Genomic DNA, 1,153,433 nt, shown 5'->3' with positions numbered 1-1,153,433 from the left:
GCGCCCGTCTCCTGACCTGCTCTCTCATACGCGCGGCTCCGTCTATTTCTGTTAGAGACATGGAGCAGCCGCAGGGAAATCACACTGGCGTAGGTGAGGTGACTGACGGCTGTGGCAGGCTAGACCCTCGCCGCGGCCGCCCCTGGTCTGGGCTTACTTGTCAAAATATATTTTTTTTTGTGTAAAATATATTTAATTGGAGCATCTGAAAGACAAGAGAAGTCTCTCTATCCCCTCCCTCCCCGCCGTCCCGTGCCTCCCTATCCCCTCCCTGCCGCCCCGCGTCTCCCTATCCTCTCCCTCCCACCCCGCGTCTCACTATCCCCTCACTGCCGCCCCGCGTCTCGCTATCCCCTCCCTCCCTGCCGCCCCGCGCCTCCCTATCTCCTCCCTCCCACCCCGCATCTCCCTATCCCCTCCCTTCCACCCCGCGTCTCCCTATCCCCTCCCTCCCACCCCTCGTCTCCCTATCCCCTCCCTCCCTGCCGCCCCGCGTCTCCCTATCCTCTCCCTCCCACCTGCGTCTCACTATCCCCTCACTGCCGCCCCGCGTCTCGCTATCCCCTCCCTCCCACCCCACGTCTCCCTATACCCTCCCTCCCACCCCACGTCTCCCTATCCCCTCCCTCCCTGCCGCCCCGCGTCTCCCTATCCTCTCCCTCCCACCCCGCGTCTCACTATCCCCTCACTGCCGCCCCGCGTCTCGCTATCCCCTCCATCCCTGCCGCCCCGCGCCTCCCTATCTCCTCCCTCCCACCCCGCATCTCCCTATCCCCTCCCTTCCACCCCGCGTCTCCCTATCCCCTCCCTCCCACCCCACGTCTCCCTATCCCCTCCCTCCCTGCCGCCCCGCGTCTCCCTATCCTCTCCCTCCCACCCGCGTCTCACTATCCCCTCACTGCCGCCCCGCGTCTCGCTATCCCCTCCCTCCCTGCCGCCCCGCGCCTCCCATCTCCCTATCCCCTCCCTTCCACCCCACGTCTCCCTATCCCCTCACTCCCTGCCGCCCCGCGTCTCCCTATCCTCTCCCTCCCACCCGCGTCTCACTGTCCCCTCACTGCCGCCCCGCGTCTCGCTATCCCCTCCCTCCCCGCGCCTCCCTCCCTGCTGCCCCGCGCCTCCCTATCCCCTCACTCCCTGCCGCCCCGCGTCTCCCTATCCCCTCCCTCGCACCCCGCGTCTCACTATCCCCTCCCTGCCGCCCCACGTCTCGCTATCCCCTCCCTCCCTCCCTGCCGCCCCGCGCCTCCCTATCTCCTCCCTCCCACCCCGCATCTCCCTATCCCCTCCCTTCCACCCCGCGTCTCCCTATCCCCTCCCTCCCACCCCACGTCTCCCTATCCCCTCCCTCCCTGCGTCTCCCTATCCCCTCCCTCCCACTCCACGTCTCCCTATCCCCTCCCTCCCTGCCGCCCCGCACCTCCCGATGTTGGAGTTGCCTACAGCAGCGGCAGCTCCGGAGACAACAGGCAGCGCTGTTACCTCTATTTCCGTGCCCTCAGCATCTCCGCAAGCATCTGCTTCCTCCGGGACTGAGGAACCAGGACCACTAAGGCGAGGGGTGGGGGGAGTTGTGCTTGGTGGCAAGTGTCTGGGCAGCTCACCCCCAGATCACTTGGACTGCAGCTCCCCGCCTTGTGATCTGGGGGTGAGCTGCAGTCCAAGTGATCTGGGGGTGAGCTGCAGTCCAAGTGATCTGGGCAAGATCACTTGGACTGCAGCACACCCCCAGATCACTTGGACGCAGGGACAGGGAAAAATAAATAAAATAAATGTAAAAAAATTATATATTTATATCACAGCTGCCCGCCTCCCACCGCTGACCAGCGCTCACTTCTGCACGCTGCACCGCCATTGAAAGCTGACCACCGCAGACCACAACTGGCGGTGGTCAGAGGGACATCAACGCCGCAGCGAAGAAGGACAGCTTAGTATCGCCGCATCCCCCGCAGACCATGGGCTCATACGCCACCAACAACCACAGTCCCTTCCGCACCTCCGCTGCACATATCAGGTAATGTTACCCTATGTCCCTGCTGTCACGCTCTCAGTCCCTGCTGTCACTCTCTCAGTCCCTGCTGTCACTCTCTCAGTCCTTGCTGTCACTCTCTCTCCCTGTCCCTGAATTGTGGGTCATACCGTTTGCTATAATGTGAATTTCGTCTCATACCATATGGTAAAATCAGAATTTTGGCTCATACAGTATGCTGTAATGTGAATTTCGGGTCATACCGTGTGCTATAATGTGAATTTCGGCTCATACAGTGTGGTAAAATCTGAAATTTTGGGTCATAGCGTGTTCTGTAACATGAATTTCGGCTCATACCGTGTGCTGTAATGTGAATTTCGGCTCATACTGTGTAGTAAAATATGAATTTTGGCTCATACTGTGTGCTGTAATGTGAATTTCGGCTCATACCGTGTGCTGTAATGTGAATTTCGGCTCATACCGTGTGCTATAATGTGAATTTCGGCTCATACCGTGTGCTATAATGTGAATTTTCGGCTCATACCGTGTGCTGTAATGTGAATTTCGGCTCATACCGTGTGCTGTAATGTGAATTTCGGCTCATACTGTGTGGTAAAATATGAATTTCGGATCATACGGTGGGCTGTAATGTGAATTTCGGCTCATACGGTGTGCTGTAATGTGAATTTCGGCTCATACTGTGTGGTAAAATATGAATGTTGGCTCATACCATGTGCTGTAGTGTGAATTTCGGCTCATTCCGTGTGCTGTAATGTGAATTTCTAGATAGTATAAGAATTTCTAGATAGTATAAGGGGTCCTAATACACTGAAGGACACGCCCCCATTTGAGTGGCCACACCCCCTCTTCCGGAGGCGCGCGCATAATTGCAACCTTCACTTTTCCATACCCCCACTTCAAAATGTCTACTTCGACCACTGTATATGTATGTGTGTGTGTATATATATATATATATATATATATAGTATTCATTCTAGCACCCTGCACCTTTCAAAATCCATGCAGTTCCCCTTTCCTGCCTGGGGTGTCACTCTCTGCTCTGGTGTTTCTCAGCACACACAGGTCTGTATCACAGCACTGAGTAACAGATCAGAGTGTGCGGAGAAGCACCACAGCAGAGAGCGACACCCCAGGCAGGAAAGAGGAACTGCACAGTATTTGAAAGGTGCAGGGTGCTAGAATGAACACTATATATATATATATATATATATAGCCAATGACCTCACCGCACGTCACTGCCACAAAGTTCTAGTTACAACCCTGATGCCTATCTATAATACTGTATAAAACTACAGACTGTGGTATTATACTATATATGGATGTGGGGCTGGATGCTTTTTAACTTGTGTGCATTTAATATAATATTTGTCAGGTTTTCTTTTGCTGTTGTTTGGCTGCTTCAGGAGGATAAACATACTGTTAACACAGCCTCTAGATAACGTGATCACTCCACTGTCCAAGCAACAGGGGAAGGGGAGGGTAGGGAGGACGGGGGGGGGGGGGGGGGGGGTGTAGGCAGAAATTTTGCCTAGGGTGCCGAGAAACCTTGCACCGGCCCTGCATGACCTGTTACACTAACAGCAGACACTTTACTGATGGAGTTTTAACAACAAAATATACTGAAGCTGGCGCTGGCTGCCTTTCCAATAATTAAAACAATTAAACAACTATGGATGATGAAAAAGATATTTAGATTTATTACTAAACACTAATTAATAAAAACATGAATAAAATCAAGAAACAAATTCATATAAAGTTAGGGCATAAATGGAGCTGAAAAGATTTAGAATGTGCTGCTAAATGAATGTCCACTGGGGATCCCGGACTGGAACGCTGGACCAAAAGTTCCCTGGGGAAATAAGTTGAATTACAGCTGGTTTTACCCGTATAATCGGAGACTTCCAAATGCTTTGTAGAAAACATTTGTATTTAAGCAGCTTCTTCACACTTAACGCGTTAAGTGTGAAGAAGCTGCTTAAATACAAATACTCCACATTACATCAGGATCCAGATATGGACATTTACTAACTATACTTTGGAACATTTGCTTTGGAACCATTCCCTGTGGGACTTCAACACTACAGCACCATTCGGAGAGACCCAGCTTGGATTCAAGTGATACAGCGTGCTTGCTGTTTTCTACAAAGCATTTGGAAGTCTCCGATTATACGGGTAAAACCAGCTGTAATTCAACTTATTTCCCCAGGGAACTTTTGGTCCAGCGTTCCAGTCCGGGATCCCCAGTGGACATTCATTTAGCAGCACATTCTAAATCTTTTCAGCTCCATTTATGCCCTAACTTTATATGAATTTGTTTCTTGATTTTATTCATGTTTTTATTAATTAGTGTTTAGTAATAAATCTAAATATCTTTTTCATCATCCATAGTTGTTTAATTGTTTTAATTATTGGAAAGGCAGCCAGCGCCAGCTTCAGTATATTTTGTTGTTAAAACTCTTTCTTTGGGACTGACAATCCCTTGCTGGCAGCTGTGACAGCGCGTCTGGAAGTGTTCTCCTCTTTCTACTTTACTGATGGAGTTATTTGCTCCTGTAGAGGAAGCATGAGAATTCTAACTATATGAAGTTACGTGTAATTGTCAGAAGTATCTTCATATAGTTAAAATTCTCATATTTCCTATACAGGAGCAAAACGCTTCATCAGTAAGGTGTCTGCTTCCAGTGTAATAGGTTGTGGTTTCTAATCCTGGGTGTGATACTTGTAAAATGTGTATATTCAGTATAATAAAGAGGGTGTGATTTGTAAGGTGCAGGGACCAGTGAGGAAGTCGGCCACTGAAAATACAGCGACAGCTATCAATTAACTTAATTCAATGGTGTCACAGAATGGGAGGAGAAGTGCCCCCCTTCAGAGCAGGAGCCCGGCGGCAGATGACTCCGTTGCCTCCCAGAGTTCTGCCTCTGTGAACATCTGCTATAGCGTACAAACATGACTTAAGGGGGTTACTCACGGAGCGATCACTGCTTAAAATCTAAACAATCTGACTAGATTGCTTAGATTTGAAGCAGCGATCACTCCGTGTGTACCCCTCACAGCGATAGCGATGCGTAGCCCCGCGCATCGCTATCGCTGGTGCTAGATTGGCCTGCATGCAGCCCAATCTAGCAGGTCGCTCACTTCACCCGCTGGGTGAATTGAGCGACCCCCCGTCTCCCCCCGCACGCTCAGCACACATCGCGCTGTGCTGAGCGGCGAGAGAGATGTGTGCTGAGCGGTTCACTCAGCACACATCTCTCCCCAAATCGGCCATAATGAGCACTTGTACATTTCTTATCTACTGTCTTTGCTAAGTCAGCAACCCTCTCAATTCACTATCCTGATCTCAACAAGAAAGAGAGGGAGTCTGTGTAATCAGTTCCCCGCTCAGAGGAAGAACACGAGTCAGAGGCTGTGCTGGGCGTATAAAAGGAGATATGAACATTTTACTTAATTTTGAGCTGTTATTGAGCTCTGTTATAAACAATTAAGTCATAGTTGGTTTATTTGTCCTCTAGATTTATTATTTGATCAGATCTGTTACAGTATTAAATGACTGAAGAACATCTAAAATAAAGATTATTACCTATCTAGAGTCATATTTTTTATGTATAATTTTTTATTTCCCACTTTAACTGACTGTGTATCATTAAAGAACATTTCATGCATATAGCACAACAAACAATGGGGCACATTTATCAACCGGTAATAAAACTTACTGTCCATGATAAAACTCATTGTGTATGATAAATGGTGCTCCAGCCAATCAGTTCCCAGTTGTCATATTTCAAACACCTGGAAGTTAGGAGTTATACACACGACAGGAGCTGATTGGCTGGAGCACAATTTATCACATGCAACAAGTTTTATCATTCACAACACGTTTTATCATTTATTGATAAATGAGCCTCATTATATTCACTTCTTATTCATATATCTACTGCACTGACAGCACCTTCGCTGGGCTTGCACATTGCAGCGCATGCCCAGCTTAAAAAAATGCACAAATATTGCCCTAGCATCCATCTTTGAATCAGACCATATGGTAAGTAGGGTCATAGTAAGGATGAGGATCATTAGATCGACAGTGTCTAGGTCGACAATGTTTAGGTCGACCACTATAGGTCGACAGTCACTAGGTCGACAGGGTTGGAAGGTCGACAAGGTTTCTAGGTCGACATGTGCTAGGCCGACAGGTCAAAAGGTCGACATGAGTTTTTTGTTTTGTTTTTTGGTGTCATTTTCTTCGTAGAGTGACCGGGAACCCCAATTAGTGCACCGTGTCCCCTCGCATGGCTCGCTTCACTCGCCATGCTTCGGGCAAGGTGTCTCGCTCGGCACAGATTGCCGTTCCAATCGTAGTCCACGTGGATCATTTAGTATGAAAAAGTTCAAAAAAGAAAAAAAACACCAATAACTCATGTCGACCTTTTGACCTGTTGACCTAGCACATGTCAACTTAGAAATCCTGTCGACCTTCCAACCTTGTCGACCTATAGTGGTCAACCTAAACATTGTCGACCTAGACAGTGTCGATCTTCAGACCGGATCCCCTTAGTAATACAAGGTACAATTCCATTTCACATAAGTGTGACCTTACAATATTGTAGACAAACATCCTTTACAACAATTCATGATTTGCTTCTTAAAATAATGGCCATGATTTCTCTACTAAGGAGAGAAACTTCTTTTTAAATTGAGTTTGTTTTGTACATTTGGGAAGAATAAAAACATTTGACTTTAATTTGGCGTTCAGTCTTCTGGGATTCTGTATTTTTGAAGCTAATTATCTCAATCGTAGATGTAATAAGGCATTACACTAACATGCGCATTGTCACTTCTTCCATGGAACATCTAAACATTGTTCATTTTTATAGTGGGCATAAACTCATCCCACTGTTTGAATTCAATAGCAACAAACAGAAAACAGTAAACACACAATGCAAACTGAATTAATGTCCAAACGGAACACATGCTTAAGTTGTCTCACTGACCTTCCTGGAACTTTGTTCTGGTTGCTGGAGGGCAGACGGAGATCTGCTGCTTTTCCACTGCCAAATATACCAACAACTATCCAAATGTTTTTTTGTTTTCTTCTTTTTTCATTATGTTATATTTTGCAACCTGTCAGGGAGACTCTGTCTGAAATCTGGACTCCAGTTACGTATTAAGGTGAAACTAGATACATTTCTGATCCAAATGTATCAAGGTAGCATATTGCTTTTATTATATATATATATATATATATATATATATATACACAGATGTGTCCTTATTCATCTTGCCTCAATACGCCACGTAGTGGGAGATGCCTGGCATGAGTGAGCTGACAGGTCCCGTGCAACTCTGTCTTTTTTATGAAAATGCATCTTATTCGCATCACTATGTAAATAAGATGCACAAGCAGACTCTGCTGATTAAAATGATATGTGGCATGCCTATATTCTCTGTGTGCCTGTGGCTCTAACTGCATACGAAATTGTACATTACAATGTTTTCTGGGAAAACACTATAACGTAGCATTTTGTATGCAGATACAGCCACGTTGTAGACAGAAAATAGACATACCGCATATCATTTTAATCAGCATAAGCTGCTTATGCGTCCTATTCACATTGTTTGGATGCACCTTTATGGAAAAAGTTGCACATGAAGACGCTCGGCGCTATCGAGTCACGCCACGGCATGGCTAGAAGGGTTGTTTAACATGCAGGGAGGCTAGATGTAAGTGGACACATCTGTATGGAGCATCCATATTTGTAATGGGCATGGTATATTTTGTGGAAATTCAAGTTAACATAAGAATGTCAACCCTGGTTGTAATGTCGACATGCAGTATGTCAACATGCTTGGCATGTCGACATTGACAGCATTAACATTCATTATGTCGACACTGATGAAATGTTGACATGACTAGAATTTTAATAATACGTCACTGGTGGTTTAGTGGTGAATTACATGGCGGCACCAGGATTGGCATACAATAACATACCCTTTGTTCTGTGAGGTTCCTCAATAGAAGTACAGGCCCCTACTGTGCAGGGTACTCATACTAAGCTCCTAAGTAGAAACACCCCATCCAGCTCTTATTGTATCTATGGCTATTTCCAGTGTCTTGAAATATATAGTACACACCCCAGGTAGAGTCAAAAATCCCTGACAATTCTGAAGTTTTGAAAGAGGGAATCAAAGAGCCCTAGGGCTGTGCAACTTCTAGTAAAGATGGTGTTGGAGTCTGCAAGGAACTATCCTTTCCATAGGAAGCAGCAAGACTATGGGCCTAATTCAGACCTGATCGTAGCAGCAAATTTGTTAGAAGATGGGCAAAACCAATGTGCACTGCAGGGGGGCAGATGTAACATGTGCAGAGAGAGTTAGATTTGGGTGGGTTATTTTGTTTCTGTGCAGGGTAAATACTGGCTGCTTTATTTTTGCACTGCAATATAGATTTCAGTTTTAGCAGACCCCACCCAAATCTAACTCTCTCTGCACATGTTATATCTGCCCGCCCTACAGTGCACATGGTTTTGCCCATCTGCTAACAAATTTGCAGCTATGATCAGGTCTGAATTAGGCCCTATGTGGGCAAGGGTTATCCTTGGGGAATTGGTGATTCACCTATTGTTTGAGGATATTGTTCATCGTTATACTATTGTATTGCATTATACTGTGTATAGTGTAACATCACTGTGGGCAGGGAGTGGGGTTGATCCTGGAGGTGGCCCAGACCTTGTAGCGGCCTCACCCGCTGCTCCTACTATAGCTACACCTGTGATGGGACTAGATACTAGTCTGAAGACATTTGTCAACTCTGCTTGGTTCTTCTTTATTGATTCTGCTGATTAACCTCATAGATCAGGTGACAGAATTATTGCTATAAGTAATAGGGAGTAAATCAAATGAGATCCAACTATTTCTATTATTATTATTATTATTATTATTATTATTATTATTATTATTACAGAGTACACAAACAAATAATCAAAACAGGAAAACATTGACTTACAGTTTAAGACAATATAGGCCAAGTACAGGGTAAGTTGTAACTAAGCATATCTACACCAGCAGATGACACTGATATATGTATCAGGGTGGCAGAAAACTGCGGTATTTGGTGCAGTCGACGATTATTAAAGTAAGAAAAGGATAAGCACATGAGGGAAGAGGGCCCTGCTTGTGAGAGCTTACATTATAAAGGGGAGGGGTACACATACAGGGGTGACACAGATGGGGTAGACAGAGAGCGTGGAACAGAGGGTTAGGATTAGATTTGTCTGGGTTTGATGAAGAAGTGGGTCTTGAGAGCCCGTTTGAAGTTTTGTAGAGAGGTGGAGAGTCTGAGGGGGAGAGGTAGGGAATTCCAGAGAAATGGAGCAGCACATGAAAAATCTTGCAAGTAGGAGTGGGAGGAAGTAATCAGTAGGCAGGAGTGTCGGTGTGCATTAGCAGAGGAAGAGGATGGGTGGGAGTGTAGGGGGAGATAAGGTCAGAGATGTAGATGGGAGAGGAGTGGGTGAGGGCTTTGTAAGTGAGAGTGAGAAGCTTGAAATGGATTCTGAAAGGGAAGGGAAGTCAGTGAAGTAAAAACAGAAAATGCAGGACTGCGCTCCACATTTAGGTATGGACATTTATTGCACAATACAACATATAAAAATTACAACACCGGCCGGTATCTCAAAAATAAAATAATAAAACACAATATTAATTTAACTAACAATAGACCAGACTAATGAACTTCATATGCACATATATAATCAATATGATACTCCTTGTTTTTACCATAAATAACTAGCATCTTTCAAATATAATGCATGCGTGTTACTATAACAATCCAACCATATGTGTAAACATGCAGGAGTTAATGAATATGTTAGTCTCTGATTTGCGCTTGTAATCTGCTCCTCTGGACTCCATATATTGTCCAGCTGTCAGCTTTTTCTATAGCAGTGCAGGCGTCCCTGCAATATGCAGCAGTATAGACAGTCCTATTATTGTTAGTATATTAAATAAGCACAATGGAATTGGATCACACTTCTTATTCCCCCTTAGCACTGGGGTTCACGTGCAAATGGCCTTCTCCTTCCCCCATTTTTTAACATTGCCATTACCCCATTGCCAACTGTTAAAAAATGGGGAAGGAGAAGGTGATTTGACGGGGGAAGGAGGAGTAACCTGGCCCTTAGGACTTGCTGCTAACATTCAGGGAAATAGTGGCGCCAGGTATTCGTTTGTGTATTTAAGCCAGTGAAGTGCTTGTAGGAGAGGGGAGGTGGACATACTGTGTTTGGTAAGGAAGATGAGCCGGGCTACAGCACTGAGGATTGATTTTAGTGGAGAGAGGCATTTGTCAGGAGGAGATTACAGTAGTCTAGTCTGGAGATGACCAGTGAGTGGATAAGGGTCCTTGTAGCATCTAGGGCCAGAAAGGGTCTGATCCTGGAAATATTTTTCAGATGAAAACAGCAGGTTTGTGAGAGGTGCTGAATGTGTGGTTTGAAGGAGAGGGAGGAGTCAAGGATTACTCCAAGACAGCGCACTTGGGGGCAAGAGGAGATAGTTGTGCCATCAATAGAAAATTAAATAGTGGGAGTTGAGGTTGTACAGGAGGGTGGGAAGATGATCAGCTCGGTCTTAGACATGTTAAGTTTAAGAAAGCGCTGGGACATCCAAACAGAGATAGCAGAGAGACAGTTGGAGATACGATTGATGAGAGTGGGGGAGAGATCAGGGGAGCTAAGGTAGATTTGAGAATCATCAGTATAGAGATAATATTGGAAGTCAAAAGGACTAATGAGTTCACCTAAAGAGGATGTATAGAGAGAGAAAAGGAGAGGACCAAGAGCAGAACCTTGGGGGACACCTATAGTTAGTGGAAGTGGGGAGGAGGAGGAGGTGGAGTCATGAGGAGATAGAAAAGGAATGGTCAGAGAGGTAGGAAGACAGCCAAGAGAGGGCAGTATCAGACAGACCAATGAAGTGAAGGGTTTGCAGAAGGAGAGGGTGGTCCATAGTGTTAAAAGCAGCAAAGAGATCAAGGATAATTAACAGAGAAGTAGTGGCCCTTAAATTTGGCAGTATGGAGGTCATTGCAGTTTCAGTGGAGTGCAGAGGATGGAAGACAGACTGGAATGGGTCAAGCAGTGAGTGTGAGGAAAGATAGGAAGTAAGGCGGTTGTAGACAATACGCTCAAGGAGTTTGGAGGCAAAGGGGAGGAAAGAGATGGGTCGGTAGTTGGAGAGTGTGTTTGGATCAAGGGTAGGTTTTTTTTTAAGAACAGGAGAGAAGAGGGCATGCTTGAAGGCAGAGGGGACAGTGCCTGATGAGAGGGAGAGATTGATAAGGTGGACAAGATGGGAACAGGAAGAAGGAGAGAGGTAGCAGAGGAGGTGGGAGGGGATAGAGTCAAGTGGGGAGGAACAGATGAGGGCCATGACTTCCTCACCGGATACATGGTCACTTGTCAAGATCACCACCAGCTGCATTGTAGAGGTCCAAACACAATAAAGATCCCATCAGTTTCAAAAGGATCATTATCTGGCATCACAGTTATTATGGGGAGATGTTTTGCAATTCTGAACCCATTGCTGTTATGTGACCAGCTATGGAAAGTGCAGTAGTGCAAATTCTCCTGTTCTATTCTTTCTCACATATTAGCTGAGAATTCTCAGAATCTGTGCTCAGCAGATCTTTAGCCACATTAGTACTTGCCAGAAATCACAGGTACTCAGTCTATGCCAGACCTTATCTGCAGCGGAGTGAGATGTATACAATTTGTTATATGCTGTATTATACAACAAAGGCACCATTGAAAGGTAGTGCCTTCATTAGCGGTTTCATATGTAATCCCTATCTTGGTTTTTCACCATTCAGTACTCTACAGACATATACAAACTTAAAACTGCCTGCGTGTTATAGATTGTCAGCTACGGTAATTACTGCATAATTCGTTCAGCAGGACAAGAAACCACAAATATCCCATTTGGGTAATATTAGGCTAAATTAAAATAATTGAGATAGCACATAAAAATCCATAAGACCTACTGTGAAAAATGACCAGAATGGGATATACTGTATATTACATATTGCAGATTCATAAATCTGTTCCTGTTAATAACCTCAAATTTAACCCATGACCCCTGTCCAGTGGTGTAACTGATATGGCTGCAGGTTGTGCAGTGCACATGGGTGGAAATCTACTAAGGTCCCGATTCCATTCGAGTTTAGTTGTTTTTTTAAGTGGCATCTTGGGAATTTACAAAACACAAATCTCGGCAGTGTTGGAGCTATTCGTAATGAGATACACTGGTGACCACACAAATACGAATCAATAGACCATCGGTCAAAGGCGGCTGTTATTTTATACAACACGGTAATTTACTAAGAATTCGTATTCTCAATCACTGCCGACAATAGCCAAACACTGCCGGGAAAGCATGGAATTCGTACAAAAATAGAACTTTCAAATAGAACTGCTTTTGACTGGGGTGTTTTGATAGTCATGCACGGATCAGTGAGATCCGTGCATGCTTCTCTATGTAAAAGTGTCTGAAAGAGTTAAAAAAATAAAAAAAATGTATGGAGTCCCCGCTCCTAAGCATAACCAGCCTTGGGCTCTTTGAGCCGGTCCTGGTTGTTAAAATACCGGGGGGGAAATGCGTAGGGTTCCCCAGTATTTATACAACCTGCACCGGGCTCTTGGCACCCCTCCAGGCACCCAAGGGCCAGGGGTGAAGCCCGAGGCTGTCCCCAGCACACCAGGGTGGTGGGTGCCGGGCTGATAGCCATTAAAAGTGTCATAGCACTCTCCTGATAGGCTGTGCGCTCCTGGCCTGTCAATGAGGCGGAGTGCACCGGCTATAATGGAGGAAAATTGTTGTCTGCGGCTAACTGAGAGGTTAATTGAGGTCACCCACAACAGTGACCTTAATTAACCTCGCAGTTAGCAGCAGACCGCAATTTTCCCACCATAGACTATAATGGAGTACCACGATTCTCCATTATAGCCGGTGCGCTCTGCCTGATTGACAGGCCAGGAGCGCACAGCCAATCAGGAAAGCGCTATGATGTGGCGCTCCCTGATTGGCTGCCGGGTCCTCTAGTGACAGCAGTCACGGGGGGTCCCGGCATTCGGGGAAAGGGGATCCCCTTTAATGACGTGGACCGGTTTTTTGCAATTTGTTATTTTTAACCCTGTGGGTACCTACATGGACAGAAGAGGACCGATCTTCACTGGATGATAGGTGACTATATTGTTTTTTTTTTTACAGGTACCCCATGGATTCTACATTGACAAGGGGACCGATGGGCTCCGTGGGACACTAGGTAAGTATGTGTGAGTGTGTATAAGTGTGAAAGTTTGTATAAATAAACTTGTACTTTCACGGTGTGTGTTTTGTTGTTTTGGGGGCGTATTTATTTTGTTGTAGAACTACAGGTACCAGCGGGATCATTAATTCCCTGCATGCTGGTACTTGTGGTTCTCCAAGTACCAGCATGCGGGGAGACTTTCTGGGACTTGTAGTACCACAGCAAAGTCCCTGACATTTTCTGCACCAACCCAACATTTGAGCAACTTTTAATAACAGGTACTAATTACAGCATTTATAATTGGGCACACCGTGTTTTGTGACACCGTGTTTTGTGACTGGTAGGGTACCCAGATCATACTAGACTACTGTGCCACAATATTCCTGCTCTCGGAAGTGTAGACATCCCTCAAGGAATCTCACCTACTTCCCCAATGAGAGTTATTTTGTGCTATTTTCTAGTCGTGTTACAAATTTGTTAACCAAAATTTTTGCTTTTTATTATTTAAGTCCCGTCTTTGTTGGGTGTCAGTGGTGTTAGTGTAGTTAGTTTCATCTTTTTTTTCCCTCCGTGTTTGTTGTTATCTGTTTTATATATATATATATATATATATATATATATATATATATATATATATATATATATATATATATATATAAAGTATAATGGACATTATTCAATAAGGATTGTAATTTCTGCTAAAAAGCAGATCAAATAGTTGCCGCCCCCCAAAAAAATGCCCATTGCAGAAATTGCGACTGTATCATAATATGCGGTGCGGTCTGATCGCAAAACCATCCCGGAACATCAAAGATTTTTCCTATCTGTGCCAGGCTAGGTCATCCACAATTCTTGAGACACAAGAGGCTGGAAGTGGTCATCGCTGACGTCAGAGACCCTCCTTAAAAACGCCTGGGCTCGCCTGTGTTTTTTCAGACACACTCAGTAAACGGCAGTATTCCGCCCAGAATCGTTGACTTCCTATCAGTCAAACAGTGGCTGCATTGCGATCACGATGTGTACGCATTTTCTGTTGCTATTATTACTTGCGCATGTGCAATGCAAACACTGCACATGCGCAGTCGTTCCATAATCGTCCAGATGGTAATTTGCAAATTTTGCAATCCTTACTGAATAAGGGCCATAAAGTGAGAGTTTGGAGGAGAGACACAGATAGGATGGAAAGGGGCTGATGAGGATCAGAGGCTGGTGAGGATCAGAGGCTGGTGAGGATCAGAGGCTGGTGAGGCTCAGTTGCTGGTGAGGCTCAAAGGCTGGTGAGGATCAGAGGCTCGTGAGGCTCGCCAGGTTGCAAAAACAAAGTCTTGCAGGAATATTAGCTTTTTATACAATGAAAACTACATGCTGTTCTGACAAGAAGTACAAAAAAGAATGAATTTTAAAAGTATGTCCTGCAATAAATTATTCCTTCCTAACAGATATATCTATCAATCGGAATATATACGAAATGCCGGAGGTCAGGATGCCACCGGTCACAAGACCGACTGCGGCATTCTGACACTGAAGATGAGACATCGGAAGGGGTAAGTATTTCTACTCCCCCCTGTCCCCTACCCTAACCATAGCCCTCGGGCGTGGCGGCTAGGGCTAACCCTCGAGATGTGGCGGCTAGGGCTAAGCCTCAGGTGTGGCGGCTAGAGCTAACCCCCCCCCCCCCCGCCCAGTGCCTAACCTGCCTCCCAGGCCCTAATCCTAACCCCGAACCCTGATACCTGTGGGATGAAGGCTGTCATTGATCCGACGCCGGTCTCCTGAGTGGTGTTGGGATTCCGGCATCAGTCACATGACCGCCAGCATCCCCTATCAATCAATTATCCTCCCCCATTGATTTTCTTTTAGCTGTCTTCTAACAAGGAGATAATGGCATGTTAATTACTATCATATACCTTAAGGTTTAAGATATCAGATTGAATTTATTAACTAAAGGGACGATTCAATTAGCCGAGAGTTGTCTGAAAATCGCTTAAAGCAGATTTTAGTTCACAGCTCAGACTAGGCGAAAATATCTGGACACAGTGCAGTACCCCTAGGACAGGCCTCCCAATGGGACGGGTACATTATGTTGACTGTCACTAAGTTGACATGACAATGCTGCATACTTACCTGCTCTCCCGGAAGTTGCGGGAGGATCACGGTTTTTGGGGTAGCCCCCCGCACCCCCGGAAGAGCAGGCAGATCTCCAGCATCCTGCTCACCCCCTAGTGAAGCAGACAGGATGGGAGAGATAAGTAGGTAAGTAGGCACTGCTGACACATGTGATCCCGACCTGGGTGTAATGCTACTTACAGCATCTTAGCCATGTGGGTCTTGTAACTTTAATCATTGTCATGTCAGCATAATCCTGTGGACAAAGTGACTATTGATGTGCTGACTGCATATCTCCAAATGAAGAATAGTGTATTTAGAGGTTGTTAAATAGGAAAACATGGCCAATAGTTCAGGTGAATTTCTCTAAAAAGCAGAAACATTGGTTAAATAATGTGGGACATGCATGTTGGGCGTTGTATAGATGGAAATGGGGATTTTGCACCTGCAAATAGGAGTTCAAAGTGTTTTTATATATATTTTAACGGGACGCAGTTAAAACCTCGGCATTCAGGATCCTGACGACGGAATACCGACAGACGTGGAAATACCGGCGTACGGAATCCTGACCCAAGCCCCGTATTGCCAGTCGGGTTGTGACCCAAAATGTGGTGAGCTCAGTGAGCCCGTGAGGGGACTTGCTGCGCTCGCCGTCTTGATTCTGAATGTCGGGTTTCCGGCGTCGGTCTCCTGACCACCGGGATCCAGACTGCCAGTATTTCATACCGGATCCATTTTAACAAACGTGTATGGAAACACTATACAGACCCTAACCCCAATTACAATTTTATTTGCTTAAATACCCTTGGGGGTAAATTTACTAAGAATCATGTTTGGTCGAGAATGCATTTTTGTACAAATTTATCCAGTTTTTGAAACTTAGGGATTTACTAAAGGCAAACACGAGAGTAAAAACACAATTCTATCTGTAAAACATACCTGAAAACACACATACAGTAGAAGTTAATACACCATCAAACCAACTCACAAGCACCTTCCATAGACAGGAATGCAACACCCAGATTTACAAAAAATCATGTTTCTAAACACGGAGCTAAATTGGAGCAAAAAAGAAACATCAAATAGTCTTGCCTATGAGCAGTGTGTTCTGCAGAAGCCTACACAGATCAATGGGGGTAACTCAGAGTTGATCGCAGCAGCAAATTTATTAGCAGTTGGGCAAAACCATGGGCCTAATTCAGATCTGTTCGCTCGCTAGCATTTTTTGCTGCGCAGCAATCAGGTCACTACTGCGCATGTGTATGCACCGCAATGTGCAGGCATATCATACTTGTAAAAAGCAGATCGTTGCTGTGCACTGGTTCTAGCGAAGAATCCATTTGCACAGCCAAACGCAAGGTGATTGACAGAAAGAGGGCGTTTGTGGGTGGCAACTGACCGTTTTCTGGGAGTGTTTGGAAAAACGCAGGCATGTCGAGGCGTTTGCTGGGCGGGTGTCTGACGTCAATTCCGGCCTCGAATAGGCTGAAGTGATCGCAGCGGCTGAGTAAGGTCAGAAACTGCACATGCGTTCGCACACTTGCAAAGCTAAAATACACTCCCCTATAGGCGGCGACTATCTGTTCGCAGCGCTGCAAAAAAATAGCGATCGAGCAGATCTGAATTAGGTCCCATATGCACTGCAGGTGTGGCAGATATAACATGTGCAGAGAGAGTTAGATTTGGGTGGGGTGGGTTCAAACTGAAATCTAAACTGCAGTGTAAAAATAAAGCAGACAGTATTTACCCTGCACAGAAACAAAATAACCCATCCAAATCTAACTCTCCCTGCACATGTTATATCTGCCCCCCTGCAGTGCACATAGGGGGTCATTCCGAGTTGTTCGCTCGCAAGCTGCTTTTAGCAGCTTTGCACACGCTAAGCCGCCGCCTACTGGAAGTGAATCTTAGCTTATCAAAATTGCGAACGAAAGATTCGCAATATTGCGAAAATACTTCTCTGTGCAGTTTCTGAGTAGCTCGAGACTTACTCTGCCAGTGCGATCAGTTCAGTGCTTGTCGTTCCTGGTTTGACGTCACAAACACACCCAGCGTTCGCCCAGACACTCCTCCGTTTCGCCAGCCACTCCCGCGTTTTTCCCAGAAACGGTAGCGTTTTTTCACACACTCCCATAAAACGGCCAGTTTCCGCCCAGAAACACCCACTTCCTGTCAATCACACTCCGATCACCAGAACAATGAAAAACCCTCGTAATGCCGTGAGTAAAATACCAAACTGCATAGCAAATTTACTTGGCGCAGTCGCACTGCGGACATTGCGCATGCGCATTAGCGACTAATCGCTCCGTTGCGAGAAAAAAATACAGAGCGAACAACTCGGAATGACCCCCATAGTTTTGCCCAACTGCTAACAAATTTGCTGCTGCGATCAACTATGAACTAGGTCCAATGTGATCGGTGCAGTGCTTCTCTACAGTGGAGGCTGAGCCGAAGGGCTCAGTGCCACCTACCCCCCCCCCTCATCCCCCTCACCCCCCCCCCCCCCACACACACACACACACACTCCTCCCGGGCCGCTAATTTTTACCATTTGGGGGGTGCCACTGGCTGACTGTAGCTGCATGCTGCATCACATCCCCAGCCGCTTCAATTGTGCTATAAGTACAGTCAGTGCGGCTGCCAGCGTCTTACATCGGTCTCCTGGCCTCCTGTCACATACCTGCCCTACAGCCAGTGTGCATTCAAGATAGTGTACAATTTTTTTAAAATTACTTGCTGGTAGGTGTGCTGCAGCTGCGCGCTTCCATCATGCACTGCAGACCTGCATTGTCCGCTACTTTTCTTTCCTTTCTACTGTGTGCCTTTGTGGATCCCACCTCCTCTCCTGATGACCAGTGCCAGATTAAGGTCCACATGGGCCTGGAGCTGAAATTTATGAAAGGCCTGTTGTGTGCTGCGCAGTGGATGTGATTAGCGCCATAGAGAATGTCTCCCTGTGTGAGCAGGGGGGTGCGGGGTCACAGAGCAGAAGCCCAGTGACCAGCTAACCGGAGAGATTTCACCGCTCTACACTACATTATTATGCTACTGTACCTATTTATACTGCATTCCTGCACTATATCACTACGCTAAGTCCCCATATTACCTCCCCGCATTATATGTTACCAAACTACCTCTCAACACTACATTACTGTTACCTACTCACTGTCACGATCCAGGTAATTTCTTATCAGTATTTACCTTCCAAATGCCTCCTGAGACTGTCCCAGCGTTCCAAGCCTGGATTCCATCTGCACTGTCTGTGTGCAGCACGCTGCATCTCATTGTTTCTAATCTCTTTACTGTGATTCTGGCAGCATCAGGGTTAAGTTTCACATGCAAGTTACAAACAATCTTTCCCTCCAAGTTCAAACATGGGCGCAGCCATGTTTGTTTTCATCACATGTTGCTTTTCAGCCTATCAGCTGCACTCTGGTTTCTACCTAATTACCCAGCAGCTGCACTCTAGACTCTGCTTAATCAGCCAGCCAATCCCTGTTTCCCAGCTGGTATAAATATCTTGTTCCTGGGCTGGAAAGATGGTCAGTGCTTCAATTGTCTTCAGTGATCCCAGTGTGCAGTCCTCCCATGGACTTTCTCTGCAGTACAGCCTGACTCTGCAGTGTCTCATCATTGCATCCAGTGACTGGCAGTTACCTGAGACCGGCTTCCAGCTTCTAGCGGTGCCCTGTCCTGCCAGTAACCATCGGTGTTCCGCCATCGATCCCCAGTAACCATCGGTGTTCCGCCATGGATCCCAAGTCTCCATCGGTGTTCCGCCATGGATCCCAAGTCTCCATCGGTGTTCCGCCATGGATCCCAAGTCTCCATCGGTGTTCCGCCATGGATCCCAAGTCTCCATCGGTGTTCCGCCATGGATCCCAAGTCTCCATCGGTGTTCCGCCATCGATCCCAAGTCTCCATCGGTGTTCCGCCATCGATCCCAAGTCTCCATCGGTGTTCCGCCATCGATCCCAAGTCTCCATCGGTGTTCCGCCATCGATCCCAAGTCTCCATCGGTGTTCCGCCATCGATCCCAAGTCTCCATCGGTGTTCCGCCATCGATCCCAAGTCTCCATCGGTGTTCCGCCATCGATCCCAAGTCTCCATCGGTGTTCCGCCATCGATCCCAAGTCACCATCGGTGTTCCGCCATCGATCCCAAGTCACCATCGGTGTTCCGCCATCGATCCCAAGTCACCATCGGTGTTCCGCCATCGATCCCAAGTCACCATCGGTGTTCCGCCATCGATCCCAAGTCACCATCGGTGTTCCGCCATCGATCCCAAGTCACCATCGGTGTTCCGCCATCGATCCCAAGTCACCATCGGTGTTCTGCCATCGATCCCAAGTCACCATCGGTGTTCTGCCATCGATCTCCAGTAACCATCGGTGTTCCGTCATAGATCCCAAGTATTTCTCTGAACTGTGATTCCTGTTACCTGTACCAAGACATCAGTATTCCTCTGAACTGTGTTTAATAAACCTTTGAACTTTCCTTCGTTGTCTTGGTCACGCCTTCGGGCATTTGTTCTAAAGGTTCCCTGCATGTCTAAGAACCCTGTACTGCCTCCCAGGTACACACATACCTCAGCCCCTACAACTGAGGCTTCCCCCTGGTCAGCACCAGCCCTCAGTTGTGACAGTAAGCACTGACCCCATGGATCCGGCCGGAGACCAGGTCCAAGCGACCAGGCCGATGCAAGAACTTGCAGCCTGCCTTGAACGTCAGGAGACTGCACAAGGCCATGTGATCCGCTGTCTCCAGGACCTCTCCTCTCGGCTGGATGGAATACAAGTAACCCTCCGTGGTTCAGGGGCGTCCAGTGTGCCGACTGCAGTACCTTTGGTGGTATCCCCACCCACCATTCCCGTTTCTGCTCCTTGTCTCCATTTACTGACACCTGCCAAGTTTGATGGTTCCCCAAAAGCCTGTCGGGGTTTCCTAAATCAGTGTGAGATATATTTCGAGTTACAGCCTGGCAGTTTCCCAACTGACTGCACCAAGGTTGCTTACATCATCTCCCTCCTCAGTGGCTCTGCCCTCGCTTGGGCATCACCTCTATGGGAGAAGTCTGATGCCATGCTCTCTTCATACACAGATTTCATGGCAACCTTCAGGTGCATCTTTGACGAACCCTCAGCCTCCTCCGATATCCTCCGGCTACGTCAGGGGACACAAACAGTCGGTAAATATCTGGTGCAGTACCAGATCCTAGTGTCCGAACTTTCCTCAGCCCAAGGAGGGGCGTCTGTGTCTACAGCCCAAGAAGGGGCGTCTGTGTCTACAGCCCAAGAAGGGGCGTCTGTTTCTACAACCCCAGGAGGGGTATCCAATGTTCAAGCTCTAGTAGGGGCATATGAGTCTTCTCAAAAAGGAGTTTCTGATCTGTCAACCCCAGGAGGGGTGCTGGAGAAAACAACCCTGAGAGAGGTGTCTGATTCGTCAACCCCAGGAGGGGTCACCAAAGTTTCAGCCCCAAGGGAAGTATCCAGAGCCAAGTTCCCAGATGGAAATTTTTGTGCTACAGATGCAGTTATGAACTCCAGTTTGCCGTCTTCAGAGAGCACCACCCTGTTGGCATCCAGCATGGACCATGTCCAGGATGGTCTAACTGAACACTCGGATACAACTCATTCCGGTTCTAACCGGATTCTGACTCCTTCAGTTCCAGCTGATTCAACTGTCTCCAGACTTAATCCGGTTCCATCCATAGGTCCAAAGACTCCTTCAGTTCCAGCTGATTTGAATATCAATCCAAAGACTCCTCCGGTCCCAGCCGGTTCAAGCTTTTCTGGACCCAATCCGGTCCCATCCGTCTGTCCGGATCAGCCTCCTTCGGTGCCAGACGACTCCAGTACCTTTGGATCTAATCCTGCCCTATCCATCGGTCTAAAGACTCCGCCGGTCTCAGCCGATTCAAGTTTGTCTGGACTCAATCTGGTCTCATCCATAAGTCCGGTACAGCCTCCTCTGGTTCCAGCCAGTTCAAGTTCATCAGGATTCAATCTAGATTCTTCCGTTTGTTCAGGTAAAGAATTTATAAGAAGTGTCCTGGGGCCACTCTTAAAGGAGGGGGTGCTGTCACGATCCAGGTAATTTCTTATCAGTATTTACCTTCCAAATGCCTCCTGAGACTGTCCCAGCGTTCCAAGCCTGGATTCCATCTGCACTGTCTGTGTTCCGCCATCGATCCCAAGTCGCCATCGGTGTTCCGCCATCGATCCCAAGTCGCCATCGGTGTTCCGCCATCGATCCCAAGTCTCCATCGGTGTTACGCCATCGATCCCAAGTATTTCTCTGAACTGTGATTCCTGTTACCTGTACCAAGACATCAGTATTCCTCTGAACTGTGTTTAATAAACCTTTGAACTTTCCTTCGTTGTCTTGGTCACGCCTTCGGGCATTTGTTCTAAAGGTTCCCTGCATGTCTAAGAACCCTGTACTGCCTCCCAGGTACACACATACCTCAGCCCCTACAACTGAGGCTTCCCCCTGGTCAGCACCAGCCCTCAGTTGTGACACTCACACCTCATCCCTGCACTATATGGTATAACTGAACTCCACACTACATCACTATGCTACCTCCCCACTCCCCACACTATATCACTGCACTACATCCCACACTATATCACTTCGCTACCACCCCACACTACACCTCTCTAAACTACCTCCCAACACTACATAACTGTACTACCTGCCCACACTTATGGGGGACATGTACTAAGCAGTGATAAATGTGGAGAAGTGAGCCAGTGGAGAAGTTGCCCATGGCAACCAATCAGCTGCTCTGTATACGATCATAGTATGCAAATTATAAATGTTGGGTCAATGCTTATTGGTTGCCATGGGCAACTTCTCCACTGGCTCGCTTATCCACTTTAATCACTGCTTAGTACATGTCCCCGTCAGTACTCTGCCTCTCTACACATTTTTCTCTGTCTCTTTGCCCTGGTCTCTGTGTACAGAGGCAGAAGGCTGAGTTTCGAGTAAGGCAATATAGTAGACAGGATAGGGGAAACGGAGAGGTGGGCTGAAGATGGGGATGGGAGGAGTAGAACAAAAAAGGGGGACAGTTGGGTAAAGGAGCAGGAAGGGGTTAATCCGGCTGTTTGCTACTCACTACAGTGCATTAGTCCATGGGTGGCTGGCTTAGACGTGCACAGGATCTCAAAACTGGGGTGTGTGGGACATACCTCCCTCCCCCAACACAGACTACTTCTCATCCTCTTCAGAGCTCCCCTGCATAACTCATGTCAGGCACTCTGTCTCCATGATGAAACTGCTGCTACGCTTGCTCCATCAGGCGCTTCTGAAGAAATAACCTCTTTTCTTCAGCTGGTGAGAGGCGCAGGTGGCGAGAGGCGCAGAAACACAGGTGGTGAAGGGAGCAGAACCACATGCGGGGAGTGAGGCAGAGATATATTTGGAGAGAGAGCTGGAAGCGTAGATTGCTAAAAAGCAGATAAACAGGTGGAGAGGGAGGCAAAGATGTATTTGGAGATGGAGGCAGAAGCACAGATGGAAAGAAGACAGAAACACAGGTGGTGAGTAAGGTAGAGATAGAGGTGGTGAGGAAGGTGGAAGCACAGATACACAGAAGGCAGACACACAGGTGGGGAGGAAAGCAGAGATACAGGTGGAGAGGGGGCAAAAATACAGATGGAGAGCGGGGCAGAGACGCAGGTGGAAAGGGCAGAGATACACATGAAGATGGAGGCAGAGACACAGGTGTGAAGAGGCAATGACAGAAGTGGGGAACGAGGCAGAGGCACAAGACACAGGTGGTAAGAGGTGTGGACACATAAGTAGTGAAGGTGGCAGAGAATGAGACACAAGTGAAGAGGAAAGTGGAAGCACAGATAGGGAGAAGGCAGAGACACAGGTGGAGAGGGGGGCCGAGACACAGGTGGAGAGGGGGGCCGAGACACAGGTGGAGAGGGGGGCCCGAGACACAGGTGGAGAGGGGGGCCGAGACACAGGTGGAGAGGGGGGCCGAGACACAGGTGGAGAGGGGGGCCGAGACACAGGTGGAGAGGGGGGCCGAGACACAGGTGGAGAGGGGGGCCGAGACACAGGTGGAGAGGGGGGCCGAGACACAGGTGGAGAGGGGGGTCGAGACACAGGTGGAGAGGGGGGCCGAGACACAGGTGGAGGGGGGGCCGAGAAACTAGTAAGGGTGGAGGTGGAGGCACAGATGGTAAAATAAGCAGTGTCACAGGTGTTTAGGGATAGAAACATACGTGGGGAGGGGTAAAAGACATGGGTACTAAAATGGTAAAGGGGGACATATTCTAAGGGGGCAGTTGCAGCCGCATCTGATGTCCCAGTCCATTTAGGTGAAAACTTAAGCTGATGGCACACATCCTTCCCCCCAATCAGCCCAATGCTTCTCTGAGTGGTATTCAGTAAGAAAGCATCAGGCGGGAACAGGCTTGGACTGGCCCACAGGGGTACAGGGTAAACCACCGGTGGGCCCCACTGCTTGAGGGGCCCCACCTCCTGCTTTAAGGATTAGGTTCCAGACTGTGCACTTTAATTATACATTATACATATGTCACCTTATACTGGACTATGGTGTATTTTCTAGAGTGCATTGCTGATAAGTAATCTGGTACATTATCATGCATGCAGCAGCTGAATTTACTGTATATATTTATGAAAGGGCCCAGATGTTGCACTCTCTAATCATTGGTCAAAGCAATGTGGTGGCTGGCCACACTTCCTTTGGACTGGATACACCTCTAAACATGGGCCCCAACCACTGCATTCCGCCGGTGGGCCCTATATGCCCCAGCCCAACACTGGGCGGGAATAAAAGCAGGAGACAGGAGGAGGAGCAGAAATGGGGTCAGGGGAACTTGATGACAGCCTCATAGCTCTGTGCGCTCTGTAGGAATGAATGCACTGTGCCTAAGGGATGCAGTCAATTTACCAACAATCAAAATCCCGACGGTCGAAATACCGACAGCAATTGACTGACGGTCAAAATCCCGACAAGGTCAAAATCTCGACATGGACAAAATACCGACATTTAAAATACCGACAAGCAGGGGCGTCAGAACGTTTTTAGGTTGGGGGGGGCAAGATATAATCTCATTTTGGTGCCCCTAAAAAATTGCTGAATCGCTAAAGGCCATATCCACCTGAAATATATTGAGAAAGCCAGATCCACACTAAGGGGATCATTCAGATCTGATCGCTGCTGTATGTTTTCGCACAGCGGGCAATCAGGTATTAACTGCGCACGCGCATTGGACAGCAACAAAGGGCATCTCTGGTCAGCGAGGGGATGATGCGAAAAATCCGTTGGCACGGGCGTTCACAAGGTGATTGACAGGAAGCGGCCGTTTGTGGGTGGTAACTGACCGTTTACTGGGAGTGTCCGGAAAATCGCAGGTGTCCCCAAGCATTTTTAGGGAGGGTGTCTGACGTCAGCCCCGGCCCCGATCAGCCTGATGTGATCGCACTATAGGAGTAAGGGGAACATGTACGAAGCAGTGATAAAAGTGGAGAAGTGAGCCAGTGGAGAAGCTGCCTATGGCAACCAATCAGCACTGATGTAACATTTATAATTTGCATACTATAAACATATACAGGGCAGCTTCTCCACTGGCTCACTTCTCCACTCTTATCACTGCTTAGTACATGTACCCCTTTGTCCTGAGCTGCGCAGAGACTGCACAAAGTTGATTTTAGTAGCTTTTAGCAGCTCGGCGTACACATGCAATCGCACACTTGCACGGCAAATATGCACTCCCCTTGGAGGTGGCGACTATTTGAACACAGAACAGCAAAATTAGCACTTCCCATGCCACTCTAGTTTCCCATCACGTGCCCCATGTAGCACGGAGAGTAGGTCAAGCACTAGCAGTGACCAGTGCAGTGCTGGCGTCGAGGTGACTTTTAGTAGTGGCCGTGGGAGTTACAGGGAGGGTGAGGGCAGGGATGCTGAGGGGGGAGTTACTGGGAGGGTGAGGGCAGGGATGCTGAGGGGGAGTTACAGGGAGGCTGAGGGCAGGGATGCTGACAGGGAGTTAGAAGGAGTGTGAGGAGCACTGAGGGGGGAATTACAGGGAGGGTGAGGGCAGGGGCATTGAGGGTGGAGTTAGAGGGAGGAGGATGGCTGGGACGCTGAGGGGGGAGTTACAGGGAGGGTGAGAGTAGGGATGCTGAGGAGGGCAATTAGAGGGAGGGTGAGTGCACACAGAGGGGGGAGCTACATGAAGGGTGAGGGTAGGGACGCTGACGGGGAGTTTCATGGTGGGTGAGGGCAGGGACACTGAGGGGGGAGTTACAGGGAGGGTGAGGGCATAGGCACTGACAGGGAGTTACAAGGAGTGTGAGGAGCACTGAGGGGGGAGTTACAGGGAGGGTGAGGGCAGGGACACTGAGGGGGGAGTTACAGGGAGGGTTGAGGGCTGGGATGCTGAGGGGGGAGTTACAGGGAGGGTGAGAATAGGGATGCTGAGAACGGGAGTTAGAGGGACGGTGAGTGCACACTGAGGGGGGAGCTACATGAAGGGTGAGGGTAGGGACGCTGACGGGGAGTTTCATGGCGGGTGAGGGCAGGGACACTGAGGGGGGAGTTACAGGGAGGGTGAGGGCATAGGCACTGACAGGGAGTTACAAGGAGTGTGAGGAGCACTGAGGGGGGAGTTACAGGGAGGGTGAGGGCAGGGACACTGAGGGGGGAGTTACAGGGAGGGTGGAGGGCTGGGATGCTGAGGGGGGAGTTACAGGGAGGGTGAGAATAGGGATGCTGAGAACGGGAGTTAGAGGGACGGTGAGTGCACACTGAGGGGGGAGCTACATGAAGGGTGAGGGTAGGGACGCTGACGGGGAGTTTCATGGCGGGTGAGGGCAGGGACACTGAAGGAGAGTTACAGGGAGGGTGAGGGCATGGGCACTGACACGGAGTTACAAGGAGTGTGAGGAGCACTGAGGGGGGAGTTACAGGGAGGGTGAGGGCATGGGCACTGACAGGGAGTTACAAGGAGTGTGAGGAGCACTGAGGGGGGAGTTACAGGGACGGTTGAGGGCTGGGATGCTGAGGGAGGAGTTACAGGGAGGGTGAGAGTAGGGATGCTGAGGGGGGGGTTAGAAGGAGGGTGAGTGCACACTGAGGAGGGAGCTACATAAAGAGTGAGGGTAGGGACGCTGACAGGGAGTTTCATGGCCGGTGAGGACAGGGACACTGAAGGAGAGTTACAGGGAGGGTGAGGGCATGGGCACTGACAGGGAGTTACAAGGTGTGCGAGGAGCACTGAGGGGGGAGTTACAGGGAGGGTTGAGGGCTGGGAGGCTGAGGGATGAGTTACAGGGAGGGTGAGAGTAGGGATGCTGAGGGGGGAGTTAGAAGGAGGGTGAGTGCACACTGAGGAGGGAGCTACATGAAGGGTGAGGGCAGGGATGCTGACGGGGAGTTACAGGGCAGTTGAGGGCAGGGACACTGACTGGGAGTTACAGGGAGGGTAAAGGCATGGGCGCTGATGGGGTGTTAATGGGAGGGTGAAGGCAGGGGCACTGAGGGGGGAGTAACAGGGAGGGTGAGGGCAGGGGCACCAAGGGTGGACTTACAGGGAGAGTGAGGGAAGGGGCCTATAAAAATAGCTTTATTAGAATAAATAAAATACTCTAACTCCAAGTGTGGATTAAACATTCATATACTGATTATAACATACGGAGAGCTACCCCCGACTGTCGATTACCATATATTAGGAGTATAAGTAATGCCTCCTCTCTTCTTTAGGAATAGGCAGCAACCTGTGACACGTGGGATTCTGTCTGTGTGCTGCGGCTATCCCTTTGATTTAGAGCAGCGCACTGGGGAGGCGGAGCTCGGGACTCGGAGAGCACTCAGAGCTGCCTGAGATAGTGTGGTCTTCCTGGGCGGGTGGGCGGTGCATCTCTTCATGCCACCGGCGCCGCTGCTACGCTGCCTGTGGTAAGTGAGACAGGCTCTGGCAGCAGCGGCAGCAACAGGCAGGACAGTGCGGCTCCCTCAGTAAGTAGGCAGAGAGGAGGGAGGCGCTTTTCATGCTGCCGGAGCAGCTGCTGCCTGTCAGAGTGACAAGCCCTGGCAGCCGGCAGCAACAGCAGCATTTCTCAGCAAGGAGGTGTGACAGGGAGATAGAAAGTGTCAGGGAAATAGTGGGTGACAGAAAGATAGTGGGTGACATGGTGAGGGAGCCAGGGAGATAATTGGTGATGGAGATAGTGGGTGACAAGGAGAGAGAGTGACAGGGAGATAGTGGGTGACATAGTGAGGGTGACAGGGGGATAGTGGGTGACATGGTGAGGGTGACAGTGGGATAGTGGGTGACATGATGAGGGTGACAGGGGGGATAGTGGGTGACATGGTGAGGGTGACAGGGGGGATAGCAAGTGACATGGTGAGGGTGACAGAGGGTGATAGAGGGTGACATGGTGAGGGTGACAGGGGGATAGGGGGCAACATGGTGAGGGTTACAGGGGGATTGTGGGCGACATAGTGAGGGTGACAGGGGGTCAGTGGGTGACATGGTGAGGGTGACAGGGGGGATAGCGGGTGACAGGGGGACATGGTGAGGGTGACGGGGATAGCGGATGACATGGTGAAGGTGATGGGGGATAGCGGATGACATGGTGAGGGTGACAGGGGGATAGCGAGTGACATGGTGAGGGTGACAGGTGGATAGCGGGTGACATGGTAATGGTGACAGGTGGATAGCGGGTGACATGGTAATGGTGACAGGTGGATAGCGGGTGACATGGTGAGGGTGACAGGTGGATAGTGGGTGACATGGTGAGGGTGACAGGTGGATAGTGGGTGACATGGTGAGAGTGACAAGGGGATAGTGGATGATAGGGCACAGCCAACCTCCTAACCCCCCTCCCACTGCATGGTGACAGGGGCAGGGGATGCCTCCCAGCAGCATAGACAGCCTCCTCTCCCTTTTATCCCCCCATCACAGGGGGTGTCCCAGCAGCACGGACAGCCTCCTCCCCCACCCCCCTTTTACATAGCAAAGGGGATGCTTCCAGCGCCACAGGCAGCTTCCTCCCCCTCCCCCGCTGTCACAGAGGATGAAGCCTCCAGCCACCTCTTCCCTCTCTCCCCCACGCTGTCCCCCTGGGGATGCCTCCAGCCGCACAGTCCACAGCCAGCCTCCTCACCCTCTCCGTTCCCGCTCACCTGTCCGACTCCGGGCTCAGTAAGTCCGCCGTCTGCATCCATCGTGCGGGGAGAGATCCTCCTCCCTCATGCTGACGGCCGGGAAGCTCGCACCTCGCAGAGCAGAGCTCAAGGAGGCGGAGCTCCTCTGGCTGCAGGCATGCTGCTGATGCTGTATGACTAGCAGCGCAGCGGAAGCAATAACCTTGGGCCCTTCCACCTACTTTTATGTTTGATAGTAAAAAGGACATGCACAGTTTAACAAACCAAGCACTTTAGTGACAGGGTTGGTTTGGGCCCCCACTACAGTACCTCCATTAACTAATGAAGAGGTTGAGGATGAGAGTGTTAATTCATTATAATCTTGTAAACTAAATTTCATGAACTCGATGCAAATGACGTAACATGGAGGAGATGCCTAGATGGCTAAGGTCCCTACCTCTACTAACTTTGGCTTCACAAATGGAGCATATGCCTTCACAAATGTTGTCGAGATTTGGGTATAAATAATTTCACACCTAAGAGGTGGCTTTTTTGGTCTTATGCCCAGGTATTACAACAGCTTTCTTTTTACCACAGGCAAGAACTGCATCCACTGGTGGGTGACTTACACAAACAACATCATCAATAGCCTCATCTTAAAGGTCAAATAGTAATAGTACAATCATATATCCCTCATCCTATTCCACTTCCACACATGCATCCTCAACTTATATTATGTCCTCATCACCACCTTTATTTGTACTGCTTCCCACATGTGCAGATGATACAGAAATGGTGTAAGGAGGTGAAAGAGGCATCTCTATGAGGACAGTGTGAGAAATGTCAGACTCACATATAGCTAATGTGCACATCCCTAAACTCTCCTCAGGGATGTGTGATGGTTCTGAACACACAGTTTGTTCTACTGCCTTAGTGGTTTTTATTTTTTTTACATCTCTTCTAGACTCTGAGTGAAAAGGGCTTGCATCATCATGAGAGGCAGAAGAAGATGGCTCACTGACAGTTTTGGAACCACCACTCATAAATAAAAGCCAAGGCCTGAGCCTTTCCTTGCCACTGCGTGTGTTGAATGGCATGTTGCCAATTTTATGTTTTTCTTTCTACACTAAACGTTCCCTTTAATAACAGTGTTGTAGTTTTTATCTTTACCCCTGTAAAATATTGATTTTTATTTTATTTAAAATTCCCTTATTTTTTAAACCCTCTACGCCCTTTAGATGATGTTGAAAGATTAGTATTGTCATCTTGACAGGTTGCAGCAGCTGCCGAGATAGTATTTGGGTACTGCTCATGTTCTTCTCTAAACTGATCGTTACCCATTTTTTTACTGGCAGCTTGGCTCACACTGTATGGAGTCAGACCGCTTTTCAGCACACGCGATCGGGTACTACAGTGTAATGGGGTGCAGTGCGCATAACAGTACAGATGAATTCTACAACAATTTTTTTTTTTAGTCCTTTTTTAAACTAGCTGCTCGGCTCACACTATGTGGAGTGAGACCGCTTAGACACAAGCGCACTGGGGTACAGATTACTGGGGTGCATTGCATAGAACAGTGCAAACAAATTAAACAACAATTTTTTAAAATTCTTTTTATTTAATAGCAGCTCGGCTCACACTGCGTGGAGTGAGACCACTTTTACACATGTGCACTGGGATACTACAGTGTATTGAGGTGCAGTGCACAGTACAAACAAATACAACAATTTGTTTTACTTTTTATTTTTGTTACTTTTTTGCGGACAAATATGGAGTCACACTATGAGAACGCAGTGGATTGGGCTTGCAGAGTCAGTGCAGCACCAATGTGATGGAATTAGTCTAAGGGGACTGGACAGGGCTTGTGGTTGGACACAGCAGAGCACAGCCGCTTAGATGGACACAGTGACAGCAGCACAGCCCCTCATGGACACAGTGACAGCACCTGTATTCTGCACAGCCGCTTGGTTGGACACAGCAGAGCAGAGCGCAGCATAAAGCAGTGTGACTGGAGAGAAATGGTGCTGAGTTATGGCCGCGGCCCCCTTTGAATCTAAAACCTGCGCGAATCAGATACTGGGAGGATGAAGTTTTGCCTCGATCTGGAATCCGAGTCTGGCGGGAAGACCCGAGCAGCGTCACAAAGTGATCCTGTAAATTCGGAGCAGCTTGGATGCCAAGTAATCGGAATTACTCAATGTAAGAGAGATGCTGGTGATGTGATACTATGATGACGTTTGAGCGCTAGCACAGCACCCTACAACTCCATGTATTTATGGTATAGAGGACACTGTTATGCTCTCTATGTTGAACAGAGAAACCTATAATAATTTCTGCTTTATCAGATAAGGCTAGGTTTTGTATTTGTTTATAGCTCTTTAATATAAGTTTTATATATATTTAAATGACTACTTAAACCACACCCATATTAGATAAATTAGTGTAACAAAAATCCATCAGAAGTGGTTTATCAGAAAAACAGGGGCCACATGCTTGTGTTTGCCCCCCAGGCTCAAAGTTACCATCCAGACCCTGCTTTTCTGTGTGTTACTTTAATCAAATGGTCAAAAAAATTGTGTGGAGTCCCCTCACCAAAAGTATACTCTTCACCGGGCTTGCAGCTCTGGTTTTGGAACTACGGAGAAATATATGCGAAGGGGTCCCTCGTATTTCCATGAGCCAGCACTGGGCTCAACCAGCAGGTAAGGTAACACCATAGCGAGAGTACACACTTCATGGGGTCCCCTGAAGAAAACATTATCCCCCCTTCCCCAGCTAGTCAACCCAGGCTGGGGATTCCTCGGGTCATAGAAACATAAAATTTGGCAGCAGATAAGAACCAAATTGCGCATCCAGTCATCCCGTCAGGGTTAGAGTAGTAGGATTAGGGTATCAAGGTTGGTTTATTGGTTTGGGTTAGGGAATTAGGGTTAGTTTAGGTGATGGGGTTAGGTTTTTAGGGATAGGGTATTAGGGTTGGTTTAGGGGTTAGGACAGTAAGGTTAGTTGTGGGTTTGGGTTAGGTGTAAGGGTATTACTGATAGGATATTATGGTTGTTTTAGCAGTTTGGGTTACATAGAAACATAGAATTTGATGGAGGATAAGAACCAAATGGCCCATCCAGTCTTCCTGTCAGGGATAAAGAATTAGAGATAGAGTATTAGGATTGGTTAAGTGGTTTGGGTTAGGGTATTAGGGTTAGTTTAGGGGATGGGGTTAGGGTTTTAGGTATAGGGTATTAGGGTTGATTTATCGGTTAGGGTATTAGAGTTTGTTGGGGGTTTGGGTTAGGTATTAGGGATAGGATATTATGGTTGGTTTAGCAGTTTAGATTACATAAAAACATAGAATTTGACACCAGATAAGAACCAGAGAATTAGAGTATTAACAATTGGGTAATAGGGTTGGTTTAGTGGTTTGGGTTAGAGTAATAGGTTTAGTTTAGGGTAAGGGGTTAGGATTTAGGGAATGGGTATTAGGGTTGGTTTAGGGGTTATGGTACTAGGTTTAGTTGGGGGTTTGGGATAGGTGTTAGGGTATTAGGGATAGGATATTGAGGTTGGTTTAGAGGTTTGGGTTAATATATTAGGGTTAGGGGTTATTTTAGGTTAGGGTTGGGTTAGTGTTGTAAGGATATCAGGGCCAGGGATAGGTTATTAGGGTTAATGTTTAGGGTGAGGTTTTAAGTTAGGATACTAGGGTGAGGGCTAGGGTAGGGATGCTCTATGTCCTGGAATTAGTGGGATTGTACCAGATTTGGGGTATGTGCCCCAACTCCTGGGAATAGTGCTGCAGAGAGGGTTTAGTCATCTGGTTGTCAGTGGGTGCAGGTAACAGAGCCCCGGTCTACAGCAGCATCGAAAGATTGTGAGGCAGAAACTGAGGTTTGGGGTTAGGGTTATTATGGTATCAGGGTTGGGTGAGGGTTGTAAGGATATTAGGGCCAGGGATAGGGTACAATAGTGGATTAAAGAAAGAAAATACAAATATAACTGTTTTTGGGAGCACTCTTCAAAATAAATTAAAATAAACATGAATCAAAATAACACTGTTCTGGTGAATCACAATTTCGATAAATACTTTACTTATTCACACCCTGATCACAGGTATATCTTTGGATATAACATCCTGAAGAATATTTTCACTATTCTTTATCTTGGGTGGTATTCAGTATACCGGTTGTTGGGATCCCGGCGCACAGTATACCGGCACCGGAATCCCGACAACCGGCATACCGACACCTTTTCTCCGTCTTGGGTGTCCACGACCCTCCCAGAGAGAGAATAGATAGCGTGGCACGCGTAGCGCGCCACTGTGCCCACAGCGTGGCGAGCGCAGCGTGGCGAGCGCAGCGAGCCCGCAAGGGACTTATTCGCACTCGACCCACTGTCGGCAAGCCGGCGGTCGGGATCCCGGCGCCGGTATGCTGCCCGCCGGTAACTCATACCAAACTCCTTTATCTTGAACCTATACATTACTAGTTAAATCAAGATTTTTTTAGCCATGTTTGACGACAAGTCTTTTTTTTTATGTATAAACGGAATAAATGTTAAGTTTTAGATGATTCACCAGAACAGTGTTATTTTGATTCATGTTTGTTTGAATTTATTTTGAAGAGTGCTCCCAAAAACAGTTATTTTTGTCTTTTCTTTCTTTCTTTAATCCACTATTGTAGCCGATCTACAAAAATTTATTGGGAGCACCACCAATAAGTTAGTGCTGTAAATTACCTTTAGCACTGTTTATATTGGTCGTAATGTATTAATTATATTTTCATATATCATACAAGTTGGTGCGAAACCGACAACCCACATTCCAGGGATAGGGTAGCAGGGTTAATGTTTAGGGTGAGGGTTAGGTTAGGGTACTAGTGTGAGGGTTATGGTAGGGATGCCCTACAGGAGTGTTTCCTAACCACGGTCCTCAAGGCACACTAGCAGTCCTGGTTTTAGTGATATCCAGGCTTGAACACAGGTGACTTAATTAGTACCTCAGTTATTTTGATTTAACCATCTGTGCTGAAGCCTGGATATCACTAAAACCTGCACTGTTGGTGTGCCTTGAGGACCGTGGTTGGGAATGCCTGCCCTACAGCATGGATTTAGTGGCCAGTGGATGGAGGTAAAAGAGCCCCAGCCTACAGCAGCATAGGGTAGATTGTGAGGCAGAAACTCATCGCCAGGTCACCAAGTTCCAGCTGGAGAGAGTGTCCATGATGGAATACTAGAGGCATATGGGAAAGACTAAAAACTGTCAGATGTTTAACAAGCAAGTGTACTCTCCTTGCAATGCCCAAGCAGGGTAGACAGTAAGTAGTGTCCAGTTAAACAGTATATACAGTGCCAGATTAAACCCTATGGAGGCCCCTACACAGTGGAAATCTCCAGGCCCCTCTTGCAAATTATGTCCTAATACATTGCCATTTCTCAGTAGCGGATCTTGCTACGGGCACACAGGATTTTTGCCCGGGGTGCCGCCTTCCGGAGGGCGCCGCCGCCATCCGGAAGGCGCTGCCACCATAGCAAGATCCGCTACTGCTGGTCAGTGCCCCCCGGTGCTGTGCTGTGAAGGAAACTAGATGCTACCCGTCTAGTTACCCTTCGTGGAGAGGACCTTTGCTGTGCGGTGCGCGATGACGTCATCGCTCACCGCACAGCATTGTGAGACTGGCATGACGTCTCTCCCATAGATGCGAGGAGCGGCGCCGGCGGAGGTCAGCAGAGGAGGTCAGCAGCGGTCGGGAATCAGGAGCGGGGATAGTAGGTATTAATTTTTTATATTTTTTCGTAAGCGGCGCTACTCAACTGGGGGCACAACTCTACTGGGGGCACAAATGGGGTCACAACTCTACAGGGGGCACAAATGGGGGCACAACTCTACAGGGGCATAACTGACCACGCCCCTGTATGAAGCCATGCCCCTATTTTCGCCCGAGGTGCCACAAGGGCTAGAACCGATCCTGCCATCTCTACTTGAATTCCAAGGGAATTGGGGGCGCACTGCATGAAAATAACCTGGTAAATGTAGTAAGGGACAACATGCTAGCACAGGGCACAAACCATGCTAATTAACCCGGACCCTAAATGTTTTGGTGTCATAGAAAAATAGGTGTATATGGGGGTGAGAGAACTGTTTTGGAGATGATTAATGCAATCTGCAACCTGTGTGTAAAGTGAGGGAAAGATTAGCACTGAAACCTATGTAATCCACTACAGTAAAAATCTGCATCATGTACGCAGTGAGGACTTCCATCATGACATGTGCTTTAAAGATACAGACCCTTACCCATAGCTGTAGCTGTCATTTACGGCCTACGCATGATAGCTATGGGCAGGGCTGGCTCCAGCCCTACTAGCATCCTGAGCGAGAATTTTTTGTCCCCACCCACACCCCCCCCTTCAATGCGTGCACCCAGAGCGTGCTTCTGAGAAAGTGGGTGTGGCCTTGCAACTAGAAATTATGTTATTAAACTATAAATATATACATTATCACACACACCCCTACACACACACAATTGGCAGCCTTACACATAATGCCCAAAGTAGTGCTCCTTACTCATAAAGGCCACAGTAATAGCTGTTTACATATACTGCCCCAGTAATGAGGGTTGGGTAAAAAGTGAAATGGTCCAGACTCCAGAACGCAGGGCTGGACCAGATCCCTGCAGCAATCTCAGCTCTTTCAGAGATAGTAGTGTGCATCCCCGTCCAGGGGTGTCTTGTCCCGGGAAGTGTATGTGACAGAAGTCACCGGGCAGACAGGGAGGAAGAATACAGCCTTTCTGTATGATCCAGGGATGTGGTAAAAAAACTGAATGGTCCAGACCATACAGGTAGGGTGTAATCTATTTCTCCCCAATTGACTGCTGACACATGCAACCACCCAGACGAGACACCCCCTAGACCAGGATGGATGGGGACACACAGTCCTACTACCACAATGGCTGAGATAGCTGCAGGGATCTGATCTGGTCCAGCGTTCCATGGTCAAGACCATTCATTTTTTTAACAAATCCCCCAGTAATGCCCTTTAAACATAATGACCCCAGTAGTGCCAGTTACACATAATGCCCCCAGCAGTGCCAGTTACACATAATGTACGCAGCAGTGCCAGATATATGTAATACCCCCAGCAGTGCCAGATACATGTAATGCCCCCAGTAGTGCCAGATACACATAATACTCCTATCAGTACAAGATACACATAATACCCCCAGCAGTACCAGATACATAAATGCTCCCAGTAGTGTCAGATACACATAATACCCCAGCAGTGCCAAATACACATAATGCCTCCAGTAGTGCCAGATACACATAATACCTCCAGCAGTGTCAGATACATGTAATGCCCCCAGTAGAGCCAGATATACACAATACCCCCAGCAGTGTCAGATACACATAAAGTCCCCAGTAGTGCGATACACATGATACCCCCAGTAGTGCCCCCTCCCCAACAGCAGCAGCAGCTTATGTCTCCAGCTAACTTTGGGGGTAATTCAGACCTGATCGCTGGGCAACGATTTTTGCAGCCCTACAACCTGATAGTTGCCGCCTACAGGGGGAGTGTATTTTAGCTGTGCAAGTGTGCGATCGCATGTGTAGCAGAGCTGCAAAAATAGATTTTGTGCAGTCTCTGCACAGCCCAGAACTTACTCAGCTGCTGCGATCACATCAGTCTGTTCAGGACCGGATTTGACGTCAGACTCCCTCCCTGCAAATGCATGAACACTCCCTGAAAACGGTCAGTTGCCGCCCACAAATGCTTTTTTCCTGTCAATCTCCTTGCGATCGCCCGTGTGAATGGATCCTTCGCACAAACCCGTCGCTGACAGGCGATCTGATTTGTAGCCATGTTACGCGCCAGCGCATTGCGGTGCATACGCAGTTTGTGTCTGATCGCCCGCTGTGCAAAAACACACAGCAGCGATTAGGTCTGAATTACCCTCTTATAGGCCCTACACACTGGGCGATAATACTCAAAGATATGAACGAGATCCTGTTTATATCTTTGAGTTTGGAGGCGCCAGCGATGAATAATGCGTGGCCCTGCGCTCGTTCATCGCTGGTGCCCCATCCCTGTGAATGCAGGCCAATATGGACGATCTCGTCCATATTTGCCTGCACTTCTATGGAGCCTGGTGACCGGAGGAGTGAAGAAACTTCACTCCCCCTGTCATTGCCCCCTGCCGCCGGGTCGCCCGTCGGCCGTATCCGCCGTCGGGCAGCTCGGCGGCGGATCGCTCAATGTGTAGGGGCCTAGGGCCCTTTAGACTTGCTATCCACACAGCCAGGGCCGGATTAACAATGGGGCTGATGGAGCTGCAGCTCCAAGCCCACCCTGAAAAATAGGCCCACGGAATCTGCAAATGTCTTTGCTGCTGTAAACAGGAATTTTTTTTTCCTGCGACGGCAGCCTGCAGCAGTGCAGCGCACCCTAGGGCCCGCCCCCTCCGGCATCACCAACATCAGCCGGACCCCCCTCACCCCCCAGCCGCAGCGCCGATCAGTGGCACATGATAAATCAAGTTTTTTTTTCATGTTCGCCTCCCACGGTCGTAGCTCCGCCCCCTCGTGGCATTAAGCCACGCCCCCTCCCGGCATTATGCCCGCTATCTGCTAGCCTGTTGGTAAGTGAGTCCCGCTGCTGACAGGTATTCCAATGTCAGGAAGGGAGATGAAGACATTTTTTTTTATCCCTAACTGAAGGAGCCTCATCACCAGGCTTCCCGGCAAAAGCCCTGGTGCCAGAACAGGAAATCTATTGATCAGCATTGCAAATGATCTGTGGCTCTGTACTTGCATCATCCTTCTCCCAAGGAGAGAACCGGTGGGATGATTGGTGTGTGTGGCCGCCTGTCATCTGTGGCCCCACCTACCCCACCCACGCATCACTAACTTAATGTACGTTGCCTTGTGCGCTGCGGCCGCCGGCCGCTAACAGGTGAAGAGGTCCCGCCCCCACACCACCCGGCTGTCAGGAAGAGGTCTGCACGCCGAACTCCGCTGACATAATCGCGCGTACCTCGGAGGAAAAGACGGTGCGGCTGCAGTGGATCCAGCAGGATTGGTGAGTATGAGTCTTCTCTAATCTCTCTGACCTCTGCCTACAAACAAAGTGCTCTTGTGATAAAGCAGTACTATCACTCCCCTCCCCCCCTTACCCCCCCCCCCCCGCACACCCCACTCACGTCACCCCCCGCCCGCTGTGTTCTGTGAGTAACAGATGTTGCTGGGCGATGTAATATGAGTATCGGCTAACACTGGGCTTTGTAATGTAAGTAATATATGTCGCTGTGCGGTGTAATGTGAGTAATGGACACCTCTGTGCGGTACAATGTGAGTAATGGACGCCTCTGTGCGGTATAATGTGAGGAATGGACGCCTCTGTGCGGTACAATGTGAGTAATGGACGCCTCTGTGCGGTATAATGTGAGGAATGGACGCCTCTGTGCGGTACAATGTGAGTAATGGACGCCTCTGTGCGGTGTAATGTGAGGAATGGATGCCTCTGCGCGGTGTAATGTGAGTAATGGACGCCTCTGTGTGGTGTAATGTGAGTAATGGACGCCTCTGCGCGGTGTAATGTGAGTAATGGACGCCTCTGCGCGGTGTAATGTGAGTAATGGACTCCTGTGTGGTGTAATGCGAGTAATGGACGCCTCTGCGGTATAATGTGACTACGCTGTAATGTGAATAATGTGACGACGCTGTATGGTGTAACGTGTGTGACGGATGCCACTGGACGGTGTAATGTGACGCTGCTGTACACTGTCATGTGAATAATGTGACGCTACTGTGCATTGTAATGTGACTAACAGATGCTGCTGTGTGCTGTAATGTGAATAATGTGACACCAGTGTCCAGTGTGATGTGAGTAACGGATGCTGCTGGGCGTTGTAATGTAAATACCGGATGTCGCAGAGCATTGTAATGTGAGTAATAGACATCACTGGGCGCTGTAATGTGAGTAACGGACGTTGAAGGGTGCTATAATGTGACGCTACTGTGCTCTGTAATGTGAATAACGGATGCCTCTGTGCGGTGTAATGTGAGCTAGGGACGCCGCTGGGCATTGTATTGTGAGTAACGGATGCCGCTGGGCAGTGTAATGTGAATAACAGATGCCACTGTGCATTGTATTGTGAGTAACGGACGTCGCTGGGCGGTGTAATGTGAGTAACGAATGCTGCTGGGTGACGTAATGTGCATAAAGGATGCCGCAGTGCACTGTAATGTGAACAATGGATGCCGCAGTGCAGTGTAATGGGAATAAAGGATGCCGCTGTGGGGTGTAATGTGATGCCGCTGTACACTGTAATGTAAATAATGTGATGCTGCTGTGCGGTGTAATGTGAGTAACGGACGCTGTCGTGCGCAAAATGTGTACAATGGGTGCCTCTGTGCAGTGTAATGGGAATAACGGATGTCTCTGTGGGGTGTAATGTGACGCCGCTGTACGCTGTATTGTGAATAATGGACGCTGCTGTGCAGTGCAATATGAATAATGGACAGTGCCGGGTGGTGTAATGTGAATAACAGATGCCACTGTGCGTTGTAATGTGACTAACGGACATCGCTGGGCGGTGTAACGTGAGTAACAAATGCTGCTGGGTGACGTAATGTGCATAAAGGATGCCGCAGTGTGTTGTAATGTGACAGTGCTGTGCGGTGTAATGTGAACAACGGATTCCGCTGTGCGGTTTAATGTAAGTAACGATCGTCGCTGGGAGCTGTCATAAATAAATCTATCTACACACAGAGATGGGAGAGATGTACTAAGCATTGAAAAGTGATAAATTTCACGGTGATAAAGTACCAGCCAATCAGCTCCTGGGTGGTATTCAGTATACCGGTTGTTGGGATCCCGGCGCACAGTATACCGGCGACGGAATCCCAACACCCGGCATACCGACACCTTTTCTCCCTCTTGGAGGTCCACGACACCCCCGGAGGGGCTCATTTGCGCTCACCCCACTGTCGGCAAGCCAGCAGTCGGGATCCCGGCGCCGGTATGCTGGCCGCCGGGGACTTGACCGCCGGCAACTCATACTACACCCCAGCTCCTAACTGCCATGTTACAGGCTGGGATTGAGAAATGACAGTTAGGAGCTGGTTGCTTGGTATTTTATCACCGTGAAATTTATCACTTTTCAAGGCTTAGTACATATGGCCCAAATAATTATCCAGTAAAGGAGTGCAGCACACCACACTCATTTCTTTTACTTAAAACCACTCAGGTTTAAATAAAAGCCGCTGAGGTTACCATACCACAAACAGACTGAGACCTCCCGCAATCAGCGCCAGGTGAACTGCAGCTATTGGTTACAAGGGGCTACATAATCTGAATGTGACCACACAGACTGATCCTTCCTAGCAGACCTTGGTCAAGCGGTTACACTCTGATTAGAACAGCCCTATTATGTATATGCTTCATTTAAGCAAAGAGGTGAAGGAGATTGAAGTGGGTAAAGGAAGGTGGGTAGCTATGCCCTCCTTGGTGCTAGTTGCACCTCACGGCACAGACCACACCCCCATATTAGTAGTCACACCCCCTGCGGCAGCCAACAATAGGCCCTTTATAAATTTCAGCTCCAGGCCCATCAGGACCTTAATCTGGCACTGCACACAGCTAATTGTCTGCACAGGTTGTTGATAACTCTTTGCAACCAGTGAGAAATCCTCAACTCATATGAGTCCTTGTATTCAGTTACAATCAGAATATACAGCTAGTTCAGCTTTGTTATCTGCAAAGCTTACTGCTTGCCGAACTTGTTTACAACTTTTTGCAACAAGTGTGCAATCCTTATCTCCTGTCTTTGCAACCATTCTGCAAATCCTCAGGTCATTTGACTCGTTAGACAGTGTGCAGTCCTCACCTGCTGTGACTCTTTGAAATCAGTGTTCAACCCTAAACTCTTGTGACTGTTTGCTTCCAGTGTGCAACCTTCATTAAGAATATTTAGTTTGTTTTTAGGCACTGCACAATAATCAAGGGTTCCATACGCGATACAAAACATTTGTAACCAAAGTTAACAATGTGGGATGTCCTGATGGTTTGAATAAATACTTATTATACCTTAATTTACCAATTTTATTTTAAATGGCAACAATAGAGGATTTTTGGGCATTAAGTAGTCAATTCCAGGTACTGAAGTCTTATTTCAAATATCAGGATTTATAGATAAGTGTAGTTATTATTATCTTATCGTTTCTGAGAATTCTGGAAAGAGTTAATGGTCACAGTACAATGGTAAATATTTCTGCTAGTTATACCACACCCTGATATCAGCCACATCTGTTTATTAAACCAACAGCGTTTTGGCTCAAGACAGTCTAATATCTTTCATCGGCACAATACCACCGTGAAAAACAATGTTAATAATTATAGCTTTACCATAATGGTTGAAAATGGTCATTGAATATGTGTTTAATATAAAACTAGGTCATCTAAGGATTTAGGACCTAGAAGTTTGTTTACATAAAAATTAAAATTAATGAAACTTATTCTGGAATGATTTCTCACTAATGGAAAAATCAACAATCAAGTGTTAATCATATCAACAGTCCACAACTGCTGTTCCGTGCCGCAACGAGCAATCTTACAGCTTAATCCAAAATTATGATGTGTTACATCCTGCTGTGACATAGAATAACATCTGAAATGTCTGGAGAGCAAATATTTGCTCTAAACATATGAAGTAAAGTTTTGCAAAATGTTAACAAATTTCACTATGGCACAAAGCTTAAAAAATGTATGGATTTTACAGCTGTTCCTTAATGACTGCCAACAGGGAACTTGCCTCTGGAAGCCTTACCACTCCTGCATTCATACATTTTTTGTCACATTCTCAGCTGAAAGTATGAATATTTTAGTCTTTACAGTCATAGCATGGCTCTTTATATGGCTGTACCATGCTTGTGTGGAAGTTTTGAATGGTGTTTTAACCTATATGATACTATATGATGCATTGAACAGAAAATTAATTATTCCTTTTGCTGTCTACAGTATTTTTAATGCCTAAAGTTGCTCTTTACACCAGCTCGGAGATTTGGCAGTAGTCTGACTTTACAGATACACTGAAAATTAAGAAAATTACACATCAATTTAACATAAACCAAACTAGGATTTGCGTTCTACATTGGAGGTGTGAAAATGATCAAGAGCTGTAGAGGATGGATAAACACAACATTGCATGGAAAAGATCTCTCCTTTCAAAGGGGTAAATTTACTAAGATGGGACTTCTGCTTAAGATGGGATGTTGCCCATAGCATCCAATCATATTCCAGGTATTACTGTATCTTCTAGAAGGTGCTAGATAAATTAGAAGTAGAATTTGATTGGTTGCTATAGGCAACATCCCATCTTAAATAACGAGATTTATGGTAAGAACTTACTGTTGTTAAATCTCTTTCTGCGAGGTACACTGGGCTCCACAAGGAATAATATCGGGGGTGTAGAATAGGATCTTGATCCGAGGCACCAACAGGCTCAAAGCTTTGACTGTTCCCAAGATGCACAGCGCCGCCTCCTCTATAACCCTGCCTCCGTGCACAGGAACTCAGTTTAGTTAACCAATCCAATGCAGTAGCAGGTAACAGAGACGACAATCATTAGTAGCCACACACACCACACACTCACTACAGAAGAGGGTGTCAGCGGCTAATGCCATACCAACCCAAAGAAGCCAAGTGCGTCAGGGTGGGCGCCTTGTGGAGCCCAGTGTACCTCGCAGAAAGAGATTTTTTTTTTTCAAAAAATATATTTTATTGAGGTATAGATACAAACCAAAATGAACAGTATAGATAATAGGTACAGAGCCTATTATACATGACTGAGAACATAAAAATAGAGAGATATAGGACGGCAACTGCATAATCCCAAACATACCTCACATTTTCCATTTTCAAACATGTAACACATGTACTAGAAGAATGACCAGGACATAGCACGATAGAGAAGTATAAAGAGAAGTAGAAATATACTTCTACAAAATCGTAACAGGTCTAAAATAATACTAAAACTGTAATTATATCGAGGCATCCTACAACATGGAGGACGCATAACATAAATCAAAAACACACAGAAAAAGTAAATACAACAAAAACATTGTCCGCCAAGGCCAGGGAGCCATCAACCCATCCATGGAAAGAGCATCAGAGCAAGGAAAAAAGAAAGATACGAATACTGGAGGTCTAATAAAAATTGGAAGAAGAATGGAATGAGAAAGGGGAGAGGAGGGTAAGAAAAGGGTAAGAAAAGGAGGGACGGCGCAGAGAGTAGAGAGAAGACATCAGTAGTCCAGAATTATGGAAGAGAAATAGGGGGTCTATGGTCTAGAAGTTGGTGACAGTACCATGTGGTGCAGTGGAAGCTTTGTTGAATGGCAAGTTTGGTGGATGTAGGCAGTGTATGTATACATTTTCTCCAGCAATGGAATAGTGCAGGGGTAAGTGTCTCTTTATCAAGAGAGGTCTCCAACCAATCCATGGTAAAGAGGAAGAGCAGTCTGGAGGTAGCCATGGGTAGGGAAGGGGAAGTAGCGTGTATCCACTATTGGAGAATAGTTTTCCTCCCCACAGCTGATAAGAGAATCCCTAGTTTCTTGTCAGGAGAGTGAATATTTGGCTGATCAAGGAGGTATCCAAAAAGGGCCCATGAGGTGGTACATTGGAAATCAATACCCAGTGTAGAAGAGCTGTACGCCTGCAACCCACCCCAAAACGTTTGTATGTGAGGGCAATGCCAGAAGCAATGCATGATGTCAGCCACTGGTGCGGAGCATTTGACGCATGCCACAGACTCTGAGAGGCCCATCAAGTGACTTCGTTTCGGAGAAATGTAAGCCCTATGCAAGATCTTATACAACATTTCCTGATAGACACTCGCCGGAATAAGCTTCAAAGACACATTAAAGCAGTCCAACGCTGCCTCCAGGGACAAAGAGGGGATCTGAGATGACCATTTTTCAAGTTGCAAAAGATCGGAAGAGGGGATAATGTCTGTGCGGATTCGGGCGTAAATAGTTGAAATGGAGTATGCACCGGAGTGTATAAGCATGTCTAGGGGATTGAGAAAATCACTTCTATCAAGTCGTGCCAAAACTGAACGTACGTAATGAGAAGCCTGGAAATAATGGAATTCGTGGCTGGGACTAATATTATATTTGTCTATGGCCTCAGTAAAAGTGAGTGGTTCATGTAAGGAGTTGAGGAGATTGCGAACATGAGTGATTCCCGCCGTGTGCCAGCTAGTAAACGGGAAGGAGGCATGTCCATTGTGAAAGTCTAGGTTCCCCAAAAAAGGGAGAAATGGAGAATGATGGCTATGTATATCTAATGATTTCCTAGACCTTTTCCATGCCAGGATAGTAGAGGTTAAGAGGGTATTGTCTAAGTGAGGCATCTTCAGAGTAGCGCTACTGGCATGTAGGATGTAGCTAAGGGACAAGGGGGCGCATAGTTGAGAGTCCAGCAGCGAGTTGGTGAAAACACTTGTGACACTGAGCCAGTCCATGGCTATGCGGAGAAGGCAGGCCCTATTATACTGCTCTATGAGGGTGATTCCGAGTTGTTCGCTCGATAGTTGCTTTTAGCAGCATTGCACACGCTAAGCCGCCGCCCTCTGGGAGTGTATCTTAGCTTAGCAGAAGTGCGAACGAAAGATTAGCAGAATTGCGAATTCTTAGCAGTTTCTGAGTAGCTTCAGACTTACTCAGCCATTGCGACCAGCTCAGTCCTTTTCGTTCCTGGTTTGACGTCACAAACACACCCAGCGTTTGCCCAACCACTCCCCCGTTTCTCCAGCCACTCCTGCGTTTTGCAACTCGAACGCCTGCGTTTTTCCGCACACTCCCATAAAACGGCCAGTTTCCGCCCAGAAACACCCACTTCCTGTCAATCACACTATGATCAGCACAGCAATGAAAAAGCTTCGTTATGCCGCGAGTAAAATACCTAACTTTTGTGTAAAATAACTAAGCGCATGCGCTCTGCGAACCTTACGCATGCGCAGTAAGCGACTAATCGCAGTATATCGAAATCGGCAACAAGCGAACAACTCGGAATGACCCCCTATGTCAGGCAAATTTAGTCCCCCATTCTGAACTGATTGGGACAGCTTGAAAAAACTTATCCGGGGCCGTTTATTGGCCCATATAAACTTTGATATACTGTATGTGAGTTAAGTAGGGATAAGTCTGATTTTGTGAGCAATATAGGGACCATCTGGAGTATGTAGAGCAATTTGGAAAAGCTTGCCATTTTGACAATGTTACATCATCCCAGGAGGTTGAGTGGAAAATTTTGCCAGAGGCCAAGCTCAGTCTGGATATTAGTGAGAATAGGTTGGATATTATAGGAGTAGAGGAGGGAGGGGTCTGCGGGTAATAGAATCCCTAGATAAGTGAGGTGGGTGGGTGCCCATCGGAATGGGAAGGGGGGTCCCAGCCTATAGTGGCTTGTCGAAAAATGGCTAGGGCTTCCGATTTGTCATAATTAATCGAGAAGCCTGCAAAGGAAGAGAAGCAAGTTATAGCTTCCTGTAGTGCTGGGATTGACTGTTTTGAATTCGAAGTGAGGAGGAGGATATCATCCGCGAACGCTATAATTTTCAATTCTTGTGTGCCAATCAGAATGCCTCTGAAACTAGCTAAACTAACAATGTGGCGTATGAAGGGTTCCAAGGCTAAATTGAAAAGGAGGGGAGAAAGGGGGCATCCCTGTCTAGTTCCTCTTTCGAGAGTAAAAGGAGTGGAAGAGATATAGTTGACCATCACTTGCGTCATAGGATTAGTATAGAGGGAGTCGACAAGACCTCAAAACCTCTCTCCGAAATGTTGGTGACTTAAGACCCGATCAGGGTGAGGCCAGACGATCTTGTCAAAAGCCTTTTCCGCGTCAAGATTAATCAAAATATTATTAACTAGATTGTGGGAGCGAGAGTAAGTGATGGCGGCTAAAGCTGCCCTAATGCCCTTCACCGATTGTCTATTTCTAAGGAAGCCTAACTGGGCTGGTGATATGATACGAGATAGACAGGATTGTAGGCGAGTGGCCATTAATTTGATCAAAATTTTGAAGTCTTGATTTAAGAGGGATATTGGTCTGTAGGAAGCAGGAAGGGAGGGGTCTTTCCTGGCTTCGCAATGACAATTATTTTAGCTTCATTGAACCTGACCGGGGTTTGTTTGGTAGAGAGAATATGATTATAAAGGGATGCTAGATTAGGGGCCAAATCCTCACGCATCATTTTGTAAAATTCTGCGCTAAAGCCATCAGGGCCAGGTCTCTTATTATTTGGTAAGCTTTTAATGGTGTGTGTACAACCTCCTCAATGGTAATTGGGCTTTCTAATAGTTCCCTTTCTTCCTGAGAGAGGATCGGGAGATCAGCTGATTTAAGAAAGGAATAATTAGCAGCATCAGGGCCTTTGGTGTATAAAGAATGGTAGAAGCGCATAAATTCAGTGCAAATAAAGGGGGTAATTCCAAGTTGATCGCAGCAGGATTGTTGATAGCAATTGGGCAAAACCATGTACACTGCAGGGGAGGCAGATATAACATGTGCAGAAAGAGTTAGATTTGGGTGGGTTATTTTATTTCTGTGCAGGGTAAATACTGGCTGCTTTATTTTTACACTGCAAATTAGATTGCAGATTGAACACACCCCACCCAAGTCTAACTCTCTCTGCACATGTTATATCTGCCTCCCCTGCAGTGCATATGGTTTTGCCCAATTGATAACAAAAATCCTGCTGCGATCAACTTGGAATTACCCCCAGAGTCAGGGTCTGAGACCAATTGACCGGAGATATCAATGGCGTTAATCTAAGTATGGGATTTAGGTCCCCTAATCAGATTAACTAATAGTCTGCCCGAGTTATTGCCCCATCTGTGAAATTTATTTCTTTGGTATTCATAAGATAGCTGAGCTCGTTCAGTAAGGAAAGTGTCGTATAGGAGCTTTGCTGAAAGATAAGCTTATTTGTGGGCCGAGTGTCATGTTGCTTGTATCTTCGATATGAGGAGGTTAGCGACACACTCGGAGTCTGCAGCTGTGAAGAGAATTTTTTCCTCTTGGAGTAAGTATAGGACATGACGTGTCCTCTAAGGACCGCCTTAGCAGCACCCCAAAATATAGGGGAATCTAGCGTCTGGTCGCTATTGTCCAGAGTGTAATTGAGCCAGGTTTGTTTGAGGTGGAGAAGAAAGTCAGTAAAGTGGCGTAGGTATGCAGGAAAGCGCCAGCATGGGGGGCCATGAGAAGACAAAGTTATTCGGATATCTATTGATATGGGGGCATGATCGGAAATGATAATGTCTGTAATAGATATGTGCGTAACCTTGGGAAAGAGAGATGTGGAAGTGAAGATATAGTCAATGCGAGAGTGGGATGAGTGAGGATGAGAGTAGAAGGAAAAATCTTTCTGGGTCGGATGAAAGATGCGCCAAGGGTCAAGTAGGTCGAGTTGTGTACAAAAAGAAGATAGTAGTTGAGAGGTGGAAATATAGGTGGAAGTACTCACCCGAGACCTGTCCATGGATGGGTCGAACACCAGATTGAAATCTCCACCCACAACCAAATTTTTGCCACCCCATTGTAGGAGTGTCGATAGGAGAGCTGCAAAAAAAGAATCAGGGGAGGCATTGGGGGCATAGACATTAAGAAAGGTATACATGGTAATATCAATCAGTGCGTCAAGTAAGACAAACCTGCTTCCAGTGTCGATAAGTTTCCTACTAATTGAGTACTGCAAGCTAGCATGGAAAATGATGGCCACCCCCGGGACTTAGTGTGATATGGGGCCGAAATGCATTCCCCTATCCAAGGGGCTCGCAGGCAGTTCCGAGGGTCGTCTAACCAGTGCATTCCTGAAGAAATATAACTTGAGGGGCTATACGTTTTAAGTGTGAGACAACTTTCTTTCTTTTAACGGGATGGTTAAGTCCCTCTACATTCCAGGAGATTATGCGCAATGGAGTATTGCGAGAGACTCCAGTATCAAGAGAGTGTGGGGAAGCTACAGAAGCCATATTAGCCCACACACACCCACAGTCGGAAATAACATAATGAATTTGTGAAAGGTAAGATAAGGCCTCACCCCGTCCCAGTGAGCGGGGGGAGGACAACCAAGGAGGGGGATGAGTCCCCGGGTCAGGCAGACAGAACAAGCTAGAAAACATAAAAACATTAACGTGAACAGCAAGAACATTAAACAGACAATGAATAAGCTAGGAGCATTCATGTGTCACAAACATGGCACTCCATGTACGAGACCCGTAGCGAAACAGCAGGGTAGTGATGAGCAATAAGCTAGCAGGTAACAGTCACAGTCAAGTATCGGGCAAGGAGAAATGTAGCTTTGCCTCTCCTGGGTCATCAAAGAACAGCGGTTTGCCATTCTCAAAGACCCTGAGGCGGGCTGGGTAGAGGAGGGAGAACTTGACTTTGGTGTCGAAAAGGTGCTTACAAATGGGAGCAAACTCTCTGCGTTTGGCAGCCACGAGTGCTGAGAAATCTTGAAAGATGAGGAGGCGATCTCCGTTGTAGGATAAGGAGGCCGTTTTACGATAATGGTCAAGAAGTTTCATCTTGTCAGCATAGTTCAAGATTCTCATTATGACGGGACGGGGGCATCCAGTGGGGTTCCTCCGCTCCGGTCCGAGCCGATGGGCTCTCTCAATTATGAGTGGGACTCCTTTGAGGTCCATAGCCAGTTGTTCCAGGATGTCAGATGAGAGGAGATCCATAAATTCGTGACCCTTGACCGATTCCGGGATGCCAATGACACTCAAGTTGTTGCGCAGGCTGCGGTTTTCAAGATCGTCGATCTTCTCTGATAGGTCGTCAATCTTGGATTGATTGGCTTGTATGGTTCTCTGGGCTGTGGACAAGTCATCTTCCAGTGTGGATATCCGCTGTTCCGCTTTGTCCAAGCGAGTAGAGTGTTGATTTAGTTGGGTTAGCGTGGATTCAATGGCTTCCTTAATGGCAGCTAATTTTTTGTCCAGCAGGGGGCCCAGAACAGCCACTAGATCATTGTGTTTCATTTTCGGCTGCTTAACGGGCGGTCTGGATCTACCTGTGTGATGAGATGCAGAGCGTGAAGTTGAGCAGTCGGAGTCGGAGGAATTGCCATCAGGAGTTCCGTCACAAGATGTAGAAATTAGGAATTTTTCCATGCAATCATAAAATAGCAACCGCTGCGGAGGTGCGCAGAGAGTAAGATATGTCGAGAGTGTATCGGATCTCACATGCATAGCGCCAGGTCGATATGGCGTCACATCACAGTAGGCTCAATGCAGGAGACAGCCAGGGTGAGGGCTAGCCCATATGGAGGGCAAGATGAAATAATTACAATTTGCCTACATAAGGTATCATGGATAAAGCCGCGCAGATGGTGAGCGGCATGCAATAATGTAGGTAGCAGGCTTAGTCAGGCAGGCAGTGTCCCAGTCGTGGAAAAAAGGGGTGGGAGGGGGGGGAGAGTTCCTCACCACACCACCAATATATCACGATACCGGCAGTGCGGCTCCCATCTCCCACCATCACCAAACCCCAGGGCAACCTATAGGTGGAGAGACACGGTGGCCAACGGTCCACGTGGCGCGCCGAGGGCGGAGGTTATAACTTAATCCTTGCAGATGGCAAGGGGGGGCATCAGGGTGTGTTTCAACTGTAAAATCCCCAGTGGCTGACCAGTAAGAAATGGTAGCAGGGAGCAGCACAGGGGAGGACACCTTACCAGTGATGCAGCTGGCAGTGGAGCGTTGGTGTCCTCTCGTGATTTCCTGGCTGTTCGGGTAGTCCGCAGCAGCAGGAGGGAGATAGCCACCGGGTCCCGTCGCCACGTCAGGGAGACAGATCGCGGCACCGCCAGCCGGGTTTCCCCGCAGGTGCAGTGGTCGAGGGCCAGGTGAGTTCTTCTACCGCTGGTTGCTGGGTCCGGGAGCGCCAGGAGAGGAGGAATAGGCCTGGACGCCTTTGCCGTGGGGTGCCCGGAAGTTCGGCGGGCCGAAGGTCAAATCGAGGCCCCGGCTTCTGATCCAAGTAAAGGACACAGTCTGCGGGAGCTTCCACGTCGCTCCCCGACTCCGCGGCTTTGAGTGTTCAGCAGCAGGGGGGTAGTGAGAAGCGTGAGAGGGAAGGATGATGCAGAAAGAGATTTAACAATGGTAAGTTCTTACCATAAATCTCATTTTCTGCTGCGGGGTACATTGGGCTCCACAAGGAATAACATCGGGATGTCCTAAAGCAGTTCCTTATGGGAGGGGACGCACTGTAGCGGGCACAAGAACCCGGCATCCAAAGGAAATAAACACGTGGATTCCTCTGATGCACTTTGTGACATTGTGCTTTTCATGCACTACGGGGGTTTTCATAACAAGGAGTTTATTTAGTAAACAGTGGGTTTTCATAGCCGCTGCTTCTCTGAGACTTTGCTGGATTTAAAGAGACAATTTCATTTAACACAAAACAAGCCTTATATAGCATTACTATTTGTGTTTTAAATTGAACAACCAAAGTCATTGTGACTCTGCATTTTGAAGACCTGGCCTTTACTAAATATACTGCATAAGGGTTCTGACTCTGAGTAGTAAGCGAGTCGCAATGTACACGGATCTCGCAGGTCTCAGCATACTGTGCGCACCAAAGAAATAAATTGCAGACTGTGCAAGTTCCAGATAAGGTATCTGCACATGGATGGAAATTGCTGGTGCATATAGATTGATCACTTTCCGTGACATGGGCGTTTGTGGGAGGTAACATGCAATCACGTGGATTTCTGTCTCATGGGAGGGTCGTGAATGTGGTCATATAAGCCGACTTCCTTGCTCTGTGACAGCGTTCGGACAGAGATGGGAAGTGTGTTTCAGCCTGACCTTATGCACCCAGCAGGGGTCTGGGGTACCTCCTGATATTATTGATGACCGCTGCAGCTGCAAAGGTGGATTCTTGCATTCAGCATGACTAGTAAGCAGGCTGCTGTGTCCATATGGATAAATGGCCGCCGATGTGTCCAACTCATGTCAACTGACTGGTGATACGGAAAGCCATTTGGCCCCAAATTATTGTGCACACAGAATGAATGTATAGCCTAAGGATCTAACATTTGTATGATCTGATTTCCAGACACCTCAGTACCAAAAAAACAACACCTTTGTTACTACAGGCACTCAATGTGCAGCCCAAATCACTGTCACCCTCATGCACCTCTGTGGCTAAGGGATAACCCTTTGTTTGCCAATATGCACGCCTGATTTGAGCTCTTGGGAGATGCAGCCATAAACTATAAAGGGTGAGTTTAACAAAGGTCGATTTTTTTTATTATAAATAAATCTAGATCGATGTTGTGTTTCAGGGGCTACAGAATACATTTACTAAGAGACAATTTTACATATTGATTTTAAATGTTAGTAAATGTGCAATTTAGCACCTGAAACACATCAATTTAGATCATTTAAAATGGACCTTTAGCAAATGTACCTCCAAGTTTGCTAAGGTGAGTAGAGAGTAGGGGCATCAGAATGATTTCAGGTTGGGGGTGGGGCAAAGTTAGGATTTCATTCTAGCGCCCCTGCTGTGGTCTCCCAGCCCCCTCCCCCTCCCTGTGGGTGGGGGGGGGGCACATACTCCGCATCTATGTGGGCGGGTGCTGTGGTTCCCCTGTTCTTCTGTACTAGCCGGCTGTCACTTAACTCACTGATACATTACTGGGAGGAGTCGTGGCCATGCAAAGCCTGTTGGGACATCCCAGGACTACAGACACGCCTTCCCCAGTAATGCATCAGTGAAGAGACAGCTGGCTAGTACTGAAGAAGGTACGCCACACCCTGCAACAGAAGGCTACTTTTACAGGTGAAGCCGCCTGCAGAGATCCAGAAAGTAAGCGCTCTCCAGCACCCGCACCCCAATCATGTTTGGAGTGGTCAAGATGCCCCCTTGCACCCCCCATCCCCATTCTACCACCTCTGGTAGAGAGACAGAAAACCTGCAGCTGCTCTCTGCAAAAGTGTAAATGTCACATCAAAGTCCAGCCCCGTAAGCTTGACATGTTATGATTATTCCACAGTAGCTCTGAGATGGTGCGGAGTGGAAACCTTTTACCATCTTGCAAAGAGCACCCCTAAAAGGAAACACTCTCTAATTTTAGTACTGTGGAATTGAATTTGATCTGGAAATTGAAATCTCAAATCTGTACTACTCCGTAAAACCAGACACATTGTCAATGCAACAGAAATGGCACATATGGGTGCAGTCATCAGGCTGTATTGGTGATAAAGATTTGCAAAACAAATCTAGGAAATAGACTCAGGGGGAACTTACTAAGGGACAGGTAAAGCCACATTTTGAAATAAATGCCCATCTCCATGGATCAACAGCAGGTAAAAGATCTAAACCACTGAATTTACCAAAGATTGTTCTTTGACCATCTAAATCCACCACCTAGATCCATTGGTTTATAAACACTGATCCTACACCGATCCCACAGCATACTCGCCTACATTCTACCAAATGGTTTGGAAGCTTTGCATGAAGTTTTAGGATGTGTAGGAAAGGAAGCCAGTAACTCTCTCAGTAGGTCAAGGGCAATCATCCACTGACCTCCTTACCGGGCGTCCTTTACGCATTGTACAAATGTTTTGGGTGAACTTTTTACTTAAAGTTAGCTGTATTTTTTAGCAGACTAGACAGACCATTCTGATGCAGTATGTTGTCTCTATGTTATTCATCAGTGTTGTGTCTTAGTTACCTGCTACAATTTTAAGATGTGTTTTATGTCTACATTTGTTGCATTGTGATTATTATGACAGTTTCTTCTTGAATTACTTGTACTTGCAAGTCGTTTATCTCACTATTAATACCACTATGAGTTTTGAAATACATTCTATGTGTTTTCAATCCTGCATTTTGGTTAGAGATAATTTAAGGCCAAGGCACGAGTTGCACAAGGAAACATATGTTTTATTCATTGAGAACACTTTATTAATGATATACCAGATGTAATGCTAATATCCGTGAAGCTATCTTATAATCTGACAGTAGCCTTGGCAGCAATATACTCAACTTGTGGCTCACGTAGGAAAGCTATGGCATATTGAGACTTATAGCAATACAGTATATTCCTACAACCAATTATCCATCTGATGAGTTACACAGACATTGCCAGAATGCCTGATTTGTAATCTTTATTTATCCAGTAAAACGTGGTACCTAGCAACAAGGTTTTCTTATATTTCCAAACTCGCTGCTTTTAATTTTATTTGTCAGTAGCATTTGACATCTAAATTTGGATTTTTCTGGTTTGTTGAAGATTGGAGTCATTGCCTTAATCTCACATTTAACTCCTGGGTAACATTCCAGCCAATCTCTTAGCTCCATCACCTTATATATCATACAGAACCATATATAAGTCACGCTCCTTCTAGAGAATTATAACGGTGAAGAAACAGTGGGAAAAAAGCATGAAATCAAGTCCGTGACGGACAATAGGAAAAAGTTGGAAGAGCACATGGATTGAGGTTGCCTAGCTGGTGGTCGTACACGTTTCTTCAAGGTTCGGTGGTGGCCGCTGTAGACCTCCAAACTTTCTATCATATGACATAATATTCTTTTTTTTATATATATCCTGGCTTGGAACAGCATACTTTTATGTATTTGTCATACCTCATGAAAACTTTGGATGGCAAAGAGTTATGTGTAGTTTTATAAAAATCATCTAGCTACCTTATTATAAAGTTAAATACATTTCCAACAAATGGATAATATAATCAAGCAGTTAAAAAAAAAAAGCTTGAAATTGCCAGATGCTTGTTATGGAATATCTAAAAATGTCAAAAGTTTTGCTTTTAGTTTTAAAGACAAAGACTACATTAAAATCAGAAAAATCTTTCCATATTTGCTATTTCAGGCAAAGCTTATGACAACCCACCTGGTTGTTTTATCAACTCATACCTAATGGAGAGCAAATAAATGTACAGACATGCAACAGCTCTAAGAGGGAAACGAAAAGACTGCAGATTTTACAGCATATTATTACTCCAAATGAACATATATAACCTCAGTAATTTGGAGGGGTTATTCAAAAATCAGTTGCAATTTAATGTTATTTGCATCGGGGTAACTCCCAAAACAGATCAATCCGTTGCCCGGCTCTATTAAATATTATATTATATTTAGATTTTTTTTTAAATATCTTGTTTATAAAACATACAAATTGAGCAAACCATGCCTATATAATGGGCATGTAGGTATTTGGAGGTTTATGGATTTATGATTATTTCTGTGCAAAAGATTCCCTGATTGCTCTGTCTCTCTGTATTTGCATTGTATTGTGATTTTTCTGGGGTCTGTCTCTCTGGGTTATGTCTCTCACATGCAGCTCATCTCTCTGGTTTCTTTCTCTCACATATAGCTTGTTTTTCTGGGCTCTGTTTCTCACATGCAGCTCGTCTCTTTGGGTTCTGTCTCTCACATGCAGCTCATCTCTCTGGGTTCTGTCTCTCACTCAGGGCCGGAGCTTCCACTAGGCAGCTTTAGGCAGCTGCCTAGGGGCACCAGGACCTGAGGGAGCAGCCAGCTACAGCTACCTGAAAAAGGTAGTGTGGTCCTACCTTTCACAGCTGCCGCAATCCCCCGACACTCGTATCTTACAGTAGCTGCGACTGCCACGCTCCCGTATTGCAGCCTCCAGCTCTGCCTCCACCCGGCACAGGCAGTAACTTTGACAGCTCCTGGTGTCCTGGCTGGGGGCGACAATCGGTGCTACTCTTCATTCCAGGCTTTTTCATAGACTACTCAGTCCCAACTCTGCATCGCAGCCTGCAGGTAAGATGGCTGCACAGCGCACTCTCTGCATTTGATAAGGAAAGTGGGGGAGAGCAGCAGTGTGGGGGGGGGGGGGGTGATTAGCAGCAGGCATGCACACAGATGGTGGGGGGAATAGAACAGCAGACATCTAACAGAGATGGGGGGGAGGGTGTGAGCAGCAGGCACTCACACAGACTGGAAAGATGGGGGGAAGAGAGCAGCCATGCAATAGACAGGGGGTGGGGGAGACCAGGAGCATGCCATTCATCTGAACGGCGAGTAGGGGTAAGGGGCAGTAGGCTAAAGTTTTGCCTAGGGTGCCGAGAAACGTTGCACCGGCCCGAGTCACTTATAACTTGTCTCTCTGGGTTCTGTCTCTCACATATAACTTGTCTCTCTGGGCTCTGTCTCTCACATGCAGCTTGTCGCTCTGGGTTCTGTCCTTCACATGCATCTAGTCTCTCTGAATTCTGTCTCTCACATATAGCTTGTCTCTCTTGGCTCTGTCTCCCACATATAGCTTGTCTCTCTGGACTCTGTCTCCCACATATAGCTTGACTCTCTGGGCTCTGTTGCTCACATCCAGCTCGTCTCTCTGGGCTCTGTCTCTCACATGCAGCTCGTCTCTCTGGGCTCTGTTGCTCACATGCAGCTTGTCTCTCTGGGTTCTGTCACTCACATGCAGCTTGTCTCTCTGGGCTCTGTCTCTCACATGCAGCCTGTCTCTCTGGGCTTTGTCTCTCACATATAGCTTGTCTCTCTGGGCTCTGTCTCTCACATATAGCTTGTCTCTCTGGGCTCTGTCACTCACATGCAGCTCGTCTCTCTGGGTACTGTCTCTCACATATAGCTTGTCTCTCTGGGCTCTGTTGTTCACATGCAGCTCATCTCTCTGGGTTCTGTCACTCACATGCAGCTCGTCTCTCTGGGTTCTGTCACTCAAATGCAGCTCGTCTCCCTGGGTTCTGTCACTCACATGCAGCTTGTCTCTCTGGGTTCTGTCACTCACATGCAGCTCGTCTCTCTGGGTTCTGTCACTCACATGCAGCTTGTCTCTCTGGGTTCTGTCACTCACATGCAGCTTGTCTCTCTGGGTTCTGTCACTCACATGCAGCTTGTCTCTCTGGGTTCTGTCACTCACATGCAGCTTGTCTCTCTGGGTTCTGTCACTCACATGCAGCTTGTCTCTCTGGGTTCTGTCACTCACATGCAGCTCGTCTCTCTGGGCTCTGTCTCTCACATATAGCTTGTCTCTCTGGGCTCCGTCTCTCACATATAGCTTGTCTCTCTGGGCTTTGTCTCTCACATGCAGCTCGTCTCTCTGGGTTCTGTCTCTCACATATAGCTTGTCTCTCTGGGCTCTGTCTCTCACATGCAGCTTGTCTCTCTGGGTTCTGTCTCTCACATATAGCTCGTCTCTCTGGGCTCTGTCTCTCACATATAGCTTGTCTCTCTGGGCTCTGTCTCTCACATATAGCTTGTCTCTCTGGGCTCTGTTGCTCACATGCAGCTTGTCTCTCTGGGTTCTGTCACTCATATATAGCTTGTCTCTCTGGGCTCTGTCACTCACATGCAGCTCGTCTCTCTGGGTTCTGTCTCTCACATATAGCTTGTCTCTCTGGGTTCTGTCTCTCACATATAGCTTGTCTCTCTGGGCTCTGTTGCTCACATACAGCTCGTCTCTCTGGGTTCTGTCTCTCACATATAGCTTGTCTCTCTGGGCTCCGTCTCTCACATATAGCTTGTCTCTCTAGATTCTGTCACTCACATGCAGCTCGTCTCTCTGGGTTCTGTCTCTCACATATAGCTTGTCTCTCTGGGTTCTGTCTCTCACATATAGCTTGTCTCTCTGGGCTCTGTTGCTCACATACAGCTCGTCTCTCTGGGTTCTGTCTCTCACATATAGCTTGTCTCTCTGGGCTCCGTCTCTCACATATAGCTTGTCTCTCTAGATTCTGTCACTCACATGCAGCTTGTCTCTCTGGGCTCTGTCTCTCACATATAGCTTGTCTCTCTAGATTCTGTCACTCACATGCAGCCTGTCTCTTTGTTGTCTGGGCCTAATTCAGATCTGATCGCTGGGCTGCGTTTTTTTTCTGTGCTGCGATCAGATAGTCGCCACCTACAGGGTGTAAATTCGCCGTGGAAGTGTGCAATCGCATGTGTAGCAGAGCTGCAAAATCCACTTTGTGCAGTCTCTGCGCAGGCCAGGACTTACTCTTCCAGTGCGATTGAATCAAGCTGATCGGGGCCGGAGCGGACGTCACATACCCTCCCTGAAAACACTTGGTAACACCTGCATTTTCCCAAACACTCCCAGTAAACGGGCAGTTGCCACCCACAAACAATCTCTTCCTGTCAATCACCTTGCGATTTCCCGTGCGATCGGCTTTTTCACACCATCCCGTCGCTGTTCGCGATACCTGTTGCACGACGCGCGTGTGCATTGAGGAGCAGACGCATGCGCAGTTAGGATCTGATCGCCCACTGAGCGATAACGCACAGCAGCGATCAGATCTGAATTAGCTCCTCTGTCTCTCATGTTTCTTACTTCTTTCTTTCACACTTCCTGGATCTTTCTCTTGCTGTCTGCTTAATTCCACACTACTGACTACTTGATCTTTCTCACGGGTGGTCTTCAGTATGCCGACTGACGGGATCCCGGCGCACAGTATACCGGCGCCGGGATCCCGACAGCCGGCATACCGACACTTATTCTCACCTTTTGTTTCACATTCCCCACTGTGCAGTTTCTCCTCCCCTTTCACACTTATCTATCTCTCTCTGCTACTTATGTCTTCTCTGTTCCTCTGTCCCCCTCATTGGGCCTAGTTAAGACCTGATCGCTAGGCTGCGTTTTCGTACAGCGGGCGATCAGGTCTAAACTGCGCATGTGTATGTACCGCAATGAGCAGGCGTGTTGCATGGGTACAAAGCGGATCGCTGCTCAGCGATGGGTTTGTGCGAAGAATCCATGCACACAGGCAATCGCAAGGAGACTGACAGGAAGAAGGCGTTTGTGGGTGACCACTGACCGTTTTGTGGGCGTGGTTGGAAAAATGAAGGCGTGTCCAAGCGTTTGCAGGGCGGGTGTCTGATGTCAATTCCGGTCCTGAACAGGCTGATGTGATCGCAGCGGCTGAGTAAGTCCTGGACTTCTCAGAGACTGCACAAAATCTGTTTGTACAGCTCTGCTACACAGGCGATCGCACACTTGCAAAGCGAAAATACACTCCCCTATGGGCGGTGACTATGCGAACGCAGGACTGCAAAATAACCCTAGCGAGCGAACAGGTCTGAATTAGGCCCATTGTACCACCACTCCATCCTCTCTGGACAGCACAAAAGCATCATGGGGTTTGTAGTTTATCCTGACAGCCACAGCTCCCTGCAGCTTCAATAGTTGTGGCTTTTTGGGCAGTGAAAATTATACCTCGCAAATACAGAGTATCACACTGTCACTGTATTGTTGCTGTTTCCCGCATGATTCTACTCTAGTGGATTACACAGACTGTAGGTTTGCTGCACAACTTTAAATGACCAATTCTTAAGGGGGGTACACACAGAGCGATGTTCAGCTAATTTCTAAGCTATCTGACTAGATGGCTTAGAAATTAGCTGAACATCGCTCCGTGTGTAGGGGTGCCAGCGACAGCGATGCACGGTCCCGCGCATCGCTATCGCCGGTGCTAGATTGGCCGGTGCTAGAGATATATATATTTGCCAGACTCCTGCAAACAGCTGGATCTCAGCTGCTATGCTAAAGATGGGAGTAAGACTGGAGTGGTTCTTGTTAGGGCATGGGTTCTGTATCTTAGGCTACAGAGGGAGGGGGATGCACCGATCATTTCAAATCAAGTAATATGCTCTGTTGGCACAGAGTGGGGTGAATGGGGTGATTTTGTACTGTTAGCTGTGCCCAGTGGTGCAAGTAGAAATATTTTCTTAGTGGTACTGAGTGTCAGAAATGGGCATGATCATGTGTTGTGAGGGGGCGTGGTCACACACTGCTAGTGGGAGTGGCTACATGACACTAGCGCCGTGTCCACACGACAGACCCTTTTTTGGGGGAATCTAGAGGCAAGGCTAAAAATATATAGTAATGCCTCGAGTATAATAGAAATATATAGTAATGCCCCCAATTTAATAACAATATATAGTAAACAGGAAAATACAGCCACTGTCGCACTCCCAGTAACTCTGACAAAGTGGGAGGAGCAGTAATGCTGCCAAGCACCATGGTCTTGTTGCTTTGTGGCACATTATAATTGTGGTAGTGGCAAAGTGTGTGTCAGGTGGTACTGCGTACCCGCTGCCAAATTTTTAAGGGTACTCCGTACCCGAGCGTACCCGCATACTTGCTGTGTAGATACTAGTCGCACAGGTATGTTTGTATCAAATAGCAGACCTCCATTTTCTATATTAACTAAACATATTAGTATTATTTGAAAGTATTTGGGGGGTGCTACCACAGGCAAGGTGAGTATGCAATGAGGAAAAAGAAAGAGATATTCGAAATACCCTATGGTGGTGCACACATATATATTAAAATATTACTTTTATTACAATATATAGTAAACCAGCGAATATTAAAAGAAAAATAGAGTAGTGTAAATAAGGAAGAAATTGTGATTAAAAAAGAGTTCTGCGCACTAGAGTCACTGGATTGACTCATATGAAAATATTGTGATATATTGAAGGATAGTTAGGAGTGTCCTTCTGTTTGTATAGTCATACCAAGACAATGATGAACGTATTGATTTTCATATCCTTCCCAGGACTTTCAATGTCAGATCATCAAGAAAACAGAATTACAAATGTCACTTTATATAGTTATGCCCAAAGTGTATTATGTGATGTGTGTTGAGCTCTTTATTGGTGCCCTTAATAAAATAGATCAAAGAAATCGTGTGCAAGTGTCACTCTTTAAGGGTATATACAATATTCTTATATTCCACTATGTCTCAGACTGAATGTCTTGATTATTGCTATACTTCTCAGTCTTAATAACACATGAGTGCACTTCTGAGTATGTAGATAGTATTGTATCCACTAAGGGAGAGACATTGGAATATATGGATACTAATGTATCCACTGGGGGAGAAACCACAGGTGTCACTTTAAGAATTAGATTCCTGGTAATGGTATGCCTTTCTAATGTAACAGATAGTAAGCAATATTATCCCACTGTTACACTGTTGCGGCTCATCCCAAGCTAAAGCACTTGTTGATAGTAACTAGTCTATTGCCAGAGTATCGATATAGATTAGGATGTCTCCCTCACAGTGTGTCTGTACCAATATATATACGTGGTCCGTCTGATGAAGCAAACAGCGAAGCGTGCGTCAGGCTAGCTGCTGTTATATCGTTGGATAGAAATACAGTACATGACATATGATTACAGAGTCTGCGAAACCTCGCTAAAAGTGAATTAATAAAGTGTGCATAACACACTAAGGAATTCAATCCCGACAGGGGTGGCGAGCGGAACGCAGCCCCTTGCGGGCACGGTGCCTCACTACACTCGGCACACTATTATATTCTCCCTCTATGGGTGTCGTGGACACCCACGGAGGGAGAATATGTCGGGATTGTGGCGGTCGGGATTGTGGCGGTTGGGATTCCGGCGTCGGTATTTCGACCGCCGGGATTCCGGACGGCGGCATCTTGACCGCATCCCACTGTAGCTAAGGGCCTGATTCAAAGATGTTTGTTAGAGGCAAAATATTGCTAAAATATTCAATATGCTAAAATATTCAAAAGTCGCAGTAGGACTCTTGTGTTAAAAGACCTCACGGCAGGCTTCTGTGATCAAAGATGCAGCATCGGATTCACAGCGTAAACATCTGAGCAACACTCAGTTTAGTCAGGTTGTCCATGAAAACCACCCTGTTAGGGTCAGTGTTTTCGGCACAACCAGAAAGCAGGGCCACTCCACCCCTTTTACTGGGATGCTCCCCATCCTCGCCCCTAAACTCCAGTAGTGTGTCAATTATGTTGCGGCTTTTGTGGCACAGCCACTGACGTCACAGAATACCTCCCAACTGTCCTGATTTTCGTAGGACAGTCCTGTTTTTTTTTTGGGGGGGGGGGCTGTCCCAATGTCCGACCCGCGGGCCACAGTGTCCCGCGGTGGTGGTGGTGGTGGGGGGGGGGGGCAGCTGGGAGGCTCCTGTCACTCACTGGCCATGTCCCCCAGTGATGAAAATGGGGGCGTGGCTCGCAATCATGCTACTCCCGTGATGCCATACCTCCTGTTCCATTGGCCCCACACCAGTGACGTGCGGTGGGGTGAGGCAGAGCCTTTCCTGTCATACTAACGATTGTGCCAGAGTTTTGACTGTATAAAGTATATGTAAAATACAGAGAATATGTTTGAAATATCTTCTTTGCATTTTTCTAATAATTTTTATAGCCAAAACTCTGGAGTAAAAAGTCTATGGCAGGTGAGGCAGTGCCTGTGTATCCTTTCCACACATCTCTAATCAAAACTCACCAGATTTCCAGGAGTTTATACTGCTGCACCTGTGTATAAAAGCCCAGATGTACACTTTGGCTCATATCTTGCATGTAAATATGGCTCTGGTGCTAGCCAGTGTCTCCTGAGCTATTTAGCTCTCCGCACGTCCCTGCCCCACACCCTTATCAGTCGCTGCGCGACTCCGCCTTTGTGAGGGAGTTCCTCTTTCCGTGCTCCGTATGTTGGGAGGTATGGTCACAGGACCAGATCTATGCAAGTGCAGTGCAGACCATTAAACATCAGAGATTTATGTAAATATTGGCTTTACGTAAATCTCTGACTCAAGCCTTCACTGTGCAGCTCAGATAGGCAATTTATAGTTAAACTTATGAATTAATACCACTGTACCGAATCAAAAAATGAATAGTTATGTCTGGGTTCCTGCTGCAACAGTTTATATTATTATATTGATAGAGAGTTGCATGCTGAGATTTCTTAGCGATGCCTCTTATCATTTACATATGCCAGACATTATCTTCCTTTCACAGTGTGATAATTACGCTCTGCCAAATGTGGCATGTCTGAGATTTTCCATAGCATCGGGTTGATAAATTGACTTATTAAGAGCAGTGCTGCTAGAAAAGTTTAAATGAGTCCCACATGATTTTGCCTTTCAATAAATATGAAAAATTTAAGAGCTTACTTATGAATGGAAACAATTTTTGTCAAAAGCGCAGAAGATCTGCAGCAGCAATTATTTACTTTAGATATTTTCACTACATCAGATATGTTGTATTAGTAAATACTCTCTTGGAGTTAACAGGCTTGTTCTAGATACTTGGCACTATGATTTGTTTACTGTGTATTAATCCCCTTTTTGCAGAACTTCGTTAACTGTAAATGCCCCTTATCAGTGCATCATGTCATACTTCAGATAAGCCCCACTTGGCTGCTCTTTTGAAATGGACATTTTACCAGTATGACAAACTACCTATCCTAGGGATTACAATGAAGCCATTAAGCAGATGGTCCTGGTTAGGCCAAATTTCTTTGCAGTGATAACAAACACTAGAGAACCTCAGGATTAAGCTGCAGGCATGGACTATACCAGAGACACTTCCATCAGTCTAAGTAGCCTCTCATTGCACAAAACAGGTCTATTTTTTAATTCAGCATTTTTGGACCCGTGCCATAATATGTGCGTTTTCTGAGAATAGATATAAAAGCAATTGTAAGAACAAATTGGGACATGCTTATTTGTGCAAGTAAAGAGGCCTTCAGAGCTGGAGTGTTTTATCTCGGCTGTTATGATAATGTAGTAACATACTATATTTTCCTTGGAGAACAGAAAACTGGCTTTGACACACTTTGCTAATCTCCCCCTATGTGTACCAAATAGAGAAGGAAGGTTTGGTTCAGAAGGATTTGCCCACTGCAACTTGAGTTTTACAAGTATGACTGCCTGTACATAGAAACCTAAAAGGTTCCTTATTATAAGTGCAAATAGATGAATAAGATTGCCCCTCATGGCTGTGATGCTGGCACTGCTGAATTCAACTACTTACCATGGCCAACTGTTTTCATCTGCAGCAAAAACATTGATATGTTATCTCTAATACACACTAGAAAGAGTGCAACGAGGGTGTTATGGTATTGGTTACTGATTGGTCAGTCCAGCAAAAGTGACAAGCAAGGTGACACAGAGACAGGATTAGACAGAGTGAGACAGTCTGGGTGAAAAGAGAGAAAGGGGGAGAGTTATCCAAGCTTGAAGAGAGATAAAGTAATAACCAATCAGCTTGTAGTTGTCATTTAAAGGAGTGTGTTTGTTTCTCCATGCTTTGATTTATCTCCCCCAGGGCGAGAAATGGTGAGCAAGCCATATGTATAATAGGGTAGGGGGTGCAGCAGGTACCAACACAGCTGTTGATTATGGTGCCTTCTTTCCAGCGCATGTACGAAAGATAGCAGAGTCTGGCACTAAGTTAGAGTCATTACTATCTCCTGTGACAGTGCCATCGACTTAGCAGGAAAGATGGTACAAGATAAAGAGGGGTGAGGAACGGGGGCTGCACAGCACTGTGCAGAGTTCTAGGCGCTGCATGCTCCGTAAACCCTGCTCCCACTGTAGATACACTACTGGATGGAGGCACTTGGGTATCTATGTACAGTACTAAGCCTTGGAGAGAGCTATAGTGGACAGAGATAAAGTACCAGCCAATCAGCTCCTGTTATGTTACAGGCTGTGTTTGAAAAATCACAGTTAGGAGCAATTATTTCTACTGTATAGCGCAGACTATGAAACCACTAACAACAAGTGATGTCATTATGGACCTTGTACCTCAGTGATGTCACTAGTTCCTGTTCAACCAATAGGCTGAACATTACTCCAGATCAAAAAATGACTGCCAATGACTCTGATGTTTGCTTTTAGGCATCCCATAAGCAGTATAGAATCAGACGCACGATCTGTGAAGTAACAGGGGGATCGCTAAGACAATGAGGGCATGTCGTGGGCATAGCATTGAAAGCGGCTGCATCCAAAGATACTGAACCGCTCATGCAGGAGGCCCTGGTCAGACGGAGAATCTGCACCTGCCGTAGGGCTTAGGCAAATTTTGATAGTGTGACCGATATGCACTTTCAGAAGATGCGGCAAGTGAGCCTCTCCGTTCAGGGAACTTTGGCTGCAGTATTAGCATCGGATACAGCCCCAACTGTGGTAAAAGATGCAACCACGTGTGTGTCCGACTCAGGCTCTACGTGTTCATTTTTAATAATAAGGTATCTTATGGGTGCTCCCAGAGCCGGCCCTAACCAATATGATGCCCTAGGCAAGATTTTGGATGGTGCCCCCTGGCACCACCGCTGGTTCCGCCTCTGACCTTGCCCCTCTTTCCCAGCACCATCACCCCTCACGCATAGCAGTCCCTATTTTGGTGTTTGGACCCCCTATATTTTAAATAGGAACAGTTCACACATTTGGTGCACAGCCCAAAAAGGGGTGTGTTTTTCCTGGCAAGGGGCATGGCCACACAATAGTAACCCCAATTCCAATTACGCCACACAGTACTGCAACTTTATTCACATTTGATCATGCGATAGTGTCCATAATTCATATTACATCCCACAGTAGTATCACTTTACCATATAAACGTTACTCCTCACAGGAGTGCCCCTTATTCACATTACATCACACTGAATTGCTCCTTATTCACATTACACCACACCCTATTGCTCTTTATTCACATTAGACGACACAGTAGTGCCCTTTCTATACGCAACGCCACATAGTAGAGCACCTTATACACATAATGCCACACATTAGTAATGCAGTTATACACATAATTACATACAGTAATGCCCCTTACACATTATTAATGTCCTTATAAACATAATGCGCCTTACACATTATGACAACCTTTATTAATGGCCTTTTACACATAATGTCCCTTACACATATGCCACACATTATTAATGCCCTTATACACATAATGACACATAGTCCCTTCTACACATTATTAGTGCCCCTATACACATAATGACACACATACAGTAGTACCCTGTTACACATATGCCGCACATTATTAATGCCCTTATACACATAATGACACACATAGTGCCCCTTACACATATGTTGCACATTATTAATGCAGTTTTACACACATAATGCTCCTTACACATATTCCGAACACTACTGCACAACCAACCCACTCACATGCACACAGCACTCACACTGCCACTAACACTGTGACCTCTGCCTCTGCTTGGATACAGATGTGTCCTCATAAATCTTGCCTCAATGCTAATGCCTTTTTTTTTTTTTTTTATGAAAATGCATCTTATTTTCATTGCTATGTGGCTAGGATGAACAAGCAGCTTCTGCTGATTAAAATTATATGCAGCATGCCTATATACTGTGTAAGTCTGTGTCTGTGGCTGTATCTGCATATGAAATGCTACACACAGAATATAGGCATGCTGCATATCATTTTAATCAGCAGAAGCTGCTGATGCCCCTAGGCATATCAAATGCCCTAGGCAATTGCCTAGTTTGCCTATGCCTATGGCCGGCTCTGGGTGCTCCTAGCTGATTTCCACTGTTGTTGTTTTTATTGAAAAAAAGTTGCAACAATTCACCCAAGTCAGTATTGTTCTCTGCTATCAACACTCTCTGGTAAGTAGCAAAAAAAATGACCTTGGAAATCTTCGTAAATATGTTACTCCGTGCACTGAGCCATTTTCCGCACAGATTTACCAGTGTTCTCCTCCAGCATCATATTTTATAACCATTACCCATCATGTGGAATAGATTATTTTTCTTACTCATTCATAAAAAACCTTATGGAAAAGGACTGATATCAGATGACCCAGATCTGCAGTCAGGCACGCAGACTCACCTTAAATACCAGACATGATTGGATAATACGCTCCAGGTCCCCAACCTCAGTGCTGATTTCAGTTACTGAAACCTCATGGAACTGAAGCACCAGAGAGTTCATCCCCAGATCAGAGCTATTTATTTCACAATAATGTTTTTTTTTTGTACTTTCTGGGCCTGATTGAGAGATGGACGCACTGTCAATGATGTACACTGTGGAGCAATTTTTTGCCACTACGCATGCATCTACTGTAAGTCGCATGGTACATGTGCAGCAAAGGTCTTGCAGCAAAGGTCACTTTGAGGATTTATTTGCAAAGTGAGTAACAAACAGGGAGGTAACTCAAATGCAAGCGGGTCACATAATTTTTGGGGGCATGTAATAGCTTGCAACTGCAATCCCTTAAGTAGTTACAATAGCACCAGTGTATTTCTTCCTGCTGCCATACTGCAAGACTAGAGGGGTTACTCGGAAGATTAATTATCGACAAATGTGCGTCCGATGGTTGCATCTTCATAGTAATCCCAGCAGCTGCGACATCTGCATATTATCGCACAGCCACTGCGTACTAGCTCGCAGCTGCGACAGCATATGGCCCTCTGTGTGGAGCATTTCCTTGTTCACATTAAGACATCGATACATGCTGTACAAGCCATGTTGTTATACCACACTGGTATTTAGCACAGGTAACCAGTAATATAGCTCTTATTAAACGTGCACTGGTTATTCATTTATCTAATATAGGACACTACTCAGCTTCAGATCTGCTAAATTAGGAAAACTGCAACTACTTGCGATCGCATGCTGCATACCGCTGAGCACAGGGCAAGGCTGCCAGCATGAGGTTGAAATCAATTGTGAACGCATCGCTGAATAAAGGAAGCCCACCTGTCTGCGCAGCCGGGCCACCACCATTTTCCCTATTGCAGCTGCTTTCTGAAAACGGGCTCGAACCCATTACGTTTTTGCTGCACTACCTCTGCAACGCTGTGTCGCTTCCCCCGACCGCCCCGCGATCGCCTCTGCCTATCAATCGGGCAGAACGGGCCCTGTGTGTGCACAGAGTCCCTGTTTTCGGCATAATGCAATTGCACCGTACTGAATAAAGCCCATTATCCCTTTTTTCTATACAATGTCTCTCCACCCAAGCCTTTGACAAATACCTTCACATATATAAAAGTGTTGTCTATCAAATGAATCAGTACTATCTCCTGGCAAGTCCTAGCCACACCGCATTGCGACTAAGACACACTTACTGCAAAAAGACACAAAAAGACAACACTGCAGTCACACACACCCATTGCCTGATTCAGAGATGGCCGCCAATGCATTCTCAGCTGCGATTCCATACACAGTTGATGTATGAAAATACGCTAATGCTATAGCCGCTTGGAAATCCATTGAAGTTGCAGACCTGGGCTTGTTGGTGATCCAAGCTTGATAATCCTGGTAAGTGGACTCCTAATAGTAGTCGGCAGAGAGGGTCATCCTACTGGATTGTTGTAAAAGGCATCTACCTATACCAACATACTGTATATACGCAGCATGGGTCTGGTGCATGCGCAAAGTACTGAACATCGGTACTTTGCACTAAGTGCTGCAACTCCATCCACATCTGAATCAGACTCACAGTCTGTTGAGACTATAAAATTGCATATGCATAACATTATTATAGCTCTTTCTTTGTAGGTCAAAACTTTGTAGCAACCAAAATTGGAAATTAATTTGATTGACAGAGGTGCACACGAAATATATAGGTGTAGGACGTTGGTCTTATGTATAGCTTATACAGTACTTTTGCACAAGATCCTTCTTTCTGTACATCACAGCAATCATCTGCATTGTGGAATTGGCTATGGACAGCAGAGAGCAGAGTGCTCTGAGAAAGCCAGCATGGAGCACTACTGTACAACCAAGGCATTACAGAGGTGCAGTCAGGATGCACTGATCTTGGGCCTGGTTCAAAGGATGATAATTACTAAGCAGTGATAAGAGCAGAGAAGTCAGCCAGTGGAGAAGTTGTCCATGGCAACCAATCAACACTGACGTAACATCTATAATTTGCATACTATAAAATGATACAGAGCTGCTGACTGGTTGATGAGGCAACTTCTCCACTGGCTCACTTCTCTGCTCTTATCACTGCTTAGTAAGTGTCCCCCAAAGTCACATGTAATACCGATCTGCAGTCAGAATGCCCTGATCTTGGGCCTGTTCTGAGTCACATGCAATGCCAATGTGCAGTCAGGGATGTGGGATCCTGCGCAATGTGACATCATCTTTCATGTGACCGGGGGTGGAGTGACCTGAAGGAGGCCGGATAAGGAGATGTACCTGGAGTATCTGAGCTGTGCCTTGGCTGCCAACGAGCAGAGCGGCCTCCCTGATTCCATCCCGTTGGCGATCATCGTCTTCAACAGGGGGAACGTGGCATACACTGACTGACTGTGGGGTGGAGGGGGGTTTGGCATACACAGGCTGACTGGGGGGAGGGATTGTTTGAGGATAGGGGGCCCTACATTTTTGCCTAGCTTAGGGCCCTATGAGGGCTAAATCCACCTCTGACTACAAGCACATCGTACATGAAATACTATCCGCCATCTTTCAAAGTATTGCCTGACACAAGTTACTCACCTGGATTTTTTGGTTGAAACTGCATTAATCATAGCAATTAACAACACATACAAGATAAGGGTCTCTGGCAGCCGTTTTGCTTTGCATTCATTAAAGAAAAAAACCCCAAAAACAACAATGAAACTATGCAATCTGTTTTCTGAATCAGTGATAAATACCAGAAAGTGTTTCTGACTGAGAGATGTGGCAGAAAGATAAGTGTATAAAAAGGAAAAACTAATGTAAATATAAATGGAAAATGTGATATAATTTGCACAAATGTTTTGTAATGCTTGTATAACCCATAATCACTAAAACAAAATATTATTTAAATGTGGTACAAATTCATGAGTGATCCAAGGGAACATACTTTGTGGTTACTGTAAATAAAAGCCTTAGAATTGCCTGCATAATGTCAAGCAGGCTGCCGGCATGACAGCAGGAACACAGTCATGTTTAATGAATTTCATTGTTAGTCAAAAGTACTCTTTGTTTAAACAAATTTGCAGTCAGGTTGTTGTGTGAGACCCGATTACAGAACAACGAGCAACGATCATTTACTATAAATGAAGCATCTGTCTAGTACATACACAGGGGGCCTGATGCTGACTGGCTGAGCGGCTGCCTGATGCTAATGCAAGTGTCTACCCGTCTAGGTTTCAGTCTCTTTTCATGTGTATGCGGCGCTGTAAGAAGACTGACTTGTGCCCTGTGCTTGCCACTCCCCTTGAACCCATGATATCATGTGGAGCCGTCAGCACCAGTTAAAACTTTGGGGGACATGTACTAAGCAGTGATAAAAGTGGAGAAATGAGCCAGTTGAGAAGTTGCCCATGGCAACCAATCAGCATTGATGTAACATTTATGACTTGCATACTATAAACGTATACAGAGCAGCTGATTGGTTGCCATGGGCAACTTCTCCACTGGCTCACTTCTCCACTTTTATCACTGCTTAGTAAATGTCCCCCATGATTGCTAGTAGCATCCTCAGGATGCTCCAGGGGCTGTACAGATGGTACTGCTACAGTGATGCTGGCTACTGCACCTTGCTAGTAGGATGGAGAGGCCGTGGGGCACCAACAGTGCCACCCATAGGACTCAGCGCTGTGTCTGGCAGCACTGCTCATACTGTACACCCTCCATTACGGACATCGGCGTGCACCATTTGAGTGGCGTGTTTAGCACCACCTAAAGGGCGTGTCTAGCATTGCCTATTGGGCTAGTTTAGCACCGCCTATTGCCACTCAATGCAATATAAATCACATACAACAAGGGGCATGGCCACTGCAAATGGGAGCATGTTAACATGACACGATACCTGTTTCTCATCACTCTGGGAGCATTCCTTTCCATTCCATATATACTTTACCTATATGGTGGTTTCTCACAACAGGGAACCTGAAGAAGTGTTCTCCCTGGGCAGACAGCGTTTTCACTGGGTAATCATTATTCATCTAGGAAATTACATGGTTCATAAGATGGCTGTTTGTGCAGGAATAAAACCAAGATCGTCATCAGGCAACAGAGGTTTAACCAGACTCATGTCACCTCCTGCCCATTGCATCTCTCAGCCCCACCATCATCTCCTGGCTGCATCTCTCAGCCAAACCATATTTTAACCTCCCTGTGTCGTCTCTCACCCCCACCAGCATCCTCTCTTTGTGTCTTCTCTCATCCACACCATCATGTCCTGCCTGCATCTCTCTGCCACGAATCTCTCACAATCCACTTTACTTTGTGCCTCTCAGTCTCCCCCCGTACACTCCGTGCCTCTCAGTTCCCCCTTCACCTTGTGCCTCTCAGCCTCCCACCCTTCACTCTGTCTCTCAGCCTGCCCCCATCATTCTGTCTCTCAGCGTCCAACCTTACACTCAATGGCCAATATTTACTAAGAATTCGAGTTTGTCCGTTTTGTGTGTTTTTTTCTAAGTCCCAATCCGGGAATTCACTAAGCACCAATCTCGGCAGTGTTTGGACTGTTCGTAATGGTTTGATTTGCAAAGTTCCGAAATACGAATGAATAGACCATCGGTCAAACGCGGCTGTTATTTCATACAATACGGGAATTCACTATTCATTCGTATTTGGGTCTTAGTTTCTGAGTGCTCAATTGCGGTCGTATTTTTTTGCGAATCGGTAAAAAAAGCGGCAAAAAAATAGACCTGCTTTTTTCAATCGTGTTTACATGTGTTGCAACTCAAAAATCAATCACACCTGAATTAGGATGCCTATAAAAGGATGTTAGGCCCATTTCAATACACCTACACTCAGAAATGGCAGCAGGACTGTGGGCCAGTGATCTTTTGTGTGCTGTGGGATTCCTCAGACTCAGACATCAGCCTGTAAGTACCCAGGGCCAAGAAACTGAACATGGTCAGCAGGTTGTACAGGTTCCGCGGAGGCTGCGCAGGCCTCGTTTTTTTGGGGGGCGTTTAAACTTGAACGCATTGTCCGATGATAAGGTCATACAGATGTTCCGTCTAAATCGTAACAACATTTTCCGTCTGTATGACCTTGTCAAACTGGGCCTAGACCCTGAGACAGCACGCTCTCGCTCTGTCTCAGGCCTGCTCAAACTCCTGGCTGTGTTGCACTTTATGGCTACTGGCAGCTTTCAGGCTGTGTCTGGGGATGTCATAGGAATCTCACAGCCCTAATTTTCCAGAATCTTAACACAGGTGATGTATACCTAACTACCTCTTCTGTTTTTTGTTTGTTTTAATTTCTTGGTGGCCATTTCTGTCCTAAAATCTCATGTTTATTGTTCTTTAAAATATACACACAGGTGTTGGCTGTTTTGCAGCCCCACATCGAGGCCTCAATCTGCTTCCCTACCCAGGAGTCTCAGTGGCATGCCGTCAGGGTAGATTTCTATGAGCTGGCAGGCATGCCCAATGTGCTTGGAGCCATAGATTGCACACACATTCAGCTGAGACCAACTAAGGGCCGGCAGCACATATATACTAATCGCCATTTCGAACACTCCACAAATGTGCAGGTGGTTTGTGATGCAAATCTCAAAATAATGAGTGTTGTTGCTAATTACCCTGGGGGCTGCCATGACTCCTTCATCCTCAGTCAGTCATCCCTCTTTGATAAGTTTGAGGACGGACAAATGCCAGATGGATGGCTGCTGGGTATGTAATTTGATATGTGTAGGCCTGCGTATACTTTGTCCAAATACAGGTGCAGATATATTAACCTGTAGAAGGCATAAGGAAGTGAGAAACCAGTGATCTGTGCAAGGTGATAAAGGCACCAGCCAATCAGCTCCAATATGTAAATGAACATTTAGGAACAGATTGTCTGCTGCCTTTATTACCTTGCACATATCACTGGTTTATCACTTCCTTATGCCTTCTACAGGTTAATACATCTGCCCCACAGTGTGTTACTTATGTGTTGCTGTATCTTAACATGAATCACGTTACTATATCTGTCTTTTAGGTGATGGAGGATATGGCTGTTTCTCTTGGCTTCTAACTCCATTGTCCCGACCTGATACCCCTGCTGAACACAATTACAATCATGCACATAAGTCCATGCGGAGTGTGATAGAAAGATGTTTTGGTGTGCTGAAATCTAGGTTTCGGTGTCTGGATAAGTCTGGTGGCCTTTTGTTGTATAGTCCCTCCAAGGTGACTCAAATTGTGTTCTGCTGCTGCTTTCTTCATAACATGTGTTTGCAACAACATCTGCCACATGTTGAGGAGGAGGAGGAGGAAGAAAGCAGCCAGCAAGCAGAGGAATTAGAGAAATCTGGTGATACTTGGAGTACATATGTAGGGAGGCAGGTTAGGCAAGAGCTCATCACTCGCTATTTCTAAGGTAAGTTTGGTTTGCTTATTTCATTTGTTGTGTAATCATAAATAGATGTTTTGCCATTTTTATTGGCAAAACCATTACTCAGAATGTGCCTGTCTCCTTGACACATACAAACATACCCTCGCTTTATGCAAAACAAATGTTGCATGTGTATTGTGTGTATTTTTAAACTCAAAACAACAGATTATGAGTGGCATGCATTAAGTCTGGATAAGTGATCGGAAACTTGCAGTGCTAATTTATTACAAGCCCACATAATCCATTTAGTATTTCACTTTATCATTGTGTGTAACGTCCTAATGCACAGGTTCACAAACTCGGCCCTCAGGACCACACACAGTGCATGTTTTTCACGTAACCCAGTAGAAGCACAGGTGTATGAATTACTCACAGACATATGTTAAAAGGTTCACAGGTGGAGCTAATTAGGTCACTTGTGATTCTGTGAGTAGACCTGCAAAACATGCACTGTGTGGGGTCCTGAGGGCCGAGTTTGAGAACCTGTGTTCCCAAAAAACACTCCTCAACATATAATATGTTAGCCTTGAGGAATACATGTGTCCCTATGTGTGATGCTCCATCATATTTAAGAGACACAAACTTACTGTAATCAGGAATAATTTATTTCCTAATGTTTGATGCAGTAAACTTGATGATGTGTAAGTAAATACACAGTTTGCCACATATATACATTATTATACACATTCTTTGTTTTTTGGTTAAAAAGTTCTTATTTGCTGGTTTCTGCATCATGTGTAATAACATTCTTACTAATTTTTAACACACACAAACATGTCCCAACAATACTGACATTCATTTTGTCAATGTTTTTTTACAAAATTCAATGCCAACATATTAAAAGCTTTTTACGCAACTCAATTGTGTTCTTCTTGTATTGTTGTATAGAGAAGAAAGGTAAAATAGTTATCAATAACATTGTAATTTGGATTGTCTGCAGGAAAAGAGAATGATTGGAATCTAGAAAGAGTAATGATTAGAAAAAAATCAAGTGGTCAGTTTACTTCCTGCTAAAGACATTCTGCCCGGCTGCCAATTATTGTGTCTGCAGGAAAAGAGAATTATTGGAATCTAGAAAGAGTAATGATTAGAAAAAAATCAAGTGGTCAGTTTACTTCCTGCTAAAGACATTCTGCCTGGCTGCCAATTATTGTGTCTGCAGGAAAAGAGAATGATTGGAATCTAGAAAGAGTAATGATTAGAAAAAAATCAAGTGGTCAGTTTACTTCCTGCTAAAGACATTCTGCCTGGCTGCCAATTATTGTGTCTGCAGGAAAAGAGAATTATCGGAATGTAGAAAGAGTAATGATTAGAAAAAAATCAAGTGGTCAGTTTACTTCCTGCTAACATGTATGTGCGGCTCCATCAACATTTCCCTCCTCCAATACCAAAAAAAATGGTAAAGAATAAATGTGCGTACAAATTTTATGTTGTTGATTATACCACTTATAATTAATGATGTTGTAAAAATTGTCAAGGAGCTAAGTGTTATATATTTTTTTGCCAAACATACACTTACTAACTATTTTGAGTTACTTATCACAAATGTCTAACTTGTATTATTTTCACATTTTTTTTGGTGGCTGCTTGTCCTGCCCTTTGCCTGCACTGTCATGTTGTCGTGTTCTGGTGGAGCGTCTTGGTGGTGATGAGACTGGCGTGATATTTGGAGTAGTCGTACCAGAACTGCTGCTTGTTTGCTGTTGGTGCAGGCATCTGAGTGTTTCATTCAGGTTAGTGAGGGTGGCATTGAGTTCACGTGTAGCAGCATTTTGATTGTCTACAATTCGGAATAAACTTTCATTAATCTTTTGATTGTTTTGAAAAATGTTCATATAACTTTGCTGTTGTCTGTGCTGTTCTTCCATTAGTCTGTGCTGTTCTTCCATTATGCACTGTAAATTGCCCATGACCTGTGTAATGTCTGTACGCATGAGTTCCATGGTATTGCCTATTCTGGTTGTTTGTTCATTTTGTCTACTAAGATTTCTTGATATTCTTCTGAGGTGAGATGGTAGGCTTGCAAACATTTGTGTCTGCCTACGCAGGCAATCTTCATTAGTGGCCTGCTGTCTAGCCCAAATGGACCAAAACACCTGATCAGGGCCTTGTGTTACTGGTGTTGTTGGGCTGTGTTGTGGTGGTGGTGTGCTTTGCTGTGGTGGTGTACTCACAGGTGCTGGGGGGCTCATTCCTAATGGCTGCATTTCTAAGATGTTTGTCTCCTCCATGTCACTGTGTTGCTGTTGTTGCGGAGGGATGCTGTTCCCAGGACTAGAAGCTGAAATGTTAAAAAAATCTCCGTTAGCTATCCATATGTTTGAGAAATGTAAACAAATCACTACACATGGAACACATGTCATTCACTGTTGATTTCAACTATTCTACCTAGCAACATCATCACTTATAACTTAAATACATACATATGCCTGTTTGTGGCAAATGTGTCTGGTTACTTAATTGTGAAAGCAAACACTTTAGTTTTATTGTAGCTCACACATACTCCACCATAAAAACACATTGGAATCCATAATGTGTTACCTTATAGCTTTGATCAAACAAACATAGTAATGTTTTTATATGTATTTTGCAATGTTACCTCAAACACACATGTGAAATTTGGAAAAACAACCTTACTTTTTTCAATTAAAAAAACATGCTTTTTTGTTGCAGCATCTTACACACAATGTCATACTGTATGGCTCAAGTAGACATACATATCTTTACTGGATGTGGACAAGGCCATTTAGCTAGAATTCCATTTCAGCTTTTACTTACTGCGGTAAGTATCTAAGTTTTTGATGTGTTTTGCCTTAATGCGGTTATGATAAATTTTGATTACGTTCTGAAATTTTTAACATTTATTTCAGTTTGATACTCACAATCAAGATGAGGGGAGTGTGGATGACGTCTTGGAGGTGTGTCCAAAATTTGGAGTGGGGGGACAGAACATACGGACGATAATCTTTGTGGCGGGGTAGCCTGCTGTGGTTGGCCCGGGACATACGACCTTGCTTTCTTTTCGGCCACAGGTTTTTTGTGGTGATGTCTTACAGAAGTGCCACTTCTGCTGCTCCATACTTCTTTTGATGGACCTTTTAATGAAAGTGCAATTTTGTTATGGCCATTCCTTTACAAACATACCCTATACTACAATGGACACTTTACCTGCTTCCGCAGCGTCATCATCATCAGATGTGATAGGAGTTACTGGCCGACGAGTAGTACTGCTTTTTTCAAACACTGTTTAAAATTTAAAAAAAAAAAACAATTATTCATGCTATTGTGGATACATCCACCCATTATGCTTATAAACATTTATTCTTTAAGAAATGCTTGGTTTAAAAAAACAAAAAAAACATAAGGACCGGAAACAAACAAAAAAACATAAAACAATAAACATTGTCCAATAGACATATGCACTGTGGCAAAATCAACACAGGAAAACATGTACAGGACACTGACATAGGCCACAAGTAAAAAAAAAAAAAACATTACCAACCAAAAACACACACATCTTCATTTTGTATTGAAAGGATAAATATTACAGATGCAATATATAAATTGCTCTGTGATGTGGCACTCCAAACACACATTACCACTATATGAGCCAAACCAAAATGTAGCAATATTTTAAAAATTACACTGCAGTGTGGTGTCACGGTACAAATACAAGCTAAAAATTATCAATGAAATAGTGTTATTTTGTTTAAAAATTTTACATTATCTAATAATGACATTACACATGTAAGTGGTTTCCAAACCACTTTCCACTACTCCAGCCTCTAACAGGACAACCACTGTTTTTTAAACATTGCACATGGATCACAAAAATATAAAACATAGTCACAATTTTTAAATAAAAAACGCCCAAAAGGAAAACATTATTGCAGGACAATTCAGAGACACACCAAGTCCAAACTACACATGCAAAATATCTTTCATAAAAACACATGACATACAATAAAGTAAGATGTTACATTGGCTTTTGTATAAAACATTAACCAAAACAATGTATTTGCTGACACACACTTGAAGATGGGAGTAATATGCAACGTCACATGACATACATTTAAAAAAAAAAAAGTAATAGAATGTAAATGCAAATACACATGCTCACCATTCTTCCTGGGCCTATCTGAATCCCGGACATGGGTTGCAGAGACAACTTAAGGAGGTATTACACTCCGCATGGGTCCTCATACTCCAGATATCTTGCAATATAGGGCTGCCCACCACCGGTTTTCCGAGCCGACTTGGCCCCCTTGGCCATTTTGGACTTGACACGTCGCTTTATGTCATAGTACCGTTTGCGGCACGTGTCCTCCGTCCGCTTGACCACCCCCTCACTATTGACAGCAGCAACAACTTTCGCCCACAACACCGTCTTCCTCCGTGTTGGCACCTTGGCGGACTCAGGGCCAAATAGCTGCCTCTGATACTTCATCAGCTCACGCACCAATGCCACATTTTCAGCAAAACTAAACTTTACATTCCGCCCAGTCTTAGTAGTGGTGCGTGGCTGCGGAGCACTCTGACTGTCACTATCACTTGAGGCTGCTGCAGCAACCTCACCCACCTCCTCCATCTCACTAACCTCACTAACACTCACCTCCTCCACCTGACCAACTTCCTCCCCCTCACTCCCACCCTCCACCTCACCCACCTCTGAGTCACACATAATTGTGTGTCTAAACAGTTAACACAGAAAAAAAAATTGACCAACAACACACTCCTCCACTACCACTACACAACTCACACACACACACCCACACACACACACACACACACACACACACACACACACACACACACACACACAAACACTGACAAGGGACTATAAAGAAAAATAACTTGGACGAAAAATGAAACAAAACCACAAAAAATATAAGACAACAAGAATGACAAGACGACTTTCAAACACAATACCACACTCAGAAATCGCTACCAACACTCCTCACCAAACCACAAATTCACCTACCTCCACAGCACAACCTCCCTCCTCCTCACCACTAACTAAACCCACGAGGTGCGGACGGTTTGGGGCGTATTTATATGGTTGCGCACAGACACTCCTACCATCTGAAACACAACCAATCACGAACAGGGATGAAAATCGAAACTGAAAGTGAAAATGAGGCCGCGGGAAAAAAAAAACCCTGCCGCGTTTAACTTAGGAAAAAAAACTGCAAATACAACAAAAACACGTACGCAAACAACAATGACGGCCGTAAATGTGCCCAAAAAAAACGACTGGCATCGACATCGTAAAACACGACAACCATAAAGTCAACTGCTTCGTAACTTTGCGTATATGGATTCAAAAAGTTGCATGAAAATGCACCCGATACAAAACGAGTTTAAACACTACACAAACCGACTCAAACACGAATATTAGTAAATATTGCCCAATGTCTCTGAGCCTGCCCGCCTTCACTCTGTGTCTATCAGCCTCCACCACTGTTCATTCTGTGTCGAGTGCCGCTTACACACAATGCCCACAGTAGTAGTGTCCCTCACACAATGCCCGCAGCAGTTGTACCCTTACACAATGACCATAGTAGTAGTGCCTCTTACACAATGCCCACATAGTAGTTGTGTCCCTTACACAATGCCTACACAGTAGTTGTGCCCCTGACATAAGTCCCATAGTAGTAGTGCCCCTTAAACAATGCCCACTGCAGTTGATCCCTTTACACAATGCCCACATAGTAGTTGTGCCCCTTATGCAAATGCCCATAGAAACAGTGCCCCTTATATAATGCCCATAGTAGCAGTGTCCCATACACAATGCCAATAGTAGTAGTGCCCCTTACACAATGCCCACAGTAGTTGTGCATCTTACACAATGCCCATAGTACTGTAGTAGTGTCTCTACACAAAGCCAATAGTTGTGCACCTTACACAATTTGTCCTACTCCTCCTCCTCCTAAGAGTTCCTCGAGTTCTAATTCTTCTCTTCCTTTGAAGAATGTTTCCCTCTTGTACTTTGTTAAAACCCTTGATATATTTGAAAGTTTCTATCATGTCCCCCCTTTCCCTTCTCTACTTCAAACTATACATGTTAAGATCTTTTAGACTTTCTGGGTAGGTTTTGTGATGTAGTTCATGCACCATTTTAGTTGCCCTTCTTTGTACGCTCTAATATAAAGTACCTAAGTCCTTCCGGCGATTAGGAGCCAGATGTAATAGCGCCCGAGTTCGGCGGCCGTGCTGGATCCTATCCTGCAACCAGGTTCTTATCCATTTAACAGTTTTATACTCCTATCCCATGCTTTTGTGTTTATTTAGCAGTCTGCGATGTGGGACAGTGTCAAATGCCTTATGCCTTACTAAAGTATAGATATGCTACATCTACGCCCCCCCCCCCCTTCCTTAATGTATTATTTTAGTTGCGAAGTGAAAAAAGTCAATAAGATTTGTTTGGCATGATCTCCTCCCAGTAAATCCATGCTGTTTTGGATCCTGTTTGATTTATGATATTCCACTATTCTTTCTTTTAAGGGTGTTTCCATTACTTTTCCTACGACTGATGTAAGGCTTACTGGTCTGTAGTTACTTGCTGCTTCCTTGCTTCCACTTTTGTGCAGTGGAACTACTTTTACTCTTTTCTAGGCCTCTGGAATTGCACCTGTATCTCGTGACTGGTTGAATAATTCTGTTAATAGTGCTATCAGCGCATCTTTTAGCTCATTTAGTATTCTTGGATGTATGCCATCTGGCCGCATTGATTTACACAGTGTGTAGGGGGGGGGGGGGGGGGCTGCAAGGCTGACAGCAGGTCAAGCTTGGGACACAGTGCTCTGCTGATCGGGAGCGTTAACCTGATCAGCAGGGTGATCGTACAAGTGTGTACCCGGCTTTAGTTGGGGGTTAGCATTTGCTGAATTACAGATGCAGGATTCAAAACAATGTATTATCTCAGTCACTAGTTATTACCCCTGGGCAGTAATGTGTTGTCTGTATACTGTATAATCACAAATATTGTTACAAATAAACAACCCAACTTATTTATTTTCACACATTCATTTCTTATCTTCTGATTTTCAATTCTCTATAAATTATCACAATGTTAATTACATTTTCTTTCTTACTATCCCACTCTAGCATTGTCTTTAAAATTACAACATGTATCGCTAACATGTATCGCTAAAGGGTGTGATAGAAAATCCCTGCTTTTGGGATACCGCCAGTAACATGACCGACAGTGGCATCCTGATTTTTAGAATGGCAGCAGGGGACAGGATAATTAATTTACCCCTTCCCTGCCACCTACAATAGATAGTGGTGGTGGTGGTAGGGCTACGGCTAATCACAGGGGGTGGTGGCTAGGGCTAAGACTCAGGGGCATGGTGGCTATGGCTAACCCCCCCCCCCTGTAGTGCCTAACCTTTACACCCACGGGCCATAAACCTATCCTTCACCCCAATACTTACCCTTGTGATGCCGGTCGTTGGGATTCCGGCGCTGGGATTCTGACTAGTGTCGGGATTCCGGAGTCAGTCACATGACTGCCGGCATTTACATGCAGGGATGTTGACCGAGTCCCATCACACCCCTTTATCCATATTGCACAACAAGCCTCTCACTAACATACAGTACATGATGCATCATGGATGTGAAAGGGTTAATCAAAATAAACTACTAGATCTGTTTAAAATGACTAAGTTCCTCAAAATAATCACAATAAACAGCTAACATATGCAAAATCAACTTCTTGGGAATCTTTCTATATCTCCCTAATGGTGCTAGGAATTAATATTAGTTTCCTCATTACTGGTTAGGCCATAATTATAACACACCCTCCAGTACTCATGAGCTTCTCTCCTATCTTCATTCCTAAACTGCAATATCCTCAATATTGTATCAGCACAAATCAGGCCTCAGATCGTGATATAGCCTTAATTCCAAGTAATCATCTCCCCACACACTTCTTATTCAGCACACTGTGAAAATTGTGCAAAACCTCGGATATATCACCTGTTGTCCATCAGTTTCAAAATCCTTTATTTGTGCCTTGTGTCCTGCATGCTCTGTAACAACTTAAACTCATACTTGCCGCCTACGCTTCCTAAATATGCCTCTCTTGGACTTGGGAAAGAATAGGCAAATCTCCTGGAATCAATGCCCCTCACTGGGTGTCCCTACCCATTTCCCAAGTGAAATGGGCAGCCCGGGAAGATTGATGACGTGATTTGTTGAAAATTGCATCATTATGGGGTCCCCCCTTCCCCCCTTAAAAAATGCTGTTGAATTGCAACTTTGTATAGTGGGGGTCCGATCCACTAGGACGCTGTCAAATCTCCATGCTTTTGCACCATTTGGATGCACTACAGCCCACTGCACCGCCCACCTGCCCTATCCTAGAGCAGGCAGGCAAAAAATAATAATCATCTTATATAATTAAACTTCATTACTTGGCTCCCTCATTTATTGTCTCCTGACGTCACCACCAGTAACGGCCACTGCTTTGATTTTGCTTTCTTGGTTTAGTTTCTAATTTCTTTGACCCTCCAACAATTTGATCTCTTTGCTCTCTAACTCTAGCAATCCTCCTACCTCCAGAAATCTCAGTGTTATTCATTTTTAACAATTTTCCACCTGTTTGCAACAAATGATCTTTCTGATCTGTACATCCTAGTATCATTATAATTCAGTCCCACATCTGAATCATACCCTAGTATCAGCTCTCGATCAGTTGACTCCAACTACTTTTCTCAGCATTGATCACAGTCTCGGCCATGGTAAATTAAAGAATATAGTTGGAGAAAGTATTGTGGTACAGATGACTTCCCCAAACAGGATTTATTTATGTGTCCGGCGGTCAAGAGACCGCCGGTCACATTACTGACGACTACATCCCGCACCCCCGAAATCCCGACATTCAGCATGCTTACCACCAGGATCCCCAGCGGCGGTCAAGCATGCCCAACCCTGCTCAGGCTTCTAACCCAAAATAGCTCTTTAATATATTTCATTATCTTATCTCTTACACCAACACCTCTTAGTCACTCACCATTACGTCCCAAGATCTTTCTTCTACTTCACAAGACTGAAGGATTTGTGAGCAGTAACCTGCTCGATTCCTTTCCTGCACCCTCTGGTACCTCACACCACAAATGGAGATAAATTCTCTGCCCTCTTTTTCTCTTTCCACTGTACTACTTTTACAATTAACACTATCATATCACGGGTTGAATATGAAATCCTACCATTAATCCTACCCCTAACCCACCCCTCCTGCAACCTAACCTTAACCCCCCCACCTATCCTTAACCCCCAGTACCCTGCATCCTGACCCTCACCAGTCAGTGACAGGGCTTTACATTGTAACCAGTGTCCACAGTCAGCCAACGTTTTTACCATTCACTTATTGGAGCAGCTGTTTTAGCAAGGAGAGAATGTTAAATAGCACAATATTAGTTATCAGGGAAAATATCAGTATTAAATAGACTAATCATATCTCTATTACAATAAATGACATTAAATGAATACACTAACGTTTTTGTGTGGTTTATGCCTTAAAAGTATAACAAGTTGTTGTTATTATTATTATTATTATTATTATTATTATTTACATGTGCAGAATATTGTAGGCAGTTTTTCTGCCCAGTTGAAAAGCATCATCTGAAGTCTCACAATGAGGAAAATATATCAACCCTTCTAAGAGGAAAAGTGGATACGTTGCCCAGAGCATCCAATTAGACTCTAGCTATCATGTATCTAGTACAGTCTATACAGTGGCGTAACTAGAAATTTTTCTCCCCCAAGCCAAAAAATTCTTCGGCGCCCCCCCCCCCCCATAATTGGCACTAGGAAAGGGACAAACGTGTGCGCGCCGAAGGCGCGTGGTGCCAAAAAGGGGCGTGGGTTTGTTTAAATGGGCGCGGCTTCGCATAAAGAGGCGTGGCATTGCAGGAATGGACTACCTTATACCCCAGTTTTGCAACCTGCACGCCCAGACGTTAGCCACCACAGGAAAGAAAAATAATCCTGATTCATGCCCCTTCCATTATTTGTCATTTTTCCTCCTTATAGTAATGCCCAGTATACATTATGCCACATACTGCAAAGGCCCTCAGACATTATGCCACACACAATAATGCACATGACACAATATGCACACACCGTAATGCCCCCGACACATTATGCCACACACCGTAATGTCTATGACACATTATGACAGGAATCGCAATGCCCGTTATACATTATGCTACACACTGCAATGCCCCTGATACATTATAGCACATACCACAATGCCCATGATATAGTATACCACACACCGCAATGTCCGTGATACATTATGACACACACCGCAATGTCCGTGATACATTATGACACACACTGCAATGAACCTGAGACATTATACCACATACCACAATGCCCATGATATAGTATACCACACACCGCAATGTCCGTGATACATTATGACACACACCGCAATGCCCGTTATACATTATGCCACACTGCAAAGACCCTGAGACATTATACCACATACCACAATGCCCGTGATATAGTATACAGACACCGTAATGCCTGACACATTATGCCACACACCGCAATGCCCATTATACATTATGCCACACACTGCAATGACCCTGAGACATTATACCACATACCACAATGCCCGTGATCTAGTATACCATACACCGTAATGCCTGTGACACATACCGCAATGCCCGTTATACCCTATGCCACACTGCAATGCCCCTGAGACATTATACCACATACCACAATGCCCGTGATATAGTTTGCCACACACCGTAATGCCTGTGACACATTCTGACACACACCGCAATGTCCGTGATACATTATGCCACACACCGTAATGTCCATTACACATTAAGTCCTACATTAAGGCTTCTAATTACTTTTAAATTACCTGCTCGTTGCCAGGGGTTTCATGCTCTTGGTTCCATGCACGGTGCCAGGGGTTTTCATGCTCAGGGTGTCATGCTCGTTGCCAGGTGTTTCATGCACTCGGTGTCATGCTCGTTGCCAGGGGTTTCATGCACTGGGTGTCATGCTCATTGCTAGGGGGTAGTGCTTGTTGCTAGGGCTGTGCTCCCAGTGCCACATATATCCTCAGTGCCAGATATTCCCCCACGGTGCCAGGTACTCACATGCCCCCAGTGCCAAATATAGCCTCTCCCCCCAGTGCCACATATGCCCCCAGTGCCAGATATTCCCCCACAATGCCAGGTGCTCACGTGCCCCCAGTGCCAAATATAGCCCCCCATGTGCCAGGTACACATACAGTGCCATATATGCCCCCTCAGTGCCCCCCCAGTGCCATATATGCCCCCTCAGTGCCTCCCCAGTGCCATATATGCCCCCTCAGTGCCATATATGCCCCCTCAGTACCCCCCAGTGCCATATATGCCCCCTCAGTGCCCCCCCAGTGCCATATATGCCCCCTCAGTGCCCCACCAGTGCCATATATGCCCCCTCAGTGCCATATATGCCCCCTCAGTGCCTCTCCAGTGCCATATATGCCCCCTCAGTGCCCCCCAGTGCCATCTATGCCCCCTCAGTGCCCCCCAGTGCCATATATGCCCTCAGTGCCCCCCAGTGCCATATATGCCCCCTCAGTGCCATATATGCCCCCTCAGTGCCCCCCGCAGTGCCATATATGCCCCCTCAGTGCCATATATGACCCCTCTGTGCCCCCTCAGTGCCATATATGCCCCCTCAGTGCCCACAGTGCCATATATGCCCCCTCAGTGCCATATATGCCCCCTCAGTGCCATATATGCCCCTCAGTGCCACCCCAGTGCCATATATGCCCCCTCAGGCCATATATGCCCCCTCAGTGCCCCCCCCCCCTGTTCCATATATGCCCCCTCAGTGCCCCCCCAGTGCCATATATGCATACCTCCCGCAGTGTCCCGCGATGGGGGGGGCAGTTAGGAGTCTCCTACAGTCACTGCTCTGCATAGCAGAGCAGTAGTGAATAGACGCTGTGCGCATGCGCACAGCGTCTATTCAGCGCAGACAGTGGGAGAGAGGGCATGCCAGCAGCTCACAGAGCGCTGGGCATGCCCCCTCAGTGACGAAACGCGAAGCCACGCCCCCTTTTCATATGACACGCCCCCCGACATGCCGGAGACTCAGAGGGACACAGGAGAGGCGCACGCTGTGCCCTCCGTGTCCCTACTTCACAGCGGGGGGCTAGTGACAACAGATTGACATGCGGACGTTCGTCCGCATGTCAATCTGCTCTAAATCAGTGGCGGCGCCCCCGCAGCCCCTCGCCCCCAAGCCACCGCGAGGGCTGCGGGGGCAGTAGTTACGCCACTGAGTCTATACATTTATAGCTACAGCAGAATCTAGTTGGTTGTAATAGGCAACTACTCCACCTGTTCTCTTTTGAAGTTTTGACACACCGCCCCCAATGTCATTGTTACTCTAGGTACAGTATTTAGGGGTCTATGGCCCAGATGTATTAAAAGTGATAAAGTGGGGACTGATTCAGCACCAACCAACCAGTTCCTGTCATTTTTCAAACACAGCCTGTAACATGACAGCTAGGAGCTGATTGGCTGGTATTTTATCACTCTTTATCAGTCTCCACTTTATCACTTTTTAAGCCTTAATACTTTTGGGCCTATGGGGGTCATTCCGAGTTGATCGCTCGCTGCCGATTTTCACAGCGCAGTGATCAGGTGAAACAATGGCATTTCTGCGCATGTGTATGCCCCGCAATGCGCACGCGCAACATACGGGTACAAAGCTCTTTGTGGTGGTTGTGCTCAGGTTCTAGCAAAGTTTTCCTTCGCACTGACGGCCGCAAGAAGATTGACAGGAAGGGGGCGTTACTGGGTGTCAACTGACCGTTTTCAGGGAGTGTTTGTAAAAAAGCAGGCGTGTCTGAAAAAACACAGGCGTGGCTGGGCGTTCACTGGGCGGGTGTATGACATCAAATCCGGACACGAATAGGCTGAATTGATCGCAAGCGCTGAATAGGTTCAGAGCTACTCTGAAACTGCACAAACTGTTTTTGCAGAGCTCGGCTGCACATGCGTTCGCACTTTTGCTAAGCTAAAATACACTCCCCTGTGGGCGGCGGCATAGCGTTTGCACGGCTGCTAAAACTAGCTAGCGAGAGATCAACTCGGAATGACCCCCTATGTACTAAGCCTTAAAGAGAGACAAAGTGGACGGAGATAAAGTACTAACCAACCAGCTCCTGTCATTTTTTTAAATACAGCCTGTAATATGGCAGTAAGGACTAGATTGGCTGGTACTTTGGGCATAATTCAAGGTTGATTGCAAAAAATAAAATCTTCCTCTAATGGGCAAAACCATGTGCACTGCAGGGGGGGGCAGATATAACATGTGCAGAGAGAGTAAAGGTGTGTACACACGGTGAGATTTTTTCTTGAGATTTTGACTATATAGTCAAAATCGCAAGAAAAGTTAGTGCAAATCGCAAGGTGAAAGTCACCTTGCGATCCCGATGCGCTGCCCCGCCAGGTCGGCATCGCAAGTAAAAGATAGACTGTGCAGGCAAGTCAATCCTTGCTAGATCGGTGTACTATCTAGTTCATCTCACATGTCAATGACATCTCACATAAGCCAAAATCTCACATAAGCCAAAATCGTAAGCACACATAGTCCATATCTCAAGAAAAGTTAGTCAAAATCTGTCCTATCTGGGCTCCGGGGAGTTCAAGGGAAATTGCAAGTAAAAATCGAACATAGGGGGTCATTCCGAGTTGTTCGCTCGGTAAATTTCTTCGCATCGCAGCGATTTTCCGCTTAGTGCGCATGCGCAATGTTCGCACTGCGACTGCGCCAAGTAAATTTGCTATGCAGTTAGGAATTTTACTCACGTTTTTTTCTTCGTTCTGGTGATCGTAATGTGATTGACAGGAAGTGGGTGTTTCTGGGCGGAAACTGGCCGTTTTATGGGTGTGTGTGAAAAAACGCTGCCGTTTCTGGGGAAAACGCGGGAGTGGCTGGAGAAACGGAGGAGTGTCTGGGCAAACGCTGGGTGTGTTTGTTTGTGACGTCAAACCAGGAACGACAAGCACTGAACTGATCGCAGATGCCGAGTAAGTTTCGAGTTACTCAGAAACTGCAGAGATGTCTTATCGCAACATTGCGAATCTTTCGTTCGCAATTTTAAGAAGCTAAGATTCACTCCCAGTAGGCGGCGGCTTAGCGTGTGCAAAGCTGCTAAAAGCAGCTTGCGAGCGAACAACTCGGAATGACCCCCTTAGCAAGGATCTCACCGTGTGTACACACCCTTAGATTTGGGTGGGGTGTGTTCAATCTGCAATCTAATTTGCAGTGTAAAAATAAAGCAGCCAGTATTTACCCTGCACAGAAATAAAATAACCCACCCGAATCTAACTCTCTCTGCACATGTAATATCTGCCACACCTGCACTGCACATGGTTTTGGCCATTAGAGGAAGATTTTACTTTTGCAATCAACCTTGAATTAAGGCCATTTATCTCTGTCCATTTATCTCTCTCCAAGTAAATAGGCCTAAATCACTGGTTACTTCTTCTGTCCTTGGGGGCGATGTACTATATAAAAACTTACCGTGCTGTTAAAGCTCTTCCTGCTTCATCTATTATCGGTGGGAAGCAGGGAGCAATAACGCTGAGATGTATTAACATCTTTGTTGCCAGACTGGGAGAGAGAAAATGCCTGCTCCCCATGATATGTGCAAGACCCACAGTACATCAGCCTAGTGCTAATGTGCTGTGTCTTACCTCCTGGCCGGCTCCACTGCACATGCGCAAGATCTCACAAACATAGCAAGATCTCGTGCACAGCCTGAGACACCCACAGAAGCTGTCCGGCCACTGCAGGTTAGCACACATACTGTTGATATGCGACAAAATAATAAGCCGTAAAAGTGCGCTAATCGTTTTTCAATAACATCTGAATGATTTACCGCCGCTGTACTATAGTATAATCATTGGCGTGCGCACGGGGGGTGCTTGGTGGAGCGCACAGGCACCCCCTAATGTCCGGCACCCCCCGCACGCCACACCTGTAGCTTACTGATCAGTGCACATTCCTGAGTCTGTCGCAGAAATGAGAAGCCCCCGCCGCCGTCCCCATCGCCCCCGATCAGAAAGGATTAATATAAAAATAAGAATTTACTTACCGATAATTCTATTTCTCGTAGTCCGTAGTGGATGCTGGGGACTCCGTAAGGGCCATGGGGAATAGCGGCTCCGCAGGAGACTGGGCACATCTAAAGAAAGCTTTAGGACTATCTGGTGTGCACTGGCTCCTCCCCCTATGACCCTCCTCCAAGCCTCAGTTAGGATACTGTGCCCGGACGAGCGTACACAATAAGGAAGGATTTTGAATCCCGGGTAAGACTCATACCAGCCACACCAATCACACCGTACAACTTGTGATCTGAACCCAGTTAACAGCATGATAACAGAGGAGCCTCTAGAAAAGATGGCTCACTACAGCAATAACCCGATTTTTTGGTTACAATAACTATGTACCAGTATTGCAGACAATCCGCACTTGGGATGGGCGCCCAGCATCCACTACGGACTACGAGAAATAGAATTATCGGTAAGTAAATTCTTATTTTCTCTAACGTCCTAAGTGGATGCTGGGGACTCCGTAAGGACCATGGGGATTATACCAAAGCTCCCAAACGGGCGGGAGAGTGCGGATGACTCTGCAGCACCAATTGAGAGAACTCCAGGTCCTCCTCAGCCAGGGTATCAATTTTGTAGAATTTTACAAACGTATTTGCTTCTGACCAAGTAGCTGCTCGGCAAAGTTGTAAAGCCGAGACCCCTCGGGCAGCCGCCCAAGATGAGCCCACCTTCCTTGTGGAGTGGGAATTTACAGATTTTTGGCTGTGGCAGGCCTGCCACAGAATGTGCAAGCTGAATTGTACTACAAATCCAACGAGCAATAGTCTGCTTAGAAGCAGGAGCACCCAGCTTGTTGGGTGCATACAGGATAAACAGCGAGTCAGATTTTCTGACTCCAGCCGTCCTGGAAACATATATTTTCAGGGCCCTGACAACGTCTAGCAACTTGGAGTCCTCCAAGTCCCTAGTAGCCGCAGGCACCACAATAGGTTGGTTCAGGTGAAACGCTGAAACCACCTTAGGGAGAAACTGAGGACGAGTCCTCAATTCCGCCCTGTCCGAATGGAAAATCAGATAAGGGCTTTTACAGGATAAAGCCGCCAATTCTGACACGCGCCTGGCCCAGGCCAGGGCCAACAGCATGACCACTTTCCATGTGAGATATTTTAACTCCACAGATTTAAGTGGTTCAAACCAATGTGACTTTTGGAACCCAAAAAACTACATTGAGATCCCAAAGTGCCACTGGAGGCACAAAAGGAGGCTGTATATGCAGTACCCCTTTTACAAACGTCTGAACTTCAGGGACTGAAGCTAGTTCTTTTTGGAAGAAAATTGACAGGGCCGAAATTTGAACCTTAATGGACCCCAATTTCAGGCCCATAGACACTCCTGTTTGCAGGAAATGTAGGAATCGACCCAGTTGAATTTCCTCCGTCGGGCCTTACTGGCCTCGCACCACGCAACATATTTTCGCCAAATGCGGTGATAATGTTTTGCGGTTACATCCTTCCTGGCTTTGATCAGGATAGGGATGACTTCATCCGGAATGCCTTTTTTCCTTCAGGATCCGGCGTTCAACCGCCATGCCGTCAAACGCAGCCGCGGTAAGTCTTGGAACAGACAGGGTCCTTGTTGGAGCAGGTCCCTTCTTAGAGGTAGAGGCCACGGATCCTCCGTGAGCATCTCTTGAAGTTCCGGTTACCAAGTCCTTCTTGGCCAATCCGGAGCCACGAATATAGTGCTTACTCCTCTCCATCTTATCAATCTCAGTACCTTGGGTATGAGAGGCAGAGGAGGGAACACATACACTGACTGGTACACCCACGGTGTTACCAGAGCGTCTACAGCTATTGCCTGAGGGTCCCTTGACCTGGCGCAATACCTGTCGAGTTTTTCCCAACGGTTTATAATCATGTGGAAGACTTCTGGGTGAAGTCCCCACTCTCCCGGGTGGAGGTCGTGCTGAGGAAGTCTGCTTCCCAGTTGTCCACTCCCGGAATGAATACTGCTGACAGTGCTATCACATGATTTTCCGCCCAGCGAAGAATCCTTGCAGCTTCTGCCATTGCCCTCCTGCTTCTTGTGCCACCCTGTCTGTTTACGTGGGTGACTGCCGTGATGTTGTCCGACTGGATCAACACCGGCTGACCTTGAAGCAGAGGTCTTGCTAAGCTTAGAGCATTGTAAATGGCCCTTAGCTTCAGGATATTTATGTGAAGTGATGTCTCCAGGCTTGACCATAAGCCCTGGATATTCCTTCCCTGTGTGACTGCTCCCCAGCCTCGCAGGCTGGCATCCGTGGTCACCAGGACCCAGTCCTGAATGCCGAATCTGCGGCCCTCTAGAAGATGAGCACTCTGCAACCACCACAGGAGGGACACCCTTGTCCTTGGTGACAGGGTTATCCGCTGATGCATCTGAAGATGCGACCCGGACCATTTGTCCAGCAGGTCCCCCTGGAAAGTTCTTGCGTGGAATCTGCCGAATGGGATTGCTTCGTAGGAAGCCACCATTTTACCCAGAACCCTTGTGCATTGATGCACTGAGACTTGGCTCGGTTTTAGGAGGTTCCTGACTAGCTCGGATAACTCCCTGTCTTTCCCCTCCGGGAGAAACACCTTTTTCTGGACTGTGTCCAGGATCATCCCTAGGAACCGAAGACAAGTCGTCGGAACCAGCTGCGATTTTGGAATATTGAGAATCCAATCGTGCTGCCGCAACACTACCTGAGATAGTGCTACAACGACCTCCAACTGTTCCCTGGATCTTACCCTTATCAGGGAATCGTCCAAGTAAGGGATAACTAAAATTCCCTTCCTTCGAAGGAATATCATCATTTCGGCCATTACCTTGGTAAAGACCCGGGGTGCCGTGGACCATCCATACGGCAGCGTCTGAACTGATAGTGACAGTTCTGTACCATAAACCTGAGGTACCCTTGGTGAGAAGGGTAAATTTTGACATGAAGGTAAGCATCCTTGATGTCCCGAGACATCATGTAGTCCCCTTCTTCCAGGTTCGCAATCACTGCTCTGAGTGACTCAATCTTGAATTTGAACCTCTGTATGTAAGTGTTCAAAGATTTTAGATTTAGAATCGGTCTCACCGAGCCGTCCGGCTTTGGTACCACAACAGTGTGGAATAATACCCCGTTCCCTGTTGCAGGAGGGGTACCTTGATTATCACCTGCTGGGAATACAGCTTGTGAATGGCTTCCAAAACTGTCTCCCTGTCAGAAGGAGACATCGGTAAAGCCGACTTTAGGAAAACGGCGAGGGGGAGACGTCTCGAATTCTAATTTGTACCCCTGAGATATCACCTGAAGGATCCAGGGGTCTACTTGCGAGTGAGCCCACTGCGCGCTGAAATTCATTGAGACGGGCCCCCCACCGTGCCTGATTCTGCTTGTAAAGCCCCAGCGTCATACTGAGGGCTTGGCAGAGGCGGGAGAGGGTTTCTGTTCCTGGGAACTGGCTGATTTCTGCAGCCTTTTTCCTCTCCCTCTGTCACGGGGCAGAAATGAGGAACATTTTGCCCGCTTGTCCACGAAAAGACTGCGCCTGATAATACGGCGTCTTCTCATGTTGAGAGGCGACCTGGGGTACAAACGTGGATTTCCCAGCTGTTGCCGTGGCCACCAGGTCTGAAAGACCGACCCCAAATAACTCCTCCCCTTATTAAGGCAATACTTCCAAATGCCGTTTGGAATACGCATCACCTGACCACTGACGTGTCCATAACCCTCTACTGGTAGAAATGGACAACGCACTTAGACTTGATGCCAGTCGGCAAATATTCCGCTGTGCATCACGCATATATAGAAATGCATCTTTTAAATGCTCTATAGGCAAAAATATACTGTCCCTATCTAGGGTATCAATATTTTCAGTCAGGGAATCCGACCACGCCAACCCAGCACTGCACATCCAGGCTGAGGCGATTGCTGGTCGCAGTATAACACCAGTATGTGTGTAAATACATTTTAGGATACCCTCCTGCTTTCTATCAGCAGGATCCTTAATGGCGGCCATCTCAGGAGAGGGTAGAGCCCTTACAAGCGTGTGAGCGCTTTATCCACCCTAGGGGGTGTTTCCCAACGCACCCTAACCTCTGGCGGGAAAGGATATAATGCCAATAACATTTTAGAAATTATCAGTTGTTATCGGGGGAAAACCACGCATCATCACACACCTCATTTAATTTCTCAGATTCAGGAAAACTACAGGTAGTTTTTCCTCACCGAACATAATACCCCTTTTTGGTGGTACTCGTATTATCAGAAATGTGTAAAACATTTTTCATTGCCTCAATCATGTAACTTGTGGCCCTACTGGAAGTCACATTTGTCTCTTCACCGTCGACACTGGAGTCAGTATCCGTGTCGGTGTCTATATCTGCCATCTGAGGTAACGGGCGCTTTAGAGCCCCTGACGGCCTATGAGACGTCTGGACAGGCACAAGCTGAGTAGCCGGCTGTCTCATGTCAACCACTGTCTTTTATACAGAGCTGACACTGTCACGTAATTCCTTCCAACAGTTCATCCACTCAGGTGTCGACCCCCTAGGGGGTGACATCACTATTACAGGCAATCTGCTCCGTCTCCACATCATTTTTCTCCTCATACATGTCGACACAAACGTACCGACATACAGCACACACACAGGGAATGCTCTGATAGAGGACAGGACCCCACTAGCCCTTTGGGGAGACAGAGGGAGAGTTTGCCAGCACACACCAAAGCGCTATATATATACAGGGATAACCTTATATAAGTGTTTTCCCCCTTATAGCTGCTGTATTGTTAATACTGCGCCTAATTAGTGCCCCCCTCTCTTTTTTAACCCTTTCTGTAGTGTAGTGACTGCAGGGGAGAGCCAGGGGAGCTTCCCTCCAACTGAGCTGTGAGGGAAAATGGCGCCAGTGTGCTGAGGAGATAGGCTCCGCCCCTTTTCCGCGGACTTTTCTCCTGCTTTTTTATGGATTCTGGCAGGGGTTAAAATTCATCCATATAGCCCTGGGGGCTATATGTGATGTATTTTCGCCAGCCAAGGTGTTTTTATTGCTGCTCAGGGCGCCCCCCCCTAGCGCCCTGCACCCTCAGTGACCGAAGTGTGAAGTGTGCTGAGGAGCAATGGCGCACAGCTGCAGTGCTGTGCGCTACCTTGGTGAAGACAGGATGTCTTCTGCCGCCGATTTTCCGGACCTCTTCTGTCTTCTGGCTCTGTAAGGGGGCCGGCGGCGCGGCTCTGGGACCCATCCATGGCTGGGCCTGTGATCGTCCCTCTGGAGCTAATGTCCAGTAGCCTAAGAAGCCCAATCCACTCTGCACGCAGGTGAGTTCGCTTCTTCTCCCCTTAGTCCCTCGATGCAGTGAGCCTGTTGCCAGCAGGTCTCACTGAAAATAAAAAACCTAAACTAAAACTTTCACTAAGAAGCTCAGGAGAGCCCCTAGTGTGCACCCTTCTCGTTCGGGCACAGAGATCTAACTGAGGCTTGGAGGAGGGTCATAGGGGGAGGAGCCAGTGCACACCAGATAGTCCTAAAGCTTTCTTTAGATGTGCCCAGTCTCCTGCGGAGCCGCTATTCCCCATGATCCTTACGGAGTCCCCAGCATCCACTTAGGACGTTAGAGAAAAAATATTATGGTGAGGGGCGGTCTGGGCATTCCAGTGTGGGATGCCCTTAACAAAGATGGCCGCCGCTCCGGGAGGAGGGCTGCTGAACATGCACGGTCGCTGCAGCTCCTCCCATGGTCCTTTGCGGAGTCAGGCAGCAGACTCCGGTCTCCGGCCACTACACCACCACTGAGGCAGAGCCACCTCACTTCACCGCAAAGCTTTAAAACTATAAAGGCGGACCAGGCCAGTGCTAAGCACCATAGGCGTGCGCAGCACATTTTATTAGGGGGTACACCATCGGAGGGGTGTGTCTAGCACCGCCTTTTGGGCGTGTCTAGCACCATCTATTGATGTCAACGCAATATAAAATATCCACCCTTGTACCAATCCTAATAAAGCAGATACATTGTCAGATGTTGTGGTGTGCACCAAACAAACACCCCTCATGGCACTCACTGCAATTACAGTGCTCCTCCTCAGCCTGGTCTGGCTCCCCCTCTCTTTCCCCTGCAAGCTGCAGCAGCTTACTTACAAGTCAGTCATTTACTGACACTGACAGTCGCAGACTAGTACTGCTGCTGCTGAAAAAATGAGTGACGTGTCAATGTTGCTGCCAACCGCCTGCCAGTTGTCTTCCTAAGAGGAACGCTGGCTGCATGCTGATCCTCATCAGTGGCTGGCGTTGGCATAGCATAGAAGGAGAGAGGTGGGCAAGTGGCGGGTGTGGCGGGTGGGCGTGCGAGCAGCATGACGTAATGATATCACGCTGTTTTTGTACATGGAGGTGGAGCTGGGAGTTTGAAAACCGGTGGCAGTTGCACCCTTTATTAACCCAGGCGTCCGGTCAGTAATGCAGCCCTGACAGGGTGCAGCGCAGAGGGGACAGTAATCAGCCTGCTCGGCGAATGCTGCATCAGGCATGTGAGATCGGGGTGCCAGACATTAGGCACCCCCCCCCCCCCCTGCGCACACCTATGCTAAGCACAAAGCAGTAAGCCCTTTTATATTTATTTAAAATTCAGGCTGCGTATATATATATATATATATATATATATATATATATATATATATATATATGTATGTTTATGTGTCAAATATGTGTTAAATGTGTATATTTTTTTACTATAGATTACAGCCCTGGAAATATATATTATTAATAATGTATTACTACTCAAATAATATTAACTGTGTAATGTAATAATGCATTCATTATTAATATATAATTCGAGGGATATAATCTATGGCAATAAAATATACAAATTTAACACACACACACACACACATATATATATATATATTGGACAGACGTATGGCTGGCTCTCGGGGACTAATAAGGCAATGAAGCAAATTCATTGTTTCAAAGCGCAAACACCTTTATCAAGACCTTGATAAAGGGGTTTGCGACCCAAAACGTTGAATTTACTTCATTGCCTTATTAGTCCCTGAGTGCCAGCCATACGTCTGTCCACCATGTGTTTTATAGTCGGGGCACCGGGGCATGCTGTCTGCCATTCATGAGTGCCGGTTATCTTTGGACATTATATATGACATTTGTTTAATATATCTGTGCATGTATTTATAATATATCTGTGTGCCCCTTAGTCCCCATTTTTTATTTTTTAATCAAGAGCCCATTTATGGATGCTCTATAGCAGTAGTTCCCAAACTTTTTTTTAAATCATAGCATCCTAGAGTGTCAGAATGTTACTCACAGCACCCCAAGAACAAAAGTTTCTAATTGAGAAGTTTTGAAAAAAATATTAAGTACTGTAAATTGTGTTTATATGTCATGCTTAGATTCAATTATGTGGTGAGGGACAGGGACATGACTGGCTTCTGTTTCGCCACATATTTTATTATGGGAAGCTACAAGCACTGGTTTTGCCTATTACATTGTCCTTAAATTATTTGAATTGGTCAGTGAGGTCCCAGGCTTACAGATTTCGGGTTTGTGCACTCTATTTAATCAAATTCACTGTTTTAGTTAGTTTGTACTGAGTGCCAATATACAGTGCTAGACACACCCAATAGGCGGTGTTAGACACACCCAATAGGTGGTTCTATACACGCCCCTCCAATCGTGCATCCCCTAATAAAATGTGCTGCGCACGCCTATCAGTATAATGATGCTAAAACTGTTAGATGTTTGCAGATAAAGACAAAAGTAATGTTTCTCTACATTATCTGCTTTTATACATACCAATGATCAATGTAAGTGTCAAATAGCATTGGTTATAGCACATTTGGCACTTACCACCTCTTCTTACATCTCCTCTCATGTTCGTTAATATGTGTGCAGAGCAGGTTTCAAGCCTGTTGCATTGAATTAAAATAGTTTGTTTTGTAATGTAGTTTAATTTATTATCAAGACTTTGATAAAAACCTATCTTTATAACTATATTTCAGACACTATTATTATTTCCACTGTAGTGACTGATGGAATCAATTTTCTTAAGTGCAAATTTTGGCGTGAGGCTGATTTATTGTTAGAAATCTTTTCGCAACACGATTGTTTGCATGCAGAGAAGCATAAAGTGTATCTTACTTGGCCTGCCCTAAATCATAAATTGAGTGTAACAGATTATCTGTGGCCAGAGGGAGTTTCAGACACATCATAAAATGCTGGTAGGTTTTCTTTTTTACCAGTTTAAAAAAATCTAAATGAACAGTCTTTTTGATGGAAAAAAAATACACGCAGGGGTCTGTTCATGAAAGGGAGAAAATCTCCAGAAGACCCCCTCTGTCAGAAGACCCCCTCTGGGGAAAAGATTCAGCAGGTCCCAACATAGGAAACAAGTAACACCTCCATCCTCCTTCTGTAGTCACCTTGTCAGAATAGTGATAGCAGAAGACAGTTAAAAAATTATTATTATTATTATTATTATTATTATTATTATTATTATTCAAAGATATATTTATTGTGACCCTGAGGAAAAGCCTTTGAGCCTTGAAACGTCAGTCAATATTCTCATCTCTATACTGTTTTCCCTGGGTGCTGTTACTTCCTTTGGAGTGTATATATATATATATATATATATATATAATTGGGGCACACAATAGTGAAAGTATTCAGCCACTTTTTATTACTCTCATTCCGGATTCAAAATCACGTACAAGATGAACATCTTGATAAAGTGTTTGATTTGCAGGCATATATACTTAAACACCAGCGCTACCCGTCTTCTCAGTGTCCACACTTCCAGGACTCCCAAACGTACTCTTGCGTGATTACACCATCTGCCTCATTCAAGCCTCGTTCTTGCATCTGGGAACTGCTTGTGCGTCATCAGCTTAGCCATGCCCAACCAGTTTCATCATAATGGACTTCTATTACTTGACGTAACCATGCTTTCCTACACCCAGAAATGCGTTTCATTGGCCAGAAGTGCGTTCCAAAAGGCGGAACTCACTTCAACTGCCAGTCTGTAGTGAAAAAACGGGTTGTCAAGGCAACCATATATACATCAGATAAAAGTTGAAAAGTCAATATAATACAATATAATATAATACGTGCATGTGTGTATAGTCTGTTCAGGATACAGAGACATTGCCCATATACATAATTGCCCAATAATATCGTTTTATAAAATATTTTAGAACAATAAAAGTGAACTTAAAAACACAAATATGCTCCCAAAGAAAACATGTTACAAAAGCTTTGTAAGTGCCAAATATAATCAAACACAACAAAATAACAATATAGCCTATCACTATGGTGACTAAAACCACTGCTGAAACACGGATAAAAAAAATCCATTAATCAAAGAACCATATAAAGAAAGACTAGAAACTGAAAATTGAGTCAAAGGGGTCTATTTACTAAGCCTTGGATGGAGATAGGGAGGCCAATCCCGGGATCGGGATCGGCGGGATCCCGGGATTTAGGCCCAAAAACGTCCGGGATTCAATCCCGGGATTGGAAGCTCCAATCCCGGGGATTGAGGGATCAGCGTTGAGCGTCCTCAGGACGCTCAGACGCTGCCCGGCTCCCTCCTCCTGTCTCCCCATGCGCAGCGTGACCTGTGACTGTGAGGTCACGCTGCGCTTTCAGCAGCCGCCTAGCCGGAAAGTACGGCGGTCTTCACCCGCCGCCTCCTCCCGGCTCGCCCTGCACTCACCCGCTGCCTCCTCCCGGCTCCCCTACACTCACCCGCCGGCTCCGCTGCACTCACCCGCCGGCTCCTCCTCACCCGCTACCTGGCTGTGCAGCTTTGTATGGGTTTTTTAATGTCTGCAGGGCGGGAGGGGCGGGGCGTGGGGGGCGGCCGGACACAGTCTAAAGCCAATCCCGGGTATCCCGGGAATCCCGGGATTTACCATTTTTCAATCCTGATACCCGGGATTGAAAAAATGGCCTGGGATTGGCTTCCCTAGATGGAGATAAAGTGCACGGAGATAAAGTACCAGCCAATCACCTTCTAACTGCCATGTCACAGGCTGGGTTTGAAAAATGACAGCTAGGAGGCGATTGGCCGGTACTTTATCTCCGTGCACTTTATCTCCATCCAAGGCTTAGTAAATAGACCCCAAAGTTCCAAGTTTGTAAACACAAAAAGCATGTACAGTAAGTTGGTACTGCTCGTTCAGACCTTTAGTACTGACAGTATCAAGGAGGAATAGCTCTGCTCTATTGCCACCAGAAATAGATGTGGGCATATGATCAATGATGATACATTTGAGTGTTGCTAAGGAATTGTTGTTTTCCATAAAATGTTAATCTCCAAGTTTGTCTGATTGTCCAGTACTGAACGCTGTTCTAATAGATGGGCAATGATTTGCCATTCTTGTTTTAAACGTAGCGATAGTTTTGCCTATATGGGCAAATCTGCATGGACAGTATAGCATGTAAATTATATGATCTGTTGTACAAGTATGTTTGATTTGAATCCTCTCACCCGTAAGTGGGTGTCTGATTATATGGCCAACTTGCATGGACCTACAAGTAATGCATCCAGTGCATCTAAAACATCCGGCTTGTGGTTGTCTAAGCCAGGTAGTCTATGAATCAGTTGTGAAAATCACTGATGGTCTCACAAGCATGTTGTGTAATTTGGGGTCTCTACTATAGGAAGCCACGGGTTCCTATAGTAGTTGTCAACTTTCTTCATTGCCAATGGTCCACTTGTATCATGTTTAGCCCTTGCTTTCTGTTTTTGTTGATGAATGTTGATGAGTACAGATGGAGCCTCGCTCATCTTGGCTTCTCTGCTGCGCCTATGTGCACCATGGTTTATTAGCATAAGCCTTCCATCTATTGTTCTCAGCTGCAATACAATACAGAGAGAACAATACAGCAGGGGATTAATTCATTACAGTAGGGGATTAAGTCCGACTGCCCTGGCTCAGTTACTCCAATTAAAGGGATAGATGAGGATGGCTCCATCTGCACCTGCATTCCAAACATTGTTTGGCTATCTCAATCAATACTACCTTAGCAAGAACTGAACTGGAGTTGATGCACAGTACCTTCAAAACTGTGATATAGGTAGACCGTTCTTTAAAGATGGTGAGTAGTGGCTTCAAGAATGTAATATGGTGTTCATGTCAAGAATGTAATATGGTTTTCATGTCAAGATTGTAATATGGTGTTCAGGTCAGTACTTTTCTTAAACAAAGTTGTTCCCAGTTTGTTATCACTCCTAAAAACTGTCATGCCCAAGAAGTCAATCCTTGTTGGTTGGATACTGCCGGTGAATACTTCAATGTTCCCCAATGATGAAAAGGCAGCACTTACTGGATATGTAGTGAAAGACAGCATTTAAATTCTAGTTGATGCAAACAATTTAATGTAGTACATTATTTCTAAACATTTCTCTGGATACAGTCCAAATGCAAGTTTTAGGTTAGTTCAACGTTTTAGGGCTTGCTAGCCCTTTCCTCAGGACCACATATTGCTGAAAGAAATATTTTTTTTTAGGAGATCCCACTCTGAAAGCCAATGTCAGCTCTTTGTAGCCTCAGGACTGTTAGAAACATGGCTGACCACAAACATACTCATGGTGGGTGGGATGGGATGGGATTTACCTACAAGTTAAGTAAGTTACATACTGTACACAGTTAAACACTTTATTGGACTTAGCTCTTTGTCCACATCTGGAATGAATTTGAGTGATGTTCCTAAGAGGTCTCTTCTGTGATAGGACCCAGTGCTCGTGCTCAGCCATCTGGCAGTTTAGACATTTGCAAATCAAGAGTGTGTGTTGGCTATTGTGGACTGTCTTTTCTACCCAAATCATGTTTAATAGTTAATATTACCTAGTATATATTTCCAAGGAGACCAACTTTGCCAAATACTTGTCATCTCCATTAAATGAAGGATGAATGATGGGTTTAAATTAGTTATGGATCTAAGTAGGTGCTACGGATAGTAATCACCGCACCCCCCCCCCCCCCCTCCCAATCCAAAAAAACCTGCTGTACTTCCAAATGGTTATATACTTAAAAGAGCAGGAGTGAGAGCAGTGTAAAAAAGTAATAAAACATGATTTGTGCCTATGAACAAGAAAACATAAGGACTGAAAAATTATAATAAAGTATGCCCAAGATGATATATCATCTTTTTTCCCCAGTATTTGATTTGTATCCCATTTGTAATGTCTGCTAGCAAGATTACGCTATGTACAGACTCTCTGTAAACACTAGCAAAACATTGCCAGGTGTCTCCCCTTGAAGAGACAAAATAGATGAATTTGGCCCAAACTTTATTTGTGATCGGGTCATTTGAGTTTCTTTTTTATTGCATATATTTATCGTGATGCAGTCCAGCCTTCAAGCAGCAGTTTGGATTACTTTTTTTTTTTATTATTGCATCTTATCCTCTGAATATATATCGGGCTGGCACCTTCACAAAACGTAAATCAAAATGTCTTCAATTTATGAAACATTATAGCAGTTATGCTGTTGGGGGAGGGGTCTCTGCTCATATTCAGAGAATTGTCAGACGGAAGAGTCTGTGGCTGTTATATAAATTCACAGTTATGCTATCAAACACAGATTATTTACAATGAGTACCATGAAAATATATTTAAATACATTTTTAGATGTGTTTTGGCAACAGATACAACCGGTTATTTCCCTTGTCTGATCCGTGTGTCTATAAAGAATACAGAGACAGAGAATACTTCTGCCATATTTACTGATTTCACCAGTATTCCATTAGTGTTGCCTTAGCAGGCTCATTAAAGTTATCTGCTCTAGCAGATAACGTGACTTTAGTAAGAATGGACAACACTTTCTGCACTATTCTATAAATGCTGTACGTTAGTCATCATTTCCGTAAAACAAAGTGGTAGCTTTATGAGACAATGCAATAATTGTAACAAAACATAATCCTATTTGTATAAGGGATAAAACCAAATTCAAGACTACCCCCCCCCCCCCCACACACACACACCCTTAAAATATTACCCAAAGTCGAATGTAGTTATTTAATTGGGATGCGGATAGTCATGTGACCGACAATGGAATACAGTCACCATTCGGAATCCCGGTGCCGGAACACCAACTGCCAACATCCTGAAGGGGACCTGTTAGGGTTAGGGCCCAGGGGGAGGTTAGGGTTAGACACTGAGGGGGGGGAGGGGTATAGCCGTAGTTACCACCACATGTGTCCTAGCCCTAGCTGACACCCCCAGGGTCTTAGCCCTAGGCACCACCCGCACTATCTTAACCCTAGCCGCCACCCCAGGCAGGTTAGGTTTAGAGTAGGGGACAGATGAGGGGTAAAATAATGACCCCATCACCTGTCTGCATTCTGAAGGTCGGGATGGCGGTGTCGTTCATGTGACCACCAGCATCCCGACCACCAGTCACAAGTTTGATTAGCATACATACAGTAGCTATAAAAATTCCTGCATCCCTTACAGCACAAATAACTGACCTGCCCTAGAACAGCCTGCATGTCACAGTTTATGTAGCTATGCCAGCATTCATTTTGACACCTACTAGTCATACATGGTAATGTCATTTTTGTCTTGCTCATCACCCTAGGTCAAGTCTTCTGAAGACTTCTAATCTTGTGAGTGGAGGAATAAGTATACTGTGGCATACCAATGTAATAAGTTTGAATTGATAAAAATAGTATATTTTTTTTTTAAATTAAGTATGCTCTTAGCAAAATGATGCCAGTTTCAGTAAAATCGTCTAATTATATATCATTCCTTATTGTTTTTAAGATGTTTGGGAAATAATTCTCATGATATGTTCAGTCTATTGTGGTGACACATATTTGTGTCATGAAATTGTTGGGAAACACTTATAAAGACATTAAAGGTGTTTTCACTTTCAGACAACTTTTATATATTGGGTCTGATTACGCATTTTTGTTTTTTTTACTAAGAATATCACTTTATTATTTTTCTTCATTCTGTGCTTTTTACCAGGACTCTTATTATCATGGCAGAATTGTGTATTGATACTCTTGGACACAGCCCAGATTTTCACTGTGAATTATATATAACTGTATCCTCCACTTGCTGCTTCCACTCCATCCTGGTTACACCCTCTCACACTGGCCACCAAGATGTTTCCTGTTCTGCCTCCCTCCACTTGAATGCACTCCCTGGCTAAACCAGAGTTTCTCTCAGTCTTGTCAACTTCAAATGTTCACTCAAAACTCACCTTTTCATCAAAGCCTACGTCCTAAATCTGTATTTTGCTTCTTCCCAGTTCACCCCCCACCTCTTCTTCCTCCTCTAAGCAAGTAAGCTCTCATGTGCAGGGCCTTCCTTCACCATGGTCCTCTTCTGCGACACCCTTTCTTCCTTTGCTCCTTAACCCTTGTCTCCTAGGGGAGAATTCAATTGTTTTTCGTGCCCGATCTCCTGTCTCAAGTAATGGGAGATCGCAGGGCACAATTAAATTGTTTGGGAGATTTTTTCACACTGATGGTGCCCAGAGGTTGGGTTTAGCCAAATAAAGCAGCTAAACCTAACCAAATTAATGGGCGCAACATGAAAAGTCCAGTTTGAGCGCTACAATTGAATAGCTCTGTTGGGCACCATCTGCTGGCTGTTGGTGGAAATAACAATTGAATTCCCACCTGTGTATTTGTCCTTTATTGGGCTCATGCTCAGTGCAGGGACGGATCTAGACTTTTCTTTTAGGGGGGGCGGTTTATTTATTCCTGACTCCTCCCCTACACTCATTACTCCTCCCACTTCTCATAACTACTGTCCATTAATGCTCTAAAGAGCACATAAAGCATTGCCAGGCTGCACATGTGCTTCTTATGTAGCACACACAACCGGGCACATGTAACTACTAACACACTGATGGGCAGCACACACTGCCCAAGGTGGGGGTGACAGCATGTGATGATGGCAGATGGGGCTAGGGGTCCCGGGGACACAGAGGATCGGGAGGGATGTCAGTGCAGCCACACACCATCACCTGGAAGCAGCCCCCACCTCATGTAAGTGGGCGTGGCTATGACTGTTAGGGGGGGGGCGTTCGCCCCCCCTGGATCCGACCCTGGCTCAGTGAGCACTGAACGGCCCTCTGACCCCCCTGACTCACCTCCACTTATCTGTCAAGATACAGTGAGTTCTCCTCCCCTCTATCTTGTGTCTTACCAAGTGTGTCAGTTATTGCTCCATATTGTTCCATAGATATGTCAACTTACAATTACTGTATCACTGATGTGTCATGTTCTATGATAGCAGTATAGTGTATATAGTGTATAGACCCTGTACATCACTGAGGATACTTTGTGGTGTTTTATAAATTAAACATAATAATAATAATAATAATAATAATAGTGGTATCTTTGTGCTTTGTGTTGCATCCTTGGACAATAAAAATACCTTTGCAATGAAAACTTTTAGTGAAAAGCACAGAAATAAATGACCAACTTGTATAAAAGTTGCAAATGGACTTGTGCACACCAAAAGGTAGAAGCCTATAAGCTATGGTTGATGGAGGTATCAATACTTCTGCATCCTCCTCAAGTAAACATTAACTATTTGTTTTTTTAATTCAACAGATAGATAGATAAATACATTTCTAAAAGTATACAAATATAAACCTTGCTGATACTAAAGATAACAGCAACAACAATACCAGTTACCAGTATAATAAAAGCCTAACTCTAAATGTTGACCTAATAAACATTCAGATGGTTTCATATATCCGCAGAGTCATCGATGACACTCTGCACTAAAAGACTTGTACAGGTCTGACGTAAGTCATGGGAACTCACGGATTTAATACAGAAGACGAAGGTTAATGAGTCATCTGTGAACTACATGCCACAATTATGAGTAAAATCGCTTTACAACCTATATCCGATTTATGTTAAAACTCCTGAGTCTACTAATCATAATGTCACAATGACCCTTTTAAGTGTTTCAGTCTGTGCCCTAAATAGATTTCTAAAAGAAACAACAGAAAACTGGAAGTGATAAAACATTGACCATTTAGTGGAAATAAAAAATAAGCTTTCTTGCCCATTTTCAACCAGTCTGTTACATTTTGGTCATATGACAAGACACTAGAACATTATTCATTAAAAACAAATGTATAAAATATGTAAAGTTGTAGTAAATGAACCTGGTGTAAATCCCAATATTACCATAATGGTCATATGCCATTAATAAATTGGAAGGATAGGCTGCCTACAGCATATACCTGTTACCAGAAGAAAGCTTTGGAGATTAGTATCAGCCAAACTTAGCAAAATAAATCAAGAAGCACAAAATCTCACTCTATAGGTATAAAGGAGTAAGCTAGATACATCAACTATGAGTAGTATATAATAAAATATGGTAATTATAGTTTTTATTCATATTATGTAAAAACACATGATAAACATATTATCATGACATAAGAACAATTTGTAGAAGTTTTCTATTTACAGTATGTGTTGAGACCACAATTAGAAACAGAACAATGGAGGTTAGAACAAAGTTGCATGGATCTCTGTGACTGGACCTCCATAGGGCAGCTATCATCACTATAATTGGCGATAACACCTACCCATGCTGGCAAGAGAGCCATCTCAAATAGATGTAACTCTGGCGAAGCCCAGGACACTGCCATGAGGCAGCTCTCTCCCGTGCCCATGCTCAGTTGCAGTGCAGTTGACACCCGCAAAATGCCAACGATCTGTCTGAATCAGAATCGCAAGAAAATTTGCAATGGTGGGTAAGTTCTGTACAGCGCATGCCCAGTTTCCTAAAAGCCGGTACATGCAGCCGCATACGGAACTGCATGTGACCCAAAATTATTGCCATTTACAAAACAATTGTGCATACGTACTGTCACAGGGAACTAGCTCAGGTAGCAGCTCATCTGTCAGTGTTTTGTGTTTATGTGCACTTTGAAGGGTGAATGACCTTGAGATGAGGGCATCTATGCTGAAGACCCCCTTCCTTGATTATGTCACAGTCTTTGCACACATCCATCACCTTCATGACCATCCTACTTCTTCTCTCACTCAGTGGTCTCATGATTTATTATCTTTTATATACTTGGACCTTTTGAAATTTGCATGCATGTAGCTTGGTAACTGGGCTCAGTTACTAACAGAAAACCATTACCTTCCTGGTATGATCACTGCACAGGTCTCATGAGTCATTTCTGTGCCACCAGCTTCTAGAAGAATAGCAGCACCCATCACACATACCAATATGCCTATAAAGCAATAATGTTTGCCCATATGCAGCTACATATAATTGGCCACACAATGTTGGATGCTTTAAGTAATCCCAGTTTACTTCCTATTGCTGCTGTCTTTGATCCCATCTGTGGAGCGGATATCTGAGCTAAACATATTTACAAATTGTTAGTATGCCACGGGTTTATAACTATGCAACCCTAACTTATCAAGGTCTGTCACAGGTTTATAACTATGAAACCCTAACTTATCAAGGTCTGTCACAACAGCTCTCAGTGCTTCCAATATCATTGAAATAAAGGTCTTCCCACTTCAATTGCCTAATGTTAGACCAATGAAGTAGTGACAGGCAGGTATACTGGGATTCTCGGTTGAACGTTTCAGCAAATCCCCATGAATATATTCCCAGAAGCTGGAAGAATTGCTTTTCTCCTTTTTATTTCCAAAATGTAGAGGACCTTGATTTCTTGAATATCCAGTTCATACCGTTTTCTTAATGTTCCCTGTTCTCAGACAGTCATACCCTGTGGGTCTCTTCACTGTCCTTAATCTATTTAAACTCAGTGACTGAAAAGCCTAAAAGATCATTTACAGACATCATGCCATATAGCAGTGACAACTTCCCATTGACAGTAATAGCAACGATTTTTCTTCATTTACTTTTTGCTTTACTTTTACAGTAGCAGCGTCTTTCTTTATTACCTGACTCCAACATTCTCGACAAGATGTAAACAGGTTATGTACATCTTTCCTTGATAAAAGGCAATTTATTTGTCAACAAAATGCAATGCTGATAAGAAGTCTTACTGCTCGTCATCTTCCATATGTCCTCACACACAATGTCATACCAAAAGGTATCCTACTCCAGTGCTTTCTGTACCTCCAGTTCATTTCATTATATGTTTCTTTAGAAATTTATTTTGGAGAGTCCAATAAACTGACATCACATCCTAAGAATCATTAAACGCTGAATTTGGTGAACTAATATTTTTCTTTGACCGTTTCTTTGACAGGTTCTTGAGAACATTAAGTTCGAGCCGTTTCCCCGTAGTTGTTATCTTGTTCTCTAGTATTGCCTTCACCACACTAGATATTTCATTATACTTTCTTTCCAGAGTGTGGTTGACTTTTCTAAGTCTTTCACATGCTTTGACTGCGCCAAATGCTAAGACAGGTTCTCAACAACTAGTGCCTAATAATTTAGAAACATTTGGATTTAGGCTTCATATTTTGTAACTGTCTCATCTGTTTCAAGCTTTTTCTGCACTCTTCTCTCTTGCTTTAAGGCATACATTAAGTTTTCAAGTATTTGATTTTACTGCAAACCCCCAAAATACTCTCATGCATAACTTAGTTTATATCGTCCAGATCTTTCATAGTGCCATAGACCACTCCCACCAGTGGCGTTAGTTTGACCCAGTTGCCTGGAGGCAAGGAAAATATTGGTGCCCCTATATATATATATATATATATATATATATACATACACACACACACAATTTGCTCCTGCATAGCAAGCCTGCAGATTCTAACTATATGAAGCTACTTCAAAACCGTTGCAACTAGGCAGATCTATGTAGGGGTCCAGCCACACCCTACATAGATCTGCTCAGTCACTCCCAATGCTGATTATTTCTCTGACAATTAATTTGCAAGTGTCATAGCCAGGATTAGAACCCACAACCTATTACACTGGAAGCATGCACATTACTGATGGAGATATGTGCTATTGCACAGGAAGTGTGAGAATTCGTATATGAAGTTACTTGTAATTGTCAGAGAAATAACTTCATATAGTTAGAACTCTCATGCTTCCTTTATAGGAGCAAATAGCTTCATCAGTGAGTTGTCTGCTTCCAGTGTATCTATAATAAAGAGGGTGTGATTTGTAAGGTGTAGTGACTAGTGGGGAAGTCAGCTACGGAAGAGATACCGGCTGCTGTCAATTGACTTAATTGATTAATGTCGCTGAACACACGGAACAGGAGGAGAGGTGCCCCCCTTCAAAGCAGGAGCCCGGCGGCAGCTGACTCCGTTGCCTCCCAGAGTTCTGCCTCTGCTTCCCACTCAGCATATTGTAAAGGATTATATTTCATCAAAAATGAGATGCTCCACATACTTTAAATCTCTTCAGTTCATAGCAGATTCTAGTCCTGGTTTTATAACTCTCCGTAGAATGACTGGGTAACTGACAAACTTGTGTGCAAGCTTTTGACAATGTTGTGTGCAATGTTTTAAAACATTGGGCCTAATTCAGACCTGATTGCTAGAGTGCGTTTTTTGCATCCCTGCGATCAGGTTGTCGCTGCCTACAGGGGGAGGGGGTAGTCGCTGTGCAGGGGTGCGATCGCTTGTGCAGAGAGCTGCACAGCTCAGGACTTACTCTTTTACTGCGATGATCCAGCCCGGAGCTGACGTCAGGAACCCTCCCTTCAAATACCTGGACATGCCTGCGTTTTCACGGACACTCCCTGGAAACGGTCAGTTGACTCCCACAAATGGTCTCCTCCTGTCAATCTTCTTGCAATCGCCGGTGCGATCGCTTTCGTCATCCATCCCATCACAGTCCGGTGCTCCCCGATGCTGGTGGGGCCTCGCACCTGCGCATTGCGGTGCCGGCGCATGCGCAGGTCAGACCCGATCGCTGCTGTGCGAAAACACACAGCAGCGATCGGGTCTGAATGACCCCCATTGATCTTCTGATTTTTGTATTTCCCATTGTTTCTTGCTTTATTATAATTTAAAAGAAGCAAACATATTTCCATAAGATGCAGAATGAACAACTATGAGTAAATCTGCCTGAGGTGCAAAAAGCAGCTAATATCACAAAGACCAAATGAAATGTTGACCACACTTCAGACATAACATAAAAATACAAAAAGATGGGTTCATGTAGACAAAAGCACTCTATAAAATGTATAAATACCTATGACAAGACTCCCCTTGTGTCAAATGGAGCATGCCCCAAGGAACAATCCTTGTTTGTATGACATGAGTTGTTCTCGTGTGTTTCTAGTCTCGTGATCGATGCATAAAATCCAAAGAGAGGATACATTGGTGTAGTAGATCACAACTCTTTTGGTGACTTTCACCCCAGTGTTCTTTCATATCAGTAGAGGTATTTTAATCAGTATAGCATTCCTCCACCTATTCATATGCAAATAATCGGGTGCATAAAGGTATCTTTCAATTCTGAGGAAATTTGCAGCGTACCCTAACTCACAGTCTGTGGTAATCAGCATGCATATAAAGGTTTCTTTACATCTCAAGTGATTTAGAAAGGCATACCATGACTCACAGATATGGGTTCTGGAACAAGTATATCAAGGTACCGTCTCAATCCCACAGGGAAATAAATTGGAGATGTACTAAAGAAACTAGGGATCTTGGGTGTTTTTTTTTAAAGCGCCAATCATTTGCAAGGCAAAACCATGATTTGTAAATGATTGCCGCTTAAAAAAACATTTGAGATCTGCCGGCTTCACGCACCACCGGCATATCCCCCATTATTTAAAGTGTCGTTTTGGTGTCTACTATGGCAACATTACATCAATAATTTACTTGCCACTGAAACACAGATAGAGGGTTGATTCAATAAGTAATTACGTCTGCAATACCCACAAATACATGTACACATCTGGTACACTTCTGGTGGCCCTGAGATTGTAGATTTTTGTGCACATTCCTGTGGGTCTGAAAATAAAAATCTGTGATGCAGGAGTAACATTGGGACCTAATCAGGGAGAATTGATGTGTCACAATGTGCCATTGAAACAGAACATCACAGGCATCACCTGCAATTGAATCAGCCCCTAAGGGTGGGTACATACTTGCATGTACAGTTTGTCGTATCAGCACAACAAATCATATAAATTGTGCAGTGTATATGCAGTATTGCGCATTTCCATGGGTCGCATTCGACATCTTCCAGTCGTACCTGCTGCATGGTCAACCGGAAGATACTGCATGCGACCCCGTGCAGTGTAATAAAGGACGGAACAGGTTTTTTTTCGTTATTCATTACATCGTGCTAGTGTGTACCGGCAATCTGTCAAGGTACCGGTTATAGGGAATTGCCCTGACTATTAGTCCGATTAACAGCAGTGTAGGCCCCTGGGCAACACAATGCACTGGGGCCCCTATCCATCCTCCAGCGGAAGGGGTGGGGGATGCTATCAGCAGCTTTGATGTCCTGCAGGTGGTAGGGAATGTTCTAGCTTCCGCTCAGCATGTAGGACCTGGAGCAGTAATTTCTGCTAATTACTCCTTTATTGCACAGATGGTGGGAGATGGGGCGGGAGGGAGAACACTTAACTGTAGAAGGGGGCATTGGGCTGAATGAAAGGGCCCCGGTACATGACTTCCAGGGTGGTAGGGGGTGTTTAATATGTACGGGAGGGGTGGATGGTGGAGTGGGCTTAATATTCAGCATTTTTTCGGGTGGGAGAGCAGCTTGCTTGACTGCAGACATCCCCAGTTCCTGGAAATAGATTTCTTAGCTTTCAATGAGATAAAAAACAACAAGGGAGTCTCACTTTTCAGTAGGTACTGGGGACTTGGGGATCAGAGTTCAGGAGCTAGAGCAATTCACCAACAAAAATATAAAACTGCATACCAGGCATGTGGAGCTGGAGCAGGGACCAGCTGCTGGAAGGCTGATATCTCTGGTTCTGGGCATAGCAGAGACAAGCTGCCAGTGTCCATCGGAAGGGGAGAGTCCCAGCTTATGGAATAAACCCTCAGAAAATGTCTAAGTCAGACAGAACCCAAATATCTGTCTGGGGAGAGCAATTAACAGGCTTGGGGCCACTGCTTTGAAGTTTGATATCTCCGGTTCCCCAGGGTCGATTTAAAAAAATCTGGTAGCCCTGGAAAAAGGGGCGCCTCAGCTATCAGCTGTTTTACTCCTGGGGCCCTTGGGTAACTGCCAATTGAGCCCATACAAAAATACAACCCTGATGTATACCCACCTTAACAGTCCAGACTATATTACTGGGGGAAAAAAAAATAGAAAAAGAACAATGATAAAGACTCTTTCTATTTGAATCAGACAAGAGCTAAATAATTAAACATTGGATTTAATGTTAACAGGCTAAAATCCACTCAATACTGTATTTTATATTTTGGGTATGGCCTTCTCATCTAGGAGTAGGAACTCTATCATGGAAAATATTGTTTTTTTCCATGCACTATATTATTGAAAAATAAATCACTCAGTACAATCTAGGTTGGTTGCCTCTACTGAAACATGAACCCATGGCACACTTGTGGAACACTTCCACATAAACTACAAGTTAGAGGTGTAAAAACAACTTTTATATAAAATTGCAATGTATAAAGACAAATGTGCAGGGCAGGGAAATTAACTGTACAGTCAAAACAGGAGTGTAAATTGCTCAAACTAATTACTGTGTTACATACTGTACATGGCCGTTTGGTTTCAAAGACATACTGTAAATGGCATGCAGTTTAACTATCCACAGCCTTGAAGTCTTTTTTTATATAGTCTGGAGTCATTCAAATATTCCAAAATAACTCTGCTATAGAAACAAGATTTCCGCCGGTCATTGCAGTATAAGCTTTGCTCTAATTTCTTGTATGGGTTTTTTTTGTAGTTACTATTTGTAGATATGTGACACAAAAATAACTGTTTGCTCAGATTAGTAAATTATTATAATATGTCGTTAATTTAGCTAATAATGATTATAGGAAATATTCTGTAAATATAGTTTGGATTTTGTTAAAACTATATTTAAAGACATTGGGACAGTTGCACAGTGAGACCTACCCCACTTTGAATAACACACAGGGGTGCAGAGGATTTGGAAACGCCTCACCCCTTACCCAAGCCTGTTATTACATTCTTATAGACCTTATAGCACAAAATAGGCAAAATTGTTCTGCACATAACCACATGCATGTGTAGTTGTGTACTGATAATGCTGATTTATCTTCAGGAATGAAAGCTATACCTTAAACACACCTTAAATACACTTTACCATGGAGCCGCTGTGGCCGCTATACTTAATACACACTCTACGTACTATGTACGGTATTAGCGTACAAAGTCCCGTGCTGTGTACGGACTTTGCGTACAAACGCCGTGCTGACGGTACAAAGTACTCACAGCGCGTACACACCCAGAGATACACTGTAAACCCTTAACAGCTATGCAATGCAATGATAAATAAGATTTTACTTACCGATAAATCTATTTCTCGTAGTCCGTAGTGGATGCTGGGACTCCCTAAGGACCATGGGGAATAGCGGCTCCGCAGGAGACAGGGCACAAAATAAAAGCTTAAGGATCAGGTGGTGTGCACTGGCTCCTCCCCCTATGACCCTCCTCCAAGCCTCAGTTAGGATACTGTGCCCGGACGAGCGTACATAATAAGGAAGGATATTGAATCCCGGGTAAGACTCATACCAGCCACACCAATCACACCGTACAACTCGTGATCTGAACCCAGTTAACAGTATGATAAACGCAAAGGAGCCTCTGAAAAGATGGCTCACAACAATAATAACCCGAATTTTTGTAACAATAACTATATACAAGTATTGCAGACAATCCGCACTAGGGATGGGCGCCCAGCATCCACTACGGACTACGAGAAATAGATTTATCGGTAAGTAAAATCTTATTTTCTCTGACGTCCTAGTGGATGCTGGGACTCCGTAAGGACCATGGGGATTATACCAAAGCTCCCAAACGGGCGGGAGAGTGCGGATGACTCTGCAGCACCGAATGAGAGAACTCCAGGTCCTCCTCAGCCAGGGTATCAAATTTGTAGAATTTAGCAAACGTGTTTGCCCCTGACCAAGTAGCTGCTCGGCAAAGTTGTAAAGCCGAGACCCCTCGGGCAGCCGCCCAAGATGAGCCCACTTTCCTTGTGGAATGGGCTTTTACTGATTTTGGTTGTGGCAATCCTGCCACAGAATGTGCAAGCTGAATTGTACTACAAATCCAACGAGCAATCGTCTGCTTTGAAGCAGGAGCACCCAGCTTGTTGGGTGCATACAGGATAAACAGCGAGTCAGATTTTCTGACTCCAGCAGTCCTGGAAACATATATTTTCAAGGCCCTGACAACGTCAAGCAACTTAGAGTCCTCTAAGTCCCTGGTAGCCGCAGGTACCACAATAGGTTGGTTCATGTGAAATGCAGAAACCACCTTAGGTAGAAATTGAGGACGAGTCCTCAATTCCGCCCTGTCAGAATGAAAAATTAAGTAAGGGCTTTTATATGATAAAGCCGCCAATTCTGACACACGCCTGGCTGAAGCCAAGGCTAACAGCATCGACACCTTCCATGTGAGATATTTTAAGTCCACAGTGGAAAGTGGTTCAAACCAATGTGACTTTAGAAAACTCAACACAACATTGAGATCCCAAGGTGCCACTGGAGGCACAAAAGGAGGCTGTATGTGCAGCACCCCTTTTACAAAAGTCTGAACTTCAGGTACTGAAGCCAGTTCTTTCTGGAAGAAAATCGACAGGGCCGAAATTTGAACCTTAATGGACCCCAATTTTAGGCCCATAGACAGTCCTGTTTGCAGGAAATGAAGGAAACGACCCAGTTGAAATTCCTCTGTAGGGGCCTTCTTGGCCTCACACCACGCAACATATTTACGCCAAATGCGGTGATAATGTTTTGCGGTTACGTCCTTCCTGGCTTTGACCAGAGTAGGGATGACTTCTTCTGGAATGCCTTTTTCCCTCAGGATCCGGCGTTCAACCGCCATGCCGTCAAACGCAGCCACGGTAAGTCTTGGAACAGACAAGGCCCCTGCAGTAGCAGGTCCTTTCTTAGAGGTAGAGGCCACGGTTCGTCCGTGAGCATCTCTTGAAGTTCCGGGTACCAAGTCCTTCTTGGCCAATCCGGAACCACGAGTATAGTTCTTACTCCTCTCCTTCTTATGATTCTCAGTACTTTTGGTATGAGAGGCAGAGGAGGGAACACATACACTGACTGGTACACCCACGGCGTTACCAGAGCGTCCACTGCTATTGCCTGAGGGTCCCTTGACCTGGCGCAATATCTGTCCAGTTTTTTGTTTAGACGTGACGCCATCATGTCCACCTTTGGTTTTTCCCAAGGTTTACAATCAGGTGGAAGACTTCTGGGTGAAGTCCCCACTCTCCCGGGTGAAGGTCGTGTCTGCTGAGGAAGTCTGCTTCCCAGTTGTCCACTCCCGGAATGAACACTGCTGACAGTGCTATCACATGATTTTCCGCCCAGCGAAGAATCCTTGCAGCTTCTGCCATTGCCCTCCTGCTTCTCGTGCCGCCCTGTCTGTTTACGTGGGCGACTGACGTGATGTTGTCCGATTGGATCAACACCGCCTGACCCTGAAGCAGAGGTTTTGCTTGACTTAGGGCATTGTAAATGGCCCTTAGTTCCAGAATGTTTATATGAAGAGATGTTTCCATGCTTGACCACAAGCCCTGGAAATTCCTTCCCTGTGTGACTGCTCCCCAGCCTCTCAGGCTGGCATCCGTGGTTACCAGGATCCAATCCTGAATGCCAAATCTGCGGCCCTCTAGTAGATGAGCACTCTGCAGCCACCACAGGAGAGACACCCTTGTCCTTGGCGACAGGGTTATCCGCTGATGCATCTGCAGATGCGATCCGGACCATTTGTCCAGTAGATCCCACTGAAACGTTCTTGCATGGAATCTTCCGAATGGAATCGCTTCGTAAGAAGCCACCATTTTTCCCAGGACCCTCGTGCACTGATGCACTGAGACCTGTCCTGGTTTTAGGAGGTTCCTGACTAGCTCGGATAACTCCCTGGCCTTCTCCTCCGGGAGAAACACCTTCTTCTGGACTGTGTCCAAAATCATTCCTAGGAACAGTAGACGTGTCGTTGGAATCAGCTGCGATTTTGGAATATTTAGAATCCACCCGTGCTGACGTAACACTACCTGAGATAGTGCTACTCCGACTTCTAACTGTTCCCTGGATCTTGCCCTTATCAGGAGATCGTCCAAGTAAGGGATAATTAAAATGCCTTTTCTTCGTAGAAGAATCATCATTTCGGCCATTACCTTGGTAAAGACCCGAGGTGCCGTGGACAATCCAAACGGCAGCGTCTGAAACTGATAATGACAGTTTTGTACTACAAACCTGAGGTACCCTTGGTGAGAAGGGTATATTGGGACGTGGAGATAAGCATCTTTGATGTCCAGAGACACCATATAGTCCCCTTCTTCCAGGTTCGCTATCACTGCTCTGAGTGACTCCATCTTGAATTTGAACCTTTTTATGTAAGTGTTCAAGGATTTCAGATTTAAAATTGGTCTCACCGAGCCGTCCGGCTTCGGTACCACAAACAGCGTGGAATAATACCCCTTTCCCTGTTGCAGGAGGGGTACCTTGATTATCACCTGCTGGGAATACAGCTTGTGAATGGCTTCCAAAACTGCCTCCCTGTCGGAGGGAGACTTTGGTAAAGCAGACTTCAGGAACCGATGAGGGGGAAACGTCTCGAATTCCAGTTTGTACCCCTGCGATACTACCTGTAGAATCCAGGGATCCACTTGCGAGTGAGCCCACTGCGCGTTGAAATTCTTGAGACGGGCCCCCACCATATCTGAGTCTGCTTGTAAAGCCCCAGCGTCATGCTGAAGACTTGGCAGAAGCAGGGGAGGGCTTCTGCTCCTGGGAAGCGGCTGCATGGTGCAGTCTTTTTCCTCTTCCTCTGCCCCGGGGCAGAAAGGAGTGGCCTTTTGCTCGCTTGTACTTATGGGAACGAAAGGACTGAGTTTGAAAAGACGGTGTCTTTTTCTGCTGATGTGGAGTGACCTGGGGTAAAAAGGTGGATTTTCCAGCCGTTGCCGTGGCCACCAGGTCCGATAGACCAGCCCCAAATAACTCCTCCCCTTTATACGGCAATACTTCCATGTGCCGTTTGGAATCCGCATCCCCTGACCACTGTCGCGTCCATAACGCTCTTCTGGCAGAGATGGACATAGCACTTACTCTTGATGCCAGGGTGCAAATATCCCTCTGTGCATCACGCATATATAGTAATGCATCCTTTAAATGTTCTATAGTTAACAAAATATTGTCCCTATCCAGGGTATCAATATTCTCGGTCAGGGAATCCGACCATGCGACTCCAGCACTGCACATCCAGGCTGAGGCGATTGCTGGTCGCAGTATAACACCAGTATGTGTGTATATACTTTTTAGGATATTTTCCAGCCTTCTATCAGCTGGTTCTTTGAGGGTAGCCGTATCAGGAGACGGTAACGCTACTTGTTTTGATAAACGTGTGAGCGCCTTATCTACCCTAGGGGGTGTTTCCCAACGCGCCCTAACCTCTGGCGGGAAAGGATATAATGCTAATAATTTTTTAGAAATTAGCTGTTTTTTATCGGGGGAAACCCACGCTTTTTCACACACCTCATTTATTTCCTCTGACTCAGGAAAAAATATTGGTAGTTTTTTCTCACCCCACATAATACCCTTCTTTGTGGTACTTGTAGTGTCAGAAAGGTTCAATGCCTCTTTCATTGCCGTGATCATGTAACGTGTGGCCCTACTGGACATTACGTTTGTCTCGTCACCGTCGACACTAGACTCAGTATCTGTGTCATGGTCTGTGTCGACCCACTGAGGTAACGGGCGTTTTAGCGCCCCTGACAGTGTTTGAGACGCCTGGACAGGCACTAATTGATTTGCCGGCTGTCTCATGTCGTCAACAGTTTTTTGTAAATTGCTGACATTATCACTTAATTGTTTAAATACAATCATCCAGTCAGGTGTCGACTCCCTAGGGGGTGACATCACCAACACAGGCAACTGCTCCGCCTCCACATCATTTTCCTCCTCATACATGTCGACACACGCGTACCGACACACAGCACACACACCGGGAATGCTCTGATAGAGGACAGGACCCCACTTAGCCCTTTGGAGAGACAGAGGGAGAGTCTGCCAGCACACACCCAGCGCTATATATATATATAGGGATAACCTTATATAAGTGTTACTCCCTTATAGCTGCTGTTAATATATTTATTTGCTGCCAAACGTGCCCCCCCTTCTCTTTTTTACCCTGATTCTGAAGCAGGACTGCAGGGGAGAGTCAGGGAGCCGTCCTTCCAGCGGAGCTGTGAGGGAAAATGGCGCTTGTGTGCTGAGGAGATAGGCTCCGCCCCTTCACGACGTCCTTATCTCCCGCTTTTTTGTGTAAAATGGCAGGGGATTAAAATACATCCATATAGCCCGGGAGCTATATGTGATGTATTCTGTTTTGCCACCTAAGGTATTCTGTTATATTGCGTCTCAGGGCGCTCCCCCCCCCAGCGCCCTGCACCCTCAGTGACCGGAGTGTGAAGTGTGCTGAGAGCAATGGCGCACAGCTGCGGTGCTGTGCGCTACCTTAGTCTGAAGACAGGATGTCTTCTGCCGCCGATTTCACCGGACCTCTTCGTCTCTTCTGGCTCTGTAAGGGGGACGGCGGCGCGGCTCCGGTGACCCATCCAGGCTGAACCTGTGATCGTCCCTCTGGAGCTAGTGTCCAGTAGCCTAAGAAACCCGATCCACTCTGCACTCAGGTGAGTCCGTTTCTTCTCCCCTTAGTCCCACGATGCAGTGAGCCTGTTGCCAGCAGGACTCACTGAAAATAAAAAAACCTAACTAAACTTTTATTCTAAGCAGCTCAGGAGAGCCACCTAGATTGCACCCTTCTCGGCCGGGCACAAAAATCTAACTGAGGCTTGGAGGAGGGTCATAGGGGGAGGAGCCAGTGCACACCACCTGATCCTTAAGCTTTTATTTTGTGCCCTGTCTCCTGCGGAGCCGCTATTCCCCATGGTCCTTACGGAGTCCCAGCATCCACTAGGACGTCAGAGAAATACACTTTAAACCTTAGCAGGGCAATGAAGACACGACACCAGATTGTAATTAAACCACTGGGTTCCGACACCACAGCGTATTATTGCTGAAAGGGGGTTACAATACAAACAATACAATACAATATAACAGAGTAAATGGCTACAGTCAATGTTACATACGTGAGTGGATTCGCCGCGCTACCCAGTCTGGTCCTCCGTCATCTGATAGATAACGTTGTGAGTCTTGTGTCTGACCAGGCCTGCTGCAGGCTCTCTTTATACACTTCATCCAAAACATAACACAATGGATACTGTAATCTCTTTGTCCATTGGACACAGGGATGGTCATTTACAGTACAGGAGAGGTCATAGGTCGGTTTGAATAGGTGGGCGATGTCTGTTCCAACTGCTCTTGTGGGTGGTCTCCTCTGGATTCCCGCCGCATACATAATGTACAGTAAATTCAGTTTATATCTATATTCTGCTCCTGCACATAACTATCCGCAGGAACATGCGATCTTTCTCAAACCAACACCGGAATGTTACCCTTAAAATACCCTACAGCTGGATACCAAACATCACCTTGTAACCTTGTTCTGTCCCCTCCTATCCTGTAAAGGTGAATCCCTTTGTTCTGTTGCCATTTAAACTGCTGTTACTTTCTGGTGTGGTGCAGGGAGACTATGTGTACATTGTGCACTATTTGGATTAAATATGTAATGTGTTTTGATAGCCTTCCATGCGTTCACAACTCCACCATAAATACTCATACCACGCGCTAATGCGCAGGACCGCGGGAGCTACCATACGCAAATTGCGAATATGCGCACGCACAGCAGAGCAAGTACGTGCAGGGAGGCCATCTGTGTGTAGTTTGTACGTGATGTGTGTACTGCAATATTTTTCGACTTTGACAGTCCACCCTTTGGCATTCACCAATAACTGTCACTATCTAATCAATAAACAGAAAAATATCTACACAATATCTACAGAAGTTTGGATGGTTGGGGGAGAGTTGTAGCTGGGAAATGTATGACCTAGTGGGATAGTAGAAAGCATGTATGTATGAATCCATGTCTGAGGGGCATGTATCATCGTGCCGTATATGTTCTAAATAAGCTTCGAGGTATTGCGAAGTATACATTAAATCCTTCTCATCCCGTATCAAGGGTCTGTAAATGGGCCAACAAACACTACTGAGCTCTTTTTGGCTTCTTGTTAAAACAAATGGGGTTCACATTTAGTTGATGATACATGGAGGGGGAAACATAAGTGAATGCTAGTATATGTGGATATCACCTGTCGACTATGTGTGCTATTAACTGAAGGTTGCAGAGATGAAGATAAGACATATAAATAAAATACATTCACATAAACATTTTGGGTAGGGCTGATGTCTTTTTCCGGATGGATGTATCTGGTCAGAGGGGGAGACAAAAGAAAAACGGGTGAAAGAAACAGGCCATGAAATTAATTTGCAATCCTTATCATAACACTGTCTCTATGGATGGGTCATAAATTAAATCTGCTGCTATAACAGCGCCCTCGCTCCTTAGACTCATCAACTTTGTGCCGTGCTTGCGCCTCGTCAGAATTCGAACACACCTAAATATCAAACCAATAATTATGACGACTCCCAGGATACAAAGGAGAAACTTCCCTACACTCATAATAACATTTTGAGCCCACTCTCCTAAACCTGAGAACCAGTTTCGTGGGTTCAACCATGAGACCCAGCCGGTCAGTTCATTACTCACAGTCGCCAAGGTAAGGTTGTGTTTCCTCCTGAACTCCCACTTCAACTGCAAGATATCGTCCATCTTTTGATCGATGATCTCCGTTGGGTCGTCAGTATTGTTCGTAATATACGTACAGCACTTCACCCCATATTGAGTTGCCAGAGTAACACAGTACCCACCAGTCACGGCTGTGATATAATTTAGGACCATCCTGTGCTGAATCAGTTCCTTCTTGTAAGCTTGTAACTCCCTTCCCGTATACCTGAAGGTGTCGTCATACATCTCGGTGATATTATCTATCAAGTTCGCTAGCGCATGGATATACCTATAATTTATAATTCCTCTGGCAGTACGGGTGATGTCTAATGCGAGAAGGAATTGAATCCCGGTGGATTCGTGGATCAAATCAGAGGCTACGTGCTCTGTCCTATCTATGAGGTGTCTCTTGATGATGTGTTCATAGTGAGTATGAGTATAAGGAGCCTGAGCACTGAGGTGAACGTCTTTCATTTTATCATGGGTTATGGTCATGACTTCTGGCAGTACTGTCCCAATATAACACAATACCTCTGAGCTCGGGGCAAGCCACTTGTATGCCTTCCTCCCACATATGAAATAGGCATCATCTGGGAGAACATAGGGGACAAAATATGACATCACCATATTACAAACTTTCCAAGTAAAGAAACATATCCCTAGTTCTCCCATCTGCTCAGTACAAGTATCGGGCTGGATGATATGGGCACAATACCCTGGCGATACTTTTCCAACCCACATGGCCTTGCTTCCACGAGTATACCTATACCGAAAATACCTCCCACTGTTGGCTATTTGGCGTACAAGTTCATAGTCTATGGGTATCCTATCAGCTCTGTGTGAAAAGGTCATTGTCTGGTTATTCCACGTCACTTCCCAATTTCCCGGTTTTCGGTAATTGGAAATATTAAAACACAATAAGGACCTGTCTACATGATACTGGTGGAGCTTCAAACTAGGGGGCCTAGAAATATTGGATTTCTTGTCCACCGGCCTCCCACCCCGTAATTCGAGTACCTCATCTATTGCTAAAGGGTACGGTACTAATCCTGACTTGCTCTGACCTTAAGGTACCTGTGAGCACACCCAGCATTCTGTCTGGTTTAAGACCTTACCCACTAGTGAGTGGTAATCACTCAACGGATGACGGTCCATGTCGATATTAAGGTTGGACTGACATCTCTGGATGCACCCATCCTCAACTATATTCTCACAATTCCTACAAATACAATATTCATCAGACAATAACCCCTCACAGTGTCTCCGAGCTCCCTGACTACCAGAGCGCTTACTGATACCAGCCTTTACTAAAGTGATGCGCTGATCCTGAGATCCTACAAATTCATACTTGTCCTCATAATCCATTCCAGATCCCTGCTCGACCTCTCTGGGACCCTCACCAAAACAAACTGTCTTGATCAAAACCAGAATTACTAATAGAACCCTAAACGCAGTCTCTTGTGATCAATCCATTTCGTTTAGGGAAAGGAGGAAAATAAGAAGGGGAAAAGACAGGAAAATGCAGGGGGAGGTGAAAAAAAAAGAATGATACTATAACCGTTCTAGATCTGTGCTCGGATGCCCTTCAACAGTCCTGCCTCTCAACCTTCCCGGAACAGACACTCCAGTGATACGAGGTTCTCTACACTCTGCTCTTTGTCACGAGTTCTCTCTGGGTCAGCGACCTTTCTGTAGGGAACATAAATCTTGCATTTCAATGTGTTTAACTGTTGTGTATTATCAGTTGTGTGAAGTAAACCGTCTGTGGAAAATGAAAAGAGAGGGGAAATAAAAAAAGAAAATTTTTCAGATTTGCGTTCACCATCAGGTTGTCACACCATCATGCATATCGGTGTCTATGCACAGTCTCCCTTCACCAGTATTCTCATTCTCCACCCTATGTGCATGACCAGGCACACTGTGTTAATACTGGTGTCCCTATGTTGGTGAGATATACTGGTTTTGGGCAGAGCTCTGAAAGACCGATTAGGCATGTGGCGTTTGAACTGTAATCCCGTCGGTGAACATAAGAGATGAAGAGGAAACTTTGAAGACAAATCACATAGAGTTTAGTAATAGATAAGTTTGTAGAGGCAAAGAATATTTTTACAAAATTTGACAACTGGATTGGGCACTACGGGGGAATGATTCTCTACTCGGTCTGCTCCCCTAAAAGAAATTCTATGTGTGTTATATCTCTACTGGGACTATCCCAGCCATCAATCCAGTGTCCTGTCCATTCTAAGTTCATAGGGAACCTGGTATCTTTGAGATAATTTCCTCTACCTGTGATGGACATGTATCTAGAACATTGAAATGCAACATTAGCCTTCGTGGGTATCCAACATACTTTGTGCTTCCTGGGCGGGAGCACTCAATATGTATACCATCTTTAACAAAACTCCTGTTAGGTTAATTAGAGGTCACTTCTGCTAGAGAAAGAAGCAAAAGTTTAGAGACCTCCTCCTAACCCCAGTAAGTTCTGTCAAAAGGGTAAAGTTGCATTTATTCTTTTCTTCCCATTAACCGAATCTGTGTTTTCTATATGGCTCGTGATTCCTTACTATATGTCCCTTGATCCCGTCTATGTGTTTAATAACGTGGCTTGTTTTCTCTGTCTAGGGGTCTATATCGACTATGTGTCCTACTACTCCTACAATCTCTGGCAAAATGCCCTTCCTTCCTACAAGTGTAACATATCCTAGGTCTTTTCTTACTATCTGGGTTTTGGGGTTTAGGTTGATGAGACTTTGGTGTAAGAGCCTGTATTCTTTCAATCCTCAGCCTCTCCACCTGCAGTTCTCTACGCCTGGCAATATTCTTATGGTGTTTAATCGCGCACTCTCTAAGACAAGCTACTGTGGCCCCTCTCCAATCAGGCAAAAATGTTTGTACCCTGTCCCTTACTGTCTTATTGAGTCCGTCCATTAGTACAGAGACAGCCACTTCCCTATAATTCGCATTGTTCCCTGTATCTGATACCCCAATGTATCTATCCATTATTTGCAGGGCCCGATGGAAATATTGAGATGTCATTTAATTTTCCCTCTGTTTTATGGAGAGAATTTTTCTCCACTTAACATTAATGGGGAAACACAACTCTAGTTGTCTATTAATTCGTTCTAAGTTCTCCTGATTGTGTTTGTCAGTCATAAGACTATCCGACGCTAACCTACAATCAGTGATACATTTTTGGGTGTCAGTATTAGGGGGTAGGCACACTTTCAAAAATATCCGCCAGTGTTTGTTTGTCGGTTCATACGCATTACCCAGATCTCTGATAAATTTCTTACATCTGGCTAAATGCTTCCGAGGGTCGGGGAATTCTGAAATGATTGATCGCAGCTCATCTCTGGGCCACGGGCAATACATTGCATTATTCCTAGTGAGGATTACTCTCTGACTATCGGTTCCCCCATTGGGAGTTACTATTTCCAAGACAGGGTGTAATTCTACCATTCCGTTCCTAATCTGTTTACTGTGAGGTGTTGTTGTCTCTGTGCAATGAACTGTCTCACACTTACCGGTAGCTGTGACCTCACCAGTTCTTTCATTGGGGAATATTGTTACTGCTCTACCTGGTTGGACAGGCCCCACCTGAGTTTCCTGCAAAGTGACTGCTTGGAGGAGAGCTGCGATTTGGCTGGATCCTTCATTTTCCTGTGACCTATAACCTTGAAAAGACTTCAAAACAGGATACATCTTGCAAAAATTAGGGTTAATACATTGTTTTTGCATACTACTATCATTTACAGATATACCATTGATTGTAGCCATCTCTTCCCCTTCGACCTGTGTCGACAATGGTGTGTTTGTGTTCTCATTCCCGCTAGGTTTTGAACCTGTTTTGCGAATTTGTTCTCTTTGCATATCCCGCTCTTGCTGCCATAACTTAAACAATCATTATGTCTAATCCTTTGTTTTCTGGATTTAAGAAGACATATTTTACTGCTTACATTCTGCAGTACCTCTGGTTCAAAGCTGCCCACCCTAGGGAATGGTACCCTATCATTGTTAGTCATACATACCCACTCATTGCATAAAACTTCTGTGTGTGAACCATATTTTTCACACATGATAAACCTTGCTGAGCCTTTTGGCCACAATTCTGCCTGAACCCTGTCTAAACGTCTCTTACTTGAGCAACTGGATCCCATATTTGTGGGTCTTTTCTAATAACTTTAAAAAATTCCCACAAACACCAAAATACTCAATATAAGTAGACGGTGGAAGTATCCCTGAGCGCCTTCCACTCGCTCTCGCCCACGCTGGCCAGTACAACGATACACTGTTGGTAGTGGATCGCAATGTACCCAACTTAGGGCTCCTATCAGACCTTACAACACCGTAATTTCTTTCGGTGGAAGTACTGTTTGGAATATTTTCCTGAGAGAGGCAGCGAAAAATTCCTTTTCGGTATCTTTCAACTGGAATTGTTTGTAGGGTGAAAAACAGAGACATTAGATAACTATCCTTCACCCTTTCCAGTGAAGCCCACCAGGGAGATTTCCCGACGTCATCAAAGAAAAACCCCTTTGTCTATACAATCACGTCTGCGTATGCTCTTCCACAGCGCATATGACACAATGGTATCACGTTGTGCTGTGCAGAACAAACGGACATGCGATGCAATAGTACAGCCTATAGATACTAGTTATCTATATGCCCTACAATTGCTGTAGACCACTTTAGCCTAGACCACTCCCGACCACTTTAGACCACTTCAGTTGTATGGGATCACTTCAGACCACTTCAGTTCCTAATAACGCATGGTAGCAAACCCTATGCCACCGGGCCTCTACTAACCCAGTGTTATCACTTCAGACCACTTCAGTTCTTGGGTTCAATATCCACTCACTCCTGCGTTCGCTCACTCAAATACACTTTGTTATTCTGTACAGAAAATTTGGATTAATTCAAGTTGGCAGCTTTACCCCCAGAGGCAATTTTTTTTTTAAATTATTTATACAAAATTTTGTTTTTATACTAAAAAATTTTTCTTTTTTAGAAACCGGGTGGTTTTGTGCTATTGTAGCGTGGCTACTGTCCCACCTTTAAACTACACAAACTATTGTGTAATTTGTACTTAGCGCCCGTACTCTTACGCAATTTGCATAAACACGCGATCGTGCATGTCTCTTACACCGCGTGTGCAGTTCCGTACTGTGTCCGAGACACGTGTACAAAACCGTACGTCCGCAATAGCACAAATCATACAATCCTATAAATGTGAGCAATAAAACTACTATTGCCCACTAAACACAATCCACACTTGTTCCATTTTAACCCTCTTACTACTGGGCCAGAACTGCGTTTTGTGATTTTACTCTTACTTCCTTAAATACTTATTTTATTTTTAACTATATAGCAACAAATGTCTCCGGTTTCACACAGGTCTAAATGAATCTAGCAATCTGAATGTTATGGCAACAATGTGAGAGAGTATGCAAAGTATGGGTGCCGTGTACGCTTTTGGCGCCAAAAATTTTTTTTCACAGATTTTAAATAACTTTTTTCCTGTTTACCTTTCGAGTTCTACCAGCATCTCTACAAACCATACAGAGCAGACGCCATCTAATCAGCAATCAAGTAGGGTTTTCAGTGCATCCATCGACCAGGAAAAGGATACGTAGGATACTTTCTGTCCACCCTTTGCTGATAGATTAAGTCTGCTGTGACCTGTTAGGTAGTAAGTATGTGGAAAACTGGAGGAGCCCCCAATTGATAATGCTGATTTATCTTCAGGAATGAAAGCTATACCTTAAACACACTTTACCATGGAGCCGCTGCGGCACACTCTACGTATTATGTACGCTATTAGCGTACAAAGTCCCGTGCTGTGTACGGACTTTGTGAACAAACGCCGTGCTGACGGTACAAAGTACTCACAGCGCGTACACACCCAGAGATACACTGTAAACCCTTAACAGCTATGCAATGCAATGATAATACGCTTTAAACCTTAGCAGGGCAATGAAGACACGACACCAGATTGTAATTAAACCGCTGGGTTCCAACACCACAGCGTATTATTGCTGAAAGGGGGTTACAATACAAACAATACAATACAATATAACAGAGTAAATGGCTACAGTCAATGTTACATACGTGAGTGGATTCGCCACGCTACCCAGTCTGGTCCTCCGTCATCTGATAGATAACGTTGTGAGTCTTGTGTCTGACCAGGCCTGCTGCAGGCTCTCTTTATACACTTCATCCAAAACATAACAGTACAGGAGAGGTCATAGGTCGGTTTGAATAGGTGGGCGATGTCTGTTCCAACTGCTCTTGTGGGTGGTCTCCTCTGGATTCCCGCCGCATACATAATGTACAGTAAATACAGTTTATATCTATATTCTGCTCCTGCACATAACTATCCGCAGGAACATGCAATCTTTCTCAAACCAACACCGGAATGTTACCCTTAAAATACCCTACAGCTGGATACCAAACATCACCTTGTAACCTTGTTCTGTCCCCTCCTATCCTGTAAAGGTGAATCCCTTTGTTCTGTTACCATTTAAACTGCTGTTACTTTCTGGTGTGGTGCATGGAGACTATGTGTACATTGTGCACTATTTGGATTAAATATGTAATGTGTTTTGATAGCCTTCCATGCGTTCACAAACTCCACCGTAAATACTCATACCACGCGCTAATGCGCAGGACCACGGGAGCGACCATACACAAATTGCGAATATGCGCACGCACAGCAGAGCAAGTACGCGCACGGAGGCCATCTGTGTGTAGTTTGTACGTGATGTGTGTACTGCAATATTTTTCGACTTTGACAGTACCAATGCAGAATTGCATGAGTTTGACTCTTATGACCACTTATGGCTGAAGATTGGGACAGAGTAGGGGAGCGGACAAATATAAGCTACCGTACAGTAAGTTTATGTAATTGTGAACATATGTAGTCTGGCACAAAGGCACATATACTCCTGTCCAAGATGGATCATTTATGGGTGTTTGGGTGCAGATGGAATTACGTGATAATTATGTTGGTCACCAGCACTACCAAATCGCTTGTGATTCGCTGATTATGAATGCACCACTGATGCTGATAGGTTGGCTTTTTTTTAAATTGTCTGTGTACGTGATATTTTTGGGAAGGTAAGTTCTGCTGAAGACTAATAGTGAATGCAAGCATTGCTAATGGTTAAAAACATGACCCGTCCTACCTATCCTTCTTTAGTTATGTTTAAAGATAAATTATTTTTTGTTTTTTAAATTGATTGAATCATCTCTTCATAAGGCTCAGAAAATAGAACCATTTTGTTCAATTTGGGAAAGGCTTTATTAATACTTTCACCGTTACATTAAAAGACAAATACTACATTGTTTTAAATTAACATAATGGTATAAGACTACAATGCTTTTACAAGCCCACCCCATTACTTACACTTAAGTCATCTCTTCTCTTCCTTCATCTTTCTTCCCTTCCCCCTATCCTTCTCTGCCTTTAATTCTATTTATTTATTTTATTATTATTGAAATTGTTACTCTATGCTTTAATACTAGTTGGAAAAAAACAAAATACTTGTAAAGTCTATGGGGTAAATTTACTTAGATGGGAGTTCGATTTAAGATGGGATGTTATCCATTGCAACTAATCACATTCTACTTCTCATTTATCTAGCACATTCTAGAAGATAATACCTGGAATCCGACTGATTGCTATGGGCAACATCCCATTTTAAATAGAACTCCATCTTAGTAAATTTACCCCTTTGTCTTGATTTCACAAAGTGGATATACTGTATGTGCCTGTTCATTTGATTGTGACAAGGGACTATGATGACTGACAACACTGCAATTTGATTTTGTTTATTCACTTCTCAGTATGTCTCAGGATAATTTTGTGCCTTTGAATATGTGATGTTATTCTTTGTTCATTGCAATGTCACATTCAAACTGTGAATATGTTTATAACATCTTGTACTGTATTTTTTTGGGGAGCTTTAATAAAAACAGATGTATTAACCTGGAGAAGGCATAAGGAAGTTACATACACAGTTACATGTGAGGTTGAAAAAAGACAAATGTCCATCGAGTTCAACCTATATTATTATAATTATTTTTTTTTTTAATGTTAATTAATGCTGTATCCCTGGATATTTTTTGCCCTAGGAATTTATCCAATCCATTTTTAAACTTATTGGGGGAGATTCAAATGTTTGAAAAGTCAGTTGGGAGTCTGTTTCTTCCTATCTAATAGACAGACTCCCAACCGACCTTTCAAACATTTGAATCTCCCCCATTGAGTCCACCATTACTACCTTCTCTGGCAGAGAATTCCAAATCCTTAGTGCTCTTACTGTAAAGAACCCCTTTCTCCGTTGAGTATGGAATTTTTTTTCTTCTAACCTCAGTGGGTGTCCTCGTGTACTATGTAGTGTTTTTTTGGTAAACAAATCGTTTGGTAAATCCTTATATTGTCCCTTAATGTATTTATAAATATTAATAATGTCCCCTCTCAGTCGCCTCGTTTCCAGCATGAACATATCTATCCTTTTAAGTCTTTCCTCATAATCCAGTGCCTCTGACCCCTTAACCAGTTTAGTGGCTCGCCTCTGAACCCTTTTGAGTTCCAAGATATCTTTTTTATAGTATGGTGCCCTAAACTGTACACAATATTCCAGGTGTGGCCGCACCAATGATTTATACAGTGGCAGGATTACACTCTCATCCCTTGTCTTCATACCCCGTTTTATGCATGCTAACACTTTATTAGCCTTTGTTGCTGCATTTTGACATTGCGTACTGCTACCAAGTTTATTATCGATGAGCACTCCCAAATCTTTTTCAACTACCGTTATCCCTATATTTTCCCCATTTAGTTTATAGGCTGCCTGATTGTTCTTAGTACCAAAGTGCATAACTTTACATTTGTCTATATTGAACCTCATTCTCCATTTATCCTCCCAGACCTCAAGTCTAGATAAGTCATTCTGTAGAGACTCAACATCCTTGTCTGAATTAATTACTCTACATAGCTTAGTATCATCTGCGAAAATTGACACTGTGCTTTCCTAGGTCATTAATGAATATGTTAAACAGCAGTTGCCCGAGAACTGAACAATGCGATATTCCACTGAGTACTGAAGCACATTCAGAGTACATCCCATTAATACCCACTCGCTGTTCCCTATTAAACAGCCAATTACTCACCCAAGTACAAATAGTGTTTCCTACCCCAATCTCTCTTAATTTGAGAATTTGTCTCCTGTGTGGAACTTTGTCAAAGGCCTTAGCGAAGTCCAAAAAGATCACATCCACTGCTTGACCCTGATCAATATTGTCGCTCACTTTCTCATAGAAGTTTACTAAGTTAGTTTGACATGACCTGTCCTTCACAAATCCATGCTGATTCCTAGTAATATGTATTGGGTGAGGGTTTTTAGGATTCTGCACTGGTCCAGATTGTAATGGTTATCATTCAATTTGTACATATCATATATGACCAAATGTATTAAACCAACATAAAGCTACCGACTTCGCCTAATAAGGCTTTTGAAGTAGAACAAGGTTGGTGGTGCTCCCAGACATCAGTTCCAAAACAAACTGTTGAAGGGTTGTTTCGCAAAGAGGCAAAAAAAGGGGGGACTATAGATATGTCTCTCAGGGGCACACTTAAATTCTTATGTATTCATAGAAGGATAGAGTAGGATAGGCCTTCCTACCTCTGTCTGTCTGTTTTTACCCAGTTTTGTTCTATTACTGCTGTTCTAATTGTAAAGCGCAACGGAATATGCTGCGCTATATAAGAAACTGTTAATAAATAAATAATAAATAAATAAATGTAATTTATGGGTGGGATAGAATAAAACTTAACTTTTAATCACAGACGAAAGGATAATAAAATTATTGCTGTGCATCAGCAATAAATGTTAAAACAAGTATTAAACAACAAAATGATGTTGACGATATGGTAATATGTAACTCACTTATATAGAGAGGGTGACAGAGAGTTTGTCTGTAAACCCACCGATTTGTAAGTGAGTATTGATATTTGACGTTTGTCAGAAGCGAAAATATAAATGTTCCTATTATCTCTATGAAATTATGATGTTATATACAGTTGTATATTCATAGAAGAGATAATGGGAAACCGGCTTGTATAAATCTGGACTCCTAGGGAGTGGGTCAGCTGCGGTATTGGATTGCAAGATTAAACTGGAATGAGATTTGCTGGTCAAATATCAATACTCACTTACAAATCGGTGGGTTTACAGACAAACTCTCTGTCACCCTCTCTATATAAGTGAGTTACATATTACCATATCGTCAACATCATTTTGTTGTTTAATACTTGTTTTAACATTTATTGCTAATGCACAGCAATAATTTTATTATCCTTTCGTCTGTGATTAAAAGTTAAGTTTTATTCTATCCCACCCATAAATTACATCATCCTACTCTATCCTTCTATGAATACATAAGAATTCAAGTGTGCCCCTGAGAGACATATCTATAGTCCCCCCTTTTTTTGCCTCTTTGCGAAACAACCCTTCAAATGATTCCTAGTAATAACCTTGGAGGTATCCAAGTACTCTAGTATGCTATCCCTTAATATACCTTCTAGTATTTTCCCCACTATAGATGTCAAACTTACCTGTCTATAGTTCCCAGGGAGCGTTTTAATACCCTTTTTAAATATTGGGATTACCTCTGCTATACGCCAGTCCTTTGGTATAATTCCTGATCTAATTGACTCGCTGAAGATCAAACATAGAGGTTTCGATATCTCTACATTGAGTTCCATAAGAACCCTGGGGTGGATTCCATCCGGCCAGGGAGATTTATCTATCTTAATTTTACTAATTTTACTCTCCTGGACTACTCCCTCGTTTAACCAAGTACCAAGCAGCGGGTCATTATTATAGTTTATGTTATGCTCTACTCTCGTCAACCTGTCCTCTTTCGTGAATACTGATGAAAAGAATTTATTAAATAAATCCGCTTTTTCCCAATCATCATTAATCAAGACATCCAACTTGCCCTTTAAAGGCCCAATATTCTCCCTTTTTAACCTTTTACCGTTTATATACTTAAAGAACTTTTTGGGGTTTGTTTTACTTTCCTCTGCGATTTGTTTTTCGTTTTATATTTTAGTTGCTCTGATTGCTTTTTTGCATTTTTTGTTACATTCCTTGTAGAACTGGAATGATTCCACCGTTCCATCAGACTTAAATGCTTTGAAAGCACGCCTTTTTTTTATCCATTTGTTCCTTGACCTTCTTATTAAGCCACATCGGTTTGAATTTCCTATTTCTGGTTTTGTTGACTTTGGGAATATATAAATTAGTGTACTTATTGAGCGCAGTTGTAAAAACGTCCCACATTTCAGCAGTATTCTGACCATGAAATGCAATTTCCCAATTGATGTCCTTCATTGCTTGTTTCAGCAATATGAAATTAGCTTTCCTAAAGTTAAAAGTCTTAGTTAAACCCTTATATTGTTGTTTTTGGAAGTTGATATCGAATTTGATCATATTGTGATCACTATTTCCTAGGGTCTCCCGTACTATAACGTTTCCTTAGGAACCTGGGTTTCCCTTAAATTACCATTGCTGACTATTTTTCTCCTTCCCCCCTCTCCACCCCCATTATACTTTATCCATCCCACTATTCTTCGCTCTCTACTTGTCCCACTAATTCTTTCTAATCCCTCCCCCCAGGCACCTAGTTTAAAATCTCCTCCAACCTTCTAACCATCCTTCCTCCAAGCACCGCTGCCCCCTCCTCATTCAAGTGGAATCCATCACGACAAAAGAGATGGCGTCTGACTGAGAAGTCCACCCAGTGTTCTTAGAACACAAACCCCTTCTTCCTACACCAGTCTCTAAGCCACACAGTGATAAACCAGTGATAAGCGCAAGGTGATAAATGCACCAGCCAATCAGCTCCCAACTGTTAATTTACATATTGGAGCTGATTGGCTGGTGTGTTTATCACCTTGCACTTATCACTGGTTTATCACTTCCTTATGCCTTCTCCAGGTTAATACATCTGCCCCATCCTCCCTATCCCTCATTCATCTCACACTATATGTATTTATTCCCAAACCTAAAACCCCCCAGGAACTCACATCCTTTTACAGACTATTTACACTTTTTCAAGATTTTAAAATCCAGGCAAAAGTGATGAGGAACAGGTTGCAGCATATGCTGCCCGACCTCCTCACACCACATTAATTGGGTATCACTCATAATAGATACTCCGTTTAAGAGGTGCGTACTGCATTAGCCACCTGCTTCTTAGTTTGGACGCCAAAAAGGCCTTTGATAAGGTCATGTGGGCTCACTTACAATGAATCTCTTAGCTTCGAGCCTTTGGCTGGACATTTTTTTAATTTATATATACTTCCCCCAGTCACTACGCTTCTCATTACCAATGCCCACAGATTACCAGCTACAATTACCAGGGGTAGCTCATTAGGGTTGATCTATTTTACCCTTATTTTCTAACCTAACCTTGGACCCCCTTCTTAGAATCCTCCCCAAAATTTACAAGGACCCAGGTTGGAAATAGAAAGACTAAATTGACTGCATTTGTGGATGGACCTCTATTGCATTCCTCTGTGATTTTCGCCTGGTGTCCAGCCTTACAATTAATCAGGAGGTCTATGGCTCTGCTACTATGCCTGGCAAATAGGCTACAATGGCATTATTTTGTGCTAGTCACTTAGAAAAAGTCCTCTTGATCTAATATAGTAGGTAATACAGTTTGCACAATATTCTCATGATTTGTAAAGTTTGGACCCAAAGCAGTTGCATAAGACTTCCATAGGGGACATGCAGTGCTAGAAGAATTAGCTGATTTCCTATTTGGGGCGATCCAATTTATTACGGTTATTCCCCAGGCTCTTACAGATGTTACAGATGTAACCCTTGGTGCCCCCCTTCCCCCACTGGTGATGAGAGTCCACTTAACAGGGAGGTCTGATAAGTTATATGACAAAAAAAAACGCTGAAGAATGATACTTTTTTTATTTAAGATTACATTCTTACTAAAGTTTCAAGCTATATAAAGTATGAAGGTGGATGGGGGGGCGGGGGGGGGCGGGGGTACAGAAGGAAGAAAAAGGGAGGGAAGGGTGGGGGACATGTATACATAAAGTTCCACAGAGAGAAGATACAACCTGACACAATCAGCATAGTTAAACGGCAACATCTGAATAGTGAGGTCCTCTCAACAACAAGGCCACATTGCAAGACCAATTCAAAGTATACACAATGTATTAAAACAGCAACAGCATCAATTATCAGTAGAAAAATTGAGATACGCCAAGGAAAAATCCAAAGAATAGATATAAATATAAATAAACAATACAAAGATAGAAGATAGAAAGCCCACATAGTATGCCTGGAGACGGTACAACAGGAATACCCTATAGGTGCTCTAGAGTTAATAAACGTTTAAGTTCTTAAGCGAGAGTAGACGCTCTATAGGCAACCCAGAGAGACCATTTGGTTAACAGTGAAGTCGTTGGTGTCGAGTATGACAGCCCTGCAGTCTCAAATAAAAAATGCGTTTGAACTTCATGTTCAATTGCAGGGATCGTGGGAATGAGGTTCGGCAATATTTGGCTAGGAAAGGTTTTTTGGATGCTAGAATGATTCTTTTTAAACTCCAGCAATCTCAAGTGGAGGGTGGCATTAGTTTCCCCAGTTAAAGCTACACAATCTTGGCTATATCCTACATTATATTAGGGACTGGCTTTATCTAACAGAAAGTTATGCCAATACCCTCACTGACTAGTCTATTCTTAGAAATATGTCTCTAACAGGCTTCCTAGTTCCTACATACGTACAGATCCGAGATGCCCTCCTAGATTCAGAATATTATATACTGTAGTATATTTTACCGGCTACTCACACATTTGCTTTAAATCGCAACATTACGCTACATGCATACATATATGTGCTCTCTCTATTTGACTGGTCAAATAATTTCGATGATTTGCTAATTTGGCCTCTCAAGGAGGGGAGGGCTGTCTCTATCCATTATAGATGTCTCAGGACCTCGTGTGATAACACAAAGCTTAGGATGGGTCTCTCACGCTGGCTCACATTATTTCCTGATTTAGCCAAGGTTTTAAATATAAAATCTAAAGACAAGGCTTGTCAATTCCTCGAGGCTACAACTATATGGAGATGGTTTAAGTATATTTTGTGACAAGGATCACATACACTGGGTAAAAGTTCCACACTGCAACATAAGCTGCTACCAGCAAGTCACAGGTTACAGAATAGTTCACAGCAGTTCTTAGCATACAAAGTGTAAATTCTCCAGAGACAATTGATCCAGGAACCTAACAGCAGCCACCCCTCTGGCCTATCACCTGGGTGAGTATTTCACCATCAGGAGCACTGTCTCTTGTGTCCGAGACCATTTTAACAGCAGGCTGACAGGTGTCTGCAATCATGCTTGCATCATACTCAGACTTGATCAAACTGAATACCTGGACTGGATTCAACACCCTGCTGTTCCACATCCATGTCAGGCACGTTTATGCTGTCCCTGTGACACTTCCAAGTTGGTTACTTATCTCAACAGAGGCATGTCATGGGTCTCTCAGACCGGTGCCCTAAGTGTGGGCATCATGATGTATCCTTTTTCCATTGGATGTGGGAAATACCACTTATAAAACACTTTTGGAGACAAATACAACTGTTTGCATTTACTCACCTGCTAAACTTTGTTCCACTGATCCCAGAGTGGGCACTTTTGGGTGGTGTTATTGAGCACACGCTAAAATAAACCAAAGACTGTTGACAAACTTAACTGTAGTGGTGAGAAAGCGCGTCCTTCATGCTTGTATAAAGGACAATCCCTCTGATATGACTAAGGATTAAACTTTATTTTGTTTTCAGAATGGGCAGGTTGAGTCCTCATTTCATAAACAACGGCATACAAAATGCTTTCTTGGGAGAGTTATAGTAACACTTTGCCTATTTCCTTAAAATAGCAAATACATAATTGCTTTAGTCTAACTAACTATTTGGTATGAAATCAGAATTTTATTGGATGACCCTCCTTCATGTTTGGGGGAGGGAATAGTGGTGTAATGCAGGTTATGGTCTGTGAAGTTGATTTACCGAGGTACCTATATTAGGGTGTGATGAGCGCTACCCCATGAAACAATGAGTCCCCTTATGTATGTGTATTCACCATATCTGGAACCAGATTCTGTCATTGATCTTTTTACTGTTCCTCACCATGCCACGCATTCTGTATTTGTTTGCTGTTTTGATGCAATTGTCTGTATACTGAACTACAGTCAGTCATTCTGGTGATTTTGCATACTATCAGTAATTATCTCAGTGCTAATTGTTTTAAGCTAGGGCCACACATAGCGACCAAGCGGGTCCCGCGCTTGGCCGGGAGGGTGGGTTTGTGTTCACACTTAAATCCCACCGTCTGGCCCAACCGCAGCATGCTGAGGTTGGGGACGGCGGTCGCGGGACTGCCGTACATGTGTGGGCACCCATGTGCAGTCTCTTTCCGTCCAATGGGTCCCGCTTGGCCGCTATGTGTGGCCCTACCCTTACTCTTAATGAAAGAAAGTTGTAAAAAAAAAAAAAAAAAAACATGTGGAAGACATATGCTGTATGTAAACATGAAGCATATGCTACAGTGTAATGTGTGTGCTCAATATTAATAACTGTTTATAAATAATCCTGACTTACATACATCTTGTGATATTTGCAACTTTGGATGTGCCTGCTGCATTTTTAAGCGGATGCAATTTTCGTTTGCAAATGTAAAATTTTCTGTATCTTAAGAAAAAAAGTTACTTTTTTCCGATTGTCAGGTATGTCCTTTGCAAAAAAAATTGTAATGAAAGAGTATAAATGTTATACATGGTAATGAAATCACCTTATAAGCGTTTACATTTCAATAACCTTAACTTGGACCACCTGTTTTTATGGAACCTCAGTTACTTCGGTTAATTTAGTTATTCTTGGATTCTTGGCCGGATTGTTTTTAGGTGTGGCTTCTACAAGACGGTGCATTGCATAGTAAGTCTGATGTTAAGATTAAGGGATAAAAAACTTAGATCAAATATAATATATCTGCATATATGGAAGTGGCAGAAGACTTTATTGTGTAAAACATATTTTTTCCGAATCTCTACTTAAAAGGGATATTTTCCACAATGACTAGTGATTTAAAAACTACAAAGTAAGCTTATAGGCCTGTGGTTCTCAACCTTTTTGATCTTGTAAAATATCTGCTATGACACCTGTTAAATGAAATATTTTTGTGACACATCACAAAATGTTAAATGATTAAAGTAAATATAAAAGGAATTATGACAAAATCCTTTAATTTTCAAATAACATCTAGTTTTGTTAGCGGCTTATTTATCAAGCAGCATTTTTTTAAAAACAATTCAGAAGTTTTATATTTTTATAAAATTTCAAAAGCTCAATATACTGCATCACAATGTCACAGTTCTACAGCAGGTTAATACATTGTAGTTAACATAAATTTCATATAATTTATATTTAGATAACAAAAAATATAACTTAAGGTCTAAACTGAATCTAATTTATTGTTTTAAATAATTCTGATAATTATTTTTATTTTTAAATAATTACTCGTATTTTCTGTAGTTACCTACAGGAACTCAACGACTCTTTGTTTGATGGTTTTGTATGTTGCCTATTACCGCTTTTCCACCAAAATCCCGGGTCTGACTCGTGATTTTTATCTGGCATTTTGCCGGGTCGTACCTGGCCCATAGACCCAGATTTTTTCCCAGGTCACCTCCATTTCCACTGAAGCCGGGTAAGCACAGCAAAACCGGTGGATGTCATTACAAATTGGCTTTTATTCAGGCCCACAAAGTGAGGACTGTGTCAAGTGTCTCAACCGCCCAGCTCTCCTTCCAGGCCCGCTCTGTACCCAGCATCCAGCTGTCCTTCCAGGCTCGATCTGTGACCAGCGCCCAGCTCTCCTTCCAGGCCCGCTCTGTGTCCAGCGACTCCTTCCAGGCCCGCTCTCTGCCCAGCTCATCTGTGTGCGCCCATAAACGAACTCTCCCAGCATGTGGGCGCGTCTCCTCTGGTCTCTGGGTGATTACATCAGCAGCCAGCACCCTGGAGGACCATTCACCAGCTTTTGCAATTACCGGGTTGAAAAACCTGGGTAAGAGCTGTTTCCACTGCAGTGTTACCGGGTTTTGGGCCTAATTCAGACCTGATGGCAGCAGCAAATTTGTTAGCTAATGAACAAACCCATATGCACTGCAGGGGGAGCAGATATAACATGTGCAGAGAGAGTTTGATTCGGGTGGGGTATGTTCAAACTGAAATCTAAATTGCAGTGTAAAAATAAAGCAGCCAGTATTTACCCTGCACAGAAACAATATAACCCACCCAAATCTAACTCTCTCTGCAAATGTTATATCTGCCCCCCCTGCAGTGCACATGCTTTTGCCCATTAGCTAACAAATTTTGCCAAAATGCACCTGAAGGACTCTCAGACCATGAGAAACAAAATTCTCTGGTCTGATGAGACAAAGATTGAATTCTTTAGCGTGAATGCCAGGCGTCATGTTTGGAGGAAACCAGGCACCACTCATCATCAGGCCAATACCACCCCTACAGTGAAGCATGGTGGTGGCAGCACCATGCTGTGGGGATGTTTTTCAGTGGCAGGAACTGGGAGACTAGTCAGGATAGAGGGAAAGGTGAATGCAGCAATGTACATAGACATCCTGGATGAAAACCTGCTCCAGAGCGCTCTTGACCTCAGACTGGGGCAACAGTTCATTTTTCAGCAGGACAACGACCCTAAGCACACAGCCAAGATATCAAAGGAGTGGCTTTAGGACAACTCTGTGAATGTCCTTGAGTGGCCCAGCCAGAGCCCAGACTTGAATCCGATTGAACATCTCTAGAGAGATCTGAAAATGGCTGTGCACAGACGCTTCCCATCCAACCTGATGGAGCTTGAGAGGTGCTGCAAAGAGGAATGGGCGAAACTGCCCAAAGATAGGTGTGCCAAGCTTGTGGCATCATATTCAGAAAGACTTGAGGCTGTAATTGCTGCCAAAGGTGCATCAACAAAGCATTGAGCAAAGGCTGTGAATAAATATGTGCATGTGATATCTTAGTTTTTTTTATTTTTAATAAATTTGAAAAAAATCTAAAAAAAACTTTTTTCACGTTGTCATTATGGGGTATTGGCCCTCATTCCGAGTTGATCGCTAGCTGCCGTTGTTCGCAGCACAGCGATCAGGCTAAAAATACGGGCCGCAGTACGCATGCGCCAAGTACTTTCACACAAAACTATGCAGTTTTACACAAGGTCGAGTGACGCTTTCCTGTCGCTCTGTTGATCGGTGAGTGATTGACAGGAAGTGGGTGTTTTTGGGTGGTAACTGGCCGTTTTCCGGGAGTGTGCTAAAAAACGCAGGCGTGTCAGGTAAAAACGCAGGCATGACTGGGGAAATGGGGGAGTGGCTGGCCGAACGCAGGGCGTGTTTGTGACGTCAAAGCAGGAACTAAATAGTCTGCAGTGATCGCAAGGTAGGAGTAGGTTTGGAGCTGCTCAGAAACTGCATGAAAAGATTTTCGAGCAGTTCTGCTAACCTTTCGTTCGCACTTTTGCTAAGCTAAGATACAGTCCCAGAGGGCGGCGGCCTAGCATTTGCACTGCTGCTAAAAGCAGCTAGCGAGCGATCAACTCAGAATGAGGGCCATTGTGCGTAGAATTTTGAGGGAAAAAATAGGATTTTAAATACCTACTGATAAATCCTTTTCTCATAGTCCGTAGAGGATGCTGGGGTTCCATTTAGTACCATGGGGTATAAACAGGTCCTTTGGGAGCCACTGGCACTTTAAGAGTTTAACAGTGTGGGCTGGCTCCTCCCTCTATGCCCCTCCTAACAGACTCAGTCTAGAAACTGTGCCCAAGGAGACGGACATACAGATAGTGGTGAGATTCACACCAGCTCACACCGAATCGAAAAAACCATGCTAACCAGCATGCATCATGAAGAAATCATGCAAAGCCGCATGAAACACAAAGAAACCATGTCAACCAGCAGGTAACATGAAGAAACCATGCTAACCAGCAGGCAACATGAAGAAATCATGCCAACCAGTAGGAAACATGAAGAAATCATGCCAACCATCATGCAACACGAAGAAAACATGTTATCTAGCATGAAACAGGAAGCAACCATGCCAATCCGCATGTAACCTGAAGAAACCATGCTAACCATGCATGAAAAATGAACAACAATAGCTGAACCAATACTTAACCAAGTAGCAACGCAGGAAAATTAAGCACTGGGAGGGCGCCCAGCATCCTCTATGGACTACGAGAAAAGAATTTACCGGTAGGTAATTAAAATCCTATTTTTTCTAACATCCTAGAGGATGCTGGGGTTCCATTTAGTACCATGGGGATGTACCAAAGTTCCCAGTACGGGAGGGAGAGTGCTGAGGATCCCGCAGAACGGAGTGACCAAACTTTAGGTCCTCAGATGCCAAAGTATCGAACTTGTAGAAGTTCAGCAAACGTGTTCGACCCCGACCAAGCAGCTGGTCGGCAAAGCTGTAAAGCCGAGACACCCCAGGCAGCTGCCCAGGAACAACCCACTGTACGAGTACAGTGGGCCTTAACAAATCTTGGACACGGCAGGCCTGTCGTAGAACAAGTATGCTGGATTGTAAACCCGATCCAGCGAGCAAATGTCTGCTTAGAAGCAGGACATCCAACCATGTTGGGACCATAAAGGACAAACAGAGCGTCCAACTACCTGTGACGAGAAGTCCTCATCACAGAAACTTTCAAAGCCCTCACAACATCCAAGGACTGTGAGGTAATTGAGGAGTCAGTAGCCACTGGCATCACAATAGGTTGGTGATATGAAAAACCGACACAACCCTTTGAAAGAAATTGCTGACGCGTTCTGAGCTCAGCTCCATCTTCATGGAAAACAAGTAGGGGCTCTTGCATGACAATGCCCCCAATTTCGACACCCGTCGAGCAGATGCCAATGCCAACAGTGTGACCACCTTCCAAGTTAGAAACTTGACGTCCGCCTCCTGTAAAGGCTCGAACCAATCTGACTGCAGGAACTGCAGCACCACATTAAGATCCCAAGGTGTTGTAGGAGGCACAAAGGGTGGCTGGATGTGCAGAATACCTATGAAGAAAGTCTGAATCTCAGGGAGAGCAGCCAATTGTTTATGGAAGAAAATGGACAAGGCCAAAACCTGGACCTTTATGGAGCCCAAGCATAGGCCCACAACCACACCTGCTTGCAGAAAGAGGAGAAACCATCCTAGTTGAAACCCCACCGTAGGAAACTTCTTGGATTCACACCAAGACATGTACGTTTTCCAAATGTGATGGTAATGTTTAGACGTTACCCCTTTCCTAGGCTGTATTGGGTAGGAATTACTTTGTTCAGAATGCCCTTCCGAGCTAAGATCTGGCGTTCAAACTCCATGCTGTCAAACGTAGCCGTGGTAAGTCTTAATAAGCGAACAGCCCCTGTTGCAGAAGGTCCTCGCGAAGAGGAAAATGCCTCGGATCTTCCAGCAGTAACTCCAGAAGATCCGCGTACCAAGCACTTCTTGGCCAGTCTGGAGCAATGAGGATCGCCTGAACTCTTGTTCTTTTTATTAGCTTGAGAATCCATGGGATGAGTGGAAGTGGAGGGAACACATACACTGACTGGAACACCAACAGAGTTACCAGGGTGTCCACCGCCACTGCTTGTGGGTCTCGTGACCTGGAACAGTATCTCCAAAGCTTCTCGTTGAGGCGAGAGGCCATGATGTCTATCTGAGGTACACCCCATCGGCTTGTTACCTCTCTGAATACCTCCGAGTGGAGGCCCCATTCTCCTGGATGGAGATTGTGTCTGCTGAGGAAGTCTGCTTCCCAGTTGTCCACTCCCGGAATGAAGACCGTTGACAGCGCCCGCGCATGCTTCTCTGCCCAGAGGAGGATTATTGTCATCTCTGACATTGCAGCCCTGCTCTTCATTCCACCCTGCTTGTTTATGTAGGACACCGCTGTGACGTTGTCCAACTGAACCTGAACGGCTTGATCTCGCAGATGTGCGCTTGTAGAAGGTCGTTGTACACGCCCTTCAGATCCAGAATTTTTATTGGAAGGAGAGATACCTGAACTGACTGCTTTCCTTGGAAGTCTTTTCCCTGAGCGACTGCTTCCCAACCCCTGAGACTTGCATCTGTGGTAAGATGAATCTAATTGTGAATCCCAAACCTGCGGTCCTCGAGTAGGTGAGAAGTTTGCCGCCACCAGAGGAGTGAAATTCTGGCTTTCGGCAACAGGCGTATCCGCTGGTGTATGTGAAGAGGAGATCTTGAACATAAGACCAGGAGATCCAGTGGGAAAGACTGTGCAAGGAATCTTCCGTACTGTCGAGCCTCTCAGTAGGCAACCATCTTCCCCAGAAGGCGAATGCACCGATGGACCGATACCTGGGCTGGCATCAGGACATACCAGACCATTGATTGGATCACAACGCTTTCTTCACCAGTAGAAACACCCTCTGCACTTCCGTGTTGAGAATCATCCCCAGAAAGGAACGCCTCCTTATCGGCTTCAAATGTGAAATTGGAAGCTTCAGGATCCACCAGAGATCCCGGGACAGTTGATTTGAGAGAGCAACCCTCCGTAACAACATCTCACTGGAGGATTTTAAGGTCGCCCAGATATGGAATTATGTCTACTCCTTGTTTGTGGAGTGGGAGTATAAAGGCTGCCATGGCCCTGATGAACAGCCCCGGTGTTGCGTAGAAGCCAAGCTCAGTGTTTGGAACTGGAAGTGACATAGTTGTAGTGCAACCTTAGATAGGCCTAGAGATGTGGCCAGATTGGAATGTGAAGTACGCACCCCTGATATTCCGGGATACCAGGAATTTCTCTACATCTTGAGCAGAGGTCACCACTCCCAGACTCCATCCTGAATTGAACACCCACCAGTAGGGAATCAATGACCCCAGGTTTGAATAGTAACCCCTGTTACATAAATGAGGTGGAACTGGAATAATGACATTAGTTTGACAAATTATATGATAGCTTCCAGCAGTAGTGCACTTTCTGCCTGAGAAGCTAGTAAGCCTGATTTGAATAATCTGTGAGGTGGGAATACTAGAAATTCTAGTCTGCACCCCTGGGCAACCCAACTGTTTACAGGGGTCTATGCAGGATATCGCCCAGATGTGTTACTGAATCTCTTTAGTCTCGCTCCCACCTGCCTGATAACCAGGCAGTGAGGTCCACTGACAAACCGAAAGGTTTGAAAGAGGCAGAATTTGAAATCCATCCCTGGGAACCTGGCGGCGCAGGTATTCTGGATTTCCCCAACGTCCTCTAAAGGAAGTGGAGGAATATGTGGAATCATGTTCAAAGAAATTGCAGTGTAGGTGTAGGATATAATTTCCTGGTCTGTGCAGCTGCGGAAGGAAGACATACCGACTTACCCGCAGTTGACATGGAAAATCACGTGCGTCCCAACAGGGTCTTACCTGTGAGGGGCAGACCTGTCATACCTTACTCGGATTCTGCATCCGCAGTCCATTGGTGTAGTCACCGTCCCCTGCGTGTCGAAACTGCCAGAGCAGTGGTCCCTACGTTATGCAGGTCAATCTCCTTCATGGCGTCTCGCCGTGAAGCCTGTAGAATCCTGTATGTGACATAGAAACAAGTACAAGTCACTTCTGCACATAGAATCTAAATCATCAAGTAAGGAGCCTGACCACGTTACAATAGCACCAGAGATGTACACAAAAGTAGGTCTCCGAGTCACACCTGCAGCAGTGTACAGTATTAGAGATTAGTCTCAATAGGTGATCAGCCTTTATGGAGGTTGTACCAGGGACTGGTATGACAACCATATTTGACAATTTAGACACTCTATAGCAGTCGTGGCCAACCTGTGGCTCTTAAGCCGCATGTGGCTCTTTCTTTATTCAAATGTGGCTCCCGACACTCAAAGTCACCTGACCACAACAGATCCTGGAAACTGGTGCACTTCAACCAGACACACAGAGGCACTACGGCGACTGAAAACTGAGGGAGCTAGATACTGGGCTGTAGTGACATATGAGGGTGGGCTGGAGTGACACAAGGGGGAGCTGGCTGGAGTGAAACAGAAGGATCCTGGTAGGAGAGACATAATGGGGAAGCTGACTGGAGTGATACAGGAGGGTGCTGGCTGGAGTGATACAGGAGGGTGCTGGCTGGAGTGATACAGGAGGGTGCTGGCTGGAGTGATACAGGAGGGTGCTGTCTGGAGTCATACAGGAGGGTGCAGGCTGGAGTGACACAGGAGGGTGCAGGCTGGAGTGACACAGGAGGGTGCAGGCTTGAGTGACACAGGAGGGTGCTGGCTGGAGGGACATAGGAGGATGCTGGAAGGAGTGACACAATGGGGAGCTGGCTGGAGTGACACAGGAGGGCGCTGGAAGGAGTGACACAATGGGGAGCTGGCTGGAGTGACAAAGGAGATGTCACAACTGAGGGCCTGAGCTGACGGGAGGCAGCCTCAGTTGTAGGGGCTGAGATGTAACGGAACCTGGGAGGTTGTATCAGACCCCTAGACATGTAAGTAACATGTAGAATAACTGCCCGAAGGCGTGACCACGACAACCAGGATAAAAGTCAATGATGTTTATTATGACAACTCCGCAACACAGCAGCAGTAAAAGGAAACATAAAAGTCTACAGAGGATAAATACAATTCCTGGGTACTACAGGGTGGCAGGAGCCACAGGCACTGGTAGTGTGAGACAGTTCTTATAATCTTCTAGTTGGAAAGTCCTTACCAGGCCTGACTGTAGCAATGGAGAGAACCCAGGATCGTACCAGCTGATGTTCCAGGAACGGCTGGGCTGCTGAAGGTAAAACGGCTGCTGTGGATACTGGCTGGAACAAGACTGTTGTTGGTACGGAGTGGATGCTGGCTGGAACCAGTTAAATAATAAACGAACTTGAGAGCGATGAAATAATAATGAAGTTTGGAGTTTGAGAGCGGTGAAATAATAATACCGGTGGAGAGTGGTAAACTGCAGAAAAGGACACCGGCCCTTTAAGAGAAGCTATACACTGCTGGAAGCTGGGCTGGAAGCAGGTGATTGTTTGAGAGCGGTGAAATAATAATGAAGTTTGGAGTTTGAGAGCGGTGAAATAATAATACCGGTGGAGAGTGGTAAACTGCAGAAAGGACACCGGCCCTTTAAGAGAAGCTGTACACTGCTGGAAGCTGGGCTGGAAGCAGGTGATTGTTGTAGCTGGAAACAGGTGAGTCCAGAATGGATCGGAGAGTCAGGCTACACAGCAGATGGAATGCTGGTGCGGGTCTCTATAGCAGAAGTCTGGAGACAGGAGCTGGAACCTGGAAGACAACCACAGGAGAGAGACAAACTGGAACTAGGTTAGACAACCAAAGCACTGACGCCTTCCTTGCTCAGGCACAGCATACTTATACCTGCAGCAAGGAAGGGGTTGGCTAGGCAATTATGCAAATCAACAATACAGACAGCAGATTGGTGGAAATAATCAGATGACAAAATCCAAGATGGCTGCGCCCATGCAGACACTTGGAGGGAAGTTTGGTTTGTAATCCATGTGAGAATTGAAACAGTAATGGCGACGCCGGCCACAGGAGACAGGAGACGCCAGACTGACAAGCGCACATTTAACCACGCGGGCACAGCGGAGGCCGCGGCTGATGAAATCACCACTCTGACATTCTGCATGTGGAAACTCAGGAACAGCGGGATCCGGTCCTGGAACGCTGAGCCAGCCTTAGGAGGCATCTGAAGGGTAAGTAATGGCGTCCAGATACCCGGATCGTGACAGCACCCCCCCCCTTTAGGAGTGGCCCCAGGACACTTCTTAGGCTTTAAAGGAAACTTTGCGTGGAAATTTCGGACCAAGGCAGGAGCATGGACGTCTGAGGCATTGGTCCAAGAGCGTTCTTCAGGACCATAGCCCTTCCAGTTAATGAGGTATTGTAACTGACCGTAACGGAAACGTGAGTCCAAAATCTTGGCCACCTCGTACTCGACTCCCCGTTGAGTCTGAACTTTGGGAGCTGGAGGAAGTGCGGAATGAAACCGATTCAGGATCAGCGGTTTCAACAAAGAAACATGAAATGTCCTGGGTATTTTCAAGAAGGATGGTAACTGTAACCTGTAGGCAACAGGATTGATGACTTGTTCAATCTTGAAGGGTCCGATGTAGCGAGGTGCAAATTTCATGCTGGGAACTCTCAACCTCAAATTCTTCGTGGACAGCCACACACGATCACCCACCTTGAGAGCAGGAACCGCTCTACGCTTCCTATCGGCAAACTTCTTATACCTGAATGAGGCTTTAAGCAGGGCTGCGCGGACGTTCCTCCAGTTATTTGAAAACTGACGCAAGGTGACATCCACTGCTGGAACAGAAGTTGCGGGAAGCGGTTGGAATTCTGGGACTTTAGGGTGGAATCCATAATTAATGAAGAATGGTGTAGAAGAAGATGAGGAATGGTATTGATTGTTGTGGCTGAACTCGGCCCAAGGAAGGAGTTGAACCCAGTCATCTTGAGAGGAAGACACATATATACGGAGGAAGGCCTCCAAGTCCTGATTCACCCTCTCGGTTTGACCATTGGTCTGAGGATGGTAAGCCGTGGAAAACTTTAACTTGACTTGGAGGGCTTGACACAAACTTCGCCAAAATTTGGCTACAAATTGTACTCCACGATCCGAGATGATCTCTTCAGGAAGACCGTGAAGTCGGAAGATCTCTTGTATAAACACTTGAGCCAACTTGGAAGCTGACGGAAGACCGGTGAGAGGGATGAAATGTGCCATCTTGGTGAACCGGTCAACTACCACCCAGATGGTATTAAACTTGTTGCAGATAGGTAGATCGGAAACAAAGTCCATCGACAAATGGGTCCAAGGTCGACGGGGAACAGATAATGGAACCAGTTGCCCCGCAGGCGACTGGCGGGAGACTTTGTGTTGGGCACACTTTGGGCAGGAGGCAATAAATTCCATAACGTCCTTCTTCAGAGTTGGCCACCAGTAGGACCTAGAAATAAATTCAAGGGTTTTCTGAATGCCTGTATGTCCAGCAAAACGGGAAGCATGGGCCCAATGCATGAGCTTCTTCCTTAGAACTGGCTTAACAAAACTTTTCCCTGGTGGAGGCGTAGAGTCCATCCCTACCGTGGAGAATGCCAACGGATTAATAATAGGATGCTTGTCTGCAGACTCTGACTCATTTTCTTGCTCCCATGAGCGGGAAAGGGCATCGGCCTTACGATTCTGAGAACCCGGACAGAACTGGAGTTTAAAGTCAAACCTAGAGAAGAAAAGTGCCCATCTGGCCTGACGAGGATTCAGACATTGTGCGCCTTTGAGATATAAAAGATTTTTGTGGTCGGTAAGTATGGTGATTGAGTGGGAAGCTCCCTCCAACAGGTATCTCCACTCCTCCAGAGCGAGCTTGATGGCTAGCAACTCCTGATCGCCAATGGCATAGTTGCGCTCAGCTGGGGAGAACTTCCGGGAGAAGAAACTGCAAGGATGTAGATGTCCATCTTTGGCCCTCTGGGATAACACTGCTCCTACTCCAACGGAGGAGGCATCTACCTCTAAGATAAAAGGAGAGTCGGTGTCGGGCTGTTTCAGAACTGGTGCAGAGATGAACCGTTGCTTCAGAAGGTGAAAGGCCTGTGTAGCTTCCTCGGACCACTTGGACGGATTAGCACCTTTCTTGGTTAATGCAGTGATAGGCGCCACGATGGTGGAAAAGTCTCGTATAAATTTTCTATAATAATTGGCGAACCCTAAGAACCTCTGGACCCCTTTGAGGCTTAAGGGTATAGGCCAATTCTGGATTGCTTGGAGTTTCTCAGGATCCATCTCTAGTCCGGAACCGGACACAATGTAACCTAGAAACGGAATGGTTTTAACTTCAAACACACACTTCTCCAATTTACAATAGAGGTGATTGACACGGAGACGGGAAAGAACCTCTTTTACCCAGAAACGATGATCTTCGAGATTATTAGCAAAGATGAGGATGTCGTCTAGATAAACCACGACATGGCGGTACAAGATGTCCCTGAAAATCTCATTCACGAAGTGCTGGAAGACTGCTGGAGCGTTGCTCAATCCGAAGGGCATGACGAGGTACTCATAATGTCCGTCACGGGTGTTAAAGGCGGTCTTCCACTCGTCACCCTCACGGATTCGGATGAGATTGTAGGCACCCCTCAAGTCCAGCTTTGTGAAAATAGTTGCACCACTAACTCTATCAAAGAGCTCGGTAATCAGGGGTAAAGGGTATCGGTTCTTGACGGTAATGTCGTTCAGACCTCTGTAGTCGATGCACGGACGCAGACCACCGTCTTTCTTCTTAACGAAGAAGAAGCCTGCGCCGGCTGGAGAAGAAGATGGTCGGATGAAACCCTTCGCCAGGTTCTCTTTGATGTACTCTTCCATGGAGTGTGTCTCAGGCAGAGACAACGGATAAGTTCGGCCTCGCGGTGGAACCTTCCCTGGAATGAGGTCGATTGGGCAGTCCCATTCTCTATGAGGAGGAAAGATATCAGCAGAGGCTTTACTGAACACGTCCGTGAAGTCTTGATATGGAGGAGGCGGAACATCAGATGACCTGGGGAAGGAAGAACAAACAGGAAGAACTTTGGCTAAACAAGTCTCAGCACAGGAGGGACCCCATGCCAGTATTTGCGTAGTCGTCCAGTCAATTGATGGGTTGTGGAGACGGAGCCATGGAAGGCCTAAAACCACTGGATGTGTGGCTCTTGGAATCACTAAAAAAGAAATATACTCAGAATGAAGAACTCCCACTCTCAGACGAACTGGAAGAGTCCTTAAGGAAATGACTGCGTCAAAAATCTTGCTGCCATCCACGGCAGTCAAAGAGATGGACGAGGACAGTCTCTCGGTGGGTAGGGACCACCGTTTAACATAAGCTTCGGTTATGAAATTCCCAGCTGCTCCGGAATCAAGGAGGGCAATGACGTTCCTGTAACGTTGAGCAATTTGGAGCGACACTGGGAGGTTACAGTCATGAGGAGATGGAGAGGAGATCATTACTCCTAGCCGGCCCTCTCCTTGGCGAGCTAGGATCTGGAGTTTCCCGGACGTTTGGGACAGGCATTGATAGTGTGCGACGGAGCTGCACAGTAGAGACAGAGAGACTCAGAGAGACGTCTTCGGCGCTCAGCGGGAGATAGACGGGAACGACTAATTTGCATAGGCTCATCCTTGGATGGAGATGGTTGACGAGGAGGAGGAGCAGAAGATTTAGGAGTAGATGATCTTCCTCGCTCGGTTGCTCTCTCTCTGAAACGTAGATCAACCTTCGTGCAAAGAGAAATTAGCTCATCCAACTTAGAGGGCAAGTCTCTGGTAGCTAACTCATCCTTGATGCGTTCTGATAAGCCATGCCAGAATGCAGCATACAGGGCCTCGTCGTTCCATGCCAGTTCGGATGCCAGGATTTTAAACTGTATAAGATACTGTCCCACAGTACGTGTTCCCTGGCGTAAACGGAGAATCTCAGATGAAGCAGATGTTATCCGGCCTGGCTCGTCGAAGATGCGCCTGAATGTAGCTACAAAGTCAGTATAGGAGGATAGCAGGGGATCAGACTTCTCCCATAAAGGTGATGCCCAGTCAAGGGCTGAGCCACTGAGAAGGGAGATGATATAGGCAATTTTGGTACGGTCACTGAAGAAATTGCCAGGTAGAAGCTCAAAGTGGATTTCACATTGATTGAGAAATCCCCTGCAGAACCTTGGAGATCCATCAAATTTTGCTGGCGTTGGAAGATGAAGATGTGGACTGGAAATGGGTAAGGTGGGTGGGGTTACAGCTGGTGTTACTGTAGTGGACGCACCGGACGTGCCAGGTCCACGGAGGTCGTTTGAATCCCATCCAGCCGTGTAGAGAGATCCTGGAGACAGCGGATGATGTGGCCCTGTGCAGCCTCCTGATGTTCAAGTCGGGCTGCCAGTTCTTGCATCGGCCTGGCCGCTTGATCCTGGTCTCCGGCTGGATTCATTAGGTCAGTGCTTACTGTCACAACTGAGGGCCTGAGCTGACGGGAGGCAGCCTCAGTTGTAGGGGCTGAGATGTAACGGAACCTGGGAGGTTGTATCAGACCCCTAGACATGTAAGTAACATGTAGAATAACTGCCCGAAGGCGTGACCACGACAACCAGGATAAAAGTCAATGATGTTTATTATGACAAACTCCGTAACACAGCAGCAGTAAAAGGAAACATAAAAGTCAACAGAGGATAAATACAATTCCTGGGTACTACAGGGTGGCAAGGGCCACAGGCACTGGTAGTGTGAGACAGTTCTTATAATCTTCTAGTTGGAAAGTCCTTACCAGGCCTGACTGTAGCAATGGAGAGAACCCAGGATCGTACCAGCTGATGTTCCAGGAACGGCTGGGCTGCTGAAGGTAAAACGGCTGCTGTGGATACTGGCTGGAACCAGACTGTTGTTGGTACGGAGTGGATGCTGGCTGGAACCAGTTAAATAATAAACGAACTTGAGAGCGATGAAATAATAATGAAGTTTGGAGTTTGAGAGCAGTGAAATAATAATACCGGTGGAGAGTGGTAAACTGCAGAAAAGGACACCGGCCCTTTAAGAGAAGCTATACACTGCTGGAAGCTGGGCTGGAAGCAGGTGATTGTTTGAGAGCGGTGAAATAATAATGAAGTTTGGAGTTTGAGAGCGGTGAAATAATAATACCGGTGGAGAGTGGTAAACTGCAGAAAGGACACCGGCCCTTTAAGAGAAGCTGTACACTGCTGGAAGCTGGGCTGGAAGCAGGTGATTGTTGTAGCTGGAAACAGGTGAGTCCAGAATGGATCGGAGAGTCAGGCTACACCGCAGATGGAATGCTGGTGCGGGTCTCTATAGCAGAAGTCTGGAGACAGGAGCTGGAACCTGGAAGACAACCACAGGAGAGAGACAAACTGGAACTAGGTTAGACAACCAAAGCACGGACGCCTTCCTTGCTCAGGCACAGCATACTTATACCTGCAGCAAGGAAGGGGTTGGCTAGGCAATTATGCAAATCAACAATACAGACAGCAGATTGGTGGAAATAATCAGATGACAAAATCCAAGATGGCTGCGCCCATGCAGACACTTGGAGGGAAGTTTGGTTTGTAATCCATGTGAGAATTGAAACAGTAATGGCGACGCCGGCCACAGGAGACGCCAGACTGACAAGCGCACATTTAACCACGCGGGCACAGCGGAGGCCGCGGCTGATGAAATCACCACTCTGACATTCTGCATGTGGAAACTCAGGAACAGCGGGATCCGGTCCTGGAACGCTGAGCCAGCCTTAGGAGGCATCTGAAGGGTAAGTAATGGCGTCCAGATACCCGGATCGTGACAGGAGAATCCTGGCAGGAGAGACACAATGGGGAGCTGACTGGAGTGACATAGGAGGGCGCTGGCTGGAGTGACACATTGACACATGGGGGAGCTGTCTGGAGTGACACAGGGTGCTGGCTGGAGTGACACATGGAGGAGCTGAAGTGTATTATGTGAATATGGCTTTTTCAATATATTTTATGTGGATGTGGTTTTTTTATTTTATGTGGAGGTGTCTTTTTCAATGTATTTTATGTTGATTCTGGCTTTAAAATGTATTTTATGTGGATCTGGCATTTTCATTGTATTTTATACCAGGGGTGTGGCCTAGCAGGCACAAGGTCACACCCCATTTGTGCACACGCTCCTTCGGCTTGATGTCGGCTCTTTGACATACCTAACAACAAGATTTTTTTGTCCCTTTGTCTCTGACTGGTTGGCCACCCTTGCTCTATAGGGATGTGGATAATAACTCTGGGTGTACTCAGGTTTTCCCAAATAAGGAGTTCAACGCCCTACACAGTGGGAAGGCATTCATTATATACATATAATAATATTCCTCATCCCTAATAGCCTCAAACATATGCTGGACCCCTCATATATATGCATTATATGGGCAAGTGTACGCTTTCTAGGGTGCGGAGATAGGGTGAGAGGCACAGTAGTGGGATTTTAAACCCCACTTTTCTCAAAACTGCGGCTTCTACCAGTATGGGATATATATTCTTAAAGTACACCTTATGGAGGCCACCCCTGGGGGATCTGCCACCGAAGCATGAGATGTGTACAGTTTTGAGCATGGTATAGACTCCCCAGGAGAAGATATACATTCTGCAGTACAGGACAAAGTCCCTTAAACATGGTAAAGTGGATTACACATACACAGGAAAATGTCAACACATGCCCCCCCCCCGAGAATATCTTCAGAGAGTCACAGAGCACAAGAAGCCAGTCACAGCGCGCCATTATAGACTTTTATAAAGATAAAAACCCAGCTGACTAGCGTAACCTTAACAGTACATAATATCACTACCCCCTTTTATAACACCTTTTACCTCAGTGTAGTTATGTGGAGGACAGTGTTCCCTGTCAGCGTCTGTCTGCAGGGAGAAAATGGCGCTGGTTAGTGCTGGATCCGCTCTGAGGAGAAGCTCCGCCCCCTGTAATGGCGTGTCTTCCCGCACTTAGAGATTATACTGGCCTGAGGTAATTTTTGCAGCAAACAGTGGGTTAGATCTTGAAAGCTATGTTTGACCAGTGTAGGGTATCGCACTGGCCCAGGGCACCCCTCACAGCGTCGTACAGTGTGCCACTGAGCCTTCCGGAGCGCAGCCTGTCAGAGCTGAGCTCCCACCCTTGTGCCACCATTCCCACCGGGGACCCGCTTACCGGTACTCCGGCGTCAAATTCACCACTCTTCTTTCTTCTGGGTGGCGGCATGCTGCGGGAGTGAGCGGTCGCCTCGGGCGGCTAACGATCATCACCCTCAAGAGCTCAGTGTCCTGTCAGGGGAGATAGTGGCCATTAACCTCTCAGAGTTGGACACTACTCCCCCCCTAAGTCCCACGAAGCAGGGAGGCTGTTGCCAGCAGCCTGCCTGTAAAATAACAAACTCTAGAAAACGATTAAACTAAGAAAACTCCTAGGAGCTCCCCTAGGTGCGACCGGCTCCTCCGGGCACATTTTCTAAACTGAGTCTGGTATGAGGGGCATAGAGGGAGGAGCCAGCCCACACTGTTAAACTCTTAAAGTGCCAGTGGCTCTCAGAGGACCCGTCTATACCCCATGGTACTAAATGGAACCCCAGCATCCTCTAGGACATACGAGAAAATGAATTTATTCCAGTTTGGAATAAGGCTGTAACATAACAAAATGAGGAAAAAGTGAAGTGCTGTAAATACTTTCCAGGTGCACTGTATGTCAGTGGAAAACGGTAATGGGGCCTGCTCACTCCCAAGAAGGCACAATCATCAAGTACAATTAGCTGAACATTGGTAGGAGCACAAACTTTATGGACTATTTCTAGGGCTGATAACTAGAAAAATTAAAGAATTAAGATATTGGGCGGGATGTAATGGAGTCCGAGTTCGGCGGCCATGCGGGATGTTGGCCTAACTCTGACGATTTTTTAAAGGTACAATCATGTACAAGGCATGGTTTAGCCTTGTACACAATTGACCCTTTATAAAAGCGACTGACTTCATTTCATTCCGGCCATTGTTGTAAGATGTGCCACAGTAATGCCAGAACATTTAAATAAGCACATCTTATCATAAAGACCTAGATCAAAGACTATCCTGCACCTCAAGGGTACTATTCATGATGTCTGCTATCACTAATAGCCCTTTTCCACTAGCTCAAAAAACACGGGTAAATGCACGGGGGCGCGCATTTACCAGTGTTTTTTGCTAGTGGAAAAGGGTAAACCCGGATCAAGTGACCCGTGAATCCTACCCGGGTAGGACACAGGAATGATCCGGGTAAGGTTGTAGTGTAAACGGAAGCCGCGTCGATGCGACACGGCTCCCGTTTACACTGTATGGAAGGGCGGTTCTGGGAGATCATGTGATCTCCCAGCGCCGCCCCTGCCTCATCACCAGAGCGTCACCAACCCGGCAATATGCCGGGTTAGGTGAGTGCAGTGGGAAAGGGGGCTCTGATGTGCGTCGCAACCGAGTAGCTCCCGTGTCAGGCTCCCGGCTGCGACCCGCATCAGTAGTAGAAAAGGGGTATTATTGTTTGCCATACAGAGCCTCACAGCCTTGTAAAAACCAGAATACTGTATATTGGTCTTGGGAATACTACTTACACTTGGAAAGATAATATGTTTATGGATCAGGCAGAGTCACTCGTGGTTTTTTTCCTGTCTTGGTGGAAGAGACTGAAAAGAGCGTTTGCCTTTATAGGTCAGTGGTTCCTAAACTAGGTCCTCAAGGAGCACTCGTGTTCATGTTTTCCAGGTCACTTGTGGATTTTTAAAATGTGACAGTTGGTGAAACAGCTGCTGGGTGACCTGGAAAACCTGGACTGTTAGTGCTCCTTGCTGACTGAGATTGGGGCTCACTGTTATGGGTAATGCAAAACTATGTAGTACAGCAGTAGAGTCCTACAATGACCATGGCAGCCTTATAGAATGATCTGGATCTAAGATTAAGTTCAATATTCTAGTAGAGCAGAGAGGGTTACAAAATGATTATAGGAATTTAATACCTACCGGTAATTCCTTTTCTCCTAGTCCGTAGGGGATACTGGGATGGGGTCCATTGGAGCCATGGCACTTTAAAAATTTCTTCAGTGTGCTGGCTGCTCCCCTCTATGCCCCTCCTGCAGATTCAGTCTAGGAAAACTGTGCCAGAGGAGACAGATATACTATGAGAGGAGGAAAATAGTTAAGAAAAAGTGGTGAGGTAACGAACCAACACACAAAACAACAAGAGGCTAGTCATGCTAACCACAACTTGAAACTAGGGACAGCAGCAGCAGACCCAACCTGAAACACAAGAACAACGGTTGCAGGAACATACACTAAGCACAGACTAGGACTAGGAGAAAAGGAATTACCGGTAGGTATTAAATCCCCTTTAAATCCTAGGGGATACTGGGATGGTCTTAGTACCATGAGGATGTCCCAAAGCTCCCAGACAGGGTGGGAGAGTGCTGAGACCCCTGCAACACTGAGCGACCAAATTAGCCAGTAGCCAAGGTATCAAACTTGTGAAACTTTACAAATATGTTCGGACCAGACCAAGTAGCTGCTCGGCATAACTGCAAAGCCGAGACACCACGGGCAGCCGCCCAGGAAGAACCCACCGACCTTGTGGAGTGGGCCTTAAAAGAACTCGGCAGCGTCAAGGCTGCCAAAGAGTAAGCCTGTTGGATTGTCATCCAGATCCAACGAGCAATTGACTGCTTCGAAGCAGGACATCTGATCTTCGTAGCGTCATAGAGAACAAAAAGGGAATCAGATTTCCGGTGACTAGCAGTTCTCTTGACATAAATCCTCAAAACTCGAACCACGTCCAAGGATTTTGAGGAAATGGATGTGTCAGACAACACAGGAACTACAATCGGTTGGTCGATGTGAAATGCCGACACCACTTTAGGCAGAAACTGCGGGCGAGTCCTGAGCTCCACTCTATCCTTGTGAAACACCAAATAAGGGCTCTTACAGGATAAGGCCCCCCAATTCCGAGACACGCCTCACTGAGGCCAAGGCCAACAACATGACAGTCTACCAAGTCAAATATTTTAAGTCCTCCCGGTGCAAAGGTTCAAACCACTCTGATTGCAGAAAGGTCAGGACCAAATTGAGATCCCACGGTGCCGTGGGAGGAACAAAGGGTGGCTGAATATGAAGGACACCTTTTAGGAATGTCTGGACTTCCGGAATAACTGTTTTTGGAAGAAAATGGACAAGGCCGAGATCTGAACCTTAATGGAGCCCAAATGACGGCCCATATCCACACCTGCTTGCAGGAAGAGCAAGAACCTACCCAGATGAAAATCTACAGTAGAGTACTGTCGACCCTTACACCAGGAGACATACTTCTTCCAGATGCAGTGGTAATGCTTAGATGTAACCACCTTCCGAGTCTGGACCATTGTAGAGATAACTTTGGAGGGAAGCCATTTTCGGGCTAATATCTCCCTTTCAACCGCCATGCCATCAAACGTAGCCGTGGTAAGTCTGGATAGACGAATGGCCCTTGCAGAAGAAGATCCTTTTGAAACGGCAGAGGCCAGGGTTCTTCGAGGGACATGGCCAGGAGGTCAGCACACCAGGCCCGGCGAGGCCAATCTGGGGAAATCAGTATTGCCTAAACGCTTTCCTTTTTAGTCTCTTGAGGACCCTGGGAATGAGAGGAATTGGAGGGAACCGATAGATGAACTGGTAAATCTACGGCGCCGTCAGAGCATCCACCGCTGCAGCCTGTGGATCCCTCATCCTGGAGCAGTAGCGCTGGCGCTTCTTGTTGAGACGAGAAGCCATCATGTAGATCGGGGGCACCCCCACCTTTGAACCAACAGTTGGAACACCTGTAGGTGAAGGCCTCACTCCCCCGGGTGCAGATTACGCCTGCTGAGTAAGTCTGCCTCCCAGTTGTCCACTCCCGGAATGAAGATGGCCGTCATGGCCCTGGAGTTGCGTTACGCCCAGAGGAGTATTTTGGATGCCTCTCGCATTGCGGCCCTACTTGTTGTTCCTTCTTGTTTGTTTATGTACGCCACTACTGTGGCATTGTCCGACTGGACCTGTGTGGCCTGATGTTGGAGGAGAGAAGCGGCTTGTAGAAGGGCATTGTAAATCACTCTGAGATCCAGAATGTTTATTGGAAGGGTAGCCTCCTGAGGGGACCACCGTCCTTGCAACTGAGCCCCTTGGTTTACAGCCCCCCAACCGCGGTGGCTCTCATCCATCGTCAACAGAATCCAGGTCTGAATTCCAAAATGTTGACTCTCCACTAGGTGGGAGGTCTGCAACCACGATAACAGGGAAATCCGTGCTCTTGGCTAAAAGGGATATCCGCCAGTACATGTGCAGGTGTGACCCTGAACATTTGTCCAGGAGATCCAGATGGGACAGACGGGCATAGAACCTTCCATACTGAATGACCTCGTATGAGGCTACCATCTTGCCCAGCAGGCAGATGCAAAGATCTCCTTTATAGCCTTACTCATATAGTTAACTGAATCCTGAATATGATGCAGGACAGTTAGAAGCTCATCCTGAGGCATAGTGTCAAAACCCTCTATGACATTATCGGTCCATTTAACAATAGCCCTTGTGATCCAACCACAAGCAACTGTGGTTTTCTGTGTGACCCACACTGCAGTGTAAATGGATTTGAGAGTGGTTTCGATCTTGCGATCTGCAAGGTCCTTTAAGGAGATAGCACCAGGTACAGGCAGCACAATCTTTCGTGACAGCCTAGACACTGAAGTATCCACCATAGGAGGAGTCTTCCACACTTTCCTAATCTCAGAGGGAAATGGGAAAGAAGTCAATAACCTTTTTCGGGTTTGAAACTTTTTGTCAGGGTTAATCCACGCTTTTTTGGAAAGCGTGTTTAATTCCTTAGAAACAGGGAATGTAGCATGAGACTTAGGTTTTATATTGAAAAACAATTCCTCATCAGGTTCTGTTTCCTTATCAGGGATATTTAGGACCTCTCTAATAGAATAAATCAGAGCTTCCACTCCCTGAGACAGAGCAGTCTCTGCTTTATCCCCCTCAACTTCTCCCTCAACTTCTCCCTCCTCCAAATCTGGCATGTCATTATCAGATTGAGACTGGAGCACATGGGGCAGTGTGCGTTTCTGTGAAACAGGCAGAGGGGGTTGGGAAGCAGGCCTGAGGTCTGCAATGTGAACTAGAAAATCATCCACAGATTTTTTAAACACCTGCCGTTCTTGCTTGGTAGTAGCTAGTTCAGTTGTTTTATTAGTAATCATCCCCTTAATAGTGTCCAGACATGTAGGCTCCTGAGAACTGTTACCCTGAGAAGATACTGCACTGAGTACACAAAAGAGACCCCCCTGGGGTAGGGGAAAACTTTGTGTTACAGGACTGACATGTAACCTTTTTCCAAGACATACTGAACAGCAGAGCATACACACAGGATAGGTTAAATATAACACAGTGACCCAGACAGCCCTGAAAGGATTGAGACAGAGAGGAGAAGCCAGCAAACTCTGCCACTAAGCTAAGCAGTGCTTTGCTGGGCAGTAGCTATAACCTTAGATAAGGTAATATAGCTGTATTACATGTATAATGCCACCCCCCCCCCCCTTCTACAAACCCCCTTGGTACAAACTGTAGGTGCAGTGGAGGGTCCTGGAGTCTGATGCAGCAGGAAATGGCGCCCAGAGCTGCTGGTCCCGCTCTACGGGAAGCCCCACCCCCTTAATGGCACGCGGTGTTCCCATTACTTGTTTATACTGGCAAATGTCTCCAAAATGTAGAAACCGGGGTTAAAACCCCTTTTCAATGCTAGCGCCAGTGTGGGTGTATGCAACGGGCAGTGCAGCCGCCACAATGTTGTGTACCCGCTGCGCCCTTATTCCGCCATTTGAACCGGGGGCCCTATAACCGGGTCCCCAGTTGAGTACTCACCACTCTAGCGTCTTCAGCTCTGTTAGGGGTGGCGGCTTGCTGACGGAGTGCGCGCACACCTAGGGGGTGAGCGAAACACCACCTCAGGAGCCTGTGTCCTGTCAGCGGGGACCTGGACCATTAACCCTTCAAGAGGTTGGTACCAGTCCCTCCCCCCCCCCCCCCTCCTTCCTAAGTCCCATGATGCTGGCAGACTGGTGCCAACCAGTGCTGCTTGAAAATCACATACTAAAATAAAGTTTTGAAGAAAACTCTCTGGAGCTCCAGAGAATGCACCCGGCTCCTTGGGCACATTTTTCTAAACGGAGTCTGCAGGAGGGGAATAGAGGGGCGGAGCCAGCACACTGGAGACATTTTTTAAAGTGCCATGTTTCCAATGGACCCCATCTGTACCCCATGGTACTAAGACCATCCCAGTATCCCCTAGGACGTTAGAGAAAATAAGATTTTACTTACCGGTAAATCTATTTCTCGTAGTCCGTAGTGGATGCTGGGGACTCCGTAAGGACCATGGGGAATAGACGGGCTCCGCAGGAGACAGGGCACTTTGAGAAAGAATTAGGAATACTGGTGTGCACTGGCTCCTCCCTCTATGTCCCTCCTCCAGACCTCAGTTAAGGAAACTATGCCCGGAAGAGCTGACAGTACAAGGAAAGGATTTTGGAATCCTGGGTAAGACTCATACCAGCCACACCAATCACACCATATAACTTGTGATAAACTTAACCAGTTGACAGTATGAACAACAGAGCATCAGATAACCTGATGCAACCATAACATAACCCTTATTTAAGCAATAACTATATACAAGCATCGCAGAAGAAGTCCGCACTTGGGACGGGCGACCAGCATCCACTACGGACTATGAGAAATAGATTTACCGGTAAGTAAAATCTTATTTTCTCTAACATCCTAGTGGATGCTGGGGACACCGTAAGGACCATGGGGATTATACCAAAGCTCCCAAACGTGCGGGAGAGTGCGGATGACTCTGCAGCACCGAATGAGCAAACACAAGGTCCTCCTCAGCAAGGGTATCAAACTTGTAGAACTTTGCAAAAGTGTTTGAACCCGACCAAGTAGCTGCTCGGCAAAGCTGTAATGCCGAGACCCCTTGGGCAGCCGCCCAAGAAGAGCCCACCTTCCTTGTGGAATGGGCTTTTAGTGATTTTGGAGGCAGCAATCCAGCCGCAGAATGAGCCTGCTGAATCGTGTTACAGATCCAGCGAGCAATAGTTTGCTTTGAAGCAGGAGCACCCAGCTTGTTGGATGCATACAGGATAAACAGCGACTCAGTTTTCCTGACTCCAGCCGTTCTGGCTACATAAACCTTCAAAGCTCTGACTACATCTAGTAACTTGGCATCCTCCAAGTCCCGAGTAGCCGCAGGCACCACAATAGGTTGGTTCAAATGAAAAGATGACACCACTTTTGGCAGAAATTGCGGACGAGTCCGTAAGTCTGCCCTGTCCATATGGAAAACCAGATAGGGGCTTTTATGTGACAAAGCCGCCAATTCTGACACACGCCTAGCCAAAGCTAAGGCCAATAGCATGACCACCTTCCACGTGAGAAATTTTAACTCCACGGTTTTAAGTGGCTCAAACCAGTGTGATTTCAGGAAACTCAACACCACATTAAGATCCCAAGGTGCCACTGGGGGCACAAAAGGGGGCTGAATATGCAGCACTCCCTTTACAAACGTCTGAACTTCAGGAAGAGAAGCCAGTTCCTTTTGAAAGAAAATGGATAGGGCTGAAATCTGGACCTTAATGGACCCCAATTTTAAGCCCAAAGTCACTCCCGACTGTAGGAAGTGAAGGAAACGGCCCAGCTGGAATTCCTATGTAGGGGCATTCCTGGCCTCACACCAAGCAACATATTTTCGCCATATACGGTGATAATGTTTTAGCCGTCACGTCCTTCCTAGCCTTTATTAGCGTAGGAATAACCTCATCCGGAATGACTTTTTCTGCTAGGATCCGGCATTCAACCACAATGCCGTCAAACGCAGCCGCGGTAAGTCTTGGAACAGACAGGGCCCCTGTTGCAACAGATCCTGTCTGAGAGGCAGAGGCCATGGGTCCTCTGTGAGCATTTCTTGTAGTTCCGGATACCAAGTCCTTCTTGGCCAATCCGGAACAATGAGTATTGTTCTCACTCCTCTTTTTCTTACAATTCTCAGCACCTTGGGTATGAGAGGAAGAGGAGGAAACACATAAACCGACTGGAACACCCACGGTGTCACTAGTGCGTCCACAGCTATCGCCTGAGGGTCTCTTGACCCGGCGCAATACATTTGTAGCTTTTTGTTGAGGCGGGATGCCATCATGTCCACCTGTGGCAGTTCCCAACGACTTGTAATCTGTGTGAAGACTTCTTGATGAAGTCCCCACTCTCCCGGGTGGAGGTCGTGTCTGCTGAGGAAGTCTGCTTCCCAGTTGTCCACTCCCGGAATGAACACTGCTGACAGTGCTTTTACGTGATTCTCCGCATAGCGAAGAATTCTGGTGGCTTCCGCCATCGCCACCCTGCTCCTTGTGCCGCCTTGGCGATTTACATGAGCCACTGCGGTGATGTTGTCTGACTGAATCACCACCGGTTGGTTTCGAAGCAGAGGCTCCGCTTGACTTAGGGCGTTGTATATGGCCCTTAGTTCCAGGATATTGATGTGTAGACAAGTCTCCTGACTTGACCATAGACCCTGGAAATTTCTTCCCTGTGTGACTGCCCCCCACCCTCGGAGGCTTGCATCCGTGGTCACCAGGACCCAGTCCTGAATGCCGAACCTGCGACCCTGGAGAAGGTGAGCACTCTGCAGCCACCACAGAAGAGACACCCTGGCCCTGGGGGATAGGGTGATCAGCCGCTGCATCTGAAGATGCGATCCGGACCACTTGTCCAACAGATCCCACTGAAAAGTCCTCGCATGGAACCTGCCGAAGGGAATGGCTTCGTATGACGCCACCATCTCTCCCAGGACTCGCGTGCATTGATGCACCGACACCTTTTTTGGTTTTAAGAGGTCTTTGACCAGAGTCACGAGCTCCTGAGCCTTCTCCGTCGGGAGAAAAACCCTCTTCTGGTCTGTGTCCAGAATCATGCCCAGGAAGGGCAGACGCGTCGTAGGAATCGGCTGCAACTTTGGAATATTCAGAATCCAGCCGTGCTGTTGCAACACTTCCCGAGAGTGTGCTACGCTGATCAGCAACTGCTCTCTGGACCTCGCCTTTATGAGGAGATCGTCCAAGTATGGGATAATTGTGACTCCTTGCTTTCGCAGAAGCACCATCATTTCTGCCATTACCTTGGTAAATATTCTCGGTGCCGTGGACAGACCAAACGGCAACGTCTGGAATTGGTAATGACAGTCCTGTACCACAAATCTGAGGTACTCCTGATGAGGGGGATAAATGGGGACATGCAGGTAAGCATCCTTTATGTCCAGAGACACCATAAAATCCCCCTCTTCCAGGCTTGCAATGACCGCTCTGAGCGATTCCATCTTGAACTTGAACCTTTTCAGGTAAATGTTCAGGGATTTTAAATTCAATATGGGTCTGACCGAACCGTCCGGTTTCGGTACCACAAACATTGTGGAATAGTAACCCCTTCCCTGTTGAAGGAGGGGAACCTTTACCACCACCTGCTGGAGATATAATTTGTGAATTGCCGCTAACACTATTTCCCTCTCTATGGGGGAAGCTGGCAGGGCCAATTTGAGGTAACGGTGAGGGGGCATCACTTCGAATTCCAGCTTGTATCCCTGAGACACAATCTGTATAGCCCAGGGATCCACCCGTGAGCGAACCCACTGGTGGCTGAAATTTCGAAGACGTGCCCCCACCGATCCTGGCTCCACCTGTGGAGCCCCAGCGTCATGCGGTGGATTTAGTGGAAGCCGGGGAGGACTTCTGTTCCTGGGAACTAGCTGTATTGTGCAGCTTCTTTCCTCTACCCCTGCCTCTGGCAAGAAAGGACGCACCTCGGACTTTCTTGCCTCTATGTGATCGAAAGGACTGCATTTGGTAATATGGTGCTTTCTTAGGCTGTGAGGGAATATATGGCAAAAAATTTGACTTCCCAGCCGTAGCTGTGGAAACTAGGTCCGAGAGACCATCCCCAAACAATTCCTCACCCTTGTAAGGTAAAACCTCCATGTGCCTTTTTGAGTCGGCATCACCTGTCCATTACCGAGTCCACAGGACCCTTCTGGCAGAAATCGACATTGCATTTATTCTAGAACCCAGTAGGCTAATGTCTCTCTGGGCATCTCTCATATATAGGACAGCGTCTTTATATGCCCCAGGGTCAGTAATATAGTATCCTTGTCCAAGGTATCAAGTTCCTCAGATAAAGTATCTGTCCATGCTGCTACAGCACTACACATCCAGGCCGACGCAATTGCCGGCCTTAGTATGGTACCTGAATGTGTATAAACGGACTTCAGGATACCTTCCTGCTTTCTATCCGCAGGATCTTTTAGGGTGGCCGTATCCTGTGAAGGCAGGGCTACCTTCTTAGATAAGCGTGTCAAAGCTTTGTCTACCCTAGGGGAGGATTCCCAGCGTAACCTGTCCGCTGGCGGGAAAGGATACGCCATAAGCAGCCGTTTGGAAATCTGCATTTTTCTATCTGGAGATTCCCAAGCTTTTTCACATAACTCATTTAACTCATGTGAAGGGGGAAAGGTCACCTCATGCCTTTTTTCCCCAAACATATAAACCCTCTTGTCAGGGACTGGGTTTTCCTCTGAGATGTGCAATACATCCTTCATTGCTATAATCATGTAGCGGATGGCCTTAGCCATTTTAGGCTGCAACTTTGCATCATCGCCATCGACACTGGAGTCAGAATCCGTGTCGATATCTGTGTCAACAATTTGGGATAGTGGGCGCTTCTGAGACCCTGACGGCCTCTGCGCTGTAGGATCAGGCATGGGTTAAGACCCTGACTGTCCCAAGGCTTCAGTTTTATCCAACCTTTTATGCAAGGAAGTAACATTATCATTTAAAACCTTCCACATATCCATCCAATCGGGCGTCGGCGGCGATCTCACATTCATTTGCACCTGCTCTGCTTCCACATAGGCTTCCTCGTCAAACATGCCGACACAAGCGTACCGACACACCACACACACAGGGGATGCTCTATCTGAGGTTAGAACCCCCACAAGGCCTTTTGGAGAGACAGAGAGAGAGTATGCCAGCGCTATATGACCCAGGAATTACACAGTAACTTAGTGTTTACCCAGTAGCTGCTGTATATACTGATTTTGCGCTAAATTTATGTGCCCCCCCTCTCTTTTTTCCCTCTTTCTACCGTGAATCTGCAGGGGAGAGCCTGGGGAGCTTCCTCTCAGTGGAGCTGTAGAGAGAAAATGGCGCTGGTGAGTGCTGAGGAAGAAGCCCCGCCCCCTCAGCGGCGGGCTTCTGTCCCGCGATTTTGTGTAAAATAATGGCGGGGGCTCATGCACATATACAGTGCCCAACTGTATATATGCCACTTTGCCAAGAGGTCTCTAATTGCTGCCCAGGGCGCCCCCCCCTGCGCCCTGCACCCTACAGTGACCGGAGTGTGTGGGTTTAATGTGGGAGCAATGGCGCACAGCTGCAGTGCTGTGCGCTACCTCATATGAAGATTGGAGTCTTCTGCCGCCGCTTTTGACGTCTTCTTGCTTCTCACGCCGGCTTCTGGCTCTGCGAGGGGGACGGCGGCGCGGCTCTGGGATCGGACTACCAAGGGTGCGTTTCTGTGTTCGATCCCTCTGGAGCTAATGGTGTCCAGTAGCCTAAGAAGCATGACCTATCCGCAGTTAGTAGGTTTGCTTCTCTCCCCTCAGTCCCACGTAGCAGAGAGTCTGTTGCCAGCAGATCTCTCTGAAAATAAAAAAATCCTAACAAAATATTTTCTATTTAGCAAGCTCAGTAGAGCTCACTAAGGTGCACCCAGCTCGTCCGGGCACAGATTCAAACTGAGGTCTGGAGGAGGGACATAGAGGGAGGAGCCAGTGCACACCAGTATTCCTAATTCTTTCTTAAAGTGCCCTGTCTCCTGCGGAGCCCGTCTATTCCCTATGGTCCTTACGGAGTCCCCAGCATCCACTAGGACGTTAGAGAAATTTAGTTAAGGGAAACCTAGTCGGATACGCATCTGTGGCCTTTGCATGCTAATGTGAGTACCAGCCCCTCTATGTGAGTATCCGCGTGTCTGCATGTGTATGTGTCACACCTCCAACTGTGTTTTTCCGTGTGCAGCTGCCACCATTAGTATTGACACTAGAACCCATCCCTTGCTGTGGGCATCTGTCCGACACATACACAGGATTCTTTTCCATGCGCCTACGTTTGCCCCCCAGATCCACAAGTGTAATGTTAGGCTACGTCAGCTTGACAAGCGACTCACACAGAGCTAGTCTGTCATGCTGACGCAGTGTGCGACACATAAGCATCCCCTGTTACAGTTTCTGATGCATGCGCAGCCTGCAGTTAATCGCGGGATGCGTCCTCACCTTCTCTCGTATCAGAATCAGCTCTTCCATGTCTAACACGCCAAAGATCTGCATAACATGAGTAATTGACCAAACGGACAGAGTTTATTGTTACTCTTCAGAAGGAGATAACAAGCAGCCATTTGATTATACTGTATATTTTATTAACAGTTTCTTATATAGCATAGCATATTCCATTTAGAAACAACACTGATAGAACAGAACTGGGTAGGAAGGCCCTTCTTGCAAGCTTACATTCTCTAGGGAGAAAAAGCATTCATACACAAGGGTAGGTGCTATCTATTGCATAATAGTTCTGCCAGATTGCAAAGGTTGTTAATGGGCTGTATGATATGGTCACACAGCAACGTTGGCTAGGTGTCAGGAGGGTGTGAAAGTGAAGAAAGACAAAATATGTGAGGTTGTGTGTGGACTGTACAGTCAGGATGTAATTAGATAGTGAGACATTGAAGGTTATGTGGGTGAGTCCAGAATTTGATAAGCTTGTCTGAAGAGGTGAGTTTTCAGGGAATGCTTCAAGACTAGAGAAGAGTCTTATTGTGCATGGGAGGGCATTCCCCAGAGTTGGTGCAGCCTGAAATTGTGAGTGGGATAGAGTAACGAATGTGGATGAGAGATGTAGATCTTGTGCAGAGGAGAGAGGTTGGGTTAGGAGATATTTTGACACACACACACACACACACACACACACACACACACACACACACACACACACACACACACACACACACACACACACACACACACACTATAAATAATAGGACATTCTGTAGTATTAACAACTGGACAGACATATAGGGGGCAAACAATATAGGCACGCCCCAACTTTCTTATAGTGTGCAGAAGATTGCTAAAGACCAACCATGACCTAAGAGTGGCAGTCTCATGATGTGGCTGGCTTCCCTCACCTTAATTTGGACATACTGTAATACGATTTGATTATAAGACAATTTGTTTTCTATTATTATTAATCTATTATAATAATATATTAACCTAGGTGCTTGTATTTTGTACCTTTGTAAGTCTTAATGAGAGTGTCTGTAAATGTGCAGGCTGGGCCCCTGTGCAATGTTTATATAAGGCTGGATTGTCTGCCATAGGTGATAAAACGGCTGAAGGAGTCTACAAACTGTTGTCTATTCGTGTTCTAAGAGTTAAGAACTGGGTGACTGGCGTTCTCACACGAGTGGCCAAGAACCGTCTCAGGTGCACGATACTACATGGAACAACTAAATTCTGTATGAAAATTAATTTATGAGTGCTTTCTCAATGAACTGTTATATGTCCACTCATCTTGTCTTAAAGTACAGACATGATTTGCCCAGTATTGTTGATTAAAAGCCTTTTAACACATCTAATTCATACACTACACACATGCCTGACACTTCTCTTCAAGCTTTCTAATTAACAAAAGACACTTTCACAAATAGATAATGGGTGAATGTTGAGATAATAAAAGCCTTTGACACATATTCCTTTAGTGAAAGACAGAATTTAGGAATGTAACACTTAACTCCTGTACACCCTTCCTCATAAAAGTCACTCATTCTGAGACCAGGATGCTGACAGCCTTGTACAGTTAATCATTTCACACCTCAGCTTTGTGTTGGTTATCTCTGAGATTGCAGCGTGTATTTAGACATAATGGTTTACTACAGTGACCTGTCCCATGTGGCCTGCATTAGTGCAACATAATGGTTTATATACCTCACACTTCAGAAGCCATCAGGACAGTCTGGTAGTGGCCTACTGATAAGTGCAATAGATTTCATGTTCCTGTAAAAGGAAACTTCAGAATAGACAACTTACTCCCATATATTTGACAACTGAAAACATACAGGAGTAGTTAATATGGAGTATACTGCAGCTCAAAGGCATAGCTACAATAGGTGCAGGGAGTGCAGCAGCTATGGGGCCCAGAGCTGAGAGGTCCACCTTCCCTGTGAAAGTAACGTGTTATATATACATTTTTTTTTTTTACCAATGGGTGGTGCATAGGGGCCCTTACAAACTTTTGCCTTGGGACCTACAATATACCTAGTTATGCCACTGGACCTGATCATTGTAATGTGGTATAAAAGTTGGTTTTCCCAAACATAGGCTTTCACCACTATAATCCATTTTAAATGCAGCTGCGAGGCTAATCTTCCTTGCTAGACATTCTTCGTCTGCTGATCCGCTCTGTCAGTTCCTCCATTGGTTACCGGTATTCTACTGTGTTAAATATAAAATACTTTTACTTACATACAAGACTATTAACTAAACTGCACCATCATACATCTCCTCACTCATCTCAAAATATCTCCCTACCAGACCTCTCTGCTCTGCACAAGATCTGCGTCTCTCATCCACATGTATTACCTGTTCCCACTAAATTACAGGACTTTACCCGGGTTTCACCCACTCTGTGGAATGCCCTCCCACGCACAATAAGACTCTCCTCTAGTCTTCAAACCTTTAAACGTTCCCTGAAAACTCACCTCTTCAGACAAGCCTACCAAATTCCAGACCCACACACATAACCTTCAGTGCTTCACTATCTAATGACATCCCCTCTGTACAGTCCACATAACCTCACATATTTTGTCTTCCAACATTGCTGGGTAATCACATCATACAATCCATTAAGAACCTAGCAATCTGGGGAACCATTATTCAACAGGTAGCATCTATCCTTGTGTATCAATGCCTATTTCCCTATAGATTGTAAGCTTGCGAGCAGGGCCTTCCTACCTCTATGTTGGTCTGGCTTTGTTTTGTTCCATAACTGTTGTACTAATTGTAAAGCGCAACGGAATATGCTGCGCTATATAAGAAACTGCTAATAAATAATAATAATAAATAAAATGAACTGGAGAGAATTATGTTACATATGAACAGGAACACTGTAATGCGGCACAATATGAAGTAGAGGCACTATATTGTGGCATAATATAAACTAGGGACACTATGTTATAATGGGGGAGATGTACTAAGCCTGAAAAGTGATAAATATCACTGTGATAAAGCACCAGCCAATCGGCTCCTAACTGCCATATTACAGGCTGTGTTTGAAAAATGACAGTTAGAAGCTGATTGGCTGGTACTTTATCACTGTGATATTTATCACTTTTCAGGCTTAGTACATCTGGCCCAATGTGAATTGGGGTACTGTGCTGTACAATGTGTAATGGCAGACCTACAAAGTGACATAATGTGAACAAGGGGCCTAATTCAGACCTGTTCGCTCGCTAGGGTTATTTTGCAGTCCTGCGTTCGCATAGTCACCGCCCATAGGGGAGTGTATTTTTGCTTTGCAAGTGTGCGAATGCATGTGTAGCAGAGCTGTACAAACAGATTTTGTGCAGTCTCTGAGTAGCCCAGGACTTAGTCGCTGCGAACACTTCAGCCTGTCCAGGACAGGAACTGACATCAGGAACCCTCCCTGCAAACGCATGGACACACCTGCGTTTTTCCAACCACTCCCAGAAAACAGTTAGTTGACACCCACAAATGGCTTCTTCCTGTCAATCAACTTGCGAACGCCCGTGCAAATGGATTCTTCGCACAAACCCATCGCAGAGCGGCGATCTGCTTTGTACCCTTGCGACGCTCCTGCACATTGCGGTGCATACGCATGCGTAGTTTAGACCTGATCGCCCGCTGTACGAAAACGCAGCCTAGCGATCAGGTCTGAATTAGGCTCTAGGTCACTACTATGTGTCATAAAATAAACTACTGTTGGGCACTACTATGGGGCATAACACTGACTAAGGCACTACTAGAGCATGGTTCAGAAAATGAACTAGGGCACTACTATGGGGCATAACATTGACTAAGGCACTACTAGAGCATGGTTCAGAAAATGAACTAGGGCACTACTATGGTTCAGAAAATGAACTAGGGCACTATTATGGGGCAAAAAATTAGCAACTGCTGCAAAGAGGTGTCTCTTTGAATCATTAGGACAGGGGCCCCTTCAAAATGTTGCTATGGGGCCCACAAAGATCTGGCTATGCCGCTACTGCAGCTATCCAACTTTTATTGTTATCATAATTAGCAACCTCTTTTAAAGGGCAAATAAAATGTATATTTTACACCTTACCTTTACATTAAACTATTATTTAAATTGAAAACAGACATATGCTTGGTTTATACAATTGCATGGGTGTAGGGTGACAAAAGCAATTCTATATTCAGTGACAGATGACTTTAGGATTCACCAGACTTTACTATTTTCCATTAAACTGTTATGCTATGTACACAGTAGACCATAGGTTCTCAAACTCGGTCCTCAGGACCCCACACAGTGCATGTTTTCCAGGTCTCCTCACAGAATCGCTAGTAAAATAATTAGCTCCACCTGTGGATTATTTAAAATGTATCAATGTGTAATGACTGCACCTGTGCACCTACTGGGTTACCTGAAAAATGTGACCTGTTTGGGGTCCTGAGTACTGAGTTTGAGAACCACTGCACTAGACGACTTCCAAACGATGCAATGTTGCCAACGATTTCTCTTAAACTCCCGGACAAATGATATAAGGCCTAATTCAGACATGATCGCAGCATCAAAATCTTTCTCTAATGGGCAAAACCATGTGCACTGCAGGGGGGGGGGGGGGGCAGGGCAGATATAACATGTGCAGAGAGAGTTAGATTTGGGTGGGTTATATTGTTTCTGTCCAGGGTAAATACTGGCTGCTTTTTTTTTACACTGCAATTTAGATTTCAGCTGGAACACACCTCACCCAAATCTAACTCTCTCTGCACATGTTATATCTGCCCCCCCTGCAGTGTCCATGGTTTTGCCCATTAGCTAGCAAATTTGCTGCTGCGATCAGATCTGAATTAGGCCCATAGTCAGTGGCCACATCCAGGAGTGTGCCGTCGTTGGAGATATCAGATTGCGCTGCATGTAGGGAAGATCTGAAGATGCGATGGCCGACGCTGCGGGAGTGCGCATAGTGCGTACACACTTGAAGATTTGAATGATTTGTTGCTCTAATGCGTTGGAATTGTTAAAACAAATCATCTAGTATGTAGAGGCCTGTAGAGTCACTTACAGTCGCCAAATAACACTTTACATAAAGATGTAAATATCTTTACTTTCACTAGTATAATGTATTTATAATTAGGGGGGGTATACAATTAGCCCCAAAAATTCGGCCGCAAATTTTTTTTTCTCAAGTTTCTTTTTTTACGTTAATCGACAATTTTTTCCCCCCTGACCTATTTAATTATTCCCCTTTTTGTCAGCCGAAAACTTTTCTATTTTCGACTGTAAACATTGGTTATCGGGAATTTTATTTGCGTGAATTAGACATGCAAAGCAAAATCCTTGGGACAACTGAATATCCCCAGTGGGGTCAATTAGCTGAGGTAAATTTTTAGATTGTAAGCTCGCAAGAGCAGGGACTTCTTTCCTCATGTGCGTTTCCTTTTCTTACTTACACTATCTAATACTACATACTCCCTTTGATGGCACCTAACCCCGGGTTTTCTATATCTGTCCTATATTGTCTTGTACTGTAAGTGATGTTTTCTTGTTTGCTCATTTGATTATGTACTGTGTAATGGGCGCTGCGGATCCCTTGTGATGACATATAAATAAAGAATAATAATAATAAATTACAGCAGCTTATTCGGATATTGCCATTAGTCAACAAGTATGTTTATAACTAAAAATATGCATCGCAATAGTGCTTTTTTGTACGTACGTCTATTTTTAACCAATTGTTTATTATACATGCCCACTTCATTGCCTTTGTACTGTACAGTATGTAAAAGCTTTCTGAGCTCAGCTTTGTGGGACAGGGTATAAACTTGAAATGGGACAGAGTGAGACAATATTATTACACATCAAACTTTTTTGATTGCAGATTTTTATTACATGGATGGAAGACGTTAGTGTGGGCAGACATCCCTTTCCCGACTCCTCTCTACTCACCATGCTTTCATTAAAGTACTGGCTACCGGCCCGTCAATATGACGGAACTGCTGGCAGCCAGCGCTCTGCCATGCTGAGGTGGGTGTGCGCCCGAATGGAGCAACACTTGAATTGCTCCGTCGTATGCCATCTAGAGGTGAGGGACAGTGTTAGCCTTTTATTATATAGCATGTCCCAGGCACGGTCCCCATGGTGACAGTGTCCGCTAAATCAGATAGCATCTAGGTAGAAGGCCAAAACTGCTGGTTTATCACGCCCAGCCTAGGAAGTCATGACCATTTCCATTAACAGTGGCGTAACAAAGGAGGGCGAGAGGGGCACGTGCCCTGGGCGTCATGAGAAGCATGTTGGAGAGGGGCACTGCCGGCAGAGCTGTGTACTACGGATGGCCACTGACTATGAAAAAAAAAGGTGGTCCGGTCGTAGAAGGAAAATCCCCCTCCCCTTTTTTTTTTTTTTTTAATTCAACAATTTTTATTAGATTTTTATATAGAAATACAAAAAACAGGGAAGACCTTCATGATACAGACAAACCAAAGACCGGAGAGGAACCGGTATAGTTACAGTGTTCCAACGTAAAGTACTTTTAAATCACATCAGTAAAATCAACAATTACATATATGGTCGGTAGCTGTGGGCTTGGGTAAAAGGCAAAGGATGGACAGTCTTAATCTACATGAGGTCTAAGAAATGATGAAAACAGTACCCGTTTGCGTCTCAGTATACGAAATCATCATATACCCAAGGTCAAGCACCTAGTTTTACCTGAGAGTTCACAGAACATCAATATACCGGAGAGGTCAATGAAGAAGACAGACAGGAGGAGGGGGGGGGGGGAACAAATGGGGAAGACAATACAAGTATGATCAGTTCCTGAATGAGTAACGGCCAAAGACATCTTAATTAAGAATAATAAAAAGGCATTTCCGGCATGGCTAGCCATTCTAACCAAAGAGAAGGTTCAGTATCTAATTGGCCTCGGACTAAACATACAGCGTGGGGTATTAAGATTAGTATGATTACATTTCCTAGGAAAAGAACAGGAGGTCTCAAAGGAACAGTACATAGGCCTAAGTTATCAATAGGCCCTATCGATTTGTCTATATAGGTACCACTTTGTGGTCTCAAATAGTTTATAGATGAAAGATTGTATGTCCGGATCTAGAGTATCAATGTACCTCTCCCACTTCTTGGCAAACCGCCTGACCCCCATTTCTATGTCAGGAAGAGTAGCACGCCTCTCAAAATAAATAATTCGGAGGGTCATGTGTTTTACAGCCATCAAAGAAGGGGTAGACGGTTTGATCCAATTATTAAGAATTTGTTTCTTGGCAATTGTCAAAATGACAGAGATTACCGGAACAATATCTCTATCTTCAGGCCCAAGAGACCATTCCCTAAAATCAAGTAACAAGCAAGCCTTAGGACGTTTTATTAACTGTAAGTTAAATACTGTGTTGAGATAAGCGACCACCTTATACCAAAACTTAGATATTTTCCGGCAAGACCACATATTGTGGTACAAGGTGGCATTCTGCGCAGTACATTTGATGCAACAGCCAGTGTCGTCTGGGACCATGTGTGCCCTCTGATTAGGTGCTATATATGCCCTTTGGAGCGTTTTCAAGTGTACCTCTTGCAAAGAGGCAGAATATAAGGACCTAAAAATAAGTAAAATGTTATCTAATAATTCAGCGCTCGATCCCATATTGGGGATATCTCTGGACCATGAGGACAGCGCGGGTTCCCAGAGCCGGTCTCTATATGAGACCCTAAAGGTGTTTCTGAAATAATTGAGATGGTAAGGACAATCTTTAGTGAGCACCATTAGGGTGCGCAGCGGGTCTGTGGTAGCCTCAGAAATCATAGGATGAGACTGGGATTGAGCAAAGTGTCTAGCCTGTAGGTACATAAAAAATTCCCGGTGAGATATACCAAACTTTGTCTGGATGTCAGAGAAAGAAAGCACTGCGTTGCCTCCTGGGTCATATATGTCTCTAATAGCTGCGATCCCCTTTTCTCTCCAACTCAAAAAATGTGTGTTATCAAGGCCAGGAAGGAAACATGGGTTACCCCAGAACGTAGTGTGAAGAGAGGTGTCAGGTTTTCTCTGTGCTTTAGTGTGTGTGACCTGCCATGCTCGATATGTATGCCAAAACAAAATATTCTGTTTTATCCCAGATGGGAGGCGGGAGTTTGGGGTGTGTAAGAGTGCAGCAGGGGAGAAAGGGTGAAATACGTCCAGTTCAAGTGTCAGGTTCGTAAATACTGATCTGCCCCAAAGCCAGTCTGTGATATACCTGTACATTGCTGCTCTACTAAATAGGACTGGATCCGGGATTCCCATACCTCCCTCTTCACGTAATAGCTGCAATCTAGCGTAGGGGACTCTTGGTCGTTTTCCGGCCCATAGAAATCTAGTGAAACATTGCTTAAGAAAAAGGACATCTTTCTCAACGAGGGCAATAGGGAGCATAAGCAGGAAATAAGCAATCTTGGGAAATATCACAGATTTAATAACCTCTGCACGACCCATAAGAGATAAGGGCAGGGACGCCCAGTCAGTAAGTATTTTAGACACCTTGGACAAAATAGGACCAAAATTAATCGCATATAGATCCGGGAGAGAAGTAGGGATCTGAACTCCTAAATATTTAAGACTATCTCGGGTAACTGGGAATCGGGACAGGACCGGGTGTGATGGAAAGAGGGAGGAGTCCCCTGAAAGGAGGAGGAGCTCGGATTTGGATATATTAATCTTGTATCCCGCAAAAGAACCAAATTGTTCAATCAGGGAGACAATCGCAGGGATGGACGTATTAGGATGGGAAATAAATAGCAGCATGTCGTCGGCATACAGTGATAATTTTACCGTGGTGTCCATGATTTTTATACCTGCAAATTCGGGAGAGTTTCTCAGGGAAACAGCTAAGGGTTCTAAAGCTAAGGCAAATAATAAAGGTGACAAGGGGCAGTCCTGTCGTGTGCCACTCTGGATAAGGAAAGGGGAAGAGAGAATACTATTCCCCAAAACTTGAGTGGAGGGAGATTCATATAGACGGGAAATAAGAGAGACAAAGTCCTCAGGTGCACCAAAGCGATGGAGCGTTTCATACAGATGGTCCCAGGTGACCAGGTCGAACGCCTTTTCGGCATCAATGGATAATAATACATTAGTATCCGTGGGTTTGGAAAGCTGAAAGGCCTGCATAACTGTTAAGACCTTTCGGATATTGCTCACTGATTGCCTACCCCAGACAAATCCAGTCTGGTCCGTATGCACTATGTCAGGGACTATGAATTTGAGTCTATTTGAGAGGATTTTAGTGAATAATTTATAATCCGTGTTTAAAAGGGAGATCGGACGATAAGAGCTGGGAGACTCAGGATCCCGGCCAGGCTTCGGGATAACCTTTATGACGGCTGAATTAAAATATTGGGGCAAGGAAGCACCCTGCATAAAAGAATTAAATAAGACAGAAAGAGGTTCGCTCAGTCTAGTAGATAGAATTTTATAGTAGTCATTGGCGAAACCGTCAGGACCCGGAGTCTTCCCAGTCTTCAGTCCAGCTATTGCTAGAGAAACTTCCTCAGTGGTGATAGGTGCAAGAAGAGAGGTACAATGCGACTCAGACATTTGAGGCAGATCAGTAGAAGACCAAAAGCTAGACTTGTGTGTCTGGTTGATAATAGGACGTGCATACAGAGTGGAATAAAAAGACTGTAGCACCTCAGCAATCTCGGCCGAGGTCCGTACTCTGTCTCCACCTTGGGTGAGCAGAGAGTGAATGACTACTTTAGGGTGTCTGCCCTTTAATAAACGTGATAACAGTTTGCCAGACTTGTTGCCATATCTGTAAATGCTACAGTCTCTTGAAAATGAATATTTTGCTTCCAATTGAGAGAGGAGGGTATCGAACAGTGTTTTTTGTGTAAGGTACCGTTCTCTAGTAGAAGGGGAGGGGGAGGACTTAAATTCCTGGAAAGCGAGAGTGAGAGCCGCCTGGGCTTCCAAATATTGTGAATTTAAATCTAAATCCCTTTTTTTGCTATAGGAGATAATGTGTCCCCGGATAACTGATTTTGACGCCTGCCAGAAAAGAGCAGGATCGTCGCTCAGAGTTTCTCCATTGTGCATATGATAATCCAGCCACGCTGCATCTAATGAGGAGCGGAATTTTAGAGAGCCACTTAAATGAGAGGGGAAGTGCCAGGAGCGGAATGGGGATTTTTCTGAGAGGAGCATCAATTTCATCCAGCATAGAGCATGATCTGAAATACAGATATTCTCAATTTTTGAGTCAGCCACTTTTGAGAAAAGGGATTCAGATAACAACAGATAATCAATCCTCGAGAGCGTGTGGTGCGCAGCTGAGAGACATGTAAACTCTCTTTCTAATGGATAGCATGCGCGCCACACATCCACTAAGGACAGCTGCGAGCAAATATAGGGGATACCAATACGCGGTAACGAGGGGGGAGTGCGGGGGGGAGGGGATTTATCCATGGTTGAAGAAGAATATATATTAAAATCTCCACCCAGTATTATGGGAATTTCAGAGTAACTTAGTAGCTTAGTGACCATGTTCGTATAGAATTGCCTAGAGTACTGATTAGGGGCATAAATATTACAAAGTAGGAACTTGGATGCATACAATGTGACATCTGCCAATACATACCTACCCTGAGTGTCATCTATAATAGCTTGGACAGAGATAGGGACCGTGTGTCGTGCTAATATAATCACTCCTCTAGCCTTAGAAGAGAAGGAGGAAGAGGCTACCACAGACCAACCCATAGTGTTCAGTTTTACCACCTCATTTGGCATAAGGTGAGATTCCTGAATGAAAACAACATCCATGCCCACCTTCCGAAGATAGAGCAAAATCTTTCTGCGTTTAGCTGGGGAGTTGATCCCTCCCACATTCCACGTGCCTACACTCAGACTAGCCATGCATCAAATGACCTGGGAGAACCTGAAAACATGCACAGTAACCATAATATCTACAGCCGTCGAGAAACAAATACCAAACATACCGGGGTGGACACATAAGGAAAAGAAGGGGAGGGGGAGAAGAAAAGAAGAACAAAAACATAGAAAACACACAGAATATAACATTAAAATTGTGAAAGAAAGTCCTGCTAAGGACGATCATAACTTCAGAAAACAAGAACAACCGGTTCGAGCAAGCACAGAGGCCGTCATAGACCACCACTGAGCCAGCCAGAATTTGAGAACCTGAGAAAAAAAGTGAGGGAGGGGGCGCCCTTACCCACCCTCGGCAACATATTATATGAAAATATATCTAAGAAAATTAACCAGAAAATATCAGAGCACACAGAGCATGTTACAGAAAAAGAAAAATGCAGCCTGTCACATAAATAAAAGGATGGAAATATCTCCTCTAAACATATGTAAACATTCTAGAAAGACTGCATTTCCAGGAGAAAACAGCAGATGTATAAGAAAAATCTAAAACATAAAACAAAGTAAAATGGTTCGGCCCGTTGTATAAGACCAAATGCTCTTTAGTGGGGAAAAACACCTGCAGCAGCTTCTACCGCAATAATTAAATTATATTAGATTGGCGGGCATCGCCAGAAACAGATAAGTCCAGGAGCAATACTCAGCCATCCCTCTCCAGGGTGTCGTCCACCTGAGAGGAGTCGCCATCTGCCTGGGAGGCCTCGGAGACATAAGCCTCTGCATCTGCAACATTTGTAAAGTCTCGAAAGGAATTTCCATCAAACAGACGTAGTCTTGCAGGGAAGAGCAGAGCAAATTTTTTATTCGCCTTTACCAAACGAGAGCAAAGGGGGGTAAATTCTCGACGGGCCCGGGAAACCTCTGCGTAGTCCTGGAAAATGGCCAAACGAGCTCCCTCCCATTGTAAATTTCTATGCTTCCTGGATGCCGACCATATTGCCTCCTTATGGAGAAAGTTCAGACATTTAAATATGACCACACGTGGTCTGCTATTAGGTGCAGAACGTGGGGGACCCAGTCTGTGGGCTCTCTCAATAACTAAGCCGGTGCATTCATCTTGGATATGCAGTAAATCAAGGAGGGACGTTTGCAAAAACAGAGTCAAATCAGGACCTTTCAGTGATTCAGGGAGCCCCAGTACCCGAAGATTCGATCTCCTCGATCTATTTTCAAGATCGTCAACCTTGTTCAGCAGTTGAAAGTGAGATTTCTGGAGCTCATCATATCTGTGCTTAAGATCCCCAACATCCTGAAAAGTCTCCCCCAGCCTTTGTTCATTTGTAAGAACAGTCTTGGTGAGCTGCTTGATTTGGGATTTTAGATCTTTTACTGCCTGCTGCATTTTAACAGCATGTGCATCCATGATAGGCTCCATGGCATCCCTAACAGCTCTTACTACATCAGCATAAGTCACTGGAGAGACAGGGGTACAGTCAGGCTCACCTGAGGGAGAAGTGTGTTTTGCAGAAGCCTGTCTGGTGCTGCCAGCAGCCTGCAGACTCGTTTGTGAGTTAGATGCGGTGGCCATCTTGGATTCTCCCGGCTGTTTTTCAGACCTCGATCTTTGGACTTTAGGGGGCATAGGGGAGGACAGAAATCTCTCCATCCAGTTCTCTACACCTTCCCACTGGTATTGTGCGACCGGCGCGGAGAAAAGCCGCGAATTGGAGGCGCTGTGTGCTCCGGTTGCCGAGGGTGCAGGAGAGCTGCAGCAATCAGCTTCTCCTCACATGGGCGCCGGAACCGGAAGTCTCAAATCCCCCTCCCCTTACAGAGTTTGGCAGTGGGCGTCTTCTAACTTCACCTGGGGGCGGCAGCCTTTAAACTCTGTTGCATGGACGCCGCCTATCCAGGACTTCAACGGTGTCTTCTTTAATCTTCACCTGGGGGGGCAGAGGCCTTTAAGCTTTTTTGCATGGCCACCGCCCATCCAGGACTTCCATGGCGTCTTCTTTAATCTTCACTTGGAGGGGCGGCTGCCTTTAAGCTCTATTAAGCTATATTATTATCCTTTATTTTTATTGCTCCACAAGGTTTCCAAAGTGCCTAACACAGTACATAAACAAATGAGCAAGAAAACAGTGACTTACAGTTATGGCATTTATACTGCCACGCAGCTGGTATCATATGGGTAAAACAGAGCGCGTGCATATTTATTTTTTTGGTTTTGTTTCAAAATTTTGCCTAGTGCTACCATGGTAGCTTTCAATCAAGGCTATAAAAGGCCTACTTGTGTGTAGCTCACAAGCCAGCCCTGTATAGATGTTCCCCTCTGTATCTCGGGAAGGGAGTACATGTAGCTGCAATGTATTTAAGTGCTGAGAATATATGTTAGTGTAGGGACTTGTTGAGAATTGGGGTACCTTGGGAATGGACTGCAAGCTTAAATGTATTGATCAAAATAGGAACAAAATCCCCATGGTTTTATTTGCTACATACACACAGATTTGCAGTATATTATTGTTGGCACCGATAGCAAAGATCTTTCTGTTACTTACAGTGCAAGACAATGCAGGACAAGTACATGGATTATAAACATTAATGAATTAGTGGTCATAACACACAAATAAGCAGCAGGGTAGCAGAAACCAAAGGATTAGGTGCCATTGTAAGGAATATGGAGTAGATGACAGTATATGTAAGGGAAGGAAAAGCACATGAGGGGAGAGGGCCCTGCTCATAAGAGCTTACATTCTAAAGGGGACAGACAGACGGGGTGGTTTATCTAATTCTGATGTAGTAAACAGTGAGCAGGAAACAGAGGGTTAGGATGAGAGCTGAATCAGGGGCGGATCTAGACTTTTCTTTTAGGGGGGGGGGCGGTTTAAGAATGAATACTGACTCCTCCCCCCTCGTACACTTTACACCGCACCGTATCACTCCTTATACACATTACATCGCACTGTATCGCTGCTTATACCCATTACACCGCACCAAATCACTCCTTATACACATTACCTCGCACCATGGGGGTCATTCCGACCCGATCGCTTGCTGCAGTTTATCGCAGCGACCGGGTTGGATCTGCGCATGCGCCGGAGCATGCTGGGCGGCCGAAGGCCGTTGTATCGTAGCGCTCGCCTCTGCCTGATTGACAGGCAGAGGCGGTCGCTGGGCAAGAGGGGGCTGGACAGCGGCGTTAAGCGCCAGTTTAGGGGGCGCGGTCTGGCCAACGCAGGCATGGCCGGACCGTTGGGGGGGGCGGGCCACGGCGGCTGCGTGATGTCACATGTAGCCGCTGCGACCCGGGCAGCGAGGAGGTTTTCCCGGGCAGCCGCAGGAGCTGCGCTGGCCGGGAGTTACTCCTGAAATGCAAAAGCATCGCCGCTGTGCGATGCTTTTGCATTTCTGCGGGTGGCCGGCTTTGACATGAGGGGCAGACTAGCCCTGTGCTGGGAATCCCCCCACATGTCTGAGTGCCTGATCGTAGCTGTGCTAAATTTAGCACAGCTGCGATCAACTCGGAATGACCCCCCCGTATCACTCCTTATACACATTATATCGCACTGTATCGCTGCTTGTACACATCACACCGCACTGTATCGCTCCTTTTTCACATTACCCTGCACTGGATCGCTCCTTATTCACATTACACCACGCCGTATCGCTCCTTATACACATTACACCACACCATGTTGCTCTTGGGGGTCATTCCGAGTTGTTCGCTCCTTATTTTTTCGTCGCAACGGAGCGAATAGTCACTAATGCGCATGCGCAATGTCCGCAGTGCGACTGCGCCAAGTAAATTTGCTATGCAGTTAGGAATTTTACTCACGGCATTACGAGGTTTTTTCTTCGTTCTGGTGATCGTAATGTGATTGACAGGAAGTGGGTGTTTCTGGGCGGAAACTGGCCGTTTTATGGGTGTGTGCGAAAAAACGCTACCGTTTCTGGGAAAAACGCGGGAGTGGCTGGAGAAACGGAGGAGTGTCTGGGCGAATGCTGGGTGTGTTTGTGACGTCAAACCAGGAACGACAAGCACTGAGCTGATCGCAGATGCCGAGTAAGTCTGGAGCTACTCAGAAACTGCTAAGAAGTGTCTATTCGCAATTCTGCTAATCTTTCGTTCGCAATTTTAATATGCTAAGATTCACTCCCAGTAGGCGGCGGCTTAGCGTGTGCAAAGCTGCTAAAAGCAGCTTGCGAGCGAACAACTCGGAATGACCCCCCTTATCAGAAGAGCTGAACTTTGTTATACTAATCACGTTAGTACATATGCGATAGTGTCTGTGCAGCGAAATGTACTGCGCAAGGTTGGTACATCCCGCCCACAGTATTTAAAATACCGTAAGTGGCACTCAGCAACTTAACCTGTAGTTAGTTGCGTAAATAGAATGGCTATATCACCAGCAGCATGAAAATGCAGTCAGGACAGACAAGAAATTAAAGAATTCACCAAATGAGACTCTCCAAAAAACATATACTAATGTCTGAATCAAAAAGTTAAAATATCAAAAATAAGATTTTACTCACCGGTAAATCTATTTCTCGTAGTCCGTAGTGGATGCTGGGAACTCCGTAAGGACCATGAGGAATAGCGGCTCCGCAGGAGACTGGGCACAACTAAAGAAAGCTTTAGGATTACCTGGTGTGCACTGGCTCCTCCCACTATGACCCTCCTCCAGACCTCAGTTAGGATACTGTGCCCGGAAGAGCTGACACAATAAGGAAGGATTTTGAATCCCGGGTAAGACTCATACCAGCCACACCAATCACACCGTATAACTCGTGATGCTATACCCAGTTAACAGTATGAATAACAACTGAGCCTCACCAACAGATGGCTCATAACAATAACCCTTTAGTTAAGCAATAACTATATACAAGTTTTGCAGACAATCCGCACTTGGGATGGGCGCCCAGCATCCACTACGGACTACGAGAAATAGATTTACCGGTGTGTAAAATCTTATTTTCTCTGACGTCCTAGCGGATGCTGGGAACTCCGTAAGGACCATGGGGATTATACCAAAGCTCCCAAACGGGCGGGAGAGTGCAGATGACTCTGCAGCACCGAATGAGCAAACTCAAGGTCCTCCTTAGCGAGGGTATCAAACTTGTAGAATCTTGCAAAAGTGTTTGAACCCGACCAAGTAGCAGCTCGGCAAAGTTGTAAAGCCGAGACCCCTCGGGCAGCCGCCCAAGAAGAGCCCACTTTCCTCGTGGAATGGGCTTTTACAGATTTAGGATGCGGCAGTCCAGCCGCAGAATGTGCAAGTTGAATCGTGCTACAGATCCAGCGAGCAATAGTCTGCTTAGAAGCAGGAGCACCCAGCATGTTGGGTGCATACAGGATAAATAGCGAGTCAGTTTTTCTGACTCCAGCCGTCCTGGAACATATATTTTCAGGGCCCTGACTACGTCCAGCAACTTGGAGTCCTCCAAGTCCCGAGTAGCCGCAGGCACCACAATAGGTTGGTTCACATGAAAAGCTGATACCACCTTAGGAAGGAATTGGGAACGCGTCCTCAATTCCGCCCTATCCATATGAAAAATCAGATAAGGGCTTTTGCATGACAAAGCCGCCAATTCTGATACACGCCTGGCCGACGCCAAGGCCAACAGCATGACCACTTTCCACGTGAGGTATTTTAGCTCCACGGTTTTAAGTGGCTCAAACCAATGCGACTTCAGGAAATCCAACACCACGTTGAGATCCCACGGTGCCACTGGAGACACAACCGGGGGCTGAATATGCAGCACTCCCTTAACAAAAGTCTGAACTTCAGGCAGGGAAGCCAGTTCTTTTTGGAAGAAAATGGACAGAGCCGAAATCTGGACTTTAATGGAACCCAATTTTAGGCCCATAGTCACTCCTGACTGTAGGAAGTGCAGAAATCGACCCAGTTGAAATTCCTCCGTTGGGGCCTTTCTGGCCTCACACCAAGCAACATATTTTCGCCAAATACGGTGATAATGCTTTGCGGTCACATCTTTCCTCGCCTTAATCAGCGTAGGAATGACTTCCTCCGGAATGCCTTTTTCCTTTAGGATCCGGTGTTCAACCGCCATGCCGTCAAACGCAGCCGCGGTAAGTCTTGGAACAGACAGGGTCCCTGCTACAGCAGGTCCTGTCTGAGCGGCAGAGGCCATGGGTCCTCTGAGATCATTTCTTGAAGTTCTGGGTACCAAGATCTTCTTGGCCAATCCGGAACCACGAGTATAGTTCTTACTCCTCTCTTTCTTATTATTCTCAGTACCTTGGGTATGAGAGGCAGAGGAGGGAACACATACACCGACTGGTACACCCACGGTGTTACCAGACCGTCCACAGCTATCGCCTGAGGGTCCCTTGACCTGGCGCAATATCTTTTTATCTTTTTGTTGAGGCGGGACGCCATCATGTCCACCTGTGGCCTTTCCCACTGGTGTACAATCATTTGGAAGACTTCTGGATGAAGTCCCCACTCTCCCGGGTGGAGGTCGTGCCTGCTGAGGAAGTCTGCTTCCCAGTTGTCCACTCCTGGAATGAACACTGCTGACAGTGCTAACACGTGATTCTCCGCCCAACAGCGAATCCTTGTGGCTTCTGCCATCGCCATCCTGCTTCTTGTGCCGCCCTGTCGGTTTACATGGGTGACCGCCGTGATGTTGTCTGACTGGATCCGCACCGGCTGGTGTTGAAGCAGGGGTTTTGCCTGACTTAGGGCCTTGTAAATGGCCCTTAGTCCCAGAATATTTATGTGCAGGGAAGTCTCCTGACTCGACCATTGTCCTTGGAAGTTTCTTCCCTGTGTGACTGCCCCCCAGCCTCGAGGCTGACATCCGTGGTCACCAGGACCCCGTCCTGTATGCCGAATCTGCGGCCCTCTAGAAGATGAGCACTCTGCAGCCACCACAACAGCGACACCCTGGCCCTTGGAGACAGGGTTATCAGCCGATGCATCTGACGATGCTACCCGGACCACTTGTCCAACAGATCCCACTGGAAGATCCTTGCATGGAACCTGCCGAATGGAATTTCTTCGTAAGAAGCTACCATCTTTCCCAGGACTCGCGTGCATTGATGCACCGACACCTGTATTTGTTTTAGGAGGTCTCTGACTAGAGATGACAACTCCTTGGCCTTCTCCTCCGGGAGAAACACTTTTTTCTGTTCTGTGTCCAGAACCATACCCAGGAACAGTAGACGCGTCGTAGGAATCCAGCTGTGCTGTTGTAGCACTTCCCGAGATAGTGCTACTCCGACCAACAACTGCTCCCTGGACCTCGCCTTTATAAGGAGATCGTCCAAGTACGGGATAATTCTAACTCCGTTTATTTCGAAGGAGTATCATCATTTTTGGCCATTACCTTGGTAAATACCCTCGGTGCCGGGTATTGGTAATGACAGTCCTGTACCACAATTTTGAGGTACTCCTGGTGAGGAGGGTAAATGGGGACATGCAGGTAAGCATCCTTGATGTCCAGTGATACCCTGTAATCCCCTTTGTCCAGGCTTGCAATAACCGCCCTGAGCGATTCTATTTTGAACTTAAACCTTCGTATATAAGTGTTCAAGGATTTCAATTTTAGAATGGGTCTCACCGAACCGTCTGGTTTCGGTACCACAAACATTGTGAATAGTAACCCCGGCCTTGTTGAAGGAGGGGTACCTTGATTTCACCTGCTGGAAGTACAGCTTGTGAATTGCCGCTAGTACTACCTCCCTTTCTCCGAGGGCAGCAGGCAAGGCTGATTTGAGGTAACGGCGAGGGGGAGTCGCCTCGAACTCCAGCTTGTATCCCTGTGATACTACTTGCAGAACCCAGGGATCCACCTGTGAGCGAGCCCACTGGTCGCTGAAGTTCCCGAGACGCGCCCCCACCGCACCTGGCTCCACCTGTGGAGCCCCAGCGTCATGCGGTGGACTCAGAGAAAGCGGGGGAAGATTTTTGATCCCGGGAACTGGCTGTCTGGTGCAGCTTTTTCCTCTTCCCTTGTCTCTGTGCAGAAAGGAAGCGCCTTTGACCCGCTTGCTTTTCTGAAGCCGAAAGGACTGTACCTGATAATACGGTGCTTTCTTAGGCTGTGAGGGAATCTGAGGTAAAAAATTTTTCTTCCCAGCTGTTGCTGTGGATACGAGGTCCCAGAGACCATCCCCAAACAATTCCTCACCCTTATAAGGCAGAATCTCCATGTGCCTTTTAAAATCAGCATCACCTGTCCACTGCCGGGTCCCTAATACCCTCCTGGCAGAATGGATATTGCATTAATTCTGGATGCCAGCCCGCAAATATCCCTCTGTGCATCCCTCATATATAAGACGACGTCTTTAATATGCTCTATGGTTAGCAAAATAGTATCCCTGTCTAACAGGGTAACAGACCATGCTGCAGCAGCACTACACCTCCATGCTGAGGCAATTGCAGGTCTCAGTATAGTACCTGAGTGTGTATATACAGACTTCAGGATAGCCTCCTGCTTTTTATCAGCAGGCTCCTTCAAGGTGGCCGTATCCTGAGACGGCAGTGCCACCTTTTTTGACAAACGTGTAAGCGCCTTATCCACCCTAGGGGATATCTCCCCACGTGACCTATCCTCTGGCGGGAAAGGGTACGCCATCAGTAACTTTTTAGAAATTACCAGTTTCTTATCGGGGGAACCCACGCTTCTTCACACACTTCATTCACTCATCTGATGGGGGAACAAAACACTGGCTGCTTTTTCTCCCCACATATAAAACCCCTTTTTAGTGGTAGTTGGGTTAATGTCAGAAATGTGTAACACATTTTTTATTGCCGAGATCATGTAACGGATGTTCTAGTGGATTGTGTATATGTCTCAACCTCGTCGACACTGGAGTCAGACTCCGTGTCGACATCTGTGTCTGCCATCTGAGGTAGCGGGCGTTTTTGAGCCCCTGATGGCCTTTGAGACGCCTGGGCAGGCACGGGCTGAGAAGCCGGCTGTCCCACAGCTGTTACGTCATCCAGTCTTTTATGTAAGGAGTTGACACTGTCGGTTAATACCTTCCACCTATCCATCCACTCTGGTGTCGGCCCCACAGGGGGCGACATCACATTTATCGGCATCCGCTCCGCCTCCACGTAACCTTCCTCATCAAACATGTCGACACAGCCGTACCAACACACCGCACACACACAGGGAATGCTCTGACTGAGGACAGGACCCCACAAAGTCCTTTGGGGAGACAGAGAGAGAGTATGCCAGCAAACACCAGAGCGCTATATAATGCAGGGATTCACAGTGATTTTTCCCTTATAGCTGCTATGATACACAATTTTGCGCCTAAATTTAGTGCCCCCCCCTCTCTTTTTAACCCTTTGAGCCTGAAAACTACAGGGGAGAGCCTGGGGAGCTGTCTTCCAGCTGCACTGTGAAGAACATGGCGCCAGTGTGCTGAGGGAGATAGCCCTGCCCCTTTTTCGGCGGACTTCTCACGCTTTTATTAAATTAATGTGGCAGGGGTATTTTACACATATATAGCCTAGTAGGCTATATTATGTGTGTTTGCCACCTGTAAGGTACTCAAATTGCTGCCCAGGGCGCCCCCCCCCAGCGCCCTGCACCCATAGTGACCGGAGTGTGTGGTGTGCACAGGGAGCAATGGCGCACAGCTGCAGTGCTGTGCGCTACCTTAATGAAGACAGGAGTCTTCAGCCGCCGATTTTGAGGAAGATCTTCTTGCTTCTGGCTCTGCAAGGGGGACGGCGGCGCGGCTCCGGGACCGGACGATCATGGACGGGCCCAGTGTTCGATCCCTCTGGAGCTAATGGTGTCCAGTAGCCTAAGAAGCCCAAGCTAGCTGCAAGCAGGTAGGTTCGCTTCTCTCCCCTAAGTCCCTCGTAGCAGTGAGTCTGTTGCCAGCAGATCTCACTGAAAATAAAAAACCTAACATACTTTCTTTTTCTAGGAGCTCAGGAGAGCCCCTAGTGTGCATCCAGCTCAGCCGGGCACAAAATTCTAACTGAGGTCTGGAGGAGGGTCATAGTGGGAGGAGCCAGTGCACACCAGGTAGTCCTAAAGCTTTCTTTAGTTGTGCCCAGTCTCCTGCGGAGCCGCTATTCCCCATGGTCCTTACGGAGTTCCCAGCATCCACTAGGACGTCAGAGAAATACAAATATGAAGATAAAATAAACAATTAAAAATATTAAAGAAAACAAGAAGTACAGACATGTGACAGCCCTCCTCCACCAGATTACACTCCCCCTATACACAGACCCCCTCCCCTATATTTCCCCTCAGTAGACATGACAGCCCCCTTTCCTCATATTACACCCCAGTAAACAGACCCCCCTCCCCCATATCCCCCCCCCCCAATATACACACATGACAAATCCCCTCCATTACATCCCCCTTAGTAAACACAGACACCCCCCCATACCCCCACCCCAGTACACACATGTGACAGTGTTCCCATGGTACCTAACTTTCTTGCTTCAGTTAAAACAGCAGGGCGCCAGGACAGTCAGAGTGCTCTGAGAGTAGGGAGCAGTACATGCAGACACCGAAGAGCAGGAAGAGGAGGGGCTGATCCGTGCAGCCCACTCTGCATCTGGTGACAGGTTGGCTGGTCCCTGGGAAGCCACTGTGATGCCCTGGCTGCCGGGCTGCTTCAGTGTACATGGGCGGCACAGCTGTCAGCTGACCAGCTGCACCGCCGGCATTCCCCTGCAATGAGCATGCGCAGAGGCTCTGAATGCTGCCTGAACGGAGCTAAGCTCTATTTGCTGGCAGGCGGGAGATATGTATAGGGCATGGGGGGAGGGGAGGCGGAGGGAGAGGGTGGCCGGGCCCGGACAAGCTGTCATCACAGCGTGAAATATACTGGCAGTCCAATCTGCCTCTGCCGCTCGTGATTGGATCAGAAGCATCAGCCGCTGAGAGGTGATGCTGCCACTGGCGCCACTGCTGTATAACTGCGCAGCGGAAGTGAGTGCTGTTCAGGTCGCCGCCGGCCTCTGCTCTGTACAGGGTTACAGGGCTAACTGTAGATTCAGTAGGTGGGCGGGTGCTGGAGCTGTGTGTTACGGGGGGCGATCGCCCTTATCGCCCCCTGCTGGATCCGCCATTGAGCTGAATGGCATTGATGTAGTGGTGAGTCTTGAAAGCCTGTTTAAAGTTTTGTAGAGAGGTGGAGAGTCTGATAGGGAGAGAATTCCAGAAGCAGGGAGCAGCACGGGTAAAATCTAGGAGGCAGGAGTGGGAGGAAGTCAGTTGGCAGGAGAGGCGGCATGTATTTGTGGAGCAAAGAGGGCAGGTAGGAGTGTGACTCTTCCTTTAATTGGGGAGGTATGTGGCAGAGTGGAAGTCTCCCATATTTGAGGAATGGGATAACCTTCTATGCTTCAGGAAAGTACCACACCCTTTTCTCAATTAAGAGGAGCGAAGGTACAAAAAAACCTGATTATGGGGGTCATTCTGACCCGATCGCACGCTGCAGTTTATCGCAGCGGTGCGATCGGGTCAGAACTGCGCATGTGCAGACGGCAACGGCGGTCGCTGGGCGGGGGTGGAATGGCGGCGTTTGCCCGCTGTTTCGTGGGGGGCGGGCCGCAGCGGCTGCGTGTGACACACGCAGCCGCTGCGGGCCGGGGAGCGATGAGTAGCTCCCGGCCAGCACGCTAAAGCTGCGCTGGTCGGGAGCTACTCTTGAAGTGCAAAGGCATCGCCGCTGTGCGATGCCTCTGCACTTCTGCGGGGTGGGGGGGGGCCGGCACTGACATGTGGGGCGGGATAGCCCTGTGCTGGGCGTCCCCCCGCATGTCAGTGTGAATGATCGTAGCTGTGCTAAATTTAGCACAGCTACGATAATCTCGGAACGACCCCCTATGTAAGCCAGTCAGTGTGAGAGATGGGACAGTGCACCTTTGGCACCTCTCTCTGTGCTGTATATGTTCCAGTAAATGCTGTTCCATGTATGAGCTGTACTGTTACTGAATTGCTGGTATTCCTGTGTAAGAAGTCATTGCGCTGGAATAAAAACTTATTTTGAAAATCTGCAGGCTCCGAGTGGTCGTCTGAAACTCGCTACAACTGCTCTGCTCATCTATAGGCTGACAACATACTGTGGACTATATGGTGCTAGCTGCCTTCGATAGCAGACTTTAGTAGCAGATCCTGCTGGATACAGCATTTCACACTAGTCTACCCGTACTCATTGTGTCTGCTGTTGTGCCTTTTATCCTGACCTGTGCTTGTGACCTTGACTATGCTAATAAAAACGTTGTGTGAACCGGACTCTGCTAGTAGAACGGCGCCTGGACCCCCCTCTGCTTGTGACCCTGACTCTGCTTCTATATACCGCCTGGATGTTTTATTTGCTTATATATGCCAACTCTGTTGCTCGTACCATTTATTGACAACACTCGCTGCATAGGCTACTGTACATCACGTGTCATTTTGAGCCCTGCTGTGGCTCTGTCATTACTCCTCTCTACTGGTAAACTGGCTACTGGCTACATTGTATCTTCACATTATCATGCTCTTGAAATGATGTGGTAGAAATACAATCCTCCACATATAATCACTATTAACATTTCTTTATATAGTGCTTGCATATTTCATTGCGTCTTACATTTGAGAACACAGTAATAAAACAAGACTGGGGCTGGATTTAATGACACCCGAGTTCGGCAACTAGGCGGGATGCCAGCCGTACGCTAACATTTTTTTAAAGGGGCAATCACTTACAAGGCACGGTTTTGCCCTGTAAGGGCATCACGCGGGGCCACCAAACTCGGGTTACATCCCGCCCTGTATATACACTCACTTGTTAGCATTAATTAGCTATCACTCAAGGAAACCTTTAGAAAGTACCTACATTATATATCCATTCCCTCATACTTTCTTAATAAAACACATCTACTGTATATTCACCCTCTAACCATGTTTAAACCGTTGAAGGTCTAAGAGTTGCGGCATGTACAGTAAGTATGTACTGTAAATGTGTATAAAATGAGTCTTACTGATCAACCGCTGTTACTGAACTATAATATCCGTATCTTAAAAAATCAATTTGCTCAACATATACCATGTATGTGAATTCCAAATTGACTTTATTCCCATGACTATATGAAAGTAATGATGGTCGTAGTTTTTCCTTCCCACTCTAGACGCAACAATACAGTAAAGCTTTATATAAATATGAACAATCTCTACATAAGGACTGTTATTTCCTACAGTATGCGCGTTCATTCTCAATAACCCAGAAACAAATTAGCTAATGTAGTTTCAATACCATGGTACAAAACTGCAAATAAAATGGTCAAAATTTGGAAATAAGTTTGTACAACTATAATGAATCTTGGACAGCACTTAAGGGCCCATTTATCAAATATCAGGCTTCTATCTGCGGCAATAAGAAATTCAGTACCACCCGGATGTATTAAAAACATACTTGTCTAGTCTCCCGCAACGGCTGGGAGGCTCCCGAAAATCAGGTGGCACGCTCAGCCACCCGGAAAAGTGGGAAAGTCTCCTGAATCCCGCTCACGGAGGAAAAGTAGGCAGGGTGATGACACAATTTGCTCTGAATTGCATCCTTCTAGCCACACCCCACAATGCCAGTAATAAGGACATTGTAAAGCGGGGGAAGGGCCGCAATGACACAATCACATTGCCACGCCCCCAGACAGCCCCCTATTGTGGAACCACGTTACTGAGTTTGCCACTTCGTTTTAAGGCTTATGAAACACTGTAGGTTTTAATCCATATAAGAAGCATAAATAAGTTATAGTAATACTAGAAGCTGGCACAGGGTTCTAGCTAGACCATTCTCTTGTACAGATTTCAGAAATCCAGATATCTGTACAGGGTGCATTAATCCCTACAATATACAAGCTTGTAACAAGTTATGACAAGATGTATGTGCCACATAGAGACTATATTTAGGAGTTACAACTGCGGGCAAACATTTTCTCACACAAACCCTTTTCTTATCTATGCTGCCAATCTGCCAAGGAAGGGTGGGCACAGCACTACAAATAGTGCATAAATCTGGCGGGCAGATGGATATATTATACGCCACACCTCTACTGATAGCATTGTTATATTCCATTCACAGGAAGTCAGTTGCTGGAATGGTTTTCAAAACCGTTTGATATTTCTTTTCAAGGGATATTAAACAGAATCCTTACAATATTCATTATTCAAAATAAAACATCCGAAGGAAAATCTGCCCCCTGCTAATCAGCTGCCACTTCTGACCTCAGCGACCATTGTTCTCTATACGTGGGTCACTTTCCAGGTCCAGGTGACCAGCATTACTTTTATGAAGGCAGAATGCATGGGAAACAGATGAACACAAATAGGTGATGTTAGAGAAGTCTTGCCTAATGTGTGAAAGTTAAGCATGCTAGAGAAAGCCCTGCAGCAGAGGTGAAAACAAAAACGCAGTAAAGGAATTAAGTCATTACAGACACAGGGGGAACCCTAAATAGGAAAACAAGATCAAAGGCTTATTAAATTAGGAAAAGTCAGGCAAAACAAAGCTTAAAAGCAACACGTATCATGTTCCTAGAGCTGTAGGAAAGGATCTTGTTACCGCGACACATGGATATTGGCAAAAAAGGTTTATTTTACATGTCCATATGAAGTATGTCAAGAATTTACATGCCACATATGTATGCGCCAATGTGTATTTGTGTATTAGAACAAGTACCCTTTATATACAATGATATACTATGATTGCTTAATAGCTACACACAGTACTAGATCATATTACACAATACATTACAACCATGTGGACTCTTTCAATAAAATACCTTATGATGAAACAAATTTATGACAAACTAAAAGGGCAATTTATGTAGAACAGGAAAGTAACACAGCGGCTGCAGGATGGATGGATGTAAAGAGACATTTTCACTCTTGCCTATTTCAATTCAGAGCCGCAATTCCGCTTACATAGTGGCATATGGATTACGTGGGGAAAGATTCCAGTACTAACACCACACTTCGATAACATATTTTGAGGCGGATTTTCAGCGCTTAAGTGTGACGATATTTATGGGTGCAGCTTATGTTTCTGCTTTTTCCTGTTATTTATGTGCCGAGTTGTTGGTATGCTAAACAGGTGGTTGCCCTTACTTTGTCCTTTCGTGTCTAGAATATATACATAAATGGAAATAAAAAAATAAACAGATCTCTATGATTCAGTCCATTTTGTATTTTATGAAATAAAATCTGAAAAAATAAATAATAACCGTCATATCAGATCCAAAATCAGCTCAAAACATTTTATTTATTGTACACTGTAAAGAAAAACACATAACCTTAAAATAATTTTACTGAGTACAATACTACGCCCGACACGTACTGTGCAACATCAGAGAAGCTAGAAAACATGTACATTTAAATGCTGGTGACTTAAACTACATGCTTAATGTATTTGTTTATTTCACATAAAAATGGGGTCAACGGCAATTTTACAAAAGCCTCAAATTACTCGGTGCTGCTGTTAACATTTAGAGGGCTCAGTTGGACGCTTAAGGGAAAATGTATCAAGCCTGCTTAAGAGTGAAGTTGCCCATAGCAACCAATTGGCTTCTACCTATAATTTTATATCATGTACTTGATAAATGCTACGTATAAATTGGTTGCTATGTGCAACCTCTCCACTCTCTAGAACGCTTAATACATTTCCCCTCATGTTTCCTAGCTCTTTCACCTATAAACATATCGATTCTCTGTGCTAACATCGTACTGCTCTGGCTACAGGTTGTTCTTAACCTTCATCTCCTGCTCTCCTGTTTCGATAAATGGATGGCTCTAAGGAAGGTAACAAGGACAGAAAAGATGCATGACTGATTGATGTGGGCAACACTAATTTTGTACACGGTTACTTCTGTTGAAATTCTCTGAAAGTTATTCTTGCATTCTTTAATAGAGAATTGCTTCCTACATAAAAATGCACAAGAATAGCATTTTAGGGCTGACTCCAAACAGGGTATGAATAGATACTGTATGTCTTACAATGCAGGACTCATTTATCGCCTTTCTTTCTTCTGCTTCATCAGCTTCTTGCTTTCTTCTCTTCTCCTTTTATTGACCGGATTCCGTGGATCGTATATCTCAAACGTGTCTTCATCTTGCATGGTGGCATCTTTGACCTTCCGACTTTTCTCATCAAACTGAAGCACGTGAGACATCCTGAAAAATAATAATAAATTAAGATGTAAAAACTACAATGTGAAAACCACTGTCAATACATTCAGCTATAAATATAAAGAGAATAAAAACGACAGTGCACATTGCACCACAGACATACGTGATGGAATAAATAATCCTGACTGGTGGTTATCACCTTATGTTAGCTGCATTTCATGACCGGAAAGGGAAAGATGTATGATAATATTAAGATTTTATTGTGACAAAGTTTAAGTGTGTAGATAAGGTACATGTATACGTTGGACTGCAGCACCTTCTTAGAGATGAGCGGATTCGGTTTTACTCGGTTCTCAAAACCGAATCTTATTGGCTATCCAAAACACGTGACATCCGTGAGCCAATAAGATTCGGTTTTGAGAACAGAGTAAAACCGAATCCGCTCATCTCTACTTATTATGTATACTGTGCTCAGCAACGGAGAACATGGCTCTAGAGTAATTGGCCATACACATGGAGATAAGAGCTCTCATAATAGAGCTGAAACCACATCATTAAGTTCCAGAACAGATTCACTGGGGTGAAAAGCAGACAATGGGGTAAATTTACTAAGATGGGAGTTCTATTTAAAATTGGATGTTGCCCATAGCAACCAATCACTTTGCAGGTTTGGTCTTCTACAAGGTGCTAGATACAGTAAACGAGAAGCAGAATCTGACTGGTTGCTATGGGCAACATCCCATCTTAGACAGAACTCCCATCTTAGTAAATTTACCCCAATGTCTGCAAATACTTAGAAGGTGCAGAACAAGAAATGACGATGGAAAGGAATGACGTCCCGAAGGAAAACATGCAATATTTAAAGAGCAGAGCCATATGAAAATACACTATATGTACAGAGCAGGTCCAAATGTAGCAATATCCACGTGAAATCCCAGAGTCTGAAGAAAATGACACTACCTAAATACCTTTAGGTTTGTTTTTGCACAATGTCTTGCAGAATCTCTACTTCTATGATCTTCTGGACAAAGAGCACGGAGTTCTCTGCTTCAAACCCTCACTGGACCATCCCCCACATAAAGTAAATTTACATAAAAGAAAAAGCTTCTAGCCTCTGTGAGGAACGCACCTGTAATCCCATAATTTGGACACAATCTTTGACATAAAGTCTCCACTTTGAAGAACAATGCAATCTATTTTACACAAAGAAAGCACAGAAACTAGATCCAGGTGGGGCTACCCATTCCACCACGAAGCTTTAAAAACAGTTTAAAACAACAGAAAAAAAAATAAGATTTTAAACCTACCGGTAAATATTTTTCTCGTAGTCCGTAGAGGATGCTGGGGACTCCATAAGGACCATGGGGATAGACGGGCTCCGCAGGAGACATGGGCACTTTAAGAAAGACTTTAGATCTGGGTGTGCACTGGCTCCTCCCTCTATGCCCCTCCTCCAGACCTCAGTTAGAGAAACTGTGCCCAGAGGAGACGGACAGTACGAGGAAAGGATTTTTGTTAATCCAAGGGCAAGATTCATACCAGCCCACACCATCCACACCGTATAACTTGTGATAAACTACCCAGTTAACAGTATGAAACAACACAGCATCAGTTAAAAACCGATGCAACTAAAACATATAACCCTTATTTAAGCAATAACTATATACAAGTATTGCAGAAGTAGTCCGCACTTGGGACGGGCACCCAGCATCCTCTACGGACTACGAGAAAAAGTTTTACCGGTAGGTTTAAAATCTTATTTTCTCTTACGTCCTAGAGGATGCTGGGGACTCCGTAAGGACCATGGGGATTATACCAAAGCTCCCAAACGGGCGGGAGAGTGCGGATGACTCTGCTGCACCGACTGAGCAAATTGGAGGTCCTCCTCAGCCAGCGTATCAAACTTATAGAACTTTGCAAAGGAGTTTGACCTCGACCAAGTAGCAGCTCGGCACAGCTGTAGTGCCGAGACCCCTCGGGCAGCCGCCCAAGAAGAGCCCACTTTCCTAGTGGAATGGGCCTTGACCGATTTTGGTAACGGCAATCCAGCCGTAGAATGCGCTTGCTGAATCGTGTTACAGATCCAGCGAGCAATAATCTGCTTTGAATCAGGGGCACCAATCTTGTTGGTCGCATCCAGGATAAACAGTGCTTCTGTTTCTCTGACTCTAGACGCTCTGGCCACGTAAATTTTCAAAGCCCTGACCACATCAAGGGACTCGGAATCCTCCAAGTCACGCGTAGCCACAGGCACCACAATAGGTTGGTTCATATGAAAGGATGAAACCACTTTTGGCAGGAATTGAGGACGGGTCTGCAATTCCGCTCTATCCATATGGAAAACCAGATAGGGGCTTTTATGTGACAAAGCCGCCAATTCCGACACTCGCCTAGCCGAAGCCAAGGCTAATAACATGACCACCTTCCAAGTGAGATATTTTAACTCTACCGTTTTAAGTGGTTCAAACCAGTGTGACTTAAGGAAACTTAACACCACGTTAAGGTCCCAAGGCTCCACCGGAGGTACAAAAAGGAGGCTGAAAATGCAGCACTCCCTTCCCAAAAGTCTGAACTTGTGGGAGAGAAGCCAATTCATTTTGAAAGAAAATGGATAGGGCCAAAATCTGAACCTTAATGGAGCCTAATTTTAGGCCCAATTTCACTCCAGTTTGTAGGAAGTGAAGGAAACGGCCCAGATGGAATTCTTCCGTAGTAGCACTCATGGCCTCACACCAAGAAACATATTTTCGCCATATACGGTGATAATGTTTAGATGTCACATTCTTCCTAGCCTTTATCAGCGTAGGAATGACCTAATCCAGAATGCCTTTTTCCGCAAGGATCCGGCGTTCAACCGCCATGCCGTCAAACGCAGCCGCGGTAAGTCTTGGAACAGACATGGCCCCCGTTGCAACAGGTCCTGTCTTAGAGGAAGAGGCCACGGATCTTCTGTAAGCACTTCCGGATACCAGGTCCTTCGTGGCCAATCTGGAACAATGAGGATTGTTCTCACTCCTCTTTTCCTTATTATTCTCAACACCTTGGGTATGAGAGGAAGAGGAGGAAATACATAGACTGACTGGAACACCCACGGTGTCACTAGGGCATCTACCGCTACTGCCTGAGGGTCTCTTGACCTGGCGCAATACCTCTGTAGCTTTTTGTTGAGGCGGGACGTCATCATCTCTATCTGTGGCAATCCCCACCGACTTGCAATCTGTGTGAAAACTTCCTGATGAAGTCCCCACTCTCCAGGATGTAGGTCGCGTCTGCTGAGGAAGTCTGCTTCCCAGTTGTCCACTCCCGGAATGAACACTGCTGACAGTGCGCTTACATGATTCCCCGCCCAGCGAAGAATTCTGGTGGCTTCCGCCATCGCCACTCTGCTCCTTGTGCCGCCTTGGCGGTTTACATGAGCTACTGCGGTGACGTTGTCTGATTGGATCAGAACCGGTTGGTCGCGAAGTAAGGTCTCCGCTTGACGTAGGGCGTTGTATATGGCCCTTAGTTACAAGATGTTGATGTGAAGACAAGTCTCTTGACTTGACCAAAGAGCTTGGCAATTTCTTCCCTGTGTGACTGCTCCCCAACCTCGGAGGCTCGCGTCCGTGGTCACCAGGATCCAGTCCTGAATGCCGAACCTGCGGCCCTCTAGAAGGTGAGCACTCTGCAGCCACCACAGGAGATATACCCTGGCCCTGGGGGATAGGGTGATCAACTGATGAATCTGTAGATGTGACCCGGACCACTTGTCCAGAAGGTCCCATTGGAAAGTCCTCGCATGGAACCTGCCGAAGGGAATGGCCTCGTATGATGCCACCATCTTTCCCAGGACTCGAGTGCAGTGATGCACTGACACCTGTCTTGGTTTCAACAGGTTCCTGACCAGAGTCATGATTACCTGGGCCTTCTCTATCTGAAGGTAAACCCATTTCTGGTCCGTATCCAGAATCATACCCAAGAAGGGCAGACGAGTCATAGGAACCAACTGTGACTTCAGGATATTGAGAATCCAGCTGTGTTGCTGTGACACCTTCAGCGAAAGTGACACGCTGTTCAACAACTGCTCTTTTGATCTCGCCCTTATTAGGAGATCGTCCAAGTATGGGATAATTGTGACTCCTTGCTTGCGTAGGAGCACCATCATTTCCGCCAATTACCCTGAAATTGGTAATGACAATACTGTACCGCAATTCTCAGGTACGCCTGATGGGGTGGATAAATGGGAACATGAAGTTATGCAGCCTTTATGTCTAGACACACCATAAAATCTCCCCCTTCCAGGCTGGCGATGATCGCTCTGAGCGATTCCATTTTTAATTTGAACCTTTTCAAGTATAGGTTCAGAGATTTTAATTTTAAAATAGGTCTGACCGAACCGTCTGGTTTCGGGACTACAGCCAAGGTTGAGTAATATCCCCTTCCTTGTTGCAGGAGGGGAACCTTGAGCACCACCTGTTGGAGATACAATGTGTGAATTGTATTTAATATTATCTCCCTTTCTGGGGGAGAAGCCGGTAGGTCCGATAAGGAAAACCGGCGAGGAGGCACCTCTTCGAATTCCAGCTCATAACCCTGAGATTTATCGCCCAGGGATCTACCCGTAAGTGAATTCAGATGTGGCTGAAGAGTCGAAGACGTGCGGTGGATTTAGTAGAGGGCGGGGAGGACTTCTGTTCCAGGGAACTAGATGTGCCCTTACCTTTGGTAAGAAAGGACGCTCCTCGTACTTTCTTGTTTTTCTGCGACCGAAAGGACTGCATTTCATAATGTCGTGCTTTCTTAGGCTGTGAGGGGATATAAGGCAAAAGATCAGAATTACCAGCTATAGCTGTGGAGACCAGGTCCGAGAGCCCTCCCCCACACAATTCCTCAGCCTTGTAAGGTAAAACCTCTATATGCCTCTTTTAGTCGGCATCACCTGTCCATTGCATGTTCCACAGGACACGTCTAGCAGAAATCGACATAGCGTTGACTCTAGAACCCAGTAGACCACTGTCTCTTTGGGCATGTCTTATATATAAGACAGCATCTTTTATATATATATATATATATATATCCTAGGGTCAATAACATGGTATCCTTATCTAGGGTGTCAATCTCCGCTGATAAGGTATCTGTCCACGCCGCTACAGCTCTATAAACCCATGCCGACACAATCGCCGGTCTGAGTAGTGTACCAGAATGTGTGTAAATGGACTTCACAGTACTTTTACTGCATGCTATCTGCAGGATCCCTGAGGATAGCTGTTAAGTCAGCGCTACCTTTTGGGTAAACGTGTCAATGCCTTGTCCACCCTAGGGGAAGATTCCCATCGTATCCTGGCCCTAGCAGGGAAAGGATACGCCATGAGAATTCTTTTTGGGAATATGCAGTTTCTTGTCTGGAGATTCCCGCTCTTTTTCTTCATGAGAGGAGGGAAATTGACCTCAGCTTTCTTCCCCTTAAACATGTGTACCCTCGTGTCAGGGACAGATGAGTCATCAGTGATATGCAAAACATCTTTTATTACAATAATCATATATTAAATACTTTTCTGCCAGTTTTGGCTGTAACTTTGCATTATCGTAGTCGACACTGGAGTTAGACTCCGTGTCGGTATCAGTGTCTATTATTTTGGATAGTGGGCGTTTTGAGACTCTGAAGGTCCCTGCGACATAGGGACAGACATGGGTAGATTCCCTGTCTGTTCTCTAATCTTTAGTGCAATAAATTTACCTCAGCACTTAATTCCACATATCCAGTCAGGTGTCGGCGTTGTCGACTAAGACACCACACACACACATTTGCTCCATCTCCTTCTTAGGAGAGCCTTTTACCTCAGACATGTCGACACACACGTAACGACACACCACACACTCAGGGAACCCTCTTATCTGAAGACAGTTCCCCCACAAGGCCCTTTGGAGAGACAGAGAGAGAGTATGCCAGCACACACCCCAGCGCTATATGACCCAGGAAAAAAACACAGTAATTTAATGTTTTACCCAGTAGCGCTGTTATATATTATCTGCACCGAATTATGTGCCCCCCCCTCTTCTTTAAAACCCTCTTTTCTACCGTGGTATAAGCAGGGGAGAGTCCGGGGAGCTTCCTCTCAGCGGTGCTGTGGAGAAAAAATGGCGCTGGTGAGTGCTGAGGGGGAAGCCCCACCCCCTCGACGGCGGGCTTCTGTCCCGCTCAAATATACTGTACACTGGCGGGGGCTCTTTATATATACAGTGGTTAGCTGTATATATCCTATTTTGCCAGAAAAGAGGTTTACATGCTGCCCAGGGCGCCCCCCCCCCCCCTGCGCCCTTACAGTGACCGCCGTGTGTGAGGTGTATGGGAGCAATGACGCACAGCTGCAGTGCTGTGCGTTACTTCAGTGAAGATCATGAAGTCTTCTGCCGCCTCTGAAGTCTTCTTTTCTTCTCATACTCACCCGGCTTCTATCTTCCGGCTCTGCGAGGGGGACGGCGGCGCGGCTCCGGGACGAACTCCATGGTGAAACCTGTGTTCTAAATCCCTCTGGAGCTAATGGTGTCCAGTAGCCTAAGAAGCAGAGCCTTGAAACTCACAGAAGTAGGTCTGCTTCTCTCCCCTCAGTCCCTCGATGCAGGGAGTCTGTTGCCAGCAGTGCTCCCTGAACATAAAAAACCAACAAATATACTTTCTGACAGGAAACTCAGGAGAGCTCCCTGAAATGCACCCTATCTCCTCTGGGCACAGTAGTAAACTGAGGTCTGGAGGAGGGGCATAGAGGGAGGAGCCAGTGTACACCCAGATCTAAAGTCTTTCTTAAAGTGCCCATGTCTCATGCGGAGCCCGTCTCTCCCCATGGTCCTTACGGAGTCCCCAGCATCCTCTAGGACGTAAGAGAAAAACTCTGAAATAAGGCCTCTCTCTCTCTCAACATTTGGGAGTTCCACTGAATTCCAAACTGGTAACTTACATTCTGCCAATGACCATGAAGTGCAAGGTGTCTTGTCTGTTTTATTACGCATATGTGCAACCTGCTCTATGTGTAATCCTTATGTACTGAGCTGCGGAACCCATGATAATGTTGGCATTTTGTGGAAGACCGCACTTGAAGGAGCACTTTCACCAGAGCAATACATTTTAGTAAACATGCAAAATCTTGACACATGTAATCAGGAGCATAACTAGCATTTTTATGCCCCATTGCAACATTGCAAACCCCCCCTCCCCCCTCACATACAGTAGAAACATGGGGCAGCCAAGGAAGACAGCCCTCCTCCATTAGAGTTGGACCCCTGAGTAGCTGCACCTATGCCCTTGCATGTAATAAAGATATTTCTAATGTCGTGACACTTCCATAAGTAATAATTGAGTGTCATTGCATTTACAGAGCATTAACATGTTTGTGGGCTACAGGCAACCGTGAAACTGAAGTGAACATTTATATAAAACAGTGTGCACACAGCTCCATTTACATGATATTGGACTATAAGCAGCAAAATGTGTTTAATAGTCTTAAAAGACTGCAATTGATGATGATAACGAAAAAAAAAGCTGTGTTTATTAAGGATTGGGGGCTGCCAAAGCTACATACTAAATGAACATTTTGAACATGTGCTGGGACGGAACAATATCCGTAAACAGTGCGGTTACACACTGATCATCCCTGAAACGTGTCATAATTGGTTCCTGTTTTGGTTAAACAATGGCTGAAAATGAGATGTATTTTAGCTTGGAGGTTTTCTTTGGCTTGGCCAGTATGTCACGTTGCCTGGAATCTTCTAAACTAATCCCTGCTGCAGTGACACCTACAAATGAGGCAGAGCTGATCAGCTGCAGGCTTCCTCACTGCAAGAACAGCCAAGGACTTGTTCATTACTCTTGCAGATGTTACTTTACACCGCTGGGGATTCATTCAATGTTTGAAAACACCAGTTTACTCTATTGTAATTATAGGGGGAAAAAACCCACAAGAAACTGCATTGCACTGATATATAAAGCAGGTGTTCTGCAGCACACTTCACTAGTGCACTAGTTATAACCTAGCACAATGGTTTTAAATATTCTCTTATCAAGGTGATATACAGTAGTTACACAAACTGGTCAACTTCAGCGTTTAAAGCACTGGTTATTCAGTTCTGAATGCAGGCAATGATTTAATTAATAATTCTCTCTTCACCCCAAAAATATGTATTGTTTAGATCTGGCCTGCATGCAGCCACAGGGGATGAATGTGAGGAATTATTTATACTACTAGCACCCACCCGGCACAGCCAATAAGTAATAATCTGATTCTGCAGCATATTGCCCTGGTGTAAAGGACACAGCTGGATCATTCTGTTGTTCATACCGGACACACTTCCCATTATAGGCCCTCATTCCGAGTTGTTCGCTCGCAAGGCGATTTTAGCAGTATTGCACACGCTAAGCCGCCGCCTACTGGGAGTGAATCTTAGCTTCTTAAAATTGCGAACGATGTATTCGCAATATTGCGATTACACACCTCGTAGCAGTTTCAGAGTAGCTTCAGACTTACTCGGCATCTGCGATCAGTTCAGTGCTTGTCGTTCCTGGTTTGACGTCACAAACACACCCAGCGTTCGCCCAGACACTCCTCCGTTTCTCCAGCCACTCCCGCGTTTTTTCCGGAAACGGTAGCGTTTTTATCCACACGCCCATAAAACGCCGTGTTTCCGCCCAGTAACACCCATTTCCTGTCAATCACACTACGATCGCCGGAGCGAAGAAAAAGCCGTGAGTAAAAATCCTATCTTCATAGCAAATTTACTTGGCGCAGTCGCAGTGCGGACATTGCGCATGCGCACTAAGCGGAAAATCTCTGCGATGCGATGAAATTTACCGAGCGAACAACTCGGAATGAGGGCCATAGTGTGGTAATATTTCAATGGGAGTTGTGGCCATGCCTACTATGACATGGATGCACCTCTGTGTGCTCCAACCATATCCCCTGTTGCGATTCCAAGCACCCAAATGCTAGGCGGCGGATTACCCATAGGGCTCACCAGGATAATTCCCGGAAGGCTTATGTGTCTGCAAGGCCTGTTATGTTATCATGTGGCCCCAGCCCCCCACATGACAGACAGCCCACTGCACTCAGTACACTGCATTGTCCCCATTCATTCTGTTATTCCATCTCTGCAGTACAGCAACTCTGTCATCCAGTGTTGCTGCCATGGCTACACGGTATGTTATACCTATTGCGCTGCCTATGTCGCTGGAACTTCTACAAGATTTTACAGGCACACTTTCAGTTCCCAATCCGCCCCTGGTCTGCAGCAACAGACGTCAAGGAAGGCCTCAAGTGTGATTGGTGTGGCTGGTATGAATCTTGCCGTTGGATTAACAAAGATCCTTTCCTCGTACTGTCCGTCTCCTCTGGGCACAGTTTCTCTAACTGAACTTAAAGTGCCCATGTCTCCTGCGGAGCCCGTCTATCCCCATGGTCCTTACGGAGTCCCCAGCATCCTCTACGGACTACGAGAAAAAGATTTACCGGTAGGTTTAAAATCTTATTATTTATTCTGGAACTTCCTTTTTTCTAAATGTGTAGGAAATGCTCTGAATACGGAAGAAAAAAATAACTTGGATATGTACAGTATCTTACTGTATGTTATTTATGAGTACGTGTGTGTGTGTTCTGCGTATACAGTGGACAAGATTTACTAAGGTGGGAGTTTTTTTAGAACTGGTCATGTTGCTCATAGCAACCAGTCAGATTCTACTTAACATTTGTCTAGCTGCTTCTATAAGATAATAGATATAATTTGATTAATTGTTGTAGGTAACATCACCAGTTCTAAAAAAAAACTCCTACCTTAGTAAATTTACCCCAGTATACTGTATGCAGCCATATATAAGTGTATACATTAAGAAGAGATCCCTGCTCTAGTATAATTGAAAACAAACCCATAGTGGGTTATCGTTTACTGTATATAATAAGCTGGACCACAGGGGGTCAAAGTGCAAAACATGATCTAGATTATCAGTGTTTTGCATGCAAAAGTGTATGTGCTTTTCTTTCATTTTCTTCTGTCTGGCAGATCTCTGGGGCTAGTACATCATGGTCATGAAAGTTACGAATCACCGTTCAGTGAAATCAGAAACATTTTTGGTGGACAATCTTACCAAGCATTTTACTTTTAAACTTAGTGAGGACTAGTTACTGATGTTTACAATACTTTGGGAATAGGGGGAAAAAATATATAGAGATACAAAACAGCCAATTACAATGCTCACCACCCTCATCTGCTATATGCACCTGCCATTGACCACATGCAAATAATATGTCTTTCTTGGGTATATCTGTCTCCGAGTCTTTATATGCTTGCAGTGATGCAGGCACCCTCTGTGTATTGTTCTAGGTTAGAAAGCTCCTCCCCTGCCTCTCCAAACGCATGCTGGCATATCTGCAGACACATATGCACAGGGCCGGGAGTTCTAAAACAGTCCGGGCATTCTAGTTTGCGTGTGCACACGACAAGGGGGCATGTCCTTGTCACACGGGTCGTGCCACAGGTCACAGGGCCCTGTCCTTGTGGGAACCCCCATCTCTCTCTTATGCCAGGCAGCCAAGCAGAGCGCTAGGAGGAGGAGCTGCTCGGCCGGACCCCGCATCTCTGTGTGCCATTAGGCTGGACCTGATTCTGATCCCTGCCACCTACAATTTGATAGGACCGCCTAGCAGGGGCGGATTGGGATGGAAAACCAGCCCGGGGAATTTATGGAAGCAGCCCTAATGAGGGTGTGGTCTGAAGAGGGGGTGAGGTCTGTTGAGGGAGGTGGGATCACTCCTTATAGGGCTGGATATACTATCCAGTTAACAGTATGAAAACGACATAGCATCAGTCCAAGACCGATGAGACTATAACATAACCCTTATTTAAGCAATAACTATATACAAGTCTTGCAGAAGTAGTCCGCACTTGGCCCTCATTCCGAGTTGTTCGCTCGCTAGTCGCTTTTCGCAGCAATGCACACGCTAAGCCGCCGCCCTCTGGGAGTGAATCTTAGCTTAGCAGAATTGCAAACGAAAGATTCGCAAAATTGCGAATAGAAATTTCTTAGCAGTTTCTGAGTAGCTCGAGACTTACTCTGCCACTGCGATCAGTTCAGTCAGTTTCGTTCCTGGTTTGACGTCACAAACACACCCAGCGTTCGCCCAGGCACTCCCCCGTTTCTCCAGCCACTCACGCGTTTTTCCCAGAAACGGCAGCGTTTTTTCACACACCCATAAAACGTCCAGTTTCCGCCCAGAAACACCCACTTCCTGTCAATCACACTCCGATCACCAGAACGATGAAAAAACCTTGTAATGCCGTGAGTAAAAATACCAAACTTCTTAGCAAATTTACTTGACGCAGCCGCAGTGCGAACATTGCGCATGCGCAGTTAGCAGAAAATCGCACCGATGAGAAGGAAAATAACGAGCGTACAACTCGGAATGAGGGCCATGGGACGGGCGCCCAGCATCCTCTACGGACTACGAGAAAAAGATTTACCGGTAGGTTTAAAATCTTATTTTCTCTTACTTCCTAGAGGATGCTGGGGACTCCGTAAGGACCATGGGGATTATACCAAAGCTCCCAAACGGACGGGAGAGTGCGGATGACTCTGCAGCACCGGTTGCGCAAACAGGAGGTCCTCCTCAGCCAGGGTATCAAACTTATAGAACTTTGCAAAGGAGTTTGAACCCGACCAAGTAGTAGCTCGGCACAGCTGTAGCGCCGAGACCCCTCTGGCAGCCGCCCAAGAAGAGCCCACCTTCCTAGTGGAATGGGTCTTGACCGATTTAGGTAACGGCAATCCCGCCGTAGAATGCGCCTGCTGAATCGTGTTACAGATCCAGCAGGCAATAGTCTACTTTGAAGCAGGGGCACCAATCTTGTTGGTTGCATACATGACAAACAGTGCTTCTGTTTTTCTGACTGTAGCCGATCTGGCCACGTAAATTTTCAAAGCCCTGACCACATCAAGGGACTCGGGATCCTCCAAGTCACGCGTAGCCACAGGCACCACAATAGTTCATATGAAAGGATGAAACCACTTTTGGCAGGAATTGAGGACGGGTCCGCAATTCCGCTCTATCCATATGGAAAACCAGATAGGGGCTTTTATGTGATAAAGCCGCTAATTCCGACACTCGCCTAGCCGAAGCCAAGGCTAATAACATGACCACCTTCCAAGTGAGATTTTTCAACTCCACCGTTTTAAGTGGTTCAAACCAGTGTGACTTAATGAAACTTAACACCACGTTAAGGTCCCAAGGCTCCACCGGAGGTACAAAAAGGAGGCTGAAAATGCAGCACTCCCTTCACAAAAGTTTGTACTTCAGGGAGAGAGGCCAATTCCTTTTGAAAGAAAATGGATAAGGCCGAAATCTGAACCTTAATAGATCCTAATTTTAGGCCGAAATTCACTCCAGTTTGCAGGAAGTGAAGGAAACGGCCCAGATGGAATTCTTCCGTAGGAGCATTCCTGGCCTCACACCAAGAAACATATTTTCGCCATATACGGTGATAATGTTTAGATGTCATGTCCTTCCTAGCCTTTATTAGCGTAGGAATAACCTCATCCGGAATACCCTTATCCGCTAGGATCCGGCGTTCAACCGCCATGCCGTCCAACGCAGCCGCGGTAAGTCTTGGAATAGACATGGCCCCTGTTGCAACCGGTCCTGTCTTAGAGGAAGAGGCCACGGATCTTCTGTGAGCATTTCCTGCAGATCCGGATACCAGGTCCTTAGTGGCCAATCTGGATCAATGAGGATTGTTCTCATTCCTCTCCCTCCTACCATTCTCAACACCTTGGGTATGAGAGGAAGAGGGGGAAATACATAGACCGACTGGAACACCCACGGTGTCACTAGGGCATCTACAGCTACTGCCTGAGGGTCTCTTGACCTGGTGCAATACCTCTGTAGCTTCTTGTTGAGGCGGGACGCCATCATGTCCATCTGTGGCAGTTCCCACTGACTTGCAATCTGTGTGAAGGCTTCCTAAAGAAGTCCTCTCTTGGATGCAGGTCGTGTTTGCTGAGGAAGTCTGCTTCTCAGTTGTCCACTCCCGGAATGAACTGCTGAAAATGCGCTTACATGATTTTCCTGGTGGCTTCTGCCATTTCCACTCTGCTCTTTGTGCCGCCTTGGCGGTTTACATGAGCCACTGTGGTGATGTTGTCTGACTGGATCAGAACCGGTAGGTCGCGAAGCAATGTTTCCGCTTGCCGAAGGGCGTTGTATATGGCCCTCAGCTACAGGATGTTGATTTGAATACAAGTTTTTTGACTTGACCCAAAGACCTTGGAAGTTTCTTCCCTGTGTGACTGCTCCCCCACCTCGGAGGCTCGCGTCCGTGGCTACCAGAATCCAGTCCTGGATGGCGAACCTGCGACCCTGCAGAAGCTGAGCACTCTGCAGCCACCATAGGTGAGACACCCTGGCCCTAGGGGACAGGGTGATTAACTGATGCATCTGTAGATGTGAACCGGACCACTTGTTCCGTAGATCCTATTGGAAAGTCCTCGCATGGAACCTGCCGAAGGGAATGGCCCAGTAAGATGCCACCATCTTTCCCAGGACCCGAGTGCAGTGATGCACGGACACCTGTTTTGGCTTTAATAGGTTTTTTACCAGAGTCATTAGTTCCTGGGCCTTCTCTATCGGAAGATAAACCCATTTCTGGTCCGTATTCAGAATCATATCCAAGAAGGGCAGACGAGTTATAGGAACCAACTGTGACTTCGGGATATTGAGAATCCAGCCGAGTTGCTGTGACACCTTCAGCGAAAGTGACACGCTGTTCAACAACTGCTCTTTTGATTTCGCCCTTATTAGGAGATCGTCCAAGTATGGGATAATTGTGACTCCTTGCTTGCGTAGGAGCACCATCATTTCCGCCAATTACCCTGAAATTGGTAATGACAATACTGTACCGTAATTCTCAGGTACGCCTGATGGGGTGGATAAATGGGAACATGAAGGTATGCAGCCTTTATGTCTAGATACACCATAAAATCCCCCCCTTCCAGGCTGGCGATGATCGCTCTGAGCGATTCCACCTTGAATTTGAACCTTTCAAGTATAGGTTCAGAGATTTTAATTTTAAAATAGGTCTGACCGAACCGGCCGGTTTCGGGACTACAGCCAAGGTTGAGTAATATCCCCTTCCTTGTTGAAGGAGGGGAACCTTGAGCAACACCTGTTGGAGATACAATGTGTGAATTTTATTTAATATTATCTCCCTTTCTGGGGGAGAAGCCGGTAGGGCCGATAAGGAAAACCGTCAAGGAGGCACCTCTTCGAATTCCAGCTTGTAACCCTGAAAAACAATTTCTATTGCCCAGGGATCCACCTGTGAGTGAACTCAGATGTGGCTGAAGAGTCGAAGACGTGCTGCCACTGGGGCGGACTCCCTTAGCGGAGCCCCAGCGTCATGGTAAGAAAGGACGCTCCTCGTACTTTCTTGTTTTTCTGCGACTGAAAGGACTGCATTTGATAATGTCGTGCTTTCTTAGGCTGTGAGGGAATATAAGGCAAAAGATCACATTTACCAGCTATAGCTGTGGAGACCAGGTCCAAGAGCCCTTCTCCACACAATTCCTCACCCTTGTAAGGTAAAACCTCCATATGCCTCTTTTAGTCGGCATCACCTGTCCATTGCATGTTCCACAGGACACGTCTAGCAGAAATCGACATAGCGTTGACTCTAGAACCCAGTAGACCAATGTCTCTTTGAGCATCTTTTATATATCCTAGGGTCAATAACATGGTATCCTTATCTAGGGTTTCAATCTCCGCTGATAAGGTATCTGTCCACGCTGCTACAGCGCTATAAACCCATGCCGACACACATCGCCGGTCTGAGTAGTGTACCAGAATGTGTGTAAATGGACTTCAAAGTACTTTTCTGCATGCTATCTGCAGGATCCCTGAGGGTAGCTGTATCTTGGTATGTCAGCGCTACCTTTTGGGTAAACGTGTCAACGCCTTGTCCACCCTAGGGGAGGATTCCCATAGTATCCTGGCCCTAGCAGGGAAAGGATACGCCATGAGAATTCTTTTGGGAAACTGCAGTTTCTTGTCTGGAGATTCCCGCTCTTTTTCACAAAAATTCATTTGGTTCATGAGAGGGGGGAAATGTTATCTCAGCTTTCTTCCCCTTAAACATGTGTACCCTCGTGTCAGGGACAGATGGGTCATCAGTGATATGCAAAACATCTTTTATTACAATAATCATATATTGAATACTTTTCTGCCAGTTTTGGCTGTAACTTTGCATCATCGTAGTCGACACTGGAGTCAGACTCCGTGTCGGTATCAGTGTCTTATTTTGGATAGTGGGCATTTGAGACTCTGAAGGTCCCTGCGACATAGGGACAGACATGGGTAGATTCCCTGTCTGTTCTCTAATCTTTTGTGCAATAAATTTACCTCAGCACTTAATTCCACATATCCAGTCAGGTGTCTGCGTTGTCGACGGAGACACCACACACACACACACACATTTGCTCCATCTCCTCCTTAGAAGAGCCTTTTACCTCAGACATGTCGACACACACGTACCGACACACCACACACTCAGGGAATCCTCTTATCTGAAGACAGTTCCCCCACAAGGCTCTTTGGAGAGATAGAGAAAGAGTATGCCAGCACACACCCAGCGTTAATACCCCAGGAAAAACACACAATGTGTTTACCCAGTAGCGCTGTAATACTATTATTTGCTGCCAATTATGTGCCCCCCCCCTCTTCTCTGAAACCCCCTTTTACCGTGGATAAGCAGGGGAGAGTCCGGGGAGCTTCCTCTCAACTGTGCTGTGGAGAAAATGGCGCTGGTGAGTGCTGAGGGAGAAGCCTCGCCCCCTCTGCGGTGGGCTTCTGTCCTGCTTAAATATAAAAACTGGCGGGGGCTCTTTATATATACAGTGCCTAGCTGTATATATATATCTTTTGCCAGAAATGAGGTTTATATTGCTGCCCAGGGCGCCCCCCCTGCGTCCTGCACCCTTACAGTGACTGCCGTGTGTGAGGTGTGTGGGAGCAAAGGCGCACAGCTGCACTGCTGTGCGTTACCTCAGTGAAGATCATGAAGTCTTCTGCCGCCTCTGAAGTCTTCTTTTCTTCTCATACTCACCCGGCTTCTTTCTTCCAGCTCTGTGAGGAGGACGGCGGCGCGGCTCCGGGCCGAACTCCAGGGTGAGACCTGTGTTCTGACTCCCTCTGGAGCTGATGGTGTCCAGTAGCCTAAGAAGCAGAGCCTTGAAACTCACAGAAGTAGGTCTGCTTCTCTCCCCTCAGTCCCTCGATGCAGGGAGTCTGTTGCCAGCAGGCTCCCTGAAAATAAAAAACCTAACAAATATACTTTCTGTCAGAAAGCTCAGGAGAGCTCTCTGAAAAGCACCCAGTCTCCACTGGGCACAGTATCAAACTGAGGTCTGGAGGAGGGGCATAGAGGGAGGAGCCAGTGCACACCAGATCTAAAGTCTTTCTTAAAGTGCCCATGTCTCCTGCGGAGCCCGTCTATCCCCATGGTCCTTACGGAGTCCCCAGCATCCTCTAGGATGTAAAAAAAAACTATTTTCTTAATTCCAAAAATAGAATTGCAGGAAGACAATTGCGACAATTGTTTGAAGTTATTATACAAATAAAACTGGTACATGGCAGACAAATTTTAACCTGCCTGGTTGGAAAAAAAAAGTTTTCATTTAAAAAAAACAACAAAAAAATGTAAACAGAACTATTTATTGTATACTTACTGTGCGATATTATAATACTTATGGATTTCAGCCCAGGACTCATACATTTAACATTTCCTTTTTTGTAACAAAACAAACAAAATGAATAGTTCCAAAAGCTTTTTTAAATTCTTCATCTGTTTGTCTTTCAACGTGTTTGACTCACTAAATTTTTTAAACAAAACAGCTATTGTGATTTTCAGCATAATAAACTCCTGACCTATACACCTCCATAAATCACAGGTTTCAGGAGACTGAAAGGCAGACAAAATTGTACAATGTCCAATGAAAACACAAACATATACAAGGTAGGCAAGGCACCCGTGTGTTAATGTCACTTCTACAAAATTTGAGCAATGACTAGAATATTTTTTATTTTATTTCTGCTAATAACACAGAAATTATGGACTTAAATAAGAGTGAATCACAGCAACAAATGACGCTGAAAACATTTAGTCAATTTTCAAATTATGTTTAGTTGACATCATAGTCACAGTGTTCAACCAGTGGCATAACTACTGAGCCCACAGCCACTGCGGAGGCTTGGAGGCGCAGGGCTGCGGGGGCGCTGCCACTTTCAGAGCAGATTGACATGCGGACTAGTCGTCCGCATGTCAATCTGATAAATGTCCCCTCCAAAATGGCCGCCACCATGGAGGAGACATGCTAAGAGGTCATACTTGCTACCCTGGTGGCAGCGGCAGCAACGGGGGGGGGGGGGGGGGGGGGGACCGGGCGCGGTTTGGGCTGCATTACTGCCCATGGCACCCAGTGCATGAAATCCCTGACAACAAGCATTACCCCCTGGCAACGAGCATAACACCCAGCGCATGAAACCCCAGGCAACGAGCATGACACCCTGAGCATGAAAACCCCTGGCACCGTGCATGGAACCAAAATCATGAAACCCATGGCAGCGATCAGGTAATTTAAAAGTAATTAGAAGCCTTACTGTAGGGCTTAATGTGTAATGGGCATTGCGGTGTGTGGCATAATATATAATGGGCATTGCGGTGTGTGGCATAATGTATAACGGACATTGTGGTATAATGTATACCGGGCATTGCGGTGTGTGTCATAATGTGTTGCAGACATGACGGTGTGTGGTAAACTGTATCACGGGCATTGTATGTGGCATAATGTCTTAGGGGCATTGCAGTGTGTGGTATAATGTATAACAGGTATTGCAGTGTGTGTCATAATGTGTTGCAGACATGACGGTGTGTGGTAAACTGTATCACGGGCATTGTATGTGGCATAATGTCTTAGGGGCATTGCAGTGTGTGGTATAATGTATAACAGGTATTGCAGTGTGTGTCATAATGTGTTGCAGACATGACGGTGTGTGGTAAACTGTATCACGGGCATTGTATGTGGCATAATGTCTTAGGGGCATTGCAGTGTGTGGTATAATGTATAACAGGTATTGCAGTGTGTGTCATAATGTGTTGCAGACATGACGGTGTGTGGTAAACTGTATCACGGGCATTGTATGTGGCATAATGTCTTAGGGGCATTGCAGTGTGTGGTATAATGTATAACAGGTATTGCAGTGTGTGTCAATGTGTCACAGACATGATTGTGTGTGGTATACTGTATCACGGGCATTGTATGTGGTATAATATCTCAGGGGCATTGTAGTGTGTAGCATAATGTATAACGGGCATTGTGATGCGTGGCGTAATGTGTCACAGTCATTACAGTGTGTGTCATAATTAGAGATGAGCGGGTTCGGTTTCTCTGAATCCGAACCCGCCAGAACTTCATGTTTTTTTTCACGGGTCCGAGCGACTCGGATCTTCCCGCCTTGCTCGGTTAACCCGAGCGCGCCCGAACGTCATCATCACGCTGTCGGATTCTCGCGAGGCTCGGATTCTATCGCGAGACTCGGATTCTATATAAGGAGCCGCGCGTCGCCGCCATTTTCACACGTGCATTGAGATTGATAGGGAGAGGACGTGGCTGGCGTCCTCTCCGATTAGAATTAGAATAGATTAGAGAGACACTTGATTTACTAATTTGGGGGAGCATTAGGAGTACTCAGTAGTGTACAGTGCAGAGTTTTGCTGATAGTGACCAGTGACCACCACTTTTATTTATAATCCGTTCTCTGCCTGAAAAAAGCGATACACAGCACACAGTGACTCAGTCACATACCATATCTGTGTGCACTGCTCAGGCTCAGGCCAGTGTGCTGCATCATCTATATATATTATATATCTGTCTGACTGCTCAGCTCACACAGCTTATAATTGTGGGGGAGACTGGGGAGCACTACTGCAGTGCCAGTTATAGGTTATAGCAGGAGCCAGGAGTACATAATATTATATTAAAATTAAACAGTGCACACTTTTGCTGCAGGAGTGCCACTGCCAGTGTGACTAGTGACCAGTGACCTGACCACCAGTATATAATATTAGTAGTATACTATCTCTTTATCAACCAGTCTATATTAGCAGCAGACACAGTACAGTGCGGTAGTTCACGGCTGTGGCTACCTCTGTGTCGGCACTCGGCAGCCCGTCCATAATTGTATATACCAGTGACCTAACCGTGGTTTTTTTTTCTTTCTTTATACATACATACTAGTTACGAGTATACTATCTCTTTATCAACCATTCTATATATTAGCAGCAGACACAGTACAGTGCGGTAGTTCACGGCTGTGGCTACCTCTGTGTCGGCACTCGGCAGCCCGTCCATAATTGTATATACCAGTGACCTAACCGTGGTTTTTTTTTCTTTCTTTATACATACATACTAGTTACGAGTATACTATCTCTTTATCAACCAGTCTATATATTAGCAGCAGACACAGTACAGTGCGGTAGTTCACGGCTGTGGCTACCTCTGTGTCGGCACTCGGCAGCCCGTCCATAATTGTATATACCACCTAACCGTGGTTTTTTTTTCTTTCTTTATACATACATACATACTAGTTACGAGTATACTATCTCTTTATCAACCAGTCTATATATTAGCAGCAGACACAGTACAGTGCGGTAGTTCACGGCTGTGGCTACCTCTGTGTCGGCACTCGGCAGCCCGTCCATAATTGTATATACCACCTAACAGTGTTTTTTTTTTCTTTCTTTATACATACATACTAGTTACGAGTATACTATCTCTTTATTAACCAGTCTATATATTAGCAGCAGACACAGTACAGTGCGGTAGTTCACGGCTGTGGCTACCTCTGTGTCGGCACTCGGCAGCCCGTCCATAATTGTATATACCAGTGACCTAACCGTGGTTTTTTTTTCTTTCTTTATACATACATACATACTAGTTACGAGTATACTATCTCTTTATCAACCAGTCTATATATTAGCAGCAGACACAGTACAGTGCGGTAGTTCACGGCTGTGGCTACCTCTGTGTCGGCACTCGGCAGCCCGTCCATAATTGTATATACCACCTAACCGTGGTTTTTTTTTCTTTCTTTATACATACATACTAGTTACGAGTATACTATCTCTTTATCAACCAGTCTATATATTAGCAGCAGACACAGTACAGTGCGGTAGTTCACGGCTGTGGCTACCTCTGTGTCGGCACTCGGCAGCCCGTCCATAATTGTATATACCAGTGACCTAACCGTGGTTTTTTTTTCTTTCTTTATACATACATACTAGTTACGAGTATACTATCTCTTTATCAACCAGTCTATATATTAGCAGCAGACACAGTACAGTGCGGTAGTTCACGGCTGTGGCTACCTCTGTGTCGGCACTCGGCAGCCCGTCCATAATTGTATATACCAGTGACCTAACCGTGGTTTTTTTTTCTTTCTTTATACATACATACTAGTTACGAGTATACTATCTCTTTATCAACCAGTCTATATATTAGCAGCAGACACAGTACAGTGCGGTAGTTCACGGCTGTGGCTACCTCTGTGTCGGCACTCGGCAGCCCGTCCATAATTGTATATACCAGTGACCTAACCGTGGTTTTTTTTTCTTTCTTTATACATACATACTAGTTACGAGTATACTATCTCTTTATCAACCAGTCTATATATTAGCAGCAGACACAGTACAGTGCGGTAGTTCACGGCTGTGGCTACCTCTGTGTCGGCACTCGGCAGCCCGTCCATAATTGTATATACCACCTAACCGTGGTTTTTTTTTCTTTCTTTATACATACATACATACTAGTTACGAGTATACTATCTCTTTATCAACCAGTCTATATATTAGCAGCAGACACAGTACAGTGCGGTAGTTCACGGCTGTGGCTACCTCTGTGTCGGCACTCGGCAGCCCGTCCATAATTGTATATACCACCTAACCGTGGTTTTTTTTTCTTTCTTTATACATACATACTAGTTACGAGTATACTATCTCTTTATCAACCAGTCTATATATTAGCAGCAGACACAGTACAGTGCGGTAGTTCACGGCTGTGGCTACCTCTGTGTCGGCACTCGGCAGCCCGTCCATAATTGTATATACCAGTGACCTAACCGTGGTTTTTTTTTCTTTCTTTATACATACATACATACTAGTTACGAGTATACTATCTCTTTATCAACCAGTCTATATATTAGCAGCAGACACAGTACAGTGCGGTAGTTCACGGCTGTGGCTACCTCTGTGTCGGCACTCGGCAGCCCGTCCATAATTGTATATACCACCTAACCGTGGTTTTTTTTTCTTTCTTTATACATACATACTAGTTACGAGTATACTATCTCTTTATCAACCAGTCTATATATTAGCAGCAGACACAGTACAGTGCGGTAGTTCACGGCTGTGGCTACCTCTGTGTCGGCACTCGGCAGCCCGTCCATAATTCTATACTAGTATCCAATCCATCCATCTCCATTGTTTACCTGAGGTGCCTTTTAGTTGTGCCTATTAAAATATGGAGAACAAAAATGTTGAGGTTCCAAAATTAGGGAAAGATCAAGATCCACTTCCACCTCGTGCTGAAGCTGCTGCCACTAGTCATGGCCGAGACGATGAAATGCCAGCAACGTCGTCTGCCAAGGCCGATGCCCAATGGCATAGTACAGAGCATGTCAAAACCAAAACACCAAATATCAGTAAAAAAAGGACTCCAAAACCTAAAATAAAATTGTCGGAGGAGAAGCGTAAACTTGCCAATATGCCATTTACCACACGGAGTGGCAAGGAACGGCTGAGGCCCTGGCCTATGTTCATGGCTAGTGGTTCAGCTTCACATGAGGATGGAAGCACTCAGCCTCTCGCTAGAAAACTGAAAAGACTCAAGCTGGCAAAAGCACCGCAAAGAACTGTGCGTTCTTTGAAATCCCAAATCCACAAGGAGAGTCCAATTGTGTCGGTTGCGATGCCTGACCTTCCCAACACTGGACGTGAAGAGCATGCGCCTTCCACCATTTGCACGCCCCCTGCAAGTGCTGGAAGGAGCACCCGCAGTCCAGTTCCTGATAGTCAGATTGAAGATGTCAGTGTTGAAGTACACCAGGATGAGGAGGATATGGGTGTTGCTGGCGCTGGGGAGGAAATTGACCAGGAGGATTCTGATGTGCTGTTTGGGGAGGGTTTTTTGGAAGGGCCATCCTGCGTGACACTGCAGTGCCACTCCTAGATGGGCCCGGTGTTTGTGTCGGCCACTAGGGTCGCTAATCTTACTCACACAGTCAGCTACCTCATTGCGCCTCTTTTTTTCTTTGCGTCATGTGCTGTTTGGGGAGGGTTTTTTGGAAGGGCCATCCTGCGTGACACTGCAGTGCCACTCCTAGATGGGCCCGGTGTTTGTGTCGGCCACTAGGGTCGCTAATCTTACTCACACAGCTACCTCATTGCGCCTCTTTTTTTCTTTGCGTCATGTGCTGTTTGGGGAGGGTTTTTTGGAAGGGCCATCCTGCGTGACACTGCAGTGCCACTCCTAGATGGGCCCGGTGTTTGTGTCGGCCACTAGGGTCGCTAATCTTACTCACACAGCTACCTCATTGCGCCTCTTTTTTTCTTTGCGTCATGTGCTGTTTGGGGAGGGTTTTTTGGAAGGGACATCCTGCGTGACACTGCAGTGCCACTCCTAGATGGGCCCGGTGTTTGTGTCGGCCACTAGGGTCGCTTATCTTACTCACACAGCGACCTCGGTGCAAATTTTAGGACTAAAAATAATATTGTGAGGTGTGAGGTATTCAGAATAGACTGAAAATGAGTGTAAATTATGGTTTTTGAGGTTAATAATACTTTGGGATCAAAATGACCCCCAAATTCTATGATTTAAGCTGTTTTTTAGTGTTTTTGGAAAAAAACACCCGAATCCAAAACACACCCGAATCCGACAAAAAAAATTCGGTGAGGTTTTGCCAAAACGCGTCCGAACCCAAAACACGGCCGCGGAACCGAACCCAAAACCAAAACACAAAACCCGAAAAATTTCAGGCGCTCATCTCTAGTCATAATGTGTCACAGGCATTACGGTGTGTGGCACAATGTCTAAGGGCCATTGCAGTGTGTGGCATAATGTGTGAGGGGCATTACTATAAGGAGGAATAATGACAAATAATGTAAGGGGCATAAATCAGGATTATTGTTTTACCCCTGTGGCCGCCAATGTCTCGGTGTGCAGGTTGCAAAACAGGGGTATAAGTTAGTCTCTTCCTGCAGTGCCACGCCACTTTCAGCGAAGCCACACCCATTTTAATGAAGACACACCACTTTCTTGGCGCGCGCAAATTCTTCTTGCTAGTGCCAATTCCAATTATGGGGGGGGGGGGGGGGAGACACCCAAAGAATTTTTGGCCTTGGGGGAGAAAAATTTCTAGTTACGCCACTGTGTTCAACAGTACCATGACCAGCGGCTCATTTATCTGCTTGCACAGATCTTTCTACAAACATTGGCTACCCCTTTCTGACATCCTCCAAATTCCCGGGTTTTTGCACATGAACGCGCATCAACCCAGGATTTTGCTATGTCTGAAAGGCACCAACCCGGGAACACATTCCTGGGTCGCCGACCCTGCAATTGACCAGGGTTGTTATGGGACTTACGTCCTGGGTAGACAACCCGGCTTAGGTCTGAATGGTGCGACCCAGAAATTTACTCCCGGGTCGCACCTAGGTGCCTCTGATTTGGCGTTTGGACTGCTTGGAAGGGGCAGGGCTGTACGCAGGAGGCGCAGCCAAGCAACGGAAAAGCGGCCTGTTGTGGTGAGGTCTGATGGCTGGTGTGTGGCGTGTGTAAGACATGTGTGTATCCGAGATATCTCACAAAGGATCCCACCTTACTTCTTTGGAAGGTTTCTCCTCAGATACAGCTGCGGCACACAACGCCCTCAGAGCCACAGTTATTAGACAAGCGTCTAGTCTCCAACAGCTTCAAGACTGCGTAGATGATTTAGCCAACCGTGGATGGAGAAATAATTTGAGGGTTCGGGGGGTCTCGGAGGACGTTTCACCTAACTGTCTTATTGACTTCCTCACAACGGTTTTTAACGAACTATTGGGCCGAAACCCTGCTTCAATAATCGAGTTCGATAGGGCCCATCGAGCCCTGAGACCCAGAGGTGCTCCATCTGACTGTCCTTGCGACATCATTTGCAGCTTACATTACTATACAGAAAAGGAGGAGATCCTTCGCAAAACTCGTCGCATGGATGTGATAGAGACTGCGTTTCACAGAATTCAGATCTTCCAGGATTGATCATGGATGACCCTCCAAAAGTGCAGAGCTCTACAACCACTCACTGCGGAGCTTCGGAAGTTGGGAATTAAAATAAGAATTTACTTACCGATAATTCTATTTCTCGGAGTCCGTAGTGGATGCTGGGGTTCCTGAAAGGACCATGGGGAATAGCGGCTCCGCAGGAGACAGGGCACAAAAGTAAAGCTTTCCGATCAGGTGGTGTGCACTGGCTCCTCCCCCTATGACCCTCCTCCAAGCCAGTTAGGTACTGTGCCCGGACGAGCGTACACAATAAGGGAGGAATTTTGAATCCCGGGTAAGACTCATACCAGCCACACCAATCACACCGTACAACTTGTGATCTAAACCCAGTTAACAGTATGATAACAGCGGAGCCTCTGAAAAGATGGCTCACAACAATAATAACCCGATTTTTGTAACTATGTACAAGTATTGCAGATAATCCGCACTTGGGATGGGCGCCCAGCATCCACTACGGACTCCGAGAAATAGAATTATCGGTAAGTAAATTCTTATTTTCTCTATCGTCCTAGTGGATGCTGGGGTTCCTGAAAGGACCATGGGGATTATACCAAAGCTCCCAAACGGGCGGGAGAGTGCGGATGACTCTGCAGCACCGAATGAGAGAACTCCAGGTCCTCCTTAGCCAGGGTATCAAATTTGTAGAATTTAGCAAACGTGTTTGCCCCTGACCAAGTAGCTGCTCGGCAAAGTTGTAAAGCCGAGACCCCTCGGGCAGCCGCCCAAGATGAGCCCACCTTCCTTGTGGAATGGGCATTTACATATTTTGGCTGTGGCAGGCCTGCCACAGAATGTGCAAGCTGAATTGTATTACACATCCAACTAGCAATAGTCTGCTTAGAAGCAAGAGCACCCAGTTTGTTGGGTGCATACAGGATAACAGCAAGTCAGTTTTCCTGACTCCAGCCGTCCTGGAACATATTTTCAGGGCCCTGACAACATCTAGCAACTTGGAGTCCTCCAAGTCCCTAGTAGGTGCAAGGCACCACAATAAGCTGGTTCAGGTGAAACACTGACACCACCTTAGGGAGAGAACTGGGGACGAGTCCGCAGCTCTGCCCTGTCCGAATGGACAAACAGATATGGGCTTTTTTGAGAAAAAAACACCAATTTGACACTCGCCTGGTCCAGGCCAGGGCCAAGAGCATGGTCACTTTTCATGTGAGATGCTTCAAATCCACAGATTTGACTGGTTTTAAACCAATGTGATTTGAGGAATCCCAGAACTACGTTGAGATCCCACAGTGCCACTGGAGGCACAAAAGGGGGTTGTATATGCAATACTCCCTTGACAAACTTCTGGACTTCAGGAACTGAAGCCAATTCTTTCTGGAAGAAAATCGACAGGGCCGAAATTTGAACCTTAATGGACCCCAATTTGAGGCCCATAGACACTCCTGTTTGCAGGAAATGCAGGAAACGACCGAGTTGAAATTTCTTTGTGGGGCCTTCCTGGCCTCACACCACGCAACATATTTTCGCCACATGTGGTGATAATGTTGTGCGGTCACCTCCTTTCTGGCTTTGACCAGGGTAGGAATGACCTCTTCCGGAATGCCTTTTTCCCTTAGGATCCGGCTTTCCACCGCCATGCCGACAAACGCAGCTGCGGTAAGTCTTGGAACAGACATGGTACTTGCTGAAGCAAGTCCCTTCTTAGCGGCAGAGGCCATAAGACCTCTGTAAGCATCTCTTGAAGTTCCGGGTACCAAGTCCTTCTTGGCCAATCCGGAGCCATGAGTATAGTTCTTACTCCTCTACGTCTTATAATTCTCAGCACCTTAGGTATGAGAAGCAGAGGAGGGAACACATACACCGACTGGTACACCCACGGTGTTACCAGAACGTCCACAGCTATTGCCTGAGGGTCTCTTGACCTGGCGCAATACCTGTCCCGTTTTTTGTTCAGACGGGACGCCATCATGTCCACCTTTGGTATTTCCCAACGGTTTACAATCATGTGGAAAAAACTTCCCGATGAAGTTTCCACTCTCCCGGGTGGAGGTCGTGCCTGCTGAGGAAGTCTGCTTTCCAGTTTCCATTCCCGGGATGAAACACTGCTGACAGTGCTATCACATGATTTTCCGCCCAGCGAAAAGTCCTTGCAGTTTTTGCCATTGCCCTCCTGCTTCTTGTGTCGCCCTGTCTGTTTACGTGGGCGACTGCCGTGATGTTTTTCCCACTGGATCAATACCGGCTGACCTTGAAGCAGAGGTCTTGCTAAGCTTAGAGCATTATAAATTTACCCTTAGCTCCAGTATATTTATGTGGAGAAAAGTCTCCAGACTTGATCACACTCCCTGGAAATTTTTTCCTTGTGTGACTGCTCCCCAGCCTCTCGGGCTGGGCTCCGTGGTCACCAGCATCCAATCCTGAATGCCGAATCTGCGGCCCACTAGAAGATGAGCACTCTATAACCACCACAGGAGAGACACCCTTGTCCTTGGATATAGGGTTATCCGCTGATGCATCTGAAGATGCGATCCGGACCATTTGTCCAGCAGATCCCACTGAAAAGTTCTTGCGTGAAATCTGCCGAATGGAATTGCTTCGTAGGAAGCCACCATTTTTACCAGGACCCTTGTGCAATGATGCACTGTTTTTAGGAGGTTCCTGACTAGCTCGGATAACTCCCTGGCTTTCTCTTCCGGGAGAAACACCTTTTTCTGGACTGTGTCCAGAATCATCCCTAGGCACAGCAGACGTGTCGTCGGGATCAGCTGCGATTTTGGAATATTTAGAATCCACCCGTGCTGTTGTAGCAGTATCCGAGATAGTGCTACTCCGTCCAACTGTTCCCTGGACTATGCCCTTATCAGGAGATCGTCCAAGTAAGGGATAATTAAGACGCCTTTTCTTTGAAGAAGAATCATCATTTCGGCCATTACCTTGGTAAAGACCCGGGGTGCCGTGGACAATCCAAACGGCAGCGTCTGAAACTGATAGTGACAGTTCTGCACCACGAACCTGAGGTACCCTTAGCGAGAAGGGCAAATTTGGGACATAGAGGTAAGCATCCCTGATGTCCCGGGACACTATATAGTCCCCTTCTTCCTGGTTCGTTATCACTGCTCTGAGTGACTCCATCTTGATTTGAACCTTTGTAAGTGTTCAAAAATTTTTTTAGAATAAGTCTCACCTAGCCTTCTGGCTTCAGTACCACAATATAGTGTGGAATAATACCCCTTTTCTTGTAGTAGGAGGGGTAATTTAATTATCACCTGCTGGGAATACAGCTTGTGAATTTTTTCCCATACTGCCTCCTTGTCGGAGGGAGACCTTGGTAAAGCAGACTTCAGGAGCCTGCGAAGGGGAAACGTCTCGACATTCCAATCTGTACCCCTGGGATACTACTTGTAGGATCCAGGGGTCCTGTACGGTCTCAGCGCCATGCTGAGAACTTGTCAGAAGCGGTGGAACGCTTCTGTTCCTGGGAATGGGCTGCCTGCTGCAGTCTTCTTCCCTTTCCTCTATCCCTGGGCAGATATGATCTTATAGGGACGAAAGGACTGAGGCTGAAAAGACGGTGTCTTTTTCTGCAGAGATGTGACTTAGGGTAAAAACGGCGGATTTTCCAGCAGTTGCCGTGGCCACCAGGTCCGATGGACCGACCCCAAATAACTCCTCTTCCTTTATACGGCAATACACCTTTGTGCCGTTTGGAATCTGCATCACCTGACCACTGTCGTGTCCATAACATCTTCTGGCAGATATGGACATCGCATTTACTCTTGATGCCAGAGTGCAAATATCCCTCTGTGCATCTCGCATATATAGAAATGCATCCTTTAAATGCTCTATAGTCAATAAAATACTGTCCCTGTCAAGGGTATCAATATTTTTAGTCAGGGAATCCGACCAAGCCACCTCAGCTCTGCACATCCAGGCTGAGGCGATCGCTGGTCGCAGTATAACACCAGTATGTGTGTATATACTTTTTATGATATTTTCCAGCCTCCTGTCAGCTGGTCCTTGAGGACGGCCCTATCTATAGACGGTACCGCCACTTGTTTTGATAAGCGTGTGAGCGCCTTATCCACCCTAAGGGGTGTTTCCCAACGCGCCCTAACTTCTGGCGGGAAAGGGTATACCGCCCATAATTTTCTATCGGGGGGAACCCACGCATCATCACACACTTTATTTAATTTATCTGATTCAGGAAAAACTACGGTAGTTTTTTCACATCCCACATAATACCCTCTTTTGTGGTACTTGTAGTATCAGAAATATGAAACACCTCCTTCATTGCCTTTAACGTGTGGCCCTAATAAGGAATACGTTTGTTTATTCACCGTCGACACTGGATTCAGTGTCCCTGTCTGTGTCGACCGACTAAAGTAAACGGGCGTTTTAAAAACCCCTGACGGTGTTTTTGAGACGTCTGGACCGGTACTAATTGTTTGTCGGCCGTCTCATGTCGTCAACCGACCTTGCAGCGTGTTGACATTATCACGTAATTCCCTAAATAAGCCATCCATTCCGGTGTCGACTCCCTAGAGAGTGACATCACCATTACAGGCAATTGCTCCGCCTCCTCACCAACATCGTCCTCATACATGTCGACACACACGTACCGACACACAGCACACACACAGGGAATGCTCTGATAGAGGACAGGACCCACTAGCCCTTTGGAGAGACAGAGGGAGAGTTTACCAGCACACACCAAAAACGCTATAATTATATAGGGACAACCTTATATAAGTGTTTTCCCTTATAGCATCTTTTTTATATATTTCTAACGCCAAATTAGTGCCCCCCCTCTCTGTTTTAACCCTGTTTCTGTAGTGCAGTGCAGGGGAGAGCCTGGGAGCCTTCCCTCCAGCCTTTCTGTGAGGGAAAATGGCGCTGTGTGCTGAGGAGATAGGCCCCACCCCTTTTTCGGCGGCCTTGTCTCCCGCTCTTAACGGATTCTGGCAGGGGTTAAATATCTCCATATAGCCTCCGGATGCTATATGTGAGGTATTTTTAGCCAAAATAGGTATTCATTTTGCCTCCCAGGGCGCCCCCCTCCCAGCGCCCTGCACCCTCAGTGACTGCCGTGTGAAGTGTGCTGAGAGGAAAATGGCGCACAGCTGCAGTGCTGTGCGCTACCTTTAGAAGACTGAGGAGTCTTCTGCCGCCGATTCTGGACCTCTTCTTACTTCAGCATCTGCAAGGGGGCCGGCGGCAAGGCTCCGGTGACCATCCAGGCTGTACCTGTGATCGTCCCTCTGGAGCTGATGTCCAGTAGCCAAGAAGCCAATCCATCCTGCACGCAGGTGAGTTCACTTCTTCTCCCCTAAGTCCCTCGTTGCAGTGATCCTGTTGCCAGCAGGACTCACTGTAAAATAAAAAACCTAAGCTAAACTTTTCTAAGCAGCTCTTTAGGAGAGCCACCTAGATTGCACCCTTCTCGGCCGGGCACAAAAATCTAACTGGCTTGGAGGAGGGTCATAGGGGGAGGAGCCAGTGCACACCACCTGATCGGAAAGCTTTACTTTTGTGCCCTGTCTCCTGCGGAGCCGCTATTCCCCATGGTCCTTTCAGGAACCCCAGCATCCACTAGGACGATAGAGAAATATAGATGGAGCTTTCCTTTTGGCCTGCAGGTCTCACAAAATGGGAAGTTGTACTCCCTTAAAGACCCCACCGTTTTACCCCCTTTCTGTCAAGAGCTTGGAGTGCCTCTGGTCACCGGACTGGCAGGAGCCACTGACCCGCTGTATTCCACCGGAACTCTCTCACCCTGATAGTGACTGGCACCTCGTCCACCGTAACCTGAAACCACCTAGGGAGCAACGCTCCCCTGTGCAGATGGCGAGGAATTAAGGGTCCCCTGATGGTTTGGAACATTTGCTTTCGTATTTCCAAATGACTTTTGCTTAGTTTAAAGGTACATTGTTGGGTTGAGGGATTTCCTTGCTGCGATGTGCCTCTCCCCTTTTGGAGGCATACTCGCGGCATCGAGATCGTACTTGACTTCCTGAGCATTCACCTGACCCGCTTGGGTTGGTGGATGTTGTTTCGTCCCATATAATGTTTTTAAGTTGCTTTACAGTTGTGTGGATGAACTGTTATTTGAATTTCTGACTGTTATATTGATGTTCCTGTTGGAGCTGGGATCGACACTGACCCCCAGGTTTACCCCTACACCGCTTGAGTATTCTTGGCTTCCGACGTGATTGTCGCGTCCGAGCTCCCTAGAGGCGGTAGTGTGTTTTACTTCTAAACTCGTAGTTTGAATTGCCTATTTTTTGACTGCGAGAAAAGAAAGAGATCACAAAACGGAGACCGTTTGTGATAACCCGGCGCTGTAATAGTGTAAATAGTTATATATTTGAGATGTTTCAGCAGCTAAGCATAAACAACTTGCCAGGTTGCAACGTTAAAATCTAGAGAGAAAAAAAGGAGGGGAGTATGCTTTGCGCTTGAAACAATATATCAAAAATTAGATGTGCAGTCGGACAAAGAAGATAGACTCAGTACAACTTCAAAATGATAATAAAAAAACACTTTTATGGTATCAATTAAAGCAGAGTATGCCACATATAGAATGAATTAAAATAATGACAGTTTTACAATTTGTTAGATAAACTAAACTGAAAATAAAAATAAACATAAGAATAAAAATAAAACAGTTAAATGATTATATTCAAATGGTGATAATAAAAAAATCACAACACTGGCGTCCCAGTGTATTATTTTGGGTTTGTAATTCCCGCAGGGATAATTGACAGTCTCACAGTCTCAGATATTAATATAGTTCTTTAAAGGAAAGGTGCAATCTGTAATTAATGCTCCCGTGCTGGTTCCTGCGTTAGTGTAGAAACAGGGTCCTCATTAAATGAAATACACGAGGAGTAATAATGTGTGCTTTATTTCCTGTTATAATTACAGCTGGTAGTTGCCGTCTTTCCCGGTAAGGTTTTGTTAATTATAAATATAGCAGCAATGTTCAATTTAGATGGATTTAGCCGCCGTGAACAAACTACTGGGAACGGTTGTTAGGCCCCACAGCGGGGGTCACACAGAACTCACCCGACCAGTGTTTGTACAGCCGTGCGGCAATGATGAATCCAGCGTGCGGCAAAAAGCTGTGACCGAAGCTGTCACGATTATGCTGAGCTGCGGACTGGGTCCTTTCGGCGGGTATCACCAAGTGAGAAGTGTATCGAGAGTGGGCGTCAACGCGTTTCGTCTCCTAGCAACGGAGACTTCCTCAAGACGGATACTTCCCCTCTCCATGATCACAAATATATACCTGTCTGATTGCTTTCATGGCAATCAGTTGTGGTTAATTGATACTTAAAGTTATTATAAACGATTAAACACAAAATAAGAAACATACTGGAGGTATAAATGTAATAAAATTCATATACAAGTAATATTCTAAGATACTAACCATATGTACTGAGTCAATCTTGTATAGTTTACTAAAATGTAGACTTAATGATTTAATTAGGATCAATTTGGACTTCAATTGTCAAAGTCCATCTGGGTTTTTGTATCACTTAGTATCTGCATGCTTTGTAGCTTCTGATAGTAAACCCACGGATCATGTGTAGATGTTTGTTTTATATTGATATAGTACTTAATGAATAAATTGTGAATAGAGCTACAATAGCCAGTATTTTATTTTAAAAGACCAGACAAAAAAGATGAAAGAATAATGAAAAACTAATAAATAAAAAATAAACAATATATAAATGTATAGTTTACTAAAATGTAGACTTAATGATTTAATTAGGATCAATTTGGACTTCAATTGTCAAAGTCCATCTGGGTTTTTGTATCACATAGTATCTGCATGCTTTGTAGCTTCTAATAGTAAACCTACGGATCATGTGTAGATGTTTGTTTTATATTGATATAGTATTTAATGAATAAATTGTGAATAGAGCTACAATAGCCAGTATTTTATTTTAAAAGACCAGACAAAAAAGATGAAAGAATAATGAAAAACTAATAGATAAAAAATAAATAATAAAGAGATGATAAAAACCAATGAGGATTTTTTATGCAAAAAAAACATTTATGCTTGGATAATTTGTTGTCTTTGAGGGATCTTTTAAATTGTTCACAGAAAACACATATAAAAAAAAATTTACAGCCAATAATAGTAATGAAATATGATAATAAAGTAAAATAAAAAATGAAAAATGAAAAAATGAGATGATGAAGGATGAAAAAATACTTTTTAAGCTTTGAAATCAAAAGTGAAAAGTATTCTTTGTTGCTCAGGAAAATATCTATGCTAAAAAAATATATATATTAAACGGGACAGACTAATCTAATAAATTCCGCATATAGCTATAGAAAGTCTGACCTATTTTTATATATATGAGCAAAGATAAGAATTTTTGGACTATTACAGATGAAGGGTTACCTATAAATTTAATCTAGACATGAATAATCTAAAGCTTCATTAAGACCATTTGGATAAAGGGAATCCAATTTAAAAATCCATGATGTTTCCCCCAAACAGAGTTTTCGGAACCTATCACCTCCTCTTTTTGTGCTTGTAAACTGTTCAAGCCCTATAATAGAGAGGGATGATGGATCACCATTGTGTTCTCTTGAGAAGTGGCGGGACACGCTGTGAGTTTGAAGTTTTTTAATAATGTTAAGCCTATGTTCTCTAAATCTTGATTTAATTGATCTGGTAGTTCTTCCCACATACTGAAGAGAACATGCGCATTGTAATAAATATACGCAATATTCTGAGTCACAATTAATAAATTGTTTAATCTGAAAAGTCGTACCATTAGATTGAGAGGTTACACAAGATTCTTTATTCCTCATATATTTACATGTTAGACACACTTTTTTATTACATCGGAAGTTACCTAGCGGTTTCTTTGGTAACCAATTAGAATCTGTATCTATATCTATTGGTCTAAGAAAACTAGGGGCCAGCATTTCTTTTAAATTGGTGTTTCTTTTGAAAATAATTAGTGGTTTATCCGATAGGCTTTTATTTAGGATTGGATCTTGTTTAACTATCTCAAAATTATTTTGTATTATCTTTTTTATAATATTAGATTTATTATTAAATTTAGAAATAAATTTAACAGAATCTCCTATCGAAAAATTATTCAATTTGTTTTGAGATTTCATTATTTTTTCTTTATTGGAGTTTTTTGACCTATCTGATAGATCAATATTGACCTTCAGAAGTGAATTTGCAAAGACCTGTGAATCCTCTAGGAGATGATGAGGATAACCTCTTTCTCCAAACTGTTTCAGAAGAACTTTGACTTGAGAGAGAAATGCTAAGTCCTCAGAACAATTACGTCTGAGTCTAGTAATTTGATTTTTTGGAATATTTTTTAACCATGGTTTGTAGTGGCTACTTGAATAGTGTAGGTAATTACTTGTACCTACCGGTTTAATATAGTTGGTAGATATAATTTTGTCATTGTCAATTGAGAACGTGATATCAAGAAAGTGAGTAGTGAAGAAATCAAAATTATAAGTGAATTTTAAATTATAAGAGTTGTCATTCAAAAAATTAACAAAATTAAGTGCTTGTTGGTGACCCCCTTTCCAAATAATGAACAAGTCGTCTATGTAACGGCCATAGAGAACCAGGTTCTCTCTATATGGGCCGCCCCAGATGTACTCCTCTTCGAAGCGGCCCATATAGAGGTTAGCAAAACTAGGTGCAAACCTGGTCCCCATGGCCGTTCCAAGGCGCTGTAGATAGTAACGAGTGTCGAACAAAAAATAATTGTGAGTTAAAATAAAAGAAATAGATTCCAATACAAAGTCACGTCTGCCCGATTTAATGTTAGGGTCTCTGTCCAAATAATATTTGGCCGCATTGATCCCTTCTTGATGAGGAATATTAGTATAAAGAGATTGGACATCTAGGGTTAAAAAACCCCAGTCCTTAGTCCAACTTTTTCCTACTGTTTGTTGTAATATTTGTTGTGTATCTTTAATGTATGATTTTAATGTGGCGACGTGGCCTTGTAAATGGAAGTCAACGAAATGGGATAAATTAGATGTGAGTGAATCCACTCCCGAAATTATAGGTCTCCCAGGTGGGTGTAACAAATCTTTATGAATTTTGGGTAAATGATAAAAAATGGGTGTGACAGGGTGTGAGGGCAACAAAAAATAATACTCATCATCTGATATCACGTCATCTTCTTTCACCTTTTGTAATAGATTTTTTTAGTTCTGATATAAAGGGGGTACTTGGGTTACTCGGTAATGCTGTATAGTAATCAGCGTCATTGAGTTGTCTATGAGCTTCCGCAACATAGTCAGATCTGGATTGTAAGACTATCCCTCCCCCCTTATCGCTAGAATTTTCGAACTTTTTTCCTAATGTTTTGTTTGATTCTATTTCTCTCCTTTTCTTTTCTTCCCCTCCCCCCTTTGTGTGTGGTTTTCTGTTTCGAGAGTTGTACTGCCCTCCTCATCGGACTCCATATTGCCCCCCACTCCACAGGCAATGGCGGTTGACCCCAAAGCGACAGCCATAAAATTTGTCTCCCTCAATGTGAAGGACCTAAACATCCCGGAGAAACGCTCAAGGGTTCTTAGGGACCTTTTTGCCTTCAGGGCTGATGTTGCATTTTTACAGGAAATGCACTTCAAAACTGGGGTAGTCCCGGTTCTTAAAGACCGTAACTACCCACACTCTTTTTATAATAACAGCAGCAAGGGTAAGTCTTTGGGTGTCGCTATATTGCTGTCCAAACGCTTACCATTTCAAGAGGTGACATCCATGTCTCTTGAGGAGGGCAGAGCACTCCTGGTAAAGTGTAAATTTTTGATCAGTTGTATACCTTTATAAACATATATGCTCCCGACCATTCACAACCTAGTTTCTTAGTGACAGTTTTTAATTGTATTGTCTCTTTGGTCGAAGGTATCCCAGTTATAGGAGGGGACCTCAATTGGTCTCTTCAGCCGGAGGTGGACATCTCCGGGACACCGGCTAGGCCCTCACTAGCTTTGCATCATAGAGTACGTCGTTCTCTCCATGACCACCAGCTGGTTGACACGTGGAGGCTCCAACACTCCAGGGACAGGGACTACACATTCTATTCCAGGCCACACGACACCTACTCCAGGCTTGACTATCTCTTTTTGCCCCACAGATTTCTGCATTTAGTTAGGGATACTGATATTGGGTTAATTACCTGGTCAGATCATGCTCCCGTCTTCCTGACTCTGGAGATGTCCTGTCCACACTTCAAACAGTGTACTTGGAGGCTAAACGAACGTCTCCCAAGTCACGGTGTGGGAAGCTCATAAATATGTCCTGCTGGGTAAGTTCATCCAGCTAGGCTCCATGTTGAAAAAAGCTGGGGAAAAAACTACTTTACCTCAGCGATTAAGGGATTTGGAGACAATTCACAAGGCGGGCCCATCTCTTCCGGTGCTGACTGAATTGAACGAGACGAGGGTAGCCCTCAATGCCTTGTTATTTGAGGATGTTAAGAAGGACTATAGGCTATGTAGAAATCGCTTTTTTCAATGGGGTAACAAACCGGGGAAGCGTTTAGCTAGGGCGCTCCGCACACAGAGGGCTACTCTATTCATCCAGTCGATACAGGATGCGGCGGGGACCTACCGTACCCTCACAAGGGATATTGCTGATGCATTCCACTCTTATTATACTAAACTATACAATCTCCATGAGTCTAGAACTCCCAGGGTTACCATTGGTTACCCGAGATTTGGTGGTGGGATACCTTTGTGATGCAAAGCTCCCTAGACTGTCAGAAGACGACAGCGCTTGGTTAGACTCCCCGTTCTCTATCTCAGAACTGGAACAAGCCCTCAAGGAGACTCCTTCTGGGAAGAGTCCGGGTCCCGATGGATATACCATCTCTTATTATAAACTCTTTAAAGATTCTCTCTTGCCCAAGATGTTAACGGCTTTTAATGAGGTTTCAGACACTCGTGGTTTCTCCCTTCAAACATTAGAGGCTTTCATCACAGTTATATTGAAAGAAGGGAAAGACCTCCTTAACACAGACATCAAGCTGTTTGCTAAACTTATAGCAAACAGATTGAAGCTCCTGCTTCCCAATATTGGCCCTCATTCCGAGTTGATCGGTCGCAAGGCGAATTTAGCAGAGTTACACACGCTAAGCCGCCGCCTACTGGGAGTGAATCTTAGCTTCTTAAAATTGCGACCGATGTATTCGCAATATTGCGATTACTAACTACTTAGCAGTTTAGGAGTAGCTCCAGACTTACTCTGCCTGTGCGATCATTTCAGTGCTTGTCGTTCCTGGTTGACGTCACAAACACACCCAGCGTTCGCCCAGGCACTCCCACCGTTTCTCCGGCCACTCCTGCGTTTTTTCCGGAAACGGTAGCGTTTTCAGCCACACGCCCCTGAAACGCCGTGTTTCCGCCCAGTAACACCCATTTCCTGTCAATCACATTACGATCGCCGGAGCGAAGAAAAAGCCGTGAGTAAAAATACTTTCTTCATAGTAAAGTTACTTGGCGCAGTCGCAGTGCGAACATTGCGCATGCGTACTAAGCGGATTTTCACTGCGATGCGATGAAAAATACCGAGCGAACAACTCGGATGAGGGCCCTTGTCCTTTCGAACCAAGTGGGATTTGTACCTGGGAAGGAAGCTCATGAAAATACGTCTAAAATCATTGATTTGATGTATTTAGCCTCGTATAGTCATAATCCGGTAGTGGCACTCTCTACTGATGCCGAGAAGGCTTTCGATAGAGTTAACTGGGTATTTATGGAGGGGGTCCTACGACACCTGGGGCTGGGATCTGTCAGCTTGAGTCGCATTCTGGCACTATATAACTCCCCTACTGCGAGGATCAAAATTAATGGAGCCCTGTCCAGCCCAGTCCTGATTAGGAACGGAACCAGACAAGGATGCCCTCTTTCGCCCCTTATTTTTATTCTCTGCATGGAGGCCTTAGCAGGATCCATCAGACTAAATCCAAACATTTCAGGACTCACAGTTGGGGGCAGAGAATACAAACTCGCATTGTTTTCAGACGATCTGCTAGCTGTCATATCGAACCCGGTGGTATCTGTCCCCAACCTGATTTCCGAATTCAATAGATTTGGCTCCTTGTCGAATTTTAAAATTAACCTTTCTAAGTCGGTGGCGGTAACTGTATCGGCTCTCTCCCAAGCCCTTGACGACCTTAAACAATATTTACCTTTCCACTGGCATCCCTCTAGCTTTAAATACCTGGGGGTTATTCTGAATAAGGACCTTACACGCCTTTTTGATGAAAACTTAAAAAAATTACCACACTACGCTCCGAGTTCCGGGACTGAAGCAACAGGAGACTTTTCTGGCTGGGGAGACTCAGGGTAATTAAAATGAACGTTTTGCCGAGGGTCCTCTATCTCCTCCAGGCGTTTCCAGTCTCCATTCCCAAAACTTGCTTCCGGGACCTGCACAATTTAGTCAGAAATTTTGTTTGGGGTGACAAAAGGCCTCGTTTCCAACATGCCATACTTTTCAGCCGTAATCACATGGGTGGTCTCCAGCTACCACATTTCTCGCTGTATTATGATGCTATTGTTCTCAATAGGATTATGGAGTGGTCACGCTCACACGTCACCAAACAATGGGTACTTATAGAGGATGCAGCTTTATCCGCTCCCATAGCTTACTATCCATGGTGCTCAAAGATACCAATCATTGCACACCCTACCATTGGCCCTACACTCTCACACTGGAATAGACTTAGAATTCTCCCGTATATTTCTTCCAAACACTCTCCTCTGACTCCACTATTTTACAACCCAGATTTTCCTCTGGCAGTATCGGGCCGTGGGTTTGACTCTTGGAAACTAATGGGGGTGGTGCGTGTCGGCCAGCTGGTGGAGCGTGGGGAGATAATCCCCTTCCCTTCGCTGCAATCGAAATGGAATCTCCCACCATCGGAGATCTGGAAATACCTCCAGCTGAAGCACTTTGTCTTGGGAAGTAATATCCGTCCAAGCTTGACTAGACCCTTGACGATTTTTGAGACCATGTGCTCGGACTCATCTCGCCCGACGCAATTTCTCTCAAAATGTTATAGATTTCTGATTGAGACAGATTCCCAGATCTCCCTAAGTATACCAGAGATTGGGGCCGTGACCTACAGATTGAATTATCAGAAGACGACTGGGAAAAAAGTTTCCAAGCCGCCTTTGTAAGCTCTACTAGTTATTCAGTCATTGAAACGCAATTCAAAGTCTTATCACGATGGTACAGGTGCCCCCTAACACTGGCTAAAATGTTTCCTGATGTACCGGACACGTGCTGGAGATGTAATAAAGAAACGGGATCCCCGATGCATATCTGTGGGACTGTTGCATAATCCGCCCCTTCTGGAACAACGTTATCGCAATTTCGAGGCTGGTTGTGGGTTCGGAGGTTTCCTCTGAGCCTGCCTTCTGGCTTCTCAACTTAATTACGTGTTCCCTGTCAACCTACAAAAACTCTTTACTGAAGTTTCTTAATAGCGCCGCTAAAGCGGTTATTCCAGTTCGCGATCTACTACATCACCCACAGTGAAGGAATGGGTTGCCAGAATGGACTGGTTTATGTCCATGGAGGATTTGCGGGTAACACCAGATAGCCATCGGAGATTCACGACTACTTGGTCCCCTTGGTTGGATTTCAAGTCCTCACAGACATACTCGACATTTGTGATGTGAATGTGAGCCCCTCACACTGACTTCTATTTCCAGAATCTAACTTCCTTATTGTTTATCCGGTGTTAGGTGATTACATTTTTGCTCTTTGGTCCGAGTGGACATTGGAAAGACCACACTGTCCTTGCCCCCCCCTCCCCCTCTCTGATCCTCTATTTCTTTTATCCTGCTTTTTTTTCCCTGTTCTTATGTAACGAAATGCCTTGTTTAGACAGTTTATAACTAAGCGACGTTTGGCTTGACTGTAGGTACTGATATATTTATCTAGGCATTGAAACTGTATGGTTGTAGCGATTATGTCTACTTGTCAATGCCCACGCCCATTGGATTGTAAACAAGACTCGTGTGTGTTTAAGACATGTATGAGTGTGACGTTCAGGGGCGTCGGAAGGGGGGGGGGCAAGGGAGCAGCTTGGTCCCCCCAAACACGAGAGAGGCGCTGATACTGCAGGAACAGGGGAGCGGCGGGTGGTCAGGTGAGATGCCACTGCCGCACTTTACATCACCTCCTCCTCCGCAATGCAGGGGCCATGCAACGGGAGCCTATTCCTATAATGCACAGACCCTCCTGCTTCCCGATGGTCCCAGCAGCCGGAGGGCAGACTCACCTCGGCTCTCCCATGGTGCTGTGAAGTACCACTGCCGGCCACCTCTTCTCCTCTCACCGTACCGCCTCCCTCCATCCCCTGCGGTTGAGGACTCCTAGCCTCCTCCATGGTGCTGCCTCTTCCTCCACAGTGTTTCTGACCACAGCGCTCCTCGAGGTAGGACTCCTCACAAGCCAAGCAGCACCACAATCTCATGGCCACCGTCTAAGGTGGCCATGAACTAGGGGCGCCAAACTGAGATTCTAGCTGGGCCTCCCCCAACCAAAAAACGTTCTGATGCCCCTGGTGACGTGTGTGTGTATATACAGTATGACGTGAGCAGCCTGGCAGCCCTGGTTTATAGAATGCCAGGGCAGACCAGGTTTATGTCTGAAAGGGGTAGAGCTGGGATTTTCCCAGGTCTCAGGTATAGCGTGAAAGGGTGTCTCTAGCAAAAACCCAGATTTACAGAGTTGAAAAAAAAAAAAAAAGGGTCTGAGCAGGGAAATATACGTTATGGTAAGAACTTACCGTTGATAACGGTATTTCTCCTAAGTCCACAGGTTCCACAGGATAACAATGGGATATGATGGAGCGACAGTGGATTGGCACCAAACGATCACAAGCTTTCAGTCCTCCCAAGATGCAATGGGCCCGTCCATATAGCCCTGCCCACTGGCTCAGGCAAATCTGTTGTATTCCAAAGCATTTAGGCAGGAGCCTCATGTAGAGCCCTAATCAGGCGAGAAGAACACACATGCACACCCTTCCGTACAAGAAGGAAGAAGTTTAGTGAGTAGAAAGATCCTCAAATCAGGTGCGTCAGGGTGGGATCCCTGTGGAACCTGTGGACTTAGGAGAAATACAGTTATCAACGGTAAGTTCTTACCATAACGTATATTTTTCCGGCAGGGTCCACAGGTTATCCACAGGATAACAATGGGATTTCCCAAAGCAATTTAGTGGTGGGGACGCTCCTGATTGGACAAGAGAACCTTTCGCCAAAATTCAGCGTCATGAGAGGCAAAAGCATCCAAGGAATAATGTCTAATGAATGTGTTAATGGAAGACCATGTGGCTGCCTTACATATCTGAAGCACCATTTTGTGCTGCCCATGAAGGACCTACCTTACGCGTAGAGTGAGCAGAGACATTATCCGGAACAGGGAGATCAGCTCGAGAATATGCTTTTGAAATCGTCATTCGAAGCCATCTTGCCAGCGTCTGTTTAGTAGCAGGCCATCCTCTCTTGTGAAATCCGTAGAGAATGAAGAGAGAATCTGTCTTTCTTATGGCCGTGGTATGATCCACGTAGATCCTTAATGCTCGGACTTCATCCAGCGACGCATCTCCCGCAGAAAGTCCCGATACCTGAAAAGCCGGGACTACAATGTCTTCATTAAGGTGGAATTTAGACACCACCTTCGGAAGATACCCAGACCTAGTTCTGAGAACTACTTTATCTGGATAAAAAGTCAGAAAAAAAGAACGACAAGACAGCACTCCTAAATCTAATACTCTTCTAGCTGATGCCATGGTCAGTAGAAAGAGAACTTTAGCTGTCAATTATTTAAGATCCACTTTATTAAGTGGTTCAAATGGAGCAACTTGAAGGGCTTTCAGGACTAAATTTAAGTCCCAAGGCACTGTAGGAGGAACAAAGGGAGTTTGAATGTGCAGCATTCCCTGGAAGAAAGTATGCACATCCTGTAAATTGGCAATTTTCTTTTGGAACCATACAGTCAATGCTGATACTTGTACTTTCAAGGAAGCCACCTTCAAACCTTTATCCATTCCCGCCTGAAGGAAATCTAAGACCCTAGAAATTTGGAAAGATTTAGGGTCAATTTTTCTTTCACTGCACCAATGAATATAGACCTGCCATATTCGTGATAAATGCGAGCTGAGCAGGGTTTACTTGCTCTGAGCATTGTTTGAATTACCTGTTGTGAAAATCCTCTTGACTTCAGGATAGAGGTTTCAAGAGCCACGCTGTCAACGATAGTCGATCCAGATGCCTGTGGTAACAAGGACCCTGCATTAGTAGATCTGGATGTTGAGGGAGCAGAAGTGAAGCATCCATCGACATTCTCTGCAGATCTGTGTACCAATGCCTTCTGGGCCAAACCAGAGCTATTAGAATCACGGCACCCTTTGCTTCTTTTACCTTCCTCATCCTGGGTAGCAGGATGATCGGAGGAAACCGATACGCCAGATGAAAATCCCATTTCACTGACAGGGCGTCCACAAAGATCGCTCCGGGATCCTTTGTTCTTGACTCGTATCAGGGTACTTTGTTGTTCACACGGGACGCCATGAGATCTATCTCTGGGAAAACACACTTCTCTACTAGAGTCTGAAAAACTTCCGGATGTAGAGCCCATTCGTTTGCTTGAATGGCGTGTCGACTGAGAAAGTCTGCTTCCCAGTTTAGGACTCCCGAAACGAATACTGCGGACAATGCTGGAAGATGGAGTTCTGCCCATTTTAGTATGTGACTTCCCTCCTTCATTACTGTTTGACTGCGCGTTCCTCCCTGATGGTTGAGGTACGCTACCGCCGTTACATTTTCCGCGCGGATCTGGGCTGGTCTTCCTTGAAGAGTGTCCTTTGCCTGAATCAGTGCCATGTATATGGCCCAAAGTTCTAACAGATTTATTGGCAGGCAACTTTCTTCTGTGGTCCATTGTCCCTGGAACCATAATCTTCCAGACACTCCCCAGCCCTGAAGACTGGCATCTGTTGTCAGGATCTCGCAATCTGATATCCAAAAGGGTCTCCCTGTGTCTAGATGGGATGTTTGTAGCCACCAGGCTAATGACTTTCTTACCTTGTGTGAAAGTACCATAGTCTGTATTCCATTCCATCTGGCCAGAATCAGATGCTGCAGAGGTCTTGAGTGGAACTGTGCATACTCCACCATGTCGAATGTTGACACCATCAAACCCATCAGTCGCATCGCTGTGTGGCTTGATATTGTTTGACTGTGTAACAACTCCTGAGTCCTTGACTGTACCTTGGCTATCTTGACCCGAGGTAAAAATATTTTCTGCAGACTTGAATCCAGTACAGCCCCCAAGTGAGTCATCCGTTGTGACGGAACTAGAGACGATTTTGCCCAATTTATGAGCCATCCGTGCCTCTGCAGACATGTTATTGTCTGTTGGAGATGGTCCAGGAGCATTTCCTGTGATTGTGCTAGCGCCTTGAGTCCTGATTGGAGAAAGAGCGCTATATAAATAAAAGTATTATTATTATAATTAACAGGTCATCGAGGTATGGAAAAATTCTTATCCCCTGCTTGCGAACATAAGCTGCCATAACCACCATGATCTTGGTAAATACTCTGGGTGCCGTGGCTAACCCAAAAGGTAATGCCTGGAACTGAAAATGCTGCTGGAGGATAGCGAACCTGATAGCACTGATGGGACAGTGCTATAGGAACATGTAGGTAAGCATCCTGAATATACAGGGATACCATATAATCACCTGGTTCCATGGCCAAAACTATGGAGCGTAACGTCTCCATGTGAAACCGTGGGACCCAAAATATATTTGTTCAGCATTTTGAGATTGAGAATTGGCCGGAATCACCCATTTGGCTTCTGAACCAAAAAACAGGTTGGAGTAAAACCCCTGTCCCCGTTGTGCAGGGGGTACTGGAATGATTACTCCTGACTGAAGCAATTTCTGAACTGCTTCTTGCAAAGCCCTGGCCTTCGTCTCTACCCAAGATGGGCTGGTGCAGTAGAACCTTCGAGGAGGATGCTTCTTGAAGAGAAAAACATAACCCAGAGATACCACTTCTTGCACCCAGGCATCTGTTGTAGACTACTGCCATATCTGTGCAAACTGAAGAAGTCGGCCCCCTACCATGGGGTCCCCCAGGAGGAGGCCCACACCATCAGACTGATGGCTTATTCTCTGGTTTTGAGGCTGGCGTTCTGGTAGCCCATTGCTTTTTCGCCTTACCAAATTTATTATATTGGGGCTGCTTATGATTACTTTTTCCTTTTGCTTTTCCTTGTGACCCAAAGGGGCGAAAAGCGGGACCCCTACGTTTGGGGTTATATGTGGAAAGAAATTTTACCTTTTTGGAGTCTGCTTCTGACTCCAGAATATCTGTCAATTCTTTACCAAACAGAATGCTTCCAGTAAAAGGCAAAGATTCCAGAACCTCCTTAGATTCTGAATCAGCTTTCCATGTACGTAACCAAAGTGCTCTGCAAGCAGCTATTGTTGAAGCTGATGCCCTGGAGGCGATAGTGCCCATATCTATTGCTGCTTCTTCCAAGAATATTGCAGCCTGTTTTATGTGAGCTATATAGGATTCTTGCTCCCTTGAAGATGCTGACAGACCGTCTTCCAGTACCTCTATCCAGGCAGCAACTGCTTTTGCCATCCAAGCTGAAGCCATGGCTGGCCTCATGACTGCCCCAGACAGAGAAAATATGGTTTTCAGAAAACCATCCACTCTCCTATCCGTGACATCATCCAATGATGTTGATGGCAAAGGCAATATAGATTTTCGCACTAATCAAATGACATGCGTATCTACTTTGGGAGCCATTTCCCATTTTAAATAGTCCCCAGCTGGAAAAGGATAATTGGAATCCCATTTTTTGGGAATTCTATATTTTTTACTGGGTGTAGCCAAGCCTCTTCCATGATTTCCGTTAGCTAGACTGACCCTGGAAACTCAGTCTTACCTGCTTTGGGCCGTTTAAATACAGGTGCCTTGGTTTTTAACACAGGCTCTGCTGAATCCTCTAAGGATAGAATGGCCTTTATTGCTCTAATTAACTCAGATATATCCACTGAGCTGAGACCTTCTACTTGTTCTTCGTATGCCGAAGTAGAGTATATAGAGCTTTCATCGTCCGATGAATCATCCTGTGTAGTCTGTGAAGTTGACGGTTTACTTACACTTGGTTTATCAGCTTGTCTCTTTGGAGAAGCTGGTGAGGGAAATTATATACCGTAAGTAGGGAGCTGCATGTATGGGTTATTAGTGTACCCCATTCCTGGTAGCGAAGCTGTAGGAATTACCCGTTCAGCTATACTGGACAAGGTCTGTGCAAACATCGCCCAAGGTGGATCTATCTGTACCTGACATTGAACAGGGATCTGCCTTGTAATCTGCTGAAACGCAAAACAATTTGCAGATAAACCATCTTGTACCAGATCCTGAGAGGATAATACAGTTTTGCAAGACAAACATGATATGAGTGTTGGTGTTACTGTGAGTATATCCTCGTCACCTTTGCCGCTCTTAGACATGATAAATAATCAGCACTTTCACAGTGTACTACACAATTTGTGTACTGTAATCACTTTAACCTTCTAAAGTGATATCAATCTGACCCTACCCATGCACCAACATTGAGGACCAGAAGAAACAACTGACAAACATATATTAAAGTCAGCAATCACACTAGCAGTCAGTCACGTTATATATTAGTCATATGAGCACATAATCAACTACAAACACATTTTAAAGTATGTAGGAGTACATATTACTGAATTCTGTTTTATACAGATCTTAAAAGTATTCAGACGCAATGCGAAGAAAACCACAGTAATGTACACAGACTCATATGCAAAAGGCACTTAAATTTAACTATTCATACTGACAAAAGTAGATAGAAATTTAGTGCTGTATAACCCGTACAGGGAGACTCACTCACTTCCAAGATTGATCAATACGTTAGCGAACGCTGAGTGGATTCAGATGCTACTCGTGTACACTGCCGCTCCGGGAACTCTTAAGTGGACACAGAAGCACTGTGCATACAGACGCCTGTACTGTGACCGGGTCTCCTCGCGGTAGCGCTTAATGAACACTGACACAGTGGCCTATGCTGCGACCGAGACCCCTCGTGGTAGCATCTGAGACGGAAGTGAGGCAACAGTTCATGGCGGGAGACTCGCGGAAACTGGTCATGAACTGGGGGGAGGGGTGACCAGAAGAGCGTCTAACTCCCCACCGCTGACATCAACCCTAGGGATCGCAGCCTCATACTAATCTTGGTGCCTTATGATCCCTAAGGCCTAGCGCTGGAGCACCCGTGGTGGCGGCGCGTCAGCTACTGTTTGGTAGTCTCCTCCCAATACAGTGCGGCTGTGTCCGTATTACCCGACTACGTGGAACCGATGCCTTACCTTCTCCTCGTGCTCCGGCCACAGCCTGGTAACGTCTGCTGGACCTGCTAGTATATCCGACACAGACGCCCATCGCGACAGCACTGTACACATGGGTAAGCGTTGTTGTGACCCAGCGGAGAGTTGTTGGAGCGACTCTTTCCAATATGCGTATAAGACGCTGTTAAGAAAGATCGCTCAAAACATAGTAAACAGATATAGTTAGACCAGATGCAGTGCGCTAATTGAATAACAAGGAGTATAAAGTAGTACTTCCCTCACAATTCCTCTGTCATAGGGTGTACCATGTATTGCAGACAAATGGAATCCATATGTGGGAGAGAAAAAGTTCCAAATATAGTGTAGTATGTTCAAGACAAAACAATTTTAATACAATCAAATAAAAATTGCCAATAAAACCATTATACAAATGATATTGCAATCAAATGGTGATAGATGGAGAATTACCAGAGAATGGTATAATAAAAGCCTTAAATGGTGCCTTTAAAATGTGGCTCGCTGGTATGTTTTTCACAGAACAAACATCTCGATAATAAAAAGTGAAGGTGGAGGTTTACCAGATTTAAGCGGGGTATGCAGCCCTGAGGAAGGGAGAGATCCCGAAACGCGTTGGCACTGTATGACAGGAAAAACTACTGCTGAAGGGAGATTCACCAGACGGACAGAGTGGTGTGATCTTTGGAGACAGTTTCCGGAGCCAGTGTCTCCCCATGTTGGCATCTTAAAGGCACATACCCCGCTTAAATCTGGTAAACCTTCACCTTCACTTTTTATTATCGAGATGTTTGTTCTGTGAAAAACATACCAGCGAGCCACATTTTAAAGGCACCATTTAAGGCTTTTATTATACCATTCTCTGGTAATTCTCCATCTAAAATGAAATAGAAATGGTGAAGTAGGATCCCAATTTTCTAAAGTGAGGGGTCCCTGGGACCCACAATTTTTTCGCTCGGCGCGATCACTGTGTAAAGGGTTGTGTCTGTACATAGACATTTTTTTTTGTTAAGAATTATACGTCTGTCTATACGTTCTGGCATCACACAAAAACTACTGCATGAATTTATATCGCATTTTCACTATTGTATAGCTTAGTGACCTAGAGAAGGACTGAGGTATGTATGGTCTCGATCTAACATCAGGGAGAGGAACAATAAATGAACAACCAGACGCTTGCAGTGTGCAGGCTCCTCAAGTCCAAAATGGATGCGGTTATGCGACCGGCGGTCACAATACCAGCGCTGGCATCTCAAACACTGACTAGCCCGCCGGTTGGCATGCTGAACAACAGGGACTATTCCAATAGAGTGTTAATAGAACCTGTGGCAAGCGCAGCGAGCCCGCAAGCGGCTTTGTTGCGCTGGACGATATCCCCCCACTGGCCATCTGACAGGCGGGATCCCGGCGTCGGTATGGTTACCGCCGATATCCCATCCACCAATCGCCCAATACCAACCGATCTAAAACGACTATACAGTATGAGTGGAGTTATTATACTCACTTAGTGCAGCTGGACTTCCAGCTTATAGCACTGCACTGACAGTTGGTGTTCCGGTCATGCTTCTGCGTACCTTGACTCTGCCAAGGTTATACAACAGAACCCAACTAAGGGCCTAATTCAGAGTTAATCGTAGCAGCAAATTTGTTAGCAGCTGGGCAAAACCATGTGCACTCCGGGGGAGGGGTGTACAAACTGAAATCTAAATTGCAGTGTAAAAATAAAGCAGCCAGTATTTACCCTGCACAGAAGCAAAATAAGCCACCCAAATCTCTCTGCAAATGTTGTATCTGCCACACCTGCAGTGCATATGGTTTTGCCCAGCGGGTGGTCTTCAGTTTGCTGCTAACAAATTTGCTACTGCGATCAACTCTGAATTACCCCCTTAAAGAGCACCTGCCTACTTTTGAAAAAGCATTTCAGGGAGATGTGAAAGTAACACCTATCAGTGCGGACGTGTACTGCTATATCTGAGAGGCGTGTCATAAAAATGACTTACATCCAAATGTAAATGAGACCCAAAGTTAGTAAGATCTACTTGTTGAAGAAAAGACTTGTATTTTGCAGAATTTGTTTATTTAAAATGCATGTAGCCATAGGGATCATTGTGTCTTATAACCAATGCAGGGAATGGCACTGATGTTCCCATTTGAATGTACAGTATGTATCTGTGATTTATTCCCGCCCCTCCCCAAGAACGTAACAGCTGCACAATGGGGTTAAGGTGCAATCAGGGAGCTTGCTGGTCTATTCAGGAAGTCAGGGAGATTGCTTCTATTTCAGGGAGTCTCCTGCAGAATGAGGGAGCATAGGCAAGTATGTTTATACAAACAGAATAATGTGCAAAAAGGCGACAAACTACATGTACAGTAGTTTTATTTGGCCCGCATGACCTGCCTGATAGTGCAGTCAGTTTACCTCCAATCAAAATCCCGACGTTCAAAATCCCAACACCAATTGACCGATGGCCAAATCCCGACATGGACAAAATACCGACATTTGAAATACCGACAAGGTCAAAATACCGACATGTAAAATGCCGACAGGTCAAAATACCGACATGAGTTTTTCATGATTTTTTTTTCATTGAAACCGACTTGTTCATACTTTACCATCCCAGTGGACCTGGACGGGGAATATAATAGTGTGCCCGAAGCATGGCGAGCGCAGCGAGCCATGTGAGGGGACGCGGTACACTTTATATGGTGTCCATGTTGACTTATGTCGACATACACACACAAAAAACAAAACAAAAACGCATGTCGGTATTTTGACCTGTCAGCATTTTACATGTTGGTATTTTGACCTTGTCGGTATTTTGTCCATGTCGGGATTTTGACCTTGTCGGGATTTTGACCATCGGTCAATTGGTGTCGGGATTTTGAACGTTGGGATTTTGATTGGAGGTATTTCATGCCGATCCCGTTACCAGTTCCTAAAGCAACAATATTAACACACTGTCCCAAAGGTCAAAGTGCAACAAATAAACATTACACTGTTCAACACTTACAGTAAGTCACGTATTCAGTCAGGCAGAGATGTACCTCTCTGCCGGTAACCTCAGGGTACCATGTGTAAAACGTGGCACTGGTGCTCCCGAACTGTGCATCTCATGTGGAACGCGAAACTGGATATATGCAGCTAGCTCCTCCTGTGGAATGCAACAACTTCTAATGCAGCTACCAGTCAGCAAGCAACATCAGTGCACATGTGCAGACCAGTAGGGACCATATGGTAGCACTGATCCAAAGTTTTGAATGACCAGCTAAACTACAGGAATAACTCATTAAACTCTGAATTCCCCAAACAGGAGATAAAGGAAATGTCTCATATCAGCACATACCTAGGCATACAATGGCCCTCATTCCGAGTTGATCGCTCACTGACGTTTTTCGCAGCGCAGTGATCAGGTTGCTACTGCGCATGCACCGCAATGCGCACGCATGTCGTACGGGTACAAACAGCATCGTTGCTGTGCAATGCTTCTAGCGACGAATCCATTGACACAACCGATCGCAAGGAGATTGACAGGAAGAGGGCGTTTATGGGTGTCAACTGGCCATTTTCTGGGAGTGGTAGGGAAAACGCAGGCGTGTCCAGGCGTTTGCAGGGCGGGTGTCTGACGTCAATTCCGGGACCGGACAGGCTGAAGTGATCGCAAGGGCTGAGTAGGTCCAGAGCTACTCAAACTGCAAAAAACTTTTTCGTACCGCTCGGCTGCACAAGCTTTCGCACACTTGCAAAGCGAAAATACACTCCCCTAGAGGCGGCGACTATCTGAACGCTGCTCTGCAAAAAATAGCTAGTGAGCGATCAACTCGGAATGAGGGCCAATGCTAGCAAACTCAATGTGATATTAGAATATTACTAGAGATGTGCACAGGACAATTTTTACTGGATTTGGATTTGGCCCTGATTCGTCATCTGGCTTTGTATTTGTTTTTTTTGCCAAACCGCCGTGACTGGTTTTGGTTTTCTGTTTTCAAAAATTGACAAACAAAACTAAAATCACATAATTTGGGCCTTTTTTTGTTCCACGGGGGTGATTCAGACCTGATCGTAGATGTGCTAAATATAGCATATCTACGATCAGATTCTCTGACATATGGGGGGACACCCAGAACAAGGCTAGTCCGCCCCGCATGACAGGCGCCCGCAGGAATCTCGCAGCCATTTTTGTGATCGCATCGGCTGTGGTGCGATGTCACGAAGCCGCCTCGACTACACCCAGTTTCTCTGTTGCCGCCCCTGTTTAGAAGCCTCGTCCCTGCAATGCTCTGTCTCCGCCTTGGAAATGGAGCATTGTCGTCGCCCCACGACCGTCTCTGCCTGTAGTCCGCCCCGCATGTCAGGCACCCGCAGGAGGCCTGCCACCATTTTTGTGATCGCAGCAGCTGCGTGTGACGTCACGCAGCCGCTCCCGACTACGCCCCCTGTTTCTCGGTTGCCAACCCCGTTTTGAAGCCTCGTCCCCGCAACAACCCGTCTCTACCTTGGAAATGTAGCGCTGCCGTCCCCTGCTCTGCGACCATCTCTTGACAGGCAAAGGCGATTGCATTTTCTGCGGGGCGCCACAGAAAATGCTGGCGAATGCGCAAGACGTGCCCTGCGCATGAGCTTGCATCCTGTTAGCAATTTTTGCTTTTGGATCGCTTCTTGCGATTCAACCTGAATCAGGCCCTATGTGTACAATATAAAATAAATATCACAATATTAGATGGCACTAAGCGAGCAAAACTGCGGGCAAATGGTAGTAATATTATTTTAAAACTATTACATGAGAAAAATGTTAAGTGAAATCACATTTGACTTAGGTCAGTCACGTAAAAGACAACAAGGACCTCAAACCAGAAATAACCAGTCTTAGCCGGTCTGGTGGGGTGTGTGAGGTCATGCTGTGATGTCATAATGGCAACTGCCTGTATCAGGGCTGTGCTGTTGCTGTCTCTTGCATATGCTTTCAGAGGCCTGGCACGGCATAGAACACTGGTAGAAGGTTAGTGACTGGACAAAGATAAGAGCAGCTTAGTTCGAATCGTCGGCAGACTTTTAGCATGACTATTATAATATGTGGCTTATGACCTTGGGGATAGCATAGTATTGGATAAAAACAAAATCTCACACCTACTGGGACAGTGCCGTTAGTTAACATCCCCAAGCGACTACAAATGGGCCATTGGAGATATTTGAAGAGCGGTGTCTAGATGGGCCTATAATGTTCCTAATGAAATCCTTTATGTGCGGCTGCACCTATGACATTTCCTTGGAGTTGTTTGGTGAGCCTATAATGTTGCAAATTAAATCCTTTACTCTCTCTGTCTGCCTGACTAAATCCCAGTGTGCCAGTGTTGCAGGCTGATCCATTTTTATTAATGTGCAGAGATGTAAAAAAATTATATTGTGCTTTAATCATTACTTTTGTTTTTATCCAATACTATATACAGATGTAGCCATCCATGCTGATCACGGCTACATCTGAGGGAAACGTGCACCCTCGACGCAGCTATGCGTGCCTGTGCCTAGCCGTGCTGAGCTGCAGCATTTGCCGCTCCCATCCATGTGAATGGGGCGCACACACACACACACATCTTAGACGTCCAGACTTAAGCGGTGTGGTCGCGCCTAACAAAGCGCAATCGCCGTATGATGTAGCCACGACGAGAATGGCTACATTTGTACAGTTGTAATCCCTGTTAGCGTCAGAAATGAATGCTATGGTGGTTATGACTGTCCCTCTCCCCCCCCTCCACTCACTCATCTCTTGCTCTCTTTTTTCACTCTCTCACCATTGACGTATAGGTGCATTTTTCTCCGGCTGGGTAAATAGGTAAAAATAGCAGATTTTAGGTGACAGAAGGGATAACTGGGTTAGGCAAGGTTAGCTGGTGGGTGGGTGGTCTGCGCAAACTCTGCATAGTCTCTTAATGCCAAGAGGGACAGGCAGTCCTTCAGCCATGGGTCCCTAGAAGTTTCCTCCACAAGGGTTTTTTTCCTCTCCTGAGTGCTGAAGGATGAGTCTTCATGAATCATGAGGCTCCCGCCATCTTGTTCCTCTTATAGGACAAGTTTGTAAGATTACTGGATCAGTCATAGGGGTTTATTTACTAACGTCCCGATTTTGTCCGATTTTGTTATTTTTTTCTAAGTGGCAACACGGGAAATTACTAAGCACAAATCTCGGCAGTGTTGGGGCTATTCGTAATGGTTTGCATGGCAGAGATCAGAAATACGAATGAATAGATCATCGGTCAAACACGGCTGTTTGTTCATACAACACGGGAATTTACTATTGATTCGTATTTGGGTGTTTGTCTCTGAATGCTCAATTGCGGGTGTATTTTTTTGCGATTAAAAAAAGCAAAGAAATAGACCTGCTTTTTCCTGGCGAGTTTGGATAATCATGCTCGGATCAGTGAGATCTGTGCATGGTTATCTGTGGGAAAGGGTCTGTTTAGGTGACAAATGTAAAAAAAAAAATTGCGTGGGGTCCCCCCTCCTAAGTATATCTAGCCTTGGGCTCTTTGAGACGGTCCTGGTTGTAAAAATACAGGGGAAAAATGCATAGGGTTCCCCCATATTTAAACAACCAGCACCGGGCTCCACTAGCCAGAGAGATAATGGCACAGCCGGGGGACACTTTTATATTGGTCCCTGCGGCCCTGGCATTACATCCCCAACTAGTCATCCTGGCTGGGGTACCCTGGAGGAGTGGGGACCCCTTAAATCACTCTTTTGGGTGACCCCAATTAACTCGCGGTTAACCGCAGACCGCAAAGTTCCCATCATTGGTTAGAATGGAGCGCTGCTACGCTACATTGTAACCAGTGCGCTCCTCCTGATTGACAGGGCAGGAGCGCACAGCCAATCAGGAGAGTGCCATGACGTGGCGCTCCCTGATTGGCTGGCGGGACCCTCTTTGACAGGAGTCATGGGGGTCCCGCCAGTCGGGGAAAGGGGTTCCATGTGTAAACATGGGACCCCTTTCAGTGCGTGGTTCGGGTATTTCGTTTTATTATTTTAACAAGTACGTGGAGTACAAGGAGAAAGAAGAGGACCAATCTACACAGGATTGTTTGTAAGTATATATTTTATTTACAGGTACCCAATGGATTCTACTGGAGAAGAGGACCGAGGGGCTCCGTGTCAACATGGGTAAGTATGTATGTATGTATGTATGTATGTATGTATGTATGTACATTAAAGTTGTACTTTCACGGTGTCTGTGTAGTTTTTTTGGGGGTATTTTTTTTGTAGTAGAACTACAGGTACCACGGGCCCGTTTCCCCCCCCCCATGCTGGTACTTATGGTTCTCCAAGTACCAGCTTGCGGTGGAGGCTTGCTGGGACTTGTAGTTCTGCTACAAAAAACAATATTTTTTTTTTACACAAAAGGCTATCAGCCTCCCATCCAACGCTCACGGATGGAGGGGACAGCCTCGGGCTTCACCCCTGGTCCTTGGGTGGCTGGAGGGGGGACCCCTTGATTTAAGGGGTCCCCACTTCTCCAGGGTACCCCGGCCAGGGGTGACTAGTTGGAGATTTAATGCCAGGGCCGCAGGGACCAATATAAAAGTGTCCCCCGGCTGTGGCATTATCTCTCTGCCTTGTGGAGCCCGGTGCTGGTGTTAAAAATACCGGGGACCCCTACGTCTTTTGTCCCCCGTATTTTTGGCACCAGGACCAGGTGCAGAGCCCCGTGCTGGTTGTTTAAATATGGGGGAACCCTATGCATTTTTCCCCCTGTATTTTTACAACCAGGACCGGCTCAAAGATCCCAAGGATGGTTACGCATAGGAGGGGGGATCTCACGCAATTTTTTTTATTTTTATTTTAACCCTTTCATCACTTGTCATAATGCACACAATGAAGCTCTGCACAGATCTCACAGATTCAGCCGGGATTCATTGTGTTATGTCCGGCAGTGTTTTACTAGTAATCACTCCCGTAAAACACTGCCCGACAATACGAATCACATCGACATCGGAAAATAAGAAACTAAGAAACTAGAAAACTCGGCAGCTTAGTAAATTACCGTAGATAGATTCAAAAAGTTGCAGGAAAATGCACCCGATAAAAAAATGAGTTTAAACTCTATCCAAACCGACATTCCCTATTTTAGAATGCAGAGTAAATAATAATATTAATAATTACAAAATAATAATAATCATCATCATAAGAAGAAGAACAACAACAACAACAAAAACAGGCTAAATTTAACTTAAAATAAAAAGACATTTATTTTTTAAAATATATTTTGCTTAAAGTTGTCTTTATAAATAAATTCTCTCAAAAGGTGAAGAAATGACACATATTTGGGGAGAGAAATATATTAGGAGAGTTCAGAACCATGCATTGTTTATTCTACACAAGAGAGTACCAGGTGTTGGGTGCACTACATAGATTACACTGTGCGATAAGTAAAACATGGCAGTAAGGCATACAAGGGTAAAATGAAAAGCAACTAACAGGACACCTAGTTTGTAAGGAAAATGGTCTTACTCTATAATTGCTTTTCATGTTCAAGTTTAAGTTTATTGTCATCAGCCAAAACAAGTTGACAGACGAAATTACAAATGTACAAGGCATCAAGTAGTAGCAGGCGACAACATAAAACAAACATAAAAATTAATCATTAATTTAACATACGTACAGCAGATGGGATAAAACTAACCCTAAAACGATTGGTACGAGTTAACAAATTAGATAATTTTAGATAATTTTCTCCTTTATAACTATTTTAAAGTGAGCGGAGGGGAAAATAACAAAAGAGGGTCCAGTTACATTTTGAAATCCTAAAAAAAAAATATCTGCCCCCCCCCCCCCCCCCCCTAAAAAAAGCATAATAATTCTCCAACACTCCGAAGATGGTAAGCGCATATTGCGAATTGCATAAAATATTTATATGAATCCCACTTAATCACTGTTACACACTGGTTCTCACTGAGCGGAGGTTGAGACAAGAGGTGTGTCATTCGGCTCCCCAGCTGATGAGTGTATGCAACAGGTAGCAGTGCAGGATCACTGGAAGTGTTGTGGATCTCTGATAATCTCAGGTCTCCGAAGAGTTAAGCGAAAAACTACTGTCTCCCACTGTGATGCTGTAAGATATTGACAAGATCGCGCCGCACTTATGTGCAGTATTTAGGTCAGCAGCCATCTTGGTACAGGGAGTGAAGCCTCCCTGAAGGAACAGTATGGAATCTGCGCAGTAGCGCTCTCCCCTTTCAACATTTTACAAACAAATAGGATAATAATGATAAAACTCCCACGTAGTCATCTAAATGGGATGTAGTCACCATCCCGGCAGTCAGCATACTGCCACCGGGATCCCGGCCACCAGAATGCCGGCAGGGGACCGAGGACTAGTCCCACTAGTTGGAGTCCATGACACCCATAGAGTGGGAATAGAACCTGTGGCGAGCGCAGCAAGCCACCGAGCCCGCAGCAAGGTGCTTAGTTTCACTTGCCCCCCCCCCCCCCTGCCGGCATTCTGGTGGCCGGGATCTCGACGTCGGTATGCTGACCGCCAGGATCCCGGCCGCCGGTAAGCCATACCCAACGCATCTGAATGAGTACTTGTGCCTGGTGAAGGATTTTCAAATATGTGTAGTTTACTGCATACAAGGATTTAAAACCTTATAGGAACTGAGATCTAAGGTGTATTACATGTAGTTAAGAAAAAAAGTTGATTTTATGGCAGTAGTTTCCAAACTGGGGACCGTGACACCCTGGGGTGCCTCGTGAAAGGGGGGAATGAGGGTAAGGGGGGCCTTGCAGTGGTGCCGTAATTTGGTGGTCCACGACCAATTAAAATTATTTATACTGAATTTAATTGGCAAAACCAGTTCTGCACCACATAACTGAACCTAAGGATGACATATTATAAACACAATTTACTTAATTTTATATATTTTTTCTGAATTTCTTACCAAGAAACTTTGGTGTAGGGGTGCCGTGAAACAAATTCTGATACTCTAGGGCAGGGGTGTAAAATTTGCGGCCCCTACCGCATTCTTTTGCGGCCCGCGGGCAAGGGTCCTTTTGCGACCCAACCACCTTGCTTGCAGTGAGGGCAGGAGAGCGCAGCACGCGCCTCTCCTGCTGCTCAGTCCGGTCTCCGGCGGCGGCGCGGGTATCTTAAATCAGGTGCCGATTCATGAGCCAATCAGAGCTCGCGGACCAGCAGCCACTCAGGAGCAGTGCCAGAGTTTTTGCTTTCTATGTGCCGTGCTATCTTCTCAAAGAGATCACCGGGAAGATGGCGCCATTGCCACTGGCTACAGCACAGGCATACTGGGGAGGGGTAGCAAACTGGGGCCTCTGCCGGGCCCCTCCACAATACACAAACCAACAGTTGAACAAACATTGAAAAACATTGGAAAGCAGGTAAATCTACCATTTAACTAACAATTTCCATAAGCATTTTCCTATCTATACTTTTCTCTTTAAAAACACCATGCTCCATAAACTGTTTTTCCTCATAGCACTTCATGGTATCCTCTATAAAATGACATCGTCCTTCACTATTCCTGTTATATATCGCTCAGTACACATTGCAGCCTCATTAATCCACTCCCCTCTTATTAACACTCATGAGCTTTTAACCTATCTATGTACACTAACTGTCACATCCTCTACCTGTCACCATAAGAAACTATCACACACCTCCCCCAACTATACCTATCTCTCTCTTCTTCTGCTTCTACTAGCTGGTGACATATCCCCAAATCCAGTTCCCATCCACATTCAGCTGATTCACAACGGAATATAAAACCAACAAACTTTATCAACATCACATGTCTCCCATCTACCTCCAAGTCACTAAAATGTGCTTTATGGAATGCACGCTCTGTTTGCAACAAATTAACAGCTATTCATGACCTTTTCATAGCAAAAAAATTCAATATGCTAGCCATAACAGAAACATGGCTCACACAATCAGACACTGCCTCCCCTACAGCACTGTCACATGGTGGCCTCCACTTCACACACACCCCCAGGCCTTGTAATATTAAAGGAGGTGGTGTTGGAATATTACTGTCCAAATCTTACACGCACATCGTTTTACCACCTGTTCCCTCACTCACATTTACATCCTTTGAAGTACACTCTATTAGGATTTTCACCCCTTTCTCTCTGCGTGTTGCAGCTATCTATCGCCCACCTGGGCAACCCAAAAAGTTTCTGGAAGATTTTTCTGCTTGGCTCCCTCACTTTCTATCCTCTCACATCTCCACCATCATTATGGGCGATTTCAATCTCTCTATTGACAGTCCACAATCTCCCCATGCCTCTAAACTACTCTCTCTAACCTCCTCTCTTGGCCTCTCCCAATGGACTGACTCCCCTACTCATCAGGAGGGCCACTGCCTTGATCTTGTATTCACCAGACTATGCTCGGTTTCTGAACTCACTAACACTCCTTTCCCTTTCTCAGATCACAACCTTATCACCTGCATGCTCTCCTCCATTACTTCAAAAACTCAATGTCCCTAAAGTCTACAAGGACACCTCTTACCCGCAGAAATATTAACGCTATTAATTTTTGAACAACTATCTACCTCTCTGCAACCACTGCTCTCACCAATTTCTACATTCACCTCTCCAGAGACTGCTGTGTCACACCTTAACCAAACTCTAGAATCAGCACTTGATGAAGTGGCTCCAGCTACCCATCACACTCCACGTAGACTTAGATGTCAACCGTGGCACTCTAAATACACTAGACACTTACAAAAACTCTCACGTAAAGTTGAACGCCAGTGGCGTAAATCTCGTAGTTCAAGTGACTTTCTCACATATAAGACCACCTACCACTCTTATCGTAATGCTCTGGACACTGCCAAACAAACATATTTTCAATCTCTTATCTCTGCTCAAGCCTCTAACCCCAAGGGACTTTTTAATACATTTAAATCACTTCTTGTCCCTCCCTCACCCAACCCACCAGCCACTGTCAGTGCGCAAGATCTTGCTTCCTATTTCAAGGACAAGATTGACAAGATCCGAAATGAAATGGTATGCTCTTCCACAGCAAGTGACCTGCTCAATTCCCTGCCTGAACCCTCTAACACCTTCTCTTTCTTTGATCCTACAAATGAAGATGAAGTATCTGCACTCTTTTCATCTGCCTACTCTAATACCTCTCCCCTTGACTCTATACCAGAGGTTCTCAAACTCGGTCCTCGGGGGCCCACACAGTGCATGTTTTGCAGGTCTCCTCACAGAATCGCAAGTGAAATAATTAGCTCCACCTGTGGACCTTTTAAAATGTGTCAGTGAGTAATTAATACACCTGTGCACCTGCTGGGTTACCTGCAAAACATGCACTGTGTGGGCTCCCGAGGACCGAGTTTGAGAACCTCTGCTCTATACCCTCACAAATTAGTAAAGCTCTGTCTACTGTGCTCATCCCAACCTTAACGAAAATCTGTAATCTCTCCCTGTCTACTGGTATCTTTCCTTCTCTATACAAGCATGCAGTGATTACTCCCATTCTGAAAAAACAAAACTCTGACTCGAACTCTCTCTCTAACTACCGTCCCATCTCTCAGCTCCCATGCCCCTCCAAGCTACTTGAGAGACTTGCCTACACTCGCCTCACACACTTTCTTAACTCACACAGCCTACTGGACCCACTTCAGTCAGGATTTCGTGCCCAACACTCCACAGAGACAGCACTGACTAAGGTAGTGAATGATTTGGTCACTGCTAAATCTAAAGGACATTACTCTCTACTTATTCTCCTTGATCTCTCTGCTGCTTTTGACACTGTTGACCACTCTCTTCTCATACAAACACTACAATCCCTAGGTATTCAGAACACAGCCCTTTCTTGGTTCTCATCCTACCTATCTAATCGCTCCTTCAGTGTTCGTTTCTCTGATTCCACCTCTCCTTCGCTACCTCTCTCAGTTGGAGTACCGCAAGGCTCAGTCCTAGGTCCTCTGCTTTTCTCTATCTATACCACATCTCTTGGCAAACTAATCAACTCTTTCGGATTTCAGTACCATCTGTATGCGGATGATACTCAAATCTACCTATCCTCCCCTGATTTGTCACCATCTGTATTGGGCCGTGTCACTGAATGCCTTTCTGCCATTTCATCTTGGATGACATCTCGACACCTCAAACTTAATATTTCCAAAACAGAATTAATTATATTTCCACCGGCCAATAGTAGTTTCCAACCTGATATCTCTATCACTGTTGAAAACTTGGCAATCACCCCTACCCCACAAGCTCGCTGCCTAGGTGTCATTCTTGACTCTGAACTGTCCTTTGTTACCCACATTCAATCTGTCTCAAGATCATGTTACATACATCTAAGAAACATATCCAAAATACGACCATATCTTACACAAGACGCAGCAAAAACTCTAATCCATGCTCTCATTATCTCCAGCATTGATTATTGCAATAGTCTCCTGACCGGTCTTCCCAAACATAGGCTCTCACCACTACAATCCATTTTGAATGCAGCTGCGAGGCTAATCTTCCTTGCCAGACGTTCATCGTCTGCAGATCCGCTCTGTCAGTCCCTCCATTAGTTACCGGTATTCTACCGTATTAAATATAAAATACTTTTACTCACATACAAGGCTATTAACCAAACTGCACCAACATACATCTCTTCACTCATCTTAAAATATCTCCCTACCCGACCTCTCCGCTCTGCACAAGATCCATGTCTCTCATCCACACGCATTACTTGTTCACACTCAAAATTACAGGACTTTATCCGGGCTTCACCCACTCTGTGGAATGCCCTCCCACACAGAGTAAGACTCGCCTCTAGTCTCCAAACCTTTAAATGTTCCCTGAAAACTCACCTCTTCAGACAAGCCTATCAAATTCCAGACCCACCCACATAACCTTCAGTGCTTCCCTATCTAATTACATCCTCTGTAGAGTATTCATAATGTGAAGATACAGATTCTCTGATCACTCAGGTAAACAGTTTAGTAAAGTGGCAAATGCCTTTTATTGTAAAAATACACACACAGTACACAAAACAGTAACTATTACATGCCAGGATGGTATCTTACTTACTAAGTCCCCACAGTAGTTTAGAATTACAGTCTCCTGATGTCACATACCAGCAGTAGTTCTGTGTCCCCTGGTCTGGGATACCAGCTCACACAGTGCCCTTTGCCACTGATGGCACCGCAATGCCTAGTCAGTGTCTCCACTACAGAGGTACACCCACTCTCTCTGTCCTTCTGTGTAGATCTCTTCCTCAGTGCACGTCCAGTAGCCTCTTGAAACCAGCAGATCACAACAATGCTTCTAGGCCTCAGCACACTGGCAGCACTATCTACCAGTAGCTTTCAGAAGCCAAACACATCACTCCTCTCAGGCCAGGAACTTCCGTGCACTCTCTGTTTCAATTGCCTCTGTTATCCTCAAACCTTTCTATGTCCTACCATAAGGCGACACCTTCTGGCTCTGTATTGGGTGGGTTACATTACAGGGGCTGACTACAGAACACTTTCAGATAGACCTACTTTAACATGCCCAGGCATGTCCTCTAGCACGCAATAGATGTTAATTAAATGAACCTTAATTAATCTGATTGTGTGGCCTGGAATCCATTGTCTGGGGAAGAATGAGGGGGGTGTATGGACTGACATCCGAGACTGGCTGTATCTCCAACAGCAAACAAACAGGTTATCAAAGCAGTCACATTGGGGGGGACATTATTTTACAAACTATAATACAAAAACCAGTACATTCATATATATACATCTTCATATGCATTCTGTACAAAACATCAGGCTAGACATATTATTCCCTGATAAACACAAACACATATAACAGAGGGATAATGTTTCACAAAAATATGTGATGTCCAGTTCTATTGGGAATCCAGGCAGCATGCTGTATAGGTGATAACCAAGTTCTGTCCTGTCTCTTTACACTAACGCACTGAATCCAGAAACAGGCTGGCAAAAAGTACTCCTCATGAGCCAGCTGGGCTGCGTCCGTTACAGACCTCCCCTACTTTTTCCAGCCGCTGCGATTCAGTGACAAGAGTAACCCATTTGGGATGGGCAGACATCACATCTGGACCGCCTGGGTCAAACAAGTGTGTGCTTACATTTCCATCTGGCGGTGGAGGGTCTGGGCTCAGCAGTTCACAGTTTTTAAGACCCCCTCCAGTATCCCAGGCACTGGGTTTAAACAGCCAGATTGATGGTGAGTAACCCCTATCATCAGAGGTGCTTCCCTCACCACCCTCCTTATTGAATGACAACACTCCCTTTATCTTTGGTGCATCAGAGGGGAGAGTGATCTGCATCAACAAGATCTGGTCTCTGGGGTCCTCACTCTCCCTCCCCAACACTATATTCCCTGGGAACTCCACCTCCATCACCTCTGGTGCATCTGGACAGTGGTGTGCCTCCCCCTCCCCCATTTTGAGTGACGTTACTCCCTCTACTTCTGAGATATCACAGGGTAGCACAATCTGCATCACCAGGCTTGCATCAGGAAACCTGCCAGGGATAGTCAGTGGCTGGGGCCCTTCTTCTGCACTTAACCACTGGGATGAATTTGGCTGCAGGGGAGCAGCGAGTATCTGTAATTCTTCTCCACGTGCTCCCCCCTCAAAAGCCTCTACCCCCTGTCTTCGGTCTGAAATGTCTTCTACACCCTCAATTGATAATTGCTGGGCTTCCACTAGCATAGTAAACTGGACAGCTGGTACAGGTGCCACTGGCAGACTAGACCTCACCTGCAGCGGTGAATCCTCGGCCCTTATCAGCTCCTTGGTACCCTTGACACCAACATCTTCTTGGTACTGGCATTCATTCACCAGTTTCTCATCTTCCATCTCTGAAAATGGAAAGCTTGGAAGCTGCACTTCTCCCAGGTCTATTGCTGTATCAAGCAGATCATGACTCCGGGTCTTGTCCTCTGTGTGTGGTGCATTGAGCCCTCCCACCACAGGCACCTTAGCTGACTGGTTAGTCCTTTGTATAGGAATGCTATAACTCAGCTGTTCCTGATATATTCCTTGCATAGGGTAGCATTCACTGCACTTACCCGCACTGTATGGTCCAGACTCCATGTACGCCTTTCTGGGGATAACTGGCTCCTGGAGTGATCCAACACACCTTGCTCCCTGGTCTGTTCACGCCACCTCAGAGTGGATTCCATCAGCCGACTGCTCGAGCTCTCCATTCTCTGACCCAGTCGCTGGCTTGGCAAATCTCCTCCATGCAAAACTTCAAACACCAGGTTGTGTTGCTGGCCCATTTCCTGGGGCACATCCTGATGGGACAGGGGAGTCTGTAGAGTATTGGACACTGTAGGAATGTTGTCTGGTAATCCCAGCATCTCCTTTATTACCCGCATCCGATCCTCGGGTGTCGCGCCATCTCCCAGCGCTTCTAGACGGGCCTGTAATACCTCTGGTGTTCTTTCAAACGTTTCTCCAACCTTCCCTTCTCCAAGGGCTTTCAGACGGGGTTGTACTAACCCTCGGGATCCCACCTCCGATCCTCCGCTCTCCCTGCGGTTACTGGCATTGAATGTCCCGGCTGAAGGTCTCAACCATTCCGTCACTTGTTCCTCGTTGTCCGACTCCTCAGAGTCCTCCTCCTCATTATCAGGGTGTTCTCGATCCCATAGAACCAATCTTGCAATTAGGGATTCCTTTACATCCGTTACGGTCACCTTAATACCGCGCGCTCGACAGACCATATGCAGGAATCTCTCGTTGAGGTTTCTGTACACCTCTGTTTTTGCCTCCATACTGCTGACTTTCCAAACGTACTAACAACTTTTCAGCAAGATACCTGGCTACTGTGTGCCAAACTGTTTACAAGGCTCTTAGGTGTACTCCGCCGACACCTCTCGCAGCCTTACCCAGGGTAAACTGGGACTGAGTGACCCCACTGCTTGCCACCAATTGTGAAGATACGGATTCTCTGATCACTCAGGTAAACAGTTTAGTAAAGTGGCAAATGCCTTTTATTGTAAAAATACACACACAGTACACAAAACAGTAACTATTACATGCCAGGATGGTATCTTACTTACTAAGTCCCCACAGTAGTTTAGAATTACAGTCTCCTGATGTCACATACCAGCAGTAGTTCTGTGTCCCCTGGTCTGGGATACCAGCTCACACAGTGCCCTTTGCCACTGATGGCACCGCAATGCCTAGTCAGTGTCTCCACTACAGAGGTACATCCACTCTCTCTGTCCTTCTGTGTAGATCTCTTCCTCAGTGCACGTCCAGTAGCCTCTTGAAACCAGCAGATCACAACAATGCTTCTAGGCCTCAGCACACTGGCAGCACTATCTACCAGTAGCTTTCAGAAGCCAAACACATCACTCCTCTCAGGCCAGGAACTTCCGTGCACTCTCTGTTTCAATTGCCTCTGTTATCCTCAAACCTTTCTATGTCCTACCATAAGGCGACACCTTCTGGCTCTGTATTGGGTGGGTTACATTAAAGGGGCTGACTACAGAACACTTTCAGATAGACCTACTTTAACATGCCCAGGCATGTCCTCTAGCACACAATAGATGTTAATTAAATGAACCTTAATTAATCTGATTGTGTGGCCTGGAATCCATTGTCTGGGGAAGAATGAGGGGGGTGTATGGACTGACATCCGAGACTGGCTGTATCTCCAACAGCAAACAAACAGGTTATCAAAGCAGTCACATTGGGGGGGACATTATTTTACAAACTATAATACAAAAACCAGTACATTCATATATATACATCTTCATATGCATTCTGTACAAAACATCAGGCTAGACATATTATTCCCTGATAAACACAAACACATATAACAGAGGGATAATGTTTCACACAAATATGTGATGTCCAGTTCTATTGGGAATCCAGGCAGCATGCTGTATAGGTGATAACCAAGTTCTGTCCTGTCTCTTTACACTAACGCACTGAATCCAGAAACAGGCTGGCAAAAAGTACTCCTCATGAGCCAGCTGGGCTGCGTCCGTTACACATAACATCACATATCTTGTCTTTCTTTAGTCTCACACCATCCTGACACTTGGCCAACTTTGTGGGGTATCATCATACAACCCATTAAGAACCTAGCAATCTGGTGGACCATTATGCAATAGGTAGCATCTATCCTTGTGTATCTATGCCTATTTCCCTATAGATTGTAAGCTTGCGAGCAGGGCCTTCCTACCTCTATGTCTGTCTGTTTTTACCCAGTTTTGTTCTATTACTGTTGTTCTAATTGTAAAGTGCAACGGAATATGCTGCACTATATAAGAAACTGTTAATAAATAAATAAATACACGTCTTTTGGCATTTTTAGAACAACATCGTGACGACACTGTAGCACAGAGATTTTCAACCTTTCACAACTCGTGTTATACTGAACAAGATTTAAATATTGCCAAGGCACATTCAAATATAATGGTGATGAATGGTGCAGTTGCGTGTCCTAGGATGTCATGTCACAGCTTCTCCATAGTTAACGCCTGAGCCACATCTGAGAAAGCCAGAAGAGCCCAACACTGCCCGGGCCCAAAATTAGAACTGGCTCTGCAACCACTAAACCCAGCAGTATTGATCGTTCCAGGGCCTCAGTAGCAGCAAAACACTGACGGGCCTGGCTGTGCTTCTATGGCGACACCTGGAGACTGCTCAGGGCACACTATTGTGCCACGGCACGGTGGTTGAAAACCACTGCCCTAGTGCATTAATACGGTATTATAGGGTATTAGTGAAACTCAAAATATAGCCGTCTTCTTTGGAGACCATTTCCGATACTTACTGCATGTATCTATACACTTCTACTGGAGTACTGTGCAACAGAATAAACATAACCTAACTTCAATCTCTTATCCATTTAACATACATCCCAACATTTGTGAGAAATCTGGACTGGAATCGTGTGTCAGAAAAAATAAGAATTTACTTACCGATAATTCTATTTCTCGGAGTCCGTAGTGGATGCTGGGGTTCCTGAAAGGACCATGGGGAATAGCGGCTCCGCAGGAGACAGGGCACAAAAAGTAAAGCTTTCCGATCAGGTGGTGTGCACTGGCTCCTCCCCCTATGACCCTCCTCCAGACTCCAGTTAGGTACTGTGCCCGGACGAGCGTACACAATAAGGGAGGAATTTTGAATCCCGGGTAAGACTCATACCAGCCACACCAATCACACTGTACAACCTGTGATCTGAACCCAGTTAACAGTATGATAACAGCGGAGCCTCTGAAAAGATGGCTCACAACAACAATAACCCGATTTAGTTAGCAATAACTATGTACAAGTATTGCAGATAATCCGCACTTGGGATGGGCGCCCAGCATCCACTACGGACTCCGAGAAATAGAATTATCGGTAAGTAAATTCTTATTTTCTCTATCGTCCTTGTGGATGCTGGGGTTCCTGAAAGGACCATGGGGATTATACCAAAGCTCCCAAACGGGCGGGAGAGTGCGGATGACTCTGCAGCACCGAATGAGAGAACTCCAGGTCCTCTTTTGCCAGGGTATCAAATTTGTAGAATTTTACAAACGTGTTCTCCCCCGACCACGTAGCTGCTCGGCAAAGTTGTAATGCCGAGACCCCTCGGGCAGCCGCCCAAGATGAGCCCACCTTCCTTGTGGAATGGGCCTTAACAGATTTAGACTGTGGCAGGCCTGCCACAGAATGTGCAAGTTGAATTGTGCTACCAATCCCACGAGCAATCGACTGCTTAGAAGCAGAAGCACCCAGCATTGTTGGGTGCATACAGGATAAACAGCAAGTCAGATTTCCTGACTCCAGCCAACCTGGAAACTATATTTTCAGGGCCCTGATAACATCCAGCAACTTGGAGTCCTCCAAGTCCCTAGTAGCCGCAGGTACCACAATAAGCTGGTTCAGGTGAAACGCTGACACCACCTTAAGGAGAAACTGGGGACGAGTCCGCAGCTTTGCTCTGTCCGAATGGACAATCAGATATGGCTTTGTGAGATAAAGCCGCCAATTCTGACACTCGCCTGGCCGAGGCCAGGACCAACAGCATAGTCATTTTCCATGTGAGATATATCAAATCCACAGATTTGAGTTGTTTAAACCAATGTGATTTTTTAGGAATCCCAAAACTACGTTGAGATCGCCCAGTGCCACTGGAGACATCAAAGGGGCTGTATATGCAGTACTCCCTTAACAACTTCTGGACTTCAGGAACTGAAGCCAATTTCTTTCTGGAAGAAAATCAACAGGCCGAAATTTGAACCTTAATGGACCCAATTTGAGACCCATAGACACTCCTGTTTGCAGGAAATGTAGAAATTAACCTAGTTGAAATTCTTCCGTGGAGCCTTCCTGGACTCACACCCTGGCACATATTTTCACCTAAGTGGTGATAATGTTGTGCGGTCACCTCCTTCCTGGCTCTGATCAGGGTAGGGATGACCTCTTCCGGAATGCCTCTTTCCCTTAGGATCCGGCGTTCACCCGCCTTGGCGTCAACGCAGCTGCGGTAAGTCCCGGAACAGACACGGTTCTTGCCGAATCAAGACCCTTCTTAGTATCTCTTGAAGTTCCGGGAACCAAGTCCTTCTTGGCCAAACCGGAGCCACGAGTATAGTTCTTACTCCTCTCCTTCCTATCATTTTCAATACATTGGGTATGAAAAGCAGAGGATGGAACACATACACCGACTGGTACACCGACGGTGTTACCAGAGCGTCCCAGCTATTGCCTGAGTGTCTCTTGACCTGGCGCTTCAGGTGGGACGCCATCATAACCACCTTTGGTCTTTCCCAACGGTTTACAATCATGTGGAAACTTCCAGATTAAGTTTCCACTTTTCCGGGTGGAATTCATTTATGCTGAGAAAATCTTCCCAGTTGCCCACTCCCGGAATGAACACTGCTGACAGTGTTATCACATGATTTTCCGCCCAGCGAAGAATCCTTGCTGTCATTGCCCTCCTGCTTCTTGTGTCGCCCCGTCTGATAACGTGGGCGACCGCCATGATGATGTCCTACTGGATCAGCACCGGTTGACTTTGAAGCAGGAGTCTTCCTAGGCTCAGAGCATTGTAAATTGCCCTTAGCTCCAGTATATTCATGTGGAGAGAAGTCTCCAGACTTGACCACACTTCCTTGGAAATTTTTTCCCTGTGTGACTACTCCCCAGCCTCTCAGGCTGGTATCCGTGGTCCCCAGAACACAGTCCTGAATGCTGAGTGTGCTGCCCTCTAAAAGATGAGCACTCTGCAGCCCCCACAGAAGAGACACCCTTGTCCTTGGAGACAGGATTATCCGCTGATGCATCTGAAAATGCGATCCGGACCATTCGTCCAGCAAATCCCCTGAGATCTGCCGAATGGAATCGCTTCGTAAGAAGCCACCATTTTTCCCAGGACTCCTGTGCATTGATGCACTGATACTTGGCCTGGTTTTAGGAGGTTTCTGACTAGGTCGAATAACTCCTTGGCTTTTTCCTCCCGGAGGAACACCTTTTTCTGGACTATGCCCAGAATCATTCCTAGGAACAGCAGACGTATCGTCGGAAAACAGCTGCGATTCTTGGAATATTTAGAATCCAGTCGTGCTGTCGTAGAACTACTTTAGATAGTGCTCTTCCGACCTCCAACTGTTCTCTGGAACTTGCCCTTTTCAGGATATCGTCCAAGTAAGGGATAATTTAGATGCCTTTTTTCTTTGAAGAAACATCTTTTCGGCCATTACCTTGGTAAAAGGCCCGGGGTGCCGTGGATAATTCAAACGGCATCGTCTGAAACTGATATTGACAGTTCTGTACCACGAACCAGAGGTACCCTTGTTGAGAAGGGCAAATTTGGACATGGAGGTAATCCTTGATGTCCAGGGACACCATATAGTCCCCTTTTTTCCGGTTCGCTATCACTGCTCTGAGTGACTCCATCTCGATTTGAACCTTTTATGTAAGTGTTCAAAGATTTCAGTTTAGACTATGTCTCACCAAGCCGTCTGGCGTCAGTACCACAATATAGTGTGGAAAAATAATACCCTTTTCCTTGTTGTAGGAGGGGTACTTTGATTATCACCTGCTGGATATACAGCTTGTGAATTGTTTCCAATGCTGCCTCCCTGTCGGAGGGAGCCGTTGGTAAAGCAGACTTCAGAAACCTGCGAGGAGAAGATGTCTCGACTCTCCAATCTGTACCCCTGGGATAATACTTGTACTATCTAGGGGTCAACCTGCGAGTGATCCCACTGCGCGCTGAGACTCTTGAGACTACCCCCCCACCTTGAGTCCGCTTGCATGGCCCCAGCGTCATGCTGAGGACTTGGCAGACGCGGTGGAGGGCTTCTTTTCCTGGGAAGGGGCTGCCTGCTGCAGTCTACTTCCCTTACCTCTATGTCTGGGCAGATATGACTGGCCTTTTGCCTGCATGCCCTCATGGGAAAGGAAGGATTGAGGCTGAAAAGACGGTGTCTTTTTCAGCTGAGATGTAACTTGGGGTAAAAAGGTTGGATTTCCCAGCTGTTGCCGTGGTCCCCAGGTCCGATGGACCGACCCCAACTAACTCCTTCCCTTTATACGGCAATACTTCCATGTGCCGTATGGGATCTGTATCACCTGACCACTGTCGTGTCCATGACATCTTCTGGGTGATATGGACAACGTACTTATCTTGATGCCAGAGAGCAAATATCCCTCTGTGCATCTCACGTACATATATATAGAATGCATCCTATTAAATGCTCTATATGAATAAAATATTTTCAGTCAGGGAATCCGACCAAGCCAACCCAGCACTGCATTTCCAGGCTGATGGCGATCGCTGGTCGCAGTATAACCACCGTATGTGTGTATATACTTTTTAGGATATCTTTCCAGCTTCCTATCAGCTGGCTCCTTGAGGGCGGCCGTATCTGGAGACGGTAACGCCACTTGATAAGCGTGTGAGCGCCTTATCACCCTAAGGGGTGTTTCCCAACGCGCCCTAATTTCTGGCGGGAAAGGGTATAACGCCAATATTTGCTATCGGGGTAACCCCACGCATCATCACACACTTCATTTTATTTTATCTGATTCAGGAAAAACTACAGGTAGTTTTTTCACTCCCACATAATACCCTTTTTTGTGGTACTTGTAGTATCAGAAATATGCAACACCTCCTTCATTGCCCTTAACGTGTGGCCCTAATGAGAAATACGTTTGTTTATTCACCGTCGACACTGGATTCAGTGTCCGTGTCTGTGTCTGTGTCGACCGACTGAGGTAAATGGGCGTTTTTAACGCCCCTGACGGTGTTTCTGAGACGCCTGGACCGGTACTAATAGTTTGTCGGCCGTCTCACGTCGTCAACCGACCTTGCAGCGTGTTGACATTCTCACGTAATTCCCTAAATAAGCCATCCATTCCGGTGTCGACTCCCTAGAGAGTGACATCACCATTACAGGCAATTTCTCCGCCTCCTCACCAACATCGTCCTCATACATGTCGACACACACGTACCGACACACAGCACACACACCGGGAATGCTCTGACAGAGGACAGGACCCACACTAGCCCTTTGGGGAGACAGAGGGAGAGTTTGCCAGCACACACCAAAACGCTATAATTATATAGGGACAACCTTATATAAGTGTTTTCCCTTATAGCATCTTTATATATATCTCAATATCGCCAAAATCAGTGCCCCCCCTCTCTGTTTTAACCCTGTTTCTGTAGTGCAGTGCAGGGGAGAGCCTGGGAGCCTTCTCTCCAGGCTTTCTGTGAGAGAAAATGGCGCTGTGTGCTGAGGAGATAGGCCCCGCCCCTTTTTCGGCGGGCTCGTCTCCCGCTATTTAGTGAATCTTGGCAGGGGTTAAATATCTCCATATAGCCTCTGGGGGCTATATGTGAGGTATTTTTCGCCAAAAAAGGTTTTCATTTGCCTCCCAGGGCGCCCCCCTCCCAGCGCCCTGCACCCTCAGTGACTGCCGTGTGAAGTGTGCTGAGAGGAAAATGGCGCACAGCTGCAGTGCTGTGCGCTACCTTTAGAAGACTGCAGGAGTCTTCAGCCGCCGATTCTGGACCTCTTCTTACTTCAGCATCTGCAAGGGGGCCGGCGGCGCGGCTCCGGTGACCATCCAGGCTGTACCTGTGATCGTCCCTCTGGAGCTGATGTCCAGTAGCCAAGAAGCCAATCCATCCTGCACGCAGGTGAGTTCACTCCTTCTCCCCTAAGTCCCTCGTTGCAGTGATCCTGTTGCCAGCAGGACTCACTGTAAAATAAAAAACCTAAGCTAAACTTTCTCTAAGCAGCTCTTTAGGAGAGCCACCTAGATTGCACCCTTCTCGGCCGGGCACAAAAATCTAACTGGAGTCTGGAGGAGGGTCATAGGGGGAGGAGCCAGTGCACACCACCTGATCGGAAAGCTTTACTTTTTGTGCCCTGTCTCCTGCGGAGCCGCTATTCCCCATGGTCCTTTCAGGAATCCCAGCATCCACAAGGACGATAGAGAAAACTGCATAACTGTGAGTCACATGGTCGGCTGGGTTGACTCCTTCCTCTTTCGGCATCTACTTACCCGCTGCTCTGTGCAGCAAGTTACATTGAGAGTGAGTGGATGTCAGAATTGTTTTTACATGCATCTAATTCTGACTGAGAAGCCTTTGTTTGCTTAAATTACTCACAGTGCACCTGTAAATGCTGTTAACTCAAGTGCAACGTTACCAGACTTGAAGACTGTTGCAGGAGAGCTTGAGCAAAACAAAGTCATTTTGTAAAGCAGAAGTTGCCATGCTTCCTCCATACAGCAACAAGTACCTACTCCACCCCGTTTTACACCTTAATAATATCTGCAAAAGAGCTTTTGTTAGTGCATAGCTCCGCCAAACTAGGACTAGTGTAAATGAATGCACTCAACAGTGCCTAGCTGCTCCTTATGCCTGTGCAAACTTTCGATCTACCACCATATTTATTCATTACCAGTTTCTTATATAGCGCAGCATATTCCGTTGCACTTTACCTTCTTGCTTCATGTGTCTTGGCGGAAACCTAAGCATGTGGTAAATCCAAAGCTGGATTTTGCACTTTGTACATGCTCCTTTAAATGGAGGGGATGGGTATTGTACAGCACCCTCTGGGGCAGATGTATTAAGCCTGGAGAAGTGATAAAGCAGTGATAAGTGGAAGGTGATAACGCACCAGCCAATCATTAAAGATTCGAAGAATGACAGTCAGGAGCTGATGCGTTATCACCTTCCACTTATTGCTGCTTCCCCAGGCTTAATACTTCTGCCCCTCTGTTTCGCTAAAGAAAACTTGACTACCAAACTATTTAATATTATAATTAGATCTAACACTGGGCAAGTATATGCATATAGTATTAATACATTCCTTTTTTTTTTTAAAGTTATCAATTTAATATCCTTTTATTCCTGATAGTTCCATCTGAGGTCTATTTCTCGCAGCACATTCTGCAGTTGTTCATTTATCACTTTTACAAGTTGAGCTCCATCACAATCAGCTTCCCTGTGTCCTCCCCAGGCTGTCAGAAAACCCAAACACAGTAAAGAATGTGCACTGAAGTTGTCCACAAAGAGCTGCTATAAAACTGGAAAATAAAATATGATATATTAAGTAGCTGTTGAGCCTCACTCAGGGAATTCAGGTCATTACAGGTCAGACACTGGAAATCAAGTCTGGACTGAAAATGTAAACTATTCAGGCTGTGTCTAAAACCTGCCTCAAAGGACGGACTCCTTTCGCTCGTCAGACGAAGAGGGGGAAAACAGTTGGTTAAACGGTGTCTGATGGAAAGGTAACATTATCTGTCAGCAGTGCTGATCATTCCAGAATGTGGAGCAAAGCTGCGCTAAATGCTTTTACAAGAGATCACATGGTGTTTATATTTAGGTCTTTATACAGGCATTGTGCGTTTTGCTTTGAAAGTACCTATTACAGCATTGGCACATCGTGAAGTGCAGCTAATCTCAAACGGGAAAAAACTAGCTGCGTATAATGTAATATAAAGTGTTGCTGGCCTTTTTATGAACTAGCCATTGATTTATAACTAACTTGTCAGTTTGAACCACAAGAGGTGCCAGTGGTTAGAACCCACCGGAACTTTGCTGGTTAAAAAAGATTAAAATCTGAAAAATTTTACCCCACCTGCCCGTTCCTCTGTGTTCCTGAAATGCTTTGTGCCATGTAACAAAGAGTTGATGATCCAGCATAGAGGCATTTAGCATGTATGCAATGTTGACTATATATTGCGGATTCCCTTGCCTTTAATGAATCCTTCTGTGTATTCAGTGGCCAGCATGTTGTTAAACTGAAGTCCGCATCCCATTATGGAAGGAGCAAGCATATGCGTAAGGCATTTTCCTGTTGGATGCAGAAAACAGTGAAATTTCAGGTGATGGATCAGTGCAAGGATGGATTCTGCAGGCCTCGCTTGCTACTAAAGGCAGCATTTTAGGGACACAAGTACAGGGCCAGAATTAAGGTTTGTGGGGGCCGCGGGGGCTACTAGCCATGGGGGGACCCACCAATAAAATTGTCAATATGACGTACTGGTGATGTTTTTAAAATACTCCCCGCACCACAAATGTTTTAAGCACACTGTACCCAGTTCACATTATGACATCCAAAAACCCCTGTTCACATATGCTACAGTGCCCCCATGGTGGCAATGTAGCTATGTGAGGGGGTCCCTGGGCGACAGCCCTGGCTGCCCTGCTGGTAATCAAGCACTGCATAAGTTACAGGCCAGTTTCGGTATATAACTGTGGACTTAAGTCAGCGCTACCCACAATAGACAGTGTTACTGTCCAAGAGAGTCCAGTAAAAGGTTCCCTTAATCATATAATAAGACCTTCATTTTTGCTGATCTTTCCAAAATATAAACGAGAATCAACGCCACAAAGTACTTTTTAGTATCAGAATGGATGCATGTTTATTTGAGTATTATGACTGTTGTTGCAGCAGTGTTTATAAACAATGGGGTCAATTCAATTCGATGACTAGTTGCCAATTCCACTAGTTTACTTAAGTTTTGTCGACAATTGGAATTCCCACTAATTAAATTCTCGCCAATGTGACTGTTTAGTCGGCGATGTATATACAATTCCTGACAATTTGTTCTCCCTATAGGTTATAATGGTCAGACCAATTCAATGAACTCGTGGGTGGGGAGAGAGTTCGAATTCCCGACAATTGTAGACTTAAACTCTCCCTTTTTTTCTCTCATCCCCCAAGGGGTGAGAGTTTACAAATTTTTGTTTTGAATTTAATACTAAGCTATTAGAAATGCTGTAAATAGGTCTAATTTTTCAATCCAACACATTTATATTCCCACTGGCTAGTTTACGAGTGGTTTGTCCCTCTCCCTTCTTAGTTGTTTCAACTAACATATCTTGCTGCAATAGAGGATTTCATCTGAAGGAGGACACCAGCACCTGATTGGAGTTTTAAGAGGACGCCAATCAAATCTTATCGTACAGTACATGATTACACAACTAGGACAGCGATGTGTTTTGTGCCGCAGCGCAAACAACATTGCAGCGGGGCAGTTATGTCAGAGAATGCTGGTTCTCCCTACAAAACAGAAGGTTTAAGTTGCGAGAACCGGCATTCTCTGATTTACGGAGCGCTAAATTGATTAGCTGCGGGAGCCCCCTACTGGCACTATTCAATCCGTGCTGAAACTGAATTTACCCCTTCGAAAAACATTTAACTTAAATTTATTATTATTTTCAGAATTTTGAAATAAAAAACTTTGGGATTTGCGGTGCCGTGAAAAAAATGCTGATACTCAGTTGGTGATACAAAAAAGTTCGGAAAACCACTGCACTACACTACTAAATAAAAGAGAAAAAACACTACTGCTGCTACTCTACACAGCTCACCCTGCACACACAACAGTACTGCTGCTAATCTCTACTACCAGTCCCACCTACAGTACACTACAGCCCCATACACACAGGGAGATTTCCCCAGAGATGTGTGCAGAGTGAGGAGGGGGGGGGGGGGGGGCTCGCTCATGTCACCCAGCGGTAAAATGAGTGATGTGCTAGATTGAGCCTGCATGCAGGCTCAATCTAGCACCAGCGATAGTGAAGCTCGGGCCCCGCATTGCTATCGCTGTGGGGGTACACACGGAGAGATCCGTGCTTAACTTCTAAGCAATCTAGTCAGATTGCTTAGAATTTAAGCACTGATCTCTGTATGTACCCCCCTTACCTCTCACCCAATACACTACTTAACTCCCTTCCCTGCATAATCCGTCACTACCCTGCACTGCACCCCCCTCCCCGCACACACTATCTTGCACCCTCATCCCCACAAACACTATACTACAGCCACTACCCTGCACCCCACTCCCCACACCTAGTACACTAGGCCGGACAATCGGTTGATCGGCAGTTCATGCTACCATATTAGTACATAGACCCCTGAGTATTTACTATATGAGAACATAAGACATTTGCAAAGGAGCAATTCCCAAAGTGAAAAGGGCAAACACATGTGCATGGACAGATGTACTGCAGGTCAGTATTTTTGTAACTTTGGAAGTAATTTGGAGTTGGGTACATACCCATTTGCATAGTGAAATATCCATATTTGACCTGTGCATGCCTACCTCTCAACCAACACTCGGGTGTGGAATGGCTGAATGGTGGTAAGCATACCGGCAGCGGAATCCTGGCGGGGGGCGAGTGTAGCGAGCCCCTTGCGGGCTCGGTGGTGCCCTGCGCTCGCCACGGCTTCTATTCCCTGTCGAAGTCAAAAATATTACATAGAAAGAACATGCAGACTACACACATTATGAGTCGCTATGCTTGCAAATACGCGCAGCGAGCACAGCAATATATGGTAACACACGCATTTACACGGACATGCCACAGAGATGGATTCGACACTTATTTCATACAGTACATAATTATAATAATATCAAGCGCCAGACATCATAATGATTTAAAATTATATTATGGGAGTAATGTCATGTATGTGTATTATTGGAACGAAGTAAGATAGGCCTGTCATATTTCGTATTAAAGCAAGCAGATTAATGTGTAGATTTATTTGATACTTGTTATTAAGTTGTAGGACATTGCAACAAATAGTTATGATTAAATGTATGAAAGCTAAAATCACTCTTATTAGGACAATGGACAGGAAACTCAGGCCAGCCCCTTTTGATGTCTTCAAGGCTGAACCTGTTTAGCATACGAACAGACCAGTGACTCATCATGAATGAGGAAGTTCCCTCCCCCAAAACTAGATAACACATTGCTGATCACACAGTTGCTAGTTGCTGTTTTGTGCCAGACGAGGATGGAGGTGCTTCTAGACCAGTTCCTGTATTTATTTGCTGAGAGAGAGAGATATTAATAGGAAGATGCATTGAGGGAATGGTATGGTATGCTGGCCTGTAACTGTATGTATTAACTGCTTACTGTATGAATTGTAACCATGTAACTATATGTATACTGTACATTGTAATATATTGAATCCATATCCTTTTAATTACAAATATATATACATCAATGAGCTTTGGAACTCAGATAATGTGTGGGTGTACTTTTTTCTCTTATGGGATGCAGTGTTTTGCGATGTATGGCGCACATTCATGGCACATGGTAATAAGATGTCCAGGCGTCTACAATATATATTAGAGCGGGCATTTTAAATATTTGTTAGAAAACAATTTGGTATTCACATCCCCCTCTATGGATGTCGTGGACACCCACAAATGGGAATAGTCCCTGTTGGTCGGCATGTCGACCGCCGGGATAGTGAGGGTGCGGGATGTAGGGGGAGGTCATGTGATTGTCTGTCTCCTGACCGCCGGTCACATGAATACATCCCCCCAACACTCCCTTCCCCACTCACAGTACACTACCTCTCACCCTGCATACCCCTCCCCGCAAACACTACTGCAGCTACCCTGCACCCTCTCAATGCACACACTACACTACTTCTCACTGTACACACCCTCCCCTGCATACTACCGCCGAACAAGTGGATACCTTTAAATACCTGGGTTCAACTATCAACGGTCAACAGATAGCCGCTACAAGTGACATCACGAGATGCATAGGTTGTGCCACAGCTGCCTTTGCATCTCTGAAAAAAGGCCTCTGGGACCAAAAGGACATTACCATTGCCATAAAAATTAGGGTATTCAACCTATCAGTTAGAACAAATTTACTTTATGGTTCAGAATAATGGCAATACTTAAAAACGACCTAACAAAGCTGGAATGTTTCCAAATGAGGTGCTTACGAAATATACTTCAAGAAAAACGAATGGACCGGAGAAAGTAAAACATTCGAAAACTATGCAAAGACCAACCCACAGTTGAATCCTATATTAGAAGACAGCATTTAAAGTGGTTTGGACATGTCTGCAGAATGGAGCCTAAAAGAATACCATACCAGTGCCTAAATACTGTAACACATTCCGGACGAATGGAAGATAGTAAGTGATACGCTAAAGAAAACACAGCTAAAGTCGATTGCCCAAGATCTTCAACAATTACACTTCCATATTGATGATGCCAAGCAAGCTGGCCTAAACCAATCCCAGTTACGTGTGATTATTAGAGATTCCCTGCCTTTGGCTGTCACAGTGCCAGCAAGCTTAGCCTACTGGTGCCAACGACAATTAAGTCACATTATAAAGCGATGATTGATGTTTTTCCACACTTCCACAGAACAATATACTGCTTCCCACTGCTGCTACCATTTCTTTCATGTCAGTGCCAAAATGGTTGTGGCTTCTACTCCAAAGTCTTGCCTTAACATTGCATTCCTGGGAGTAAAAGGAGGGAAAATAAGTCTCCTCCCTGTCCCTTCCCCCGACTTGCATATTTAAGTCAAACTAATTACAATATCCCTCCCTGAAGTGAATTGCAGACTAAAAAAAACAAAAAAAACCCCCACATTCTTGACAATTGAATTCCCGGGAGTTTGCAAATTCCCGACAATTAGATTTAAGTCAGACTAATTACAATATCCCTCTCTGAATTGAATTGCCGACTAAAAAACACATTCCTGACAATCAAATTCCCGTGATGCACGGGAGTTTGTAAAGTCAGGAATTTGAAGACAAACTCTCAATGAATTGAATTGACCCCAATGTCCATGTCCTGTTATTGGTAGCAGAATTTGGGGAGAATCCCTCACTGTACATGGTACGTTAGGACCCGAAAAAAACCCAGGTTTCTTGGGGTATGTAATGAGTGTTACCAGCAACCTGTCCGAGATGTAGAATGATTTGATTGGCAAGTAGACGGGCAATTTCCATTTCTCATTTTGGGAAGGCTGTGCAACGTTGTCCTGGACTGGGTTTATGGTAAGGCCACAAAGATCTATTCTTGAAGGGAAGGTTATGGGGAAGGCTGACAGGTGGGTTGTGGTTCATGTTTGGGACACAGTACTCAATCTACAGTGATGAGCCAAGCAATTTACAGTAAAAGTAACCTAAGGGATGAAAATAAATTTGAAACCTGGGCCTAGTCCAAAAAGTACTTACCTTCTAGGTATAATGGGAAAAAATTAAGTCTAAGCACCTTTTACTGGTTGTTTACTATTTCACAGCACACACCGACCAGAGCAAAGTATTATTAGTATTGATTGGTATAGTGTTGACATACTGTACATAATACTGTACATGATGCCAATTAAATACTATGACATGAAACGGAAGGTAAATCTTGCCCTGTCCAAATGAGCTTACAATCTAAAAAGCGTGGGGAACACATGATAAACAAGCCAGGGGAACGAATATTGGTGGGGAAAGTGCATGTGGCTATTTGTTAGTATTGTTATCAGCCTCTCACAATAATAACGCAATCATAGACAACTGTGCAGCTACCGGTTGTGTAGTATGGTTGGAAAGAGACAGCAGAAGACTATATATGAAACAGTCACTGTAGAAATCTTGAAAACATTCAGCTGCTAAGCAACCAGAACTGGGCCTAACCACTTATGATAACGAATCATTCTTTCACTGCTGGTTCTAAAGGTGTTTGCTTTTGTGCTTGCTTCTGTGCCACATCATACTCTTCTGGTTAACGGTCAGTGTGGAATTACTGTCCTTCTCCCCAACACATGCTCAGACATAGACTCATGCAGTATGGGTAATGCAAAGCTAAATACCTTTTGATCACATCTAAAGTTATGAACAAAGAGGTAGGAAAGGGTTATAACAGGTTGTTTGCACTTCAGCAAATTTCAGTGAGGGTGTGGTCATACAAACGCAGAGGTGCACGTGAGCGGAAATACACCTGTTTGGAGACATCTCTCTTACACCTAGTATAAAATATGTGCAAGTGCTCACTGAGGTGGTTGAATCTCGAGACTAAAGCAGAGTAAAACTTTGCATACAGACAACTACTGTATGCACATTTTTCCTGGACACCCTTTTGAGAAATGCATGCCACCTTGTACTACTCACCTTGTCAATAAGGACCACACCATTCTATCCTTCTCCCCACTGCAATAAGGACCACACCACCCTGTACTTCTCACCACAGCAATAATGACCACAATATCCTATACTTCTGAACACAACTATAAGGACCACACCACCCTATCCTTCTCACCACAGCAATTACAACCACATCACGCTGTCCTTCTCACCACAGCAATAAGGACCACACCACCCTGTCCTCACCACAGCAATAATGAGCACGCAATCCCGTCCTCCTCACCAAAGCAATAAGAACCACACCATCCTATCCTTCTCACCACACCACCCTGTCCTTTTCACTAAAGCAATAAGATGCACACCATCATGTCCTTCTCATCACATCAATAAGGACTACTACACCATCCTGTACTTCTCACCACATCAATAAGGACTACTACACCATCCTGTCCTTCTAACCACAACAAAGACCACACCATCCTATCCATCTCACCACACCACCCTGTCCTTCTCACCACAGCAATTAGGACTACATCATCCTATCCTTCTTACCACACCACCCTGTCCTTCTCACCACAGCAATTAGGACCACAGCACCCTGTCATTCTCACCACAGCAATAAAGAGCACGCCATCCTATCCTCACCACACCATCCTGTTCTTCTTACCAAAGCAATAAGGAGTATACCATCCTGCCCTTCTCATCACAGCAAAAAGCACTACACCATCCTGTCCTTCTCATTACATCAAAAAGCACTACACCATTCTGTCCTTCTCATCACAACAATAAGAAGCACACCATCCTGTCCTTCTCAACACAGCATTAAGGACTACACATCCTGTCCTCACCACAGCAATTAGGACCACACCATCCTAACCTTCTCACCACACCACCCTGTCCTTCTCACCACAGCAATAAGAAGCACACCATCCTGTCCTTCTCACCACAGCAATAAGGACCACACCACCCTGTCCTTCTCACCACAGCAATAAGAAGCAATCCATCCTGTCCTTATCACCACAGCAATAAGGACCACACCACCCTGTCCTTCTCACAACAGCAATTAGGACCACACCGTCCTATCCTCACCATACCACCCTGTCCTTCTCACCACAGCAATAAGAACACCACCCTGTCCTTCTCATCACAGCAATAAGGACTACACTATCCTGTCCTCACCACAGCAATAAGGACCACATCATCCTATCCTTCTCACCACACCACCGTCATTCTCACCACAACAATAAGAAGCACACCATCCTGTCCTCATCACAGCAATAAGGACTACACCATCCTGTCCTTCTCATCACAACAATAAGGACCACCCCATCCTATCCATCTCACCACACCACCCTGTCCTTCTCACCACAGCAATTAGGACCACATCACCCTGTCCTTCTCACCACAGCAATAAGGACCACACCACCCTGTCCTTCTCACCACAGCAATAAGGACCACACCATCCTATCCTTCTCACCACAGCAATTAGGACCACACCACCCTGTCCTTTTCATCACAGCAATAAGGACTATACCATCCTGCCCTTCTCACCACAGCAATAAAGGCAACACAACCCTGTCCTCCTCACCACAGTAAGCATGACCACAATACCCTATCCTTCTGATCACAGCTAAAAAGGACCACACCACCATATCCTTCTCACCACAGCAATTAGGACCATACCACCCTGTCCTTCTCACCACAGCTATAAGGACTACACCACCCTATCCTTCTAATACAGAAATTAGGACCACACCACCCTGTCCTCCTCACCACAGCATTAAGGAACATACCACCCTGTCCTTTTCACCACAGCATTAAGGAACATACCACCCTGTCCTTTTCACCAAAGCAATAAGGACTACACCATCCTGTCCTTCTCACCACAGCAATAAGGGCAACACAACCCAGTCCTCCTCACCACAGTAAGAATGACCACAATACCCTATCCTTCTGACCACAGCTAAAAAGGACCACACCACCATATCCTTCTCACCAAAGCAATTAGGACCATACCACCCTGTCCTTCTCACCACTGCTGTATTAGAAGGACACCACCCTGTCCTTCTAATACAGCAATTAGGACTACACCACCCTGTCCTTCTAATACAGCAATTAGGACCACACCACCCTGTCCTTCTCGCCACAGCATTTAGGAACACACCACCCTGTCCTTTTCACCAAAGCAATAAGGACTACACTATCCTGTCATTCGCACCACAGCAATAAGGGCAACACAACCCTGTCCCCCTCACCACAGTAAGAATGACCACAATACCCTATCTTTCTGACCACAGCAAAAAAGGACCACACCACACCATATCCTTCTCACCAAAGCAATTAGGACCATAACACCCTGACCTTCACACCACAGCTATAAGGACCACACCACCCTATCCTTCTAATATAGCAATAAGGACCACAACACCCTATCCTTTCCACCAAAGCAATAAGGACCACACAACTCTGTCCTTCTCGCCACAACAATAAGGACCACACCACTCTGTCTTTCTCACTACAGCAACAAGAACCACACCACCCTGTCCTTCTCACCCCAGCAATAATGACCACAATAACTTGTCCTTCTCATCATCACAATAAGGATCACACCACCCTGTCCTTGCCTCCAATGCAACAATTTCCCACTAACTTCACAGAGCTGATCTAAAGCCATTTCCATCTGCCCTCCACATGTCACTCAATTGTAAAAGCATTAGAAGGGTTAAAAGACATCATCATGTAATATGGTAACATTTGACATATATACAAATTAAACAATACAATAAACATTCTAAAATTTGCAGAGAGCACAGTGTTGAATATGCTACCACAGAGTTTTCCCTAACCCAATGAAAATAACTGGCTAGTCTATTGGGCAACAGTTTCCATATACTTTAGGTAGAAGAGTGAAAACTAAAGCCATATGTTCTAGGATTAACAGTCTGCAATAAATGCATCTCTTTTTCAGACAAGCTTTTTGCCTATTACAAATCACAGAAAGCACATAAAACTTTAAGCTGCATTTTCCTAATTCAATTACATGCTTACAATTTTCAGGTCCTTTCCTAAACTTCGAATGACAGAGTAAAGCAGTCAATCTTTGTTTAAAGTGAAAGTTTGGTTTTGCAGAACTAACAGTGCGCATAGAGGATGTAATTGGGATCTCGGCACTCAGAATACCTGCATCGGAATCCCAACAACTGTCAGAATGCCGACGCCGGAATCCCGAACGTAGGTATATAGGGGAGGTTAGGGTTAGGCTGTGAGAGGAGGGGAGCGTTAGGCTGCAGGGAATGAAGATTAGGCTGTGGTGAGGGAGGATTAGTATTAGGGATACTTACCTCCACTGCCCATTGGGATTTTAAGCAGTTGGGATGCCGGATCAGCATTCTAGCCACTGGCAATCCTGACCACCGGTATCCACGGCATCTTATTTCTCTCCAGATTGGAGACAGTCAGGAAGTAAGGAATAAGATCAAATCTGAGATCGCCTATTGATAGGCTAGAACGCAACAAGATCTTGTATAAATGATGGAAAGCTTTGCTAATGTACAATAAATTTGAATGCATTTAGTGTGGTTCAGATTAACTCCCGAACCAATCCTGGACCTCTGCCGATGGGTGAATGACATTGTTGTTAAGGTGGTGCCATGGTGTAGGGGTCCCAGAAACGCAGTGTAAAATCTGAGTGATCACCGTCACTTACTAATCCAAATAACACACATAATATACAGCTATAATGATCAGCACTCTGTATTCCCTGTTTTGCTTAAATTAGGTACCTGGGGTAAATATTGTAAGTAATAGCTTGCATAAGCCACAGAATCTTTGCATGTTCTTAATTTAATGTGGTATGTTTTGCTTTCAACAGTAGTGAATTTACCTCCAGGTTTCAGTACCTCCTATAGGAGGCGATGTATGAAGCAGTGAAGAGAATAGAGAAGTGAGCCATTCTCCACTCTTTTCACTGCTTCACACATTTCCCCTATAGACACACATGCAATAGCTATGCAATACCTGGGGTCTAAATCACTAAGAGAGCTATACTTTATGCCAGGTTTGGAACCGGCTTACATAATATGCATGCGTGGACATGGATTTGGGCATGTGCTAGAATTAATGCCCTTTGTAAGGCGCAACGTACATATTGCGCAGTCACATAAATAAAGGGGTGGTTGATGGTGGGAAATAAATAATTTGAGAAAGAGGATGTTAACTACCAGGTGCCAGCTGCAAAAAGCTAGGCTTGATAAACTGGCCATTTTCGCAGTCCCTACTGAAAGCGGTGGGGACAGCGGACGTGAACAGAAACAGCGATATTGGCGGTACATGTATGTTAAATGGGTCCACTGCTAATAATGTGTACATTTTTCAGAAAAAGATGTTTTCAAAGGGTTGAGCACAATTTCTACTTTAATTAATAGGCCCCTAAGTCAGTGATTGGTAATTAAAGTTTCCTGATTAATCCAAAGCACAACTGAAATTAAATATAAACTGGGATTGTAGTGAAGAAAGGGACACAGACCAGAGACTGGCAGGTGAAGAGGCTATAAGAGAAAAGCAGACTAGATACTGAGGGGAATCTTAGAGTAAAACTGACCACACATTGCACAATTATTGTGTAGTGTATTACAACAAAGTATCGGCCATTAGCGTGTTGGACACAGGCTGTGAAAACGCTAAAAGATGGCAAAAAATGGTTGTTTACACTGGTTGATTAAATCCAACATGTTGAATTTAACCAACCTTTAACCAATGTCACGTTTCAATGTATGGGGAAAATGTACAACTTTCTGGTCAACTGACCTGGCAAAGCCCAGTGCTGGCAACTCTGAAATCAAGGGGGACCTCACTTTTGGTTTTCTCCATGAGTTTGGGGTCACCAGTTCTAGGCTGAAAGTGCATGTTTACAGTCTGTGCTGAAAGACTGCTGCTAATTGGCTGACTGTCTATTACATAGATGTACACCCACCCATTAAGTTGTTTAGTGTCAGGAAGCTTTATGGCGCAATTTTTGCAATGTGTGTGTGTTTTTGATTCTTTTTGAAAACCCAATGGATTATGTTGGATCAAGATGAAGAAACTATTATGGATCAAGATGAAATAAAACTGTTATGCCTCTAGACTATGAGAAAATTGGGGTGCAATATAGAACATTGACAATCATTTTGTAAACTATGGGGGACAAAAATAATTTGTTAATTAAAAGCCAGCAATGACATTTATTAACAAATTATATAAGACCGCAATCTATTACTTTTTTGATTAGGAGAAATACTAGTTATTGAAACCAATAAAGGGCACGCATTACAATTTATTTACAATAAAGTAAGCACATTGCAATGGGGGAGGGGGGAGGGTTATTTTTCTTATTTCTTCAACAGTGGTTAAGAATGCAAGATACTGTATCTCGGCCAGCTGGTTGAGCCATCTCGCCGGTCACTAAAACCTTATTTTTCCCACCAGTTTTAAAAGCAGCCACTTAATAAATTGGGTGGTTTGTATATTATTTCCCATGAGAAAAGCGAGGTCTTGAAAACTGGTTGTTGTACGACGGTTTTACCTTTAATAATCCGCCACAGAAAACACTAAGACACGTTGGTGTAGTAAAACCTTATATATATATATATATATATATTCTGAAATGAATTAACAGGCGCACAAGTATACACTGTGAAATATTAGTTTGCAAAGGAAGCTTTCACACTCCTCATCTCTGTAAAATGAGTGGCAGCTAAAATATAGTAATCACTGTGTGTAGGTGAGTAACACAAAAGTAATTAAAACAAATAAGTGAAATAAAAAAGTGCCTACTAGTGTGATATAAATATAGTGAGTAAAAGGTGGCCGGCAGGTTCACTTCGCTTTTGATATGGGGGTCTTCGGTCTGCAGACCCTTATGATATTCAGTGTACATGAAAAAAAGAGAGGAATAAAAACAGTGTGTACAGTTTTGAACAACCTTGAGATGTCAACAAGAACTGTGTTTGAGCATTAGGAACTCATGCGTAGTCCAGTGATGTGCAGTGGTGTGAGGCAGAGCCTTTCCTATCATACTACAGTGTAAACCAGAGTTTTGACTGCATAAAGTATATGAAAAATACAAAGAATATATTAGAAATATCTTCTTTGTATTATTCTAATAATTTTTATAGTCAAAACTGTGGGGTAAAAAGTCTATTACAGGTGGCTATCTCTACCGAACATCTCTGATCAAAACTCCCCAAATTTCTGGGAGTTTATACTGCTGCATCTGTGTATAATACCCACATGAACCCTTTGGCTCATATATTGCATGTAAATCTGGCTCTGGTACTAGCCAGTGTCTCCTGAGCCATTTACCTTACCGCACGTCCCTGGTGTAGTTCCATAAAGATAATATTGCTTCCAATTTCTTATGGAAAAACAGAATTTTATTTTCACAAATCCAAGTAACAAACAATAGTATAATATGATATATTACCTGCTGTTGCTACTGTATTTGTTCCATTGTACTATGATTTTAGTAATGGCAAACTCAGTAAATATGTTTAAAAATTGATTGGATACATTTCTAACTGAAAATTATAACCAAAGATATAGAATTTAAATTGAATGTATGAGTATGCACTCCAGTTGTCAACTAGGCTATTAACAGTCGTCACTTGGGGGGCGTGGTCTGGCCAGCAGGCTGAGTGGAAGTGCTTTTCAGGAGCTCCTGCTAGCCTTCCACATAATTGATAAAAAATATATATTACTGGGGGCTCCCACTGACCTCACCGTCTCCTGACACCACTCTTCAACTTACCTGCTCGGGAGGTGGCGACTGCGGAGCCGGGGGACCCTTTTAAGGGTCCTTACGGGCTGTGGCCTACCCCTCCCTGTGGAGCCGGGGACTGTAGTAGAAGTCCCCCCCCCACCCCCGGACTCGACACTCGGCTGAGTGTCACATCCCTGCCCTGGAACTCGGGAGTGGAGACACCTGCACCCCTGACTAGCGGCGGCAGCACGAGACAGAAGCTGCAGGACGAGAGCAGCGGCAAAGCCCTCCGGTCTTCACATCTAGGACCTGGTGGCGGAGACGGCGGCCTGGCGGGCCTGGCGGTAGTGGCGGCTGGTGAGTTCCCTCTGCCTGCTTGTCCCTCACCGTCCGGCGGCTCTACAGTGCGCGCGGCACCTCTCCCCCCGCTGACGCCCGCCCGCCCTCGGCTGCTTTCAGCGTGACGGCTGCGGCCTCCACCTACCTCGCCTGGAAACCGGGGGCTACAGCTGAGAGGGGACCCGGCCGTGAGTTCCGGGACCGGAACGTAGACATGGCAGGCCCCGACTTCATACCCGCAAACGCCTGCCTCACATATGTGAATCCCCCCCCTCACCCGCTGCAGGCCTGATTAGTGGCCATCTCCCTATACCAGCTGCTGGGGATACGTGCTGTGCCTCACCATAGTACACTGCTCACTGGTGTAGGTGAACCCCAGAAACGAACTGCCCCATATACTCTATTGTGCCCCACATCATGTGTAGAGGCCCTTAGAGGGTACTTTGACTTTCCAATATTCTACAGTAACGACTCTAGTTCTGGTTCTTTGCATTTAATTTGATCTGCGGGTCTATCTCCTATTTTACAGTGGAAGTGCCTTATGAGGTTCATATCTTGGGTTGGAGCTCCCCCTAGTGGCTCACCCATATACATGGTCCTATATCTACGACTCTAGTGCCCTTATACTTGTCTGACAGAATTTGCAAGGAGCCGTGGGCTGCCTTCTGAGAGTCGGTGATACGGAGGCCCTGCACCTGCCTCCACATTACTGGGGAGGCGAGATCCAATGCCCACTATGTGCCCGTTATCTTAATGGCGGAAATTGATTAATGGCGTGTTAGTGCCATTCCACGGGGAGTCACCATGCTGTAGGCACTTCACAGCATACCGAGCAGCACCGGGATTATGCTCACACCATCTCTTGCTATCATTTACCCATTTATCCTCTTCTAAGCATGGTCAGATCCGGGAAAAAGAAATGTAATACTACACAACCTAAGGAGACCGCGACCCAACCGGGAATGAGATCATTCCTACGACCTACTCCTGCAAGGCTTTCTGGAGACCTCTCCCCCTCAAGCCCTTCTTCAAGTCATTCCGCCTCCTCTGCCTCCCCGTTAACGATGGAGCCACCTACCTCACACGCCCACAGCGATACCGCTCTTCAAGATATCCTGCAGTTTATGAAAACACTCCCAACTAAGCAGGACCTCCAAGACACCATGCGAAGAGAGCTGGCATCCATCAAACATGATATCTCGCAGCTTTCTGATAGGGGAACACGCTGGAAGAACATCGTGACTCTACCGATACCTTTATGGGGTCCTTAACGGATGTTATTAAAGCCCAGTCGGATGAAATCCGATCACTGCAGACCCGTGTGTTGGATTTGGACAACAGAGGTAGGAGGAACAATATCCGGGTGAGAGGTATTCCTGAGGAGGTCCCCCAGACAGGCTTAGTAGACGCCTTGACGAAAATATTCAACACAATCCTGGGCAATGACCCAGCTGACGTCATAACGTTCGACAGAGCCCACCGCGCTCTCAAGCCGAGGGGGCTCCCTTCCGATCGACCCCGAGACGTCATATGTCGACTACATTATTATTCTCAGAAGGAAGAAATTATGAGTAAAGTGCGTCGCCTGGATGACCTGGTCTTTAACGGCGACCCAATTTCCATCTTTCAGGATCTCTCCTGGCATACCCTCCAACAAAGAAAGACCCTTCGCCCCCTCACAGAGGAACTCCGTAAGCGACAACTGAAGTACAGATGGGGTTTCCCTTTCAGCCTACAAGTATCAACTTCAGGAAAGCTATACACCCTCCATACCCCATCTGACCTCCCCACTTTCTGCTCCGGTCTCGGTCTCCCACTCTTGAAGATACCGGATTGGGACTTCATCCTCCCGGATCTGCACCCGCCACAACCTGCGGGGAGTGGAGAGCCATGGCAGGTGGTCGGTGGCTCTCAGAAGAAATCTTCAAAACCCCGCCCCGCATGCCAGGATTCCTCCCCTGCATGAAGATACTGCTCCTTACTACTCTGCCGACTGACACTTTTCGTATTCTTCAGGAGGGCTGGACACTCTAAACGCGATATGCCGGGTGAGACACGTCCTATGTGGCCTTACGCCACTTCTGCCTCGTCTCACTGTACCCCCCCCCCCCCCCCCCCCGGTTTCTTCTACAGTCCTGGACTTCAGTGATAAGACTTTTACTAGAAGATAGTCAGTTGTTGCTGCCGGTTAATACTACCGATTATTACAATTTTTCTCTAGTTTATGTAGTGCCCTTACAATGTTTATGATAGAAGTGGTGCCTATAGGGGTGACTCCCTTACCCCAGTCCCGCACACGGCCATTGTGCCTTATGGGGATGCTGGTATATATATATATACTTACCTGCTCCCCCATTGCGGATGTTTCTATGTTCATGATGTTTCTATTTTCTGTGACTTGCTTTCTTTTCCATTCTTCTCTTCCTTATTGTTTTTTCATTTTCTTTGGTGAACTGTCCGAGCGCTCTGCTTTCCTGTGTTATGATACGATGTGATGTCTTCCCCGGGTATACTTAAAATCACCTCGATTAATACCAAAGGGCTTAACATCCCCGAGAAACGGTCCCAATTATTTCGGACGCTGCGTTCTGACGGAGTAGATGTGGCCCTGATTCAGGAGACACATTTTAAGATCTCTGCTCGCAGGCCCTCTTTAGTAAATCAAAGATTTCCCCTTGCTTTCTACTCCAACAATCCTGAAGGTAAGTCTAAAGGGGTCGCTATACTTTTTTCCAAAGCCCTCCAAGTGACCGATGTCTCTGTCCATAAACTAGTTCCAGGGAGATTGCTAGTAGTCCAATGCAATATATTTTCCCAGGCGTACACCCTCATAGCCCTCTATGCTCCGAATCAGGGCCAATTGTCCTTTTTTCGATCCCAACTTCCCCGACTTGAAACCCTCATGACGGGTATTGTAGTTTTGGGGGGCGACTTAAATTGGTCCATGGACCCCTCCATTGACACCTCCCCGCCAGCCCCTAAATTCTCTGAACTCTTATATGGACAAGTTAGGAAGGTCTTCCACGAATTTCAACTAGCTGACTCTTGGCGGGTCACACATCCCACTGACAGAGACTTCTCATTTTTCTCACACCCACATCAGGTTTACTCACGCCTAGACTATTTGTTTTTGAGCCATAAACACCTCACCTTAATAGTGGACGCCTCTATTGGTTCCATTACTTGGTCAGACCATGCCCCAGTATTCTTGTCCCTCTCAGCCTCCTCCCGAACCCCTGGTCCCTGGACCTGGCACCTTAATGAATCCCTTCTATACAATGAATATTGCAAATCAGAATTAGATAAGGCGTTATCTGATTATTTTGACATAAACGATACTGGGGAATTATCCGAAATTATGATCTGGGAGGCCCACAAATGTGTTATACGGGGTAAACTGATTCAATTAGGCTCCTTTGTGAAGAAAAACAGACAGGCCTTAATCACCACACTACTGCATAAAATTCATTCCTTAGAGACCCGCCACAAATCCTCCCTGTCCCCATCGGATTTGGTGGAGCTGTCTGAAGCCCGGGCGCACCTCCGGTCAACCCTCAATAACAAAACCCAAGCCTCCTTGCGTAAATGTAACAGCAAATATTATAAGTGGGGAAATAAGCCGGGACGCCTGCTGGCACAGGTGCTTCAATCCCAGAGATTGGCCTCTTTTATTCCCTCAATGAAAAATAGCACGGGTTCAGTATGTTTTAAGTCTCCGGAGATAGCAGCATGCTTTAAAAATTATTACAATACTTTATACAACCTAGGCGACCCTTCTCAGGCCCATGATCCCCTTTCAAATATGTTGAGATCCAGGAAATACTTAGCTGACGTGGCGTTCCCTCAGCTGTCAATCTCTGATCGAGACTCCCTGGAAGCACCTTTCACCTTGACTGAGGTGGAACACGTTATCTCTACCGCACCCCTACGTAAAAGTCCGGGCCCAGACGGCTTTACAGCCACCTATTATAAGACATTTAAGGAGACTCTTGCCCCCAAATTACTACAAGCCTTCAACTCCATCTCCGCTGAAACCCACTTCTCCCAACAATCACTAGAGGCCCATATTACTGTGATCCCTAAACAAGGAAAGGACCCCTCAGCTTGCTCCAGTTACAGGCCAATCTCCCTGCTTAATTTGGATCTCAAATTTTTTGCGAAATTGATGGCTCTTAGATTGAACGAATTTCTCCCATCACTCATCCATAATGACCAGGTAGGCTTTGTCCCTGGCCGTGAAGCAAAAGATAATACGACAAAAATCCTCAACCTCATACATTTGGCCTCTAGCAGCAAGACATCTACTGTGTTGTTGTCTACAGATGCCGAAAAGGCTTTTGACAGGGTAAATTGGGACTTCATGAGGGCGGTGCTGGAGCATATTGGGTTGGGCCCACGAGCCCTCCATAGAATATTATCACTCTACGCACAACCATCGGCTAAGGTGCGGGTTAATGGGACCCTTTCTGACTACTTCTTCATAAGTAATGGAACGAGGCAGGGCTGCCCCTTGTCCCCCCTGATTTTCGTTCTTTGTATTGAAGCCTTGGCCAGGGCTATTAGAGCGAATGACAAGATTAAGGGGCTACAAATAGGTAACATAGAATACAAACTTGCCCTGTTTGCAGACGATCTGCTGACGGCAGTTACACACCCTGCTCACTCACTTCCTAACCTGATGGGTGAATTGGACACCTTTGGTTCACTCTCAGGTTTTAAAATCAACACATCTAAATCCTATGCCCTTCATATTTCAACCCCTCAATCGATCTTACCTGGTTTGAAAGCCACATTCCCCTTTAAATGGCGAGACTCCCACATCACATACCTGGGAGTCCAGCTTTCCAGCGATTCATCGCGTCTGTTGTCCTTGAACTTTCACCCTATTCTCCAGGCCATTAGAAATGATTATTGCAGATGGCAATACCATAATCTCTCTTGGCTAGGCGGAATTATTGTTGTAAAAATGAACACATTACCCAAACTGCTATATCTCCTCCAGACCTTACCAATTCGAGTCCCTGACTCCTGGTTCCGGACTGTAGGATCCTTGATCCAACAATTTATCTGGCGTCGTAAGAGACCCAGAATTGGTAGATCCATCTTGACTCGCCCGCCTCAAAAAGGTGGGTTCCAACTCCCAGATATTAAACCCTATTACCATGCAATCCTCTTAAACAGGGTCTTGGATTGGACCAGGAGCCGGGAGGTTAAACAATGGGTGGTCTTGGAGGGATTATGCGTACAGCTATACCCAGAAATTTTCCCTTGGCTCCCGACCTTGCCCAAACTCCCGCACCCTCACCCGACTGTTTCTCCTACACTTTCTTTTTGGAAAGGGATAAGACGACGATCGTACATCTCCTCTGTTTTTGGCCCCCTCACCTCCTTTTTGAGCAACCCGACTTTCCCACCTGGCCTCTCACTGGGGTATTATCAAAACTGGGCGCTGGAGGGACTTTTTAGAGTGGGTCAGCTAGTCCACCCATCTGGGATTAAGCAGTTCTCGGAGATCCGAGAGAAATGGGAGATCCCGCAGGCGGACTTCTGGAAGTTCTTGCAGGTCCGACACTTTCTATACACGGATAATATGTACCGTCAGGCGTCACGGGAGCTGACCGCATTTGAAAAAATGTGTGTGGCCCACCTAAACCCCTTACATACTGTGTCCACCCTGGATAGACTCCTATGTACGTCTGACTCCCCGACCCCCCCTCTCTTCACCCAAAAATGGGAGAGAGATCTGAACATCTTACTCTCAGACAGGGAATGGGACTCTATTTTTCTTAAAACTCATAAGAGCTCCATATGTATACAGGTCAGAGAAACACAATACAAGATCCTGATGAGATGGTACAGACATCCTACCCTCCTACACGTCATTTCCCCATCTATCTCACCTGCCTGCTGGAGGTGCCATAGGGACCTAGGCTCTCTGTTGCACATCTGGTGGACCTGTCCCCTCATTAAAAGTTTCTGGGATGATGTAATTTCTATCTCCGGTGATATCCTACATGCTCCTGTCCCATCTGACCCGGCCTTTTGGCTACTGAACCATTCCACTACCCCACTCTCTACTTGCAAGTCATCTTTACTACGACACCTTGGCAATGCCGCACGAGCAGTAATCCCCACTTTGTGGAGGTCCTCTAGTCCTCCTACACGATATACCTGGTTTTCCAGACTAGACTATTACATGAACATGGAAGATGTATTATTGAGCGCTGGAGACAGACGCTCAGAGTTTATTGCTATGTGGATGCCTTGGATAGAGTATAAGACCTCTGAGTCGTACAAGACATATTTCCTCTGTGAAATGAGCGGGTGGTGGGGGTCACTTTGTTGTTCGCTATTTGGCGTGGACCCTGGACCAATATGTTTAAATCTACCGGTTCATTACACATATTCTTTCCTCCTTCTCTCAGCATGCTAGGCTCAGTCACCTTTCTCCTCTGTTGTTTTCTTTTTCTCGCTCTATGTCTATGTTCTACCATGTTTCTTAGTTCAAAAATGTTAGTGCAGACTTTAGACATATTGAACACTCGGCTACTATTTTGTTTATGCTCAAATTGGTCACTTTATTATGCCGCTGATTGATATGCATACGTGTTAACAAGCTGTTATAAGTCTGTTTTCGTTTCAATAAAAACAGATTATACAAAAAAAACAGTCGTCACTTGAGTCATCATTATTCATCCAGTGTAGAACAGTGTATACAGGTTGAACTCGATGGACAACTTGTCTTTTTTCAACCTCATTTACTATGTTACTATGTTATTGTACTGTATTATCTATTGATTCTATTTGGTACTAGTGCATCAAGGGTTTGTTGCTCTATCTATACACATATACATACACACATACAGTACATACACACACACACACACACACACACACACACACACACACACACACACACACACACACACACAGCACGCTATTGCTAAGCAAGTGTACTGTATGACTGATGAACAATTTTTTCCCCTCCCACTTTTTTCTCCTTTGAATGAAAGAAAGGCTTCAATCAAACTGAAGATAAGTGCATTGACTCACTAACAGTTCATTGAATGATGGTCAGTAAGTGCTTTCAGGTCTAACAAAGTTTATAATGAAAAAATGTCGGTATGCTATAATCTTGATTTTCCACAGTACACATCAGCGGTGGTGATCTGCTAGAGGCTGGGAGCAAATGATTGTTCCTCACTATATACTGTATAAGAAGGGTGATTATATAACCTCTGTACGGTTTCTCCGCTGCTGACAGTAACCTATAGTGGGCTATCTTTTGCAGTGGATGATACTGTGAAGGTGACCTGTTTCCCATTTACATTTTAGCATAGAAGTCTAATGTATGATACGTATCTAATAAACCAAACTAAACAGCAGTCACATCAAATAATGGACAGGAGACATAACTACATGATGTACGAGTGACTGTCAACTTAAACGAAATGTAATGATGAATAAACTGAATAACTAGTAGTATATTACAGTAAATTACATTTTTCCATATGACGGCTATAGGCAGCAGGTACATGATAGTTATGTTCTGTACGCTTACTAGGTAGTTACCGGGGTCTGATTTTCTAAAATCTAAAGATCATTCAATGAAAGTCTATTTACATTTTAATTTCTGATATTAAATATCCAAACTGAAATTGATATTATGCTGTAATTAGGCTTTTCGGTTTCATGATATTTTATCTATAATGACGCATAGCTCTCTTGTATGGTCCAGATCTTTACTTAAAGCTTTGTAGGAGATAAAAAGAGCTGTCTGCAAACCTATATTGATTTCAGAATATACAGTATTCAAGGGAGCCCTCTAGTGGCCTGTGAACTGCTTTCTGGAAAAGCACAATGATGAGTGCTATATTATGGTTACTCTATTTGGGGGTGGGTGGGGGGGGGGGTGATATGGAAGGTAGATAGTAACTAGGTCGACAGGTCAAAAGGTTGACATGAGTTTTGATGTTTTTTTGGGTGTCGTTTTCTTCGTAGAGTGACCGGGAACCCTAATTAGTGCACCGTGTCCCCTCGCATGGCTTGCTTTGCTCGCCATGCTGCGGGCAAGGTGCCCCGCTCCGTTACAGATTACCGTTCCAATCGTAGTCCACGTGGATCATTAAGTATGAAAAGGTTAAAAAAAGAAAGAAAAAAAATTGTGAAAAACTCATGTCGACATTTTGACCTGTCGACCTAGAGACCCTGTCGACTTAGAAACCCTGTCGACCTAGTTACTGTCGACCAATAGTGGTCGACCTAGACACTGTCGACCTAGAGACCGGATCCCATTTGGGGATATCATTGTCAGTCATCTATTAGCAAAATTTTTCACTTATTTTACTATAGAAAATTGTGATGATTCAAACACGCATGAAATGTGCTCTGTAAACCAGTGTCATCATGCTTTTTTGTGTTACATTTTATTATGTCCTTCAATAGGCAAATATTGACTTTGCATTAGAGTTGTATGTGCACATCCCAAACATTGCCATACGCTTCCAAACTACATATTATATAAATAATACATGCAATATATTAAAAGACTGTATTACCATATAACACTCAGACCCTTGGTGGCACTTGTGTATCGGGTATTGTGAACAAAAAAGGTTTTATTGAACACAGGTTTAAAAACTCTTCAATTAAGAAGCAATAAAATAGGATGAAACGTCCGTTTGCAAAGTGTTGATGCAGTTCTGCTTGGGCAATTGAGCCACACCAAGATATCATACTACTATTAGTTCTAACTGGGATGTTGGCAACAGCAAAGTCATTCACAACAAATTATTAAAGAGCAATTAGCAGTCCAGAGTAGGAACATTAATGAAAGTTGTCATCTAATTGGCCGAAGCTTATTATTACTCTTTTCACCATGCTGATAAATCAGCCCATCTCGGTTCTTTCTAATCCCGAAACGTAATTACACCCCGTATTAATTTTTCACATATTTCTCACAGTGCAACTGCAGATGTGACTGTGCCTCATAGACAACTGAAAGAATAGTTAGACATTTTGTATTAATTCACTTTTGTAGGTGACTTCAAAAAGAAAATAAGATTTTAAACCTACCGGTAAATCTTTTTCTCGTAGTCCGTAGAGGATGCTGGGGACTCCGTAAGGACCATGGGATAAACGGGCTCCACAGGAGACATGGGCACTAAAAAGAACTTTAGGTATGGGTGTGCACTGGCTCCTCCCTCTATGCCCCTCCTCCAGACCTCAGTTAGAGAAACTGTGCCCAGAAGAGACGGACAGTACGAGGAAAGGATTTTGTAAATCCAAGGGCAAGATTCATACCAGCCCACACCATCCACACCGTATAACATGGAATATACGAACCAGTCAACAGTATGAAACAAACCCAGTATCAGTCCAAAACTGATCCAACTGAAACATAACCCTTATGTAAGCAACAACTATAAACAAGTCCTGCAGGATGCTGTCCGCACTGGGACGGGCGCCCAGCATCCTCTACGGACTACGAGAAAATTATTTACCGGTAGGTTTAAAATCTTATTTTCTCTTACGTCCTAGAGGATGCTGGGGACTCCATAAGGACCATGGGGATTATACCAAAGCTCCAAAACGGGCAGGAGAGTGCGGACGACTCTGCAGCACCGAATGAGCAAACATTAGGTCCTCATCGGCCAGGGTATCAAACTTGTAGAACTTTGCAAAAGTGTTTGAACCCGACCAAGTCGCGGCTCGGCAAAGTTGTAATGCCGAGACGCACCGGGCAGCCGCCCAAGAAGAGCCCACCTTCCTAGTGGAATGGGCCTTAACCGAATTCGGTAACGGCAATCCAGCCGCAGAATGAGCCTGCTGAATCGTGTAACAGATCCAGCGAGCAATAGTCTGTTTAGACGCAGGAGCACCAACCTTGTTGGCTGCATACAGGATAAACAGAGCCTCTGTTTTCCTAACCCGAGCCGTTCTGGCCACATAAATTTTCAATGCCCTGACCACACCTAGGGACTCGGAATCCTCCACGTCCCTTGTAGCCACAGGCACCACAATAGGTTGGTTCATATGAAAAGAAGAAACCACCTTAGGCAAAAATTGGGGACGAGTCCGCAACTCGGATCTATCCACATGGAAAATCAGATAAGGGCTTTTGTGAGACAAAGCCGCCAACTCCGACACTCGCCGTGCCGAAGCCAAGGCCAATAACATGACCACCTTCCAAGTAAGATACTTCAATTCAACTGTTTGAAGCGGTTCAAACCAGTGAGGCTTAAGGAACCGTAACACCACGTTAAGGTCCCATGGTGTCACTGGAGGCACAAAAGGAGGCTGGATATGCAGCACCCCTTTCACGAACGTCTGGATTTCTGGAAGAGAAGCCAATTCCTTTTGAAAGAAAATGGATAAGGCCTACATCTGAACCTTAATGGAGCCTAACTTTAGGCCCAAATTCACTCCTGTTTGCAGGAAGTGGAGAAAACGGCCCAGATGGAACTCTTCCGGAGGAGCAGTCTTGGCTTCGCACCAAGACACATACTTCCTCCAGATACGGTGATAATGTTTCGATGTCACCTCCTTCCTAGCCTTTATCAGGGTAGGAATGACCTCCTCCGGAATGCCCTTCTCCGCTAGGATCCTGCGTTCAACCGCCATGCCGTCAAACGCAGTCGCGGTAAGTCCTGGAACAGACAGGGCCCTTGTTGTAACAGGTCCTCCCTGAGAGGAAGAGGCCACGGATCTTCTGAGAGCATTTCCTGCAGCTCCGGATACCAGGTCCTTCGAGGCCAATCTGGAACGATGAGAATCGCCTGAACCCCTCTTCGTCTTATGATTCTCAGTATCTTTGAGATGAGAGGAAGAGGAGGGAACACATAGACCGACTGAAACACCCACAGTGTCACCAGCGCGTCCACTGCAATCGCCTGAGGGTCCCTTGACCTGGCGCAATATCTCGGAAGTTTCTTGTTGAGGCGTGAAGCCATCATGTCTATTTGAGGCAGACCCCACTGACTTGCAATCTCTGCGAAGACTTCCTGATGAAGTCCCCACTCTACTGGATGCAGATCGTGTCTGCTGAGGAAGTCTGCTTCCCAGTTGTCTACCCCCGGAATGAAGACTGCTGTCAGAGCGCTTACATGACTCTCCGCCCATCGAAGAATCTTTGAGGCTTCTGCCATTGCCACTCTGCTCCTTGTGCCGCCTTGGCGGTTTACATGAGCCACTGCAGTGATGTTGTCTGACTGAATCAGAACCGGTAGACCTTGAAGTAAGGTCTGCGCCTGACGAAGGCCGTTGTATATAGCCCTTAATTCCAGAATGTTGATGTGTAGACAAGCCTCCTCTGACCAGCAATTGTTCTCTCGATCTCGCTTTTATCGGGAGATCGTCCAAGTATGGGATAATTGTGACCCCCTGCTTGCGCAGGAGCACCATCATCTCCGCCATCAATTTGGTAAAAATTCTCGGGGCCGTGGACAGCCCAAACGGCAACGTCTGAAATTGATAGTGACAATCCTCCACCACAAATCTCAGGAACGCCTGATGAGGTTGATAAATGGGGACATGAAGGTATGCATCCTTTATGTCTAGAGACACCATATAATCTCCCTCTTCCAGACTTGCAATGACCGCCCTGAGTGACTCCATCTTGAACTTGAACCTCTTTAAGTATAGGTTTAAGGATTTTAAATTTAGAATGGTCTGACCGAACCGTCCGGTTTCGGGACCACAAACAGGGTTGAGTAATAGCCCATCCCCTGCTGCAGCAGGGGAACCTTGACCACCACTTGTTGGAGACACAATTTTTGAATAGCTGCCAAAACTACCTCCCTCTCTGGGGAAGAAGTCGGCAGTGCCGATTTGAAAAACCGGCGAGGAGGTACCTCTTCGAATTCCAGCTTGTACCCCTGGGAAACAATGTCTATTGCCCAGGGATCTACCTGAGAGTGAACCCAGACTTGGCTGAAAAGACGAAGACGTGCCCCCACTGGAGCGGACTCCCCCAGCGGAGCCCCAGCGTCATGTGGTGGATTTAGTATAAGCCAGGGAGGACTTCTATTCCTGGGAACTGGCTGTAGCTGGCAGCTTTTTCCCCTTGCCCTTACCTCTGGCAAGAAAGGAAGATCCCCGAGCAGTCTTGGATTTATGCGGCCGAAAGGACTGCATCTGATAATGTGGCGCTTTCTTAGGCTGTGAGGAAACATAAGGTAAAAAAGTTGATTTACCAGCAGTAGCTGTGGAAACTAGGTCCGCGAGACCTTCCCCAAACAACTCCTCACCCTTGTACGGCAAAACCTCCATATGCCGCTTTGAGTCGGCATCACCCGTCCACTGTCGGGTCCACAGTGCTCGCCTGGCCGAAATCGCCATAGCGTTTGCTCTGGACCCCAGTACGCCTATATCCCTCTGAGCCTCTCTCATATAAAGGACTGCATCCTTAATGTGGCCCAGGGTCAATAAAATAGACTCCTTATCCATTGTATCCATATCAGCAGATAAGGTATCTGTACACGCCAGTATCGCGCTACAAACCCAGGCCGACGCTATTGCCGGTCTGAGTAATGTACCTGTATGTGTGTAAATTGACTTCAAGGTAGTTTCCTGCTTGCGGTCAGCAGGATCCCTGAGGGTAGCGGTATCTTGAGACGGTAGCGCCACCTTCTTGGAAAGGCGCGTCAACGCTTTATCCACCCTTGGGGAGGATTCCCACCGTATTCTGTCCTTGATTGGGAAAGGATATGCCATAAGAATCCTCTTGGGAATCTGCAGTTTCTTATCTGGAGTTTCCCCAAGCACTTTCAAATAATTCATTTAATTCAAAGGAGGGTGGAAAAGTAACCTCAGGTTTCTTTTCTTTAAACATGTGGATCTTAGGATTAGGCACCGCGGGGTCATCAATAATATGCAGTACATCCTTTATAGCAATAATCATATAATGGATACCTTTTGCCAATTTTGGCTGTAACCTCGCATCATCATAATCGACACTAGAGTCAGAATCTGTGTCGGTATCTGTCTCAACCACCTGAGACAGCGGGCGCTTTTGAGACCCAGAAGGCCCCTGTGCCACAGGGAAAGGCAGGGACCGACTCCCTGAACTGTCCCTGGACTCTGCCTTTTCCAAATGTTTGTGTAATAAATTCACATTTGCATTTAGAATATTCCACATATCCATCCAATCATGTGTCGGCGTTGCCTACGGCGACACCACACTCATGCGCTCCACTTCATCCCTAGGAGAGCCTTCTGCTTCAGACATGCCGACACGCACGTACTGACACACCACACACTCAGGGAAAGCTCTATCTGGAGACAGTTTCCCCACAAGGCCCTTTGGAGAGAGAGTATGCCAGCGCACACCCAGCGCCAATAATCCTGGAGAAAAAATTTACACAGATATAGCGCTTGTAATATGTATTCACTGCGACTAAATTATGTGCCCCCCCTTCTTTAAAACCCTCTGTCACCGGTGATCAGCAGGGGAGAGTCCGGGGAGCCAGCTTCTCAGCGTGTGCTGTGGAATAAATGGCGCTGGTGAGTGCTGAAGAAGAAGCCCCGCCCTCTCAGTAGCGGGCTTCGGTCCCGCTCTTTTTTAAAACCTGGCGGGGGATACTCATAAGTAAATACAATACAGTGTAAAAACCCATATAGCCAGTCCAAGAGGTATAACATTGCTGCCCAGGGCGCCCCCCCCCCCCCCGCGCCCTGCACCCAACAGTGTGCGCTGTGTGTGGGAGCAATGGCGCAGCGCGTTACCTCACTGAAGATCTGAAGTCTTCTGCCTTCCTATACTCACCCGGCTTCTATCTTCCGGCTCTGCGAGGAAAACGGCGGCGCGGCTCCGGGACGAACCGCTAGGGGAGACCTGCGTTCTGACTCCCTCTGGAGCTAATGGTGTCCAGTAGCCTAAGAAGCAGAGCCTTGAAACTCACAGAAGAATGTCTGCTTCTCTCTCCTCAGTCCCACGATGCAGGGAGCCTGTTGCCAGCAGGTCTCCCTGAAAATAAAAAACCTAACAAAATACTTTATTTCAGGAAGCTCAGGAGAGCTCGTTGTAGTGCACCCAGTCTCCTCTGGGCACAGTATTAAACTGAGGTCTGGAGGAGGGGCATAGAGGGAGGAGCCAGTGCACACCCATACCTAAAGTTCTTTTTAGTGCCCATGTCTCATGTGGAGCCCGTCTATCCCATGGTCCTTACGGAGTCCCCAGCATCCTCTAGGACAGGCATCCCCAACCACGGTCCTCAAGGCACACTAACAGTGCATGTTTTAGTGATATCCAGGCTTCAGCACAGGTGACTTAATTCTCTTTCGTTGCTACGTCAATATTAGGGCTTGTGGACACTAGCGGATTCCCGTTTTGCTTCCTATTTGTTAAAGCCACCCGAGAAAAAGCGATACTTAGACTTTCAATGACCTTCAAGCTGCTTTGCTCCTGTTGAACACACAAGCAGCGATAATAAACATGGCTCTGTGGATGCTGGGAGAAAATTATGTCGGAAACATTTTCTGGAAGCCTATATACGATACTGCTCCAGCGTTTCTCTAAAGTTGTGACCTATTTAGAATGCAACGCGAGAAACCTCTTGTGTGCATGAGTCCACAGTGCGTGGCTGTGCGTATTGGGGTCCTGTATTATCCACAGTCTACAGAAGGTTGCATTTTATGTATTGTTCCGAAATGCTCATTTGACATCACTTTTTTGTCTACTAGTAGAATTTGCCATCTAGTAAGCTGCCATTATTTTAGTCTTTTTCATAACTTTGCAAGAGTCTTTTTGACAATCCAAAAGTAAATAACCCATTCACAAAAGAATAGCTTGGAGATGTGGCCTCACATCAGGGTTCTGGGTTTTAGAAAAATTTGAAGGAGCATACTTAGTGGGTTATTCTAAAAGTTACAAGATTTAGTCGGAATCTTGTTGGCTAAAGCAGAGCGGGATTTTCAGCCAGGGAAACCTTGCCTCTATCAGCTCTCAGCCAATAAAAGTGTGAACAAAGGCAAGTGAGATATCCGTAACGGAATGGCTAGAAATCTGCGCAGATGCAGAATGCACGAGGTACCACCTTGTACTTAATTGAATCTACTTGTGGTGGCAGACTCAAACTATATGGTTGTCCAGAGCCTTTACTAAAAATACTATTAACCCTGGACCTGATTTTGTATCACACGTAATGCGAAGGCAACTCTGGACTCCCAGTGTGAATCACTGTAAATGCAGATGGCATACCAATGCGACTATTTGCACATTAATAAGGGAGACATGTAATAAGCAGTGGTAAAAGTGGAGAAGTGAGCCAGTGGATAAGTTGCCCATAGCAGTCAAACAGCTGCTCTGTATACTTTTGTAGTCTGCAAATTATAAAAGTTATGTAAATGTTGATTGGTTGCCATGGGCAACTTCTCCATTGGCTCACTTCTCCACTTTTATCACTGCTTAGTACATCTCCCCCTAAGTCACATAAATTATGCAATACCACCACCCTACTCTTCCGTGCATAGAACAGCTACTATCATTATCAAGAGCACTTACACCTAAACCATGCTCGGTACAGGAGAGGCAACTTAATTTGGCATCCACAATGCATATGCATGACTAAGAATAGCAAGTAACTCTCACACCTACACAATGGTTCTCTTGTGTGCAATGACATTGTTGCCACTCGGAAATGTCCGTAAATTCGCAAAGATATATATGCAGCCAGAGACAGAAGTGAAAAGGCGCTAGATACAGTATTACTCAAAGTCAGTCCCACTATGTCTAGCATATGCTTATCCTTAACATAAACACAAACAAATAACACTTTAGAGTACCTTTAAGGCTCAAATATTATTACAGTATCTTAAAGCTGGATATCTAGAATTCAAATGTAAATAATATAAACTAATGTCTACTGTATCGTACGTTTCTTGTATTTCACCGTAGACCATTATATCAGAAGACAATGCAACAAACGTGAAACCAGAAACCGTAAACATGAAAGCATTAGGCTATGGACAGTAAAACTAGTTTCTGGAACATAAGACACTTCCAGCCTAGACAAGCCAGTATATGTTTTATACATAAAGTTCTATCTGGAATGTCTGACCATTTTTTTTCCCCCTCGTACCAAAACATATGTCTAGAATTAACTGTAATTGAAAAGGACTCAGACTCTTTAGCAATCAAGAAAAATGCTGCAGTTGGTCATTTTTGTCAGGTATGATATTTTTTAAAGAGGTTTGTTTAATCAATCTGTGTTTATCGCTGGAGAAGAGACATAATATGGAATGTACATTATATGTGTCTAGGACAGAGTGTTAGGTTTCATGTGTAAAATAATCCATCAAGCTTCAATATGTCAGCAGTGGAAGACAGTGCTTAAAAAAAGAAAAACCCTTGTATCAAATATGATCGACATACATGAAATACATGGAAAATGGGATCTACTGTATAAAAGGAGAAAAACGGCCACGTAAAGAGTTAAGGGCTGAAATAAGGAGCAGACTGGGAAACTGTGGTATAAATGTAATAGTAAATGACCCCTGAGGCAGTAAACTACATTCCAGCCAGTTTATTTAACAGCACTGACTGGTATTTTTCTTGTGGCAAAGGTGGTAAATGCTAGTCCAAGCGGTCTGAAATTTATGTAGTCATATGCAAAGTAGGAATAAGTTCACAAGGGGTTTACTTTAAGGCTTTCTACATATTCTATGATATGCTTCCACAGGGAAGCCAGCCCATGGGTTTGGAAAATAAAAAAAATAAAATAAAAATACAAAAATAGCTAAAGTTAAAAATAGTTACGTTAATAATATAATCTGAGTTAACTTTAGTTGTACCCACCTGAAGGTTTTACTTGATTTTATACAGTCTCTAACAGAGAATCCAACATAACTTGGTGTTGAAAACTCTCTTCTCAAAGGGAAGGGATGAATACTGTGGGGCATTTCAAAAGAGCTGGTGACCGGTTATATATGCAGAGGAAGCTCAAAGCTGCTCTACCTCCTACAGGATACATTTCATTACCCTCTCGCACATGCCTGCCAAGAGCACTTCAGTTATGTCTGACCAAGACGTACAGGATATAAGGAGTAGGTAAAGAACAAACTGAACAACAAGAGCGTATACGGCTGTGCCCAGCATCCCCAATGGTCTTATCTCAGACAAAGGTTTTTATGTATGGATCATAGCTACAACAATTATACTGTTAAAGCCAGGCACTGTAAAGACAGGTACAGAAAAGGGCTATTTTTATTATCCTTTATTTATATGGCACCACAAATGATCTGCAGCGCCCAATTACAGAGTACATAAACAAAACGAGGGAGAAAAGGACTTTCTAAATTAACTAAAACCTAACTTTTACTAATGATAATTGGAAATGTGTAAGGGATTTTATGACCAAACAACATAAACTGAGTATAGAGAAAAGAATACACCATTATATTAATTTCTTTATACTCAGTTTATGTTATGACACCAGCCTTACAAACCCATATTCATAATTCTCTGCGCAATACCTCTTGGTATCTCCTGGCCATGGTGAAGGGGGTATCCGGACTCTAGGTCGACACACGTTAGGTCAACACCTTTGGTAGATATACATTAGGGTTACACAGGAAATAGGTCAACACCACCATTAGGTCAACATGAACAAGGTAGACATGGAAAAAAGTCGGCATGAGTTTTTCACATTTTTATTACTTTTACATACTTTACCATCCACGTGGACTACATCTTGGAACGGTAACCTTGCCTGAAGCATGGCGAGCGAACACGGTGCACTAATTGGGGTTCCCCGTTACTTTACGGAGAAAACGACACAAAAAATAAATAAACTCACGTCGACCTTGTTCAGGTCGACCCAATGGCCATGTCGACCTATTTCCTGTGTCGACCAATAGGTGTCGACCTATTGTGTGTAAACCTAGACACTGTCGACCCTGAGTCCCATACCCGGTGAAGGGTGATCCTCTTAGTACTGTGTGACCTGGGGGGCGAGCATGTTTACTGTTCACGTATTGCTTATTAATATTTGTGTCTATGGGTCTGAAATTGTCAGTTTCCTGAAACATTCTTTTCTGCATGGGAACATTACATTTTCCTTCTTGTGCACTGTTCCCCATTCAATAAAAATACTTAAAAAAATATAATAATAATGAGGTGAGCAACAGAGTTAAGGATACATTGAAGAGGAGTAATTAGGGAAGGCCAGAAAGGAGTAGTAACAAAAGACAAGTTGACAGAGGAGAGAGGTGAATAAAACTGCTCCAGGGTTAGAAAGAGACGAACCTTGGAAAAGTTGCAACACGGGAATGGCAGGATTGGAAGAAAAGTTGATATAGCCGTGAAGGAAAGAGCAGAGTCAAAGATGACACCACAGAGGACCTAGGCTGGGGTAAAAATAAGAATTTTTTAATTACCTACCGGTAAATCCTTTTCTCGTAGTCCGTAGAGGATGCTGGGGTCCAATTTAGTACCATAAGGGTATAGACGGGTCCACTAGGAGCCACTGACGCTTTAAGAGTTTAATAGTGTGGGCTGGCCCCTCCCTCTATGCTCCTTCTACCAGACTCAGTCTAGAAACTGTGCCCGAGGAGACGGACATACTTCGAGAGAAGGAAATACACAGATACTGTTGTGGTGAGATTCACACCAGCTCACACAGAACAAAAGGAAATCCAAGTTAACCAACTTGAAACGATTCAGCAACGACTGAACCAACAATACTTAACCAAGTAACAAAGCAGGAATTCGAAGCACTGGGCGGGCGCCCAGCATCCTCTAGGGACTACGAGAAAAGGATTTACCGGTAGGTAATTAAAATCCTATTTTCTCTTACGTCCTGGAGGATGCTGGGGTCCAATTTAGTACCATGGGGATGTACCAAAGCTCCCAGTATGGGAGGGAGAGTGCTGAGGTTCCTGCAGAACTGATTGACCAAACCTGAGGTCCTCAGAGGCCAAAGTATCGAACTTGTAGAACTTAGCAAATGTGTTTGACCCTGACCAAGTAGCCGCACGGCAAAGCTGAAGAGCCGCAACACCCCGGGCAGCCGCCCAGGAAGAACCAACTTTACGGGTAGACTGGGCCTGAACAGATTTTGGAATTGGCAATCCTGCCGCAGAATAAGCATGCTGGATAGTAAGTCTGATCCAGCGAGAAATGGTCTACTTAGAAGCAGGACACCCAATCTTGTTGGGATCGTAAAGGACAAAGAGTGCGTCCGACTTCCTGTGACGAGCAGTTCGTCTCACATACGTTTTCAAAGCCTGTACAACATCCAAGGACATTGAGGTAATCGAGGTGTCAGTAGCCACTGGCACCACAATAGGTTGGTTAATATGAAAAGCCGATACAACCTTTGGAAGAAACTGCTGACGCGTTCTGAGCTCATGGAAAATCCTCATGGAAAATCAAGTAGGGGCTCTTGTGCGACAATGCCCCCAATTCTGACACATGACGTGCAGATGCCAATGCCAACAGAGTGATCGCCTTCCAAGTAAAAAACTTTAAGTCTACCTCCTGTAAAGGTTCAAACCAATCCGATTGCAGGAACTGCAACACCACATTAAGATCCTAAGGTGCCGTAGGAGGCACAAAGGGCGGTTGGATGTGGAAAACTCCTTTCAAGCATGTCTGAACCTCAGGAAGAGCAGCTAATTGTTTCTGGAAGAAAATGGACAAGGCCGAAATCTGGACGTTAATGGATCCCAAGCGTAGGCCCACATCCACACCTGCTTGCAAAAAGAGGAGAAAACGTCCTAGATGAAACTCCACAGTTGGAAACTTTTTGGACTCAAACCAAGACACGTATTTCTTCCAAATCCGATGGTAATGTTTAGACGTTACCCATTCCTAGCTTGGATCAGAGAACGGCCCCTGTTGTAGAAGGTCCTCATGAAGGGGAAGAGGCCTTGGGTCCTCCAGCAGTAATTCCAGAAGATCTGCGTACCAAGCCCGTCTTTGCCAGTCCGGAGAAATGAGGATTGCTTGATCTCTTGTCCTTTTTATCAGTCTGAGAATCCTTGGAATGAGTGGAAGTGGAGGATTCACATACACTGACTGGAACACCCACGTAGTTACCAGGGCGCCCACTGCCACTGCTTGTGGGTCTCTTGACCTGGAACAGTATCTCAGAAGCTTCTTGTACAGGCGAGAGGCCATCATGTCTATGCGAGGTACACCCCACCGGCTTGTTACCTCTGCGAATACCTCCGGGTGGAGGCCCTATTCTCCTGGATGGAGATTGTGTCCGCTGAGGAAGTCTGCTTCCCAGTTGTCCACTCCTGGAATGAAGACCGCCGCCAGCGCGTGCCTTTCCGCCCAGAGGAGGATTCTCGTTACCTCTGACATTGCGGATCTGCTCTGCGTTCCGCCCTGCCTGTTTATGTAGGACACCACTGTGACGTTGTCCGACTGAACCTGAATGGCACGATCTTGCAGATGTCCCGCTTGTAGAAGGCCGTTGTATATGACCTTAGTTCTAGAACGTTTATAGGAAGGACAGATTCCCGACTTGACCACCTTCCTTTGAAGTTTTCCCCCCTGGTGACTGCTCCCCAACCTCTGAGGCTTGGATTCGTGGTTAGAAGAATCCAGTTCTGAATCCTGAACCTGCGGCCCTCGAGCAGGTGAAAAGTTTGCAGCCACCATAGGAGTGAAATCTTGGCTTTCAGCGACAGGTGTATCCATTGGTGCATGTGAAGATGTGATCCCGACGACTTGTCCAGGAGATCCAGCTGGAAGAACAATGCATGGAATCTTCCGTACTGTAGAGCCTCGAAGGAGGACACTACCTTTCCCAGAAGGCGAATGCATTGATGAACTGATACCCGGGCTGGCTTCAGGACATCCCGGACCAGTGATTGGATCACCAACGCTTTCTCCACTGGCAGAAACACCCTCTGCACTTCCGTGTCGAGTATCATCCCTAGGAAGGGCAGTTTCCTTGTCGGCTCCAAATGTGACTTTGGAAGGTTCAAGATCCACCCATGATCCTGGAGTGGTTGAATTGAGAGCGCAATACTCTGCAACAGCTTCTCCCTGGAAGATGCCTTTATCAGTAGATCGTCCAGAAATGGAATTATGTTCACTCCCTGTTTGTGGAGAAGGAGCATGATCTCCGCCATGACCTTGATGCTGTGGACAGGCCAAATGATAATGTCTGGAACTGATAGTGACAGTCCTGTAGTGCAAACCGCAGACAGGTCTGGTGAGGCGGCCAGATCGGAATGTGAAGGTACGCATCCTCGATATCCAGGGATACCAGGAATTCCCCCTTTTCCAGACCTGAGATCACTGCTCTCAGAGACTCCATCTTGAATCGGAACACCCTTAAGTAGGGGTTCAATGACTTCAGGTTCAATATAGGCCTCACCAAACCGTCTGGTATTGGTACCACAAACAGGTTTGAGTAATAACCCTTGTATACTAGTTGAGGTGGAACTGGAACAATAACATTTGTTCGGACCAATTTTTGAATGGTTTCCTGCAGGATAGCACTTTCTGTCAGTGAAACTGGTAAGCCTGATTTGAAGAATCTGTGAGGTGGGAGTTCCTGAAACTCCAGTCTGTACCCCTGGGCAACAATATCTGTCACCCAGGGGTCCAGGCATCATTACGTCCAGATGTGACTAAAATCTTTTCTTTTAGTCTCGCTCCTACCTGCCTGATCTCCAGGCTGGGAGGTCCACCGTCATGCTGAAGATTTGGAGGAAGCAGAGCCTGGTTTTTGTTCCTGGGAACCTGCTGGTGTAGGTTTTCTGGATTTCCCCCGACCTTCTCTAAAGAAGGTGGGGGCAGGGTTGGACTGGCTCACAGGGGTACAGGGGAAACCACTGGTGGGTCCCACTGCCTAGGGGCCCTCCTCCTCCTCTAGGGATCAGGTTCCAGACTGTACACTTGAATTATACATACTGTATGTTACCTTATTCTACATAGGACTATGGTGTATTTTCTACAGTGCACTGCTGTTATTAATCTGGTAAATTATCATGCATGCACTAGCCGTATTTACTATGTATATTTATCAAGGGGCTGGCCACACCCACTGTGGAAATGCCACACCCCTAAGCATGGGCCCCCATCAATGTAAATCCCCGGTGGGCCCTTCATTCCACAGTCCGACACTGGGTGGGGAGGGGGCAGTGCAGCTGCGGAGGGAAGAAATGTTGACTTACCCGCAGTCGCCGCGGAAATCCACGCATCCAAAGCATCCCCAAATAGTGCCTGACCTGTGAAGGGTAGGTTCTCCACACTTTTCTTGGATTCTACATACGCAGTCCATTGGCGTAGCCAGAGTCCTCTGCGCACCGACACTGCCATGGAAGTAGCCCTTGCATTAAGCAGGCCAATATCCTTCATGGCCTCCTTAATGTCAATGTCACTCCTATCCATAGTATCTAATTCCTCAAGTGATGTACCTGACCACTTTACTATGGCTTTAGAAATCCACGCACAAGCAATAAGTGGGCCTTAAAGCCACGCCTGTAGTAGTGTATAGTGATTTGAGCGTAGTCTCAATCTTGCAGTCAGCTGGCTCCTTTTAAGGCGGTTGAATCAGGGACAGGTAAAACCACCTTTTTAGACAACCTAGATACGGAAACGTCTACTATAGGTAGGTTTTCCCACTTTTTTCTGTCCTCTTCAGGGAAAGGGAAAGCAACGAGAATTCTTTTAGGGATCTGGAATTTTTTCTCTGGGTTTTCCCAGGATTTTTAAAACAAGGACTTTAACTCCTTAGAAGCAAGGAAGGTAAGGGAGGATTCTTATTTACTGTAAAATAACATTCCTCTTCTTGCTCAGGTACCTTCTCAGAAATATGCAAAACATCCCTAAATGCTTCAATCATTAATTGCACCCCATTAGCGAGGGATGCATCCCCCCCTGCATATACCCATCACCGTCCCCTGTATCAGAGTCGGTATCAGTGTCAGCTTGCATTATCTGGGCAAGCGTACGTTTTTGCGGGTATGGAGGTCGTTTTTTTTTACGAAGTAGTGAGTGCTGAATACGTCAAGTCCTCCACAGATTTTCTCAAAAACGACATCTCCCTTTCAGTATGTGACATCCTAGTTGAAATCTGGGATATCATTCCCATTAAAGAAACCACCCATGGGGGTTCGGATTCAGAAGGCTGAGAAAGTATATTGCAGTCCTAAGTACATGGAATAGACTCCTCAGGAGAATATAAACACTCTGCAGCACAGGACACAGAGTCCTTAGACATGGTAATGTGGGATATACACACTTACACACACACACCCAGGAAAATGTCAGACACAGTTTCCCCCAGAGTACCATCAGAGAGACGCAGAGTATAAGGAGCCAGCCACACAGCGCCCCTGTAGGCAGTTATTATGATAAAAGCCCGGCGCTGACTAACTAACCTTAATAGGATAATTAGTATTATTATCACACTCCCCCCCCCCTGTCTATAACACCCTGGTACCGCAGAGGTATAGCTGGAGGTATGTGGAGGGCAGCGCTCCCTGTCAGCATCTTGTTCCTATGATCTGCAGTGAGAAAATGGCGGTGGTGAGTGCTAGATCCACTCTGAGAGGAAGCCCCGCCCCCTGTAATGGCGCGCGGCTTCCCGCACTTATTGTTTATACTGGCCTGAGGATTTGTGTGTGTTAACAGCGGGATTAGCCCCTGTTAACTATGTGACCAGTTTAGGGTTTAATGCGCTGGCTAAGGCGCCCCTCAAGCGCTGCATGTGTATGCTGCTGAGCCTTCCCGGAGCGCAGCCTTGTCAGCGCTGCGCTCCAACCCTTGTGCCGCCATACCCGCCGGTGACCCGCTAACCGGGACGCCGGCGCTGTACTCACCACTCTTCATTCTTCTGGCTCTGTTAGGGGGTGGCGGCCGTGCTGCGGGAGTGAGTGGTCGCCTTGTGGGCTTGCGATCAGCACCCTCAGGAGCTCAGTGTCCTGTTAGCGGAGTAGAGAAGTTGGTGCCTACTCACCCCTTAAGTCCCACAAAGCAGGGAGGCTGTTGCCAGCAGCGTTCCTGTAAAACAACAAACTCTAAATTTTAATAAAAAAATAAAACTAAGAGAACCCCTAGGAGCTCCCCTAGCTGTGACCGGCTCCTCTGGGCACATTTTCTAAACTGAGTCTGGTAGGAGGGGCATAGAGGGAGGGGCCAGCCCACACTATTAAACTCTTAAAGTGCCAGTGGCTCCTAGTGGACCCATACCCCCATGGTACTAAATTGGACCCCAGCATCCTCTAGGACGTAAGAGAAAATTATAACTTTAGTTTTGGAAATGTTATGTTTCAGTAAACGTTGTGACATGCTGAGAAAGCCAATAAGCTAGAGGTGACACAGGATAGAGGGCCAGGGGAACAGAAATGACTTTAGATATCTCTGGTATAAAGGGGATAGGGGAGGCCAAAAGGACTGATATGCTCATCAAAGGATGAAACCACTAATGCTTCCACTATCTAGTCTGCCATCACCCAGACATCTATTATATTTGCACTAACCCTCCTGCCATTACACTGACTCTTCTAATTCTATTGCAATCTACACGGACACTGATAATTCTTCCACTATACAGCCTACAATCTCACTGACATCACTCAGCCAGCTAAAGCAACCACATGAGTCTGTCTTGCACTCTTCAGCATGCAGACCCTGCCTACACCCATATTAACAGATGTCAGTGGTAACCTATCCTTGCTGCCTGATGTGAGCTGTAGCGGTGGGTACAAACCATATTTTAGTAAATTAGCAAATACGTACGGTTATCCAAGTGTGAATTTAAATAAATGATTAGTATAGAGGAGTCTGCAGGTATTATTGTTTTTAGGTGGATACGTAGGGTTTATTTTCTATGAATGTTAAGCATTTGGTTATAATTTCCTAAACACCTTATTTATTTTGATACAGTTTATCTAGTATATATTATTAAATAACTATACATATATAGCAACAGAATAGTGAATCGATAATAAGATTTTACTCACCGGTAAATCTATTTCTCGTAGTCCGTAGTGGATGCTGGGAACTCCGTAAGGACCATGGGGAATAGCGGCTCCGCAGGAGACTGGGCACAACTAAAGAAAGCTTTAGGTCACCTGGTGTGCACTGGCTCCACCCACTATGACCCTCCTCCAAGCCTCAGTTAGGACACTGTGCCCGGACGAGCTGACATAATAAGGAAGGATTTTGAATTCCGGGTAAGACTCATACCAGCCACACCAATCACACCGTATAACTCGTGATACTATACCCAGTTAACAGTATGAATATAACTGAGCCTCTCAACAGATGGCTCAACAATAACCCTTTAGTTAGGCAATAACTATATACAAGCATTGCAGACAATCCGCACTTGGGATGGGCGCCCAGCATCCACTACGGACTACGAGAAATAGATTTACCGGTGAGTAAAATCTTATTTTCTCTGACGTCCTAGTGGATGCTGGGAACTCCGTAAGGACCATGGGGATTATACCAAAGCTCCCAAACGGGCGGGAGAGTGCGGATGACTCTGCAGCACCGAATGAGAGAACTCCAGGTCCTCCTCAGCCAGGGTATCAATTTTGTAGAATTTAGCAAACGTGTTTGCCCCTGACCAAGTTGCAGCTCGGCAAAGTTGGAAAGCCGAGACCCCTCGGGCAGCTGCCCAAGATGAGCCCACCTTCCTTGTGGAATGGGCTTTTACAGATTTTGGCTGCGGTAGTCCAGCCGCAGAATGCGCCAGCTGAATTGTGCTACAAATCCAGCGAGCAATAGTCTGCTTAGAAGCAGGAGCACCCAGTTTGCTGGGTGCATACAGGATAAACAGCGAGTCAGTTCTCCTGACTCTAGCCGTTCTGGAAACATAATTTTTCAAGGCCCTGACTACGTCCAGTAACTTGGAATCCTCCAAGTCCCTAGTAGCCGCAGGCACTACAATAGGTTGGTTCAAGTGAAAAGCTGATATCACCTAAGGGAGAAACTGGGGACGAGTCCTCAATTCTGCCCTATCCATATGGAAAATCAGATAAGGACTTTTATATGACAAAGCCGCCTATTCTGATACACGCCTGGCCGAAGCCAAGGCCAATAACATGACCACTTTCCGCGTGAGATATTTTAGATCCACGGTTTTTAGTGGCTCACACCAATGTGATTTTAAGAAACTCAACACCACGTTGAGAACCCAAGGTGCCACTGGAGGCACAACCGGGGGCTGAATATGCAGCACTCCTTTTACAATGTCTGAACTTCAGGTACTGAAGCTAGTTCTTTCTGGAAGAAAATCGACAGAGCCGAGATCTGTACCTTAATGGAGCCTAATTCTAGGCCCATAGACACTCCTGCTTGTAGGAAATGCAGAAATCGACCTAGTTGAAATTCCTCTGTTGGGGCCAAGCAACATATTTTTGCCATATGCGGTGATAATGTTTTGCAGTTACATCTTTCCTGGCTTGAATCAGCGTAGGAATGACTTCCTCCGGAATGCCCTTTTCCTTTAGGATCCGGCGTTCAACCGCCATGCCGTCAAAACGTAGCCGCGGTAAGTCTTGGAACAGACAGGGCCCCTGCTGCCGCAGGTCCTGTCTGAGCGGCAGAGGCCATGGGTCCTCTGATATAATTTCTTGAAGTTCTGGGTACCAAGCTCTTCTTGGCCAATCCGGAACCACGAGTATCGTTCTTACTCCTCGCCTTCCTATTATTCTCAGTACCTTTTGTATGAGAGGCAGAGGGGGAAACACATAAACCGACTGGTACACCCACGGTGTTACCAGAGCGTCCACAGCTATCGCCTGAGGGTCCTTTGACCTGGCGCAATATCTTTTATAGCTTTTTGTTGAGGCGGGACGCCATCATGTCCACCTGTGGCCTTTCCCAATGGTGTACAATCCTTTGGAAGACTTCTGGATGAAATCCCCACTCTCCCGGGTGGAGGTCGTGTCTGCTGAGAAGATCTGCTTCCCAGTCGTCCACTCCGGGAATGAACACTGCTGACAGTGTTAACACATGATTTTCCGCCCATCGGAGAATCCTTGTGGCTTCTGCCATCGCCATCCTGCTTCTTGTGCCGCCCCGTTGGTTTACATGGGCGACTGCCGTGATGTTGTCTGATTGGATCAGTACCGGCTGGTTTTGAAGCAGAGGCCTTGCCTGACTCAGGGCATTGTAAATGGCCCTCAGTTCCAGAATATTTATGTGTAGGGAAGTCACCTGACTTGACCAAAGTCCCTGGAAGTTTTTTCCCTGTGTGACTGCCCCCCAGCCTCAAAGGCTGGCATCCATGGTCACTAGGACCTAGTCCTGTATGCCGAACCTGCGGCCCTCTTGAAGATGGGCACTCTGCAGCCACCACAGTAGAGATACCCTGGTCCTTGAAGACAGGGTTATCAGCCGATGCATCTGAAGCTGTGATCCGGACCACTTGTCCAACAGGTCCCACTGAAAAGTTCTTGCATGGAACCTGCCGATGGGGATTGCTTCGTAGGAAGCTACCATTTTTTCCCAGGACTCGCGTGCAATGATGCACCGATACCTGTTTTGGCTTCAGGAGGTCTCTGACTAGAGATGACAGCTCCTTGGCTTTCTCCTCCGGGAGAAACACTTATTTCTGTTCTGTGTCCAGAACCATCCCCAGGAACAGTAGACGTGTCGTAGGAACCAGCTGTGACTTTGGACTGTTTAGAGTCCAACCGTGCTGTTGTAACACTTTCCAAAATAGTGCTACCCCGACTAGCAACTGCTCCTTGCACCTTGCCCTTATAAGGAGATTGTCCAAGTACGGGATAATTAAAACTCCCTTTTTTCGAAGGAGTATCATCATTTCGGCCATTAGCTTGGTAAACACCCTCGGTGCCATGTACAGTCCAAACGGCAGTGTCTGGACTTGGTAATGGTAATCCTGTACCACAAATCTGAGGTACTCCTGGCGAGGATGGTAAATGGGGACATGCAGGTAAGCATCCTTGATGTCCCGGGATCCCATGTAATCCCCCTCGTCCAGGCTTGCAATAACCGCCCTGAGCGATTCCATCTTGAACTTGAATTTTTTTATGTATGTGTTCAAGGATTTTAAATATAAAATGGGTCACACCGAACCATGCGGTTTCGGTACCCCAAACCGTGTGGAATAGTAACCCCGTCCTTGTTGAAGTAGGGACACCTTGAGTATTACCTGCTGGGAATACAGCTTATTAATTGCCTCTAGCGCAGCCTCCCTGCCTGAGGGAGTTGTCGGCAAGGCATATTTGAGGAAACGGCGGGGGGGAGACATCTCGAATTCCAGCTTGTACCCCTGAAATACTACTTGAATGAAACAGGGATCCACCTGTGAGCGAGCCCACTGATCGCTGACATTTTTGAGACGGCCCCCCACCGTACCTGGCTACACCTGTGGAGCCCCCGCGTCATGCTGTGGACTCAGAGGAAGCGAGAGAAGAATTTTGATTCTGGGAACAGGCTGACTGGTGCAGCTTTTTCCCTCTTCCCATGTCTCTGTACAGAAAGGAAGCGCCTTTGACCCGCTTGCTTTTCTGAAGCCGAAAGGACTGTACCTGATAATACAGTGCTTTCTTAGTCTGTGAGGAAACCTGAGGTAATGGATACGAGGTCCCAGAGACCATCCCCAAATAATTCCTCACCCTTATAAGGCAGAGTCTCTATGCGCCTTTTAAAGTCAGCATCACCTGTCCAGTGACAGGTCTCTAATACCCTCCTGACAGAATGGACATTACATTCATTTTGGATGACAGCCGGCAAAATATCCCTCTGTGCATCCCTCATATATAAGACGACGTCTTTAATATGTTCTCATGTTTGACAGGGTCACCGACCACGCTGCAGCAGCATGATCTGCAGGTCTCAGTCTAGTACCTGAGTGTGTAAATACAGACTTCAGGATAGCCTCCTGCTTTTTATCAACAGGTACCTTCAAAGTGGCCGTTCCTAAAACGGCAGTGCCACCTTTTTTGACAACCGTGTGAGCGCCTTATCCACCCTAGGGGATATCTCCCAGCGTAACTTATCCTCTGGCGGGAAAGGGTACGCCATCAGTAACTTTTTAGAAATTACCAGTTTCTTATCGGGGGGAACCCACGCTTTTCACACACTTCATTCATTCATCTGATGGGGGAACAAAACACTGCCTGCTTTTTCTCCCCAAACATAAAACCCTTTTTTTTTTTTTTTTTTTTTAAGTGGTACTTGGGTTAATGTCAGAAATGTGTAACACATTTTTTATTGCCGGGATCAAGTCACGGATGTTCCTAGTGGATTGTGTATATGTATCAACCTTGTCGACACTGGAGTCAGACTCCGTGTCGACATCTGTGTCTGCCATCTGAGTGAGCGGGCGTTTTTGAGCCCCTGATGGCCTATGAGACGCCTGGGCAGGCGCGGACTGAGAAGCCGGCTGTCCCACAGCTGTTACGTCATCCACCCTTTTATGTAAGGAGTTGACACTGTCGGTTAATACCTTTCACCTAACCATCCACTCTGGTGTCGGCCCCACAGGGGGCGACACCACATTTATCGGCATCTGCTCCGTCACCATATAAGCCTCCTCATTAAACATGTCGACACAGCTGTACCGACACACCGCACACACACAGGGAATGCTCTGACTGAGGACAGGACCCCACAAAGCCCTTTGGGGAGACAGAGAGAGAGTATGCCAGCACACACCAGAGCGCTATATAATGTGGGGATTAACACTATAACTGAGTGAAATTTCCCCAATAGCTGCTTGTATATATAATATTGCGCCTAAATTTAGTGCCCCCCCTCTCTTTTTAACCCTTTGAGTCTGAAAACTACAGGGGAGAGCCTGGGGAGCTTTCTTCCAGCTGCACTGTGAAGAGAAAATGGCGCCAGTGTGTCTGAGGGAGATAGCTCCGCCCCTTTTTCGCGGACTTTTCTCCCGCTTTTTTCTGGATTCTGGCAGGGGTATTTACCACATATATAGCCTCTGGGGCTATATATTGTGGTATTTTTGCCAGCCAAGGTGTTTTTATTGCTGCTCAGGGCGCCCCCCCCCAAGCGCCCTGCACCCTCAGTGACCGGAGTGTGAAGTGTGTATGAGGAGCAATGGCGCACAGCTGCAGTGCTGTGCGCTACCTTGGTGAAGACTGATGTCTTCTGCCGCCGATTTTCCGGACCTCTTCTTGCTTCTGGCTCTGTAAGGGGGACGGCGGCGCGGCTCCGGGACCGAACACCAAGGCTGGGCCTGCGGTCGATCCCTCTGGAGCTAATGGTGTCCAGTAGCCTAAGAAGCCCAAGCTGGCTGCAAGCAGGCAGGTTCGCTTCTTCTCCCCTTAGTCCCTCGCTGCAGTGAGCCTGTTGCCAGCAGGTCTCACTGAAAATAAAAAACCTAATTCTATACTTTCTTTCTAGAAGCTCAGGAGAGCCCCTAGTGTGCATCCAACCTCGGCCGGGCACAAAATCTAACTGAGGCTTGGAGGAGGGTCATAGTGGGAGGAGCCAGTGCACACCAGGTGACCTAAAGCTTTCTTTAGTTGTGCCCAGTCTCCTGCGGAGCCGCTATTCCCCATGGTCCTTACGGAGTTCCCAGCATCCACTAGGACGTCAGAGAAACAAAGTTTGTCAAGCATTCCCAAGCAATAACATAAATGTAAAGGGAATACACATGGGCTGTGCTGAGCGATCTAACACAGAACGCTCAGCACACATCTCTCCCCCCACTCAGCACTCAGCGCGATGTGTGCTGAGCGGAAGGTGCGGGGGCAACACTCTCTTCACTGTGAAGTGAGTGATGTGCTAGATTGTGCCTGCATGTAGGCCAATCTTCCACTGGCGATAGCAACATGCGCGGCCGCGCATTGCTATTGCTATGGGGCATACACACGGAGAGATCTGTGCTTTGTGCTTAATTTCTGGGCAATCTAGTCAGATTGCTTAGAAATTAAGCACGGATTTCTCCGTGTGGTGTGTACCCCCCCCTTTAGACAAATCAAGTGAAAGTTTTACTCAGTAATTGAATGAGCACTCTATCAAAAACAATTCTCCTCAAATTTACTTGCTACCGTCCTACCTTGTGCTCCTAGGGGGGAATTCAATTAAAAGCAGGAAATATAAAGAACCCTGTGATGCTGGGGTTTTTCAGCAGCTGCAGGGTTTTCCCATTCAATTAGAGGAGACTAAGGGGGTAATTCAGACCTGATCGCTGCTGTGCGTTTTCGCACAGCGGGCGATCAGGTCCAAACTGCGCATGCGTATGCACTGCAATGTGCAGGCACGTCACACGGCTGCAAAGCGGATCGCTGGTCAGCAACGAGTTTGTGCGAAGGATCCATTCGCACGGGCGATCGCAAGGAGAGTGACAGGAAGAGGGCGTTTGTGGGTGGCAACTGACCGTTTTCAGGGAGTGTTTGGAAAAATGCAGGTGTGTCCATGCGTTTGCAGTGTGGGTGTCTGACGTCAATTCCGGTCCTGAACAGCCTGATGTGATCGCAGCGGCTAAGTAAGTCCTGGGCTGCGCAGAGACTGCACAAAATCAGTTTGCGAAGCTCTGCTACACAAGCGATCGCACACTTGCACAGCTAAAATACAGTGCCGACGTAGGCGGCGACTATCCGATCGCAGGGGTGCAAAAATCACTGCCCAGCGATCAGGTCTGAATTACCCCCAAAATGAGATGCAGTGATTTCTATAGAAATCACTGATTCTTTTTCACGCACCCCCAGAGCAAGTCTGATTTTTCCTAAAATCGTTATTTGTAGGAAAAATCAGCGGGACTTACAATCTTACAATTTATTGTCATCACCAAAAACACAAAGAATTTGACAATGAAATGCACGTGTACAAGGCACACTTGTAGTTACTCTGGCATCATGGACTAATTAAGCATTTGGAAGTTTACAAGTAGCTTAATTAGGCAGTAATTACTCATCTTTTCCGAAGAGGTGTCTTCTTCATCCAGTGTCGGGATCCAGACTCCTGCAGCAGCGGTGTGTGTAAGTATGTGTGTGAGTGTGTATAACTGTGTGTGAGTGTGAATGTAAGTATGTGTGTGAGTATGTGAACTCCTACTCGGGCGGCAGAAGCAGGGAGGACTACATCTACAAGCAGCCCCCTTTTCAGCAGCCCACTCCCCAGTGGGAAGATGGAGTGGGTAACGTCATGAGTCGTGGAGATCATGGGACTGGTATTTTTAATTTATTTATTTCACTCTCGCCGCACAGTTTTCAAAACTGAAAACCCTGCATGTGATTTTTTAAAATTACATACCGCTGTTATCTGAGTGCTTACAACCGCGGTAATCCAAAACTGGGTGTGAGGTCCGCAAGGTTTTTTTTGCAGGTCAAACCTCGTGCCCAATTAAAGCGCGCCCCGCTAATCTGAAAGTTACTTAAAAGCCTCATATTTTATGTTGTATAATATCTAAATGATTTAAATTGTTTATCTTTACATACAGCTAATGTAAACACTTAGAATCATATTTTTTTGTACCACTTTAGCTTTTATAAAGGTGTTCACCAGTCTAGGCAATTCTAACTCACTGTTTTTGTCCCAATCCAATAGTTCAATTATAATACATATAGCATATGTATCAACGCCAGGAGGTAATATCTGTAGCCTTTTGCTTTTATATGTCCATCAAAATTTCAATGCGACTATTATCCTTAAAACGTAAAATTTATTTCCATCCATATTTCTCGTGATAGTCTTATTGATACGTGACCGTTCTCTCAATACAACAGCTTAAAGGGGAAGTGTAATGTTATAGGACTCCTATATATATATATATATATATATATATATATATATATATATATAAGCACTTATCTCAGAACACCTTTAACAAAAACAGATGCAGTAACCTAACAGGCTATACAGACAGATATATCTCACTGTAAAAGACAGACATAATACACCAGAAATAAAATGTTAGGAATTTACTAATAAAAAAAAGACAATACAGCCTACTGTAGCCAACATCTGACAGGTACAGTCAAGTTCTGTGTATGCATAATCTTGGACATTTGGAGAAATGTTCAAGAACTTTTTAGAGCTTTAACAATTTAGGCAAGACATTCAATTCATGGATTATTATGTTAATACAGTATTTGCTAGAAAATATCATTTCTATAAGGGGAAACCATTGTATCAGCTCTTACAGTCACCCACAGAGGATTTAAAAAGGTATGAAATGTCTACAGAGCAACCTTCAAAGACAAGACTAAGATCCCATTCAATATATCCTGCGATGATTAAAACAGCTTTGCAGCACTCAATGTTTTTGTTCCTCAAGACAGAACCAGCAACAGATGCTTTTCTAGTAGATTGTCATAACTTCCATTTATGTTACAGGATCTACAACTCGCTCACACACTGGAATTCACTTACAAAGAAAAATGGACTAGTGTTTCGTAGTCACACCCCTCTTAGCAGAAAACAATAGTAATCCTTACCATATCTATCTATCTATCTATCTATCTATCTATCTATCTATCTATCTATCTATCTATCTATCTATCTATCTATCTATCTATCGACCTTCCACCAGACAAGACGCTGACACAGTTGTATGAAAGAAAAGCAGTCCGTTTACTTCCACAGCATAGTAAACAGATTTTTCACAGCAAGTTTCAATGGGTACCTTAATTAGGCTCCAGTTCACAAACAGCATGTACACAATCTCAGGCTCCCTGTCTCTAACCCACTGGCCTGCCCTCTATCGCCTGGCCACTTGTTGGCATCAGGAGCCCTGAGCCCTTGCCCTAACGAGCTTTATAAAAGTGTGGCACAGGTGTGCCTGATTGCTGGGAGCGCTTGCTCCAATACCTGGACCGGACCTGCCTGGATGGGATCTCATGTATGAAATTGCAGGGTATTTCTGTGTAACAGCAGCAATACAATAATAAGATTTTACTTACCGATAAATCTATTTCTCGTAGTCCGTAGTGGATGCTGGGGACTCCGTCAGGACCATGGGGAATAGCGGCTCCGCAGGAGACAGGGCACAAAACTAAAGCTTTAGGATCAGGTGGTGTGTACTGGCTCCTCCCCCTATGACCCTCCTCCAAGCCTCAGTTAGGATACTGTGCCCGGACGAGCGTACACAATAAAGAAGGATATTGAATCCCGGGTAAGACTCATACCAGCCACACCAATCACACCGTATAACTTGTGATCTGAACCCAGTTAACAGTATGACAAACGTAGGAGCCTCTGAACAGACGGCTCACAACAATAACAACCCGATTTTTTTGTAACAACAACTATGTACAAGTATTGCAGACAATCCGCACTTGGGATGGGCGCCCAGCATCCACTACGGACTACGAGAAATAGATTTATCGGTAAGTAAAATCTTATTTTCTCTGACGTCCTAAGTGGATGCTGGGGACTCCGTCAGGACCATGGGGATTATACCAAAGCTCCCAAACGGGCGGGAGAGTGCGGATGACTCTGCAGCACCGAGTGAGAGAACTCCAGGTCCTCCTCAGCCAGGGTATCAAATTTGTAGAATTTTACAAACGTATTTGCTCCTGACCAAGTAGCAGCTCGGCAAAGTTGTAAAGCCGAGACCCCTCGGGCAGTCGCCCAAGATGAGCCCACCTTCCTTGTGGAATGGGCATTTATATATTTTGGCTGTGGCAGTCCTGCCACAGAATGTGCAAGCTGAATTGTACTACACATTCAACTAGCAATCGTCTGCTTAGAAGCAAGAGCACCCAGTTTTTTGGGTGCATACAGGATAACAGCAAGTCAGTTTTCCTGACTCCAGCCGTCCTGGAAATCTATATTTTCAGGGCCCTGACAACATCTAGCAACTTGGAGTCCTCCAAGTCTCTAGTAGCCGCAGGTACCACAATAAGCTGGTTCAGATGAAACGCCGACACCAACTTAGGGAGAAACTGGGGACGAGTCCACAGCTCTGCCCTGTCCGAATGGACAATCAGATATGGGCTTTTGTGAGACAAAGCCGCCAATTCTGACACTCGCCTGGCCGAGGCCAGGGCCAACATCATGGTCACTTTCCATGTGAGATATTTCAAATCCACAGATTTGAGCGGTTTAAACCAACGTGATTTGAGGAATCCCAGGACTACGTTGAGATCCCACAGTGCCACTGGAGGCACAAAAGGGGGTTGTATATGCAGTACTCCCTTGTCAAATTTCTGGACTTCAGGAACTGAAGCCAATTCTTTCTGGAAGAAAATCGACAGGGCCGAAATTTGAACCTTAATGGACCCCAATTTGAGGCCCATAGACACTCCTGTTTGCAGGAAATGCAGGAATCGACCGAGTTGAAATTTCTTCGTGGGGCCTTCCTGGCCTCACACCACGCAACATATTTTCGCCACATGTGGTGATAATGTTGTGCGGTCACCTCCTTCCTGGCTTTGACCAGGGTAGGAATGACCTCTTCCGGAATGCCTTTTTCCCTTAGGATCCGGCGTTCAACCGCCATGCCGTCAAACGCAGCCGCGGTAAGTCTTGGAACAGACATGGTACTTGCTGAAACAAGTCCCTTCTTATCGGCAGAGGCCCTGAGTCCTCTGTGAGCATCTCTTAAAGTTCCGGGTACCAAGTCCTTCTTGGCCCATCCGGAGCCACGAGTATAGTTCTTACTCCTCTACGTCTTATAATTCTCAGTACCTTTGGTATGAGAAGCAGAGGAGGGAACACATACACCGACTGGTACACCCCTGGTGTTACCAGAACGTCCACAGCTATTGCCTGAGGGTCTCTTGACCTGGCGCAATACCTGTCCAGTTTTTTGTTCAGGCGGGACGCCATCATGTCCAACTTTGGTCTTTCCCAACGGTGCACAATCATGTGGAAAAAACTTCTCGATGAAGTCCCCACTCTCCCGGGTGGAGGTCGTGCTGAGGAAGTCTGCTTCCCAGTTGTCCACTCCCGGAATGAAAACTGCTGACAGTGCTATCACATGATTTTCCGCCCAGCGAAGAATCCTTGCAGTTTCTGCCATTGTCCTCCTGCTTCTTGTGCCGCCCTGTCTGTTTACGTGGGCGACTGCCGTGATGTTGTCCCACTGGATCAATACCGGCTGACCTTGAAGCAGAGGTCTTGCTAAGTTTAGAGCATTGTAAATTGCTCTTAGCTCCAGTATATTTATGCGGAGAGAAGTCCCCAGACTTGATCACACTCCCTGGAAATTTTTTCCCTGTGTGACTGCTCCCCAGCCTTTCAAGCTGGAATCCGTGGTCACCAGGACCCAGTCCTGAATGCATAACTGTGGCCCTTTAGTAGATGAGCACTCTGCAGCCACCACAGAAGAGACACCCTTGTCCTTGGAGACAGGGTTATCCGCAGATGCATCTGAAGATGCGATCCGGACCATTTGTCCAGCAGATTCCACTGAAAAGTTCTTGCGTGAAATCTGCCGAATGGAATCGCTTCGTAAGAAGCCACCATTTTTCCCAGGACCCTTGTGCAATGATGCACTGACACTTTTCCTGGTTTTTGGAGGTTCCTGACTAGCTCGGATAACTCCCTGGCTTTCTCCTCCGGGAGAAACACCTTTTTCTGGACTGTGTCCAGAATCATCCCTAGGGACAGCAGACGTGTCGTCGGAGACAGCTGCGATTTTGGAATATTTAGAATCCACCCGTGCTGTCGTAGAACTACTTGAGATAGTGCTACTCAGACCTCCAACTGTTCTCTGGACCTTGCCCTTATCAGGAGATCGTCCAAGTAAGGGATAATTAAGACGCCTTTTCTTTGAAGAAGAATCATCATTTCGGCCATTACCTTGGTAAAGACCCGGGGTGCCGTGGACAATCCAAACGGCAGCGTCTGAAACTGATAGTGACAGTTTTGTACCACGAACCTGAGGTACCCTTTGTGAGAAGGGCAAATTTGGACATGGAGGTAAGCATCCTTGATGTCCAGGGACACCATATAGTCCCCTTCTTCCTGGTTCGCTATCACTGCTCTGAGTGACTCCATTTAGAATAGGTCTCACCGAGCCGTCTGGCTTCAGTACCACAATATAGTGTGGAATAATACCCCTTTACTTGTTGTAGGAGGGGTACTTTGATTATCACCTGCTGGGAATACAGCTTGTGAATTGTTTCCAATACTGCCTCCCTGTCGGAGGTAGACGTTGGTAAAGCAAACTTCAGGAACCTGCGAGGGGGAGACGTCTCGAATTTCCAATCTGTACCCCTGGGATACTACTTGTAGGATCCAGGGGTCCACTTGCGAGTGAGCCCACTGCGTGCTGAAACTCTTGAGACGACCCCCCACCGCACCTGTTTTTACGGCCCCAGCGTCATGCTGAGGACTTGGCAGAAGCGGTGGAAGGCTTCTGTTCCTGGGAATGGGCTGCCTGCTGCAGTCTTCTTCCCTTACCTCTATCCCTGGGCAGATATTATGGGGACGAAAGGACTGAGGCTGAAAAGACTATGTCTTTTTCTGCTGAGATGTGACTTGGGGTAAAAAAGGTGGATTTTCTAGCTGTTGCCGTGGCCACCAGGTCCGATGGACCGACCCCAAATAACTCCTCCCCTTTATACGGCAATACTTCCATGTGCCGTTTGGAATCTGCATCAACTGACCACTGTCGTGTCCATAAACATCGTCTGGCAGATATGGACATCGCACTTACTCTTGATGCCAGAGTTTCGCATATATAGAAATGCATCTTTTAAATGCTCTATAGTCAATAAAATACTGTCCCTGTCAAGGGTATCAATATTTCCAGTCAGGGAATCCGACCAAGCCACCCCAGCGCTGCCCATCCAGGCTGAGGCGATCGCTGGTCGCAGTATAACACCAGTATGTGTGTATATACTTTTAGGATATTTTCCAACCTCCTATCAGTTGGCTCCTTGAGGGCGTCCGTATCTGGAGACGGTAACGCCACTTGTTTTTATAAGCGTGTGAGCGCCTTATCCACCCTAAGGTGTGTTTCCCAACGCGCCATAACTTCTGGCGGGAAAGGGTATACCGCCAATAATTTTCTATCGGGGGAAACCCACGCATCATCACACACTTCATTTAATTTATCTGATTCAGGAAAAACCACATGTAGTTTTTTCACACTCCACATAATACCCTTTTTTGTGGTACTTGTAGTATCAGAAATATGTAACATCTCCTTCATTGCCCTTAACAAGTAACGTGTGGCCCTAAAGGAAAATACGTTTGTTTCTTCACCGTCGACACTGGAGTCAGTGTCCGTGTCTGTGTCGACCGACTGAGGTAAAAAGGACGTTTTAACGCCCCTGACGGTGTTTTAGACGCCTGGACAGGTACTAATTGGTTTGCCGGCCGTCTCATGTCGTCAACCGACCTTGCAGCGTGTTGACATTATCACGTAATTCCTTAAAAAGCCATCCATTCCGGTGTCGACTCCCTAGAGAGTGACATCACCATTACCGGCAATTGCTCCGCCTCCTCACCAACATCGTCCTCATACATGTCGACACACAAGTACCGACACACAGCACACACACAGGGAATGCTCTGATAGAGGACAGGACCCCACTAGCCCTTTTGGGGAGACAGAGGGAGAGTTTGCCAGCACACACCAAAAACGCTATATTATACAGGGACAACCTTTATATAAGTGTTTTTCCCTTATAGCATTTTAATATATATATACATATCGCCAAATAAGTGCCCCCCCTCTCTGTTTTAACCCTGTTTCTGTAGTGCAGTGCAGGGGAGAGCCTGGGAGCCTTCCCACCAGCATTTCTGTGAGGGAAAATGGCGCTGTGTGCTGAGGAGAATAGGCCCCGCCCCCTTTTCGGCGGGCTTCTTCTCCCGTTTTTCTGAGACCTGGCAGGGGTTAAATACATCCATATAGCCTCCAGGGGCTATATGTGATGTATTTTTAGCCAGAATAAGGTATTATACATTGCTGCCCAGGGCGCCCCCAGCAACGCCCTGCACCCTCCGTGACCGTTGGTGTGAAGTGTGTGACAACAATGGCGCACAGCTGCAGTGCTGTGCGCTACCTTCATGAAGACTGAAAAGCCTTCTGCCGCCGGTTTCTGGACCTTCAATCTTCAGCATCTGCAAGGGGGGTCGGCGGCGCGGCTCCGGGACGAACCCCAGGGTGAGACCTGTGTTCCGACTCCCTCTGGAGCTAATGGTGTCCAGTAGCCTAAGAAGCCAATCCATCCTGCACGCAAGTGAGTTGAACTTCTCTCCCCTAAGTCCCTCGATGCAGTGAGCCTGTTGCCAGCAGGACTCACTGAAAATAATAAACCTAAAAACTTTTTCTAAGCAGCTCCTTAAGAGAGCCACCTAGACTGCACCCTGCTCGGACGGGCACAAAAACCTAACTGAGGCTTGGAGGAGGGTCATAGGGGGAGGAGCCAGTACACACCACCTGATCCTAAAGCTTTAGTTTTGTGCCCTGTCTCCTGCGGAGCCGCTATTCCCCATGGTCCTGACGGAGTCCCCAGCATCCACTTAGGACGTCAGAGAAAATATAATTTCCAACTGCCCGATAATCTTTGACACAACATTAAAGAGACAACCTGCTGTGTCCCAACACCTCCCTGGGCTTCCTCTTGGTCCAGCCCTAAATCCAGGTCGCCTTAGCCCGGGGCACCCGAACTGTTGTGCCCTGTCCTGCAAACACCCTGGGTAGCATCCAGACTGTACTACAAATAAATATATGGAAGAAAATAGCGCTTGGTGGAACGAAGCAGCCTAGATATATTCTAGTGACTCCCAATCACTTATGCAAAACAGTAAAAAGACAAATATTTGAAAATATCCTTGGCGCTACCACCTTAAGTTAAGTTGCAGAGAAAAGAAGAAAAATAACATGCAGAAATTATGATATGGAGGAATGGTGATAGAGTCTATTCAAATGTCTCAAAAGTTTCTCTTTCTGACTTTAATCTTGCTTTCCTCCAAAAATTCTTCAGACCATGATGTTCCTTGTCAATATATGTCCATGTAAATAGAGAGAAAAAATGACATATAGTGTAGTATTTTATATATAATAAATTCCAATTTATTCCATATAACAAAAATTATATATAAAAGCTTTTTCTTTCATCCAATTAAAAGTGTAGTCCTTCACGTTATATAAATATGATTGGAACCGTACCGTGCCAAGCTCCCAGCATGGAGCAATGGAAAGAGCAAAAAATTTTGGAGTCTCCGGAATCCCTCCTTACTCCCTCCAGGCTAAACACCGGCAGCTGGACCAGGTAAGTTCCTTTCCAAATCTGGATGCAGGTAGAAGGATCAATTAGCCGCCTATTTATATAACGTGAAGGACTACACTTTTAATTGGATGAAAGAAAAAGCTTTTATATATAATTTTTGTTATATGGAATAAATTGGAATTTATTATATATAAAATACTACACTATATGTCATTTTTTCTCTCTATTTACATGGACATATATTGACAAGGAACATCATGGTCTGAAGAATTTTTGGAGGAAAGCAAGATTAAAGTCAGAAAGAGAAACTTTTGAGACATTTGAATAGACTCTATCACCATTCCTCCATATCATAATTTCTGCATGTTATTTTTCTTCTTTTCTCTGCAACTTAACTTAAGGTGGTAGCGCCAAGGATATTTTCAAATATTTGTCTTTTTACTGTTTAGCATCCAGACTGGACTGACACAATATATATGTGAAAACAGTGAATTGGTGCCTTAAAGTTGTGACGGTCCTAGAACCGTTCAAACCATCAGTCAATATCGGCGGAATAGGGTATTCAACATTTAGAACAATAGAAGAAGTTCCACTTAATACAAATATTTATTTAAAATCCATAATAATATGACAATAGTAAAGTTCATTGTTTTACAGATTTCCTATATGTCTCCCCTCCACTTCCTGTAAATTGGAGGTCACAATCAAGACAGATAGATATATATATATATATATATATATATATATTACTATGAAATACTGAAGCAAATTACAGAAGGATTTTGATATTAAATCAATATATTTAGGGAAGCAACTCTAAAATTGAAAGTAAAACTACATAATAATAAAACAACTTACATGTGGCATAAATATATTATGACCCAATGTAAATCTTTGCATTATTTTTCAAGTTGCAGCTAAACCAATGTAACGGCAATGGCTGTACGGCTGGAAATTTGTAACATCACAACATTTAGGGAAAGACTTAAAGCTTGGAGAGAGAAAGTACCAACCAATATGTTTCTCCAAGCTTTGATAAATCTCCCCCTTAACCTCTAGTAAAGCTTTCCTTGGAGGGGCTTATAGAACATAATACTGCAGCAGAAATTGAAGAATTACCAGAGATGGTGAAGGAATAAGAGTAGATTGAGGAGCTGATGCACCAAGTGATAAGGAATTATGATACCAGCTTTATTTCATATTTTTCTGACAGGAAAAGAAACAGTTTAAATAGGCAAGCAAGCTGTGATCCACAGGTGGCCCTAAACGGTCGACATCCGCATATGAAAAGAAATGTTAAAGCCTGTTGATACCATTGTGATGCTGTCTGCCAGACATATTCAGATTTTTTGTTAAGTGTTTTACCTGAAACAACCTCTAAGCCTGACTAGATACTATTACAGCACCAAGCTTGGCTTTCCCTCAGATCTGCATGCCCACATAAATAGCAGATGTGTCTACATAAATCTGTATTTTTTTTCCTGAAATGGTTGCGGCAATCCAGAACTATGGATCTGAAAGCACAAAAAGCAATACAGTTATGAGTAAAAGCTTTTCAGGTCGGTCATTGTTTTCTACAAACTCTTTTTTCCTGGTCAATAAGTGTATAAATAGGATTTTAATTACCTACCGGTAAATCCTTTTCTCGTAATCCGTAGAGGATGCTGGGGTCCACATTAGTACCATGGGGTATAGACGGGTCCACTAGGAGCCATTGGCACTTTAAGAGTTTAAGAGTGTGGGCTGGCTCCTCCCTCTATGCCCCTCCTACCAGACTCAGTCTAGAAACTGTGCCCGAGGAGACGGACAACTTCGAGAGAAGGATTATACGTAGATAGTGGTGAGATTCACACCAGCTCACACATACAAGGCAAACCAAGCTAACTTGCTTGAAACATCAGCAACGGCTAAACAAGATTACTTAACATTAAGTAACAAAACAGTACTTAACCAAGAACTAAGCAGTATTGAACTAAGTAACCACTGCAGGATCACGAAGTGCTGGCCGGGCGCCCAGCATCCTCTACGAACTACGAGAAAAGGATTTACCGGTAGGTAATTAAAATCCTATTTTCGCTTACGTCCTAGAGAATGCTGGGGTCCACATTAGTACCATGGGGATGTACCAAAGCTCCCAGAATGGGAGGGAGAGCGCAGAGGTTCCTGCAGAACTTATTGACCAAACTTCAGGTCCGCAGAGGCCAAAGTATCGAACTTGTAGAACTTAGCAAACGTGTTCAACCCAGACCAAGTAGCCGCTCGGCAAAGTTGTAAAGCCGAGACACCCTGGGCAGCCGCCTAGGAAGAACCCACCTTACGAGTAGAGTGGGCCTTAACAGATGTAGGACATGGCAATCCTGCTGTAGAATACGCATGCTGGATAGTGAACCTGATCCAGCGAGAGATAGTCTGCTTAGAAGCAGGACACCCAAGTTTCTTGGGATCATACAGGACAAACTAAGAGTCGGATTTTCTGTGACGAGCAGTCCTCTTCACGCAGATTTTCAGAGCCCTTACAACATCCAAGGACTTTGAGGAAATTGAGCAGTCAGTAGCAACTGGCACCACTATAGGTTGGTTGATATGAAAAGCCGACACAACCTTTGGAAGGAACTGCTGACGTGTCCGGAGCTCAGCTCTATCTTCATCGAAGATCAAGTAGGGGCTCCTACAAGACAAAGCCCCCAACTCCGACACACGTCTAGCAGAAGCTAAGGCCAACAAAGTGACAGCCTTCCACGTGAGAAATTTGACCTCAACCTCCTGTAGAGGTTCAAACCAATCCGATTGGATGAACTGTAACACCACGTTAAGATCCCAGGGCGCCGAAGGTGGCACAAAGGGAGGCTGGATGTGCAGAACGCCTTTTAAAAAAAGTCTGAACCTCAGGGAGGGAAGCCAACTGTTTTTGGAAGAAAATGGATAGAGACGAAATCTGGACCTTTACAGATCCCAACCACAGGCCCATATCCACACCTGCTTGCAGGAAGAGGAGAAAACGTCCCAGTTGAAACTCCACCGTAGTAAAATACTTGGACTCACACCAAGATACATACTTTTTCCAAATGCGATGGTAATGTTTAGACATTACTCCTTTCCTAGCCTGTATCAGGGTAGGAATAACCTTGTTCGGAATGCCCTTCTGGGCTAAGATCTGGCGTTCAACCTCCATGCCGTCAAACGTAGCCGCGGTAAGTCTTGATAAGCGAACGGCCCCTGCTGCAGCAGGTCCTCCCGAAGAGGAAGAGGCCTCGGCTCTTCCAGCAGCAGATCCAGAAGATTCGCGTACCAAGCCCTTCTTGGCCAGTCTGGAGCAATGAGGATTGCATGAACTCCTGTTCTCCTTATGAGCTTTAGAATTCTTGGAATTAGTGGAAGTGGAGGAAACACGTACACCGACTGGAACACCCATGGAGTTACCAGGGCGTCCACCGCCACTGCCTGCGGGTCTCTTGACCTGGAGCAATAGCTCCAAAGTTTTTTGTTGAGGCGGGAGGCCATCATGTATATTTGAGGAACCACCCAAAGATTTGTCACCTCCGTGAACACTTCTGGATGGAGGCCCCACTCTCCTGGATGGAGATCGTGTCTGCTGAGGAAGTCTGCTTCCCAGTTGTCCACTCCCGGAATGAAGATTGCTGACAGCGCCACCGCGTGCTTTTCCGCCCAGAGGATGATTTTTGTTGCCTCTGACATTGCAGCTCTGCTCTTCGTTCCGCCTTGTCGGTTTATGAAGGCGACTGTCGTCACATTGTCCGACTGAACTTGAAAGGCCTGATCTTTCAGAAGATGTGCCGCTTGCAGAAGATCGTTGTACGCGGCTCTTAGTTCCAGAATGTTTATTTGAAGACTGGATTCCAGGCTTGACCACCTTCCTTGGAAGGTTTCCCCTTGAGTGACTGCGCCCCAGCCCCGGATACTTGCATCCGTGGTTAGAAGGATCCAGTCCTGAATCCCAAACCTACGGCCCTCCAGAAGGCGAGGCATTTGTAGCCACCAGAGGAGTGAAATCCTTGCTTTCGGCGACAGACAAATCCTCAGGTGCATATGTAGAGGAGAACCCGACCACTTGTCTAAGAGATCCAATTGGAAGGATCGAGCATGAAACCTTCCGAACTGCAGAGCCTCGTAAGAGGCAACCATATTCCCCAGAAGACGAATGCACTAATGAATCGATACCCGGGCTGGCTTCAGGACATCCCGGACCATTGATTGTATTACCAACGCTTTCTCCACCGGTAGAAACACCCTCTGCACTTCCGTGTCGAGGATCATCCCCAGGAAAAACAATCTCCTTGTCGGCTCCAAATGTGAATTTGGAAGGTTCAGGATCCAACCATGGACCCTGAGCAGATGAGTCGTGAGAGCAATGGACTGCAACAGCTTCTCCCTGGACGACGCCTTTATCAGCAGATCGTCCAGGTATGGAATTATGTTCACTCTCTGTCTGCGGAGAACCATCATCTCTGCCACTACCTTGGTGAACACCCTCGGTGCCGTGGAGAGACGGAATGGCAGTGCCTGAAACTGATAATGACTGTCTAACAGTGCAAATCTAAGATAAGCCTGGTGCGGAGGCCAAATCGGAATGTGGAGATACGCATCCTTGCTATCTAAGGATACCAGAAACTCCCCCTCCTCCAGACCTGAGAACACCACTCTCAGAGACTCCATTTTGAATTTGAACTCCCTTAGATAAGGGTTTAACGATTTCAAGTTCAAAATTGGTCTGACCGAACCATCCGGTTTCGGTACCACAAAAAGGTTTGAATAGTAACCCACGTTGTGCATATGAGGTGGAACTGGGACAATGACCTCTGACCTTTCCAATTTCTGGATAGCTTCCAGCAGGACAGTTCTGTCTGTCTGTAAAGCTGGCAAGCCTGATTTGAAGAATCGGTGAGGTGGGGTTTCTTGAAACTCCAGTCTGTACCCCTGGGACACAATATCCTGTACCCAGGGATCCAGGCCGGACGACACCCAGACGTGGTTGAAACATCTGAGTCTCGCCCCACCAGCCCGTCCTCCAGGCTGCGTGGTCCACCGTCATGCTGAGGATTTTGAGGTACCAGAAGCAGGCTTCTGGTCCTGGGAGCCTGCGGGTGCAGGCTTTTTGGATTTTGCACGGCCACCTCTAAAGAAGGTGGTAGGAGGCTTGGACTTATTTGTCTTAGCGGTCTCAAAGGACTGCGATGCCGATGAAGAAAAAGGTTTCTTCGTAGAAGGCGTAGCTGAGAGAAGAAAAGGTGACTTACTCACGGTTGCCGTGGAAATCCACGCATCCAATGCTTCCCCAAATAGAGCCTGAACTGTGTAACGTAGGTTCTCCACACTTCTCCTGGATTCCGCGTCTGCAGAACATTGGCGTACAGAGCCGGCCTTAGCTATAGGCAGGCTAGGCATTTGCCTAGGGCATCCAAGCATGTCTAGGGGCATCCAAGCATGTCCCTGCAGTATCTCATGCTGGGAGGGACAGTCCGCAAACTAACTGTTACTTTCCAAATGTATTCAATCAGTACTTGTATACACTGCTGTTTACATTTGTAAAAAAAAAATGCACACTGTGCCTTAAACTTCCTCTGACATGCTTGAATGCCCCTGACTTGTGAGACCTCAGACAGACAGCAGAAGCCAAGTAAATGCAATTCCTGGACCTGTGACATTTTCACTGACTATATAAGGTTATTACTTGATTGTTTTCTTTAACACATGTGTATTTTGGAAGACTGCTTCACAGAAACCTGACATCACCTATACTGCTTGTGCACATAGGGGAGGGGGACCCTGTTATCCTGTGTCCCTTATCCCTGTGCAATTCCCAGGTGTCTGCAGGGACATAACATGGGCAATGTTCTCCCCACACTTTATTTCCTAGTCAGTCCATGCCGTAAAATTCCCCTGCCACCCAGCACTGTAACGTGGTCAGTAAGTTGCGTTGTGCTTTTCTATATGAAACATCAGTGCAGCATGACTTTCGGACACATCAGACTGGAGGGCAGAGCATATCACTCCCATAGTATAAAGTAAAGGGCATGCAGTAACAGACACCAGCAAACACACTGAATAGTGAAGAGAATGGACAGTTTCTACATGTTTGATACTGGTCTTTTTGTATAACCAGCAAGTGTGGCAGTATCTGTGGCAGTATATGTGTATTATGGGCATTACTAATGTGGGGCATATGTGTAAGGTGCATTACTGTGTGGCATTATGTGTATTATGGGCATTACTAATGTGGGGCATATGTGTAAGGTTCCTTTACTGTGTGGAATTATATGTATTATGGTCATTACTGTGTGGCATTGTGCAGAGTTGAACTGGCCCACAGGGTAACCCCCCGGTGGGCCCCACTACCTGAGTGTTGCAGGTACAGATGCAGAACTAGCGGCGGAGCTAGGGGGCACCAGACAAAATTTTGCCTAGGGCATCAAATTGGCTAGGGCCGGCTCTGTTGGCGTAGCCAGAGTCCCGAGTCCCCTGCGAGCTGAGACAGACATGGAAGATATCCTTGCAGTCAGCGTACCCAGGTCCTTCATGGATTCCACCATGAATCCCGCAGAATCCTGTATGTTACGTAAAAATAATTCAATGTCACTTATATCCATTGTATCCAAATCCTCTAGTAATGCGCCTTACCACTTTACTATAGCTTTAGAGATCAATGCGCAGGCAATAGTAGGCCTCAACGCCACCCCTGAAGCAGTGTATATGGATTTAAGCGTAGTGTCAATCTTACGATCCGCCGGTTCTTTTAACGCGGTAGACCCAGGGACAGGTAAAACCACCTTTTCGACAATCTGGAAACAGACGCGTCAACTATGGGTGGGTTTTCCCCATTGTTCCTATCTTCCTCAGGGAAGGGAAAAGCAACCAGAACCCTTTTTGGGATCTGGAATTTTTTCTCCGGGTTTTCCCAGGATTTTTCAAATAAAGAGTTTAATTCTTTAGACGCAGGGAAGGTTAGCGAGGCTTTATTGTCTGTGAAGTAAGCCTCCTCAACCTGCTCAGGTGTTGTGTCAGTAATATTTAACACATATGAATGGCCTCAATCATTAACTGCACCCCTTTTGCAAGGTATGCCGCCCCCCTCAGCACATCCTAGTCACTGTCTGCCGTGTTAGAGTCGGTATCCGTGTCATCTTGCATAATCTGGGCAAGTGCACGTTTCTGTGGGTATATGCTAGGGGATTTTGAAGGAATAGGGACAGAACCTGACCAAACTGCCATAGATTTCTTTAAAACCTGAGTTTTAGAGATCTGAGAGATCATACCCTTAATAGAGGTTAACCACTAAGGCTCATTAATAGGAATCAGAGATAAGACATTACATTCCTGTGCACATGGAATGGATTCCTCCTGAGCGGAAATGTCCTCTGCAGCATAAGACACAGAGTCCCTAGACATGGTTATGTGAGACAACAAACACCCACACCCACAGGGAATTGTCAGACACAGTTTCCCCCCAAGTATGCCACAGAGAAACACAGAGATTGGAGCCAACCCACACACAGCGCTTTCCTAGGCAGGTATACCACCACTACCTGGCACTTCCTGTGTACCTTAATAGACTACACAGTATTTACACAGCCCCCCCCCCTTCTACAACCCCGCCTGGTACCGCACAGGATAGCTGGAGTTGCTTGGAGGAACAGCTCTCTCTCTGTCAGCGTCTCTGTAGAGGATCTGCAGGCAGGAAAATGGCGCTGAACGCTGCTGGGTCCACTCCTTAACATGACGCTGCTTCCCGCTCTTCAGTTTTTTATACTGGCCTGAGGATTGTTGCTGGCAGTGTAACCGAGGTCCCTGACAGGCTTGCGACCAGTGTAGGGTATAGGCGCTGGCTCAGGGCGCTCCTCACAGCGCCGCACTATGTACCGCTGAGCCTCCGGAGCGCAGTTAATACTGCGCTCCTACCCTGTTGCCACCATCTTCACACCGGCTCCCTGCTTGCCAGGGGGGCCGGTGACTCACTCGCCACCTGAGTCTTCTGGCTCTGTTCGGGGGTGGCGGCATGCTGCGGGAGTGAGCGGTCGTCTGGGGCGGCTAACGATCATCACCCTCAGGAGCTCAGTGTCCTGTCAGCGGAGATAGTGGCTCAGACCCCTCAGGGCGGACACTACTCCCCCCACTTAGTCCCACGAAGCAGGGAGGCTGTTGCCAGCATCCTCCCTGTGTCTAACTAACTCTTAGAAAAAAATAAAACTAAATAAGCTCTAGGAGTTCCCCTAGCTGTGACCGGCTCCTCCGTGCACATTTTCTAAAACTGAGTCTGGTAGGAGGGGCATAGATGGAGGAGCCAGCCCACACTCTCAAACTCTTAAAGTGCCAATGGCTCCTAGTGGACCCGTCTATACCCCATGGTACTAATGTGGACCCCAGCATCCTCTAGGTCGTAAGAGAAATATGATTCATGTCATGATCACCTTGATTCTTTTTTTTTTATCATCCTTTATTTATCGGGGGAGCAACAGGGGGCATACAGCACCTAATAGAATACATACAAAAGTATAGTGCAAACACAACAGGACTTATAGGGCATACATTAGTATAACAAGATATAACGTGCCTGAGTCAGAGGCAGGTGAGATTTTGGGTGTAGGGAGTGGTGTTTATCGAATGCATATGTGTCCGAGTTGCACCTCGCATGCATCCTGATTTTAAGCATACAGAGTCGTAGTACAGATTTGGAGGCATGGTATGGAACGTTTCTGGTCGGTGAGTGGGAGGCAACAGGGGCAGTGGATATAAAGATGCACAGATCTTATGGGAGTGTCACGTGAGTGTTGCTGGAAGTGGTTGCATATACACACACTGAACCACTCACTTATACCCCTTTCACATCGCACAAATAACCCGGTATCGACACGGCATATTGCCGTGTCGACCCGGGTCAGTGTGCGATGTGAAAGCACACTAGCTGAATTAGCGGGTCGCCTGACCCGGTAATTCAACCCGGTAAAAAAGAAGGGTTTTACCCGGGTTGATTACCGGGTCAGGTGCGGTGTGAATGGGAGCCGTGTCGATGCGACACGGTTCCCATTCACAAGATAGGGAGAGGCGGCGCTGGAGATGAGCTCATCTCCCGCCGCCGCCTCCACCCCCGCTGCTCCCTCCGTTGTCATGGCAACCGACCCGGTATATTGCCGGGTCGGAAAGCCTGCAACGGAGCGCAAATGCCGGATCCCACCCGGTAAGTACACGTTTGTCTTACCGGGTAGGATCCGGCATTTGCGGTGTGAATGCGGTATTAGCTGGAGGGGAAACTGCATATGCCTTAGGCAATTCAGCATCTACAGTGGTGCTGGAAAGTTTGTGAACCCTTCAGAATGTTATATATGTCTGCTGAAATTTGGCATAAAACTACCTCAGATTTAAAAGTAGATAAAGAGAACCAAATCAAACAAATGAGACAAAAAAATTATACGTGCTCATTTTTTTTTTCCCCAAGAGAAAAAATAAGATTTTACTTACCGGTAAATCTATTTCTCGTAGTCCGTAGTGGATGCTGGGGACTTCGTAAGGACCATGGAGAATAGCGGGCTCCGCAGGAGACTGGGCACTCTAAAGAAAGATTTAGTACTATCTGGTGTGCACTGGCTCCTCCCTCTATGCCCCTCCTCCAGACCTCAGTTAAGGAAACTGTGCCCGGAAGAGCAGACATTATAAGGAAAGGATTATGGAATCTCGGGTAAGACTCATACCAGCCACACCAATCACACTGTATAACTTGTGATACACTTATCCAGTCAACAGTATGAACAACAACAGGGCATCAACAATGGATGCCAACATAACATAACCCATTAGTAAGCAATAACTACGTACACGTATTGCAGAAAGTCCGCACTTGGGACGGGCCCCCAGCATCCACTACGGACTACGAGAAATAGATTTACCGTTAAGTAAAATCTTATTTTCTCTGACGTCCTAGTGGATGCTGGGGACTCCGTAAGGACCATGGGGATTATACCAAAGCTCCCAAACGGGCGGGAGAGTGCGGATGACTGCAGCACCGAATGGGCAAACTCAAGGTCCTCCTCAGCCAGGGTATCAAACTAGTAGAATTTTGCAAATGTGTTTGAACCCGACCAAGTAGCAGCTCGGCAAAGCTGTAATGCCGAGACCCCTCGGGCAGCCGCCCAAGAAGAGCCCACCTTCCTTGTGGAATGGGCTTTCACTGATTTTGGATGCGGCAATCCAGCCGCAGAATAAGCCTGCTGAATCGTGTTACAGATCCAGCGGGCAACGGTTTGCTTTGAAGCAGGAGCACCCAACTTGTTGGGGGCATATAGGATAAACAGCGAGTCAGTTTTCCGGACTCCAGCCGTTCGGGCTACATAAATCTTCAAAGCCCTGACTACATCAAGCAACTTGGAATCCTCCAAGTCACGAGCAGCCGTAGGCACCACAATAGGTTGGTTCAAATGAAAAGATGACACCACCTTTGGCAGAAATTGGGGACGAGTCCGCAATTCTGCCCTGTCCATATGAAAAACCAGATAGGGGCTTTTACATGACAAAGCCGCCAATTTTGACACACGCCTAGCCGAAGCTAATGCCAATAGCATGACCACCTTCCACGTGAGATACTTCAGCTCCACGGTCTTAAGTGGTTCAAACCAGTGAGATTTTAGGAAACCCAACACCACGTTGAGATCCCAAGGTGCCACTGGCACAAAAGGGGGCTGAATATGCAGCACTCCCTTAACAAACGTCTGAACTTCAGGAAGAGACGCCAGTTCCTTTTGAAAGAAAATGGATAGGGCCGAAATCTGGACCTTTATGGATCCCAACTTCAAGCCCATAATCACTCCAGACTGTAGAAAGTGCAGAAATCTGCCCAGTTGGAATTACTCTGTAGGGGCCTTCCTGGCCTCACACCAAGCAACATATTTTCGCCATATGTGGTGATAATGCTTTGCTGTCACATCCTTCCTAGCCTTTTTCAGCGTAGGAATAACTTCCTCCGGAATGCCTTTTTCCGCTAGGTTCCGGTGTTCAACCGCCATGCCGTCAAACGCAGCCGCGGTAAGTCTTGGAACAGGCAGGGCCCCTGTTGCAACAGGTCCTGTCTGAGAGGCAGAGGCCATGGGTCCTCTGTGAGCATTTCTTGCAATTCCGGGTACCAAGGTCTTCTTGGCCAATCCGGAACAATGAGTATTGTTCTCACTCCTCTTCTTCTTACGATTCTCAGTACCCTGGGTATGAGAGGAAGAGGAGGGAACACATAGACCGACTGGAACACCCACGGTGTTACTAGGGCGTCCACAGCTATCGCCTGAGGGTCTCTTGACCTGGCGCAATACCGTTGCAGCTTTTGTTGAGACGGGACGCCATCATGTCTACCTGTGGCAGTTCCCATCGACTTGTAATCTGAATGAAGACTTCTTGATGAAGTCCCCACTCCCCGGGTGGAGGTCGTGCCTGCTGAAGAAGTCTGCTTCCCAGTTGTCCACTCCCGGAATGAACACTGCTGACAGTGCTTGTACGTGATTCTCCGCCCACCGAAGAATCCTGGTGGCTTCCGCCATCGCGACTCTGCTTCTTGTGCCGCCCTGGCGGTTTACATGAGCCACCGCGGTGATGTTGTCTGACTGAATCAGCACCGGTTGGTTGCGAAGCAGGGGCTCCGCTTGACTCAGGGCATTGAATATGGCCCTTAGTTCCAGGATATTTATGTGCAGACAAGTTTCCTGACTTGACCACAACCCTTGGAAGTTTGACTGAGTGACTGCCCCCCACCCTCGGAGGCTCGCATCCGTGGTCACCAGGACCCAGTCCTGTATGCCGAATCTGCGGCCCTGGAGAAGGTGAGCACTCTGTAGCCACCACAGAAGAGACACCCTGGCCCTGGGGGACAGGGTGATCAGCCGATGCATCTGAAGATGCGATCCGGACAATTTGTCCAACAGATCCCATTGAAAGATCCTCGCATGGAACCTGCCGAAGGGAATGGCTTCGTACAATGCCACCATCTTTCCCAGAACTCGCGTGCAGTGATGCACCGACACCTGTTTCAGTTTTAAGAGGTCTCTGACTAGAGTCATAAGCTCTTGAGCCTTCTCCGTCGGGAGACACACCTTCTTCTGGTCTGTGTCCAGAATCATGCCCAGAAAGGGCAGACGCGTCGTAGGAATCAGCTGCGACTTTGGGATATTCAGAATCCAGCCATGCTGTTGCAACACTTCCTGTGAGTGCGCTACGCTGATCAGCAACTGCTCCCTCGACCTCACCTTTATGAGGAGATCGTCCAAGTATGGGATAACTGTGACTCCTTGCTTTCTCAGGATCACCATCATTTCTGACATTACCTTGGTAAATATTCTCGGTGCCGTGGAGAGCCCAAACGGCAACGTCTGGAATTGATAATGACAGTCCTGTACCACAAATCTGAGGTACTCCTGATGAGGCGGATAAATGGGGACATGCAAGTAAGCATCCTTGATGTCCAGAGACACCATAAAATCCCCCTCTTCCAGGCTTGCAATGACCGCTCTGAGCGATTCCATTTTGAACTTGAATCTTTTCAGATAAATGTTCAGGGACTTTAAATTTAATATAGGTCTGACCGAACCGTCCGGTTTCGGTACCACAAACATTGTGGAATAGTATCCCTTTCCCTGTTGAAGAAGGGGAACCTTTACCACCACCTGCTGGAGAAATAGCTTGTGAATTGCCGCTACCACTACTTTCCTTTCTATGGGGGAAGCTGGCAGGGCCGATTTTAGGTAACGTTGAGGGGGCATCACCTCGAATTCCAGCTTGTATCCCTGAGACACAATCTGTATAGCCCAGGAATCCACCTGTGAGCGAACCCACTGGTGGCTGAAATGTCGGAGACGCGCCCCCACTGCTCCTGGCTCCACCCGTGGAGCCCCAGCGTCATGCGGTGGATTTAGTGGAAGCCGGGGAGGACTTCTGTTCCTGGGAACTAGCTGTAAGGTGCAGATTTTTTCCTCTGCCCCTGCCTCTAGCAAGAAAGGAAGCACCTCTGACCTTCTTGCTTCTTTGTGCGCGAAAGGACTGCATTTGGTAATACGGTGCTTTCTTCGGTTGTGAGGGAATATATGGCAAAAAGTTTGACTTCCCAGCAGTAGCAGTGGAAACCAGGTCAGAGAGACCGTCCCCAAACAATTCCTCACCCTTGTAAGGTAACACCTCCATGTGTTTTTTGGAGTCGGCATCACCTGTCCACTGCCGAGTCCACAGGACCCTCCTGGCAGAAATTGACATTGCATTAATTCTAGAGCCCAGTAGGCAAATGTCCCTCTGGGCATCCCTCATATATAGGACAGTGTCTTTTATATGCCCCAGGGTCAGCATAATGGTATCCCTGTCTAAGGTATCCATTTCCTCAGACAGATTATCTGTCCACGCTGCTACAGCACTACACATCCACGCCGACGCAATTGCCGGCCTCAGTAGAGTCCCTGAATGTGTATAAACAGATTTCAGGATACTTTCCTGCTTTCTATCTGCAGGATCCTTTAGGGTGGCCGTATCCTGCGACGGCAGGGCCACCTTCTTAGATAAGCGTGTCAGAGCTTTATCTACCCTAGGGGAGGATTCCCAGCGCACCCTGTCCTCTGGCGGGAAAGGGTATGCCATAAGTAACCTTTTGGAAATCAGGACTTTCTTATCTGGGGAATCCCACGCTCTTTCACATAACTCATTTAACTCATGTGAAGGGGTAAAAGTCACCTCTTGCTTTTTCTCCCCATACATATAAACCCTCTTGTCAGGGACAGGGTTTACCTCTGATATGTGTAAAATATCCTTCATCGCTATAATCATGTAACGTATAGCTTTTGTCATTTTTGGTTGCAATTTTGCATCATCGTCGTCTACACTGGAGTCAGAATCCGTGTCGACATCTGTGTCAACCATTTTGGATAGTGGGCGCTTTTGAGACCCTGAGGGCCTCTGCGCTGTAGGATCAGGCATGGGTTGAGACCCTGACTGGCCCGAGGTATCAGCTTTATCCAACCTTTTATGTAAGAAGTTTACATTATCATTTAACACCTTCCACATATCCATCCAATCAGGTGTCGGCACCGTCGGCGACGACACGTCAGTCAACTGCACTTGCTCTGCCTCCACATAGCCCTCTTCGTCAAACATGTCGACACACACGTACCGACACAACACACATACAGGGGAAGCTCTAAATGAGGACAGGACCCCCACAAGGCCTTTTGGAGAGACAGAGAGAGAGTTTGCCAGCACACACCCCAGCGCTATATAACCCAGGGATTACACAGTAACTTAGTGTTTACCCAGTAGCTGCTGTATTATGATTATTTGCGCCTAAATTTATGTGCCCCCCCTCTCTTTTTTACCCTTCTACCGTGATTCTGCAGGGGAGAGCCTGGGGAGCTTCCTCTCAGCGGAGCTGTGGAAGGAAAATGGAGCTGGTGAGTGCTGAGGAAGAAGGCCCCGCCCCCTCAGCGGCGGGCTTCTGTCCCGCGATTTCTTGTAAAATAAATGGCGGGGGCTCATACATATAACAGTGTGCCACTGTTTATATGCAGCATTCGCCAGGAGGTAACAATTGCTGCCCAGGGCGCCCCCCCTGCGCCCTGCACCCTACAGTGACCGGAGTGTGTGGGTTAGTGTGGGCGCAATGGCGCACAGCTGCAGTGCTGTGCACTACCTCATCTGAAGACAGGAGTCTTCTGCCGCCGATTTCGATGTCTTCTCCGCTTCTGCCGGCTTCTGTCTCTGCGAGGGGGACGGCGGCGCGGCTCCGGGAACGGACGACAAGGTCAGGTCCTGTGTTTGATCTCTCTGGAGCTAATGGTGTCCAGTAGCCTAAGAAGCGCAACCTAGCCGCAGTTAGTAGGTTTGCTTCTCTCCCCTCAGTCCCTCGTAGCAGAGAGTCTGTTGCCAGCAGAAGCTCTCTGAAAATAAAAAACCTAACTAAAATACTTTCTTATTAGCAAGCTCAGGAGAGCTCACTAAAAGCACCCAGCTCTGTCCGGGCATAGATTCTAACTGAGGTCTGGAGGAGGGGCATAGAGGGAGGAGTCAGTGCACACCAGATAGTACTAAATCTTTCTTTAGAGTGCCCAGTCTCCTGCGGAGCCCGCTATTCCCCATGGTCCTTACGGAGTCCCCAGCATCCACTAGAACGTCAGAGAAAAACATTTATTAGAAATGAGCTAGCTTACAAAATTAGCTGATGTCAGATATAAAGGTAATCAGTTAAGAGAGATTGAAACTAGATTTCTTTGCTGGAGAAAACACTTTTCCATACTGTAGACTGCTATGTTTCAACTACGAATTGCGCTCGGTTGTACAGCTTTTTCCCAAAACGTCTTGTAGTTCAAAACACTACGAATGCTCTTCCCAGCATGCATCAGTTCAAAGGCTTCATTAATAGAACTGAAGGGCAAATTGTAAGTCACAAATTCATCAACCTTAATTTTCTTGGCCATGTATTCAGAAACCAACTTGGGTACACTCTCTACACTCTTCCAACCCCCAAAAGCAGTTCCTTTCCAAGTCCGCTCAGTGACCAGCTGAAATGGGCGAGTTGAGATTTCCTGTCCAGATGCAGCAACGCCCACAATCACACTTACACCCCAGCCTTTATGGCAGGCCTCCAATGCCGCTCTCATAACTCCGACATTTCCAATACACTCAAAGGAATAGTCCACTCCTCCATCCGTCAATTCAACCAGCACCTCCTGAATGGACTTTTTGTAATCTGCAGGATTGATGCACTCAGTGGCACCAAACTCTGTGGCCTTTGCAAATTTTTCCTTGTTGAGGTCAATTCCAATAATGCGGGTAGCTCCAGCTACTTTGCATCCCATGATAACCGCCAGGCCAACCCCTCCTAAGCCAAACACTGCACATGTCGAGCCTGGCTCCACCTTGGCAGTGTTCAGAGCAGCTCGTGCTCATTTTTTTAATTGGGGAAATGATCCAATATCACATATCTGTAAGTGGCAAAAGCATGTGACCCTTTGCTTTCAGTATCTGGTATGACCCCCTTGTGCAGCAATAACTGCATGTAAACCTTTCCGGTAATTGTTGATTAGTCCTGAACATCGGCCTAGAGGAATTTTACCACTGTACAAAACATCTTCAACTCTGTTATGTTGGTCAGTTTCCTCCCATGAACTGCTTACTTCAGGTCCTTCCACCACATTTTGATTGGATTAAGGTCAGGACATTTACTTGGCCATTCCGAAACTTTAAATGTATTCTTCTTTAACCATTCTTTGTTGGAATGACTTGTGTGCATTGGGTCGTTGTTTTGCTGCATGCGTGGATCACACGGCGTATTATTAATTTATTAACAGTTTCTTATATAGCGCAGCAAATTCCATTGCGCTTTACAGTTGGAAATAACAGTGATAAAGCAAAACTGGGTGATAACAAGCAGACATAGACGTAGGTAGGCCCTGCTCGCAAGTTTAAAATCCATAAGGAAATAGGCATCGATAGGTGTTCTCTATTGCATGATTGTCCACCAGATTGCAAAAGGTTCTTGGTGTGCTCCATGGGTTTAGTGTGAAATACCTACAATCAAAATCCCGACAACAATTGACCGATGGTCAAAATACTGACATTTAAAATACAGACAAGGTCAAAATACCGACATTTAAATTGTCGACAGGTCAAAAAGTTGACATGAGTTTTACATTATTTTTTTGGTGTGTATGTCAACATGGACACCATATAAGTGTACCGCTGTGCTTGGCACACTATTATATTTCCCCTCCGGGTCCACTGGGAGGGTAAAGTATGAACAAGTCGGTTTCAATGTAGAACTCATGAAAAATTCATGTCAACTTTTTGACCTCTCGACAATTTAAATGGCAGTATTTTGACATTGTTGGTATTTTAAATGTCAGTATTTGACCATGTCGGGATTCTGACAGTCGGTCAACGGTTGTCGAGATTTTGACCATCTGGATTTTGATTGTAGGTAAATTGACCGCATCCTGGCTGCATGATATGGCCAAACAGCAATAATGAACCGGGGGAAGGAGGAAGGGAAAGTGAAGAAAGAGAAAATATGTGAGGATATATGTGGAGTGTACAGTGGGCATATAATTGGATAGGAAAGCTTATAAAGGTCACGTAAGGTTTTGGAATTTGCTAAGCTAGCCTGAAGAGGTGAGTTTTCAGAGAATGCTTGAAGGTTTGGAGACTAGAGGAGAGTCTTATAGTGTGTGGGAGTGCATTTCCACAGAGTGGGTGCAGCCCGAAGAGAGTTCTGCAATCATGAATAGGAGTGAATAATGAATGTGGATGAGAGACGTAGATCTTGAGAAGAGTGGAGAGGTTGGGTTGGGAGATATTTTGAGATAAGCAAGGAGCTACACATTGGTGTAATTTAGTTAATGGCGTTGTGTGCGAGTAAAAGTATTTGATATTGAATACGGTAGAATACAGATAACCAATGGAGAGACGAGTGGATATGCAGACGATGATGCAAGTGAACAAATTGCACCAGGGTAAAGTGCACCAAACAGCACAAACAATAGAAATATATATATTTTTTGTCTGTATTTTAACCTGCAGCTCGGTTCAAACTGCGTAGATTATTGATGCATGTGAACAAAGCGCACTAGGGTAAAGCGCACCAAACAATTTACAGCAGAGTACAGCTCCGCATAAAGCAGCGTGCCGTATGCCCCTATATACAGTCACTATAGAGCATGGCCACTTGTGGGCACAGCACAATAATACAGCAGAGTACAGCGCAGCATACAGCAGCGTGCAGTCAGTGTGCCCCCATATACAGTCACTACAGCACAGCCACTTGTGGACACAGCAGAGTGAATACAGTAGAGTACAGCACAGCAAATGGCAGCGTGCTTTAGTGTGAAATGGCGGCGATTTCTGGCCGCGGCGCATTATATAGAATCCAAGTCCTGCGAGAATCAAATGCTGGGAGGATGACGTTCGGCCTTGACATGGGATCCGAGTCTGGCAGGAACACCCGATGTTCGGAGCAGTCCAGATTCCTTGGAATCCGGACCGTTTATTTCTAACATATATACATACATACTCATTCTTTTCATATACAGATAAACTTTGAACTTTCCACCAAAAATTGCTTTATTATGAAAAAGGGTTCCGGTACTCACCTAAAGTTACAAGTTGATACAAGATTTATAGTATCTTCCACACTCTGGCTAAGTCTGCAGATGTTTATTTTATTAATTCCTGAAATTATTACAATTATTCCCCCCCCCATTTCTAGACTAGTTATATAAATTAAAAGTAGACCACAAAACAGAAAGGTGCGGGTACTGTGTAGCCCTGAGCACCGCCACAATAAAATGCACTGCTTTTAAAAGGTACAAAGGGAATACCTTCAGACAAAACATACGATTTTTCCTTTACTGCATGCTACTGTATAATGCAAAGCGACTGTTCCATTCTTCTGCCATAAATGTGAGTGTTATGTTGTGGATGGAATATGTCCTTGAGAGTCCATCCATATATAGCAGAAATTTCCTGGTTTGGCTCCACGCCTAGCAATGCCCTTAGGCATCCAGCTAAAGCACATAACCAGACGAGCGGTTTGGTGTTTTTACTGTTATACACAAATGGGTTTGACTTCTTATTAGACAGACAGATAAGATAAGCCGTAGACTCCCCATGGAAGAAAGACACATATCTGGAGGAAATTAAGGTCACCGCAGAACAGAAGTGATTAGAATGTCCGGAGATACACACATATACATACATACAGGAATATGCCGACACCATAGGCGTGCGCAGCACATTTGATTACGGTGTGCACCATCGGAGGGGCATTTCTTGCACCACCTATCTGGTGCATCTTGCACTGCCTATTGGGCGTGTCTAGCGCTAAGTCTAAAACATGGCCGACTACTAGCAGATGAAGTCTAAAGGATAACGCTAACAGTCTCTGCAATGCCAGGGGGCCTGGGGACCCCAATGTATCAGTAAATGAAAGCAATATTATACTGTTGGTTTAAGAATATTTGGCTGGATTTTGACATTGTTCAATGCCATGATATTATCAGCAATACTTGTTGGCAATACAGCACAGCTGTTCCAAACATACAGAGGAATAATCTGCAGCATAAATTACCCTCTAATGCTTTAATGAACATTTACAAAGTAGAAATAAATCTGATTAAAGCTGTTCCAACATGTAAACATTTGCAGTTGTTCCATAAGCGTTGGTATTAGTTGAATATGTTTAAAGATATGAAGGTTTATTTTCATTGCCTTAATGGTAGAAGTTCTAGGCACCCACAGAAGTCAGGTAGGACTGAAGCCTCCATACCGTTGTCAGATTGAGAATCAGGATGCTTGTGTCTGACAGCTAACACTGTAGCTGCCGACTTGCAGACGTGTACATGTTATCACCCCTGCCAGACTGACACCAAATCATTGGCATCTGGCAGGAGACTTGCATGGATTGCTCAGACATTTTAATGTAAAAAGCCTTTGTTTTGTATCTCCCTCTCAAATTTGCTAATGACACTTCCTTAACTGCCTTGTAAGACCGCACAATCTGGTAATGATTATCAAAAACTATACACAATGTTTACAAAAGAATTGGGTTTCTAACTGTTTTGCATAAAGCAACAGTTCAACACTAATAAAAAGGTTCAGTGTCCTAGACTGATATGAACCAATGCCACAGGAGCATTGCAGAAGAAAATAACATAAAAACAAGTGATAGAAAATTCTTCCAATTGTCTAAATAGTAAACTATAGTTTAATTGGTGGCTATGTACAAACTAAAATCATGCTGAGAGGTAATTAAAAATAGCAATGAAGGCATAAAAATAGTAAATAAGAAAGTTCGAAAAAAAAACTTTTCTGACACCTCCTGCTTAAAACCCCAAAAAGTCAGAAGGATCGTGAGGCCCCGCTTTCACGGTCTGTATTCATACTTAAATCAAGATCAAGCGAGCTTTTGCCCAGAAAAGTAAAATGCACTGTAACAATAATAATAGCTGCAATTCAGTGAAAGTGTACAACAATTAGCATTACTCCTACACTCACCATGAGGGGACTGCTAAACAATAGAATGAAGTAGTGGGATTCCAGGGATAACGTTTGGTCTTTTTAAATGTAATTCAATACATTTTAGGAATGGTACCACAACTAATGGTAAAAAACACAGGGAGCCAAGGTCATGTGCCTACAGTTTCCAATTACATAAATCTGGCTCTACTTATAGAGTAACAGTGACTATATACTGTAGTGCTAGTGGTTCTCAGAAGTGGAATAATCTGTAGTAATGTGCTACTGAAGTATGCCCATTGTCCTAGTGTAGGACTGTGCACAGATTATGTGTACTAACTTTTTAGTGTTCCCTTTAAGTCATTTAAAATGTTGGAAATATACAATTCAGCACAATGAGAAGCTACTTAATTGAAAGTAGATATTAGGGTCAACATAAAAACAATCCTGTCACTATACATTGAGAACACAATGTAATCCAATAACAAAGTATTGGAAAACATCCTAGCTGTCAGAATGTAGATGCCGGAATCCTGGCCGGATCAGGGAACCGATGCCAGAATACTGACAGCCCCACCGTAACTTTAGATGGTGGGTTAGGGTCGGTGGGTGGGTGTTAGGCTGCGAGGAGGGGTGGTTAGGGTTAGGCTGTGGGGAGGAAAGGGGTTTAGGTTAGGCACCATTGGGTGGGGGGGGTTAGGTACTAAGACGGAGGTTAGGGTTAGGCTGTGGAAAGGTAGGGTTAGGGGCTAAAGGGGAACAGTCTTACCTCCCCCCCTGTCGGGATTTACACTATCCCATCAGCCGTGATATCATACTGAATCCCACTGGAGTGTAGGTCCTGTTGGTACTCACTGTAGTAAATTCCCTCTAACTATCTAGCAGGCTACCTATCTACAGTAAAAGTCACTGCATTTGTACTGGAAGGATTATGGAATCCACTACCAAAAGAAGCACCCGAAGTATGTGGCCTGCTGAAAATTGAAAGCATAGCTATGGCCTAGATTGGACTGCTACACTACCATCTTGCCTCAAGCCTTTGTGATGCCTAGAATGACCAGCATCAATCCTTCCCTTCCACCATCTGGACTGCCCAGCCTCCTCTTTATTGCCTCGCCCCCTATTTATAACAGTTATGTTTTCTATTACCCTCAGAGAATATCACATTTCCACTAAATGCTTCTCACTCCAAGTTGTTCATACTTAAACAAAGAATGAGACAGCGCTTTTCACGTTGTATGAAAAAATAATCTTTACTTTATATTTTATATATAGAATACAGATATAAAAAGATTTACACCTATATACATATAAAGATATCACATTAAGATACCGGCCAGTATCAATTTAATCTAAAAAAGATATAATATATTAAAATTATCTCTACAACAGAGAACAATTCATTCAAAATTATCCAACTAAAATAACAAATGCCCTATATCTCTATAATTCTCCTAATAGGGCTCAGATTCCTTAAATTTCCTATATAGCACAGTAAGCTTTATTAGTAAGCAGAGAAATCCGCATGCACATATTAGTTTAAGCAAGAAAGATTTTAAAGCAGAGGGATTTATCCAACAGTTCAAGCAGGTTGTTTGTTAGTGCACTATAGATGTAATTGATGGTGCAGCTGTTAATTTGAGATCAGCTGTTAGCTTTTTAATCAGATAGATATTGAGTCTGTGTTATATTCAATACCGTCCATACCTTACAGCAGACTTGATGTTGTTATATTAAGCATTTATCGCTATTAGTATATAATCAACTGTTTATACAATTAAGCAGTATATGTACAGCCCCGTCTGAATAGCTGAGAATCCACAATACACCACGAGTGCAGTACACTCTGTACTCTAATGGATACGTCTCCTCACAATGCTTGTAGGCATACCCGCCTTCCAGCCAGTAGTAGTAATACTGTGATCCGTATCTCACTCTCCGGTGTATGGGCTTTTCTCCTTAAGGCTTAGAGTGCCTGATAACTGCTTCAAACAGCCGCGTCCGCGGCAGCACAGCGTGATGACAGCTGCAATAGATCCCGTCTCTCCTCAGCACAGCCAGCGCTGGTACGAGCGCTCAGTCAGTCACGGCAGCAGCAGCAAATGGTGATGTGGTACTACCACAGTGAGTCCACAAACGCGTTCCTCCGCCTACCCTCCGGCTTCGGCGGCTTCCTCAGTGAATAATTATTCCTCCTCCTTCCTTCTAACTTTAAATACCGGCATTCCGGATTCGCGCATGCGCAATAGCGCCCGCGATCCAAGCCTCATTTTCATTATTAGTTGATATTCTGATGCTTTGTCCTCCAAGCCTCATTATCAAGTTAAATGCATATGGATAATCATGGCTCCTCCTACATACATGTATACATATATGTGTCTCATAATTATACTAAACAGCTCATAGCTTTTACAAGTTATTTTTCTCACTAAAAACACACACATATACATATATAATATATAATCAGTTGTACCCAATAAACCAAACTTAATCCCTCTGACATCTAGTGGTCACAAGTCATTATGGCACCTCTAACATACATACAGACAGATATTTATCTTAATTCAAACACTAACTCCTCAGAACCTACATAGATAGAGTTCATTTCGGAGTATAACTAATTACCACCAACAAATTATAGATACTTATATAATCTTTTACCAATAGTGATTATATTGTCTTTTATTCTACTACATTTTTCTTTATTATTTTATTTTATTGTAGCTTATCGTTTAAACCATAGACTTAGCCCGTGATCATTACCTACTATATACCATACAAGAAGTTACAATTATTTGGCAAAATATCTTCACATATAGCCATCAATATCATATACTTCTATATTTATCTAAAGATACCAATCATTCTTATTATTATTATCATTGATTTCCATCAATAGATCATATTTTCACAGTCAGATATATTTTATAAAGGATTTTACCAATTATTATCACGTAACCTCACATTACTAGAATCCATTAAGTTCAACTGTATCGTTCAGTCCATTGGGCACGAGAGTATCCATCCTGTGTATCCAGTATGCCTCTCTCCTGCACAACCGACTGAACCGATCCCCTCCCCTCACAGTATTCTTAATATGCTCCACTGCTATCATCGAGCAATTATCAAAACTACAGTTCTGACACTGTGAAACATGATTAGATAATGGATGCTTCGCCCCTTTTAACACATTTCTTCTATGCTCCATATATCTAATATGCATAGTCCATGTAGTCCTCCCAATGTATTGTCTACCACATTTATACGTAATCAAATATATAATGTAAACTGAATTACAATTAAGGAAGTCTTTGATCTGAAATACCTCCCCAGTATTAGTAGAAGTAAATATAACACTTTTTCTCTGTGTATTCCTACAGGATAGACAATTTGTTTTTCCACACTTATGAAACCCCAAGGGTTTCTCAGGTAACCACATAGCATCAATATTAGGTTTCACTTTTACCCTTTCAAAATGACTCGGTACCAGGATAGAACGTAGACTGTCAGCCTTACGGAAAATAATCCCCCCTCTCTGATCTAGTTGTGGTTTCAAGATCTCATCCAACATCACAGGAGTGACATGTTTCTTTTTATGGTTTGTTGAATCTGGTATGCACAACTATTGTATTGTGTAACAAACATCAAATTCCTTTTTTGATCTCTCCCCATATCGTTCTTTTTTTATTTTCATTCCTTTAGGTTTGAGCAATGTATCCCTATCGAGTTTTTCTACTTCTAACATGGCTCCTTCTACCAATGTGGCAGGATAGCCTTGTTCCAAAAACGATGTCATAAGGATCTCTGCTTGTGTTCTATATGTATCCACAGATGAACAGTTTCTTCGAATTCGAACAAACTGACCCCTAGGAATATTTTCTTTCCATTGTTTTTTATGTGAACTACTATATTGTAGATAATTATTCTGATCGACCTGTTTAATATATGTCTTAGTGGTTAAATTGCCATCCTCCACAGATAATGCCACATCAAGAAAATTCAGTTCTGTGTTACTATAGGTATAAGTAAATTTTAAACCATATTTATTATTATTTAAGCCTTCAGTAAAATTAATTAAGTGCTCTAAAGTGCCACCCCAAATTATAAATAAATCATCTATAAACCGGCCATAGTATACTAGATCCGCGCCGAGTCCGCCCCCCCACACATGTTGGTCCTCAAAACCCCCCATGTATAGATTAGCCAAACTCGGTGCAAATCTAGCCCCCATGGCCACAACCAGTGTCTGCAAATAAAATAGTGAATCAAATAAAAAATAATTATGGGTGAGAATGAATTTAATAGATTTTAAAATAAAGGCACGTAGAGCGTCCGAGGTCCCACCTTGTGATAAATATTTTTCCACTGCTTCTATACCCCCCGTATGGGGGATATTGGAATATAGTGATTCCACATCACATGTAACTAAATAATAGTTAGATTTCCAAGTAATTTGATTAATAGTATTAAGAAAATGTTGTGTATCCTTAATATGAGACCTCAGACCCTCCACGTGTCCCTGTAAAAAGTGATCAACAAAAAATGACAAATTATTCGTAAGAGAACCCACTCCCGAAATAATAAGGCGCCCAGGTGGATAAGTGAGTGTTTTGTGAATCTTGGGCAAATAATAAAAAGTGGCAGTGATGGGATGTGGACATAACAAAAATTTAAAGGTTTCTCCTGATATGGCCCCAGCAGCCAAGGCATCATCCAATAATTCCATATATTCTCTTTGAAAAAGAGTGGTGGGGTTGCTTTTCAGTTTTTCATAAATGGTATTGTTATTTAATTGTCTATAACATTCTATCAGGTAATCCTCCGTATTCAACACCACAACCCCACCACCCTTGTCCGCAGGTTTAATGGTTATTTCCTTATTTTGTAACAAACCTTTCATTGCTATTCGTTCCCCCGGGGTCAGGTTGTCTCCATAAGGATTCTTCTCAGAATCTTCACAGATTTTCCTAAAACTAGCTAGTGTGGATTTATAGAAACTCTCTATAAAGGGTCCTTTGTAGCTAAGCGGATAAAAATCCGATTTTTTTCTAAATGATCCCTTCACATCGTATATTTGGACCTCTAATTCATGATCTGGTCCCAAATCAGTATCAGCTTCCTGCTGTAATGATTCCAGAATCTCAATAGTAATATCATCATCCTGATCAAGTAAAATAGGCCTTTCCTCACTTTTATTTGCTTTAATGGCCTTCAATGCGAAATAACGTTTGCGACTCAGGGTGCATATATACTTATTGAGATCTACGAATAACCTGAACAGATTGGGTTTGGATACAGGTGCGTAATTCATACATTTTTCAAGTAATTTAATTTCTTCCTCTGTTAGAATTTTGCTAGAGAGATTAAAGATGCCATTTCTTTTTGTGGTTTTATTCTTATCTATCTTCTGCATGGGGTCTTTGTTCTGTTTTCCTCTTCCTCCTCTACATCCTCTATATCTCTGTTTCTGTATCTCTTTCTTTGATCCTTCACTAGATGCCAACTGGTGTTTTCCTGCTGCTTGTCTATCTCTAAAAAACCATTTTTACCAGGGGTGGTATCATAATCATCCTCCGTTTCAGATGGTTGAGTTCTACTTGAGTACCTAGCCCTAGGGGTAAAATGGAACTGTTCCTTGACAGGGATCCGATTTATTCTATTTGTATATGGCCCCCTAGTCATACGATTTCCTCTCCCATTCTCCTCTCTCTCCCTCCATTCCGGTCTGTGATCTCTTTGAAACCTTTGGGGTTTATATGTTCTCTCTCTATAGTCCTGTGATCTATATTGGACACTTTGATGATGATAATTATTGAATTTCTTTTTATTATAGGTGCGAATATTGCCACTATGATAATCCACCACATCTCTTTCCATTTTATTATCCTTTGTTCATACTTAGCATGAAAAACATGTGGAACTGATGATGCAGTTTGTCTCGTATTTAAAAGTGGGTAAATGTGAAAAAGGATAAATCAATTTGGTTTTGCTTTTTAAATTGTGGGTGCTTTAAAAATACAGGCACACTTGGAAAAATCGCACCTGTGCCTTCCAGCCCCACAGGCTGTAATACAAAACGGCCCAGTGACTTTGGAGTCTATTTACTAAGCCTTGGATGGAGATAAAGTGGATGGAGATAAAGTAGTAGCCAATCAGCTCCTGTCATTTTTCAAACACATCCTGCGGCATGGAAGTTAGATGCTGATTGGTTGCTACTTTATCTTCATCCACTTTATCTCCATCCAAGGCTTAGCAAATAGACCCCATTATTGTTCACCCAGCTCTAGTAAAATAATTTCTTAATTATAAATCAGTTTTCTATCAGAAAATCTAACATTTGCCATTTGAACTCTGACACTGGATGCCAGGCAGACTCTTGAGGTATGCATGATAACTATTGGAAGGAGACAGTCGACGTGCCAAAATCTGTATCCTGCATGTATAACTGCCAAATTTAATGTAACCAACTCAGGTCATTGTCCAAAAGGGGGTGCAACACTTGGCTTGTTGATAATATTTTGTATTGCGATCAGGGGCGTCTTAAGAGAGGAGGGGGCCCGTGTGCACACTCCGGGTGGGCCCCCTCCTCTCCACGGTGCCGTAGGCTCCGGCAATATACCGGAGTCTACTGAGCATGCGCAGGTCTCCCGAAACATGGCGCCCGCCATGTTTTGGAGACATAAATTGAACTGCGCATGCGCAATGGCCATTTTTGATGTGTTCTTTGGCCGCGACGGCTGCTGCTGCAGCGCCCGGCGGTGGACTTCGGACAGGTGAGTATGAAAATATGAGTGCAATGTGTGCGGTGTGAGCCCCTACTGGAGCCAGGGGCCTGTGTGCACCGCACACATTGCACCCATGATAGAAACGCCAGTGGCTGCGATTCTAGAGGCAATAGGGCATTCAAAACTAAGCACAAGGTCCCATATAGGCCTTGCACAATGTGCTCATGTGCATATATTATGTAACTGTAAACATTGCTAGGAAGCTATGCTTTATACCAGTATAATACAACGGGGACACACTGCATGAGATCCCTACTGGTCCTTGCACCTTACCCTGTCTCCCCCTGACAATCAGTTTTCTTTCAGACATGTCACTGCCCATATCTATTAGGCATTCTCTCCAGCCTGCGTGTCAGTACACACTCCCAGATCTTCATTCATGAAACTCTCTTTCAGGCTAAGAAACTGCTAGTTAAAAGAAAAGGATTTACAAGAGGTTCCAAGCCTTAGGGGGAAACACTGTGAATTCTTCCTTACAATAGCTTGAGGATATCCTAAGAAATTAAAATTTTGGCAGGGATATGGTTAGTATTCTCTTACTGGGGCTTATTAGTGTTTCTTGAGGTTGCGGTTCTGCGACCCTTACTAACCACTGCTAATGACTATTAGTGCAACATTGTTCTACCCCCTGACTTTTACTTGTTGAGGTTTTATTTAATTTTTTTTGGCAAGCATATACATAACTTATTCTCCCATTCAAAAACAACAGAGAATGACACAGAATTACATATTTGCTTTTGTCTTCTGTCTGGGTCCTGAAACACTGACATCACAACCGGCATTTACTGCCAATACCCAAAAGGTCAATTCAGACCCTTGACTTTGGCAAGTAGCTTACCAGTTCTATAATGACAATCACAGGAAATTCTTTGGAAATACAGAATATACTATTCAGAAATAATCTAATGGCAGCCAGAATAATAGCAACTGTGCAAACAAACTGTACAGCGGCCTGGCTATGTGGTCTGTGCAAAAAGTCCAAGCATAGTTCTCAATTGCTACCAACAGGCAGGCGAGCATTCCAAAACGTCTCTGATTTCTGCATGCTTAATCAATTAACTTTACCTTTAATTAGCACCAACACAATGTACTGTAATAGGTCCTGAAAAGTGGTTCCCCCCCAGGCTACACACAACACATTCTTTTCAGACACCAGGGGGAAAAAATAAGATTTTACACTTACCGGTAAATCTTTTTCTCGTAGTCCGTAGAGGATGCTGGGACTCTGTAAGGACCATGGGGAATAGACGGGCTCCGCAGGAGGCATGGGCACTTTAAGAAAGACTTTGGACTCTGGGTGTGCACTGGCTCCTCCCTCTATGCCCCTCCTCCAGACCCCAGTTAGAGAAACTGTGCCCAGAGGAGACGGACAGTACGAGGAAAGGATTTTTGGGAATCCCAGGGCAAGATTCATACCAGCCACACCAATCACACTGTATAACTTGTGATAACTACCCAGTTAATAGTATGAACAAACAACATAGTCTCGGTCTAAACCGATGAAACTATAACATAACCCTTATGTAAGCAATAACTATATACAAGTCTTGCAGAAGAAGTCCGCACTCGGGACGGGTGCCCAGCATCCTCTTCGGACTACGAGAAATAGATTTACCGGTAAGTGTAAAATCTTATTTTCTCTAACGTCCTAGAGGATGCTGGGACTCCGTAAGGACCATGGGGATTATACCAAAGCTCCCAAACGGGCGGGAGAGTGCGGATGACTCTGCAGCACCGATTAAGCAAACAGGAGGTCCTCCTCAGCCAGGGTATCAAATCTATAGAACTTTGCAAAGGTGTTTGACCCCGACCAAGTAGCTGCTCGGCACAACTGTAATGCCGAGACCCCTCGGGCAGCCGCCCAAGACGAGCCCACCTTCCTAGTGGAATGGGCCTTAACCGATTTAGGCAATGGCAATCCTGCCGTAGAATGCGCCTGCTGAATCGTGTTACAGATCCAGCGAGCAATAGTCTGCTTTGAAGCAGGCGCGCCAACCATGTTGGCTGCATACAGAACAAACAGCGCTTCAGTATTCCTAACCCTCGCTGTTCTGGCCACATAAATCTTCAAAGCCCTGACCACATCAAGGGACTCGGAATCCTCCAAGTCCCGTGTAGCCACAGGCACGACAATAGGTTGATTCATATGAAAAGAAGAGACCACTTTAGGCAGAAATTGAGGACGAGTCCTCAATTCTGCCCTATCCACGTGGAAAACCAGATAGGGGCTTTTATGTGACAAAGCCGATAATTCCGAAACCTCGCAGAAGCCAAGGCCAACAACATGACCACTTTCCAAGTGAGATATTTCAACTCCACTGTTGTGAGTGGTTCAAACCAAGGTGACTTGAGGAAACTTAATACCACATTAAGATTCCACGGTGCCACCGGAGGTACAAAAGGAGGCTGAATATGCAGCACCCCCTTCACGAATGTCTGTACTTCAGGAAGAGAAGCCAATTCCTTTTGAAAGAAAATGGATAAGGCCGAAATTTGGACCTTTATTGACCCTAATTTTAGGCCCAAAGTCACTCCTGTTTGCAGGAAGTGAAGCAGACGACCCAAATGGAACTCCTCCGTAGGAGCAGTCCTGGCCTCACACCAAGAAACATATTTTCGCCATATACGGTGATAATGTTTCAATGTCACGTCCTTCCTAGCCTTGATCAGGGTAGGAATGACCTCCTCCGGAATACCTTTTTTCGCTAGGATCCGGCGTTCAACCGCCATGCCGTCAAACTCAGCCGCGGTAAGTCTTGGAACAGACAGGGCCCCTGCTGCAGCAGGTCCTGTCTTAGAGGAAGAGGCCACGGATCTTCTGTGAGCAACTCTTGCAGATCCGGATACCAAGTTCTTCGTGGCCAATCTGGAACAATGAGGATTGTTCTTACTCTTCTTAGTCTTATTATTCTCAACACCTTGGGTATGAGAGGTAGAGGAGGGAACACATAGACCGATCTGAACACCCAAGGTGTCACTAGAGCGTCCACCGCTATCGCCTGAGGGTCTCTTGACCTGGCGCAATACCGCTTTAGCTTTTTGTTGAGACGGGACGCCATCATGTCTATCTGAGGCAGTCCCCACCGACCAACGATCTGTGCGAAGACTTCTTCCCGGATGCAGGTCGTGCCTGCTGAGGAAGTCCGCTTCCCAGTTGTCCACCCCCGGGATGAATATAGCTGATAGGGCGCTTACATGGCCTTCCGCCCAGCGAAGAATCCTGGTCGCTTCTGCCATGGCCGCTCTGCTCCTTGTGCCGCCTTGGCGGTTTACATGAGCCACTGCTGTGACATTGTCTGACTGAATCAGAACCGGTTTGTCCCAAAGCAATGCCTCCGCCTGGCGTAGGGCGTTGTATATGGCCCTCAACTCCAGGACGTTGATGTAGAGACAAGTCTCTAGATTCGACCAGAGACCTTGGAAATTTCTTCCCAGTGTGACTGCTCCCCAACCTCGGAGGCTTGCGTCCGTGGTCACCAGGATCCAGTCCTGAATTCCGAACCTGCGGCCTTCTAGGAGGTGAGCACTGTGCAGCCCCCACAGGAGAGATACCCTGGCTCTGGGAGACAGGGTGATCCTCTGATGCATTTGTAAATGGGACCCGGACCATTTGTCCAGTAGATCCCATTGAAAGGTCCTCGCATGGAACCTTCCAAAGGGGATGGCCTCGTACGATGCCACCATCTTCCCCAGGGCACGCGTGCAGTGATGCACTGAAACCTTTTTTAGCTTTAATAGGTCCCTGACCAGGGCTATGAGCTCCTGAGCCTTTTCCATCGGAAGAAAAACCTTTTTCTGGTCTGTGTCTAGAATCAGACCCAGAAAGGTCAGGCGCGTTGTAGGGACGAGCTGGGACTTCGGTATATTGAGAATCCAGCCGTGCCCCTGCAACATCCTCACCGACAGCGACACGCTGTCCAGCAACTTCTCCCGAGATCTCGCCTTTATGAGGAGATCGTCCAAGTATGGGATAATTGTGACACCCTGCTTGCGCAGGAGCACCATCATTTCCGCCATTACCTTGGTGAAAATTCTCGGGGCTGTGGAAAGCCCAAACGGCAACGTCTGAAATTGGTAATGACAGTCCTGTACTGCAAATCTCAGGAACGCCTGGTGAGGAGGGAAAATCGGAACATGAAGGTATGCATCCTTTATGTCCAGGGACACCATCCAATCCCCCCCCTCCAGGCTGGCGATGACCGCTCTGAGCGATTCCATCTTGAACTTTCTCAAGTACAAGTTCAGGGATTTTAGATTCAAAATGGGCCTGACCGAACCGTCCGGTTTCGGGACCACAAACAGGGTTGAGTAATACCCCTTTCCTTGCTGGAGAAGAGGAACTTTGACTATCACCTGTTGAAGATACAATTTTTGAATTGCAGTCAACACTAACTCCCTCTCTGACGGGGAAGCTGGCAGAGCCGATTTGAAAAACCGGCGAGGAGGCACGTCTTCGAATTCCAGCCTGTATTCCTGAAAAACAATCTCTATAGCCCAGGGATCCACCTGTGAGTGAACCCAGACCTGGCTGAAAAATCGAAGACGTGCCCCCACTTGAGCTGACTCCCCCCGGGAAGCCCCAGCGTCATGCGGTGGACTTTGCAGATGTAGGGGAGGACTTCTGCTCCTGGGAGTTAGCTGCAAGCAGCTTTTTTCCCTTGCCTTTTCCTCTGGCAAGGAAGGACGATCCCCGTACCTTCTTGCTTTTATTGGAACGAAAGGACTGCATTTGATAATGAGGTGCCTTTTTAGTATGCTGTGGGGGGACATAAGGTAAGAAATTCGATTTACCGGCCGTAGCAGGTCCGAGAGGCCTTCTCCAAACAACTCCTCCCCCTTGTAAGGCAACGACTCCATATGCCGCTTTGAGTCGGCATCCCCCGTCCACTGTCGGGTCCACAGGAGTCGCCTAGCAGAAATAGACATAGCATTTATTCTGGAGCTTAGTAAACAAATGTCTCTTTGAGCATCCCTCATATATAAAGCAGCATCTTTGATATGCTCTAGGGTCATTAGAATGGTATCCTTATCTAGGGTGTCAAGTTCCGTAGATAAGGAATCTGTCCATGCTGCGACAGCACTACACACCCAGGCCGATGCCATAGCCGATCTAACGATAGTACCGGAATGTGTGTAAATGTGCTTCATGGTAACCTCCTGCTTACGATCAGCAGGATCCTTGAGGGAAGCTGTATCCTGAGAAGGCAGTGCCACCTTCTTGGATAAGCGTGTCAGCGCCTTGTCTACCTTCGGCGAAGATTCCCATCGTATCCTGTCCTTTTGTGGAAAGGGATACGCCATAAGAATCCTTTTGGGAACTTGTAGTCTCCTATCTGGAGATTCCCAAGCCTTTTCGCACAAGTCGCTTAGTTCAAATGAGGACGGAAAAGTAACCTCAGGCTTTTTCCCTTTATACAGGTGTACCCTCGTGTCAGTGACAGGGGGTTCCTCAGTGATATGCAAAACCTGTTTAATGGCAATAATCATGTAACGAATACCTTTCGCCACCTTTGGCTGTAATTTTGCATCCTCATAGTCGACACTAGAGTCAGTATCTGTGTCGGTATCTGTGTCAGTGATCTGGGATATGGTGCGTTTTTGAGACCCCGAAGGTCCTGGTGCCACAGGGACAGGCATGGTCTGACTACCTGACTGATCCCTAGCTTCAGCCTTGTCTAATCGTTTATGCAGTAAATTTACATTTGCATTCAAGACATTCCACATATCCACCCAGTCCGGTGTCGGCGTTGCCGACAGCGACCTGACCATCATGCACTCCCCCTCCTCCTTAGGTGAGCCTTCCTCGTCAAACATGTCGACACACACGTACCGACACACTTCACACACACAGGGAATCTCTTTTCTGAAGACAGGTTCCCCCCTGAGGCCCCTTGGAGAGACAGAGAGAGAGTATGCCAGCACACACCCCAGCGCTATATAACCCTGGAGAAAAACACAGATTGTTTACCCAGTAGCGCTGCTTAATGTATAAACGCCAATAATGTGCCCCCCCTCTACTTTAAAACCCCCTTTCACCCTGTGTCAAGCAGGGGAAAGTCCAGGGAGCTTCCTCTCAGCGGTGCTGTGGAGAAAAAATGGCGCTGGTGAGTGCTGAGGGAGAAGCCCCGCCCCCTCGGAGGCGGGCTTCTGTCCCGCTCAAACTTACTAAAAAATGGCGGGGGCTCTTTTATATACATGTACAGTGCCCACCTGTACATGTATATAGACTTTTGCCATAGGAGAGGTGTTTTATTGCTGCCCAGGGCGCCCCCCCTGCGCCCTTACAGTGACCGGAGTGTGTGAGGTGTATGGGAGCAATGACGCACAGCTGCAGTGCTGTGCGTTACCTCAGTGAAGCACCGAAGGCTTCTGCCGCCTGAGACGTCTTCTGTCTTCGTTTCTTCTGGCTCTGTGAGGAGAACGGCGGCGCGGCTCTGGGGTGATCGCCTAGGACGAACCTGTGTTCACTCCCTCTGGAGCTAATGGTGTCCAGTAGCTGAGGAAGCAGAGCCTATCATTTAAGTAGCTCTGCTCCTCTCTCCTCAGTCCCTCGATGCAGGGAGCCTGTTGCCAGCAGTGCTCCCTGAAAAAGAGAAAAAAATCCTAACAAAAATGCTTTCTAAGCAGGAAACTCAGGAGAGCTCCCTGCAGTGCACCCATTCTCCTCTGGGCACAGTCTAAAACTGGGGTCTGGAGGAGGGGCATAGAGGGAGGAGCCAGTGCACACCCAGAGTCCAAAGTCTTTCTTAAAGTGCTCATGCCTCCCGCGGAGCCCGTCTATTCCCCATGGTCCTTACGGAGTCCCAGCATCCTCTAGGACGTTAGAGAAAAATATTCAACAAATAAGCGCACTTTCTAGACTGTGCTTTTATACCTAATATGTGGCAATGTTGAAGAGCAAAGTAAAAGCGGAGAGAGCAAGTAAGTAATTGAGGTCCTAACAAAAGTGGACACCTGGGGTCAATAGAGGTAGCCTGACAAAATACCTACATCACGTAAACTGTGCTAAATCTTATACAGTATTAATGGGAAACACTGATGTTAGTCACTGTGTGCTTCCTTTTTATTTATAGTGATGCTGGGTGTGGATGTGGAGAAATTCCCCCTATCCTTAAGGCTATGTACCCACTAGACGACTCACTAACAATGCAATGTCAGCAACAGGACCCGGTGGGGGTTGTCGGCATCAGCAAGTGCATACACACTTGCCGATGCCAGTAGCTATGAACGACGGCTGAGTGGGGTGGGGGGGGGGGGTGGCGGGAGGGGTGGTTAGCATGGGCCATGCGGAGGATGTCACCGACGATGTACATAGTGCATACACACTGGATGGTATTGTGAGCGATGTGTCCTTAAAACTATTAAGTTAGACCTTCCCTGGTGGCGGGACCTCACTATACCTCTCCCAGACCCTGCTGTTACAGTCCCTAAATCGACAATTTATACAGACTGTTTGGAGACTCAACCACCACGCATTAGCTTTCTCACCCTTCTTTGCCCTACAACCAGGCAGTCACCTAGTTTTCAACTTCACAGGTCCCTCGGTGGGTATCTATAGATGCAGTTCTACCTTTGATAGACCGGAGAAAACCCTCCAAGTTGTCGCTTTTACATGCTCTATCTTGGACTACTGTAAATCCATTACGAGACTACCTCCTATCTGTCCCCCACTACTCCTCCTTAGCAAAATCCAGCATCCCTCCAGGTTTCAGTCGAGCTAGCTTCTTCTCTTGGATTGAAGGAGGCATTATTGGTGGTATCTGACCTTCTCAACTATGGCCGATGTGCCCCTCTGGGTTCTCTGCACATTTGAAATACCTACTATTAGTTGTTTTGCCTACATTCAAGTCTGACACTTACTTTATTCTCTCCCCCTTGCCCTTTCACTAAATAGTTAACTCTATTTGAGACTCTGTGTCTCCATAATCCTCTTTAAAAGGGTATCAGCTTTGTTCTTTAGAACTTCTTACTTCATGTTAAATAGCCAGTTAACACAGGTCATGAGTGGAGAGTGATCTTATGGAGCCCACATGATGTGGTGAGGTTCAATGTCTCTAAGTCCTCTATCTCCTACTAGGGTAAGGATACAAGATCTACAATACTTGGTACCTGCTCGCCTAGGAAAACTGCACAGCTTCACCTTGAAAAAGTGTTTGAGGGGATGTGGTGAGGTACATATCTGGTGGTCATGCCTAAAGACAGCTTAATACTGGGATGAGGTTGCCAATCTCCTATCAGAAGTTCTTAAGGTACCACTGAATAAGTTGCCCTGGTCTTTGCTCCTTGTCTGCCCAATACAGGGCCTCAATAAACTAGCTGATAAGCTCTCTTTACATGTTTTGATTGTGGCTCCTTCCCGTCAGCAACTCATGAATAAAGTCTGGCACTTGGCATCCATGGAGAAAAAAAAATCTACTTATTTACAAAGTACCTCCCATAAATTTATCATGTTTTGTTGTGACTGGTTTGTATATAATACCTCTACATCCCATCTCTGGCTTTTTAGACCTCTTGCTTTAATACTGGTGGGACCTCTCTTACCATTGTGGTTTTTAAAGATATTCTTTTAATCTATTTTCCCTAGTTTATAATGTGGACCAAGATTAGCCTTTCCCTCTTCCTGCGCCCTAAGTCTACCTTCCTACATTGCTATCCACCTTTCCAATCTAATTTTTAAGTCTCCCTTACACTATATTTCACATGTTGAAGTGTTGTCGTTGACCTTCATAGACTTGGGTTTAGTATTACATGATTTCCTATCTCCCTGTACTCATTATAGTTTAGCTTCATACAAAAATTTTCATTCCTGTTTGCATGTATTTTTCTGCATTCTATTCTGTATGCAATTAATGTATCACTTGCTCCTGCATGAAACTTTGTGCCTTCTTTTTCATTTATTGTAAACTTTACAAACATAAAAGAGAAAAAAAACATTAGGATAAGCTAGTATAGATGAGAGACCACACCGGTCAGGAAAAAGAGACCTATGGGAAGGCATAAGAGTGTTTGGAAAAATACTAGAATACGTAATAATTTAGAGGGCTTTTTGGTACAGTATCTCATTAGTGATATGTTCAATAGCTGGTCTGGTAATCATGAACCGTTAGGGGTCCCGAGGACGCAGTTTGAGATACACTGCCATAGAAAATCTCTGCCCTCACATTCAGGGGACATAGCACAAGTGCTCCCCGTCAAGACACAACAATGGTCATAATAATGACAAAAGCGCAAGTTGTGTTTAAAACAGAAAAAAAGCTGTACCAAATATAAAATTTTGAATTGTAATGTTTACATAGTGCACCTGCATCTTTTCTTTCTATGTGTAGTACTATAAGTCTCAGCAAGGTAGCACCTCTCATTACAAGTAGCTAGGGTGTGCAAGCTATGGCCCCTTCCCCTATAAACCAAATATAAAATGTCTGTGGTGACTTTATTAAATAATCTGAAGAGTTACAAAAGTAGTAAATGTTAATATTTTCTCTAATGTCTTTTGTCTGAGACCTGGGTCGGCGACGATGTGACTACAGTAGTCCTCCCTCAACTCCACAGTGTAAACCAAAGAAAAGAGAACTTGAGCCATATATCAGTGGCATCACTATAGGGGTGCGGGCTGGCACCTGGGTGTTGCCCTCAGAGGGACTGACACCAAAATGCCGGCTACTCTGTAATGAAAGTGAGGAGGAGCCGACAGTGCAGGAACTAGTCTTCGGGGGCATGCCCTTTGTTAGGTCACACCCTTTTCAAAAGTGCACGTCTCCAGCACGCAGGAGGAATACAGAGTGCACACTGGATGTCACCAGATGCAGTGAAGCCTCTGCTACATATAGCTTAATTTTGGAGTATCAGCTATTTTCAACTGACAGCTCGTGCTTACGGAGTGTAGTCAGAACCGGGACCTGGTGAGAGACTGACCGCACAAATATGATAAGCAGCAAGTGGGGAGAGATAGGGAATGGCAGGTAAGAACAGCGGGGTAAGGCACTTACCAAAACCAATGCTAGAGACAAGCGGCAATTAGAAACGTTATTAGTCAGGAAGTGAGGTACAGGGCCAACATTGGAGGGAAAAATGAATGAAGTACATAGAGTAGTGCAAATTAGCTGCTGTGAACAAATTACTGTGAAGACTACATGGGCATACCTATAATGGGCACAGGGTGTGTGGTAGGGGCCCACACTGCACATTATGCGCCCAATTTCCCAGATATCTACTTATGCACAGTAGAGAAATCACCGGGAATATAGAGCCAGAGCCATTTTCCTGGAGATATGTGCACTCACAGTTACAGAGTCACACAGAGACTGCACATTGACCCCCTCCACTCTTAAATTGCCCCTGAAAGGAACAGGAAATATTAATATTAGGGAACTAGGAGAACAGAAGACAGGGTGGGACTCTCACTTTGGACCTCTACGCCATCCAAGTTGGAGAATTTACTATCCTGGTCTTTTACACTTCAGGAATTAGCACTCAGAAATAAGGATGAAAACTACCTGGAAATTTGTAAGGTCAGCCAGAAGCAGATAAATTAAGGGATGGCTACATAAAAGCAGCACCATCACGTGTATATAACATGAATAGAACAGGAGATTCCTTACCATCCTTTATCATCGTCTTCTTCGATCTCTGATACAACGTCTTCTTCTGGTGTTTCAGATATTGCCTGCGTCAGTTTTGATTTAAACTGGTCCAAAAGAGCCAAAGTCTGAAAAGTATGGAGTTTTAGGTTCTACTTCATTAAACCACTTTGCTATCACAATACAAAGGTGCAAGCTAGGTGACAGCGCATGTGACACACAGACCGTGTGGAGGCATCATGTGAAGCTTTATATGGGTTAAATGTGAAAAATAAAACCAAAAAGGTCTACTTTAAAAATAAGAATTTACTCACCGGTAATTCTATTTCTCGTAGTCCGTAGTGGATGCTGGGAACTCCGTAAGGACCATGGGGAATAGCGGGCTCCGAAGGAGACTGGGCACTCTAAGAAAGAATTAGGACTACCTGGTGTGCACTGGCTCCTCCCTCTATGCCCCTCCTCCAGACCTCAGTTAGGGAAACTGTGCCCGGAAGAGCTGACCCAATAAGGAAGGGATTTGGAATCCCGGGTAAGACTCATACCAGCCACACCAATCACACCGTACAACTCGTGATACTATATCCAGGTAACAGTATGAACAAAAACTGAGCCTCACGAACAGATGGCTCATAACAATAACCCTTTAGTTAGGCAATAACTATATACAAGTATTGCAGACAATCCGCACTTGGGATGGGCGCCCAGCATCCACTACGGACTACGAGAAATAGAATTACCGGTGAGTAAATTCTTATTTTCTCTGACGTCCTAGTGGATGCTGGGAACTCCGTAAGGACCATGGGGATTATACCAAAGCTCCCAAACGGGCGGGAGAGTGCGGATGACTCTGCAGCACCGAATGAGCAAACTCAAGGTCCTCCTCAGCCAGGGTATCAAACTTGTAGAATTTTGCAAATGTGTTTGAACCCGACCAAGTAGCAGCTCGGCAAAGTTGTAAAGCCGAGACCCCTCGGGCAGCCGCCCAAGAAGAGCCCACTTTCCTCGTGGAATGGGCCTTTACAGATTTAGGATGCGGCAGTCCAGCCGCAGAATGTGCAAGTTGAATCGTGCTACAGATCCAGCGAGCAATAGTCTGCTTAGAAGCAGGAGCACCCAGCTTGTTGGGTGCATATAGGATAAATAGCGAGTCAGTTTTCCTGACTCCAGCCGTCCTGGAAACATATATTTTCAGGGCCCTGACTACGTCCAGTAACTTGGAATCCTCCAAGTTCCGAGTAGCCGCAGGCACCACAATAGGTTGGTTCACATGAAAAGCTGAAACCACCTTAGGAAGGAACTGGGAACGAGTCCTCAATTCCGCCCTATCCATATGAAAAATCAGATAAGGGCTTTTACAAGATAAAGCCGCCAATTCTGATACACGCCTGGCCGACGCCAAGGCCAACAGCATGACCACTTTCCACGTGAGGTATTTTAGCTCCACGGTTTTAAGTGGCTCAAACCAATGCGACTTTAGGAAATCCAACACCACGTTGAGATCCCACGGTGCCACTGGAGGCACAAAAGGGGGCTGAATATGCAGCACTCCTTTAACAAAAGTCTGAACTTCAGTGAAGCCAGTTCTTTTTGGAAGAAAATCGACAGAGCCGAGATCTGGACCTTAATGGAACCCAATTTTAAGCCCATAGTCACTCCTGACTGTAGGAAGTGCAGAAATCGACTGAGATGAAATTCCTCCGTTGGGGCCTTCCTGGCCTCACACCAAGCAACATATTTCCGCCATATGCGGTGATAATGTCTTACGGTCACATCTTTCCTAGCTTTAATCAGCGTAGGAATTACTTCCTCCGGAATGCCCTTTTCTTTTAGGATCCGGTGTTCAACCGCCATGCCGTCAAACGCAGCCGCGGTAAGTCTTGGAACAGACAGGGCCCCTGCTGCAGCAGGTCCTGTCTGAGCGGCAGAGGCCATGGGTCCTCTGAGATCATTTCTTGAAGTTCTGGGTACCAAGCTCTTCTTGGCCAATCCGGAACCACAAGTATAGTTCTTACTCCTCTCCTTCTTATTATTCTCAGTACCTTGGGTATGAGAGGCAGAGGAGGGAACACATAAACCGATTGGTATACCCACGGTGTCACTAGACCGTCCACAGCTATCGCCTGAGGGTCCCTTGACCTGGCGCAATATCTTTTTAGCTTTTTGTTGAGGTGGGACGCCATCATGTCCACCTGTGGCCTTTCCCAACAGTGTACAATCATTTGGAAAACTTCTGGATGAAGTCCCCACTCTCCCGGGTGGAGGTCGTGCCTGCTGAGGAAGTCTGCTTCCCAGTTGTCCACTCCGGGAATGAACACTGCTGACAGTGCTAACACATGATTTTCCGCCCATCGGAGAATCCTTGTGGCTTCTGCCATCGCTATCCTGCTTCTTGTGCCGCCCTGACGGTTTACATGGGCGACCGCCGTGATGTTGTCTGACTGGATCAGCACCGGCTGGTGTTGAAGCAGGGGTCTTGCCTGACTTAGGGCATTGCAAATGGCCCTTAGTTCCAGAATATTTATGTGTAGGGAAGTCTCCTGACTCGACCATAGTCCTTGGAAGTTTCTTCCCTGTGTGACTGCCCCCCAACCTCGAAGGCTGGCATCCGTGGTCACCAGGACCCAGTCCTGTATGCCGAATCTGCGGCCCTCTAGAAGATGAGCACTCTGCAGCCACCACAACAGCGACACCCTGGTCCTTGGAGACAGGGTTATCAGCCGATGCATCTGGAGATGCGATCCGGACCACTTGTCCAACAGATCCCACTGAAAGATCCTTGCATGGAACCTTCCGAATGGAATTGCTTCGTAAGAAGCTACCATCTTTCCCAGGACTCGCGTGCAGTGGTGCACCGACACCTGTTTTGGTTTTAGGAGGTCTCTGACTAGAGATGACAATTCCTTGGCCTTCTCCTCCGGGAGAAACACCTTTTTCTGTTCTGTGTCCAGAACCATCCCCAGGAACAGTAGACGCGTTGTAGGAACCAGCTGCGACTTTGGAATATTCAGGATCCAGCCGTGCTGTTTTAGCACTTCCCGAGCTAGTGCTACTCCGATCAACAACTGTTCCCTGGACCTCGCCTTTATAAGGAGATCGTCCAAGTACGGGATAATTATAACTCCCTTTTTTCGAAGGAGTATCATCATTTCGGCCATTACCTTGGTAAATACCCTCGGTGCCGTGGACAGACCAAACGGCAACGTCTGGAATTGGTAATGACAGTCCTGTGCCACAAATCTGAGGTACACCTGGTGAGGAGGGTAAATGGGGACATGCAGGTAAGCATCCTTGATGTCCAGTGATACCATGTAATCCCCTTCGTCCAGGCTTGCAATAACCGCCCTGAGCGATTCCATTTTAAACTTGAACCTTCTTATATAAGTGTTCAAGGATTTCAAATTTAAAATGGGTCTCACCGAACCGTCCGGTTTCGGTACCACAAACATTGTGGAATAGTAACCCCGTCCCTGTTGAAGGAGGGGTACTTTGGTTATCACCTGCTGGGAGTACAGCTTGTGAATCGCCTCCAGCACCGCCTCCCTGTCTGGGGGAGTAGTTGGCAAGGCTGATTTGAGGAAACGGCGAGGGGGAGACGTCTCGAATTCCAGCTGGTACCCCTGAGATACCACTTGTAGAATCCAGGGATCCACCCGTGAGCGAACCCACTGGTCGCTGAAGTTCCGGAGACGGGCCCCCACCGCACCTGGCTCCACCTGTGGAGTCCCAGCGTCATGCGGTGGACTTAGAGGAAGCGGGGGAGGACTTTTGCTCCTGGGAACTTGCTGTTTGTTGCAGCTTTTTCCCCCTACCTCTGCCTCTAACCCACTTGCCTTTCTGGGGCCGAAAGGACTGTACCTGATAATACGGTGCTTTCTTTGGCTGTGAGGGAACATGGGGTAAAAATGTCGACTTCCCAGCCGTCGCTGTGAAAACGAGGTCTGAGAGACCATCCCCAAACAATTCCTCACCCTTGTAAGGCAAAACCACCATGTGCCTTTTAGAATCTGCATCACCTGTCCACTGCCGAGTCCATAATACTCTCCTGGCAGAAATGGACATTGCATTTATTCTAGATGCCAGTTGGCAAATATCCCTCTGTGCATCTCTCATGTATAAGACTACGTCTTTAATATGCCATACAGTTAGCAATATAGTGTCCCTGTCAAGGGTATCAATGTTATCAGACAGGGAATCTGACCACGCAGCTGCAGCACTGCACATCCATGCTGAAGCAATAGCCGGTCTCAGTATAATACCTGAGTGTGTATATACAGACTTCAGGATAGCCTCCTGCTTTCTATCCGCAGGCTCCTTTAGGGTGGCCGTATCCGGAGACGGTAGTGCCACCTTCTTTGACAAGCGTGTGAGCGCTTTATCCACCCTAGGGGATGTCTCCCAACGTATCCTATCCTCTGGCGGGAAAGGGTACGCCCTTAGTAACTTTTTGGAAATTACCAGTTTCTTATCGGGGGAAACCCACGCTTCATCACACACTTCATTTAATTCTTCAGAAGGGGGAAAAACCACAGGTTGCTTTTTCTCCCCAAACATAATACCCTTTTTTGTGGTACCAGGGTTAATGTCAAAAATGTGCAACACATTTTTCATTGCCGTAATCATGTAACGGATGGCCCTATTGGAATGTACACTAGTCTCATCGTCGTCGACACTGGAGTCAGTATCCGTGTCGACATCTGTGTCTGCCATCTGAGGTAGCGGGCGTTTTTGAGCCCCCGATGGCTTTTGAGACGCCTGGGCAGGCACGGACTGAGAAGTCGGCTGTCCCACATCTGCTATGTCATCAAACCTCTTATGTAAGGAGTTGACACTGTCACGTAATTCCTTCCACATATCCATCCACTCAGGTGTCGACCCCGCAGGGGGTGACATCACATTTATCGGCACCTGCTCCGCCTCCACATAAGCCTCCTCATCAAACATGTCGACACAGCCGTACCGACACACCGCACACACACAGGGAATGCTCTGACTGAGGACAGGACCCCACAAAGTCCTTTGGGGAGACAGAGAGAGAGTATGCCAGCACACACCACAGCGCTATAAATCACAGGGATGTACACTATAATGAGTGATTTTCCCTATAGCAGCTATATATATAGTATTTGCGCCTAAATTTAGTGCCCCCCCTCTCTTTTTTACCCTATTGAGCCTGGAAACTGCAAGGGAGAGCCTGGGGAGCGTCCTTCCAGCGGAGCTGTGAGAGGAAATGGCGCCAGTGTGCTGAGGGAGATAGCCCCGCTTTTTTTATGGATATATGGCAGAGGATTTTACACATATATAGTCTTAATGACTATATTATGTGTATTTTTGCCAATGTAAAGTAATTTTATTGCAGCCCAGGGCGCCCCCCCCCAGCGCCCTGCACCCATCAGTGACCGGAGTGTGAGGTGTGCATGGGGAGCAATGGCGCACAGCTGCAGTGCTGTGCGCTACCTTAATGAAGACCGGAGTCTTCAGCCGCCGATTTCCTGGACGTTCTTCTTGCTTCTGGCTCTGCAAGGGGGACGGCGGCGCGGCTCCGGGACCGGACGACCGAGGCTGGGCCTGTGTTCGATCCCTCTGGAGCTAATGGTGTCCAGTAGCCTAGAAGCCCAAGCTAGCTGCAAGCAGGTAGGTTCGCTTCTCTCCCCTAAGTCCCTCGTAGCAGTGAGTCTGTTGCCAGCAGATCTCACTGAAAATAAAAAAACTAAATATACTTTCTTTTCTAGAAGCTCAGGAGAGCCCCTAGTGTGCATCCAGCTCGAGCCGGGCACAGATTCTAACTGAGGTCTGGAGGAGGGGCATAGAGGGAGGAGCCAGTGCACACCAGGTAGTTCTAATTCTTTCTTAGAGTGCCCAGTCTCCTTCGGAGCCCGCTATTCCCCATGGTCCTTACGGAGTTCCCAGCATCCACTAGGACGTCAGAGAAAATATAACGTATATCTACTTATTTAGTAGATACACTCTACAGCAGCGTATCTGCATGAAGCCTTATGTGTATGCCCAGCTTCCAATGTTGAGTAATGAGGCTGACATCAGACGAGTAGCTAAGTGACGTGAAAGCCATTCTCTCTGCTGAAGTTAGGTATGTGACACAGTGGTGGCCCATCTGGCCTTAGACACAGAGGAGCTGATTCTGAGTGGCACGCAAGTGGCTGTAGTTGTGTATATCAGTGGCAAGACAGATTCCTAATGCTAATGTATCTGCTCAAAGAATGCGGGGCCCCTGCATGTGCACGTATGCCGACCACTGATTAAATGCTGGGCGCCTAAATTCTCATGATCAAGCTAGATGCATGAGATATGTCAGACACAGGCTTCCCTTCCATACATTCCATGACTCAGAACCACCTGGTACTTTTGATACATGTCCTCAACACTCAGGGCGGTTACGCACGATGGCTTTGTCTCCGGCAGGTACCATCCCCGAATGCACTATTTCACGGAAAGACAGATCCATCCAAGTTCTGTCTGACTCAAAATAGGACAAACATAGGCAAAGATGCCTAACATCACTTCTGCGCATGCGCTGTATGCAAACATTCGCCATTTGCGTCCGTGACTCAGAATCAGCCCCAGAATGCACAGGTACAGGCTCACCTTATCAGTACAGAGCTTAAAGATTAATTCCAACTTTATAGTGACAATTCTGATAAGACCCCTCTAACGGTGTTTGCTCTCCTTTATCCATTCCCAGAAATCTGGTAGGGGCTGCAAGCGGAATTGTGCAACATTCTATATAGAGCGCTGGAGATGTATTGTCACTTAACAGTTTATGGGGTATATTCAACTGCTGTCGAAGACGGCAGTTTTCGACTTTTAGAGGTCAAATCCTGATTTGACCTATTCAGAGCTTTTCGACAAGTCGAGGCATTCGACTTGTCGAAAAGCACGTGGATCGGCGGAATAGCTGCCGATTCACGTGTTGATGTCGAAAAAGGGCCAAATCCGACAGGTTTTGCCCCCCTTTTCGACTATCTCAATCCGACATCAAAATGATGTCGGAATGAGATGGACCCGGAGGAGGCGAGGGGGGTGGGGAGCCGCAGGGAGACGGGGGGACAGGTGGCGGGCATACAGGAGATCAGCGCTACGATCAGCACTGCAGCTGGATGTCACTCACCCGCCCGACCTCACGGCAGCTTCCACCCGGCTCCAGCACGCTGCTGGAGCCAGGTAAAAGCTGCCGTGAGGTCGGGCGGGTGAGTGACAGCCTGCTGCAGCGCTACTCCGTAGTGCTGATCTCCTCTGGCTGCCGCCGGCTGTCCCCCGCGGCTCGCCCCCCCTCTCCTCCTCTGGGTCCCATCTAAAATTTGACTTGAAAAAGTCGAATTTTAGATGGGATTGAATAGGGGTTGTCGGATCCATTCCGACAAATACATGTCGGAATGGATCCGACTTTAATTGAATATACCCCTATGTGTGTTTACCTAAACATGGTAGAGGCCAGCTTGCACAGAGAAAATGACTCATTTGCATAACTATTAAACAGAGATGAAATAACAGCAAATTTATTTTCTGGAATAAAGAATTAAGACTGAACTTTCCCATAATAGTGTGTATTTATATATTATTCTTTTGTATGTACATTTTAGGGTTTGTTTCTGTGTAACATCTTGTGTTTAGATGAACACAACACAATGGCTGGATGCACCCTCGCATGTGTAACTGAACTTCCTCCTAATCTAAGGTGGCCATTGAATTGTGTGCAATGTGCTGCCTGAACAACACTGCATGGAGACACATTGGGGATACAGGTTGAGTATCCCATATCCAAATATTCCGAAATACGGAATATTCCGAAATACGGACTTTTTTGAGTGAGAGTGAGATAGTGAAACCTTTGTTTTCTGATGGCTCAATGTACACAAACATTGTTTAATACACAAAGTTATTAAAAATATTGTATTAAATGACCTTCAGGCTGTGTGTATAAGGTGTATATGAAACATAAATTAATTGTGTGAATGTAGACACACTTTGTTTAATGCACAAAGTTATAAAAAATATTGGCTAAAATGACCTTCAGGCTGTGTGTATAAGGTATATATGATACATAAATGTATTCTGTGCTTAGATTTACATCCCATCACCATGATCTCTCATTATAGTATGCAATTATTCCAAAATACGGAAAAATCCGATAACCAAAATACCTCTGGTCCCAAGCATTTTGGATAAGGGATACTCAACCTGTAATACAATTGCCTCCTAGCAGCCTGGACCACAACCAGAGTGTAGGAAAGCCTCCCATCCCTTGTGTATGTATTGGATGTAAAGATGCCTAAATTCGCTTCTGCGCATGCGCTGTATGTAAACACTCCGCAGCAGGGTGTATATAATCTATAATGGCCACATGTTTATAGCATTGTATTAGCCTTATTACTAAATTACCTGTTGCTCTCTGGATGTCCCTTTCTTTGTATTTTTCTTCCTGCAGTCTTCATACTTTTCTTTCTCCTTCAGATATTCGCCCAGAGCGCTGTTCGTTATTGTTCTTTCCGCTAAGCAAGTATTAGAAAATGTCATGTTAATTACATTAAAGTTAACACGCTGCACTTTATAAGCTTATCGGAGAGTAATCTGGATACATTAGCCACGAGTTCCGTCATACATGTGTGTGTGTGTGTGTGTGTGTGTGTGTATATATATATTTATATATATATATATATATATAAAATTCTCTGATCACAATAGCAGAATGCAGGAAATGTAGGCTAATTAGCACAATAAACCAATAATCTCTAAAAGTCTCAGCCTGTTTACTAAGAGTATCCAGTAGTTTAAAAAAAAACAAGAAAATGGATTGCCATAAGAAGTGGAGACATAAACAGGGGTCATTCCTAAAAGCAGAGGACAGACCAGTATCCAGAAAACGGAAGACTCTGGATTCTGGATAATAGAGTAAAATCCAGTATATAAATCTGCCTTTGCATACTGTAAATGTGGTTTGGTGAATGAGACACAATGCAGACTGTTGTAACAATTAGCCTGATCACGAAATCTTTAAAAACATATACTGTAACAAATGCATTTCCGGGATTCGGATGGGTACCAAAATAAAATGTGGCCGAAACACACTGACAAACTAAGAACCATGTGTTCAACTGTATGATAAAGGTTGGAACAAATCTGTACTGGAACATTAAGATATCATTATGTTGTCCTCCACACGAGTTTAAGAAGTGCACAAACACATTCTAACAGGGAAAATAAACTTTTCGACTGTGCAGCTGATTGCGGACTTACCGAGGTCACTTTGCCAGTGGAACCAGGTCATATTGCATGTGACTTGGATTTATGCTGTTTGTATCTCTGGATAGACATTCATGCAGCAAGAGTTCCTAAGAACTAACTTGCTATGTGTGCTTCAGGCTACTAACTCATTACTGCTTACTAGCACCAGTTTTTTTTATGAGCCGCTTTCACAGACCTTAATACCTGCCCAATTATTATATATATATATATATATATATATAAATCCGGTAAAGTCCACACTCCAGACTTGATAAGATCAACGATGGAGTGCTCCACAAAGGCCCATAGGCCAGTATATAGAAATTTGGGTATGCAGGCACTCACCAGTAAATTCCAACAGGTATTTATTAATAACTCACAGAGACATAAAGACGGTGTGTCTTTATGTCTCTGTGAGTTATTAATAAATAGAAAACCAACACCAGGTTTGTTTGTGGTTGTGTGCATTTCCTCACAACCAAGATCAATTTGCCTTTGGTGATCAATCTAAGCTCTATTTTACTTATAAATCCGGCATGGCCTCCATTAAATAAGCTTTAATTTAATCACAGAACAATAATTTCATATTTTGATATCTAGATTCTAATGATGTAACTGAACCAGAATCCTTCTAAAATGTTTTTTGGCTCAACTGATGTCCTGTATCAAGCCCTATATTTAATACAATAACAACACTTTTAATTACTTCAGCAAATAAAAACAGGCCTTAATGACTTTAAAAACAGTGAATGGGAAAACCTAGGCTATTAGCAACCAATTGAGTATTGCCCAAGAACAATGACATATCCTGATTACAGAAACTTAGACAAGCATTTAAGGAACAATAAGGCAGCACCTAATATATGATACTAGTTACCACACCATGACGGAATAACATAACAGTAATGTCATCACCCGAACTGAGCAACACTGGAATTACTCTGTGTCGGGCACCATCTAGTGGCCGTTGGCATGCAAAACACTTGAATTCCCTTTAGAGGTGGTGAGGAGCAGAGTTAGCCTTTTATTATATAGGATAATAGAAACAGAAGCTGAAACAACAGAAGCAGGAAGAATAGGTTTAAATGATTAACATGCACCATGCCAAAGTTATTGAGGCATTGTGCCAACACAAGTACAAATTCTGCCAATATTTAAAGAAATAAAATGTATGCAGCAAGCTGGCATTCATTTGAAGCTATACATGCCAACTAGTATTGCCAAATGGGATTTATTGTAGAAGAAATGAAAATGCCTCATAATAACTTGATTGATAACATAAATCCATGCATCTTAGATCTGCCCTATTTCCATTGATCTAGAACAAGCAATTGGTTATATTATGTGTGTACAAAGGTCATAAAGGAATACCTATGTTGTGTTTGCTGTTGGCTTGGAATACCTTCATTCTGGATTGGCACCCCACCCACTGCTTCTGAGGCTTTTATATAGGGACCTAGCACATGCTCACTGCACAAAAGCTGCCAGTAAGATACTAATAATGATATAGCAAGTCAGGTGAGGGGCAAATTTTTGGGGCATCACCATCTCACATTTATTTCTTACACCTATATTACCCTGTGTTTGTTTTTTATTAATGCAGCATTTTTCACACATCTTTTATACTTGTAACATTGATCAGCTAATCTCACCTTTTACTACTCTGACACTTTGCTGCTGTCCTCTAATACTCAACAGCTACAGATGGAGCCAGCTGCATTGCAGGCGGGGCGAGCGGCGTGCCTGCGCCTCAGCACGCCACCGAGCGCACACAGACGCTCCCATTTACTTTGAATGAGGTGCGTGCGCGTCTACGAAGCATGCGCGCCCCGTTTGCTCCTGGCGGTCCGCCTTTCCGGGAAGCACCCAGGCACAGACGGAGCCACGATTAGTGTGGCTCCATCTGTACTTTCACTTGCCTAACACTCTGTCCGATAAGGTCATCTTGACGATTGGTGGGCAGGCTCATATATTGGCCAATTTATGCCAAGAACCTCAGATATGATGTATAATTGCATTTATTATAATTCTAATGGTTGTATGGTGCAGCTGCTCTGTTGTTCTTATGTGGTCGCACATCTGTATCTTAACAGCAAGACTGTGACCAAAAAGCATTTGTTTTTATTAGAATAATTAAAAGCAAATGTGTGTGTGTGTTTTTTATCCACCACCAAAAAATACTTTGCGGCCCTTTCTTTGGTGTTAATCCACCTTTCCAAAGCAAAAACAAGCTGGATTCTACACTCTCTCATAATAAAATCTACACTTGAAACTAATTAGGCATTTTTTTCATATTTATGTGCTTCAGTAACTTCTCAAGGGTCTTCTTGAAACGAGGGTACCCCAAGTCTGTGGGTCCTGAAATGGGGGCGATATAATACCTTTAATAGTTTATCCTCTATTTCCTGGATTTTAATGTTCTGCAATGTTTTTCCAGGAGCCAGGGATTAATGAAATAACTAATGGGTTCAACGTGATGACACAATTACGGTCAACTGGGGACTTATAGGTAAATTTCTCCTTTATGTGAATCCTTGGATATCTTAGGATAAGTCCTACTGAGTCCTCAGCAGCGAGGTAGTAAATTTATTGGCATGTGTTATTCTGGGCAGCCGATAATCATTTGATTGGGATGATAACGGAACAGTGTATTGATGTGACCGATTGGTAATTATCGGTATGTCTGACATGCTGAAATCACTCACTATATATGAAAGCCCTGATAATTAGTCAGCTGACCACCCGACATTTTCCTGTTCCTTTACATCAACCCCAAACTAGGGGACATAAAGACTTGCAGGAGATGTAGAATGAAATCAGAAAGGTACAGTTCTATGGCATTAATGTAACTGTGAAATTATACAAACAAAAAGGGGGAGAAAAAAAATAAGATTTTACTCACCGGTAAATCTATTTCTCGTAGTCCGTAGTGGATGCTGGGAACTCCGAAAGGACCATGGGGAATAGCGGCTCCGCAGGAGACTGGGCACAACTAAAGAAAGCTTTTAGGTCACCTGGTGTGCACTGGCTCCTCCCACTATGACCCTCCTCCAAGCCTCAGTTAGGACACTGTGCCCAGACGAGCTGACATAATAAGGAAGGATTTTGAATGCCGGGTAAGACTCATACCAGCCACACCAATCACACCGTATAACTCGTGATACTATACCCAGTTTAACAGTATAAAAACAACTGAGCCTCTCAACAGATGGCTCAACAATAACCCTTTAGTTAACAATAACTATGTACAAGTATTGCAGACAATCCGCACTTGGGATGGGCGCCCAGCATCCACTACGGACTACGAGAAATAGATTTACCGGTGAGTAAAATCTTATTTTCTCTGACGTCCTAGTGGATGCTGGGAACTCCGAAAGGACCATGGGAATTATACCAAAGCTCCCAAACGGGCGGGAGAGTGCGGATGACTCTGCAGCACCGAATGAGAGAACTCAAGGTCCTCCTCAGCCAGGGTATCAAATTTGTAGAATTTTGCAAACGTGTTTGCCCCTGACCAAGTAGCAGCTCGGCAAAGTTGTAAAGCCGAGACCCCTCGGGCAGCCGCCCAAGATGAGCCCACCTTCCTTGTGGAATGGGCTTTTACTGATTTAGGATGCGGCAGTCCAGCCGCAGAATGCGCCAGCTGAATTGTGCTACAAATCCAGCGAGCAACAGTCTGCTTAGAAGCAGGAGCACCCAGTATGTTGGGTGCATACAGGATAAATAGCGAGTCAGTTTTCCTGACTCTAGTCGTCCTGGAAACATAAAGTTTCAAGGCCCTGACTACGTCCAGTAACTTGGAATCCTCCAAGTCTCTAGTAGCCGCAGGCACCACAATAGGTTGGTTCAAGTGAAAAGCTGATACCACCTTAGGGAGAAACTGGGGACGAGTCCTCAATTCCGCCCTATCCATATGGAAAATCAGATAAGGGCTTTTACATGACAAAGCTGCCAATTCTGACACACGCCTGGCTGAAGCCAAGGCCAATAACATGACCACTTTCCACGTGAGATATTTTAGATCCACGGTTTTAAGTGGCTCAAACCAATGTGATTTTAAGAAACTCAACACCACGTTGAGGTCCCAAGGTGCCACTGGAGGCACAAACGGGGGCTGAATATGCAGCACTCCTTTCACAAACGTCTGAACTTCAGGTAGTGAAGCTAGTTCTTTCTGGAAGAAAATCAACAGAGCCGAGATCTGTACCTTAATGGAGCCTAATTTCAGGCCCATAGTCACTCCTGCTTGTAGGAAATGCAGAAATCGACCTAGTTGAAATTCCTCTGTTGGGGCCTTTTTGGCCTCACACCAAGCAACATATTTCCGCCATATGCGGTGATAATGCTTTGCAGTTACATCTTTCCTGGCTTTAATCAGCGTAGGAATGACTTCCTCCGGAATGCCCTTTTCCTTCAGGATCCGGCGTTCAACCGCCATGCCGTCAAACGCAGCCGCGGTAAGTCTTGGAACAGACAGGGCCCCTGCTGCAGCAGGTCCTGTCTGAGCGGCAGAGGCCATGGGTCCTCTGAGATCATCTCTTGAAGTTCTGGGTACCATGCTCGTCTTGGCCAATCCGGAACCACGAGTATTGTTCTTACTCCTCGTTTTCTTATTATTCTCAGTACCCTTGGTATGAGAGGCAGAGGAGGGAACACATAAACTGACTGGTACACCCACGGTATCACTAGAGCGTCCACAGCTATCGCCTGAGGGTCCCTTGACCTGGCGCAATATCTCTCTAGTTTTTTGTTTAGGCGGGACGCCATCATGTCCACCTGTGGCCGTTCCCATCGATTTACAATCAGCGTGAAGACTTCTGGATGAAGTCCCCACTCTCCCGGGTGGAGGTCGTGCCTGCTGAGAAAGTCTGCTTCCCAGTTGTCCACTCCCGGAATGAACACTGCTGACAGTGCTAGTACGTGATTTTCCGCCCATCGGAGAATCCTTGTGGCTTCTGCCATTGCCATCCTGCTTCTTGTGCCGCCCTGTCGATTTACATGGGCGACTGCCGTGATGTTGTCTGACTGGATCAGTACCGGCTGGTGTAGAAGCAGGGATTTTGCCTAACTTAGGGCATTGTAAATGGCCCTTAGTTCCAGAATATTTATGTGTAGGGAAGTCTCCTGACTCGACCATAGTCCTTGGAAGTTTCTTCCCTGTGTGACTGCCCCCAGCCTCGAAGGCTGACATCCGTGGTCACCAGGACCCAGTCCTGTATGCCGAATCTGCGGCCCTCTAGAAGATGAGCACTCTGCAGCCAGCACAGCAGAGACACCCTGGTTCTTGGAGACAGGGTTATTAGGCGATGCATCTGAAGATGCGATCCGGACCATTGGTCCAACAGGTCCCACTGAAAGATTCTGGCATGGAACCTGCCGAAAGGAATTGCTTCGTAAGAAGCCACCATCTTTCCCAGGACCCGCGTGCAGTGATGCACCGATACCTGTTTTGGTTTCAGGAGGTCTCTGACTAGAGATGACAGCTCCTTGGCTTTCTCCTCCGGGAAAAACACTTTTTTCTGGACTGTATCCAGAATCATACCCGGGAACAGTAGACGTGTCGTCGGAACCTGCTGTGATTTTGGAATATTCAGAATCCAACCGTGCTGGTGTAGCACCTCCTGAGATAGTGCTACTCCCACCAACAACTTCTCCTTGGACCTCGCCTTTATTAGGAGATCGTCCAAGTACGGGATAATTAAAACTCCCTTTCTTCGAAGGAGTATCATCATTTCCGCCATTACCTTGGTAAACACCCTCGGTGCCGTGGAAAGTCCAAACGGTAGCGTCTGGAATTGGTAATGGCAATCCTGTACCACAAATCTGAGGTACTCCTGGTGAGGATAGTAAATGGGGACATGCAGGTAAGCATCCTTGATGTCCAGGGATACCATGTAATCCCCCTCGTCCAGGCTTGCAATAACCGCCCTGAGCGATTCCATCTTGAACTTGAATTTTTTTATGTATGTGTTCAAGGATTTCAAATTTAAAATGGGTCTCACCCAACCGTCCGGTTTCGGTACCACAAACAGTGTGGAATAGTAACCCCGTCCTTGTTGAAGTAGGGGCACCTTGATTATCACCTGCTGGGAATACAGCTTGTGAATTGCCGCTAGCACAGCCTCCCTGTCTGAAGGAGCAATCGGCAAGGCAGATTTTAGGAACCGGTGGGGTGGAGACGCCTCGAATTCCAGTTTGTACCCTTGAGATACTATTTGCAGGATCCAGGGATCCACCTGTGAGCGAGCCCACTGATCGCTGATATTTTTGAGGCGGCCCCCCACCGTACCTGGCTCCGCCTGTGGAGCCCCACCGTCATGCGGCGGACTTGGAAGAAGCGGGGGAGGACTTTTGCTCCTGGGAACCTGCTGTTTGTTGCAGCCTTTTTCCCCTACCTCTGCCTCTGGACAGAAAGGACCCGCCTTTTCCACGCCTGTTTTTCTGAGTCCGAAAGGACTGTACCTGATAAAACGGCGCCTTTTTAGGCTGTGAGGGAACATGGGGTAAAAATGCTGACTTCCCAGCAGTTGCTGTGGAAACTAGGTCCGAGAGACCATCCCCAAATAACTCCTCACCCTTATAAGGCAAAACTTCCATGTGCCTTTTTGAATCTGCATCCCCTGTCCACTGGCGAGTCCATAAGCCTCTCCTAGCAGAAATGGACAATGCACTTATTTTAGATGCCAGCCGGCAGATCTCCCTCTGTGCATCTCTCATGTATAAGACTGAGTCTTTTATATGCTCTATGGTTAGCAGAATAGTGTCCCTGTCTAGGGTGTCAATATTTTCTGACTGGGAATCTGACCACGCAGCGGCAGCACTGCACATCCATGCTGACGCAATAGCTGGTCTAAGTATAATGCCTGAGTGTGTATATACAGACTTCAGGATCGCCTCCTGCTTTCTATCAGCAGGTTCCTTGAGGGCGGCCGTATCCGGAGACGGTAGTGCCACCTTTTTAGACAAACGTGTGAGCGCTTTATCCACCCTAGGGGGTGTCACCCAACGTGACCTATCCTCTAGCGGGAAAGGGAACGCCATTAGTAACTTCTTAGAGATTACCAATCTTTTATCAGGGAAAGCCCACGCTTCTTCACACACTTCATTTAATTCTTCTGATGGGGGAAAAACTACGGGTAGTTTTTTCTCCCCAAACATAATACCCTTTTTAGTGGTACCTGGGTTTATATCAGAAATTTGTAACACCTCTTTCATTGCTTCAATCATGCAACGAATGGCCTTAGTGGACATTAGACTAGACTCATCGTCGTCGACACTGGTGTCAGTAACCGTGTCGACATCCGCGTCTGCCATCTGAGGTAGCGGGCGTTTTAGAGCCCCCGATGGCCTTTGAGACGCCTGGACAGGCACGAGCTGAGAAGCCGGCTGTCCCACATTTGGCATGTCGTCAAATTTTTTGTGTAAGGAGTCGACACGTGCACGCAATTCCTTCCATAAGTCCATCCACTCAGGTGTCTGCCCCGCAGGGGGTGACATCCCTTCTATAGGCATCTGCTCCGCCTCCACATCATTATCCTCATCAAACATGTCGACACAGCCGTACCGACACACCGCACACACACAGGGAATGCTCTAACAGAGGACAGGACCCACAAAAGCCCTTTGGGGAGACAGAGTGAGAGTATGCCAGCACACACCAGAGCGCTATATAATGCAGGGACTAACTGAATTATGTCCCCTATAGCTGCTGTTATATATACTGCGCCTAAATTTAGTGCCCCCCCCTCTCTTTTTTACCCTTTTCTGTAGTGTAGACTGCAGGGGAGAGCCAGGGAGCTTCCTTCCAGCGGAGCTGTGAGGGAGAAATGGCGCCAGTGTGCTGAAGGAGATAGCTCCGCCCCTTTTTCGTGGACTTTTCTCCCGCTTTTTTATGGATTCTGGCAGGGGTAATTATCACATATATAGCCTCTGGGGCTATATATTGTGGTATTTTTGCCAGCCAAGGTGTTTTTATTGCTGCTCAGGGCGCCCCCCCCTAGCGCCCTGCACCCTCAGTGACCGGAGTGTGAAGTGTGTATGAGGAGCAATGGCGCACAGCTGCAGTGCTGTGCACTACCTTGGTGAAGACTGATGTCTTCTGCCGCCGATTTTCCGGACCTCTTCCTGCTTCTGGCTCTGTAAGGGGGACGGCGGCGCGGCTCCGGGACCGAACACCAAGGCCAGTTCCATGCGGTCGATCCCTCTGGAGCTAATGGTGTCCAGTAGCCTAAGAAGCCCAAGCTAGCTGCAAGCAGGTAGGTTCGCTTCTTCTCCCCTTAGTCCCTCGCTGCAGAGAGCCTGTTGCCAGCAGGTCTCACTGTAAAATAAAAAACCTAATTATATACTTTCTTTCTAGAAGCTCAGGAGAGCCCCTAGTGTGCATCCAACCTCGGCCGGGCACAAAATCTAACTGAGGCTTGGAGGAGGGTCATAGTGGGAGGAGCCAGTGCACACCAGGTGACCTAAAAGCTTTCTTTAGTTGCGCCCAGTCTCCTGCGGAGCCGCTATTCCCCATGGTCCTTTCGGAGTTCCCAGCATCCACTAGGACGTCAGAGAAAAGGGTAATACACAGGTGAAGAGAACGGTTAAGTTGGCATAATTAATACAAAGGCGGTAAGTAAACAGAAACAGATAAGAAAACAGGTGTATGACAGACATGTCCACTCAATTTTTGTTTTCACAGTTCCTTGGTATAACTAGCAGAATTGTGTGTTACTTCTGATGCCATGAAGTAGTTGGAAAGAATGAATCGTTCAGCGCAATAAAGCTGGTTGGACATGTCATGTCAGCGGTCCAATCATCTTCATTAACACATAGCTGTGCTCATTCAAACATCTCCAAAATGAGGCTTAAGTAGCATTAAAGGTTAGGAAAACAATTCTGCTCTGACAATCACCAGAGAAACCCCTTACATTTATTTCCCCTTCTTTCACACTTGCTAACACTGTATTACCATTAAAATAAATAAATAAATAAATAAATGTTTATATTAATAGCTAAACACATTAATTATATACAATGTGTAAAATATGCAGACATAAAGGACTAAGAAGATTGCTGTTTTGAGCTCTCTGCACAAATGAACTAAGTAACTGGCCATGTGTAATGAAATCCTAACAACAGTTTGTAGAAAAAGAATCACAATGCAAGGTCAACAAAACCAATGACAACCTCTACACCAGTGTAAATCTTGGGCATAAAAGTGAAGCTGCAAGAAATGCAACATATTTTTCCCATTATGAACATCAAAGACAAGTTTGAGTAGCCAGGGGCATAATCCGTGACTGGAGTCTGGGAATCGGGTGAGTTACAACGTATGGCATCAGGGTTACCATTACTGTCCTGCTCATTATTCAAACTGATACAATGTCATATTACGGAATAGTTTGGCAGAATAATTAAAGGATAAGGTATTATCAATCAAAGGCTTTCCCAAAGAGAAACATAACACACTATTAGTGGTGGTAAGTTAACATAAATATTAAGTATAAAGTATCTCAAACATTAAACGAACCCCATATTTAGCATCTTGATGGTGAAAGGGAAAATATTTGCGTTAATACTTAAAAGGCACGAAGGTTATGGTTGAAAACATGGATTTAAAGAAAAAACCTCTTCATCTAATTACAGAAATACATTTTTGTTTTTGCTGGAGGGAAAAGGAAAATCATCATAAAATGATAAATTCACAAAAACTGAAAAAAGTTGATATATGAACTTGGCATTACTACAGACAATAATTCACTGCAGAGAGGTCCGGGCATTCTGCGCACAGTGGTACTCTTCCCATCACACATGGAACGCCAGGACATTAGGACAGATGTACGTATTAAGCCTGGAGAAGTGATAAAGTGGAAGGTGATAACGCACCAGCCAATCAGCTCCCAACTGTCATTTTTCAAACCCAGCCTGTAACTTGACGGTTAGGAGCTGATTGGCTGGTGCGTTATCACCTTCCACGTTATCACTTCTCCAGGCTTAATACATCTGCCACATTGTACTGTAGGTGCTGCTGTACAGTAAGCAATGACAAGCGAAACGTGGTGCAGAGTTATATATAGCAGCTCATTCCAATGTTGTTCCAATCATTGGGTAGATCCCGGGGTGGTGTCGCACTATTCAGGATTGCTCTGTGAGTGAGTTGATTGTGGATCTCGAACTGAATAGCTCCGAGCACATTACCTGAGACAACAGACTGCGCTACACAATCCGCAAGTAAATTAATCCGCCACATAGTGCAAAAGGCATTGTGTGGAACAAAAAAAGAGGCAATGCTTTTTACAATTAATAATAATAATAACAACAATAAAAACTATCTTGAGTCATCTCACTTGTGACGTCCTAGCACTCTTGTGTATACCTTTTGTGTGTCTATTACTTAACTATTTAAAATACTGAAATATTAAATATTAAGAAATAATTTTTAGAAATGCAGGAATCTTTCATCTACAACATATTGAGCACCTGGTCATATTTTATATTAACCAAAAGGTCTTTCCGAATATAAAAACTAAACCTGTACAAGACACTGAGAAATAGCGCCCTCTGGTGCCAGAGAAAGGAACTGTTTTCTACCAGAGGATGTAACCAACTGCTGCTGTATGTTGCGATTTGATAACCTATGACCATACTCATTTCTAAGCTAGGTGCACAATTATCGGGGCTGATCAGCCAATAAATTTACGATTGGCTCGGTAACTGTATAGTGTGTATGCAGGCTGATAAACGGCTTCAAACTCTCCTACAAAAGGTCGGACTGGGAGGTGTCATCTTATGAACTGCTCATTAGATGTGACTGATTCCATAGCAGCAATGGTAAACATTGACAAAGAAACTGTTAGGCAAATTTCGCATCAAGATCTTAACATGACAAAAGTTTGTGCTAAGATGGTTCTGAATTTGCCCAAATATGTTGGAACAAATTCAAGTGGTTTAGCATTTTTTAGAAGTTAATACCTGTGCTGAAACATGGATCTTCCAGTACGATCCTGAGACAAAACGCCAATCCATGTACTGAAAAACACCACCAATCACCAAGGATAAAGAAAGCAAGTCAAAGCAAATCCAATTCAAAGCAATGTTAATTGTTTTCTCTGAAATCAAGGGTGCTATTTTGGCAGAGTGGGTATACCAGAAGGTGCAACAGTGAATCAACATTACTACAAAATGTTCTAGAAACCTTGCAGAATGAAGAAAACAGAATAAAGAAGACAGATTTGTGGAAAAATGATTTCAGCCTCCATCAGGACAATGCACCAGCCCACACAGCTCTCTCTGTGAAGCAGTTTTTGGCCAAGAAACAGACTGCAGTGCTAGAACACCAGCCATAATCACCAGACCTAGCACACTGTGACTTCTTTCTTTTCCTAAAGTCAAATCTGTACTCAAGGGAACCCATTTTACAGCAGTTACTGAGGTAAAGAAGAAAATGACAGATTGTTGAGACAGCTGACCGATAATGAGCTACAGCATGGAAAATAAGAATGCAGCAGTGTCTGGATGCAGAAGGGGAACGGAGTTAAAAATAAGAATTTACTTACCGATAATTCTATTTCTCGGAGTCCGTAGTGGATGCTGGGGTTCCTGAAAGGACCATGGGGAATAGCGGCTCCGCAGGAGACAGGGCACAAAAAAGTAAAGCTTTACTAGGTCAGGTGGTGTGCACTGGCTCCTCCCCCCATGACCCTCCTCCAGACTCCAGTTAGGTACTGTGCCCGGACGAGCATACACAATAAGGGAGGCATTTTGAATCCCGGGTAAGACTCATACCAGCCACACCAATCACACCGTACAACTTGTGATCTAAACCCAGTTAACAGTATGACAACAGAAAGGGCCTCTTAAAGATGGCTCCTTAACAATAACCCGAATTAGTTAACAATAACTATGTACAAGTATTGCAGATAATCCGCACTTGGGATGGGCGCCCAGCATCCACTACGGACTCCGAGAAATAGAATTATCGGTAAGTAAATTCTTATTTTCTCTATCGTCCTAAGTGGATGCTGGGGTTCCTGAAAGGACCATGGGGATTATACCAAAGCTCCCAAACGGGCGGGAGAGTGCGGATGACTCTGCAGCACCGAATGAGAGAACTCCAGGTCCTCCTTTGCCAGGGTATCAAATTTGTAAAATTTTACAAACGTGTTCTCCCCCGACCACGTAGCTGCTCGGCAGAGTTGTAATGCCGAGACCCCTCGGGCAGCCGCCCAAGATGAGCCCACCTTCCTTGTGGAGTGGGCTTTTACAGTTTTAGGCTGTGGCAGGCCTGCCACAGAATGTGCAAGTTGAATTGTGTTACAAATCCAACGAGCAATCGACTGCTTAGAAGCAGGTGCGCCCAACTTGTTGGGTGCATACAATATAAACAGCGAGTCAGATTTTCTGACTCCAGCCGTCCTTGCAATGTATATTTTTAAGGCTCTGACAACGTCCAACAACTTGGAGTCCTCCAAGTCGCTAGTGGCCGCAGGCACCACAATAGGTTGGTTCAGATGAAATGCTGATACCACTTTAGGGAGAAAATGCGGACGAGTCCGCAGTTCTGCCCTATCCGAATGGAAGATTAGATAAGGACTTTTATAAGATAAAGCCGCCAATTCAGATACTCTCCTGGCAGAGGCCAGGGCTAGTAACATAGTCACTTTCAATGTGAGATATTTCAAATCCACCTTTTTCAATGGTTCAAACCAATGGGATTTGAGGAAATCTAAAACTACATTTAGATCCCACGGTGCCACCGGAGGCACCACAGGAGGCTGTATATGCAGTACTCCCTTGACAAAAGTCTGGACCTCAGGGACAGAGGCCAATTCTTTTTGGAAGAATATTGACAGGGCCGAAATTTGAACCTTAATGGATCCCAATTTGAGACCCATAGATAATCCTGATTGCAGGAAATGTAGGAAACGACCCAGTTGGAATTCCTCCGTCGGAACCCTCCGATCCTCGCACCACGCTACATATTTTCGCCAAATGCGGTGATAATGTTTCACGGTGACTTCCTTCCGTGCCTTAATCAAGGTAGGAATGACTTCTTCTGGAATGCCTTTCCCTTTTAGGATCTGGCGTTCAACCGCCATGCCGTCAAACGCAGCCGCGGTAAGTCTTGAAAAAGACAGGGACCCTGCTGTAGCAGGTCCCTTCTCAGAGGTAGAGGCCACGGTTCGTCCGTGAGCATCTCTTGAAGTTCCGGATACCAAGTCCTTCTCGGCCAATCCGGAACCACTAGTATTGTTCTTACTCTTCTTTGCCGTATGATCTTCAATACCTTTGGTATGAGCGGCAGAGGAGGAAACACATACACTGACTGGTACACCCAAGGAGTTACCAGTGCGTCCACAGCTATTGCCTGTGGATCTCTTGACCTGGCGCAATATTTGTCCAGTTTCTTGTTGAGGCGAGACGCCATCATGTCTACAATTGGTCTTTCCCAACGGTCTATTAACATGTTGAAGACTTCTGGATGTAGACCCCACTCTCCCGGATGAAGATCGTGTCTGCTGAGGAAGTCTGCTTCCCAGTTGTCCACGCCCGGGATGAACACTGCTGACAGTGCTATCACGTGATTCTCCGCCCAGCGAAGAATCTTGGCAGCTTCTGCCATTGCACTCCTGCTTCTTGTGCCGCCCTGCCTGTTTACATGGGCGACCGCCGTGATGTTGTCCGACTGAATCAACACCGGCTTTCCTTGCAGGAGAAGTTCCGCCTGGCTTAGAGCATTGTAGATTGCTCTTAGTTCCAGAATGTTTATGTGAAGAGACTTTTCCAGACTCGTCCATACTCCCTGGAAGTTTCTTCCTTGTGTGACTGCTCCCCAGCCTCTCAGGCTGGCGTCCGTGGTCACCAGGATCCAATCCTGAATGCCGAATCTGCGGCCTTCTAATAGGTGAGCCTTCTGCAACCACCACAGAAGTGACACCCTTGTCTTTGGTGACAGGGTTATTCGCAGGTGCATCTGCAGATGCGACCCTGACCATTTGTCCAACAGATCCCTTTGGAATATTCTTGCATGGAATCTGCCGAATGGAATTGCTTCGTAAGAAGCCACCATTTTTCCCAGGACTCTTGTGCATTGATGTACTGACACTTTTCCTGGTTTTAGGAGGTTCCTGACCAGATCGGATAACTCCTTGGCTTTTTCCTCTGGAAGGAAAACCTTTTTCTGAACCGTGTCCAGAATCATTCCTAGGAACAGCAGACGAGTTGTCGGGATTAAATGGGATTTTGGAATATTCAGAATCCACCCGTGTTGTCTTAGCACCTCTTGAGATAGTGCTAAAGCTGTCTCCAGCTGTTCTCTGGACCTTGCCCTTATTAGGAGATCGTCCAAGTATGGGATAACTAATACGCCTTTTCTTCGAAGAAGAATCATCATCTCGGCCATTACCTTGGTAAAGACCCGAGGCGCCGTGGACAATCCGAACGGCAGCGTCTGAAACTGATAGTGACAGTTTTGAACAATGAACCTGAGGTACCCCTGGTGTGCGGGGTAAATCGGAACGTGTAGATACGCATCCTTGATGTCCAAGGATACCATAAAGTCCCCTTCTTCCAGGTTCGCTATCACTGCTCTGAGTGACTCCATCTTGAACTTGAACTTTTTTATGTAGAGGTTCAAGGACTTCAGATTTAGAATAGGCCTTACCGAGCCATCCGGCTTCGGTACCACAAATAGAGTGGAATAATACCCCTTTCCTTGTTGTAATAGGGGTACTTTGACTATCACCTGCTGAGCGTACAGCTTGTGAATGGCTTCCAACACCCTCTCCCTTTCGGAAGAGACGGTTGGTAAGGCAGACTTCAGGAAACGATGAGGAGGATCCGTCTCTAATTCCAACCTGTACCCCTGAGATATTATCTGCAGGATCCAGGGGTCTACCTGCGAGTGAGCCCACTGCGCGCTGTAATTTTTGAGACGGCCCCCCACTGTCCCCGAGTCCGCTTGAGAGGCCCCAGCGTCATGCTGAGGTTTTTGCAGGAGCCGGGGAGGGCTTCTGTTCCTGGGAAGGAGCTGCCTGTTGGTGTCTCTTCCCTCTTCCTCTGCCTCGTGGCAGGTACGACAAGCCCTTTGCTCTCTTATTTTTGTAGGAGCGAAAAGGCTGCGGTTGAAAGGTCGGTGCCTTTCTCTGTTGGGGAGTGACTTGAGGTAAAAAAGTGGATTTCCCGGCAGTAGCCGTGGCCACCAAGTCTGATAGACCAACTCCAAATAACTCCTCCCCTTTATACGGCAAAACCTCCATGTGACGTTTTGAATCCGCATCGCCTGTCCACTGTCGTGTCCATAAGGCTCTTCTGGCTGAAATGGACATAGCACTCACCCGAGATGCCAGTGTGCAAATATCCCTCTGTGCATCACGCATATAGATAAATGCATCCTTTATTTGTTCTAACGACAGTAAAACATTGTCCCTATCTAGGGTATCAATATTTTCAATCAGGGATTCTGACCAAACTACTCCAGCACTGCACATCCAGGCAGTTGCTATAGCTGGTCGTAGTATAACACCTGCATGTGTGTATATATTCTTTTGAATAACTTCCATCTTTCTATCTGATGGATCCTTAAGTGCGGCCGTCTCAGGAGAGGGTAACGCCACTTGTTTGGATAAGCGTGTGAGCGCCTTGTCCACCTTAGGGGGTGTTTCCCAGCGCGCCCTAACCTCTGGCGGGAAAGGGTATAATGCCAATAACTTTTTTGAAATTATCAACTTTTTATCAGGAGCAACCCACGCTTCATCACACACGTCATTTAATTCTTCTGATTCAGGAAAAACTGTTTGTAGTTTTTTCACACCATACATAATACCCTGTGTTACGGTATCTGTAGTATCAGCTAAATGTAACGTCTCCTTCATTGCCAAAATCATATAACGTGTGGCCCTACTGGAAAATACGTTTGAATTTCTACCGTCGTCACTGGAATCAGTGCCCGTGTCTGGGTCTGTGTCGACCGACTGAGGCAAAGGGCGTTTTACAGCCCCTGACGGTGTTTGAGGCGCCTGGACAGGCATTAATTGATTGTCCGGCCGCCTCATGTCCTCAACTGACTGTTTAAGGGAAGATAAACCATCACGTAATTCCACAAATAAAGGCATCCATTCTGGTGTCGACCCCCTGGGGGGTGACATCTGCATATTTGGCAATTGCTCCGCCTCCACACCAATATCGTCCTCATACATGTCGACACCACGTACCGACACACACCGCAAACTCACAGGGAATGCTCTAATGAAGACAGGACCCACTAGCCCTTTTGGGGAGACAGAGGGAGAGTCTGCCAGCACACACCACAAAGCGCTATATATACAAGGGATATCCTTATATTAAGTGCTCCCTTATAGCTGCTTTAATATATATATATATAGCCATTAATGTGCCCCCCCTCTCTGTTTTACCCTGTTTCTGTAGTGCAGTGCAGGGGAGAGACCTGGGAGCCGTTCTGACCAGCGGAGCTGTGACAGAAAATGGCGCCGTGTGCTGAGGAGATAGGCCCCGCCCCTTTTTCGGCGGGTTCTTCTCCCGCTATTTTTCCAGTCAGGCAGGGGTTAAATATCTCCATATAGCCCCTATGGGCTATATGTGAGGTATTTTTAGCCTTGTATAAGGTTTATATTTGCCTCTCAGAGCGCCCCCCCCCAGCGCTCTGCACCCTCAGTGACTGCCCAGTGAAGTGTGCTGAGAGGAAAATGGCGCACAGCTGCAGTGCTGTGCGCTACCTTATGAAGACTGAGGAGTCTTCAGCCGCCGTTTTCCGGACCTCTTCACGCTTCAGCATCTGCAAGGGGGTCGGCGGCGCGGCTCCGGGACCGGACTCCACGGCTGGGCCTGTGTTCGATCCCTCTGGAGCTAATGGTGTCCAGTAGCCAAGCAGCAAATCCACTCTGCATGCAGGTGAGTTTACTACTTTCCCCCTAAGTCCCACGTTGCAGTGATCCTGTTGCCAGCAGGACTCACTGTAAAGAAAAAAAAAAACCTAAACTAAACTTTCTCTAAGCAGCTCTTTAGGAGAGCCACCTAGATTGCACCCTTCTCGTTCGGGCACAAAATCTAACTGGAGTCTGGAGGAGGGTCATGGGGGGAGGAGCCAGTGCACACCACCTGACCTAGTAAAGCTTTACTTTTTTGTGCCCTGTCTCCTGCGGAGCCGCTATTCCCCATGGTCCTTTCAGGAACCCCAGCATCCACTTAGGACGATAGAGAAATGTACTTAATGCAATTAAAAATAAATTATAGCATCAGTCTTGTTAATTAGTAGCCACACCTCGTATCTGATCTGCAGATATATATGCACAGTGTGTACCCAGCTTTACTGTCCTGTAGTCTCAAACTCACAACCTCACTGTGGCAACAGAAACGTACAGTTTGGTTTGGTTTTTAACCAAAGGCCTTTCCTTACTATTAACATAGACAAAATATAAAAACCTGCAAGTCTGCCTGGCACTTAGAAAATGTACCGAAACATTGGATGAGGAAAATCACGTCATTCCTGTATTATACTAAACTCTGAACGCCAGTCAGTGCAGGGCAGTAAGAGCATGACCCGCCATTGCTGACAGCTGCTTTTAGGGGAGGAGGATGAAATTTCCATTCTAACAGGGAGAAAATGGGAGAGGCCAGTGCAGCAGGTAAGCACAGCGGATAGTTAATTAATTGGGACAAAGCTTTTCAATGATTTTAGTTCATTTAAGAATTAAAATAATACAGATAATCAGTACCACTTTATTAGCAATTAATATTATTTCAGCTGGGGTGGTCTTCAGTTTGAGAGCGGCCGGGCTCCTGACGACCAGCATACCGGCGCCGGCATACCGACAGCTTTTCTCTCTCTTGGGGTCCACGACAACCCTGGAGGGGGAATAGATAGCGTGCACCGTGCCCGTAAGGGGCTCATTTGCGCTCGCCCAGCTGTCGGCATGCCGACGGTCGGGATTCCGGCGCCGGTATGCTGGCCGCCGGGAGCCCGACCGCCGGCATCACATACTACACCCCTTCAGCTGCAACTACTTGTGTTACATAATTCTTCATGTTTGGCAGAAGTCTTTTTTTTTGGCATCGCTCAATTATTTTTGCTAGTAAGACAACATTCTGAATTTTTTTATTATTTCAATTATCATGGCTGCCTCTATCAAGAAAGCTTTAGGTTTTTTTTTTTATTTAAAAATAATATTTTATTTTGTTTACTAATACAAACTAGTTTGTAGTCATAACATAAGGTGTATCACAGTCAGGTGTCTTTGTTATATATAAGAACTTCATATGGAGATGTAGCCTCCATTCAATACACTCAATCCCTCAAACAGGATGCAGTCAGTTTACCGGTGTTGGGATTCCGGTGTTCAGGAGACCGACGTCGGAATCCCAACAGCCGGTGATTAATCTCCAGGAACGAGTAAAACGCGTTAGAGATAGGATATTTGGTGACAGTGCTACTGCCATTGTGGACAATACTGCACATAAACTTTGTCACGCTGGACGCCAGCCTTGAATTCATCAGCGGCATCTGGGAACTGCAGCGGCAAATACATCCCTGGGGGACGGAGACGTCCGGAGCCTCCTAGCCGCACCTGGCCGCTTTATTACAGCACACGTTCAGCTGTACCCAGCGCATGAACCGAGACAAAGTGGTGAGCGTGGTTTATTTATAAACGGCTGGTCCGGGCACTCTGGAATCAATTGCTATTTGCACACTGGTCTGTTGAGACTAATATACTATTGACCAAAGTGGTGATCATTATGTGCAATATTTGTTTTTCCCGCATCTGCTAAGGGAATGTATTGAAGATAACCCTGATATCTAATTCTTCAGAGAACAAAGACTATTGTTTTTATACACCGTGGTCACTGCAGTGAGGTGTTATGTGACATTTTTATGCAGATTAGCAAACGTTTTGCTTTACCTCCATTCATTAGTAATCATTATTTTTATAAAAAAGAGCCGGCTTTAGAAATAGGGGAATATTGTATTTCGTTTAGAATATAAATATTGTGTGTATATATGCACCTTTTTATTGATAAATTTTAATCCGGTGATTGCATGTGTACTATTCATTATTTAATGTGATCGGTCTATTAAAGAAAATATTGTATGTACATGTGACTTCACTTTATTTGAAAGCCTGATAAGATTAAAATAGCGCAGTGTCTTTGGTGTCGGCTCTCTTATCCAGGAGATCCATTATGTTTTAAGCTTACACAGGATTAATTGACACTCAGCAGCTGATTATACATCAAATATTTTTTATTAAGAACTTAAATTGTGTATACATATTAGCACCGTGAGACATTTTTGTAAATTAGTAGGTGATATACCAACAGCCAGAATCCCGACCACCACCGGGTATTCACAGTTGGTTGGTGGGTCCACGCTACCAACCGAGTGGGAATAGAACCTGTGGCAAGCGAAGTGAGCCACCGGGCCCAATGCGTGGCGAGTGCAACATGCCCGCGAGGGGACTCACTGCAGGCAGAATGCCGCTGTCGATATAGTGACAGCCGGCATCCCGTCTACCGGGATATCATATCTGAAACAGTTACACCACTTTCACACTGAAACTTGGCTTTAAACCTGTGTCCGACCTGGTATACTGAACACAAGTTGAAGCCGGGTTTCAAATGTACAGTACTTACCTTTTTTACACCGCCAGTTAATCAGTTCCTTTTAGGCATGACTTGGGTAATTTATGACAAGTCTGCCTTTCACACTGCAGACTACACAGGTCAAACTCAGGATTAACCCTTGGTACGACCTGGTTAGCAGACCCAGGTTGACCCTTTCACACCGAGCCCATGTCGCGTCGGCTTTCCCTGGCAATAACCCAAGTTCTCCGCTCGGTGTGAAAGGAGTATTACTGTGTTCCTGAGGAGGTATACGTTTAAGTTGGCAACTGTCAGGACCCCGGCATTCAGGATACAGACGCCGGAATCCCGACAGCTGGCAATGCCAGCAGCTGGAATACCGGCCAAACCGACTGTTCCCGCTCGTTGGTGTCCGCGACACCCATAGAATGGGAATACAACCTGTGGCGAGCGCAGTGAGCCACCGAGCCCACAATGGTACTCTTTGCGCTCACCCCGCTGCCGGCATAATGGTGGCTGGGATGCCGTTGTTGGTTTCTTGATGACCGGCATCCTGGCTGCTGGTAAATCATACCGAACCTCCTGAGGAAGCTGCTCCTTCCACTATATAACTGTCAGGCTGTAAAACCCTGCGTGCATCGGTTAACATCCTTAGATTGGTCATCTTGTCGACAGCCAGAATGTTAACAGGATGATTTACCATCATGTTTACAGTTGTATTACTCGTAAAATGTTTTAAAGTAGCATTTTGTCGACCTAATGCATACTTGCCAAGTTTTCAGTGCTCTTCCCACGGAGAAACCCAGAAAGGAGATGCATCTGGCTGCTCTGGGGGTGGGGATGGACTCTTCATGTTATTAATCCTGTTGCGGCAAAGTGCTGCAAATTGTGAGTTCGAGGGGGCACTAAAATGATGCAATTCTCATAAATGTAGCCACTCCGCCTTCATATGAAGTCACAATCCCCGGCGTAAGTGGGTGGCATGATTTATATACACACACTCTTCCGGGGGGCCGGGGACTACCTGATAAATTGTGAGTCTCCCGCACTTTCCAGGAGAGTAGGTAAGTATAGTGCCTCGAACTCAGTATTCTGGAGTGTTCATACTTCCTGCCGACATTCAATTTGCCGACAAGATGTATGTATCCCCCTGACACTGCCTCATCCAATGGAAATCTTACAAGATCGGTACAGTCATCCCCTGAACCCTGTGTTGTGCCATTTCCTTTGCTCTTACTGGCTATAGGTTGTTTAAGCTCTGTCCACAGATAAGCAAGCAGGATACGGATAAAGCTGCCCATAGACGATTAGATGAAACAGACTAGTGGCAGAGCGATGGTCCCACAATCGCCCGGCGCTCCATACTCTGCACAATGTATGATCAAGATCTAAATTGACAGCACAGCATCAGCTGAACAATGGCCGGGATGATCACACAGGTTTGATAATAAAAAAAAACCCATCCTGACCATTTTTCAACAGTTTTCATGCTGTGAACGATAATCGTTCTAATCATTACGTTCAACAATAACAGTACAGACTGATGGGTTCTTCAGCTGATCTAACGATTGCTGTTTAGTGTTCGAACTCCACGCCACGAGGTTACTAAAGATTATGATTTGTGACATGGATAGTCAAGAATGGAAAACATGAAACCCCCAAAAAGTGTGTCGACCATGTGTGTGCCAACCATTGCCATGTCGGTCATATGAACTTGTTGACCTTTTGAACATGTCTACCTTTCATATATGGACCTTTTGTCCATGTCTACCTTTTGCCAGTGTCAATCATATGGGGTTGACCTAATGCATGTCGACCCATAGTCCCGATCCCCTGCGACACTGCCATTGCACGGACTCTCTCTGAGGGTCTGAATATCTACCTCCCAGTCACCACCAAGGAATGCTCAGTACATTTCTGAGTCTCAGTTAGTAGCGCGTCTCTGTGCGTACACACAGTGAAAACATGCGCCTGCGAGTTTTTAAGGATTCTTCTTATGTGTAATACCCCCACAAAAAAGACAATTTATGTGAACATAACTACCGAGCCCTAATGGTTATTTAAGAATACTCTAGGTAATAAATAGAATAGGAAATGTCTTTCTCCTCAATAGTTGTCCATCGCGCAGACACATACAGTAGGTAAAGACTTTCAGTCTTAGAGAAAGGACGTAGTGAGGGAAGGCTGATGTGCAAGGACATTATGTGGCTATTGCAAAACTGATGCTTTCGAAATATTGGTCAATATTTTCCCCAACTGTCCTCCCCTCTTAGATATTCCATAAAAATGGTGCAATGCATGTCAAATCCACAGACATGTATGTGTCTGGGTTTACATTCCTTATGAGGCATTTCAGGTCAATGTATTTTCCAAATGTTTGTACAGATATCAGATATGTTCTGTCTGCTTGTCCATATCAATCACTGTACTGGAAATCAATGTATAGTTGGGAAGAACAAGGTTTAAGGTAGAGACAGTATTCATTAAAGGGGCGAATGAGGATAAAAAGCTGCAGGGGGTGTCATGTAAAAAGATGGGATATCATCATTAATTATCGTCATTTACGCTGTTAATGCATTCAACAAATACATTTGCTACTTACTGTATAAAATAGAATGATTTTAGTAATAAATACAAAGTTGCTTATAGTGTAGCTCTGTCTGTCTGCATTCGGAAGAATTGTGAATCCCAGTGCCACTAATATGAATGTGCACAATGCAGCTAATTGGCTTGTGTAGTAGTCAACGCATCAGTCCCATTCCTGTCTAGAACTGCAGAATAATGGTGCATGAAAGAGGGACATATCTTACCCCACCTGACATTTGTGACTCTGCACTCAGTAATGTGTCTCCGGGAGGCAACGGATGCAGTGTGTGGGGGTGGGGGCAACAGCTGGGGCCTCAAAAGAGGGTTGGGTACATACAGAATACCTGGGCCGGAAACCTAGGGTCACCAGATCTTGGGCCGGCATTTATCTGGGCCGTACTGCCTGTAGCACTACAGGGGCAGACAGTGGCCACTTACACAGGCTACCCGTTGCCTCCAGGTAATGGGTGTGAAGTTTCGCCACTTTCAAAAATATCAGCAGACATGGAAATAAACTTTTTCCAGCAAGAAAGAATGAGAGAACGGGACTGAAGTTAGTCCAAGTAAAACCATCACCCAAAGAAGTCACAGCTTCTATCTATTTAATGGAGGAGATGACTAGTCAGAATGTCAATGCCCAAGGAAACTGGGGCACTTGAAGAAGAGGGACGGAGGCACTTAGGGCACTCGCTCTTGCCCTGTATGCACAGTTAATATAGATTCTGGGTTGCACAGTAATGGTCCATTTTTTATTTTTCCATCCAATTATAATTCAAAGTCCAGAATGCAGATAAATGCTGAGAGAATTTAAATTCAGTGAGTTACAACATATACAAATATCAAGTAAGTGACAGTCATACGTCAAAGGTAAGGTAAAGACAAATTAACAACAGGAATGATATTGCTCTAGCGGCATGCAAGCTGGTAGCCAGCCGTAAGATTCACTTATAATAAGATTTTACTTACCGGTAAATCTATTTCTCGTAGTCCGTAGTGGATGCTGGGGACTCCGTAAGGACCATGGGGAATAGACGGGCTCCGCAGGAGACAGGGCACTTTAAGAAAGAATTAGGAATACTGGTGTGCACTGGCTCCTCCCTCTATGTCCCTCCTCCAGACCTCAGTTAAGGAAACTGTGCCCGGAAGAGCTGACAGTACAAGGAAAGGATTTTGGAATCCAGGGTAAGACTCATACCAGCCACACCAATCACACCGTATAACTTGTGATAAACTTACCCAGTTAACAGTATGAACAAGAACAGAGCACCAGATAAACCTGATGCAACCATAACATAACCCTTATTTAAGCAATAACTATATACAAGTATTGCAGAAGAAGTCCGCACTTGGGACAGGCGCCCAGCATCCACTACGGACTACGAGAAATAGATTTACCGGTAAGAAAAATCTTATTTTCTCTAACGTCCTAGTGGATGCTGGGGACTCCGTAAGGACCATGGGGATTATACCAAAGCTCCCAAACGGACGGGAGAGTGCGGATGACTCTGCAGCACCGAATGAGCAAACACAAGGTCCTCCTCAGCCAGGGTATCAAACTTGTGAACTTTGCAAAAGTGTTTGAACCCGACCAAGTAGCTGCTCGGCAAAGCTGTAATGCCGAGACCCCTCGGGCAGCCGCCCAAGAAGAGCCCACCTTCCTTGTGGAATGGGCTTTTACTGATTTTGGAGGCGACAATCCAGCCGCAGAATGAGCCTGCTGAATCGTGTTACAGATCCAGCGAGCAATAGTTTGCTTTGAAGCAGGAGCACCCAGCTTGTTGGATGCATACAGGATAAACAGCGACTCAGTTTTCCTGATTCCAGCCGTTCTGGCTACATAAACCTTCAAAGCCCTAACTACATCTAGTAACTTGGAATCCTCCAAGTCACGAGTAGCCGCAGGCACCACAATAGGTTGGTTCAAATGAAAAGAGGACACCACTTTTGGCAGAAATTGCGGACGAGTCCGTAATTCTGCCCTGTCCATATGGAAAACCAGATAGGGGCTTTTATGTGACAAAGCCGCCAATTCTGACACACGCCTAGCCGAAGCTAAGGCCAATAGCATGACCACCTTCCACGTGAGATATTTTAACTCCACGGTTTTAAGTGGCTCAAACCAGTGTGATTTCAGGAAACTCAACACCACGTTAAGATCCCAAGGTGCCACTGGTGGCACAAAAGGGGGCTGAATATGCAGCACTCCCTTTACAAACGTCTGAACTTCAGGAAGAGAAGCCAGTTCCTTTTGAAAGAAAATGGATAGGGCTGAAATCTGGACCTTAATGGACCCCAATTTTAAGCCCAAAGTCACTCCCGACTGTAGGAAGTGAAGGAAACGGCCCAGCTGGAATTCCTCTGTAGGGGCATTCCTGGCCTCACACCAAGCAACATATTTTCGCCATATACGGTGATAATGTTTAGCCGTCACGTCCTTCCTAGCCTTTATTAGCGTAGGAATAACCTCATCCGGAATGACTTTTTCTGCTAGGATCCGGCGTTCAACCGCCATGCCATCAAACGCAGCCGCGGTAAGTCTTGGAACAGACAGGGCCCCTGTTGCAACAGATCCTATCTGAGAGGCAGAGGCCATGGGTCCTCTGTGAGCATTTCTTGTAGTTCCGGATACCAAGTCCTTCTTGGCCAATCCGGAACAATGAGTATTGTTCTCACTCCTCTTTTTCTTACGATTCTCAGCACCTTGGGTATGAGAGGAAGAGGCGGAAACACATAAACCGACTGGAACACCTACGGTGTCACTAGTGCGTCCACAGCTATCGCCTGAGGGTCTCTTGACCTGGCGCAATACATTTGTAGCTTTTTGTTGAGGCGGGATGCCATCATGTCCACCTGTGGCAGTTCCCATCGATTTGTAATCTGTGTGAAGACTTCTTGATGAAGTCCCCACTCTCCCGGGTGGAGGTCGTGCCTGCTGAGGAAGTCTGCTTCCCAGTTGTCCACTCCCGGAATGAACACTGCTGACAGTGCTTGCACGTGATTCTCCGCCCAGCGAAGAATTCTGGTGGCTTCCGCCATCGCCACCCTGCTCCTTGTGCCGCCTTGGCGGTTTACATGAGCCACTGCGGTGATGTTGTCTGACTGAATCAGCACCGGATGGTTGCGAAGCAGAAGTTCCGCTTGACTTAGAGCGTTGTATATGGCCCTTAGTTCCAGGATATTGATGTGCAGACAAGTCTCCTGACTTGACCACAGACCCTGGAAATTTCTTCCCTGTGTGACTGCCCCCCACCCTCGGAGGCTTGCATCCGTGGTCACCAGGACCCAGTCCTGAATGCCGAACCTGCGACCCTCGAGAAGGTGAGCACTCTGCAGCCACCACAGAAGAGACACCCTGGCCCTGGGGGATAGGGTGATCAGCCTTGTCCAACAGATCCCACTGAAAGGTCCTCGCATGGAACCTGCCGAAGGGAATGGCCTCGTATGACGCCACCATCTTTCCCAGGACTCGCGTGCAGTGATGCACCGACACCTGTTTTGGTTTTAAGAGGTCTCTGACCAGAGTCACGAGCTCCTGAGCCTTCTCGGTCGGGAGAAAAACCTTTTTCTGGTCTGTGTCCAGAATCATGCCCAGGAAGGGCAGACGCGTCGTAGGAATCAGCTGCGACTTTGGAATATTCAGAATCCAGCCGTGCTGTTGCAACACTTCCCGAGAGTGTGCTACGCTGATCAGCAACTGCTCTCTGGACTTCGCCTTTATGAGGAGATCGTCCAAGTATGGGATAATTGTGACTCCTTGCTTTCGCAGGAGCACCATCATTTCTGCCATTACCTTGGTAAATATTCTCGGTGCCGTGGACAGACCAAACGGCAACGTCTGGAATTGGTAATGACAGTCCTGTACCACAAATCTGAGGTACTCCTGATGAGGTGGATAAATGGGGACATGCAGGTAAGCATACTTTATGTCCAGAGACACCATAAAATCCCCCTCTTCCAGGCTTGCAATGACCGCTCTGAGCGATTCCATCTTGAACTTGAACCGTTTCAGGTAACTGTTCAGGGATTTTAAATTCAATATGGGTCTGACCGAACCGTCCGGTTTCGGTACCACAAACATTGTTGAATAGTAACCCCTTCCCTGTTGAAGGAGGGGAACCTTTACCACCACCTGCTGGAGATATAATTTGTGAATTGCCGCTAACACTATTTTCCTCTCTATGGGGGAAGCTGGCAGGGCCGATTTGAGGTAACGGTGAGGGGGCATCACTTCGAATTCCAGCTTGTATCCCTGAGATACAATCAGTATAGCCCAGGGATCCACCCGTGTGCGAACCCACTGGTGGCTGAAATTTCGGAGACGCGCCCCCACCGATCCTGGCTCCACCTGTGGAGCCCCAGCGTCATGCGGTGGATTTAGTGGAAGCCGGGGAGGACTCCTGTTCCTGGGAACTAGCTGTATTGTGCAGCTTCTTCCCTCTACCCCTGCCTCTGGCAAGAAAGGACGCACCTCGGACTCTCTTGCCTCTTTGTGATCGAAAGGACTGCATTTGGTAATAAGGTGCTTTCTTAGGTTGTGAGGGAATATATGGCAAAAAATTTGACTTCCCAGCCGTAGCTGTGGAAACTAGGTCCGAGAGACCATCCCCAAACAATACCTCACCCTTGTAAGGTAAAACCTCCATGTGCCTTTTTGAGTCAGCATCACCTGTCCATTGCCGAGTCCACAGGACCCTTCTGGCAGAAATCGACATTGCATTTATTCTAGAGCCCAGTAGGCTAATGTCTCTCTGGGAATCTCTCATATACAGGACCGCGTCTTATATATGCCCCAGGGTCAGTAATATAGTATCCTTGTCCAAGGTATCAAGTTCCTCAGATAAAGTATCTGTCCATGCTGCTACAGCACTACACATCCAGGCCGACGCAATTGCCGGCCTTAGTAGGGTACCTGAATGTGTATAAATGGACTTCAGGATACCTTCCTGCTTTCTATTCGCAGGATCTTTTAGGGTGGCCGTATCCTGTGACGGCAGGGCTACCTTCTTAGATAAGCGTGTCAAAGCTTTGTCTACCCTAGGGGAGGATTCACAGCGTAACCTGTCCGTTGGCGGGAAAGGAAACGCCATAAGCAACCGTTTGGAAATCTGCATTTTCCTATCTGGAGATTCCCAAGCTTTTTCACATAACTCATTTAACTCATGTGAAGGGGGAAAGGTCACCTCATGCCTTTTTTCCCCAAACATATAAACCCTCTTGTCAGGGACTGGGTTTTCCTCTGAGATGTGCAATACATCCTTCATTGCTATAAACATGTAGCGGATGGCTTTAGCCATTTTAGGCTGCAACTTTGCATCATCGCCATCGACACTGGAGTCAGAATCCGTGTCGATATCTGTGTCAACAATTTGGGATAGTGGGCGCTTCTGAGACCCTGACGGCCTCTGCGCTGTAGGAGCAGGCATGGGTTGAGACCCTGACTGTCCCAAGGCTTCAGCTTTATCCAACCTTTTATGCAAGGAATTAACATTATCATTTAAAACCTTCCACATATCCATCCAATCGGGCGTCGGCGATCCCACATTCATTTGTACCTGCTCTGCTTCCACATAGCCTTCCTCGTCAAACATGCCGACACAAGCGTACCGACACACCACACACACAGGGGATGCTCTATTTGAGGACAGAACCCCCACAAGGCCTTTTGGAGAGACAGCGCTATATGTCCCAGGAATTACACAGTAACTTAGTGTTTACCCAGTAGCTGCTGTATATACTGATTTTGCGCTAAATTTATGTGCCCCCCCCCTCTCTTTTTACCCTCTTTCTACCGTGAATCTGCAGGGGAGAGCCTGGGGAGCTTCCTCTCAGCGGAGCTGTGGAGAGAAAATGGCGCTGGTGAGTACTGTGGAAGAAGCCCCGCCCCCTCAGCGGCGGGCTTCTGTCCCGCGATTTTGTGTAAAATAATGGCGGGGGCTCATGCATATATACAGTGCCCAACTGTATATATGCCCACTTTGCCAAGAGGTCTCTAATTGCTGCCCAGGGCACCCCCCCCCCCCCCTGCACCCTACAGTGACCGGAGTGTGTGGGTTTAATGTGGGAGCAATGGCGCACAGCTGCAGTGCTGTGCGCTACCTCATGTGAAGACTGGAGTCTTCTGCCGCCGCTTTTGAAGTCTTCTTGCTTCTCACGCCGGCTTCCGGCTTCTGGCTCTGCGAGGGGGACGGCGGCGCGGCTCTGGGATCGGACGACCAAGGGTGCGTTCCTGTGTTCGATCCCTCTGGAGCTAATGGTGTCCAGTAGCCTAAGAAGCATGACCTATCCACAGTGAGTAGGGCTGCTTCTCTCCCCTCAGTCCCACGTAGCAGAGAGTCTGTTGCCAGCAGACCTCTCTGAAAATAAAAAAATCCTAACAAAATACTTTCTATTCAGCAAGCTCAGGAGAGCTCACTAAAGTGCACCCAGCTCGTCCGGGTACAGATTCAAACTGAGGTCTGGAGGAGGGACATAAAGGGAGGAGCCAGTGCACACCAGTATTCCTAATTCTTTCTTAAAGTGCCCTGTCTCCTGCGGAGCCCGTCTATTCCCCATGGTCCTTACGGAGTCCCCAGCATCCACTAGGACGTTAGAGAAAATTTAAAATAATCTGTCAGCATGTTCTAATTAATTAAAATCAACAGCAAAATAACATTTGTAGTCGTAATGTTAATGTACTCCCATAAAAAAGGGACCAAAATATTGAAATAAGTAGTACTCGGTTCTTCATGTTCTAAACAGATTCTAGAATTCTATGTAGTGATTAATGAAAACAAACACTGATTAGGCTTCCCTAGAGTGACTTAGATTGTAACACATTTGCAACTAAAACTACAAAGATGTGACAGGAACAGTATCTTTCAAATATTTGATTAAGTGCTACAAGATGTTGAGGAAATTTGGTGCTTAAATGAATGATGTGTTTGATGTCATTTCTGGCAACACTACAGTAAATGTCGCATAAAAGGAAAATAACTTATTTAAGGAACAGTCTTGACAGCAGTTTGGCAGAGACTGTAACCACCCACTCAAATGAAGAGACCTGGAATGATCAGCTAAGTAGACATCTAACCTCTTATCCCTTTCGAGGAAGGGTAAACCTTTCCATTGCTCACTGCACCACAATATATTCTCATAAAGAGAGAGGTAGAACTAGAAATTCCTGGACTCCATTGCAATATTAAACATAGGACCACACTGACCCAAGCCATTCCTCAGATGCACCCTATCACATTCATCCCCACCAAAATGTGCTCCACTCTTAAGTTAAAATCAATGCTGCAGATGGGACATGCAGTTTGCCAAACTACACGTTTCCATATACAGTACACCTGACCTCAACTCATATACACCTGTCCTCAACTCATACACACCTGTCCCCAAATCATATACACCTGTCCTCAAATCATACACACCTGTCCTCAAATCATACACACCTGACCTCAAATCATACACACCTGTCCTCAACTCATACACACCTGTCCTCAAATCACAGACACCTGTCCTCAAATCAAATCGTGCCAAATAGCCAGGTTAGCCATGGACTTAAGCGCCCTACACACTGGGCGATAACACTGCAAGATATGAACGATCTCGTTCATTAATGAACGAGATAACGTTCATATCTGTCAGTGTGGAGGCACCAGTGATGAAAGATGCGCGGCCCCGCGCTCGTTCATTGCTGGTGCCCTGTCGGCTGTGCATGCAGGCCAATACGGACGAGATCGTCATTTGCCTGCACGTCTACGGAGCCGGGTGAAGGGGGGAGTGAAGAAACTTCACTCCCTCCGTCACTGCCCCCCGCCGCCGGGTCGCCCGTCTGCCGTATTGGCGGTCGGGCAGCTAAGCGGCACATCGCTTAGTCGGTAGGGCCCATTAGTCATGCCAGAATACTAATGCTAAGTATCTGGTGCACTATAAATGAACAAAGGGGGTTATTCAGAAAAAAAGCACACTAATGGGCAAAACCAAGTTGCACTGCAGGTGGGTTAGATTTAACAAGTGCAGAAAGATTAAGATTTGGGTGCGTTATACTGTTTCTGTGCAGGGTAAATACTGGCTGAGCTTTATTTTTACATTGCAATTTAGATTTCAGTTTGAACACATCCCACCCAAATCTAACTGTCTCTGCAAATGTTACATCTGCCCCACCTGCAGTGCACATGGTTTGGCCCATTATCGTGCTATTTTGGTTTGCTAAAGTGTCACATTGCATGTCCTTTTTGGGCGATTGCGATGCAATGCGCGTTCCCGTGTGTCTCCCATTGCAGATCACACGTGCTGCACGTTAGATGTATCTCAATTGCATGGAAATAGGTTTAATAACATTAGATTGCATGAGATAAATCACATGTAAAAATACACTCAAGTAGCAAATCGCAATCGCAGGCCTCCCGGGAAGCTCCCGGCCAGATTGCAGAAAAACTGCATGCAAGTCATTGCTGAGATACATCTCCCTAGTGTATGGGGCCCTTAACAAACACGAATAAGGCCCTAAGATGCAAAATTTGGGAATGAGGAACCTATTTGAGGAAAAAGTCAGATACAAGTGTCCCGCACCATACATCATTATGCTTTATCTGCAAATTCATACTAATTGCTTTTCCTGGTCATACACTACACAATTATCTGGCCAATCTTCCAGATAATGGTTGATCGCCCAGATAATTGTACAGTGTGTTGACACAACCGTCCAGCATGTCTGAAAGATTCGATAATAATCGGCCGCATCTGGCAGTGTATGCACGATATTTCCCCTGTTACTTCAGAGAAGAGGAACTGCAAAAAGTTTCCTCCCCTGTGAAGGCATGCTGATATTGTAGCAATACACTGTGAAATATCCCACAATGCATTGCCACGATAGCGGATGGCTTCAGCTTGTCAGATAAAACGCCTGTCAGTCTGGGAGACGTTTTATTTGCCAGTGTATTCCCAGCACAAGTGCCAATAAAATCTAAACTTAAGCAGTTAGTACACTATGGTGCAGATGTACTAAGCCTTGGAGAAAGATAAAGTACCAACCAATCGGCACGCCATTTTTCAGACAAAGCCTGTAACATGCCAGTTAGAAGCTGACTGGCTGGTACTTTATCTCTCTCCATTTTATCACTCTGTAAGGCTTAGTACATCTGCCCCTATATACGGACTAAGACAAAATAAAAGGAAGAAGTAGCAAAACTGAGGAAAGCGTGCATAGCACAGAAGCCGCTCCAGGCTTCTTGTACAATATTGTGCAAAAAGGATGAGTGTATCTGTAAATCCTGGTCATCCTGTAACAGTTGCTTCAACTATATGGTATCTGGACTCTAGGTCGACACTTATTGATCGACATTGAGTAGGTTGACACGGAATAGGTTGCGCGACCATTAGGTCGACGTTATGGAACTATTATGGAGCATAAAATGAATAACTGCTGCGGAGAGGTGTCTCTCAAGAATCACTGGGACAGGGCCCTTTTAATGTGTTGCTATGGGGCACACAAAATTCTGGTTACACCCCTGGATGTAAGCCAGTAACCCTGAATGCTTTGCAAGGCATATTTTCAAGACCTGAATGCCATTTTCCCTGCTGAAGCTGAACACAGAACCACTCAAAAACAAGTGTAATATGTTTAGGATCCCTGCACATGGAATTATTCAGGTCTTCTGCGTTACCAGGACATTTTACTGTAGAAGAAACATGCTAAGATCAAAAAATGCAATTAAAACAAAAGTGTTGCTAAATTACCCTCTTTTGCTTCTTTCACTTTTTCATATTCTTTTGCATCTTCTTCCTTTTTCCTTTTGGCTGCCTTTAGTTCTCGTTGTAGCTGCCGCACTTCTTTTCGTAGTTCTTCACTGTGAGAAAAATGTATAAAAAGAAAAAGCCTGATATTTCTGTATTTACTAATAATAATGCAATGTTTTATTCTCCATAACCTTTTTTGTAACTCACACGCATTCTCTTCAGCTACTCCTATCACTTAAGAATATAACTATTTAAATATTCAAATTGTCTATCAAAAAGTGCAAACCTATGTACAAATCCCCTCTACTAAATATTGCTTATGGTGTGTACACACGGTGAGATATTTTCTTACGATTTTGACTATATAGTCAAAATCGTAAGAAAAGTTAGTGCAGATTGCAAGGTGAGTCACCTTGCGATCCAGATGCGTGGCCCTGCGCGGTCGGCATCGCAAACCTAGATAGACTGTGCAGGCAAGTCAATTTTGACTATCTCGTAGAAAAGATAGTCAAAATTGACACTTAGCCAAAATCGCACAGTGTCAGTATCGCAAGCACACTCATTATATGCTTGCGATAACGACCTAGCCCCTGTCGCATAGTGAGAATCGGGGTTAGGCTGAATCTCGCCGTGTGTACACACCTTTTCACTTACGGGATCCTCATATTGGTTAGTTTTGCATCCAATGACAACAATGTATTACCTTGTCTTTATTAGTAAACATGTTTATATTTAGCAGGGTGCTGATATGTAGTTTGTGAAACCCATGGCTTACACATAAAAACCATGTCAGTTCCACTTTTTTAACCATAGTAAATAAAACACTCTTACTGGGCTTGACCCCAAAATTTGAAGCAACACTAATATTAAGTACAAAGCATGCAAGGCTATGAATTTGGAGATCAAACTCACCACTTCATATATATAATATGGGTTAAGGTCAGTATCCCAGCGGTTGCGAAATCCTGAAGGTAAATATTGGGGTGATGGTTAGTGCCCGGGGGTGGGAGGTTTGTTAGGGTTAGGCAAAATGGCCACCCCCACCCAGTCTTAGTCCTAGCCGCTACCCCCACTATCTTCGCCCTAACCACCAGCCCAGGCAGGTTAAGGTAAGGGGCAGTGGAAGGGTAAATTAATAACCCTGTCGGCGTACTTATAGTTGGGATGCCGGTGTCGGTCATGTGACCGCTGGCATCCCACCGCCAGGACGGGCATCACACCCATATAATGTGCCATTTGTTTTTTCAAATTCTTTACAAAGTTAGAACACGAGTCTCCACAGAGAGCTGTGCGAATTAACTGAATAACAGCATTAACTAGCTAATGTCTGTACTTCTCTATCGGCTTGTTTCTGTACACAGAATCCAGTGGCCCAGACAGGTATTCTTCAAGATTTAAGTGGACCACCTTGGTTGGCCATCCTGAAGTACCTACACACAGCACCATCATATACATTTCTGATTTCTACTTTATATTAATAGCCAGCAAGCTTACAAAGCACCCGTGGTCCTCTTAATCCATGTGAATATTCTGACATTGAGAATATTTGAAAATATATATAATTGTATAATGTTATATAAAGTATCAATATCTTGAATTATACATTCAGAGAGACTAGATATTCAGAACGCAAGCAAGATAGCTTGTCTGAGGTTACACATTATCATCTTCTTTACGCATTAGCATCTTCTTTAATGTGATAAGGATTTGACCACCTGTATGATGTGCCATTTCCACTCCCGGTGTTGGCTACTTTTATATTTTCTTTTACAAATAAAGTCTTAGTTAGCAATATGCTATATTTGAAATGTTAATTTCCACGCAAGAAAACATTAGTTCTGGTAACCCAACTGCAGATTTTGGCAGGAGGGCGAATCTTAATGTAATTTCTATAGCAACAAACCAAGCACCCATGTTTATCCATGTTCCTGCTCTATCAGGTAACGGACCCCTAGTAGAGTAACAATGTGTAATTCCATTGTATGATCTGGAACCGGATATTAAATAGAGGGGGTGGTGTCCTCAGGCAGTGGGGCCCACCAGGAATTTCCTCTGTACTACTGTAGGCCAGTCTGACCATGAATAGTTTTATGTGTGTTAGGGTGGTCATGGTAGGTCATCCCATTAACCTCAAAGTATTTAACATTTATGGAATGGAGTGGGGCAGTTTTTGAAAAATGCACAGATCCCATACATGAAGATTTAAATTTTCAGACCTGTTTCGTACGTTGTACTAGTGTACAAAACCCTGGATTGTGTTACTATAACTTTGTTTTGTTTTGTTTTTTAACAAAGAATACTCAGACACCACAGTAAGCAACAAGAACATATTTTATATTAGTCTCTATAAAATCCCATAAAGTGTACCTTAGTAATAGGTTTGTAATTTTAAGCATACCATATGAGCCATGAACCCACCATAACAAAGGAAGACTGAACAAACAGAAATAAGTGACTTTGAAAATCCTCCCTAAATTCTTGAGACATCTCCAAGAGAAACCAACCAGCCTCCACCTCTGCACAACAAACTTTTTAATAACAAACTTCCTTAGAATGATAGAATTTTATCTGCACTTCAATGGATAAACAACCTTATGAAAAGATGCGGGAAACATTCCATGTCAGAAGGGAGTTAACAGACCCTGGTATTAGCCATTTACTAGCCAAGGGGAAGAGAACTGGGGCACTCCAAACTTAAAAGAACATAACATACAAGTGAAACTCAGAAAATTAGAATATTGTACAAAAATCCATTTATTTCAGTAATTCAACTTAAAAGGTGAAACTAATATATTATATAGACTTATTACATGCAACGTTAGATATTTCAAGCCTTTACTTGTTAGAAATTTGATGTTTGTGGCTTACATCTTAAGATAACCCCAAATCCAAAATCTCAGAAAATAGGATTTTGGTACTTACCAGGTAAATCCTTTTCTTTGAATCCATAGGGGGCACTGGAGTACTCTTGGGATATGGACGACTTCTGCAGGAACAAGGCACTGAATAAATTAAAATTTAGAACTCTCCTCCCCTCCATATCCCAGAGTACCTCAGTGTTTTTTACTGAGCCGAACAGGAGCTATAGAGAGGTTGACAATGGAGAATTACATATAACATAACGGACAACAATAAAGTTGACACATAACATGACTGACAACTAAACAGTTGGCACTATAACCTTGAAACTTTGAACCAGTCGGTGAGAATGTGTTACCATAAGATCCCCTGAACTTACCACAAACCAGGTAAAACTGCTCTGGGTGGGCGTCCAGTGCCCCCTATGGATTAAAAGGAAAGGATTTACCTGGTAAGTACCAAAATCCTATTTTCTTTTTCATCCACTAGCAGTCACTGGAGTACTCTTGGGACGTACCAAAGCTTCCCCCGTGGGCGGGAGAGCAGCTTGGCACCTGTAACACTAGGCGGCCAAAGCTAGAGGCTGATGCCGCAAACGTATAAAATTTGTAAAAGCACACAAACGTGTGCACTGATGACCATGTAGCCGCACGGCAAAGCTGCGTCGTAGAAGCCCCACGACCAGCTGCCCACGAAGTTCCCACAGAACGTGTGGAATGAGCTGTTACTGATGTGGGCGGCTGTAACCTAGCATGAAGGTAAGCCTGACGTATGGTCAGTTTAATCCATCTGGATAAGGTCTGCTTAGAAGCTGGCCAACCCCTCTTGGCAGCATCATAGAGAACAAACAACGTATCCGTCTTACGAACTGTAGACGTTCGGGATACATAAACGCGTAATGCGCGTACCACATCCAAGGTTCCAGAACTTCCTGTCAACACAGGAACTACTATTGGTTGATTGATGTGAAAAGATGACACCACCTTTAGTAAGAAAGCAGGATTCGTCCGAAGTTCCGCTCTGTCATCATGAAACACCAAATACGGTGGCTTGCATGACAAGGCACCCAAATCTGAAACACGCCTCGCCGAAGCTAAGGCTAGTAGAAAAATTGTTTTCCAAGTGAGACACTTAATATCCACTTGTTGTAAAGGTTCAAAATATGAAGACTGTAAGAAATCTAAAACCAGATTCAAGTCCCATGGCGCTACAGGTGGAATGAATGGAGGCTGTACTCTGAGGACACCTTGCAGAAAAGTGTGTACCTACGGCAATATAGCCAATCGTCTTTGAAAGTAAATTGACAACGCAGATACCTGCACCTTTAGTGTAGATAAACGCAGTCCTCCATCTAACCCAGTCTGTAGAAATAACAAAAGACGGGAGAGCTTGAAAGATGATGTCGGAAACTTCCGATCTTCACACCAAGCTATATAGGCACGCCACATTCTGTAATAATGAGCTGCCGTAACCAGCTTCCTAGCTCGTAACATGGTCGGTATAACCGATTCTGGAATGCCCTCTCTTCTTAAGAGGGCGGTCTCAACAGCCACCCCGTCAAACGCAGCCGCGCTAAATCGGGGTAAAGGAATGGACCCTGTTGTAACAGGTCCGTACGTAGTGGGAGCGGCCAAGGATCGTCTGCGAGTAGTCCTTGGAGATCCGAGAACCAAGCTCTCTGCGGCCAATGAGGCGCCACTAGTATGACTGTGGCGGACTCTCTTTTGATCCGTTTTAGCAACAGAGGGAGCAGCGGAAACGGTGGAAACAGGTACACGAGGCTGTACGGCCACGCGATGGTTAGAGCATCCACCGCCACTGCCTTTGGATCTCGCGTTCTGGACACATACTGGGGCGTTTGGTGATTGTGGCGAGATGCCATCAGGTCCACTTGAGGGTAACCCCACCTTTAGACCAACATGTGAAACACTTCTGGATTTAATGCCCATTCTCCTGGATGAAAATCCCGACGATTGAGATAATCCTCCTCCCAGTTGTCCACTCCCGGAATGAATGAACACTGCCGACAATATCACTTGGTGACGCTCGGCCCAATTGAGGATTCGAGCTACTTCCCGCATTGCCATGCGGCTTCTCGTTCCTCCTTGTTTGTTGATGTATGCGACCGCCGTCGCATTGTCTGACTGCACCTGAACAGTCTGAGACCGAAGCATGTGCACTGCTTGTCGTAGCGCTTTTTAAATTGCCCGGAGTTCCAGTAGATTTATAGCCAGCAATCTTTCGTGATCCGTCCAGAGACCCTGGAGCTGACAATTTTGAACTACAGCTCCCCAACCTCTGAGGCTCGCGTCCGTCGTTAGAATTATCAAATTCCAGGTGCCGAACCGTTTCCCTGCGGTTAGATTGTGTACTTTGAGCCACCAGAGTAGAGACACTCTGGCCCGTGGTGACAACCTCACCCTGTGGTGAATCTGCAGACAACTGTGCGAGCACATCCAGTTGAAAAGGACGCAAGTGAAATCTCCCGAACTGAAGTGCTTCGAAAGCCGCCACCATTGTGCCTAAGAGGCGAATGCACAAATGTACCGAGACTGTGCGTGGCCTGAGCACTAATTGTACCAGATGACGAATGACCTGCACTTTCTGTTCTGGTAGGTAAATTCTTTGATTTACCGTATCGAAAATAATACCTAGGAATTGAAGTCGTTGAGACGGAATCAGATGTGATTTCTTGAAGTTGACAATCCAACCGTGCTAAACCAGTACATTGTACGTTAGCAACGCATGTTGGAGGAGCATCTGGTGAGACGGAGCTTTGATGAGCAAATCGTCCAAGTACGGAACTATTATAATTCCCAGGGATCTGAGATGAGCTATCATCACAGACATCACCTTGGTGAATACCCGAGGCGCTGACGAGAGGCCAAACGGTAGAGCCTGAAACTGATAATGGTTTTGCCGTATTGCAAACCGCAAAAACCTCTGATGAGGTGGCCAAATCGGAATGTGTAAGTACGCATCCTTGAGATCCAGTGCAATCATGAATTCCTGTGGCTCTAAACCTGCAATTACTGACCGCAGAGATTCCATCTTGAATCTGTAGTAAGTGACGTACCGATTGAGACCCTTTAAGTTCAATATTGGCCTGACCGAGCCATCCGGCTTTGGTACCACAAACAGACTGGAATAATAACCCTGACCTTGTTGGTATACAGGGACCGGAATCAAAACTGCTGAATCCAGCAGAGACTGAATGGCAATTTGCAGAACCGCCCTCTTGTCGTCCGACAAAGGCAGTCCTGTCTTGAAAAACCGCAGTGGCAGGAGACATTCGAACTCTATTTTGTAACCTTTTAACACTAAATTGCGGATCCACCCATCTGTGGACGTCTGCAGCCACGCCAACTGGAACGTCTGAAGGCGTGCTCCCACAATTGGAGATCCGAGATGGGCTGGGAGCCCGTCATGCCACTGGCTTGTCAGTGACCTTAGCGTCCTGACGACTGGTGTTGGTTTGTTGGAAACCACGTCCACGACCTCGTCTACCAGGCGTGGCTGTTCCTCTGCCACGCCCGCAAAAGGACTGAGGTCTAAAGGATTTGAACGCCGGTTCAGAGTATCTCCGTCTAGGTACTGTTGGAGGCAATGGTAAGAAAACAGATTTTCCACCCGTGGCCTCAGAAATCCATTTGTCCAATTCAGGACCAAACAACTTCTCGCCACCGTAAGGTAACACCTCTATACCTTTTTTGACCTCCGCCTCCGCTTGCCAAGACCGCAGCCAGAGTGCTCGTCGTGCTGTAACTAGCGAGGATTAAAGGTGAGAAGTGAGCTGACAGACGTCAGTAGAAGCTGTACATAGATAATCAGCAGCTTCCCAGATTTGATCAGCGAGAAGTATAAGGTGATCGTCACGTAAGGCAGACTTGAGTTCTGTTATCCATACCATTAACGCCTTAGTTACCCAAATGCCAACCAACCCAGGTCTAAGCAACACTCCTGCTGCTGAATACATGGACTTTAGCATAGCTTCTATTTTACGGTCCGACGGGTCTTTAAGCGTAGTAGCAGTTGGTACTGGTATGGTTAATTTCTTTGTAAGTTTACACACAGACGAATCCACCAATGGCGGATTCTCCCATGTAGCTGTCACAGACTCTGGAAACGGATAACTAGACCTAAATCTGTGAGGTACAGAAAACCGTTTATCCGGATTCTTTCGTGTTTCTAATAACATGTTATTAAGAGATTCCGAAACAGGAAAACACATTGGAGTTCTCTGTCATTTAGTAAAGACGACCTCATCATTTGTCAGCGGCTCCTCAGTTTCTGTAAACTTCAGAGATTGACGCACCGCTCTGATGAGATTATCAATGCCCGGGCTGTCAAAATCGTCACTATCTGACTGCTGGTCTACTTCGCCCTCCTCCCCGTCATCTTGCGCAAAGAGGTCTGGCATAGAATCGTCAGAATGCAACATAGCAGAAACTGGTAAATCATAAGACAAATGAAATTTATCCTTTCTCCCCAAAGTGGACTTGGACTTTTGGCAAGGCTGAGACCCCTCCGGTAGTTCTAGCGGTCTCACCCTAGACTCAGATCTTGCCGCTTCCCGCTCTTGTCGAGCGGCGGCCAAGTCTGATTGCAATCCAGCCATAACCTGTGTTAGCATAGCCCATGGAGGGTCCGGGGATGAAACCGGCTTTTTAACCGGAGCCGAACTTGTATTCGTAGCTGAATCCACAAAACATATACATGTGGTAGATCCATCCGGTAACACATTCTTACAGACATGGCAGTGAAACTGCTTTTTTGTTTTTGCTGGTGCCTTACTCATTATGCAGACAGACAACACAAAATACAAAGACAGACAACTTGCACGACTCAGTAAAATTGTACTAAGGTGTCTCTATATATGTATATATATCTGGCCAAGTGCAGTGCACGCCAGTCTATATGAAATCTGATCCCAAATTCCCACTAACACCCCTGTCCCTTCTGTGGAGTAGAGATGTAGTACAGGAACGCCTGGAATCACAACAGGAAAAACAGCATGGTTAAAATGGCCCCCCCATGCTTACAGTGTAAACAAAGTGCAGATTATAATTCCCAATCAGACATAATCAGTGCATTTCCTGTTAAAAAAGGCTTAATAGCCTCTCTATCTAAAAACCCATGCAGCGTTCTGCTACTGCTATGGGTACACTCTCCCCTCCTAATGTGTGTGCTCCCCCCCCCCCGTACTCCGTGTACTCTATCACACGGAGCCGGGGATTACCTGCGGGGAGCTGCTGGAGGGAGCCGGTGAGCGCGCTGCATAGAGCCGTGGTGCGGCGGCTATACACAGTGAATGCGGCCGGCGCGGCTGTATGAGCGGCGGGAAGCAGCACAGCGGTGACCAGGTAGCGGCGGCGGGCCATCACGCAGCGGTGTCCTGGAAGCGGCGGAGTGCTCGGCAATTCAACACAGTGTCCCCACACAGCGGGGCGGCAGCGTGAGCTGACCGCCCCGTCCCCCAACATACCTGGACGCTTGTAGTGAGGGCTGCGACGGGGCTTCTTCTGCAAGCTCCGTCCAGCTTCTCCTGCAGGTAGTCCTGCACGTGGCTGTGAGGGAGCTCTTTTTAGAGAGGCCCGACACGCCAGTAGCTGCTTGTAAGCAGCTTCCACTATCCCGGACCCACGCCTATTGGACGGGGGGAAGGGATGTGGAAAATGTTCAAAATAAAAACCAAAATAAAAATATTCAAAAGAAGTGTGGATAATCCACACAAGCCTTGTTGCTACAATGAGCACAGAAAAAACACTGAGGTACTCTGGGATATTGAGGCGAGGAGAGTTCTAAATTTTAATTTATTCAGTGCCTTGTTCCTGCGGAAGTCGTCCATATCCCAAGAGTACTCCAGTGACCCCTAGTGAATGAAAAAGAAAATTAGAATATTACATAAAATCAATAAAAAAAGAATTTTAAATACAGAAATGTCGGCCCTCTGAAAAGTATAATCATGAATATGTACTTAGTACTTGGTTTGGGCCCCTTTTGCATGAATTACTGCCTCAATGCGACATGGCATGGATTCTATCAGCCTGTGGCACTGCTGAGGTGTTATGGAAGACCAGGATGCTTCAATAGCGGCCTTCAGCTCTTCTGCATTGTTCAGTCTCATGTCTCTGATCTTTCTCTTGGCAGTGCCCCATAGATTCTCTATGGGGTTCAGGTCAGGCGAGTTTGCTGGCCAATCCAGCACAGTAATCCCAGTCATTGAACCAGGTTTTGGTACTTTTGGCAGTGTGGGCAGGTGCCAAGTCCTGCTGGAAAATTAAGTTAGCATCTCCATAAAGCTTTTCTGCTGAAGGATGCATGAAGTGCTCTAAAATGTGATGGTAAATGGCTGCGTTGACTATGGACTTAATAAAGCACAGTGAACCAACAACAGCTGATGACATGGCTCCCCAAACCAACACAGACTGTGGAAACTTCACACTGGACCTCAAGCATCTTGGATTGTGTGCCTCTCAATTCTTCCTCCATACTGTGGGACCTTGGTTTCCAAATGAGATGCAAAATTTGCTCTCATCAGAAAAGAGGACTTTGGACCACTGAGCAACACACCAGTTCTTTTTTTCTTTAGCCCAGGTGAGATGCTTCTGACGACGTTTTTTGTTCAGGAGCGGCCTGACAAGAGGAATACGACATTTGAAGCCCATGTCCAGGATCCGTCTGCGTGTGATGGCTCTTGATGCATTAACTCCAGCCTCAGTCCACTCCTTGTGAAGCTCCCCAACACTTTTGAATGGCCTTTTCCTGACAATCCTCTCCAGGCTCTCTATGGGACAATGCCAAGAAAAAGATGAGAGACATGAGACTGAACAATGCAGAAGAGCTGAAGGCCGCTATTGAAGCATCCTGGTATTCCATAACACCTCAGCAGTGCCAAAGGCTGATAGAATCCATGCCACGCCGCATTGAGGCAGTAATTCATGCAAAAGGGGCCCAAACCAAGTACTGAGTAGATATGCATGATTATACTTTTCAGAGGGCAGACATTTCTGTATTTAAAATCCTCTTTTTATTGATTTGATGTAATATTCTAATTTTCTGAGATTTTGGATTTGGGGTTATCTTAAGCTGTAAATCACAATCATCAAAATTATAACAAGTAAAGGCTTGAAATATCTCACTTTGCATGTAATGAGGCTATAATATATTTTTTAGTTGAATTACTGAAATAAATGAACTTTTGTACGATATTCTAATTTTCTGAGTTTCACCTGTAGAGACCTGAATCCGAAAATTAGATTGCATATTGAAAATAAAATTGGGAGTCTTAATCTATTCATCTAATTAGCAAATTTTAATTCTTATAATGCAAGAACTAAGCAGTAAAGGGTTAGGAAAATCTTATTGAAAATCCAGGAAATTACAGTAGGTTGGATTTAAAATTGATTCCTTGATTCAGTGCATTCCTAAACGGAGAGGTAGAAATAGTCAATAGTTTCAGCATGAAAAGTTAAAAACTTACTATGTAAAATTTGCTTTACCTGCACCTCTCTGCATTGAAGCAAGATACTGTATTCCCCAAGCTGTATATAGAAGGATGGGGCAACAATTTACATAGCCCCCCCCTCAAAAAAATTGTTTAGTTGCCAAGGACATTTTAAATAATTTAGGGTATTTCGGGGCTGCTGAATAAAAAAATTAAATGAGTTGAGCGGTTTGCATTTTCTGTTTTTTTTTGTTTTTGTTTCTCATCCATGTATTTTAAAAATTAGAGCCAATTTAGCAAAACCAGTTTCATATTCGGAAAATAAGCACCACAAAGTTAGCCCAAAATTGCCCTAATATGATTGCCAATAAAATGAGTGTTGAGATAAAGTATCAGCCAATCAGCTCCTAACTGCCATGTTACAGGTTGTGTTTGAAAAATGTCAGGAGCTGGTTAGTAGGTAATTTATTTCTCTCCATGGCTTAGTAAATAGACCCCAATGTTTGTTATGGGATTGCATAAAAACACTGAGGTTGCAAAGTTGAAAGACTCCAGTGTTTATTTATATGACAGAGGCAACCATGGATATGTGCTGAGATTTTATATTCCAATTCCCAAAGGAAGCATAGTGCTTTTTTGTTTTACTGGACAAAAACTTAATGATCACTAACTTAATCACATTACTATAATGGGAGTAGATTTTTTTTGTAATTTTTGGCCAGTTTGTGTCCGTTATGAGCAAAATTTGTACTTGTTTAAAAAATTCTAAATCAATTTTACATTAAATCCAGTTTGATCAATTTATTTCTAAGAGGCTGAAGTGCTGACCGCCCCTGAAGTGCCCAAAGCTTTGATACTGCCGCTGTTTTTATTTCTCAGCGAGAACATGGCACTCTTGCTCTTTGGGTATAAATAATGAAAAACTAAACATTTATCAGGATATCCACTAGGTGAACTTCCAAGAAAGATTTTAGTATCCTATCCGATTTCTAAGAACTCTTAAACCAAGAAAAGCTATGGAACTGAAATATCCAAATATTGTAATTTGCTACTGTTATTACCATTTCGGAGAAGCAAAACAGAAGAAACAAAGACTTGTTAACGACTGCTGTAAAACTAAAATGAAAACATCCAGCAGCTGTCACAGGGCACAAAAAGCATGCACTCAAAACAGTGCTTCAATTTAAAGAATTGAAAAAAAAACTCTCAGTACTTGATATATCACAGAAACATTTGAAATAATCTACAATCCTCCATCCACTGTTAAATGAAAAATCAATGGTTCAAAAGAAGAAGAAAAAAAGGATTCATTTTGTATTTTATGAGAATAATCATCTCTTTGCTTTCTTCTTTAGTTTAACTGTTTCTTACACATTGTGACAGCCGCCATTTTGTTGGATGACACAGTAATAGAAGAATGCAGACTATCATATTACCTGGGAACCAGTGGCATAATTGTAGCATAAAGTCAACACGGCTAACTTCTGAGGACTGAATTTTGTCATTTATTAGAATATGGCCTAGCCTAATCATATGGGACTGTTAGATCGCCAAGGCTCAGTAATGTCACTGCCTCATAATAAATGCATTGGCACGTCTGAAAAAAAATGGCTATGTCATAGCGCATAAGCAGTCGGGGACAGATGTACTCATACGGGATGTAAAGATGCAGGCTGTGGGATCCCGGGAATCAGAATACCGACACCCGTCAAAATGCTGATGTGAGAATGAGTCAGGAAACCGATGCCACCTAACAGCCAGCATCCCGACCGAAAGTGGGAGAGGATTAGGAATCACGGGAAGGGAGGGTTAGGCTGCGAGAAAGGAGGGTTATGGGGGTAGTAGAAAGGGGATAACATTATTATCTCACTGATTGGGATGCCGGCGTCTGTATTGTGACCGCCAGTATCCTGTCTGCCATTCAAACATACTGAAGCCGCTCATACACCGAGCTGCAAGATGCCTGGTGCGAATGAGCTACCCTGAGTAGTGCAGTGTCTGTTTAAGATCTTTTACGATGTTCACATACCCTATTGCTGCAGTATAACATCAATTCAATGTGCGCCAGGTCACGTGCGTCTGGACACGCAAATAGCGTCTTTTTCTCTGGACGTTGGCATCTTAATCTCAATGAAACAAAACTTCTTCATGAGACTGCACTGAAAAATTTGATATGCGTAGTTGTAGATTTGTTTGTGATGGAGTCTGATTCTGTATATGAAGCATTACGGAACTTGGTGTGAGGAAAAAGTCACGGCCGCTGCATTGTAGCACTTCATATACAGAATCAGACTCCGTCGCACACAGATATACAAGTGTCGCATATCAAATTAATAAATGCAATCCTGTGAAGTGGTTTTGTCACGTCACATTGCGATTAAGACGCTCATTTTCAGCAAAAAAAAGAAGTGGAAAAGAGATTTTTGGTCCCACTGCAGCAATAGCATATGAGGACACATCTGTACACTTTGGTGGTGGTGGTCAAGGCACTTCCAGTAAGAAGCTATAAGGCAACGGGCTGCATTAAGGATCTAAGAAACTAGTTATTTAGTAGTGCATCCAAAGATGTCATGGGGAGCCCCAGAAGTGATTGCAGAGTTGGATATCTAACATATCAAGGTCATCACTTCGTCCCAAAAAGACACTATCTTTGGACACAACCACCAAACATGAATAAAAGTTCATGTCTCCCCACAACCTCTCCAACATAGCGGAGAAGTGGATGGGAATATCTTATTCATTCTGGAGGGTACCATATACCAACATAAATATACCTTATGTAACACACGACCTGCGGAAGTTTTAACCAAAAGGATATTGTTTTGGGAGATCCTAGATCTTAATTCGGAGGCGAGCAGCCCGTCTGCCTTATCCCCATTTTCATAGTATGACTGATTAAGCCATTTCAGTGAATGTTCAGCTCAATCAGTTAGGAGAAGGTTTAATTCTCCATGGGCAGTTTGTAAATTAGCAGGATCATCTTTAGACCCCAAAGCTTTATGTTTAATATGAAAAGCATGAACCATAAGGGCAGTAATGCGTTTAGCCCTAATTTTCCTAGCTGAAGTACAGATGGAGCCACGCTAGTCGTGGCTTCGTGTGTGACTAGGCGCGCCCAGCCCGGGCGCCCCTATCGCTGAGAGCGTCCCCATCCACCTGGGCAAGTGCGCCCTGACAGAGACACTCTGAATGGGAGCGTCTCTGTGCACTCCCAGCGTGACTAGGCGGACAGATCGCCTAGTCACGCAGGGAGTGCACGTTTGCGATGGAGCCACCTCAGATAAGCGCGGCTCCATCTATACTCCATAACCGACTACAAGAAAACATCAAAGTCCACCACCATGCACCAAGACCTAGCAGACGAGCTGAACCACTTTTATTGCAGGTTCGCAAAAGAAGACCCCCGCGACTCAAACAATCACTTCTACGATGCCCCGAAACACCGACGGCCAACTCCAGGCACTTCAAGTCACCCAAGAAGAGGTGGAGGCACTGTTCATAAGAGACAAACCCAGGAAAGCTCCGGGTCCTGACGGAGTGTCACTATCTGCCCTGAGAGCATGTGCGGGTCAGCTCGCCCCCATATTCACCAAGATCTTCAACAAACCGCTGGAGCTACAGAAAGTCCATTCCTGCCTCAAAAGGTCCACTATCGTTCCGGTCCCCAAGAAACCCTCTATAACGATTGCTGACAGTGTGGTATCACTAGTGGACTCCTTCAAATTCCTGGGGACCACAATCTCCCGGGAACTTAAATGGTGGTCCAACACTGACGCCACTGTCTGGAAAGTGAAGCAGAGGTTGTTCTTCCTCAGGCAACTAAGGAAGTTACACATCCCACAGAAGCTTCTGCTCCTTTTCTACTCTGCGATTGTGGAGTCGGTACTGTGCTCCTCGATACTGGTATGGTACGGCTCCAAAAGGTGGTCAGAACCACACGGAAAATCATCTGGGCTGACCTTCACTCAGTATAGGACTTGTACAGAGCTAAAAAGCAGGTAGCGTAGATAGTAAAGGAGCAGCTACACCCTGGCCACAGCACTTGCTTCCTTCAGGCAGGCGTTACAGGGCCGTCCCCGCCGGGTCCACCAGAAGCCTCAAAAGTTTTTTCCCCCAAGCGGTCCGCCTGCTGAACATTGACTGACTAGACACACATGTAACTCACTTGTGTCCCTACGGTATGTCTGACTTTACTTGCCCCCCCCCCCCCCCCCACATGCTTATCTGTTACCTACTTGACTGTTGACAGCAAACCGAAGACAAATTCCTAGTATACGCAAGTATACCTGGCCAATAAAGCGGATTCTGATTTATTAGCTTTGTGGGCCATTGGGGACACATTAGGGGAGATATTTGTAAGAAAATAATGACAGAGTTCGTTAAGAGAACTTTAGTATGGGGGTTTAGGAGTACCTTGTCATTGAGGTGCCATTGTCGGGGACCACAGCTGGCATGAGGGCCTATCAGCAGTCACCGGACCATGGTCTGACCAGGTACGAGGTATGATAGAAACATCTAAGATGGTTTTGGCTGGTCCAGCACTGAGGAATATCATGTCTACAAAAATGTTGTGGGGACTAGCCCCAAAGAAAATTCCTTTTTTGGAGCACTCTTTTGAAATAATTAATGGTATATTGTATAAAGAATTGATGAATAATATTAAAAAACTTAACTTTTATTTCTAATCTATCTAAAATAGAAGGGAGAATAATGAAAAAAAGTAAATTTTTTTTTTTACAACAAAACACTGAAGTGATTGTCACTCGTATTCAGTGAATGTCGCTGTCTCCCGTTATGTCAAAAGTAAATAAACATGTTCATATTATTTCTTTTTTTCTCTTTCTTTAAAAATTAAATTTCAAAACACTATGGTTACTGATGATAATGCACGCTTAGCATATGTCTTTAAAACTAACATTCATTGTTTAGGCGGACACTCAGTGTAACCATGCACATGTCATTTGGCTATATTGCAAAGGAAAAAGATCTTTTATCTATGTACACATCATATAGTTGCATTCAATTTTAAACCACTTCCTAAATATTTCTCACAACTTACATATTGCAGAAAGGTCATCTTTACTATTAACAATCATGTATTCCACATCACTATGTCAGCTCTGCAGTACTCCTGAGCTCATTCACAGCTCAAATGAAACTAGTTGCCAAATGGCAAATTGTTGCAAAGCTAGGTTATCTCCCCAAAATGTTTCCCTAATGGGTCAAAATCAGGCCTCAAGGGGCCTCACAATTGTTTATGGAAAAACTTGTAACAATCACACACAAAGTTGCCATGAAACATATCATCTCCAGTAAATATTATGGAATGTAATTTTTTCACTAGAGGACATTTCCCTCCTTGTTCAATTCAACTGATAAGACACACGAAACTGCAAATTATCACATGCAAAACCATATACCTGGACTTGATCACATATGGTATGCGGTGAGGGACAAATGTCACCTTAATACCCCTTTCACATCGCACAAATAACCCGGTACCGACACGGCATATTGCCGTGTCGAACCGGGTCAGTGTGCGATGTGAAAGCACACTGGGCGATTTAGCGGGTCGCCTGACCCGGTAAATCAACCCGGTAAAAAAGAAGGGTTTTACCCGGGTTGATTACCGGGTCAGGTGCGGTGTGAATGGGAGCCGTGTCGATGCGACACGGTTCCCATTCACAAGATAGGGAGAGGCGGCGCTGGAGATGAGCTCATCTCCCGACGCCGCCTCCACCCCCGCCCCTGCTGCTGCTGCGGCCTCCGTTGTCATGGCAACCGACCCGGTATATTGCCGGGTCGGGAAGCCTGCAACGGAGCGCAAATGCCGGATCCCACCCGGTAAGTACACGTTTGTCTTACCGGGTAGGACCCGGCATTTGCGGTGTGAATGCAGCATAAGTTTCACAGTTGTACCAGTATGATCTATCTGGAGAATATTTGATAGGCTGAGACCGTAGGTGCACCTCTATTAAATTATTCCCATAGGGCCTCAATTTGATTTATTACTGTGAAATATTTCAAGCTGTCGTGTGAGAAATGGAGAGAAATAGTACAATCCAATATACAGTTAACCCCATCTGCTGCCCATCCTCATCAAAAGAGCGGAAGAAGGGTGAGAGTAGGGGTACTGATGTATTGATAGAAAAAAAGCCACAGTATTCCCCCGTGTCTCCGTCTCTGGTGTTAGAGCAGCCCTGTTACCATAGGCATTGCAAGGCTGCAATGCGCCGCGGGGACCGGTGGAATACCTGTGAAATAGGAGAGGAAGTGTATAAACCTGGTATACCAGCGAATCTTCTGTAATCAATTTTACCAAAGGGTCACTTAATAAATTAATATATCTTTGTAAATGTGATCCATAGCATATTACCACCCAAGAGGGAAGCGGGACACTGAGAACCCGTGGGCATAGAAAATCAAGTGGTTAGAGAAAATATATATACCATGCCGAAGCCTGCGGCTGGAATGTTGTCAATTCGTTGCACAGTCTCGGATCACCCTGCCCGTTCATCAGCAGCTCAATACCCCGATTTCAAGTGTCGTTTTCACATGCCGCTGAACATAGCTGGTTACCACATCTCAAGTAGTAATTTCACATGCCGGCCGGTGGAATACCCCGATTTCAAGTGTCGTTTTCACATGCCGCTGAACATAGCTGGTTACCACATCTCAAGTAGTAATTTCACATGCCGCCCGGTGGAATACCCCGATTTCAAGTAGCGTTTTCACATGCCTATGAACATAGCTAGTTACCACGTCTCAAATAGTAATTTCACATGCCGCCTGACATCTCCAGTTAGTAGGTCTCTGATAGCGGTTTCACATGCCGCCTGATACAGCTGATTTGCCGGGTCTCGAGTAGCGGCTTCACATGCCGCCCAACACAGCGTCCTCCTGCAGAGAGGAGCTGTACAGTGGAGCACAACGTCTCAGCTGGACGTACGTTTCACAAACGAGCTTGATCACCAGCCTGACGTTGAGTCTGTGTGTCCACTATTTCAAATACCTCCGCCCCACTCAGCTGTTCGTAATACCATATAATTAGTTTGGAGGCACCTACGGTTACCTCTGACAATAGCTAAATGAGTCTGGGAAAGACGTATAAAAAATTATTATATATTAGGCTGATGTAAAAAAATAATAAAGTGAAATAATTTGCACTGATATGTTCTCTTACAAAATAAAAAAAAGCTACATTTTGAATATAGTTGCCACTATAGGCTTGAAATTCAATTTATAAAAAATATTTTTGCTTTTATTGGAACATGAGATGACTTGTTATGAATTATACATACATTTTTTACAGGAATCATATGTCCCTGAATAGAAATATAGAGGCTGTACTTCATAAAGCATAGGTATATATATATATATATGTGCGTAAAAAAAATATATATAAACATATCTATGCTTCAATAATATTATATACTCCACCCTCCTAACCGATGTTATCCCGTAATAATGACATCATGGTTGGGAATGAGCCCATATGATTGTATACGCGAAAGGAACAGAATCATGTAGAGTGCTAGAACTATAGAGGTCATATTCATCTATCAATCATCATACTCTTTTACCATCTTTATATAAAGAAATGTCCTGCTATACTTTTTTTTCAAACAACCTATTTGTGTATATAACACTTTATATTTATATTATAAATAAGTATCCAATGATATATTCATGAGTGAGTGAATATACCCTAAAGGTAAAACTTGTGTACTTAATATTATGAAGTGAAACCTCTAAAATGTGAGTGCCATAAAATTGCTGAGTGTGAAGATCTGAAAAATAGTGACTTGTGCACAAAATATGTTTGTAATATGTTTGTTTGCTTTATGCAATTATCAAATAGTATGTAGTATTGCCTGTGAAAAAGAAGAGGACCCCTGACAGTCCAGGACAGTGATAAAAACACATGCAAAAAATAAACCTTGAAAAAAAAGGAGAAGAAGAAACGGGGAAAAAAAGGGGGAGAGAAGTGAACCCCGTGAGAAAAACAAACACTCTAAAAAACAAAGCTGTTATTCCTAATCTATAAAGTTATAATCTCAGATGAATCAATTCTAATATGTAAATAACATGCATAAAAAAAAAAAAAAAAGAGTATTGGAGTATTTCATAACTAGATGAATTGTCCTTTTTATATCCTCCATACAAAACTGGGATTAGAATTTCACCATGAATTATTAAGAGGATGTTATTACAGAAACACAGTATAATTAATGTGTTCATTCATTCCATTCGGTGCCATACTTCCAAGCCTGAATGTCCATTCGCTTTCCTTTTTCAGGAGCTCTTGCATGACATTCCCACCCCTAATGTCCAATTTGATTTTCTGAAGGACAAAGGCCTTCATTTTATGTGAACCATCATTACGATGTTTATGGAAGTGCCTTGCCACTGTGGTTATCTGTTTAAAGTTGCTGATGTCTTTGGCTGCATTGCGAATGGTTCCTGTGTGTTCAAGTATCCTTATTTTGAACATGCGAGTAGTAACCCCCACATATAATTTACCACAGGTGCATGATACACAGTAGACAATGTTAGCTGTTCTGCAGTTGAAGAAGTCCACAATTCTGCAAGTGTTATCATATTTGTCTCGCACTTCCTGTGTAGATGTCATATAGTCACATGCTCGACATGATCCACACGGAAATGTGCCCCTAGCTATGGGTAAGCTCGACGGTTTCCTTGTAAAATGACTTTGGACCAATTGGTCCCTTAAATTTGGGGACCTCCTCCAACTCATTGCCACCCTGTCCCCCAAATTATGGGCCAGATCAGGGTCTGAGAGTAGTATATGCCAATATTTTTGAATTCCATCCTTCAATTGCCTCCATTCCTTGCAAAAATCCCCAACGAACCTCATCTCCTCATGTGGTTCTGTTTCAGATTTTTCTTTGAAGATAAGTGTACTTCTGTTTATTCCAAGGACTGAATTTCTAGCCCTCTTAATTAGCCGATGGCTATACCCCCGTTCACGAAGGCGTGCAACCAAATCCTCACTTTCCTTGTTGAACACCTGTGTATCAGAACAATTTCTTTTGAGTCTGAGGAATTCTCCTTTCGGTATGTTTGTGATGGTTGGGGGGATGTGAGATCTTGAGTTATGTAGTATACTGTTCGTAGCAGTTTCCTTCCGATGTAATTTGGTGGAAAGTTTGTTATTTTCATCTCTATAGATTTTTAGATCAAGAAATGCGATCTCATGTTTGTTAGATTCCATGGTTAATTTTATGTTAACTTCATTTCTATTCAAATTCTGAAAAAAACTATGAAGCTCCCCTCCGTGCCATCCCAGATCATGAATACGTCGTCTATGTAGCGTAACCATATTACTACATGTTCGAGATATGGTTCATTGATCTCAGAGAAAACCACCTCCCTTTCCCACCATCCCAGGAAGAGGTTGGCAAATGTGGGTGCACAAGCCGCCCCCATTGCCGTTCCTCTTACCTGGAGGTAGAAGTGGTCATCGAATACGAAGTAATTTCGATTAAGGACAAATTCCAGCAATTTGAGTAAGAATGTTTGGAATTCCCCTATTCCTTTCATACTTAGAAAGTATTGGACTGCTTTCAGGCCCAGTTCGTGAGATATGCATGTGTATAATGACTCCACATCCATACTCACTAGGATGTAACTCTCTTCTAGGCTGATGTCATTGAGTTTTTTTTAAGGATGTCAGGTGTATCCTTAACATATGACGCCAATTGTGTCACATGTGATCTTAGGTGGGTGTCAACAAAGATGCTGGCCTTCTCAGACAACCCACCTATGCCAGACACAATTGGGCGTCCAGGGGGTTCTTCAAGGCATTTGTGCACCTTCGGGAATAGATAGAAGGTGGGGATCCGAGGGTTATCATTCTTCAAGAAGTCATATTCTTCTTTAGAGTTGGTTTTGTTTGCAAGAGCTCTTTCTATCATCTTGTTATAAATTTCCATATAGTTGGAAGTGGGATTGAGTAATCTCAATGACCGTTGTTTAATTGTTTGTATGCTTCTTTGACATACATGGTTTTTGGCCACAGCACTGTGTTTCCCCCTTTATCGGAGGGTTTTACCACTATATCCTCCCAACCTTTGATTTCATCCAAGGCCAATTTCTCAGTGTGACTAATATTCTTGGGAAAGCGACGCTGTCCTGATTTTCTATGAATTTCATCAAATTCGCGCAAAACCAAGTTAAGGAATACTTTAGTTTCTGGGCTGATGTTATCTGGGGGAGAGAAGGTGGATTTTTTCTTACACCTGGGTCTGGATTTGACCACCTCCTTCCAAGAGGTCTCCCAGATCTTCTAGGGCCTCTAATTCCTGAGTAGACCAGGATATTGGCGTATCCCCACTTGTGCCTGCAGCTTCCGGTAAATGTATTGTTGTCTCATTTAATTGCTTATTAGCAAAGAAGTTTTTTAGAAGTAATTTTCTTCCGAACAGCTGCAGTTTTCCCCCCCAGATGAATCGATTGAATGTTTTGGATGGTGAAAATGACAGACCTTTAGTAAGAACTTGTGTTTGACCATCAGTCAAAACACGGTCGGACAAATTAATGATGTTAAATTTATTTACTTGTTTTTGTGAAACCGGGGGGAATATCTTGTGGGAGACATTGACTCCCATCTTTGTCTATTTCCCCCTCTTCTTGCCTCCCATTCCTCCTCTTGGGGGGCGACCTCGATGTGTCCGGCCAGTCTCTAAAAAAGTCTGTCTCAGATTTGAATCTCCCCTCTTCGGGGCCTCCATTCTTGGTCCCTGATCTTCACCATCCACATTTTCTGATGAGTCAATTTCAGAGGATGTATAATTACTAGCCTGGTTATTTCTCCTAAAATGTCTGCCTACATTTTTTTGCCATTTAAATATTCTATCTGTGGCAAAGTCTGACCTATCCCTATTGAACTTGGACTTCTTCCTTTCAATAATAGTTGTTTCATATTGTTGGAGTTCCTTTTTTTGTTCTTCAAAGCGTTTTTGAAAGGCAACGTTTTGTTCCCAAGTTTCTAACTTTTTGCCTAGAGTGTTAATTTCTCTTTCACATTCCTCAAGTACAAGATGATTATGCTTTATTAGTATACCCATAAGTTCTGATGAGCACCTCAATAACGCATTTTCCCATTCTTTTCTCAAATTATCAGTTATTAGTTACATTTTTTTAAATTTTTTGATTATTCTCCCTTCTATTTTAGATAGGTTATAAATAAAAGTTAAGTTTTAATATTATTCATCAATTCTTTATACAATATACCACTAATTATCTCAAAAGAGTGCTCCAAAAAAGAAATTTTCTTTGGGGCTAGTCCCCACAACATTTTTGTATGTGAGTTTCTCATAATTCCAGGAGCACCTGCAGCCTGTTAATGATGTAGATAGGATTGTCCTTGGTACTAAGAGTAGCTGGTTTTTAGTAAACGATTCTCAATAGATAGTAAACATCAAGTATCTGGTGCAGGATAACAATTTCAGCTTTATAAGAATATCATGTCTAGTCTAGTGTATACATCATGCATTGGGGAATAAAAAGTGTAATCCTTGGCTATGGGTTCCCTGACCCTCCATGTATCAAATAAGAACTGTTTTGTGAGGATCGCAACCAGAGCTGCAGAGCCAGCCGAAGACACTTTTTGAAGGGATTTAGGGAGGGGTTTGTACCTATCCATATGGCAATCCACAATAGTATTAAAATCACCAGCTTGAATCACACTTCCTTTGCGATGTAAAGAAATGTGATCATTTAACGTGTTAAAGAAACAAGATTGGTTCTGGTTAGGGTCATACACATTCACTAAAGTATAGGGGATGTTGCTAAGAAGGCCCTCCGGGATTAATAATCTCCCCTCTGGGTCCCGGACAATATTAGTAATATAATTAGCAAATAGAAATGAAACACCTTTTTTCTTGCGTCGAGGATCACAGGCATAGTAAACGTTGGGGTAATGTTTAGACTTAAGTTAAGGATGGTGAGCACCTGAAAAATGAATCTCCTGCAGAAACACCACATCACCCCCATCTGCCTAAGTGAAATAGCGTAGATCTTTTACGTGATTATTGAGACCTTTAGTGTTTAGAGAGATAATTTTAAGGACCATCTTGGTAAAAAAAAAAAAAAAAAGGAGCAAGCATAAAAGAAGAGGAGGACAAAGAGCTCTGGGATAGAGTAGCAGCAATATAAAAGCTACCCCAGGCAAGGAATACAGGGGAATCGGGGGAGAGGGTGGAACAGAGACAAACTCCGTCCAATGGGTCGGACCCATGGGAGTAGTAGGCTGGTAAGCCAAAAACGTCCGAAGCCGGTCATAGCGACCATGTGGGGGTAGGTGGCAATGCCACCCATACAGCAGTATGGATTGTTTATAGAGGTGGGGAGATAAGAAAAGATCCTGATTGTGTATAGATAAACCTAAAGTAAAAATAAAGATTCTAAGCACATAACCAGATAGCAAAAAGGGGTTAGCACGATTAAAACATACAATAATGGTAATACTCAAAGAAGTAAATCAATAATATCAAAAGAGAAAGTAAGTGCACAGGTAATACACAACAGAACTCTGATGCAATATACGCCAACTGTATATAAACCTTAATGGTAGTCAGCATACTGTAGAAAGTAGGCAATGTGTGTATACAAAAGCAGAGGGTCGTGGGTGAGGGGTGGAGTAACAATCAACAGCATTATCGTAACACAGTGGATAATGAATAAATGATCCTCAACGTAACCCCCAAAGAAATCATGTCTTGAGTAAACAACTATAGTAAGCTATTAGGTACAAGGGGAGCTGCCACTAAAATTATACAAAACATTATAGCATAAGAGAATAGGAATCCAAGCTGAAACCGAACAGAAGTAGCAATGAGATTCCATGTAGAAAGGAAATCACCATGCCCAGAGAAGTCAAGTAACAGAGGTAGACTTGGGGCCACACCCCACTGTGTGCCATTCCTCCCTTGGGGCTCTTTGCAGCAGGGAAGTAGAAGCTGTATGATGAGCGACATTGAGACCCGGGAGTTTCAGGGACTTAAGGATCTACAAAGCTCCGACCGGTGTCTTAGCAGACAGGATCTTACCATCCGACCTAACTTGAAGAGCGAAGGGGAAACCCCAGTGGTATTTGATCTCGTGATCTCTGAGGATTTTAGTGACATCTCTCATCTCCCTCTGTCTTGCCAGGGAGATGGGGAGAGATCCTGGAAAATCAAAAAGGGTCGATCCTTCAAATGCAGTCTTCTGTGATTTGCGAGCTTGTGCGTAGAGTTGATCTTTCACCTGGAAATAATGCAGTCTCAGGATGACATCTCTAGGTTGGGTTGCACCTTGGGAGCGGGGATGGAGAGCACGGTGAGCCCTATCTAAAACCAACATATCATCTGGAACAGAGGTGGCTAGGACAAGAAAAAGGTGAAGGACATAATCCTCTAGATAAGCAGGTTGCACTGATTCAGTTATATTCCGCATCCTGAAGTTATTTCGTCTCCCTCGATTGTCAAGATCTTCACGATTAAAGCAAAGAAAGAGTTTATCATGGCGGATCTGAGAGACATCTTATTCGGACATCTGCTGGAAGTTGGTTATTCCATCCTGTTTCCTTTCCAAGGCATCCACACGAGTGCCCAGGTCATCAACTGCCGATTGGAGTCCCGAGATGTAGCCTCACTTCAAGGTGTAACACACTTGGGATGATAGCTGGAGTAAATCACTGCATGGTAATTATGTGTCGCTGGACAGAAGGTACAGCCATATATATGGAGAACAATTAGAAAAAGCAGAGGCCAGATTAAGTATGTGGTAGAAAGGCCGTAGACAATATAAGATGGACTTGACTGGAGTTGCTAGATCTGTTACTGAGAGCAGAGTATGGTAGCAGTAATGCAGGATTGAAAAAACAGCAGCAGCGGTGCAATATCAAAAGGTAGCCACAAGGTGGAGCTGCAATATCACAAATGGTGAAAACAAAGTCTCCTGCTGCACAGTACAATTTAAGGGGTAGCCACCCAGCAATGAGCTTAATTAATGCCTCCTAATAAGGGTGCTCAGTGGCAGGGTCTAGGCAGGAAGTATAGGAGAGGAGGTTGGGAAGCTCCTTTAGCATTCAAGACTCTTTGGCAGGCTAGCAATGGCAAGTCTGGGAGTGTCTGTGCAGGAAGCAGCAACAAACCTGGAGGACAGCTGTTCCAGACCAGCCCAGAGCTACAAAGTCCCAAGAGCCAACAGACAGACAGGAGAGGCAGCCGTGGGTAGCAAGGCGTGAAGCGCCGACAGACCGGTCACTTCCGGTCCCTGATGGCGGCAAGTGATGCAGTGGGAGACACCCAATGTTCACCCATCTGGAGAAGGACAGCAGTGGGCGGTGTCTGGGATGAGGACAACAGGCAGGTGAGGCCAGCCGCGGGAGGAGCCCAGAGTGCAGATAGAGCAGGTCCTCGGGTAACGACCAGACACAGGAGGGTCATCAGTCACCGCCAGCAAGCCAGGTCCCCGCTGCAGGATGGTGAGAGGGCCCCAACCTGCAGGGATGGAAGGCGCATCCACCAGCTCTGCAGACCTCAGCACCAGGTAAGCCCAGACAGTGTGGGGCAAGCAGATCAGGGTTGGGGACCGCAGCTTACCACCATTTAGCCCGACAATCCGGATCTTTAGAAACGCTCTGCAGGAGCTCCAGGAGTACACGTCCGCACAGCATGACCACCAAGCCATGCCCCCTGTTTCTTCTCTTTTTATGTGAGAAAAGCAATGAACAGTCATGGAGATATATTCCCCCATGTCATGTAAATCTAAGTGCACTAGGAAAAAAAAAAGCTATAGTGTAAGTATTAAGAAATCATGTCAAATTAAACAGAATAGATAAGGTATAAAAAAATAAGACAGACTGACTGATAGTGTGATAATGACATGGCTAAGTGTGTGAATGAGAGCGTAGTATGAAGTCTAACAGCAATATGGGAGGGATGTGACTGCTTGAGTACTAAACTAGGGTCTAGAGTGTATAGGTGAGAGTAATGGTACCAGAGTGTTTAAGAGATACGATAAGATGATAAAAAATGAAAAGGAAGAGTATCAAACTGTAGTGTTGCCACCAACTTCTTCAGTGAGCAGAATATTATAAAAGCTCATTATATTCAGGCCATTTTCTTCCTTTGGGGGTGGGGTGTTTATTGATTGGAGGAATCTGTTATATGTCATGGGCACATGATGTGGAATTTAATGGGCGATACCAAATCATGGTGAGGTCCTGTAATTTTAGCTGGTGTTCCATCAATAGGACAGTGTGCATTGAAAAAAAGTGAAGGGCAACCTGACCTACTTCAATGGCCACATATTCATCTTTAAAATGTATACATACAGTATTACCCTTTATTTCAGTAATTAGAAGTGCCCCAAACTGACGTCAGAAGCCCCATCACTCATCCACCCAGGCGCTAAATTGTGGTTGCTTCAGTGTAAAGCAGCCACCATATAGGGGGTACTCAAGCCCACATATATCAGATAATCAGCAGAGGAAAAAAGGATGTAGGCACTTAAGATAAATAGAACCAGATGAAACAATTGCTATCGTTTCTTAAAAAAATCAAATTCATATTTATTATACAATACATAAAAGCAGCAATGTTATTCTGTATTAAAAATCAAGTTATCACAACACATGGAAATATTAGTTCAAAAGCATTCATACGGGAGTGTCCATTCCTATATTGCCACCTATATATCACAACTGCATTGTAAGCAGATAATGACTCTCACATAAGTACAAATCTACTAGGAGGTATATTTACCAATGTCCACTGCTAGAGGATGAATTTCTTTGGGGGTATAATCCATGTAAATGTTGTGATCCTCAAATATTGCGGTGGGTAATGAATGGTAGTCCTTTCCTTGCTGGAGATTTGGACCCAAACAGCAGCATGCTGGCATGTTCAGCGTGTCGACAGTGAAAAGGTTGAGATTCATCACGTCTACCCAGATAGGTCGACATGACGAACTGTCTACATACAGTCCCTGGTGGTCTAGTGGCTTCTTACTGTCTCCAACGTCTGCATCTTCTTCCAGGTCACATCGGCCAAGTGACAGTCACTTCAGGTGCGGACCTCCGATGCTGCAGTGTTCCACTGAGTATTCCTTCCACTATCCCTAATCCCTACCTGTAACCCTACCCCTAGTACCTAACCCCGCCTCCCTCCGTATGCCAAAAACTCACGTCATTTCAGATGTTCGACATTCTGAACCTGTCAACGGTTTAAGGATGTTGACCTCGTGCCTGTTGACAGTTTGAACCATGTTGAGGCTCTGATGTCAACATTGTGGTGGACTTTTATGAACATCGACATAGTTACAGTCGACCATTTGGCCAGATATGTCCCATGAAATGCTCCCCACATGCCCTCAGATCCTACCTGTACTCCAAAACTCCCTTGCATGCCATTCAGTCCTCCTCCAGGACAAGCCACTTTACTGCATGTGGCTGTGTATCTACAGGTCAAAGACTGCTCCTTTCCCCTCAGTCACTCTCATCAGCACCCTGCTTCCCTCCAGAATACTTTCCTATGCTATGTGCATACCTCCAAAGACAGAGATAGAGAAAAGCAGGGAAAAAGAAGATCCAGATTCACCCTACCCCCACCAAGGTTCCCACCAAAATGCCCATTTTTAGAAGAAAATCCACTCATTCTCATGGAAGAGCCACCCCTTTTGAAGCCCATGATTCGGGACATGCAATGGGTCATTACCGATCATACAGTAGAGATCAGTCAGTGATTAGCCTACGATTAATCTCAGTGATGACTGACACTTATCAGGGAGAAAATAAGATTTTACTTACCGGTAAATCTATTTCTCGTAGTCCGTAGTGGATGCTGGGGACTCCGTAAGGACCATGGGGAATAGACGGGCTCCGCAGGAGACAGGGCACTTCAAGAAAGAATTAGGATTACTGGTGTGCACTGGCTCCTCCCTCTATGCCCCTCCTCCAGACCTCAGTTAAGGAAACTGTGCCCGGAAGAGCTGACAGTACAAGGAAAGGATTTTGGAATCCAGGGTAAGACTCATACCAGCCACACCAATCACACCGTATAACTCGTGATAAACTTACCCAGTTAACAGTATGAACAACAACAGAGCATCAGACAAATCTGATGCAACCATAACATAACCCTTATTTAAGCAATAACTATATACAAGTATTGCAGAAGAAGTCCGCACTTGGGACGGGCGCCCAGCATCCACTACGGACTACGAGAAATAGATTTACCGGTAAGTAAAATCCTATTTTCTCTAACGTCCTAGTGGATGCTGGGAACTCCGTAAGGACCATGGGGATTATACCAAAGCACCCAAACGGGCGGGAGAGTGCGGATGACTCTGCAGCACCGAATGAGCAAACTCAAGGTCCTCCTCAGCCAGGGTATCAAACTTGTAGAACTTTGCAAAGGTGTTTGAACCCGACCAAGTAGCTGCTCGGCAAAGCTGTAATGCCGAGACCCCTCGGGCAGCCGCCCAAGAAGAGCCCACCTTCCTTGTGGAATGGGCTTTTACCGATTTTGGATGCGGCAATCCAGCCGCAGAATGAGCCTGCTGAATCGTGTTACAGATCCAGCGAGCAATAGTTTGCTTTGAAGCAGGAGCACCCAGCAAACAGGGTAAACAGCGAGTCAGTTTTCCTGACTCCAGCCGTTCTGGCTACATAAATCTTCAAAGCCCTGACTACATCTAGTAACTTGGAATCCTCCAAGTCATGAGTAGCCGCAGGCACCACAATAGGTTGGTTCAAATGAAAGGATGACACCACCTTCGGCAGAAATTGCGGACGAGTCCGTAACTCTGCCCTGTCCATATGGAAAACCAGATAGGGGCTTTTACATGACAAAGCCGCCAATTCAGACACACGCCTAGCCGAAGCTAAGACCAATAGCATGACCACTTTCCACGTGAGATATTTTAACTCCACGGTCTTAAGTGGCTCAAACCAGTGAGATTTCAGGAAACTCAACACCACGTTAAGATCCCAAGGTGCCACTGGTGGCACAAAAGGGGGCTGAATATGCAGCACTCCCTTTACAAACGTCTGAACTTCAGGAAGAGAAGCCAGTTCCTTTTGAAAGAAAATGGATAGGGCCGAAATCTGGACCTTAATGGACCCTAATTTTAAGCCCATAGTCACTCCCGCCTGTAGGAAGTGAAGGAAACGGCCCAGTTGGAATTCCTCTGTAGGGGCCTTCCAGGCCTCACACCAAGCAACATATTTTCGCCATATACGGTGATAATGTTTTGCTGTCACGTCCTTCCTAGCCTTTATCAGCGTAGGAATAACCTCATCCGAAACGCCTTTTTTCCGCTAGGATCCGGCGTTCAACCGCCATGCCGTCAAGCGCAGCCGCGGTAAGTCTTGGAACAGACAGGGCCCCTGTTGCAACAGATCCTGTCTGAGAGGCAGAGGCCATGGGTCCTCTGAGAGCATTTCTAGCAGTTCCGGATACCAAGCCCTTCTTGGCCAATCCGGAACAATGAGTATTGTTCTCACTCCTCTTTTTCTTACGATTCTCAGCACCTTGTGTATGAGAGGAAGAGGAGGAAACACATAAACTGACTGGAACATCCACGGTGCCACTAGTGCGTCCACAGCTATCGCCTGAGGGTCTCTTGACATGGCGCAATACCTTTGTAGCTTTTTGTTGAGGCGGGATGCCATCATGTCCACCTGTGGCAGTTCCCATCGATTTGTAATCTGTGTGAAGACTTCTTGATGAAGTCCCCACTCTCCCGGGTGGAGGTCGTGCCTGCTGAGGAAGTCTGCTTCCCAGTTGTCCACTCCCGGAATGAACACTGCTGACAGTGCTTGCACGTGATTCTCCGCCCAGCGAAGAATTCTGGTGGCTTCTGCCATTGCCACCCTGCTTCTTGTGCCGCCCTGGCGGTTTACATGAGCCACTGCGGTGATGTTATCTGACTGAATCAGCACCGGTTGGTTGCGAAGCAAAGGCTCCGCTTGACTCAGGGCGTTGTATATGGCCCTTAGTTCCAGGATATTGATGTGCAGACAAGTCTCTTGACTTGACCACAGCCCCTGGAAGTTTCTTCCCTGAGTGACTGCCCCCCACCCTCGGAGGCTTGCATCCGTGGTCACCAGGACCCAGTCCTGTATGCCGAACCTGCGGCCCTCGAGAAGGTGAGCACTCTGCAGCAACCACAGAAGAGACACCCTGGCCCTGGGGGATAGGGTGATCAGCCGATGCTTCTGAAGAAGCGATCCGGACAATTTGTCCAACAGATCCCACTGAAAGGTCCTCGCATGGAACCTGCCGAAGGGAATGGCTTCGTATGATGCCACCATCTTTCCCAGGACTCGCGTGCATAGATGCACCGACACCTGTTTTGGTTTTAAGAGGTCTCTGACCAGAGTCACGAGCTCCTGGGCCTTCTCCTCCGGGAGAAACACCTTCTTCTTGTCTGTGTCCAGAATCATGCCCAGGAAGGGCAGACTCGTCGTAGGAATCAGCTGCGACTTTGGAATATTCAGAATCCAGCCGTGCTGTTGTTACACCTCCCGAGAGTGTGCTACGCTGATCAGCAACTGCTCTCTGGACCTCGCCTTTATGAGGAGATCGTCCAAGTATGGGATAATTGTAACTCCTTGCTTTCGCAGAAGCACCATCATTTCTGCCATTACCTTGGTAAATATTCTCGGTGCCGTGGACAGACCAAACGGCAACGTCTGGAATTGGTAATGACAGTCCTGTACCACAAATCTGAGGTACTCCTGATGAGGTGGATAAATGGGGACATGCAGGTAAGCATCCTTTATGTCCAGAGACACCATAAAATGCCCCTCTTCCAGGCTTGCAATGACCGCCCTGAGCGATTCCATCTTGAACTTGAACCTTTTCAGGTAAATGTTCAGGGATTTTAAATTCAATATGGGTCTGACCGAACCGTCCGGTTTCGGAACCACAAACATTGTGGAATAGTAACCCCTTCCCTGTTGAGGGAGGGGAACCTTTACCACCACCTGCTGGAGATATAATTTGTGAATTGCCGCTAACACTACTTCCCTTTCTATGGGGGAAGCTGGCAGGGCCGATTTGAGGTAACAGTGAGGGGGCATCACTTCGAATTCCAGCTTGTATCCCTGAGACACAATCTGTATAGCCCAGGGATCCACCCGTGAGCGAACCCACTGGTGGCTGAAATTTCGGAGACGCGCCCCCACCGCTCCTGGCTCCACCTGTGGAGCCCCAGCGTCATGCGGTGGATTTAGTGGAAGCCGGGGAGGACTTCTGTTCCTGGGAACTAGCTGTATTGTGCAGCTTCTTTCCTCTACCCCTGCCTCTGGCAAGAAAGGACGCACCTCTGACTTTCTTGCCTCTTTGTGATCGAAAGGACTGCATTTGGTAATACGGTGCTTTCTTAGGTTGTGAGGGAATATATGGCAAAAAATTTGACTTCCCAGCCGTAGCTGTGGAAACTAGGTCCGAGAGACCGTCCCCAAACAATTCCTCACCCTTATAAGGTAACACCTCCATGTGCTTTTTTGAGTCGGCATCACCTGTCCATTGCCGAGTCCACAGGACCCTTCTGGCAGAAATTGACATTGCATTTATTCTAGAGCCCAGTAGGCAAATGTCTCTCTGGGCATCCTTCATGTATAGGACAGCGTCTTTTATATGCCCCAGGGTCAGCAATATAGTATCCTTGTCCAAGGTATCAAGCTCCTCAGACAGAGTATCTGTCCATGCTGCTACAGCACTACACATCCAGGCCGACGCAATTGCCGGCCTTAGTAGGGTACCTGAATGTGTATAAACGGACTTCAGGATACCTTCCTGCTTTCTATCCGCAGGATCTTTTAGGGCGGCCGTATCCTGTGACGGCAGGGCTACCTTCTTAGATAAGCGTGTCAAAGCTTTGTCTACCCTAGGGGAGGATTCCCAGCGTAACCTGTCCGTTGGCTGGAAAGGATACGCCATAAGTAACCGTTTGGAAATCTGCATTTTCCTATCAGGAGAATCCCAAGCTTTTTCACATAACTCATTTAACTCATGTGAAGGGGGAAAAGTCACTTCTTGCCTTTTCTCCCCAAACATATAAACCCTCTTGGCAGGGACAGGGTTTTCCTCTGAGATGTGCAATACATCCTTCATTGCTATAATCATGTAGCGGATGGCTTTAGTCATTTTAGGCTGCAACTTTGCATCATCGCCATCGACACTGGAGTCAGAATCCGTGTCGATATCCGTGTCAACAATTTGGGATAGTGGGCACTTCTGAGACCCTGACGGCCTCTGCGCTGTAGGATCAGGCATGGGTTGGGACCCTGACTGTCCCAAGGCATCAGCTTTATCCAACCTTTTATGCAAGGAGTTTACATTATCATTTAACACCTTCCACATATCCATCCAATCAGGTGTCGGCACCGTCGGCGGAGACACCACATTCATCTGCACCTGCTCTGCTTCCACATAGCCTTCCTCGTCAAACATGTCGACACAAGCGTACCGACACACCACACACACAGGGGATGCTCTATTTGAGGACAGAACCCCCACAAGGCCTTTTGGAGAGACAGAGAGAGAGTATGCCATCACACACCCCAGCTCTATATGACCCAGGAATTACACAGTAACTTAGTGTTTACCCAGTAGCTGCTGTATATACTGATATTGCGCTAAATTTATGTGCCCCCCCCTCTCTTTTTACCCTCTTTGTACCGTGAATCTGCAGGGGAGAACCTGGGGAGCTTTCTCTCAGCGGAGCTGTGGAGAGAAAATGGTGCTGGTGAGTGCTGAGGAAAAAGCCCCGCCCCCTCAGCGGCGGGCTTCTGTCCCACGATTTTGTGTAAAATAATGGCGGGGGCTCATGCATATATACAGTGCCCAACTGTATATATGCCCTTTTATGCCAAGAGGTACTTAATTGCTGCCCAGGGCGCCCCCCCTGCGCCCTGCACCCTACAGTGACTGGAGTGTGTGGGTTTGATGTGGGAGCAATGGCGCACAGCTGCAGTGCTGTGCGCTACCTCATATGAAGACTGGAGTCTTCTGCTGCCGCTTTTGGCGTCTTCTTGCTTCACACGCCGGCTTCTGGCTCTGCGAGGGGGACGGCGGCGCGGCTCCGGGATCGGACGACCAAGGGTGCGTTCCTGTGTTCGATCCCTCTGGAGCTAATGGTGTCCAGTAGCCTAAGAAGCATGACCTATCCGCAGTTAGTAGGTCTGCTTCTCTCCCCTCAGTCCCACGTAGCAGAGAGCCTGTTGCCAGCAGATCTCTCTGAAAATAAAAAATCCTAACAAAATACTTTCTTATTAGCAAGCTCAGGAGAGCTCACTAAAGTGCACCCAGCTCGGCCGGGCACAGATTCTAACTGAGGTCTGGAGGAGGGGCATAGAGGGAGGAGCCAGTGCACACCATTAGTCCTAATTCTTTCTTAAAGTGCCCTGTCTCCTGTGGAGCCCGTCTATTCCCCATGGTCCTTACGGAGTCCGCAGCATCCACTAGGACGTTAGAGAAATGAATCCTAATTATCATAATCAATAATAATAGTGTATGATATCAATAGAAGCAGCCATATCCTACAGCAGGAATGTGGCATATTGTTAATGCACATTGTGGATGATACAGAGTTGCACAAAAGCCCATTTTGAGGTGAGATCATGTCATTTTTTGTACCGCGCACACTTCAGAGTTGAGAATACGCAACTACAAAGCTGAATGGGCCTAAAGGGGTGCTCATACATAGGTTAAGTTGTGAGGGTGTTTCATGGGCATGTAGTATGAGCTACACAGAGTTCAGTGTATACGGAGACCCTTCTGATATCAGATCCATCTCTTGCACCAGGTATTAAAGGTCTGGAGCTTGTGCGCGCTAATAAAGATAGCTATTTCCATAAGCTGATCGATCAGGTGCTGTGGTCACACAGATGCATGTAACAGGGCATACTGGCAAATATAAAATTTATTCCCATGCCCGAAATACAATTTGGCTAACATACGTTGTTGAGTTCTCCATGACTTTTTAGATACTTAGTCAAATAGGTTAGGTATGGGTGACCGGCATTTGGGAATAGTCCCTGTTAGTTGGCAGTATTTTGAGGGGTCGGGATGTAGACGGCGGTACTGTGACCAGTGGTCAGGAGACTACATCCCTAGTCAAACAGATTAAGTTAACAAACACAGTGTAATAGATTCTTAAAATATGTATTTATAAAGGTAAATCCTGCACATACTGTACATACAAATAATGAAAAACAGCTCATATAATCAGGCAGTAGGTGTCTTCAATTAGGACAAGACCGTTCCATAAATCAAATGTATCCAAGTGAGATTTGAAACGCTACAACCAAATCGATCAGTGGCATGGTATTGATATGAGAAAAAGTTTCCAATGTGTTTCATCTTAACTCACAAAGTTAATCAAACTTTAGAGGGTAAAAAGAAAGACAAATTTACCTGGTTTACATAGTATAGATCTTTGATTGATAAACCAATTAGTACGTGAAAAATGTCCACTGCAGGCTGTGCAGTTTGCTAACATTGCCTTTTGCAACAAAATAAAGAATTAGAAGTTAAAAAAAAAGTAATTTAGATAAGCAACAGAACAGCCGAATCACACGTCACAAGCCAATGACGTTGACCCAACGGCTAATCTCTTTATTGCGGATGGTTGTCTATTTGGTAATTTGAGAATTTATACCAACACCTACTACATGAAGCTTAAGCTTAGAGTACTAAAAAAAAGAATGAATTGATGATATCTGCTGCAACATTCTATGCTTTGAATTGCTTTGGGACATGTACGTTTGAGTCACTGTATTATCCACAGATTAGGAGCTGCATTTTGGCTTATTAAGTGGAGGCCGTTCAGATTGCATTCATCTGCATTAATTTCTCAGCTGAGAGATAGGATCAGTCACATATACTGTACATCACGGTGGGATTTGCAGCACTATAAGGATTACTCTTCCTATTCATTTTTAATATATGAAAAGTTTGCTGTATAAAATGCATACAATATAAAATATAAACCCCAAAGAGAGTAAACACATCTACGTCTTCCTTGTTATTGTTGATTTAGATGAGCAAGACATGCACAACAAGGAAACCTCTGTCATGGAGTAAAGTCACGTTCTTGGAAGTTGGGATAACACACCTCCGGACACTGTATGCTGCCAAGGATGATAGGACTACTATCCTACCATCCTTGGCAGTATACAGTGTCCGGAGGCACCCTCAATTCACCAACATACAGGCGAGCCAGCCCTCTGAGGAGTAAACCTCATTTGTAAGAGACAATCTCAATTAGCAGTACAGCTGACAAGCACCGTCACAGGAGCGGGTGCCTCTGGCGTGAGAGACAACCAACCGGGAGGCGAACTTCGCCGGTGGGAGAGATGCAGCTCACAAAAGAATACCCCGTATGTGCAAACTATCTTTCTGAGTGGTGGATCGGTAAGCCTCACTTTAACACCTGTGACCATAAGGACAGCGGATACATATTTGTTTTAAATAAATAAGCAGCAGAACTTACTGTAATACAACGGACCCAGGCCCAAATGTATTAAACCTTAACAAGAGATAAAGGGGCAGATATATTAACCTGGAGAAGGCATAAGGAAGTGATAAACCAGTGATAAGTGCAAGGTGATAACGCAACACCCAATCAGCTCCAATATGTTAATTAACAGTTAGGAGGTGATTGGCTGGTGCATTTATCACCTTGCACTTATCACTGGTTTATCACTTCCTGATGCCTTCTCCAGGCTTAATACATCTGCACCAAAGTGAGATAAATGACCAGCCAATCAACTTCTAACTGTCATTTTTCAAACACAGCCTGTGACATGGCAGGTAGGAAGCTGATTGGCTGATCATTTATCACTCTTATCAGTCTCTACTTTCTCTCTTGTTAAGGCTTAATACATTTTGGCCCCAGTCCAAATATTAACCATAATAGAATGCAAATGCAAATAACATTGGATGCCGTATAAATACGCATATATGTATGCTTTTATGTATTTTTATATTTCTCTATTAGCATGTGGCCACTGTGTTTAAATTTGATATTTTATTAATGACATTTTTTTTTCTTAAAGATAAAAGTATAGAAAATATATAATTACATTTGTCTCTAATTAAGAATGGTGTATATGTCAATTCAGTTATAATATGCACTTGTTTTTTGTTTTTAATTAGCGCAACCAGCCACACACTTTTTTCTAAGTGAGAATGCGAGAAGGTCATAATGCAGGTCAGAAGTACATACAAGAGGAGAAGAAAAGATTTGGGATGTAAGAAGGGGTGGTGGCTTTGTAAGTAATGGTGAGGAGGACTCATTTAAATTGGATTTTGGGGGACACAGGGATCCAGTGTATGAGTTATGCAAGAAAGAAGTTTGCTATAGCTGTGGCATTTAAAATGCTTCAATGAACTGAAGCGGGGACAGATGGGGGAGATAAACGCTAAGTAGTATAAGGTTTCAGAATTTAAGGTGGGATATGAGGAGAGCTTCTTGAGTAAGGCACGTTGACCTTTAATATGAGAGTACAGAAGGGGAGAGGTCAGAGGGGGAGAGCTAGAGTTGGGTGTTGTCAATATAAAGGAAGAAAAGGAGGTGAAATGAGCGCATTAGTTCCCCAAAAGAGGACGTGTAAAGGGTTGACACGTCATGAAGAATGACGGACCTGAGGGATGAAGGTGAAGGATCCCTATTGGCTATCCCTGGTTTAGATGCACCTTGTGACCAGTTAGGATTTTCTAAAAGAGAATTACTGTAAGCTTCCTCTTTCCAAAGAGAGCAGAAAATGACTTGTACAATATGAAACAGAACATTTTTATAGAAAATACTGCTTGCTAAGAATGATCCAAGAGAACATTTTGCTGTTCCTTTAAGGCATTGTAATATCAATCCCTCAATAACAAAAAACAAACAAACCCCACACACATTACACCATCACCCCTGTAAAGAGCATGCCAATACATATTCAACAAATTGTGCTAATATGCTTACGCTCCACAGTGTTTCATTTATCTCTGTTAAACGCCTGCCAACTATCACGTCAATAAAACAATATTATTGCTGTCATTTCCGTGCGCTAGATTTTGCTTGGTCACACAGCACAGGTAGGCTGCTGAGTCTGGGCTCATTTCCCAGTACAATTGAGGCATCCCACATTAAAACAATACAGCGTTGTTACCATCTCCTAGTCAGCACATTTTTTTCAAGTTATTGTAGTCTGTTTATATACATTCCTCAGGCTGAGCTGAGACTCAGCTAAAATCAGCTACATTTAGGCTAAACTGGTAAAATGTTACTGCAATATTTCACATCACCACAGTGTCATGATTGTGAAAAATGTTCATTATCAACACACTACAAACATAAATGATTGCTAAGTATACTTAAAAAAGAGACAAAGGATCAGCAAGTTCACCCTTCCTTCCTGAAAATCAAAAGGGAGTGTGGATGTGTGAGCAGGATTCATTTCATTTGTGGCTTGTGATTGGTCCTCCCAATCACTACTCCTCTCCTGTCAGTTTGAAGCCCCACCCCTGAGGAGCACATTACTAAAGTATTAGTCGTTGGTAGTGCAGGTTTAATTCTGCTATCCGGATTTCCTCCTCCCCAATTCATACTTTTCTACAGCCCTTGTATTTACAGATTTCATTACAATGCTCTCTCTCATTACGTCGAGTAGCTTATTTTTAAATCGCATTGGTTACATACACGGATGAGTCACATTATTATGACCACCTCCTACATTTGGCGTCAGCAGCGCGTAGAACTTGAAGTATGTCATGTGTTGTGCACTGGCTTGGTGAGTATATAAGGTGTGCAATATGCCATCTGCACAGATATCTCTTGTTGCTGTCATGAGTAAAAGGGGCGATTTATCAGCTTTCGTGCCAAGGGTGGCAGTATTTCTGAAAAAGCGCAGTTAACCAACTGTTTGCGTACTGCTGTGGTGGTGTATCGTGACTGGTCAAATGGCACAATTGCGAATAACCAATGTGGAAACTGCGGAGCACCACGTGCCATTGATGTGAGAGGTGAACGTCGGTTACGAAGGTGTGTGAGGGACGACCGACACACTACAGTGGAGCAACTCACCATCAAAATGTACCTGTGCCAACCTACCAACACTTTATTGAGTCACTCCCAGCCCATCTAACTGTTGTCCATGCTGCACACAATGGTTACTCTGGCTATTAGTGGGTGGTCATAGGGACAGTGGAATGACTAGCATTACTGCCTCACAACACTGAGGTCATGGGTTCAATTCCCACCATGGCCCTAACTGTGTGGAGTTTGAATATCCCCCTGTGCTTGCATGGGTTTCCCCCGGGTACTCCGGTTTCCTCCCACAATCCAAAAATATACTGGTAGGTTAATTGGCTGCTAACAAAAATAACCCTAGCGTGAATGTGTGTGCGTGTACAGGCGGTAGGGAATGTAGAGTGTAAGCTCCACTGGGGCAGGGACTGATGTGAATGGCCACATATTCCCTGTAAAGTGCTGTGGAACATGTGTGCGCTATATAAATAACTGATAATAATAATGTGACCAGCAGCGGATTGGCACGCCGGACCAGATTCCATTTGGCTAGTCCACACGTCCCTCAGCGGCCACATTCATCCCCAATGCTGCCGCGAGCAGAGCTTAGCTCCGATTGCGGCAGCGTTAATTCCAAGGTAACTTAAAGATGGCCTCCGGAGGAGCTGCTGCACATGTGCAGCCGCTCCCCCATAAGCCTTTGTAGAGCCGGGCCATCAGTCAGCACTGACGGCTCTGCCTCCTGGACCGCCTACAGCCTGAGGCTTCCTCCGGTCCCAAGCAGTTTCCCTCCAGGCAGCCGCAGTAGCCAGGCAAGTCTTTGTAAATGAAAGCCACAGCAGCCTGGCTGTGTCCTGTCTACACAACGATGTGCCAAATAAATATATATATATATATATATATATATATATATATATATATTAGGTCATTTGTTAGTGGCAGCACTCACCGGACTTACATATAACTGCAGCAGAGCAGTGTATGCGTACAAGTGTATAACGGGCTCTACCTGGTGGTATGTGTATAACGTGCTATACCTAGGGCAATATGTATAATGTGCTTTACCTGGTGCAATATGTATAATGTGCTTTACCTGGTGCAATGTGTATAATGTGCTTTACCTGGTGCAATGTGTATAATGTACTCTGCCTGGCGCAGTGTATAATGTGCTTTACCTGGTGCAATGTGTGTAATGTACTTTACCTGGTGCAATGTGTATAATGTGCTCTGCCAGGTGCAATGTGTATAACGCGCTCTACCTGGTAACTAACTAACTAAAACCAAAGTGAGACAGTATAGAACTAAACAGGGTTATTAAAATAAGGTTGCACTCATCTATTATCCTGTTATAAATAACCTCTGCATTTACAGATGTGTCCTTAGAAGTCACGCCAAACAGCCCCACTTGGCACGCCAGGTCGCGTGAGAATCTTCTAGTGTAAGCAGCCTTTGTTTGCATCTTTTTTTGCCAAAACTGTATCTTATTCGCAACACAATGTGACTAGGATGCACACGGAGACTGTGCTGATTGATTTATGACACATGTATATCTGTTTGCGACTGCGTCTCTGAATCTGTACATGAAGTGCTATACTGTAGCAGCTGCAGCTTTTTTCCAATAAAACCGCTGTTCTACTCCATATACAGACAAACACAATATACAGGTGTCTTATACCAAATTAATAAGCACAGTCTCCTTGTGCGGCCTAGCTGCATTGTACTGCAATGCATTTTCAGCAAAAAAAAAAAAAAAAAAAAAGCCTGATGTTAGCAGAGTTGCACGGGACCTGGCGGTTCGGTCACTACAGGCATCTCACGCTGCATGGTGTATTGAGGTTGGATGTATGAGGACACATCTGTAAGTCACATTGGTTCTCCTTTCTCTTTCTGTTAGGGTGATTGGGAGTGAACTTCAAATACTTTGTCAAAGTCAGAAAAATATCACGCTACACACTGCCATATTTGCACCTCATGCGAGTGCCTGTTGCACGTTCATGAGCCCTGCCGTGCGTGCGCATACTCGCTGTTGCGTGCACCCGCGGGCGCACAGTGTGCGCATTTACGGTAAAGTTTATGTGCGTCTGGCGGGCGACTCGTTCGTAACATATTTTAACTATATAATGTATTTTGTAGATTATGGTCCCTTTGATAGAATCTGAAAGTTTAGTTAAGGTAGCATGTTCATAGACAGAGAGATCCCTCTTTGTTTGATACGAAGGGTCAGACAAGGGTTATACAGTGGTGTTTAGTATCCATCGGAAGAGTATTTAATTAGCAATATTCCGGTGTTGGTTTGAAGCAGATTAATCGCTCGTGCGAATAGTTATGGACATAAGAAGTTTATGTACTTTTACTATTATTTGCACTTACTTATCCATGCGGCGGGAAACCTAGTTTCCCACCCACCTGAGCAGTTGGAAATAGTCACAGCCCACCTGTATGAATCAACCTATGACCTTTTGTTATAATGCGAAGACGAATTCCTGTGTCCAATGAACAATGAGATTGTAGGGACCATTGAATTGTATTGTGTGTGGGGCATAAATAGACAAGCCGATCATATCCAGCTCTCACTCTTCAACGGTTCTCATTGCTGATAATCGGGAGCTGGATATCCAGAGGCGCATGCGATTGTTTCCCTTGAGCGTAAGTTTTCTCCGCAATCATATTGTCTTTATTGGTATTGTGGGCCATATCTCTCTCTCTCTCTCTCTTCTCCTCTTTCTCTCATTTTCCCTTAAACGTACTTGTATTGTATTGTATTTCCTGTGTAGTTATCTGGTTAGTTAGTCTATGTTATATTGGTAGTGTATGACTTGTATGGTATTATTCTTTTGCAAGTATAACATTCATATAAGGCGTTAGACCCTAAGCCCGGTATTTGTGTATTTCTTATAGTGTTAAGTATTCTCAGAGCGTCGGAGACGCTCGAACAGCTTTAAGTTAATAAGGTTACATTGTGTTGCATCTACACCCCACCATTACACAAAGGTTTTTCTGTATAATACATTGTTCATGGTTTACATGTAAAGGTTTAACGTTGTGAGCGTCTGCGCCGCTGGTGATCTCCTCGTGGTCCCGAGCGTCCGCTACGCTATAGCGAACCATAACGTTAGTCAGCAGCCAATAGCGGGCCTGCCTGTGATCTCTTGGCCGTGAGCGAACGTAACGCGTGAGCGTCTCGACTACGGCTAAGCGATTGTTACGCACTGTGCGTACCCTTACGGTACTCCAGACGTCAATAGCGTACAGTGTTCTTAGGCCTCTTAAAGGGTTTTAAGTAAGATAAATATTTAGCTTTATCAATTGGCGGCTCGTCCGTCCTTCACATATCTATACTAGGTAATTTCAGCAGACATTATCCATCAGCAAAGGGCGGGAGATCATATTCCTCGTAGTGCTGTCTGGATAAGCGTCTGCTTCGCTTAGTAAAGGGTGCTGAGGGAATCCGGAACAGGAGGTAAGAACAAAACGCTAGTGTCTTTTAAAACTTTATTTTCTGTCTTGCGTACGTACACACGCATATCTGCATTTCTTTTTATTCGTGTATTTTCATATATCACTCTCCTGTTTGCCATTTTATAATTGATAAACGTGCTAAGAGAGATTTGTCGCTATTTCATAGTTAAAGTATAAAAGTAATACATTAAGGGATAAATTGCAAAGCACGCACGCAGCTCTACCTAAAGATACAAGGAGAGATTGGTGTGGTGTTCGGTAGATGATCGAGGATCATCTACATTGATAAACATGTAAAATTGTGTTACGGTGGATATTTGCTTTGTGTACACGTGTCTCTAACAAAGGGTGAGACTCGCGTACGCAACTCAAAGGCCGACGCACGCAGCGTATATTACGCAACGGAGCGTCCGGGTACGCCCACGTAACTCAAATCACACGCTAGTGTTATTGTAACAGGCGAAAAGGTGGCAACGCGATAAATAGCGCAAATCTATTTTAGTGTCCGAAATTTAGACTAACAGATCCTTCTCCAAATTTACAACACATCTGGTCTAAAGGAAAGAAAATTTCTGCGCAGAAATAGAAATAGAAACAAAAGTGTACATGTGGTGAGTGAGTGTTTGCATATATAAGTTTATACAATTTTTTGAGGTTGAACCACAAGAAGTCGAGTTCTCGCAGGGTACATACATGTAAGTGACGTGCATGGTGGCTAGGGAGGCATCTCTTGTTAAACATAAAATCTGAGCATTAGAGTATAGCAGACCAGGAGGTCATACTGTAGCACAGACCAGGAGGTCCAGAACAGACCAGGAGGTCCAGGTACAGCAGACAAGGAAGTCCGCTATAAATAGAGAAAAGAGCACAACCCAGGGGGTTGGTGCAGAACCCATATAGGCCAATAAAGCTCATGCTGAAGGAATTCGCAGCCGTAATTTTCGATTCCACTCGTCGCTCTGCACATAAGATTAGTTGCTTATGTGCAGACTGATTGTACCGCACGTAATTGTGTGCATTAGTTAATCTGACCAGTACCATTTGTACACGAAACGGGTCATAAACACTATTTGTACATTCTGACGTGATTTGTGTAATTTTTTATTTTCTAAAGGGAAGTTCGCTGGTCACTCAGGAATTATCCAACAACCAACAGTTACTGGAAAGGGTTAATGCTCTGCGGATCACACTCACATGTTCCAGTAAACAAAGGTTCATAGGGGCCCTGGGTTGAGTACGCCAGCACTAGGGCAGTGTGTAGGTCGTATTGGTCGGCGTGGGCGAGTGAGTGGGGTACTCGGTAAACCGCCACCGTCAGCCTATCTTGAACATTTTGGTTTTTGTAAGGGTTCGCTGAAGACCCTGATTGAAGGTCAGAGGTGGTGAAAGCAACACCTACAGGTATGGGGGCCAATTGTTCAGGTAGGGGGCGATCAACCTCGGTTCGGGTTGATTCAGTGAACCGACCAATCGGGTCGGCAAGGTACGTAATGTGTGAAAAATACGGTTCACACACAGAGGTTTTATGTGATGAATGGGAGAGAATGACGGTACATGACGGGGAGAAGTTCCCAAGAGTAGGCAGCTTTAGCCCAGAAGTGTTACAAAATCTAAGGAGGAGGATATGTCTCATTAAATCAACAAAGAGACGAATCAAACATTATGATTATTTGCAGTTATGGCAACAGGAGGGTGAAATACAGAGAGGATTGGCTCAGGCGGCGGGATCTAATCCTATCAGGAAACTGATAGCCACGGCCCCGCCGCCACCATACATATCAGGAGAGAAATTGGTTGCGGAGAATGACGCATTAGGGTGTAACAAACAAACACTTAGCAACTGTGTAAATGTTAATAAGTTAACCAATGCAAGTATTAACCCGTGCAAGTTGTACCCTGTTTTGAACTTTCCCCAGGAGTGTGATCAAGAGGACGAATCGGCAACAATATCGGCGCTCTCTCTAGCAGCCACCATATCAGAAACAACAGTAGGCACGGCCCAACCCTTAAGATTAGTAACAAAGGCCCCTAGCGGAGGGACAGGTGAGGTCGTATCTACGGGTAAGTACGGCACCATACACTATGCTGAAACCATTTCACCACAGGCTGTAGAATCTACACAGAATGATGTTGCTATACTAAATCCTGTTAGGGTAATAGCAGTGCCAAATGGGAAAACTGACACGTCAGGAGTCACTCCTGTTAGGAACATTGCAATGTACAGCCCATTTTCCCGAATGGAATTAAGAACCATAGTGTCTGAATTCCCTGACCCTAGGAAAGACTTAGTTGCTAGCCAGAAATACATCAGAGACCTAGGGAACACTTTAGAGCCCAATAACAAAGACTGGCAGGTATTGCTGAGGGCTTGTTTACCCTCCAATGTCGACTCGGCTCAATTTTTAGCTGACTGTGGATTGGATCAGGATGTACCTCTTACAGATGTGTACAACAAAGACAATGTAAAAAGGATAAGTTTACAGTTAAAGGAGTATTTTCCAGCTGTAGTTAAATGGAACAAGATTTTCTCCATTAAACAAAGAGTCAGAAACTGCTGCAGAATATTTTCACAGGGCATTACTAGATATGGCAAAATACACAGGCATAGAGGACATTAAAACAAACATAAACCATCGAGAAGTAGCAGTATCTGTACTAATGGATGGTTTAAAAGAGGCATTAAAGACAAGGGTACAGACCACGCAACCATGTTGGCGAGGTCTGTCGGTGGCTACTTTGAGAGAGGCAGCTGTGGATCACGATCGGAATATCACCAGACACAGGGAATTACAAGGTGATAAGTTAATGGCCGTAAGTATACAGGCCCTGACCACAAGGCAGCCTTTGTATAAATCACCAAACCCTGTGGGTAAGTCGAATGTGGTAACCTGTTATTCCTGTCATAGAGAGGGACACTTTGCACGAGACTGTAAATCGAGAAACATACAAAAGTCTTATCAACCCCCTAGACAACGACACGACACACGACATTGGGAGCAGGGTCCGCAGAAACGGAGTTATGAGCCACATGCAGGGGAAACAAAAAGATACCCCCCGAACAGAGACTGGCAAGCCTCTGGTAGTTCCCATTTAACCCCTTCACAAGTAGTTGCTGCCAGCGGGATTCAGGGAGGTCACCATACCCAATAGGGGTGTGGCCATACCTGTAATCTGCAGCCAGTAAAATTGATTGCAAGTCTTGGAAGTGAACCCGAAATTGCAATTAATGTAGCTGGTAAATCATTAAACTTTCTTGTAGATACGGGGGCGGCCAAATCAGTGATAAATTCGACAGTGGGCATGAGAACCACTGGTAAGACAATTCCAGCCATGGGAGTAACGGGAGTAGTCCAGCACTACCCTGTTAGCAAACCAGCCGAGATTACAATAGGGCCTTTACATACCAAGCATTCCTTTTTGCTGGCTGCATCGGCACCGACAAATCTCCTGGGAAGAGACTTATTGTGTAAAATGGGGTGCGTCATTTATTGTACTCCTGAAGGTGTATTCTTGGACATACCTGAGAATCACGCTCAGGAAGTGCGAGACATGTTAGACTCCCCATCAAAATTAATGTCACATACCATTATGACAAATAGGACTCCATCCCAAGTAGAAGAAATGACATCCCAGATACCAGAGTCACTGTGGACTAAAGACGGACAAGACACTGGATTGATGGCAAACGTAGCTCCAGTAGTTGTGCAAGTAAAAGATGGTGGGATAGCTCCAAAAATCCCACAATACCCTCTGAAGCCAGAGGTGGAGTTAGGAGTATACCCAGTAATAGAGCGCTTGCTACAACAGGGCATTCTGGTAAGAACATCCAGCACAGCCAATAGTCCCATCTTCCCTGTTAAAAAGAGTGGGGGGAGGGGTTACAGGCTAGTGCAGGATCTAAGGGGGATTAACAAAATAGTTGAGAGTCAGTTCCCCGTAGTGCCAAATCCAGCTGTCATCCTTATGCAAATCCCTCCCACTGCGAAATTTTTCACTGTTATTGACCTCTGCTCCGCTTTCTTTTCGGTACCTCTGCACCCTGACAGACCATATTTGTTTGCATTTACATACAGAGGAGTCCAATACACATGGACTCGATTACCACAAGGTTTCATAGACAGTCCAAGTATATTTTCCCAGGCTTTGCATGATTGTTTACAGTCTTTTCAACCAGAGAGTGGATCAGTATTGATACAGTATGTGAATGATTTACTACTGTGTTCATATTCATTGGAAGCGTCCCTGAAAGATACGAAACAGCTCCTGTTTCATCTTTCAGACACAGGACACAAGGTTTCCAAAGACAAGTTGCAATTATGCCAAACTAAAGTAAAATATTTGGGACACTGTCTAACACAAGGACTGAGACACCTGACCGCTGATAGAATTCAAGCAATTAGAGACATGACTCTGCCACAAACCCAGCAACAGATCAGAACGTTTTTAGGAATGTGTGGGTATTGCCGTAACTGGATCCCAGGATTTTCCATTCTAGCATTACCTTTGCAGGAGATGGTTTCCTCAAACAAGCCTGATCGGATTTCGCACACAGACGAGTCCGAGATGGCATTTGAGAGACTTAAACAGTGCCTAACGCAGGCACCAGCATTAGGTATGCCAGACTATGGGAAACCCTTTGAGCTGTACGGAACAGAAAGTGCTGGTTGCGCAGCAGGCGTCCTAACCCAAAAGCACGGTGATGCCAGCAGGCCGGTAGCATACTACAGCGCTCAGCTAGATACGGTAGCGCGATCCCTCCCCACATGCTTGCGAAGCGTTGCTGCGATAGCATTGCTAGTAACGAAAAGCGAAGATGTAGTGCTAGGTCACAACCTCACAATTCATACACCACATGCAGTGTCAGCCTTGCTAAATTCTGCCCAAACCAGACACGTCTCATCAGCGCGGTTTACAAGATGGGAATTGGCACTAATGGCCCCCGTAAACATCACCATAAGGAGATGCAGTGCATTAAATCCTGCAACATATCTCCCAGGTGTGCCTGGACAGGCACAAAGGGTGGAGGATGAGAGTGGTGGGGAAGGAGGATTTAATACAAAGGAGGACACACATGATTGTATGGAATATTTGACCCAAAATTTTACCGCAAGGCCTGACATCAGTGACAACCCACTGGAAGATGTAGATCTTACCTTCTACACGGATGGTAGTTGTCACAGACAGTCGGACTCGGGAGACTTGTGTACTGGATACGCAGTCGTAGATGACCAAGGCACCATAGAAGCAGAACCGCTAGGCCCACCTCACTCAGCCCAGGTTGCTGAACTGGTCGCCCTAACCAGAGCATGTGAATTGGCTAAGGGCAAATCAGCCAAGATCTACACCGACTCTAGATACGCATTCGGGGTAGTCCATGATTTCGGAGCCCTATGGCGCCTCAGAGATTTCATGACGGCAGCTGGTACACCGGTAGCGCATGCAGCTCACATAAAAAGGCTTCTAACAGCGATACAGGAACCCGACAGAGTGGCTGTTATCAAGTGTAAAGCACACACATATAGCCAGGACCCAGTATCACTTGGTAACAGCTGAGCAGACGAAGCTGCTAAGTTAGCAGCTGGTACCCCCAGACAGACAGACACCACACAACTGATGGTATTTAATACCATCAACACACAGAAGCTGTGTGAAATGCAAAATTTGTGTTCCACACAGGAAAAGGCAGTCTGGAAGGTAAAGGGATATGGCCAGGAGTCCTCAGGACTCTGGACGGATGGACAAAGTAAACCAGTGGCCCCCAGAGCATATCTTCCATGTTTAGCTGAGGCAGCACACGGGCTGACTCATCTGGGCAAGGAGGGAATGTGCAAGTTGGTAAGAGCATATTGGTGCGCCCCAGGATTTTCATCTCATGCAGGTAAGAGAGCAATGTCATGCCTTACCTGCTTGAGAAAGAATATCGGAAAGGCAATACCAACAGAACCATCTCATATCCCACCTACAGGCGGCCCTTTCCAGGTAATACAGATTGACTTTATACAATTACCCCCTTGTCGAAATTTGAAATATGTACTTGTTTGTATAGATGTATTCTCAAATTGGGTCGAAGCATTTCCGGCGGCCACAAATACCGCTATGTTCACTGCTAAGAAAATTGTGCAGGAATTTGTATGTAGATATGGTATCCCTAGAATTATCGAAAGTGATAGGGGTACCCATTTTACAGGTGATGTCTTTCAAGAAATGTGTAAGTTGATGGGAATTGATAGCAAGCTGCACACTCCATACCGTCCACAGGCGAGTGCGAAGGTGGAAAGAGTGAACAGCACTATTAAAAATAAACTGAGCAAAGTTATGGCAGAAACAGGATTGACATGGCCAGAAGCTTTACCCATTGTACTATACAGCATCAGAACCACTCCCAGGTCCCCTCTTAATCTGTCTCCCTTTGAAATCTTGTTTGGTCGACAACCGCATGTTATGATTAACCCTCAGGATGATTTGAAGTGTAACAATGAAGTGACTGTAAAGTACCTGATTAACATGAGTAAACAGCTAAGGAATCAAAATGATAATTTGAAGTTAGTGATTCCTGATTTACCAGATAGTAATTGTCATGACATTGAACCTGGGGATTATGTAATGATACGGAATTTTCTACGCTCAGGTTGCCTTATTGACAGATGGGAAGGACCATACCAAGTCTTATTGACTAGCACTACAGCATTGAAGGTTGCCGAGAGAGAGACTTGGGTTCATTCGTCCCATTGTAAGAAGGTTGCTGATCCAGAGAGGTCCCGTGATAAGGAACAGACGGTAGAGGAAGTTGTATCACTGGAGTGTCTGTTCCAGGAGGACTGAGGCGGCACCTGAGCATTGAAAATCACAAGATCAAAAGCAGTTGTCGATTCCCTGTTCCCTTTTATTGTTTTTCTCCACTTCCCATCCCCTCTCCCTCAAATTATTTTTCCCCCCTTCTCATTCTTCTTCGTTTCCTCCTATAAGATGGACTTGCCCCAAGAGACTGTGATCCGGATTTTCCTGTTGACCATGATGTTGACCAGAGCAGTCTGTTCCGGCGAGAGTACCATGGAGGTCGAGAAAGGTTCTGGAATGGGTTCTGATGACAAAGATGGAGGCGTAGTTTTCCAAGAACAACTTAACCAACAAGTAAAGGCGAGTATCAGAAAACGATCCGATAGCATTGACAATAGAAGGAATTGTGAAGGATTGTTAGCTGAAGAAAACTGTATCTGTAGGCTCTGTGACAATGTAGTTGAGGATGGGTGCATCAAGAAATGCCAATCCAGTTTTAATATCCACATGGACCGGCACCCCTTGAGTGACTATCACTCCTTAGTGGGTAGTGTGTTAAATCAAACAGATTGTTGGGTATGCTCTCAAGTACCTCAAGGTCATAGCAAATCAGGACTAGTACCATTTCCTTTAATGGTAGGGGAGGTACTTGAGCTAAAGGGTGGGAGACCGGTGGACAGGAGGTTTAATATCTCCAGTCCTCCTAGTTTGAAGCTCCACCAATATCATGTGGATAGGTCCCTAATATGTTTTAACATTTCCAATCCCCGAAAGCCGGGAAATTGGGAAGTGTCATGGAGTAACCAAACCATAACCTTTTCATATAGAGCAGATAGAATGCCGACAGATACAGAGCTTATACGCCACATAGCCAGTAGAGAAAAATCTTTCCGATATAGGTATACCCTAGGAAGTAGGATTACGAGAGTTGGAGAGGCATCACCAGGATACTGTGCACATATCGTACAAACTGATACGTGTACCAGACAGATGGGAGAATTAGGGTTAGGAGATTTCACATGAAAGATGTGTAATATGGTTATGTCCTACTCCGTCCCATATGTTCTCCCCGATGATGCATATTTCATATGCGGGAGGAAGGCGTATAAGTGGCTTGCCCCAAACTCTGAAGGATTGTGTTATATTGGAAAAGTACTGCCTGAAGTAATGACTGTATCACATGCCAAAATGAAAGATATACACCGTGGTGCCCAAGCTCCTTATACTCACACCCACTACGAGCACGTAGTTAAAAGGCAACTGACAGAAAGGACAGAGCATTTGGCCTCTGACATGATCCATGAATCCACCGGGATTCAGGTCCTACTTGCGTTAGATTTCACTCGCACCGCTAGAGGAGTGCTGAACTATAGATATATCTCTGCGCTTGCAAATTTGTTAGACAATATCACAGAAATGTATGATGACACGTTTAGGTATACTGGAAGAGAACTTCAAGCTTATAAAATAGAACTGGTTCAGCATAGAATGGTTCTTAATTATCTCACAGCAGTAACAGGTGGATATTGTGTCACACTGGCAACGCAGTACGGCGTGAAATGCTGCACATATATAACAAATAGTACAGAGGATCCGGTCGAGGTCATAGACCAAAAGATGGACGATATTCTCCAATTAAAGTGGGAATTTCGCAGGAGACACAATCTCACCCTCGCTGCTGTGGGTAATGAGCTGACTGGTTGGGTGTCATGGTTGAACCCGCGAAATTGGTTCTCTGGTTTAGGAGAATGGGCTCAAGGAGTCATAATGGATGTAGGGAAGTTTCTCCTATGTATCTTAGGTGTTGTCATAACGATTGGCTTGATATTTAGATGCGGTCAGGCTTTAATGAAGTGCAAACGTAGTACCAGGGTAATGAGTCTAAGGAGTGAGGAAATTGTAATTCCAATGGATTTGATTTATGACCCAACTGTAGAAACAATGATGTGATGAAAATGCGATTATACGGTCCGTTTCTTTCACCTGTTTTTCCGGTTTTTCCAAGGTAAAAAGACCCACTTTTGACGAGGAATTTGATGACCCTGTATACAGACAACTGATGGATTAAAGAAGAAGTTTTGACAACCTTATACACAGATATTTGATGAACTATGCCATAGACCCCCAGTTTCCCTAGAAATTTTAAAATTACGCTAGCCCAACACTTTTGTAAGTCTATGGACATTGACAAAGTTTTTTTGCCCACACCTTTTGGCAAAAGCCCAAAGAAGACTGCATTCAACAGACACCGAACAAGACTTCAACCGACAAATGTTCATTAGCCTGACATAGAATACCACGGCATTTACCATAATTGTGTCTTATCTTCATCTCTACAACCTTCAGGTAATTACACACATAGTCGATAGGGAATACCCGCACAGATATCAGCAATCACATATTCCCCCATTCATGTATCATCAACTAAAATGTGCTCCCCCATTTTGTTACAACCACAGCCGAAAAGAGCTCGGTAAAGTTTGACAGCCCATCCACAGACCCGTACCACGGGATAAGAAGGAATTCGAATGTATACTTCGCAATACCTCGAAGCTTGATTTAAAACACGTACGGCACGATGATACATGACCCCCCCCAAACATGGATTCATACACACATGCTTCTGCTATCTCAATAGGTCATACCCTTTTCCTACCTTCTCCTCTCCTCCCCTACCCAATCATAGAAATGTATTTACACTTGACATATATTTTTCTCTTTTTGAAATGTTTTAGGAAGTGGCAGTTATTGTTGACTGCCAAAGGGTGGACTGTCAAAGTCAGAAAAATATCACGCTACACACTGCCATATTTGCACCTCATGCGAGTGCCTGTTGCACGTTCATGAGCCCTGCCGTGCGTGCGCATACTCGCTGTTGCGTGCACCCGCGGGCGCACAGTGTGCGCATTTACGGTAAAGTTTATGTGCGTCTGGCGGGCGACTCGTTCGTAACATATTTTAACTATATAATGTATTTTGTAGATTATGGTCCCTTTGATAGAATCTGAAAGTTTAGTTAAGGTAGCATGTTCATAGACAGAGAGATCCCTCTTTGTTTGATACGAAGGGTCAGACAAGGGTTATACAGTGGTGTTTAGTATCCATCGGAAGAGTATTTAATTAGCAATATTCCGGTGTTGGTTTGAAGCAGATTAATCGCTCGTGCGAATAGTTATGGACATAAGAAGTTTATGTACTTTTACTATTATTTGCACTTACTTATCCATGCGGCGGGAAACCTAGTTTCCCACCCACCTGAGCAGTTGGAAATAGTCACAGCCCACCTGTATGAATCAACCTATGACCTTTTGTTATAATGCGAAGACGAATTCCTGTGTCCAATGAACAATGAGATTGTAGGGACCATTGAATTGTATTGTGTGTGGGGCATAAATAGACAAGCCGATCATATCCAGCTCTCACTCTTCAACGGTTCTCATTGCTGATAATCGGGAGCTGGATATCCTGAGGCGCATGCGATTGTTTCCCTTGAGCGTAAGTTTTCTCCGCAATCATATTGTCTTTATTGGTATTGTGGGCCATATCTCTCTCTCTCTCTCTTCTCCTCTTTCTCTCATTTTCCCTTAAACGTACTTGTATTGTATTGTATTTCCTGTGTAGTTATCTGGTTAGTTAGTCTATGTTATATTGGTAGTGTATGACTTGTATGGTATTATTCTTTTGCAAGTATAACATTCATATAAGGCGTTAGACCCTAAGCCCGGTATTTGTGTATTTCTTATAGTGTTAAGTATTCTCAGAGCGTCGGAGACGCTCGAACAGCTTTAAGTTAATAAGGTTACATTGTGTTGCATCTACACACCACCATTACACAAAGGTTTTTCTGTATAATACATTGTTCATGGTTTACATGTAAAGGTTTAACGTTGTGAGCGTCTGCGCCGCTGGTGATCTCCTCGTGGTCCCGAGCGTCCGCTACGCTATAGCGAACCATAACGTTAGTCAGCAGCCAATAGCGGGCCTGCCTGTGATCTCTTGGCCGTGAGCGAACGTAACGCGTGAGCGTCTCGACTACGGCTAAGCGATTGTTACGCAACGTGCGTACCCTTACGGTACTCCAGACGTCAATAGCGTACAGTGTTCTTAGGCCTCTTAAAGGGTTTTAAGTAAGATAAATATTTAGCTTTATCAACTTGCTATCCAATCACCCTCAGTGCGTAGCCTCAAAGTTATGCTGATTGGGATAGGAGGAGGAATAGCTGCCTAAAATGCAGCAGTGCAGAAGAAGTTCCACTATCCAGTCAAAAAGTCTCAATTATTTCTATCATGGGGTGCAATGTGGTGCGGTGTACAGGGGGGCCCATGCCGCATACATTGCACCCATATTTTGATAAACTTACCTCTCCAGAGTCCAGAGTTGGGAGCTGCAGCCGCAGCCATCGCGGAAAAAAAATGCATCCAAAATGGCCACTGCATTGCGCAGTACGAATTTTGTCTCTGGAACATGGTGCACGCCATGTTTTCAGAGACCTGTGCATGCGCAGTAGACTCTGGCACAATGCCGGAGCCTACCGCACTGTGGAGAGGGCCCCCTCCTCTCTTAAGAAACTCCTCAGATGAACCCTGTATACAGTATTTGATGGCGCTTTTAGCAATATATTGCCTAGCGACTTAACTGCAGAATAAAATGGAATAGATGCTTGCCTTAGGTGGGGTTCAATAACATTTTCAGCAATGCTTTGTTATACAGAATATAAAATGAGTTACCACGAAATCGGATAATAGTAGCGACAGTAAGTACATTATTATCTCACAATAATACCATCAGAAGCTGTTAACGTCTCTAAATCTGATGCAGCTAACAATGATCCACTTTGTGTAATCACAGAATTCTCTGGAAAAAGAGATATGAAGATAAGTCCAACACCTGGTATACTATGTGCAGGCAGGCAGGCACTTCTGAAACACTATTTCACACTTACTGGAATGGCTGTTAAATTGCAGAACGTAATAAAATTGTTGGAAAATGACCACATTTTACTGGAAATTGAATTATGCATTTTTTCTATAGGTCTTGACGTGCATAGAATTCATGCAGAGGCCTACCAAATATCTCACAGTTTTATGTCATATCGTATATGTTATCTTGCTTTGATTCCTGGTATAAATCTTTTCTAAACTGCTTGATTTTTGAATACACAGAAACACAGACGTTAAAAAGAACCCCTGAGTATCATCATGAATAAATTTAGAAATGATAAGGATGTAAAAGAACTTATTCAGATCACTTAAAGGAACCTCATTTTATAACAAGGGGTGAATGACCTATATGTACTAATTATCTATACTTTACTCCGTGCAAAACAAACTCCTCGCTCCACAGTTACATGCCTGCTCAAAGCTTTCTTTTCACTCTAAAGGCGCATACACACAGTGAGATATGGACTATCTCCGATTCTGACACTCTAAAGGCGCATACACACAGTGAGATATGGACCATCTCCGATTCTGACACTCTAAAGGCACATACACACAGTGAGATATGGACCATCTCCGATTCTGACACTCTAAAGGCGCATACACACAGTGAGATATAGACTATCTCCAATTCTGACACTCTAAAGGCACATACACACGGTGAGATATGGACTATCTCCGATTCTGACACTCTAAAGGCACATACACATGGTAAGATATGGACCATCTCCGATTCTGACACTCTAAAGGCACATACACACGGTGAGATATGGACCATCTCCGATTCTGACACTGTAAAGGCACATACACACAGTGAGATATGGACTATCTCCGATTCTGAGTTTGCGATTTCCCCATAATCCCTGGAGCCCTGAACCACCGATATTGACTATCTTTACTTGAGATTTTTACTATACTATGTACTAGATTGTACACAATATAGTCAAGACTGAATTGCCTGCACAGTCTATCTTTCCTTGCGATACCGACCCCACGGGAGCGCGCATTGGTATCACAAGCTGTATACACACAGTGCGATTTGCATATAGTCAAAATTGTAAAGTTACATTGCACCGTGTGTATGCACCTTTACACAACTGGATATACTGTACCAGCGGCTGAGAGCTATTGCAACACATAACATTGTATTAGCATCTAACTAGCTGCATACAAGTCTGATTCAGATGTGGATGCCGCGACTGACTTTTTACATAGCGCAGCTGCGAACTGTCACTGGAATTTGTACGGAGACACCATTCAGTCTGTAATCCACCGCTTTGTGTAGAACGTTGCACTATTGGAGGCACATCAGCGGCGCCATCTGAAATTAGAGCAGCCCTGTTTACTCAGAATGTCCATTGGAATATGACGAAATGGTACCAGTGCAACTGCAAAAAAAAAAAGACGCAGTCACCCCCACATCTAGCTAGCCACTCCCTGTTATTACCCAAAAATGCCCACTGAAATTCCACTTCTCTGCGTCCAATTTCTCACTGCATCCCCTGGCGCATGTGCAGTGCAACTAAAGTTGCATACACACGGTGCGATGTAACCTTACCAATTTGACTATATACTCAAAATCGTAAGGAAAGTTAGTGCAAATCGCACTGTGTGTACACAGCTTGCGACACTCATACGCGCTCCCGTGGGGTCGGTATCGCAAAAGAAAAGATAGACTGTGCAGGCAAGTCAATCTAGACTATATTGGGGTATACTCAATTGATGTTGGATCCTTTCCGACGGAAAGGTTCCGACATCTTGGTATTCAATGAGCAGCCAAATCTGACAGGATTTGTCCGTTCCCGACAATGCCAATCCGGCTTTTTTTTAAACGGGGCTGAAATCTGTCGGATTTGGCCTCGTTTCCTACAAAACACGTGGATCCGCAGCTATTCCACCGATCCACGTGTTTTTCGTCAAGTCGTAATTCCCGACTTGCTGGAAAAACGGCAGGAGGATTGAATATGTTGGAACAAGTTTCCGACCTAAAAAAGTGGGAAACTGCAGTCTTTCCGACAAAACGGCAGTTTCCGACTACAATTTAATACACCCCATTGTGTACAATCTAGTACATAGTATAGTCAAAATTGGCACATAGTCAAAATCTCAAGTAAAGATAGTCAATATCGGTGGTTCAGGGCTCCGAGGAGTTCTGGGGAAATCGCAAAGTCAAAATCAGAGATAGTCCATATCTCACCATGTGTATGGACCTTAAGACTGAAGCATCAGCTGCTTGCGTCCAAAATCTTAGCGGTGTCCATCTCTGAATCATCACAGTGTTGCTAACAACCTGGGGATCTGCTGTGCATGACACAAGCTATGACTAGATCTCAGGGTCAGGATACAACTAACCACCTGCGTTTACAACTTGACTCTTTAACATTTGCTTGTGATGCTGGTCATAAATAATATAATGCTTTCTCCTAATTACCATTAAGGAATATCTCAATCTGCTCCATTTAGATTGCTTTGAGTAAATGTACACTTGTAAGAAGAAACATATTAATGTGGATTCTTCCTTAGTTCTTTGTGGTTAATGTTTTATTAGTTTAAAGATTGTGTATAAATGCTAGAGTTTGCAGAGAATAAATCTATTTTTACGGTTGTTAGACTTGATAGCACTTCAATTATTTTATATTTGTTTACAATAAAGGGGTTCCCATTTTTGTGCTTTACTTGAAGCCAGTCTGATCTGTCTACGCTTATTTTTTATTGCATTAACTGTGTTTTATATCGAGCCTGAGATATACCTGGAACGGTGATAACTAGCACCATGCTATAACAAATTGGTATTAGCTTAGTGTCCCACAGCCCTAATGTGAAACCAGCCTGAGGCCGCTCAGAGTGAGCAGGAGGTGAAGCTGGGCTGCAAAGTATGTGTAGAGGTTTATTTGTTAAGCATTGGCAGGCAGATGTATTAAGCCTGGAGAATAAATAAAGAAGTGATAAGTGGAAGGTGATAACTAACTAGCCAATCATTACGAATTTAAAAAATGACAGTTAACACACCAGCCAATCAGCTCCTATCACCTTGCACTTATCACTGCTTTACCACTTCTCCAGGCTTAATACATCTGCCCCTGGGTTCTAAAACCCAGCGCTTTTAAATTTCACGATCGGATGCACCAGGATTTAGAACCCCACGCTTAATAAATAAACCTCATGTCTCCCCAGTGAAAATAAGCACTTGGATCCATACACCTTGACCGATCGGTGCCAATATTTTAAAGGTGATCAATAAACACTGTTGAGGAACTAAAATGAACCAGCATGCCCAAGGCTACCAGAGCATTCTAGACCAAAACCCATTTGAACATGTAGTTCTACTAGGTTCCAGTATGAATGGTCGACCATGTTAAGGTCGACATTCATTAGGTGGACCACTATTGGTCGACATAGACATGGTCGACGTGGGATAATAGTCGACACATGAAAATGGTCAACATGGATTTTTAACTGTTTTTGGTGTCATTTTTTTCCGTAACATGACCAGGAACCCCAATTAGTGTACCGTGTCCCCTTGCTGCGCTCGGCACAGGTTGCCGTTCCCAATCGTAGTCCACATGGATTGTAAAATATGAAAAATTAAAAAATCCATTAAAAAAGCCATGTCGACCTTTTCATGTGTCGACTTGCCATGTGTCGACCATATGTCAATGTCGACCAATAGTGGTCGACCTGATGACTGTCGACTTTCACATGGTTGACCATCCAAATGGATACCGTTCTACTATGGCCCCTACTGGAAGAAAAATTAAGATTTTACTTACCGGTAAATCTATTTCTCGTAGTCCGTAGTGGATGCTGGGGACTCCGTAAGGACCATGGGGGATAGACGGGCTCCGCAGGAGACATGGGCACTTTAAGAAATAATTTAGATTCTGGTGTGCTCTGGCTCCTCCCTCTATGTCCCTCCTCCAGACCTCAGTTAGAGAAACTGTGCCCGGAAGAGCTGACAGTACAAGGAAAGGATTTTGGGAATCCAGGGTAAGACTCATACCAGCCACACCAATCACACCGTATAACTCGTGATAACTTTACCCAGTTAACAGTATGAACAATCACAGAGCATCAGATAAACTCTGATGCAACTATAACATAACCCTTATTTAAGCAATAACTATATACAAGCATTGCAGAAGAAGTCCGCACTTGGGACGGGCGCCCAGCATCCACTACGGACTACGAGAAATAGATTTACCGGTAAGTAAAATCTTATTTTCTCTAACGTCCTAGTGGATGCTGGGGACTCCGTAAGGACCATGGGGATTATACCAAAGCTCCCAAACGGGCGGGAGAGTGCGGATGACTCTGCAGCACCGAATGAGCAAACACAAGGTCCTCCTCAGCCAGGGTATCAAACTTGTAGAACTTTGCATAGGTGTTTGAACCTGACCAAGTAGCCGCTCGGCAAAGCTGTAATGCCGAGACCCCTCGGGCAGCCGCCCAAGAAGAGCCCACCTTCCTTGTGGAATGGGCCTTAACTGATTTAGGCAGCGGCAACCCAGATGCAGAATGAGCCTGCTGAATCGTGTTACAGATCCAGCGAGCAATAGTTTGCTTTGAAGCAGGCGCCCCAAGCTTGTTGGAAGCATACAGGATAAACAAAGATTCTGTTTTCCTGACCTTAGCCGTTCTGGCTACATAAACCTTCAAAGCCTCGACCACATCCAGTGACTCGGAATCCTCCAAGTCAGTAGTAGCCACAGGCACCACAATAGGTTGGTTTATATGAAAGGATGAAACCACTTTCGGCAGAAATTGTGGGCGGGTCCGCAATTCTGCTCTATCCGCATGGAAAACCAGATAAGGGCTTATATGTGACAAAGCCGCCAATTCTGACACACGCCTAGCCGAAGCCAAGGCTAATAGCATGACCACCTTCCACGTGAGATATTTTACTTCCACCGTTTTGAGTGGTTCAAACCAGTGTGATTTCAGGAAACTCAACACCAAGTTAAGATCCCAAGATGCCACTGGAGGCACAAAAGGGGGGCTGAATATGCAGCACTCCCTTTACAAACGTCTGAACTTCAGGCAGAGAAGCCAGTTCTTTCTGAAAGAAAATGGATAAGGCCGAAATCTGAACCTTAATGGAACCCAATTTAAGGCCCAAAGTCACTCCCGACTGTAGGAAGTGAAGGAAACGGCCCAGCTGGAATTCCTCCGTAGGGGCATTCCTGGCCTCACACCAAGCTACATATTTTCGACATATACGGTGATAATGTTGAGCCGTCACATCCTTCCTAGCCTCTATCAGCGTAGGAATGACCTCATCCGGAATGCCTTTTTCTGCTAGGATCCGGCGTTCAACCGCCATGCCGTCAAATGCAGCCGCGGTAAGTCTTGGAACAGACAGGGCCCCTGTTGCACAAGTCCTGTCTTAGAGGCAGAGGCCACGGGTCCTCTGTGAGCATTCCTTGCAGATCTGGATACCAAGTCCTTCTTGGCCAATCCGGAACAATGAGTATTGTTCTCACTCCTCTTTTTCTTATGATTCTCAGCACCTTGGGTATGAGAGGAAGAGGAGGAAATACATAGACCGACTGGAACACCCACGGTGTCACCAGTGCGTCCACAGCTATCGCCTGAGGGTTTCTTGACCTGGCGCAATATCTCTGCAGCTTTTTGTTGAGGCGGGATGCCATCATGTCCACCTGTGGCAGTTCCCACCGACTTGGAATCTGCGTGAAGACTTCTTGATGAAGTCCTTACTCTCCCGGGTGGAGGTCATGCCTGCTGAGGAAGTCTGCTTCCCAGTTGTCCACTCCCGGAATGAACACTGCTGACAGTGCGCTACGTGATTCACCGCCCAGCGAAGAATTCTGGTGGCTTCTACCATCGCCACCCTGCTCCTTGTGCCGCCTTGGCGGTTTACATGAGCCACTGCGGTGATGTTGTCTGACTGAATCAGAACCGGTTAGTCGCGAAGCAGGGACTCCGCTTGACGTAGGGCGTTGTATATGGCCCTTAGTTCCAGGATGTTGATGTGAAGGCAAGTCTCCTGACTTGACCACAGCCCTTGGAAATTTCTTCCCTGTGTGCCTGCCCCCCACCCTCGGAGGCTTGCATCCGCGGTCACCAGGACCCAGTCCTGAATGCCGAATCTGCGACCTTCGAGAAGGTGAGCACTCTGCAGCCACCACAGGAGAGACACCCTGGCCCTGGGGGATAGGGTGATTAACCGATGCATCTGAAGATGTGATCCGGACCACTTGTCCAGTAAGTCCCATTGGAAGGTCCTCGCATGGAACCTGCCGAACGGAATGGCCTCGTATGATGCCACCATCCTTCCCAGGAGTCGAGTGCAGAGATGCACTGACACCTGTTTTGGTTTTAATAGATTCCTGACCAGTGTCATGAGCTCCTGAGCTCTTTCTATCGGGAGATAAACCCTTTTCTGGTCTGTGTCTAGGATCATGCCTAGGAGAGGCAGATGAGCTGTAGGAACCAACTGCGACTTTGGAATATATAGACTCCAGCCGTGTTGCCTTTACACTTCCAGAGAAAGTGATACGCTGTTCAGCAACTGCTCTCTTGATCTCGCTTTTATGATGAGATCATCCAAGTACGTGATAATAGTGACACCTTGCTTCCGCAGGAGCACCATCAGTTCCGCCATTGCCTTGGTGAATATTCTCGGGGCCATGGAGAGCCCAAATGGCAACGTCTGAAATTGGTAATGACAATCCCGTACTGCAATTCTGAGGTACGCCTGATGAGGTGGATAAATGGGGACATGAAGGTATTCATCCTTTATGTCCAGAGTCACCATAAAATCTCCCCCTTTCAGGCTTGCAATGACCGCTCTTAGCGATTCCATCTTGAACTTGAACCTTTTCAGGTATATGTTCAGGGATTTTAAATTCAATATGGGTCTGACCGAACCGTCTGGTTTCGGGAATACAACATGGTCGAATAATAACCCCCTCCTTGTTGGAGGGGAAACTTGACCACCACCTGTTGAAGATACAATTTGTGAATTGCAGTTAACACTGTTTCCCTCTCGTGGGGGGAAGCCGGCAGGGCCGTCGGTGAGGGGGCATCTCCTCAAAGTCCAGCTTGTATCCCTGAGACACAATATCTATTGCCCAGGGATCTAACAGGGAGTAAACCCACTTGTGGCTGAACTTACGAAGGCGTGCCCCCACCAGGCCTAGCTCCGCCTGTGGAGCCCCAGCGACATGCAGTGGATTTTGTAGAGGCCGGGGAGGACTTCTGTTCCTGGGAACTAGCTGTGTTGTGCAGCTTCTTTCCTCTGCCCCCGCCTCTGGCAAGAAAGGTTGCACCTCGGACTTTCTTGTTTCTTTGTTCGAAAGGCTGCATTTGATAATGTCGTGCTTTCCTAGGCTGTGCAGGAATATAAGGCAAAATAACAGAATTACCAGCTATAGCTGTGGAGACCAGGTCCGAGAACCCTTCTCCACACAATCCTCAGCCTTCCATATGCCTCTTAAGTCGGCATCATCTGTCCATTGCATATTCTACAGGACACGTCAAGCAGAAATCGACATAGCTTTGACTCTAGGACCCAGTAGACTCATGTCTCTTTGGGCATGTTTTATATATATATATATATATATATATCTTAAGACAGCATCTTTAATATATATATCTATCTCTATATATACATATATATATATATATATATATATATATACACACACACATACTAGGATCTCAATCTCTGCTGATAAGGTACCTGTCCACGCTGCCACAGCGCTATAAAACCATGCCGACACAATCGCCGGTCTGAGTAGGGTACCAGAATGTGCACGCTATCTGCAGGATCCCTGAGAATAGCTGTTACGTCAGGGCTACCTTTTGGGAAAACGTGACACCCTAGGGGAAGATTCCCATCGTATCCTGGCCCTAGTGGGGAAAGGTTACTCCCTGAGAATTCTTTGTGGGAACTGCAGTCTCTTGTCTGGAGATTCCCGCTCTTTTTCATCATGAGAGGAGGGAAATTTACCTCAGCTTTCTTCCCCTTAAACATGTGTACCCTTGTGTCAGAGACAGATGAGTCATCAGTGATATGCAAATCATATTTTATTACAATAATCATATATTGAATACTTTCCTGCCATTTTGGCTGTAACTTTGCATTATCGTAGTCGACACTGGAGTCAGACTCCGTGTCGATATCAGTGTCTATTATTTTGGATAGTGATCACTGAGAGACTCTGAAGGTCTCTGCGACATAGGGACAGACATGGGTAGATTTCCTGTCTGTTCGCTAATCTTTTGTGCAATAAATTCACCTTAGCACTTAATTACACATATCCAAACAGGTGTCGGCGTTGTCGACGGAGACACCCTCTCACACACATATTTGCTCCATCTCCTCCTTAGGGGAGCCTTTTACCTCAGACATGTCGACACACACGTACCGACACACCACACACTCCGGGAATGCTCATCTGAAGACAATTCCCCCATAAGGCCCTTTGGAGAGACAGAGAGAGTATGCCAGCACACACCCCAGCGCTATTAACCCAGGAATAACACAGTAACGTAATGTTAACCCAGTAGCTGCTGTTTATATTGATTTTTGCGCCTAATTATGTGCCCCCCCCTCTCTTTTTACCCTCTTCTACCGTGTAACTGCAGGGGAGAGGTTGGGGAGCTTCCTCTCAGCAGTGCTGTGGAGAAAAAACATGGCGCTGGTGAGTGCTGAGGAAGAAGCCCCGCCCCCTCGACGGCGGGCTTCTGTCCCACTTTCATGTACAATTTTTGGCGGGGGCTCATACATATATACAGTGCCCAACTGTATATATGCAAACTTTTTCCAAAGAGGTCTCTAATTGCTGCCCAGGGCGCCCCCCCCTGCGCCCTGCACCCTTACAGTGACCGGATTATGTGGGTGTAGTGTGGGAGCAATGGCGCACAGCTGCAGTGCTGTGCGCTACCTCAGTGAAGACTGGAGTCTTCTGCCGCCGATTTCGAAGTCTTCTTGCTTCTTTCACCCGGCTTCTGTCTTCCGGCTCTGCGAGGGGGACGGCGGCGCGGCTCCGTGATTGGACGACGAGGGTGAGATCCTGTGTACGATCCCTCTGGAGCTAATGGTGTCCAGTAGCCTAAGAAGCAGGACCTATCTGCAGAGAGTAAGGCTGCTTCTCTCCCCTCAGTCCCACGATGCAGGGAGTCTGTTGCCAGCAGAGCTCCCTGAAAATAAAAAAACCTAACAAAATACTTTCTTATAGCAAGCTCAGGAGAGCTCACTAAACAGCACCCAGCTCGTCCGGGCACAGATTCAAACTGAGGTCTGGAGGAGGGACATAGAGGGAGGAGCCAGAGCACACCAGAATCTAAATTCTTTCTTAAAGTGCCCATGTCTCCTGCGGAGCCCGTCTATTCCCCATGGTCCTTACGGAGTCCCCAGCATCCACTAGGACGTTAGAGAAAACTTTATTGTAAAGAAAAGTAAAAAAGGGACACATACATCTGTTACTTATGGGCCCTTCAACTAAAATATTTGGGGGAGATGTATCAAAGTTTGGAGAGAGAGAGAGAGAGAAAGTACCAGCCAATCAGCTTCTAACTGCGATGTTACAGGCTGTGTTTGAAGAAAGACAGGAGCTGGATGGTTGGTTCTGTCTCTCTCCAAGCTTTGATAAATCTCCCCCGGAGAACTAAATGGAGCAAGTCAAACCTTATGTAATATACTTTACGCATAATCAATATTACAGTATTTTATATTATGCATACGATGAATACCTATTACTATATACATTGTGTCATCTATAAAAAAAACAACCCATAACTGTTTATTACAAATATTTTAAAGTCAAACGAAAGTCTCAATGATTACCAATGGAATACGGGATAATGGTTGTATAGTTTACTACTGGTTGTACATTAACATAAAAAAAAAGTCACACAGGGTGATGCCTTACTCTAGATATTTCCAGAATGCCAGATGAGCCAATAAAACAAGACTATGGGGCTGTATTTCATAGCAACCAACCAACCAACCAACCAGATGTCAGCTTTTAGCAATTTTTGTAGCGGGAATAAAGAAAGCGAACATCTGGTTGTCGTGGGTTAAAGCACGTCATTGCTCTTTATTGTAGGCTATTAAATCATCCCCTATGCTGAGAACAGGTGACTCAACTATACCAATGGGGAGAGGTAACAGGTGTGACACTTGTTTCTTATATGCTGCTTAAAAGTTGGGATGCACAAATGCATACATGTCAAACAATGTTCACAGGAGCCTCATACAGTATATACACCCAACGTAGGAAAGTTTGTATAACATCATGCAACGGTTTTTCTTTCAAATATGCACAACCCATATATCATATATGTTGGCTTGCAGTACTACAGCATAGGTGCGTGCTCAGTTATTTCTTTCCAGGTTTAGGTTAGTCTCTTGCCGGCAAAGGATTTTTAAAGAGGAAAATCTGCAAATTATATACATTATGAAGTGTCATGATGGTGTAGTATTTTAATAGCCAGTAAGTCCACACTCACATCCAGGAATATAATCTTGCTAGGGATGACTGCCCAACGACGCATACTGTAGGTGCTCCAAAAGCATACTGTCAAAAAAGGGGTGCACTCACCAGACTTATGATACAAAAGCAGGGTTCATTCTCAACAGTGCCATGTTCCTGTCCCTCTACTAGTGCATTATTATCTTGACTACTACTGCTGACTGATTGTTCCGCTGCAGATACATTGACAAAGGTACCGGAGTGGGACCGAAACGTTGGTTCTTTTTGTACGTGGTGCATTCGGTTATAATTTTTTTGTCTTAATTTTTTACACACACACACACACACACACACACACACACACACACACACACACACACACACACACACACAGTATATATACATATATACACAGTGCCTTGCTAAAGTATTCACCCCCCCCCCCCCCCCCAATGCATTGTTCATGTTTTGTTGCCTCACAACCTGGAATTTAAATGGATTATTTGAAGGTTTGCATCATTTCATTCACAGAACTTGCCTACAACTTTGAAGATTTTTTTCTTCTTTTTTTTATTGTGAAGCAAACAACAAATAGGACAAAATAACAGAAAACTTCAGCGTGCAAAGTCAGTACTTTGTAGAGCCACCTTTTGCGGCAATTACAGCTGCAAGTCGCTTTGGCTAAGTCTCTATGAGCTTGGCAAATCTTGCCACTGGGATTTATGCCCATTCCTGAAGGCAAAACTGCTCCAGCTCGTTTATGTTGGATGGTTTCCGCTTGTGAACAGCAATCTCCAAGTCTGACCACAGATTCTCAATTGGATTGAGTTCTGGGCTTTGACTAGGCCACTCCAAAGGTTTCCCCTTAAACCACTCGAGTATTGCTTTAACAGTATGCTTCGGGTCATTGTCCTGCTGGAAGGTGAACCTCCGTCCCAGTCTCAAATCACAGGCAGACTGAAACAGGTTTTGCGCAAGAATATCCCTGTATTTAGCACCATACATCTTTCCCTTGACTCAAAACAGTTTCCCAGTCCCTGCTGCTGAAAAACATCCCCACAGCATGATGCTGCCACCACCATGTTTCACTGTGGTGTTCTTGGGGTGATGAGATGTGTTGGGTTTGCACCAGATATAGCGTTTTCCTTGGTGGCCGAAAAGTTACATTTTAGTCTCATCTGACCAGAGCACCTTCCTCCATACATTTGGGGAGTCATCCACATGCCTTTTAGCAAACTCAAAATGTGCCTTCTTATTTTTAACACTAAGTAATGGCTTTTCTCTGGCCACTCTTCCATAAAGCCCAGCTCTATGGAGTGTACGGCTTATTGTGGTCACATGCACTGATACACCAATCTCTGCTGTGGAACTCCTTCAGGGTTACCTTTGGTCTCTGTGCTGCCTCTTTGATTAATGCCCTCCTTGCCTTCTGTGAGTTTTGATGGCCGGCCCTCTCTTGGCAGGTTTGTTCTGGTACCCTGTTCTTTCCATTTGAAGATGATGCATTTGACAATGCTCCGGGGGGGATCAACAAAGATTTGGATATTTTTTTTAAAACCCAACTCTGACTTGTACTTCTCAACAACTTTGTCCCTGACTTGTTTGGAGAGCTCCTTGGTCTTCATGATGTGATGCATCTTGCTTAGTAGTGTTGTAACCTTTGGGGCCTTTTAGAAAAGGTGCGTTTACACTGACAGATCACGTGACACTTAGATTGCACACAGGTGGACTTAATTTCACTAATTATGTGACTTCTGAAGGTAATTGGTTGCACCAGACCTTTTGAGGGGATTTATAGCAAAGGGGGTGAATACATATGCACATGCCAATTTTCATATTTTTATTTATAAAAATCATTATTCTATATACATTTTTCTCATTTCACTTCACCAACGTAGACTATTTTGTGCAGATCCATCACATAAATTTCAGATTAAAAAAAATTAAATTACAGGTTGTAATGTAACAAAATAGGTAAAAAGCCAAGGGAGGTGAATACTTAAGCAATGCTGCGACACTCTCGAGACTTGCAGGTTCAGTCATATGGATCGGATACAGGTTCACATCATCTTAGCAGGACAAGCCAGAGTCAGTCCGAATACAGTTAAATGTATTAGATATACAGTGTGTGTGTGCGTGTGTATTTATATATATATATATATATATATATATATACATACATACACCATGTGATCACACTTAATATTGCCAAGTTGTCAACTGCCAGGTACATCATAGCATACATAGAAACATAGAATTTGACGGCAGATAAGAACCACTTGGCCCATCTAGTCTGCCCCTTTTTTATTTTATCCTTTAGGCAATCTCAACCCTTTTTTAACCTTAATTCTTTGTAAGGATATTCATATGCCTGTCCCAAGCATGTTTAAATTGCCCTACAGTCTTAGCCTCTACCATCTCTGATGGGAGGCTATTCCACTTATCCACTACCCTTTCTGTGAAGTAATTTTTCCTTAAATTTCCCCTGAACCTCCCCCCCTCCAGTCTCAATGTATGCCCTCGAGTTCTAATACTTCTTTTCCTTTGAAGAATGTTTCCCTCCTGAACTTTGTTAAGACCCTTGATATATTTGAAAGTTTCTATCATGTCCCCCCTTTCCCTTCTCTCCTCCAAACTATACATGTTAAGATCTTTTAGCCTTTCCGGGTAAGTTTTGTGATGTAGGCCATGCACCATTTTAGTTGCCCTTCTTTGTACACTCTCTAATGTATTTATATCCTTCTGGAGATAGGGTCTCCAGAACTGGACACAGTATTCCAGATGGGGCCGTACCAATGACTGACCTATACAGTGGCATTATCACTTTTTTCCTGCTACTGATTCCTCTCCCTATGCAACCAAGCATCTGACTTGCCTTTCTCATTGCTTTGTTGCATTGCTTTCCTGCCTTCAAGTCACTTGAAATAGTGACTCCTAAATCTCTTTCCTCCTCAGTAGTTTCCATTATAGTACCCTTGATACTATATTTAGCCTTCGGGTTTTTGAGACCCAAGTGCATGATTTTGCATTTTTTAGCATTAAACTGTAGTTGCCACGTTCCTGACCATTTCTCAAGCCTACCTAGGTCATTAATCATTTGTTTTACCCCTCCCGGTGTGTCTACCCTGTTGCATATCTTTGTATCATCTGCAAAAAGGCATATCTTCCCTTCAATACCATCTGCAATGTCACCAACAAAGATATTAAAGAGAACTGGACCAAGTACAGATCCCTGGGGTACTCCACTGGTAACATTTCCCTCCATAGATTGCACTCCATTAACTACGACTGTCTGTTTCCTATCCGGCAACCAGGTTCTTAACCATTTAACTGATTTATAATCCACCCCCAGGCTTTCACGTTTATTTAGCAGTCTGCGATGTGGGACAGTGTCAAATGCCTTAATAAAGTCTAGATATGCTACATCTACAGCTCCCCCTTGATCTATTATTTTCGTCACAGAGTCAAAAAAGTCAATAAGATTTGTTTGGCATGATCTCCCACCAGTAAATCCATGCTGTTTTGGATCCTGTAAGTTGTTTGATTTAAGATATTCCACTACTCTTTCTTTTAATAGTTTTTTCCATTACTTTCCCTACAACTGATGTAAGGCTTACTGGTCTGTAGTTACTTGCTTCTTCCTTGCTTCCACTTTTGTGCAGTGGAACTACATTTGCTCTTTTCCAGTCCTCTGGAATAGCACCTGTATTTAGTGACTGGTTAAATAATTCAGTCAAAGGTGTAACCAGCACATCTTTTAGCTCTTTGAGTATCCTTGGGTGTATCCCATCTGGTCCCATTGATTTATCCACTTTTAGTTTTGAAAGTTCTGTTAGGACCTTCTCCTCTGTAAATGTATTTTCATCTACCTTATTTTATGAATGTCCTTGCAACTTAACTGTGGCCCCATCCCTTCTTCTGTAGTAAATACTGAGCAAAAATAATTATTTAGGTGATCTGCTACTGCCTTGTCTCCCTACACCAAATGCTCACTCTCTGTCTTAAGTCTTATTATTCCTCCATTTGATTTTCTCCTTTCACTTATATATTTAAAAAAAGTTTTGCCCCCTTTATCTACTGACTGGGCTATTTTCTCCTCAGCTTCTGCCTTTGCACATCTGATCACTTTCTTAGCATCCTTCCGTCTGTTTAGATACACCTCTTTGTCGTTATTATTTTGAGTCTGTTTGTATTTCCTAAAAGCCATCTTTTTTGCTTTCAGACTAGTTGATACTTCTTTTGTGAACCACACTGGCTTCCTTTTCCTGATGCTTTTCCTAACCATTTTGATACAAAGGTCTGTTGCACTTAGTATTGCACTTTTCAGTTTTTTCCACCTCTCCTGCACTCCTTCCAAGTTCCTCCAGTCTGCCAATGAATCACTTAAACATCTCCCCATTTTTGCAAAGTCAGCATTTCTAAAATCCAACACCTTTGTTTTTGTGTGACAGGAGTTGGATCCTGTCTTTATACTAAACCATACTGCTTGATGATCACTGGATCCCAGGTGCTCACCCACATATATATCATATATATACATATATATACAGTACATGTATACACACACATTATTTGTATGTAAGTGTGTTTATATATATATATATATATATATATATATATTCGCTCACAAACATAAATACAGACACTTAGCCTGCATATAATCTGGCCAGGATGCCCAAAAAGTCACTAATATCATCTGTATCTCACAATAAAATCTACCCTCTGAACGATCAGTCTATATGTTATTGCCAGTAATAAAATACTACTGAGACCAGTAAATATCAGTATAATTACAAAGAACTTTTCAGATGACACTATACAATTATGAAATTCCAGAACTTTATACATAAGACAATGCAGCATGGAATATTTTTTGCTTGCTTATAAAAATGTGTTCAAGTATTTCTGGGGTTTATGAAATTCATTTCTTTTTATGTACCATATGTGTAGAAATACCAAGGAAATCTCAGGTCACTTGAGGATAACAATTCAACAGGAATGCGTATGTTATCATAGCATTTTGTTGATCCTGATGCACTTGCAGAAATATTATTCGGAGCGTTGAAGGTTTCTGAAACTCTAGCATGCAAATTCTGCTAATTTAATTTGTTAGAATTTAACGACTTGCTGAGTGAAGACACTCGGGAAGTCATTAAGTGTTAAATGTAAAGATACTTCAGCTTGTAAGCCCCAAGTAATTGAGATCGGAAATTCTAAAGTAACTCAAAGTAAGGGATTACCTCTATGAAAACCCAATGGATCAGTAAAATTAGTGCAGCTGGTTGATAATTGAACAACACAAAGAACATGGGGGGTGATTCAGACCTGATCGTAGATGTGCTAAATTTAGCACATCTACGATCAGCTTCCCTGACATGCGGAGGGACGCCCAGCACAGGGCTAGTCCACCCCGCATGTCAAGCCCTCCCTTCCCGCAGAAGTAAAAAAGCATCGCACAGCGGCGATGGCTTTTGTACTTCCGGAGTAGCTCCCTACTACCACGGGTCGCAGCGGCTGCGTGTGATGTCACGCAGCTGCCATGGTCTGCCCCCCCAGCGGTCCGGGCACGCCTACGTTGCCCGGCCCGCGCCCCCCTAAACGGCGGCTAAACACCACCGGCCCGCCCTCTCCCACCTCTGCCTGTCAATCAGGCACATGCGATCGCTGGGCTACGACAGCCGTCGGCTGTCTGGAATGCGCCGGCGCACTGCGGCGCCGGCACATGCGCAGTTCAGATCGGAACGATCAGGTCTGAATTAGCCCCCATGGTCCTCTAGAGTACTACTTGGTCCTAAGCTTGACTTTTGAGTAGAAATGTAGGTCATTTCCTGACAAGGGGGAAGACGTATCAAATCTGGGAGAGAGATTGCTTAGCACTTTATCTCTCTCCGAGGTTTAATAGATCTACACCCAGTAGAGAAACTGGGTGTGACATTATTACTCCGGTTAGCTTTAGCACAAACTAGTTCAATAGGAGTCAATCGCGGTTACAGTAAGAACTGCGAAAGAATGAAAACTATACATTATGGTAAGAACTTACCGTTGGTAATGGTATTTCTCCTAAGTCCACAGGTTCCACAAGATAATATTGGAATATGATGAAGCGACAGCGGATTTGCACCAATTGGTCAAAGCTTTTCGGCCTCCCAGCATGCAACGGGCCCATCAATATATCCCCCGCCTCTTGGCTCAGTCAAATCAGTTGTATTCCAAAGCTCAAGGCAGGAGCATCATAGATAGCCCTAATCAGGCGAGAAGAACACACATTCACACCCTTTCCATACCAGAAGGAAGAGGTTAGTGAGTAAAAGGATCCTCAAATTAGGTGCGTCAGAGTGGGATCCCTGTGGAACCTGCAGACTTAAGAGAAATACCGTTATGAACTGTAAGTTCTTACCATAACGTATATTTCTCCGGCAGGGTCCAAAGGTTATCCACAGGATAACATTGGGATGTTCCAAAGCATTTTAGTGGTGGGGACGCTCCTGATTGAACAGAAGAATCCTTTGTCCGAATTCAGCGTCCTGAGAGGCAAAGGTATCAACGGCATAATGTCTAATGACTGTGTTAATGGAAGACCATGTGGATGCCTTACATATTTGTTCTGCTGAAGCACCACGTTGTGCTGCCCATGATGGATCTACCTTACGAGTAGAGTGAGCAGAGACATTAACCGGAACAGGGAGATCAGCTTGAGAATATGCTTCTGAAATCGTCATCCGAAGCCACCTCACCAGTGTCTGCTTATCAGCAGGCCATCCTCTCTTGTGAAATCCGTAGAGAATGAAGAGAGAATCTGTCTTTCTGATGGCACTGGTATGATCCACGTAGATCCTTAAGGCACGGACCGCGTCCAGTGATGCATCTCCCGCAGAAAGATCTGGTACCTGGTAAACCGGGATTACAATTTCTTTGTTAAGGTGGAATTTAGACACCACCTTGTAAAGATACCCAGGTCTAGTTCCGAGAACTGCTCTATCTGGATAAAAATCCCAAATGTGAACAAATATCTATTAGAATACTGTGTGCTTTTTCACCGCACTGAATCATTTGTATCCAATATTGGGGATTAATCCCTGTTAGAATATTGTGTGCTTTTTCACCGCACTGAATCATTCATATCCAGTATTGGGGATTAATCCCTGTTAGACTATCATATCTTTTGTGTGTTCCTCATTGCACTGAATTTTATGTATCTAGTATTGGGGATCAATCCCTGTTAGACTATCATATCTATTTACTTTACATCATTGCCTGATTTCCCTTGTTCTCAGTATTATAGCAATCAGCACAAATGGGGCTCAATGCTCTGTTCTTATACCAACAACAATTCAGGCATTTATGAGGTGTTTAATTTAAGTGATTTGTATGAGTACCCGCACACTGGAATTGACCGCACAGACTGGAGATTCACCCACCTACGGTCAAACCACACTGAGTATGCCCAATCTCGTCTGATCTTGGAAGCCATACACTGCAGGGCCTGGTCAGTACCCGGTTGGGAGACCACCAGGGAATACTAGGTACCGTAGGTATTTTACTCTCCAGCCAATTGTGTCCTTTCAGTTTTCTGTGCAGATCCAGGTATCCAATCTCTACTCTCATTTAATTATGATAGTCTGACAGGCCACAACTGAACCTAATGGAGTTACCTTATTCCCAAAAAAATTCTCTCAATTAAGGAAATTTCTAGGCCATTAAGGGAATAAACATAATTTCGCTCACCTAATTCATATCGCCAGAAATTGCAGCAATTATGCTTTGAATAATAATTTATCTATATTTGCCTTCTCCCTCTCCTTTTAAGTATATCTCATAAAAGTTAAGTATTAATATATTCATACATTCATATCTCATCATATTATAATTTTTTCATAGGTGTGCCCTGGAAAAGATATATAGCTGCCTTTGTCTTTTTGCTCTTATAAAAGACCACACCCCCTGGCGGAGATAAGCTGCCATTACCACCATAATCTTGGTAAATACTCTGTGGCTTGGGGCTAATCCAAAAGGTAGGGCCTGGAACTGAAAATGCTGTTGGAGGATAGCGAACCTGAGATAGCACTGATGGGACAGTGCTACAGGAACATGTAGGTAAGCATCCTGTATATCCAGGGATACCATATAATCCCCTGGCTCCATGGCCAAAATGATGGAATGTAAAGTCTCCATATGAAACCGAGGTACCCAGATGTACTTGTTCAGCACTTTGAGATTGAGAATTGGCCGAAATGACCCATTTGGTTTCTGAACTAGAAACAGGTTGGAGTAAAAACCCTGTCCTCGTTGCGAAGGAGGAACTGGAATGACTACTCGTGACTGAAGCAATTTCTGAACAGCCTCTTGCAAAGCCCTGGCCTTCGTCTCTACCCGAGATGGGCTGGTACAAAAAAACCTTAGAGAAGGGTGCTTCTTGAAGGCAAAAGCATAACCTAGAGATATAGCTTGGTGATATCATTCAGGTGCTTGAAAGGGAGGGGTATTTCTAAGCAAGAAAATAGGCATTTTGTTTCCTCCAGCACACTGAATGATAACAGTAACTAGATGTAAATCCCACATAATAATAGAATTCAGAGATCTTCGTTACATATATTTGCACAAATGTATGGTTAAGCCCCAAAGCCGCATCAAGGCATCTCTGTATATTTGGGGTCCTGAGCGCTATATCTAGGTGCAGGGTGTGGCACCCCAAAACACCAGCATAAGCCAGAAAGCCCATGGTAGCATACCAGTGAAAAAACTATTGTGTTAATAAATTAATGTTAGGAAGCCGAAGCTATGAAGAAGGTGATACAAAAATGAAATGTAATTAAAATGGAGAAATAGTGTAAAAGAAATTAGTGTGTGAAAAGTGTTAATAGAATGTAAAGGTATGCCACACTTAAGCCATCCAGCTCAGCCAGTCCAGAGGCACCACACCTCACACCTCCATTACCCCAATCTGGGTCTATGATTAACCTAGAGATATCGCTTCCTGCACCCAGGCATCTGTTGTAGACTGCTGCCAGATCTGTGCAAACTGAAGAAGTCGGCCCCCCACCCTGGGATCCCCCAAGTGGAGGCCCGCACCATCAGGTTGATGGCTTATTATCTGTTTTACCAATCGGTCCTCTGGTAAGACTGAAAAGCATTGGGCTACCAGACTTGTTGTATTGGGACTGCCTGCCATCACTTTTTCCTTTAGCTTTTCTTTGAGACCGAAAGGGCCAAAAAGCCGGAACTTTAGGTTTGAAATTGTATGTGGAAGGAAACTTTACCTTCTTGGAGTCTGCTTCTGACTCCAAAATATCTGTAAATTCTTTACCAAAAAGATCTCCAGAAACAGGCAAAGTTTCCAAAACGTTCTTAGATTCTGAATCAGCTTTCCACATACGCAGCCAAACTGCTCTGCAAGCAGCGATTGTTGTGGAGGCAATAGTACCCATATCCAAAGCTGCTTCTTCCAAGAACACTACAGCCTGTTTTATATGTGCTATATGGGATTTTTGCTCTCTAGATGCTATTGAAAAATCCCCCTCCAATGCATCAGCCCAGGTAGCCACTGCCTTTGCCATCCAAGCTGAAACCATGGCTGGCCTTATGACTGCCCCAGACAGGAAAAAAATGTTTTGTTTTTTTCTAATCATCCACTCTCCTGTCCGTGACATCATTTAATGATGTTGAAGGCAAAGGTAATGTAGATTTTTGCAGTAATCGAGTCACTAGGGGAATCTACTTTAGGAGCCACCTCCCCTTTTAAACAATCCCCAGCTGGAAGAGGATAATTGGAATTCCATTTCTTAGGAATTCTAAACTTCTTATTGGGTGTAGCACAAGCCTCTTCCATTATTTCCGTCAGCTGATCTGACCCTGGAAACTTAGTCTTAACTGTTATGGGACATTTAAACACAGGTGTCTTGGTTTTTAACACAGGCTCTGCTGAATCCTCTAAGGATAGAATGGCTTTCATTGCTTTAATTAACTCAGCTATATCCACTGAGCTGAGACCTTCCTCCTCCTCTTCATATGCCGAAGTAGAATTTATTGAGCTTTCATCCTCCGATGAATCCTCATCTGAAACATGTGTAGCCTGTGAGGATGAAGATTTACTTACCACAGCCCGTTTCTTTTGAGAGGCTGTAAGGGTTAATCGTGTAACCTATCCCTGGTAAAAGAGCTGGAAGAATTATCCGTTCAGCTATACTGGATAATGTCTGTGCAAACATAGCCCAAGGTGGATCAACCTGCACCTGAACCTGCCTTGTATTTTTCAAGAGACCCTGGTGAAAGCTAAAACAATTTGCACACAAACCATCCCGAACCAGATCCTGAGAGGTTAACACAGCTTTGCAAGACAAGCATATGAGTGTTGGTGTTGCTGTGAGTCTATCTTCCTCACCCTTGCCGCTCTTAGACATAATAAATAATCAACACTTCCACAGTGTACTACACAATTTGTGACTGTACTCACTTTAAGCTTTTTAAAGTGACCTACAATCCGACCCTACAAATGCACCAGCTTTGAGGCTCGGAATAGAAAAAATCCTGACAGAATTATAGTAAAGTCAGTAATCACACTAGCAGTCAGTCACATGTTTATACATTAGTATAATAAGCGATATGAGCACATCATCAACTACAACTACATTTCAAGTATGTAGGAGAACATATTACTGAATCATGTTTAACAGATCTACCGTATTCAGATGCATAGCAAAAGAAACAACAGTAATAGTATACAGACTCACATGCAATAGGCACTTATCTAACTATTCGTACTCAAAAAGGTAGATAGGGACTTAGTGCTGTAATACCCGTACTCAATAGAGTGGGATACAGGAAGACTCACCTCGCTTCCAGGACTGATCAATACGTTTGTGAACGCTGAGTGGATCCAGACGCTACTATTATTATTTATTTATTTATTAACAGTTTCTTATATAGCGCAGCAAATTTCGTTGCACTTTGCAATTGGAAATAACAATGGTATAACAAACTGGGTGATAACAAACAGTCATAGAGGTAGGAAGGCCTTGCTCACAAGCTTACAATCTATAGGGAAATAGGCATGTACACACAAGGAAAGGTGCTAATCTATTGAATAGTTGTTCGCGAGATTGCAAAGGTTCTTGGTGGGCTGTATATGGTCATACAGCAATGATGAACCGGGTTCGAGAGGAAGGGAAAGTACTAGTGTACACTGCCGCTCCATGAACCTATAGTGAATACAGACGCTCAGTAAACACAGACACATCCGTCACACAGCTGCCTATGCTGCGACTCGTCCCCTTTGTGTACAGCGTCTGAGACGGAAGCGGGAAACAGTTCATGGCGGGAGACTCGGAGGAAACTGGTCATGAACTGGGGGGAGGGGCGACCAGGAGAGTGTCTGACTCCCCACTGCTGACATCAACCCTAGGGATCACGGCCTCATACTATTCCTGGAGCCTCTGATCCCTAAGGCCTAGCGCTGGTGCACCCGAGGTGGCAACCACGTCAGCAACTGTTTGGTAGTCTCTTCCCAAAACAGTGCGGCTGTGTCCGCATTCCCCTTCTGAGTGGTACCGATGCCTTACCTTCTCCCCAAGCTCCGGCCACAGCCTGGTAACGTCTGCTGGACCTGCTAGTATATCCGACACAGACGACCGCCGAAACAGCACTGTACTCGTGGGGAAGCGTTGTCGCAACCCTGCGGAGATCTGTTGGAGAGACTCTTTCTAAGGTACGTATAAGATGGTTTTTAGAAAGATCACTCAAGAAAAAATAGTAAGACTATAAAAATAAAATAAGAAAGCTTAGGGCTGCTAGAAACCAGCAGCCCTCTGTCCATGGCCAAACAAAAAACTGATTTGCCTGAGCCAAGAGGCGGGGATATGTGGACGGGCTCGCTGCATGCTGGGAGGTCGAAAAGCTTTGACCAATTGGTGCAAATCCGCTGTCGCTTCTTCATATCTCAATGTAATCCTGTGGATAACCTGTGGACCCTGCCGAATAAGTAATGACTTTCGTGCTCTCCTGGTTAATTTCCTACCTCTCTAAACACTCCTCCAGTCTCTCTACTTTCAGTTCACCCTTACCCCTGCTCCATCTTTTCTCAGCTCTCTGATCATCTTTTTTTTTCTATTCTAGGTAACCACTACTATACTTCCATCTCAAGTCATCCAAATCTACTTCCTCGCCTAACAACTCATGTGTCCAACTGCCTTACTGTCATCTCCTAATGAATGTCCCAATGCTGCCCAAAGCTCAAACATTTCCAAAATGGAGATCATCAACGTCCTTCTTCCTAGTGTCTTCGTCAAAAATATTATAAGGTCATGCCCTTCACTCATCCTGAATGTTATCAAAAGCCTTAGGCATGGTCTCATTATCTCCTACCTTGACTACAGCAACCTCCTGCTATCTGGCTTTACACGACTCATATTTTGCCTGTACAATCCATTCTATATGCCACAACAAAGCGGATTTTCCTCTTCTGCAAGTGTCAACATTGCTTCCCAATTAAGTTAAGAATCAAATTCAAGCTGTTCACATTTACCTGTAACAAAATGCTCCCTTTCCAATGTCTGACTTCATCATTACATACTTTCTCACTCGCCCTCTTAAATCATACTCTGATCTGTACCTCACCTCCAATCCGATAGCCAACTCTCATACGCCTGCCCCCACAAATTCTCCTATTCTGCTTACCACACTTAAGAAACTTCCAGTTACATAATACCTAATTCTCCGCTTTCCAGCCCTCTCCTAAAGCCCAACTCATCACTATACTACTCCCACCTGATATGTTCCCTGTGGGTGTTCTATCAGCTCCTGTCCTATCTACACACTGATTCTCACCAGCTCCTACTGTCTTAACATGGCCCCTTCCATGTACACTCTTCTCACGAGCGAGGCCCTCTCTAACCTCGGTCTCTCTCTGTACCTCCTTTGTTCAACTCTTATGCATTTGTTCTGTTTTTACATATATTAGCATTACTTATAATATGTCATTCTGTTGCTGTGGAGTTTTGTGGCTCCATACAAATAAATGAATTAATAGAAGCTCAGTGAAGCACAGTCACCAGCTACTCTACAGAAAAGTAGTGCAATTAACGGAGAGCTTTCATTATGCTTTCCCTGCTAAATAAAAATTGAATATTACCCATATGCTCTGATTAGTGTTACATGCAGGGGAGAGGGAACAAACAAACAAACAAACAAACAAACAAACAGAACATACTAATTTCCACCCAAAACTTCTGTTCTAATCATTGATCAGATGTGAGAAAACAAGTACTTCACATCTATTGGACTAAAAAAGTCTAAAAAAGTTCATATATGATCTAATCTAAAAAAGTTCATATACGAAGCCTGAAATTAAATGGCACAGCCAGGGCCGGAGCTAGGGTGTTCGGCGCCCCCTGCAAACTATAAATTTGCCCCCTACCATAATTTACAAAGGGACAGCGCACATAACGCCCCCTGTAGCAGTGACGCTAACACACGTAATGCCCCCTGCAGTACTGACACACATAATGCCCCCTGTAGGGGTGACGCTTACACACGTAACGCCCCCTGTAGTAGTGACGCTTACACCTGCTGCAGCCTGGTCCCGTGTAGCTCTCCCCCCTTATTCCTGTGTAGCTCTGCCCCCTTTGAGATCCGCACTCTGCTGCACTGTAACAGGGGAGGGGAGAGGAGGCTTTGTGCTGCCAACGCCGCTGCCTGTCAGAGTGTGACAGGCGCAGCAGCCGGCGGCAGCAGCAGGGACAGCAGCTCAGCAGGGGGATGTAGAGCAGGAAGAGCAACTCTCCAGCCTGGCGCCTCGCTGTACTGCATCCCTTTGCTGAGTGGCTAGCGCCGGGCCCGGGCACAGCGTAGTATTACTGTGATTTTCCACTACAGACCCTCTCTCTTTATTTGGATGCATACATGTTTTACACACAATACCACCATAGAAGGATATACAGTATCTTGCTGCGTTTTTCATCCTGTAACATATGTTTCTGTATAAGTTATAATAAACATGAATAGAAATTTTAGGTCATTGGTTTTATTCTTTGCCTAAAATCTGATTGTGATTAGAAAAGGAATGTGAACAGTAGTATAAAGGGCTGGGGAAAACTATCAATTAAATTGTTACAGATCCAAAAAATGTGTTCAAGGTAAGTACAGTTCTGGAGAAACCTTTCATCTCAATGACGTCATATTGTATGCTGTATATTCATAGCTATACGTGGAAATTGCAGGAATAAAACTTAACGTTTTGGCAAATTACAGAGTTTTTGTTTTGTGACTATATGAGTAATGGGAACTATCATAAACAGGTTTAAAATCATTTTAAGTGTTACAATGAAAATCTAGTGCTCATATGACACAGACAATGAGAAAATTATGTTTTAGATGTTATCAGTAGCATATTATATTTGGTGATGTTGCAAAATTTAACATCTTGGAACTCTAGCTACTTGCCCACAAGACTCCCATGAGACAGAGCTCATCCGTCCATTTCAGAATGCGCAAGAATCCGTAAATTCACTTCTGGCCTTGCGCAGATTTGCTAAAATGAAAAATGGCGAATTATCTTCAAGATTGGCTTACTGGCTTTCAAAGCCCTACATGACCAGGGTCCAAGGCACCTGAAGCAGCTCCTGATTCCATACTACCCCACTTGATTATTGCGATCTGTAGATGAAGGACTTTTAGCAGTATCTAAAATCTTCCTGAATTCATCTGAGGATCGAACTTTCAACGTTTTGCCTCAGACTCTATGGATCTCAGTGCACCGCACAGTTCAAGAAGCCTCCACTCTAGAATCTTTCAAAAATTGACTCAAGACTCTCCTGTTTACTCAAGCATTTCCGGAATGTCCCTTTAGGAGCTCTATGTTCTCTGTATTTTATTAAATGCTTTTCTGTATTTCATTGTTTCTGTATTGTATTATGTTCATTATATCTAAGTGCCTTAAGTCCTATTGGAGAAAGAGCGCAATATAAATAAAATTATTATTATTAAAACTCTACATTAGCGGCTGTATATGGAGCGGACTTGATCACTGTACTTCTGAAGAGGAATAAGAAACTTCACAAAGGTGCAGCAGTTGTAAACTTTATCTCTTTCCTGAACTGAAGATTTGAGTTGCTCATATCTCCCTATCTCTTACTGTATATTTAGCTCTTTTTAGACACTTTTGTTCAGCAAGCATTCTTGCTAAACCATCAGTTTAAGTAAGAATAGAACAACCGCTACCACTGAATGCAGGGGCGGATTGGGATGGAAAACCAGCCTGGGAAATTTATGGAAGCAGCCCTAATGGGGGGTGTGTGGTCTGATGAGGGGGTGGGATCTGTTGAGGGGGGCGTGATCCCTCCTCATAGGGCCTGATTGTGCGCAATTGCGGCCTTCCTTGCGTCTTTTGCTGCAGTTGTGTCTGAGACCTGGGGAAGATTGGGAAATAAAAGTGGCCCTGTAAAATTTTGTAAAAGTGGCCCGACATGGGCAGCATATGAGGTATAACATACTGTGTAGCCATGGCAGCATCACAGGATAGCAGAGTTGCTGTACTGCAGAGATGGAATAACAGAATGAATGGAGACAATGAAGTGTGCTGAGTGCAGTGGGCTGCCTGTCATGTGGGGGGTTGGGCCACATGACAACACACAAAACACACACAGACATTCCTACCAGGAATCTTCCTGGTGAATCCTGTGGCCAATCCGCTCCTGACTGAATGTGCTTGTGTGCTGCTAGCAGCCAGGAAATGGCATTCAGCAGGGTTGGGGGAAAGCAGAACACACTCTACCTTCTGCGGTCCCTATGATACGCATTACTAAATGTATAGCACTGTATCCCTCCACAGGTATCGGCGATCTCCACGTGCTCTTCTGAATCATCGGCATTTTATTTATTATTTATTTATTAACAGTTTCTTATATAGCACAGCAAATTCCGTTGCGCTTTACAACTGGACACAATTAGATGACAAAACTGGGTAAAAACAAACCATCATAGAGGTAGGAGGGCTCTGCTCGCAAGCTTACAATCTATGGGAAAATAGGCTTTGATACACAAGGATAGGTGCTATTTATTGCATAATTGTCCACCAGATTGTAAAGGTTCTTGGTGGGCTGCGTGATATCACATCACAGCAGTGATGAACTAGGGTCAGGAGGGAGGAAGAGTGAACAAAGAAAATATGTGGGGGGATGTGTGGACTGTACTGTGGGGATATAATTGGATAGGAAAACTATAAAGGTAATAGTGAGCAGTTCTGGAATTTGATAGGCTTGTTTGAATAGGTGGGTTTTCAGGGAACACTTGAAGGTTTGAAGACTAGAGGAGAGTCTTATTGTACGTGGTAGGGCATTCCACAGAGTGGGTGCAGCCCAAAGAAAGGTAATCGTGCATAGAAGCAAGTAATGAGTGTGGATGAGAGACATAGATCTTGTGAGCGAAGGGGTCGGGTTGGGAGATATTTTGAGATAAGCGAAGAGATGTATGTTGGTGTAGTATGGTTAATAGCGTTGTGTGTAAGGAACAGTATTTTATATTGAATAAGGTAGAATACAGGTAGCCAATAGAGGGAATGACATAGTGGGTCTGCAGATGACGAATGTCTAGCGAGGAATATTAGCCTTGCAGCTGCATCCAGAATGGATTGTAAAGGTGAGAGTCTCTTCTTAATAAGACCAGTAAGAAGACGACTATTGCAATAATCAATGTGGGAGATAATGAGAGCATGGATTAGGGGTTTAGCAGTGTCTTGTGTAAGGTATGATTGTATTTTGGATATGTTTCTTAGATGCATGTAACATGATTTTGAGACAGATTGAATGTGTGGAGCAAAGGACAGTTCTGAGTCAAGTATGACAACTAGGCAGCGAGCTTGTGGTGTAGGGTGGTTTGTAGAGTTCTCAACAGTGATAGAAATATCAGGTTGGTAACTGCTATTGGCAGGTAGAAATATAATTAACTCTGTTTTGGAAATATTAAGTTTGAGGTGGCGAGATGACATCCAAGATGAAATGTCAGAGAGGCATTCAGCGACCCGACCCAATACAGATAGAGACAAATCAGGGGAGGATAGGTAGATTTGAGTATCATCTGCATACAGGTGATACTGAAATCCAAAAGAACTGATTAGTTTCCCAAGAGATGAGGTATAGATTGAGAAAAGCAGAGGAACTAGGACTGAACCCTTCGGTACTCCAACTGAAAGAGGTAGCGAAGAGGAGGTGGATTCAGAGAAACGGACACTGAAAGAGCGATTAGATAGGTAGGATAGGAACCAAGAGAGGGCCGTGTCCTGAAGACTTAGGGATTGCAGTGTTTGTATGAGTAGAGAGTGGTCAACAGTGTCAAAAGCAGCAGAGAGATCTAGAAGAATAAGTAGTGAGTAATGGCCTTTAGACTTCACAGTGACCAGATCATTCACTACTTTAGTCAGTGCTGTCTCTGTGGAGTGTTGGGAGCAAAAGCCTGATTGATGTGGGTCCAATAAATTGTATGAGTTAAAAATCTGTGTGAGGCGAGTGTAGGCAAATTTCTCAATTAGCTTGGAGAGACATGGGAGCTGAGAGATGGGACGGTAGTTTGAGAGAGAGCTTGGGTCAGAATTTTGTTTTTTCAGAATGGGAGTAATCACTGCATGCTTGAACAGTAAAGGAAAGATACCAGTAGAGAGAGAGATTACAGATGTTAGTTAAGGTTGGGATGAGCACAGGAGACAGAGCTTTACTTATTTGTGAGGGTATAGGATCAAGAGGAGATGTAGCAGGATGAGAAGAGTGTTGATACTTCATCTTCATTTGTGGGATCAAATGAAGAGAAAGTGCCAGAGGGTTCAGGTAGGGAATTGAGTAGGTCACTGGTTGAGGAAGATCATACCATTTCATCTTGGATCTTGTCCTTGAAGTAGGAAGCAATATCTTGCGCCTTGATAGTGGCTGGTGAGTTGGGTGAAGGAGGGTTAAGAAGTGATTTAAGTGTATTAAAAAGTTGTTTGGGGTTAGAGTCTTGAGCAGAGATGAGAGTTTGGAAATATGTTTGTTTGGCAGTGTCCAGAGCATTACGATAAGAGTAGTAGGCAGTCTTAAATGTGAGGAAGTCACTTGGAATACGAGATTTACGCCACTGGCGTTCAACTTTACGTGACAGTTTTTGTAGGTGTCTTGTAACTTTAGAGTGCCACGGTTGACATCTAGGCCTACGTGGAATGTGATTGGTGGCTGGAGCCACTTAGTCAAGGGCTATCTCTAGAGTCTGGTTCAGGTGTGATACAGCCATCTCAGCAGAAGTGAATGCAGAAATAGGTGAAAGCAATTGTTGTAGTGAGGTGGAAAGTTCTTTAAGATTAATTGCAATAATATTTCTGCAGGTTTGAGGAGGATTGGAGGATGTCAGCGACAGAGTTTGAAATAGTAGAGGAGAGCATGCAGGTGATAAGGTTGTGATCTGAGAGTGGGAAAGGCGTGTTACTGAATTCAGACACTGAGCATAAACTGGTGAATACTAGATCAAGGCAGTGGCCTTCCTGATGAGTAGAGGAGTCAGTCCATTGTGAGAGGCCAAGAGAGGAGGTTAGAGAGAGTAGATTGGAGGCATGAGCAGCAGATTTTGGACTATCAATAGCAATATTGAAATCTCTCATGATAATAGTGGAGATGTCAGAGGATAAGAAGTGAGGGAGCCAGGCAGAAAAATCATCTAGAAATTGTTTGGGTTGCCCAGGTGGGCGATAGATAGCTGCAACACGCAGAGAAAAAGGAGTGTAAATTCTGATAGAATGTACTTCAAATGATGTAAATGTGAGTGATGGAACCTGTTGTAGAACTGGGTATGTGAAGAATTGCGATAGTAATAATCCATTACTATCCCAATCCATTAAAGCCATTTTGTTTTTGATAAATGAAGTTACCGAATGTTCAATAAAATTGATCCACTAATGTTGCACTCCCATGATACTCTCTAAGCTTTTCGAAGCCTGTTAAATTGGGACAGACTGCAGTCCACATTAAGAATAGTGGGGCGTTAGTTTGTTGGACATGAGATCTCATGTATTTCTTCTTCTTAACAACATGTATAGTAAGGGGGAAATATAACCTTCTAAGGCGTACAAATGGAAAAGTTGCCCGTAGAAACTAATAAGCTAATAGCTAGCATTTATTATGTATAGTATTTTAAAATGAAAAGCTAGAATCTGGTTGCTATGAGAAAAACCGGCAATTGTCCTCTTTTGAAGGTCTAATGTCTAATGCTAAGTGGGAATGAGTGTGGCGCCCAAGATGGCTGCCTCACCTTTTGTATGCTCCTGATCATCTCCATAAAACAGCTTAAATTCACCACAACTGACCTATGAATCATTATAAATATCTAAGGACTTACCTTGAACTTGTACTACTCTACGCGGACATTTCATCAAAACCAACGGATTGCATTCCTGCGCTGAGATACACACTGGATTGAATCCTGGACTGAATCCTCTGCATATCTCCACTGAGAAATCCTTCAGTTTAGCAGCTGCTGTACTCTGCATTGGACATTACCCAGATAAGGTACTGTGGATTACAACCTATCTTTGGCTACATCCAGCCCCTCACTGAGACATCATCCACCTCTGTTCTCTGAGCAACAAATAACTGACTTATTGCATTAATCTACTAATATCAGCATATTCAGGCTCTGAATTGCTGAAGGCTCACTGTTTAAAATCAGGATCCATTTCCAGGACACGTTATCACTACCCCCACAAAAAAATCTACTTCAAAGGCCTCTCACACTGAGACTTTTCACACCTACACAGTAGGAATTGGCTTCTAACACCTTTCCAAAAGGCTGCCTATCCTAGAATAATTGACTAAATCAGCAGTTATTTTATTTATTACTTGCTTCAAATATACACAATAGGTTATAGCAATAACTTTGTTCATAATCTCATTATAATTTTGGATCACATACCGAATTGGGGGAAAACAAAACGCAAAAAGGAAAAAAGAAAAAAAACAAGAACAAAAAACAAACAAAAAAAAACACTGCTTTCTCACCCTCTCTCATCATCATATGCAGCTCAAATTTATAGTAATCTGTCATTGATGACCAAATGTATACGTATTGCTCCAGCTTCATTCTTTCACTCCGCCCACCACGTTCTGCAGTTCCTATCACACCATCACAGGCTTCTATTCTCCAATCCCTTGGCATTTTAAAAAGAAAACACAGGCGCATTCGTGGGAAGCGAGCAGGCCGGAAATGTATTTCTCCCGGTAACCATCTAAGTCCTTTGCCCACCTGCTCACCCCCATACTCAAAGAACAATCAAATAGAAGTGATACCCAAAAGACGGCCCTGTGTTTGGAAGGACAGAACTGTCAACTCCCACTTTGTGACCCCCATACCCAGAGCTCCTGCACTTAACATAAAGAAAACTGAAGGCCCTCTGGTATGCCCAATCAGGTCAGTCCTTTGTAATGCCAGATCTATAAGAAACAAGACTGCAACAATTGCTGACCTTATTGAATCTGCAGATCTAGCCTGTATTACAGAGACCTGGCTAGATGAAAATGCAGCACCTATATTGGAGGCTGCAGTACCAACAAACTACTCTGTCATCCACAACCCAAGACTGGACCGCAGGGGTGGCGGGGTGGCTATCTGCTTCAAAAAAGAACTTAAACTTAGGGTCCACCCTATTGAAACTACTCGCTCATTTGAGTGCATTGCTGCCCGGAGTTCGACAGGATTAGGTTTCAGAGTACTTCTAATTTACCGGCCACCTGGAGATGGAAAGATATTTCTACAAGAAATTGCAGACACTGTTGCTGGCCTGGTTCTGGAACATCAAAGATGGCTCATCCTCTGGGATTTCAATGCATGGGTGGATGATGAGCTCTCACGCCTTGGCCAAGACCTCCTGTGCACAATGAATGGTCTTAGCTTCACACAGGTCATTCCCTCTGCCACACATAAAAGTGGTCACACTCTCGACCTTGTCTTTCAGATTGGATTAGAAGTCACTGACCTAAAAATAAACCCAGTCATCTGGTCAGACCACTAGTCCCTCTGGTTCTCAGTTGCAACCCCTCAAATAAGATCTCTGCCCGTGGAGTTGACCAGGTATCATCCAAGGAGGGGTATGACTCCCCAGGCTCTTGCAGCAAATCTGGATCTCTCTGCTATACTGGGTGCCTGTGAAGATCCCTGTTCCCTAGTCTGTTATTATAATAGGGATGTTATGGCTGCAATTGATATTATCGCCCCTGTGCGTTTAAGACCTCGTAAACCACAACGTCAAGCTCCATGGTTCGACAACAGTGTTAGTGAGCTCAAGAAAAGGGGGCGTAGACTGGAAAGACGATGGAGGAAGACTAACCTAGTGGATGACAAAATAAAACTAATAAAGCATAACGAAGAATATCAATCGACAATCACTCATAAGAAAGCACAGTTCCTGTCAAATGAGATCACAGCAGCAAACAATAGGCCAGCTCAACTTTTCCGCACAGTGGAGATGCTTTGGAAGCCAGCATGCCTGCAGACTGATGAGACCCTCTCCCAGGCAAGATGCAACGAGTTTGCAAACTTCTTTGCAGATAAAATATCCACCATCCGGGCTGGAATCTCCACAGTGCCATCAAAGGAGTGCCAAACTACAAAGCCTGTCAATATAAGCTACCTGCCTTCATGGACCAGCTTTGATCCAGTGGATGTAAAGGACACTGCTGAAATTGCTCGGATTTTGCGTCCCACCACCTGTGATCTGGACCCAGCCTCAACCAAGCTTCTAATAGGTTGTATGGATATAATTGGTCCTGTCTTTACAAAAATTGTTCAATGCTCTTTGCAGACAGGCATTTTTCCTGAACCCCTAAAGGAAGCAATTGTTAGACCGCTTCTTAAAAAACCTAATTTAGATCCCGACTGCATGACCAACTACAGACCGGTATCAAACCTTCCTTTCCTAGGAAAGGTTATTGAGAAAGTCGTTGCAAATCAACTGGAAACCCGCCTGACAACCCATGATATTTATGATTCTTTTCAATCAGGATTCAGGAGAAGACATAGCACTGAAACAGCCCTGGTGTGTGTGTTAAATGATCTTCTGATGGCAAAAGACAGAGGTGACTGTTCAATATTAATCCTTCTGGATCTCTCGGCAGCATTTGATACCGTGGACCATGGGCTTCTGATTGAGCGACTGATACATTTCTGTGGTCTGGATGGCACAGTCCTAAGCTGGTTCAAATCATTTCTCACAGGCAGGTCACAGAGAGTATCATCTCGATTATACTCATCACCACCAGTGCCATTGCCATGTGGTGTCCCACAAGGTTCTATACTATCCCCCATGCTTTTTGCAGTATACATGCTCCCATTGGGCGAAATAATCAGGCACCATGGCCTGGTCTACCACTGCTATGCAGATGATACACAACTGTACTTGTCCTTTGCTTCGGCTGTCTAGCTGAACTACAGGAGTGGATGAGCGCCAGTTGGCTGCGACTGAACCCGGATAAAACAGAGGTCCTTTCTGATACGACCGCAACATCAAAGGACAAGACTGCAGCATAGCCAACCAACTGGACTTACACTCGGGGATTCAGAATTACAGACCAGTGATCGTGTGCGGAATCTTGGCGTTGTCCTGGATGGTGGCTTGACACTTAAACATCAGATATCAGCCACAATCAAATCCTCATTCTTTCACCTGAGGAACATAGCCAGAATCAAGCACTTAATTCCCTCAGATGATATGCCAAAAGTCATACATGCATTTGTATCATCTTGTTTAGACTACTGTAATGCCCTCTACCTTGGTCTACCAGCAAAAGAATTGCAGCGCTTACAGCTGGTGCAAAACACAGCTGCCAGGCTATTAACCAACCAGCCCCGTTCTAGCCACATAACACCCATCCTCTACTCCCTTCACTGGCTGCCTGTACGATGGCGAATCATTTTCAAGATTGGCTTACTGAGTTTCAAAGCATTACATGAGCAAGGCCCAAGGTACCTGAAACAGCTTCTGACCCCATACTGCCCCACTAGATTACTGCGATCTGTAGATGAAGGACTTTTAGCAGTACCTAGAATCTACCGTAATTCATCTGGGGGTCGAGCTTTTAGTCATGCGGCTCCGACTCTATGGAACTCACTTCCCCGCACAGTGCGAGAGGCCCCAACTATAGAAACCGTCAAAAGTAGACTCAAGACTTTCCTGTTTACTCAAGCATTTCCATAATGTCCCTTTTAGTATCTTCATGCTTCTGTATTTTATGAAAATGTACTTCATTATTTTCTGTACTATATTATGCTATGGATCTGTTAAGCGCCTTGAGTCCTATTGGAGAAACAGCGCTATATAAATAAAATTATTATTATTATTATTAATGCAGGGATGGGGAACTTTTGGCCCTCTAGCTGTTGCTGAACTACACATCCCAGCATGCCCTGCAACAGTTTTAGCATGGCCAAATAGCAAAACTGTAGCAAGGCATGTTGGTACAGTATGTGTAGTTCAACAACAGCTGGAGGGCCAAAGGTTTCCCACCCCTGGTCTAATGTATTCCCCCCAAAATGTGGAAACGTTCTTTTTTTTTTTACTACTCGACTCCAAAGTCTTCAGACTTCAGAGAAGGTGGATGGATAACCTGTCCTGCAACACGAGCAGCGTTATGATCAGTCCTTTTGTGGATGGCTAAATTAACGGACATCAGCAATGGGGAAAAAAAAGAGGAGTAATGTAATTTTTACCAGTAAGACTCCATCCTGCCATTAGGGAGATGAATTACCTTAAAAAATATATATAAAGTGATACTTTACAATTTTTTTTTACAATTATTGCTGGTATAGAGAGTTCATCTTACAGTCTATAGAACTTTTCGCACATGAATTTGAGACTACTGGATTACTGAAATTAACAAGTGGCAGGTGTAACCAATTAGCTGAATGATGTAATGGTGACATACAGTGTTTAATGGCACTTAACACAAGCCACTTTCCTCCTGCAATTCTTTTCCAGCAGTGAGCTCAGTATGGCTGCTTATCAAAACGACATACAGGGGAACTTCAAACACTCTCTACTGCCGATTTATTCCTCATTAAAAATAATTTTGGGGCAAAAGTAATTAACAGTGACAGCGGTCTGCTTTACAGCCCTTACAGTCAGAGTACTGTCCTATTGGGAACATCGACACAAACTGGTTGCAATTAAGAGAGAATTGGAATCAGTGTTCAGATTCCACCCACCATCCCCCATCCCCAACACTGAACAAGACATGAAAGCTATTGCAAGACAAGGGTTTAAAACAAATACCATTCAATTGGCAAAAAGTAGACAGCAAATTCCGGCTCACATCACGACACTGTCATAAGTGCAAAATTCTACAGCTGTAATTATTTTTATCATATGCAAAGCCTGTAGCATATCTTCATTTCTTCAACCTAAAATATAGGTTACCTCTGTAAAAATACATAGCCGTTTATTACTGTGGCCCTATGCTTTGTTATTTTACAATTCAAATGTAAGCATGTCAGTTCCCTTTAGGGTCGGGCCGCAGGGGTGGGGAGGTCAGATTTAGGCTGTGAGGAGCGGGTGGTTAGGGAACACTGGGGAGGGTTAGGTTGTGGGGGAAGGGGAGGTTAGATTGAGAGTGTGGAGGGGGGGGGGGGGGGTTAGGTCCAGGCTGCGCGGAAGGGGGGTTAGGCAACACTGGGGAGGGTTAGGGCTAGGCTGCGGGGTGGAGGTGGAGCGGTAAGGGCCAGGCTGCGGGGTGGAGGTTAGGGACAGGCTGCGGGAAGGGAGGGTTAGGCTATTTACCTTCCAATGCCGGGATCTTGCGCATCGGGATGTCGCTGTTGGTATTCTCACCGTCGGCATCCCAAGCGCCCGGATCCCAATACTATCCCTCAGTAATGTATCAGTACAGTGGCATAAGTCCATCTCTCCCCCAGCTGATTGGCTTGGAGTACATGCTGGGTCTAATACTTTTACAAGCAGCTCAAGAGGCCTAGTTTGTGAACTGACCAAGAAGAAATTAAAGCTTCCACTATTCCCTGCAATTTTCCTGACCATTGAAACCTTTTTAGGTATATCTGGTCACATAGTGTAGCTTGCATGGGTTTAAAGCAAGAGCAGATTCTGCTAAGTAACCAATCAGGATTATTCGGTGCAGAAAATGGAAACAACACTTAAACAATCATATTATGCTTGCTAGGAAGGCTGGTATACTGTAACTGAATTGCAATAATTCATTTCGGCTAACAGTACTCGTTACTCTATGGGGTAGCGAACACTTTTAAGCGAGATCCTGCTGCCAGGAAAAATAAGAATTTACTCACCGGTAATTCTATTTCTCGTAGTCCGTAGTGGATGCTGGGAACTCCGTAAGGACCATGGGGAATAGCGGGCTCCGAAGGAGGCTGGGCACTCTAGAAAGATCTTAGACTACCTGGTGTGCACTGGCTCCTCCCACTATGACCCTCCTCCAAGCCTCAGTTAGGTACTGTGCCCGGACGAGCGTACACAATAAGGAAGGATTTTGAATCCCGGGTAAGACTCATACCAGCCACACCAATCACACAGTACAACTCGTGATATGAAACACAGTTAACAGTATGAAACAATAGAGCCTCTCAACAGATGGCTCAACAATAACCCAATTTAGTTAACAATAACTATGTACAAGTATTGCAGATAAACCGCACTTGGGATGGGCGCCCAGCATCCACTACGGACTACGAGAAATAGAATTACCGGTGAGTAAATTCTTATTTTCTCTAACGTCCTAGTGGATGCTGGGAACTCCGTAAGGACCATGGGGATTATACCAAAGCTCCCAAACGGGCGGGAGAGTGCGGATGACTCTGCAGCACTGAATGAGAGAACTCCAGGTCCTCCTCAGCCAGGGTATCAAATTTGTAGAATTTTGCAAACGTGTTTGCCCCTGACCAAGTAGCTACTCGGCAAAGTTGTAAAGCCGAGACCCCTCGGGCAGCCGCCCAAGATGAGCCCACCTTCCTTGTGGAATGGGCATTGACAGATTTTGGCTGTGGCAGGCCTGCCACAGTATGTGCAAGCTGAATTGTACTACAAATCCAACGAGCAATAGTCTGCTTAGAAGCAGGAGCACCCAGCTTGTTAGGTGCATATAGGATAAACAGCGAGTCAGATTTTCTGACTCTAGCCATTCTGGAAACATATATTTTCAGTGCCCTGACAACGTCTAGCAACTTGGAGTCCTCCAAGTCCCTAGTAGCCTAGGCACCACAATAGGCTGGTTCAGGTGAAACGCTGACACCACCTTTGGGAGAAACTGGGGACGAGTCCTCAATTCTGCCCTATCCATATGGAAAATCAAATAAGGGCTTTTACAAGACAAAGCCGCCAACTTTGATACTCGCCTGGCAGAAGCCAAGGCCAATAACATAACCACCTTCCACGTGAGATATTTCAGATCCACGGTTTTTAGTGGTTCAAACCAATGTGATTTTAAGAAACTCAACACCACGTTGAGATCCCAAGGTGCCACAGGAGGCACAAACGGGGGCTGACTCTGCAGCACTCCTTTTATAAATGTCTGAACTTCAGGTACTGAAGCTAGTTCTTTTTGAAAGAAAATCGACAGAGCCAAGATCTGTACCTTAATGGAACCCAATTTAAGGCCCATAGTCACTCCTGCTTGCAGGAAATGCAGAAATCGACCTAGTTGAAATTCCTCTGTTGGGGCCCTTTCGGCCTCACACCATGCAACATATTTTCGCCATATGCGGTGATAATGAGTTGCTGTAACCTCTTTCCTGGCTTTAGTAAGCGTAGGAATGACTTCCTCCGGAATGCCCTTTTCCTTCAGGATCCGGCGTTCAACCGCCATGCCGACAAACGCAGCCGCGGTAAGTCTTGGAACAGACAGGGCCCCTGCTGCCGCAGGTCCTGTCTGAGTGGCAGAGGCCATGGGTCCTCTGATATAAATTCTTGAAGTTCTGGGTACCAAGCTCTTCTTGGCCATCCACGAGTATCGTTCTTACTCCTCGCCTTCTTATTATTCTCAGTACCTTTGGTATGAGAGGCAGAGGGGAGAACACATAAACCGACTGGTACACCCACGGTGTTACCAGAGCGTCCATAGCTATCGCCTGAGGGTCCCTTGACCCGGTGCAATATCTTTTATAGCTTTTTGTTGAGGCGAGACGCCATCATGTCCACCTGTGGCCTTTCCCAATGGTGTACAATCCTATTGGAAGACTTCTGGAGGAAGTCCCCATTCTCCCGGGTGGAGGTCGTGTCTGTTGAGAAGATCTGCTTCCCAGTTGTCCACTCCGGGAATGAACACTGCTGACAGTGCTAACACATGATTTTCCGCCTATCGGAGAATCCTTGTGGCTTCTGCCATCGCCATCCTGCTTCTTGTGCCGCCCTGTTGGTTTACATGGGCGACTGCCGTGATGTTGTCTGATTGGATCAGTACCGGCTGGTTTTGAAGCAGAGGCCTTGCCGGCCTCAGGGCATTGTAAATGGCCCTCAGGTCCAGAATATTTATGTGTAGGGAAATAACCTGACTTGACCAAAGTCCCTGGAAATTTCTTCCCTGTGTGACTGCCTCCCAGCCTCAAAGGCTGGAATCCATGGTCACTAGGACCTAGTCCTGTATGCCGAACCTGCGGCCCTCTTGAAGATGGGCACTCTGCAGCCACCACAGTAGAGATACCCTGGTCCTTGGAGACAGGGTTATCAGCCTATGCATCGGAAGATGCGATCCGGACCACTTGTCCAACAGGTCCCTCTGAAAAGTTCTTGTATGGAACCTGCCTAATGGGATTGCTTCGTAGGAAGCTACCATTTTTCCCAGGACTCGCGTGCAATGATGCACTGCTACCTATTTTGGCTTCAGGAGGTCTCTGACTAGAGATGACAACTCCTTGGCTTTCTCCTCCGGGAGAAACACTATTTCTGGTTTATGTCCAGAACCATCCCCAGGAACAGTAGACGTGTCATAGGAACCAGCTGTGACTTTGGACTGTTTAGAATCCAACCATGCTGTTATAGCACTTTCCAAAATAGTGCTACCCCGACTACCAACTGCTCCTTGGACCTCGCCCTTATAACGAGATTGTCCAAGTACGGGATAATTACAACTCCCTTTTTTTGAAGGAGTATCAACATTTCGGCCATTACCTTGATAAAACACCCTCGGTGCCATGTACAGTCCAAACGGCAGTGTCTGGACTTGGTAATGGTAATCCTGTACCACAAATCTGAGGTACTCCTGGCGAGGATGGTAAATGGGGACATGCAGGTAAGCATCCTTGATGTCCCAGGATACCATGTAATCCCCCTCGTCCAGGCTTGGAATAACCGCCCTGAGCGATTCCATCTTGAACTTGAATTTTTGTGTTCAAGGATTTTAAATATAAAATGGGTCACACCGAACCATGCGGTTTCGGTACCCCAACCCGTGTGGAACAGTAACCCCGTCCTTGTTGAAGTAGGGGCACCTTGAGTATTACCTGCTGGGAATACCGCCTATTAATTGCCTCTAGCACAGCCTCCCTGCCTGAGGGAGTTGTCAGCAAGGCATATTTTAGGAAACGGCTGGGGGGAGACATCTCGAATTCCAGCTTGTACCCCTGAAATACTACTTGAAAGAAACAGGGATCCACCTGTGAGCGAGCCCACTAATTGCTGAAATTTTTTAGACGGCCCCCCACCGTACCTGGCTACACCTGTGGAGCACCCGCGTCATGGTGTGGCCTCACAGGAGGCGGGGGAAGAATCTTGATTCTGGGAACAGGCTGACTGGTGCAGCTTTTTTCCCTCTACCCTTGTCTCTGTACAGAAAGGAAGCGCCATTTGACCCGCTTGCTTTTCTGAAGCCGAAAGGACTGTACCTTTGTCTGTGAGGAAACCTGAGGTAAAATTATTTCTTCCCAGCAGTTGCTGTGGATACGAGGTCCCAGAGACCATCCCCAAATAATTCCTCACCCTTATAAGGCTCTCTATGCGCTTTTTAAGTCAGCATCACCTGTCCAGTGACAGGTCTCTAATACCCTCCTGACAGAATGGACATTACATTTATTTTGGATGCCAGCCGGCAAAATATCCCTCTGTGCATCCCCCATATATAAGACGACGTCTTTAATATGTTTTTATGTTTGCCAACTAGTATCCCTGTTTGACAGGGTCACCGACCACGCTGCAGCAGCACTATCTGCAGGTCTCAGTCTAGTACCTGAGTGTGTAAATACAGACTTCAGGATAGCCTCCTGTTTTTTATCAACAGGTTCCTATTAAAGTGGCCGTATCCTAAGACGGCAGTGCCACCTTTTTTTGACAAACGTGTGAGCGCCTTATCCACCCTAGGGGATATCTCCCAGCGTAACTTATCCACCTGGCGGGAAAGGGTACGCCATCAGTAACTTTTTATAAATTACCAGCTTCTTAACGGGGGAACCCACGCTTTCACACACTTCATTTATTCATCTGATGGGGGAACAAAACACTGCCTGTTTTTTCTCCCCAAACCTAAAACCCATTTTTAGAGGTGCTTGGGTTAAAGTCAGAAATGTATAACACATTTTTTATTGCCGGGATCACGTCACGGATGTTCCTAGTGGATTGTGTATATGTCTCCACCTTGTCGACACTGGAGTCAGACTCCGTGTCGACATCTGTGTCTGCCATCTGAGAGAGCGGGCGTTTTTGAGCTCCTGATGGCCTTTGAGACGCCTGGGCAGGCGCGGGCTGCGAAGCCGGCTGTCCCACAGCTGTTACGTCATCCACCCTTTTATGTAAGGAGTTGACACTGTCGGTTAATACCTTTCACCTATCCATCCACTCTGGTGTCGGCCCCACAGGGGGCGACATCACATATATCGGCCTCTGTTCTGTCACCATATAAGCCTCCTCATTCAACATGTCGACACAGCCGTACCGACACACCGCAGACACACAGGGAATGCTCTAAACGAGGACAGGACCCACAAAAGCCCTTTGGGGGGACAGAGTAAGAGTATGCCAGCACACACCAGAGCGCTATATATATACAGGGACTAACTGAGTTATGTCCCTAATAGCTGCTTTTTATATAATATACTGTATACAGTGCCAATTTTAATGCCCCCCTCTCTTTTCCCTCTTACTGTGCAGGGAAGAGCCAGGGAGCTTCCCTCCAGCCGAGCTGTGAGGGAAAAATGGCGCCAGTGTGCTGAGGAGATAGGCTCCGCCCCTTTTTCGCGGCCTATTCTCCCGTTTTTTATGGAATTCTGGCAGGGGTATTTACCTCATATATAGCCCCTGGGGCCATATATTGAGGTATTTTAGCCAGCCAAGGTGTTTTTATTGCTGCCTCAGGGCGCCCCCCCCAGCGCCCTGCACCCTCAGTGACCGGAGTGTGAAGTGTGTGAGAGGAGCAATGGCGCACAGCTGCAGTGCTGTGCGCTACCTTGGTGAAGACAGAGTCTTCATGCCGCCGATTTTCCGGACCATCTTCTTGCTTCTGGCTCTTTAAGGGGGACGGCGGCGCGGCTCCGGGACCGAACATCAAGGCTGGGCCTGCGGTCGATCCCTCTGGAGCTAATGGTGTCCAGTAGCCTAAGAAGCCCAATCCGGCTGCAAGCAGGCGAGTTCGCTTCTTCTCCCCTTAGTCCCTCGCTGCAGTGAGCCTGTTGCCAGCAGGTCTCACTGAAAATAACAAATTCTAAGACTATAACTTTCTAAGAGCTCAGGAGAGCCCCTAGTGTGCATCCAACCTCGGCCGGGCACGAAATCTAACTGAGGCTTGGAGGAGGGTCATAGTGGGAGGAGCCAGTGCACACCAGGTAGTCTAAGATCTTTCTAGAGTGCCCAGCCTCCTTCGGAGCCCGCTATTCCCCATGGTCCTTACGGAGTTCCCAGCATCCACTAGGACGTTAGAGAAATGTATTTTCCCCCTTTGTGTCTGCATATACAGTGCATCCGGAAAGTATTCACAACACTTCAATTTTTCTACATTTTGTTATATTGCAGCCTTATTCCAAAATGGAATAAATGCATTTTTCCCCTCAAATTTCTATGCACAATACCTCATAACGACAACGTGAAAAAAGTTTTTTTTGAGATTTTTGCAAATGTATTAAAAATAATAAACTAAGAAATCACAGCGTGGCGAGCACAGCCGCCCCCCCCCCCCCCCCCCCCCCCCCATTCCGCTGCTGGCGTTGGTATGCTGACCGCGAAAATCACGTAATACACACCCAGACAAAACTACTAATCCTAAGCGCCTAGTACAAGTTATTGTGCACGCAGCTACAGAGCCAAGAAGACACTACATTTAGGAAAAAAATCTAAACGTCCAGGAGTCACACTGCATAGCAGAGCGTTTAAGTTGTGCCATGTGACTCATCATATAGCACTAAAAAGTTATATGTATGAGGTATTCTGGCTGCCGGGATATACCGCTGCAGCAACACATCCATGCATACACAGGTTTTCAGGCACCAATGCAGAAGCCTGAGTGGTAATAAGAGCTGCAGATTGTAGGAGCCTGGTGGTGGCAGCGAGTTACCCACCCAATGCGCAGTGATTAGAGTCAATAATAGATGGTCACTGATGGTAAGAGGGAATCCCCTAACGGCCCAGGTCCAGTGGGACCCAACAAATCTGTGATCGCTTGATGCAGGAGAGGCATCTGGTCAAAAGGGATTTAAACACTGCTATTGTCAACTGTATTGGCACAACTGTCTTTATATTACTTATACTTTCTTCCTCCTGTGGTGTCTCCAAGGAGACATTGGGCCTTATGCAACAGCCTGCAAGATGCAGGCACTGGTGCGATTTCGGCATGTTAGTCTGTATTTTAAAAGCACCAATAACTTAAAGGGGCAAAATCTCCAGCTTTTCCAACTCTCTCACCACAACCTCCCTATGGGCGATATCCAATTAGACCTGGTAATTTACCGGGGCTAATTGTCCTGCTGGGGGCTATCCTATTAGCCCCGATAAGCCGGCACAAGCTGCGGCTTCTGCTGCTGCACCGGGTGCCGGCTCCTGACAGCTCCCGGTTACATGACCGCTACTCCATCATGTGACCACCGCCAGACTCAGGAGAAGAAGGGGCTGCGGCGCGGCTTCCCTGCTGGGGGCCTCAACAGTGAGTGCCAAATCCCAGGCTGCGGCACCCTCACTGCAGGTCGCCGCGGATTCCTAGGGATTTTCCAAATCCCCAAAAAAACAGCCCTGTTTTCAAGTGAAAACGGGGCTGTTTCTCACGAAAACACAGGTTTCACTTAACCTGTGTGTTTTCGGACAAATTTAAAAAAAATTTTTTTTTACAGGCGATCCAATAGGATAGCCTGTAAAGAAAAAAATAATCTGCTAAACATCGGGAAAAATCACGAAAAACGGATCCCGATGTTTTACCGTGGGTAACAGGACTAGGTCTTCAAGTTGCCTCTTACATTGAAGTCCGTGTAGAAAGAGGACAGCTAATCGTTCTTGAACAAATACTCTGATCAGTCCAACTTGAACTAGGCTGTGATCTCCCTGAAACGACAATTAACTCAGCTGTGTGTACACTAACAAAAAAACTGTGGCAGAGCATGCTGGGACTTGTAGTTTCACAACACCTGGAGAGCAACAGGTTGGCCAGGCCTGGACTATTCTTTCACACTACCATGGGCAGCATCAAATCCAAGTACGGCCTGTGGAAAGTATATAAAGAAATAAAACAGTATCCTTAGGTAAAATTGTCAGTTTAAAACTGATGGAGCTTGCAATCTAGGCGTGTTGTTCCATTCTAGCATCTTTTTTTAAAATCAAAGTAATGGCGCACATACTTTGTTATTTATTTCCTGTGCAAAACAAGATATGTTGTCACTGACTGAAGATTTCATATGGCTTAGAAATTATATCGGGCACTGTGTGTTTTATTAAATATCAACTTTAATGAGGACTGCACTTTCAACTTCCAAACAAAGAACACTTCCAGGGGTCATCTAAGCATCTTTTCTTTCCAGGTGACTAGACAAATACTTGTAAAGAAGAATAAAACCCGACTTTTAAAGACGCACTGAATCATGCCAAGTAGCAGCAGGATGAAGTGTACCACATTAACAATCCTGTCTTTGTACTAGTTCAACACTATACCTTATAACATGCTTTGATGAACAGCCAGAAAAAAACCCTCAGCTTGGATTCAGTGATTATGTTTATTGTACTATAGCAGATCTGACTTCTAGGCTTCGCCAGTCACTGTACGGCTTGGGCCATTATTGTTTTATTAATGTGCACTAACATTCTAAGTGGCAGACTTGGGTTAAGCATTACCAACCATAAAGTGCCTTTTACTTTCTGCAATACTGTACTATAAGAAATGGCTCACAGCTGGATGGTACATATTAAACAAATAATATAATGTGTGCATAAATCAGAGGGGTTTACCACTTTTGGATGACTACTTTCCAGGTTTATGCCCTCCCCTCCTGCCTCTTCTAATAGATATACTGCAGGATCCTGCTAGCTTATTTGGATGCTTTTCAGGAAAGCATTTATATCATCAGGTAAAGAGTCCGATTCTGAGCAGTACCCAAGACAAAAAGAGGTTGCATTGCACAGCAGATGCAATATATCTGTGAAAGACGTTTTTCACAGACGTATTGCTTGTACACACCTGCAGACCGGCAAAAGATATATTGCCCATCAACTGATTGGCAAATATGGGGTATATTCAATTAAAGTCGGATCCATTCCGACATGCATTTATCGGAATGGATCCGACAAGGGTTATTCAATGAATAGCCAAATCCTGACAATCTTAATCCGACTTTAAAAAAAGTCGGATTGAGATGAGGGAGCTGAGAGGAGGAGACGGGGGAGAGCAGCGGCTACAGCAGCGTAGCAGGAGGATGGGGCACCACCGTCGCTCATGGCAGCGTCCACCCGGGACCTCGCTTGCTGCATTAAAGTCAGGTAGAAATGGTAGGAAACGCAGATCGGCGGCTATTCCGCCGATCCACGTGTTTTCCAACAAATTGTGAATTCCCGACTTGGAAAAAAAAAAAGCCGCTAATAAATAAATCGGAACCCCATTTCCGACCTAAGTCTGACGGAAGCTGTCGTCTTTCCGGCAAGATGGCAGCTTCCGACACTTACTGAATATACCCCCATATATGCCATTGTGTACCCAGCATAAAGGCGGGTACACACTACGTGATTTGCGAGTGCCGGCGATGGGCGACTATATCGTTGAACGGTATGGTGTACACACTGAACGTTATCGTTCAACGATAACGTCCAGTGATGTCACCGCCGGCATTCCTGAACACGCAGCTCAGCCTGACATTGACAGGTTGAGCTGCATGTCAACTCAATATTGGTGATCGCTGAACGGTGTGCATGAGCGCGCATCGTTCACCAATACTGCCCCCATACACACTGAACCATTTCAGCCTAAAAATAAATGATAATTATTATTATTATCCTTTATTTATATGGCGCCACAAGATGACATTTATGTCGTTATTTATTTTTTAGGCTGAAATCGCCTAGTTTGTACCCCCCTTTAGTCACACTCAGATGTACAAGTGCACTCAGGCCTGTGGACTGTGTATGCTAGTAATGTACGAGTAGATTTGTCCATGTACCTACAGATGTGTCCTCATACATCTAGCCTCAATACGCCATGCACCACAAGATGCCTGGCGTGAGGTAGATGCCAGCAGAAGTATCTGCATACGAAATGATATGTTACAGTGATTTCCAGGAAAACACTGCAACGTACCATTCTGTATACAGATACCTCTGCAGTCACACACAGAATATAGGCATGCCTCATATCATTTTAATTAGCAGAAGCTGCTTGTGTGTCCTATTCACATAGCGATGCGACTAAAACGCATTTTAATGGAAAAGCTGCACATAAAGACGTTCGGCACTACAGAGTCATGCCACGGCATGCACTAGTTCAGCAGGCAACCACTAGTGGTGGGTACACACTTGTAGATATATCTGCAGATCAATGGATCTGCAGATATATCTATAGGCGGATCGGGCAGTGTGCTGTGCATACACACTGCCCGTTCCGTTGTGACTAATGTCACTAACTGACCAGGTATTTACATGCGCCCGCCCAGTTGAGCCGTCAATCAGCAGCCTCTGCAGCATGTGTACGGGTGGTCGGCTGTAGCTATATTGGTCACCGTGTGTATAGCAGGGCCGTCGCAACATGTCTGTGAATGACAGTGTTCAAAGACATATCGTTGATACACAATGGCTGACGGGGCAGTGATATATCAGTCGTTCAACAGAACGCCCGATATATATCGGCCAGTGAGTACCCAGCTTGAGTCCTTACTACTTAGAGCAGGGACAGTGTATTGCCAGATGACTTGCCTGTTATCATGGTTAATAGCCACATGGCTACATGAGAAGGAAGAATTGCCATATTCAGCCTTTAGCTGTTACAATAATATTACATTATATTATAAAATTAGATTATTTAGCTGTTGCAATATATTGGCCAATCTTGGGATCTGTGATAGATCACAACGACCATCGTATAGTGTGTATCCCCAATTCATCGTTTGATGAATGGTCCTGCCATGGACACGATATATTGTTACATTGTATCATACAGTGGTTAGATGGACATGTTATATAGGTGTGTACAGCTTTATCTCCCACAGTGCATTACAAGAGTGCCCATCATTTACCAAAACCAGTTCAGTTACGCAGGTAATTGACAAGTGGTGGGCCTTGGCATTGGGATCCGGTCTGAAGATCGACAGTGTCTAGGTCGACAATGTTTAGGTCGACCACTATAGGTCGACAGTCACTAGGTCGACATGGATGGAAGGTCGACAGGGTTTCTAGGTCGACATGTGCTAGGTCGACAGGTTTAAAGGTCGACATGAGTTTTTCAAATTTTTTGGGGGATTTTTTCATACTTAACGATCCACGTGGACTACGATTGGAACGGTAAAGTGTGCCGAGTGAAGCGATAGCGGAGCGAAGGCACCATGCCCGAAGCATGGCAAGCGAAGCGAGCCATGCGAGGGGACGCGGTGCACTAATTTGGGATCCCGGTCACTCTACGAAGAAAACGACACAAAAAAAAATCCTCATGTCGACCTTTAGACCTGTCGACCTAGCACATGTCGACCTAGAAACCCTGTCGACCTTCCATCCATGTCGACCTAGTGACTGTCGACCTATAGTGGTCGACCTAAACATTGTCGACCTAGATACTGTCGATAAAACGAACCACACCCCTTGGCATTGCCCCAACTTAGCCTCATTTTTCCTCAAAACCAACGTTTATTTAAACAAAAAATTAATAAACTATTTAACATTCCAACTTTCAAAGTAAATCAGTCCGACATATAACAGAGAGAATACATGTACGCACATTACAGTTCAAAGAATCACACACAGGGGCAGATGTATTAAGACTGGAGAAGTGATAAAGCAGTGATAAGTGGAAGGTGATAACGCACCAGCCAATCATTACAGGTTTGAAAAATGACGGTTAGGAGCTGATTGGCTGGTGAGTTACCACCTTCCACTTATCACATCTTTATCACTGCCTTATCACTGCTCCAAGCTTAATACATCTGCCTTACATTTCCCTAACCTGCAGCCATAAATGACTACAGTAAGTGCGTCAGCTACATCTGCTTTCATGTGACTGCATGCCACAGCCGACCCTTGACAATATAGTAAACGATATCAAAATGAGCGATGTTGTTTACTATATCGCCTAGTGTGTACAGGCCTTAAGTGACTGTAACTTAAGTAACGGGGAGTGGCGTTATAAACACAAGTATGTTGGCACTGTTTTCTGGGCCTGTCTGAGCCTGCAACTGCGATCCTGTAAGTACAGATGTGTCTTCATACATCTTTGCTGCAGTCGCCAAACAGTCCCTATTGGCACGCCAGGTACCTTGAGACTCTGCAAGCGTTGGCCGTCTTTTTTGCTGAAACTGCATCTTCGTCACTCTGCGACAAGGACACACCAGGAGACTGCGCTGATTAATTTGATATATGACACTTGTACAGTATATCTGTGTGCAACAGAGTCTCTGAATCTGTACACGAAGTACTACAATGCAGCAGCCACGGCTTTTTTCCAATACAAGCTCTGTTCTATTCCATATACAGACTTACTCGCAAAAGGCATCCCCCGATGCTGCACAGTATTAAGGCTGGATGTATGAGGATACATCTGTAGTTAAAATGTTACCGGTCTCACATCCAGTGTGAAGTCTGCTACTTGACTGATCTGCGATCTTTGTACACAGCCACTGGGGCTCCTGGGCTGCCAGTAGGAGTCTCTATAAAATCCAGGCAGCTGGGGCAGTCACTGTGTTCACATTCGCAACCGCGGCAGCCTTAGCCTTACAGTAAACACACACGGACCATCCATGGACCAATACAGAGTAGAAATGTATTTGCTCCAATTTTGCTTGTGCAGAACAAAATGTGTATATTCAGCCATTTGCAGCGCTGAGTGCTTCTCAGTGGCCGGTCTGCACCCATCCATGCGCTTAGTATTCATGATCAGCGAGCGCCTGCGCCAGCAAATGATGTGCCTGTAACGAGGATAATTTACGTGTACACACAACTCTACATAGCCCATAGATTAGTGGTTCCCAAACTGTGTGCCTAGGCACCATGGGGTGCCTCCGGACACTTGCAGGGGTGTCTTGGATTGGTGGTCCAGGACCAATTGAAATTATTTATGATCAATGTAATAGGAAAAACCAGTGCTGGTGGCTGCCAATCATAGAATATATGGACAAACAAAAGCAATTCCTGTCCCACACCACACAATTGAACCTAAGGATGACATATAAACGCAATGTACTTCATTTAACATTCATTCTAAATCTCTCGATAAAAAACTTTTGGCCTAGGGGTGCCGTGATTCAAAAAAGTTTGGGAACCACTGCCATAGGTCCATCGGCACGCCCTCACTGAACTCAGCCTATGTGCAAATAGGGCCAGTTACCACACGGCTAAGCTCCTTCAGCCACAAGGGGAGATCCGACAGTGTTGAGTAGAACGCAGCATTGCCCAAAGTTGCATACGCTCTGCACCAGGGGATGCACAGTGCAAACCATTGCAAGAACAGACTTCATTGTGAATAAATTTTGTGTATTCCCAAGTGCCGCACATGGCAATTGATGTCATATTTGCATTGTCAGTCATCAGCCCACCAGGCTTTGTGAGCAGACATGCCTTTATGTGTAAGCCGCACCTTGGGGGTGATTCCGAGTTGTTCGCTCGCTAGCTGCTTTTAGTAGCATTGCACAAGCTAAGCTGCCGCCCTCTGGGAGTGTATCTTAGCTTAGCAGAATAGCGAACGAAAGATTAGCAGAATTGCAAATGGAAATTTCTTAGCAGTTTCTGAGTAGCTCCAGACTTACTCAGCCATTGCGACCAGCTCAGTCCTTTTCGTTCCTGGTTTGACGTCACAAACACACCCAGCGTTTGCCCAACCACTCCCCCGTTTCTCCAGCCACTCCTGCGTTTTGCAACTCGAACGCCTGCGTTTTTCCGCAAACTCCCATAAAACGACCAGTTTCCGCCCAGAAACACCCACTTCCTGTCAATCACACTACTATCAGCAGAACGATGAAAAAACTTTGTTACGACGTGAGTAAAATACCTAAATTTTGTGCTAATTTACTTGGCGCAGGCGCGCTGCGTACATTGCGCATGCGCAGTTTGCGACTAATCTCTCCATAGCGAAAAAAAATAACGAGCAAACAACTCGGAATGACCCCCATGTTCTAGATTATGACTGCCAACTTCAGTTCTTGCATATGGTTCTTGAGCAAAGCACGGAGTGAAGTGAGAGCCAAGCCACAAGTCAGCCATAATAAGGAACAATCAATCATGTATTGGTGTCTGCGTTTATAGCACAGGCTAATGTACATGTGTTCTATACTCCATGATCCATTCTAATTTCCACTTTGCACAGTATAAAGAAATAACAGCTTTAACGAATTGGATTAAAACAAACGCTCATTCATGGAATACAGTCACAGTAACAGATTTGCTTTAAACTTGTAAATAATGTATAAGAATCAATATAATGTAGACATTTACCTTGTATATTAACCTGCATTACTTTACGGTGCAAGTTTTACAATGTCTTTAAATAACATTAAAGCTTGGTGAGCGTTTTGCTGGACATACATTATACATTTATTTGGCCGATACGCCAGATATTATTGGATTGCCCAGATAATTGTAAAGTGCATGTGCATGACTGATCACAAATTATCTGTCAGGTCGGTTCAGCATGTCTGACAGATGCGATAATTCTGAGCTGCGTGTCAGCAACACAAGGCAGTATAGGCCGCCCCCACCGAGCGACCCACATGTCCCCTATTCATTCACAGCAGAGTAGTATGAATATTGTACATTTGTGCTGACTGAGCTGCCTACTGCTTCCACTGTTTGACTCAGTCTGCAGCTTCCTGCTGGTCTTCACTTTCCTCCTTACATCATGAAACACTCCGCTCACTACATAATTATGTAAGTGTTCAGGGTACTGCCCACTGCAAATCCGTACTCCTCTACTGAAAAATACTATACTGTACTGCTGAGAGCAGTACTGACAGCCTAATTGCTACAGATTGTTCAACTTCCCAACAAAACTTGGAAGACACAGATATGCAGATTAGTTAATTGTACATTTAACCTTAATGCTAAGGATGGGTCTGACTTGTCCTCGTCATGTACAGAAACTTCTCCCCTGGCTCACTTCTCTACTTTTATCACTGCTTAGTAAATGTTCTCCTTAGTTAACTACAAGGTTCTGTCTGATCCTGCCACTGTGCATACTGCAGGTAACTTGGAGGCAAACCTTGCTCGATTCAATTGCACCTCTATGGAGTGCAGGAAGTATGTATCGACCGCACAAAATATTTGGGAGATGACCGTTTATAGAAAAGCAAATCAGTAATGAGAATTTTGAAGCTTCTTGTACAGCAGGTGTTTAGAGGTGCCTTTAATACACCCAGGGTGCGCCAAATAATCACTGCTGGATGCAAACCTGTGAAACGAGCCCATAATGCTCACACTAAGCGAGCAGTAGCTGATAAACAGTTAAGAAATATATATATAACAAACATAAACGTCGAGAAAAAAAAAATGCCATCATATTTTTCTGGAAAAGGCTACTGCCATTCAGGGACTGCTGTGGAAGAGCTTAAATAAATACATTTACCTCAAACAACAGTCACTGATTGGCAGTAGCCTCGAGCAGAGTTATTTTACTACTGAAGAAGGTAAAAGAAATTCTACAACACAGACACAACAAAAGTTAATGAACAGATTAATCTAGTTAGCTGACTTTTTTTTATTTCTCAAACACTTCTTGTCAGCACAACCGCAGCAGTTCTTAATTATCCATATGTCGCAGTGTTTCCTTTCAAGAAATGGAATGGTTCTTGTAGGGCCTTAATCCTGCTAGTTGCAGACAGTAGGCCTGTTAGGGAAGAGTGTATGGGGTGAACTGGGCTGTGCTCCAAGTCTGGAGCAATATGCCATGTGTGCAGTACACAGTATGTCTGACTTCTGACAGGGAGCTGGTTCTCCTCACAGGCAGAAAGGATCTCTCAGCTGCTCCTACGGAATAAAGCAGCACACTAGACACTCGCCTATTTGCCACCTTCTGGGAACAAAAGGTCTATGTCTGTACACAGAGAGGTCAGTTTCTTAGGGAAATCTGCTGTTTCCACGTCATTGATTGCTCAATTAGCATCACATATGCAAACTGAGCTATTTACAGGAGTGAAGCTGGAACCAATATATTGAGGGTATGCACAATTTAGCGAGGGTAGGGCAAGACTAAAATATTTTATGGCCTGTGACTGTGGCATGGGATCCAGTAAGTTGGCATGATTGTACCAGGAACATCAATGTTGTTGTATTTTTCATGCACGAGAGTATAAAAAATGGACACAACCTAGATAACAGGCAGTACTATGGTGCATCGGTTAGCTTGTGTATTCCCACCAAGGCTCCCATAGTGTGGAGTTTGTATGTTCTCCTTCTGTTTGTCTGGGTTTCCTGCAGGCGCTCTGGTTTCCTCCAAAATCCTAAAACATACGGTAGGTTGATTTGCATCTCACGAAAAATTAACCCTAGTGAATATTAAGTAGGGAATATAGAGGTAAATGTATGAAGGGGTGATGTAGTTACAGCGCACGCTATGTGCGTCTGTTCTCGCATCACCCGCATGTATGAATCCTTGTTTGCTGGTAAATTATGAAAGTGCAGAATGCCCGTGTCATTACTGGCGATCAGTTATAAAGGTGGGCAGGCGATAGACCCCCCTGATGTATGAAAGGGCAGCTTGCACATACCGACTGCTAACTTACCCCGACTGTGTTTGGCACTTCAGTGTAGCACTGCGTGCCCTCTCAGCTTCCTCTGTCACTTTTGTTTTTATTTTCCTGTTCCAATAAAGCTTTGTTTTAAACTGAAGCAGGATCCTCACTCTTGACATACCAGCAATCCCCGAACAATGCGTGTCCACATCAGTGTCTCGGTGTCCCACTAATCACACCACACATGCGCGAGGGACAGATGCACTGGAGCCACTGGGAGGAGAATTGGCGAATGTGCGGTAAGGACCACAGTGCGGATAGCGAATGGCTAAAGTGGGAGAGCGCACACCCCACTTCGGTATGATCATTATGTCGATGTCTGGACCTGCTACACTGCAATCCGGAGGTGAAGCGGGCCCGCAGAGGTGCAAGTTTGGGTGCCATTGCCAGCGCTGAAACGCCACGACAATAGGCAACTCGCACCCTTCGTAAACAATAGGATTGGCCCCTTAGTGTATCCATGTGCCAGGAACGCGAATGCAGCGCACAAAGCCCATGAATGTGAGATAGTTTGGAAAAAGTCCAATCATAATCAAGACAGGCAGTGGCCCAGGAGGCTACAGTACATAAAATACAAAAATTCTTTTGCATCTTCTCTCCCTTCATTTTCTAGATCTTTCATGGACGTTAAGCAGCATATCCTACACCCTCTGTAATCATTGTTTCCTTTATATTCTTTAAAAATTCCTTCACCCCTTACATCTCAATTATCCCACCTAGATCAAAGTGGCTCTATGCCTCACTGTAATACCTTATCTAAGGAACATGATCGAGTTGCGTTGTGCCGGCAAACCAAAAACTCCTCCAATTATGCTAGATAAAAGCCCTTCTGCCCAGCGCTCATTGAGCATGCCTTCTCCATTTCTGATTTAGGTGGTCAACATAATATGTCTTCAGTCTAACTTCTCTTCACCAGTCATTATACTCGCTAGATAACTTTATTCTTCTCTTGCTGAACGCCAAAATAGGATCACAGTAGTTACCATCAAACCACAGAGGAAATCATTTTAACACTCAGTCACCTCAATGAGCTATACAAAACCTTAAAAAAACATAAATTGAGGTTTTTCAACACACCTCTGAATTAAACACTAAAGGCCCCCACACATCAGCAATCAATTGGGGCAATTTGCAGACAATTGTGCAAATAAATCTGCATTGTATGGGGTTCACAGATGGCGGATTCAGACCAAAAACCGATTGCGATTGGTAAATCCGGATGTCCCACATGTTGGATTTCACAGATCAATTGGGGCTGTAGATTGCTAGTGTATGGCCAACAATCAGCAGATTTGCAGACCGTTACTAGTAAACTGAATCCCGGTATCGAACCGGTATATTGCCAGGTCGACACGGGTCACTGAGCGATGTGAAAGGGGCTATGGAGAATTCGCCTGACCCGGTAATTCAACCCGGGTTATAAGAAGGGTTATTCCCGGGTTGAATACCGGGTCAGTGGCAGTGTAAACGGGTTCCTGGGTCGATGCAACCCAGGACCCGTTCACTACATAGGGAGAGGTGGTGTGGAGATGAGCTCATCTCCCAGCGCTGCCCCCCCACGCTATTGCAACCCGACCCGGCATATTGCCGGGTCGGGAAGCCTGCTGTTAGGGTCCAATGCCAGATCCCACCCGGGAAGGATCCGTTTCCAATTTGGAGATGTGAAAGGGGTATGATGAGCCTGTCAAGAATGGCAGATCTGTATTTGCTGAAAATTATCTGAAAATCACTGAAAAATATCTGTAATGTGTGGACACAGATTGGTGGATTGGGGAATTAAATCTGGTAAAAAAAAAAATTCAGAATCTGCAAATTGCTTATTTGTGATTGCTGATGTATGGCCTTATCAATGCAGACTTGCAGGTGCAAAATATCTCTATCAGAACAAAAGTCTTTGATTGAATTCAAGTGAATCATGCTTTGGATACACTAGCACTTATCTTTTCCAGAAAATTATCATTATTATTATTATTATTATCTTCATTTGTATTATTTTGTGCCGTAAAACAATTTCAAAGGGCATACAATCAGACCATAGACTGTTAAACAGTTTATTGATGCTTAAAAAAACATTAATCCTAAAAGTATGTGGAGGGGCGCCAAGACAATAGGAGAAGCAGAATTATGAACGGTGATCTTGGCATATCATACATATAAATTGTGCTTACACTGTCTGCTGCAGTTACTTTGGGAAGTTCTATATAAAATAACTGCAATAATTTTACAGGCACACTTAACACTCTCAATCGCTATTTTGGCATTTCTTTAATCAACTGAACAAACGCATATAAAACTCTGGAGTCAGACAGAGTTTTTTTTTATAAAACAAAAGGCCAAAAAAGGAGGAAAGTGAGCATATTCATAAAAAGGCCGAATGTTAGGAGCTAGACAGGAAGTTTTAGGAGTGCAGACTCCCGGGATCTGTCCTGTCCTATAATTAATCGTAAAACAACCGGTTCTCTGTTAGTGGTAATTAAAACAATGCTGCAATTTAACCTCTCTCTAGAGGTCTACTAGCTGGAGGTGTTCAGCCCATTAGGAGAAATGTCACAACGATACCTAACATTAGAAATATTGCTTGTTCCAGCCGGTACTTGTACAAAGCATTGTGACCAGGGCTGGCGAGAGAGTGGAACTTTCTAGACAACTGTAAATTTGACATTTCTTAACTTGCATTTTAACCTGTCAACATTTCTAGCATAACTATGGAAAACCAGAGTGTTTCCGTCATTAGCATAAAGGAAAAGCTGAGCATTTAATGTTACAGCTGAAGCAAACCAGGTCTTCATTATGTCATGGTCATTGCTCGCCACCTAGAGGAGGATTTTGTATCGGTGGCCAATAGAAAATTTCAGACCAGACCACTTCATTAATAAACACAGAGAAAACAAGGGAAATAAGGGGCAGATTTATCAAAGCTTGGAGAGGGATTAAGTGGAGAGAGCCAGACAATCAGCTTGTAACGGCCATTTTTCAAACACAGCCTGTAACATGACAGCTAGGAGCTGACTGGTTGGTACTTTTTGGTCTATGGGGGTCATTCAGCGGGCGATCAGATCCAAACTGCGCATGCACCGCAATGCGCAGGCGTGATGGACAGCTGCAAAGCGGATCGCCAGTCAGCGACGGGTTTGTGCGAAGGATCCATTCACACAGGCATTCGCAAGGAGATTTACAGGAAGACGGCGTTTGTGGGTGGAAACTGACCGTTTTCAGGGAGTGTTTGGAAAAACGCAGGCGTGTCCAAGCGTTTGAAGCGAGGGTTTCTGACGTTAAATCCGGTCCTGAACAGCCTGGTGTGATCGCTGCGGCTGAGTAAGTCCTGGACGGCGCAAAATCAGTTTGTGCAGCTCTGATACACATGCGTTTGCACACTTGCACAGCTAAAACCCACTCCCAATGTAGGCGTCGATTATCTGATCACAGGGCTGCAAAAATCGCTGCCCAGCGATCAGGTCTGAAATATCCCCTATGTACTAAGCCTTGGAAAGAGATAAAGTGGACGGAGTACAAGCAACCTGCTACTAACTGCCATGTTACAGGCTGTGTTTGAAAAAGACAGTTCGGAGCTTGTTGGTTGGTTCTTTATCTTCGTACAATTTATCACTCTCCAAGGCTTAGTAAATAGACCCTTTTATCTCTCGACAATTTTTTTTTTTAATAGAAATTTCCCCTTATGTATGATATAATCAGCTCCTGTCATTTTTCAAACACAGCCTGTAACATGACAGTTAGAAGATGATTGGTTTGTACTTTATCCATTCCAAGCTTTGATAAATCTCCCCCTAAATGTTTAAATCCTTGGATTTATGTATGCACGATACAGGGGATGGTGTAGGTTATGTAGATTGAGACAGCCTCTGTCCTTGTATTTGCATGTACAATAGCTTCAAATTATAATACACTACTTATTAAGTGGCACGTGTGAGGGAGGAGGGGGGGGGGATTTAATTACTGTAGAATCCGCAATATAGTGCATGTGTTGCTTTACAAGTAATGTCAGTGTTGCACATGTGTGCTCTAAGGGTGTGTACACACTATGCGATATCGCCTATGATCTGGCTGGTTCAGAACGATATAGTCTAGTGTGTACAGACGAGATATTGCACGATGCACACTCCCGCAGATAGTCTGCATGCAGGTCAGATGGGCGATATCGCAGACGAGGCCCATGCTGTAGAATGCAGCATGGCCACCCACGTCGCTAATGACAGACAAGTGTGTATGCACTTACCGATGCCTGGTCCCGTCGTGGACGACATTGCATCGTTTGCGATGTCGTCCTAGTGAGTACAGACCCTAATTCTAAAGACCTGGTGTAGCATTCATTATATCTACTTAAACCTTCCATATGCATGTCTTATGTAACGGAAATTACATTGCAGTGCTTATTCTCTGTTCAGAACTGGGGATATGAAGGAGTAATGCTAGTATCCAATACAATTTTAAATAATGTAGGTGGAATTCCTGCAGAACCATATAATATACATTTACTGCACGTTTATCAGAAAAAACGATTCAGATTGTGACAAGCAGCGTTTGCTGAAAGAGTTTATACCATAACAACTTCAAAGACTCACCCTAAGACTGATCAAACATATCTTCATTACCAAGGTAATACAGATTACTTAAGTCCAAGGAAATCATTATACTTCTGGCATGAAGAGAAAGAGTAAGTGATCCACTGTGTATTTACCTTGCACAGGTATATCTGAAATAACCGATGCTCTGAATAATGAGCTCTGTTACACTTCGCTGTAAGTATCAGACACTATTGTGATGCCAAGAACTGTAATGACCAACTCTTACAAGATATAAATGGGTGGCATTCAGTATGCCGCCTGTTGGGATCCCGGAGATCAGTATATTGGCGCTGGAATCCCGACACCCGGCATACCGAGAACTATTCTCTCTCTGGGGGTCCACAACACCCCTGGAGGGAGAATAAATAGCGTGGTGCGCGTAGAGCGCCATGGTGCCAGTAGCAAGGCGATCGCAGTGAGCCTGCAAGGGGCTCATTTGCGCTCGTACCGCTGCCAGCGAACGGGATCCCGCTCGCCGGCCACTCATACGACACCAGATATAAACAAAGCAGAAAATAACTCAAGAGCGTAAAACATGGCAGTTCAGAAACACACATTGTTACTGAGCACATTGTTACTGAGCACATTGTTACTGGGCACATTATTTAGAGATGACGTTGAACTGCGCGGTTTTTGTGTGTAAGATACACAGTGAGGCTGTCCCCAAAAATGTGACATTTCCATTTGGACTACTGCAGGTAGGAGGACTTCTATTTGATGTATGAGAAAAACAGATGTTTGGAGTAAAATGAATTTAGCTTGAATGACATTTTATATGGAATATTTAGCTGAGCACACTCCTTGCTATACAATCTGCTATGTATGGACTTGTTCTCACTGGCGTGTTTATTCCATGGATTGTGATATGCAGGCATTGCACTCGTATCGGACACAGAAGAACTTCAGCATACAGAGAGATAATTGATTACCTAGAAAATAGGGAACATTTCTAAAAAAACGCTGAGCTACCAATGGCAACCAGTCACATCCCTGCTCTTATTTATAACTTGTACTGCGCACTGGCATCTAGAACCTAAATGGTTATGAGAACATTCACATTTCAATATATTCATTTTATGTCAAGAATAAAAGAAAATGCTTGTTTGTTGTTGAATGAAGCAAGTATATATGAGAGGCTATGACATACGAGTAGATAACAAATAAATGAAATGAGTTAAGAAAGTGCTAGCTAGTATTCTGAGATGTTATCTTTTAAACTCATTTAGTGAACAAGAAGCTCGGGAACTGTTTGTAGCTTCTCAGAATAATTTGTTACCTATTTTATCTGTTGGGCCTATAGTAGGAGTTTATGGAACGCTTGTTAATGTGTGTCCAGCTCTCTGGCAAAAGAATGCACTGAGGGAGTCATTCATATCGGATCAATGCTGTGCGTTTTTGCACAGTGGGCGATCAGTTCCTAACTGCGCATGCACATGTACATCGGATAACAACGGGCATTGCCACTCAGCGACGGGATGGTGCGGAAATTCCATTTGCACGGGCATTCGCAAGGTGATTGACAGGAAGAGGCCGTTTGTGGGTGGTAACTGAATATTTACTGGGAGAGTCCGGAAAAACGTCGACGTTCCCAAGCGTTTTCAGGGAGGATGTCTAACGTCAGCTCTGGCCCCGATCAGCCTGATGTGATCGCACTGGAGGAATAAGTCCTGGGCTGCGCAGAGACAGCACAAATTGGATTTCAGCAGCTCGGCGTACACACAGTAGCGGATCTTGCCACGGGCAAGCAGGACTTTTGCCCGGGGCGCCGCCTTCCGGAGGGCGCCGCACCATGGCAAGATACGCTACTGCCCAACTGCCCTCCGCTACTGCCCCCAGCTGCCCGCTGTGTCCCGCTGCGAAGGGAACTAGACGCGTAGCGTCTAGTTTTCCTTCAAGGAAAGGACCTTTACTGTGCGGTGTGCGATGACGTCATCGCGCGCCGCACAGCAAAGGTCCTCTCCACGAAGGGAACTAGACGCTACGAGTCTAGTTTCCCTTCGTGGAGAGGACCTTTGCTGTGCGGTGCGCGATGATGTCATCACGCACCACACAGCGTTTCAGCTGCGCTACTCTGAACAGGGGGTGTAACTGACCACGCCCCCTGCATGAAGCCACGCCCCCTATTTCCTGCCTGGGGCGCAAAAGCGCTAGAACCGGCCCTGCGTACACATGCAATCACACATTTGCACGGCAAATTTACACTTCCCCTGGAGGCGGCGACTACCTGAACGCAGGACAGCAAAAGTAGCAGCCCAGCAATCAGATGTGAATGACCCCTGAAACACTATGGGAGACCACCTTAGTACCTAATTGAGGAATATGTAACTAGAAGCTACTGATCGTCCTCTAAACTGTATACAGAGCACATACCGTAAGTGATACTGACACCAGTATTCTTCCCTTTACAGGTCAGTTTGTCCCAATTAACAATTCTGTTTTACAGTGCTATTTATGATGATCATTTATGGATTTGGACTTACTTTTAGCATTTGTTGTATTTGTAAAGCATGGATTTATGAGCATCTTACCATGGGCCAGATTCAATCAGCTGCGTGGTTGTAGCCTTGGACTTTCAAGCCCAGAGGAATTCAATTCACCTTGCACCTAAGTAATCCTGTATGTTCTATCACACATGTACAATGCTACAGAACACCTGTAATGCCATATAAATAAAAGGCACTAATTTTACCTAAGTCTCTCCAGTTGTATTTGTACTAAATGCTATGTGTATGTGGTCTTTTTTGCAGGGCTTTTGCCATTAAAATAGGTTCATAAAATTGATCAGGCAATAAATTACTGCAGGCTCAATGTGTTTCTGCTTATTGTATTGGGGTTGACTCACAGGTGAGTTGGGGGTTGATGTGATGCTCACTTTTTGAGACTCGAATTATACGGTATAAAAATTCTAAATTGGCAAAAGTAAGTAGTCAGTATAGTTAGAATAGAAATGTAATCTGCCAGAATTTCACATCATTAAGGATTTTTTTCTTATTATGGTTATTTAGTGCCATCTACAGGTTCAAGTGGGAACTACATCAAATAAACTGTATATTTGGGAACAAAAAACACTTGAGGGTGGTTTTGCAAATCCAGAACCAAAACTCAAAAATTAAACCAGATGCAAAACCAAAATACGGGTGTTGGTGTACATCTCTACTTACCAAAAGCAATAACGAGGCACAGACTGTAAGGGTTGATCTATGGCTACGCAGACTGGCCATGGCAGTAGCTATGCTGGCGCCATGTTTCTCTACGTACACGACTGCAGCTGAAGGCAAATATAAGCTCTGAAAATGACCATGAAACGCCTGCGTGTTTGCTGCCACTCCCGGTTAACATCCCCAAACGGTCTCTTCCTGTCAATCACTCTACGATTAAATCATCACAGGGAGCGGCATCGCAAAGGTACCTTGGCGCGTGCACAGTGCAACTGCAGCACATGCGCAGTCTGCCAATAACTGATCAGTTGCAAAAACATCTGCACTGTGTTGAAACATGAATTAGGTCCTATATGTAATGATATAACAATTTTATATTACTGCTGTGGGAGCAAATGTAGCATTTTGTGTAACTACGATTTCAACATCCTTTGCCTTTCCTCTGTGCCCTTGCTGCCTGAGCTGAGTGCGAGTGACTGTGTCACATTGGCTGTAGTCCACTTATAGTGCAGCAATCCTATACAGTATGTCTATGCATTTACTGTATAGAGCTGGGATAGCCTCTGATATATCTCTGTGTTTTGAAGCTATTTCTTAACTTTGCGATTTATAGTTGTTACTTACTACAAATCATCTTTATAACGGTTTTGGAGACCAGACATGGCCACAGCCTCACCACAGGAGCCTGACTCTCTGCACATGAGAGTGTCTTTTGCCAAATTAACCAGAAGGAAGAGTTGGTATGCCGTGTATGTTGAGCTGTCTGAGGAGGGCATGACCAGAGAACTGCAAGAGCGAAAAGCTCTAGTAATCCAAAATGGCAGGAAGAGTTCACTGCAAGCGTAACCCCAAAAAGGGTTCAGTATGATTTACTTACGCACACAATACCTACGGTCATAATCCCGACAGCCATTGACCTACAGTCAAAATACGGACACGGTCAAAATACCGACATTCATTATGCCGACATGTTCAGAATGCCGACAGGCTACCGGCATTTGAAATGCCGACATGCCAAAATACCGACATGAGTTTTCTGTGTCAATGTGGACATAGGTGTGCTAATGTCTTAGTGTACTGCGTCCCCTTGCATGGCTCGCTGCGCTCGGCACACTACTATAGTCTGTTTTTGGGCAAAAATTTCTTAAAAACTCATGTTGGCATTTCAGATGTCGGTATTCTGACTATGTCGCATTTTGAACATGTTGGCGTAATGGATGTAGGTATTTTGACCGTATCAGTATTTTGACTGTCGGTCAACGGCTGTCGGGATTATGACCGTCGGTATTGTGTCTGTAGGTAAATAAACTGCTACCCACCCAGAAACTATACTTGAAGTTCAAGTATGGAGCCACCATACTTTGAGGACTGATACATTGCTTGGAAAAAAACATTCGACATCTGCAGCAAGTCTTGGAAACACACCACGGAACACTGGATAGAGTTGCAGAGCAATTAAGTCTTTCACTGGACGGCAAACATGGCACAGTCCAAACAGGCGAGCTGACATTGATTTCGGATGGTATGATTGTAGAACACGAGTCAACATGTAATTCTACAGACCCATCACCCATTAATGGCGCAAGTGCTTCATCAGAAGCCAATAAGGTGTCTTGTGATGATGCTATAGCACCATATCAGAGAGCAAGGACTCTATGGGGGTCATTCCGACCTGTTCGCACGCTACCATTTTTCGCAGCGCAGCGATCAGGTCACTACTGCGCATGCACCGCAATGCACAGGCGCGTGGTACGGGTACAAAGTGGATCGTTGCTGAGCGATGGATTTAACAAAGAGTCCATTCACACAACCCATCGCAAGGAGATTGACAGGAAGAGGGCGTTTATGGGTGTCAACTGACCGTTTTCTGGGAGTGTTTGGAAAAACGCAGACGTATCCAAGCTTTTGCAGGGCCGGTGTCTGACGTCAATTGCGGGACCAGACAGGCTGAAGTGATCACAAGGGATAAGTTCAGACCTACTCAGAAACTGCACAAAATGTTTTTGCAGAGCTCGGCTACACAGGCATTCGCACACTTGCAAAGCGAAAATACACTCCCCTATAGTCGGCGACTATCTGATTGCAGTGCTGCAAAAAGTAGCTAGCGAACGATCAACTCGGATAGACCCCCTATGAGCGACACAACAGGCATCTTAGAACCGTCCACATCTGCTGCCATAGGCTTGTCGGAACATGCAAGAGCAATGAACTCTGTGGCTTCATCTGCCGTTGACAACGCAATTCCTAAAGTCTCAAAACCATCTGTTACTGACCCAGTAGGACTGTGAGACCGAAGCTAAGAACCGCTGCAGATCCTTTGCCATCTGGATGGGAGCGGAGGCAGCTTCCTTGTGGAAGATACTATTATAGACACCACTATACCAAGATCGCAATTTGGGATCGGCTTTACCTCCTGGCTGGGAGAGAAGGTTTACTAACTACAGATGTGTCCTCATACATCTTGCTTCAATACACAGCAGGAGATGCCTGGCGTGAGTAAGCCGACATGTCCTATGTAACTTCATTAGCATTATTCGCATAACTATGTGAATGAGATGCACAAGCAGACTCTGCTGATTAAAATGATATGCGGCATGCCTATATTCTCTGTGCGACCGAGCCTGTATCTTCATACAAAATGCTATGTTACGGTGTATTCTAGGAAAACACCTTCACATAGAATTTTTCATATGCAGATACAGCCATGGTCGCACACAGAATATAGACATGCCTATATTCTGTGTGCGACCAATAGCTGCTTGTGCATCCTTTTCAAATTTTTGCGAATAAGATGCATTTTAATGGAAAAAGTTCCATGAAAAGACACTCAGCGCTATCAAGTCACGCCACTAGGTGGGCTGTTTAATGTGCATGTAGGCTAGAAGTGAGTAGACATATGTATGAAAGATTTTTCTATTTGGACCATAACAACAGGACCATGGCATGGACGAGACCTATCATAGAGTCGGTGTCAGTGTCATCAGAAGCAGACCCACTAGGAGCTTTGCCAGCTGGCAGGGAGAGAAGAGAGGCCTCCACAGGAAGCCATTTGTCACACATCAAGCAGTGGGAAGATCCTCAGAGTCACATGCCACAAGGGTCCCAAAATACATTAAGAGGATGTCTCTCTCTGGTGTAGACAAGCTTACTTACATGATTTGTGCACAGCTAATGCATTGCCAGATGAGGCATAAAATAATGGTACAGTATCAAGACCATTTTAGAGGACTCCTTCCAACGGATTACGGTGTTGAAACTCTACGAGTTGAGGAAACAAAGCAATGTGACATTCATTTGGGAAAATGGTGCATTTTTTGGAGGCTTGACTAATGAATGGTTTTCCATGCTTTCGCAGCAACTACTTAATCCAAACTAAGGGTTCCTGGAATATACCAGCGAAAGCAACTCAGCCTGAACTGTGATCCCTGGTCACCTGCCTGTCTTTATATTTATGGGCCGCTTCATTGCAATGGCGCTATTCCATGGCAAATACATAGCCAAAGGATTTTCCCTGCCTTTATATAAAAGGATGCTGGGGAATCTGCTCACCATTGCAGATCTGGAGAAAACGGACCATTTGTTCTACAGGTCTCTTACATGTATTAGGGACAATAATATCGATACTTGTAGACTAAAAGGGCTGTTTACATGCAGGAAGGCTAGATGTGAATGGACACATCTGTACTAAGGGTAAAATGCGATCAAACTTCTAAAAACTGCTGTGTTTGGAGGTTTGCAACAACACACATATTTATCAAGCTCTGGAAAGCAAAACTTACCAGAGCTTGCACCCGACAGACAACGCCATCCATATATAAGCCTATGGGCTCCTTTCCACACAGACGGATCTAAATAATCCAAATCTGACCCTCTTCCCCTGCGGCTTGCACATGCGCTGTAAGACTCTCAGATCATAAACCTGTAAATCCTCATACTCGGAATAATTTATATGAGTGTGGCATTAACACACGCAGCTCTGCATGTGATACAGTGTTCATTCTAGCATTCTGCACCTTTCAAAGCATGTGCAGTTCCTCTTTCCTACCTGGGGTGTCGCTCTTTGCTCTGGTGCTTTTCAGCACATGCGGGTCTGACTTTCAGTGCTGAGTGTTCTGAGAAGCACCAGAGCAGAGAGCGACACCCCAGGCAGGAAAGAGGAACTACAAGGATTTTGAAAGGTGCAGGATGCTAGAATGAACACTATGATGATAAGTATTGCATATAATGGGGGTCATTCCGAGTTGATCGCTCGCTAGCAGTTTTTAGCAGCCGTGCAAACGCATAGTCGCCGCCCACTGGGGAGTGTATTTTCGCTTTGCAGAAGTGCGAATGCCTGTGCAGCAGAGCGCTTGCAAAAACATTTTGTGCAACACAAGACCAGCCCTGTAGTTACTCTTTGTGTGCGTTGCTTCTAATGTTGGAGGGATGGCATTTGACGTCACACACCCGCCCAGCGTTCGCCCAACTATGCTGGCGTTTTCCCTGGCATGCCTGCGTTTTTCTAAGCACTCCCTGAAAACGGTCAGTTGACACCCAGAAACGCCCCTTTCCTGTCAATCTTCTTGCGGCCGCCAGTGCGAATGAGAACGTCGCTAGAACCTGTGCAAAACCACAAAAGCCTTTGTACCCGTACATCGCGCGTGCTGATTGCGGTGCCTACGCGTGCGCAGAAGTGACGATTTTTAGCCTGATCGCTGCGCTGCGAACAACGGCAGCTAGCGATCAACTCGGAATGACCCCCAATATGTGATGCATGCCATAATCCTTTATAGCACGATGAGCCCGATTCTGAGCCGCTGCAATTCCAGACGCCTACAGCAACCAAAAAGTCACATTTCCGTGATTGCACAGTCCCCAGTCCTCTGCCTGTAAGAGAAGCCATCATGAATAATGTCACTTACACCTACCCCATACTAGGTGCAAAGGTGTGACTAAAAATGCATATAGGTGGCAATGCTAGCTGCATGCCCACGGGGTGCAGAGGTGCTTCGCCTCACAATCGTCTGTAGCTGCTGCATATGTGAGCACATGCGCAGTCTGCAAAAATAATCATGAGACGCGGCTACACTGGTACTTGCGTGCGAGTGAAATTCAGGCGTTATGTGTCTGCAGGAGGAAACTCAGGGTTTAGCGGCCATCCGTTAGTCTGGCATAATATACAGGTAATAATAAAGTAAAACCATGCCAAAACAAACTTCAGTCAAAGGACAGATGATTTATGTGACTCGCTGACAGTGTGAGAACAGATAGATAGGGAGTGCCTATAAAGAAGAATAAACTGTAACAGTTTTATGCCAAATACTTATAATAAAATCAAATGGAAGAGAAAGCCAACACGGATGGCTGATATAACTGCTAGGTATAGTGCATTTAAAAAATACAGACAAAGCCAATGAGAGAACATTACCAATCACATCAAGGACTGCAATACAGATAAATGTCACATTACACAGATTCACAAACAGAACACAACATGTTCTAGGAACAAGCCACTATTCCACAGTAATTGTTTGTAAGCCAATATAACTACATATGTAGCGAATCGCAGGTAAGCATAGCAAGATCTTGGCTACTCACTGAAAAGCAACGTACTGGTTGAGTTCATGAAATATGTACCTCTGCTGTGTGTAAGGGATGAGTACACATTCTAAAAGTGTCTAAAAACAAAACTTAAAATAAAGAGAATGGTCCGTTCATGCTTTATTTCTTACAGCCAACTATGTGTTCCAACTGCTCTACAGGGAACAAGCACTTGACCAGCTTTGCCACAAAACGCTATTTCATTTTACCTCTTTAGAAACCCGTCAGCCATCCCTGATAATTATGGACAAAAACCGACAAAAAATTCCATCCCACAAGTGCACAAGATTCATCTCATGCAAACAACTCGTCCAATGAAAGTCCCTTATAAAAGGAATAAGAAATGACTGCTGGTAACCAGAACCTGGATAGACACGCCAATACACTGACAATAACTGTATTCCCCTTAGTGCATGTACACAAGTAGATGCTATGGAATAGAATTAAGATTTTGTTACCTGCGGCTACTTTTCTTTTCCACCGGCTCCTCCGCTGGTTTTACAGACAGCTTTGTGCTTTTATTGGCGTCTTTTTTCAGTTTGCTGGATATGCGATCTTTCATCTGATGTTTTTCATCGCTGTCCATCTCATCTGCATCATCTTCTTCTTCTTCACTTGTGCTTTCCTTAAAAATGAAGAACAATGGGGACTGAGTAATGCATGGCATATGTGCTTTAGGAAAACACCCAAGTAAAAATATACATTATAGTAAGAACTTACCGTTGAAAACAGTATTTCTCCTAAGTCCACAGGATCCACAGGATAACATTGGGATATGATGACGTGACAGTGGATTTGCACAATCGGTCAAAGCTTTTCGGCCTCCCAGCATGCAATAGGTCCGTCCATATATCCCCGCCTCCTGGCTCAGGAAAATCAGTTGTTTTTCCAAAGCTCAAGGCAGGAGCATCAAATAGAGCCCTAATCAGGTGAGAAGAACACACATGCCCACCATTTCGTACAAGGAAGAGGTTAGGATCCTCAAATCAGGTGCGTCAGGGTGGAATCCCTGTGGATCCTGTGGACTTAGGAGAAATACTGTTATCAACGGTAAGTTCTTACCATAACGTATATTTCTCCTACAGGGTACACAGGTTATCCACAGTATAACATTGGGATGTTCTAAAGTATTTTAGTGGTGGGGACGCCCCTGATTGGACAGAAGAATCCTTTGCCCGAATTCAGCGTCCTGAGAGGCAAAGGTATCAACGGCATAATGTCTAATGACTGTATTAATGGACCACCATGTGGATGCCTTACATATCTGTTCTGCTGAAGCACCACGTTGTGCTGACCATGATGGACCTACCTTACGAGTAGAGTGAGCAGAGACATTAACAGGAACAGGGAGATCAGCTTGAGAATATACTTCTGAAATTGTCATCCGAAGCCACCCCGCCAGTGTCTGCTTATCAGCAGGCCATCTCAGCGCTATCTCAGGTTCAAACTCTGAGAGACCTAGGGTCATATTTTCGTTCACTGCACCATTGAATATAGGCTTGCCATATTTCGTGATAAATGCGAGCTGAGGTAGGTTTCCTTGCTCTGAGAATTGTTTGAATTACCTGTTGCAAGAATCCTCTTGACTTCAGGACAGATGTCTCAAGAGCCACGCCGTCAAAGACAGTCGATCCAGGTGTATGTGATAAGAAGGACCTTGAGTCAGTAGATCTGGACGTTGAGGGAGTAGGAATGGAGCATCCATCGACATCCTCTGCAGATCTGTGTACCAATGTCTTCTGGGCCAAGCCGGAGCTATTAGTATCACGGCACCCCTTCTTCCCTGTTTTACCTTTCTCACCACTCTGGGAAATACTACGATTCGTGGAAACACATGGGTCAGATGGAAGTCCCATCTCACTGACAGGAAAGAGCACTTTGGGATCCTTTGTTCTTGTCCAATATGCGGGAACTTTGTTGTTCTGATGGGATGCCATGAGATCCATCTCTGGCAACCCCCACCTGTTGACCAGGATACTCTACCCTGTCGAATGTTGACACCATCAATCCCATCACACGCATTGCTGTGTGAATGGATACCTTTCGACTGTGTAGCAGCTCCTGAATCTTTGACTGAATTTTGGATATTGTGTTCAGAGGTAAGATTACTCTCTGAAGGCTCGAATCCAATACAGCCCCCAAGTGAGTCATCCGCTGTGACGGAACCAGAGACGATTTTGCCCAATTTATGAGCCAACTGTGCTTCTACAGACACACTATTGTCTGTTGCAGATGACACAGAAGCAATTCCTGAGACTGTGCCAGGATTAAAAGATCGTTGAGGTATGGCATTTATTTTATCCCCTACTGGTGGAGAAAAGCTACCATTACCACCATAATTTTAGTAAATACTCTGGGGGCTGTGGCCAATCCGTATGGCAGGGCCTGGAACTGAAAATGCTGTTGGAGGATAGCGAACCTGAGATAGCGCTGATGGGACAGGACTATAGAAAAATATAGGTAAGTATCCTTGATGTCCAGGGATACCATAAAATCCCCTGGCTCCATGGCCAAAATGATGGAACGTAAAGTTTCCATATGAAACCGAGGCAACCAAATGTACTTGTTCAGCACTTTGAGATTGAGTAAGGGCCGGAACGACCCATTTGGGTTCTGGACGAGAAACAAGTTGGAGTAAAAACCCTGTCCTCGTTGTGCAGAAGAAACTGGAATGATTACTCCTGACTGAAGCAACTTCTGAACTGCCTCTTGCAAAGCACTGGCCTTCGTCTCTACTAAGGACGGTCTGGTAAAAAGAAACGTTTGAGGGGGGCGCTTCTTGAAAGCAAATGCATAACCGAGAGATACCGCTTCTTGCACCCAGACATCTGTGGTAGACTGCTGCCAGATCTGTGCAAATGGCAGTATGAAGTTAGATTTAAGGATGCCGCACAGGACTGAGTGGTTTATATTTTAGAGTATAATTGCAAGAGGTTTCCAAGATAATCGACCAGTCAGAAAAGAATTCTGGAATTTATCACCATCTACCAGTAAAATAATTTTTTGTAGATATAAACAGTGATTGTCGATGGTGCTCCCATAGGTCCAATGCATATGTAGTAAAGGAGAAAGAAAAAGAAAAAAAGAGACCTTTGTTGGGAGCACTCCCACTTGGAAACAATAATGATTTGAGTAATAAGCAATGATATGAAAAATAAAGTAATTAAAATGTAACCTTTAATTGTATTATATTAAAATATTGGTACACCAATTGTGTTAAATCACTCTTAAGTGGCTAATCAATGTGAGCCACCTGGTAAAGCTAAATTGTGAAAATATTGATGAAAGTACAAGGCATTTATTTGGCAGGCCCAGAATACTTGGATATATGGAGTAGGTACTATAACCAAATTAGTGCCGTCAAAAAAACCTACAACACCTGGTATTCCTTAGTGGTCCACCACCTAAGTACTGACCAGGCCCAACACCGTATTGCTTCCAAGATCAGACGAGATTGGGCATGCGCGGTGTGGTATGGTAGTAGATCAGCATTGATATGGCAATTTCTACCACTGATATATAGATGGTAGAGAGTTATTGGTAAGCACCTTGTTACCAAGTAAACCGAGTAATCTCTAAAGAGACAATATATGTTTAACCATCATTGCACCAGAATGTATCCCAAATCTGTAGGTATACGTAGGTTTAAATCATGTGGTCAATAATTTCTCGGCCCGCAGGAAATGCCTGTATGTTTCATTATGTGCTGTGCAGCACCTTTGAGGATGGGTTTATGCTACGGATAAGGCAGATATAGACCACTCTTATACTGATAACATGCCGCAATATTTGTGTATGATCCAAAGAGAAATCGTCTCTTTTGTTAATTGGATCACCCTATTGAAGGGAAAAAGAAGGTTATTGTGAAATTGTAAGCTCAAAGGTTTATAAATATAACTCCTATTATGCCATGATCGAAAATGCAGGACAAAGAATGATATAGAAATTGTTAGGAGAAAGAAAACAAACTTGGAAAGTATGCAAGATGTATAACAATCTCAATTATCCAATTAATGGCTGATTAGTACCATGGTGCCTAACAAAGTATAAGCGTTATCTTTGAAACAGAAAAATTTGCCACAATAACTCATATAGCATGTATCCACAGTGTGTCTATAATGTATCTGTCTAACATGTCATAGACAGACAGAAATTGCCACAATAAACCCAAAGAGGGGACATATAAATGATCCCCCAAAAGAGCATATGCTAGGTGATTTTTACAATGTGTTTAGCTATGGTATGCACAATAGCTTTATAATCCAGTAAAAACCTGCATATGAATAGGTGCTGATGCGCTATATTGTGATAATTGGCATAACATTTGCCAAAGAGACCAATGCACACTGATTCTTAAATGTGTATGTGCAAGTAGGTTTGACGGGAGATAGTGTAGCAGATGGGACAAAGTAGTACTTATGTTTGCCCGCTCTCAGTGCACCGCTGGCCGCTGAGCTCCAGCGTCAATGTAGTTTGTCTAATCTCCTCTCCTACTAACAGGAGATCGATAGGCAAGTAGGGAAAAAAGGGGATACTTAAGTGTTTATCTGCTCGTAGCGCGCCGCTGATCGCCGGGCTCTGGCGTCTGTGCTGCTTATCTGACCTCCTCTCCTGCCGGTCTCTGGTCATGTGAGCGCACTCATCATGACCATCCTGTTCACCTCCCTGGTGAACAGGATGGTCATGATGAGTGCGCTCACATGACCAGAGACCGGCAGGAGAGGAGGTCAGATAAGCAGCACAGACGCCAGAGCCCGGCGATCAGCGGCGCGCTACGAGCAGATAAACACTTAAGTATCCCCTTTTTTCCCTACTTGCCTATCGATCTCCTGTTAGTAGGAGAGGAGATTAGACAAACTACATTGACGCTGGAGCTCAGCGGCCAGCGGTGCACTGAGAGCGGGCAAACATAAGTACTACTTTGTCCCATCTGCTACACTATCTCCCGTCAAACCTACTTGCACATACACATTTAAGAATCAGTGTGCATTGGTCTCTTTGGCAAATGTTATGCCAATTATCACAATATAGCGCATCAGCACCTATTCATATGCAGGTTTTTACTGGATTATAAAGCTATTGTGCATACCATAGCTAAACACATTGTAAAAATCACCTAGCATATGCTCTTTTGGGGGATCATTTATATGTCCCCTCTTTGGGTTTATTGTGGCAATTTCTGTCTGTCTATGACATGTTAGACAGATACATTATAGACACACTGTGGATACATGCTATATGAGTTATTGTGGCAAATTTTTCTGTTTCAAAGACAACGCTTATACTTTGTTAGGCACCATGGTACTAATCAGCCATTAATTGGATAATTGAGATTGTTATACATCTTGCATACTTTCCAAGTTTGTTTTCTTTCTCCTAACAATTTCTATATCATTCTTTGTCCTGCATTTTCGATCATGGCATAATAGGAGTTATATTTATAAACCTTTGAGCTTACAATTTCACAATAACCTTCTTTTTCCCTTCAATAGGGTGATCCAATTAACAAAAGAGACGATTTCTCTTTGGATCATACACAAATATTGCGGCATGTTATCAGTATAAGAGTGGTCTATATCTGCCTTATCCGTAGCATAAACCCATCCTCAAAGGTGCTGCACAGCACATAATGAAACATACAGGCATTTCCTGCGGGCCGAGAAATTATTGACCACATGATTTAAACCTACGTATACCTACAGATTTGGGATACATTCTGGTGCAATGATGGTTAAACATATATTGTCTCTTTAGAGATTACTCGGTTTACTTGGTAACAAGGTGCTTACCAATAACTCTCTACCATCTATATATCAGTGGTAGAAATTGCCATATCAATGCTGATCTACTACCATACCACACCGCGCATGCCCAATCTCGTCTGATCTTGGAAGCAATACGGTGTTGGGCCTGGTCAGTACTTAGGTGGTGGACCACTAAGGAATACCAGGTGTTGTAGGTTTTTTTGACGGCACTAATTTGGTTATAGTACCTACTCCATATATCCAAGTATTCTGGGCCTGCCAAATAAATGCCTTGTACTTTCATCAATATTTTCACAATTTAGCTTTACCAGGTGGCTCACATTGATTAGCCACTTAAGAGTGATTTAACACAATTGGTGTACCAATATTTTAATATAATACAATTAAAGGTTACATTTTAATTACTTTATTTTTCATATCATTGCTTATTACTCAAATCATTATTGCTTCCAAGTGGGAGTGCTCCCAACAAAGGTCTCTTTTTTTCTTTTTCTTTCTCCTTTACTAGATCTGTGCAAATTGAAGAAGTCGGCCTCCCACCCTGGGATCCCCCAGGTGGAGGCCTGCACCATCAGGCTGATGGCTGATCTTCTGTTATAGAAACAGATCCTCTGGTAGCCCAATGCTTTTTAGTCTCACCAGACTTGTTGTATTGAGACTGTTTGCCATCATCTTTTCCTTTTGCCTTTCCTCGAGACCGAAAGGGCCGAAAAGCTAGAACTTTAGGCTTGAATTTGTATGTGGAAGGGAACTTTACTTTCTTGGAGTCTGCATCTGACTCCAAAATACTGGTTAAATCTTTACCAAAAAGAATATATCCAGAAAAAGTTTAAGACTCCAAAACCTTTTTGGATTCTGAATCAGCTTTCCATGTACGTAGCCAAACTGCTCTGCGAGCGGCTACTGCTGAAGCTGATGCCTGAGAGACAATTGTACCCATATCCAAGGCTGCTTCTCCCAAAAACATTGCAGCCTGTTTGATATGTGCAACATGGGACTTTTGCTCTCTAGATGCCATTGAAAGATCCCCTTCCAATGCATCAGCTCAGGCAGCCACTGATTTAGCCATCCAGGCTGAAGCCATGGCTGGTCTTATTACTGCCCCAGACAGCGAAAAAATGGTTTTTAGAAAACCATCCACTGTCCTATCCGTGAAATCATTTAATGAAGTTGAAGGCAGAGGTAATGTAGATTTTCGCACTAATCGAATAACATGCATATCTACTGTGGGGGCCGGAAGAGGATAATTGGAATTCCATTTCTTGGATATTCTAAATTTCATACTGGGCGTAGCCCAAGCCTCTTCCATAATTTCCATCAGCAGATCTGATCCAGGAAACTCAGTCTTAACTGTTTTGGGATGTTTAAACACAGGTGCCTTGTATTTTAACACATGCTCTGCTGATTCTTCTAAGGAAAGAATGGCTTTCATTGCATTAATTAACTCTGATATGTCCACTGAGCTAAGACGTTCTTCCTCATCTTCGTATGCGACCTGGCATAAGACACTTTTAGAAAGTTCACTCAAGAAAAATAGTAAGACTATAACAATACAATAAGAAAGCTTATGGCTGCTAAAAAAAAAAACAGCAACCCTCTTGACCATGGTCCGGCTCTTGCCACAGCAAACAAAAAACTGATTTGCCTGAGCCAGGGATATATGGACGGGCCCGTTGCATGCTGGGAGGCCAAAAAGCTTTGACAGTTTGGTGCAAATCTGCTGTCACATAATCATATCCCAATGTTATCCTGTGGACCCTGCAGGAGAAATAATACAATAGGACAGGAGTGGGAGATCTGGGGCTCTCAAGAGGACTAAAGGATATAAGCCTATAGGCCAGTGCTGTCCCAGTATTTATGCAAGTATGTGTTTGTTAGTCTGCTATTCTCAACACATACAGTATTCTTCCAGCGTGGTGTATGGTGGATTTAGTGAAGCAAGCGGTCTCTTCAATTAGCCAGGAGTTGAGTATCAGTGTCTGCTGATTACAGACCGATGATCAACCCGCCTGCAGCTCCATGGGAGGTGAAGCTTATATCTGCTCACACCCTCCTTTGGTATTATTTGCAAAAGCACTCCCCATAGATTTCTATGGAACTACCAAAATGTATCAAGCTCCACATAGCTTTTGGAGCTTGGTCCTGATAAATAACGCCATCTTTAGAAGGCACTGGCCATCAACTTACAACTTATTAATTTTTTAAAGAGGGATCCAAAAGATCCCTCTCTGATAACCAGTGCATGTGCTTTCGACAGACTGGGTCTGAATCCAAAAGCTATCACTTCGTACTCTTCGCCGTAATGAACTCTTATGGGAGCCCATGTCCCGGTAAGAGTGTTGTTAAATTTTCCAATAAAATATTACTGCGACATGCAGAATTAAGAAATAGAATTCATCAGGGAACAATTGCAAATATCAACAAATCAGCCCATTAGTCGCTTTATGGCTAAAGGAAGCCGATTAGTTTATAGTCTATTGGGCTTGTCTAATAGCCTCTGAGGTGCAGACACTGGAGCAATTCCAGCGATTCTGCCAATATTTTTTAAAGCGGCAACCCTTTAATGGGCAAAACCAGGTAACTTTGCTTTTTAAATGATGATCGCTTCAAAAATACAGGTACACTCACTGGAAACTCACAGATAATTATATACGCCCTTATGAGTAAAATCCCTATGAAGATTCTAAACATGAAAAGAAATTTGATATAATTATATCCTAAGATTATTGAACTTTATGGACTTAATTAAAGGAAGAAATTTACATTTTCCACTTGTCTACCTGGTAAACTTAAAAAGACTAATTGTTTTGCAAAGATATATGGGATTACATCAACTTTACAGTACTCCAACGCAAAGAGCTCTATAGCAGCACAAATAAATTCTGCAGAAAATATCAATATATCGTTGTTCTTTTTAAATCAGTCACTATAATCCACAACCTGCTCCAGTAGGTAATGATTATGTACTGTACTGTTCTCGGAAGCTAGTTAGATGGGATTTCAGTCTAAAAATATGGTAGTTCCTCAAAGGTTGCAACTGTAATGTCTTTATATTAGGCGCTAATTTAACCCCTGGCTGCCACCATAGCCAGGAGTCCGTAACTTGGCTTGTTTGCATCACACGCAACCCGCTGCATTCTCTGTGTTCCAGGACCTGGCAGTGCCGTGCGGTCAGCATTCTTGAGCGCATGCTCCGGGATGCACAGCGGGAGGGGAACTTGATTCTTCTCCCTGAACAATTTAGCTGGTCTCTGTTTGTGCATAGAGATCGGGGATGAGGGGGGGGGGGTGTATATGTCCATGGGGGTTGGGGTAACTTTAACCAGCGGGGGAGATAGAGATAAATAAATATTTAAAGTATGCCAAAGTAGGGAGGGGGTAACATAATAATAAGAAAACTCCCTGGTATTTACAGAAAATAAGAATTTACTTACCGATAATTCTATTTCTCATAGTCCGTAGTGGATGCTGGGGACTCCGTAAGGACCATGGGGGATAGCGGCTCCGCAGGAGACTGGGCACAAAAGTGAAAGCTTTAGGACTACCTGGTGTGCACTGGCTCCTCCCCCTATGACCCTCCTCCAAGCCTCAGTTAGGATACTGTGCCCGGACGAGCGTACACAATAAGGAAGGATATTGAATCCCGGGTAAGACTCATACCAGCCACACCAATCGCACCGTACAACCTGTGATCTGAACCCAGTTAACAGCATGATAACAGAGGAGCCTCTGCAAAGATGGCTCACAACAATAATAACCCGATTTTTGTAACAATAACTATGTACAAGTATTGCAGACAATCCGCACTTGGGATGGGCGCCCAGCATCCACTACGGACTATGAGAAATAGAATTATCGGTAAGTAAATTCTTATTTTCTCTAACGTCCTAAGTGGATGCTGGGGACTCCGTAAGGACCATGGGGATTATACCAAAGCTCCCAAACGGGCGGGAGAGTGCGGATGACTCTGCAGCACCGAATGAGAGAACTCCAGGTCCTCCTCAGCCAGGGTATCAAATTTGTAGAATTTAGCAAACGTGTTTGCCCCTGACCAAGTAGCTGCTCGGCAAAGTTGTAAAGCCGAGACCCCTCGGGCAGCCGCCCAAGATGAGCCCACATTCCTTGTGGAATGGGCATTTACAGATTTTGGCTGTGGCAGGCCTGCCACAGAATGTGCAAGCTGAATTGTACTACAAATCCAGCGAGCAATAGTCTGCTTAGAAGCAGGAGCACCCAGCTTGTTGGGTGCATACAGGATAAATAGCGAGTCAGATTTTCTGACTCCAGCCGTCCTGGAAACATATATTTTCAGGGCCCTGACTACGTCCAGCAACTTGGAGTCCTCCAAGTCCCTAGTAGCCGCAGGCACCACAATAGGCTGGTTCAAGTGAAATGCTGAAACCACCTTAGGGAGAAATTGAGGACGAGTCCTCAATTCTGCCCTGTCCGTATGAAAAATTAGGTAAGGGCTTTTATAGGATAAAGCCGCCAATTCTGAGACACGCCTGGCTGAAGCCAGGGCTAACAGCATTACCACCTTCCATGTGAGATATTTTAAGTCCACAGTGGAAAGTGGTTCAAACCAATGTGATTTTAGGAATCCCAAAACTACATTTAGATCCCAAGGTGCCACTGGAGGCACAAAAGGAGGTTGTATATGCAGTACCCCCTTGACAAACGTCTGTACTTCAGGAACTGAAGCCAGTTCTTTTTGGAAGAAAATCGACAGGGCCGAAATCTGAACCTTAATGGACCCTAATTTTAGGCCCATAGACAGTCCTGTTTGTAGGAAATGCAGGAAACGACCCAGTTGAAATTCCTCTGTAGGGGCCTTCCTGGCCTTGCACCACGCAACATATTTACGCCAAATACGGTGATAATGTTGTACGGTTACATCCTTCCTGGCTTTGATCAGGGTAGGGATGACTTCATCCGGAATGCCTTTTTCCTTCAGGATCCGGCGTTCAACCGCCATGCCGTCAAACGCAGCCGCGGTAAGTCTTGGAAGAGACAGGGTCCCTGCTGGAGCAGGTCCTTTCTTAGAGGTAGAGGCCACGGGTCCTCTGTGAGCATCTCTTGAAGTTCCGGGTACCAAGTCCTTCTTGGCCAATCCGGAGCCACGAGTATAGTCCTTACTCCTCTCCTTCTTATGATCCTCAGTACCTTGGGTATGAGAGGCAGAGGAGGGAACACATACACTGACTGGTACACCCATGGTGTTACCAGAGCGTCCACAGCTATTGCCTGAGGGTCCCTTGACCTGGCGCAATATCTGTCTAGTTTTTTGTTGAGGCGGGACGCCATCATGTCCACCTTTGGTTTTTCCCAACGGTTCACAATCATGTGGAAGACTTCTGGGTGAAGTCCCCACTCTTGTCATTGCCCACCTGCTTCTTGTGCCGCCCTGTCTGTTTACGTGGGCGACTGCCGTGATGTTGTCCGACTGGATCAGCACCGGCTGACCTTGAAGCAGAGGTCTTGCTAGGCTCAGAGCATTGTAGATGGCTCTTAGCTCCAGGATATTTATGTGAAGTGATGTCTCCAGGCTTGACCACAAGCCCTGGAAATTTCATCCCTGTGTGACTGCTCCCCAGCCTCTCAGGCTGGCATCCGTGGTCACCAGGACCCAGTCCTGAATGCCGAATCTGCGGCCCTCTAGAAGATGAGCACTCTGCAACCACCACAGGAGAGACACCCTTGTCCTTGGAGACAGGGTTATCCGCTGATGTATCTGAAGATGCGATCCGGACCATTTGTCCAGCAGATCCCACTGAAAAGTTCTTGCATGGAATCTGCCGAATGGAATCGCTTCGTAAGAAGCCACCATTTTTCCCAGGACCCTTGTGCATTGATGCACTGACACTTGGCCTGGTTTTAGGAGGTTCCTGACTAGCTCGGATAACTCCCTGGCTTTCTCCTCCGGGAGAAACACCTTTTTTCTGGTCTGTGTCCAGAATCATCCCTAGGAACAGCAGACGTGTCGTCGGAATCAGCTGCGATTTTGGAATATTTAGAATCCACCCGTGCTGTCGTAGCACTACTTGAGATAGTGCTACACCGACCTCTAACTGTTCCCTGGACCTTGCCCTTATCAGGAGATCGTCCAAGTAAGGGATAATTAAGACGCCTTTTCTTCTAAGAAGAATCATCATTTCGGCCATTACCTTGGTAAAGACCCGGGGTGCCGTGGACAATCCAAACGGCAGCGTCTGAAACTGATAGTGACAGTTCTGTACCACAAACCTGAGGTACCCTTGGTGAGAAGGGTAAATTGGGACATGGAGGTAAGCATCCTTGATGTCCAGAGACACCATATAGTCCCCTTCTTCCAGGTTCGCTATCACTGCTCTGAGTGACTCCATCTTGAATTTGAACCTTTGTATGTAAGTGTTCAAGGATTTCAGATTTAAAATAGGTCTCACCGAGCCGTCCGGCTTCGGTACCACAAACAGCGTGGAATAATACCCCTTTCCCTGTTGTAGGAGGGGTACCTTGATTATCACCTGCTGGGAATACAGCTTGTGAATGGCTTCCAATACCGCCTCCCAGTCGGAGGGAGACGTTGGTAAAGCAGACTTCAGGAACCGGCGAGGGGGAGACGTCTCGAATTCCAATTTGTACCCCTGAGATACTACCTGCAGGATCCAGGGGTCCACTTGCGAGTGAGCCCACTGCGCGCTGAAATTCTTGAGACGACCCCCCACCGTACCTGAGTCCGCTTGTAAGGCCCCAGCGTCATGCTGAGGACTTGGCAGAAGCGGGGGAGGGCTTCTGTTCCTGGGAAGAGGTTGCCTGCTGCAGTCTTTTTCCCCTACCTCTGCCCCGGGGCAGATATGAGTGGCCTTTTGCCCGCTTGCCCTTATGGGGACGAAAGGATTGAGCCTGAAAAGACGGTGTCTTTTTCTGCTGAGAGGTGACCTGGGGTAAAAAGGTGGATTTCCCAGCCGTTGCCGTGGCCACCAGGTCCGATAGACCGACCCCAAATAACTCCTCCCCTTTATACGGCAATACTTCCATATGCCGTTTGGAATCCGCATCACCTGACCACTGTCGCGTCCATAACCCTCTTCTGGCAGAAATGGACAGCGCACTTACTCTTGATGCCAGAGTGCAAATATCCCTCTGTGCATCTCGCATATATAGAAATGCATCCTTTAAATGCTCTATAGTCAATAATATACTGTCCCTGTCCAGAGTATCAATATTTTCAGTCAGGGAATCCGACCAAGCCACCCCAGCACTGCACATCCAGGCTGAGGCGATTGCTGGTCTCAGTATAACACCAGTATGTGTGTATATACTTTTTAGGATATTTTCCAGCTTTCTATCAGCTGGCTCCTTGAGGGCGGCCGTATCCGGAGACGGTAACGCCACTTGTTTTGATAAGCGTGTGAGCGCCTTATCTACCCTAGGGGGTGTTTCCCAACGCGCCCTAACCTCTGGCGGGAAAGGGTATAATGCCAATAATTTTTTAGAAATTTGCAGTTTTTTATCGGGGGAAACCCACGCTTCATCACACACCTCATTTAATTCATCTGATTCAGGAAAAACTACGGGTAGTTTTTTCACACCCCACATAATACCCTTTTTTGTGGTACTTGTAGTATCAGAAATGTTCAAAACCTCCTTCATTGCCGTGATCATGTAACGTGTGGCCCTACTGGAAAATACGTTTGTTTCCTCACCGTCGACACTGGAGTCAGTGTCCGTGTCTGGGTCTGTGTCGACCATCTGAGGTAACGGGCGCTTTAGAGCCCCTGACGGTGTTTGAGACGCCTGGACAGGTATTAACTGTTTTTCCGGCTGTCTCATGTCGTCAACAGTCTTTTGTAAAGTGCTGACGCTATCACGTAATTCCTTCCATACGACCATCCAGTCAGGTGTCGACTCCCTAGGGGGTGACATCCCTATTACAGGCAATTGCTCCGCCTCCATACCATTTTCCTCCTCATACATGTCGACACAACGTACCGACACACAGCACACACATAGGGAATGCTCTGATAGAGGACAGGACCCCACTAGCCCTTTGGGGAGACAGAGGGAGAGTTTGCCAGCACACACCAGAGCGCTATATATATATACAGGGATAACCTTATATAAGTGTTTTTCCCTTATATAGCTGCTGTATTATTAATCTGCTAAATTTAGTGCCCCCCCTCTCTTGTTTTACCCTGTTTCTGTAGTGCAGGACTGCAGGGGAGAGTCAGGGAGCTTCCCTCCAACGGAGCTGTGAGGGAAAATGGCGCTTGTGTGCTGAGGAGATAGGCTCCGCCCCCTTCTCGGCGGCCTTTCTCCCGCTTTTTTAAGGAAAAACTGGCAGGGGTTAAATACATCCATATAGCCCAGGAGCTATATGTGATGTATTTTTAGCCATCTAAGTTGTTTTTATTGCATCTCAGGGCGCCCCCCCCCAGCGCCCTGCACCCTCAGTGACCGGAGAGTGAAGTGTGCTGAGAGCAATGGCGCACAGCTGCGGTGCTGTGCGCTACCTTATTGAAGACAGGACGTCTTCTGCCGCCGATTTCCCGGACCTCTTCAGTCTTCTGGCTCTGTAAGGGGGCCGGCGGCGCGGCTCTGGGACCCATCCATGGCTGGGCCTGTGATCGTCCCTCTGGAGCTAATGTCCAGTAGCCTAAGAAGCCCAATCCACTCTGCACGCAGGTGAGTTCGCTTCTTCTCCCCTTAGTCCCTCGGTGCAGTGAGCCTGTTGCCAGCAGGTCTCACTGAAAATAAAAAACCTAAAACTAACTTTTCACTAAGCAGCTCAGGAGAGCCACCTAGTGTGCACCCTTCTCGTTCGGGCACAAAAATCTAACTGAGGCTTGGAGGAGGGTCATAGGGGGAGGAGCCAGTGCACACCAGGTAGTCCTAAAGCTTTTACTTATGTGCCCAGTCTCCTGCGGAGCCGCTATCCCCCATGGTCCTTACGGAGTCCCCAGCATCCACTTAGGACGTTAGAGAAAAAGGAGTTATTAACAGAAGGGTGTTTTATAAAACAGAGTCGATTTTTTTTTTTTTACTACTAAAAGGAATGTGGGGGCTACTATTATGAGAATGGGGGGGAGAAGTTATTTTATAATGGGGGCCTATAGACACGGGGGATGGGAGGTACAAAGTACCCTCTAGATCAGGCTTTTTCAACCAGTGTGCCGTGGCACACTAGTGTGCCGCGACCAGCTGCAAGGTGTTCCGCGGAGCCAGAGCAGCTTCCTGTACCTTCAGAGTGAACTGTTGGCCTGGGCTCTTCTTAGAGGATCAGTCGTACTCTGGCCATGACGTATGCCTTGATGATGCGGCGGTGTGATATCATAGGTCACAGCCGCCGCATCTCACCACCCAGCCAGCCCACCCGCCTGTATACACATTTTCCAGTTCCCGCCTGCATACACAGCTTTCCTTGCCCACCCACATCAACACCTGCCCGACCGCCCGCTGCTCAGTATTCGCAGCACTCCACTATGAACAACCCCCGCCACTGAGGGACAGGGAGGAGAACAGCTAATCGGTAGGGGCTAATATTTGTTATGTTATTTCTCCCGTGGGGAGCAGTAGGATTTATGGGGGGAACAAAGTGAATAATTCATGTGGGGAGCAATAGGATTTATGTGGGGAGAAATGTGATTTATGTAGGGAGCAACATGATTTATGTGGGGAGCAATGTGATTGTTTTTCCTTTGTAGGCCAATGTATGTGTGGATTCTTTTGTTTTTACTGTGATGGCCAATGTGTGTTTTTAATTTTTTTCTGTGGGGAACTGATGGTGTGCCTTGGCAATTTTAAAATATTGTTCGGTGTGCGTGAGTAAGAAAAGGTTGAAAATCACTGCTCTAGATTCATGTATTTTTTAAATAAAATATTTTTATATTTTATTAAATATACTTTTTAAACTTTATTAAGTAATAAAAAGCAAACAAACAAAATTTCTGAGCGGTTTTGTGAGGAAAAAATTGTCAGTTAAGTGGTTGAACAAAGTAGCTGTATAGCTATGGGCATTTTATAATCTAGGAAAATCTCCAGTCCTGCGCTACAAATAAACGGAAGACTTCTTTAGGCCTTGTGTCCATGAATGGTATTTTGCAGTCGTTTGCGCTCACCAATGTACTGATGTGTCCTCATACATCTTTCCTCAGTACGCCGTCTGCAATGCAGCTGTAAATTGAATTAAGTAGGCAGGACAACCAGAAGTTTAAAACTAAGATTCATGGAGCATCGTAGGAACATCATCAATGGGGTAACGAACCATAGTGTCCCGAGACACTTTTTGAATTTTCATAACAAAGATCCATCATCTTTAACGATTATAGGTTTAGAACATATTAAAAACACAGAAAGAGGAGGAGATAGGTACACCCGCCTATGTAAACAGAAATTTTTTTGGACATTCCAACTTGATTCATTATACCCCAGTGGCCTTAATGAGGCCTTGGAGTTGAATGCAATTTTGTGAAAGAGGAGGGTAACCTATAAGTGCTGTTGTCTGTGTATTAAATCTATCATAATAATGAATGAATATTGATAACTACAATTTATTCTATGTGATCTAGACAAATTCTGAGAGATCCAAGAATTTATAAGAATGAGCCGTTTCGGGTCACTTAACTTGTTTAAAATGATTATATATGATTTTTTTCCCAATTAATGAATGGAACATATTGGTGTAGACTGGGGATGTGTATAGTTAATCCAGCCAATGTTTTTTTTTTTGTTTTTTTTTAATATGAGGAAGCTGTGATCCAGCTCCCAATTGTAATTGTGTCTAAAGGTGGATCCTTACGTTGTTACTAACATTAAGATGAGGCTTTTACTTGCAATAAAAGATTAGAAGTATCATTAGTGTCAAGTGGCCGCAGAATATGGTCACATGACCAATTTAATTGATACAATATATCTTTTTTTCATCTGATACAATATTAGGTAATTTGTGGGCTTAGGGGTGTTTGGCCGTCTCTGGGCGGATGGTGCGCCCAGGGTGCATTACGGCCTACTAGCGGTCGAGGAGCGCGCCGGACGGCACCGTCTATATGACAGCGACGGCGCCCTCTGCACTCTGCCCATGGAGTTCATAATCTTGTGCTGTGATTTCCACATTTTAGTGTGTATTCTGAGATAGAACCTTTGGGATAACATCCAACGGTCTCTACTGTTGCTAGGCAACTTGTTATGGTTTCAATATGTGGACTATGAGACCCATCAGAAATTAACTGTACTATATCATGTGCCTTAATTAGAAAAAATATTTGATATTTGTTATCAAATCACTTAAGAGGCCGTAGTAATGTACTCATTCATTGGAATCGGATCAATGTTTGGATCGGGTGATGTTGTGGGGCACGGCGGCGGCCGGGGGATGGGGTGCCCGGTGCACGGTGCGACCGCGTTTGCGGTCGCGTGGTGCACCGGGTAACGCTATCTGTCCGGCGGCGGTGATATCACATATACATTGCCAAAAAGATTTATAGTGTTATGATGTAATTATTCCTGACAACGGCTCCTAGCGTTGTTAGGTTACCAGACGTAGCTCTATCATGTGACTACAATTGGGTCACGTGACCAAGTAAGGATGAGCTAAACTTTCTTCCTGTTCCCTGATCATAAAAGAGGTTCGGTGTTTTTTTAAATAAGGATTACTAATGTTGCCTAGCAACGAGTTGGTTTACGAGGTCACGTGATCGGATATCGATCACGTGACTAGCTTCTGATTGGCCATACGAACTCTTTCCTGCTTTTGATCGAAAGAGAGGCTTGACACTCACGCCTAATGTGCTATCGAATCTCTTCCTATTTCCGGGAATAGCGATCATGTGACTATAATGAGTTCATTAAAATAGTGTTTTTAAGCACTTTTTACACCTCGTTTTTGCTAATGCTCAATAGGACTGTTTTCTGGCATCTGATAATACAATTTAACTAAGTTAGTGTTTGAATTTGATAATTTTATTAATTGATTGGTTATTGCACACCTGCGGGGCATTATGATCAACACTGCTATTTAAGGGCTTCTTGTACACTGCATTTACACCTTGAAAAAGCTGCGCCAGCAGTGAAACGCGTCGGTGATAAGACTGGGACTTTCAAACTTTGAGATCTGCCTGCAATCCAACTATTGGGAACTGTGACCCCCATGGGACAATTTCTGGGAAGGTAACAACACCAGGACCTTGCTACGGTTCATTTCCCTTAATCAGTACCAGCATGGGACAATCCAACCAGTGAGAGGATCTCCATATCTAAGGAGTGCTAACCTATTGGAGGACTCATTACAGTGAACTGGTAACAACGTACTAAAATTTCCCTAGGAATCAGGCCTCTTGCAATATACCCAGCATTTCAAGAAATTTTCATGATAAAATTCAGCAGTGTTGATCTTCGCCCTATTTTTAATCTTGGTATTTTTATTAATTTTTATCTGTTGCAACAGTATTTATATGCTAATGTGCATGAAATTGATGGTATATGTTCTCAATAAATTTCTCAGTATATTTATCTAACTAGTTATTAGCGCTGAATTGTTTTTACTTTTTTTCTGTTTACATTAAGGGTCTAACTAGCCCTTTATTCAGCAGCTTGAGGATCCACAACACTTGTCAGCGCCATTCTACCTTGGTAGTTTTTCTCACACGCCACGTAGTTAGTGGGATTTGCCTGGCGTGAGTGAGCTGACAGGTCCCGTGCAACGTTAGTGTCAGGCTTTTTTTTGCCGAAAACTCATCTTATTCGCATCGTTATGCAAATAAGATGCACAAGCAGACGCCGCTGATTAAAATGATATGCGGCATGCTTAAGTTCTGTGGCATCTGGACTGTATCTGCATATGAAATGGTACGGTAAACTGTTTTCTAGGAAAGCACTGTAGCGTAGCATTTCATATGCAGATACAGCCTGGGTCGCACACAGAATATAGGCATGCCGCATATCATTTTAATCAGCAGAGTCTGCTCGTGCTTAATATTCGCATCATTTAAAAAAAAAAAAAAAAAGTGGTATTTTAATGGACAAAAAATTTGCATGAAAAGATGCTCGGCACTACGAAGTCACGCGACAAGAAGAGCTGCTTAACGTGCAGGGAGGCTAGATGTAAGAGGACACATCTGTATGAATGTAGTGTTAACTGAGCACAGCAGAGTAACCATTCATGCCTTTGCCAAAACAGATGTTCAGCATGTAGGACTTTCTACTGTTATTGAGTGTTAATTATATTTTATATCTATACTGTGACCATCCAACAATGATTCCTGTACTGTGCTCAGTTACTGCTGCTTAAACCCATCTCACTATCACCTGTGTAAAGGGTACCTTGAGCTGCAGTCATCCATCCTCCCTAGCCTAAACCTTTGTGCATGCCTCAGTCTAGTAGTGTGTACAGTCATGTGTGTAAAATGTCAGCATTTTCCAGTGCACTGTACGTTTCTCATAAAGAAATCTACTCACAGGACACAATACAATGTATTCTATGCACAACATTTCGGCACCAGGTCCACACCATCCTTAGATTGGCTAAGACCACGAGTCTTCAACCTGTGACCCTCCAGTTGCTGTGGAACTGCACATCCCAGCATGCACTGCCACAGTTTTGATATTAAGGCATTGTAAAACTGAGGCAGGACATGCTGGGATGTGTAGTTCCACAGCAGCTGGAGGGTCGCCGGTTGAAAACCCATTGCTTAGACCCTAATAAACCTTTGGCTGCACATCGATGCTCATGAGTTGACAAAGCTTAAATGCTCTGTGCTGCTGTTGACATTTTAATACTGTTTATCAATATGATGCTGTAGCCACACCAACTTCACCTCCTGCCTGACCAAAGGTCCCTGCATTGAATAGTCACTACATGCAGTTTAATAAAAAAAACAGTCATTTTGCTTCTGGACTACAAATTTTATTGGTCATATATTCCGTAAAATTTTAAACTATGTAATTTCTGGCCGGAATAAGAGACACATGAGATCATGAACCCCAGGTGTTGTGATTAGTTCCATAGGTTATCAGTGGTAGTCACTGCAGATATTGCACCCTAATGGTGAGTGGAGACAGTATTTACTGTACAACAGCAAATTCAAAATCCTCTTTTCTTATCTATCTTCATAGGAAAACATCCCTTTTCAGTGCAACCCTTAGCAACCATAAACTTGGTTAAATATGGGTTGTGATTATAATATAGTACTGCCTATTTTCATGCCATCACTGGTTGTTAAACCTGTACAGTATGTATATTGTTTCTATTGCAGCAGAGCAAAAAGAAACAAAAAAAAATAAGAATTTACTTACCGATAATTCTATTTCTCATAGTCCGTAGTGGATGCTGGGGACTCCGAAAGGACCATGGGGAATAGCGGCTCCGCAGGAGACTGGGCACAAAGTAAAAGCTTTAGGACTAGCTGGTGTGCACTGGCTCCTCCCCCTATGACCCTCCTCCAAGCCTCAGTTAGGATACTGTGCCCGGACGAGCGTACACAATAAGGAAGGATTTTGAATCCCGGGTAAGACTCATACCAGCCACACCAATCACACCGTACAACTTGTGATCTGAACCCAGTTAACAGCATGATAACAGAAGGAGCCTCTGAAAAGATGGCTCACAACAATAATAACCCGATTTTTGTAACAATAACTATGTACAAGTAATGCAGACAATCCGCATTTGGGATGGGCGCCCAGCATCCACTACGGACTATGAGAAATAGAATTATCGGTAAGTAAATTCTTATTTTCTCTAACGTCCTAGTGGATGCTGGGGACTCCGAAAGGACCATGGGGATTATACCAAAGCTCCCAAACGGGCGGGAGAGTGCGGATGACTCTGCAGCACCGAATGAGAGAACTCCAGGTCCTCCTCAGCCAGGGTATCAAATTTGTAGAATTTAGCAAACGTGTTTGCCCCTGACCAAGTAGCTGCTCGGCAAAGTTGTAAAGCCGAGACCCCTCGGGCAGCCGCCCAAGATGAGCCCACTTTCCGTGTGGAATGGGCTTTTACAGATTTTGGCTGTGGCAGGCCTGCCACAGAATGTGCAAGCTGAATTGTACTACAAATCCAACGAGCAATCGTCTGCTTAGAAGCAGGAGCACCCAGCTTGTTGGGTGCATACAGGATAAACAGCGAATCAGATTTTCTGACTCCAGTCGTCCTGGAAACATATATTTTCAGGGCCCTGACTACGTCCAGCAACTTGGAATCCTCCAAGTCCCTAGTAGCAGCAGGCACCACAATAGGCTGGTTTAAGTGAAATGCTGAAACCACCTTAGGAAGAAATTGAGGACGAGTCCTCAATTCTGCCCTGTCCGTATGAAAAATTAGGTAAGGGCTTTTATAGGATAAAGCCGCCAATTCTGAGACACGCCTGGCTGAAGCCAGGGCTAACAGCATTACCACTTTCCATGTGAGATATTTTAAGTCCACAGTGGTGAGTGGTTCAAACCAATGTGATTTTAGGAATCCCAAAACTACATTGAGATCCCAAGGTGCCACTGGAGGCACAAAAGGAGGTGTATATGCAGTACTCCCTTGACAAACGTCTGAACTTCAGGAACAGAAGCCAGTTCTTTTTGGAAGAATATTGACAGGGCCGAAATTTGAACCTTAATGGACCCTAATTTGAGGCCCATAGACAGTCCTGTTTGCAGGAAATGCAGGAAACGACCCAGTTGAAATTCCTCTGTAGGGGCCTTCCTGGCCTCGCACCACGCAACATATTTACGCCAAATACGGTGATAATGTTGTATGGTTACATCCTTCCTGGCTTTGATCAGGGTAGGGATGACTTCATCCGGAATGCCTTTTTCCTTCAGGATCCGCCATGCCGTCAAACGCAGCCGCGGTAAGTCTTGGAACAGACATGGTCCCTTCTGGAGCAGGTCCTTTCTTAGAGGTAGAGGCCACGGGTCTTCCGTGAGCATCTCTTGAATTTCCGGGTACCAAGTCCTTCTTGGCCAATCCGGAGCCACGAGTATAGTCTTTACTCCTCTCCTTCTTATGATTCTCAGTACTTTTGGTATGAGAGGAAGAGGAGGGAACACATACACTGACTGGTACACCCACGGTGTTACCAGAGCGTCCACAGCTATTGCCTGAGGGTCCCTTGACCTGGCGCAATACCTGTCCAGTTTTTTGTTGAGGCGGGACGCCATCATGTCCACCTTTGGTTTTTCCCAACGGTTCACAATCATGTGGAAGACTTCTGGGTGAAGTCCCCACTCCCCCGGGTGAAGATCGTGTCTGCTGAGGTAGTCTGCTTCCCAGTTGTCCACTCCCGGAATGAACACTGCTGACAGTGCTATCACATGATTTTCCGCCCATCGAAGAATCCTTGCCACTTCCATCATTGCCCTCCTGCTTCTTGTGCCGCCCTGTCTGTTTACGTGGGCGACTGCCGTGATGTTGTCCGACTGGATCAACACCGGCTGACCCTGAAGCAGAGGTCTTGCCTGACTTAGGGCATTGTAAATGGCCCTTAGTTCCAGGATATTTATGTGAAGTGACGTTTCCATGCTTGACCACAAGCCCTGGAAATTTCTTCCCTGTGTGACTGCTCCCCAGCCTCTCAGGCTGGCATCCGTGGTCACCAGGACCCAATCCTGAATGCCGAATCTGCGGCCCTCTAGGAGATGAGCACTCTGTAACCACCACAGGAGAGACACCCTTGTCCTTGGAGACAGGGTTATCCGCTGATGCATTTGAAGATGCGATCCGGACCATTTGTCCAGCAGATCCCACTGAAAAGTTCTTGCGTGGAATCTGCCGAATGGAATCGCTTCGTAAGAAGCCACCATCTTTCCCAGGACCCTTGTGCATTGATGTACTGACACTTGGCCTGGTCTTAGGAGGTTCCTGACTAGGTCGGATAACTCCTTGGCTTTCTCCTCCGGGAGAAACACCTTTTTCTGTACTGTGTCCAGAATCATCCCTAGGAACAGCAGACGTGTCATCGGAATCAGCTGCGATTTTGGAATATTTAGAATCCATCCGTGCTGTCGTAGTACTACTTGAGATAGTGCTACTCCGACCTCTAACTGTTCTCTGGACCTTGCCCTTATCAGGAGATCGTCCAAGTAAGGGATAATTAAGACGCCTTTTCTTCGAAGAAGAATCATCATTTCGGCCATTACCTTGGTAAAGACCCGGGGTGCCGTGGACAATCCAAACGGCAGCGTCTGAAACTGATAGTGACAGTTCTGTACCACAAACCTGAGGTACCCTTGGTGAGAAGGGCAAATTGGGACATGGAGGTAAGCATCCTTGATGTCCAGAGACACCATATAGTCCCCTTCTTCCAGGTTCGCTATCACTGCTCTGAGTGACTCCATCTTGAACTTGAACCTTTTTATGTAAGTGTTCAAGGATTTCAGATTTAAAATGGGTCTCACCGAGCCGTCCGGCTTCGGTACCACAAACAGCGTGGAATAATACCCCTTTCCCTGTTGTAGGAGGGGTACCTTGATTATCACCTGCTGGGAATACAGCTTGTGAATGGCTTCCAATACCGCCTCCCTGTCGGGGGGAGACGTTGGTAAAGCAGACTTCAGGAACCGGCGAGGGGGAGACGTCTCGAATTCCAATTTGTACCCCTGAGATACTACCTGCAGGATCCAGGGGTCCACTTGCGAGTGAGCCCACTGCGCGCTGAAATTCTTGAGACGGGCCCCCACCGTGCCTGAGTCCGCTTGTAAGGCCCCAGCGTCATGCTGAGGACTTGGCAGAAGCGGGGGAGGGCTTCTGTTCGTGGGAAGAGGCTGTCTGCTGCAGTCTTTTTCCCCTTCCTCTGCCCCGGGGCAGATATGAGTGGCCTTTTGCCCGCTTGCCCTTATGGGGACGAAAGGACTGAGCCTGAAAAGACGGTATCTTTTTCTGCTGCGAGGTGACTTGGGGTAAAAAGGTGGATTTTCCAGCCGTTGCCGTGGCCACCAGGTCCGATAGACCGACCCCAAATAACTCCTCCCCTTTATACGGCAATACTTCCATATGCCGTTTGGAATCCGCATCCCCTGACCACTGTCGCGTCCATAATCCTCTTCTGGCAGAAATGGACATCGCACTTACTCTTGATGCCAGAGTGCAAATATCCCTTGATAAGCGTGTGAGCGCCTTATCTACGCTAGGGGGTGTTTCCCAACGCGCCCTAACCTCTGGCGAGAAAGGGTATAATGCCAATAATTTTTTAGAAATGAGCAGTTTTTTATCGGGGGAAACCCACGCTTCATCACACACCTCATTTAATTCATCTGATTCAGGAAAAACTACGGGTAGTTTTTTCACACCCCACATAATACCCTTTTTTGTGGTACTTGTAGTATCAGAAATGTTCAAAACCTCCTTCATTGCCGTGATCATGTAACGTGTGGCCCTACTGGAAAATACGTTTGTTTCCTCACCGTCGACAGTGGAGTCAGTGTCCGTGTCAGTATCGACCTGAGGTAACGGGCGTTTTATAGCCCCTGACGGTGTTTGAGACGCCTGTACAGGTATTAACTGATTTGCCGGCTGTCTCATGTCGTCAACAGTCTTTTGTAAAGTGCCGACACTATCACGTAATTCTTTCCATAAGACCATCCAGTCAGGTGTCGACTCCCTAGGGGGCGACATCACTAACACAGGCAATTGCTCCGCCTCCACACCATTTTCCTCCTCATACATGTCGACACAGCGTACCGACACACAGCACACACACAGGGAATGCTCTGATAGAGGACAGGACCCCACTAGCCCTTTGGGGAGACAGAGGGAGAGTTTGCCAGCACACACCAGAGCGCTATATATATACAGGGATAACCTTATATAAGTGTTTTTCCCTAATATAGCTGCTGTATATATTAATATGCCAATTTAGTACCCCCCCTCTCTTGTTTTACCCTGTTTCTGTAGTGCAGGACTGCAGGGGAGAGTCAGGGAGCCTTCCTCCAACGGAGCTGTGAGGAAAAAATGGCGCTTGTGTGCTGAGGAGATAGGCTCCGCCCCTTTTTCGGCGGCCTTTCTCCCGCTTTTTTGTGGAAAACTGGCAGGGGATAAATACATCCATATAGCCCAGGAGCTATATGTGATGTATTTTTAGCCATTTAAGGTATTTTCATTGCGTCCCAGGGCGCCCCCCCCCCAGCGCCCTGCACCCTCAGTGACCGGAGTGTGAAGTGTGCTGAGAGTAATGGCGCACAGCTGCGGTGCTGTGCGCTACCTTATTGAAGACAGGACGTCTTCTGCCGCCGATTTTCCGGACCTCTTCACTCTTCTGGCTCTGTAAGGGGGCCGGCGGCGCGGCTCCGGGACCCATCCATGGCTGGGCCTGTGATCGTCCCTCTGGAGCTAATGTCCAGTAGCCTAAGAAGCCCAATCCACTTTGCACGCAGGTGAGTTCGCTTCTTCTCCCCTTAGTCCCTCGATGCAGTGAGCCTGTTGCCAGCAGGTCTCACTGAAAATAAAAAAACCTATTTAAACTTTTACTCTAAGCAGCTCAGGAGAGCCACCTAGATTGCACCCTTCTCGTTCGGGCACAAAATCTTAACTGAGGCTTGGAGGAGGGTCATAGGGGGAGGAGCCAGTGCACACCAGCTAGTCCTAAAGCTTTTACTTTGTGCCCAGTCTCCTGCGGAGCCGCTATTCCCCATGGTCCTTTCGGAGTCCCCAGCATCCACTAGGACGTTAGAGAAAAGAGAGTTAAGACTCTTTTGGGGGCATGTAGGTTATGTGCTAACACTCAATTGTTCAATAATCATGACATGGATCGGTATGGGATCTCGGCGTACGGGATGCAGGCTGTCACTATACTGACAGCGTTATCCCGTCCGCCACAATGCTGGCAGCGGGGAGAGCGCATTGTGGCCCCTTGTGGGCTTGCCAAGCTGCGGGCATGGTGGCTCGCTTCGCTAAATAGCCGCTGACCTCCAGGCGAAGACGCCGGAAGCCCTGGTGGGCTGGAGCCTGCCAGGCAAAGACACGGGAAGACCAGGTGAGAAAAATGAAAGAAAGAAAGATAGATAGAAAGAAAGAAAGAAAAAAAGAAAGCAAGAAAGAAAAAGAGAAAGAAAGCAAGAAAGAAAGAAAGAAAGAAAGAAAGAAAGAAAGAAAGAGAGAAAGAAAGCAAGAAAGAAAGAAAGAAAGAAAAAGAGAAAGAAAGCAAGAAAGAAAGAAAGAAAGAAAAAGAGAGAGAGAAAAATAAAGCATCCAATATGCAACAAAATGAATAAATATAAGTTTAAAACACTTATATTGATATTAGAATGCCTTTTTTTCACAGCCCGAGTGTGGTTTCTTTAGGCATTGGAGCTGTAAAGATATTACTAAAGATTCAAATAAAATTGTAAGATGTTCATGCTTAATCACCCATTCATTATCATTAGTGTAACTATAAAACAAGTTGCTGCTCTGAAAAGAAGATAGTATGGGAAGTCCAGTAGTTTTATGTAATCATAGGAATATATGTTTTTATGTTCTAACATGCATTTTTTTTCATACTGCACCGGTTAGTATTTTAGGTTTAGTGCCCTTTTAATATACATTCAATAAAAGCATGGTATGTAATTTGTGATTTCAAATAGTATTTTTGGATTCTGCATTTTGGTGGCAGACAAATCTAGAGTGAAATCAGAACATTACAAAAGGAAATAAATGATGAAATTGGTCACTGCTCTAAGAAGCTCTTTAATGTTCATGCTCAAACAAATAACGCAAGTACGCATTTATGAAAAATGAAATTGGAAGTTAGAGTGGCTAAACTGAAACAAAAAAAGGACAGCATATTTTAGTTCTAAAAAGGGGAAAAAAAACTATTTTCTTAAATGAGATCAAATTGTAATGACTAGTCCATTTCCAGGCACAAGTAAGAATAGCACAAAACTCAAAATCACTCACAGGTAAAAAACCTTCACCCATAAGGACAAAAAAAAAGAAAAGTCATTTTAGTATATGCATGACGTCAAACAATCAATTTACTGAAAATTGCTTCTAATCTAAGTTAGAAAACACATCTTTCAGAGAATTCACAAAATTCATCTTTCAGAGAGAATAAAATGAAGTTTTAACTATAGGTTGATTTAATGGACAGTGTACAAATCTCAGACAGCAGGAATTATGGGTCTTTGAAAAGTGAACACAAAATTGGAAGACTACGCTGACCACCTAGTTTACATTCTAAACCCAGCAATATGCAGCTATGGTCTTTCTTATGTTCTCATCTATTCAGAAATTACTCTCTCTAAGGGTGGAATTCAAGTAGCCCTCGATAATTTAACGGGGATGAAAAACTGAGGGGGGGTGGGGGGGTCACGATTTTTAGCTGCGGGCTAGTCAATTACAGTTCGGTAAGTTCCCGGACCTATGTGCTAACACTGTCGCAGCTGGCGAAAACAGGCTGTTTAACAGGGTTTTTATTTTGTGTCTGCTTGGGTCTCAAAAAAATAAAATAAACCTTTATCGAGCCCAAATGCATGGGGTATAAAAGTGTAAAGCGCATAAACCCGTCTAAACTATTGGCCGCAACAAGGAGAATGCTGTTTGAACACGCAGGACGGACTTTTTGCAGATTTTGGCATGCCACATCCTCCGGAGGGTGCAAGCGTGCCTGACTGGAGCACCAATTGAGATGCTCCGTCGGACGCCTATTAGATACAGCCGACTAAAAACAACTGGTTTCCCCCCTTAGGTGTTTGTTTGGTTGAGCTGATTCATTGTTTTTGTGAACATGATTGTGATTGCAGTGAAAACACAAACTATGCATAAAGCTGGATTGATAGAGTATTGTAGACTAACCCCTAAATCAGTAGTTCTCAAGCTCACCCCTCAAGTTTTCCCAGCATGTCATATTTTGAGGATTTCTGCAGGTGGGATAACGACTGACCCAACAAAATAGATTAACTCACCTGTGCATGATTAAAAAAAGCCTTAAAACATGACCTGTTGGTGGTAACTTGAGTACCTCTGACCTAAATAAACCTTGAAAGGCCCAACAGACATATATATTGGTATATGCAAAACTAAACTGAAGACTAACATTCATATATTAGTAAGCAAAGTCTTACACGCTGATCACAAGTTTGGGTGCCTGTTTAAATATCCGTATATAAGAAAAGTCCACTTGGTACATGATTGTAATTTTGTAAAAAAAAAAAGGTTCTTTGGGTAAGAGAGAGAGAGGGAAAAAAAAAGTTTTGCACTGTTGAATTTCAAAAAATGTAGTACATTTATTAAAATTTGAATGTGTTGTACACTGTATCCAAAATGCTAGAACTTCCTAAAATGGGATATTTTCCAGTAATTCCTCAAATAATGGATACTGTATGAAATGCCAGTGAGGATTCATTTAAGTCTGATAGACTGAATCTGAAGAGACCTGATGAATAGCGAAAAAAAGAAAAAAGTATTGATATAACGACAACCAGCGGCAGACAGAGGTACAGATGGCAAGTACTTGATGCTTATCTTAAGCTCCAGTCGGTGTAAAGGCACTGCCGCAGTATTGAGCGTCAGCTCTCTCGCACACCGCCAAGTATTGACCCAGACTGAAGTGTCCAGAAATGATCATTATCAGCTGATGGTATAGTACCTCTTGTTCTACTTAATAGTTGCAAATAGAAGGAAAGGCTATTTTCCTTTTAAATAGGGATAGGGTGATGTTTTAAAGATCTTTCTAATGAATTTCTTCCATCCAGCATATTTTTATTTTAAAGAAAATGGATGTGTACTTAACAACCACCCTAAAAAGCATATTGTTTGCAAAAAAATCCCCAGAGAAATAAATATTACTTCAAAGCAGGATCAGCATGGACTGTACTTGTCCCCAAAAATTGATCCACATGTTGACACTTGTTGAATAAAATTTACCTACAAGTTTTTGGAGAAAAGAGACAACACCTCTGACACTGCAGATTTCTTACTTATTAATATTCACCTAACCTAACATTTATCTTCCTTCTCATCCTACCAATACAGGTTGAGTCTCCCTTATCCAAAATGCTTGGGACCAGAGGTATTTTGGATATGGGATTTTTCCGTATTTTGGAATAATTGCATACCATAATGAGATATCATGGCGATGGGACCTAAATCTAAGCACAGAATGCATTTATGTTACATATACACCTTATACACACAGCCTGAAGGTCATTTTAGCCAATATTTTTTGTAACTTTGTGCATTACACAAAGTGTGTCTACATTCACACAATTCATTTATGTTTCATATACACCTTATACCCACAGCCTGAAGGTCATTTAATACAATATTTTTAATAACTGTGTATTAAACAAAGTTTGTGCACATTGAGCAATCAAAAAACAAAGGTTTCACTATCTCACTCTCAGTCAAAAAAAGTCCGTATTTCGGAATATTCCGTATTTCGGAATATTTGGATATGGGATACTCAACCTGTATATCTTTATTTACATTTACATTCCAACAGATATACAGGTTGAGTATCCCTTATCCAAAATGCTTGGGACCAGAGGTATTTTGGATATCGGATTTTTCCGTATTTTGGAATAATTGCACACCATAATGAGATATCATGGTGATGGGACCTAAGTCTAAGCACAGAGTGCATTTATGTTACATATACACCTTATACACACAGCCTGAAGGTAATTTTAGCCAATATTTTTTATAACTTTGTGCATTAAACAAAGGGTGTCTACAGTCACACAATTCATTTATGTTTCATATACACCTTATACACACAGCCTGAAGGTCATTGAATACAATATTTTTAATAACTTTGTGTATTAAACAAAGTTTGTGTACATTGAACCATCAAAAAACAAAGGTTTCACTATCTCACTCTCACTCAAAAAAGTCCGTATTTCGGAATATTCCGTATTTCGGAATATTTGGATATGGGATACTCAACCTGTATAACATACTGTAGTTATAGATTTTCTAACAGTACAAACGCAAATCCATGGCTTTAGTCTTGTATGTTGTGTAATAACACACATCACATTTATAAAAGCTTTTTGAACACGGGGGTAACAAACCTAGCTCAATTCTTGAAAAAAACGTAAGATTCGTTTTTCTTTTTAGACAGCTAGTGGCATGGAGATTTCCGAATATTCTTCCATTTCTTAAAGACAATTCTAGGTTTGTCAGACAAAATAGCCCTAAGAATGGGATCCTGTTTCAATCAAGGATAATTTTTTTTATTTATGTCAAATATGATATAAAAGCCTATTAAATTTGGACACAAAGGTCAATTGAAAGGAATTATCCCTACTCTTAAGGGGGGTACACACGGAGAGATCCGTGCTTAAAATCTAAGCAATCTTGCTAGATTGCTTAGATTTTAAACACGGATCGGCCCCGCGCATCGCTATCGCCGGTGCTAGATTGAGCCTGCATGCAGGCTCAATCTAGCGGGTCGCTCACTTCACCGTTGTGTGAAGTGAGCGGCTCCTCGTCGGCTTTCCCCCTCGCTCAGCACATCGCGCTGTGCTGAGCGGGGAGAGAGATGTGTGCTGAGCGGTCTGTGTTAAGATCGCTCAGCACACATCTCTCCCGTGAGTACCCCCCTTTAGGCAACATAAATGTATCCTCTCTAGACATACTACACCCCTCAGCTAAATATTAATTTAGTAATGTTGAGGGATATCCCCGATCTGAAGAAATCTTTTATCATAACATGGGACTGTTGCAAAAAAAAAAACCTGATTGAAGATTCAATCTAAGTAATTTGTCCATTAGGGATGTTATTACGCCATGGGGTATATTTACTAAGCTCCCGATTTTGACCGAGATGGTGTTTTTTCTTCAAAGTGTCATCTCGGGAATTTACTAAACTCAAATCACGGCAGTGATGAGGGCATTCGTATTTTTGTTGAAGTCAAAGAAAAAAAAGTAGGATTTTGGTACTTACCAGGTAAATCCTTTTCTTTGAATCCATAGGGGGCACTGGAGTACTCTTGGGATATGGACGGCTTCCACCGGAAGAAGGCACTGAATAAATTAATTTTTGAGACTACTCCTCCCCTCCATATCCTCGAGCACTTCAGTGTTTTTTACTGAGCCGAACAGGATCGATAGAGAGATTGACAAAAGGAGAATTACCTATAATCTCACGGACAACAATAAAGTTGACACAAAACGTAACAGACAACTAAACAGTTGACACCCTAACTGATTAACCTTTGTTAAATTTAAACCAGTCGTGAAAGTGTGTTACCATAAGAACCACTGAACTTCCTAAAACAGATAAACTGCTCTGGGTGGGCGTCCAGTGCCCCCTATGGATTCAAAGAAAAGGATTTACCTGGTAAGTACCAAAATCCTACTTTCTTTTTCATCCACTAGGGGTCACTGGAGTACTCTTGGGATGTACCAAAGTTTCCTCCGTGGCGGGAGAGCTGTTTGGCACTTGTAACACTAAACGGCCAAAGCTAGATGCTGATGCCGCGAACGTATCAAACTTGTAAAAGCGCACAAACGTGTGCACTGAAGACCAAGTAGCCGCACGGCAAAGCTGTGTCGTAGAAGCCCCACGACTCGCTGCCCATGACGTTCCCACAGAACGTGTGGAATGAGCTGTTACTGATGTAGGTGGCTGTAACCTAGCATGAAGGTAAGCCTGACGTATGGTCAGTTTGATCCATCTGGATAAGGTCTGCTTAGCGGCTGGCCAACCCCTCTTAGCCGCATCATAGAGAACAAACAACGTATCCGTCTTACGAACCGTAGACGTTCGGGATACATAGACGCGTAATGCGCGAACCACATCCAACGTTTCAGCATTCTCTGTTAATACCGGAACTACTATTGGTTGATTGATGTGAAAAGACGACACTACCTTTGGTAGAAAAGCGGGATTCGTCCGAAGTTCCGCTCTGTCATCATGAAAAACTAAATACGGTGACTTGCACGACAAGGCACCCAGATCTGAAACTCGCCTAGCCGAAGCTAAGGCTAAAAGAAAAATCATTTTCCAAGTGAGAAATTTAATATCCACTTGTTGTAAGGGTTCAAAGTAATCGGACTGTAAGAAATCTAAAACCAGATTCAAGTCCCATGGTGCTGTAGGTGGAATGAAAGGAGGCTGTATCCTCATTACACCCTGTAGAAACGTATGTATTGACGGCAACGAGGCCAATTTCCTTTGAAAGTAAATTGACAACGCAGATACCTGCCCCTTTAGTGTGGAAAGACGTAGTCCTCCATCTAACCCCATCTGTAAAAATAACAAAAGACGGGATAAATTAAAAGATGATGTCGGAAACTTCCGAGCTTCACACCAACCTATATAAGTACGCCAGATTCTGTAATAATGAGCTGCCGTAACCGGCTTCCTAGCTCGTACCATGGTTGGTATAACAGACTCCGGAATGCCCTCTCTTCTCAAGATGGCCTTTTCAACAGCCACCCCGTCAAACGCAGCCGCGCTAAATCGGGGTAAAGGAACGGACCCTGTTGTAACAGGTCCGGACGTAGTGGGAGTGGCCACGGATCGTCTGCGAGTAAACCGAGGAGATCCGAGAACCAAGTTCTCCGAGGCCAATGAGGCGCTATTAGTATGACTGTGACGGACCCTCTCTTGATCCGTTTTAGCAACAGCGGGAGCAGCGGAAACGGTGGAAACAGATACACGAGGCTGTACGGCCACGCGGCTGTGAGAGCATCCACCGCCACTGCCCCTGGATCTCTTGTTCTGGACACATATCGTGACACCTGATGATTGTGGCGGGATGCCATCAGATCCACCTGAGGGTAACCCCACCTCTGGATCAACATCTGAAACACTTCTGGATTTAATGCCCACTCTCCTGGATGAAAATCCCGACGACTGAGAAAATCTGCCTCCCAGTTGTCCACTCCCGGAATGAACACTGCCGACAATATCACCTGGTGATATTCGGCCCATCTGAGGATCCGAGCTACTTCCCGCATTGCCATGCGGCTTCTCGTTCCTCCTTGTTTGTTTATGTATGCGACTGCCGTCGCATTGTCTGACTGCACCTGAACAGTCTGAAAACGAAACATGTACACTGCTTGTCTTAGAGCATTGTAAATCGCCCTGAGTTCCAGAACATTTATGGATAGCGATCTTTCGTGATCTGCCCAGAGGCCCTGGAGCCGATAACTCTGAACTACAGCTCCCCAACCTCTGAGACTTGCGTCTGTTGACAGAATTATCCAATTCACGACGCCGAATCGTCTCCCTGCAGATAGATTGTGTATTTTTAACCACCAGAGAAGAGACACCCTGACTTGTGGCGACAATCTCACCCTGTGGTGCATCTGCAGATGTGATCCCGACCATTGCGCTAACACCTCCAGTTGAAACGGACGTGAGTGAAATCTTCCGAACTGAAGTGCTTCGAAAGCCGCCACCATTGTGCCTAAAAGGCGAATGCACAAATGTACTGAGACTGTGCGTGGCTTGAGCACTAATTGCACCAGATGACGAATGACCTGTACTTTCTGTTGTGGCAGGTAAACCTTTTGATTTACTGTATCGAGAATCATCCCTAGGAATTGAAGTCGTTGACACGGAATTAGATGTGATTTCTTTAAACTGACTATCCAACCGTGCTGAACTAGTACATTGTACGTTAGCAAAGCATGCTGGAGAAGCAATTGTTGAGACGGAGCCTTTATGAGTAGATCGTCCAAATACGGAACAATTATTACTCCTAGGGACCTGAGATGAGCTATCATCACGGACATTACCTTGGTGAATACCCGAGGCGCTGATGAGAGGCCAAACGGCAGAGCCTGAAACTGGTAATGGTCTCGCCTTATTGCAAACCTTAAGAAACTCTGGTGAGGTGGCCAAATCGGAATGTGTAAGTACGCATCTTTGAGATCCAGTGCAATCATGAATTCCTGTGGCTCTAACCCTGCAATTACTGACCTGAGAGATTCCATCTTGAATCTGTGGTAAGTGACGTAATGATTGAGACCTTTTAGGTTCAATATTGGCCTGACTGAGCCATCTGGTTTTGGTACCAGAAACAGACTGGAATAATAACCCTGCCCCTGTTCCTGCACGGGGACCGGAATTACAACTGCAGCATTCAGCAGAGACTGAATGGCCACCTGCAGAACTGCTTTCTTGTCGTCCGACACAGGCAGTCCTGTCGTGAAAAATCTTCCTGTCGGAAGATAATCGAACTCTATTTTGTAACCCTCTAATACTAAATTGCGGATCCACCCATCTGTGGACGTCTGCAGCCACGCCCCCTGAAAGCTCTGAAGGCGTGCTCCCACAATTGGAGATCCGAGATGGGCTGGGAGCCCGTCATGCCACTGGTTTGTTAGTGGTCTTAGTGTCTTGACGACGTGCATTGGATTGTCGGGCACTACGTCCCCGACCTCTTCTACCAGGCGTGACTGCTCCTGTGCCCTGCCCACGAAAGGGCTGAGTTCTAAAGGATTTGAACGCCGGACCAGAATATTTCCGTTTAGGTATAGTTGTAGGCGATGGAAGAAACACAGACTTTCCTCCAGTAGCCTCAGAAATCCATTTGTCCAATTCAGGACCGAAAAGCTTCTCGCCATCATAAGGCAATGCCTCTATACCTTTTTTAACCTCCGTCTCCGCCTGCCAAGAACGCAGCCAAAGTGCTCGTCGTACTATGACTAGCGATGAGGACAGGCGAGAAGTAAGCTGACAGACGTCAGTAGAAGCTGTACATAGATATTCAGCAGCTTCCCAGATTTGATCCGCGAGAAGTATAAGATGGTCATCTTGCAGAGCCGACTTGAGCTCTTTTATCCATACCATTAATGCTTTAGTAACCCAAATGCCACCAACCCAGGTCTCAGCAGCACTCCAGCTGCTGTATACATGGACCTTAGCATAGCCTCTATTTTACGATCTGCAGGGTCTTTAAGCGTAGTAGCAGTTGGTACTGGTATGGTTAACTTCCTTGTAAGTTTAGATACGGATGAATCCACCGATGGTGGGTTCTCCCATGTAGCTGTCATGGACTCTGGAAACGGGTAACTCGATTTAAATCTACGAGGTATAGAAAACCGTTTATCCGGATTCTTCCGTGTTTCCAGTAACATTTTATTAAGAGATTCCGAAATAGGGAAACACATCGGAGATCTCTGTCATTTAGTAAAGACTACCTCATCATTCGTCAGGGGCTCCTCAGTTTCCGTAAACTCCAGCGACTGACGTACTGCTCTGATGAGATTATCAATACCTGGGCTGTCAAAATCGTCACTATCTGACTGTTGGTCTATTTCGCCCTCCTCATACTCATGTTCAGTGAGGTCTAGTATCCCAGAGACTGGAAAATTATTAGGAAAAGGAAACTTATCTTTTCCACTCAAGGTGGACCTCTGACCAGATTGAGACTCCCCTGGTAACTCAAATGGTCTCATTTTAAACTCAGATCTTGCCGCCTCTCTTTCTTCACGAGAGGCGGCCAGCTCTGATTGTAAACCAACTAATACATCTGCAAGTAAAGCCCATGGAGGGTCCAGAGATGCTGGCTTTACTTCTGTGGAAATCGTATTTGTGGCTGTATTAACAACACATGCTGTACATGTGGTGGATCCATCAGGCAACACACTCTTACAGACATGACATGAAAAATGTTTCTTAGATTTTGCTGGTGTCTTACTCATTATAAAGACAGACAATACAAACTACACACAGACAGTCTGCACGACTCAGTAATAACACCAAAGTTCCTTGTATATATCAGGCAAGTGCAGTGCCTGCCAGCAATAAGAAAACTGACCCCCAAATTCCCCTAGTACCACTCTTAAGCCGAGATGTAATATAGGAATCCTGGAACAGACAGGAGAACATTAAACATGTTAAGTACCAAGTTTTTCTACAAAGCTTAACACTGCCAATACTGCTAATGTCTCCCCCCCACCCCCACGACCTCCGTGTACAGCACCGGGTCGGGGCCTGTGGAACTTTGCATAGGGCCGTGTGAGCGGCCTGTACCTGTATGCCAAGGCAGCGGGGAACTCCTCGGCTGATGCGGTCCGCGGGAGCAGAGAGCGTACTGCATAGAGCCGTGGAGCGGCCTATGCACACGCGCTCCCGGCCCGCCACACACAGCATAGAGAGGAGTGGCCTCCTGTGTAGCCAGGCAGCGGGGAACATATCGGCTGCTGCGGCGCAGGGAGCAGCGGTCTGCTAGGTAACTTAAGATGCTGGGAGCGGCGGAGAGTGAGAGCGCGCTGCATAGAGCCGTGAAGCGGCCTATGCACACGCGCTCCGGGCAGCGGTCGTTAGTGAGTAAAACATGCCCAATACAATCCCCAATAGTGGGGCGGCAGCATAAGCTGACCGCCCCTACCCAACATACCTTGACCGTAACAAAAGTCTATGACGGGGCTTCTCATCCAAGCTCCGTCCAGCTTTTTGCAGGCAGCCTGCAGGTGGAGTGAGGGAGCTCTTTACAGAGAGGTCCGACACTCACGGCTGTTCTCAGCCGCTTCCACTGTCCCTGACCCACGCCTGTTAGAAGGGGGGAAAGGACGTGGAAATCCTTGAAAGGAAAAAAAAAAACTTAGAAAAAATTCCAATACTTTGTGGACGAGCTCCACTATGCCTTCTAACTGTGTCGAGCACAGAAAAAACACTGAAGTGCTCGAGGATATGGAGGGGAGGAGTAGTCTCAAAAATTAATTTATTCAGTGCCTTCTTCCGGTGGAAGCCGTCCATATCCCAAGAGTACTCCAGTGACCCCTAGTGGATGAAAAAGAAATTACGAATGAATACACCATCGGTCAAATACGCCTGTTATTTGCTAGAACACGGTAATTTACTAAAATTTGTATTTCACAAACACTGCCGTGAATAAATACAAATCGTAAAAAAAAGTTTCAAATAGACCTGCTTTTTTTTACCGTGTTCTGATAGGCATGCACGGATCCGTGAGATCCGTGCATGTTTATCAGTGGTAAGGGGTGGGAAAGTGTTAAAAATAAAAAATAAAAATGCGTGGGGTCCCCCCTCCTAAGCAAAACCAGCCTCGGGCTCTTTGAGCCAGTCCTGGTTGAAAAAATATGAGGAAAAAAATGACTGGGGTTCCCCCATATTTAATCAACCAGCATCGGGCTCTGCGCCTGGTCCTGGTGCAAAAAATACGGGGGACAAAAAGCGTAGGGGTCCCCCGTATTTTTTGAACCAGCACCGGGCTCCACTAGCCAGGTACATAATGCCAGAGCCAGGGGACACTTTTATTGTGGTCCTTGCGGCCCTGGCATTACATCCACAACTAGTCACTCCTGGCCGGGGTACCCTGGAGTAGTGGGAACCCTTTAAATCAAGGGGTCCCCCCCCTCCAGCCACCCAAGGGCCAGGGGTGAAGCCCGAGGCTGCCCCCCCATCCAAGGGCGGCGGATGGGGGGCTGATAGCCAAGTGTAAAAAATCAGAATATTGTTTTTAGTAGCAGTACTACAAGTCCCAGCAAGCCTCCCCCGCAAGCTGGTACTTGGAGAACCACAAGTACCAGCATGCGGTGGAAAACCGGGCCCGCTGGTACCTGTAGTACTACTACTAAAAAAATACCCAACAAAAAACAGGACACACACACCGTGACAGTAAAAGTTTAAAACATACATGCATACCTCCATACATACATACTTACCTATGTTCACACGAGGCTCGGTCCTCTTCTCCATGTAGAATCCTCGGGGTACCTGTGGAAAAAATTATACTCACATAACCCAGTGTATCTTCTGTTCTTTGTATAATCCACGTACTTGGCAAAAAAACAAACCGGAAACCCGACCATGCACTGAAAGGGGTCCCATGTTTACACATGGGACCCCTTTCCCCGACTGCCAGGCCACCCCCCCACGACTCCTGTCAAAGAGGGTCCCTTCAGCCAATCAGGGAGCGCCACGTCGTGGCACTCTTCTGATTGGCTGTGCGCTCCTATAGTGTCAGTGAGGCTGCACACGGCAGAGATACAATGTTGCGCCTATGTGCTCCATTGTATCCAATGGTGGGAACTTTGCGGTCAGCGGTTGACCGAAAGTAACCTCACCGCTGACCGCAGCCCCCCATCTACCGCCCTTGGATGGGGGGGGGGGGGGCAGCCTCGGGTTTCACCCCTGGCCCTTGGGTGGCTGGAGGGGTTCCCACTCCTCCAGGGTACCCCGGCCAGGGGTGACTAGTTGGGGATGTAATGCCAGGGCCGCCAGGACCACAATAAAAGTGTGCCCCGGCTCTGGCATTATGTACCTGGCTAGTGGAGCCCGGTGCTGGTTCAAAAAATACGGGGGACCCCTACGCTTTTTGTCCCCCGTATTTTTTGCACCAGGACCAGGCGCAGAGCCAATATGGGGGAACCCCAGTCATTTTTTTCCTCATATTTTTTCAACCAGGACTGGCTCAAAGAGCCCGAGGCTGGTTTTGCTTAGGAGGGGGGACCCCACGCATTTTTTTTTCGACTTTAAACTATTTTTTATTTTTTTAAAGATGCACAATGAAACCCTGCACGGATCTCACAGATCCGGCCGAGTTTCATTGTTTTAATGTCGGCAGTGTTTTACTATTCACTCCCGTAAAACACTGCCAAAAAATACGAATGACATCTACATTGAGAAACACGAAAATGTAAAATACGACAGCTTAGTAAATTAGTCATAATAAATTCAAAAAGTTACAAAATTACACATTCGATGTCATTCGTGTTTGAACTTTAATCTCATTCTGAAAAATACGAATTTTAGTAAATATACCCCCAAGAGTCATGATGGGAACAATAGTAATTAAAATAAGAAATTACTCACCGGTAATTCTATTTCTCGTAGTCCGTAGTGGATGCTGGGTACTCCGTAAGGACCATGGGGTATAGACGGGCTCCGCAGGAGACTGGACACTCTTAAAAGAAAGATTAGGTACTATATCTGGTGTGCACTGGCTCCTCCCTCTATGCCCCTCCTCCAGACCTCAGTTAGGGAAACTGTGCCCGGAAGAGCTGACATTACTAGTAAAGGATTTGGAATACAGGGTAAGACTCATACCAGCCACACCAATCACACCGTACAACTCGTGATAACTATACCCAGTTAACAGTATGAACAATAACTGAGCCTCTCTCAACAGATGGCTCATACAATAACCCTTTAGTTAAGCAATAACTATATACATGTATTGCAGAGAGTCCGCACTTGGGACGGGCTCCCAGCATCCACTACGGACTACGAGAAATAGAATTACCGGTGAGTAAATTCTTATTTTCTCTGACGTCCTAGTGGATGCTGGGTACTCCGTAAGGACCATGGGGATTATACCAAAGCTCCCAAACGGGCGGGAGAGTGCGGATGACTCTGCAGCACCGAATGAGCAAACTCAAGGTCCTCCTCAGCCAGGGTATCAAACTTGTAGAATTTTGCAAAAGTGTTTGAACCCGACCAAGTAGCAGCTCGGCAAAGTTGTAAAGCCGAGACCCCTCGGGCAGCCGCCCAAGAAGAGCCCACCTTCCTCGTGGAATGGGCTTTTACTAATTTAGGATGCGGCAGTCCAGCCGCAGAATGTGCAAGCTGAATCGTGCTACAGATCCAGCGAGCAATAGTCTGCTTTGAAGCAGGAGCACCCAGCTTGTTGGGTGCATGCAGGATAAATAGCAAGTCAGTTTTTCTGACTCTAGCCGTCCTGGAAACAAAGTTTCAGGGCCCGGACTACGTCCAGCAACTTGGAATCCTCCAAGTCCCTAGTAGCCGCAGGCACCACAATAGGTTGGCTCAAATGAAACGATGATACCACCTTAGGAAGAAATTGGGGACGAGTCCTCCATTCTGCCCTTTCCATATGGAAGATCAGATATGGGCTTTTACATGACAAAGCCGCCAATTCTGACACACGCCTAGTCCAAGCTAAGGCCAAAAGCATGACCACTTTCCACGCGAGATATTTTAGCTCCACGGTCTTAAGCGGCTCAAACCAGTGGGATTTTAGGAATCCAACACACGTTAAGATCCCAAGGTGCCACTGGAGGCACAAAAGGGGCTGAATATGCAGCACCCCTGTAACAACGTCCGAACTTCAGGCAGTGAAGCCAGTTCTTTTTGAGAGAAAAAGGGATAGGGCCGAAATCTTGGCCTTTATGGATCCTAATTTTAGGCCCATAGTCACTCCTGACTGTAGGAAGTGCAGGAATCGACCCCCCTGGAATTCCTCTGTAGGGCCTTCCCGGCCACACACCAAGCAACCTATTTTCGCCATATACAGTGAAAAAGTCTTGCTGTCACGTCTTTCCTAGCCTTTATCAGCGTAGGAATAACTGCATCCGGAATGCCCTTTTCCGCTAGGATCCGGCGTTCAACCGCCATGCCGTCAAACGCAGCCGCGGTAAGTCTTGGATCAGACAGGGTCCCTGTTGCAACATGCCCTGACTGAGAGGCAGAGGCCATGGGTCCTCTGAGAGCATTTCTTGCAGTTCCGGGTACCGAGTCCTTCTTGGCCAATCCGGAGCAAAGAATATTGTTCACACTCCTCCGTTTATTACAATTCTCAGCCCTTGGGTCTGAGAGGAAGAGGAGGGAATATATAGATCGACTGGAATATCCACGGTGTTACTAGTGCGACCACAGCTATCGCCTGAGAGTCCCATGACCCAGCGTAAAACCTTTTTTATCTTTTTATTGAGGTGGGACGCCATGTAGTCCACCTGAGGCAGTTTCCATCAATTTGCAAAACTGCGTAAAGACTTCCTGATGAAGTCACCACTTTCACGGGTGGAGGTCGTGTCCACTCCCGGAATGAACACTGCTGACAGTGCGCTTACTTGATTCTCCGCCCAGCGAAGAATTCTGGTGGCTTCTACCCTCGCCACCCTGCTCCTTGTGCCGCCCTGGCGGTTTACATGAGCCCCTGCGGTCTGAATGGATCAGAACCGGTTGGTCGCGAAGCAGGAACTCCGCTTGACTTAGGGCGTTGTATATGGCCCTTAGTTCCAGGATATTGATGTGAATGCAAGTCTGTTGGCTTGACCACAAACCTTGGAATTTTCTTCCCTGTGTAACTGCCCCCCACCCTCGGAGGCTTGCATCCGTGGTCACCAGGACCCGGTCCTGAATGCCGAATCTGCAGCCTTCGAGAAGGTGAGCCACCACAGGAGAGACACCCTGGCCCTGGGGGATAGGGTGATTAACCGATGCATCTGAAGATGTGATCCGGACCACTTGTCCAGTAAGTTCCATTGTCCTTGCATGGAACCAGCCGAAGGGGATGGCCTCGTATGATGCCATCATCCTTCCCAGGACTCGAGTGCAGTGATGCACTGACACCTGTTTTGGTTTTCAATGGATTCCTGACCAGTGTCATGAGCTCCTGAGCTCTCTCTATCGGGAGATAAACCCTCTTCTGGTCTGTGTCTAGGATCATGCCTAGGCGAGGCAGATGAGCTGTAGGTACCAACTGTGACTTCGGAATATATAGAATCCAGTCGTGTTGCCGTTTCACTTCCAGAGAAGGTGATACGCTGTCCAGCAACTGCTCTCTTGATCTCGCTTTTATGAGGAGATCATCCAAGTATGTGATAACAGTGACACCTTGCTTCCGCAGGAGCACCATCCTATCCGCCATTACCTTGGTGAAATTGGTAATGACAATACCGTACCGCAATTCTGAGGTACGCCTGATGAGGTGGATAAATGGGGACACGAAGGTATGCATCCCTTATGTCCCGATTCATTTCAGGCTTGCAATGACCGCTCTTAGCGATTCCATCTTGAACCTGAACCTTTTCAGGTATATATATGTTCAGGGATTTTAATACAATATGGGTCTAACCGAACCGTCTGGTTTCGGGATTATAACATGGTCGAATAATAACACCCTCTTGTTGAAGGAGGGGACCCTTGACCACCACCTGTTGAAGATACAATTTACGAATTGCAGTTAACACTTACTCCCTCTCTTGGGGGGAAGCCCGCCGGGTCCTCGGTGAGGGGGCATCTTCTCACAGTCCAGCCTGTATCCCTGCGATACAATTTCTATTGCCCAGGGATCTAACAGGGAGTGTACCCACTTGTGGCTGAACTTACGAAGGCGTGTCCCCAGCGGGCCTAGCTCCGCCTGTGGAGCCCCAGCGACATGCGGTGGATTTTTGTAGAGGCCGGGGAGGACTTCTGTTCCTGGGGACTAGCTGTGTTGTACAGCTTCTTTCCTCTGCCCCCGGCTCTGACAAGAAAGGACGCACCTCAGACTTTCTTGTTTCTTTATTCGAAAAGCTGCATTTAATAATGTCGTGCTTTCCTAGGCTGTGCAGGAATATAAGGCAAAATATCAGAATTACCAGCTATAGCTGTGGAGACCAGGCCCGAGAACCTTTCTCCACACAATCCTCAGCCTTCCATATGCCTCTTAAGTCGGCATCATCTGTCCAATGTATATTCTACAGGACACGTCAAGCAGAAATCGACATAGCTTTTGTCTCTAGGACCCAGTATACTCATGTCCCTTTGGGCATGCTTTATAATTATATATCTATCACTTAAGACAGCATCTTAAAATATTTATATGCATACTAGGGTCTCAATCTCTGCTGATAAGGTACCTGTCCACGCTGCCACAGCGCTATAAACCCATGTCGACACAATCGCCGGTCTGAGTAGTATACTAGAACGTGCACGCTATCTGCAGGATCCCTGAGAATAGCTAGTGCAAACAGGACACCCAAGGGGAAGATTCTCAACACATCCTGGCCCTAGTGGGGAAAGGATACAGCCTGAGAATTCTCTTGTGGGAAGCTGCCGTCTCTTGTCTGGAGATTCCCGCTCTTTTTCCTCATGAGAGGAGGGAAATTTACCTCAGCATTCTTCCCCTTAACATGTGTACTCTCGTGTCAGGGACAGATGAGTCATCAGTGATATGCAAATCATCTTTTATTCCAATAATCATATATTGAATATCTTTTTGCCCTCTTGGCTGTAACTTTGCATTATCGTAGTCGACAGTGGAGTTAAACTCCGTGTCGATACTTTGTTATTTTGGATAGTGAACATAGAGAGACTCTGAAGGACTCTGTGACATAGGGACAGACCAGGGTAGATTTCCTTTCTGTTCCCTAACCTTTTGTGCAATAATTTTACCTCAGCACTTACACATATCCAAACAGGTGTCGGCGTTGTCGACGGAGACACCCTCCCACACACATATCCGCTCTATCACCTCCTTAGAGGAGCCTTTTACCTCAGACATGTCGACACACGCGTACCGACACACCACACACACAGGGGATGCTCTATTTGAAGACAGTTCCCCCACCAGGCCCTTTGGAGAGACAGAGAGAGAGTATGCCAGCACACACCACAGCGCTATATAATACAGGGATGTACACTATACTGAGTGATTTTTCCCCTATAGCAGCTTATATACACAGTTTTGCGCCTAAATTTATGTGCCCCCCCTCTCTTTTTTACCCTTTGTGTACCAGGATACTGCAGGGGAGAGCCTGGGGAGCTTCCTTCCAGCTGAGCTGTGAAGAGAAAATGGCGCCGGTGTGCTGAGGAAGAAGGCCCGGCCCCCTCAGCGGCGGGCTTCTGTCCTTTTATGTACTTTAATGGCGGGGGTTAAAGCACATATACAGTTTATCAGACTGTATTATGTGCTTTTCGCCAAGTAAGGTAATCTAATTGCTGCCCAGGGCGCCCCCCCCCCCAGCGCCCTGCACCCATCAGTGACCGGAGTGTGTGGTGTGCTAAGGGAGCAATGGCGCACAGCTGCAGTGCTGTGCGCTACCTTAATGAAGACCGGAGTCTTCAGCCGCCGATTTTCAACTTCTCTTCGTTCTTCTGGCTCTGCAAGGGGGACGGCGGTGCGGCTCCGGGACCGGACGACCGAGGACTGGGCCTGTGTTCGATCCCTCTGGAGCTAATGGTGTCCAGTAGCCTTAGAAGCCCAAGCTAGCTGCAAGCAGGTAGGTTCGCTTCTCTCCCCTCAGTCCCACGTAGCAGTGAGTCTGTTGCCAGTAGATCTCACTGAAAATAAAAAACCTAACAAATACTTTCTTTTCTAGGAAGCTCAGGAGAGCCCCTAGGGTGCATCCAGCTCTGGCCGGGCACAGATACTTACTGAGGTCTGGAGGAGGGGCATAGAGGGAGGAGCCAGTGCACACCAGATATAGTACCTAATCTTTCTTTTAAGAGTGCCCAGTCTCCTGCGGAGCCCGTTTATACCCCATGGTCCTTACGGAGTACCCAGCATCCACTAGGACGTCAGAGAAATAATTATTAGAGACAACATTTTTGCTAAATCTGCAGACAGATATAAACTCAAAGCCAGGAAATCAATGGGTGTAAATGAATTTGAAATAAAAATGATCATAATTAAGATGAGAAACAAAATTTGGTGCCAGGCTTTCATTTCTATCGCAAATAATAACTCATCTATGTAAAAGGTCATAGAGGTCATGGAAACCCTTGAGAGCTTTCTTATATGCATCGGTCGATGAGCTTCAATCACATAATCAGAGAAATGTTGTATCACCACGCCTCCACCTTTGTCCGCCGTTTTGTTAATAATATTAGGGTATTTCTATAGTTCTTCTAAAGCTTGTTCACAGTTTGGAGAGGTATGCAAGCCATAACCAGCTACAAGAAAACCCGGCGGACGAGCTGAACAATTATGACTGCAGATTTGAGAAGGAGGCCCACCTGTCTCAGTCCTACCCCTGTCCCGGGTGAAGCCGACCACCCACTCCCCTATCCTGGTCTCCACTCCCAGGCTCTGTGGGTGGATCAGAAAGAGGTAGAAGGAATGTTCAGAAGGGTCAAACCTAGGAAAGCCAGAGGCCTGGATGGAGTATCGCCATCAGACCTAAAGAACTGTGCTGATCAGCTCGCCCCCATCTTCTCCAGGATCTTCAATACCTCACTGGCGACGTGCAAGGTTCCCTCCTGCTTTAAGTGTTAAACAAACGTCCCGGTTCCAAAGAGCGCAGTTGCAAAAGACCTACATGACTACAGGCCGATCGCACCAACATCTGTGGCAATGATGGTGTTTGAACGGCTGGTGCTGAACCACCTGAGAGAAGCGACAAACACCCACCTAGACCCCTTGCTGTTCGCGTACCGAGCGAACAAGAGAGTCGAGGACGCAGTTATCTTGGGGCTGCACTACATCCTACAGCACACAGACCGACCGGGTTCTTATGCAACGGTCCTATTTGTCGACTTCAGTTCGGCATTCAACATAATCGTCCCCAGTATCCTGCAAGCCAAATTCCTCTCCTTAGGGGTCCCAGAATCAACATGCTTCTGGATCGTCGACTTCCTGACAGCAAGGAAACAGGTGGTGAAAGACGGGTCATTCACGTCTAGTGGGCGCACGATCAGCACGGGGGGCCCTCCTCCCTGCTCTTCTCTCTATATACCAACGACTGCACCTCGGCCGAGCAATCAGTAAAAATGATAAAATTCACAGACGATACCACCGTCATCGTATTAATCAAGGATGAAGACGAATCTGCATACAGACGCGACGTGGAATAGCTAATGCAGTGGTGCGGTGGGAACATCCTTGACCTAAATCCCCTCAAAACAGCTGAGATCGTGATGGACTTCAGAAGTAAACAAAGAATACTCAGAGAAGCGCTACCATTCAACAGCATAAATAAATTTATTATTAAAAAACATATAAAAACTGTCACAATTCAGTGAATAAACCGAATATCCTGTATTATAATTAACTCATGTATTATGTATCAAACAATCATAACACAGATGGTAACAATGTATATGCATATAATAGAGACTCCCTGGAAGAAAGATAACCACCTGTTTTCAGGTGGAGACTGCAACAATATTAATTAAATGACCATCCTTATATTAAGCTCCATGCATGGACTAATGAGTCATATAGATTTAATGAGAATTTCTTTCAAAGTCCAGCCACTTTTGAATGATGTGAATGTGGTGTGGTTCTAATTTGACCACCATTTAGTGGAGAGCTTAGGTGCTCGCAGTTAATTACTTCCAACTGAAATTAAGGCTTACTGGGTAGCTCTAATGGACATGCTTCCATATATATTACAATGACTTTAAGCTGTGACCGCTATTTGAAAAGTCCCGTGTGTATGGCTTACCCAGACCTTTCCATGGTGAGAAGATTAATTGCAGTCTCCTTAATATTGGTGGGCGCCGGCTGCCCACACTGTTGTACTGCTGTACGTCGATGTCGAGACGCTGTTATTGAACCAGATGGAGATCAGGCTTCAAGTGCTGGTGTCGGAGCGTAGCTGTATGTCTGTAAGTCGTACGCTCGTAGCTCCGTCTGCGGGAGCCGCCGAACACCCTTACACACTGATGTGAAGGTGCGGCTGTATGTCCACAAGCCGTGCACTTGTATTCTGTTAGCGGGAGCCGCTGAACACACTCCTTGTGTGTGGATGTTTGATGAGCCCAGGATATCGGATAGATGTCGGGCGGATGCTTGACGCGTTTCTCAGCCTCAAGACAGGGGCTGTTTCATCAGAAGTACCGCCTCTGTGGTGTTGGGCATTTTTATATACCCCTGGAATTCTCTGATTGCTGTAACAGGTATCAGATGTCAATCAGCTAATTAAAAACTGTGTCAGCTGCGTGTAACTGCAAACCCACAGACTCATGCTTATATTGAAAGACAAATAACTTTTTATATCTGATAGCTTTTTAATTTACCGTTTCATTCTATTAAAAAATCAGAGAACCCTACAATAATTAATATATATAACTTAATAATTAAAAATTAACATATACCAAAATAATAATTCAAAAAATAATAATAATGATAGGTGTCTAGTAGCCATATCGTTACCATGTATTTAAAATAATTAGTCTCAAAAAATCTCATGACCATCATATAATTAGTTAAGAAATTATAGCTTTAAAGAAAAAGATATAGCAGAGTAGTAGAGATATTATTATATCTTTCACAACCATTTTATAAATATATGTACCAACATAAAAAACATGTCATACATGTATTGGATCCTGTCCTACCATTTCGGATAACACTCACAATATTTTGATGTAGCCTATTTCACTAAACTCATAAAAATACCCAAAACTATTAAATGATGAATATAACCATTCATGAGAAGCAAATAGCTCCTATATTATTTATTTAATTTAAAATTAAATTAAATTAAAAACTATAATGAAAAACACTAAATAAAAAATTAAATAAAAAATTATATAAACATAATAATAAATGTAAGTGAAAATATATATATATATATAGATATATATATATATATATATACACATTAAATGTCTCGACATTCATATATTGGGGGGATCGGGATGTACTAAAAAATGGGAGAAGGAAACACATAAATAATTTTTGATTAATTTTTAATTAATCTATATATCTTGGGAGGTCAGGGAGCAGAGGGGGGGAATGTTATACATTATTAAGTTCTATGGTGTCATTAAGGCCTAGAGGGACCATGGTTCCTAGTTTGAAAATCCAGAATGCCTCTTTACGACAGAGTTTTGAAAATCTGTCGCCTCCTCTAACTGAAGGAGGGATCTGTTCAATGGCTTGAACTCTTATATCTTTAAGGATTCCCTTGGGGCATGTTCCGAAATGACATGGTAGACTATGTGTTCTATTACCATTTATAAGGAATCTCCTATGTTCCAAAAACCGAACATTTAAAGTTCTGGTGGTGCGGCCAACATATTGTAAACCGCATCCACAGGAGATAACATAAATAACATAACCAGACTGGCAATTGAGAAAGGAACTTAGTTCAAACAATTCTTTATTACTAAATGATGTGATGGTCTTACACCTATGTGCAGCATGATCACATGTGTGGCACCTGGGTTTGCCACACCTAAAAAACCCTTTTGGTTTAGGGGCTTGATCTAACCAGTTACACACAGCTAATGCCTTATTATGGTCTGGTTTAAGCATACTGGGTGCTAATTTATGTTTGAGACTATCAGCCTTTCTAAAAACGACTTTCCGGGATTCCTGTAGATCTTTTTTCAGATACTTGTCAAGCTTCAACAAACTATAGTTTTTATTTATGATGCGTTTAATTTCGGTGGCTGATGAATTATATTTTGTTATGAAGGTAAGAGAACCTTTAGTGGTGTTTTCTTTTTGTGATGCAAAATTTGAGGTCCTATTTTTCTTGGGTACTAGGAGTTCTTCCCTCGTCTTGGAATTAACTTCCACCAAAGTTCTTTCTAAAAGATCTTTAGGGTATCCTTGTCTCAAGAAAGATGTGAACATATTTTCAACCTGTATGGCATAATCTATGTCGTTAGAACAATTTCTGCGGACACGCATGAATTGGCCTTTGGGTATATTTGTCTTCCAGCTATTGTGGTGACAGCTATCAAAATGAAGATACTTGTTGCAATCAACTTCCTTAGTGAATGTGACAGTGTGGAGCTGATTGTTAATCACCTTTAATGTTAAATCCAAAAAATTGAGAGTGATATCACTCACATTGTGTGTGAATTTTAGGTTAAACTCATTATCATTCAAATTATTAATCAGCTCTGTGACCGTAATAAAATCCCCATCCCAAATAATGCATAAATCGTCGATGTACCGCCCAAAAAAGACCAAGCTCGCTCCATATCCACCACCCCAAATGTGGCGCTCCTCGAAGCGCCCCATACAGAGATTGGCGAAACTTGGAGCGAACTTGGTCCCCATCGCGGTACCAAGTGACTGCAAAAAAAATTGTGATTCAAACAAAAAATAATTGTGCGTTAATATAAATTGTATCGATGATAATAAAAAGTTACGTAATGACTCTGAAATAGTACTATCTTCCTGTAGGTAATGTTGCACTGCCAATATCCCTTTTTCATGTGGGATATTGGTATAGAGTGCTTCTACATCGCATACTATAATTTTATAAGTGTCTTTCCAGACAATTTTATTGATTTTATTCAAAAAATCAGAAGAATCTCTTAAATATGATTGGAGAGACATTACGTAACCTTGTAAATGTGCATCAACAAAAGAAGATAAATTAGTGGTAAGTGACCCAACACCTGAAATTATAGGGCGACCTGGTGGCTTGGTGATGTGTTTGTGAATTTTCGGTAAATGATAATAAATGGGAATAACAGGGTGCAAAGAAAACAAAAAGTGCCAAGTATCCTTTGATAGCGTGCCCTCCACAAGAGCATTGTCTAGGAGTATCTTTAGCTCTTTTTGATAAGCAGAGGTGGGGTCTGACAACAATTTTTTATAAAATAACGTATTGTTTAGCTGTCTATTAGCTTCAGAAATGTAATCCATACGATTTTGTATTACCAGCCCCCCACCTTTATCGGCCTGTCTAAAAACCAAATCGGTGTCCGCCATTAATTTCTTGAGAGCTAATCTCTCTTTTTTAATGAGATTGTCCCCATGGAATTTATTTTTGCCTTCTCTAGACTATATTTTTTGACAAAGCTTCCTAAAATCCTCCATGGTGGAGGAATAGAAGCTCTCTACAAATGGCCCTTGGTATTGCAGGGGATAGAACTCAGATGGTTTTTTAAAAGATATTTCTCTTTTGTTCACATCATAAAGCTTAATGTTTGCTTCTGGTACCCCACACCCTTCGGCATTTTCTGAAAGGAGAGATTCCAGAATTTCTAACGGGATTTGATCATTGGAGTCCAATACAATGGGATTCCCCATGAGATCCTTTCTGTTTAATTCCTTAATGGCAAAATATCGCTTACGACTTAAAGTTCTAATGAACCTATTCAAATCAACAAAAAGACCAAACAAATCAGGCTTTACAGAAGGGGCAAATTTGAGGCCCTTTTTAAGCAAAGTTATCTCATCGACAGACAAAGACCTGTCGGAGAGATTGAATACCCCTGTGGGGCTTATCTCCTCCTGAGGTTTTTGTTTGGAATTCTTGCTGAATCTCCCCCCTCTACATCCTCTCTTTCTTCTTCTACCTCCTCTCTTCCCCTTTTTCCACTCCATTTTATCTCGTAATCCTCCCTTTCTCGCAATTGTGGAGACCTTTGATGATTGGTGTAGTGACCCTTTCCTAAAAAACGTGAATGTTGTCGGGTAATTGGAGATTTTCTCCTAGCCCCTCCATATGGAGAAAATGAGTCAGATATCTGGTGTATATTATCTCCTAAGGGTTCTAAGGGTCCTATTTGTCGACTTCAGTTCGGCATTCAACATAATCGTCCCCAGTATCCTGCAAGCCAAATTCCTCTCCTTAGGGGTCCCAGAATCAACATGCTTCTGGATCGTCGACTTCCTGACAGCAAGGAAACAGGTGGTGAAAGACGGGTCATTCACGTCTAGTGGGCGCACGATCAGCACGGGGGGCCCTCCTCCCTGCTCTTCTCTCTATATACCAACGACTGCACCTCGGCCGAGCAATCAGTAAAAATGATAAAATTCACAGACGATACCACCGTCATCGTATTAATCAAGGATGAAGACGAATCTGCATACAGACGCGACGTGGAATAGCTAATGCAGTGGTGCGGTGGGAACATCCTTGACCTAAATCCCCTCAAAACAGCTGAGATCGTGATGGACTTCAGAAGTAAACCCAAGGCCATGCAATCACTAGTAATAGCAGACAGTGTGGTTTCGTGGGTCGACTCCTTCAAATTCCTAGGGTCAAAAATTTCCCGAGACCTCAAATGGGGACCCAACATATTATTTATTATTATCCTTTATTTATATGGCGCCACAAGGGTCCTGCAGTGCCCAATTACAGAGTACATAAACAATCAAAACAAGAAAACAGCAACTTACAGTTGAAGGCAATATAGGACAAGTACAGGGTAAATAAACATAGCTACATCAGCAGATGACACTGGAATAAGTATCCGGTGGCAGAAGACTGCTGGATTTGGTGCAGTTGAAGATTATTAAAGTAAGAAAAAGGATAAGCACATGTGGAAAGAGGGTCCTACTCGTGAGAGCTTACATTCTAAAGTTAGACAAACAAGGGTGACACAGATGGGGTACATAGAGAGCGAGGAACAGAGGTTTAGGATGAGATTTGACTGGGTTTGGTGAAGAAGTGGGTCCATTTGAAGTTTTGTAGAGAGGTGGAGAGTCTGAGGGGGAGATGTAGAGAATTCCAGAGAAATGGAGCAGCACATGAAAAATCATGCAGCTAGGAGTGGGAGGAAGTAAACAGCAGGCAGGAGAGTTGGCGTGCATTAGCAGAGCGAAGGGGATGGGTGATAACATAAGCACTGTCGTAAAGAAGGCCCAGCAGCGGATGTTCTTTCTGAGGCAACTCAGGAAATTCAACATCCCGCAGAAGCTGCTACTCATCTTCTACACAGCGATCGTAGAATCGGTCCTATGTTCCTCGATCACAGTCTGTTATTGAGCTGCCAATGAGAGTGACAGACGGAGGCTGCAAAGGGTGGTGAGGACAGCTGAAAGATCATTGGAGCTGACCTCCCTCCCGTCCAGGAATTATACCAGTCAAGGGTCAGGAAGCGAGCGGATAAATTTGTGGCAGATATGCAGCACCCAGATCGCAAACTGCTTCCATCAGGCAAACGCTACAGGTTCATTCCCGCGAAGCCGACCAGATCCATTAAAAGCTTCTTCCCACTAGCTGTCCACCAGCTGAACAACATATATAAAAAGTCTTACATGTATAATATGTATAATATGTCGAGTCTATCGTACAGTTGCAATGTGCAGTATGAACTCATACGAGTAATGTTTCTAATGTATGCTACGTTTTTCCCCCTTCTTATGCTATGTATTACCCCTTCAAGTTGCTGCTTGGTGATGCATTGTACCGCAGAAAATTCCTAGTGTAAGTGAGCACACCTGGCCAATAAAGCTGATTCTGATATTATGTGTATACAAAATCATTATGCTTTTTATTATAGATTTGTGTGTGTTTTAAATAAACTGTTCTAATGTTTTAACCACTACGGATTCAATTATTTACCACAGTAGAGTGCTGTGTGTTTTTCAATTAGGAAATTAAGGTGCCATAACACACAGTGCATCGCAGCTTGCTACATATGGGGCTGCATAGCTGCAGACCACAGTGCCCATGCTGACCCCTGTCCACCACCGAAAGCACCCACAGTGGGCATGTGAGCATCAGAACTGGACCGTGAGCAATGGAGGAAGGTGACTTGGCCTGATGAATCACGTTTACTTTTACATTATGCGGATGGCCGGGTGCGTGAGAGTCATTTATCTGAGTAAGAGATTTCACCTGGGTGCACTATGGGAAAAAGGCAAGGCGGTGGAGGCAGTGCGACGCTCTGAGCAATGTTTGGCTGAGAAACCTTAAGTCCTAGCATTCATGTGGATTTTACTTGGACACATACCACCTACCTTAACATTGTTGCAGACCAAATACAAACCTTCAAAGCAATGATATTCCTTGATGGCAGTGACCTCTTTCAGCAGGATAATGCACCCTGCCATACTACAAAATTTGTACTGGAATCATTTGAGGAACATGTCAAATAGTTCATGGTGTTTACTTGGCCTCCAAATTCCACAGATCTCAATCCAAATCGAGAATCTGTGGGATGTGCTGGAAAAACAAGTCTGAACCATGGAGGTCCCACCTCGCAACTTACAGGCCTTAAAGGATCTGCTGCTATCATCTTGGTACCAGATACCATATGACTCCTTCAGATGTCTTGTGAGTCCATGCCGCAACAAGTCAGAGCTATTTTGGTGGCACGAGGGGGACTTACACAATATTAGGCAAGTAGGGTTAAGATTATGGTGATGGGTGTTACGGCTACCAGTGAGTCCCGGCCTAGGCCTCAGCATTTACCTGTCTGGCCAATAGTACAGGCATGCTTGTCCCGGCGGCAAGCACTCTGTTCGGTCACATCACGGTCTCCGGAGGTGGTCGGTGGCAGGGCACAAGGCAGAGAGGAGACTGTGTCATGCTGCCGCAGGGTTCCCAGTGACTCTGGCCTGTCGGGACATGTGGTGTGGACGGAGCAATCGTGTTTCAGGTCACCTGATAGCGCAGAATATTGTATAGTAGTGGGTGCGTGCGACTCTCCAGCACAGACAGTAAAAGCCGCAGATTGTAGTGAGCATCACTGCTCCAGCTACCAATTAGCTGTAGGGGGAGCCGGCGGCAGTTAATGCCGGGAGTAGCGGAGAGCTGTGCACCCGCTACCCCATGGAATGAGACCAATCCTTGGGAGCATTCGTCGGAGTGTACCCTGCTCCCATAAGAAACAATGGTGCAATTGCACGCTGCAGCAAGGTACGCTATGCCGCAATGAGCGCCATGTTACCATACGCAGCAACTGTAGATAGTAGAAGAATAACAGCTGGTGGGGAAAGTGGCTACTGTCAGGTAACAGCATTATCAAATTCCAATAATATATAAAGCAGTAATTGGCAACTGGTATGTCTGTGCAGATACATGCAGAACCTTAACATGATATCTGGGTGCCCTGGGCAAGAGCGAGAACCCCCATAACACCAGTGACCACCTCACAATGCATAAAAGCATTGCAGTGACCAGGACACTCCATTGTATCACTTTGAAAAGAAAATAGAGTTTAAAAGTTGTGGTTGACCTCAATACCCCATGAAGAATTCCTATGGACTGGCAGGGAGATATTTGTCAATAAAGGTATCACTAAATTGGGGTGGTAGTGAATATTAATTAGAATGCAGAAGGGTACCATACTGTCTCACCCACTTCTACCATCTGCCATTTTCTAATGGATATGCGGGCAGATGAAAAAGTGGGGAGGCAGCAATCCCTTGAAAATAAAATTACAGTGGTCACTAGAGGTCTCGAATGAGATTTAGATTGCCCCTGATGCCAAATGGCATTGCAGGGACAAAACGCACCCAGGACACTCCTGCACCCCCCTTTAAAGGAAGCAGTGTGTGGTACCTGTATTTAGACAGGACAATGCACAGCAGTGCTAGGAGAAACATCCCATGTGTCTCCTCAGGACCCCAGAAGTAACAACTATTTCACCACCAAGAGGAGGCTTGTTTGGTTGTTAACCTCCCAAGTGCCTATTTTATATGCATAGATAGGAATCCTGTTTCTGGGCAGAAAACCAGGACATACAGATATTTTCCTTTGCTGCACCCCAAACAGCCCCTATGGCACACCAGGTCACGTGAAAATCTTATAGCGCCAAGCGTCTTTTTTGCCTAAAAGTGCAACTAGGACGCACGATTTGACTGTGCTGATTAATCTGATATATGACAGTTGTACATCTGAAATATATATGATTTGCCGGTGGGCGGAATGCCGGCAACGGAGTGAGCGCAAAGAGTCCCCTTGCGGGCTCGCTGCATTCGCCACAGGATCTATTTCCACTCTATGGGTGTCGTGGACATGGGATAAGGTCATTAGGTGGACAACGCTTAGGTCGACAGTCATCAGGTCGACCACAATTGGTCAACATGCATTAGGTCGGTGGCATGGTCACTAGGTCGACATGAGTTTTTCACATTTATACTTTTTGACCTTTTTCATACTTTACAATGCACGTGGACTACTATTGGGAACGGTAATCTGTGCTGAGTGCAGCGGTAGGGGAGCGAGGCACCTTGCCCGAAGCATGGCGATCGAAGCGAGCCATGCGAGGGGACATGGTACACTAAATGGGTTTCCCCGTCACTTTACGAAGAAAGCGACACCAAAAAAAATAAGAAAAAAATAGTCGACCTTGTTCATGTTGACCTAATGATCATGTCGACCTAGTGACCATGTCAACCAATAGTGGTCGACCCAAGTGTGGTCGAGCTAATGACCCAAACCCGAGTGGGAACAGTTCGGTATCCTGACCGCCAGGATCCCAACAGGAGGCAAATTGAACAAATTTGGTGTATCTGTGTGTGACTGAGTCTCCGGAACTCTTGGCGTGCCAGGTGCCATGAGACTCTGCAACCATCGAGAGTCTTTTCTGCTTAAAATAAGAATTTACTTACCGATAATTCTATTTCTCATAGTCCGTAGTGGATGCTGGGGACTCCGTAAGGACCATGGGGAATAGCGGCTCCGCAGGAGACTGGGCACATCTAAAGAAAGCTTTAGGACTATCTGGTGTGCACTAGCTCCTCCCCCTATGACCCTCCTCCAAGCCTCAGTTAGGATACTGTGCCCGGACGAGCGTACACAATAAGGAAGGATTTTGAATCCCGGGTAAGACTCATACCAGCCACACCAATCACACCGTATAACCTGTGATCTGAACCCAGTTAACAGCATGATAACAGAGGAGCCTCTGAAAGATGGCTCACAACAATAATAACCCGATTTTTGTAACAATAACTATGTACAAGTATTGCAGACAATCCGCACTTGGGATGGGCGCCCAGCATCCACTACGGACTATGAGAAATAGAATTATCGGTAAGTAAATTCTTATTTTCTCTAACGTCCTAAGTGGATGCTGGGGACTCCGTAAGGACCATGGGGATTATACCAAAGCTCCCAAACGGGCGGGAGAGTGCGGATGACTCTGCAGCACCAAATGAGAGAACTCCAGGTCCTCCTCAGCCAGGATATCAATTTTGTAGAATTTTACAAACGTATTTGCTCCTGACCAAGTAGCTGCTCGGCAAAGTTGTAAAGCCGAGACCCCTCGGGCAGCCGCCCAAGATGAGCCCACCTTCCTTGTGGAGTGGGCATTTACAGATTTTTGGCTGTGGCAGGCCTGCCACAGAATGTGCAAGCTGAATTGTACTACAAATCCAACGAGCAATAGTCTGCTTAGAAGCAGGAGCACCCAGCTTGTTGGGTGCATACAGGATAAACAGCGAGGCAGATTTCCTGACTCCAGCCGTCCTGGAAACATATATTTTCAGGGCACTGACAACGTCTAGCAACTTGGAGGCCTCCAAGTCCCTAGTAGCCGCAGGCACCACAAATAGGTTGGTTCAGGTGAAACGCTGAAACCACCTTGGGGAGAAACTGAGGACGAGTCCTCAATTCCGCCCTGTCCGAATGGAAAATCAGATAAGGGCTTTTTCAGGATAAAGCCGCCAATTCTGACACGCGCCTGGCCCAGGCCAGGGCCAACAGCATGACCACTTTTCATGTGAGATATTTTAACTCCACAGATTTAAGTGGTTCAAACCAATGTGACTTTTGGAACCCAAAACTACATTGAGATCCCAAAGTGCCACTGGAGGCACAAAAGGAGGCTGTATATGCAGTACCCCTTTTACAAACGTCTGAACTTCAGGGACTGAAGCTAGTTCTTTTTTGGAAGAAAATTGACAGGGCCGAAATTTGAACCTTAATGGACCCCAATTTCAGGCCCATAGACACTCCTGTTTGCAGGAAATGTAGGAATCGACCCAGTTGAATTTCCTCCGTCGGGCCTTACTGGCCTCGCACCACGCAACATATTTTCGCCAATTGCGGTGATAATGTTTTTGCGGTTACATCCTTCCTGGCTTTGATCAGGATAGGGATGACTTCATCCGGAATGCCTTTTTTCCTTCAGGATCCGGCGTTCAACCGCCATGCCGTCAAACGCAGCCGCGGTAAGTCTTGGAACAGACAGGGTCCTTGCTGGAGCAGGTCCATTCTTAGAGGTAGAGGCCACGAATCCTCCGTGAGCATCTCTTGAAGTTCCGGTTACCAAGTCCTTCTTGGCCAATCCGGAACCACGAATATAGTGTTTACTCCTCTCCATCTTATCAATCTCAGTACCTTGGGTATGAGAGGCAGAGGAGGGAACACATACCCTGACTGGTACACCCACGGTGTTACCAGAGCGTCTACAGCTTATTGCCTGAGGGTCCCTGGACCTGGCGCAATACCTGTCGAGTTTTTAATCATGTGGAAGACTTCTGGGTGAAGTCCCCACTCTCCCGGGTGGAGGTCGTGCTGAGGAAGTCTGCTTCCCAGTTGTCCACTCCCGGAATGAATACTGCTGACAGTGCTATCACATGATTTTCCGCCTAGCGAAGAATCCTTGCAGCTTCTGCCATTGCCCTCCTGCTTCTTGTGCCACCCTGTCTGTTTACGTGGGTGACTGCCGTGATGTTGTCCGACTGGATCAACACCGGCTGACCTTGAAGCAGAGGTCTTGCTAAGCTTAGAGCATTGTAAATGTCCCTTAGCTTCAGGATATTTATGTGAAGTGATGTATCCAGGCTTGACCATAAGCCCTGGATATTCCTTCCCTGTGTGACTGCTCCCCAGCCTCGCAGGCTGGCATCCGTGGTCACCAGGACCCAGTCCTGAATGCCTAATCTGCGGCCCTCTAGAAGATGAGCACTCTGCAACCTCCACAGGAGGGACACCCTTGTCCTTGGTGACAGGGTTATCCGCTGATGCATCTGAAGATGCGACCCGGACCAATTGTCCAGCAGGTCCCACTGGAAAGTTCTTGCGTGGAATCTGCCGAATGGGATTGCTTCGTAGGAAGCCACCATTTTACTCAGAACCCTTGTGCATTGATGCACTGAGACTTGGCTCGGTTTTAGGAGGTTCCTGACTAGCTCGGATAACTCCCTGGCTTTCTCCTCCGGGAGAAACACCTTTTTCTGGACTGTGTCCAGGATCATCCCTAGGAACAGAAGACACGTCGTCGGAACCAGGTACGATTTTGGAATATTGAGAATCCAATCGTGCTGCCGCAACACTACCTGAGATAGTGCTACACCGACCTTCAACTGTTCCCTGGATCTTACCCTTATCAGGGAATTGTCCAAGTAAGGGATAACTAAAAGTCACTTCCTTCGAAGGAATATCATTATTTCGGCCATTACCTTGGTAAAGACCCGGGGTGCCGTGGACCATCCATACGGCAGCGTCTGAACTGATAGTGACAGTTCTGTACCATAAACCTGAGGTACCCTTGGTGAGAAGGGTAAATTATTGACATGAAGGTAAGCATCCTTGATATCCCGAGATATCATGTAGTCCCCTTCTTCCAGGTTCGCAATCACTGCTCTGAGTGACTCAATCTTGAATTTGAACCTCTGTATGTAAGTGTTCAAAGATTTTAGATTTAGAATCGGTCTCACCGAGCCGTCTGGCTTCGGTACCACAACAGTGTGGAATAATACCCCGTTCCCTGTTGCAGGAGGGGTATCTTGATTATCACCTGCTGGGAATACAGCTTGTGAATGGCTTCCAAAACTGTCTCCCTGTCAGAAGGAGACATCGGTAAAGCCGACTTTAGGAAACGGCGAGGGGGAGACGTCTCGAATTCTAATTTGTACCCCTGAGATATCACCTGAAGGATCCAGGGGTCTACTTGCGAGTGAGCCCACTGCGCGCTGAAATTCATTGAGACGGGCCCCCCACCGTGCCTGATTCTGCTTGTAAAGCCCCAGCGTATACTGAGGGCTTGGCAGAGGCGGGAGAGGGTTTCTGTTCATGGGAACTGGCTGATTTCTGCAGCCTTTTTCCTCTCCCTCTGTCACGGGGCAGAAATGAGGAACCTTTTGCCCGCTTGTCCACGAAAAGACTGCGCCTGATAATACGGCGTCTTCTCATGTTGAGAGGCGACCTGGGGTACAAACGTGGAATTCCCAGCTGTTGCCGTGGCCACCAGGTCTGAAAGACCGACCCCAAATAACTCCTCTTAATAAAGCAAAACTTCCAAATGCCGTTTGGAATACGCATCACCTGACCACTGACGTGTCCATAACCCTCTACTGGTAGAAATGGACAACGCGTTTAGACTTGATGCCAGTCGGCAATTATTCCGCTGTGCATCACGCATATATAGAAATGCATCTTTTAAATGCTCTGTAGGCAAAAATATACTGTCCCTATCTAGGGTATCAATATTTTCAGTCAGGGAATCCGACCACGCCAACCCAGCACTGCACATCCAGGCTGAGGCGATTGCTGGTCGCAGTATAACACCAGTATGTGTGTAAATACCTTTTAGGATACCCTCCTGCTTTCTATCAGCAGGATCCTTAAGGGCGGCCGTCTCAGGCGAAGGTAGAGCCCTTACAAGCGTGTGAGCGCTTTATCCACCCTAGAGGGTGTTTCCCAACGCACCCTAACCTCTGGCGGGAAAGGATATAATGCCAATAACATTTAGAAATTATCAGTTGTTATCGGGGGAAACCCACGCATCATCACACACCTCATTTAATTTCTCAGATTCAGGAAAACTACAGGTAGTTTTTCCTCACCGAACATAATACCCCTTTTTTTGGTGGTACTCGTATTATCAGAAATGTGTAAAACATTTTTCATTGCCCCAATCATGTAACGTGTGGCCCTACTGGAAGTCACATTCGTCTCTTCACCGTCGACACTGGAGTCAGTATCCGTGTCGGCGTCTATATCTGCCATCTGAGGTAACGGGCGCTTTAGAGCCCCTGACGGCCTATGAGACGTCTGGACAGGCACAAGCTGAGTAGCCGGCTGTCTCATGTCAACCACTGTCTTTTATACAGAGCTGACACTGTCACGTAATTCCTTCCAACAGTTCATCTACACAGGTGTCGACCCCCTAGGGGGTGACATCACTATTACAGGCAATCTGCTCCGTCTCCACATCATTTTTCTCCTCATACATGTCGACACAAAAGTACCGACATACAGCACACACACAGGGAATGCTCTGATAGAGGACAGGACCCCACTAGCCCTTTGGGGAGACAGAGGGAGAGTTTGCCAGCACACACCAGAGCGCTATATATATACAGGGATAACCTTATATAAGTGTTTTTCCCCTTATAGCTGCTGTATAGTTAATACTGCGCCTAATTAGTGCCCCCCTCTCTTTTTTAACCCTTTCTGTAGTGTAGTGACTGCAGGGGAGAGACAGGGAGCTTCCCTCCAACGGAGCTGTGAGGGAAAATGGCGCCAGTGTGCTGAGGAGATAGGCTCCGCCCCATTATCGGCGGCCTTATCCCCCGTTTTTCTATGTATTTTGGCAGGGGTTAAATGCATCCATATAGCCCAGGAGCTATATGTGATGCATTTTTTTGCCATCCAAGGTGTTTTTATTGCGTCTCAGGGCGCCCCCTCCCAGCGCCCTGCACCCTCAGTGACCGAAGTGTGAAGTGTGCTGAGAGCAATGGCGCACAGCTGCAGTGCTGTGCGCTACCTTGTTGAAGACAGGACGTCTTCTGCCGCCGATTTTCCGGACCTCTTCTGCCTTCTGGCTCTGTAAGGGGGCCGGCGGCGCGGCTCTGGGACCCATCCAAGCTGGGCCTGTGATCGTCCCTCTGGAGCTAATGTCCAGTAGCCTAAGAAGCCCAATCCACTCTGCACGCAGGTGAGTTCGCTTCTTCTCCCCTTAGTCCCTCGATGCAGTGAGCCTGTTGCCAGCAGGTCTCACTGAAAATAAAAAACCTAAACTAAAACTTTCACTAAGAAACTCAGGAGAGCCCCTAGTGTGCACCCTTCTCGTTCGGGCACAGAGATCTAACTGAGGCTTGGAGGAGGGTCATAGGGGGAGGAGCCAGTGCACACCAGATAGTCCTAAAGCTTTCTTTAGATGTGCCCAGTCTCCTGCGGAGCCGCTATTCCCCATGGTCCTTACGGAGTCCCCAGCATCCACTTAGGACGTTAGAGGAAAAAAAATAATCTTAGTCGCACCCGGAGACTGCACGGATTAATTTGATACCTGATACTTTTATATCTGTGTACGACTGAGTTCCTGAATCTGTATTTGAAGTGCTACAATGTAGCAAGCACAGTTTTTTCCTATACAAGTTCTGTTCTGCTCCGTATACTTACTCAGGTACACACAATATACAAATATCAAATGAAATTAATCAGCAGTCTCCTCGTGCGTATTAGTCACATTGCGTTGCATCTAAGATGCATATTCGGCAAAATACAAGTCACCAGATTCTAGCAGAGTTGCACGGGACCTGATGGCTCACTCATGCCAGGCATATCGCGCTGCAGGGCATATTGAGGCTAGAAGCATGAGAACACATCTATCTCTGAAATGGTTTATTCAGTCAGTCAGCCACCCTTATATACAAGGGTACAGGGCCAGCCTGATATTACAAACAGGCCCTGACATTTAAAGAACATAGTCCCACCTCAGCGTCAGCATCTGTTCACTGTAGAAATATTTTTTAGGGCAGAGGTGCTGAACTCAGAAGATGACAAATCTGTGCACACCAAAGCAGAGCCATAACTACACATTCTGGTGTCCTGTGTACATAAAAAGCATTGGTGCCCCCCTTCATATTTTAAGTAGGGAGATCACGCATTGAAGGAGTGTGGCCTCACTGGGAAGGGGCATAGTCACTCAATAGTACCCCCTATTCAAAATATGCACACAGCAGTGCAACATTAGTCACATTACGTCACAGTAGTGCCCCTTATTCACGGTACACCACACAGTAGTACTACACCTTATTCACATTACGGCACACATTAGTGCCAGTTATACAGATTATGCCACGCAGTAGTAGTGTGCCTTAAACATTATGCCACACACAGTAATGCCCCTTATAACACATGTGGGTAAATATAAAAACCAATGCGAAACCGTAAGCAAAACCCTGTCTCGAAATAATCTGGCACTCAGGTACGCAGGGAACCCTCATCCAGCAAGCCTCTCAGCTTTCAATCTTGGGTCAAGACAACACCTACCTTTAAGATAGATTTAGTGGTTGCCCTTGACGAGAGATGTTGTCCAGTGTGTCTGGGTGTCGAGGTCTGAAGCTACCTCAGCACCCCTCTGTGTGCTTTTTTCATTCATACACTACACCAGAGGTTCTCAAACTCGGTCCTCGGGAGCCCACACAGTGCATGTTTTGCAGGTAACCCAGCAGGTGCACAGGTGTATTAATTACTCACTGACACATTTTAAAAGGTCCACAGGTGGAGCTAATTATTTCACTTGCGATTCTGTGAGGAGACCTGCAAAACATGCACTGTGTGGGCCCCCGAGGACCGAGTTTGAGAACCTCTGCACTACACAGTCGCGTCATGATGTCACAAAGCAGCTGTACATTTCTGAATCTCCACCTGCTAAACACTGTCGGGAGGCAGTACTGCCCAGGCGGGCTTGTAGATGTGGCTAGGCCAGCTCACATGGCCATAGGCCCTTCTGGCATATGCCAGAAATGCCAGATGGCCAGTCCAGCCCTGCAAGAGTAGGTTTATCAAGCCTTGGAGAGAGATAAAGTAGTTACACAAAAAAAACAAATCAGCTTCTGTGATTTCAAATACTGAGAAAGATAAATGAGGTCAGTTCCCATACTTGTGCGGGTTTCCTCCGGGTACTCCAGTTTCCTCCCGCAATCAAAAAATATATACTGGTAGGTTAATTGGTTCAAGACAATAAATTAATAAACCCTAATGTGTGCATGTGCGATGTGTGTCCTTATACATCTTGGCACACGATGCAGTCGCATTTTGGGTCATTTGCTACGTTACAGCATATTGTAGCTGGACAATTGCAACAAACAAACAAGGAGATCTGCCCGTGGTAGCGTGAAGCGATGCCCCCACTACCCGGCACAGGGAAAGGGGGAGCCGGCAGAGGTGTTATAGCAGGGTTCAGTATGATTTGCCGATGGACGGGATGCCGGCTGTCAGTATACCGATAGCGGCATCTCTTCCATAAGAATCCCGACAAATCGCCATTAAGCCCCCTAATCCTCACCTTTTCTCTACCCTAACCTTCCCTTGTGCGCGCCTAAACCTAACCCTCCCCGCTTGGTGCCTAACCCTAACCCTCCCTTCCCCGCTGCCTAAACCTAACTCTGCCTGCTTGATGCCTAACCCTAACCTCCTCTTCTAAGTACCTAAACCTAACCCTCCCCCCCCCGGTCCCTAACCCTCCCTTCCCTGCTTCCTAACCCTAACCCCCCTTCTCCTGCCTAAACCTAACCCCCACACAGCAGGACGCCAGCTCACCCCGCTGTGAGGATGATCGGGATGCTCGCTGGCAGTAATGTGGCGTCGGTATGTAAACGCTGTATATTGACCACCGGGATCCCATCTGTTGGGAAGCTAACTGCTTCCCTTATAGCAGGGTAGCAGGAAGATATGCTCATGCTAACCGTAGTTTCAGTGCTGTGTAGTTGGCGTCAATAGCTATGCTTGCAATGGGGGCAACGGATGCTGCAGGGGGTGGTGTTGTGCCACAGCACCAGGAAACACTGCCTCCCACAACAACAACATGTGAGGACAAATCCGTACATGTGTATGGGGCAGACCAGAAGGGCCAAGTGGTTCTTATCTGACGTCAAATTCTATTCGTCTATGTAAGCTGATTGGTTGCTTTGGGGAACTCCTCCACTTTATCTTGCTTGATAAATCTCTTACTTGATACTGCATCTTTTCTAATATATTGTTGTAACTGTATGCTGCCACTCCAGCTTACTTACATATAAATCACCAACAACTTATGTACAGTAGCTACTAACAAATGTCATCTGAAAAGTGGTCCCTTTTCACCCTTTTTGGTTTTTTTTGGTACATAGGAATGTCCTACTAATCAAATAACAGCAATCAAATTAAACATATACATTTCTATAGTAACCATGGCAACCAAACCATGTTTCACACTTACCTCATCACTGTCGCTGCCAGACTGCACAGAGACTTTCGTGCTGCAATCAAGATTTATATGAAATCAATTTGTATTGTTGGTGGAAATGAAACATTAAAGGGGGGTGCACACGGAGAGATCAGTGTTTAAAATCTAAGCAATCTGACTAGATTGCTTAGATTTTAAGCACGGTGCTAGATTTAGCCTGCATGCAGGCTCAATCTAGCGGGTCGCTCACTTCACCGTTATGTGACGTGAGCGGCCCCCCGTCTATCCCCCCCCTCTCTCAGCACATCGCGCTGTGCTGAGCGGGGGGAGATGTGTCTGTGTTAAGATCGCTCATCACACATCTCTCCCGTCAGTACCCCCCTTAAAAGTCATTTTGGGGTGGACAACATGATATTGAAGAACATTAGCTGAAAATATTTTATCTGTAGTCTAAATAGGAGCGTTAGGACAGAAACTAGAAATATTTGCTCAGGAAACTAAGTGGTTAGTTGTGGAACTACAGTAGCTTTCACATAATCATCACAGCAGGTGGGTTTATATTGATAATCAATATTATACTAGAAAGACAAACGGCAGACAACGAAAGACATACTGGAAACACCTCGGGACAACAGTAAGCATTATACTGAGATAATTCATTATATTTGATCTAAATATCATATACTGTAAATAAGTCACTAGAAAACGTACAATACAGAAAATAGGTTTTTATTTGCCTACAGGTAAATCCTTTTCTCATAGTCCGTAGAGGATACTGGGGTTCCATTTAGTACCATGGGGTATAGACGGGTCCACTAGGAGCCATGGGCACTTTCAGAATTTGATAGTGTGGGCTGGCTCCTCCCTCTATGCACTTCCTACCAGACTGAGTCTAGGAAACTGTGCCCAAGGAGACAGAAATACTTTGGGGTATATGCAATTACCGGCAAATCGCGGCAATTTTTCGCCCGTTTTTTAATTCGACACAACTCGACCGTCGAATTCCGGCAAGTGGGTGCCGGAATTCAACATATTCAATAAAAACGGATTCGACAGTCCCGCTGTCGAAAAACGGCCGATTTGATGGATTTTGATCCGATTTTGAAAAAAACGGGAAAAAACTGTAAAAAACCCGAAAAAAAATTGCGTGGGGTCCCCCCTCCAAAGCATAACCAGCCTCGGGCTCTTCGAGCCGGTCCTGGTTCTAAAAATCCGGGGGCAAAAATGACAGGGGATCCCCCGTATTTTTAAAACCAGCACCGGGCTCTGCGCCTAGTGCTGGTGCAAAAAATACGGGGGACAAAAAGAGTAGGGGTCCCCCGTATTTTTTACACCGGCATCGGGCTCCACTAGCTGGACAGATAATGCCACAGCCGGGGGTCACTTTTATACAGCGCCCTGCGGCCGTGGCATTAAATATCCAACTAGTCACTGCTGGCCGGGGTACCATGGGGGAGTGGGGACCCTTCAATCAAGGGGTCCCCCCCCCAGCCACCCAAGGGCCAGGGGTGAAGCCCGAGGCTGTCCCCCCCCCCATCCAAGGGCTGCGGATGGGGGGCTGATAGCCTTGAGAAAATTGAAAGAATATTGTTTTTTTCCCAGTAGTACTACAAGTCCCAGCAAGCCTCCCCCGCAAGCTGGTACTTGGAGAACCACAAGTACCAGCATGCGGGAGAAAAACGGGCCCGCTGGTACCTGTAGTTCTACTGGGGGAAAAAATACCCAAATAAAAACAGGACACGCACACCTTGAAAGTACAACTTTATTTCACACATGTCGACACACACACATACTTACCTATGTTGACATGTTGACACGACGTTCGGTCCACTTGTCCAAGTAGAATCCACGTGTACCTGTGAATAAAATTATACTCACCTCAATCCAGTGTCCGGATCTTTTAAAATAATCCTCGTACTTGGCAAAAAAACAAAACGAACACCCGGACCAAACGGACTGAAAGGGGTCCCATGTTTACACATGGGACCCCTTTCCCCGAATGCAGAGACCCCCCCGTGACTGCTGTCACAGAAAGGTCCCTTCAGCCAATCAGCGAGCGCAACGTCCTGGCACTCTGCTGATTGGCTATGCGCGTCTGAGCTGTCAGACAGCGCATCGCAAAGCCTCTCCATTATATTCAATGGTGGGAACTTTGCGGTCAGCGGTGAGGTCACCCGCGGTCAGCGGCTGACCGCGGGTTACCCCACCGCTGACCGCAAAGTTCCCACCATTGAAACTAATGGAGGGAGCTGTGCGATGCGCTGTCTGCCAGCAGACGCACATAGCCAATCAGGAGAGTGCCACGAAGTAGCGCTTCCTGATTGGCTTAAGAGACCTTTCTGTGACAGCAGTCACGGGGGAGGGGGGGGGGGGGGGGTGTCTCTGCATTCGGGGAAAGGGGTGTTCGTTTAGTTGTTTTGCCAAGTACGAGGATTATTTTAAAAGATCCGGACACTGGATTGAGGTGAGTATAATTTTATTCACAGGTACACGTGGATTCTACTTGGACAAGTGGACAGAGGTCGGCGTGTGAACATAGGTAAGTATGTGTGTGTGTCGACATGTGTGAAATAAAGTTTTACTCTCACGGTGTGCGTGTCCTGTTTTTATTTGGGTATTTTTTTCCAGTAGAACTACAGGTACCAGCGGGCCCGTTTTTCTCCAGCATGCTGGTATTTGTGGTTCTCCAAGTACCAGCTTGCGGGGGAGGCTTGCTGGGACTTGTAGTACTACTGGAAAAAAACAATATTCTTTCAATTTTCTCAAGGCTATCAGCCCCCCATCCGCAGCCCTTGGATGGGGAGGGACAGCCTCGGGCTTCACCCCTGGCCCTTGGGTGGCTGGGGGGGGACAACCCCTTGATTGAAGGGGTCCCCACTCCCCCAGGGTACCCCGGCCAGGGGTGACTAGTTGGATATTTAATGCCACGGTCGCAGGGCGCTGTATAAAAGTGACCCCCGGCTGTGGCATTATCTGTCCAGCTAGTGGAGCCCGATGCTGGTGTAAAAAATACGGGGGACCCCTATACTCTTTCTGTCCCCCGTATTTTTTGCACCAGCACAAGGCGCAGAGCCCGGTGCTGGTTTTAAAAATACGGGGGATTCCCTGTCATTTTTCCCCCTGGATTTTTAGAACCAGGACCGGCTCGAAGAGCCCGAGGCTGGTTATGCTTTGGAGGGGGGACCCCACGCAATTTTTTTTCTGATTTTTACCATTCCATTTAAAAAAAAAAAAATAATAATAAAAAAATAATATTTTTAAAAATATATAAATAATACTTGTGCCTCCAAAATAGACAAACCAAGTACCTAATCCCTTCTAATATAACTAGATATGCTATTACCAATAAAAAAAAAACCCAAAAAAACATGTTTTACATTTTTTTATTAGATTCCACCACCAAAGTGTGGCGGATTGAAAATGATGAATTTACTGTCTAAAAGCACTGTTGTCGAATTTCCAAACTTCAATTGAATATACTTTTGGCGAATTGCCGCATTTGTACCATTGCAGAAATGTCGAATTTGACAAATGTCGAATTTCAAAAAGTCGAATTTGGAAAGTCCGATTTTTTGACGGAAAGTACTGAATTGCATTGTCGAAATTTTTTTGGGGGCGAAAATGTCCCGTTTTTCGACATTTTCGGGAATTCGACCGCAATTGCATATACCCCTTTGAGAAAAGGATATAGTGGTAAGATTCTGAACCAGCACACACAAACCAGAGGAAAGCCATGCTAACCCAACTTTAAACAGGAATGGCAACAGCTGAACCAACAATACTTAACTAAGTAATAGTGCAGGAAGAACGAAACACTGGGCGGGCGCCCAGTGTATCCTCTACGGACTACGAGAAAAGGATTTACCGGTAGGTAATTAAAATACTATTTTCTCTTATGTCCTAGAGGATACTGGGGTTCCATTTAGTACCATGGGGATGTACCAAAGCTCCCAAACCGGGTGGGAGAGTGCTATGGTTCCTGCAGAACTGATTGACCAAACTGAAGGTCCACAGAGGCCAAAGTATCGAACTTGTAAAACTTAGCAAACGTGTTCGAACCAGACCAAGTAGCCGCTCGGCAGAGCCCTAAAGCCGAGACACCCCGGCCAGCCGCCCAGGAAGAATCCACCAACCCAGAAAAGTATGTCTGTACACATTTTGTAACCAGCAAACCTGCCGTGGAATAAGCATGGTGGATAGTGAGCCTGATCCAGCGTGCAATTGTCTTCTTTGAAGCAAGACACCCAATCTTTTTGTGACGAGCTGTTCTTTTCACATACACCTTCAAAGCCCTCACAACATCCAAAGATTTTGAAGTAGCAGAGGTGTCGGTGACAACCAGAACCACAATAGGTTGGTTGATGTGAAACGTGGACACCACTTTGGGAAAAAATTGCTGAGGAGTTCTGAGTTCAACTCTGTCCTCATGGAAAATTAAATAGGGACAAAGCCCCCAGATCCGACACACGTCTTGCTGAAGACAGGGCAAACAGTGACGGTCTTCCACGTAAGATACTGTCGAAGTCAGAAAAATGTCTCAATGCACACTGCCATATTTGCACCGCACACTGGTCCGTGCTGCGCATGCGTACGCTCTCCCGTGGAAGCGCATACCCGCAATAGCGTGCACTCGCACGCGCAGTATGCGCATTTACGGTAGAGTTTATGTGATCGTAGCGTGCGACTCATTCGTTACAAAAGTTCACAATTAATGTCGTTTATAGATCATGTTCCCCTCAATAGTTTCTGGAAGTTTGGTTTAGATAGAATGTCCCTGAGCGGAGGAATCCCTCTTTGTATTGTACGAAGGGTCTAACAGGAGTCATACAGTAGTATTTGGTACCCATCGGAAGAGTATTTAATTAGCAATATTCCGGTGTTGGTTTGGAGCGTATTAATCGCTCGTGCGAATAGTTATGAACATAAGAAGTTTATGTCCATTTCTATTATTTACCCATACTCAGGTATGCGGCGGGAAACCCAGTTTCCCACCCACCTGAGCCGTTTAAACTCAGCACAGCCCACCTGTATGAATCAACCTATGACCTTTGGTTACAGTACAGGGCCGAATTCCTGTGTCCAATAAACTGAAGGATTGTAGGACCAGGAGATTGCATTGTGTGTGGGGCATAAATAGGCAGCCCGACCACATCCAGCTCTCACTCTCTCATCAACGGTTATCTGCTGATAATCGGGAGCTGGATATCGAGGCGCAGGCGATCATACCCTTTGTGCGTAAGTTCTCTCCGTAATCATTGTCTTTCTGTGAGCCAATTCCTCTCTCTCTCCCTCTGTGTCTATTTCTCTCTCTCTATTTTCTCTTTTCTCTCGTAACCCCTAGACTATACTTTATAGTATTGTATTGTATTGTGTTAGGCCAGGATAGTATTGTAGTTTATCCCTTAGTTAGGTGTTTGGTTAGGAAGGCTTTGTTATATTGTAGTGTATCATTTGTACTGTGTTACTCTTTTACAAGTATACTAGATATAATACAGATAATAGGCTTTGGAACCCTAAAACAGTATCTGTGTATTTACTATAGTGTTAAGTGTTCACTTGAGCGTCGGTGACGCTCAAACAGCTTTGTAGGTAGTCAGGCTACACAAAGTTGCATTTACGCCCTGTATTCACATTAAGGTATATAGCGCATTACATTGTTAAAAGGTTTAAAAATAAAGGTATTGTGCTGTGAGCGTCTGCATCGCTGGTGACCTCCTCGTGGTCTCGAGTGTATGCTACGCCATAGCGAATCTTTCCCCTAGACATAACCAATAACGTGTCCTGTGATCGCTGGGCCGTGAGCGAATGTGACGCTTGAGCGTCTCGCCTACGGCTGAGCGATCGTTACGCAAATAGCGTACCATTACGGTATTTCTTAAGTAAACAGCGTACAGTGTTCTTAGCTTCGTAAGGGTTGATTATACGACAAAGGAATTTAGCATTGTCAATTGCGGGCTCGCCCGGTCCTTTTCACATCTGCACTAGGTAGATCAGCAGACTTTATCCCCCAGCAAAAGGGTGGGAGGTTGTCTCACAGTTGCTGACGGATAAGCGTCTGCTTCGCTTAGGTAAAGAGTGCTGAAGGAACCCGGTAACCGGAAGTAAGAACAAAACGCTTGTGTCTTTTAAAACTGTTTATTTTTCTTTTGTCTTGCGTACGCACGCATATACCTGCATTTCTTTCCACTTGTATATTTCATTTTTCGTATATCACTATTCCTGTTTGCCAATTTTTATAGTTGATAGAAAGTGCAAAAAGAGATTTGCTGTTATTTAATAGTAAAAGTAATAATTAAAGTATAGAACACGGTTTTGTCTTAGAGACGAGGCAGCCAGTGTGCAGTGTGGATTGCGGTGGATGATCAGGGATCATCTACATTGATAAATATTGTGTTACGGTGGATCCTCTGCATTGCGTACACGTGTCGCTAACAAAGACTAGCGTACGCAATCCGAAAGGCAGACGCACGCAGCGTACATTACGCAACGTAGCGTCTGGTTACGTCCACGTAGCTCAAGTTGTGATAAAGTGGATTTTAGCGCAAAGCGATAATTAGCGCAAAGGCGATAAGTAACGCACAGCGGTAGATAACGTGACGCGGTAAATAACGCAAATCAATTTTTGGAAAACCCGAAATTTAGTTTAACAGATCCTGCTCCTAATTAGTAACACACTTGGGCTGAAGACAAATTTCTGCGCAGAAATAGAGGTAGAAACAAAAGTGTACATGTGTTGAGTGAGTGTGTTTATACAATTTTAAAGGGGGAACCAAAAGGAAAGCCGAGTACTCGTCAAGGAACATACGTGTAAGTGACATATACGGTGGCTAGGGAGGCATCTCTGGTTAAATAAATATTTGAGCATTAGAGTATAGCGGACCATAAGGTGTAACAAGACCAGGAGGTCATAAGGTAACAAGACCAGGAGGTCATAAGGTAAAAAGGTCCGCTATAAAAGTCCAGTGGCACAACGCCTGGGGTGTTGGTGCAGAACCCATATAGGCCATTAAGCTCTGGCTGAAGGAATTCGCAGCCGAAATTTTCGATTCCACTGGTCGCTCCGCACATAAGATTAGTTGCTTATGTGCTGAACGATTGTACCGCACGTAATTGTGTGCATTAGTAAACCTGACCGGTACTATTTGTGTACGAAGGTCATAAACGCTATTTGTACATTCTGACGTGATTTGTGTAATTTTTTATTTTTGGAAGGGAAGTTCGCTGGTCACTCAGGAACTATCCAACAACCTAAACTTTACTGGAAAGAGTAAGTGTCCTGCGGGTATCCCTCATATGTTCCAGTAAACTGAAGGTTCCATAGGGGCCCTGTATCGAGTACGCCAGCACCATATCGGTGTGATCAGGTCGTATTGGTCGAGGTGGGCGAGTGAGTGGGGTACTCGGTAAACCGCCACCGCCGGCCTACTGTGGAGTAATTTGGTTGTCTGTAAAGGCTTGCTGAAAACCTTGATACAGAAAATCCAAGGAGGACTAAGCAACACCTACAGACGATGGGGGCCAGTTGCTCAGGTAGGGGGCGATCAACCCAGGTTCAGGTTGATTCGGAGAACCGACCAGTTGGGTCGGCAAGATACATTATGTGTGAAAAATACGGTAGTCACACAGAGGTTTTATGTGATGAATGGGAACGAATGACTGTACAAGACAGGGACAAATTCCCAAGAATAGGTAGTTTCAGCCCGGAAGTGTTACAAAATTTAAGGAGGAGGATATGTCTCGTAAAACCAACAAAGAGACGAATTCAGCATTATGATTATTTACAGTTGTGGCACCAGGAAGGTGAGATACAGAGAGGTTTGGCTCTGGCGGCAGGATCTGGGGCAGTAAGGAAACTGATAGCCACAGCTCCTCCTCCACCATATATATCAGGAGAGAAGTTGATTACGGAGAAAGACACACTGGGTTGTAAAACTAAAACTCTTAGTAACCATGTTAATGTTAATGATGTTAACCAAATAACCCATGCAAGTATTAACCCGTGCAAGTTGTACCCTGTTTTGAACCTTCCCCAGGAGTGTGATCAAGAAGACGATCCATCAACAATTTCAGCTCTCTCTCTTGCAGCCACCATTTCAGAGACTACAGTAGGCACATCAACAGCCACGAGATTAGTGAAGGCCCCTAGCGGAGGGATAGGTGAGGTCGTGTCATCAGGTAAGTACGGCACCATGCATTACACTGAAACACTTACACCCCAAGCTGTAGAATCTACACAGAGTGAAGTTATAAGAGTTAATCCAGTTAAGGTGATAGTAGTTCCCAATGGGAAAACAGATGCATCAGGAGTCACACCCATCAGGAACATCGCCATGTATTGCCCGTTCACTAGAATGGAATTAAGGACCATAGTGTCTGAATTCCCAGACCCCAGAAAGGATTTAGTGGCAAGCCAAAAATATATCAGGGATCTAGGAAACACTTTAGAGCCCAATAATAAGGATTGGCAGGTAGTGCTAAGAGCTTGCTTACCCCCCAGTGTCGACCCAGTTAAATTCTTGGCTGATTGTGGACTAGACAAAGAGGTACCACTTACAGATGTGTACGACCAGGATAATGTAAAAAGGATAAATTTGCAGCTAAAAGAATATTTCCCAGCCGTTGCTAAATGGAATAAACTATTTTCCATCAAACAAAAAGAGTCTGAAACGGCAGCAGAATATTTCCACCGGGCATTATCAGAAATGGCAAAATACACTGGTATAGAAGACATAAAGACCAACCCAAACCATCGAGAAGTAGCAGTATCTGTACTGATGGATGGTTTGAAAGAAACATTAAAGGCTAGGGTACAGACCACACAACCATGTTGGCGAGGTCTGTCAGTGTCCACTTTGAGAGAGGCTGCTGTTGATCACGACAAAAACATCACTAGGCACAGGGAGTCGCAAAGTGATAAGTTGATGTCCGTAAGTATACAGGCGCTGACCACAAGGCAGCCTGCGTATGTACCACCGAATCCTGTGGGTAAGGCAAGTGGAATAACATGTTTTTCTTGTAACAGACCAGGACATTTTGCACGAGAATGTAGATCAAAGAATGTACAAAGATCTTTTCAACCCCCCAGACAACAACACCACACACGACATTGGGAGCAGGGTCCACAGAGGCGGAGTTTTGAGCCACATACAGGGGAAACAAAAAGATACCCCCCGAACAGAGATTGGCACGCCTCTGGTAGTTCCCAGCTAACTCCCCCACAAGTAGTTGCTGCCACTGGGATTCAGGGAGGTCACCATACCCAATAGGGGTGTGGCCATACCTGTAATCTGCAGCCAGTTAAGTTGATTGCTAGTCTTGGAAGTGAACCAGAGATTGCAATCAATGTAGCTGGTAAAACTTTAAATTTTCTTGTAGACACAGGGGCGGCCAAGTCAGTGATAAATTCGACAGTGGGCATGAGAACCACTGGTAGGACAGTTCCAGCCATGGGAGTAACAGGAGTAGTCCAGCATTACCCTGTTAGCAAACCAGCAGAGATTACAATAGGACCTTTGCATACCAAGCATTCCTTTTTGCTGGCTGCATCGGCACCTACCAATCTCCTGGGAAGAGACTTACTATGCAAAATGGGTTGCGTCATCTATTGTACTCCTGAAGGTGTATTCTTGGACATACCTGAGAATCACGCTCAGGAAGTACGAGACATGTTAGACTCCCCATCAAAATTAATGTCACATTCCATTATGACAAATAGGAATCCATCCCAGGTAGAAGAGATGACATCTCAGATACCAGATTCACTTTGGACAAAAGATGGACAGGACACTGGATTAATGGCAAACGTAGCTCCAGTAGTAGTGCAAGTAAAAGATGGTAGGATAGCTCCAAAAATCCCACAGTATCCTCTGAAGCCAGAGGTGGAGTTAGGAGTTTTTCCCGTAATAGAGCGCTTGCTACAACAGGGCATTCTAGTAAGAACGTCCAGCACAGCAAATAGTCCCATCTTCCCTGTTAAAAAGAGTGGGGGGAGGGGTTACAGGCTAGTGCAGGATCTAAGGGGGATTAACAAAATAGTTGAGAGTCAATTCCCTGTAGTGCCTAATCCAGCTGTCATCCTAATGCAAATTCCTCCCACTGCCAAATTTTTCACTGTCATTGACCTCTGCTCCGCTTTCTTTTCGGTACCTCTGCACCCTGACAGCCAATATTTGTTTGCATTTACATACAGAGGAGTCCAATACACGTGGACTCGATTACCCCAAGGTTTCATAGATAGTCCAAGTATATTTTCTCAGGCTTTGCATGATTGTTTACAGTCTTTTCAACCAGAAAGTGGATCAGTATTGATACAGTATGTGGACGATTTACTACTGTGTTCAGATTCACTGGAAGCCTCTCTGAAAGATACGAAACAACTCCTGTTTCACCTTTCAGACACAGGTCACAAGGTTTCCAAAGACAAGTTACAATTATGCCAGACTAAGGTAAAATATTTGGGACACTGTCTAACACAAGGACTGAGACACCTGACCACTGATAGAATCCAAGCCATTAGAGACATGACACTACCACAAACCCAGCAACAGATCAGAACGTTTTTAGGGATGTGTGGGTATTGCCGTAATTGGATCCCAGGGTTTTCCATATTGGCACTACCTCTGCAGGAAATGGTCTCCTCAAACAAACCTGATCGGATTTCGCATACAGACGAATCTGAAACGGCATTTGAGAGACTCAAACAGTGTCTAACGCAGGCACCTGCACTAGGTATGCCAGACTATGGGAAACCCTTTGAACTATACGGAACAGAAAGTGCTGGGTGCGCAGCAGGTGTACTAACACAAAAACACGGTGACGCCAGCAGGCCAGTTGCATACTACAGCGCTCAGCTAGATACGGTAGCGCGGTCCCTCCCCACATGCTTGCGTAGCGTTGCGGCGATAGCATTGCTAGTGACGAAAAGCGAAGATGTCGTGCTAGGCCACAACCTCACAATCCATACACCACATGCAGTATCTGCCTTATTAAATTCTGCCCAAACCAGACATGTCTCATCAGCAAGGTTTACGAGATGGGAATTGGCATTAATGGCCCCAGTAAACATCACCATAAGGAGATGCAGCGCATTAAACCCTGCAACATTTCTCCCAGGTGTGCCTGGACAGGCACAAAGGGTGGGAGGTGAGAGTGATGGGGAAGGAGGATTTTATACAAAGGAGGATGCACATGATTGTATGGAATATTTGACCCAAAATTTTACCGCAAGGCCTGACATCAGTGACAATCCACTAGAAGATGCAGAACTCACGTTCTACACGGACGGTAGTTGTCACAGACAGTCAGACTCGGGAGACTTGTGTACTGGATACGCAGTCGTAGATGACCAAGACACCATAGAAGCGGAACCGCTAGGCCCACCTCACTCAGCCCAGGTTGCTGAACTGGTCGCCCTAACCAGAGCATGTGAATTGGCTAAGGGTAAGTCTGCCAATATCTACACCGATTCTAGATACGCGTTCGGGGTAGTCCATGATTTCGGAGCCCTATGGCGGCTCAGAAATTTCATGACGGCAGCTGGCACACCGATAGCGCATGCAGCGTATATAAAAAGGCTTCTAACAGCGATACAGGAACCCGACAGAGTGGCTGTTATCAAATGTAAAGCACATACGTATAGCCAAGACCCAGTATCCCTTGGTAACAGCCGAGCAGACGAAGCTGCAAAGCTTGCAGCTGCTACCCCCATACGGACAGACACCACACAGTTGATGGTATTTAATACCATCAACACACAGAAGTTGTGTGAGATGCAGAATTTGTGTTCCACTCAAGAGAGAGCAGTCTGGAAGGCAAAGGGATATGGCCAGGAGCCCTCAGGGCTCTGGACGGATGGACATGGTAAACCAGTGGCCCCCAGGGCATACCTTCCATGTCTGGCTGAAGCAGCTCACGGGCTGACTCATCTAGGCAAGGAGGGGATGTGCAAATTGGTAAGAGCATACTGGTGCGCCCCAGGATTCTCCTCTCATGCTGGTAAAAGAGCAATGTCATGCCTTACCTGTCTGAGAAAGAATATTGGAAAGGCAATACCTACAGAACCCTCCCATATCCCACCTGCCGGCGGCCCTTTCCAAGTAATACAAATTGACTTCATCCAATTGCCCCCATGTAGAAACTTAAAGTATGTACTTGTCTGTATAGATGTTTTCTCGAATTGGGTCGAAGCTTTTCCAGCAGCTACAAACACTGCTATGTTTACAGCTAAGAAAATCGTGCAGGAATTTGTATGTAGATATGGTATCCCTAGAATCATTGAAAGTGATAGGGGTACCCATTTTACAGGTGATGTCTTTCAAGGAATGTGTAAGTTGATGGGAATTGATAGCAAGCTGCACACTCCGTACCGTCCACAGGCGAGTGCGAAGGTCGAAAGAGTGAACAGCACTATTAAAAATAAATTGAGTAAAGTAATGACAGAGACAGGATTGACGTGGCCAGAAGCTTTACCCATTGTCTTGTATAGTATCAGAACCACTCCCAGGTCCCCTCTTAATCTGTCTCCTTTTGAAATTCTGTTTGGTCGACAACCGCATGTCATGATTAACCCTCAGGATGATTTGAAATGTAACAATGAAGTAACTGTAAAGTACTTGATTAACATGAGTAAGCAGTTGAGGAGTCAAAATGATAATCTGAAGTTGGTGATTCCTGATTTACCAGATAGTAATTGTCATGACATTGAACCTGGGGATTATGTAATGATACGAAATTTTCTACGCTCAGGTTGTCTTATTGATAGATGGGAAGGACCATACCAGGTCTTATTGACTAGCACCACAGCATTGAAGGTTGCTGAGAGAGAGACTTGGGTCCATTCATCCCACTGCAAGAAGGTTGCTGACCCAGAGAAGTCCCGTGATAAGGAACAGACGGTAGAGGTTGTATCACTGGAGTGTCTGTTCCAGGAGGACTGAGGCGGCACCTGAGCCTTGAAGATCGAAAGCAGTTGTCGACTCCCTTCTCCCTTTTATTGTTTTTCTCCACTTCCCATCCCTTCTCCCTTGATATTTCTTTTTCCCCTTTCTCATTCTTCTCCATTTCCTCCTCAAAGATGGACTTGCCCAAAGAGACTGTGATCCGGATTTTGATGTTAACCATGATGTTGACCAGAGCAGTCTGTTCCGGCGAGAGTACCATAGAGGTCGAGAGAGGTTCTGGAATGGGTTCCGATTATGGTGATGGAGGCGTAGTTTTCCAAGATCAACCAATCCAACAAGCAAAGGCGAGTATCAGAAAACGATCCGATAGAAGAAATTGTGATGGATTGTTAGCTGAGGAAAATTGTATCTGTAGGCTCTGTGGTAATCTGGTTGAAGATGGATGCATAAAGCAATGCCAATCTAGTTTTAATATCCATATGGACCGGCATCCATTGAGTGACTATCACTCTCTAGTGGGTAACGTGTTGAACCAAACAGATTGTTGGGTATGCTCTCAAGTACCTCAGGGTCACAGCAAATCAGGGCTAGTACCATTTCCTTTAACGTTAGGGGAAGTACTTGAGCTAAGTGGTGGGAGACCGGTGGACCGGAGGTTTAACATCTCCAGCCCTCCTAGTTTGAAGCTCCACCAATACCATGTGGATAGGTCCCTCTTATGTTTTAACATCTCCAATCCTAGAAAACCGGGAAATTGGGAAGTGTCATGGAGCAACCTTTCCATGACCTTTTCACACAGAGCAGATAGAATGCCTACAGATACAGAGCTCGTACGCCACATAGCCAGTAGAGGAAAATCTTTTCGGTATCGATATACCTTAGGAAATAGGATTACTAGAGTTGGAGAGGTATCACCAGGATACTGTGCACATATCGTACAGACCGATACGTGCATTAGGCAGATGGAAGAATTAGGGTCAGGAGATTTCACCTGGAAGGTTTGTAACATGGTCATGTCCTTCTCCGTCCCTTATGTTCTCCCCGATGATGCATATTTCATATGCGGGAGAAAGGCGTACAAGTGGCTTGCCCCAAACTCTGAAGGATTGTGTTATATTGGAAAAGTATTGCCTGAAGTGATGACTGTAACACATGACAAAATGAAGGACATACACCGTGGTGCCCAAGCTCCTTATACTCACACTCACTACGAACACCGAGTTAAAAGACAACTGTCAGAAAGGTTAGAGCATCCGGCCTCTGATCTTATCCATGAATCCACCGGGATTCAGGTTCTGGTAGCGTTAGATTTCACTCGTACCGCTCGAGGAGTGATGAATTATAAATACATTTCCGCACTCGCCAATTTGTTAGATAATATCACTGAAATGTATGATGACACGTTTAGATACACTGGAAGAGAACTTCAAGCTTACAAAACAGAACTAGTTCAGCATAGGATGGTTCTTAATTACCTTACAGCAGTAACAGGCGGATATTGTGTTACATTGGCAACACAGTACGGCATAAAGTGTTGCACGTACATCACAAATAGTACCGAGGATCCGGTAGAGGTCATAGACCAAAAGATGGATGATATTCTGCAATTAAAGTGGGAATTTCGTCGGAAACACAATCTCACCCTTGCTGCTGTAGGTAATGAGCTGACTGGTTGGGTGTCATGGTTGAACCCGCGAAATTGGTTCTCCGGTTTGGGAGAATGGGCTCAAGGAATCATAATGGATGTTGGAAAGTTTCTCCTGTGTATCTTAGGTGTCGTTATATCTATTGGATTGATATTTAGATGCGGGCAGGCTTTGATGAGGTGTAAACAAAGTACGAAAGTGATGAGCTTGAGGAGTGAGGAAACTGTAATTAACCTGGATTTGATTTATGACCCAATGCTAGAAACCATGACGTAATGATGTAATGAGTATACGGTCCGTCTTTCACCCATTTCTATGTTTTCCTCCGAGGTACAAAGACCCACGTAGACGAAGGACCTGATGAGCCAAGGGGCCGACAACGGAAAGATGGAAAGAAGAAGAGCAGACGACCTGATATACAAGATTTTATGGACAATGCCATGGGTACCCCAGTTTCCCTAGGAACTTTAAAATCACGCTAGCCCAACATTTTTTTGTAAATCCATGGACGTTGTTTGCTTTACTCACGATTTATGAGCAAAAGCACAAAGAAGAAGACTGCAATCAAACGACACCAATCAAGACCTCAATCGACGAACGTACATTAACCTGACATAGAATATCATTGCATTTTTCGTAAGTGTTCTTTATCTTCATCTCTGCAACCCTCAGGTAATAACACACATAGTCGATAGGGAATACAGGCACAGATAGCAGCAACCACATACCCCCCCAATTCATGTATCATCAACTAAAATGTGCATCCCCATTGTGTTACAACCACAGCCGAAATGAGCTCGGTAGAGTTTGACAGCCCATCCACAGACCTGTACCACAGGATAAGAAGGAATTCAAATGTATACTTCGCAATACCTCGAAGCTTGATTTACCACACGTACGGCACGATGATACATGACCCCCCCAAACATGGACTCATACACACATGCTCCTGCTTTCTCACTAGGTCATACACTCTTCACACCTACTCCATTCTTCCTCCTTTCCCCACCATGGAAATCAATTAACCCCTGACTTACATTTTTCTCCTTAAATATTTTGTGGCAGTTATTATTGACTGCCAAAGGGTGGACTGTCGAAGTCAGAAAAATGTCTCAATGCACACTGCCATATTTGCACCGCACACTGGTCCGTGCTGCGCATGCGTACGCTCTCCCGTGGAAGCGCATACCCGCAATAGCGTGCACTCGCACGCGCAGTATGCGCATTTACGGTAGAGTTTATGTGATCGTAGCGTGCGACTCATTCGTTACAAAAGTTCACAATTAATGTCGTTTATAGATCATGTTCCCCTCAATAGTTTCTGGAAGTTTGGTTTAGATAGAATGTCCCTGAGCGGAGGAATCCCTCTTTGTATTGTACGAAGGGTCTAACAGGAGTCATACAGTAGTATTTGGTACCCATCGGAAGAGTATTTAATTAGCAATATTCTGGTGTTGGTTTGGAGCGTATTAATCGCTCGTGCGAATAGTTATGAACATAAGAAGTTTATGTCCATTTCTATTATTTACCCATACTCAGGTATGCGGCGGGAAACCCAGTTTCCCACCCACCTGAGCCGTTTAAACTCAGCACAGCCCACCTGTATGAATCAACCTATGACCTTTGGTTACAGTACAGGGCCGAATTCCTGTGTCCAATAAACTGAAGGATTGTAGGACCAGGAGATTGCATTGTGTGTGGGGCATAAATAGGCAGCCCGACCACATCCAGCTCTCACTCTCTCATCAACGGTTATCTGCTGATAATCGGGAGCTGGATATCGAGGCGCAGGCGATCATACCCTTTGTGCGTAAGTTCTCTCCGTAATCATTGTCTTTCTGTGAGCCAATTCCTCTCTCTCTCCCTCTGTGTCTATTTCTCTCTCTCTATTTTCTCTTTTCTCTCGTAACCCCTAGACTATACTTTATAGTATTGTATTGTATTGTGTTAGGCCAGGATAGTATTGTAGTTTATCCCTTAGTTAGGTGTTTGGTTAGGAAGGCTTTGTTATATTGTAGTGTATCATTTGTACTGTGTTACTCTTTTACAAGTATACTAGATATAATACAGATAATAGGCTTTGGAACCCTAAAACAGTATCTGTGTATTTACTATAGTGTTAAGTGTTCACTTGAGCGTCGGTGACGCTCAAACAGCTTTGTAGGTAGTCAGGCTACACAAAGTTGCATTTACGCCCTGTATTCACATTAAGGTATATAGCGCATTACATTGTTAAAAGGTTTAAAAATAAAGGTATTGTGCTGTGAGCGTCTGCATCGCTGGTGACCTCCTCGTGGTCTCGAGTGTATGCTACGCCATAGCGAATCTTTCCCCTAGACATAACCAATAACGTGTCCTGTGATCGCTGGGCCGTGAGCGAATGTGACGCTTGAGCGTCTCGCCTACGGCTGAGCGATCGTTACGCAAATAGCGTACCATTACGGTATTTCTTAAGTAAACAGCGTACAGTGTTCTTAGCTTCGTAAGGGTTGATTATACGACAAAGGAATTTAGCATTGTCAATATTCTACGTCCATCTCCTGCAACAGTTCAAACCAGTCTGATTGCAGGAAATGCAGCACCAAATTGAGATCCCAACGTGCCGTGGGAGGCACAAAGGGAGGTTGGATGTGCAGAACACCTTTCAAGAATGTCTGGACCTCAGGGAGAGAAGCCAATTGTTTCTGAAAGAAAATGGACAAGGCCGAAATCTGGACTTTTATGGAGCCCAGACGTAGGCCCACATCCACACCCAACTGTAGAAAAAGCAGGAAACGTCCCAGATGAAATTCTACCGCAGAATATTTTCTGCTCTCACACTAAGAGACGTATTTCTTAAGAATACGGTGGTAATGTTTAGACGTTACCCCCTTCCTGGCTTGGATCATAGTCGGGATAACTTTAACTTTGTTAGGGATCCCTCAAGCGCCTTGAGTCCTATTGGAAAAAGAGCGCTATATAAATAAAATTATTATTATTAATTATTATTACTGGCTAGAATCAGCCGTTCAACTTTCACGCTGTCAAACGTAACCGCAGTAAGGCCTGATAGACGAATGGGCCCTGTTGCAGAAGATCCTCGCGCAGAGGTAGAGGCCACGGATCTTCGAGAAGCATCTCTAGAAGGTCCGCGTACCAGGCCCTTCTTGGCCAGTAGATATGAGGCCTGTAAAAGGGTGTTGTATATGGCCTGAGTTTCAGAATGTTGATTGGAAGGATGACTTCCTGACTTGACCATCTTCCTTGAAACTACACACCCTGGGTGACTGCTCCCCAACCTCTGAGGCTTGCGGCCGTGGTTAACAGAATCCAGTTCTGAATTCCGAACCGCCGACCCTCGACGAGGTGAGAAGTCTGTGGCCACCACACAAGGGAGATCCTGGCTTTTGGCGACAGACTGATCCTCTGGTGCATGTGAAGATGCGATCCAGACAATTTGTCCAACAGATTGAGCTGGAAGGTTCTTGTGTGAAACCTTCCGTACTGAAGCGCCTCGTAAGAGGCCACCATTTTCCCCAGAAGGCAAATGCACAGATGCACCGATATCCGGGTTGTTTTCAGGACATCCCGAACCATCGACTGGATTACCAATGCCTTTTCCAATGGAAGGAATACTTTCTGCGACTATGTGTCCAGTATCATTCCCAGGAATGGAAGCCTCCGTGTTGGCTCTAGGTGAGATTTCGGAACGTTCAGAATCTCAAGTTGGTTGAGAGAACAATGCTGTCCAGCAACCTCTCCATGGACGGCGCCTTTATCAGAAGATCGTCCAGGTATAGAATTATGGGGGTAATTTCAAGTTGATCGCAGCAGGAATTCTGTTAGCAATTGGGCAAAACCATGTGCACTGCAGGGGAGGCAGATATAACGCCCCTCATTCCGAGTTGTTCGCTCGCAAGCTGCTTTTAGCAGCATTGCACACGCTAAGCCGCCGCCTACTGGGAGTGAATCTTAGCTTATCAAAATTGCGAACGGAAGATTAGCAAAATTGCGAATAGACACTTCTTAGCAGTTTCTGAGTAGCTCCACACTTACTCGGCAACTGCGATCAGTTCAGTCAGTTTCGTTCCTGGTTTGACGTCACAAACACTCCCAGCGTTCAGCCAGACACTCCTCCGTTTCTCCAGCCACTCCCGCGTTTTTCCCAGAAACGGTAGCGTTTTTTCGCACACACCCATGAAACGGCCAGTTTCCGCCCAGAAACACCCACTTCCTGTCAATCACATTACGATCACCAGAACAAAGAAAAAACCTCGTAATGCCGTGAGTAAAATACCTAACTGCATAGCAAATTTACTTGGCGCAGTCGCACTGCGGACATTGCGCATGCGCATTAGCGACTAATCGCTCCGTTGCGTGAAAAATATAATGAACGAACAACTCGGAATGACCCCCAACATGTGCAGAGAGAGTTAGATTTGGGTGTGGTGTGTTCAATCTGCAATCTAATTTGCCGTGTAAAAATAAAGCAGCCAGTATTTACTCTGCACAGAAATAAAATAACCCACCCAAATCTAACTTTCTCTGCAAATGTTATATCTGCCACACCTGCAGTGCACATGGTTTTGCCCAACTGCTAAAAAATTTCCTGCTGCGATCAACTTAGAATTACCCCCTATATTCACTCACTGTTTGCGGAGTGTAAACATCATCTCTGCCATCACTTTGGTGAATACCCTCGGTGCCGTGGAGAGACCAAATGGCAGGGCCTGGAACTGGCAGTGACAGTCCTGCAGTGTAAACCGTAGATAAGCCTGATGAGTCGGCCAGATCGGAATGTGACGGTAAGCATCCTTGATATCCACAGACACTAGGAATTCCCCCTCCTCCAGACCTGAGATCACCGCTCTCAGAGACTCCATTTTGAACTTGAACACTCTTAACAACGTGTTCAAGGACTTGAGGTTCAGAATCAGCCATACCAAACCGTCCGGTTTCGGTACTACAAACAAGTTGGAATAGTACCCCTTGTTGTGCAGATGAGGTGAAACCGGAACAATGACTTGAGTCTGTACCAGTTTTTGGAAGGCCTGCTGTAAAGTTATACTTGGCTCTTGTGAAACTGGTAAGCCCGATTTGAAGAATCTGTGAGGTGGGAGCTCTTGGAACTCCAGTCTGTAGCCCTGGGAAATAAGATCTATGGCCCAGGGATCCCGGGATGAACTTGACCAGATGTGACTGAAGAATTTTAGTTTGGCTCCCACTTGACAGCCCTCCAGGCACTGCAGTCCACCGTCATGCTGAAGGCTTTGAGGAAGCAGAGCCTGAGCTCTGTTTCTGAGCACCTGCTGTTGCTGGTTTGCTACCTCTTGCGCCTCTGGAGGCCGCAGAAGCACCTCTGGATTTGCCCTTAAACTTGGCCGTCCGAAAGGACTGTAAATTTGAAGCTGACTAAGCTTTCCTGGCTGGGGGAGCTGCGGAAGGAAGATACTTAGACTTATCCGCAGTAGCTTTGGTGATCCATTTGTCTAGTTCATCTCCAAACAAGGCCTCTCCTGTGAATGGAAGGCCTTCCACACCTTTCCTGGAGTCCGCATCAGCAGTCCACTGGCGTAGCCACAAGCCCCTGCGTGCTGACACTGCCATAGCGGTGGTGCGTGCATTAAGCAAACCTATTTCTTTTATGGCTTCCACCATAAAGTTCGCAGAGTCCTGTATATGCTGCAGGAGTAAAACAACATCCCCCCTAGATAAGGACTCTAACCCCTCAATTAGGTTACCTAACCATTTAGCAATGGCTTTTGTGATCCACGCACATGCAATAGTGGGTCTCTGGGCCACTCCAGCAGCTGTGTACAATGATTTGAGTATAGTCTCAATTTTACAATCAGCCGTGCCGTTTAGGGAGGCTGCACCAGGAACAGGCTATACAATTTTTCGTGACAGCCTAGAGACTGATGCGTCCACTATCGGTGGATATTCCCATTTTTTTCCTATCCTTTAGAGGAAAAGGAAAAGATGAGAGCAACCTTTTAGGGATTTGAAATTTCTTATCAGGATTAACCCACGGTTCTTCAAACAGGGTATTCAATTCCTCTGACGCAGGAAAAGTGACTGAGGACTTCTTTTTTTACATAAAAATAAGATTCCTCACATTCCTCTGACACCTTATCAGGAATTTGCAGAACATCTCTCATAGCCTCTATAAGAGCCTCTATTCTTTGTGATAAAGTAGCATCCCCTCCAAATCCACCTCGCCCTCCTCCATGTCTGACCCGTCAGTGTCAGAGTCAGACTGCAGGATATGGGCTACAGATCGTTTTTTCGGACAAATGGGAGGGGATTGAGACGCTGGTTTGGGGACTGAGGGGGTCATTCCGACCCGTTCGCACGCAGCGGTTCTTTGCTGCGGTGCGAATGGGTCAGAAATGCACATGCAGGGCAGATACTCACCGTTTCAAGCCGTTTTCAGGGAGTGGTTAAGAAAAACGCAGGCGTGTCCAGGCGATCAGAGGGCGTATGTCTGACGTCAGGAACGGGACCTTCATCGCTGAAGCCGTTGCACAGGGTAAGTAACTCTTACCCTAGTCTTGTTTTGCAGGAAACTTTATAAGCATAGCAGGGCTGCACAAGCATTCGCAGCCCTGCTATGCTAAAATACACTCCCCCATAGGTGGTGATTAGTTGATCGCACCAGCAGCAAAAAGTTGCTTGGTGCGATCAACTTGGAATGAGGGCCTGAGTCTCTATTCATTAGCTCATCCACAGTCTGTCTTAAGTATTGCGTCTCTTTCTCATTGCGGGATAATTTTGTAGAAATATTGGAGTCCTTTAATGGAATTAACCCACTCCAGTTCAGCCCCGCTATTCTGGGAAGGTACACTGCCCTGAGTACTCAGCAGTGAGCCCCCTGGTGAAGAGGAACACTCCGCTGTACAAGAAACACACTCTTTGCCTGACATAATGTAAATGTGACAGCACACACACACAGGTAAAGGTTAATCACAATTAACCCACAAATAGCCCTTCAGGGAGACACAGAGTTATTTGGAGCCAGCCCCTATTGCGCCCTTATCGCTAATGCCAAGCATAGCTGGGTCGCAGACTAAGTACCCTGATAGGGGACTTAGTACACTAATAATCATTCCCCCCTGCTATGACCCCCTGGTACCGCTGAGGTAATCTGTAGTCTCTCCAGAGGAGATGCGTGTCCCTGTCAGTCAGCGTCTGTGTCCACTGCGAGGGAAAATGGCGGTGGTGAGCTGCTGGTTCCGCTCATAGTGAAGGCCCCGCCCATTCAGTGGCGCACGGTCTTCCCGTTTTTTTATACTGGCTGAGGTAATCTGGTGCTTAAAATGGAGAGAAAACAGTTTTAGTGCTGTTTTTGCCAGTGTGGGTACTGTGTACTGAGACGCAGCTGTGTACTGTGTCTGGAGACGCATTCCGCCCCGGTTAGAAGCCGTGCGTCTCTGTACCCTCACGCCGCCATAATGGCTGGCGCCCCGCTAACAGGAATGCCGGCTTAGTACTCACCACTCTTCATTCTTCTGCCTCTGTGTTCTGTCAGTGGGGAACGGGACCATTAACCCTTCAAGATGTTGGGCCGTTCCCCCACTAAGTCCCACGAAGCAGGCAGGCTGGTGCCATCCAGTCCTGCCTGAAAATAACAAACATATAAAATAAATGCAGAAAACTCTTCAGGAGCTTCCATAAGCGTGACCGGCTCCTCCGAGCACATTTTCTAAACTGAGTCTGGTAGGAGGGGCATAGAGGGAGGAGCCAGCCCACACTATCAAATTCTTATAGTGCCCATGGCTCCTAGTGGACCCTTCTATACCACATGGTACTAAATGGAACCCCAGTATCCCCTAGGACATAAGAGAAACAGTTACCAGATAAATAAATAATTCACTACGATTTATTACATGCAGTCAATGCCATTTCCTATAATACACATTCTATTCTACGCTTATGCTGCAAACCATTTATTCAGATGCAATTAAATAAATAAATATACATGTAAGCCATTTAGTATGGCATGTAATACATCAATGCACTTTGGAATGCATGTATGTAAACGTGGTAACTGTCCAACCATAAAAGCATCTTAACATGTTGGATTGTAATCTTTCTGGGGTGGGATTCAATAACTAACATTGTACGGTATTATATCATGGTCCTGTTCTTACCATCACATTGTACAAAGATGCAGTATAAGCGATTAAGCAGTCATTACATTCTGTAATTAATACGTAGTAATAATAATAATATGGATGCAAATCATTTACACCAAACTGTTTTCTAAGAATGTTTTGGTCAGCACTTTATAGTCTCTTACTTGTCGATAGCTGGAACTGAACTTAGTCGAGGGTCATCCTTTAGGAGATCGTGGCTACTTTTACTCTTTCCTTTCAAGGTCTGTAAAACAAGTCATAAAAAATATTATATGCAAGACACCCGGTAATGATGTCCAATGCACCATAGCCTCTCTATAGACCAAGACAAATTTGTATAATAAATTGTCATATGTTTTTATTACACCGGCGAATGCTCGTTCCGGATCCCGGCGGTCGGGAATACGGCGCCGGGCTGGTGACCCTATTCGGGATGCCTGTGTAGGTATTCTGACTGCCAGGATCCCGACCGTCGGGATCCCCCCCCCCCCCCCCCGAATCCCATTTTTATACCCCACTCTTATTTAACTAATCATTTAATACTCCTAAGCGCCAATTCTTTGTTGCTTTTTTCCTTATGTGGTTTTGGTAGAATTACAGTTCTACCTGATTACAGCGGATGGTTGCGCCAGCGCCCACAAGTCTATATATATTTTTATATATATATATATATATATATATATATATATATATATATATATTCATATTAGCTCATTATAGACTCCTGCATTCATTGGTCAGACTTCCGCTTACACTGTTACATACTTCACACCTGTGCAAATGTATGTGTGTGTTTGTGTGTGTGTGTCTGTATGTATGTATGTCTTAATGACATCTGAGCTGTAACGGTCTATACACCACCTGTAATCACCTGTTGTCTCCCATGCACTTAGACCTTTTGATTGGATATTTTAGCGATTTATTGCCTAGTACGTTACACAATACTCATTTTCCATTACACTTCTCTATCTAGGACATTATTTGTGAGTTACATTTGCATTGATAATTCTACAGTGGATCATTTCAGTCTAAATTAAGGTATTACATTAGTCTAGACTATAATATGTTATTGCAGTCTAACCAGACTATTACAATACCACACAATTTAGTGTACTGACATTTCATTATTAAGGTTGATGCTCCAATCCAACCCTTCTAATTCTAAGCTGTTATCAGATAAACACAAGATGTTTTGCCATTAAAAGCATTGACCTTTAAAGCTTCAGGCATAAACATGCTGGCAGGCAGCCGCCTCTCCGTACATAAACACCAGTGTCTTTTTATCATCTTTTGGTATATTTTGTTACCTAGAAAAAATAAGATTTTACTTACCAGTAAATCTATTTCTCGTAGTCCGTAGTGGATGCTGGGGACTCCGTAAGGACGATTGGGGAATAGCGGGCTCCGCAGGAGACTGGGCACTCTAAAGAAAGATTTAGTACTATCTGGTGTGCACTGGCTCCTCCCTCTATGCCCCTCCTCCAGACCTCAGTTAAGGAAACTGTGCCCGGAAGAGCAGACATTATAAGGAAAGGATTTTGGAATCTCGGGTAAGACTCATACCAGCCACACCAATCACACCGTATAACTTGTGATACACTTATCCAGTCAACAGTATGAACAACAACAGGGCATCAACAATGGATGCCAACATAACATAACCCATTATTAAGCAATAACTATGTACACGTATTGCAGAAAGTCCGCACTTGGGACGGGCGCCCAGCATCCACTACGGACTACGCGAAATAGATTTACCGGTAAGTAAAATCTTATTTTCTCTGACGTCCTAGTGGATGCTGGGGACTCCGTAAGGACCATGGGGATTATACCAAAGCTCCCAAACGGGCGGGAGAGTGCGGATGACTCTGCAGCACCGAATGGGCAAACTCAAGGTCCTCCTCAGCCAGGGTATCAAACTTGTAGAATTTTGCAAATGTGTTTGAACCCGACCAAGTAGCAGCTCGGCAAAGCTGTAATGCCGAGACCCCTCGGGCAGCCGCCCAAGAAGAGCCCACCTTCCTTGTGGAATGGGCTTTCACTGATTTTGGATGCGGCAATCCAGCCTCAGAATGAGCCTGCTGAATCGTGTTACAGATCCAGCGGGCAACGGTTTGCTTTGAAGCAGGAGCACCCAACTTGTTGGGGGCATATAGGATAAACAGCGAGTCAGTTTTCCGGACTCCAGCCGTTCGGGCTACATAAATCTTCAAAGCCCTGACTACATCTAGTAACCTGGAATCCTCCAAGTCACGAGTAGCCGCAGGCACTACAATAGGTTGGTTCAAATGAAAAGATGACACCACCTTTGGCAGAAATTGGGGACGAGTCCGCAATTCCGCCCTGTCCATATGAAAAACCAGATAGGGGCTTTTACATGACAAAGCCGCCAATTCTGACACACGCCTAGCCGAAGCTAATGCCAATAGCATGACCACCTTCCACGTGAGATACTTTAGCTCCACGGTCTTAAGTGGTTCAAACCAGTGGGATTTTAGGAAACCCAACACCACGTTGAGATCCCAAGGTGCCACAGGTGGCACAAAAGGGGGCTGAATATGCAGCACTCCCTTAACAAACATCTGAACTTCAGGAAGAGACGCCAGTTCCTTTTGAAAGAAAATGGATAGGGCCGAAATCTGGACCTTTATGGATCCCAACTTCAAGCCCATAGTCACTCCAGACTGTAGAAAGTGCAGAAAACTGCCCAGTTGGAATTCCTCTGTAGGGGCCTTCCTGGCCTCACACCAAGCAACATATTTTCGCCATATGCGGTGATAATGCTTTGCTGTCACGTCCTTCCTAGCCTTTATTAGCGTAGGAATAACTTCCTCCGGAATGACTTTTTCCGCTAGGATCCGGCGTTCAACCTCCATGCCGTCAAACGCAGCCGCGGTAAGTCTTGGAACAGGCAGGGCCCCTGTTGCAACAGGTCCTGTCTGAGAGGCAGAGGCCATGGGTCCTCTGTGAGCATTTCTTGCAATTCCGGGTACCAAGGTCTTCTTGGCCAATCCGGAACAATGAGTATTGTTCTCACTCCTCTTCTTCTTACGATTCTCAGTACCTTGGGTATGAGAGGAAGAGGAGGGAACACATAGACCGACTGGAACACCCACGGTCTTACCAGGGCGTCCACAGCTATCGCCTGAGGGTCTCTTGACCTGGCGCAATACCGTTGCAGCTTTTTGTTGAGACGGGACGCCATCATGTCTACCTGTGGCAGTTCCCATCGATCTGTAATCTGAATGAAGACTTCTTGATGAAGTCCCCACTCTCCCGGGTGGAGGTCGTGCCTGCTGAGGAAGTCTGCTTCCAGTTGTCCACTCCCGGAATGAACACTGCTGACAGTGCTTGTACGTGATTCTCCGCCCACCGAAGAATCCTGGTGGCTTCCGCCATCGCGACTCTGCTTCTTGTGCCGCCCTGGCGGTTTACATGAGCCACCGCGGTGATGTTGTCTGACTGAATCAGCACCGGTTGGTTGCGAAGCAGGGGCTCCGCTTGACTCAGGGCGTTGAATATGGCCCTTAGTTCCAGGATATTTATGTGCAGACAAGTTTCCTGACTTGCCCACAACCCCTGGAAGTTTCTTCCCTGAGTGACTGCCCCCCACCCTCGGAGGCTCGCATCCGTGGTCACCAGGACCCAGTCCTGTATGCCGAATATGCGGCCCTCGAGAAGGTGAGCACTCTGTAGCCACCACAGAAGAGACACCCTGGCCCTGGGGGACAGGGTGATCAGCCGATGCATCTGAAGATGCGATCCGGACCATTTGTCCAACAGATCCCATTGAAAGATCCTTGCATGGAACCTGCCGAAGGGAATGGCTTCGTACGATGCCACCATCTTTCCCAGGACTCGCGTGCAGTGATGCACCGACACCTGTTTTGGTTTTAAGAGGTCTCTGACTAGAATCACAAGCTCTTGAGCCTTCTCCGTCGGGAGAAACACCTTCTTCTGGTCTGTGTCCAGAATCATGCCCAGAAAGGGCAGACACGTCGTAGGAATCAGCTGCGACTTTGGGATATTCAGAATCCAGCCATGCTGTTGCAACACTTCCTGTGAGTGCGCTACGCTGATCTGCAACTGCTCCCTCGACCTCGCCTTTATGAGGAGATAGTCCAAGTATGGGATAATTGTGACTCCTTGCTTTCGCAGGAGCACCATCATTTCTGCCATTACCTTGGTAAATATTCTCGGTGCCGTGGACAGACCAAACGGCAACGTCTGGAATTGGTAATGGCAGTCCTGTACCACAAATCTGAGGTACTCCTGATGAGGCGGATAAATGGGGACATGCAAGTAAGCATCCTTGATGTCCAGAGACACCATAAAATCCCCCTCTTCCAGGCTTGCAATGACCGCTCTGAGCGATTCCATTTTGAACTTGAATCTTTTCAGATAAATGTTCAGGGACTTTAAATTTAATATAGGTCTGACCGAACCGTCCGGTTTCGGAACCACAAACATTGCTGGAGAAATAGCTTGTGAATTGCCGCTACCACTACTTCCCTTTTATGGGGGAGGCTGGCAGGGACGATTTTAGGTAACGTTGAGGGGGCATCACCTCGAATTCCAGCTTGTATCCCTGAGACACAATCTGTATAGCCCAGGGATCCACCCGTGAGCGAACCCACTGGTGGCTGAAATGTCGGAGACGCGCCCCCCACTGCTCCTGGCTCCACCCGTGGAGCCCCAGCGTCATGCGGTGGATTTAGTGGAAGCCGGGGAGGACTTCTGTTCCTGGGAACTAGCTGTAAGGTGCAGCTTTTTTCCTCTGCCCCTGCCTCTAGCAAGAAAGGAAGCACCTCTGACCTTCTTGCTTCTTTGTGCGCGAAAGGACTGCATTTGGTAATACGGTGCTTTCTTCGGTTGAGGGGGAATATTTGGCAAAAAATTTGACTTCCCAGCAGTAGCTGTGGAAACCAGGTCCGAGAGACCGTCCCCAAACAATTCCTCACCCTTGTAAGGTAACACCTCCATGTGTTTTTTGGAGTCGGCATCACCTGTCCACTGCCGAGTCCACAGGATCCTCCTGGCAGAAATTGACATTGCATTAATTCTAGAGCCCAGTAGGCAAATGTCCCTCTGGGCATCCCTCATATATAGGACAGTGTCTTTTATATGCCCCAGGGTCAGCATAATGGTATCCCTGTCTAAGGTATCCATTTCCTCAGACAGATTATCTGTCCACGCTGCTACAGCACTACACATCCACGCCGACGCAATTGCCGGCCTCAGTAGAGTCCCTGAATGTGTATAAATAGAAAGCAGGAAAGTATCCTGAAATCTATCTGCAGGATCCTTTAGGGTGGCCGTATCCTGCGACGGCAGGGCCACCTTCTTAGATAAGCGTGTCAGAGCTTTATCTACCCTAGGGGAGGATTCCCAGCGCACCCTGTCTTCAGGCGGGAAAGGGTACGCCATAAGTAACCTTTTGGAAATCAGGGCTTTCTTATCTGGGGAATCCCACGCTCTTTCACATAACTCATTTAACTCATGTGAAGGGGGAAAAGTCACCTCTTGCTTTTTCTCCCCATACATATAAACCCTCTTGTCAGGGACAGGGTTTACCTCTGATATGTGTAAAACATCCTTCATCGCTATAATCATGTAACGTATAGCTTTTGTCATTTTTGGTTGCAATTTTGCATCATCGTCGTCGACACTGGAGTCAGAATCCGTGTCGACATCTATGTCAACCATTTTTGATAGTGGGCGCTTTTGAGACCCTGAGGGCCTCTGCGCTGTAGGATCAGGCATGGGTTGAGACCCTGACTGACCCGAGGTATCAGCTTTATCCAACCTTTTATGTAAGGAGTTTACATTATCATTTAACACCTTCCACATATCCATCCAATCAGGTGTCGGCACCGTCGGCGGCGACACGTCAGTCAACTGCACTTGCTCTGCCTCCACATAGCCCTCTTCGTCAAACATGTCGACACACGCGTACTGACACACCACACACACAGGGGAAGCTCTAAATGAGGACAGGACCCCCACAAGGCCTTTTGGAGAGACAGAGCGAGAGTTTGCCAGCACACACCCCAGCGCTATATAACCCAGGGATTACACAGTACTTAGTGTTTACCCAGTAGCTGCTGTATTATGATTTATGCGCCTAAATTTATGTGCCCCCCCTTTTTTTTTTACCCTTCTACCGTGATTCTGCAGGGGAGAGCCTGGGGAGCTTCCTTTCAGCGGAGCTGTGGAAGGAAAATGGCGCTGGGGAGTGCTGAGGAAGAAGGCCCCTCCACCTCAGCGGCGGGTTTCTGTCCCGCGATTTCTTGTAAAATAAATGGCGGGGGCTCATACATATAACAGTGTGCCACTGTTTATTTGCAGCATTCGCCAGGAGGTAACAATTGCTGCCCAGGGCGCCCCCCCCTGCGCCCTGCACCGTACAGTGACCGGAGTGTGTGGGTTAGTGTGGGCGCAATGGCGCACAGCTGCAGTGCTGTGCGCTACCTCATGTGAAGACAGGAGTCTTCTGCCGCCGATTTCGATGTCTTCTCCGCTTCTGCCGGCTTCTGTCTTCTGGCTCTGCGAGGGGGACGGCGGCGCGGCTCCGGGAACGGACGACAAGGTCAGGTCCTGTGTTCGATCCCTCTGGAGCTAATGGTGTCCAGTAGCCTAAGAAGCGCAACCTAGCCGCAGTTAGTAGGTTTGCTTCTCTCCCCTCAGTCCCTCGTAGCAGAGAGTCTGTTGCCAGCAGAAGCTCTCTGAAAATAAAAAACATAACTAAAATACTTTATTAGCAAGCTCAGGAGAGCTCACTAAAAGCACCCAGCTCTGTCCGTGCACAGATTCTAACTGAGGTCTGGAGGAGGGGCATAGAGGGAGGAGCCAGTGCACACCAGATAGTACTAAATCTTTCTTTAGAGTGCCCAGTCTCCTGCGGAGCCCGCTATTCCCCATGGTCCTTACGGAGTCCCCAGCATCCACTAGGACGTCAGAGAAACAGGATTTTGCTACTTAACGGTAAATCCCTTTCTCCAATTCCACAGGGGACACCGGAGTGCTCTTTACAATTAGATGCGAGTGGTACTAATGATCCCCCCCACCAGCCGCCAGGCATGCGACAGATTGCACAGTGCTTTTGCATCGTACATTCTATCGTACCTCCGCAATTGCCGGGGGCCGGGATTGGTTGATCATATGCGCAGCACATATGATCAGCTGATGCGACGTGCAACCCACGGGGCCGGGCATCGCATCATATCCTCACTCATTAACATGCACAATGTGCATGCAATGGGACGAATGATAGGTCTATATCGTGTATTCGTACACGATATCGACCTAGTGTATGGCCAGCATTAGTAAACCATGCCCGAGGAGTGCTAGAACAATAAACTTCAGAGGAGGAGTGAAACAAGTACACACAACGAACACAACAGGTGTGAAACAAGGAAAAAGTCAAAACAAGAACTGAAAACAGTTAAACACATAATGACAATAACCATGGCTGGAAGGAACAGCGCAGGGTGGGCGTCCAATGTCCCCTGTGAAATCTGAGAAAAGGATTTACCGGTATGTCAAAGTCAGAAAAATATCCCCATACATACTGCCATATTTGCACCGCACACTGGTCCGCGCTGCGCATGCGTACGCTCTCCCGTGAAGGCGCATACCCGCAATAGCGTGCACCCGCGGGCGCACGGTATGCGTATTTACGGTAGAGTTTATGTAGTCGTAGCGTGCGACTCAATCGTTACATATTTTCACAATTAATGTAGTTTGTAGATCATGGTCCCTTTGATAGATTCTGAAAGTTTGGTTAATATAGAATGTCCCTGAACGGAGGAATCCCTCTTTGTATTGTAGGAAGGGTCTAACAGGAGTCATACAGCAGTGTTTGGTACCCATCGGAAGAGTATTTAAATAGCAATATTCCGGTGTTGGTTTGGAGCGTATTAATCGCTCGTGCGAATAGTTATGGACATAAGAAGTTTATGTCCATTACTATTATTTACTCTTACTCAGGTATGCGGCGGGAAACCTAGTTTCCCACCCACCTGAGCTGTTTGAAATCGTCACAGCCCACCTGTATGAATCACCCTATGACCTTTTGTTATGATGCGAAGCCGAATTCCTGCGTCCAATGGACAATGAGATTGTAGGGACCATTGGATTGCATTGTGTGAGTAGCATAAAAGACGGGCCTGTGGCATCCAGCTTTCACTTCTCATCAAACGGTTCTCATTGCTGATAATCGGGAAGCTGGCTGTCCAGAAGCGCTTGCGATCGTTACCCTTGTGCGTAAGTTTCTCTCCGTAATCATTGTCTTTCTGTGAGCCATTTCTCTCATATATATCTCTCTCTCTCTCTCTCTCCTCACTTTCTCTCGTATTTTCCCTTGATTAGTATTGTATTGTATTGTATTTCTTGTATAGTTATTTGGTTAGGAAGTCTCTGTTATATTGTAGTGTATCATTTGTACTGTGATTCTTTTTGCAAGTATAATAGTCATAATACAGATAATAGGCTTTGGACCCTAAACAAGTATCTGTGTATTTTCTCATAGTGTTAAGTGTTCACAGAGCGTCGGTGACGCTCAAGCAGCTTTGTAGTTAATCAGGTTACACCAGGTTGCACTTACACATTGTCTCTACATAAAGGTATACTGTGTATCTCATTGTTAAAGGTATAGATATCAAGGTATAGCGTTGTGAGCGTCTGCGCCGCTGGTGATCTCCTCGTGGTCTCGAGCGTCTGCTACGCCATAGCGAATCATTACGTTAGTCAACAGCCAATAGCGTGCCTGCCTGTGATCTCTTGGCCGTGAGCGAACGTGACGCTTGAGCGTCTCGCCTACGGCTAAGCGATCGTTACGCAACTAGCGTACCCTTACGGTACTTCTTAAGTAAACAGCGTACAGTGTTCTTAGACCTCATAAAGGGTTGTTTATACGATAAAGGAATTCAGCTTTATCAGGTAAGAACCAAAATCCTGTTTTCTCCTTAACCCACTAGGGGACACCGGAGTGCTCTTTAAAATGGGGACATCCCAGAGCTCCCATCACGACCATATTACAAAACATGAGCCGCGAACATTTCGAACCGGTGAAAATGGACAAAAGTATGCCGGCCGACCCAGTGGCTGCTCGGCAGCCGCCCACGAGGGACCCACCGAGAGTGTAGAATGCGCTGTAATGGAAGTCGGAGGCTCCCTGGATAAAGACACATAGGTCTGTCTGATGGCCAGACGTATCAATCGTGCAACCATCTGCTTTGATGCTGGCCATCCAGAATGGGCGGCATTGTACAGAACAAACAATGAGTCTGATTTCCGCAGAGAGCCCTGTCCATATTGAGCCTGAGAGCCCTGACAACGTCCGGAGATCTGGAAGGAGAGAGTCTTCTGGAAGAACCGATACCACAAGAGGTTGGTTAATGTGGAAAGCCAAGACCGCCCTTGAAAGGAATGACATTTCGTTGTGTAGTTCAGCCCTATCTTCCTAGAAGATCAAGAATGGAGGGCAACAGGACAGTGCTCCGAGCTCCGACACTTTTCTGACAGGAGCCAGGGCGAGTAGATGTACTACTTTCCATGATAGGTACTTCTATTCCACTTTCTCCAATGGTTCAAACAGAGATGACAAAAAAATGCAAAATCATGCACTTGGGTCTCAAAAACCCAAAGGCTAAATATAGTATCAAGGGTACTATAATGGAAACTACTGAGGAGGAAAGGGATTTAGGAGTCACTATTTCAAGTGACTTGAAGGCAGGACAGCAATGTAACAAAGCAATGAGAAAGGCAAGTCAGATGCTTGGTTGCATAGGGAGAGGAATCAGTAGCAGGAAAAATGAAGTGATAATGCCACTGTATAGGTCATTGGTGCGGCCCCATCTGGAATACTGTGTCCAGTTCTGGAGACCATATCTCCAGAAGGATATAAATACATTAGAGAGTGTACAAAGAAGGGCAACTAAAATGGTGCATGGCCTACATCACAAAACGTACCCGTAAAGGCTAAAAGATCTTAACATGCATAGTTTGGAGGAGAGAAGGGAAAGGGGAGACATGATAGAAACTTTCAAATATATCAAGGGTCTTAACAAAGTTCAGGAGGGAAACATTCTTCAAAGGAAGAGAAGTATTAGAACTCGAGGTCATACACTGAGACTGGAGGGGGGGGAGGTTCAGGGGAAATTTAAGGAAAAATTACTTCACAGAAAGGGTAGTGGATAAGTGGAATAGTCTCCCATCAGAGGTGGTAGAGGCTAAGACTGTAGAGCAATTTAAACATGCTTGGGATAGGCATATGAATATCCTTACAAAGAATTAAGGTTCAAAAAGGGTTGAGAATACCTAAAGGATAAAAAAAAAAGGGGCAGACTAGATGGGCCAAGTGGTTCTTATCTGCCGTCAAATTCTATGTTTCTATGACTGTAAGAACGAAAGGACAATCTCAAGGTCCCAAAGTGCCGTGGGAGAAACAAAAGGTGGTTGTAAAACAGACAACCCCCTAAAGAACATCTGGAAGAAAGACCAGTTTCTTCTGGAAGGAGATGGACAACGCAGACACCTGCACTGTCCTAGACGTAATCTGGCTTAGAAACCTGCATGCAGGAAAAAAAAAGGAGCCATGACATCTTGAAGGCAGTGGAAAACATCCCAAGGATGAATAAGCGTTCCAGATGCGGTGGTAGTGGCTGAAAGTAACTTCATTCCGGTCCCGTGCATAGTAGGGATGACTGCCGCCGGACTAACTCTTTGCCTTAGGATTGCCTTTTCAACAACCATGCCGTCAAACGAAGCAGCCTTAAGTCTGGATAGATGAAAGGCCCCTGTTGTAGCAGATCCTCTCACAGCATTAGAGGCGACGGATCATCTATCAGAAGCAGACGTAGGCTGGCATGCCAAGCTCTGCATGGCCTTCTCTCTCTTGATGCGCTGAAAAAGATGAGGCAGCAGAGGGAATGGAGGAAACAGGTAGACAAACCGGAACCACCAAGATGTCGTGGGTGCATCTACCACTATGGCTGCCAGGTCTCATGTTCGAGAACAATACAGCGGCAGTTGATTTTGTCTGGAAGCCATAAGGTCAACTTGTGGAACGCCCCATCGATGGACAATGTCGAAACACCTAAGGATGGAGAGCCCACTCCCCGGGATGTATGTCCTGACGACTTAGGTAGTCGGCCTCCCAATTGTCCTCGCCAGGAATTAATCTTGCCACGGTGTATTCCTCCACCCAGAGAAGGATGCGGCTTTTGGCCTGTGAAATACACTTGTCCAGGTCGGGCACCAACAGGACATCGCCAGTAAATGGTAACGCTTCCACTTCACTCTCTGATTCTGCGTCTGCTTGCCACTGTTGCAACCAGACAGCTCTGCGGCCGATATCGCTAAAGCGAAGGACCTAGAAACGAGAATACATACTGTACCTCCTTAGATGCCTCACCTAGAAAAGCCGCTGACTCCTCACTGTGTTGTGCAAAGGGGATAAGAGACTCCTCTGGGGATCCTGCTAGCAGACCCTCAGCTACTTGTTTCGCCCAGGCTTCAATGGCCCTGTTGACCTGGATACCTACCAGTGCAGGACGCAGTGTTACGCCTGCTGCTGTGCTAATGGACATTAATTTTCAAATTTCCAGTCCGATGCCTCCTCTAAGAAAGGACCGGCAGCACTGTCTTTTTGGACAGACGAAACACTGAGGAATATACCGTAGGGTGAGTCTTGCATAACTTCCTGCTGTCAGCAGGGAAGGATATGTCGACAAAAGTTGACTGGGCACCTGGAATATTTTATCCGGGTGTTTCCTGGCCGATCTGATGTCCACCATTAAAACTTGGAATTTTGCGACAATAAATGCCTCAATGCCCTGGGACACAGTCTCCGGTTCCTCCGGGATCTGTTCCCCCCTGTGTGTAGAAACTTGCCCCGACTAAAGGAGCCCTATCTTTGTCCTTTGAATCGTCCAAGTGCAGTACAGAGCGTAACAGTCTTAAAAACTTAATTAGAGATGCCACTAAGTAGGTGGCAGTGCCTTAACTGTATATGCGTTGTAAAGGCCACTGGGACCTCTTCCATCCTTGTCAAGGGAGAGCTAACCCTCTCTCTTTCATACAACACCTTTTTGGAGACTTGCATCACAGAGGGGAATGGGACCATGGCCTCAGTGAGCCCTTCCACTGGCCTTGCCAGGTCCCGAGCCCAGGCTGATTCTTGGTCTGGAGAGGGGTCAGATTTCTGAGATCTGGAAACCTCCTGAAGAGGCTTCCAGCTCCGCAGACCGGTGTGACATTACATTAGTGAGCTGCGACGCCCAAACTGGAGTATTCTGCACCTGTGGTGATCTATTGAGCCTTGTTGCTCCTAATCATAAGAAGCACATAAAAGGGAACTATCTAAATTACCCTTTGTGTGAATTTTTCTGCACACCTTGTGCACGGAAGGTCTTCTGTGAAGCCTGATAGCCATTTTCCAGCCATGATAAAACACACTAATACACAAACAACACAGTAGCATAGTGGACAGTGTAAGAAGGAGAGACAGAGTTAAAAAAAGGCAGGAGAGAAGGGCAAAGGAGGAAGATAATCACATTAGCCCTAATCAACGCTGTTAGCAATGCTAAAACACTAGGCACAGTATATGTACTAACTAAAGTGAAAGTAAAGTGAAACTCAGTTACATGTGCTCAATTATTCTCCTAACAAAACCAGAGGTTCTCAAACGTGGTCCTCAAGGCACCCAAACGGTCCAGGTTTAAAAGTTATCCATGCTTGGCCACAGGTGACTTAATTAGCACCTCAGTCAATTTGATTTAATCATCTGTTCTGAGCCATGGATATACCTAAAACCTGGTGCCTTGAGGAACAAGTTTGAGAAACTCTGCTCTACACCATTGATGACTCACAATCTTGTTTAAGGTCTCTCAGTCTCAGCGCTGCCTTAGAAGGTCATCGCAGTCCTCAGCAGCAGCTCTTAATCGGTGTTGCAGGGACCATCTGCCTTTAGCATTGGCCGCCAGCTTCTGATATACTGCGATAGCGCCGGGCAGCTGAGAGAAAGGAGCTGAACTCCGGGAGTTAGCTCCGCACCCCCCGCTATGGCACTCTATTGTGTGGACCACTGCTGGGACTTCCTAAATCCTCGCCATTTGTTTGTGCCTGGCATCCTGCTAATCGGGAGCCAGGCGTTATACTCACAGAGCTGCCGTATGCTGGCCAGTGGTGGTTGAGGATCGGGGTGCCGAGATGCGCGCAGCATGCAGCAGTGTCCTATGCTACCCCAGAGACGGTGATCTCTGAGCCAGGGACCCCTGTGAGGTTCGCAGGGCAGCTGCGGAGGAGCCCCCTGGCAGCTGCGGAGGAGCCCCCTGGCAGCTACATCGTTGCAGACAAGCAGAGCAGTTACTGCCTGTCATCTCCTCTTGCTTTGCTGCAGAATTTCTGACTAACATTTAAAAAAAACTTTTTGCCTTTGAGGAGAAGCCCAGCATGTGACCAGCTCCCTCGGACACTAAACTAAAGGCCCTTACACACTAGGAGATTTTCATATCAAAAGACTTCGACAACATCTCTGAAAGATATATCTTTCACCAAAATAGTGCATACACACTAAGCTATTTTCCAAAAAAGCAAGAGATTTTCAGTAGACGAAAGACTTTGCTGAAAATCTTTCATTAGAAAGGCTATTTACATAATAGGCTGGGTTTGAATTCCAAGGGTGGGAGCATGGCCCACTGTAAAAAGGGGGACTCTGCTGCCGTAATGTGTAAAAAGGGGGACTCTGCTGCCGTAATGTGTAAAAAGGGGGACTGCTGCCGTAATGTGTAAAAAGGGGGACTGCTGCCGTAATGTGTAAAAAGGGGGACTGCTGCCGTAATAAGTAAAAAGGGGGACACTGCTGCCATAATGTTTATAAATGGGGACCCTGCCTACAATTTATATATCATGTTTATATTAGACATAAAAATTGGTGGGCAATGGCGCCAGTAATATATACATTGCTGGCCTGTGCCAGCAATGCATATACTGTATTGCTGGCTTGATAAACATCATTGGTGGGCAGTGGTTATATATACATTGCTGGCCTGTGCCAGCAATGTATATATTACTGGCTTAGATAAAAAAGCAATAACTAAACCAGGCCTGTCCAACCTGCGGCCCTCCAGCTGTTGTGAAACTACACATCCCAGCATGCCCTGCCACAGTTTTAGCATTTCCTGACAGCAAAACTGTGGCAGGGCATGCTGGGAATTGTAGTTTCACAACAGCTGGAGGGCCGCAGGTTGGACAGGCCTGAACTAAACATTGGTAGCCAGTGGTATATACATTGCTAGCCTATGCCAGCAATGTATATAATCCAGGGTCACAACTTGATGCAGCGACTCACTTTACTGCTTCTATATGGCGCTGCTTCTCTGTGCGAGTGTGCTGTGCGGTCACAAGCAGGAGGGAGCAAGCGGAACCGCAGCCGTGAAGCAGGTGGGACTTGGGGAGTGAGCAGGGCGGGTCAGGCGGACAGAAAAGAGTTCACCTTCCAGCCATCATCGCTCATGGTCATACACACTGAGCGATGATGGCTGGAAGATGAACCATCATCTGCAAACATGCTGGTAATACCAGCCGACAGACCACTTCGCTGGCGATGATGTGGGAGAGCACATCATCGCCAGTCTTCCGTCGCTGGGCCATACACACTGGGCGACTTTGACCTCAAAATCACTCAAAACTGCCAAAATGAAAGATTTTGAGGCCAAAGTCGCCTAATGTGTATGGTCCTTAAGCCTGGCTTGTAGGAGGGGTATACAGGGGGAGGAGATAATCACACTTCTAAATTCTTAAAGTGTCAGTTCCCGGTTAGCACACACTTTATACCCCATTATAAAGAGCACTCCAGTGTCCCCTAGTGGATAAAGGAGAAAATAGGATTTTAATTACCTACCGGTAAATCCTTTTCTCGTAGTCCGTAGAGGATGCTGGGGTCCACATTAGTACCATGGGATACAGACGGGTCCCTTGGGAGCCATGGGCACTTTAAGAGTTTAATAGTGTGGGCTGGCTCCTTCCTCTATGCTCCTCCTACCAGACTCAGTCTAGAAACTGTGCCCGAGGAGACGGACATACTTTGAGATAAGTAAATACACAGATAGTGGTGAGATTCCCACCAGCTCACACATAACAAGGCAAACCAAGCTAACCAGCTTGAACAAGTCAGCAACAGCTGAACAAAAGTACTTAACCAAGTAACAATGCAGTACTTTACCAAGGAACAAGGTAGTACCGAACCAAGTAACAACTGCAGGAGAACGAAGCGCTGGGCGGGCGCCCAGCATCCTCTACGGACTACGAGTTAAGCCGGTAGGTAATTAAAATCCTATTTTCTCTTACGTCCTAGAGGATGCTGGGGTCCACATTAGTACCATGGGGATGTACCGAAGCTCCCAGTACAGGAGGGAGAGCGCGGAGGCTCCTGCAGAACCGATTGACCAAACTTTAGGTCCTCAGAGGCCAAAGTATCGAACTTGTAGAACTTAGCAAACGTGTTCCACCCTGACCAAGTTGCTGCTCGGCAAAGCTGTAAAGCCGAAACACCCCGGGCAGCCGCCCAGGAAGAACCCACTTTATGAGTAAAGTGGGCCTTAACAGATTTAGGACACGGCAAGCCTGCCGTAGAATAAGCATGCTGGATAGTAAGCCTGATCCAGCGAGAAATCGTCTGCTTAGAAGCAGGCCACCCAACCTTGTTGGGATCATAAAGGACAAACAGAGCGTCCGACTTTCTGTGAAGAGAAGTTCTCTTCACATAAATCTTCAAAGCCCTCACAACATCCAAAAACTTTGAAGTGATTGAGGAGTCAGTAGCCACTGGCATGACAATAGGTTGGTTGATATGAAAAGCTGACACAACCTTCGGAAGAAATTGCTGGAGCGTCCTGAGCTCAGCTCTATCTTCATGAAAAATCAAGTAGGGGCCCTTGTAGGACAATGCCCCCAATTCTGACACACGTCTAGCAGATGCCAATGCCAACAGTGTGACAGTCTTCTTCCATGTAAGAAACTTGACCTCAACCTCCTGCAAAGGCTCGAACCAATCCGATTGCAGGAACTGCAGTACCACGTTAAGGTCCCAAGGTGCCGTTGGAGGCACAAAAGGAGGTTGGATGTGCAGCACCCCTTTCAAGAAAGTCAGAACCTCAGGGAGGGCAGCCAATTGTTTCTGGAAGAAAATGGACAAGGCTGGACTTTTATGGCGCCCAGGCGCAGGCCAACATCCACCCCTGCTTGCAGGAAGAGGTGAAACCGTCCAAGTTGAAACGCCACCATAGGAAACTTCTTGGATTCGCACCAAGACACGTACTTTTTCCAAATCCGATGGTAATGTTTTGACGTTACTCCCTTTCTAGCCTGCATCAGGGTAGGAATAACTTTGTTCGGAATGCCCTTCCGAGCTAAGATCTGGCGTTCAACCTCCATGCCGTCAAACGTAGTTGCGGTAAGTCTTGATAAGCGAACTACCCCTGTTGCAGAAGGTCCTCTCGAAGAGGAAGAGGCCTCGGATCTTCCAGCACTAACACTAGAAGATCCGCATACCAAGCTCTTCTTGGCCAGTCTGGAGCAATGAGGATCACCTGAACTCTTGTTCTCTTTATTAGTTTCCTTGGGATGAGTAGAAGTGGAGGGAACACATACACTGAGTTGAACACCCACGGAGTTACCAGGGCATCCACCCTGGAATAATACCTCCGAAGCTTCTTGTTGAGGCGTGAGGCCATCATGTTGATTTGAGGTATGCCCCAAAGACTTGTCACCTCTGCGAACACTTCTGGGTGGTGGCCCCACTCTTCCGGATGAAGATCTTGTCTGCTGAGGAAGTCCGCTTCCCAGTTGTCTACTCCCGGAATGAAGATTGCTGACAGCGCCTGTTGTTACATTGTCTGACTGAACTTGAATGGCCTGATCTTTTAGAAGATGTGCCGCTTGTAGAAGACAGTTGTACACGGCCCTTAGTTCCTGATTGTTTATCGGAAGGATGGATTCCAGACTTGACCACCTTCCTTGGAAGTTGTCCCCCTGGGTGACTGCTCCCCAACCTCTGAGACTTGCATCTGTGGTTAGGAGGATCCAAATCTGAATCCCGAACCTGCGGCCCTCTAGTAGGTGAGAAGTTTGCCGCCACCAGAGGAGCGATATTCTGGCTTTCGGTGATAGACGTATCCTCTGGTGCATGTGAAGATGAGATCCCGACCATTTGTCCATGAGATCCAGTTGGTAAGACCGTGCATGGAATCTTCCGTACTGTAGAGCCTCGTAGGAGGCAACCATCTTCCCCAGAAGGCGAATGCACTGATGAACCGATACCCGGGCTGGCTTGTAGCCATCCATATGGACATCCCGGACCATTGTTTGTATCCCCAACGCTTTTTCCTTCGGCAGAAACACCCTCTGTACTTCCGTGTCGAGGATCATCCCCAGGAAGGACAGTCTCCTTGTCGGCTTTAAGTGTGGTTTGGAGGGTTTAGGATCCAGCTATGATCCTGGAGTAGTTGAGTCGTGAGAGCAATGCTCTGTAACAGCTTCGCCCTGGAAGACGCTTTTATCAGTAGGTCGTCCAGATAAGGAATTATGTTCACACCCTGCGTGCGGAGGAGTAGCATCATCTCCGCCATCACCTTGGTGAACCCTGGTGAGGCGACCAGATCGGAATGTGAAGGTACGCATCCCTGATATCCAGGGATACCAGGAATTCCCCTTCCTGCAGACCTGAGATCACCGCTCTCAGAGACTCCATCTTGAATTTTAATTCCCTCAAGTAGGGGTTCAATGACATTATGTTTAATACTGGTCTTACCAAACCATCCGGTTTCGGTACCACAAACAGTTTGAGTAATAACCCTTGTGGTGTAGGTGAGGTGGAACCGGAACAATGACATTTGACCTCAGCAAGTTTTGAATGGCTTCCTGTAGGATAGCACTTTCTGTCAGCAAAGCTGGCAAGCCCGATTTGAAGTATCTGTGAGGCAGGAGTTCTTGAAACTCCAGTCTGTACCCCTGGGTAACAATTTCCAGTACCCAGGGATCCAGGCAAGAAGACGCCCAGATCTGACTGAAATTTCTTAGTCTTGCTCCCAACTGCCCGAGCTCCAGGCTGGGGGGTCCACCGTCATGTCAAGGATTTTGAGGAAGCAGAACCAAGTTTCTGCTCCTGGGAACCTGTGGGTGAAGGTTTTCGGGATTTCCCCCGGCCACCTCTAAAGAAAGTGAGTGGGGAAGGGAAGGGAAGCGTTAGATGCCTGTGAACCTGTGAAGGGTAGGTTCTCCACACTCTTCTTAAATTCCGCGTGGCGAGACAGCCATGGAAGACGTCCGTGCATTCAGATGATTAAGGTCCTTCATGGCATCCACCATGAAACCTGCAGAAGTCTGTATGTGACGTAAAAACATTTCAATGTCACTTCAATCCATAGTATATAAATCCTCTAGTAATGTGCCTGACCACTTTACTATGGCTTTAGAAATCCATGCACAAGCAATAGTGGGCCTTAGCACCACGTCTGAAGCAGTGTATATGGATTTGAGCGTAGTCTCAATCTTACGCTCTGCCGGCTCTTTCAAAGCGGTAGACCCAGGGACAGGTAAAACCACCTTTTTAGACAATCTAGATACAGAAGCGTCTACTATAGGTGGGTTTTCCCACTTTTTCCTATTCTCTTCAGGGAAAGGAAAAGCAATGAAGACCCTTTTTGGGATCTGGAATTCTCCGGGTTTTCCCAGGATTTTTCAAACAGTGCGTTTAATTCTTTAGACGCAGGGGGGTAAATTTACTAAGGTGGGAGATTTTTAGAACTGGTGATGTTGCCCATGGCAACCAATCAGATTCTACTTACCATTTATCTAGCTGCTTCTAGCAGATAATAGATATAATCTGATTGGTTGCTATGGGCAACATCACCAGTTCTAAAAATCTCCCACCTTAGTAAATATACCCCAGGGAAGGTAAGGGAGGCTTTCTTATTGTCTGTAAAGTAAGCCTCCTCGACCTGCTCAGGTACTTTGTCAGCAAAGTGTAAAACATCCCTAATGGCCTCAATCATGAGCTGCACCGCCTTAGCAAGGTATGCCTCACCCCCCCCCCCCCCCCCGTATATCCCCATCATCGTCTCCCGTATCAGAGTCGGTATCAGTGTCGACTTGCATTATCTGGGCAAGACCATGTTTTTGTGGGCATATACCAAGGGATCTTAAGGAGGCATTGGGAACAGAACACGACAAAACCTCTACAGATTTCCTCAAAACCTGTGTTTCAGTTTCATTATGATTTATCCTAGATGAAATCTGGGATATCATTCCTTTAATTGAAGCCATCCACAATGGTTCGGATTCAGCAGGCTGAGACATTATATTACATTCCTGAGTACATGGAATGGATTCCTCTGGAGAAGATGCACACTCTGCAGCACAAGAAACAGAGTCCCTGGACATGGCAATGTGAGATATATGTACACACACACACACACACACACACACACACACACACACACACACACACACACACACACACAGGAAAATGTCAGACACAGTTTCCCCCAAATACCTTCAGAGAGACACAGAGTTAAGGAGCCAGCACACACAGCGCCCCAGTAGGCAGTTATAGAATAAAAGCCTGGCGCTGACTGAATAACCTAAATAGACTACACAGTTGTTATGTGATTAAAAAAACATTACCCCCCCCCCCCTTCTATAAAATCCCTGGTACCGCACAGGATAGCTGGAGTTATGTGGAGGGTCAGCGCTCCCTGTAAGCGGCTCTGTCTGTGGAACTGCAGGGAGAAAATGGTGCTGCACAGCAGTGCCTCTGAGCCCTCTGGAGCACAGCTACAGCGCTGCGCTCCTACCCTGATGCCGCCATTCTCACCGGTTCCCCGCTTGTCGGATCGCCGGTAACCTACTCACCACCGATGTCTTCTGGCTCTGTTAGGGGGTGGCAACATGCTGCGTGAGTGAGCAGTCGCCTCGATGGCTTGCGATCATCACCCTCAGGAGCTCAGTGTCCTATCAGTGGAAAGAGTGGCCATTAACCTCAGAGGGTTGGACACTACCCCCCCCCCCCCCCTCCCAAGTCCCACGAAGCAGGGAGGCTGTTGCCAGCAGCTTCCCTGTGCCTAACTCTTTAAAAAAAACAGTAAAACTAAAAGAACTCCTAGGAGCTCCCCTAGCTGTGACCTGCTCCACCGGGCACGTTTTCTAAAACGAGTCTGGTAGGAGGGGCATAGGGGGAGGAGCCAACCCACACTATTAAACTCTTAAAGTGCCCATGGCTCCCAAGGGACCCATCTATACCCCATGGTATTAATGTGGACCCCAGCATCCTCTAGGACGTAAGAGAAAACATGATTTTAATTGCATTCTTTACATTCATAGAAGGTCAAGATACAGCATGTTACAAAACTAGTAAGTGATTTGCATGACATGGGTTAGGTGCAACAACTCCAAATGGACACTGGCGAACATGATCTGCTTTTATTGCATTTGAAACTCTTATAGGTAGATGGCGTCAATGCATGGGATAGAGAGCACATGGCATAAATAGATGAGATTGCAATGATGGGAACGGTAATATACATTTATTTGTCCTATGTTAAAGTTCTTTCATGGGGTTATTAAAGTGTTCAAATCACAAATAAAGCAGATTGGTGTAGAGTCCTCAGTCAAACACCAGCCTCAGGAAGCGGACCACGTTCCCATGAAACACATAGATACCCTTATTCATCCTTTATTTCTGTGTTATGCTTTATCACATTTTATATTGTTCATTCTGAGCATATATTTGTTTTCAGTACTATTGATAGCAGAAAAGTGCCCGGGCGCCAAAACAGATATGCTACACACAACCTGGTCAAAAGGTATCCCCAATACCAAAGATTGGATAAGAGTATGCAGAAAGTTAGACCAGATGCGGTGCGCTTATCAGGTAACAATATAAAATTGATACTTCCCTTATGTATCCTCTGTCGTAGGTTCTATCAGGTACTTCGGATAAATGGAATCCACATGTTGCAAATAATAAGAATTTACTTACCGATAATTCTATTTCTCATAGTCCGTAGTGGATGCTGGGAACTCCGTAAGGACCATGGGGATTAGCGGCTCCGCAGGAGACTGGGCACAAAAGTAAAAGCTTTAGGACTACCTGGTGTGCACTGGCTCCTCCCCCTATGACCCTCCTCCAAGCCTCAGTTAGGATATTGTGCCCGGACGAGCGTACACAATAAGGAAGGATTTTGAATCCCGGGTAAGACTCATACCAGCCACACCAATCACACCGTACAACCTGTGACCTGAACCCAGTTAACAGCATGATAACAGAGGAGCCTCTGAAAGATGGCTCACAACAATAATAACCCGATTTTTGTAACAATAACTATGTACAAGTATTGCAGACAATCCGCACTTGGGATGGGCGCCCAGCATCCACTACGGACTATGAGAAATAGAATTATCGGTAAGTAAATTCTTATTTTCTCTGACGTCCTAGTGGATGCTGGGAACTCCGTAAGGACCATGGGGATTATACCAAAGCTCCCAAACGGGCGGGAGAGTGCGGATGACTCTGCAGCACCGAATGAGAGAACTCCAGGTCCTCCTCAGCCAGGGTATCAAATTTGTAGAATTTAGCAAACGTGTTTGCCCCTGACCACGTAGCTGCTCGGCAAAGTTGTAAAGCCGAGACCCCTCGGGCAGCCGCCCAAGATGAGCCCACCTTCCTTGTGGAATGGGCTTTTACAGATTTTGGCTGTGGCAGGCCTGCCACAGAATGTGCAAGCTGAATTGTACTACAAATCCAACGAGCAATAGTCTGCTTAGAAGCAGGAGCACCCAGCTTGTTGGGTGCATACAGGATAAACAGCGAGTCAGATTTCCTGACTCCAGCCGTCCTGGAAACATATATTTTCAGGGCCCTGACTACGTCCAGCAACTTGGAGTCCTCCAAGTCCCTAGTAGCCGCAGGCACCACAATAGGCTGGTTCAAGTGAAATGCTGAAACCACCTTAGGGAGAAATTGAGGACGAGTCCTCAATTCTGCCCTGTCCGTATGAAAAATTAGGTAAGGGCTTTTATAGGATAAAGCCGCCAATTCTGAGACACGCCTGGCTGAAGCCAGGGCTAACAACATTACCACTTTCCAAGTGAGATATTTTAAGTCCACAGTGGAGAGTGGTTCAAACCAATGTGATTTTAGGAACCCCAAAACTACATTGAGATCCCAAGGTGCCACTGGAGGCACAAAAGGAGGCTGTATATGCAGTACCCCCTTGACAAACGTCTGAACTTCAGGAACTGAAGCCAGTTCTTTCTGGAAGAAAATCGACAGGGCCGAAATTTGAACCTTAATGGACCCTAATATTAGGCCCATAGACAGTCCTGTTTGCAGGAAATGTAGGAAACGACCCAGTTGAAATTCCTCTGTAGGGGCCTTCCTGGCCTTGCACCACGCAACCTATTTACGCCAAATACGGTGATAATGCTGCACGGTTACATCCTTCCTGGCTTTGATCAGGGTAGGGATGACTTCATCCGGAATGCCTTTTTCCTTCAGGATCCGGCGTTCAACCGCCATGCCGTCAAACGCAGCCGCGGTAAGTCTTGGAACAGACAGAGTCCCTGCTAAAGCAGGTCCTTTCTTAGAGGTAGAGGCCACGGGTCCTCTGTGAGCATCTCTTGAAGTTCCGGGTACCAAGTCCTTCTTGGCCAATCCGGAGCCACGAGTATAGTCCTTACTCCTCTCCTTCTTATGATCCTCAGTACCTTGGGTATGAGAGGCAGAGGGGGGAACACATACACTGACTGGTACACCCACGGTGTTACCAGAGCGTCCACAGCTATTGCCTGAGGGTCCCTTGACCTGGCGCAATACCTGTCCAGTTTTTTGTTGAGGCGGGACGCCATCATGTCCACCTTTGGTTTTTCCCAACGGTTCACAATCATGTGGAAGACTTCTGGGTGAAGTCCCCACTCCCCCGGATGGAGGTCGTGTCTGCTGAGGAAGTCTGCTTCCCAGTTGTCCACTCCCGGAATGAACACTGCTGACAGTGCTATCACATGATTTTCCGCCCAGCGAAGAATCCTTGCAACTTCTGTCATTGCCCTCCTGCTTCTTGTGCCGCCCTGTCTGTTTACGTGGGCGACTGCCGTGATGTTGTCTGACTGGATCAGCACCGGCTGACCTTGAAGCAAAGGTCTTGCTAGGCTTAGAGCATTGTAGATGGCCCTTAGCTCCAGGATATTTATGTGAAGTGATGTCTCCAGGCTTGACCACAAGCCCTGGAAATTTCGTCCCTGTGTGACTGCTCCCCAGCCTCTCAGGCTGGCATCCGTGGTCACCAGGACCCAGTCCTGAATGCCGAATCTGCGGCCCTCTAGAAGATGAGCACTCTGCAACCACCACAGGAGAGACACCCTTGTCCTTGGTGACAAGATTATCCGCTGATGCATCTGAAGATGCGACCCGGACCATTTGTCTAGCAGATCCCACTGGAAGGTTCTTGCGTGGAATCTGCCGAATGGGATTGCTTCGTAAGAAGCCACCATCTTTCCCAGGACCCTTGTGCATTGATGCACTGAAACTTGGCCTGGTTTTAGGAGATTTCTGACTAGTTCGGATAACTCCCTGGCTTTCTCCTCCGGGAGAAACACCTTTTTCTGGACTGTGTCCAGGATCATCCCTAGGAATAGGAGTCGGGTAGTCGGGATCAGCTGAGATTTTGGAATATTGAGAATCCAACCGTGCTGGCGCAGCACTATCTGAGATAGTGCTACCCCGACTTCCAACTGTTCCCTGGATTTTGCCCTTATCAGGAGATCGTCCAAGTAAGGGATAACTAAAACTCCCTTCCTTCGAAGGAGTATCATCATTTCGGCCATTACCTTGGTAAAGACCCGGGGTGCCGTGGACAATCCAAACGGCAGCGTCTGAAACTGATAGTGACAGTTCTGTACCACAAACCTGAGGTACCCTTGGTGAGAAGGGCAAATTGGGACATGTAGGTAAGCATATTTGATGTCCAGAGACACCATATAGTCCCCGTCTTCCAGGTTTGCAATCACTGCTCTGAGTGACTCCATCTTGAATTTGAACCTTTGTATGTAAGTGTTCAAGGATTTTAGGTTTAAAATTGGTCTCACCGAGCCGTCCGGCTTCGGTACCACAAATAGTGTGGAATAGTACCCCTTTCCCTGTTGTAGGAGGTGTACCTTGATTATCACCTGCTGGGAATACAGCTTGTGAATGGCTTCCATTACTGCCTCCCTGTCTGAGGGAGACGTCGGTAAAGCAGACTTTAGAAAACGGCGAGGGGGAGACGTCTCGAATTCCAATTTGTACCCCTGAGATACCACTTGAAGGATCCAGGGGTCCACTTGCGAGTGGGCCCACTGCGCACTGAACTTCTTGAGACGGGCCCCCACCGTGCCTGAGTCCGCTTGTAAAGCCCCAGCGTCATGCTGAGGACTTTGCGGAGGCGGGAGAGGGCTTTTGTTCCTGGGAACTGGCTGTTTGTTGCAGCCTTTTTCCTCTCCCTCTGCCACGGGGCAGAAATGAGGCGCATTTTGCCCGCTTGCCCTTATGGGGCCGAAAGGACTGCGCCTGATAATACGGCGTCTTCTTAGGTTGAGAAGCTACCTGGGGTAAAAATGTGGATTTTCCAGCAGTTGCCGTGGCTACCAGGTCTGATAGACCTACCCCAAATAACTCCTCCCCCTTATAAGGCAATACTTCCATGTGCCTTTTAGAATCCGCATCACCTGACCACTGCCGCGTCCATAAACCTCTTCTAGCAGAAATGGACAGCGCGCTAACTCTTGATGCCAGTCGGCAAATATCCCTCTGTGCATCACGCATATATAGAAATGCATCCTTCAAATGCTCTATAGTCAGTAATATACTGTCCCTATCAAGGGTATCAATATTTTCAGTCAGGGAATCCGACCACGCCAGGCCCGCACTGCACATCCAGGCTGAGGCGATTGCTGGTCGCAGTATAACACCCGTGTGAGAGTATATACATTTTAGGATATTCTCCAGCTTTCTATCGGCAGGTTCCTTTAGGGCGGCCGTATCAGGAGAGGGTAGTGCTACCTGTTTTGACAAACGTGTGAGCGCTTTATCCACCCTAGGGGGTGTTTCCCAACGTGCCCTATCATCTGGCGGGAAAGGGTACGATGCCAATAACCTTTTAGGAATTATCAGTTTTTTATCGGGGGAAACCCACGCCTCATCACACACTTCATTTAATTCCTCGGATACAGGAAAAACTACAGGCAGTTTTTTCTCACCAAACATAATACCCTTTTTAGTGGTACTTGTATTATCAGAGATATGCAATACATTTTTAATTGCTTCAATCATGTAACGTGTGGCCCTAGTGGAAGTCACGTTTGTCTCATCATCGTCGACACTGGAGTCAGTATCCGTGTCTGTGTCTGCCATTTGAGGTAACGGGCGTTTTAAAGACCCTGATGGCGTTTGAGACCCTTGGACAGGCACAAGCTGAGTAGCCGGCTGTCTCATGTCGTCAACTGTCTGTCGTAACGAGCTGACACTGTCACGCAATTCCTTCCATAAGCTCATCCACTCAGGTGTCGACTCCCCAGGGGGTGACAACTGTATAATAGGCAATTGCTCCGCCTCCATCTCATTTTCCTCCTCAAACATGTCGACACAATCGTACCGACACACCGCACACACACAGGGAATGCTCTGATAGAGGACAGGACCCCACTAGCCCTTTGGGGAGACAGAGGGAGAGTATGCCAGCACACACCAGAGCGCTATGTATAAACAGGAATACCACTATAAAATGTGCTTTTCCTTTATAGCTGCTGTAAGTATCAAAACTGCGCCAAATTAGTGCCCCCCCTCTCTTTTTTACCCTTTTCTGTAGTGCAGGACTGCAGGGGAGAGTCAGGGAGACTGGAAAATGTGATGGAAAATGGCGCCTGTGTGCTGAGGAGATAGGCTCCGCCCCCTTCTCGGCGGCCTTTTCTCCCGCTTTTTTGTAAGTTCTGGCAGGGGTTAAAATACATCCATATAGCCCTGGGGGTTATATGTGGTGTATTTATGCCAGCCAAGGTGTTTTACATTGCTGCTCAGGGCGCCCCCCCTAGCGCCCTGCACCCTCAGTGACCGGAGTGTGAAGTGTGCCTGAGTAACAATGGCGCACAGCTGCAGTGCTGTGCGCTACCTTGTTGAAGACTGATGTCTTCTGCCGCCGATTTTTCCGGACCTCTTCTTGTTTCTGGCTCTGTAAGGGGGCCGGCGGCGCGGCTCTGGGACCGAGCTCCGAGGCTGGGCCTGTGTTCGGTCCCTCTGGAGCTAATGGTGTCCAGTAGCCTAAGAAGCCCAATCCACTCTGCACGCAGGTGAGTTCGCTTCTTCTCCCCTTAGTCCCTCGATGCAGTGAGCCTGTTGCCAGCAGGTCTCACTGAAAATAAAAAACCTAAAACTAAAACTTTCACTAAGAAGCTCAGGAGAGCCCCTAGTGTGCACCCTTCTCGGCCGGGCACAAAAATCTAACTGAGGCTTGGAGGAGGGTCATAGGGGGAGGAGCCAGTGCACACCAGGTAGTCCTAAAGCTTTTACTTTTGTGCCCAGTCTCCTGCGGAGCCGCTAATCCCCATGGTCCTTACGGAGTTCCCAGCATCCACTAGGACGTCAGAGAAAAAACAATTTTTTATTCAAACAATAAAAATTTGCGAATGTGGCCAAATAAACAGGCACTTATAAAATATATGGTAATAGATGGAGGTTTACCAAAGTTAAGGTAAAATCAAAGCCTTTAACAGTGCTTTCTGATGTTAACAGCTGGTGTAAATACAGACATCCTAGTGCGTGGAGATGACTGAACTGATCGCAGATGCCGAGTAAGTCTGGAGCTACTCAGAAACTGCTAAGAAGTGTCTATTCGCAATTCTGCTAATCTTTCGTTCGCAATTTTGATAAGCTAAGATTCACTCCCAGTAGGCGGCGGCTTAGCATGTGCAAAGCTGCTAAAAGCAGCTTGCGAGCGAACAACTCGGAATGACCACCTATATTTGGAATTATCTCTTTTACGCCCACATGTGGATTCCATTTATCCGAAGTACCTGATAGAACCTACAACAGAGGATACATAAGGGAAGTATCAATTTTATATTGTTACCTGATAAGCGCACCGCATCTGGTCTAACTTTCTGCATATATTTGTTTTCAACTTGATACTGTGAATATGAAAAACAATATCTTCTGGACAGTAACCAATGCCTTTTCATTTCAAGCCTTTAATTATGCCTGAATATATAAACTGGAAGGACATTGCTATGTTTATGGCTCAGAGCGTAAACTCTGTTCTTATAGGGAGATCACTAATCATTAATTATTATGCACTCATGATAAGGGATCATTGAACCCCCCCCAAAAAAATTAAGGGGTAGATTTAATAATGAACGATAGTCTTGTTATCATTCGTTATGAATGTCAAATGGTGCTTCAACCAATCAGCTCCTAGTTGTCATTTTTCAAACACAGGACAGTTAGGAGTTAATTGGTTGGAGCACCAGGGTAGTTACATTCGGAAATACCCTGGTGAGTTATCAGGCAATTGTTATTGCGATGGAGGTCCTAGAGATGACTGGGTTCTCTACTTAACCCTTCACTGCCTGCAGTTTGTGTCATATGAAATAGTTCTCTCTGGTGCCGTGCCAGACCTCTCTGAGTAGAGTGCTCAATGCTGGTCTTAGACGGATAGCTAGCTTCTCTGTATAGAATAACTTATGTACTGTACACAACTAAACTACACTACTACTTGCAGCCAATGGGACATCACTGGGCAGTAATGGGACGTATGCACGTAAACTAATTTCACTGAGGGCCTGTGAACTGAATTATGCAGACACATACTGTTTTACCCCCCCCCCCCAGCAGAAGTGCAAAGGCATCGCAAGAGTAGCTCCCAGCCAGCACAGCTTTAGCGTGCTGGCCGGGAGCTACTCTTCGCTCCCCGGCTCGCAGTGGTTGCGTGTGACGTCACGCAGCCACTGCGAGCCACTCCCCACACGGTCCGGCCACGCGTGCGTTGGCCGGACCGCGCCCACGAAACGCCGGCCAAACGCCTCCGTTTCGCCCCCTCCCGCCCATCGACCGCCTCTGCCTGTCAATCAGGCAGAGGAGATCGTAGCGCAGCGACGGGCGGCCATGTGCCAGCGCACTGCAGTGCCGGCGCAGTTCTGACCCGATCGCTTCGCTGCGAAAAACTGCAGCGTGCGATCGGGTCAGAAAGACCCCCTATGACAAAGACAGGCCCAGCAGTTTCTGTCTCACTGAGAAGCTCTCTCTCCGTCCAGTCAACATCGCTGACCAGAGATCAGCCAGGCAAATGCTAACACTGTCAGGCTGATTAGATCACAGAGTCCTTCACTACAGGAAGGCAGAGGTAAGGGAAGGACACAAACTGTTTTTCTAATACACACAGTCATGCCTTGCTGAGCTATAATTCACAGTCTGAGGGCATAAGAACAGCAATCAGTCACTATAGTGCATCGAAGACACTTGTTCAGAGTTCAAGAGATTGGAGAGCGATAGGAGAGGTGGTGGTGGTTGGGGGACGGGGGTGTAGTTCTCATCTTATGCTGTAACCAGTATGCAGAGAGTTTACAAGAACAAAAAATAATCCCCAAACCTATTATAGGGCACAGAGTGCATTGGCTACAGGGTCTCACTGATCATTCTTGTGTGCAGTCCCTTTAAAATCCAGGTGATGTTACCCAGGACAGACCCTATTCCCTGTAACTACAGTTGTGTCCTCACACATCTAACCTCAGTGTGCCTCACAGTGTGAGATGCCTGGCATGAGTGAGCTGTGCAACTCCACTTGCTAAAAATGTGTCTTAGTTACAATGTGACACCACTAGGACGCACCAGGAGACTGTGGTCATGAATGTGATATATGACACTTGTGTGAGACAGAGTCTGTATACGGAGCACGATGGAACTTGGCATGGAAAAAAGCCACTGCATCTTAGCACTTTGTGTACAGATTCAGAGATTCAGTCGCACACAGATATACAAATGTCGCCATCAAATGAATCAGAACAGTCTTCTGGTGTGTCCTAGTCACACTGAGCTGTGACTGAGATGTATTTTCAGCAAAAAATACCCCTATGCTAGCAGAGTCTCAGAGGACCTGGCATGCCAGGAGGTTTAGTGGGACTGCAGCAAAGATGGATGAAGACAGATCTGTATCACTTGCCACCCTGAACAGGTTTGTCAAATGAAAACCGAAGTTAATGAGACAGATTTTATCATTAGAGCTGTTCTTCCCACAATTTGAAGACCCACTGTTTGGGAGACGCTGTCCACCATGGTCTGAGCAGGACCATGCTCTTTCCAATCAGCATGCAATAATAAGGTCATAGAAGACTGTTTATAATCTAAATTACAAGGTTGCTAGCCCATGAGGAGAATAGCAGTAAGCATAGATATTCTGTATGCACTTCATCTCACTAATGTCCTTGTGCATACAGGACAGGAGGCTTCGGTATATGATCCCGGCAGTCGGCATACTGACACGGATGATCCCTAAACCGGACAGTGTAAGTATTCTACCCATCACCCGTCGCCTACCCTAACCCTCCCTGGGTGTCTGCTATGGATAACCCTTGGGAGCTGGCGGCTATTGCTAACCACACCCCTAGCACCTAACCCTAACCCCCCCCCCCCCCCAGTGCCTATCCATCTCCCCATCCCCCCACCCGGACCCTAACCCGTACCCAATACTCACCTTTGGGATCTCGGCTGTTGGTGTTCCAGCGCTGGTCTCCTGAGTGGTGCCAGGAATCCTGGCGACTTGCACAGGATGCTGGGGCCTAAATGTCCGACTAGCCCATATGATGTCCTTGTGCATCCAGCACATGATGCTGGGGTCTATAACGTCCGACTAGCCCGTATGATGTCATGGCGGTGCCAGAGCAAGTCCCAATGATTTTCGTAAAAAATAAAGATTTTAGGAAAAATCAGACTTGCTCTGGAGGTGCGTGAAACCCCCCCAGGATACTGCGGCCTATATGTCTGACTAGCCCATAGATAGAAGCAATGACATCACATGTGCACCAAAATCTACATCTGAGTAATGTTCTTTACGGACCTCACTGACTTTATTAACCTCTTCTTCTTCCTCTTCTGCTTCTTCTCCAAAAGAAAGTAAACTGAAGTTCCTGTGTTAGGAGAGAACATGAAACATTCTTAAATGACTGTACACATAAAATGTGTGCAACACACAATAGGGGAGTGATCGCACACAGTGTGGCTGCTGTATGCAATCATGCTCATTTACAGTACACAGCAAAATACTTACCAACTTCTGCAAAATATTGTTTTGAACCTAAGTAAGAAATCATTAAGACTGCGGGAGAAGGGCTACATGGATAATAACTGCAGCTAAGACCCGTAGAGCCCTGTGTTTCAACAATAAACTAGTAGAAAAGGCTTGCCAGCAAATACTTCTTTATACACTGAAAATAAGACCATTATATCCATAAAAAGAGCATATAACACACACACAAAGAAAAAACAAGCTGCCTTATATAAAACAGAAGAGTAACAATGCCAGAGCAAAGGTTAGAACATCTTATATAACTGGCACTGTATTACTTGTTGTGATACTGAGTGAACACTATTGTGCTGTTACAGCCTTCTCAGAACAAAAGGTGCACCTGCAGAGTTCTATAATAGACTTACAGTGTGCTGGGAAAAACACCTCCCCCCTACTTCTATGCTTAATATTTCAGTTGATATAAGCGCCTGAGAACTTCACACATTTTGTCAGTATTAATATTAAAGGCAGATACAATCACATGCCAGCTGCCGCTGGAACCCTGCACTGTGCACATAACCATAATCACGGTAGCTGATTTCTGATCACATCTGAAATGCAGAAAGAAACACATCCTGTAGAGCCGCCGAAATCGTTCCAGAGGCAGCTCATGTGTAGTGTGTCTCTCATGCAAAAGGTATTGGTATTCTGTAGCACCTCTACTTAACGTTTTCAAGGTCATACTGTTCTGGACCCTTTATGATCAGATGAAATTTCACTTTATTATTCTATGTTTTGTTTTTTTAAAGGACATTTTTTTGGGATGGCATATTGGAACATTTTTCATTTAAATGGGGTTATATGGGGAAGTGCAGTAACAATGTCCAAAAAATAAGATTTTAAACCTACCGGTAAATCTTTTTCTCGTAGTCCGTAGAGGATGCTGGGACTTTGTAAGGACCATGGGGATAGACGGGCTCCGCAGGAGACATGGGCACTTTAAGAAAGACTTTGACTCTGTGTGTGCACTGGCTCCTCCCTCTATGCCCCTCCTCCAGACCTCAGTTAGAGAAACTGTGCCCAGAGGAGACGGACAGTACAAGGAAAGGATTTTTGTAATTCAAGGGCAAGATTCATACCAGCCACACCAATCACACCGTATAACTTGTGATATACTATCTAGTTAACAGTATGAAAAAACAACATAGCATCGGTCCAAAACCGATGAAACTATAACATAACCCTTATGTAAGCAATAACTATATACAAGTCTTGCAGAAGTAGTCCGCACTTGGGACGGGCGCCCAGCATCCTCTACGGACTACGAGAAAAAGATTTACCGGTAGGTTTAAAATCTTATTTTCTCTAACGTCCTAGAGGATGCTGGGACTCCGTAAGGACCATGGGGATTATACCAAAGCTCCCAAACGGGAGGGAGAGTGTGGATGACTCTGCAGCACCGATTGAGCAAACAGGAGGTCCTCCTCAGCCAGGGTATCAAACTTATAGAACTTTGCAAAGGTGTTTGACCCCGACCAAGTAGCAGCTCGGCACAGCTGTAGTGCCGAGACCCCTCGGGCAGCCGCCCAAGACGAGCCCACCTTCCTAGTGGAATGGGCCTTTACCGATTTCGGTAACGGCAATCCTGCCGTAGAATGCGCCTGCTGAATCGTGTTACAGATCCAGCGAGCAATAGTCTGCTTTGAAGCAGGGCCGCCAACCTTGTTGGCTGCATACAGGACAAACAGTGCTTCTGTTTTTCTAATCCTAGCCGTTCTGGCCACGTAAATTTTCAAAGCCCTGACCACATCAAGGGACTCAGAATCCTTCAAGTCACGCGTAGCCACAGGCACGACAATAGGTTGGTTCATATGAAAGGACGAGACCACCTTAGGCAGGAATTGAGGACGGGTCCGCAATTCCGCTCTATCCATATGGAAAACCAGATAGGGGCTTTTATGTGATAAAGCCGCCAATTCCGAAACTCGCCTAGCCGAAGCTAAGGCTAACAACATGACCACCTTCCAGGTGAGATATTTCAATTCCACTGTCTTAACTGGTTCAAACCAATGTGACTTCAGGAAACTTAACACCACGTTAAGGTCCCAAGGCGCCACCGGAGGTACAAAAGGAGGCTGAAAATTAAGTACTCCCTTCACAAAAGTCTGTACTTTAGGTAATGAGGCCAATTCCTTTTGAAAGAAAATGGATAAGGCCGAAATCTGAACTTTAATGCAGCCTAATTTTAGGCCCAAATTCACTCCAGTTTGTAGGAAGTGAAGAAAACGGCCCAGGTGGAATTCCTCCGTAGGAGCATTCCTGGTCTCACACAAAGAAACATATTTTCTCCATATTCGGTGATAATGTTTAGATGTCACGTCCTTCCTAGCCTTTATTAGCGTAGGAATGACCTCATCCGGAATACCTTTTTCCGCTAGGATCCGGCGTTCAACCGCCATGCCGTCAAACGCAGCTGCGGTAAGTCTTGGAACAGACAGGGACCTTGTTGTAACAGGTCCTGCCTTAGAGGAAGACGCCACGGATCTTCTGTGAGCATTTCTTGCAGATCCGGATACCAGGTCCTTCGTGGCAAATGTGGAACAATGAGAATTGTTCTTATTCCTCTTTTTCTGATTATCCTCAACACCTTGCGTATGAGAGGAAGAGGAGGAAACACATATACCGACTGGAACACCCACGGTGTCACTAGGGCGTCTACAGCTACCGCCTGAGGGTCTCTTGACCTGGCGCAATACCTTTGTAGCTTTTTGTTGAGACGGGATGCCATCATGTCTATTTGGGGTAGTCCCCACCGACTTGCAATCTGCACGAAGACTTCCTGATGAAGTCCCCACTCTCCCGGATGCAGATCGTGTCTGCTGAGGAAGTCTGCTTCCCAGTTGTCCACTCCCGGAATGAACACTGCTGACAGAGCGCTTACATGATTCTCCGCCCAGCGAAGAATTCTGGTGGCTTCTGCCATTGCCACTCTGCTCCTTGTGCCGCCTAGGCGGTTTACATGAGCTACTGCGGTGATGTTGTCTGACTGGATCAGAACTGGTCGATTGCGAAGTAAGATCTCCGCTTGACGTAGGGCGTTGTATATGGCCCTTAGTTCCAGGATGTTGATGTGAAGAGAAGTCTCTTGACTTGACCAAAGTCCTTGGAAATTTCTTCCCTGTGTGACTGCTCCCTAACCTTGGAGGCTCGCGTCCGTGGTCACCAGGATCCAGTCCTGAATGCCAAACCTGCGGCCCTCCAGAAGGTGAGCACTGTTTAGCCACCACAGGAACCCTGTAAACTAATGTCTCTTTGAGCATCTCTCATATATAAGACAGCATCTTTTATATGCCCTAGGGTCATTAAAATGTTATCCTTATCAAGAGTCTCAATATCCGCTGATAAAGAATCTGTCCATGCTGCTACAGCACTAGAAACCCAGGCCGACGCAATAGCCGGTCTGAGTAACGTACCAGAATGTGTGTAAATGGACTTCAAGGTAACCTCCTGCTTGCGGTCAGCAGGATCCTTAAGGGTAGCCGTATCTTGGGATGGAAGCGCTATCTTTTTTGCTAAGCGTGTTAAAGCTTTGTCCACCCTAGGGGGGGATTCCCACCGTATTCTGTCCTGTGACGGGAAAGGATACGCTATAAGAATCCTTTTGGGAATCTCAGTTTTTTGTCTGGAGTTTCCCACGCTTTTTCGCATAATTTGTTTAGCTCATGTGAGGAGGGAAAGGTGACCTCTGGTTTCTTTCCCTTAAACATGTGTACCCTCGTGTCAGAGACAGGGGGTTCCTCAGTGATATGCAAAACATCTTTTATAGCGATAATCATATATCGAATACATTTAGCCACCCCTGGCTGCAATTTTGCATCTTCGTAGTCGACACTGGAGTCTGAGTCCGTGTCGGTATCTGTGTCAGCTATTTGGGATAGTGGGCGCTTCTGAGACCCCGAAGGTCCAGGCGACATTGGGACAGGCATGGGTTGACTCCCTGACTGTAACCCAGCTTCAGCTTTGTCTAATCTTTTGTGCAATAAAATAAGATTTTAAACGTACCGGTAAATCTATTTCTCCTAGTCCGTAGAGGATGCTGGGGACTCCGTAAAGGACCATGGGGTATAGACGGGCTCCGCAGGAGATAGGGCACCTAAAAAGAACTTTGACTATGGGTGTGCACTGGCTCCTCCCTCTATGCCCCTCTTCCAGACCTCAGTTAGAGAACTGTGCCCAGAGGAGATGGACAATACAAGGCAGGATTTAGCAATCCAAGGGCAAGATTCATACCAGCCCACACCAATCATACCATGTAACCTGGAACATCCATAACCAGTTAACAGTATGAACAAACGACAGTAACAGTCCAAGACCGATGTCAACTGTAACAGAACCCTTATGTAAGTAACAAGTATATACAAGTCTTGCAGAGTTTCCGCACTGGGACGGGCGCCCAGCATCCTCTACGGACTAGGAGAAATAGATTTACCGGTAGGTTTAAAATCTTAATTTTCTCTTACGTCCTAGAGGATGCTGGGGACTCCGTAAGGACCATGGGGTTTATATCAAAGCATCCAATCGGGCGGGAGAGTGCGTATGACTCTGCAACACCGACTGAGCAAACGCTAGGTCCACATCAGCCAGGGTATTAAACTTGTAGAATTTAGCAAAAGTGTTTGACCCCGACCAAGTCGCAGCTCGGCACAGCTGTAGTGCCGAGACCCCTCGGGCAGCCGCCCAAGACGAGCCCACCTTCCTAGTGGAATGGGCCTTAACCGAATTTGGTACCGGCAATCCAGCCGTAGAGTGAGCCTGCTGAATCGTATTACAGATCCAGCGAGCAATAGTCTGCTTCGAAGCAGGAGCGCCAATCTTATTGGCCGCATACAGGACAAACAGAGCCTCTGTTTTCCTAATTCTAGCCGTCCTGGCTACATAAATTTTTAAGGCCCTGACTACGTCCAGGGATCTGGAATCCTCCAGGTCACTTGTAGCCACAGGCACCACAATAGGTTGATTCATATGGAACGAAGAAACCACTTTAGGCAAAAATTGCGGACGTGTCCTCAATTCAGCTCGATCCACATGAAAAATCAAGCAGGGGCTCTTGTGTGACAAAGCCGCCAATTCTGACACTCGCCTTGCTGATGCTAAGGCCAACAACATGACCACCTTCCAGGTAAGAAATTTCAACTCAACCTTGTTAAACGGTTCAAACCAGTGTGATTTTAGGAACTGCAACACCACGTTCAGGTCCCATGGTGCCACTGGAGGCACAAAAGGGGGCTGGATGTGCAGCACTCCCTTTACAAACGTCTGGACTTCTGGAAGAGAAGCCAACTCCTTTTGAAAGAAAATCGAGAGGGCCGAAATCTGTACCTTAACAGAGCCTAATTTCAGGCCCATATCCACTCCTGTCTGTAGGAAGTGGAGAAAACGACCCAGATGAAAATCTTCCGTAGGTGCATTCTTGGTTTCACATGCATTCTTGGTTTCACACCAAGACACATACTTTCGCCAGATACGGTGATAATGCTTAACCGTCACCTCCTTCCTAGCCTTTATTAAAGAAGGGATGACCTCATCCGGAAATCCCTTTTTCGCTAGGATTCGGCGTTCAACCGACATGCCGTCAAACGTAACCGCGGTAAGTCTTGAAATACACAGGGCCCCTGCTGCAACAGGTCTTCCCTCAGAGGAAGAGGCCAGGGATCTCCTGTGAGCATCTCTTGTAGATCCGAGTACCAGGCCCTTCGAGGCCAGTCTGGGACAACGAGTATCGTTCGTACTCTTCTTCGTCTTATGATCCTCAACACTTTTGTGATGAGAGGAAGAGGAGGAAACACGTAGACCGATTTGAACACCCACGGTGTTACCAGAGCGTCTACTGCTATTGCCTGAGGGTCCCGAGACCTGGCGCAGTACCTCCGAAGTTTTTTGTTGAGGCGTGACGCCATCATGTCTATTTGAGGAGTTCCCCAAAGACGTGTTACTTCTGCAAATACTTCTTGATGAAGTACCCACTCTCCTGGATGGAGATCGTGTCTGCTGAGGAAGTCTGCTTCCCAGTTGTCCACTCCCGGAATGAAGACAGCTGACAGAGCGCTTACATGATTATCCGCCCAGCGAAGGATCCTTGTGGCTTCCGCCATCGCGACTCTGCTTTTTGTCCCGCTTTGGCAGTTCACATGAGCCACTGCTGTGACATTGTCTGACTGAATCAGAACCGGTAGGTTTCGAAGAAAACTCTCCGCTTGTCGAAGGCCGTTGTAAATGGCCCTGAGTTCCAACACATTGATGTGTAGACAGGACTCCTGGTCTGACCAAAGACCCTGAAATTTTTTTCCCTGTGTGACCGCTCCCCATCCTCGGAGGCACGCGTCCGTGGTAACCAGGATCCAATCCTGAATTCCGAACCTGCGACCCTCCAGGAGGTGAGCACTTTGTCCCCAGGGACCAGAGTGTCCCTCCTGTGGCGGTTGCAGAGTTATTTTTCGATGTAAGTGCAGATGGGACCCGGACCACTTGTCCAGAAGGTCCCATTGAAAAGTCCTTGCATGGAACCTTCCGAAGGGAATGGCCTCGTAGGCCGCCACCATTTTCCCCAGAACTCGAGTGCATTGGTGAACTGACACCCTTTTCGGTTTTAGCAGGGCTCTGACCATGTTCTGTATGTCTTGGGCTTTCTCTATTGGGAGGAAGACCTTCATTTGTTCCGTATCCAGTATCATACCTAGGAACGGTAGTCGAGTTGTCGGAATCAACTGTGACTTTGGTAGATTTAGAATCCAACCGTGTTGCTGGAGCACTCTCAGCGAGAGCGCCACACTGCTCAGCAATTTCTCCCTTGATCTCGCTTTTATCAGGAGATCGTCCAAGTATGGGATAATTGTGACTCCATGCTTGCGCAGGACCACCATCATTTCCGCCATTATCTTGGTGAAAATCCTCGGGGCCGTGGAAAGTCCAAACGGCAACGTCTGAAATTGGTAATGACAATCCTGTACAGCGAATCTCAGGTATTCCTGATGGGGGGCATATATGGGGACATGAAGGTACGCATCATTTATGTCCAGAGACACCATAAACTCCCCCTCCTCCATGTTGGCTATTATCGCTCTGAGAGATTCCATTTTGAATTTGAATCTTTTTATGTACAGGTTTAGGGATTTCAGATTCAAAATAGGTCTGACCGAACCGTCCGGTTTCGGGACCACAAATAGGGTTGAGTAGTAACCTCTTCCCTGCTGGTGCAGGGGAACCTTGATTATCACTTGCTGTATACACAGCGTTTGAATTGCAGCTAACACTATATCCCTTTCCGATGTGGAAGCTGGTAGGGCCGATTTGAAAATCGGCGCGGGGGCACCTCCTCGAATTCCAATTTGTAACCCTGGGAAACTATTTCCAACACCCAGGGATTCAGGTCCAAACTGACCCAGGCCTGACTGAAAAGTCGAAGACGTGCCCCCACCGGTGCGGACTCCCTCAGGGGAACCCCAGCGTCATGCTGTGGGTTTTGGAGCAGCCGGGGAGGACTTTTGTTCCTGGGCACCTGCCGAAGCAGGTGCTCTCTTGCCTCTGCCCTTACCTCTGGCGAGGAAAGAGGATCCCCGACCTCTTTTGGACTTGTGCGACCGAAAGGACTGCATCTGATAGGGTGTTACTTTCTTTTGCTGTTGGGGAATATATAGTAAAAAATTTGATTTACCTGCTGTAGCTGTGGAAACCAGGTCCGTCAGCCCATCCCCAAACAATACATCACCCTTATAGGGTAGTACAGGTTGAGTATCCCTTATGCAAAATGCTTGGGACCAGAAGTATTTTGGATATCGGATTTTTCCGTATTTTGGAATAATTGCATACCATAATGAGATATCAAGGTGATGGGACCTAAGTCTAAGCACAGAATGTATTTATGTTACATCTACACCTTATACACACAGCCTGAAGGTAATTTTAGCCAATATTTTTTTATAACTCTGTGCATTAAACAAAGTGTGTCTACATTCACACAATTCATTTATGTTTCATATACACCTTATACACACAGCCTGAATGTCATTTAATACAATATTTTTAATAACTTTGTGTATTAAACAAAGTTTGTGTACATTGAGCCATCAAAAAACAAAGGTTTCACTATTTCACTCTCACTCAAAAAAGTCCGTATTTCGGAATATTCCGTATTTCGGAATATTTGGATATGGGATACTCAACCTGTACTTCCATATGTTTTTTGGAATCCGCATCACCCGTCCATTGGCCAGTCCATAAGGATCTTCTCGCTGAGACAGACATGGCATTGGCCCTAGAAGCTAGCAATCCAATGTCCCTTTGAGCATCCCTCATAAATAAGACTGCGTCTTTTATATGGGCTAGAGTTAGGAATATAGTATCCTTATCCATATTATCAAATTGATCTGTCAGCTCATCTGTCCAAGCTGCAATTGCGCTACACACCCATGCCGACGCAATTGTCGGTCTTAGCACAGCACCCGTATGAGAATAAATACACTTTAAGGTAGTTTCTTGCCTGCGATCTGCAGGGTCCTTAAGGGCCGCTGTGTCAGGAGACGGTAGCGCCACTTTCTTGGACAAGCGCGTCAGGGCCTTGTCCACAGTGGGGGGTGATTCCCAAATCTCCCTGTCCTGCTTAGGGAAAGGGTATGCCATATAAATTCTTTTGGGGACCTGCGGTCTCTTATCCGGAGTCTCCCAAGCTTTTCCAAAGAATTCATTTAATTCATGAGATGTGGGAAAGTTAATAATCTGTTTCTTTTCCTTAAACATGTGTACCCTTGTGTCGGGGACCGAGGGTTCATCCACAATATGCAGCACATCCCTTATTGCCACAATCATACACTGAATGGTTTTAGTCACCCTAGGGTGCAATTTTACTTCGTCATAGTCGACACTGGAATCAGAATACGTGTTGGTAGTACTGTCTTGTGTTAAGGGACGCTTTTGAGACCCCGACGGGCCCTGTGAGTAGGTCCAATCCGAGGATTGATCCCCTGATGTCCCCCCTAAATCAGCCTTATCAAGCCTTTTATGTAAAGATGCCACACTTGCATTCAACATATGCCACATGTCCATCCAATCTGGAGTTGGCACAACCGACGGGGACACACCACTCATTTGCTCCACCTGCTCCTTGGAGAAGCCTTCCGCCTCAGACATGTCGACACACACGTACCGACACGCCACACACACAGGAATTAACCTATAAGGGGACAAAACCCCAACCAGGTCCTAAGGAGAGACAGAGAGAGAGTATGCCAGCACACACCAGCGCTTAAAAACACTGGAAAAAATATGTCCAGATAGCGCTTTTTTATATATAAGTCAATTCCCACTCACTGCGTCGCTAATGTGCCCCCCTCCTCTTTTTTCCAGCCTGTGAAGTTCAGCAGGGGAGAGACCAGGGAGCCAGCGCTTTCCTCATGCAGCTTATGTGGAGAAAATGGCGCTGGTTAGTGCTGAGGATCAAGCCCCGCCCACCCGACGGCGGGCTTCGGTCCCAGTGATTTTTCAATAAAATGGCGGGGGATCATAGATTTACTGCCTCCGCAGCCTAATCAAACTGTATTTGGCCAAAATGTGAGGTTTATTGCTGCCCAGGGCGACCCCCCTGCGCCCTGCACCCTTCAGTGCTGCTCAGTGTGTGTGTGACTGGGAGCAATGGCGCGCAGCTTACCGCTGCGCGCCTAACCTCATGAAGATCTGATGTCTTCTGCCGCCTAAGATGTCTTCTGCCTTCTCATCCGGCTTCTATCTTCGGCATCTGTGAGGGCGACGGCGGCGGCGCGGCTCTGGGACGAACCCCAGGTGAGACCTGTGTTCCGACTCCCTCTGGAGCTAATGGTGTCCAGTAGCCTTAGAAGCAGTGCCCAACTTGACAAGCCAGCTCTGCTTCTCTCTCCTCGGTCCCACGATGCAGGGAGCCTGTTGCCAACAGAACTCCCTGAAAATAAAAAACCTAACAAAATTCTTTTTCCACAGAAAACTCTGGAGAGCTCTCTGCAGTGCACCCATTCTCCTCTGGGCACAAGATCTAACTGAGGTCTGGAGGAGGGGCATAGAGGGAGGAGCCAGTGCACACCCATAGTCAAAGTTCTTTTTAGGTGCCCTATCTCCTGCGGAGCCCGTCTATACCCCATGGTCCTTACGGAGTCCCCAGCATACGCTAGGACGTAAGAGAAATTAACATTAGCACTCAAAACATTCCACATATCCATCATGTCAGGTGTCGGCACTACTGACGGAGACCTAGCATTCATACACTCCCCCTCCTCCTTAGATGAGCCTTCAATCTCAGACATGTCGACACACGCGTACCGACACACCGTACACACACACAGGGAAGCCCTTTTCTAAAGACAGGTTCCCCACCAGGCCCTTTGGAGAGACAGAGAGAGTATGCCAGCACAAACCCCAGCGCTATATAACCCAGGAAAAACACAGTATGTTTACCCAGTAGCGCTTTGTAATATGTATTTGCGCCAATTATGTGCCCCCCCTCTACTTAAAAACCCTCTTTCACCGTGTGTCAAGCAGGGGAGAGTCCGAGGAGCTTCCTCTCAGCGGTGCTGTGAAGAAAAAATGGCGCTGGTGAGTGCTGAGGGAGAAGCCCCGCCCCCTCGGCGGCGGGCTTCTATCCCGCTCAAAATAACTAAAATTATGGCGGGGGCTCTCTATATACATGTACAGTGCCCAGCTGTACATGTATATACACTTATATGCCATAGAAGAGGTTTAAAATTGCTGCCCAGGGCGCCTTCCCCCCCCCCTCCCCCTGCACCCTTACAGTGACCGGAGTGTGTGAGGGGAATGGGAGCAATGGCACACAGCTGCAGTGCTGTGCGTTACCTCCGTGAAGATTCTGAAGTCTTCTGCCGCCTGTGATGATCTTTTCCTCACATACTCACCCAGCTTCTATCTTCCGGCTCTGCGAGGAGGACGGCGGCGCGGCTCTGGGACGGACGGCGAGGGTAAGACCTGCGTACCGATCCCTCTGGAGCTAATGGTGTCCAGTAGCCTAAGAAACAGAGCCCTGAAACTCAGATAGTGGGTCTGTTTCTCTCTCCTCAGTCCCTCGATGCAGGGAGTCTGTTGCCAGCAGTGCTCCCTGAAGATAAAAAACCTAACAAAAATGCTTTCTTACAGGAAACTCAGGAGAGCTCCCTGAAGTGCACCCATCTCCTAAGGGCACAGTATCAAACTGATGTCTGGAGGAGGGGCATAGAGGGAGGAGCCAGTGCACACCCAGAGTCAAAGTCTTTCTTAAAGTGCCCATGTCTCCTACAGAGCCCGTCTATCCCCATGGTCCTTACGGAGTACCAGCATCCTCTAGGACGTTAGAGAAAATGTATTTCTCTAGGGCTGTTTGCATACTTGATTATGTACAGATGGAGCCCTGCTCATCTATCTCTTTAATAGGATTAATTGAGCCAGTGCTGTCGGACTCAATCCCCTGCTGTAATGACTTAATCCCCTGCTGTAGTGTATTGCATCTGAGAACAATAGATGAAAGGCTTATGCTAATAAACCTTGGTGCACCTAGGCGCAACAGAGAAGGCTAGATGAGCGAGGCTCCATCTGTAGGAAAGATATAGACCGCACTAGAGCTGGATATGATAAAGATATTACATTTATTTATACACAATGGCCCTCATTCCGAGTTGTTCGCTCGGTATTTTTCATCGCATAGCAGTGAAAATCCGCTTAGTACGCATGCGCAATGTTCGCACTGCGACTGCGCCAAGTAACTTTACTATGATGAAAGTATTTTTACTCACGGCTTTTTCTTCGCTCCGGCGATCGTAATGTGATTGACAGGAAATGGGTGTTACTGGGCGGAAACACGGCGTTTCAGGGGCGTGTGGCTGAAAACGCTACCGTTTCCGGAAAAAACGCAGGAGTGGCCGGGGAAACGGTGGGAGTGCCTGGGCGAACGCTGGGTGTGTTTGTGACGTCAACCAGGAACGACAAGCACTGAAATGATCGCACAGGCAGAGTAAGTCTGGAGCTACTCTGAAACTGCTAAGTAGTTAGTAATCGCAATATTGCGAATACATCGGTCGCAATTTTAAGAAGCTAAGATTCACTCCCAGTAGGCGGCGGCTTAGCGTGTGTAACTCTGCTAAAATCGCCTTGCGACCGATCAACTCGGAATGAGGGCCAATATACATAAAATTACTGTTGCAACGCAATATAAAATTCACCAAAATGTATAAAACCGAGAGAAAAGGGCATACATTAGCACTGCATTAATAAAAATAAAAAGTATATTATTTAAAAAAAATTAGCATACTTGATTTTATTCAATTAGTTCAAACCATCAAGGGGTACACTATTTTCTTCAATGTCGCTTTTACTTATATCTTTACATTGCATGAGCGTGCAATAATGAATGCTGCACACACGCGACGTAAAGGGCCCCATACACTACAGCGATATGTCCGAGGCTGACGTCGGAGGAGATTTCCCTTGAACTCTCCCGGGAGCTTCCCGGGACTGTTTCCATACGATATGGTACATTTTGCATGCGATATATCATATGCGATCCCAGCCATGCCTGTGGAAACCAACATATCACGAGTGCAGCACTAACGATCTAGGGGAGCCGATCCGACCCTCACGGGAACGTGCATCTGATCGGATCGGAAACACATCCAAAATGCCCTATTTCACCCGATATATCGGCCCGAATGCCCAAAATTGGATGAAATCTGGCATTATCGTTGTAGTGTATGGGACCCTTAAGACTGCTAGCTTGGGTGCCAAAGACTGGCCAGGAATTGTTGTGTATCTGGGCTCCAAATAACTGCACATTCCAATTAACAACATTAATGACCGTAAACACAGACTTGGCCACTAATGTATGAAAGTTACATTTAAATTAGTATCAATAGTTTCTTACGAGTTGGTTCTCACCATGAGACCTTTGTGGTGTTCTGTGGTCTACAAAGTGTTAAACTATACACATTTTGAGGAGTGTCCCATTAAATTTGTTTTGTTTACAATGATTTCCGTCATTATACGATTTCATGTTAAACTATAACAGCATCATTTCCATAATCGTTTGCTCAATACATCACTTTCACTACATCTAATAAAAGGCTGGAGACAATAGCAAACATGCTTTTACCAACAATAGCTTACAGACAATTAGAGAGCGATGCAGTATGAAAATGAGCTGACATTGATCTGGGAAATATTATGAGGTTTGTTAAAGTATTCACAAAACAGCACGGCCACAGCTCATTATATAACTTATTATAATGTTCCCTACTGACATAAAGGCGGCCTCTGACACAAATTCTAGGACCATTAAAAGATGACTCTATTTTAACTAACATCTATTGTGATTGCATTCAATGAACAGAAGATCAGAATTACATTTACTGTATAACATGCGCTGTTCATTAGCTGCGGATTCAGCAGAAGGAGAACATGTTGTATAAGAAGTACAGGAACAGGCGGTAGCAGATTACATGCTACTAGAAAGTTACAGGTAATTCAAGAAGAACTTGAAGTAGATAACAAAATATTATTTGTCCTCAATCCAATTACCCGCGACTTCATTGTGGGTGGGAACATGTGCGACTGTACGCTGCACTTATGATACCGCTGGTCTCGCAGACTTTTGGACGTATTTAACCAGCAACTCGCCCCCTTCGCGGGTAATTGGACAGAGCCCGATCAATGCTAATATATAGCAAGTGAACCCATGAATGAATTTTTCAACTTTGCAGACACCAGGGCCAGGACGTAATGAAGTCTGAGTTTGACGGCCGTGTAGGATGCCAAACTCTGGCGTTTTTTTTAAAGGGGCAATCATTTATAAGTCATAGTTTAGCCTTGTAAATGATTGCTCCTTTAACTTAAAAAAAAAAAAATGTAAGAGTTAGGCTGCCATCCATCCCGCATGGCCGCCGAACTCAGACTTCATTACATACCGTCCCAGGTATGGGGCAAGCATTAAGGTCACTTTATTTTACTCCACTACAAATTTAATAGACTTAAGTGCAGGAGGGAGGGAATAGCACCTGCTTAGAACACACAGGGCGGTATTTAATTCTTTTAACCCCCTTCCACACCAGTTCTGTTTCTGCCCTCGGTGGCGTGGTATCATCATTTCAGCTCGCTACCCCCAGGGTAGTGAGGCACCCAACCCTTTACATAGCTAAACCTGATTACTATGGGCGCGATATACGCGATAACGGTGATCATTTTAGAAAGGAAATTGGCCGTGATATATCATTTGAATACCGCCCACGGATCGTGCTGCCGTGAACTTCTGGTGGGTGAGTGTCTACTAATTATATACTAATAAACATACAGATCGGAGGTTCTTGTGGAAATTGGAGAACGGGATGCAATTTTCACACACATACATGAAGGAACAATATGAACACCAATAGTTGGCCATCAAACATTTATAGGTGGATCACTTGAATGTAGGAGCCCACTTGAATGTAGGAGCCCACTTGAATGTAGCAGCCTAATTGAAAAACACAGAACAAATCGAGATGATAGTTTGAAGTATACACAGTGTGATGTAGAAACAAAAGTATCACCACTTGATATTTATCAATTTAATGCCACCAACTGAATCAATAGAGCACAACATATAAGATCTACTGTGGATCATTCCAAATGTAGGCTAAAGTACTTGCAATCAGTTGTGGAACAAAAGTGCCTTTTGTCAAGATGAGTGCTACAGCGGCTATGTTCTCAATGAACAATCAGCAACAGAGAAATTGGTGCATGCACTCAGACATAGGCGTCTTCGCTTCAATCAAGTCAGACTGCTCTATTTTCTGCAAATCTTTCTCCCATCATAAAAGGGAAGTTTGGATCGCACGAATGTGAGAAAGCAGAAACAGATGTAAAAACGAGATTTATGGTAAGAACTTACCGTTGTTAAATCTCTCTCTGCGAGGTACACTGGGCTCCACAAGGAATAACATCGGGGTGTAGAGTAGGATCTTGATCCGAGGCACCAACATACTCAAAGCTTTTGACTGTTCCCAAGATGCACAGCGCCGCCTCCTCTATAACCCCGCCTCCATGCCAGTGAGCTCAGTTTTGTTAACCAGCCCAATGCAGTAGCAGGTACCAGAGACGACAACCAATCGTAGCCAATTACAACACACATTCACCACAGGAGAGGGTGTCTCGGCTATGCCAATACCAACCCCAAAAAGCTAAGTGCGTCAGGGTGGGCGCCCTGTGGAGCCCAGTGTACCTCGTAGAAAGAGAATTAACAACGGTAATTTCTTACCATAAATCTCGTTTTCTGCTGCGGGGTACACTGGGCTCCACAAGGAATTACATCGGGGATGTCCTAAAGTAGTTCCTCACGGGAGGGGACGCACTGTAGCAGGCACAAGAACCCGGCGTCCAAAGGAAGCATCCTGGGAAGCAGCGGTATCGAACCTTATAAATGTGTTCCCTGAGGACCACGTAGCCGCCTTGCACAATTGTTCAAGGGTCGCACCACTGTGGGCCGCCCAAGAAGGTCCAACCGACCGAGTAGAATGGGCCTTAATGGTAGCAGGAGCTGGACGACCAGCCTGTACATAAGCATGTGCAATCACCATTCTAATCCATCTAGCCAGAGTCTGCTTGGAAACAGGCCAGCCACGTTTGTGAAAACCAAACAATACAAAGAGAGAATCAGATTTCCTTACGGAGGAAGTTCTCTACACATAGATATGGAGAGCCCGTACCACATCCAAAAGATCGTTCTTTGGGAGACAACTCAGGAGAATTAAAGGCCGGAACCACAATCTCCTGGTTAAGGTGGAAAGAAGACACCACCTTAGGCAAATAACCTGGCTGCATTGGAAGAACCGCCTGGTCACGTTGAAAAATCAAATAGGGAGACTTGCAGGACAAGGCACCCAAGTCCAAGACCCTTCTAGCTGAATCAATAGCCAGCAAGAAAAGGACCTTAAGGGAAAGCCACTTAAGGTAAGCAGAGGCAAGAGGCTCAAACGGAGACACTTGCAAGGCCTCCAAAACCACCGACAAATCCCAAGGAGCCATAGGTGGCACATAAGGAGGCTGAATCCTCAACACACCCTGAGTGAATGTATGGACATCAGGTAGGGTGGCAATCTTTCTCTGAAACCAAACCGACAAGGCAGAAATGTGAACCTTGAGGGAGGCCAGACGCAGGCCTAAGTCCAGGCCCTGTTGTAGGAAGGCAAACAGTTTGGCCGTGCTAAACTGGAAAACGTCATAATTGTGAGACGCACACCAAGTAAAGTAAGCATTCCAGACCCTATGGTAAATCCGAGCAGAAGCCGGCTTATGGGCCTTCAACATAGTTTGAACGACCGCCTCAGAAAAACCATTGGCCTTCAGGACGGAAGCTTCAAGAACCATGCCGTCAAAGCCAGACGGGTTAAGTCCTGGTAAACACAAGGGCCCTGAATGAGGAGGTCTGGTCGTTGTGGAAGTAGAAGGGGACAATCTAGCGAGAGGCCCTGTAAATCGGAGAACCAGTGCCATTTGGGCCACGCTGGAGCTAGCAAAAGTAGGTTTCCTCCTTCTTGCTTGAACTTCCGTATTACTCTGGGCAGGAGTGACACCGGAGGGAACACGTAAGGCAGCCGAAAGTTCCATGGGATTGACAGAGCATCCACGAACGCTGCTTGAGGATCCCTTGTTCTTGCTCCGAAGACCGGAACCTTGTGATTGTGTCGAGACGCCATAAGGTTGTCAAAGTCAGAAAAATATCTCTACACACACTGCCATATTTGCACCTCATACTGGTCCGTGCTGCGCATGCGTACGCTCTCCCGTACGTGCGCATACTCACAGTCGCGGGCACCCGCAGGCGCATGGTATGCGTATTTACGGTAGAGTTTATGCGATCATAGCGTGCGACTCAATCATTACATATTTTCACTAATAATGTATTTTGTAGATCATGGTCCCTTTGATAGATTCTGAAAGTTTGGTTAATATAGAATGTTCATGAACAGAGAAATCCCTCTTTGTTTGATACGAAGGGTCAGACAGGAGTAATACAGTGGTGTTTAATATCCATCTGAAGAATATTTAATTAGAAATATTCCAGTGTTGGTTTGAAGCAGATCAATCGCTCGTGCGAATAGTTATGGACATAAGAAGTTTATGAACATTTACTTTATTTGCACTTTATTACCCATGCGGCGGGAAACCCAGTTTCCCTCCCACCTGAGCAGTTGGAAATAGTCACAGCCCACCTGTATGAATCAACCTATGACCTTTTGTTATAATGCGAAGCCGAATTCCTGTGTCCAATGAACAATGAGATTGTAGGGACCATTGAATTGTATTGTGTGTGGGGCATAAATAGGCAGGCCGACCATATCCAGTTCACTCTCTTCAACGGTTCTCATTGCTGATAATCAGGAGCTGGATATCGAGGCGCATGCGATCGTTTCCCCTTGTGCGTAAGTTTTTCTCCGTAATCATACTGTTTCTCTTTTGTTATTGTGGGCCATATCTCTCTCTCTCTTCTCTGTCTCTCATTTTTCTCTTAAACTTAATTGTATTGTATTTACTGTGTAGTTATCTGGTTAGGTAGTCTATGTTATATTGTAGTGTATGACTTGTATTGTGTTTAACTCTTTTGCAAGTATAGCATTCATAATATATATTTTAGGCGTTGGACCCTGAGCACGGTATCTGTGTGTTTCTTATAGTATTAAGTATTCTCAGAGCGTCGGTGACGCTCAAACAGCTTTTAAGGTAATAAGGTTATACTGTGTTGCATTTACTCTCTAATATTACACTAAGGTTTTACTGCACAATACACTGTTTATGGTTTAGATACAAAGGTTTAATATAGTGAGCGTCAGCTCCGCTGGTGATCTCCTCGTGGTCCCGAGCGTTAGCTACGCTATAGAGAATCATTACTTTAGTTAACAGCCAATAACGTGCCTGCCTGTGATCTCTTGGCCGCGAGTGAACGTGACGCTTGAGCGTCTCGATCACGGCAAAGCGATTGTTACGCAACTAACGTACCCTTACGGTACTTCATACATAAATAGCGTACAGTGTTCTTAGACCTCATAAAGGGTATTATATACGATAAATATTTAGCTTTACCAATTGGCGGCTCGTCCTGTCCTTCACATATCTGCACTAGGTAATTTCAGCAGACATTATCCAGCAGCAAAGGGCGGGAGATCATATTCCTCGTAGTGCTGTTTGGATAAGCGTCTGCTTCTCTTAGTAAAGGGTGCTGAAGGAATCCGGGAACCGGAGGTAAGAACAAAACAATAGTGTCCTTTTAAAACTGTTTATTTTTCTGTCTTGCGTACACACGCACGCACACATATATATCTGCATTTCCTTTTCATTGGTGTATTTTCGTATGTCACTCTCCTGTTTGCCAGTTCGATAGTTGATAAACGTATAAATTGTGTTACGGTGGATCTTTGCTTTGCGTACACGTGTCTCTAACAAAAGACTGAGACTTGCGTACGCAATCCAAGGGCCGACGCACGCAGCGTATAATACGCAACGGAGCGTACGGGTACGCCCACGTAACTCAAATCACAAGTTTTTTTCTCTCCTCTCAACGCGATAAGTAGCGCCACGCGGTAAATAACGCCAGGCGATAAATCGCGCAAATTTTTTTTTTAAATTACAAATTTAAATTAATAGATCCTTCTCCTAATTTGTAACATATCTGGTCTAAAGAGAAATTTCTGCGCAGAAATAGAAATAGAAACAAAAGTGTACATGTGGTGAGTGAGTGTGTTGTATACAATTTTACAGGTTGAACCACAAGAAAAGTCGAGTACTCGTGAGGTACATGCGTGTAAGTGACGTACATGGTGGCTAGGGAGGCATCCCTGGTTAAATATACAATTTGAGCATTAGAGTGTAGCAGACCAGGAGGTCATACTGTAACAGGCCAGGAGGTCATAGCAGACCAACAGGTTCAGGTACAGCAGACAAGGAAGTCCGCTATACAGTCCACAGGCACAACACCAAGAAAGGGTTGGTGCAACACCCATATAGGCCATATAAGCTCTGGCTGAAGGAATTCGCAGCCGTAATTTTCGATTCCACTGGTCGCTCAGTACATAAGATTAGTTGCTTGTGTACTAAACGATTGTACCGCACGTAATTGTGTGCATTAGTAAACCTGACCGGTACTATTTGTGTACGAAGGTCATAAACGCTATTTGTACATTCTAACGTGATTTGTGTAACTTTTTTTATTTTAAGGGAAGTTCGCTGCTCACTCAGGAACTATCCAGCAACCAATAGTTACTGGAAAGAGTAAGTGTTCTTCGGAGCACCCTCACAGGTTCCAGTAAATAGAGGTTCAGGTCGCAGGGGCCCTAGGTCGAGTACGCCAGCACCATATCGGTGTGATCAGGTCGTATTGGTCGGCGTGGGCGAGTGAGTGGGGTACTCGGTAAACCGCCACCGTCAGCCTATTTTGGGCATTTGGTTTGCGTAAGGGTTGGTTTAATAAAGCAACACCTTCGAACTATGGGGGCCACTTGTTCAGGTAGGGGGCGATCAACCTCGGTTCGGGTTGATTCAGTGAACCGACCAATTGGGTCGGCAAGGTATGTAATGTGTGAGAAATACGAAAGTCACACAGAAGCTTTATGTGATGAATGGGAGAGAATGACAGTACATGACGGGGAGAAATTCCCAAGAGTAGGTAGCTTCAGCACAGAAGTGTTAACGAATTTAAGGAGAAGGATATGTCTCATTAAATCAACAAAGAGACGAATCAAACATTACGATTATTTGCAGTTGTGGCAGCAGGAAGGTGACATACAGAGAGGATTGGCTCAGGCGGCGGGATCTGGCTCAATCAGAAAACTGATAGCCACGGCCCCACCGCCACCATACATATCAGGAGAGAAATTGGTTGCGGAGAATGACGCACTAAGGTGTAACACACAAACACTTAGCAACTGTGTAAATGTTAAAGATAATGTTAACCAATTAACCAATACAAGTATTAACCCGTGCAAGTTGTACCCTGTTTTGAACTTTCCTCAGGAGTGTGATCAAGAAGACGAATCGGCAACAATTTCAGCGCTCTCTCTAGCAGCCACCATAGCAGAGACCACAGTAGGCACAGCTCCACCCACGAGATTAGTAACAAAGGCCCCTAGCGGAGGGATAGGTGAGGTCGTGTCTACAGGTAAGTACGGCACCATACACTATGCTGAAGCCATTTCACCACAGGCTGTAGAACCCACACAGAGTGATGTTGTTAGAGTTAATCCTGTCAGGGTAATAGCTGTTCCAAATGGGAAAACTGACACAACAGGGGTCACCCCTGTGAGGAACATTGCCATGTATAGCCCATTTTCCAGAATGGAATTAAGGACCATCGTGTCTGAATTCCCTGACCCTAGAAAAGATTTAGTTGCCAGTCAAAAATACATCAGAGACTTAGGTAACACTGTAGAGCCCAACAATAAAGACTGGCAGATATTGCTGAGAGCATGTTTACCCTCCAATGTTGACGCAACTCAATTTTTAGCTGATTGCGGATTAGATCAGGATGTACCTCTTACAGATGTGTACAACAAAGACAATGTAAAAAGAATAAACTTACAGTTAAAAGAATATTTCCCAGCGGTAGTCAGATGGAACAAGATATTCTCCATTAAACAGAAGGAGTCAGAGACAGCTGCAGAGTATTTTCACAGAGCATTATCAGAAATGGCAAAATACACAGGCATAGAGGACATCAAAACAAACATAAACCATCGAGAAGTAGCAGTATCGGTACTGATGGATGGTTTAAAAGAGTAATTGAAGACTAGGGTACAGACCACACAACCATGTTGGCGAGGTCTGTCTGTGGCTACTTTGAGAGAGGCTGCTATTGATCACGATAGGAACATCACCAGACACAGGGAACAACAAAGTGATAAGTTAATGGCCGTAAGTATACAGGCCCTGACCACAAGGCAGCCTTTGTTTGTATCACCAAACCCTGTGGGTAAGTCAAGTGTGGTTACTTGTTATTCTTGTCATAAACAGGGACACATGGCACGAGATTGTAGAGTAAAGAATGTACGAAACTCATACCAACCCCCTTGACAACGACACGACACACGACATTGGGAGCAAGGTCCGCAGAAACGGAGTTATGAGCCACATGCAGGGGAAACAAAAAGATACCCCCCAAACAGAGATTGGCAAACCTCTGGTAGTTCCCAGCTAACTCCCTCACAAGTAGTTGCTGCCAGCGGGATTCAGGGAGGTCACCATACCCAATAGGGGTGTGGCCATACCTGTAATCTGCAGCCAGTAAAATTGATTGCAAGTCTTGGAAGTGAACCAGAAATTGCAATCAATGTAGCTGGTAAATCATTAAACTTTCTTGTAGACACAGGGGCGGCCAAATCAGTGATAAATTCGACAGTGGGCATGAGGACCACTGGTAGGACAATTCCAGCCGTGGGAGTAACAGGAGTAGTCCAGCATTACCCTGTTAGCAAACCAGCAGAGATTACAATAGGGCCTTTACATACCAAGCATTCCTTTTTGCTGGCTGCATCGGCACCGACCAATCTCCTGGGAAGAGACTTACTGTGTAAAATGGGGTGCGTCATTTATTGTACTCCTGAAGGTGTATTCTTGGACATACCTGAGAATCACGCTCAAGAAGTACGAGACATGTTAGACTCCCCGTCAAAATTAATGTCACATACCACTATGACAAATAGGACTCCCTCCCAAGTAGAAGAAATGACATCTCAGATACCAGAGTCACTTTGGACTAAAGATGGACAGGACACTGGATTAATGGCAAACGTAGCTCCGGTAGTTGTACAAGTAAAAGATGGTAGGATAGCTCCAAAAATCCCACAGTACCCTCTGAAGCCAGAGGTAGAGTTAGGAGTTTACCCAGTAATAGAGCGCTTGCTACAACAGGGCATTCTGGTAAGAACGTCCAGCACTGCTAATAGTCCCATCTTCCCTGTGAAAAAGAGTGGGGGGAGGGGTTACCGGCTAGTGCAGGATCTAAGGGGGATTAACAAAATAGTTGAGAGTCAGTTCCCCGTAGTGCCAAATCCAGCTGTCATCCTAATGCAAATCCCTCCCACTGCGAAATTTTTCACTGTTATTGACCTCTGCTCCGCTTTCTTTTCGGTACCTCTGCACCCTGACAGCCAATATTTGTTCGCATTTACATACAGAGGAGTCCAATACACATGGACTCGATTACCACAAGGATTCATAGATAGCCCAAGTATATTTTCTCAGGCTTTGCATGATTGTTTACAGTCTTTCCAACCAGTGAGTGGATCAGTATTAATACAGTACGTGGATGATCTACTACTGTGTTCTGATTCATTGGAGGCATCCCTGAAGGATACGAAACAGCTCCTGTTTCATCTTTCAGACACAGGACACAAGGTTTCCAAGGACAAGTTGCAATTATGCCAAACTAAGGTAAAATATTTGGGACACTGTTTAACACAAGGACTGAGACACCTGACCGCTGATAGAATTCAAGCAATTAGAGACATGACTCTGCCACAAACCCAGCAACAGATCAGAACATTTTTAGGAATGTGTGGGTATTGCCGTAATTGGATCCCAGGGTTTTCCATGTTAGCGTTACCTTTGCAGGAAATGGTCTCCTCAAACAAACCTGATCGGATTTCGCATACAGACGAGTCTGAGGCAGCATTTGAGAGACTTAAACAGTGCCTAACGCAGGCACCAGCATTAGGTATGCCGGACTATGGGAAACCCTTTGAACTATACGGAACAGAAAGTGCTGGTTGCGCGGCAGGCGTACTAACCCAAAAGCACGGTGATGCCAGCAGGCCAGTAGCATACTACAGCGCTCAGCTAGACACGGTAGCGCGATCCCTCCCCACATGCTTGCGAAGCGTTGCTGCAATAGCATTGCTAGTAACGAAAAGCGAAGACGTCGTGCTAGGTCACAACCTCACAATTCATACACCGCATGCAGTGTCAGCCTTGTTAAATTCTGCCCAAACCAGGCACGTCTCATCAGCGCGGTTTACAAGATGGGAATTGGCACTAATGGCCCCCGTAAACATCACCATAAGGAGATGCAGTGCATTAAATCCTGCAACATATCTCCCAAGTGTGTCTGGACAGACCCAAAGGGTGGAGGATGAGAGTACTGGGGAAGGAGGATTTAATACAAAGGAAGATACTCATGATTGTATAGAATATTTGACCCAAAATTTTACCGCAAGGCCTGACATCAGTGACAACCCACTGGAAGATGCAGAACTTACGTTCTACACGGACGGTAGTTGTCATAGACAGTCAGACTCGGGAGACTTGTGTACTGGATACGCAGTCGTAGATGACCAAGGCACCATAGAAGCGGAACCGCTAGGCCCACCTCACTCAGCCCAGGTTGCTGAACTGGTCGCCCTAACCAGAGCATGTGAATTGGCTAAGGGCAAATCAGCCAATATCTACACCGACTCTAGATACGCATTCGGGGTAGTCCATGATTTCGGAGCCCTATGGCGCCTCAGAAATTTCATGACGGCAGCTGGTACACCAGTAGCGCATGCAGCTCACATAAAAAGGCTTCTAACAGCGATACAGGAACCCGACAGAGTGGCTGTTATCAAATGTAAAGCACATACATATAGCCAAGACCCAGTATCGCTTGGTAACAGCCGAGCAGACGAAGCAGCTAAGTTAGCAGCCGCTACCCCCAGACAGACAGACACCACACAACTGATGGTATTTAATACCATCAACACACAGAAGTTGTGTGAGATGCAAAATTTGTGTTCCACACAGGAAAAGGCAGTCTGGAAGGCAAAGGGATATGGCCAGGAGTCCTCAGGACTCTGGACGGATGGACATGGTAAACCAGTGGCCCCCAGAGCATATCTTCCATGTTTGGCTGAAGCAGCTCACGGGCTGACTCATCTAGGCAAGGAAGGGATGTGCAAATTGGTAAGAGCATATTGGTGCGCCCCAGGATTCTCCTCTCATGCGGGTAAAAGAGCAATGTCATGCCTTACCTGTTTGAGAAAGAATATTGGAAAGGCAATACCTACAGAACCATCCCATATCCCACCTGCCGGCGGCCCTTTCCAGGTAATACAGATTGACTTCATTCAATTACCCCCTTGTCGAAATTTGAAATATGTACTTGTTTGTATAGATGTTTTCTCAAATTGGGTTGAAGCATTTCCAGCGGCCACAAATACCGCTATGTTTACTGCGAAGAAAATTGTGCAGGAATTTGTATGTAGATATGGTATCCCTAGAATTATCGAAAGTGATAGGGGTACCCATTTTACAGGTGATGTCTTTCAAGGAATGTGTAAATTGATGGGAATTGATAGCAAGCTGCACACTCCGTACCGTCCACAGGCGAGTGCGAAGGTCGAAAGAGTGAACAGCACTATTAAAAATAAATTGAGTAAAGTGATGGCAGAGACAGGATTGACATGGCCAGAAGCTTTACCCAGTGTACTGTACAGCATCAGAACCACTCCCAGGTCCCCTCTTAATCTGTCCCCTTTTGAAATCTTGTTTGGTCGACAACCGCATGTCATGATTAACCCTCAGGATGATTTGAAATGTAACAATGAAGTAACTGTAAAATACTTGATTAACATGAGTAAACAGTTAAGGAATCAAAATGATAATATGAAGTTGGTGATTCCTGATTTACCAGATAGTAATTGTCATGACATTGAACCTGGGGATTATGTAATGATACGGAATTTTCTACGCTCAGGTTGCCTTATTGACAGATGGGAAGGACCATACCAGGTCTTATTGACTAGCACTACAGCATTGAAGGTTGCTGAGAGAGAGACTTGGGTTCATTCATCCCACTGCAAGAAGGTTGCTGATCCAGAGAAGTCCCGTGATAAGGAACAGACGGTAGAGGTTGTATCACTGGAGTGTCTGTTCCAGGAGGACTGAGGCGGCACCTGAGCCGTGAAAATCTCAAGACCAAGAGCTGTTGTCGACTCCCCACTCCCTTTTATTGTTTTTTCTCCACTTCCCATCCCCTCTCCCTAAAATTTCTTTTTTTCCCCCTTCTCATTCTTCTCCGTTTCCTCCTATAAGATGGACTTGCCCCAAGAGACTGTGATCCGGATTTTCCTGTTAACCATGATGTTGACCAGAGCAGTCTGTTCCGGCGAGAGTACCATGGAGGTCGAGAGAGGTTCTGGAATGGGTTCTGATGATAAAGATGGAAGCGTAGTTTTCCGAGAACAACATAATCAACAAGCAAAGGCGAGTATCAGAAAACGATCCGATAGCATTGACCATAGAAGGAATTGTGAAGGATTGTTAGCTGAAGAAAACTGTATCTGTAGGCTCTGTAACAATGTCATTGAGGATGGGTGCATTAAGAAATGCCAATCCAGTTTTAACATCCATATGGACCGGCATCCATTGAGTGACTATCACTCCTAAGTGGGTAATGTGTTAAACAAAACAGATTGTTGGGTATGCTCTCAAGTACCTCAGGGTCATAGCAAATCAGGGCTAGTACCATTTCCTTTAACGATAGAGGAGGTACTTGAGTTAAATGGTGGGAGACCGGTGGACCGGAGGTTTAATATCTCCAGCCCTCCTAGTTTGAAGCTCCACCAATACCATGTGGATAGGTCCCTATTATGTTTCAACATCTCCAATCCCCGAAAACCGGGAAATTGGGAAGTGTCATGGAGTAACCACACCATGACCTTTTCGCATAGAGCAGATAGAATGCCTACAGATACAGAGCTTGTACGCCACATAGCCAGTAGAGGAAAATCTTTCCGGTATAGGTATACCTTAGGAAATAGGATTACTAAAGTTGGAGAGGTATCACCAGGATACTGTGCACATATCGTACAACCTGATACGTGTACTAAGCAGATGGAAGAATTAGGGTTAGGAGAGTTCACATGGAAGGTGTGTAATATGGTTATGTCCTACTCCGTCCCATATGTTCTCCCCGATGATGCATATTTCATATGCGGGAGAAAGGCGTACAAGTGGCTTGCCCCAAACTCTGAAGGATTGTGTTATATTGGAAAAGTACTGCCTGAAGTAATGACTGTATCACATGACAAAATGAAAGACATACACCGTGGTGCCCAAGCTCCTTATACTCACACCCATTACGAGCACGTTGTTAAAAGGCACCTGATAGAGAAGACAGAGCATCCGGCCTCTGATCTGATAAGTGAATCCACCGGGATTCAATTCTTAATCGCGTTAGATTTCACCCGCACCGCTAGAGGAGTGCTGAATTATAAATAGATATCGGCGCTCGCAAATTTGTTAGATCATATCACAGAAATGTATGATGACACGTTTAGGTACACTGGAAGAGAACTTCAGGCTTACAAAACAGAACTGGTACAGCATAGAATGGTTCTCAATTACCTCACAGCAGTGACAGGCGGATATTGTGTCACACTGGCAACACAATACGGCGTGAAATGTTGCACATATATTACGAATAGCACCGAGGACCCGGTCGAGGTCATAGACCAAAAGATGGACGATATTCTCCAATTGAAGTGGGAATTTCGCAGGAGACACAATCTCACTCTTGCTGCTGTAGGTAATGAGCTGACTGGTTGGGTGTCATGGTTGAACCCGCGAAATTGGTTTTCTGGTTTAGGAGACTGGGCTCAAGGAGTCATAATGGATGTTGGGAAGTTTCTCCTATGTATCTTAGGTGTTGTCATATCGATTGGATTGATATTTAGATGCGGTCAGGCTTTAATGAAGTGCAATCATCGTACTAGGGTAATGAGTTTAAGGAGTGAGGAAACTGTAATTAACCTGGACTTGATTTATGACCCAAATGTAGAAACAATGATGTGATGAAAATGCGATTTCTACGGTCCGTTTCTTTCACCTGTTTTTCTGTTTTTCTCCAAGATAAAAAGACCCCCTTGGACGAGGAAGTTGACAAGACACTATACAGACAACGGATTGACCAAAGAAGAAGTTTTGACCACTTTAGATACGGACATTTGATGAACTTTGCCATGGATCCCCAGTTTCCCTAGAATTCTTAAACTCACGCTAGCCCAACATTTTTGTAAATCTATTGGCATTGACAAAGCTTTTTGCTCGCACCTAATGGGCAAAACAGCGCAAAGAAGACGACTTTCAACTGATACCGAACAAAACCTCAATCGACGACTGTACATTAACCTGACATAGAATACCACCGCATTTACCGTAATTATGTCTTTTCTTCATTTCTACAACCCTCAGGTAATGACACACATAGTCGATAGGGAATACAGGCACAGATACCAGCAATCACATATCTCCCCCATTCATGTATCATCAACTAAAATGTGCTTCCCCATTTTGTTACAACCAAAACCGAAAAGAGCTCGGTAAAGTTTGACAGCCCATCCACAGACCCGTACCACGGGATAAGAAGGAATTCAAATGTATACTTCGCAATACCTCGAAGCTTGATTTACAACACGTACGGCACGATGATACATGACCCCCAAAACATGGACTCATACACACATGCTTCTGCTATCTCACTAGGTCATACCCTCTTCCCACCTACTCCTCACTCCTCCCTTACCCAACCATGGAAATGAATTAACCCCTGACATATATTTTTCTCCTTTTGAAATGTTTTAGAAAGTGGCAGTTATTATTGACTGCCAAAGGGTGGACTGTCAAAGTCAGAAAAATATCTCTACACACACTGCCATATTTGCACCTCATACTGGTCCGTGCTGCGCATGCGTACGCTCTCCCGTACGTGCGCATACTCACAGTCGCGGGCACCCGCAGGCGCATGGTATGCGTATTTACGGTAGAGTTTATGCGATCATAGCGTGCGACTCAATCATTACATATTTTCACTAATAATGTATTTTGTAGATCATGGTCCCTTTGATAGATTCTGAAAGTTTGGTTAATATAGAATGTTCATGAACAGAGAAATCCCTCTTTGTTTGATACGAAGGGTCAGACAGGAGTAATACAGTGGTGTTTAATATCCATCGGAAGAATATTTAATTAGAAATATTCCGGTGTTGGTTTGAAGCAGATCAATCGCTCGTGCGAATAGTTATGGACATAAGAAGTTTATGAACATTTACTTTATTTGCACTTTATTACCCATGCGGCGGGAAACCCAGTTTCCCTCCCACCTGAGCAGTTGGAAATAGTCACAGCCCACCTGTATGAATCAACCTATGACCTTTTGTTATAATGCGAAGCCGAATTCCTGTGTCCAATGAACAATGAGATTGTAGGGACCATTGAATTGTATTGTGTGTGGGGCATAAATAGGCAGGCCGACCATATCCAGTTCACTCTCTTCAACGGTTCTCATTGCTGATAATCGGGAGCTGGATATCGAGGCGCATGCGATCGTTTCCCCTTGTGCGTAAGTTTTTCTCCGTAATCATACTGTTTCTCTTTTGTTATTGTGGGCCATATCTCTCTCTCTCTTCTCTGTCTCTCATTTTTCTCTTAAACTTAATTGTATTGTATTTACTGTGTAGTTATCTGGTTAGGTAGTCTATGTTATATTGTAGTGTATGACTTGTATTGTGTTTAACTCTTTTGCAAGTATAGCATTCATAATATATATTTTAGGCGTTGGACCCTGAGCACGGTATCTGTGTGTTTCTTATAGTATTAAGTATTCTCAGAGCGTCGGTGACGCTCAAACAGCTTTTAAGGTAATAAGGTTATACTGTGTTGCATTTACTCTCTAATATTACACTAAGGTTTTACTGCACAATACACTGTTTATGGTTTAGATACAAAGGTTTAATATAGTGAGCGTCAGCTCCGCTGGTGATCTCCTCGTGGTCCCGAGCGTTAGCTACGCTATAGAGAATCATTACTTTAGTTAACAGCCAATAACGTGCCTGCCTGTGATCTCTTGGCCGTGAGTGAACGTGACGCTTGAGCGTCTCGATCACGGCAAAGCGATTGTTACGCAACTAACGTACCCTTACGGTACTTCATACATAAATAGCGTACAGTGTTCTTAGACCTCATAAAGGGTATTATATACGATAAATATTTAGCTTTATCAAGGTCCACATCTGGGAGGCCCCACTTGTCCACGAGAAGTTGAAACACCTCTGGATGTTACTCCATTCTCCGGCGTGCACGTCCTGACGACTGAGATAGTCCGCCTAGCAGTTCAGAACGCCCGGAATGAACACTGCTGATATGGCTGGCAGATGGCGTTCTGCCCACTGAAGAATTCTTGATACTTCCCTCATTGCCATGTGGCTTCGTGTGCCGCCCTGATAATTTATGTACGCCACCGTGGTGGCGTTGTCCGATTGCACCTGAACAGGTCTGTTCTGAATGAGATGCTGGGCCAGTGTCAATGCATTGAACACTGCCCGCAGTTCCAGAATACTTATCGGAAGTAGACTCCTCTTTGGTCCACCGACCCTGAAGAGAGTGTTGTTCCAACACCGCGCCCCAACCCCTCAGACTGGCATTCGTTGTCAGGAGGACCCAGTCGGATATCCAGTACGGATGGCCCCTGCTCAATTGATGGTCCTGCAGCCACCAGCTCAGTGACAGGCGGACCTCCGGAGATAAAGAGATCATGTGAGATCTTATCCGGTGAGGCAGGCCATCCCACTTGGTCAGAATTAACTTCTGCAGAGGGCAAGAGTGGAACTGAGCCTACTCCACCATGTCGAAAGCCGAAACCATGAGACCCAGTACTTGCATTGCCGAATGTATCGACACTTGCGGACGAGATAGGAAGCATCGAATCCTGTCCTGAAGCTTCAGGACTTTCTCCTGAGACAGGAACAACCGTTGGCTGTGAGTGTCCAATAACGCTCCCAGATGTAACATGCTCCGAGCAGGAACCAGGGAGGATTTCTTCCAGTTGATCAGCCACCCGTGGGCTGTCATGCACTGGACCGTCAGATTGAGAGGACACAGGAGAAGTTCTGGGGAATTTGCCAGGATCAACAAATCGTCCAAGTATGGTAGGATCCTGACCCCTTGACGGCAGAGTGTAGCCGTCATGCCCGACATTACTTTGGTGAAAACTCGGGGAGCCGTTGTCAAACCAAAGGGTAACGCCCAAAATTGGTAATGAAGGTTGCCCACTGCAAACCGCAGGTACTGTTGATGAGAAACCGCAATAGGAATATGCAGGTAGGCATCCTGTATGTCCAGGGAGACCATATAGTCCCCAGGCTCCATGGCCAGAACAATAGAGCGCAAAGTTTCCATACGAAACTTGGAGACCCGCACATGCTTGTTCAAGGACTTCAGATTGAGAATGGGCCGCGAGGACCCGTTCGGTTTCGGGACTAGAAACAGCGTGAAATAGTACCCCTTGCCTCAATGAGCCAGAGGCACCTGTACCACCACTCCTGTGACCAGGAGGGAATGTACCACTGAGTGCAACATGTTTGCTTTTGCCGGATCCAGAGGCACATCTGTCAGGCAAAACCACTGCAGGGGACGATTCTTGAAGGGTATGGCGTAACCTCGAGCGACGACTTCCCTCGCCCTGGTATCTGAAGTGGTCTTCAACCATTCCTGGGCAAAACCTAGAAGTCGGCCTCCCACCTTGGGATCCCCCAGAGGGAGGCCCGCCCCGTCATGCAGCAGGCTTGTCAGTTTTGGAAGCTGGCTGACGGGCAGCCCAGGCACGCATTGGTCTGGGCTTGTTTGGTCTGGAAGCACGAGCTTGCTTTGGGTATGCCTGACCTTTTGCTTTACCTGGAGTACGAAAGGGACGAGGGAAAGTACTTTTAGACTTCTGTGCGGAAGGAGCCGTACTAGGTAGGCAAGCTGGTTTAGCCGTAGCCAGATCAGCCACAATCTTATTTAGGTCTTCTCTAAAGAGAATGTCTACTTTGAAAGGAATCACCTCCAGGGTTTTCTTGGAATCCATATCCACCGACCAGGATCTCAACCAAAGGATACGTCTGGCCAAGACGGTCGCAGTAGCAGCCTTGGCCGCAAGCACCCCGGCATCGGAGGCCGCCTCTTTAAGGTACAGAGAAGCCGTGGCAATATACGAGAGACATTGTCGAGCATGCTCAGATACGTTGGAAGGCAGTTCCGCCTCAAGTTCCTGAGCCCACGCCTCAACAGCCCAAGTCGCTGCAATTGTTGGGCTATGCACAGCCCCCGTTAGGGTATAAATCGCTTTTAAACAGCCCTCCACACGTCTATCCGTCGGTTCCTTCAGAGAGGTGACGGTAGTTACTGGCAGAGCAGAGTAAACAACCATACGCGCCACATGAGAATCAACAGGCGGTAGGGTTTCCCAATTTTTACACACCTCCGCAGAGAGAGGATAGCGAGGTAACAGTCTCTTATTCGGTGTAAACCTTGTCCCTGGATTTTCCCAGGATTCCTGACGTATGTCAACCAGGTGTTTAGAGTAGGGTAAAACCGGTTTAACCACCTTCTTACGCTTAAACCTATCCGGTTTCTTGGAGACAGTTTCAGGCTCAGAATCATCAGACACTTAAAGAATGAGCCGAATCGCCTCAATCAAATCCGGGACATCCACGGATGACTTCCCTTCCCCATCTGAAACATCAGTGTCAGTGTCAGCGGGGTCAGTATATGCACCGTCCTCCTCAGAGGACGTGCCGGTTAAAGTCGTGGATTAGGAGGAGGTAATGGTCCGTTTAGAAGACGACTTAGTCTTAGGCGGGAGAGAGTGAGACTTAGATTTAGTCATAGATCGGTTCAAATGCTGCAGTTGAGTGAAAAGCTGATCCGCCCATGGCGGGTTCACAGCAGGGACCATAAACTGCTGCAGTGGCACAGGTGGTCCCACAGGGGGCGTCAATTTAGTCACAAGCGTGCTTAGAAATGTGGAGAATGTAGCCCAAGGCGGATCCTGTGATGCCCCAAGCGCTACTGACCCACTGGGGGGTAATGAACCCCCTGAACCTGAACTCTCAGCTGCTAAATTATCCTCCGTTGCGTCAGCGGCCTTACAACCACGCAGTGTGGGAGAGGCCCCAACATCATTGCCACGTGTAGCAGACATAACTATGGGCCTAATTCTGAGTTGATCGTAGCAGCAAATTTGTTAGCAGTTGGTCAAAACCATGTGCACTGCAGGGGGACAGATATAACATGTGCAGAGAGAGTTAGATTTGGGTGGGGTGTGTTCAAACTGAAATCTAAATTGCAGTGTAAAAATAAAGCAGCCAGTATTTACCTTGCACAGAAACAAAATAACCTACCCAAATCTAACTCTCTCTGCACATGTTATATCTGCCTCCCCTGCAGTGCACATGGTTTTGCCCAATTGCTAGCAAACTTGCTGCTGCGATCAACTCAAAATTACCCCCTATGTGCACAATAATGGGCAACCCGGTACAAGGTGTAGCAGCACTATACCTAGCAAGAACTCTGACGGCACAGACCGGAGGTTCAATAGATATAGAATATATGGTGACTATAAATCACAAGCAAAAATACCCCGACAGTATATCTTCTGATATAATCCTACAATGAAAATAGAAAAACCTGAAACACTTGGCCCCCTCAGGTATAGCAATATAGGAATAGCACGCTGAGTGAAATACCCTGCAATAAGGCAACCACGCAGCAGCTACATGCACACACACATATTTAGTCACAAGTGTACCATGCAGAAATTATGTACCATAAACTGCACTGGACTAGCAATACAAAGTAATACTCAGTATGGCTATATGTGATAACTATAGATATAACAAACACAGTAAGCACTGGATGTATATCACAGGGTGTTTGCACCACACAACCCTGAAGGTATGCACTCTTTCTTAACTAACACAGTCCCAGTGACAGGTAGAATACTCAAGTGTCCTGTAGGAAGCACAGCACTGGCAGTCAGGCGGTTCCACAGAGAAGGATTTGCCCCAGCAGTCCCAGGAACAGCAAGGCTCAAGCTCCAGAGCGGGAACATTGTAGAAATGGCACCCTGGGGCTGGGGGGAGGGGCCTCAGGTCTGGCCTGCTCCCCCTGCTGGCATCCCCACCGGGTGTGCGGGCAGAACATAAAACGGGGGAATTGTACTAAATTCCCCTGACCAGTGCCCTAAATAATACCCTGGTGGCTAGTGGAGCAAGCTGCCCAGTAATCCGTGCCCACGCCAGCGTGCGGCCCGCCTCCTACGGCCGCGCTGGATCGCGGTAAAGTGCGGCACAGGAGCCCCTTACCTCCCCCTTGTCTGCGACCCCGCGATCCCAGAGATGGCGGCCTGTGTGTGATTCACAGTTAGGAAGAAGCCTTGGGGGTGATGGAGCTGCACGCTGGAAAGTCTCTAAGACTTTACCAGCAGCAGCCCTTTGTCAGGGCCGGGTGTTTTTGTGAATCCGTTAACCCTGGACCAACCAAAGGTGTAGGTGCTGGGGTATGATGAAAGCAGGGAGGACGAAGAAAGTTCAGTTTCATATATTTATTGTAAGCAACAATTCCAGTAAGGAGTTAAATGACAAATTATAAATCACCATACATAAACTGACGTATTGCATAAAGTGGTAGAAATGATCAGCAGAATCAATCTTAAAGATACATTGAGGAAATGTTCATAGAACTGAGTTTTAAGCAGGCTTGTGAATGAATGATTAATTGTCCAAAAGAAACAAGATTTGATGCTGAACTGTAAAGTGTGTTAACTGGATAATGCAGACATAAATAAGTAACTGTAGAGACTTGTAATGAAGTTTAGAGATTTAACTGAAAGGCTGTGAAGAATTGTCCTTGATTGTAGCAACACAGAAAATATAATACTGAAATGGGTTACTTGCGAGTTCTGAAGATCACTGTGAAACTGCAGCAGACGACAATGGTGATGAATGGGTTAAGTTTAGAGCAGAGCAAACGAACAGCTGATGTTAGTAGAATCCTCCAAAGTCTGTGTGGTTGAAGCAGGCAGACAGGGTAACCTCTTGCAAGACTCTGGGAATCCACTTGTTTGCCACTGGGAGAGTGATTGACTGACAGCACAGCAGGAAGCTGGAGGATCTTTAGCAGTGAAGGCTGCAGACGGACCCCTGGGAGCGGAGGCGATATCTGGACCACGGGAATCACACAGGAATGCACGGAGAGAGCACAGAGCTAGGGTATAGCGTAGATATAACAAAGAACTGGCCCAGAGTAGCATAATCCCAGCCTACTTAAAGGCAGCACAAGCACGGGATTGGCTTACACTTACCCACAGGTGTTTTCACAAGTGCTCTGTATTGCTTATTTGGTCTCCAACATGGCCGCCTCCTATACTGCAGACACACAGCGGTGCCCCTGGCCACCTGGTCCCCGCACCCCCAGCCCCCGCACCACCTGCGCCACCGACCACGCCGCGCCCCCACACGGCCGCACAGCACCGCGAGCAACCGCACCGGCAACGGACGAACCCCAGAACCCGCAGAGGTGAGAGATCGGTTCGTGACCGTACCCCCTCCTTTAAGGGTGGTCTCCGGACACCTTTGAGCTTTATCAGGATTCTTGGAAGAGAATTTCTGTACCAGTCTTGGAGCATGAACATCTTCGGCAAAAACCCAGGACCTCTCCTCTGGACCATAACCCTTCCAGTCGACCAAAAACTGCAGACGTCCATATCGGCGACGCAAGTCCACAATCTTCTTAACCTCAAATTCCTCATCCTGCAAAGAGTGAACTTTAGGAGGTTTGGACAGGGTAGTACGAAACTTATTGAGAATCAAAGGTTTCAATAACGATGTATGAAAGGCGTTAGGAATTTTCAAAGACGGTGGCAACTTGACTTTGTATGACACAGGATTGAGTACCTTTACAATGGGAAATGGGCCAATAAACTTGGGAGCAAATTTCTTAGAAGGAACTTTGAACTTAAGATTGCGAGTAGAAATCCAAACTTGGTCTCCTACCTTGTAGTTTGGTACAGCCTTACGTTTTCTATCTGCGAAAGATTTATAATGAGCAGAAGATTTGACCAACGACTTGCGCACACAACTCCAGATTCTAGATAAACGTTGAAGCTCTTGATCTGCTGCTGGAACCTCTAGGGCTGGCAACAGATGGAACTCTGGCACACGAGGATGAAAACCAAAGTTAGTAGAAAATGGCGTAGATTCTGAAGACGAATGAAAGAGATTATTATGAGCGAATTCTGCCAATGGAAGGTAGTCAACCCAATCATCCTGTGAGGACGATATGTATAGCCGGAGAAAGGTTTCAAGATCTTGATTTACTCTCTCAGTTTGTCCATCTGTCTGAGGATGATATGCCGAAGAAAAATTCAACTTAATGTTTAAAGATGAACAAAGCGACCTCCAAAACTTGGCTACAAACTGTGTTCCCCGATCAGAGATGATCTCTCGAGGAAGGCCATGCAACTTGAAGATCTCAGAAATGAACAATCTGGCTAGTGAAGGGGCTGATGGTAATCCAGTTAATGGAATGAAATGCGCCATTTTCGAAAATCGATCCACTATCACCCAAATGGTATTCCGCCCTTTTGATGGAGGTAAATCGGTCACGAAATCCATTGAGATATGAGTCCACGGTTGTTTGGATAATGGATGTAACAAACCTGGCGGAGAACCCCTTGGACTCTTATGTTGGGCACATTTAGGACATGCTGCTATAAACTCTTGAACATCGGCTTTAAGACGTGGCCACCAGTAAGACTGTTGAATAAATTTGAGAGTCTTTAGAACCCCAGGATGACCCATAAAGGATGAAGAGTGAGCCCAAGTAAGCAGTCGTTTTCGAAGATTTGTGGCGACAAAGGTTTTGCCAGGCAGAGGAACCGGAGAAGTTCGAGTCATTAAAAAGGACGTAGGACTCACAATGGCTTGATTCGTGGTAGCATCATTTAATTCAGAAGAATTGAAGGATCGAGAAAGGGCATCTGCCTTTTTGTTCTGATACCCTGGACGATAGGTGAGCTTGAAATTGAATCGTGTGAAGAAAAGCGCCCATCGAGCTTATCGTGGATTCAAACACTGAGCTGACTGCAGATATAGAAGATTCTTATGATCGGTATATACTGTAATGCGATGTTGTGCTCCCTCTAGAAGGTATCTCCACTCCTCAAATGCCAACTTGATGGCAAGTAATTCCTGCTCCCCAATTGCATAATTACGTTCAGCCGGTAGGAACTTACGGGAGAAATATCCGCAGGGTTGGACTTTTTTTATCTTCAAAGACTTGTGACAACACAGCTCCTACTGCTTCCGTAGATGTGTCCACCTCCAGTAGAAAGGGACGGTTCAAATCTGGCTGTCGAAGAATGGGGGCTGACACAAAGGCTTGTTTTAAATCAGAGAAGGCTCTGATTGCTTCAGAAGACCAGTTCATAGGATTTGCTCCCTTGCGAGTCAAGGCTGTGATGGGAGCAGCCAATGTAGAGTAATTCTTAATGAATCTCCTATAGAAATTAGCAAAGCCAAGGAATCGCTGAATCCCCTTGAGAGTCGTAGGAGTGGACCAGTCTCGGATAGCTTGTACCTTTACAGGATCCATACATAGCTCTGATCCGGAAATGATGTAACCAAGGAACGGTATGGAGGATACTTCAAAAGTACACTTCTCCAACTTACAATATAGTCGATTTTTCCTCAGACGTGTCAGTACCTCTTTAACTTGGTGACGGTGAAACTTCAGATCCTTGGAGAATATTAAGATATCATCCAAGTACATTACTAGACACTTGTAGAGAAGATCACGAAAAAGTTCATTCACATAGCTTTGGAAAACTGCAGGCGCATTACAAAGACCAAAAGGCATTACAAGGTATTCGTAATGCCCATCCCGGGTATAAAAGGCAGTCTTCCATTCGTCCCCTGCACGGATGCGGATTAAATTGTAGGCCCCTCGAAGATCTAATTTTGTAAACACAGTAGCTCCCTTTACCCGGTCAAATAATTCTGGAATTAATGGTAATGGGTACTTGTTTTTCACAGTGATCTCATTAAGTCCACGGTAATCTATGCATGGTCGTAACCCACCATCTTTCTTCTTAACGAAGAAGAATCCGGCTCCTGCAGGTGAAGAAGATGGTCTGATAAATCCTTTGGTTAAATTCTCTTGTATATAATCAGACATAGCTTGAGTCTCTGGGATGGATAGCGGATAAATTCGCCCCCTAGGAGGTGTTTTGCCCGGTACCAAAACGATTGGGCAGTCCCATTCGCGATGAGGGGGTAAGGAGTCTGCCGCTTGTTTACTGAAAACATCCACAAAGGATTGATAGACTGAGGGTAAGTCGGGAAGACTAACTGACCGGAGAGGTATAATTGAAGCTAAACAGTCCTGGGTACAGGATTTACCCCACGAAAGAACTTCCATGGTTTGCCAATTAAATTGTGGATTATGTTTCTGTAGCCAAGGTAATCCAAGTATCACATCATGAGAGGCTTTGGGAATCACGAAGAAGGAAATATATTCGGAATGGAGCACACCTACTTTCATCTTGAGACATACGGTTCGATGAGTAATTATACCATCTGGAATTCGACTTCCATCCACTGCTGTAACAGCAACTGCCGCTCCCAGAGGCATAGTTTGAACTTTAGATCGTATGACAAAGGCTGAGGTGATGAAGTTCTCGGCTGCACCGGAATCTAGGAGAGCTGAAACTTTCACTGTAGAACTTGGAACTTCCAAATGAATAGGCAAAGTCGGCTCTTTCCCAGAACGTGATTCCAAAGTAACTCCTAGCTTAACCTCTCTTGAATAAGCTAGGAGCGAGAGTTTCCCGGCCGGAGTTTGCAAAACTTAACTAAATGTTCGGAGGACCCGCAGTACATGCAGAGGTTACCCTGTCGACGACGAATTCGTTCCTCCTCTGTGAGGCGAGAGCGCCCGATCTGCATAGGTTCTTCTGTCGTTACAGGAGACTGAGATGAAGAATCTTGTCGAGGCCTAGGATGATAGCGCGGACTAGATCGCTCTGCCTTGGATTTCTCTAAACATCGCTCTCTGTAGCGTAGGTCAAGTTTATTACAGATAGAAATCAATTCATCCAGCTTAGTTGGCACATCCCGAATGGTTAAATCATCCTTGATTTTCTCTGAAAGTCCATTCCAAAACGCCGCGATCAGGGCCTCCTCATTCCAGTTTAACTCTGAAGACAACGTGCGAAACTGAATAATATATTGACTGACAGGACGTAAACCTTGACGTAGACGGAGAATCTCCAAAGATGCTGAGGTGGTTCTGCCTGGTTCATCGAAGATTTTCCGGAAGGATGATACGAACTCTTTGTAATTAGAGAGAATAGGATCTCCCCTCTCCCATAATGGCGACGCCCACTCCAAAGCCTGACCGGACAGGAGGGCAATAATATATGCGACCTTAGAACGGGCTGATGGGAAACTAGCGGAAATCCTCTGCAAAGCTTTGGAGTCCCGTCAAACTTACTCGAAGAGGGTAACTGCAAACGGGACATAGGCAGCGTCACAGGAGAAACCGCTGTGGTAGCCGAAACAACCGGAGTTGGGACTTGGACTTGAGACGTCTTTATAGCCGTATGAAGAACCTCCAAATGATCTGCCATAGTTTGCATAAACTGAACTATTTGTGTCTGTATAGACTCCTGATTTTCCAGATGGGAAAGGATGTCTCTCGTAGCACCGCCTCCTGCGAATTGGTCACCTGACTGATCCATGTGGCCAGTGCTTACTGTCAGGGCCGGGTGTTTTTGTGAATCCGTTAACCCTGGACCAACCAAAGGTGTAGGTGCTGGGGTATGATGAAAGCAGGGAGGACGAAGAAAGTTCCGTTTCATATATTTATTGTAAGCAACAATTCCAGTAAGGAGTTAAATGACAAATTATAAATCACCATAGATAAACTGACGTATTGCATAAAGTGGTAGAAATGATAAGCAGAATCAATCTTAAAGATACATTGAGGAAATGTTCATAGAACTGAGTTTTAAGCAGGCTTGTGAATGAATGATGAATTGTCCAAAAGAAACAAGATTTGATGCTGAACTGTAAAGTGTGTTAACTGGATAATGCAGACATAAATAAGTAACTGTAGAGACTTGTAATGAAGTTTAGAAATTTAACTGAAAGGCTGTGAAGAATTGTCCTTGATTGTAGCAACACAGAAAATATTATACTGAAATGGGTGACTTGCGAGTTCTGAAGATCACTGTGAAACTGCAGCAGACGACAATGGTGATGAATGGGTTAAGTTTATAGCAGAGCAAACGAACAGCTGATGTTAGTAGAATCCTCCAAAGTCTGTGTGGTTGAAGCAGGCAGACAGGGTAACCTCTTGCAAGACTCTGGGAATCCACTTGTTTGCCACTGGGAGAGTGATTGACTGACAGCACAGCAGGGAGCTGGAGGATCTTTAGCAGTGAAGGCTGCAGACGGACCCCTGGGAGCGGAGGCGATATCTGGACCACGGGAATCACACAGGAGCCGGTGAGCGCTGATAAGGGTGCAGCGATGTGAGTTGCACAGGGATTGTTCACCTGGACCAGGCGTGCAGAAGGCGGAGTCCTGACGCGTTTCGTCACGGTCACGTGACTTTATCAAAGGTACCTTTGATAAAGTCACGTGACCGTGACGAAACGCGTCACCGGCTCATTATCACAAGAAGCCGCATTTCATCTCACCGCTGCGGCTCGTCACTCTCCGCCGGGCAGCCACCACGGAAACAAGAGACTGCCATACACTCATCTACAGCGGCAGGTGTCTAACACCGGGTACTCGATAAATCCTCTCATCTGTGCAGTACAGTGGGCAACGCAGGACTCATTAGCCGGGGATGCTCGGCTAATTACACCAGCCCATTCTGGAGAGGTATTACATGCATTATTATCTATCCGGTGAATGATAGAGCATATTATCTGGAACTGTGCTCATTCGTGTTTACATCTTTCTTCTTTGCACTGTTAAATTGGATTTGATTCATCACCTGAGACAGATATAGGTGTGCACTCAATTTTATTAATTGATTGACTTTTATGATATTAAATATTTAAACCTTTCATACACGTTGTGCTCTCTGTTTTTACAAAACTCCTGACACACAGCGCGGCCACTTTTGTTGTTTTCCAGTATTTCCATCCATCTTCACATAGTGGTCTGTGGCAAGCGCAGTGTCTCAGGAGTTTCTTTTTATATTTATTTATATTGTTGTTTCAGTTTATATATTCATATATTTGGGTGAGGCGCTGTACAAGTAGTTTTTTCCGTTGCTCTGAATGTGGAGAGAGCCCACTTACGTGTTTTGTTGTTCTACCAACTTTATCATGGTTCAAACTCTCCATGTCAGGGAGCTTTTATATACGGTCATTAGGTCATGTATAGTTGAGGAAGTGGGGTTGCCACTTGTAATCCTGTCCATACACTTTCCTCACAGTGACGTAATCGACTTATTTTTATCCAGGGCAATTAAACCCAATGTACTAACATGATGCTAATTACCTCAGTAATCTTTCTTTCTTAACCATTTTCCTCTTTTAAATAATAGGATTTTTGGTCACTTTCCACTGATTACTTTTCTCTTCAGAAGGCTGGGCGACACTGGATCATGGGATTGCAGGTTGGGGCTGGAGCCGGCACTGACACTTAAATTAAACTGTACCTTTAAAAAGTAACCCCATAATGTCTGTACTCTTTAAGAGACCGGTAAGGAGTACCAGTAACCCAGTGAAAACTGTTAGAACAAGAAAACAAACCAGAAGGAAAAGGTACAAAACCTCGCATGACAGAGAGTGAGGGGAGGAACACAGTGTCCATGGGACGTTCAACAACTACCCACAGGGAAGGGAGCGCTCAGGCTGCCTCACAGGAAAACTGTACGCTCAAAAAGGATAGCCCATACCCACCATCAGGCTAAAATAGTGATATAAGCCCATTTTTTCTGGCCCATTTAACGGCTAATAGAACCTAATAGGATAGGGGCTAATAGGATATGTCCCTAAGTATATACTGGGGCTGAGTTGGGAGCAAAGCAAAAAAAACAAGCATGTACTGTAACTTGGCACCTTGGTAAAACCATGTTACACTGCAATTGGGTCAGATTAAGATGTGGGTGGGTGTGTCCAGACTGAAATCTGAATAGTAGTGTAAAAATTACGTTGCCCAGCATTTGTGGCTACATGCAAAAGCAGACGTATTTATCATGCATGCAAAAACACAAATGTGTTTGCAGCCCTTGTATTGCAACATGGTTTTTCCAGGCTTCCAGTATTATCCTGCATACAAAAAACATATATATATATATATATATATATATATATATATATATAAAATAAGATTTTACTTACCGGTAAATCTATTTCTCGTAGTCCGTAGTGGATGCTGGGGACTCCGTAAGGACCATGGGAAATAGACGGGCTCCGCAGGAGACAGGGCACTTTAAGAAAGAATTTGGATACTGGTGTGCACTGGCTCCTCCCTCTATGTCCCTCCTCCAGACCTCAGTTAGAGAAACTGTGCCCGGAAGAGCTGACAGTACAAGGAAAGGATTTTGGAATCCAGGGCAAGACTCATACCAGTCACACCAATCACACCGTGTAACTTGTGATAAACTTACCCAGTTAACAGTATGAACAACAACGGAGCATCAGATCAACCCTGATGCAACCACAACATAACCCTTATTTAAGCAATAACTATATACAAGTATTGCAGAAGAAGTCCGCACTTGGGACGGGCGCCCAGCATCCACTACGGACTACGAGAATTTTTTTTACCGGTAAGTAAAAATAAGAATTTACTCACCGGTAATTCTATTTCTCGTAGTCCGTAGTGGATGCTGGGGACTCCGTAAGGACCATGGGGAATAGACGGCTCCGCAGGAGACTGGGCACATCTAAAGAAAGATTTAGGTCTATCTGGTGTGCACTGGCTCCTCCCCCTATGACCCTCCTCCAAGCCTCAGTAAGGACACTGTGCCCGGAACAGCTGACACAATAAGGAAGGATTTTGAATCCCGGGTAAGACTCATACCAGCCACACCAATCACACCATATAACTCGTGATAGGAACCCCGGTTAACAGTATGATAACAACGGAGCCTCTGAACAGATGGCTCGCAATAACAACCCGATTTGTGTATCAATATCTATTTACAAGTATTGCAGACAATCCGCACTTGGGATGGGCGCCCAGCATCCACTACGGACTACGAGAAATAGAATTACCGGTGAGTAAATTCTTATTTTCTCTGACGTCCTAGTGGATGCTGGGGACTCCGTAAGGACCATGGGGATTATACCAAAGCTCCCAAACGGGCGGGAGAGTGCGGACGACTCTGCAACACCGAATGAGAGAACTCCAGGTCCTCCTCAGCCAGGATATCAAATTTGTAGAATTTTGCAAACGTGTTTGCCCCTGACCAAGTAGCAGCTCGGCAAAGTTGTAAAGCCGAGACCCCTCGGGCAGCCGCCCAAGATGAGCCCACCTTCCTTGTGGAATGGGCTTTTACAGATTTAGGCTGCAGTAGTCCCACCGCAGAATGCGCCAGCTGAATAGTGCTACAAATCCAGCACGCGATAGTCTGCTTAGAAGCAGGAGCACTTAAAATACTAATACCGCAGGCGCTGATCGCAGAGCTCCGGGAGCCGGACCAACCTCTCTCTCTCAAAGCCATCAAAGGTGTGTGCACGAGAGCCAGACACAGTGGGAGACGGAGGACGCCACTTACGGACTGTGGAAGACGGGAGCTTTCTTCTACAGGTGCTTGCTGTGCACCAAGCCCCGGGTGATATACAAATTTCCTCCATGTATTCTGGATAGCTTTTCCACATGTAAAGAACTATTCATATATATGAGCAATTGGTTAAACTCATTTATTGGTATATACCTAAACAAAGGCTCCATATTTATTTTTATCACACCACATGATATTTAATCATGAAATATCTATGAGCACATCTAATGGGACTGTCCTATTCTGAGAACAAAAATAAGGACATTGTCAACTTATGATTATTGAATTAGCCCTATGTGGTCACTAGTAGCTATATGATCCACCTCTTATGCTCAATTAGTAGGTTTAGCATTCAGCTCTTTTACTTGTATGCGCATACTAATTAACTAAATTTTTTATGATTATGTCTATGTAACCTATACATGATTGATTTTATAGATATTAAAATTATCTTATAATTATTCTATTGAGTGTATTCATGTCATGTTGCCTCTAATTAAATAGCGCAAGGGGTTATTCAGTTTGTTTTTAGAAGCAGGAGCACCCAGTTTGTTGGGTGCACACAGGATAAACAGCGAGTCAGTTTTCCTGACTCCAGCCGTCCTGGAAACATAAATTTTCAGGGCCCTGACTACGTCCAGTAACTTGGAATCCTCCAAGTTCCTAGTAGCCGCAGGCACCACAATAGGCTGGTTCAAGTGAAAACGCTGATACCACCTTCGGGAGAAACTGAGGACGAGTCCTCAACTCTGCCCTATCCATATGGAAAATCAGATAAGGGCTTTTATAGGACAAAGCCGCCAATTCTGACACACGCCTGGCCGAAGCCAGAGCCAACAGCATGACCACTTTCCACGTGAGATATTTCAAATCCACAGTCTTAAGTGGTTCAAACCAATGTGATTTCAGGAACTCCAAAACCACATTGAGATCCCAAGGTGCCACTGGGGGCACAAAAGGAGGCTGAATACGCAGAACTCCTTTGACAAAAGTCTGAACTTCAGGCAGTGAAGCCAGTTCTTTCTGGAAGAAAATCGACAGGGCCGAAATCTGGACCTTAATGGATCCCAATTTGAGGCCCAACGTCACCCCTGCTTGCAGGAAATGCAGGAATCGACCCAGTTGAAATTCTTCCGTTGGGGCCTTCCTGGCCTCACACCAAGCAACATATTTCCGCCAAATGCGGTGATAATGTTTTGCAGTGACATCCTTCCTGGCTTTGATCAGGGTAGGGATGACTTCCTCCGGAATGCCCTTTTCTCAGTACCTTGGGAATGAGAGGCAGAGGAGGAAACACATAAACCGACTGGTACACCCACGGTGTTACTAGAGCGTCCACAGCGATCGCCTGAGGGTCCCTTGACCTGGCGCTATATCTTTTTAGCTTTTTGTTGAGGCGGGACGCCATCATGTCCACCTGTGGTCTTTCCCACCGGTTTACCAGCATTTGGAAGACTTCTGGATGAAGTCCCCATTCTCCCGGGTGGAGGTCGTGCCTGCTGAGGAAGTCTGCTTCCCAGTTGTCCACTCCCGGAATGAACACTGCTGTCAGTGCTAACACATGATTTTCCGCCCATCGGAGAATCCTTGTGGCTTCTGCCATTGCCCTCCTGCTTCTTGTGCCGCCCTGTCTGTTTACATGGGCGACCGCCGTGATGTTGTCTGATTGGATCAGTACCGGCTGGTTCTGAAGCAGGGGCCTTGCTTGGCTTAGGGCATTGTAAATGGCCCTTAGCTCTAGAATATTTATGTGAAGCGAAATTTCCTGATTTGACCACAGTCCTTGGAAATTTCTTCCCTGTGTGACTGCGCCCCAGCCCCGAAGGCTGGCATCCGTGGTCACCAGGACTCAGTCCTGTATTCCGAATCTGCGGCCCTCTAGTAGATGAGCCCTCTGCAGCCACCACAGCAGCGACACCCTGGTCCTTGCCGACAGGGTTATCCGCTGTTGCATCTGGAGATGGGACCCGGACCATTTGTCCAACAGGTCCCACTGGAAAGTCCTTGCGTGGAACCTTCCGAATGGAATCGCTTCGTACGAAGCTACCATTTTTCCCAGGACTCGTGTGCATTGATGTACCGACACCTGTCCCGGTTTTAGGAGGTCTCTGACTAGAGATGACAACTCCTCTGCTTTTTCCACTGGAAGAAACACTTTTTTCTGGTCTGTGTCCAGAATCATTCCCAGGAACAGAAGACGTGTCGTCGGGACCAGCTGTGACTTTGGAATATTGAGAATCCAGCCGTGCTGTTGTAGCACTTCCCGAGAAAGTGCTACCCCCACTACCAACTGTTCCTTGGACCTCACCTTTATCAGGAGATCGTCCAAGTACGGGATAATTAAAACTCCCTTCTTGCGAAGGAGTATCATCATTTCGGCCATTACCTTGGTAAAGACCCTCGGTGCCGTGGATAACCCAAACGGCAGCGTCTGGAACTGATAGTGACAGTCCTGTACCACAAATCTGAGGTACTCCTGGTGAGGAGGGTAAATAGGGACATGCAGGTACGCATCCTTGATGTCCAGGGAGACCCTGTAATCCCCCTCGTCCAGGCTCGCAATAACCCCCCTGAGCGATTCCATCTTGAACTTGAACCTTTTGATATAAGTGTTCAAGGATTTTAAATTTAAGATGGGTCTCACCGAACCGTCCGGTTTCGGTACCACAAACATTGTGGAATAGTAACCCTTCCCTTGCTGAAGGAGGGGTACCTTGACAATCACTTGCTGTGAATACAGTTTTTGGATAGCCACCAACACTGCCTCCCTGGCAGAGGGAGTTGCTGGTAAGGCAGATTTTAGAAAACGGCGGGGGGGGGGGGGGGGGGGGGGACACGTCTCGAATTCCAGCCTGTACCCCTGAGATACTACTTGAAAGGCCCAGGGATCCACCTGTGAGAGAGCCCACTGTGTGCTGAAATTTCTGAGACGGGCCCCCACCGTACCCGGATCCGCCTGTGAAGCCCCAGCGTCATGCTGTGGACTTACCGGACGCGGGGGAGGACTTTTGCTCTTGGGAACTGGCTGTATGCTGCAGCTTTTTCCCTCTACCTTTGCCTCTCGGCAGAAAGGATGCGCCTCGAGCCCTCTTGTGTTTATGGGGCCGAAAGGACTGTACTTGATAATACGGTGCCTTCTTTTGCTGTGGGGTAGCCTGTGGCAAAAATGTCAATTTCCCAGCCGTAGCTGTGGAAACGAGGTATGAAAGACCATCCCCAAACAGTTCCACCCCCTTATAAGGCAAAACTTCCATGTGCCTTTTTGAATCGGCATCACCTGACCACTGCCGAGTCCATAACCCCCTTCTGGAGGCAATGGACAATGCGCTTATTTTTGATGCCAGCCGGCAAATATCCCTCTGTGCATCACGCATGTATAAGACAGCGTCCTTTATATGCTCTACTGTCAGCAAAATAGTGTCCCTATCCAGGGTATCAATATTATCCGACAGGGAATCGGACCACGCAGCAGCAGCACTGCACATCCATGCTGATGCAATCGCTGGTTGCAATATAATGCCCGTGTGTGTATATATAGCTTTTAGGGTAGCCTCCTGCTTTCTATCAGCAGGATCCTTTAGGGCGGCCGTATCCGGAGATGGTAGTGCCACCTGTTTTGATAAACGTGTAAGCGCTTTATCTACCCTAGGGGACGTTTCCCAACGTGACCTATCCTCTGGCGGGAAAGGGTACGCTGCCAATAACCGTTTAGAAATTATCAATTTCTTATCGGGGGAAGTCCAGGCTTCCTCACACACCTCATTTAATTCCTCAGATGCAGGAAAAACTACTGGTAGTTTTTTCTCACCGAACATAATACCCTTTTTTGTGGTACCTGGGGTACTATCAGAAATGTGTAATACATTTTTCATTGCCTCAATCATGTAACGGGTGGACCTATTGGAGGGTACACTAGTCTCATCGTCGTCGACACTGGAGTCGGTATCCGTGTCGACATCTGTGTCTGCCATCTGAGGTAGCGGGCGTTTTAAAGCCCCTGATGACATTTGAGACGCTGGAACAGTCACAAGCTGAGTAGCCGGCTGTCCTATGTCGTCAAACCTTTTATGTAAGGAGCTGACACTGTCACGTAATTTCTTCCATAAGTCCCTCCACACAGGTGTCGACCCCTCAGGGGGTGACAACACATTTACAGGCATTTGCTCTGCCTCCACATCATTTTCCTCATCATACATGTCGACACAGCGGTACCGACACACAGCACACACACAGGGAATGCTCTGACAGAGGACAGGACCCCACAAAGCCCTTTGGGGAGACAGAGGGAGAGTATGCCAGCACACACCAGAGCGCTATATACCACAGGGATATCACCTATAAAGAGTGTTTTCCCTTATAGCTGCATATATATATTATACTGCGCCTAAATTTGTGCCCCCCCTCTCTTTTTTACGCTTTCTGTAGTGCAGGACTGCAGGGGAGATCCAGGGAGCGATCCTTCCAGCGGAGCTGTGAGGGAAAATGGCACCAGTGTGCTGAGGGAGATGGCTCCGCCCCTTTTTCGGCGGGCTTTCTCCCGCTTTTTGTGTTATTCTGGCAGGGGTAATTTACACCTATATAGCCTCTGGGGCTATATATGGTGTCAGTTTTGCCAGCCAAGGTGTTAATATTGCTGCTTAGGGCGCCCCCCCCCCAGCGCCCTGCACCCATCAGTGACCGAAGTGTGTGGTGTGCATGAGGAGCAATGGCGCACAGCTGCAGTGCTGTGCGCTACCTTGGAGAAGACAGAAGTCTTCAGCCGCCGATTTTCCGGACCTTCTTGCTTCTGGCTCTGTAAGGGGGACGGCGGCGCGGCTCCGGGAACGGACGACGAGGTTGGGTCCTGTGTGCGATCCCTCTGGAGCTAATGGTGTCCAGTAGCCTAAGAAGCCCAAGCTACCACCACTTAGGTAGGTTCGCTTCTTCTCCCCTTAGTCCCTCGCTGCAGTGAGCCTGTTGCCAGCAGGTCTCACTGTAAAATAAAAAACCTAAACTATACTTTCTTTCTAGGAGCTCAGGAGAGCCCCTAGTGTGCATCCAGCTCGGCCGGGCACAGAAATCTAACTGAGGCTTGGAGGAGGGTCATAGGGGGAGGAGCCAGTGCACACCAGATAGACCTAAATCTTTCTTTAGATGTGCCCAGTCTCCTGCGGAGCCGTCTATTCCCCATGGTCCTTACGGAGTCCCCAGCATCCACTAGGATGTCAGAGAAATCTTATTTTCTCTAACGTCCTAGTGGATGCTGGGGACTCCGTAAGGACCATGGGGATTATACTAAAGCTCCCAAACGGGCGGGAGAGTGCGGATGACTCTGCAGCACCGAATGAGCAAACACAAGGTCCTCCTCAGCCAGGGTATCAAACTTGTAAAACTTTGCAAAAGTGTTTGAACCTGACCAAGTAGCTGCTCGGCAAAGCTGTAATGCCGAGACCTTCCTTGTGGAGTGGGCTTTTACTGATTTTGGAAGCGGCAATCCAGCCGCAGAATGAGCCTGCTGAATCGTGTTACAGATCCAGCGAGCAATAGTTTGCTTTGAAGCAGGAGCACCCAGCTTGTTGGATGCATACAGGATAAACAGCGACTCACTTTTCCTGACTCCAGCCGTTCTGGCTACATAAACCTTCAAAGCCCTGACCACATCCAGCAACTCGGAATCCTCCAAGTCACGAGTAGCCACAGGCACCACAATAGGTTGGTTCATATGAAAAGATGGCACCACTTTTGGCAGAAATTGATGGGTCCGCAATTCTGCCCTATCCATATGGAAAACCAGATAGGGGCTTTTATGTGACAAAGCCGCTAATTCTGACACACGCCTAGCTAAAGCCAAGGCTAATAGCATGACCACCTTCCACGTGAGAAATTTTAACTCCACGGTTTTGAGTGGCTCAAACCAGTGTGACATCAGGAAACTCAACACCACGTTAAGATCCCAAGGTGCCACTGAAGGCACAAAAGGGGGCTGAATATGCAGCACTTCCTTTACAACGTCTGAACTTCAGGAAGAGAAGCCAGTTCTTTTTGAAAGAAAATGGATAGGACCGAAATCTGGACCTTAATGGAACCCAATTTCAGGCCCAAAGTCACTCCCGACTGTAGGAAGTGAAGGAAACGGCCCAGCTGGAATTCCTCCGTAGGGGCATTCCTGGCCTCACACCAAGCAACATATTTTCGCCATATACGGTGATAATGTTGAGCCGTCACATACTTCCTAGCCTCTATCAGCGTAGGAATGACCTCATCCGGAATGCCTTTTTCTGCTAGGATCCGGCGTTCAACCGCCATGCCATCAAATGCAGCCGCGGTAAGTCTTGGAACAGACAGGGCCCCTGTTGCACAAGTCCTGTCTTAGAGGCAGAGGCCACGGGTCCTCTGTGAGCATTTCTTGCAGATCTGGATGCCAAGTCCTTCTTGGCCAATCCTGAACAAAGTGTATTGTTCTCACTCCTCTTTTCCTTATGATTCTCAGCACCTTGGGTATGAGAGGAAGAGGAGGAAATACATAGACCGACGGGAACACCCACGGTGTCACCAGTGCGTCCACAGCTATCGCCTGAGGGTCTCTTGACCTGGCGCAATATCTCTGCAGCTTTTTGTTAAGGCGGGATGCCATCATGACCACCTGTGGCAGTTCCCACCGACTTGCAATCTGCATGAAGACTTCTTGATGAAGTCCTCACTCTCCCGGGTGGAGGTCGTGCCTGCTGAGGAAGTCTGCTTCCCAGTTGTCCACTCCCGGAATGAACACTGCTGACAGTGCGCTTACGTGATTCTCCGCCCAGGGAAGAATTCTGGTGGCTTCTACCATCGCCACCCTGCTCCTTGTGCCGCCTTGGCGGTTTACATGAGCCACTGCTGTGATATTGTCTGACTGAATCAGAACCGGTTGGTCGCGAAGCAGGGTCTCCGCTTGACTTAGGGCGTTGTATATGGCCCTTAGTTCCAGGATATTGATGTGAAGGCAAGTCTCCTGCCTTGACCACAGCCCTTGGAAATTTCTTCCCTGTGTGACTGCCCCCCACCCTCGGAGGCTTGCATCCGTGGTCACCAGGACCCAGTCCTGAATGCCGAATCTGCGACCTTCGAGAAGGTGAGCACTCTGCAGGCACCACAGGAGAGACACCCTGGCCCTGGGGGATAGGGTGATTAACCGATGCATCTGAAAATGTGATCCGGACCACTTGTACAGTAAGTCCCATTGGAAGGTCCTCGCATGGAACCTGCCGAAGGGAATGGCCTCGTATGATGCCACCCTCCTTCCCAGGACTCGAGTGCAGTGATGCACGGACACCTGTTTTGGTTTTAATAGATTCCTGACCAGTGTCACGAGCTCCTGAGCTCTCTCTATCGGGAGATAAACCCTTTTCTGGTCTGTGTCTAGGATCATGCCTAGGAGAGGCAGATGAGCTGTAGGAACCAACTGCGACTTTGGAATATATAGAATCCAGCCGTGTTGCCGTTACACTTCCAGAGAAAGTGATACGCTGTTCAACAACTGCTCTCTTGATCTCGCTTTTATGAGGAGATCGTCCAAGTACGTCATAATAGTGACACCTTGCTTCCGCAGGAGCACCATCATTTCCGCCATTACCTTGGTGAATATTCTCAAGGCCGTTGAGAGACCAAATGGCAACGTCTGAAATTGGTAATGACAATCCCGTACCGCAATTCTGAGGTACGCCTGATGAGGTGGATAAATGGGGACATGAAGGTATGCATCCTTTACGTCCCGAGTCACCATAAAATCTCCCCCTTTCAGGCTTGCAATGACCGCTCTTAGCGATTCCAACTTGAACCCTTCCAGGTATATGTTCAGGGATTTTAAATTCAATATGGGTCTGACCGAACCGTCTGGTTTCGGGACTACAACATGGTCGAATAATAACCCCCTCCTTGTTGAAGGAGGGGAACCTTGACCACCACCTGTTGAAGATACAATTTGTGAATTGCAGTTAACACTGTTTCCCTCTCGTGGGGGGAAGCCGGCAGGGCCGTCGGTGAGGGGGCATCTTCTCAAAGTCCAGCTTGTATCCCTGAGACACAATATCTATTGCCCAGGGATCTAACAGGGAGTGAACCCACTTGTGGCTGAACTTACGAAGGGGTCCCCTTACCGGGCCTAGCTCCGCCTGTGGAGCCCCAGCGACATGCAGTGGATTTTTGTAGAGGCCGGGGAGGACTTCTGTTCCTGGGAACTAGCTGTGTTGTGCAGCTTCTTTCCTCTGCCCCCGCCTCTGGCAAGAAAGTACGCACCTCGGACCTTCTTGTTTCTTTATTCGAAAGGCTGCATTTGATAATATCGTGCTTTCCTAGGCTGTGTAGGAACATAAGGCAAAATATCAGAATTACCAGCTATAGCTGTGGAGACCAGGTCCGAGAACCCTTCTCCACACAATCCTCAGCCTTCCATATGCCTCTTAAATCGGCATCATCTGTCCATTGCATATTCTACAGGACACGTCAAGCAGAAATCGACATAGCTTTGACTCTAGGACCCAGTATACTCATGTCTCCTTGGGCATGTTTTATATATACATATCTCTTAAGACAGCATCTTTAATATATATATATATATATATATCTATATACATATATATATATATCTATATACATACTAGGGTCTCAATCTCTGCTGATAAGGTACCTGTCCACGCTGCCACAGCGCTATAAACCCATGCCGACACAATCGCCGGTCTAAGTAGTGTACCAGAATGTGCACGCTATCTGCAGGATCCCTGAGAATAGCTGTTACGTCAGGGCTACCTTTTGGGCAAACGTGACACCCTAGGGGAAGATTCCCATCATATCCTGGCCCTAGTGGGGAAAGGATACTGCCTGAGAATTCTTTTTGGGAAACTGCAGTCTCTTGTCTGGAGATTCCCGCTCTTTTTCATCATGAGAGGAGGGAAATTTACCTCAGCTTCCCCTTAAACATGTGTACCCTTGTGTCAGGGACAGATGAGTCATCAGTGATATGCAAATCATCTTTTATTACAATAATCATATATTGAATACTTTTCTGCCATTTTGGCTGTAACTTTCCATTATCGTAGTCGACACTGGAGTCAAACTACGTGTCGATATCAGTGTCTATTATTTTGGATAGTGAGCATTGAGAGACTCTAAAGGTCTCTGCGACATAGGGACAGACATGGGTAGATTTCCTGTCTGTTCTCTAATCTTTTGTGCAATAAATTCACCTTAGCACTTAATTACACATATCCAAACAGGTGTCGGCGTTGTCGACGGAGACACCCTCTCACACACATATTTGCTCCATCTCCTCCTTAGGGGAGCCTTTTGCCTCAGACATGTCGACACACACGTACCGACACACCGCACACTCAGGGAATGCTCATCTGAAGACAATTCCCCCATAAGGCCCTTTGGAGAGACAGAGAGAGAGTATGCCAGCACACACCCCAGCGCTATTAACCCAGGAATAACACAGTAACTTAATGTTAACCCAGTAGCTGCTGTTTATATTGATTTTTGCGCATAATTATGTGCCCCCCTCTCTTTTTACCCTCTTCTACCGTGTAACTGCAGGGGAGAGACTGGGGAGCTTCCTCTCAGCGGTGCTGTGGAGAAAAACATGGCGCTGGTGAGTGCTGAGGAAGAAGCCCCGCCCCCTCGACGGCGGGCTTCTGTCCCGCTTTCATGTACAATTTTGGCGGGGGCTCATACATATATACAGTGCCCAACTGTATATTATGCAAACTTTTGCCAAAGAGGTCTCTAATTGCTGCCCAGGGCGCCCCCCCCCCACCTGTGCCCTGCACCCTTACAGTGACCGGAGTATGTGGGTGTAGTGTGGGAGCAATGGCGCACAGCTGCAGTGCTGTGCGCTACCTCATATGAAGACTGGAGTCTTCTGCCGCCGATTTCGAAGTCTTCTTGCTTCTTTCACCCGGCTTCTGTCTTCCGGCTCTGCGAGGGGGATCGGACGACAAAGGGTGAGATCCTGTGTACGATCCCTCTGGAGCTAATGGTGTCCAGTAGCCTAAGAAGCAGGACCTATCTTCAGAGAGTAGGGCTGCTTCTCTCCACTCAGTCCCACGATGCAGGGAGTCTGTTGCCAGCAGAGCTCCCTGAAAATAAAAAACCTAACAAAATACTTTCTTATAGCAAGCTCAGGAGAGCTCACTAAGTAGCACCCAGCTCGTCCGGGCACAGATTCAAACTGAGGTCTGGAGGAGGGACATAGAGGGAGGAGCCAGAGCACACCAGTATCCAAATTCTTTCTTAGAGTGCCCTGTCTCCTGCGGAGCCCGTCTATTACCCATGGTCCTTACGGAGTCCCCAGCATCCACTAGGACGTTAGAGAAACATATATATATATATATATATCCACCTCTCACAGAGCAACATGGCTATTATATTTTATATATATTATATATCAGGGGTGTCTATCATTCATCGCTCACACACAAAAAAGTGAAGTCCTTATCTAGACACTAGTCTATGAGGCCTATTCAGGATGCTTATTTTCCTGGGGGGGAAAAAATGCAGAAACGAGTGTTTCCGAATTTTTTACATAAAACTTTGCTGAATAGCATGGTTAACGGAGAAGATAACTGAATTATCTTCTCTGTTCACAGCCATCTCACTGAATATCACACAGTAGAGACCGCTCCATTGACCTCTATTGTGGTTTAACATTTTATGCTATTCAACAAGCATAAAAAGTTAAACTTCCCGAAAAATATTTATATAACACCATTTTAGAATAGCGTTATATAAAAAAAAAATCCTTACTTTTGACCAAAAATACAGGGACAGAGGGAATTTTTCCCATCACTCCCTGCAGGATATTATGACAAGCAGCAATTAGGCTATCAATTGCCGCTTGTTATACTGCAGACTTAATGTGCATAGGAGGCTATTTGCACTGTTCAGTAAAAATGACTGAGCATGCGCAGAGTGAAAAAATAAGAATTTACTCACCGGTAATTCTATTTCTCATAGTCCGTAGTGGATGCTGGGGACTCCGTAAGGACCATGGGGATTAGCGGCTCCGCAGGAGACTGGGCACAACTATAAAGAAAGCTTTTAGACTACTGGTGTGCACTGGCTCCTCCCACTAAGACCCTCCTCCAGACCTCAGTTAGGATACTGTGCCCGGAAGAGCTGACACAATTAGGAAGGATTTTGAATCCCGGGTAAGACTCATACCAGCCACACCAATCACACCGTATAACTCGTGATACAATACCCAGTTAACAGCATGATAACAACTGAGCCTCTCAACAGATAGCTCAACAAAAACCCTTTAGTTAAGCAATAACTATATACAAGTATTGCAGACAATCCGCACTTGGGACGGGCGCCCAGCATCCACTACGGACTATGAGAAAATAAGAATTTACTTACCGATAATTCTATTTCTCAAAGTCCGTAGTGGATGCTGGGGACTCCGAAAGGACCATGGGGAATAGCGGCTCCGCAGGAGACTGGGCACAAAGTAAAAGCTTTAGGACTAGCTGGTGTGCACTGGCTCCTCCCCCTATGACCCTCCTCCAAGCCTCAGTTAGGATACTGTGCCCGGACGAGCGTACACAATAAGGAAGGATTTTGAATCCCGGGTAAGACTCATTACCAGCCACACCAATCACACCGTACAACTTGTGATCTGAACCCAGTTAACAGCATGATAACAGAAGGAGCCTCTGAAAAGATGGCTCACAACAACAATAACCCGATTTTTGTAACAATAACTATGTACAAGTAATGCAGACAATCCGCACTTGGGATGGGCGCCCAGCATCCACTACGGACTATGAGAAATAGAATTATCGGTAAGTAAATTCTTATTTTCTCGAACGTCCTAGTGGATGCTGGGGACTCCGAAAGGACCATGGGGATTATACCAAAGCTCCCAAACGGGCGGGAGAGTGCGGATGACTCTGCAGCACCGAATGAGAGAACTCCAGGTCCTCCTCAGCCAGGGTATCAAATTTGTAGAATTTAGCAAACGTGTTTGCCCCTGACCAAGTAGCTGCTCGGCAAGTTGTAAAGCCGAGACCCCTCGGGCAGCCGCCCAAGATGAGCCCACTTTCCGTGTGGAATGGGCTTTTACAGATTTTGGCTGTGGCAGGCCTGCCACAGAATGTGCAAGCTGAATTGTACTACAAATCCAACGAGCAATCGTCTGCTTAGAAGCAGGAGTACCCAGCTTGTTGGGTGCATACAGGATAAACAGCGAGTCAGATTTTCTGACTCCAGCCGTCCTGGAAACATATATTTTCAGGGCCCTGACTACGTCCAGCAACTTGGAATCCTCCAAGTCCCTAGTAGCCGCAGGCACCACAATAGGTTGGTTTAAGTGAAATGCTGAAAACACCTTAGGGAGAAATTGAGGACGAGTCCTCAATTCCGCCCTGTCCGAATGGAAAATCAGATAAGGGCTTTTACAGGATAAAGCCGCCAATTCTGACACGCGCCTGGCCCAGGCCAGGGCCAACAGCATGACCACTTTCCATGTGAGATATTTTAACTCCACAGATTTAAGTGGTTCAAACCAATGTGACTTTTGGAATCCAAAAAAAACTACATTGAGATCCCAAGTGCCACTGGAGGCACAAAAGGAGGCTGTATATGCAGTACCCCTTTTACAAACGTCTGAACTTCAGGGACTGAAGCTAGTTCTTTTTGGAAGAAAATTGACAGGGCCGAAATTTGAACCTTAATGGACCCCAATTTCAGGCCCATAGACACTCCTGTTTGCAGGAAATGTAGGAATCGACCCAGTCGAATTTCCACCGTCGGGCCTTACTGGCCTCGCACCACGCAACATATTTTCGCCAATTGCGGTGATAATGTTTTTGCGGTTACATCCTTCCTGGCTTTGATCAGGATAGGGATGACTTCATCCGGAATGCCCTTTTTCCTTCAGGATCCGGCGTTCAACCGCCATGCCGTCAAACGCAGCCGCGGTAAGTCTTGGAACAGACAGGGTCCTTGCTGGAGCAGGTCCCTTCTTAGAGGTAGAGGCCACGGATCCTCCGTGAGCATCTCTTGAAGTTCCGGTTACCAAGTCCTTCTTGGCCAATCCGGAGCCACGAATATAGTGCTTACTCCTCACCATCTTATCAATCTCAGTACCTTGGGTATGAGAGGCAGAGGAGGAAACACATACCCTGACTGGTACACCCACGGTGTTACCAGAGCGTCTACAGCTATTGCCTGAGGGTCCCTGTACCTGGCGCAATACCTGTCGAGTTTTTCCCAACGGTTTATAATCCTGTGGAAGACTTCTGGGTGAAGTCCCCACTCTCCCCGGGTGGAGGTCGTGCTGAGGAAGTCTGCTTCCCAGTTGTCCACTCCCGGAATGAATACTGCTGACAGTGCTATCCCATGATTTTCCGCCCAGCGAAGAATCCTTGCAGCTTCTGTCATTGCCCTTCTGCTTCTTGTGCCACCCTGTCTGTTTACGTGGGTGACTGCCGTGATGTTGTCCGACTGGATCAACACCGGCTGTCCTTGAAGCAAAGGTCTTGCTAAGCTTAGAGCATTGTAAATGTCCCTTAGCTTCAGGATATTTATGTGAAGTGATGTCTCCAGGCTTGACCATAAGTCCTGGATATTCCTTCCCTGTGTGACTGCTCCCCAGCCTCGCAGGCTGGCATCCGTGGTTACCAGGACCCAGTCCTGAATGCCGAATCTGCGGCCCTCTAGAAGATGAGCACTCTGCAACCACCACAGGAGGGACACCCTTGTCCTTGGTGACAGGGTTATCCGCTGATGCATCTGAAGATGCGACCCGGACCATTTGTCCAGCAGGTCCCACTGGAAAGTTCTTGCGTGGAATCTGCCGAATGGGATTGCTTCGTAGGAAGCCCCCATTTTACCCAGAACCCTTGTGCATTGATGCACTGAGACTTGGCTCGGTTTGAGGAGGTTCCTGACTAGCTCGGATAACTCCCTGGCTTTCTCCTCCGGGAGAAACACCTTTTTCTGGACTGTGTCCAGGATCATCCCTAGGAACAGAAGACACGTCGACGGAACCAGCTGCGATTTTGGAATATTGAGAATCCAATCGTGCTGCCGCAACACTATCTGAGATAGTGCTACACCAACCTCCAACTGTTCCCTGGATCTTACCCTTATCAGGGAATCGTCCAAGTAAGGGATAACTAAAATTCCCTTCCTTCGAAGGAACATCATCATTTCGGCCATTACCTTGGTAAAGACCCGGGGTGCCGTGGACCATCCCTACGGCAGCGTCTGAACTGATAGTGACAGTTCTGTACCATAAACCTGAGGTACCCTTGGTGAGAAGGGTAAATTTTGACATGAAGGTAAGCATCCTTGATGTCCCGAGACATCATGTAGTCCCCTTCTTCCAGGTTCGCAATCACTGCTCTGAGTGACTCAATCTTGAATTTGAACCTCTGTATGTAAGTGTTCAAAGATTTTAGATTTTAGAATCGGTCTCACCGAGCCGTCTGGCTTCGGTACCACAATAGTGTGGAATAATACCCCGTTCCCTGTTGCAGGAGGGGTACCTTGATTATCACCTGCTGGGAATACAGCTTGTGAATGGCTTCCAAAACTGCCTCCCTGTCAGAGGGAGACGTCGGTAAAGTCGACTTTTGGAAACGGCGAGGGGGAGACGTCTCGAATTCCAATATGTACCCCTGAGATATTACCTGAAGGATCCAGGGGTCTACTTGCGAGTGAGCCCACTGCGCACTGAAATTCATTGAGAACGGGCCCCCACCGTGCCTGAGCTTGTAAAGCCCTAGCGTCATACTGAGGGCTTGGCAGAGGCTGGAAAGGGTTTCTGTTCCTGGGAACTGGCTGATCTCTGCAGCCTTTTTCCTCTCCCTCTGTCACGAGCAGAAAAGAGGAACCTTTTGTCCGCTTGCCAACAAAGGACTGCGCCTGATAATACGGCGTCTTATTTTGAGAGGCGACCTGGGGTACAAACGTGGATTTCCCAGCTGTTGCCGTGGCCACCATGTCTAAAAGACCGACCCCAAATGTCCCCTTTCAAAGGTAATACTTCCAAATGACGTTTGGAATCCGCATCACCTGACCATTTTACTGGTAGAATTGGACAACGCACTTATACTTGATGCCAGTCGGCAATTATTCCGCTGTGCATCATGCATATATAGAAATGCATCTTTTAAATGCTCTATAGGCAATAATATACTATCCTTATCTAGGATATCAATATTTCCAGTCAGGGAATCCGACCATGCCAACCCAGCACTGCACCTCCAGGCTGAGGCGATAGCTGGTCGCAGTATAACACCAGTATGTGTGTAAATACCTTTTTTTGGATACCCTCCTGCTTTCTATCAGCAGGATCCTTAAGGGCGGCCATCTCATGAGAGGGTAGAGCCCTTGTTCTTACAAGCGTGTGAGCGCCTTATCCCCCCTAGGGGGTGTTTCCCAATGCATCCTAACCTCTGGCGGGAAAGGGTATGCAGCCAATACTTTTTAAGAAATTATTAATTGTTATCGGGGGGAAACCCACGCATCATCACACATTTTATTTCTCAGATTCAGGAAAACTACAGGTAGTTTTTCCCTCACCGAACATAATACCCCTTTTTTGGTGGTACTCGCATTATCAGAAATGTATAAAACATTTTCCATTGTCTCAATCATGTAACGTGTGGCCCTACTGGAAATCACGGTTGTCTCTTCACCGTCGACACAGGAGTCAGTATCCGTGTCGGCGTCTGTATCTGCCATCTGCCTGACGGCCTATGAGACGTCTGGACAGGCACAAGCTGAGTAGCCGGCTGTCTCATGTCAACCACTGTTTTTTTATATAGAGCTGACACTGTCACGTAATTTTTAAACTTTTACTCTAAGCAGCTCAGGAGAGCCACCTAGATTGCACCCTTCTCGTTCGGGCACAAAATCTAACTGAGGCTTGGAGGAGGGTCATAGGGGGAGGAGCCAGTGCACACCAGCTAGTCCTAAAGCTTTTACTTTGTGCCCAGTCTCCTGCGGAGCCGCTATTCCCCATGGTCCTTTCGGAGTCCCCAGCATCCACTAGGACGTTAGAGAAATAGAATTACCGGTGAGTAAATTCTTATTTTCTCTAACGTCCTAAGTGGATGCTGGGGACTCCGTAAGGACCATGGAGATTATACCAAAGCTCCCAAACGGGCGGGAGAGTGCGGATGACTCTGCAGCACCGAATGAGAGAACTCAAGGTCCTCCTCAGCCAGGGTATCAAATTTGTAGAATTTTGCAAACGTGTTTGCCCCTGACCAAGTTGCAGCTCGGCAAAGTTGAAGAGCCGAGACCCCTCGGGCATCCGCCCAAGAAGAGCCCACTTTCCTCGTGGAATAGGCTTTCACTGATTTAGGATGCGGCAGTCCAGCCGCAGAATGTGCAAGCTGAATCGTACTACAGATCCAGCGAGCAATAGTCTGCTTAGAAGCAGGTGCACCCAACTTGTTGGGCGCATACAGGATAAAGAGCGAGTCAGTCTTTCTGACTCCAGCTGTCCTGGAAACATAGATTTTCAGAGCCCTGACTACGTCCAACAACTTGGAAGCCTCCAAGTCATTTGTAGCCGCAGGCACCACGATAGGTTGGTTCAGATGAAAAGCTGATACCACTTTGGGGAGAAACTGGGGACGAGTCCTCAATTCTGCCCTATCCATATGGAAAATCAGATAAGGGCTTTTAAATGACAAAGCCGCCAATTCTGAAACACGCCTGGCCGAAGCCAAGGCCAACAACATGACCACTTTCCACGTGAGATATTTCAAATCCACGGTTTTCAGTGGCTCAAACCAATGTGACTTTAGGAAATCCAACACCACGTTGAGATCCCAAGGTGCCACTGGAGGCACAAAAGGGGGCTGGATATGCAGCACTCCCTTAACAAAAGTCTGAACTTCAGGTAGTGAAGCCAATTCTCTCTGGAAGAAAATCGATAGAGCCGAAATCTGGACCTTAATGGAACCCAATTTAAAGCCCATAGTCACCCCTGACTGTAGGAAGTGCAGGAATCGGCCCAGCTGAAATTCTTCCGTTGGAGCCTTCCTGGCCTCACACCACGCAACATATTTTCGCCATATGCGGTGATAATGGTTTGCGGTTACTTCTTTCCTAGCTTTTATCAGCGTAGGAATGACTTCCTCCGGAATGCCCTTTTCCTTCAGGATCCGGTGTTCAACCGCCATGCCGTCAAACGCAGCCGCGGTAAGTCTTGGAACAGACAGGGCCCCTGCTGCAGCAGGTCCTGTCTGAGCGGAAGAGGCCATGGGTCCTCTGACATCATTTCTTGAAGTTCCGGGTACCAAGCTCTTCTTGGCCAATCCGGAACAATGAGTATAGTTCTTACTCCTCTTCTCCTTATTATCCTCAGTACCTTTGGTATAAGAGGAAGAGGAGTGAACACATAAACCGATCGGTACACCCACGGTGTTACCAGAGCGTCCAAAGCTATCGCCTGCGGGTCTCTCGACCTGGCGCAATATTTTTCTAGCTTTTTGTTTAGGCGGGACGCCATCATGTCCACCTGTGGTTTTTCCCACTGGTTTACAATCATTTGAAAGACTTCTGGATGAAGTCCCCACTCTCCCGGGTGGAGGTCGTGCCTGCTGAGGAAGTCTGCTTCCCAGTTGTCCACTCCCGGAATGAACACTGCTGACAGTGCTAACACGTGATTTTCCGCCCATCGGAGAATTCTTGTGGCTTCTGCCATCGCCGTCCTGCTTCTCGTGCCGCCCTGCCGATTTACATGGGCGACCGCCGTGATGTTGTCTGACTGGATCAGTACCGGCTGGTTTTGAAGCAGGGGTTTTGCCTGACTTAGGGCATTGTAAATGGCCCTTAGTTCCAGAATATTTATGTGCAGGGAAGTCTCCTGACTTGACCATAGTCCTTGGAAGTTTCTTCCCTGTGTGACTGCTCCCCAGCCTCGAAGGCTGGCATCCGTGGTCACCAGGACCCAGTCCTGTATGCCGAATCTGCGACCCTCCTGAAGATGAGCACTCTGCAGCCACCACAGCAGAGACACCCTTGTCCTTGGAGACAGGGTTATCAGATGATGCATCTGAAGATGCGATCCGGACCACTTGTCCAACAGGTCCCACTGAAAAGTTCTTGCATGAAACCTGCCGAATGGAATCGCTTCGTAGGAAGCTACCATTTTTCCCAGGATCCGCGTGCAATGATGCACCGACACCTGTTTTGGTTTTAGGAGGCCTCTGACTAGAGATGACAGCTCCTTGGCCTTTTCCTCCGGGAGAAACACTTTTCTCTGTTCTGTGTCCAGAACCATCCCTAGGAACTGCAGGCGTGTCGTAGGGACCAGCTGTGACTTTGGAATGTTTAGAATCCAGCCGTGCTGTTGTAGCACTTCCGGAGATAGTGCTACCCCTACCAACAACTGCTCTCTGGACCTCGCCTTTATCAGGAGATCGTCCAAGTACGGGATAATAAGATTTTACTTACCGATAAATCTATTTCTCATAGTCCGTAGTGGATGCTGGGGACTCCGTCAGGACCATGGGGAATAGCGGCTCCGCAGGAGACAGGGCACAAAAGCATACTTTTAGGATCACATGGTGTGTACTGGCTCCTCCCCCTATGACCCTCCTCCAAGCCTCAGTTAGGTACTGTGCCCGGACGAGCGTACACAATAAGGAAGGATCTTGAATCCCGGGTAAGACTCATACCAGCCACACCAATCACACCGTACAACTTGTGATTTGAACCCAGTTAACAGTATGATAACAATGAAGTAGCCTCTAAAAAAGATGGCTCACAACAATAATAACCCGATTTTTTTGTAACAATAACTATGTACAAGTAATGCAGACAATCCGCACTTGGGATGGGCGCCCAGCATCCACTACGGACTATGAGAAATAGATTTATCGGTAAGTAAAATCTTATTTTCTCTAACGTCCTAGTGGATGCTGGGGACTCCGTCAGGACCATGGGGATTATACCAAAGCTCCCAAACGGGCGGGAGAGTGCGGATGACTCTGCAGCACCGAATGAGAGAACTCCAGGTCCTCCTCAGCCAGGGTATCAAATTTGTAGAATTTAGCAAACGTGTTTGCCCCTGACCAAGTTGCAGCTCGGCAAAGTTGTAAAGCCGAGACCCCTCGGGCAGCCGCCCAAGATGAGCCCACCTTCCTTGTGGAATGGGCATTTACAGATTTTGGCTGTGGCAGGCCTGCCACAGAATGTGCAAGCTGAATTGTACTACAAATCCAACGAGCAATAGTCTGCTTAGAAGCAGGAGCACCCAGCTTCTTGGGTGCCTACAATATAAACAGCAAGTCAGACTTTCCGACTCCAGCCGTCCTGGAATTATATATATATATATATTTTCAGAGCCCTGACAACGTCTAGCAACTTGGAGTCCTCCAAGTCCCTAGTAGCCGCAGGCACCACAATAGGTTGTTTCAGGTGAAACGCTGACACCACCTTAGGAAGAAACTGGGGACGAGTCCGCAGTTCTGCTCTGTCCCGAATGGAAAATCAAATATGGGCTTTTGTAAGACAAAGCCGCCAATTTTGACAATCGCCTGGCCGAGGCCAGGGCCAACAGCATGGTCACTTTCCATGTGAGATATTTCAAATCCACAGATTTGAGTGGTTCAAACCAATATGATTTGAGGAATCCCAACACTACGTTGAGATCCCACGGTGCCACTGGAGGCACACAAGGGCTGTATATGCAATACTCCCTTGACAAACGTCTGGACTTCAGGAACTGAAGCCAATTCTTTCTGGAAGAAAATCTATAGGGCCGAAACTTGAACCTTAATGGACCCCAATTTGAGGCTCATAGACACTCCTGTTTGCAGGAAGTGCAGAAATCGACCTAGTTGAAATTTTTTTCGTGGGGCCTTCCTGGCCTCACCCACGCAACATATTTTTACCACATGTGGTGATAACGTTGTGCGGTCACCTCCTTCCTGGCTTTGACCAGGGTAGGTATGACCTCTTCCGGAATGCCTTTTCCCTTAGGATCCGGCGTTCAAACCGCCATGCCGTCAAACGCAGTCGCGGTAAGTCTTGGAACAGACAAGGTCCCTGCTGGAGCAGGTCCTTTCTTAAAGGCCGATGCCACGGTTCCTCTTGGAACAGACATGGTACTTGCTGAAAGCAAATCCCTTCTTAGCTCCCGAGGCCATTAGTCCTCTGTGAGCATCTCTTGAAGTTCCGGTTACCAAGTCCCTCTTGGCCAATCCGGAGCCACGAGTATAGTTCTTACTCCTCTATGTCTTATAATTCTCAATACCTTGGTTATGAGAAGCAGAGGAGGGAACACATACACCGACTGTTACACCCACGGTGTTACCAGGACGTCCACAGCTATCGCCTGAAGGTCTCGTGACCTGGCGCAATACCTGTCCCGTTTTGTTCGGGCGGGACGCCATCATGTCCACCTTTGGTCTTTCCCAACGGTTCACAATCATGCGGAAAACTTCCCGATGAAGTTCCCACTCTCCCGGGTGGAGGTCGTGCCTGCTGAGGAAGTCTGCTTCCCAGTCGTCCACTCCCGGAATGAACACTGCTGACAGTGCTATCACATGATTTTCCGCCTAGCGAAAAATCCTTGCAGTTTTGCCACTGCCCTCCTGCTTCTTGTGCCGCCCTTTCTGTTTACGTGGGCGACTGCCGTGATGTTATCCCACTGGATCAATACCGGCTGACCTTGAAGCAGAGGTCTTGCTAAGCTTAGAGCATTATAAATTTGCTCTTAGCTCCAGTATATTTATGTGGAGAGAATTCTCCAGACTTGATCACACTCCTTGTGTGACTGCTCCCCAGCCTCTCAGGCTGGCCTCCGTGGTCACGAGCATCCAATCCTGAATGCCGAATCTGCGGCCCTCTAGAAGATGAGCACTCTGTAATCACCACAGGAGAGACACCCTTGTCCTTGGATATAGGGTTATCCGCTGATGCATCTGAAGATGCGATCCGGACCATTTGTCCAGCAGATCCCACTGAAGAGTTCTTGCGTGAAATCTGCCGAATGGAAGCGCTTCGTAATAAGCCACCATTTTTACCAGGACTCTTGTGCAATGATGCACTGACACTTTTCCTGGTTTTAGGAGGATCCCGATTAGCTCGGATAACTCCCTGGCTTTCTCCTCTGGGAGAAACACCTTTTCCTGGACTGTGTCCAGAATCATCCCTAGGACCAGCAGACGTGTCGTCGGAACAACTGCGGTTTTGGAATATTTAGAATCCACCCGTGCTGTCGTAGAACTACTTGAGATAGTGCTACTCCGACCTCCAACTGTTCTCTGGACCTTGTTCTTATCAGGAGGTCGTCCATTTTCTTTGAAGACGAATCCTCCTTTCGGTCATTACCTTGGTAAGGACCCGGGGTGCCTTGGACAATCCAACGGCATCGTCTTGAAACTGATAGTGACAGTTCTGTACCACGAACCTGAGGTACCCTTGGTGAGAAAAGGCAAATTTTGGGACATGGAGGTAAGCATCCCTGATGTCCCGGGACACCATATAGTCCCCTTGTTCTTTGCTATCACTGCTCTGAGTGACTCCATCTGGATTTGAACCCTTGTAAGTGTTCAAATTTTTCAGATTTAGAATAGGTCTCACCTAGCCTTCAGTACCACCATATAGTGTGGAGTAATACCCCTTTCCTTGTTGTCGGAGGGGTAATTTTATTATCACCTGCTGGGAATACAGCTTGTGAATTGTTTTCAATACTGCCTCCCTGTCGGAGGGAGACATTGGTACAGCAGACTACAGGAACCTGCGAGGGGGGAAACCTCTCGACATTCCAATCTGTACCCCTTGGATACTACTTGTAGGATCCAGGGGTCCTGTACGGTCCCAGCGTCATGCTGAGAACTTGGTAGAAGCGGTGGAGGGCTTCTGTTCCTGGGAATGGGCTGCCTGCTGCAGTCTTCTTCCCTTTCCTCTATCCCTGGGCAGATATGACTCTTATAGGGACGAAAGGACTGAGGCTGAAAAGACGGTGTCTTTTTCTGCAGAGATGTGACTTAGGGTAAAAAACGGTGGATTTTCCAGCAGTTGCCCTGGCCACCAGGTCCCATGGACCGACCCCAAATAACTCCTCCCCTTTATACGGCAATACATCTTTGTGCCGTTTGGAATCTGCATCACCTGACCACTGTCGTGTCCATAAACATCTTCTTGCAGATATGGACATCGCATTTACTCTTGATGCCAGAGTGCAAATATCCCTCTGCGCATCTCGCATATATAGAAATGCATCCTTTAAATGCTCTATAGTCAATAAAATACTGTCCCTGTCAAAGGTATCAATATTTTTAGTCAGGGAATCCGACCAAGCCACCTCAGCTCTGCACATCCAGGCTGAGGCGATCGCTGGTCGCAGTATAACACCAGCATGTGTGTGTATACTTTTTAGGATATTTTTCAGCCTCCTATCAGCTGGCTCCTTAAGTACGGCCCTATCCGTAGATGGTACCGCCACTTGTTCTGATAAGCGTGTGAGCGCCTTATCCACCCTGAGGGGTGTTTCCCACCGCACCTTAACTTCTGGCGGGAAAAGGTATACCGCCAATAATTTTCTATCGGGGGAAACCCACGCATCATCACACACTTCATTTAATTTATCTGATTTAGGAAAAACTACAGGTAGTTTTTTCACCTCACATATAATACCCTTTTTTGTGGTACTTGGAGTATCAGAAATATGTAACACCTCCTTCATTGCCCTTAACGTGTGGCCCTAAAAGAAAATACGTTTGTTTCTTCACCGTCGACACTGAAATCAGTGTCCGTGTCTGGGTCTGTGTCGACCGACTGAGGTAAATGGGCATTTTACAGCCCCTGACGGTGTTTGAGACGCCTGGACAGATACTAATTTGTTCGCCGGCCCTCTCATGTCGTCAACCGGCTTGCAGCGTGTTGACATTGTCACGTAATTTCCATAAATAAGCCATCCATTCCGGTGTCGACTCCCTAGAGAGTGACATCACCATTACAGGCAATTTGCTCCGCCTCCTCACCAATATTTTCCTCATACATGTCGACACACACGTACCGACATACAGCACACACATAGGGAATGCTCTGATAGAGGACAGGACCCACTAGCCCTTTGGGGAGACAGAGGGAGAGTTTGCCAGCACACACCAAAACGCTATAATTATCCAGGGACAACCTTTATATAAGTGTTCCTCCCTTATAGCATTTTAATATATATACATATCGCCAAATCAGTGCCCCCCCTCTCTGTTTTAACCCTGTTTCTGTAGTGCAGTGCAGGGGAGAGCATGGGAGCCTTCCCACCAGCCTTTCTGTGAGGGAAAATGGCGCTGTGTGCGGAGGAGAATAGGCCCCGCCCCCTTTTCGGTGGGCTTCTTCTCCGGAGTTTTAGATATCTGGCAGGGGTTAAATACATCCATATAGCCTCAAGGGCTATATGTGATGTATTTTTCGCCATACAGGTATTATACATTGCTGCCCAGGGCGCCCCCCCCCCAGCGCCCTGCACCCTCCGTGACCGCTGTGTGAAGTGTGCTGACAACAATGGCGCACAGCTGCAGTGCTGTGCGCTACCTGATGAAGACTGAGAGTCTTCTGCCGCCTGGTTCCGGACCTCTTCATCTTCAGCGTCTGCAAGGGGGGTCGGCGGCGCGGCTCCGGGACGAACCCCAGGGCGAGCCCTGTATTCCGACTCCCTCTGGAGCTATGTCCAGTAGCCTAAGAATCCAATCCATCCTGCACGCAGGTGAGTTGAAAATCTCTCCCCTAAGTCCCTCGATGCAGTGAGCCTGTTGCCAGCAGGACTCACTGAAAATAAAGAACCTAAAAACTTTTTCTAAGTAACTCTTTAAGAGAGCCACCTAGATTGCACCCTTCTCGGCCGGGCACAAAAACCTAACTGAGGCTTGGAGGAGGGTCATAGGGGGAGGAGCCAGTACACACCATGTGATCCTAAAAGCTTGCTTTTGTGCCCTGTCTCCTGCGGAGCCGCTATTCCCCATGGTCCTGACGGAGTCCCCAGCATCCACTAGGACGTTAGAGAAAATTAAAACTCCCTTCCTTCGAAGGAGTATCATCATTTCCGCCATTACCTTGGTAAAGACCCTCGGAGCCGTGGAGAGACCGAACGGCAACGTCTGGAATTGGTAATGACAATCTTGTACCACAAACCTGAGGTACTTCTGGTGAGGATGGTAAATGGGGACATGTAGGTAAGCATCCTTGATGTCCAGCGATACCATGTAATCTCCCTCGTCCAGGCTTGCAATAACCGCCCTGAGCGATTCCATCTTGAACTTGAATTTTTTTATGTATGTGTTCAAGGATTTCAAATTTAAAATGGGTCTCACCGAACCGTCCGGTTTCGGTACCACAAACAGTGTGGAATAGTAACCCCGTCCTTGTTGAAGTAGGGGCACCTTGACTATCACCTGCTGGGAATACAGCTTGTGAATTGCCTCTAGCACAGCCTCCCTGTCCGAGGGAGTTGTTGGCAAGGCAGATTTGAGGAAACGGCGGGGGGGAGACGCCTCGAATTCCAGCTTGTACCCCTGAGATACTACTTGAAAGATCCAGGGATCCACCTGTGAGCGAGCCCACTGATCGCTGAAATTTTTGAGGCGGCCCCCCACCGTACCTGGCTCCGCCTGTGGAGCCCCACCGTCATGCGGCGGACTTGGAAGAAGCAGGGGAGGACTTTTGCTCCTGGGAACCAGCTGTTTGTTGCAGCCTTTTTCCCCTACCTCTGGACAGAAAGGACCCGCCTTTTCCTCGCCTGTTTTTCTGGGTCCGAAAGGACTGTACCTGATAAAACGGCGCTTTTTTAGGCTGTGAGGGAACATGGGGTAAAAATGCTGACTTCCCAGCTGTTGCTGTGGAAACGAGGTCCGAGAGACCATCCCCGAATAACTCCTCACCCTTATAAGGCAAAACTTCCATGTGCCTTTTGGAATCTGCATCCCCTGTCCACTGCCGAGTCCATAAGCCTCTCCTAGCAGAAATGGACAATGCACTTATTTTAGATGCCAGCCGGCAGATCTCCCTCTGTGCATCTCTCATGTATAAGACTGAGTCTTTTATATGCTCTATGGTTAGCAGAATAGTGTCCCTGTCTAGGGTGTCAATATTTTCTGACAGGGAATCTGACCATGCAGCGGCAGCACTGCACATCCATGCTGACGCAATAGCTGGTCTAAGTATAATGCCTGTGTGTGTATATATAGACTTCAGGATCGCCTCCTGCTTTCTATCCGCAGGCTCCTTCAGGGCGGCCGTATCCGGAGACGGAAGTGCCACCTTTTTAGACAAACGTGTGAGCGCTTTATCCACCCTAGGAGGTGTTTCCCAACGTGCCCTATCCTCTGGCGGGAAAGGGAACGCCATTAGTAATTTTTTTGAGATTATCAATCTTTTATCAGGGAAAGCCCACGCTTCTTCACACACTTCATTTAATTCTTCAGATGGGGGAAAAACTACGGGTAGTTTTTTCTCCCCAAACATAATACCCTTTTTAGTGGTACCTGGGTTTATATCTGAAATGTGTAACACCTCTTTCATTGCCTCAATCATGCAACGAATGGCCTTAGTGGACATTAGATTAGACTCATCGTCGTCGACACTGGTATCAGTATCCGTGTCGACATCTGCGTCTGCCATCTGAGGTAGCGGGCGTTTTAGAGCCCCTGATGGCCTTTGAGACACCTGGGCAGGCACGAGCTGAGAAGCTGGCTGTCCCGCAGTTGGCATGTCGTCAAATTTTTTGTGTAAGGAGTCGACACTCGCACGTAATTCCTTCCATAAAACCATCCACTCGGGTGTCTGCCCCGCAGGGGGTGACATCACTTCTATAGGCATCTGCTCCGCCTCCACATAATTTTCCTCCTCAAACATGTCGACACAGACGTACCGACACACCGCACACACACCGGGAATGCTCTAACAGAGGACAGGACCCACAGAAGCCCTTTGGGGAGACAGAGAGAGAGTATGCCAGCACACACCAGAGCGCTATATAATGCAGGGACTAACTGAATTATGTCCCCTATAGCTGCTATAATATTTACTGCGCCTAAATTTAGTGCCCCCCCTCTCTTATTTACCCTTTTCTGTAGTGTAGACTGCAGGGGAGAGCCAGGGAGCTTCCTTCCAGCGGAACTGTGAGGGAAAAATGGCGCCAGTGTGCTGAGAGAGATAGCTCCGCCCCTTTTTCGCTGACTATTCTTCCGCTTTTTTAAGGATTCTGGCAGGGGTAATTATCACATATATAGCCTCTGGGGCTATATATTGTGATTGTTTTGCCAGCCAAGGTGTTTTTATTGCTGCTCAGGGCGCCCCCCCCCCAGCGCCCTGCACCCTCAGTGACCGGAGTGTGAAGTGTGTATGAGAAGCAATGGCGCACAGCTGCAGTGCTGTGCGCTACCTTGGTGAAGACAGTAGTCTTCATGCCGCCGATTTTCCGGACTTCTTCTTGCTTCTGGCTCTGTAAGGGGGACGGCGGCGCGGCTCCGGGACCGAACACCAAGGCCAGTTCCATGCGGTCGATCCCTCTGGAGCTAATGGTGTCCAGTAGCCTAAGAAGCCCAAGCTAGCTGCAAGCAGGTAGGTTCGCTTCTTCTCCCCTTAGTCCCTCGTTGCAGTGAGCCTGTTGCCAGCAGGTCTCACTGTAAAATAAAAAACCTAAAATATACTTTCTTTCTAAGAGCTCAGGAGAGCCCCTAGTGTGCATCCAGCTCGGCCGGGCACAAAAATCTAACTGAGGCTTGGAGGGGGGTCATAGTGGGAGGAGCCAGTGCACACCAGGTAGTCTAAAAGCTTTCTTTTAGTTGTGCCCAGACTCCTGCGGAGCCGCTATTCCCCATGGTCCTTTCGGAGTTCCCAGCATCCACTAGGACGTTAGAGAAATATAGATTTCAGGATAGCCTCCTGTTTTCTATCAGCAGATTCCTTCAGGGCGGCCGTATCCGGAGACGGTAGTGCCACCTTCTTTGACAAGCGTGTGAGCGCTTTATCCACCCTAGGGGATATTTCCCAGCGTGACCTATCCTCTGGCGGGAAAGGGTACGCCATTAGTAACCTCTTAGAAATTACCAGCTTTTTATCAGGGGAAGCCCACGCTTCTTCACACACTTCATTTAATTCTTCAGACGGAGGAAAAGCTACAGGTAGTTTTTTCTCTCCAAACATTATACCCTTTTTTGTGGTACCGGGTGTAACATCAGAAATGTGCAACACATTTTTCATTGCCTCAATCATGTAACGTGTGGCCCTACTGGAAGTTACATTAGTCTCATCGTCGTCGACACTGGAGTCAGTATCCGTGTCGACATCTGTGTCAACCATCTGAGGTAGCGGGCGTTTCAGAGCCCCTGATGGTTTTTGAGACGCTTGGGCAGGCACAGGCTGAGAAGCCAGCTGTCCCACATTTGGTATGTCGTCGAACCTTTTATGTAAGGAGTCGACACTATCACGTACTTCCTTCCACAGCACCATCCACTCAGGTGTCGACCCCGCAGGGGGTGACATCACATTTACAGGCATCTGCTCCGCCTCCACATAAGCCTCCTCATCAAACATGTCGACACAGCCGTACCGACACACCGCAAACACACAGGGAATGCTCTGACAGAGGACAGGACCCCACAAAGCCCTTTGGAGAGACAGAGAGAGAGTATGCCAGCACACACCAGAGCGCTATATAACACTGGGATCCCACTATCAATGAGTGTTTTCCCTATAGCTGCTTATAATATCTATATTGCGCCTAAAATTAGTGCCCCCCCTCTCTTTTTTACCCTTCTGTAGTATTCAGACTGCAGGGGAGAGCCAGGGAGCTTCCTTCCAGCGGAACTGTGAGGGAAAAATGGCGCCAGTGTGCTGAGGGAGAAGCCCCGCCCCCTTTTCGGCGGACTTTCTCCCGCTTTTTCTGTAATACTGGCAGGGGTAATTTTACATCTATATAGCCTCTAGGACTATATATGATGTATATTTTGCCAACCAAGGTGTTATTTATTGCCCTCAGGGCGCCCCCCCCCAGCGCCCTGCACCCATCAGTGACCGAAGTGTGAGGTGTACATGAGGAGCAATGGCGCACAGCTGCAGTGCTGTGCGCTACCTTGGTGAAGACCGAAGTCTTCTGCCGCCGATTTTCCGGACCTGCTTCGTGCTTCTGGCTCTGTAAGGGGGCCGGCGGCGCGGCTCCGGGAACGAACACCAAGGTCGGGTCCTGCGGTCGATCCCTCTGGAGCTAATGGTGTCCAGTAGCCTAAGAAGCCCAAACTACCACCTGTTAGGTAGGTTCGCTTCTTCTCCCCTTAGTCCCTCGCTGCAGTGAGTCTGTTGCCAGCAGATCTCACTGAAAATAAAAAACCTAAATATACTTTCTTTCTAGGTGCTCAGGAGAGCCCCTAGTGTGCATCCAGCTCAGCCGGGCACAAGAATCTAACTGAGGTCTGGAGGAGGGTCTTAGTGGGAGGAGCCAGTGCACACCAGTAGTCTAAAAGCTTTCTTTATAGTTGTGCCCAGTCTCCTGCGGAGCCGCTAATCCCCATGGTCCTTACGGAGTCCCCAGCATCCACTTAGGACGTTAGAGAAACAGAAGTTTTTTTTTTAATTCCAAAAACAAAGCCTTCTAGAACTTTGCAGAAACAACTGTTACCGCAACCGCTGTTTCTGTGAAGATTTATGCCGAATAGCATTATAATAAAAAAAAAAAAAAAAAAGTGTTAACTTTTTTTTCCCCCGCAACGATATTGCCCGATAATGATCGGGGCAATATCGACATTATTGTTGAATAGACCCCTATAGGTGAAATATCTGTTTTTAAAATCTCTTATTGAAGTCCCCTTTTCTCCAGTCTTTTGGGCAAAGCAACCAATCAGCTTCTGTTATTTATCTAGCAGTCTTTGAAATTACAGCTAGGATCTGACAGGCTGCTTTGGAAAGCTTCTCCACTTAACCACACGCCAAAGGTTGAGACATCTCCCTCTGTATGTTTTAGCCTGAATTCATCACCTGTGTATTTTGATGTAAACGTCTATTGACGTTTGGGGCAAAATGTAATAGCCTGCGAGCTGCCGTAGGTGCCGGACTTTGTTCAACTCTGCCCCCCCCCCCCCCCCCACTCCCTTTTATTACAGCGGCAATAATTTACAATGCATAACCAGGTTGCGCAAGAACCTCTCATAGATTGGTTTTAAAGACAGCTCACTTTGCACTAAACATTTAGAGATGTAGATATGCCTAACATATATGCTGCCAAACAACCAATATTTTTTATTTATTTTTTATTTATTTATTTGGGGGGAATAAATAGTTAGAATATTTTTTATTATAAAACATGCTGACACCTGCCTACACCTGTCACAAATGCCTTGATCAATGGAAAGTTCTGATGTGATCACTTCAGAGCTTAGGGAATCTTCTCTGATATACACTATACCCATCCGTGGACTTTATTAACCTGTATAATAGTACTTGGTCTATGATCCTTTAATTACTGCATGGGCTCTAGTATCCTTACTGTTTAATGCAGGGAATGCTCCATATACTGTATTGCTGAATTTCTACATTAGTGCTGATAATGGGTCATTCAATACGGAGAGGTACCGCAAACAACTTACTTTGTGCCTTTCACCTTTGGCAGCTTAGTCTCTTCCTCCGGAGAGTCGTTTTTCAGCTGTTTTATTACTCTTGGAACTATATCATCGAAGGGATTAAACAGCACCTGCAGGGGAAAAGACATACAGTGTAGCAGGTTTTTATTTCTTAACAGTAACAGCCAAGAGTAAGCAAAATAGAGTTTTATAAGCATCAACATTTTCTGCAAGCCTTTTAAGAAGAAACATCAGACTGTTAGTTATTAAAGTGATCTGTGAGAAAAATATATAATGGTGGTAATGACTGAATTCAATTGGTTAGATCAGTGGTTTCCAAACTTTTTTGAATCACGGCGCCCTAGAATATCAGAATTTTTTTCACAGCACCACTAGGCCAAAAATTTCTTATTGAGAAATTTAGAAAGAAATAATAAGAATTTACTCACCGGTAATTCTATTTCTCGTAGTCCGTAGTGGATGCTGGGTACTCCGTAAGGACCATGGGGTATAGACGGGCTCCGCAGGAGACTGGGCACTCTTAAAAGAAAGATTAGGTACTATATCTGGTGTGCACTGGCTCCTCCCTCTATGCCCCTCCTCCAGACCTCAGTTAGGGAAACTGTGCCCGGAAGAGCTGACATTACTAGGAAAGGATTTGGAATCCAGGTTAAGACTCATACCAGCCACACCAATCACACCGTACAACTCGTGATAACTATACCCAGTTAACAGTATGAACAATAACTGAGCCTCTCTCAACAGATGGCTCATACAATAACCCTTTAGTTAAGCAATAACTATATACATGTATTGCAGAGAGTCCGCACTTGGGACGGGCTCCCAGCATCCACTACGGACTACGAGAAATAGAATTACCGGTGAGTAAATTCTTATTTTCTCTGACGTCCTAGTGGATGCTGGGTACTCCGTAAGGACCATGGGGATTATACCAAAGCTCCCAAACGGGCGGGAGAGTGCGGATGACTCTGCAGCACCGAATGAGCAAACTCAAGGTCCTCCTCAGCCAGGGTATCAAACTTGTAGAATTTTGCAAAAGTGTTTGAACCCGACCAAGTAGCAGCTCGGCAAAGTTGTAAAGCCGAGACCCCTCGGGCAGCCGCCCAAGAAGAGCCCACCTTCCTCGTGGAATGGGCTTTTACTAATTTAGGATGCGGCAGTCCAGCCGCAGAATGTGCAAGCTGAATCGTGCTACAGATCCAGCGAGCATAAGTCTGCTTTGAAGCAGGAGCACCCAGCTTGTTGGGTGCATGCAGGATAAATAGCGAGTCAGTTTTTCTGACTCTAGCCGTCCTGGAAACATAAAGTTTCAGGGCCCGGACTACGTCCAGCAACTTGGAATCCTCCAAGTCCCTAGTAGCCGCAGGCACCACAATAGGTTGGTTCAAATGAAACGATGATACCACCTTAGGGAGAAATTAGGGACGAGTCCTCCATTCTGCCCTTTCCATATGGAAGATCAGATATGGGCTTTTACATGACAAAGCCGCCAATTCTGACACACGCCTAGTCCAAGCTAAGGCCAAAAGCATAACCACTTTCCACGTGAGATATTTTAGCTCCACGGTCTTAAGTGGCTCAAACCAGTGGGATTTTAGGAATCCAACACACGTTAAGATCCCAAGGTGCCACTGGAGGCACAAAAGGGGCTGAATATGCAGCACCCCTGTAACAACGTCCGAACTTCAGGCAGTGAAGCCAGTTCTTTTTGAGAGAAAAAGGGATAGGGCCGAAATCTTGGCCTTTATGGATCCTAATTTTAGGCCCATAGTCACTCCTGACTGTAGGAAGTGCAGGAATCGACCCCCCTGGAATTCCTCTGTAGGGCCTTCCCAGCCACACACCAAGCAACCTATTTTCGCCATATACAGTGAAAAAGTATTGCTGTCACTGTCTTTCCTAGCCTTTATCAGCGTAGGAATAACTGCATCCGGAATGCCCTTTTCCGCTAGGATCCGGCGTTCAACCGCCATGCCGTCCAACGCAGCCGCGGTAAGTCTTGGATCAGACAGGGTCCCTGTTGCAACATGTCCTGACTGAGAGGCAGAGGCCATGGGTCCTCTGAGAGCATTTCTTGCAGTTCCGGGTACCGAGTCCTTCTTGGCCAATCCGGAGCAAAGAATATTGTTCACACTCCTCCGTTTATTACAATTCTCAGCCCTTGGGTCTGAGAGGAAGAGGAGGGAATATATAGACCGACTGGAACACCCACGGTGTTACTAGTGCGACCACAGCTATCGCCTGAGAGTCCCTTGACCCAGCGTAAAACCTTTTTTATCTTTTTATTGAGGTGGGACGCCATGTAGTCCACCTGAGGCAGTTTCCATCAATTTGCAAAACTGCGTGAAGACTTCCTGATGAAGTCACCACTTTCCCGGGTGGAGGTCGTGTCCACTCCCGGAATGAACACTGCTGACAGTGCGCTTACTTGATTCTCCGCCCAGCGAAGAATTCTGGTGGCTTCTACCCTCGCCACCCTGCTCCTTGTGCCGCCCTGGCGGTTTACATGAGCCCCTGCGGTCTGACTGGATCAGAACCGGTTGGTCGCGAAGCAGGAACTCCGCTTGACTTAGGGCGTTGTATATGGCCCTTAGTTCCAGGATATTGATGTGAAGGCAAGTCTGTTGGCTTGACCACAAACCTTGGAATTTTCTTCCCTGTGTAACTGCCCCCCACCCTCGGAGGCTTGCATCCGTGGTCACCAGGACCCAGTCCTGAATGCCGAATCTGCGGCCCTCGAGAAGGTGAGCACTCCGCAGCCACCACAGGAGAGACACCCTGGCCCTGGGGGATAGGGTGATTAACCGATGCATCTGAAAATGTGATCCGGACCACTTGTCCAGTAAGTTCCATTGTCCTTGCATGGAACCAGCCGAAGGGGATGGCCTCGTATGATGCCATCATCCTTCCCAGGACTCGAGTGCAGTGATGCCCTGACACCTGTTTTGTTTTCAGTGGATTCCTGACCAGTGTCATAAGCTCCTGAGCTCTCTCTATCGGGAGATAAACCCTCTTCTGGTCTGTGTCTAGGATCATGCCTAGGCGAGGCAGATGAGCTGTAGGAACCAACTGCGACTTCGGAATATATAGAATCCAGTCGTGTTGCAGTTTCACTTCCAGAGAAGGTGATACGCTGTCCAGCAACTGCTCTCTTGATCTCGCTTTTATGAGGAGATCATCCAAGTATGTGATAATAGTGACACCTTGCTTCCGCAGGAGCACCATCATATCCGCCATTACCTTGGTGAAATTGGTAATGACAACCCCGTACCGCAATTCTGAGGTACGCCTGATGAGGTGGATAAATGGGGACACGAAGGTATGCATCCCTTATGTCCCGATTCATTTCAGGCTTGCAATGACCGCTCTTAGCGATTCCATCTTGAACCTGAACCTTTTCAGGTATATGTTCAGGGATTTTAATACAATATGGGTCTAACCGAACCGTCTGGTTTCGGGATTATAACATGGTCGAATAATAACACCCTCTTGTTGAAGGAGGGGACCCTTGACCACCACCTGTTGAAGATACAATTTACGAATTGCAGTTAACACTGGCTCCCTCTCTTGGGGGGAAGCCCGCCGGGTCCTCGGTGAGGGGGCATCTTCTCACAGTCCAGCCTGTATCTCTGCGATACAATATCTATTGCCCAGGGATCTAACAGGGAGTGAACCCACTTGTGGCTGAACTTACGAAGGCGTGTCCCCACCGGGCCTAGCTCCGCCTGTGGAGCCCAAGCGACATGCGGTGGATTTTTGTAGAGGCCGGGGAGGACTTCTGTTCCTGGGGACTAGCTGTGTTGTACAGCTTCTTTCCTCTGCCCCCGGCCCTGACAAGAAAGGACGCACCTCAGACTTTCTTGTTTCTTAATTCGAAAAGCTGCATTTAATAATGTCGTGCTTTCCTAGGCTGTGCAGGAATATAAGGCAAAATATCAGAATTTACCAGCTATAGCTGTGGAGACCAGGCCCGAGAACCTTTCTCCACACAATCCTCAGCCTCCCATATGCCTCTTAAGTCGGCATCATCTGTCCAATGTATATTCTACAGGACACGTCAAGCAGAAATCGACATAGCTTTTGTCTCTAGGACCCAGTATACTCATGTCCCTTTGGGCATGCTTTATAATTATATATCTATCACTTAAGACAGCATCTTAAAATATTTATATGCATACTAGGGTCTCAATCTATGCTGATAAGGTACCTGTCCACGCTGCCACAGCGCTATAAACCCATGCCGACACAATCGCCGGTCTGGGTAGTATACTAGAATGTGCACACTATCTGCAGGATCCCTGAGAATAGCTAGTGCAAACAGGACACCCAAGGGGAAGATTCTCAACACATCCTGGCCCTAGTGGGGAAGGGATACAGCCTGAGAATTCTCTTGTGGGAAGCTGCCGTCTCTTGTCTGGAGATTCCCGCTCTTTTTCCTCATGAGAGGAGGGAAATCTACCTCAGCATTCTTCCCCTTAACATGTGTACTCTCGTGTCAGGGACAGATGAGTCATCAGTGATATGCAAATCATCTTTTATTCCAATAATCATATATTGAATATCTTTTAGCCCTCTTGGCTGTAACTTTGCATTATCGTAGTCGACAGTGGAGTTAAACTCTGTGTCGATACTTTGTTATTTTGGATAGTGAACATAAAGAGACTCTGAAGGACTCTGTGACTTAGGGACAGACCAGGGTAGATTTCCTTTCTGTTCCCTAACCTTTTGTGCAATAATTTTACCTCAGCACTTACACATATCCAAACAGGTGTCGGCGTTGTCGACGGAGACACCCTCCCACACACATATCCGCTCTATCACCTCCTTAGAGGAGCCTTTTACCTCAGACATGTCGACACACGCGTACCGACACACCACACACACAGGGGATGCTCTATTTGAAGACAGTTCCCCCACCAGGCCCTTTGGAGAGACAGAGAGAGAGTATGCCAGCACACACCACAGCGCTATATAATACAGGGATGTACACTATACTGAGTGATTTTTCCTCTATAGCAGCTTATATACACAGTTTTGCGCCTAAATTTATGTGCCCCCCCTCTCTTTTTTACCCTTTGTGTACCAGGATACTGCAGGGGAGAGCCTGGGGAGCTTCCTTCCAGCTGAGCTGTGAAGAGAAAATGGCGCCGGTGTGCTGAGGAAGAAGGCCCGGCCCCCTCAGCGGCGGGCTTCTGTCCTTTTATGTACTTTAATGGCGGGGGTTAATGCACATATACAGTTTATCAGACTGTATTATGTGCTTTTCGCCAAGTAAGGTAATCTAATTGCTGCCCAGGGCGCCCCTACCCCCCCCCCCCCCCCAGCGCCCTGCACCCATCAGTGACCGGAGTGTGTGGTGTGCTAAGGGAGCAATGGCGCACAGCTGCAGTGCTGTGCGCTACCTAAATGAAGACCGGAGTCTTCAGCCGCCGATTTTCAACTTCTCTTCGTTCTTCTGGCTCTGCAAGGGGGACGGCGGCGCGGCTCCGGGACCGGACGACCGAGGACTGGGCCTGTGTTCGATCCCTCTGGAGCTAATGGTGTCCAGTAGCCTTAGAAGCCCAAGCTAGCTGCAAGCAGGTATGTTCGCTTCTCTCCCCTCAGTTCCTCGTAGCAGTGAGTCTGTTGCCAGCAGATCTCACTGAAAATAAAAAACCTAACAAATACTTTCTTTTCTAGGAAGCTCAGGAGAGCCCCTAGGGTGCATCCAGCTCTGGCCGGGCACAGATACTAACTGAGGTCTGGAGGAGGGGCATAGAGGGAGGAGCCAGTGCACACCAGATATAGTACCTAATCTTTCTTTAAGAGTGCCCAGTCTCCTGCGGAGCCCGTCTATACCCCAGCATCCACTAGGACGTCAGAGAAATTACATTAAGTAGATCGCGTTTATATGTCATCCATAGGGTGTGTACACACATTGAGATATTTTCTTTCGATTTTGACTATATAGTCAAAATCGCAAGAAAAGTTAGTGCAGATCGCAAGGTGAAAGTCACCTTTCGATCCCGATTCGATCCCGTTGCGCGGTCCCGCCAGGTCGGCATCGCAAGAAAAGAAAGACTGTGCAGGCAAGTCAATCCTTGCTAGATCGGTGTACTATCTAGTTCATCTCACATGTCAATGACATCTCACATAAGCCAAAATCTCACATAAGCCAAAATCGTAAGCACCCATAGTCCATATCTCAAGAAAAGTTAGTCAAAATCTGGGCTCCAGGGAGTTCAAGGAAAATCGCAAGTAAAAATCGGGCATAGCAAGGATCTCACCGTGTGTACACACCCTTAGGGTCAGTTGTGTGGTGAGGGACAAGATTTGCTTCTGTATGGCCACATATTTTATGACTGGCAGCCACCAGCACTGTTTTTGCCTATTATATTGACCATGAATAATTTGAATTGGTCCTGGACCACCAACCCAGGGCACCCCTGCAAGTGTCCCGAGGCACCCCAGGGAGCCACGGCACACAGTTTGGGAACCTCTGGGTTAGATCGTTCTACAGATTGGAAGCTGTGGCCTGGGGATACATGGGAACAAGGGTCTACAACAGAGGAATAATACTAGTGCTAGTTGAGGAGAGCGTTAGAAAGAAAACTTAAACACACAATTGGTGATATGATAGTTTACCTTTAAACTACTAACTAATACATCTACTCACCAAATACAAAGTTGAACTCTGTGTTAAGACAATGGCAAGACTGCAGTATAAAGGCTGTAGCGGAGCCTAAGCAATTTAATCTGGGCTTCAAATGTTGAAGCTCCTTCACTCTATCTTTCTACCTTCTATAGCACCCACAGAAGCATTGCTACTACAGGGAACAGGTGAATCTCATTAAAGTTTGAAGGTACCAACATGGTGTCTACGAAAAGAGACCTCTGATCAGTTGTCCTGGACAACAGCATGCCACCACGTGGTTCAACTGAAGGGCCTGGCAGGCTACCATGGTATACAGTAGAGATGAGCGCCGGAAATTTTTCGGGTTTTGTGTTTTGGTTTTGGGTTCGGTTCCGCGGCCGTGTTTTGGGTTCGACCGCGTTTTGGCAAAACCTCACCGAATTTTTTTTGTCGGATTCGGGTGTGTTTTGGATTCGGGTGTTTTTTTCAAAAAACCCTAAAAAACAGCTTAAATCATAGAATTTGGGGGTCATTTTGATCCCAATGTATTATTAACCTCAAAAAACATAATTTCCACTCATTTTCAGTCTATTCTGAATACCTCACACCTCACAATATTATTTTTAGTCCTAAAATTTGCACCGAGGTCGCTGTGTGAGTAAGATAAGCGACCCTAGTGGCCGACACAAACACCGGGCCCATCTAGGAGTGGCACTGCAGTGTCACGCAGGATGTCCCTTCCAAAAAACCCTCCCCAAACAGCACATGACGCAAAGAAAAAAAGAGGCGCAATGAGGTAGCTGACTGTGTGAGCAAGATAAGCGACCCTAGTGGCCGACACAAACACCGGGCCCATCTAGGAGTGGCACTGCAGTGTCACGCAGGATGTCCCTTCCAAAAAACCCTCCCCAAACAGCACATGACGCAAAGAAAAAAAGAGGCGCAATGAGGTAGCTGACTGTGTGAGTAAGATAAGCGACCCTAGTGGCCGACACAAACACCAGGCCCATCTAGGAGTGGCACTGCAGTGTCACGCAGGATGTCCCTTCCAAAAAACCCTCCCCAAACAGCACATGACGCAAAGAAAAAAAGAGGCGCAATGAGGTAGCTGACTGTGTGAGCAAGATAAGCGACCCTAGTGGCCGACACAAACACCGGGCCCATCTAGGAGTGGCACTGCAGTGTCACGCAGGATGGCCCTTCCAAAAAACCCTCCCCAAACAGCACATGACGCAAAGAAAAAGAAAAGAAAAAAGAGGTGCAAGATGGAATTGTCCTTGGGCCCTCCCACCCACCCTTATGTTGTATAAACAGGACATGCACACTTTAACCAACCCATCATTTCAGTGACAGGGTCTGCCACACGACTGTGACTGATATGACGGGTTGGTTTGGACCCCCCCCCAAAAAAGAAGCAATTAATCTCTCCTTGCACAAACTGGCTCTACAGAGGCAAGATGTCCACCTCATCATCATCCTCCGATATATCACCGTGTACATCCCCCTCCTCACAGATTATCAATTCGTCCCCACTGGAATCCACCATCTCAGCTCCCTGTGTACTTTGTGGAGGCAATTGCTGCTGGTCAATGTCTCCGCGGAGGAATTGATTATAATTCATTTTAATGAACATCATCTTCTCCACATTTTCTGGATGTAACCTCGTACGCCGATTGCTGACAAGGTGAGCGGCGGCACTAAACACTCTTTCGGAGTACACACTTGTGGGAGGGCAACTTAGGTAGAATAAAGCCAGTTTGTGCAAGGGCCTCCAAATTGCCTCTTTTTCCTGCCAGTATAAGTACGGACTGTGTGACGTGCCTACTTGGATGCGGTCACTCATATAATCCTCCACCATTCTTTCAATGTTGAGAGAATCATATGCAGTGACAGTAGACGACATGTCCGTAATCGTTGTCAGGTCCTTCAGTCCGGACCAGATGTCAGCATCAGCAGTCGCTCCAGACTGCCCTGCATCACCGCCAGCGGGTGGGCTCGGAATTCTGAGCCTTTTCCTCGCACCCCCAGTTGCGGGAGAATGTGAAGGAGGAGATGTTGACAGGTCGCGTTCCGCTTGACTTGACAATTTTCTCACCAGCAGGTCTTCCAACCCCAGCAGACTTGTGTCTGCCGGAAAGAGAGATCCAAGGTAGGCTTTAAATCTAGGATCGAGCACGGTGGCCAAAATGTAGTGCTCTGATTTCAACAGATTGACCACCCGTGAATCCTTGTTAAGCGAATTAAGGGCTCCATCCACAAGTCCCACATGCCTAGCGGAATCGCTCCGTGTTAGCTCCTCCTTCAATGTCTCCAGCTTCTTCTGCAAAAGCCTGATGAGGGGAATGACCTGACTCAGGCTGGCAGTGTCTGAACTGACTTCACGTGTGGCAAGTTCAAAGGGCATCAGAACCTTGCACAACGTTGAAATCATTCTCCACTGCGCTTGAGACAGGTGCATTCCACCTCCTATATCGTGCTCAATTGTATAGGCTTGAATGGCCTTTTGCTGCTCCTCCAACCTCTGAAGCATATAGAGGGTTGAATTCCACCTCGTTACCACTTCTTGCTTCAGATGATGGCAGGGCAGGTTCAGTAGTTTTTGGTGGTGCTCCAGCCTTCTGTACGTGGTGCCTGTACGCCGAAAGTGTCCCGCAATTCTTCTGGCCACCGACAGCATCTCTTGCACGCCCCTGTCGTTTTTTAAAAAATTCTGCACCACCAAATTCAAGGTATGTGCAAAACATGGGACGTGCTGGAATTTGCCCATATTTAATGCACACACAATATTGCTGGCGTTGTCCGATGCCACAAATCCACAGGAGAGTCCAATTGGGGTAAGCCATTCTGCGATGATCTTCCTCAGTTGCCGTAAGAGGTTTTTAGCTGTGTGCGTATTCTGGAAAGCGGTGATACAAAGCGTAGCCTGCCTAGGAAAGAGTTGGCGTTTGCGAGATGCTGCTACTGGTGCCGCCGCTGCTGTTCTTGCGGCGGGAGTCCATACATCTACCCAGTGGGCTGTCACAGTCATATAGTCCTGACCCTGCCCTGCTCCACTTGTCCACATGTCCGTGGTTAAGTGGACATTGGGTACAACTGCATTTTTTAGGACACTGGTGAGTCTTTTTCTGACGTCCGTGTACATTCTCGGTATCGCCTGCCTACAGAAGTGGAACCTAGATGGTATTTGGTAACGGGGGCACACTGCCTCAATAAATTGTCTAGTTCCCTGTGAACTAACGGCGGATACCGGACGCACGTCTAACACCAACATAGTTGTCAAGGCCTCAGTTATCCGCTTTGCAGCAGGATGACTGCTGTGATATTTCATCTTCCTCGCAAAGGACTGTTGGACAGTCAATTGCTTACTGGAAGTAGTACAAGTGGGCTTACGACTTCCCCTCTGGGATGACCATCGACTCCCAGCAGCAACAACAGCAGCGCCAGCAGCAGTAGGCGTTACACGCAAGGATGCATCGGAGGAATCCCAGGCAGGAGAGGACTCGTCAGAATTGCCAGTGACATGGCCTGCAGGACTATTGGCATTCCTGGGGAAGGAGGAAATTGACACTGAGGGAGTTGGTGGGGTGGTTTGCGTGAGCTTGGTTACAAGAGGAAGGGATTTACTGGTCAGTGGACTGCTTCCGCTGTCGCCCAAAGTTTTTGAACTTGTCACTGACTTATTATGAATGCGCTGCAGGTGACGTATAAGGGAGGATGTTCCGAGGTGGTTAACGTCCTTACCCCTACTTATTACAGCTTGACAAAGGGAACACACGGCTTGACAAATGTTGTCCGCATTTCTGGTGAAATACCTCCACACCGAAGAGCTGATTTTTTTGGTATTTTCACCAGGCATGTCAACGGCCATATTCCTCCCACGGACAACAGGTGTCTCCCCGGGTGCCTGACTTAAACAAACCACCTCACCATCAGAATCCTCCTGGTCAATTTCCTCCCCAGCGCCAGCAACACCCATATCCTCCTCATCCTGGTGTACTTCAACACTGACATCTTCAATCTGACTATCAGGAACTGGACTGCGGGTGCTCCTTCCAGCACTTGCAGGGGGCGTGCAAATGGTGGAAGGCGCATGCTCTTCACGTCCAGTGTTGGGAAGGTCAGGCATCGCAACCGACACAATTGGACTCTACTTGTGGATTTGGGATTTCGAAGAACGCACAGTTCTTTGCGGTGCTTTTGCCAGCTTGAGTCTTTTCCGTTTTCTAGCGAGAGGCTGAGTGCTTCCATCCTCATGTGAAGCTGAACCACTAGCCATGAACATAGGCCAGGGCCTCAGCCGTTCCTTGCCACTCCGTGTGGTAAATGGCATATTGGCAAGTTTACGCTTCTCCTCCGACAATTTTATTTTAGGTTTTGGAGTCCTTTTTTTACTGATATTTGGTGTTTTGGATTTGACATGCTCTGTACTATGACATTGGGCATCGGCCTTGGCAGACGACGTTGCTGGCATTTCATCGTCTCGGCCATGACTAGTGGCAGCAGCTTCAGCACGAGGTGGAAGTGGATCTTGATCTTTCCCTAATTTTGGAACCTCAACATTTTTGTTCTCCATATTTTAATAGGCACAACTAAAAGGCACCTCAGGTAAACAATGGAGATGGATGGATACTAGTATACAATTATGGATGGACTGCCGAGTGCCGACACAGAGGTAGCTACAGCCGTGGACTACCGTACTGTACTGTGTCTGCTGCTAATATAGACTGGATGATAATGAGATGTAGTGTGTATAAAGAAGAAAGAAAAAAAAACCACGGGTAGGTGGTATACAATTATGGATGGACTGCCGAGTGCCGACACAGAGGTAGCTACAGCCGTGGACTACCGTACTGTACTGTGTCTGCTGCTAATATAGACTGGATGATAATGAGATGTAGTATGTATAAAGAAGAAAGAAAAAAAAACCACGGGTAGGTGGTATACAATTATGGATGGACTGCCGAGTGCCGACACAGAGGTAGCTACAGCCGTGGACTACCGTACTGTACTGTGTCTGCTGCTAATATAGACTGGATGATAATGAGATGTAGTATGTATAAAGAAGAAAGAAAAAAAAACCACGGTTAGGTGGTATACAATTATGGATGGACTGCCGAGTGCCGACACAGAGGTAGCTACAGCCGTGGACTACCGTACTGTACTGTGTCTGCTGCTAATATAGACTGGATGATAATGAGATGTAGTATGTATAAAGAAGAAAGAAAAAAAAACCACGGGTAGGTGGTATACAATTATGGATGGACTGCCGAGTGCCGACACAGAGGTAGCTACAGCCGTGGACTACCGTACTGTACTGTGTCTGCTGCTAATATAGACTGGATGATAATGAGATGTAGTATGTATAAAGAAAAAAGAAAAAAAAACCACGGGTAGGTGGTATACAATTATGGACGGACTGCCGAGTGCCGACACAGAGGTAGCTACAGCCGTGAACTACCGTACTGTACTGTGTCTGCTGCTAATATAGACTGGTTGATAAAGAGATGTAGTAGTATGTATGTATAAAGAAGAAAGAAAAAAAAACCACGGGTAGGTGGTATACAATTATGGACGGACTGCCGAGTGCCGACACAGAGGTAGCTACAGCCGTGAACTACCGTACTGTGTCTGCTGCTAATATAGACTGGTTGATAAAGAGATGTAGTAGTATGTATGTATAAAGAAGAAAGAAAAAAAAACCTCGGATAGGTGGTATACAATTATGGACGGACTGCCGAGTGCCGACACAGAGGTAGCTACAGCCGTGAACTACCGTACTGTGTCTGCTGCGACTGGATGATAAATAATGATATAAAAAATATATATATATCACTACTGCAGCCGGACAGGTATATATATTATATAATGACGGACCTGCTGGACACTGTCTGTCAGCAGAATGAGTTTTTTATAGAATAAAAAAAAAAACACCACACAAGTGAAGTCACACGACGAGTGTTTAACTTTTTCAGGCAATCACACAATATAGTATACTACTAACTATACTGGTGGTCAGTGTGGTCAGGTCACTGGTCAGTCACACTGGCAGTGGCACTCCTGCAGCAAAAGTGTGCACTGTTTAATTTTAATATAATATGTACTCCTGGCTCCTGCTATAACCTATAACTGGCACTGCAGTGCTCCCCAGTCTCCCCCACAATTATAAGCTGTGTGAGCTGAGCACAGTCAGATATATATACATAGATGATGCAGCACACTGGGCTGAGCAGTGCACACAGATATGGTATGTGACTGAGTCACTGTGTGTATCGTTTTTTTCAGGCAGAGAACGGATATATTAAATAAAACTGCACTGTCTGGTGGTCACTGTGGTCAGTCACTAGTAAACTCTGCACTCTCTACACTTCTACAGTACTCCTAAGCTCCAGTAAATCAGGTCAATCTCTCTCTCTCTCTCTCTTCTAATCTAAATGGAGAGGACGCCAGCCACGTCCTCTCCCTATCAATCTCAATGCACGTGTGAAAATGGCGGCGACGCGCGGCTCCTTATATAGAATCCGAGTCTCGCGAGAATCCGACAGCGTCATGATGACGTTCGGGCGCGCTCGGGTTAACCGAGCAAGGCGGGAAGATCCGAGTCGCTCGGACCCGTGAAAAAAAACATGAAGTTCGTGCGGGTTCGGATTCAGAGAAACCGAACCCGCTCATCTCTAGTATACAGAGGAGGAGCCTGTCCTTTTGGTGACAAACTTTAAGTGCTCTTGCTTCTATACAGCTTCTACGCTTCATAGTTGACAGTGTACTCCAAATGGATTAAATGGAAATAAATTAATGGTGCTCTCTTTTAACATATATCAATGTGATTAGTGTGAGAGGCGATTAATTGCAATACTATCAATGATCATTTCTATGAACGAAGACGGATTGCCAATGTGGTCGTTCAGCAATTAACTTTAGCTGCCCCCAACCTCAGGAACATCCTGCCAAACTCAGTAAGCCTAGGGCCACACATAGCGGCCAAGCAGGTCCAACTGAAGGAGCCTGCACATGAACGCCTACGCAGGCGCCCACACATGTGCGTCAGTCCTGCTGCCGCATATGACCGCAGGACAGCGGGATTTCAACGTGAACACATACATTTCAATGTATGTGTTCACACAGTACGGCTGTGCCACACTGTGAAATACTGGGATCCCGCAGAACATGATCCGATTGAACACAAACCCCCCCCCTCCCGGCCAAGCGGGTCCTGTTCAGCAGGACCCGCTTGGCCGCTATGTGTGGCCCAGCACTAAGATTTGTATGCAGCCTCCTATATGTCTCCAAAACACATCTCATCATTCAAGCCTGCCACCTCTCCTCCTCATTCTCTGGCTTCTGCATCCCATCTAGAATAAAGGCTCCTGAGAGTAGGGCCATCACCCCCTACATGTTCTCTACATATTGGACAGTTGTACATTTAAGAACTTGTCTGTGAATTTGGCCACCTTAATACTTATATGTTCTAAGCACAATATTTAAAAAGATAATAATGATAACAAGCAATAAATAGGGCAATGAAAATGTGAAGATAATAAAACAGATTGCCAACACATAAATGTTATGATATACATAAATATGGGAAGTACCTCGCTGGTCTTTATTTTATGTGGATTGGTCGGCCTCTCATCTTCAATGTCCACTTCTGTCAATCTTAAAATATTGTATATGGTGTCTCCAGTAACCTGGAAGGCAGAGAGCACAGAGTTTAGTCTGCGGAGCACTCAGAAACCAAGGCAACAGGAACAACACAAGCATCACTGGTCTGCAGAAGGACATACTGTATTGCTGTCTCCTACTTTGCCTTTTCCAATATTCAGACGGGAAACACGATGTACTGGGGAAGACAATGCAGGACAAAACAACCCCCCAGATGTTTACTTTCAAATTTCTGAACTGCACAAGAGCAATTCCAATTCGAATCTTATTTGTCACAGGTAACACCATCTTTGTACCAGTTTCCATAGCAATCCTCTATAATGAGGCACCTGTGCATTCACACAGGTTAATTGCATGACTACAACTATTGTTTATATTTACAGGTGGTTTCACGTAATCCTGAAATGGCTCCAAATGCTGTAGACCTGTTTGGAGTGCTACACTTTGCTTAGTACGCTGTAAGGAACTTTGTATGTGGCTATGATGTGAATAAAATGCACAATTCATTATACAGTAAGAAAATAAGAATTTACTCACCGGTAATTCTATTTCTCGTAGTCCGTAGTGGATGCTGGGACTCCGTAAGGACCATGGTGATTAGCGGCTCCGCAGGAGACTGGGCACAACTAAAAGAAAGCTTTAGACTACTGGTGTGCACTGGCTCCTCCCACTAAGACCCTCCTCCAGACCTCAGTTAGGATACTGTGCCCGGAAGAGCTGACACAATAAGGAAGGATTTTGAATCCCGGGTAAGACTCATACCAGCCACACCAATCACACCGTATAACTCGTGATACAATACCCAGTTAACAGTATGATAACAACTGAGCCTCTCAACAGATGGCTCAACAATAACCCTTTAGTTAGGCAATAACTATATACAAGTATTGCAGACAATCCGCACTTGGGATGGGCGCCCAGCATCCACTACGGACTACGAGAAATAGAATTACCGGTGAGTAAATTCTTATTTTCTCTAACGTCCTAAGTGGATGCTGGGACTCCGTAAGGACCATGGGGATTATACCAAAGCTCCCAAACGGGCGGGAGAGTGCGGATGACTCTGCAGCACCGAATGGGCAAACTCTAGGTCCTCCTCAGCCAGGGTGTCAAACTTGTAGACTCTTGCAAGAGTGTTTGACCCCGACCAAGTAGCTGCTCGGCAAAGTTGTAGAGCCGAGACCCCTCGGGCAGCCGCCCAAGAAGAGCCCACCTTCCTCGTGGAATGGGCTTTTACAGATTTAGGGTGCGGCAGTCCAGCCGCAGAATGTGCAAGTTGAATCGTGCTACAGATCCAGCGAGCAATAGTCTGCTTAGAAGCAGGAGCACCCAGCTTGTTGGGTGCATACAGGATAAATAGCGAGTCAGTTTTCCTGACTCCAGCCGTCCTGGAAACATATACTTCTTAGGGCCCTGACTACGTCCAGTAACTTGGAATCCTCCAAGTCCCAAGTAGCCGCAGGCACCACAATAGGTTGGTTCACATGAAAAACTGATACCACCTTAGGAAGGAATTTGGGAACGAGTCCTCAATTCCGCCTTATCCATATAAAATACAGATAAGGGCTTTTGCATGACAAAGCCGCCAATTCTGATACACGCCTGGCCGACGCCAAGGCCCACAGCATGACCACATTCCACGTGAGGTATTGTAGCTCCCCGGATTTAAGTGGCTCAACCCAATGCGACTTCAGGAAATCCAACACCACGTTGAGATCCCACGGTGCCACTGGAGGCACAAACGGGGGCCGACTATGCAGCACTCCCTTAACAAAAGTCTGAACTTCAGGCAGTGAAGCCAGTTCTATTTTGGAAGAAAATCGATAGAGCCAAAATCTGGACCTTAATGGAACCCAATTTTAGGCCCATAGTCACCTCTGACTGTAGGAAGTGCAGAAATCGACCTAGCTGAAATTCCTCCTTTGGGGCCTTCCTGGCCTCACAGCACGCAACATATTTCCGCCATATGCGGTGATAATGGTTTGCGTTCACTTCTTTCCTAGCATTAATTAGCGTAGGGATAACTTCCTCCGGAATGCCCTTTTCCTTCAGGATCCGGCGTTCAACCGCCATGCCGTCAAACGCAGCCGCGGTACGTCTTGGAACAGACAGGCCCCCTGCTGCAGCAGGACCTGTCTGAACGGCAGAGGCCATGGGTCCTCTGAGATCATCTCTTGGAGTTCCGGGTACCAAGCTCTTCTTGGCCAATCCGGAACAATGAGTATAGTTCTTACTCCTCTCCTTCTTATTATTCTCATTACCCTGGGTAAGAGAGGCAGAGAAGGGAACACATACACCGACTGGTACACCCACGGTGTTACCAGAGCGTCCACAGCTATCGCCTGAGGGTCCCTTGACCTGGCGCAATATCTTTGTAGCTTTTTGTTGAGGCGGGACGCCATCATGAGACCTGCAATTGCTGAGGCAATTGCAGGTCTCAGTATAGTACCTGAGTGTGTATATACAGACTTCAGGATAGCCTCCTGCTTTTTATCAGCAGGCTCCTTTAAGATAGGAAGATAGCTCCCCAGGCCATCATGTCCACCTGTGGCCTTTCCCAACGGTGTACAATCATTTGGAAGACTTCTGGATGAAGTCCCCACTCTCCCGGGTGGAGGTCGTGTCTGCTGAGAAAGTCTGCTTCTCAGTTGTCCACTCCAGGAATGAACACTGCTGACAGTGCTAACACATGATTTTCCGCCCATCGGAGAATCCTTGTGGCTTCTGCCATCGCCATACTGCTTCTTGTGCCGCCCGGTCGGTTTACATGAGCGACCGCCATGATGTTGTCTGACTGGATCAGCACCGGCCGGTGTTGAAGCAGGGTCTAGCCTGACTTAGGGCATTGTAAATGGCCCTTAGTTCCAGAACATTTATGTGTAGGGAAGTCTCCTGACTTTTACATAGGCCTTGGAAGTTTCTTCCCTGTGTGACTGCCCCCCAGCCTCGAAGGCTGGCATCCGTGGTCAGCAGGACCCAGTCCTGTATGCCGAATCTGCAGCCCCCTAGAAGATGAGCACTCTGCAGCCACCACCACAGCGACACCCTGGCCCTTGGAGACAGGGTTATCCGCCGATGCATCTGAAGATGCGACCCGGACCACTTGTCCAACAGATCCCACTGGAAGATCCTTGCATGGGACCTGGCGAATGGAATTTCTTCGTAAGAAGCTACCATCTTTCCCAGGGCTCGCGTGCATTGATGCACCGACACCTGTATTTGTATTAGGAGGTCTCTGTCTAGAGACGCCAACTCCTTGGACTTCTCCTCCGGGAGAAACCCTTTTTATCCTGTTCTGTGTCCAGAACCATACCCAGGAACAGTAGACGCGTCGTAGAAACCAGCTGCGACTTTGGAATATTCAGAATCCAGCCGTGCTGTTGTAGCACTTCCCGAGATAGTGCTATTCCGACAAACAACTGCTCCCTGGACCTCGCCTTTATAAGGAGATCGTCCAAGTACGGGATAAGTACTTCGGCCATTACCTTGGTAAATACCCTCGGTGCCGGGGACAGACCAACGGCAACGTCGGGAATTGGTAATGACAATCCTGTACCACAATTTTGAGGTACTCCTGGTGAAGAGGGTAAATAGGGACATGCAGGTAAGCATCCTTGATGTCCAGCGATACCCTGAAATTCTCCAGGCTTGCACTAATCGCCCTAAGCGATTCCATTTTGAACTTGAACCTTCGTTTATAAGTGTTCAAGGATTTCAATTTTAGAATGGGTCTCACCGAACCGTCTGGTTTCGGTACCACAACATTTTGGAATAGTAACCCCTTGAAGGAGGGGTACCTTGATTTCACCTGCTGGAAGTACAGCTTGTGAATTGCCGCCAGTACTACCTTTCTCCGAGGGCAGCAGGCAAGGCTGATGTGAGGTAACAGCGAGGGGGAGTCGCCTCGAACTCCAGCCTGTATCCCTGTGATACTACTTGCAGACCCTAGGGATCCACCTGTGGGCAAGCCCACTGGTCCCTGAAGTTCCCGAGACGCGCCCCCACCGCACCTGTCTCCACCTGTGGAGCCCCAGCGTCATGCGGTGGACTCAGAGGAAGCGGGGGAAGATTTTTGATCCTGGGAACAGGCTGTCTGGTGCAGCTTTTTCCTTCTTCCCTTGTCTCTGTGCAGAAAGGAAGCGCCTTTGACCCGCTTGCTTTTCTGAAGCCGAAAGGACTGTACCTGAAAATACGGTGCTTTCTTAGGCTGTGAGGAAACCTGAGGTAAAAAAATTTCTTCCCAGCTGTTGCTGTGGATACGAGGTCCCAGAGACCATCCCCAAACAATTCCTCACCCTTATAAGGCAGAATCTCCATGTGCCTTTTAAAGGCAGCATCACCTGTCCACTGCCGGGTCTCTAATACCCTCCTGGCAGAATGGACATTGCATTAATTCTGGATGCCAGCCGGCAAATATCCCTCTGTGCATCCTTCATATAAGACGACGTCTTTAATATGCTTTATGTTAGCAAAATATTATCCCTGTCTAGGGTATTAATATTATCTGACAGGGTATCAGACCCCGCTGCAGCAGCACTATTTATGCTGAGGCAATTGCAGGTCTCAGTATAGTACCTGAGTGTGTATATACAGACTTCAGGATAGCCTCCTGCTTTTTATCAGCAGGCTCCTTTAAGGTGGCCGTATCCTAAGACGGCAGAGCCACCTTTTTTGACAAACGTGTAAGCGCCTTATCCACCCTAGGGGATATCTCCCAACGTGACCTATCCTCTGGCGGGAAAGGGTACGCCATCAGTAACTTTTTAGAAATTACCAGTTTCTTATCGGGGGAACCCACGCTTCTTTACACACTTCATTCACTCATCTGATGGGGGAACAAAACACTGGCTGCTTTTTCTCCCCAAAAATAAAACCCCTTTTATGTGGTACTTGGGTTCATGTCAGAAATGTGTAACACATTTTTTATTGCCGAGATCATGCAACGGATGTTCCTAGTGGATTGTGTATATATATCTCAACCTCGTCGACACTGGAGTCAGACTCCGTGTCGACATCTGTGTCTGCCATCTGAGGTAACGGGCGTTTTTTTTTTTTTTTGAGCCCCTGATGGCCTTTGAGACGCCTGGGCAGGCGCGGGCTGAGAAGCCGGCTGTCCCACAGCTGTTACGTCATTCAGCCTTTTATGTAAGGAGTTGACATTGTCTGTTAATACCTTCCACCTATCCATCCACTCTGGTGTCGGCCCCACAGGGGGCGACATCCCATTTATCGGCCTCTGCTCCGCCTCCACGTAACCTTCCTCATCCAACATGTCGACACAGCCGTACCGACACACCGCACACACACAGGGAATGCTCTGACTGAGGACAGGACCCCACAAAGTCCTTTGGGGAGACAGAGAGAGAGTATGCCAGCACACACCAGAGCGCTATATAATGCAGGGATTAACACTATAACTGAGTGATTTTTCCCCCAATAGCTGCTTGTATACATATATTGCGCCTAAATTTAGTGCCCCCCCTCTCTTTTTAACCCTTTGAGCCTGAAAACTACAGGGGAGAGCCTGGGGAGCTATCTTCCAGCTGCACTGTGAAGATAAAATGGCGCCAGTGTGCTGAGGGAGATAGCCCCGCCCCTTTTTCGGCTGACTTTTCTCCCGCTTTTTCATGGATTCTGGCAGGGGTAATTTATCACATATATAGCCCTGGGACTATATATTGTGATGATTTGCCAGCCAAGGTGTCTTATATTGCCCTCAGGGCGCCCCCCCCCCCCCCCAGCGCCCTGCACCCCATCAGTGACCGGAGTGTGAGGTGTGCATGAGGAGCAATGGCGCACAGCTGCAGTGCTGTGCGCTACCTTGTTGAAGACAGAAGTCTTCTGCCGCCGATTTTCCGGAACACTTCTTGCTTCTGGCTCTGTAAGGGGGCCGACGGCGCGGCTCCGGGAACGAACACCAAGGTCGGGTCCTGCGGTCGATCCCTCTGGAGCTAATGGTGTCCAGTAGCCTAAGAAGCCCAAACTACCACCTGTTAGGTAGGTTCACTTCTTCTCCCCTTAGTCCCTCGCTGCAGTGAGTCTGTTGCCAGCAGATCTCACTGTAAAATAAAAAACCTAAATATACTTTCTTTCTAGGAGCTCAGGAGAGCCCCTAGTGTGCATCCAGCTCAGCCGGGCACAAGAATCTAACTGAGGTCTGGAGGAGGGTCTTAGTGGGAGGAGCCAGTGCACACCAGTAGTCTAAAGCTTTCTTTTAGTTGTGCCCAGTCTTCTGCGGAGACGCTAATCCCCATGGTCCTTACGGAGTCCCAGCATCCACTTAGGACGTTAGAGAAAGTAACTATTACTTTGCTAATGACCAGTGTGCTACCATGCGTACAGAGGTGCCCATTTATACTGTGGCTTCAGTCACACAAATAGCCCCTCTCAGCTTGCTAGGTCGTGGGTGACCTGGCCTCATCCTGCGTCCTTTTTTGCTCAAAATCTGCGTCTTATTCACACACACACAAAAAAATCCAACTCAACTACTGGAAGCGACAATGCTGCACTGCTTGTGTACACACCACCGCTGGGATTCGTGACATTTGCACATCTGTGTGCGACTGAGACTGAATATGTGAAAACGCTCCCGGATACCAGCAGCCACGGCTTGTCCTCATGTGTGAAACCAATTCCAGTGCGGTTAAAGTCGCAGCCTAGAGTTTCTGATACACAGTGTGTGGTTTCTCGCTGCTACTGATCTCCAAGAGTTTTCAGTGGCAACAGGCGGCTTGCTCCCTAAGGCATAAAGATGCTCAGGTTATGAGGACACCTGTATATTTTTGAATCTTCCCTTGTTTCTCATTCACAATTTAAAGCAATTCTCTATTTACAGTATATGTATAATTTTAATCTTTATACCCCAGATTGGTTCAGCCTGAGAATATCTAGCAAATCTTTGGTCCTTTAGCAGATCATTTTATTGTCCAACAACCCAGCCAATCATTTCAATCATCCACTCCCCAAATATAGGGATAGGCTGTGGGTGGCTGCTTTTTAAAAGCAATTGTAAACCACAACAGTATATGCTGGCACTATTTAAGTACCTAAATAATAATAAAAATGTTTGCTACAGTCAATGTTTATCTTGAAATTAATATTACAAAATGTGCTGTGTGTGATTGCGGTCTGTCGGTCAGTTTGCTGCACAGAGCCCAAAATATGTTAATAGTGGTATCCGGAAGATAGATAGACAGTGTCTATGTCGACACTCTATGTTCGTCAGGTTAAAAGTGTCGACCTGACAATGGTCGACATGTTGGGGGGGGGGGGGGGGGGGTTAACGTGTTTTCCCAACATTTGCTTGATTTACTAGACACTTGTACTATGGTTGGGAATAACCATTGTCATGTTGACCTTTTGTACCGGTCGATCTAATTCATGTCTGCCTAAATACTGTAGATCTTCTATAGCACACCCGTAGTGGCATGCACCCATTAATAGTTATATACTTCAATCGATATCATGTATACCCACAAATAATAAGAATTTACTTACCGATAATTCTATTTCTCGTAGTCCGTAGCGGATGCTGGGAACTCCGTAAGGACCATGGGGAATAGCGGCTCCGCAGGAGACTGGGCACTAAAAGAAAGCTTTAGGACTACCTGGTGTGCACTGGCTCCTCCCCCTATGACCCTCCTCCAAGCCTCAGTTAGGACACTGTGCCCGGAAGAGCTGACACAATAAGGAAGGATTTTGAATCCCGGGTAAGACTCATACCAGCCACACCAATCACACCGTACAACTTGTGATATGAAACCCAGTTAACAGTATGATAACAGAGGAGCCTCTGAATAGATGGCTCACAACAAGAACCCGATTAGTTAACAATAACTATGTACAAGTATTGCAGACAATCCGCACTTGGGATGGGCGCCCAGCATCCACTACGGACTACGAGAAATAGAATTATCGGTAAGTAAATTCTTATTTTCTCTGACGTCCTAGTGGATGCTGGGAACTCCGTAAGGACCATGGGGATAATACCAAAGCTCCCAAACGGGCGGGAGAGTGCGGATGACTCTGCAGCACCGAATGAGAGAACTCCAGGTCCTCCTCAGCCAGGGTATCAAATTCATAGAATTTTGCAAACGTGTTTGCCCCTGACCAAGTAGCTGCTCGGCAAAGTTGTAAAGCCGAGACCCCTCGGGCAGCCGCCCAAGATGAGCCCACCGTCCTTGTGAAATGGGCTTTTATTGATTTAGGCTGCGGTAATCCTACCGCAGAATGCGCCAGCTGAATAGTGCTACAAATCCAGCGCGCAATAGACTGCTTAGAAGCAGGAGCACCCAGCTTGTTGGGTGCCATCAGGATAAACAGCGAGTCAGTTTTCCTGACTCCAGCCGTCCTGGAAAAATAAAATTTTCAGGGCCCTGACTACGTCCAGCAACTTGGAATCCTCCAAGTCCCCAGTAGCCGCAGGCACCACAATAGGTTGGTTCAAGTGAAAACCTGAGACCACCTTCGGGAGAAACTGAGGACGAGTCCTCAACTCTGCCCTCTCCATATAGAAAATCAGATAAGGCCTTTTACATGACAAAGCCGCCAATTCTGACACACGCCTGGCCAAGGCCAAGGCCAACAGCATGACCACTTTCCACGCGAGATACTTTAGCTCCATGGTTTTAAGTGGCTCTACCCATGCGACTTTAGGAAATCCAACACCACGTTGAGATCCAAAAAGTGCCACAGGAGGCACAAAAAGGAGGCTGAATATGTAGTACTCCTTTAACCAAAGTCTGAAATTCAGGCAGTGAAGCCAGATCTTTCTGGAAGAAATTCGACAGAGCCGAAATCTGGACCTTGATGGACCCCAATTTGAGGCCCAAACGTCACCCCTGCTTGCAGGAAGTGCAGGAATCGACATAGTTGAAATTCCTCCGTCGGGGCCTTCATGGCCTCCCACCAAGCAACAAATCTTCGCCAAACGCGGCGATAATGTCTTGCGGTGACATCCTTCCTGGCTATGATCAGGGTAGGGATGACTTCCTTCGGAATACCCTTTTCCTTTAGGATCCGGTGTTCTACCGCCATGCCGTCAAACGCAGCCGCGGTAAGTCTTGGAACAGACAGGGTCCCTGCTGCAGCAGGTCTTGTCTGAGCGGCAGAGGCCAAGGGTCCTCTGCCAGCATCTCTTGAAGTTCCGGGTACCAAGCTCTTCATGGCCAATCCGGAACCCCGAGTATGGTTTTCACTCCTCGCCTTCTTATTATTCTCAGTACCTTGGGTATGAGAGGTAGAGGAGGAGACACATAAACCGACTGGTACACCCATGGTGTCACTAGAGCGTCCCCAGCGATCGCCTGAGGGTCCCTTGACCTGCGCCATATCTTTTCAACTTCTTGTTGAGGCGGGACGCCATCATGTCCACCCGTGGTCATTCCCAACGGTTTACCCGCATTTGGAAAACTTCTGGATGAAGTCTCCATTCTCCTGGGTGTAGGTCGCCCATCGGAGAATCCTTGTGGCTTCTGCCATCGCCATCCTGCTTCTTGTGCCGCCCTGTCTGTTTACATGGGCGACCGCCGTGATGTCGTCTGATTGGATCAGTACCGGCTGGTTCTGAAGCAGGGGCCTTGCTTGGCTTAGGGTATTGTAAATGGCCCTTAGCTGCAGAATATTTATGTGAAGCGAAATCTCCTTGGAAATTTCTTCCCTGTGTGACTGCACCCCAGCCCCGAAGGCTGGCATCCGTGGTCACCAGGACCCAGTCCTGTATTCCGAATCTGCGGCCCTCTAGTAGATGAGCCCTCTGCAGCCACCACAGCAGCGACACCCTGTTTCTTGCTGACAGGGTTATCCGCTGTTGTATCTGTAGATGGGACCCGGACCATTAGTCCCACAGGTCCCACTGGAACGTCCTTGCGTGGAGTCTTCCGAATGGAATTATGCTTCGTACGAAGCTACCATTTTTCCCAGGACTCGTGTGCATTGATGTACCGACACCTGTCCTGGTTTTAGGATGTCTCTGACTAGAGATGACAACTCCTCGGCTTTTCCCACTGGAAGAAACACTCTTTTCTGGTCTGCGTTCAGAAACATTCCCAGGAACAGAAGACGTGTCGTCTGGACCAGCTGTGACTTTGGAATATTGAGAATCCAGTCGTGCTGTTGTAGCACTTCTGCTACCCCCACTACCAACTGTTCTTTGGACCTCGCCTTTATCAGGAGATCGTCCAAGTACGGGATAATAAAAACTTCCTTCTTGCGAAGGAGTATCGTCACTTCGGCCATTACCTAGGTAAAGACCTTCGGTGCTGTGGACAACTCCAACGGCCGCGTCTGGAACTGATAGTGACAGTCCTGTACCACATATATGAGGTACTCCTGGTGAGGGGGGTAAATGGGGACATGCAGGTACGCATCCTTGATGTCGAGGGAGACCCTGTAATCCCCCTCGTCCAGGCTCGTAATAACCGCCCTGAGCGATTCCATCTTGAACTTGAATCTTCTGATATAAAAGTTCAAGTATTTTAATTTCAAGATGGGTCTCACCGAACCATTTCGGTACCACAACCACTGTGGAATAGTAACCCCTTCCTTGCTGAAGGAGGGGTACCTTGACAATCACTTGTTGTGATTATAGTGTTGAATATCCACCAACACCGTCTCCCTGGCAGAGGGAGGTGCCGGTAAGGCAGATTTTAGGAAACGGCGGGGGGAAGAACGTCTCGAACTCCAGCCTGTACCCCTGAGATCCTGCTTGAAGGACCCAGGGATCCATGTGAGAGAGCCCACTGTCCGCTGAAATATCTGAGACGGGCCCCCACCGTACCCGGGTCCGCCTGAGCAGCCCCAGCACCATGCTGTGGACCTACCGGACGCAGGGAGGACTTCTGCTCTTGGGAACTAGCTGTGTGTTGCAGCTTTTTCCTCTACCTTTGCCTCTCGGCAGAAAGGATGAGCCTCTAGCCCTCTTGCTTTTCTGGGGCCGAAAGGACTGTACTTGATGATACGGTGCTTTCTTTTGTTGTGGGGTAGCCTGTGGCAAAAAAATCGATTTCCCAGCAGTAGCTGTGGAAACGAGGTCTGAAAAACTATCCCCAAACAGTTTTACCCCCTTATAGGGCAACTTCCATGTGCCGATTTGAGTCGGCATCGCCTGACTATTGTCAAGTCCATAACCCCCGTCTGGCGGCAATGGACCTAGCGCTTATTTTTGATGCCAGCCGGCAAATATCCCTCTGAGCATCACGCATGTATAAGACCACGTCTTTTATATGCTCTATTTCAGCAAAATATTGTCCCTATCCATAGTTATTTTCCGACAGGGAATCTGACCACGCAGCGGGAGCACTGCACATCCATGCCGAAGCAACGGCTGGTCGCAATATAATGCCCTAGTGTGTGACCATATCTTATAGGGTAACCTCCTGCTTTCTATCAGCAGGCTCCTTCAGGGCGGCCGTATCCGGAGACGGTAGTGCCACCTTTTCTGATAAGCGTGTAAGCGCTGTATCTACCCTATGGGGTGTTTCCCCGCGTGACCTATCCTCTGACGGGAAAGGGTACGCTGCCAATAACCGTTGTAGAAATTATCAATTTCTTACCGGGGGAAGACCACTCTTCCTCACACACCTCATTTAATTTCTCAGATGCAGGAAAAACTACTAATAGTTTTCTCTCACCAAACACAATACCCTTTTATGTGGTACCTGGGGTATAATCATAAATGTGTAATACATTTTTCATTGCCTCAATCCTGTAACGGGTGGACCTATTTGGAGGGTACACCAGTCTCATCGATGTCGACACTGGAGTCAGTATCCGTGTCGACATCTGTGTCTGTTATCTGAGGTAGCGGGCGATTTTAAAGCCCCCCATGACATTTGAGACGCTGGAACAGGCACAAGCTGAGTAGCCGGCTGTTCCGTGTCGTCGACCTTTTATGTAAGGAGTTGACACTTTCACGTAATCCTTCCATAAGTTCAACCACCCCGGTGTCGACCCCGCAGGGGGTGACAACATATTTACAGGCATTCGCTCCGCCTCCACCTCATTATCCTCCACATACCTGTCGACACAGCCGTACCGACACACAGCACACACACAGGGAATGCTCTGATAGAGGACAGGACCCCACAAAGCCCTTTGGGGAGACAGAGGGAAGAGTATGCCAGCACACACCAGGGCGCTATATATCACAGGGATAGCACCTATAAAATAAGAATTTACTCACCGGTAATTCTATTTCTCGTAGTCCGTAGTGGATGCTGGGAACTCCGTAAGGACCATGGGGAATAGCGGGCTCCGAAGGAGGCTGGGCACTCTAGAAAGATTTATGACTACCTGGTGTGCACTGGCTCCTCCCACTATGACCCTCCTCCAAGCCTCAGTTAGGACACTGTGCCCGGACGAGCTGACATAATAAGGAAGGATTTAGAATCCCGGGTAAGACTCTTACCAGCCACACCAATCACACCGTACAACTCGTGATACTATATCCAGTTTGACAGTATGAAAAACAACTGAGCCTCTAAACAGATGGCTCAACAATAACCCTTTAGTTAACAATAACTATTTACAAGTATTGCAAACAATCCGCACTTGGGATGGGCGCCCAGCATCCACTACGGACTACGAGAAATAGAATTACCGGTGAGTAAATTCTTATTTTCTCTGACGTCCTAGTGGATGCTGGGAACTCCGTAAGGACCATGGGGATTATACCAAAGCTCCCAAACGGGCGGGAGAGTGCGGATGACTCTGTAGCACCGAATGAGAGAACTCCAGGTCCTCCTCAGCCAGGGTATCAAACTTGTAGAATTTTGCAAACGTGTTTGCCCCTGACCAAGTAGCTGCTCGGCAAAGTTGTAAAGCCGAGACCCCTCGGGCAGCCGCCCAAGATGAGCCCACCTTCCTTGTGGAATGGGCATTTACAGATTTTGGCTGTGGTATGCCTGCCACAGAATGTGCAAGCTGAATTGTACTACAAATCCAGCGAGCAATAGACTGCTTAGAAGCAGGAGCACCCAGCTTGTTGGGTGCATACAGGATAAACAGCGAGTCAGATTTTCTGACTCCAGCCGTCCTGGAAACATATATTTTCAGGGCCCTGACAACGTCTAGCAACTTGGAGTCCTCCAATTCACTAGTAGCCGCCGGCACCACAATAGGCTGGTTCAGGTGAAATGCTGACACCACCTTAGGGAGAAATTGGGGACGAGTCCTCAACTCTGCCCTATCCAAATGGAAAATCAGATAAGGGCTTTTACATGATAAAGCCGCCAATTCTGACACTCGCCTGGCTGAAGCCAAGGCTAATAACATGACCACTTTCCACGTGAGATATTTCAGATCCACGGTTTTTAGTGGCTCAAACCAATGTGATTTTAAGAAACTCAACATCACGTTGAGATCCCAAGGTGCCACAGGAGGCACAAATGGGGGCTGAATATGCAGCACTCCTTTCACAAATGTCTGAACTTCAGGTACTGAAGCTAGTTCTTTTTGAAAGAAAATCGACAGAGCCGAGATCTGTACTTTAATGGAGCCTAGTTTTAGGCCCATATCCACTCCTGCTTGCAGGAAATGCAGAAATCGACCTAGTTGAAATTCCTCTGTTGGGGCCTTATTGGCCTCGCACCATGCAACATATTTCCGCCATATGCGGTGATAATGCGTTGCCGTAACATCTTTCCTGGCCTTAATAAGCGTAGGAATGACTTCTTCCGGAATACCCTTTTCCTTTAGGATCCGGTGTTCAACCGCCATGCCGTCAAACTCAGCCGCGGTAAGTCTTGGAACAGACAGGGCCCCTGCTGTAACAGGTCCTGTCTGAGCGGTAGAGGCCACGGGTCCTCTGAGAGCATCTCTTGAAGTTCCGGGTACCACGCTCGTCTTGGCCAATCCGGAACCACGAGAATTGTGTTTACTCCTCGCTTTCTTATTATTCTCAATACCTTTGGAATGAGAGGCAGAGGAGGGAACACATAAACCGACTGGTACACCCACGGTGTCACTAGAGCGTCCACAGCTATCGCCTGAGGGTCCCTTGACCTGGCGCAATATCTTTTTACCTTTTTGTTGAGACGGGACGCCATCATGTCCACCTGTGGTTTTTCCCAACGGTTTACCAGCATCTGGAAGACTTCTGGGTGAAGTCCCCACTCTCCCGGGTGGAGGTCGTGTCTGCTGAGGAAGTCTGCTTCCCAGTTGTCCACTCCCGGAATAAACACTGCTGACAGTGCTAGTACATGATTCTCCGCCCATCGGAGAATTCTTGTGGCTTCTGCCATCGCCATCCTGCTTCTTGTGCCGCCCTGTCAATTTACATGGGCGACTGCCGTGATGTTTCTGACTGGATCAGCACCGGCTGGTGTAGGAGCAGGGATCTTGCTTGACTTAGGGCATTGTAGATGGCCCTTAGTTCCAGAATATTTATGTGAAGGGAAGTCTCCTGACTCGACCATAGTCCTTGGAAGTTTCTTCCCTGTATGACTGCCCCCCAGCCTCGAAGGCTGGCATCCGTGGTCACCAGGACCCAGTCCTGTATGCCGAACCTGCGGCCCTCTAGAAGATGGGCACTCTGCAGCCACCACAGTAGAGACACCCTGGTTCTTGGAGACAGGGTTATTAAGCAATGCATCTGAAGATGCGATCCGGACCACTGGTCCAACAGGTCCCACTGAAAGATTCTGGCATGGAACCTGCCGAAGGGAATTGCTTCGTAAGAAGCCACCATCTTTCCCAGGACCCGTGTGCAGCGATGCACTGATACCTGTTTTGGTTTCAGGAGGTCTCTGACTAGAGATGACAACTCCCTGGCTTTCTCCTCCGGGAGAAACACTTTCTTCTGGACTGTATCCAGAATCATACCCAGGAACAGTAGCCGTGTCGTCGGAACCAGCTGTGACTTTGGGATATTCAGAATCCAGCCGTGCTGGTGCAGCACCTCCTGAGATAGTGCTACTCCCACCAACAACTGTTCCTTGGACCTCGCTTTTATTAGGAGATCGTCCAAGTACGGGATAATTAAAACTCCCTTTTTTCAAAGGAGTATCATCATTTCCGCCATAACCTTTGTAAATACCCTCGGTGCCGTGGACAGGCCAAACGGCAGCGTCTGGAATTGGTAATGGCAATCCTGTACCACAAATCTGAGGTACTCCTGGTGAGGATGGTAAATGGGGACATGCAAGTAAGCATCCTTGATGTCCAGGGATACCATGTAATCCCCCTCGTCCAGGCTTGCAATAACCGCCCCGAGCGATTCCATCTTGAACTTGAATTTTTTTTATGTACGTGTTCAAGGATTTTAAATTTAAAATGGGTCTCACCGAACCGTCCGGTTTCGGTACCACAAATAGTGTGGAATAATAACCCCGGCCTTGTTGAAGTAGTGGTACCTTGATTATCACCTGCTGGGAATACAGCTTGTGAATTGCCGCTAGCACCGCCTCCCTGTCTGAGGGAGCAATCGGCAAGGCAGATTTTAGGAACCGGTGGGGTGGGGACGCCTCGAATTCCAGTTTGTACCCCTGAGATACTATTTGCAGGATCCAGGGATCCACCTGTGAGCGAGCCCACTGATCGCTGAAATTCTTGAGGCGACCCCCCACCATACCTGGCTCCGCCTGTGGAGCCCCACCGTCATGCGGCGGACTTGGAAGAAGAAGCGGGGGAGGACTTTTGCTCCTGGGAACCTGCTGTTTGTTGCAGCCTTTTTCCCCTACCTCTGCCTCTGGACAGAAAGGACCCGCCTTTTCCACGCCTGTTTTTCTGGGTCCGAAAGGACTGAACCTGATAAAACGGCGCCTTCTTAGGCTGTGAGGGGACATGGGGTATAAATGCTGACTTCCCAGACGTTGCTGTGGAAACTAGGTCCGAGAGACCATCCCCAAATAATTCCTCACCCTTATATGGCAACACTTCCATGTGCTTTTTAGAATCTGCATCTCCTGTCCACTGGCGAGTCCATAAGCCTCTCCTAGCAGAAATGGACAATGCACTTACTTTAGATGCCAGTCGGCAGATTTCCCTCTGTGCATCTCTCATATATAAGACTGAGTCTTTTATATGGTCTATGGTTAACAGGATCGTGTCTCTGTCTAATGTGTCAATATTTTCTGACAGTTTATCTGACCACGCAGCGGCAGCACTGCACATCCAAGCTGACGCAATAGCTGGCCTAAGTATAATGCCTGAGTGTGTATATACAGACTTCAGGATCGCCTCCTGCTTTCTATCAGCAGGTTCCTTGAGGGCGGCCGTATCCGGAGACGGTAGTGCCACCTTTTTAGACAAACGTGTGAGCGCTTTATCCACCCTGGGGGGTGTTTCCCAATGTGACCTATCCTCTGGCGGGAAAGGGAACGCCATTAGTACCTTCTTAGGAATTACCAATTTTTTATCAGGGAAAGCCCACGCTTCTTCACACACTTCATTTAATTCATCTGATGGGGAAAAAATACGGGTAGTTTTTTCTCCCCAAACATAATACCCTTTTTAGTGGTACCTGTAGTTATATCAGAAATGTGTAACACCTCTTTCATTGCCTCAATCATGCAGTGAATGTCCTTCAGGTTAGACTCATCGTCGTCGACACTGGTGTCAGTATCAGTGTCGACATCTGGGTCTGCTTGCGGTAGCGGGCGTTTTAGAGCCCCTGACGACCCATGCGACGCCTGGGCAGGCACGAACTGAGAAGTCGGCTGTCCCACATTTGGCATGTCGTCAATTTTCTTATGTAAGGAGTCTATACGTGCACTCATTACTTTCCATAAGCTCATCCACTCAGGTGTCTGCCCCGCAGGGGGTGACATCCCTTCTAAAGGCATCTGCTCCGCCTCCACATCATTATCCTCATCAAACATGTCGACACAGCCGTACCGACACACCGCACACACACAAGGAATGCTCCGAATGAGGACAGGACCCACAAAAGCCCTTTGGGGGGACAGAGTGAGAGTATGCCAGCACACACCAGAGCGCTATATAATGCAGGGACTAACTGAGTTATGTCCCCTATAGCTGCTTTTTCTATATATTATATACTGCGCCTAAATTTAGTGCCCCCCCTCTCTGTTTTTACCCTGTTCTGTAGTGTAGACTGCAGGGGAGAGCCAGGGAGCTTCCTTCCAGCGGATCTGTGAAGGAGAAATGGCGCCAGTGTGCTGTGAGAGATAGCTCCGCCCCTTTTCCGCGGACTATTCTACCACTTTTTTCCATAATCTGGCAGGGGTATTTTCCACATATATAGCCTCTGGGACTATGTATTGTGGAATTTTTGCCAGCCAAGGTGTTATTATTGCTTCTCAGGGCGCCCCCCCCCCCCCCCAGCGCCCTGCACCCTCAGTGACCGGAGTATGAAGTGTGTATGAGGAGCAATGGCGCACAGCTGCAGTGCTGTGCGCTACCTTGGTGAAGACTGATGTCTTCTGCCGCCGTTTTTCCGGACCTCTTCTTGCTTCTGGCTCTGTAAGGGGGACGGCGGCGCGGCTCCGGGACCGAACACCAAGGACTGGGCCTGCGGTCGATCCCTCTGGAGCTAATGGTGTCCAGTAGCCTAAGAAGCCCAATCCGGCTGCAAGCAGGCGAGTTCGCTTCTTCTCCCCTTAGTCCCTCGCTGCAGTGAGCCTGTTGCCAGCAGGTCTCACTGAAAATAAAAAACCTAAATCTATACTTTCTTTCTAAGGGCTCAGGAGAGCCCCTAGTGTGCATCCAACCTCGGCCGGGCACAAAATCTAACTGAGGCTTGGAGGAGGGTCATAGTGGGAGGAGCCAGTGCACACCAGGTAGTCCTAAATCTTTCTAGAGTGCCCAGCCTCCTTCAGAGCCCGCTATTCCCCATGGTCCTTACGGAGTTCCCAGCATCCACTAGGACGTCAGAGAAAAAAGTGATTTCCCTTATAGCTGCATATATTTGTATACTGCGCCTAAATTGTGCCCCCCCCTCTCTTTTTAACCCTTTCTGTAGTGTATTAACTGCAGGGGAGAGCCAGGGAGCTTCCCTCCAACGGAGCTGTGAGGGAAAATGGCGCCAGTGTGCTGAGGAGATAGGCTCCGCCCCCTTCTCGGCTGACTTTTCTCCCGCTTTTTTCTGGAATCTGGCAGGGGTTAATATACATCCATATAGCCCTGGGGGTTATATGTGATGTATTTTTGCCAGCCAAGGTGTTTATATTGCTGCTCAGGGCGCCCCCCCCCCAGCGCCCTGCACCCATCAGTGACCGGAGTGTGTGGTGTGCATGAGGAGCAATGGCGCACAGCTGCAGTGCTGTGCGCTACCTTGGTGAAGATTGATGTCTTCTGCCGCCGATTTTCCGGACCTCTTCTTGCTTCTGGCTCTGTAAGGGTGTCGGCGGCGCGGCTCTGGGACCGGACTCCGAGGCTGGGCCTGTGTTCGGTCCCTCTGGAGCTAATGGTGTCCAGTAGCCTAAGAAGCCCAAGCTGGCTGCAAGCAGGCAGGTTCGCTTCTTCTCCCCTTAGTCCCTCGATGCAGTGAGCCTGTTGCCAGCAGGTCTCACTGAAAATAAAAAACCTAAAACTAACTTTTTCTAAGAAGCTCAGGAGAGCCCCCTAGATTGCACCCAGCTCGGTCGGGCACAAAAATCTAACTGAGGCTTGGAGGAGGGTCATAGGGGGAGGAGCCAGTGCACACCAGGTAGTCCTAAAGCTTTCTTTTTGTGCCCAGTCTCCTGCGGAGCCGCTATTCCCCATGGTCCTTACGGAGTTCCCAGCATCCACTAGGACGTCAGAGAAAACAATCATAAAGTGTTTACATTCATAAATTACAATTTTTTAATTTTTCATACAGTACTAACTAAAATTTTAATATCGATACAGTACTTGTACGTAATAAAATACTTAAAATGTCAGACCTCAATATAAACGACTTCTGCAAGTCACCATCTCCAGCACACAGCTACTACTTGCTTCCTAACTATCCTGATTATGACGGGACAGTTCCCATTGGCTCTACAGTTTGAGAGATAAGTTCTGTTTACTGCTGATTACAGTGTATAGGTACTAAAAGGGGGAAGGGGGGGACAGGAAGGGGGAGGGTCCAGTGTGTGGGAGGAGCTTGTTACATCTTGAGGCTCACGGCCTCTGCCCTGTGACGTGTAGCCAGCCCCCTTATTGTTGGCAAATGACGGATGTTATGCTACAGAGAAGCTCCTCATACCTAGGAGCCACAAATATGGGAGAAGTGGATGTGTAAATAATACTTTTATTTGATATGAAATTCACAAAATGTTTTTTTGTTTTATCACCTGGATTTCAAGTTTTTAAATCACCCTTAAAGCTGCCCAACGCTTACTAGTTGCCAGGATACTTCTAGCTTTTTTTGTCAATATGAAAAGATTTTGTTTTCCAACTTCAGAAATTTAATTAAAGCAAAGATTTTATTTACTGCATTTTGACTGCAAGTAGAAGTACTACTTAATTTCTACCACCATAAAAAGATTAAGCTTGATAAAAAATAAAAAAATTTTTTTTTAGTATTAACAGGGAAATTACATCCTGTACACACACACACCAAATAAAGTAAATAACACAATAAATAACACAAATAGTAAATTGGTATCTATCGTTAGCCAATAAAGAACGGAAATAGCCCACACGTCTGTGGCATTGTCAGACCTTTCCAAAGATAGTGTGCTTGCTATTAAGCTCATCAGCACGACCAAGTGTAAAGAAAAATTGGCTCCCATTATCATGAGGTCCGGCATTCGCCATGGCAACCAGCCCTCGCCGATTAAAGCGCAGACGTGAATGGAATTCATCCTGGAAATGACAAAAGAAAAACAAACTGTAAAACACCTTATTGAACATCGTCTTTATGTTGCATACAATAAGCACTATAATGAAAAAGATCAGAAGACCCACTGTGAGATGCAGTTCTTAGTAACTCATCTGAGTACAGAAGTCACTTTATATAATAAAGACACTGTATCTAGGAGCACAGTCAAGAACCTGCATCTCAAAGAATTACAGATGTGTCCTCATACAACCAGTATCAACGCGTCACACAGCGCAAGATGCCTGGTGTGAGAGAGCCGCCAGGTCCCGTGCAGCTCTGCTAATATTGGCCCTCCTTCCGAGTTGTTCGCTCGCTAGCTGCTTTTAGCATAGCAGCATTGCAAACGCTAGGCCGCCGCCCTCTGGGAGTGTATCTTAGCAGAATTGCGAACGAAAGATTAGCAGTTCTGCTATTAAATTTTTCCCTGCAGTTTCTGAGTAGCTCCAGACCTACTCCTAGATTGCGATCACTGCAGTCTGTTTAGTTCCTGGTTTGACGTCACAAACACGCCCTGCGTTCGTCCAGCCACTCCCCCGTTTCTCCAGCCACTCCTGCGTTTTTTCCTGGCACGCCTGCGTTTTTTTAGCACACTCCCGGAAAACGGTCAGTTTCCGCCCAGAAACACCCACTTCCTGTCAATCACTCACCGATCAGCAGAGCGACTGAAAAACCGCGCTCGGACCTGTGTAAAATTGCATAGTTTTGTGTGAAAATAATTAGAATTTACTTACCGATAATTCTATTTCTCGTAGTCCGTAGTGGATGCTGGGGACTCCGTAAGGACCATGGGGAATAGCGGCTCCGCAGGAGACTGGGCACATCTAAAGAAAGCTTTAGGACTAACTGGTGTGCACTGGCTCCTCCCCCTATGACCCTCCTCCAAGCCTCAGTTAGGATACTGTGCCCGGACGAGCGTACACAATAAGGAAGGATTTTGAATCCCGGGTAAGACTCATACCAGCCACACCAATCACACCGTATAACTTGTGATCTGAACCCAGTTAACAGTATGATAACAGAGGAGCCTCTGAAAAGATGGCTCCCAACAATAATAACCCGATTTTTGTAACAATAACTATGTACAAGTATTGCAGACAATCCGCACTTGGGATGGGCGCCCAGCATCCACTACGGAATAAGAGAAATAGAATTATCGGTAAGTAAATTCTTATTTTCTCTAACGTCCTAAGTGGATGCTGGGGACTCCGTAAGGACCATGGGGATTATACCAAAGCTCCCAAACGGGCGGGAGAGTGCGGATGACTCTGCAGCACCGAATGAGAGAACTCCAGGTCCTCCTCAGCCAGGGTATCAAATTTGTAGAATTTAGCAAACATGTTTGCCCCTGACCAAGTAGCTGCTCGGCAAAGTTGTAAAGCCGAGACCCCTCGGGCAGCCGCCCAAGATGAGCCCACTTTCCTTGTGGAACGGGCTTTTACAGATTTTAGCTGTGGCAGGCCTGCCACAGAATGTGCAAGCTGAATTGTACTAAAAATCCAACGAGCAATAGTCTGCTTAGAAGCAGGAGCACCCAGCATGTTGGGTGCATACAGGATAAACAGCGAGTCAGATTTCCTGACTCCAGCCGTCCTGGAAACATATTTTCAGGGCCCTGACAACATCCAGCAACTTGGATTCCTCCAAGTCCCTAGTAGCCGCAGGCACCACAATAGGTTGGTTCAGGTGAAAACGCTGGAACCACCTTAGGGAGAAACTGAGGACGAGTACTCAATTCCCCCTGTCCGAATGGAAAATCAGATAAGGGCTTTTACAGGATAAAGCCGCCAATTCTGACACGCGCCTGGCCCAGGCCAGGGCCAACAGCATGACCACTTTCCATGTGAGATATTTTAACTCCACAGATTTAAGTGGTTCAAACCAATGTGACTTTTGGAACCCAAACTACATTGAGATCCCAAATTGCCACTGGAGGCACAAAAGGAGGCTGTATATGCAGTACCCCTTTTACAAACGTCTAAACTTCAGGGACTGAAGCTAGTTCTTTTTTGGAAGAAAATTGACAGGGCCGAAATCTGAACCTTAATGGACCCCAATTTCAGGCCCATAGACTCTCCTGTTTGCAGGAAATGTAGGAATCGACCCAGTTGAATTTCCTCCGTCGGGCCTTACTGGCCTCGCACTACGCAACATATTTTCGCCAATTGCGGTGATAATGTTTTTGCGGTTACATCCTTCCTGGCTTTGATCAGGATAGGAATGACTTCATCCGGAATGCCTTTTTTCCTTCAGGATCCGGTGTTCAACCGCCATGCCGTCAAACGCAGCCGCGGTAAGTCTTGGAACAGACAGGGTCCTTGATGGAGCAGGTCCCTTCTTAGAGGTAGAGGCCACGGATCCTCCGTAAGCCTCTCTTGAAGTTCCGGTTACCAAGTCCTTCTTGGCCAATCCGGAGCCACGAATATAGTGCTTTCTCCTCTCCATCTTATCAATCTCAGTACCTTGGGTATGAGAGGCAGAGGAGGGAACACATACACTGACTGGTACACACCCACTGTGTTACCAGAGCGTCTACAACTATTGCCTGAGGGTCTCTTGACCTGGCGCAATACCTGTCGAGTTTTTTAATCATGTGGACGACTTCTGGGTGAAGTCCCCACTCTCCCGGGTGGAGGTCGTGCTGAGGAAGTCTGCTTCCCAGTTGTCCACTCCCGGAATGAATACTGTTGACAGTGCTATCACATGATTTTCCGCCCAGCGAAGAATCCTTGCAGCTTCTGCCATTGTCCTGCTTCTTGTGCCACCATGTCTGTTTACGTGGGTGACTGCCATGATGTTGTCCGACTGGATCAACACCGGCTGACCTTGAAGCAGAGGTCTCGCTAAGCTTAGAGCATTGTAAATGGCCCTTAGCTTCAGGATATTTATGTGAAGTGATGTATCCAGGCTTGACCCTAAGCCCTGGATATTCCTTCCCTGTGTGACTGCTCCCCAGCCTCGCAGGCTGGCATCCGTGGTCACCAGGACCCAGTCCTGAATGCCGAATCTGCGGCCCTCTAGAAGATGAGCACTCTGCAACCACTACAGGATGGATACCCTTGTCCTTGGCGACAGGGTTATCCGCTGATGCATCTGAAAATGCGACCCGGACCATTTGTCCAGTAGGTTCCACTGGAAAGTTCTTGCGTGGAATCTAACGAATGGGATTGCTTCGTAGGAAGCCACCATTTTTACCCAGAACCCTTGTGCATTGATGCACTGAGACTTGGTTCGGTTTTAGGAGGTTCCTGATTAGCTCGGATAACTCCCTGGCTTTCTCTTCCGGGAGAAACACCTTTTTTCTGGACTGTGTCCAGGATCATCCCTAGGAAACAGAAGACAAGTCGTCGGAACCAGCTGCGATTTTGGAATATTGAGAATCCAATCGTGCTGCCGCAACACTACCTGAGATAGTGCTACACCGACCTCCAACTGTTCCCTGGATCTTACCCGTATCAGGGAATCGTCCAAGTAAGGGATAACTAAAATTCCCTTCCTTCGAAGGGATATCATTTCGTCCATTACCTTGGTAAAGACCCGGGGTACCGTGGACCATCCCTACGGCAGCGTCTGAACTGATAGTGACAGTTCTGTACCATAACCTGAGGTACCCTTGGTGAGAAGGGTAAATTTTGACATGAAGGTAAGCATCCTTGATGTCCCGAGACATCATGTAGTCCCCTTTTTCCAGGTTCGCAATCACTGCTCTGAGTGACTCAATCTTGAATTTGAACCTCTGTATGTAAGTGTTCAAAGATTTTAGATTTTAGATTTAGAATCGGTCTCACCGAGCCGTCTGGCTTCGGTACCACAATAGTATGGAATAATACCCCGTTCCCTGTTGCAGGAGGGGTACCTCGATTATCACCTGCTGGGAATACAGCTTGTGAATGGCTTCCAAAACTGCCTCCCTGTCAGAGGGAGACGTCGGTAAAGCCGACTTTTGGAAACGGCGAGGGGGAGACGTCTCGAATTCCAATATGTACCCCTGAGATATTACCTGAAGGATCCAGGGGTCTACTTGCGAGTGAGCCCACTGCGCACTGAAATTCATTAAGAACGGGCCCCCACCGTGCCTGAGCTTGTAAAGCCCTAGCGTCATACTGAGGGCTTGGCAGAGGCGGGAAAGGGTTTCTGTTCCTGGGAACTGGCTGATCTCTACAGCCTTTTTCCTCTCCCTCTGTCACGAGCAGAAAAGAGGAACCTTTTGTCCGCTTGCCAAAAAAGGACTGCGCCTGATAATACGGCGTCTTATTTTGAGAGGCGACCTGGGGTACAAACGTGGATTTCCCAGCTGTTGCCGTGGCCACCAGGTCTAAAAGACCGACCCCAAATGTCCCCTTTCAAAGGCAATACTTCCAAATGCCGTTTGGAATCCGCATCACCTGACCATTTTACTGGTAGACTTGGACAACGCACTTATACTTGATGCCAGTCGGCAATTATTCCGCTGTGCATCATGCATATATAGAAATGCATCTTTTAAATGCTCTATAGGCAATAATATACTATCCTTATCTAGGATATCAATATTTCCAGTCAGGGAATCCGACCATGCCAACCCAGCACTGCACCTCCAGGCTGAGGCGATAGCTGGTCGCAGTATAACACCAGTATGTGTGTAAATACCTTTTTGGATACCCTCCTGCTTTCTATCAGCAGGATCCTTAAGGGCGGCCATCTCATGAGAGGGTAGAGCCCTTGTTCTTACAAGCGTGTGAGCGCCTTATCCCCCCTAGGGGGTGTTTCCCAACGCACCCTAACCTCTGGCGGGAAAGGGTATGCAGCCAATACTTTTTAAGAAATTTGTTATCGGGGGGAAACCCACGCATCATCACACACCTCATTTTATTTCTCAGATTCAGGAAAACTACAGGTAGTTTTTCCCTCACCGAACATAATACCCCTTTTTGGTGGTACTCGTATTATCGGAAATGTATAAAAACATTTTCCATTGTCTCAATCATGTAACGTGTGGCCCTACTGGAAATCACGGTTGTCTCTTCACCGTCGACACAGGAGTCAGTATCCGTGTCGGCGTCTGTATCTGCCATCTGAGGTAACGGCCGCTTTAGAGCCCCTGACGGCCTATGAGACGTCTGGACAGGCACAAGCTGAGTAGCCGGCTGTCTTATGTCAACCACTGTTTTTTTATATAGAGCTGACACTGTCACGTAATTTTCAACAGTACATCCACTCAGGTGTCGACCCCCTAGGGGGTGACATCACTGTTACAGACACTCTGCTCCGTCTCCACATCATTTTTCTCCTCATACATGTCGACACAAACGTACCGACACACAGCACACACACAGGGAATGCTCTGATAGAGGACAGGACCCCACTAGCCCTTTGGGGAGACAGAGGGAGAGTATGCCAGCACACACCAGAGCGCTATATATATACAGGGATAACCTTATATAAGTGTTTTTCCCCTTATAGCTGCTGTATGTTTTAATACTGCGCCTAATTAGTGCCCCCCTTTCTTTTTTCTGTAGTGTAGTGACTGCAGGGAAGAGCAGGGAGCTTCCCTCCAACTGAGCTGTGAGGGAAAATGGCGCCAGTGTGCTGAGGAGATAGGCTCCGCCCCCTTTACGGCGGCCTTATCTCCCGGTTTTTTGTATATTCTGGCAGGGGTTAAATGCATCCATATAGCCCAGGAGCTATATGTGATGTATTTTTTTGCCATGTAAGGTATTTCTGTCATGTTTTATTGCGTCTCAGGGCGCCCCCCCCAGCGCCCTGCACCCTCAGTGACCGGAGTGTGAAGTGTGCTGAGAGCAATGGCGCACAGCTGCAGTGCTGTGCGCTACCTTATGAAGACAGGAAAGTCTTCTGCCGCCGATTTATGGACCTCTTCTTGCTTCAGCATCTGTAAGGGGGCCGGCGGCGCGGCTCCGGGACCCATCCATGGCTGGGCCTGTGATCGTCCCTCTGGAGCTAATGTCCAGTAGCCAAGAAGCCCAATCCACTCTGCACGCAGGTGAGTTCGCTTCTTCTCCCCTTAGTCCCTCGATGCAGTGAGCCTGTTGCCAGCAGGTCTCACTGAAAATAACAAACCTAAACTAAAAAACTTTCACTAAGAAGCTCAGGAGAGCCCCTAGTGTGCACCCTTCTCGTCGGGCACAGAAATCTAACTGAGGCTTGGAGGAGGGTCATAGGGGGAGGAGCCAGTGCACACCAGTTAGTCCTAAAGCTTTCTTTAGATGTGCCCAGTCTCCTGCGGAGCCGCTATTCCCCATGGTCCTTACGGAGTCCCCAGCATCCACTTAGGACGTTAGAGAAAATTAGCGCGTGCGCCCTACGGCCCATACGCATGCGCAGAATCGCCCATTTTTAGCCTGATCGCTATTCTGCTAAAAACGGCAGCGAGCGAACAACTCGGAATGACCACCATTGAGCGGCTATTTTTTTGCTGAAAATGGGTCTTAGTCACAACGCGAGGAGTAGTTGGTACGGGAAAAAAGCTGCTGCTTCAGATGCATTTTTATGTACGTTAGAGCAGAAAATAAGAATTTACTCACCGGTAATTCTATTTCTCGTAGTCCGTAGTGGATGCTGGGGACTCCGTAAGGACCATGGGGAATAGACGGCTCCGCAGGAGACTGGGCACATCTAAAGAAAGATTTAGGTCTATCTGGTGTGCACTGGCTCCTCCCCCTATGACCCTCCTCCAAGCCTCAGTTAGGACACTGTGCCCGGAAGAGCTGACACAATAAGGAAGGATTTTGAATCCCGGGTAAGACTCATACCAGCCACACCAATCACACCGTATAACTCGTGATAGGAACCCCGGTTAACAGTATGATAACAACGGAGCCTCTGAACAGATGGCTCGCAATAACAACCCGATTTGTGTAACAATAACTATTTACAAGTATTGCAGACAATCCGCACTTGGGATGGGCGCCCAGCATCCACTACGGACTACGAGAAATAGAATTACCGGTGAGTAAATTCTTATTTTCTCTGACGTCCTAGTGGATGCTGGGAACTCCGTAAGGACCATGGGGATTATACCAAAGCTCCCAAACGGGCGGGAGAGTGCGGACGACTCTGCAACACCAAATGAGAGAACTCCAGGTCCTCCTCAGCCAGGGTATCAAATTTGTAGAATTTTGCAAACGTGTTTGCCCCTGACCAAGTAGCAGCTCGGCAAAGTTGTAAAGCCGAGACCCCTCGGGCAGCCGCCCAAGATGAGCCCACCTTCCTTGTGGAATGGGCTTTTACAGATTTAGGCTGCGGTAGTCCCACCGCAGAATGCGCCAGCTGAATAGTGCTACAAATCCAGCGCGCGATAGTCTGCTTAGAAGCAGGAGCACCCAGTTTGTTGGGTGCATACAGGATAAACAGCGAGTCAGTTTTCCTGACTCCAGCCGTCCTGGAAACATAATTTTTCAGGGCCCTGACTACGTCCAGTAACTTGGAATCCTCCAAGTTCCTAGTAGCCGCAGGCACCACAATAGGCTGGTTCAAGTGAAAACGCTGATACCACCTTCGGGAGAAACTGAGGACGAGTCCTCAACTCTGCCCTATCCATATGGAAAATCAGATAAGGGCTTTTATAGGACAAAGCCGCCAATTCTGACACACGCCTGGTCGAAGCCAGAGCCAACAGCATGACCACTTTCCACGTGAGATATTTCAAATCCACAGTCTTAAGTGGTTCAAACCAATGTGATTTCAGGAACTCCAAAACCACATTGAGATCCCAAGGTGCCACTGGGGGCACAAAAGGAGGCTGAATACGCAGAACTCCTTTGACAAAAGTCTGAACTTCAGGCAGTGAAGCCAGTTCTTTCTGGAAGAAAATCGACAGGGCCGAAATCTGGACCTTAATGGACCCCAATTTGAGGCCCAACGTCACCCCTGCTTGCAGGAAATGCAGGAATCGACCCAGTTGAAATTCCTCCGTTGGGGCCTTCCTGGCCTCACACCAAGCAACATATTTCCGCCAAATGCGGTGATAATGTTTTGCAGTGACATCCTTCCTGGCTTTGATCAGGGTAGGGATGACTTCCTCCGGAATGCCCTTTTCTCAGTACCTTGGGAATGAGAGGCAGAGGAGGAAACACATAAACCGACTGGTACACCCACGGTGTTACTAGAGCATCCACAGCGATCGCCTGAGGGTCCCTTGACCTGGCGCAATATCTTTTTAGCTTTTTGTTGAAGCGGGACGCCATAATGTCCACCTGTGGTCTTTCCCACCGGTTTACCAGCATTTGGAAGACTTCTGGATGAAGTCCCCATTCTCCCGGGTGGAGGTCGTGCCTGCTGAGGAAGTCTGCTTCCCAGTTGTCCACTCCCGGAATGAACACTGCTGACAGTGCTAGTACGTGATTTTCCGCCCATCGGAGAATCCTTGTGGCTTCTGCCATTGCCCTCCTGCTTCTTGTGCCGCCCTGTCTGTTTACATGGACGACAGCCGTGATGTTGTCTGATTGGATCAGTACCGGCTGGTTCTGAAGCAGGGTCCTTGCTTGGCTTAGGGCATTGTAAATGGCCCTTAGCTCTAGAATATTTATGTGAAGCGAAATTTCCTGATTTGACCACAGTCCTTGGAAATTTCTTCCCTGTGTGACTGCGCCCCAGCCCCGAAGGCTGGCATCCGTGGTCACCAGGACCCAGTCCTGTATTCCGAATCTGCGTCCCTCTAGTAGAAGAGCCCTCTGCAGCCACCACAGCAGCGACACCCTGGTCCTTGCCGACAGGGTTATCCGCTGTTGCATCTGGAGATGGGACCCGGACCATTTGTCCAACAGGTCCCACTGGAAAGTCCTTGCGTGGAACCTTCCGAATGGAATCGCTTCGTACGAAGCTACCATTTTTCCCAGGACTCGTGTGCATTGATGTACCGACACCTGTCCCGGTTTTAGGAGGTCTCTGACTAGAGATGACAACTCCTCTGCTTTTTCCACTGGAAGAAACACTTTTTTTTTCTGGTCTGTGTCCAGAATCATTCCCAGGAACAGAAGACGTGTCGTCGGGACCAGCTGTGACTTTGGAATATTGAGAATCCAGCCGTGCTGTTGTAGCACTTTCCGAGAAAGTGCTACCCCCACTACCAACTGTTCCTTGGACCTCACCTTTATCAGGAGATCGTCCAAGTACGGGATAATTAAAACTCCCTTCTTGCGAAGGAGTATCATCATTTCGGCCATTACCTTGGTAAAGACCCTCGGTGCCGTGGATAACCCAAACGGCAGCGTCTGGAACTGATAGTGACAGTCCTGTACCACAAATCTGAGGTACTCCTGGTGAGGAGGGTAAATGGGGACATGCAGGTACGCATCCTTGATGTCGAGGGAGACCATGTAATCCCCCTCGTCCAGGCTCGCAATAACCGCCCTGAGCGATTCCATCTTGAACTTGAACCTTTTGATATAAGTGTTCAAGGATTTTAAACTTAAGATGGGTCTCACCGAACCGTCCGGTTTCGGTACCACAAACATTGTGGAATAGTAACCCTTCCCTTGCTGAAGGAGGGGTACCTTGACAATCACTTGCTGTGAATACAGTTTTTGGATAGCCACCAACACTGCCTCCCTGGCAGAGGGAGTTGCTGGTAAGGCAGATTTTAGAAAACGGCGAGGGGGGGGGGGGGGGGGGGGGCGTCTCGAATTCCAGCCTGTACCCCTGAGATACTACTTGAAGGGCCCAGGGATCCACCTGTGAGAGAGCCCACTGTGTGCTGAAATTTCTGAGACGGGCCCCCACCGTACCCGGATCCGCCTGTGAAGCCCCAGCGTCATGCTGTGGACTTACTGGACGCGGGGGAGGACTTTTGCTCTTGGGAACTGGCTGTATGCTGCAGCCTTTTCCCTCTACCTTTGCCTCTCGGCAGAAAGGATGCGCCTCGAGCCCTCTTGTGTTTATGGGGCCGAAGGGACTGTACTTGATAATACGGTGCCTTCTTTTGCTGTGGGGTAGCCTGTGGCAAAAATGTCGATTTCCCAGCCGTAGCTGTGGAAACGAGGTCTGAAAGACCATCCCCAAACAGTTCCACCCCCTTATAAGGCAAAACTTCCATGTGCCTTTTTGAATCGGCATCACCTGACCACTGCCGAGTCCATAACCCCCTTCTGGCGGCAATGGACATTGCGCTTATTTTTGATGCCAGCCGGCAAATATCCCTCTGTGCATCACGCATGTATAAGACAGCGTCCTTTATATGCTCTACTGTCAGCAAAATAGTGTCCTTATCCAGGGTATCAATATTATCCATGCTGATGCAATCGCTGGTCGCAATATAATGCCCGTGTGTGTATATATAGCTTTTAGGGTAGCCTCCTGCTTTCTATCAGCAGGATCCTTTAGGGCGGCCGTATCCGGAGACGGTAGTGTCACCTGTTTTGATAAACGTGTAAGCGCTTTATCTACCCTAGGGGACGTTTCCCAACGTGACCTATCCTCTGGCGGGAAAGGGTACGCTGCCAATAACCGTTTAGAAATTATCAATTTCTTATCGGGGGAAGTCCAGGCTTCCTCACACACCTCATTTAATTCCTCAGATGCAGGAAAAACTACTGGTAGTTTTTTCTCACCGAACATAATACCCTTTTTTGTGGTACCTGGGGTACTATCAGAAATGTGTAATACATTTTTCATTGCCTCAATCATGTAACGGGTGGACCTATTGGAGGGTACACTAGTCTCATCGTCGTCGACACTGGAGTTGGTATCCGTGTCGACATCTATGTCTGCCATCTGAGGTAGCGGGCGTTTTAAAGCCCCTGATGACATTAGAGACGCTGGAACAGTCACAAGCTGAGTAGCCGGCTGTCCTATGTCGTCAAATCTTTTATGTAAGGAGCTGACACTGTCACGTAATTCCTTCCATAAGTCCATCCACACAGGTGTCGACCCCACAGGGGGTGACAACACATTTACAGGCATTTGCTCTGCCTCCACATCATTTTCCTCATCATACATGTCGACACAGCGGTACCGACACACAGCACACACACAGGGAATGCTCTGACAGAGGACAGGACCCCACAAAGCCCTTTGGGGAGACAGAGGGAGAGTATGCCAGCACACACCAGAGCGCTATATACCACAGGGATATCACCTATAAAGTGTGTTTTCCCTTATAGCTGCATATATATATTATACTGCGCCTAAATTTGTGCCCCCCCTCTCTTTTTTACCCTTTCTGTAGTGCAGGACTGCAGGGGAGAGCCAGGGAGCGATCCTTCCAGCGGAGCTGTGAGGGAAAATGGCGCCAGTGTGCTGAGGGAGATGGCTCCGCCCCTTTTTCGGCGGGCTTTCTCACGCTTTTTGTGTTATTCTGGCAGGGGTAATTTACACCTATATAGCCTCTGGGGCTATATATGGTGTCCGTTTTGCCAGCCAAGGTGTTAATATTGCTGCTCAGGGCGCCCCCCCCCCCAGCGCCCTGCACCCATCAGTGACCGAAGTGTGTGGTGTGCATGAGGAGCAATGGCGCACAGCTGCAGTGCTGTGCGCTACCTTGGAGAAGACCGAAGTCTTCAGCCGCCGATTTTCCGGACCTTCTTGCTTCTGGCTCTGTAAGGGGGACGGCGGCGCGGCTCCGGGAACGGACGACGAGGTTGGGTCCTGTGTGCGATCCCTCTGGAGCTAATGGTGTCCAGTAGCCTAAGAAGCCCAAGCTACCACCACTTAGGTAGGTTCGCTTCTTCTCCCCTTAGTCCCTCGCTGCAGTGAGCCTGTTGCCAGCAGGTCTCACTGTAAAATAAAAAACCTAAACTATACTTTCTTTCTAGGAGCTCAGGAGAGCCCCTAGTGTGCATCCAGCTCGGCCGGGCACAGAAATCTAACTGAGGCTTGGAGGAGGGTCATAGGGGAGGAGCCAGTGCACACCAGATAGACCTAAATCTTTCTTTAGATGTGCCCAGTCTCCTGCGGAGCCGTCTATTCCCCATGGTCCTTACGGAGTCCCCAGCATCCACTAGGACGTCAGAGAAACGTATATAAACCATACTGCATTTATGCAAACACGTTTAATAGGAGTCTATAGATGAATTTGTACTGTTGAAAAGAGGGAATGATATAATACAAGTTATATGCAGATGAAAAGTCAGATATCTACTGTGGCACTTGGGGGGAAAAGCATTTTACATGCAGTTTTGCCATGGTACATAGGGGGTCATTCCGACTTGATCGCAGGCTGCCGTTTTTTTGCAGCGCAGCGAACAGGTCACTACTGCGCATGCATATACACCACAATGCGCAGGCGCGTCATATGGGTACAAAGCAGATCGTTGCTGGGTGATGGATTTAACGAAGAATCCATTCGCACGGATTGACAGTTCATGGGTGTCAACTGACCATTTTCTGGGAGTGTTTGGAAAAACGCAGGTGTGTCCAAGCGTTTGCAGGGCGGGTGTCTGACGTCAATTCTAGGACCAGAGAGGCTGAAGTGTTCACAAGGGCTGAGTAAGTTCAGACCTACTCAGAAACCGCACAAAAATAAGAATTTACTTACCGGTAATTCTGTTTCTCGTAGTCCGTAGTGGATGCTGGGAACTCCGTAAGGACCATGGGGAATAGCGGGCTCCGAAGGAGGCTGGGCACTCTAGAAAGATCTTAGACTACCTGGTGTGCACTGGCTCCTCCCACTATGACCCTCCTCCAAGCCTCAGTTAGGTACTGTGCCCGGACGAGCGTACACAATAAGGAAGGATTTTGAATCCCGGGTAAGACTCATACCAGCCACACCAATCACACCGAACAACTCGTGATATGAAACACAGTTAACAGTATGAAACGATAGAGCCTCTCAACAGATGGCTCAACAATAACCCGATTTAGTTAACAATAACTATGTACAAGTATTGCAGATAGACCGCACTTGGGATGGGCGCCCAGCATCCACTACGGACTACGAGAAACAGAATTACCGGTAAGTAAATTCTTATTTTCTCTAACGTCCTAGTGGATGCTGGGAACTCCGTAAGGACCATGGGGATTATACCAAAGCTCCCAAACGGGCGGGAGAGTGCGGATGACTCTGCAGCACCGAATGAGAGAACTCCAGGTCCTCCTCAGCCAGGGTATCAAATTTATAGAATTTTGCAAACGTGTTTGCCCCTGACCAAGTAGCTGCTCGGCACAGTTGTAAAGCCGAGACCCCTCGGGCAGCCGCCCAAGATGAGCCCACCTTCCTTGTGGAATGGGCATTGACAGATTTAGGCTGCGGCAGGCCTGCCACAGTATATGCAAGCTGAATTGTACTACAAATCCAACGAGCAATAGTCTGCTTAGAAGCAGGAGCACCCAGCTTGTTGGGTGCATATAGGATAAACAGCGAGTCAGATTTTCTGACTCCAGCCGTCCTGGAAACATATATTTTCAGGGCCCTGACAACGTCTAGCAACTTGGAGTCCTCCAAATCCTTAGTAGCCGCAGGCACCACAATAGGCTGGTTCAGGTGAAACGCTGACACCACCTTAGGGAGAAACTGGGGACGAGTCCTCAATTCTGCCCTATCCATATGAAAAACCAGATAAGGGCTTTTACATGATAAAGCCGCCAATTCTGACACTCGCCTGGCTGATGCCAGGGCCAATAACATGACCACTTTCCACGTGAGATATTTCAGATCCACGGTTTTTAGTGGCTCAAACCAATGTGATTTCAAGAAATTCAACATCATGTTGAGATCCCACGGTGCCACAGGAGGCACAAATGGGGGCTGAATATGCAGCACTCCTTTCACAAACGTCTGAACTTCAGGTACTGAAGCTAGTTCCTTTTGAAAGAAAATCGATAGAGCCGAGATCTGTGCTTTAATGGAGCCTAGTTTTAGGCCCATATTCACTCCTGCTTGCAGGAAATGCAGAAATCGACCTAGTTGAAATTCCTCTGTTGGGGCCTTTTTGGCCTCGCACCATGCAACATATTTCCGCCATATGCGGTGATAATGTTTTGCCGTAACATCTTTCCTGGCTTTAATAAGCGTAGGAATGACTTCCTCCGGAATGCCCTTTTCCTTCAGGATCCGGCGTTCAACCGCCATGCCGTCAAACGCAGCCGCGGTAAGTCTTGGAACAGACAGGGGCACTGCTGTAGCAGGTCCTGTCTGAGCGGCAGGGACCAGGGGTCCTCTGAGATCATCTCTTGAAGTTCCGGGTACCACGCTCTTCTTGGCCAATCCGGAACCACGAGAATTGTGTTTACTCCTCGCTTTCTTATTATTCTCAGTACCTTTGGTATGAGAGGTAGAGGAGGGAACACATACACTGACCGGTACACCCACGGTGTCACTAGGGCGTCCACCGCTATTGCCTGAGGGTCTCTTGACCTGGCGCAATACTTCTCTAGTTTTTTGTTTATGCGGGACGCCATCATGTCCACCTGTGGACGACCCCATTGATTTACAATCATTTGGAAGACTTCTGGATGAAGTCCCCACTCTCCCGGGTGGAGGTCGTGCCTGCTGAGAAAGTCTGCTTCCCAGTTGTCCACTCCCGGGATGAACACTGCTGACAGTGCTAGTACATGATTCTCCGCCCATCGGAGAATTTTTGTGGCTTCTGCCATCGCCGTCCTGCTTCTTGTGCCGCCCTGTCGATTCACATGGGCGACTGCCGTGATGTTGTCTGACTGGATCAGCACCGGCTGGTGTAGGAGCAGGGATTTTGCTTGACTTAGGGCATTGTAAATGGCCCTTAGTTCCAGAATATTTATGTGAAGGGCAGTCTCCTGACTTGACCATAGTCCCTGGAAATTTCTTCCCTTTGTGACTGCCCCCCAGCCTCGTAGGCTGGCATCCGTGGTCACCAGGACCCAGTCCTGTATGCCGAATCTGCGGCCCTCCAGAAGATGAGCACTGTTCAGCCACCACAGAAGAGACACCCTGGTTCGTGGAGACAGGGTTATTAAACGATGCATCTGAAGATGCGATCCGGACCACTTGTCCAACAGGTTCCACTGAAAGATTCTGGCATGGAACCTGCCGAATGGAATTGCTTCGTAAGAAGCTACCATCTTTCCCAGGACCCGCGTGCAGTGATGCACCGATACCTGTTTTGGTTTTAGGAGGTCTCTGACTAGAGAAGACAACTCCCTGGCTTTCTCCTCCGGGAGAAACACTTTTTTGTGGGCCGTGTCCAGAATCATTCCCAGGAACATTAGACGTGTCGTGGGGACCAGCTGTGACTTTGGGATATTCAGAATCCAACCGTGCTGGCTCAGCACTTCCTGAGATAGTGCTATTCCCACTAACAACTGTTCCTTGGATCGTGCCTTTATTAGGAGATCGTCCAAGTATGGGATAATTAAAACTCCCTTTTTTCGAAGGAGTATCATAATTTCCGCCATAACCTTGGTAAATACCCTCGGTGCCGTGGAGAGTCCAAACGGCAGCGTCTGGAATTGGTAATGGCAATCCTGTACCACAAATCTGAGGTACTCCTGGTGAGAATTGTAAATGGGGACATGCAGGTAAGCATCCTTGATGTCCAGGGATACCATGTAATCCCCCTCGTCCAGGCTTGCAATAACCGCCCTGAGCGATTCCATCTTGAACTTGAATTTTTTTATGTATGTGTTCAAGGACTTCAAATTTAGAATGGGTCTCACCGAACCGTCCGGTTTCGGTACCACAAATAGTGTGGAATAGTAACCCCGGCCTTGTTGAAGTAGGGGTACCTTGATTATCACCTGCTGGGAATACAGCTTGTGAATTGCCGCTAGCACTGCCTCCCTGTCTGAGGGAGCAATCGGCAAAGCGGATTTTAGGAAACGGCGGGGTGGAATCGCCTCGAATTCCAGCCTGTATCCCTGAGATACTATTTGAAGGATCCAGGGATCCACCTGTGAGCGAACCCACTGATCGCTGAAATTCCTGAGGCGGGCCCCCACCGTACCTGGCTCCGCTTGTGAAGCCCCACCGTCATGCGGCGGACTTGGAAGAGGAAGCGGGGGAGGACTTTTGTTCTTGGGAACCTGCTGTTTGCTGCAGCCTTTTTCCCCTGCCTCTGCCTCTTGACAGAAAAGACCCTCCTTTTCCCCGCTTATTTTTCTGGGATCGAAAGGACTGAACCTGATAAAATGGCGCCTTCTTAGGCTGTGAGGGGACATGGGGTAAAAATGCTGACTTCCCAGACGTTGCTGTGGAAACTAGGTCGGAGAGACCATCCCCAAATAATTCCTCCCCTTTATAAGGCAAAACTTCCATGTGCCTTTTGGAATCTGCATCTCCAGTCCACTGGCGAGTCCATAAGCATCTCCTAGCAGAGATAGATAGTGCACTTACTTTAGATGCCAGCCGGCAGATTTCCCTCTGTGCATCTCTCATGTATAAGACTGAGTCTTTTATATGGTCAATTGTTAACAGGATCGTGTCTCTGTCTAGTGTGTCAATATTTTCTGACAGGTTATCTGACCATGCAGCGGCAGCACTGCACATTCAAGCTGACGCAATTGCTGGTCTGAGTATAATGCCTGAGTGTGTATATACAGACTTCAGGATCGCCTCCTGCCTTCTATCAGCAGGTTCCTTAAGGGCGGCCGTATCCTGGGACGGTAGTGCCACCTTTTTTGACAAACGTGTGAGCGCTTTATCCACCCTCGGGGGTGTTTCCCAACGTAACCTATCCTCTGGCGGGAAAGGGAACGCCATTAGTAATTTCTTAGGAATCACCAATTTCTTATCAGGGGAAGCCCACGCTTCTTCACACACTTCATTTAATTCATCTGACGGGGGAAAAACTACAGGTAGTTTTTTCTCCCCAAACATAATACCCTTTTTTGTGGTACCTGGATGTAAATCAGAAATATTTAACACCTCTTTCATTGCCTCAATCATGCAGCGAATGGCCTTAACGGGCATTAAATTTGACTCATCGTTGTCGACACTGGCGTCAGTATCCGTGTCGACATCTACTTGTGCCACCTGAGATAACGGGCGTTTTAGAGCCCCTGATGACTTTTGAGACCCTTGGACAGGCACGAGCTGAAGACTCGGCTGTCCCACAGTCGGCATGTCGTCAAATTTTTTATGTAAGGAGTCTATACGTGCACTCATTTCTTGCCATAATACCATCCACTCAGGTGTCTGCCCCGCAGGGGGTGACATCTCTGCTAAAGGCATCTGCTCCCCCTCCACATCATTATCCTCCTCAAACATGTCGACACAGCCGTACCGACACACTCCACACACACAGGGAATGCTCAAATAGAGGACAGGACCCACAAAAGCCCTTTGGGGGGACAGAGTAAGAGTATGCCAGCACACACCAGAGCGCTATATATATATACAGGGACTAACTGAGTTATGTCCCTAATAGCTGCTTATACTGTATACAGTGCCAATTTTGTGCCCCCCCCTCTCTTTTCCCTCTTACTGTACTGTAGAAATGCAGGGAAGAGCCAGGGAGCTTCCTTCCAGCCGAGCTGTGAGGGAAAAATGGCGCCAGTGTGCTGAGGAGATAGGCCCCGCCCCTTTTTCGCGGCCTATTCTCCCGCTTATTTTGGGATTCTGGCAGGGGTATATACCTCATATATAGCCCCAGGGGCTATATATTGAGGTATTTTAGCCAGCCAAGGTGTTTTTATTGCAGCCTCAGGGCGCCCCCCCCCAGCGCCCTGCACCCTCAGTGACCGGAGTGTGAAGTGTGTATGAGGAGCAATGGCGCACAGCTGCAGTGCTGTGCGCTACCTTGGTGAAGACAGGATGTCTTCATGCCGCCGATTTTCCGGACCATCTTCCTGCTTCTGGCTCTGTAAGGGGGACGGCGGCGCGGCTCCGGGACCGAACATCAAGGCTGGGCCTGCGGTCGATCCCTCTGGAGCTAATGGTGTCCAGTAGCCTAAGAAGCCCAATCCGGCTGCAAGCAGGCGAGTTCGCTTCTTCTCCCCTTAGTCCCTCGCTGCAGTGAGCCTGTTGCCAGCAGGTCTCACTGAAAAAAAACAAATTCTAAGACTATAACTTTCTAAGAGCTCAGGAGAGCCCCTAGTGTGCATCCAACCTCGGCCGGGCACGAAATCTAACTGAGGCTTGGAGGAGGGTCATAGTGGGAGGAGCCAGTGCACACCAGGTAGTCTAAGATCTTTCTAGAGTGCCCAGCCTCCTTCGGAGCCCGCTATTCCCCATGGTCCTTACGGAGTTCCCAGCATCCACTAGGACGTTAGAGAAATGTTTTTGTACCGCTCGGCTGCACAGGCGTTCGCACACTTGCAAAGCGAAAATACACGCCACTGTGGGTGGAGACTATGCGTTTGCATGGCTGCTAAAAACAGCTAGCGAGCGATCAGGCCGGAATGACCCCCCATAGTCAATAAATCCTTTCCATGACAAATTGAAAAATACTCATGGCTGCACTATCAACAATGGAAAGTCACCTGCACCCTCCAGTATGTGCCAATCAGATCCATGCATTGTTCATCCTACCCACGAGTGTACCAGCAGAGATAGCCACATTGAGTGCCCTTCATAGATTACAATGTGTGAGACAAGCAATACAGAGAAGAACATATGTAGGTAGATGACGTGTCTAACATCATATGCATTGCATGAGTAGTACCACGTGTTATTCATCCTACCCAGGAAAGTACCAGCAGAGGCTGCCATCTGGGGCGCACTACACAGGTCACAGCTGGCAGGATGAGCAATTAGTAGAAGTATAACATACTGTACAGTGAATTCCAGGAAAGAAAATAAGATTTTACTTACCGGTAAATCTATTTCTCGTAGTCCGTAGAGGATGCTGGGGACTCCGTAAGGACCATGGGATAGACAGGCTCCGCAGGAGACATGGGCACTTTAAGAAAGAATTTAGTTCCTGGTGTGCACTGGCTCCTCCCTATGCCCCTCCTCCAGACCTCAGTTAGAGAAACTGTGCCCAGAGGAGATGGACAGTACGAGGAAAGGATTTTGTTAATCCAAGGGCAAGATTCATACCAGCCACACCAATCACACCGTATAACTTGTGATAACTACCCAGTCAACAGTATGAAAACAACATATCATCAGTTCAAGACCGATGCAACTATAACATAACCCTTATTGAAGCAATAACTATATACAAGTATTGCAGAAGAAGTCCGCACTTAGGACGGGCGCCCAGCATCCTCTACGGACTACGAGAAATAGATTTACCGGTAAGTAAAATCTTATTTTCTCTAACGTCCTAGAGGATGCTGGGGACTCCGTAAGGACCGTGGGGATTATACCAAAGCTCCCAAACGGGCGGGAGAGTGCGGATGACTCTGCAGCACCGATTGAGCAAACATTAGGTCCTCCTCAGCCAGGGTATCAAACTTGTAGAATTTTGCAAAAGTGTTTGAACCCGACCAAGTAGCAGCTCGACACAGTTGTAGTGCCGAGACCCCCCGGCAGCCGCCCAAGAAGAGCCCACCTTCCTAGTGGAATGGGCCTTGACTGATTTTGGTAACGGCAAACCAGCCGTAGAATGCGCTTGCTGAATCGTGTTACAAATCCAGCGAGCAATAGTTTGCTTTGAAGCAGGGGCACCAATCTTGTTGGATGCATATAGGACAAACAGCGCTTCAGTTTTCCTGACTCTAGCCGTTCTGGCCACGTAAATTTTCAAAGCCCTGACCACATCAAGTAACTCGGAATCCTCCAAGTCACGTGTAGCCACAGGCACCACAATAGGTTGGTTCATATTAAAAGATGAAACCACTTTTGGCAGAAATTGCGAACGGGTCCGCAATTCTGCTCTATCCAAATGGAAAACCAAATAGGGGCTTTTATGTGACAAAGCCGCTAATTCAGACACTCGCCTAGCCGAAGCCAAGGCTAATAACATGACCATCTTCCACGTGAGATATTTCAACTCCACCGTTTTAAGTGGTTCAAACCAGTGTGACTTTAGGAAACTTAACACCACGTTAAGATCCCAAGGTGCCACCGGAGGAACAAACGTAGGCTGAATATGCAGCACTCCCTTTACAAAAGTCTGAACTTCTGGGAGAGAAGCCAATTCTTTTTGAAAGAAAATGGATAGGGCCGAAATCTGGACCTTAATGGAACCTAATTTAAGGCCCAAATTCACTCCAGTTTGTAGGAAGTGAAGGAAACGGCCCAGATGGAATTCTTCCGTAGGAGCATTCTTGGTCTCACACCAAGAAACATATTTTCGCCATATACGGTGATAATGTTTTGCTGTTACTTCCTTCCTAGCCTTTATCAGCGTAGAGATAACCTCAAACGGAATGCCTTTTTCTGCTAGGATCCGGCGTTCAACCGCCATGCCGTCAAACGCAGCCGCGGTAAGTCTTGGAACAGACAGGGTCCCTGTTGCAACAGGTCCTGTCTTAGAGGAAGAGGCCACGGATCTTGATGTTGTCTGACTGGATCAGAACTGGTTGGTCGCGAAGTAAGGTCTCCGCTTGACGTAGGGCGTTGTATATGGCCCTTAGCTCCAGGATGTTGATGTGAAGACAAGTCTCTTGACTTGACCAAAGACCCTGGAAATTTCTTCCCTGTGTGACTGCTCCCCAACCTCGGAGGCTTGCATCCGTGGTCACCAGGATCCAGTCCTGAATGCCGAATCTGCGGCCCTCGAGAAGGCAAGCACTATGCAGCCACCACAGTAGTGACACCCTGGCCCTGGGGGACAGGGTGATCAACCGATGCATCTGAAGATGTGACCCGGACCACTTGTCCAGTAGGTCCCATTGGAAAGTCCTCGCATGGAACCTGCCGAAGGGAATGGCCTCGTATGACGCCACCATCTTTCCCAGGACTCGAGTGCAATGATGCACTGACACCTGTTTTGGTTTCAATAGGTTCTTGACCAGAGTCATGAGTTCCTGGGACTTCTCTATCGGGAGATAAACCCTCTTCTGGTCCGTGTCCAGAATCATGCCCAAGAAGGGTAGACGAGTTGTAGGAACCAACTGCGACTTTGGAATACAGGTTGAGTATCCCTTATCCAAAATGCTTGGGACCAGAAGTATTTTGGATATCGGATTTTTCCGTATTTTGGAATAATTGCATACCATAATGAGATATCATGGTGATGGGACCCAAATCTAAGCACAGAATGCATTTATGTTTCATATACACCTTATACACACAGCCTGAAGGTAATTTTAGCCAATATTTTTTTATAACTTTTTGCATTAAACAAAGTGTGTCTACAGTCACACAATTCATTTATGATTCATACACACCTTATACACACAGCCTGAAGGTCATTTAATACAATATTGTTAATAAATTTGTGTATTAAACAAAGTTTGTGTAAATTGAACCATCAAAAAACAAAGGTTTCACTATCTCAGTCTCACTCAAAAAAGTCCGTATTTCGGAATATTCCGTATTTCGGAATATTTGGATATGGGATACTCAACCTGTATTGAGAATCCAGCCGTGTTGCTGTAACAATTTCAGTGAAAGAGATAAGCTGTTCAGCAACTGCTCTCTTGATCTCGCTTTTATGAGGAGATCTTCCAAGTACGAGATAATTGTGATACCTTGCTTCCGCAGGAGCACCATCATTTCCGCCATTACCTTGATGAAAATCCTCAGGGCCGTTGAGAGACCAAACGGCAACGTCTGAAATTGGTAATGACAATCCTATACCGCAAATCTTAGGTACGCCTGATGAGGTGGATAAATGGGGACATGAAGGTACGCATCCTTTATGTCCAGTGACACCATAAAATTTCCCCCTTCCAGGCTTGCGATGACCGCTCTTAGCGATTCCATCTTGAACTTGAACCTTTTCAAGTATAGGTTCAGAGATTTTAAATTCAATATGGGTCTGACCGAACCGTCCGGTTTCGGGACCACAAACATGGTCGAATAATAACCCCTTCCCTGTTGAAGGAGGGGAACCTCGACTACCACCTGCTGAAGATACAATTTTTGTATTGCGTTTAAAACTATTTCCCTCTCTTGGGGGGAAGATGGTAGGGCCGATTTGAAATACCGGCGAGGAGGCACCTCTTCGAATTCCAGCTTGTAACCCTGAGACACAATTTCTATTGTCCAAGGATCCACCTGGGAGTGAACCCATATGTGGCTGAAATTCCGAAGACGTGCCCCCACCGGGCCCGACTCCGCCAGTGGAGCCCCAGCGTCATGCGGTGGATTTTGCAGAGGCCGGTGAGGACTTCTGTTCCTGGGAACTAGCTGTGTTGTGCAGCTTCTTTCCTCTGCCCCTACCTCTGGCAAGAAAGGACGCACCTCGGACTTTCTTGTTTCTTTGTGAACGAAAGGACTGCATTTGATAATGCGGTGCTCTCTTAGGCTGTGAGGGAACATAAGGTAAAAAAATTTACTTTCCAGCTGTAGCTGTGGAGACCAGGTCCGAGAGACCTTCCCCGAACAATTCCTCACCCCTGTAAGGTAAAACCTCCATATGCCTTTTTGAGTCGGCATCACCTGTCCATTGCAGAGTCCACAGGACCCTTCTGGCAGAAATCGACATAGCGTTTATTCTAGAACCCAGTAGACTAATGTCTCTTTGAGCATCTCTCATATATAAGACAGCGTCTTTTATATGCCCCAGGGTCAATAATACAGTATCCTTATCTAGGGTATCCAATTCCTCAGATAAGGTATCCGTCCATGCCGCTACAGCACTACACACCCAGGCCGACGCAATTGCCGGTCTTAGTAAGGTACCCGAATGTGTATAAATGGACTTCAGGGTAACCTCCTGTTGCGGTCAGCAGCATCTTTGAGGGTAGCCGTATCCTGGGAAGGCAGGGCTACCTTTTTGGATAAGCGTGTTAAAGCTTTGTCCACCCTAGGGGAGGATTCCCATCGTAGCCTATCCGTTGGCGGGAAAGGATACGCCATAAGAATCCGTTTGGAAATCTGCATTTTTTTATCTGGAGATTTTCAAGCTTTTTCACATAACTCATTCAGTTCGTGTGAGGGGGGAAAAGTTACCTCAGGCTTCTTTCCCTTATACATATACACCCTCGTGTCAGGGACAGGGGTTTCTAATGTGATGTGCAAAACATCCTTTATTGCTATAATCATATATCGAAGGGATTTAGCCAATTTTGGCTGTAACTTTGCATCATCGTAATCGACACTGGAGTCAGAATCCATGTCGGTATCTGTGTCAACAATTTGGGATAGTGGGCGCTTATGAGACCCTGACGGTCCCTGCGACAGAGAGTCAGGCACGGGTTGAGACCCTGACTGTCCCAATGCATCAGCCTTGTCAAATCTTTTATGCAAGGAATTAACATTATCATTTAAAACCTTCCACATATCCATCCAATCAGGTGTCGGCGCCGTCGGCGGAGACACCACATTCATTTGCTCCCGCTCCTCTCCCACATAGCCTTCCTCATCAGACATGTCGACACAAGCGTACCGACACACCACACACACACACACACACACACACACACACACACACACACACACACACACACACACACACACACACACACACACAGGGAATGTCCTTTCTGAAGACAGTTCCCCCACAAGGCCCTTTGGAGAGACAGAGAGAGAGTATGCCAGCACACACCCCAGCACTATAATATCCCAGGAATAACACAGTAACTTAATGTTAACCCAGTAGCTGCTGTATGTATAGTTTTTGCACCTGTACCCCCCCTCTCTTTTCAACCCTCTTCTACAATGTATCAGCAGGGGAGAGTCCGGGGAGCTTCCTCTCAGCGGAGCTGTGGAGAAAAAATGGCGCTGGTGAGTGCTGAGGGAGAAGCCCCGCCCCCTCGACGGCGGGCTTCTGTCCCGCTTATACAGTAATTTTGGCGGCGGCTCATACATATATACAGTGCCCAGCTGTATATATGTGTACTTTTGCCAACATGAGGTCCCAAATGCTGCCCAGGGCGCCCCCCCCTCCTGCGCCCTGCACCCTTACAGTGACCGGAGTATGTGAGGTGTGTGGAGCAATGGCGCACAGCTGCAGTGCTGTGCATTACCTCTAGTGAAGATCATGAAGTCTTCTGCCGCCTGTGAAGTCTTCTTTTCATACTCACCCGGCTCCTATCTTCCGGCTCTGCGAGGGGGGCGGCGGCGCGGCTCTGGGACGGACGGCGAGGGTGAGATCCTGCGTACCAATCCCTCTGGAGCTAATGGTGTCCAGTAGCCTAAGAAGCAGGACCTAGCTTCAGAGAGTAGGGCTGCTTCTCTCCCCTCAGTCCCTCGATGCAGGGAGTCTGTTGCCAGCAGAGCTCCATGAAAATAAAAAACCTAACAAAATACTTTCTTTCAGTAAACTCAGGAGAGCTCACTGAAAAGCACCCAGCACCTCTGGGCACAGTATCAAACTGAGGTCTGGAGGAGGGGCATAGAGGGAGGAGCCAGTGCACACAAGGAACTAAATTCTTTCTTAAAGTGCCCATGTCTCCTGCGGAGCCCGTCTATCCCATGGTCCTTACGGAGTCCCCAGCATCCTCTAGGACGTTAGAGAAAAATAAGAATTTACTCACCGGTAATTCTATTTCTCGTAGTCCGTAGTGGATGCTGGGAACTCCGTAAGGACCATGGGGAATAGACGGGCTCCGCAGGAGACTGGGCACTCTAAGAAAGAATTAGGACTACTGGTGTGCACTGGCTCCTCCCTCTATGCCCCTCCTCCAGACCTCAGTTAGGGAAACTGTGCCCGGAAGAGCTGACACCACAAGGTAAGGATTTGGAATCCCGGGTAAGACTCATACCAGCCACACCAATCACACCGTACAACTCGTGATAACTATACCCAGTTAACAGTATGAATAACAATTGAGCCTCGCTGAACAGATGGCTCATAACAATAACCCTTTTGTTAAGCAATAACTATATACAAGTATTGCAGACAATCCGCACTTGGGACGGGCGCCCAGCATCCACTACGGACTACGAGAAATAGAATTACCGGTGAGTAAATTCTTATTTTCTCTGACGTCCTAGTGGATGCTGGGAACTCCGTAAGGACCATGGGGATTATACCAAAGCTCCCAAACGGACGGGAGAGTGCGGATGACTCTGCAGCACCGAATGAGCAAACTCAAGGTCCTCCTCGGCCAGGGTATCAAACTTGTAGAATTTTGCAAACGTGTTTGATCCCGACCAGGTCGCAGCTCGGCAAAGTTGTAAAGCCGAGACCCCTCGGGCAGCCGCCCAAGAAGAGCCCACCTTCCTCGTGGAATGGGCTTTTACTGATTTAGGATGCGGCAGTCCAGCCGCAGAATGTGCAAGTTGAATCGTGGAGCAGATCCAGCGAGCAATAGTCTGCTTAGAAGCAGGAGCACCCAGCTTGTTGGGTGCATGCAGGATAAACAGCGAGTCAGTCTTTCTGACTCTAGCCGTCCTGGAAACATAGATTTTCAGGGCCCGGACTACGTCTAGCAACTTGGAAGCCTCCAAGTCCTTAGTAGCCGCAGGCACCACAATAGGTTGGTTCAAATGAAACGCTGATACCACCTTAGGGAGAAATTGGGGACGAGTCCTCAATTCTGCTCTGTCCATATGGAAGATCAGATAGGGGCTTTTACAGGACAAAGCCGCCAATTCTGACACCCGCCTAGCCGAAGCCAAGGCCAAAAGCATGACCACTTTCCACGTGAGATATTTTAATTCCACGGTCTGAAGTGGCTCAAACCAATGTGATTTTAGGAAATCCAACACAACGTTGAGATCCCAAGGTGCCACTGGGGGCACAAAAGGGGGCTGAATATGCAGCACTCCCTTAACAAACGTCTGAACTTCAGGCAGTGAAGCCAGTTCTTTTTGAAAGAAAATAGACAGGGCCGAAATCTGGACTTTAATGGATCCCAATTTTAGGCCCATAGTCACTCCTGACTGTAGGAAGTGCAGAAATCGACCCAGCTGAAATTCTTCTGTTGGGGCCTTCATAGCCTCACACCAAGCAACATATTTTCGCCATATGCGGTGATAATGTTTTGCTGTCACATCCTTCCTAGCTTTTATCAGCGTAGGAATGACTTCAACTGGAATGCCCTTTTCCATCAGGATCCGGCGTTCAACCGCCATGCCGTCAAACGCAGCCGCGGTAAGTCTTGGAACAGACAGGGCCCCTGCTGTAGCAGGTCCTGTCTGAGAGGCAGAGGCCAAGGGTCCTCTGAGATCATTTCTTGTAGTTCCGGGTACCAAGTCCTTCTTGGCCAATCCGGAACGATGAGTATAGTTCTTACTCCTCTCTTTCTTATTATCCTCAGCACCTTTGGTATGAGAGGAAGAGGAGGGAACACATAAACAGACTGGTACACCCACGGTGTCACTAGAGCGTCCACAGCTATTGCCTGAGGGTCCCTTGACCTGGCGCAATATCTTTTTAGCTTTTTGTTGAGGCGGGACGCCATCATGTCCACCTGTGGCCTTTCCCAACGATTTACAATCAGCTGGAAGACTTCTGGATGAAGTCCCCACTCTCCCGGGTGGAGGTCGTGCCTGCTGAGGAAGTCTGCTTCCCAGTTGTCCACTCCTGGAATGAACACTGCTGACAGTGCTATCACGTGATTTTCCGCCCATCGGAGAATCCTTGTGGCTTCTGCCATCGCCATCCTGCTTCTTGTGCCGCCCTGTCGGTTTACATGGGCGACCGCCGTGATGTTGTCTGACTGAATCAGCACCGGCTGGTTTTGAAGCAGGGGTCTTGCCTGACTTAGGGCATTGTAAATGGCCCTTAGTTCCAGAATATTTATGTGTAGGGAAGCCTCCTGACTCGACCATTGTCCCTGGAAGTTTCTTCCCTGAGTGACTGCCCCCCAACCTCGGAGGCTTGCATCCGTAGTCACCAGGACCCAGTCCTGTATGCCGAATCTGCGGCCCTCGAGAAGATGAGCACTCTGCAGCCACCACAGCAGAGACACCCTGGCCCTCGGGGACAGGGTGATCAGCCGATGCATCTGAAGATGCGATCCGGACCACTTGTCTAACAGATCCCACTGAAAGATCCTTGCATGGAACCTGCCGAATGGAATTGCCTCGTAAGAAGCTACCATCTTTCCCAGGACTCGCGTGCAGTGATGCACCGACACCTGTTTTGGTTTCAGGAGGTCTCTGACCAGAGATGACAACTCCTTGGCCTTCTCCTCCGGGAGAAACACCTTCTTCTGTTCTGTGTCCAGAATCATACCCAGGAACAGCAGAAGCGTCGTAGGAATCAGCTGCGACTTTGGGATACTCAGAATCCAGCCGTGCTGTTGTAGCACTTCCTGAGATAGTGCTACTCCGACCAACAACTGCTCCCTGGACCTCGCCTTTATAAGGAGATCGTCCAAGTACGGGATAATTATAACTCCCTTCTTTCGAAGGAGTATCATCATTTCGGCCATTACTTTGGTAAATACCCTCGGTGCCGTGGACAGACCAAACGGCAACGTCTGGAATTGGTAATGGCAGTCCTGTACCACAAAACGGAGGTACACCTGGTGAGGCGGGTAAATGGGGACATGTAGGTAAGCATCCTTGATGTCCAGTGATACCATGTAATCCCCCTCTTCCAGGCTTGCAATAACCGCCCTGAGCGATTCCATTTTGAACTTGAACTTCCTTATATAAGTGTTCAAGGATTTCAAATTTAGAATGGGTCTCACCGAACCGTCTGGTTTCGGTACCACAAACATTGTGGAATAGTAACCCCGTCCCTGTTGAAGGAGGGGAACTTTTATTATCACCTGCTGGAGGTACAGCTTGTGAATTGCCGCCAGCACTACCTCCCTGTCCTGGGGAGTAGCCGGCAAGGCTGATTTGAGGTAACGGCGAGGGGGAGACGTCTCGAATTCCAGCTTGTATCCCTGAGATACAACTTGTAGAACCCAGGGATCCACCTGTGAGCGAACCCACCGGTCGCTGAAGTTCCGGAGACGGGCCCCCACCGCACCTAGCTCCACCAGTGGAGCCCCAGCGTCATGCGGTGGATTTAGTGGAAGCAGGGGAGGATTTTTGTTCCTGGGAACTGGCTGTATGGTGCAGCTTTTTCCCTCTACCCCTGCCTCTGGGCAGAAAGGATGCGCCTTTAACCCGCTTGCCTTTCTGGGGCCGAAAGAACTGTACCTGATAATACGGTGCTTTCTTAGGCTGTGAGGGAACTTGAGGTAAAAATGTCGACTTCCCAGCTGTTGCTGTGGAAACGAGGTCCGAGAGACCATCCCCAAACAATTCCTCACCCTTGTAAGGCAAAACCTCCATGTGCCTTTTAGAATCCGCATCACCTGTCCACTGCCGAGTCCATAATACTCTCCTGGCAGAAATGGACATTGCATTAATTCTAGATGCCAGCCGGCAAATATCCCTCTGTGCATCTCTCATAGATAAGACTACGTCTTTAATATGCTCTATGGTTAGCAATATAGTGTCCCTGTCAAGGGAATCAATGTTATCAGACAGGGAATCAGACCACGCTGCTGCAGCACTGCACATCCATGCTGAAGCAATAGCAGGTCTCAGTATAGTACCTGAGTGTGTATATACAGACTTCAGGATAGCCTCCTGCTTTCTATCCGCAGGCTCCTTTAAGGCGGCCGTATCCTGAGACGGCAGTGCCACCTTTTTTGACAAGCGTGTGAGCGCTTTATCCACCCTCGGGGATGTCTCCCAACGTAACCTGTCCTCTGGTGGGAAAGGGTACGCCATCAGTAACTTTTTAGAAATCACTAGTTTCTTATCGGGGGAAGCCCACGCTTCTTCACACACTTCATTCAACTCATCTGATGGGGGAAAAACCACTGGTTGCTTTTTCTCCCCAAACATAATACCCTTTTTAGTGGTACCTGGGTTAATGTCAGAAATGTGCAACACATTTTTTATTGCCGTAATCATGCAACTGATGCCCCTTGTGGATTGTGTATATGTCTCATCCTCGTCGACACTGGAGTCAGACTCCGTGTCGACATCTGTGTCTGCCATCTGAGGTAGCGGGCGTTTTTGAGCCCCTGATGGCCTTTGAGACGCCTGGGCAGGCACTGGCTGAGAAGCCGGCTGTCCCACAGCTGTTATGTCATCGAACCTTTTATGTAAGGAGTTGACACTGTCGTGTAAAACCTTCCACATATCCACCCACTCTGGTGTCGACCCCGCAGGGGGTGACATCACATTTATCGGCACCTGCTCCGCCTCCACATAAGCCTCCTCATCAAACATGTCGACACAGCCATACCGACACACCGCACACACACAGGGAATGCTCTGACTGAGGACAGGACCCCACAAAGTCCTTTGGGGAGACAGAGAGAGAGTATGCCAGCACACACCACAGCGCTATATAAACAGGGATTTACACTATTACAGAAAGTGATTTTCCCTATAGCAGCTATACAATACAGTTTTGCGCCTAAATTTAGTGCCCCCCCTCTCTTTTTTTACCCTTTGAGCCTGGAAACTGCAGGGGAGAGCCTGCGGAGCTGTCTTCCAGCGGAGCTTTGAAGAGGAAATGGCGCCAGTGTGCTGAGGGAGATAGCCCCGCCCCTTTTTCGGCGGGCTTCTCCCGCTCTTATATTAATATTATGGCAGGGGATTTTTACACATATATAGTTTATTAGACTATATTATGTGTTGTTTTGCCAATTTAAGGTACTCTAATTGCAGCCCAGGGCGCCCCCCCCCCCCAGCGCCCTGCACCCATCAGTGACCGGAGTATGTGGTGTGCATAGAGAGCAATGGCGCACAGCTGCAGTGCGCTACCTTAATGAAGACCGGAGTCTTCAGCCGCCGATTTCCAGGACGTTCTTCTTGCTTCTGGCTCTGCAAGGGGGACGGCGGCGCGGCTCCGGGACCGGACGACCGAGGCTGGGCCTGTGTTCGATCCCTCTGGAGCTAATGGTGTCCAGTAGCCTAGAAGCCCAAGCTAGCTGCAAGCAGGTAGGTTCCCTTCTCTCCCCTAAGTCCCTCGTAGCAGTGAACCAGCAGATCTCACTGAAAATAAAAAACCTAATAAATACTTTCTTTACTAGAAGCTCAGGAGAGCCCCTAGTGTGCAACCAGCTCGAGCCGGGCACAGATTCTAACTGAGGTCTGGAGGAGGGGCATAGAGGGAGGAGCCAGTGCACACCAGTAGTCCTAATTCACCAGTAGTCCTAATTCTTTCTTAGAGTGCCCAGTCTCCTGCGGAGCCCGTCTATTCCCCATGGTCCTTACGGAGTTCCCAGCATCCACTAGGACGTCAGAGAAATATAGATATAAACACAGGGAAGGAGCAGGTTGTGGTGGTATGGGTAGATAGACAGCCACACATGATCACCTCATCAGGAGTCATCTCTTTGCACTGTGCACTATACAGGGGCACAACCTGTCTATAATTCAGATGAGGACATTCCAGACTTCTAGCCATCTACAGTACTTCACTTTTTGTTCTAGTTTCCAGGAGCAATCCCCATGTTACTATAACACTTTCTCCAACTTCTAATTCATTTAAATGTTGTAAGCGAGTGATTTAGGAAGGAGAAAGGGAGCCATCGCTGCACTGCCAGCGTGGCACATTTATCTTCATTATCATCTAACTGACCTAGCAAGCATTGTAACGGAGCCAGTTCTAATATTGGTACTGTTTCATTATTATAAAACTTGGGAGAGCACCTGTAACATATGGCAATAAATACAATATGTGGCACTGTAATAGCTAATGAAAACCAATATAGGCATCACATATGCTTCAGCAAAGTAGCTATGCATAGGAAGCTCTAGAACTATATGGGATATTAAGCACTAAAAAAAAGGAAAAACCCTATTCTGTTTGCCACAAGACTTTTACGGGGCAATTCAATTACTTATGTGCGTCCAATCTCCCACCTAAGGTGACGGGAGATCAGACGCTATTCAAAATTCAGGGCGCAATGCAACGGGTTACTTTTCCCACATTTCTGTTCGTCACCTCTGGAGGCTGCAAACAGAAATGCCGGCGCCGGTATCTAGCCCAGAATCTGATTGGTTGCTAGGGGCAACATCTCCACTTCTAAAAAAAAACCTCACACTTTGGTAAATTTACCCCCGTGCCAACAATGGCACCAATAGATTTGTGGAAAATGCACATTGGTTCAGAAACTGTAGCTGGTAATGACAATATCATGGTAGCGGTAGAGCAATTGTTAACAGCTGCAGCATCATCAGCAGCTTGTGCAGTCCCCATGCAGCTTCCATGCTCTCTTGCTGGATCATGCACCAAGTAGACCCTGTCACTACTGCCTATGTACAGATCTTCAGGAAAATTATGGCCACGCCATTTTCCCAGTGCTTACAGCGGCGTCAGTGACAAGGTTAGTACAGTCAATGGGTTCAGGATGTGTTGTGTGGGCACCCACTGCACTCATAGATACACCCATGTCAAACACTGCAGAGAATACATTTTTCCTATTCACAAAATAGTGTTCATCATTATTCAGAGAACCCCACAACCTGCAGTGCTGTGGAGAAGGGGACAAAAGAACCAGTTGTTACCTATATACACTTATGTATGGGAAGACAGAGCTAGCATGAGCTGAATAGGTACAGTTATAGCAATCACTGACACCTACAGCATAGAAATAACACACACTCCAGCCTCACCTCCCTGGGAATTTCCTGAGCGATACAGCCCACTCCCTCTGCCGTACACAGTAGTTCTGTCACTGCCACTTTGACAGCGCAGATTACACACAATTCCTAGTTCTATGTGTATGTCACTGTGGGTTTCTATTTATATCCAGTTGCTCCCACTTACTAAACAAACATCCTTTGTTCATTTACAACATTTCTTTCAATGACAGGAATTACTTTTCCTGAAGGACTGCATCAAATAGATCTGTTACCATACTGTGTATTACATGGCTCTACCACATGACAAGAAGAGTCTTGGATACATTGTTGTGTTAAATGTAAAAGAAATTCGTGTCCAGATGGGATTACTCCGCCTGCCGAGGGGGGACGGGGGGGTATGGGGTCACTCACACTTCTTGGCCAACATCACTGGGATAACCTTGAAATATAGATTACCTCTCAGTGTTATCAACCACCAGTTAGTGACTCCTTCTACCGTACTGTAGCCAGGAATTCCTCTGATGAAGATCTAGGAACGTGTTGGAACTATGCATTTTATAACCAGGATGTTACCATTTGGATGGTATATACCAGGGGTAGCCAACCCTGGTCCTCAAGAGCTACCAACAGTTCACGTTTTCCAGGTCTCCTCACAGAATCACAAGTTAAGTAATTAGCTCCATCTGTGGTTCTTTTAAAATGTGTCAGTGAGTAATGACTGCACCTGTGCTTCTGCTAGGTGAGCTGGAAAACGTGAACTGTTGGTAGTTCTCGAGGACCAGGGTTTGCTACCACTGGTATATACTGTACCACTTCTACAGATGTGTCCTCATACATCATTGTTGCAGTCGCGCCAAACAGCCCTTCTTAACCATACTTGGCGACATTTATCTCCTCTCCAGAAGAGGCCGGAGAGGAGACGCAGGTGGGCAGTGATGAGGGTGGGGCAGGGCTAATTGCCCTGTCCACCGACCGGGAAAAGTCAGTGAATAGTCAAAATTTGCATAGGGGCGGAGCTAAAAGGACACAATTAGCATATAATGTTGTTAGGCTCCGCCCCCTCACAATTTCACCATATTATTTGCAGCATTCTGCCCACTTCACTAGGAAGTGGGCAGAATGCGGGAGGAGTGCCCACTCTTCTGGGGCTGCGGGGAACTACCCGAGAAACCGGGTGTCTCCCGCAGAATCCGTAAGAGTAGGTAAGTATGTTTTTAACACGCCAGGTTCTGGCAGACATTGAAAGTGCTACAATGTGGCCGCAGCTTTTACCCAATACAAGTTCAGTTCTACTCCGTATACAGACTCAGACACACACAATATATAGGTGTCATATAACGAATTAATCACCACAGTCTCCTCGTGCATCCTAGTCACATTGCGTTTCAATTAAGATGCATTTTCAGGATTAAAAAAAAAACGCCCGGCACTAGCAGAGTTGCACGGGACTTGGTGGCTCATCTTGCGCTGCATGGTGTATTGAGGCTGGGTGTAGGAGGACACATCTGTATAACCATTAACAAGAATTGCTTTTAAAATTATTCAGCTACTGTTCTAGAGTCAAAGATGGATTTACACCACTTCATGAGCAGCACACTAGTACAGGATTGTACTAGATCATCACTGTCAGGCTTGGAGTGCTTTTTGGATCCAGGTGGGATACAGGAGTCTCAGGGAGCACGGGTTCTTTGAACAGAAGAAGAGCTGGGTGGATGAAGGCTCTTCCAATGGATTTATTGATAACCGAACATAGAACCAGAAGTCTACACAAACACTGGCGTCTGCTGGAAACTAGGAACTAGGAGTACGCGTTTCAGTCTGGTTAGGAGTCAGATTGTGTCCGATTCACCGTGATCTGGAGCTGGCGGGTAACCCTGGTGGGTTTGGTCACTGTGGCGACCGTGGTCAGATAGCGAGGTAGGCTATCGGAGAAGGAGTTTGTGCTGTCAGTCACAGACTGTCAAGAGCTGTGGAAATACTGTGGCAAAAGAAGCAGCTGGGGTGCAAACCAGATACTGAGAACAAGCTGTGAAGACTGGAAGCTGCACAAGACTGCTGCGAAGCACAGAGAACTAATAACGCAGCTTGGGCTGTGTAAGACGTTGCTCAGGCATCTTCTGGTCTCTCAGCCTCTAAATATATACCTGAGGCTGAGATTCCTTTAGCTGCTGGGACCAGCACCTCTTTCAGGACCAAGTTGGGCACTTGCAGCTATTTTTCCAGAAACCAATATAGCGGCACCCAGCACCACGGAGCCAGCTCCCAGCCTACCTCACTCTAGCCTTAGGATAGAACTCGGTGGACTTACGCCGACCTGCCCGCGTACCTTGTTCAGCGGACTCCCAATCTCCTCCAGACCGTACTCGGACAATCACACAGATGAGCCCAGAACATCTTTTCTTGAACGTTTTTAGTATTGTGTGTGTATGGAATAAATCCATGTTTTTATCATAAGATATTGGGGGTAATTCAGACCTGATCATAGCAGCAAATTTGTTAGCAGTTGGGCAAAACCTAGGGACTAATTCAGACCTGATCGCTCACTAGCTATTTTTTGCAGCGCTGCGATCAGATAGTCGACGCCCAAAGGGGAGTGTATTTTCGCTTTGCAAGTGTGCAAACGCTTGTGCAGACGAGCGGTACAAAAAAGTTTTGTGCAGTTTCTGAGTTGCCCAGAACTTACTCAGCCGCTGCGATCACTTCAGCCTGTTCGTGCCCGGAATTGACGTCAGACACACGCACTGCGTTTTTCCAAAACACTCCCAGAAAACGGTCAGTTGCCACCCACAAACGCCATCTTCCTGTCAATCTCCTTGTAATCGGCTGTGCAAATGGATTCTTCACTAAATGGATCGCTCAGCAACCATCCGCTTTGTACCCGTACTAAGCGCCTGCGCATTGCGGTGCATATGCATGCAGAATTCTGACCTGATCGCAGCGCAGCGAAAAAACCTAGCAATGCGATCAGGTCTGAATGACCCCCCATGTGCACTGCAGGTGTGGCAGATTTGCTGCTACGATCAGGTCTGAATTACCCCCATTGTGCTGTGTAGATATATTTATTTATTTTATATAAGACACAAAAACAAATATCTCCTACCAAATATCAGAGGTGAAAGAAGCTATGTCGTTTTTCCTCTAAAGGTGGGTACACACTATTAGATATATCTGCAGATCAATTGATCTGCAGATATATCTATGTACGGATCGGGCAGTGTGCTGTGCATACACACAGCCCGATCCGTCGGGGGACTGACGTCATGAACTGGGCGGGCGCTCGCGCCCGCCCAGTTCACCTGTCAATCACCGCCGGCCGCCGCAGCATGTGTACGGGCGGTCGGACGACCGCCCCGTACACACACAGCGACGGGCCAATATATCGTTAGATATATTGGCTGTCGGCTGTGCTGCGCGGCCGACGCGATACGTCTGTGAACGACGGAGTTCACAGACGTATCGCCCGTACACACTGGCCGACGGTCCCGCGATGTATCGGCCGTTCAAGAGAACGGCCGATACATCGACCAGTGTGTACGGGCCTTAATAAGCAGAATTACTTACTGGGCAAAGAGCACTTGGCATTATTGACACAAACTACGGGCCTGATTCAGGTGTGTAAGTGAAGCAAAAAAGCAAGCAACTGGGCAAAACTGTGTTGCACTGCAGGTGGGGCAGATGTAACATGTGCAGAGAGATTTGGGTGGTTTATATTTTTTCCGTGCAGGGTAAATACTGGCTGCTTTTGCATGTACTGTAGCATACAAATGTTGGACAGCTTTATTTTTACACTGCAATTTAGATTGCAGTTTGAACACACACAGTGCCAGATTAAGGTCCTCCTGGGCCTGAAGCTGAAATTTATGAAGGCCTATTGGTGGTCATTCCGAGTTGTTTGCTCGTTGCCGTTTTTCGCAACGGAGCGATTAGGTAGAAAATGCGCATGATACGCAGCGCGCATGCGCTTAGTTATTTAACACAAAACTTAGTAGATTTACACAAGCTCAAGCGACGTTTTTTTCTCGCTCGAGTGATCGGAATGGGATTGACAGGAAGTGGGTGTTTCTGGGCGGCAACATGGCGTTTTCAGGGAGTGTGCTAAAAAACGCAGGCGTGCCAGGTAAAAACGCAGGAGTGGCTGGAGAAACGGGGGAGTGGCTGGCCGAACGCAGGGCGTGTTTGTGACGTCAAACCAGGAACTAAACGGACTGAGGTGATCGCAATCTAGGAGTAGGTCTGGAGCTACTCAGAAACTGCAAAGAATTATTTAGTAGCAGTTTTGCTAATCTTTCGTTCGCTATTCTGCTAAGCTAAGATACACTCCCAGAGGGCGGCGGCCTAGCGCTTGCAATGCTGCTAAAAGCAGCTAGCGAGCGAACAACTCGGAATGACCACCATTGTGTGCTAGCTAGTGTGGATAAATCCAAAACATATCAATAAAGGGAAGCATCAAAGAATCCTTCAAATTAACACCAAAGAGATAGAGTCCAAGGTCAATCAGGGGCAAAACAGGAGCCGTGAGCAGCACATCAGAGCAGGCCAGCTGGCAGAAGTCACAGTCTGATGCCCAGCACTTAGGGCAGTGAGCAGAGTCAAGGGAACTTATCTTGACAAAACTAATAGGAGTATGGTACGATTGCTGAAATATACAGAAATTAAATTGTTGGTAGCGGACTCAGTATAGTGTACCTAAAGGAAGACAGAATACTAGCCTACTGCTCATCAGTACGGGGACCCAAACCAACCTTCCATTTATGCCACAAAGGAACACCCATACAATGTAATGGAAATTAGTCAGGGAGCTCCATATAAGAAGGAGGTGTATATAATGCACAAGGGAGAATGGTCAGATATGCCCCTGAGCAGACACTCAATAGCAGAAACCCGTGAAGACAAAATGGGAGAAAGAATAATAAATCACAACATGAGAAAGTAGTAGGAATGTAAGGGGAAGGTGGGAGAGACTCCTCCAATGGTCAAGAGACCTGTCCACAATGTTACTGACGTCACCCAGACAAAGCACAAGGGAAGATGGATATAAATCTAAGAAGGATGCAGTCCAACCCAGGACGTCATTGTGAAAGGGAAGGGGGATCTAGAGCCGCCGGCACATAAAATAAAGAGGAGTCAATGAAGTCCCTTAGGAAGACATAACGAGCAGACGGGTCAATTTACAGAGTATCTAGTTTAAAATGAAGGTGTTTCCTCCCCAATACAGAGAAGCCCCTAGAAGCATGAGAAAAGGTGGAATGACACAGCTAGCCTACCCAAGGTTTTATCAATGCCAGCCCTCTACTGCCGTACAGATGAGTCTCTTGGGAGACACTATGGGCCTTATTCAGAGATGGATGCAGCAGCTGCACTTGCATGCAGCAGCGGCGGCCATAAGGTCTGAGCATGCATACTGGCCACAGTGAGCGTGCGCAACCCTTCACCATGCGATCGCATCCCATAAGAATGCGATTGCACGGTGATTGACAGGCGACGGGAGTCCGGGGGTGGCCAGGTGGCATTGGGGGGGGGAGGAGATCAGGAAACATAGGGCAGCTGATGATATTGCCTGCGTTTCCTGCAATAGGAAACATGGTGGTGGGACCCCTACCTATGTAGCCAGGCTGTGTAGGCAGGAGTCAATCTCTATTCGATGTGATTGCAATTGATCGCATCACAGGGTGGCCCTTCACATGCTGGCCGGCCCCCAGCATGTCAGTATATGGTGGCAGATGCGACCTACTCTGAATAGTCCCCTATATCCTTAAGTGAGTTATCAGCACCAAGACACAAAGCAAAATATTTGCGAGAGAAACACAGAACGCATAGGCATTACTTATTGCTTAGGAGGAGAGGCGCGAGCAGGGAAAGCAAGGCAAAGAGCATCACTAAGGAGGCCGGGGTCTCCTATCCAGCCAAGCAACTGCCTCGGTAGGAGAACTGAAGGAAGGGAGAAGTCCTGTCAGCCACAACATGGAGTCGTGCAGGAAAAAGCATTGAATACTGAATTTGTAAGTCCCACAGCTTCTGTTTAACTTCGAGGAACTCGGAACAACAATACTTTTGAACATACAGAATCAGAATCAGAATCAGCTTTATTGGCCAGGTATACTTACGTATACTAGGAATTTGTCTTCGGTTTGCTATACAACAGCCAAGTAGGTAACAGGCAAGCAGGTGTGTGTGTGTGTGTGTGTGTGTGTGTGTGTGTGTGTGTGTGTGTGTGTGTGTGTGTGTGTGTGTGTGTGTGTGTGTGTGTGTGGGGGGGGGGGGGGGGGGGGCAAGTAAAGTTACACAGATAGGTATACCGTAGGGACACAAGTGAGTTACATGTACGTCTAGTCAGTCAATGTTCAGGAGTTCAGCAGGCGGACAGCTTGGGGAAAGAAACTTTTGAGGCTTCTGGTGGATCTGGCGGGGACAGCCCTGTAACGCCTGCCTGAAGGAAGCAAGTTAAACATGCTGTGGCCGGGGTGTAGCTGGTCTTTTACTATCTTCATTGCCCGCTTTTTAGCTCTGGACAAGTACAAGTACAGGTCCTGGACTGAGGGAAGGTCAGCCCCGATGATCTTCTCTGCGGTTCTGACCACCTTTTGGAGCCTGCATATGTCCCTCGCGCTGGCGGAGCTGTACCATACGAGTATCGAGGAGCACAGTACCGACTCCACAATCGCGGAGTAGAAGAGGAGCAGGAGCTTCTGTGGGATGTTGAACTTCCTTAGTTGCCTGAGGAAGAACAACCTCTGCTGCGCTTTCCCAACAGTGGCGTCAGTGTTGGACCCCCATTTAAGGTCCCTGGAGATTGTGGTCCCTAGAAACTTGAAGGAGTCCACTAGCGATACCACACTGTCAGCAATCGTTAGCGGAGGTGCACTAGATGACTTCTTCCTGAAGTCCACTATCATCTCGACAGTTTTGAGGGGGTTGAGGTCAAGGTTGTTGTGGATGCACCACTGGGCCAGCCGGTCTACTTCCTGTCTATAGGCCGATTCGTCCCCATCCTTGATGAGGCCGATGACGGTGGTGTCATCGGCGAATTTGATGATCCTTACTGATTGCGCCTCTGAGGTACAGTCATTTGTGTACAGGGAGAAGAGCAGGGGTGAGAGGACACAGCCCTGAGGGGCCCCTGTACTGATGGACCGCGCTTGAGAAGTGAATTCCCCCGCTTTCACCACCTGTGTCCTATCTGTCAGGAAGTCTATTATCCAGGAACAGGTAGCTTCTGGGACCCCTAGGCGAAGTAATTTGGGGTGGAGGATGCTGGGGACGATTGTATTGAAGGCCGAGCTGAAATCGACAAACAGGACCCTCGCGTAGGTACCGGGAATGTCTAGGTGCTGTAGAATGTAGTGCAGGCCCAGGTTGACTGCATCCTCGACACACCGATTCGAGCGATAGGCGAACTGCAGGGGGTCCAGTTGGGGGCCAGTCACAGTTTTCAAGTGATTAAAAACTAGACGCTCGAACGTTTTCATGACCACAGACGTCAGTGCTATCGGCCTGTAGTCGTTCAGGTTCGTGATAGTGGGTTTCTTGGGGACCGGGACTATAGTAGACCTTTTGAGGCAGGAAGGGACTTTCTTTAGCTCCAGCGATTTATTGAAGATCTTGGTGAATATGGGGGCGAGCTGACCCGCACATGCTCTTAGGGCAGATGGTGACACTCCGTCAGGACCCGGAGCTTTCCTGGTTTTGGTCCTTTTGAACAATGCCTCCACCTCTTCTTGGGTGACTTGCAGTGCCTGGGGTTGGCCGTCGGTGTTCGGGGCATCGTAGAGGTGATTGTTTGGGTTGCAGGGGACTTCTTTTGCGAACCTGCAATAAAAGTGGGTCAGTTCATCTGCAAGGTCTTGGTGCATGGCGGTGGACTTTGATGTTTTCCTATAGTTGGTTATGGATTGCATTCCTTTCCATACAGATACGGGGTCATTGGTGGAGAGATCGTTTGTCAGCTTGTCCGAGAACCGCTTTTTTGCTAGCCTAATTCCTTTAGTCAGAGAGTTCCTAGTACAGTTGTATAGTGCTCTGTCACTGCTGCTATAGGCCTCCTCTTTGACTCGACGAAGTTGCCTGAGCTGGGCATTGAACCAGGGCTTGTTGTTGTTGTAAATGCGGTAAGTCTTGGTAGGTACACACATGTCCTCACAGTAGGTGATGTAGGATGTGACAGTGTCTGTCAAGTCATTCAGGTCGGTTGCCGAGGCTTCAAAGACCCCCCATTCCGTGCAGTCAAAGCAGGCCTGGAGCTTCATCTTGGCCTCATTGGTCCATTTCTTGACAGTCTTAACGACAGGATTAACTGCTCTCAGCTTCTGTGTATAGGTAGGGAGTAGGTGGACGAGGCAGTGGTCAGATAGGCCGAGTGCAGCACGCGGGATAGACCGGAAGGCAGACTTGAGGGTAGTGTAGCAGTGATCAAGGGTGCGCCCTTCCCTAGTGGGACACGTGACTTGTTGTTTGTACTTAGGTAGCTCCTTGCTCAGGTTAGTTCTGTTGAAGTCACCCAGTACTATAAGCAGAGAGTATGGGTGTTTTTGTTCTATGTCGGATATACATATGGCCAGGTGGTGCAGGGCTTCGTTCGCGCAGGCAAGGGGGGGGGGGATGTACACTCCCACAAGGACAATTGAGGCAAATTCCCGGGGGGAATAGAAGGGGTTGCAGTTGATACTCAGCATCTCCAGGTGGGGGCTGCATGATTTGCCTATGATCGTGACATTGGTGCACCATCCGTCGTTGATGTAGAAGCAGATGCCACCACCCTTCGTTTTTCCTGAGAGAACCTTGGAGCGATCGGCCCTGAAGAGACTGAAGCCCGGCAAAGACATCGGGTTGTCCGCAATATGGTCGTCCAGCCACGTCTCCGTAAAGCAGAGGATAGATGACCCTGTAATGCCTGACCCTGCGCTGCCCAGAAGGAGGGACAATTCGTCGAACTTGTTTGCCAGTGAGCGCACATTCGAAAGCAGGATCGCGGGTAGTGCAGACCGGTGCCCTCGCCGCCGCCACCTCACTAGGGCGCCTGCGCGACAGCCTCTCCTCTGAGTCCAGGTCCTTCTACTAGGGCCGACATGAGGGCCTCCGTCATTCTCTTTCCGGGGCCGGTGATCCATCCGCCAGTCGCCACCTGGGCTGCGGGGGGGCGCGGCCGCTCGGTCATCCACTTTGGTGTCCACAACGTCTGCATCCTTGCCACACAGGGCAGCAAGGGCTGCAAGGGCCGCTGATCTGCCCGCCGACGGGCCCGAACGTGTGGTAAGCACCTCGGGAGCGCTCCAACTAAGGAGGGCTTCCCTGCTGTATTTGGTCACCGGTGGGGTAGACAAGGGCAAGGGAAAACAAGGGGAAACAGGTATTTTGGCTGAGCTGCGTAGCTCAGAGGCAGCCATCTGCGGCGCCATCTTAGATTGTAATCGCTATAATCGTTGTTGCTGTAACCTATTGCTGCTCCTTAATACAATGGGTATATTTGAAACAAGTGATACTGTAAATAAAATAACTGCTTTTTCTGTTGCTGATTTAGTCAAAAGCAGGCTTGTGGAGAGGTGTTAGAATCCAATTCCTGTTGTGTAGGTGTGAAAGATCTCAGTGTGAGAGGCCTTTGAAGTAAATTTCTTGTGGGGGGTAGTGATAAACCCTGGCAAGCCGAAGCACTGCATCACGAGAATTCAGAATTCTGGCAATAAAATTTTGTGAAAGAGCTCCTGGTGGAGGCTGTTGAAAGGACTTACGGTGAGCTCATTCCACTGAGAAACTAAGAGAAAAATAAGAATTTACTCACCGGTAATTCTATTTCTCGTAGTCCGTAGTGGATGCTGGGGACTCCGTAAGGACCATGGGGATTAGCGGCTCCGCAGGAGACTGGGCACAACTATAAAGAAAGCTTTTAGACTACTGGTGTGCACTGGCTCCTCCCACACAGACCCTCCTCCAGACTTCAGTTAGGATACTGTGCCCGGAAGAGCTGACACAATAAGGAAGGATTTTGAATCCCGGGTAAGACTCATACCAGCCACACCAATCACACCGTATAACTCGTGATACAATACCCAGTTAACATTATGATAACAACTGAGCCTCTCAACAGATGGCTCAACAATAACCCTTTAGTTAAGCAATAACTATATACAAGTATTGCAGACAATCCGCACTTGGGATGGGCGCCCAGCATCAACTACGGACTACGAGAAATAGAATTACCGGTGAGTAAATTCTTATTTTCTCTAACGTCCTAGTGGATGCTGGGGACTCCGTAAGGACCATGGGGATTATACCAAAGCTCCCAAACGGGCGGGAGAGTGCGGATGACTCTGCAGCACCGAATGGGCAAACTCTAGGTCCTCCTCAGCCAGGGTGTCAAACTTGTAGAATTTAGCAAACGTGTTTGACCCCGACCAAGTAGCTGCTCGGCAAAGTTGAAGAGCCGAGACCCCTCAGGCAGCCTCCCAAGAAGAGCCCACCTTCCTCGTGGAATGGGCTTTTACTGATTTAGGATGCGGCAGTCCAGCCGCAGAATGTGCAAGCTGAATCGTACTACAGATCCAGCGAGCAATAGACTGCTTTGAAGCAGGTGCACCCAACTTGTTGGGCGCATACAGGATAAAGAGCGAGTCAGTCTTTCTGACTCCAGCTGTCCTGGAAACATAGATTTTCAGAGCCCTGACTACGTCCAACAACTTGGAAGCCTCCAAGTCATTTGTAGCCGCAGGCACCACGATAGGTTGGTTCAGATGAAAAGCTGATACCACTTTGGGGAGAAACTGGGGACGAGTCCTCAATTCTGCCCTATCCATATGGAAAATCAGATAAGGACTTTTACATGACAAAGCCGCCAATTCTGATACACGCCTTGCCGAAGCCAAGGCCAACAACATGACCACTTTCCACGTGAGATATTTCAAATCCACGGTTTTCAGTGGCTCAAACCAATGTGACTTTAGGAAATCCAACACCACGTTGAGATCCCAAGGTGCCACTGGAGGCACAAAAGGGGGCTGAATATGCAGCACTCCCTTAACAAAAGTCTGAACTTCAGGTAGTGAAGCCAGTTCTCTCTGGAAGAAAATCGATAGAGCCGAAATCTGGACCTTAATGGAACCCAATTTAAGGCCCATAGTCACCCCTGACTGTAGGAAGTGCAGGAAACGGCCCAGCTGAAATTCCTCCGTTGGGGCCTTCCTGGCCTCACACCACGCAACATATTTTCGCCATATGCGGTGATAATTGTTTGCGGTTACTTCTTTCCTAGCTTTAATCAGCGTAGGAATGACTTCCTCCGGAATGCCCTTTTCCTTCAGGATCCGGTGTTCAACCGCCATGCCGTCAAACGCAGCCGCGGTAAGTCTTGGAACAGACAGGGCCCCTGCTGCAGCAGGTCTTGTCTGAGCGGTAGAGGCCATGGGTCCTCTGACATCATTTCTTGAAGTTCCGGGTACCAAGCTCTTCTTGGCCAATCCGGAACAATGAGTATAGTTCTTACTCCTCTTCTCCTTATTATCCTCAGTACCTTTGGTATGAGAGGAAGAGGAGGGAACACATAAACCGATCGGTACACCCACGGTGTCACTAGAGCGTCTATAGCTATCGCCTGCGGGTCTCTCGACCTGGCGCAATATTTTTCTAGCTTTTTGTTTAGGCGGGACGCCATCATGTCCACCTGTGGCCTTTTCCAACGGTTTACAATCATTTGAAAGACTTCTGGATGAAGTCCCCACTCTCCCGGGTGGAGGTCGTGCCTGCTGAGGAAGTCTGCTTCCCAGTTGTCCACTCCCGGAATGAACACTGCTGACAGTGCTAACACGTGATTTTCCGCCCATCGGAGAATCCTTGTGGCTTCTGCCATTGCCGTCCTGCTTCTCGTGCCGCCCTGTCGATTTACATGGGCGACCGCCGTGATGTTGTCTGACTGGATCAGTACCGGCTGGTTTTGAAGCAGGGGTTTTGCCTGACTTAGGGCATTGTAAATGGCCCTCAGTTCCAGAATATTTATGTGCAGGGAAGTCTCCTGACTTGACCATAGTCCTTGGAAGTTTCTTCCCTGTGTGACTGCTCCCCAGCCTCAAAGGCTGGCATCCGTGGTCACCAGGACCCAGTCCTGTATGCCGAATCTGCGGCCCTCTTGAAGATGAGCACTCTGCAGCCACCACAGCAGAGACACCCTTGTCCTCGGAGACAGGGTTATCAGACGATGCATCTGAAGATGTGATCCGGACCACTTGTCCAACAGGTCCCACTGAAAGGTTCTTGCATGAAACCTGCCGAATGGAATCGCTTCGTAGGAAGCTACCATTTTTCCCAGGATCCGCGTGCAGTGATGCACCGACACCTGTTTTGGTTTTAGGAGGCCTCTGACTAGAGATGACAGCTCCTTGGCCTTCTCCTCCGGGAGAAACACTTTTCTCTGTTCTGTGTCCAGAACCATCCCTGGGAACAGTAGACGTGTCGTAGGGACCAGCTGTGACTTTGGAATGTTTAGAATCCAGCCGTGCTGTTGTAGCACTTCCCGAGATAGTGCTACCCCGACCAACAACTGCTCTCTGGACCTCGCCTTTATCAGGAGATCGTCCAAGTACGGGATAATTAAAACTCCCTTCTTTCGAAGGAGTATCATCATTTCGGCCATTACCTTGGTAAAGACCCTCGGAGCCGTGGATAGACCGAACGGCAACGTCTGGAATTGGTAATGACAATCCTGTACCACAAATCTGAGGTACTCCTGGTGAGGATGGTAAATGGGGACATGCAGGTAAGCATCCTTGATGTCCAGTGATACCATGTAATCCCCCTCGTCCAGGCTTGCAATAACCGCCCTGAGCGATTCCATCTTGAACTTGAATTTTTTTATATGTGTTCAAGGATTTCAAATTTAAAATGGGTCTCACCGAACCGTCCGGTTTCGGTACCACAAACATTGTGGAATAGTAACCCCTTCCTTGTTGAAGTAGGGGCACCTTTACTATCACTTGTTGTGAATACAGCTTGTGAATTGCCTGTAACACTGCCTCCCTGCCTGAGGGAGTGGTTGGCAAGGCAGATTTGAGGAAACGGCGGGGGGGAGACGTCTCGAATTCCAGCTTGTACCCCTGAGATACTACTTGAAGGATCCAGGGATCCACCCGTGAGCGAGCCCACTGATTGCTGAAATATTTGAGACGGGCCCCCACCGTACATGGCTCCGCCTGTGAAGCCCCAGCGTCATGCTGTGGACTTAGAGGAAGCGGGGGAGGACTTTTGCTCCTGGGAACTGGCTGTATGCTGCAGCTTCTTTCCCCTACCTCTGCCTCTGGGCAGAAAGGACGCGCCTTTAACCCGCTTGACCCTATTGGGCCGAAAGGACTGTACCTGATAATACGGTGCTTTCTTTGGTTGTGAGGGAACATGGGGTAAAAATGTAGACTTCCCAGCTGTTGCTGTGGAAACGAGGTCCGAGAGACCATCCCCGAACAACTCCTCACCCTTATAAGGCAGAACTTCCATGTGTCGTTTGGAATCTGCATCTCCTGTCCACTGCCGAGTCCATAACCCTCTCCTGGCAGAAATGGACATTGCACTAATTTTGGATGCCAGCCGGCAAATATCCCTCTGTGCATCCCTCATGTATAAAAGTGCGTCTTTTATATGCTCTACGTTTAGCAATATAGTGTCCCTGTCTAGGGTATCTATATTTTCTGACAGGGAATCTGATCACGCAGCAGCAGCACTGCACATCCAGGCTGAAGCAATAGCCGGTCTCAGTATAACACCTGTGTGTGTATATATAGATTTCAGGATAGCCTCCTGCTTTCTATCAGCAGATTCCTTCAGGGCGGCCGTATCCGGAGACGGTAGTGCCACCTTCTTTGACAAGCGTGTGAGCGCTTTATCCACCCTAGGGGATGTTTCCCAGCATGACCTATCCTCTGGCGGGAAAGGGTACGCCATTAGTAACCTCTTAGAAATTACCAGCTTTTTATCAGGGGAAGCCCACGCTTCTTCACACACTTCATTTAACTCTTCAGATGGAGGAAAAGCTACTGGTAGTTTTTTCTCTCCAAACATAATACCCTTTTTTGTGGTACCGGGGGTAACATCAGAAATGTGCAACACATTTTTCATTGCCTCAATCATGTAACGTGTGGCCCTACTGGAAGTTACATTAGTCTCATCGTCGTCGACACTGGAGTCAGTATCCGTGTCGACATCTGTGTCTGTCATCTGAGGTAGCGGGCGTTTTAGAGCCCCTGATGACTTTTGAGACGCCTGGGCAGGCACAGGCTGAGAAGCCGGCTGTCTCACATTAGGTATGTCGTCAAACCTTTTATGTAAGGAGTCGACACTGTCGCGTAATTCCTTCCACAGCACCATCCACTCAGGTGTCGACCCCGCAGGGGGTGACATCACGTTTACAGGCATTTGCTCCGCCTTCACATAAGCCTCCTCATCAAACATGTCGACACAGCCGTACCGACACACCGCAAACACACAGGGAATGCTCTGACAGAGGACAGGACCCCACAAAGCCCTTTGGGGAGACAGAGAGAGAGTATGCCAGCACACACCAGAGCGCTATATAACACAGGGATCCCACTATAAATGAGTGTTTTCCCTTATAGCTGATTTTTTATATATATCATATATATATATATATATATATATCTATCTATACTGCGCCTAAATTTAGTGCCCCCCCTCTCTTTTTTACCCTTCTGTAGTGTTCAGACTGCAGGGGAGAGCCAGGGAGCTTCCTTCCAGCGGAACTGTGAGGGAAAAATGGCGCCAGTGTGCTGAGGGAGATAGCCCTGCCCCTTTTTCGGCTGACTTTCTCCCGCTTTTTCTGGAATACTGGCAGGGGTAATTTTACATCTATATAGCCTCTAGGACTATATATGATGTAGATTTGCCAGCCAAGGTGTCATATATTGCCCTCAGGGCGCCCCCCCCCCCAGCGCCCTGCACCCATCAGTGACCGGAGTGTGAGGTGTACATGAGGAGCAATGGCGCACAGCTGCAGTGCTGTGCGCTACCTTGGTGAAGACCGAAGTCTTCTGCCGCCGATTTTCCAGACCTCTTCGTTGCTTCCGGCTCTGTAAGGGGGACGGCGGCGCGGCTCCGGGAACGAACACCAAGGTCGGGTCCTGCGGTCGATCCCTCTGGAGCTAATGGTGTCCAGTAGCCTAAGAAGCCCAAACTACGCACCCTAGCAATCAGGTCTGAATTAGGCCCTATATTAAGTGCATCACTGTCCAGGACCTGTAACTGTCCAGAGCAAAAAAAGCTGGCAACGAAAAAAGTAAAGGATCAGCTACACCCCGGTCACAGCATGTTTCACTTGCTTCCTTCAGGGCCGTCCCCGCCAGGTCCATCAGAAGCCTCAAAAGTTTCTTTCCCCAAGCGGTCCGCCTGCTGAACATTGACTGACTGGTCGTACATGTAACTCACTTGTGTCCCTACGGTATACCTATCTGTATGACTTTTCTTGCCCCCACCTGCTTATCTTTACCTACATGGCTGTTGTTTAGCAAACCAAAGACAAAATTCCTAGTATACGCAAGTATACCTAGCCAATAGAGCTGATTCTGATTGTGGAAGAGGACTTTCATTACACAGCCAAGCCCAGCAGCAGGAGAGGTGCCAGCAGCAACCAGGGGACAAGGAGGACTGGAGCCAAGATCCAAGATGGCAGCTGCAGGCCCTGCCACACTTCACCTGCCAGGGAGAGGTCCGGGGATTGTGAAGTTGTAGTCTGAGGCTTGCACTGGGCAAAATACAAGCCCAAGCTGATCTCTGCGGCAGCGAGAGAGGAAATGGCAGACGACGAGTGCAGCAGCTGGAAACCAAGAAGGTGTCCGCAGCAGAGCAGCACACAAACAGCCAGAAAAAGGTCATAGGTGTGGGAAAGAGATACCAGCAACCGGGGAGCATTCTGACCCACCACAGGAGACAACAGCAACCAAGACACCAACAGACATAGGAGGACTGCAGTGCCAAGGACCCTTCACAGATAATTGCTGAAGAGCTCGCAAGTTGCTGCTTTACGCCATGCTACCCAAGCCACGCCCACCCCCCACCTATCCCTGCATTCATCTCTGGACTTTTTAACTCTTTCTGTTGTGTAGGGTGTTATTACCCGGTGATCACCAGTCAATAACTAATACGGTGCCCAGATGGGGAAAAAAATAGGCACCAGGTGCCCCTTCCCGCCAGTTCCTGGATCATAAGAATTTTCTGTGTAGTAATTGGCTGTAGGAATGGCTTGATGACACATTTCGAACACTGCAGAAAAAATAAGAATTTACTTACCGATAATTCTATTTCTCGTAGTCCGTAGTGGATGCTGGGGACTCCGTAAGGACCATGGGGATATAGCGGCTCCGCAGGAGACTGGGCACAAAAGTAAAGCTTTAGAACTACCTGGTGTGCACTGGCTCCTCCCCCCATGACTCTCCTCCAAGCCTCAGTTAGGATACTGTGCCCGGACGAGCGTACACAATAAGGAAGGATTTTGAATCCCGGGTAAGACTCATACCAGCCACACCAATCACACCATATAACTTGTGATCTAAACCCAGTTAACAGCATGATAACAGAGGAGCCTCTAGAAAAGATGGCTCACTACAGCAATAACCCGATTTTTTGGTAACAATAACTATGTACCAGTATTGCAGACAATCCGCACTTGGGATGGGCGCCCAGCATCCACTACGGACTATGAGAAATAGAATTATCGGTAAGTAAATTCTTATTTTCTCTAACGTCCTAAGTGGATGCTGGGGACTCCGTAAGGACCATGGGGATTATACCAAAGCTCCCAAACGGGCGGGAGAGTGCGGATGACTCTGCAGCACCAAATGAGAGAACTCCAGGTCCTCCTCAGCCAGGGTATCAAATTTGTAGAATTTTACAAACGTATTTCCTCCTGACCAAGTAGCTGCTCGGCAAAGTTGTAAAGCCGAGACCCCTCGGGCAGCCGCCCAAGATGAGCCCACCTTCCTTGTGGAATGGGCTTTTACAGATTTTGGCTGTGGCAGGCCTGCCACAGAATGTGCAAGCTGAATTGTACTACAAATCCAACGAGCAATAGTCTGCTTAGAAGCAGGAGCACCCAGCTTGTTGGGTGCATACAGAATAAACAACGAGTCAGATTTTCTGACTCCAGCCGTCCTGGAAACCTATATGTCCAGGGCTCTGACAATGTCTAGCAACTTGGAGTCCTCCAAGTCCCTAGTAGCCGCAGGCACCACAATAGGTTGATTCAGGTGAAACGCTGAAAACCACCTTAGGGAGAAACTGAGGACAAGTCCTCAATTCCGCCCTGTCCGAATGGAAAATCAGATGAGGGCTTTTACAGGATAAAGCCGCCAATTCTGACACGCACCTGGCCTAGGCCAGGGCCAACAGCATGACCACTTCCCATGTGAGAAATTTTAACTCCACATATTTAAGTGGTTCAAACCAATGTGACTTTTGGAACCCAAAAACTACATTTAGATCCCAATGTGCCACTGGAGGCACAAAAGGAGGCTGTATATACAGTACTCCTTTCACAAACGTCTGAACTTCAGGGACTGAAGCTAGTTCTTTTTGGAAGAAAATTGACAGGGCCGAAACTTGAACCTTAATGGACCCCCATTTCAGGCCCATAGACACTCCTGTTTGCAGGAAATGTAGGAATCGACCTAGTTGAAAATTCCTCCGTCGGGGCCTTACTGGCCACGCACCACGCAACATATTTTCGCCAAATGCAGTGATAATGTTTTGCGGTTATATCTTTCCTGGCTTTGATCAGGATAGGAATGACTTCATTCGGAATGCCTTTCTCCTTCAGGATCCGGCGTTCAACCGCCATGCCGTCAAACGCAGCCGCGGTAAGTCTTGGAACAGACAGGGTCCTTGCTGGAGCAGGTCCCTTCTTAGAGGTAGAGGCCCCGGATCCTCCGTGAGCATCTCTTGAAGTTCAGGTTACCAAGTCCTTCTTGGCCAATCCGGAGCCACGAATATAGTGCTTACTCCTCTCCATCTTATAATTCTCAGTACCTTGGGTATGAGAGGCAGAGGAGGGAACACATACACTGACTGGTACACCCACTGTGTTACCAGAGCGTCTACAGCTATTGCCTGAGGGTCCCTTGACCTGGCGCAATACTTGTCGAGTTTTATAAACATGTGGAAGACTTCTGGGTGAAGTCCCCACTCTCCCGGGTGGAGGTCGTGTCTGCTGAGGAAGTCTGCTTCCCAGTTGTCCACTCCCGGAATGAATACTGCTGACAGTGCTATCACATGATTTTCCGCCCAGCGAAGAATCGTTGCAGCTTCTGCCATTGCCCTCCTGCTTCTTGTGTCACCCTGTCTGTTTACGTGGGTGACTGCCGTGATGTTGTCCGAATGGATCAACTCCGAGTGACCTTGAAGCAGAGGTCTTGCTGAGCTTAGAGCATTGTAAATGGCCCTTAGCTTCAGGATATTTATGTGAAGTGATGTCTCCAGGCTTGACCATAAGCTCTGGAAATTCCTTCCCTGTGTGACTGCTCCCCAGCCTCGCAGGCTGGCATCCGTGGTCACCAGGACCCAGTCCTGAATGTGCGGCCCTCTAGAAGATGAGCACTCTGCAACCACCACAGGAGAGACACCCTTGTGCTTGGTGACAGGGTTATCCGCTGATGCATCTGAAGATGCGACCCGGACCATTTGTCCAGCAGGTCCCACTGGAAAGTTCTTGCGTGGAATCTGCCGAATGGGATTGCTTCGTAGAAAGCCACCATTTTTCCCAGAACCATTTCATTGATGTACTGAGACTTGGCTCGGTTATAGGAGGTTCCCGACTAGCTCGGATAACTCCCTGACTTTCTCCTCCGGGAGAAACACCTTTTTCTGGACTGTGTCCAGGATCATCCCTAAGAACAGAAGACGAGTCGTCGGAATCAGCTGCGATTTTGGAATATTGAGAATCCAATCGTGCTGCCGCAACACTACCTGAGATAGTGCTACACCGACCTCCAACTGTTCCCTGGATCTTACCCTTATCAGGGAATCGCCCAAGTAAGGGATAACTAAAATTCCCTTCCTTCGAAGGAGTATCATCATTTCGGCCATTACCTTGGTAAAGACCCGGGGTGCCGTGGACCATCCCTACGGCAGCGTCTGAAACTGATAGTGACAGTTCTGTACCATAAACCTGAGGTACCCTTGGTGAGAAGGGTAAATTTTAACATGAAGGTAAGCATCCTTGATGTCCCGAGACATCATGTAGTCCCCTTCTTCCAGGTTCGCAATCACTGCTCTGAGTGACTCAATCTTGAATTTGAACCTCCGTATGTAAGTGTTCAAGATTTTAGATTTAGAATCGGTCTCACCGAGCCGTCCGGCTTCGGTACCACAACAGTGTGGAATAATACCCCGTTCCCTGTTGCAGGAGGGGTACCTTGATTATCACCTGCTGGGAATACAGCTTGTGAATGGCTTCCAAAACTGCCTCCCTGTCAGAAGGAGACATCGTTAAAGCCGACTTTAGGAAACGGCGAGGGGGAGACGTCTCGAATTCCAATTTGTACCCCTGAGATATCACCTGAAGGATCCAGGGGTCTACTTGCGAGTGAGCCCACTGCGCGCTGAAAATCATTGAGACGGGCCCCCACCGTGCCTGATTCTGCTTGTAAAGCCCCAGCGTCATACTGAGGGCTTGGCAGAGGCGGGAGAGGGTTTCTGTTCCTGGGAACTGGCTGATTTCTGCAGCCTATTTCCTCTCCCTCTGTCACGGGGCAGAAATGAGGAACCTTTTGCCCGCTTGCCTACAAAAAGACTGCGCCTGATAATACGGCGTCTTCTTATGTTGAGAGGCGACCTGGGGTACAAACGTGGATTTCCCAGCTGTTGCCGTGGCCACCAGGTCTGAAAAGACCGACCCCAAATAACTCCTCCCCTTAATCAGGCAATACTTCCAAATGCCGTTTTGGAATCCGCCTCACCTGACCACTGTCGTGTCCATAACCCTCTACTGGCAGAAATGGACAACGCACTTAGACTTGATGCCAGTCGGCAAATATTCCGCTGTGCATCACGCATATATAGAAATGCATCTTTTAAATGCTCTATAGGCAATAATATACTGTCCCTATCTAGGGTATCAATATTTTCAGTCAGGGAATCCGACCACGCCAACCCAGCACTGCACATCCAGGCTGAGGCGATTGCTGGTCGCAGTATAACACCAGTATGTGTGTAAATACATTTTAGGATACCCTCCTGCTTTCTATCAGCAGGATCCTTAAGGGCGGCCATCTCAGGAGAGGGTAGAGCCCTTGTTCTTACAAGCGTGTGAGCGCTTTATCCACCCTAGGGGGTGTTTCCCAACGCACCCTAACCTCTGGCGGGAAAGGATATAATGCCAATAACATTTTAGAAATTATCAGTTGTTATCGGGGGAAACCCACGCATCATCACACACCTCATTTAATTTCTCAGATTCAGGAAAACTACAGGTAGTTTTTCCTCACCGAACATAATACCCCTTTTTGGTGGTACTCGTATTATCAGAAATGTGTAAAACATTTTTCATTGCCTCAATCATGTAACGTGTGGCCCTACTGGAAGTCACATTTGTCTCTTCACCGTCGACACTGGAGTCAGTATCCGTGTCGGCGTCTATATCTGCCATCTGAGGTAACGGGCGCTTTAGAGCCCCTGACGGCCTATGAGACGTCTGGACAGGCACAAGCTGAGTAGCCGGCTGTCTCATGTCAACCACTGTCTTTTATACAGAGCTGACACTGTTACGTAATTCCTTCCAACAGTTCATCCACTCAGGTGTCGACCCCCCTAGGGGGTGACATCACTATTATAGGCAATCTGCTCCGTCTCCACATCATTTTTCTCCTCATACATGTCGACACAAACGTACCGACACACAGCACACACACAGGGAATGCTCTGATAGAGGACAGGACCCCACTAGCCCTTTGGGGAGACAGAGGGAGAGTTTGCCAGCACACACCAGAGCGCTATATATATACAGGGATAACCTTATATAAGTGTTTTTCCCCTTATAGCTGCTGTAATTTTTAATACTGCGCGTAATTAGTGCCCCCCTCTCTTTTTTAACCCTTTCTGTAGTGTAGTGACTGCAGGGGAGAGCCAGGGAGCTTCCCTCCAACGGAGCTGTGAGGGAAAATGGCGCCAGTGTGCTGAGGAGATAAGGCCGCCGAGAAGGGGGCGGAGCCTATCTCCCGTTTTTTTGTGTATTTTGGCAGGGGTTAAATTCATCCATATAGCCCAGGAGCTATATGTGATGCATTTTTTGCCATCCAAGGTGTTTTTATTGCTGCTCAGGGCGCCCCCCCCCCAGCGCCCTGCACCCTCAGTGACCGGAGTGTGAAGTGTGCTGAGAGCAATGGCGCACAGCTGCAGTGCTGTGCGCTACCTTGTTGAAGACAGGACGTCTTCTGCCGCCGATTTTCCGGACCTCTTCTGTCTTCTGGCTCTGTAAGGGGGCCGGCGGCTCGGCTCTGGGACCTATCCATGGCTGGGCCTGTGATCGGTCCCTCTGGAGCTAATGTCCAGTAGCCTAAGAAGCCCAATCCACTCTGCACGCAGGTGAGTTCGCTTCTTCTCCCCTTAGTCCCTCGATGCAGTGAGCCTGTTGCCAGCAGGTCTCACTGAACATAAAAAACCTAAAACTAAACTTTTCACTAAGCAGCTCAGGAGAGCCACCTAGTGTGCACCCTTCTCGTTCGGGCACAAAAATCTAACTGAGGCTTGGAGGAGGGTCATGGGGGGAGGAGCCAGTGCACACCAGGTAGTTCTAAAGCTTTACTTTTGTGCCCAGTCTCCTGCGGAGCCGCTATATCCCCATGGTCCTTACGGAGTCCCCAGCATCCACTTAGGACGTCAGAGAAACATCATTAAGCTCCAGCTCCTACCTCAAACCCCACCAGCAGTAAATACGTACGTGTGTGTGTGTGTGTGTGTGTGTGTGTGTGTGTGTGTGTGTAGTAAGCATACCCCTTTTACTCCTACAGAACTGAGAACGAGAGGAATACTTCCACAGTACTTCTGATGTATATGCAAAGGATGAATCCCACTTGACCTTAGCCCTGAAGTGGATAAATCTAGAATGGCAGAAGAGACATGATGCAGGTCTCCTACTTTTATTAACCTAGATTGTTCCAGAACACAACATTATTTTAAAGAAAATGTGCATTGCATAAGTAGCACACATCACTCCGATATAACACTATGGGGGCTGATGTATTATGCAGAGAAAAAAGTGGAGAAGTGGACCAGTGGAAAAGTTGCCCATAGCAACCAATCAGCTGCTCCCTATAATTTTATTGAATGTACAGTACTTGATAAATTCTTGTCACTGCTTGATACATCAACCCATATACTGCATGTACTAAAGTAATTGCATGGCTTGTAGCCAATCAAACCAGTTCCAGCCCCAATGACTGTCCCTCAGGTTGTCATTCAAAGTGATAGAGTACCAGTCACCTTTGACAGACATTTATAAACAGATAGGGGCTCTCCGATTACAATGACCATAGGTAAAGAGTTAATGCATTCCCAACTTCTGCATTCTACCTAGAGATGTCTTACCCTAAATGGTTTTCCATATATTGACTCTCCTCCTGTACCAGTGCCTGTTGGATCACCTCCCTGGACTATGAATTCGGGAACAACTCTGTGAAATATAGTATTATCGTAATACCCTAAAAGAACAAAGAATAACAAAATATATTTAGTGACACAAAATATTCTGTACGAGACAGATAGTTCTGTCATATATAAAACATATACTTTGTATATACTGTTGTCAAGGAAGAACATTTAGAATATTGCACACATTGGCAGTGGATTACTAAAGCCAGGTACACACTAGCCGATGTGTGTACCCGGCGATATTGGCTGGGGCAGGGACCCGGTGGGGTGATGGCATAGACACTTGCCGATGCCGGAGTGAAAGATGCGAGGGGGGTGGCGGGGGCCTCGTTAATGAGGTTGTCCTTCACCTGGACTGTTCAGACAATGGAGGGTGTCGTTACCGATGTGCGGGAGCGCGCATCGTTAATGATGTTGAGTGTACACACAAGACGAGATAGTAAAAGATATCGCTTGAGCAATATCTTTTACTTTCTCATCTAGTGTTTATGGGGCTTAAACAGTCTGTAACATTGATGAACTTTTTTATTCTATTTTTTACAAAATGTTTATAGATACGTGATGAATCAATTGTACAACAGTATTTAGGAAACATTCGTGTTATAGTAGGACAGTAACATAATTTGTTCATCGAGGTACAATAAAAATTGTTTTTACAGCAACATTTTGATGATTGTTCAGGAGGATATCTTTGTTGTATATATTAAAAAATGTCAAAAGCAATAACAATTATTTTTGTTGCAGCTCTATATAGTAGTACTGGAGCCCTGGAGGGAGACAACAACTAATACCATATCTGTTAATTTAGGGAGATGGGTGGATCCTGCACCGCCATTCTCATAAGACAGCAGGTGGTGAATTGTTTGTCTAGTAGTGAGAAACAAAGGGGTATATGCAATTCCGGGCGAATTGCGGCAATTTTTCGCCCGTTTTTAAATTCGACCGTCGAATTCCGGCCGGCGGGTGCCGGAATTCGACATAATCAATAAAAAACGGATTCGACAGTCCCGCTGTCGAAAAACGGACCAATTGACGGATTTTGAATCGACTTTTCAGACGGTACCAAAATCGATAAAAAACCCGAAAAAAAATTGCGTGGGGTCCCCCCTCCTAAGCATAACCAGCCTCGGGCTCTTTGAGCCGGTCTTGGTTGCAAAAAAACGGGGGGGGGGGGGGGGGGGGGGAAATACGGGGGATCCCCTGTCATTAACAACCAGCACCGAGCTCTGCGCCTGGTCCTGGTGCAAAAAATACGGGGGACAAAAAGAGTAGGGGTCCCCTGTATTTTTTGCACCAGCACCGGGCTCCACTAGCTGGACAGATAATGCCACAGCCGGGGGACACTTTTATACCGCTCCCTGCGGCCGTGGCATTAAATACCCAACTAGTCACCCCGGGCCGGGGTACCCTGGAGGAGTGGGGACCCCTTCAATCAAGGGGCCCCCCCCCCAGCCACCCAAGGGCCAGGGGTGAAGCCCGAGGCTGTCCCCCCCATCCAAGGGCTGCGGATGGGGGGCTGATAGCCTTGTTGAAAATGAACGAATATTGTTTTTTGCAGAAGAACTACAAGTCCCAGCAAGCCTCCTCCGCAAGCTGGTACTTGGAGAACCACAAGTACCAGCATGCGGGGGGAAACGGGCCCGCTGGTATCTGTAGTTCTTCTGCAAAAAAAATACCCAAATAAAAACAGGACACGCACACCGTGAAAATACAACTTTATTTCACACATGCCGACACATACATACTTACCTATGTTGACACGATGTTCGGTCCACTTCTCCAAGTAGAATCCATGGGGTACCTGAAAAGAAAAGATAATTATACTCACCTAAATCCAGTGTCCATTGATATTTGTAATCCACGTACTTGGCAAAAAAAAAAAACGCATACCCGATCCACACGGATAGAAAGGGGTCCCATGTTTACACAGAAGAACTACAGGTACCAGCGGGCCCGTTTCCCCCCCGCATGCTGGTACTTGTGGTTCTCCAAGTACCAGCTTGCGGGGAGGCTTGCTGGGAGTTGTAGTTCTTCAGCAAAAAACAATATTTTTTCATTTTCAACAAGGCTATCAGCCCCCCCATCCGCAGCCCTTAGATGGGGGAGGGGGGGAGGGGGGACAGCCTCGGGCTTCACCACTGTCCCTTGGGTGGCTGGGGGGGGACCCCTTGATTGAAGGGGTCCCCACACCTCCAGGGTACCCCGGCCAGGGGTGACTAGTTGGGTATTTAATGCCACGGCTGCAGGGAGCGGTATAAAAGTGTCCCCCGGCTGTGGCATTATCTGTCCAGCTAGTGGAGCCCGATGCTGGTACTAAAAATAAGATTTTACTCACCGGTAAATCTATTTCTCATAGTCCGTAGTGGATGCTGGGAACTCCGTAAGGACCATGGGGAATAGCCGGCTCCGCAGGAGACTGGGCACTCTAAAGAAAGATTTAGTACTATCTGGTGTGCACTGGCTCCTCCCTCTATGCCCCTCCTCCAGATCTCAGTTAAGGAAACTGTGCCCGGAAGAGCAGACATTATAAGGAAAGGATTTTGGAATCCCGGGTAAGACTCATACCAGCCACACCAATCACACCGTATAACTTGTGATACACTTATCCAGTCAACAGTATGAACAACAACAACAGGGCATCAACAATGGATGCCAACATAACATAACCCATTATTAAGCAATAACTATGTACACGTATTGCAGAAAGTCCGCACTAGGGACGAGCGCCCAGCATCCACTACGGACTACGAGAAATAGATTTACCGGTGAGTAAAATCTTATTTTCTCTAACGTCCTAGTGGATGCTGGGGACTCTGTAAGGACCATGGGGATTATACCAAAGCTCCCAAACGGGCGGGAGAGTGCGGATGACTCTGCAGCACCGAATGGGCAAACACAAGGTCCTCCTCAGCCAGGGTATCAAACATGTAGAATTTTGCAAATGTGTTTGAACCCGACCAAGTAGCAGCTCGGCAAAGCTGTAAAGCCGAGACCCCTCGGGCAGCCGCCCAAGAAGAGCCCACCTTCCTTGTGGAATGGGCTTTCAGAGATTTTGGATGCGGCAATCCAGCCGCAGAATGAGCCTGCTGAATCGTGTTACAGATCCAGCGAGCAATGGTTTGCTTTGAAGCAGGAGCCCCCAACTTGTTGGGGGCATATAGGATAAAGAGCGAGTCAGTTTTCCTGACTCCAGCCGCTCTGGCTACATAAATCTTCAAAGCCCTGACTACATCTAGTAACCTGGAATCCTCCAAGTCACGAGTAGCCGCAGGCACCACAATAGGTTGGTTCAAATGAAAAGATGACACCACCTTTGGCAGAAATTGGGGACGAGTCCGCAATTCTGCCCTGTCCATATGAAAAACCAGATAGGGGCTTTTACATGACAAAGCCGCCAATTCTGACACACGCCTAGCCGAAGCTAAGGCCAACAGCATGACCACCTTCCACGTGAGATACTGTAGCTCCACGGTCTTAAGTGGTTCAAACCAGTGGGATTTTAGGAAACCCAACACCACGTTGAGATCCCAAGGTCCCACTGGTGGCACAAAAGGGGGCTGAATATGCAGCACTCCCTTAACAAACGTCTGAACTTCAGGAAGAGACGCCAGTTCCTTTTGAACGAAAATGGATAGGGGCGTTGCAGAAATCTGCCCAGTTGGAATTCCTCTGTAGGGGCCTTCCTGGGCTCACACCAAGCAACATATTTTCGCCATATGCGGTGATAATGCTTTGCTGTCACGTCCTTCCTAGCCTTTATCAGCGTAGGAATGCCTTTTTCCGCTAGGATCCGGCGTTCAACCGCCATGCCGTCAAACGCAGCCGCGGTAAGTCTTGGAACAGGCAGGGCCCCTGTTGCAACAGGTCCTGTCTGAGAGGCAGAGGCCATGGGTCCTCTGGGAGCATTTCTTGCAGTTCCGGATACCAAGGCCTTCTTGGCCAATCTGGAACAATGAGTATTGTTCTCACTCCTCTTCTTCTTACGATTCTCAGCACCTTGGGTATGAGAGGAAGAGGAGGAAACACATAGACCGACTGGAACACCCACGGTGTTACCAGGGCGTCCACAGCTATCGCCTAAGGGGCTCTTGACCTGGCGCAATACCGTTGTAGCTTTTTGTTGAGACGGGACGTCATCATGTCTACCTGTGGCAGTTCCCATTGATTTGTAATCTGAATGAAGACTTCGTGATGAAGTCCCCACTCTCCCGGGTGAAGGTCGTGCCTGCTGAGGAAGTCTGCTTCCCAGTTGTCCACCCCCGGAATGAAAACTGCCGACAGTGCTTGCACGTGATTCTCCGCCCACCGAAGAATCCTGGTGGCTTCCGCCATCGCGACTCTGCTTCTTGTGCCGCCCTGGCGGTTTACATGAGCCACCGCGGTGATGTTGTCTGACTGAATCAGCACCGGTCGGTTGCAAAGCAGGGGCTCCGCTTGACTCAGGGCGTTGAATATGGCCCTTAGTTCCAGGATATTTATGTGCAGACAAGCCTCCTGACTTGACCACAACCCTTGGAAGTTTCTTCCCTGAGTGACTGCCCCCCACCCTCGGAGGCTCGCATCCGTGGTCACCAGGACCCAGTCCTGTATGCCGAACCTGCGGCCCTCGAGAAGGTGAGCACTCTGTAGCCACCACAGAAGAGACACCCTGGCCCTGGGAGACAGGGTGATCAGCCGCTGCATCTGAAGATGCGATCCGGACCATTTGTCCAACAGATCCCATTGAAAGATCCTCGCATGGAACCTGCCGAAGGGAATGGCTTCGTACGATGCCACCATCTTTCCCAGGACTCGCGTGCAGTGATGCACCGACACCTGTTTCGGTTTTAAGAGGTCTCTAACTAGAGTCACAAGCTCTTGAGCCTTCTCCGTCGGGAGAAACACCTTCTTCTGGTCTGTGTCCAGAATCATGCCCAGAAAGGGCAGACGCGTCGTAGGAATCAGCTGCGACTTTGGGATATTCAGAATCCAGCCATGCTGTTGCAACACTTCCTGAGAGTGCGCTACGCTGATCTGCAACTGCTCCCTTGACCTCGCCTTTATGAGGAGATCGTCCAAGTATGGGATAACTGTGACTCCTTGCTTTCTCAGGATCACCATCATTTCTGCCATTACCTTGGTAAATATTCTCGGTGCCGTGGAGAGCCCAAACGGCAACGTCTGGAATTGGTAATGACAGTCCCGTACCACAAATCTGAGGTACTCCTGATGAGGCGGATAAATGGGGACATGCAAGTAAGCATCCTTGATGTCCAGAGACACCATAAAATCCCCCTCTTCCAGGCTTGCAATGACCGCTCTGAGCGATTCCATTTTGAACTTGAATCTTTTCAGATAAATGTTCAGGGACTTTAAATTTAATATAGGTCTGACCGAACCAGCCGGTTTCGGTACCACAAACATTGTGGAATAGTATCCCTTTCCCTGTTGAAGAAGGGGAACCTTTACCACCACCTGCTGGAGAAATAGCTTGTGAATTGCCGCTACCACTACTTCCCTTTCTATGGGGGAAGCTGGCAGGGCCGATTTTAGGCAACGTTGAGGGGGCATCACCTCGAATTCCAGCTTGTATCCCTGAGACACAATCTGTATAGCCCAGGGATCCACCTGTGAGCGAACCCACTGGTGGCTGAAATGTCGGAGACGCGCCCCCACCGCTCCTGGCTCCACCCGTGGAGCCCCAGCGTCATGCGGTGGATTTAGTGGAAGCCGGGGAAGACTTCTGTTCCTGGGAACTAGCTGTAAGGTGCAGCTTTTTTCCTCTACCCCTGCCTCTAGCAAGAAAGGAAACACCTCTGACCTTCTTGCTTCTTTGTGCGCGAAAGGACTGCATTTGGTAATACGGTGCTTTCTTAGGTTGTGAGGGAATATATGGCAAAAGTTTGACTTCCCGGCAGTAGCTGTAGAAACCAGGTCCGAGAGACCGTCCCCAAACAATTCCTCACCCTTGTAAGGTAACACCTCCATGTGTATTTTGGAGTCGGCATCATCTGTCCACTGCCGAGTCCACAGGACCCTCCTGGCAGAAATTGACATTGCATTAATTCTAGAGCCCAGTAGGCAAATGTCCCTCTGGGCATCCCTCATATATAGGACAGCGTCTTTTATATGCCCCAGGGTCAGTAAAATAGTATCCTTGTCCAAGGTATCCAGTTCCTCAGACAGATTATCTGTCCATGCTGCTACAGCACTACACATCCAGGCCGACGCAATTGCCGGCCTCAGTAGAGTACCTGAATGCATATAAACAGACTTCAGTATACTTTCCTGCTTTCTATCTGCAGGATCCTTTAGGGTGGCCGTATCCTGCGACGGCAGGGCCACCTTCTTAGATAAGCGTGTGAGAGCTTTATCTACCCTAGGGGAGGATTCCCAGCGCACCCTGTCCTCTGGCGGGAAAGGGTATGCCATAAGTAACCTTTTGGAAATCAGGACTTTCTTATCTGGGGAATCCCACGCTCTTTCACATAACTCATTTAACTCATGTGAAGGGGGAAAAGTCACCTCTTGCTTTTTCTCCCCATACATATAAACCCTCTTGACAGGGACAGGGTTTACCTCTGATATGTGTGAAACATCCTTCATCGCTATAATCATGTAGCTTATAGCTTTTGTGATTTTCGGTTGCAATTTTGCATCATCGTCGTCGACACTGGAGTCAGAATCCGTGTCGACATCTGTGTCAACCATTTTGGATAGTGGACGCTTTTGAGACCCTGAGGGCCTCTGCGCTGTAGGATCAGGCATGGGTTGAGACCCTGACTGGCCCGAGGTATCAGCTTTATCCAACCTTTTATGTAAGGAGTTTACATTATCATTTAACACCTTCCACATATCCATCCAATCAGGTGTCGGCACCGTCGGCGGCGACACGTCAGTCAACTGCACTTGCTCTGCCTCCACATAGCCCTCTTCGTCAAACATGTCGACACACGCGTACCGACACACCACACACACAGGGGAAGCTCTAAATGAGGACAGGACCCCCACAAGGCCTTTTGGAGAGACAGAGAGAGAGTATGCCAGCACACACCCCAGCGCTATATAACCCAGGTATTACACAGTACTTAGTGTTTACCCAGTAGCTGCTGTATTATGATTAATGCGCCTAAATTTATGTGCCCCCCCTCTCTTTTTCACCCTTCTACCGTGATTCTGCAGGGGAGAGCCTGGGGAGCTTCCTCTCAGCGGAGCTGTGGCAGGAAAATGGCGCTGGCGAGTGCGGAGGACGAAGGCCCCGACCCCTCAGCGGCGGGCTTCTGTCCCGCGATTTTCTGTAAAATAAATGGCGGGGGCTCATACATATAACAGTGTCCCACTGTCTATATGCAGTTTTCGCCAGGAGGTATCAATTGCTGCCCAGGGCGCCCCCCCCCTGCGCCCTGCACCCTACAGTGACCGGAGTGTGTGGGTTAGTGTGGGCGCAATGGCGCACAGCTGCAGTGCTGTGCGCTACCTCATGTGAAGACAGGAGTCTTCTGCCGCCGATTTCGATGTCTTCTCCGCTTCTGCCGGCTTCTGTCTTCTGGCTCTGCGAGGGGGACGGCGGCGCGGCTCCGGGAACGGACGACAAGGTCAGGTCCTGTGTTCGATCCCTCTGGAGCTAATGGTGTCCAGTAGCCTAAGAAGCGCAACCTAGCCGCAGTTAGTAGGTTTGCTTCTCTCCCCTCAGTCCCACGTAGCAGAGAGTCTGTTGGCAGCAGAAGCTCTCTGAAAAAAATAAAAAAAAACCTAACTAAAATACTTTCTTATTAGCAAGCTCACTAAAAGCACCCAGCTCTGTCCGGGCACAGATTCTAACTGGGGTCTGGAGGAGGGGCATAGAGGGAGGAGCCAGTGCACACCAGATAGTACTAAATCTTTCTTTAGAGTGCCCAGTCTCCTGCGGAGCCCGCTATTCCCCATGGTCCTTACGGAGTTCCCAGCATCCACTAGGACGTTAGAGAAAATACGGGGGACCCCTACTATTTTTGTCCCCGTATTTTTTGCACCAGGACCAGGCGCAGAGCCCGGTGCTGGTTGTTAAAATACGGGGGATCCCCTGTCATTTTTCCCCCCATATTTTTGCAACCAGGACCGGCTCAAAGAGCCCGAGGCTGGTTATGCTTTGGAGGGGGGACCCCACGCAATTTTTTTCTGGGTTTTTAACTCATTCCATAAAAAATGAAATAAAAAATATTTAAAAAAATATATATAAATAATACTTGTGCCTCCTAAATAGACAAACCAAGTACCTAATCCCTTCTAATATAAATAGATATGCTATTAGCAATAAAATAAACACACAAAAAAACATGTTTTAAATTTTTTTATTACATTCCGCCAGCAAAGTGAGGCGGATTGAAAATGACGAATTTACTGTCGAAAAGCACTGTTGTCGAATTTACATTCTTCAACTGAATATACTTTTGTCGAAAAGCCGCATTTGTACCATTGCAGAAATGTCGAATTTGTCAAATGTCGAATTTCAAAAGTCCGTTTTTTTGACGAAAAGTACTGTAATTCATTGTCGATTTTTTTGGGGGGCGAAAAAGTCCAGTTTTTTGACATTTTCGGGAATTCGACCACAATTGCATATACCCCAAAGTGTCAATGTAAGATTCATATAATGTAAAAAAGTTTCACCTGTTTCTCTTTATTCAGAATGGTCTCCACCCAATCCATCCTGAACAAAAAGTAGTTATCTTCAGGACGTGCTATCGATCTACCCCTGTATTAATGTGCCTGCGGCACTTAAAATAAGAATTTACTTACCGATAATTCTATTTCTCGTAGTCCGTAGTGGATGCTGGGGACTCCGTAAGGACCATGGGGAATAGCGGCTCCGCAGGAGACAGGGCACAAAAGTAAAAGCTTTAGGATCAGGTGGTGTGCACTGGCTCCTCCCCCTATGACCCTCCTCCAAGCCTCAGTTAGGATACTGTGCCCGGACGAGCGTACACAATAAGGAAGGATCTTGAATCCCGGGTAAGACTCATACCAGCCACACCAATCTCACTGTACAACCTGTGATCTGAACCCAGTTAACAGCATGATAACAGCGGAGCCTCTGAAAAGATGGCTCACAACAATAATAACCCGATTTTTGTAACAATAACTATGTACAAGTATTGCAGACAATCCGCACTTGGGATGGGCGCCCAGCATCCACTACGGACTACGAGAAATAGAATTATCGGTAAGTAAATTCTTATTTTCTCTGACGTCCTAAGTGGATGCTGGGGACTCCGTAAGGACCATGGGGATTATACCAAAGCTCCCAAACGGGCGGGACAGTGCGGATGACTCTGCAACACCGAATGAGAGAACTCCAGGTCCTCCTCAGCCAGGGTATCAAATTTGTAGAATTTTGCAAACGTGTTTGCCCCTGACCAAGTAGCAGCTCGGCAAAGTTGTAAAGCCGAGACCCCTTGGGCAGTCGCCCAAGATGAGCCCACCTTCCTTGTGGAATGGGCAATTACAGATTTTGGCTGTGGCAGGCCTGCCACAGAATGTGCAAGCTGAATTGTACTACAAATCCAACGAGCAATCGTCTGCTTAGAAGCAGGAGCACCCAGTTTGTTGGGTGCATACAGGATAAACAGCGAGTCAGTTTTCCTGACTCCAGCCGTCCTGGAAACATATATTTTCAGGGCCCTGACAGCATCTAGCAACTTGGAGTCCTCCAAGTCCCTATTAGCCGCAGGTACCACAATAGGCTGGTTCAGGTGAAACGCTGACACCACCTTAGAGAAAAACTGGGGACGAGTCCGCAGTTCTGCCCTGTCCGAATGGAAAAAGAGATATGGGCTTTTGTGAGACAAAGCCGCCAAATCTGACACTCGCCTGGCCGAGGCCAGGGCCAACCGCATGGTCACTTTCCATGTGAGATATTTCCAATCCACAGATTTGAGCGGTTCAAACCAATGTGATTTGAGGAATCCCAGAACTACGTTGAGATCCCACGGTGCCACTGGAGGCACAAAAGGGGGTTGTATATTCAGTACTCCCTTGACAAACGTCTGGACTTCAGGAACTGAAGCCAATTCTTTCTGGAAGAAAAACGACAGGGCCGAAATTTGAACCTTAATGGACCCCAATTTTAGGCCCATAGACACTCCTGTTTGCAGGAAATGCAGGAATCGACCGAGTTGAAATTTCTTCGTGGGGGCCTTCCTGGCCTCACACCACGCAACATATTTTCGCCACCTGTGGTGATAATGTTGTGCGGTCACCTCCTTCCTGGCTTTGACCAGGGTAGGGATGACCTCTTCCGGAATGCCTTTTTCCCTTAGGATCCGGCGTTCAACCGCCATGCCGTCAAACGCAGCCGCGGTAAGTCTTGGAACAGACATGGTACTTGCTGAAGCAAATCCCTTCTTAGCGGCAGAGGCCATGGGTCCTCTGTGAGCATCTCTTGAAGTTCCGGGTACCAAGTCCTTCTTGGCCAATCCGGAGCCACGAGTATAGTTCTTACTCCTCTACATCTTATAATTCTCAGTACCTTGGGTATGAGAAGCAGAGGAGGGAACACATACACCGACTGGTACACCCACGGTGTTACCAGAACGTCCACAGCTATTGCCTGAGGGTCTCTTGACCTGGCGCAATACCTGTCCAGTTTTTTGTTCAGGCGGGACGCCATCATGTCCACCTTTGGTCTTTCCCAACGGTTCACAATCATGTGGAAGACTTCCAGATGAAGTCCCCACTCTCCCGGGTGGAGGTCGTGCCTGCTGAGGAAGTCTGCTTCCCAGTTGTCCACTCCCGGAATGAACACTGCTATCACATGATTTTCCGCCCAGCGAAGAATCCTTTCAGTTTCTGCCATTGCCCTCCTGCTTCTTGTGCCGCCCTGTCTGTTTACGTGGGCGACTGCCGTGATGTTGTCCGACTGGATCAATACCGGCTGACCTTGAAGCAGAGGTCTTGCTAAGCTTAGAGTATTGTAAATTGCCCTTAGCTCCAGTATATTTATGTGGAGAGAAGTCTCCAGACTTGACCACACTCCCTGGAAATTTTTTCCCTGTGTGACTGCTCCCCAGCCTCTCAGGCTGGCATCCGTGGTCACCAGGACCCAGTCCTGAATGCCGAATCTGCGGCCCTCTAGTAGATGAGCACTCTGCAGCCACCACAGAAGAGACACCCTTGTCCTTGGAGACAGGGTTATCCGCTGATGCATCTGAAGATGCGATCCGGACCATTTTTCCAGCAGATCCCACTGAAAAGTTCTTGCGTGAAATCTGCCGAATGGAATCGCTTCGTAAGAAGCCACCATTTTTCCCAGGACCCTTGTGCAATGATGCACTGACACTTTTCCTGGTTTCAGGAGGTTCCTGACTAGCTCGGATAACTCCCTGGCTTTCTCCTCCGGGAGAAACAACTTTTTCTGGACTGTGTCCAGAATCATCCCTAGGAACAGCAGATGTGTCGTCGGGATCAGCTGCGATTTTGGAATATTTAGAATCCACCCGTGCTGTTGTAGCAGTACCCGAGATAGTGCTACTCCGACCTCCAACTGTTCCTTGGACTTTGCCCTTATCAGGAGATCGTCCAAGTAAGGGATAATTAAGACGTCTTTTCTTCGAAGAAGAATCATCATTTCGGCCCTTACCTTGGTAAAGACCCGGGGTGCCGTGGACAATCCAAACGGCAGCGTCTGAACTGATAGTGACAGTTCAGTACCACGAACCTGAGGTACCCTTGGTGAGAAGGGCAAATTGGGACATGGAAGTAAGCATCCTTGATGTCCAAGGACACCATATAGTCCCCTCTTCCAGGTTCGCTATCACTGCTCTGAGTGACTCCATCTTGATTTGAACCTTTGTATGTAAGTGTTCAAAGATTTCAGATTTAGAATAGGTCTCACCGAGCCGTCTGGCTTCGGTACCACAAATAGTGTGGAATAATACCCCTTTCCTTGTTGTAGGAGGGGTACTTTGATTATCACCTGCTGGTGAATTGCTTCCAATACTGCCTCCCTGTCGGAGGGAGACGTTGGTAAAGCAGACCTCAGGAACCTGCGAGGAGGCGACGTCTCGAATTCCAATCTGTACCCCTGAGATACTACCTGTAGGATCCAGGGGTCCACTTGCGAGTGAGCCCACTGCGCGCTGAAACTCTTGAGACGACCCCCCACCGCACCTGAGTCCGCTTGTAAGGCCCCAGCGTCATGCTGAGGGCTTGGCAGAAGCGGTGGAGGGCTTCTGTTCCTGGGAAGGGGCTGCCTGCTGCAGTCTTTTTTCCTTTCCTCTACCCCTGGGCAGATATGACTGGCCTTTTGCCCTCTTGCCCTTATGGGGACGAAAGGACTGAGGCTGAAAAGACGGTGTCTTTTTCTGCTGAGAGGTGACTTGGGGTAAAAAGGTGGATTTTTCAGCTGTTGCCGTGGCCACCAGGTCCGATAGACCTACCCCAAATAACTCCTCCCCTTTATACGGCAATACTTCCATGTGCCGTTTGGAATCCGCATCACCTGACCACTGTCGTGTCCATAAACATCTTCTGGCAGAAATGGACATCGCACTTACTCTTGATGCCAGAGTGCAAATATCCCTCTGTGCATCTCGCATATATAGAAATGCATCCTTTAAATGCTCTATAGTCAATAAAATACTGTCCCTGTCAAGGGTATCAATATTTTCAGTCAGGGAAACCGACCAAGCCACCCCAGCACTGCACATCCAGGCTGAGGCGATCGCTGGTCGCAGTATAACACCAGTATGTGTGTATATACTTTTTAGGATATTTTCCAGCCTCCTATCAGCTGGTTCCTTGAGGGCGGCCGTATCTGGAGACGGTAACGCCACTTGTTTTGATAAGCGTGTGAATGCCTTATCCACCCTAGGGGGTGTTTCCCAACGCGCCCTAACTTCTGGCGGGAAAGGGTATAACGCCAATAATTTCTTAGATATTAGCAATTTTTAATTCATCTGATTCAGGAAAAACTACAGGTAGTTTTTTCACACCCCACATAATACCCTTTTTTGTGGTACTTGTAGTATCAGAAATATGTAACACCTCCTTCATTGCCCTTATCATGTAACGTGTGGCCCTACTGGAAAATACGTCTGTTTCTTCACCGTCGACACTGGAGTCAGTGTCCGTGTCTGTGTCTGTGTCGACCGACTGAAGTAATGGCCGTTTTAAAGCCCCTGACGGTGTTTGAGACGCCTGGACAGGTACTAATTGGTTTGCCGGCCGTCTCACGTCGTCAACCGACCTTGCAGCGTGTTGACATTATCACGTAATTCCATAAATAAGCCATCCATTCCGGTGTCGACTCCCTAGGGGGTGACATCACCATTACAGGCAATTTCTCCGCCTCCACACCAACATCGTCCTCATACATGTCGACACACACGTACCGACACACAGCACACACACAGGGAATGCTCTGATAGAGGACAGGACCCCACTAGCCCTTTGGGGAGACAGAGGGAGAGTTTGCCAGCACACACCAAAACGCTATAATTATACAGGGACAACCTTATAATAAGTGTTTTCCCTTATAGCATCTTAATATATTATAATATCGCCACACAAAATGCCCCCCCTCTCTGTTTTAACCCTGTTTCTGTAGTGCAGTGCAGGGGAGAGCCTGGGAGCCTTCCTAGCAGCGGAGCTGTGTAGGAAAATGGCGCTGTGTGCTGAGGAGAATAGGCCCCGCCCACTTTCCGGCGGGCTCTTCTCCCGGTTTTTCTGACAACCTGGCAGGGGTTAAATACATCCATATAGCCTCAGGGGCTATATGTGATGTATTTTTAGCCAGCATAGGTACTTTCATTGCTGCCCAGGGCGCCCCCCCCAGCGCCCTGCACCCTCAGTGACCATTGGTGTGAAGTGTGCTGAGAGCAATGGCGCACAGCTGCCGTGCTGTGCGCTACCTTAAGAAGACTGGGAAGTCTTCAGCCGCCGATTTCTGGACCTCTTCTCTCTTCAGCATCTGCAAGGGGGTCGGCGGCGCGGCTCCGGTGACCCATCCAGGCTGTACCTGTGATCGTCCCTCTGGAGCTAGTGTCCAGTAACCTAAGAAGCCAATCCATCCTGCACGCAGGTGAGTTCACTTCTTCTCCCCTAAGTCCCGCGTTGCAGTGAGCCTGTTGCCAGCAGGACTCACTGAAAATAAAAAACCTAACAAAACTTTTACTCTAAGCAGCTCTTTAGGAGAGCCACCTAGATTGCACCCTTCTCGGCCGGGCACAAAAACCTAACTGAGGCTTGGAGGAGGGTCATAGGGGGAGGAGCCAGTGCACACCACCTGATCCTAAAGCTTTTACTTTTGTGCCCTGTCTCCTGCGGAGCCGCTATTCCCCATGGTCCTTACGGAGTCCCTAGCATCCACTTAGGACGTCAGAGAAAATAACTTCATGCTTTCCAAGATCATTGGTAAGTTTGGGTCAAAGACCCCTAATAATGCCCATTACGGACTGAAGGGTACAAGATTTACAAATTTAGCCTCCACATAACGGCAGATAAGATGCCAGAAATACTGGATAATGGGACAAGTCCATAGACAGTGATGTGTGTCTGCCTCTTCTTAATGGCATTTTGTAAATGAATGTGTCTCGGATGTTCCCATATGGAAACATCTAAGTGGAGAGAGGTAGGTATTGTGGTACATATTTAGAAAGAAGTCAGTATACATTCTAGCTGTTGGTGTTTTCCAAGAAAACCAAAAGGGCTTTCTCCAGTATAGGGACAGATAGGGTAGGACAACCACTTGGACATACCTCCATTAATTTTAGCTTAGGACAGATGTTCCCAAACTGTGTGCCGTGGCTCCCTGGGGTGCCTCGGGACACTTGCAGGGGTGCCCTGGGTTGGTGGTCCAGGACCAATTAAAATTATTCATGTTCAATATAAAAGGCAAAACCAGTGCTGGTGGCTGCCAGTCATAAAATATGTGGCCAAACAGAAGCAAATCTTGTCCCTCACCACATAACTGACACTAAGGATGACATATAAACGCGATCTACTTAATGTAACATTTCTTTCTACATTTCTCAATAAGAAATTTTTGGCCTAGGGGTGCAGTGAAAAAATTCTGATATTCTAGGACGCCGGGATTCAAAAAAGTTTGGAAATCACTGGTTTAGGAGAAGAATCCCCACTAGGAAAATAATCTATATTAATTGATCTCAAGGTAATCATCGATATCATTCACTCATGTGGTTGATGATCCCATATCTGTATTACTATCACGGTGCTACCAACTGATTCAATATATACATGAAAGTAGTAAAAAAAAAAAAAAAAAAAAAAAGAGGTAGAGAAAAATCAGCTAAAAATGGGCGCACTCATTCCCTTCCACAGATTGCCATTTCTCTTCTTTTTTGTATTTAAAAGTTTTATCTTTATTGGTTTTATATTAAAAATAATTTAGAAAATATCAATACCCATATGAGACTTCCATATTTTAATAATCATTCCACATGGTGTATCATATATTACCCTATAATAGGATCATATCTAGCAGAGTATAAGAAAATAGTAAAAAATAAAAAATAAAAATTGTGACAAAAGAATAAATTAAAAACACAGTGCTGTGTGCGGTCTCTTATTCTGAATTGTAATTAGTACAGCTTTCAATGTTACTGTATAGTATATTTCTCGGATTTCAGTCTTGTGAGTATTTTTTTCTGTTCTCACAATGGGGTATATGCAATTAGCGGCGAATCGCGGCAATTTTTTGGCCGTTTTTCAATTCGACACAATTTGACAGTCTAATTTCGGCAAGTGGGTGCCGAAATTGACCATATGCAATAAAAAACGGATTAGACAGTCCCGCTGACGAAAAACGGCCGATTTGACGGATTTTGTTCCGTTTTTTTAAAAACGGTGAAAAACGGTGAAAAACACGGAAAAAAATGGCGTGGGGTCCCCCCTCCAAAGCATAACCAGCCTCGGGCTCTTCGAGCTGGTCCTTGTTCTAAAAATCCGGCGGGAAAATGGACAGGGGATCCCCCGTATTTTTAAAACCAGCACCGGGCTCTGCGCCTGGTGCTGGTGCAAAAAATACGGGGGACAAAAAGAGTAGGGGTCCCCCGTATTTTTTACACCAGCTTCGGGCTCCACTAGCTGGACAGATAATGCAACAGCTGGGGGTCACTTTTATACAATGCCCTGCGGCCGTGGCATTAAATATCCAACTAGTCACCCCTGGCCGGGGTACCCTGGGGGAGTGGGGACCCCTTCAATCAAGGGGTCGTCCCCCCCCAGCCACCCAAGGGCCAGGGGTGAAGCCCGAGGCGGTCCCCCCCATCCAAGGGCTGCGGATGGGAGGCTGATAGCCTTGAGAAAATGTAAAGAATATTGTTTTTTCCAGTAGTACTACAAGTCCCAGCAAGCCTCCCCCGCAAGCTGGTACTTGGAGAACCACAAGTACCAGCATGCGGGAGAAAAACGGGCCCGCTGGTACCTGTAGTACTACTGGAAAAAAAATACCCAAATAAAAACAGGAGACACACACCTTGAGAGTAAAACTTTATTGCACACCTGCCGACACACACATACTTACCTATGTTGACCCGCCGACTGCCACGTCTCCTGATCCGACGATCCGGGGTACTTGTGAATCAAATTATACTCACCTTAATCCAGTGTCCAGATATAAATCCTTGTACTTGGCAAAACAAATAAACGCACACCCGGACCAGCGGACTGAAAGGGGTCCCATGTTTTCACATAGGACCCCTTTCCCCGAATGCCGGGACACCACGTGACTCCTGTCACAGAGGTCCCTTCAGCCAATCAGCGAGCGCAACGTCCTGGCACTCTGCTGATTGGCTGCACGTCTGAGCTGTCAGATAGCGCTTCGCAAAGCCTCTCCATTATACTCAATGGTGGGAACTTTGCGTCAGCGGTGAGGTCACCCGTGGTCAGCATAATACTTGTGCCTCCCAAAAAGACAAACCAAGTACCTAATCCCTTCTAATATAAATAGATATGCTATTACCAATAAAAAAACACCAAAAAAAACATTTTAAAATATTTTTATTAGATTCACCCACCAAAGTGTGGCGGAATTAAAATGACGAATTTACTGTCTAAAAGCACTGTTGTCGAATTTCCAAACTTCAATTGAATATACTTTTGTCGAATTGCCGCATTTGTACCATTGCAGAAAAGTCGAATTTGACAAAATGTCGAATTTCAAAAAGTCGAATTTTAAAAGTCAGTTTTTTTTGACGGAAAGTACTGAATTGCATTGTCGGTTTTGTTTTTTTTGGCGAAAAAGGTCGCCAAAAAAAAAAGGCTTGCGGGGGAGGCTTGCTGGGACTTGTAGTTCTGCTACAAAAAACAAATATTCTTTTTTTTGACACAAGGCTATCAGCCCCCCATCCGCCGCCCTTGGATGGGACGGACAGCCTCGGGCTTCACCCCTGGCCCTTGGGTGGCTGGAGGGGGGGACCCCTTGATTTAAGGGGTCCCCACTCCTCCAGGGTACCCCGGCCAGGGGTGACTAGTTAGTGATTTAATGCCAGGGCCGCAGTGACCTATATAAAAGTGTCCCCCGGCTGTGGCACTATCTCTCTGACTAGTGGAGCCCGGTGCTGGTGTGAAAAATACGGGGGAGCCTACGTGTTTTGTCCCCTGTATTTTTGGCAAAAGGACCAGGCATTTTCCCCCCCGTATTTTTACAACCAGGACCGGCTCAAAGAGCCCGAGGCTGGTTATGCTTAGGAGGGGGGACCCCACACATTTTTTTTCAAGATTATTGAACACTTTTGTGCCGTCCATGAAGTCGAATCCAGGACGCACATATTCGTCAATTGGTCCGTTTTTTTTTTAAACCTCTTGTTTTATTTATATATCATGTAGGTGTTTCATAAACTCCACAAATTTAGCTGTTATATGAGGTAATTTAAACTAGAGATGAGCGGGTTCGGTTCTCAGAGAACTGAATCGTACCGAACTTCACCATTCGAGTCCGGATCCGAGCAAGGCTCGGGTTTTCCCGCCTGACTCGGAAACCCGAACGAGGCAAAGCGTCATCATCCCGCTGTCGGATTCCCGCGGGATTTGGATACCACATAAGGAGCCGCGCGTCGCGTCCATTTTCACTCCAGTCTTGGAGAGTGTAGTGAGAAAGTGGGGTGGCGAGTCTAGTGCTGTGTTGTGCTGCTCAGTCCAGTCCAGTGTAATCAGTGTATTGTGCTGCATCAGTCCAGCCAGTCACAGTGTTGGTGTCCTCTGCTGCTATATGTCCCCAGTGCTGCTGGCTGCTGTATAAGTCCCTTGCTTTTTGATGTGTTGTCTTACATCAGACCAGGGGAAGTGTCTTGTGCAGCATCAGTCCAGTGACCAGTCACAGTGGTGGTGTCCTCTGCTGCCATATATCCAGTGTTACTGCCGTATAATTACTGTGATACTGGCGTATAATTCCTGTGACATTGCCGTATAATTCTCTGAATACTGGCGTATAATTCCTGTGATATTGCCGTATAATTCCTGTGATATTGTCATATAATTCTCGGAATACTGGCGTATAATTCCTGTGATATTGCCATATAATTCTCGGAATACTGGCGTATAATTCCTGTGATATTGCCATATAATTCTCGGAATACTGGCGTATAATTCCTGTGATATTGCCATATAATTCTCGGAATACTGGCGTATAATTCCTGTGACATTGCCATATAATTCTCGGAATACTGGCGTATAATTCCTGTGATATTGCCATATAATTCTCGGAATACTGGCGTATAATTCCTGTGATATTGCCATATAATTCTCGGAATACTGGCGTATAATTCCTGTGATATTGCCGTATAATTCTCGGAATACTGGCGTATAATTCCTATGATATTGCTGTATAATTCCTGTGATATTGCCGTATAATTCTCGGAATACTGCCGTATAATTCCAGTTATCCTGCCGTATAATTCCATATAAATCCAAATAATTCCGTATAAATACAGTCTAGTGGTGCTGCCATATAAGTTCAGTGATGCTGTCTTGTGCTGTATATTATTTACTCCAAATAAAGGGGTTATTAATATTTAATCCAAATAATTTTTACTGGGTTAGCCCTGTAAGGGTGTAGGGGTACGCTCTCTTGTGCCGCAATATTGTGTTATATAACTCCAGAAAAATAATGGATAACAAACATTTGGAGGATAAAATAGGGAAAGATCAAGACCCACTTCCTCCTAGTGCTGAAGCTGCTGAAACTAGCCATGACAGACGATGAAATGCCATCAACGTCGTCTGCCAAGGCCGATGCCCATTGTGATAGTAGAGGGCATGTAAAATCCAAAAAGCCAAAGTTCATTAAAAAGACCCAAAAAAATTAATTTAAATGGTCTGAGGAAAAACGTAAACTTGCCAATATGCCATTTACGACACGGAGTGGGAAGGAACGGCTGAGACCCTGGCCTATGTTCATGACTAGTGGTTCAGCTTCACATGACGATGGAAGCCCTCATAACTGAGGCCTTGACACTTATGTTGGTGTTAGACGTGCGCCCGGTATCCGCCATTAGTACAGTGGGATTTAGACAATTGATGGAGGTATTGTGTCCCCGGTGGTACCAAATCCCATCTAGATTCCACTTCACTAGGCAGGCGATAGCGAGGCTTTGCCATTTGATTCCAGTGATTTGTATGTATAATTGCAGTGATTTGGACGTATAATTATTAATTAGTGTGATTTTGCCAATTAATTCCAGTGATTTGGACGTATAATTATTAATTCCAGTGATCTTGCCAATTAATTCCAGTGATTTGGATGTATAATTATTAATTACAGTGGTTTTGCCAATTAATTCCAGTGATTTGGACGTATAATTATTAATTACAGTGATCTTGCCAATTAATTCCAGTGATTTGGATGTATAATTCCAGTTATTTTGTCAATTAATTCCAGTGATTTAGATGTATAATTCCAGTGATTTTGCCAATTAATTTCAGTGATTTGGATTTATAATTCCAGTTGGAATTGTTTGTGTCGCTTGGCTTAGTCATACAGCTACCTCATTGCACCTCTTCAACATCTTTGCATGAGATGCTGTTTGGGGCCTAGTTTTTGAAAAGTGCCATCCTGTGTGACACTGCCGTATGAGTCCAGGGGTACTGCTGTATTCGTCCTGGGGTACTGCCGTATAAGTCCACCAATTGCAGATTTTTTTTTAAATGACTGGAGCGTACTGGAGATGCTGTCAGTGGACCAAACAATTGCGGCCCACTCTCGACATTCAGTGACTGCGTGACACTACTAGATGGGCCAGGTGGTTGTGTCACTTAGCTTAGTCATACAGCAACCTCAGTGCACCTTTTTTTCTTCTTTGCATCATGTGCTGTTAGGGGGCCTTTTTTTTTTTTATATATCTGCCCTCCTGTCTGCCACTGCAGTGCCACGCCTAGATGGGCCAATTGTTTGTGTCGCTTGGCTTAGTCATACAACTACCTCATTGCAATTCTTTTTCTTCTTAGCATGATGTGCTGTTTGGGGCCTTTTTTTTTTTTATATCTGCCCTCCTGTCTGACACTGCAGTGCCACTCCTAGATGGGCCAGGTGTTTGTGATGTCCACTTGTGTCGCTTAGCTTAGTCATCCAGCAACCTCGGTGCAACCTTTTGGCCTAAAAATAATATTGTGAGGTATTCAGAATAGACTGGAAATGAGTGGTACTGATTGTTATTGAGGTTAATAATACTGTAGGAGCAAAATTACCCCCAAATTCTGGGATTTTAGCTGTTTTTATTTTTTTTCCAAAAATCATCCAGATCCAAAACACAACAGGGTGGTTTTGGCAAAACCAAGCCAAAACCAAAACACGAAAGTGGAATTAGAACCAAAACACAAAAAGTGCCAGCCGCACATCTCTAATTTAAACTAATATTGCCACACATTCACTTATTATACGTGAGCTTGCTTCCATGTAATTGTGTTTGATCATTTGTTTAGACCAGCTTTATCACAACAGAAAAATTATTTCACACTGATCCCATTGATAACACACTAGCATCTATTCAGGTCTGGAACTCAAGGTCGACACCACTTAGGTCGGCACCACTTAGGTCGACACACCTTAGGTCGTCATGAGCACGGTTGACATGGAAAAAAGTCAACATGAGTTTTTTATTGGGGGGAGGGGGGGGTTGTGTCGTTTTCTTCGTAATGTCACCGGGAACCCCAACTAGTGCACCGTGTCCCCTTGCATGGCTCACGAGCTTTGGGCAAGGTGCCTCACTCTGCTACTGCTGCGCTCGCCACAGGTTACCGTTCCCAATTGTAGGCCACGTGGATCGTAAAGTATGAAAAAGGTAAAAAAAAAAAAAAACATGTCGACCTAAGGTGCGTCGACCAATTGGCGTTGACCTGGAATTCGGATACCATCTTTTCATAATATCCATTTTAACTGAACATTTATCTTATGATTAACACATATAACAGTATGAGCGGCACATAGCAATGCCGCTGATGAGCATTTCGCTTGAAACCATAGAAATATACTATCCAGCAACACTGAAAGCTGTACTAATTATAATTCAGTATAACAGACGGCACACAGCACTGTTTTTAATTATTCTTTATTCCGAATTTTCTTCCCCATCACATTATACTATTCTTATTATATGCTTATACTTCACTGGATATAACCCTATTATAGGGTAATATACGATACACCATGAGGAATGATTATTAAAATATGGAAGTCTCATATGGGTATTGATATTTTCTAAAAAAATTTTAAAATGAGATTTTACTTAAAGATAAATCTATTTCTCGTAGTCCGTAGTGGATGCTGGGGACTCCGTCAGGACCATGGGGAATAGCGGCTCCGCAGGAGACAGGGCACAAAAAGTAAGCTTTTAGGATCACATGGTGTGTACTGGCTCCTCCCCCTATGACCCTCCTCCAAGCCTCAGTTAGGTACTGTGCCCGGACGAGCGTACACAATAAGGAAGGATCTTGAATCCCGGGTAAGACTCATACCAGCCACACCAATCACACCGTACAACCTGTGATTTGAACCCAGTTAACAGTATGATAACAACGAAGGAGCCTCTGAAAAGATGGCCCACAACAATAACAACCCGATTTTTGTAACAATAATTATGTACAAGTAATGCAGACAATCCGCACTTGGGATGGGCGCCCAGCATCCACTACGGACTACGAGAAATAGATTTATCGGTAAGTAAAATCTTATTTTCTCTAACGTCCTAGTGGATGCTGGGGACTCCGTCAGGACCATGGGGATTATACCAAAGCTCCCAAACGGGCGGGAGAGTGCGGATAACTCTGCAGCACCGAATGAGAGAAACTCCAGGTCCTCCTCAGCCAGGGTATCAAATTTGTAGAATTTTACAAACGTGTTCCCCCCTGACCACGTAGCTGCTCGGCAAAGTTGTAAAGCCGAGACCCCTCGGGCAGCCGCCCAAGATGAGCCCACCTTCCTTGTGGAATGGGCATTTACAGATTTTGGCTGTGGCAGGCCTGCCACAGAATGTGCAAGCTGAATTGTACTACAAATCCAACGAGCAATAGTCTGCTTAGAAGCAGGAGCACCCAGCTTTTTGGGTGCATACAATATAAACAGCAAGTCAGACTTTCTGACTCCAGCCGTCCTGGAATTATATATATATATATATATATATATATATATTTTCAGGGCCCTGACAACGTCTATCAACTTGGAGTCCTCCAAGTCCCTAGTAGCCGCAGGCACCACAATAGGTTGTTTCAGGTGAAACGCTGACACCACCTTAGGAAGAAACTGGGGACAAGTCCGCAGTTCTGCCCTGTCCGAAGGGAAAATTAAATATGGGCTTTTGTAAGACAAAGCCGCCAATTCTGACAATCGCCTGGCCGAGGCCAGGGCCAACAGCATGGTCACTTTCCATGTGAGATATTTCAAATCCACAGATTTCAGCGGTTCAAACCAATATGATTTGAGGAATCCCAACACTACGTTGAGATTCCACGGTGCCACTGGAGGCACAAAAGGGGCTGTATATGCAATACTCCCTTGACAAACGTCTGGACTTCAGGAACCGAAGCCAATTCTTTTTGGAAGAAAATCTACAGGGCCGAAACTTGAACCTTAATGGACCCCAATTTGAGGCTCATAGACACTCCTGTTTGCAGGAAGTGCAGAAATCGACCTAGTTGAAATTTCTTCGTGGGGCCTTCCTGGCCTCACCCACGCAACATATTTTCACCACATGTGGTGATAACGTTGTGCGGTCACCTCCTTCCTGGCTTTGACCAGGGTAGGTATGACCTCTTCCGAAATGCCTTTTCCCTTAGGATCCGGCGTTCAACCGCCATGCCGTCAAACGCAGCCGCGGTAAGTCTCGGAACAGACATGGTACTTGCTGAAGCAAGTCCCTTCTTAGCTCCCGAGGCCATTAGTCCTCTGTGAGCATCTCTTGAAGTTCCGGGTACCAAGTCCCTCTTGGCCAATCCGGAGCCACGAGTATAGTTCTTACTCCTCTACGTCTTATAATTCTCAATACCTTGGTTATGAGAAGCAGAGGAGGGAACACATACACCGACTGTTACACCCACGGTGTTACCAGGACGTCCACAGCTATCGCCTGAAGGTCTCGTGACCTGGCGCAATACCTGTCCCGTTTTGTTCGGGCGGGACGCCATCATGTCCACCTTTGGTCTTTCCCAACGGTTCACAATCATGCGGAAAACTTCCCGATGAAGTTCCCACTCTCCCGGGTGGAGGTCGTGCCTGCTGAGGAAGTCTGCTTCCCAGTCGTCCACTCCCGGAATGAACACTGCTGACAGTGCTATCACATGATTTTCCGCCTAGCGAAAAATCCTTGCAGTTTTGCCACTGCCCTCCTGCTTCTTGTGCCGCCCTTTCTGTTTACGTGGGCGACTGCCGTGATGTTATCCCACTGGATCAATACCGGCTGACCTTGAAGCAGAGGTCTTGCTAAGCTTAGAGCATTATAAATTTGCTCTTAGCTCCAGTATATTTATGTGGAGAGAATTCTCCAGACTTGATCACACTCCCTGGAAATTTTTTCCCTGTGTGACTGCTCCCCAGCCTCTCAGGCTGGCCTCCGTGGTCACCAGCATCCAATCCTGAATGCCGAATCTGCGGCCCTCTAGAAGATGAGCACTCTGTAATCACCACAGGAGAGACACCCTTGTCCTTGGATATAGGGTTATCCGCTGATGCATCTGAAGATGCGATCCGGACCATTTGTCCAGCAGATCCCACTGAAGAGTTCTTGCGTGAAATCTGACGAATGGAATCGCTTCGTAATAAGCCACCATTTTTACCAGGACTCTTGTGCAATGATGCACTGACACTTTTCCTGGTTTTAGGAGGATCCCGATTAGCTCGGATAACTCCCTGGCTTTCTCCTCTGTGAGAAACACCTTTTTCTGGACTGTGTCCAGAATCATCCCTAGGACCAGCAGACGTGTCGTCGGAACAACTGCGGTTTTGGAATATTTAGAATCCACCCGTGCTGTCGTAGAACTACTTGAGATAGTGCTACTCCGACCTCCAACTGTTCACTGGACCTTGTTCTTATCAGGAGGTCGTCCATTTTCTTTGAAGACGAATCCTCATTTCGGTCATTACCTTGGTAAGGACCCGGGGTGCCTTGGACAATCCAACGGCATCGTCTGAAACTGATAGTGACAGTTCTGTACCACGAACCTGAGGTACCCTTGGTGAGAAAGGCAAATTTTGGGACATGGAGGCAAGCATCCCTGATGTCCCGGGACACCATATAGTCCCCTTCTTCCCGGTTCGCGATCACTGCTCTGAGTGACTGCATCTGGATTTGAACCTTTGTAAGTGTTCAAATATTTCAGATTTACAATAGGTCTCACCTAGCCTTCTGGCTTCAGTACCACCATATAGTGTGGAATAATACCCCTTTCCTTGTTGTAGGAGGGGTAATTTTATTATCACCTGCTGGGAATACAGCTTGTGAATTGTTTTCAATACTGCCTCCCTGTCGGAGGGAGACATTGGTACAGCAGACTACAGGAACCTGCGAGGGGGAAACGTCTCGACATTCCAATCTGTACCCCTTGGATACTACTTGTAGGATCCAGGGGTCCTGTACGGTCCCAGCGTCATGCTGAGAACTTGGTAGAAGCGGTGGAGGGCTTCTGTTCCTGGGAATGGGCTGCCTGCTGCAGTCTTCTTCCCTTTCCTCTATCCCTGGGCAGATATGACTCTTATAGGGACGAAAGGACTGAGGCTGAAAAGACGGTGTCTTTTTCTGCAGAGATGTGACTTAGGGTAAAAAACGGTGGATTTTCCAGCAGTTGCCGTGGCCACCAGGTCCCATGGACCGACCCCAAATAATTCCTCCCCTTTATACGGCAATACATCTTTGTGCCGTTTGGAATCTGCATCACCTGACCACTGTCGTGTCCATAAACATCTTCTTGCAGATATGGACATCGCATTTACTCTTGATGCCAGAGTGCAAATATCCCTCTGCGCATCTCGCATATATAGAAATGCATCCTTTAAATGCTCTATAGTCAATAAAATACTGTCCCTGTCAAGGGTATCAATATTTTTAGTCAGGGAATCCGACCAAGCCACCTCAGCTCTGCACATCCAGGCTGAGGCGATCGCTGGTCGCAGTATAACACCAGCATGTGTGTGTATACTTTTTAGGATATTTTTCAGCCTCCTATCAGCTGGCTCCTTAAGTACGGCCCTATCTGTAGATGGTACCGCCACTTGTTCTGATAAGCATGTGAGCGCCTTATCCACCCTAAGGGGTGTTTCCCAACGCGCCCTAACTTCTGGCGGGAAAGGGTATACCGCCAATAATTTTCTATCGGGGGAAACCCACGCATCATCACACACTTCATTTAATTTATCTGATTCAGGAAAAACTACAGGTAGTTTTTTCACATCCCACATAATACCCTTTTTTGTGGTACTTGTAGTATCAGAAATATGTAACACCTCCTACATTGCCCTTAACGTGTGGCCCTAAAGGAAAATACGTTTGTTTCTTCACCGTCGACACTGAAATCAGTGTCCGTGTCTGGGTCTGTGTCGACCGACTGAGGTAAATGGGCGTTTTACAGCCCCTGACGGTGTTTGAGACGCCTGGACAGGTACTAATTTGTTCGCCGGCCGTCTCATGTCGTCAACCGGCTTGCAGCGTGTTGACATTATCACGTAATTCCATAAATAAGCCATCCATTCCGGTGTCGACTCCCTAGAGAGTGACATCACCATTACAGGCAATTTGCTCCGCCTCCTCACCAACATTTTCCTCATACATGTCGACACACACGTACCGACATACAGCACACACATAGGGAATGCTCTGATAGAGGACAGGACCCACTAGCCCTTTGGGGAGACAGAGGGAGAGTTTGCCAGCACACACCAAAACGCTATAATTATACAGGGACAACCTTTATATAAGTGTTCCTCCCTTATAGCATTTTAAATAAGAATTTACTTACCGATAATTCTATTTCTCATAGTCCGTAGTGGATGCTGGGACTCCGTCAGGACCATAGGGAATAGCGGGCTCCGCAGGAGACAGGGCACATCTAAATAAAGCTTTTTAGGATCACATGGTGCGTACTGGCTCCTCCCCCTATGACCCTCCTCCAAGCCTCAGTTAGGTACTGTGCCCGGACGAGCGTACACAATAAGGAAGGATCTTGAATCCCGGGTAAGACTCATACCAGCCACACCAATCACACCGTACAACTTGTGATCTGAACCCAGTTAACAGTATGATAACAAAAAACGAAGTAGCCTCTGAAAAGATGGCTCACAACAATAGTAATAACCCGATCTTTGTAACAATAACTATGTACAAGTATTGCAGACAATCCGCACTTGGGATGGGCGCCCAGCATCCACTACGGACTATGAGAAATAGAATTATCGGTAAGTAAATTCTTATTTTCTCTAACGTCCTAGTGGATGCTGGGACTCCGTCAGGACCATGGGGATTATACCAAAGCTCCCAAACGGGCGGGAGAGTGCGGATGACTGTGCAGCACCGAATGAGAGAACTCCAGGTCCTCCTTAGCCAGAGTATCAAATTTGTAAAATTTTACAAACGTGTTCTCCCCTGACCACGTAGCTGCTCGGCAAAGTTGTAATGCCGAGACCCCTCGGGCAGCCGCCCAAGATGAGCCCACTTTCCTTGTGGAGTGGGCCTTTACAGATTTAGGCTGTGGCAGGCCTGCCACAGAATGTGCAAGTTGGATTGTGCTACAGATCCAACGTGCAATCGTCTGTTTAGACGCAGGAGCACCCATCTTGTTGGGTGCATACAATATAAACAACGAGTCAGATTTTCTGACTCCAGCTGTCCTTGAAATATATATTTTTAATGCTCTGACAACGTCCAGTAACTTGGAGTCCTCCAAGTCGCTAGTAGCCGCAGGCACCACAATAGGCTGGTTCAAGTGAAAAGCCGAAACCACCTTAGGGAGAAAATGAGGACGTGTCCGCAGTTCTGCCCTGTCCGAATGGAAAATCAGATATGGGCTTTTGTATGATAAAGCCGCCAACTCTGAAACTCTCCTGGCTGAAGCCAGGGCCAATAGCATGGTTACCTTCCATGTAAGGTATTTTAAATCTACCGATTTGATTTGATACCAATGAGATTTGAGAAAATTCAAAACTACGTTCAAATCCCACGGTGCCACTGGAGGCACTATTGGGGGTTGTATATGTAGTACACCTTTGACAAAAGTTTGTACTTCAGGCACTGATGCCAATTCCTTCTGGAAGAAGATTGATAAGGCCGAAATTTGAACTTTAATGGACCCCAATTTTAGGCCCATAGACAATCCTGCTTGCAGGAAATGTAAGAATCGACCCAATTGAAATTCTTCCGTTGGAGCCTTCTTGGCCTCACACCACGCAACATATTTCCGCCAAATGCGGTGATAATGTTGTACAGTCACTTCCTTTCTAGCCTTAATCAAGGTAGGAATAACTTCCTCTGGAATGCCCTTTTCTTTTAGAATCCGGCGTTCAACCGCCATGCCGTCAAACGCAGACGCGGTAAGTCTTGGAACATACAAGGTCCCTGCTGAAGCAGATCCCTTCTTAGAGGTAGAGGCCACGGATCCTCCGTGAGCATCTCTTGAAGTTCCGGATACCAAGTTCTTCTTGGCCAGTCCGGAGCCACCAGTATTGTTCTTACTCCTCTTTTCCGTATAATTCTCAGTACCTTTGGTATGAGAGGCAGAGGAGGGAACACATACACTGACTGGTACACCCACGGTGTTACCAGAGCGTCCACAGCTATTGCCTGAGGGTCTCTTGACCTGGCGCAATATCTGTCCAATTTTTTGTTGAGGCGAGACGCCATCATGTCCACCTTTGGTTTTTCCCAACGGTTCACAATCATGTGGAAGACTTCTGGATGAAGTCCCCACTCTCCCGGGTGAAGGTCGTGTCTGCTGAGGAAGTCTGCTTCCCAGTTGTCCACTCCCGGGATGAACACTGCTGACAGTGCTATGACATGATTCTCCGCCCAGCGCAGAATCCTTGCAGCTTCTGTCATTGCTCTTCTGCTTCTCGTGCCGCCTTGTCAGTTTACGTGGGCGACTGCCGTGATGTTGTCCGACTGGATCAACACCGGCTGACCCTGAAGCAGCGATTTTGCCAGGCTTAGAGCATTGTAGATCGCTCTTAGCTCCAGTATATTTATGTGAAGGGACGTCTCCAGGTTTGACCACACGCCCTGGAAGTTTCTTCCCTGTGTGACTGCTCCCCAGCCTCGTAGGCTGGCATCCGTAGTCACCAGGACCCAGTCCTGTCTGCCGAATCTGCGGCCCTCTAACAGATGGGCACTCTGCAACCACCACAGGAGAGACAACCTTGTTCTTGGTGACAGTGTTATCCGCTGATGCATGTGCAGATGCGATCCGGACCATTTGTCCAGCAGATCCCACTGAAATGTCCGTGCATGGAATCTGCCGAATGGAATCGCTTCGTAAGAAGCCACCATCTTTCCCAGGACTCTTGTGCATTGATGTACTGACACAGTTCCTGGTTTTAGGAGGTTCCTGACAAGTTCGGATAACTCCCTTGCTTTCTCCTCCGGGAGAAACACCTTTTTCTGAACCGTGTCCAGAATCATTCCCAGGAACAGCAGACGAGTTGTCGGGGTCAATTGAGATTTTGGAATATTTAGAATCCACCCGTGCTGTTGTAGCAGTACCCAAGATAGTGCTACTCCGACCTCCAACTGTTCCTTGGACTTTGCCCTTATCAGGAGATCGTCCAAGTAAGGGATAATTAATACGCCTTTTCTTCGTAGAAGAACCATCATTTCGGTCATTACCTTGGTAAAGACCCGAGGGGCCGTGGACAAACCAAACGGCAGCGTTTGAAACTGATAATGACAGTCTTGTATCACGAACCTGAGATACCCTTGGTGTGAGGGGTAAATTGGGACATGCAGATAAGCATCTTTTATGTCCAGGGACACCATGAAGTCCCCTTCTTCCAGATTCGCTATCACTGCTCTGAGTGACTCCATCTTGAACTTGAATTTCTGTATGTACAGGTTCAAGGATTTCAGGTTTAGAATAGGTCTTACCGAACCGTCCGGCTTCGGTACCACAAATAGTGTGGAATAATACCCCTTTCCCTGTTGTAGGAGGGGTACCTTGACTATCACCTGCTGAGAATACAGCTTGTGAATGGCTTCCAAAACCGACGTCCTTTCTGAGGGAGACGTTGGTAAAGCAGACTTTAGGAACCGGCGAGGGGGAGACCTTTCGAACTCCAACATGTAACCCTGAGATATTATCTGCAGGATCCACGGGTCCACTTGTGAGCGAGCCCACTGATTGCTGAAAATCTTGAGTTGACCCCCCACCGCTCCTGAGTCCGCTTGTAAAGCCCCAGCGTCATGCTGATGGCTTTGTAGAACCCGGGGCGGGCTTCTGGTCCTGGGCAGGGGCTGCTTGCTGCCCTCTCTTACCCTTTCCTCTGCCTCGCGGCAGATAAGACTGTCCTTTTGGTCGCTTGTTTTTATAGGAGCGAAAGGACTGCGGCTGAAAAGACGGTGTCTTTTTCTGTTGGGAGGGGGTCTGAGGTAAAAAAGTGTATTTGCCGGCAGTTGCCGTGGCCACCAGGTCCGAAAGACCGACCCCAAATAATTCCTCTCCTTTATATGGCAATACTTCCATATGCCTTTTGGAATCCGCATCACCTGACCACTGTCGCGTCCATAAACTTCTTCTGGCAGATATGGACATCGCGCTTACTCTTGATGCTAGAGTACAAATATCCCTCTGAGCATCTCGCATATAAAGAAAAGCATCCTTTAATTGCTCTAGAGTCAATAAAATACTGTCCCTATCCAGGGTATCAATATTTTCAGTCAGAGAATCCAACCACACTACCCCAGCACTGCACATCCAGGCTGAGGCTATTGCCGGTCGCAGTATAACACCAGTATGTGTGTATATACTCTTCAGTGTAGTTTCCAGCCTCCTATCTGCTGGATCCTTGAGGGCGGCCGTATCAGGAGACGGCAACGCCACTTGCTTTGATAAACGTGTGAGCGCCTTATCCACCCTAGGGGGTGTTTCCCAGCGCGCCCTAACCTCTGGTGGGAAAGGGTATAATGCCAATAACTTCTTGGAAATTAGCAGTTTTCTATCTGGGTTAACCCACGCTTCGTCACACACGTCATTCAATTCCTCTGATTCTGGAAAAGCTACAGGTAGTTTTTTCACCCCCCACATAATACCCCTTTTTGAGGTACCAGCAGTATCAGAGATCTGCAAAGCCTCCTTCATTGCCGTGATCATATAACGTGTGGCCCTATTGGAAAATACGTTTGTTTCTTCACCGTCGACACTAGATTCATCTGTGTCGGTACCCGTGTCGACTGACTGAGGTAAGGGACGTTTTACAGCCCCTGACGGTGTCTGAGACGCCTGAGCCGGTACTAACTGGTTTTCCGGCCGTCTCATTTCGTCAACTGACTTTTGTAATGTGCTAACATTATCACGTAATTCCATAACTAAAGCCATCCATTCCGGTGTCGACTCCCTAGGGGGTGACATCACCATTACCGGCAATTGCTCTGCCTCCACACCAACATCGTCCTCATACATGTCGACACACACGTACCGACACACAGCAGCCACACAGGGAATGCTCTAATCGAAGACAGGACCCTCTTAGCCCTTTGGGGAGACAGAGGGAGAGTTTGCCAGCACACACCAAAAACGCTATAAATGTATATAAACAACCCTAGAAGGTGTTGTTTTTGATATAAGCGCTTTTAATATATCAATATCGCCAAATTATGCCCCCCTTCTCTTTGTTACCCTGTTTCTGTAGTGCAGTGCAGGGGAGAGTCCTGGGAGCCTTCCTCACCAGCGGAGCTGAGCAGGAAAATGGCGCTGAGTGCTGAGGAGAATAAGCTCCGCCCCTTTTTCGGCGGGCTTTTCTCCCGGGTTTTAAGAAAACTGGCCTGGGTTAAATACATACATATAGCCTTAATGGCTATATGTGATGTATTTATTTTGCCACTAAAGGTATTTAATATTGCTGCCCAGGGCGCCCCCAGCAGCGCCCTGCACCCTCCGTGACTGAATCAGTGAGACGTGTAGCAACAATGGCGCACAGCTGCAGTGCTGTGCGCTACCTTCATGAAGACTGAAGAGTCTTCTGCCGCCTGCTTTCCGGACCTCCGTCTTCAGCGTCTGTAAGGGGGATCGGCGGCTCGGCTCCGGGACGAACCCCAGGAGGACCTGTGTTCCGACTCCCTCTGGAGCTAAGTGTCCAGTAGCCTAAGACTCCAATCCATCCTGCACGCAGGTGAGTTGGAAATCTCTCCCCTAAGTCCCTCGATGCAGTGATCCTGTTGCCAGCAGGATTCACTGAGATTTAAACCTAAAAAAAAACTTTTTCTAAGCAGCTCTTTAGGAGAGCCACCTAGATTGCACCCTTCTCGGACGGGCACAAAAACCTAACTGAGGCTTGGAGGAGGGTCATAGGGGGAGGAGCCAGTACGCACCATGTGATCCTAAAAAGCTTTATTTAGATGTGCCCTGTCTCCTGCGGAGCCCGCTATTCCCTATGGTCCTGACGGAGTCCCAGCATCCACTAGGACGTTAGAGAAATATATATTCATATCGCCAAATCAGTGCCCCCCCTCTCTGTTTTAACCCTGTTTCTGTAGTGCAGTGCAGGGGAGAGCATGGGAGCCTTCCCACCAGCATTTCTGTGAGGAAAAATGGCGCTGTGTGCTGAGGAGAATAGGCCCCGCCCCCTTTTCGGCGGGCTTCTTCTCCGGAGTCTGTGATATCTGGCAGGGGTTAAATACATCCATATAGCCTCAAGGGCTATATGTGATGTATTTTTCGCCATACAGGTATTATACATTGCTGCCCAGGGCGCCCCCCCCCCCCCCCGCGCCCTGCACCCTCCGTGACCGCTGTGTGAAGTGTGCTGACAACAATGGCGCACAGCTGCAGTGCTGTGCGCTACCTGATGAAGACTGAAAGTCTTCTGCCGCCTGGTTCCGGACCTCTTCAATCTTCAGCATCTGCAAGGGGGGTCGGCGGCGCGGCTCCGGGACGAACCCCAGGGCGAGACCTGTGTTCCGACTCCCTCTGGAGCTAATGGTGTCCAGTAGCCTAAGAAGTCAATCCATCCTGCACGCAGGTGAGTTCACTTCTCTCCCCTAAGTCCCTCGATGCAGTGAACCTGTTGCCAGCAGGACTCACTGAAAATAAAGAACCTAAAAACTTTTTCTAAGCAACTCTTTAAGAGAGCCACCTAGATTGCACCCTGCTCGGACGGGCACAAAAACCTAACTGAGGCTTGGAGGAGGGTCATAGGGGGAGGAGCCAGTACACACCATGTGATCCTAAAAGCTTACTTTTTGTGCCCTGTCTCCTGCGGAGCCGCTATTCCCCATGGTCCTGACGGAGTCCCCAGCATCCACTAGGACGTTAGAGAAATATAAAATCAATAAAGATAAAAAAAAAATGTAAATACAAAACCAGCAGAGAAATACCAATCTGTGGAAGGGAATGAGTGCGCCCATCTTTAGCTGATTTCTTTCTCCTGCCATTAATCTCAGCATAGTCTAAGATATTCATAGAAAAGTATAATTGACAGATATGGCTTTGTGGTTAGGTACTGGGTGTGTCAGAAGGCAGTCCAACGAGCTGTCCTAGTCCCTTTCTGAAAAGTGCCCTAGTACATGTGTTATCTATTAGCATGCTTGTAGAAAGGCCAAAAGATATGGGCTGACCATTGCAAATTGTGTGGACACTTCAGCAAAGGTCAAAAGTTGCTGATTATCTACAGGCTAGGATAGTATTAACCCCCGCCAGCCTCCACATAGTGAAGGGGTGAGCAGCCATGCCATACAGGAAGTTAAGAAATAAAGGGAGCGGTATAGATTCAAATTAGCTTTATGACGCAGGAGAAACCAAATTTTCCTTGTTGTCCAAAAAAGTGGCTTATATTTCAGGTATCTGGCACCTCCTGTTCATGTTGATGAAGACAACATATTAAATCCATGTTGCTCTGGAAACCCTGCTCTAGGGGGGTATTTGTATACGTAGAACTTTTGTGAAGCCAGTCCCTTAAGTGTCTTAAAAAGGCAACATTATTAGAGGCTACAATATCGGGGAAGTTTAAGCCTCCATTCGATTTTGGTTGGTTACATTTTCATAGGGCTGTAAGAGAACAGCCTCACTTCCAGATAAACTTGCGAAATAATACGTTAATTTAGTGTACATCTGCTATAGTCAAAAGTACCAGGAGTGATTGCAATGGGTATAGCAGACAGGGAACAGCTGCCATCTTGAGCAAATTGGCTCTCCCTAGATATGACAACGGAAGGTGTTCCAGTGCTTAATTCAGACCTGATTGCTGTGCTGCAAATTACGCTGTCCTGCGATCAGATAGTGGAAAATTCGTCCCGTGTCAGTGTGCGATTGCATGTGTCTGCTGTGTGAAAATTCCCCTCAGTCAGCGGACAGCTGCAAAACCATTCACATCACACTCCCCATCAAATGTTTTTCACATTCTGTGCAGTATGTGCGTAGCTCAATACTTGCTCCTCCAGTGCGAAGAAATTAGGCCCGGAGCTGACGTCACACACCTGCCCTGAAAACGCTTGGGAACGCATGCGTTCTTCCAGACACTCCCTGAAAACGGCCAGTTACCACCCTCAAACGTCCTCTTCCTGTCAATCATCTTTCGAATGACTGTGCTAACAAAATTTTCGCAACATCCTCTAGCTGTTTGGTGACGCGCCTGTGCATTGCGGTACATGCATATGCGCAGTAGTTCGATAATCGCCCGCTATGAGAAAATGCACAGCAGCGATCAGGTCTGAATCGGGCCCCCATCCCTTCACATCACTGGAAAGGGTAACGATGGCTGTGAATTTTAAAAAATACAGGTTGAGTATCCCTTATCCAAAATGCTTGGGACCAGAGGTATTTTGGATATGGGATTTTTCCGTATTTTGGAATAACTGCATACTATAATGAGATATCATGGCGATGGGACCCAAGTCTAAGCACAGAATGCATTTATGTTTCATATACACCTTATACACCCAGCCTGAAGGTAATTTTAGCCAATATTTTTTATAACTTTGTGTATTAAACAAAGTGTGTCTACATTCACACAATTCATTTATGTTTCATATACACCTTATACACACAGCCTGAAGGTCATTTAATACAATATTTTTAATAACTTTGTGTATTAAACAAAGTTTGTGTACATTGAGCCATCAAAAAACAAAGGTTTCACTATCTCACTCTCACTCAAAAAAGTCCGTATTTCGGAATATTCCGTATTTCGGAATATTTGGATATGGGATACTCAACCTGTATCTTCAAAAAGTACAAGTAGAAGACAGCAAAAAGCAAACTTGACTCAAAGATCTATGAGCAGCAGAGGGATATTGGTAATCATTAAGGATAGGACTCACAGTTTGGGGAAAATCCAAAATAAAAGCAAACAAGGTGCAATTTACTCCTGGAATAAGCCAAGTTGCAATACATGGGGTGCAAATGCAGTATTGGGGGGAGAGGGGAATGTGCATTTAAGGAAATGAGTGACTGCTCCTGCTAGTAACAAACACTGAAATGTAGAATTAAACTAGGACATGCCTCTTCACAACTTTACATCACTTTGTACCACCAGCAATCCTGCAATGCAACATGGTGTTGCAAATGTGCAAATTACTCCTTTATATTTTCTATTTTTTTTTATTTGCACCTAATTCTGAATCAGGGCCTAAGTATGCACTTCAAATACAGAAGAAGACATTCTGGGCATATTTATCTGGATGTAAAACCATGCCACAAGTAAGCAGCGATGAAAGGCTCACTTGACAAACTATTAAAGGGGGCCTTTGCCAAAGTTTAAATTAAGTTTGTTTTATGTAAACTCAGCAGGGTATATGAACTTACAATTACAAGGGACTTCTGCAGACCAGTGTTCAAAATCATTTCTGAGCAATGGAGGATTGAGGCACAAGAGACAGGGTTAATACTGATAGACGGTACCTCAGTAGAAGAGCAGTGTAACCATCCAATCATAAGCTGGCAATCAATTCTATTTCAGTATGACATTCTCCAGCTCCCCAGGAACTGTAAGCATATGCAAGGGTCGCAGAAGAGGAACACCCATAAAATACTATTAGAAGAATCAGGACTCATCAAATATCATTTATAAGGTCACCATGGCAAGTAAAATTGTTGTCTTGGTGACTAGATTTTACTATTTTGAAGTTTTTTTTGGAAGGGCCTATATTGGAGTTGACGTGGGTTGTGGATTGTTTAGGCTTATACTTTTTGACGGATTTATTTTTGTTAGTACAGGTACACCACAAATTTTCCAGCACCCTTGGTTCTAGAACGGTGCTGGAATATCAGTATTGCTGGACTAACAGAGGTTGGGTAATACTAATACAGCAATACACATTTCAACCTTTCTCTGCATTGTTATGGACTTGTTTCCACTTCACACCACCACTGACACTTGCACGGTTTGAAGCCATAACTGTGTGTCGTTTGCTCCAATGTTCAAATGACTGTAAACGACACACAGCGCCAAGTGGCCACTAAATTGGGAAATATGTCCAGATTAAAAGAGGACCCAGACCATAAATTGCCAGAAAATTGATGGTGTACCTGCATTTCCACGTGACAAGTTGAGGTAATAGGGGGTGTAGATGAGCAGTGGGTTGGGAGGTAGTGCTAGGAGCTTCCCTCTCTACAACGGCAGAATGTGTATCCCTTTTAATTAGAAATTGTATATGTAGTACTTGTATATTTCCTCACTCCAACATAGAATGCTCCATCCTCTAGCAGAATCTATACATATCACACTGTATATCCCTCCCACCCCCACATATATTATATCTGCCTCATTTCTTCCAATACAATGCTGCAGAATAATCTGCTCGCCCTGAGGCCTTACATTTCTATGCATATTGTCCATTCAGTGTATACTCAGTGACCCTTCCACCTTGCCACTTCATATACAGGTCTAAACTACTTTCTGGAATATATTTGTACACATGCATTCTTGTTGCTATTATTATGATTAGCCTTTATTTATATGGCAAGCGCCTTACAAAGTACTTAATCAGAAAACCAGAGTGAACAAAACAAGAAAAAGCTGACTTACAATAAAACACATTGCAGAACATGGACAAGGTTTATAAACATTGCTGCAGCAGTAGTGATAATACCCAAATGAGCAGCAAGGCGGCCACACTCATAGGGCCGATGCTGTTGTTGGCAATGGGAATGATACAGTGGTATAAGTGAGGGAAGGAAAAGCATATGAGGGAAGAGGGCCCTGCCTGTGAGAGCTTACAATCTAAAGGGGAGGGACAGACAGACAGAGGGGTGACACACAGGGGGAGTGACAGTGAGCATGGAGCGGTGGGTCAGGATGAGAGTTGGTAAGCACTGATAAAGAAGTGGGTCTTGAGAGCCCATTTGAAATTTTGTAGAAAGGTGGACAGTCTGATAGAGAGAGATTTTTAGTAGTAGGGAGCAGCACGGCAACATCCGGAGGCATATATGGACCCTCCCTGCTGTGTACTTACCCCTTCACGGCAGAGTGGTCCTCCATTACGGTATGTCCCATGCTTACTGCAGTGGGGGCCACTGGGGGGGGTGGAATTATTGTTGGGATTTATTGTTATTTACAGGGAGATGTATCAAGCCACCTCCTTTTCAGCACCTGAGCGGTAATACTAATTTGACATTTTATTGGGCAACTACCATGTTATGCTTTAAAATTGGAGAAGTTGCCCAACTCTAAATATAGTTGAAGGGTACTCAGTTTGTAATACCAGGTTTGCTTCTGCTAACAATACCGCTTTCACCTTACAATATGAATTCACAATCAAATCCACACTTTCATCATCCAAAAACTTAGATGTGTATTCCTACCTTCTAAACAAAGCTGAATAAAGTTCCTGCAAGCTTTAGGGGCTTCTTTTGACCATAACTCAATGTCAATATCTCCGGCTGTTGTTTTCAATAACACCTAGAACACAAGAGTTATAATTGTATGAAGTTATTAATAAGCAAAGACAAAAGGCATACAGCACACACATTTTAGGGATCCAGTCCTCTTTCTGTATATCTTAAGCTTCGGCAAACAGATTTTCTATCATAGCAACACTACTTGCAAGTTGCAACTACAGATATTATTCGCATAATACAGATCTTCCCAGTGGCCTGTACATCCGTACATCCATTCATTTTCTATTAACCGTAATTAATTTCTCTTTGTGATTCTCCCCATCTCATCTCTGACCAGATCTCTAAAGGTGTGTACACATGGTGCAATATTACCTTGCGATTTTGACTACATAGTCAAAGTCGCAAAGGCAAGTTAGTGCATATCTGTTAGGGTCTCCTGCCCTGTGCTGCCACGTCGTCATGGCAACCGGGAGACAAGTGCTAGCGGAGTGGCTTGAGCGCAGCTGATACTCCGGTTCGGGTCTTTTGCTGTGCAGTGGTTACAGGCTTTGTGCACGGCAGGGGATCCGGTGCTGGTTTTTGTGCTCACAGTCTGTGAGGTCTGAGTGGGGCGTGGACAGCACCTGCTATATAAGGCCTCTTCTCAGGTTAAGCAGATGCTGCTGAATCTTTGTTGGTTAGTCAGTTCCTGAAAGTTAGCCAGTACTGTGTAGCTTTGTATTTGTTGTTGCTTACTGCAAATAGGCCTTGGGGTTTGGTACTACACTCTGCCAATTCAGACCTAGCAGTAAAACTGGAGTCAGCCGTTTAACTTGCTGGGGTTCTTTTGCTACTCTGTGAACTTAGCAAGTTTGCGGCTGTATTCTCAAACTTGCCTGCCTAAATCCTTTCTCACTGTGCAAGGTGTTCAGGTATCAGTTTAGTGGCAGTAAGCTGAACCTGTGCACTGCAAGTGAGGATTAGGATTGTGGAGACTCTCCTTGTGTCTATCATTCCATCTCTGACCAAGGAGTTTACTGCCACACCCGTTGGTAACCCTTTAGGGTTTTGCTGTTGCCCTTAGCAACAGCATTTCGGGTTCTCTACGTATTAAAACACAACATCTTGCTTTTTCCATCTGAGCATTCCTAATACTAGGGAGACACCCAGTTTCTTAGCCTCTGGGCTTCTCTGTTCACTTTGTGTTTATTTTGTTACCCTATCACCTTCTGTGTACGTAATGTCATATTCCCCAGTCTGTCTGTGAGTTCATTTGTTTTGCATCCCTATCCGTTCAGACACCAGTACATTCCTGCAGGCACTGGTGTGCATAACAGTTCAGACACCAGTACATTCCTGCAGGCACTGGTGTGCATAACAGTTCAGACACCAGTACATTCCTGCAGGCACTGGTGTGCATAACAATATCGCAAGTTGTTAGCCAGCTTGCGATACCGATTTGATTGCGATGCGCACTCCCATGGGGTCAGTATCGCAGGGTTAGATCGACTGTGCAGGTAAGTCAATTTTGACTATCTAGTACAAAGTATAGTCAAAATCAGCCATAGCCAAAATTGCACATAGCCAATCTCTCACTGTTTGTATGCACCTTTACAAGCGGGCACAGCTATTGAGCAAAAGGAGGTATCTGTAACTGAATAATGACAATAGACAGTTATATACTTCTTTATTTAGAGCAAAACTTAGCTGAAAGTGAACATCTACTTTGATATGTACATAGATTTTTCTTGTTTTTCAATGAACACACAGAATACAGTTTTCTGCATAGACTGACTACTACAAAACAAAGAACAGACACGGACATAGGGTTGTATGTAGGGAGGTAATGTGTCAGCTTTCTACTGTCAGCCCTGTTTTCAGTATGAATGTAATAGGAAAGAGCTCCACAGGGAAATTACTGATACAGGTTGAGTATCCCTTATCCAAAACGCTTGGGACCAGAGGTTTTTTGGATATGGGATTTTTCCGTATTTTGGAATAATTGCATACCATAATGAGATATCATGGTGATGGGACCTAAATCTAAGCACAGAATGCATTTATGTTACATATACACCTTATACACCCAGCCTGTAGGTTATTTTAGCCAATATTTTTAATAACTTTCTGCATTAAACAAAGTGTGTGTACATTCACACAATTCATTTATGTTTCATATACACCTTATATACACAGCCTGAAGGTCATTTAATACAATATTTTTAATAACGTTGTGTATTAAACAAAGTTTGAGTACATTGAGCCACAGAAAACAAAGATTTCACTATCTCACTCTCACTCAAAAAAGTCCGTATTTCGGAATATTCCGTATTTCGGAATATTTGGATATGGGATACTCAACCTGTATTAGTAACATCATACTGATTTCCAGGGCCGTAACTACGTGTGTGCCAGGTGTGCCTGGCACACAGCGCAGTTACCCTGAGGGTACAACGGTCAGCGGCATGTAATGAGTCAAATTGACTCATTACATGCCGCCTCTGCTGTGTGCGCCGCGCTGGGGAGAAGAGCAGCAACGCCGGAGGCAGCGGAAAAGGAGGAGGAGGGAGGGGGACTGGAGCCGCACCAGCGCTATGTCATTGATAGCAGCGCCGCTGCAGCTGTCCTCTCTCCTTCCGTATTGGCTGCCTTGAGCTGCTGTGAATGCTGGGATGCGCTTCCTTCATCCCAGCATTCACAGCGGCGGCGGGCAGCCAATACGGAAGGAGAGGGGACTGCTGCAGCGGTGCCGCTACCAATTACATAGCGCTGCTGCGGCTCCAGTCCCCCTCCCTCCTCCTACTCCCCTGCCTTCACGAGGAGCGATGGTAAGTATCTCTCTCTCTCTCTATTTCTCTATCTATTCTGAAAAAGGGGGACGCTGTCTGCCATAATGTGTAAAAAGGGGGACGCTGTCTGCCGTAATGTGTAAAAAGGGGGACGCTGTCTGCCGTAATGTGTAAAAAGGGGACGCTGTCTGCCGTAATGTGTAAAAAGGGGACGCTGTCTGCCGTAATGTGTAAAAAGGGGACGCTGTCTGCCGTAATGTGTAAAAAGGGGGACGCTGTCTGCCGTAATGTGTAAAAAGGGGACGCTGTCTGCCGTAATGTGTAAAAAGGGGACGCTGTCTGCCGTAATGTGTAAAAAGGGGGACGCTGTCTGCCGTAATGTGTAAAAAGGGGGACGCTGTCTGCCGTAATTTGTATAAAGGGGACGCTGTCTGCCGTAATGTGTAAAAAGGGGGACGCCGTCTGCTTTAATGTGTAAAAAGGGGGACGCTGTCTGCTTTAATGTGTAAAAAGGGGGACGCTGTCTGCCGTAATGTGTAAAAAGGGACTCTTTCTGCCGTAATATGTAAAAAGGGGATCATGTCTGCCATAATGTGTAAGAAAAGGGGGCGCTGTCTGCCGTAATGTGTAAAAAGGGGACACTGTCTGCCGTAATGTGTAAAAAGGGGGCGCTGTCTGCCGTAATGTGTAAAAAGGGGGACGCTGTCTGCCGTAATGTGTACAAAGGGGGACGCTGTCTGCCGTAATGTGTAAAAAGGGGGACGCTGTCTGCCGTAATGTGTAAAAAGGGGGACGCTGTCTGCCGTAATGTGTAAAAAGGGGGACTGTCTGCCGTAATGTGTAAAAGGGGGACTGTCTGCCGTAATGTGTAAAAAGGGGGACTGTCTGCCGTAATGTGTAAAAAGGGGGACTGTCTGCCTTAATGTGTAAAAAGGGGCTCTACCTGGTGTAGTGATGCTACTGTGCAGTGTAATTTGAATAATGTAGACTACTGTGCACCGTAGTATGAATTGGTATTATTTTGTGGCCATGCCCCTTCCCCATGAAGCCAAGCCCCTATATATTTTTCACGCGCCTACAGCGCTCACTGCCCCTATCTTGAATGGGGGGGCGTCAACGCCGTTTCATGCACACAGCGCTAAAATGCCTAGTTCAGTGGCTTCCAAAGTTTTTTGAATCACGGCGCCCTAGTATATCAGAATTTTTTTCACGGCACCCCTAGGCCAAAAATTTCTTATTGAGAAATGTAGAAAGAAATATTACATTAAGTAGATTGTGTTTATATGTCATCCTTAGGGTCAGTTGTGTGGTGAGGGACAAGATTTGCTTCTGTTTGGCCACATATTTTATGACTGGCAGCCACCAGCACTGGTTTTGCTTATTATATTGACCATTAATAATTTGAATTGGTCCTGGACCACCAACCCAGGGCACCCCTGCAAGTGTCCCGAGGCACCCCAGGGAGCTACGGCACACAGTTTGGGAACCTCTGGCCTAGTTACGGCACTGCTGATTTCTACTGTACATTGTGATCTCTGGCATCAGGGCAGCCTTCATCATTAAGCTTTACCAATGGCCACTCCAGTTATGTACAACCCAGCCTAGAGGACACAACACCTATATGAGCCAGTGACACAGGGACCGGGGATGTATTTACAGTATGTGATAGGCTTTTGGCAATCTGACGCTTTTCAGCTCCTATTATTAATATTAGCTTTCATATATGCAGGCATGCCTACCCTCCCGCATTGAGCGGGAGGCTGCCGATTTTTAACTCACCCTCCCGCTGCCCCGCAAACATTGCCAGCACTCCCGGAATTTAACAGTTCCTCCTTGCAAATCCGGACTGCGCATGCGCGAGTCCGGAAATGCGGGGGGCGGGGCTTACACTGGAGGTCAGTGGCGGCTGGCCACCACAGCTAGATTGTGGTCAGCAGTTGCCGTCCGACTGTCTGAGAGCCGGGAGGTGTCTAAGCGGCAGCAGTGTGGGAATGAATGCTGATCAGCCGCCCCCACAGTGAAGCACATAACCTGGCAGACAGGGCTCTGCTTTAGTCTGGCTGGCCCCGCCCACCACACTCACAGTGGGCTGCGTGTATCAGAGCAGCTTTCCTGCTCCTGGATGTGGATTCCCTGGGCTGCTTCTACCCCACCCACCACACTGTCCCGGCCGGGGTCGGCTCCCTGCTCCTTACAGGAGGGAGTAACAAACCAGGTGGGTGCTGTATGTACTGGGGGTTATATGTAGTTTGCTACTGGGTGTAATATGGGGAGTGGGGCTGTGTAATATGTAATGTACCACTGGGTGTAATATGGGGGGCTGTGTGTACTTTGTAGTGTGCTACTGGGTGTACTATGAGGGGGCTGTGCAATATGTAGTGTGCTGCTGGGTGTACTGGGGGGCTGTGTAAAATGTAGTGTAATGTGCACTGGGTGTAATATGGGTGGGGCTGTGTAATATTCTATTTGGTGTAATATGGGCGTCTGTGTAATATGCTACAGAGTTTAATATAGAGGGGGCTGTGTAATATGCTATCGGGTGTAATATGGGGGGCTGTGTAATATGCAGTATGCTACTGGGTGTAATATGGGGGGCCGAGTAATATGTAGTGTGCCGTTAGGTGAACATCGGGGAAGGCGGGGGGGTCTGTGGAAATGTAGCGTAATGTGCACTGCTTGTTATATGGGTGGTACTGTGTAATATTCTGTTGGGTGTAATATAGGGGTCTGTGTAATATGCTACTGGGTGTAATATGGAGGGGTCTGTGTAATATGCTATTGGGTGTAGTATGGGAGGGGCTGTGTAAAAGGTAATGTGCTATTGGGTATAATATGTGGGGTCTGTGTATGCTGTGCATAATGCAATATAATATGGTACTGGGTATAACATGAGGAGGGGGCTGTGTATAGTGTAGTGTAATGTGCAACTGGGTGTAATACGGTGGGGGGGTGCTGTGTAAAATGCAATGTAATGTGCTATTGGGTGTAATATGGGGGGTATATGCTGTGCATAATGCAATGTAATAGGTACTGGGTGGAATACGAGGGGAGGAGGGCTGTGTAAAATGTAATGTAATGTAGTACTGGGTGTAATATGGGGGAGGCTGTATATAATGTAATGTAATATAGTGCTGTATGTAATATAGTGCTGTGTGTACTGGGTGCAATTTGAGGGAGGTGGGATGTGTATAATGTAATACACTGCACTGCACACTTTTCTTGCGGGCACACCGTCTGCACTTACCCCTATTATCCGACTCTGTCTGCATAGCTGTTGACAGCTGCAGCACTGCCTGCTGTGTATATTACAGCAGGCAGCGCTGGGCACCAGAGTGTCGACCCCCGTGTGGTGCACGGTGCTGCTGGAGACGTGGAGTGGTGGGTCCCGAAGCAGCTCACAGAGGAGGGCGAGACGTGGAGCTGCAGGTCATGCTGAAGTGCTACTGTCTACCATGGTGTAAGTGCTGCTATTAGTACCAGAGCCGTAACTACCTGTGTGCCAGGCACACAGTGCAGTTGCCCTGATGGCGCAAGACCAGCGGCTTGTAATGAGTCAAATTGACTCATTACAAGCCTGTTCTGTGCGCCGCGCTGGAGAGCAGCAGCGCCGGAGACAGGGGAGGAGGAAGAGGAGGGGGAGGGAGGGGGACTGGAGCCGCAGCAGCGCTATGTAATTGGTAGTAGCGCCGCTGCAGCTGTCCCCTCTCCTTCTGCATTGGCTGCCCGGTGCAGCTGTGAATGCTGGGATGCGCTTCCCTCATCCCAGCATTCACAGTGGCGGGCAGCCAATGCAGAAGGAGAGGGGACTGCTGCAGCGGCGCTACTACTAATTACAAAGCGCTGCTGCGGCTCCAGTCCCCCTCCCTCCTCCTCCTCCTCCCCTGTGGCTGCCCGGGATCTGCCAGCATGAGGAGCCTGAGCCAGCGGGGAGAGATGGTAAGTATCTCTCGCTCTCTCTCTCTATCCTGTCTGCCACAATGTGTAAAAAGGGGGACTGGCTGCCGTAATGTGTAAAAAGGGGGACGCTGTCTGCTGTAATGTGTAAAAAGGGGGATGCTGTCTGACGTAATGTGTAAAAAGGGGACGCTGTCTGACGTAATGTGTAAAAAGGGGACGCTAACTGCCGTAATGTGTAAAAAGGGGACGCTAACTGCCGTAATGTGTAAAAAGGGGGACGCTGTCTGCCGTAATGTGTAAAAAGGGGGACGCTGTCTGCCGTAATGTGTAAAAAGGGGACGCTGTCTGCCGTAATGTGTAAAAAGGGGGACGCTGTCTGCCATAATGTGTAATTAGGAGGAATCTGTCTGCCGTAATGTGTAAAAAAGGGGGACGCTGTCTGCCGTAATGTGTAAAAAAGGGGGACGCTGTCTGCCGTAATGTGCAAAAAGGGGACGGTGTCTGCCGTAATGTGTAAAAAGGGGACGCTGTCTGCCACAGTGTGTAAAAGGGGCTCTACCTGGTGTAGTGGCGCTGTGAAGCGTAATTTGAATAATGGAGACTACTGTGCACCGTAGTATGAATTGGTATTATCTTGTGGCCACGCCCCTATATATTTTTTGCACGCATGCGGTGCGCACTGCCCCTATCTTGCATAGGGGGGGCACCAATGCCGTTTCTTGCTCACGGCGCTAAAATGCCTTGTTATGGCACTGTTTAGTACTATCGTTTTCACCTGCCACTGCAGGACACACCCCTGAATGGCAATAAATATGCCCAAAGGTGGACATAAACACGGCCTTTGGGCGGAGCACGACACACACCCTCAACAGAAAGCTTGGCATATTCTGCTGCCACTTGGAATCTCCCTGAAACTAGTTTTCAAAAGTAGGCAAGTATGCATATATGATACTACAAACAATCCGTATGCAGCGCAGTAAGTGGAACTACACGTCTCAGCAAATCCCCATACAGCACAATCCCCAGGATGTCCTCCCAGAAAGGAGTGATTAGAGTGCAGGATAGATACACCTTGCCAGGCTGTAGCTCACAGCTGATGTAGAACTACATGTCCCAGCAGGTTTTGGCAGCCATAGCCACTGGTAGCCTACCACCTATGTAATGTCTCAGAAAGAGGGTAGAAGAGATGACTGCGAGTGCGTCCTGCATCTCCCTCCCACATTGCTCTGTATTCCTGGAATCTTCACTAACCCTCTCCCTTTCGGAGCCCCCCTACGGTCACCCCCACACCTTGCCGTTGGTGGGCGGCTCCTGGATGTAGATGTTGCTCATTTTCTGTCAGTTCTTCCTGGAAAACAAACTGGCGCGTGCAGGCGGCACTGTCCGGACCGCACCACTCTGCGCCCACCGGGGGGGGGAATCAAAAAGACATCATTCTAAACCAGCCCAGCGGAACAAATACATAACAGCCTATTACAAAATATAGATTTTGCCTTTTTTTTTTTTTTTTTTAACCAACCACGACCTATGTTGTCGTATACAGGAGTAGTAGCGACACCATTCACAAGTTCACTGCCTCCCCACCTAACTCTTGGTGCTGCCCTGGTGCACCAGCTAAATGAATCCGCCGGAAACTGAGTACTTGCAATTCCCCCCCCCCCCAGCATCTCTGAGGCAGTGATCAGCAAGGATACCTGTAATACGCGGGGTGTAAGACGCAGCTGTCCGGTTGAGGCCTTCCTATCAATGGCTGTGCCAGGTGAGTGCCGGCCTGTGTGGGCAGCTACAGGTGCTCTCTCCCATCTGCCTGTAACACTGACAGCTACTGGGCTCCTCTCCCTCATCTTACAGCTCCATGCACGTTCCCAGCACAGTATATGTATGTATATGTATATATATCTATATATCATACCCTCCAACTGTACCTTTTTAATAGGTACAGTACCTTTTTTTTTTTTTTTAATGGTCTGTACCTATTTTTGGCTCTCCAAACTTCCATTGAAAGTATAGGAAAAGAGACATGACCACACCCCCTTTTCTGATTTGTACCGATTTTTGTGTGTAAAATGTTGGAGGGTATGTATACACACTCTCACACACACACACACACACACACACACACGTGTGGTGGGCAATAAGCAGCCCTGCAGCTGCTGTGTAACTACACATCCCATCATGTCATGCCACAATCTTGCTATCAAGGCATGCTGAAACTGACAGGGTATGCTAGAATTTGTAGTTCAGCCGCAGCTGAGGGCCACTTATTGCCCATCCCTGTTTGAGTGGTAGTAAAATACACTCTGTCTATAGTGTGCAGCCAGGTGTTTCTGTGTAGGCGTGTGCACGACAATGCTCCACATCGGTAGGAAGTAGGTTAGTTCTGTGATAGTGCCACATCAATTGATAAGGATGGCCATTGGCACTGGTGGCTCACAATCATCAATGTTTTAGTTCCGATGGAAATGCATTTGCAATTTGGTGTTGGGATTGTGACAGTGGCCACCGTCACTTGCTTCCTTCCGACGTGTGTCCTCCCAGTGTGTGGTGGTGATGATGATTATCATCATCCTATATTTATATGGCGCCACATAGCATTCGCAACGCACAATTACAGTGTACGTAAACAAGCGAAACTACAGTGACATGCAATTCAAAACAATATATAGGACAAGTACAGGGTATATTACCACAGCTGCGTCAGCAGACGATACTGGAATAAGTATCAGGGTAACTGAAAACCGAGGGATTTTTATTGTCGTCGAAGGGAGTATTGAAAAGAAGGGGTGGTCTTCAGTATGCCGACTGTCGGGATCCCGGCGCACAGTATACCAGCGCCGGAATCCCGACAGCCAGTATACCGACACTTTTTCTCCCTCGTGGTAGTCCACGACCCCCTGGAGGGAGAATAATTAGCGTGGCGTGCGTAGTGCGCCACTGTGCCCGCAAGGGGCTCATTTGCGCTCGCCACGCTGTCGGTATACCGGCAGTCGGGCGCCGGTATGCTGGGCGCCGGCATCCCAAAAAAGAAGATAGGTTAAGTAGGAAAGCTTACATTCTAAAGGGGAGGGGCACACATACAGGGGTGTCACAGATGGGGTAGAAAGTGAGCATGTGACAGAGGGTTAGGATGAGAGACAGCTGGGTTTGGTGAAGAAGTGGGTCTTGAGAGCCTGTTTGAAGTTTTGTGGAGAGTCTTGAGTGGGACAGGTAGGGAATGAAAATGAAATATATAGTGTTACATGTGCTGCGATCACACTGCGCCGGTGCCAAGGTACCTTAGCGCTCACACTAACATTTTATACACAGTGCTTGGCACGAAGGGACCATTTTGGGGGAAGTTAACATGAGAGTGGCGGCAAAAATGCAGGCATGTCATGGCCATTTTCGAGGCGTGTATCTGCCTTCAGCTGTGATCATATACATGGAAAAACTTTGCACCAGCATCGCTACTGCCAGTCGGCGTAGCCATAGGACAACCGTAGGAGGCGATGTTCCTCATTATTACGTCACTGCAGCACCTGAGTATGGAATCTGCGTAGGATTTTGCAATGGCTCCGGTCGGCGTCTATCTTCTTTCCTGGGCTGCAGCTTCACTCGTGATGATTAGCAATTCCATAACATAGAAAAAAAAGCAGTTGTGTATGAATTTGCGTACAAATATGAAGTAGGCCCAAAGTCACAGCAATTCACACTCGGTCTAGTGTTCATTCAAGCATCCCGTGCCTGTCACAACCCATGCAGTTCCTCTCTCCTCTGGTGCTGAGATGCAGACCAGAGTGTGCTATAAGCACAAGAGCAGGAAGCGGCACTCCAGGCAGGAAAGAGAAACTGCACGGGTTGTGACAGGTGCAGAGTGCTAGAATGAACTCTACAGACTCAGAAATGCCTTGAACATATATTGGCTGTTCCTAGGAGCTGGCTATGTAGATGCACGAAGATGGTCTGTCTTATGAGCATGTTATGGAAGTGTTTGTGAATTCGGGTGCACAATCGCTCACATTCACTCACACACTCTGACGGCCAATCTGCAACTAGCATGGGGCTAGTACAAGTTTCTGTGATGTGACCCATGGTTGACTCTAACAGTGGGCGTCTCAATCCTGGATTCACAGCCGTACACCAGGGAAGCGCTTGTAGCTGTATTTGCATAAAATGTCAGAAGCAGTGACTGCAAAAAGACGCACACGAGGATGCTGCAGAGTCCAACTCGGGATCAGGCCGATAGCCCCAGATTGGCAGTTATCGTACATGCCAGTATTGCACCTGGGGTCGAGTATTTGATTCTGATGGTGCTGTCTGTGTGGAGTTTGTGTGTGTTTTAGTCTGGCTCACTCTCACTCCCCACTGATTCTGATAAAAAAAAAAAAATAATGTTTGTGTGGTAGGGAATTTACACTTGTAAGCTTCAATGGACACAGACTGATATGATTGATAAACAAATATAAATTATACAGAGCTACATAATATGGTGTTACCTTTATACATTAATGATGATATTCCATTATACAGTATATAGCTAACATGCACACATAGAACCGGATGTAATGCAGTGTGAGACAGCCGGAGCTCCACAATTCCAGCTGAACTGCTACTTTTTTTGAGGGGGGGAGGCGGGTAAAGCAGCAAACATTTACAAGACAAAACCAGGTTGCCCTGTAAATGTTTTTCTCTAACGTCCTAAGTGGATGCTGGGGACTCCGTAAGGACCATGGGGATTAGCGGCTCTGCAGGAGACTGGGCACAAAAGTAAAGCTTTAGAACTACCTGGTGTGCACTGGCTCCTCCCCCTATGACCCTTCTCCAAGCCTCAGTTAGATTTCTCTGCCCGAACGAGAAGGGTGCACACTAGGTGGCTCTCCTGAGCTGCTTAGTGAAAAGTTTTAGTTTTAGGTTTTTTATTTTCAGTGAGACCTGCTGGCCACAGGCTCACTGCATCGAGGGACTAAGGGGAGAAGAAGCGAACTCACCTGCGTGCAGAGTGGATTGGGCTTCTTAGGCTACTGGACATTAGCTCCAGAGGGACGATCACAGGCCCAGCCATGGATGGGTCCCAGAGCCGCGCCGCCGGCCCCCTTACAGAGCCAGAAGACAGAAGAGGTCCGGAAAATCGGCGGCAGAAGACGTCCTGTCTTCAACAAGGTAGCGCACAGCACTGCAGCTGTGCGCCATTGCTCTCAGCACACTTCACACTCCGGTCACTGAGGGTGCAGGGCGCTGGGGGGGGGGGGCGCCCTGAGACGCAATAAAAACACCTTGGATGGCAAAAAAATGCATCACATATAGCTCCTGGGCTATATGGATGCATTTAACCCCTGCCAGAATACTTAGAAAAACGGGAGATAAGGCCGCCGATAAGGGGGCGGAGCCTATCTCCTCAGCACACTGGCGCCATTTTCCCTCACAGCTCCGTTGGAGGGAAGCTCCCTGGCTCTCCCCTGCAGTCACTACACTACAGAAAGGGTTAAAAAAGAGAGGGGGGGCACTAATTACGCGCAGTATAAAAGATACAGCAGCTATAAGGGGAAAAACACTTATATAAGGTTATCCCTGTATATATATATAGCGCTCTGGTGTGTGCTGGCAAACTCTCCCTCTGTCTCCCCAAAGGGCTAGTGGGGTCCTGTCCTCTATCAGAGCATTCCCTGTGTGTGTGCTGTATGTCGGTACGTTTGTGTCGACATGTATGAGGAGAAAAATGATGTGGAGACGGAGCAGATTGCCTGTAATAGTGATGTCACCCCCTAGGGGGTCGACACCTGAGTGGATGAACTGTTGGAAGGAATTACGTGACAGTGTCAGCTCTGTATAAAAGACAGTGGTTGACATGAGACAGCCGGCTACTCAGCTTGTGCCTGTCCAGACGTCTCATAGGCCGTCAGGGGCTCTAAAGCGCCCGTTACCTCAGATGGCAGATATAGACGCCGACACGGATACTGACTCCAGTGTCGACGAAGAGACAAATGTGACTTCCAGTAGGGCCACACGTTACATGATGGAGGCAATGAAAAATGTTTTACACATTTCTGATAATACGAGTACCACCAAAAAGGGGTATTATGTTCGGTGAGGAAAAACTACCTGTAGTTTTCCTGAATCTGAGAAATTAAATGAGGTGTGTGATGATGCGTGGGTTTCCCCCGATAACAACTGATAATTTCTAAAATGTTATTGGCATTATATCCTTTCCCGCCAGAGGTTAGGGTGCGTTGGGAAACACCCCCTAGGGTGGATAAAGCGCTCACACGCTTGTAAGGGCTCTACCCTCTCCTGAGATGGCCGCCCTTAAGGATCCTGCTGATAGAAAGCAGGAGGGTATCCTAAAATGTATTTACACACATACTGGTGTTATACTGCGACCAGCAATCGCCTCAGCCTGGATGTGCAGTGCTGGGTTGGCGTGGTCGGATTCCCTGACTGAAAATATTGATACCCTAGATAGGGACAGTATATTTTTGCCTATAGAGCATTTAAAAGATGCATTTCTATACATGCGTGATACACAGCGGAATATTTGCCGACTGGCATCAAGTTTAAGTGCGTTGTCCATTTCTACCAGTAGAGGGTTATGGACACGACAGTGGTCAGGTGATGCGGATTTCAAACGAGAGGAGTTATTTGGGGTCGGTCTTTCAGACCTGGTGGCCACGGCAACAGCTGGGAAATCCACGTTTGTACCCCAGGTCGCCTCTCAACATGAGAAGACGCCGTATTATCAGGCGCAGTCTTTTCGTGGACAAGCGGGCAAAAGGTTCCTCATTTCTGCCCGTGACAGAGGGAGGGGAAAAAAGGCTGCAGAAATCAGCCAGTTCCCAGGAACAGAAACCCTCTCCCGCCTCTGCCAAGCCCTCAGTATGACGCTGGGGCTTTACAAGCAGAATCGGGCACGGTGGGGGGCCCGTCTCAGTGAATTTCAGCGCGCAGTGGGCTCACTCGCAAGTAGACCCCTGGATCCTTCAGGTGATATCTCAGGGGTACAAATTGGAATTCGAGACGTCTCCCCCTCGCCGTTTCCTAAAGTCGGCTTTACCGATGTCTCCTTCTGACAGGGAGACAGTTTTGGAAGCCATTCACAAGCTGTATTCCCAGCAGGTGATAATCAAGGTACCCCTCCTGCAACAGGGAACGGGGTATTATTCCACACTGTTGTGGTACCGAAGCCGGACGGCTCGGTGAGACCGATTCTAAATCTAAAATCTTTGAACACTTACATACAGAGGTTCAAATTCAAGATTGAGTCACTCAGAGCAGTGATTGCGAACCTGGAAGAAAGGGACTACATGATGTCTCGGGACATCAAGGATGCTTACCTTCATGTCCAAATTTACCCTTCTCACCAAGGGTACCTCAGGTTTATGGTACAGAACTGTCACTATCAGTTCAGACGCTGCCGTATGGATGGTCCACGGCACCCCGGGTCTTTACCAAGGTAATGGCCGAAATGATGATGATCCTTCAAAGGAAGGGAATTTTAGTTATCCCTTACTTGGACGATTCCCTGATAAGGGTAAGATCCAGGGAACAGTTGGAGGTCGGTGTAGCACTATCTCAGGTAGTGTTGCGGCAGCACGATTGGATTCTCAATATTCCAAAATCGCAGCTGGTTCCGACGACTCGTCTTCTGTTCCTAGGGATGATCCTGGACACAGTCCAGAAAAAGGTGTTTCTCCCGGAGGAGAAAGCCAGGGAGTTATCCGAGCTAGTCAGGAACCTACTAAAACCGAGCCAAGTCTCAGTGCATCAATGCACAAGGGTTCTGGGTAAAATGGTGGCTTCCTATGAAGCAATCCCATTCGGCAGATTCCACGCAAGAACTTTCCAGTGGGACCTGCTGGACAAATGGTCCGAGTCGCATCTTCAGATGCATCAGCGGATAACCCTGTCACCAAGAACAAGGGTGTCCCTCCTGTGTTGGTTGCAGAGTGCTCATCTTCTAGAGGGCCGCAGATTCGGCATTCAGGACTGGGTCCTGGTGACCACGGATGCCAGCCTGCGAGGCTGGGGAGCAGTCACACAGGGAAGGAATTTCCAGGGCTTATGGTCAAGCCTGGAGACATCACTTCACATAAATATCCTGAAGCTAAGGGCCATTTACAATGCTCTAAGCTTAGCAAGACCTCTGCTTCAAGGTCAGCCGGTGTTGATCCAGTCGGACAACATCACGGCAGTCACCCACGTAAAACAGACAGGGTGGCACTAGAAGCAGGAGGGCAATGGCAGAAGCTGCAAGGATTCTTCGCTGGGCGGAAAATCATGTGATAGCACTGTCAGCAATTCCGGGAGTGGACAGCTGGGAAGCAGACTTCCTCAGCAGACACGACCTCCACCCGGGAGAGTGGGGACTTCACACAGAAGTCTTCCACATGATTATAAACCGTTGGGAAAAACTCGACAGGTATTGCGCCAGGTCAAGGGACCCTCAGGCAATAGCTGTAGACGCTCTGGTAACACCGTGGGTGTATAAGTCAGTGTATGTGTTCCCTCATCTGCCTCTCATACCCAAGGTACTGAGATTGATAAGATGGAGAGGAGTAAGCACTATATTCGTGGCTCCGGATTGGCCAAGAAGGACTTGGTAACCGGAACTTCAAGAGATGCTCACGGAGGATCCGTGGCCTCTACCTCGAAGAAGGGACCTGCTCCAGCAAGGACCCTGTCTGTTCCAAGACTTACCGCGGCTGCGTTTGACGGCATGGCGGTTGAACGCCGGATCCTGAAGGAAAAAAGGCATTCCGGATGAAGTCATCCCTATCCTGATCAAAGCCAGGAAGGATGTAACCGCAAAACATTATCACCGCATTTGGCGAAAATGTGGTGCGAGGCCAGTAAGGCCCGACGGAGGAAATTCAACTGGGTCGATTCCTACATTTCCTGCAAACAGGAGTGTCTATGGGCCTGAAATTGGGGGTCCATTAAGGTTCAAATTTCGGCCCTGTCAATTTTTTTCCAAAAAGAACTAGCTTCAGTCCCTGAAGTTCGGACGTTGTAAAAGGGGTACTGCATATACAGCCTCCTTTTGTGCCTCCAGTGGCACCTTGGGATCTCAATGTAGTTTTTGGTTTCCAAAAGTCACATTGGTTTGAACCACTTAAATCTGTGGAGTTAAAATATCTCACATGGAAAGTGGTCATGCTGTTGGCCTTGGCCTGGGCCAGGCGCGTGTCAGAATTGGCGGCTTTATCCTGTAAAAGCCCTTATCTGATTTTCCATTCGGACAGGGCGGAATTGAGGACTCGTCCTCAGTTTCTCCCTAAGGTGGTTTCAGCGTTTCACCTGAACCAACCTATTGTGGTGCCTGCGGCTACTAAGGACTTGGAGGACTCCAAGTTGCTAGACGTTGTCAGGGCCCTGAAAATATATATTTCCAGGACGGCTGGAGTCAGAAAATCTGACTCGCTGTTTATCCTGTATGCACCCAACAAGCTGGGTGCTCCTGCTTCTAAGCAGACTATTGCTCGTTGGATTTGTAGTACAATTCAGCTTGCACATTCTGTGGCAGGCCTGCCACAGCCAAAAATCTATAAATGCCCACTCCACAAGGAAGATGGGCTCATCTTGGGCGGTTGCCCGAGGGGTCTCGGCTTTACAACTTTGCCGAGCAGCTACTTGGTCAGGAGCAAATACGTTTGTAAAATTCTACAAAATTGATACCCTGACTGAGGAGGACCTGGAGTTCTCATTTGGTGCTGCAGAGTCATCCGTACTCTCCCGCCCGTTTGGGAGCTTTGGTATAATCCCCATGGTCCTTACGGAGTCCCCAGCATTCACTTAGGACGTTAGAGAAAATAAGAATTTACTTACCGATAATTCTATTTCTCATAGTCTGTAGTGGATGCTGGGCGCCCATCCCAAGTGCGGATTGTCTGCAATACTGGTACATCGTTATTGTTACCAAAAAATCGGGTTATTGCTGTAGTGAGCCATCTTTTTTATAGAGGCTCCTCTGTTATCATGCTGTTAACTGGGTTTAGATCACGAGTTGTACGGTGTGATTGGTGTGGCTGGTATGAGTCTTACCCGGGATTCAAAATCCTTCCTTATTGTGTACGCTCGTCCGGGCACAGTATCCTAACTGAGGCTTGGAGGAGGGTCATAGGGGGAGGAGCCAGTGCACACCAGGTAGTTCTAAAGCTTTACTTTTGTGCCCAGTCTCCTGCGGAGCCGCTAATCCCCATGGTCCTTACGGAGTCCCCAGCATCCACTACGGACTACGAGAAATAGAATTATCGGTAAGTAAATTCTTATTTTTTTCTTTCTTCTTTATATAAAGGAGCAATCAACAACTTGTGATTAAGGGCGAAATCTCAGAGCTCTGGCCGTCTCGCACTGCGTTATATCTATTCCATAGCCTTGAATCTTACATTTCATTCTTAAAGGCACCACATACTGTTCGCAGCCTCATACAGGGATCATATAGTGTGACTTGACATATCACAAATGCAGTAAAGGTAAGCCTACATAGATTTCAAACACGGCATAAAACCCCCCACCTTTTTTCGGTCATTTCAACTCGCCACCTCGGGATAGCGAGCTGAAATGCTGGCGCCGGCAACTGGTCGTGCCTGAATGGAGAAACTATTGAATAGCTCTGTTGGGTGCCGTTTACTGACAGGAAGGAAGACCGTCTGTGAGAGCTTCCATACTTACGGGAGGAGTGAACGGTTGGATGGTGACCTGGGAAGAAGAGCAGGTCAAAGTAGGGAAGACTTAGGAGCAGGGTTTGCAGGCGTTGATGAAATGGTGTATTTTGAATTTACAGCTAGTGAGACTGCTAGAAAGTCTGACATAGGAGGGGTACAGAGTGGGATAAATCTGGAAGGTGGCCATGTGAGGCGTTAACTAGAGATTAGGTGATGCGGCAATCAGTGGAGAGTGATGGCAAGTGTGGACAATCATGAATTTGGAGATGTACTGTAGGAAGGCCAGGATTGATTGCAAGCGTTTTGTTTGTGATGGTGAAGAGTTAGAATTGGATTCTGAGACATAAAGGGAGGCAGTGAAGCATGTTGCAGAGGGGGGAGAATAGATGAATGGCAGCGTTCTGCATAGGTTGCGGAAATGTTGTAAGGGGCAGTTCGGAGAATAGGAAGTTTCAGTTGTCTATACAGGAGTTGATGAGTGTGTAGTTAAGAGGTTTGGTGGCATCAGGGGTGAAAAAAGGCCTTATCCTAGAGATGTTGTAGAGGTAGAAACTGCAAGAGTAAAAAATATTTTGAATGTCCTGGCTAAATGAAAAGAGAGAAGGCAAGCATGATGTCAAACTTGTGCAACAACCAGGAAGAGAAGATGGAGTTTTTTTTCAACAGAGATATCTATAGAGGGCAAAAATGAGATGTCCATGAAAGGTGGAAGACCAGTTTAGTTTTGATCACATTTAATTTGAGTAAGCGCTGGGACTACCAGGATGTGATGGCAGAGTGGGAGGTTTGAGCAGTGTTTGAGACTGAAAGAGCTGATGAGTTTTTTTTTGTTTTTTTTTTTAAGGGCAGAGGAAGGGAACACACCGTGAAAATAAAAGTTTTATTTACACATACGTGCACACTCACACATACTTACCTAGTGTCCCACAGAGCCCCTCGGTCCCCTTGTTTAGTAGAATCCATTAGGGTACCTGTGTAAATAAATAAAAAATATTAATTAAGAAAAAAAAACAACAACAATATACTCACCAAGAATCCTGTGTAGATCGGTCCTCTTCATTCCCAGTATGCATCCACAGGGTTAAAAAAACAAATCAACCTGGTCCAACGCACTAAAGGGGATACATGTTTACTCTTGTGGATGACCTCAATTAACCTCGCAGTCTACCGCAGGCTGCAATTTTCCCACCAGTGACTATAATGGGGGACTGCTATCCTCCATTATAGCCGAGGCGCTCTCCTGATTGGCTGTGCGCTCCTGGCCTGTCAATCAGGAGAGCGCTATGATGTGGTGCTCCCTGATTGGCTGCCGGATCCTTTAGTGACAGGAGTCGCAGGGGATCCCGGAATTTGGGGAAAAAAGATACATGTATCCCCTTTAGTGCATTGGAGTGGGTTGATTTTTTTTCTTTTTCTTTTTTTTTTATTAACCCTGTGGATGCCTAATGGGAACGAAGAGGACCGATCTACATCAGATTCTTGATGAGTATATTGGTTTTTTTTTTAACACAGGTACCTAATGGATTTTATTAGACAAGGGGGCCAAGGGGCTCCGTGGGACACTAGGTAATTATATGTGAGTGTGCATGTACAGTATGTGTAAATAAACTTTTATTTTCACGGTGTATGTGTCTTGTCTTTTTTGGGGTATTTCTTTTGTTGTTGAACTTCAGGTACTAGTGGGCCTGTTAATTCCCCGCATGCTGGTACTTTGTAGTTCTCCAAGTACCAGCATGTGGTGGAGGCTTGCTGGGACTTATAGTTCCACAGCAAAAGACAATATTCTTAACACTTTCACGGCTATCAGCCCAGCACCCACCACCCAGGGATGCTGGGGGCAGCCTCGGGCTTCATCCCTGGCCCTCGGGTACCTGGAGGGGGAGGACCCCTATATTTACATACTCCGTTGCAAACAGAAGTGTTTTATATCAAATTATCCAGCACAGTCTCCTGGTGCGTCCTAATGACTTCCCATTGTGACTAATACCCCTTTGGACAGAAATTACCCAGCATTTCAGTGCCGAGTCATTTTGCTGGTCTCTGCCTGACACCCCCCCCCTTCTTTTCACACAGAGAAGCAAATTGCCGGGTCAAGAATTTCTACCCAGTAATTTGCGGATAAAAACTGGTATTTCGTCTGTGTGAAATGGTCAACCTGGTCCGAAATTCCTGGGTCTCCAACCCTGGTAAATTCCTGGGTCGAAGTTCCAGGAATTTCAACCAGGGTTGGTCTTTCACGCAGAAAAAGGACCCGTGTTTTCGGCAAATTACTGGGTAGAACTGCTTCACCTGGTAATTTAATTTTCTGTGTGAAAAATCTAGCACTATGCTATCAGTTGCCAGGCTACTCGCGCTAGTGTATTAAGGCTAGATGTATGAGAGCACATCTGTAAGTCATTATTAATATACTTTTGATCCTGACATTCTACATTGCATAAATGTTTTTGACAATGTCCTGATTCTTTATTGAGCCGTGGCTGAAATTATGTCCAACAAAGTGTGTTACAAGTAGCAAGGGGCCACACTTTCAAGACATGTTGCTAGGCTTTGATTCAAATCTGGCCCTGCTATATAAACAGAGGAAATGGAGGAGAGAAATTGTTGCAGAGAGTTGATGATAATGTAAAGATCTGAGAAAGCAGAGTACTCGGGAAATGGTAAATTGCCGGGTTGCTGTGCGGTGTGTAGGTCCCAAATTCCCGGGTCGCCTGACTCTGTAATTCATCTTGGGTATAAAGAAGGATTATACCTGGGCTATTACCGGGTCAGGTGCAGTGTGACTGTGTTTCCCAGGTCGATGCAGCCCGGTACCCGTTCACAGCATAGGGAGAAGGCGGCACAGAGATGATCTCATCTCCTAGCGCTGCCTCCGCACCTGCCCCCGATGACGGCGCGGTCCCAGCCCCCGATGGCAACCTGACCCAGCAATATGCTGGGTTGGGAAGCCAGTTCTCAGGGTCCAATGCCGAGTTGCACCCGGGAAGGACCCGTTTCCAATTCCCGGGTGCGATCTGGCATTAGTGATCTGAGAGCAGTATTACTAATGTGGAAACACAGAGCTGCAGAAAGAAAGTAGGAGGGTGCAGTTATATGAGCTACTCCTGTGACACCTACTGATGCGCTCACTCTGTAAGAGGTAAGGCACCGCTCCCCACTCTAACTACCTCACCACAGCAGTCACACTATGTGGCACTTCCCTTCGCTTGCCTCTTACACTCAACTGAATATTTTGTGGAACCATAACTAATATATTGAGCCATCTGTAATTAACTGAACTGGTTGTGTGTACTGACATGTCCATGGCTTATTCTTTGAACCAGCATATGCTACTGGCAGCATCAACCAGGTTTAAAAGGCTGGCATAAAGAAAACAAGACCGAGGCAGTGACTATCCTGATGAGTAGAAGAGTCAGTCCATTGGGGGAGGCCAAGAGTAGGTTAAACAGTAGTTTTGAGGCCAAAGCAGAATGTGGATTATCAATGGTAATGTTTAAATTATTATGTTGGTGATGTATAAGTACAAGGGATTGAGGTGAGGGGGTGACGTTGCGGGACAGACCAGACGTTGGTAAATATGGGGAATGAGATTAAATGTGGGCAAACAGGAGGTTACATTCATACATAATAGATGCAGAGAGCAATGGTGAAAGATCAATAGCATTAGATAAATAGCAGAAAACTCTGCAGACTGCTAGCTGCAATGTTGCTCTTTGCTGCTAACATTTTAGGCAGTGGCGGGGTCTTTGCAGTATTGCTATCCACAGGTAACAGGATACTTGGTGACAGGCTCCTTTGTAAGTTCTTAAACACTCGGGAGCTGTCCCTGAACCCACTTGCTTAATGCAGCTAATTCTGTACTATAGGGTTCTTTTAACCTGTCCTCAAAATATTGAAAGTAATCATTGGAAATGCATAAAGCAACATGGTTTTTATTGTCTTGTTTCCATCTTACTTCCAGCATTTACTGTAAATACTTGTGTATACTGCCAGCACATTGCTCATAGCACTCAGTGAACCTCATTTGCAGTGGCGTTTGGCGAACGCAGCTGAGACATAATGTACAAAGGGCACATAAAGACCCTGTTTGTATGAGCTGTTGTTCAGTTTTAGTACTAATCAAGCAGACGTCTGCCAAGCTCCACTTAACATTCTTCCGCGAAACAATTTACACATTGGAGATGCTCAATCCTGAGAGAACAGAGGAAGGAAGATTAAAAAAAAAATAGATGGAAGATCTGTTTTTATGGAACACTTATTTTAATCTGAAATGCCACATCTTGGCCAGGCCACTTTAAGACAGACATTTATAGAACGGCACCTACTATACTTATTATAGTGCAATATATTACATTAACACTACTGTCACCAATTCCTAGTCCTCTGCCTATTGAGAAATAGATGGCAGGCATGTTTACCTAAAATATAAAAAAAACATGTTTTCTTCTTACATCCTGAAAGCGGCACAAGCATATCCCATTTCTGTTGCATGTCATCAGAACAATGTTTTTCAACTGCTTTAATAATACTAAATGATTATATATCTTTTTCTATTAAAGGTTCTGGTGTGCGAATACAACACAATTACCCTGACAGGCGAATGGCTATATCTTTTCAATATCTGTGAATCATCAGTTGGGTTTGTGCCTTCAAAAATCATAAATATTCATTATGAGAATCAAAAATTGCATTGAGTCAATAAATATTTAATACTTGCCATTTTTTTTAAAGAGAAATCGTCGAATGCATGCAGTTCATCACAATCATGCATTCAGACAGCTATAAAATATTAATTTTTAATCAACCTAATTCATTTTCATTCCGTGCATTTCTATTTACTTACTATGCTAACCAAGCAAGGGTTTTGGCATACTAACTACATAGCAATATTTCTTGATCAGGAAGATTTGTGCCGGGATTATGCACCCGATTTATCTACCACTGGCAAAAGACGGAAGATGTCTTTCTGTTAAATCCCAGTCTCGTTCTATTACTGTTTGTTCCCAGTTGAAAAAACCCATTGGGATATGCTGGTGCTACATAAAAACAATTCAATTGTTGCTCCGTTTAGACAACCGATAGCCTTGGGGATAAAAAAAAATTCTCGCAGCCTAGTGAGAGGAGAAATGTGCGCAAAATGGGAATTTGGACGACCAAATCAGAACTTTAGACGGGTTTAGCCGTTTTATGCGGATAAATCCTATCTGTATGGGCAAGATATGCATGTGCACCCAAACAACAATTGAATTGTGACAATTGTCTGGGCATCTAAAAAGTCCAGTTTAGACAGGATTATTAAACGCCCAAAACAATTGAATTCCCCCCATAATGCAGTACGGAGCAAGACACCAGTCACAGCTGAGCTGCTGTGAGAGGTGTAATGTACCAGATTTTTCTTTCAATTTTGCATCACTGGTACAGCTAAACATCATTCAGTCCGCTAGAGACACTGGGCTGCGACTTTAACAGCACAGGAATTTGTTTTAAAGATGCACAAAGTTGCAGGTGACGGAACTTAGCGTGAGAAAAAGGTGTAGCTGCTACATTCTTGCCACTGGGTATACAGATTCATGCTCGTTCACACATCTAGCAAAGTAGTTTTGTAGCTTCCAGCTATTTTATTTGAGTGAAAAAGGCGGCCATTTTAAGCAAAAACAAATTCTTGGTGCGGCCAAGTAACCATGAGTTGTGCGTGCCAAGATCGGCTGTTTGGCACAACTGAAGCCACAGTGTATGAGGACAATTTTGCAAATCGCATCGATATCCCCAAAAAATTAAGAAAAATAAAAAAAATGAGTTTCCTGGCAGAACAAACCCTTGGAGGTGCAGTGGTCCATTGATGCAGTCTTCAATCTCCGCTGGTGTTTCACCATTCTACAGCATGCTCTACTGCCCTTAATTTTCTGAATTTGAACCTTGAAATAGCGACCGTACAGTCATGCCATGCGAATAATCCTGTAAAGTAAAGAGCTGGTGGTAAAAACGAGATTTATGGTAAGAACTTACCGTTGTTAAATCTTTCTATGAGGTACACTGGGTTCCACAGGGAATAACATCAGGGTGTAGAGTAGGATCTTGATCCGAGGCACCAACAGGCTAAAAGCTTTGACTGTTCCCAGAATGCATAGGGCCACCTCCTCTATAACCCCGCCTCCGTGCACAGGAGCTCAGTTTTTGTTAACCAGCCCAATGCAGTAGCAGGTAAAAGAGACTACAACTGTTAGTAGCTACATACACCACATTCTTGCGACAGGAGAAAGTGTCAGCGGCTAATGCCATACCAACCCAAAAAAGCTAAGTGTGTCAGGGTGGGCGCCCTGTGGAACCCAGTGTACTTCGCAGAAAGATTTAACAATGATTAGTTCTTACCAAAAAATTTCTGCTGCAGGGTACACTGGGTTCCACAGGGAATAACATCGGGGATGTCCTAAAGCAGTACCTCATGGGAGGGGATGCACTGTAGCGGGCACAAGAACCCGGCGTCCAAAGGAAGCATCCTGGGAGGCGGATGTATCAAAGGCATAGAACCTTATAAACGTGTTCACTGAGGACCACGTAGCCGCCTTGCACACTAGTTCAAGGGTCACACCACGGCGGGCCGCCCAAGAAGGTCCAACAGACCGAGTAGAATGGGCCCTGATAGTAGCAGGAGCTGGACGACCATCCTGTACAATAAGCGTGTGCAATCGCCATTCTAATCCATCTGGCCAGGGTATGCTTGTGAGCAGGCCAGCCACGTTTGTGAAAACCAAACCGCACAAAGAGAGAATCAAACTTCCGAATGGAGGAGGTTCTCTTCACATAAATACGGAGAGCCCGTACCACATCCAAAGACTGCTCTTTGGAAGACCATTCAGGAGAGGCAAAGGCCGGAACCACAATCTCCTGATTTAAGGTGGAAAGAAGACACCACCTTAGGTAGATAGCAGGGGCTTGTTCTAAGAACCGCCCGGTCACGGTGAAAAATCAGATAGGGAGACCTACGAGACAAGGCACCCAAATCCCACACCCATATGGCAGAGGCAATAGCCAACAGAAAACACCTCAAGAGAAAGCCACTTAAGGTCTGCAGATTCAAGAGGCTCAAACGGAGACTCCTGTAATGCCTCCAGAACCATTGACAAATCCCAAGGAGCCACAGGCGGGACATAGAGATTGAACCCGTAACACACCCTGAGTAAATGTATGAACATCGGGCAGAGTGGCAATTTTTCTCTGAAACCAAACCGACAAGGCAGAAATATGAACCTTGATGGAGGACAGACGAAGGCCTAAGTCCAGGCCTTGTTGTAGAAAAGCCAATAGTTTGGCCGTACTAAACTTGTAAGCGTCATAATGATTAGGTGCGCAAAGTAAGAATTCCAGACCCTATGATAAATCCGTGCAGAATCCGGCTTACGGGCCTTCAACATAGTCAGAAGGACTGCCTCAGAAAACCATTTGGCCCTCAGTACGGAAGCTTCAAGAGCCACGCTGTCAAAGCCAGCCGGGCCAGATCCCGGTAGACACAAGGGCCCTGAATGAGAAGGTCTGGTCGTTGTGGAAGCAGAAGAGGACGCTCTAACGATAGACCCTGAAGGTCTGCGAACCAGTGCCGTCTGGGCCACGCTGGAGCGATCACAAGTAGGATTCCTCCTTCTTGCTTGAATTTCCTTAGTACTCTGGGCAGGAGTGACACCGGAGGGAACACGTAGGGCAGCCGAAAATTCCATGGAATTGCCAGTGCGTCTACGAAAGCTACTTGAGGATCCCTTGTCCTTGCTCCGAAGACCGGAACCTTGTGATTGTGTCGAGACGCCATCAGGTACACATCTGGGAGGCCCCACTTGTCCACCAGGAGTTGAAATACTTCTGGATAGAGGTTGATGACTGAGGAAGTCCGCTTCCCAGTTTAGGACCCCCGGAATGAACACTGCCAATATGGCTGGCAGATGGCGTTCTGCCCACTGAGGAATTCTTGATACTTCCCTCATTGCCATGCTGCTGCGAGTGCCGCCTTGATGATTTATGTATGCTACCGTGGTGGCGTTGTCCGATTTGCACTTGAACAGGTCTGTTCTGTATTAAATGCTGGGCCAAGTTCAGTGAGTTGAACACCGCCCGCAGTTCCAGAATGTTTATCAGGAAGAGAGACTCCTTGGTCCACCGACCCTGAAGGGAGTGTTGCTCCAACACCGAGCCCCAACCTCTCAGACTGGCATCCGTTTTCAGAAGAACCCAGTTGGAGATCCAGAAGGGATGACCCCTGCACAATCGTTGGTCCTGCAGCCACCAGCTCGGTGACAGATCAACCTCCGGAGACAAGGAGATCATATGAGACCTGATCCGGTGAGGCAGGCCGTCCCACCTGGCAAGAATCGGCTTCTGCAGAGGGCGGGAATGGAATTGAGCATACTCCACCATGTCGAAATCCGACACCATGAGACCTAGCACTTGCATTGCCAAATGTATTAACACTTGCGGATGAGACAGGAAGCATCTTATCTTGTCCTGAAGTTTCAGGACCTTCTCCTGAGACGAGAACAACCGCTGGTTGTGAGTGTCCAACAACGCCCCCAGGTGCACCATGATCTGAGCTGGGACCAGGGAAGATTTCTTCCAGTTGATGAGCCACCCGTGGGATTGCAGAAACTGGAGCGTCATTTCTAGATGGCGTAGGAGGATTTCTGGGGAATTTGCCAGGATCAACAAGTCGTCTAGTTACGGAAGGATCCTGACCCTTTGACGGTGCAGTACAGCCGTCATTACCGCCATGACCTTGGTGAAGACTTGCGGGGCCGTGGTCAGACCAAAAGGTAACGCCCGAAATTGGTAATGGAGGTTGCCAACAGCAAACCTCAGGTACTGCTGATGCGACATTGCAATAGGAACATGCAGGTAAGCATCCTGTATGTCCAGGGAGACCATATAATCCCCGGATTCCAATGCCAGAACAATAGAGCGAAGAGTTTCCATACGAAACTTGGAAACTCACAAATTTGTTCAAGGCCTTGAGGTTGAGAATGGGCTGTGAGGACCCATTCGGTTTCGGGACTAGGAGTAGCGGTGAATAGTACCCTTTGCCCCTCCGGTGTCCAGGAGGGGCTGTACCACCGAATGAAGAGTTTTTGCCTTCACCTGATCCAAAGGGACATCTGTCAGGCAAAATCGATAAGGGGGACGATTTTTGAAGGATACGGCGTAACCTCGAGTAATGACTTCCTGTACCCAGGCATTGGAAGTGGTCTTAAACCATTCCTGGGTAAACCCCAGAAGTCGGCCTCCCACTCTGGGATCCCCCAGAGGGAGGCCTGCCCCGTCATGCAGCAGGGTTGTCCGTTTTGGAAGCAGGCTGACGGGCAGCCCAGGCCCGTTTAGGTTTGGGCTTAGTGGGTTTGGAAGTGCGAGCCTGTTTCGGGTACGCCTGACCCTTTGCTTTCCCTGAAGGACGAAAGGAGCGAAAGGAAGTACTCTGCCTTCAGTACCGAAGGAGCAGTACTAGGTAGACACGCTGTTTTAGCCGAACCTAAGTCAGCCACTACCTTATTGAGGTCCTCTGCAAAAAGAATTCTTCCTTTAAAAGGGAGCACCTCCAGGGTTTTCTTAGAATCCAGATCCACAGACCAGGATCGTAGTCAAAGAATCTGGCGAGCCAGGATGGACGTGGTAGAAGCCTTGGCCACCAGAATACCGGCATCAGAAGCCGCCTCCTTAATGTAATGAGAGGTTGTGACAATATACTAGAGACATTGTCTAGGAGTATCAGAAAAGTTGGAAGGCAGCTCCGCTTCCACCTCCTGAGCCCACGCTTCAATAGCCTCTGCAACCCATGTCGCTGCAATAGTGGGCCGATGCACAGCAGCTGCCAGGGTGTAAATTTCCTTAAAGCAACCCTCCAGATGCTTATCCGTCGGGTCTTTCAGAGACGTGACGGTAGTTACAGGCAGAGCTGAGGAAACCACCAGCCACGCCACCTGCGCATCCACTGGCGGGGGTGTTTCCCAATTCTTACTTGGCTCGCAGCGAGGGGATAGTGAGCCAGCATCTTCTTGTGAGGTATTAATTTCTTTCCTGGATTTTCCTAGGATTCCTGACGAATGTCAACTAAATGGTCAGAGTGAGGTAAAACTTGTTTAACTACTTTCTGACGTTTTAAACCTATCCGGTTTCTTAAGATCAGCATCATGCTCTGGGTCATCAGTAATTTGAAGAATTAGCCCGATAGCCTCCAATAAGTTAGGTATCTGGATCAGTGTCTGTGAGGTCGGTATATACACCATCCTCATCAGATGAGGTGTCTGGGACTTGGGTGGATTGTGAGGAAGTAATGGCCCGCTTAGAGGACCCTTTGGTTTTAGGCGGGCGAGGGTTAGATTTGTGTTTGGTCAGTGATTGGTTCAATTGCTGTAACTGATTGGACAGGTGATCTGCCCATGGCGGATTAATCGCAGGGACCATAAGCGGTTGTACCGGCACGAGGTCCCATAGGGGGCGTAAGTTTAGTTACAAGCGCACTTAATAACGTGGAGAGAGTAGCCCAAGCTGGATCATTTTGAACCCCCGTCGCGACTGTCCCACTGGGGGGGTAAGGAACCCCCAGAACCTGAACCCTCAGCTGCTATGTTTTCCTCCAACATGTCTGCAGCATCACCACCACGCAATGTGGGATCAGCCCCAGCTCCGTTGCCCCTTGTAGCTGACATATCTGAAAGCTCAATTCAAGGCAACCCAGTACAATAACAGCAGCTAAATACCTGACAAGAACCCCCCCCCCCCCTGTGTAGTGTATCGGCTCAAACAGAGGATTCGAGAGGTATACAGTGACTAAAAATCACAGAGAAAAATGCACAATAAGCATATCTTGTGAAACCCTTAGGTGGTCATTCAGAGTTGATCTCTCGCTAGCAGTTTTTAGCAGTCGTGCAAACGCTATGCCGCCGCCCACTGGGAGTGTATTTTAGTTTAGCAGAAGTGCGAACGAAGGGATCGCAGAGCGGCTTCAAAAAAATGTGTGCAGCTTCAGAGTAGCTTCAAACCTACTCAGTGCTTGCGATCACTTCAGACCATTCAGTTCCTGATTTGACGTCCCAAACACGCCCTGCGTTCGCCCAGCCACGCCTGCGTTTTTTTCCGAATACTCCCTGAAAACGGTCAGTTGACATCCAGAAACGCCCTCTTCCTGTCTATCACTCTGCGGCTGCCTGTGCGAGTGAAAAGCATCGCTAGACCCTGTGTAAAACTACATTGTTCGTTGTAATAGTACGCTGCGCGTGTGCATTGCACCGCATATTCATGCGCAGAAGTGCCATTTTTTTAGCCTCATCGCTGCACAGCGTATAACTCGGTAGGACAACCTTAGCCCCCTCAGGTTCCAGAATACAGGTTGAGTATCCCTTATCCAAAATGCTTGGGACCAGAGGTATTTTGGATATCTGATTTTTCCGTATTTTGAAATAATTGCACACCATAATGAGATATCATGGTAATGGGACCTAAATCTAAGCACAGAATGCATTTATGTTACATATACACCTTATACACACAGCCTGAAGGTCATTTTAGCCAATATTTTTTATAACTTTGTGCATTAAACAAAGTGTGTCTATATTCACACAATTCATTTATGTTTCATATACACCTTATACACACAGCCTGAAGGTCATTTAATACAATATTTTTAATAACTTTGTGTATTAAACAAAGTTTGTATACATTGAGCCATCAAAAAACAAAGGTCACTCTCACTCAAAAAAGTCCATATTTCGGAATATTCCGTATTTCGGAATATTTGGATATGGGATACTCAACCTGTATAGGAAAAGCAATCTGAGGGAGATACACGAAATGGAAGTCACGCAGCAGCTATATGCACACACACATAGTCACATTGTACACTGCAGAAATTATGACATGCAATAAAATTGCACTGGACAAGCAATACAAAGCAGTACTAAGTATAGCTATACAATCAATAGATATAGCAATGTAACTAACACTGTCAGCAGACATGTAGAATACTTAAGTGTCCTGTAAAATACACAGCGCTGACATGCAGGTGGCTTTACAGAGGAGGATTTGCCCAAACAGTCCCAGGATCAGCTCTGCTTGCTATAATGGCGCCCAAACGCTGACAGTGAGTGAGGGAGAGAGAGAGATGCAGCTCCAGGGTGGGAACATTTACTCTAAATGGTGCCCTGGGGCAGGGGCTACAGGTCAAAGCCTTATCCCCTTGCTGGACTTCACCACCGGATACTACGGGCCATGTAGCAAATGGTTTTTAGTAAAACCGACCTGTGCCCTTGCCCTGGTGGTCTAGTGGGGTCCCTGTACTGCCCCAGTGTCCACGCCAGCGAGGGCGGCCCCCCTCCCACTGGCCACGCCGGATCGCTGTTTCCAGCGGGTCCCGCCTGGGGGACCCACTTACCTCCTCCCTGAGTGCGGCCACGCGATCCCTGAGAGCTTCGGTGGTGTGTGTGCCTGACAGATGAAAACCGGAGCCTCCGCTGGAAGTACCCGGCAACCAGGACATGGGAGTATACAGCGCCGCTGGGGGAGGTGATGGAGCTGCAGCAGGAGATGTCTGACTGACATCTAACACTAACAGTGTCTCTGCTGCAGCCCTTGAAGTCTTCAATATTCACTTAAGAAAGCTCTTCTGAGGGCTGCTGGAGCAGCCCTACCTGTGGTACGCCTGCACTGCATTTCACCAACTACAAAACTGAGCTCCTGTGCACAGAGCCGGGGTTATAGAGGAGGCGGCGCTATGCATTCTGGGAACAGTCAAAGCTTTTAGCCTGTTGGTGCCCCGGCTCAAGATCCTACTCTACACCCCGATGTTATTGAGACTGAAGATCACTGATTAAGAACTGAAGGCTTTGACTTTAAGACAAGGCTGCAGAATACTGAACACCTCCCGGATCTCCTCTACGGTCATGGACCCACTAAGGTTGCCCGGCGAGCGGAGACTTGCTGTCGGCAACAGACCGCTGCAGAGAAGGGGTAAACACTTGGCAATAGTGGGTGAGAACAGGAAACTAGGAGTACCCTGTGAGCTCAGAGCTAAGCATCTTTACCTGTGAAAGTAAATTGAAGCACTGGCACCATCACTCTAACCTAGCCCCCTTTTATAAGGGAAGACTGCCACGGATTGGCTGGACACAGAGTGAACACAATTGGCCTGGCTTTGGTCTCTAGCATGGCAGCCCTCTGCACTGAGGACATGCCTGCACTCAACAGTCAGCAAACAGGGCTCCGGACAATGAGCTCTGGTAACCGAGCACTACAGCAGGGACTAGCTTCCTACTGCTGCACACTGACTACCCAGGCCCCAGCCTCCGGCTCCTAAACTCCGCATACTCTGCCCGTCGGCCCCTGCTGCTGCAGCCCTAAGTCACTGCAGACCCGCTAGCCGCCGAGACAGTGACACCTGCAGTCGAGCTCCGGAGGTAAGACTCTGGAGTGTGACAGTAGGCAGTAAATTAACCAATGTCCTATAGTTATGTAACTTACTAACACATATTTTACAACATTTAAAATAGTGTTGACTGTCGATTGGTTTTTAGCCATCAGTGGTTTGTTATTTGTACACATGAAGTTGGTGCATGCGCAAAACGCAGCTGTGATTCCCTATCGGGCCTATCCATCGATATTATGATTTCATCAGTGGCTGGCCATTGATTGTGTAAACACTCACTAGTGGCATCGGACCATCGATGGTCGATGACCAATCCTAATTTAAAATAAGGCTAAAGTAATATAATTTAGGACCAATCATTCTAAGTAGAGATTTATATACAGGAAATAATAGAATAGTAGACAAATGTATCCTAAAATCTGAAATTGTATTCAGCCATCCACATTTGTTTTGCTTAGAAAAAAAGTAGCATGCAAAAAAACAGACTGAAAAGCTCTTTGACAATGACAGATGGCGGCTAATGGCCTTTTCTAAGAAACTGACATGAATTAGCTCAATTTAAGGTTCAGTTGGAATCTTGAGTGGTGATATGAAGGTTTACTCTGAAAACCTTTTAACTGTGTCCTGTTCATTTCTACTCAATTGAGACTGCTTGAAAATAAGCCCGGTCAAGATATTATTTCTTAAGGTCTAACAACAAGCAGAATGCTGAAGCTATCAACTACTTAGTAACAAATACAATTATGGCTAATGGAAAAATCAGATTTAAGATCATTTTGTGTTAAAGGTTGCAATTACACACAGTATGACTGCCCCGTTTAAAGTGATCTTTCGCGGTGGTGTGCTTTCGTTGATCTTGCACTTAATTGAGGAAAAGTTAATGTAATTTGTTTTATATGGAGATTACCCGCCAAATTTTTAAATGTTCATAAAATATAAATATTTTATAGGAGCAGTGTGCTACAAAGGAACCAGGGGTTTTATCTGCTTATCTGGTGTTATCAAACCATGCATTTAGGGGATAGGAAATGTCTGACTTGCTTGATTCATTTCAGTATAGTTCTCCTCTCCAGCCTGGGGCAGCTGAAAGCATGTGATTAATCAACCAGAGCAGCTGTGAGGAGCTCACTTTTGGTAGGCAGGTGGGAGTGTCATTTGCCTGTCAGTCTGGGAAGGGGAGAAGGAGTCTAAAGGTCCATACACACTTAACGATATAATGAGCGACGTCGCTCATTTTCCCCCTCCTTGAGCGACGTCGCTCATTATATCGTTAAGTGTGTATGCCGCCAGCGACCTATGCGCGGCCCCGCGGGTCGGCAACGATCGTCGCTGTCGGTAGGGCATGCATGAAGGATGTGGACTGTCGTCCACGACCTTCATGCAGGGCAGGCGGGGGCGTGACGTCACTGAGCGATATGAGCGGTCATATCGCTCAGTGCGTACAGGCGGCCGCCGACCGGCCGGCCCGGGAGGGGGAAACGTTAGACGATGTCGCTCACAGAGCGACATCGTCTAATGTGTATGGGCCTTAAGGTTTAAAAAGACTGGAAGGAATTGTGTTGACAGCCGACTCTGGAAAAGCTGTCCTGTAACTAAGGGAGTAGTTCTCATTTAGACAGTGGCAGGGCCATGAACATTTTACTGTGGAATAGTTGCTGATCTGCCATCATCCTGACAAAATAAAGCCATAGTGGAGAAGTCCAGAGTCAGTGTGTGCTTCCACTGCACAGCTTGTCACTTAAACCATGTCTATATTTGTTTCGGCCATGTGTTTGGTTGGTTAGGTATTTGCATTAAGAAGCATGTGTACTTAATAAATTAGCCCCTGAGTATATGCATGCTTGCTCTCTAGTCCTTCTTATGGGTTGGGTGCAGGAAACCGGTCATGAGGATGCCTGTGGTCAGAACGCTGACGCAGGCATCCCAACTGCCAAAATCCTGACGGGTACGAGCATCTAAACTAACCCTGACACTCCCTTCCCCCATCTTGACCATAGCACCCCCTCACCCCCCACCTCACAGTCTAACACATCCGTCTGGATGCCAAATACATCCCCATCTTATAATTTTTATACAATTGGGTCTATGGTTGATTTACTAGAAGACTACCAAAGCAAACAAGCTAGTAGGACTGGCTCAATCCATGATGTAGTTCCAACACTTGGCTCATTCACATTATTTTTTCATATTGTATGCTTGTCACTATTTTAAGATCACATGTAAAGTGCACCTGCCCATGTTCTATTTTTTTTTTTGGTCCATTTTCTAAATTGTATTTTTAGTGCATTGCTTTTAAGAAGACTGTTACAAAAGTCATTTTAGCCACAACATTTTAATTAACTATATAGATAATACACATAATAAAAGGGTACAACTAGATATCACACTGATAAAAGCATAACATTATATTTTTTTATTTAAGTAACTAAGAGGCAGCAGGTGCCAAGAGACAACTTATACTCTTTCTATTGCCGTACAGCCGCTGGGCTCAGTCATACAGGAGTGCACTATGGGAAACCATAATCTTTAACAATGCAAGTCTGCCCCAGTAATATTTTAGTAGCGTTGGCTATGACCTTTACTGATTTATTTCATTCAGTTTGATATGTTTGTGGCTTTATGTTAAGTTTATAGTTTCAATTGTGATTTATTTCATTACAAAAGTGCCACATATAATCTAGTGCTGACTGGAGCATTGTGGATGAATATTGTTTTGATTTCTTGGTTTGATTATGCAGTTTAAGACCGTCTGGTCTGTTCTTGTCCATTTTATGCTCCATTTAAAAGGGGTATCCTATTGCCAGCGGTAATTTTACTGCACGGTAAAAACTGGCTTTTAAATTGATTTTAGAGCAATAGTGGTATTGGCCCATCCAATTATAGCCCATTTTTACTATGCAGTAAATGACACTTCAGACCCATGTGTTATTGCTGAATAACAGGTCTCTAAGGGCTGGTTATCTGGGATTCCTAATCCCTAATAAGTGCAGGCTAGCAGGGCAAATTGGATAGCCCTAGGGAGATCCGTTAGCTGCAGTAATTTACTGTGGCTACTAGGATAACCCCTTCATGTTACTTTCTCTGAGGCTGTTGGCTTTAAGAGTTGAAGCGCCAGCTGATGCATCCATGCTGTATGCAGTTTGCTGGTGATGTCATGGGATAGAGGAGATTGCATTCAGTGCTGCTAATGTTAGTGACTCCAACTTGTTGGAGGGGTTTGGTGGGGGCCCGAGTCAGTTGCTGAAGGGGACACTGTTCAGCTTTGCAGTGCTGCGGAGGTGTAACAAATGTTCCCCCTTGCAGCAGGCGGTGCTGCAGACCCGGGACAGTTGCTGAGCAGCGCTGCTGGGGTGGACAAATGTCTGCCTTTGCAGCGTGCGGTACCCCCTTTAGCAGTGCACGGTGCAATACATTGTATATTTATTTTTGTAACCTTTTCTAGGGGATATGGACATGACCAGTACCCCAGACCCGTTCTCGCTCTCTTGGACCATGATGGCTAAAGTATGCATGTTTGCATTTAATTAGTGTTTGTTTGTTTATTGTCAGTCATTGTGATATAACTGCAAGCAGCCTTTCCCTCGCTAGAATTGAATATGGAGATCCTGCAAACCCAGAAAACTGGTACTGGAAACTTGAAGCCTATCATGTGCTTTAATGCTGAAGGTTGAAAAATATATGTATTTCTCTTACGTCCTAGAGGATGCTGGGGTCCACATTAGTACCATGGAGTATAGACTGGTCCACCAGGAGCCATTGGCACTTTAAGAGTTTAATAGTGTGGGCTGGCTCCTCCCTCTATGCCCCTCCTACCAGACTCAGTTTAGAAAATGTGCCTGGAGGAGCCGGTCACAACAAGAGGAGCTCTACAGAGCTTCTTCAGAAAGTTTTTTTTTTAGTTTGTCATTTTACAGAGAAGCTGCTGGCAACAGCCTCCCTGCTTCGTGGGACTAAGGGGGGGAGGGAGTAGTGTCCGCCCTGCGGGGTCTGAGCCACCATCTCCGCTGACAGGACACTGAGCTCCTGAGGGGATCGCTCACCCCAGCAGCATGCCACCACCCCCGTACAGAGCCAGAAGCGGGGGGGGGGGGGGCGCGGTGTGAAGATGATGGCAACAGGGTATGGAGCGCAGTACTAACTGCACTCCGTGGCTCAGCGGTACATAGTGCGGAGCTGTGAGGGGCACCCTGAGCCAGCGCCTACAACCTACACTGGTCACACAGCCTGTCGGGGTCCTGGGATCTCTGCCAGCATAATTCCTCAGGCCAGTATAATCCTATGAAGAGCGGGAAGACACCGCCATTTTGGGGGCGGAGCTTCTCAGAGCTGACCCAGCAGCGTTCAGCACCATTTTCCTGCCTGCACAACGCTGTCAGTGAAGAGCAAGTCACTCCAGAACAACTCCAGCTATCTCTCATGGTACCAGGGGGTTGTAGAAGGGGGGGAGGCTGTATACAGGCTGTGTAACCTATTAAGGTGCACAGTCAGATCTGGTTGGGGGTTTCCCTTTACCTAAAAAATGCTGAGTGTGGGTTGGCTCCCATCTCTGTGTCTCTCTTTCCATTCTTGGGGGTGAAACTCTGTCTGCCCTCCCCTGTGTGTGTATGTGTGGGGAGTGTCTGTGGTCTCCATTAAGCTATGTCCAGGGACTCTGTGTCATATGCTGCAGAGGATATGTCCTCTCAGGATGATACCATTCCATGTAATCAGGATTGCACTGTTTTAGCACAGATACCAGCAAGGGCGCCTGAGTGGTTATCCTCTATCAAATCTATGATTTCTCAGATTTTCTACTAGGGTTGCACAGAATGAGTCTGCAACTCAGGCTTTACAGAGCTCTATGGCAGTCAGGCCCAGTTCTGTTACCTCAGGCCCCCCCGCTGTATATTCCCAAAAACGTGCTCTTGCATAGATTATGCAAGGTGACACGGATACCGATTCTGACACTGAGGACGGTGATGGGGATGTGTTGAGGCGGGCAGCATCTCTTGCAAAAGGGGTGCAGTTGATGATAGAGGCCATTAGGGATGTGTTGAATATTACTGATACAACACCTGTGCAGGTTGAGGAGGCTTACTTTACTGAAAATAAGAAGAATTAAATGCGTCAAAAGAATTAAATGCTATTTTTGAAAAAGCATGGGGAAAACCTTGAGAAAAAATTCCAGTTCCCTAAAAGGGTCCTGGTGGCGTTTCCTTTCCCTGTGGAGGATAGATGGGAAACCCTGCCCATTGTTGACACGTCTGTATCCAGACTCTCTAAAAAGGTGGTTTTACCTGTTCCAGGATACACCGCCTTGAAAGAGCCGGCTGATCGTAAAATTGATAATACGCTTAAATCCATGTAGGGGATATATTAAGTCCCACTATTGCCAGTGCTTGGATTGCCAAGGCTATAGTAAAGTGGTCAGACACATTACTTGAAGATTTGGATACTATGGATAAATCTGATGTTGAATTGTTTTTGCGTAACATTCAGGATTCGGCAGGATTTGTCGTAGAATCCATGAAAGATCTGGGTTCCATGGCTGCAGGAATTTCTTCCATGTCTGTCTCAGCTCGTCGAGGACTGTGGCTGCGACAGTGGTCTGCCGACATGGAATCCAGGAGAAGTGTGGAGACCCTACCCTTCACAGGTCAGGCTCTCTTTGGGGAAGCGTTAGATGCGTGGATCTCCACGGCTGCGGCGGGTAAGTCACCTTTTCTTCCCTCGGCTGCACCTGCTATGAAGAAACCCTTTTCTTTAACTGCATCACAGCCCTTTCGGGCTGCCAAGCCACGAAGGGCCAGACCGTCCAACACCTTCTTTAGGGGCGGGCGGCCGGCCCAAATCCAAGAAACCGGCTGCGGCAGGTTCCCAGGAACAGAAACCTGCTTCAGGTACGCTGAAGTCCTACGCATGACGGTGGACTGCACGCCCCCCCGGAGGTGGGGCCGGTGAGAGCGAGACTCAGGCTTTTCTGTCACGTCTGGTGTCGTCCAGCCTGGATCCCTGGGTGCAAGATATCGTGTCCCAGGGGTACAGGCTGGAATTTCAAGATCTCCCTCCTCACCGATTCTTCAAATTAGGCTTGCAAGCTTTGCTGGCAGACAGGGCTGTCCTGCAGGCAGCCGTCCAGAAGTTGGTGGAGGCACAGGTTATTGTACCGGTCCCTCCTCATCTGCAAAACAAAGGTTACTATTCAAACCTTTTCATGGTACTGAAACCGGATGGTTCGGTCAGGCCCATTCTGAACCTAAAATCGCTAAATCCCTTTCTGAAGGAGTTCAAGTTCAAAACGGAATCTCTAAGGGCGGTGATATCAAGTCTGGAAGAGGGGGAATTCCTGGTATCCATGGATATCAAGGATGCGTACCTCCACATTCCGATTTGGCCGCCGCATCAGGCTTATCTTCAATTTGCACTGTTGGACTGTCACTATCAGTTCCAGGCTCTGCCATTTGGCCTCTCCACAGCATCGAGGGTTTTCACCAAGGTGATGGCGGAAATGATGGTTCTTCTCCGCAGACAGGGGGTGAACATAATTCCATATCTGGACGATCTGCTGATAAAGGCATCGTCCAAGGAGAAGCTTTTACAGTCCATCCTTCTCACGACCCACCTGCTCAGGTAACACGGTTGGATCCTGAATCTTCCAAAATCAAATTTGGAACCAACCAGGAGGTTGTCCTTTCTGGGAATGATCCTCGACACGGAAGTGCAGAGGGTGTTTCTTCCAGAGGAAAAAGCGTTGGTGATACAAACAATGTCCTGAAGCCAGCCCGGGTGTCGGTTCATCAGTGCATTTGCCTTCTGGGAATGATGGTGGCCTCTTACGAGGCTCTACAGTATGGGAGTTTTCATGCTTGGTCCTTCCAACTGGATCTCCTGGAAGTGGTCGGGATCCCATCTACATATGCACCAGAGGATACGTCTGTCACCAAAGGCCAGGATTTTACTCCTCTGGTGGTTGCAACTACCTCGCCTTCTGGAGGGCCACAGGTTCGGGATTCAGGACTGAATCCTTCTAACCACGGATGCAAGTCTCCGAGGCTGGGGCGCAGTCATCCAAGGGGAAACCTTCCAAGGAAGGTGGTCAAGTCTGGAAGCCGGCCTGCCGATTTAAACATTCTAGAACTAAGACGGTCTTCTCCAAGCGGCTCATCTTCTGAGAAATCGGGCCATTCAAGTGAGGTAACAAGAATCATCCTCTGAGCAGAAAAACACACGTTGGCGCTGTCGGCAATCTTCATTCCGGGAGTAGACAACTGGGAAGTGGACTTCCTCAGCAGAAATTATCTCCATCCAGGAGAGTGGGGTCTCCATCTGAGGTGTTCACGGAGGTAACAGATCTTTTGGGTGTACCTCAAATCGACATGATGGCCTCTCGTCTCAACAAGAAGCTTCGGTGATATTATTCCAGGTCGAGGGACCTGCAAGCCCTTGTGACTCCGTGGGTTTTCCAATCGGTGTACGCGTTTCCACCAATCCCACTCATTCCAAGAGTGCTAAATCTCATAGGGAGAATAAGGGTTCAAGCGATCTTCATTGCTCCAGACTGGCCAAGAAGGTCTTGGTACGTGAAACCTCTGGATCTACTGCTAGAAGAGCCGAGGCCTCTACCTCTTCGGGAGGACCTGCTGCAGCAGCAGGGGCCGTTCACCTATCAAGACTTACCGCGGCTGCGTTTGACGGCATGGAGGTTGAACGCCAGATACTATCCCGAACAAGGTTATTCCTACCCTGATACAGGCTAGGAAAGGAGTTTTGTCTAAACATTACCATCATATTTGGGGAAAAAAATATGTATCTTGGTGTGAGTCCAAGAAGTTTCCTACGGTGGAGTTTCAACTGGGATGTTTTCTCCTCTTCCTGCAAGCAGGTGTGGATATGGGCCTGAGGTTGGGATCCATAAAGGTACAAATTTCGGCCTTATCCATTTTCTTCCAGAAACAGTTGGCTGCCCTCCCTGAGGTTCAGACTTTTTTGAAGGGAGTTCTGCACATCCAACCTCCGTTTGTGCTTCCTACGGCGCCCTGGGATCTTAACATGGTGTTGCAGTTCCTCCAGTCGGACTGGTTTGAGCCTCTACAGGAGGTTGAGGTCAAGTTTCTCATATGGAAGGCTGTCACTTTGTTGGCCTTAGCTTCTGCTAGACGTGTGTTGGAGTTGGGGGCTTTGTCCTGTAGAAGCCCATACTTGATCTTCCATGAAGATAGGGCTGAGCTTCAGACACGTCAGCAGTTTCTTCCGAAGGTTGTGTCAGCATTTCATATCAACCAACCTATTGTGGTGCCAGTTGCAACTGACTCCTCAATTTCATCAGTCATTGGATGTTGTAAGGGCTCTGAAAATCTATGTGAAGAGAACTGCTCGTCACAGAAAATCGGACTCTGTTTGTCCTGTATGATCCCAAGAAACTTGGGTGTCCTGCTTCTAAGCAGACAATCTCTCGCTAGATCAGGTTCACTATCCAGCATGCGTATTCTACGGCAGGGTTGTCGTGTCCTGTGTCTGTTAAGGCCCACTCTACTCATAAGGTGGGTTCTTCCTGGGCGGCTGCCCGGGGTGTCTCAGCTTTACAGAGCGCTACTAGGTCTGCGTCGAACACGTTTGCAAAGTTCTACAAGTTCAATACTTTGGCCGCTGAGGACCTGAAGTTTGGTCAATCTGTTCTGCAGGAGCCTCCACGGTGTCCCTCCCGTTCTGGGAGCTTTGGTACAACCCCATGGTACTAATGTGGACTACAGCATCCTCTAGGACGTAAGAGAAAATATGATTTTGGTTACCTACCAGTAAATCCTTTTCTTGTAGTCCGTAGAGGATGCTGGGCGCCCGCCCAGCGTGTCGTTTTCCTGCTATCGTTATTTGGTTCAGTACAACTTCGTTTTAGTTGAGTACTGCATTGTTACTTGGTAAGTAATGTTTCAGCGGTTGCTGCATTTCAAGCTAGTTAGCTTGATGTGCCTTGTATGTGTGAGCTGTTGTGAATCTCGCCACTATCTGTGTACAATCATTCTCTCGAAGATGCCAGTCTCCTCGGGCACAGTTTCTAGACTGAGTCTGGTAGGAGGTGCATAGAGGGAGGAGCCAGCCCACACTCTCAAACTCTTAAAGTGCCAATGGCTCCTGGTGGACTAGTCTATACCCCATGGTACTAATGTGGACCCCAGCATCCTCTACGGACTACAAGAAAAGGATTTACCGGTTGGTAACCAAAATCCTATTATTTAAGACAAGAGCCCAATATCCAGTTTCCCTGCAGAGCTCACAAGTGCTAATGCCCTGTACAATATAATGGAGTTCTGTGGTAGTGCTTATTAAGTACATAGTTCCATGACGCATGGAGAGTTTATCATCAAGGTGTTGAACAGGCACTGATGATTTTTATCACCCGAGTCTGAGCTCTAAGTGTGTCATTCAAGTTATTATAAACCTTGCACATTTTGTCCCCATTTTTACAAAGGAATAATGGCTAATGTCCTGAAGTGTGGGTTGTAGACCTGTAATTATAATGTCTGCTTTGACAAAACTGTTGTTAGTAGGTGAAATATGCTTTTATTTATTTTTAACCCAATAATATTGCAGCATATGGGAAATGTGAGAATTACTGCAGAAATGTATAGGCCTTTTTTTTTTGTTTGATTTTGCTACAATTTGTGTAAATAGTGGGTAACGTAAAACAATTAAGCAGTTTCTGATTCCTTACTGTCCCTCTAGCTTACTGCAGCAGGGTAGTACCTACAGACTGCCTTAATTCATTTGTGTCAGGAAAACACCGGGTGCTGATGCTGGTTTCTGGATTTCAGCGTAATGTCCCTCTGTCATCACTTAGCAGTGTCTCATGTCTCCCCCAAGAGCTCCTGCCATCTTGGTCCCGGTCAGACGACCGCGGACAGATCAATTGGACGGCTCTTCCACTCCAGCTGACCACGTCTGCCAATGGCTGTGGAGTAAAGGGGATAAAAGTCACCTTCTGATTCTCAGAAGGCGCCAGAGTAATGTTTGTCTTCAGGTGTCCTGTGGCTTCAGTGACCAGGTCCCTCTGTGTATCTGCATATCTTGCCATGGAGGTCGTCTGAACAACGAGATAAGCAGCCACCCTTTTATTGAAGGGGAGTGTGAAAGTGACTTTTCTTATGGTAAACTGGAACGCCCTAGTTGGAATGAGCATAAAGGTGTTCATAATTAGAGACTTTTTATATGACTTTTGTGTTTGTGAGTTAGCGCCCAGTACCACTCTCTTAATTGTGTACATATGTGCCACATTTGCACATGTAAAAGTTCTGGAAGTTCATATACATATCTGCAGCCAAAAGGCATAAACATGAGTGCTGTGGCATCGGACTAGCAGTCAGACTACTGTGTCTGTATTTCCCATATGCACGCTATGCTTCAACATGGAATCCGGCTTACATTCCCACAAGATGGAACAGTTCTGTTGGATTGTATGGTGGGCGCCAAGAAGCGCCCATTTCTCTTACGTCCTAGAGGATGCTGGGGTCCATTTAGTACCATGGGGTATAGACTGTTTTTTTTGGGAGCCACTGGCACTTTAAGAGTTTAATAGTGTGGGCTGGCCCCTCCCTCTATGCTCCTGCTACCAGACTCAGTTTAGATAATGTGCCCGGAGGAGCCGGTGACAGCTAGGGGAGCTCCTAGGAGTTTTACTAGTTTTGTTGTTTTTCTAAGAGTTGTTAGGTACAGGAAGACTGCTGGCAACAGCCTTCCTGCTTCGTGGGACTTAGGAGGGGGAGTAGGAACCAACTCTTGAAGTTATTGGTTCCCTATCTCCGCTGACAGGACACTGAGCTCCTGAGGGTGCTGATCGCAAGCCCACGAGGCAACCGCTCCCCCTAACAGAGGCAGAAGAAAGAAGAGTGGTGAGTACAGCGCCGGCGGCTTGGGGGGCGGGTCGCTGGTGGGAATGGCTGCACAAGGATGGGAGCGCAGCTCTGACAGGCTGCGCTCCAGGAAGGCTCGGTAACACACAGTGTAGGCGCTTTGAGAGGCGTCCTGAGTCAGTGGGATTTTATCACAACTACCGACTGGGGCGCTGTGTGGCTGGCTCCTTATACGCTGTGACTCTCTGAAGGTACTCTGGGGAAACTGTGTCTGACATTTTCCTATATATGTGTGTGTGTGTGTGTGTGTGTGTGTGTGTGTGTGTGTAAGTGTATATATCCACATTACCATGTCTAAGGGCTCTGTGTCATGTGCTGCAGAGTGTGTATCTTCTCCTGAAGAGTTTATTCCATGTACTCAGGACTGCAATGTGCTTTCCCAACCTTCAAACCCCCATGGGTTGATTCTTTAAGGGGAATGATATCCTAGATTTCATCGCGGGTGTCACATAATGAGAAAGAGACGCAGGCTTTGAGAATCTATAGAGGGTTTGAAGTATTCAGCTCCCACTACTTCCTCACATACCCCACCTACATACCCGAAAAAAACATACACTTGCCCAGATAATGCAAGTTGCCACTGATACCGACTCTGATACAGGGGACGGTGATGGGGATATGCAGGGGGGAGATGCATCCCTTGCTAAGGGGGTGCAACTCATGATTGAGGCTATTAGTGACGTTTTACACAATACTGATAAGGTCACTCAGCAAGTAGAGGAGGCTTACTTTACTGACAATAAGAAATCCTCCCTTACATTCCCTGCGTCTAAGGAACTAAACGCATGGTTTGAAAAATCCTGGGGTGCAGCTAATGATTGAAGCCATTAGGGATGTTTTACATATTTCTGAGAAGGTACCTGAAAAAGTAGAGGATCTTATTTTACAGAAAATAGGAAATCCTCGCTTACCTTCCCTGCTTCTAAGGAATGAAACTTTTTTTTATTTGAAAAATCCTGGGAAATCCAAGAGAAAAAATTCCAGATCACTAAAACAGTTCTCAATGCTTTCCCATTCCTTGAAGAGGATAGAAAGAAGTGGGGAAAACCCACCTATAGTAGACCCTTATGTATCTAGGTGGTCTAAAAAGGTGGTTTTACCTTTTAGACTACGCTCAAATCACTATACACTGCTACAGGCGTGGCTTTAAGGCCCACTATTGCTTGTGCGTGGATTTCTAAAGCCATAGTAAAGTGGTCAGGCACATTACTAGGGGACTTGGATACTATGGATAGGAGTGATATTGAATTGTTTTTACGTCACATACAGGATTCTGCTGGCTTCATGGTGGAAGCCATGAAAGATCTTGGCATGCTGAATGCAAGGGCTACTTCCATGATGGTCTCGGCACGCAGAGGACTCTGGCTACGCCAATGGACTGCGGATGCAGAATCCAAGAAAAGTGTGGAGAACCTACCCTTCACAGGTCAGGCTCTGTTTGGGGACGCATTGGATGAGTGGATCTCCACGCAACTGCGGGTAAGTCATCCTTTCTCCCCTCAGCAGCACCACCGACTAGGAAATCTTATCCTACGTCTGTCTACACTGCAGTCCTTTCGGACCGCAAAATTTTAAAAATCCAAATCGCTTTCCACCTTCTTTATGGGTGGTCGGGGAAAATCCAGAAAACCTGCACCAACAGGTTCTCAGGAAGTTTCTGCTTCCTCAAAATCTTCGGCATGATGTTGGACCTCCCAGCCTGGAGATCAGGCAGGTGGGAACGAGACTAAAAGATTTCAGTCACATCTGGGCGTCATCTTGCCTAGACCCTTGGGTGACATATTGCTACCCAGGGTAACAGACTGGAGTTTCAGGAATTCCCACCTCACAGATTCTTCAAATCAGGCTTACCAGTTTCGGTGACAGAAAGTGCTATCCTGCAGGAAGCCATTCCAAAATTGGTCAAAACAAATTTATTGTTCCGGTTCCACCTCACCTAAAACACATGGGTTATTACTCAAACCTGTTTGTGGTATCGAAACTGGATGGTTCGGTAAGGCCGATATTAAACCTAAAAATTGAACCCCTTCTTGAGAGAATTCAAATTCAAGATGCAGTCTCTGAGAGCGTTGATCTCAGGTCTGGAGGAGGGGGAATTCCTGGTATCCCTGGATATCAAGGATGCATACCTTCACTTCCCGATCTGGCCGCCTGACCAGGCCTATCTCAGACTTGGGCTGCTGGATTGTCACTATCCATTCTAGCTACTGCCTTTTGGCCTCTCCACAGCACCAAGAGTGTTCACTAAGGTCATGGCAGAGATGATGCTACTCCGCAGGCAATGAGTAAACATAATTCCATATCTGGACTATTTGCTGATAAAAGCATCTTCCAGGTAGAGGTTGTTGCAGAGTATTGCTCTCTCAACTCGACTTCTCCAGGATCATGGGTGGATCCTGAATCTTCTAAAATCACATTTGGAACCGACAAGGAGACTGCCTTTCCTGGGGATGATACTCCACACGGAAGTGCAGAGAGTATTTCTACCGGTAGAGAAAGCGTTGGTGATCCAATCAATGGTACGGGATGTCCTGAAGCCAGCCCGGATATCGGTTCATCGGTGCTTCGCCTTCTTGGGAAGATGGTAGCCTCCTACGAGGCTCTTCCGTACGGAAGAATCCATGCGAGGTCCTTTCAACTGGATCTCCTCGACAAATGGTCGGGATCACATCTTCACATGCAACAACGGATACGCCTGTCGCCGAAAGCCAGAATTTCACTCCTCTGGTGGCTACAGACTTCTCACCTACTCGAGGGCCACCACGGATGCAAGTCTCAGAGGTTGGTGAACATCACCCAAGGGGAAAACTTCCATGGAAAGTGGTTAAGTCTGGAATCTATCCTTCCGATAAACATTCTGGAGCTAAGGGCAGTTTTACAACGGCCTTCTACAAGCGGCACATCTTCTGCAAGATCAGGCCATTCAGGTTCAATCGGACAAAGAAGAGCAGAGCGGCAATGTCAGAGGTAACAAGAATCCTCCTCTGTGTCACGCTCTGCATAAGTTGGGGTTCCGACAACTGAATTTTGGCTGAAGGGACAGCTACCTGTGAGGAGAGTAGACGAGGTGGCTGAATGTAATTCCTCCTCATGGGGTGGAAGCCAAACTAAGTGTTAACGTTGGCCGGAGGGCGTAAAGAAAAGGAGGAAGAAAACTCTAGTTTTAACGAATATTCAGGCTGTACACGAGTATTGGAGCAATTGTAGAAGCTGGAAGAATTAGAGTCTATGGTTAAATGACTTGAAGAGTGAAGCTGAAGAACTCCGGTAAAGAAGAAATTAAGACACTGGTTTGTGATTGAAAGACGAGGGTGAAGAACTTGGACTTTGAAGAAATGAAGACTTCTGCGGGAACCGCCGTTAGCACCTGGAGTTCCCCTACGACCTGGGACCCCGTGAACGCTTCCACGAGTTGCAACGGACTTAGACAGCAGGACTGCAGCAGCGTTTAGGTAACCGACAGATGAGATCAACCTGTACCAGGGAACCAGAAGTAACCTGGGAGCACAGAGCTGGAGAACCTTTCGCAAGGAGGTAACTTGAAGCACTGGCACTCTCCCTCTGAACCAGCCCCCTATTGTAAGGGGAGAACACGCAGGATTGGCTGGACACAGATTCGGAACTTCATTGGTAATACTCTGGTCTCCAACATGGCTGCCCCCAGCACAGGAGATATACTTGGCACACAGCTTTAGCCAGCTTCTAACAGCTTTCTCTGACACACTATATATATATATATATGTATGTATGTATGTATGTATGTATGTATGTATGCATGCATGCATGCATACATACATACATACATACATACATACATACATACATACATACATACATACATACATACATACATACATATACACATGCATACATACAGTCCGGACCGGCACTCCCCCTCCACACTTCACTGCTTAGGTGCCATCTCAGGAATAGATGAGAAGATAGAACATGAAGTAAGCGGCACTCTAAGTCTGATACAAAGTCAAATGTATTTCACACACATAGTGAACCGACGTTTCGGGGACCAAGCGCCCCTTTGTCAAGGTGAACAACAGTGTACATAATCAAATTCATACCTTTTTTAAAGAAGCAGAAAACCCGCCAAGTGCTCCACGCCCGCTCGTAGTCCGTTTTCCGTTCCGGCTCCCCTGGATGACGTCATGCTCAATGCGCCCTGCGTGCGCGTCGTTGCCTTGGTTACCCGATGCTAAACACGGCCGGGCTGCGGCGCTGATCATAAAAATATAAACAGTGCATAACAACATAAATTACAGAACCATCCACCACTAAAATAGAATCATTTGTTACAACTAGGTGATACTTGGTAGAGTGTGTGATATACACGGTCCCTCAAATATGTTAAAATAGATTGATTAAACGTGGTGATTTTAAAAGCCACATGGATGATCCTTTTATTTTAGTGGTGGATGGTTCTGTAATTTATGTTGTTATGCACTGTTTATATTTTTATGATCAGCGCCGCAGCCCGGCCGTGTTTAGCATCGGGTAACCAAGGCAACGACGCGCACGCAGGGCGCATTGAGCATGACGTCATCCAGGGGAGCCGGAACGGAAAACGGACTACGAGCGGCCGGGCGGGCGTGGTGTGGAGCACTTGGCGGGTTTTCTGCTTCTTTAAAAGGTATGAATTTGATTATGTACACTGTTGTTCACCTTGACAAAGGGGCGCTTGGTCCCCGAAACGTCGGTTCACTATGTGTGTGAAATACATTTGACTTTGTATCAGACTTAGAGTGCCACTTACTTCATGTTCTAATATATATATATATATATATATATATAATATATATTTTACTGTGTCACCACTAGAGGGAGGACCTTACCGCAGCGATCCCCGACGCAGCGCCCGGCTCTCCAGACCCCCGGCAGCCGCACATCAGTCCAGAAGGACCCGCCTCCAGCAGCTCCCCGATGCTGCAGCCACGCCAACCAGCGGGACGGTAACCCGCGGGAGCACCCGCCGGAGATAAGGCTCCGGAGCCTGACACTCTGGGCAGGAAAGCACGCCATAGCGCTATCGGCAATCTTCATTACGGAAAGTGGACAACTGGGAAGCGGACTTCCAGAGCAGACACAATCTCCATCCAGGAGAATGGGGCCTCCATCCGGAAGTGTTCGCAGAGGTGACAAGCCAATGGGGCGTAACTCGGACATGATGGCATCTCGCCTCAACAAGAAGCCTCGCTGGTATTGTTCCAGGTCGAGAGACCCACAGGCAGTGGCGGTGGACGCACTGGTAACTCTGGGTGTTCCAGTCAGTGTGTGTGTGTGTGTTCCCTCCACTTCCACTAATCCCAAGGATTCTCAAATTTAATAAAAAAGAACCCGAGTTCAGGCGATCCTCATTGCTCCGGACTGGCCAAGGAGGGCTTGGTATGCTGTTCTTCTGGAATCGCTGCTGGAGGATCCGAGGCCTCTTCACGAGGACCTTCTGCAACAGGGGCCGTTTGCTTATGAAGACTTACCGTGGCTACTTTTGACGGCATGGAGGTTGAGCGCCAGATCTTAGCTCGGAGGGGTATTTCGAAAAAGGTCATTCCTATGCTGATACAAGTTAGGAAGGGGGTTACGTCTAAACATTATCATTGGATTTGGAAAAAATGTGTATTAGTGTGAATCCAAGAAGTTTCCAATGGTGGAGTTTCAACTGGGACTGTGTCTCCTCTTTCTGCAAGCAGGTGTGGATGTGGGCCTATGCTTGGGCTCCATAAACGTCCAGATTTCGACCTTGTCCATTTTCTTCCAGAAACAATTGGCTGCCCTCCCTGACGTTCAGACATTCTTGGAAGGGGTTCTGCACATCCAACCACCCTTTGTGCCTCCTACGGCATCTTGGGATCTTAATGTGGAGCTGCAGTTCCTGCAATCGGATTTGTTCGAACCTTTGCAGGAGGTGGACGTTAAGGCATCTGCTAGATGTGTCAGAATTGGGGGCATTGTCATGCAAGAGCCTCTACTTGATTTTCCATGAAGAGAGAGCTGAGCTCTGAACGCGTCAGAAGTTTCTTCCAAAGGTTGTATTGGTTTTTCATATCAACCAACCTATTGTGGTGCCAGTGGCTACTGACTCCTCAATTACCTCAAAGTCCTTGGATGTGGTGAGGGCTTTGAAAATTTATGTGAAGAGAACTTCTCGTCACAGGAAGTCGGATGCTTTATTTGTCATTTATGATCCCAACATGGTGTCCTGCTTATCAGCAGATGATTTCTCACTGGATCAGGTTTACTATCCAGCATTCTTATTCGACAACAGGCTTGCCGTGTCCAAAATCTGTTAAGGCACACTCTACTCGTAAAGTGGGTTCTTCCTGAGCGGCTGCCCGGGGTGTCTCGGCTTTACAGCTTTGCCAAGCAGCTACTTGGTCTGGGTCGAACACGTTTGCTAAGTTCTACAAGTTCGATACTTTGGCCTCTGAGGACCTAACATTTGGTCACTCTGTTCTGCAGGAATCTCAGCACTCTCCCTCCCATACTGTGAGCTTTGGTACATCCCCATGGTATTAAATGGACCCCAGCATCCTCTAGGACGTAAGAGAAAATAGGATTGTAATTACTTACCGTTAAATCCTTTTCTCGTAGTTCGCAGAGGATGCTGGGCGCCCGCCCAGTGCTTCGTATTCCTGCATTGTTACTTGGTTCAGCCGTTGCTGAATTGTTCCAAGTTGGTTAGCTTGGCTTTCCTTATTTGGTATATTTGAGCTGGTGTGAATCTCACCACTATCTTTGTATTTCCTTCTCTCGAAGTATGTCCGTCTCCTCGGGCAAAATTTGTAGACTGAGTCTGGTAGGAGGAGCATAGAGGGAGGGGCCAGTCCCCACTATTAATCTCTTAACGTTCCAGTGGCTCCTAGTGTACCCGTCTATACCCCATGGTACTAAATGGACCCCATCATCCTCTACGGACTACGAGAAAAGGATTTACCGGTAGGGAATTAAAATCCTGTTTTCATTAATATGGTCTGCTGCTGGATGGATAATTCCACACGAGCTAGCAATCAATCTGTGTGTACAGTATGCTAAAATGCAGGAGATCCATCCACACTTCCACTTGTGTCCAACTCGAAATCAGCCCAGTGCGTTTGGAGCAGTTACGTTACTGGGAAAAACAAGTCTGCAATCCACCACTCATGGCAATAAGGCACTGGCTACTGTGTCCAGGAGCTTTAGATTGCTACCTCCATGAATAGAATGTGACCAGAATGTGAGACATCATAAAGACTTAAGCTGTGTGGATGCGGCGTTAGCCCGACATTGACTATTCGATGGGGCCAGGCCGATATAGTATATGTTGGACTGCCTGCACAGTCTATTTTTTATTTTTTTCTTGCGATGCCAATCCCGTGGGACCGCGCATCGGCATCAAAAGCTGTGTACACACGTTGCAATATGCACTAACTTTCCTTACGATTTTGACTATGTAGTCAAAATCGTAAGGAAAGTTAAGTGCATATCGCACCATGTGTATGCACCTTTTATAGCGGGAGCCGGTCGGTATCCCAGCTGTCAAAATACCTACACCAGAATGCTGGTGCTGGAATCCTGAACGGGATCACAATCCCAGTGCCGGCATACCAACACCCAAGATCCTGAATGTCCCACTGCTGGGCTGCAGGAGAGGCAAGCTGGGGGATGGGAGTTTAGGTGTAGGGGCCCCTGGAGACGGTTTGGGTTAGGCTGCGGGGGGCTAAATGGTGTGTTTAGGCTGCGGGAAGAGGAGGTTAGGGTTGGGCTGGGGAGGGGCGGGGGATGTTAGGTTTAGTCTGTGGGAAGGGAGGGTTAAGGGGGCCATTGGGTGGAAGGTAACTATACTTATCTTCTTTCTGTCGGGGGTTCACACTGTCGAGATGCCGCAGTCTGTATTCTGACCGCCAGCGTTGTGAACCTAACCCCTTTATAGCAGTGATAGCCAACCCTGGTCCTCGAGAGCTACCAACAGTTAGCATTTTCCAGGTCTCCTCACAGAATCACAAGTTAAGTAGTTAGCTCCATCTATGGATCTTTTATAATGTGTCTGAGTAATGACTGCACCTGTGCAGTGCGAGGTGAGCTGGAAAATGTGACCTGTTGGTAGCTCTCGAGGACCAGGGTTGGCTACCACTGCCTTATACAGTAGCGACCCTATTTCCAGGGTAGTAGAATCCATTACACATGCTTCCATTTGTTATTCGCTTTCTGTGAAGATTTTTATCCTGTCACTAGATCAGTTTCTCCCATAGATTTCCAGCTTTGCTTTCTGTGTAGCACCCAAATTAAAAGCAGTTGTAGGCTGTTAAAATATTCTAGCAAGAATGATACTCCAGTTCTCCATGTCCACTGTACCACTCTGCAAGTGCTTACACTGGCTCTCATCAGCCTCTAGAATACAATTTAAATTATGCCACATAAGCTTTACAGCAGCTTCCCTTCATGTATTTCAAACTTCAGCCATCTTGATCAAGTGCTCACTTGTCAGGCATGGTCGCATCAGATGCGACCATGCCTGCAAGTACTTTATCTGATCTGGTCGCACAGAATGCGACCAGTCAGATAAACAGTGTTGGCAATGGCAGGGAAGGGAAACTTCCCTCCGCTGCTGCTCTCAGGGGGACCGGAAGGTCCCTTTGCCTCCCTGCACTCTCCCCCACTGATTGCTGTGCTGCCAATCACTGCTGATCGGTCAGCACGGCTGGACCCCCCCATCCCTTCAGCGGCTGAAGACAATAGCAGACGCTGGGGAGTGTAAATTAACCCCCCCAAGCACCCCTGTGTACCTGGAGGCTATCCCAGCTTTCAAAATGAAAGCCGCGATTGTCGTGATGTTTCAAAAGTATCCACACTCTTATAACTAATTCAGTTGCTGGGTTGAGCATCCTAATCTGAGCGAATCCAATGGACACCACTCCAATCATAGCCAGTCTTCCAAAAAAAGTTGAATTTTATTCAGATCAACAACAGTGCAAAGAGTAGCTGCTGTCAAGCTATCCATGCAGTGGACAAGACATACATATATACCCCATAGACCCACCCCCAAAGCAGAGAGTTAATCAATTAACACAATTAACCCCTTGTTGTACTCAAATCTAAAAAAAGCACATTCTATAAACAGTCAAATAACTGCATCCTATGTCATGACTGAACCGTATTCATACCACCACATTGATAAAATCCAATCAATATAACAATAGCAAGTTACTAACTCAAACTCAGACTTATCCACTGATTACCGTTACCTGTGTTCCACTCACATAAATGGCGTACGTTCCACCTATTGCCGCACTTCCTAGTCCACCAGCTCCACCTCCGCAAGCACCCCTGTGTACCTGGAAGCTATCCCAGCTTTCAAAATGAAAGCCGCGATATAACTAAAATCATTTTGGATAGGGTTAAATTCATGTTCTTCACCTACAATAATTCACTCAAAAAAGAAAAAAAAAAAACCCGACCATTTTGGGGAGGGGAAAAATTGTCAGTTAAGTGGTTAAATCTGCCTCTGACTCCTACATTATACCTTCAAACTCTCATCTACCAATATGTCCATTGTAAAGCACTTAAAAAAAAAAAATGGGTTACCATATACCCACATCATATTCTGTCCTTTTTCTCCTTCGTCCACTAGGACACTGAAGTTTCTTCAGAATTGTTAATGCAAAAGATATATATACCTAGTATTAGGTGATTCATCGCGCCCTGCGGGCGCTCTTCACACCGTCGTAAGGGGCTACGCCCCCTTAACCCCTGTATGCCGTTCAATATATGTATTATATGAAGTATTACCTGCATTCCTAGTTTTGTGAGTGGTTAAATATTGCACAATGAAAGGGCATTGGATGGTGAAGGGGGCGTAGTCCCTTGCGACGGTGTGAACAGCGCCTGCAGGGCACACTGTACAGAATGCAGCGGGTGTGGGGGAGAACGCGGATGGGGTCGTGAGGCGCTGCGGGTGGGGATGTGCGGGGGAGTGGGATCCGGAGGCGGTATGGGTGGGGGAGAGCGGGGGGTGCCGCGGGTAGGGCAGGGGCAGGTACGGGGATCTGGGGGATGGGTGAGGGGGTTCCGGAGGCGCTGCAGGTGGTGAAGGGGCGAGTGCGCCGCGGGTGGCGTAGGGGGGTCCGGAAGTGACGCGCGTGGCGTAGGGGGGTCCGGCACATGGGGTCGGGAGGAGCGGCGGGTAGGGGAGGGGCAGGTACTGGGATCTGGCGGATGGGGGAGGGGGTTCCGGAGGCGCTGCAGGTGGGGAAGGGGCGAGTGTGCCGTGTGTGGGGGAGGGGCAGGTGCAGCACATGGGGGAGGGGGTTGGGAGGTGCTGCGGGTGGTGGAGGGGCGGGTGCAGTGGGGCAGGCTGTCAGAAGGTGGTGCGGGTGGGGAAGGGGTGAGTGCGCTGAGGGTGGGGTAGGGGGTCCAGAAGCGATGCATGTGGGGGAGGAGCAGGTGCGGGAGTGTGGCAGATGGGGGAGGGGGTCTGGAGGCGCTGCGGGTGGGTGCAGTGGGGTAGGAGGTCAGGAGGTGGGGTTGGTTGCGGGGAATGACTGCTGATGGGGGAGGATGTCTGTAGATGTTGTGGGTCTCCTGCGGATGGGGGTGTGCGGATGGGATGTTCTGTGGATGAGGGAGGGGCAGCGGAGTGGGGTGCGTGGGTGGTGTAGAGGGTCTGGAGGCGCTGCGTGTGGGGGAGTGGCAGGTGCGGCGGATGGTGGACGGGTCCGAGGGCAGTGCGGGTGGTGGATGGGTGGCTGCGGGTGTGCTGCAGGTGCGGTATGGGGTGAGGAGGCGTTGCGTGTGGGGGATGTGCGGCTGCGGGGGTTGACGGTGGATGGGGGAGGGTGTCTGTAGAGGCTGGGGGTCTGGAGGCGCGGAATGTGGGGGTGGGGTGGTGGTGCAGCGGATGGTGGAAGGTGGTGGATGGGCGAGTGTGGGGGTGCCACAGGTGGGGTAGGGGGTAAGGAGGCGCTGGGGGTGGTTGTCCATTAGCAGCAGCAGGTCCGCAGGCCACCCAGGCGCAGTGTCAGGGTAACTGTGGGGTGTCCCTGCTCCCGCGTGAGGCGCTCTGCCGCACATTCCCCCCCCCCCCCAGCCAGGCACATGTCGTTCCCCCCCCCCCCCCAGCCAGGCACATGTCCCCCCAGCCAGGCACATGTCCCCCCAGCCAGGCACATGTCCCCCCAGCCAGGCACATGTCCCCCCAGCCAGGCACATGTCCCCCCAGCCAGGCACATGTCCCCCCAGCCAGGCACATGTCCCCCCAGCCAGGCACATGTCCCCCCAGCCAGGCACATGTCCCCCCAGCCAGGCACATGTCCCCCCCCCCCCCCCCAGCCAGGCACATGTCCCCCCCCCCCCCCCCAGCCAGGCACATGTCCCCCCCCCCCCCCCCCCAGCCAGGCACATCTCCCTCGGCAGCTGGTGAGCACAGCAGTGTGCGCTGCCGCGTGAGCCGCACATCTCCCCCGCGAGGCACATGTTCCCCCCCGCCAGGCAGACCTTCCCCCTCGGCAGGCACATTTCCCCCCCAGGGTGCCAGGCACATCTTTCCTTCCCCCCCCCCCCCCCCCCCTCCCGGCAGCCAGGGACCCGCTGTACCTGGAGGTCCGGACGGAGGGTTGCCTCTCTCCTCACTGGGCAGACGGCAGGAGAGAGGCGCCGGGGCTCATGCGGGGAGCGGGAGTGACAGGCGCTCGGCTTCAGACAGAGCGTCGCCTCCCGCCCTCACATCTTCAGCGCGGGTCCGGGGGGAGAAGGGTGTGTGACGTCAGTAGCTTTGCCCACATCTGTGACTCCGCCCAGCGTTACGGCCAGCACAGAGTCACAGACTTGGGATAATATATAGGAGATATATGATTGGGTGCTAAACATGAGGTGCTTTCCTAGCTGCTGTATAATGGGAGATGGTCCGTCTCTATACAAGGTAATGATAACCGAAAAAGAAGAAGATACAGTGCTAACAATTAAACACAATTTAATATACTAAATTAGAAATATAAAAATAAATTTTATTAATAGCCAGCAAGCTTGAGAATTTTTAAAAATTTAATTTTATACCCGGAGATAGTGTTCCTTTTGTTGTATAAACCATTCCCAATATAGGACAAATAAATGTGTAACCAAATGGATGGATGCACAGTATTACCAACTTATTGCTCCTGAGTATTGGATCCGTAGCGATGGTTCCTGTTGACAGCAGGACTCCATGCAATGGTGGCAGTGTCCTTGATCCACAATACGGCTTAATGTGGTTTTGTGAGTATGAACCCGGACACTCAATATCTGCTGCAAATTCTCCACACTTTGGCTTTATGCTCCTGAATATTGGATCCGTAGCGATGGCTCCAATGGGCAACAGGACTCCATGCAATGGTAGCGGTATCCTGGGACCAAGATGCGGCTTGATATAAAGTTGGAGCGTGAGCCGAAATGAGTCAAAGTCCAGTGGAGATTGAGGATTAGAGCATAGGTCACACAGGTCTCTTTGGGTACAGCGTTGACAGTCTCCACTGATGCGTTTCGCTGCTCTAGGCAGCTTTGTCAAACGTGTGTGACAACTGTCCTGATCCCCTTTGTATATGGTATAGGTAACTTTACTCTCATCCTATTGGGTGCTTGCTAATAAAACAATCAACTTAATAAATATTGCAATCAATTATATAGTAACATAGGAGCAAAAAAGAGGCAAAAATACAAATAGAGGCCATTAGTACTGGCTGTATAGTGCAAGAAACATTTTTATTACACTTTTTATTCTTAATTGGTTCCAATCACGTGATCGGTAATTCCTTGTTGTAAATACACGCTGACAGTTCATTCAACCTATTGGTTGGTTTCCATTATGTGGTATTGTCCATGTGACGTGATATCCAACCCGTGACCGCCCATCAGCCTATGAAGTGCCGAACAGGGCGATCACATGTGTGTTGCAATATTTATTAAGTTGATTGTTTTATTAGCAAGTACCCAAAAGGATGAGAGTGTGGTTACCTATACCATATATAAAGGGGATCAGGACAGTTCTCACAAACCTTTGACAAAGCTGTCTGAAGCAGCGGAACGCGTCAGTGGAGACTGTCAACGTTGTACCCAAAGAGACCTGTGTGACCTATGCTCTAATCCTCAATCTCCACTGGACTTTGACTCATTTCGGCTCACGCTCCAACTTTATATCAAGCCGCATCTTGGTCCCAGGATACCACTACCATTGCATGGAGGCCTGTTGCCCATAGGAGCCATCGCTACGGATCCAATATTCAGGAGCATAAAGCCAAAGTGTGGAGAATTTGCACCAGATATGGAGTGTCCGGGTTCATACTCGCAAAACCACGTTAAGCCGTATTGTGGAGCAAGTATACCGGCATCATTGCATGGAGTCCTGCTGTCAATAGGAACCATCGCTACGGATCCAATACTCAGGAGCAATAAGTTGGTAATACTGTGCATCCATCCATTTGGTTACACATTTATTTGTCCTATATTAGGAACTGTCTATACAATAAAGGGACACGTCTCGGGGTATAAAATTTAATTTTTATAAATTCTCAAGCTTGCTGGCTATTAATAAAATGAATTTTATATATGTTTGTATATTTCTAATTTAGTATATTAAATTGTGTTTAATTGTTAGCGCTGTATCCTCCTCTTTTTTTCTTCAGAATTGTAGCTGGCTCCTCTCCCTCTATACCCCAGCAGGCATGAGCATCCATTTAGAAACACAGAATGTGACAGCAGAAGAAAACCACTTAGTCTGCCCATGTACAGTACAGTACAGTCATACATACGTACGTACGTGTGGCAGTTCTTCCCCCCGACCTATCTCTTCCGCACATCTCTGATCAAAACTCACCAAATTTCCAGGAGTTTATACTGCTGCACCTTTTGTATAATGCCCAGATGAACCCTTTGGCTCATATATTGCTTGTAAATCAGTCTCTGGTACTAGCCAGTGCCTCCTGAGCCATTTACCTCACTGCACGTCACTGCTGTCCAGAGTTGTAGAGCACAGTGGCACCTTGCATGGAATGCATACGATTTACCGGCAGATGGGATCACATAAAGTCATCTTAATAGCAATATATTGACTTGTACTTAACACTATTGTTAGTGTGTAATTATGTGCATGTAATGTATAACCTGCAAACCTCTGCTGAATTATTCCCTGACGTGTGTGATAGCATTTGCTGTTTATAACACTCTCCGTTGAATTTTAATACAAGCTCTAACTCTATAACCTTTAGGCAGTTGCCTTTTCGTGGGCCTTAATTTTGTTTTTATGTTGGGCAGAGCTAAACTTAAATGATTTAGTCTATCATGTTTTCATCAATCCGTCTGTTCATCCTAGTAAAAGTGACCCGGTCATTGCCATGGCATAACAGGTGGGTGGTTTCAGATATGACTGGATGTGAGCAGAATAACAAAATTGTCTTGAATATTACTTATAGTTGTGCAGCTTGTGAGATAGAAGCTTCGAGTATGGTCAGGGACCTGTCATAGGGCTATGTTTACTAAGCAGCATATCCCCGAAGTTGCCGATTTTATAACTGTTTTTACCTGCTGGATTTAAAATGGCAATTATTTTGAATGCAAAAGGATTCACATTCGGTGCACTTAGTTTTCCTCGGGTCACCACGGTCAACCGCCCTCCGCTCTGTCTGGCCCCACCACCCTGTCTGCTGTTCTGTCCCCCCTCTCGCCCCCTCCGCGCCACTCCATTATGTCCTATGTCCCTTGCAGTGAGAGCCATTGCAATGTGGAGACAGGACAGACCTTCTTCTGAAATGATGATTATTATTTATTACCAGTTATTTATAAAGCGCACACATATTCCGCATCGCGTTAAAGAGAATATTTGGCCATTCATATCGGTCCCAGTGGAGCTTACAATCTATATTTCCTACCGCATGTACACACAGACACATTCACACTAAGGTTAATTGGCTTCAAAGAAAAACCCAACAGGATATTTTTGGATTGTGGGAGGAAACCAGGGTACCTGGAGCAAATCCAGGCAAACACGGGGAGAATATACAAACTCCACACTGATAGGGGCGTGATGGGAATCGAACCCATGACCTCAGTGCTGTGAGGCAGTAATGTTAACCATTACACCGGCCGTACTGCTCCACGCACTCTCCCATCACTTTAGACAGGAGTTTGGGCCGCAAAACAATTGAATATTTCCTATAGACAGAGCAGCTCCTATGTAAGGATTTGGACTGAGGAAGTAAGCAGCTCCAGTGTAACAGCTCTTATGTAAGCATTACGGCTAAGGAAGGTTGCAGGTCAGTTGTAATGAGCAGAACTCACACTCACAGATGTTGAATAATGGTAACCTGTATAGTTTTCAGAGCTTTCCATTAGGGGTTTGTACTAATAACTTTAATATCTGACCTGTCGCTCCTCAGAGAAGTCTGCTTGCAATTTTTGTTATGATTAACAAAAAAACTATTACTAAATAATACCCCTTTCACATCGCACTAAAAACCCGGTATCGACACGGCATATTGCCGTGTCGAAACGGGTCAGTGTGCGATGTGAAAGGTCCTTTTCAGAATTAGCGGGTCGCCTGACCCGGTAATTCAACCCGGTAAAAAAGAAGGGTTATTACCGGGTTGAATACCGGGTCAGGCGCAGTGTGAATGGGAGCCGTTCCGATGCGACACTGCTCCCATTCACAGCATAGGCAGAGGCGGCGCAGGAGATGAGCTCATCTCCCGGCGCCGCCTCCACCCCCGCCCCTGCTGCTGCTGCGCCCTCCGCTGCTATGGCAACCGACCCGGTATATTGCCGGGTCGGAAAGCCAGCAACGGAGCGCAAATGCCGGATCCCACCCGGTAAGTACACGTTTCTCTTACCGGGTAGGATCCGGCATTTGCGATCTGAATGCAGCATCACAAAGTTGCTGCAGTTTTTTGTACGAAACATCTGGTTTTGGGAACATTAAATCTAAACACTAGGGTGAAGGATTACATTTGAACAGTTGTGTACCAGCTTCTTTTTGTCAGAATGAGTGAAAGTGATATGTAGCTGTGCTGTATTTCCTTTGGAAATAAATAACGAGTGCTGAGTAACAACATATAAGTGTCTAAAATGTGTATAAACAATGTATATAAACGTGGCACCTGAAAAGAAAATAGGATTTTAATACCTACCGGTAAATCCTTTTCTCCTAGTCCGTAGAGGATGCTGGGGACTCCAAAAGGACCATGGGGTATAGACGGGATCCGCAGAGGCTTGGGCACACTATAAAGACTTAAACTGGGTGTGAACTGGCTCCTCCCTCTATGCCCCTCCTCCAGACCTCAGTTATAGGAACTGTGCCCAGGAGAGACGGACATTTCGAGGAAAGGATTTTTGTTTAAACAAAGGGCAAGAAACATACCAGCCCATACCACAACATACCGTACAACTGGAGTAGTATGAAACCAGATAACCGTATGAACTAACAGCAACAAGAGGAATAAACTAATACACAACCCATGTGTAAACAAATACAACCAGTAATACTACAACTGCAAGTAACAGTCCGCACTGGGATGGGCACCCAGCATCCTCTACGGACTAGGAGATTTACCGGTAGGTATTAAAATCCTATTTTCTCTTACGTCCTAGAGGATGCTGGGGACTCCAAAAGGACCATGGGGTCTATACCAAAGCTCCAGACCGGGCAGGAGAGTGCGGACGACTCTGCAGCACTGATTGAGCAAACATGAGGTCCTCATCAGCCAGGGTATCAAACTTGTAAAACTTAGCAAATGTGTTTGATCCCGACCACGTAGCTGCTTGGCAAAGCTGAAGTGCCGAGACCCCTCGGGCAGCCGCCCAAGGAGAGCCCACCTTCCTAGTAGAATGGGCCTTTACCGACTTCGGCAACGGTAACCCAGCCGAAGAATCAGCCTGCTGAATCGTATTACAAATCCAGCGAGCAATAGTTTGTTTAGAAGCAGGATTTCCAATCTTGTTGGAAGCATACAGGACAAACAAAGCTTCTGTTTTCCTGGTACGAGCCGTTCTGTCGAAATACATTTTCAAAGCTCTTACAACATCAAGAGACTTCGGAACCGCCACAGCATCCGTAGCCACAGGCACCACAATAGGTTGGTTAATGTGGAACGAAGAAACCACCTTCGGCAGAAATTGTTGACTAGTCCTCAACTCCACTCTATCCGAATGGAAAATCAAATACGGGCTCTTGTGAGACAAAAAATGGAGAAACCGACCCAAGTGAAACTCGTCCGCCGGAGCTGCTTTGGTCTCACACCATGAAACCTATTTCCTCCAAATACGGTGATAATGTTTTGTGGGGATGACCTCCGAATACCCTTCCGAGCTATGATTTGGCGCTCAACTTCCACGCCATCAAACGCAGCCGCGGTAAGTCCGGAAACGCGCAGGGCCCCTGCAACAACAGGTCCTCTCAGAGAGGAAGCGGCCAGGGATCTTGAACTAGTAATTCTTGAAGATCCGGATACCAGGCCCTCAGTGGCCAATCTGGAACAACGAGTATCGCCTGAACCCCTGTTCGTCGAACGATCCTCAGCACCTTCGGAATGAGAGGGAGCGGAGGGAACACATACACAGACGGAAACACCCACGGAGTCACCAGGGCGTCCACTGCGCTGGCCTGGGGGTCCCTCGACCTGGAACAATACCTCGAAGCTTCTTGTTGAGGCGAGATGCCATCATGTCTATCAGAGGAAGTCCCCAACGCTTTGTCACTTCTGCAAATACCTCTTGATGAAGAGCCCACTCTCCCGGATGGAGATAGTGTCTGCTGAGGAAGTCTGCTTCCCAGTTGTCTACTCCCGGGAGGAAGACTGCTGACAGAGCGCTCACGTGCTGTTCCGCCCAGCGTAGGATTCTTGTGGCCTCCTCCATAGCCACCCTGCTCCTTGTTCCGCCTTGGTGGTTTACGTATGCCACTGCTGTTATTTTGTCCGACTGGATTAGGACAGGGAGACCCTGAAGAAGGTTCTTTGCTTGCAGCAGGCCATTGTAAATGGCTCTCAACTCGAGAACATTTATGTGGAGACAAGATTCCTGGCTTGACCACTTTCCCTGGAAATTTCTTCCTTGCGTGACTGCGCCCCAGCCTCTGAGATTTGCATCTGTTGTCAGCAGGACCCAGTCCTGGATTCTGAATCGGCGTCCCTCTAGAAGGTGAGAGCCTTGCAGCCACCACAGGAGAGAAATCCTGGCTCTGGAAGATAGTTATTTTCCGGTGCATGTGCAGGTGAGACCTGTACCATTTTCTCTAACGTCCTAGTGGATGCTGGGGACTCCGTAAGGACCATGGGGAATAGACGGGCTCCACAGGAGACAGGGCACTTTAAGAAAGAATTTGGATATTGGTGTGCTCTGGCTCCTCCCTCTATGTCCCTCCTCCAGACCTCAGTTTGAATCTGTGCCCGGACGAGCTGGGTGCTACTTAGTGAGCTCTCCTGAGCTTGCTATAAGAAAGTATTTTGTTAGGTTTTTTTATTTTCAGAGAGATCTGCTGGCAACAGACTCTCTGCAGCGTGGGACTGAGTGGAGAGAAGCAGCCCTACTCACTGAAGATAGGTCCTGCTTAGCTCCAGAGGGATCGTACACAGGATCTCGCCCTTTGTCGTCCGATCCCGGAGCCACGCCGCCGTCCCCCTCGCAGAGCCGGAAGACGGAAGCCGGTGACAGAAGCAAGAAGACTTCAAAAGCGGCGGCAGAAGACTCCAGTCTTCAAACTGAGGTAGCGCACAGCACTGCAGCTGTGCGCCATTGCTCCCACATTAAACCCACACACTCCGGTCACTGTAGGGTGCAGGGGGGGCGCCCTGGGCAGCAATTAGAGACCTCTTGGCAAAAAGTAGCATATATACAGTTGGGCACTGTATATATGCATGAGCCCCCGCCATTATTTTACACACAAACGTGGGACAGAAGCCTGCCGCTGACGGGGCGGGGCTTCTTCCTCAGCACTCACCAGCGCCATTTTCTCTCCACAGCACCGCTGAGAGGAAGCTCCCCAGGCTCTCCCCTGCAGAAACACGGTAGAACAGGGTAAAAAGAGAGGGGGGGGGCACATAAATTAGGCGCAAAAAGCTTTATATACAGCAGCTACTGGGTTAACACTAAGTTACTGTGTGATTCCTGGGACATATAGCGCTGGGGTGTGTGCTGGCATACTCTCTCTCTGTCTCTCCAAAGGGCCTTGTGGGGGAACGGTCTTCAAAAAGAGCATCCCCTGTATGTGTGTGGTGTGTCGGTACGCTTGTGTCGACATGTTTGACGAGGAAGGCTATGTGGAAGCAGAGCAGGAGCAAATGAATGTGGGGTCGCCGCCGGCGGTGCCGACACCTGATTGGATGGATATGTGGAAGGTTTTAAATGATGATGTTAATTCCTTGAATAAAAGGTTGGATAAAGTTGAAACCTTAGGACAGTCAGGGTCTCAGCCCATGCCTGATCCTATGTCGCAGAGGCCGTCAGGGTCTCAGAAGCGCCCACTATCCCAAATTGTTGACACAGACACCGAGTCTGACTCCAGTGTCGGCTATGATGATGCAAAGTTACAGCCTAAATTGGCTAAAGCTATACGTTATATGATTATAGCAATGAAGGAGGTGTTGCACATCACAGAGGAAACCCCAGTCCCTGACAAGAGGGTTCATATGTATGGGGAATAAAGGCAGGAGGTGACCTTTCCCCCTTCACATGAGCTAAATGAGTTATGTGAAAAGGCTTGGGAATCTCCAGATAAAAAACTGCAGATTTCCAAGGGATGCTTATGGCGTATCCCTTCCCGCCAACAGATAGGGTACGCTGGGAATCCTCCCCTAGGGTGGACAAAGCTCTAACACGCTTATCCAAAAGGGTAGCCCTGCCGTCACAGGATACGGCCACCCTAAAAGATGCTACGGATAGAAAGCAAGAGGGTACCCTGAAGTCCATTTATACACATTCAGGTACCTTACTAAGGCCGGCAGTTGCGTCGGCCTGGGTGTGTAGTGCTGTAGCAGCATGGACGGATTCCTTATCTGAGGATCTGGATACCTTAGACAAGGATACTATATTAATGACCCTGGGGCATATAAAAGACGCTGTCCTGTATATGAGAGATGCTGAAAGAGACATTAGCCTACTGGGCTCTAGAATAAATGCAATGTCGATTTCTGCCAGAAGGGTCCTGTTGACTCGGCAATGGACAGGCGATGCCGACTCAAAAAGGCACATGGAAGTTTTACCTTACAAGGGTGAGGAATTGTTTGGGGAGGGTCTCTCGGACCTGGTCTCCACAGCTACTGCTGGAAAGTCAAATTTTTTGCCATATGTTTCCTCACAACCTAAGAAAGCACCGTATTACCAAATGCAGTCCTTTCGTTCACAAAAAGGCAAGAAAGTCCGAGGTGCGTCCTTTCTTGCCAGAGGCAAGGGTAGAGGAAAGAAGCTGCACAACACAGCTAGTTCCCAGGAACAGAAGTCCTCCCCGGCTTCTACTAAATCCACCGCATGACGCTGGGGCTCCACAGGCGGAGCTAGGCCCGGTGGGGGCGCGTCTCCGAAATTTCAGCCACTGGTGGGTTCACTCCCAGGTGGATCCCTGGGTAATAGAGATTGTGTCTCAGGGATACAAGCTGGAATTCGAAGAGATGCCCCCTCACCGATACCTCAAATCGGCCCTGCCAGCTTCCCCCTTAGAGAGGGAAATTGTGTTAGCTGCAATTCACAAATTGTATCTTCAGCAGGTGGTGGTCAAGGTTCCCCTCCTTCAACAAGGAAAGGGTTATTATTCGACCAGGTTTGTGGTTCCGAAACTGGACGGTTCGGTCAGACCCATATTGAATTTAAAATCCCTGAACATATACCTGAAAAGGTTCAAGTTCAAGATGGAATCGCTCAGAGCGGTCATCACAAGCCTGGAAGGGGGGGATTTTTATGGTGTCTCTGGACATAAAGGATGCATACCTACATGTCCCCATTTATCCACCTCATCAGGCGTACCTCAGATTTGTGGTACAGGATTGTCATTACCAATTCCAGACGTTGCCGTTTGGTCTCTCCACGGCACCGAGAATTTTCACCAAGGTAATGGCGGAAATGATGGTGCTCCTGCGAAAGCAGGGGGTCACCGTTATCCCATACTTGGACGATCTCCTCATAAAGGCGAGGTCCAGAGAGCAGTTGCTGATCAGCGTAGCACGCTCTCGGGAAGTGTTACAACAGCACGGCTGGATTCTAAATATTCCAAAGTCGCAGCTGATTCCTACGACGCGTCTGCCTTTCCTGGGCATGATTCTGGACACAGACCAGAAGAAGGTGTTTCTCCCGACGGAGAAGGCTCAGGAACTCATGACACTGGTCAGAGACCTCTTAAAACCAAAACAGGTGTCAGTACATCACTGCACGCGAGTCCTGGGAAAGATGGTGGCATAGTACGAGGCCATTCCCTTTGGCAGGTTCCATGCGAGGACCTTTCAATGGGATCTGTTGGACAAGTGGTCCGGATCACATCTACAGATGCATCGGATGATCACCCCATCCCCCAGGGCCAGGGTGTCTCTTCTGTGGTGGCTGCAGAGTGCTCACCTTCTCGAGGGCCGCAGATTTGGCATTCAGGACTGGGTCCTGGTGACCACGGATGCAAGCCTCCGAGGGTGGGGGGCAGTCACACAGGGAAGAAATTTCCAAAGTCTGTGGTCAAGTCAGGAAACTTGCCTTCACATCAATATCCTGGAACGAAGGGCCATATACAACGTCCTAAGTCAAGCGGAGACCCTGCTTCGCGACCAATCGGTGCTGATTCAGTCAGACAACATCACCGCAGTGGCTCATGTAAACCGCCAAGGCGGCACAAGGAGCAGGGTGGCGATGGCGGAAGCCACCAGAATTCTTCGCTGGGCGGAGAATCACGTAAGAGCACTGTCAGCAGTGTTCATTCCGGGAGTGGACAACTGGGAAGCAGACTTCCTTAGCAGGCACGACCTCCACCCGGGAGAGTGGGGACTTCATCAAGAAGTCTTCGCGCAGATTGCAAGTCGGTGGGAACTGCCACAGGTGGACATGATGGCATCCCGCCTCAACAAAAAGCTACAGAGGTATTGCGCCAGGTCAAGAGACCCTCAGGCGATAGCTGTATACGCACTAGTGACACCGTGGGTGTTCCAGTCGGTTTATATATTTCCTCCTCTTCCCCTCATGCCCAAGGTGCTGAGAATCATAAGAAAAAGAGGAGTGAAAACAATACTCATTGTCCCGGATTGGCCAAGAAGGACTTGGTATCCAGAGCTGCAAGAAATGCTCACAGAGGACCCATGGCCTCTGCCTCTAAGACAGGACCTGTTGCAACAGGGGCCCTGTCTGTTCCAAGACTTACCGCAGCTGCGTTTGACGGCATGGCGATTGAACGCCGGATCCTAGCAGAAAAGGGCATTCCGGATGAGGTTATTCCTACGCTGATAAAGGCTAGGAAGGACGTGACTGCTAAACATTATCACCGTATATGGCGAAAATATGTTGCTTGGTGTGAGGCCAGGAATGTCCCTACGGAGGAATTCCAGCTGGGCCGGTTTCTTCACTTTCTACAGTCGGGAGTGACTTTGGGCCTAAAATTGGGTTCCATTAAGGTCCAGATTTCGGCCCTATCCATTTTCTTTCAAAAAGAACTGGCTTCTCTTCCTGAAGTCCAGACGTTTGTAAAAGGAGTGCTGCATATTCAGCCTCCTTTTGTGCCTCCAGTGGCACCTTGGGATCTTAACGTGGTGTTGAGTTTCCTGAAGTCACACTGGTTTGAGCCACTCAAAACCGTGGAGTTAAAATTTCTCACGTGGAAGGTGGTCATGCTATTAGCCTTGGCTTCAGCTAGGCGTGTGTCAGAATTAGCGGCTTTGTCACATAAAAGCCCCTATCTGGTTTTTCATATGGACAGGGCAGAATTGCGGACCCGTCCACAATTTCTGCCAAAAGTGGTGTCATCCTTTCATATGAACCAACCTATTGTGGTGCCTGTGGCTACTCGTGACTTGGAGGATTCCGAGTTACTAGATGTGGTCAGGGCTTTGAAGGTTTATGTAGCCAGAACGGCTAGAGTCAGGAAAACTGAGTCGCTATTTATCCTGTATGCACCCAACAAGCTGGGTGCTCCTGCTTCAAAGCAAACTATTGCTCGCTGGATCTGTAACACGATTCAGCAGGCTCATTCTGCGGCTGGATTGCCGCTTCCAAAATCGGTAAAACCCCGCTCCACAAGGAAGGTGGGCTCTTTTTGGGCGGCTGCCCGAGGGGTCTCGGCATTACAGCTTTGCCGAGCGGCTACTTGGTCAGGTTCGAACACTTTTGCAAAGTTTTACAAGTTTGATACCCTGGCTGAGGAGGACCTTGTGTTTGCTCATTTGGTGCTGCAGAGTCATCCGCACTCTCCCGCCCGTTTGGGAGCTTTGGTATAATCCCCATGGTCCTTACGGAGTCCCCAGCATCCACTAGGACGTTAGAGAAAATAAGATTTTACTTACCCGTAAATCTTTTTCTCGTAGTCCGTAGTGGATGCTGGGCGCCCGTCCCAAGTGCGGACCTCTTCTGCAATACTTGTATATAGTTATTGCTTAAATAAGGGTTATGTTTGGTTGCATCAGGGTTGATCTGATGCTCCGTTGTTCATACTGTTAACTGGGTAAGTTTATCACAAGTTATACGGTGTGATTGGTGTGACTGGTATGAGTCTTGCCCTGGATTCCAAAATCCTTTCCTTGTACTGTCAGCTCTTCCGGGCACAGTTTCTCTAACTGAGGTCTGGAGGAGGGACATAGAGGGAGGAGCCAGAGCACACCAGTATCCAAATTCTTTCTTAAAGTGCCCTGTCTCCTGCGGAGCCCGTCTTTTCCCCATGGTCCTTACGGAGTCCCCACCATCCACTACGGACTACAAGAAATAGATTTACCGGTAAGTAAATCTTATTAATTTTTTTAGCAGATCCCACTGAAACACCCGGGCATGAAACCTGCCAAACGGAATGGCTTCGTAAGCCGCAACCATCTTCCCTAGTACCCAAGTGCATTGATGAATCAACACACTTGTCGGCCTCAGGAGCTCCCTGACCATGGTCTGGATTTCCTGAGCTTTGACCTTTGGAAGAAACACTCTCTGTATCTCCGTGTCCAGGACATGCCCAGGAAGGGCAGCCGAGTAGTCGGGATCAACTGAGACTTGGGCAAATTTAGTATCCAACCGTGATGTCGCAGAACCGACAGGGATAGAGCCACATTTCTTAACAACTGCTCCTTGGACCTCGCCTTTATCAGGAGATCGTCCAAGTACGGGATAATTGTGACCCCTTGCTTGCGCAGGAGGACCATCATCTCTGCCATTATCTTGGTGAAAACCCTCGGGCCGTGGAAAGCCAAAACGGCAACGCCTGAAATTGGTAATGACAATCCTGTACAGCGAACCTCAGGAAGGCTTGATGAGGAGGGAATATCGGGATGTTTAAGTAAGCATCCTTTATGTCGACTGACGCCATAAAATCTCCCCCTTCGAGGCTGGAGATCACCACTCGAAGAGACTCCATCTTGAACTTGAAAGTTTTCAAGTATGGATTGAGGGATTTTAGGTTCAGCATCGGTCTGACCGAACCGTCCGGTTTCGGCACCACAAAGAGGCTCGAATAGAACACTTTCCCCCGATCTGACAGGGGAACCGACACCACGACCCTCTGTTGACACAACTTTTGTATCGCATCTCTTACCACCTCTCTTTCGGGAAGAGAAGTTGGCAAGGCCGACACGAAAAACCAGTTGGGGGGCATCTCCTGAAACTCCAGTCTGTACCCTTGGGACACTATGTCTAAGACCCAAGGATCCAGATCCGAACGAACCCAGACCTGACTGAAGAATCTGAGACGGACCCCCACCGGTAGGGACTCCCCCAGGGGGAACAAGCAGCTAGGCGAACCAAGTGATCGAACCCTCTGGAGCTAATGGTGTCCAGTAGCCTAAGAAGCAGAGCCCTTAACTAAGAAGAAGTAGGTCTGACTTCTCTCCCCTCAGTCCCACGATGCAGGGAGCCTGTAGCCAGCAGGTCTCCCTGAAAATAAAAAACCTAACAAAAGTCTTTCTAGAGAAACTCTGTAGAGCTACCCTAATATGTGTCCAGTCACTCCTGGTCACAAAGTCTAACTGAGGTCTGGAGGAGGGGCATAGAGGGAGGAGCCAGTTCACACCCAGTTTAAGTCTTTATAGTGTGCCCAAGCTCCTGCGGATCCCGTCTATACCCCATGGTCCTTTTGGAGTCCCCAGCATCCTCTAAGACGTAAGAGAAATAATGTTAGTATTTCTGTTTACAGCTCCTTTAGGAGTTAATTGATATGAGCACAGTCCGTTTCTATATCACAGTTTTGCGGTTGTGAATGATCTATGCCTTAGGGGACTCAGACGCTCGCATTTGTAAAGCACGGTATTTTCCACCGCCTCCCGCTAGCCCACCATTCCCATTATGCCTTAGGGAACTCAGACGCTCATGTACCGTACATGTATTTTAAAAGCACAATGTAGGTCACCATCTTTTTCCACCGCCTCCCGTTACACCTACAGTATTAACATTACAGTCGTCACTGACCAATTGCCAGAGCTGTAGATCAATCCGCCACTATACTGTAAGATCGAAAGTACTGGATTAGTGGAGCATTAGCCACCCAGTGGTGGAGATGTGTAATGCATGCTGAGTATCTAGAATCGCCTCAACGCGCCAGCCTGTGATTAAACTCCGCTATCACCTTAGCGTGACTAAACGTCCGTCTTGGCGGAGAATCAGTCAAGATAAAGGTGGCTACATCTGTATGTGTCCCTACCTTCTAGCCATAAGTAAGATGTTATCCGTGCATCAGTGGGAGTGAAAGCTGTTTATTCTCCGGCTGGCCGCTCACCGGTAGCGGGTCGCAGCTGGATGACGTTACAGTTCGGCTAGCGGTGGGATGCTGGAAACAGCTCGTTCTTGCGGCGATGTGTCTCATATGCCTCCAACACGTTTTGTGCATCTGTACGCACTATGGGGGTCATTCTGACCCATTCGCTCGCTGCTTTTTGTTGCAGCCGAGCGAACGGGTCCCTACTGCGCCGGCGCCGTGGTGCGCCGGCGCATGCCAGAAGGCCGTAGCAGGGCTGTGATCGCCTCCGCCTGATTGACAGGCAGAGCCGATCACTGGGCGGTAGGGGGCGGAACAGCTGCGTTTGGCCGCAGTTTCGTGGGAGCGGTCCGGCCAACGCAGGCGTGGCCGGACCGTACGGAGGTGGGCCGCAGCGTCTGCGTAATGTCACACGCAGCCGATGCGGGCCGGGGAGCGATTAGCTCCCGGCCAGCACGCTAAAGCTGCGCTGGCCGGGAGCTACTCTTGAAGTGCAAAGGCATCGCCGCTGTGCGATTCCTTTGCACTTCTGTGGGGGGACCGGCACTGACATGCGGGGCGGACTAGCCCTCTGCTGGGCGTCCCCCCGCATGTCAGTGTGAATGATCGTAGCTGTGCTAAATTTAGCACAGCTACGATCAACTCTGAATGAACCCCTTTGTCAAGGATGGCGGGAAGCTCTCCAGGTCCCCTTTTTATACGGAAGTGAAGACCGGAAGTTGAATCGGAATGGACCCCTCTGATCAGTGGCGTATCTATAATGGGTGCAGTGTGCACCCATTTCTTCTATACTTAATTTTCCAGCGTCCAACGGTGACAGTGTGTGAGCCACCTCCTCTCCTGTAGCCGGTAGCGCCGCTGCTAGCTCAGAGAGCACTAGAGACTCTGGCACAGTGCAAAAATGGTGCGGCGGACATTTTTCTGAGTCCTGCGCATGCGCTGTAGACTCTGGCACTGTGCCAGAGTCTCAGTGCTCAGAGCGCTAACAGCGGCGGTGCCGGCTACGGGAGAGGATGGAGCCCACACACGGAGTCTGCACACTGGTCCCCTCCTCTCTAGATACGCCTCTACCTCTGATGAAGACTCTCTTTGGGCGGGATTCAATGCTTTTTACCCCTTTCCACACCTGTTCTGTTTCTGCCTTTGGGGACACGGCATCATTATTTCAGCTTGCTACCCTTGGAGTAGCAAGGCACCCGACCCTTTACACAGCTAAACCTGATTACTATGAGCACGATATGCACAATAACGGGGATCATTTTAGACAGGAGATTGGGCGTGATATACCATTTGAATTCCACCCTTTGAATTTTTGTGACCCACTTCTAAGGAACCCTGCTAGTGCCCACTCGCTATAAACCCTTGAAAAGGGGAGAGCAATTACAGCTGTGGTTAGTACAGTCTGATCTATCTACTTCTCATTTACCTTCTTGTGTTTTTCTGTAATGCTGACTTCACTGGAATTACCCCTATAGAAATACTGTAAAACCAGATGGTTATATATAATGCGATGAAGTAGATCGTCTCGACATTTCAAATAAGTGTTTTATTTTTTTTTATAGGTACAATTTTAAGTAACTGAACTTTTTTTTTGTTTTATTTGTAGGTGTAAACAAGGATAATATCAGAGCGGGATGTAAAAAGTGTGGCTATCGTAAGTATTACCTCGTTAATTTACATCCAATCAAATGAACTGCTTCCCACATGCTCTTAATACTACAGTGCAGGCAAAAGTTTTTGTAATAATTTATCCATAGGACTCATTCAAAATCAACAGAGGGATTGTCCCTGCCAATCTACCGTAAAGAACACACGAAGCCCTCCTCCAGGGACACATCACAAGCGACTGGACCCGGCAGGGTGCTGTCTTGCACTTGCTGCCCATGCCGGCAGCAAAGAGCGACAGCGGGGCGTGTATTGCATGGCATCGCTTGCCACCTCCTCAGATCCTTATGCATGTTGAAGGGATCTGAGGAGGCGACAAACGACCAGTGGGTGCGCATCGGCATCGATATCATGCCCACGCACGGCGCTTTTTAAACGATGTGGTGTTCCATGTGGTCGAAAACACCCACATTTTTAAAATATTGCATGCCTAAATCATGGCATAAATAAGCGGGTGAGCGGGGGCAAAAATGACGTGATTCACTATAAATCTTTTCAACGACCCCCCCCTTTTTCTACTTGGGGAAGCAGGTGTATTCTGGAAAATAGCCTACTTTCTCTGACGTCCTAGTGGATGCTGGGAACTCTGAAAGGACCATGGGGAATAGCGGCTCCGCAGGAGACTGGGCACAACTAAAGAAAGCTTTTAGGTCACCTTGTGTGCACTGGCTCCTCCCACTATGACCCTCCTCCAAGCCTCAGTTAGATTTTGTGCCCGGCCGAGCTGGATGCACACTAGGGGCTCTCCTGAGCTTCTAAAAAGAAAGTATATAATTAGGTTTTTTATTTTACAGTGAGACCTGCTGGCAACAGGCTCACTGCAGCGAGGGACTAAGGGGAGAAGAAGCGAACCTACCTGCTTGCAGCTAGCTTGGGCTTCTTAGGCTACTGGACACCATTAGCTCCAGAGGGATCGACCGCATGGAACTGGCCTTGGTGTTCGGTCCCGGAGCCGCGCCGCCGTCCCCCTTACAGAGCCAGAAGCAAGAAGAGGTCCGGAAAATCGGCGGCAGAAGACATCAGTCTTTACAAAGGTAGCGCACAGCACTGCAGCTGTGCGCCATTGCTCCTCATACACACTTCACACTCCGGTCACTGAGGGTGCAGGGCGCTAGGGGGGGGGCGCCCTGAGCAGCAATAAAAACACCTTGGCTGGCAAAAATACCACAATATATAGCCCCAGAGGCTATATATGTGATAATTACCCCTGCCAGAATCCATAAAAAAGCGGGAGAAAAGTCTGCGAAAAAGGGGCGGAGCTATCTCCTTCAGCACACTGGCGCCATTTCTCCCTCACAGCTCCGCTGGAAGGAAGCTCCCTGGCTCTCCCCTGCAGTCTACACTACAGAAAAGGGTAAAAAAGAGAGGGGGGGCACTAAATTTAGGCGCAGTATATATAACAGCAGCTATAGGGGACATAATTCAGTTAGTCCCTGCATTATATAGCGCTCTGGTGTGTGCTGGCATACTCTCACTCTGTCTCCCCAAAGGGCTTTTGTGGGTCCTGTCCTCTGTTAGAGCATTCCCTGTGTGTGTGCGGTGTGTCGGTACGGCTGTGTCGACATGTTTGATGAGGATAATGATGTGGAGGTGGAGCAGATGCCTATAGAAGGGATGTCACCCCCTGCGGGGCAGACACCTGAGTGGATGGACTTATGGAAGGAATTGCGTGCACGTGTCGACTCCTTACACAAAAAATTTGACGACATGCCAAATGCGGGACAGCCGGCTTCTCAGCTCGTGCCTGTCCAGGCGTCTCAAAGGCCACCGGGGGCTCTAAAACGCCCGCTACCTCAGATGGCAGACGCGGATGTCGACACGGATACTGACACCAGTGTCGACGACGATGAGTCTAGTCTAATGTCCACTAAGGCCATTCGTTGCATGATTGAAGCAATGAAAGAGGTGTTACAAATTTCTGATATAAACCCAGGTACCACTAAAAAGGGTATTATGTTTGGGGAGAAAAAACTACCCGTAGTTTTTCCCCCATCAGAAGAATTAAATGAAGTGTGTGAAGAAGCGTGGGCTTTCCCTGATAAAAGATTGGTAATCTCTAAGAAGTTACTAATGGCGTTCCCTTTCCCGCCAGAGGATAGGTCACGTTGGGAGACACCCCCTAGGGTGGATAAAGCGCTTACACGTTTGTCTAAAAAGGTGGCACTACCGTCTCCGGATACGGCCGCCCTCAAGGAACCTGCTGATAGAAAGCAGGAGGCGATCCTGAAGTCTGTATATACACACTCAGGCATTATACTTAGACCAGCTATTGCGTCAGCATGGATGTGCAGTGCTGCCGCTGCGTGGTCAGATTCCCTGTCAGAAAATATTGACACCCTAGACAGGGACACTATTCTGCTAACCATAGAGCATATAAAAGACTCAGTCTTATACATGAGAGATGCACAGAGGGAGATCTGCCGGCTGGCATCTAAAATAAGTGCATTGTCCATTTCTGCTAGGAGAGGCTTATGGACTCGCCAGTGGACAGGGGATGCAGATTCAAAAAGGCACATGGAAGTTTTGCCTTATAAGGGTGAGGAGTTATTTGGGGATGGTCTCTCGGACCTAGTTTCCACAGCAACTGCTGGGAAGTCAGCATTTTTACCCCATGTTCCCTCACAGCCTAAAAAGGCGCCGTTTTATCAGGTACAGTCCTTTCGGACTCAGAAAAACAGGCGTGGAAAAGGCGGGTCCTTTCTGTCCAGAGGCAGAGGTAGGGGAAAAAGGCTGCAACAAACAGCAGGTTCCCAGGAGCAAAAGTCCTCCCCCGCTTCTTCCAAGTCCGCCGCATGACGGTGGGGCTCCACAGGCGGAGCCAGGTACGGTGGGGGGCCGCCTCAAAAATTTCAGCGATCAGTGGGCTCGCTCACAAGTGGATCCCTGGATCCTGCAAATAGTATCTCAAGGGTACAAACTGGAATTCGAGGCGTCTCCACCCCACCGGTTCCTAAAATCTGCCTTGCCGATTACTCCTTCAGACAGGGAGGCTGTGCTAGCGGCAATTCACAAGCTGTATTCCCAGCAGGTGATAATCAAGGTGCCCCTACTTCAACAAGGACGGGGTTACTATTCCACACTGTTGGTGGTACCGAAACCGGACGGTTCGGTGAGACCCATTTTAAATTTGAAATCCTTGAACACATACATAAAAAAATTCAAGTTCAAGATGGAATCGCTCAGGGCGGTTATTGCAAGCCTGGACGAGGGGGATTACATGGTATCCCTGGACATCAAGGATGCTTACTTGCATGTCCCCATTTACTATCCTCACCAGGAGTACCTCAGATTTGTGGTACAGGATTGCCATTACCAATTCCAGACGCTGCCGTTTGGACTCTCCACGGCACCGAGGGTGTTTACCAAGGTAATGGCGGAAATGATGATACTCCTTCGAAGAAAGGGAGTTTTAATTATCCCGTACTTGGACGATCTCCTAATAAAGGCGAGGTCCAAGGAGCAGTTGTTGGTGGGAGTAGCACTATCTCAGGAGGTGCTACACCAGCACGGTTGGATTCTGAATATTCCAAAATCACAGCTGGTTCCGACGACACGTCTACTGTTCCTGGGTATGATTCTGGATACAGTCCAGAAAAAAAGTGTTTCTTCCGGAGGAGAAAGCCAAGGAGCTGTCATCTCTAGTCAGAGACCTCCTGAAACCAAAACGGGTATCGGTGCATCACTGCACGCGGGTCCTGGGAAAGATGGTGGCTTCTTACGAAGCAATTCCTTTCGGCAGGTTCCATGCCAGAATCTTTCAGTGGGACCTGTTGGACCAATGGTCCGGATCGCATCTTCAGATGCATCGCCTAATAACCCTGTCTCCAAGAACCAGGGTGTCTCTGCTGTGGTGGCTGCAGAGTGCTCATCTTCTAGAAGGCCGCAGATTCGGCATACAGGACTGGGTCCTGGTGACCACGGATGCCAGCCTTCGAGGCTGGGGGGCAGTCACACAGGGAAGAAACTTTCAAGGACTATGGTCGAGTCAGGAGACTTCCCTACACATAAATATTCTGGAACTAAGGGCCATTTACAATGCCCTAAGTCAGGCAAAATCCCTGCTTCTACACCAGCCGGTACTGATCCAGTCAGACAACATCACGGCAGTCGCACATGTAAATCGACAGGGCGGCACAAGAAGCAGGATGGCAATGGCAGAAGCCACAAGGATTCTCCGATGGGCGTAAAATCACGTACTAGCACTGTCAGCAGTGTTCATTCCGGGAGTGGACAACTGGGAAGCAGACTTTCTCAGCAGGCACGACCTCCACCCGGGAGAGTGGGGACTTCATCCAGAAGTCTTCACGCTGATTGTAAATCGATGGGAACGGCCACAGGTGGACATGATGGCGTCCCGCCTAAACAAAAAACTAGAGAGATATTGCGCCAGGTCAAGGGACCCTCAGGCGATAGCTGTGGACACTCTAGTGACACCGTGGGTGTACCAGTCAGTTTATGTGTTCCCTCCTCTGCCTCTCATACCAAGGGTACTGAGAATAATAAGAAAACGAGGAGTAAGAACAATACTCGTGGTTCCGGATTGGCCAAGACGAGCGTGGTACCCGGAACTTCAAGAGATGATCTCAGAGGACCCATGGCCTCTGCCGCTCAGACAGGACCTGCTGCAGCAGGGGCCCTGTCTGTTCCAAGACTTACCGCGGCTGCGTTTGACGGCATGGCGGTTGAACGCCGGATCCTGAAGGAAAAGGGCATTCCGGAGGAAGTAATTCCTACGCTGATTAAAGCCAGGAAAGATGTAACTGCAAAGCATTATCACCGCATATGGCGGAAATATGTTGCTTGGTGTGAGGCCAAAAAGGCCCCAACAGAGGAATTTCAACTAGGTCGATTTCTGCATTTCCTACAAGCAGGAGTGACTATGGGCCTGAAATTAGGCTCCATTAAGGTACAGATCTCGGCTCTGTCGATTTTCTTCCAGAAAGAACTAGCTTCACTACCTGAAGTTCAGACGTTTGTGAAAGGAGTGCTGCATATTCAGCCCCCGTTTGTGCCTCCAGTGGCAACTTGGGATCTCAACGTGGTGTTGAGTTTCTTAAAATCACATTAGTTTGAGCCACTTAAAACCGTGGATCTAAAATATCTCACGTGGAAAGTGGTCATGTTATTGGCCTTGGCTTCAGCCAGGCGTGTGTCAGAATTGGCAGCTTTGTCATGTAAAAGCCCTTATCTGATTTTCCATATGGATAGGGCGGAATTGAGGACTCGTCCCCAGTTTCTCCCTAAGGTGGTATCAGCTTTTCACTTGAACCAACCTATTGTGGTGCCTGCGGCTACTAGGGACTTGGAGGATTCCAAGTTGCTGGACGTAGTCAGGGCCTTGAAAATTTATGTTTCCAGGACGGCTAGAGTCAGGAAAACTGACTCGCTATTTATCCTGTATGCACCCAACAAACTGGGTGCTCCTGCTTCTAAGCAGACTATTGCTCGCGGGATTTGTAGCACAATTCAGCTGGCGCATTCTGCGGCTGGACTGCCGCATCCTAAATCAGTAAAAGCCCATTCCACAAGGAAGGTGGGCTCATCTTGGGCGGCTGCCCGAGGGGTCTCGGCTTTACAACTTTGCCGAGCTGCTACTTGGTCAGGGGCAAACACGTTTGCAAAATTCTACAAATTTGATACCCTGGCTGAGGAGGACCTTGAGTTCTCTCATTCGGTGCTGCAGAGTCATCCGCACTCTCCCGCCCGTTTGGGAGCTTTGGTATAATCCCCATGGTCCTTTCGGAGTTCCCAGCATCCACTAGGACGTCAGAGAAAATAAGATTTTACTCACCGGTAAATCTATTTCTCGTAGTCCGTAGTGGATGCTGGGCGCCCATCCCAAGTGCGGATTGTCTGCAATACTTGTACATAGTTATTGTTAACTAAAGGGTTATTGTTGAGCCATCTGTTGAGAGGCTCAGTTGTTTTCATACTGTTAAACTGGGTATAGTATCACGAGTTATACGGTGTGATTGGTGTGGCTGGTAGGAGTCTTACCCGGGATTCAAAATCCTTCCTTATTATGTCAGCTCGTCCGGGCACAGTGTCCTAACTGAGGCTTGGAGGAGGGTCATAGTGGGAGGAGCCAGTGCACACCAGGTGACCTAAAAGCTTTCTTTAGTTGTGCCCAGTCTCCTGCGGAGCCGCTATTCCCCATGGTCCTTTCGGAGTTCCCAGCATCCACTACGGACTACGAGAAATAGATTTACCGGTGAGTAAAATCTTATTTTCTGGAGAGTAAGCAAGTGTGAAATACAACAGCCATTCATTTATAGTTTATGTTCCAGTCACATACAGTAGTTTCTATCCTAATCCAGTAGGTCTCATTGATATGTATGAGTGTTCACTGTGGAACTTGTGGTATAAGCGCATTTGGAGATCTATATATTGCTCGATTTTTTTTTTTAACTTTTGTGCCATTTATGCACCTTTATCCCATTAATTCATGGAATGAGACTAGTAACTGTTAGGATAGATCATGGGGATCTGGTCAGGATCCCGGCAGTCGGAATTCCGACGCTGAAATCCTGGCAATGCTCGGAATACCAATGCTGGGAACCCAACATAGAGTAAGGGGGAGGGGGGGGGATGGAGGTTAGGTTGAGGCTGCGTGTGCATTCCAGGAGAGCGTTACGGTTATGCCGCGGGAAGGGAGGGTTAGGCACCACCAGGGAGTGTTGGGGGGGAGTTAGGGGTAGTATAATAACCAAGTAGTTGTCGGGATTCTGACCGTCTGACTGCTGGGATCCCAATACTACCCCAGATCATGTATGTTTCTTTTTTTAGCAGAATACAGTGTTGTCAATTGTTACATTTTATTGGCATCACAACTAAATTGTTACTTTCTCTAGCATCCATAAGGGATATTGGGGAGATTAGTGCGATGGGGTATAGACGGGATCCAAAGGTGCCGGTGCACTTTAAATTTCTCTTACGTCCTAGAGGATGCTGGTGACTCCGTAAGGACCATGGGGGGTATAGACGGGCTCCGCAGGAGATAGGGCACCTAAAAAGAACTTTGACTATGGTTGTGCACTGGCTCCTCCCTCTATGCCCCTCCTCCAGACCTCAGTTAGATCTTGTGCCCAGAGGAGAAAGGGTACAATGCAGAGAGCTCTCCAGAGTTTTCTGTTTTAAAGAATTTTGTTAGGTTTTTTATTTTCAGGGAGTCCTGTTGGCAACAGGCTCCCTGCATCGTGGGACTGAGGAGAGAGAAGCAGAGCTGGCTTGTCAAGTTGGGCACTGTTTCTAAGGCTACTGGACACCATTAGCTTCAGAGGGAGTCGGAACAGAGGTCTCACCTGGGGTTCGTCCCAGAGCTGCGCCGCCGTCCTCCTCACAGATGCCGAAGATAGAAGCCAGGTGAGTATGAGAAGGCAAGAAGACATCAGATCTTCATGAGGTAAGCGCGCAGTGGTAAGTAAGTATAGTATGGAGACTATATAGTACAAAGTAAATGGGTTTTATATATTTGTATAATAAACATAAATAGATTGTTGCCTTATGCTATAATTTATTATAGTGTTTAATGTGTGAAAGAATGAAAAAAGAAAACACAGGTTTAAAAGATCATCACACCTGTGCTAATTAATGCTAATTAATGCTCTATATTGATTGGGTACCTGGCATTTAAATACGGACAATAGAATGCACCTCAATACCTTCTGATGAAACCGTGAGATTGAAAGCACGGAGAAACGCGTTAAGGAACAATTTTAAAACACCAGCAGGCGGCACGGAATCCCTCTATGCCAGAGGACAATTTGGAGAAATTGCCAGAAACCAACTTTGAAAGTGTACACCCTTCCCCTGTGGACGCTGCAGACACCGCCGCTCCCGCCGGAAAACCTCGGCTTCAACTGCACAAGATCCAGCCTGACGGAGGTTTCAATCTACGGCTGTGGTGAGCATTAAACATTGGCGGTGGGGATAGAAGAGGGTGACACAAGTTGTTGTGCGGCAGACACAACTGTGAACACTTGCAGTTTCTACCAAACTTATTGTTTCAGTCTGTGGATACAAAGTAATAACGGACATCGTCACAAAATAACCAGCTCTTCACCGGGGAGTTATATAAATAGCACTTTGTGTGCTTAAAGAAAAATCTATATTGGAGCTCCAGCGGTATAGGGTTATTTGGACGGTAATAGTCACAGTTCTGGACATTTCAATATTGCAGCCCTGGTGTGTTTTAAAGATTTTATTTATTTTTATGTTGTGCATTAACAAGAAATCGGATTATTAAACAATAAATAAATATATATTTTGATCTTTTGATTACAATTATATATGCGCTTCCTTGTAATATACATATTTTATATGGTATATGGTTTTAGTGTTTATGCTTGGAGTAAGGTAGAGTACTCCATTGGGAGCTGCAAATATATTTCTAAATTGATACCCATCAAAAGGAGATAAGTTCAGTGCGCTTGATTGTTACACAGTTTTGACAGTTTTAACATTGGGGGTTGAACAGTCTTAACTGTGTAGGGTTTCTTTGGGATGGAGGTTAGGTTGAGGCTGCGTGTGCATTCCAGGAGAGCGTTACGGTTATGCCGCGGGAAGGGAGGGTTAGGCACCACCAGGGAGTGTTGGGGGGGAATTAGGGGTAGTATAATAACCAAGTAGTTGTCGGGATTCTGACCGTCTGACTGCTGGGATCCCAATACTACCCCAGATCATGTATGTTTCTTTTTTTAGCAGAATACAGTGTTGTCAATTGTTACATTTTATTGGCATCACAACTAAATTGTTACTTTCTCTAGCATCCATAAGGGATATTGGGGAGATTAGTGCGATGGGGTATAGACGGGATCCAAAGGTGCCGGTGCACTTTAAATTTCTCTTACGTCCTAGAGGATGCTGGTGACTCCGTAAGGACCATGGGGGGTATAGACGGGCTCCGCAGGAGATAGGGCACCTAAAAAGAACTTTGACTATGGTTGTGCACTGGCTCCTCCCTCTATGCCCCTCCTCCAGACCTCAGTTAGATCTTGTGCCCAGAGGAGAAAGGGTACAATGCAGAGAGCTCTCCAGAGTTTTCTGTTTTAAAGAATTTTGTTAGGTTTTTTATTTTCAGGGAGTCCTGTTGGCAACAGGCTCCCTGCATCGTGGGACTGAGGAGAGAGAAGCAGAGCTGGCTTGTCAAGTTGGGCACTGTTTCTAAGGCTACTGGACACCATTAGCTTCAGAGGGAGTCGGAACACAGGTCTCACCTGGGGTTCGTCCCAGAGCTGCGCCGCCGTCCTCCTCACAGATGCCGAAGATAGAAGCCAGGTGAGTATGAGAAGGCAAGAAGACATCAGATCTTCATGAGGTAAGCGCGCAGTGGTAAGCTGTGCGCCATTGCTCCCAGTACTCGCACACAAGCAGGCACTGAAGGGCGCAGGGGGGGGGGGCGCTCTGGGCAGCAATATTCCTCATTTTGTGGCAATATAAGCAGGATTAGGCTGTGGCACAGTAAATCCACAAATCCCCCGCCATTTTTTATATAAGTTTACTGGGATCGAAGCCTGCCGTCGGGTGGGCGGGGCTTGATCCTCAGCACTAACCAGCGCCATTTTCTCCACAGAAACTGCATGAGGAAAAGCTGGCTCCCTGATCTCTCCCCTGCTGAACCTTCACAGGCTGGGAAAAAGAGGAGGGGGGCACTTTGGAACGCAGCGAGTGGGAATTAAGTGTATATATATGTGTATGTGTGTATATATATATATATATATATATATATAATCCAGTGTTTTTAAGCGCTGGTGTGTGCTGGCATACTCTCTCTCTGTCTCTCCTAAGGGCCTGGTTGGGGGGGTGTCGGTACGTGTGTGTCGACATGTCTGAGGCGGAAGGCTTCTCCAAGGAGGCGGTGGAGCAAATGAGTGGTGTGTCCCCGTCAGTTGTGCCGACTCCGGATTGGATGGACATGTGGCATATGTTGAATGAAAGTGTGGCATCTTTACATAAAAGGCTTGATAAGGCTGAATTAGGGGGGACATCAGGGGGTCAATCCTCGAATTGGACAGACTCACAGGGCCCGTCGGGGTCTCCAAAAGCGTCCCTTAACACAAGACACTACTACCGACACGGATTCTGATTCCAGTGTTGACTATGACGAAGTAAAATTGCACCCTAGGGTGACTCAAACCATTCAGTGTATGATTGTGGCAATAAGGGATGTGTTGCATATTGAGGATGAACCCTCGGTCCCCGACACAAGGGTACACATGTTTAAGAAAAAGAAACAGATTATTAATTTTCCCACATCTCATGAATTAAATGATTTCTTTGGAAAAGCTTGGGAGACTCCGGAAAAGAGACCGCAGATCCCCAAAAGAATTTATATGGCATACCACTTCCCTAAGCAGGACAGGGAGATTTGGGAATCATCCCCCACTGTGGACAAGGCCCTAACGCGCTTGTCCAAGAAAGTGGCGCTACCGTCTCCTGACACAGCGGCCCTTAAGGACCCTGCAGATCGCAGGCAAGAAACTACCTTAAAGTGTATTTATTCTCATACGGGGGCTGTGCTAAGACCGACAATTGCGTCGGCATGGGTGTGTAGCGCAATTGCAGCTTGGACAGATGAGCTGACAGATCAATTTGATAATATGGATAAGGAAACTATATTCTTAACTCTAGCCCATATTAAAGACGCAGTCTTATTTATGAGGGATGCTCAAAGGGACATTGGATTGCTGGCTTCTAGGGCCAATGCCATGTCTATCTCAGCGAGAAGATCCTTATGGACTCGCCAATGGACGTGTGATGCGGATTCCAAAAAACATATGGAAGTACTACCCTATAAGGGTGATGTATTGTTTGGGGGATGGGCTGACGGACCTGGTTTCCACAGCTACAGCAGGTAAATCAAATTTCTCTATCGTCCTAAGTGGATGCTGGGGTTCCTGAAAGGACCATGGGGAATAGCGGCTCCGCAGGAGACAGGGCACAAAAAAGTAAAGCTTTACTAGGTCAGGTGGTGTGCACTGGCTCCTCCCCCTATGACCCTCCTCCAGACTCCAGTTAGATTTTGTGCCCGAACGAGAAGGGTGCAATCTAGGTGGCTCTCCTAAAGAGCTGCTTAGAGAAAGTTTAGTTTAGGTTTTTTTCTTTACAGTGAGTCCTGCTGGCAACAGGATCACTGCAACGTGGGACTTAGGGGGAAAGTAGTAAACTCACCTGCATGCAGAGTGGATTTGCTGCTTGGCTACTGGACACCATTAGCTCCAGAGGGATCGAACACAGGCCCAGCCGTGGAGTCCGGTCCCGGAGCCGCGCCGCCGACCCCCTTGCAGATGCTGAAGCGTGAAGAGGTCCGGAAACCGGCGGCTGAAGACTCCTCAGTCTTCATAAGGTAGCGCACAGCACTGCAGCTGTGCGCCATTTTCCTCTCAGCACACTTCACTGGGCAGTCACTGAGGGTGCAGAGCGCTGGGGGGGGGCGCTCTGAGAGGCAAATATAAACCTTATACAAGGCTAAAAATACCTCACATATAGCCCATAGGGGCTATATGGAGATATTTAACCCCTGCCTGACTGGAAAAATAGCGGGAGAAGAACCCGCCGAAAAAGGGGCGGGGCCTATCTCCTCAGCACACGGCGCCATTTTCTGTCACAGCTCCGCTGGTCAGAACGGCTCCCAGGTCTCTCCCCTGCACTGCACTACAGAAACAGGGTAAAACAGAGAGGGGGGGCACATTAATGGCTATATATATATATATATATTAAAGCAGCTATAAGGGAGCACTTAATATAAGGATATCCCTTGTATATATAGCGCTTTGTGGTGTGTGCTGGCAGACTCTCCCTCTGTCTCCCCAAAAGGGCTAGTGGGTCCTGTCTTCATTAGAGCATTCCCTGTGCGTTTGCGGTGTGTGTCGGTACGTGGTGTCGACATGTATGAGGACGATATTGGTGTGGAGGCGGAGCAATTGCCAAATATGCAGATGTCACCCCCCAGGGGGTCGACACCAGAATGGATGCCTTTATTTGTGGAATTACGTGATGGTTTATCTTCCCTTAAACAGTCAGTTGAGGACATGAGGCGGCCGGACAATCAATTAATGCCTGTCCAGGCGCCTCAAACACCGTCAGGGGCTGTAAAACGCCCTTTGCCTCAGTCGGTCGACACAGACCCAGACACGGGCACTGATTCCAGTGACGACGGTAGAAATTCAAACGTATTTTCCAGTAGGGCCACACGTTATATGATTTTGGCAATGAAGGAGACGTTACATTTAGCTGATACTACAGATACCGTAAAACAGGGTATTATGTATGGTGTGAAAAAACTACAAACAGTTTTTCCTGAATCAGAAGAATTAAATGACGTGTGTGATGAAGCGTGGGTTGCTCCTGATAAAAAGTTGATAATTTCAAAAAAGTTATTGGCATTATACCCTTTCCCGCCAGAGGTTAGGGCGCGCTGGGAAACACCCCCTAAGGTGGACAAGGCGCTCACACGCTTATCCAAACAAGTGGCGTTACCCTCTCCTGAGACGGCCGCACTTAAGGATCCATCAGATAGAAAGATGGAAGTTATTCAAAAGAATATATACACACATGCAGGTGTTATACTACGACCAGCTATAGCAACTGCCTGGATGTGCAGTGCTGGAGTAGTTTGGTCAGAATCCCTGATTGAAAATATTGATACCCTAGATAGGGACAATGTTTTACTGTCGTTAGAACAAATAAAGGATGCATTTATCTATATGCGTGATGCACAGAGGGATATCTGCACACTGGCATCTCGGGTGAGTGCTATGTCCATTTCAGCCAGAAGAGCCTTATGGACACGACAGTGGACAGGCGATGCGGATTCAAAACGTCACATGGAGGTTTTGCCGTATAAAGGGGAGGAGTTATTTGGAGTTGGTCTATCAGACTTGGTGGCCACGGCTACTGCCGGGAAATCCACTTTTTTACCTCAAGTCACTCCCCAACAGAGAAAGGCACCGACCTTTCAACCGCAGCCTTTTCGCTCCTACAAAAATAAGAGAGCAAAGGGCTTGTCGTACCTGCCACGAGGCAGAGGAAGAGGGAAGAGACACCAACAGGCAGCTCCTTCCCAGGAACAGAAGCCCTCCCCGGCTCCTGCAAAAACCTCAGCATGACGCTGGGTCCTCTCAAGCGGACTCGGGGACAGTGGGGGGCCGTCTCAAAAATTACAGCGCGCAGTGGGCTCACTCGCAGGTAGACCCCTGGATCCTGCAGATAATATCTCAGGGGTACAGGTTGGAATTAGAGACGGATCCTCCTCATCGTTTCCTGAAGTCTGCCTTACCAACCGTCTCTTCCGAAAGGGAGAGGGTGTTGGAAGCCATTCACAAGCTGTACGCTCAGCAGGTGATAGTCAAAGTACCCCTATTACAACAAGGAAAGGGGTATTATTCCACTCTATTTGTGGTACCGAAGCCGGATGGCTCGGTAAGGCCTATTCTAAATCTGAAGTCCTTGAACCTCTACATAAAAAAGTTCAAGTTCAAGATGGAGTCACTCAGAGCAGTGATAGCGAACCTGGAAGAAGGGGACTTTATGGTATCCTTGGACATCAAGGATGCGTATCTACACGTTCCGATTTACCCCGCACACCAGGGGTACCTCAGGTTCATTGTTCAAAACTGTCACTATCAGTTTCAGACGCTGCCGTTCGGATTGTCCACGGCGCCTCGGGTCTTTACCAAGGTAATGGCCGAGATGATGATTCTTCTTCGAAGAAAAGGCGTATTAGTTATCCCATACTTGGACGATCTCCTAATAAGGGCAAGGTCCAGAGAACAGCTGGAGACAGCTTTAGCACTATCTCAAGAGGTGCTAAGACAACACGGGTGGATTCTGAATATTCCAAAATCCCATTTAATCCCGACAACTCGTCTGCTGTTCCTAGGAATGATTCTGGACACGGTTCAGAAAAAGGGTTTCCTTCCAGAGGAAAAAGCCAAGGAGTTATCCGATCTGGTCAGGAACCTCCTAAAACCAGGAAAAGTGTCAGTACATCAATGCACAAGAGTCCTGGGAAAAATGGTGGCTTCTTACGAAGCAATTCCATTCGGCAGATTCCATGCAAGAATATTCCAAAGGGATCTGTTGGACAAATGGTCAGGGTCGCATCTGCAGATGCACCTGCAAATAACCCTGTCACCAAAGACAAGGGTGTCACTTCTGTGGTGGTTGCAGAAGGCTCACCTATTAGAAGGCCGCAGATTCGGCATTCAGGATTGGATCCTGGTGACCACGGACGCCAGCCTGAGAGGCTGGGGAGCAGTCACACAAGGAAGAAACTTCCAGGGAGTATGGACGAGTCTGGAAAAGTCTCTTCACATAAACATTCTGGAACTAAGAGCAATCTACAATGCTCTAAGCCAGGCGGAACTTCTCCTGCAAGGAAAGCCGGTGTTGATTCAGTCGGACAACATCACGGCGGTCGCCCATGTAAACAGGCAGGGCGGCACAAGAAGCAGGAGTGCAATGGCAGAAGCTGCCAAGATTCTTCGCTGGGCGGAGAATCACGTGATAGCACTGTCAGCAGTGTTCATCCTGGGCGTGGACAACTGGGAAGCAGACTTCCTCAGCAGACACGATCTTCATCCGGGAGAGTGGGGTCTACATCCAGAAGTCTTCAACATGTTAATAGACCGTTGGGAAAGACCAATTGTAGACATGATGGCGTATCGCCTCAACAAGAAACTGGACAAATATTGCGCCAGGTCAAGAGATCCACAGGCAATAGCTGTGGACGCACTGGTAACTCCTTGGGTGTACCAGTCAGTGTATGTGTTTCCTCCTCTGCCGCTCATACCAAAGGTATTGAAGATCATACGGCAAAGAAGAGTAAGAACAATACTAGTGGTTCCGGATTGGCCGAGAAGGACTTGGTATCCGGAACTTCAAGAGATGCTCACGGACGAACCGTGGCCTCTACCTCTGAGAAGGGACCTGCTACAGCAGGGTCCCTGTCTTTTTCAAGACTTACCGCGGCTGCGTTTGACGGCATGGCGGTTGAACGCCAGATCCTAAAAGGGAAAGGCATTCCAGAAGAAGTCATTCCTACCTTGATTAAGGCACGGAAGGAAGTCACCGTGAAACATTATCACCGCATTTGGCGAAAATATGTAGCGTGGTGCGAGGATCGGAGGGTTCCGACGGAGGAATTCCAACTGGGTCGTTTCCTACATTTCCTGCAATCAGGATTATCTATGGGTCTCAAATTGGGATCCATTAAGGTTCAAATTTCGGCCCTGTCAATATTCTTCCAAAAAGAATTGGCCTCTGTCCCTGAGGTCCAGACTTTTGTCAAGGGAGTACTGCATATACAGCCTCCTGTGGTGCCTCCGGTGGCACCGTGGGATCTAAATGTAGTTTTAGATTTCCTCAAATCCCATTGGTTTGAACCATTGAAAAAGGTGGATTTGAAATATCTCACATTGAAAGTGACTATGTTACTAGCCCTGGCCTCTGCCAGGAGAGTATCTGAATTGGCGGCTTTATCTTATAAAAGTCCTTATCTAATCTTCCATTCGGATAGGGCAGAACTGCGGACTCGTCCGCATTTTCTCCCTAAAGTGGTATCAGCATTTCATCTGAACCAACCTATTGTGGTGCCTGCGGCCACTAGCGACTTGGAGGACTCCAAGTTGTTGGACGTTGTCAGAGCCTTAAAAATATACATTGCAAGGACGGCTGGAGTCAGAAAATCTGACTCGCTGTTTATATTGTATGCACCCAACAAGTTGGGCGCACCTGCTTCTAAGCAGTCGATTGCTCGTTGGATTTGTAACACAATTCAACTTGCACATTCTGTGGCAGGCCTGCCACAGCCTAAAACTGTAAAAGCCCACTCCACAAGGAAGGTGGGCTCATCTTGGGCGGCTGCCCGAGGGGTCTCGGCATTACAACTCTGCCGAGCAGCTACGTGGTCGGGGGAGAACACGTTTGTAAAATTTTACAAATTTGATACCCTGGCAAAGGAGGACCTGGAGTTCTCTCATTCGGTGCTGCAGAGTCATCCGCACTCTCCCGCCCGTTTGGGAGCTTTGGTATAATCCCCATGGTCCTTTCAGGAACCCCAGCATCCACTTAGGACGATAGAGAAAATAAGAATTTACTTACCGATAATTCTATTTCTCGGAGTCCGTAGTGGATGCTGGGCGCCCATCCCAAGTGCGGATTATCTGCAATACTTGTACATAGTTATTGTTAACTAATTCGGGTTATTGTTAAGGAGCCATCTTTAAGAGGCCCTTTCTGTTGTCATACTGTTAACTGGGTTTAGATCACAAGTTGTACGGTGTGATTGGTGTGGCTGGTATGAGTCTTACCCGGGATTCAAAATGCCTCCCTTATTGTGTATGCTCGTCCGGGCACAGTACCTAACTGGAGTCTGGAGGAGGGTCATAGGGGGAGGAGCCAGTGCACACCACCTGACCTAGTAAAGCTTTACTTTTTTGTGCCCTGTCTCCTGCGGAGCCGCTATTCCCCATGGTCCTTTCAGGAACCCCAGCATCCACTACGGACTCCGAGAAATAGAATTATCGGTAAGTAAATTCTTATTTTTTTACCATATATTCCCCAACAGCAAAAGAAAGTAACACCCTATCAGATGCAGTCCTTTCGGTCGCACAAGTCCAAAAGAGGTCGGGGATCCTCTTTTTTTCGTCAGAGGTAAGGGCAGAGGCAAAAGAGCACCTGCTTCGGCAGGTGCCCAGGAACAAAAGTCCTCCCCGGCTGCTACAAAACTCACAGCATGACGCTGGGGCTACCCTGAGGGAGTCCGCACCGGTGGGGGCACGTCTTCAAATCGGCCCTACCAGCTTCCACATCGGATAGGGATGTAGTGTTAGCTGCAATTCAAACACTGTGTATACAGCAAGTGATAATCAAGGTTCCCCTGCACCAGCAGGGAAGAGGTTACTACTCAACCCTATTTGTGGTCCTGAAACCGGATGGTTCGGTCAGACCTATTTTGAATCTGAAATCCCTAAACCTGTACATAAAAAGATTCAAATTCAAAATGGAAGGTTCCATGCAAGGACTTTTCAATGGGACCTTCTGGACAAGTGGTCCGGGTCCCATCTGCACTTGCATTTGAAAATAACTCTGTCCCCAGGGGCCAGAGTGTCTCTCCTGTGGTGGTTGCAAAGTGCTCACCTGCTGGAGGGTCGCCAGTTCGGGATTCAGGACTGGATCCTGGTTACCACGGACGCGAGCCTCCGAGGATGGGGAGCGGTCATACAGGGAAAAAACTTTCAGGGACTTTGGTCAGACCAGGAGTCCTGTCTACACATCAATGTGTTGGAACTCAGGGCCATTTACAACGGCCTTCGACAAGCGGAGAGTCTTCTTCGAAACCTAACGGTTCTGATTCAATCAGACAATGTCACAGCAGTGGCTCATGTGAACCGCCAAGGCGGGACAAGAAGCAGAGCCGCAATGGCGGAAACCACCAGGATTCTTCGCTAGGCGTAAAATCATGTAAGCGCTCTGTCGGCTGTCTTCATTCCGGGAGTGGACAACTGGGAAGCAGACTTCCTCAGCAGACACGATCTCCATCCAGGAGAGTGGGGACTTCATCAAGAAGTCTTTGCGGACATAACACGTCTTTGGGGAACTCCTCAAATAGACATGATGGCATCACGCCTCAACAAAAAGCTTCGGAGGTATTGTGCCAGGTCTCGGGACCCTCAGGCAGTGGCAGTAGAAGCTCTGATAACACCGTGGGTGTTCAAATCGGTCTACGTGTTTCCTCCTCTTCCTCTCATCACAAAAGTGTTGAGGATCATAAGGCAAAGAAGAGTACAGACGACACTCGTTGTCCCAGATCTACAAGAGATGCTCACAGGAGATCCCTGGCCTCTTCCTCTGAGGGAAGACCTGTTGCAACAGGGGCCCTGTGTATTTCAGGACTTACCGCGGTTACGTTTGACGGCATGGCGGTTGAACGCCGAATACTAGCGAAAAAGGTGATTCCGGAAGAGGTCATCCCTACTTTAATAAAGGCTAGGAAGGAGGAGACGGTTAAGCATTATCACCGTATCTGGTGAAAGTATGTGTCTTGGTGTGAGACCAAGAATGCACCTACGGAAGATATTCATCTGGGTCGTTTTCTCCACTTCCTACAGACAGGAGTGGATATGGGCCTGAAATTAGGCTCTGATAAGGTTCAGATTTCGGCCCCCTCGATTTTCTTTCAGAAGGAATTGGCTTCTCTTCCAGAAGTCCAGACGTTTGTAAAGGGAGTGCTACACATCCAGCCTCCTTTTGTGCCTCCAGTGGCACCGTGGGACCTCAACGTGGTGTTGCAGTTCCTAAAATCACACTGGTTTGAACCGCTTAACAAGGTTGAGTTGAAATTTCTTACTTGGAAGGTGGTCATGTTGTTGGCCTTGGCATCAGCAAGGCGAGTATCAGAATTGGCGGCTTTGTCACACAAAAGCCCCTACTTGATTTTTCATGTGGATCAAGCTGAATTGAGGACACGTCCGCAATTTTTGCCTAGGGTGGTTTCTTCATTCCATGTGAATCAACCTATTGTGGTGCCTGTGGCTACAAGTGACCTGGAGGATTCCAGATCCCTGGACGTAGTACCAAATTCGGTTAAGGCCCATTCCACTAGGAAGGTGGGCTCTTCTTGGGCGGCTGCCCGAGGCGTCTCGGCATTACAACTTTGCCGAGCGGCGACTTGGTCGGGGTCAAACACTTTTGCTAAATTCTACAAGTTTGATACCCTGGCTGATGAGGACCTAGCGTTTGCTCAGTCGGTGCTGCAGAGTCATACGCACTCTCCCGCCCGATTTTGATGCTTTGGTATAAACCCCATGGTCCTTACGGAGTCCCCAGCATCCTCTAGGACGTAAGAGAAAATAAGATTTTAAACCTACCGGTAAATCTATTTCTCCTAGTCCGTAGAGGATGCTGGGCGCCCGTCCCAGTGCGGAAACTCTGCAAGACTTGTATATAGTTGTTGCTTACATAAGGGTTATGTTACAGTTGAAATCGGTCTTGGACCGTTACTGTTGTTGTTCATACGGTTAACTGGTTATGTATGATCCAGGTTACATGGTATGATTGGTGTGGGCTGGTATGAATCTTGCCCTTGGATTTCTAAATCCTGCCTTGTATTGTCCATCTCCTCTGGGCACAGTTCTCTAACTGAGGTCTGGAGGAGGGGCATAGAGGGAGGAGCCAGTGCACACCCATAGTCAAAGTTCTTTTTAGGTGCCCTATCTCCTGCGGAGCCCGTCTATACCCACATGGTCCTTACGGAGTCCCCAGCATCCTCTACGGCCTAGGAGAAATAGATTTACCGGTAGGTTTAAAATCTTATTTTCTTCATTGGGTGTGCTGGCTCCTCCCCTCTATGCCCCCTCCCACAGGCAGTTTAGTGAAAAGTGCCCTCAGGAGAGGATGCATATCTCTGCAGCTCCAGAGAGTTTTTCTTCGATTTTCTTTTAAACTTTTATTTTCTCATACGTCCTAGAGGATGCTGGGGACTCCCAAAGTACCAAGGGGTATAGACTGGATCCGCAGGAGACGTGGGCACTTTAAGACTTTAACTGGGCGTGAACTGGCTCCTCCCTCTATGCCCCTCCTCCAGACTTCAGTTAGATTATGTGCCCAGAGGAGACTGGTTGCACACTAGGGGAGCTCTACAGAGTTTCTCTAGAAAAGACTTTTGTTAGGTTTATTATTTTCAGGGAGTACTGCTGGCAACAGGCTCCCTGCTTCGTGGGACTGAGGGGAGAGAAGCAGACCTACTTCTGTGAGTTCAAAGGCTCTGCTTCTTAGGCTACTGGACACCATTAGCTCCAGAGGGTCTGATCACTTGGTGAGCCTAGCTGTTCGTTCCCGGAGCCGTGCTGCCGTCCCCCTCACAGAGCCTGAAGAGAGAAGCCGGGTGAGTAAAGAAGCAAAGAAGACTTCAAAGGCGGCAGAAGACTTCAGATCTTTCGGAGGTACCGCGCAGCGGTCGCGCTGCGCGCCATTGCTCCCTTACACACACTACATGGGTGCAGGGCACAGGGGGGGCGCCCTGGGCAGCAATAATACCTCATATTTAACCTGGCTATATGTATATACATTGCCTAGGCAATGTATAGGGACCCCCGCCAGTATAAAAAAAGTGGGCCCGAAGCGCGCCATATAGGGGGCGGGGCTTCCTCAGCTCGCACCAGCGCCATTTTCTCCACAGCACAGCTGCAGAGACGCTGCTCCTGGCCCTTCACTGCTACCACAAGTAACAAGGTGCACAAAACGAGGGGGGGGGGGCACGGCAATTTGGTGTTGATTACTATATATAAAAAGCACTTACAGGTCTGGGGCATTGCTTAATTCCTTCAGACCGGTGGGGCGCTGGGTGTGAGCTGGCAAACTCCCTTTCTGTTTCTTTGAAGGACCTTACTGTGGGTCTGTCCCCTATAGCCCAGTGTGTTTGGGGGTGTTCGTACGTGTGTGTCGACATGTCTGAAATTGAATGCTTTTCCCAGGAGGAGGCTGGTGAGGGAGCTGAACAGAATGTGGGAGTGACTGGGTAGATATGTGGAAAGTTTTAAATGCAAGTGTGGCTTTATTGCATAAGAGGTTAGACAATTCTGAGTCTCAGAACCAAGCATGGAGACAATCCATGGGTGATGTTTTATCAGTCTCAGGGTCTCAGAAACGTCCATTTACCCAGGTAGCAGACACAGATACCGACACGGATTCCGACTCCAGTGTTGACTATAATGATGCCAAGTTACAAGCTGGAATTCCAAGACGTGCCTCCGCACTGATTTTTCAAATCGGCCTTACCAGTTTCTCTGTGCTGCAACACAAAAGCTGTGTCAACAGCAAGTCATTGTCACGGTACCCCCGTCACAACGGGGAGACGGGTTTTATTCAACCCTGTTTGTAGTCCCGAAGCCGGATGGCTCGGTCAGGCCAATTCTAACCTTTAAAATCCCTCAACCTTTATTTAAAAAAATTCAAATTCAAGATGGAATCTCTACGAGCAGTGATCTCCAGTCTGGAACGGGGGGATTTTATGGTGTCAGTCGACATAAAGGATGCGTACCTACATGTCCCCATATATCCTCCTCATCAGGCGTACCTGAGGTTCGCTGTTCAGGATTGTCACTACCAATTTCAGACGTTGCCGTTTGGTCTTTCCACGGCCCCGAGGATTTTCACCAAGGTAATGGCAGAAATGATGGTGCTCCTGCGCAAGCAAGTGGTCACAATTATCCCATACTTGGACGATCTCCTGATTAAAGGCGAGATCACAGGAGCAGTTACTTAAAAGCGGTGCGCTCTCCCTACAGGAGCTGCAACAGCATGGCTGGCTCCTAAATTTACAAAAGTCGCAGTTGGTTCCGACAACTCGGCTATCGTTTTTGGGCATGATTCTGGACACCGACCTGCAGAGGATCTTTCTCCCGTTGGAAAAAGCTCAGGAAATCCAGAACATGGTCAAGGAACTTCTGAAACCGCCAAGAGTGTCGATTCATCACTGCACTCGAGTGCTGGGAAAAATGGTGGCGGCCTACGAGGCCATTCCGTTTGGCAGGTTCCATGCAAGAACTTGCTGGACAAGTGGTCCGGGTCCCATCTGCAGATGCACCGGAAGATAAGCCTGTCCCCCAGGTCCAGGGTTTCTCTCCTGTGGTGGCTCCAAAGTTCTCACCTTCTAGAGGGTCGCAGGTTCGGAATCCAAGATTGGATTTTGGTGACCACGGACGCGAGTTTCCCAGGTTGGGGAGCAGTCACACAGGGACAAAATTTCCAGGGAAAATGGTCAAGCCAGGAAGCTTGTCTGCACATAAACGTGCTGGAGTTAAGGGCCATCTACAACGGCCTGCGGCGGGCAGCACATCTTCTTCGCAACCTGCCCGTCCTGATTCAGTTGGACAACATCACAGCCGTGGCGCACGTAAACCGCCAGGGCGGAACGAAGAGCAGAGCGGCGATGGCGAAGGCCACCAAGATTCTTCACTGGGCGGAAAAACATGCAAGCGCTCTGTCAGCGGTCTTCATTCCAGGAGTGGACAACTGGGAAGCAGACTTCCTCAGCAGACACGATCTCCATCCAGAAAGTGGGGTCTTCATCAAGAGGTCTTTGCAGAAGTGACAAGTCATTGGGGACTGCCTCAAATAGACATGATGGCGTCTTGCCTCAACAAGAAGCTTTGGACATATTGTTCCAGGTCGAGGGACCCTCAAGCAATAGCAGTGGACGCACTGGTGACACCGTGGGTGTTTCATTCGGTCTATGTGTTCCCTCCGCTTCCACTCATCCCAAAGGTATTAAGGATCATAAGAAGAACAAGGGTTCGGACGATACTCGTTGTTCCAGATTGGCCACGGAGGGTCTGGTATCCGGATCTTCAGGAATTACTCACAGGAGATCCCTGGCCTCTTCCTCTCAGAGATGATCTGTTACAGCAAGGGCCGTGTGTGTTCCAGGACTTACCGCGGTTGCGTTTGACGGCATGGCGGTTGAACGCCAAATCCTAGCTAGGAAGGGTATTCCCAGGGAAGTCATCCCCACTCTACTCAAAGCTAGAAAGGAGGTAACGGCGAAGCATTATCACCGTATTTGGAGAAAATGTGTGTCTTGGTGTGAATCCAAGAAGGCTCCTACTGAAGATTTTCAGCTGGGGCGTTTTCTCCACTTTTTGCAAGCAGGTGTGGATGCAAGCCTGAAGTTACGCTCCATTAAAGTGCAGGTGTCTGCCTTATCAATTTTCTTTCAAAGTGAATTAGCCTCACTTCCAGAAGTGCAGACTTTCGTGAAAGGCGTGCTACACATCCAACCTCCGTTTGTGCCCCCTGTGGCACCGTGGGACCTTAATGTGGTGTTACGGTTCCTTACGTCACATTGGTTTGAACCTTTGGAAAAGGTAGAGTTGAAATTTCTCACTTGGAAGGTGGTCATGCTGTTGGCCTTGGCATCCGCAAGGCAGGTGTCCGAATTGGCGGATTTGTCTCACAAAAGCCCCTATCCGATTTTCCATGAGGATAGAGCAGAGTTGAGAACTCGTCAACAATTTCTACCAAAGGTGGTTTCTTCGCTTCACATGAACCAACCTATTGTGGTGCCTGTGGCTACTTAAGCCTTGATTCCAAGTCTCTTGATGCGGTCAGAGCTTTGAAAATGTATGTATCCAGGACGGCTCGGGTTAGAAAGACAGAGGCGCTGTTTGTCCTGTATGCGGCCAACAAGGTTGGCGCTCTTGCTTCTAAGCAGATTATTGCACGCAGGATCTGTAATACGATTCAGCAGGCTCATTCTACGGCTGGTTTGCCGTTACCGAAATCGGTGAAAGCCCATTCCACTAGGAAGGTGGGCTCGTCTTGGGCGGCTGCCCAAGGTGTCTCGGCTTTACAGCTTTGCCGAGCAGCTACTTGGTTGGGGTCAAACACTTTTGCAAAGTTCTACAAGTTTGATACCCTGGCTGATGAGGACCTCCTGTTTGCTCAATCGGTGCTGCAGAGTCATCCGCACTCTCCCGCCCGGTTTGGAGCTTTGGTATAAACCCCATGGTCCTTTTGTAGTCCCCAGCATCCTCTAGGACGTATGAGAAAATAGGATTTTAATACCTACCGTTAAATCCTTTTCTCTTAGTCCGTAGAGGATGCTGGGCGCCCGTCCCAGTGCGGACTCTATCTGCAGTAATTGTAGATAGTTATTGCTTATGTTACACAATGGTTGTGTTTTGGTAAGGGTCAGCCTGTTGCTGATCTCGTTGGTTCACGCTGTTAACTGGTTTTAGTGCAATGCCATGTTGTACGGTGTGTTGTGGTGTGAGCTGGTATGTATCTCACCCTTAGTTTAACAAAATCCTTTTCCTTGAAATGACCGTCTCCTCTGGGCACAGTTCCTATAACGGAGGTCTGGAGGAGGGGCATAGAGGGAGGAGCCAGTTCACGCCCAGTTAAAGTCTTAAAGTGCCCATGTCTCCTGCGGATCCCGTCTCTACCCCTTGGTCCTTTTGGAGTACCCAGCATCCTCTACGGACTAAGAGAAAAGGATTTACCGGTAGGTATTAAAATCCTATTATTTTCAGTATGCTGTTTGGGGGAGGGGGGGGGGGGGGGTAACAGATCACCGGCCATGCGAGGTGTCAGAGTCGCTTCCCCCGCTGCAGGACCACCGAGGTTGTTTGTGCAGCAGGGCACTGCGTCTTAGCTGTCGCAATCGCAGCATGCCGCACACACCTAACATATGCCTGAAGGTGACGACTATGGTGAGTACTACCGGGCGCCCCGCTAGGGAAGTCCCCCGGTTCACGGTGCTGCAAAACACGGGCATGGCATACGGGACCCTCCTGGGGGGACGCGCTAGAGCCCCCCCATGTCAACTGGCTAGCAGTGTCTTAAACTAGCAAATTGTGGGATGGTTTTTAAGCAAAATAGGAGACATTGCAGTATAAAAGTCTATGTAGCTCCGGCGCCATTGGGGGATGGGGGTGGCGGAGCTACCTCAGAGCGGGACCAGCGGCATTTTGGCGCCTTCCTCTGCTTAGTGCAGCAGCTGCAAGCTCACACAGGTCCTCCTGACTCACAAGACACGCTGAGAAACTGGTACAGGGTGTAGCAAAAGCGGGAGAGCCACTATTATACACAATCTGGGTCCTCTAAGGACAAAAATCATTAGTGTTTCACTGTGATCTGCTAAGCTGACAGCCTCACTGGGCCTGTATAGCTGGGGTGTGTTGGTCTCTCGCTCTCGCGCGCTCTCTCTCTCTTTCTCTCTCTCTCTCTCTCTCACATACAGTAAGGGCAGGCTTAATCAGTGTTACTGTCTGTGTGTATGTAATTGTGATTACTGTAAACATGAGTAAACACAAACTATGCAGTGTCTGCCACACCATAATCTCTCCCTTATCATCTGATTCTGTTTCATGTGAACAATGCAGCCAATCTTCACAACAGTGAGGGGGCTGGGGGAGAGGGTCCAGAGCCCTCCTGGTTAGAAGCTCTTAAGAATATGATGTCTGATATGTCATCACAACTCACTGCTAATGTTCAGAAAACTCAGCTACTACAACAGGCTGATGCAGATTTAGTTGCTAGGGCAGATGTTACACAGCCCCCCCCCCCCCCCCCCCCCCCCTCACTAGCTCAGGACCACAAAAGCGTGGTTTACCTGCTTTGCTCTCTGATTCAGATGAGGAAATACAGCAGGATAGGGATGACTTGGATCCAGTTAGTGGGGATTCCGCTACTGCTCAGGATATGACGTGTTAAAGCTCCCTCTAGAGGACGCTGCGTCGCAGAAGAAGTTTTTCTTTACACAAAACAAGCCTAATGTCACTTACCCTGATTCTGCAGAGTTAGATGACCATTTAAATTAGAAAAATCCAGAAAAAAAATACCAAGTGTTAAAAAGATTTTTGCACACTTTCCCATTTGCTCCTAAAGGTAGGAAATTCTGGGTAGAACCCCCGGGGGTTGACGTATCAGCTCCTTTACCATAAAGGACCCTGGGGACAGAATAATTGAGACTACACTAAAGTCTGTCTACACGGCAGCTGGCGTATCGCAGATGCCGGTCATAGCGGGTTGCTGGATGACCCATGCCATTCACACGTGGGCTTCTCAAATTCAGGAGGGCCTCTCTTGGGATATTCCTCTGGTCACTACGGTGACTCTCCTGAAGCACATTCAGGACACTGCACATGTCCTGTATGACTCGCTCAAGGAGATGGACAATATTAAAGCTAGGACTTCTGCCATGGCCATGTCAGTTCGCAGGGCCTTGTGGTTGTGTCAGTGGATAGCAGATGCAGAATCCAAGCGCAGTGTGCAATCCCTCCCCTTTTCTGGGAAATGGCTCTTTGGGGTTGAGTTGGATATGTGGATTTCCAAAGTCACTGCAAGGAAATCCACGTTTCTCCCCGCTAGCTAGGTGTTCCTACCCGGGGCCGTCTGTTCAGTCCTTTCAGTCTAACAGATTTTGTTCTAGGGCCAGAGGTGCCTCCACTACGACTAGAGGCACCAGAAAGGAGACCGGAAATCCATCCGTCGCAGGTTCTTAGGAGAGCACCAGTTCCGCTTCTACTGAGGCCTCGACATGACTGTGCCCACCCACCCTGAGATGATCTTGAGGTGGGAGCTTGACTGCGTCACTTCAGCCACGTCTGGGAGAGCTCCTGTCAGTATTTCTGGGTAAAAGAGCTCTTCTCTCAGGGCTACAAGCTGGAGTTCGACGGTGCTCCTCTCCAATGATTTTTCAAATCAAGCTTACCATCTTTGGAGGATACGCGTGTTACACAGCAACAGGCCATCCAAAAATTAGTCCAGTCTCAAGTCATTGTTCCTATGCCACTGCAACAACAGGAAAAGTGTTACTCCAACCTGTTCGTGGTACTGACACCGGACGGTTCGGTAAGGCCCATTTTGGATCTAAAATCCTTGAACCCTTGCCTAAAGGTTTTCAAGTTCCAGGTGGAATACTTGCAAGCAGTGCTTTCAGGCCTGAAAGACCGTGAGCTTTTATTGCTCCATTTAGACCGCACTATCCAACTTCTGTTGCACCTTGGTTGGATCCCAATTTTCAGAAGTCCCGCCTGGAGCCAACTCAGTGGCTCCTGTTCCTGGGAATGTTGCTGGATACTGTGACCCGGAAGGTGTTCCTCCCAGGCGACACAGTGAGAGCACTTCAGGAGATGGTCCGCATGGTTCTCCGGCCTACTCGAATATCCATCCATCCTTGCATAGGATTGTTGGGAAAAGATGGTAGCCTCATGCGAGGCGATCCTGTATGGAAGGTTCCATGCCAGGACATTTCACTTGGATCTCCTGAGCAAGTGGTCCGGATCACATCTTCAGATGCACCGGATAATACGGCTGTCACCTCAGGCCAGGATTTCTCTCCTGTGGTGGCTGCGGTCCCCAAACCTACTGGAAGGCCGAAGTTTCGGTATCCAGGATTGGATACGCCTCAGGACAGATGCGAGGGTGGGGAGCTGTAACCCAGGGGGCTCTGTTCCAGGGCAGGTGGTCAGTCCACAAAGCCCTCCTTCCGATCAACATTCTGGAACTTTGGGCGATCTACAATGCTCTGCTTCAAGCCTCTCCTCTACACAGGGATCACACGATCCAGGTACCGTCAGACAACACCACAGCAGTGGCGTACATCAATCAGCAAGGAGGGACAAAAAGCAGAACCTGCAGGCGAGAGGTGTCAAGGATACTCCTCTGGGTGGAAAGGAATGCAAGAGCAATGTCAGCAATCTTTATTCCGGGTGTGGACCACAGGGAGTTGTCACAGTCTTCACCCGGGGGAGTGGGGGCTCCACCATCAGGTGTTTCAGCAGATCATCAAACGGTGGGGTTGCCCACAAATGGTTTCTCGACTCGAACAGAAGCTTCACTGGTATTGCTCACGAACCAGGGAGCCTTAGGCGAGGGCTGTGGATGCACTGGTGTCGCCTTGGCCTTACCGGCTGGTCTACCCATTTCCTCCGATTCTGTTGCTCCCAAGGGTGCTCAAGCGAATCAGAAATCAAGGAGTCCAGGCAATTCTGATTGCCCCGGATTGGCCTCGGAGGGCGTGATACGCGGATCTTCTGGACATGTCCGTCGAAGACCCTTGGCCTCTACCACTAAAGAAGATATCTTCTTCAACAAGGACCGTTCGTCTACCCGGACCTATGGCGACTTCGTTTGACGCCATGGAGGTTGAGCGGAATATCCTAGCTCACAAAGGCCTTTCCAGAAAGGTTATTGCTACCATGGTTCAGGCCAGGAAACCTGTGACTTGGAAGGTTTCTTATGTTTCCTGCAGGCTGGTGTGGATATGGGTTTACGTCTGGGTTCCATTAAGGTCCAGATTTCAGCTCTCTACATTTTCTTCCCGAAGAAATTGACAATTTTGCCAGAAGTTCAGACCTTCTTGCAAAGGGTACTCCACATACAACCTCTTTTGTGCTGCCTACGGCACCCTTGGATTTGAATGTGGGGGAATTTCTACAGTCCTCCTGGTTTGAACCTCAGATGACGGTAGAAGTAGAAGATAAGTACCTCACTTGGAAGACTGTGATGTTACTGGCCCTGGCTTCTGCTAGACGTGTCTCAGACTTGGGTAGCCTTATCGTGTAAAAGTCCGTACTTGGTCTTTTACGAGGACAGAGCGGAGCTCAGGACTAGGCAGCAGTTCCTGCCGAAGGTTGTCGCTGCGTTTCACCTGAATCAACCTATTGTGGTTACGTCAAGTTCTGATTCTTCTCCTCCGGAGGCATTGGATGCTGTGCGAGCCTTGAAGATCTATGTCAAGAGAACGGCTCGGATCAGGAAGACCCTTTTTCTGTGCTCTATGATGCACAGAAAAAGGGTTGTCCTGCTTCGAAGCAGTCCATTGCTTGTTGGATTAGGCTTACTATCCAACAAGCCTATGTGTTGGCAGCCTTACCTGTTCCTAAGTCTTTGAAGGCTCACTCTACAAGATCAGTGACCTCTTCCTGGGCGGCTGCCCGTGGAGTCTCGGCCTTGCGACTATGCCGAGCTGCAACCTGGTCGGGGAAGAACACTTTTTTGTAAGGTTCTGCAAGTTTGATACCCTGGCCAAAGAGGATTCCCAGTTTGGACAGGCGGTGCTGCAGAAGTCTCCGCACATTCCCGCCTGTTCTGGCAGCTTTGGGACGTCCCCATCGTACTAAGTCTCCCCAATATCCCTTATGGATGCTAGAGAAATTAGGATTTTAATTACCTACCGGTAAATCCTTTTCTCGTAGTCCGTAAGGGATATTGGGTGCCCGCCTCAGTGCGTTGAATTTTCTGCTGGTTCTCTTTTATGTGGTTACCTGTTCAGTTGTTGTTACCAGCCGTTGCTGGTTGTTGTATGTAAGTGGTGTGCTGTTATGTAAATCTCACCACTCATTGTTATGGTCCATCTCTCATACAGTATATGTCCTTTCTCCTTCGGGCACTGTTTTACCTATAACTGCCTGTGGGAGGGGGCATAGAGGGGAGGAGCCAGCACAACCAGTGAACAAATTTAAACTGCACCGGCTCCTTTGGACCCAGTCTATACCCCATCGTACTAAGTCTCCCCAATATCCCTTAAGGAGTACGAGAAAAGGATTTATCGGTAGGTAATTAAAATCCTATTTTAATACCTTTTGCATAAAATCTTTTTTATTCTGTCTCTTCAGCTTTTTGATTTTTATCTGTACTTCAAGAGCTGTTAATTACTTTTTCTCATACGTCCTAGAGGATGCTGGGGTCCACTTCAGTACCATGAGGTATAAACTGTTCCGCAGGAGCCATGGCACTTTAAGACTTTTCTAGAGTGTGAACTGGATCCTCCCTCTATGCCCCTCCTCCAGACCTCAGTTTAGAAAATGTGCCCAGGCAGACTGGTCGCACTCTACTGGAGCTCTACTGAGTTTCACTAGAAGACTTTGTTAGGTTTTTTATTTTCAGGGAGATTGCTGGCAACAGTCTCCCTGCTTTGTGGGACTTAGGGGGAAGAAGTAGGAACCAAGAACCAACTTCCTAAAGAGTTTCATGGCTCTGCTTCTTGCTGACAGGATACCATTAGCTCCTGAAGGGTACTGAACACTAGCTGCGGCTATGCGCTCACTCCCACAGCACGCAGTCACCCCCATAACAGAGCCAGAAGTCAGAAGACGCGTGAGTATTATTACCGGAGATCTGCAGAGGGACCTCCGGTCATCGTGACTGCTCAAGGTACCACGCAGCGAGCGGGAACGCTGCGCAGACATGCTATCCATACACAGCGCGCAGCAGGGCGCGGGGGAGGGGGGGGGGGCCTTGGACAGCATGAAAACCTACTCTGACTGGCAAAAAGGTAGCATATTATGCCGTGCACAATCCTACACCCCCGCCAGTATAAAAAATACCTCATGTTTTCTGAGGAGAAGCGTGCCATTGCAGGGGGCGGGGCTTCCTTCTCAGTCAGCCAGCACACTGCTCGGCATCATTTTCTCCAAGCAAGCTGCAGGGGAAGAAACGCTGGTCCTCCACTTCTGAATAAAGTATCAGGGTGTATATAAAGTGGGGCAGAGTGAAAAGTGGTGCTTAAAATTGTCATATAAAGTTCTAAAGGTCTCTGTAGATAGTGATTTTTTACATTGGCGCTGAGTTGTTAACTGGCAAGTCCCTTTTGTGTCCTTCTGACAGATTTTACTGTGGGTCTGTCTCCTATAAGCCCCGGAGTGTCTGTGGTGTGTTTGTGCACATGTGTGACATGTCTGAGGCAGGGAGCTCTTCCCCTGAGGGTGCCATTTTAGGGACACAGAGTTGTAATGTGGTGGCGCTGCTGGCACACCACGAACCTGAATGGGTGAAAGAATTACGTGATAGTGTGAATCATATCAGTAAGAGATTAGATACATCTGAGTCTCATGCAGAAAGTTGGAGAAAATCTGTCGAAGATGTGATTTTTCAGAGTTCTGCTTTTTCATCCACGGGGACCCCTCTGGGTCACATAAAAGGTCATTTGCACATGTAGTACAAACTGATACCGACACGGACTCTGACTCCTGTGTCGACACTAGGGATTCCAGGGGAATAGATCCAAAGTTAGCAAAAAACATACAATACATGATTATTGCTATAAAGGACGTGTTAGAAGTTACGGAGTCCACTCCTTTACCACAGGAGAAGGCTTACTTTTATAAAGAAAAGAAAAGTAATGTAACTTTTCCTCCTTCTCATGAGCTGAACAGTCTCTTTGAGGGTGTCTGGGCGAATCCTGAAAAGAAATTCCAGATTCCCAAAAGAATTTAGGTAGCTTATCCTTTTCCCTGCAGAGGACCGGAAAAGGTGGGAGTCACCCCCTGTTTTGGACAGTGCCCTGTCACGTTTAACAAAAAAGGTGATTCTCCCTGCGCCTGGGACGGCTTCTCTTAAGGAGCAGGCAGACCGCAAGTTGGAGACTACGTTGAAATCTATTTTTCTTTTTCATCCACTAGGGGTCACTGGAGTACTCTTGGGATATGGACGGCTTCCACCGGAAGAAGGCACTGAATAAATTAATTTTTGAGACTACTCCTCCCCTCCATATCCTGCAGCACTTCAGTGTTTTTTCTGTGCTCGACACAGTTAGAAGGCATAGTGGAGCTCATCCACAAAGTATTGGAATTTTTTTCTAAGTTTTTTTTTTTCTTCAATTTCCACGTCCTTTCCCCCCTTCTAACAGGCGTGGGTCAGGGACAGTGGAAGCGGCTGAGTAGCCGTGAGTGTCGGACCTCTCTGTAAAGAGCTCCCTCACTCCACTTGCAGGCTGCCTGCAGGAAAGCTGGACGGAGCTTGGATGAAGGCCCCGTCATAGACTTTTGTCACGGTCCAGGTATGTTGGGTTGGGGCGGTCAGCGCTTGCTGCCGCTCCACTGTTGGGGATTGTTGGGTACTCACCGCTGCCCGGAGCGCGTGTACATGGGCCGCTTCACGGTCCATGCGGCGCGCTCTCACTCTCCGGCTCCCAGCATCCTAAAAGACCGCTGCTCCCTGCGCAGCAGCAGCGCTGCTTGGCTACACAGACACGCCGTTATGCTGTGTGTGGCGGGCGGGAGCACGTGTGCATGGGCCGCTCCACGGCTCCATGCAGCACGCTCTCTGCTTCCGCCATCCGCCCGCAGCAGCCGAGGAGTTCCGTTGTCCGGGGTCTACAGACAAGCCGCTCACACGGCCCTTTGCAAAACTTCCACAGGCCCAGACCCGGTGCTGTACACGGAGGTCGTGGGAGTGGGGGGGGGGAGACTTTAACAGTATTTGGCAGTGCAAGAAATGCTTAATATGTTTAAATGTTCTCCTGTCTGTTCCAGGTTTCCTATTTTTACATCTCGGCTAAGAGTGGTACTAGAGGAATTTTGGGGTCAGTTTTCGTATTTCTGGCAGGCACTGCACTTGCCTAGATATATACCAGGAACTTTGGTGTTATTACTGAGTCGTGCAGTCTGTCTGTGTGGAGTTTGTATTGTCTGTCTTCATAATGAGTAAGACACCAGCAAAATCTAAGAAACATTTGTCATGTCATGTCTGTAAGAGTGTGTTGCCTGATGGATCCACCACATGTACAGCATGTGTTGTTAATACAGCCATAAATACGATTTCCATTCCAGAAGTAAAGGCATCTCAGGACCCGCCATGGGCTTTACTTGCAGATGTATTAGTTGGTTTACAATCAGAACTGGCCGCCTCTCGTGAAGAAAGAGAGGCGGCAAGATCTGAGTTTAAGATGAGACCATTTGAGTTACCTGGGGAGTCTCAAACTGGTCATAAGTCCACCTTGAGTGGAAAAGATAAGTTTCCTTTTCCTACTAATTTTCCTGTCTCTGGGATACTAGACCTCACTGAACAGGAGTACGAGGAGGGCGAAATAGAACAACAGTCAGAAGGTGACGACTTTGACAGCCCAGGTATTGACAATCTCATCAGAGCAGTTCGTCAGTCGCTGGAGTTTACGGAAACTGAGGAGCCACTGACGAATGATGAGGTAGTCTTTACTAAACGACAGAGATCTCCGATGTGTTTCCCTATCTCGGAATCTCTTAATAAAATGTTACTGGAGTCACGGAAAAATCCGGACAAACGGTTTTCTATTCCTCGTAGATTTAAATCGAGTTACCCGTTTCCAGAGGCCATGACAGCTACATGGGAGAACCCACCTTTGGTGGATTCATCCGTATCTAAACTTACGAGGAAGTTAACCATACCAGTCCCAACTGCTACTACGCTTAAAGACCCTGCAGATCGTAAAATAGAGGCTATGCTAAGGTCCATGTACACAGCAACTGGAGTGCTGTTAAGACCTGGGTTGGTTGGCATTTGGGTTACTAAAGCTTTAATGGTATGGATAAAAGAGCTCAAGTCGGCTCTGCAAGATGATCATCTTATACTTCTCGCGGATCAAATCGGGGAAGCTGCTGAATATCTATGTACAGCTTCTACTGACGTCTGTCAGCTTACTTCTCGCCTGTCCTCATCGCTAGTCACAGTACGACGAGCACTTTGGCTGCGTTCTTGGCAGGCGGAGACGGAGGTTAAAAAAGGTATAGAGGCATTGCCTTATGATGGCGAGAAACTTTTTGGTCCTGAATTGGACAAATGGATTTCTGAGGCTACTGGAGGGAAGTCTGTTTTTCTTCCATCGCCTACAACTATACCTAAACGGAAATATTCTGGTCCGGCGTTCAAATCCTTTAGAACTCAGCCCTTTCGTGGGCAGGGAGGAGCAGTCACGCCGGGCAGAAGAGGTCGGGGACGTAGTGCCCGACAATCCAATGCACGTCGTCAAGACACCAAGACCACTAACAAACCAGTGGCATGACGGGCTCCCAGCCCATCTCGGATCTCCAATTGTGGGAGCACGCCTTCAGAGCTTTCAGGGGGCGTGGCTGCAGACGTCCACAGATGGGTGGATCCGCAATTTAGTATTAGAGGGTTACAAAATAGAGTTCGATTATCTTCCGACAGGAAGATTTTTCACGACAGGACTGCCTGTGTCGGACGACAAGAAAGCAGTTCTGCAGGTTGCCATTCAGTCTCTGCTGAATGCTGCAGTGATAATTCCGGTCCCTGTGCAGGAACAGGGGCAGGGTTATTATTCCAGTCTGTTTCTGGTACCAAAACCAGATGGCTCAGTCAGGCCAATATTGAACCTAAAAGGTCTCAATCATTACGTCACTTACCACAGATTCAAGATGGAATCTCTCAGGTCAGTAATTGCAGGGTTAGAGCCACAGGAATTCATGATTGCACTAGATCTCAAGGATGCGTATTTGCACATTCCGATTTGGCCACCTCACCAGAGTTTCTTAAGGTTTGCGATAAGACGAGACCATTACCAATTTCAGGCTCTACCGTTTGGCCTCTCATCAGCGCCTCGGGTATTCACCAAGGTAATGTCCGTGATGACAGCTCATCTCAGGTCCCTAGGGGTAATAATTGTTCCGTATTTAGACGATCTACTCATAAAGGCTCCGTCTCAACAATTGCTTCTCCAACATGCCTTACTAACGTACAATGTACTAGTTCAGCACGGTTGGATAGTCAGTTTAAAGAAGTCACATCTAATTCCGTGTCAACGACTTCAATTCCTAGGGATGATTCTCGATACAGTAAAACAAAGGGTTTACCTGCCACAACAGAAAGTACAGGGCATTCGTCATCTGGTGCAATTAGTGCTCAAGCCACGCACAGTCTCAGTACATTTGTGCATTCGCCTTCTAGGCACAATGGTGGCGGCTTTCGAAGCACTTCAGTTCGGAAGATTTCACTCACGTCCGTTTCAACTGGAGGTGTTAGCACAGTGGTCGGGATCACATCTGCAGCTGCACCACAGGGTGAGGTTGTCACCACAAGTCAGGGTGTCTCTTCTCTGGTGGTTAAAAATACACAATCTATCTGCAGGGAGACGATTCGGCGTCGCGAATTGGATAATTCTGACAACAGACGCAAGTCTCAGAGGTTGGGGAGCTGTAGTTCAGAGTTATCGGCTCCAGGGCCTCTGGGCGGATCACGAAAGATCGCTATCCATAAATGTTCTGGAACTCAGGGCGATTTACAATGCTCTAAGACAAGCGGTGTACATGTTTCGTTTTCAGACTGTTCAGGTGCAGTCAGACAACGCGACGGCAGTCGCATATATAAACAAACAAGGAGGAACGAGAAGCCGCATGGCTATGCGGGAAGTAGCTCGGATCCTCAGATGGGCCGAATATCACCAGGTGATATTATCGGCAGTGTTCATTCCTGGAGTGGACAACTGGGAGGCAGATTTTCTCAGTCGTCGGGATTTTCATCCAGGAGAATGGGCATTGAATCCAGAAGTATTTCAGATGTTGATCCAGAAGTGGGGTTACCCTCAGGTGGATCTAATGGCATCCCGCCACAATCATCAGGTGTCAAGATATGTGTCCAGAACAAGAGATCCAGGGGCAGTGGCGGTGGATGCTCTCACAGCCACGTGGCCATACAGCCTTGTGTATCTGTTTCCACCGTTTCCGCTGCTCCCGTTGGTGCTAAAACGGATCAAGAGAGGGTTCGTCACAGTCATTCTAATAGCGCCTCATTGGCCTCGGAGGGCTTGGTTCTCGGATCTCCTCGGGTTACTCGCAGACGATCCGTGGCCACTCCCACTACGTCCGGACCTGTTACAACAGGGTCCGTTCCTTTACCCCGATTTAGCGCGGCTGCGTTTGACGGGGTGGCTGTTGAAAAGGCCATCTTAAGGAAAGAGGGCATTCCTGAGTCTGTTATACCAACCATGGTACGAGCTAGGAAGCCGGTTACGGCAGCTCATTATTATAGAATTTGGCGTACTTATATAGGTTGGTGTGAAGCTCGGAAATTTCCGACATCGTCTTTTAAATTATCCCGTCTTTTGTTATTTTTACAAATGGGGTTAGATGGAGGACTACGTCTTTCCACATTAAAGGTGCAGGTATCTGCGTTGTCAATTTATTTTCAAAGGAAATTGGCCTCGTTGCAGTCAATACATACGTTTCTACAGGGTGTAAAGAGGATACAGCCTCCTTTCATTCCACCTACAGCACCATGGGACTTGAATCTGGTTTTAGATTTCTTACAGTCCGATTACTTTGAACCCTTACAACAAGTGGATATTAAATTTCTCACTTGGAAAACGATCTTTCTTTTAGCCTTAGCTTCGGCTAAGCGTGTTTCAGATTTGGGTGCCTTGTCATGCAAGTCACCGTATTTAATTTTTCATGATGACAGAGCGGAACTTCGGACGAATCCCGCTTTTCTACCAAAGGTAGTGTCGTCTTTTCACATCAATCAACCAATAGTAGTTCCTGTGTTAACAGGAGACTCTGGAACGTTGGATGTGGTTCGCGCATTGCGTATCTATGTTTCCCGAACGTCTACTGTGCGTAAGACAGATACGTTGTTTGTTCTCTATGACGCAGCTAAGAGGGGTTGGCCAGCCTCTAAGCAGACCTTATCCAGATGGATCAAACTGACTATACGTCAGGCTTACCTTTATGCTAAGTTACAGCCACCTACTTCAGTAACAGCTCATTCCACACGTTCTGTGGGGACGTCATGGGCAGCGAGTCGTGGGGCTTCTACGACACAGCTTTGCCGTGCGGCTACTTGGTCGTCAGTGCACACGTTTGTGCGCTTTTACAAGTTTGATACGTTCGCGGCAGCAGCATCTAGCTTTGGCCGTTTAGTGTTACAGGTGCCAAACAGCTCTCCCGCCACGGAGGAGACTTTGGTACATCCCAAGAGTACTCCAGTGACCCCTAGTGGATGAAAAAGAAAATAGGATTTTGGTACCTACCAGGTAAATCCTTTTCTTTGAATCCATAGGGGGCACTGGACGCCCACCCAGAGCAGTTTACCTGTTTTAGGAGTCCAGTGGTTCTTATGGTAACACACTTTCACGACTGGTTTAAATTTAACAAGGGTTAATCAGTTATGGTGTCAACTGTTTAGTTGTCTGTTACGTTGTGTCAACTTTATTGTTGTCTGTGAGACTATATGTAATTCTCCTTTTGTCAATCTCTCTATCGATCCTGTTCGGCTCAGTAAAAAACACTGAAGTGCTGCAGGATATGGAGGGGAGGAGTAGTCTCAAAAATTAATTTATTCAGTGCCTTCTTCCGGTGGAAGCCGTCCATATCCCAAGAGTACTCCAGTGCCCCCTATGGATTCAAAGAAAAGGATTTACCTGGTAGGTACCAAAATCCTATTATGTGGCCAATGGGACACTACTCAGACCTACCATTGCCTGTGCGTGGGTGAGTAGTACTATTGAAAAGTGGTCGCAAAACTTGTCATCAGACATTGACACAATAGATAGAAACGAGATTCTCCTAAAGTTAGGTCATATCAAGGACGCTGCTGCGTACATGCTGGAAGCAATGAAGGATATTGATCTCTTCGGATCAAGAGCCGCTACCATGGCGATCTCAGCACGAAGGGCGTTGTGGATTCGCCAATGGAATGCTGACGCAGATTCCAAAAGGAATATGGAGGCTCTCCCGTATAAAGGCGAGGCCTTGTTTGGAGATGGCCTGGATGCCTTAGTTTCTGCGGCTACCGCAGGGAAGTCGACATTCTTGCCTAACGCTCCTGCGCCGGCAAAAAAGACACATCACTCTCAGATGCAGTCCTTTCGGCCCAATAAGTACAAAAAGGGTAAAAGTTCCCCTTTCTTTGCGGGTAAAGGAAGGGGAAAAGGAAAAAAGTCTGCAGCGTCTCCAGGATCACAGGAGCAGAAATCAACCTCTGCTTCTGCCAAATCTTCAGCATGACGCTGGGGCTTCCTTGCGGGAGTCCGCTCAGGCGGGGGCATGTCTGAAACTTTTCAGTCAGTTCTGGGTTCAATCGGGCCTGGACCCGTTGGTCTTACAAATAGTGTCCCACGGGTACAAACTGGAGTTTCAAGACCTTCCCCCATGCCGATTTTTCAAATCGGCCTTACCAGCTTCTATCCCAGACAGGGAGGTGGTAGCAGCAGTGATACAAAAATTGTGTCAGGATCAAGTCATTGTCCTGGTTCCCTTGTCGCAACAAGGAGAAGGGTTTTGTTCAAGCCTCTTCGTAGTTCCGAAGCCGGACGGCTCGGTCAGACCGATTCTGAACCTGAAAACACTGAATCTCTACCTGCAAAGGTACAAGTTCAAGATGGAATCCCTGAGGGCAGTGATTTCCAGTCTAGAGGAAGGGGACTTCATGGTGTCAGTAGACATAAAAGATGCCTACTTACGTGTTCCCATTTATCCTACACATCAAGCTTATCTGAGATTCGCAATACAGGATGGTCATTACCAGTTTCAGACGTTGCCGTTCGGACTCTCCACGGCACCGAGGGTATTTTACCAAGGTGATGGCGGAGATGATGGTCCTCCTTCGACAGCACGAAGTCAATATAATTCCTTATCTGGACGATCTCCTGATAAAAGCAAGGTCCAGGGAAAGGTTGGTGCAGAACATTGCACTCTCCCTGACAGTACTTCAGCAACACGGTTGGATCATAAATTTTCCAAAGTCACAGTTGGAACCGACGACAAGATTGTTTCTAGGGATGATACTGGACACAGAAGTACAGAGGGTATTTCTTCCAGTATAAAAGGCTCTGGAAATCCAGAGAATGGTCAAACAGATTCTGAAACCAACAAGAGTGTCGATTCATCAATTCTTTCGGGTGTTGGGGAAAATGGTAGCGGCCTACGAGGCCCTACAATTTGGCCGATTCCATGCCAGAGTATTCCAGTGGGACCTGTTGGACAAGTGGTCCGGATCCCATCTACATATGCACCAGAGGATAATCCTGTCATCCAAAGCCAGAATTTCGCTCCTGTGGTGGCTAAACAGTTCTCACCTCCTAGAGGGACGCAGGTTCGGGATTCAGGACTGGGTCCTGGTAACCCCGGATGCAAGTCTCTGAGGCTGGGGGGCAGTCACACAGGGGGAAAGCTTCCAAGGAAGATTATAAATTGGAAGGTTCTGCGCACTGAGTGTCTTTTATTCTATAGCTAGCCGGGGTGTGCTGCTCGTTCTGATGGGTGTTCCTACCCACCTATACGTAAATGGAGAAGCTTAGTGGATATACCACAACAGAACTGCGCTCAACCCCTAAGGTGTGTGTGTGTTTAGCTAACGAATGCACATCAGATGTGATAAAGGATAATGTATGAACAGACCCAAATATGAGTTTGCACTTGGATATAGAAATCACAAAAATAACAATATGATGCAAATTAATTGTTGTGAGCCACTGTATTTATTGTATACTGGCCAATCTAAAGGTGTGCGGTTAATGCCCAGGGTGGGCGATATTGTCTCTTATAAAGTTCATGCAGGTGGGCGATATTGTCTCTTATAAAGTTCATGCAGGTTATAATACAGACTGCGGCGTCCCGCACATCTGCTGTTGAAAAATCTTTAGGAAAAAAATAATAATAATAAATGCTGGTGTTTCGGTTTTTGGTGTATGTCCACATCCACTAATTCCAAAAGTTCTCAAGATCATAAGAAGAACAAGGGTTTGAGTGATCCTCATTGTCCCAGACTGGCCAAGGAGGGCTCGGTATCCAAATCTTCAGGAGTTGCTCATAGAAGATCCTCGGCCTCTTCCTCTTCGCGAGGACCTGCTGCAGCAGGGGCCGTGCGTGTATTAAGACTTACCGCGGCTACGTTTGACAGCATGGCTGTTGAGCGCCAGATCCTAGCCCAGAAGGGTATTCCCAAAGAAGTCATCTCCACTCTTATTCAGGCCAGGAAAGGAGTAACGTCTAGACCAGAGGTTCTCAAACTCGGTCCTTGGGGGCCCACACAGTGCATGTTTTGCAGGTAACCCAGCAGGTGCACAGGTGTTTTAATTACTCACTGACACATTTTAAAAGGTCCACAGGTGAAACTAGTTATTTAACTTGCGATTCTGTGAGGAGACCTGCAAAACATGCACTGTGTGGGCCCCCGAGGACCAAGTTTGAGAACCTCTGGTCTAGACATTACCACCGTATTTGGAGAAAATGTGTCTTGGTGTGAATCCAAGAAGGCTCCAACGGAAGCGTTTCAGTTAGGAAGTTTTCTCCATTTTCTCCAGACGGGTGTGGATGCGGGCCTAAGATTGGATTCAATCAAGGTCCAGATTTCGGCCTTGTCCGTTTTCTTTCAGAAACAATTGGCCTCCCTTTCAGAAGTTCAGACGTTTGTGTAAGGGGTTCTGCACATCCAACCTCCATTTGTGCCTCCGGTGGCACCATGGGATCTTAACGTGGTGTTGCAGTTCCTTCAATCCGATTGGTTTGAACCTCTCCAGGAGATAGAGTTGAAGTTTCTCACTTGGAAAGTGGTCATGCTGTTGGCCTTGGCATCCGCAAGGAGGGTGTCTGAGTTAGGGGCTTTGTCTCACAAGAGCCCGTACTTGATCTTCCATGAAGATAGGGCTGAGTTAAGAACTAGTCAGCAATTTCTTCCAAAGGTGGTTTCTTCTTTCCATATAAACCAACCTATTGTGGTGCCAGTGGCTACTGACACCTTCGCTGCTTCAAAGTCTCTGGATGTTGACAGAGCTTTGAGAATTTATGTCGCAAGAACAGCTCGGATACGGAAAACAGAGGCTCTGTTTGTCCTGTATGCTCCCAACAAGATTGGGGGGCAGATGTATTAACCTGGAGAATGCATAAGGAAGTGATAAACCAGTGATATGTGCAAGGTGATAAAGGCACCAGCCAATCAGATCTTAACTGTTAATTTACATATTGGAGCTGATTGGCTGGTGCCTTTATCACCTTGCACATATCACTGGTTTATCACTTCCTTATGCCTTCTCCATGTTAATACATCTGCCACACGGTGTCCTGCTTCTAAGCAGACTATTGCGCGCTGGATCAGAGGTACGATTCAACACGCTCATTCCACGGCAGGATTGCCGGTACCGAATTCGGTGAATGCCTATTCTACAAGAAAGGTGGGCTCATCCTGGACGGCTGCTCGGGGGGTCTCGGCATTACAGCTTTGCCGAGCAGCTACTTGGTCAGGGTCAAACACGTTTGCTAAATTTTACAAATTTGACAACTTGGCCGATGAAGACTTAAAGTTTGGTCAGTCGGTGCTGCAGGGTCATCCGCACTCTCCCGTACGTACTGGAGCTTTGGTATAACCCCATGGTACTGAAGTGGACTCCAGCATCCTCTAGGACGTATGAGAAAACAGGATTTTAATACCTACCGGTAAATCCTTTTCTCCTAGTCCATAGAGGATGCTGGGCACCCAACCCAGTGCGTACTTTACCTGCAGTAGTTATTTTGTTAAAGTTACACAGGTGTTGTGTTAAATTTATTTTCAGCAGGTTGCTGCGATAGTTCATGCCCATTGGCATGTGTTATGTTGAATGCTATGTTGTGCAGCATGGTTGAAGTGTGAGCTGGTATGAATCTCACCGTTGGCTTAAAAGTAAATACTTTTCTCTGACGTCCTAGTGGATGCTGGGAACTCCGTAAGGACCATGGGGAATAGCGGCTCCGCAGGAGTCTGGGCACAAAAGTAAAGCTTTAGGACTACCTGGTGTGCACTGGCTCCTCCCCCTATGACCCTCCTCCAAGCCTCAGTTAGTTAGATTTTTGTGCCCGACCGAGCAGGGTGCAATCTAGGGGGCTCTCCTGAGCTTCTTAGAAAAAGTTAGTTTTAGGTTTCTTATTTTCAGTGAGACCTGCTGGCAACAGGCTCACTGCATCGAGGGACTAAGGGGAGAAGAAGCGAACCTGCCTGCTTGCAGCCAGCTTGGGCTTCTTAGGCTACTGGACACCATTAGCTCCAGAGGGACCGAACACAGGCCCAGCCTCGGAGTCCGGTCCCGGAGCCGCGCCGCCGGCCCCCTTACAGAGCCAGAAGCAAGAAGAGGTCCGGAAAATCGGCGGCAGAAGACATCAGTCTTCAACAAGGTAGCGCACAGCACTGCAGCTGTGCGCCATTGCTCCTCAGGCACACTTCACACTCCGGTCACTGAGGGTGCAGGGCGCTAGGGGGGGGCGCCCTGAGCAGCAATAAAAACACCTTGGCTGGCGAAAATACACCACATATAACCCCCAGGGCTATATGGATGTATTTTAACCCCTGCCAGAATACAGCAAAACGCGGGAGAAAAGTCTGCCGAGAAGGGGGCGGAGCCTATCTCCTCAGCACACGGGCGCCATTTTCCCTCACAGCTCCGCTGGAAGGACGTCTCCCTGACTCTCCCCTGCAGTCCTGCACTACAGAAACAAGAGGGGGGGGCACTAATTTGGCGCAGTAATAATAATAAAAACAGCAGCTATAAGGGAAAAACACTTTTTATAGGGTTATCCCAGTATATATATAGCGCTCTGGTGTGTGCTGGCATACTCTCCCTCTGTCTCCCCAAAGGGCTAGTGGGGTCCTGTCCTCTATCAGAGCATTCCCTGTGTGTGTGCAGTGTGTCGGTACGATTGTGTCGACATGTATGAGGAGGAAAATGATGTGGAGGCGGGGCAATTGCCTGTAATAGAGATGTCACCCCCTAGGGAGTCGACACCTGAGTGGATGGGCTTATGGAAGGAATTACAGTGTCAGCTCTTTACAAAAGACGGTTGATGACATGAGACGGCCGGCTACTCGGCTTGTGCCTGTCCAGGCGTCTCAAAGGCCATCAGGGGCTCTAAAACGCCCGTTACCTGAGATGGCAGATACAGACGCCGACACGGATACTGACTCCAGTGTCGACGATGAAGAGACGAATGTGACTTCCAGTAGGGCCACACGTTACATGATTGAGGCAATGAAAAATGTTTTACATATTTCTGATAATACAAGTACCACGAAAAAGGGTATTATGTTTGGTGAGAAAAAACTGCCTGTAGTTTTTCCTGCATCTGAGGAATTAAATGAAGTGTGTGATGAAGCGTGGGTTTCCCCCGATAAAAAAAACTGATAATTCCTAAAAGGTTATTGGCATCATACCCTTCCCGCCAGAGGATAGGGCACGTTGGGAAACACCCCCTAAGGTGGATAAAGCGCTCACACGCTTGTCTAAACAACCTGCTGACAGAAAGCAGGAGAATATCCTAAAATGTATATACACTCACACGGGTGTTATACTGCGACCAGCAATCGCCTCAGCCTGGATGTGCAGTGCTGGGGTGGCTTGGTCGGATTTCCTGACTGAGAATATTGATACCCTAGATAGGGACAGTATATTACTGACTATAGAGCATTTAAAAGATGCATTTTTATATATGCGTGATGCACAGAGGGATATTTGCCGACTGGCATCAAGAGTAAGTGCGCTGTCCATCTCTGCCAGAAGAGGGTTATGGACGCGGCAGTGGTCAGGTGATGCGGATTCCAAAAGGCATATGGAAGTATTGCCTTATAAAGGGGAGGAGTTATTTGGGGTAGGTCTATCAGACCTGGTGGCCACGGCAACTGCTGGGAAATCCACATTTTTACCCCAGGTAGCCTCTCAACATAAGAAGACGCCGTATTATCAGACGCAGTCCTTTCGGCCCCAGAAGGGCAAGCGGGCAAAAGGCTCCTCATTTCTGCCCCGTGGCAGAGGGAGAGGAAAAAGGCTGCAGCAAACAGCCAGTTCCCAGGAACAGAAGCCCTCTCCCGCTTCTGCCAAGTCCTCAGCATGACGCTGGGGCTTTACAAGCGGACTCAGGCACGGTGGGGGCCCGTCTCAAGAATTTCAGCGCGCAGTGGGCTCACTCACAAGTGGACCCCTGGATCCTTCAGGTGGTATCTCAGGGGTACAAATTTGGAATTCGAGACGTTTCCCCCTCGCCGTTTCCTAAAGTCTGCTTTACCGACGTCTCCCTCCGACAGGGAGGCGGTATTGGAAGCCATTCACAAGCTGTATTCCCAGCAGGTGATAATCAAGGTACCCCTCCTGCAACAGGGAAAGGGGTATTATTCCACGCTGTTTGTGGTACCGAAGCCGGACGGCTCGGTGAGACCTATTTTAAATCTGAAATCCTTGAACACTTGCATACAGAGGTTCAGATTCAAGATGGAGTCACTCAGAACTGTCACTATCAGTTTCAGACGCTGCCGTTTGGATTGTCCACGGCACCCCGAGTCTTTACCAAAGTAATGGCCGAAATGATGATACTCCTTCGAAGGAAGGGAGTTTTAATTATCCCTTACTTGGACGATCTCCTGATAAGGGCAAGATCCAGGGAACAGTTGGTAGTCGGGGTAGCACTATCTCAAGTAGTGTTGCGGCAGCACGGTTGGATTCTCAATATTCCAAAATCGCAGCTGATCCCGACGACACGTCTTCTATTCCTAGGGTTGATCCCGGACACAGTCCAGAAAAAGGTGTTTCTCCCGGAGCAGAAAGCCAGGGAGTTATCCGAGCTAGTCAGAAACCTCCAAAAACCAGGCCAAGTGTCAGTGCATCAATGCACAAGGGTCCTGGGAAAAATGGTGGCTTCCTACGAAGCAATCCCATTCGGCAGATTCCACGCAAGAACTTTCCAGTGGGACCTGCTGGACAAATGGTCCGGATCGCATCTTCAGATGCATCAGCGGATAACCCTGTCACCAAAGACAAGGGTGTCTCTCCTGTGGTGGTTGCAGAGTGCTCATCTTCTAGAGGGCCGCAGATTCGGCATTCAGGACTGGGTCCTGGTGACCACGGATGCCAGCCTGCGAGGCTGGGGAGCAGTCACACAAGGAAGAAATTTCCAGGGCTTGTGGTCAAGCCTGGAGACATCACTTCACATAAATATCCTGGAGCTAAGGGCCATCTACAATGCTCTAAGCCTAGCAAGACCTCTGCTTCAAGGTCAGCCGGTGCTGATCCAGTCAGACAACATCACGGCAGTCGCCCACGTAAACAGACATGGCGGCACAAGAAGCAGGAGGGCAATGGCAGAAGCTGCAAGGATTCTTCGCTGGGCGGAAAATCATGTGATAGCACTGTCAGCAGTGTTCATTCCGGGGGTGGACGACCTCCACCCGGGAGAGTGGGGACTTCACCCAGAAGTCTTCCACATGATTGTAATCCGTTGGGAAAAACCAAAGGTGGACATGATGGCGTCCCGCCTCAACAAAAAATTGGACAGGTATTGCGCCAGGTCGAGGGACCCTCAGGCAATAGCTGTGGACGCTCTGGTAACACCGTGGGTGTACCAGTCAGTGTATGTGTTCCCTCCTCTGCCTCTCATACCCAAGGTACTGAGAATTATAAGACGGAGAGGAGTAAGAACTATACTCGTGGCTCCGGATTGGCCAAGAAGGACTTGGTACCCGGAACTTCAAGAGATGCTCACAGAGGACCCGTGGCCTCTACCTCTAAGAAGGGACCTGCTCCAGCAAGGACCCTGTCTGTTCCAAGACTTACCGCGACTGCGTTTGACGGCATGGCGGTTGAACGCCGGATCCTGAAGGAAAAAGGCATTCCGGAGGAAGTCATCCCTACCCTGATCAAGGCCAGGAAGGATGTGACCGCAAAGCATTATCACCGCATTTGGTGGAAATATGTTGCGTGGTGCGAGGCCAGGAAGGCCCCAACGGAGGATTTTCAACTGGGGCGATTCCTGCATTTCCTGCAAACAGGAGTGTCTATGGGCCTAAAATTGGGGTCCATTAAGGTTCAAATTTCGGCCCTGTCGATTTTCTTCCAGAAAGAACTGGCTTCAGTTCCTGAAGTTCAGACGTTTGTCAAGGGGGTGCTGCATATACAGCCTCCTTTTGTGCCTCCAGTGGCACCTTGGGATCTCAATGTAGTTTTGGGGTTCCTCAAATCACATTGGTTTGAACCACTTAAATCTGTGGATTTAAAATATCTCACATGGAAAGTGGTCATGCTGTTGGCCCTGGCTTCGGCCAGGCGCGTGTCAGAATTGGCGGCTTTATCCTGTAAAAGCCCTTATCTTGATTTTCCATTCGGACAGGGCGGAATTGAGGACTCATCCTCAGTTTCTCCCTAAGGTGGTGTCAGCGTTTCACCTGAACCAGCCTATGGTGGTGCCTGCGGTTACTAGGGACTTGGAGGACTCCAAGTTGCTGGACGTTGTCAGGGCCCTGAAAATATGTTTCCAGGACGGCTGGAGTCAGAAAATCTGACTCGCTGTTTATCCTGTATGCACCCAACAAGCCGGGTGCTCCTGCTTCTAAGCAGACTATTGCTCGTTGGATTTGTAATACAATTCAGCTTGCACATTCTGTGGCAGGCCTGCCACAGCCAAAATCTGTAAAAGCCCATTCCACAAGGAAGGTGGGCTCATCTTGGGCGGCTGCCCGAGGGGTCTCGGCTTTACAACTTTGCCGAGCAGCTACTTGGTCAGGGGCAAACACGTTTGCTAAATTCTACAAATTTGATACCCTGGCTGAGGAGGACCTGGAGTTCTCTCATTCGGTGCTGCAGAGTCATCCGCACTCTCCCGCCCGTTTGGGAGCTTTGGTATAATCCCCATGGTCCTTACGGAGTTCCCAGCATCCACTAGGACGTCAGAGAAAATAAGAATTTACTTACCGATAATTCTATTTCTCGTAGTCCGTAGTGGATGCTGGGCGCCCATCCCAAGTGCGGATTGTCTGCAATACTTGTACATAGTTATTGTTAACTAAATCGGGTTATTGTTGTTGTGAGCCATCTTTCCAGAGGCTCCTCTGTTATCATGCTGTTAACTTGGTTCAGATCACAAGTTGTACGGTGTGATTGGTGTGGCTGGTATGAGTCTTACCCGGGATTCAAAATCCTTCCTTATTGTGTACGCTCGTCCGGGCACAGTATCCTAACTGAGGCTTGGAGGAGGGTCATAGGGGGAGGAGCCAGTGCACACCAGGTAGTCCTAAAGCTTTACTTTTGTGCCCAGACTCCTGCGGAGCCGCTATTCCCCATGGTCCTTACGGAGTTCCCAGCATCCACTACGGACTACGAGAAATAGAATTATCGGTAAGTAAATTCTTTTCTCGAAATGTCCGTCTCCCTGGGCACAGTTCCTATACGGAGGTCTGCAGGAGGGGCATAGAGGGAGGAGCCAGTTCACACTCTGGAAAAGTCTTAAAGTGCCCATGGCTCCTGCAGAATCGTCTATACCCCATGGTACTGAAGTGGACCCCAGCATCCTCTACGGACTAGGAGAAAAGGATTTACCGGTAGGTATTAAAATCCTGTTGGTTTTTTTTGTTTGTTTTTCTCCATCATAATGCAGTAGGTCTCATTGATAGGTATAAGTTGTGGGATAAGGTGAGCAGATTACATTTTGCCAGGACAACCCTCACAGATGTAAAGAAAAATCTCTCCTGTGTGAACTGGTGGGGGTGGGGATTGTTAGTGCCCGCCCTGACCAGTGTATTTATTTATACATCTTCCACAATAAGATAAACTGTGTGTCTATATTTTGGCTGTGCCAGATTGCTAACCAGCAACGAGGTACCCACATTTCCTGCCGCTTTCTTCATGGACCTCTAAGTATTGAATTTCACTGAATGCTATCCTATCACATACACTCTCTTCAAAGCTAAAGAGGCAAATATGTGACAGACAGACAGCATTACCTCTTACACAGCTAACTAATCATTCCTAAATCGCCTAGTGAGCGCCTTGACGAATATTGTGAAACATTTGCAGGCAGAGGACAGCAGAAATACTGCCAGCTGCTTCGCCTCATCTGTACAATTTGCAATAGCGGATGCTTCCCGTCAGGCTAGTGCTATACACAACCGAGACACAAGAAATGTACAGTTCCTAAGAATTGCTGGAAGCAACAAGTAGAAGTGACCTTGTTCTAACTTTGTTTCCCTTTGTGTTTCATGCGTTAAATAATACACCACAGGCATAGAAACCAGTGCAGATCCATAAGTCCAGTTTACAGTATGCCGTTTACCTATGGAAATTTCCTCGCGTCTATATTTGTATAAAAAGTAGATTTTAATAAAGGAAAATTTAATTTGTGAAATAGTTTTAGCTCCTATCTGACAGCACATAATCAGAATGGTGGATGCAGTTGCTATGTCGACAGTCATAATGTCAACACCACAATGTCGGCAGTTATGATGTGGACACTGTTAAAATCTGCTGAATGTCGACTTGTTCACAATGTCTTTGAGAAATAAAGATTTTGTGGACTCTGGTTCAATATAGTCTGCTTAATCCAACCCACTTGATTATCTGCCCAAACAGATAAGGAAAATTTGCAAACATAAAAAAAAAAAAAGGGACAGATCAAAGACGACATAGACATATATTACATATATTAACACAGGATGGTGAACAATTAGATATTTATACGTCACTTGTTCCTTTTACGGGAATATCTTCCAAATTCATTCAGTTCTTATGCCAAAGTCCAACACTCGAAAAGGATCATAAGGAGAAAAAGATGAAAACCTATAATGTGTAGTAATTTGCACAATGTCTCTTGATAAGTGTCCAGAAACAGAGCCCTGGTGTCTTTTCTTTCTTTCAGAAGAGGTTCAGTAGAATAGAGTCTCACCACCACACACAGGATATTTGTATATTGCAGCATACCGAAACTCACTTCTAAACAATTTTAGATGTACATATAAAGGTATCTTTATTTTACAGATGATATGATCATTTTCCGGCGAAAAATTGCAGCGAATTTGCGGATAATTGAATACCTCACTATGTCTTATTACATTATCAAAGAGAAGGGTAGCATCATTTATTTGCTACTGTATCTTTCCAGAGAGGGACATTTTGTTATTTTGTTTTTTTGTATTTATTTATTTATTTTAAATATGCTTTTTATAAAACACCCAGTTTCTCTGCATGGATAACCTCCTCTCCTTCTGTCTCCCGTCTAGCTGGCCATCTGACATTTGAATGCAGGAACTTTCTCCGCGTGGACCCACAGAGGGACATTGTGCTAGATGTCAGTAGCACGAGCAGTGAAGACACCGATGAAGAAATTGAGATTTTAAATAAACCCCCAGTTTCTGCAGAAACGAAAAGTAAGTAAAATGAGCAGTGCGTGTTCTGAAGATGCAGTCTTCAGTGTAATGTTCTCTATAAGTCGTATTTCTTACATTTTGTCCTTTTGTTTATCAGCGTCACATTAAAGTGATCACACAGTTAAGTCTTAAAGGACAGCCAGCGTGACAGAGGTTTCATTATACTCCTAATATTGATATAGTACTATTTCTAGAGTTTCTGAGCATACATAGACCGTTAAACTTCTAGTAATACTGGAAATCCATGGTGGTGGGAACATAAATATGAAACATCAAAGATTACACAATAACCACTGTGACATATATACCCATAATAATCGTTAGTTAGCCTCAGGTGACGCTAGTACCAAGGTCATTGAGGGTAATTCAGAGTTGATCATAGATGTGCTAAATTTAGCACATCTACGATCATTTACTCTGACATGCGGCGGGACGCTCAACTCAGGGCTAGTCCGTCCCGCATGTCATGCCCCGCCCTCCCCGCACACATACAAAAGCATTGCACGGCGACTATGCTTTTGTATCTGGCAAGTAGCTCCTGCGTGCTGTCACCCACCGTGTTCTTGGTCGCAGAGCACACGCAGCAGCCACGTCCCGCCCCAACTGTCCGGACACGCCTCCGTTGTCTTGACCACGCCCTGCCAAAGGCATTCTAATGCTGTTGGCACGCCTCCTCCCGCCTCGCGACCACCTCTGACTGTCGATCAGGCGGAGGCAATCTCAGCCCTGAGATGCTGATAGCATCCCACTGGGCTCCCGGGGTGCATGTGCGCACTCCACAAAGTAATTCAGACTGTGATCCACTGTGCAGTCCATGCTTTGTTTTATCATTAAAGATGCGCTGACTCTGTAGTAAAATCACATTTTACATAAGTTCATGCAATATAAAGCAGTAACTTAAACAACTGTGAAGACTTTTTTTTTTTTTTTCCTGCAAATTGAAAAACACTTTTTACTACTTGATATTGATGTCATGTGAACACTAAATTACTGTTGAGTCAGTGCATCTTTAATCATAACAAAGCACCGACTGTACAGAGACCCAGCTTCTGTTTTAGGATTTTCAACACTTGATGCTAACGTCTGTGTGGAATGTATTCACCAGAATGATGATTATGGGTATAGAGGAATGGTTATTGTTTACTTACTTATACATATATATACTTACACATACTTGCTGCGGGTATGGGTCATTAGGTCGACAGTCATTAGGCCGACCACGATTGGTCGACAATGACTAGGTCGACACTTGAAACAGGTCAACAGTCATTAAGTCGACATGAACAAGGTCGACATGGAAAAAGGTCAACTTTTTATTTTATTTTTTTGGTGTTTTCTTCCTAAAGTGATGCGGTACCCCAGTTAGTGCACCGTGTCACCTGCTTTGGGCAAGGTGCCTCACTCCGCTGTCGCTGCGCTCACGTTACTATTCTCAATCGTAGTCCACCTGGATCGTAAAGTATGAAAAAGTTTTATAAAAAAGGGAAAAACGCATACCAACTTTTTTCCATGTCAACCTAGTGACTATGTCGACTGATGACTTAAGTGTTGTAGACCTAATGACCGTATCCCCTTGCTGCAGTCACATTAAACAGACCTCCTAGTCATGCCATACTGTGGCTCGGTAGCACCGTGCATCTTTAGGTGTAATTTTTCCATTAAAATGCGTCTTAGTCGCTATGCGTATAGGACGCACAAGCAGCTTTTGCTTTTAAAATATGCGGCATGCCTATATTGTGTGTGTGTGTGTGTGTGTGTGTGTGACTGTAGCTTTAAAAATGAAGCGTCTCCCCCCCCCCCCCCCCCCCCCTGCAACCTGTATGCGAAGTACATTTTATTGTGGTATAGCCATGTCAACCTGTGTGTATCTGTATGCACTGTGGGGGTCATTCAGACTGGATCACTGCCGCAGCAATAGCAGTCTGAAGCCCTCTGTAGAGTGCGGGCGCACTACGCATGCGCACCCCGGGAGGCCCAGTGAGATGCTAACAGCATCTCAGGGCTGCGATCTCCTATGCCTGATTGACAGCCAGAGGCAGTCACGGGGCGGGAGGGGATGTGCCAACGGCATTACAACGCTGTTGGCGGGGTGCAGTCCAGTAACTGCAGTCGTGTCCGGACCGTTCCAGGGGCGGGCCGCCGCAGCTGCGTGATGTCAAACGCAGCCACTGCGACCCGGGACGCAGCGGGTAGCCGCCTGCCAGCGCGCCAGAGAGGCAAGACTGTGCAGGCAGGGAGCTACTCAGAAGGTGCAAAAGCATCGCCATTGTGCAATACTTTTGTACTCTTGCAGGGGGTAGGGCCTGACATCCGGGGCGGACTAACCCTGTGCTGGGCGTCCCCCCGCATGCCAGAGAAACTGATGGTAGATTTGCTAAATTTAGCACATCTACGATCAGATCTGAATCACCCCCTAGATATGGCCATGTCTCAGACTTCCCTACGTGTGGTTTTCTGTATTTATCATTGTCACCCTGTGTGTATCTCTGTGATATATTGCTGGGTCTCATATTCACCTGTGTGTTTATCAGTATGTATGGCTGGTCACTCATCTCTGGGTCTCTATGTACATTGGGGGTCATTCCGACCCGATTGCTCGCTGCAGTTTCTTGCAGCGCAGCAATCGGGTCGGAACTGCACATACGCCGGCGCTGCAGTGCGCCGGCGCATGCCAGCCGTCATTGCCTAGCGATCGCCTCTGAGGCAGAGGGGACGGACTACAACGGCTGCGTGACGTCACACGCAGCCGCTGCGGGCCGGGGAGAGACAAGTAGCTCCCAGCCAGCACGCTAAAGCTGCGCTGGTCGGGAGCTACTCTTGAAGTGCAAAGGCATCGCTGCTGTGCGATGCCTTTGCACTTCTGCGGGGGGGGGGGGGGGGGGGGGGGGGACTGGCCCTGTGCTGGGCGTCCCCCCGCATGTCAATGTGAATGATCGTAGCTTAGCACAGCTACGATCAACACGGAATGACCCCCATTATACATTACTGTCTTACACTCGCCTGTGTGTAGTGTCAGTATATATTGCTTTGTTACTTACCTGTGCGTCTCTGTGTACGCTATATATTGCTGCGTCTCGCATTCACCTTTGTGTGTATCCGTTTATATTGCATTGTCACTCACACGTGTGCATCTATGCATAGAGGTTATTGGCTAACTCTGGGGGCCTTGTGTGAACTGTCAGGTACCACCCAGGCACACGCAGACACCAGCCATGCCAATTTGAGAGGGCTCAGACTCTAAGCCGGTAATGTGGAACTTCAGTTATTCCCTCCTCTTAAACACAGTATTCCCTTCCTTGATATGAGTACATTCATACAGTGGAGTGTACGGCATGTGGGGTTTGAATTAGTTTCCTTTCTCTAACGTCCTTGAGGATGCTGCATTCTGGGTGTGCACTGACTCCTCCCTCTATGCCCCTCCTCCAGACCTCAGTTTTACACTGTGCCCAGAAGGAAATGGGTGCACTGCAGGAAGCTCCCCTGAGTTCTCTGCCTAGAAAGCATTTTTGTTTGGATTTTTTCTATATTTTTACAGGGAGCACTGCTAGCAACAGGCTCCCTGCATCGAGGGACCGAGGAGAGAGGGGCAGGCCTTCTTAAATGATAGGCTCTGCTTCCTCGGCTACTGGACACCATTAGCTCCAGAGGGGGTGAACACAGGTTCGTCCTGGGCGTTCACTCCCAGAGCCGCGCCGCCGTTCTCCTCACCGAGCCAGAAGAAACGGTCAGAAGACGTCTCAGGCGGCAGAAGCCTTCAGAGCTTCACTGAGGTAACGCACAGCACTGCAGCTGTGTGTCATTGCTCCCATACACCTCACACACTCCGGTCACTGTAAGGGTGCAGGGTGCAGGGGGGGCACCCTGGGCAGCAATATAACACCTCTCTTATGGCAAAAGACAATATACATGTACAGGTGGGCACTGTACATGTATATAAAAGAGCCCCCGCCATTTTTTAATAACTTTGAGCGGGACAGAAGCCCGCCGCCGAGGGGGCGGTGCTTCTCCCTCAGCACTCACCAGCGCCATTTTCTCTCCACAGCACCGCTGAGAGGAAGCTCCCCGGACTCTCCCCTGCTTTACACACGGTGAAAGGGAGTTTGAAGGAGAGGGAGGGGGGGGGGCACATAATTGGCGTTTTATTACTACTCGGCGCTTCTGGAAAAGGGCATTCTGTGGTTTTTGTTTTCCAGGGGTATAGCGCTGGGGTGTAGCGCTGGGGTATGTGCTGGCATACTCTCTCTCTGTCTCTCCAAAGGGCCTTAAAGGGGATACTGTCTTCAGAAAAGAGTTTCCCTGTGTGTTTGAAGTGTGTCGGTACGCGTGTGTCGACGTGTTTGACGAGGAAGGCTCGCTTAATGTGGAGGGGGAGTGCTTGAATGTCATGTCGCCGTCGGCAACGCCGACACCGGAATGGGTGGATATGCTGAATGTCTTAAATGCAAATGTCAATCTATTGCATAAAAGGTTAGACAAGGCTGAAGCTAGGGATCAGTCAGGTAGCCAGACCATGCCGGTCCCTGTGGCGCCAGGACCTTCGGGGTCTCAGAAGCGCACCATATCCCAGATCGATGACACAGATACCGACACGGATACTGACTCTAGTGTCGACTATGAAGATGCAAAATTACAGCCGAGGGTGGCAAAAGGTATTCGGTACATGATTATTGCCATTAAAGAGGTTTTGCATATTACTGAGGAAACCCTGTCCCTGACACGAGGGTACACATGTATAAAGGGAAAAAGCCTGAGGTCACCTTTCCGTCCTCATTTGAGCTGAGCGAATTGTGCGAAAAGGCTTGGGAATCTCCAGATAGGAGACCACAAGTTCCCAAAAGGATTCTTATGGCGTATCCTTTTCCACAACGGATAGGATACGATGGGAATCTTCGCCTAAAGTAGACAAGGCGCTGACACGCTTATCCAAAATGGTGGCACTGCCTTCTCAGGATACGGCTTCCCTCAAGGATCCTACTGATCGCAGGCAGGAAATTACCATGAAGCACATTTACACTCATTCAGGTACTATTGTTAGACCGGCTATGGCGTCGGCCTGGGTTTGTAGTGCTGTTGTGGCATGGACAGATTCCTTATCTACGGAGATTGACACCTTAGATAGGGATGCCATTTTAATGACCATAGAGCATATCAGAGATGCTGCCTTGTATATGAGAGATGCTCAAAGAGACATTTGTTTATTAAGCTCCAGAATAAACCAGAATCATCAGAATCAGGTTTATTGGCCAGGTATACTTGCGTATACTAGGAATTTGTCTTCGGTTTGCTTTACAACAGCCAAGTAGGTAACAGATAAGCAGGTGGGGGGGTAAGCAAAGTCACACAGATAGGGTATACGGTAGGAACACAAGTGAGTTACATGTACGTCTAGTCAGTCAATGTTCAGGAGTTCAGCAGGCGGACCGCTTGGGGAAAGAAACTTTTGAGGCTTCTGGCGGGGACGGCCCTGTAACGCCTGCCTGAAGGAAGCAAGTTAAACATGCTGTGGCCGGGGTGTAGCTGGTCTTTTACTATCTTCATTGCCCGCTTTTTAGCTGTGGACAAGTACAGGTCCTGGACTGAGGGAAGGTCGGCCCCGATGATCTTCTCTGCGGTTCTGACCACCTTTTGGAGCCTGCATCTGTCCCTCGCGCTGGCGGAGCTGTACCATACGAGTATCGAGGAGCACAGTACCGACTCCACAATTGCGGAGTAGAAGAGGAGCAGAAGCTTCTGTGGGATGTTGAACTTCCTTAGTTGCCTGAGAAAGAACAACCTCTGCTGCGCTTTCCCAACAGTGGCGTCAGCGTTGGACCCCCATTTAAGGTCCCGGGAGATTGTGGTCCCTAGAAACTTGAAGGAGTCCACTAGCGATACCACACTGTCAGCAATCGTTAGCGGAGGTGCACTAGATGACTTCGTCCTGAAGTCCACTATCATCTCGACAGTTTTGAGGGGGTTGAGCTCGAGGTTGTTGTGGATGCACCACTGGGCCAGCCGGTCTACTTCCCGTCTGTAGGCCGATTCGTCCCCATCCTTGATGAGGCCGATGACAGTGGTGTCATCGGCGAATTTGATGATCCTTACTGATTGCGCCTCTGAGGTACAGTCATTTGTGTACAGGGAGAAGAGCAGGGGTGAGAGGACACAGCCCTGAGGGGCCCCTGTACTAATGGACCGCGCTTGAGTGATGAATTCCCCCGCTTTCACCACCTGTGTCCTATCTGTTAGGAAGTCTTTTATCCAGGAACAGGTAGCTTCTGGGACCCCTAGGCGAAGTAATTTGGGGTGGAGGATGCTGGGGACGATTGTATTGAAGGCCGAGCTGAAATCGACAAACAGGACCCTCGCGTAGGTACCGGGAATGTCTAGGTGCTGTAGAATGTAGTGCAGGCCCAGGTTGACTGCATCCTCGACACACCGATTTGAGCGATAGGCGAACTGCAGGGGGTCTAGTTGGAGGCCAGTCACAGTTTTCAGGTTATTCAAAACCAGACGCTCAAACGTTTTCATGACCACAGACGTCAGTGCTATCGGCCTGTAGTCGTTCAGGTTAGTGATAGTGGGTTTCTTGGGGACCGGGACTATAGTAGACCTTTTGAGGCAGGAAGGGACTTTCTGTAGCTCCAGCGATTTATTCAAGATCTTGGTGAATATGGGGGCGAGCTGACCCGCACATGCTCTTAGGGCAGATGGTGACACTCCGTCAGGACCCGGAGCTTTCCTGGTTTTGGCCCTTTTGAACAATGCTATGTCTATTTCTGCTAGGCGGCTCTTGTGGACCCGACAGTGGACGGGAGACGCTGATTCAAAGCGGCATATGGAGTCCTTGCCTTACAAAGGGGAGGAGTTGTTTGGAGACGGCCTCTCGGACCTTGTCTCTACTGCTACGGCTGGTAAGTCGAATTTCTTACCTTATGTCCCCCCGCAGCATACAAAAAAGGCACCTCATTATCGAATGCAGTCCTTTCGTTCCAATAAGAGCTAGAAGGTACGGGGATTGTCCTTTGTTGCCAGAGGAAAAGGCAAGGGAAAAAAGATGCACACAGCTAGTTCCCAGGAGCAGAAGTCCTCCCCTGCATCTGCAAAGTCCACCGCATGACGCTGGGGATTCCCGGGGGGAGGCAGATCTAGTGGGGGCTCGTCTTCGGTTTTTCAGCCACGTCTGGGTTCACTCGCAGGTGGATCCCTGGGCATTTGAGATTGTTTCTCAGGGATACAGGCTGGAATTCGAAGACTTGCCTCCTCGACGGTTTTTCAAATGTGCTCTGCCGGCTTCCCCGTCAGAGAGGGAGCTAGTGTTGGCAGCAATCCAAAAATTGTATATTCAACAGGTGATTGTCACAGTTCCTCATCTCCAGCAAGAAGAGGGATATTACTCAACCCTATTTGTGGTCCCGAAAACAGACGGTTCGGTCAGACCCATTTTAAACCTAAAATCCCTGAACCTGTACTTGAAGAGGTTCAAGTTCAAAATGGAATCACTCAGGGCGGTCATCGCCAGCCTGGAGGGAGGGGATTGGATGGTGTCCCTGGACATAAAGGATGCTTACCTTCATGTTCCGATATTCCCCTTTCACCAGGCGTTCCTGAGATTTGCAGTGCAGGACTGTCACTACCAATTTCAGACGTTGCCATTTGGGCTTTCCACGGCCCCGAGAATTTTCACCAAGGTAATGGCGGAAATGATGGTGCTCCTGCGCAGGCAGGGTGTCACAATTATCCCATACTTGGACGATCTCCTCATAAAGGCGAGATCTCGGGAGAAGTTGCTGGACAGCGTGTCTCTGTCCATGAAGACGTTGCAGTTACACGGCTGGATTCTCAATATACCGAAGTCCCAGCTAGTCCCTACAACGCGTCTGACCTTTTTGCGCCTGATTCTAGACACAGACCAGAAAAAGGTTTTTCTTCCGATCGAAAAGGTTCAGGAGCTCATAGCCCTGGTCAGGAACCTATTAAAGCCAAAAAAGGTTTCAGTGCATCATTGCACACGGGTTCTGGGGAAGATGGTGGCTTCATACGAGGCCATCCCCTTCGGCAGGTTCCATGCAAGGACTTTTCAATGGGACCTCTTGGACAAGTGGTACGGGTCCCATTTACAAATGCATCAAAGGATCACCCTGTCTCCCATGACCAGTGTATCTCTCCTGTGGTGGCTGCACAGTGCTCACCTACTAGAGGGTTGCAGGTTCGGCATTTAGGACTGGGTCCTGGTGACCACGGACGCAAGCCTCCGAGGCTGGTGAGCAGTCACACTGGGAAGAAATTTCCAAGTTCTCTGGTCAAATCTAGAGACTTGTCTCCACATCAACGTCCTGGAGTTGAGGGCCATATACAACGCCCTGCGTCAAGCGGAGGAATTGCTTCGGGGGAAACCGGTTCTGATTCAGTCAGACAATGTCACGGCAGTGGCTCATATAAACCGCCAAGGCGGAACAAGGAGCAGAGTGGCCATGGCAGAAGCGACCAGGATTCTACGCTGGGCGGAAGGCCATGTAAGCGCACTATCAGCAGTGTTCATCCCGGGGGTGAACAACTGGGAGGCGGACTTCCTCAGCAGGTACGACCTGCATCCGGGAGAGTGGGGACTTCATCAAGAAGTCTTCGCACAGATCACGGGTCGGTGGGGACTGCCTCAAATAGACATGATGGCATCCCGTCTCAACAAAAAGCTAAAGCGGTATTGCGCCAGGTCAAGGGACCCTCAGGCGGTAGCGGTAGACGCTCTGATGACACCTTGGGTGTTCAGATCGGTCTATGTGTTTCCTCCTCTTCCTCTCATACTCAAGGTGTTGAGAATAATAAGAATAAACAGGGTCAGAACAATCCTCATTGTTCCAGATTGGCCACGGAGGACTTGGTATCCGGGGCCGCAAGAGTTGCTCACAGAAGATCCGTGGCCTCTTCCTCTAAGGCAGGACCTGCTGCAGCAGGGGCCCTGTCTGTTCCAAGACTTACCGCGGCTGCGTTTGACGGCATGGCGGTTGAACGCCGGATTCTAGCGGAAAAAGGGATTCCGGAGGAGGTCATTCCTACCCTGATCAAGGCTAGGAAAGACGTGACGTTGAAACATTATCACCATATTTGGCGAAAATATGTTTCTTGGTGTGAGGCCAGAGCTGCTCCTACGGAGGAGTTCCAGTTGGGCCGTCTACTTCACTTCCTTCAAACAGGAGTGAATTTGGGCCTAAAATTAGGGTCCATAAAGGTCCAAATTTCGGCCTTATCCATTTTCTTTCAAAGAGAATTGGCCTCTCTTCCTGAAGTACAGACTTTTGTTAAGGGAGTGCTGCATATTCAGCCTCCCTTTGTACCTCCGGTGGCGCCTTGGGATCTTAACATGGTGTTACGTTTCCTCAAGTCACTTTGGTTTGAACCACTCAAAACAGTGGAGTTGAAATACCTCACGTGGAAAGTGGTCATGTTGTTGGCATTAGCTTCGGCAAGGCGTGTTTCAGAACTGGCGGCTTTATCACATAAAAGCCCATACTTGGTTTTTCACGTGGATAGGGCAGAGTTGAGGCCTCGTCCTCCATTTCTGCCAAAAGTGGTCTCATCTTTTCATGTGAACCAACCTATTGTCGTGCCTGTGGCTACACGGGACTTGGAGGATTCCGAGTCCCTGGATGTGGTCAGGGCTTTGAAGATTTATGTGACCAGAACGGCTAGGATCAGGAAGACTGAAGCGCTGTTTGTTCTGTATGCGGCCAACAAGGTTGGCGCTCCTGCTACAAAGCAGACTATTGCTCGCTGGATCTGTAACACGATTCAGCAGGCGCATTCTATGGCAGGATTACCATTGCCTAAATCGGTTAAGGCCCATTCCACTAGGAAGGTGGGCTCTTCTTGGGCGGCTGCCCGAGGGGTCTCGGCATTACAGTTGCGCCGAGCAGCTACTTGGTCGGAGTCAAACACCTTTGCAAAGTTCTATAAGTTTGATACCCTGGCTGAGGAGGACCTCCTGTTTGCTCAATTGGTGCTGCAGAGTCATCCGCACTCTCCCGCCCGTTTGTGAGCTTTGGTATAATCCCCATGGTCCTTACGGAGTCCCAGCATCCTCAAGGACGTTAGAGAAAGTAAGATTTTACTTACCGGTAAATCTATTTCTCGTAGTCCGTAGAGGATGCTGGGCGCCCGTCCCATGTGCGGACTTCTTCTGCAAGACTTGTTTATAGTTATTGCTTACATAAGGGTTATGTTATAGTTTATCGGTTGACCCGAGGCTATGTTGTTGTTCATACTGTTAACTGGGTAGTTTATCACAAGTTATACGGTGTGATTGGTGTGGCTGGTATGGATCTCGCCCTTAGGTTTACAAAAATCCTTCCTCGTACTGTCCATCTCCTCTGGGCACAGTTTCCCTAACTGAGGTCTGGAGGAGGGGCATAGAGGGATGAGCCAGTGCACACCCAGAATCCAAAGCTTTCTTAAAGTGCCCTATCTCCTGCAGAGCCCGTCTATTCCCCATGGTCCTTACGGAGTCCCAGCATCCTCTATGGACTACGAGAACTAGATTTACCGGTAAGTCAAATCTTATTATTATGTTATAAAAATTTTATTTATTTTTTTCAAACCAATTTTACAGGCAAAATTGCCTCCCACGGTTGCCGCTGCCATGGCACATTTAGCTGATCGTACAGCTCTTATACAGAGCTTGCCATCCTTTTAAGAATCCGTTACATTCTGAAGTTTGCACAGTTGTCACCATTAGCGGTTTATCTATGATTACTTGGACGAACTTGTTGCGCAATTCCACAGTCATGGAATATTGTGTTAAATTTTGGGCACCATATTATAAAAAAAGATATCAGGGAGCTCAAAAGAAATCAAAGGAGAGAGCTACTAAAATGATTAAAGGGTTAGAGACACTAGAGTATGCTTACTAGGTTAAATACTGTATGTACTCCCTTGAAAAGTGGAGACTTAGAGGTGACCTTAATATCTTCAAATATGTAAAGGGTCAATACAAAGAGTTAGCAGGGGATTTGTTTATTAATAGAACTCTGTATTAGATTCTAAAGCTAGGGGAGAGAGAATTCAGTACAAATCGTAGGAAAGGGTTCTTCACCGTAAGGGCAATAAGGATTTGGAACTCTCTGCCGGAGAAGGTAATAATGGCGGACTCTGTAAATGCATTTAAAAATGGGTTGGACATTTTTTCTAGCTGAAAAAAGTATCCAAGGCTATAGCATTTAATATACTGACATTAAGTATATGGGAGTGATATGAAATATAGTTGTCAATTGGTACGAAACCATTACTTCAGCTGGTGCATTGTAATGTGCACTCCTTAATACAGAATACAGGTTGAACCCGATGGGCATTTTCCCTCTTTTCAACCTCATTAATTATGTTACTATGTATTTGTCATGGATGGCCTGCTTCACTTGGTTGAACAGCTTAATTGTAATGCTGATTATACAGTATGGGTGTTGCTGAGCACAAGGGTACCCGGGTGTCTTCCAGGTTTACACTTGTGGCTGTCTCAGCTTAGATGATCCTTTTGTCTCCGTCTGTACTGGCTATTCACACTCCTATCCGGAATGCAGTCTTTCACGTGGCATTGACCAAACTATCTCTTCTCACCATCCTTGCTCTAGTTCCAATTCTAGAACAGAAACTAAGGTTTTACTTTATCTTGTTCCTTGTTGGAAGCCAAACTATTCATTCAGGATGATACTGCATCTTCGCGCATTGAGCAGTTGCTCTTGCGGTCAGCTACAATCACTGTCTAATAACTTTATTTAACCAGTCTATTTGTGAAGTACGATTTTACTTTTACAGTTTTTTTAAAGCACTTAGCTCACACTGTTCATGTGCTTCAAAATCGCGGCTGTATCCTAACATTCAGAAGTCTTGCCTGTTAACCTGTCAGCTATTGAACTTCATCACGGTGGTGCTGTTAATACCTAGTTCCCGACCGCAGCCCCGTATTCCCACTCGGGTGGGGGTCCATGCCACCACCCAAGGTGAAATAGAATAGTATGGCGACCAAGGGTCGCCACCAGGCCCGATGCGTGCCAAGTGCAGCAAGCCCGTGAGGGGATTCGCTGTGTTCACCGCCCGATTCCGGCGTAAGTCTCCTGACCGCCGGGATCCCGACCACCGTAATACTGACTCCCTTTTAAGCTTACTCATGGAAGGAGTGGTATCTCATTCCAGGAATCTATCAACAATCTGTTCAGAAGTGGGGGCTTCCTCAAGGGGATCTCTTGGATTTTCAAAACAACTTCAAAGTTCCATAGTACTGTGGGAATATTGGGACCCGCTGCTTTTCGCAATGACTACGGTTACAGCTCTGAGTTTCTCATCTAAAGTATCTGTTTCCACCAAACCAAAGGTTGCCTCACGTAATCACTGCATCGATATTCAATGTGAGATTGTACTCCTAGTGGCTCCAGGCTAGCAAAACAAGTCGTGATACACCAACATTCTAAAATTGTTGGCAGGTCGCAGGTAGTGTCTTTCTTTTCATCCAGACCTGCTACAATAAGGTAGGTTTCTACACGTGGACCTTCCTCAGTTGGCTTTAACAGCCTAGCCTTTGGAACTGACCTTTTCAAAGTTAAAGATTTTTTTCTACCTCTGTAATCTGTACTATGCTGTAAGGCCGGAAATCGGTTTTGTTGTGCAATTACCACAGAGTATGGAAACTCTACATCTTGTGGTGAGAACAGAGAATGTTTATACATCCACATTTCGCCCCTCTTGGATTTTTTTTTTTTGGGGCCTTCCTTCAGAGGGGTTTGGAATACGGTTTACATCTTCGATCCTTGAAAGTACAGATTTTGGCCGGGTCAGTTTATTTGTGGTGCATTTGGTCCTTCTTCCAGAGGTCCGTACCTATTTACAGATAGTGGTGCATATTTAACCACCATTTCATCTTCCAGTAGCACAGTGGGATCTTCACCTGGTCCTATCTGCTCTCAAACAGGCTCCAGTTGAGCCTTTTACATTCAGCAGATTTTCAGTGTGTTCTGGAGAAGCTGACAACTTTATGGATATTGCCTCAGCTTGTCATGTTACCAAGTTAGAGGTGTTGTCTGGCAAGTCGCCTTGTCTTATTTTTCGTGATGATTGAGCAGTTCTCTGTACTGTTCCTGCGTTCCAGTTCAAAGTTGTTTTGGTTTTTCTCTTTAACCAGGAATTGGTTTTTCCCATTTTCCTTCTTCGGTGACTTCTTGGGACCGAGATGATCTGGCTCTACTACATAGTTCAAGCTCTGCTGATTTTCTTGGACAAGACCTCTTCTGTCAGCCACATGGATCCTCTGCTTGTTCTTTACAATCACAGCAACGTGGCTGTTCGGCTACAAAGCATATAGTTCCGCTCAGTCATCAAGTCGATTTTAGTGCAGGGCTACAGACACCAGACTGGGTGTCAGTGCATTCCACTGGGGCAGTGGCAACCTCCTAGGCATAGTGACATGGGGCTTCAGTGAAACTGTTCTGTTGTGCAGCTAGCTGGTCCTCTGTCCACACGTTTCAAGTTCTTGCCTCTGGCGACATCCACTTTAGGCATGCCATTCTCTGGTCAGGCAGTTTGAGCGTTCCATTTCCTGCGTGTTTCTGTTGAACATCTCATGGTCCAATGTTCCCCAGTTTTGCTGAAAGGCTGTATTTTTATCACTTCCCTCCCTCACGCTGAGTTGTGCAAGATGTTTGGTTCTTGACCTTCTGTTATCTACTGGTTTGGGTACTGATCGAACGGTTTCACTGGGTTACTGATACTTCTTTTTCGGACTCTTTTAAAGAAGGACTGGAATTCTGGGGTTGTGGTGGGAGAAGCTTAATTTTTTAAAGCTACAGTTTAAGTACCAGCGCCGTTTGTTTTGTTTTATAATTGCTTTCTAAAAATGTTAATTAAGAGTTGACAAAATCTTCTTTGGAACAACTGCAGAACAACATATTTTATAATTATTTTGTTTCAGTCCTACCATCTCGGCGCCTGACTTCATTTTGTGTGTAATAGTCTTTTAATTACTGCATGTACATCATTGTAACAAACTTACTCCAGTTGTCTTGGTGCCTGAGCTTTCACATGTGGGGATTACAGCTTCTAATAAAGTAATCGTTATAGGCATAGTGGCAGTGCAACTGCCCATGCAGAAATTTCTCCCAGGGCTTCATGGTTAATGTTTGATCACTGGATATATGATACTGGGGATGGAGAAAGGAGGGGTGTTTGATTTCTCTTCCCATTCATTCCTTCCACAGTAATTTTAAAGGGGATGGGTAGGCGTTTCCGGTGGCTGAGATCCCGGTGGTCACATCTCAACGCCGTAGAATGTAGAGGAGGGGGCGAGTGCGCTCGCCACAGGTTCTGTTCCCCACTAATAGTCCCTTGTAGTCGGCATGCCGACTGGTTTTTCAGGGGTCGGGATGTAGGTGGACGTATTATGACAGGCGGTTTCCTGACCGCTGTTCACATAACTACATCCCTTTTTAAAGGGGTATTCAGAAATGTTCACTGCTTTAATAGTAGTGTTAATGAAGATATAGTGGAACGCTGATGTTAGGATGGACCTCCTTCCACCACTTTCATTTTCAGGGCAATCTGCTAAGTAGGCGCATCTAAATTTGTTGAGCAGGAAGTGTCATGTCCCTTTTATGTGTGCTGGGGGAGCTATTTGGTACTCTCGTCATGTGGTGTGTGGGTTTCTTTTTTGTTTTGTTTTTTCATTTTGTTTTTCCTTGGCATAACATATAAGTGTGCTCAGAGACAACAAAAAAACAGCAGAAAATATAACTAAAAGAGCAAAATAAAAAAAATTGTACTTCAATATTTTTTTTTATGATTTTCCCACTGAGAATGTGATTATAGTGACATCCAGGCCTGCAAATTGCTTCTTTCAGATGAGAATACATGTAGAGGGTTTCCTGTGCAATACATCTAAGAAAGAGTTAATTTTTAAATTTATCTACTATTGAATAGTTTGTCAGCCTAGTTCACAAATAAGATTGAATTGTATATTGACACTGGATGAGGCCATTAGAAGGGTAATAGGAGGGTGTATGTTGTGCATTCACATGTGAGGGCTCACTTTCTGGCTACTGCCAGTATGAAAAACACATATTCTGCTGCTCTTTGTCATCATAAGGTCAATCAGCAGAGTTAGCCACGTTACTCATTCAGGTGATGTGAAGACATCAATTAGCAAATGGTCTGTTGCATAAGTTTTGGTTTCACTCTTAAGGTGCATACACACTGGGCGTTTTTGCACAGCGCGTATGCACAGCGATGATCGCTGACATCGCTGGGCTGAAAAGCGCTCAGTGCATACACACTGAGCTATTTTCCCCCCTGCCCAGCGATGTCAGCGGGGGTGAGCGGCTTTCCATAGCAGGACGCTATGGAAAGCCTTTCACCCCGCCGTTCATCTGCTGGTGATACCAGCAGATGAACGGCTGGCGATGAAGCGGAAGTGCGCATCAGCGCTCATCGCCGGGGCATACACACTGGGCGTGTTTGAGCTGAAAGCAGCTCAACGCACCAAAAGTGACCTGCTTTCAGCTCAAAATCGCCCAGTGTGTATGGGCCTTTAGGCACTTTGAGACCATTCTAAAAAGAATCCTATAGGGTCATTCCTGTTAGGCACGAGGAGGCCCGATCTCACCACAGACTAGCGAGTTCGGAGGTACTGAAAGTGTGACATGTAGCTACACTTACTGGCGCTACGAGGGAACTCACTGCTAATAGAATCTACCACTACAAATCAGCCAAAGATAGCTGACATTTCATGTAAGTGTTCAAATCCATCAGACCATTGCTCTCTGTTGGCATGTAAAGATTAGAGAGAACATTTGAAAGAGCAGACCGCGATGGGGGCCAACCAATTATGTGATACACGGTAAGCTTGCGTGTTCTGGAGCAAGGGGCAAGCTGTGCATAACCCATGCTTACAGTAGCCTAACATTGGGGGTGATGCAGATAGGCTGCGTATGCACTGCAACGGACACGCACATCGGCAAACAGGCATCACCGGACAGCGTCAGGATGGTGAGAAAATTTTGATCGCACAGGCGTTCGCAAGGTGATTGACAGGAAGAGGCCGTTTGTGGGGGGTAACTGACCGTTTACTGGGAGTATCAGGGAAATGCAGGAGTTCTAAGTGTTTTCAGGGAGGGTATGTGACGTCGGCCTGTTCTCTTTGCACTGGAGGAGTAAGTCCTGGGCTGTGCACACACTGGATAAATCATTCAATGGTGAGTGAGGTGCAAACGGATTTGCAGTTGTCCGCTGACTGAGGGATTTTTTGCAGCTCGGCGTACACATGCGATCGCACACTTCACGGTGAATATACACTCCCCTTGGGGGGCGACTATCTGATCGCTTAATCATCCCCATTGTGCATATAAATGCACAATGTAGGAGTTTTGTAGGGTGCTTTTCCTGGCAATGTAGGCAGGGTTGGACTGGCCCACAGGGGTACTGGGGAAATCCCCAGTGGACCCCTCTGCCTGGGGGCCCACCTCCTTATCTAGGGATCAGGTTCCAGACTGTGCAGTTGAATTATAAATTATATACGTTTCCTTATACTGCACAGGACTATGCTGTATTTCTCTACAGTGCATTACTGTTATGAATCTGGTACATTATCATGATGAACTAGCATTATTTATTCACTGTAAATATATGTATATTTCTCAGGGCACACAGACCATGCATTGGTTATCCAAGCATGAGTGGCAGTATGTATGTGTGTGTGTGTGTGTATGTGTATGTGTATGTGTGTATATATATATATATATATATATATATATATATATATATATATATATATATATATATATATATAAAATAGAAAAATGGAGTAAATAAAAGCGCCTAATAGTGTTGGTGAATAAAACCTGTGTAGTCAGGTGTGGTTATTAAAAAAAAAAAAAAAAAAATTGCAACTTAGCTTTAAATACTTTCAGGCTGATGACACTTAGAAACCGAGCATGTAAAGAGAAGATAAAAGCAACATAGTGTGTACTGTTTTTAAAAAATAATAATTTTCACAGCGGCTCAAAAGTTAGGAATATGGCTCATTCCAAAATATCAGGTAAGCAAAACTGATGACTCTTAAAAGCATGTATAGAGAAGATAAAAGCTACATAAAACAATGTTTTCACAGCGGCTTAAAAATTAGGAATGTGGCTCATTCCAATAAATATTAAGCAAGCATAATAAAAAACAGCAACAATTTAAGAGGCACAGTCCTGCCACACATATAGGTAGCAAACGTACAAGAGACTTATAAAAATAGGCAATTCATCTGTCCATAAATACAGGTAGCACACGTACAGGATTGGATAATAAAAACAGCTTATCTGTCCGCATATGGGGAGTCCAGAGGGTAAGTAGCAGGTCCCTGGTCCAATGCGTTTCGTCCTATTATGTGGACTTCATCAAGGGGATAATCACACAGCACCTGTCCTGGAGCAGTGAGTGCTGGAGGAGACCACAGCCCCTACTGACTATATACTACTATATATATATATATATATATATATATATATATATATATATATATATATAATTTATCAGCAGTCTGCCGGCACTCAAAAGAAGCCACTCCATCTTCTCAGGTGCCCCACATGGAATATAGAATGATGTCCACTCCAACAATGCAGGCACTCTGAGACTGTACAAATGCAAAACTTCTTGTATTGAAATATAGCAAACGTTTTCAGAGCCTCAGCTCCGTCCTCGGGACAATACAAATTCTATAGCAAGAAAGCAGACATACCCACATAAATGGTAAATACCCCTGTCAAAGTCAGAATATTACATAAAGAGAACATACAAACTACACACATTTAAGTCGCTATACTTGCAAATACGCGCAGCGAGCACAGCCACATATGGTAACACACGCATTTACACGGACATGCCACAGAGATGGATTCAACACTTATTTCATACAGTACATAATTATAATAATATCAAGCGCCAGACATCATGCTGATATTAATTAATTTAGATAATTTTAAGTCATGAATGTGTATTATTTGAATGAAACCAGATACACCTGTCATATTTACTATTAAAACAACCAGCTTAATGTGTAGATTAATTTGATACTTGTTATTAAGTTGTAGGACATTGCAGCGGATAATTATGATTTGAATGTATAAAAGCTAAAATCACATCTATTTGAACAATAGAAGTTCCAAACAGGAAACTCAGGCCAGCCCCTTTGGACGTCCCCAAGGGCTGAGCATGTTCAGCACATACAAAGAGAATAGTGACTCATCATGAACCCCTCCCCCAGAAACTAGTCACACAGGAAGGTAGTTCCTGTTTTTTTGGTTTCTTTTGGTCTCAGAAGGAGATGGAGGTCTTGCATGATTTTACAGAGGAAAGAGAGCGTCATATGGAGGGACAAACTTATATGAGAAAGATATGGTAATTGTATCGCTGGCATTTAACTGTAACTGTATGTAACTGTGTTTTAACTATGTTCTAACTGTTTACTGTGTAAGTTGTATTCATGTAACTATAGGTATACTGTACTTTGTAATATATATTGAATCCATATCCTTTTAACAACAAATATATACATCAATGAGCTTTGGAACTCAGATAATGTGTGGGTGTATTGTTTTCTCTTATGGGATACAGTGTTTTGCGATGTACAGCACACTTTTATCGTATAAGGTAGTAAGAGGTGCAGGCATTTACAATATATATTAGAGCGGGCATTTTAAATATTTGTGAGAAATCAATTTGGCATTCTTACCCCAAAACGAATCCGCTCACCGCCACACTCCGTAGTTCCGTCCGCCGGAAGTCTCCCCAGCCGCACTTCCGGATATACGGCCGTCGTTACCATAGGAATGGTTCTGAGTGCGTTCCACCGGCCAGCTTCCTGCGTTCCAGGTGGTTAGTCAGGGGTCCCAATGGTACAGGAATTTCAAAGGCTGCAGATACAGAATGCGAATGCACATAAGATACATAATAAAAACACTGAAAGAAACAAGAAAAAACAAAAAACAACATTAGAAATACATTAGACAAAATGCAGCAGAAAAAAATCACTGATATAAAAAAAAATTACCATATATTAGCCTAATAGGTAAGAACCATACTGTCAAACTAGGCTATTCCAATTAATTTTGTCGTTCAGTCCTGCAGGTTTAGTAGTACCCAGCCGAATGATCCACTGAGATTTTTTGACAAGGACTTTTTTAGCCTGATCACCTCTACGCAGGGATTCGGGCACATGGTATATCATATAATATTTTAATGCTTCTAAGGGGTGTCCAGCTTCCTTAAAGTGCCGTGATACCGGTTGATCAATGTCTTTACCCCTAAGCGTCATGTTGATAGCAGACCTGTGGGCATTCATACGTCCTTTAAATTTACGGGTCGGTTGACCAATATAATACAGCACGCAGGGACATACTATCAGATAGACCACGTAGGAAGTATTACATGTCAGAACAAATCTGATATCCTATATCTTCTCACAGTGAGGGTGCTTAAACTGGTTTGCAGGCTATCATATAATTACAAGTGGTGCAATTATTGCACCTGTAACACCCCGGAGGTTTAGAATGAGTATTAAATGGTTTAGGTGTACCTAAACCGGAAACCTCAGCATGCACCAATCTGTCACGGTGGTTACTACCTTGTTTTTATGTGGCAATAGGTCTGACCTTATTAAAAATCGGGAGGTCCTTATCTGTGCTAAGAATAGGCCAAAGGGCAGTATAATAGGGCTAGCAGTGGAAAACTCACTCACCAAAGGAATGATATTCTCAGATTTACGTTTGAATGGAAAGTAAGTGAGATCTATCCATATTCAGAACTTTCATTTTTTGTTCTAGTAAAGTAGCTGGATTATAACCTCTATCAATAAACTTTACAATTTGTTGATCTAAAACTTCAGACAGACAGTAGTGATGGATCACTAGTGATGCGAGCAACCCGCATCATCTGAGACAACGGGAGGCCTTTTTTCAAGGCAGGAGGATGATGGCTAGAAGCCCTTAGAAACACACTTCTATCAGTTATCTAAAAAACCCTGGTCTCAATCAATAACTGTCATGTTGACATCCAAAAAATTAGCAGCTCTAGTACTGCTACTAAATGTAAACTTAATGGGGGAATCTAACCCATTGATATCCGACATTAATTTAAGAAAACTCTGTTCACCTCCTGTCCATAGCAGAAAAACATCATCTATGTAACGAGTAAAAAAACATAATAGGTTTACTGATATTGGGATCACTGAAAAACATGTGTCTCTTGGAAAAACATATAAATGTTGGCATAAAAGAGGGCCACAGGAGATCTCATGGCACACCCTCACAATTGTAGAAAAAAAGAGCTGTCAAATAGAAAATAATTCCATCTCAGGGTAAGTTCCAAAAGTGTCAAAAAAAAAAAAAAAGTCCATAGTCAATGGAGGATGTCAGAAGATTTTGTTCGAGGAAAATCTTCATAGCTAGAATCCCACCTTCATGGGAAATTGATGTATACAGGCTGCATACATCTAAGCAACAAAGTAAAATTCCAGTTGGTACATTCTCTATTTCCAAAAGTTTGTTAAAAAAAAGACATGGTGTCCTTAAGGAAGGTTTTTTGTTTACACAGCAATGGCTGTAATATACTATCCAGAAATTGTGAGACAAGCTGCATCAACGAATCACGGGCGGATATGATAGGCCTGCCCAGTGGGTTTTTGTGGATCTTAGGTAGTGTGTACAGTACCGGTACTATTGCATACTGTACACACAAATCTTAGGTGGAAGTTTGTTATCCTTCTGTGCTGCATCAAAAATCCCGAACAATTCTTTTTGGTACACGGCAGTTGGATCATTTCTAAGTTTCATATAGACATCTTGATCCTCCCAGTTGTCTCACTATTTCGGATCTATATTTATCCAGATCTCTAATGACTAAGGCACCGCCTTTGTCGGCTGGCCTTATACGGTAACTATGTCCGTATAGGATTCTAGATCTTTTAAAGCCTTAAATTCAATCTTGCAGAGATTAGGGTGCATCTGGCATGGAGAGGCAACATATCCAGTAACCGAATCATCCAAAAGTCTGTTGAAGGATTTTAAGGATGGAGTTGTTGAAATAGGGTCAAAATGTGATCTGGACACAGAGTTCAAGATAGTGCTAAAAGAAAAGAAAAAAATAATAATAAAAAAAAAAATATATATATATATATATATATATATATATATATATATATATATATATACACACACAACAATAGAAGAATTGGCGCCAGGGGGTCGCATCAACTCCCACTATTCCAACCCCTAATTGGTTAATACTTTTAAAAAAAATAATAACATGTTCCATCATAAAACATTTATTAAAAACATATTCAAATTAATACAGAGGAGATATATTATTCCACACTTTAAGATGTATGACTCTTAGCGCTGAATACAAATGTTGAAGGATCACAACAATCTCCTCCTTCTCCTAATCGTTGGTTCGGAGATAGCTTCACAACACAGACAACCAACGCGTTTCGTCTTATACAAAAGACTTCATCAGGCTGTATCTCTACAATTGTATAAAATCTTATCAGAACTAAAAATAATTGTTCCTTAATAAAAATGCATAATACATTCAAACAAAATATATGAGGAACATATCATTATAATAGAACAAGGATATATCGGAGCAGACAGAATGAAAAGGAAGAAAATTACAATTGAATCTTGGGTCCTACCTCAAGCAGCTGAGAAGTACAGTAGTTTATACAAACCGTATAATGTGACAAAACTTGTTCATACATGCATGATGGAAACTTCAATATAACACCGAGGCTTTCTGATGAACAATCAGTGTGGCCTAATTGGAAAAATATTGACCTCATCATATATACTGAGTGTTCATATTATATATGTAATAAAAATATATCATAATGTCCCCTCACATACCTTGTGGTGAGATAACTTGTGCAAAAATTCGGAAACCAAAGTACTGAAGGGTCACTTAGAAAGGAAACCTAATAAATTCATATTTAGGGCAAATTAGTGAATGGTCATTATCAGATATTTAATTAGTCAATGATATCAGTTTTGACTGAGGATAATTGATGCATTTTATAATGAAACCGTATTTAAAGAACAACCTCCCTTTTTAGGTATAACATTTATTGGAGGTTTTTAAGACAAAAAACTCTATTGCTGATCACTACTACCATTCTGGCCCATAGCAATTAAATACTCTGAGTCCAGCTGTTTCATTGATTGACATAATGAAAGTGCTGATCTTTAAACCCAGACTAAAAGTGCTGGAATGAATTATCAAAGAATAAACTTTTAATTACATACTGTCACAAAATCAAAAAAGATGTGAAAGTGAATATATCCAGCCATTGAAAGCACTAAAGTGCAATATTGCAAATATATATGAATAAAATATACATAGTGACATTTACATATTTAAACAGAGCTTTGTTCAGAATGATGCCATATTCCCTCACCTTCTATATATCTGCAGTGGACGCTCAGTGCCTGTGCAATGAAGCACCAGACTAAATGTTACCCCTTATTGTTAGGGTCTCCTGCCCTGTGCTGCCACGTCGTCATGGCAACCGGGAGACAAGTGCTAGCGGAGTAACCTGAGCGCAGCTGATACTCCGGTTCGGGTCTTTTGCTGTGCAGTGGTTACAGGCAGGGGATCCGGTGCTGGTTTTTGTGCTCACAGTCTGTGAGGTCTGAGGGGGGCGTGGACAGCACCTGCTTTATAAGGCCTCTTCTCAGGTTAAGCAGATGCTGCTGAATCTTTGTTGGTTAGTCAGTTCCTGAAAGTTAGCCAGTACTGTGTAGCTTTGTATTTGTTGTTGCTTACTGCAAATAGGCCTGGGGATTTGGTACTACACTCTGCCAATCCAGACCTAGCAGTAAGACTGGAGTCAGTCGTTTAGCCTGCTGAGGTTCTTTTGATATTCTGTGAACCCAGCAGGTTTGTGGCTGTACTTTCAGACCTGCCTGCTTAATCCTCTCTCACTGTGCAGGGTGTCGGCCCTGCAAGTGAGAATTAGGATTGTGGAGACTCTCCTTGTGTCTATTATTCCATCTCTGACCAAGGAGTTTACTGCCACACCCGTTGGTAACCCTTTAGGGTTTTGCTGTTGCCCTTAGCAACAGCATTTCGGGTTCTCTACGTATTAAAACACAACATCTTGCTTTTTCCATCTGAGCATTTCTAATACTAGGGAGACACCCAGTTTCTTAGCCTCTGGGCTTCTCTGTTCACTCTGTGTTGGTTTTGTTACCCTATCACCTTCTGTGTACGTTATGTCATATTTCCCAGTCTGTCTGTGAGTTCATTTGTTTTGCATCCCTCTCTGTTCAGACACCAGTACATTCCTGCAGGCACTGGTGTGCATAACAGTTCAAACACCAGTACATTCCTGCAGGCACTGGTGTGCATAACATATTCAGCAGCCCAATACTCCTGTTGAAATTTTGTGGGAATATGGAGCATACCCCTCAAAATACGTTGCAACAGGTGGTCGATCAGGTGCAGGTCCTGACTCGTCAATTTAATGATTTGTCCATTAAAATGCACACCTCCCAGGCCGCTGGCGGAGCTCCCGCAGCAGCAGCACCTTCAGGGGATAAGGAGCCGAAAGTAAATCTTCCGGATCGTTTTTCTGGAGATCGCTCGCAGTTCTTTTGTTTCAAGGAGAGCTGCAAGTTATATTTCCAGCTTAGGCCTCAGTCTTCTGGGTCAGAGATTCAGCGGGTGGGCATAGTGATTTCCTTGCTACAAGGAGACCCACAGGTCTGGGCATATGGGTTGCAGCCTGACTGTCCGTCGCTTAAAAGTGTTGATGCTTTTTTTACGGCACTGGGCATGTTGTATGATGACCCTGACAAGACGGCCTCAGCCGAGGCTCAGATTTCGATCCTTAAGCAAGGGCGAAGGCCAGTTGAGGTTTACTGTACGGAGTTTCGGAGGTTGGCCCATGATACCCAGTGGAATGACCCAGCCCTGAGACACCAGTACCGAAGAGGTCTTTCTAACCAGATAAAAGACCAACTGGTACAATATCCCTTGCCTGATAGCTTGGATCAGCTCATGCAGTTATCCATCCGGGTGGATAGACGGCTGAGAGAGCGTAGGCTTGAAAGGGAGACCGAGGTTTCCTTCTTTCCCAAGGGAACCTCAGACTCTGAGGAATTTTCTGAGGAGCCTATGCAGATTGGGGCTACCCGCCTCTCCTCGCGTGAGAAGACGCGGAGGAGACAGCAGGGGTTGTGTTTGTACTGTGGGAATAAGGGTCATGTGGTAGTATCATGCCCAGAAAAGCCGGAAAACTTCAGGGCCTGCGGGTGATGGGAAATATCCTGTCAGGCCAGAAGTCAGAATTTCCCAAGAAGACTTTTATCATTCCGGTGACCTTGAAGATCCTCGGTCAAACTGTCAAGACTGGGGCCTTTGTGGACAGTGGGGCCGACGGGGTTTTTATGGACCGCCAATTCGCCCTGAAACACTCTGTTTCCTTAGTACCCTTGGCGTCGGAAATTGAGATTTGTGGGTTAAACGGGGAACCATTATCCCAGGGTAAAATTACCTCTTGCACTAGCCAGATTTCTTTGTTTATTGGAGCCACACACTCTGAAAAATTGTCCTTTTATGTGACTGTCTGTACTTTTGCCCCATTGGTGTTGGGGTTACCCTGGTTAAGGGCCCACAATCCTCAATTTGACTGGGTCTCTGGGGAGATTCTTAGTTGGGGTACTGATTGTTTCAGGAGTTGCTTGAGCCTTCCAGTCAGGCTCTCGCAGCTAAGTTTGCCAGGATTGCCAGGGTGTTATGCAGATTTTGCGGACGTGTTCTCCAAAAAAGTTGCAGAGGTACTACCTCCCCATCGCCCCTATGACTGTGCCATTGATTTGTTGCAGAATGCTAAGCTTCCCAAGAGCAGGTTGTACTCCCTGTCACGTCCTGAGACTCAGGCTATGGCAGAGTACATTCAGGAGAACTTGGCTAAAGGATTTATCAGACCTTCACAGTCTCCAGTTGGGTCGGGGTTCTTCTTCGTGGGTAAAAAGGACGGTTCATTGCGACCCTGCATCGACTTCAGGGAATTGAACCGTATCACGATTAAAAACTCATACCCACTGCCTCTCATTTCGGTCTTGTTTGACCAGCTTCGTACTGCCACCATTTTTTCTAAGATTGGCCTACGCGGTGCGTACAATCTAATCCGAATAAGAGAGGGGGATGAATGGAAGACTGCCTTTAATACCCACTCAGGGCATTATGAATATTTGGTGATGCCTTTTGGGCTCTGTAATGCCCCGGCAGTCTTCCAGGATTTCATGAACGATGTGCTCAGGGAATATTTGGATAGATTCTTAGTTGTATACTTAGATGACATCCTAATCTTCTCCCATTCCCTGGAGGAACATCGGAAGCATGTACGCTTAGTCCTCCAGAAACTCAGAGACCACCGGCTTGGGGCGAAGCTGGAGAAGTGCGAATTTGAAGTTCAGCAAATCGCATTTCTAGGATATATTATCTCCCCAGAAGGTTTCCAAATGGAGGGTTCCAAGGTACAGGCAGTCCTGGATTGGGTGCAGCCCACTAGTTTGAAGGCGCTTCAGCGTTTCCTGGGCTTTGCAAATTTTTATAGACGATTTATCGCTGGATTTTCGTCTATAGTGGCGCCCTTGGTGGCACTCACTAAGAAAGGGGCGGATGTTGCTCACTGGTCTTGTGAGGCCAAAGCGGCTTTTGCCCGTCTCAAAAGGGCATTTGTCTCGGCCAAGGTGCTGCGACACCCAGATCCAGAGCGTCCTTTTGTGGTGGAGGTGGATGCCTCTGAGATGGGTATTGGGGCAGTGCTCTCTCAGATGGGAGTGTCTGATAATCGCCTTCATCCCTGTGCTTACTTTTCCCGTAAATTTTCGCCTGCCGAGATGAATTATGACGTGGGTAACCGGGAATTGTTGGCTATTAAGGATGCACTCGAGGAGTGGAGACACTGGCTTGAGGGGGCTAAGTTTGTGGTCTCAATTCTCACCGACCATAAGAATTTGGCATATTTAGAGTCAGCGAAGCGTCTCAATGCCAGGCAGGCACGATGGGCTTTGTTTTTTGCTCGCTTTAATTTTTTGATAACATATCGCCCTGGGTCAAAAAACATCAAGGCTGATGCGCTCTCGCGGAGTTTTGCTCCAATCCAGGAGACCACCGAGGAGCCGTTGCCCATTGTGTCCCCATCATGTATTAAAGTGGGCATTACCCAGGACCTCTTGTCATTAGTCCTTAGAGCACAGGAGCAGGCTCCTCCAGACCTTCCGGTAGGTTTTTTGTTTGTGCCTCCTAGGTTAAGACAGCGAGTGTTCCTGGAATTCCATGCCAAGAAGTCGGCAGGTCACCCGGGTATTGCCAGAACTCGGGAGTTGCTATCTAGGGCGGTGTGGTGGCCCTCGGTGGCTAAGGATGTGGATCAGTGGGTTCGGGCATGTGACATCTGTGCCCGAAATAAGACTCCTAGAGGGGTTCCTGTTGGCCCATTACATCCACTCTCTATTCCATCTAAGCCATGGACCCACATTTCAATGGATTTTGTTGTGGACTTGCCCAAATCCTCGGGGATGACAACCATCTGGGTTGTCGTTGACAGGTTTTCGAAGATGGCGCACTTCGTTCCACTGGTTGGGCTGCCATCGGCCAGACGCCTGTCTGAATTATTTATGCTGCATGTTGTGCGTCTCCACGGGTTGCCACTTGATGTGGTCTCTGACCGCGGATCCCAGTTTGTGGCCAAATTCTGGAGGGCATTTTGTTCCGATCTCCAGATTTCTGTCAGCTTGTCGTCAGGCTACCATCCGCAGTCTAATGGGCAGACTGAAAGGGTGAACCAGTCCTTGGAGCAGTTCCTCAGGTGTTATGTCTCCAAGTGTCAGACTGACTGGGTTGCTCATCTGTCAATGGCGGAGTTTGCCTATAACAACGCGGCTCACTCTGCTACAGGGATCTCTCCCTTCCTTTTGTGTGTATGGGCATCATCCTAAGGCCAATTCTTTTGACCCCCTGGACTCCACGCCTGGTGGTTCCTCTGTCGTTTCGGTCCTTAGAGGTATTTGGAGGAAAGTGAAGAAAGCCCTTGTGTCTGTGTCATTAGTGACCAAAAGGGTTTTTGATAAGCGGAAAAGACCCTGCAGCTTCAAATTAGGAGACTTCGTCTGGTTGTCTACCAAGAATTTGAAGTTGAGACAGCCATCTCATAAGTTAGGCCCCCGGTTCATCGGTCCTTATAAGATCACCAGGGTTATCAATCCGGTGGCATTTTAGTTAGATCTGCCCCGTTCTTTGGGTATCAATAAAACATTTAATTGTTCCCTTTTAAAACGGGCGATTAGTAATCCTTCTTCCAGAGGAAGACCTTCCCCTCTTCTGATACGTGGCCAGAGGGAGTTTGTTGTTGAAAGGATTCTTGACTCCAAGATGGTTCGGGGTCGGCTGTCATTTTTGGTGCACTGGAAGGGGTATGGCCCGGAGGAGCGGTCGTGGGTGCGCAGTTGTGATCTTCATGCCCCCAGACTGATACGCTCTTTCTTCTCGCAGTTCCCCGATAAACCCGGTGGTAGGGGTTCTTTGACCCCTCGTCAGAGGGGGGGTACTGTTAGGGTCTCCTGCCCTGTGCTGCCACGTCGTCATGGCAACCGGGAGACAAGTGCTAGCGGAGTAACCTGAGCGCAGCTGATACTCCGGTTCGGGTCTTTTGCTGTGCAGTGGTTACAGGCAGGGGATCCGGTGCTGGTTTTTGTGCTCACAGTCTGTGAGGTCTGAGGGGGGCGTGGACAGCACCTGCTTTATAAGGCCTCTTCTCAGGTTAAGCAGATGCTGCTGAATCTTTGTTGGTTAGTCAGTTCCTGAAAGTTAGCCAGTACTGTATAGCTTTGTATTTGTTGTTGCTTACTGCAAATAGGCCTGGGGATTTGGTACTACACTCTGCCAATCCAGACCTAGCAGTAAGACTGGAGTCAGTCGTTTAGCCTGCTGGGGTTCTTTTGATATTCTGTGAACCCAGCAGGTTTGTGGCTGTACTTTCAGACCTGCCTGCTTAATCCTCTCTCACTGTGCAGGGTGTCCATGTGTCAGTTTAGTGGCAGTAAGCTGTACCTGGGCCCTGCAAGTGAGAATTAGGATTGTGGAGACTCTCCTTGTGTCTATTATTCCATCTCTGACCAAGGAGTTTACTGCCACACCCGTTGGTAACCCTTTAGGGTTTTGCTGTTGCCCTTAGCAACAGCATTTCGGGTTCTCTACGTATTAAAACACAACATCTTGCTTTTTCCATCTGAGCATTTCTAATACTAGGGAGACACCCTGTTTCTTAGCCTCTGGGCTTCTCTGTTCACTCTGTGTTGGTTTTGTTACCCTATCACCTTCTGTGTACGTTATGTCATATTTCCCAGTCTGTCTGTGAGTTCATTTGTTTTGCATCCCTCTCTGTTCAGACACCAGTACATTCCTGCAGGCACTGGTGTGCATAACACTTGTAAAGGGAAAGGTGATGATGTCATCACATATCCTATTTTGATTGGTGCACAAATAAAGGCTAATTATAGCCTGATTATTAATGGTATAAACTAACCAACCTATGAATTTTATCCTCTTATCATTAGGATTGATTCACTATAATAATCCTCACCCTTATATCCACCCAATATAAGTAAAAGTTTAATTGTTAAATGACCCACAATGCATTGCAGTGTGAGTCTCATTGAAAGCTGCTTTTGTGAATGAATTACAGTATTAGTAGCCAATCACTGTGTAATAGGGGCGGGTACTTTAGCCTCTGATATTAGAATAGATGTGTATATCTATAAATAAACATATTGTGAGCACTTAAGAGACACTGCTGTGGGGAAAGTGCTTCCCGTCAGCACCCTTCACCACCTCTGATCGTTAAAACGAACGGTCCAGGACGCTGCACGCGTCCGCTATAGCGGGACCTTATGCGTTCCAGCGCCATCTTTGTTTTGCGTTCCACCAGCCCCGTCCGGCGCTTCCCGTCATCTGACCTGATCACATGTTATAGGCGGCCAATAATGAGACTCTCTACCGATTACAGAAGCTAGAATACTGAACGACCGTTCAATACTACTTTAACCCCCGCTTGAATCAATCATTAGTGTCTCATCTGACCATAAATTCCATACCTATGGGGCATACTTATTTCTATTCCATACATTAGAGGAGAAATGAGAGGTCAGAACCCATCATATCCCATATAGTGTACCTGTATGAACTATACAGATAGCCTCAGGCCCTATTTAAAAACAGGACTAGGACCCTCATATAGTTCACAACTCCTATGAGCCCGTTTTGTGGGAAATGCATATCCCACATACGTTTCCCGTATAACGTAAAATTTCATTTGAATTGATTTATACTTCGACAGGACCACTAGTATACCCATCTTCTAAATAGTATTTGATTTAAATGGGTCGTGAATTCTTCCACTACCAGTGTAAAACCTTATAAACAGTCATGTTCAATATATTATTAAATTGTGCTACATATGATCAATTGATGCCCATACACATACTTATAAGTGAAATCTCGTAGCTACTACACTAACGTGATATCATCTTTACCTCATAAATTAGTGATATATTATTACAACCCACACCCTTTACAACGCTATATATGAATTGATACTTTACTGTATATGAATCAACTCGTAAAAACTAATGGTTGATTCAGATTAATTTAAAACTTTAAATATAGAACCTAAGGTTCTGTTATACTATACTATCACCTAATGTGCTATACATGTTACTTGAATCCATATTAACTCTATACTATCCTCACTACAGCTTGAAGTGATGTACAGTATACTGACACCCCTATGAACAAAGCTCCATCTTTACAATAGTATAGTCATATAAACATAAATACACATACTGACAATTTATTAAATTACATCCTACTCTTATGGCCTAAAATACCTTCTTAGTTTGAACCGGGGGAAGGTATAAGCTAATAACTCAACCTGTCACTGAGCAAGCATAGTCAATACATCAAAGGAGGGTTTGTCTCCCTTAAAGGAAGACTGCCATGTCTATGCTCTCGTTCAATCCATTCGGATTGAGGGTATAGATCCAGAAAGATTCCTTCTTAGTTAACTGTTTATCTCTATCACCTCCTCTCTTATCTTTCTGTATATGTTCAATCACTGTAAATGTCAAGCCCTGAACATCTGAATCATGTTTTTCCTGAAAGTGGCGGGGGAGGCTATGATTCTGAACTTTATTTCTAATATTCCGCAGGTGTTCCTGTATCCTTATTTTAAGGCTTCTCTTGGTTTTGCCTATATATGATAACTTGCAACTACATTCGATCTTGTATGCCACATAGTTAGTATTGCAGGTAACCACTGACTTTAAGCTGTGTGTTTTATTACCCTCATCCTTCCAATGGAAGCCCTTCTTATCTACAAAACGGCAGCAGTTACATTTATTACAAGGAAAAAGGCCCCTTCGCTTCATGAGGGGGTGTCCGTTGGTATTCTCTACATTTTGTTGGATGGTTTGAAGTTGACTGGGCGCCAATAAGTTCTTAAGATTTTTGGATTTTCTAAAGACGATGTTTGGTCTGTTGGGTAGATGTGGTCCCAATACAGGGTCCTTGAGGAGAAGGTGCCAATGTCTGTACATAATGTGCTTGATCTTAACATTTTTTTGATTGTATTGCGTGATGAAGGGTCTCTCCGACTGACGTTTACTATTTGTGCGACCTTGACTATTCAGAAGACTTTTTTTTTCTATCGATCTTTGAAGCTCGGACCTGATCTTTACGTAGTTCTACCTCTTTGTATCCCCTTTCGATAAATTGTTCCACTAGAATGGATGATTGTTCCCAATAACTGTCCATGTTGTTACAGTTTTTCCTCATTCGCACAAACTGTGAATACGGAACAGTTGTCTTCCATCTTGTCAGATGACAGCTATCAGATGGTATGAAGCTGTTGGCATCAGTTTCTTTAAAAAAAAATTTAGTGTTGAGAGTGCCCCCATCATCAATGCTTAAAAGGATGTCAAGATAGTCCATAGTCAATGGATCTTGTTTGTGTGTAAATTTGAGATTAAAAGAGTTATCTTGGAGCCCGGAAATGAATCTCTCAAGGGAGTCAATCTCACCTTCCCAAATAAAGATCAGGTCGTCTATATATCTCTTATAGAATTTGATATTGGGACAACTAAATTCACCATCCAAGTATATAACGTCATTCTCCCAGTTATCCATATAAATGTTGGCGTACGATGGGGCAAATTTTGTCCCCATCGCGGTGCTCTGTTTTTGTCTGTAAAACTTTCCTTCAAACTCGAAAAAATTACCGAAAGTGCACAAGGGGGTGATTCCACCCCTCGGAAGACCCATAGTGGCAGGTGTGGACTCGTTGACGTCTAATCTGTCACACTTTCTCGACATTAAACTCCAACCATACGTCAAGAAACAGTTGTCATACTTAAAAGATTTGACGGACCTGTTGAAACTTCTCGAGGAATTCCAATGGCAGCCCACCTACAGGTGGGTGACGGTCGATGTACAAGCATTGTATACTTCCATTCCCCATGAGAAAGGGAGTGAGGCAGTTAATAAGATCCTAACTAAGGATAGCTTGGTTAGTAAAGAAGAAAGAGATTTTCTGTTGGAAGGTGTTTTGTTTATCTTAAATCATAATTTTTTTGAGTTTGAAGGAAAGTTTTACAGACAAAAACAGGGCACCGCGATGGGGACAAAATATGTGTGTGTATGTATGTATGTATGTATATATATATATATATATATATATATATATATATATATATATATATATATATATATATATATATATATATATATATATATATATGTATATATATATATATGTATGTGTGTGTGTATATATATATATATATATATATATATATATATATTACACTGCTCATAAAAATTAAGGGTACACTTACATTCAATCACACTTCTGTGAAATCAAACTGTCCACTTAGGAAGCAACACTGATTGACAATCAATTTCACATGCTGTTGTGCAAATGGAATAGACAACAGGTGGGAATTATAGGCAATTAGCAAGACACCCCCAATAAAGGAGTTGTTCTGCAGCTGGTGACCACAGACCACTTCTCCGCTCCCCTGCTTTCTGGCTGATGTTTTGGTCACTTTTGAAAGCTGGCGGTGCTTTCACTCTAGTGGTAGCATGAGACGGAGTCTACAACCCACACAAGTGGCTCAGGTAGTGCAGCTCATCCAGGATGGCACATCAATGCGAGCTGTGGCAAGAAGGTTTGCTGTGTCTGTCAGCGTAGTGTCCAGAGCATGGAGGCGCTACCAGGAGAGAGGCCAGTACATCAGGAGACGTGGAGGAGGCCGTAGGAGGGCAACAACCCATCAGCAGGACCGCTACCTCCGCCTTTGTGCAAGGAGGAACAGGAGGAGCACTGCCAGAGCCCTGCAAAATGACCTCCAGCAAGCCACAAATGTGCATGTGTCTACTCAAACTATCAGAAACAGACTCCATGAGGGTGGTATGAGGGCCCGACGTCCACAGGTGGGAGTTGTGCTTACAGCCCAACACCGTGCAGGACGTTTGGCATTTGCCAGAGAACACTAAGATTGTCAAATTCCCCTCTGGCGCCCTGTGCTCTTCACAGATGAAAGCAGGTTCTCACTGAGCACATGTGACAGACGTGACAGTCTGGAGACGCCAAGGAGAACGTTCTGCTGCCTGCAACATCCTCCAGCATGACCGGTTTGGCAGTGGGTCAGTAATGGTGTGGGGTGGCATTTCTTTGCGGGGCCGCACAGCCCTCCATGTGCTCACCAGAGGTAGCCTGACTGCCATTAGGTACCGAGATGAGATCCTCAGACCCCTTGTGAGACCATATGCTGGTGCGGTTGGCCCTGGGTTCCTCCTAATGCAAGACAATGCTAGACCTCATGTGGCTGGAGTGTGTCAGCAGTTCCTGCAAGATGAAGGCATTGATGCTATGGACTGGCCCGCCCGTTCCACAGACCTGAATCCAATTGAGCACATCTGGGACATCATGTCTCGCTCCATCCACCAACGCCACGTTGCACCACAGACTGTTCAGGAGTTGGCGGATGCTTTAGTCCAGGTCTGGGAGGAGATTCCTTAGGAGACCATCTGCCACCTCATCAGGAGCATGCCCAGGCATTGTAGGGAGGTCATACAGGCACGTGGAGGCCACACACACTACTGAGCCTCATTTTGACTTGTTTTAAGGACATTACATCAAAGTTGGATCAGCCTCTAGTGTGTTTTTCCACTTTAATTTTGAGTGTGACTCCAAATCCAGACCTCCATGGGTTAATAAACTTGATTTCCATTGATAGTTTTTGTGTGATTTTGTTGTCAGCACATTCAGCTATGTAAAGAAAAGTATTTAATATAAAACCTAGTCCTGTGCAGTAAAAGTTAACATGTATAATTGAAGTGCACATCTGAAACCTGATCCCTAGAGGAGGAGGTGGGGCCCACTGGGGGTTCCCTGTGTGGGCCAGTCCAAGTGTGTGTGTGTGTGTGTGTGTGTGTGTGTGTGTGTGTGTGTGTGTATAATAAAAGTACTGTGCAAAAGTTTTATGCAGGTGTGGAAAAAATGCTTCAAAATAAGAATACTTTTAAAAATAGAAGTGTTAATAGTTTAGGAGATAATTCTAAATCAAATCAATATTTGGTGTGACCACCCATTGCCTTTAATACAGCATCAATTCTTCCCTTCCTGCCAGCCCCTGCACTGACTCGCAATTGGTGTGGTCACCGAAGATGATAGCTTGCCATTGATTTAAAGTCTATTGAGTGATTCGCAATAAGCTAGTTTAGAAAAAAAAAAACAATGTTAAATCAGTATGCTTTAATTACTATTGAAGACTCTTCTTTCTTACAGTAAAATCTATGCCTTGTCAAATAAATACTATACAACCAGGAAATAAGGGGAAAAATATACAGTAGTGCTCACTGTGTTGAGAAAAGCTTTATTTGTCGGCAGAATAAATAGATTTCTGTTGGCCTGATGCAGAGCTGGACATTAACTGGGTGAGTGGGCTATCAAGATTAACAGCCTTTTTTATGGTTAGCAATGGTAGGAGTTTGTGTGTATTCTGTCCTTCCCCACAATAGTGTGGTCACCAGTAACTGTACCCTTGTAGACAGTCTGTTTGTTAGTTTGTTTTGTTTTTTAAGGTGAATCCCAACTGGTAGCCTTGTGAACATGTTCAGTAGGACTCAGTGCAGCCTTTCTAGAGCATACAAAGTAGCTGATTTTAAATATGATGTATAAGGACTTCCTGTGGGTGGTCCTCAGAGAGGACACTGCTTCATAGTGCTCCCGGGCAGAGACGCTGGAAACCAGGCTTTTCTAGCTCCATAGCGGCTCTCGGACCCTCTTCCCGTACAGACGGCCGGCTCCGTACTCTGGAGGTGGGAGCCGCGGCCGCCATCTTGGAACACACTATCGTGGATCTCCGGCTGCTGCTCGGCTCCATCTCCCTGCAGTGCTGAAGGAGAAAGCCGCTTGCGGCAGTAACATCTCTCCCTTGAGGACTGGTCCCTGGACACACTGCCCTGCTTACTGACTTGCCCTGAGCCATTGGTGCACACACAGCGGCCTCCGTTTTGGAAAACGGGACCTGCGCCTGTTCTCGGTCCTGGCTGCGGGCAGTCACCCTAGCTATATACCATGGGCCAGCAAGAGCCCAGGAGCCCTGAATTAGCGTGCTGTCGGGCAGTGAAGGGTCCTGAAACACCAAAGTCACACCCTGTGATACAGGTCACCCCCCGGCCACCATTTTGGGCGTGAATAAACGTCTGGGAGGTGAGCTCTTTTCTCCCTTCTCTCTCCCCCTCCTCCCCGCCTCTTCCTCAGCCCGGGAGAAGGTGGAGGGCTGACGAGTGGATCTCTCCTATACTGGTCCCCTGATCCCACACTATACAAGTAAAGCGTTACATGGCCGGCTGCATCAGTACGAAGGCTGTTTTAAGGCTCTCAACTTCATTATACTAATGACCATCATAATTTCTCTTCCTCTTTCTCGTTAATATTGCGAGGTGGGACTGTCATCATATTAGGACCCTGTCTCTAATGCAGTTGTCCCTAACTTGGATAGGTTTATGGCAAAACCTGCCAGGGGCACCAGGGCCAACCAGGCGAGGGAAAGGCAGAGGTAAAGAAATGACTGTGGCACACTCCCCCTCCTCTCCTTCGTGTAGATCCGGAGATAGCCCCGGGAGCCATAGTTTGGACGCCACCAGGCTGGATGCTACGCATGCTTTTCAAACACACGAGATAACAAAAATTCTATCTTCATTATTAGACCAGAAGTTAGCCCTATTAAAGGATTTGCCGGATTCTGCCCTTACTCAAATTCACCAACATGATCAGCGTCTTACAGAAGCGGCCCTGATAGGCGCACTACCAGAGTCAGACCTAGGCTGGTGATTTTGAAGGTCCTTAATTATGCAAAGTACGTATTATGGAAGCCTATAGGAAGACATCGTCCCTCCTCTATTTGGATGCTAAAATGCTTCTTTTCAAAGATTTCTCTTATATGGTGGCAACGAAGAGGAAGGAATTCTCTCCGATTTGCAAGGTCTTATTTGCTAAGGGTCTCCGCTTTGCTCTCCCTGCATGGGTGATCCTCAATTTCGCTGGGTATAGGAGATCGTATTTCTTTGATGAAGTCCGCCCTGCACAGAACTTTGTGGACTCCTTGCATTTAACATCATCTCCTGTGATGGATGATGCCGACTACTTTTTCTTTTTTTGGTATTGTATCTTGTTTATTACTGTGTTCGTTATATACATTTTATTATTGTATGTCAACTCTAGATTGCAGTTCTTGATTGAATAATTTATCTTGATATGTCCGTCATCTTTGCACTGTAAGAAGGTTTTATTCTTTACATTTTCCCTTGTTTTAATGGTTATATTGGTAAATCATTGGCTGCCGTTAGTCTTGTTGGGATTCGCATGTGTGTTACTTATAGAAGACAATACTCTGACTGTTCTAATTCATGATGGGGTCTGCCAGCCTCCACTTTCTACCTCCCCTATTCGTACTCCCACCCCCTTTTCTAGGCTAATTCGGTTATCTGTATATTTATGGCGTCCGAATGGACTGCTCGCTTTGGTTCCTATAATTACAACTTTATGGTTATTTCTCTACCATTGTCACTGTTATACATGTTCTTATTGTTTCATTGCTATTCTTTGGTTTTCTTAAGGTACATACCTGTATATTCAACCCTTCAAGGCTCTGGTTCCCTTATACCCGCTCGCTGGGACGGGTAGGGAAACAATATTCACTATTCTTTTTTTGTGTGTACATTGCTAGGGTTGATATTGGTTGATATGACAAGTCATGGGGCTAGATCTACAGTTTCTAGATCTACTGTAAAAATTGTGTCATGGAATGTGGAAGGTTAGAATACCCCGTAAAACAATGTAAGATTCTAAATGCCCTTAAAAGAATGCACCCAGATATTGCGTTCATACAAGAAATGTATTGGCACATTAAAGATCTGAATCTTCTGCGTGACCCTTGGATAGGGGACTATAAGGCAGCCAGCCTCCTTTACGGCTAAACGGAGAGGTGTTTTGCTTTTTGTTAAGGAAACACCTTCCTTGCACCATTAAAGATACACTACTTGACCCTGAGGGTCGCTATATTTTTCTTAAATTTACTTTATATGATGTTACGTATACTTTTGCCAACATTTATGCTCCTATCGGCCCCAATGGGGGATTTTTCTCTAACTTATTTGCCACTTTACAATATTGGAGGGAAGGGAAACTTATTGTAGGAGACAATTTTACTTGCGTGCTTTGTCAAGGTTTAGATAGATCTAGGCAAACAGAAATTTGTGTGGCTAGGCACCACCTTCTCTACAGCTTTTGATAGATTCACTTCAGCTTTGCGATCCCTGGAGGTGCCAGAATCCTACGCCACGTGAATTCACCTTTTATTCCCACCCACATCATACTTCTTATCTCATTGACTTTTAGTGTCTTCATCATTGTACAGCCAGGTCTGAGGTTCAGGGATTAGCCTGATCACTTTATCGTATCATGCTCCGCTATGGCTGGAATTAGCATTACATGCCCCCTACACGACCTCTTATAACTTGAGATTTCCTGCTTATTTGAGTAAATCCCCAGATTTCAAGGGTCACTTGAAACAAGATTACCTAAATTATGTTAATAACAATGTGGAACACTTGGATAATATAAACTTGTTTTGGGCAGCTTCAAAACTGGTGGTTAGGGGTCAGGTGATGGAATATGTGGCCAGGAAACGTAAGCTGCTAAACAATAGGATTGAAGGTTTGAGCAAAGTGGTAAGGGGGGTACACACGGAGAGATCAGTGCTTAAATTCTAAGCAATCTCTCCGTATGTATGCCCCACAGCTATAGCACATCGCTATCGCCGGTGCTAGATTGGCCTGCATGCAGGCATAATCTAGCAGGTCGCTCATTTCACCGCTGGGTGAAATGAGCAGCCAGCCGTCCGCCCCCCTCGCTCAGCACACATTGCGCTGTGCTGAGCGGGAGGAGAGATGTGTGCTGAGTGGTCACTGATAGCTCGCTCAGCACATATTTCCCCGTGTGTACGGGACTGTAGCTAAGACTTATAAAGAACTTTTATTGACCGACTCAGATGTGAATAGAAAGACATACCTTGATGTTAAACATTCTTATGATGCATTGTGCACCAAACGAACTCAATTTTCTCAGGATCTTCAGCGCAATAGATTTTTCAGGTGAGGTAATAAAGCGGGCAAACTGCTGGCCAATTTAATTGGATCACACCAATCTTATTCACATATATTGCAATTACAAATTGCTGATGTTCAGCGCACCTCAGATACTTCCGAAATTGCGGCTTCCTTTCTAAATAATTATAAAAAAAATGATGAGGTGCCGCCTGATGAACCGGCTGTAGGCATAGATTTTATTAGGCAAGCCAATTTACTAACTTTAACTGAAGAGGAGAGAGATCTGTTGATGGCACCAGTTACTGAAAACGAACTCTCTTCTCGGCTTAAAGTATTTCCAAAAGGGAAATCCCCAGCCCCTGATGATTTTGGTGCAACCCTACAGACCTATCTCGTTGTTGAACCAAGATTTAAAACTTTTTTCCAAAACTTATGGCCCAACGTCTACAAGGGATGCCTGGCTCGGATTTTACATCCGGCGCAGAATGGTTTTATAAAGGAACGTACTTCAGTGCACAATCTTCGTATGCTCATTGTAGCAATGTTTTGGAATCAACAACTGTCTAATAAAAAGGCCATAATTGTCAGCTGTGATGCTGACAAGGCCTTCGACAGGGTTTCCTGGTCATATACATTGCGCGTTCTTTATTTTTAACACTTTCAGCCTGAATTTATACATGTTTTTAGAATGTTATGTTCTAGACCAGAGGCGTTTCTTATGGTTAATGGCTATAACACATCCTCCTTCATATTGCACCGTGGCACTCTTCAGGGCTGCACCCTATCTGCCTTACTTTTTAACATTACCTTAGAACTTTCATTCAAACTACCTCCTGGAAAGGAATATCCACTGGATATTTTGATAGAAAGGATTTCGATTTTGCAGATGAACTTTTGCTCTATTTTAGCCAACCCTAAATTGCAATACCCTTGTTACAATCAATACTGCAAGACTTTCTTGGCAATTCTGTTTTTTTTTTTTGTTTTTTTTTTTTTGTGTGTGTGTGTGTGTGTGTGTGTGTGTGTGTGTGTGTGTGTGTGTGTGTACAATAAATAAATAAAAATATATATATATAAATATTTTGTTATAGAAGACGTAAGTTGGAATTGGATAAGGTATTGACAGGTTTGGCTAAATGGAATGCGGCCTGGCCAGGACTGGAACTAAAAGAGGTGTTATCTTATTTTACATCTCTTACCAAACAGTTGGTGTCATCTTCTTATGTAGAGATGCATTACAAATTACTGCATAGGACGTACTACACACCTAAATTGCGTTTTATGATCACAGGAGTAGCGGGTAACTTCAACTGTTTCAAATGTGCAATCCCTTATGCTGATATTCTACATTGTTTATGGTCATGCCCCATAATACAGGCATTTTGGGAAAAATGTCCAGGTCTATTATCACTTCAAAATTGAAACTCTTTTATCATCTCACTTTCTTGGGCTCTATGAAATATACATCTGCCCTCCCCCAACCCACAGATCTCCCGAGGTAATAAATTATTTTCTCTGACGTCCTAAGTGGATGCTGGGACTCCGTAAGGACCATGGGGAATAGCGGCTCCGCAGGAGACGGGGCACAAAAGTAAAGCTTTAGGATCAGGTGGTGTGCACTGGCTCCTCCCCCTATGACCCTCCTCCAAGCCTCAGTTAGATTTTTGTGCCCGAACGAGAAGGGTGCGGGCTAGGTGGCTCTCCTGAGCTGCTTAGAAGTAAAGTTTTAAATAGGTTTTTTATTTTCAGTGAGACCTGCTGGCAACAGGCTCACTGCATCGAGGGAGTAAGGGGAGAAGAAGCGAACTCACCTGCGTGCAGAGTGGATTTGGCTTCTTGGCTACTGGACATTAGCTCCAGAGGGACGATCACAGGTAGAGCCTGGATGGGTCCCGGAGCCGCGCCGCCGGCCCCCTTACAGATGCTGAAGAGTGAAGAGGTCCAGAAATCGGCGGCAGAAGACGTTCCTGTCTTCATTAAGGTAGCGCACAGCACTGCAGCTGTGCGCCATTGCTCCCAGCACACTTCACACTGCGGTCACTGAGGGTGCAGGGCGCTGGGGGGGGGCGCCCTGGGCAGCAATGTAAATACCTCCTATGGCAAAAAATACATCACATATAGCCCCTGGGCTATATGGATGTATTTAACCCCTGCCAGTTTTCCAGATAAAAGCGGGAGAAGAGCCCGCCGAGAAGGAGGCGGGGCCTATCTCCTCAGCACACGGCGCCATTTTCCCACACCGCTCCGCTGGTAGGAAGGCTCCCAGACTCTCCCCTGCACTGCACTACAGAAACAGGGTACAACAGAGAGGGGGGGCACTTATTTGGCTAAAAATATATATAAGCAGCTATAAGGGATAGACACTTATTATAAGGTTGTCCCTATACAGTTTATAGCGCTTTGGTGTGTGCTGGCAAACTCTCCCTCTGTCTCCCCAAAGGGCTAGTGGGGTCCTGTCCTCTATCAGAGCATTTCCTGTGTGTGTGCTGTGTGTCGGTACGTTTGTGTCGACATGTATGAGGAGAAAAATGATGTGGAGACGGAGCAGATTGTCTGTAATAGTGATGTCACCCCCTAGGGGGTCGAAACCTGAGTGGATGTACTGTTGAAAATTACGTGACAGTGTCGGCTCTGTATAAAAGACAGTGGTTGACATGAGACAGCCGGCTACTCAGCTTGTGCCTGTCCAAACGTCTCATAGGCCGTCAGGGGCTCTAAAGCGCCCGTTACCTCAGATGGCAGATACAGACGCCGACACGGATACTGACTCCTGTGTCGACGGTGAAGAGACAACCGTGATTTCCAATAGGGCCACATGTTACATGATTGAGGCAAGGGAAAATGTTTACACATTTCTGATATGAGTACCACCAAGAAGGGGTATTATGTTTGGTGAGGAAAAACTACCTGTAGTTTTCCTGAATCTGAGAAATAAAATGATGATGCGTGGGTTTCCCCCCGATAACAATTGATAATTTCTAAAAAGTTATTGGCAGTATACCTTTTCCCGCCAGAGGTTAGGGTGCGTTGGGAAACACCCCCTAGGGGGGATAAGGCGCTCACACGCTTGTAAGAACAAGGGCTCTACCCTCTCCTGAGATGGCCGCCCTTAAGGATCCTGCTGATAGAAAGCAGGAGGGTATCCTAAAATGTATTTACACACATACTGGTGTTATACTGCGACCAGCAATCGCCTCAGCCTGGATGTGCAGTGCTGGGTTGGCGTGGTCGGATTCCCTGACTGGAAATATTGATATCCTAGATAAGGACAGTATATTATTGCCTATAGAGCATTTAAAATATATGCGAGATGCACAGCGGAATATTGCCGACTGGCATCAAGTATAAGTGCGTTGTCCAATTCTACCAGTAAAGTGGTCAGGTGAGGCGGATTCCAAACGGCAGTTGGAAGTATTGCCTTAAAAAAGGGGACATTTGGGGTCGGTCTTTCAGACCTGGTGGCCACGGCAACAGCTGGGATATCCACGTTTGTACCCCAGGTCGCCTCTCAAAATAAGACGCAGTATTATCAGGCGCAGTCCTTTGTTGGCAAGCGGACAAAAGGTTCCTCTTTTCTGCTCGTGACAGAGGGAGAGGAAAAAGGCTACAGAGATGAGCCAGTTCCCAGGAACAGAAACCCTTTCCCGCCTCTGCCAAGCCCTCACTATGATGCTAGGGCTTTACAAGCTCAGGCACGGTGGGGGCCCGTTCTCAATGAATTTCAGTGCGCAGTGGGCTCACTCGCAAGTAGACACCTGGATCCTTCAGGTAATATTTCAGGGGTACAAATTGGAATTCGAGACGTCTCCCCCTCGCCGTTTCCAAAAGTCGGTTTTACCGACGTCTCCCTCTGACAGGGAGGCAGTTTTGGAAGCCATTCACAAGCTGTATTCCCAGCAGGTGATAATCAAGGTACCCCTCCTGCAAAAGGAAACGGGGTATTATTCCACACTATTGTGGTACCGAAGCCAGACGGCTCGGTGAGACCGATTCTAAATCTAAAATCTTTGAATACAGAGGTTCAAATTCAAGATTGAGTCACTCAGAGCAGTGATTGCGAACCTGGAAGAAGGGGACTACATGATGTCTCGGGACATCAAGGATGCTTACCTTCATGTCAAAAAATTTACCCTTCTCACCAAGGGTACCTCAGGTTATGGTACAGAACTGTCACTATCAGTTCAGACGCTGCCGTAGGGATGGTCCACGGCACCCCGGGTCTTTACTAAAGTACGGACCGAAATGATGATATTCCTTCGAAGGAAGGGAATTTTAGTTATTCTTTACTTGGACGATTCCCTGATAAGGGTAAGATCCAGGGAACAGTTGGAGGTCAGTGTAGCACTATCTCAGGTAGTGTTGCGGCAGCACGATTGGATTCTCAATATTCCAAAATCGCAGCTGGTTCCGACGACTTGTCTTCTGTTCCTAGGGATGATCCTGGACACAGTCCAGAAAGAAGGTGTTTCTCCCGGAGGAGAAAGCCAGGGAGTTATCCGAGCTAGTCAGGAACCTCCTAAAACCGAGCCAAGTCTCAGTGCATCAATGCACAAGGGTTCTGTGTAAAAATGGTGGCTTCCTACGAAGTAATCCCATTTGGCAGATTCCACGCAAGGACTTTCCAGTGGGACCTACTGGAAAAATGGTCCGGGTCGCATCTTCAGATGCATCAGCGGATAACCTTGTCACCAAGGACAGGGGTGTCCCTCCTGTGGTGGTTGCAGAGTGCTCTTCTTCTAGAGGGCCGCAGATTCGGCATTCAGGACTGGGTCCTGGTGACCACGGATGCCAGCCTGCGAGGCTGGGGAGCAGTCACACAGGGAAGGAATATCCAGGGCTTATGGTCAAGCCTGGAGACATCACTTCACATAAATATCTGAAGCTAAGGGCCATTTACAATGCTCTAAGCTTAGCAAGACCTCTGCTTCAAGGTCAGCCGGTGTTGATCCAGTCGGACAACATTACGGCAGTCACCCACGTAAACAGACAGGGTGCCACAAGAAGCAGGAGGGCAATGGCAGAAGCTGCAAGGATTCTTCGCTGGGCGGAAAACCATGTGATAGCACTGTCAGCAGTATTCATTCCGGGAGTGGACAACTGGGAAGCAGATTTCCTCAGCACGACCTCCACCCGGGAGAGTGGGAACTTCACCCAGAAGTCCTCCACATGATTATAAATCGTTGGGAAAAACTCGACAGGTATTGCGCCAGGTCAAGGGACCCTCAGTCAATAGCTGTAAAGGCTCTGGTAACAGCGTGGGTGTACCAATCAGTGTATGGGTTCCCTCCTCTGCCTCTCATACCCAAGGTACTGAGATTGATAAGATGGAGAGGAGTAAGCACTATATTCGTGGCTCCGGATTGGCCAATAAGGACTTGGTAACCGGAACTTCAAGAGATGCTCACGGAGGATCCGTAGCCTCTACCTCTAAGAAGGGACCTGCTCCAGCAAGGACCCTGTCTGTTCCAAGACTTACCGCGGCTGCGTTTGACGGCATGGCGGTTGAACGCCGGATCCTGAAGGAAAAAGGCATTCCGGATGAAGTCATCCCTATCCTGATCAAAGCCAGGAAGGATGTAACCGCAAAACATTATCACCGCATTTGGCGAAAATATGTTGCGTGGTGCGAGGCCAGTAAGGCCCGACGGAGGAAATTCGACGATTCCTACATTTCCTGCAAACAGGAGTGTCTATGGGCCTGAAATTGGGGTCTATTAAGGTTCAAATTTCGGCTCTGTCAATTTTCTTCCAAAAAGAACTAGCTTCAGTCCCTGAAGTTCAGACGTTTGTAAAAGGGGTACTGCATATACAGTCTCCTTTGGTGCCTTCAGTGGCACCTTGGGATCTCAATGTAGTTTTTGGGTCCCAAAAGTCACATTGGTTTGACCCACTTAAATCTATGGAGTTAAAATATCTCACAGGAAAAGTGGTCATGCTGTTGGCTCTGGCCTGGGCCAGGCGCGTGTCAGAATTGGCGGCTTTATCCTGTAAAAGCCCTTATCTGATTTTCCATTCGGACAGGACGGAATTGAGGACTTGTCCTCAGTTTCTCCCTAAGGTGGTTTCAACGTCCACCTGAACCAACCTATTGTGGTGCCTGCGGCTACTAGGGACTTGGAGGACTCCAAGTTGCTAGACGTTGTCAAGGCCGGAAAATATATGTTTCCAGGACGGCTGGAGTCAGAAAATCTGACTCGCTGTTCATCCTGTATGCACCCAACAAGCTGGGTGCTCCTGCTTCTAAGCAGACGATTGCTCGTTGGATTTGTAGTACAATTCAGCTTGCACACTCTGTGGCAGGCCTGCCACAGCCAAAATCTGTTAAAGCCCATTCCACAAGGAAAGTGGGCTCATCTTGGGCGGCTGCCCGAGGGGTCTCGGCTTTACAACTTTGCCGAGCAGCTACTTGGTCAGGGGCAAACACGTTTGCTAAATTCTACAAATTTGATACCCTGGCTGAGGAGGACCTGGAGTTCTCTCATTCGGTGCTGCAGAGTCATCCGCACTCTCCCGCCCGTTTGGGAGCTTTGGTATAATCCCCATGGTCCTTACGGAGTCCCAGCATCCACTTAGGACGTCAGAGAAAATAAGAATTTACTTACCGATAATTCTATTTCTCGTAGTCCGTAGTGGATGCTGGGCGCCCATCCCAAGTGCGGATTGTCTGCAATACTTGTATATAGTTATTGTTACAATAACATCGGGTTGTTTATTGTTGTGAGCCATCTTTCAGAGGCTCCTACGTTTTATCATACTGTTAACTGGGTTCAGATCACAAGTTGTATGGTGTGATTGGCGTGGCTGGTATGAGTCTTACCCGGGATTCAAAATTCCTTCCTTATTATGTACGCTCGTCCGGGCACAGTATCCTAACGGAGGCTTGGAGGAGGGTCATAGGGGGAGGAGCCAGTGCACACCACCTGATCCTAAAGCTTTACTTTTGTGCCCTGTCTCCTGCGGAGCCGCTATTCCCCATGGTCCTTACGGAGTCCCAGCATCCACTACGGACTACGAGAAATAGAATTATCGGTAAGTAAATTCTTATTATTAGCTTGTGTTGCTGCTGATGCCTACAAGAAAAAAAACATTCTTTCACAATGCATCACACCTGACTCTACTTCCTTGTCCTTACTGTTACCGCGGTTAAACTATCTCTTCCACATGGATTGGATAGAATGTTCTCTAGATGCGGAATCTAGGCACACTCCTTTTTTGATATTTGGTTGCCTTTTTTGCCCACTTTATCCCCTATTGTGATAACATTTGCAAAGTAGTAAAATTAACCACTCGGTATGCCATGATTATTTTAGATACGGGTACTCCCCCTTTCTGATGTTGCCTTTGATGTAGTTTCTTGTACAACATTCCTTATACTATTACTGATGTTGCTTATTTACTGTGGATTCTTTACGTATATACCTTCCATGACTCTGTTTCATGTATAGCCGCCTTGTACACTGTACATTTGTTACCTTTCTGCTTTGATGTAATGTCACTGTGTAACAATGTGATATGTTTTATACCAATAAAAAACATTTTGAAAAAGAAAAATGATGTATAGAAGTTAACTCTACCAAACTGGCAGCTGCCACTTTGTTCCTTATTCCCATTTAGTGACCCTTCTCTGCATCTGCAAGTTGTACAGTGGTGTCACAAGTGTCACTTTCATTAAACTTACTGAACCATAATTAAATATACACATAGACAAGAAATATTCACACTCCCCCTATTGGTGTGTAGTGGTTAGTATGCCCTGCCGGTGAGGTGACAACAGCTCCCAGTTGTCTATATTTTAGGTATAAAGAGATACTAAATGTTCACCCCGGCGCATGCTTGTGAATGAAAAGTATAGATAATGTGTGTGGACTTGAGTAGATCAAATATTATCTATCCATCTCCTAAAAATCAGGAGGCGCACAATAGTGTAGTATTTTTAAAAACAGAACAGCTTTACTGAAAGAATTAAAACACTCACAATGAAAGTGGTGATATATAAGAATATATCACAATAGTGCATAAGGACAAAATAGGACCTGGATTCACCAGCCAATAGTTCCCGGTATCTCCGGCAGCAGTCCACGGCGTTCCCAGCAGCCGCCTATTGCATATTGACCCTGTGGAAGGGAAGGGAGATTGGAGAGCGGCACCACATACTTATAACAGCGATTACCTGGATCAATATGAGCTGAAAAGAGTTTTACCATGACTTGCGCAATATAGAGATACTAGATAGAGATAGAGAGAGAGATATATGTGCATGTGATGTCATCTCCGAACCAACTATAAGGAGAAGGAGGAGGCTGTTGTCAATCACCTACAATTGTATTCAATGCTAAGAGTCATACTGCTTAAAGTGTGACATAACACATCTCCTCTGTATCAATATTGATTTTGAAGTTATGTCTTTTAATAAATTTTATATGTTGGAATATGTTATAACTTTGTTTTAAACATCGTTAACCATTCAAGGGTTAAAAAATTGGGTGTTGATGCGACCCCCTGGCGCCGATTCTCCTATTGCTGTGTGTGTATGTGTGTGTATATATATATATATATATATATATATATATATATATATATATATATATATATATATATATATATATATATATATATATATATATATATATATATATATATATATATATTTCTCTGACGTCCTAAGTGGATGCTGGGGACTCCGTAAGGACCATGGGGAATAGCGGCTCCGCAGGAGACAGGGCACAAAAGTAAAAGCTTTAGGATCAGGTGGTGTGCACTGGCTCCTCCCCCCATGACCCTCCTCCAAGCCTCAGTTAGGTTTTTGTGCCCGGCCGAGAAGGGTGCAATCTAGGTGGCTCTCCTAAAGAGCTGCTTAGAGTAAAAGTTTTGTTAGGTTTTTTATTTTCAGTGAGTCCTGCTGGCAACAGGCTCACTGCAACGAGGGACTTAGGGGAGAAGAAGTGAACTCACCTGCGTGCAGGATGGATTGGCTTCTTAGGCTACTGGACACTAGCTCCAGAGGGACGATCACAGGTACAGCCTGGATGGGTCACCGGAGCCGCGCCGCCGACCCCCTTGCAGATGCTGAAGAGAGAAGAGGTCCAGAAATCGGCGGCTGAAGACTTCCCAGTCTTCTTAAGGTAGCGCACAGCACGGCAGCTGTGCGCCATTGCTCTCAGCACACTTCACACCAACGGTCACTGAGGGTGCAGGGCGCTGGGGGGGCGCCCTGGGCAGCAATGAAAGTACCTATGCTGGCTAAAAATACATCACATATAGCCTCTGGGGCTATATGGATGTATTTAACCCCTGCCAGGTTGTCAGAAAAACGGGAGAAGAAGCCCGCCGAAAAGGGGGAGGGGCCTATTCTCCTCAGCACACAGCGCCATTTTCCTACACAGCTCCGCTGCTAGGAAGGCTCCCAGGCTCTCCCCTGCACTGCACTACAGAAACAGGGTTAAAACAGAGAGGGGGGGGGCATTTTGGTGGCGATATTATAATATATTAAGATGCTATAAGGGAAAACACTTATATAAGGTTGTCCCTGTATAATTATAGCGTTTTGGTGTGTGCTGGCAAACTCTCCCTCTGTCTCCCCAAAGGGCTAGTGGGGTCCTGTCCTCTATCAGAGCATTCCCTGTGTGTGTGCTGTGTGTCGGCATGTATGAGGACGAGGTTGGTGAGGAGGCGGAGCAATTGCCTGTAATGGTGATGTCACTCTCTAGGGAGTCGACACCGGAATGGATGGCTTATTTAGGGAATTACGTGATAATGTCAACACGCTGCAAGGTCGGTTGACGACATGAGACGGCCGGCAAACCAATTAGTACCTGTCCAGGCGTCTCAAACACCGTCAGGGGCTTTAAAACGCCCATTACCTCAGTCGGTCGACACAGACACGGACACTGACTCCAGTGTCGACGGTGAAGAAACAAACGTATTTTCCATTAGGGCCACACGTTACATGTTAAGGGCAATGAAGGAGGTGTTACATATTTCTGATACTACAAGTACCACAAAAAAGGGTATTATGTGGGGTGTGAAAAAACTACCTGTAGTTTTTCCTGAATCAGATAAATTAAATGAAGTGTGTGATGATGCGTGGGTTTTCCCCGATAGAAAATTATTGGCGTTATACCCTTTCCCGCCAGAAGTTAGGGCGCGTTGGGAAACACCCCCTAGGGTGGATAAGGCGCTCACACGCTTATCAAAACAAGTGGCGTTACCGTCTCCAGATACGGCCGCCCTCAAGGAGCCAGCTGATAGGAGGCTGGAAAATATCCTAAAAAGTATATACACACATACTGGTGTTATACTGCGACCAGCGATCGCCTCAGCCTGGATGTGCAGCGCTGGGGTGGCTTGGTCGGATTCCCTGACTGAAAATATTGATACCCTTGACAGGGACAGTATTTTATTGACTATAGAGCATTTAAAGGATGCATTTCTATATATGCGAGATGCACAGAGGGATATTTGCACTCTGGCATCAAGAGTAAGTGCGATGTCCATGTCTGCCAGAAGATGTTTATGGACACGACAGTGGTCAGGTGATGCGGATTCCAAACGGCACATGGAAGTATTGCCGTATAAAGGGGAGGAGTTATTTGGGGTCGGTCCATCGGACCTGGTGGCCACGGCAACAGCTGGAAAATCCACCTTTTTTACCCCAAGTCACATCTCAGAAGGGAAGAAGACTGCAGCAGGCAGCCCCTTCCCAGGAACAGAAGCCCTCCACCGCTTCTGCCAAGTCCTCAGCATGACGCTGGGGCCGTACAAGCGGACTCAGGTGCGGTGGGGGGGGTCGTCTCAAGAGTTTCAGCGCGCAGTGGGCTCACTCGCAAGTGGACCCCTGGATCCTACAAGTAGTATCCCAGGGGTACAGATTGGAAATTCGAGACGTCTCCCCCTCGCAGGTTCCTGAAATCTGCTTTACCAACGTCTCCCTCCGACAGGGAGGCAGTATTGGAAACAATTCACAAGCTGTATTCCCAGCAGGTGATAATCAAAGTACCCCTCCTACAACAAGGAAAGGGGTATTATTCCACACTATTTGTGGTACTGAAGCCAGACGGCTCGGTGAGACCTATTCTAAATCTGAAATCTTTGAACACTTACATAAAAAGGTTCAAATCAAGATGGAGTCACTCAGAGCAGTGATAGCGAACCAGGAAGAAGGGGACTATATGGTGTCCCTGGACATCAAGGATGCTTACCTCCATGTCCCAATTTGCCCTTCTCACCAAGGGTACCTCAGGTTCGTGGTACAGAACTGTCACTATCAGTTTCAGACGCTGCCGTTTGGATTGTCCACGGCACCCCGGGTCTTTACCAAGGTAATGGCCGAAATGATGATTCTTCTTCAAAGAAAAGGCGTCTTAATTATCCCTTACTTGGACGATCTCCTGATAAGGGCAAGGTCCAGAGAACAGTTGGAGGTCGGAGTAGCACTATCTCAAGTAGTTCTACGACAGCACGGGTGGATTCTAAATATTCCAAAATCGCAGCTGATTCCGACGACACGTCTGCTGTTCCTAGGGATGATTCTGGACACAGTCCAGAAAAAGGTGTTTCTCCCGTAGGAGAAAGCCAGTGAGTTATCCGAGCTAGTTAGGAACCTCCTAGAACCAGGCCAAGTGTCAGTGCATCAATGCACAAGAGTCCTGGGAAAAATGGTGGCTTCTTACGAAGCGATTCCATTCGGCAGATTTCACGCAAGAATTTTTCAGTGGGATCTGCTGGACGAATGGTCCGGATCGCATCTTCAGATGCATCAGCGGATAATCCTGTCTCCAAGGACAAGGGTGTCTCTTCTGTGGTGGCTGCAGAGTGCTCATCTACTAGAGGGCAGCAGATTCGGCATTCAGGACTGGGTCCTGGTGACCACGGATGCCAGCCTGAGAGGCTGGGGAGCAGTCACACAGGGAAGAAATTTCCAAGGAGTGTGGTCAAGTCTGGAGACTTCTCTCCACATAAATATACTGGAGCTAAGGGCAATTTACAATGCTCTGAGCCTAGGAAGACCTCTGTTTTAAAGTCAACCGGTGCTGATCCAGTCGGACAACATCACGGCAGTCGCCCACGTAAACAGACAGGGCGGCACAAGAAGCAGGAGGGCAATGGTAGCAAGGATTCTTCGCTGGGCGAAAAATCATGTGATAACACTGTCAGCGGTGTTCATTCCGGGAGTGGACAACTGGGAAGCAGACTTCCTCAGCAGGCACGATCTCCACCCGGGAGAGTGGGGACTTCATCTGGAAGTCTTCCACATGATTGTGAACCGTTGGGAAAGACCAAAGGTGGACATGATGGCGTCCCGTCTGAACAAAAAACTGGACAGGTATTGTGCCAGGTCAAGAGACCCTCAGGCAATAGCTGGGACGCTCTGGTAACACCGTGGGTGTACCAGTCGGTGTATGTGTTCCCTCCTCTGCCTCTCATACCCAAGGTACTGAGAATTATAAGACGGAGAGGAGTAAGAACTATACTCGTGGCTCCGGATTGGCCAAGAAGGACTTGGTACCCGGAACTTCAAGAGATACTAAGAAGGGACTTGCTTCAGCAAGGATCATGTCTGTTCCAAGACTTACCGCGGCTGCGTTTGACGGCATGGCGGTTGAACGCCGGATCCTAAGGGAAAAAGGCATTCCGGAAGAGGTCATCCCTACCCTGGTCAGAGCCAGGAAGGAGGTGACCCCACAACATTATCACCGCATTTGGAGAAAATATGTTGCATGGTGTGAGGCCAGGAAGGCCCCCACGGAGGAATTTCAACTCGGTCGATTCCTGCATTTCCTGCAAACAGGAGTGTCTATGGGCCTCAAAATTGGGTCCATTAAGGTTCAAATTTCGGCCCTGTCGATTTTCTTCCAGAAAGAATTGGCTTCAGTTCCTGAAGTCCAGAAGTTTGTCAAGGGAGTACTGCATATACAACCCCTTTTGTGCCTCCAGTGGCACTGTGGGATCTCAACGTAGTTCTGGGATTCCTCAAATCACATTGGTTTAAACCGCTCAAATCTGTGGATTTGAAATATCTCACATGGAAAGTGACTATGCTGTTGGCCCTGGCCTCGGCCAGGCGAGTGTCAGAATTGGCGGCTTTGTCTCACAAAAGCCCATATCTGATTGTCCTTTCGGACAGGGCAGAGCTGCGGACTCGTCCCCAGTTTCTCCCTAAGGTGGTGTCAGCGTTTCACCTGAACCAGCTTATTATGGTACCTGCGGCTACTAGGGACTTGGAGGACTCCAAGTTGCTAAATGTTGTCAGGGCCTGAAAATATATATTTCCAGGACGGCTGGAGTCAGGAAAACTGACTTGCTGTTATCCTGTATGCACTCAACAAACTGGGTGCTCTTGCTTCTAAGCAGACGATTGCTAGTTGGATGTGTAGTACAATTCAGCTTGCACATTCTGTGGCAGGCCTGCCACAGCCAAAATATGTAAATGCCCATTCCACAAGGAAGGTGGGCTCATCTTGGGCGGCTGCCCGAGGGGTCTCGGCTTTACAACTTTGCCGAGCTGCTACTTGGTCAGGGGCAAACACGTTTGCAAAATTTTACAAATTTGATACCCTGGCTGAGGAGGACCTGGAGTTCTCTCATTCGGTGCTGCAGAGTCATCCGCACTCTCCCGTCCGTTTGGGAGCTTTGGTATAATCCCCATGGTCCTTACGGAGTCCCCAGCATCCACTTAGGACGTCAGAGAAAATAAGAATTTACTTACCGATAATTCTATTTCTCGTAGTCCGTAGTGGATGCTGGGCGCCCATCCCAAGTGCGGATTGTCTGCAATACTTGTACATAGTTATTGTTACAAAAATCGGGTTATTATTGTTGTGAGCCATCTTTTCAGAGGCTCCGCTGTTATCATGCTGTTAACTGGGTTCAGATCACAGGTTGTACAGTGTGATTGGTGTGGCTGGTATGAGTCTTACCCGGGATTCAAAATCCTTCCTTATTGTGTACGCTCGTCCGGGCACAGTATCCTAACTGAGGCTTGGAGGAGGGTCATAGGGGGAGGAGCCAGTGCACACCACCTGATCCTAAAGCTTTTACTTTTGTGCCCTGTCTCCTGCGGAGCCGCTATTCCCCATGGTCCTTACGGAGTCCCCATCATCCACTACGGACTACGAGAAATAGAATTATCGGTAAGTAAATTCTTATTATATATATATATATATATATATATATATATATATATATATATATATATATATATATATATATACACATACATACATACATACATACATACATACATACATACATACATACATACATACATACATACATATACATACAAGGGAAGTCCCACACTCTCACCCGACACGGATAACGGCTGGGGTGCCAAATCAAAGCCTGATACAATCACGGGGTCAGACTCCTAGTACAATACAGTGTTTTTCCACATGAAAGTGGAAAAAGACAGCACTCTCCAGACTTATGTATTAGTATAAACAGTAAAGTCATTTATTCAAGGAATTGGTTCCATGTAACTTCATATCACAAAAATAAAGAAAGGGCTCACCAACGTTTCGGTCCCATGTAAGGACTTTTCTCAAGGTATATGCCAGTCAATAAACAGTCCAGGACAGCCATAACATCCTCAGCAGCACAAAGTAGGAACCAGGTCCCTGGTTCCTACTTTGTGCTGCTGAGGATGTTATGGCTGGTGCTGTATGAAATGTGTTGAATCTATCTCTGTGGCATGTCTGTGTAAATGCTTATGTTACCATATATTGCTGTGCGTATTCACAAGCATAGCGACTCATAATGTGTGGAGTCTGTATGTTCTCCCTATGTAATATTTTTGACTTCGACAGGGGCGAGAGTGTAATTAGTACTATTCAACCTATTAAGGTTGTATAGTCAGCGCCGGGCATTTTATCATAACTGTACACGGGGGCACTGTGTGGCTGGCTGCTCATACTCTGTGACTCTCTGAAGGTACTCTGGTGGAAACTGTGTCTGACATTTTCCTGTATGTGTGTGTGAGTGTATAGATCCACATTACAATGTCTAAGGGCTCTGTATATGGGCTGCAGAGTGTGTATCTTCTCCTGAGAAGTCTATCCCATGTACTCAGGACTGCAAAGTGCTTTCCCCGCCTTCTGAATCCGAACCCCCATGGGTGGATTCTTTAAGGGGAATGATATCCCAGATTTCATCAAGGATGTTCCATAATGAGAAAGACGCAGTTTTTGAGAAAATCTGTAAAGGGGTTGCAGCATTCAGCTCCCACTACTTCCTCTACTAGCCCACCTACTTACCCAAAGAAGCATACACTTGCCCAGATAATGCAAGTTGATACTGATACCGACTCTGATACAGGGGACGGTGATGGGGAAATGCAGGGGGGTGATGCATCTCTTGCTAAGGGTGTGCAGTTAATGATTGAAGCCATTAGGGATGTTTTACATATTTCTGAGAAGGTTCCTGAACAAGTTGAGGAATCTTATTTTACAGATAATATGAAATCCTCGCTCACCTTCCCTGCTTCTAAGGAGTTAAATTCTTTTATTTGAGAAATCCTGGGAAACCCCAGAGAAAAAAATCCAAACCCCTAAAAGAATTCATTGCTTTCCCATTCCCTGAGGAGGATAGAAAGACGTGGGAAAACCCTCCTATAGTAGACGCTTCTGTATCTAGGTTGTCTAAACAGGTGATTTTACCTGTCCCTGGTTCAACCGCCTTAAAAGAGCCGGCTGACCGCAAGATTGAGACTACACTTAAATCTCTTTACACTGCTAGGGGCGTGGCATTAAGGCCCACGATTGCTAGTGCGTGGATTTCTAAGGCCATAGTAAAGTGGACCGGCACATTACTTGAGGACTTAGATGCTATGGATAGATGTGACATTGAATTGTTTTTGCGTCATATACAGGATTCTGCTGGGTTCATGGTGGAGGCCATGAAGGACCTTGGTATGCTGAATGCGAGGGCTACGGCGCTTTCGGTGCGCTGAGGAATCTGGCTACGCCAATGGACTGTGGATGCAGAATCCAAGAAAAGTGTGGAAAACCTACCCTTCACAGGTCAGGCTCTGTTTGGGGATGCTTTGGATTCGTGGATCTCCACGGAAACTGCGGGTAAGTCAACCTTTCTCCCCTCAGCAACACTGCCGACTAGGAAATCTTATCCTACGTCTACACTGCAGTCCTTTCGGACCGCAAAGTTTTAAAAAATCCAAATCCCCGTCCACCTTCTTTAGGGGTGGTCGGGGAAAATCCTGAAAACCTGCACCAACAGGTTCTAAGGAACAGAAACCAGGTTCCATTTCCTCAAAATATTCAGCATGACTGTGGAACTCCCAGCCTGGTGATCGGGCAGGTGGGAGCAAGACTAAAAAATTTCAGTCATATCTGGGCGTCATCATGCCTGGACCCCTGGGTGACAGATATTGTTACCCTAGGCTACAGACTGGAGTTTCAGGAACTCCCACCTCACAGATTCTTCAAGTCAGGCTTACCAGTTTCGCTGACCGAAAGTGCTATCCTGCAGGAAGCCATTCAAAAATTGGTCCGAACAAATGTTATTGTTCCAGTTCCACCTCAACTAATATACAAGGGTTTTTACTCAAACCTATTTGTGGTGCCAAAACCGGACGGTTCGGTACGAACGATATTAAACCTAAAGTCCTTGAACCCCTACTTGAGGGAATTCAAATTCAAGATGGAGTTTCTGAGAGCGGTGATCTCAGGTCTGGAAGAGGGGGAATTCCTGGATATCAAGGATGCATACCTTAACAGTCCGATCTGGCCGCCTCACCAGGCTTATCCGATTTGCGTTACTGGATTATCACTATCAGTTCCAAGCACTGCCTTTTGGCCTCTCCACAGATCCATGGGTGTTCACCAAGGTCATGGCAGAAATGATGCTACTCCTTCGCAGGCAAGGAGTAAACATAATTCCATATCTAGATGATCTGCTGATAAAAGCATCATCCAGGGAGAAGTTGTTGCAGAGTATTGCTCTCTCAACTTGACTACTTCAGGTTCATGGGCAGTAGTGAAAGCGTTGGTGATCCAATCAATGGTACGGGATTTCCTGAAGCCAGCCCGGATATCTGTTCATCAGTGCATTCGCCTTCTGGGGAAGATGGTAGCCTCCTACGAGGCTCTTCAGTACGTAAGATTCCTTGCGAAGTCATTCCAACTGGATCTTCTCGACAAATGGTCGGGGTCGCATCTTCACATGCACCAGCGGATTAGTCTGTCGCCGAAAGCCAGAATTTCGCCCCTCTGGTGGGTGCAAACTTCTCACGTACTCGAGGGCCGCAGGTTCGAGATTCAGAATTGGATCCTTCTAACCACGGATGCAAGTCTCAGAGGTTGGTGAGCGGCCACCCGAGGGAAAAACTTCCAAGCAAGGTGGTACAGTCAGGAATCTCTTCTTCCAATAAACATTCTGGAACTAAGGGCCGTTTACAACTACCATCTACAAGCGGCACATCTTCTGCAAGATCAAGCCATTCAGGTTCAGTCGGACAACATCACAGCGGTGTCCTACATAAACAGACAGGGCGGAACGAAGAGCAGAGCTGCTATGTCAGAGGTAACAAGAATCATCCTCTGGACAGAAAGGCACGCGGTGGCGCTGTCAGCAATCTTCATTCCGGGAGTAGACAACTTGGAAGCGGACTTCCTCAGAAGACACGATCTCCATCCAGGAGAATGGGGCCTCCACCCAGAGGTGTTCGCAGAGGTGACAAGCCGATGGGGTGTACCTCAGGTAGACATGATGGCCTCTCGCCTCAACAAGAAGCTTTGGAGGTACTGTTCCAGGTCAAAAGACCCACAGGCAGTGGCGGTGGACGCACTGGTAACTCTGTGGGTGTTCCAGTCAGTGTATGTTTCCTCCACTTCCACTAATCCCAAGGATTCTCAAACTAATAAAAAGAACAAGAGTTCAGGCGATCCTCATTGCTCCGGACTGGCCAAGGAGGGCTTGGTACGCGGATCTTCTGGAATTACTGCTGGAAGATACAAGGCCTCTTCCTCTTCGCAAGGATCTTCTGCAACAGGTGCCGCTTGCCTATCAAGACTTACCGCAGCTATGTTTGACGGTTGAACGCCAGATCTTAGTTTGGAAGGGCTTACCAAAAACGTTAATTCCTACCGTGATCCAAGCTAGGAAGGGAGTTACGTCTAAACATTACCGTCTGATTTGGAAAAAGTTTGTGTCTTTGTGTGAATCCAAGAAGTTTCCAACGGTGGAGTTTCAACTGGGATGGTTTCTCCTCTTTCTGCAAGCAGGTGTGGATGTGGCGGCTGCCTGGGGTGTCTCTGCTTTACAGCTTTGCCGAGCAGCTACTTGGTCTGGGTCGAACACGTTTGCTAAGTTCTACAAGTTCGATACTTTGGCCTCTGAGGACCTAAAGTTTGGTCAGTCTGTTCTGCAGGAACCTCCACACTCTCCCTCCCGTACTGGGAGCTTTGGTACATCCCCACGGTACTAAATGGACCCCAGCATCCTCTAGGATGTAAGTGAAAATAGGATTTTAATTACCTACTGGTAAATCCTTTTCTCGTAGTCCGTAGAGAATGCTGGGCGCCCGCCCAGTTCTTCGTATTCCTGCTTTGTTACTTGGTTCAGTATTGTTATTTCATCCGTTGCTGAATTGTTCCTAGTTGGTTAGCTTGGCTTTCCTTTTTGTTATATGTGAGCTGGTGTGAATCTCACCACTATCTGTGTTTTTCCTTCTCTCGAAGTATGTCCGTCTCCTTGGGCACAGTTTCTCGACTGAGTCTGGTAGGAGGGGCCAGCCCACACTATTAAACTCATGAAGTGCCAGGGGCTCCCAAATACCGGTCTATATCCCATGGTACTAAATGGACCCCAGCATCCTCTACGGACTACGAGAGGATTACCGGTAGGTAATTAAAATCCTATTTTTGTTTTTTTATCAACTTTGTGTTTTTATGTACTATAGTTAGTTAGTCATTTAATTATCCGTCTCATTTACTCTGAACGCCAGGAGAATAATTGTGTTCAGTAGGTTTTTTGTTTAGAAGCGCTGGCGCTTTAACCAGAATTTTAAGTGTAGATTATGTAGAAAAAGATAATCTAGCACTATGCTTTCCACTTCTCGTGAATAAAGTCCTTGATTATATAATGTATTTTTCTGTATGCACATTCAACATTTTGCTCCTACTCTTTTAAAGCTGAATTTTAAGTCCATTTTCCAGGACTTAAAATGTCCATACCGCATATGTGCACCAGACTGAATCTGTATTTATATGTGACCATGGTTATATATTTACTCACATACTGTTTGCTAATTTAAATCGTCAATCTAAAGGAAAAAGGAAGGTGAATCAATCTAAAGGAAAAAGGAAGGTGAATCAATGCAGGACAGACAAATGAAACAACGGGGAAGATGTATTAACCTGGAGAAGGCATAAGGAAGTGATAAACCAGTGATATGTGCAAGGTGATAAAGGCACCAGCCAATCAGCTCCAATATGTAAATTAACAGTTAGGAACTGATTGGCTGGGGCCTTTATCACCTTGCACATATCACTGGTTTATCACTTCCTTATGCCTTCTCCAGGTTAATACATCTGCCCCAATGATACTGAAACCAATGTATTAAATCACATTAATGGGGGTCAAATGTAACTTTCTCTGACGTCCTAAGTGGATGCATTAACTGCTTACTGTATGAATTGTAACCATGTAACTATATGTATACTGTACATTGTGATATAATAAGAATTTACTTACCGGTAATTCTATTTCTCGTAGTCCGTAGTGGATAGTGGGGACTCCGTAAGGACCATGGGGAATAGCGGCTCCGCAGGAGACTGGGCACAACTAAAGAAAGCTTTAGGACTACCTGGTGTGCACTGGCTCCTCCCTCTATGACCCTCCTCCAGACCTCTGTTAGAATCTTGTGCCCGGCTGAGCTGGATGCACACTAGGGGCTCTCCTGAGCTCCTAGAAAAAGAAAGTATATTTTATGTTTTTTATTTTCAGTGAGATCTGCTGGCAACAGACTCACTGCTACAAGGGACTAAGGGGAGAAGAAGCGAACCTACCTGCTTGCAGCTAGCTTGGGCTTCTTAGGCTACTGGACACCATTAGCTCCAGAGGGATCGAACACAGGGCCCGACCTCGATCGTCCGGTCCCGGAGCCGCGCCGCTGTCCCCCTTACAGAGCCAGAAGCAAGAAGACGGTCCTGGAAATCGGCGGCAGAAGACTTCGGCCTTCACCAAGGTAGCGCACAGCACTGCAGCTGTGCGCCATTGCTCCTCATGCACACCTCACACTCCGGTCACTGATGGGTGCAGGGCGCTGGGGGTGGCGCCCTGAGCAGCAATATTAAACACCTTGGCTGTCAAATCTACACAATATATAGTCATATAGGCTATATATGTGTAAAATACCCCTGCCAGAGATCCATAAAAAAGCGGGAGAAGTCCGCCGAAAAAGGGGCGGGGCTATCTCCCTCAGCACACTGGCGCCATTTTTTCTTCACAGTGCAGCTGGAAGACAGCTCCCCAGGCTCTCCCCTGTAGTTTTCAGGCTCAAAGGGTTAAAAAGAGAGGGGGGGCACTAAATTTAGGCGCAATATTGTGTATACAAGCAGCTATTGGGAAAATCACTCAGTTATAGTGTTAATCCCTGCATTATATAGCGCTCTGGTGTGTGCTGGCATACTCTCTCTCTGTCTCCCCAAAGGACTTTGTGGGGTCCTGTCCTCAGTCAGAGCATTCCCTGTGTGTGTGCGGTGTGTCGGTACGGCTGTGTCGACATGTTTGAGGAGGAAGGTTACGTGGAGGCGGAGCAGATGCCGATAAATGTGATGTCGCCCCCTGTGGGGCCGACACCAGAGTGGATGGATAAGTGGAAGGTATTAACCGACAGTGTCAACTCCTTATGTAAAAGGCTGGATGACGTAACAGCTATGGGACAGCCGGCTTCTCAGCCCGCGCCTGCCCAGGCGTCTCAAAGGCCATCAGGGGCTCAAAAATGCCCGCTACCTCAGATGGCAGATACAGATGTCGACACGGAGTCTGACTCCAGTGTCGACGAGGTTGAGACATATACACAATCCACTAGGAACATCCGTTGCATGATCTCGGCAATGAAAAATGTGTTACACATTTCTGACATTAACCCAAGTACCACAAAAAAGGGGTTTTATGTTTGGGGAGAAAAAGCAGCCAGTGTTTTGTTCCCCCATCAGATGAGTGAATGAAGCGTGGGTTCCCCCGATAAGAAACTGGTAATTTCTAAAAAGTTACTGATGGCGTACCCTTTCCCGCCAGAGGATAGGTCACGTTGGGAGATATCCCCTAGGGTGGATAAGGCGCTCACACGTTTGTCAAAAAAGGTGGCACTGCCGTCTTAGGATACGGCCACTTTGAAGGAGCCTGCTGATAAAAAGCAGGAGGCTATCCTGAAGTCTGTATATACACACTCAGGTACTATACTGAGACCTGCAATTGCCTCAGCATGGATAGTGCTGCTGCAGCGTGGTCTGATACCCTGTCAGATAATATTGATACCCTAGACAGGGATACTATTTTGCTAACCATAGAGCATATTAAAGACGTTGTCTTATATATGAGGGATGCACAGAGGGATATTTGCCGGCTGGCATCCTAAATTAATGCAATGTCCATTCTGCCAGGAGGGTATTAGGGACCCGGCAGTGGACAGGTGATGCTGACTTTAAAAGGCACATGGAGATTCTGCCTTATGAGGGTGAGAAATTGTTTGGGGATGGTCTCTGGGACCTCGTATCCACAGCAACAGCTGGGAAGACAAAATTTTACGTCAGGTTTCCTCACAGCCTAAGAAAGCACCGTATTATCAGGTATAGTCCTTTCGGCTTCAGAAAAGCGAGCGGGTCAAAGGCGCTTCCTTTCTGTACAGAGACAAAGGAAGAGGGAAAAAGCTGCACCAGACAGCCAGTTCCCAGGATCAAAAATCTTCCCCCGCTTCATCTGAGTCCACCGCATGACGCTGGGGCTCCACAGGTGGAGCCAGGTGCGGTGGGGGCGCGTCTCGGGAACTTCAGCGACCAGTGGGCTCGCTCACAGGTGGATCCCTGGGTTCTGCAAGTAGTATCACAGGGATACAACCTGGAGTTCGAGGCGACTCCCCCTCGCCGTTACCTCAAATCAGCCTTGCCTGCTGCCCTCGGAGAAAGGGGAGGTAGTACTGGCGGCAATTCACAAGCTGTACTTCCAGCAGGTGATAATCAAGGTACCCCTCCTTCAACAAGACCGGGGTTACTATTCCACAATGTTTGTGGTACCGAAACCAGACGGTTCGGTGAGACCCATTCTAAAATTGAAATCTTTGAACACTTATATACGAAGGTTCAAGTTCAAAATGGAATCGCTCAGGGCGGTTATTGCAAGCCTGGACGAAGGGGATTACATGGTATCACTGGACATCAAGGATGCTTACCTGCATGTCCCCATTTACCCTCCTCACCAGGAGTACCTCAAAATTGTGGTAGAGGACTGTCATTACCAATTCCAGACGTTGCCGTTGGTCTGTCCCCGGCACCGAGGGTATTTACCAAGGTAATGGCCGAAATGATGATACTCCTTCGAAAAAAGGGAGTTATAATTATCCCGTACTTGGACGATCTCCTTATAAAGGCGAGGTCCAGGGAGCAGTTGTTGGTCGGAGTAGCACTATCTCGGGAAGTGCTACAACAGCACGGCTGGATTCTCAATATTCCAAAGTTGCAGCTGGTTCCTACGACGCGTCTACTGTTCCTGGGTATGGTTCTGGACACAGAACAGGAAAAAGTGTTTCTCCCGGAGGAGAAGGCCAAGGAGTTGTCATCTCTAGTCAGAGACCTCCTAAAACAAATACCGGTGTCGGTGCATCAATGCACGCGAGTCCTGGGAAAGATGGTAGCTTCTTACGAAGAAAATCCATTCGGCAGGTTCCATGCAAGGATCTTCCAGTGGGATCTGTTGGACAAGTGGTCCGGGTCGCATCTTCAGATGCATCGACTGATAACCCTGTCTCCAAGGGCCAGGGAGTCGCTGTTGTGGTGGCTGCAGAGTGCTCATCTTCTAGAGGGCCGCAGATTCGGCATACAGGACTGGGTCCTGGTGACCACGGATGCCAGCCTTCGAGGCTGGGGGGCAGTCACACAGGGAAGAAACTTCCAAGGACTATGGTCATGTCAGAGACTTCCCTACACATAAATATTCGGGAACTAAGGGCCATTTACAATGCCCTAAGTCAGGATAGACCCCTGCTTCAACACCAGCCGGTGCTGATCCAGTCAGACAACATCACGGCGGTCGCCCATGTAAACCAACAGGGCGGCACAAGAAGCAGGATGGCGATGGCAGAAGCCACAAGGATTTTCCGATGGGCGGAAAATCATGTGTTAGCACTGTCAGCAGTGTTCATTCCCGGAGTGGACAACTGGGAAACAGACTTTCTCAGCAGGCACGACCTCCACCCGGGAGAGTGGGGACTTCATCCAGAAGTCTTCCAAATGATTGTACACCATTGGGAAAGGCCACAGGTGGACATGTCTGCGTCCCGCCTGAACAAAAAGCTAAAAATATATTGCGCCAGGTCAAGGGACCCTCAGGCGATAGCTGGGGACGCTCTGGTAACACCGTGGGTGTACCAGTCGGTGTATGTGTTCCCTCCTCTGCCTCTCATACCCAAGGTACTGAGAATAATAAGAAGGAGAGGAGTACAAACTATACTCGTGGTTCCGGATTGGCCAAGAAGAGCTTGGTACCCAGAACTTCAAGAAATGATCTCAGAGGACCCATGGCCTCTGCCGCTCAGACAGGACTTGCTGCAGCAGGGGCCCTGTCTGTTCCAAGACTTACCGCGGCTGCGTTTGACGGCATGGCGGTTGCACACCGGATCCTAAAGGAAAAAGGCATTCCGGAGGAAGTCATTCCTACGCTGATTAAGGCTAGGAAAGATGTGATCGCAAAACATTATCACCGCATATGGCGAAAATATGTTGCTTGGTGTGAGGCCAGGAAGGCCCCAACGGAGGAATTTCAACTGGGTCGATTTCTGCACTTCCTACAGTCAGGAGTGACTATGGGCCTAAAATTGGGTTCCATAAAGGTCCAGATTTCGGCTCTGTACATTTTCTTCCAAAAAAGAACTGGCTTCACTGCCTGAAGTTCAGACTTTTGTTAAGGGAGTGCTGCATATTCAGCCCCCGTTTGTGCCTCCAGTGGCACCGTGGGATCTCAACGTGGTGTTGGATTTCCTGAAGTCGCATTGGGTTGAGCCACTTAAATCCGTGGAGCTAAAATACCTCATGTGGAAAGTGGTCATGCTGTTGGCCTTGGCCAGGCGTGTATCAGAATTGGCGGCTTTGTTATGCAAAAGCCCTTATCTGATTTTTTTTTTATATGGATAGGGCGGAATTGAGGACTCGTTCCCAATTCCTTTCTAAGGTGGTATCAGCTTTTCATGTGAACCAACCTATTGTGGTGCCTGCGGCTACTTGGGACTTGAAGGACTCCAAGTTACTGGACGTAGTCAGGGCCCTGAAAATATGTTTCCAGGACGGCTGGAGTCAGGAAAACTGACTCGCTATTTATCCTGTATGCACCAAACAAGCTGGGTGCTCCTGCTTCTAAGCAGACTATTGCTCGCTGGATCTGTAGCACGATTCAACTTGCACATTCTGCGGCTGGACTGCCGCACCCTAAATCTGTAAAAGCCCATTCCACGAGGAAAGTGGGCTCTTCTTGGGCGGCTGCCCGAGGGGTCTCGGCTTTACAACTTTGCCGAGCTGTTACTTGGTCTGGTTCAAACACTTTTGCAAGAGTCTACAAGTTTGATACCCTGGCTGAGGAGGACCTAGAGTTTGCTCATTCGGTGCTGCAGAGTCATCCGCACTCTCCCGCCCGTTTGGGAGCTTTGGTATAATCCCCATGGTCCTTACGGAGTCCCAGCATCCACTTAGGACGTCAGAGAAAATAAGATTTTACTCACCGGTAAATCTATTTCTCGTAGTCCGTAGTGGATGCTGGGCGCCCATCCCAAGTGCGGATTGTCTGCAATACTTGTATATAGTTATTGTTTAACTAAAGGGTTATTGTTGAGCCATCTGTTGAGAGGCTCAGTTATATTTCATACTGTTAACTGGGTATAGTATCACGAGTTATACGGTGTGATTGGTATGGCTGGTATGAGTCTTACCCGGGATTCAAAATCCTTCCTTATTGTGTCAGCTCTTCCGGGCACAGTATCCTAACTGAGGTCTGGAGGAGGGTCATAGAGGGAGGAGCCAGTGCACACCAGGTAGTCCTAAAGCTTTCTTTAGTTGTGCCCAGTCTCCTGCGGAGCCGCTATTCCCCATGGTCCTTACGGAGTCCCAGCATCCACTACGGACTACGAGAAATAGATTTACCGGTGAGTAAAATCTTATTATCGAATCACAGTTGGTGGTGGGGGCGCACCTAAGGATAGTATTGTTATTGCAAGTAAAGAAAAAGAGTATTTCTGCAAAGAAGTCAGAAGAAAAGAGCTCCCTTTTTGGGGCACCCTTATAACTTAATTAAAACATACCTTTTAATAGATATCTATGTATAACAAAAAATGTAGATCAAAACTTAAGTATATGGCTAAATATACAGATAATCATAGGGTATATCACCCTTATGAATTATCTAAATAAAAGTCCACCCCCCCCCCCCCCCCCCCCCCCCAAAAAAAAAAAAGACAGATTATTGACCAGTGGTCATCAACATCCTTTCCAATTAAAGCCCTTTTTTTTTTTTGTGTGTGGGGGGGGGGAGGGGGGGAGGTGAGGGAGGTGAGGTGAGAGTGTCCCATTTTTGTAAATTAACGCAGCTGGTTGGAAACCGCCCGTAGTCTGGAGTCCTATACTTCATGTATGTTTTAAACAAATTCTTCTGAAAATGTGGCCTAATTAGTCCTCATTTGCCGGTAATCATTTATTTTGATATGTATATTTTGAGAGCACTTTAGGGTTATTGTAACCATGCAGTACATGATGAGGCTGATGATCATTACATCAATAGTACAGGTTGGGTACATCCCATATTCAGAAATACGGAATTTTTTGAGTGAGATAGTGAAACCTTTGTTTTCTGATGGCTCAATGTACAGTATACAAACTTTGTTTAATGCACAGTTATTACAAATATTGTATTAAATTACCTTCAGGCTGTGTGTATAAGGTGTATATGAAACATAATTGATTTGTGTGACTGTATGCACACTTGTTTATTGCACAAAGTTATTAAAAATATTGGCTAAAATTACCTTCAGGCTGTGTGTGTGTGTAAGGTGTATATGAAACATAAATGCATTGTGTGCTTAGACTTAGGTCCCATCACCATGATATCTCATTATGGTATGCAATTATTCCAAAATATGGAACAATCTGATATCCAAAATAGTTCTGGTCCCAAGCATTTAGGATAAGGGATACTCATCCTGTACTATTTTAGCAGCTTCTGATTATTTATATATATATATATATATATATATATATATCTCCCGGCACTCCACCTTGTAATAAACTGGTTCTGGTGCCCTCATATAGTAGAATGTACACAGTCAAAGATGCGGCACTCACGAACACTTGGCAAAGAATCACAAACACCGGTTTGAGAGCAAAAAAATCGGTGTTTGTGATTCTTTGCCAAGTGTTTGTGAGTGCCGCATCTTTGATTGTGTGTGTGTATCTATGTGTATATATATATATATATATATATATATATAATGTATGTATGTGTTCTGTCCTTTTTAAGGCACTTGTTGTCTTTACATCAGAATTTATTGTACGGAATGTTAAATGAACATGTATACAGAGATGAAAAGGGTATCCGAACTATAGAGCTACACTAAAAAGGTCTACAGTCAATAGGTCTACCACTAATGGTAGACATTCATTAGGTCCATAGGGTCAAAAGTTCGATATGTAAAAGGTAGACAGTTCAACAGGTCGACAGGGTCAAAATTTCGACATGACAATGGTCGACACACACATGGTAGACACAGTGGCGTAAGATCGCCCCAGTCGTCCGGAGGCATGATAAAATGTTGGTTGCCCCCTCCCCCCCCCCCCACCCCCACCCCCACCCCTATACACATACTGTATATGCCATATGTAGCTATCTGGTACTCAGGGTGAAAAGCAGCAGCGTACTCCGATGCCTTTCACAATAGTAGTATAGACATACACACACACACACACACCTCTTTCACTTACACACTCATGCCTCTTTTCCTTGCACACACACTTTTTCACTTAAAGTACACACATCTTTTAATTACACACACACGCCTTTTTCACTAACACACGCCTCTTTTACTTGCGCGCGCGCGCACACACACGCTTCTTTTACTTACACACACACACGCCTTTTTTACTTACACACACACACACATGCCTTTCATTTACACACAAACACACGTCTCTTTTAATTACACACTCACATGCCTCTCACGCAAACCCACATACACATCTTGTAAATGTCAAATTGCTTTCTAACAAATATTTAAAATGCCTGCTCTGATATATACTGTGGACGCCTGCGCATCTTATTTACCATGTGCTATGAATGTGCGCTATACATCGCAAAACACTGCATCCCATAAGAGAAAGCAATACACCCACACATTATCTGAGTTCCAAAGCTCATTGATGTATGTGTTTGTTATTAAAAGGATATGTATTCAATATATCACAATGTACAGTGTGTGTGTGTGTGTGTGTATGTGTGTGTATATATATATATATATATATATATATATATATATATATGTTACATGGTTACAATTTACACAGTAAGCAGTTAATACAAACTAATTCAAATACATACATGGCCAGCGATACAATTACCATATTTTGCTCAAATAATGTCTCCACTCCATATCTCGCACTCTTTTTCTCTCTCTCTCTCTCTCTCTCTCTCTCTCTCTCTCTCTCTCTCTCTCTCTCTCTCAGTAAAATCATGCAGCCACTGGACTGTCAGCATCTCCACCATCATCTGGGACAAAGAGAACAGCCAGCTCTTGTGTCTGCAATCACCTATATACTATGTAGTTTGGGGGAGTGCACAGACTAGTCTAGGGGAGGAAACTTTCTCATTCATGATGAGTCACTGGTCAGTTCATATGCAAGCAAGGTCCAGCCTTGATGGTGTAATTACAGGAGATAGCCACTGGTTAGGCATGCTGTCATCCAGGAAATCCATTGTTCTAATAAGAGTGACTTTAGCTTTCATACAGTTAATCATATCTACTAATGGCAATGTGCTACAACTTAATAACAGTCATCAAATGAATGTACACATTAATCTGGTTACTATGACTCCAAATACGACATGTCCATCTTGCTCTGCTCCAATAATACACATACATGACGTTACTCCATTATATAATTTAAAACATTATGATGTCTGGCGCTTGATATGTTCAAATTATGTGCTGTATGAAATATGTGTTTAATCGATCTTTGTGGCATGTCTGTGTAAATGCGTATGTTACCATATATTGCTGTGTGCGCTGCGCGTATTTGCAAGCTTAGCGACTCATAGAGAGAACTCGTATGTTCTCTCTATGTAATATTTTTGACTTCGACACTCTTTCACTAACACAAACTCGCATGCCTCTCATGTAAACCCACACACGCCTTTTTCACTTACACGCCTTTTTCACTTACACACACGCCTTTTTCACACGCCTTTTCACTTACACACACGTGCCTGTTTCACTTACACACGCGCACACACACCTATTTCACTTACACACACGCCTCTTTCACTTACACACACGCACATGCCTTTTTCACTTGCACACAATTACACACACGTCACTTTCACTTACACAATTACACACACGCCACTTTCACTTACACACAATTACACCCACACACTTCACTTTCACTTACACATGCACAATTACACACACACATGCCTCTTTCACTTACACACACACACACACACACTATTACACACACGCCACTTTCACTTACACACACACACACACACATGCCTATTTCACTTATACACACACAATTACACACACAACACTTTCACTTACACACGCACATGCCACTTTCACTTACACATAATTACACACACACACACGCCTCTTTTACTTAAACACACAACTTTCCTTTAAAAAACACAGACATACACACCTCACTTAAAACCATTCACACACACAAACACAGGGCTGCCAACATTTATTAAAGATACCCCCTGTAATTACCCCCCCACCCCACCCCAGGCACACACACACATACACCACACAGACACACACACACAATGCAGCAGCTGGAGGCAGGTGGTGCCAGTGCCTACCTGTTGCTATCACCAGGATGGAGGAAGAGAGCTTCAGCCGGCCAGCTTTATTGGAAGTCCCTGTGAGCAGCTGTGTGCTGGAGCTCCCCCTAGCTGCAGCCAGTTGTCAGCTCGTCTCTGTGGATAAAAGGAGGCAGCTGCTCCTCCATCCAGTAGTCAGATGCGGGGATGGATTGTTGGGCAGTGGGAGGCAATGGAGAAGTGCCCCCTGCAGGTCAGGAGCCCGGCGGCAGCCGACTTCATTGCCTCCCACAGTTCCGCCTCTGGGTAGACACAAGTTGTTGTGGTTTTTTCAAATTTTTTCATTTTTTTTTTGGATTTTTCATTTATTTATTTTTCAACTTTTTCGTATTTTACCATCCATGTGGACTACTGTTGGGAATAGTAAACCTTTCCCGAAGCATGGCGAGCGAAGCAAACCATGCGAGGGTACGAAGTACAGTAATGGGTCTTGTTTGTGGAAGAAAAGTAACAAAGCACCCCAAAAAAAAAAAAAAAAAAAACATTGTCTACCCTTTTTTGTGTCGACCATTTCCATGTTGACCTTTTAACCCTGTTGTCTTTTCCCACTGTCTACCTATTCTATGTTGACCTTTTGACCCTGTCGACTTAATGCATGTCTACTATTAATGGTAGACCTATTGACTGTAGACATTTTTAGTGTAGATCTAATAATCCACACCCGAAGAAAAGATGGCTACTAGAATTACTGTAGCTGGTTCTGGATTGAATTGTGTAGCAGCCCCCTGGACTCCAGTGTTTCCTAAGTGGACAGTACAGCTTTAAACCTTAAAACTATGAATGTTTAGTTTGGTGTTCCAGAAGCAATGCCTTTGTATTTTGTAAAGCTGTTTTCTCTGAATAAACAAATCTACCCGCAAACAAGTCACTAAAGTAGGATTGCGGGAGATGTTTGACAGATGCAGTATATACTTCTAGGGCCTGCTAGAGACACTGCGACTTTCCTAGGGAAGTAAATTGCTTGCTCAAGTAAAAGTAATGGCACACTGTGCGATGATGAAGAGAAATGGGCATCAGAGAACACAGAGTTCCTGCCTGTTAAACCGGTATTTTTGCCAAGATAAATAATTGGATAGGGATTCTTATGCTTGTTTTGGAGGTACTGTACAGTGACAACCAATACAGTACTGATGCAGGCTGATGGATAATTAGGCCAATTAACTGCATTTGGTGAAATGGCTGCATTTGTCTGGCTTGGCATTTTGCAAGTTGCTACTATGGAATAGCAATGGTCGGCCTTATTATAGCTATAAGCGTATGCCTATGTAAACACTTGGTAAAGCCTGTGAGGCTGGTAGCTTGGATCCCTTGATTAAAGTTATAGGTTCACTATATCAAAAGGTCAATTACGACTCCAGATCACAGCCTTGCAAATACTATTTTTTTTTTTTAATTTTTTAAAAAAAAAATTTGGGGGGGGGGGGGGGGGCGGTTGGCGAAGTTGCCCATAACAACCATCTAGCTTCTGCTATGGGCACCATCACCACTTCTCCACTCTTTGGGAGGCTCGATATATCTCTCCATCAGTCTGCTGTGTTAACTTGTCTGCTGGCTCCTCTTACTAAAGCGAATTGAAGTACATGTGGAAATATGGGTTGAGTACAGGAACCCCCGACGGTCAGGATGGCAGTGATCAGAATACCGATAAGTTTTACTAGGGCTGCTAACAACAAAGGCCGTGGGCTTTAACTATTCTGAATTGTTATTGGAATGCATCCCCTGCATTGCCCTACTCTAAAACAGAACCTGGCTAAATAGTGTCTAACCCTGGCATTCACCTAACGCAGGGGTGGGGAACCTTTGGCCCTCCAGCTGTTGCTGAACTATACATACCAGCATGCCTTGTTACATTTTTACTATTTGGCCATGCTAAATCTGTTGCAGTGCATGCTGAGATGTGTAGTTCAACAACAGCTGGAGGGCCGAAAGGTTCCCTACCCCTGACCTAACGGCTGGATACTTTACAGTTTGTTGTCGGCTATAAATTGTAAAGATCTCCCCTGTTCTCTGCCTTGTTGATTCATGGGCATGCATCCTAATCACACGGATGGGTATGGGCGTGTCCAATTGGATACTTCTTTTTTTTTTTTTTTTTTTTTTTTTTTTTTCACTCTTTTATTTTATTTTTATTTATTTTTTTTCATCTACAGAATGGGGAAATTTGAGGTGCAGTAGTCTACATAATTTTGTCATCTTTGACCTGACTGGCTTTATGATCTGCATCAGGGATGAACAAAAACAAAATCATGTAATAATCAAGAGACAGCCGGTCAAATGTGCAAACCATCCATTGACATCCATAGTGGTGGTTCCCAAAGGGTATTCATAAGCAGTATCATAGTAAGAGCACTTAGTAACTGTCATATTTGATTTGTCCTGCTCTTCATAATCTGTCATCTTTGATACATTATAACATTACAATAAACCAGCAGTGGGGAACCTTTGACCCTCCAGTTGTTGTTGAACTACACATACCGGCATGCCCTGCTACAGTTTTGCTATTTGACCATGCTAAAATGGTTGCAAGGCATGCTGGGATGTGTAGTTCAGCAACCGTTGCAGGGCCGCAGGTTCCCCAACCCTGCATTAAACTGTTATCATCCAATCAAAGAGTTACATCAAACCACAATATAACGTATTTGTGCATCTGTCTGCTTGTACTTTATTAGCTAATGGCAGGTTCTGATATAAAAGCGTTTTAGTCGGTACTTAATTGCCTTCATAATTTATATTTCAGTCTCAGACCATCTTACAATATAGTTTGTTTTCTTAATACGATTAAATGCAAGAGCATATATAATTAACGCAAATATTTGTTTCTGATGAGGCAAACCAATGGTTCATCAATTCCTGGTAGATGCTAAGTTTAAAACTTGTTCCTTGATGAAGCGAAGAAAGCTTTTTTGTTCGTTTGAATGTATCCGTTTGTTTCTGTAAAGCCACATACTGATAATTAGACTTTATATCCTATAATTTTTTTTATAAAACCTTGTTCTTTTCTATAATTTGTAAAGGGAACTAATAATTTTGTCTATTCCTGAAGTTATTGCGCTCTTCGGGGGTTTTGGGAGAACCTAATGAACCTATTATAAGATTTACAGTTCACTTAAATCTTAATTAGAACTTATAGCTCACATTTGCCAAAGCTGCTTTACAAGTGTTTTATTTGAAATGCTAATTCCCTTCTAACAGCTGACTCGTTTTTCTAATTGCCTTTTATAAATGGTTTGTTTAAAATATGGATTTTCTAATTTCCAAGCTATGAGAATATTCAATATGGCTTGTAATATAAATTAGTATCACAGTGATAATTACAGTATCATACTGCTGATTACTGTTTGAGTTCATTAGGTTACCTAATGGAACATAAGCTACAGTAGTTCAGACACATTAGTTGTATCTCTGAATAGTTGCATCCCTCATGTTGCTCTGGGGTCCTGTTTACCTGCTTAGCAGTACACCCTTTCATAATTACTTAATTTATAAGAAAACATTAACTATAAACTGATGAAAGTCCAAGCTTCCTTTCTGTATCATAGGCAAACGCGGGGGGGGGGGGGGGGGGGTTTCCGGTTGCCCGGAAACCCCCCTACTCTTGGCAAGTGGCTCAAATTATGATAGAATGCTGTGTGTGTACTGATAGCTTGCTGAGTCCTAAATCGGTGCACTAGACAAGAGAGTAGCTGCCAGGAAGAAGAGTCAGAAGCTTTACCACGAGGAGGGAGAATGTGTGCTTAGAAAGTGCAGTATTTGTTCTAATATGTTTGTGTATTTATTTTTCTCTGACGTCCTAGTGGATGCTGGGAACTCCGAAAGGACCATGGGGAATAGCGGCTCCGCAGGAGACTGGGCACAACTAAAGAAAGCTTTTAGGTCACCTGGTGTGCACTGGCTCCTCCCACTATGACCCTCCTCCAAGCCTCAGTTAGATTTTGTGCCCGGCCGAGGTTGGATGCACACTAGGGGCTCTCCTGAGCTTCTAAAAAGAAAGTATATAATTAGGTTTTTTATTTTACAGTGAGACCTGCTGGCAACAGGCTCACTGCAGCGAGGGACTAAGGGGAGAAGAAGCGAACCTACCTGCTTGCAGCTAGCTTGGGCTTCTTAGGCTACTGGACACCATTAGCTCCAGAGGGATCGACCGCATGGAACTGGCCTTGGTGTTCGGTCCCGGAGCCGCGCCGCCGTCCCCCTTACAGAGCCAGAAGCAAGAAGAGGTCCGGAAAATCGGCGGCAGAAGACATCAGTCTTCACCAAGGTAGCGCACAGCACTGCAGCTGTGCGCCATTGCTCCTCATACACACTTCACACTCCGGTCACTGAGGGTGCAGGGCGCTAGGGGGGGGCGCCCTGAGCAGCAATAAAAACACCTTGGCTGGCAAAAATACCACAATATATAGCCCCAGAGGCTATATATGTGATAATTACCCCTGCCAGAATCCATAAAAAAGCGGGAGAAAAGTCTGCGAAAAAGGGGCGGAGCTATCTCCTTCAGCACACTGGCGCCATTTCTCCCTCACAGCTCCGCTGGAAGGAAGCTCCCTGGCTCTCCCCTGCAGTCTACACTACAGAAAAGGGTAAAAAAGAGAGGGGGGGCACTAAATTTAGGCGCAGTATATATAACAGCAGCTATAGGGGACATCATTCAGTTAGTCCCTGCATTATATAGCGCTCTGGTGTGTGCTGGCATACTCTCACTCTGTCTCCCCAAAGGGCTTTTGTGGGTCCTGTCCTCTGTTAGAGCATTCCCTGTGTGTGTGCGGTGTGTCGGTACGGCTGTGTCGACATGTTTGATGAGGATAATGATGTGGAGGCGGAGCAGATGCCTATAGAAGGGATGTCACCCCCTGCGGGGCAGACACCTGAGTGGATGGACTTATGGAAGGAATTGCGTGCACGTGTCGACTCCTTACACAAAAAATTTGACGACATGCCAAATGCGGGACAGCCGGCTTCTCAGCTCGTGCCTGTCCAGGCGTCTCAAAGGCCATCGGGGACTCTAAAACGCCCGCTACCTCAGATGGCAGACGCAGATGTCGACACGGATACTGACACCAGTGTCGACGACGATGAGTCTAGTCTAATGTCCACTAAGGCCATTCGTTGCATGATTGAAGCAATGAAAGAGGTGTTACAAATTTCTGATATAAACCCAGGTACCACTAAAAAGGGTATTATGTTTGGGGAGAAAAAACTACCCGTAGTTTCTCTGACGTCCTAGTGGATGCTGGGAACTCCGTAAGGACCATGGGGAATAGCGGCTCCGCAGGAGACTGGGCACAAAAGTAAAAGCTTTCTGACTAGCTGGTGTGCACTGGCTCCTCCCCCTATGACCCTCCTCCAAGCCTCAGTTAGATTTTTGTGCCCGGCCGAGAAGGGTGCATGCTAGGTAGCTCTCCAGAGCTGCTTAGAGTAAAAGTTTTAAATAGGTTTTTTTTTTTTTTTTCCAGTGAGACCTGCTGGCAACAGGCTCACTGCATCGTGGGACTAAGGGGAGAAGAAGCGAACTCACCTGCATGCAGAGTGGATTGGGCTTCTTGGCTACTGGACATTAGCTCCAGAGGGACGATCACAGGTTCAGCCTGGATGGGTCCCGGAGCCGCGCCGCCGGCCCCCTTACAGAGCCAGAAGAGCGAAGAGGTCCGGAAAAATCGGCGGCAGAAGACGTTCCTGTCTTCAATAAGGTAGCGCACAGCACTGCAGCTGTGCGCCATTGCTCTCAGCACACTTCACACTCCGGTCACTGAGGGTGCAGGGCGCTGGGGGGGAGCGCCCTGAGACGCAATAAAACATGTTTTAAACCTTATATGGCTAAAGAAATGCATCACATATAGCTCCTGGGCTATATGGATGCATTTAACCCCTGCCAGTTTTCCTAAAAAAAGCGGGAGAAAAGGCAGCCGAAAAGGGGGCGGAGCCTATCTCCTCAGCACACAAGCGCCATTTTCCCTCACAGCTCCGCTGGAAGGACGGCTCCCTGACTCTCCCCTGCAGTCCTGCTACAGAATCAGGGTAAAACAAGAGAGGGGGGGCACTAATTGGCAGAAAATACATATACAGCAGCTATAGAAGGGAGAAACACTTATATAAGGTTATCCCTGCATATATATAGCGCTCTGGTGTGTGCTGGCAAACTCTCCCTCTGTCTCCCCAAAGGGCTCGTGGGGTCCTGTCCTCTATCAGAGCATTCCCTGTGTGTGTGCTGTGTGTCGGTACGATTGTGTCGACATGTATGAGGAGGAAAATGATGTGGAGGCGGAGCAATTGCCTGTAATAGTGATGTTACCCCCTAGGGAGTCGACACCTGACTGGATGGTAGTATGGAAGGAATTACGTGACAGTGTCAGCACTTTGCAAAAAACTGTTGACGACATGAGACAGCCGGCAAATCAGTTAGTGCCTGTCCAGGCGTCTCAAACACCGTCAGGGGCTCTAAAGCGTCCGTTACCTCAGATGGTCGACACAGACCCAGACACGGATACTGACTCCAGTGTCGACGGTGACGAGACAAACGTAATGTCCAGTAGGGCCACACGTTACATAATCACGGCAATGAAGGAGGCTTTGAACATTTCTGATACTACAAGTACCACAAAAAGGGGTATTATGTGGGGTGTGAAAAAACTACCCATAGTTTTTCCTGAATCAGATGAATTAAATGAGGTGTGTGACAAAGCGTGGGTTTCCCCCGATAAAAAACTGCTGATTTCTAATAAATTATTGGCATTATACCCTTTCCCGCCTGAGGTTAGGGCGCGTTGGGAAACACCCCCTAGGGTAGATAAGGCGCTCACACGCTTATCAAAACAAGTGGCGTTACCGTCTCCTGATACGGCCGCCCTCAAGGAACCAGCTGATAGAAAGCTGGAAAATATCCTAAAAGGTATATACACACATACTGGTGTTATACTACGACCAGCAATCGCCTCAGCCTGGATGTGCAGCGCTGGAGTGGCTTGGTCGGATTCCCTGACTGAAAATATTGATACCCTGGATAGGGACAGTATATTATTGACTATAGAGCATTTAAAGGATGCATTACTATATATGCGAGATGCACAGAGGGATATTTGCACCCTGGCATCAAGAGTAAGTGCGTTGTCCATTTCTGCCAGAAGAAGTTTATGGACACGACAGTGGTCAGGTGATGCGGATTCCAAACGGCATATGGAAGTTTTGCTGTATAAAGGGGAGGAGTTATTTGGGGTCGGTCTGTCAGACCTGGTGGCCACGGCGACGGCTGGGAAATCCACCTTTTTACCCCAGGTCACCTCTCAGCAGAAAAAGACACCGTCTTTTCAAACTCAGTCCTTTCGTCCCCATAAGGGCAAGCGGGCAAAAGGCCACTCATTTCTGCCCCGGGGCAGAGGAAGGGGAAAAAGACTGCAGCAGGCAGCCTCTTCCCAGGATCAGAAGCCCTCCCCCGCTTCTGCCAAGTCTTCAGCATGACGCTGGGGCTTTACAAGCGGACTCAGGCACGGTGGGGGCCCGTCTCAAAAATTTCAACGCGCAGTGGGCTCACTCGCAAGTGGACCCCTGGATCCTGCAGGTAGTATCACAGGGGTACAAATTGGAATTCGAGACGTCTCCCCCTCGCCAACGTCTCCCTCCGACAGGGAGGCAGTATTGGAAGCTATTCACAAGCTGTATTCCCAGCAGGTGATAATCAAGGTACCCCTCCTACAACAGGGAAAGGGGTATTATTCCACGCTGTTTGTGGTACCGAAGCCGGACGGCTCGGTGAGACCGATTTTAAATCTGAAATCATTGAACGCTTACATAAAAAGGTTCAAATTCAAGATGGAATCACTCAGAGCAGTGATAGCGAACCTGGAAGAAGGGGACTATATGGTGTCTCTGGACATCAAAGATGCTTATCTCCATGTCCCAATCTACCCTTCTCACCAAGGGTACCTCAGGTTTGTGGTACAGAACTGTCATTATCAGTTTCAGACGCTGCCGTTTGGATTGTCCACGGCACCACGGGTCTTTACCAAGGTAATGGCCGAAATGATGATTCTTCTTCGAAGAAAAGGCGTCATAATTATCCCTTACTTGGACGATCTCCTGATAAGGGCAAGATCCAGGGAACAGTTAGAGGTCGGAGTAGCACTATCTCAGGTGGTGCTACGTCAGCACGGGTGGATTCTAAATATTCCAAAATCGCAGCTGATTCCAACAACACGTCTACTGTTCCTAGGGATGATTCTGGACACAGTCCAGAAAAAGGTGTTTCTCCCGGAGGAGAAGGCCAGGGAGTTATCCGAGCTAGTCAGGAACCTCCTGAAACCAGGACAAGTGTCAGTGCATCAATGCACAAGGGTCCTGGGAAAGATGGTGGCTTCTTACGAAGCGATTCCATTCGGAAGATTCCATGCAAGAACTTTTCAGTGGGATCTGCTGGACAAATGGTCCGGATCGCATCTTCAGATGCATCAGCGGATAACCCTATCTCCAAGGACAAGGGTGTCTCTCCTGTGGTGGTTGCAGAGTGCTCATCTTCTAGAGGGCCGCAGATTCGGCATTCAGGACTGGATTCTGGTGACCACGGATGCCAGCCTGAGAGGCTGGGGAGCAGTCACACAGGGAAGAAATTTCCAGGGCTTGTGGTCAAGCATGGAAACGTCTCTTCACATAAATATCCTGGAACTAAGGGCAATTTACAATGCCCTAAGCCAAGCAAGGCCTCTGCTTCAGGGTCAGTCGGTATTGATCCAATCGGACAACATCACGGCAGTCGCCCACGTAAACAGACAGGGCGGCACAAGAAGCAGGAGGGCAATGGCAGAAGCTGCAAGGATTCTTCGCTGGGCGGAAAATCATGTGATAGCACTGTCAGCAGTGTTCATTCCGGGAGTGGACAACTGGGAAGCAGACTTCCTCAGCAGACACGACCTCCACCCGGGAGAGTGGGGACTTCATCCAGAAGTCTTCCACATGATTGTAAACCGTTGGGAAAAACCAAAGGTGGACATGATGGCGTCCCGCCTCAACAAAAAACTAGGCAGGTATTGCGCCAGGTCAAGGGACCCTCAGGCAATAGCTGTGGACGCTCTGGTAACACCGTGGGTGTACCAGTCAGTGTATGTGTTCCCTCCTCTGCCTCTCATACCCAAGGTATTGAGAATTATAAGACGGAGAGGAGTAAGAACTATACTCGTGGCTCCGGATTGGCCAAGAAGGACTTGGTACCCGGAACTTCAAGAGATGCTCACAGAGGACCCGTGGCCTCTACCTCTAAGGAAGGACCTGCTCCAGCAGGGACCTTGTCTGTTCCAAGACTTACCGCGGCTGCGTTTGACGGCATGGAGGTTGAACGCCAGATCCTGAAGGAAAAAGGCATTCCAGATGAAGTCATCCCTACCCTGGTCAAGGCCAGGAAGGATGTAACCGCAAAACATTATCACCGCATTTGGCGAAAATATGTTGCGTGGTGTGAGGCCAAGAAGGCCCCTACAGAGGAATTTCAACTGGGTCGTTTCCTGCATTTCCTGCAAACAGGACTATCTATGGGCCTAAAATTAGGGTCCATTAAGGTTCAAATTTCGGCCCTGTCGATCTTCTTCCAAAAAGAACTGGCTTCAGTGCCTGAAGTTCAGACGTTTGTCAAAGGGGTACTGCATATACAGCCTCCTTTTGTGCCTCCAGTGGCACCTTGGGATCTCAATGTAGTGTTGAGTCTCCTAAAATCACATTGGTTTGAACCACTCACCACTGTGGAATTGAAATATCTCACATGGAAAGTGGTCATGCTGTTAGCCCTGGCTTCAGCCAGGCGTGTCTCAGAATTGGCGGCTTTGTCATATAAAAGCCCTTACCTAATTTTTCATTCAGACAGGGCAGAACTGAGGACTCGCCCTCAATTTCTCCCTAAGGTGGTTTCAGCGTTTCACATGAACCAGCCTATTGTGGTGCCTGTGGCTACTAGGGACTTGGAGGACTCCAAGTTGCTGGACGTAGTCAGGGCCCTGAAAATATATGTTTCCAGGACGGCTGGAGTCAGAAAATCTGACTCGCTGTTTATCCTGTATGCACCCAACAAGCTGGGTGCTCCTGCTTCTAAGCAGACGATTGCTCGTTGGATTTGTAGTACAATTCAGCTTGCACATTCTGTGGCAGGCCTGCCACAGCCAAAATCTGTAAAAGCCCATTTCACAAGGAAAGTGGGCTCATCTTGGGCGGCTGCCCGAGGGGTCTCGGCTTTACAACTTTGCCGAGCAGCTACTTGGTCAGGGGCAAACACGTTTGCTAAATTTTACAAATTTGATACCCTGGCTGAGGAGGACCTGGAGTTCTCTCATTCGGTGCTGCAGAGTCATCCGCACTCTCCCGCCCGTTTGGGAGCTTTGGTATAATCCCCATGGTCCTTACGGATTTCCCAGCATCCACTAGGACGTCAGAGAAAATAAGAATTTACTTACCGATAATTCTATTTCTCGTAGTCCGTAGTGGATGCTGGGCGCCCATCCCAAGTGCGGATTGTCTGCAATACTTGTATATCGTTATTGTTACAAAAATTGGGTTGTTTATTGTTGTGAGCCATCTTTTCAGAGGCTCCTACGTTTATCATACTGTTAACTGGGTTCAGATCACAAGTTGTACGGTGTGATTGGTGTGGCTGGTATGAGTCTTACCCGGGATTCAAGATCCTTCCTTATTATGTACGCTCGTCCGGGCACAGTATCCTAACTGAGGCTTGGAGGAGGGTCATAGGGGGAGGACCCAGTGCACACCAGCTAGTCAGAAAGCTTTTACTTTTGTGCCCAGTCTCCTGCGGAGCCGCTATTCCCCATGGTCCTTACGGAGTTCCCAGCATCCACTACGGACTACGAGAAATAGAATTATCGGTAAGTAAATTCTTATTTTTTCCCCCATCAGAAGAATTAAATGAAGTGTGTGAAGAAGCGTGGGCTTTCCCTGATAAAAGATTGGTAATCTCTAAGAAGTTACTAATGGCGTTCCCTTTCCCGCCAGAGGATAGGTCACGTTGGGAGACACCCCCTAGGGTGGATAAAGCGCTCACACGTTTGTCTAAAAAGGTGGCACTACAGTCTCCGGATACGGCCGCCCTCAAGGAACCTGCTGATAGAAAGCAGGAGGCGATCCTGAAGTCTGTATATACACACTCAGGCATTATACTTAGACCAGCTATTGCGTCAGCATGGATGTGCAGTGCTGCCGCTGCGTGGTCAGATTCCCTGTCAGAAAATATTGACACCCTAGACAGGGACACTATTCTGCTAACCATAGAGCATATAAAAGACTCAGTCTTATACATGAGAGATGCACAGAGGGAGATCTGCCGGCTGGCATCTAAAATAAGTGCATTGTCCATTTCTGCTAGGAGAGGCTTATGGACTCGCCAGTGGTCAGGGGATGCAGATTCAAAAAGGCACATGGAAGTTTTGCCTTATAAGGGTGAGGAGTTATTTGGGGATGGTCTCTCGGACCTAGTTTCCACAGCAACTGCTGGGAAGTCTGCATTTTTACCCCATGTTCCCTCACAGCCTAAAAAGGCGCCGTTTTATCAGGTACAGTCCTTTCGGACTCAGAAAAACAGGCGTGGAAAAGGCGGGTCCTTTCTGTCCAGAGGCAGAGGTAGGGGGAAAAGGCTGCAACAAACAGCAGGTTCCCAGGAGCAAAAGTCCTCCCCCGCTTCTTCCAAGTCCGCCGCATGACGGTGGGGCTCCACAGGCGGAGCCAGGTACGTTGGGGGGGCGCCTCAAAAATTTCAGCGATCAGTGGGCTCGCTCACAGGTGGATCCCTGGATCCTGCAAATAGTATCTCAAGGGTACAAACTGGAATTCGAGGCGTCTCCCACCGGTTCCTAAAATCTGCCTTGCCGATTACTCCTTCAGACAGGGAGGCTGTGCTAGCGGCAATTCACAAGCTGTATTCACAGCAGGTGATAATCAAGGTGCCCCTACTTCAACAAGGACGGGGTTACTATTCCACACTGTTTGTGGTACCGAAACCGGACGGTTCGGTGAGACCCATTTTAAATTTGAAATCCTTGAACACATACATAAAAAAATTCAAGTTCAAGATGGAATCGCTCAGGGCGGTTATTGCAAGCCTGGACGAGGGGGATTACATGGTATCCCTGGACATCAAGGATGCTTACTTGCATGTCCCCATTTACTATCCTCACCAGGAGTACCTCAGATTTGTGGTACAGGATTGCCATTACCAATTCCAGACGCTGCCGTTTGGACTCTCCACGGCACCGAGGGTGTTTACCAAGGTAATGGCGGAAATGATGATACTCCTTCGAAGAAAGGGAGTTTTAATTATCCCGTACTTGGACGATCTCCTAATAAAGGCGAGGTCCAAGGAGCAGTTGTTGGTAGGAGTAGCACTATCTCAGGAGGTGCTGCACCAGCACGGTTGGATTCTGAATATTCCAAAATCACAGCTGGTTCCGACGACACGTCTACTGTTCCTGGGTATGATTCTGGATACAGTCCAGAAAAAAGTGTTTCTCCCGGAGGAGAAAGCCAAGGAGCTGTCATCTCTAGTCAGAGACCTCCTGAAACCAAAACAGGTATCGGTGCATCACTGCACGCGGGTCCTGGGAAAGATGCAATTATGAAGCAATTCCTTTCGGCAGGTTCCATGCCAGAATCTTTCAGTGGGACCTGTTGGACCAATGGTCCGGATCGCATCTTCAGATGCATCGCCTAATAACCCTGTCTCCAAGAACCAGGGTGTCTCTGCTGTGGTGGCTGCAGAGTGCTCATCTTCTAGAGGGCCGCAGATTCGGCATACAGGACTGGGTCCTGGTGACCACGGATGCCAGCCTTCGAGGCTGGGGGGCAGTCACACAAGGAAGAAACTTCCAAGGACTATGGTCGAGTCAGGAGACTCCCCTACACATAAATATTCTGGAACTAAGGGCCATTTACAATGCCCTAAGTCAGGCAAAATCCCTGCTTCTACACCAGCCGGTACTGATCCAGTCAGACAACATCACGGCAGTCGCCCATGTAAATCGACAGGGCGGCACAAGAAGCAGGATGGCAATGGCAGAAGCCACAAGGATTCTCCGATGGGCGGAAAATCACGTACTAGCACTGTCAGCAGTGTTCATTCCGGGAGTGGACAACTGGGAAGCAGACTTTCTCAGCAGGCACGACCTTCACCCGGGAGAGTGGGGACTTCATCCAGAAGTCTTCACGCTGATTGTAAATCGATGGGAACGGCCACAGGTGGACATGATGGCGTCCCGCCTAAACAAAAAACTAGAGAGATATTGCGCCAGGTCAAGGGACCCTCAGGCGATAGCTGTGGACGCTCTAGTGACACCGTGGGTGTACCAGTCAGTTTATGTGTTCCCTCCTCTGCCTCTCATACCAAGGGTACTGAGAATAATAAGAAAACGAGGAGTAAGAACAATACTCGTGGTTCCGGATTGGCCAAGACGAGCGTGGTACCCGGAACTTCAAGAGATGATCTCAGAGGACCCATGGCCTCTGCCGCTCAGACAGGACCTGCTGCAGCAGGGGCCCTGTCTGTTTCAAGACTTACCGCGGCTGCGTTTGACGGCATGGCGGTTGAACGCCGGATCCTGAAGGAAAAGGGCATTCCGGAGGAAGTCATTCCTACGCTGATTAAAGCCAGGAAAGATGTAACTGCAAAGCATTATCACCGCATATGGCGGAAATATGTTGATTGGTGTGAGGCCAAAAAGGCCCCAACAGAGGAATTTCAACTAGGTCGATTTCTGAATTTCCTACAAGCAGGAGTGACTATGGGCCTGAAATTAGGCTCCATTAAGGTACAGATCTCGGCTCTGTCGATTTTCTTCCAGAAAGAACTAGCTTCACTACCTGAAGTTCAGACGTTTGTGAAAGGAGTGCTGCATATTCAGCCCCCGTTTGTGCCTCCAGTGGCACCTTGGGATCTCAACGTGGTGTTGAGTTTCTTAAAATCACATTGGTTTGAGCCACTTAAAACCGTGGATCTAAAATATCTCACGTGGAAAGTGGTCATGTTATTGGCCATGGCTTCAGCCAGGCGTGTGTCAGAATTGGCAGCTTTGTCATGTAAAAGCCCTTATCTGATTTTCCATATGGATAGGGCGGAATTGAGGACTCGTCCCCAGTTTCTCCCTAAGGTGGTATCAGCTTTTCACTTGAACCAACCTATTGTGGTGCCTGCGGCTACTAGGGACTTGGAGGATTCCAAGTTACTGGACGTAGTCAGGGCCTTGAAAATTTATGTTTCCAGGACGGTTAGAGTCAGGAAAACTGACTCGCTATTTATCCTGTATGCACCCAACAAACTGGGTGCTCCTGCTTCTAAGCAGACTATTGCTCGCTGGATTTGTAGCACAATTCAGCTGGCGCATTCTGCGGCTGGACTGCCGCATCCTAAATCAGTAAAAGCCCATTCCACAAGGAAGGTGGGCTCATCTTGGGCGGCTGCCCGAGGGGTCTCGGCTTTACAACTTTGCCGAGCTGCTACTTGGTCAGGGGCAAACACGTTTGCAAAATTCTACAAATTTGATACCCTGGCTGAGGAGGACCTTGAGTTCTCTCATTCGGTGCTGCAGAGTCATCCACACTCTCCCGCCCGTTTGGGAGCTTTGGTATAATCCCCATGGTCCTTTCGGAGTTCCCAGCATCCACTAGGACGTCAGAGAAAATAAGATTTTACTCACCGGTAAATCTATTTCTCGTAGTCCGTAGTGGATGCTGGGCGCCCATCCCAAGTGCGGATTGTCTGCAATACTTGTACATAGTTATTGTTAACTAAAGGGTTATTGTTGAGCCATCTGTTGAGAGGCTCAGTTGTTTTCATACTGTTAAACTGGGTATAGTATCACGAGTTATACGGTGTGATTGGTGTGGCTGGTAGGAGTCTTACCCGGGATTCAAAATCCTTCCTTATTATGTCAGCTCGTCCGGGCACAGTGTCCTAACTGAGGCTTGGAGGAGGGTCATAGTGGGAGGAGCCAGTGCACACCAGGTGACCTAAAAGCTTTCTTTAGTTGTGCCCAGTCTCCTGCGGAGCCGCTATTCCCCATGGTCCTTTCGGAGTTCCCAGCATCCACTACGGACTACGAGAAATAGATTTACCGGTGAGTAAAATCTTATTATTATGGTATGTTTAACATATCCCTGACCACTTATTTATATTATTTCAGTGTTTGATACAACCTACATACTATAGACCATCTATAGTGTTACATATTAATACTGTATTCCATACAGTATCCAGTGTATAAAAAGACCAATGTGTACATTAACATCCAGGGTCGTTACTAGGTTCTTCTAGTGCTTTCCAAAACTCCCGCACTTGCTCCAATGTTCAGTAGAGTGGGAGACTGTGGACTGCATTTGGAAACCCCCCTCTAGAAATCCTGCGTTTTCCACTGTGTATAGTTTTGATGTAGTGTTTAATAAATATTTCACCTGGAATATGGCGCAGCAGAGAATAGTCACTGGAACATGGCAGACACCATATTTCTGGAGACCTGCAGATATATATGCAGTAGACTGGCACATTGCCAGAATCTACTGTGCAGAGTCTACAACTGGGCCCTCTCCTCTGTGAAACTGTTCCTGGAAATTCTACATGGCATGTCAATATTCAAAATGTTGACATTTTGTGCCAAATCCCAGAAAGCTAGTTATTGCTGCATTTATTACGATGCCTTGTATACTGTGCATTTCTCAGGTTCACCCTTTTGTCCAGGGTAGAGCCCAGGGCTGGATTTAGGGAGGGGGGGGGGGGGCGCGGCGCAACCCCCCCTCCCCCAACACAGTTATAGCCACGCCCACTTTTGAGCTGAAGAGCGTCCTCCAGGGAGAGCCTGAGGCAGAAAGCTGTGCTGCAGCCTATACCACAGCAGCACGGAGGAGCCAGGAGAGCAAGGGTTACAGAGCATGTGCCCCTCACTTGCAGGTGTGTGGTTACTAGGGCTAATAAATACAATTACCCCACAGCACAGTTACATGTACATAGAACAATCACAAAGCACTATCTTAGTCTCACTCAAAAAGTTCAGTTTTTCAGGAATTGAGAGAGGAGGAGTTATGATTTGTGAATACCAAATTGCTTTCTAACAAATATTTAAAATGCCCGCTCTAATATATATTGTAGACGCCTGCACATCTTATTACCATGTGCCATGAATGTGCTCTATACATCGCAAAACACTGCATCCCATAAGAGAAAACAATACACCCACACATTATCTGAGTTCCAAAGCTCATTGATGTATATATTTGTTATTAAAAGAATATGTATTCAATATACATCACAATGTACAGTATACATATAGTTACATGGTTACAATTCATACAGTAAGCAGTTAATACATACAGTTACAGGCCAGCAAATACATCACCATATCTTTCTCATATAAAAGTCTTCCCTCCATATCACACTCACTCACTCACACTCTCTCTCTCTCTCTCTCTCTCTCTCTCTCTCTCTCAATAAATACAGGAACTGGTCTGGCAGCACCTCCATCATCGTCTGGGACAAAACAGCAACTAACTACTGTGTGTCTCTGTAATGTGTTATCTAGTTTGGGGGAGTGCACACATCTAGTCTAAGGGAGGGAGCTTTCTCATTCATGATGAGTCACTGGTCTGTTCGTATGCTAAACAAGTTCAGCCTTGAAGACCTCAAAAGGGGCTGGCCTGAGTTTCCTGTCCACCACCTGTTTGGTAATGTCTATTGTCCTAATAAGAGTGATTTTAGCTTTCATATATTTAATCATAACTACTTGTTGCAATGTCCTACAACTTAATAACAAGTATCAAATTAATCTACACATTAATCTGGTTGCTTTAATACCAAATATGACAGGTCTATCTTGCTTCGTTCCAATAATACACATACATGACATTACTCTGTTATATAATTTTAAATCATTATGATGTCTGGCGCTTGATATTATTATAATTATGTGCTGTATGAAATAAGTGTCGAATCCATCTCTGTGGCATGTCCGTGTAAATGCGTGTTACCATATATTGCTGTGCTCGCTGCGCGTATTTGCAAGCATAGCGACTTATATGTGGGAAGTCTGTATGTTCTTTCTATGTAATATTTTTTTGACTTCGACAGATTGCAGATGGGAGGAGTTGGGACTAGAGAGGGGTGGAGTCAAGATTAAACAGTAAACCGCCCCCCCCTAAAAGAAAAGTCTAGATTCGTCCCTGGTAGAGCCTATAATTTATTGTACTCTACAGTCTTTACATAGCACAGATGGACTCAGAAGTGTGGCTATGGTTCTGGCTTCCTCCATACATCGTAGCTGGTCACTCTCTCACAAGCCACACATTTATGCTATATCCCAATCCTGACACTTTTTTCACATCAACAACATCTCCAGAATCAGACCCTCACGCTGAGGGCTGCCAAATCCGTTGTTTATGTCCTTATCATTTCCCATGTGGACTACTGCAATATCCTCCTCTGTGGTCTATCACGTCCTTGTTTCTAATTACTGCGGCTACAGTAAGTGCGCTCCTGATTCTACTGATATCCAACTGAAAAAATTTGGCCGCAATTTTTTCAGCGAAAACCTTAAGGAAATCTACTATATAAAAGTGAAAATTTGTCCTTCAGTCTTTCTATACAAATCTACAGTTTACAAGCGAAGATCATGCAATTTTACATACGAGCGTATTAAAACACGGCGGAGGCAACTAAAACAATTTGAAATCCCTAGCACCCCTAGGGGTCGGACTGCAGCACAGAGTATTTTAGCAGACAGCATAACTGTGGAAGGCCTGGAGCCATTTACACCAAACTTGGTACACATCTGACTTACACTCTGGGAACAAACTCTGTGGGGGTTAGACACCCCTAGGGGTGGGACAGCAGCACAGAGTATTTTTAGGAGACAGCATAACTCCGAAATTGCTGGAGCAATGTGCTCAAAAATTGGTAACATATGACCTGCAGGCTGAGAACAAACACTGTGGGGTGGGGGGGGTGGGGGTGTAAGAGACCCCTAGCACCCCTAGGGGTGAGGCAGCAGCACTGAGTATTTCAGCAGACAGCATTACTCTGGAATGCCTGCAGCAGTTTACAGCAAACTTGGTACACATGATTTACACTCTGCAAACAAACACTGTGGCGATAACACACCACTAGCACCCCTAGGGGTGGGACAGCAGCACAGAGTATGCAAGCAGACAGCAAAACTGTGAAAGGCCTGGAGCAATTTACACCAAACTTGGTACACATCTGACTTACAATCTGGAAACAAACTCTGTGGGGGTTAGACACCCTTAGGAGTGGGGCAGCAGCACAGAGTATTTCAGCGCACACATAACTCCCGAATGCCTGGACCAATTTACAACAAACTTTGTACACATATGACTTACAAGCTGGGAACAAACACTGTGGGGGTAAGACACCCCTAGCACCCCTAGGGGTGAGGCAGAAGCACATAGTTTTTCAGCAGACAGCATAACTCTGGAATGCCTGGAGCAATTTACAGCAAACTTGCTGCACATATGACTTGCACTCTGGGAACAAGCACTGTGGGGGTAACACACCACTAGCCACCCCTAGGGGTGGGCCAGCAGCACAGACTATATCAGGATATGCATGATATGTCGGTGATGACAGGGCTGCATGTGACAGGGCCGCATGTGACAGGGCCAGTGACATGGTGTGTGGAGGGGAATGCAGGTAGCACAATCCCACATACTGAGAGCTATATAGTGGAAGTAGCACGGTCCCCCAGCAGCACAGTGTATATCAGGAGATACATAATGTGCTGTGCTATATAAGAAACTGTAAAAAAAATAGATTATTTCACAGGGGCACTGACATGATGTGAGGAGGGGAATGGAGGACCAATTCAAATTATCAATGGTCAATATAATAGGCAAAACCAGTGCTGGTGGCTGCCAGTCATAAAATATGTGGCCAAACCGAAGCAAATCTTGTCCCTCACCACACAACTGACCCTAAGGATGACATATAAACGCAATCTACTTAAATGTAATATTTCTTTCAAAATTTCTCAATAAGAAATTTTTTGGCCTAGGGGTGCCATGAAAAAAATTCTGATGTTCTAGGGCGCCGTGATTCAAAAAAGTTTTGGAAACCACTGGCCTATATACTAGATCTCCAACCAACGTAAATTAACGAACATCTATGATTCTCATTTACTATCCTCATCCCGTAGCAAGACACAGGTATTCAGCTATCTACAATGTTATTTATACTGTGTTTAATATATACATTTATTTTTTTAAAGCAGACATTCTTAAAATCCTGGGCAACGCCGGGTACTCCAGCCACTAGATGTATAAAAAAAATGGGGTAATCAGCCTATACCCTAAAAAACAGGCAAATTAATATTGGTTAACTTTATTACTGTTCCACAGGAAAATATTTGGACCTCTAATACCCCTTTTCTATTGCCTTTTTGAAATCGCAGGGTTTTCTATGTGAACACTCAAAAACCCAGGAGGTTAGTGGAAAAGGAAATGGACTGGGATAAAATCCCAGGTCCGCAACCCTGATCACTACCCAGGGCTGAGACATGGGAATTTCCTGGGTTGACATACAGTACCTGGCAATTTCCAGAGTCGGCAGTGGAAAAGGGGTATTAGCTTTTACGTGGCAGATTTTTTTAAATTTCTGCTGCGGGGTACACTGGGCTCCACAAGGAAATAACATTGGGGTGTAGAGTAGGATCTTGATCCGAGGCACCAACAGGCTCAGAGCTTTAGACTGTTCCCAAGATGCACAGCGCCACCGCCTCAATAACCCCGCCTCCGTGCCAGGGAGCTCAGTTTGTAGTTGGTGCCTGCAGTAGCAGGTCACTTAACGGGGCTGCCTCAGGCAGCCTAATTCTTAGCTTTAGCTTCAACCGAAAAGAAGAGAACTGTACCAGGGCTGCAGCAGGCTGTGTCAGTAGACGTCTCTGCAGCAGCTCCGTCACCCCCAGCGGACGCTGCATACTCCCGCGGTTGCCGGGTCACTACAGTGGAGGCGCCGGCTTTTCTTCCTCTGTGAGTCACACACACGCCGCTGTCAAGGGGGAGGTAAGGGGCTTCTGTGCCAACGCTGTACACCGCGATCCCGCGCGGCCGTGGGAGGTGGGCCGCGCGAGCGCTGGCGTGGACACAGATTACTGGGCTGCTGTTCCACTAGCTACCAGGGTGTTTTTACAGGGGCACAGGTCAGGGGGGACTTTTGTACCATTACCCCCCGCTTCTTATTACTACCCGCACGCCCGGTGGGGATGCCAGCAGGGGTAGTAGGCCGGACCTGTGTCCCCTCCCCCCAGCCCCAGGGCGCCACCTCTGTAATGTTCCCGCCCTGGAGCTGCATATCTCTCCCCCTCACTCCTGATCAGGGGCCATTACAGATAGAGCTGAGCTGTTTCTAGGACTTTTGGGGCAAATCCTCCTCTGTGGAACCGCCTGACTGCCAGTGCTGTGCTTCCTACAGGACACTTGAGTATTCTACTTGTCACTGCGACTGTGCTAGTTAAGAAAGAGTGCATACTGTCAGTGTTGTGTTGTACAAACACCCTGTGATATACATCCAGTGCTTACTGTGTTTGTTATATCTATTATTAGCACATATAGCCATACTGCGTATTACTTTGTATTGCTAGTCCAATGCAGTTTATGGTACATAATTTCTGCATGATACGTTTGTGACTATATACGTGTGTGTGCATGTAGCTGCTGCGTGGTTGCCTTATTGCAGGGTATTTCACTCAGTGTGCTATTCCTAGATTACTATACCTGTGGGGGCCAAGTGTTTCAGGTTTTTCTCAGATAATATAGGTTTGTCTCACAAGATATGCTACTGGAGTATTTTTTACTTGTGAATTATAGTCACCATATATTTTATTCCTATTGAACCCTCGGTCTGTGCCAGCTGTGGCTGTTATTCTGAGAGTTCTTACTAGGTATAGTGCTGCTAATTATATAATTACTGTTTGTACAGAGTTGCCCTTTACTGTGCGCATTATTATGTCTGCTACACATGGCAACGGCGTTGGGGCCTCTCCCACACTGCGTGATAGTGAGGCCACTGACGGAATGGAGGATAATTTAGCAGCTGAGAGTTCAGGTTCAGGGGCTTCCTTGCCTCCAAGTGGGTCGGTAGCACTTGGGGCATCACAAGAACCACCTTGGGCTACATTTTCCACATTGTTAAACACGCTTGTAACAAAATTGACGCCCCCTGTGGGACCACCTGTGCCGTTGCCACAGATTATGGTCCCCTCTGTGAACCCGCCATGGGCAGATCAGCTTTCCACTCAGTTACAGCATTTGAACCGATCCATGTCCAAATCTAAGGGTCACTCTCGCCCGCATCAGACTAAGTTGTCTTCTAAAAGGGCCATTACCACTTCCCGATCCACGGCCTTAACTGACACGTCCTCCGAGGAGGACGGGGCTTATACTGATCCCTCGGACACTGACGCTGATGTTTAAGATGGGGAGGGGAAATCGTCCGTGGATGTCTCGGATTTGATTGAGGCGATATGGCTCATTCTTCAGGGGGCTGATGATTCTGAGCCGGAGACTGTCGCCAAGAAACCTGTTAGGTTTAAGCGTAAGAAGGTGGTTAAGCAGGTTCTACCCTACTCTAAGCACCTAATTGACATACGTCAGGAATCCTGGGAAAATCCGGGGACAAAGTTTACACCGAATAAGAGACTGTTGGCTCGCTATCCTCTCTCTGTGGAGGTGTGTAAAAATTGGAAACCCCTCCGCCTGTAGATTCTCATGTGGTGCGTATGGTTGTTTCCTCTGCCCTACCAGTAACTACTGTCACCTCTCTGAAGGAACCGACGGATCGTCGGGTAGAGGGCTGTTTAAAAGCGATTTATACCCTGTCTGGGGCTGTTCAAAGGCCAACTATTGCGGCTGCTGAAGCTGTTCAGGCTTGGGCTCAGGAACTCGAGGCGGAACTGCCTTCGGATGCTTCTGAGCATGCTCGACAATGTCTCATATATTGCCACTGCTTCTCTGTACCTTAAGGAGGCGGCCTCCGGTGCCGGGGTGCTCGCGGGCAAGGCTGCTACTGCGTCCGTTTTGGCCAGGCGTATCCTTTGGTTGAGATCCTGGTCGGTGGATTTGGGTTCCAGAAAAACCCTGGGGGTTCTTCCTTTCAAGGGAGACGTTCTGTTTGGAGAAGACCTCAATAAGATTGTGGCTGACCTGGCTACTGCTAAAACAGCCTGCCTACCTAGTACGGCTCCTTCCCCACACAGAAGGCTAAAAGTACTTTACCTCGGCCCTTTCGTACTCCAGGTAAAGCAAAAGGTCAGGCGTACCCAAAGCAAGCCCGTGCTTCCAGACCTGCCACGCCCAGACCGAAGCGTGCTTGGGCCGCCCGTCAGCCATCTTAAAAAACTGATAATCCTGCCGCATGACGGGGCGGGCCTCCCTCTGGGGGATCCCAGGGTGGGGGGCCGACTTATAGGTTTTGCCCAGGAATGGTTGATGACCACTTCGGATTCCTGGGTGAGGGAAGTCGTTGCTCGAGGTTACGCCATACCCTTCAAGAATCGCCCCCTCATCGATTTTGCCTAACAGATGTGCCTCTGGATCCGGCAAAAGCCAACACGTTGCACTCGGTGGTACATTCCCTCCTATCCACAGGAGTGGTGGTACAGGTGCCTCTGACTCAGAGGGGCGGGGGGTTCTATTCACCGCTGTTTCTAGTCCCGAAACCGAACGGGTCCTCGCGGACCATTCTCAATCTGAAGTCCTTGAACAAGCATGTACGGATTTCCAAGTTTCATATGGAAACGCTGCGCTCTATTATTCTGGCCATGGAGCCTGGGGACTATATGGTCTCCCTGGACATACAGGATGCCTACCTACATATTCCTATTGCGGTATCTCATCAGCAGTACCTGCGGTTTGCAGTGGGCAACCTTCATTACCAATTTCGGGCGTTACCTTTTGGTTTGACAACGGCTTTGCAAGTCTTCACCAAGGTTATGGCGGTCATGACGGCCACGCTACGCCGTCAAGGGGTCAGGATACTACCATACGTAGACGATTTGTTAATCCTGGCGAGTTCCCTAGAACTTCTCCTGCGTCATCTCGATTTGACAATCCAGTGCATGAAAGCCCACGGATGGCTGATCAACTGGAAGAAATTCTCCCTGATTCCGGCTCGGAGCATAGTACACCTGGGAGCGTTATTGGACACCCACAACCAGCGGTTGTTCCTGTCTCAGGAGAAAGTCCTGAAGCTTCAGGACAAGATACGATGCTTCCTATCTCGTCCTCAAGTGTCGATTCATTCGTCGATGCAAGTGCTAGGTCTCATGGTGTCGACTTTCGACATGGTGGAGTATGCTCAATTCCATTCTCGCTCTCTGCAGAAGTTGATTCTGTCCAAGTGGGACGGTCTGCCTCACCGGATAAGATCTCGCATCATCTCGCTATCTCCGGAGGTCCATCTGTCACTGAGCTGGTGGCTTCAGGACCAACGAATGAGCAGGAGCCGTCCCCTCTGGATATCCAACTGGGACCGGCTGACGACAGATGCCAGTCTGAGAGGTTGGGGCGCGATGTTGGAACAACACTCTCTCCAGGGTCGGTAGACTGAGGAGGAGTCTCTACTCCCGATAAATATTCTGGAACTGCGGGCAGTGTTCAATGCATTGACAATGGCCCAGCATCTGATACAGAACAGACCTGTTCAAGTACAATCGGACAACGCCACCACAGTGGCGTACATCAATTAGGGCGGCACCCGAAGCTGCATGGCAATGAGGGAAGTATCAAGGATTCTTCAGTGGGCAGAACGCCATCTGCCGGCCATATCAGCAGTGTTCATTCCGGACGTTCTGAACTGGTAGGCGGACTATCTCAGTCGTCAGGAGATGCACGCCGGAGAATGGAGCCTACATCCAGAGGTGTTTCAACTTCTCGTGGACAAGTGGGGTCTCCCAGATGTGGACCTGATGGCGTCTCGACACAATCACAAGGTTCCGGTCTTCAGAGCAAGGACAAGGGATCCTCAAGCAGCATTCGTGGATGCTCTATCAATCCCGTGGAACTTTCGGCTGCCATACGTGTTCCCTCTGGTGTCCCTCCTACACAGAGTAATACGGAAGTTCAAGCAAGAAGGAGGAAACCTACTTTTAGTCGCTCCAGCATGGCCCAGACAGCATTGGTTCTCCGATCTACAGGGTCTCTCGTTGGATCTTTCCCTTCTACTTCCACAACGACCAGACCTCCTCGTTCAGGGCCCTTGTGTTTACCAGGATTTGGACCGTCTGGCTTTGACGGCATGGCTCTTGATGCTTCCGTCCTGAGGGCCAAGGATTTTTCTGAGGCAGTCGTTCAAACTATGTTGAAGGCCCGTAAGCCGGCTTCTGCTCGGATATACCATAGGGTCTGGAATGCTTACTTTACTTGGTGTGCGTCTCACAATCATGACATTTTCGAGTTTAGTATGGCCAAACTATTGGCTTTTCTACAACAAGGCCTGGATTTAGGCCTGCGTCTGACCTCCCTCAAGGTTCACATCTCGGCCTTGTCGGTTTGGTTTCAGAGAAAGATCGCTACCCTACCTGATGTCCATACATTCAATCAGGATGTACTGAGGATTCAGCCTCCTTATGTGCCACCTGTGGCCCCTTGGGATCTGTCGGTGGTCTTGGAGGCCTTACAAGAGTCTCCGTTTGAGCCTCTTACCTCTGCTGACCTTAAGTGGCTTTCCCTTAAGGTGTTTTTGCTGGCTATTGCTTCAGCTAGAAGGGTCTGGGACTTGGGTGCCTTATCCTATGTCCCCCTATTTGATTTTTCACCGTGACCGGGCGGTTCTTCGGACACGCCCAGGTTATTTACCCAAGGTCGTGTCTTCTTTCCACCTTAACCAGGAGATTGTGGTTCCTGCCTTTAATTCTCCTGAGTTATCTTCCAAAGAGCGGTCTTTTGGATGTGGAACTTCCTCCATTAGGAAATCCGATTCTCTTTTTGTGTTTGGTTTTCACAAACGTGGCTGGCCTGCTTCTAAGCAGACATTATCCAGATGGATTAGAATGGTGATTGCACATGCTTATGTACAGGCCGGTCGTCCGGTTCCTGCTACCATCAAAGCCCATTCTACTCGGTCGGTTGGATCTTCTTGGGCGGCCCACCGTGGTTCGACCCTTGAACAATTGTGCAAGGCGGCTACGTGGTCCTCGAGGAACACGTTTATTAGGTTCTATGCCTTTGATACTGCCGCTTCCCAGGATGCTTCCTTTGGACGCCGGGTTCTTGTGCCCGCTACAGTGCGTCCCCTCCCATAAGGAACTGCTTTAGGACCTCCCCAATGTTGTTCCTTGTGGAGCCCAGTGTACTCCGCAGCAGAAAACGAGATTTATGGTAAGAACTCACCGTTGTTAAATCTTTCTGCGAGGTACACTGGGCTCCACAAGGCGCCCACCCTGACGCACTTTTCTGTTTTGGGTTGGTATTGGCATAGCCGTTGACACCCTCTCCTGCGGTGAGTGTGTGGGGTAATTGGCTACGCTTGTCGTCTCTGGTACCTGCTACTGCATTGGGCTGGTTAACTAAACTGAGCTCCCTAGCATGGAGGCTGGGTTATAGAGGAGGCGGAGGCTGTGCATCTTGGGAACAGTCTAAAGCTTTGAGCCTGTTGGTGCCTCGGATCAATATCCTACTCTACACCCCGATGTTATTTCCTTCTGGAGCCCAGTGTACCTCGCAGAAAGAGATTTCACAACTGTAAGTTCTTACCATAAATCTCGTTTTTGAAGCAGTTCAAAAAAATTATAGTAACCCATTTTTTAAGCAAATACTGTACTCCTTTTAAGGGGTGTATAAAAATGCCTGTAAGCTGTTTTTGATGGTTTTTAGTCCTTTATAAGCCACTTTTAAAAAATTGTTAAACAACTGTAATTTAAGTCTCACCTACAATGTTAAAAACGGGAAGCAGTTGGTTTCCCGGCTTTTGGGATCTCTGCGGTCAGGACACCGACGCCGGAATCCCGGGGGTCGGAATCCCGACCGGGGCCCGGAATTCCCACTTGGGGAGTGGTCCACCCCATGAGGGGGAATAAATTAGTGTGGCGAGCAAAGCTCTCCACCGGGCCCGAAGCATGGCGAGCACACGAGGTTACACGCTGCGCTCGCCATCGGGATCCCGCCTCTCTGGATTCTGGTGCCAGTCTTATCCCATACTGATCCAGTTGAAAACACCTGTACCCTTCAATATAAAACCTCCACATACCTGTCCCACATCTTTAAGCCCATTATTCTGCACTTTGCAGAATTTCACGCCACTAATGACATTTAATTAATACCCAAATTAAACTGTTAATCTTGTAATTGGCTAATTATTATTTATTTTTAGTTTATTTATTTTTTGGGGAGGGGTCTGACCCAAGTCCCGACACATTTACCTTGCTCTGAAGCTGTAAGGAAAAAAAAGAAGAAAAAAAAGCTGCCCTTGAATCCAACAGAAAATACTGCAGCCATCTGCAATTTATTGCATCAGAGGAAAAAAATAAACATGGCCTGTAAAAAAGTTTTAGACAGGAAAAAATATTGCAAAGTAAGAATGCTTTCAACAGTAGTAATGGTAATAGTCTGAACCAAGTCCCAACACTTTTACCTTTTTAAAATAACCATTTTTCACGACTTTGGACTTGCTTTGAAGCTGTAAGTAAAAAAGCTGCCTTAAATCCTATAGAAAATACCGCAGCCATCTGCAATTTCTTGCATCACAGAGCAAGAAAATAAACATGGCCTGTGAAAAAAAGTTTTAGGCAGTTGTGGAAAAAATACTGCAAAGTAAGAATGCTTTCAACAAAAAAAGATTGAACTCTTTGGCGTGAATGCCAGGTGTCATGTTTGGAGGAAACCAGGCACCGCTCATCACCCGGCCAATACCATCCCTACAGTGAAGCGTGGTTGTGGCAGCATCATGCTGTGGGGATGTTTTTCAGCGGCAGGAACTGGGAGGCTAGTCAGGATAAAGGGAGAGATGAATGCAGCAATGTACAGAGACATCCTGGATGAAAACTTGCTCCAGAGCGCTCTTGACCTGGGGCGACTGTTCATCTTTTAGCAGGACAACAACCCTAAGCACACAGCCAAGATATCAACGGAGTGGCTTCAGGACAATTCTGTCAATGTCACTGAGTGGCCCAGCCAGAGCCCAGACTTAAATCCGATTGAACTTCTCTGGAGAGATCTGAAAATGGCTGTGCATCGACGCTTCCCATCCAACCTAATGGAGCTTGAGTGGTGATGCAAGAGGAATGGGTGAAGCGGCCCAAAGATAGGTGTGCCAAGCTTGTGGCATCATATTCAAAAAGACTTGCAGCTGTAATTGCTGCCAAAGGTGCATCAACAAAGTATTGCGCATTGAGCAAAGGCTGTGAATACTTATGTACATGTGATTTCTTAGTTTTTTAATTTTAATAAATTATCAAAAAAACTTTTTTCATGTTGTCATTATGGGGTATTGTGTGTAAAATTTTGAGGCCAAAAATGCATTTTCTCTATCGTCCTAGTGGATGCTGGGGTTCCTGAAAGGACCATGGGGAATAGCGGCTCCGCAGGAGACAGGGCACAAAAAGTAAAGCTTTAGGATCAGGTGGTGTGCACTGGCTCCTCCCCCTATGACCCTCCTCCAAGCCTCAGTTAGATTTTTGTGCCCGGCCGAGAAGGGTGCAATCTAGGTGGCTCTCCTAAAGAGCTGCTTAGAAAAGTTTAGCTTAGGTTTTTTATTTTACAGTGAGTCCTGCTGGCAACAGGATCACTGCAACGAGGGACTTAGGGGAGAAGAAGTGAACTCACCTGCGTGCAGGATGGATTGGCTTCTTTGGCTACTGGACATTAGCTCCAGAGGGACGATCACAGGTACAGCCTGGATGGTCACCGGAGCCTCGCCGCCGGCCCCCTTGCAGATGCTGAAAAGAGAAGAAGGTCCAGAATCGGCGGCAGAAGACTCCTCAGTCTTCTTAAGGTAGCGCACAGCACTGCAGCTGTGCGCCATTGCTCTCAGCACACTTCACACGGCAGTCACTGAGGGTGCAGGGCGCTGGGAGGGGGGCGCCCTGGGAGGCAATGTAAACCTATTTTTTGGCAAAAAATACCTCACATATAGCCTCCGGGGGCTATATGGAGATATTTAACCCCTGCCAGAATCCGTTGAAGAGCGGGAGACGAGCCCGCCGAAAAAGGGGCGGGGCCTATCTCCTCAGCACACAGCGCCATTTTCCCTCACAGAAAGGCTGGAGGGAAGGCTCCCAGGCTCTCCCCTGCACTGCACTACAGAAACAGGGTTAAAACAGAGAGGGGGGGCACTAATTTGGCGTTAGAAATATATAAAAAGATGCTATAAGGGAAAACACTTTATATAAGGTTGTCCCTATATAATTATAGCGTTTTTTGGTGTGTGCTGGCAAACTCTCCCTCTGTCTCTCCAAAGGGCTAGTGGGTCCTGTCCTCTATCGGAGCATTCCCTGTGTGTGTGCTGTGTGTCGGTACGTGTGTGTCGACATGTATGAGGACGATGTTGGTGAGGAGGCGGAGCAATTGCCTGTAATGGTGATGTCACTCTCTAGGGAGTCGACACCGGAATGGATGGCTTATTTAGGGAATTACGTGATAATGTCAACACGCTGCAAGGTCGGTTGACGACATGAGACGGCCGACAAACAATTAGTACCGGTCCAGACGTCTCAAAAACACCGTCAGGGGTTTTAAAACGCCCGTTTACCTTAGTCGGTCGACACAGACACGGACACTGAATCCAGTGTCGACGGTGAATAAACAAACGTATTCCTTATTAGGGCCACACGTTAAGGGCAATGAAGGAGGTGTTACATATTTCTGATACTACAAGTACCACAAAAGAGGGTATTATGTGGGATGTGAAAAAACTACCTGTAGTTTTTCCTGAATCAGATAAATTAAATGAAGTGTGTGATGATGCGTGGGTTCCCCCCGATAGAAAATTATTGGCGGTATACCCTTTCCCGCCAGAAGTTAGGGCGCGTTGGGAAACACCCCTTAGGGTGGATAAGGCGCTCACACGCTTATCAAAAAATATCATATAAAAGTATATACACACATACTGGTGTTATACTGCGACCAGCGATCGCCTCAGCCTGGATGTGCAGAGCTGGGATGGCTTGGTCGGATTCCCTGACTAAAAATATTGATACCCTTGACAGGGACAGTATTTTATTGACTATAGAGCATTTAAAGGATGCATTTCTATATATGCGAGATGCACAGAGGGATATTTGCACTCTGGCATCAAGAGTAAGTGCGATGTCCATATCTGCCAGAAGATGTTTATGGACACGACAGTGGTCAGGTGATGCAGATTCCAGACGGCACAAAGGTGTATTGCCGTATAAAGGAAGAGGAGTTATTTGGGGTCAGTCCATCGGACCTGGTGGCCACGGCAACTGCTGGAAAATCCACCGTTTTTACCCTAAGTCACATCTCTGCAGAAAAAGACACCGTCTTTTCAGCCTCAGTCCTTTCGTCCCTATAAGAGTCATATTTGCCCAGGGATAGAGGAAAGGGAAGAAGACTGCAGCAGGCAGCCCATTCCCAGGAACAGAAGCTTTCCACCGCTTCTGCCAAGCTCTCAGCATGACGCTGGGAACGTACAGGACCCCTGGATCCTACAAGTAGTATCCCAGGGGTACAGATTGGAATGTCGAAACGTTTCCCCCTCGCAGGCTCCTGAAGTCTGCTTTACCAAGGTATCCCTCCGACAAGGAGGCAGTATGGGAAAAAATTCACAAGCTGTATTCCCAGCAGGTGATAATCAAATTACCCCTCCTACAACAAGGAAAGGGGTATTATTCCACACTATATTGTGGTACTGAAGCCAGAAGGCTAGGTGAGACCTATTCTAAATCTAAAAAAAAAAATTTGAACACTTACAAAGGTTCAAATCAAGATGGAGTCACTCAGAGCAGTGATAACGAACCAGGAAGAAGGGGACTATATAGTGTCCCGGGACATCAGGGATGCTTACCTCCATGTCCCAAATTTGCCCTTCTCACTAAGGGTACCTCAGGTTCGTGGTATAGAACTGTCACTGTCCGTTTCAGACGCTGCCGTTTGGATTGTCCAAGGCACCCCGGGTCTTTACCAAAGTAATGGCCGAAATGATGATTATTCTTCGAAGAAAAGGCGTCTTAATTACCCCTTACTTGGACGATCTCCTGATAAGGGCAAAGTCCAGGGAACAGTTGGAGGTCGGAGTAGCACTATCTCGGATACTGCTACAACAGCACGGATGGATTCTAAATATTCCAAAATCGCAGCTGATCCTGACGACACGTCTGCTGTGCCTAGGGATGATTCTGGACACAGTCCAGAAAAAGGTGTTTCTCCCGGAAGAGAAAGCCAGGGAGTTATCCGAGCTAGTCAAGAACCTCCTAAAACCAGGAAAAGTGTCAGTGCATCATTGCACAAGGGTCCTGGTAAAAATGGCGGCTTCCTACGAAGCAATTCCATTCGGCAGATTTCACGCAAGAACTTTTCAGTGGGATCTGCTGGACAAATGGTCCGGATCGCATCTTCAGATGCATCAGCGGATAACCCTATATCCAAGGACAAGGGTGTCTCTCCTGTGGTGGTTACAGAGTGCTCATCTTCTAGAGGGCCGCAGATTCGGCATTCAGGATTGGATGCTGGTGACCACGGAGGCCAGCCCGAGAGGCTGGGGAGCAGTCACACAAGAAAAAAATTTCCAGGGAGTGTGATCAAGTCTGGAGACTTTTCTCCACATAAATATACTGGAGCTAAGGGTAAATTTATAATGCTCTAAGCTTAGCAAGACCTCTGCTTCAAGGTCAGCCGGTATTGATCCAGTGGGAAAAACATCACGGCAGTCGCCCACGTAAACAGACAGGGCGGCACAAGAAGCAGGAGGGCAATGGCAAAAACTGCAAGGACTTTTCGCTGGGCGGAAAATCATGTGATAGCACTGTCAGCAGTGTTTCATTCCGGGAGTGGAAACTGGGAAGCAGACTTCCTCAGCAGGCACGACCTCCACCCGGGAGAGTGGAAACTTCATCGGGAAGTTTTTCCACATGATTGTGAACCGTTGGGAAATACCAAAGGTGGACATGATGGCGTCCCGTCTGAACAAAAAACGGGACAGGTATTGCGCCAGGTCAAGAGACCCTCAGGCAATAGCTGTGGACGTTCTGGTAACACCGTGGGTGTACCAGTCGGTGTATGTGTTCCCTCCTCTGCTTCTCATACCTAAGGTACTGAGAATTATAAGACGTAGAGGAGTAAGAACTATACTCATGGCTCCGGATTGGCCAAGAAGGACTTGGTACCCGGAACTTCAAGAGATGCTCACAGAGGACTTATGGCCTCTGCCGCTAAGATGGGACTTGTTTCAGCAAGTACCATGTCTGTTCCAAGACTTACCGCAGCTGCGTTTGACGGCATGGCGGTGGAACGCCGGATCCTAAGGGAAAAGGCATTCCGGAAGAGGTCATTCCTACCCTGGTCAAAGCCAGGAAGGAGGTGACCGCACAACATTATCACCACATGTGGCGAAAATATGTTGCGTGGTGTGAGGCCAGGAAGGCCCCACGAAGAAATTTCAACTCGGTCGATTCCTGCATTTCCTGCAAACAGGAGTGTCTATGGGCCTCAAATTGGGGCCCATTAAGGTTCAAATTTCGGCCCTGTCGATTTTCTTCCAGAAAGAATTGGCTTCAGTTCCTGAAGTCCAGAAGTTTGTCAAGGGAGTATTGCATATACAACCCCCTTTTGTGCCTCCAGTGGCACTGTGGGATCTCAACGTAGTTCTGGGATTCCTCAAATCACATTGGTTTAAAACCAGTCAAATCTGTGGATTTGAAGCATCTCACATGAAAAGTGACCATGCTCTTGGCCCTGGCCTGGGCCAGGCGAGTGTCAAATTGGTGGGTTTTTTCTCAAAAAAGCCCATATCTGTTTGTCCATTCGGACAGGGCAGAGCTGCGGACTCGTCCCCAGTTCTCTCCCTAAGGTGGTGTCAGTGTTTCACCTGAACCAGCTTATTGTGGTGCCTTGCGCCTACTAGGGACTTGGAGGACTCCAAGTTGCTGGATGTTGTCAGGGCCCTGAAAGTATAGGTTCCAGGACGGCTGGAGTCAGGAAAACTGACTTGCTGTTATCCTGTATGCACCCAACAAACTGGGTGCTCTTGCTTCTAAGCAGACTATTGCTAGTTGGATGTGTAATACAATTCAGCTTGCACATTCTGTGGCAGGCCTGCCACAGCCAAAATATGTAAATGCCCATTCCACAAGGAAGGTGGGCTCATCTTGGGCGGCTGCCCGAGGGGTCTCGGCTTTACAACTTTGCCGAGCGGCTATTTAGTCAGGGGCAAACACGTTTGTAAAATCCTACAAATTTGATACCCTGGCTAAGGAGGACCTGGAGTTCTCTCATTCGGTGCTGCAGAGTCATCCGCACTCTCCCGCCCGTTTGGGAGCTTTGGTATAATCCCCATGGTCCTTTCAGGAACCCCAGCATCCACTAGGACGATAGAGAAAATAAGAATTTACTTACCGATAATTCTATTTCTCGGAGTCCGTAGTGGATGCTGGGCGCCCATCCCAAGTGCGGATTATCTGCATTACTTGTACATAGTTACAAAAATCGGGTTATTATTGTTGTGAGCCATCTTTTCAGAGGCTCCGCTGTTATCATACTGTTAACTGGGTTCAGATCACAGGTTGTACAGTGTGATTGGTGTGGCTGGTATGAGTCTTACCCGGGATTCAAAATCCTTCCTTATTGTGTACGCTCGTCCGGGCACAGTATCCTAACTGAGGCTTGGAGGAGGGTCATAGGGGGAGGAGCCAGTGCACACCACCTGATCCTAAAGCTTTACTTTTTGTGCCCTGTCTCCTGCGGAGCCGCTATTCCCCATGGTCCTTTCAGGAACCCCAGCATCCACTACGGACTCCGAGAAATAGAATTATCGGTAAGTAAATTATTATTTATTCCATTTGGGAATAAGTCTGTAACATAACAAAATGTGGGAAAAAGTGAAGTGATGTGAATACTTTCCGATGCACTGTAATCCCAGACAGATTCGATGATGATGTGATCAGGGTTCTTTGGGGCCATATCATCACTTCCAGGACTCCTTGTTCTTCTTTATACTAAAGATAGTTCTTAATGACATTGGATGTACAGTATGTTTGGGGTCATTGTCCTGCTGCAGAATACATTTTGAGCCAATCATGCGCCTCCCTGATGGTATTGCATGATGGATAAGTACCTGCATGTATTTCTCAGCATTAAAGCACAAAGAAACTTGCAGCTTTGAGGACATATATAATGTGTGTGTGTATTGTGGTGCCACAAGACAGTACTCACCACTTGATTACCTGGGTGTTGGGCTGGCAGTCAGGGCCACTCCGGGTTGTGCTGTGTGCTGGAGTGCACAACCAAGCAATCAGCACCACCTGTGAGCTGGGCTTAAGGTTTTGTTTGTAGCAGAGCACAGGGCTCCTGATGCCGGATAAGCTGGCCAGGCAGTTGGTTTGGGGTGGTTACTAGCATTAGGGTGCCAGAACCAGGATGGTTCACGAATCTAATGCATGCTGTCTGTGAGCCAGAGTGGCAAACCTGGTACGGTGACTGCTTCATTTTGTATGGTGTTTGTGGCCTGCGGTAATGGCTGCTAAGCTGATGTGAATAAAAAATCCACTGTTTTACTGTACTGCTGGATGGTTTGTTTGTTTATATAAATACTCTACATTACAGTTCTGTAATTGGCTGCCAGTGATCCTGTATTCATTAGTGAAAACAACAATTGATTGATTGGAGATCATTAAGTCTAATTAAATTGAGAGCCTGAGTTGGATGAAAATTGACTGCCTCAATCCTTAGATGCTGGTTCTATATGAAGACACAGAGAAATGTGAAACGCTTGGAGAATACTACACACATTATCTGTTCATGTCTCCACTGATGCTGTTCTAGTACATGACTAATGGGCCCTACACATTGACCGATCCGCCGCCGAGCTGCCCGACGGCGGGAGGGCAGTGACGGGGGGAGTGAAGTTACTTCACTCCCCCCGTCACATGGCTCCATAGAACTGCAGGCAAATATGGACGAGATCGTCCATATTGGCCTGCATGCACAGCCGACGGGGCACCAGCGCTGAACGAGCGCGGGGCCGCGCATCATTCATCGTTGCTGCCTCCACACTGCACGATATGAACATTATCTCATTCATTAATGATATATATTTATAATGTTTTTATCAACTCTAATTGTTGAGCTGGGGTATGGGTCATTAGGTCGACCACTATTGGTAGACATGGTCACTAGGTTGACATGGAAAAAGGTCGACATGAGTTGTTGGTTTTTTTTTTTTGTGTCGTTTTCTTCGTAAAATGATGGGGAACCCCAATTAGTGCACCATGTCCCCTGGCATGGCTCGCTTCGCTTGCCATGCTTCGGGCAAGATGGCTCGCTGCGCTCTGCACTGGTTACTATTCCCAATCGTAGTCCACGTGGATTGTAAAGTATGAAAAAGTTAAAAAAAAAAAAAAAAAATTTAAGAACTCACGTCGACCTTTTTTAATGTCGACCTAGTGACCATGTCAACCTAATGAATGTCGACCAATAGTGGTCGACCTAATGACCGTATCCCGTTGTGCTGTACTACTTGCACTATACTGTATGGGTGTGGTATTGTAGATAGAATAGACTTAGGTCGACAGGGACTCTATGTCGACATGTACTAGGTCAACATGAAAAAAGTCTACATGACTTTCTTTACATTTTTGTTTGTGTCGTTGTCTTCGTAGAGCGACGGCGAACCCCAATTAGTGCAGCGTGTCCCCTCGCATGGCTCGCTTCACTCACTGCGCTCGGCACAGGTTACCGTTCCCAATTGTAGTCCACGTGGATCGTAAAGTATGAAAAAGTAAAAAAAAAAAAGTGAAAAACTCATGTCGACCTTTTGTCATGTCGAACTACTTACTGTCGACCAATAGTGGTCGACCAGACACTGTCGACCTAGAGACCGGATCCCATACTGTATGTACTTCAATAATATAGTCATGGTAAAAAGCATTTTAGAATTAGGTATTTTTTTGATACAATCAATCGCAAAACAAAACCACATAGAGTAACCCAAAGTGCGATTTCAAATAGTGGCCTAATAATAAGATTGCTTTCTCTTTGCTTGTTGCTTGTACTCCTCTTCTGGGGCATCCAACGGTAATCAGCAAGCATAGAGGAACCACTCACTGCAGTGCAGTTATCAAGGAAAGAGTCTAGATGAGAGTAGAGAAAATAGGATTTTAAATACCTACCGGTAAATCCTTTTCTCGTAGTCCATAAGGGATATTGGGGACACATTAGTACGATGGGGTATAGACGGGTCTAAAGGAGCCAGTGCACTTTAAATTTCTTCAACTGGGTTTGCTGGCTCCTCCCCTCTATGCCCCCTCCCACAGGTAGTTATAGGTAAAACAGTGCCCGAAGGAGAAATGACATACTTGAGAGAAGGAACATAACAACGAGAAGTGTGGTGAGATTTACACACCAGCACACCATAACATAACTGGGCCAGCAACATCTGGCAATATAAACAGCAACGGCTGAACAGGTAACACCTAAGAGAGAACCTGCAGAAAGTAACCGCACAGAGGCAGGCGCCCAATATCCCTTATGGACTACGAGAAAAGGATTTACCGGTAGGTATTAAAAATGCTATTTTTTTCTAGCACCCATAAGGGTTATTGGGGACACATTAGTATGATGGGGATGTCCCAGAGCTTCCAGAATGGGCGGGAACATGCAGAGACATCTGCAGCACCGCCTGCCCAAACTGGGTATCCTCTTTGGCCAGGGCATCAAACTTGTAGAACTTCACAAAGGTGCTCTTCCCCATCCAGGTAGCCTCTCGGCATAGTTGCAAGGCCCGAGGCTCCACGGGCAGCTGCCCAGGAAGAGCCCACCGATCTAGTAGAGTGGGCCTCTAGATACTTAGGAACATGTAAGGCTACCGGCACATAGGCTTGTTGGATAGTATGTCGAATCCAATGAGCAATGGAATGTTTTGAAGCAGGGCAACCCTTCTTCTGCGCATCATAGAGCACGTACAAGGAATCAGTCTTTCCGAGCCGAGCTGTACGCTTAACATAGATCTTCAAGGCACGCACGGCATCTAAAGCCTCCGGAGGAGTGGAAGCGTCAGAACAGGACGGAACCAATATAGTTTGATTCAGATGAAACGCAGAAACAACCTTCGTCAGGAACTGCTGTCTAGTCCTGAGCTCCGCTCTCTCCTCGTAAAAGACCAAATACGGACTTTTATACGATAAGGCCCCCAATTCTGAAACACGTCTAGCAGAAACCAGGGCCAGTAACATCGCAGTCTTCCAAGTGAGGTACTTGTCTTCTACTGTCATCAGAGGTTCAAACCAGGAGAACTGTAGATATCGTAATACCACATCCAAATCCCAGAGAGCCGTAGGCGGCACAAATGCAAGAAAGTCTGAACTTCAGGCAGTATAGCCAACTTCTTTTGGAAAAAGATTGAAGGAGCCAAAATTTGAACCTTAATGGATCCCAGATGTAAGCCTTGATCCACTCCAGCCTGCAGGAAACGAAGAAATCTTCCCAATTGAAAACCGGCAGATGGATATGTGCGTTCCTCGCACCAGGCGATGTATCTTCGCCAGATATTATAATAGTGTTTTGACATCACAGATTTTCTAGCTTGCACCATAGTGGCAATGACCTTTTTGGAATGTCCCTTGTGAGCTAAGATGTTCCGCTTCAACTTCCATGCCGTCAAACAAAGCCATCGTAAGTCCAGGTAGATGATTGGTCCTTGTTGAAGATCTCTTCTGAGCGGTAGAGGCCAAGGGTCTTTTACGGATATGTCCAGAAGATCCACGTACCATGCTCTCTGGGGCCAATCCAGGGCAAGCAGAATTGTTTGCACTCCTTGGTGCCGGATCCTCTTGAGCACCTTTGGGATCAACAGAATCGGAGGAAATATGTAGACCAGCTGGTAAGGCCAAGGCGATGTCAGTGCATCCGCTGCGCACACCTGAGGGTCTCTGGTTCGCGAGCAATAGGAGCGAAGTTTCTTGTTGAGGCGAGACGCCATCGTGTCTTATCTGGGGGTAACCCCACCGGTTTATGATCTGTTGAAACACTGGATGTAGGTCCCACTCCCCTGGGTGGAATTCATGGCGACTCAGGAGTCCGCTTCCCAATTGTCCACTAATGGAATGAAGATTGTGGACAGTGCTAGTGCATTTCTTTCTGCCCAGAGGAGTGTTCTTGATACTTCTCGCATGCACGCCCTGCTTTTTGTCCCTCCTTGTCGATTGATGTACGCCACAGCCGTGGCGTTGTCCAACTGTACCTGGATTGCTTGAACCCGGAGCAGAAGGGAGGCCTGAAGTAGGGCATTGCAGATAGCCTGAAGTTCAAGGATGTTGATCGGAAGTATGGCCTCTTGGGCAGACCACCTGCCCTGGAACTGCACCCCTTGGGTGACAGCCCTTCATCCTCTCAGACTCACATCCGTTGTGAGGAGAATCCAATCCTGAATTCTGAAGCGTCGACCTTCCTGGAGATTGGAAGACTGCAGCCACCACAGGAGTGAAATCCTGGCCGGGGTGACAGTTGAATCATCCGGTGCATCTGAAGATGGGAACTTGTTCAGGATGTCCAGTTGAAAGGGTCTGGCATGGAACCGTCCATATTAGATGGCCTTGAACGAGGCTACCATCTTTCCCAACAATCTTCTGAAAAGATGAATGGAGACTCGAGTCAGTCGGAGAACCATGCGAACCATTTCCTGGAGAGTTCTCACTTTGTCCTCTGGGAGGAACACTTTCTGCGCTACAGTATCCAGTAGCATTCCCAGAAACAGGAGTCACTCAGATGGCTCCTGGTGGGGCAGTAGGTGTATAGTGTGATCTATATGGAGCAGTAGAAGCTCCCTGGAACTCTTTTATCAGAAGATCGTCCAGGTAAGGGACCACGTTGACCCCTTGGACCTTGAGCTGGAACATCATTTCCGCCATCACCTTCGTGAACATCCTCGGAGCTGTAGACAGGCCAAAGGGTAACGCCTGGAACTGGTAGTGTACGTTCAGCAGGGTGAACCTCAGATAGGCCTGATGAGGAGGTCAAATTGGGATATGGAGGTAGGCGTCTTTGATATCCAGGGACACTAGGAATTCCTGACGTTTCAGGCCTGCAATCACTGCTCTCAAAGATTCCATCTTGAATTTGAAAACCTTTTAGGTAGGGATTCAAGGATTTCATATTCAAAATTGGCCTCACAGACCCGTCTGGTTTTGGCACAACGAACAGACTGGCGTAGTAACCTTGTCCTTGCTGATGCAGGGGTACTGGAACAATGACTTGGGACTGGACCAACTTGGTGATAGCCTGTAGTAGCGTAACACGCATATTTTCCAAAGCTGGTAAGCTTGATTTAAGAAAATCGTTGGGGAGGAGCATCATCGAACTCCATCTTGTAACCCTGAGAAATAAGGTCCCTTACCCAGGCGTCCTGGCAGGAACTTTCCCAGATGTGGCTGAAGTGACGTAACCGGGCTCCCACCTCGAGATCCTCCCGGGGTGTGCGGGCACAGTCATGCTGATGTCTTGGTGGAAGCTGAACTGGTGCTCTGTTCTTGAGAGCCAACAACGGCTGGTTTCTTAGGTTTACCCCTGGAGCCTCTAGCTGCATTTGATGCACCTCTGGCCCTAGATCGAAATCTGGAGAACCGAAAGGACTGCGTACACAGTCCTGGGTAAGTACGTCTAGCAGGCGGAGCCCCCGAGGGAAGAAAAGCGGATTTCCCAGCAGTAGCTTTGGAGATCCATGCGTCCAATTTGCATCCAAAGAGCCATTCACCTGTAAAGGGAAGAGATTCCACATTGCGTTTTGAGTCAGCGTCTTCAATCCACTGACGCAACCAAATGGCTCTGCGTGCAGACACAGCCATAGCAGTGGTTCTAGCATTAATATTGCCAATCTCTTTTAGGGAGTAGCAGAGGACTCTTGCTGTGTCCCGAATGTGTTTTAGGAAAGTCACCGTAGTAACTAGGGTCATGTCACCCGAGAGACCCTCCTGAATTTGAGTAGTCCAGGAGTGAATTGCATGTGTCATCCAGCAACCTGCAATAACCGGTCTTTGAGATACACCTGCAGCAATGTAGATAGATTTCAGTGTGGCCTCAATTTTCCTATCCCCTGGGTCCTTTACCGTAAAGGAGCCTGGAGCCGGGACTACCGCGTTCTTAGAAAGGTAAGAGACTCAGACGTCTACAGCCGGTGATTCTTCCCATAACTTTCTACCCTCAGGGGCAAAGGGGAATGTATGCAAAAACCGTTTTGACACCTGGGGGGCGTGGCTTAACTACTGAAGGAGACAGACGTGCAGCTCAGGAGCTCCTGCACATTACCCTACAAAAAGCCCTTTATATGACACCTGTGGTCACCCATCCACACCCTATCATCTCCCCCACTGCCCTCCAGTTGGCTTAGATCACCCTAGGGGAGCACCACGGAATCGAGGAGTGCTTTTCAGCGCTCCTGCGGGTTGCGGCCCTCTCCCCAGATTGAAGCCGGGGCCTGGAGTAGTCACGAATCCTGACCTGAACTCCCGGAGCCGCGCCGACACTTTGAGCTGCTCCCCAACGCTCCCGGAGCCCTGTGCAGGGTTTGCTAGATCCCCACCTCCGTCTGGCTGCCCTTGTGAACACCCGGGACGTCGTCGTCCGTGGCCCCGGGCAGCGAGGATCAGCGCTGGTGCGGCCGCCATCTTGCCGCGGCTCTCCCTGGGGCCTGAGACGAGCGGCCTGGAGCGGCTTTCAGCGCCCGACGCCGGTGCGCTCTCCCTCGCAGCCGCGGCTTCCGGCTGTCAGAGCACCCGCGGCGGGTCATTGGTAAGACGGGCCGGGGGCTGGCTGTTAGTCCTGGAGCTGGGGGATTACACCTGTGCTGCGCTGCCGCTCCATATTGCAGCACTCTGGCTTCCTTGTAGCTCTCCCTCATACCAGGGCACAGTCGCGGCATCTGTGACCCCCCTTGTCCCCAGTGTCCGATGTGCTGTGATCCCAAAGCAGTATTAGCTATATGACCCCCCCTCATAGGGTGACAGTGAGTGCTCAGACCCCCGCCTTGTACCCGATTTACCGCAGTGGGGGCGCAGGAGGTAAGAAATACCCTCCCCACCTGCCTGCTGTCTTACGGCCGCGAGGGTGCACGAACGAGACGCGGCTTGTCCCTGCACGTGGCTCCCCGCCACTGCTGTGGTCCGTTGACTGGCCTGCGTTTGCCTCCATTGGCGTCTCCCTGCGGCCATTTTATAATTGCCATGGGCTCCTTGTCGGCCCGGGCCCCGAGACACTGAGGCGCCTCACTCCACTGATGGTGATTCTCTACTGATGGTGGCCAGTGCTCTGCGGAGCGCTTCATGGCACCCCTGAGGCCTGCCCTAGTCTAGCCTATCCTGCGGTCACCTGGTGCTAGAGGGTCAGCTAATGTCCTAGCCGAGGCCTCTCATGAAATAATTTTCCGGATACTTCTGAGATTTCCTACGCGGAGTTGATACTTTGGATACCTACTTTCGTGCCTTTCCCGCTCTATTATGTCGCAAAAAAACCGCAAATCAAATGCTGCTAATAAACCCAGCATTCTCCGTGCATGGGAGAAAGCCTGATCTACTTCTCATAACTTATCAGCTGCAGAACGCATGTCCGATTCGGAGGATGCTTCATCGCCAAGAGCTCACCTCACCACCCAAGACATCGTCTCTATTGTGACCAAAACTATTCAAACCGAAATGAGGTCAGCGCTTGCAGAATTTAGAAAGGATCTGACCGACCTGGGCACCCGTACGGATTTGTTGGAACGTAAGATGGATGAGGTGTGCCAGGACCACACCTCATTGACCTCCGCACTGATGTCGACGTGCATGAGGACCACCTGGAGGATTTGGACAACCGGAACAGGAGAAACAGGAGAAATAATATCAGGATCCGTGACATCCCTGAGAGCGTTACCCTGGAAGCCCTCCCAGGTTTTTTGGAAGGCCTGTTTCTGAATTTACCCCCCGGTACTCCGAAAGACCTGTTCCTTCTAGATAGAGCGCATAGAGCGCTCCGCCCTCGGCCTCCTCCGTCACAACCACCCCGAGATGTTCTCCTCCGATTCCATTATTAAGTCTAAGGAAAAGATCATGTCGGCCGCGCGGGAACTCCAATCTGTGGATTACTCAGGCACTCAACTCCAAATTTATCATGACCTAGCTCCCTCTACGCTTAAAAAAAACGTCGAGACCTTGCTGTAATTACTAGAGTCCTCCGTACTAATTCTGTTAAATATAAATGGGGATTTCCTTTTCAACTCCACGTAACCAAAGATGGATCCCATCACTCCATTAAAACCCCTGCTCAAGGCTACGACCTCCTCAAGACTCTCGGCATTTTTGATACTGGCATCAACTTACTCCCACATCTCCATCAAGGCCTGCGGCACAGACTCCTGATTGGTCTACTAAATAACACGGCACTCTGATGCTTACAGATACGTAACTATGTTTTGCTGATTACGGGACAGTTGCCCCCCCCTCCACCGCCATCCCCCCCCCTCCCTTTTCTTTTATATTTCACCTTACGCACATTGCTCATGTTGTTTTATGGACTGTTAGATATAGGGGACGTATGGGTATTGGACTTGCCGTGCCTTGAACTGGTAAGGCTAAAATTGAACTCAATAGCATGGGGTCGACCCAGGCTTTATATGCTTACTTATTGCTACTCCTAACCCGCTTCCCGTTGTTACGCCTACTGTCATTCACTAAATGTTATTATGTGACTCTGCTCTCCCAAAAAAGGTGTGTCCCCCCCCCCCCCCCTTTTTTTTTTCCCCTCCCCGCTCCGCAACTAGTTGCTGTCGCTGTAACCATTTTGTAATGTGTTTGCCTAATTAAGTCAGGAGGTCAATTTGCTCGCTTTAGGTTATGACCTGTTTATTTCTAAGCCCTCGCGCTTGACACAGGATGTCTTAGTTCTTGTTATACACGTTCTGGTTTTCTTATTATTATTCTCTTGTATTGTCGTTACCCCCCCACACTGAAGGGGCTGCCTGTGTGGCACTACCCCTTTTTCTTGTAGGCCCTACCCGCTCCTAGGCATGGGCCTGTTCTTGGAGTTCCTTCTTGCTCCTCTTCTTTTCTATTCTTCTCTGTCTCTTCACTTGCCCTACGGTTGGCCACAACAATGGTTGTTCACTATATTGCACATGGGTGATTATTGCCCTCCATGACCTTGAAATTGTTATCTATGAATGTCAATGGCCCAGACAAAGCGTTCCATGGCGTTCCATTTTTTTGCCAGACACAAGCCAGATATAGTCTTTCTTCGAGAGACGCATTTTAAGTTCCCCCACCCTTCCCTAAACAGTAAAAAATACCCCCACACCTTTCACTCTACTATGTCAGCCAAGCGCAGGGGTACTGCTATACTGCTTCACAGGGATCTTCCTATAGTCATTCATGATTCTTATCACGACGACAGTGGTAGATTTGTAATTCTCTCGGGTACCCTCAACCAGCAGCCTATCACTTTGGCGTCCGTATATGCCCCAAACATGCAGCAGGGTTCTTTTTTTGGGACCTTCTCTGACCAGCTTGCTAATTTCCCGAACTCCAAACTTTTAATAGCGGGGGATTGTAACATTACTCTTGACCCTCACTTTGATGGGTCTCATCCAGTTACGGGGACGTCCGCTCACACAAAGTTGTCTAAGCTTCTACGGAACTGTATCTCTTCTCACAACTTGTATGATAGCTGGAGGACTTTGTATCCTTCCGCCAGAGGCTTCACGCACTATTCACCCCCGCACGACTACACCCGCACGACTACACCCGCATCGACTACATCTTTGTTGACCATGACTCCACTCAGAACCTCCGCGGGGCACAAATAATCCCCCACTACTTGGTCAGACCACTACGCCCTTATCTTGGACATTACTGTTCCTCATATACTTTCGTCCCCTCGGACATGGCGTCTACAGGAGTCTCTTCTTCTTAAACCCTCTAACATTGTCGACATTAATGCCATGATTCAGACTTACTGTACTGAAAATAGCTCTCCTGATATCTCCCCTGCAGTATTATGGGATGCTCATAAGGCAACGTTACGTGGCCTCCTTATTAATCTTGCCTCAGCTCATAAGAGGATAGAGACTAAACGTATACATGACTTGGAAACAGAACTAACTTCCCTAACCCTTCTTCACCAGCGTTTCCCGAAAAAGCGACTTTAAACTAAGATCCTCTCACTTAAGGGACAGTTGTCACAAATCCTCACAAAAAAAACGGTTAACTCACTTTTATGGATCCGCCAGAAATTTTATGAAAAATCAGATCGAGCTGACACTTTGTTAGCTCGTCGCCTCCGGGCTAAAAGGACACAAAATCGCATACTCGCCTTGAAATGCTCTGACGGATCTGTTACTTGTGACCCCAAAATTATGGCTTCGCAATTTCATGATTATTATGAATTACTCTACAACTTACCTCCGCCTGCTAATATTGATTCTTCTCACATTCCCAACATTCAACACTACCTCACCACCTGTCGCTTACCAAAACTTTCTGCTTCAGACCTAGAAACGCTTAACGCCCCTATCTCCGACGAGGAAATTCTGGTCACAATAACTCAGTTGCGCCGCTCGTCCGCCCCAGGTCCCGATGGCTATACTGCCATCTATTACAAAAAATTTGCGCAATCTCTTCTCCCCATGCTTCACTCGTTATTCAAATCTTTACTGGAACTAGGCTCCCTGGATGTAGCCACCACCAGGGCTAACATTATCGTGATATCCAAACCCGACCGTGACCCGCTTGACATGAAAAATTATAGACCCATTTCATTGTTAAATACAGACCTTAAGTTGTTCGCTAAAATTCTTGCGAATAGATTAGCCCCATTCCTGCCGATCTTAGTACATCCGGATCAAGTCGGTTTTATTCCTAATCGACAAGCAGCGGACAATACTCGCCGACTTATCAACCTTATTCACCTCTCTCAGCGGGAGTCTCTTCCGACCCTGGTGGTGGCTTTGGATGCAGAAAAAGCCTTTGATAGGGTAGCATGGCCCTTTATTCAACAAACCTTGCAAAACATGGGCATGCATGGTGCCTTTTATAATGCCGTCACCTCACTTTACCACAATCCCTCTGCTTCCATTCTCGTCAACGGTCTGGCTTCCCGGTCACTTTCTATTAGAAACAGCACCCGGCAGGGCTGCCCACTTTCCCCACTGCTATTTGCTCTGGTGATGGAGCCTTTGGCGGGCAAAATCTGACTGAATACTAACATCTCGGGCATTGCAGTGGGGAACCACGACTTCAAGATAGCGTTGTATGCGGATGACGTCATTCTCACTTTAACTGACCCACTCATATCTTTACAACATCTGTTTGAGGAGATTCAAACTTATAGTCGTCTGTCTAATTACAAACTCAACACTGATAAAACAGAAAATAGGAATTTACTTACCGATAATTCTATTTCTCATAGTCCGTAGTGGATGCTGGGGACTCCGTAAGGACAATGGGGAATAGCGGCTCCACAGGAGACTGGGCACATCTAAACAAAGCTTTAGGACTATCTGGTGTGCACTGGCTCCTCCCCCTATGACCCTCCTCCAAGCCTCAGTTAGGATACTGTGCCCGGACGAGCGTACACAATAAGGAAGGATTTTGAATCCCGGGTAAGACTCATACCAGCCACACCAATCACACCGTATAACCTGTGATCTGAACCCAGTTAACAGCATGATAACAGAGGAGCCTCTGAAAGATGGCTCACAACAATAATAACCCGATTTTTGTAACAATAACTATGTACAAGTATTGCAGACAATCCGCACTTGGGATGGGCGCCCAGCATCCACTACGGACTATGAGAAATAGAATTATCGGTAAGTAAATTCCTATTTTCTCTAACGTCCTAAGTGGATGCTGGGGACTCCGTAAGGACCATGGGGATTATACCAAAGCTCCCAAACGGGCGGGAGAGTGCGGATGACTCTGCAGCACCAAATGAGAGAACTCCAGGTCCTCTTCAGCCAGGATATCAATTTTGTCGAATTTTACAAACGTAATTGCTCCTGACCAAGTAGCTGCTCGGCAAAGTTGTAAAGCCGAGACCCCTCGGGCAGCCGCCCAAGATGAGCCCACCTTCCTTGTGGAGTGGGCATTTACAGATTTTTGGCTGTGGCAGGCCTGCCACAGAATGTGCAAGCTGAATTGTACTACAAATCCAACGAGCAATAGTCTGCTTAGAAGCAGGAGCACCCAGCTTGTTGGGTGCACACAGGATAAACAGCGAGTCAGATTTCCTGACTCCAGCCGTCCTGGAAACATATATTTTCAGGGCACTGACAACGTCTAGCAACTTGGAGGCCTCCAAGTCCCTAGTAGCCGCAGGCACCACCAATAGGTTGGTTCAGGTGAGACGCTGAAACCACCTTGGGGAGAAACTGAGGACGAGTCCTCAATTCCGCCCTGTCCGAATGGAAAATCAGATAAGGGCTTTTTCAGGATAAAGCCGCCAATTTTGACACGCGCCTGGCCCAGGCCAGGGCCAACAACATGACCACTTTCCATGTGAGATATTTTAACTCCACAGATTTAAGTGGTTTAAACCAATGTGACTTTTGGAACCCAAAACTACATTGAGATCCCAAAGTGCCACTGGAGGCACAAAAGGAGGCTGTATATGCAGTACCCCTTTTACAAACGTCTGAACTTCAGGGACTGAAGCTAGTTCTTTTTGGAAGAAAATTGACAGGGCCGAAATTTGAACCTTAATGGACCCCAATTTCAGGCCCATAGACACTCCTGTTTGCAGGAAATGTAGGAATCGACCCAGTTGAATTTCCTCCGTCGGGCCTTACTGGCCTCGCACCACGCAACATATTTTCGCCAATTGCGGTGATAATGTTTTTGCGGTTACATCCTTCCTGGCTTTGATCAGGATAGGGATGACTTCATCCGGAATGCCTTTTTTCCTTCAGGATCCGGCGTTCAACCGCCATGCCGTCAAACGCAGCCGCGGTAAGTCTTGGAACAGACAGGGTCCTTGCTGGAGCAGGTCCCTTCTTAGAGGTAGAGGCCACGGATCCTCCGTGAGCATCTCTTGAAGTTCCGGTTACCAAGTCCTTCTTGGCCAATCCGGAACCACGAATATAGTGCTTACTCCTCTCCATCTTATCAATCTCAGTACCTTGGGTATGAGAGGCAGAGGAGGGAACACATACCCTGACTGGTACACCCACGGTGTTACCAGAGCGTCTACAGCTTATTGCCTGAGGGTCCCTGGACCTGGCGCAATACCTGTCGAGTTTTTAATCATGTGGAAGACTTCTGGGTGAAGTCCCCACTCTCCCGGGTGGAGGTCGTGCTGAGGAAGTCTGCTTCCCAGTTGTCCACTCCCGGAATGAATACTGCTGACAGTGCTATCACATGATTTTCCGCCCAGCGAAGAATCCTTGCAGCTTCTGCCATTGCCCTCCTGCTTCTTGTGCCACCCTGTCTGTTTACGTGGGTGACTGCCGTGATGTTGTCCGACTGGATCAACACCGGCTGACCTTGAAGCAGAGGTCTTGCTAAGCTTAGAGCATTGTAAATGTCCCTTAGCTTCAGGATATTTATGTGAAGTGATGTCTCCAGGCTTGACCATAAGCCCTGGATATTTCTTCCCTGTGTGACTGCTCCCCAGCCTCGCAGGCTGGCATCCGTGGTCACCAGGACCCAGTCCTGAATGCCTAATCTGCGGCCCTCTAGAAGATGAGCACTCTGCAACCACCACAGGAGGGACACCCTTGTCCTTGGTGACAGGGTTATCCGCTGATGCATCTGAAGATGCGATCCGGACCATTTGTCCAGCAGGTCCCACTGGAAAGTTCTTGCGTGGAATCTGCCGAATGGGATTGCTTCGTAGGAAGCCACCATTTTACCCAGAACCCTTGTGCATTGATGCACTGAGACTTGGCTCGGTTTTAGGAGGTTCCTGACTAGCTCGGATAACTCCCTGGCTTTCTCCTCCGGGAGAAACACCTTTTTCTGGACTGTGTCCAGGATCATCCCTAGGAACAGAAGACACGTCGTCGGAACCAGGTGCGATTTTGGAATATTGAGAATCCAATCGTGCTGCCGCAACACTACCTGAGAGAGTGCTACACCGACCTCCAACTGTTCCCTGGATCTTACCCTTATCAGGGAATTGTCCAAGGAAGGGATAACTAAAATTCACTTCCTTCGAAGGAATATCATCATTTCGGCCATTACGTTGGTAAAGACCCGGGGTGCCGTGTACCATCCATACGGCAGCGTCTGAACTGATAGTGACAGTTCTGTACCATAAACCTGAGGTACCCTTGGTGAGAAGGGTAAATTTTGACATGAAGGTAAGCATCCTTGATGTCCCGAGACATCATGTAGTCCCCTTCTTCCAGGTTCGCAATCACTGCTCTGAGTGACTCAATCTTGAATTTGAACCTCTGTACGTAAGTGTTCAAAGATTTTAGATTTAGAATCGGTCTCACCGAGCCGTCCGGCTTCGGTACCACAACAGTGTGGAATAATACCCCGTTCCCTGTTGCAGGAGGGGTATCTTGATTATCACCTGCTGGGAATACAGCTTGTGAATGGCTTCCAAAACTGTCTCCCTGTCAGAAGGAGACATCGGTAAAGCCGACTTTAGGAAACGGCGAGGGGGAGACGTCTCGAATTCTAATTTGTACCCCTGAGATATCACCTGAAGGATCCAGGGGTCTACTTGCGAGTGAGCCCACTGCGCGCTGAAATTCATTGAGACGGGCCCCCCACCGTGCCTGATTCTGCTTGTAAAGCCCCAGCGTATACTGAGGGCTTGGCAGAGGCGGGAGAGGGTTTCTGTTCCTGGGAACTGGCTGATTTCTGCAGCCTTTTTCCTCTCCCTCTGTCACGGGGCAGAAATGAGGAACCTTTTGCCCGCTTGTCCACGAAAAGACTGCGCCTGATAATACGGCGTCTTCTCATGTTGAGAGGCGACCTGGGGTACAAACGTGGAATTCCCAGCTGTTGCCGTGGCCACCAGGTCTGAAAGACCGACCCCAAATAACTCCTCCCTTAATAAAGCAATACTTCCAAATGCCGTTTGGAATACGCATCACCTGACCACTGACGTGTCCATAACCCTCTACTGGTAGAAATGGACAACGCGCTTAGACTTGATGCCAGTCGGCAAATATTCTGCTGTGCATCACGCATATATAAAAATGCATCTTTTAAATGCTCTATAGGCAAAAATATACTGTCCCTATCTAGGGTATCAATATTTTCAGTCAGGGAATCCGACCACGCCAACCCAGCACTGCACATCCAGGCTGAGGCGATTGCCGGTCGCAGTATAACACCAGTATGTGTGTAAATACCTTTTAGGATACCCTCCTGCTTTCTATCAGCAGGATCCTTAAGGGCGGCCATCTCAGGCGAAGGTAGAGCCCTTACAAGCGTGTGAGCACTTTATCCCCCCTAGGGGGTGTTTCCCAACGCACCCTAACCTCTGGCGGGAAAGGATATAATGCCAATAACATTTTAGAAATTATCCGTTGTTATCAGGGGAAACCCACGCATCATCACACACCTCATTTAATTTCTCAGATTCAGGAAAACTACAGGTAGTTTTTCCTCACCGAACATAATACCCCTTTTTTTTTGGTGGTACTCGTATTATCAGAAATGTGTAAAACATTTTTCATTGCCTCAATCATGTAACGTGTGGCCCTACTGGAAGTCACATTCGTCTCTTCACCGTCGACACTGGAGTCAGTATCCGTGTCGGCGTCTATATCTGCCATCTGAGGTAACGGGCGCTTTAGAGCCCCTGACGGCCTATGAGACGTCTGGACAGGCACAAGCTGAGTAGCCGGCTGTCTCATGTCAACCACTGTCTTTTATACAGAGCTGACACTGTCACGTAATTCCTTCCAACAGTTCATCCACTCAGGTGTCGACCCCCTAGGGGGTGACATCACTATTACAGGCAATCTGCTCCGTCTCCACATCATTTTTCTCCTCATACATGTCGACACAAAAGTACCGACATACAGCACACACACAGGGAATGCTCTGATAGAGGACAGGACCCCACTAGCCCTTTGGGGAGACAGAGGGAGAGTTTGCCAGCACACACCAGAGCGCTATATATATACAGGGATAACCTTATATAAGTGTTTCTCTGACGTCCTAGTGGATGCTGGGACTCCGTAAGGACCATGGGGAATAGCGACTCCGCAGGAGACAGGGCACAAAATAAAAGCTTAAGGATCAGGTGGTGTGCACTGGCTCCTCCCCCTATGACCCTCCTCCAAGCCTCAGTTAGATTTTTGTGCCCGGCCGAGAAGGGTGCAATCTAGGTGGCTCTCCTGAGCTGCTTAGAATAAAAGTTTAGTTAGGTTTTTTTATTTTCAGTGAGTCCTGCTGGCAACAGGCTCACTGCATCGTGGGACTAAGGGGAGAAGAAACGGACTCACCTGAGTGCAGAGTGGATCGGGTTTCTTAGGCTACTGGACACTAGCTCCAGAGGGACGATCACAGGTTCAGCCTGGATGGGTCACCGGAGCCGCGCCGCCGTCCCCCTTACAGAGCCAGAAGAGACGAAGAGGTCCGGTGAAATCGGCGGCAGAAGACATCCTGTCTTCAGACTAAGGTAGCGCACAGCACCGCAGCTGTGCGCCATTGCTCTCAGCACACTTCACACTCCGGTCACTGAGGGTGCAGGGCGCTGGGGGGGGGGAGCGCCCTGAGACGCAATATAACAGAATACCTTAGGTGGCAAAACAGAATACATCACATATAGCTCCTGGGCTATATGGATGTATTTTAATCCCCTGCCATTTTACACAAAAAAGCTGGAGATAAGGACGTCGTGAAGGGGCGGAGCCTATCTCCTCAGCACACAAGCGCCATTTTCCCTCACAGCTCCGCTGGAAGGACGGCTCCCTGACTCTCCCCTGCAGTCCTGCTTCAGAATCACGGTAAAAAAGAGAAGGGGGGGCACGTTTGGCAGCAAATAAATATATTAACAGCAGCTATAAGGGAGTAACACTTATATAAGGTTATCCCTGTATATATATATATATAGCGCTGGGTGTGTGCTGGCAGACTCTCCCTCTGTCTCTCCAAAGGGCTAAGTGGGGTCCTGTCCTCTATCAGAGCATTCCCGGTGTGTGTGCTGTGTGTCGGTACGCGTGTGTCGACATGTATGAGGAGGAAAATGATGTGGAGGCGGAGCAGTTGCCTGTGTTGGTGATGTCACCCCCTAGGGAGTCGACACCTGACTGGATGATTGTATTTAAACAATTAAGTGATAATGTCAGCAATTTGCAAAAAACTGTTGACGACATGAGACAGCCGGCAAATCAATTAGTGCCTGTCCAGGCGTCTCAAACACCGTCAGGGGCGCTGAAACGCCCGTTACCTCAGTGGGTCGACACAGACCCTGACACAGATACTGAGTCTAGTGTCGACGGTGACGAGACAAACGTAATGTCCAGTAGGGCCACACGTTACATGATCACGGCAATGAAAGAGGCATTGAACCTTTCTGACACTACAAGTACCACAAAGAAGGGTATTATGTGGGGTGAGAAAAAACTACCAATATTTTTTCCTGAGTCAGAGGAAATAAATGAGGTGTGTGAAAAAGCGTGGGTTTCCCCCGATAAAAAACAGCTAATTTCTAAAAAATTATTAGCATTATATCCTTTCCCGCCAGAGGTTAGGGCGCGTTGGGAAACACCCCCTAGGGTAGATAAGGCGCTCACACGTTTATCAAAACAAGTAGCGTTACCGTCTCCTGATACGGCTACCCTCAAAGAACCAGCTGATAGAAGGCTGGAAAATATCCTAAAAAGTATATACACACATACTGGTGTTATACTGCGACCAGCAATCGCCTCAGCCTGGATGTGCAGTGCTGGAGTCGCATGGTCTGATTCCCTGACCGAGAATATTGATACCCTGGATAGGGACAATATTTTGTTAACTATAGAACATTTAAAGGATGCATTACTATATATGCGTGATGCACAGAGGGATATTTGCACCCTGGCATCAAGAGTAAGTGCTATGTCCATCTCTGCCAGAAGAGCGTTATGGACGCGACAGTGGTCAGGGGATGCGGATTCCAAACGGCACATGGAAGTATTGCCGTATAAAGGGGAGGAGTTATTTGGGGCTGGTCTATCGGACCTGGTGGCCACGGCAACGGCTGGAAAATCCACCTTTTTACCCCAGGTCACTCCACATCAGCAGAAAAAGACACCGTCTTTTCAAACTCAGTCCTTTCGTTCCCATAAGTACAAGCGAGCAAAAGGCCACTCCTTTCTGCCCCGGGGCAGAGGAAGAGGAAAAAGACTGCACCATGCAGCCGCTTCCCAGGAGCAGAAGCCCTCCCCTGCTTCTGCCAAGTCTTCAGCATGACGCTGGGGCTTTACAAGCAGACTCAGATATGGTGGGGGCCCGTCTCAAGAATTTCAACGCGCAGTGGGCTCACTCGCAAGTGGATCCCTGGATTCTACAGGTAGTATCGCAGGGGTACAAACTGGAATTCGAGGCGTTTCCCCCTCATCGGTTCCTGAAGTCTGCTTTACCAAAGTCTCCCTCCGACAGGGAGGCAGTTTTGGAAGCCATTCACAAGCTGTATTCCCAGCAGGTGATAATCAAGGTACCCCTCCTGCAACGGAAAGGGGTATTATTCCACGCTGTTTGTGGTACCGAAGCCGGACGGCTCGGTGAGACCAATTTTAAATCTGAAATCCTTGAACACTTACATAAAAAGGTTCAAATTCAAGATGGAGTCACTCAGAGCAGTGATAGCGAACCTGGAAGAAGGGGACTATATGGTGTCTCTGGACATCAAAGATGCTTATCTCCACGTCCCAATATACCCTTCTCACCAAGGGTACCTCAGGTTTGTAGTACAAAACTGTCATTATCAGTTTCAGACGCTGCCGTTTGGATTGTCCACGGCACCTCTGGTCTTTACCAAGGTAATGGCCGAAATGATGATTCTTCTACGAAGAAAAGGCATTTTAATTATCCCTTACTTGGACGATCTCCTGATAAGGGCAAGATCCAGGGAACAGTTAGAAGTCGGAGTAGCACTATCTCAGGTAGTGTTACGTCAGCACGGGTGGATTCTAAATATTCCAAAATCGCAGCTGATTCCAACGACACGTCTACTGTTCCTAGGAATGATTCTGGACACAGTCCAGAAGAAGGTGTTTCTCCCGGAGGAGAAGGCCAGGGAGTTATCCGAGCTAGTCAGGAACCTCCTAAAACCAGGACAGGTCTCAGTGCATCAGTGCACGAGGGTCCTGGGAAAAATGGTGGCTTCTTACGAAGCGATTCCATTCGGAAGATTCCATGCAAGAACGTTTCAGTGGGATCTACTGGACAAATGGTCCGGATCGCATCTGCAGATGCATCAGCGGATAACCCTGTCGCCAAGGACAAGGGTGTCTCTCCTGTGGTGGCTGCAGAGTGCTCATCTACTAGAGGGCCGCAGATTTGGCATTCAGGATTGGATCCTGGTAACCGCGGATGCCAGCCTGAGAGGCTGGGGAGCAGTCACACAGGGAAGGAATTTCCAGGGCTTGTGGTCAAGCATGGAAACATCTCTTCATATAAACATTCTGGAACTAAGGGCCATTTACAATGCCCTAAGTCAAGCAAAACCTCTGCTTCAGGGTCAGGCGGTGTTGATCCAATCGGACAACATCACGTCAGTCGCCCACGTAAACAGACAGGGCGGCACGAGAAGCAGGAGGGCAATGGCAGAAGCTGCAAGGATTCTTCGCTGGGCGGAAAATCATGTGATAGCACTGTCAGCAGTGTTCATTCCGGGAGTGGACAACTGGGAAGCAGACTTCCTCAGCAGACACGACCTTCACCCGGGAGAGTGGGGACTTCACCCAGAAGTCTTCCACCTGATTGTAAACCGTTGGGAAAAACCAAAGGTGGACATGATGGCGTCACGTCTAAACAAAAAACTGGACAGATATTGCGCCAGGTCAAGGGACCCTCAGGCAATAGCAGTGGACGCTCTGGTAACGCCGTGGGTGTACCAGTCAGTATGTGTTCCCTCCTCTGCCTCTCATACCAAAAGTACTGAGAATCATAAGAAGGAGAGGAGTAAGAACTATTCTTGTGGTTCCGGATTGGCCAAGAAGGACTTGGTACCCGGAACTTCAAGAGATGCTCACGGACGAACCGTGGCCTCTACCTCTAAGAAAGGACCTGCTACTGCAGGGGCCTTGTCTGTTCCAAGACTTACCGCGGCTGCGTTTGACGGCATGGCGGTTGAACGCCGGATCCTGAGGGAAAAAGGCATTCCAGAAGAAGTCATCCCTACTCTGGTCAAGGCCAGGAAGGACGTAACCGCAAAACATTATCACCGCATTTGGCGTAAATATGTTGCGTGGTGTGAGGCCAAGAAGGCCCCTACAGAGGAATTTCAACTGGGTCGTTTCCTTCATTTCCTGCAAACAGGACTGTCTATGGGCCTAAAATTGGGGTCCATTAAGGTTCAAATTTCGGCCCTGTCGATTTTCTTCCAGAAAGAACTGGCTTCAGTACCTGAAGTTCAGACTTTTGTAAAAGGGGTGCTGCACATACAGCCTCCTTTTGTGCCTCCAGTGGCACCTTGGGATCTCAATGTTGTGTTGAGTTTTCTAAAGTCACATTGGTTTGAACCACTTTCCACTGTGGACTTAAAATATCTCACATGGAAGGTGTCGATGCTGTTAGCCTTGGCTTCAGCCAGGCGTGTGTCAGAATTGGCGGCTTTATCATATAAAAGCCCTTACTTAATTTTTCATTCTGACAGGGCGGAATTGAGGACTCGTCCTCAATTTCTACCTAAGGTGGTTTCTGCATTTCACATGAACCAACCTATTGTGGTACCTGCGGCTACCAGGGACTTAGAGGACTCTAAGTTGCTTGACGTTGTCAGGGCCTTGAAAATATATGTTTCCAGGACGGCTGGAGTCAGAAAATCTGACTCGCTGTTTATCCTGTATGCACCCAACAAGCTGGGTGCTCCTGCTTCAAAGCAGACGATTGCTCGTTGGATTTGTAGTACAATTCAGCTTGCACATTCTGTGGCAGGATTGCCACAACCAAAATCAGTAAAAGCCCATTCCACAAGGAAAGTGGGCTCATCTTGGGCGGCTGCCCGAGGGGTCTCGGCTTTACAACTTTGCCGAGCAGCTACTTGGTCAGGGGCAAACACGTTTGCTAAATTCTACAAATTTGATACCCTGGCTGAGGAGGACCTGGAGTTCTCTCATTCGGTGCTGCAGAGTCATCCGCACTCTCCCGCCCGTTTGGGAGCTTTGGTATAATCCCCATGGTCCTTACGGAGTCCCAGCATCCACTAGGACGTCAGAGAAAATAAGATTTTACTTACCGATAAATCTATTTCTCGTAGTCCGTAGTGGATGCTGGGCGCCCATCCCTAGTGCGGATTGTCTGCAATACTTGTATATAGTTATTGTTACAAAAATTCGGGTTATTATTGTTGTGAGCCATCTTTTCAGAGGCTCCTTTGCGTTTATCATACTGTTAACTGGGTTCAGATCACGAGTTGTACGGTGTGATTGGTGTGGCTGGTATGAGTCTTACCCGGGATTCAATATCCTTCCTTATTATGTACGCTCGTCCGGGCACAGTATCCTAACTGAGGCTTGGAGGAGGGTCATAGGGGGAGGAGCCAGTGCACACCACCTGATCCTTAAGCTTTTATTTTGTGCCCTGTCTCCTGCGGAGCCGCTATTCCCCATGGTCCTTACGGAGTCCCAGCATCCACTACGGACTACGAGAAATAGATTTATCGGTAAGTAAAATCTTATTTTTTCCCCTTATAGCTGCTGTATAGTTAATACTGCGCCCAATTAGTGCCCCCCTCTCTTTTTTTTAACCCTTTCTGTAGTGTAGTGACTGCAGGGGAGAGACAGGGAGCTTCCCTCCAACGGAGCTGTGAGGGAAAATGGCGCCAGTGTGCTGAGGAGATAGGCTCCGCCCCTTTTTCGCGGACTTTTCACCTGCTTTTTTATGGATTCTGGCAGGGGTTAAATGCATCCATATAGCCCAGGAGCTATATGTGATGCATTTTTTTGCCATCCAAGGTGTTTTTATTGCGTCTCAGGGCGCCCTCCCAAGCGCCCTGCACCCTCAGTGACCGAAGTGTGCTGAGAGCAATGGCGCACAGCTGCAGTGCTGTGCGCTACCTTGTTGAAGACAGGACGTCTTCTGCCGCCGATTTTCCGGACCTCTTCTGCCTTCTGGCTCTGTAAGGGGGCCGGCGGCGCGGCTCTGGGACCCATCCAAGCTGGGCCTGTGATCGTCCCTCTGGAGCTAATGTCCAGTAGCCTAAGAAGCCCAATCCACTCTGCACGCAGGTGAGTTCGCTTCTTCTCCCCTTAGTCCCTCGATGCAGTGAGCCTGTTGCCAGCAGGTCTCACTGAAAATAAAAAACCTAATCTAAAACTTTCACTAAGAAGCTCAGGAGAGCCCCTAGTGTGCACCCTTCTCGTTCGGGCACAGAGATCTAACTGGGGCTTGGAGGAGGGTCATAGGGGGAGGAGCCAGTGCACACCAGATAGTCCTAAAGCTTTCTTTAGATGTGCCCAGTCTCCTGCGGAGCCGCTATTCCCCATGGTCCTTACGAAGTCCCCAGCATCCACTTAGGACATTAGAGAAATCCTGGATATACACGTGACTCCCCGGAATCTACGCCTCCTACAGTCTTCTTACCCATTTAAATGGCAACACTAAACTTTAGTATCTAGGTATCTACCTGACTAATTCGCACGCGTCACTATACACGGCCAACTTCCCGCGTCTATTCGCTTCTATACGTACCGATCTCGGGGGTTGGAACAAATTCTATATCTCTTGGCTTGGGCGCATAGCTGCTATCAAAATGAACATACTTCCGCGATTGCTATATCTTTGGCAGACCCTCCCTATCCATATACAGACTAAAATCTTGAAGAATCTGCAAAGGGATCTATCTATCTTCATCTGGGCTGGAAAGAAACCCAGAGTTAAGATTCGATTACTCCAGCAACATCGTAACTCAGGGGGCCTCGGTATGCCGGATTTGATTAACTATTATCGTGCTACGCACTTGGCCTCCTGTGCTCTCTGGCACTCACCTCCTGAACAGAGATTATGGACACTTTTGGAAGCTCATGTAATAAATGTATAATCCCCTTCAACCCTGTTATGGTGCGTGCCTCGCTCCCGCCCAGCCTCGTGTCTCTTGTTGCCGACGATGCGTTTTGCATTATCGGTTTGGGATCAATGCACCCGCTATTATCGTCTTTGCTCCTACAACCCGCTGCTGACTCCTCTCTGGAACAATACAATGTTCCCCCCAGGTACTAACCACCTTGCTTTTAGTCACTGGACCTCTCACAACGTCCTTTTCCTGATTGATCTGGCACCCCTTTCTTCATTTCCCTTGTTTGCGGACCGCAATCACGCTTCTCTCTTCCCCACTCAACTTTCTATCAATTCCTGCAAATTCGTCACTTTTATTCTACTCGATGTAAAACTGCCCACCCTATATCCAAAACTGCGTTTGAATCTTTATGTTGTGGCCAACGCTCTACAAAAGGTTTGTTGTCCGCCATTTACCAAATCTTGCTCTCACACAATTCCCCTGCGAAAGAGTCTCATGAAATAGCGTGGGAACGAGATATAGGGGAGACGTTGACTATCGAAGAGTGGGCTGTCATCAGACAGGAAATTGCTAAGAGCTCCTTGTCGGTTCGTATCAAAGAAAATTCTTATACAATTTATTACCGATGGTACCTTGTGCCGTCTAGACTTCAGGCTATTTACCCTTCCTGTTCTGATAGATGTTGGAGACTTTGTGGACAGAAGGGAACCATGCTGCATGTTTGGTGGTCCTGTGGGATTGCCCGCCGCTACTGGCGTCAAATTCATAAACTAATATTAGAAATCACCGATGTGGTTATTCCGGACACACCATTTTACTCTCTACTTTTGCGCCCAGTTCCAGACACGTCGAGCCATCTATTAAAACTTATTAAGCACATTTTAAATACGGCCAATGCCAAATAGCAACAAATTGGAAGTCCACCTCTCCCCCTACTCTTCCCGCCACTATTAATGCTATTTGGTCCACATACAAGCTGGAACGCATCACCGCTGCCCTTCATGACACATCAGTCACTTTTATACGCACTTGGACGCCATGGACAACGCACTTTAATGCTGAATCGCCATTGACAACCATTTGATCCGCTTTCTAATTAGAGGCAGAATTCGATCTGGTGACCAACTTTGTCTGGCCGACGCTCCCACCCTCCCTCCCCTCTTTATTATTTCTTGCTCTTACTTCCTCTTTCCTCCTTTCACGTTTTGCTCTTTTTGTAGCTGTATTGTAGTTTCAATTACCTTTCTTTGTTATTTGATGAATAGGATCACTACGACCTGTGCTGTTAGTATGTCTTTCTATTGCCTCAATTTTATGCACCTCCTATGTTGATCCACAAATGTTGTCTAAAGTTTATGCATCTGTTTTTTTTTTTGTTTTTTTCTTCATATAAAAACCAATAAAACTTATTTTCATAAACCGTTTTGACACCTGATATTTCTTATCTGGATTCTTCCAGGCTAGCTTAAATAAATCATCTAATTCTTTAGAATCAGGAAATGTGACAGTCAGTTTGTCTTGAATGAGGAAAAACGACTGCTGATTTACAGCATCCTCTTGGGGGAGCTTTAGCACATACTTTATAGCTAAAATGAGGGGTTCAGTACCCTGTGTAGGAGTGGAATCCCCACCTGAAAGATCCACACCATCCCCATCATCCTGTATATCATCAGAATCTGATAGAAGTGCAGGTAAAGCACGTTTTTGCGCACCTGTATTAGACAGGGGGTGATGGGGGAACATCAGCCCTGGCAGCTAGATCTACTACTACTTTTTGCAGTTCTTGTGTTTTGTTGGCATTTGCAGTGAGCTGAGATGACATATCAGACATCATAGTTTTGATAGCCAGGTGGGCTTGTGACTCACATTGTCCTCAGCATTTTGTATGTTGACTGACTACACTGCTCACATGATATGGAACCGGATAACAGAGGGGAGAATCTGGCATTACATACACTGTATAACTTTTGTTTTACCATAATGAAAACACACAATACACATACAACACAGATTGATTACAATGCAAGACTGCCCTATTGCATGTGAGAGGACGCAGAAGAAGAGAGGACCCAGCACACCCAACGCTGCAGAGCCCCAGTGAGGCTGTCAATGGTTTTACATAACAGTGATAACTGCTTATACAATGTAATTCCCTCAGGGGAATAATATCTGTGCACAATTAGCGGCAGATCCTTTTCTTCTAGTCCATAGAGGATACTGGGCGTCCGCCCAGTGCTTCGTGTTTCCTGCACTGTTACTTCGTTAAGTAATGTTGTTGGTTCAGCTGTTGCTGTTCCTGTTTAAGTTTGGTTAGCATGGCTTTCCTCTTGTTTGCGTGTGCAGGTTCGAATCTCACCACTGTTATGTTAAAGCCTTTCTTAGGATATGTCAGTCTCCTCGGGCACAGTTTCTAGACTGAGTCTGGTAGGAGGGGCATAGAGGGAGGAGCCAGTGCACACTATTGATTTCTTAAAGTGCCCAAGGCTCATAGTGGACCCGTCTATGCCCCATGGTACTAATGTGGACCTCTACGGACTACGAGAATAAGGATTTATCGGTAGGTAATTAAAATCCTATTTTCTCTAGCGTCCATAAGAGTTATTGGGGACAGATTTAGTACAATGGGGTATAGACGGGTCCAAAGGAGCTAAATTTCTTCAACTGGGTGTGCTGGCTCCTCCCCTCTGTCCCCTCCCACAGGCAGTTTAGAAAAAAAGTGTCCTCAGGAGAGGGTGCACACTCTGCAAGGTCCAGAGTTTTTCTTCAGTTTCATTTAAACTTTTACTTATTTCGGTATGCTGTTTGGGCAACAGCATACCTGCGCCGTGTGAGTTAGAGGGGGAGACGGTTACCGGCCTTATGAGGTGCAGAGCCGCTTCTCCGCTGTCCTGAGGGGCCGTTTGTTCAGAGGAGCACTGCGCCCTTGCTGTCGCAGCCGCAGCTTGCCGCACACCCCTAACAGAGCCTGAAGGTAATCGTGTTCAGTACAAACCGGGGCCCCCCCCCTCCCCCCCGGTTCATTGTGCGGCTGAAGCGTGGGTGAGGCGTATGGGTCCCTCCTGGGGGAGACCAGCGGGTGCTCCTGCATGAGACTGGCTGGAGGAGTGTTGTACCAAGCATTTATGTGAGGCTACACAGCCTGTGGAGACATTGCCAGTATAAAACTTATTAGTAGCTCCAGCACCATAGCGGGGGGCGGAGCTACATCAAAGCGGGCTAAGCGGCATTTTGGCGCCTTCCTCTGCATAAGCAATCAGCAGCCTCATGCAGCTCCTCAAAACGGTCACAGGATCACTGGTAGTGGGTGCAGAGGGGAAGAACTGCTATCAGTGCACAGTTTACATTCCTCTGGGGAATTCTCTGTACAGCAGTATCACTGTTACATGTTAATATATAAAACGCTGACAGTCTCACTGGGGCTGTACAGCGCTGGTGTCCTCTCTTCTGTGTCTCCTCTCACATGCAATAGGGCAGGCTTGTATTGTATTCAGTCTGTGTTGTATGTGTATTGTTTCTGTCTTTCATTATGGTGAAACAGAAGTCATGCAATGTATGTAATACCAGATTCTTCCCTAGTTCATCGGGCTCCATATCCTGTGACCAGTGTAATCAGCCATCACAAAATGCTGATAACAACATGGGGGAGAATCCAGAGCCCTCCTGGCTGGGGGCTATAAAAACCATGATGTCTGATATGTCATCTCAGCTCACTGCCAATGCCAATAAAACACAAGAACTGCAACAAGCAGTGGCTAGCCTAACTGCCAAGGCTTATGCTTCCAACCCCCCGCTGTCTACTAAAGGTGCACAAAAACGTGCTTTGCCTGCAATCCTATCAGATTCTGATGATGATGTACAGGTAGCTGGGGATCCCATTAGTGGGGATTCCACCCCTACACAGGGTATCATACCTCTCATATTAGCTATACGGGATGTGTTAAAGCTCCTTCTGGAGGATGCTACTAATGAGCAGACATTTTTCCTCCCACAAGACAAACTGACAGTCACCTTTCCTGATTCCAAAGAATTGGATGATTTATTTAAATTAGCCTGGAAAAATCCAGAAAAAAAATATCAGGTGTCCAAAAGGGTTTTAAATACCTTTCCATTTGCCCCTGCAGGCAGGAAATTCTGGGAAGAATCTCCAGCAGTAGACGTCTCAGTCTCTCACCTTTCTAAAAAGGCGGTGCTCCCTGATCCGGGCTCTCTTACGGTAAATGACCCGGGAGATAAGAAAATAGAGACCACTCTAAATCTATCTAGACTACTGCAGGTGTAGCTCAGAGGCCGGTCATTGCTGGTTGCTGGATGACGCATGCCATTCATACATGGGCTACTCGTATTGAAGAGGGTCTTTCAGGGGATATGACCTTGGTTTTTACTGCAACTTTCCTAAAACACATTCAGGACACGGCAAGTGTCCTCTGTGCCTCCCTTTAAAGAGATTGGCAATATAAATGCCAGAACCACTGCTATGGCTGTGTCTGCATGAAGAGCCATATTGTTGCCTCAGTGGATTGCAGTCGCTGACTCCAAATGTAATGTGAAATCTCTTCCCTTCACAGGTGAATGGCTCTTTGGAGGTGAAATGGATGCATGGATCTCCAAAGCTACTGCTGGGGGGCTACCTTCAGGGGCTCCGCCTGCTAGGTGTACCTACCCGGGACCGTCTACTCAGTCCTTTCGGTCCTCCAGATTTCGATCTAGGGACCAAGGTGACTCCAATGCAGCTAGAGGCTCCATAGGTAAGCCTAAGAAGCCAGCCGTTGCTGGCTCTCAGGAATAGAGCACCAGTTCAACTTCCACAAAGACTTAGGCATGACTGTACCCACCCAACCGGAGGATCTCGTGGTGGGAGCTCGGTTACGTCACTACAGCCACATCTGGGATGGTTCCTGCCAAGATGCCTGGGTAAGGGACCTCATCTCTCAGGGTTACAAGCAGGAGTTCGATGGTGCTCCTCCCCAACGATTTTTCAATCCGGTTTGCCAGTTTTGGAAAATATGCGTGTTACGCTACTACTGGCCATCGACAAGTTGGTCCAGTCCCGGGTCATCGTTCCAGTACCCCTGCATCAGCAGTGACAAGCTTACTACTCCAGTCTGTTCGTTGTGCCAAAACCAGATGGGTCTGTGAGACCCATTTTGAATCCGAAGTCCTTGAATCCTTACCTGAAGCTTTTCAAATTCAAGATGGAATCTTTGAGAGCGGTGATCGCGGGCCTGGAACAACAGGAATTCATCATGTCTCTGGATATCAAGGACTCCTACCTACATATCCCAATTGGCCCCCTTATCAGGACTATCTGCAGTTCACCCAGCTCCAAGGGTGTTCACGAAAGTGATGGCGGAAATGATGTTCCAGCTCAGAGTCCAGGGGGTCAACACTGTCCCTTACCTGGACGATCTCCTGATAAAAGCAAGTTCCAGGGAGCTTCTACTGCTCCATATAGATCGCACTATCCAACCACGGGTGGATCCTCAATCTACAGAAGTCTTAACTGGAACCGTCTCAAAGGCTCCTGTTTCTGGGTATGATACTGAATATGGTAGTCTCAGAGAGTGTTCCTCCTAGAGGACAAGGTGAGAACACTTCAAGAGATCGTTCGCATGGTTCTCCGACCTGCTCGAGTTTCCATTCATCTTTGCATAAAATTGTTGGGAAAAATGGTGGCCTCGTACGAGGCGATACCGTTCGGAAGGTTCCATGCCAGACCCTTCCAGTTGGACATCCTGAACAAGTGGTCCGGTTCACATCTTCAGATGCACCGGATGATTCAGCCGTCACCCCAGGCCAGGATTTCCCTCCTGTGGTGGTTAGTCTTCCAACCTGCTGGAAGGTCGATGTTTCGGGATTCAGGATTGGATCCTCCTCACGACGGATGCGAACCCGAGAGGATGGGGAGCTTTCACCCAGGGAGCACAGTTCCAGGGCAGGTGGTCTGCCCAAGAGGCCCTACTTCTGATCAACAATCTGGAACTTCGGGCTATCTACAATGCTCTGATTCAGGCCACCCCTCTACTCAGGGAATCGAGCGATCCAAGTTCAGTTGGATAAAGCCACGGCAGTGGCATACATCAATCGACAGGGAGGGACAAAAAGCAGGGCATGCATGTGAGAAGTGTAAAATATACTTCTCTGGGCGGAAAGAAATGCAAGAGCGCAGTCCGCAATTTTCATTTCAGGAGTGGACAACTGAGAAGCGGACTTCCTAAGTCGCATCGACCTCCACCCGGGGGAGTGGGGATTACATCCTCAGGTGTTTCAACAGATTGTCGACAGGTGGGGATACCCGTAGATCGACATTATGGCGTCTCACCTCAACAAGAAGCTTCGCTGCTACTGCTCGCAAACCAGAGACCCTCAGGCGAGTGCAGTGGATGCGCTGACATCGCCTTGGCCTTACCCGCTGGTCTCCCTATTTCCTCCGAGTCCATTGATCGCAAGGGTGCTCCAGCGGATCAGGTATCACGGATGCCAAGCAATCCTGATTGCGCCGGATTGGCCCCGACGGACTCTACTGGACATGTCCATAGAAGACCCTTGACCTCTGCCGCTAAGAAAGAATCTTCTTCAGCAAGGACCGTTCACCTACCTGGACTTACGGCGGCTTCGTTTGACTGCATGGAAGTTGAGCGGAACATCCTAGCTCACAAAGGGCTTTCCAAAAAAGTCATTGCCACTATGGTGCAAGCCAGAAAATCTTTGATTTCAAAACACTATCATCGTATCTGGAGGAAATATGTCTCTTGGTGCGAGGAAGGCACGTATCCACCTGCAGAGTTTCACTTGGGACATTTTCCTACGTTTCCTACAGGCTGATGTGGATAAGGGCTTGCGTCTGGGCTCCGTGAAGGTCCAGATTTCAGCTCTCTCAATTTTCTTTCAGAAGAAATTGGCTGTGTTGACAGAAGTTCAGACCTCCCTTTGTGCCGCCTACGGCCACTGGCTTTGGATGTTGTGTTTAAATTTCTACAGTTGTCCTGGTTTGAGCCTCTTATTACAGTAGAAGACAAGTACCTCACATGGAAGACAGTGATGTTATTGGCCCTGGCTTCTGCTAGACGCGTCTCAGAATTGGGGGTCTTATCATGTAAAAGTCCCTACTTGGTCTTTACGAGGACAGAGTGGAGCTCCGGACTAGACAGCAGTTCCTGCCGAAGGTTGTCTCCGCATTCCACCTGAATCAATCTATTATGGTTCCGTCCTGTTCTGATGCTTCAACTTTGAATGTTGTGCGTACTTTGAAGATCTATGTCAGGCGCACAGCTCGGCTCAAAAAGACTGATTCCTTATTCGTGCTTTATGATGCGCAGAAAAAGGGTTGTCCTGCTTTAAAGCAGACCATTGCTCGTTGGATTAGGCTTACTATCCAACAGGCCTATGTGTTGGCAGCCTTACGTGTTCCTCAGTCTCTGGAGGCTTACTCTGCAAGGTCAGTGGGCTCTTCCTGGTCAGCTTCCCGTGGAGTCTCGGCCTTGCAACTATGCCGAGCGGCTACCTTGTCGGGGAAGAACACTTTTTTTTGTGTGAAATTCTACAAATTTGATATCCTGGCCAAAGAGGATACCCAGTTTGGGCAGGCGGTACTACAGCAGTCTCCTCACGTTCCCGCCCGTTCTGGAAGCTTTGGGACATCCCCATCATACTAAATCTGTCCCCAATATCCATTATGGAAGCTAGAGAAAATAGGATTTTAAATATCTACCGGTAAAGCTATGATTCGTTGGGTCGACACAACTTAGGTCTACAGTCATTAGGTCGACCACTATTGGTCAACATGCATTAGGTCGACATGAGGTGGGGGGTTTTTGTGTTTTTTTGCTTGTCATTTTCTTCGTAAAGTAACAGGGAACCCCAATTAGTGCACTGTGTCCCCTCGCAGCTCGCCATGCTTCGGGCAAGGTGCCTCGCACTGCTACCGCAACGCTCGGAACAGGTTACTATTCCTAATCGAAGTCCACATGGATCGTAAAGTATGACACAGTCCTAAAATGTAAGAAAAAAAATGTGAAAAACTCATTTCGACCTTTTGAACTGTCGACCTAGTGACCCTGTCGACCTACTGCATGTTGACCAATAGCGGTCGACCTAATGACCGTATTCCCCGGTAACTCCTTTTCTCGTAGTCCATAAGGGATATTGGGTGCCCACCTCTGTGCGGTGACTTTCTGCAGGTTCTCTGTTATGTGTTACAGTTTAGCTGTTGCTGTTTTCTGTTGCCAGCCATTGCTGGCCAGGTTATGTTAGTGTGTAAATCTCACCACACTTATTGTTATGTTCCTTCTCTCAAGTGTGTCCTTTCTCCTACGGGCACTGTTTTACCTATAACTGCCTGTGGGAGGGGGCATAGAGGGGAGGAGCCAGCACACCCAGTTGAAGAAATTTAAAGTGCACTGGCTCCTTTAGACCCGTCTATACCCCATCGTACTAAATCTGTCCCCAATATCCCTTATGGACTACGAGAAAAGGATTTACCAGTAGGTATTTAAAATCCTATTTTATACTGGCCCTGTCTCCTAACCATGCTGTAGCCTCACATGAGTGTTTGGTACAGCCATCGTTAGTCTCACGCAGGGGCTATAATGGGTCCCCCCCAGAAGGTACCCGTATGCCTCACCCACGTTTCTGCCGCACCAAGAACCGGGGGACCCCCCTAGCGAGGTCCCCGGTATGTACTCACCACCGACAATCACCTTCAGCCAGTGTTAGGGGTGTGCGGCATGCTGCTGTTGCAACAGCCAAGGCGCAGTGCCCCGCTGAACAAACAACCCCTCAGGATGCTGGTCCTGCAGCGGTGAAGTGGCTCTGCACCTCGCGAGGCAGGTAACTGTCCCCCCAACTCCCACGGCGCAAAACAGCATACCGAAATAAACAAAAGTTTAAAATTTAAAATGAAGAAAAACTCTGGAGCTAGCAGAGTGTGCATCCTCTCCTGAGGGCACTCTTCTAAACTGCCTGTGGGAGGGGGCACAGTGGGGAGGAGCCAGCACACCCAGTGGAAGAAATTTAAAGTGCACTGGCTCCTTTGGGGCCCGTCTATACCCCATTGTACTAATGTGTCCCCAATATTCCTTGTGGATGCTAGAGAAAGTGGATTTTCAGTGACATGTTGCAGCCTAATTGATGAGTTTTAGAAGGTTGTTCACAATCTCAACAAAAAGCCACGCACAACACCATTAACGGTTTCCCAAGCCGCTTTCTCATTACACACAATACACAGTCCTCTCTGCTGGAAATGGAGCAGCAAAGGAAAATCACCAGGAGTTATCTTACCAGCAACAGAAATAGTCTCAAAAAGTAAATGGAAATTCCATGCTCCACTGTTAGAATATAGGATAATTGGAAGGGGTCCAATACGAGGCAGTCCCAATTGGTTTCACTTAGAATCCTCCTTCCTTTTCAAGTGAATCCTCCGGACAGAGTACTATATGGGGGGAAAAAGGTAAAGATGTATAAATAAACATAAATCCTGAATAATTGACCATGAGATCTCTGATTAAGTTTTCATACTTAAGAAGTTGACGAATTTGCAGACTAAAAAAGATTCCTTCCTTAATCATCACTCAGAAGTTAAAACATTTACATGGCATCTTGGCTTTAAATATAAATTATAACCACAAAACTCCAAACAAATGAAAGCACCATCACATAACCTTCACTTGATGCAAGCTATATGCAGACAATAAACAAAACGTGGCCTTCTACGACTCTGCATTCCTGTACTCAAGTTAGCCAACCTATACTCTAGACCAGTGGGTGCCAAACTTTTTTTGAATCGGGAAACCCTAGAATATCAGATTTTATTCACTGCACCCTCCTAGGCCAAAAGTTTTTTATTGAGAAATTCAGACTTGTGTAAACATGGTGAGATATTTTCTTACGATTTTGACTATATAGTCCAAATCGTAATAAAAGTTAGTGCAGATCACAAGGTGAAAGTCACTTTGCAATCCCGATGCTATGCCGATGCGCGGTTCCGCGCGGTCGGCATCGCAAGCCTAGATAGACTGTGCAGGCAAGTAAATTTGGACTATCTCGTAGGAAAGAATCAAAATTGACACTTAAGGGGGGTACTCACGGAGCGATATTCTAAGCAATCTGACTAGATTGCTTAGAATTTCAACATGATCGCTCCGTGTGTAGCCCCATCAGCGATAGCGATGCGCGGCCCCGCACATCGCTATCGCTGCTGCTAGATTGGCCTGCATGCAGGCCTATCTAGCGGGTCGCTCACTTCACCTGCTGGGTGAAGTGAGCGCCCCCCCGTCTCCCCCCGCACGCTCAGCACAGATTGCGCTTTGCTGAGCGGCGGGAGAGATGTGTGCTGAGCGGTTCGCTCAGCACACATCTCTCCTGCATCGGCTCGTCTATATGGGCCTTTAGCCAAAATGGCACATAGTCAGTATCGCAAGCACAGTCATTATGTGCTTGCGATGCCGACCTAGCCCCTGTCGCATAGTGAGAATCGGGGTTGGCCCGAATCTCACTGTGTGTATGCACCTTAAGAAAGACATCAAATATACAAAAAGCACATGCACGATTTTCATTACATTCCAATACATTAAATACTGGGGCCACCAAGGCTAGAGATGATATGATATAGTATATTGATTAACCTTAACACATTGTATCAATTTTTTGTATCTAGGGAAAAAAAAAGGGGGGGGGGGAATGAGAGAGGGGAAAAAAAAGGGGGGGGGGGTGGAGACTACCATGAGAGACCAGATTACCTGGCCAACTCCTTATAATCTCATAAACCCCTTCCCCAGCATGATTTAACTGATCATTCACATATACCAGCTGCGGTCACCAGTAAACCAAAGAGCCCCCCAAAATATAAACACTGTAAGGGTCCGTTATATGGTGAGGAATAGGGTTCACTCCTGTTTGTCCACATATTTCATGAGTGAAAGCCACAAGCACTGGTTCTGCCTATTACATTGACCATAAATAATTTGTATTGGTCTTGGATCACCAATCCAGGGCACCCCTGCAAGTGCCCCGAAGCACCCAGTTTGGGAACCAATGCTCTAGACTCCAAAATTCCTAGTATTTAAAAAGAAAAAAAAAACGACATCATCGTAAATAGGCTATATCTCTGAACCAACAGCTGAGAGTTTTATGTCATTCTCGTTCATCTTATGCTGAAATCAACTAGAAGTAACTATTTCCACTGTCGCGCAGTATTTTCTTGTCCCAATAAGTACTGCACTATACTTGTGTCTCATATGTGCGCACAGTTCTGTGTGTGTGTGTATCGACAAAGATGGAGAGAGAGAGAGGTAACCTAAGACAAGTGCAAAGTACCGCATGCTAATCTATATTTGTACAATCCTTTAACCGGGATCCAGTCAGGATACTGGCGTTCGGGATGACGGCAGTCGGAATGCTAACACCGGAATCCCTATACTGATCACAATGCTCTCGCCGGGATTCTGACTATTGGCATCACAAACGTTAGTATGTTGGGGCTGGGTAGTGTCAGGCTGCGTGGGGGTGGTTTAGGGTAAGGCTGTGAAGGAGAGGGTTAGTGTCACGCTGCAGGTAGGGATGGGTAGTGTTAAAATACTTACCTAGCAGGTGTCGAGATTCTACGCATTGTGATACCACTGTCTGTATTGTGACTGCAGGCATCCCAAGTGCTAGGGTCCCAATACCATCCCATTTAACCTTTTAGTTCCAGTTAAACTGCTTATAATGATAATTCTAAAAAGTGTCATGCTTGTCAATGGGCAAAAAGTTTTGCCTGCATCCTGGACAAATTTTTATAAAGCTGGTTACACATCAGATGATTAGTTTTTAACGAAGTGCCTGATTTATGAGGGTTTGGGATTTTAAAATCGTTCACATCATCCAGTGAGTCGTTCATCGCGTCTTCAGGTTGGTCATACATGCAGGTCAATCTGATGATATCATTAACAATTTTGAGCAAATCGTTCAGTGAGTACGCACTACCCGATATACAGTATATCATTACCGATGCACGATATATCATTAGGCCGTTTGTAAGACTGCACAGTGTGTATGCACTATATCATTTGTCCGGGCGTTCAAGGGAAATCGTTGAAGACGTTGCGTTGTTTGCCTGATGTGTACCCAGCTTTACCCTCCATGTGACAGGAAGGAAGGAAATCTTGCCCTACACAATGCAGTATTCCTTAATGTGATATACTAAGAATTGTGCAGTATCTGCTCTTCAGTAGAATTGTGTTACACATCCTTTTCTAATGGTTTATCCTGCCCTAAGCCACTGTATATGCTGCACAGAACACACCAGTACAGCATGTACTTTCTGATCTCTGTATTGCTCCTTGACTTCTCAAGGTCAGTGCTCTATTCACAGAAAATACCCAAAATTCATTATTTCAGATATTTCTCAATTGGTTCCCAAAAAAAAAAAACATTTTATTATCAGTAAATGATAAGACCGTGTGTTTTCCAGTCTCATAATTTTTATTTATTTTTTGTCTTTAAAACGTGTGATTAATATGTCCATTTTGGTTTCTTTCATTAATTGTGATACTCAAGTGTTTATTTACTGGCCGCATTCATTGTTCTGTTCGGTGTTTAGCTGACCTTCAGGTCAGCAGGTTAAAAAACAAAACCCCATGTGCAGCAGTATTGTAGGTGTGACTAAGCATTACACGGTTATAAGCAGGGGTTAAACCATACTTGTCAACATTTAAGCTATACCGCCTAGTAGGGGGCAGCCTGGTGGGCAGTGTTGGATCACCTTTATGTGCTCACCCCTACTCTCAAAGCCACAGTTCCCAGAGTTGATGGCTTGTTTCAGAGCAATCTTCAAAAAATATTACCTTTCTGCTGCGGGGTACACTGGGCTCCATAGGGAATGACATTGGGGTGTAGAGTAGGATCTTGATCCGAGGCACCAACAGGCTAAACAGGCTAAAAGCTTTGACTGTTCCCAGAATGCATAGCACCGCCTCCTCTATAACCCTGCCTCCGTGCACAGGAGCTCAGTTTTGTAGTTGGTGCCAAGCAGTGCAGGCATACAACAGGTGGGCTGCTCCAGCAGCCCTCAGAAGAGCGTTTTTAAGTGAAAAATGAAGACTTCAAGGACTGCACTCAGGGAGGAGGTAAGTCGGTCCCCCAGGCATTCCGGCGCGGTCGATGGGAGGCGGGCCGAGCGCTGGCGTGGACACTGTGGCAGTACAGGGACCTCACCAGACCACCAGGGCAAGGGCACAGGTAGGTTTTACTAAAAACCGTTTACTTTAAAGCCCGCAGTACCCGGTGGTGAAGTCCAGCTAGGGGATAAGGCTTTGACCTGTAGTCCCTCCCCCAGCCCCGGGCGCCATTTAGAGTAAATGTTCCCGCCCTGGAGCTGCATGTCTCTCTCCCTCACTCCCTGTCAGCGTTTGGGCACCATTGGAACAAGCTGAGCTGATCCTGGGACTGTTTAAGCAAATCCTCCTCTGTAAAGCCGCCTGCATGTCAGCGCTGTGCTTTTTACAGGACACTTAAGTATTCTACATGTCTGCTGACAGTGTTAGTTAAGAAACAGTGCATTTAGTCCCTCAGGGTTATTTAGTACAAGTACCCTGTGGTATACATCCAGTCTTTACTGTGTGTTGATATATCCATTGAGTGTATAGCTATACTTAGTATTACTCTGTATTGCTAGTCCAGTGCAGTTTTATAGCATGTTATAATTTCTGCATTGTACAATGTGACTGTATGTGTGCATACAGCTGCTGTGTGACCTCCATTTTGTGTATCTCACTCAGATTGCTATCCCTATATTCTGTAACCTGAGGGGGCTAAGTGCGTCAGGGTTATATTTAATATAAGTGTTTCGCAAGATATACTTATTGTGTATTTTTCTCTGTGATTTTTAGTCACCATATACCTCTGGAACGCTCTGTTTGTGCTAATACACTACACGGGGGGTTCTTGTCAGGTGTTGGGCTGTTGATATTGTACTGTGCTGCCTTGAATTGAGCTTTTAGATATGTCAACTACAAGGGGCGACGGAGCTGGAGCTGATCGTGGTGGTGACGCTGCAGACACGTTTGAGGAAAATATAGCAGCAGAGGGATCAGGTTCTGGGGTTTCCTTATCCCCCAGTGGGACCGTAGCAACGGGGGGTTCAAAAAGATCCACCATGGTCTACTTTCTACACTTTATTGAATACGCTGGTAACTAGACTTACGTTCCCTATGGGACCTCCTTTGCCGGTACAACCGCTTATGGTCCCTGTGGTTAATCCACCATGGTCAGATCAACTGTCCACTCAGTTACAGTAATTGAACCAATCACCCTTGTCCGCCTAAGACCAAGGGGTCCTCTAAGCGGGCCATTACTTCCTCACAATCCACCAATGTCCCAGACACCTCGTCTGATGAGAATGGCGTATATACTGACCCCACAGACACTGATTCTGATGCTTCTGATGGGGAATTTGTTTCACAGGTGGATGTTCCTGACTTATTGGAGGCTATCAGGTTAATCCTTCAGATTACTGATGACCCAGAGCCTGATACTGCCCCTAAGAAACCGGACAGATTTAAACGTCAGAAAGTGGTTAAACAAGTTTTACCTCACTCTGTCCATTTAGTTGACATACGTCGGGAATCCTGGGAAAATCCGGGAAAGAAATTCACGCCTCACAAGAAGATGCTTGCTCGCTATCCCCTCGTGACGGAGCTAAGTAAGAATTGGGAGACACCCCCGCCAGTGGATTCGCAGGTGGCGCGGATGGTGGTATCCTCAGCTCTGCCTGTAACGACCGTCACGTCTCTGAAAGAACTGATGGATAAGCGTGTGGAGGGTTGTTTAAAGGCGATTTACACCCTAGCTGGTGCTGCGCATCGACCCATCATTGTAGCGACTTGGACTGCAAAGACTATTGAAGCGAGGGCTCAGGAGTTGGAAGCGGAGCTGCCTTCCAACGTAGACAATGTTTGTCGTATATTGTCAAAGCTTCTCATTACATTAAGAAGGCAGCTTCTGATGCCGGTATTCTGGCGGCCAAGGCTTCTAGTACGTCCATTTTGGCTCGCCGGATTCTCTGGTTGCGGTCCTGGTCCCTGGAGGTGCTCCCTTTTTAAGGGAAACATTCTTATCGGAGAAGACCTCAACAAGATAGTGGCTGACTTAGCTTCTGCTAAAACAGCTTGTCTACCTAGTACTGCTCCTTCGGTACCGAAGGCTGAGTACTTCCTTTCACTCCTTTCGTCCTTCAGGGAAAGCAAAGGGTCAGGCATACCCAAAACACACTCGCACTTCCAAAACCACTGAGTACAAACCTAAACGGGCATGGGCTGCCTGTCAGCCTGCTTCCAAAACTGACTAGCCTGCTGCATGACGGGGCGGGCCTCCCTCTGGGAGATCCCAGGGTGGGAGGCCGACTTCTAGGGTTTACTTAGGAATGGTTAAAGACCACTTCAGATGCTTGGGTACGGGAAGTAGTCACTCGAGGTTACGCCGTATCCTTCAAGAATCGTCCCCCTCATCGATTTTACCTGACAGATGTCCCTTTGGATCAGGTGAAGGCAAACACTCTTCATTCCGTGGTAAAGTCCCTCCTGGACACAGGAGTGGTAGTACAGGTGCCTCTGGCTCACAGAGGCAAGGGGTACTATTCACAGCTGTTCCTAGTCCCGAAACCGAATGGGTCCTCTCGGCCCATTCTTAACCTTTAAGTCCTTGAACAAATTTGTGAGGGTCTCCAAGTTTCGTATGGAAACTCTTCGCTCTATTGTGCTGGCCTTGGAACCTGGGGATTATATGGTCTCCCTGGATATACAGGATGCTTACCTGCATATTCCCATTGCAATGTCGCATCAGCAGTACCTGAGGTTTGCGGATGGCAACCTCCATTACCAATTTCCGGCGTTACCTTTTAATTTGACCACAGCTCCGCAGGTCTTCACCAAGGTCATGGCGGTAATGACGGCTGTGTTCCGCCGTCAAGGGGTCAGGATCCTGCCGTATCTGGACGACTTGTTGATCCTGGCGAATTCCCCAGAAATTCTCCTACGCCACCTGGATCTGACTATCCGGTTTCTGCATGCCCATGGGTGGCTCATCAACTGGGAGAAATCTTCCCTGGTCCCTGCTCAGAGCATGGTGCACCTGGGGGCGTTGTTGGACACTCACAACCAGCGATTTTTCTTGTCTCAGGAGAAAGTCCTAAAGCTTCAGGACAGGATTCGATGCTTCCTATCTCGTCCGCAAGTGTTGATACATTCGGCAATGCAAGTGCTAGGTCTCATGGTGTCAGCTTTCGACATGGTGGAGTACGCTTAATTCCATTCCCGCCCTCTGCAGAAGCTTATTCTTGCCAGGTGGGACGGCCTGCCTCACCGGATCAGGTTGCAAATGATCTCCTTGTCTCCGGAGGTCCGTCTGTCACTAAGATGGTGGCTGCAGGACCAACGATTGAGCAGGGGTCGTCCCTTCTGGATCTCCAACTGGGTCCTTCTGACGATGGATGGCAGTCTGAGGGGTTGGGGCGCGGTGTTGGAGCAACACTCCCTTCAGGGTCGATGGACCAGGGAGAAGTCTCTACTCCCAATAAACATTATGGAACTGCAGGCGGTGTGCAACTCACTGAACTTGGCCCAGCATTTAATACAGAACAGACCTGTTCAAGTACAGTCGGACAACGCCACCATGGTGGCGTACATCAATCATCAAGGCGGCACTCGAAGCCGCATGGCAATGAGGTAAGTATCAAGGATTCTTCAGTGGGCAGAATGCCATCTGCCAGCCATATCGGCAGTATTCTTTCCAGGGGTCCTAAACTGGGAAGCGGACTTTCTCAGTTGTGAGGACGTACATGCCGGAGAGTGGAGCCTTCATCCAGAAGTGTTTCAACTACTCGTGGACAAGTGGGGCCTTCCAGATGTGGACCTGATGGCGTCTCGACACAATCACAAGGTTCCGGTCTTCGGAGTAAGGACAAGGGATCCTCAAGCAGCGTTCTTGGACGCACTGCCAATTCCATGGAACTTTCAGCTGCCATACGTGTTCCCTCCGGTGTCACTCCTGCCCAGAGTAATAAGGAAGTTCAAGCAAGAAGGAGAAATCCTACTTCTGATCGCTCCCGTGTGGCCCAGACGGCATTGGTTCTCAGACCTTAAGGGTCTCTCAATAGAGCGTTCCCTTCTACTTCCACAGCGCCCGGATTTCCTCGTTCAGGGCCCCTGTGTGTATCAGGATTTAGCCCGGTTGGCTTTGACGGCGTGACTCTTGAAGCTTCCATCCTGAGGGCCAAAGGATTTTCTGAGGCAGTCATTCAAACCATGTTGAAGGCCTGCAAACCGGCTTCTGCTCGGATTTATCATAGGGTCTGGAATTCTTACTTTGCTTGGTGCGCCACTAATAATCATGACTCTTACAAGTTTAGTACGGCCAAACTTTTGGCTTTTCTACAACAAGGCCTGGACTTGGGCTATCGTCTGGCCTCCATCAAGGTTCATATTTCTGCCTTGTCTGTTTCGTTTCAGAGAAAAATTGCGACTTTACCTGCTGTTCATATGTTCGCTCAGGGAGTGTTGCCGATTCAACCTCCTTATGTCCCGCCTGTGGCTCCTTGGGGCTTGTTGGTGGTTCTGGAGGCGTTGCAAGGGTCTCCGTTTGAGCCTGTTGAATCTGCAGACCTTACGTGGCTTTCTCTAAAGGTATTGTTTCTGCTGGCTATTGCCTCTGCTAGACGGGTGTCGGATCTGGGTGCCTTGTCTTGTAAGTCCCCATATCTGATTTGGTTCTTAGAACACGTCCCGGGTAGTTACTGAAGGTGGTGTCTTCTTCCACCTTAATCAGGAGATTGTGGTTCCGGCCTTTGCCTCTCCTGGCTTGTCTTCCAAAGAGCGGTCTCTCCGTATCTATGTGAAGAGAACTGCATCCTTTCGGAAGTCTGATTCTCTCTTTGTACTGTTGGGCTTTCACAAACGTGGCTGGCCTGCTCACAAGCAGACCCTGGCCAGATGGATTAGAATGGTGATTGCACATGCTTATGTACAGGCTGGCCTTCCAGCTCCTGCTACCATCAAGGCCCATTCTACTCTGTCTGTTGGACCTTCTTGGGCGGCCTGCCGTGGTGCGACCCTTGAACAATTGTGCAAGGCAGCTACGTGGTCCTCAGTGAACACGTTCATAAGGTTCTATGCCTTCGATACTTCCGCCTCCCAGGATGCTTCCTTTGAACGCCAGGTTCTTGTGCCCGCTACAGTGCGTTCCCTCCCATGAGGAACTACTTTAGGACATTCCCAATGTCATTCCCTGTGGAGCCCAGTGTACCCTGCAGCAGAAAATGAGATTTATGGTAAGAACTTACCGTTGTTAAATCGCTTTCTGCGAGGTACATTGGGCTCCACAGGGCACCCACCCTGAAGCACTTAGCTTCTTTGGGTTGGTATAGCATTAGCCGCTAACACTTTCTCCTGTCATGAGAATGTGGTGTATGTGGCTACTAACTGTTGTCGTCTCTCTTACCTGCTACTGCATTGGACTGGTTAACAAAAACTGAGCTCCTGTGCACGGAGGCGGGGTTATAGAGGAGGCGGCGCTATGCATTCTTGGAACAGTCAAAGCTTTTAGCCTGTTGGTGCCTCGGATCAATATCCTACTCTACACCCCAATGTCATTCCCTTTGGAGCCCAGTGTACCTCGCAGAAAGAGGTTTAATAAAGGTAAGTTCTTAACAAAAATCTCGTTATCTTAATAATAGGTGTGCACAGTAGCACATTGTGATGGAGCCTCGCAACTAACGAACCCTGCCCTTATGTATTAGTAGATGCGCAATGGGTCATTTTTGGAAGGAGAGTGTTAATTTAAAATTTCAGAAACTATAAAAATAAGTGTCCTATTCTGCAAAGTTTCAGCAGGAAAAGATAATGGATTGACAGGCAGAATTATTATTATTTTTTTATTCCAATATCTGACATAGGGGGTACCCCCAGGGCGGGCGACACGGGGTCAAAGGGGACACCTGTACTGGGCCCCAAGGATACACCACATAGTGCCCAGCAGGGATGTGAGCCATCTTGTCCAAATAGGGCAGCGAGCTGTAGGAGGTGTGGGCGCAGCCTCAGAGTGACAGGAGCCTCTCACACACAGTGACTATGCAGTGACTGTATGCCCGCTCTTCCGGGCCCAGCTCTGTTGTAGGCAGTTACAGGACATGGCAGCAGATCTGCTGGCCAGGATTCACATGCCCTGCGCTGACCTCTTTTAATGGGGTTTGCTGTGCAATGTTTGGGTCTGGATACTGGGAAGTCTCTCCCCGGGGTAAGAGTGGATTGGTGAGGGGATACAAGGCTTTGGGATGGGGTGAGGAAGCTGGGTATGCAGCACGGAGTCATTGGGGAGAGACAGACTGTGGGGTGAATGGGATGCAGGAGAGAGGGAGACACAGATTGTGGTCTGTATGGGGGACGAAGAGGAGTTTTATATATATATTATTTATTTAAACAATGTGTTCACAAACCATGTTGCGCCCCAAATCTAGGAATAGGTGAGTGCCGTGGAAGAGTGTTTTTTTATATATATGTGTATGTATATTTTATACATATTTTCTCTTACGTCCTAGAGGATACTGGGATTCCATTTAGTACCATGGGGTATAGACTAGGAGCCATGGGCACTTTAAGAATTTGATAGTGTGGGCTGGCTCCTTCCTCTATGCCCCTCCTACCAGACTCAGTTTAGAAAATATGCTCGGAGGAGCTGGTCACGCTTATGGAAGCTCCTGAAGAGTTTTCTGCATTTATTTTATGTTTGTTATTTTCAGGCAGGACTGGTTGGCACCAGCCTGCCTGCTTCGTGGCACTTAGGTGAGTGAACGGCCCAAACTCTTGAAGGGTTAATGGTCCCGTTCCCCACTGACAGGACACTAAGCTCCTGAGGGAACTATTCGCAAGCCCCACTATGGCGAGCGTATATTCCCGCAGCACGCCACCTCCCCTAACAGAGCCAGAAGAATGAAGAGTGGTGAGTACTAAGCCGGCGTCCCAGCTAGTGGGGCACCGGCCATTATGGCGGCACAAGGGTACAGAGACGCACAGCTTCTAACCGGGACGGAATGCGTCTCCAGACACAGTAAACGGCTGCGTCTCCATACCCTGTACACAGTACCCACACTGGCACAAACAGCCTTAAAACGATTTTCTCTCCATTTTAAGCATCAGATTACCTCAGCCAGTATAAAAAGGTGGGAAAACTGCGCGCCATTGAAGGGGCGGGGCCTTCACTATGAGCGGATCCAGCAGCTCACCAGCGCCATTTTCCCTCTGCAGTGGACACAGACGCTGACTGACAAGGGTGCGCAGCTCCTCCCGAGAGACTCCAGATTACCTCAGCAGTACCAGGGGGTCATAGCATGGGGGGAGCAATTATTAGTGTACTAAGTCCCCTATCAGGGTACTTAGTCTGCGACTCAGCTAAGCTTGGCATTAGCAATAAGGGCACAGGTGGGGGGCTGGTTCCAAATAACTGTGTCTCCCTGAAGGACTCTTTATGGGTTAATTGTGCTTAACCTTTTTGTGTGTGTGTGTGTGTGTGTGTGTGTGTGTGTGTGTGTGTGTGTGTGTGTGTGTGTGTGTGTGTGTGTGTGTGTGTGTGTGCGTGTGTGTGCGTGTGCTGTCACATTTACATTATGTCAAGCAAAGAGTGTATTTCTTGTACAGCGGAGTGTTCCTCTTCACCAGGAGGCTCACTACTGGGTACTCAGGGCAGTTCACCTTCCCAGAATAGCGGGGCTGAACTGGAGTAGGTTAATTCCATTAAGGGAATGGTCTCTAATATTTCTACAAAATTATCCTGCAATGAGAAAGAGACGCAATACTTAAGACAGACTGTGGATGAGTTTATGAATAGAGACTCTGTCCCCAAACCAGCGTCTCAATTCCCTCCAATTTGTCCGCAAAAATGGTATCTGGCCCATATCCTGCAGTCTGACTCTGACGGGTCAGACATGGAGGGCGGCGAGGTGGATTTGGAGGGGGAAGATACTTTTCTGTAACAGGGAATAGAGGCTATCGGAGATGTACTGCAAATTCCTGATAAGGTGTCGGAGGAGTGTGAGGAATCTTATTTTAATGTAAAAAGTCCTCAGTCACTTTTCCTGCGTCAAAGGAATTGAATACCCTGTTTGAAGAACCATGGGTTAATCCAGATAAGAAATTTCAAATCCCTAAAAGGTTGCTGTGATCTTTTCCTTTTACTCTGGAGGATAGGAAAAAATGGGAAAATCCACCGATAGTGGACGCATCAGTCTCTAGGCTGTCAAGAAAAATTGTATTGCCTGTCCCTGGGGCAGCCTCTCTAAAAGACACGGCTGATCGTAAAATTGAGACTACACTCAAATCATTGTACACAGCTGCTGGGGTAGCCCAGAGACCCACTATAGCATGTGCGTGGATCACAAAAGCCATTGCTAAATGGTCAGGTAACTTAATTGAGGGGTTAGATTCCTTGTCTAGGGGAATGTTGTCTTAATCCTGCAGCATATACAGGACTCTGTGAACTTTATGGCGGAAGCCATAAAAGAGATAGATTTGCTTAATGCACGCACCACCGCTATAGCAGTGTCAGCACGAAGGGGCTTGTGGCTACGCCAGTGGACTGCTGATGCGGACTCCAGGAAAAGCGTGGAAGGCCTATCATTCACAGGAGATGCATTGTGTGGAGACGAACTAGACAAATTGATCTCCAAAGCTACTGCGGGTAAGTCTACATATCTTCCTTCCGTTGCTCCCCCAGCCAGGAAAGCTTATTCAGCTTCAAATTTAGTCCTTTCGGACGGCCAAGTTTAAGGGCAAATCCAGAGGTGCTTCTATGGCCTCCAGAGGCACAAGAGGTAAACCACGCAAACCAGCAACTGCAGGTGCTCAGGAACAGAGCTCAGGCTCTGCTTCCTCAAATCCTTCAGCATGACGGTGGACCGCGATGCCTGGAGGACTGTCAGGTGGGATCCTGACTAAAATTCTTCAGTCACATCTGGTCAAGTTCATGCCATGATCCCTGGGTCATAGATCTTATTTCCTAGGGCTACAGACCGGAGTTCCAAGAGCTCCCATTTCGCAGATTCTTCAAATCAGGCTTACCAGCTTCACAAGAGGCAAGTATAACTTTACAGCATGCCATCCAAAAACTGGTACAGACTGAAGTCATTGTTCCAGTTCCACCTCATCTGCACAACAAGGGGTACTATTCCAACTTGTTTGTAGTACCGAAACCGGACAGTTTGATATGACAGCTTCTGAACCTCAAGTCGTTGAGCTCGTACTACGAGTCTTCAAATTCAAGATGGAGTCTCTGAGAGCGGTGTTCTCGGGTCTGGAGGAGGGAGAATTACTAGTGTCTCTGGATATCAAGGATGCGTACCTTCACATTCCGATCTGTCCGCCTCATCAGGCTAATCTACGGTTTGTGCTGCAGGACTGTCACTACCAGTTCTAGGCCCTGCCATTTGGTCTCTCCACGGCACCGAGGCTATTCATCAAAGTGATGGCAGAGATTGTTTATTCTCTGCAACAAGGGAGTGACTATAATTCCGTACCTGGACGATCTCCTGATAAAGGCGCCGTCCAGGGAGAGGTTGCTGGATAGCATTGGTCTCTCAACCAAACTTCTCCAGGATCACTGTTGGATTCTGAACCTTCTGAAATCTCACTTAGAGCCAACAATGAGGCTCCCATTCCTGGGAATTATTCTGGACATGGAATCGCAGAAAGTGCTCCCTCCATTGGAAAAGGCATTGGTAATCCAGTCGATGGTACGGGATGTCCTGAAGCCAACCCGGATATCGGTGCATCTGTGCATTCGCCTTTTGGGGAAAATGGAGGCCTCTTACGAGGCGCTTCAATACGGAAGGTTTCACGCAAGACCTTTCCAGCTCGATCTGTTGGACAAATGGTCCGGATCGCATCTTCACATGCACCAGAGGACCCTTCTGTCGCCAAGAGCCGGGATCTCCCTTCTGTGGTGGCTACAGATTTCTCACCTCGTCGAGGGTTGGAGGTTCGGCATTCAGGACTGGATCTTGCTAACCACGGACGCAAGCCTCAGAGGTTGGGGAGCAGTCACCCAGGGGGTGCAGTTTCAAGGAAGATGGTCAAGTCAGGAAATCATCCTTCCAATCAACATTCTGGAACTCGGGGCCATATACAACGCCCTTCTGCAGGCCTCATATATGTTCTTCACGATCGGGCCATTCAGGTCCAATCGGACAATGTGAAGGCAGTGACGTACATAAACCGACAGGGCGGAACGAAAAGTAGAGCAGCAATGTCAGAGGTGTCAAGAATTCTCCTCTGGGCAGAAAAAAACGCTGTGGCATTGTCAGTGGTCTTCGTTCCGGGAGTAGACAACTGGGAAGCAGACTTCCTCAGCAGACACGACCTGCACCCTGGGGAGTGGGGCCTTCACCCGGAAGTATTCAGGTGCTTGACATGTCGGTGGCGATATCCACAGATCGACATGATGGCCTCTCATCTCAACAAGAAGCTCAATCGGTATTGTTCCAGGTCGAAAGACCCACAGACAGTGTCGGTAGACGCTCTGACGACTCCATGGGTCTATCAGACAGTGTATGTGTCTCCTCCACTTCCTCTGAACCCAAGAATTCTAAAAAGAATAAAAAGGGAAAAGGTTCAAGCAATACTCATTGCTCCGGACTGGCCAAGAAGGGCCTGGTACGCGGACCTTCTGGAGATGCTCCTCGAAGATCCGTGGCCTCTACCTCTTCGCGAGGATCTACTGCAACAGGGCCCGTTCATCTATCAGGACTATCCGCGGCTACATTTGATGGCATGGAAGTTGAACGGCTGATGCTAGCCAGAAAAGGGATCCCTAACAAATTTATCCCGTCTATGATCCAAGCCAGGAAGGGGGTAACGTCTAAACATTACCACCGTATTTGGAATAAATCCATCTCTTGGTGTGAGAGCAGAAATTATTCTGCAGTGGAATTTCATCTGGGACATTTCCTGCTTTTTCTGCAGGCAGGTGTGGATGTGGGCCTACGTCTGGGCTCCTTAAAAGTCCAGATTTCGGCCTTGTCCATTTTCTTTTAAAAACAATTGGCTCCTCTCCCTGAGGTCCAGACGTTCTAAAAAGGTATTCTGCACTTCCAACCTCCCTTTGTGCCTCACACGGCACCTTGGGATCTCACTTTGGTGTTGCAGTTCCTCCAATCGGACTGGTTTGAACCGTTACAGGAGGTGGACGTAAAATATCTTATGTGGAAGACCGTTATACTGTTGGTCTTGGCTTCAGCAAGACGTGTATCGGAGCTTGGGGGCTTTGTCTCACAAGTCCCTATTTTGTTTTCCATGAGGACAGAGCTGAACTCGGAACTCGTCAGCAATTTCTTCCTAAAGCGGTGTCAGCGTTTCACATCAACCAACCTATCACCGACACTTCTGCTACTTCAGAGTCTTTGGATATGGTGAGGGCTTTGAAGGTATACGTAAAGAGGGCAGCTCATCACATGAAATCCGTTCTCTATGATTCCAATAAAATTGGGTGTCCTGCTTCAAAGCAGACAATTGCACGCTGGATCAGGCTCACTATCCAGCATGCTTATTCCACGGCAGGTTTGCCGGTTCCAAAATGTGTACAGGCCCACTCTACTAGGTCGATGGGTTCTACAAGTTCGATACTTTGGCCTCTGAGGACCTTCAGTTTGGTCAATCAGTTCTGCAGGAACCTCAGCACTCTCCCACCTGGTTTGGGAGCTTTGGTACATTTCCATGGTACTAAATGGAACCCCAGTATCCTCTAGGACGTAAGAGAAAATAGGATTTTAATTACCTACCGGTAAATCCTTTTCTTGTAGTCCGTAGAGCAGAGGTTCTCAAACTCTGTTCTCGGGGGCCCACACAGTGCATGTTTTGCAGGTCTCCTCACAGAATCGCAAGTGAAATAATTAGCTCCACCTGTGGACCTTTTAAAATGTGTCAGTGAGTAATTAATACACCTGTGCACCTGCTGGGTTACCTGCAAAACATGCACTGTGTGAGCTCCCGAGGACCGAGTTTGAGAACCTCTGCCGTAGAGGATACTGGGCACCCACCCGGTGCTTCGTTCTTCCTGCACTGTTACTTTAAGTATTGTTGGTTCAGCTGTTGCTGTTCCTGTTTAATGTTGGGTTAGCATAGCTTTCCTCTGGTTTGTGTGTGCTGGTTCGGAATCTCACCACTATCCTTTATATACTAATCTCAAAGTATGTCCGTCTCCTCGGGCACAGTTTCTAGACTGAGTCTGGTAGGAGGGGCATAGAGGGAGGAGCCAGCCCACACTATCAAATTTTTAAAGCACCCGTTGTTCCTAGAGGACCCGTCTATACCCCATGGTACGAAATGGAACCCCAGTATCCTCTACAGACTGCGAGAAAAGGATTTACCGGTAGGTAATTAAATCCTATTCTTTGTTTTATTAACCGTTTCTTCTATAGTGCAGCAAATTCCGTTGCACTAGATTTCTGTTGCTGGCCCTGGGTACTCCAGGGGCTCCCCTATTAGCCCCGATGCTGCCATTTGTCTGGGATTATGTTTCGCATACCTCAGGCACCCGAAGCATAATCCTGATAAGCAGCCCCAGGAGACCTATTTTTGTGGTGATGAACACACCTTATCCCGGATCCCATGGCCGATAACGAGTACTTTACCGTGCAGCAAAAGTGGGCTACAATAGGACAACCCAATAATATTGGGCTAATATCGGTGATATTAGCACGGTTTTGCTGTTCGGTACACTGCAATAGGGCTTTATAACAGAACTACAACAAAAGCGAAAGTTGGTAAATATACTGTATCTATTCCACACTAATCAAATAAATATTGGGGAGAGTACAGTAAGTGGAAGATTCAATTAGCTGCAAGCTCCATGCTGTGAAGTCACTCATTGATTTTCCGAGCTGATCAATAGATACTTCACCCCTCACACACGCGCAAATTACAGCTCGCATAATTCAATTAGAAACCGCAAGTTGCGATCAATGTCCCGTTGCTGCGTGGTAAATCTGCAAACTATATGTAGTGAATCAAAGTGTGGAGAAATCATCCTGAACCCCGTAAAGTGACAACTAGACAGCAGGACATAAATTATCAGCACAGTGTATTAGGCTGCTTGTGGCTTTAGCCAAAGTCTAGGAAGCTTCTACTGTAAGAGGTATCCAATGATTCATCTTAGAACTTTTACTACATTAGATAAACTGATTGCCAGTAATTACCAGTAAAAAAAAGTGCTTAGAGCAGTGGTTTTCAAACTGTGTGCCGTGGCACCCTGGGGTGCCGTGAGGCTCCTGCAGGGGTGCCATGGGCTGGTGGTCAAGGACCAAATCAAATTATTTTTGGTCAAAATGATAGGCAAAACCAGTGCGTGTTGCTGCCAATGATAAAGCATGGGGGCAAACATGTTCAGTTATGCGGTGGTGTACAGGAGCGTTTCTAAGGATGACAGGGTAGGCACAATTTTCTTTAATTTAATATTTTTTTTCCAAATATTATTAAATAAACTAAGGGTGCCGCAAAAAAAACGCTGTTACTCTAGGGCGCCATAATTCAAGAAAGATTCATAACCACTGGCTTACAGTATTTTGAGGTGATATTAAGGGCTTAATTCAGATCTGATCGCAGCAGCAAATTTGTTAGCTAACCATGTGCACTGCAGGGGGGACAGATGTAACATGTGCAGAGAGAGTTAGATTTGGGTGGAGTGTTTTCAAACTGAAATCTAAATTGCAGTGTAAAAAGAAAGCAGCCAGTATTGACCCTGCACAGAAACAAATTAACCCACCCAGATCTAACTCTCTCTGCACATGTTACACCTGCCCCCCTGCAGTGCACATATTTTTGCCCATTCGCTAATAAAGTTGCTGCTTCGATCAGGTCTGAATTAGGCCCTAAGTGTACATACTAGTTTGTAAAATATTGAAATAAAATACTTACAACTCCCAGTTCAAAACCTCCTTTGCTATCAATACAAAACCTCAGCATACATGTGGCAGGAGACACCCCGACCTACATGTTTAGTGGCGGCTGCGGCACTGAAGGGGTTAACCCTTGTGCTGCAGCACCATTTTTAAAAGGAACAATTGGCTCTAGGCACCATGCACTGTACATGACTAAATGTATGTTTAATAATGTGTTTTAACATCTTATATATTTAGTGATCCATGCACAGTTATAGAATTGCATGTTTAACATGTATTTATACTGTATCTAAGATGTGTTTAAATGTATTTTGAAGGGAAAAATGCATTTACTATACATGACTGAACAAGGATTCCCCATCTTTTGTGTCTAGTAGATGGGATGGTAATTGCCATTTACTAACAGAGGACTGGTGAATGACAAAGCTTTTGATATGGTCCAGTGTACTGTTCCTATATGTAAGGTGCCAAATGGAGTTGAAAACAAATGTATTCCTGTACACATATATTGTATGAGGGGAAGAAGGAAATTGGGTTTGGAATGTGTATTGATTGTTTTATGTAGCTGGTTAGATTGATTTACGAATCCTAAATGGTATACAGTATGCAGGAAAAGGATGCAAAACATTTGTTCATTTGAGAAGTCAAACACCAAACTTATTTTGTTATAAATGCAGTATATCAAAGGAGAATTGTAAATTACCAGTTAGTAATGTGAGCTGAACAAAAAATAATTGAAGCGCTATACAACCAGATTATATTTTTTAAAATTTATTCTCACCAATAGACAACACCTATAAACAAACAAACACTTAACACACGGCCGGTGTATAAAATATTTAAAAAATAGCAATTGCTTCAAGTAATAATTAGTATTATTAGAACCACCAATCCATTGGGACTATTCATTAGTTAAGTAACCAGTGCACAATGATAATTCAACACAGATATATTACGTTGATTTTCTATTAATTGAAACCACAGTCCAGATTGAACCATTAGCAAACAGTCACTTAGACGTAGATATTAAATCATGTCCACAGCTTATGATGCATGCATCAATATATTTAAGCTTTCCTGTAAAGCCAAAGCAAAACTTGCGTGATGTAATATAATCCAATCCAGATTTAGTGCTTATAGTACAATTAATTTTGTGAATGATGCAGAAGTCAGCAAGCACTTTTTAACTTATTATGTGTCCCGTCAGCGCGGGTAGGTAAGGACAGTGGTATCTTGGTTGGCTTACTGTGCATTGATCGTAATCGGTGTCTGCAGACTCCACCGGGAAACGATCCCCCCTCCAGCGGCCGAAGATGCTGTATGCCGCAAAAGCTGATCCGGGGTCTGGCCACACCAAGTCCGTTCGTTGTATGTCCCACCGATGGTCAAACAGTCACAGCCGTGTTTAAGGTGCAACCTCTCTACGCGTTTCTCCGCCTTTAACTCGGCGGCTTCCTCAGGAGTAATGTGAGCTGTATTGGGTCTTCTGACTATATATAAGGGACCAGAAAGCATCAGAGGGTATTCCATCTTACTTATTATGCTGTGAACATCTTTTTGTATGCCGTTTCCCCTGGCAACAGGGAATAGTCCTTTTTAAGGCTGTGAGCAATAAACCACATTTTGCCTCATGACAACCTTTATCTTGTGACCAGCAGGAACGAGCCAAACGTGGTACTCCGGCTGTCCAGGGTACGATCTTAACATCTCCAAGTTCCGCCTTCCGCCATGCTACCATGCAGAGGCCTGGTCAATGACCAGTGGGGGTCAGACAACGCCAACCAGGAGGGGTAGCAAAAGCGTGTCGACAAATACACAGCAGCAAGCGGTATTCAGGTGCCAGCGGTAGGAGCCTGAGCAGAACCATGTTTCCAGACGCCATGGGAATAAGGAGTCTGTTGGTGGCAGCAGCATCATACCCGCCCACTGCGCAGTGGGTGGAGTGAGTAACAGGCGGTTACTGACTATAAGCAGGAATCCCCTAATTGGCCAGTTCCCGTATGCCCCAAACCCATTCTGTGAGATTGCAGTACGGAGTCCGTGAGGCCGCGAAGGCATCCAGTAACACCATTTTTTTTTGTTTTGTTTTTTTTTGTTTTTTTTGCTTTTTATAGAAAATAAGGATGGCCTGCTTTATTGGTCATGTTTTACCATTTAAACACCTCTAAAGCCTATATTAGCTTTCTTCAGCCTGATAGTTTCAGTCCAGTTCTTAAATATGACTTTTCTAAGTCTGGATCACTTACTGTGGCCTGAATGAGCAAACTTAAAGCTGTGAGTACTCTTAATGAAACCTGTGTGTACACGTACTTCTAATAGAACAGCAAAATGTCACGACTGCGGGTTTCTCCTGTGGTAAAAGGTCATGCAACGTACTTCGTGGCTAATTGAACATGTCTCTAAAATGCAGCTGGATACTCAGTACCCCAGTAAATATAGCTTATAACTGGATCGCCACCTGGGAAAATATATTTACAGTATGATGTGCCCAGCTCCCCTGAGCCAGAAGACATCTGTAGACAAGTTCTATGAGAAGGGCAGCAAAGTTGAGTGGTGGTATGTGAAGAAAATACTTGTCTAGTTTAATAACTGACGGCCTGATATAGATTTTTACGCAATGTTGATGTTAACGCAACTGAGCTTGCCAAGTTTAACGAACAATGTAATATTCGTTCACAGCTCTTACTGAAGCTACGACATTCTTGTGACTGTACATTAAAACACACCACACAGACAATAATAGACGCAGGAGACTGTTGTAGATCAACAACGGCTGAGCACCTTTACTGGACTGTGATATTGATTGCCCCTTGAATTGGATTTTGTGGTTTAGAAAATAAATAAATCTGGATTATTGGTTATATGTGTGCTGTTTATTATGGTGGTACAATAATGTCGTCTTGAAAAAGATCATATCTGTCCAAGATTTCGACAAAAGCGAAGACTAATCACTAAGCTATAGACTAAGGTGATTAGCTGAAAGTCAGCCTGAACATGATGAACGATTGGAATCGCAAAAAGTGTGCATTGAGAAAAGAATAGGTGGTATTCATGGGATGCAGTTCATTTTCTGGCTGTCAGGAAACAGATGCCGGAATCCCGGCGTACAGGGGCTCTTCCCATTACAGGGTGTCCACGACACCCATAGAGCAGGAATAGAACCTGTAGCGAGCGCTGCGAGCAGCTGAGTCCGCAATGTGGCGAGCCCGCAAGGGGACTCTTAGCGCTCACCCCGGCATTCTTGCAGGTGGGATGCTGATGTCGGGATATTGACAGCCAGCATCACTTCTGCCGGAAATACGTATGTATTCCGGTATACACTTCTATAAACACAGTCCTAGGTGGGGAATGTAATTGTGGTATGAAAATCCGGAAGTGAGAGATTTTGAGAGTTCTCCTGTTGTTGTTTTTGTTTGTTTGTTGTGGTTTTTGTTTTTTTTTTACGAGGCAATCATTTACAAAATCAACTTGGTTTTGCCATTTAAATCATTCCTGCCGTAAAAAGAAAAACCACAGGAAAACTCTCATTAAATCTCTCACTTCCTGATTCTCACACCCTATTACATTCCCTCCCGTAGACCAGAATGATGCCAACTACCTCTGAGAATTTGTAAACTCACTTAGTGCAGCTGGACTTCCAGCGTATAGCACTGCACTGACAGTTGGTGTTTCAAACCTGCTTCTGTGGAACTTGACTCTGCCGAAGTTATGCAAAGGAACCCAACTTAAAGTAACTACTCTACGGAGGAACCTAATTGAGGCACACATTCTAAGGGTTTCGGTTTTTCATCACTTGGCGGATATCCTATTGAAAATAAACTGTGTTCCATGAACTTTTAGATTGTATCCTAAAATTTTGAATGACATTTACCTGTGAGCTTTCTTTTGCCTCCCCACGTATGTCTGATTATGTGATAAATATTTTTTTTAAGCCATTGTGAAATCTGCTTGTACTTTTCTCAAGCTAATGTTATATTTGGCCAGCTTTTGTTATTTGTCACACAATTTTTTTTATTTTTTTTTCCCTTTGGCAATTATATGACTGGTTATAACTTCAATATCTATGCATTCAGCTTCAAGGTTGCAAGTTCTGCGGGAAGAAGTGGGGGGTGGTAACTAACAAGCAGCAACAGAGGCTCTTCTGGGCTCCAATCCACTTAAATGTTTATCTAACTAAAGACCGTGTACAATGTAATTTCTTTTCTTTTTTTATCTGATTGATTCATCTTTAAACCACAGGCTGTGTTTTTTGTCCAAAGTGAATACAAGAGATCACTACTGCGCTCCCAATTTCTTGATGCTACATACAACTTGTAGCTTCATACTGAAATATTTCCTAGTATTCATGTTAGACAATTACGGAGAATCTAAGTATTAAATTCCCTGGGACGAGCTTCGTGACAAAGACATTTGTCATTTTTATCACTTGAGTTGGGAGATTACAGATCTCTGCGTGGCAGCGCTGAGGTTGTTAACGCTAACAAGCTCTCTTGAAGTTTAACAGCTCTATTATGTAAATTCTGCATATACAGTTAAAGATAAAGCACTAGATTTTTCAGAATGACAGATTGCCGGCTGTCTCCTACCACTGCTCCTATAATTCTCTATAACCATTTTTGGACTTTCTCGGAAATCATTGATTGTTCCCTCAGTTAACTTACATTCACGTTTGTACCCAGTTGGAGTACAGCACAGTTCTAGAGAGAGAAAATTGCCATCTTGATGATAAAACAATGCACAGATCTGAGAATAGGACCCTTTTATCGGGTTTAGGGGGTCATTCCGACCTGATCGCACGCTAGCTATTTTTTACAGCACTGTGATAAGGCCAAAACTCTGCAAAACTGCGCATGCATGTCGTACGGGTACAAAGCAGATCGGTGCTGGGCGATGGATTTAACGAAGAATCCATTCGTACAGCCGATCGCAAGAAGATTGACAGGAAGAAGGCGTTTATGGGTGTCAACTGACCGTTTTCAGGGAGTGGTTGGGAAAACGCAGGCGTGTCCAAGCGTTTGCAGGACGGGTGTCTGACGTCAATTCCGGGACCGGTCAGGCTGAACTGATCGCAGCGGCTGAGTAAGTTCAGACCTACTCAGAAACTGCACAATCTGTTTTTGTACCGCTCGGCTGCACAGGCGTTCGCACACTTGCAAAGCGAAAATACACTCCCCCATAGGCGGCGACTATCTGATCGCAGCGCTGCAAAAAATAGCTAGCGAGCGATCAACTCGGAATGACCCCCTTAATACATTGGCTCACCTGAGGCGTCTTCCTTTAGTGTGGAAATTCTCTTCATGATATGTGTGCAGAAGGCATTCCGTTTAGCGCAGCTTGTTTTGTAATGAAAGCATATACTGTATAGACCAGTTGGTCCATATATGTCTACATCACTTACAGACCCTCTGGGCACTATGGATGTAGTCCTTTATGTGCTCTGCCGTTTACAGCAGGTCTTAATTGTGATCGGTCTGTTGCCCTCTTACCTCATTGTCTTTCTGTTTACACCCAGTATTTGTTTCTGTTTTTTTCCTCTGTGGGCCTGACTTAGAGATGTACAATGTTGATATGGTATGTAGTGAAATGATTTTTTTTTTTGTGTGCATATAAGTCACACCGCACATGTGCCGCGATGGTCTTGCAGTTGCAGAGAGGATTTATTTGCAAAGTGATTGACAGAGATCTTTGGTGGGAGGTAATGGGGCAGTGGTGACTCTAACGCAGTTGTGTCACAGTTTGCAACTTTGATACCATATGCAGTTGCAAATGATTTTGGTGTCTTACTTTCAGGACCATAGATAGGATTACTCGGATGGTTGATGTTTGTCCATTGTGCGTCCGATGGTTACATCTTTGTACTCCTGCAGCACTTTCACTAGTGAGGTGCCTTGGAGTAGCTCTGGCTGGTGTTTTTTTGGGGGTGTCACGCGCCCAAGACTTGAACCCCTGAGATTGTTAGGGACCTGCAGTACAGTGGAGTCCCGTGACGGGGGCTGCAGGCTTAAATGCATTCCTTAATACATTAACTACAACTCCACTGGTTACTGTTATGCAAATTGGATTATTATTCAGTAATGTTTGTATAGTGCACCGGCACTCGCTCTCTCTCTCTCCGTGTGTAGCACTACAGGTCTCAGCTGGTAGCACCTTCATTACTGGCAGTTAGGATGTGCAATCTAGGGCCCCCTTTCCTTAGATACTCCTGCAGCATGACAGAGACACTGCCCTCAGCTGCGACATTTGCGTATTTTCGCCCAGGCGCTGCATACAAATCACTGCTGCAAATGATTTTGCGTATTTACATGAGTCCTGTGTTTCCAATTCTAAAGCGTGACAGAATATGCTAGATGTTTATAAAGCATAAGATAATACAAAATCTGGATGTGCTATAGGAAACTGAAGTGCCGGTTTGTGCGCGCACACCTTTACATTCTAACTTGCGATCCAGTATCTGCTGAAAGGATTGTGACTCCGTACACACTCCACGGATTCTTTATCACGTAATCGGATCTGGGCCGATCGCCTAACATCAGCGATGTATGCAAACTATCGGGCCCTATAGCTATAAACATAGTACTGAAAATAAAGAAGAGAAAGAGGATGTTATTTTAAACGTGACTGCTAGCTGAGCTTGGGGCAAATCCTCTTACGAGTACGAGTAGTAGTGGTTGCAAAGGGAATGATCTGTGGGATTGGGGGTACAGTGCATATGAAACAGCTTGTGAAGTGTTCATTAGGTTTGAAGAATCCTGAAAACATCAAACTGGTCAGATCAAAATTGGTGATGCGAACTACACATCCGACCTTTGTCAGAATATAGGAGGTCATTCCGAGTTGTTCGCTCGTTATTTTTTTCTCGCAACAGAGCGATTAGTCGCTAATGCGCATGCGCAATATCCGCAGTGCGACTGCGCCAAGTAAATTTGCTATGCAGTTAGGAATTTTACTCACGGCATTACAAAGTTTTTTCTTCGTTCTGATGATCGTAATGTGATTGACAGGAAGTGGGTGTTTCTGGGCGGAAACTGGCCGTTTTATGGGTGTGTGCGAAAAAAACGCTACCATTTCTGGGAAAAACGCGGGAGTGTCTGGGCGAACGCTGGGTGTGTTTGTGACGTCAAACCAGGAACGAAACTGACTGAACTGATCGCAGATGCCGAGTAAGTCTGGAGCTACTCAGAAACTGCTAAGAAGTGTCTATTCGCAATTCTGCTAATCTTTCGTTCGCAATTTTGATAAGCTAAGATTCACTCCCAGTAGGCGGCGGCTTAGCGTGTGCAAAGCTGCTAAAAGCAGCTTGCGAGCGAACAACTCGGAATGACCCCCATAGTGTTTAGTATCCCTGTGTCTCACGGAAAATTCCACTTAGAGGCACCAGTTCCCTACAGTTATCATCACTGCAGTGCTATATCCACAGACACGTTTGGTGCTTATAATGTGTTTGTTTACGCCATCTATGTACTTAATGTAAAATGCTGTTATTGTGTGTTTCTACGTATTCTCCTGCTTCCTAAAACAGCCGAGCTGAAAACATTATTTCAATATAAAAGCCAGAAAGAAGATGCCAATTACTCATCCGTATTCCAGGATTACACATTATAATGGCTTTTCATATGCTTCGACTTTACAGTCTTGTTTCAGGGCTACAGTTTTTCCTGTACTTCCGATTAAAAGCAATTTAGTTAAGTCTTAATGAATAAAATACTGTAGGTTTATAATATGTTGTTTTCAAACAGCGTATTGTTATTAATAAATAACATTTAGATGATCATTTTGCAAGGTTTTGTTTTCTCGCATTTGCTTGTTTTGCTGCTATAAATGTGTAGTGCTGGATACTTATTTACACGTCACCTGAATGATTAAATGTTGCATTTAAATCTTAAGGGCTGGATTGAGGGTGGTGGAAGCCCAGGAGCGGCAAAGTTGTGGAGGCCCCCACTGCTATACTCCTGAGCGCACCCCTAACACACACACACACCGACCGCCCATCCACCAACCATACCTGTGCATCACAGAGCCTGGGCGGACCACAGCGGGAGACATGGCCGGCTCAGCCCCAGTGTCTTATGGGAAGTCACTGCACTATCCCACGAGACTCTGTGGGGCAGATGTATTAAGCCTGGAGAAGTGATAAAGCAGTGATAAGTGGTAGGTGATAACACACCAGCCAATCAGCTCCCAACTATCCATTTACATAATGGAGCTGATTGCCTAGTGTGTTATCACCTTGCATTTATCACTGCTTTATCACTTCTCCAGGCTTAATACATCTGCCCTTGTATACACAGAGGAGCTCCCTGGCTGTCACTGTTAATGAACAGCTGAGCTGCCAAACAGAGACACCTCCGATTCAAACAACAGTGTGTGGGGGCCCCTCTGACAACAGCCCCTTTAGCCCCTGCTTTAATCCGGACTTGTAAACCTTAAAAGGAAATATATAATTTCTCTAACGTCCTAGTGGATGCTGGGGACTCCGTAAGGACCATGGGGAATAGACGGGCTCCGCAGGAGACATGGGTACTTTAAGAAAGAATTTAGATTCTGGTGTGCTCTGGCTCCTCCCTCTATGTCCCTCCTCCAGACCTCAGTTTGAATCTGTGCCCGGACGAGCTGGGTGCTGTTCAGTGAGCTCTCCTGAGCTTGCTGTAAGAAAGTATTTTGTTAGGTTTTTTATTTTCAGGGAGCTCTGCTGGCAACAGACTCCCTGCATCGTGGGACTGAGGGGAGAGAAGCAGCCCTACTCTCTGAAGATAGGTCCTGCTTCTTAGGCTACTGGACACCATTAGCTCCAGAGGGATCGTACACAGGATCTCGCCCTCGACGTCCGATCCCAGAGCCGCGCCGCCGTCCCCGTCGCAGAGCCGGAAGACAGAAGCCGGGTGAGCATGAAAAGCAAGAAGACTTCGAAATCGGCGGCAGAAGACTCCGGTCTTCACTGAGGTAGCGCACAACAGTGCAGGTGTGCGCCATTGCTCCCACACACACCTCACATACTCCGGTCACTGTAAGGGTGCAGGCGGAGGGGGGGGGGGGGCGCGCCCTGGGCAGCAATTGTGACCTCTTTGGCAAAAGTTTAGCATATATACAGTTGGGCACTGTATATATGTATGAGCCCCCGCCAAAAATTGTACATTGAAGCGGGACAGAAGCCCGCCGTCGAGGGGGCGGGGCTTCTTCCTCAGCACTCACCAGTGCCATGTTTTTTCTCCACAGCACCGCTGAGGGGAAGCTCCCCAGCCTCTCCCCTGCAGTACACGGTAGAAGAGGGTAAAAAGAGAGGGGGGGCACATAATTAGGCGCAAAAATCAATATAAACAGCAGCTACTGGGTTAACATTAAGTTACTGTGTTATTCCTGGGTTAATAGCGCTGGGGTGTGTGCTGGCATACTCTCTCTCTGTCTCTCCAAAGGGCCTTGTGGGGGAATTGTCTTCAGATGAGCATTCCCTGAGTGTGTGATGTGTCGGTACGTGTGTGTCGACATGTCTGAGGTAAAAGGCTCCCCTAAGGAGGAGATGGAGCAAATGTGTGTGTGAGAGGGTGTCTCCGTCGACAACGCCGACACCTGTTTGGATATGTGTAATTAAGTGCTAAGGTGAATTTATTGCACAAAAGATTAGTGAACAGACAGGAAATCTACCCATGTCTGTCCCTATGTCGCAGAGACCTTCAGAGTCTCTCAGTGATCACTATCCAAAATAATAGACACTGACATCGACACGGAGTCTGACTCCAGTGTCGACTATGATAATGCAAAGTTACAGCCAGAATTGCAGGAAAGTATTCAATATATAATTATTGTACTAAAAGATGATTTGCATATCACTGATGACTCATCTGTCCCTGACACAAGGGTACACATGTTTAAGGGGAAGAAAGCTGAGGTAAATTTCCTCTCATGATGAAAAAGAGCGGGAATCTCCAGACAAGAGACTGCAGTTTCCCACAAAGAACTCTCAGGGAGTATCCTTTCCCTACTAGGGCCAGGATACGATGGGAATCTTCCCCTAGGGTGTCACGTTTGCCCAAAAGGTAGCCCTGACTTAACAGCTATCCTCAGGGATCCTGCAGATAGCGTGCACATTCTGGTACACTACTCAGACCGGCGATTGTGTCGGCATGGGTTCATAGCGCTGTAGCAGCGTGGACAGGTACCTTATCAGCAGATATTGAGACCCTAGTATATATATAGATAGATAGAAAGATATATATATATATATATATATATATATATATATATATATATATATATATATATATATATATATATAGATGCTGTCTTAAGATATATATATCTAAAACGTGCCCAAAGAGACATTAGTCTACTGGGTTCTAGAGTCAATGCTATGTCGATTTCTGCTTGACGTGTCCTGTAGAATATGCAATGGACAGGTGATTCCGACTTAAGAGGCATATGGAAGGCTGAGGATTGTGTGGAGAAGGGATCTAGGACCTGGTCTCCACAGCTATAGCTGGTAATTCTGATCGTTTGCCTTATATTCCTGCACAGCCTAGGAAAGCACGACATTATTAAATGCAGCCTTTCGATCACAAAGAAACAAGAAAGTCCGAGGTGCGTCCTTTCTTGCCAGAGGCAGGGGCAGAGAAAAGAAGCTGCACAACACAGCTAGTTCCCAGGAACAGAAGTCCTCCCCGGCCTCTACAAAATCCACCGCATGTCGCTGGGGCTCCACAGGCAGAGCTAGGCCCAGTGGGGGCACGTCTTCGTAATTTCAGCCACAAGTGGGTTCACTCCCTGTTAGATCCCTGGGCAATAGATATTGTGTCTCAGGGATACAAGCTGGACTTTGAGGAGATGCCCCCTCACCGACGGCCCTGCCAGCTTCCCCCCACGAGAGGGAAATAGTGTTAACTGCAATTCACAAATTGTATCTTCAACAGGTGGTGGTCAAGGTTCCCCTCCTTCAACAAGGAGGGGGGTTATTATTCGACCATGTTGTAGTCCCGAAACCGGACGGTTCGGTCAGACCCATATTGAATTTAAAATCCCTGAACATATACCTGAAAGGGTTCAAGTTCAAGATGGAATCACTAAGAGCGGTCATCGCAAGCCTGAAAGGGGGAGATTTTATGGTGTCTCTGGACATAAAGGAGGCATACCATGTCCCCATTTATCCACCTCATCAGACGTACCTCAGATTTGCGGTACAGGATTGTCATTACCAATTTCAGACGTTGCCGTTTGGTCTCTCCACGGCCCCGAGAATCTTCACCAAGGTAATGGCGGAAATGATGGTGCTCCTGCGGAAGCAAGGTGACACAATTATCCCGTACTTGGACGATCTCCTCATAAAAGCGAGATCAAGATAGCAGTTACTGAACAGCGTATCACTTTCTCTGGAAGTGTAACGGCAACACTGCTGGATTCTAAATATTCCAAAGTCGCAGTTGGTTCCTACGACGCATCTGCCTTTCCTAGGCATGATTCTAGACACAGACCAGAAAAGGGTTTATCCCCCGATAGAGAGAGCTCAGGAGCTCATGACACTGGTCAGGAACCTATTAAAACCAAAACAGGTGTCAGTGCATCACTGCACTCGAGTCTTGGGAAGGATGGTGGCATCATACGAGGCCATTCCCTTCGGCAGGTTCCATGCGAGGACTTTTCAATGGGACTTACTGGACAAGTGGTCCGGATCACATCTTCAGATGCATCGGTTAATCACCCTATTCCCCAGGGCCAGGGTGTCTATCCTGTGGTGGCTGCACCTTCTCGAGGGCCGCAGATTCGGCATTCAGGACATTCAGGACTGGGTCCTGGTGACCACGGATGCAAGCCTCCGAGGGTGGGGAGCAGTCACACAGGGAAGAAATTTCCAAGGTCTGTGGTCAAGTCAGGAGACTTGCCTTCACATCAACATCCTAGAACTAAGGGCCGTATACAACGCCCTACGTCAAGCGGAGACCCTGCTACGCGACCAACCGGTTCTGATTCAGTCAGAAACCACCAGAATTCTTCGCTGGGCGGAGACTCACGTAAGCGCACCGTCAGCAGTGTTCATCCCGGGAGTGGACAACTGGGAAGCAGACTTCCTCAGCAGGCACGATCTCCACCCGGGGGAGTGGGAACTTCATCAAGAAGTCTTCATGCAGATTGCAAGTCGGTGGGAACTGCCACAGGTGGACATGATGGCATCCCGCCTCAACAAAAAGCTACAGAGGTATTGCTCCAGGTCATGAGACCCTCAGGCGATAGCTGTGGACGCACTGGTGACACCGTGGGTGTTCCAGTCGGTCTATGTATTTTCTCCTCTTCCTCTCATACCCATAAGAAAAAGAGGAGTGAGAACAATACTCATTGTTCCGGATTGGCCAAGAAGGACTTGGTATCCAGATCTTCCTCTAAGACAGGACTTGTTGCAACAAGGGCCCTGTCTGTTCCAAGACTTACCGCGTCTGCGTTTGACGGCATGGCGGTTGAACACCGGATCCTAGCGGAAAAAGGCATTCCAGATGAGGTCATTCCTACGCTGATAAAGGCTAGGAAGGACGTGACCGCTCAACATTATCACAGTATGGCGAAAATATGTTGCTTGGTGTGAGGCCAGGAATGCCCCTACGGAGGAATTCCAGCTGGGCCGTTTCCTTCACTTCCTACAGTCAGGAGTGACTTTGGGCCTAAAATTGGGTTCCATTAAGGTCCAGATTTCGGCCCTATCCATTTTCTTTCAAAAAGAGCTGGCTACTCTACCTGAAGTTCAGACGTTTGTGAAGGGAGTGCTGCGTATTCAGCCCCTTTTGTGCCCCAGGTGGCACCTTGGGTTCTTAACGTGGTGGGAGTTTCCTGAAATCCCACTGGTTTGAACCACTCAAAACGGTGGAATTGAAATATCTCACGTGGAAGGTGGTCATGCTACTAGCATTGGCTTCGGCTAGGCTTGTGTCAGAATTAGTGGCTTTGTCACATAAAAGCCCCTATCTGGTTTTCCATGCGGATAGAGCAGAATTGCGGACCCGTCCACAATTTCTGCCAAAGGTGGTTTCATCCTTTCATATAAACCAACCTATTGTGGTGCCTGTGGCTACTACTGACTTGGAGGATTCCGAGTTACTTGATGTGGTCAGGGCTTTGAAGGTTTATGTAGCCAGAACGGCTAGGGTCAGGAAAACAGAATCTTTGTTTATCCTGTATGCTTCCAACAAGCTTGGTGCTTTTGCTTCAAAGCAAACTATTGCTCGCCGGATCTGTAATACGATTCAGCAGGCTCATTCTGCGGCTGGATTGCCGCTGCCAAAATCAGTTAAGGCCCATTCCACTAGGAAGGTGGGCTCTTCTTGGGCGGCTGCCCGAGGGGTCTCGGCATTACAGCTGTGCCGAGCGGCTACTTGGTCAGGTTCAAACGCTTTTGCAAAGTTCTACAAGTTTGATACCCTGGCTGAGGAGGACCTTGTGTTTGCTCATTCGGTGCTGCAGAGTCATCCGCACTCTCCCGCCCGTTTGGGAGCTTTGGTATAATCCCCATGGTCCTTACGGAGTCCCCAGCATCCACTAGGACGTTAGAGAAAATAAGATTTTACTTACCGGTAAATCTATTTCTCGTAGTCCGTAGTGGATGCTGGGCGCCCGTCCCAAGTGCGGACTTTTTCTGCAATACTTGTATATAGATATTGCTGCAATAAGGGCTATGTTATTGTTGCATCAGGGTTGAACTGATGCTCTGTTGTTCATACTGTTGACTGGGTAAGTTTATCACAAGTTATACGGTGTGATTGGTGTGGCTGGTATGAGTCTTGCCCTGGATTTCCAAAATCCTTTCCTTGTACTGTCAGCTCTTCCGGGCACAGTTTCTCTAACTGAGGTCTGGAGGAGGGACATAGAGGGAGGAGCCAGAGCACACCAGAATCTAAATTCTTTCTTAAAGTGCCCATGTCTCCTGCGGAGCCAGTCTATTCCCCATGGTCCTTACGGAGTCCCCAGCATCCACTACGGACTACGAGAAATAGATTTACCGGTAAGTAAAATCTTATTTAAATCAGTACTACAGTCTGTTTTATATTTTACTCCGATTTTTAATAATTACACATTGGAAAACATAACATTGAGTTACTCTCCCATTACAGCATTTTGTTAGGCAAATATACATTTTCATATGAATTACATCCAATTAGGAATGTATTCCACAATATCTGTTTTGACTTTAAGATCAGTGTAAAAGGTAATCTAGGGTAGAAGCAAAGCAGCTGCTCTCCCAGGACTTAGACATTCAACCCATAGAGTATATTGGGTATTCGCCCCATCCTGACCATACTTGAATGGACATCTGCTTTTGTATATAGATATTTATCGGGAGGCTTTCGATATGCCGGCTGTCGGGATCCCGGCGCTCAGCATACTGACGCCGGGATCCCGACAGCCGGCATTCCGACAACTATTCTCCCTCTTGGGCTCTCCACGACACCCCTGGAGGGACCGTGCCCGCAGCGTAGCGAGCCCGCAAGGGGCTCTTTTGCACCTGCTCCGCTGCTGACATGCCGATGCTTGAGATCCCGGCGCCGGGATCTCAAACATCGTTATAACATAGTACACCCATATTTATCATGTGCTCTACTCATTCACTGAGCTCAAATGTGGACTTGATTTAATGGCATAAATGGTCAGATTGAAGGGTTGTGTAGGGGGACAGAGACTTGTATTTAAATATATTTAATTGCACTTATCCATAAATGTCTTTATTCTTTACACTCCCATATTAAATGTCCCTCATTGTATGTTAGCCATAAGAATAAACTACCGCCGGCAAGTACATATACAGTATGAAGAGCATATTAATTTCAATGAAACGGACTGCAGACACTCAGAGGTCTATTTACTAAGCTTTGGAGAGACAGAGAAAGTGGACGGAGATTAAGTACCAGCCAATCCGCTCCTAACTGCCATGTTACAGGCTGGGTTTGAAAGATGACAATTAGGAGCTGGTTGGCTGGTACTTTATCTCCATCCACAGTTTAGTAAATAGACCCCTACATCCATAATTGATGACCTCTCTGGGAGGGAGCAGCCAGATGGGATGTGCAGAAGTAGTGCTACAATTGCATCATGCTACCACCCCCCACTATACAAAGCTAGAATTCCTTGCATTGTAAAGCAGGGGGCGGAGCCTCTATGAAGTAATTCACCCTGAATTGCATCATTGAACTGCTTAATCAGCCCGCTTCCCAAATGGCCAGCATGTAGGGGAACTGGCCTACTTTCCCAGGAGCCGGAGAGAGTCACCCAGTATTCAGAATAAGTATGACTAAGTATCACTTTACTTTCTAAAAGTAGGATTTATTGGGATTACTTTTAGTTGTGACCTCATGACTAAGGGCCTAATTCATGTTTGTACGCAATGGCCGACACTCACGCAACAGAGTGATTATCGGCAGACTGTGCATGTGCTGTGATTGCACTACACTTGTGCCAAGGTGTTGCTGCGATCCTGCTCGCAATGAGGATTTCATGGAAAAGTGGTGGACCGGAAGTGCCCATTTGGAGGTGTTTAACGGGGAGTTTACAGGGAAAGGTTGGAAGGCATGTCTTTGCCATTTTCGGGTCGTAGATATCTGCCGTCAGCTGTGATCATGTATGTAGAGAAACTCAGCACCAGCATCGCTACTGCCGCGTGCAGTCTGCATAGCCATAGACCAGCCCCCTACACACTTGCCAATGCATTCAATCTTGACGATGATCGATCTGAATGATGATCGATCATCGTCCAAATTGACTTGCCCTGCAAAGCGACGGAGAACCAATGATGAACGACTGTAGGGCTGCACATCGTTTATCGTTGCTGCATACACACTGAGCGATATGAACAATTTCTCGTTCATTACTAAATGAGATCGTTCGTATAGCCCACACACATCGGCAAGTGTGTAGGGCCCTTTAGCTTTGATGTTTCCTTTATTATGTATAGCTGCAAATGTGTACACAAATGCCAATGAGTTTGCAGTGGCTCCGGTGGGCATCTCTTTTCATTCCTGAGTAACAGCTTCGTAGCCTAGAAAATTGCAACTACATTTGCGTACAGACATGAAATAGGCCCTGAGACCTGACCAAGAGATGAGACTGCTGCATTTGCCGGCCAGAATCCATTGACCACTTTGCAGTGCGTAACAACGGATCCTTTTTTAGATTTTCTCCATTGTCAGCATTTTGTTTTGTGGGATTGGGTCATACTGTAGTTTATAGAGAAGCCGCCATTAATAAATATAATAAGGTTAACTTAACCGTGTCTTTCACAAATCCCACCAAATATTAGGATGCTGGTGCCCTGTACCTGTCCCACAAAACTGACGTGTTTATAAACAAAAAATATCAGAATCATTATAGTGCAGAATTGCCCAATACTATTGGCTCCCTCCAACTGAATCAGAAATGGGTTGTGATGGTGATGTAATGTGTCTGGGGTTAAAGTGGACCTGCCACCGTGCTCAGTGATTAAACTTTTTTTCACCTTACTATAGTGCTTATATAACAAGTTATAAATAAGTGTCTCAAGAACTCTGTCTGCCCGGGAGACAGCATTATATTCATCATTTTTGTGGTGGAATTCAATTGTTGGTGAATTGGTGTGGCATTTAACCACTTAACTGAAGATTTTTCCCTTTAAAACCGTTCATATAGTTGATTTTTTTAAAAATGTAATATAGTTTTGAAAAGTATTTTTTTAAATATTATATTATGCACATCTGCGAAACGGATCTCCTCGTCAAAAACTGGGAGACACAGTGGTCGAATGTGATCTGACCATTCCAACAGCAGTGGCAGCCAGATTCGCACCCACTGCCCAGCCGATCCGTACCCCCTTTCGTTTAAAAGCGGTCGCTATCCTATAGGGTAGCAAACAGTTGTGAGTGAGATCCCGCAGCCCCAAAAAGTGGAGTTGGATTTCATGGGAATTCGGCAGGCCAAACAAGTCGCCGGCAATTGAATTCCCTCCTCTGTATTCTTCAGCCCTAACAGCAGTAGAGCTGTAAGGTACAGTATAGACTAGAGCATCCTGCCCGGTGCTGTAAGCAGTGGAATAGACTCTGCCACCTCTTGCTGTGTCCCTTTTGTGCTCATTATGGGGCAACATGCAGTGGTCCCAATTAAATGTAAATTCCAGGACTCTACAGAATTGAGCAGATGGCACGAGGCACCCAATGAAATGCTGGTGTGTGATGGAAGGTGTTATTAAAATACATTTTAGCTACTGTACATCCAGTCTTGATTGCTATATGTTTTTGTTTTTCATGTTTTTAAATATTTTACCTGAAATTTCAATTCAGCTCATTCATTTTAAAATATGTTTGCAGCACTTGGAGATAATGTAGTGCTTAAATGCATCTGCTGTTTATCCTTCGCGAAAAGTGTTGGGGGGGGAGAGTTTGTACGTTTTTGTTTCTAAATACCCACTCTGCTTTTTATCAGATGTGGCAGACGTAGGAAAGAAGAAACTGAAGAAAAAGAGAGAGAAAACAAAGAAGAAGCTGAGGAAAAGGTAATTATTAAAAACTGTTTTGAAATTCTGGTGAATCCTAGCTATTGACAGCATTGCCCTTTTTAAGAAGGTGTTATGTATAAATCTATATTTTTCTTACTAAATGGAGCATTAGGAAATTAAACTGAAATTGGCCTTGTTTTTTAAATAGAATAATCGACTATATAAAGATGCCGACACAAGATGAATTGTGGTATGGGGGGGAGGGGGGGAGGGGGGGATGAGGGGGGGGATGAGGGGGGGGGGAGGGGGGGGGCACTGCACACGGGCATCCTCGGGTGTAAATATTATCCTAATGTGAGACACCCACTGAGATAATTGTTACCAGGAAGGCTTCTGGTCGCTTTATGGGATAAGTGTCAAAGGCTGATATTTGCTTGCAGACTATGGATTTGCAAGCAGAAACCAGCCTACCGTCTTTGTGCTTATAAGCGCAGCTCAAGCTGGTGTCGGTACATGTGAGTATTTGAATTAGTACCTGTAGTGTTGTTGAGAACACACATATAAGGTGAGTTTGTAAATCCACTTTGTTTGTCTTTTTCTCTTGCTTCTCCATCTGAAACTCTCCCCTAGTGTGGTAAATGACAGGGCGCTTGCTTTGAAACCAATAGGTAAATAAGTTTAGAAATGAGACAGAGGTGCCAGCTTCATCAGTTTTGTATGATGAACAAATGTTATTGCAAATATTCTAATATATGCTATAAGAACTTTTAGAACCTCATGCTATCATCTTCTAAATAGTTTTACAGTGCATGGTACACTTCATTGCAGATCCCATTCATCAAGTGAATCCGATGATGGTCCAAAACCGAAGAAAAAGAAAAGCGTCAAAAAAGTAAAAAGCAAATCCAAAAAAGCAAAACTACACAAGAAAGGCAAGAAAAAAAGGAAGCAGGAGCATCATTCTTCCTCTTCCTCCTCCAGCAGTTCAGAAACATCCAGCAGTGACTAAGGGATTCCATTTAATACCAAGAACAATGTACATACAAGTCTGGGGGATCCATCATTATGCAAAACAATCGCAACTGTTATTGAAGGTGATGAAAATAGCTTTAGCTGTATAACTGGGATTTCTGGCTTTCTTAGACTCTAGATTATTTCAGCAAACACTGCAGCATTACATTTTATGGTTGGCGTAAGCAAAAAAAAAAGTAAGGAACTCTTGACCAATACGGTGACACCGTTATAATCATAATGAATACAAAATCCATGTTTTTGTTTTACTGTACTACAAAAAACGCAATAAAGAGTAGGTCATTTTGTCTACATTTTCAGTGCTTTAATATTTCATTGATGGAGTTTTTTTCTGATTGTTTTGTTTTCATTCTATTGTTTAATCCGTGGAGTGGCACAAGCACATCTCTGCTGCTCTGTGCCACAAATTGGGTTTTTTATTTCCCTATACATATAAAAACTTCTATACATAAGTGAACCTTGAACGCTTTTCATGCTTTCTCAACCATTCATACGCTGCAGTTTAATGGTCCTCTTGAGCTGCTTTTGTTATACAAAGGGGTATTTCTATTGGCTACATGTTGAGCAGGTTATGTAAAACAATGGTGGGTGTCTTTTTTTGGACATTACCACATAGATTACACTGCTTTTTTCATCTGTATTTAAACTGAATAAATTTAACCAATTTTATTTTCTTCTAATTTTCATTTAAGCATATCAAGGAAATACAGGAATATTAATTGGCACAATTTCACTCAGTTGTACAAATAATACAATATACAGCAATAACTAAGCATGGTCAAAGGACGCACATTTAGAACTGTTCATGTGGTATAAGAAAGAAACATTGTTATTGTCCTAGTAGAATTGTTCCCAGGTGCAGCTCTAGGATTATCGTGAGCAAAATGGTATCTTCCATGCAGCCAGTTTGGTATCGCCATTATGACACATCCACTGCAGTGCTGCATGTGACATCAATTGTAATTAAGCATTTGTAAGAAGTTTCGATACATAGGTACACTGCCCATATACTGACAATTGTTGCCTACTAGGTGGATGAATGACTCTCAAAATGACTATCCCCCTCTCCCGAGGAACATCCTTGTTTCTTACTAGGAATTGTTTTTGAAACCGGAATTATGTTGGATGTTGAATCAATTACGCATTCACATACTGTGAATAATGTTAAAAAAAAAAAAAATTAATCAAGGAAGATTTAACCTAAAAACAAAAAATATGTTACTGGAAATGGTCAAGGTTGTTTCCATATCTGCAGAATACTTTTTCATGCTACAGGTAAGATAAGAAAAATCATAAATTGTCTTCTGCCCTTTGTCATTGTTAAGCAATGTGGGGGTTAAGACCAGTATTGCTCATTCAGGTGTTAGAGGGACATGCAAAAATATGTCCAAATACATCATTGGTGCAGTCACGCCAAACAGCCCCTCGAGGTGTAACAGATCCCGTGAGACTGTTAACTTTGGGGCGACTTTTTGTTTGCTGAAAATGCGCTTTAGGGGGGTATTCAATTAGCTCCCACATTTTGGGAGCTATTCAATTTACGCCCCTGCGTATTCAATTGTGGGCCATTTTCACCCGTTTCTAAGGTATTTTCGCCAGTGCCTTTTCACTTTTTTTTTTTTTTTGTGTGCGTGTGAATAGGCATTGGCGAAAAAAGCCACTTGTTTTTCGCTCCTGTGGAATGTGTCACCTAGGCGAAAAAACTGCCCTGTTATTGCATAGGACGAATCACCATTCGCCCTAAAAAATAGCGAAAAGTGCAGTTTTTGCGCCTAGTGAATACCCCTATTAGTTTGAACGCAGTGCAGATAGAATGCACTAGGAAACTGTGCTGATTAATTTGATATGCAGCACTATCTGTGTGCGTCGGAGTCTCTCAATCTGTATACGAAGTGCTACAATGTAGCAGCCGCAGCTTTTTTACAAGTTCTTTTCTGCAGCGGGGTACACTGGGATTCCACAGGGAATAACATTGTGGTGTAGAGTTGGATCTTGATCCGAGGCACCAACAGCCTAAAAGCTTTGACTGTTCCCAGGATGCACCGCACTGCCTCCTCTATAACCCTGCCTCCGTGCACTGGAGCTCAGTTTTAAAGTTGGTGTCTGCAGTGTAGTGCACTAGGCAGCCCTGAAAAGAGCTTTTATGAAGACTTCAAGGGCCGCAGCACTTCTTATGTCCTGAGGACATGCTGTGCTGCAGCTCCATCACCTCCCTCCTGCGGCGCTGTATAACTCTCGTGGCCTGGTTCCCGGGTACTTACAGCGGGGACCCACCGGTTCATTGGCACACCACAGCTGCTGCTCTCCAGGGTCGTGTGGCTGCAAAACGTCAGGAAGGAGGTAAGAGAGTCCCCCAGGTGGGACCCGGCGGGTAAATCGCGATCCGTCACAATCCTTGGGAGACAGATTGCGCAGCTGGCGTGGACACTGTTTGGTACAGGGACTCCACTATATCCACCAGGGCAAGGAGCATAGGCCGGTTTTACTAAAAAACGTTTGTCACAGGCTCCATAGTACCCGGTGGTGAAGTCCAGCAGAGGGGATAAGGCGCTGACCTGTAGCCCCTCCCCCAGCTCTGGGCGCCATCTACAACAGCTGTTCCCGCCCTGGAGCTGCTTTCACTTTCTCCTCACTCCCTAAAGAGATCTGGCGCCATATCCTTAGCTGGGCTGCTCTCAACGGGATTGCTGGGTTCTGTCTCCTCTGGAAAGCCGCCTGTCGCAGCGCCTTGCTATTACAGACACTTAAGTATTCTACATATCATTTATGACAGTGTTAGTTAAGAATACGTGTTTACTTCAGAATAGGTTGTACAAATATTCTATGATATACATCCAGTATCTACTGTGCATTGTTATATCTCTCTGCATATACATATCTGTTGTTATATGTAAATTTGTTTTGTTCCTTATATCTGCATTGTACTTGTGACTGAAGTGTGCCTGTAGCTGCTGTGATTTTTCATTTAGCGTATCACACCCTTGCTATCACTATATTCTGTGCCCTGAAGAGGATAAGTGTGTCAGGGTCCATTTTTATATATATATATATATATATATATAAGTATTTGGACAGACACAGATTGTGCAGGTTGACCCACTTAAAAAGATGAGACAGATCTGTAATTTCCATCATAGGTACACTTCAACTGTGAGAGACGGGATCTGAAAAAAAACACAGGAAATCACATTGTATGATTTTTAAGCAATTTATTTGTATATTCTTGTGGAAAATAAATATTTGGACAATCAAAAAGTTTAACTCAATACTTTGTAATATAACCTCGGTTGGCAATTACAGAGGTCAAACGTTTCCTGTAGTTCTTGACCAGGTTTGCACACACTGTAGCGGGTATTTTGGCCCACACTTCCATGCAGATCTTCTCTAGATCTGTCATGTTTTGGGGCTGTCGCCGGGCAACACGGACTTTCAACTCCCTCCACAGATTTTCTATTGGGTTGAGGTCTGGTGACTGGCTAGGCCACTCCAGGACCTTGAAATGCTTCTTAAGGAGCCACTCCTTAGTTGCCCGGGCGGTGTGTTTGGGGGTCATTGTCATGCTAGAAGACCCAGCAACGTTCCATCTTCAATGCTTTTACTGAGGGAATGAGGTTTTTGCCCAAAATCTCACGATACATGGCCATATTCATCCTCTCCTTAATACGGATCAGTTGTCCTGTCCCCTTTGCAGAAAAGCAGCCCCAAAGCATGATGTTTTCAGCCCCATTCTTCACAGTGGGTATGGTGTTCTTGGGATGCCATTCATCATTCTTCTTCCTCCAAACACGGCGAGTGGAGTTTATACCAAAAAGTTAGATTTTGCTCTCATCTGACCACATTACATTCTCCCAATCCTCCTCTGGATCATCCAGATGGTCACTGGCAAACTTTAGATGGGTCTGGACATGTGCTGGCTTAAGCAGGGGGAACTTTCGGGCGCTGCAGGATTTCAGTCCATGACGACGTAGTGTGTTACTAATGGTAACCTTTGTGACTGTGGTCCCAGCTCTCTTGAGGTCATTGACCAGGTCCCCCCGTGTAGTTCTGGGCTGATTCCTCACCGTTCTCAAGATCATTGGAAACCCCACGAGGTGAGATCTTGCATGGAGCTCCAGGTCGAGGGAGATTGTCAGTGATCTTGTATTTCTTTCATTTTTTAATAATTGCGCCAACAGTTGATATCTTCTCACCAAGCTGCTTGCCTATTGTCGAGTATCTCATCCCAGCCTTGTTCAGCTCTACAATTTTGTCCCTGGTGTCCTTAGCTATCTGGTCTTGGCCATGGTGGAGAGGTAGCAGTCTGACTGTTTGAGGGCGTGGACAGGTGTCTTTTATACAGATAACCAGTTCAAACAGGTGCCATTAATACAGGTAACGAGTGGAGGACAGAAGAGCTTCTTAAAGAAGAAGTAACAGGTCTGTGAAAGCCAGAAATCTTGCTGCTTGGTAGGTGTCCAGATATTTATTTTCCACAAGAATATACAAGTAAATTGTTTAAAAATCATACAATCTGATTTCCGGGAGGGGGAGGGGGGGGGGTTTCAGATTCAGTCTCTCACAGTTGAAGTGTACCTATGACGGAAATTACAGACCTCGCTCCTCTTTTTAAGTGGGTCAACTTGCACAATCGGTGACTGTCCAAATACCTTTTTGCCCCACTGTATGTATATGTGTGTGTATATATATATATATATATATCTATATATATATAGCAGAAAGATATGAAGAGGGGGCGCTTCATAGTGTAAAAACGTTTTAATCAAAAACTCTCAGACAAACACAGCACTTTGAGACATCAAGACTCGTACCCCAAATAAACCAGTGTGGGCTGGTTACCACATGATACAATCAGTATTCCTCCCGGCAATTACCCGAACCTGGACTCCTACCTCCCGCGTCTGGCCGCCAACAGCGGTAACCGCGGGTCGGATCACTGGACCACTTGCTTCGGGACGGAGATAGCTGGAGGGAGATGACGTCAGAACAGCTCCGCTCTAACGCGTTTCGTCACAGACTTCGTCAGAGGGCGGTGCCGTTCCGACGTAGTAGCTAGACCTTTATTTGCACTCTTGGCACATAATTAACTACATAGCTCAATGAATACAATGGGACAATTCAATACACATACTCAGCTACAGGTGTTATCCATACTCAGCTACAGGTGTTCTTCATCTGAATAGCCCGAGCAGCCATACTATATTATATAGTGATTTCCGAGCCTCCTCTTAAATAATGCCCATATGCATACTGCTACTTAATACCCTACTTATATTAATTACATGCCATATGTGTATAATAATCTGTCCTATTGTTTTCAAAATACATACATGCGGGGCGGGGCCTGGCCTGCATCTCTCTAAAAAGGTGCCCTAACCCGAAATTTAAGTGACCCCTGGCCAAAATATACTTGCCTGGGCCGGTGGAACTGTCCAGCGTTCGGAGGTTCGTGCTGCGGAATCGGGGGGACCGGCGCTGCCCCCCGCGGATTGCGGCCTACCCCCGTCGCGGGAGCCGGGACCTCAATTATGGAAGCGGCCCGATGAGGACGATCGCCGCTGGACCCGCCTGCACCGCGGACTTTCTCCTCTGTCTGGGCTCCGTTCCCCACTGCAGGACACACCACCCGACGTGCTGCGCTCCCTCCCGGAATCTGCAGACAGCAGGACCCAATTGAGGTAACGGCCGGGGTGCGTGTGGCGGGCGGCGGCCATCTTGCGGTTGGCGCTGCTCGGCACCCGCGATCTGCTGCACATACAGAGCGGCCCCCCAGAGCTCCTGGACCCCGGTCTTCACCCCTTACACCCCCACTGGGCTGGCTCCCTTTACCTGGTGACAGCTGACAACTGGATAGCCCGCAGAACGGCCCGATCTGACGGCGGGGTGGCGGCCATCTAGTGGCTGGCATCATTCTCACTCTTCTCCAGGACGGTCAGCCACTGGTAAGGGAGTGTATAGAGCCCCCCGCAGCTTCCTCCCCTGACACTGCTCACCCACAGCTCTCATATAAGCAACCTGCCCCCAGCAGGGCCTCTACAGTGCCAAGATACACCTCTCCTTCCTGAGCTTCACCAGATTTGTGGTCCGGGCTGAATGCTGCAGCCACCTTTACCTACCTTGAAATTGCCCCCATGTCCAGCTCTCACTGAACCACTCTGCTGCCATACTTGTGAAACGGTGGAGCCTGGATTCTTGGGACGTTTGTCATTTTACCGTTTGCTCATAACGTGCATTGCTGTGTCGACATCCTGTGGCTATGCAAGCTTACTGTTTCTTTTCTGCAAGTTTACTTCCGCATTGATGTCCGGCTAGTTTCCTGGATTCTGGGGTGACGTGTGGGCGCTGGCCCCGACAGGATGTTGTTCTAATCGCACAACACTGGTCCTGATGTCCTACTGACGTAACTAAGGTGCCTCATGGTGAGAGGTAAGAAAGGATTGCAAGGGAGAGGAAGGAAGTCGCAAAAGATCACTCCGCCGTGTGCAATGGATACTCCGACCTCAGCCAGTATGAGACAATTTCTCCTTCCCCAGGGCTCCACCCCCACAATAGATGCCTCTTTGCCCTCGAAACCACGTCTCTCGCCTGCTTCGGACTCGGCCTCTCAAAGAGGATCCCAAGTGGCAGAGACACACACCGCGACAGATCCGGGAAGCCTCTCTCAGATTCTGACCCTTCTTCAGGCCCTCCCAACGAAGCAAGACTTTGAACAATTGGAGGGTAGGGTCAGAGACACTGTCCGCTCGGAGATCGCAGTGGTTCATGCAGAAATAACGCATATTGGTTCCCACCTGTCCTCTCTGGAAGGCTTCTCTTCAGACACGGCAGCGGCACACAACGCTCTTAGAGCCACAGTTCTTAAGCAGGCGTCAAGCCTTCAACAGCTCCAAGACCGTGTAGAAGATTTAAATAACCGCGGAAGGAGAAACAATTTGAGGCTCCGGGGGGTCTCGGAGGACATTGCGCCCGATTGTCTTATTGGCTTCCTTACGACGGTATTCAACGAACTCCTGGGCCGCGATCCTGCCTCGACCATTGAGTTCGATAGGGCCCACCGAGCCTTGAGACCCAGAGGTACACCGTCTGACCGCCCCCGAGATATCATCTGCCGCCTACATTACTACGCAGAAAAGGAGGAGATCCTCCGCAAGACCCGTCGCATGGATGTGATAGAGACTGCATCTCATAGAATCCAGATCTTTCAGGACCTATCGTGGTCGACCCTTCAAAAGCGAAGAGCTCTACACCCGCTCACCGCGGAGCTCCGCAAGCTGGGGATTAAGTATAGATGGGGCTTTCATTTCGGACTCCAGGTCTCGCAAAATGGGAAACTGTACTCCTTTAAGGACCCCTCCGACTTGCCCCTTTTCTGCCAAGCGCTAGGTGTACCGCAGGTCTCTCTCCCAGATTGGCAGGAGCCCCTGACATGTGGTGTTCCCCCAGAACTGTCTCACCCTGACAATGACTGGCACCTTGTCCACCATAACCCGAAGCCTCCTAGAGAAAAGCGTTCCCTCACATAGTCGATGACGACATGAGGGTCTCTACATGATTCGGAACATTTACTTTAGTAATTGCATGCAGCCCCTGTTTGGTCTGGTGGGTTTCTTGCCGATTCACAGGATTTCTTTGCTCTGTGGCTCATACTCCCTTTGGAGATATGATCGAGGCATCGGGATCGTACTTGACCCGGCGGGTACCCATCTGACCTGATTGGGTTGGAGGTATTTGTTTTTGGTTATACGATGTTTCTCTAAAATGTTCTATAGTTGTATGATCGAACTGTTAGTTATATTTCTGATTGTGATATCAATATACCTGTTGGGGCTGGGGCCGGCACCGACCCCCAGTTCGCCCCTACACCGCCCGAGTATTCTCGGTCTCTGATGCGACTAACGCGTCTGAGCTCCCGAGAGGCGGTAGTGTGTTCTTTTTCTAAGTTACTGATTTCATTTGCTGATTTTTGCTTGGGTTAGGTTCTTTGAACTGCCCTCCTTATGTATTCTTTGCATCTGTTTCATTCTTTCTCTCTTTTCTCTCCCACCCCCCGATGTGTGGTCCTCTGTTTCGAGAATCGTTCTGCCCTCCTTGCCGGACTCAGCATTTCTCCCTGGATTCTAGATGATGGCGGTTGACCCCAAAGCGACGACCATAAAATTGGTCTCCCTTAATGTGAAGGGCCTTAATGTCCCGGAGAAACGCTCAAGGGTGTTTAGGGACCTTTCTCTTACGTCCTAGAGGATGCTGGGGACTCCGTAAGGACCATGCGGATAGACGGGCTCCGCAGGAGACATGGGCACTTTAAGAAAGACTTTAGATCTGGGTGTGCACTGGCTCCTCCCTCTATGCCCCTCCTCCAGACCTCAGTTTACTACTGTGCCCAGAGGAGACTGGGTGCTTTTCAGGGAGCTCTCCTGAGCTTCCTGACAAAGTATATTTGTTAGGTTTTTTATTTTCAGGGAGCCTGCTGGCAACAGGCTCCCTGCATCGAGGGACTGAGGGGAGAGAAGCAGACCTACTTCTGTGAGTTGAAAGGCTCTGCTTCTTAGGCTACTGGACACCATTAGCTCCAGAGGGATCGGTACGCAGGTCTCACCCTCGCCGTCCGTCCAAGAGCCGCGCCGCCGTCCCCCTCGCAGAGCTGGAAGATAGAAGCCGGGTGAGTATGAGAAGAAAAGAAGACTTCAGAGGCGGCAGAAGACTTCATGATCTTCACTGAGGTAAAGCACAGCAGTAAAGCTGTGCGCCATTGCTCCCATACACCTCACACACGGCAGTCACTGTAAGGGTGCAGGGCGCAGGGGGGGCGCCCTGGGCAGCATATAGACCTCTTTTTGGCACAAATATATATATACAGCTGGGCACTGTATGTGTGTGTGTGTATATATATATATAAGAGCCCCCGCCAATTTTTACTGTTTTAAGCGGGACAGAAGCCCGCCGCCGAGGGGGCGGGGCTTCTCCCTCAGCACTCACCAGCGCCATTTTCTCCACAGCACCACTGAGAGGAAACTCCCCGGACTCTCCCCTGCTTATACCACGGTAGAAAGAGGGTTTTAAAGAAATGGGGGGGCACATAATTAGGCGCATATTGTATATGTAAAACAGCGCTATCTGGGTAAACATAAAATTATTGTGTTTCTCTAACGTCCTAGTGGATGCTGGGGACTCCGTAAGGACCATGGGGAATAGACTGGCGCCGCAGGAGACATGGGCACTTTAAGAAAGAATTTAGATTCTGGTGTGCTCTGGCTTCTCCCTCTATGTCCCTCCTCCAGACCTCAGTTTGAATCTGTGCCCGGACGAGCTGGGTGCTGTTTAGTGAGCTCTCCTGAGCTTGCTATAAGAAAGTATTTTGTTAGGTTTTTTTATTTTCAGGGAGCTCTGCTGGCAACAGACTCCCTGCATCGTGGGACTGAGGGGAGAGAAGCAGCCCTACTCTCTGCAGATAGGTCCTGCTTCTTAGGCTACTGGACACCATTAGCTCCAGAGGGATTGTACACAGGATCTCACCCTTTGTCGTCCGATCCCGGAGCTGCGCCGCCGTCCCCCTCGCAGAGCCGGAAGACAGAAGCCGGGTGAAAGAAGCAAGAAGACTTCGAAATCGGCGTCAGAAGACTCCAGTCTTCACATGAGGTAGCGCACAGCACTGCAGATGTGCGCCATTGCTCCCACACTACACCCACATACTCCGGTCACTGTAAGGGTGCAGGGCGCAGGGGGGGGCGCCCTGGGCAGCAATTAGAGACATCTTTGGCAAAAGTTTGCATATATACAGTTGGGCACTGTATATATGTATGAGCCCCCGCCAAAATTGTACATGAAAGCGGGACAGAAGCCCGCCGTCGAGGGGGCGGGGCTTCTTCCTCAGCACTCACCAGCGCCATGTTTTTTCTCCACAGCACCGCTGAGAGGAAGCTCCCCAGCCTCTCCCCTGCAGTTACACGGTAGAAGAGGGTAAAAAGAGAGGAGGGGCACATAATTAGGCGCAAAAATCAATATAAACAGCAGCTACTGGGTTAACATTAAGTTACTGTGTTATTCCTGGGTTAATAGCGCTGGGGTGTGTGCTGGCATACTCTGTCTCTCCAAAGGGCCTTATGGGGGAATTGTCTTCAGATGAGCATTCCCTGAGTGTGTGGGGTGTCTGTACGTGTGTGTCGCCATGTCTGCGGTTAAAGGCTCCCCTAAGGAGGAGATGGAGCAAATATGTGTGTGAGAGGGTGTCTCCGTCGACAACGCCGACACCTGTTTGGATATGTGTAATTAAGTGCTAAGGTGAATTTATTGCACAAAAGATTAGAGAACAGACAGGAAATCTACCCATGTCTGTCCCTATGTCGCAGAGACCTTCTCAATGCTCACTACCCAAAATAATAGACACTGATATCGACACGGAGTCTGACTCCAGTGTCGACTATGATAATGCAAAGTTACAGCCAAAATGGCAGGAAAGTATTCAATATATGATTATTGTAATAAAAGATGATTCGCATATCACTGATGACTCATCTGTCCCTGACACAAGGGTACACATGTTTAAGGGGAAGAAAGCTGAGGTAAATTTCCCTCCTCTCATGAAGAAAAAGAGCGGGAATCTCCAGACAAGAAGCTGCAGCTTCCCAAAAAGAATTCTCAGGGAGTATCCTTTCCCTAAATGGGGCCAGGATACGATGGGAATCTTCCCCTAGGGTGTCACGTTTGCCCAAAAGGTAGCCCTGACGTAACAGCTATTCTCAGGGATCCTGCAGATAGCGTGCACATTCTGGTACACTACTCAGACCGGCGATTGTGTCGGCATGGGTTTATAGCGCTGTGGCAGCGTGGGCAGGTACCTTATCAGCAGAGATTGAGACCCTAGTATGTGTGTGTGTATATATATATATATATATATATATATATATATATATATATAGATATAGATAGATAGATAGATAGATACATATTAAAGATGCTGTCTTAAGAGATATATATATGTATAAAACATACCCAAAGAGACATGAGTCTACTGGGTCCTAGAGTCAAAGCTATGTCGATTTCTGCTTGACGTGTCCTGTAGAATATGCAATGGACAGATGATGCCGACTTAAGAGGCATATGGAAGGCTGAGGATTGTGTGGAGAAGGGTTCTCGGACCTGGTCTCCACAGCTATAGCTGGTAATTCTGATATTTTGCCTTATATTCCTGCACAGCCTAGGAAAGCATGACATTATCAAATGCAGCCTTTCGAACAAAGAAACAAGAAAGTCCGAGGTGCGTCCTTTCTTGCCGGAGGCAGAGGAAAGAAGCTGCACAACACAGCTAGTTCCCAGGAACAGAAGTCCTCCCCGGCCTCTACAAAATCCACCGCATGTCGCTGGGGCTCCACAGGCGGAGCTAGGCCCGGTGGGGGCACGCCTTTGTAAGTTCAGCCACAAGTGGGAGTCTGTTAGATCCCTGGGCAATAGATAGTGTCTCAGGGATACAAGCTGGAGTTTGAGGAGATGCCCCCTCACCGACGGCCCTGCCGGCTTCCCCCCACGAGAGGGAAACAGTGTTAACTGCAATTCACAAATTGTGTCTTCAACAGGTGGTGGTCAAGGTTCCCCTCCTTCAACAAGGAGGGGGTTATTATTCAACCATGTTGTAATGTTGTAGTCCCGAAACCGGACGGTTCGGTCAGACCCATATTGAATTTAAAATCCCTGAACATATACCTGAAAAGGTTCAAGTTCAAGATGGAATCGCTAAGAGCGGTCATTGCAAGCCTGAAAGGGGGAGATTTTATGGTGACTCTGGGCATAAAGGATGCATACCTTCATGTCCCCATTTATCCACCTCATCAGGCGTACCTCAGAATTGCAGTACGGGATTGTCATTACCAATTTCAGACGTTGCCGTTTGGTCTCTCCACGGCCCCGAGAATATTCACCAAGGTAATGGCGGAAATGATGGTGCTCCTGCGGAAGCAAGGTGTCACTATTATCACGTACTTGGACGATCTCCTCATAAAAGCGAGATCAAGAGAGCAGTTGCTGAACAGCGTATCACTTTCTCTGGAAGTGTAACGGCAACACGGCTGGATTCTATATATTCCAAAGTCGCAGTTGGTTCCTACAGCTCATCTGCCTCTCCTAGGCATGATCCTACACACAGACCAGAAAAGGGTTTATCTCCCGATAGAGAGAGCTCAGGAGCTCATTACACTGGTCAGGAATCTATTAAAACCAAAACCGGTGTCAGTGCATCACTGCACTCGAGTCCTCGGAAGGATGGTGGCTTCATACGAGGCCATTCCCTTCGGCAGGTTCCATGCGAGGACCTTCCAATGGGACTTACTGGACAAGTGGTCCGGATCACATCTTCAGATGCATCGATGAATCACCCTATCCCCCAGGGCCAGGGTGTCTCTCCTGTGGTGGCTGCAGAGTGCTCACCTTCTCGAAGGTCGCAGATTCGGCATTCAGGACTGGGTCCTGGTGACCACGGATGCAAGCCTCCGAGGGTGGGGGGCAGTCACACAGGGAAGAAATTTCCAACAACATCCTGGAACTAAGGGCCATATACAACGCCCTACGTCAAGCGGAGACCCTGCTTCGCGACCAACCGGTTCTGAATCAGTCAGACAACATCACCGCAGTGGCTCATGTAAACCGCCAAGCCAGCATAAGGAGCAGGGTGGCGATGGTAGAAGCCACCAGAATTCTTCGCTGGGTGGAGAATCACGTAAGCGCACTGTCAGCAGTGTTCATTCCGGAAGTGGACAACTGGGAAGCAGACTTCCTCAGCACGGCACGACCTCCACCCGGGAGAGTGGGGACTTCATCAAGAAGTCTTCACGCAGATTGCAAGTCGGTGGGAACTGCCGTAGGTGGACATGATGGCATCCTGCCTCAACAAAAAGCTGCAGAGATATTGCGCCAGGTCAAGAGACCCTCAGGCGACAGCTGTGGACGCACTGGTGACACCGTGGGTGTTTCAGCCGGTCTATGTATTTCCTCCTCTTCCTCTCATACCCAAGGTGTTGAGAATCATAAGAAAAAGAGGAGTGAGAACAATACTTATTGTTCCGGATTGGCCAAGAAGGACTTGGTATCCAGATCTGCAAGAAATGCTTACAGAGGACCCGTGGCCTCTGCCTCTAAGACAGGACTTGTGCAACAGGGGCCCTGTCTGTTCCAAGACTTACTGCGGCTGCGTTTGATGGCATGGCGGTTGAACGCCGGTTCCTAGCAGAAAAAGGCATTCGGGATGAGGTCATTCCTACACTGATAGAGGCTAGGAAGGATGTGACGGCTCAACATTATCACCGTATATGGCAAAAATATGTGGCTTGGTGTGAGGCCAGGAATGCCCCTACGGAGGAATTCCAGCTTGGCCGTTTCCTTCACTTCCTACAGTCGGGAGTGACTTTGGTCCTTAAATTGGGTTCCATTAAGCTTCAGATTTTGGCCTTATCCATTTTCTTTCAAAAAGAACTGGCTTCTCTGCCTCAAGTTCAGACGTTTGTAAAGGGAGTGCTGCATATTCAGCCCCCTTTTGTGCCTTGGGATCTTAACGTGGTGTTTAGTTTCCTGAAATCACACTGGTTTGAACCACTCAAAACGGTGGAAGTAAAATATCTCACGTGGAAGGTGGGCATGCTATTAGCCTTGGCTTCGGCTAGGCGTGTGTCAGAATTGGCGGCTTTGTCACATAAAAGCCCTTATCTGGTTTTCCATGCGGATAGAGCAGAATTGCAGACCTGCCCACAATTTCTGCCGAAAGTGGTTTCATCCTTTCATATAAACCAACCTATTGTGGTGCCTGTGGCTACTACTGACTTGGAGGATTCCGAGTTACTGGATGTGGTCTGGGCTTTGAAGGTTTATGTAGCCAGAACGGCTAAGGTCAGGAAAACAGAATCTTTGTTTATCCTGTATGCTTCCAACAAGCTTGGGGCGCCTGCTTCAAAGCAAACTATTGCTCGTTGGATCTGTAACACGATTCAGCAGGCTCATTCTGCGGCTGGGTTGTCGCTGCCTAAATCAGTTAAGGCCCATTCCTCAAGGAAGGTGGGCTCTTCTTGGGCGGCTGCCCAAGGGGTCTCGGCATTACAGCTTTGCCGAGCGGCTACTTGGTCAGGTTCAAACACCTTTGCAAAGTTCTACAAGTTTGATACCCTGGCTGAAGAGGACCTTGTGTTTGCTCATTCGGTGCTGCAGAGTCATCCGCACTCTCCCGCCTGTTTGGGAGCTTTGGTATAATCCCCATGGTCCTTACGGAGTCCCCAGCATCCACTAGGACGTTAGAGAAAATAAGATTTTACTTACCGGTAAATCTATTTCTCGTAGTCCGTAGTGGATGCTGGGCGCCTGTCCCAAGTGCGGACTTCTTCTGCAATGCTTGTATATAGTTATTGCTTAAATATGGGTTATGTTATAGTTGCATCAGAGTTTATCTGATGCTCTGTGATTGTTCATACTGTTAACTGGGTAAAGTTATCACAAGTTATATGGTGTGGCTGGTATGAGTCTTACCCTGGATTCCCAAAATCCTTTCCTTGTACTGTCAGCTCTTCCGGGCACAGTTTCTCTAACTGAGGTCTGGAGGAGGGACATAGAGGGAGGAGCCAGAGCACACCAGAATCTAAATTCTTTCTTAAAGTGCCCATGTCTCCTGCGGAGCCCATCTATTCCCCATGGTCCTTACGGAGTCCCCAGCATCCACTATGGACTACGAGAAATAGATTTACCGGTAAGTAAAATCTTATTTTTTTCCTGGGTCATATAGCGCTGGGGTGTGTGCTGGCATACTCTCTCTCTGTCTCTCCAAAGGGCCTTGTGGGGGAACGGTCTTCATATAAGAGGATTCCCTGAGTATGTGGTGTGTCGATACGCGTGTGTCGACATGTCTGAGGTAGAAGGCTTTCAGGAGGAGGAAGATGTGAAACTGAATGTGGTGTACAACGCCGACACCTGACTGGATGGATATGTGGAATGTTTTAAGTGCTAATGTAAACTTATTGCACAAAAGATTAGACAAAGCTGAAGCTAAGGAACAGTCAGGGAGTCAACCCATGCCTGTCCCTATGTCGCAGGGACCTTCGGGGTCTCAAAAGCGCCCACTATCCCAAATAGTTGACACAGATACCGACACGGATTCTGACTCCAGTGTCGACTACGATGATGCAAAGTTACAGCCAAAATTGGCTAAATGTATTCGATATATGATTATTGCAATAAAAGATGTTTTGCACATCACAGAGGACCCCCTGTCCCTGACACGAGGGTACACATGTATAAGGAAAAGAAACCTGGGGTAACTTTTCCCCCCTCACATGAGTTGAACGAATTATGTGAAAAAGCTTGGGAATTTCCAGACAAAAAACTGCAGATTCCCAAAAGGATTCTTATGGCGTATCCTTTCCCGCCAACGGACAGGATACGGTGGGAATCCTCCCCTAGGGTGAACAAAGCATTGACACGCTTATCCAAGAAGGTAGCGCTGCCATCCCAGGATACGGCTACCCTCAGGGATCCTGCTGACCGCAAGCAGGAGGTTACCCTAAAGTCCATTTACACACATTCTGGTACCTTACTCAGACCGGCAATTACATCGGCCTGGGTTTGTAGCGCTGTAGCAGCATGGACAGATACCTTATCAGCTGAGATTGAAACCCTAGATAAGGATACTATTTTATTGACCCTTGGGCATATAAAAGATGCTGTCCTATATATGAGAGATGCTCAAAGAGACATTAGTCTACTGGGTTCTAGAATAAACGCTATGTCGATTTCTGCTAGATGAGTCCTATGGACCCGACAATGGACAGGTGATGCCGACTCACAAAGGCATATGGAGATTTTACCTTACAGGGGTGAGGAATTGTTTGGGGAAGGTCTCTCGGACCTGGTCTCCACAGCTACAGCTGGTAAATCAAATTTTTTGCCTTATATTCCCTCACAGCCTAAGAAAGCACCACATTATCAAATGCAGTACTTTCGATCACAAAAAAACAAGAAAGTACGAGGTGCGTCCTTTCTTGGCAGAGGAAAAAAGCTGCACAACACAGCTAGTTCCCAGGAACAGAAGTCCTCACCGGCCTCTACAAAATCCACCGCATGACGCTGGGGCTCCGCTAAGGGAGTCCGCCCCAGTGGGGGCACGTCTTCGAATTTTCAGCCACATCTGGGTTCACTCACACGTGGATCCCTGGGCAATAGAAATTGTTTCTCAGGGTTACAAGCTGCAATTCGAAGAGGTGCCTCTTCGCCGGTTTTTCAAATCGGCTCTACCATCTTCTCCCCAGGATAGGGAGATAGTGTTAAATGCAATTCACAAATTGTATCTTCAACAGGTGGTGGTCAAGGTTCCCCTGCTTCAACAAGGAAGGGGATATTACTCGACCCTGTTTGTAGTCCCGAAACCGGACGGTTCGGTCACCCCCATATTAAATTTAAAATCCCTGAACCTATACTTGAAAAGGTTCAAGATGGAATCGCTAAGAGCGGTCATCGCCAGCCTGGAAGGGGGGGATTTTATGGTATCTCTGGACATAAAGGATGCATACCTTCATGTTCCCATTTATCCACCTCATCAGGCGTACCTAAGATTTGCGGTACAGTATTGTCATTACCAATTTCAGACGTTGCCGTTTGGTCTCTCCACGGCCCCGAGAATTTTCACCAAGGTAATGGCGGAAATGATGGTGCTCCTGCGAAAGCAAGGTGTCACAATTATCCCGTACTTGGACGATCTCATAAAAGTGAGATCAAGAGAGCAGTTGCTGAACAACGTATCACTTTCACTGAAGGTGTTACAGCAACACGGCTGGATTCTCAATATCCCGAAGTCGCAGTTGGTTCCTACGACTCGTCTGACTTTCTTGGGCATGATTCTGGATACGGACCAGAAAAGAGTTTATCTTCCGATAGAAAAGGCCCAGAAACTCATGACTCTGGTCAGGAACCTATTGAAACAAAAACAGGTGTCCGTGCATCACTGCACTCGACTCCTGGGAGAGATGGTGGCATCATACGAGGCCATTCCCTTCAGCAGGTTCCATGCGAGGACCTTCCAATGGGACCTACTGGACAAGTGGTCCGGGTCTCATTTACAGATTCATCAGTTGATCACCCTGTCCCCCAGGGCCAGGGTATCTCTCCTGTGCTGGCTGCAGAGTGCTCACCTTCTAGAGGGCCGCAGGTTCGGCATTCAGGACTGGATCCTGGTGACCACTGACGCGAGCCTCCGAGGTTGGGGAGCAGTCACACAGGGAAGAAATTTCCAAGGTCTTTGGTCAAGTCAAGAGACTTGTCTTCACATCAACATCCTGGAACTGAGGGCCATATACAACGCCCTACGTCAAGCGGAGACTTTACTTCGCGACCAACCAGTTCTGATCCAGTCAGACAACGTCACCGCAGTAGCTCATATAAACCGCCAAGGCGGAACAAGGAGCAGAGTGGCGATGGCGGAAGCCACCAGAATTCTTCGCTGGACGGAGAATCATTTAGGCGCACTGTCAGCAGTGTTCATTCCGGGAGTGGACAACTGGAAGCAGACTTCCTCAGCAGACACGTCCTACATCCAGGAGAGTGGGGACTTCATCAGGAAGTCTTCGCACAGATTACAAGTCGGTGGGGACTGTCCCAGATAGACATGATGGCGTCCCGCCTCAACAAAAAGCTACAGAGGTATTGCGCCAGGTCAAGAGACCCTCAGGCAGTAGGGGTAGACGCCCTAGTGACACCGTGGGTGTTCCGGTCGGTTTATGTATTTTCTCCTCTTCCTCTCATACCCAAGGTGTTGAGAATAGTAAAAAAAAGAGGAGTGAGAACAATCCTAATTGTTTCAGATTGGCCACGAAGGACCTGGTATCCGGATCTGCAGGAAATGCTCACAGAAGATCCGTGGCCTCTTCCTCTAAGACAGGACCTGTTGCAACAGGGACCCTGTCTGTTCCAAGACTTACCGCGGCTGCGTTTGACGGCATGGCGGTTGAACGCCGGATCCTAGCGGAAAAGGGTATTCCGGATGAGGTCATTCCTACGCTGATTGCAATTTGTACGTTAGCAGGGAAAGGGAAAGGGATACTACTGCACTAGCATATTATAGAAAAGTTCCAAATTAGAACAAAGGAAACCCCTAGTTATATTCTATATCAGATATTTGAATTATATAGGGGGTGCTGCCACTGAATATATTGTTGCCAATATATAGTTATGCACAAAAAGAAACAGAGAAGGATTGGACTTGAAGTGGCGCACTTAAACATTAAATTGATACATAAATTATAACTTTTATTAGAGTAAATTTGTTAAAAAGACCTGTAGCTGTGAAATATTAAAACCAAAAACATATAAATTGACAAAACAAAGTGTGATGTGTGAATAAAACCACACACTGTGCTAACTGTGTAGTGCTACACATATATAATATATTATAGGTACTATGACCCTTGAATCAAATTATATGTGTTGTTAGGCTGAGTGCCCAATGGCGCTTTGAAGTCACTGATCTGTTGTACTAGATAGGCTTCCTGAGGGTACTGTAAAGTGCAATATTCCAATAGAAAGCTCCCCTTCAGTTTGGGCGCTGTGACCCCTCACTTATGTTCAATCATATGCTTGTACAGCTATGAGTCAGTGTTTATCCTCACTAGTGATCTCAATGCAATTAGCTGTTCTCAATCAATTTACAGCAAGTAATATCTGAAGTCAGTATCACTTTAAGTGAATAATCTGTTTGGGCGCTATGACCCCTCACTTATATGCATTCATATGCTTATACAGCTATGAATCCGTGTTTCTCCTCACTAGTGATCTCAGTGTAATTGGCTGTTCTTAATCAATTTACAGCAGATAATAACTGAAGTCAGTGTCACTTTAAGTGAATGATAATTGATGTTCACTTATATGCTTATACAGCTATAGATCAGTGCTTCTCCTCACTAGTGATCTCAGTATAATTAGCTGTTCTCAGTCGATTTACAGCAGGTAATTAATAAAGTCAATATCACTTTAAGTGAGTAATCACAATGTTCATTAGTGATATTGTTAATGAGAGACACTGTAATGTCCAAGAATGCATATAAACTGACAGTTTTCCACAATATTCACTACTATTATAGTGGAATATAGATCATAGCTGTAAGGCACAGGGTTTAGTGAGCTGTTGGAGTGTTCCAGTGTACGGCATTAGTGCAATACTCAATCAGCTGTTAATAGCAGTATATCCTAACTAGCTGTTTTGTAATTATCAGCTGTGTGATGGAAACCTATATATCAAATAAACAGCATTTAACCTGAGTAGCACATAAACATTGCTAGATAATTGTTCTATACTTGTAAAGTAACAAACAGTGCTGTAGAGATGTCTCAGCTGCTACATTAAGCAGTGTATCTTAGTCTTGCTACAATGTTGCTAGTACATGCAGCTTGCTGAGTCATATGTGGTTAAATATATAAAATATATCAAGGGTCTTAACAAAGTTCAGGAGGGAAACATTCTTCAAAGGAAAAGAAGTATTAGAACTCGAGGGCATACATTGAGACTGGAGGGGGGGAGGTTCAGGGGAAATTTAAGGAAAAATTACTTCACAGAAAGGGTAGTGGAAAAGTGGAATAGCCTCCCATCAGAGGTGGTAGAGGCTAAGACTGTAGGGCAATTTAAACATGCTTGGGACAGGCATATGAATATCCTTACAAAGAATTAAGGTTAAAAAAGGGTTGAGATTGCTTAAAGGATAAAATAAAAAAGGGGCAGACTAGATGGGCCAAGTGGTTCTTATCTGCCATCAAATTCTATGTTTCTAAATAATCCTCTCAGTGCAGGAAAGCTTGTGAGCTCCATCAGTGTCATGAGGTTTCACAATAGCCAGCTCAGCTTTAGTATAGATCTCGCTCTATTCCTAACAACACATTCCTGTGTTGTTAGGAATACTACTCGCCAATCCACTTCATTCCTGTGTTGAGAGATGTGTAGAGAGAGATAGATTTGGGTGTGGTGAGTTCAATCTGTAATCTAAATTGCAGTGTAAAAATAAAGCAGCCAGTATTTACCCTGCACAGAAACAAAATAACCCACCCAAATCTAACTCTCTCTGCAAATGTTATATCTGCCCCCCCTGCAGTGCACAGGGTTTTGCCCAACTGCTAAAAAATATCCTGCTGCGATCAACTTGGAATTACCCCCATAGATCACCCTACTATTGGTCCTACACTTGCACGCTGGGGTAGACTTAGGATTCTCCCGTATATTTCCTCTAAATACTCTCCTCTGACCCCGCTGTTTTATAACCCAGATTTCCCGCCGGCTGTCTCAGGTCGGGGATTTGATTCATGGAGACTGGTGGGGGTGACGAGTGTTGGCCAGCTGGTGGAGCGTGGAGAGATAATCCCCTTGATGCAATCTAAGTGGAATCTCTCGCCTTCGGAGATTTGGAAGTACCTTCAACTGAAACACTTTGCCCTGGGGAGTAATGTCCACCCAAGCCTGACTAGACCATTAACGATTTTTGAGAATTTATGCTCAGAACCATCCCGTCCACTGCACTTCCTCTCAAAATGTTATAGATTTTTGATTGTGAACAAATTCCCAGATCTCCCTAAATATGCCAGGGACTGGGGCCATGATATACAGACAGATTTGTCAGAGGAGGACTGGGAGAAGAGTTTCCAAGTTATTCGGTTCTTGAAACGCATTTCAAAGTTTTATCTCGGTGGTACAGATGTCCCCAAACACTAGCTAAAATGTTCCCTAATATACCAGACACGTGTTGGAGATGTAATACTCAAACGGGCTCCCCGATGCATATCTGGTGGGATTGCTCCATACTTCGTCCCTTTTGGGACAAAGTCATTGCAACGTCAAAATTGATAGTGGGTTCGGAGGTTCCCTCTGAGCCTACCTTCTGGCTTCTCAACTGGGTTACATGGCCCCTGTCGACCTACAAAAACTCTTTACTAAAGTTTCTTAATAGTGCAGCCAAAGCGGTTATTCCGGTTCGCTGGCGATCTATTGAACCTCCTACTGTGAGGGAATGGGTTGCCAGAGTAGACTGGTATATGACTATGGAGGAGTTGCGGGTGACACCAGAGACCCATCGGAGATTCACGACTACTTGGTCCCCTTGGTTGGAATTTAAGTCCTCACAAGCTTACCCGACATTGATGCTCTAACTTGGGCCCTTCACGTTGTCTTCTACTTCCGATTCCGAACTGTTATATTATTGTTAATTGGAGATAGATGTTGTTAGGTCAGCTTCCTGATCTGACCGGACCTGGAAAGTCCACACTGTCTTTCCCCTCCCCTTTCTTGAATCTCCTTTTTTTTCCACCCTGTACTCTTTTCTGTCCCTCTCTTTTTTATCTGTCTTAGTGTTAAGAAACGTTATGCCTAGACAGCTTCAACCCAGAGAGGCCGGATTTGACCTCGAATTAAAGGTATTGACTTGGACACGGAGTTTATATACAACTGGCCATAATAACTATGTTTACTGTTACTGCTTATATCTGTCGGATTGAGTTTTCCTGTATAATCAGTTGAACTACGTATGCTGTCTTCTATATTCTGTTACTATTCTGCAAATCAATAAACATTTATTGGGAAAAAAAAACATACAACAAAAGGAAAAAAATATTTATACATAAAACTATGCATTTACTAAGTTTGTTTAAAAACATATTATTTATAAAGAACTTCTTACATTCAATAAAAAGAGGATTCAATTGTTAAAAACTGGATACTTGAATAGCTTATACATACATACATTTATATATATATATATATATATATATATATATATATATATATAATATAAAGCTCCTCAGCACCTTAATATACCCGGTGCCGAGACATAATAAAAAATATAATAAACATTAAATTCATCTTAAGATACCCTTTTTTTTAAAAAAAAAGTTTTAATCTACTGTTTTTTGCTTTCATGATTACATATCTAATATTGTTTTATAATCACTGGAGAGCCTCAAACCCACAAAAAAAGAAAAGAACAAACTACAGACAAAGTAAAGGAAAAAAAAAACCTACAGACTATTATTTCACAAAGTTCAGATATATGGGGTGAAAGCAAAAAGGGTATTTTAAGATGAATTTAATGTTATATGTATAAGCTATTCAAGTAGTATCCAGTTTTCAACAATTGAATCCTCTTTTTATGGAATGTAAGAAATTCTTTTTAAATAATATATGTTTTTAAACAAATTTAGTAAATGCATAGTTTTATGTATAAATATGTTTTTCCTTTTGTTGTATGTATGTATTTTGTAAACAATGGGACAGATTATTATACACATATGGCATGTAATTAATATAAGTAGGGTATTAAGTAGCAGTATGCATATGGGCATTATTTAAGAGGAGGCTCGGAAATCACTATATAATATAGTATGGCTGCTCGGGCTATTCAGTTGAAGAACACCTGTAGCTGAGTATGGATAACACTTGTAGCTGAGTATGTGTATTGAATTGTCTCATTGTATTCATTGAGCTATGTAGTTAATTATGTGCCAAGAGAGCAAATAAATGTCTAGCTACTACGTCGGAACGGCACCGCCCTCTGACGAAGTATGTGACGAAACGCGTTAGGGCGGAGCTGTTCTGACGTCATCTCCCTCCGGCTATCTCCGTCCCGAAGCAAGTGGTCCAGTGATCCGACCCGCGGTTACCACTGTTGGCGGCCAGATGCGGGAGGTAGGAGTCCAGGGAGCCACGAGACGAGGTTCGGGTAATTGCCGGGAGGAATACTGATTGTATCATGTGGTAACCAGCCCACACTGGTTTATTTGCGGTACGAGTCTTGATGTCTCAAAGTGCTGTGTTTGTCTGAGAGTATTTGATTAAAACGTTTTTACACTATGAAGCGCCCCCTCTTCATATCTTTCCGAGGAGTTCCGGGGACACATTACGAGAGGAGCTGAAGTCCAAGAAATTTAAAGTGGCCATTTTAGTGATCAGTGTATTCGGTGAAAATACTGTATACCTATTGTGGCCACAAATGTGGATTTAATTCATTTATCAAATCTAAGTGAACGAGCGCACATTTTTCTTATATATATATATATATATAATAGATAGATATAATGTGTTATTAGTGCTACACAGCATATACAGCTCTGTTTATTTTACTGTGTATTTCAGTCACCCCATACCGATTTTGATTCTCTGTTTGTGTCCTACCTTTTATAGCGCATAAACCAGGGGGTTATCCACGGTATTATGTTGTCTGGCTATATTATACTATTGTGCCCCATGGCTACATTCCTCATAATGTCTGCCACGAAGAGCGGGAATTCCACGGACGCTCCTGCCTCAGGCAGTGCTGTTCCCACGGATTTACCAGGGGGGGGACTGCAACTGGGGGACGTGGGTGCTGGGTCCCATACCTCTCCCAGTTAGCCTGTAGCTCCTGTGGTCAATCAAGAGCCACCCTGAGCTGTCTTCTCCAGTATGCTGAATACACGTGTGACACGTCTTACGCCCCCTGTGCCATTACAGCCACAAATTGTCCCTGTAGCGAATCCGCCTTGGGCGGACACCCTGTCTACTCAGATTCAAAATTTAAATAAATTCTTGAGTAAACAGAAGTCTACACCTCAGCCCTCTGGGGCTAAGGGGGCCCTTCAAGCGTGTAGTTTCCTCCTCTCAGTCCACACATATTTCGGATACTTCTCCGGATGAGGATGGGGCTTATACTGATCCGACTGACTCTGATTCAGTGGCCTCTGACGGGGAGCCTGCAACTCAGATTGATGTCCCTGACTTAGTGGAGGCTATCAAAATAGTTCTCCAGATTGGTGATGAAATAGATCCCACTACTGTGTCAAAAAACAATACCAATGCAAAGATAGTGGTGAGTTCCGTGCGCACTTAAGAGCTGCTTATCAGTATTACCACTTTTGAAGGTTTCCTTCACCCTTCACCCAAGTGTATAAATATCAATAAAAGTAGAGGAATTACTTAACTAGCGCTCTCTGATGTTCTGTTCTTTGCTGAACTTCAACAATTATTTCCTCATTACGAAGTAGTCGAACCAGATATGCAAAATGAAAAAGGTTCGTATAGTGTAATACAGTTTAATACATATATAACATAATAAATATAAATAGATTAAAATGACAGTTCTAAATGAATTAGTGCAGTAGCCCCTTTAAGAATGGAAGTGACGGACGGAAGAGGAGGAAGTACAGGTTTCCATGGTTACCAGCGAGACGTAAAACCAAGGGGGAGTCGCGGTTTCCATGACTACACACCTGGCACTTGACGTGCAATGACGGCGACACGCCCGCCGCCAGCAGAACCATGGGACTTGTAGTAAATTTGTGTATAGGGTTCAGCTGAGGGCGATTGGACAAAATGCATTTAAATAGCTACTGGATGAGTGTCAGTTGTTACTTGCACCTTGAAAAAGACCCTAGCCAAGGGTAGAAACGCGTTTGTGGACACCTGACACTTTCAGCATATCCGAAAACGGTGACGATTACCTGGACAGCTACTTGTCTGTGGGGACTATCCAGGGAATCTTTTTTCCCACGGACTCTCATGCTGATATTGAACTGTTTACAGTTCCAACATCTCCGGTAATTGTTCTCCTGATTGGACATCTGACCAATTGCCCATTCTTAAAGGGGCTACTGCACTAATTCATTTAGAACTGTCATTTTAATCTATTTATATTTATTATGTTATATATGTATTAAACTGTATTACACTATACGAACCTTTTTCATTTTGCATATCTGGTTCGACTACTTCATAATGAGGAAATAATTGTTGAAGTTCAGCAAAGAACAGAACATCAGAGAGCGCTAGTTAAGTAATTCCTCTACTTTTATTGATATTTATACACTTGGGTGAAGGAAACCTTCAAAAGAGGTAATACTGATAAGCAGCTCTTAAGTGCGCACGGAACTCACCACTATCTTTGCATTGGTATTGTTTCTATTTCCTTTAAGTGTTGATACTGTGCCGCAAACATGTTCAAACTGAGGGAAAACCGAAAATCAAAGTTTGAATATGTGTTTAGGGAGGAGGGAGATTCTACAGTTCTTGTAGATGAAAATTTAGAAAGCCTGATGAAAAAATTGGAAGCAGTGTTATTAAGAGAAAACCGGATCTGGTGGGAAATGGTAACCTTAGAGAAATATCTTTCGCACCAGATGGTTCCTAAGGGTTTACTTATTCAGAAGATCCCCTCCTTTTCCACTGCTAGTGAAGAATTCAAATCAGAATGGGGCAGAATTTTAAATACGTGTTCAACATCCCTAATGGAACTAATAATTCATGATAGAAAACAGGAATTGATTAGATTGGAGTCGGAAATAACCATCTTCAAAACACTCATCCACCCATTTAAAGAGCTACAAGAGTTTAAAGACTTTGAAAAACGGATAGAAATAAGTTTAAAGAAAAATGAGAAACTGTTAATAGAGAGAAAAGTAAGAAAATTCAATAGGGATAAGAAAGGAGAAAAAGGGGAGGAAGTAGAGATAGAAATTGAAGAGGAGAATGGGGAGGAGAATGACAAGATAGATGAAGATTATATACCATCAGCTGATTTTAGTCCAGTTGAATTTAAAACCCAACAGAAAGCTCAGAACTTCCGTAGAAGAAGGAGTAGTAGGGAATATGTATGACAAAGGCGAGGAAGGAGCACCAGTAGAGACAGACACATAGATCCCTACTATAGGCCATTATCATATAATCGAAGAGATAATGGGTACCAGCAAAGAAATGTTAATAAAGAGTGGAGAAAAAAGGAACACAATGAGGGTAGATATGGTCAGAGGGAAAGAAGAAACTATCAACCCCATTATCAGATGAGAGAAGAAGGGAAACTATATAAAGACTTCAGGATGAAAAATAGATTTGAGGCAATTAGGGATGACCGAGAACCATCCCCTTTTTTATTCAGGGAGAGGAGACGAGGTTTCATAAGGTAAGAAGGGGCTGTAGAGGGGGAAAACCCAATAAAAAAAGAAAGAAAAAGGTAGATAGGAAAAAGAAAAAAGATCTGTTTCCCCCCACATCGGAATCCCCAGTACAGAATAGGGATGAAAATAAGGGGAAAATTAAGATATTTAATCTTACCAGCCACTTATTAGAAAAAGAGGAGATCTCCCTCTTGGAAAAAGGGCTGAAATTTGCCCCCTCGGTCGCATTGAAGCAATTCAGTACATTTGTGGACCTTCAAAAATTTATAAGAAAATTAAGTTTGAAGAAATTCTTCTTAAATAAGGACCGCACAGAACCAAAGGAAGTGGAAATAACCCCTTTCAGGCCCAAGTCAATTTTTAACCCTACTCAAATGAGGGGAAATTTTCTAGAAACATTCCTCAAATTGGTTTCAGATGACTTGCGAGAAATAAATACTAAAGTACCAAATAACAATCTAACCTTTAAGGAGAGGAGGGCATTAAAAAATCTGCAAGGGAATGAAGAGTTAGTCATAAAACCGACAGATAAAGGGGGAGGAATAGTTATCATGTCCAAGGAAGCCTATGACACAGAGGTAATGCGCCAATTAAACGATGGAAGGACCTATAAGAAATTAAGGGCGGATCCCACCAACAGAATAGTTGACCAGCTAGGCATCTTGTTGAGTGAATACGAACAGAATGGAACCTTGGAAGAAAGGGAAGTTAAGTTTTTGTCTAATAAGGAACCAGTAATTCCAGTTCTCTATATTCTGCCCAAAATCCATAAGGATCCGGTGAATCCACCGGGCAGACCTATAGTATCTGGGATTGGGTCGGTAACATCAAATCTATCCGAGTTTATCGACCACTATCTACAACCTTTAGTTACCATCTACGCCTCGCACTTGAAGGATACCAGGGACTTCCTTAACGTGATTGAAAAAATTAGCTGGGAAGAAGGATATATTATGGTAGCGGCAGATGTCCGCTCCCTGTATACCATCATTTCACATCAAGATGGTCTACAGGCAATATCGAAAGCGTTGTCTCTAAGTGGACTGGAGAACTCTCTACAAGATTTTTTTTCATCATATAATTTTTTATTTTATGTCAGAAACATATAAGTCAACTGTCAAAATACAAGCAATAAACAGAGAGTTGTAAAAACAGAATGGTCGTTATAGAAACAAAATAGGTAGATAAACTTCCTTATGAGAGCGGTGTAAAAGTGTGGTGCGGTTGACAGAGAGAGGAGAATTGGAAGCCGAAAAAATCTAGAGCTATATAGGGAGGGTGAGTGCGAGGGAATAGAACGGTGTCGTTAGTGGGACGTGGGTCTAGAAGATAGGAGGAAAGATAGAAAAGAGATGGGAGGGAGGAGGAAAAGAAGAAGAGAGAGAAAAAAAAAAGGGGGGGGGATAAAGAAGGGGAGGTTGTAGTTGCGGGCTGGGTTCATTAACTAGTTAAGTCCTGGGAGGGGGCGATCTTGGAGCCTGTACCAAGGGAGCCAGGTGGAATGGAACTTTTTAACTGTGTTATGGCGAAGGCTAGTGATGTATTCCATGTTTGCCACAAACCAGATTCTATTTGTGAGTGCCTGGCTGCTGGGGGATTCGGGGTTCTTCCATTTACTTGCTATTTGATATTTCGCTGCGCAAGATATAAAGAGAACCAGGTTTTTAGAGTCCTTAGAGATGTGGTCGGGCGGAGAGCAGAGGAGAAGGTTCGCGGGCGTTAGGGGCACTGGCAAGTCGATTAATCGTGAGATAAGCTTACGGACCTTTGCCCAGTATTGAACAATCACCGGGCAGGTCCACCAGATATGGTAGAATGTGCCTACATGGCCGCAGTTTCTCCAGCAAAGGTTGGAGGTGTCGGGGTAGATCCTATGCAGTCGGTCCGGTACCAGGTACCATCTGGTATATATTTTGTATGAGTTTTCACGTATGGCCACGCTGATGGAGCATTGTGAGATCGCGGTGCGGATAACATCCCAACCCTCGTCCTCTAGGTGGCACCCCATGTCCGTCTCCCATGCTATCTCATGTGGTTCAAGAGGTGGGGGTGTAGGGCTGAGGATATTTTTGTAGAGGAGGGAGATGATGCCTCTACTGGTGGGATTGTAAATACAGAGCCTCTCAAAAGGTGTGGGGGTTGATAGAGGAAACGTTAACTGTAGAGAGGAAAGGAAGTGGCGAATTTGTAGATATTGATAGAACAGAGAGTTAGGTAGGTTGTGCGCAGTTTGTAGGTCAGCAAATGATTTAATAGAGTGCGTCCCTGTGAAGTGGTGTATTCTGGTAACTCCTGCTGAGATCCAAGGGCGGGCCATATCTCGAGAGAGTCCCGGGGTAAATGCTGGGTTGCTCCAGATGGGAGTCAGGGGGGAGAGGTGGCTTGATAGTTTTAATTTTTTGTTCAGGTTTCGCCAATGTGTGAGTGTCAATTCTATTGTGGGGGAGGTGCGGTGGGGTGGGGTGCGTGTTTTGCTAGAGAGCCAAGGCAAGTGGGAGATATATGGGAGTTCCGACAGATCGCTCTCTAGATCGACCCATCGTTTAGTGTGTTTTGGGGCATGCCAGGCAACCATTTGGCTTAGTCTGGTCGAGTCATAATAGCGTTGAAGAATGGGAAGGCCTAGACCCCCGTTCTGTGAGTGTTTAGCCAAGATATCTCGCCGAATTCTAGGCTTTTTGTGGTTCCATATAAATTTACAGAGGGAGGATTGGAGTTTGTTAAGAGTCTGGGAAGGCACGGATATTGGGAGCGTCTGAAACAAGTAGAGAAGTTTGGGAAGGATATTCATTTTTATAGCGTTGATTCGTCCCACCCAAGAGAGAAAGTAGGATTCCCATTGTTGGATATCAGTGAGAATTGACGTGATGAGAGGGGGGTAGTTAGCCTTGTAGAGAGAGCTGTAAGATTTGGTGATGGAGATTCCGAGATATTTGAGAGAGCGTCTACGCCAGGAAAAATTAAAATTGTTTTGTAGTTGTAACTTAGTTTGTTTGGGGATGTGCAAAGAGAGGGCTTCGGATTTAGTCTGATTAATTTTATAACCCGAGAGAGTGCCATACGTGGTTAATTCTTGGAAAAGGTTCGGGAGTGAGATAGTTGGGTTTGTCAGGGTCAGAAGGATGTCGTCGGCAAAGAGGGAGATGGTGTATTGAGTATGATTGACTAGGACTCCTGTGATGTCAGGATTAGTCCGGATGTGGCTTGCAAGGGGTTCAATGATAAGTGCGAAAATAAGGGGAGATAGTGGGCATCCCTGTCGTGTTCCATTTGAGATTTCGAGGGGGTCCGATAGTAGGCCGTTGGAAAGAACCGACGCCGAGGGGTTTTGATATAGGGCTTGTATTGCTTGGAGAAATTTACCTTGAAGGCCAAAGCGTTGTAGCGTCTGTCGCATGAAGGGCCAAGAAACTCTGTCAAAGGCCTTCTCTGCGTCTAGGGCAAGGGTCAGGGACGGGATCTTGTGAAGATTGATGTGGTCGATGATATCCACGACACGTCTAGTGTTGTCGAGTGCCTGCCTGGATTGAACGAAGCCCACTTGGTCGGGGTGTATGAGCGAGGGGAGAATAGGATTAAGTCTATTAGCTAGTACTTTGGCGAAGATTTTCAGATCTGAGTTTAGAAGCGATATGGGTCTATAGTTAGAAATGAGTTGGGGGTCTTTATTGGGTTTTGGGATCACGGTAATGACGGCCTTAGTAGTGTGGGGGTGGAAGAAAGACCCATCTAAGATAAGGTTGAATAGTGATGTGAGGTGGGGGAGTAGTGCTGGTTGAAAAGTTTTATAGTATGACATTGGGTAGCCATCCGGGCCCGGGGCCTTAGATGGTTTCTGACTACCGATGGCAAGGGTTAATTCCTCGGGGGTGATGGGAGAGTTAAGGGCCGTGGAGGTGTTGGCGTCGATGCGAGGCAAATCTGCGGAGGCTAAGTAGTCTGCAACCGTCGGGTGGCTCGGGTCTATGGAGGAAGAAGTGTCTGGCAGATTGTAGAGCTGCTCATAATACGTCCGAAAGAGGGAGTTAATAGTCTTTGGGTTGTGTTGGAGGGTGTCATGTTCATCTTTGATAGCCGGGATAGCAGTGTGCGCTTTCCGAGCCCTCAATCTGCCGGCCAGTAGCGAATCGGCTTTATTACTTTTTTCGTAGAATTTTTGCTTCAGCCAGCGGAGTGAGTGCTCGGTTTTTTCGGCTAGCATAGCGTTCAAAGTGGCCCTGGTAGATGTGAGCTTTGAGTAAAGAAGTTGCGAGGGTCGTTGTTTATGGAGTGTTTCTAAGTTGTGGACCTCAACTGTGAGGGATGATATTTTTTGTTTACGATCCTTGTTCCTATGTGACGCGTAGTTAATGATGTGTCCCCTGATTACGGCTTTGTGAGCTTCCCAGATTAGTGGGGTGCAAATAGTCAGTCATGTTTAAGGAGAAATAGTCGGCTAGAGCTAGCTTGATTTTTTCCTGAGATTGGGGGATTTTCAGGAGCGTTTCGTTTAGTCTCCAATTAGGGCGAGATGTTGGGGTGTCGAGGAAGTCGAAGGAGGCGGTGATAATGGAGTGGTCTGACCAAGGGTTAGTGAGGATAGATGAGTCTAGTACGTGTTGAGAGAGCAATGTGCCGCAGTAAAAGAGATCGATTCGAGAGTATGATTGGTGCGGGGTCGAGAAGAAGGTATAGTCTCTGGCTGTGGGGTTGAGAGCTCGCCAAACGTCGAAGAGGCCTGATTCACGGATGTGTTTATTTAAAGAACGTGAGGGAGAGTCTCGGTGGGGGCGGGATTGGCCATAGGATTTATCTAGGTCGGTGTCTGGGACAGTGTTGAAGTCCCCTCCTAGTATTAAGTAACCTTTCCTGACTTTGTTTAGATCCGAGAAAAAGGTATTACAGAAAGAGGATTGCCCGGAGTTGGGAGCGTAGACAGTGGCGATCGTGCATTCCAGGTGTCCGAGTGTGCCCGTCAGAATGATATACCGGCCATCCGAGTCTGTATGGGTTGAGTGGAGTGTGAATGGGATTTTGGAGTGGATCAGGACGGCCACCCCATTGTGTTTCGATTGGCTTGAGGAATAAAAGACCGTTGGGTAGCGTTTAGTGGTTAGGGAAGGGTGCAATCGGGATTTGAAGTGAGTTTCCTGAATGAGCACAATTCCCGCTTTTAGGGTTTGGAGAGAGCGGAACAGGGATGAGCGCTTCTGGGGGGTATTGAGACCCTTGGTGTTTAAAGACGCCAGGAGTAGGGGCATCTTTGAAGGTGTTGGGAGGGTGCGTAAGGGAGAAGTGGGGGAGAAAGAGAAAGGCGTAGAAGGAGAGGAGGAAGAGAAAATAAAACAGTAGTGAGAAGAAAAGAAGGAAAAAAAAAGAAAACAAAAAAGGGGGGGGGGAGAAAAAAAAGGGGGGAGAGGTAGTCAAGCCTGTGTAGGAGTTCCTTACGACCAGCGAGAAGGAACGGGCACAGAGAGTGGGATCAAGGAATCCAAAGTGGAGGAGCGTCGGGGAGCGATCGTACTCCCTCCACGGAGGGGAAGAGGTGGGGGGGTAGGTCTAGATGTTTGAGAACAACAATGTGGGCTTGTGTGGCTAGTACAGGGATTGAAGGAACGCGTCCCTCCAGTGGTGGTCTGTGTGAGACAGGCAATAGTAGCTGAGAGGCGAATAAGTCTTTGTGTAAGTGGTGTGTGGGTAAGGGGTGACAAGCAATGGTCAAACAACAAGTGCGGTAATAGCAATACAACAATAATACCAACAAAACTAAAAAGTAGTTAGATTTACGAACTAAACATCTTGGTTCCTATATAGGGGTGGAAAGTGTGTGTTGATTATCAGTATGCTGCGTGTAGCACGTATGTGGGCAGGCCCAAGGGAGTAGCTTTAACCGCGGGGCTCCACGTAGCGGGTTTAACAAGGTGGGCTGGAGAGGAGTAAGGGCAGACAATATACATTAGGTACATGGAACGATCAAGATGTGGATCTAAGACAGGTAAAGTATGCAACATGGGTACTAGAACAATATAATGACCGGAGTGTCTTTGTGTTGGCAAGTGTGGAGGCAATCAGGGTGGGTGATGGTCAGAGCTTTGGTCAACAAGTGGGTCAGAGTCCTCCAGGTGTGAAAGGAAGTCGTTTCCTTCTCTCGGGTCTTTGATGACGATTGTTTTTCCATTATATTCGACCAGGAGTTTGAAGGGGAAACCCCAGCGGTAGCGGATACTTCGTGTGCGAAGAGCTGATGTTAGATCCCTGAGCTCTCTCCTTTTAAGTATAGTGGAGGGGGCTAAGTCCTGGAAGAATTGCAACTTGACATCCTCGAACATTATGTGCGGTTTGCCCCGGGTCGGGAGAAGGACCATCTCTTTATCCTTGAAGTTAAGGAAGCGCATGATGACGTCTCTCGGGGGCTCGCCGTCTCGGGGTCTAGGGCGGAGGGCTCTGTGAGCTCTCTCCAGAGGCAGCTCCCGAGAGGCCGCACTTGGCAAGAGGGTGGAGAACAGCCTTTGGAGGTATGTTTCGAGGGCTGCCGGGAGAATGGACTCCGGAATGTTGCGAATTCTGAGGTTATTTCTTCTTTCGCGATTTTCCAAGTCCTCGTTCTTGGATCGGAGCTCTGTTATATTTTGGATGAGATGGTCTATATCCCTGACCGTTTCTATGTGGTCTTTTTGTAGAACGTCTTGCCTGGCTTCCAGTTTAGAGGTTCTGGAGGATAAGGATGAGATATCTGACCTAATAGAGGTAACTGCTCTGTCGAGCTTGGTTTCAAGTGATTCTTTAAAGTCCATTATGAGCGACTTCAGAGCCATGATATCCTCTTTGGTCGATGGGGCGGGTGAGGGTAGCGGGTCGTCTCCACCTGGAAAAGATAGGCTCGGAGAGGGAGGGCCAGAGGGTAGGGAGGGTTTGTCGCTCTTATCGGTTTTGGTGAAATGTTGGGAAATGTCTGTACCCGCACGTCTTCTTGTGTTCGGGTTGGGTTTGGACATGTTTGCACCTTGGTGATTGAGTTTGGATAGAAAGGGACCACGCAAAGCGTTGGGGTAGGAGGGCAGAGGGGGACTAATTAAGTGCCAGAGAGGGAACCACTGGAGGGCTGAGTTATGATGTGATCAGTGGAACATGAGAATTGGTGGGCGCCTTAGAGAGTTGAGGTGTGCCCAGTCGGTGCCGTTTTTGAGTATGCTAGTCACCACGGCAGAGGAGGTCCGAGGGCCGGACGCCCCAGTCGCAGCTGTGGGTGACCGTTGGTAGATCAAAGGTAGCGCTCCGTTGTCGTGTGGTCGCGTATTGTAGATAAGTAGGTGCGACAATGAGGGAGATAGGTACGATGCTGGAGAGTGCGGCGATTTTGTTCGTATTGGGAGATTTGGACCGAAGGGGTGGTCCGCTTAGTGTCCAAGAGCCACCACGGTGGGGACCGGGTGCAGGAGTGTAGTAGCAGCAGCAGTTGCCCGGTTTCTTGGACCGGGGCTGGCGAGTCTGCGTCAATCCCCGCTGGAAGCCTCCGAATTGGCGGTGGGGTGGGGAGGTGTGAGGTAGCCGCGGGCGGCGCCCGGCTCCACTGATGGTGAGCGCGGGGGAAGAATAGTTCGTGGGCCACCTGGTCACGGGCAGGTCAAGGCGAACCAGCGGGCCTCGACGAGGAATCTGGCCTTCGGGTAGTGCAGGGGACGCAGGCCGTAACTTGCAGAGAGGCCTATTGATTTACCCTGCTCCGCGGTCTGCGCGCTTTGGGAGGCATAGGCCGGGGATCAGATTATTAGGTGGCGCCAGTCCCAAGATGGCCGCCGGAGGTGTTCTGTTTCGCGGGTCCCCACTATGTCCGCGGCCACCGGAGCTCAGGGTCAGCACAGGGGGAGCACTGGGAGTGTGGAGGCAGGCTCGGGGACCCCAGAGAAGTGCCCCAGCAACCGCAGCAGCGTCGGTGAGCTCGGCGGCGCCAACCGCAAGATGGCCGCCGCCGCTCGTAGCAGCCCTCACCTCGGGTGGTCCCCGTCGTCTTCGGCTCCAAGCTGAGCCCACGGGCAGTGCGACGATGGCCTCCTCTGCGGCGGGTAGCAGGTGAGCAGGGTAGGTAATCCGCGGTGGGAGGCGGGTCAGCCCGGGTCCAGCAGACGGGTCGCTTCGGCGGCCCGCCACAGAAATCGAGGCCCCGGCTCCACCACCGGAGGTAGGCCGCAATCTGCAGGGGGCAAAGCAGGGCCCCCCCGACTCCGCAGCACTCGGCTCCCGATGTCAGACGGGCAAGCAGGTCTGGGTACAGTAGTATGTGCCGGCAAGGCTTATTTAGGTTAGGCCAGGGCACCTTTATTAGAGGGTTAAGCCTGGAGCTCCACTGAAACACAGCGTTCCTAGATGCCGGTTAGCTCCGCCTCTCCTCTCTACAAGATTTTATTAAAAAAGGAGTCCATTTTATTTTAGAACATAATTATTTTTCTTTTAATGGAACTTTTTATCAGCAAGAGGTTGGTACAGCCATGGGCACCAGGTTCGCTCCGAGTTATGCTAACATTTTTATGGGACAGTGGGAAGATATCGCTATCTGGAACCACTGTCCCTTCGGAGCGAGCCTGGTGTCCTGGAGAAGATATATAGACGACGTGTTTTTTATCTGGAAAGTAGGTGAAGAGAGTCTTAATGAATTTTGTAGCTATCTAAACAGTAATGATCTTAATATTAGTTTTACTTTTGATATTAGTAAAGAAAAGATGAATTTTTTAGATGTCATGGTATTTATAGACCAGGGACAGCTACAAACTATGAATTTTAATAAACCGACAGATTCTGGGGCTTTTATTCAAGCATCAAGCTGTCATCACCCAGATTGGCTAGGTTCAATCCCAGACGGACAATTCAGGCGTTTGAAACGTAACTGTACAAATTTGGAACTTTATCAGGTACAGGCAGAAGAACTCAAATCCAAATTCGAAGCCTCTGGGTATGCTACCGAAAAACTAGAACACACAAGAAATCGGGTAGCAGGTATAGATAGAAAAGCACTTTTAGAACCAAAGAAAAAGAATGATAAGCAATCCTCCTCAAATTATGATTGGGCATTCGTGACCACGTTCAACAGCCAGTATAAGGTTGTTGAAAAAACCCTAAAAAAACACTGGGGAATCTTAAAAAAAGACCCGGTCATAGGGACATTATTACCAAAAAAACCCAGATGTATCTTCAGAAGAGCGCCCACTATTAAAACACGCTTAGTGAAAAGCTCACAACCTCCAAAAAGACCTATGGGTACAATTAAGTCGAAAGGTTTTTTCAGGTGTGGGTTATGCTTAGGATGTAGGGGTATAAAAGGAGAAGGAAGCAAAACCCTGGAAGTAAAAATTAATAAAAAGTGTTTTAAAATAAATGATTTCATCACATGTAACACTTCCAATGTGGTGTATGCGCTGGAATGCACCTGCGGAATGTGGTACGTAGGTCGTACGTCTAGATCGCTAAAAATAAGAATTGGCGAGCACCTACGAAATATAAGGAAAGGATTGACCACTCATGCACTTTCTGAGCACTTTCGGGTTCAACATAATAGCTGTACATCGGGCATCAAGTGTTTCTATGGACTAAGACATATAAAAGGATCGTGGAGAAGGAAAGATCTAGATAAACAATTAGCAATAGCGGAAATGAAAGCCATATATGAGTTGGGTACCCTTAAACCAGATGGCTTGAACGCAGATTTTGAAGTCAAATGGTTCCTATAAATGTCTAAATATATACAAATGCATTCTAAAGGTTATAAGATTTCTTGTTTGCATTGTATATTTTATTGTATTTAACCATATATAAATATATCCTAAAAGGTACAATATATTATTCCTTGTTTGCACTTTATACTTCATTGTATCTGTTTTACTACAGGATTAGATGTTGTTTATTCGGGTGTGGTGACGTTTTGAACTAGAGGATTGATACTCGATTCTATGTTCCTATCCCAATTCATCCTTGTTTTTATTAGATGTTAGGAGCGCTAGTGAGATACTGACCCCACTGTGATTTAGTATTTTAAGGAACTTTTCTGTTTCATATGCGGAGATCGAGGACGGACAGGAAGTGACGGACGGAAGAGGAGGAAGTACGGGTTTCCATGGTTACCAGCGAGACGTAAAACCAAGGGGGAGTCGCGGTTTCCATGACTACACACCTGGCACTTGACGTGCAATGACGGCGACATGCCCGCCGCCAGCAGAACCATGGGACTTGTAGTAAATTTGTGTATAGGGTTCAGCTGAGGGCGGAGCGCAGCGATTGGACAAAATGCATTTAAATAGCTACTGGATGAGTGTCAGTTGTTACTTGCACCTTGAAAAAGACCCTAGCCAAGGGTAGAAACGCATTGGTGGACACCTGACACTTTCAGCATATCCGAAAACGGTGACGATTACCTGGACAGCTGCTTGCCTGTGGGGACTATCCCGGGAATCTTTTTTCCCACGGACTCTCATGCTGATATTGAACTGTTTACAGTTCCAACATCTCCGGTAATTGTTCTCCTGATTGGACATCTGACCAATTGCCCATTCTTAAAGGGGCTACTGCACTAATTCATTTAGAACTGTCATTTTAATCTATTTATATTTATTATGTTATATATGTATTAAACTGTATTACACTATACGAACCTTTTTCATTTTACATATCTGCTTCGACTACTTCGTAATGAGGAAATAATTGTTGAAGTTCAGCAAAGAACAGAACATCAGAGAGCGCTAGTTAAGTAATTCCTCTACTTTTATTGATATTTATACACTGTGTCAAAAAAGCCTGATAAATTCAAGCGTCAGAAGGTGGTTAAAGTTGTTTTCCCTCACTCTGACAGTTTAATTGACATACGTCAGGAGGCATGGGTTTCACCAGGAAAGAAATTCTCCCTCTCTAAGAAGATGTTAGCTTGCTATCCTATCCCTGCGGAGTTGAGTAACAAGTGGGAAACTCCACCCCTGGTAGACTCTCTCGTGTCACCTGGATTGTGGTGTCCTCTTCTCTGCCTGTCACCACTGTCAACTCCTTGAAGGAACCGACAGATAAGCGTGTGGAGGAATGCCTGAAGTGTATTTATTCCCTGAATGGGGCAATACATAGGCCTACTATTGCGGCCTCCTGGGCTGCAAAAGGTATTGAAGCATGGCTCCAGGTATTGGAAGATGAGCTACCTTCAGATATTTCTGACATTGTCAGACAGTGTCTGTCTCACATTACCACCGCCTCCCAATATATTCAGGAGGCGTCCTCTGAGGGGGGCATCATGGCCTCCAAAGCGGCCACTACGTCTAATCTGCTGCACCTGCAGTGCACATGGCGCCTAATTCAGACCTGGTCGCACTCAGGCTATTTTTTGCACTGCTGCGACCAGGTAATCGCCGCTTACAGGGGAGGGGGGATTCGCTGTGCAGGGCTGCAAACGCTTGTGCAGAGAGCTGCTCAAACAAAAGTTTGTGCAGTCTCTGCACAGCTCAGGATTTACTCACCCGCTGCGACGATCCGGGATGTTGATGACGTCAGGAACCCTCCCTGAAAACGGCCTGGCACGCCTCCGTTTCTCCGGACACTCCTTCTGCCTGTCAATCTTTTTGCGATCGCCGGTGCGAGTGCTTTCTTCATTCGTTTAGTTGCCGGCCAGCGACGCGCCTGCGCATTGCGGCCCATGTGCATGTGCAATACAGACCCACGGCTGCAAAAAACTGCAGCATGCGAACGGGTCTGAATGAGGCCCATGGTTTTGCCCATTAGCTAACAAATTTGCTGCTGCGATCAGCTCTGAATTAGGCCCAAAGACTCGGTCAAACACCATGGGGGTCATTCTGACCCGATCGATCGCTGCAGTTTATCGCAGCGATCGGGTCGGTACTGCGCTGGCGCCGCAGTGCGCTGGCGCATGCCAGACGGCCGAAGGCCGTTGTTGCCTAGCGATCACCTCTGAGGTGGCCGCTGGGTGGGAGGGGCCTGGACGGCAGTTTTTAGGCGTGGCCGGACCATTAGGGGGGCGAGTAGCTCCCAGCACGCTAAAGCTGCGCTAGCTGGGAGCTACTCCTAAAGTGCAAACGCATCTCCGCTGTGGGATGCTATTGCCCTTCTGCGGGGGTGCCCGGCACTGACATGCAGGGCTACGATCAACTCGGAATGACCCCCAATATACAGTACAGTACAAGTGTCGCATATCAAATTAATGCCCAGTGCTAGCAGAATGCACCGGACCTGCTGGCTCACTCGCAACGGGCATATGACTGCACGGCGTATTTAGGTTAGATGTATGAAGATACATCTGAAACTGCTGCTGGACTGCCATGCTGAGGGCATGAAAAGACTGGTAGCTCCTCTCTTTATGTGGGGGGCTGGGGCAATTTATTGTATGTTTTTTGTTTTCTTTTGTGTTGGGCAGTGTTTTTTGTTTTGTTGTTTTAGAGACCAATTTGTAAATGTGGCAACAGTCCTCACACCCCGTGCAGTGAAGACACACGCCCTTTTTGCTATATTTATTGTCAATTATTATTGAAACCTTTTTCATTATTTTTGTAACTAAGCACTTTAATTTTTCTAGTGTAAATAAAGCTTTTTCCTTTTAGGGGGTATATTCATTTGGTGTCGAATCCCACAGTAGATTTGAAAGTTTTCCGATTCGACAGCATTTGACTATCGATACCCTCCTTCCCGGGCACTGAATTTGACATATTCAATTTGAAATCGATTCGACATGCCTCTGGTCGGAAAGTGACCCATGCTCGGATTGTGGGTGGCCGGGATTCGACTTCATGAACATCACAATCTGGTCATAAAAAGGCTCCATTATTGTAGTCCGTGTAAAAAATATGATATATATATGTTAAAAACGCAGATTGCCCTAAAAAAACTGATTCCACAAGACAGCTGACTGTGTAATGGCTGCTCTTCTCCCTGAAGTCTCAAGCATAGGAGTTGCTTTGGTGAAGTGTAACCTGGGTAAAAAATGTTGAATCATGGGTACATTCCTTCCCTCAGCCCAGTAACGAAAAAAATATTTGGGAAAAAATCTAAATATAATAATGTGGCTCATAAATACAAAAAACAATTTTATAATTACTTAAAATATAAATAGATATGCTAGTAGAAATCAAAAAACTTCAAATAAAATGTAAGTATTTAAAATTTCTTGTCAGCTACAGACTTCCGGTGGGCGGAGCATCGCGATGGCCGCATTTTAGTCTTCACTCCGTCTCCCCTATGCAGAATCCTCCACCATCCCCCCTTGAAACGGCTGACTAGCAGAAATAAATCATACTGCGTTCTATGGGAAGGCTAGCTGTAAGTAACAAGCTGCATATCGAGGGCAACGGAGAATTATTTTCACCGGAATCCAGCCCGCAAAGCCTAGGCCTCTGTACCTCGTGGCGGGGAGAGCAAGCAGTGTCCGCTCTGATTCCTATTCAGCGCTGCCTATAGAGCACCTCGATCTTACCTTGTGGCGGAACCCTCCAGTTTGCCTCCCGTCTGATAGCGAGACCGGCAAAGGGTGAGCAGTGACCGGGACCTTGTTGGTTTGCGTGGACTGACGGGCGACGTCCGGAGCGGCTGTTTGCGGCGCCCAGTCCCTAGACTTGTAGCGGCTGCTGTGCTGCCCGTCTTGACGGGGAGGGGGAGACGGAAGATCACTTGCCTCTGCCTGTGATTCTAGAGGAGCCCTCTGATGAATCCCCTGTGCCCCCCTATGTGATGGCGACGCTCCGGCAGGAACAGGCATACCCCCCAGGGACACAGCCCTGCCCTGCTGATTCATTAAAGCCTGCTCAGGAATACTGTTTGAACTACCGCGGGGATACTTTACGATAAGGGGCTGACTGCATTGATTAGATCTGTTCGAACTGCCGCTTACCCAGCCCCGAGTGGATTCCTGCGGCCGAGGACCCGGCAGATGACACGATGGATTGTATACTTACGGTCTATGCCTGACATTGGTGGGTCCATGTTCGCATGAGAGGATCTCCTGTCCCAGTGGTCAGGGATTTAGTCGAGTAGTCAGACCAAGCCTTTGCTGCGGAACCTCTCCTTAATCTTCTCTGCGTGAGCAGATCCAGAAAACCCTCACCAGCGTCTTTAATACCAATATCTATGACAGATGGAGAGGACATTGCCTCTATTAACTGCATATAGGATACTCTGGTACTAATCACCCCTCTCTTATTCAAATTTTATACATGTTTCTAGCCCTCTTCCTTTTTACCCTCCTCTATCTCTGCCCCATATGCTTGTTTCCACCATATATTTCAGGCCAGAACTTCCACACAGCCTGATTTTACAAAAGGAACTTATGGCTTAATGGGACTGTGAAGAGGCTGGGAATAACATTCAAACTGCTGCAAATATTCAAGTGGGGACAGCTGTCATCTCGCAGTGTCCAGTGTAGGGGTGTTGTTTCCTAAGGTTTTATCACAGCAGAGGATAAAGTGGTGACAAGCTTATTTGACTGTAATTCTATACCTATTGCATCTATATATATCTGCAGTTTGTGTTGGTCTGATCCTTTTAGAAGTTACTAAACATATTGGGTGGCTTTTATTTACTCTATACGGCCGCTGTTCTACATATTCATATATTATAATATTTAATAACTGTGATCACCTTAACTAACGTGAATCTGCTAGGTAGACATTACGGTGGTACCCAGTCCTGTATACATCCTCCCCATTACTTTGTAATAATTTACAAATAACGATTTTATAGGGTTTACCAACTGTATAATACGATACTCTCCTAAACCTAACCCTCTATATACTGTGTGCAATATCAATCACATATTTGAGTGGGTCCCATTGAATACTGTTCTAGTGGTTTATTTATCACTCCTTTCTCACCCTTCTACCCTCCCCCCCCCCCCCCCTTTTTTTTTTTTTTTTGGATCCTGGTAATCTATACCTAACTCAATGAAGGCACCCTAATCTTACCAGATTTGGTGACTAAACTTACCCTTGATAATTCATACTTTCTAGTTATGTAACTGCCTTAAAGGTTCTCATCCATAGGTGGTATAGAATCTCTAGCTAACCTGGTTATTGTCCCATAGTATGGACAAATTTGTAGATAAATATCCAACTGATAATATGGTCAGGAACGGGAAATCTCAATCCAAAACCCCTTCGGCTAGGGAAAAGATAAATACATCTCAGCCCAACCGCTCACCTCCCTCAGTGTCTCAAGAACTTTCCTCCTCACCTGTCATACCTTCTCTTTCAGTGGAAAGCTCCTTACCTTTAAACCCAACTCTAGAGAAAAAGTTGGATGCAATCCAAACTACTTTGAACACGGTCTTATCCCATTTAGAATCACATACCAAACGATTAGTGGAAGTGGAACAACGTGTTAGTACGGCAGAAGATGATATTGTATCTGCAAAATTCTGATGATTCCCACTTTCAACAAATAGCTTTCTTGACCTCAAAGATTGATGACCTTGAAAATAGGGATAAGCGAAGTAATCTTAGATTTATAGGCATCCCAGAATCAATATCAGGTTCAGATCTTTTTGATTTCTTAAGTGTTGATATAATTTCAACCCTCAATGTCCCCATTACCTCGGGAACAGTACTTATTGAAAGGGCGCATCGTATTGGCCCCGATAGAGGCCCTCCCTCATCCCAAACACGTCCACGTCCTGTGATTGCCAAATTTCTTAATTTTAGAGATAAAGAGAACATACTCATGGCATACAGGAAAAGGCGCACTCTTGAAGTGCGGAACTTTAAAGTGCTGATATTCCAGGACTTTTCGGCCTCTGTAGCTCAGAGGAGGAAAGAATTCACTCCAATATGCAGCCACCTATTCACTGAGAACGTTAAATTTGCCCTACTGTATCCAGCTAAACTGCGGGTCTTTACTGATGGGAAGACCCTTACCTTTGATACTCCTGACCAAGCTAGAGATCACTTAAAGATTCCGTTGCAAGGTTCCTCTAAAAATCCACCTCCAAATGGATGAGTTGATGGCTTACCATCTTGGATATTTACACTTATCTTAGTTTCTATAATAAAAATAATAGTTTCCTGCCTCTCTTGTGAAGGAGAGGTTGACCTCTCATAGATAAACTGTTAGAATTATTACAATAATTACATGTTTATTATTGTTGTGATGTACTGCAATTTGTTTGTGTTATTTTTGGTGCTCCTTACTCTTTTTCTCTTTTTTTCCTCTTTCTTCTTTTCTCCTGGATCGCCTGTGGCCCTTCTTCATTCTCCCCTTGCAGCTACCATACCTAATTGGTACTCGGAACGCCGGTCTCACTCGCTGGGATGTGACGGGCACTCTATTCAAGGATATACTATCTGCGATCTCCATTGGTAAGTGTGGAATTGGATGACAGCCCATGCTGATCCCTCTAATTTAGCCCCCCAACTGACGTCAAATTCTATCCGAGTTTTGTCATGGAATGTAGCCGGATTAAATTCCGCATGCAAGCGTCGACGGGTATTGTCTCATCTCAAACGATTAGCCCCTGATATTATTTTATTGCAGGAGACGCACTGGTTGCGTGGTCCCCATGCAACCCTTAAAGCGACATGGATTCAGGAGTGTGTCTCAGCCTCCCTTGATAAAAAGAAACGTGGTGTGGCAATTTTACTTAGTAAACATCTTCAATATACTATTGATAATGTAGTGGTTGACAAAGAGGGGCGATTTTTGTTGGTACATCTTTCAGTTCATGGTGAGAAATTTACTATTTTAAATATCTATGCTCCTAACACACCTAGTTTGGCCTTTTATAAAAAACTATCAAATCTTATGAAGCATGATACCCCTAATCTGATAATTCGCGGAGACTTTAATTGCTTACATAATCCCCTATTAGATCACTCAGCCTCTCCCTCCCCTAATTCTTCAAACCGTGTGAACGGGATTGATTTTCTCTGTTCCAACCATGATGTGGTTGATCAATGGAGATTGCATAACCCTTCTTGCAAGGATTTCACGTTTCATTCCAAGGTTCATGATGTATTTACCAGAATAGATTATATTTTGGTGGCGGATACGTTATTCCAACGAGTCTGCAATACAATAATAGACCCTATCATTATATCGGATCATGCCCCTATACTTTTTGACTTAACTAGGCCTACCCCTTGGCAATCCTCACGCCTTTGGCGCTTCCCTTCTTTCCTTTCCCAGAATGACGATTTTCAATTATATTTGAAGACTAAATGGAGGGAATATGTAGACGATAACTTAGAACAATGGGATGATCCTGTTTTGTTTTGGGAGGCCTCAAAGGCAGTGATGAGAGGACATGTGATCTCTTACATAGCTAAACGCAATCGTACTCACAAGGAGACATTGCTTTCATTAAAAAACAGACTGAAAGAAGCATACCGCCATTATTTGCGATTTTCAACAGCGGATAATAAATCAAATTATTTACATCAAAAAAATTTTTGGAATCTTTCCTTATGAAAGAGGCTCAAACCAAATTGAACTACTCTAAAAACACTTATTACCGCTGGGGGGGGGGCAAATCGGGGAAGGTTTTGGCTTACATGGCAAGCCGACAACGGAAGAAACAATTTATCATGAAAATCCTGGATCCAAATTCTAATCTAATGGCTGCTGAACCTGCTGACATTAATAGAATATTCCATTCATATTTTGCTTCTCTTTACGAGGAGTCTTCAGTTGACCCCCTTTTATCAGACTCCTTTCTTAAAGAAGCTAATTTACCATATCTAACAGCTCAACAGAAAGAATTCCTTTCAAGTGATATAACTGAGGAAGATATTGGGTTAGCCATTGATAGCCTA

General features: G+C 46.4%; 3 protein-coding genes, 1 non-coding gene and 3 pseudogenes across 6 annotated transcripts; 3 read left to right on the top strand and 4 right to left on the bottom strand.

Annotated features, from left to right (window-relative positions):
• Nucleotides 1–187,742: 187,742 nt before the first annotated feature.
• On the bottom strand, nucleotides 187,743–831,694 carry CWC27 (CWC27 spliceosome associated cyclophilin). Of its 2 annotated transcripts, none has more exons than XM_063963134.1 (14): nucleotides 831,587–831,694; nucleotides 823,596–823,692; nucleotides 786,141–786,253; nucleotides 732,019–732,162; nucleotides 712,362–712,457; nucleotides 698,166–698,269; nucleotides 625,801–625,870; nucleotides 595,828–595,907; nucleotides 573,038–573,077; nucleotides 510,399–510,565; nucleotides 392,334–392,443; nucleotides 359,604–359,713; nucleotides 351,231–351,337; nucleotides 187,743–188,669 (listed from the first exon to the last, which is right to left on the bottom strand). In XM_063963134.1, exons 1-14 carry the CDS (start codon nucleotides 831,626–831,628, stop codon nucleotides 188,507–188,509), a joined length of 1,443 nt encoding a protein of 480 aa, XP_063819204.1. In that variant the 5' UTR covers nucleotides 831,629–831,694; the 3' UTR covers nucleotides 187,743–188,506. The 2 variants fall into 2 exon arrangements, with proteins under 2 accessions (XP_063819204.1, XP_063819209.1); XM_063963139.1 differs by lacking the exon at nucleotides 187,743–188,669 and adding an exon at nucleotides 315,139–315,390.
• On the bottom strand, nucleotides 329,061–339,260 carry LOC134932034 (alcohol dehydrogenase class-3-like). The gene is made up of 2 exons (XM_063926053.1): nucleotides 338,741–339,260; nucleotides 329,061–329,780 (listed from the first exon to the last, which is right to left on the bottom strand). The coding sequence occupies exons 1-2, from the start codon at nucleotides 339,258–339,260 to the stop codon at nucleotides 329,149–329,151; spliced, it is 1,152 nt and encodes a 383-aa protein (XP_063782123.1). The 3' UTR covers nucleotides 329,061–329,148.
• On the top strand, nucleotides 462,708–462,826 carry LOC134943314 (5S ribosomal RNA; annotated as a pseudogene).
• LOC134943920 (5S ribosomal RNA) lies at nucleotides 513,308–513,426 on the bottom strand (annotated as a pseudogene).
• On the top strand, nucleotides 515,784–515,902 carry LOC134943908 (5S ribosomal RNA; annotated as a pseudogene).
• Nucleotides 607,624–607,751, bottom strand: LOC134932828 (U6atac minor spliceosomal RNA). Its single transcript, XR_010179500.1, has one exon. It is a non-coding gene; the product is annotated as a U6atac minor spliceosomal RNA (small nuclear RNA).
• Nucleotides 831,695–831,854: 160 nt separating the features above from the next.
• On the top strand, nucleotides 831,855–1,110,062 carry SREK1IP1 (SREK1 interacting protein 1). Of its 2 annotated transcripts, none has more exons than XM_063963145.1 (5): nucleotides 831,855–832,055; nucleotides 892,662–892,709; nucleotides 940,934–941,080; nucleotides 1,108,725–1,108,794; nucleotides 1,109,536–1,110,062. In XM_063963145.1, the coding sequence occupies exons 1-5, from the start codon at nucleotides 832,043–832,045 to the stop codon at nucleotides 1,109,744–1,109,746; spliced, it is 489 nt and encodes a 162-aa protein (XP_063819215.1). In that variant the 5' UTR covers nucleotides 831,855–832,042; the 3' UTR covers nucleotides 1,109,747–1,110,062. The 2 variants fall into 2 exon arrangements, with proteins under 2 accessions (XP_063819215.1, XP_063819218.1); XM_063963148.1 differs by having other exon boundaries at nucleotides 831,869–832,055; nucleotides 1,109,566–1,110,062.
• Nucleotides 1,110,063–1,153,433: the final 43,371 nt, after the last annotated feature.

This window comes from Pseudophryne corroboree, chromosome 1 (assembly GCF_028390025.1).
Source record: "Pseudophryne corroboree isolate aPseCor3 chromosome 1, aPseCor3.hap2, whole genome shotgun sequence".
Classification (NCBI taxonomy): Eukaryota; Metazoa; Chordata; class Amphibia; order Anura; family Myobatrachidae; genus Pseudophryne; species Pseudophryne corroboree.
The sequence above is the reverse complement of the archived record's forward strand: the minus strand, read 5'-3'. Positions and strand labels throughout refer to the sequence as shown.

Coding starts and splice junctions, on each gene's coding strand:
- LOC134932034 (XM_063926053.1), bottom strand. CDS start 339,260: ATGCAGAAGATAGATAAGAATAAAACCACAAAAAGAAATGGCATCTTT. Junction 329,781..338,740: donor GGAACGAATAGCAATGAAAG/GTTTGTTACAAA, acceptor TAAAAAAATGAG/CACGAGCTGCTCTGAACACT.
- SREK1IP1 (XM_063963145.1), top strand. Junction 892,710..940,933: donor ATGTAAAAAGTGTGGCTATC/GTAAGTATTACC, acceptor TCTCCCGTCTAG/CTGGCCATCTGACATTTGAA. Junction 1,108,795..1,109,535: donor AAGAAGAAGCTGAGGAAAAG/GTAATTATTAAA, acceptor TCTTCTAAATAG/TTTTACAGTGCATGGTACAC.
- CWC27 (XM_063963134.1), bottom strand. CDS start 831,628: ATGAGCAACATCTACATCCAGGAGCCGCCCACCAACGGCAAG. Junction 732,163..786,140: donor TATATGGAAAACCATTTAGG/GTAAGACATCTC, acceptor TGTCATTTCCAG/GATGAATTCCATTCACGTCT. Junction 712,458..732,018: donor AGCACACTATCTTTGGAAAG/GTCTGACAATGC, acceptor TCTGCCTTCCAG/GTTACTGGAGACACCATATA.